The sequence below is a fragment of the Pogoniulus pusillus genome, chromosome 32, assembly GCF_015220805.1.
Source record: "Pogoniulus pusillus isolate bPogPus1 chromosome 32, bPogPus1.pri, whole genome shotgun sequence".
In the NCBI taxonomy this organism is placed as follows: domain Eukaryota; kingdom Metazoa; phylum Chordata; class Aves; order Piciformes; family Lybiidae; genus Pogoniulus; species Pogoniulus pusillus.
In genome coordinates, this window is record NC_087295.1 from 2736231 (window position 1) to 3874576 (window position 1138346).

At 48.4% G+C, this 1138346-nt stretch overlaps 14 protein-coding genes and 2 long non-coding RNA genes across 39 annotated transcripts; 9 read left to right on the forward strand and 7 right to left on the reverse strand.

Annotated features, from left to right (window-relative positions):
- Nucleotides 1–33637: 33637 nt before the first annotated feature.
- LOC135189423 (uncharacterized) lies at nucleotides 33638–36324 on the reverse strand. Its single transcript, XR_010308071.1, has 2 exons — nucleotides 35500–36324; nucleotides 33638–35076 (listed from the first exon to the last, which is right to left on the reverse strand). It is a non-coding gene; the product is annotated as an uncharacterized LOC135189423 (long non-coding RNA).
- Nucleotides 36325–52794: 16470 nt separating this feature from the next.
- SEPTIN7 (septin 7) lies at nucleotides 52795–110193 on the forward strand. 2 transcript variants are annotated; one of them, XM_064169905.1, is made up of 13 exons: nucleotides 52795–52897; nucleotides 72195–72301; nucleotides 82414–82514; nucleotides 83610–83744; nucleotides 85794–85911; nucleotides 87353–87445; nucleotides 89818–89914; nucleotides 91209–91260; nucleotides 91678–91803; nucleotides 96586–96606; nucleotides 102753–102888; nucleotides 105838–105977; nucleotides 107679–110193. In XM_064169905.1, exons 1-13 carry the CDS (start codon nucleotides 52888–52890, stop codon nucleotides 107716–107718), a joined length of 1176 nt encoding a protein of 391 aa, XP_064025975.1. In that variant the 5' UTR covers nucleotides 52795–52887; the 3' UTR covers nucleotides 107719–110193. The 2 variants fall into 2 exon arrangements, with proteins under 2 accessions (XP_064025975.1, XP_064025976.1); XM_064169906.1 differs by lacking the exon at nucleotides 96586–96606.
- Nucleotides 110194–158756: 48563 nt separating this feature from the next.
- On the forward strand, nucleotides 158757–210249 carry EEPD1 (endonuclease/exonuclease/phosphatase family domain containing 1). Its single transcript, XM_064169787.1, has 7 exons — nucleotides 158757–159915; nucleotides 197328–197379; nucleotides 201689–201799; nucleotides 203288–203422; nucleotides 205700–205832; nucleotides 209422–209616; nucleotides 209712–210249. Exons 1-7 carry the CDS (start codon nucleotides 159062–159064, stop codon nucleotides 209909–209911), a joined length of 1680 nt encoding a protein of 559 aa, XP_064025857.1. The 5' UTR covers nucleotides 158757–159061; the 3' UTR covers nucleotides 209912–210249.
- A 2179-nt stretch (nucleotides 210250–212428) lies between these two features.
- Nucleotides 212429–278179, forward strand: ANLN (anillin, actin binding protein). 5 transcript variants are annotated; one of them, XM_064169816.1, is made up of 26 exons: nucleotides 212438–213582; nucleotides 241284–241374; nucleotides 248477–248630; nucleotides 249189–249473; nucleotides 249971–250317; nucleotides 250997–251216; nucleotides 252348–252541; nucleotides 252621–252728; nucleotides 253751–253871; nucleotides 255206–255328; nucleotides 255869–256095; nucleotides 256616–256767; nucleotides 257061–257208; nucleotides 258549–258684; nucleotides 258996–259178; nucleotides 260943–261069; nucleotides 261555–261603; nucleotides 261692–261748; nucleotides 263214–263252; nucleotides 263614–263635; nucleotides 265254–265366; nucleotides 267687–267740; nucleotides 269684–269770; nucleotides 271913–272020; nucleotides 275637–275809; nucleotides 276745–278179. In XM_064169816.1, exons 2-26 carry the CDS (start codon nucleotides 241303–241305, stop codon nucleotides 276866–276868), a joined length of 3423 nt encoding a protein of 1140 aa, XP_064025886.1. In that variant the 5' UTR covers nucleotides 212438–213582; nucleotides 241284–241302; the 3' UTR covers nucleotides 276869–278179. The 5 variants fall into 5 exon arrangements, with proteins under 5 accessions (XP_064025889.1, XP_064025886.1, XP_064025887.1 ...); XM_064169817.1 differs by lacking the exon at nucleotides 267687–267740; XM_064169818.1 differs by lacking the exons at nucleotides 212438–213582; nucleotides 241284–241374 and adding an exon at nucleotides 242556–242637.
- On the reverse strand, nucleotides 215527–234386 carry MATCAP2 (microtubule associated tyrosine carboxypeptidase 2). 3 transcript variants are annotated; one of them, XM_064169821.1, is made up of 7 exons: nucleotides 234210–234386; nucleotides 227961–228658; nucleotides 222933–223076; nucleotides 221823–221955; nucleotides 220234–220539; nucleotides 219194–219291; nucleotides 215527–217084 (listed from the first exon to the last, which is right to left on the reverse strand). In XM_064169821.1, exons 1-7 carry the CDS (start codon nucleotides 234232–234234, stop codon nucleotides 216923–216925), a joined length of 1566 nt encoding a protein of 521 aa, XP_064025891.1. In that variant the 5' UTR covers nucleotides 234235–234386; the 3' UTR covers nucleotides 215527–216922. The 3 variants fall into 3 exon arrangements, with proteins under 3 accessions (XP_064025891.1, XP_064025892.1, XP_064025893.1); XM_064169822.1 differs by lacking the exon at nucleotides 219194–219291; XM_064169823.1 differs by lacking the exons at nucleotides 227961–228658; nucleotides 234210–234386 and adding an exon at nucleotides 225088–225164.
- Nucleotides 278180–283239: 5060 nt separating the features above from the next.
- Nucleotides 283240–381050, reverse strand: AOAH (acyloxyacyl hydrolase). Of its 5 annotated transcripts, none has more exons than XM_064169729.1 (24): nucleotides 374077–374121; nucleotides 366922–367087; nucleotides 365544–365692; nucleotides 350259–350354; nucleotides 342870–342930; nucleotides 341570–341669; nucleotides 335342–335401; nucleotides 330907–330977; nucleotides 327672–327732; nucleotides 326361–326431; nucleotides 324924–324972; nucleotides 324425–324473; nucleotides 323296–323390; nucleotides 310919–311010; nucleotides 306987–307069; nucleotides 303441–303527; nucleotides 302595–302631; nucleotides 301728–301802; nucleotides 297330–297502; nucleotides 295766–295824; nucleotides 295612–295671; nucleotides 293183–293279; nucleotides 288455–288531; nucleotides 283240–283572 (listed from the first exon to the last, which is right to left on the reverse strand). In XM_064169729.1, exons 2-24 carry the CDS (start codon nucleotides 366999–367001, stop codon nucleotides 283444–283446), a joined length of 1911 nt encoding a protein of 636 aa, XP_064025799.1. In that variant the 5' UTR covers nucleotides 367002–367087; nucleotides 374077–374121; the 3' UTR covers nucleotides 283240–283443. The 5 variants fall into 5 exon arrangements, with proteins under 5 accessions (XP_064025799.1, XP_064025801.1, XP_064025798.1 ...); XM_064169728.1 differs by lacking the exons at nucleotides 283240–283572; nucleotides 374077–374121 and adding exons at nucleotides 287346–287795; nucleotides 381026–381050; XM_064169727.1 differs by lacking the exon at nucleotides 283240–283572 and adding an exon at nucleotides 287346–287795.
- Nucleotides 381051–382308: 1258 nt separating this feature from the next.
- ELMO1 (engulfment and cell motility 1) lies at nucleotides 382309–722797 on the reverse strand. Of its 9 annotated transcripts, none has more exons than XM_064170010.1 (26): nucleotides 722694–722797; nucleotides 712155–712285; nucleotides 709600–709745; nucleotides 691816–691948; nucleotides 689508–689578; nucleotides 627799–627948; nucleotides 610211–610251; nucleotides 607289–607361; nucleotides 587706–587756; nucleotides 575310–575479; nucleotides 560120–560155; nucleotides 550994–551093; nucleotides 538193–538344; nucleotides 535944–536022; nucleotides 530060–530110; nucleotides 528741–528863; nucleotides 527095–527226; nucleotides 516598–516702; nucleotides 506360–506468; nucleotides 478940–479076; nucleotides 403086–403249; nucleotides 396037–396149; nucleotides 391362–391469; nucleotides 388642–388724; nucleotides 385467–385544; nucleotides 382309–383934 (listed from the first exon to the last, which is right to left on the reverse strand). In XM_064170010.1, the coding sequence occupies exons 6-26, from the start codon at nucleotides 627874–627876 to the stop codon at nucleotides 383734–383736; spliced, it is 2184 nt and encodes a 727-aa protein (XP_064026080.1). In that variant the 5' UTR covers nucleotides 627877–627948; nucleotides 689508–689578; nucleotides 691816–691948; nucleotides 709600–709745; nucleotides 712155–712285; nucleotides 722694–722797; the 3' UTR covers nucleotides 382309–383733. The 9 variants fall into 9 exon arrangements, with proteins under 9 accessions (XP_064026080.1, XP_064026081.1, XP_064026079.1 ...); XM_064170011.1 differs by lacking the exon at nucleotides 722694–722797 and adding an exon at nucleotides 722491–722509; XM_064170009.1 differs by lacking the exon at nucleotides 722694–722797 and adding an exon at nucleotides 722318–722436 and having other exon boundaries at nucleotides 709600–709742.
- Nucleotides 722798–790421: 67624 nt separating this feature from the next.
- On the forward strand, nucleotides 790422–791285 carry GPR141 (G protein-coupled receptor 141). The gene has a single exon (XM_064169614.1). It carries the CDS (start codon nucleotides 790422–790424, stop codon nucleotides 791283–791285), a length of 864 nt encoding a protein of 287 aa, XP_064025684.1.
- A 23709-nt stretch (nucleotides 791286–814994) lies between these two features.
- Nucleotides 814995–831318, forward strand: NME8 (NME/NM23 family member 8). Its single transcript, XM_064169726.1, has 15 exons — nucleotides 814995–815027; nucleotides 815121–815178; nucleotides 815784–815890; nucleotides 817345–817416; nucleotides 818749–818865; nucleotides 819449–819515; nucleotides 820615–820694; nucleotides 821087–821179; nucleotides 823800–823957; nucleotides 825051–825220; nucleotides 826250–826394; nucleotides 827318–827425; nucleotides 828425–828576; nucleotides 829593–829737; nucleotides 831096–831318. Exons 1-15 carry the CDS (start codon nucleotides 814995–814997, stop codon nucleotides 831316–831318), a joined length of 1728 nt encoding a protein of 575 aa, XP_064025796.1.
- Nucleotides 831319–839305: 7987 nt separating this feature from the next.
- Nucleotides 839306–849457, reverse strand: SFRP4 (secreted frizzled related protein 4). The gene is made up of 6 exons (XM_064169898.1): nucleotides 848793–849457; nucleotides 848564–848644; nucleotides 848401–848466; nucleotides 845577–845775; nucleotides 841055–841118; nucleotides 839306–840266 (listed from the first exon to the last, which is right to left on the reverse strand). Exons 1-6 carry the CDS (start codon nucleotides 849232–849234, stop codon nucleotides 840081–840083), a joined length of 1038 nt encoding a protein of 345 aa, XP_064025968.1. The 5' UTR covers nucleotides 849235–849457; the 3' UTR covers nucleotides 839306–840080.
- Nucleotides 849458–850733: 1276 nt separating this feature from the next.
- On the forward strand, nucleotides 850734–885036 carry EPDR1 (ependymin related 1). Its single transcript, XM_064169897.1, has 3 exons — nucleotides 850734–851014; nucleotides 878520–878728; nucleotides 881803–885036. Exons 1-3 carry the CDS (start codon nucleotides 850749–850751, stop codon nucleotides 881991–881993), a joined length of 666 nt encoding a protein of 221 aa, XP_064025967.1. The 5' UTR covers nucleotides 850734–850748; the 3' UTR covers nucleotides 881994–885036.
- Nucleotides 885037–910604: 25568 nt separating this feature from the next.
- On the reverse strand, nucleotides 910605–914450 carry LOC135189443 (uncharacterized). Its single transcript, XR_010308081.1, has 3 exons — nucleotides 914299–914450; nucleotides 914062–914195; nucleotides 910605–911513 (listed from the first exon to the last, which is right to left on the reverse strand). It is a non-coding gene; the product is annotated as an uncharacterized LOC135189443 (long non-coding RNA).
- A 28783-nt stretch (nucleotides 914451–943233) lies between these two features.
- Nucleotides 943234–970121, forward strand: STARD3NL (STARD3 N-terminal like). 3 transcript variants are annotated; one of them, XM_064169872.1, is made up of 9 exons: nucleotides 943234–943336; nucleotides 955600–955896; nucleotides 958501–958578; nucleotides 961022–961099; nucleotides 962736–962789; nucleotides 962894–963011; nucleotides 964656–964754; nucleotides 968769–968838; nucleotides 969626–970121. In XM_064169872.1, exons 2-8 carry the CDS (start codon nucleotides 955672–955674, stop codon nucleotides 968819–968821), a joined length of 705 nt encoding a protein of 234 aa, XP_064025942.1. In that variant the 5' UTR covers nucleotides 943234–943336; nucleotides 955600–955671; the 3' UTR covers nucleotides 968822–968838; nucleotides 969626–970121. The 3 variants fall into 3 exon arrangements, with proteins under 3 accessions (XP_064025942.1, XP_064025944.1, XP_064025945.1); XM_064169874.1 differs by lacking the exon at nucleotides 961022–961099; XM_064169875.1 differs by lacking the exons at nucleotides 961022–961099; nucleotides 962736–962789.
- A 978-nt stretch (nucleotides 970122–971099) lies between these two features.
- Nucleotides 971100–989555, reverse strand: MLH1 (mutL homolog 1). The gene is made up of 19 exons (XM_064169871.1): nucleotides 989262–989555; nucleotides 988275–988365; nucleotides 988047–988145; nucleotides 986848–986921; nucleotides 986567–986639; nucleotides 985133–985224; nucleotides 983816–983858; nucleotides 983197–983285; nucleotides 982284–982396; nucleotides 980751–980844; nucleotides 979514–979667; nucleotides 977999–978351; nucleotides 976454–976602; nucleotides 975306–975414; nucleotides 973877–973940; nucleotides 972930–973094; nucleotides 972074–972166; nucleotides 971650–971763; nucleotides 971100–971443 (listed from the first exon to the last, which is right to left on the reverse strand). The coding sequence occupies exons 1-19, from the start codon at nucleotides 989366–989368 to the stop codon at nucleotides 971276–971278; spliced, it is 2244 nt and encodes a 747-aa protein (XP_064025941.1). The 5' UTR covers nucleotides 989369–989555; the 3' UTR covers nucleotides 971100–971275.
- A 1776-nt stretch (nucleotides 989556–991331) lies between these two features.
- On the forward strand, nucleotides 991332–1058067 carry TRANK1 (tetratricopeptide repeat and ankyrin repeat containing 1). Of its 3 annotated transcripts, none has more exons than XM_064169576.1 (24): nucleotides 991332–991519; nucleotides 1010500–1010634; nucleotides 1013197–1013320; nucleotides 1015340–1015490; nucleotides 1017444–1017562; nucleotides 1018481–1018564; nucleotides 1021400–1021538; nucleotides 1023635–1023766; nucleotides 1027972–1028133; nucleotides 1029975–1030133; nucleotides 1031052–1031303; nucleotides 1032133–1032309; nucleotides 1034616–1037468; nucleotides 1038157–1038356; nucleotides 1038820–1038957; nucleotides 1040030–1040170; nucleotides 1040879–1041035; nucleotides 1043753–1043841; nucleotides 1045396–1045499; nucleotides 1047049–1047181; nucleotides 1049430–1049575; nucleotides 1051753–1054820; nucleotides 1056062–1056163; nucleotides 1057225–1058067. In XM_064169576.1, exons 2-24 carry the CDS (start codon nucleotides 1010501–1010503, stop codon nucleotides 1057335–1057337), a joined length of 8877 nt encoding a protein of 2958 aa, XP_064025646.1. In that variant the 5' UTR covers nucleotides 991332–991519; nucleotide 1010500; the 3' UTR covers nucleotides 1057338–1058067. The 3 variants fall into 3 exon arrangements, with proteins under 3 accessions (XP_064025646.1, XP_064025648.1, XP_064025645.1); XM_064169578.1 differs by lacking the exon at nucleotides 991332–991519 and adding an exon at nucleotides 991869–991936; XM_064169575.1 differs by lacking the exon at nucleotides 991332–991519 and adding an exon at nucleotides 1001174–1001197.
- A 20434-nt stretch (nucleotides 1058068–1078501) lies between these two features.
- Nucleotides 1078502–1107498, forward strand: DCLK3 (doublecortin like kinase 3). The gene is made up of 5 exons (XM_064169702.1): nucleotides 1078502–1078704; nucleotides 1098560–1100442; nucleotides 1104060–1104192; nucleotides 1105091–1105258; nucleotides 1107135–1107498. The coding sequence occupies exons 1-5, from the start codon at nucleotides 1078644–1078646 to the stop codon at nucleotides 1107329–1107331; spliced, it is 2442 nt and encodes an 813-aa protein (XP_064025772.1). The 5' UTR covers nucleotides 1078502–1078643; the 3' UTR covers nucleotides 1107332–1107498.
- The last annotated feature ends 30848 nt before the right edge of the window (nucleotides 1107499–1138346 follow it).

A 1138346-nucleotide genomic window follows, 5' to 3' on the forward strand; every position in this document is an offset into this window, starting at 1 on the left:
CACTGGCACAGGCTGCCCAGAGAGGCTGTGGAGTCTCCTTCTCTGGAGCCTTTCCAGGCCTGTCTGGATGTGTTCCTCTGTGCCCTGAGCTGGATTGTATGGTCCAGCTCTGGCAGGGGGTTTGGACTCAATCTCTTTGGGTCCCTTCCAACCCCTCACATCCTGTGAGCCTGTGATCCATGTCCCTCCTGTGTCGATGGCTTCAGAGCTGGACACAGTACTCCAGGTGATGTCTTGGCTAAGCAGAGTATGAACTTGAAATGTTCTTCCTTAGTTTCTTTCACTGAGGTGAGCATCAACTCACAATGGATCAAAACCTCAAAGTTGTTGCCAGTCAAATAGCTTCTCAGCTTCTTGCTTATTTTAACTCCTGTGTTTATTTTTCACTGTCTGAAAACTCTGGATCACCTCTTCCTTGTGCAGGGCTCAGCCTGGGAGGTGTAATGCCAAGGAAAATCTCAGCAGTTATGAGCTGGGCTCTAACTAACAACTTCAGCCTCTTCTGCTATTCATACTAAGAGCTGGGGTCATGTGAAATCACTGACCTGTATGTGGGATGACATCCAGCAAGAACTTGAGAATCTGTGTGCTCAGACACATCAGCTTCCTCCAAGACAGTACAGAAACTCTGCCATACCAGGGAATGATGACAAGGATCCCCACAATCCTTCTTCACCACTTCAGCCCCTGCCAGGATCTTCTGCTCTAAGTGACAGTATTTACAGTTCATTTCATGATCTGGAACATGAAAACTTGATGTACAAAAGAGGAAGGAGTGGGTTTGTGCTGTATGTGCTTCCTTCAGCTGTATATATGAAGCCAGAGAGGGTTATTCCTGAAGAAGACTGAGGGAAAGGTCATGTTCACACGGGTTTGCTGACTCTGGAAGTGCAGACCAGCTCTGGTATTGGAGATGTTGCTAATTCCCAGCACTGCTATAGGAAGAGAGGAGATTCTGCCCCTTTTCTCTGCTCTGCTGAGACTCCACTTCAAATACTGCATCCACTTCTGGTGTCCCCAGCATAAGAAGGACACAGATAAAAGTCCAGAGGAGGCCACAAAGGTGATCCAAGGGCTGGAGCACCTCTGCTAGGAGGATAGGTTGAGGGAGCTGGGGATGTTCAGCCTGGAGAAGAGAATAATCCAGGGGGACATTAGAGCTGCCTGCCAGTACCTCAAGGGATCCTACAGGAAGGCTGCAGAGGAACTTTCCCTGGGGGTGCCTAGCAACAGGACAAGGGGGAATGGTTTGAAGCTGAGGGAGGATAGGTTTAGAATGAATCTTGGGAAGAAGTTCTTCAGCATGAGGGTGGTGAGACTGTGGAGTATGCTGCCTCGGAAGGCTGTGGATGCCTCCTCTCTGGGGGTGTTCAGGGCCAGGTTGCATGAAGTCTTGAGCAGCTGAGTCTAGTTGAGAGGTGTCCCTGCCCATGGTGGGGAGGTTGGAGTGGATGATTTCTGAGGTTCTTTCCAGTCTGAACCTTTCTATGATTCTATGGCCATGGGAATGCCAGAAAAAGAAATGAAGAAAAATAATGATCTGTGTAGAGAGTGAAGAGTGTTGATTCCCAGGAGTTACAGGATACCTCTGCTGTGAGAAAGAAGCAGGAGTTAAGATGAGGACAGATGACCCAGGAAAAAAGAAGATCAAAGGAAGAAGCCTGTTCACAACAAGGCTGTAAATCACTTGCATGATCATAGAAACATAGAATCAACCAGGTTGGAAGAAACCTAGCACCCAGCCCTGGCCAATCACCCAGACCATGGCACTAAGTGCCCCAGCCGGGCTTGGCTTCAACACCTCCAGCCACAGCTACTCCACCACCTCCCTGGGCAGCCCATTCCAATGCCAGTCACTCTCTCTGGCAACAACTTCCTTCTAACATCCAGCCTAGGCCTCCCCTGGCACAGTTTCAGACTCTGTCCCCTTGTTCTGGTGCTGGGTGCCTGGCAGCAGAGCCCAACCCCACCTGGCTACAGCCTCCCTGCAGGCAGCTGCAGCCAGCAATGAGCTCTGCCCTGAGCCTCCTCTGCTGCAGGCTGCACCCCCCCAGCTCCCTCAGCCTCTCCTCACAGGGCTGTGCTCCAGGACCCTCCCCAGCCTTGTTGCCCTTCTCCAAACACCTTCCAGCACCTCAACATCTCTCTTGAACTGAGGAGCCCAGAACTGGACACAGTACTCAATGCTCTGTCCATGTTATGGTATAAAAGCAGCTCTGGCTGTAATAAAGTGGATTCTGCATGCCCTGGTGGAGTCCATCCATGCTTTTCTCCATGTGATAATGGATTTCCATGAGGAAAAATGGCTCTGAAAGTCTTACTGTTGCCCAATTAGCAGCACTGCCCAACTGGTTTGACAGCAAGAGGAATACAATTTGTCAGTCCTGATACTTCTGTAAGCCAGGAAGCCTGAAATGAATGTCTGTGTAAACATAATAATGGGCTGCTCACTTCTGTGCCAGAACTTCCACACTGGTGTTTTCCACACAGAGCAGTTGATCCTTCCACTAAACCTGCAGCCCAGTGGCCAATTCCCATCACACTTCACAGGGCTGAAGGTTTCAAGAGCTAAAGGACTATTAAGAGATGGGGAACAAGACCTTCCAAGCACATCCACTGATGCTTAAGAAAGCTTAAACTCTTCCTCCTCCCTAACCACCAGAGAATTCAAGTTGGAGCAGACTGAGAGACAAACACAGTTTCAACATTTGACTGCTGGAATGAAGTCCTGCAAGACTACAGTCAGGTTCCTAGCAGGGCCATGAGGATGGATTTATTGACAGGTCCTTAAAACACTCAACTCTGGGTGCAGTGTTAATGGCAGTTGGCAACACAGCTAAGGAATAACTTCTTGAAATGGTTACCTGGAAATGTGATTAATGTGCAGCTCTTTTTGCCTTGATGCTATAGCTTCAAGACTGAAGAGGAGCAGCAGTTACTCATAAATATTCCCTCTGATGTGGGAGATGCTTCAAAAGAGATGCACAGGTAAGGCAGTGTCTTGGTATCCTCTTGTTTCAAGGAGAATCAAACAGGTGGTTGAGCAGCTGCAGGAGTAGAAATGTTTGAGGTGAGCAGTAGGGGGGAGGTTTTGGGCAAGATTTGCATGTACCTTTCTTCAGCCTGTAAAAGTGCAGTATAAAAGGGCTTGAGGGTTGTGTTTGGTCTCAGATCAGCTCTCTGATGTGGACTGGGGTTGTGTAGAATGGCTTTCTGCTCACTGATTAAACACAGAGTTCTATTTAGAATATGGCTTGGAGTCCCTATTAATTCTCCCTATGCATGAAGGTTAAACTAGACCTACTTTTGCCCCAATATTTCTCATCCATTTTTTAAGCATGCTAAGAATTAGCAGAAGACTCTAAATTGTCTTGCTTAAAAAAACTCAGTTTCAACTACTGAAGTAGAAAAGAAATTGCCCAAATGACCATGGGAAACCTGGCAAAATCAGGTGGAATCAGGAGTTGTTGTTTTTTCAGAAGAGCTTTGGTCTTTATTTCCACTTGGCAACTTCCCTTTCTTCTGACACTTCAAACAAGGACACTGCCACAAAACCTTGGAGATCCATTAGCATTGCTCTAAAGGAAGATGTCTTTAGCAGGGCAGAGAATAAAAGAAAGCCTACTGATATAACTGGGGTTTAGCTTTCAGAAAGCCTTTGCCTTTACTACTCAAAAGAGCCCACTGAGGACACAGAATCATTGGTTGGTTTGAGTTGGAAGGAATCTCCAAAGGGCATCCAGTCCAACCTCCCTGCAGTCAGCAAGGACATCCTCTACCAGATCAGGTTGCCCAGAGCCCTGTCCAGCCTCACCTTGAATATCTTCAAGGATGCAGCCTCAGCCACCTCCCTGGACAGCCTGTTGCAGTGTTCCACAGCCCTCATGGTGCAGAACTTGTTCCTAACATCCAATCTAAATCTCCTCTGATTTCAAACCATTGCCTTTCTGCAGGCCTTTGCAAACAGTCTCTCTGCAGCCTTCTTTTAGCCCAATTCAGGTACTGGCAGGCTGCTATTCAGTCTCCCTGCAGCCCTCTCTTCTCCAGCCTGAACACCCCCAGCTCCCTCAGCCTGTCCTCACAGCAGAGGTGCTTCAGCCCTCTGATCATTGTTGTGGCCCTCCTCAGGACCTGTCCCATCAGTTCCATGTCCTTCCTGTGCTGAGAGCTCCAGAGCTGAACAAAGTACTCCAGGTGAGGTCTTGCCTGAGCAGAGCATGACCTTGAAATGTCCATCATTAGTTTGTTTCAAGGAGAAGCATTGAAACACTTCTGTGGTGAGACACAGACTTCCTGCAAGACTCCACTGTGTTAGGACATGTGAGACCTGAAGTCATACAACAACAATGTATTAGACTTCAGGCTGCATCATCACCCAACCCATAAACAGCTCTTAAACACAATTAAATACCCTGAATAATTCCTGAGTCAAAGACTCTCAACCTCTTATTGCAGTCTACACCTTACATGCTGCCTACAACTACCTGCAGGGAGGCTGTAGCCAGGTGGGGTTGGGCTCTGCTGCCAGGCACCCAGCAACAGAACAAGGGGACACAGCCTCAAGTTGTGCCAGGGGAGGCCTAGGCTGGATGTGAGGAGGAAGTTGTTGGCAGAGAGAGTGATTGGCATTGGAATGGGCTGCCCAGGGAGGTGGTGGAGTCTCTGTGCCTGGAGGTGTAGAAGCCAAGGCTGGATGAGGCACTTAGTGCCATGGTCTGGTTGATTGGCCAGGGCTGGGTGTTAGGTTGGGCTGGATGAGCTTGGAGGTCTCTTCCAACCTGGTTGATTCTATGATTCCATGATTATTTTGCTTGGTGGTGTTTCCAACATTGTGTTGGCATCCAGAGTGTTTCTCTGACTTGTGCAAAGTGATAAGCGGTCAGAAAACACCACCTTGAGGTGTCAAAAGGGGAAGAGCACAGCCACAGACATCAAGGAGCCTTGTGGAAAATGCACTGTGATGATGACTTTCTCTTAGCCCTACACAGCAGCAGAGAGGTGGGAATGATCCCTTTGCATGTCAAAAGCAGATGTGATGGCATCTTACACCTGGGAAAATACATGGCACACGCTGAGAGTGCTCATAGCCACAGCTACCTAACCAGATGTCAGAGCTGTGAGTAATAAGGAGAGTCAGCAAGTCACTATCCAGCTATTAACAGTGTGTTTTGCTAATTAGCTCCTGCTGAAAACCAGTTTTCCACGGGCCAAGATGTTAGGATGCAAACGGAGAGCAAGTTCAACTCAGCAGCACATAAACACGCTGTGGTTAACCTTGTCAGTCAGTAGATGGCTGTATTGCTTCTAGCCATCTCCAGGGATCCAGTCCACCTGTCCCTGGCCAGGAAAGGGAGAGCCTTTCCCTAGGGATGCAATGAGCCACTGACAGTGCAGGCAGACCTTTGCACTTTGTGTTTTAAACTGTTTCTGTCTGCACACAGACCCTGTTGTGTCCTTATTTCATTTGAGGGTTTGATTTGTGAGTTGCACAAAACCTTTGTGTCTCTTCTGGCCCAGCAGCCTCTCTGCTACTGGTGTCTCCAGAGGAGCAGAAGTCCTTAGCATCTGCTCTTGAAGAAGCTTTTATTGCACAGCAAAGGGTTGTGAAATCACAAAGAAGCCACTCTGGAGGAAATGAGTATCCCAGATGCTTCTTCAGCTGTGTTACGGGCTTAGAACTGGGCCATATCCACAGTCACTGTCTTGGTTCCTACTCATTATCATAGAATCACAGTGGAAGAGACCTCCAAGCTCAGCCAGCCCAACCTAGCACCCAGCCCTGGCCAACCAACCAGACCATGGCACTGAGTGCCCCAGCCAGGCTTGGCTTCAACACCTCCAGCCACAGCCACTCCACCACCTCCCTGGGCAGCCCATTCCAATGCCAATCACTCTCTCTGACAACAACTTCCTCCTAACATCCAGCCTAGATCTGCCCTGGCACAGCTTCAGACTCTGTCCCCTTGTTCTGTTGCTGGGTGCCTGGCAGCAGAGCCCAACCCCACCTGGCTACAGCCTCCCTGCAGGGAGCTGCAGGCAGCAATGAGCTCTGCCCTGAGCCTCCTCTGCTGCAGGCTGCACCCCCCCAGCTCCCTCAGCCTCTCCTCACAGGGCTGTGCTCCAGGCCCCTCCCCAGCTTTGGCGCCCTCCTGTGGACACCTTCCAGCACCTCAACATCTCTCTTGAAGTGAGGGGCCCAGAACTGGACACAGCACTCAAGGGGTGGCCTGAGCAGTGCTGAGCACAGGGGCACAAGAACCTCCCTTGTCCTGCTGCCCACACTGCTCCTGAGCCAGCCCAGGATGCCATTGGCTCTGCTGCCCACCTGGGCACACTGCTGCCTCATGTTCACGTTCATTCTCACCTGGTGGCCCAGCAATTGTATGTGTGAATGGTTCCCTGCTGGTTTCCAACAGGCTGGTGCTCACATCACCAAGAAAATACAATTGCTTCATTGATCAGCCCCAGCAGTGAGAATGAATGAGCCCAGAGTCTGAGCTACTCTTCCCTTCCAAAAACCCAGTCACACCAAATTGGAATTGCAGGAGACTGCCAGGGCATCAGGAGGAAGCTCTCAGTGTTAGGCTCTCTCTGTTCTGCAGATAGGAACAACATTTCAGTTACCCAGGAAATCTATTAATGAGGTTTCTCATGCATTAAATGACCACACAAAACCCTCTTCCCCTCTGCCCTAAAAACCACCAGGCAGCATGATGCCAGAGGAGCTCAGTGGTGGAAGAATTTGCCATGGCCATTGTATTGGCTGCAGTGGAAAGACATTTCAAAGGAGACAAGTTTATCCTTTGGCAGTTGTGGGCAAGTCCACGAGAATAAGAAGTAGCTGTGAAAACGTCTGGCAAAAAGACACAGCAAAGCCTTTCAGACACAGGTGGGTTTGTGTTCAGAAAGAGGCTCTTGGAGTGTTGTCACAGCACGAGCAAAGGTGCCTGTGTGCAGGCTCTGCAGTTCTCTGCAGGCACTGGGATGTTTTTATGGGGTTCAATAGCCCACAGAGCAAGGGAGCTGCCAAGTGTCAGGCATTTCACTCAGGCTAGTGGAGACCTTCTCACGCTGGCCTGGCTCTCAGCTGGATACTCAGGCTGCTGGTGGGAAAATGTGGCAGGCTTTTGGCTTGTGGCTCTGTTCTGGGGCTGCTAGAGCAGCCCTGTGGCTCTTTTCCCAGCTGCCTCTAACTGGATTGTGGCCCAAACTGTGAACCTAAGCCAGGCCAAGGGAAGCAGGTTAAAGATTCCCAAGCTGGCACATCTGTAGCCAGTTATGGCAGAATCCCCTCCAATGTTTTGCTCCACAGGTAAATACCTTCTGCCTGTGGGAAGCTCAAGACTCAAAGCATCTCCTTCAAAGCATCTACTGCTTTCCTCACACAGCAGTATCTTACCCATCCTGCAGCCTTCTCCCACTGAACTCATCTTGAGTCTGGGATCAGTCTGCTTTCCCTATTGATGACACAGTGTCAGCCTTGGTAACCATCATAGAATCATGCAATGGTCTGGGTGGGAAGGGACCTCCAAAAGGCATCCAGTCTAACCCCCTCAACTAGATCAGGTTGCCCAGAGCCCTGTCAAACTTCACCCTGAATATCTCCAGGGATTAGACCTCAACTACCTCCCTGGGCAACCTGTTGCAGAGTTCCACCACCCTTGTGGTGCAGAACTTGTTCCTAACATCCAATCTAAACCTGCTCTGCTCTCATTCCAAGCCATTTCCCCTCATCCTATCCCTGCAGGCCTTTGCAAGTAGTCTCTCTGCAGCCTTCTTGTAGCCCACCTCAGGTACTGGCAGGCTGCCTTTAGGTGTCCTCCTCTTTTCCAGGCTGAACACCCCCAGCTCCCTCAGCCTGTCCTCGTAGCAGAGATCTCTCCCAGTCAATCCCTTGCTGACTTCCCAGCAGCAGCCACCCGGGAGCCCTCTCCATCACTGCACTACACTGAGGCTAATGTCTGTTGCTCCCTGGTTTGAAACTTGTTTGCAAGTGCATGTAAAGTTGCAGGCAGGGAGTGGGACACTCTGGCAGCTCTGTTTCACTCCCAGTGGGGGTCTAATGGGTCTAGTGGGGAGAATAATAACAAAACCAAAGAAACAGCAGTAGCTGAGGCACAGCACAAGTTTCAGCTCATGGAAAATATCTTAAGGGATCTACAAGAAAGCTGGGAGGGACTTTTTAGGCTGTCAGGTAGTGATAGGACCACGGGGAATGGAACCAAGCTAGAAATGGGTAGGTTCAGACTGGATGTTAGGAAGAAGTTCTTTACTGTGAGGGTGGTGAGACCCTGGAAGGGGCTGCCCAGGGAGGTAGTGGAAGCCTTATCCCTGGAGGTGTTTAAGGCCAGGCTGGATGAGGCTGTGGCCAGCCTGATCTAGTGTGGGCAGCCTGATCTAGTGGGAGGTGTCCCTGGCCATGGCAGGGGGGTTGGAACTGGCTGATCCCTGTGGTCCCTTCCAACCCTGACTGATTCTGTGACTCCATGAAAATGCCTGCAGTCAAGGCATGGCTGCACAGCATGTGGAAATGGCCAAGCAAGGCCTGGAACAAGATAGGATTTATATTGCCCTAGGCTTTATACTAGATGGACAGAAAGTGGCAAAGAGATGGAAATAGCAGAGGAATCCACCTGGAAAATGCTGCCTCTCAGAGCTGTGAGAACATGGAACGCCAAAAATTCACACTCAGCGAGGGGTCAAGAGAGTTACTTAACCTTGATTGGACTGTACACATCTCACAAACCTGCCTTAGAGGTGGCTACAGGCTTTAATCTGCCCCATTTTGCTGCTGAAGATATTCTGAGCCTTCCATGGAGTCTCATATGATGCCACCTATATATAATGACCTAGATCTCAGCACACGGTTGGGAAGCAGACGTCTGGAAACCTGCTGTGGATTCCAACATTTTGCTTACAAAGATCAAATGTAGACTTGCAGTTTCACTCCAGAAAGACTAAAATACTTCTCAGTTTTGAGAGAGGACCACGAAGTGACAGCAGAGCCATCCTTTCCCAGCAGCCAGCAAATGAAGCGGTGAAGAGAATGAATTGCTTTGCCAGGATGAAGCACTTGGAATAACACAGACATGTGATGGGTCAGGATGAAGCAATTTCAAGGATGGCTTCCACTCTCCTTGCATTAGCAGGCTTCAGTCTGCAGCTTTGGCTTCCCAGCTCTATCCTCTGGAAGTCACTCAACCATCCCAAGCATGGACTATGTGAAGTGGCATTTCTAGGGTTCAGCAGGCAGGCTGCCAAAAGAATCTCCTCTGGCCCTGCTTGGACATGAATTTCTGTGAGTTGGAGAAGTCAAGTGAAGCAGTTGAATAAAAAGGAATTCATGGAAGAAAACCTTTGACATCCATTTCTTATTTCCCCAATAAGGACTTGTAAAAGGGGGATGCAGGGCAGAAAATATTTAACCTGAACTGGTGTGAGTTGGGGGAAAGAAGCAGTTGTATAAAGGGGAGTTCATAGCAGAAAATCTTGAACCTGAATTGGTGTGAGTTGGGGAAAGAAGCAGTTGTGTAAAAGAGAATTTATGGAACAAAATCTTTAACCTGGATTTCTGTGAGATGGAGAAATAAAGCAGATGTGTAAAAGGGAAATCTATGGCAGAAAATCTTTAACCTGAACTGGTGTGAGTTGGGGAAAGAAGCAGTTGTGTAAAGGGGGATTCAAGGCAGAAAATCTTAAACCTGAATTGGTGTGAGCTGGGGAAAGAAGCAGTTGTATAAAGGGGGATTCAAGGCAGAAAATCTTAAACCTGAATTGGTGTGAGCTGGGGAAAGAAGCAGTTGTATAAAGGGGGATTCATAGCAGAAAATGTTTAACCTGAACTGGTGTGAGTTGGGGACAGAAGCAGTTGTGTAAAGGGGGATTCAAGGCAGAAAATGTTTAGCCTGAATTGATGTGAGTTGGGGAAAGAAGCAGCTGTGCAAAGGGGAGTTCATGGCAGAAAATGTTTAACCTGAACTGGTGTGAGTTGGGGAAAGAAGCAGTTGTGTAAAGGGAGATCCAAGGCAGAAAATGTTTAACCTGAATTGATGTGAGTTGGGGAAAGAAGCAGTTGTGTAAAGGGGAATCAAGGCAGAAAATGTTTAACCTGAATTGATGTGAGTTGGGGAAAGAAGCAGTTGTGTAAAGAGGGATCCATGGCAGAAAATGCTTAACCTGAATTGATGTGAGTTGGGGAAAGAAGCAGTTGTGTAAAGGGAGATCCAAGGCAGAAAATGTTTAACCTGAACTGGTGTGAGTTGGGGAAAGAAGCAGTTGTGTAAAGGGGAGTTCATGGCAGAAAATGTTTAACCTGAACTGGTGTGAGTTGGGGAAAGAAGCAGTTGTGTAAAGAGGGATCCATGGCAGAAAATGCTTAACCTGAATTGGTGTGAGTTGGATAAATGAGGCAGTTGTGTAAAAGGGAAATTTATGGCAGAAAATATTTGGGAGGGAAAAAAAAATAAAGGAAATTGAAATGTCTGCCTTTGGATTTTAAACAGGAAAACCATCCCAGAGCCTCCTAGGCTCAAGTATCCAAAGTTTAGCAGAAACAATAAGTAGTAAGGCTTGAAAAAATAAATGATCTTGTAGAGAGGGGGAGGGGGAAGGGAAATTTGTCAAAACAAGCAAAAGGAAGTTAAAGGGTAATTAGTGAAATAAATAATACTGAATGCCAAAAAAGATATTTGGGCTGACACAAAGGGACATAAATATGTTTATAGTGGAAGCTGACCAAAGAGAACTAAACATTGGTCCATGGGAGCATAATTGGCTTGATTGGCAGAGCTATTAAATAGGAGCTTTGAGACTGTGGAAGTGGTTGTGTGATACTGGCACAGGTTGCCCAGGGAGGTGGTGGAAGCTCCATCACTAGAGGGTTTTAAGGCCAGGCTGGATGAGGCTCTGGACAACCTGATCTAGTGTGAGGTGTCTCTGCCCAAGGCAGAACTGGATGGTCCTTGAGGTCCCTTCCAGCCCTGACAATTCTGTGATGCTGCTGAAAGAGCTCATTAACATAAGGCTGCTAATGAGGGGTTCCTAAGACAAGATTTGATTAGAGTTCCTTCTTGAGAACTGCTGCCTAGCTTTTGGAGAGCACAGTAGGCAGGGCAGCAGAGGAAGACAGAATAAACTGGCTGCACTATTCTGCCATGGTTTCACCAGAACCTTAGGGGCTCTTTGTAAAGTCAGACCTCAGTCCAATCCCCTCCAAGTCCCACAAGTACAATCCCTGTGTAAAGTTTTCTGTCCAAAGACAGTTCAGGGCTGTGTAGTTTTCTGTCCAAAGACAGTTCAGGGCAGTGTAGTTTTCTGTTCAAAGACAATTCAGGTCTGTGTAAAGTTTTCTGTGCAAAGACAGTTCAAAGCTGTGTAAAGTTTTTTAGTCCAAAGACAATTCAGGGCTGCATAAAGTTTTCCCTGCAAAGACAGTGCAGGACTGGGTAAAGTTTTCTGTGCAAAGACAGTTCAGGGCTGGGTAAAATTTTCTGTGCAAAGACAGTTCAGGACTGGGTAAAGTTTTCTGTGCAAAGACAGTTCAGAGCTCTGTAAAGTTTTTTAGTCCAAAGACAGTTCAGGACTGGGTAAAGTTTTCTGTGCAAAGACAGTTCAGGGCTGTGTGAAGTTTTTTAGTCCAAAGACAATTCAGAGCTGTGTGAAGTTTTCTGTGCAAAGACAGTTCAGAGCTGTGTAAAGTTTTCTCTGCAAAGACAGTGCAGGGCTGGGTAAAGTTTTTTAGTCCAAAGACAGTTCAGGGCTGTGTAAAGTTTTCTGTGCAAAGACAGTTCAGGACAGGGTAAAGTTTTCTGTGCAAAGACAGTGCAGGGCTGGGTAAAGTTTTTTAGTCCAAAGACAGTTCAGAGCTGTGTAAAGTTCTCTCTGCAAAGACAATTCAGGGCTGTGTGAAGTCTTCAGCTCTTCCCACTGATTTGATATTTCCTAACTCCAATTCCCCTCAGTGAGAGGCTGATTGAAATCCCTACCATCCTCGTGGTAACCGTTTTGCAGGCTTCCTTTATCTACATAAACATTTCCTGTTCTGCTTTCTCATCCTCCCCCAGCATCCTATAATGGTTTCCTACCATCATTTTTCTAACATTTCTTTCACTCCAGTCCAAATTGTTTGTCACTGATGACAGCTCTGTCTGTGCCATTTCTTGCTTTGGAAATACGTCACCAAGGGAAGAGCTTTGCTGTGTGTTACTAAATGCTTTAGATAAAGATGAGCTTTAAAATCCTTCACTGCATCTCAAGCCGTCCAGAGAGAGCTTAGGTGCATCCATTTCTGGAGCCCCTGGGACAAGAGAGATGTGGAGATGCTGGAGCGGGTCCAGAGCAGGGCCAGGAGGATGCTGAGAGGCTGCAGCAGCTCTGCTGTGAGCACAGACTGAACGAGTTGAGGCTGTGCAGGCTGGAGCAGAGGAGGCTCCCAGGTGACCTTCTTGTGGCCTTCCAGGATCTGAAGGGGGCTACAAAAAAGCTGGGGAGGGACTTTTTAGGCTATCAGGGAGTGCCAGGACTAGGGGGGAATGGAGCAAAGCTGGAGGTGGGGAGATTCAGCCTCGATGTGAGGAGGAAGTTGTTGAGCATGAGAGTGGTGAGAGGCTGGAATGGGTTGCCCAGGGAGGTGTCTGAGGCCCCATGGCTGGAGGTGTTTAAGGCCAGGCTGGCTGAGGCTGTGTGCAGCCTGCTCTAGGGTAGGGTGTCCCTGGGCATGGCAGGGGGGTTGGAACTGGCTGCTCCTTGTGGTCCCTTCCAGCCCTGCCTGATTCTGTGATTCTATGATTCTATCTGGTTCATGGCATTGCTGTGATGGCAGCACTCTCTTCTGCATGCTTACAGCATATAGAGGGTTCTTGTGGCACAAGAGATCCTCTCACAACTAAAATTAAATTTCTTTCTTGGTCTCTTCTGCCAGGCAAGCAGGTTGGAAGAGACCTCCAAGCTCAGACAGCCCAACCTAGCACCCAGCCCTGGCCAATCAACCAGACCATGGCACTAAGTGCCCCAGCCAGGCTTGGCTTCAACACCTCCAGGCACAGAGACTCCACCACCTCCCTGGGCAGCCCATTCCAATGCCAATCACTCTCTCTGACAACAACTTCCTCCTCACATCCAGCCTAGACCTCCTTGGCACAACTTGAGACTCTGTCCCCTTGTTCTGTTGCTGGGTGCCTGGCAGCAGAGCCCAACCCCACCTGGCTACAGCCTCCCTGCAGGTAGTTGTAGACAGCAATGAGCTCTGCCCTGAGCCTCCTCTTCTGCAGGCTGCACACCCCCAGCTCCCTCTTCATTCTATGATTCTCATTATAGTTGTCATTATTCTGTATGGTTATCAAATAAAAGACACAATTTGCTGTGTCACTTTAAATCCAAGGCCATTTTTGCCACAGATGGGAGAGGAGGTGGCATGAAGCCACCTCCTGGCACACTTCAGAGGAAGGTGTTGTAGAAATGGCTTCACTTGGCTCTGAGGATTGTCTTAGTCCATTCTCAGATGGAGTATCTCTACTGCAGCTCTTGTCTTTGGAGACAACAATTGATATAATACAGTTAAAAGAAGAGATGAGGGAAGAAATGTAGCAGGCAGCATATCCCTGCTTCTGTTGAAGGCAGAGCTGAGCAAACAATATGCATTTTGCAATCTCTTAAATAAAAACAAGCAATGGTCTGCACTTTTTATCTTTGCCAGATGAATTTCTGTGCAAATCTCTGCCCTGCATGCTCCATCTCCTCAGCTGACCTGAGTTTCATTTCAGTGGTGACCATTACATCATCCCCTCTCAGCAGGTATCCTTGGAGTGGTAAGGAGGGAAATGCATTCCCATTCCATGGGAAACTGAGAAGAGAAAGGTTACTGTTCTGACTTAAAGGAGCTACTGAAAGTGGAGTCATTAAGTTGTAAGGAATTAGGTCCTGACACCTTCCCATTTGCCTTTACAGCTCAAAACATGTGGAACTGCATGGGGGACTGGTTAGCTCTTCTGAGCAGCTTTCTGGTCAGTTTCAAAGAGCATTCCCAGCCTCTGCCTTAGAAGTAAGGAGCCAGAGAATGGGTCAGGTTGGAAAGGACCTCAGAAATCATCCCCTCCAACCTCCACACTATGGGCAGGGACACCTCTCAACTAGACTTGGCTGCTGAAGGCTTCATCCAACCTGGCCTTGAACACTCCCACAGAGTAGGCAGCCACAACCTCCCTGGGCAGCCTGTGCCAGTCTCACCACCCTCACACTGAAGAGCTTCTTCCTAAGCTCCAGTCTAACTCTACTCTGCCTCAGCTTCAAACCATTCCCCCTTGTCCTGTTTCTAGACACCCTTAGGAAAAGTCTCTCTGCAGCCTTCCTGTAGGACCCCTTCAGGTATTGCAATGCAGCTCTGAGGTCCCCCCAGAGTGTTCTCTAGTCTGAGCACTCCCAGCTCCCTCAGAGATCATCTACTCCAACCTCCCCACCATGGGCAGGGACACCTCTGAACTGCTCAAGGCCTCATCCAGCCTGGTCTTGAACACCTCACACTTTCCCTGGGCAGCCTATTCCAGAGTCTCACCATCCATGTACTAAAGAGCTTCTTCCTAAAATCCAGTCCAAACCTGCTCTGCCTCAGCTTCAAACCACTGCCCCTTGTCCTATTGCTGGACACCCTTAAGAAAAGTCCCTCTGCAGCCTCCCTGTGGGATCCCTTTATGGATTGAAAGGCAGCTCTAAGGTTTCCCTGGAGTCTTCTCCAGGCTGAACACCCCCAGCTCTCTCAGCCTATCCTCCCAGCAGAGGTGTTCCAGCCCTTGTGTCATCTTTGTGGCCTTCTTTGGACTTGCTCCAACAACTCTGTGTCCATCTTAAGAAGGAACGAGTCACAGGGATGGATGCCACTGGCCCAAGAAGCAGGCTGGATTAAGAAGGAAGGAGTGTAAATGGCTTCATGGGCATCCAAGCAGTGGTGAGCATTAAGTATTACCTGAATGCAGATATTCTTGGTGCTCTCCCATGTAAGATCTCTCCTTAGCAACTGATGGAAGGAGAGGAAAGTCGTGATTTCCTTAAAGTGCTGCACCATCTGTCAGCTCCACTCATCTCTCCTTGAAACTTATTTTGAGTTAGCTTCTTTTTCTCCTTCTGACATTCTCATTTATTCCCAGGCTGGGCTAGAGTTCATAGAATCATAGAATTACAGAATCATAGAATCAAGCAGGTTGGAAGAGACCTCCAAGCTCAGCCAGCCCAACCCAGCACCCAGCCCTGCCCAACCAACCAGACCATGGCACTAAGTGCCCCAGCCAGGCTTGGCTTCAACACCTCCAGCCACAGAGACTCCACCACCTCCCTGGGCAGCCCATTCCAATGCCAAGCACTCTCTCTGCCAGCAACTTCCTCCTCACATCCAGCCTAGACCTGCCCTGGCACAGCTTGAGACTCTGTCCCCTTCTTCTGTTGCTGCTTGTCTGGCAGAAGAGCCCAACCCCACCTGGCTACAGCCTCCCTTGTGTCGTGTCCTGTGCTGGCACTGAAGAGGAAGTGGGTTTGCACTGATGGTTCATCAGGGAGAGCTGGAACAGGAAACATCTGGAACAGCTCATACATAATCCAGAATTCCCCAGGTACAGCTCATACATAATCCAGAATTCCCAACCTGTGCATATTATGCAGGGAGTTGGAGTGAAACATTGGATTGTAGAATCACAGAGGTTTAGGTTAGAAGGGACCTCAAGGATCAGCCAGTTTCAACCCCTTGCCATAGGCAGGGACACCTCCCACTAGAACAGGTTGCTCAAACTCTCATCCAACCTGGCCTTGACCACCTCTGTGTCCTTCTTACACTGGGCACATCAGAACTGGAGGCAGTATTTGAGGTGAGGTCTCACCAGAGCAAAGGAGCAGAATCTCCTCTCTTGCCCTGCTGGCCACACTTCTCTTAAGGCAGCCCAGGATGCAATTTGCCTCTGATGTCCATAACTGGCTACAAGAAGCTTGCTGGCACATTTCTGTTCTCTCTGTGTGGTTACAATTCTGCTAGCAAGCACTGAGTTCTTCAGAGGAGAGCAGCCAGAGCCCTCAGGACTCAGAAGAAAGCAGCATTAAGGGAGCAGGGAGCCAGCAGCCCAGCACCTATTACTCAGGTTATCATCCAGAGGCAGCAGTGACACATTGTGAGCTCAGGAAGTTCTCATACATCATGTAAATGGGACTAACAAAGCAGTGTCATGAATAAAGATGTATCAGCCTTGTTCCATACTCCAGAAGTTCAGCACAGGGAACTGAATAAACTTATCACTTCACCTCACTTTCAGTTCTTCTGCCTTAAGTTTCCCAGCCAGAAGGGCTTAATGAGAAAGGGACACAGGTCACCTACACAGCAAAAAGGCAAATGTCAGAGGGTGAGAAAACAGCCACAGTGGCTGCAACATTATCCTGGGAATCAGGAGCTTGTGTTTCCCTCAAGCCAATGCTATCCCCAGCCAGCTCTCACCCCACTTCAATTAGGGGAGCTGCTGGTGCAAACAAGGCCAAGCAAAGTGAACCTGAAGTCCTGCTGCTGACAGCTGGGAAGGTTTAAGCACAGCAATGTAAACTCTGCCCAGACTCCAACAGAAAAGGCCAATTACTGCCCTGTGTTCCAGCTCTAATCTGAAATTACAGGATAGCTCCCTAATGAGGGGGAACATGGCCAGAGAGAGCTGTGGTGGAAGGAAGGGAGCACTGCTGTAATTACAGCTCCTCGTGCATCGGTGACAGAAGGTCCCAAGCTCCATGGGGAAACACCTTCATCGTGTTTGTTGGCTTGTGCAGAAGCAAATAACCTCTGAAAGCAGAATGGGATGCAAGTGTTTGAGCTTGTGAGCCTTTAAACTGGGTGGCAACCCTCTGTGAACTGGCAGAGCTGAGCTGGTGCACTGGGAGCCTGACTCAGGCTGGGCATGCTAGAGAAAGGCAAGAGAAAGGTGGTGAAAAGAGAGAAAATAAAACAAGGAGCCAAGACTTAGGCACAGCATCTGAAATGACAGAGACAGAAACAAACCTGTTCCCTCCTTTCAAGATCTCTGCTAGCAGCAAAGATGCTGAATGTTTTGTATATTTTCTTACTACCCAGAGCATAAAGTCACAGAATCAACCAGGCTGGAAGAGAGCTCCAAGCTCAGCCAGCACAACCTAGCACCCAGCCCTGGCCAAACAACCAGACCATGGCACTAAGTGCCCCAGCCAGGCTTGGCTTCAACACCTCCAGCCACAGCCACTCCACCACCTCCCTGGGCAGCCCATTCCAATGCCAATCACTCTCTCTGACAACAACTTCCTCCTAACATCCAGCCTAGATCTCCCCTGGCACAGCTTGAGGCTATGTCCCCTTGTTCTGTTGCTGGCTGCCTGGCAGCAGAGCCCAACCCCACCTGGCTACAGCCTCCCTGCAGGCAGCTGCAGGCAGCAATGAGCTCTGCCCTGAGCCTCCTCTGCTGCAGGCTGCACCCCCCCAGCTCCCTCAGCCTCTCCTCACAGGGCTGTGCTCCAGGCCCCTCCCCAGCTTTGGCGCCCTCCTGTGGACACCTTCCAGCACCTCAACATCTCTCTTGAAATGAGGAGCCCAGAACTGGACACAGCACTCCAGGTGTGGCCTGAGCAGTGCTGAGCACAGGGGCACAAGAACCTCCCTTGTCCTGCTGCCCACACTGCTCCTGAGCCAGCCCAGGATGCCATTGGCTCTGCTGCCCTCCTGGGCACACAGCTCCTGAGCCAGCCCAGGATGCCATTGGCTCTGCTGCCCACCTGGGCACACAGCTCCTGAGCCAGCCCAGGATGCCATTGGCTCTGCTGCCCACCTGGGCACACAGCTCCTGAGCCAGCCCAGGATGCCATTGGCTCTGCTGCCCACCTGGGCACACAGCTCCTGAGCCAGCCCAGGATGCCATTGGCTCTGCTGCCCACCTGGGCACACAGCTCCTGAGCCAGCCCAGGATGCCATGATTTTGCATTTAAAAGGGACTTTTTGGCTTTGTGAGCAATACAGCCACAGAAAGTGGCTTACAACATGTGGTTTACAGACTCCTAGGGTTCCACAGATGAATTCCAAGGACTGCAGAAGAGGTAACTAAGGAACAAGCTGCTGTCCCTATCCACAGATCAGTACTGAAGGGGACCTACAAGAAGGCCTACAGAGGAACAGTTTCCAAAGTCCTGCAGGGATAGGACAAGGAGCAATAGTTTCAAAATAGAGGAGAGCAGATTTAGATTGGAAGTTAGGAACAAGTTCTGCACCAGAGGGTAGTGGAACACTGCAACAGGTTGCTCAGGGAGGTGGTTTGGGCCCCATCCCTGGAGATATTCAAGGTGAGGCTCGACAGAGCTCTGGGCAGCCTGATCTAGTTGAGAATGTCCCTGCTGAGTGCAGGGAGGTTGGACCGGATGACCTCTGGAGGTCCCCTCCAACCTGGGTGATTCTATGATCTTGCATCTCTCCTTGCAAAGTTTCTAGAGATGTACAAGTGCAGAAGCTGAAGCTCACTGCTCTTACACTGTTACATGAGAAGAAATGGATGTACTTTCCCAAGTAGTCCTTCCATGGATGACTCAGCTCCCAGCAGTGTGATACAGAACTCGGTTTTCAGAGCAGATCTGCTTCAGCCAGTACACAGAACAAGAGCTGAATGTGTCAACAAGAGCTGGCAGTGCCCTCATGCAGCCCAGAAGGCAAATGGTGTGCTGGGCTGCATCCAGAGGAGCGTGGCCAGCAGGGCAAGAGAGGGGATTCTGCCCCTTGACTCTGCTCTGTGAGACCTCCACCTCATCCTGAGCTAACTGTGGCTGAAGAGAGACCCCTTCCAGCAAGACCACCTCCTCCTCCCACACCTCCTGCCTGCAAAGGCCAAGTCCTCCCTCTGCCCCCCTCTGACACATGTCCCTGGTATCCTGTCTCTGCAGAGCCCAGCCAGACACACAGCAGTGTGCAGCCAGCCAGCCCGGAATGGAGCTGAACTCAGGAGTCACATCCAGCTCTGCAACGAGACATGCAGACAACACTAAATAACAGCTGGAGCCACCAGCCTCACCTGCAAGGACTGATTTCATTTGGAGACGTCTATACAGAAGCTGTTTGGGTGAAGGCCACAGTAAAGAGCCTTTTGTTTTATCCTCCTCCTGCCCGTGTTAATTGTGGCAGATAGAGCCTGACATCACTGTAATCTGGGAAGCAGATAGTTAGGAGAAGAATTTCAGGCACACCAGCACCCAGCTTTCATCTGCCTGCTGCTTGCTCTTTGATCTCTTCAGCTGGCTAATTAGGAAGCTTGAATCAGCAGCCTGCTGGAAGAGCTAGAGCCTTTTCAGTACCCTGTGAGCATCCAGCAAAGGCCCATTTGATCTGAGACTCTTTCAGCTCTGCTCATTTAGTTGACCATAAATGTGTGCTGTGTTCTACCCTCCTCTTTCTGCATTTCCTATTTGAAGATGAACTGAGGGGGGGGGGGGGGAATATATATATATATATATATAAGCCTTGACATCAGACTTTGCAGAGGAAGTAAATGTACTCCTCCCTAAAGCCTAAAAGAATGGCCTTTTAAGGTGACCACTGAATTAAATTCCTGAATGATGAAGTCAACAGGCAGGAGAAGGTTCTTATTTCCCCAAAGGAAAAAAAAAAAAACAGCAGGGAGGAAAAAAAAAATCCACCCAAACCAGGCAGTGGTCTGATTGCAGGCTGAGAGCTGAACAGGAGCTCTTTACACTGCCTCACTGAGGATACTTCACTCAGCTTTGGTAGGAATGCAGCTTCGGAGGCTGGAGGGAAAGGGGGATGTCCATACTGGGAGCCTGCTAAGCTGCTCTGATGTAAGACATGTGCATTTACCTGCATGTCCTGAAATACCTCACTGAGGAATAAAACAGGCTGATTGGAAGCCCAAGCACATCTCTCTGGCTGTCATACAGGAGAGGTTTCTGACATAATGCTGTATGCAGCAGACAGAGGTCACAGAATCAGGCAGGGTTGGAAGGGACCACAAGGAGCAGCCAGTTCTAACCCCTCTGCCATGCCCAGGGACATCCTACCCTAGAGGAGGCTGCCCACAGCCTCATCCAGCCTGGCCTCAAACACCTCCACAGATGGGGCCTCAACCACCTCCCTGGGCAACCCATTCCTGTTCTGCACCATGAGGGTAGTGCAACACTGGAACAGGTTGCCCCACAGGAGGCAGTTGAGGCTTCACCCCTGGACATATTCAGGGTGAAGCTTGATAGGGCTCTGGGCAACCTGACCTAGTTGAGGTTGTCCCTGCTGACTGCAGAGGGGGTTGGACTGGATGAGTCTCTTCCAACCCAGGCCATGGAGGTCCCTTCCAACCCAGACCATTTTCTGATTGCTGATTACCACTACCTAAGCATTTATTTTTTTTCCCCACAGGGATATCATAGACAGACAAAACCACAATGGACATGAGATCTAGTTTCATGGTTTTCCTTCTCCTTATACCTGCTGCCCCAGTGTAACTCCAGAACCTTCATCTCCACTGCTGTTGGGACTTCCCTTGTGGCTGGATTGTGGAGAGCTCTATGAGCTCTCAGGCAGGAGAGGAACTCTTAGGTGTTAGTAGTTTTCTTACTACTGTTCCTACCAGGCTTACTTTAAGTAAGGATAGAGTGTGCAGTGCTAAGACACTGATGGCTTTATCTTAATTGGTCCTCAGGGTTGCTAGAGAGATAACTGAACGTCAGTAGAAGGTGGCTATTTTAGACAAGCCTACATTCCTGTGTGACCTGCACTGGGTTCTCTGGTCCTGCCCTGGCAGGGGAGTTGGACTGGATGACTTCCAGAGGTCCTTTCCAACCTCTAACCTCCTGTGATCCTGATCCTGTGAGCTGCAGGAAGGAAGGGAATGTGGCACCTTTGGAGGGGCTTCATTTTGAGTGAAATGAAGTGGAAAGCACTGGTTTTCCTTTTAATTACTTTGCTCCATGTCATTTCTCCTGCTATTTTTTGGTGCTAAAAGAAACCCTTGGACAGCTCAAACAGGGAATGACATGGGAGATGTATGGTGCCTTGAAAACCTTCTCTGTGGGTTAGGCACTTTGGTGGACTAGGATACTGGGGCCAGATTGTCACAACAGGCAAAGGAATGCTGCAGTCAAAAGCTGCTTTCTGTGTCCTAATCTGGAGCTAAGCCTGAGCTGGTTGTCTCAGCAGGGGGTGTGACAGCTCTACACTCTTTTAACTTGTGTTTTATTTGCTCTTTGTCTCCTACAAGAGTGAATTCTGAGGTTTGGACCCTGCACATCTTTCATCCCTAGCAACCACAACACTTCCCTCAGATTTGTTAAAGCACAGGTCTTTAATTTAGAACAAGGAAGATGGAGCTTCCCCCTGGTACTCTACTTCTAAGCTTGGCTGAAAAGTAAGCATCTTTGTCAGCACTGAGGCTTCCTGATGGCCCTTCCTATCTTAGGGCCTCCAAACTCTGGCTTAACAACCCATGACCTTTGCAGGCAATCACTGGGAAAGCACTGAAGAAAACATTGTTGAGTGATGATTCACTCTGCCACAGTTTGGTTGCTTTATCATTTTCTAATGCTGCTAATGGGAAGATATTTTCTGTTGTGAGAGAGTTGTTTTCCTGCTCCATAAGAACAATGATCCATAAGGATTTCCTGAGCAGTGACTTCTCCTCAGAGTGTCTGACATTTCTTGTCCCTTAGCTCCTGGAAGGCTGATTGCATTAACCATTACCCAGTCACTTATCACCTTCCTGTCCCATCTCGCCTTTTCAACACCTGCTTAAGTGCAGATGGCTCCTTATGGGACACAGGCACTGGGAAACAGGCTGTGGGGAATGAAAGGCCCTCAGAAAACAGCAGTGGGGGATAAAGCCATCAGGGGTTGCACATGGACTGCAGCATGGGGGATTGCACATGGAAGGGAGGATTGCTGAGGGTTCACAGAGCCCAGCATCAGTAAGTTTGCAGATGACACCAAGCTAGGAGCAGCTGTGGAGCTGCTGGAGGGGAGGAGAGCCCTGCAGAGGGACCTGGCCAGGCTGGATGGGTGGGCAGAGGCCCAGGGGATGAGGCTGAACAAGGCCAAGTGCAGGGTTCTACACTTTGGCCACAACAACCCCAAGCAGCACTACAGGCTGGGGCCAGAGTGGCTGAGAGCAGCCAGGCAGAGAGGGAGCTGGGGGTGCTGGGAGAGAGGAGCTGAAGCTGAGGCAGCAGTGCCCAGGTGGGCAGCAGAGCCAGTGGCATCCTGGGCTGGCTCAGGAGCAGTGTGGGCAGCAGGACAAGGGAGGTTCTTGTGCCCCTGTGCTCAGCACTGCTCAGGCCACCCCTGGAGTGCTGTGTCCAGTTCTGGGCTCCTTCATTGCAGAGAGATGTTGAGGTGCTGGAAGGTGTTTGGAGAAGGGCAGCAAGGCTGGGGAGGGGCCTGGAGCACAGCCCTGTGAGGAGAGGCTGAGGGAGCTGGGGGGGTGCAGCCTGCAGCAGAGGAGGCTCAGGGCAGAGCTCATTGCTGCCTGCAGCTGCCTGCAGGGAGGCTGTAGCCAGGTGGGGTTGGGCTCTGCTGCCAGGCACCCATCAGCAGAACACAGGGACACAGTCTGAAGCTGTGGCAGGGCAGGTCTAGGCTGGATGTTGTTAGGAAGTTGCTGGCAGAGAGAGTGATTGGCATTGGAATGGGCTGCCCAGGGAAGTGGTGGAGTGGCTGTGCCTGGAGGTGTTGAAGCCAAGCCTGGCTGGGGCACTTAATGCCATGGTCTGGTTGCTTGGCCAGGGCTGGGTGCTAGGTTGGGCTGGCTGAGCTTGGAGGTCTCTTCCAACTTGGTTGATCTCATTCTGTGCTTCTGTCATCCACAACCTCCCTGGAGGTGTCCAGCACCAGGTTGGATGAGGCCTTGAGTGATCTGTTCTAGTGGGAGATGTCCCTGCCTATGGTGGGGGGTTGGAAGTGGCTGAGCTTTGAGGTCCCATTCAACCCAAACCATTGTCTGATTCTATGACACCAAACCTAGAGAAACAACTCTGCTCTGGTGGTGAGTGTGGGTAAATATATATGTGCATCAGAGGGTAGGAGAGACGTCAGCCACACTGCATGGCTCACCATTGTCCCTCTCTCTGCTCCCAGGAGGCTGGGAGAAGCAGCTGTGCTGCAGGGATGCCAGCCATCAGCAAAATACAGCCATTGTTTCATGACTTTAATGCTTTTTATCTTCTAATTTATTTACCATGGGCATGTGTAATGCTCAGTGAAAGCCAGCTTGCTCAGAAGAAAACTCTTCCAACCTCCCCTTCCAGCTCCTAATGTGTTAGGGGTTTATGAAAGAAGACTGTTGGGATGGAAAATTTAAAGCTTATTCCAAAACTTCTCCCCCTTTACTCTGCTCTCCTCAGACCTCATCTGCAGCCCTGGGTGCAGTTCTGGAGCCCCCAACATAAGGACATGGAACTGTTGGAGCCAGTCCAGAGGAGGCCACCAAGATGCTGGGAGGGCTGCAGCAGCTCTGCTGTGAGGACAGGCTGGGAGAGTTGGGGCTGTGCAGCCTGGAGAAGAGAAGGCTTCCAGGAGACCTTGGAGTGGCCTTGCAGGATCTGAAGGGGGCAACAGAAAGGCTGGGGAGGGACTATTGACAAGGTCTGGTAATGACAGGAGGAGGAGGAATGGGTTTGAACTGGCAGAGGAGAGATTGAACCTGGATGTTAGGAAGAAGTTGTTTGCAGTGAGGGTGGTGAGACACTGGCACAGGTTGCCCAGGGAGGTTGTGGAGCACAGAAGCACCCAATGTGATTTGATCACATTCTTTGCTTCTGTGCTCCACAACCTCCCTGGAGGTGTTCAAGGCCAGGCTGGATGAGTCCTTGAGTGACCTGTTCTAGTGGGAGGTGTCCCAGTCGATGGCAGGGGGCTGGAACAGGATCAGATTTGAGCTCCCTTCCAACCTAAACCATTCTTTGATTCTATGAAAACCACAAACAACAAAAGTGAACAAGAGAGGGTGGAGAGTGCTCAGCTCACACTGAGGGATGCCAGCAGCAGGTAACAGAAAGCAGGGCAGCCAGATCTCACCTTCCTTCTCTATTTACTTGCCCCAGTGAGGATGGGGACCCCACAGCCCTGGGACCATTACAGTCTTGCCCCAAATGCTGACTGGCTAAAGAGTGAACAGTCACTCTGTGTAACCACAGCTGAAGGAGTTCTGCTCTCTGATCTCCACACAAATGCCAGTGAGCTGCTGGCTTGGTATGTGCTGGCTCAGGTACTGCACCCTCCTTTGTGTTTACCTACAGGCATCTGTAATGGCTGGGACCCCACAGTGGGAGCTGCCAACCTCTGTGCCAAGTGGAATTAATTGCAGGGTGGAATTAATTGCACTGTGGAGCAGATAAGAGTGATGTAGGCAAGCAGCAGAGGCCAGACAGCATGAGATAAATGGTGGTGAGAAAGTGCATTGCTAAGCACTCACGAAGCTGTGTTTCCTGAAAAGAGAGCAAGAAATTCCCTAGTGTAGGCATACTTCTTGTTGGCCAAAAAAGCACTCAGAATTCCTCAACAATCAGGCAGGAAGTGGTAAAATTCCTCAGGCAAAATGACCAATCTCAAAAATACATTTCAGGTCCCAACTATCAGAGCAAAACATTTTGTGGCCATGCAGGTTTATTTCTTCAGCCACACTGAATTTGTCTGGAATGGACAGCAGAGGGAAATTTTGGAACACAAAGATGTTATTCCAAGAGCTTTGTTTCAGTCTCTGCTGAGACCCCACCTCAAATACTGCCTCCAGTGCTGGTGTCCCCAGCACAAGAAGGGCACAGAGCTGAGTGAGGCCAGAGGAGGTCTACAAAGATGATCCAAGGGCTGCAATACCTCTGCTGGGAGGATAGGGTGAGAGAGCTGGGGGTGTTCAGCCTGGAGAAGACTCCAGGGAAACCTTAGAGCTGCCTTTCAATCCATAAAGGGATCCCACAGGGAGGCTGCAGAGGGACTTTTCCTAAGGGTGTCCAGCAATAGGACAAGGGGCAGTGGTTTGAAGCTGAGGCAGAGCAGGTTTGGACTGGATTTTAGGAAGAAGCTCTTTAGTACATGGATGGTGAGACTCTGGAATAGGCTGCCCAGGGAAAGTGTGAGGTATCACAGTATCATCAGGGCTGGAAGAGACCTCACAGATCATCAAGTCCAACCCTTTACCACAGAGCTCAAGGCCAGACCATGGCACCAAGTGCCACGTCCAGTCCTGCCTTGAACAGCTCCAGGGACGGCGACTCCACCACCTCCCCGGGCAGCCCATTCCAGTGCCCAATGACTCTCTCAGTGAAGAACTTTCTCCTCACCTCCAGCCTAAATCTCCCCTGGCGCAGCCTGAGGCTGTGTCCTCTCGTTCTGGTGCTGGCCACCTGAGAGAAGAGCCCAACCTCCTCCTGGCCACAACCACCCTGGCCACAACCACCCAAGACCAGGCTGGATGAGGCCTTGAGCAGTTCAGAGGTGTCCCTGCCCATGGTGGGGAGGTTGGAGAAGATGATCTCTGAGGTCCTTTCCAACCTGAGCCATTCTGTGACTCTGAGTTGCTCATAAGCACTCCCTCCTCTTTCCAGAGTGTGCACAAAGGGCAGTTCTGGGTTTGCATTTTGCCACTGGAGTCGTGAGAGAGAGAAGCAAGGTGAGAACAACCACAGCAAGCAGCTGGCATCTCAGTCACAGGCTGACACTGAATGTGTAAGGTAATTCCTGCTTTCATTTTGTCACTTGGATTACTTTCTGTGCTGGTTTGAGGCTAACTGGAATATTTCAATGAGAGAAATTAGATGCTAGGCTGTGAGAAGGAAACCAAGGTGATGTCTGCTGCACTCATAGGCTTGCTGAGAGGGATAAAAGCAAGGACACAAACATAGATAAGACAGGGTCTATCTGTCAGAGTTCAGTGTCTCTGTTTTCTCCCTGGGCTTCTGCTGCACTGCTTGGATCTGTGTAACCCAACTAATCCTTCTGCTTCTCACTCCCTTGCCCATCCTCCAAACTCACCTTGCACATAAGGCAGACTCTGGCAAAAGGCAGAGGGGTGGAAAGAAGGTGGAAGGGTGGGTGGGAGCCCCTCCTGGGGACTCTGGTTTCTGGGAGGGCTGCTGTGTTTCTGCAGTACCTTTAACTTGTCTACCTCTGTATAGAGCTGTAAATACTTCACTATATTGTGTACATACCTGCTTGTAAATTGTGCTAAGCTGTAAACAGAGCTTCAGTCCTTAACTTGCAGCCAGCTGAGTCTAGTCTGGGTGAATTCATTGTGTGTGGGGGGGTTGGGTAACTCCCAAACCATCACACATTCATTTGGTTTCCTTCATGAGTGAAGAAAAATGGTTGAGTTTGCCAGAGCAGGCTTCAGTCTGTACCTAGCTTGCCTTGGTAGGCCCTTCTGAGTGATTGGCATTGGAATGGGCTGCCCAGGGAGGTGATGGAGGCACCGTCCCTGGAGGTGTTCAAGAAAAGACTGGATGAGGCACTTAGTGCCATGGTCTGATTGATTGGCCAGGGCTGGGTGCTAGGTTGGGCTGGCTGAGCTTGGAGGTCTCTTCCAACCTGGTTGATTCTATGATTCTGAGAACCTTCTACCAAGCTTTGCTGTTCTCTGCCTTTCAGAGCTCTGCCTTCTCTCCAGTGAGTGGAATTTAGTAAGCCACATCTGGTGCTGCTGCCTGAATTCAGTCAGCAGCCTAACACTGTGAGTCCTTCCAGTGTCTTTGCTTGTAGATAAAGAGGAAGGAGGATGCAAGCTGAGTGACTTCTCCCCTTTGTGCCCCAGAGGTTAGGCACCTTGCCATACACAGATCTTATCAACAACACAGTTGGTTTATAAATAAACTGTGAATTAACAGCAGGCTGCAGAAATGTCTGCTCTGCTTCAAGGCTGATGGAGAAGGCCCACGAGGATGAGCAAAGGGCTGGAGCTGCTCTGCTATGAGAACAGGCTGAGACAGTTGGGGCTGTTCAGTCTGGAGAGGAAAAGGCTCCCAGGTGACCTTATTGTGGCCTTTCAGTTTCTTAAGGGGGCTACAAGAAAGCTGAGGAGGGACTTTTTAGGCTGCCAGGTACTGATAGGTCTGGGGGGGATGGAACAAAGCTGGAACTGGGGAGATTCAGACTGGATGTTAGGAAGAAGTTCTTCAGCATGAACTGAGGCTAATGTCTGTTGCTCCCTGGTTTGAAACTTGTTTGCAAGTGCATGTAAGGTTGCAGGCAGTGAGTGGGACACTCTGGCAGCTCTGTTTCACTCCTAGTGGGGGCCTAGTGGGTCTAGTGGGGAGAATAATAACAAACCCAAAGAAACAGCAGTAGCTGAGGCACAGCAGAAGTTTCAGCTCATGGAAAATATCTTAAGGGGGGTGAAGTATCTTAAGGGGGCCTACAAGAAAGCTGGGGAGAGACTTTTTAGGCTGTCAGGTAGTGATGGGAATGAAATAAAGCTAGAAATGGGTAGGTTCAGACTGGATGTTAGGAAGAAGTTCTTTACTGTGAGGGTGGTGAGACCTTGGAAGAGGCTGCCCAGGGAGGTGGTGGAAGCCTTATCCCTGGAGGTGTTTAAGGCCAGGCTGGATGAGGCTGTGGGCAGCCTGATCTAAGGTGAGGTGTCCCTGCCCTTGTCAGAGGGGTTGAATCTGCATGATCCTTGAGGTCCCTTCCAACCCTGACGATTCTGTGTAGCCAATTCTTTGGGAACATTCCCTAAACAAACTGGATGTTTTCATTTTGTACTTGGTTATGCTTGGTCACCTCGTGGTTTATTTAAGCCTTTGGATGCTCTCTCTTCCATTTGCTGAGCTTTAGATATGGAAATGAAATCCCCTTGAATACCCTGCTCAGGCTTCCCCCTGTGTTGGGAGGAGAAGCCACGCAGCTATCACAATGGATTAAGGCACCCTGCATTAAAAACCTGTGTCACTCTTGCAACTGTGTGCATTTATTCAACAAGACATCAGTAGCTAATGGGTTCATCCCAGACATTAAGTTGAATGGACACTTTTTTTTTTCATAGCTGTGGTAATTATGAATGCTCTGGGGAAAAAAAAAAAGGCTTCTTTGCCAACAGCAGCTCAAGAAAATCAAATGCTGCTCCCTTGCAAAAAAAACTCTGCATCTATTCAGCCTTCCTTATCCCATTCCACACCATTACAGAAAACAGTGACTTGTTTATGCATGGGGAGTTACAAACACATAGAGGAGATCTTTGGAAGGTCCATAAATCATAGAATCATAGAATCAACCAGGTTGGAAGAGACCTCCAAGCTCAGCCAGTCCAACCTATCCCCCAGCCCTATCCAGTCAACTAGACCATGGCACTAAGTGCCCCAGACAGGCTTGGCTTCAACACCTCCAGCCACAGAGACTCCACCACCTCCCTGGGCAGCCCATTCCAATGCCAATCACTCTCTTTGCCAACAACTTCCTCCTAACATCCAGCCTAGACCTGCCCTGGCACAACTTGAGGCTATGTCCCCTTGTTGTGTTGCTGCTTGCCTGGCAGCAGAGCCCAACCCCACCTGGCTACAGCCTCCCTGCAGGCAGCTGCAGACAGCAATGAGCTCTGCCCTGAGCCTCCTCTGCTGCAGGCTGCACACCCCCAGCTCCCTCAGCCTCTCCTCACAGGGCTGTGCTCCAGGCCCCTCCCCAGCTTTGGCGCCCTCCTGTGGACACCTTCCAGCACCTCAACATCTCTCTGCAATGGAGGAGCCCAGCACTGGACACAGCACTCAAGGGGTGGCCTGAGCAGTGCTGAGCACAGGGGCACAAGAACCTCCCTTGTCCTGCTGCCCACACTGCTCCTGAGCCAGCCCAGGATGCCATTGGCTCTGCTGCCCACCTGGGCACACTGCTGCCTCATCTTTATCCTACTATCTATCAGTACCCCCAGGTCCCTTTCCTCCTGGCTGCTTTCCAGCCACTCTGTCCCCAGCCTGTAGTGCTGCTTGGGGTTGTTGTGGCCAAAGTGTAGAACCCTGCACTTGGCCTTGTTCAGTCTCATCCCCTTGGCCTCTGCCCACCTATCCAGCCTGGCCAGGTCCCTCTGCAGGGCTCTCTACCCTCCAACAGCTCCACAGCTGCTCGTAGCTTGGTGTCATCTGCAAACTTAGTGATGCTGGACTCAATTCCCTCATCCAGATCATCAATAAAGATATTGAACAGGACTGGGCCCAGCACTGAGCCTTGGGTAACATCAAGAGCAAAGCCTCCCACATGCCATGCAAGTGTTTCTAGAAGGAGGATTTTCCAGGATAGGACATGAGAGTGTTGAAGCATATTCACAACGAACACCTTTGCCTGTTACTAAACATATCAACTTCCATTTGGCATTTAGTTATGTCTTAAACCATTTATTTACTGTCTAGTTATGATTCATGGAACTATACATTGCTGCCAAGTGAACTCCATTGCCATGGGGATATTTGCAGACATTTTAAATAGTTGAGATAAACACACACAAAAAAGACCCCACTAGAAAAACACCAAGAAATGAGATGATAGAAACTGGGAAGTCACTGGCTCAGAAAGTGGAATCCAAGAAACTGAAGGTTTTGGACTAACTAATCAAAGCAACACTGGCAGGATCTACCTAAGAGTACACTACAGGTAGAACAATGCTACTACTGTTCTTCTCCATTACTCTGCTCTTGTGATGCTCCAGCTCAGATCTTGCCTCCAGTGCTGCTGTCCCCAGCACAAGAAGGACACAGAGCTGTTGGAGTGAATCTAGAGGAGGGCTACAAAGATCATCCAAGGGTTGGAGCACTTCTGCTAGAAGGACAGGCTGAGGGAGCTGGGGGTGTTCAGCCTAGAGAAGAAAAGACTCTGGGGGAACCTCAGAGCTGCCTTTCAATAGCTGAAGAGGTCCTACAGGAAGGCTGCAGAGGGACTTTCCATAAGGGTGTCTAGCAAGAGGACAAGGGGGGAATGGTTTGGAGCTGAGGCAGAGCAGGGTTAGACTGGGGCTTAGGAAGAAGTTCTTCAGTAGGAGGATGCTGAGACTCTGGAACAGGCTGCTCAGGGATGCCTCCTCCCCGGGGGTGTTCAAGGCCAGGCTGGATGAGTCTGCTTGAGAGGTGTCCCTGCCCATAGCGGGGAGGTTGGAATAGACCATCAGAGCTCTGAGGTCCTTTCCAACCTAAGCCATTCTGTGATACTTTCTGTAACAGAAGTAGACAAAACACTTTCTAAAGCAAGATAACACAGATCAACATTTCCTTTCTCCCCAAATCAATGCTCTTTGAGTATCATGCAGTTTCCCAGCTAGATACTTCAAAGAAATCAGAATGCACAGCAAGCAGCCTGTAGCAGAGTGTCACATCCAATAGACTGCTTCTGTTAGAGTCTCTTTGCTGGGGATGCTGAAAACAGGCATGGGAATGACAAACACTCCTGTATCCATAAAACAGGAACTCATGCAGTTAGGCATCCCATGTATATAAAGCAAGAAAAGACAGGGGTTTTACTTAGCATGCACTGGCAGAGCACAAGATTAGCTATCAAAACCTGCTATCAATGTGTAACTAAGCAGGACAAGCTTCACACAGACCCAAGCACAGGTTTTAACCATGGTTTTTACAGAAGGTTGGGCATTGTGTTAAACTGGCAGGAAAAAGGAGAAGAACTGTTGGCAAGGAGCTTAGGAGCATCTTGAGGAGTAAGAGTCCACATTGCTCATTAGTTCAAGAAGAACCTTTCATGACCCTGTGATCCTGAAGTGGGAAAAAAAAAGTGCTGTCTCCTAAAACATAGCCCTGATCCTATGCAAAGAGCCCCTAGTCCCAATTTCTCTGCACTAACACAGATTATGTGTTCTTCTTTACAATGCAAACACTGAAAGGACTGAGCCTGAAGTTTGGGTCTGTAACAAGCACTGGAATTCTTTCGAGCCTCTCTGTCTTTCTGTTGTTACAGCAACACAAGAACTTGCCTTCTCTGTGAAACTGAGGATGTGTCTTGGGTTATTCTATCAGGGCTGCTTTGAAACAGGCTCTTGGCTTCTATAGTGGATTAAGGGGCAGCCCATTCCAGTATCCAATGACTCTCTCAGTGAAGAACTTTCTCCTCAGATCCCAGCACTGACTCAACTTTCTCTAGAAACAAAGTCCTGTTATGAGTAAAAAGACCAAAGTGATGAGTGCTGCACATCCAGAATCCATCTGTTTTAATTCTGTGATATTTCACTTGTCTTTCCTCTAGAATGTTTACTTCTGCAGTGAAAACCAAACCAAACCAGAACCAAAACCCTGTCTCTAGCATTTGTGCAGGAGATTAATTTTAAGCTCATTCATTCATCTTTAGAAACAGGATTTTGCTTTTGGAGGGCAGAATGCCTTTCCTTCACCAAAATGCCACGTTGTACTACCTGCCTAAATACTTTTCTCCCTAACGTGCTCCTCAGAAATCTCACAGCAGTACCTTCTGCCACGCTAGGAAGCACTTGCTCAGGGAAGCAGGCACTAAGCCCGACCCAGCCTTCCTCCCCGAGGGCTTTGCTCTCACAGCGGTGACAGTGTGAACAGCCCCTGCATGCCCACCAGCCTCTGCTCAAGACACAACGGTCCATCACTATGCCTTCAGCTGCAGCACTGCTCATTAATGATTACTCATCGGGATGCAGAGAAAGCCTCATAAGGATTTACTGAGGTCTGCCCAACCCCACTGGGGTTTACTTATTAACAAATAAACAAACGGAGAACTGGAATGACAGGCAATGGCCTCGCTCCCTGTCCAGCCCAGCTGCTGCTGCTGCTGCTGCCTGTGAGCAGAGGGGTGGAAGGCTAAGGAGGGTCTTTGCAGAGCACCCCGGCTCCCTGCTGTAGCAAATACATCACAGGATGTTCGGGAGTGGAAGGAAGCTTGAAAGATCACCCAGTCCAACCCCCCTGCCTGGGTAGGATCACCTAGAGCAGGTCACATAGGAATGCATCCGGGTGAGTTTTGAATGCCTCCAGAGAAGGACACTCCACAGCCTCTCTGGGCAGCCTGTTCCAGGGCTCTGGCATCCTCACAGTGAAAAAACATTCCCTTATGTTCATCTGGAACCTCCTCCGCTCCAGCTTGCCCCCATTGCCTCTTATCCTGTCATTGGTCATCCCTGAGCAGAGCCTGGCTCTGTCCTCCTGACACTGCCCTGTACATCTTTAGCAACCTGAATGAGGGCAGCCCTCAGGCTCCTCTGCTCCAAGCTGCAGCGCCCCAGCTCTCCCAGCCTGTCCTCGCAGGGAGATGTGGCACTGCCTTCAGCATCTTTGTGCTGGACTCTTCCTAGCAGTTCCCTTTCAGTCTGTCAGCTCAGTGGCTTGTGCCTGTGGTGCAAACAACACATCAGATGATGCACTTTTCCAGCAGTTTGGCACTCCTGGAAACCTGCTGTCTTGCCCAAGCTTCAAATCCTTCACAAGGATGAAAGAAACCACCACGAAGGTTGTGCCTCACCTTACTTAAGGAAGCAATCCTTACTGGCCCAAGTACATGACTAAGGACAGGGCTGCCCCCACCCCCTCCTCCCCACTTCTCCTGATCTATATTCCCTTCTCCACGACTCTAATTGCACAAAGCAACCATTTTCCACCTTCAACAATAAGTGTATGTGTGTGCCTCTCACAAGGATCACATCATTGGGCCCTAATCTATCAAAGCCTCTTTCTTTAGGTCATTGAAGTACACCAGGACGATACAGTAAACACACTACAAAACAAGAGATGCTGCTGTCTTTTTTTCTTCCCCCCCCCCAATAGATCGTTGAATAGAAGCCTGTGTGCAGAATTTTTACAGCATTTGCTCTCAATTTGGCTCTTTTAAAAATATTTATTTTACTGCTGCAGGGAATTTTTTTATATGGAGCAAAGGGCAAGACTTAAAAGCAAGCCAAGAGGTGCAGAGTTTACATTGCCTCATTTGCATCTTCAGAGAATCATGTTGTAGGTGGCAGCCAAAGACAACAGCAGCAGGGATGGGAGAGTGAGTTACTGTGCTTCTTGGGAGCCTGCAAGGGGTTTGTGTTTGGTGACAGCTCTCCTCAATGCACAACAGAGCCCCAAGTACAGCTCTGATTCGGGAAACCTTTATTCAGATAAGTGGGCCTACTGATTTGGTAGCTCTCAAAAGAGGAAAAGGTTGATGAACAAGACGCCAGGGCCCCATTAGAGGTGACACCAGATGCCTCATCCCATTGTTGTTTGTGCCCATTGTGTTGGGGCATTTTCTTGTGCTAGCAAACAAAGCAAAAAGGCAGCATTTACAAAAAGATCATCGGGTGTGAAGGGCAACAGATGTCAGAGAGGCAACAAAGTCCCAGGAGAGGAGACATGTCTGATCAGCAAGACAAACAGAGGTCAAAGAGTGGTCAAGATGCTGGTAGACATCACTGAGATTTAAGGATGGATTTGGAGTAGCATACTGGTGCTTATAATTTAGTGTTGAGCATCCTCAGCCTCCTATCCTGCAAGAACTAGATTGTTTAGAGGAGTGGGAGTTTAGGGCTCTGCTTGGTTGGTATAGAGAAACTGCTTGTTTTGGCAAGGGATCACTTGAGTATGCAAAGGTCTGTTACACTTGCACAGCAGCTCAGAAGGATGCTGCAAACATTGGACCAACTGAGCAAGCACGATTCCAGCTGGAGATGCCCCACGTGCCCTACAAACCCAGGAGGTATTGGAGCTGCCGTGCAGGAGCAAGTCCACAGGGTAGTAGCACAGTAATTCTGCCACATGCCATGCTAGAGCTAATGCTGTGTGCCAATTCACCTAGTGACTCACGTCTGCTTGCATTAAAACAGAAGGAGAAAACAAAATAGTCTTCATATGGCTCACTGAAACTGGCCAGGCTGGTTGGGAACCAACCTGGCAGCAGCTTTGGTTAGCAGATTCTGTAAGGACGGTGAGGGAGCCTTGTTCCTGTGTTAAAGACACAGATGGGTTCTGAGCTGGGTCCAGGTAGCACTCTACATTTATGTGTGTGAAGCTTTTTAGTGATTTCACACACAGAGTAGTCATAAAATTGTCTCCTCTGTTAAAGAAACCTCAAAACAGAACCCCAAGAGCCTTTAAGTTTATTCGATTGCAGTCCTTTAAAGTCCTGCTACAGACTTAGTGAGAGCTTTTCCTTTCTGAAGGAAGAGCAGCAGAATGGAGAAGTTTGGCTCTATTATGTTGCACACAGAACTCTCCAAACCTCAGGGACCCATTTGCATTTGCTTCATTTCTCCTCAAAATGAACAGAGTTTTGCAGAATCTTCCTAACCCTGTAAATTACCCATTGAAAAGAGACAAACACACTCCCCCCCTCCTCCCTGCCCTGGCAGTTCACAACACTGAAAAATGGGACATTAACCTCAGATAAAACCCACTGGCTTGCATCTTGCTTCCTCATTAAGCCTGTGCCAGTTTTGCACTAGATTTTCAGGGTGCAAGCTCACTTTTTGGTTTTCCAACCATCAATCCACGATGTTTATTTCTCACCTACAAGGAAACGACTTCAAAAGCATCGTTCCCTTTTGGAGGATAGGCCCCATCAGTTACAACCTATTTTCTCAGCACCAAGAAAACTCTTTCTGAGCAATCTGAAGCCTTTACTAGAAGAGAAAAAAAAAAAATGAGTCTAATTCATATTGTTTGTTTTCCCACTCTGTACTTATTTTTATGGGAGAGCTGTGGGGATCATATTTTGTGTTCAGTGCACAACTTGTGCGGTGTGAAATGTCTCTCCTTGGTGCTCAAACAACCAGGAGAGCACTGCAGCTATACCTCAACACCATGGATATTACCACCTAAGCCAAAGAGAATAACCCTAATGAAAAAGGTTATTTCTCACCTCATCCATTGTGAAAGACACAGATTTACAAGATAACATTTGGCAGTTCTGTGACCAACAATAACAAAGAAATCTCTTTCCCTTGGGCATCCAAGAACCGCAGTACATTGTAAGCCTTCCCGTTCTTAAACAGGGCTGAACCACAGTGTTCAGGGCTTGCATACCTCACTGAAAAGACGACGCACATTCCTTGCTGCCATAAAAGGGAGGGTTTTTTTCCCAGGTGCATCCCCAAAACAAAGTAAATTCAGACATCACACGAGGAAGAACAGGATGGAAACCTGTGAGAAACAAGAACAACCCCAGTGTCATTACTTTTGCTCCTGTCCTTCCAGTTACTGAAATATTGCATTATTGACCAGTTCCCTTTTGCTGCTGCACAGAAAACTGCCAATTTTGCCCTTCTAATACCAGGGCATGCTCTTAAAACCTGCTCTTAAAACCTACTCCTAATAATGGCAGAAATTATACAGTATAAAATGAATATATTCATGTGCCCCTTTCCTTTCCCTACTTGAGAAAGGAACCGTGCCTCGTGTGAAAGCAAAGGCAGGGCACAGACCAGGCTCAGAAATCCCCAGCACAAAAATGCTACACTTCCAATTAATGCATCGTAAATGCAGCTCTGCACTACCTCAGTTTGGGCATAAAACGCCACCCAGTTTAAAAGGCTTCAAAGATAGGAAAAGGAGCTATGCTGAGACCTGTAGCGATGCTAGGAAAGGCAGGAGGGATTATCCTGCCTCTCTCTCTGGGTCCATCGTTTCCCTCCACTTGGAGCAGTGCTCCAGAGGCATCAGCATGTGAAGCTGTCGGGGAGCAGCGCAGGCAGCAGGGCTTGTCAGTGGGATGCTCGGCGTGTGCCGCAACCCATTTGGCTTCCTGCAAGGATCCCGCCAAGTGCCTGCCTTGAAGTGGTGTTTATGTCCTCTCTAAAGAGCTCTCACTCATTCTGAGGGACGTGGGCACCAAATGATTCCCTGCTGATGACAAGCAGCGCCAGGCTTCGGCCCACTTGCGGGCCCGACGGTATGGAAACGACCAACTCAGCAGCGCCTTCATCTCCCCGCCTCAGAGCCCACACCTGGCGGAGAAGGGCAGCCGGTGAACCGGCGGCGGGGAGAAGGGCCCAGTCTTCCTCACCCCGGCGGGGACAGGCTGGCGTGTTAGCCGCCCGTGGGGCCTGCAAGCCGACGGGAAGCGGCTCCGCGCCCTGGGCGGCGGCTCCGTGAATGAAGCGGCGCTTATGAATGGGACCCAAACGCCTCATTCACGGGCGGGGGCATGGGAGCTGCGGCAGGCGAAAGCCCAGCGCCAACCCGCCGCGGCAGGCCCCGGGACGCCGGGCAGCGGAGGAGCTGTGCCGCTCTGTTCGGGTCCCACTCTCCTGCCGGCTCAACTGCGTGAGCGGGCGAGCGGAGGGCGCGTACGGCGGCTCGGCGCTCGCTCGGCTCCGCGGGGCGCGCAAGGCGGCTCGGCGCTCGCTGGGCTCCGCGGGAGCGTAAGGCGGCTCGGCGCTCGCTCAGCTCCGCGGGAGCGTAAGGCGGCTCGGCGCTCGCTCGGCTCCGCGGGAGCGTAAGGCGGCTCGGCGCTCGCTCGGCTCCGCGGGAGCGTAAGGCGGCTCGGCGCTCGCTCGGCTCCGCGGGGCGCGCAAGGCGGCTCGGCGCTCGCTCGGCTCCGCAGGGCGCGTAAGGACCAGCGACGCCGAGAGCAGCCCCGGCGGGCGAAGGGGCGGGGTGAGCGCCGCGCTCGGCCCGGCAGTGAGGCGGCCACGTTTGTTTCGGGCAAAGGCCGGCGTGGGGCTTTGGCGCTTCGAGCGTGCCCGGCTTCAAAATGGCCGCGGAGCGGCGCCCTCTTTCTTTGGCGAGGAGCGGGAGGAAGCAGAGACGAACCGCGGGCTGGGAGGGGCGGGAGTAGAGACGTGGGCACCGCGGAGAGCCCCGCGCCCAGCCGGAAGCCGCCGCCGCTGCGTGCTCGGGGAGGCGGGCGAGGAGCGAGCGTGTGCGGGGCGGAGGCGGCGAGGGAGAAGGAGGGGCAGGCGCGGGCGGCGGCAGGAGCGGAGAGGAGCCGAGCCGAGCCGCTAAGTCCGTCCGGCTGCCAGAGCGGGCGCCTGTAGTCGCCGTGCGGAAGGGCTGCGGCCCCTTGGCGGAATCGGCGTAGGGGGCGTTGGAGAATCGCCGCGGCGGCCGCCGCCGGGTTGGCTGACGGGAGGTGCGCGGAAAGGAGGGGGCGGCCCGCTCGGTGCCGCCGCGGCTGAAGGAGGGCGGGCAGCCAGCCGGAGCCCAGCGTCAGCAGCGGCAGCGACACCGCCGCCACCGGCCAGCGCCATGGGTGAGTTTCCAACCCGGGACCGAACCGCGGGCGCACCGTGACAGTCCGAGGCGGGAGCCCGAGACCGCGGGGGTCTCCATAGCGGGTGGGTGGGAGGAGGAGCGGGGTGAGGAGGGGTGCAGCGGGTACCGCTGGGTCCCCTGCCCTATCCCGCCCGTGGCGATCGGCTGCTGAGCGGCGGTCCCGCCGCCAGGCCCCCAGTCCTTCTTGCCGTCCGCCGCCTTCCTCCTCTTCAGATGCGGCTCCAACCCCTCTTGCCGCCGCCATCCCCCCCCGCCCCCCTCCGCAGTCACTTCCTGCCTCGCCGAAATTGTATAATGCCTGCGCGGAGCTGGGGAGCCAGGCGCCGAGAATGCCGGGGATGTTTCTTCTCCATTGCTTTCCCCCCTTCCCCCTCCGTCCCTGTCCCTCCTCCCCTTTTCTCCTTTTGCGCCCAAATTTGGGAGGGAGGGAGGAATTCGCTGCAGGAATTAAAGCAGCCTTCAAATATGCGGGGAGAGGAGCGGGTGGGACCGAAATCGCGGCGCCGAGGGGAGGAGGGAAGGGGAAGGGGGCGGCGGTGCGCGGGTGGCTGCGTGTGTGGCAGCGGGCGAGGGCCGAAGGCAGCGCACGGTGCTGGCCCGCCGGCCTCCTACCTGCCTTCTCTCGGGCTCTTTGTAACCCATCTAGGTGGGGTCTTTTTTGTGTGAGGTTTATGTGCTGCTGGGGTCTGGCTTTTATTTGCTGGTCGCCGCCTCAGGCGGGGCGTCCGCCCGCGCTGCCCCGACTGCCTCCTGCCTCCGCAAAGCGGGATGGGGCCGGGGGCTCGGCCGGTCTGGTTTAAAATGCAATCAAATCATACCCGTAAGGTTAAGTATTAAACATGACACATTAGGAACAGCCGTCTCGACCCCGAATTCTGCGGGTTCTGCTTTACGAGCGTTTTTCTCTGTGCTCCCCTTTCACAGCAAACCAGGCTTGCGAGAAATAAATGGGAGAGTTGTTGGGGGGGGGGGCTTGGGGAGGGGATGCCTGGGCGAAGAGGTTGATGATGTGTGGGAGGTTTTTCATGAGCAACTGAAGGAAAAGCAGCTAAACTTAGCGCAGTACCAAGTTGTTGACTTCACGCCGAACCAGTGATGTGCCGATGTGATTCTGTGGAAAGACGACGTTCAGGAATCTTCTGCCTGCAGTTTGCTGCCTCCTGCAGATAAAAAAATCAGCGAGCAGACTGTCAGAAGTAGCCATTCGCTGCTTTCTTGCTTGTCGTTGGTTGTGTTTTTTTCTTGGCCACTGACTAACAGTGGCTTTAGGTTGTGTTCAGTGAAAGAAGTGCTTCCATATGTAGGAATCCCTACAATCTCTAGTAGGATTGGGACCCAAAACTCTGTCAGCTTGTGTGAATAATGCAGGCTCAGCTGCCCTGAAAGTCAGCTGGGCCACTGCTGTGTGTCTTGGCTGAAAGGTAGACCATACCTCCTAGGCAGGATTGGTTTTTGGTAGTAGTAGCATTTCAGTGCTGATAGCTTCATTTCTGACTAGACCTTGCACGGGTAGCAAATGTTACTGTGGAGCTGGGGGTGTGCAGCCTGGAGAAGAGGAGGCTCAGGGGTGATCTTATTAATGTCTACAACTACCTGCAGGGACATTGTAGCCAGGTGGGGGGTGGCCTCTTCTCCCAGGCAACCAGCAATAGAACAAGGGGACACAGTCTCAAGTTGTGCCAGGGCAGGTCTACGCTGGATGTTAGGAGGAAGTTGTTGTCAGAGAGAGTGATTGGCATTGGAATGGGCTGCCCAGGGAGGTGGTGGAGTGGCTGTGGCTGGAGGTGTTGAAGCCAAGCCTGGCTGGGGCACTTAGTGCCATGGTCTGGTTGCTTGGCCAGGGCTGGGTGCTAGGTTGGGCTGGCTGAGCTTGGAGGTCTCTTCCAACCTGGTTGATTCTATGATTCTATTTCTACCTACATGTATTTTAAAGTCCTTGCCTGCCAAAACGCTAGGAAATCGAGGAAGATGTTTGGAGGTTTTCTTTTCATGTAGTGTTCGACATCTTTCACTTGCTGCCTGTCTCGCTGGTAAGGTTTGTGCTGCCTTTGCTCTCTCCCGTCATTAGCATCTTCAGCTCTGACTTGTGAATGCAGGAGCATTGTTTTCTCCTAGCTTCGGATGGCTGCGTTCATCCACTTATTTATTTATTTAGCTGACGGGCATAACCAACCTCAACAAACAGAATTTTTACTTGGGAGGGCAGGTTTCAAGAAGCCACTGCTTCGAAGGTCAATTTAGTTATCACCTTGTCTTTGTTGGAGCCTGAATTGAAGTACTTGGAGAACATCACCTGGTCCACGTTTGCTGCTGCTGCGGAGGAGAGGGGTTGCTGCTTGGTCGTTTGGAAGCTGAAGCAGATGCAGCCAGGACTGTGCCTATCAGTCTTGAGTGCTGATAGTAACTCCCAGCGTTTCCTTCAGTTTACCCACAGGGGCAAGTCACTGGTCTCGGTTCAAATAGTGCTTCAGAGGAGTGCTCAGGGTGACAAATGTGTGTTTGTGCGTGCACGGATAAAAACTTGATTGTCTTGTGCAGAAGGAGAGGGTCAGACTTGGCTTCTTTGGCAGCTGAAATGCAAGAGGTTTTGCTTGTGTGTGTGCAGATGTCTACACCTGCACAGTAGAACTCTTTTTCTTCTTTAGCTGGATGGCATCTTAGTGATGTTCAGTACTCCCAGGCTCTTCGTCTTCTAATGTCTCCAATTCTAGTATCTCACTGCTGCTGCAGCAGCGTTTTCAGTGCTACTTTTAAATCCCCATTAAGACAACAAGCAGTTATCAAATCATTCGGTAGCTACAGACTGAAAACCTCCCTTTAAACATCAAGCCAGTGAAGGAAACCTTAGAGAAGGTCTGGGAGAGAGATTTGTAGTCGGAAGTGTAGTGTGACATACATTTTCAGCTGTAATTTATTGCCAGACTACTCACTTAACCTGTCTAGACCAGAGATGCGTATGTATGAGCGACGTTCTGTTTGCTGTAGCTTCGTGCTCCAGCTCCTGAAATAAGCTAGTTAATTGCAAATGTGTTCCTCTGTAATTAGGATGGCACTTAGTCACCATTTAAGCAGTTTAGTTAAGTCTCGTTTAAATTAGTAATTCAAATTCGAGGTAGTGTAAAACCGGAGGCGGTCACAAGCCTATTTCCTAGGAGGGTTTGAATGCCTTGAACTGATGGTTATGGAATAGATGTCTTGCAGAGGTGGGGATGGTGGCATGGGTGAGGTGAAGCCATTTCTCAACTGCGAGGGCCAGAAGCTGGGTTCACAGAAACCAGTGGCTTCCTGCTCACCTTGTCGGAGCAAGGTTTGTGGGTGCCAGCTGTGAGTCAAACTGGACTTCTTGTTTCGAGCCTTGGTTTAATGGCTGCATCCTGGGAGCTCTGTGTTGTCATCAGGCAGCTCTTGTCCATTTGTGTTTTGGATAGAACCAAATAGGTTGGACTGGATGATCTTGGAGGTCTCTTCCAACCTGGTTGATTCTATGATTCTATGTCAGCGGTTGGAAGGGACCTCAGGAGAGCTTCCAGTCCAACCCTCCTGCCAGAGCAGGAGCAGAGAATCTAGCACAGGTCGCACAGGAACACATTCAGACAGGGCTGGAAAAGCTCCAGAGGAGACTCCACAGCCTCTCTGGGCAGCCTGTGCCAGGGCTCTGGGACCCTTACAGTTAAAAAGTTCTTCCTCATGCTGAGGTGGAACTGCCTGTGCTGCAGTTTCCATCCCTTGCCCCTTGTCTGCACAATGAGCAGAGGCTATCCCTGTCCCTTCCTGGCCCCCAGCCCTCAGCTACTGATTGACATTGCTCAGATCTCCTCTCAGCCTTCTCCTCTGCAGACTAAGCAGCCCCAGGGCTCTCAGCCTTTCCTCATCAGGCAGTGCTGCAGTCCCTTCAGCATCCTTGTAGCCTTCCCTTGGACTCTCTCCAGTAGATCCCTGTGCCTCTTGAACTGAGGTGCCCACGACTTACATTTGCTTGCTTCTATTTGCTTACATAACTTGCAGTTCTGCCTTTTGCTTCAGTGTAATGAGTCTGCCCTGCAAAACCAGATGGGTGCTGCATTGCCTGAGCATGGCTCTGGTGCTCCTCTGAGTTGGGATATTTTTAATGTTGCATTAAAAATCACAAAGTACCCAGCAGGCTGCCAGGCACCGCAGAAGTCAATAGATATGCCCCTTCCTTTTGACACTTTTGAGCTGCCTGGCCAAACCTTGTTCTGATGTACATCTTGGACTTCCTGCCCACAAAAGCTACTTCAAGTCCTTTGCTTCTGGTGCATCAGTGCTGCTCTACGACTCTAAATGTGCTGCACAGAAACTTGCCAGCCTCACCTCAGCTGGACTGGCAGTGCCACCGCGCAGAGCTGTCCCATAGCCTTTCTTAGGAGGAATCTGTCCTTTGCTTAGCCCCAGCTCTGCATCCTTGTTTTCAAATCACTCTTTATGTGGCCATTTTCATTGCCAGAGTTCTGTCATGTAAAAGTGCAGTGATAATTCAGGATGCAGTTGCAAGTATTTTTAGAAGCAGTATTACAGAACAGCAACAGCGAGGATGTTACATTCAGAAGCATTTAAGCAACTGAAATAGAACTGAGTTATTGCTTAGTAGCATTGAGAACTGGAAAATTTCATTTATGAATATTGAAAATCCCATCTGAAGATGTAGGTTTGTGAGTGGCTTTTTTTCCTCTTGGATTTACATTTAAGGATGTAGGTGTGTGAGTGACTTTTTTTCCTCTTGGATTTACATTTAAGGATGTAGGTTTGTGAGTGGCTTTTTTCCCCCTATTTTTACACTTAAGGATGTAGGTTTGTGAGTGGCTTTTTCCCCCACCTTGGATTTACACATAATGATTGGATGCTGGTTGGTTGGTTGTAAAGATGTTAGGACTTACAAGCCAAGGTGAGCATCGATTTTAAAACATCAGGGAGATCTCTCCCTCCTTTGACCCACTGCAGCTTTAGGGGAGATCAATATTAAGATGCAGCACCTAGGTTTAGTGTCAGCACTTTTAAAATAGAGCTTTATAAATTGAAGAGTTGAATCTTGCAGAAGGTGAGGGACCTGAAGAAATAAAGACAATAAATTAAATATGAGACTTGTGTTTTTTCCATTTGACCACAGAAAATATGGTCAAGAGGTGAATGGTCTGAGAAGCAAAGGACAGAAGATCACCTGTGAAGCTTTTCACTGCATCACAGAGTTGTCAGGGTTGGAAGGGACCTCAAGGATCAGCCAGTTCCAAGCTCCCTTACGTAAGCAGGGACCCCTCACACCCAAAGTCACATCCAGCCTGGCCTTAAACACCTCCAGGGATGAGGCTTCCACCACCTTCCTGGGCAACCCCTTCCAGGCTCTCACCACCCTCATGCTGAAGAACTTCTTCCTAGCATCCAATCTGAATCTACCCACTTCTAGTTTTGTTCCATTCCCCCAAGCCCTATACTTGACAGCCTAAAAAAGTCCCTCCCCAGCTTTCTTGTAGCCTCCTTCAGATACTGGAAGGCCACAATAGGGTCTCCTGGGAGCCTTCTCCAGGCTGAACAGCCCCAATTCTTGGTGTTGCTGCCAGTGGTTGTTCCTCTGTTATGGCAGGTTCATCATTAGAAGAATAATGTATGAGATATTACCTCCTTTTCTGTCTCAGACCATTCATCTCATGATTCAAATTGAAACTTCATCAAGTGAGGTAGTAAAAATTGGCAAGAATGATTAAGTTAACTTAAAGCTGAAATTAACCTTTGCCAGTGCTGGCCAATTGGAGTGTTTTGATCTCACTTATATGCAGTTCTTTCCCAGTCTCCAGGAGTTTCTAGCATGCCCAGGCAGTATTTTCAAGCAATAACATAGAATCACAGAATGGTCTGGGTTGGAAGTGACCTCCAGAGATCATCTAGTCTAGCATCCTCTGCAGTAAGCAGAGGCATCCTCAACTGGATCAGGTTGATCAGAGCCTTGTCAAGCTGGACCTCAAGTTTTATCTCCAAGGATGAGGCCTCAAACACCTCCCTGGGCAACCTGTTCCAGGGTTCCACTACCCTCCTGGTAAAAAGCTTGTTCCTAACAGCCAATCTAAATCTACTCTTCTCTAGTTTGAAGCCATTGTCCCTAGTCTGAAGCCATTGCCTCTACATTAGCTTCTACTTTCTGTTGTATTTTAAAGAACCTTATGATGTGGTTTCAAAGCCTTAGGGTGGTACAACTGGGCTGCAGCTGAAAAGTACTATCTTGATTTTGTATGTGTGTGGGTTTTTTTCCTCTCCTCCTTTGTGGTATGTCTTGTGCTGATATTCTGCTGTGATCAGATGAGCTTGCTGATGTGAGGTTACCTTATGGGAAAGTATCATAGAATCAACCAGGGTGGAAGAGACCTCCAAGCTCAGGCAGTCCAACCTAGCACCCAGCCCTAACCAATCAACCAGACCATGGCACTAAGTGCCCCAGCCAGTGCATCAGTAAAGACACTGAACAGGACTGTGCCCAGCACTGATCCCTGGGGCACACCACTAGTTCCAGCTGCCAACTGGATGTGGCACCATTCACCACCACTCTCTGGGCCTGGCCCTCCAGTCAGGAGGACCCATTTCTCAGCTGGAGAAGTGAGCTAATCTGCCTCGTACCATAGCTATGCCATTATCAGAGCTGATACAGGGGAAGCCTAAGGTCACCCCCAGTGGTAGAAGTCACCTTTTGGAAGGAGGCATTTCTGCAGCTCTTCCCACCTCTTTGACCCAACAGGGAGTCAGTTCATGGAACTAAACTCGTGGGAACTGGCTGGTTTTAATTCCTCAGGATTGTTTTCCATCAGTTATGCTCCCTGAACATTTTGAATCGTGGCATCTGTGATGGTTTGGGAGTTACCCAACCCCCCACACACATAATGAATTCACCCAGACTAGACTCAGCTGGCTGCAAGTTAAGGACTGAAGCTCTGTTTACAGCTTAGCACAATTTACAAGCAGGTATGTACACAATATAGTGAAGTATTTACAGCTCTATACAGAGGTAGACAAGTTAAAGGTACTGCAGAAACACAGCAGCCCTCCCAGAAACCAGAGTCTTCAGGAGGGGCTCCCAACCACCCTTCCACCTTCTTTCCACCCCTCTGCCTTTTGCCAGAGTCTGCCTTATGTGCAAGGTGAGCTGGAAGGATCAGCCAGGGGGGTGAGAAGCAGAAGGATTAGTTTGGTTACACAGATCCAAGCAGTGCAGCAGAAGCCCAGGGGGAAAACAGAGACACTGAACTCTGACAGATAGACCCTGTCTTATCTATGTTGGTGTCCTTGCTTTTATCCCTCTCAGCAAGCCTATGAGTGCAGCAGACATCACCTTGGTTTCCTCTTCACAGCCTAGCATCTAATTTCTCTCATTAAACTATTCCAGTTAGCCTCAAACCAGCACAGAAGTGTGGCATGAAACAAAGAAATGCAAACGTGCTGTGTAGTGACAGGGGGAATAGTTTGGAACTGGAAGAAGCTGGATTTATATTGGCTATTAGGCAGGAACCCTTTGCTGTGAGGGTGGTGAGACACTGGGACAGATCACCCAGAGAGGTTGTGGAGGCTCTGACAGTGAAACTGTTGAGAGGCAGGTTGGATGGGGCCTTGAGTGACCTGGACTAGTGTAAAAGTGATCCTTGGTTGGAACCAGATGATCTTTGAGGTCTTTTCCAACTCAAACCATTCTATAGGCAGGAGATGAAACTTCACCCTCTTTGGCAGCAGACAGGTATGCCCAGTCTTGCTTTAGAGCCTGCTTTAGGTGTGACATGGCACTGCTGCTGCCTGGAGAAGCGAGCTTGATTGTTCTGTTCCCACCCAAACACTGAGTCAAGGATTGGGCAGCAGAGATAGGTGGTGGCTGATGGAGTTGTACAACTTGTTTGTTTCCATTCTGCCACAGGCTGAGATAGGGAAAGAGGAAAACCCTCTCCTGTTGGTGCAATTGATGCTGGTGGATAGCTGAGGATAAACACAGGTGGTCAAAGTGGAGTGGTTCTTGTTTCAGCTGCCCTCATTCACTGCTGGAGTGCTGAATGGACGAGGTGACTTGGGTTTATTATCTGCTGTTGCTTTAGGGGGAAGTTGTTGGCAGAGAGAGTGATTGGCACTGGAATGGGCTGCCCAGGGAGGTGGTGGAGTGGCTGTGGCTGGAGGTGTTGAAGCCAAGCCTGGCTGGGGCACTTAGTGCCATGGTCTGGTTGATTGGCCAGGGCTGGGTGCTGTGTTGAGCTGGCTGAGCTTGGAGCTCTCTTCCAACCTGTCTGATTCTATGATCATTACCTATCATTATGGCAGCATAATATTGGTGTTAGGACCTTCTTGAGTGATAGACAGCACTGAAGTCATAACTAAGGATGGCTGAAGAAATCTGTCAGTGCAGAGTCTTGTTGTGCTGAGCAGATCCTAAGTGTGCCAAGTAAGCTGAGATCCCACTTTCAGCTGATGCTATAAAAAAAGCAGTTGGGGCATTAAAAGCTGTTACTGGAGAAATACAGGTGGTTTATTTTCTGGAAGCTCTTTTGCCAGCAGAGATGTTTGTGGCTGTGCAATCTTACCAATACTCACTGTAGTTTCTCTTTAAAACAAAAAAAAACCCCACCAAGAATGCAAAACTCTTGGGTATATGACTCAAAATCTGAGTTCCAGATGCTGGCTTAGATGTAATTGAATGCTTTCAAGTTTGGGACAGTGAAAATGTCTGAAGTGGAATGAGGCCAAGGAAACCATCATCTTATTTCTCCCCATCTTCCCTTGCTTCTGAAAACACTTCCTCATGGTAGTTAGTAAAGGTAGATACTAAGAAACCAAGAGATTGGAGAGTAAATTAATTGCCTCTTGGAAGGCTTTGCCAGATGGTGCAAAATCAAAGTCTGAGTAATCTCCTGGATAGAGGGAAGCCATCCTGTTGTTGCCTTCTGTGTTCATTGTTGTTGTTAGCACTTGAGAGGAGAGCTTAGAGGAGAATCATAGAATCAACCAGGTTGGAAGAGACCTCTGAGCTCAGACAGCCCAACCTAGCACCCAGCCCTATCCAGTCAACCAGACCATGGCACTAAGTGCCCCAGCCAGGCTTGGCTTCAACACCTCCAGCCACAGAGACTCCACCACCTCCCTGGGCAGCCCATTCCAATGCCAATCACTCTCTCTGACAACAACTTCCTAACAACATCCAGCCTAGACCTCCCCCAGCACAACTTGAGACTGTGTCCCCTTGTTCTGTTGCTGCTTGCCTGGCAGCAGAGCCCAACCCCACCTGGCTACAGCCTCCCTTCAGGCAGCTGCAGGCAGCAATGAGCTCTGCCCTGAGCCTCCTCTTCTGCAGGGTTGGAAGGGACCACAAGGAGCAGCCAGTTCCAACCTCCTGCCATGGGCAGGGACACCCTACCCTAGATCAGGCTGGCCACAGCCTCATCCAGCCTGGCCTTAAACACCTCCAGGGATGAGGCTTACACCACCTCCCTGGGCAACCCATTCCAGGCTCTCACCATTGTTATGCTGAACAACTTCCACCTCACCTCCAGCCTCAATCTCCCCACCTTCAGCTTTGCTCCATTCCTGTCACTCCCTGAGAGCCTAAAAAGTCCCTCCCCAGCTCTTTTGTAGTCCCCTTCAGATCCTGGAAGGCCACAAGAAGGTCACCTGGAAACCTCCTCTGCTCCAGCCTGCACAGCCCCAGCTCTTTCAGTCTGTGCTCACAGCAGAGCTGCTGCAGCCTCTCAGCATCCTCCTGGCCCTGCTCTGGACACACTCCAGCATTTCCACATCCCTCTTGTCCCAGGGGCTCCAGAGCTGGATGCAGTACTCCAGGTGGGATCTCAGCAGAGTGGAGCAGAGGAGGAGAATCCCCTCCCTGGCCCTGCTGGCCACACTCCTGCTGCTGCAGCTCAGGCTCTGCTTGGCTTTCTGGTTTTACTGAGGGGGGTCTTGATTTTAGCTTTGCTTGGGGAGGTCTTGGTTTTGCTTTTGGTTTTGCTCGAGGGGGAGTCTTTCTTTTTGGTTTTGCTGGCAGGGTCTTGATTTTGGTTTTGCTTGGTGGGGGGTGTGTGTCTTTTTTGTTGTTCTAAACGTGGATTGCATAGGATGGTTGCATTGTTGGTAAGGTAAATCTCTAAACCTTCCCTGAGGTTTGGGAGGCTGCTGTGGAGACTGGAAACATCTAGCACTGATAGAAGGAAACAGAACATTCCTGCATTGGAGGAGATACAACTACAGTGTTTTATAGGCTTGTTTTTTCTATGTAAAACTAGAAACTGCTAAGCTGATCTTACTCCTAGCATGATGATAGGAAATTGAATAGGCATCCTGTGACTCAAGAGTGTGCAGAAATGAGCTGGAAAGATGGATTTTAGCTTGATTGAAATCTTAGCTCCAAATTCTTTGGGTTTGGTGGCTCCACCATCTTTTTTTCCCCCTTTCCTCCCCCCCCTCTAGCTGTCTTTGTTAATATTTGCTACTAGTTTGGCTAGGTCATAAATCCTTGAGGAGTTTCATCACAGGTAATGGGCTGCTGGTTACTGCCAGTGCACAGCAGCTGCGCTTAGCAGTGGACCTTGTGCCAGAGGCTGTCATCTTTTGGCTCAGATGGTAGTACCTGAACATTTACTTTGGATCTGTTATTCCTAGATACAGCACAGATTACAGGACCACAGGATGTTAGGGGTTGGAAGGGACCGCTGGAGATCTTCCAGTCCAACCTTCCTGCCGGAGCAGGACCAGGGAACCCAGTGCAGGTCACACAGGAACACACCCAGACAGGGCTGGAAAGGCTTCAGAGGAGGAGACTCCACAACCTCTCTGGGCAGCCTGTGCCAGGGCTCTGGGACCCTTACAGTCAAGAAGTTCTTCCTCATGTTGAGGTGGAACTGCCTGTGCTGCAGTTTCCATCCCTTGCCCCTTTATTCTATGCCAGGACACAATGAGCAGAGGCTGTCCCTGTCCTTCCCTTCCTGACCCCCAGCCCTCAGCTACTGATAGACATTGCTCAGATCCCCTCTCAGCCTTCTCCTCTGCAGACTAAGCAGCCCCAGGGCTCTCAGCCTCTCCTCCTCAGGCAGTGCTGCAGCCCCTTCAGCATCCTTGTAGCCCTCCCTTGGACTCTTTCTAGTAGAATCCCTGTCCCTCTTGAACTGGGAAGCCCAAAACTGGATATAGTAATCTAGATTAAATTAGTGATGTGAATTACAGTGCCTGGGCAGTAACCAAGGTAATAGGCTTGACAGAAAATGAGGAAAAGAGAGTTTTTTATTGTCAGTGTTCTTCTTTGGAGGTGCTTGGGAAGCCCCTGCTGCTGCCTCCCCTGGTTTCACTCATTTGCATAGCTACAGCAGCTCGCTATTAGTCCATCGATTCAGCTGATGGAGCTGAAGCCTGCTGTGTGTGGGCTTTGACATTTTGCTCCAGGCAGGCCTACATTCAAATAACTTTGAGTGCACAGAGTGGATCCATCAGAAGTCAGCTAAGGTCAGACTGGTAGTTGTGTGGCTTGCCTTCATCTGGGCTGGCTTAGAGCAGACGTGATGGGCAACTGCAAGGACTTGGCGACTTAAATGCTAGCTGAAGTGCAGGGCAGGTGGTGGGTTTACATGATACACTCAGCTGTGAGCAGGTTCAAGCTCCTGAGCAAGGTCTTGTGCCTGTCTATAGTTCACTCTGCCATCAGCTCAGTACTCAGTGATCATAGAATCATAGAATCAAGCAGGCTGGAAGAGAGCTCCAAGATCATCCAGTCCAACCCAGCACCCACCCCTGGCCAATCAACCAGACCATGGCACTAAGTGCCCCAGCCAGGCTTGGCTTCAACACCTCCAGGCACAGAGACTCCACCACCTCCCTGGGCAGCCCATTCCAATGCCAATCACTCTCTCTGCCAACAACTTCCTCTTAACATCCAGCCTAGACCTCCCCTGGCACAGCTTGAGACTCTGTCCCCTTGTTCTGTTGCTGGGTGCCTGGCAGCAGAGCCCAACCCCACCTGGCTACAGCCTCCCTGCAGGTAGCTGCAGGCAGCAATGAGCTCTGCCCTGAGCCTCCTCTGCTGCAGGCTGCACCCCCCCAGCTCCCTCAGCCTCTCCTCACAGGGCTGTGCTCCAGGCCCCTCCCCAGCCTTGCTGCCCTTCTCTCAACACCTTCCAGCACCTCAACATCTCTCTGCAATGGAGGAGCCCAGAACTGGACACAGCACTCCAGGTGTGTCCTGAGCAGTGCTGAGCACAGGGGCAGAAGAACCTCCCTTGTCCTGCTGCCCACACTGCTCCTGAGCCAGATCATGAACTCCTCTCCTGTGAGGACAGGTTGAGAAAATTGGGGTTGTTCAGTTTGGAGAAGAGAAGTCTCCCAGGAGACCTTCTTGTGGCCTTCCAGTATCTGAAGTGGGCTACAGTATAGCTGGGCATAGACTTTTTAGGGTATCAGGTATTGATAGGCCTGGTGGGAATGGAGCAGAACTAGAAGTGGGTAGATTCAGACTGGATGTTAGGAAGAAGTTCTTCAGCATGAGGGTGGTGAGAGCCTGGAATGGGCTGCCCAGGGAGCTGGTGGAAGCCTCATCCCTGGAGGTGTTTAAGGCCAGGCTGGATGTAGCTCTTGGCAACTTGATCTAGTGTTAGGTGTCCCTGGCCATAGCAGGGGTATTGGAACTGGCTGATTCTTGAGGTCCTTTCCCACCCTGCCAGTTCTGTGTCATGAGATTACATGTTGTGGTGCAAGCCCCTGAAGCAAAAAAAAGTAGTCTTGAACCCATTGCAGGCTCAGAGGGAGTATGGCAAACAAAAGCCACACTCAGTGGCTAGCCTGACTTAGAACTAGAGAAGAACTGCCTGTATTGATCTTTAAATGCAAGGTGCATGGAGAGTGTTACTGTGAAATGAAGCTGCCCTCTGTGGGAAACAAACTGGAGTGACATAGCCCACTGTGTACTAAGGGTGCTGGGTGGAAAGTGGTGTGAGTAACTCTGGTCAAATGTAAGTAACGTTTCCTTTCTTTGCCCTTCCTCTCTCCCCACACCTCCCATTTGCCTTTCTGGATTGCTGCTGCACCTCTCTGGACTCACTGCTGCAATGGGACACGTCCACTCCTTTGCTGCTCTGCTTCTGGATGTGTTCTATCCATACCTTCACCCCTGGAAATGATGGGAACGTGTTGTTCACAAAGTAGCTGTAAGTATTGCTTTCATGCAGATATATTGCTGTGGAAGAGGGAGCAGTAGAGTTTTAGGAGGTGAACTGAACCTGAGCTGAACTAGCAACTGGGTGACAATCAGGAAGGGATTTAAAAGTTGTGGGGAAGTTGTTGTTAAGCCAAACATGAGATCTCACCTGGCACCCTGACAAATGCAAGTCTGAGAGCAGCTCTGAGGAGAGGGACTTGGGGCTGCTGGTGGATATGAAGCTCAGTGTGAACCATCAGTGCGCTCTGGCAGCCCAGAGAGCAACCAGAGCCTGGGCTGCAGGGTGAGGGAAGTGATCCTGCCCCTCTACTCCACACTGCTGAGACCTCACCTGGAGTACTGTGTCCAGTTCTGGAGCCCCTGTTGCAAGAGGAATGGGCTGCCTGGGGAGGTGGTGGAGTCACTGTCCCTGGAGCTGTTCAGGGCAGGATTGGACGTGGCACTTGGTGCTCACTTGGTGCTCACCACGTGAGCTCTGTGGTAAAGGGTTGGACTTGATGATCTGTGAGGTCTCTTCCAACCCTGATGATACTGTGAAGAGGTCTGTAGATGTGCTGGAAGGTGTCCAGAGAAGGGCCATGGGGAGGAGCAAAGGGCTGGAGCTGCTCTGCTGTGAGGAGAGACTGAGGGAGTTGGGGCTGTTGAGTCTGGAGAGGAAAAGGCTCCAAGGTGACCTTCTTGTGGCCTTTCAGTATCTGAAGGGGGCTACAAGAAAGCTGGGGAGAGACTTTTTAGGCTGTCAGGCAGTGATAGGACTGGGGGGAATGAAGCAAAGCTGGAGGTGGGGAAATTCAGACTGGATGTTAGGAAGAAACTCTCCAGCATGAGAATGGTGAGAGCCTGGAAGGGATTGCCCAGGGAGGTGGTAGAAGCCTCATCCCTGGAGGTATTTAAGGCCAGGCTGGATGAGGCTTTGGCCAGCCTGATCCAGTGTGAGGTGTCCCTGCTCATGGGAGGAGGGTTGGAACTGGCTGATCCTCGTGGTCCCTTCCAACCCTGAGTGATTCTCTGATTCCATAGATATAATTTGATGCTTCAAAAAGTAACAAGTAGCTTCTTCTAGAGCTGTTGCAGGAATTTAAGGGACCAGTTTGGTTTGGAAGTTAGGAATAAATGCAGCCATTCAAAAACCAGTGTGTTCAGAGCTCCAGTTTTAGTTGGCTTGGGTATACCAGAAATCAGGCTCTTTCCTGCTCTCATTAAATACAGCATTCATGCCAAGTGTAACACTTGAGAGGTGTTTCTGTTTAGGAACATATTCTTTATATAAATCTTGGGTACAAATAGAGCTGCTTAACAGAGCAAACAACCCAAGAGTTATCATAGAATCATAAAATTAACCAGGTTGGAAGAGAGCTCCAGGCTCAGCCAGCCCAACCTAGCACCCAGCCCTGGCCAAGCAACCAGACCATGGCACTAAGTGCCCCAGCCAGGCTTGGCTTCAACACCTCCAGCCACAGAGACTCCACCACCTCCCTGGGCAGCCCATTCCAATGCCAATCACTCTCTCAAAAATATTTGTTGCATTGTGTGTGTTTGAATTTGAAACTGCAGCACTTGGCTGCAGCTTGGCTATCCTTAGATGTTCCTCTCTTACCATGTATGAGTTAATGAGTTCAAAGACAAGGCTGATTTTGAGCTAGAAGGAGAACTGATGCGGTGTATTAGCACTGCATGACTGTGTCCAGTTCTGGGACTCCTTTCAGGAAGCTGTAGCCAGCAATGAGCTCTGCCCTGAGCCTCCTCTGCTGCAGGCTGCACACCCCCAGCTCCCTCAGCTGTTCCTTGTAGGGCTGTGCTCCAGCCCTCTCACCAGCCTTTGGCCATGTTTAAGCACCTCAACATCTTTCTTCAATTGAGGGGCTGAGAGCTGGACACAGTCCACCTCCCCTGCAGCCAGCAGGGACATCCTCCACTAGATCAGGTTGCTGAGAGGAGGGCTGCAAAAAGGAGCAAGGGACTGGAGCCACCTCTGCTATCAGGACAGCCTTAGGGAGCTGGAGGTGTTCAGCTTGGAGAGAAGAAGGTTCCAGGGAGACCTAATAATGATTTTCCAGTACCTGAATCAGACTACAAGAAGGTTGCAGAGGGACTTTACAAAGGCCTGTAGGGATAGAACAAGGGGCAATGGCTTCAAACTAGAGAAGAGCAGATTTAGACTGAACGTTAGGAACAAGTTCTGCACCAAGTAGGTGGTGGAACACTGCAACAGGTTGCCCAGGGAGGTGGTTGAGGCTCCCTCCTTGGAGGTATTCAAGGTGAGGCTGGAGAAGGCTTTGTGCAACCTGATGAGTGGAGGATGTCCCTGTTGACTGCAGAGGATTTGGAGGTCCTTTCCAACCCAAACCATCCTCTGGTTCTATAGCACAAATGCAAAGCTGAGATGATTGTTCACTACAGAAACGAAATGTGGGCAAAATAAGCTACAGGCTTTTCTTCTAAGCTTTTTTTTTACCCCTGATTATCTCTTCCTTTAGCAACAGAAGAACCTTGAAGGATATGTGGGGTTTGCAAACCTGCCAAATCAAGTTTACAGGAAGTCTGTGAAGAGAGGCTTTGAGTTCACACTTATGGTAGTAGGTAAGTTTCTTTTCTGTGGGGTGCTGGTCATTAGAAGGATGCTGATGTAGCTCTTTAAGCTCTGTGGTGATGATCTAAATGTGTTTTGCATGATCTCAGGTGAAAATAAGGATCTTCCCCTTCTAGACTCTTTAAGGTGTTTAGAAGGACCATGTCTGATGTGCAAATGGATGAGGTCTGTATAGCTTGTCCAGTCAAAGAAAAGGGCTTGGAGTGGATCTGGTGTGATCTAATGTGTGATTTGCAGACCTGACATCAAAGAAGCAATTTGCACCTGGATTTTTCATCACAGCTGGAAAAGGAAACTGCCCTGCTTGTACAAGTTGAGTACAAGAGTCAAGCTGGGATCTTGCCTGGCACACAATGAGGCAGCAGGCTCCTGGTATATGCTGCACTTTTGTGGCCACAGAGCTGTGCTACGAGATCCCAGCTCTAATTTAAACAAACCTTTCTTGTTTGGATGGTTGCAGAGAAGCCCAAATGTAAACAGTATTTTCCCTATGGACAGAAGAATTCCATGCACAACAGTTCATTTAGGCTTTGATGATGACCCAAATTGTCATCTCTCCTGCTAGGACATTACATTTGCTACCCCCAAGCCCCCTTTGGAGTGCTTGTGTGGTGGCAGACTATTGTTAAGGTTGAGTACATATATATGTAGCCTAGGTATGTGGCTCAGTGGTCAAGATGCTGTGATTATGGAGTGTTTAATAACAGCCAGCTGTCCTTTTGGTGGTGTCTGCCTTTGTCTTAGGCCACTTGTCTAGCTGGATAACTGTTTGGGATGTTTTGTCATCCATGCAATGGATCTCTGATGCAGTTATTATGGATGTGTTAGCATATTACATAATAACACCATTGACAGACCTAGAAATCAAGGTCAGATAGGTGAAAAGTCCTTCTGGATCACTTCTAATTGGTTTTTTACTTACAAAATGACTTAGGATTTTAAAATTTGAGGGTTGTTTCCCCCCCCCACCCCCCCTTGGAACTTGATTATAGTTTTTTAGTGTCCTGGTAGCCAAGCCCATAATTCATTATTCAGTACAAAACTCTTTCCTCTTGAATCAGTTTTGCTTTCTCTGCTACCTAGAGGAAAAAGATGAGAGGAAGGAAGGGAACTGTCTTTGTGTTATTCCAGAGTGGGGTTTCTTTTGTAGTTCCAAGCTTTGTTGTTGCAAATAGCAACTCAAAGCAGAAAGAATAAGTGTAGGAGAACTGGAGGAAGTGTGTGAAATTGTCTTGGTGTTCTTCTGTGTGCCTCTAGTAGAACAGGTCCGAAGGGACCTCAGAGGTCATCTGCCCCAACCTCCCCACCAAGGGTGAGGACACCTCTCAACTAGACTCAGCTGCTCAAGACCTCATCCAAGCTGGCCTTGAACACCCCCAAGGAAGAGGCACCCACAGCCTCCCTGGGCAGCCTGTTCTAGAGTCTCAGCACCCTCTTACCAAAGAACTTCTTCCTAAGATCCAGTCTGAACCTACCTCCCTTCAGCTTCAAACCATTTCACCGTGTCTTGTCTCTAGACACCCTTGGGAAAAGTCCCTCTGCAGCCTTCCTCTGAGATCACTTCAGGTATTGGAAGGCAGCTCTAAGGTTCTTCTGGAGTCTTCTCCAGGCTGAACACCTCACAGCAGAGGTGTTCCAGCCCTTGGGTCATCTTTGTGGCCTCCTGGCCTCCCTCCTAGCAGCTCTGTGTCCTTCTGGGGCTATCAGAACTGGAGGCAGTTTTCAGGGTGGGGTTCTCAGCAGAGCTGAGTGAAGGGGAAGAATCCTCTCTCTTGCCCTGCTGCTCACACTCCTCTTGGTGCAGCCCAGCTTCAAGTGACTCTGCAGTGTTTAGCCACAATAAACATGGTAGTGTTTATCTCATTAACTGTGTTTATGCTTTCTCTGAGTGACATTGTTTGCTTTAGTCATGTTTCTGAACTTCAACTGCAGCCTGAGCTAGCCTTCTGTTTTCCTGGTTAATCAGCTGTTGGTGGACATTGCTTTGTCTTCAAAGTCTTGGAGAGAGTGAACTTCAAAGCAGTCATGTCCTAAAAGTCTAATCAGTATTCTAGACGTCAAATCTTCTGCAGTGGCTTGGTTATGTAGCATAAAACCCCTCTGAGCACAAGCCATAGTAGGCAGAATGGTGCATTGAATTTCAGCTTCATTTTTGGGTCTTTTACAGGAAGGCTTTTCAGTAGTGGGTTAAAGCAACCTCATAAGGCTCAACAAGACCAAGTGCAGGGTCCTGCAATCCCTGGCACTGATAGAAGCTGGGCAGTGACTGGCTTTAGAGCAGCCCTGAGGAAAGGGAGGTGGGAGTGCTGGTGGATGAGAAGCTCAACATGAGCCAGCAGTGTGCACTTGCAGCCCAGAGAGCAAGCAGAGCCTGGGCTGCAGCAAGAGAAGTGTGGCCAGCAGGGCCAGGGAGGGGATTCTGCCCCCTGCTCCATGCTGGTGGGACCTTACCTGGAGCACTGCATCCAGTTCACAGTATCACAGTATCATCAGGGTTGGAAGAGACCTCACAGATCATCAAGTCCAACCCTTTAGCACAGAGCTCAAGGCTAGACCATGGCACCAAGTGCCACGTCCAATCCTGCCTTGAACAGCTCCAGGGACGGCGACTCCACCACCTCCCCGGGCAGCCCATTCCAGTGTCCAATGACTCTCTCAGGGAAGAACTTTCTCCTCACCTCCAGCCTAAATTCTGGAGCCCCTGGTACAGAAAGGATCTGGATGTGCTGGAGTGTGTCCAGAAGAGTGCCACAAGGATGCTCAGAGGGCCGGAGCTGCTCTGCTGTGAGGGCAGGCTGAGAGGTTCAGTTTGGAGAAGAGAGTGCTCCAAGGAGACCTTATTGTGACCTTCCAGTATCTGAAGGGGACTACAAGAAAGCTGCAGAGGGATTTCTTTTTAGGGTGTCAGGTACTGACAGGATTCAGGGAATGGTGCAAAGCAAGAAGTGGCTGCGTTCAGTCTGGATGTTAGGAGGAAGTTCTCCAGCATGAGAGTGCTGAGGCACTGGCACAGGTTGCCCAGGGAGGTGGTGGAAGCCTCATCCCTGGAGGTGTTTAAGGCCAGGCTGGATGAGGCTGTGAGCAACCTGATCTAGTGTGTCCCTGCCCGTGGCAGGAGGAGTGGAACTGGCTGATCCTTGTGGTCCCTTCCAACCCTGACAGTTCTGTGACTTCTAGGTCCGAAATAGTGCAGCTGAGCAGAGGAAGAAATGTCAGGCTTGCTTCCATCATCATCTCCTGTAATCTCTTCAAGTCCAAGAGAGTTGTTGAAACACTGCAGAAGAAGACATAAATATTTGGTCTGCCTAAATCCCAAAGTCTGTCCTCTCTTGCTCTCTGCTGTATACTTAAGAAGGCTTCCAGAAGTAACCTTGCTCTGTGTAGTAGCTCCACAGTTCAAGAAGATCTTAATTGTGAAGTAATAATTATGCTTATTAATGTAATTGCTTAAGTATTGGGTGTGTGCTTTTCTTTTTGTCCTGGTGTAAGGAGGTGGGGAGCAAACAGAGTTGCTTTGCAGTGTCTCTTTCTTTCTCTAAACACTGCACCAGGAAATCCCCCTTTTGTTGCTCCTCTATTGAAATGGCTCTGCTAACATGTTTGGAACCAACACCCAAGCAGAGGCAGGCTCAGGGGATTCAACATTCTCTTTTCTCCTGTGGGCTTCATGTGTTTAAGGATAATTATTTGAGGTGGACTTTCACAGAGCTCTGCTCTTCAATATGGACAGAGGAATCAGTGCACCCTCAGCAGGTTTGCAGATGGCACCAGGCTGTGTGGCACAGTCGATTTGCTAGAGGGCAGGGATCCATCCAGAGGGAGCTGGGCAGGCTGCAGAGGTGTGCCCAGGGCGACCTCATGGCATTCAACAAGACCAAGTGTAAGGTCCTGCACCTGGGTGGGGGCAATCCCAAGCACAGCTCCAGGCTGGGTGGGGAATGGCTGAGAGCAGCCCTGAGGAACAGGCCCTGGGGGTCTGGGCTGATGAAAAGCTCAACAGGAGCCTGCAGTGTGAGTGCAGCCCAGACACAAGCCTGTGCTGGGCTGCAGCAAGAGCAGTGTGGGCAGCAGGGCAAGGGAGGGGATTCTGCCCCTTGGCTCTGCTCTCCTCACACCCCACCTGCAGTCCTGGGTGCAGTTCTGGAGCCCCCAGCACAAGCAGGACATGGAAGTGTTGGAGGCAGTGCAGAGGAGGCCACCAAGATGCTGAGAGGGCTGCAGCAGCTCTGCTGTGAGGACAGGCTGAGAGAGTTGGGGCTCTGCAGCCTGGAGAAGAGAAGGCTTTGAGGAGACCTTGGAGTGGCCTTGCCTCCAGGAGGGCTGGGGAGGGACTATTGACAAGGTCTGGTGATGACAGGACAGGGAGGAATGGGTTTGAACTGGCAGAGAGGAGACTGAAAGTGGCTGTTAGGAAGAAGTTGTTTGCAGTGAGGGTGGTGAGACACTGGCACAGGTTGCCCAGGGAGGTTGTGGAGCACAGAAGCACAGAATGGGATCAAAGATCCCATTCTGTGCTTCTGTCATCCATAACCTCCCTGGAGGTGTTCAGCACCAATGAGTCCTTGAGTGCCCTGTTCTAGTGGGAGATGTCCCTCCCTATGGACAAGAAATAGGTGGAAAGGAAACTTGGAAATTTTATTGATTTCATTTAAAATTAATCTGATTTGTGGGATGCAAAACCCTTCAGTGACTTCCCAGACAACCTTTCCACCAATTTCTTGGACAACCCTTTGGCAGTTGTGACACCAGAAGCTGTGTTGGAGGCTCTCCTCTAGCAAATCATCTGTTGTGTGTTCTAATTGTCACTTTAGCCTTGTAGGTCACCTGTAGATGACAACTTCAAGGGAAGTGTCTGGCAGTGCTGTCAGTGTTGCCTTGGTAATTACATGCAGGCTCCACTGTTTTGGTTTGAACATGGCTTTTTGGCAGGGAGGCAAAGCAGAAGGCTGTTTTGTGAGACTTGAAGCTGCAGTAAAAGCAAAAGAACACTCTGGTTTTAAAGTGCTTGCTTTGTTTGCTGCAGAAAGCTTGGCCTGGTCCAGTACTGGTGTCTTCTGGTGGTCATAGAATCAAGCAGGTTGGAAGAGACCTCCAAGATCATCCAGTCTAACCTATCCCCCAGCCCTATCCAGTCAATCAAACCATGGCACTAAGTGCCTCGTCCAGTCTTTTCTTACTCTCTCTGTGAAGAACTTCCTAACATCCAGCCTGTACTTCCCCTGGCACAGCTTGAGACTCTGTCCCCTTGTTCTGTTGCTGGGTGCCTGGCAGCAGAGCCCAACCCCACCTGGCTACAGCCTCCCTGCAGGCAGCTGCAGGCAGCAATGAGCTCTGCCCTGAGCCTCCTCTGCTGCAGGCTGCACCCCCCCAGCTCCCTCAGCCTCCCCTCACAGGGCTGTGCTCCAGGCCCCTCCCCAGCTTTGGCGCCCTCCTGTGGACACCTTCCAGCACCTCAACATCTCTCTGCAATGGAGGAGCCCAGAACTGGACACAGCACTCAAGGGGTGGCCTGAGCAGTGCTGAGCACAGGGGCACAAGAACCTCCCTTGTCCTGCTGCCCACACTGCTCCTGAGCCAGCCCAGGATGCCATTGGCTCTGCTGCCCACCTGGGCACTGCTGCCTCCTCTTCAGCTCCTCTCTTCCAGCACCCCCAGCTCCCTCTCTGCCTGGCTGCTCTCAGCCACTCTGGCCCCAGCCTGTAGTGCTGCTTGGGGTTGTTGTGGCCAAAGTGCAGAACCCTGCACTTGGCCTTGTTCAATCTCACCCCATTGGCCTCTGCCCACCCATCCAGCCTGGCCAGGTCCCTCTGCAGGGCTCTCCTACCCTCCAGCAGCTCCACAGCTGCTCCTAGCTTGGTGTCATCTGCAAACTTACTGATGCTGGACTCAATCCCCAGCTCCTGATCATCAATAAAGACACTGGACAAGAAGTTAATGTTGTTACCAAAGTGATGCTCTCAGCTGCAGTATTTGTGATGTAAATACCTGATGGTCGTGAAGCCAGTGTCAGCCATGAGATGTGACTCTTGTGCTTCAATGTGGATGTTTTCCCTCTGGCTAATTATGCAACAGTGCAGATCTTCATTCTGAATCTCTTTGAGCTGTTCCATTTTGTTCCTTTCTCCAGTGTTTTTTTCTCTGTGTAGTATGGGTATTGCCTGCAGCTGCTCCATTCTGGTTCTCATATGTCTTTGTGTTGAGCTTCTGAGCACATTTACATTTCATTACAGCTCATACCATACTCTTCTGTACAATTCCTTTTTATGAAACAGATTGAGCAGCTTTTAACAATATTTTCCCCCCTTCATTTCTATTCTGGTGTTAGAGTTTTTTTTTTTTTCCCCTCCTAACCACTTACCATAATATTTAAGGCAGAATATTTAGAGTTAGAAAGACTGCTAAAGCTGTTTTATCCAATTAATCTTTCTCTGTGAGTTCTTCTCACCCTTTATTTCCAGTTTCCATCTCAGTTTTTCACTGTAGGTGGTTCTGTTGAGCACAGATTTAAGACCTCTTAATATTCTTGTCTTGGAATGGTGCAAAGTCCCTGTCAGCATGGTCAGGAGCTGTATTAAGAGTGTGTTCATAGGATGTCAGGGGCTGGAAGGGACCCAAAGAGATCATCAAGTCCAACCCCCCTGCCAGAGCAGGACCATGCAATCTAGCTCAGGGCACACAGGAACACATCCAGGCAGGCCTGGAAAGGATTCAGAGATGGAGACTCCACAGCCTCTTTGGGCAGCCTGTGCCAGGGCTCTGGGACCCTTGTGTTGAGGTGGAAGCTCCTGTGCTGAGGTTTACTGTTGAGTGACATCAGTGTAGTTCCTTCCTTCTTTTAAGCCTGAAGTGAAAGTTTCTCCATGGAGGCTGGACTTGGGGTGCTGGGGATGCAAAGCTGGACCTGAGCTGGCACTGGGTGCTACCAGCCCAGCCCAGCCTGATCACAGCCAGCAGGGGAAAGGAGGGCAGGGAGCCCCTCTGCTGAGACCACCCTCTGCACTGCTCAGGCCACCTCTGTCTGTGCTGTGCTGAGGACTCGACTCAGGGACCTGTTGCAGTGGGGCTGGAGGAGGTCACATGGAGTCAGTCAGGGTTGGAAGGGACCACAAAGATCATCTAGTTCCAACGCCCCTGCCATGGGCAGGGACACCCTACCTTAGATCAGGCTGGCCAGAGCTAGCCAGAGTCAGGGTCACATCAGTGCTGGGAGGGCTGGAAGCCATCTGCTATGAGGCCAGGTTGAGAGAATTGGGGTTGTTCAACCTGCACAAGAGAAAGCTCCAGGGAGACCTTAGAACAGCTTTCCACTACTTGAAGGGGACTACAAGAAGGCTGCAGAGGACTGCTCAGAAATGGCTGCAGTGATAGGATTGAGGGGCAATGGTTTGGAATTAGGGAAGAGCAGATGTAGATTGGATAGGACAAGAGGAAATGGCCTCAAGTTGCATCAGGGGAGGCTGAGGTTGGCTGTTGGGAGGAAGTTCTTCCCTGAGCAAGTGGTCAGGCACTGGAACAGGCTGCCCAGGGAGGTGGTGGAGTCACCATCCCTGGAGGTGTTTAAAAGGAGAGTGGCTGTGGTGCTTGAGGCTATGGTCTGGTGCTGAAGGCTGCTGGGATGAAGGTTGGACTGGCTGATGCTGGTGGTCCTTTCCAACCATATCAATTCCTAGTGATGAGATGCTGTGCTGAGGGGTTTGGTTTGGTCAAGGACATGTCAGTGTGCAACTAATGACTGGACTGGATGAGCTTGAAGGGCTTTGCCAGACCAAGGCATTGTGTGACACATTTCCCCTGTATCTCTGTTAAACACTGAGCCATTACTTTGCATTCACATCTGCATGGGGTTTATTTTCTGATGATGTTGTTAAACCATCTGCAGAGTTGAAAGGAAAATGTAGGGTTTCTGAGAGGAACCTTTTATTTTGTGTGTCTTGAAAGTCAGCAATTCTTTTCCCATCTGTTCTTCCTTGGTTTGAAGTATGAGAGAATTTACTGTCAGTGAAGCAAAAAATAACTCAAAACTGGTTTCCTTGTGAGCTATTTCTGTCTGCCATTGATGGAACAGGGTTTGGTTTGTTGTCATTTTTCACCCTCACATAATGCTTTCCATAGCAAGCAGCAATGTCTGCTGAAGGGGCCTTGGGGCAATTAATGCAATGCTCTGGAGTCAAACCACCACTGTCTTCAGAAAGAGCTCCTTCAAGGACTCAAAGACAAACCTGGCTGAACAAGGCCAAGTGCAGGGTTTTACACTTTGGCCACAACAGCCCCAAGCAGCACTACAGGCTGGGGCCAGAGTGGCTGAGAGCAGCCAGGCAGAGAGGGAGCTGGGGGTGCTGGGAGAGAGGAGCTGAAGCTGAGGCAGCAGTGCCCAGGTGGGCAGCAGAGCCAATGGCATCCTGGGCTGGCTCAGGAGCAGTGTGGGCAGCAGAACAAGGGAGGTTCTTGTGCCCCTGTGCTCAGCACTGCTCAGGCCACCCCTGGAGTGCTGTGTCCAGTTCTGGGCTCCTCCATTGCAGAGAGATGTTGAGGTGCTGGAAGGTGTCCACAGGAGGGCGCCAAAGCTGGGGAGGGGCCTGGAGCACAGCCCTGTGAGGAGAGGCTGAGGGAGCTGGGGGTGTGCAGCCTGCAGCAGAGGAGGCTCAGGGCAGAGCTCATTGCTGCCTGCAGCTGCCTGCAGGAAGGCTGTAGCCAGGTGGGGTTGGGCTCTGCTGCCAGGCACCCAGCAACAGAACAAGGGGACAGAGTCTGAAGCTGTGCCAGGGCAGGTCTAGGCTGGATGTTGTTAGGAAGTTGTTGGCAGAGAGAGTGATTGGCATTGGAATGGGCTGCCCAGGGAGGTGGTGGAGTGGCTGTGGCTGGAGGTGTTGAAGCCAAGCCTGGCTGGGGCACTTAGTGCCATGGTCTGGTTGACTGGCCAGGGCTGGCTGAGCTTGGAGGTCTTTTCCAGCCTGGCTGATTCTGTGGAAATGGGAGATTAGAAGAGAAGGCTGATCAATGTGCATAAGTATCTAAGGGGTGGGTGTCAAGTGGCTGGGGCCAAGCTTTTTCTGATGGTCAGCAGCAATAAGACAAGGAGCAGCAGCTACAAACTAGAACAGAGAAGGTTTCAGCTCAGCATGAGGAGAAACTGCTTTACAGTGAGAGTGATGGAACTTTGGAGCAGGCTGCCCAGAGAGGTTGTGAAGTCGTCTTTGGAGGCTTTCAAACCCCTCCTGGATGCATTCCTGTGTGGACTACCCTAGGGGATCCTGCCTTGGCAGGGAGGGTTGGACTGGATGCTCTCTGGGGATCCCTCCCAACCCCTTGCATTCTGCCATTCCCATTCTGTGATCTCTGTTCTAAGGCTGCTGCTCAGTCATAAGTCAGAACTGAGCCCTGCTTGTGTGTGCTGGGAACAGGATGAATTAAGAGAGCTTTCTGCCTTGCTGCATGCATGTTTTTCTTGGCACTTGATGTTTGAGGGTATATGAAATACAGCAGTTGGTCAATGTTGATCTTTCCTGGTTAAATGCACTGGCATGCTAAAATAGTATTTCATGTGTGCTTTGGGGCCAGTGGTGATGTTGGAAAGCACTCAAAAAGATAAGGATAACTTTAAAGCTGCAGAGGTGTGGCATTCTTTTTCTTGGCTTTTGGTTTCTCAGCTCTATTGGTTTATTTAATTTTACATCAAGCTTGCATGCAAAAAAGTGCTCAGATAGAGTGTTTTTTTAGTGAGGTTCTTGTGAAGTCTGGAGAGAGACTGTTTGAAGAGGCCTGAAGGGATAGGAAGAGGAGCAGTGGTTTGAAGTTAGAGAAGAGCAGAGTTAGATTGGGTGTTAGGAACAAGTTTTGCACCGTGGGAGTGGTGAAACACTGCAACAGGTTGCCCAGGGAGGTAGTTGGGGCTCCACCCTGGAGATACTCAGTGTGAGGCTTAACAGGGCTGTGGGCATCCTGATCTAGTTGAGGATGTCCCTGCTGGCTGCAGAGGGGGTTGGACTGGATGAGCTTTGGAGGTCCCTTCCCACCCAGACCACTCTCTGATCAGATGCATAACACCCCATGGTAGGTAGGAGCATGTTTGCTGCATGCTGTAGCATCTTTCCTTCTCAGAACTGTAAGGACAGAGATCATAGAATGGTTTGGGTTGGAAGGGACCTCAGAGATCTTCCTTTGGCATAGGCAGGGGCACCTCCCACTAGAGCAGGTCACTCAAGGCCTCATCCAGCCTGGTGCTGAACACCTCCAGGGAGGTTGTGGATGACAGAAGCACAGAATGGGATCTTTGATCCCATTCTGTGCTTCTGTCATCCACAACCTCCCTGGGTAACCTGTGCCAGTGTCTCACCACCCTCACTGCAAACAACTTCTTCCTAACATCCACTTTCAGTCTCCCCTCTGCCAGCTTGTTGCTGCCTGGGTCAGTGGACTGGTGTTAGAATTGTAAATCAAAGATCCCATTTGGTGCTTCTGTCATCCACAACCACCCTGGAGGTGTTCAAGGCCAGATTGGATGAAGCCTTGAGGGGCCTGTTGTAGTGAGAGCTGTCCCTGCCTATGGCAGGGGGTTGGAACTGGCTGAGCTTTGAGGTCCTTTCCAACCTAACCCATTCTGTGAAATGTGATCTAAGTGTCTTGGGTGTGTTCCTCTCTTGGCTGAATAAAAGCTGACTTCCTCACTCCCACCCCTCTGTGTGGGAAGACAGTTTTGAGGGAAAGGGGAGAGGGTTTGGTTCCTTTCTGGGTTGAATGTTAATTTCACCCCTAGAACTGCATAGCTTGCCTAAGAAGAAAGCTTTTAGATGACTAAGGTCAGGAGAGCTCCTTGAGACCAGGAGGGATTCTGTGTTCAGGTGTTTAACTGAATCCTTTCATGGCCAAACTCAGAGTTGCAGATGTCTGTGTGAAGTGGGTGCTGGGTTTTGCCCCATGCCTTTTGTCTGGCACCAGAACACTTGTTCTTCCTTGTGGGTGGAAGGCTAAGTGATCATGCTACCTGCTGGCAGTTTTGCTCCACCACCTCTCTCTAGGTGATACTAGGATCAGAAATATTATAGAATCATAGAATCAAGCAGGTTGGAAGAGAGCTCCAAGCTCAGCCAGTCCAACCTAGCACCCAGCCCTGGCCAAGCAACCAGACCATGGCACTAAGTGCCCCAGCCAGGCTTGGCTTCAGCACCTCCAGGGATGGTGACTCCACCACCTCCCTGGGCAGCCCATTCCATTGTATAGATGCTTTTTTATCTGCATTCTTTTCTTGGGCTTTCTGTCCCTGGGGGACAGCATAAATAAGTTGTCTTTTCCCTTTTTGGTGTTAGCTGGCTGATAGTTAGCACAAGTACTGCTGACTGGCAGGGCTCACTTGTGTTTCTGGTCTGGCAAAGCAGCCTGCTAGCTGCTTGAATCTACAAGGCAGCTTTAGCTCTGAATCACAGAATCAACCAGGTTGGAAGAGAGCTCCAAGCTCAGCCAGTCCAACCTAGTACCCAGCCCTGGCCAAGTAACCAGACCATGGCACTAAGTGCCCCAGCCAGGCTTGGCTTCAACACCTCCAGCCACAGAGACTCCACCACCTCCCTGGGCAGCCCATTCCAATGCCAGTCACTCTCTCTGCCAACAACTTCCTTCTCACATCCAGCCTACACCTCCCCTGCCACAACTTGAGACTCTGTCCCCTTGTTCTATTGCTGGGTGCCTGGGAGAAGAGCCCAACCCCACCTGGCTACAGCCTCCCTTCTGGTAGCTGCAGGCAGCAATGAGCTCTGCCCTGAGCCTCCTCTTCTGCAGGCTGCACACCCCCAGCTCCCTCAGCCTCCCCTCTCTTCTCCTCTCCCTTCTCTTCTCCTCTCCCTTCTCTTCTCCTCTCCCTTCTCTTCTCCTCTCCCTTCTCTTCTCCTCTCCCTTCTCTTCTCCTCTCCCTTCTCTTCTCCTCTCCCTTCTCTTCTCCTCTCCCTTCTCTTCTCCTCTCCCTTCTCTTCTCCTCTCCCTTCTCTTCTCCTCTCCCTTCTCTTCTCCTCTCCCCTCTCTTCTCCTCTCCCCTCTCTTCTCCTCTCCCCTCTCTTCTCCTCTCCCCTCTCTTCTCCTCTCCCCTCTCTTCTCCTCTCCCCTCTCTTCTCCTCTCCCCTCTCTTCTCCTCTCCCCTCTCTTCTCCTCTCCCCTCTCTTCTCCTCTCCCCTCTCTTCTCCTCTCCCCTCTCTTCTCCTCTCCCCTCTCTTCTCCTCTCCCCTCTCTTCTCCTCTCCCCTCTCTTCTCCTCTCCCCTCTCTTCTCCTCTCCCCTCTCTTCTCCTCTCCCCTCTCTTCTCCTCTCCCCTCTCTTCTCCTCTCCCCTCTCTTCTCCTCTCCCCTCTCTTCTCCTCTCCCCTCTCTTCTCCTCTCCCCTCTCTTCTCCTCTCCCCTCTCTTCTCCTCTCCCCTCTCTTCTCCTCTCCCCTCTCTTCTCCTCTCCCCTCTCTTCTCCTCTCCCCTCTCTTCTCCTCTCCCCTCTCTTCTCCTCTCCCCTCTCTTCTCCTCTCCCCTCTCTTCTCCTCTCCCCTCTCTTCTCCTCTCCCCTCTCTTCTCCTCTCCCCTCTCTTCTCCTCTCCCCTCTCTTCTCCTCTCCCCTCTCTTCTCCTCTCCCCTCTCTTCTCTTCTCCTCTCCCCTCTCTTCTCCTCTCCCCTCTCTTCTCCTCTCCCCTCTCTTCTCCTCTCCCCTCTCTTCTCCTCTCCCCTCTTCTCCTCTCCCCTCTCTTCTCTTCTCCTCTCCCCTCTCTTCTCTTCTCCTCTCCCCTCTCTTCTCTTCTCCTCTCCCCTCTCTTCTCTTCTCCTCTCCCCTCTCTTCTCTTCTCCTCTCCCCTCTCTTCTCTTCTCTTCTCCTCTCCCCTCTCTTCTCTTCTCCTCTCCCCTCTCTTCTCTTCTCCTCTCCCCTCTCTTCTCTTCTCCTCTCCCCTCTCTTCTCTTCTCCTCTCCCCTCTCTTCTCTTCTCCTCTCCCCTCTCTTCTCTTCTCCTCTCCCCTCTCTTCTCTTCTCCTCTCCCCTCTCTTCTCTTCTCCTCTCCCCTCTCTTCTCTTCTCCTCTCCCCTCTCTTCTCTTCTCCTCTCCCCTCTCTTCTCTTCTCCTCTCCCCTCTCTTCTCTTCTCCTCTCCCCTCTCTTCTCCTCTCCTCTCCCCTCTCTTCTCCTCTCCCCTCCAGACGTCCAGCTTGTTTCTGTCGGTATGTTCCTGTCACCAATCCAGCATTAAGTGCTTGCAGATGAAAACAGGTTTTTTTCCAAGCATAGATGTTCTAGCAAAAATGCAAACGTGGCCTTAGGGCTGCAGTCAAGTCTTAATTAGTTCCTGTAGCACAACTTGGGATGCAAATCTTGCAGTGTTTGTTTTGTTGGGTTTTTTTTTGCCTTGTACTTAGGAAGTAGTTGATGTTTTCTGTGAAGTGATGCTGGCTTCTTTATAATGAGGCAAAAAAAACCCCAAACCAATATCTAGAAGCCTGACTTTTGTTGTGTGTAGGAACTCTTGAGGGTCCCTCAAAGCAGCTGACACATTTAACATGCAGGCTGTAAGCTGGAACCTCAACCTTTCAAGTTAAATGGAATTAACCAGAGTGCTTCTGGCTGGGTTTGGTTTACAGATTGCTTTGTCAACTGCTTCAAGCAGGTCAGTAATAATAGCTTCAAGCTTGTCCATTTGAACTGGTGCAGGGATCAGGACCAGTCTTGTTCAGCATCTTTGTGGGTGCCATGGACAGAGGCATTGAGTGCAGCCTCAGCAGGTTTGCTGCTGACACCAGGCTGTGTGGTGCAGCAGACAGGCTGGAGGGCAGGGATCCATCCAGAGAGACATGGACAGGCTGCAGAGGTGGGCACAAGCCAACCTCAGGAGGTTCAACAAGACCTGAGATGAGTCATCTGAGTTGAGGCAATCCTGAACACAAATGCAGGCTGGGCAGTGAGTGGCTGGAGAGCAGCCCTGAGGAGAGGGACCTGGGGGTGCTGCTGGATGAGAATCAGTCAGGGTTGGAAGGGACCACAAGGACCAGCCAGTTCCAACCCCCTACCATGGGCAGGGACACCCTACCCTAGATCAGGCTGGCCACAGCCTCATCCACCTCCAGGGCTGGTGCCTCAGCCACCTCCCTGGGCAACCCATCCCAGCCTCTCACTCCTCTCATGCTGAACAACTTCCTCCTCACGTCCAGGTCACCTAAAGCAGGTCACACAGGAGCACATCCAGGTGGGTTTTGAATGTCTCCAGAGCTCCACAGCCTCTCTGGGCAGCCTGTTCCAGGGCTCTGGCATCCTCACAGTGAAAAAGCTTTTCCTTATGCTTATGTGGAACCTCCTCTGCTCCAGCTTGCCCCCAGTGCCCCTTGTCCTGTCGTTGGCCATCCCTGAGCAGAGCCTGGCTCCATCCTCCTCACACTTTGCCTTCCATGAATGAGGCCACCCCTCACTCTCCTCTTCTGTGACGTGATCCTTTGTCCACCAACCAACCTGATGCATCCAACTGCCTTCTAGCCCTCCTTCAATCATTTTAATACTGCTGGGTCTGTAAATCTGTCTGAAGTTACCACTGGAAAATAACAAGAGCTGCTGTCTGCAGGAATGCTGCTTCCTTTGAGAGGTTTCCCACTGGAACATGGCAAGGACCAGTTAGAATCACAGATGGTAATGGCTAAAACACTCTCCTGAAAAGAGAGTCCTGTGGCACTGGAGTCACTCTGAGACTCCTTTACTGCAGCAGTTGTGGGCTTTGGCTGTTCTTTTTTCTTTCCAATAATTGCACATCTTTAAAAGCAGGAATATTTAACTGACTATTCTCAGCATTGAGCACTTGACAGCTCTTTTCCCTAACCACCTTCTGGTGATTCCATGGCTTGAGTACTTCCCATTGAGAAAAGGAAGGAAAAACAAACCCAAAAACTCAAAAGTGGTTTTTTTTTTCTTGCTTAATGAAAACCAGAACAAAGTAAAGGGGAGGAAAAAAAATGAAGCTGTGCCTTCCATATATGCTCAGCCTCATTTTGATTAGTCTTTTTTCTATAGGGCCTTTTTGGTTTGGGTTTTTTCTTTTCAGTTGGGTTCATTCTTACAACTTCTGGAATTCCCTTTTCACACTCTTCCACCATATAGTGGACAACCTTTGAGAGCTGCATGGCTGGGGAAGTTTGGTTGGTGTAGAAGGTGTCTGTGGCATACAGGAGTATACAGAAATGATTCCACATCACTTTGAAGTGCTTGAAGAGTCCTCCTGCCCTCAGTGGCATTTATGAAGTGTTGGTCTGGTTTAATTGGGGGGGGAAATCATCCAACAATAACTGCTCTGGGCTGAAATTCAGATGCTGACCTGGCCTAAATCTGGGCTGTTGCTAAAAGGAACTAACAGCACTTGGGCCAGATTGGATTAGTGCATGAATCCAGCTGGAGAGCTTGCTGGGAGCTGCAAGGAAGGTTGGTCTTCAGTCTGCAGCTTGGCAAAAGAAAACTCTGCTATCAGCACTTGGAGTCCTGGGTGCACTTCTGGAACCCCCAGCACAAGGAGGACATGGAACTGTTGGAGCCAGTCCAGAGGAGGCCACCAAGATGCTCAGAGGGCTGCAGCAGCTCTGCTGTGAGGACAGGCTGAGAGAGTTGGGGCTCTGCAGCCTGGAGGAGAGAAGGCTTCCAGGAAGACTTAGTAATGGCCTGCCAGCTGTGCCAGGGCAGGTCTGGGCTGGATGTTGTTAGGAAGTTGTTGGCAGAGAGATTGATTGGCATTGGAATGGGCTGCCCAGGGAGGTGGTGGAGTCCCTGTGCCTGGAGGTGTTGAAGCCAAGCCTGGCTGGGGCACTTAGTGCCATGGCCTGGTTGACTGGCTAGGGCTGGGTAATAACCCCTCTGCAGGTCTCTCCTTCCCTCCTACCTACTTTGGCTCTGTCCAAGCCTGATGAAATTCCAGCTATATACTGGTTATGAAGCTTAAGTCTGGAAGATTTGTTATCCTGGAGCTCTGCAGCTGCTGTCACTTCCAGTTGAATCCCTTAACCCAGTTACTTGGCAGCGAGCTTGCACAGTCCCATTTTCCATCTAGGTCACTTTTGACCACTCCTTGTTGCTTTTCATGTCTCTGAAACTGCATTGCAGCGTGCCTACAGCTCGAGCAGGGTGCGAGGAGAGCTCTGGCAAGCCTGGGCTGCAGCTCCTAATTGCATGTTTGTAATTCCACCCAAGCCTGCACGCTGAAGGCTGTCACATTTCAGCTGGTTTCGCTACTAGACCTGGGTGGACCAGTGCTGTGGGGATGTATTTTTCTCCTGTGAGTGATGTTGAAGAACTACAGCTGAAGAGAGGCTTCTGATAGCAGTTCCTTGCTTTTACTAGGCCTGAATTCTTTTTTTGTCCTGAATGCTGACTGCTTGCTTCCCCTGCCTGGTGCTTCATGAAGTAACACATCTATTCCACGTGGCTGCTTTGCAGTCTTGCTGCTTATGAGGAGTGAAGCCTGTAGACAATCATAGAATGGGCTGGGTTGGGAGGGACCACCTAAGGGCATCCAGTCCAACCCCACTGCTGCCAGAAGGGACATCCTCAGCTAGATCAGGTTGCCCAGAGCCCTGTCTCCAGCCTCAGATTGAATATCTCCACTGGTGAGACCTCAGCTCTACCTCCCTGGGCAACCTGTTGTAGTGTTCCACTACCCCCATGGTACAGAGCTTGCTCCTAACTTCCAATCTAAATCTGCTCTGATCTATTGCAAAGCCATTTCCCCTCATGCTGTTCCTGCAGGCCTTTGCAGATTGTCCCTCTTCAGCCTTCCTGTAGCCCCCTTCAGGTACTGGCAGGCCATTATTAAGTCTTCCTGGAAGCCTTCTCTTCTCCAGGCTGCAGAGCCCCAACTCTCTCAGCCTGTCCTCAGAGCAGAGCTGCTGCAGCCCTCTCAGCATCTTGGTGGCCTCCTCTGGAGTGGCTCCAACACTTCCATGTCCTGCTTGTGCTGGGGGCTGCAGAACTGCCCCCAGGACTGCAGGTGGGGTGTGAGGAGAGCAGAACCAAGGGGCAGAATCCCCTTCCTTGCCCTGCTGCCCACACTGCTCCTGAAGGATCAGCTTTGTGAGGGTCAGCTTTGTGAGGGTCAGCTTTGTGGCTCTGACTGCCATAAATTCTGTCCTGAATTCAGGTTGTGAAATGGTGCAGCTTTGGCTTGCTTTCTTTTATAAACATCTCTAGCACAGGGTTGGAAGTTGTTGCATGACCCTACCCTATGGAACTGTAGGTATGTGGGAGCAGCTGTGAGGCACAGTGCTGCTCCCAGCCCTCCTCCTGATGAGTTTCGTTTGGATGTTCTTGTGTGTTGATGGAAATGTTGGGTCATGTTTTGTGGAGGCAGGAACTAGCAAAAAGCCTTCTAGAATCAGAGCTAAAGGCATCCTGTAGCCTCCCTTTTTGTGGTCATCTAAAGTGAGATGGCAGAGTATCAGTCCTCCCTGATGAGAGGATGGTTCCATCACAGAATTAACCAGGTTGGAAAACACCTCTTAAATCTACAGCTACCTGAAGGGAGTCTGTACCCAGGTGGGGTTGGGCTCTTCTGCCAGGCAGCCAGCAACAGAAGAAGGAGACACAGCCTCAAACTGTGCCAGGGGAGGTCTAAGCTGGATGTCAGGAGGAAGTTGTTGGCAGAGAGAGTGATTGGCATTGGAATGGGCTGCCCAGGGAGGTCTCTGTGGCTGGAGGTGTTGAAGCCAAGACTGGCTGGGGCACTTAGTGCCATGGTCTGGTTGGTTGGGCAGGGCTGGGTGCTAGGTTGGGCTGGCTGAGCTTGGAGGTCTTTTCCAGTCTGCTTGATTCTATGATTCTATTATTGCCCCTTCTCCTATCATTGGGCATCTCTGAGAAGTGGTGCAGTTGATTGTCACAGGGCATGAGCATGAAGTGCTGTAGGACTGGTAGTTGTTAGTGACAGAGCAGAAAATCTTGTGGTGACTTCTGCCTGAGTGATTTCTGTAGTGAAGAGGCAGGAAGCCATGCAGAGAGCACCCTGAGAATGTTCAGTACTGGTTGGTGAGCTTGATCATTTGGTGTGTTTAAGGAAGTCTTAGCTGGACTCATAGATGTAAGGATGGAAGGTGTGCTGTTTGAGTCATGCCTCGAGTTGCAGAAGGCAGGATCCTGAAAGTGCAGTAGAGCAGTGATCCTGGATGCTTAGGGGGATGTTCTTTGCAGAGAGAGTGCTTGGCATTGGAATGGGCTGCCCAGGGAGGTGGTGGAGTGGCTGTGGCTGGAGGTGTTGAAGCCAAGCCTGGCTGGGGCACTTAGTGCCATGGTCTGGTTGGTTGGGCAGGGCTGGGTGCTAGGCTGGGCTGGCTGAGCTTGGAGCTCTCTTCCAGCCTGCTTGATTCTGTGAGTCTACGAATGAGAAAGCAGCCATCTCCCAGAGGGGACTGACACAAAGCTGGAAGCTGAGCTGCACTGCGCTGCTTGCCCATTTCTGTTGGAGTAAGAATGGTGGAGGCTGAAAAGTTGGGGGAGCTTGGGAACAGGCCACATTCTCAACGTGCCACAGCAACCAACAGCTTAAAGAAAGCAGCAGCATTAAGACTTAAGGATCACAATTCTTCTATTATTATGGGAATGTGATACTTGCAGTTTCAATTTCTTTGTAGTGATAAAGTTATAATGAGAGCTGAGGGATAGAAACTGAAGTGGAAACCCTTATGCTTTGGCATGACTTTGGACTTTGCTGAGTTAAGAATCCATACTTAGCTATTTCAGTATTATTGTAGAGCCTGTTTGCCAGATTGGCAAAGCATTCCAGGGACTGCCAGTGGTCTCATTTGAACCCCTCAATGCCAAGTGAAGTGGCATTGGAATGGGCTGCCCAGGGAGGTGGTGGAGTGGCTGTGCCTGGAGGTGTTGAAGCAAAGCCTGAATGAGGCACTTAGTGCCATGGTCTGGTTGACTGGATAGGGCTGGGTGCTAGGTTGGGCTGGCTGAGCTTGGAGGTCTCTTCCAACCTGGCTGATCCCATGATGAAAGGAAGTCAGAGCAGGAATACAGCTTGTTCAGAAGATGGGATGTGTGGCAATACCATCTTTGTGTGTTGTAATGGGAGTGCAGACTGCAGTCTGTAGTACTGTACTGTGATCAGAGCAAGGCATGTCTGCAGCATTCAGCAGTGAGCTGGATTTGCAGGCTCTCAGACTGGGAAAGGTGAGAGTGTCTCAAAGCTTTAGTGTGCACTGCCTGTTTGCAGCTGTTTTATTTCATGGTGATTTGCAGTGCAGCTCTAAATGTTCATAACCCTGTGGTGCTCTCTTGGTTTTACTGAAAACTGTTTTGTTTTCTTCTAGGTGAATCTGGACTGGGAAAATCAACATTAATCAACTCATTATTCCTAACAGAACTGTATTCCCCAGAGTATCCAGGTCCTTCTCACAGAATCAAAAAGACTGTACAGGTATGTTTGGGTTAGGAAAAACCCTGCAGCTGTAACCATGTTGCTTGCAGTTTAGTCATGTCAGGTGGTTCAGTTGTCCTGTAAGCACCTAGAGAGAAACTTAAGCATGTTGGTTTGGAACCACCACTCAGAGGCAGGCTCAGGGGATTGAACATTCTTTTCTCCTGTGGGCTTCATGTGTTTAAGGATGATTATTTGAGGTGGACTTTCACAGAGCTCTGCTCTTCAATATGGACAGAGGAATCAGTGCACCCTCAGCAGGTTTGCAGATGGCACCAAGTTGTGTGGCACAGTCGACTTGCTAGAGGGCAGGGATCCATCCAGAGGGAGCTGGGCAGGCTGCAGAGGTGTGCCCAGGGCGACCTCATGACATTCAACAAGGCCAAGTGTAAGCTCCTGCACCTGGGTGGGTGCAATCCCAAGCACAGCTCCAGGCTGGGTGGGGAATGGCTGAGAGCAGCCCTGAGGAACAGGCCCTGGGGGTCTGGGCTGATGCAAAGCTCAACAGGAGCCTGCAGTGTGAGTGCAGCCCAGACACAACCCTGTGCTGGTCTGCAGCAAGAGCAGTGTGGGCACAGGGCAAGGGAGGGGATTCTGCCCCTTGGCTCTGCTCTCCTCAGACCCCACCTGCAGTCCTGGGGGCAGTTCTGGAGCTCCCAGCACAAGCAGGACATGGAAGTGTTGGAGCCAGTCCAGAGGAGGCCACCAAGATGCTGAGAGGGCTGCAGCAGCTCTGCTGTGAGGACAGGCTGAGAGAGTTGGGGCTCTGCAGCCTGGAGAAGAGAAGGCTTCCAGGAGACCTTGGAGTGGCCTTGCAGGATCTGAAGGGGGCTCCAGGAGGGCTGGGGAGGGACTATTGACAAGGTCTGGTAATGACAGGATGAGGAGGAATGGGTTTGAACTGGCAGAGAGGAGATTCAAAGTGGCTGTTAGGAAGAAGTTGTTTGCAGTGAGGGTGGTGAGACACTGGCACATCTTTGATCACATTCTGTGCCTCTGTCATCCATGACCTCCCTGGAGGTGTTCAGCACCAGGCTGGATGAGGCCTTGGGCAGCCTGCTCTAGCATGAGGTGTCTCAGCCTATGGCAGGGGGTTGGAACTGGCTGAGCTTTGAGGTCCCTTCCAACCTAAACCAATCTACGATTCTAAAAGCTTCATTAAAAAAAAACATTGCAGTGTGGAGGTTTTCTAAGGCATGTAAATTAAAAACAAAAAGGGGGAGGGGGTGTAAGAGGGGAGGAGAATGAAGGTTGGACCCTGGCTGCAAAGCCATTGCTGTTTTCCCTACTTGTGCTATGTGGCTTAAAGCTTGAGCATGACCTGGAGCTAGCTAAAACTCCTTCCAGGAGCAAGCTGAGGTCTGTCATGACTTAGCAAATAATATTATGGCAATTATTTGAATTAGGACCTATTACTTCATCTAATTAGCCTTTTTTATGTGTCCTTGTTCAGTAGCTTTCTTGCTTTGCAGTTTCATGTTGTGATGAATGAAAAATCAGCAAGTGTGGCTGTGTGAAGCAAAGAAACAAACTCTCTTGTTTCAGTGTCTTTGTTTAAATGAGGGTAAAATTGTTTCCCTCACTAGGAAAATTGTGTGTGCTAGCAGCTGTGGGCATGATGTGGAGGTCAAAGAGCTGCTGGTGGTTTGCATCCCAGGGGATTTGTAAGCCTCAGCTTAGGCTTTTGTAGGGTGGAGATAAGCCACACCACCAGAGCATCCTAATACCTTGGTGGAAATAGTTGCCCCTGCTCTTGTATTTGGACTTATTTACTGATCAGGAATTATACCAGGGAGTCTTGTAGAATAGTGGTTTGGTCTTGAGAACAGTTGCACTTCCCAGATGTGTTGTGTTTACTTCCTGGAAACCATAGGAAAACAGTTAGTAAGTGACTTGAGGTCAGATGAATTCCCAGTATAGGTTGGAGACTGAAAATGAACTCCCAGTATAGGCTGGGGACTGACCTGTTGGAAGTCAGAGAAGGGGAAAAGGATCTGGGGGTCCTAGCTGATGGGAGGTTGACTATGAGCCAGCAATGTGCTCTGGTGGCCAGCAGGGCCAATGCCATTCTGGGGTGCATTAGAAGGGCTGTGGTTATAGGTTGAGAGAGGTTCTCCTGTCCCTCTACTCTGCCCTGCTGAGGCCACATCTGGAGCACTGTGTCCAGTTTTGGCCCCTCAGTTCAACAGGGATATAGAAGTGCTTGGGAGAGTCCAGCACAGAGCCACAAAGCTGCTGAAGGGAATGGAACAGCTCTGTTAGGAGCAGAGCCTGAGGGGGCTGGGGCTGGGAGCTGGGAGAGGAGGAGACTGAGAGGTGACCTCAGCAATGGTTATAAAGATGTGCAGGTGAGTGCCAGGAGGCTGCAGCCAGGCTCTGCTGGGTGATGCCCAGTGCCAGCACAAGGGGCAATGGTGGAAGCTGAGGCAGAGGAAGTTTTATGTAAGCATGAGGAGGAATTTTTCCCTGTGAGGGTGACAGAGCCTGGAACAGGCTGCCCAGGGGAGTTGTGGAGTCTCCCTCTCTGGAGCTCTTCCAGACCTGGCTGTGTTCCTGTGTGATCTGGTCTGGGTGCTGCTGCCCTGGCAGGGGCATTGGACTGGCTGAGCTTTGGAGGTCCCTTCCAGCCCCTGACACTCTGTGACTGTGTGAAACTTGCTGAGAAATGCCTGGGGTGTGGAATATGTTTGCTCTGATTGTTTATTGGCTACTTTCAACACAATATGGTGAAGGTTTGATAAAGGCATTCAAAGTGGTCAAGCTGTGAGGAGCATCCAGCCTTGAATGCTGCCTAGGAAGTGCCAGCTGTGTGACCCACTTGCCTGGAGTGCATGGGAAAAGGGCTGCTTGGAAGAGGCTTTTCAGAGAAAGCTTCAAATTCCAAGACTTGAACTAATGTTTTCTATGAATCCCTTGGGGATCCTTGTAAATGAGATGATGGGATGCAGTTGGATGCTAAACTATGACTGACACTGGCTTACAGTGGTTTTCTGGATCCTTTCCAGATGGTGCTGCTTTCTCTGCTTTTGACCATGTATGGACACAGCCATTTAGGTTGGAAAAAGAGAGCTTCCTCCATGCTCTGTGGCAGGTTCTTCATCTGCTGTCTCTTAGCAGCAGACTCTACTGCTTCCAAGATAGGATGGATATGGTCTGGTTGTCCGAGGCTGTAGCCAGGTGGGGTTGGGCTCTGCTGCCAGGCAACCAGCAACAGAACAAGGGGACACAGTCTCAAGTTGTGCCAGGGCAGGTCTAGGCTGGATGTTGTTAGGAAGTTGTTAGCAGAGAGAGTGATTGGCATTGGAATGGGCTGCCCAGGGAGGTGGTGGAGTCACAGTCCCTGGAGGTGTCCAAGAAAAACCTGGATGGGGCACTTAGTGCCATGGTCTGGTTGCTTGGCCAGGGCTGGGTGCTAGGTTGGGCTCCTGAGCTTGGAGCTCTCTTCCAACCTGTTTGATTCTATAAATTACTATTTCTTGTCCTGCAGGTTTTTACTCTGATAACAAGAACCCTGCATGAATTTAAGGATAAACTGAAATCCTCAGCACCCAGTAAGATGTTAGCACTGTCTGCAGAGGTTGTTAGTGCAGGTCAGTTGTCAGAGAGCCACACTTTGGTTTTTACAGGCATGCAGGACAATTTGGCCTGGCATTTTCACCTCCTTTTCTTTTATCTCTCCCACAGAAACAAAAAATGTGGAGGGATGTTTTAGGCTCTCAGGAGGTGACAGGACTGGGGGGAAAGGAGCAAAGCTGCAGGTGGGTAGGTTCAGATTGGATGTGGGGAGGAAGCTTTTCAGCATGAGAGTGGTGAGAGGCTGGAATGGGTTGCTCAGGGAGGTGGTTGAGGCCCCATGGCTGGAGGTGTTTCAGGCCAGGCTGGCTGAGGCTGTGGGCAGCCTGCTCTAGGGTAGGGTGTCCCTGGGCATGGCAGTGGGGGTTGGAACTGTCTGATCCTTGTGGTCCCTTCCAACCCTGATTCTGTGATTCTGTTTCTGAGGCACTCCTGACCTTCCTTTTTTCCTTTGCCACAAACACATGTTCAAGATGATGCTTTATCAATTGCTTCTTTTGCCAAAGTCTTCTGCTGTGAATTCTGAATGATTTAATGGTTCCTGTTGGGAATTTTGGTGTTGGAGAGTAAAGCTGCTACCCTGTGGTGCCTGGCAAGAGAAGAGCTCTCAACATTGCCATGTCTAGTGTTTTGCAAGTCTTACAGCTTGGAGAGCTTGGCTGTAGGAGAGCTCTGTGGTTCCAGCATGAAAGATAGCAAAAAGAATGCAAGGAATCAGAAGCTAATCTCCTGTTTACTAAAGAGGAGTAAACTCTTGGCTGAGTTGACTCTGGCTGGGGATTACTGTCTTGAGTTCTGGCATCAGTTAATTGTGTGCAATAAAATCTCTCCATAGAGTACTTGACAGGGGAAAAAACATTCAGCACAGTGACAGCAAGGATTTAAGGCACTGCACAAGTTCCTGCCTCCTTACAGCTTTGGGCTGCACCCCTTTGCACATGTTTCTACCTCCTTACAGCTTTGGACACCCTTTGCACATGCTCCTGCCTCATTACAGCTTTGGACACCCTTTGCACATGTTTCTACCTCCTTACAGCTTTAGGCTGCACCCCTCTGCATGTGTTTCTACCTCCTTACAGCTTTGGACACCCTTTGCACATGTTCCTACCTCCTTACAGCTTTAGGCTGCACCCCTCTGCATGTGTTTCTACCTCCTTACAGCTTTGGACACCCTTTGCACATGTTTCTACCTCCTTACAGCTTTGGACACCTTTGCACATGTTTCTGCCTCCTTACAGCTTTGGGCACCTTTGCACATGTTTCTGCCTCCTTACAGCTTTGGGCACCTTTGCACATGTTTCTGCCTCCTTATAGCTTTGGGCTGCACTCCTTTGCACATGTTTCTACCTCCTTACAGCTTTGGACACCTTTGCACATGTTTCTGCCTCCTTATAGCTTTGGGCTGCACTCCTTTGCACATGTTTCTACCTCCTTACAGCTTTGGGCACCTTTGCACATGTTTCTACCTCCTTACAGCTTTGGACTGCACCCCTTTGCACATGTTTCTGCCTCCTTACAGCTTTGGACACCTTTGCACATGTTTCTACCTCCTTACAGCTTTGGACACCCTTTGCACATGTTTCTACCTCCTTACAGCTTTAGGCTGCACCCCTCTGCATGTGTTTCTGCCTCCTTGCAGCTTTGGACTGGATGCCTTTGGAAGGATAGGAGCTGTACAGGCTAACTGCAGCTTGGTGCTGTCTGTAGCTAGAGGCTGTGGGTTGTGGTTTGGGATTTGTTTCCATATTGCTGTGCTTGCAGTAAGGCCTGCTCAAAGTAGGAGCTTGACTTGAGTGGCCTTGAAGCCCACCCCAACCTGGATTCTTCTGACTAGCACTCAGGTAGCTCAGTGTTGGGGCCCTTTGTGTTGTGAAGCTGCCTCTCTGATGTATCTTTGCTTTGGTGGGTGAGGAACCAGGTGATGCTGTCTGCATGCTGTAGATGGCCATAGTCTGCCTGAGTTTGTCTTTTGAGACCTGGCAGTGAAAGGAGTTGACCTGGCTTGGATAGGATCCCTCCTGATGTTTACTCAGGGGTTAAATGCAGAGCCTTTTCCTGTGCTTAGCTGCTGCTTTCTGTGTGTTCTCTTCTGAATTAGAGTGCTTGGGCAAGAGGAATTGAGTTTGACTTTCTGCATCACCTAAGCAGGCATTGCAAAGTCTTTGCAGAAGTGTTAGGGGTGGCTGTGAGTCTGTCTGACCTCTGTGAGCAGGGACATGCAAGTGTTGAGGCAGCACTGATGCCACCTCAAATCTTGAGCTGCTCAGGAGACCACTTGGATAGGATTCATCATCCAAGTTTGGGCTCACTGAATGCTCCTGCAGTGTTCACCAAGCTAAAGATAACTTTCCTTCCTCCCCTCAGCTAGGGTTCAGGAGCCTTGAGCAATGAGCAGCAGGGTGGCACTGTTGCCTGCCAGCCCATGAATGAGTTACTTACATGGCTGATTTCTTGCATCCATAGCCAGAAAACTGATCATTTCATAGAAATGGGCTTAGTAGCAGGGGGAAATCTGGTTGAGTGAGTCTCTCTCTCTGCAGATATTCAGAACCTACTTGGATGTGTTCCTGTGTGATCTGGTATAGGTGATCTTGCTCTGCAGGGATGGGTTGAACTTTGGAGGTGCCTTCCAGCCCCTGACACTCTGTGATGCTGTGTGAGCAGCTAGAGAGAGTCATCACACCACTGAGTTCGTCGTTGCTTACTGTTGTGGAGCAGGCTGATAGAGCAGCAGCGCACAGCACTTCCTCCAGCAGACAGACCTGAGGTTGCATTACCAGCACTGACTGGGAAGTTAGTAGAAAGATGGAGGTCATCAACTCTTAGCTGTTTACACTGTGTTTTCTGTGTCATGATATGCTTAAGCTCTTTGGCATGCTTGCTGCGAGCTGGCCGAGTGAGCTGCAGCTGGGTGGCCACCACTCCAGGCATGTGTTCCCACGCCCAGGTCTTGCATCATGCCTTCTGCTGCTGCAGCTGCCTTCTGAGCCAGGTCTGCAGCAGTGACCTGAGCTGACAGGAGCCAATCCCTTACAGTCACATGAGGTCTAGCTCAGCAGATTGCAGCCAGGTTGGTTTACTTTCCAAGAGCAATCTGTTTGTAGCAGGAACCCATCATGTTCTGTGATTCCTTTCCCAAGCATTACACTTCCATAGGATCATAGAATCAGGCAGGTTGGAAGAGACCTCCAAGCTCAGCCAGCCCAACCTAGCACCCAGCCCTGCCCAATCAACCAGACCATGGCACTAAGTGCCCCAGCCAGGTTTTTCTTGGACACCTCCAGGGACTGTGACTGCACCACCTCCCTGGGCAGCCCATTCCAATGCCAATCACTCTCTCTGCCAACAACTTCCTCCTAACACCCAGCCTAGACCTGCCCTGGCACAACTTGGGACTGTCCCCTTGTTCTGTTGCTGCTTGCCTGGCAGCAGAGCCCAACCCCACCTGGCTACAGCCTCCCTGCAGGCAGCTGCAGGCAGCAATGAGCTCTGCCCTGAGCCTCCTCTGCTGCAGGCTGCACCCCCCCCAGCTCCCTCAGCCTCTCCTCACAGGGCTCTGCTCCAGGCCCCTCCCCAGCTTTGGCGCCCTCCTGTGGACACCTTCCAGCACCTCAACATCTCTCTGCAATGGAGGAGCCCAGAACTGGACACAGCACTCAAGGTGTGGCCTGAGCAGTGCTGAGCACAGGGGTGGGCAGAAGAACCTCCCTTGTCCTGCTGCCCACACTGCTCCTGAGCCAGGCCAGGATGCCATTGGCTCTGCTGCCCACCTGGGCACTGCTGCCTCATCTTCAGCTCCTCTCTCCCAGCACCCCCAGCTCCCTCTCTGCCTGGCTGCTCTCAGCCACTCTGGCCCCAGCCTGTAGTGCTGCTTGGGGTTGTTGTGACCAAAGTGCAGAAACCTGCACTTGGCCTTGTTCAGTCTCATCCCATTGGCCTCTGCCCACCCATCCAGCCTGTCCAGGTCTCTCTGATAAAGAATAAATGCTTTTCTTAAAAAAAAACAATAAAAGGACTAAAACTGTGGAGTCTAAGATGGTTGAGGGGAAGATTAGCTTTGAGAAGTGTTGTTTTCCTTGACATGGCCAAAGTGCACAATTCATAAAGTGTGGTGCCTGAGGTTTAGGCTGGACTCTGTCTGATAGTGGAGCCAAATGGTTGCTTCCACAAAGATGGGAGCTGGAGGGCTGGAGCAGCTCTGCTATGAGGATAGGCTGAGGGAGCTGGGAGTGTTCAGCCTGAAGAACAGAATACTCCAGGGGGACCTCAGAGCTGCTTTCCAATATCTGAAGTAATCCACAGGATGGAAGCAGAGGCACTTTTCCTAAGGGTGTCTAGCAGTAAGACAAGGGGGAATGGTTTGAGCAGAGTTAATATCTCCAGCATAAAGAAGGGCATAAAACTGTTGGAATGAGTCCACAGGAAGGCCACAAAGATGATGCAAGAGCTGGAGCAACTCTGCTGTGAGAGCAGTCTGAGGGAGCTGGAGGTGTTCAGCCTGGAGAAGGAAAGCTTCTGGGGGCACCTCAAAGCTGCCTTCCAATACGTGAAGGGGTCCTGCAGGGAGGCTGCAGAGAGACTTTTCATCAGGCTGTCTAGCAGTAGGACAAGGAGGAATGGTTTGAAGCTGAGGGGAGAGTAGGTTTAGAGTGGATCTTAGGAAGAAATTCCTCAGTGTGAGGGTGCTGAGAGTCTGGAATAGGCTGCCCAGGGAGGCTGAGGCTACCTTCTCTCTAGGGGTGTTCAAGGCCAGGTTGGATGAAGCCTTAATCAGCTGAATCTAGCTGAGAGGTGTCCCTCCTAATGGTAGGGAGGTTGGAGTGGATGATCTCTGAGGTCCCTTCCAACCTGAGCCACTCTGTGATTTGATCCTGGCATTAGTGTTGTTGGGTAGAGGTTCTCCTATTTCACCTGGGCTTAAAATACTACAATGCATTAAACCAATAAAATATAGAATCATAGAGTCATCCAGGTTGGAAGAGACCTCCAAGATCATCCAGTCCAACCTATCCATCCAGTCCAACCTATCCATCCAAGATCATCCAGTCCAGCCCTATCCATCCAGTCCAACCTATCCATCCAAGATCATCCAGTCCAACCTATCCATCCAGTCCAACCTATCCATCCAAGATCATCCAGTCCAGCCCTATCCATCCAGTCCAACCTATCCATCCAAGATCATCCAGTCCAGCCCTATCCATCCAGTCCAGCCCTATCCATCCAGTCCAACCTATCCATCCAAGATCATCCAGTCCAACCTATCCATCCAGTCCAACCTATCCATCCAAGATCATCCAGTCCAACCTATCCATCCAGTCCAACCTATCCATCCAAGATCATCCAGTCCAACCTATCCATCCAAGATCATCCAGTCCAGCCCTATCCATCCAGTCCAACCTATCCATCCAAGATCATCCAGTCCAGCCCTATCCATCCAGTCCAACCTATCCATCCAAGATCATCCAGTCCAGCCCTATCCATCCAGTCCAACCTATCCATCCAAGATCATCCAATCCAGCGCTATCCATCCAGTCCAACCTATCCATCCAAGATCATCCAGTCCAACCTATCCATCCAGTCCAACCAATCCATCCAAGATCATCCAGTCCAACCTATCCATCCAGTCCAACCTATCCATCCAAGATCATCCAGTCCAGCCCTATCCAATCAACTAGACCATGGCACTAAGAGTTTCATCCATCTTTCCTTGAACATCTCCAAGGACATTGTCTTCCATCTGCATCCTACCTCTGGGTCATCACTGAAGTCCTGCATAGTTCCATGTGTTCCTTAACCATCGAAGTTACTTAAATGATGACCTTCTAAAAATCACTGATGGTTGTGAGGTTGTTGGGATCTTAGAAGGAAAGCAGAGCTGCAGTGTCCTTCTGAAGCAGAAGAGTTAGCAGTTGTGTGGTGCTTTGGGTGTTCCCTACCCCCCCTCCTCTTAAGAAAATCACCCAGACTAGACTCAGCCTATCTGGAAATTGAAGAATGAAGCTTTGTATTTACAGCTTAGCACAACATCCAAGCAGATAGTTACCATCTCTTCAGCTGTAGACAGCAATATACAAGTTTAAAAGGTAATACAGAAACACAGCAGCCCTCCCTGAAAGCAGAGTCCCAGGAGGGGCTCCCAACCACCCTTCCACCTCCTCTCCACCCCTCTACCTTATCCCAGACTTTGCTTTATGTTCAAGGTGAGTTTGGAGAGTTGGCCAGGGGGGTTAGGAAGCAGAGGGATTAGTGTGGCAGCAAGTTAGAGAGAGAGTGAAGTGCATGCAGCCAGAGCCAGAGAGAGCAACTCTGTTATCTGTATTCATGTTCTTGTTCTTAGCCATCTCAGCAAGCCTATGAGTGCAGCAGACATCACCTTTGTTTCCTTTTCACAGCCTAGCATCTAATTCCTCTCACTAAACTATCCCAGCTAGGCTCAAACTAGCACAAGTTGTCTGCTGTTGATTTTCCCACTGTTTGAGGTTGCTGACAAAGCTGCTGCAATGAATGAATGAATTGATCTTGCCTCCTCCACATTGCAGGTCGAGCAGTCCAAGGTTTTAATCAAGGAGGGAGGAGTTCAGTTACTACTCACAATAGTTGACACACCAGGATTTGGAGATGCTGTGGATAATAGCAATTGGTAAGGCAACCTTTCTGTTATGTCTTCTCTCACAACCATCCCTCAGTCGTGCCTGGGGGGTGTGTGTCTGTGTCAGGCAGACCTTGGGACGTTTATTGTTCTCTTTAAAGGCACAGTTAAAATATTGACACTTTTAAGCTTGCTGCTTGGCTGAAAGCTTCTGATTGCTCTAGCTTCAAGGACCTTTCCTTTTTTGTCTCACTGGACTGAAATGCTGTCAGCTCTTCCCTTGAAAGTGAATGCAGCATTTGTCTCTTGATCCACAAGTGCAGGGTGCAGAACCAGCTTGGATGCTGTCACAAGATGTGACCAGTAAAGCCTATTCCTTTGGCTGCTGCTCTTAAGTGTTCTATTTAATGCTCTTACAATGAAGGTAATTGTGTTGGAAAGGTTTTTGTTCTCTTTTTCTGGTGAGCTCACAGATTATATCTTCAGAGCTGTGAAACTCAGAGCTTTGTAACTGCCTCAAAGCCTCTTGTGGCCAGCAGGGCAAGAGAGGGGATTCTGCCCCTTTACTCTGCTCTTTTGAGGCTCCACATCAAATACTGCATCCAGTTCTGGTATCTCCAGCATAAAGAAGGGCATAAAACTGTTGGAATGAGTCCACAGGAAGGCCACAAAGATGATGCAAGAGCTGGAGCAACTCTGCTGTGAGAGCAGCCTGAGGGAGCTGGGGGTGTTCAGCCTGGAGAAGGAAAGCTTCTGGGGGCACCTCAAAGCTGCCTTCCAATACGTGAAGGGGTCCTGCAGGGAGGCTGCAGAGAGACTTTTCATCAGGCTGTCTAGCAGTAGGACAAGGAGGAATGGTTTGAAGCTGAGGGGAGAGTAGGTTTAGAGTGGATCTTAGGAAGAAGTTCCTCAGTGTGAGGGTGCTGAGAGTCTGGAATAGGCTGCCCAGGGAGGCTGTGGCTGCCTCCTCCCTTGATCGGCAGAGTCTGGCTGAGAGGTGTCCCTGCTCATGGCGAGGAGGTTGGAGTGGATGATCTCTGAGCTCCCTTCCAACCTGAGCCATTCCATAAAGTGCTTTTACATCTGTTTTTTCAGCAAAGACAAGAGTGAATAACCTCCACCTTTTCCTTCCTGTCACCTCTGCAGCTGGCAGCCAGTTATTGACTACATTGACAGTAAATTTGAGGACTACCTGAATGCAGAGTCTCGAGTGAACAGACGGCAGATGCCAGACAACAGAGTGCAGTGTTGTTTGTACTTCATTGCTCCTTCAGGACATGGGTTTGTACTGCTCTCTTTGATGGTCCTTTCTTTTCCCTCTTTCTGTGAGCTCAGCTGAACAGCCACTTTTGGTTTTCTTAGTTCCAAAGTAGGGTTTCCATAATGGAGGACCACACTTCATTTCAGGATGAGCTTTGATTTGTGTCCCCTGCCTATAGTGGGGGGGGGTTGGAACTGGATGAGCTTTGAGGTCCCTTCCAACCTAAACCATTCTGTGATGGAAAGAGGAAATCCTTTCAGTTTAAAATCGTTGTCAGCACTCTGAAGTCCAGAATATTATGGAATGGGCTGCCCAGGGAGGTGGTGGAGTCACCAACACTGGATGTGTTTAAAAGTAATTTGGGGATATGGTTTTGGATGATCCTTGTAGATTAGGGTTGTTGGTTGGACTTGGTGATCCTGAGGCTCTTTTACAACTGAGTGTTTCTGTGATCTGTCAAACATCAGACTGGTTAGAACACCAAAAAAAACCACCCCCATGATTGCACATTAGATGCATAAGAAGTAAACACTGTTAGAACAACTGAAATGAACAATGAACACCACAAATTTAGGTGCCCACCAGTGTGTGAACATCTCCCAGTGATCTGCCTTCTCTTCACACACTTCTCTTAGGTTGATACTGCAAGCAGCAGGGTTTTTCCTCTCCACTCTTGCTCTCTCTCCTTTGGTTTTGAGTTTGAGGTGGGAAGTTCTGTGCATTTATCAGCATGCTTTAGGTGTCATCCTTTGTCTGGAGACAATTCCAATCTAGACATTCTGGATAGTTTGGGTTTTTTTTTTCCTCAATTATTAGATAATCTTCCACCCCTGCTTAGTTGTTTTAACTTGATCAGGTTTCTATCTAGTGGTAAAAAGGGAGAATTGCATTTCCAGCATGTGTTAGATACGGCCTGACCATATCCAGAGGTGGTTGCTTAGCACAGTATAATTGGCTTATAACTGCTTAAATTTGTCAGGAGGTTCTGAAATGCCACCTTCAAAACCAGAAGGAGGAGAAGATGAGTATGGGTCAAACTAGTAAACATTGAAAGAAGTAGGAATGAAGGAATTCTGAGAATGTTCCATCAGGTAGTACAAAATCTCAGCAGCTCAGCTTCTGTAGCTGACACCAGAACAGTTCTCATTGTTCTGACTAGACAGAGAGGGCTCAAATTTGGAAAGAAATATTGGGAGGTGTGCCCAGGTGGGCAGCAGAGCCAATGGCATCCTGGGCTGGCTCAGGAGCAGTGTGGGCAGCAGGACAAGGGAGGTTCTTGTGCCCCTGTGCTCAGCACTGCTCAGGCTACCCCTAGAGTGCTGTGTCCAGTTCTGGGCTCCTCCATTGCAGAGAGATGTTGAGGTGCTGGAAGGTGTCCACAGGAGGGCGCCAAAGCTGTGAGGGGCCTGGAGCACAGCCCTGTGAGGAGAGGCTGAGGGAGCTGGGGGTGTGCAGCCTGCAGCAGAGGACGCTCAGGGCAGAGCTCATTGCTGTCTGCAACTACCTGAAGGGAGGCTGTAGCCAGGTGGGGTTGGGCTCTGCTGCCAGGCACCCAGCAACAGAAGAAGGGTACAGAGTCTGAAGCTGTGGCAGGGGAGGTGTAGGCTGGATGTTGTTAGGAAGTTGTTGGCAGAGAGAGTGATTGGCATTGGAATGGGCTGCCCAGGGAGGTGGTGGAGTCACCATCCCTCAAAGCTCCCCTGAGCTCTGAGGTCCCTTCTGACCCTGGCAGTTCTGTGACTTTGAGAAAGCAAAGCTGCATGTGTGAGCAGATGATTCACAGGTGTGCACTCTGTCCAGCCTGACAACAGGAACTTCACTACCCTCACAGAAGTGCTCTTAAATGAGCACAATTTCAGCTAGCAGCAGTCTCATGGCTATTAGTAGTGTTTACTGAAAGCTTACTCATCTGCTGTTGCACAGTTCTAGCAGCTGCAGGTAGCCTTTAGAATTTCACTCCAGCACCTACCATGAATCAGTGTCTTTAGAGCAGCTGTCAGGCCAAATCTCTCCACCAGTTTGTACTCTCTTGTCTTTGCAACCTACAAAGCTCTGCTGCTCTCTTTCAGGCTGAAGCCTTTGGACATTGAGTTTATGAAACGCCTGCACGAAAAGGTGAACATCATTCCCCTCATTGCCAAAGCAGACACACTTACACCTGAGGAGTGCCAGCAGTTCAAAAAACAGGTGAGCTCAAAGAGTCCTTATTTACCACCTGGGGTGATGTACTAAGTTGATCTTCTCTCAGGCAACCAGTTGGAGGGGTGCAGCCTGCAGAAGAGGAGGCTCAGGGCAGAGCTCATTGCTGGCTACAGCTACCTGAAGGGAGGCTGTAGCCAGGTGGGGTTGGGCTCTGCTGCCAGGTAAGTGTCAACAGAACAAGGGGGGACAGTCTGAAGCTGTGCCAGGGGAATGTCTAGGCTGGATGTTGTTAGGAAGTTGTTGGCAGAGGGAGTGATTGGCACTGGAATGGGCAGCCCAGGGAGGTGGTGGAGTGTCTGTGGCTGGAGGTGTTGAAGCCAAGCCTGGCTGGGGCACTTAGTGCCATGGTCTGGTTGTTTGGCCAGGGCTGGGTGCTAGGTTGGGCTGGCTGAGCTTGGAGCTCTCTTCCAACCTGCCTGATTCTATGGTTCTGTGGAAATGGGAGATTAGAAGAGAAGGCTGATCAATGTGTACATATATATGAGGGGTGGGTGTCAAGTGGCTGGGGCCAAGCTCTTTTTGGTGGTCAGCAGCAATAAGACAAGGAGCAGCAGCTACAAACTGGAACAGAGAAGGTTTCACCTCAGCGTGAGGAGAAACTGCTTTACAGTGGGAGTGACAGAGCCCTGGAGCAGGCTGCCCAGAGAGGTTGTGGAGTCTCCTTCTCTGGAGGCTTTCAAACCCCTCCTGGATGCATTTCAGTGTGGATTACCCTAGGGGATCCTGCCTTGGCAGGGGAGTTGGACTCCATCTGTGGAGGTCCCTTCCCACCTCTATAAAGTTCTGTGATTTAACTTCTTCCACACAAAGTTCAAAGCCCCAAGCAACAACTGGAGACAACAAAGCTAAGTGATTTCTCTCTCTAGATTTAATTATTTCTGGGTGAAACAAGCTTAGTTCTGTCCTCAGGGGAAGAGGTTTCAAGTCTAACATGATCTTGGCAAGGGAAATGATTCACTGCAGAGATAAAAATCAAGAAGGGAGGAAGGGAACTTAAGAGATTTTAAGGTGCCTAACAGAAGGCTTGGTGGTGTGCTTGGGCTTTGGGGTTTTGGTGCTTGGGTTCTTGTTGTGATTTTGGGTTTGTTGGTGTTATTTCCATTGTTTCTTTGCTTCCTGGGACAGGGCTGGGTGCTAGGTTGGACTGGATGAGCTTGGAGGTCTCTTCCAACCTGGCTGATTCTATGATTCTATAACTTCTAGGGATGGGAGCCTCAACCACCTCTCTGTTCCAGTGCTAATAACCATGCTAATAATCCCTAATGGTGTTAAAGATGCAGGTTTTGTGGTGTCAGTTACATTGATATGCAGAGATCTTCATAACCAAGAGAAGGAAGCAAGATATATATGAATATATATATATACATATATATATATATATATGAATTCCTGACCCAACTAATGTTTGCTTGTTGCTTTGTTTTAGATAATGAAAGAAATCCAAGAACACAAAATCAAAATCTATGAATTCCCAGAAACAGATGATGAAGAAGAAAATAAGCTTGTGAAAAAGATAAAGGTAAATCATCTTCTTTTGGAAGAACTGCTTGCTGAGGTCTGGGGGGGTAGGGGAGGGTGAGGAGTGAAAACGTGGTTGTGAATGAAGTGCTCACCAAAACCTTTAGGAGGTGAAAGGGAATCAGCTGGAAAGCTGTTCTAGGAGTGCCTCAGCTCAGGCCATGAGTGACACTGGTGGAGAATTTAAGTCCTTTAGTGACTGAAATTGGAATGAAAACACAAGGCTCTGGTGAGGCCACACCTCGAGGGTTGTGTTCAGCTTTGGGCACCTCAGTACAGGAGGGATGTGGAGGTGCTGGAGGCAATGCAGAGAAGGGCAAGGAAGCTGGAGAAGAGCCTGGAGAATAAATCTGATGAGGAGTAACTGAAGGAGCTGGGGCTGGGTAGTGTGAAACAGAGGAGGCAGAGGGGAAACTTTATCACTGTCTACCACTACATGAAAGGAGGTTGTGGAGAGGTTGGTGCTGGTCTCTTCTCACAGGTAAGCAGTGACAGAACAAGAGGCAACAGCCTCGAGCTGCCACTGGGCAGGTTTAGACTGGACATTAGGAACCATTGGTCAGGCATTGGAATGGACTGCCCGGGGAGGTGCTGGAGTCACCAACCCTGGATGTGTTTAGAAGTCGTTTGGTTGTGATGCTTGGGGACATGGTTTAGGGTGCACCTTGTAGAGTAGGGTTCTAGGCTGGACTTGGTGATCCTGAGGGGCTTTGCCAGCCTGCATGATTGTGTGATTTAATACACTCTTCAAAGATGAGACTTTCTTTTTATTCCATCCCTACACCATTTTTATCCACCTACCACACTGTGTTTGGTTCTGAACCCTGCAGGAGGCAAGGGTTGCCCTTCAGAGGGATGCACTGGCACAGTCTGTACAGTACAGTTAATTGCTCTCCAGCTAATTGATATCCTGAAACCTTAACGGAGACAAATGGCTACAGGAAACCCAAAGGACTGCCAGGCTGCTGAAAGGCTTTGGCTGTGTTTACTCATGGATTTGGTTTTGCAGAATCAGAATGTTGGGAGTTGGGAAGCACCTCAAAAGGTCATCCAGTCCAACCCCCCCTGCCAGAGCAGCATCACCTAGAGCAGGTCACACAGGAGCACATCCAGGCAGGTTTTGAATGTCTCCAGAGGAGGAGACTCCACAACCTCTCTGGGCAGCCTGTTCCAGGGCTCTGGCACTCCCACAGGGAAAGTTTTCCCTTATGTTCATGTGGAACCTTCTCTGCTCCAGCTTGCCCCCAGTGCCCCTTGTCTTGTCCTTGCACATCCCTGAGCAGAGCCTGGCTCTGTCCTCCTGACACTGCCCTGCACATCTTTATCTACATGAATGAGGGCAGCCCTCAGGCTCCTCTGCTCCAAGCCCCAGCTCCCTCAGCCTGTCCTCAGCAGGGAGATGTTCCACTGCCTGCAGCAGCTTTGTGGCTCTGTGCTGGACTCTACCAAGCAGTTCCCTGAGATCCTTCTTGAACTGCAGCATCCAGAAGTGGACACAGTATTCCAGATGCAGCCTCGTCAGGGGAGAGTAGAGAGGGAGGAGAGCCTCTCTCGACCTCCTCATCTACTCCAGGATGCTCTTGGCCTTGGCCAGAAGAGCACATTCCTGGCTCATGGTCACTGTTGTCCACCAGGATTCCCTGGTCCTTTTCCCCAGAGCTGCTCTCCAACAGCTCAACTTCCAGCCTCATCCCAGTGAGTGTTCTGTTATGTTGGAGTCAGTCTTGTGTGGGTTTCTTCTGCTGTCTGTTCAGTAGCTTTAACAGCCTGTAAGGGTATTTTTGTTCCAGTGCTAGATAAACACAAGTGGGAGATATTTTGGGACTAAGCCTCAAAGAGAAGAGCAGAATAAAAACATGATGAAAAGTCCAAAATGCTTAGCTTTGGACCCTGTCCCTTTCAACTATGTGAAGCAGCTCTTGGCTCCTTTGCTGCTTGTTAACACTGGAGGGATCTTTTGGTTCAGCTGAAAACAAGAGCTTGAAGTAATCCTTTGCCAAACCTTTGCAGACTGAGTACAGAATCCAAAGTACCAATCCCTGTAACCAGTGAGGATGAGAACAGGTAAAGAATTACTGTGCAGGGAAGTAAATAGGAAGTGTTTTGCCTGTTACTTAGCTTACTAAGTAGCAGCAATATCTATTTCTTAACTAGAGTTACAACCTAGAGCAGTGCAAGGGATTCCAGACCTCTCTCTGTGTGTATATATATATGTGTGTCATGAAACTAGCCAGAGGTCTTGCAACTTGAGGTCAGCTGCACTGCAGAGTTACAGCAGCAAAGCAGCTGACAGCAAGTTTCTGCAGAGGCATTCTTGCAGCTCTCTTTTGGCAGCACCACTGCTGAGTGTTCAGCTCCTCTTTTCTCTTGCAGGACCGTTTGCCTCTGGCTGTGGTGGGGAGCAACACGATCATCGAAGTCAATGGCAAGAGGGTGAGAGGAAGGCAGTACCCATGGGGTGTTGCAGAAGGTAAGGCTTTCTCAGGGGGTGTTTTTATCCATTTAAGGCTTACTTCACATTAGTCTTGACTTGACTTGTTGGAAATGCTTCATTGGAATGTGCTCTGCTCTGGAAATGTATGAAATGTATCATTTTGTTATTTTCAGAGTCACAGAATAGCTCAGGTTGGAAGGGACCTCAGAGAGCATTTACTTCAACCTTCCCCTAGAACAGGGCTCTCAAGGCCTCATCCAACCTGGTCCTGAACACCTCCAGGGAGGTTGTGGATGACAGAATCACAGTATGTGATCCACAACCTGCCTGGGCAGCCTGTGCCAGAGCCTCACCACCCTCCCACTGAAGAACATCTTCCTAAGATCCAGTGTAGCCCTGCTCTGCCTAAACACCTCCAGGGAGGTTGTGGATCACAGAATCACAGAATGTGATCCAAAACTTCCCTGAGCAGCCTGTGCCAGACTCTCACCACCCTCCCACTGAAGAACTTCTTCCTAAGCTCCAGTCTAACCCTGCTCTCCCTCAGCTTCAAACCATTCCCCCTTGTCCTATTGCTAGACACCCTTAGGAAAAGTGCCTCTGCAGCCTCCCTGTAGATTCCCTTCAGGCACTGAAAGGCAGCTCTGAGGTTCCCCCAGAGTCTTCTCTAAGCTGAAGAACCTCAGCTCCCTCAGCCTGTCCTCAAGGGCTGGAACACCACCAATATCCAACCTTCCTTTGGTTAATTAATAAAGAACTAAATCCACCTTAAAATGAAGATTCTGCAGTTTCCTTTGGTGGGGCAGGGAGAAACAGTCTGCTTTAAATCTGTCTTAGAACCATGGAATGGTCTGGCTTGGAAGGGACCTCCAAAGCTCATCCAGCCCAACTCCCTCTGCAGTCAGCAGGGACATCCTCAATTAAATCAGACTGCCCATGAGGTCTTCTAAAAGATGGTAGCTGCACCTAGCCTGTGGTCTTCAGGTGGTGTCTGATCCTCCAAAGGATCATAAACTGGCAGAAGTGTGTTTCTCATCTGGGTGCTTGATTCTCCTGTGCTGAGTTGGAGTGTGCCTGTGTGGGTTAGGGAAGCACAGGAAGTTTAGTTGGTACTTCATGGTGATACATGCTTAATGCTCTCCTCCATACTGCTTGAGGAAGGAAGGGCTGCAAGTCATTGCTTGTTGGGATGAGCACAGGGGCTGGGAGACACCTAACAGCCTTAGCTCTGTCTAAGACACACATTTGCTGTCTAAGACACACATTTGCTTGGCCTGTCAACCCAAACTGACCTTTTTATTTTCCTTCCTTCCCTTCTTGTTTTTTTCAGTTGAAAATGGTGAACACTGTGACTTCACAATCCTGAGGAACATGTTGATAAGGTAAGTTAGCTTACAGCCAGCCTTGTTTTCTTGTGCAGCCAAGAGACTATAAAGCCAGAAATTCTTCACAGAGAGAGTGATTCGCCCCTGGAATGGACTGCCCAGGGAGGTGGTGGAGTCACTGTGCCTGGAAGTTGATAATTCCTCCTCAGAAAGCCTTACACAGCACTAATTTAAATCATAGAATCAAGCAGGCTGGAAGAGACCTCCAAGCTCCTCCAGTCCAACCTAGCACCCAGCCCTGGCCAATCAACCAGACCATGGCACTAAGTGCCTCAGCCAGAAGGAGAACACGATAGGGAACAAGACATCACTGGAGGGCTAGAACTCCCATTTCAAGCTGCCAAACGAGCATGCAGTGATTGTTTTTGGTATTTCTATTTGTGTACCAAGCTGCTAACTGACACTTCTTGGCAGAACTCACATGCAGGACCTGAAGGACGTCACTAACAATGTCCATTATGAGAACTACAGGAGCAGGAAGCTGGCAGCTGTTACGTACAACGGTGTCGACAACAACAAAAACAAAGGGCAGCTAACAAAGTAAGTTCCTCTCCAGGTTGTATTGCACTGTTTGGTTTTTCAGTTGGTTTAGGGCTGTCTGGTGGGATTTAGGGGGTTGAGGGTTTTTAAATGCCTGGTTTTATCTGCATGTGTCATCCAGTCAGTTGCCTGTTGACTGTGTTGTGATTTGAGCACCCCACACCCCTCACTTTCTCTGTCTCGCTCAGGTTTACACCAGTGTTAAATAACAGGGGTCAGATTCAGGTCTGAAGAGAGTCTTTTCCATTGCCCATTTTTGTTTTGAGTTCTTGTTTCACTGCTACTCGTTGCCAAGTTTTTGTGCCTTGGTGTTTCTGTTTTGGTTGCTCCACTGGTTTGGGGGATTATTGGTGCTTGCGAATGCTCCATACTCAGTTTTAGAGAAGAATGGGTTAAAACACCTTTAGAAACTTGGCAAATCCAGACCTACTACTTCCATCTTTGAAATGCTGCCCTGACTGCTTCTATGGCAGGAAAATCATTGCAGCACCTTTTATCTTTTGAGAGCAGAGTTGCATCATCCCCCCCATCCCCCCTCAGTCAGTTGCTGGTAGCGTTGCTGTGATTTCCTTTTTAGCTAGAATTCACACTGAGAAGGTCTGGAGTTCCTCTGGTTTCTGGAGCATGCTTCCATTTGCCTTTCCTGCCATCTCAGAGCCCTCTGTTGTCCCCACCTGACTCTTTCTAGTTCAATTTGCCTTTTGGAGCAGCTTTCTCCGTAAGAAATCTGTCACTTGGCACACTGCAGTACCGCAGCTCAGAGGTGCTCTCAGTTTTTCCTCTTTCCCAAGAGAAGAAACAAATTGCCTCTGTTTGCTTGATTTGATTTGGCCACCTAAAGATGGCAAAACCAACTGCAAACTTGTAAGAAATAACTCTGAGCCTTTCCTTAGAGTTTGCTCCTCCAAACACAGGGTGACTGAGTAAGAAATCAGATTCCTGCATGCACACCCTGGTTCTGAGGCAGCTGCTGGGACTCTTTTCTTGCTACCTTATCTACATGTTGAAGTTGCAGCATTTCTTTAGTTGATATTTATTTTTAAAGCCTTTTTTTCTCCCCCCTCAGGCTGCTTGCAGCTTTGAATCTAGCACAGCTAAGCAACACAGAAGGAATTTTGCTGATAGTCACATGTCTTCCTGGTGATGAATTGAGAGAGGGAAGAGCAGATAGGAAGAGTTTATCTCTGCATCCCCTTAGGAATTTTCTGCTTGCCTTTTGAAAGCCATGTCTGTGCTTCAAAATACAGCAGTGTTTGACTTGTCCTCTAGAAACCTGATCACAGAATTGTCAGGGTTGGAAGGGACCTCAAGGATCATCCAGTTCCAGTCCCCCCACCTCGCACCTAGATCAGGTTGCCCAGAGCCATATCCAGCTTGGCCTTTAAAAACCTCCAGGGATGAGGCTTCCACTGCCTCCCTGGGCAAGCTGTTCCCTTTCACAGGAGGCAGATGGGATGTGTCTCTAGTTGAGTGGAAACCTGCTGTGATGCTGTCTGCTGGTGTGACAAGCACACTGCTAGACACAGCCTGCAGCTCTCAGCACTCCAGTGCTGCTGGTCTTCTGGAAGCTGGGAGAGGGAGATGGAAGAGGAGATGCACAGAGTGCTGCTTGCTCTGTTCCAAAAGTTCCTCTCTTCCTCCTGGCAGCTGTTGGAAGCCTGAGCTGACCTTTTGTGCCTTTCCAACAGTTGTATTTTTATGGCTTTAGCAGAGCTTTGTTTTTCTTGCAGCTGTTAACATATTTCTTTTGACCAAAAATGCAAATGTGAAAGCAAACAGGAGTATGTGCTGCAGGTTTTGATGATGGAAGCAGCTCCAATTGATCAGCTGAAGTTCAACTGATCGTTTTCTTCTCTGATTTCTCCTTTGGTTGGGTGAGAATTGGACTGTTCTGTAAGTAACTCACCCTTAGAGCCATCTAAAATATGTATCTCCTATCATTATGCAACTCTGGTTGCTTTTTAATTGGAGATTTTCAACATCATCCCAACCACTACAAAAAAAACCTAAACCAAACCATAATGTCAGGGTTAACCTTCACACCAATGGCAAACTTGTCTCTTCCAGCTGTGGCAGTTGTAATTTCACAGTGTGCTCTGTGATGGGAGAAAATTGGGCATTTGCTCTGAGATGGAAACGTTTTCACTTGAGAAATCATTGCAGGCTGCTGTATGATGCTGCTGTCTCCAGTGAGTTGCAAAGTCAAACCTTGGTTGTCATGTTGTGCCCTGTAAAGATGAGGCTCAGGCACCCCCCGAGCTGTTGTGCACTGTAAAGATGAGGCTCAGGCACCTCCCGAGCTGTTGTGCACTGTAAAGATGAGGCTCAGGCATCTCCCGAGCTGTTGTGCACTGTAAAGATGAGGCTCAGGCACCTCCCGAGCTGTTGTGCACTGTAAAGATGAGGCTCAGGCACCCCCCCGAGCTGTTGTGCACTGTAAAGATGAGGCTCAGGCACCTCCCGAGCTGTTGTGCACTGTAAAGATGAGGCTCAGGCATCTCCCGAGCTGTTGTGCACTGTAAAGATGAGGCTCAGGCACCTCCCGAGCTGTTGTGCACTGTAAAGATGAGGCTCAGGCACCCCCCGAGCTGTTGTGCACTGTAAAGATGAGGCTCAGGCATCTCCGGAGCTGTTGTGCACTGTAAAGATGAGGCTCAGGCATCTCCCGAGCTGTTGTGCACTGTAAAGATGAGGCTCAGGCACCTCCCGAGCTGTTGTGCACTGTAAAGATGAGGCTCAGGCACCCCCCGAGCTGTTGTGCACTGTAAAGATGAGGCTCAGGCATCTCCCGAGCTGTTGTGCACTGTAAAGATGAGGCTCAGGCATCTCCGGAGCTGTTGTGCACTGTAAAGATGAGGCTCAGGCATCTCCGGAGCTGTTGTGCACTGTAAAGATGAGGCTCAGGCACCTCCCGAGCTGTTGTGCACTGTAAAGATGAGGCTCAGGCACCCCCCGAGCTGTTGTGCTCTGTAAAGATGAGGCTCAGGCACCTCCCGAGCTGTTCAACAAGACATGGATAACAAAATACACAATGCCTAAGTCCTCCTAACCGCTTGGCTTAGGCCGTGCCTAACTCCTTGTCCTGTGTTATCCGTGGGTCTCACCTTAAGTCCATCCTACGCTTCGGTGAGACTTAACTCTCAGGATCTCCCTCCAGCCGTTTTTCCTCCCTCCTGTAGCAACAGTGCAAGGCTCTCTGGCGTTGCGCATGGCGCTGCGGGGAGGTGACATTGACAGCGCGGCCCAAGCCCTGCGCAGCGCTCCCCCCTGCCCGCAGCGCTCCCCCCTGCCCGCAGCGCTCCCCCCTGCCCGCAGCGCTCCCCCCTGCCCGCAGCGCTCCCCCTGCCCGCAGCGCTCCCCCCCTGCCCGCAGCTCTCCCCTTGCCCGCAGCGCTCTCCCTTGCCCGCAGCGCTCTCCCTTGCCCGCAGCTCTCCCCTTGCCCGCAGCGCTCCCCTTGCCCGCAGCGCTCCCCTTGCCCGCAGCGCTCCCCCCTGCCCGCAGCTCTCCCCTTGCCCGCAGCTCTCCCCTTGCCCGCAGCGCTCCCCTTGCCCGCAGCGCTCCCCTTGCCCGCAGCTCTCCCCTTGCCCGCAGCTCTCCCCTTGCCCGCAGCTCTCCCCTTGCCCGCAGCTCTCCCCCTTGCCCGCAGCGCTCCCCTTGCCCGCAGCGCTCCCCTTGCCCGCAGCGCTCCCCTTGCCCGCAGCGCTCCCCCCTGCCCGCAGCGCTCCCCTTGCCCGCAGCTCTCCCCTTGCCCGCAGCTCTCCCCTTGCCCGCAGCTCTCCCCTTGCCCGCAGCTCTCCCCTTGCCCGCAGCGCTCCCCCCTGCCCGCAGCTCTCCCCTTGCCCGCAGCTCTCCCCTTGCCCGCAGCTCTCCCCTTGCCCGCAGCTCTCCCCTTGCCCGCAGCTCTCCCCTTGCCCGCAGCGCTCCCCCTTGCCCGCAGCGCTCTCCCCTTGCCCGCAGCTCCCCCCTGCCCGCAGCTCTCTCCCTGCCCGCAGCGCTCCCCTTGCCCGTAGCGCTCCCCCCTGCCCGCAGCGCCCGGCCCAAGCCCTGCTCAGCGCTCCCCTTGCCCGCAGCGCCCGGCCCAAGCTCTGCCCGCAGCGCTCGGCCCTGCCGCCGTTGGGACCTCTGCTGGCCACAGACCTCCGCTGCCGCTTTCGCAGCACCGCAGCGCTCACACAACCGCAGGCTGATGCTTTAGGTTGGCAGGGACCACTAAAGCTCATCCAGCCCAACCACCCCGCAGCCAGCAAAGGACTTGGCGGGGAGCTGGATGAGGACTTCAAAGGACTTCTCATCCTCCGTTCCCTTCCCTAGGTGCCAATTTGCCAATCAACAGCGAAGCCTCCGCCCGGCATCGGTTTCCAACAGCTCCGTTTGGAGCGAGAGAGGTCGTTTCTGTCGCTGGAAAACAAAGATCCCTTCAAAACGTTTGTGTTGCAGGAAAACTGCTCCTGAAAGTTATCTGCATTCCTATCTCGGCGGTGGTAGCAGTGATGCGAAAAGAGCTCTTAACAAAAAGCCTTTAACCAAAAATCTTTTTCCTTCCCTGTCGAAAAAAAAAAAAAAAACAAGCCTTTTATTTTTTTTCAGGAGCAGATCCTTAGCTTTGGGAATCTCTTTGTGATGATTTTACCTTTTTTTGTTGTGTTTTTTTTTTTTTTTAATTATTGCTTCTTCTTTTTTTTTTTAATTACATTTTTCTTTATTTTCTTCTCTTTTTTTTTTGCTTTTGTGGTTTATTTTCAGCATGCTAAGCTAAAGCCTCTTGTATTTTTTGTTTTTTAGATTTGACACAGTTGAAGGCATGTAAGTGGTCGTTTAAATCTTTCCAAAGACAACAAAGCAAAACACACACCAAAAAAAAAACCACCAAAAAATTAAAGACAAAAAAGAATTTAACCCCAAAATTGAAAAAATTTAATGAACACTCAAAGAATTTCAATGTTTAATGTTTCAAATTGAAAACAATTTCCTGTTATTCTCACCCTTGGCATTGAGTTTTTATTGCAATTACTACTACTTTATTACTTTTACTATCGTTGCTGTTACCATCATTACTATCTCTGTCATTACTATTACCATCATTGCTATCTCTGTCATTACTATTATTATCATTACTATTACCATCGTTACTATTACTGTCATCACTATCATTCCTATCACCATCATTCCTATTATTATCATTGCTATCTCCATCCTTCCTATCATCATCATTCCTATTATCGTTGCTATCTCCATCCTTCCTATCTCCATCCTTCCTATCTCCATCCTTCCTATCTCCATCCTTCCTATTATCATTGCTATCACCATCCTTCCTATTATTATCCTTCCTATCTCCATCCTTCCTATCTCCATCCTTCCTATCTCCATCCTTCCTATCTCCATCCTTCCTATCTCCATCCTTCCTATCTCCATCCTTCCTATCTCCATCCTTCCTATCTCCATCCTTCCTATCTCCATCCTTCCTATCTCCATCCTTCCTATCTCCATCCTTCCTATCTCCATCCTTCCTATCTCCATCCTTCCTATCTCCATCCTTCCTATCTCCATCCTTCCTATTATTATCATTGCTATCTCCATCCTTCCTATTATTATCATTGCTATCTCCATCCTTGCTATCTCCATCCTTGCTATCTCCATCCTTGCTATCTCCATCCTTGCTATCTCCATCCTTGCTATCTCCATCCTTGCTATCTCCATCCTTGCTATCTCCATCCTTGCTATCTCCATCCTTGCTATCTCCATCCTTGCTATCTCCATCCTTCCTATCTCCATCCTTGCTATCTCCATCCTTGCTATCTCCATCCTTGCTATCTCCATCCTTCCTATCTCCATCCTTCCTATCTCCATCCTTCCTATCTCCATCCTTCCTATCTCCATCCTTCCTATCTCCATCCTTCCTATCTCCATCCTTCCTATCTCCATCCTTCCTATCTCCATCCTTCCTATCTCCATCCTTCCTATCTCCATCCTTCCTATCTCCATCCTTCCTATTATTATTATTCCTATTATTATCATTGCTATCTCCACCATTGCTATCTCTACCATTGCTATCTCCACCATTGCTATTACTATTATCATTATTACTGTTACCATCGTTACTATTACTATCACTATCGCACTCATTACTATTACCCTCATTACTATTACTATCGCCCTCATTACTATTACCCTCATTACTATTACTATCACCATCATTACTATTACCCTCATTACTATTACTATCACCATCATTACTATTACTACTATTATTGATTCATTCCCCTAGCACTTGTGGTTGGCTTTCTTTTTGTTTCCTTGGTTTATTATGTGTACCTCAAGCTGTGCCTAATGGAAATTTGCAGAAGTTCTAAACACTGTCAGGGGCAAATCTCTTTGTAAAATCATCTCCTCCTTTAGGAAAAAAAAAACTTGGGATGAAAAGGCTCAAATTTGGTCAAATGGCAACAGTGGGTTAGAAATGGAGAAACACTGAAATTCCCCCAGTTCCTCTCCAGGTCTTTATACTTACTGGAAATTCCTTTTAATCCTTTAGCTTTCCCATAGATGCTCTCAAAAGAGCTTATAAAGGATCAGAGGAATTTCCAGTCTTTCCTATAGATGCTAATTAGAGGAATTTCCAATCTCCCTGTAGATGCTAGAGGAATTTCCAGTCTTTCCTATAGATGCTCATAAAGGACCAGAGGAATTTCCAGTCTTTCCTATAGATGCTAATAAGGGATTAGGGGAATTTCCAATCTCCCTGTAGATACCAATTAGAGGAATTTCCAATCTTCCCTAGAGATGCTCATAATGGATCAGAGGAATTTTCAGTCTTCCTATAATGCTTGTAAAGGATTAGAGGAATTTCCATTCTTCCTATGGATGCTAATAAAGGATTAGAGGAATTTCCAATCTTTCCTATTAGATGCTAATAAAGGATTAGAGGAATTACCAATCTTTCCTATTAGATGCTTCTAAAGAATCAGAGGAATTTCCAATCTTCCAATAGATGCTAATTAGAAGAATTTCCAATCCCCCTAAAGATGCTCATAAAGGATTAGAGGAATTTCCAATCTCCTTATAGATGCTAATTAGAGGAATTTCCAGTCTTCCTGTAGATGCTAAGTAGAGGAATTTCCAATCTCCCTATAGATGCTAAGTAGAGGAAATTCCAATCTTCCTGTAGATGCTAATGAGAGGAATTTCCAATCTCCCTATAGATGCTAAGTAGAGGAAATTCCAATCTTCCTGTAGATGCTAATGAGAGGAATTTCCAATCTCCCTATAGATGCCAATTAGAGGAATTTCCCATCTTTCCTATAGATGCTAATAAAAGATCTGAGGAATTCCCAATCTCCCAATAGATGCTAATTAGAGGAACTTCCAGTCTTCCTATAGATGCTAATTAGAGGCATTTCCAATCTCCCTATAGATGCCAATTAGAGGAATTTCCCATCTCCCAATAGATGCTAATTAGAGGATTTTCCCATCTTTCCTAGAGATGCTAATAAAGGATCTGAGGAATTCCCAATCTCCCAATAGATGCTAATTAGAGGAATTTCCCATCTTTCCTATAGATGCTAATAAAGGATCTGAGGAATTCCCACTCTCCCAATAGATGCTAATTAGAGGATTTTCCCATCTTTCCTATAGATGCTAATTAGAGGCATTTCCAACCTTTCCTATAGTTGCTCAGAAATGATTAGAGGAATTTCCAGTCTTCTTGTAGATGCTTACAAAGAATCAGAGGACTTTCCCCCCCTGCCCTGTCAATTCCCAACTCTTTATTGAAGTGGGGAATGGATCAGTTCTTCTGTCCATGATTTTTTCTTCCTGCTGGCTCGCAGAGGTTTCGCTTTGCACACACTTAGGATAATTCCTGTGTTGTGCAGAGGGCTGCTGTAAACTTCCATCCTGCTCAGGCAACTCTTTTATCTCTTTTATTTAGTGGTGTGGTGGTTTTCCTTCAGCTCTCTTCTTTCTTGCTGTTCAAGTCCCTTGTGTACTTTTTAACCTCAATTAGACCCTGATGTGCTTTTCCCCACGTCACATCCTCAAGACCTAACAAAATCAGTTGTGGCCTGTGTTGTAAAGCTCTCAACTGTAAATGCTCCCCTCTTAATCAGGTTTTCTCTGCAAATTGATTGGTTACCACTTGCCAAATACAGCTCCCCTGACATCCCCATTAGGTTATTGGGTTGTCAATAGAAGGATGCTTCAGCTCCCCTTTCAGGGCTGTAGAAAACAGCAGTGATTCTTCAGGGGCAAGAGGGAATGGTTTGAGGCTGAGGCAGAGCAGGGTTAGGCTGAAGCTTAGGAAGAAGTTCTTTAGCAGAGCAGGGTTAGGCTGAAGCTTAGGAAGAAGTTCTTTAGCAGAGCAGGGTTAGGCTGAAGCTTAGGAAGTTCTTCAGCAGAGCAGGGTTAGGCTGAAGCTTAGGAAGTTCTTCAGCAGAGCAGGGTTAGGCTGAAGCTTAGGAAGTTCTTCAGCAGAGCAGGGTTAGGCTGAAGCTTAGGAAGTTCTTCAGCAGAGCAGGGTTAGGCTGATGCGTAGGAAGAAGTTCTTCAGTAGGAGGGTGGTGAGACTCTGGCTCAGGCTGCCCCAGGAGGTTGTGGCTGCCTCCTCCCTGGGAGTGTTGCAAGCCAGGTTGGATGAGGTCTTGAGCAGCTAAGTCTAGTTGAAAGGTGTCCCTGTCCACGTTGGGGAGGTTGAAGTAGATGATCTCTGAGGTCCCTTCCCTCCTGAGCCATCCTCTGATGATTGTAGTGCTCAGCACTCAGATCTGCATCTCAAATACCTTTGAGAACTTCACACTTCTGAAAGGTAACAAGAAAATAGTCTTGTTTTGACAGCTGATCAGCTTCTCAAAGTGCTGCTGCTGCCCTCTTCTGTCATTTTCCTCTCATTTTTGGGTGGTGTTGGACTGCACCATTTTTTAGAAGCAGTTTTTTTTTCTCCCCTGACACAAGTTGGGCTTTTGAATTCCTAAAAAGTAGGCTGAGGATCAGTGTCACTTCCATATGTCATACAGCATTTCACTCACCCCATCCAAGCCTTGCAGCTCTCAGTTCAGATTCAGTTCAGTTGTCTTGAGTTTGGGGCAAATGGAAATGCTGTTTCTTTCCTTCCTCATCCTCCCCCACCAGTCAGCACCTTTTGAATGCTTGAGGAACAAAGCTGCTATGGCCTGGAGTTTATGTGGCATTGATTACACTGCCTGCTTAGCTGGTGAAAATGGGCAAGCAGGAAGGATAGAAGAAGCCTCTGATAGTCACTTAACCTCCATTCCTTTAAGCATGAGGGGCAAATCCTGACACAGAAGAGACACTGCTAATTATGCTTCACTCCTCACTGAAATGCAGGAAATTCTTTTCTCCCTTTAGATTGTTTCTTTGGGGTTTTTTTTTGCTGTCTGATTTGAATCAGAAGTTTTCTGATGCCCTTTTTAAAAGACTGTAAGCAAAAGAGCTACCATTTTTGATAGGGCTCAGGTTTGCTACCTCTGGCAGCTTGCTGCTCTGAGAGACTTTGTGCATGCATACACAACCCTCTGCTGACTGATGACAGCAGCTCCAAAGACATTCAGCTCTCCTTCATTTTCACCAGCATGCTAATTAAAACTTTCTCTTTTTAAGCCATGTCTGTACTCCAAAGTGAAACAAGAGCCCAGTGATGGGGTTTTGATTGCTCTTTGTTGAGCAGCAGCAGCAGAGCCTTAACCAGAGTGCAGTGCAGCAATCACTGCTGGTTAATTGGCTGCTTAGTGGGGGACTTTGCTATTTAAAACCTCTGCCGTGGACCAGCAGGCTTAAGGCTGCAGCCAAAGTTCATTGGCATCCAGGAAAGTAGATAGAAAACTGATTTTTATAGAGCACCTTTATTTAGAGCTCTCTGAAGGCAAATCTAACTGATTTATCTTCTCTTCCTCCAGTTGCCTGAACCTCTTTTTTCCCCCATGCACAGTTGCTGTCTCTTCACAATTGCCACTATGATGTTCCCCACACTTCTCATCTTAACTTGATCTTGGCCTCACTTTAAACACCTTCTTGTGGCCTTTCAGTATCTGAAGGGGGCTTACAAAAAAGCTGGGGAGGGACTTTTGAGGCTCTCAGAGAGTGGCAGGACTGGGGGGAATGGAGCAAAGCTGCAGGTGGGTAGGTTCACCCTGAATGTGAGGAGGAAGTTGTTGAGCATGAGAGTGGTGAGAGGCTGGAATGGGTTGCCCAGGGAGGTGGTTGAGGACCCATGGCTGGAGGTGTTTAAGGCCAGGCTGGCTGAGGCTGTGTGCAGCCTGCTCTAGGGTAGGGTGTCCCTGGCCATGGCAGGGGGGTTGGAACTGGCTGATCCTTGTGGTCCCTTCCAACCCTGACTGATTCTATGACCTAGGGAGGCAATGAGGATTTTTGTCTGCAGCACTCAGGATATTTTATCATCTCCATTATTTTTTCCCCCAAATTCTACATATTTGAATGAGAAAGATGCTTGAAGGTCACTTGGAAGATGCTGATTCTTGTTGCTGTTGTTGCTGTAGCTTTGATTTCCTCTCTGCCCATCATCAGGTCCTGCTTAAAATAGGAAGTTAGGAGTTTTCTGCTTAACCTAAATCAATTGGGGGGGGGGGGGGGGGGGGAAAAGCTATAGTAGGAGCAACCTGTTCTAGTGGGAGGTGTCCCTGCCTGTGGCAGGGGGTTGGAACTGGCTGAGCTTTGAGGTCCCTTCCAACCTAAACCATTCTATGAAATGTCTGTTTTGGGGGAAAGCTTAGCCAAACAATCAATATGATGATGCTAATTGAATTGAAGCCACAGTGATGTTATTTGTCTTAATGCTTCAGCATTTTTGTCTTGTTTGGGGAGGAGGGTTTGTGGTTGGGGGGGTTTTGTTTGGTTTGTTTTTTGCAGATGCCCTAATGTAGCAGAGAGGTGAAACCAGTTCTTACTGGCTAACTTTTCTTCCTCTGGATTTATGGCAGGAGCCCACTGGCACAAATGGAGGAAGAGAGAAGGGAGCACGTAGCCAAAATGAAGAAAATGGAGATGGAAATGGAGCAGGTGTTTGAGATGAAAGTCAAAGAGAAGGTGCAGAAACTGAAGGACTCCGAAGCTGAGGTAACCAAAGTGCCTTCAAGCCTCAAGACACTCATGGATTAGGCTCTTTTTGCCAAGGCTTTGCAGCATAACCTCTGTGAATTGTTAAGATTTTATGTTTAAAGACATCCCAGTTGTTCTTTCTTAACCTTTGTGTCTATGCTGAAACACTTTAAGCCCAGACTTCAAGTTTACATTGACTCTCTTTTCACCCTCCCAGTCACAGTGTGCTCAGATGCTCCTCTTTTGCTCCCTCCTCTCTGGAATATTTTATGCCTCTTGCCCTTCCATCTTACACTTACTCTCTTTTCACCATCACAGTATGTTCAGATACTCCTCTTTTGCTCCCTCCTCTTTGGACTATTTTATGCCTCTTGCCCTTCCATTTTGCACTGACTCTCTTTTCACCCTCCCAGTCAGAGTGTGCTCAGATACTCCTCTTGCTCCCTCCTCTCTGGACTATTTTATGCCTCTTGCCCTTCCATTTTACACTGACTCTCTTTTCACTCTCCCAGTCAGAGTGTGCTCAGATACTCCTCTTGCTCCCTCCTCTCTGGACTATTTTATGCCTCTTGCCCTTCCATTTTACACTGACTCTCTTTTCACCCTCCCAGTCAGAGTGTGCTCAGATGCTCCTCTTTTGCTCCCTCCTCTCTGGACTATTTTATGCCTCTTGCCCTTCCATTTTACACTGACTCTCTTTTCACCCTCCCAGTCAGAGTGTGCTCAGATACTCCTCTTGCTCCCTCCTCTCTGGACTATTTTATGCCTCTTGCCCTTCCATTTTACACTGACTCTCTTTTTACCCTCCCAGTCAGAGTGTGCTCAGATACTCCTCTTTTGCTCCCTCCTCTTTGGACTATTTTATGCCTCTTTTCCTTCCAAGTGCTTTAAAAAAAAGCCACACCCAACTTGTGGAGGCTTTCATGATTTCCATAAGCTATGGAATAATTTGCTTGGCATGTTAAAGAACCATTTCAGGAACTTCATGTGTTCCTCTGTGACCTACCCATGGCAGGAGGGTTGGAAGTAGATGATTATTGTAGTCCCTTCCAACCCTGACTGATTTTATGATTCTATGACCTGAGCTAGATTATATGGTCCTGCCTCAGCCCTGGAGGTGTTTAAGGCCAGGTTGGATGAGGCTCTGGCCAGCCTGATCTAGAGTAAGGTGCCCCTGCCCCATGGCAGGGGGGTTGGGCTCAGTGATTTCTGTGGGTCCCTTCCAACCCCTAATGTGCTGTGATGGAAGTGAGAACTGCCAGACCAAGATTCAGGGTTGTCAGTGCTCTGGTGGTGTTGGAACATAAAGTTGAAAGATATTTAGCTCCAGTTTCTGTCATCTGGAGGTTTTTTAATGGGTTTTGAGCAGCTCTTGAAGTGATCTTTTTAAGAGCCTGTTACAAAATCCCATGTAAGCAGAAAATCAGTTTTAACGTTTGGAGGAGGCAGCTTCTCACAAGAAGCCTAACAAAGAAGTTCAAAACTGAGCCTTAAAGGAAGTGTTTGGCTCCAAACTGGAGGGAAAGTGAGGGAACTTGGAAGGGTAGCTGAAATCCTTGGCAGCCCAGGCACTGTCAGGAGCCAAAGCTTCCTTCATCCAAGCAAAAGAATACATCACTCTCTCTTTTATTTCTCTTGGAGAAGCAGATAGCTAAGGACAGAAAGGCTAAGGTACCCCAGGCAGTCACCTGAGCATTGGGAAGCTGGATGCTTGAGGTGGAGAACTGTGTTTGATGAGTTACTGCATTTATCCTTCCTCAGGCTTTGTGTCTGATCTTCTTGAACCCTATTTCTACTTCTGGCCTCCACACTCTCCTTGTTCCATGGATAAACAAAGCAGTAGTGTCTCTGTTTCCATGACTGAGGGTCACCCTTGCCCCAGCAGCTGGCAGGAGAGGCTCCTTAGGCTGTTCTGACAAGGGACTTCCATGATTTAGTACTTAAATCATGTAATTAGTAAATGAATCAATCCACCTAGCAGTAGTGTTTTCCCAAATAGATGCTTAATGAACCAGAGAACCAAGCAGGCTGGAAGAGACCTCCAAGCTCAGCCAGGCCAATCTTGCACCCAGCCCTGGCCAAGTAACCAGACCATGGCACTAAGTGCCCCAGCCAGGCTTGGCTTCAACACCTCCAGGCACAGCCACTCCACCACCTCCCTGGGCAGCCCATTCCAATGTCAATCACTCTCTCTGACAACAACTTCCTCCTCACATCCAGCCTAGACCTGCCCTGGCACAACTTGAGACTCTGTCCCCTTGTTCTGTTGCTGGGTGCCTGGCTGCAGAGCCCAACCCCACCTGGCTACAGCCTCCCTTCAGGCAGCTGCAGGCAGCAATGAGCTCTGCCCTGAGCCTCCTCTGCTGCAGGCTGCACCCCCCCAGCTCCCTCAGCCTCTCCTCACAGGGCTCTGCTCCAGGCCCCTCCCCAGCTTTGTCGCCCTCCTGTGGACACCTTCCAGCACCTCAACATCTCTCTGCAATGGAGGAGCCCAGAACTGGACACAGCACTCAGGGTGTGGCCTGAGCAGTGCTGAGCACAGGGGCAGAAGAACCTCCCTTGTCCTGCTGGCTGGAGGATGTAATAAATTCGTGGGGACCTTTTTTTGCCACTCCCAAGTCTAGGATGCTGCTGATTGGTGCCTGGCTGATACCACCACAATACTTCATGATTTATATAAAAAAAAAAAATCAAAGTATTCTCAAATTTCCTTTAGTTTGCCACCTGTAGCTGCTTAGAAGCTTCTGTTTGTGACCTGAGCAGCATTTGGAGTCTTTCCTGTTAACTCTAAAACGCAGCCCTGGAATCAATACCCTTTGTTTTGTTCCTCTAACCTTAGAGTGCTGGGACCAAGAGTTCCTTTCTCTGGAGAGAAAATGCACACTGCTGTGTTCTCATGCATTGCAGCTCCCAAAGGTGCTGCTCTTTTTGCACTTCCTGACTCCATTCCTGACTGTCTCTCTGCAGCTGCAGCGACGCCACGAGCAGATGAAGAAGAACTTGGAGGCGCAGCACAAAGAGCTGGAGGAAAAGCGTCGCCAGTTCGAGGATGAGAAGGCAAACTGGGAGGCTCAGCAACGTATCTTGGAACAACAGAACACTTCCAGGTGAGCTCAAGTGTTCTCCTGCAGTTAATCACAGAGTCACAGCATGTTAGGATCGGGAAGGGAGCTCAAAAGATCATTCAGCCCAACTCTCCTGCCAGGGTAGGATCACCTAGAGCAGGTCACACAGGATCTGCTGGAGAGGGTCCAGCTGAGGGCTACAAGGGTGATGAGGGGACTGGAGCACTGCCTGATGAGGAGAGGCTGAGGGACCTGGGGCTGCTTAGTCTGCAGAAGAGAAGGCTGAGAGGGGATTGAATCAATGTTTATAAACATCTGAGGGCTGGGGGTCGGGGTAGGGGGACAGGCTCTGCTCACTGCTCCCTGGGATAGGACAAGGCGCAATGGATGGAAGCTACAGCACAGGAGGTTCTACCTCAACACAAGGGGGAGCTTCTTGCCTGGCACAGGCTTCCCAGAGAGGTTGTGGAGTCTCCTTCTCTGGAGCCTTTGAAGGCCTGTCTGGATGTGTTCCTGTGTGACCTGAGCTAGGTGGTGTGGTTCTGCTCTGGCAGGGAGGTAGGACTCGATGATCTCTTTGGGTCCCTTCCAGCCTCTGACATCTGTGAGCCTGTGAATGCATCCAGGTGGGCTTTCAAGATCTCCAGAGAAGGGGAGTCCACAGCCTCTCTGGGCAGCCTGTTCCAGGGCTCTGGCACCCATGTAATGAAAAAGTTTTCCCTTATGTTCATGTGGAACCTCCTCTGCTCCAGCTTGCCCCCAGTGCCCCTTGTCCTGTCGTTGGCCATCCCTGAGCAGAGCCTGGCTCTGTCCTCCTGACACTGCCCTGCACATCTTTAGCAACACGAATGGGGGCAGCCCTCAGGCTCCTCTGCTCCAAGCCCCAGTTCCCTCAGCCTGTCCTCAGCAGGAAGATGTTCCACTGCCTGCAGCAGCTTTGTGGCTCTGTGCTGGACTCTACCAAGCAGTTCCCTGAGATCCTTCTTGAACTGCAGCATCCAGAAGTGGACACAGTATTCCAGATGCAGCCTCGTCAGGGGAGAGTAGAGGTGGAAGAGAGCCTCTCTCGATCTCCTCATCTACTCCAGGATGCCCTTGGCCTTGGCCAGAAGAGCACATTCCTGGCTCATGGTCACTCTGTTGTCCACCAGAATTCCTTGGTCCTTTTCCCCAGAGCTGCTCTCCAGCAGATCAGCCTCCAGCCTCATCTCCCTGGATGTTCTGTTATGTTGGACTCCATCATGTGGGGGAGAGTAGAGGTGGAGGAAAACCTCTCTCAACCTACTCATCCACCCCAGGATGCCCTTGGCCTGAAGGGGCAAGTTGACAGTAAATGTTGGAATGGTTTGAAGCTGAGGGAGAGTAGGTTTAGACTGGATCTTAGGAAGAAGTTCTTTAGCAGGAGGGTGGTGAAACTCTGGAATAGGCTGCCCAGGGAGGTTGTGGCTGCCTCCTCCTTGTGGGTGTTTCAAGGCCAGGTTGGGTGATGCCTTGAGCAGCTGAGTCTAGTTGAGAGGTGTCGCTGCCCATGGTGGGGAGGTTGGAGCAGATGAGCTCTGAGCTCCCTTCCAACCTGAGCCATTCTGTGAATGCATTGCTCAGCTTCTCACAGTGCTGTGCCCACACACATCCCTTCAGTGTACCTTAGTGATTTGATCTTTTTCAATGAGGCCAGAGATGCCTTATTAAAACTCCTTTTGTTTTTACCTCTCTCTCTCTTTTTCCTTTTCCCTCTCATTTTAGAACCTTGGAAAAGAACAAGAAGAAAGGGAAGATATTTTAAATGCATCATTTTAACCACCAGTTCTGTATTAGTTGCCAATATGCCAACCTGGGCCTCAGTGTTTGTCAGATCCCTTTTGTTTTGTTTTGACCAATTTTGCACCAGTTGTTTCCATAGTAAATGGATTTAACAGCATGACAAAGTTATTTCATTTCCTCCTTCTTTTTGTTTCTTTGGAGGGTTTTTGTTTTGGGTCCATGGAGAATGAGATGCCTTGAATTGTCTATAGGGTGTTGTGTACTTGGGTAAAAATAACAGCTCTGAGTACCTTTTCCTTTTGGTTTGTTATTACTGTTTTGGTTTGTTTTTTTTAGGAGAACTTTGTCATTTTAATGCAGAAAGCAAACATTTTACTGTTGTACAATCATGTTCTGGTGGTTTGGTTTGAAAAAACACAGACACACAAAGGAAAAAGGACTCCTGATGGGTTTTCTAGTGAGGATAAATTGCCATAATATGATGCAACCAATGCTTCTCTATATTATTATTATTATTATTGTTATAATTATTATAATCCAAGAATTCCATTCAGTGCAAGCATATACAATAATGTAATTTAGTCTAACACAGTTGACCTTATTCTTTGGGGCTTGGTTTATTTTTGAAGGGGGGGGTTGTTATATTTTGGGGGTTTGTGACATTTCCATTGTTTAAAAGTACACATGGGAGAAAAAAAAATAGAAAAGAAAAAAGAGATGGTAAAAAAAAAAAGAAAATGAAAAGAAATAGGAAAAAAAAAAGAAAGAGAAAAAGAAAAAGAAAGAGAAAAAGAAAGAGAAAAAAGAAATACAAAAAGAGAAAAAAAGAAATAAAAAAAGAAATGGAAAAAAGAAATACAAAAAGATGGAAAAAAGGAATACAAAAAGAGATGGAAAAAAGAAATACAAAAAGAAATGAAAAAAAAAGAAAGAGAAAAAGAAATGGAAAAAAAGAAAGAGAAAAAAGAATTAGGGAAAAAAGAAATACAAAAAAAAATGAAAAAAAAGAAAGAAAAAGAAATGGAAAAAAAGAAAGAGAAAAAGAAATGGAAAAAAAGAAAGAGAAAAAAGAATTAGGGAAAAAAGAAATACAAAAAGAAATAGAAATCAAAGAAGAAATAGGGAAAAAAGAAATTAAAAGAAGAAATAAAAAAGAAATAGGGAAAAAATAAATAGAAATCAAAGAAGAAATAGGGAAAAAAGAAATTAAAAAAAGAAATAGAAAACAAAGAAGAAATAGGGGAAAAGAAATACAAAAAGAAGTAGAAAAAAGAAATCAGAAAAAAATAAACAGAAAAAAAATACAGAAAGAAAGAGAAGAAATCAGAAAATAAATAGGAAAAAAATGAATAGAAAAAAGAAATCAGAAAATAAATCAAAAAAGAAATAGGAAAAAAAGAAATACAAAAAGAAAGGGAAAAAAGAAGTACAAAAGAAAGAGGAAAAAGAGAAAAAAGAAATCAGAAAAGAAATCAAAAAAGAGATAAAAAAAAACACAGAAAGAAAGAAAAAAATGAATCAAAAAAGAAACAGGAAAAAAAGAAACACAAAAAGAAAGAGGGAAAAAACACCCAAAAAAATAAATAGGAAAAAAAAAATGAAATAGAAGAAAGAAATCAGAAAAGAAATCAAGAAATAGGAAAAAAAAAAGAAATACAAAAAGGAAGAGAAAAAAGAAATACAAAAAGAAAGAAAAAAGAAAGAGGAAAAAAAAAGAAATCAACAAAGAAATCAAAAAAATAAATAGAAAAAAAATACAAATAGAGAAAAAACAAATCAAAAGAAAAGAAACAGAAATGAAAAGAAATGCAGAAAGAACCAACCCAAAAAAACCAACCCAGTGCACCTAAGCTTTTTATAACAACCCTTTTATGGTTTTGGGAGGGAGGGGGGGGTGAGGGTTTTTTGGTTCTTTCTGTGCTACTCTCATTTAGTAACTTCTGTAGCCAGGAGGATCTCATTACTGCTTTGTTTTCTCTTCGGTTTGGTTCTGTTTTTTGTTGTTGGTTTTTTTTTTGTAATAACATTTAATTTAGCTTTTTCCCCTCCCACCTCCTCCCCCTCCCCGATATATTGACCCTCCTAAATAGAATAGAGCTTCTTTCCTATGGTAGCAACCCAGTGAGTAAAACCTTTTCTTTTTGGCCTTTTAAACTTCCCCTTTTTACATTTTAGGGTAAGTAGCAGGAAGGGAAAAAAAAAAGTATATATATATATAAACAAATGCATTTATAGGTCGTTTCTAGGCAAAAAAAAACCCCAACCCCACAATAATTGTGGAGTTAATTACCAACCTGTTTCTACCTGTGTGCAGTCTTTTTGCTTTTGTTTGGTTTACTTGACTAGAAATGGAAACATGGGAAGGAAAACCACAACAAAACAACATCAGCCTTTGGCGTTTGAGCTGTATTCAGATACTGCATCTCTGTACTATGAGTTCTTTTGGTTTGTTTGTATTGTACAAAGTCACATAATAAACAATGTTGTGATGGAAGAAGCTCTGCTGGGTCAGACCTTTGCAAGGACATGGACAGCCCCAGGATGGCTCTGGCAGGTGGTTAAACTTCTTCTGCCTGAGCTGGGTGTCTTTAGCAGGGTGTCTCTGGCAAGTGGTTTAACTTCTTCTCTTCTGCCTGAGCTGGGTCTCTTTGGTAGGATGTCTTATCATCTTCTGCCTAACCTGTGTTTCTTTAGCAGGATGTCTCTGGCAAGTGGTTTAAGTTCTTCTCTTCTGCCTGAGCTGTGTCTCTAGCAGGATGTCTCTGGCAAGTGGTTTAAGTTCTTCTCTTCTGCCTGAGCTGGGTCTCTTTGGTAGGATGTCTCTGCCAAGTGGTTTAACTTCTTCTGCCTGAGCTGGGTCTCTTTGGTAGGATGTCTCTGGCAAGTGGTTAAACCTCTTCTGCCCGAGCTGTGTCTCTTTGGTAGGATGTCTTTGGTAAATGGTTTATCATCTTCTGCCTGAGCTGTGTTTCTTTAGCAGGATGTCCCTGGCAAGTGGTTTATCATCTTCTGTTCTGCTTGAGCTGTGTCTCTAGCAGGATGTCCCTGGCAAGTGGTTTATCATCTTCTCTTCTGCCTGAGCTGTGTCTCTAGCAGGATGTCCCTGGCAAGTGGTTTAACTTCTTCTGCCTGAGCTGTGTCTCTTTAGCAGGATGTCCCTGGCAAATGGTTTAACTTCTTCTCTTCTGCCTGAGATGGGTCTCTTTGGTAGGATGTCTTTGGTAAATGGTTTATCACCTTCTCTTCTGCCTGAGCTGTGTCTCTTTAGCAGGATGTCTCTGGCAAGTGGTTTAATTTCTTCTCTTCTGCCTGAGCTGTGTCTCTTTAGCAGGATGTCCCTGGCAAGTGGTTTAACTTCTTCTCTTCTGCCTGACCTGCTGAGAGGCCTGGAACACAAGGCCTATGAGGAGAGGCTGAGGGAGCTGGGGGTGTGCAGCCTGCAGAAGAGGAGGCTCAGGGGGAACCTTGCCACACTCTACAGCTACCTGAAGGGAAGTTGTAATAAGGTGAGGGTCAGGCTCTGCTCCCAAGCAACTTGTGACAAGACAAGAGGGCATGGTGTGAAGCTGTGCCAGGGAAGGGTTAGGTTGGATGATAGGAAGCACTTCCTCACAGAAAGAGGAATTGGACACAGGAATGGACTGCCCAGGGAGGTGATGGAGTCACCATGCCTGGAGGTGTTTAAGGCAAGCTTGGCTGTGGCTCTTAGCGCCATGGTCTGGTCGATGTGCTGCTGTTAGGTCATAGGCTGGACTGGATGATCTCAGAGCTCTGATCCAGCCCCAACAGTTCTGCCGTTCCGTGGATAAATCCAGTTTTAGTGGTTGGCAGAAGCAGGCTGTGGCTTGCCCAGGAGAGGGCACCAGGTGCCCACACACGCTGTGCTGCTGCCAGCTTTTAGCTGAGGTTCTTGTGTAACAGCACCTCTGCAGCCTCCTGGGCTCACTGGCAAGGGGCAGGGGAATTGTTTTGTTCAGTCATTGTGGCAGTTCTAATAAATTCCTCCTCACATCCAGCCTAGACCTCCCCTGGCACAACTTGAGGCTGTGTCCCCTTGTTCTGTTGCTGGCTGCCTGGCAGCAGAGCCCAACCCCACCTGGCTACAGCCTCCCTTCAGGTAGTTGTAGCCAGCAATGAGCTCTGCCCTGAGCCTCCTCTGCTGCAGGCTGCACACCCCCAGCTCCCTCAGCCTCCCCTCACAGGGCTGTGCTCCAGGCCATTTCTGTCGCTGGCTTCCCCAGGAAATGAAGGTGTTTGGAGAGCCTTAGGTAAAAGCCTTCATGTAACTCATTTCTAACTGCCTCTCTTCAGCAGAGCCCCGGATGTCAGGAAGTGGATGTAGCTCTTCCTTGCAAGCAAACAACTGCAAAATCTGATCTTCTCATACTCAGATGGATTTTAGGTATGAAAAAGGGAGTAAAAGCTGCAAGCTTAGGGGGCTCTTCTGATGTAAAATGCATTCCTGTGTCAGGCTGCTCCTTGCTGATCCAGCTGACCACGATTCAGCTTCAGCATCCCAGGTACCTGAGTGTTACTGGTCACTTCTTCCAGCACAGAATCCCAGATTTTGATGGAATGGTGGTGAAGTCCTTTCAGTTTTCACTGCAGCTTCTCCCTGTGGCAGTCAGTTCCCGGTTCTGACTCCTCAACAGGCCACTTGTTGGATCTCCTGAGCGCAGGTCTCACTGGAGTGCTCCTTGTGAGCAGCCTGCTCAAGCAACACCAAAACCATTGCCCAGTTTGGCAGCCCAGGGAGCCAGGCAAGCTGCAGTTCCCCCTCATAGGCCCCAGAGTAAGCACAGACAGGGAGGTTCTTAATGGTGTGTGGATTGCTTTTGTCTTGAGTGGGTCGAGAAACCTGAGTCAAGAGTCTGATTTAAATATAAATGGCTTAAAAGAAAAATGCTGGTAAGAGGTTCCAGTAGAAAGAGATCGCCCTGGGCTGGGTCACCATTCCGTGCTTTGGAGCAAGGAGGCACATTATGGATTCACCTTCTTTGGGCAGCTTCACTCTGGGTACCGAGGGCAGGCTGTGTTAGGTGCCCAAGCTCAGGATCTGCTTTTCCCTCAAGGCTTGTGTGCAGTTCTTGGCTCTCCTGCCAGCTTAACCTGATATTCACAAGCCTCTCACTCTGGTTTATGTTTCTCTGCTTCCAACATCTCCCTTTCCTGGCCTTACTCTCTTGAAGGTTCATCAGAGGCAGTTGTTGCCTTCTCCACAAACTCTGCCTGCTCCATGCCATGCTCTGCTGAGCCTCTTGTGCCCTCTGGGTCTGGGGTCAGGCACCACAGCAGCCTGCCCCAGTGCCAAGTTCTCCTTCTGAAATGAGTTGCCTGCAGCAGCACCTCTGGGAATGGAGCATCCCTGAAGCTCTGCTCTGTTGTGGCTTTGCCCGCCCCTGCCTTCCTCTTGCCACATGGTTACTTCTCCCAGGAGCTACTCAGCTGTTGCTCTTGGCAGCTTCCTTGGCTCCTAACAAAAGTTCACCTTTAGGAATGTGTCCTGCATCCTGGTGAAGGGGGCAGAGCTCTTCTTCAGAGGCTGTGGATGGGATTCCTCCCCTACACCCAGAGCTAACCACCTGCTGATGCTGGAACAAAAGCACTGTTCCTGCTGCCTTGAGAAGGTGACAGAGCTTACAGCACTGAGGAATGGAATCATTTAGGTTGGAAAAGACCTTCAGGATCAACTCCAACTGCTGACCCAGCACTGCCAAGTCACTGCTAAACTGCATCCCTCAGCACCACATCTGCATCTGTTAAACCACTCCAGGGATGGTGGCTCCACCACTGCCCTGGGCAACCTGTTCCTGGACTTGACAACACTTTGAGTGGAGAAATTCTTCCTGATACCCAACCTAAATGCACTCCTCTGGCACAACCTGAGGCTGTCTCCTCATGTCCTGGCACTTGGGAAAAGAGACCCAACTTCCACCTCACTACAACCTCCTTTCAGGCAACTACAGAGAGCAAGGAGGTCTCTGCTCAGCCTCCTTTTCCCCAGGTAAGTGATTTCAGTTCCCTCAGCATGAGCCAGACAAGCTTTGTTGCCCTTCTTTGGGTGACTGTGCAGATGCCCAGGAAGCTCCATCCCTGGAGGTTTGGTAGCACAGGTGGGCACAGTCCTGAGCACTCTGCTCTGAGCTCAGACACCTCCTCCACATAGAAGCACCAAAACGGTCTGGGTTGGAAGGGACCTCCGAAGGTCATCTGGTCCAACCCCGTGGTTGTGTCCCACCTCCAACCCTGCTGCAGCTCGAGTGACAGTGGAGAAGCCATCCCCCTGGTCTGAAATTCACAGCCAGCCTGGTGAGAATGTCACAAGATGGCAAGAAGGGACCACATGGCAGTGTTGCTGCTGCCCCCGTGGGCCCTTGAAAGAAATAAACACACACCCCCCAGAACCTGTAATTGCCATTGCTGCTTGGGGAGCAAATCAGGACCAACCTCTCTGACCCAGGAAGTTGTTCTGGAATTATACAAACACTTCCCATCCCTGCAGACATCCCAGGTCAGGTTGGAGGGGCTTCTCAGAGCAATCTGATCCAGCTGAAGAAGTCCCTGCTGGCTGCAGGGTGGGGAGGTTGGATGGGATGACCTTTAAAGGTCCCTTCCAACCCAACCCCAGGCTGCACTTCTATTTCCACGAGCTTCAGCAGGGACACTCTTTGCTGACACGGGGGCTATAAAAAGCTGCCCCTGGGTTTGCAGGGTGAACAGGAATGTGCCTGGGCAGGTGGTGTCCCTGCTGCCTGTGGCCTCGTCCCCTGCCTGAGCTGAGCTTCCTGAGCTCCTCTGGTAGCTCTCAGTCTGATTGCTGCCAGTTTCTGCTCCTTGCCCAGGGGAGTGTGATGGTTTGGGCTCTTACCTGCCCCCCACACTTTGTATTTGCCCCAGCTAACTCAGAAGGGACTCCAGGAATATAAATGAAGGTATTTATTTTACAGCAGCACAATATACAAGCAGCTGTTTACAATATCACAGTATCCCAGTATCATCAGGGTTGGAAGAGACCTCACAGATCATCAAGTCCAACCCTTTACCACAGAGCTCAAGGCCAGACCATGGCACCAAGTGCCACATCCAATCCTGCCTTGAACAGCTCCAGGGACGGCGACTCCACCACCTCCTCGGGCAGCCCATTCCAGTGTCCAATGACTCTCTCAGTGAAGAACTTTCTCCTCACCTCCAGCCTAAATCTCCCCTGGCACAGCCTGAGGCTGTGTCCTCTCGTTCTGGTGCTGGCCACCTGAGAGAAGAGAGCAACCTCCCCCTGGCCACAACCACCCCTCAGGTAGTTGTAGACAGCAATAAGGTCACCCCTGAGCCTCCTCTTCTCCAGGCTAACCAATCCCAGCTCCCTCAGCCTCTCCTCGTAGGGCTGTGCTCAAGGCCTCTCCCCAGCCTCATCGCCCTTCTCTGTATATATCTACAGTTGTATACAGAGGATAAACAATACAGAAGCACAACTCCCCTCCCAGAAACCTGAGTCCCCAGGAGGGGCTCTCAAACCACCCCAACACCTCCCCTTGCCCTCTCAACCTTACCCCAGTTCTCAGGAAGAGGAGAGGTGCAGCCAAGAGGTTGGGGTGCAGGGTTAGTGGCAGCAGGGTTAATGAGATGCAGCTTGGTCAAAGCCCAGAAGCAAAGTGGGAGACAAGACGGAGAATGCTCTCCAATGTTTTACTTCTTCCCAGAGCACTCAGCGGGGCTGTGAGAGAAGCTGACATCACCTTTGTTTTCCCTCTTCCTAGCCTCTCATCTGCTTTTTCTCACCGAAACATTCTAGCTTGCTTCAAGCCAGCACAGGGAGGTTCGCTCCTGCCTGCTGCTGTGCTCCCTCCCGCACCCCTGCAGTGCCCCGCAGGTGCCTGACCCCGCGGAGGGCAGTGCCCTCCTGGGCTGCCTCCTGCCCAAGCCCCACGGCTGCAGGGAACGCGTTCAGGCGTTCGGACCCTGCATCCTCACTAGCAGCTGGAGGCACAGCCTGTTGCATTGGCTCCCTGCTCAGCAGAGCACTCCCCTGCTGCCTCCTGCCTCGGGAGACAGACCCCTCCCTGCCCACAGACCCCTCTCTGCCCACAGACCCCTCCCTGCCCACAGACCCCTCTCTGCCCACAGACCCCTCCCTGCCCACAGACCCCTCTCTGCCCACAGACCCCTCCCTGCCCACAGACCCCTCTCTGCCCACAGACCCCTCTCTGCCCACAGACCGCTCCCTGCCCACAGACCCCTCCCTGCCCACAGACCCCTCTCTGCCCACAGACCCCTCTCTGCCCACAGACCGCTCCCTGCCCACAGACCCCTCCCTGCCCACAGACCCCTCTCTGCCCAGAGTCCGCTCCCTGCCCACAGACCCCTCCCTGCCCACAGACCCCTCTCTGCCCAGAGTCCGCTCCCTGCCCACAGACCCCTCCCTGCCCACAGACCCCTCTCTGCCCAGAGTCCGCTCCCTGCCCACAGACCCCTCCCTGCCCACAGACCCCTCCCTGCCCACAGACCCCTCTCTGCCCACAGACCCCTCCCTGCCCACAGACCCCTCCCTGCCCACAGACCCCTCTCTGCCCAGAGTCCGCTCCCTGCCCACAGACCCCTCCCTGCCCACAGACCCCTCTCTGCCCAGAGTCCGCTCCCTGCCCACAGACCCCTCCCTGCCCACAGACCCCTCCCTGCCCACAGACCCCTCCCTGCCCACAGACCCCTCTCTGCCCACAGACCCCTCTCTGCCCACAGACCGCTCCCTGCCCACAGACCCCTCCCTGCCCACAGACCCCTCTCTGCCCAGAGTCCGCTCCCTGCCCACAGACCCCTCCCTGCCCACAGACCCCTCCCTGCCCACAGACCCCTCTCTGCCCACAGACCCCTCCCTGCCCACAGACCCCTCTCTGCCCACAGACCCCTCTCTGCCCACAGACCGCTCCCTGCCCACAGACCCCTCCCTGCCCACAGACCCCTCCCTGCCCACAGACCCCTCTCTGCCCACAGTCCGCTCCCTGCCCACAGACCCCTCCCTGCCCACAGACCCCTCCCTGCCCACAGACCCCTCTCTGCCCACAGACCCCTCTCTGCCCACAGACCCCTCCCTGCCCACAGACCCCTCTCTGCCCAGAGTCCGCTCCCTGCCCACAGACCCCTCCCTGCCCACAGACCCCTCCCTGCCCACAGACCCCTCTCTGCCCAGAGTCCGCTCCCTGCCCACAGACCCCTCCCTGCCCACAGACCCCTCCCTGCCCACAGACCCCTCTCTGCCCACAGACCCCTCCCTGCCCACAGACCCCTCCCTGCCCAGAGACCCCTCCCTGCCCACAGACCCCTCCTTGCCCACAGACCCCTCCCTGCCCACAGACCCCTCCCTGCCCACAGACCCCTCCCTGCCCACAGGCCCCTCCCTGCCCACAGACCCCAGCGCCTGTCTGGGTGGGCCCGGGAGCGGCTGCTGGCTGCTCTCCGCTGGGCCTTACCCCCTGCAGCTGGCAGGTTGCGTGAGGAAGGAGCCTGGCAGAGAAGGGGAGGATGGAAACTGGAGGTAGGTTTTGTGTGGGGCAGGGCTGGGGCTGCTTTGTGAGCTGCTGTGCCAGGGCGGGCAGCAGGCCTGAGTAGGCCGGAGCAGGCCTGGGCATGTCCTGGCTTGCCCAAGCGGTGCCAGGGCAGGTCTGGGCTGGATGTGAGGAGGAAGTCGTTGGCAGAGAGAGTGATTGGCATTGGAATGGGCTGCCCAGGGAGGTGGTGGAGTGGCTGTGGCTGGAGGTATCACAGTATCATCAGGGTTGGAAGAGACCTCACAGATCATCAAGTCCAGCCCTTTACCACAGAGCTCAAGGCCAGACCATGGCACCAAGTGCCACGTCCAATCCTGCCTTGAACAGCTCCAGGTGTTGCAGCCAAGCCTGGCTGGGGCACTTAGTGCCATGGTCTGGTTGGTTGGCCAGGGCTGGGTGCTAGGTTGTGCTGGCTGAGCTTGGAGCTCTCTGCCAGCCTGCTTGGTTCTGTGCTAAGTGCTGGCTGCAGGAGCTGCTGAGGCACTGCCCTCGCTCACTGCTCCCAGCAGGCAGAGGAGGCTGCTCCAAGAGGGTTCTCCCTGTGGGAGAAAGAGGACAGGCAGCTCCCTGCCGTGCCGGGAGACCACCAGGCTCCCCCACACCCTGCATCCTCACTAGCAGCTAGAGGCACAGCCTGTTGCGTTGGCTCCCTGCTCAGCAGGGAAGGGGTGCCCAGAGCGCTCCCCTGCTGCCTCCTGCCTCAGGAGACCCCTCCCTGCCCACAGACCCCTCCCTGCCCACAGACCCCAGCGCCTGTCTGGGTGGGACTGGGAGCGGCTGCTGGCTGCCCTCCGCTGGGCCTTACCCCCTGCAGCTGGCAGCGTGGGGGCAGGCTGCATGAGGAAGGAGCCTGGCAGAGAAGGGGAGGATGAAGAACTGGAGGTAGGTTTTGTGTGGGGCAAGGCCAGGGCTGCTTTGTGAGCTGCTGTGCCGGGGTGGGCGGCAGGCCCGAGTAGGCCGGAGCAGGCCTGGACATGTCCTGGCTTGCACAAGCTGTGCCAGGGCAGGTCTGGGCTGGATGTTAGGAAGAAGTTGTTGGCAGAGAGTGATTGGCATTGGAATGGGCTGCCCAGGGAGGTGGTGGAGTCGCTGTGGCTGGAGGTGTTGAAGCCAAGCCTGGCTGGGGCACTTAGTGCCATGGTCTGGTTGGTTGGGCAGGGCTGGGTGCTAGGTTGGGCTGGCTGAGCTTGGAGGCCTCTTCCAACCTGCTTGATTCTGTGGTTCTATGTTTCTCCCCCTGCTCTCAGCACTGGTTGGGCCCACACCTTGCATACTGGGTTGTTCTGGGCCCCTCACTACCAGAAGGATCTCCAGGTGCTGGAGTGCACTCACAGAGGAGCAGTGAAGCAGGTCAGAGGTGTAAAGCTCCTGAGGAGCAGCTGAGGGAACTGGGCTGCTTAGCCTGGATAAAAGCAGGCTGAGGACAGGAGGTGTTGCTCTCTACCAGGAGGTTGTAGCAAGGTGGAGAGAGTCACTTCTCTTGGAATCATAGAATCAACCAGGTTGGAAGAGACCTCCAAGATCATCCAGTCCAACCTAGCATGCTTGAGCGTGTCCAGAGAAGGGCAACGAGGCTGGGGAGAGGCCTTGAGCACAGCCCTACGAGGAGAGGCTGAGGGAGCTGGGATTGGTTAGCCTGGAGAAGAGGAGGCTCAGGGGTGACCTTATTGCTGTCTACAACTACCTGAAGGGTGGTTGTGGCCAGGAGGAGGTTGCTCTCTTCTCTCAGGTGGCCAGCACCAGAACAAGAGGACACAGCCTCAAGCTACGAGGGGGGAAGTTTAGGCTGGAGGTGAGGAGAAAGTTCTTCCCTGAGAGAGTCATTGGACACTGGAATGGGCTGCCCGGGGAGGTGGTGGAGTCGCCGTCCCTGGAGCTGTTCAAGGCAGGACTGGACGTGGCACTTGGTGCCATGGTCTGGCCTTGAGCTCTGTGGTGAAGGGTTGGACTTGATGGTCTCTGAGGTCTCTTCCAACCCTGATGATACTGTGATACTGTGAAGTAACAAGCAATAGGACAAGAGGAAATGGCCTCAAGTTGCACCAAGGGGAGGTTTAGGTTGGGCATTAGGAACATATTTGATTCTGTAGGTTGGACTGGATGACCTTGGAGGTCTCTTCCACCCTGGTTGATTCTGTGATTCTCCCTCAAACAAACACAGTCTTGCCTGGGCAAGATCTGCAGCCTTTCCCCATCTGCCCCAGTCACCACCTCCTAGCATCTTGCTGCCTTCCTCCCAAGTGAGCTGCACAGACTTGGGTTTGTTTGTTGCTTTTTTAGGGAAGCATTGGTAGGTTGTAACTTTTTTTCCCCCTGTCTTTTGGCAAGGGAAGCAAATTCTTTGCAGCTGTATGAACTTTGCATTCAGTTCAGCAACTTCCAGCCGTGTCCCTCGGAGGGGTCAGCATTCAGAGGAGCTGTGAGGCTGGGCAGTAGCCATCAGCCTCTCCACTCCTGCCTCCAGCTGGGTATTGGCTGGCTGCAGGTGATGTGAGATGAGCTTAGCTCTGCCCTGTTTGCTCAGGGGGTCAATGAACCTTGGATCTCCCCCAAATTCTGGGACAACCTGTGAAATGAAGGCTGCTCTCTGTGCCCTGCCTGCACTGGGTCAGACAGAGCCTGGTGCTGTGCTGCCAGGGCTATGTGGTGACCTGCTCCCAGGGGTGCTGCAGCAATTTGGTTTTCTTGTAAATAAAGCTGCTTTGGAGATGGTAACAAACAGCACAGTCAGGCTCTTACAGGCAGGAGAGGCTTGTGCCAGAGCCAGGGCTGGAGCATCTCTCTCTCTCCTTATTCCCAGCCACAAAAGTAGCTTACTCTGGGTCTTGTGACCTTTCTTGTCTCACCCATCAGCCTTGACAATTTAGAGGAAATGTCTTTTATCCCATCTCTGGCATTAAATCTCTGGCAAGGGTATAGGGATAGCCCTGGTGAGGCTTTTTCTGAGACCCAGGCAAAATATCTATTGTCTCATACTGATATCTATATCAGTGCAGCCAGGTGGGGTTGGCCTCTGCTGCCAAGCACCCAGCAACAGAACAAGGGGACAGAGTCTCAAGCTGTGCCTTGGCAGGTCTAGGCTGGGTGTTAGGAGGAAGTTGTTGTCAGAGAGAGTGATAGGCATTGGAATGGGCTGCCCAGGGAGGTGGTGGAGTCTCTGTGGATGGAGGTGTTGAAGCCAAGCCTGGCTGGGGCACTTAGTGCCATGGTCTGGTTGGTTGGGCAGGGCTGGGTGCTAGGTTGTGCTGGCTGAGCTTGGAGCTCTCTTCCAACCTGGTTGGAATCTGTTCAAGTGGGAGATGTCCCTGCCTATGGTGGGGGGTTGGAAGTAGATGATCTTTGAGGTCCCTTCCAACCTAATCCATTCTGTGATTCAGTGAATGCCACCAGCCAGCACAGGGTGGGCACTGCTGGCAGGTACAGAAACTCCTGCTGCTCTTGTTGAGCACTGTGATGCTTCCTAGAGGTCAGGAGCAGTGTAGGTTCCTGCTCTTCCAGCCTTACAGGAGCTGCCTCAGCTCAACACCTGAGCCTCAGCATCTCTCAGACCATCCAGGCAAGAGTCCTGTTTGCCTGCAGTTTATAACTGTGTAGAAGCATAGAATTGTTTGGGTTGTAGAAGACCTCTAAAATCAAATGCAAGCATGAAGCTAGAGCTGCTAGGTCACCACTAAACCATGTTCCTCAGCACCACATTTACACAGCCTTTAAATACCTCCAGGGATGATGATTCCACCACTTTCCCGAGCAGCTTGTTCCAGGGCTTCACAACCCTTTTTGGGGGGGAAGAAATTGTTCCTCATGTCCATCCTAAGCCTCCCATGGCACAACTTGAGGCTATTTCACCTTACCTGGGGGAAGAGCCTGCCCCTCACCTTTGCTGCAACCTTCTTGCAGGTATTTCTACTGGTAGCAAACCAACCCAACAGTGCAATGTTGAGAGCAGGAAGGAGAAAAGGGAACACTGAAAGGAAGGGAAAGATCTACTGAGCTTTATTTCAGCAGAAATTGTTGCTGTTCCTTAGGGGCTGCTCCTCCCTGCCTTGATTTTCATTTAGTGTGGGTTGTTTTTTTTAAGGTGTTCCTTATCTACCTTCTCTCCAGATCAGAAAGGCAGCTCTGCAGCAGAACAACCGAGTCAGTAGAGAGGAGAAGGTTGGCAAGCTAGGAGCACAGATGCCTGCTCGGCATGCAGAGGATGGATGGCTCTGCTGGAAGGGACAGGCTGGCAGGCAGTGCTGGGAAACAATATTCCAGGTGAAGTCTTGACTCTGCCCTCATCAGACCTCACCTGGAATATTGCATCCAGTTCTGGAAGGACAGGGATCTGCTGGAGAGAGTGCAGCATAGGGCTACAAGGATGCTGAAGGAGCTGGAGCACTGCCTAATGAGGAGAGGCTGAGGGACTGAGGCTGTTTGGCCTGGTGAAGAGGAGACTGAGAGAGTGGTGAGAGCCTGGAATGGGTTGCCCAGAGAGATGATTGAGGCCTCATCCCTGGAGATGTTTAAGGCCAGGCTGGGTGAGACTGTGGGCAGTCTGCTCTAGGGTAGGGTGTCCCTGCTCATGGCAAGGGGTTGGAACAGGCTGATCCTTGTGGTCTCTTGCTACCCTGCCTGATTCTGTGATTATATAACGTTTATAAATAGCTGAGGGCTGGGCGTCAAGAGGGACAGGGACAGCCTCTGCTCACTTGTGCCCTGCCATAGGACAAGGGGTAATGCTATAAACTACAGCACAGGCAGTTCCACCTCAACATGAGGAAGAACTTCTTGACTGTAAGGGTCCCAGGGCCCTGGCACAGGCTGCCCAGAGAGGTTGTGCAGTCTCCTTCTCTGGAGCCTTTCCAGCCCTGTCTGGATGTGTTCCTGTGCGACCTGCGCTGGATTTTCTGGTCCTACTCTGGCAGAGGAGTTGGACTGGAAGCTCTCCTGAGGTCCCTTCCAACCCCTAACATCCTGTGGTCCTGTGAAGCACTGGGAAGTGCTGGGAAGCTGCTGAAGGCAGGCAGGGAGCTGGGAGGATGGCAGGCCGTTTGCTGTGTCCCAGCTGACATCTGGTGCAGAGAGGGAGTGGGAGGGGAGGAGGGGAAAAGGCAGTCTTGAGTCCTTAGGGTTAGCTGCCAGCTCTTTCATTGCCTTGCCAGCCTTGAGCAACCCAAGTGGCCAGGCAGCCTGTCCTTTGCCTGAAACCAGGAGATGTTTGTACACTGTGACCCCATCCAGATTTCCTCAGCAGAGTGAAAAGAAAGCAGCAGCAAATGTCTGGCTTTTTCCAGGGTAGGGGTAAGGGCATATTTTCAAGGGCTGTTCTGCAAACAGGAGGGCCAGAAGTGCAGGGATGAGGAGCAAGAGCTGCCATGCCCTTGCTGAGCACCTGTGGGGATGCTGCCTGCCAGCCTAGGAAGCAGCACAGCTTTCAGGTAGTGTATGTTGCATTGGTATCCAGCTCCTCCACGTTTCCTTTTAGCTCTTTTTGGTGTTGAGTGAAGCCCCAGCCCTGACACAGTGAAGCTCCTATGTCATGCATAGGTGACCAGGGTGGGTTGAGCAGGAGAAACACAGCCTTGCTTCTGCACTGGGAACATCAACACAAGGACTTGAGGGGTTTCTTGTGTTCGTATTTCTCTCAGTGAAAGCCAGAGAGAAGAGGATTGGGGTTTTCATGTATTGGGTTATGTCATCCCTGTTGTGTTTCATTTCTTAGCTGTGCACAGTGCTTGGTCAACTGTTCCTGCCTGCCACTGCTGCCTCCTCCTCATCCCTCATCTTATGTTTCTAGCACCTTCCAGCTCAGCTAAAATCTGTCAGCAGCAGTACAGGGGTACTCTCTGACCCACCAGCTCACCCAAAATATCTTAACCACCTCAGCTGTTTTTCCTTGACCTCTGCCCAGAGCTTGCCAGAGCAGAGAGATCTCTTTCCATTGGTGATAAGGATGTGGACATCCAAGTGCCAGGTCCTGCACCTGGGTCACAGCAACCAGATACAGACTTGGGGATGTGTGGTTGGAAAGGTGAAACTTGGAGAGGGACCTGTGGGGATCTGTTGACTGAACATGAGCCAGCAGTGCCCAGGTGGCCAAGAAAGCTAAAGGCATCCTGGCTTAGGTTAGAAACAGGGTGGGCAGCAGAGACAGAAGGGGACCATCCTCCTGTGCCCAGCACTGGTGAGGCCACACCTGAGTGTTGTGTTCAGGGATCCTCACTGCAAGAAGGACACTGAAGGGCTGGAGAGTGTTCAGAGAAGGGCAAGGAGGCTGGAGAAGGGTCTGGAGCACCTGGGCTGTGAGGAGCAGCTGAGAGAGCCGGGGGTGTTGAGGCTGGAGAAGAGGAGGCTGAGGGCAGAACTCATTGCTCTCTACTTGTGTAAGGCAGCTCTTTAGAAGACAGGCACCAAGATCACCTGGGTGAGAGACCTGTTTTCTAACAGGTTTGCAGCCCTCTGTAAGTAACCCAGCAGCAGCCTTGCATTTCTGATTGATTTCTGGGCTGCAGGTTTGGGTTTGGCTCATGGTGGGGGCAGGATTGCTTCCTAGCTGTTGGCTGCTTACTGCAAAACAAACCTATTTGGTCATTCATTAACCAGAAAGAAGCAAAGCAGATAGAAGATTGCTCATTCCAGAGGCACTCTGGTGCTCACTGAGTTGAAACAAATGTCCCTTATTTCATTTTGCAAAGTAATTTTCTAAGCAATTAATTTCATCCTTAGTCCTTTAACAGTCATGATATGCTGACAAACATTTTCCTGCAGCTCAGGTAATGCCAAATGGATTTTCCATAAAACCCTCTCTGGTCTTCTGGGAATTCTGTTTTATGAAGAGATCACAGAATCAGAGAATCAACCAGGTTGGAAGAGACTTCCAAGCTTGTCCAGTCCAACCTAGCACTAGAAAGCTCTAAGGTGACCCTATTGAGGCCCTTTTGTATCTTAAGGGGGCTAAAAGAAAGCTGGGGAGGGACTTTTTAGGCTGTCAGGTAGTGATAGGACTGGGGGCAATGGAACCAAGCTAGAAATGGATAGATTCAGACTGGGTGTTAGGAAAAAGTTCTTCAGCATGAGGATGGTGAGACCCTGGAATGGGTTGCCCAGGGAGGTGATGGAAGCCTCATTCCTGGAGGTGTTTAAGGCCAGGCTGGATGAGGCTGTGGCCAGCCTGATCTAGTGTGAGGCGTCCCTGCCCATGGCAGGGGGGTTGGAACTGGCTGATCCTTGATGTTCTTTCCAACTCTGATTCTATGAAACCCCAAATCCCTGTCTGTGGAGAGGCCACTGCAGTCCTCTTGTTTTGGATGTGAGCACAGGCATCCTCAAAGGCTCTGAGGAGTCAGGGCTCAGGGGAAGAGAAGAAATAACATTTTGATTGCAGAAGCAGTGTTGCAGCAGCTTTTACAGGGAGGGTGCTTGCACTGTGCAATGTCTGTTGTGCAGAGCCCGTGGGGATGGTAAGGGAAGTGTTGGTTCTTGCAGGCCAGATACCAGTGCCACCCAAGGGCTGGTGGCCTGGGCACAAGCAGCCTATTGAATAGTGGTTGCCTAAGGGCAGAGACTTCCTGCAGACTTCACTCACCTCTCTCTTCAGAAGGGTAAATGTGGGCAGCTTTTGATGGAGGACAGCAGAAGAGAGACATAGAATGGCTTAGGCTGGAAGGGACCTTGGTCTCTTCTCCCAGACACCCAGTGACAGAACAAGAGCACAAAGCCTCAAGCTGTGCCAGGGAAGGTTCAGGCTGGATGTTAGTTCTTCACAGCAAGAGTGATTTGCATTGGAATAGGCTGCCTGGGGAGGTGGTGGAGTCCCCATCCCTGGAGGTGTTTAAGAGGAGGCTGCATGAGGCACTTAGTGCCATGGATTAGTTAATCATAGGGTGTTAAATGACAGGTTGAACTCAGTGATCCTAGAGGTCTTTTCCAACCTGGTTAATTCTGTGATTATGTGACCTCAGAGCTCATCTACTCCAACCTCCCCACCATGGGCAGAGACACCTCTCAGCTGATCAAGGTCCAGTCTGGGCTTGGACACCCCCAGGGTGGAGGTATCCACAGCCTATTCCAGAGTCTCCCCACCTTTCTGCTGAAGAACTTCTTCCTCAGCTCCAGTCTAACTCTGCTCTGCCTCAGCTTCAAACCATTCCTCTTTGTTCCATCTCTAAACAGCCTTAGGAAAAGTGCCTCTGCAGCCTTCCTGCAGGATCCCTTCAGACACTGGAATGTAGCTCTGAGGTCCCCCCCTAAGCCTTCTCTAGGCTGAACCCCAGCTCCCTCAACCTATCTTCACAGCAGCGCCAGCACCAGCAGTATTTCACTGTGCAAACTGTAGTTTCCTTGGCTCTGAGAAGCTGTCCATGTTTTAAGTGTTGCCTGGAGGCTGGGAAAGATGCTGCCTGAGCCCGAGGGCTTTGCAAGGGTTCCTGTCTTTGTGTTTGGAGAAGAGGTAACAAACAGGAAACAGCTTTGGATGGGCTTGAGTTTGTTCTGAGATGAGTAACAGCCAAAGACAAATATCCTGGGCCCTTCCTGACATTTGTGGTGATGAGTCAGCTCAAGAAGCATCCAGCTAACCCTGCACAGACAGACAGCCACTGGGAGCTACTGGGAGCCAGCCAGGATGGGCTTCATCTGGCAGCATGGGGAGGGAAGGGAGCACAGGTAGTGAGGATCGGGCTGCCGGCTGAGGATGCTCTCCCACACAGCTCAGCTCTGCTTGGGTGTAATGGGTTAGCAACTATCACCACCACCAACTGAATCACAGAATCAGTCAAGGTTGGGAGGGACCACAAGGCTCAGCCAGTTCTGACCCCTCCCCTGCCATGGGCAGGGACACCTCACATTAGATCAGGCTGCCTAGAGCCTCATCCAGCCTGGCCTTAAACACCTCCAGGGATGAGGCTTCCATCACCTCCCTGGGCAACCCCTTCCAGGGTCTCACCACCCTCGTGCTGAGAAACTTCTCCCTAACATTCAGTCTGAATCTACTCATTTCCAGCTTTGCTCCATTCCCCCAAAGTCCTATCACTACCTGACAGCCTAAAAAGTCCCTCGCAGTCGAAAAAGTCATAGAATCAACCTTGTTCTGTTGCTGGGTGCCTGGCAGCAGAGCCCAACCCCACCTGGCTACAGCCTCCCTGCAGGCAGCTGTAGACAGCAATGAGCTTTGCCCTGAGCCTCCTCTGCTGCAGGCTGCACACCCCCAGCTCCCTCAGCCTCTCCTCTCAGGGCTCTGCTCCAGGCCCCTCCCCAGCTTTGGCGCCCTCCTGTGGACACCTTCCAGCACCTCAACATCTCTCTTGCATTGAGGAGCCCAGAACTGGACACAGCATTCAAGGTGTGGCCTGAGCAGTGCTGAGCACAGGGGCACAAGAACCTCCCTTGTCCTGCTGCCCACACTGCTCCTGAGCCAGCCCAGGATGCCATTGGCTTTGCTGCCCACCTGGGCACTACTGCCTCATCTTCAGCTCCTCTCTGCCAGCACCCCCAGGTCCTTCTCTGCCTGGCTGCTCTCAGCCACTCTGGCCCCAGCCTGTAGCGCACAATTGTTTGCACTTTGGCTTCCCTCCCCCCCCACCCCCTTTTAGCAAAGCAGTGAACGATACAGACTTTGCCATGCTCTTCTCTTTGCAACCAGTGATCTCACTTCTCTCATCAGCATGTTCCAGTGAGCCTCACCCCAGCAGGCTGGGCAGCCCTCAGGCTCAGCTTTTGCCTTCACTCTCAAGCACACACACAGAGCAAGCAGCCCCCAGCTGGCAGTGGCTGCCTGGGGCTAACAGACCTGAGCTGCTCGCCCAGCAGAGATCCGAGGGCTCTGCTTCCCCGTGGCCAGGCTGACATTTCAATGCATCCTGTTTACACCACAGCCCAGACAGCAGCAGAAGTATTTTTAAACAGAAATGCAGATTGCATTGTAATCAGCCTCTGAGGAGGAAACAAACAGCTCTGCCACCGTGCAAACCCAAACTCTTGCTGGGGGGGTTCAGGATTCCTTTCCCTCTCTGCTGCCTGCAGAACGCCAGCTCTGACTTCCCGTCCCCCACTCCTCTTCCACCCATTTCCTCACTGCAGCCCTGTGGAGTCCAGTGGAGAAATGTTCCCCACGAGGACCAGCTTCTCATTTTTGCACTGTTACAGCTTGCCAGGAATTGGGTTGCTGAGCATTTCTTGGTTTGGAATGGCTGCCTTGACTGACAGCTGCTTGCGCTGTGAGCAATGCCTGTATTTTGACAACACCCTTAGACTGAAAGAGAGAGGGGAGGGGAAAGAAGAAAAAAACCTAAACCCAAACTAAAAAGAGAAAAAAAACAACCTCAAACCCCAAGCTAAAAATGGCTCTGGGTGCTAAAAATACTGCAAACAGGAATAGAGAATTCACCTCGCTGCTTTTTCAGCCTCACATGTGCTTTGGGTTTATTATAGGATGGGAGCTGCCAAACTATGCTGAAGGCTGCAGTGGAGTTTCCATTATGAATTTGCTTTTTTGGCTTCTTCCCAAACCCGTGGAAGGCTTTGTAGATGCTGCAAAATCCATAGGTGAGCAGCCCTTGGGCTGGAAGGGTGGACACAAGGGTGGTTCTTTGCTCTCTGTAGCCTGAAGCAGCTTGGCTATGTGGAGCCTTGAGTCCTGGTGTGTGACTGCTGGACCAGGGGCCAACAGCTGCTGGCCACTGTGGCTGTGGCCACTGTGGCTGAGAAGAGCTTATTGTCACTGGACCAAGGGATAGGTTTTGCCTGTTCCTGTGTTCTACCTTTTGCTGTGCAGAAAACCCCCTCTGAAAAAAATCTGCCTTTGTCCTCCCAGAGCTTTTGGTCTTGCTTTTGGTCTTTCCCGCGCTGGTGAGAGGGGGGCTAAGAAGCAGATGGGCCAAAAGAGCAAAGGGCCAAGCCCTTAAGAGGGATTAGAAGCCAGTGACAGCACTACCATTTAATCAAAAGCATATAGGGAGGAAAATAATCATGTAGCATAAAAGCCTCCACCCTACTCTGGCAGAGCTAAAGAAGTAAAGGTTTCAGGACTGCTTCCAAGCAGGGATCCCCTCAGGGTACTGCACTGGGATGACGCTGCCTCATCCTCCTCCTTGCTTTCCTTTTTTCTTATTGTTCCCTGGCTGTGTTTACTCTCCAACATGCAGAAGGCCTCATTTTGCAGGACCATAAAATGCAACAAGTGCTCTGAAGCCTTGGGAACAGCTCTGCCCCCTGAAGTTACCAAACCTCTGTTTGCAGAGTGCATGCCAGGGTGGGAAGCAGCAATCCTTGAGGGAGTCTAACAGCAAACTGGAGCTGCACCTTCTTTCTTTTTATTTCTTTTTGCTTCTAAGCACAAAACGTAGCTGCTGCAGGTCGTTCCTGTCAAGAGCCAAGTGAACAGACAAATGTCATCAGCTTCCCAAGCACTAAAACTGCACCCAGAGACCAGCTCATCCCTTTCGCTTGCACCATTGTGCCCTCTTGGTCAGGCTCCCTCTGCAATGCACGAGGGATATGAAACACCTTGCAGCTGGCAGGAGTGCTAATCAGGCTAATAAATAGCCTGGCTGCTTGCAAAATGATCATTTGTTCCAAAATAGTCCTTATTAATAGCACAGGGATGGTGGTGGCCATCTGGGGCCTCTGCCATGCAAACCGCTACAAGAATTCCCCACAGCTTTGCTTTGCTCTGAGGCTGCTAGGGAGCTTCTGTGCCTGCTGCTGCTGGCTTTGCCCTAGGACAAAAGGGGTGCTAGACCTGGGCTATGTTTCCTTGGTGACATCTATTTCCAGTCAAAACATCTCTCTGCATAGTTCCTAAGATGCCCAAGAAAAGCATGAAGGGGAACATTGACCCCTGGAGTAACAGGGCTGGCTCCAAAAGACTTTCCCCCTGCCCTCGACAAACTTGGGCTGCTTCATTTCTTACTGGCATTTCAGAGCTCATTAAAAGCCTCCCATGGAGATAAAATAAACAACAAGAAAGAAATAAAAGTAGGAAAGATCCCTCAGGCCACCTCTAAAGCCACAGGCTGTGATGACTGTGTCCCTGTGTCACCTTGGCCATGAGGCTGTCCAGAGCCTTGGCACTTCCTGGTAAAAGTCAGTCTGAAGACCTGAGTTTGTAGCACACTTTGCCTGCCTTTTGTTTTTCCTTCTCCCATTCCCAGTTCCAGGTTGTGATGGTCTGTGGCAAGCCTCATGTCTGTACCAGTGGCATCAGCTGGTCTCATGCAGGGTGTGGAGAACTGCAGGACCATTCCAATAGGACCTGCTTTATCTGTGAGATGGGAGGACCAAGGGACCAGCTTCTGGGAGAGGGCAGAGCTGTAGACGCAGGCACCATCATCTACCATTGATTCATACCATCAGAGGGAAGGAGAAGAGCCAGAGCTGCTGCCTTTAGCTTGACTCCTCTTTTCCTCAGAGTAAAGATGCAAGCCCAAGATGTGTGGCTGCACCTCCTTGCCTCACCCTGTGGTTCAGAGCAGATGTGTGCCAGGATGTGCTGGCTGATGACACCCAGGTGCCTTCACATGCACATGACAACCAGTCCAGCCCCACCCGAGATGGTCCAGACTACTTCTCAGTCCTTGTGGCAGGGACACCCAAGTCTAGGGGAATAAGACCAGAGCTCCTCTGAGCCACTTACGACGCGGGGGCAGCAGCTGCTTCGGTCCAGAGAGCCATTCCTATCATGCTCAATGACTTGCTAATTATAGCTGGGAGGCAGTACTCCCCCCCCCCCACACACACCCACCCTGCTGAGCTATGTTAGTCCTCTCAGCAAGCTGCTGGGAAGGTTTACTGCTATCTGTTACCACCAAGTGCTGGGACTTCATCCTAGTGCACAGCTGGCTCCGGCTGCACTATGCCAACGAGGACCTGTTACATTTAAAGCTTGCCAAGTGCTCGTTTTAGAAGCAAAGACTGAAGCTATGTTGCCCTCCTACACAGCCTCCTGCCTGGGATGTGGCTGTTGGAGTGCCTGAAGAGGGTTGCAGGGAAGCGATGGCAGAAGGGGACACCAAATGTCACTGCCAGTGGTGCAGGGGAAAGTTCAAGGGGGAGTGAGCTGTGTGTTGGCAAAGCCAGAGCTGCTTCACTCCCCCCTGCTCTGCACCCACCCCTGGAGATAATGGCCAAGAGAGCCAATGGCATCTTGGGGTGCATCAGGAAAGGGCTAGGGAGGTTCTTCTCCCTCTCTACTCTGCCCTGGTCAGACCACACCTGCAACACCATGTCCAGTTTTGGGCTCCCCAGTTCAGGAGAGACAGGGACCTGCTGCAGAGAGTCCAACAGAGAGTCAGGAGGATGAGTGGGGGACTTGAGCATCTCCCCTAAGAATAAAGACTGAGAGCCCTGGGGCTGTTTAGTCTGGAGAAGGCTGAAGTGGGATCTGATCAATGTGCACAAGTATCTAAGGGGTGGGCGTCAAGTGGCTGGGGCCAAGCTCTTTTTGGTGGTCAGCAGCAATAAGACAAGGAGCAGCAGCTACAAACTGGGACAGAGAAGGTTTCACCTCAGCATGAGGAGAAACTTCTTCACAGTGAGGGTGACAGAGCCCTGGAGCAGGCTGCCCAGAGAGGTTGTGGAGTCTCCTCTGGAGGCTTTCAAACCCCACCTGGATGTGTTTTTGTGTGGACTGCCCTAGGGGATCCTGCTTTTGGCAAGGAAGTTGGACTCAATGCTATCTGGAGGTGCCTTCCAACCTCTAAGGTTCTATGATTCAAGGTGAGGCTCGACAGGGCTCTGGGCAACCTAATCTGGTTGAGGATGTCCCTGTTGACTGCTGGGGGAAGTTTGGACTGGATGAACTTTAGAGGTGCCTTCCAAGCCAGAGCATTCTGTGATTCTATGAGTGCTGGGGGGGGATGTTCAGAGGAGCTGCAAGCTCTCCTGCAGCTGAAGTCAAAGCTGGCTGCCAACCCCAGACATGTTCTTTCTCTTCAGCTCACCCACGCGTGTGGATCTGTGGTTTTCATTACAAATGATGGCAAGCATTTTAAAGTTATCATGACTGGGAGGGGGGAAAAATAATGATCTAACTGTTCCTTATGCTGTTGTTGGGTTTGTAGGGGGGTAGGGGTGGTGTTTCTTAGGCTCAACCCCATTTCTGGCTTGGCTTACAGAGTCGGTGCTTCTCTGCTCTGCTTTGGTTGGGCCTTTTGAGAATAGATCCTTGGGACACAGCAGGGAAAACTGACAGCAAAAAGTAGTTTTCCATAGGGTTTGGGAATCAGGTTGGAGAGTCTGGGCTTTGCCCCAGCTGGTGAGAACTGGGTTAGCTGCTGCAGTGAGCTGGCAGGGAGCAATATGTAGTAGATTGGCTAGGTTGGACTGGCTGAGCTTGGAGGTCTCTTCCAACCTGGTTGATTCTATGATTCTGTAAGAAGGGGGCAGAGTTTTGAACAGGGTCTATTCCACTGTCTGTGCTATGGAAATGGTGTGCCCTGAGGTCTTGGGCTGGTGGGTTTGACCAAATAGTTTCCCAGAAGTGCCTGAAGCAGGGGTTGGGACTTGGGGCATGCCCCATAGCAGGCTCCCTGCCTACACAGCCATCCTCTGCAGCAGAGATTTCAACTGGGTTTGCTTTGTCAGCTTGATTTCCTGATGAAGAAACACCCAGACTGAGGACTTTTTGCTTTTCTTATTGCTTGTCACAAACCTGGGCTCTGATCCTCTGCCCATTTCTGCAGAGAAGGCTCCCGAGTGCTTGGCTGCTGCCTTTATCGCTTTGCCAGCTGAAGGCAGCAGTAAAACACTGAAATTGGACTGGAAATCACAAGATAACCCTGGCCCAGCAGCCCCCTGCCTGTCACTGAGATAATATGGAAGTGCCTCAATGAAATATAAAAGCCCCTTGGTCTCTTTAATCCAGTACCCTGAGACTCCTGTTATATATATATGTCTATATAAAACATGGGGTTTATGACCTGTCCAAACCAAGCTGTGCTCTGCTGCTGCTTTCTGGCCGTGGGTCAGCATTTCCCTTCTGGCTGGAGAACAGCTGATAAGACATCAAAAGCTGGGCAGCAGCCAGGTAATCAGGTCACAGAAGCAAAATTCAATCAAATGTCTTTTTGGTCAGTGTCACTCTGGCCCAAACAGCTCCCAGAGCTGCAGCTGCCAGGCAGCTCCTTTCGTCATCCTACCCCCACCCTGATAAGTTCAGGGCTGAGGTGCAGGCAGCTTTGGCATCCATTTAACCATTTCTGTCTTGCTGCATGTGTTGTGATGGGATTGCCTCACCCTCCCTGTGCCCATGCCAGTGGCTAGCTGCTGGCACAGGGTCTATCTCTGGTGTGAGTGTCCATCAGCCAGGTTAAGGACTGGGGACCTGCAGGTGTTTTCTCTGTAGTTCATGGCTCTCAGCTGATCTGTCTTTTGGGCTGTCCACCCAGAGACTCACCAGATGGGTTGGGTTGGAAGGGCTCTGTAAAGCTCAGCTAGTCCAAGCCCCTTGCAGTCAGCAGGGACATCTTAGAATTATAGAATCACAGAGTGGCAGGGGCTGGAAGGGACCTCCAAAGCTCATCCAGTCCACCCACCCTGCCAGAGCAGCATCACCTAGAGCAAGTCACACAGGAACATGTCCAGGTGGGTTTTGAATATCTCCAGAGAGGGAGACTCCACAACCCCCCTGGGCAGCCTCTTCCAGTCTTCTGTCGCACTCACAGCAAAAAAAATCCTCCTCATGTTTAAATGAATCTTCCTATGCCTCAGCTTCCACCCTCTGCCCCTGGTCCTGGCATTGGGCATCACCCAGCAGAGCCTGGCTCCTGGCACTCACCTTCTAATCTTTATAACCATTGCTGAGGTCACCTCTCAGTCTCCTCTCCTCCCAGCAGCACAGCCCCAGCTCCCTCAGGCTGTCCTCATAACAGAGCTGTCCCATTCCCTTCAGCATCTTTGTGGCTCTTTTCTAGATGCTCTCAAGCAGTTCTATGACCCTGTTGAACAGGGGGCCCCAGAACTGGACACAGTTCTCCAGGTGTGGCCTCAGCAGGGCAGAGTAGAGTAGCTCAGGTTGCTCAGAGCCCCATCCAGCTTGATCTTTAATGTTTCCAGGGATGGGACTCCTACCACCTTCCTTGTAAGCCCCCATAAGATACTGCACTTCCCCTGCACTACCCAAAGGGATAGAAACGATGCAGATCCCAGAAGCAGGCATTTGGAATTTACACCTCACAAGCATCCTTTGTCTGATACATCTGTAGTAACTGCTTGCTTCCCAGCTCTAAAATGTGCCAGCAATGAACTGAAAATAGACCAGGATACACATTTTGGCCAGGTGCTTGTCAAGGTTTTCTATCAGCCCCACTGCTGGATTCAATTACAGACTGATTTGAACTGGTTGTGCAACCTCTTCCTGCTTAAAAATGCCTGCCTTTCAAAACCAAAACCCCCAAAATAGCTTCTCAAAACTCTTCAAGTGTTCTAAGCTTCCTTCCAAGATGTTTCATGTAGTGTGCAACTGGATTGGTTTTGCTAGGTGGGCAATATTCTTGCTGGATTCAAACATGGAATCGTAGAATGGTTTAGTTTAGAAAGGACCTCAAAGCTCATCCAGCTCCAACTCCTCACCATAGGCAGGGACACCTTTAAGTGACTGCACTTTCTGAAGTTCACAGCTTGGTTTAGAATCATAGAATCAACCAGGTTGGAAGAGGCCTCCAAACTCATCCAGCATAACCTAGCACCCAGCCCTAGCCAATCAACCAGACCATGGCACTAAGTGCCCCAGCCAGGCTTGGCTTCAACACCTCCATCCACAGAGACTCCACCACCTCCCTGGGCAGCCCATTCCAATGCCAATCACTCTCTCTGCCAACAGTTTCCTCCTAACATCCAGCCTAGACCTGCCCTGGCACAACTTGAGACTGTGTCCGCTGTCTCTGTGCTTACTGCATCCCCAACGTGGCAGGCAAGGTTTGGCAGTGACTTTGCTGGTTGCCTGGGAGAAGAGACCAACCTCACCGGGCTACAGCTTCCCCTTCAGGCAGCTGTATAATGTTGTTTTCACAGTGTCTGCTTCTCCAAGTGGCAAGACCTGCTGTTTATAGCCAGTGCCAAGGACTGGGATGCAGAAAGGCTCTTGCTTATACTTGCTCCTATGAAAGTCACTGCCAAACCTCGCCTGCTGCGTTGGGGATGCAGTAAGCAAGAGGCCAAATCCTTGGGGAGCAGTGGACAGGGCAGGTGACCCTCAACTGACCAGCCATGGATTCCATTCCATGTATGCCATATTCAGTGTGAAGCTGAGGGAGCACAAGAGTCCAACCCCTTCTTCAATGGCTGGCATCAGGGGAGGACTCTGTTCTGCTTTCAAACCTGATTCGTGCCCTCCTGAAGGCAGCTCCTGAATCTGGCTCCCATTTGCCACTGAGTCCAGTCTGGGACTTGCCCAGTGCCTGCCCACAGGTGCTGCTGGCACCGTTGCCACCAGAGGGGTTGGGTTCAATATTGGCTTGTACATAGTTGTACATATTTAATTTTATTGTTATTATTTAGTGTGAAACAGAGGAGGCTGAGGGCAGACCTCATTGCTGTCTGCAGCTACCTGAAGGGACAGTGTGGAGAGGCTGCTGCTGGGCTCTGCTCACAGGGAATTGGAGACAGAACAAGGGGGAATGGCCTCAACCTGAGGCTGGGGAGGTTTAGACTGGACATTAGGAAAATGTTTTTCACGGAGAGAGTGGTCAGGGACTGGAATGAGCTGCCCAGGGAGGTGGTGGAGTCACCCACCCTGGCTGTGTTTAAGGGTGGTTTGGATGTGGTGTTTGGGGCTATGGTCTGAGGTGAGTCTTGTAGAGTAGGCTTCTAGGTTGGACTTGGTGATCCTGAGGGGCTTTGGTGACCTGCATGTTTCTCTGATTTCTGTGATTTCATTGAAGCTGGTTTAGCTTCCAGCACTGAGGTCTCTCTCTCTTATTCCCTTTCTCTTCCTCTGTGGAAGGAGGAGGGGTTAGTGGAGTGTCTGTCACTCCTTTGGTAGCCCACCCAGCCCTAACCCTTGACCCTCCTTTACCTGTTTCCCATCACTGGCAGGTTATATTTCTAAAGGTCAGGCAGGCAGAGAGTGAAATCCGAGCATGCTGCCTGTTGCAGGTCCAGGCTGCTGCAACGGACATGAAATTCCTCTCTAGGAAAGGCAAGGAGAGGGGGTTGGGGCAGGGCTGTGAACTTCCCTGCTGGTAACACAACTGCTTGGGAGAGAAAACAGGGAGAAGAGAAGGAACACAGCACTGCAAACCAGTCCTGCAGAGACAGCCCCTTCTTGCTCATCCCCCATCTGCTGACTGATACCACTGCTGCCTCCCCGATGTCCTATTCCACTTTCCTACAGCCATGCATTTCTTTACCATTCCTCTTTGCTGCAGGGAGGCAGCAAAAGGTGAAATGCCTTTGCTAAGGTCACAATGTAGCAATTGGGAACAGAAGGTGGTTTCTCCAAGAATTTTCTCCTTTGAAGCAGGAGAAAGCAATGAATTTTGACTGAAGGCCTCCAGAAGGTCTTAGCAGGGGCAACACAGCAGCTCCAGTTCTGTTAGAAGCTTCCCACTTGCAGTGTGCAGCTTTGTAAGCTGAAGAAGGAAAGGTAAGGACAGTCCCACAGGCATGGGAAGGATTATCACATGCAGCTGGAAAGTATAACCTTGGGACAAATGTTGCAGGGCTTACTGGTCCCACCTGAGCTTAGTGCCAGATAGGACACAGAGTCCCATATGGTACATGCTAGGTGCTAGGTTGGACTGGATGATCTTGGAGCTCTCTTCCAACCTGGTTGATTCTATGATTCTATGTGGGGCAAATCCAGCACACACCAAAATATTCCAAGGAACACAATTAAAGACACAAAACCTTGGGATTTCAGCCTGGGAACAGTAGCCATGGGCAGGGACACCTCACACTAGATCAGGCTGGCCAGAGCCTCATCCAGCCTGGCCTTAAACACCTCCAGGGATGAGACCTTAACCACCTCCCTGGGCAACCCATTCCAGCCTCTCACCACTCTCATGCTCAACAACTTCCTCCTCACATCCAGCCTGACTCTCCCCACCTCCAGCTTTGCTCCATTCCCCCCAGTCCTGTCACTCCCTGAGAGCCTAAAAAGTTCCTCCCCAGCTTTTTTGTAGCCCCCTTCAGATACTGGAAAGCCACAAGAAAGTCTCCTCAGAGTGACAGCAATGAGATCCACCCTGAGCCTCCTCTTCTGCAGCCTGCACACACTTAACTCCCCCAGCCTCTCTCCATAGGGCTTGTGTTCCAGGCCTCTCCTCTTCCATTAGGAGCCCTTGGGTCAAGCATAAGGTTCCAGGTGGCCACAGGAGGACATCTTCAGCTATCAGAGCCCCATGGGTCATTAGAAAAGCAAATAGGAGTTTCAATATAACAAGAGCAGGAGTGTGTGGCTTAAAATGAAAAGGTATGATTTTATCTAGGAAAAGGGAAAGCCCTGGGGAAATTAACTGGGTGAAAAAGGAGGTATTTAGGACAGTGTGTGCTGGGAGGGGATCTGGAGAGGAGAATTTCCTACCTGCCTAATGAAACTGTGTACACCATCAGCTGCCCAGGGAGACCCATATCTCAGTGAAGCCTTGGAGAGCAGACAGGTCTCCCTTTTACCTGCCCTCCAATCCCTTTCATCAGGCATACAGAGCTCTGGAAAATACCTATTTTGGAGAGGAAAATGAGAAAAAAAAACCCCATATCTCTGGCATGGCAGAAGAGAAGTAAAATGGCTTCAATTTTTCATGGCCTCTCCTTCTAAAAATACAGATGACTAATAGAAATCATCAAATATTCAGCAAGTCAGTAATCCCTGTTTACAGATGATGCTGAATTACCTCCAGAGAAGGGTTTTAAGTGGGAATGTCGTGGATGCCTTTGAACAGAAGGAGAGAGCTTCTCCTCCTCTGCTTCAGCTTTCAGAGAGCTGCTGATGCCCATCCTCACCGCCTTGCTCAAGGCCACCTCACGGTCCTGAGCCACCACAGCAGCTGCCTGCCTAGCTGCTGCTGTGCCATGCCTATGAGTTTGGCAGCCTTTCCCCCCATTACCCAGGAATGTAAACTAGCATTTTTCTCTTCCACACCAGAGGCTGTGCTTAACAAGGTCCAGTCCTTAAGAAAACACCTTGCACTGAGGTGAGCTTCATGTTGCACCCAAATCAATGCAGAAACATGAGCTGAACGGAACAGAATGTGGTGTTGGATGCAGTCAGGGCTGAGGCTGTCTCAGAGCATCCTGGTTGTTTCCAAATATTCTCTGAAAGAGGCATTTGCATCCCCTTCCAGTATCTGGAGGGGACCTGCAGAAGGCTGTGGAGTGACTATTGACAAAGCCTTCTAATGACAGGACAAGGGGTAATGGGTTTGAACTTTCAGAGGGGAGATTGGAACTGGATGTTAGGAAGAAGTTCTTTGCAGTGAGGATGGTGAGACACTGGCACAGGTTGCCCAGGGAGGCTGCAGATGGGTTGCCCAGGGAGGTGGTTGAGGCCCCATCCCTGAAGGTATTTGAGGCCAGGCTGGCTGAGGCTGTGGCCAGCCTGATCTAGGGTAGGGTGTCCCTGGGCATGGCAGGGGGTTGGAACTGGCTGATCCTTGTGGTCCCTTCCAACCCTGACTGCTTCTATGATTCTATGAGACTGCAGATTGAGGTGAATATTTTGCACCACTCATCCTCTCAGGAGGAAGATTTGTACACATGGGAGCTGCATCCCTGCCTCCTCCTTCCAAGTCTACAGTAAAAAGCATCCCCAAATAAAAAAGCCTGGTCTGCAGTTCAAAGCATTTGCTTTGACACAGCCTTGAGTCCTCATAGCTTTTGAGATAGTTCAGTGTCTTAATTTTATCTTAGTAGTGTCTTAGGAATAGGTCACATCACGTTTGCAGATTTTATTAACTGGAATCAAAGCAGATAAACCTTATTTAGCTGGCACAACGCAGGCAGCACACAAATGCCAGCTGCTAGGGGTTTAAAAAACAATTCAACCCACCAAAAAAAAAGCAATGAAGTATTTTTAGCTCTGCTTGAATGCACAGCACAAGCCTCACTTAGATCATAACTAGGAGAGGAGGGGGGAGTGAAGCAGGAGCAGGGATGAGCAGCCTTGGAGGAAGGAGCAAGGGGTGGGGAAGAGAAAAGGAACTTAAGGTATTATTGCCACGGCAGTCTTTTTAGCTTGAATCGAGTGCAAGAACCAATTGAATTACAGCGAAGTAATTACCGGGCTAATGAGGGCAGCAATTGCAATATTCCCAGAGTTTTCTTCCTTCCCTTTGCTTCATATAATTGGTGAAGCAAGTGGGCTCTTTATAAACACAGATTATACGGTTCGAACGCGAGCAGTGGAGGAGAGAGAATGCCTGGGATTTGGCAGCGTTGAAAGGAAAAGCTTCCCTTCAGGAAATGGAGCTGGAAGGCATCAGCGCTGACTTCACAGCTTTAACACCCAAGCTGCTTTAAAACTCTCCTGCAGGCTGCCGAATGTAGAGGTTAAACTCCTAATGAGGTGTTAAGTGGCTCAGTGATTTCTTCCCTTCCCGGGGGCTAACTACCACGGCAGAAGGGAAAGGGCAGCTACCAGCCTTTGACATTTCGGTGATGCCCATCAGCACTGGGAGAATTCTCGTTGCCTTGTTTGCCACGGAGCAGTGAGCTCTCAGGTGGCAGCAGCAGAGGGGGACTTTCTTTTTTCATTTTCATTTTCTTGTTGTTTTCTTCTTAGTCCTTTTCCAGCAGCCTCTGATAGTCCTTTTCAGCAGCCCGTTTCTCCTTTTCCAGCAGCCTCTCTTTTAGTTCCCTCTCCAGCAGCCTCTTAGTCTCCTCTCCAGCAGCCTCTGTAGCCTGTGTTTGTCCTTTTCCAGCAGCCTCTCTTGCCTCTCTCAGTCCCCTTTCCAGCAGCCTCTGTAGCCTGTGTTTGTCCTTTTCCAGCAGCCTCTTTTGCCTCTCTTTGTCCCCTCTCCATCAGCCTCTGTAGCCTGTGTTTGTCCTTTTCCAGCAGCCTCTCTTAGTTCCTTTTCCAGCAGCCTCTCTTGCCTCTCTTAGTCCCCTCCCCAGCAGCCTTAGTCCCCTCCCCAGCAGTCTTAGTCTCCTCTCCATCAGCCTCTCTTAGTCTCCTCTCCATCAGCCTCTGTAGCCTGTGTTTGTCCTTTTCCAGCAGCCTCTCTTGCCTCTCTTAGTTCCTTTTCCAGCAGCCTCTCTTGCCTCTCTTAGTCCCCTCCCCAGCAGCCTTAGTCCCCTCCCCAGCAGTCTTAGTCTCCTCTCCATCAGCCTCTCTTAGTCTCCTCTCCATCAGCCTCTGTAGCTTGTGTTTGTCCTTTTCCAGCAGCCTCTCTTGCCTCTCTTAGTTCCTTTTCCAGCAGCCTCTCTTGCCTCTCTTAGTCCCCTCCCCAGCAGCCTTAGTCCCCTCCCCAGCAGTCTTAGTCTCCTCTCCATCAGCCTCTCTTAGTCTCCTCTCCATCAGCCTCTGTAGCTTGTGTTTGTCCTTTTCCAGCAGCCTCTCTTGCCTCTCTTAGTTCCTTTTCCAGCAGCCTCTCTTGCCTCTCTTAGTCCCCTCCCCAGCAGCCTTAGTCCCCTCAGCAGCAGTCTTAGTCTCCTCTCCATCAGCCTCTCTTAGTCTCCTCTCCATCAGCCTCTGTAGCCTGTGTTTGTCCTTTTCCAGCAGCCTCTCTTGCCTCTTAGTCTCCTCTCCATCAGCCTCTGTAGCCTGTGTTTGTCCTTTTCCAGCAGCCTCTCTTGCCTCAATTAGTCTCCTCTCCATCAGCCTCTGTAGCCTGTGTTTGTCCTTTTCCAGCAGCCTCTCTTGCCTCAATTAGTCCCCTCTCCAGCAGCCTCTCTTAGATCCCTCTCCAGCAGCCTCTGTAGCCTGCATTTGTCCTTTTCCAGTAGCTTCTATTGCCTCCACCAGTTCCTTCTCCAGCAGCCCCTTCTCCAGAAGCCTCTGTTGCCTCTGTTTCTCCTTTTCCAACAGCCTCTGTTAGTCCTTAGGCTAAACACTGCAGGAAGGATGACAAAGTAGCCTGTGCTCAGACAAGCTTGTTAGGCAATCTCAGCAGGATGAGGAGCTCCCCTGGAAAAGCCAAGGCTGTGCCAGCTCATTAGATGCTAAGGAGAAAACATCTCCTAATGACATGGGGGTGCTGGCTACTTGGTGCCTTTATTTTAAGCACCAGGTTTTATAACTCAGGACAGGTCATCTCTAATCAATAGAAGTTTTTAAGCCTCAGCTGTCAGCTGCTCTGGAGCAAAATCTCTGAGCTGGGAATGCCTTGCAAAGGCTTTTTTAGCATGGAACAGGCTGAAGTCAGGAGGAGGTAAATATTTCTGTTTGGTTTGGTTGTCTTATGCCTGTGTAGGTGCTGCTTTGCTGTGAGAGTCTGTCGTGCCAAGCAGCAGAGCTTGCAGCCTTGTGAAATTAGGAGTTCATTTAATTAATTTAAGCTCTAGCTTAATTTTTCTCCTGGAGCTACTCACTTTGTGGACAAGGCTGAATGTCAGTGATCTCCATCAGGAGAGCAATGCAAGAAGTCAGTCTGTCTGCAAGGTGGGAAGCACTATCAGAAAATTACTACTATGCTGGTCTAGCTCAGGAGCAGTGTGGGCAGCAGGACAAGGGAGGTTCTTCTGCCCCTGTGCTCAGCACTGCTCAGGCTACACCTTGAGTGCTGTGTCCAGTTGTGGGCTCCTCAGTTCAAGAGAGATGTTGAGGTGCCTGAAGGTGTTTGGAGAAGGGCAGCAAGGCTGGGGAGGGGCCTGGAGCACAGCCCTGTGAGGAGAGGCTGAGGGAGCTGGGGGGGTGCAGCCTGCAGCAGAGGAGGCTCAGGGCAGAGCTCATTGCTGTCTGCAGCTACCTGAAGGGAGGCTGTAGCCATGTGGGGTTGGGCTCTGCTGCCAGGCAACCTGCAACAGAACAAGGGGACAGAGTTCCAAGTTGTGCCAGGGCAGGTCTAGGCTGGATGTTGTTAGGAAGTTGTTGGCAGAGAGAGTGATTGGCATTGGAATGGGCTGCCCAGGGAGGTGGTGGAGTGGCTGTGGCTGGAGGTGTTGAAGCCAAGCCTGGCTGGGGCACTTAGTGCCATGGTCTGGTTGACTGGCCAGGGCTGGGTGCTAGGTTGTGCAGGTCTCTCCCAACCTGTTTGGTTCTATGATGTATGGACAAGTTCTTGGGGTTTATTGGGTGCTGCTTAGCTCAGATAATAAGCCACACAGCTCATCTGTGCTATGCTCTCCTTTGATGATCACATCAAGGGATGAATGTGTCCCACCATGCTGACATCTAATGGCCCATGTACAGTTGAAGGTGGTCAAGTGAGATTGTGAAAGGGGATGTGGTAACAGAAAGCAGCTGCCCAGGTGAGGAGCTTTGTGAAAGGTGAATCCTCAGCTCAGAAATATGTCTTCTTTTTTTTCCTTACCTGCTATCACTCATGTCACAGAATCACAGAATTGTCAGGGTTGGAAGGGACCTCAGGGATCATCCAATTCCAACTCCCCTGCCATGGGCAGCAACACTTCCCACTAGGTCAGGTTGCCCAGAGCCACATCCAGCCTGGCCTTAAAAACCTCCATGGATGAGGCTTCCACCACCTCCCTGGGCGGCCTGTGCCAGTCTCTCACCACCCTCACGGTGAGGAACTTTTCCCTAATATCTAATCTAAATCTCCCCTCCTTTAGCTTGGATCCATTCCCTCCTGTCCAACACCCTAAAAAGAGCCTCCCCAGCTTTCTTGTGATGTTTTTCTTTGTCTTTTGTTGAGAAGTGGTTGCTAGGAAATTGCCACCATGGAACACCACAACAGTTCTTGAGCCTTACAGTGAGGTAGCTTTGGTGGGGCTGGTAGTAGCTTCAGAGGAGTGAAGGCACAGCCTTCTGCTTTCCCTGCCTTAGGCAGGCTCCCTCCATGCTGTGTTGTTTGGCAGAGCCTTGCTTTTCACCCCCTGACACCAAAGCCTCTGTCTCAGTGAAGACATCACCATGCAGGCTTGTCATACCTGTTGTCCAATTCTGTCAGCCTGTAAAAACAGCTCCAAGAGAACAAAAATAGCTTTGACAGTGTGAATTACAGTGCTCTGCTTTATGACTAATTTCAGTGCCTCAATGTGATCACTTAGATGCTGTCACAGTCGAGACAATGCCCTGGTAACAGAGATGAACCTTGGAGTTAAGCCTGTCTTGGCCCTTTGGGTTTCTGAACCACGCCTGGACTTTGCAGGTGCCTCTTCCACCCTGCAGTCTAAGCTAGGAGAGGATCTCAACATTTTCCCTGCTCTATCATCACTGGTATTTAAAAATGAGCATTTATTTCAATCCATCTGTCCCCACCTTCTCACTGCCTTCTGTAGCTGCAGTGGAGACCATCTTCCCCAAGGGACAGTGCCAGCAAGAGTTGCTTAGCTTAAGACACCAGCTCCTGTAACTCAGGAGCTCATGTTGCTGAGGTCATGCAGCCTCCTAAAGCCAGGCAAAGGCAGGCACCAGAAGAGGACATCTCCCAGAAGAAACCCAAGCCTGCATGCAGGACCACCAAGCCAGCAATGGGGGCTCTGCACATGCTGCAGACGAGCAGCTGCTTGAAGGCTTTGCTGCAGGGACGTTCATATCCCATGGGAGACATGGCCTTCCAGTTCACTCAGCTGCACTGCAGGGTCTGGAGTTACCTCATGGATCATTAAGAGGAGTGAGGTCAGCAGAGCAAGAGAGAGGATTTTGCCCTTTTGCCCTTCTGAGACCTCACCTCCAATACTGCCTCCAGTTCTGGTGTCTCCACCATAAAGAGGACACAGAGTTGTTGGATCAGGTCCAGAGGAGGGCCACAAAGGTGACCCAGGGGCTGAAACGCCTTTGCTATGAGGATAGGCTGAGGGTGCTGGAGGTGTTCAGCCTGGAGAAGAGATGACTCCAGGGGGGTCCTTAGAGCTGCCTTCCAGTAGCTGAAGGGACCCTACAGGAGGGCTACAGAGGGACTTTCCATAAGGGTGTCTAGCAATAGGACAAGAGCGAATGGTTCGAAGCTGAGGCAGAGCAGGGTCAGACTGGAGCTGAGGGAGAAGCTCTTCAGTAGGAGGGTGGTGAGACTCTGGAAGAGACTACCCAAGGAGGCTGGGGATGTCCCTTCCCTGGGGAAGTTTTAAGACCAGGTTGGTTGAGTCTAATTGAGAGGTGTTCCTGCCCATGCCAGGAGGGGTTGCAGCAGATGATCTCTGAAGTCCCTTGCAATCTAAGGCATTCTGTGATGATGCCTCAGGAGGGGAAGGCTGATCTAGAAAGGGGGTCCCTTTGTACAGAACTGCTGCCACAGAACCAGCCCAGAGCTCTCAGCTGTGCTACTGCCCTCCATGCTCTGCAGGATGGCCAGACAGGAGCAGCACACTGCAGAGACATAGCTGAGGGATGCAGATGCAGGCATTCACTTGGTTGCTGGGCTGCTTAGTCATGGGTGGTGGTGGTGGGGTTAGAGGATGCCAATTTCCAGGGCTATGTTCTTCTTTTAATTGCCTCTGCATTACTCAGTTAAACTCTTGTCGTTCGTCACGCTGCAGGAGACTGCTCTCTGGTGCCTGTGCTCCACTCTGTTGTGTCTCACCTCCTCTGAAACTGAACTCTAAAGTGAAATAAATATTCTCCTGCTTGTCGAGCAGGGAGGGTTTAGCAAAGCGGGGGGGTGGGGAGTTAGCTGAAGAGCCAGGAGCTGCGTGCAACTCACTCTGACATAGTGGAGGGGGGAAAGGAGAAGGGGAAGCCCTTGCACAGCTAAGCCTTCCCTCTAAGAAGCCGTATGGTAGGCAGTGGTAACTTGTTAATGTATTAATCTGCAAGTCAGAGGGCCTGGATTTTACAGTCCAGAGCTACAAACACCACTGCAGAGACTCGAATGCAATCCATGCCCGTGCCAAAAGCTGCTGCGGCACAGTGACGTTCCTTTCTCACCTCCACGTGGAAATTCCAGCCTATGGCTATTGCCTTGGAAAATAGGGCAGCTGGGAGCTGAAGGAAGAGAAATGCAGCATTTGGATGACACTTGTCTAAAGAAATTGCTCTCCTGTCTGGCTGGACTGCACCAGCCCTGGCCAAGCAACCAGACCATGGTACAAAGTGCCTCAGCCAGGCTTGGCTTCAACACCTCCAGGCACAGAGACTCCACCACCTCCCTGGGCAGCCCATTCCAATGCCAATCACTCTCTCTGACAACAACTTCCTAACAACATCCAGCCTAGACCTGCCCTGGCACAGCTTCAGACTCTGTCCCCTTGTTCTGTTGCTGGTTGCCTGGCAGCAGAGCCCAACCCCACCTGGCTACAGCCTCCCTGCAGGTAGCTGCAGATAGCAATGAGCTCTGCCCTGAGCCTCCTCTGCTGCAGGCTGCACACCCCCAGCTCCCTCAGCCTCTGCTCCCAGGGCTGTGCTCCAGGACCCTCCCCAGCCTCGCTGCCCTTTTATTTAGATTTTTTTAATGTGCATTTTTATTTCAGTTAGAATTTGAAATGTGCATTTTAAAAATCAGAGTTTTAAATTTCCACATTTTATTTGGAGTTATCAATTTACATTTGAACATAGATTTTAAAGTTTGCATTTCCAGGGAGATTTTAATCTACACTTTTAAATTTAATTTTGATTTTAAACATTTTTGTTTTAAATTGGAATTTAGATTTTTCAATGTACATTTTTATTGCGATTATATCATCTACATTAAAAAAAATTAGATTTTAAAATGGACAATTTTGGGTTTATTTAGATTTTAAAATTTACTGTTTAATTTAATTTAGATTCAGTTAACATTTTTATTTACGTTCTGAATTTCACATTTTTAAAAACTTGATTTAAAATTTTCAATTTTCAGTTTAAAATATAATAAAAGATTTTACAATTTATACTTTTTATTTAATTTAGATTTTTTTTTTACATTTACGTTCTCATTTAGAGTTTTTAATTTACATTTGAGTTGCATTTAGATTTTTTATTTCAATTTAAAAATAATTTGGATTTAAAAATTTTATTTAGATGTTTTATTTAGTTAATTTTTAATTTAGACTTTTTAATGTAGAAGTTTTTTATTTAGATTTTTAATTTAGATTTTTAAAATTTAGATTTTTTTCTTTATATTTCTTAAATTTAGATATTTTAATTGAATTTTTTTAAATTTAGATTTTTTAATTTAATTTAGATGTTTTATTTAATTAATTTAAAATTTTAATGTAGACTTTTTAATTTGGAAGTTTTTAATTTAGATTCTTTTTAATTTAGATTCTTTTGAATTTAGATTCTTTTGAATTTAGATTCTTTTAAATTTAGATTCTTTTAAATTTAGATTCTTTTAAATTTAGATTCTTTTAAATTTAGATTCTTTTAAATTTAGATTCTTTTAAATTTAGATTATTTTAAATTTAGATTCTTTTTAATTTAGATTTTTTATTTAGTTTTTTTTAAATTTAGATATTTTTAATTGAGAGTTTTTTAATTTTAGACTTTTTATTTAATTTAGATGTTTTATTTAATTAATTTAAAGTTTTAATTTAGACTTTTTTAATTTGGAAGTTTTTCATTGAGATTCTTTTGAATTTAGATTCTTTTTAGTTTAGATTTTTTAATTTAGATTTTTTACTTAATTAATTAAAAATTTTAATTTAGAATTTTTTAATTTGGAAGTTTTTAATTGAGATTCTTTTGGATTTAAATTCTTTTTATTTTAGATTCTTATTATTTTAGATTCTTTTTAATTTAGATTTTTTAATTTAGATATTTTTTAATTTAGAGTTTTTTAATTTGGATTTTTTAAATTTAGATTTTTAAAATTTAGATATTTTTAATTGATTTTTTAATTGATTTTTTAAAATTTAGATTTTTTAATTTAGATTTTTTAAATTTAGATATTTTTAAATGAGTTTTTTTAATTTAGATTTTGTTAATTTAGATATTTTTAATTGAGATTTTTTTAAATTTAGATATTTTTAATTGAGATTTTTTTAATTTATATTTTTTAATTAAGATTTTTTTAATTCAGATTTTTTTAATTTAGATTTCTTTTAATTTAGATTTTTTTTAATTTAGATTTTTTAATTGAATTTTTTAATTGGGTTTTTTTAATTTAGATTTTTTAATATGGATTTTTTAATTTCGAATTTTCAATTTCATTTAGATTTTTCCATTTGTATTCTGAAATCTGGCTTAGAGCTTTGAAATGCAGCTTAGATTTTTCAATTTAAATGTTGAAAATGTCACTTAGATTTTTAAATGTCATTTAGAGTTTTTAAAATTAATTGAACATTTTGCATTTTGATTTAAAAATAATTTTTTTTCTTTACATTTAATTTTCAAATGTTAAAAAAAAATCTTCTCTGCAGAAGAGCCACGACAGAGCCTCCACCTGGCCAGCAGTTTTCTGCGCAGCTCCTGCACAAGAGCAACCTTAATGATGAAGGGGATGAGAGCAGAGCACTTCTCCCACCAGCAGCCGCTGCCCGCGTCCACAGCTTCTCTACCCTCTCAGCTGCATGCTCTGACTGCGTCTGATCTCTCCTCAGCCTCACAGCCACCGGCAGCCCAAAGGTGCTCCTGACAGAAGGCTCCAGAAGCAAGATGCTGACCAGCAGCATCCGCAGCGCTGCGAGTCCCTGCCTGCTGTGCAGCCACTGCATTAATTGCTGCACCAGCCCCGAGCCCACCTACACCGCACGAAAGACAAAGCTGCTGCTCAGGTGAGTGCTCAGGTTAAACAGAGCATAGTTGATAGTCCCAAGAGCTCAGAAGAGCAGGATCTGTTTTATCCTCATCACGATTTTCATTATCCAAAGGTGTTCCAGGGAGCAGCACTCATTAGATGCAGTAGTTCAATCTGATTAGCTTCAACTGCTGTAGAAAGCTGGGGGAGGGGGGGGGGGGGGGGGGGGGGGGGGGCATTTTCACAACCAAGTTGGAAGAGAGCTCCAAGCTCAGCCAGTCCAACCCAGCACCCAGCCCTGGCCAAGCAACCAGACAACCAGACCATGGCACTAAGTGCCCCAGCCAGGCTTGGCTTCAACACCTCCAGGGATGGGGACTCCACCACCTCCCTGGGCAGCCCATTCCAATGCCAATCACTCTCTCTGACAACAACTTCCTCCTCACATCCAGCCTAGACCTCCCCTGCCACAACTTGAGGCTGTGTCCCCTTGTTCTGTTGCTGGGTGCCTGGCAGAAGAGGCCAACCCCACCTGGCTACAGCCTCCCTTCAGGTAGTTGTAGCCAGCAATGAGCTCTGTCCTGAGCCTCCTCTTCTGCAGGCTGCACACCCCCAGCTCCCTCAGCCTCTCCTCCCAAGTCTTACACGCTAAGAGCAAACTCTAAACTTGTGGTTAGAGCATGACACAAGAGAAACAGAGACAGCTCTTCCCTGGGCATCCAAATTAGACATTTTGACTTTAGTGTGCCTCATCCATCTCTATTCTGAGTTCTGCCTTGTGTTCCTCCTCCCCCCACCTCAGGTCCTTTCCTGACATTTTAAAGCATTAGATGTTAATGTCATTAACTGTGAATTAGTCTGCAGCATCTACCAAACAAGACATGCGTTTTTGTCACACCCAAAAAGCCTGGCAGCAGTGTGGGAGTTTAATTCTTCCTCAAGTTTTGGGAACTTCCATTGCCAAAAGGGATGCCAGGAACCAGCACAAGTGTCCCCAAGGCCATGATGTGACTGTGGAAGTGAAGATTATAGCTATGGAATAATTATGGACCTGTTACAGTGATACATCATGATCCCTGAGCCACCCTATTAGTGCAATTGGTCACCATCTGATTATTTATTAGAGATCACAGAATCAAGCAGGTTGGAACAGACCTCCAAGCTCAGCCAGTCCATTTTATCCCCCAGCCCTTTCCAGTCAACTAGGCCATGGCACTAAGTGCCCCATCCAGAATGTCTGCAAGCTATCAAGGGCTGTTTGACCCAGTACTGAACTGACTTCTGAGGGATGGCTGTGGGATGATGGAGTTCCACTGGTGATAATTCTCTCCTGGGCTGTGCACTCAAGTGAAGAAAGGCTCAGCACATCAGTTTCTGTTTCATAGAACAGTCTGAGTTGGAAAGGGCCTCCAAAAGTCATCAGTCCAACCCCCTCTATAGTCAGCAGGGACATCCTCAACTAGGTTAGGCTGCCCAGACCCCTGTCCAGTCTCACCTTGAATATCTCCAGGGATGGGGCCTCAACCACCTTCCTGGGCAACCTGCTCCACTGTTCCACCATCCTCATGGTGCAGAACCTGTTCCTAACATCTAATCTAAATCTGTTCTTCTCTAGTTTGAAGCCATTTCCCCTTGTCCTATCACTCCAGGCCTTTGTCACCAGTCTCTCTCCATCCTTCTTGTAGCCCCCTTTCAGGTACTGGCAGGCTGCTATTAGATGTCCCCAGAGCCTTCTCTTCTCCAGGCTGCACAACCCCAGCCCCCTCATCCTGTCCTCTTAACAGAGGTGTTTCAGCTCCCTAATCACTTTTGTGGCCCTCCTATGCACCTGCTCCATCAGGTCCATGTCCCTCCTGTACTGAGGGCTCCAGAGCTGGATGCAGCACTGCAAAAGAGTAGTGGCAAAGCAGCAGAATCCCTTCCCTCCATCTGCTGGCCATGCTGCTTTTGATGCAGCCCAGGATGCCATTGGCCTTCTGGGCTGCAAGCTCACACTCTCTGCTCCTGTCCAGTGTTTGGTCCTTAAGAAGAGTCCTGTTTGTCAGCTACAGCCCTTGGCTGAGATTAAACTCCATTTAGGACTCCTAAGCACACACCTCCCCTTTGCATAGCAATCAGCAATAAAACAAACAACCCCCCCCAAACTCAAACTTTTTAGTAAGGAAATGTCCTCTCATTTCCATTTTCTATAATTCAGGCCTGTCCTTTGCATTAGAAAAATCAAATTCTGTTTCCAGGATGAATAATTCCCCTGAGTTCTCTTTGCTTCCATTGTTCTGAAGTGCTGCAGCTTCTCCCTCCTGGGCAAAAGAAAAAAGTATTAACAATAAAAATAAAAGCCTGCCAGGTTTTTTTCCTCTCCCCAAATTAAGCCTATATATCATGCAGAGTGACAGCAGAATGGAAGCTCTGTGATAGTGCTGGTTGAAGGATGCCTTGTCCCTCCTCCTCCTCCAGAGCAGCCACCACTCCTTGGCTTAGCAGCTTCTCTGCTGGACCATTTCAGCAGAGTTTTGGCTGGGGACTTGTGAATTTACCTGGGCAGGATTAACAAACCATTACCTGCATTTGAGAGCAGATGGATGAGGACTTTTTGCTTGGTGGGGGGTTTATGTTTGGTTCTGGTTGGGGTTTTTTGTTTGTTTGTGTTGATTTTTGTTGTTTTGTGTTTGTTTGGAGGTTTTTTTTTTTCTAGAATCATAGAATCAAGCAGGTTGGAAGAGAGCTCCAAGCTCAGCCAGCCCAACCTAGCACCCAGCCCTGGCCAAGCAACCAGACCATGGCACTAAGTGCCCCAGCCAGGCTTGGCTTCAACACCTCCAGGCACAGCAACTCCACCACCTCCCTGGGCAGCCCATTCCAATGCCAATCACTCTCTCTGACAACAACTTCCTAACAACATCCAGCCTAGACCTGCCAAGGCACAACTTGAGACTGTGTCTCCTCTATGATTTCTATGAGCTGGTGAGGTGCTAGGAAGTGGTAGGAAAGGGATGCCCAGCACCTTGCAGTGTCAGGAGACACCTGATTCCTGAGTCATGGGAGGAGCTCCCTGTGGCCATAATTGTCTGCCTTGGTGCAGGTTAATGGGAGATGTGGTCCATGACTAACCAGGGAAGAATGTGGCCTGTGTACTGGCTGGCAAGGGGGTGCACGTGTGACGTGGTTACCTGTGGTGTGAAATCAGAATGAATCAACTGCTTGCTTCAGGACAGCTTGGGAGAAAGATTGCAACCCGATTTCAGGATATGTGGTGAGCTTGCCTGTGAAGGAGGAGGTGCTGGAAGCCATTCCTGACCCCCAGCAAAGCCCCAGAGTCCACTACGGGGCAAACAGAAGTCCCACAGCATTAAGGACAATGTTTGCAGGGCAATTAGGGCTGAGCATTGTCTGCTGCACTGCTGTCACGTTGAGTCACATTGAGGTGAGCAGGAATGGCTGTGCTGCAGAGCCTGGGGATCTCGTGCTGCTGATGTGGCACTGAGGTGTCTGAGGTGCTGACAGCTGGTCTTCCTCGGGGCTCTTCACATTCTGGGAAAGCCTCTCTAAAGCAGCTGATACTTGGCTGGAGCAAGGCTTGGAGCTGTGGAGCTGCCCTCAGCCACAGCACAAAGAACACTCAGAAGCATAGAAGCTTCTATGAGCTTACTCATAGAAGCAACAACCTCCTCAGCCCAGGGTATGCAATCTTTATTGCTATCCAACAGTACTTTATACTGCCTGTGTTAATCAGGCTGCTGTTAATCAGGGTATGTAGTGCTTGACAAAGCCAAGGACTCAGATCTAGCCTTAAACCAGCAAGAACATCAGGGCTGTGGGTTTTGGGTTGGGGGAGCAGTTTGGGTTTGTGCAGCTTAGAATCATAGAATAGGCACTTAGTGCCATGGTCTGGTTGATTGGCCAGGGCTGGGTGCTAGGTTGGACTGGCTGAGCTTGGAGCTGTCTTCCAACCTGGCTGATTCTATGATTCAATGAATCCTTATTTGTTTCCAGGGATCAAAGGTAGGTTTAATGGGTCCCTCATTTTCAGTTTTCAAGATCACAGTGCTTAGGCACTTGCTGCTCCTCCACATGTCCACTGCTGCTCAGCTACCCTGCTGCCCATTCCCCAGCAGCCCAGAAATGCTCATTTGCACAAGATGCTATGTGCAAAGTCTTGCACAAAACATTCACTGTTTCGTAAGCCAGTGACCTGATTCCCAACAAAGCTTTACACAGAGGCTCTGCCCTCAGCAGATCTCCTCTGAGAGTTTGGCAAAGGGAAAACTTGACTCTGCTTTGAGGTTTATTTTCCTCTTAACAAGCCAAAGTTTATACATGAAGAGGCATAAGTGGGGAAACAGATGAACAAGTGAAGGATGCAGGGAGCTGAACTCTCCTTACACCTGAGAAAATCTAAGGGTCCAGGTCTTTCCTTTCTGAATACTTCCAGATGAAAGATCCCATTCTGTGCTTCTGTCATCCACAACCTCCCTGGAGGTGTTCAGGACCAGGCTGGATGAGGGACCAGAGTGGACCAGTGGCTGCTGGATGGAGAGGTCTGGGTTTCAGACCCAACACCAACCCAAATGAAGCCCTGGCCAAGGTGTAAGGATGAGTCACTCCTGCTCACCTTTCTGACTGTTCTCTGCAGGATGTGACACTTGTAACTTGGCAACCCAGCACTGGTGACATCACTCAATATTTTTGCCTGAAGTTTGGCAGCCATATAACAATGACTTACAGGAAAGAAAAGCTCACACCACAGACACTGGATTCCTAAGAAAAAGCTCATGTGGTTGTGTGCTCGTCATCCCTTCCCCACAGGTTTTATTAGCTTGTAGATTAATTCCAAGCAAATCTGGCAGAAGAGTGTCTGAAGAATGCAAAGTGCCATGGAAAAATGGTGGCTACATAGAACAGAGACATCCAAATTAGTGACCTCACCAAGAGAGCAAGGATTTGAGACCTTGCCTGGAGCGCTGCAGCCAGCTCTGGAAGGACATGAACCTGACAGAGCAGGTTCAGAGAGGGGGCAAAAAAAAATGGTCAAGGGGCTGAAACACCTCTGCTATGGGGACAGGCTGAGGGAGTTCAGCCTGGAGAAGAGAAGGCTCTGGGGGCACCTAATAGCAGCCTGCCAGTACCTGAAGGGGGCTACAAGAAGGCTGCAGAGGGACTGTTGGCAAAGGCCTGCAGGGACAGGACGAGGGCAATGGCCTCAAACTAGAGCAGAGCAAATTTAGATTAGATGTTATGAACAAGTTCTGCACCATGAGGGTAGTAGAACAGTGGAACAGGTTGCCCAGGGAGGTAGTTATGGCCCCATCCCTGGAGATATTCAAGGTGAGGCTCAAGATGGCTCTGGGCAACCTGATCAAGTGAAGGATGTCCCTGCTGAATGCAGAGGGAGTTGGACTGGACAATCTTGGACATCTCTCCCATCCTGTTTGATCCTATAATTCTAGGTCCCTGCTGAGTGCAGGGTAGGGGTGGACTGGATGATCTTGGAGGTCACCATTCTGTGATATTCAGCGCTGTAACTACACATCAGAGAATCAACAGAGGAAAGAGCCATCAGAAATCAGACTTCTTGAGTCCCACTGCTCATGAAATTCCTAACTCCTACTTGTTATTGCATGTCTTCGTAAAAACACTGCCTGTCTTCTGCCTCGGGCATCTGTTACAAGTGTTACTGAAGAAGTCTTCTTTGAAGGGAAACAATTGCTTTAATAACTCCTTTAAATAACAATACAGGCACTGCAGTTGCCTTCCTGAGTCCTTGCCCGTTAAGAGCAGCCCAGAAAACACACATCCTAAGAGGGTAACTGCTCCACAGCACCAAGCTCTGTGCTCCCAAAGGCCATGTAAGCCAGAGCTGGAAAAGGCACTGCTCTCACATGGCAGGAATTGCAGCTATTGCCCTGAAGACTGAAGGCTGGAACCAGAAGGCAACTCTGTGGTATTCTGTTGAGCTCAACATAGAATCATAGAACCCACCAGGTTGGAAGAGACTTCCAAGCTCATCCAGTCCAACCTAGCACCCAGCCCAGGCCAATCAACCAGACCATCTCCTGGTTCCCTTTAGCCCTCCTCATGAAACAGAGCTGATTTGCTCAGTCTCTGCAGTGTAGATGCTGCATTTTGGCAAATGTGAAAACAGATTGAATAGGTTTTGGGGTGTTTTTTGAGAGCATCTTACAACACTGAGAAGTCAGGCCTTTGAAATGCGGTAGCCTCTAGGTTGGTTCTGTGCATGAATTAAGCCAGAAGGCATCACTCAGTAGTATGTGCACCCACTACATCTTTATGGTTCAAGCAATTCCACATCCTCCTTAAGCATTGCATTTATAGGCTTCAAGTGCTGCAGAACCTCCTACCTATGGAAAAAGCTCAGTTTTGATCTTCCCTCTTTCAACAGTTCCTGCAGGGAAGAGGAGTTTGGGACCTCAAGAGCTGGCAAGCAGATGGCATGATCCTGTGCAACCTGCTCAAGGTGAACTTGCTTTATCAGGGGACTTGGAACAGATCATAGAATCAGTCAGGGTTGGAAGGGACCACAGGGATCATCCACTTCCAACCCTCCTGTCATGGGCAGAGACACCTCACACTAGATCAGGCTGGCCAGAGCCTCAGCCAGCCTGGCCTTAAACACCTCCAGGGATGAGGATTCCACCACCTCCCTGGGCAACCCCTTCCAGGGTCCTAGCACCCTCATGCTGAACATCCAGTCTGAAGCTACCCATTTCCAGCTTTGCTCCATTCCCCCCAGTCCTAACACTACCTGACAGCCTAAAACTCCCTCCCAAGCTTTCTTGTAGCCCACTTCAGATACTGAAAGGCCACAAGAAGGTCTCCTGAGAGCCTTCTCTTCTTCAGACTGCACAGCCCCAACTCCCTCAGTCTCTCCTCATAGCAGAGCAGCTCCAGCCCTCTGATCATCCTCGCAGCCCTTCTCTGGACACCTTCCAGCACATCCATAGCCCTCCTGTAACAGGGGATCCACAACTGGACAGAGTACTCCAGGTGGGGTCTCAGCAGTGTGGAATAGAGGGGGAGGATCACTTCCTTTGCTCTGCTGGCCTGCTAGATGATCTCCAGAGATCTCTTCCAGCCCCTACCACTCTGTGATTCTGTGGTGCTGTGCTTGCCCTGCATTTCTTATGTGGCCAGCTGCTTGTCCCAGTGCCACTCAGCTGCCCAGGAAGCTGACAGTCAGTGACAAAGCAAGTCTGAGATCAGCAAACGGCTGCTGAGCAGCGACAAAGCTGTTCCATAGCTGCTTCCTCCATACTGCTGCCAGTGAAGCATGGAAATGCTCTGCAGGATGGGCAATGACTGCTCTTGAGGGCCTTCTGCAGGGGTTATAGAATCACAGAATAGTCTAGATTTGGAATGGACCTTTCAAGGTCATCTAGTCCAAACACAATCCCACTACCCTCCCCCTTGCCTTGCAGTCAACAGGGGCATTCTCAACTAGATCAGGTTGCCCAGAGCCCTGCTCCTCTCTCCTTTCATAGAATCACAGAAGGTCAGGAGCTGGAAGGGACTTTGAAAGATCATCTGGCTCAGCTGCCCTGCCAGAGCAGGATCACCTAGAGCAGATCACACTGGAACACATCCAGACAGTTCTCAAATATCTCCAAAGAGGGAGACTCCACAACCCCCCTGGACAGCCTGTTCCAGGGCTCTGTCACCCTCACAGGGCAAAAATCCTTCCTAAGGATCACATGGAACCTCCTATGCCTCAACTTCCACCCATTGCCACTTGCCCTGTCATTAGGCATCACTGTGAGGGCTGGACACCTTCCTTTCTCCTCTTAACTGCCTGGCTCTGCAGGGATCTGCACCCTCAGAGAGGCAAAACTCAAGTTTTGCCTTTGCTGAGAGGTTTTGAATTCAGCTCTGGCATGCAGCCAGCTGCTGGGTAGGCAGTGAGCTGAGGAACATGAGGAGGAAGCCACCCACAGCATCTCAGAGCCCTCTAACCTGTTGGGGCTGACGAAGAAGCAGAGCTCCTGGCTTCGTGGCCACTTGCCACAGTAAGTCCTGAGCAGCTTGGGGAGGCTCCCTGCCTGCCAGCCAGCACCAGCACCCCACCATCAATTGCTCCTTGAATAGATTCAGAGAGGCTTATCTAGGGGCTGGATCACAGATAAAATCTGGGCTCTGCCTAGGTTTCGCAAGCTTTATTCTCTCTTGCCTGCAGTGGCTGTCAGTAATTTCACCTCTGTTTTGTTTGGTGGGGGGTTTTTATAATCATTTACTGTCTGAGGGAGCTGGGGGTGTGCTGCCTGCAGAATAGGAGACTCAGGGCAGAGCTCATTGCTGTCTGCAACGACCTGCAGGGAGGCTGTAGCCAGATGGGGATTGGACTCTTCTGCCAGGTACCCAGCAACAAAACAAGGGGGCACAGTCTCAAGTTGTGCCAGGGATTGCTCTAGGCTGGATGTTAGGAGGAAGCTGTTGTCAGAGAGAGTGATTGGCATTGGAATGGGCTGCCCAGGGAAGTGGTGGAGTCACTGTGGCTGGAGGTGTTGAAGCAAAGCCTGTCTGGGGCACTTAGTGCCATGGTCTGGTTGATTGGCTAGGGCTGGGTGCTAGGTTGGACTGGCTGAGCTTGGAGCTCTCTTCCAACCTGGTTGAGTCTTCCTAAAATGAAGTGATAATCCTCCTTCTTCCCCCTGCACCATTAGCATGGGTCACACTCTGGATTCAGATTGGATGGGAATCTGATCTACTTGAAGATGCAGGGGGGTGTTGGACTAGATGACCATTAAAGCTCTCTTCCAACCCAAACCATTCTATGAGTAGGTAATGGGGCACTTATTGCATCCCTCTGAGCTCTGCTTCCTCTGCTGCATCCCATCTCCCAAGTTAGCCTGGTGCTGCAGATTCAGGTGGTGTTGAGCAGTTGCTGACAACAGAAAGTGCTGGATGAGAGGGGCGTTTGTTATTTCCTTTCTGGAGATGCTCTTTACTCAGGAACATAAAACCCCCAGTGCTGCCTGCAACATAGATAATGCCTTGGATAGATTTTGCGTGTGTGTGTGTGCTTTTCAGCTTCAGAACTTCCTTAATGAGCCTGAATCAATTCGAAAGAGCCTGCTGCAGAAAGCAGAAAGCAGAAAGCAGAGGAGGACATTCTCTGTCGAGATAACAGCTTGTGGAGCTATTACCGTAATAATAGTGCCTTGCGAGAAGTCCTCCTTTCAGTGGTTAATTGTTTCCAGCTCCTTGCTGCTAGCATCCCAGCAGGATTAGGCCCAGCAGGGCTCCTGCTGCATTGGCTGCCGTTATCGCGGCGCACAGAACACTCTCCAGTAGACGTGGAAGCATTTAATCACCTCAGTGAGCACTTCCTCGGCTCCAGCAGTCAGCACAGAAGCCAATAGCCTGCTGCAGCCAGTACCCATTCCCGTAATGGTCATTTGCTAGCTCCATTGCTCGGGCGAGATGCGTGACCTGCTGCAGAGTATCTCATGCCAGTGTCCCTCTGCAAGCTGCAAGCCTGCTGCAGCCTGCACTTCCCCTTACTCACATCTCATTCTCCTTCCTTAAGAAGCTGAACAGCTACAACCTCGTGTTGCAGGTGAACATCAATCACTGCCATTCCCATCTAGCGGGTATCAGCTGCTAGATGTGGCACTTAGTGGCAGGGTTTAGTGGCAGACTTAACAGTGCCACATTAACAGTTAAGGTCTGGTGATCTTAAAGGTCTTTTTCGACCTAAATGATTTTATGATTCTATTATGAGCTGATTAATTTTTCATTAAAGGGCCCAGCAAGAGTCTTGATGTTGAAAATGTAAGTGCCCCATACTCTGTGCAGCTACCAGAGCTGACAGCATCAGTGTGTAGCTGGCATCTGCAAGCATATGTTGCTCTTTCTCTCGGCTTTTTCCTCCCCCTTTCTTTCAACTACACCCCCCGATTATATTTGGGATTCATTGACATTGCAGTCACTCCTGTGTGGGCAGTAAAGCTAGTTTCAAATGAGCTAATTTGGCTCCAGATAGCATTGCAGACAGTGCAGCATGGGGCTCAGTGCAGCAGTAGCTGAGTAAACTATAGAATCGGTTTGGCTGGGAAGAGAGCTTTAAGATCATGGAGCCTAACGGTTAACCCATCACTGCCAGGGCACCACCACCAAGCACCACATCCACACATCTTTTTCATCCCTCCAGGAGTGGTGCCTCCACCACTTCCCTGGGCAGCCTGTTTCAATGTTTGAGAACTCTTTTTGCTAGTGCCCAAACTAAACCTCCTCTGGTGCAACTTGTGGCCATTTCCTCCTTGTCCTTTCACTCGTTACTTGGGAGAACAGACTGACCCTCACCTCAACACAACAGGTACTTTTAGAAAGCAAGGTCTCCCTCAAACCTTCTTTCCTTCAGGCTAAACAACTCCAGTTCCTTCAGCTGTTCCACACAAGCTTTGTGGTCCTGACCCCTCACCGGCTTTGCTGCCCTTCTTTGGACACAATGCAGCATCTCAGTGTCCTTCTTAGAGTGAAGGACCCAAAACTGCACCCAGGATTTGTTTGATCTGCTTCAGTGACTTTGCCAGCACTTGTTGATCTGTTTCAGTGACTTTGCCAGCATGGGGCCGTGGTGGCTTTCAAGGCACAAACTATGCTAAAGCCAGCTCTGGCACATGGGTGGCAGATAACCAAGACTTTGGTGCAGGAACAGTGGTAAGAGGCTAGGGGCAACAGACCAGATGCACTGGGCTGAGACAGAGCCAAGTATGCAGATCTAATACATCCAAAGGCATCATGCTGTGGAGAGTTTCAGTTTGTGCATTACTCTTGCAATGCGAAAAAGCAGCAGAGGGGAAAAAAAAACCCAACCACCACCACCAGACTTTACTCAGATGTATGAAAGTGTACAGCAAAAAAAAAAAACCCAGACAAAGCCCAAACCAAGGGAGGTGACTGATGAGACTTGAAAACAAGCCCTGTGAGGAGAGGCTGAGGGAGCTGGGGGTGTGCAGCCTGCAGAAGAGGAGGCTCAGGGCAGAGCTCATTGCTGCCTGCAGCTCCCTGCAGGGAGGCTGTAGCCAGGTGGGGTTGGGCTCTGCTGCCAGGCACCCAGCAACAGAACAAGGGGACACTGCCTGAAGCTGTGGCAGGGGAGGTCTAGGCTGGATGTTAGGAGGAAGTTTTTGGCAGAGAGAGTGATTGGCATTGGAATGGGCTGCCCAGGGAGGTGGTGGAGTGGCTGTGGCTGGAGGTGTTGAAGCCAAGCCTGGATGGGGCACATAGTGCCATGGTCTGGATTGGCCAGGGCTGGGTGCTGGGTTGGGCTGGCTGAGCTTGGAGCTCTCTTCCAACCTGGTTGATACGCTACGATTCTGTGGTCACACCGTTTTGGTTTTAAGAGGCTTTTGGGATCGCCGAGTCCAAGCACTAACCCAGCACCACCAAACCCACTACTAACACTCTGCCAGCTGCAGAGAGGTGAGCTCATGGAACCTGAGGGCTGGGGCATGCCGCAGAGAGCGTCTGAGCACCTGAGACCTTCCCTTGCACCTGCTGGTAGCGAGAAGCCTGCCCTGAGCAGCCAGGTGGCCATTTTGGGTGCCCGTGGGCGCTACGAGCCCGACCCCCCCACCTCCCAGAGCTGAGCGCCCATGCGAGTAGGACGCAGCCCAGACCTCCTCACTGCCACCTACGTGCCCGGGACAGGGCGAGGCACGGCCCGGGATGCCGGGCGCAGGGAGCGCGCTGCGGGCGCGGCGCTCCGCACGCAGCCCCAGGCAGGCCGCGGCGGCGGCGGCCCGGGGGCGGGCACACGCCGTGACGCCCCGGTAGGGAGGCGGTGGCGGCGCCCGGCCCCGCCTCGCCCGGCCGAGGGGCGGGAGCTCCCGCCGAGCTACTACTACCGCCGGCGGGGCAGCGGCGGGACTCAATCCGGCGCTGGAGCGGAGGCATCTGCGGCGGCACCGCCGGCGGTGCGGGAGCGGCGGGGCGGGAGTGAGCGGTAAGGAGCGGGGGTCTCTCGGCGGGGTCCCGCCTGAGCGGCCGTGCCGGCTCTGTCCGCAGGGTGCCCCGCGGCCGCCTCGCTCCGCCGTGCCCTGCCCTGCCCTGCCCTGCCCAGCAGCCGCGGGGCGTCGCCGGCCTCCAGCGGGGGGTTCCATGAATCACGGGCGGGCAGCCCCGGCAGCGCCTCTCGCCCGCTGCTGTCCCGGCTCCGGTGGCGGCCCGCGGAGGCGGTGAGATGGGAGGAAGCCTGGGCTGCCACCGCTCCATCCCCCGCGACCCCGCGGACCTGTGCCACAGCCGCAAGTTCAGCGCGGCGTGTAACTTCAGCAACATCCTCGTCAACCAAGAGAGACTCAACATCAACACGGCCACGGAGGAGGAGCTGATGACCCTCCCCGGGGTCACCCGGGTGGTGGCTCAGAACATCGTGGAGTACCGGGAGTACATCGGCGGCTTCAAGAAGGTGGAGGACCTGGCGCTGGTGAGTGGGGTGGGAGCGGCCAAGCTGGAGCAGGTGAAGTTCGAGATCTGCGTGAGCAGCAAGGGCAGCTCGGCGCAGCACTCGCCCAGCTCCCTGCGCAAGGACCTGGCCTCCGAGCACCACCTCTCCGCCACCAAGATCAACATCAACACCGCCACCCCAGCCCAGCTCATGAGCATCCGCGGCGTCACCGAGAAGATCGCCAACGGCATCGTGGACTACCGGAAAGAGCACGGGCCCTTCAAAAGCATCGAGGACCTGGTGAAGATGGACTGCATCAATTCGTCCTTTCTGGATAAAATCAGGCACCAGATTTTCGCGGAGCGGTCCCGGCCTCCCTCAACCAACACCAACGGCGGCCTCAACTTCACCGCTAAGCCTCACCCCAGCCCCACTTCTCTCAGCCTCCAGAGCGAGGACTTGGACTTTCCTCCCGGGGGTCCAACCCAGATCATATCCACTCGCCCCTCCGTGGAGATGTTCGGTGGGGTGAGAGATGGCAGACCTGTCCTGAGGGTGGCTACCTGGAACCTGCAGAGCTGCTCGGTTGAGAAAGCCAACAACCCAGGCGTGCGGGAGGTCGTCTGCATGACGCTGCTGGAGAACAGGTGAGGCTGGCACCTGGCCTGCAGGCCTGGCACCACGCAGGATTGTGGGCGAATGTCTTTGGGGTTTGGGCACTCTAGAGACCTGTCGTGATCCTGGCGGGGCTTGCTTCATCCCGGGACTGCTAAATGTTTGCCACTGCTTGCACGGAGCCCGGGTTGAGTCTTAATGCTGGGTCTGTAGCGCCTGTCCCTTGCTGAAGCTGCTGTATCACTTGCAAGGTGGTGGACCTCCCGAGGAGGTATGTGTGTGGGGCGGGCTGAGCTGCCGCAGTCAGTCGTGTTGGTCGAGGATTGTGCTCTTCAAGAGCTTTTTGAGTTGTCTTTCTTAGCCGGCAGCTGGGGGCAAAGGGCAAGGCAAAGGCTGCTCTGTGTGTACCCTGTTTCTTACGGTGTTTCGCAGAGTATCTTAGTGCCAGTTGGGGAGGCAGGACGGAGCACTGCATCTGCCTGCTCCCAGCTGCCGAGCTGACATCTGCCGGTGCCTTCTCTGGACAGTCTTGTTCGAGTGGGGATCTCCTTAGTGTCGGCATTAGGGCTGTAGTCTGCTCTCCCTCGGGTATTCAGAACGGCCTGAAAGCACAGTCAGGATGGTTTGGGCTGGGTAACAAGCGTGGAATGCTAGGACCGGTCCCGCAGGGTGACACAGCTTGTTGACGAGAGGTCATGGGGCATCTGCTGTGCTAGAGGGACTACTCATCCCTGGGCGTGCTGCCCGAGGGGGCCATGCTGGTTTGGCTGAGCTGGTGGGCACAGAGCAAGGTCTGTTTGTGAGGGCACTTGTGGTGTTAACTGCTGAGAGCTGTGGGGTTGGTTTTTTCTGTTTTGTGGTAAACAAGGAGCGTTGCTGGGGGGATGTCTCTCCCGATGAACTTTCTGCCGGAGACGGAGATGCAGGAATGCAGTGAGAACGCTGAAGCAGCGCTCACCCTTTCCCCTTCCAGGCGTGCAATCTGTCCCAGCCGGTCTGTCGTTGCACTTAACAGCATTGGGAAACTTTTCTCCCTGGCTGCTGTTCAAACTTCCAGCTGGAAACGAATCGGGGCAGGGGACTCTTGGGCTTCCGCAAAGGGACTGTGGTGGGAAGTGCTGATGAACTGTTACCTGTGGTGGTGCAGAGAGCTCTTTCCTTCTCCCTCCCCCCCGCCTTGTAACGTGCTGAATAACGGCTCTTGCCGGTGTGATTGCAGAGGTGGAGCAGATGAGAGGGACGGGGACAGTGCTGTGGCACCCCGCGGTGCGGTGTTCGCGGCTGAGGACTCCTCCGCTGCGCGCTGCCGGGGAGCTTGGCGCTCCCGCATGGGCAGCATCTGTCAGCTCGCAGTCGCTGCTGCCTGATAGCCAAAATGGAGATGATAGCCCGGCAGGGCTGCTCAGATGTTGCACTGACGGCTTCAGCCTGGTGCACAATCGGAGAATGGCTTAGGTGGGAAGGGACCTCAGAGATCATCTCCTCCGACATCCCCACCCCGAGCAGGGACAAGTCTCAACTAGACTAAAGCTGATCAATGCTTCATCCAACCTGGCCTTGAACACCCCCACGACCTCCCTGGGCAGCCTGTTCTAGAGTCTCACCACCTCTGTACTGAAGAACTTCTTCCTAAGCTCCAGTCTAACCCTGCTCTCCTTCAGCTTCATTCACCCCCGTTGTACTTCTAGACACCCTTGTCAAAAGTCCCTCTCCAGCTTTCCAGTGCTCACCTTTCAGTATTCCTTGGCTGCTCTGCTTGTTCAGATATCCTTTGCCACTGATCTTCTTCTTTCACGAGTAGTTGGTTGACTGGAATGGACTTGAGGATGAAGTGTTGCATGGTGGGGGGGAGGGGGTAGAGGGCACTGGCAGACAGAGAGGGCATGGGGGTAGAGGGCACTGTCAGACAGATAATCTCAGATTATCAGCAGCCTCAGGATTATTCCAGTTTGGGAATAAAAAGTGACTTTGGGTTATTTTTATTTCTTTACATGCACAGTGAGGGGGTTTTGAGGCCCTCATTCTCTGTTACTTCCCCACCTTCAGCATTTTTGGAGCACATTTTTGCCCCCTCCTCAGCAACCCAGAGTATGATGCCATTGTTTTCTTACTTGGGATAAGGTGGGAAGCTGGAAAGAAATGAGAGTTTATGTGCATCCCACAGACAAGCCTGCAAAACTTCACTTGGGAAAATAAATGTGGGGGCAGGAAAACAAATAAATAAGATCATTGTGACACAGGGAAGTAAACCTCTAAGTTGAGAAGAGTCCTGCTTGCCACCACACACAGGGAGGAATTTTCTCTTGCTTGTGCCAGTGTTGCTGAGGGCAGCTGTAAAATGGTCTCAGCTGAGACCAGAAGCTGCCTCCTTTCTGTGTGTGAACTCCATGGTCTCCCTCCCAGCTCCAGTTGAGTACCTTGGGAACTAATAAAATGCTTCACAAGCTAATATTTGCCCAGGTGAAATCAACTTCAGTTGGTACTTAGATGATGAAACAAATCTCCCTCTCTGGAGGTATTCAAAACCTGCCTGGATGCGTTCCTGTGTGATCTGGTATGAGTGATCCTGTTCTGGCAGGGGGGGTTGGGCTGGATGAGCTTTCAAGGTCCCTTCCAGCCCCTGCCATTCTGTGATCTCTGGTTTCTGCAAGCAAGACTATGCTCTTGCATGGGGCTTTCCTGCACTTCAGCCCCACAGGGTGAGGTTTTTAAGGTGCTCTGAATGCTCAGCAGATGTCCCATGAGTGTTGCTGAAGACTCCAAGTTGTTGCCCAGGGGATCTGAAGGCTGTTCAGCATCAGGTAGATGCTGTCATGAGCTATAGTGATGGACACCTGCACAGCCTGTGCGCAGTCACCTTCTTGTGCTCCTCTGCACACTGCTTTCTTGTAGCCTGGAGTGAGCTCAATTAGTCTGGGTTGGTCTCAAGGGAGCTGCAGTATTGCTTTGGTGGAGTATTGTTGGAGGACCTGCCTCAAAGGAAGGTATTTTAGGGCTGAAGCACAGCAAGTCAAGAAGTCAGTGTTGCAACTGTGTGAGGAAACTTGAGCTCTCAGGATTTAAGGCTTGATCTGGGAGTTTTCTCTTGCTCATGACCAGTTCACAGCAAGTAGCTTTGAGGTGCCTTGGGCTTGTTCTTTCAGGCATTAACAAGGAGAGCAAGACTCTTTTGGCCAAGAGAGCCAATGGCATCCTAGGCTGGTCAGGAGCAGTGTGGCCCCCAGGACAAGGGAGGTTCTTCTGCCCCTGGACTCAGTGCTGGGCAGGCCACACCTTGAGTGCTGTGTCCAGTTCTGGGCTCCTCAATTCAAGAGAGATGTTGAGGTGCTGGAAGGTGTTTGGAGAAGGGCAGCAAGGCTGGGGAGGGTCCTGGAGCAGAGCCCTGTGAGGAGAGGCTGAGGGAGCTGGGGGGGTGCAGCCTGCAGCAGAGGAGGCTCAGGGCAGAGCTCATTGCTGGCTACAACTACCTGAAGGGAGGCTGTAGCCAGGTGGGGTTGGGCTCTGCTGCCAGGCACCCAGCAACAGAACAAGGGGACAGAGTCTCAAGTTGTGCCAGGGCAGGTCTAGGCTGGATGTGAGGAGGAATTTGTTGGCAGAGAGAGTGATTGGCATTGGAATGGGCTGCCCAGGGAGATGGTGGAGTCTCTGTGGCTGGAGGTGTTGAAGCCAAGCCTGGCTGGGGCACTTAGTGCCATGGTCTGGATTGGCCAGGGCTGGGTGCTAGGTTGGACTGGCTGAGCTTGGAGGTCTGTTCCAACCTGGTTGAGTCTATGGCAGTCACTGCTCACTGCAGGTGAGGCTAGTAGATGAAGGTCTTTCTGTCTTCCAGCTGAGGAAAGGGTTGTACAGGAAGGGAAGAGGGCCATGCCTTCATCTAACACAAACAGCAAGAAAATATCCTCTGCTGAAGAGGGTGGAAAGGGGGAAAAAAAACCCTGCACTTAAACCTCCAGCCTTTTCCTGGCCCAAAGTGCTGGCTTGCTGAAGAGCAGCAGAGGGAGCGTACACCCAACCTGCCAGCGTGACTACTACTGCTGAAGCTACTTTGATATTCATCACTGCAGCACAAAAGTAATGAAATACAGCAAGGTCCTCACCCTCTCTCTCATATTACAAGGTTCTATGTTTATCACAGTGCTTGGAGTGGAGGAAGGAGGTGTTTTCATTCAGAGGGCTGGAGGGTAATTTTAGAAGAGATTAACATGATGAATGTGGAGGCAAGCGGGATGCATAATGGGATTAAACAGTCCACTGTGGGCTGCATTTGCCCAAACCTGAGGGGTTTCCTGAAGGTGTTGTTTGGGAAATCTGGGGTTTGTGGACAGCAGGTCAGAGCTGGGAGGCAGGGGACCTTTGTGGTTCTCAAGGGAATGAAGTAACCACCAACCTCTCACCAAATAGGGAGAGAAAAACGTAGGGTTAGAGTGGCAGGGTTGAAAGGGTGAGCAGGGTGAGGTGAAAGGCTGAAAGTGTGTGGGGTATAAAGTGGCAGGATTGCAAGGGTGAGCAAGGTGAGGTGAAAGGCTGCAAGTGTGTAGGGTTAGAGTGGCAGGATTGAGAGGGTGAGCAAGGTGAGGTGAAAGGCTGCAAGTGTGTAGGGTTAGAGTGGCAGGATTGAGACGGTGAGCAAGGTGAGGTGAAAGGCTGCAAGTGTGTAGGGTTAGAGTGGCAGGATTGCAAGGGTGAGCAAGGTGAGGTGAAAGGCTGCAAGTGTCTCCATGATGAGGACAAGTAGCCCCAGGAGAGATTTTTTTTCTCTGGCTGAGGTCAGTGGAGGTACTCCAGAGCTGTCCCATACCCTAGAATCTCTGGAGATCTTCAACACCTGCCTGGCTGTGTTCTGTGTGACCTGCACTGGCTGATCCTGCTCCGGCAGGGAAGTTGGACTGGATGATCTTTTGAAGTCCCTTTCAGCTCCTAAGATGCTGTGATCCATGGGGAAAGACTCTCCAGCCCTCACCTATACCTGCCCTAGGCCTGCCTTTCCTGACCATAAACCAAGCTGCTGACTCTAATGACACCCTGTGACTGCTCCCTCCAGTAGTTATGTGCCAGGGCACACAGTGGGCACAGGGAGCATGACACTGGCCTATGCAACAATAACCAAAGCACAGAGCCTGGTAAAGATGCATCCTCCAATGTTTTGCTTGACTGTTTGCTGGGAGCTGAGGGCAGTGACCCAGTTGGGCACCTTTCCCGTCCCTGTTTGCAGCATAGGTTTTCCAACTGGGTTTGGTTATGCTTTAGAATGCTGAGTGGTAGCTTTGTGAAGAACTCTGGTTTTGTTTGTTTGGTTTTTCTCTTGTGAACACATTTTGTAGTTAAGAAGGTCTAAAAGCCAGAAGTTGAACTCTAAAACAACAACAAAATTAAAAGGGAGCAAGGAGTTGGGGGGGAGAAAAAGGGAGAAGGGGTCTGTGGAAGGGCAGTGGTGGGGTACCAAGGTTGAGGTTCAGATCCATGGAGCCCAGCTCCTTCCAAATAGCAAGGAATTGAGGCTTCTCTTTGCTTGCTCTGGTCAGCTTCTTTGTGTGGTTACATCTGCTGGATGCCAAAAAAACACAACTATCTCGTGTAATGAAGCTTTAATACTTACTGCAGAATTCAGAGAGCTGTAGAAAAGCCCAAGTTGGAAGTAACCTCCAAGGAGCACCTGGTTCAACCTTTAGTGAAGAAGGGAGGTGATTTAGCACTGTGTCCAGTCCCATCTTGGAAGCCTTCAGTGGGGGTGAGGCTCTTCCACAGCCCTGGTGAGGTTGTGATCAGTGATTGATGACTTTTCTCACTGTAAAAAATAATCATAGTATGGTTTAGGTTGGAAGGGACCTCAAAGCTCATCCAGAGGCCACTAGAACAGGTTGCTCGAGGCCTCATCCATCCTGGCCTTGAACACTTCCAGGGAGGTTGTGGATGACAGAAGCACAGAATATGGGATCAGAGATCCCATTCTGTGCTTCTGTCATCCTCAATCTCCCTGGGCAACCTGTGCCAGTGTCTCACCACCCTCACTGCAAAGAACTTCCTCCTAACATCCAGTTTCAGTCTCCCCTCTGCCAGTTTAAACCCATTCCTCCTCCTCCTGTCATTACAAGACCTTCTCTTGTCACAGCATCATAGAATCAACCAGGTTGGAAGAGTGACCTGGGTGGGCTGGATGACCCTTTGGAGGTCCCTTCCAAACCCTGTCTGCACTCAGCAAGGGCATTCTCCACTAGATGAGGTTGCCCAGAGCCCCCTCGAGCACCACCTTGCACATCTCTGGGGATGGGGCCACAACTACCTCTCCCTGGGCAACCTATTGCAGTGTTCCACCACCCTCAGAGTAGTGAGGGTAGTTCTTGGTGGAGGGTGGTAGTGATTGATTGTACTTATGTGTTTTGGAGGCTCAGCATCAGTTTCTGTTTGTTCTTTCTACTCTGCAGCTCTTGGTGGTCCTGCAGACCCCTGGAGGTGCATCTGGTTTATGTCTCTTTACTTTCTGCAGCTGCTTGGTTTTTCTCCACTGAGTTAATACCCATGCTGGAGCTTTGCCAAGAATAATTCCCCTGCAAGAAAAGCTCAGGAAAAGAGAGCCTGGCTCTGGTAACCTGACCCTGCTAATAAGTCTTACATGGCAAAAGAACAAATACACCCTCTCCCTCCTTATGCAACAGGGAGGAAATCCTGCCTCCTGCAACTGCAGGAAAAACCTGAGGGAAAGGAGGAATTGTGAGATCCTATCTTCAGTCTGCACTTTGCTGAGGGGTTTTAATGAGCAAGAGAAACACAGCTGCATGTGACACCCCTAGAACATTGCACTTCCTAATGCCCCTGAGGACCAAACCATGGCATGACTGATTCTGTGATGTGGTGTTTGGTGTGGCCATTTTTTGTTTGCTTGGTGTGGGTTTTTGTTTGGTTGGGTTTGTCTGAGTGGGGGTTTTGTTTGCTTGGGGTTGGTTTTTTTTTTTAGTGTTGGTTTGGGGTGGTTTTGTGGCTTCCACCTATATGAGTTCAAGGATATTTTGGGCTGCATCTGTGGTTGATTCACCTGGAGCCTGGCTCCAGCTGCTCAGCAATCATAGAATCAGTCAGGGTTGGAAGGGACCACAAGGATCAGCCAGTATCAATCCTCCTGCCATGGGCATGGACACCTCACACTAGGTCAGGCTGGCCAGAGCCTCATCCAGCCTGGCCTTATACACCTCCAGGGATGAGGCTTCCACCACCTCCCTGGGCAACCCATTCCAGGGTCCTAGCACCCTCATGCTGAAGAACTTCTTCCTAACATCCAGTCTGTATCTCCCCATTTCCAGCTTTTCTCCATCCCCCCAGTCCTATCACTACCTGACAGCCTAAAAAATCCCTCCCCAGCTTTCTTGTAGTCCCTTTAAGATACTCAAAGGCCACATTAAGATCTCCTTAGAGCCTTCTCCTCTCCAGACTGCACAGCCCCAGGTTCCTCAGTCTCTCCTCATAGCAGAGCAGCTCCAGCCCTCTGCTCATCCTTGTGGCCCTTCTCTGGACACCTTCAGCACCTCTGTATCCCTCCTGTAGCAGTGGCTGCAGAACTGGAGCAGTACTCCAGGTGGGGTCTCAGCAGTGCAGAGCAGAGGGGGACGATCACTTCCCTTGCCCTGCTGCCCACACTGCAGCCTGGGACCTGTGGGTAAAGCACAGCTCTGCCACCCAGCACTCTCCATGCTGTCTCCTAAGTCACCCATGGCTTCACTGAACAGCTCCCTGCCTCATGTTGATGCCATCACCAGAGGTTCATGCTCAGGCCCACTGAGAAGCATTGAAGAGCAAATTATCCAGGGGAAGCTATTCCCTTTGCTCCCCACCTGCTCTGCCACCTACTTGCCTTTCTCTTGGCATCCACTCCTGCTCTTTAGAGCTGTTTCTGACTTGGACCTGGCAGTGGCAGAGAAGCAGCAGCAGCTGCAAAGGCTGGGCTGGGTGAGGCAGCACAGGATGGCACAAGGGCTGCTTTCCTGGCACCATAGCATCCTCACAGTTTTGCCTCCTCTTCACAGCTCTAATCATAAGGCTCTGGTGGGCCACTGCTGTGGGTTTCTTGTTCTGCCTGTCAACCAGCAGACCTCTGAAGCCTTAAAGCTGTGTTAGGATTTAAACTCAGTGCTAGAACTGCTGAGGGAGAAGTGGGGTCGGTCTCTCTGCCAGGCAAGCAGCAACAGAACAAGGGGACACAGTCTCAAGCTGTGCCAGGGGAGGTCTGGGCTGGATGTTAGGAGGAAATTGTTGTCAGAGAGAGTGATTGGCATTGGAATGGGCTGCCCAGGGAGGTGGTGGAGTGGCTGTGCCTGGAGGTGTTGAAGCCAAGCCTGGCTGGGGCACTTAGTGCCATGGTCTGGATTGGCCAGGGCTGGGTGCTAGGTTGGGCTGGCTGAGCTTGGAGGTCTCTTCCAACCTGGCTGATTCTATGATCAAGAGCAGATAAATAGTGAAGGGGTTATGTAGCTGCAATAAAAAGTCCTGTTAAGAAACAGTTTCTTCTCACCCTTGGCATATGCAGCAGATCCACATCCTGAGCCAGCCGGGTGGCATTTGCAAATGGCATGGGTGTTTTTCAACTGCTCAGTCACTGTCAAAGAGAGGATCAGTGCTGCTGACCTCTTTTCCAGCTTCTGAGGGATGGGGGGAGGGGGCTTTGTGTGGCCAGCAGCCCAGGCTCAGCGCTGAGCTGTTGTTTTCAGTGCCCGTGGTGGAATGATTAGAGGACAGCAAGTAGGGGAAAAGCATTTGCCCTGCTCGTGCCCCATGCCTGGGCACATTCCAGTTCAACTCTACATAAAAATACAATTAAAAGAAGTCAAAAGCAAAAGAGATGTGGGATTCTCTTGCCACCTCTGCTAAGGCTGGCTGGGAATACTGTGGTTACCCAATGCACTGCACTAAGTGCAGCCAGCTTATGCAGCGTGGGTTGGAGCCCCTCTGAGCCTTGTGGCTCTGCTGTCCAGCTGTCCTGTCTTCATGCCTGTCACAGACGGCACAGTGATCATAGAACTGGTTAGGTTGGAAGGGACCTCAAAGCTCAGCCAGTTCCAACCCCCTGCTGTAGGCAGGGACACCACTCACTAGAACAGGTTGCTCAAGGCCTCATTCAGCCTGGCCTTGAACACCTCCAGTGCCTTACTACTCTTTGTAGGGACCATCCCATGGGGCAGAGCTATTCCTGGGAGCAGCCCATGCTGTAGGTTAATGGCTCTGGGTGAGGAGGAGGAGTTGTGAACTTGCCAGCAGGACAAGGGAGGTTCTTCTGCCCCCTGTACTCAGCACTGGTCAGGCCACACCTTGAGTGCTGTGTCCAGTTCTGGGCCACTCAATGAAAGAGAGATGTTGAGGTGCTGGAAGGTGCCCAGAGAAGGGCAGCAAGGCTGGGGAGGGTCCTGGAGCATAGCCCTGTGAGGAGAGGCTGAGGGAGCTGGGGGTGTGCAGCCTGCAGCAGAGGAGGCTCAGGGCAGAGCTCATTGCTGCCTGCAGCTGCCTGCAGGGAGGCTGTAGCCAGGTGGGGTTGGGCTCTGCTGCCAGGCACCCAGCAACAGAACAAAGGGACACAGTCTCAAGCTGTGCCAGGGTAGGTCTAGGCTGGATGTTGTTAGGAAGTTGTTGTCAGAGAGAGTGATTGGCATTGGAATGGGCTGCCCAGGGAGGTGGTGGAGTCTCTGTGGCTGGAGGTGTTGAAGCCAAGCCTGGCTGGGGCACTTAGTGCCATGGGTTAGTTATTTAGAAGGGCTGGGTGCTAGGTTGGACTTGATGATCCTGAAGGTCTCTTCCAACCTGGTTGGTTCTGTGATTCCTTTTCCTTCCACGTGGATTGGATTTTTTTTACTGCATTTTTATAGGTGTTTCAGGTGACATCCTCCAGCTCCCCTGCAAATCCAACAGCTGTCCAAGCTGTTCTCAGCTGAACAGGCCTGCAGTGGTTTATTGAACAGCTAAGTGATCAAAGAGACTTTGGCTGTGGCAGTGGGAGCAGCCTCCCCCTCCTCTCCTGAATCACTCACAACACACTGCCAGCCCTGCAAAACCACCCTTGGCATGGCAAGGGGGACACACAGCATAAACTTCCCCCGTGGGGCTAGAGCATGAAGAAGCTGTTGCTTTTACTTTCAGACTTCTCCTGGAATTCCTTTGTGCTTGTGGCTTTCTTTCCCCCCTTCTGCTTCCTCCTTGTCCTGTCTGTCACCAGCTTGCGGCTGCGGCAGCTGCCGAGGGCTTGCTCCAGTCTTGTTCAGAGTAATGCTGGTCAGTGCCTTGCTTCCATCTCTCCCTCCCTCACCCAGGCTTGGCTGGCCAGAAGCTTAGCCAGCTCTCTGCCCAGCTGAAAGCAGCCTGCTGCTGGCTGTGCACTGGCTGTTAACTTAGAAACCTTGCTTTTGGTTTCTTTATTCAGTTGAGGCAAAGGAGACCCAAGTGAGGTCCCAGCTCCATGCTGCTAAGCTGCAGAGTAGTGTGGCCAGAGCAGCTCTGATTTGCTGCTGAGAAATGAGCTCAGAAGAAACAAACTTGACCTAGTTAATGCTTGCAGGATCAATTCACAGGATCACAGAATGTCCAGGGCTGGAAGGGACCTCAAAAGATCATTCAGTCCAACCCCCTGCCAGAGCAGGATCAGCTAGAGCAGGTCACACAGGAACACATCCAGGTGGGTTTTGAATATCTCCAGAGAGGGAGACTCCACAACCCCCTGGGCAGCCTGTTCCAGTCTTCTGTCACACTCACAGCAAAAATTCCTCATGTTTACATGGAACTTCCTCTGCCTCAGCTCCCACCCACTGCCCCCTGTCCTGGCACTGGGCATCACTCAGCAGAGCCTGGCTCCAGCCTCCTGCCACTCACCTTTACATCCTTATAACCATTGCTGAGGTCACCTCTCAGTCTCCTCTCCTCCAAGCAGCACAGCCCCAGCTCCCTCAGGCTGTCCTCATAACAGAGCTGTTCCATTCCCTTCAGCATCCTTGTGGCTCTGTGCTGGACTCTCTCAAGCAGTTTTGGAATCAGTTCTGTAGGTCAAACCTGCTGCTCATAGCAGGTAAAATTACAACTTTGCTTCTCTGGTTTCTGATTGGTGGTTTTTTTTCCCTCCTTCCCAGCAGACAAAAATATGGGCAAGTGAGAACCCCTGTCAGGGAGGATAGTTTGAACTGGAAAGGACCCATATTACTTGATTTAAACCAGTTTGCCTTTTAACCAAGGCAGCAATATCTCTATTGTTCATCTGGAGCAGGGGATTGAGTGAGTTTGCAGATGACACCAAGCTAGGAGCAGCTGTGGAGCTGTTGGAGGGTAGCAGAGCCCTGCAGAGGGACCTGGCCAGGCTGGATGGGTGGGCAGAGGCCAATGGGATGAGACTGAACAAGGCCAAGTGCAGGGCTCTACACTTTGGCCACAACAACCCCAAGCAGTGCTACAGGCTGGGGCCAGAGTGGCTGAGAGCAGCCAGGCAGAGAGGGAGCTGGGGGTGCTGGGAGAGAGGAGCTGAAGATGAGACAGCAGTGTGCCCTTTGGATACCACCCCCCTGCCATGCTTTCTTGTTTTAATTGCTTTAGGAGCACTGCAGAGGGGGAAGCCACAGCCTAAAGGACAAGGTAAAGGTTCAGAGACTGCACAGTCCTCAATCAGCAGCTTCTGGCTTGAATTTGGACACCTTCCACACACTGCTGCTGCCAGTAAAAATTCTGGAAGCCTTGCTGGCAGATGAAGGTTGTGCTGCAGAAGCAAAACCACCTCTAAGCATGTGATGTTCCCCATTTCTTTTTTCATCTGAGCCCACCTGAACTGGGCTGTGGTTTGAGTTGCTTCTCCATCTGTCTTTACTTCTTTGCCTGGGTGCCTGTGGAGCAGAGCAGCTTTCCTTGAGGAGCTGTGTGCTGGGCTGATGGCAGCCCTCCACATTGCCCAGCTGTGCACTCCAACGTGGCAACAGAAAGCAAAAGTAAGAAGCTGGGCAAGTTGCTGTGTGTTGATTGTCCATGGGTTGGAAGGAAATTGCCTCATAAACCTTCCTCTCTTGCTGACCTGATCTTCAAAGCCTGCTCTTGTAGCTTGAACACAGTCACAGAATCACAGAATGGGCTAGGTTGGAAGGGACCTCCAGAGGTCATCCAGTCCAACCTTGTCAGCAGGGACATCCTCAACTACATCAGGTTGCCTTTAAGATTGAGCCTCCTCTGGAGTATTGTGTCCAGTTCTGCCCTGCCTAGTTCAAGAAGGACAGGGAACTGCTTGAGAGAGTCCAGCACAGAGCCACAGAAATGATCAAGGGGAGTTGAACCTCTTCCTTATGAGGAGAGCCTGAGGAAGCTGGGGCTTGGAGTGGAGCAGACTGAGAGGTGACCTCAGCAGTGGTTGTAATTATGTGAGGGGTGAGTGCCAGGAGGCTGGAGCCAGGCTCTGCTCAGTGATGCTAAATGACAGGACAAGGGGCAATGGGTGGAAGTTGAGGCATAGGAGGTTCCATGTGGACCTGAGGAAGGATTTGTTTCCCTGTGAGGGTGACAGAGCCCTGGAGCAGGCTGCCCAGGGGGGTTGTGGAGTCTTCCTCTCTGGAGATATTCCAGAACTATCTGGATGCACTCTTGTGTGATCTGCTCTGGTAGGGGGGCTGGACCAGATGATCTTCCAAGGTCCCCTCCAGCCCCTGACACTCCATCATTTTATGAGCCAAGTCCACCACTAACCACATCCCTCAGCACCACAGCTACATGCTGTGTAAAGTCCTTCCAGGGCTGGTGACTCCACTGCTACCCTGAGCAGCCTGTGCCTGGCTTGACAACCCTTTCTGTGATGAAACTTTTGCTAATGCCCAACCTAAACCTCCCTTGGTGCAATTTGAGGCTGTTTCTTTGTTGCCTGGGAGAAGAGGCTGACCTCTGTCTCACTACAACCTCCTCTCAGCTTGCTGTGGAGAGCTGCCTCCCCTTTTCTTGTCCTCTCTCCAGTCCTGCTGAACCTGAAGCCTCTCCACTGGCTTTGCTTGGCTTTTCAGCTGTCTTGCCAGACTCGAAGTGCTTCCAGTTACTGCAAGTGCTTCTGGATCAAGCCTTTCACTTTCACACCATGAGGTTTGACTGGTGTCACCTCCCACCTATGAGGCCAAGTGCTTCAGTATCCGTGGCTCATCCAGGGTGCTTCACCCCCCCCCAATCATTCTGACACAGACTTCTCATTCCAAGACATGCTGCAGTGGTTTTGTTCTCCTCTGCTGAAGGCTCTTGCCAGGCAGTTTGAAAATCAGCACCTTTAAAGATATCTCAAGGTTCAGGCAAAATCTGCTTGAAAAGTGCAGCTTTGCCTTTTATGCCAGGGGGGTGTTACAAAATTCTTGCAAACAGAAGGGGCTCCTGTACCAGTGCTTTAAAGGAGGGGTGGGGGAAGTGTTTGTGTTTTTCATTTCTCTTCCTCAGATGTCATTAAAGCTCTGCAGGAAAATCCTTTGTTAACTTCCAGCTGTGTTGGATGTGGGATTAGGTTTGACTTGTGCAAGAGGAGTTGTTCCAAAGGAGTTTGTGTGGATGGTAGGAGTTCAGCAGCACAAGCCCTCAGCCTTCTCTTTCCCTATCTTCAGCTGAGCCCATCTGATTATGCTGTATGGGTGCAGGCTGTGCTGCCACTTTACAATCCCTCTTCCATATGCATCTTATCTTCCTAAAGATAGTGTCTGGAGACGTCAGCTCTGTGAAGAGAGATTGATGAATTTATATATCAGAAGAACCTTTTTGTCTAGCAGCCTTTCAGCACAGAGAGCTGCTTGGAGTGGCTCTTAAAAATAGAAGGTGCTGGAGGGCTGGCAGCCTTGTCATGGCCATGTCATTTGTCTTGGGTGCTGAGGTACAGCTTGAGGGTCTTGGAGCACCTCTGCTATGAGGACAGGCTGAGGGAGCTGGGGGTGTGCAGCCTGGAGAACAGAAAAGTTCATAGAATCAAGCAGGCTGGAAGAGAGCTCCAAGCTCAGCCAGCCCAACCTAGCACCCAGCCCTGGCCAAGCAACCAGACCATGGCACTGAGTGCCCCAGCCAGGCTTGGCTGCAACACCTCCAGCTACAGCCACTCCACCACCTCCCTGGGCAGCCCATTCCAATGCCAATCACTCTCTCTGCCAAAAACTTCCTAACAACATCCAGCCTAGACCTGCCCTGGCACAACTTAAGACTGTCTCCCTTTGTTCTGTTGCTGTTTGCCTGGCAGCAGAGCCCAACCCCACCTGGCTACAGCCTCCTTTCAGGGAGCTGCAGGCAGCATTGAGCTCTGCCCTGAGCCTCCTCTGCTGCAGGCTGCACACCCCCAGCTCCCTCAGCCTCTCCTCACAGGGGTCTGCTCCAGGCCCCTCCCCAGCCTTGCTGCCCTTCTCTGGACACCTTCCAGCACCTCAACATCTCTTTTGAATTGAGTGGCCCAGAACTGGACACAGCACTCAAGGTGTGGTCTGAGCAGTGCTGAAGGGAGGGCTCCAGTGGGACCTAATAGCAGGCTGCCAGTACCTGAAGTGGGCTACAGGAAGGATGGAGAGAGCCTGTTCACAAAGCCTGTAGGGATAAGATGAGGGCAATGGATTGAAATGAGAGCAGAGCAGATGTAGATTGAATGTTAGGAACAAGTTCTGCACCATGAGGGTAGTGGAACACTGCAACAAGTTACCCAGGGAGGTAGTAGAGGCCCCATCCCTGGAGATATTCAAGGTGAGGGTTGTTGGGGCTCTGAGCAACCTGCTCTAGTGGAAGATGCCCCTGCTGAATGCAGGGTGGGGGTTGGCCTGGATGACCTTCAGAGGTCTCTTTCTACCCAGAGCATTCTGTGACACTATGATTTGCAAGAGAAAGACTGAGCTGTCCATGCAAGAATCTTTGTGCCTCAGTTTAGAAAGTATTTATTGGCACATTTCTGGGGGGCTTGTTTTGGAGTCAGGATGGAGCTTTAGAGTGGATGTTAGGAATTGGATGTTTCTTTGCCATTGGAATAGGTTGCTTGGGAGGTAGTTGAGGCCCCATCCCTGGATGTATTCAAGGCTCTGAGCAACCTGATCTGGTGGAGGATGTCCCTGATGACTGCAGGGGTGGTTGGAGTGGATGATCTTTGCAAGTCTATGGTTCTGTAAGTGTTGGGACTCTTTGCAGTAGGTGTGGGTTGGTTAGGAACCTAAGTATGATCATCTGGAAAGCTTAGTCCTTGGGGGCAGAGTTTTGCTGTATGACTAAGCCAACATCCTGGCCATTGGGAGATTGATTTATTTGTTCTCTTGCCTATGAGATCATTTCAGGATCATCACAACTTGCAGACTTGATCACAGGCTGTCCATAGCCTTTGCACATGTCTTTATCTGCTGCAGGGCAATTCCATGTTATCGAGGAGCAAGGGTCATACGACAACTTGATCTGCCATCTGAAGGGCACACAGACTGTTCCTTCTGGTTTTATTACTCCTGGTGCTTGCCTCTGGTTTTACATCCCCCAGGTCTGCCCCTCAAAACTGGGATACTCCTGGAAATGCTGCCAGATTGTTCAGGTGCTGGAAGGTGTCCACAGGAGGGCAGCAAGGCTGGGGAGGGGCCTGGAGCACAGCCCTGTGAGGAGAGGCTGAGGGAGCTGGGGGTGTGCAGCCTGCAGAAGAGGAGGCTCAGGGCAGAGCTCATTGCTGGCTACAGGTACCTGAAGGGAGGTTGTAGCCAGGTGGGGTTGGGCTCTTCTGCCAGGCAGCCAGCAACAGAACAAGGGGACAGAGTCTGAAGCTGTGCCAGGGCAGGTGTAGGCTGGATGTTAGGAGGGATTTGTTGTCAGAGAGAGTGATTGGCATTGGAATGGGCTGCCCAGGGAGGTGGTGGAGTCTTTGTGCCTGGAGGTGTTGAAGCCAAGACTGGCTGGGGCACTTAGTGCCATGGTCTGGTTGGTTGGCCAGGGCTGGGTGCTAGGTTGGACTGGCTGAGCTTGGAGATCTCTTCCAACCTTGCTGATTCTATGATCCTGAAGTTTGTTCCCACTGATGGTCAAATTTTGGACAGTTTGCTTATTTCCTTATTTCTGTCCTCCTGGATGCTGCATCCAGTCAGACACTTCTGCATGTCTCACTCTACTTTCCCCTCCTGTTTTGCTGTCAGAGCATTGGGGCTAAGTGGAGAGCAGGCACACAGTCCTTGGCACAGCAGTGTGCCCTTGTGGCCAAGAAGGCCAATGAGATCTGGGGTGTATTAAGCAGAGTCATCTTGGGTGCCATCACAAAGCACCTACAGGATAGCCAAGGGATCAGGCCCAGCCAGCATGGGTTTAGGAAGGGCAGGTCCTGCCTCACCAACCTGATCTCCTTTTATGATCAGGTTACCCGCCTGGTGAATGTGGGGCAGGCTGTGGATGTAGTCTACTTGGACTTCAGCAAAGCCTTTGACACTGTCTGCCACAAGAAGCTCCTAGCCAAGCTGGCAGATCATGGTTTGGACAGATTCACTCTGTGCTGGATCAAGAACTGGCTGGATGGCAGAGCTCAGAGAGTGGTGGTGAATGGTGCCACATCCAGTTGGCAGCCAGTCACAAGTGGTGTTCCCCAAGGATCAGTGCTGGGCCCAGTCCTGTTCAATATCTTTATTGATGATCTGGACGAGGGGATTGAGTCCAGCATCAGTAAGTTTGCAGATGACACCAAGCTAGGAGCAGGTGTTGATCTGTTGGAAGGTAGGAGAGCCCTGCAGAGGGACCTGGACAGGCTGGATGGGTGGGCAGAGGCCAATGGGATGAGATTTAACAAGGCCAAGTGCAGGGTTCTGCACTTCGGCCACAATAACCCCAAGCAGTGCTACAGGCTGGGGACTGAGTGGCTGGAGAGCAGCCAGGAGGAAAGGGACCTGGGGGTACTGATAGATAGTAAGCTGAAGATGAGCCAGCAGTGTGCCCAGGTGGCCAGGAGAGCCAATGGCATCCTGGCCTGCATCAGGAACAGTGTGGACAGTAGGACAAGGGAGGTTATTCTTCCCCTGTACTCAGCACTGGTCAGGCCACACCTTGAGTACTGTGTCCAGTTCTGGGCCTCTCAATTCAAGAAAGATGTTGAGGTGCTGGAACATGTCCAGAGAAGGGCAACGAAGCTGGTGAGGGGCCTGGAACACAAATCCTATGAGGAGAGGTTGAGGGAACTGGGCCTGTTTAGCCTGGAGAAGAGGAGGCTCAGGGGTGATCTTATTACTGTCTACAACTACCTGAAGGGACATTGTAGCCAGGTGGGGGGTGGCCTCTTCTCCCAGGTAACCAGCAATAGAACAAGGGGACACAGTCTCAAGTTGTGCCAGGGTAGGTATAGGCTGGATATTAGGAAGAAGTTCTTCACAGAAAGAGTGATTTCCCATTGGAATGGGCTGCCCAGGGAGGTGGTGGAGGCACCGTCCCTGGGGGTCTTCAAGAAAAGACTGGATGAGGCACTTAGTGCCATGGTCTAGTTGACTGGCTAGGGCTGGGTGATAGGTTGGACTCGATGATCTTGGAGGTCTCTTCCAACCTGGTTGATTCTATGATGATAAGAGTGTGTCCAGCAGATCAAGGGAGGTTCTCCTCCCCTTCTGCTCTGCCCTGGTGAGACCTCATCTTGAGTACTGCCTTCAGTTTGGGGCTCCCCAGTTGATGTGGGACAGGGATCTGCTGGAGAGAGACCAGCTGAGGGCTATGAGGATGATGAGGGGACTGGAGCACTGCCTGATGAGGAGAGGCTGAGGGACCTGGGGCTGCTTAGTCTGGAGAAGACTGAGAGGAGATTTAATCAGTGTTTATAAATGGCTGGGGGTCAGGAGGGGGGGACAGGCTCTGCTCACTGCTCCTTGGGATAGGACAAGGAGCAATGGATGGAAGCTGCAGCACAGGAGGTTCCAGCTCAACACAAGGGGGAACTTCTTGACTGTAAGGGTCCCAGAGCCTGGCACAGGCTGCTCAGAGAGATTGTGGAGTCTCCTTCTCTGGAGCCCTTCCAAGGCCTGTCAGGATGTGTTCCTGTGTGCCCTGAGCTGGATTATATGGCCCTGCTCTGTCAGGAGGTTGGACTGGATGATCTCTTTGGGTCCCTTCTAACCCCTGACATCCTGTGACCCTGTTTCATGCTCCAAGTGTAGTTAGTTCTGAGCTGCTTCCTCCAGCTTGGAGCTTGGTACAAAGCATGCAGATGGTGTAGAGCTGCTTGAGGCATGATTCTGTCCCGCTGCCTGCAGCCCACCAAACACCACCTCCTGCCACCCCTCCCTGACATAACCCTGCACTTCAGCTCCAGTGCTTGGAGGGCTGTGGGTCTGGATGTCCAGGCTAGCCCATTCCCACAGAAGAGCAGTGTTTCCAAGGCTTGTTTTGTGTGGAAGCCTCTGACCTAACTAAGATGAAGGATGTGGGCTACACAATTAGCAGCCAGTGCCAGGAAAGAAAAGCTAAGCTCGAGCCACCATTCCCTGCTTTGCAAGGGCAGCTCTGTGTGCAGGGCTCTGCAGTCCTCTTGCATCCTTATGCTTTAAAGGCCATTCTTATGCCCAGACATCTCCCAGCCTGGCACCCAGGAGCTGCTCTGTGACTGGGAAGCTTTCACAACCCCTTCCTGCATGTCATTGTGCAGCGGGAAGCTGGGATCGCCTCCAGCTCGCTGAAGACACTCCAACATTGTTCCCTCCTGATCCCCTCCTCCTGGCAGGACATGGTTTTCTGGGGAGGCTAGCATGTTCCTTTGCTGCCCTTCCAGGCAGGAAGGCAAGCAGCAGTGCGTGGGAACGAGGTAACCCTGCATCAGCCATGAGCCAAGGCGCGGGAGGGCGGCTGTGTGGCGTGAGGGTGGTACCAGCCTCTGCCCTGCCCTGCTCTGCCCCACAGGGCTACTTGGCTGACTGGGCTGGCTCATGGCACTGCTCCATTTCTCTACTGGCTGACCTGCCACCAAGAAGCACAGATGTGCAGTGTGCCAGGGCTGCAGGCCTCGGGCAGGAAGAAATGCCACCTCACTCTTGCCTTCGCTTGCAGTCGCTCAGGGGCTGCTTTGCTGCTGGTTTGCTATTTCTTTTCTGGAGCCAGGGGAAATAAAAGCAGGTTAGTGGGACAGGGAGGAAGGTGGTTGCTACTCAAATGGCTTTTTGCCTTCCCAAACTCAGGTACAAGGAGAGAGAGAATAGAACGAGGTAAGGAATATATAAATACATTCAAATGCCTTTACAAGGACATCTTCAGTGCAGGGATTTGACTTTGGAGGCTTGGATTGCATCATTTATAAGATGGTAACCTTGAGGTCAACCAAACTGATAGCTGAAGGTGCTGCTCCAGAAGACTCTGTGCAGCTCTTGAGGTATTTGCAGGCCTGAGGAGACGGGAGAGGCTGTAGCCAGGTGGGGTTGGTCTCTTCTGCCAGGCAGGCAGCAAGAGAACAAGGGGACAGAGTCTCAAGTTGTGCCAGGGCAGCTCTAGGCTGGATGTTAGGAGGAAGTTCCTGGCAGAGAGAGTGATTGGCATTGGAATGAGCTGCCCAGGGAGGTGGTGGAGTCTCAGTGGCTGGAGGTGTTGAAGCCAAGCCTGGCTGGGGCACTTAGTGCCATGGTCTGGTTGCTTGGCCAGGGCTGGATGCTAGGCTGGGCTGGGTGAGCTTGGAGCTCTCTTCCAACCTGGTTGATTCTGTGATGATGGGAGGCTCACTGTAGGGAGGCTGGGCTAGATGATCTACACTGGTTCCTTCCAACCCAGACCAGTCTATGATTCTGTGATTTGGCCTCTTCCTGCCTTCTGGCAGGTCAGGAGCTCAGGTGAAGTGGTAACTTCTCCCAGCACATACACAACAGTGCTTCTGTTTCCTCTGCTGTACTCTTTGATCACTTTCTGTGCTTCTGTCATCCACAACCTCCCTGGGCAACCTGTGCCAGTGTCTCACCACCCTCACTGCAAACAACTTCTTCCTTACATCCAGTTTCAATCTCCTCTCTGCTAGTTTAAACCCATTCCTCCTTGTCCTGTCATTACAAGACCTTGTCAGTAGTCCCTCCCCAGCCCTTCATATGCTGGAAGGCCACTCCAAGGTCTCCTCAAAGCCTTCTCTTCTCCAGGCAGCAAAGCCCCAACTCTCTCAGCCTTTTCTCAGAGCAGAGCTGCTGCAGCCCTCTGAGCATCTTGGTGGCCTCCTCTGGATTGGTTCCAACACTTCCATGTCCTCCTTGAGTTGGGATGCTCCACAGCCTGGCCAGGCATAGCTGCACGAGGTCTCTGCTGCCTGCCCTGAGCTTTGGGCCACTCTGGTGTGACTCAAAGAATGTGGCAGTAAGAGGCACATTGCTGCACCTCCTTCAGCCAACCCACATCCCTTTTTGCCTCTCACATCCTGTAGACATGCTGGGTGTTCCCCTTCTTGAAAGAGCCTTCTGGAGCATTACTGTGCTTCGGATGGGGGTGGGTGAGAGAGGGAAGCACAGTCTCAGCAGCGTGGCACTGCTGGCTCAGGGCATCAAGTGGTTTGCTCACCACAGGAGAGATTTCTTCAGCAGGGAGCTGGCAGTGAGGTGGTTTGTGGCAGTGTTGGCTAAGCCATGACAGCAGTGTTTGTGTCCTGGGGGGGGTTGGTTCCAGCTAAATGTTGGTTCACCTCGTGGTGTCACCCAGCTCCCTTTGCATGTCATCTTCACCTCAGCCTTGCTTGCTCGTTACAGGAGGTTTTCTCCCACGTGCTGGTTTCCTTGCTGTGTGCCAGGGTATCTGACATGCCTGTGTTTGGATTTGGGTGGTTTCTGACCAAGCAGCTCTGCCTCTGTGGTGAGCTTCTCATCAATCAATACACCCAAAGCTCTTTCTGCAGAGCTACTCTCAACCCACTCGGCACTCAGCCTGGATTTGTGCCTGCAACTGGCCTGACCCTGGTGTGTGACTTTGCATTTTCACTTGTTGGACCTCGTGTAGCTGGCACTGGCCTGCTTCTTAAGCCTGTCAGGACCCTTCTGGATGGCATCCCTGCCCTCAAGTGAGTCCAGCACACCACACAGCTTGGTGTCATTGGCAGGCTGGCTGAGGATGCACTTGATGCTGCTGTCCACATTGCTGACAAAGGTGTTAAACAGGACTGCACCCACTGCAGATCCCTCAGGAGCTCCACTTGTTACTGGTCTCTGTGTGGAGATTGAGCTGTTGATCAGAACCCTTTGAGTCCAGAGGAGACCATGAAGATGCTCAGAGGGCTGCAGCAGCTCTGCTATGAGGACAGGATGAGAGAGTTGGGGCTCTGCAGCCTGGAGAAGAGAAGGATTTAAGGAGACCTTAGAGTGACCTTCCAGTATCTGAAGGGGGCTCCAGGAGGGCTGGGGAGGGACTATTGACAAGGTCTGGTAATGACAGGATGAGAAGGAATGGGTCTGAACTGGCAGAGGGGAGACTGAAACTGGATGTTAGGGAGAAGTTGTTTGCAGTGAGGGTGGTGAACTGCAGGCTGCCTTTTGAGGTGTCAGTATTTTAGGGAAGTGTCCAAAGCTGTGAAGAGTTACAGAGTTGCTTTTATTTCTTTTAATAATTAATTAAGAAAAAAGAAGATAAGAGAATGCAGGATGAGTCAGCTGGCTTCACATCAGCATTAGGCAAGACATTAACGTGAGGAAGCTGAGAATGGGCTGCAGTCAGACTTGGAATCATAGAATCAAGCAGGCTGGAAGAGAGCTCCAAGCTCAGCCAGCCCAACCTAGCACCCAGCCCTGGCCAAGCAACCAGACCATGGCACTAAGTGCCCCAGCCAGGCTTGGCTTCAACACCTCCAGCCACAGCCACTCCACCACCTCCCTGGGCAGCCCATTCCAATGCCAATCACTCTCTCTGCCAACAACTCCCTCCTAACATCCAGCCTAGACCTCCCCTGGCACAGCTTGAGGCTGTGTCCCCTTGTTCTGTTGCTGCTTGCCTGGCAGCAGAGCCCAACCCCACCTGGCTACAGCCTCCCTACAGGTAGTTGTAGCCAGCATCAAGCTCTGCCCTGAGCCTCCTCAGTCCCATCAGGAACTTCCCTCTCCTGCCTCCCTGACGCTACTACAGGGACTGTTTTGTAGGTGCTCTTTTTCTCTTTTCTCCTCATAAAGCTTAAGAGAGATGAACTCCCCCTCCCCACTTTTCTCCACAAAGCTGAAGAGAGATGGATTTGAAAGTGACTTTTATATTGCCTAACCCAAGGCAGAGAAGGAAACTTCCCCTTCCCCAATCCTGTGGCAGCGCAAGGCCAACCGCATCATTTCCGCCTGGATTCGAGCACGTGGAGACATCTGCCTTTGGCAGGGCTTCTTATGAGTGAAAGAGAAGGGAGAGGCAGTGTTCCTCCTCTTGAAGCATGAATCCTAGTAACCCCGAAGATGTCTGGCTGGATCTCTGCCTGCAGAGGGTTACTTCAGTTCAGGGAGTTCACGCTCCCGCAGCTCCTGCCAGCCTGCATCCGCTCACAGGCAAAGCACCTTAGCAAACTCTGCCCTGCTCAGCACTAAGGAGCTGGTGCAAACCACATGTTTAGCAAAAATCCCCTTTCTCTGCCTTTTTGGAAGGCTTGGAAAGGATTTGGTTTATTTTTGCTTCTCTTTTTTCATTTAAATCCCCAACAAGCTCACAGCCCTTTGGGAATCAGGGGCACTCGGGGGGCCCTTTGGGAATCAGGGGCACTTGGGGGACCCTTTGGGAATCAGGGGCACTTGGAGGCCCTTTGGGAGTCAAAACGATTTGGGGTGTGGGTTGTGTGGGTTTGGGGTTATTTTTTGCCTTTATCTGTGTCCTCTCTCAAGGAAAACCTTTGGTGATAGAGGTGACACAGCAGAATTGTGGTCGTCGTCCTCTGTGATGCATGTGGTGAGGTGGATGCAAGTCACAGAATCAAGGAATGGTGTAGGTTGGAAGGGAGCTCAAAGCTCAGCCAGTTCCAACCCCTTTGCCATAGGCAGGGACACCTCCCACTAGAACAGGTTGCTGAAGGACTCATCCAGCCTGGCCTTGAACCCCTCCCAGGAGGTTGTGGATGACAGCAGCACAGAATGTGATTTTTGATCCACTGGGTCTTTCTTCTACCTCCACCACTGGAATTAATCCTCCACAAAGCAGTGCTTGCAAATGGTAACCAAAAATGAGTAGCCAGGAACTGTTTGGCCAAATGAAGGCAAAAAGGGGGAGGGGGAGGGAGCGTGCTACAAAAGGCAGAGCAAAGATCCAAATGGCAAAGGGATGCTGAAATGAAGAATAATCCAGACATGTAGGATACCAGGTTGGAAGGGACAGGGCTGGAAGGGCTCCACAGATGGAGACTCTACAACCTCTCTGGGCAGCCTGTGATAGGGCTCTGGGACCCTTACAGTCAAGAAGTTCTTGCTCATGCTGAGATGGAACTTCCTGTGCTGCAGTTGCCATCCCTTGCCCCTTGTCCTGTGTCAGGGCACAATGAGCAGAGGCTGTCCCTGTCCTTCCCTTCCTGCCCCCCAGCCCTCAGCTATTGATAGACATTGCTGAGATCCCCTCTCAGCCTTCTCCTCTGCAGACTAAGCAGCCCCAGGGCTCTCAGCCTTTCCTCCTCAGGCAGTGCTGCAGCCCCTTCAGCATCCTTGTAGGCCTCCCTTGGACTCATCCAGTAGATCCTTGTTCCTTTGGAACTGGAGAGCCCAGCACTGGGTGCAGTGTTCCAGGTGGGGCCTTCCCAGGGCAGAGCAGAGTCTGTAAGCAGCACTTAGCTAATGTGTGTGCTGTTGTGCACTGTAAAATCCCCAGATGAGACATTAGGAAGTGAAGTGGTCTAAAAGAGGATGTCCAGCACGGCTCTGCCCTGTCTCCATCGCTGGCCTCACGCTGGCTGAGTGTCATCACTTCAGGCACGTTCTCAGTGCTGCTCCAGCTGCACGTGTTGCAGAGAGCCTCTCTTTTTCTCAGGGCCAGGAGCTGATCCAGGTTAATCTGGGAGCTTCTTGTCTGCCAAGTAAATTGGCTTCACTTAAACAGCTGCTGACTGAGGCTTAGACTGCTCGAACCACTTCATCTGCAGTTGCAAGTGAAAGCCAAACTATGCCCTGGTTGTAGGTGTTGAGGGCAGTGCTGCTTGCCACATGTGGAGGCTTGCAGGGGACAGAGTGAAGACTCCAGCTTAAAACAAAGGTAGGGAAGCTGCCTGTGGAGAGAGGCTGAGGGAGCTGGGGGTGTGCAGCCTGCAGAAGAGGCTCAGGGCAGAGCTCATTGCTGGCTACACTACCTGAAGGGAGGCTGTAGCCAGGTGGGGTTGGGCTCTTCTGCCAGGCAAGCAGCAACAGAACAAGGGGACACAGTCTGAAGCTGTGCCAGGGAAGGTCTAGGCTGGATGTTAGGAGGAAGTTCCTGGCAGAGAGAGTGATTGGCATTGGAATGGGCTGCCCAGGGAGGTGGTGGAGTTGCTGTGGCTGGAGGTGTTGAAGCCAAGCCTGGCTGGGGCACTTAGTGCCATGGTCTGGTTGCTTGGCCAGGGCTGGGTGCTAGGTTGGGCTGGCTGAGCTTGGAGCTCTCTTCCAACCTGCTTGATTCTATGATGTGGCACAGGGTGGAGCCCATCAGGTGGGCACTTCTGGCATCTGGTCAGGGCTGCTGCATGGTGCAGATATGGTGTGGGAAGGAGTCCACCAGGTGGTCACCTCTAGCATCTGGCCAGTCGTGCTGTCTGCTGGAGGCAGTGAGCCTCTCAAGAGGGTGGCTGTGGTACTGGTGCTGGGAGCAGGATGCCAGGGTGGCTGTGTCCTTTTTCAGCATGATCCTGCTCTTCCTAGAAGTGTTCAGCCACACCTCACTTGTCCCTTATCAAATCAGAGCACTTGGAGAGTCTGATGCGTCTGGGGCCCTTTTATTATTATTCTAACAAATGCAGTGCTTGTGTTTGTCATGGAGCAGTGGGAAAGTCATAACTGATGCCCTTGAACTTCCAGGAATTGTTCTAGAAACAACAGGAGATCCTGGCTTTGGGCTCTGCTGAGCATTTGCCTGCAGGCTTGCAGAATCACAGAAGGTTAGGGGTTGGAATGAAGCTCGAAAGATCACCCAGTCCAACCCCCCCCTGCCAGGGCAGGATCACCTAGGGCAGGGCACACAGGAACTCATCCAAGCAGGTTTTGAATGTCTCCAGAGAAGAGGACTCCACAACCTCTCTGGGCAGCCTGTGCCAGGGCTCTGGCACCCTCACAGTGAAAAAGTTTTCCGTTATGTTCATGTGGAACCTCCTCTGCTCCAGCTTGCCCCCAGTGCCCCTTGTCCTGTCACTGACCATCCCTGAGCAGAGCCTGGCTCTGTCCTCCTGACACTGCCCTGCACATCTTTAGCAACACGAATGGGGGCAGCCTTCAGGCTCCTCTGCTCCAAGCCCCAGTTCCCTCAGCCTGTCCTCAGCAGGGAGATGTTCCACTGCCTGCAGCAGCTTTGTGGCTCTGTGCTGGACTCATCCAAGCAGTTCCCAAGAGGCTCCACTTTGCTTACAGTCCCCTCGCGCTTCCACAGCTCCTTGTGACCAAAGAGAAACTGTGAGCAGCTCTGTTCCTCTGTGCAGTCCTCAGCTGCAGGGAAGCATTTAGATGTCCCTTTGTACACAGGATTTGTGCAGACATTGGCTATGAAGTGGTAACTCTGCTTTTGTGCCTGTTGCTGCTAGTGACACAAACTCCTCTGGACGTCCCCATGTGACACTCTTGATTTGAAACTGATTCCACATATCACTGTTTGACCATTTAAAACTGTCAGTGATATCTTGCATCACAGAAGTGGCCTGTTTCTCCTCTTCTGTGGCAGAATCAGACCCTATTCATGAGGCTCTTTAACTGATGAGGTTTGTTCTGATCTAAGAGTTGTGAGCTACTGAAACAAGCAGGCTGCTGTGATAAGTGTGTGCTGAAGAAGTCAGCTGCACAAGTTTGCTAAGCATGTACTAGAACAAGAGAAAAACCTTCTGCTGTGCTGGCCTTAAGGGTTTTTTTAATACAGCACATCATAGGCTCACAGGATGTTAGGGCTTGGAAGTGACCTTTGGAGAGCTTCCAGTCCAGCCCCCCTGCCAGAGCAGGACCAGAGAATCCAGCACAGGTCACACAGGAACACATCCAGACAGGGCTGGAAAGGCTCTGGAGAAGGAGACTCCACAACTTCTCTGGGCAGCCTGTGCCAGGGCTCTGGGACCCTTACACTCAAGAAGTTCTTCCTCATCTTGAGGTGGAGCTTCCTGTGCTGCAGTTTCCATCCCTTGCTTCTTGTTCTAAGCCAGGGCACAATGAGCAGAGGCTGTCCCTGTCCCTTCCTTCCTACCCCCCAGCTCTCAGATATTGATAGACATTGCTCAGATCCCCTCTCAGCCTTCTCCTCTGCAGACTAAGCAGCCCCAGGGCTCTCAGCCTTTCCTCCTCAGGCAGTGCTGCAGCCCCTTCAGCATCCTTGTAGCCTTCCCTTAGACTCTCTCCAGTAGATCCCTGTCCCTCTTGAACTGGGGAGCCCAGAACTAGATGTAATATTCCAGGTGGGGCCTTACCAGGGCAGAGTAGAGAACCTCCCTTGATCTGCTGGACACACTCTTCCTAATGCCCCCCGGACCCCACTGGCCTTCTTGCCCACCAGGGCTTGTTGCTGTCCTGCACAGAACTTGGTTTCTGCCAGCACTCCCAGGTCCTTCTCCACAGGACTGCTCCCTACCAGCTCAGCTCCTCCCCTGTACTGCTGCAGTTCAGCATTCCTTCCCAGGTGCAGGACTCAGTCAGTCTGTGCCAAAAATGCCACTGCACTGGTGAGGTGCTCAGCAGGAGCTCAGATAAAGGATTAGTTGCCCTCCACCTGGCCTGCTCCTGAGGTGTGGCTGACTTGGCCGTGGTTTTATCTAGGCTCTTTATAGGCTGCTGTGGAAGGCTGGATCAGTCTGTGGAGAGCAGCTCCAGCCTTCACAGCAGCTTGCAGCCCAACAAGCTTGGGAAAGCACCAAATGAGATGCTTGCATGGAGGGTGCTGGCATCCTGCTCTGTGATGGGAGAGTGGGGAGGAAAGCAGAGAAGCTGTTTGCCTGCTTTCCTGTGTCCTCTGGAGGACCTGGCACAAGCTGTTGTGCTGGGAGGAAGCAAACATTACTCAGCTATTGGTCTAGTCAGATAAAGCTCTTCCTATGTCAACAAAGGGCACTCTGGTGGCATTTGCTGCACAGGGTCATTGGCCTTTATGATGGGGAAGAAGTGATTATGTTTTTATAGAAGAGTGAAACTGGGGGGGGGTGTTGGTGTTTGTGTGGCTGCCATGGCAGCTGGCAGCCCTTGCCTTCAGAAGGTCCTGGAGAAACCCAGCTGGGTTAGCAGCAGCCTTGTGACCTACAAAAAGAAGGACATAGCCTAGCACTGCAGGTAAAAGCATGGACTCACAGAATGCTTGGGGTTGGAAGAGACCTTTTAAGATCTTAAAGCCCAAGCATTAATCCAGTGCTGCCAAGGCACCACTGAACGGGTCAGGAGAGGCTGAGGGACCTGGGGCTGCTTAGTCTGGAGAAGAGAAGACTGAGAGGAGATTTAATCTATTCTGCCAGGCAAACAGCAACAGAACAAAGGGACACAGCCTCAAGTTGTGCCAGGGCAGGTCTAGGCTGGATGTTAGGAGGGAGTTGTTGGCAGAGAGAGTGATTGGCATTGGAATGGGCTGCCCAGGGAGGTGGTGGAGTCTCTGTGGCTGGAGGTGTTGAAGCCAAGCCTGGCTGGGGCACTTAGTGCCATGGTCTGGTTGCTTGGCCAGGGCTGGGTGCTAGGTTGTGCTGGCTGAGCTTGGAGTTCTCTTCCAACCTGCTTGATTGTATAAATATCTGAGGGCTGAGAGTCAGGAAAGGGGGGGCAGGCTTTGCTCACTTGCTTCCTGGGATAGGACAAGCAGCAATGGATGGAAACTGCAGCACAGGAGGTTCCAGCTCAACACAAGGGGGAACTTCTTGACTGTAAGGGTCCCAGAGCACTGGCACAGGCTGCCCTGAAAGGTTGTGGAGTCTCCTTCTCTGGAGCCCTTCAAGGCCTGTCTGGATGTGTGACCTGAGCTAGGTTGTGTGGTCCTGCTCTGGCAGAGGGGTTGAACTTGATGATCTCTTTGGATCCTTTCCAACCCCTGACATCCTGTGAGCCTGTGTACTGTGTCTCTCAGCACCATACCTATACCTCATTTAAATCCCTCCAAGGATGGTGGCTTCCCCACTTCCCTGAGCAGCCTGTTCCAGGGCTTGGCAACTCTCTCATTGAACAATTTCTGCCTAACATCCAACCTAAACCTTCCCTAATGTGACTCAAGGCCACTTCCTCTTGTCCTATCTCTTGTTACTTTGGAGACCTCCATCTCACTGCAGTGTCTTTTCAGGTGGTCAGAGTGGGAAGGTCTCCCTTGAAGTCATTTTCTCCTCTTTTCTCCTGTTTTAGTAGATGTGGCCAATTGGCTGGTTCAAGATCTTCAGAGCAGATCTCAAGATGTTAGGGATTGGAAGAGACCTCCACAGATCATTGAGTCCTGCTAGAGCAGGACCATAGATGTTAGAAGAAGCTTCCTCACTCACACAGACGTTGGCCCAGCACTAGGAAAGACCATCTCAAGCTGCCCTGAGTCTTACTGTTTTGGAGGCTTTAAAGACTCAGCTGGGTGCAGCCACAGCTGACTTCATGGTAGTCCCATGTTGGGAGAGGAATTGTTGCAGCAGGTAGTGTCTCCTGGCTGATGTTGCTGTGTTTATGGTCCTGTGGTAGTCCTGGAGACACAGAGCCAGGACTTGGTTGATGGAGGATCCTTCTCCTTACCATGCAGAGTGCCTAGGAATTTTCTGGGCTGCAGTAGGAAGAGTGAATGGTAGCAGCTTGTGGATCTAGGCCACGTTCTGCTTGATGTTTGTGTTCCACCCTTTCATTTGGAGGGGTCTGTCCCTTCTGCTCAGCGTAGATCTGCTGGGGAACTCTACCAGCAAGCTGAGCAGAGGCTGGTTGGAGGACAGCAGCTGGCTGGGAGACTGCAGACTCAGCTTCCCCGGCGCTGAGAGTTGAGGCAGGATTAATTCTCTCCTGGATTAGAGCTGCAGTTATGTGATGCATCCTCTGGAGGTTTAAATCACAACCTTTCAGTGTTCCTCTGATACAGGGAGCAAAGGCTATGTGAGGTTGTGGCTTTTGGCTAGCTGAAGGCTTAAGCTTCATGCAGCCCTCATGACCCTTCAAAGTCATCATTAAAGAGAAAAACAACTGGGCTGAGAGTGTCTGGCCTGCTGCTTGGGCTGAAGTTACATAAATGACACTCCAGATGCCCCAGGAGCTAAATTCCCTCTTCTACAACAAGGCCAAGGGTGGAGTCTTGCATCTGGGAAAGAACAACCCCATGGACCAGGAGAGGTTGGGGATTGAGCTGTTGGAGAGTAGCACAGAGGAGAGGGACCTAGTGGATAGGAGAACGATCGTGAGCCAGCAATGTGCCCTTGTGGGCAAGAAGGCCAAGGGCATCCTGGGGTGGATTAGAAGAGGAGTGGTTAGTAGGTCTAGACAGGTCCCCTGCCCCTCTTCTCTGCCTTGCTGAGGCCACATCTGGAATACTGTGTCCACATCTGCCCCCCTCAGTTCTAGAAGGACCTCAAGGAACTACTTGAAAGAACAGAACAAGGGGACAGAGTCTGAAGCTGTGGCAGGGGAGGTCTGGGCTGGATGTTAGGAGGAAGCTGCTGGCAGAGTGATTGGCATTGGAATGGGCTGCCCAGGGAGGTGGTGGAGTCTCTGTGCCTGGAGGTGTTGAAGCCAAGCCTGGCTGGGGCACTTAGTGCCATGGTCTGGTTGCTTGGCCAGGGCTGGGTGCTAGGTTGGACTGGCTGAGCTTGGAGCTCTCTTCCAACCTGGCTGATTCTATGATGATGCAGAGCATTGTCTGTACTTTCAAGCCTGCTGGGCAGGAGGTGACCAGGTTTGCAGGGAGATCTTACTCTTAGCTAAAGATAGTAAGAAATGCAGTCTGGAAGAAGAATCTTTGATCACATTCTGTGCTTCTGTCATCCACAGCCTCCTTGGAGGTGTTCAAGGCCAGGTTGGACGAGGCCTTGAGTGACCTGTTCTAGTGGGATTTGTCTCTGCTTATGGCAGGAGGTTGGAACTGGCTGAGCTTTGAGGTCCCTTCCAACCTAACCAATTGTATGATTTCTCTCCTTTACTTGCAGTAGTATTCTCCTCTGTTTACCACGTAGTGAAGTGTTTGGCACAGGAGTAAGCAGTGCAGGAGTAGGTGGAAGTGATGACAGGAAAGCTTTCTGGATTGTCACCACCACTTTGGGTGTTAAATTGCATTGCCATTGCCTCTAAGTGGTCCTCCCTCAGCAGATGTGTGCAGATGAGATTGCTGCCTTCAATGCTGGGGTGCTCAGCCTGGAGAAGACCTTCGAGCTGCCTTCCAGTACCTGAAGGGATTCCACAGGAAGGCTGCAGAGGGACTTCTCCTGAGGGTGTCTATGGATAGGAGAAGGGGGAATGGTTTGAAGCTGAGGGCGAGTAGGTTTAGACTGGATCTTAGGAAGAATTTCTTCAGTAGGAAGGTGCTGAGACTCTGGCACAGGCTGCCCAGGGAGGTTGTGTCTGACTCCTCCCTGAGTATCTTCAAGGCCAGGTTGGATGATGCCTTGAGCAGCTGAGTCTAGTTGAGAGGTGTCCCTGCCTGTGATGGGGAGGTTGGAGGAGATGATAGAATCATAGAATAGTTTAGGTTGGAAGGGAGCTCAAAGCTCAGCCAGTTCCAACCCCCTGCCATGGGCAGGGTCACCTCCCACTAGAACAGGTCACTCAAGGACTCATCCAACCTGGCCTTGAACACCTCCAGGGAGGTTGTGGAGGACAGAAGCACCCAATGTGATCTTCGATCGCATTGGGTGCTTCTGTCCTCCACAGCCTCCCTGGGCAACCTGTGCCAGTGTCTCACCTCCCTCACTGCAAACAACTTCTTCCTAACAGCCAGTTTCAATCTCCCCTCTGCCAGTTCAAACCCATTCCTCCTCATCCTGTCATGACAAGACCTTGTCAATAGTCCCTCCCCAGCCCTCCTGTACCCCCCTTCAGGTACTGGAAGACCACTCCAAGGTCTCCTGGAAGCCTTCTCTTCTCCAGGCTGCAGAGCTTCAACTCTATCATCCTGTCCTCACAGCAGAGCTGCTGCAGCCCTCTGAGCATCTTTATGGCCTCCTCTGGACTGCTCCAACACTTCCATGTCCTTCTTTAAGGTCCTTTCCAACCTGAGCCATTCCACAGGGCAAAATCCTGTGCGAGGAACTTCCACAATTCCATTGAGGTGAATAAAATTTAGTGTGGCAGGATTTAGCCCCTGGAGGTAAACTTAGAAAAGAGTGAGAAAATGGAGAAATTTGGAGCTGCTTGGGCCAGTGGCTTTACAGGAATAGTAATTATGGATCCTCTCTCTACCTCCATTCTATTCATGTGATGTAGGTGGTTGATGTGCAGCTGCTTTATTTGTTAGGCTACCTCTCTGTAATCATTCTGGTGCTGGCAGTCTCAGGCTTTCCATGGTTTCATCTCATCCATTTGGGATTTTGGAGGTTATTTTCCACTGCCTCATTGAAAATTAAATATATATATATAATAAAATCAACAAATAATAAGTTAGAACAGATTGATCCTTTTGAGCCATTTGTCTAATTAACCTTTGCCTCTGAGGAATCAGCTTTAGTTCTGCTCAGTCAAGTGGGATGTATCCCAGCCCTTAATAACCACTATTTCTTCTGAGGCCCTTGGAAGTCTTCCATGGCTCTTCCTTTTCTAACTGCTGCCAGTCTCCTGGTGTTGCACCAGTTTGCTGGGAGAACAGCAAAGAAGAACGAGAAGGCAGTGAGAGGAAAGGCCATAGGATGGTCTATACCTTGGCCAAGTGTTTCTAAAGAGTGCACTTAGCTCTGGACTTGTCTTCAGGGATCAGTGCTGGCACCAGTGCTGTTTAACATCTTTGTCAGTGACATGGACAAAGGAATCAGTGCACCCTCAGCAAATTTGCAGATGGCACCAAGATGTGTGGCACAGTCGACCTGCTAGAAGGCAGGGATCCATCTGGAGGCAGCTGGGCAGGCTGCAGAGGTGTGCCCAGGTCAACCTCATGGCATTCAACAAGGCCAAGTGTAAGGTCCTGCATCTGAGTGGATGCAATCCCAAGCTGCAGGCTGGGTGGGGAATGGCTGAGAGCAGCCCTGAGCATGCCTCTGCTATATCTAATATGCCTCTGCTATATCTAATATGCCTCTGCTATATCTAATATGCCTCTGCTATAACTAATATGCCTCTGCTATAACTAATATGCCTCTGCTATAACTAATATGCCTCTGCTATAACTAATATGTTAAGTAATATACCTTTCCTATAAGTAATATGCCTCTACTATAACTAAGCAATATATTAAGTAATAAGTTAACTACAAATATATCTTTAAAGGAAATGCAGCTCCCTGCTTTTATCCTATCTTCTTACTGTAGCTGTGTTTTCCCTCAGAATCTTCCAAGCCTTTTTGTTGTGTCATTAGCTGGCAGCTAGTCCCAAAGCAATATGCTGTGCTATTCCCATCCAAGCCCATCAGCTCCCTTCACAAGCTCTCTGATAGCTTCCAGCAGCTGTTAGGACGTGGCAGCAGACAGGTTTTTTCCATCCACTTAAGGAGTGTTGGAGAAGATGCAGATGATTTTAGTGGAAAAAGGAGAAACCAATTCTCTTTCCTTGTCAGGCTTTGTAGGGCTAGATGAGGAAGTCTGTGAGGCTGAAAGCCATTAGGCATGCTTTTGGGTTTGGCTTGCCTTTTTTTCCTTCTGCCTGCTTTTGCTTTTACTGAGGTTGGAGTGGAGGAGGATCTTTGTGGGGAAGGACAACTTTATCAATCAGAGATGCCAGCAGAAATGAGATGGTTTTCCACAGTGCATGTATTGATGAATGCCTTAAAGCCACCCCACTTAGACCATGCACTGCTCTGGTAGATGTAGACAGACTCAGGGAGGAGAGCACAGCACAGATTGCTCTGCGAGTCTCTCCCCCCAGCCCAGGGCTGGAGCTTAGAGACTTGCTCATCAGTCACCCTACCACATTGGGTGCTTCTGTCCTCCACAACCTCCCTGGAGGTGTTCAGCACCAGGTTGGATGAGTCCTTGAGTGACCTATTCTAGTGGGAGGTGTCCCTGCCTATGGCAGGGGGTTGGAACTGGCTGAGCTTTGAGCTCCCTTCCAACCTAAACCATTCTGTGATCTGCCTTGTGCAGCAGTTCCATTGAACCCCATCTGCCTTGCTTCCCTGCTTTGCAAGCAGATGACCCTGTGGTGGCTTCCAGGAAGGCTTTGACGTTCCTTGTTGCAAGAGCAGATGGAACTTTGTGGACAATGTGAAGCCAAGCTGAGAAGTGAAGCTTGCTGCAAAGCAAAACCTGCTGGTGGCTGATGGTGAAGAGGAAGCTGCCAACCGGTGGCAAGTTTGCAGCGCTGCAAAAAGTTGCTAAAACAGCTCAAATTGTTTCTGTGTGGGAGGGATGGGAGGGAAAAAAGGATTGCAGCTCTACCCTGAGGGGGAGAAATGTGCTGTGGCTGAAGGCATTTGCTTAGCACTGTGACTAACCTCCTGGAGAGCAAGAGGAATTCCCTTAGTGGAGGATGCTATGCGTCACTCCTGGCCAAGAGAGAGGGGGGGAATTAAAAAGAGGGGATGATGTATTTCCTTGACAGCACATCATGTTTGCACGTTTTTGTTGCTGGAGGAGAGTCCTTCATCTTGATTACTGCCTGGTTTCAAGGGTCTTGAGTGTGCCTGAGGTGCCAGGGCATTAATTTCAATAGCTTTGTTTAAATAGGCTCCTGTAGGCGATTGAGTCAGAGAGGATTTTTAATAGGGGTTGCAGGGGCTGTTTTCATCAGGGCAGCACAGTTAACTTCCTGCAGGTTTCTCACCAGAATACTTGGAAGAGGATAGATCAGAGCAGGTGCTCCAGGAAGCAGCAGGTTTCCTTTGGAAATGAGGTTTTGCTGTGGCTTTATTCAGGAGTTAGCTTTTGCACACTGCAGGTGAGGAGAAAAGATATGTCAGGGTGGCATAGAAACAGAGTCCTCAAGTGCTGCACTAGTGGAGGCAGCAAGAGCATAGAGTCATAGAGCAGGATAGAGTCAGCCAGGTTGGAAGAGACCTCCAAGCTCAGCCAGTCCAACCTAGCACCCAGCCCTGGCCAATCAACCAGACCATGGCACTAAGTGCCCCAGCCAGGCTTGGCTTCAACACCTCCAGCCACAGAGACTCCACCACCTCCCTGGGCAGCCCATTCCAATGCCAATCACTCTTTCAGGGAAGAGGGCAATGAAGCTGGTGAGGGGCCTGGAGCACAGCCCTATGAGGAGAGGCTGAGGGAGCTGGGGGTGTGCAGCTTGCAGAAGAGGAGGCTCAGGGCAGAGCTCATTGCTGGCTGCAGCTACCTGAAGGGAGGCTGTAGCCAGGTGGGGTTGGGCTCTGCTGCCAGGCACCCAGCAACAGAATGAGGGGACAGAGTCTGAAGCTGTGCCAGGGCAGGTCTAGGCTGGATGTTAGGAGGAAGTTCTTGGTGTCTCTCTTTGCATTTCTGCTTCATTGGAGATTTGTTTTTTCCTCTCACCCATCTTCTCTCTGATTATATTCCCTTCTACTCCCAAATCCTTGGTGAACACAAGTGGCTCATCACAGAGTTCTGAGCTGCTTTCAGTGTCTGTAGCATTGCTGATGTGGTGCTTAAGTAAGCAGCCTGATTTCCTTGCAGAGTATCAAACCCCCAAAGCATCAGCCTTGAAAGCTGCATTTCCATGCCAGCACTGGATAAAGCAGCAGGTACTGCTGTTGTTTGGAACTGCTGGAGGGAGCAGCAGTCAATAACTGGCTATTAGGAGTGATTTTCCAGGGAGCTGACTGCAATCCAGTAGGCAGAGCCAGCTTCAAGGGAAGAAGCATCCTGCAGCTGGCTGGCTGAAGGCTGATGTTTGCTTGTGCTGATTCCTCTAGACCCAGGGAAAAAAACACCTGATGTCACCTGAAGAGACTCAAAATGAAACCTGCTGGGCAAACATTGATGCCCAAATTTGTAGCAGTAGAGGGAAGTCTTTTTCTCACTGAGAGCCAAACTAATCTTGCTGCAAATCACAGAGCAGTGGGGAATGCAGAGTTGCTTCTGGCCCTCCCTGTGCAGGATCTCTGGGGGATGTAAGCATTTTGTGTGGGTTCTTCATCTCTGAGCAAGGGGCAGGATGGACTGAGAGAGCTGGGGGTGTTCAGCTTAGAGAACACTCCAGGGGGACCTCAGTGCTGCCTTCCAATAGCTGAAGGGATCCCACAGGATGGCTGCAGAGGGACTTTTCCTAAAGGTGTCTGGCAACAGGACAAGGGGGAATGGTTTGAAGCTGAGGCAGAGCAGGGTTAGAGTGGGTCTTAAGAAGAAGCTCTTCAGTAGGAGGGTGCTGAGACTCTGGAATAAGCTGCCCAGAGAGGCTGTGGCTGCCTCTTCCCTGGGCATGTTCAAGGGCAGGTTGGATGATGCCTTGAGCAGCTGAGTCTAGTTGAGAGGTGTCCCTGCCCATGGCAGGGATGATGGAGGAGACGATCTCTGAGCTCACTTCCAACTTAAGCCATTCTTCAGGGCAAACTTCCATAATCTTATTGAGGTGAATGAAATATAGTGTGCAGGATTTAGCCCCTAGAGGTAAACTTATGAGCTGCCCAGGGAGGTGGTGGAGTCATCCACCCTGGGCGTGTTTAAAGGTCATTTGGATGTGGTGCTTTGGGCTATCATTTAGGGTGAACCTTGTAGAGTAGGGTTCTAGGTTGGACTTGGTGACCTTGAGGGGCTTTGCCAACCTGGATATGTTTAAGGGTGGTTTGTATGTGGTGCTTAGGGGTATGAGTTAAGGTGAACCTTATAGAGTAGGGTTCTAGGTTGGACTTGGTGATCTTGAGGGACTTTGCCAACCTGGATGTGTTTAAGGGTGGTTTGTATGTGGTGCTTAGGGGTATGACTTAAGGTAAACCTTATAGAGTAGGGTTCCACATTGGACTTGGTGCTCCTGAGGGACTTGGCCAACCTGGATGTTTCTGTGACTAGAAAAGATTCAGTAAATGGAGATATTTGTGGCTGATTGTCAAATGGCCTTACAGGAATAATAACAGTAATTATGGATTCTCTCTCTATTTCCAAACAGTTCTGCTCTTTTCCTTCATCTCTCCCTTAAATTTCTTGAGCTGGGTTGTCTTAATTACTGTGCCTCAGACACAGCCCTGTAAATCCCTGGCAGTGTTTGTTGTGGGACTCACAGAAAGCTGTTGATGCTGAAGAGCAAAGCTGACTTGGAAAGGATAGAGGCTCTGAGGTGACCTTATTGTGGCCTTTCAGTATCCACTGCAGTAAGACTCCCTTTTTTGCTTTCCTTGAACCCATTCCCTTGAGGCTGCTGCTGCTTTCCAGTGAACTTACTGAGAGCAAGATGCCAAAACTTCTCCTATCAGGAGAGACTGAGGGAGTTGGAGATGTTCAGTCTGGAGAGGAGGAGGCTCTGAGGTGACCTTATTGTGGCCTTGCAGTGTCTGAAGGGGGCTACAAGAAAGTTGGAAAGGGACTTTTTAGGCTGTCAGGTAGTGATAGGACTGGGGGGAATGGAACCAAACTAGAAATGAGTAGATTCAGACTGGATGTTAGGAAGGAATTCTTCAGCATGAGGGTGGTAAGAGTGTGGAATGTGTTGTCCAGGGAAGTGATGGAAGTCTCATCCCTGGAGGTGTTTAAAACCAGGCTGGTTGTGGCTCTGGGCAACCAGACCTAGTGTGAGGTGTCCCTGCCCCTGTTAGGGGGATTGGAACTGCCTGATGCTTGTGGTCCCTTCCTACTCTGACTGATTCTATGATTCTAAATTGCAATCTTGTGCTCAGCTCTTTTTGTCTTCAGTGCAGTGCAGCTGAGTGTGTACAGATATCTGAGGGGTGGGTGTCAAGTGGTTGGGCACAGTCTATTTTAATGGTCAGCAGCAATAAGCCAAGGAGCAATGGATACAAAATGGAACAGAGAAGGTTTGACCTCAACATGAAGAGAAACTTCTCTACAGTGAGGGTGACAGAGCCCTGGAACAGGCTGCCCAGAGAGGCTGCAGAGTCTCCTCTGGAGGCTTTCAAACCCCACCTGGATGCATCCTCAGAGTGTTTCCTTGTGTTTGTTCTTCAGAAGATCCTTCAGGGCTGGTGTAGGATATTGGAAATGTAACAATCAGTGCAGTTTCTCTAGGAGGTAAATGCAGCAGGCAACTGGAACAGCCACTTCCAGACAAACCAAGTAACACTGAGCCTCTCTTGCTTTGGTTTATTGCACCCTGAGCACTTCTTTGGTGTCTGTGTCTCTGTATAGAATTCTTTGTGAAGTGAGGAGACAAAAAAAGAGTTTCAGTGCTGCTGTTGTTTGTGTTTCTGTAGCTCTTGCAGCTGAGTGATATTTTCTTTTTCTCCCCCTCTTTTCTTACAGTATCAAGCTTTTGGCTGTGCAGGAGCTGGTCGATAGAGAAGCACTGGAAAAGGTACTTAAAAACCTATCTAACACAGCTCTCATGATACAGTCAGACTCTAAAAGCACTCTGTGTTTACTCCAGTTCCTAAGTAGACAGTTTGAACCAACAAAGCTGAAGGTCTGAAGCACAGTGTCCAAAGAGCCACATTTGAACATCCAGAACAGCAAGAGGTGCCCTGGCAGGGGTGTGGGTTTGATTTGGTGATGGACGAATCAAAGCAGCAAGCAACCCAACACCATCCCTGTGCCTGTTAGCCTGAACTCTCCTCCTGCCTGCCTGGGAAAGGCCTCCCTTAAAGCCTTGCTTTCCAGGGAGCTGGGGATGTGCTGTCCACTGAGTGGCCCAGGCACAGTGTGGTTTGCAAGCAGCCTGTGCTTGGTTCATGTCAGTTGGGGAGGCAGAGCAGTGCTGAACTCAGGGCTTGCTACATCCAAGCATTGTGGTCTGTTCAGGGACTGCATCTCCCTGGGCAGCCCATTCCAATGCCAATCACTCTCTCTGCCAACAACTTCCTCCTAACATCCAGCCTAGACCTGCCCTGGCACAGCTTGAGACTGTGTCCCCTTGTTCTGTTGCTGGCTGCCTGGCAGCAGAGCCCAACCCCACCTGGCTACAGCCTCCCTGCAGGCAGCTGCAGACAGCAATGAGCTCTGCCCTGAGCCTCCTCTGCTGCAGGCTGCACCCCCCCAGCTCCCTCAGCCTCTCCTCACAGGGCTGTGCTCCAGGCCCCTCCCCAGCCTTGCTGCCCTTCTCCAAACACCTTCCAGCACCTCAACATCTCTTGAATGGAGGAGCCCAGAACTGGACACAGCACTCAAGGTGTGGCCTGAGCAGTGCTGATCACAGGGGCAGAAGAACCTCCCTTGTCCTGCTGGCTTCCCCCTGGCCTCGCTGAGCTTGCCCCAGCTGCCACGAGGTTGCCTTTACCTCAAGAGTGCTGCTGCTGTTTCGTTGGGTGTGGGTGGCAAGATGCCAAGGAAGGGCTTGCAGTCACGACAGCCTCATGCTCCCTACCCCCTCAAAGAGGGTTGAAGGCCACTCAGGCTTTAGAAAGGACTCTCTCAGGCACGCAGTTTTGTTGGCACTGTGTGCTGGATGAAGTATCTCTTCCTTTTCCAGAGGACCAGCTCTGGAGAGAGCCCCAGGGACGCTCTTGCCCCAGCGTGTTTGCGAGCACATCGCTCAGTCTTATTTTGGGAAGTCCTTAATTGCAGCTGAAGGATTCTTCTTGGGAAGTGTTAGTTGTGTTTATCTGGGGAAAGGGAAAATAGAAAACTTCTCCTCAGGAACAGCCTGTTTTTGTAGTGGCAGAATAAATCTGTGCAAGTAATTAGCAGACTGAACTGCCTGGCTGGGTGACATTTCACCCTGCTGGCTGCTTTAGCATTTAAGTCATAGAATCAACCAGGCTGGAAGAGAGCTCCAAGCTCAGCCAGCCCAACCTAGCACCCAGCCCTGTCCAACCAACCAGACCATGGCACTAAGTGCCCCAGCCAGGCTTGGCTTCAACACCTCCAGGCACAGAGACTCCACCACCTCCCTGGGCAGCCCATTCCTAGGGGCTCTGGTTTCTAGGAGGGCTGCTGTGTTCCTGTATTACTTTTGAGCTTGTCTATAGCTGTAGAGGTTGCAAATACCTGCTTGTACGTTGTGCTAAGCTGTAAATATAGCTTCATTTCTTTAATTTGCAGCTGCTGAGTCTAGTCTGGGTGATTTTCTTCAGTGGGGGTGGGCAGGCAACACCCAAACCCTCACATCCTCTCTAGCAGCACTGCTCTAGCGGTGCCGTTTCAAGCTACGCTCAGGAACGGGTTTATGAGATGCTGAGCTGCCCTGCATGTTCCCTGCTGCAGCCTTCTCCTTTCTTAGCAGCATGGGGAGAATTTTAACTAGAAACTTGCTTTTGTTTCCTTGAGCCAGCCTGCTGTTTCCTCCAGATATTATCTGAGCATGACAACAAAAAAAGGTGTGACGTCAATCGAGGTTCCAGAATTTCCAGTGTGAAATGCATCTGCTGGAGGCTTTCAGTTATCTTTTGTCTGCTTTGGAGTAGATTGAGCCAGATCAGTGTTTAATCATGACTAAGCCCATTGTAATCTCTGTCCTTTATAAATACTCTCTCAGAGCAGAGCAGGTTGTTTATTTGGGGAAGGGTTGCCCCTAGAGGTGTGCTGATGTTCGAGGCAGGTGCAGTGTGCAGGGGTAAGCCTAGGCACATCGCTGCTTGCAGGCTTAGCATGGTTTAGGTGGGATGGGACCTCAAAGCTCAGCCAGTTCCAACCCCCCTGCCATAGGCAGGGACACCTCCCACTAGAATAGGTTGCTCAAGGACTCATCCAATCTGGCCTTGAACACCTCCAGGGAGGTTGTGGATGACAGAAGCCCCAAATGTGATCTTTGACATACTAGACAAAAACCCATCTGCCATGCAAAGCTATGGATAAAGAGTGTGCTGGTCTGGTGTCAGGTTGGGCTTTTTCATGGCCAGAGGTGTGAAAAAGAATATAAGTAGTATATGAGGTTTTGTTTTTCCAAGAGCTGAGGTGACATATCCTCATATGTCCCTGGAGGTGTTGAAGCCAAGCCTGGCTGGGGCACTTAGTGCCATGGTCTAGTTGATTGGCCAGGGCTGGGTGCTAGGGTGAGCTGGATGAGCTTTGGAGGTCTCTTCCAACCTGGCTGATTCTATATGCTAATGCTAGCAGCCTGGAGGGGTTCCCCTTTAATAACAAGCATCCAGAGAAAGAAGGAAGGAAGGGAAACAGGAATGGAATAAAATGTGAGACAGACTTAACTGACTTCACAGCCTCCTGGACAGTGGTGAAATCAATGCCTGAAGGAAGCACAAATATTTGAGGCTGGCAATGGTTGTGAGTCATTTTATTTATATATATATATATTCTCTTCCTTGTTTTTGTCCTCTCACCATGGGAAAGAATTGCCTGCTCTAAGCAGAGATGGAAATCATTTGGGGAATCCAGTAATGCTCCCAGCAGGAAAGTAGAATGCCCAGTGAGTAACTGGGCTGGCTGGAAGGCTCTGCAGAGCTGGCTGAACTGTGCCTCGATAATGAGGGTTGTGCCTTTTCCCTTATGCCACAGCAGCAGCACAGGGGCTGGTGTCCAGCTAGATGCACAGCCATAGAATCAGGGAATCAACCAGGCTGGAAGAGAGCTCCAAGCTCAGCCAGCCCAACCTAGCACCCAGCCCTGGCCAATCAACCAGACCATGGCACTAAGTGCCCCAGCCAGGCTTGGCTTCGACACTTCCAGGCTCCACGACTGCACCACCTCCCTGGGCAGCCCATTCCAATGCCAATCACTCTCTCTGCCAACAACTTCCTCCTAGCATCCATCCTAGACCTCCCCTGGCACAGCTTCAGACTGTGTCCCCTTGTTCTGTTGCTGGCTGCCTGGCAGAAGAGCCCAACCCCACCTGGCTACAGCCTCTCTTCAGGGAGCTGCAGATAGCAATGAGCTCTGCCCTGAGCCTCCTCTGCTGCAGGCTGCACACCCCCAGCTCCCTCAGCCTCTCCTCACAGGGCTGTGCTCCAGGACCCTCCCCAGCCTTGCTGCCCTCCTGTGGACACCTTCCAGCACCTCAACATCTCTCTGCAATGGAGGAGCCCAGCACTGGACACAGCACTCAAGGTGTGGCCTGAGCAGTGCTGAGCACAGGGGCAGAATAATCTCCCTTGTCCTGCTGGCCACACTGCTCCTGAGCCAGCCCAGGATGCCATTGGCCTTCTTGGCCACCTGGGCACACTAAACCTGAACCTGCTGTGGTACAGCTTGAGACTGTGTCCTCTTGTTCTGTCCCTGTGTGCCTGGTAAAAGAGATCAGCCCCAGCTGGCCACAATGTCCTATGGTTCTGTGAAATCAAAACAGACTAATACAAACATCCCACGTCTGGGAATATTCAGTAGGTGATTGTGGAGCCCCTCAACAGGTGCCATACATGCAGTGCAGCAGCTCTGGAGGCAGCAGAGAGGAAAGCAAGTCAAACCAAGAGTCAAACAAGTAGTTGTGGAGAGGGAAAAAGTAGAGTCTGAGGGAGCAACATTCCATTGCCAACATCTGAACTGATTCTTTTAACTGCTCTTTATCTCCAAGTGATGTGCAGTCTGAGCTGAGTCAGCCTGGGACGTGGCCCAGACCACCTCCTGTGCGAGCAGCAGCACAGGCTGTGCTCCAAGGTGTCTCTTAGCAGTGCCTTATTGCATGCTTTGCAGAGCCTCTCACAGAGCTGGGCTGTTGGGTTTGGTTTGTCTGGGTTTTCTTTTCAGCTGCTGTTTTTCCCTTCCTTTCCTCCCTCTAGTTCTGTGCAGAGCTGAACCAGCCGACGCTGCCGAACATCCGCAAGTGGAAGGGCCCTAGAGGATGCTGGAAGGGTGTTGTATCTGAAAACCTCTCAGGCCAGCTCCACAAGGTACTTTAATCCCTGAGGCTGAACCTGGGCTTTGCTCTTTTCTTTGTTTTTCCTCTCCTTTGTGGCATATTTCGAATGTTGAAGGCAAAACATTTTGCAGACCTCTTCTGGCAAGGTTTGCGTCTCTTGTTTTTCATAGCTGCGCTGCTGCTGTAGGCTTCAGTTTGACTGCAGTTGGGTTTTGGGAGGAGTTGTGCCAAGGGACAGCTCTAAAATGAGTGAGAGATCATAGAATCAGACAGGTTGGAAGAGACATCCAAGCTCAGCCAGTCCAACCTAGCACCCAGCCCTGGCCAAGCAACCAGACCATGGCACTAAGTGCCCCAGCCAGGCTTGGCTTCAACACCTCCAGGCACGGCCACTCCACCACCTCCCTGGGCAGCCCATTCCAATGCAAATCACTCTAGCATCCAGCCTAGACCTGCCCTGGAACAGCTTGAGACTGTGTCCCCTTGTTCTGTTGCTGGGTGCCTGGCAGCAGAGCCCAACCCCACCTGGCTACAGCCTCCCTGCAGGGAGCTGTAGACAGCAATGAGCTCTGCCCTGAGCCTCCTCTGCTGCAGGCTGCACACCCCCAGCTCCCTCAGCCTCTCCTCACAGGGCTGTGCTCCAGGCCCCTCCCCAGCTTTGGCGCCCTCCTGTGGACACCTTCCAGCACCTCAACATCTCTCTGCAATGGAGGAGCCCAGAACTGGACACAGCACTCAAGGTGTGGCCTGAGCAGTGCTGAGCACAGAGGCAGAAGAACCTCCCTTGTCCTGGGGGCCACACTGCTCCTGAGCCAGCCCAGGATGCCATTGGCTCTCTTGGCCACCTGGCACACTGCTGCCTCATCTCCGCTACTCCTTTTAAGTGCCCTCCCAGCATGGCACAGAGGATTTAGCAATGACCTTGGTGTCTGTCAGAGCAGGTATAAACAAGAGCCTTTCTGCATCCCAGTCCTCAGCACTAACTAGAGACATGGAGTGTTCTAGGAGCAGACACTGTGTGAAAGTGCTCAGAAAGTGCTGTCAGTCAGGAGAGACTGAGAAGCAAAGGCACTGCACAGAATTAGTTCTGCTCTGGCTCAAATCAGGGCAGAGGATGGAATGCTGGCAGTCAGCTGGGTGCCCGATGGTTCGTGATGTGATTCTGCTCAGTGAGGCTGCCCTGGGAGCATTCCTCACCCATCTGCTGGGCCTTTGGGCTGGGATGAGATAAAGAAGCATTTCTGCTTGCTGCTTTAGCTCCTGCTGCTAGCCTAGGACTCTGTTTCTCACTTGCACTTGTCCACAGTGAGTTGAGCTTCTTGCTCTCAGCAGGTGCCAAGCCTAAATGGCTCAGCTTTCACTGCCTCTGTGTCTTTGGGCAGTGGTGTTCACCACTGCCAGCCCCAGCAGGGCTCAAAGGTTTCACCTAGGGGGCTGGATTTGGGCAGAATGGTTTGGGTTTTGCCTTCTTACTTCTAACTTTCCTCAGTTATCTTCCTGTTTTGTTCTTCAATTTCAGGGAGCTGAATACTCTGCCTTCCTCTGGGATACCACAGCTGGCATTGACCTGAAGGATGCTTCATCTCAGGAGGCTGCCCAGACCAATGGCAATGGGAGGCACTCATATCCTCACCCCTATCTTGCACACTTCAAGGTAAATGCCAGCATGACCACCACGCCTTTAGGACAAGGAGCAATGGATGGAAGCTGCAGCAAAAGAGGTTCCACCTCAACACCAGGGGGAACTTCTTCACTGTAAGGGTCCCAGAGCACTGGAACAGGCTCCCCAGCGAGGTTGTGGAGTCTCCTTTTCTGCAGACATTCAAGGCCTGCCTGGATGTGTTCCTGTGTGACCTGAGCCAGATTGTATGGTCCTGCTCTGGCAGGGGGGTTGGACTGGATTATCTCATTGGCTTCCTTCCAACCCCTGACATCCTGTGAGCCTGTGAACCCTTGCAGAGCTGAGCTTTTGTTCAGAAACTCTGGGGTAAGATGCTGCAAAGACAAACAGTCCTCTACCAGGGGAGAAGTTTGCTTGAGGCTCTAACCCATCCCATCTCTTCAACACAGTCTCATGCTTTGGTTAAAGGCCAAGGCCATGAGACATACCCAGACATGGCCTTGGTAGGTCTGGCAGACACCAGAATCAGACCTTTCCTCACCTCCTCTGGGAGCAAACCCTGCTGCAGGGCAGTGTTTGGGCAGGTGAGGATGGGTAGGTCTTTGGTAGCATTCCCAGCCACAGTGAGAGTCACAGAAGTCATAGAATGGTTTACTTTGGAAGGAAGCTCAAAGCTCAGCCAGTTACAACCCCCTGTCATAGGCAGGGACACCTCCCACTAGAACAGGTCACTCAAGGCCTCATCCAACCTGGCCTTGAACACCTCCAGGGAGGGATCTTTGATCCCATTCTGTGCTTCTGTGCTCTACAACCTCCCTGGGCAACCTGTGCCAGTGTCTCACCACCCACACTGCAAACAACTTCTTCCTAACATCCAGGTTCAGTCTCCCCTCTGCCAGTTCAAACCCATTCCTTCTCCTCCTGTCATTACAAGACATAGTCAATAGTCCCTCCCCAGCCCTCCTGTAGCTCCCTTCAGATCCTGGAAGACCACTCCAAGGTCTCCTGGAAACCTCTTCCCCAGGCTGCAGAGCCCCAACTCTCATCCTGTCCTCATAGCAGAGCTGCTGCAGCCCTCTCAGCATCTTGGTGGCCTCCTCTGGACTGGCTCCAACACTTCCACGTCCTGCTTGTGCTGGGGGCTCCAGAACTGCACCCAGGACTGCAGGTGGGGTCTGAGGAGAGCAGAGCCAAGGGGCAGAATCCTTTCCCCTGCCCTGCTGCCCACACTGCTCTTGCTGCAGCCCAGCACAGGGTTGCCTGCTTTGTGCCACATTGACATGCAGGCATGAGCTGTGTGGCCAGCAGCCAGCCACAGGGCTGTGACTTGTTAGTGCCACAAACTGTGAGTGGAGAGAGGCAGGCATAGGCAAAACACACCTATCTGCAGCCCTGGGGGCAAGAAGCTGTTTGCTCATGCAAACCAGTTTGCCCAGAGCTGATAAGGGTACCAGGTAGTTTCACTCATAGCTGCCAAAAGGCCTTTGGCCTCTTCCTACCCTCTGCTGGTTTTGAGGCAAATTGGAGTATTTTCATGAGAGAAATTAGTTTATAGGCTATGAAAGGGAAACCAAGGTGATGTCTGCTTCACTCATAGGCTTGCTGAGATGTAGAAAAGCAAGGACACAAACATAGATAAGAGTGTGAGTGTCTCTGTCTGTCAGAGTCTGTGCTCCTGCTTGGGTCTGTGTAACTAATCCTTCTGCTTCTAACCCCCTGGCCAATCCTCCAAACTCACCTTGCACATAAGGCAGACTCTGACATAAGGCAGAGGGGTGGAAAGAAGGTGGAAGGGTGGTTGGAAGCCCCTCCTGGGGACTCTGGTTTCTGGCAGGGCTGTTGTGTTTCTGTATTAAGGTGTTTAAGGGAGGCTGGCTGAGGCTGTGGGCAGGCTGCTCTAGGGTAGGGTGTCCCTGGGCATGGCAGGGGGGTTGGAACTGGCTGATCCTTGTGGTCCCTTGCAGCCCTGACTGACTCTGTGGTTCTATGTATTACCTTAAACCTGCATATTTCTGTCTAGAGCTGCAAATACTGTTAATATCTGCTTGTATCTTGTGCTAAGCTGTGGGTAGAAAGCTTCATGTCTTAACCTCCAGCCAGCTGAGTCTAGTCTGGGTGATTTCATAAGTGTGTGGGGGTGGATAACTCCCAGACCATCACACTCCCTAAAGCCAAACACAGCTCACCGGGAGGGCCCCGAGCCCCTGCTCACCCTGCTCCTGAAAGCACTGGCAGCAAGCAGGTAGCTCTGCTTTGTCACCTTCCCTGCCCTCTCTGCATGGCACTGATCTCTCCTCCTTCCTCCCCCAGGTTGGGATCAATGAGCTGACGCTGGTTAACCTTCACTTGGCCTTGTCACCCTCAGCAGGGGACAGTACTGGGAGGAACCACGACAGTCACAAACTGGCAGCCTTTGCACAGACTCTGCAGGAGACTCTGAAAGGTACAGTGTGTGTGGGGGGGATACTGCATTGTGTGTGTGTGGGAATACTGCAGGTATTCAGTCCTTAGCCTGGCTGCTGGACACTCACACCAGAGATGGGAATCATGGAATCATAGACTCTGCAGGAGACTCTGAAAGGTACAGTGTGTGTGGGGGTACCGCAGGCAGGTCAGCTCTCAGCTTCCCAGGGGGACAAGAGCTATGTCCAGTTCTGGGCCACTCAATGAAAGAGAGATGTTGAGGTGTTGGAAGGTGTCCACAAGAGGGCGTCAAAGCTGGGGAGGGGCCTGGAGCACAGCCCTGTGAGGAGAGGCTGAGGGAGCTGGGGGGGTGCAGCCTGCAGCAGAGGAGGCTCAGGGCAGAGCTCATTGCTGTCTGCAGCTGCCTGCAGGGAGGCTGTAGCCAGATGGGATTGGGCTCTGCTGCCAGGCAAGCAGCAACAGAAGAAGGGGACAGAATCTGAAGCTGTGCCAGGGTAGGTCTAGGCTGGATGTTAGGAGGAAGTTGTTGTCAGAGAGAGTGATTGGCATTGGAATGGGCTGCCCAGGGAGGTGGTGGAGTCTCTGTGGCTGGAGGTGTTGAAGCCAAGCCTGGCTGGGGCACTTAGTGCCATAGTCTGGTCAACTGGCCAGGGCTGGGTGCTAGGTTGGGCTGGATGAGCTTGGAGCTCTCTTCCAACCTGGCTGATTCTATGATGCTGTGAATCCAAACTAGAGGTCTTCTGCAACAGAAACAACTGTGTGGCTCTGTGTGGCTGTCATCCTGGCCTTGTTCAGCCAGGTTGGCCACTTGGAAGAGGTTCTAAGAGCAGAGGTATTTGCAGGCTTGGTGCACGCTCTGTGGTTTCCCTCTTCAGAGCTGCACGAAGCCAGCCTGAGCTGTTTTTTAAGTGCTACTGCTTTAAGCATTTGTGCATGTACCTCGAAATTGGAAAGGATGAGAGTCACCAAAAGGATTGTTTGTTTAATCCCCCGGGGCTGAGCTGAGACACAGCTGAATGTGTAGCTCTTCTGAAATCAACAGAGCTGCATTTCCACTGCAGCTAAATTTATCCTGGCGGCGTTGGGGCTCCTCTTTCATGTGTGTGCTGGCGAGTGGCAGGCACGTTAGCAGAGCCTGCTCCTGCTTGGCTTGGTCTTCCACAACACAGGAGCATCAGATTCCTTCATCCTTGGAGGATGCAGGTCTTGTTTCCTAACCACATGGCAGTGCACGTGTGGTGCTTGGCAGCGCTGGACTGCCTTTTGCTCCAGGTCAGCCCAGCAAGCAGGGGCAACAAAGACTGATTTGGCTGTGGCTGCTGCTGCTGGGGACTGGAGGTTCTGCTCCCATTTTGCTGGTGGACACTTGTAAGCCCTCTGTAAGTACTGAAAGGTCACAAGAAGGTCTCCCTGGAGCCTTCTCTTCTCCAGGCTGAACACCCCCAGCTCTCTCAGCCTGTCCTCGCAGCAGAGGTGTTCCAGAGCCCTCTGCTCATTTCTGTGTCCTCCCCTGGCTCCAGGTCCATGTCTTTCCTGAGCTGAGGGCTCCGGAGGTGGGTGCAGCACTGCAGGTGACATCTCAGCAGAGCAGAGGGGCAGAACCCCCTCCCTTACCACTGCTTTGGATGCAGCCTAGGCTGTGGTTGGTCTTCAAGGCTGCTGAGTGCACATTGCCAGCTGCTGGCCAGCTTTTTGTCCCCCAGCACCCTCAAGTCCTTCTCCAGAGGGCTGCTGTCCCTGATGAAGAATCTACCCTCATGTTCTTCCCACTATCTGCTGCTGACTCTTCTCACTCTTTCCAGGAAGGAGTTGGGACGTTAAGGATCTGTTTAATTCATTCAGGGAAGCAGGTGTCCTACAGGTGTCTCTGGAGCCAGCAGCAAGCCAAGGAAGGTGTCCTGGTTGCTGCAGGGAAGCAGCTTTCACCCCTGCAGGCTTTCTGCAGACACTGAGTAGCTCAGCTCCCAGCGCTGGCACACAGGCAGACGCTGAGCTGCTGCAGCACTTTGCTCTGCTGGCTGAGAGCCACCCACGGGCACGGGGAGAAGTCTCTTGGGCTTCAGTGAGCGCAGAGATGCAGGCAGACCAGGCTGTTTCCTCTGCTGCCCTTCCCCAAGTCGTCCTCCAGGCACTGCGAGGCAGCAGTGGGATGGATTTTGTCGTCGTTCTGCTCCCTCTCCTGGTTAAGCTGCTCCTGCAGCAGGCAGAGGAGCTTTAGCCATGAGCCCTACCTGTGGCACAGCAGACTTCAAGCCCAGGAAGGAAAGATCTTGCACACTTTTCGTGGTTCTCTTCTCTGAAGTCAGCTCTGAGGTCACTTTTGGTGTGGTTTCTGCCTCCTTTTAGCATCTCCTGCCTCCAGGACCAAGCTGTCATTGCAGCAACATCTCTGATCAGCCATCAGCATTCTTGAGTTTGTCTCAGCAGACACTTTTGACAGTGGTTTGAGATGGGCACCAGGGCACATCTGCTGTCCTCTTCCAGAGGCCATCTGCAGCTGTGGAGATAGAAGAGCACACATGGTGGGGATCAAATTAGAGTTTCCTTTCACACTTCATTAGGGATGGGGAAAAAAAAACATAACTGAGGTCACTTTTTGTTCACATGAAGATGATTTTTGTTTTCTGATGAGCATTTCAAGTGAATCTTCTCCTTAATCAGGCCCTAAACAAACTCTGAGGCATCCCAAGTTCAGCAGTATCTCTTCAGCTGGCCAGGCAGAGGAAAGCTGCTGTGGTTGGGGAGTGTCTGTATGGTTTGTGAACTCAGCAGGCTGCTCCTTGGGCTCTCTCTTCCTGGGATCCTCACAAAAGTGACCTTGACTCTTAAGGTGTCAGGACAAGTTAAAGGCAATGTGTGATTGAAGGTGATCTAAGGGCTGGGACACCTGCTATGAAGATAGGCTGAGGGAGCTGGGGGTGTGCAGCCTGGAGAAAAGAAGACTCCAGGGGGGTCTTAGAGCTGCCTGCCAGTACCTGAAGGGATCATGCAGGAAGGCTGCAGAGGGACTTTTCCTGAGGGTGTCTAGAGACAGGCCAGGGGGCAGTGGTTTGAAGCTGAGGTACTGCAGGCTTAGACTGGAGCTGAGAAGAAGTTCTTCAGTAGTATGGTGCTGAGACTCTGGGATAGGCTGCCCAGGGATGTTGTGGCTGCCTCCTCCCTGAAAGTGTTTAAAGCCAGGTTGGATGAACCCTTGAGCAGCTGTGTGTAGCTGAGAGGTGACCCTACCCGTGGTGGGGAGGTTGGAGGAGTTGATCTCTGAGGTCCCTTCCAACCTGAGCCATCTATGGGATTCTTGCAGAAAAATTAAAACCAATAAAGTGACAAAGTCAGTTTAGATTCCTGAACACCTCCAAAGCCTTGAGCTTGTCCCTGCCAGTGAGCAGCAAGCAGAGGGAGCCAGGATGAAGGAGATGGTGCTGCAAAGCAAGCACTGTGCTGCTGGGGTTCACTGTCACAGAGGGAATGGACAGTGATGAAAAAGGCTTTTTAACAGCATTTCCTTCAGGACCTGGGAGTGAAGTCAGCTTTGCTGCTCAGCACTTGTGTCTTTCCTCTCTCCCTCTGGCACTTCTCTGCTCTTCATTCCTGCTTCTCCTGTTTTCTAGGAGAAAAAGATGTCATCATCCTCGGAGACTTCAACCAGCCCCCGGACAGCAGCGACCACGACATCCTGAGGAAGGAGAAGTTCCACCACTTGGTCCCTTCCAGCACCTTCACCAACATCAGCACAAAGAGCCCCCAAGGCTCCAAATCCCTGGATAACATCTGGATCAGTCGGAGCCTGAAGAAGGTCTTCACAGGTAGCTGGTGCTGGGGTTGGCGCAGGGCTCGGGGCAGGCCAGCGGCCAGGGGCAGGCTCGGGCTGACGTCTCTGGGCGCTTCTTTTGTCCCGCAGGCCACTGGGCCGTGGTGCGAGAGGGGCTGACCAACCCGTGGATCCCTGACAACTGGTCCTGGGGGGGGGTGGCCTCAGACCACTGCCCTGTCCTCGCTGAATTCTACCTGGAGAAGGACTGGAGCAGGAAGGAGGCGCCACGGAACGGGAACGGGCTGACGGTGGAGCGCAGCGACTGCCACGCCAAGCACGAGCGGTGACGGCGGCTGCAGACGTCCTCTGCTGCTCCCCCGGGGAGCACCCAAAGACTCTGGCACACCTTTGCCTCAGCAGCAGGGCAGGACTGCCTCCCTCCTCCTCCTCGCTCTCCTACACGCACCTAGCAAGCATCAGCGCTTGATCTCGTTGGCACTGGCTTCTGTGCCCCTCCTGGACAGTGGCAGAGTGTCGCAGGGCAGCAGAGCAAGCTGAAGCTGCTTTGGGAGACACCTGGAGATTTCCACAGCTGGAGATTTCCACTCCTGGAGATGATTTCCACGGCTGGAGACCTGCATAGGAACTGTACAGCAAATAAAGTGTTACTTTTACTACTCTGCAACCTCCTTGCTGAAGTGCAGCAGGGCAGGGCTTTGCCCTGAGGCTGAGGGGAGAAGTTATTTTCCTTTGCCTCCTCAGAAGTTCAGGGAACAACTAAGAGAGACAGCATGGAAATTCTGAGCAAGTAGCAAATGTGGTTCAGCACTGGCAGATGCTGCCAGAGCTAATCCCTCCACGACCTGGAAGGAGGCCTTGAGCATTCCCTCCAAGCCCAGCCTGGAGTGGCTCCAATCTTCCACAGTGCCATGTGGATGTGGGTAGCTCTCAGCCTTGCCTTCCTCTCTCCTTGTGCTCCTGGCAGGCTGGATTTTGTGCCACGAGGGCTTTCTGGAGCTTGGGTTTTGCTTGGTGTGCAGCATTCAGTGTGGGGTTTTTGTCCTGCAGGATAAGCTTCAGGTGCTGGGCAGCCACTGACTAGTCCCTCTGCAGCACCTGCTCAGCTTCTCCAGTGCCCTTTGCTTGGCTCCCTGGTGAGGTTCTTACAGGAGCAGCTCCTGGCCCCTAGCCCTGCGGCTGGCATCAAAGAAATGTTCACTGCAGGGCTGGAGGTTGGTCTAGGTGACCTTAAAAGGTGCTTTCCAACCCAAAACATTCTGTGAGAGCTTTGAATCTTTGTCTAGGAGTCACTGTTCTGAGCGGGGCTCTGCCTGAGGGAGGAACAAATCATACCTTGATAAGATGGCTGTAGATCACAGAATCAAGCAGCTTGGAAGAGACCTCCCAGCTCAGCCAGTCTAACCTAGCACCCAGCCCTAGCCAGTCAACCAGACCATGGCACTAAGTGCCCCAGCCAGGCTTGGCCTCGACACTTCCAGGCTCCATGACTCCACCACCTCCCTGGGCAGCCCATTCCAATGCCAATCACTCTCTCTGACAACAACTTCCTCCTAACATCCAGCCTAGACCTGCCCTGGCACAGCTTGAGACTGTGTCCCCTTGTTCTGTTGCTGGTTGCCTGGCAGCAGAGCCCAACCCCACCTGGCTACAGCCTCCCTGCAGGCAGCTGCAGGCAGCAATGAGCTCTGCCCTGAGCCTCCTCTGCTGCAGGCTGCACCCCCCCAGCTCCCTCAGCCTCTCCTCACAGGGCTCTGCTCCAGGCCCCTCCCCAGCTTTGGCGCCCTCCTGTGGACACCTTCCAGCACCTCAACATCTCTCTTGAATGGAGGAGCCCAGAACTGGACACAGCACTCAAGGTGTGGCCTGAGCAGTGCTGAGCACAGGGGCACAAGAACTTCCCTTGTCCTGCTGCCCACACTGCTCCTGAGCCAGCCCAGGATGCCATTGGCTCTGCTGCCCACCTGGGCACTGCTGCCTCATCTTCAGCTCCTCTCTGCCAGCACCCCCAGGTCCTTCTCTGCCTGGCTGCTCTCAGCCACTCTGTCCCCAGCCTGTAGTGCTGCTTGGGGTTGTTGTGGCCAAAGTGTAGAACCCTGCACTTGGCCTTGTTCAATCTCATCCCATTGGCCTCTGCCCATGCAGCCTGGCCAGGTCCCTCTGCAGGGCTCTCCTACCCTGCAACAGCTCTACAGCTGCTCCTAGCTTGGTGTCATCTGCAAACTTACTGATGCTAGATTCAATTCCCTGCTCCAGATCATCAGTAAAGATATTGAACAGGACTGTGCCCAGCACTGATCTCTGAGGCACACCACCAGTGCCAGCTGCCAGCTGGATGTGGCACCATTCACCACCACCTGGATGTGATCTGCAAGGGCTGATGCACTGCATCCAACTCTGCCCATCAGTCTTTATCAGTTGATATCTTCTGCCAACCCAGGCAGTTGTGCATCACTCTGGAGTGTGGACACAGTTTATGACCACACATCCATCCTGTGGCACGTCCTGGATGGAGTGAGGATTGCTTCTGTGCATGTCCCAGGCAGGAAGAACTTCACTCAGCAAGCTGCCAGGGCAATTCCAAGGCTGGAGCATTACCTTTGCTGCCTACCTAAAATTCTTTAAGTGGCAGTGAATAAAGCAGTGACCTCCAAGGGAAACCTGCAAGGACATGGAAAAGGAAATCAGCCTCTGCAGGAGACATTGGTGGAGTGTGAAAGATGCTGAGCTGCTCTAGCCCAGGGCCTTCTGCTTCAGGCTGCAGCTGACCACACATTTAGCTGCTGAGTAGGAAGGAAAGATGTCTGGCACAGCTCACTAGGCTAGAAAGGCAAAAGTGCTCCTGGCACCAAAGGAGATGTCGTCACCGAGGGCTTGGGAGCAAAGCAGTGTTGGATGCTTCTAGCATTTTCCTTGCTTCCAGCTTCCTGAAGTGTCATCATCTTATTTCAGTTGGTGGCAACTGAATGCAAACCCACACAGCTGCATATTTCACACAGCTTTTCTGGCTCCAGGTGCAGCACTCACCCTGGAGGCAGGGGGAACAGGCTGGGTGTGACTCAGGAGATGCCACTGTTGCCTTTGTTGAATTTCATTCCATTTCTGCCTGCCCACCCCTGAAGCCTGCCCAAGTCTGGCTGAATGGCAGCACAGACTCCTGGGGTGGCAGCCCCTCCACCCAGCTTGGTGCCATCAGTAAACTTGCTGACAGTGCCACGAGATTTGGGGTCATTCAGCCTGGAGAAGAAAAGACTTCTAAGAGACCTTATTGAAGCCTTCTAATACTTGAAAGGGGCCTGTAAGAATCAGAGAATCACAGAATCAGTCAAGGTTGGAAGGAACCACAAGGATCAGCCAGTTCCACCCCCCTGCTGTGGGCAGGGACACCCTAACCTAGATCAGGCTGGCCACAGCCTCGTCCAGCCTGGCTTTAAACATCTCCCTGGGCAACCCATTCCAGGCTCTCCCCACTCTCATGCTGAACAGCTTCCTCCTCAAGTCCTCAGAAAGATGGACTTTATCAGAGCCTGTTGTGACAGGCCAAGAGGTGGTGACTTTAACAAAGGGGAGCTGTAGACTAAGTAGAAGGAAGAGATTTTGAACCCTGAGCAGTGCTTGGGTAGTGTTTCCCTGCTTTAAGTACCTTTGGAGGCTGAAAGGAGTTTGTAGCTCGAAAGAAAACTGCAAAGGAGCAGACCCCCTTTAATCTGCTGCAGGTGTAAATAATAGCAGAGGCAACGAGGCCTGCAGAAGCACCTGCAGGTTGTCTGGGGAGAGGTTGATCTGCCAGCAGCAGTGCTCACAGCTGCAGGAGGGGCCCCTTGATGAGGGCTGCCACGTGGGGGAAAGGAGCAGAGCCAAGCGCAGAAGCCTTGTGTGAGCTGCAAGGAAGGTTGGTGAAGTTGCTCTGCTCTGCCCTGTCCTGCCCAGCCTGCTGCGAGAAAGTTGGGAGCTCTGGAAACGTGATTGTTTGGTGAGCAGAAAGGTGCCTTGGAGTGAGGTGAGTCCTGCAGGGTCGGAAGGGGGAGGGTGGAGGAGTTTGATGCCTGCTGGTGGAGCTCTGCCTTGTACGGGGCATTGAGGGGGAGGGTAGAGGAGTTTGGTGCCTGCTGGTGGAGCTCTGCTTTGTATTAAGGCATTGGGGGGGGGGGGGGGGGGGGAGGATAGAGGAGTTTGATGCCTGCTGGTGGAGCTCTGCCTTGTACGGGGCATTGAGGGGGAGGGTAGAGGAGTTTGGTGCCTGCTGGTGGAGCTCTGCTTTGTATTAAGGCATGGGGGGGGAGGATAGAGGAGTTTGATGCCTGCTGGTGGAGATCTGCCTTGCATGGGGTATCAAGGGGGAGGGTAGAGGAGTTTAATGCCGGCTGGTGGAGCTCTGCCTTGTATTATGCATTGAGAGGGAGGGTAGAGGAGTTTGATGCCTGCTGGTGGAGCTCTGCTTTGTATTAAGGCATTGTGGAGGGGAGGGTAGAGGAGTTTGATGCCTGCTGGTGGAGATCTGCCTTGCATGGGGTATCAAGGGGGAGGGTAGAGGAGTTTGATGATTGCTGGTGGAGATCTGCTTTGCATGGGGCATCAAGGGGGAGGGTAGAGGAGTTTGATGATTGCTGGTGGAGCTTTGCCTTGTATTAGGCATCGAGGGGGAATGTAGAGGAGTTTAATGCCTGCTGGTGGAGATCTGCCTTGCATGGGGTATCAAGGGGGAGGGTAGAGGAGTTTAATGCTTGCTGGTGGAGATCTGCCTTGTATTAGGCATCGAGGGGGAATGTAGAGGAGTTTAATGCCTGCTGGTGGAGATCTGCCTTGCATGGGGCATCAAGGGGGAGGGTAGAGGAGTTTAATGCCTGCTGGTGGAGATCTGCCTTGCATGGGGCATCAAGGGGGAGGGTAGAGGAGTTTGATGCCTGCTGGTGGAGATCTGCCTTGCATGGGGTATCAAGGGGGAGGGTAGAGGAGTTTGATGATTGCTGGTGGAGCTTTGCCTTGCATGAGACATCAAGGAGGAGGGTAGAGGGGGAGAGGAGTTTGATGCCTGCTGGTGGAGCTCTGCTTTGCATGAGTTATGTGCCTGGTTGCTTCATGTTGGGAGTCTGCATTGCCTGATCAGCTCAGGGGTGTCACTGATTTGCAGAAGCTTTGCCTTTTTGCGTGTGTGACATCCTTGGAGGGTAATGGAGTTGAGAGTTCCAAGAGGGTTTGTCACGCTGGGGCGGTTCAGAACCTGAAGTGGTGGCTGCCTTCCTCCTGTGCCTCTGGGAGCAAACCTGTGTGGCACATTTTATGTCAAGATGGTTATGGGAGAAGCTAGGCTGGCCCAGCTTTCTGCAGCTGCAGTGAGTGCCCTGGCATCACCAAGGAAGGTGGCACAAAAGGCAGCTCTTGCAGGGCAGGCCCTGAGGTGAGCCAGCAATGTGCCCTCTTAGACAGGAAGGTCGATGATATCTTGGGGTGTGTTAAGAAGAGTGTGAGCAGCAGATGGAGGAGCACTGTGTCCAGCTGTGGGCTCCTCAGGCCAAGTGTGACAGGGAACTCCTGGAAAGAATGTAGTGGAGGGCTGCAGAGAAGGCTCTGGAGCATCTCCCTTACAAGGAAAGGCTGAGAGACCTCTGGAGAAGACAGAGGGGATCTCATCAGTACCTGAAGGGTGGGTGCCAAGAGGATGGGGCCAGGCTCTTGTCAGTGGTGACCAGTGGGCATGAACTGAAACAGAGGAGGTTCTGTCTGAGCTGGAGGGAAAACTTCCTCTGAGCACTGGCTGTCCAGAGAGGCTGTGGAGTTCCCCCCTCTGGAGAGATGCAAAACCCAGCTGAAGGTGATTCTGTGCAACCAGCTGTAGGTGATTGAGGGAGATTGGACTAGGCTGATCTCCAGGGGTCCCTCCCAACCCCTTACTGCTCTGTGAAAGCAGCACTGACACACCTGGGTGTAACAGTCCTCTCACCACTGCCGTTCAGAGGTTTATTTTACCTTGTAAAAGTTGTATAAAATGCCTTTTAAAACAGGGCTGATGACAGAGGGGAGGCCTTGCCAGCTGGCTCTGGCCAGATTCCTGGCTAGGAGGAACACAGCAGCAGGGAGGTGTGGATACACAGCAAAGCAGCTGAGCCAGGCTGTCAGCTCATCCCTGACACCGTGCAGAGCTGCAGTGATGTGAGCTCACCTGCACTGCTCTCCATGCTCTTCCTTCAGAACTTGTCCTTCCAGAGGCTACAAGAGAGCTGGGAAGGGACTTTTGACATGGGCTTGTGATGATAGGACGAGAAGGAACGGATTGAAGCTTGAGGAGGGCAGATTGAGGCTGGAGATGAGGGTGAAATTCTTTACAGTCAGGGTGGGGAGACACTGAAACAGGTTTGCCAGAGAGGTTGTGGACATCCCCTCCTTGAAGGAAAAGGGCTCTTGTGAGTTTTTCTTCCCTTTCCCATTCACGTCTTGCTGCTTGGTCAAGCTCTGCAAGCTCAAGCTTGTGGCAGCGTGGAGGGACTGCTCCAAAAGTTGACTGTCTGTGGGCTCAGCTGATCCTAGCTCTGGGGAGTTGTGTCCCCCTGTGTTGCTGGGTTGGTTTAAAGCACCTAAACTCCAGACTTCTGCCCAATTCTTCTTCCAGAACACTGCTGTGTTGAGCTTCCTAGGCATGCTCTGCTTGTCCCCAGAGCTGGGAGACTCTTTTCAGCACCCAGCCAACTGAAAGGGCACTGCACAGATAGAGGTGGAGCAGTGTCACTTTCTGAGGGGGTGATGGGGGAGAACTCTGCTACCTGCTTGCAGCCGTTAAGACAGCCACACCTGCCCTGGTTCTTTACAAGCCAAGTCTCCCAGTAAAGCAAACCCCAGAGCATTCCAGAGCTCTGACCCCATGGCACAAAGACCTGCTTCTGTGCGCTGTGTCTGCAAGGCTTTCTCTCTTCACTGGTGAGCTGATGGGCAGGAGTGATGCAGGCAGCAGTGCAGAACAATCTGCAGCACTTCTGTCGTCATGAGCTGTGACAGCCATGACCAAAGACAAAGGTACTAAGGGAATTTTTCCTCCTCCTTCTTTCCACCTCTAAAGCTGTGGGAAAAGGCAGTGTCAAGCACTACACCTACCACACGAACCAGAGGAGGTGACTGGACACAGCACTGCAGAGGAATTCCTAAGCTGAATTCTAAAGCAAAGCACAACCTGCTTAAAAACAATCAGTGTGGCATCACAACCCAAAGGGAAGACAAAAAGGGCTTGCTCTCAATTCCACATTTCCTAGCCACCCCTCCCTCCCCACCCCTCCAGTGTCCATTTTCGCTAGCGCTGGGCAGTGCAGTTCACATCCTCAGAGAGTTAAGTGGCTGCTGGGCTGCTCTGGCTAATTGATGAGATCCTGGAGCTCCTCATCAGTCAGTTCATTGACTTCCATGATCTTTTCCAAGTGCTCCATGTAGCGGGCATGGTCCTGCAGGAAGTGTGGTACCCTCATGTTCTCGGTCACAGCTAAGCCCTTCAGGCGGTCCACGTCCTCGTAGGAGATCTGCAAGGAAGGACATGGCTTAGATTTTTGCATTGCAGTCCTGCTCCTTCTCTGCTGCAGCTCTGAATCCTCTTATTGGAGGCAAGATTTCAGAGCAGGTGGAGCAGCCCTTGTGTGTGGAAGATGGACAAAACCCAAAAGGCAAATATCACAAAATCAAGCAGGTTGGAAGAGAGCTGCAAGCTCAGCCAGCCCAACCTAGCACCCAGCCCTGGCCAACCAACCAGACCATGGCACTACGTGCCCCAGCCAGGCTTGGCTTCAATACCTCCAGCCACAGTCACTCCACCACCTCCCTGGGCAGCCCATTCCAATGCCAATCACTCTCTCTGCCAACAGCTCCCTCCTAACATCCAGCCTAGACCTCCCCTGGCACAACTTGAGACTCTGTCTCCTAATATAGCAAATCACAGAAACTTAGAGGTTGGAGGGAGCTCAGAAGATGACCCAACCCAACCCCCCTGCCAGAGCAGGGGCACCTAGATCAGGTCACACAGGAATGTGCCCAAGTGGGGCTTATATGTCTAGAGAAGGAGGCTCCACAACCTCTCTGGGCAGCCTGCTCCTGGGCTCTGGCACCCTCACAGTGAAAATGTTTTTCCTTATGTTCCCATGGAACCTCCTCTGTTCCAGCTTGCACCCAAAGGCCTCCATCCCTCCAGATTCTGCTTTTGCTTCAAGCAGTGAACAGACTCAAAGGGCCCTGAATGGAAATAGCTTACAGCAGCTGCAGGAAGACAGGGAGAGGATGGAGCACTTGAGAGTCTTGGTGTCTCTTCTTAAGGAGATGGAAGGATTGACATGAGAATGGGGAAAAAAAACAACCTGGGGCAAGGACTGAGGAAGTAGAATGGGAATGTGGGCCAGGCTTGGCACAGGGAGCAGGGCAAGGCTTGGTGTCAGCTGTCCTGAGCTTGGATGTCTTCATCTTCACTGGCAAACCTGCTTGTGCAGAGCTGAATTAAAGCAAACCTCTCTGAAGTAACTACATCAGGGTCCTGCTCTGGCAGGGGGGGTTGGCCCCAAAGATCTCCAGAGGTCCCTTCCAACCCCTAACATCCTGTGATTCTGTGGTCTCTGCTGTTGCCACTCAATAGCAGGGTAGAGATTGGGTTTGCCCCTTGGCATCAGAGCCTCCTGGCTACAGGAGTGGTGCTCAAACATTTCCCAGCTGCTCCAGGGCCTTTTTCTAATGAAAGCTGAGACTTTTCTCTGTAGTGTTATGATCCTACAAGTTAGGATTTCAAGGCTTGAGCTCACAGTAGCTCCAGGTGCTGTGATGGTCCAGCCAGGATGACTGCTTTGGCTGTGCAATAGCTACACAAGCTGCCCTGCAAACCCAGCAGAGGGCTCCTTGGGCAGCTCTCCAGCGCAGTGAAACGTGTGGTTGCTGCTTTGTCTATGAGCTGTGTATTCTGGGCCACCCTACAGACAGCAGCATATGTGCTGGCAAAACCCCACCAGCCTGGCTATGCTAACTGGCACATCCTCTTTCCTCACCACAGGCTTGTGCCAGGTGGCTTGAGGGTGAAGCTTGCTCCTTCCAACTTTTTTAGCCTGTGCTTCTTCTAGGGAGCTGAGCAGTGCACAGCTTGGGCTCCCCACAAGCAGCCTGGCAGCTTAGCAGGTGGTGGTTTCTGTGCAGGCAAGATGAAAGTGAGTGTGAGTGATCCACCAACATGTGAGGGACACAGAAGGGCTCCCTGGGAAGGTAGGGCAGTGTAATTCACCTTGTTGAGCCTGATGCATAGAGGCAGGCAGAGGCAGGTGTGCATCTCACTGAAGATCACAGAATCAACCAGGTGGGAAGAGACCTCCAAGCTCAGCCAGCCCAACCTAGCACCCAGCCCTGGCCAATCAACCAGACCATGGCACTAAGTGCCCCAGCCAGGCTTTGCCTGAACCTCCAAAAGGAGGGTGGAGATGTGTCTGAGCACCCTTGTGTGCGTTTTTAGCTGCAATGACAAGATGCACCCTCATGAAGGAAACAAACCCAGCCATGCCCAGGCTGCTGCTTGAAGATGCTTTATCTGCAGACTGAGCAGAGTGACTCAGAGCTGCATCCAGGCAGGCCTGCTGAGAGGGTGAAACTGCACCCCTTGCACCCACCTTTCCAAGGGCTGTCAGAAGATGGAAATCAATGGACTCCCTGTACCTCAGGATTCGGAGGATGCCATCCAGGTACACTTGATCCTTGTTGAAGCAGCCTGAAAGGAATCAAGATAGATTGCACCCTGTCAGGGTTTGCTCAAGGCTCCTTCTCAAAAGCCATTCTGAGCAGAACAAAGGTCTGTAGCAATAGGATGAGGGGAAATGGCTTCAGACTAGAGCAGAGCAGATTTAGATTGGATGTTGGGAACAAGTTCTGCACCATGAGGGTGGTGGAGCACTCCAACAGGTTGCCCAGGGAGGTGGTTGAGGCCCCACCCCTGGAGAGATTCAAGGTTGGTTGACAGTTGACTAAACATGAGCAAGCAGTGTCCAGGTGGCCAAGAAAGCCAATGGCATCCTGGCATGGATCAGGATCACTGTGGCCAGCAGGGACAGGAGGTGACCATCCCCCTGTGCCCAGCACTGGTGAGGCCACACCTGAGTGTTGTGTTCAGTTCTGGGCTGCTCACTACAGGAAGGACATTGAGGGGCTGGAAAGTGTCCAGAAAGGGACAACAAGGCTAGACAAGGGCTTGGAGCAGCTGGGCTGGGAGGAGCATCTGAGGAAGCTGGAGGTGTTCAGGCTGGAGTAAAGGAGGCTGAGGGAGACCTCATTGCTCTCTGCAGCTCCCTGAAAGGAGGATGGAGCAAGGAGGGGGCAAGTGAGAGGAGCAGAGGAAATGGTTCCAAGCTGCACCAGGGGAGGTTCAGGCTGGATGCTAGGAAATGTTTCTGCACTGAAAGGGTTCTCAAACACTGGAATGATCTGCCCAGGGCAGTGCTGGAGTCACCATCCCTGGGGGTGTTCAAGCAGCCTGTGGAGCTGGCACTTAGGGACATGGTTTAGCAGTGACCCTGGGGTTGGACTGGATGAGTGTGGAGGTCTCTTCCAGCCAGATGCATTCTGTGATCCTGTGACTGCCACATCTCCCTTTTGCAAGGCTTTTCCTGTGTGACAGGACAAAGGAGCTGTGTGCAGGAGGCAGCAGGGAACCCACCTGGCTGCGCCGTGTCAGTCCAGCCTCTCTTGGCTCGCACGCAGTAATCCCACCGAGTGTTGGGGTCCTTGACAAACCTGCCCACGTCCTGGAAGAGCTGGCTGAAGGACATCTGGCTAGCCTGATACACCGTGTAGTAGAGCAGGGCAGCTCTCCAGAGGAAGGGGTCCTTGCGGAAGAGGACGCTGTGGATGCTGGCCAGGCCCTCCTCTGTGGGGTTGATGGGTTTCAGCCCATGCTTCCTGCGCCCCGTCCAGTTGCACCAGGGCTGGCTGCTGTTGTTGAAACCCCGAAAGTAATGAGTGCCTGAAAGGAAAGGAAGATGTGCCTTAGCATGGGGGCAGCTTGTGAGCAGAGGGAAACAGAAAAGGAAGGGGATGCCCAGGCCAGACTGCTCGAGTGGGGCACAGGGAAAAATGCCAACCTGAGCCTTGTCTGCAACAGACGTGGGTTGAAGTTTGTCATGATGCATTCATTCACCTGCTGAGTTGTGGGATCACAGACTGGTCTGGGTTGGAAGAGGGCAAAGGGCATCCAGTGGGGTTGGACTTAATGATCTCTTTGGGTCCCTTCCAACTCCTGACATCCTGTGACCCCCCCTGCAATCAGCAGGGACATGCTCCACTAGATCAGGTTGCCCAGAGCCCTCTTGAGCCTCACCTTGAATATCCCCAGGGATAGGGCCTCAACCACTTCCCTGAGCAACCTGTTCCACTGTTCCACCACCCTCATGTTGCAGAACTTGTTCCTAGCATTCAATGCACAGCAGCATTGCAGTGCACAAGGCAAAAGCTGTCATAGAATCAGCCAGGTTGGAAGAGAGCTGCAAGCTCAGCCAGCCCAACCTAGCACCCAGCCCTGGCCAACCAACCAGACCATGGCACTAAGTGCCCCAGCCAGGCTTGGCTTCAACACCTCCAGCCACAGTGACTCCACCACCTCCCCGGGCAGCCCATTCCAGTGTCCAATGACTCTCTCAGTGAAGAACTTTCTCCTCACCTCCAGCCTAAATCTCCCCTGGCACAGCCTGAGGCTGTGTCCTCTCGTTCTGGCGCTGGCCACCTGAGAGAAGAGAGCAACCTCCTCCTGGCCACAACCACCCCTCAGGTAGTTGTAGACAGCAATAAGGTCTCCCCTGAGCCTCCTCTTCTCCAGGCTAACCAATCCCAGCTCCCTCAGCCTCTCCTCATAGGGCTGTGCTCAAGGCCTCTCCCCAGCCTCGTCACCCTTCTCTGGACACACTCAAGCATCTCAATGTCCCTTCTAAACTGGGGGCCCAGAACTGAACACAGCACTCAAGGTGTGGTCTAACCAGTGCAGAGTACAGGGGCAGAATGACCTCCCTGCTCCTGCTGACCACACCATTCCTGATGCAGGCCAGGATGCCACTGGCTTTCTTGGCCACCTGGGCACACTGCTGGCTCATGTTCAGGCGGGTATCAATCAGCACCCCCAGATCCCTCTCTGTTTGGCTGCTCTCAGCCACTCCAACCCAGCCTCTTCCCCATCCAGAGCATTTGAGGGTGAAATATGGCATCCTGACTGCCTGCAAGTGGGCTGTGCCTGCAGAGGAGGTGCCAGCCTCGTACCAATCTCGTGCCTCAGCATGCCCTCCAGCCAGTGCTCGCGGGCCGTGGCGACGTTGATGGTGAGCGTGGGGCGGCCGTTCACCACCGTCATGGAGGCTCGCGACAGCAGGTCCTCGGTCAGGTGCACCACGATCTGAGGATGAGACAGCTCAGGTAGGCAAAGGGCTTCCTCTCACTCCCCTGCCTGCTTTCTCCTTTGGCCTTCCCATTATTTCGATCCTCCTTGCTTCCAGCCCCCCACATTGGAGCTCTGCCTCTGTTATTTGAGAGGTGACCTCAGAAATTCTGCTGCCTTTAAAGCAGCATTCCCAAACCATCCTTCCCCCTGTCAGGGACTGAAAGCTTAGCACCTACAGCATCACTTCCAAAGAACAAATGCTCCTCTGGAAGGAAACACTTGGGTTTTCCCATCAAGCTCCCTAACTCCTATCTGAGAGATGTGTCTTTCCTGTCCCAGTGCCTGTCTTGGGATCATGGAATGGTTTAGGTCGGAAGGGAGCTCAAAGCTCAGCCAGTTCCAACCCTCTGCCATAGGCAGGGACACCTCCCACTAGAACAGGTCACTCAAGGCCTCATCTTGCCTGGTCCTGAACACCTCCAGGGAGGTTGTGGATGACAGAAGCACAGAATGGGATCAATGGCCACATTCTGTGCTTCTGTCATCCACAACCTCCCTGGGCAACCTGTGCCAATGTCTCACCACCCTCACTGCAAACAACTTCTTCCTAACATCCAGTTTGCATCTCCCCTCTGCCAGTTTAAACCCATTCCTCCTCATCCAGTCGTTATAAAACCTTGTCAGTAGTCCCTCTCCTGCCTTCCTGTAGCCCCCTTCAGATACTGGAAGGCCACTATAAGGTCTCCAGGCTGCAGAGCTTCAACTCTACCAGCCTGTCCTCAGAGCAGAGCTGCTGCAGCCCTCCCAGCATCTTGGTGGCCTCCTCTGGACTGCCTCCAACACTTCCATGTCCTTCTTGTGTTGGGGGCTGCAGAACTGCACCCAGGACTGCAGGTGGGGTCTGAGGAGAGCAGAGCCAAGGGGCAGAATCCCCTCCCTTGCCCTGCTGCCCACACTGCTCTTGCTGCAGCCCAGCACAGGGTTGGCCTTACCTCCCCAAGGCAGCCTTCTTTCACCATGTACTTCCTGACATGATTCCAGATGCGGCTTTTGGTCAGCAGGCTGCCTCCAGTGGCCTGCTCAAATTTTTCATAGCTCCCATATTTCTGCAGTGTCCTCTCCATGATGTTAATAGACTGCAAAAGACAAGTGCACAGCAGATATGAACGTGGGAAGCCCCCTGTAGCAGGCTGGCTGTGAGCATTCATAGAATCAGTCAGAGTTGGAAGGGACCACAAGGGTCAGCCAGGTCCAAACCCCTGCCATGGGCAGGGACACCTCACACTAGATCAGGATGTCCAGAGCCTTATTCAGCCTGGCCTTAAACACTTCCAGGGATGAGGCTTCCACCACCTCCCTGGGCAACCCCTTCCAAGCTCTCACCAGCCTCATGGTGAAGAACTTCTTCCTAACATCCACTCTGAATCAACCCATTTCTGACTTTGTTCCATCCCTCCCAGTCCTATTCCTTCTCTCCCTCTCAGCATCTCCTTTTTTTTCCTTCTTTCCTTTTAAATCTTTCTTCTTTTATTTAGCTCACTGGGAGTTGCTATCAGCACAGGTTGACATTAGATACAAGCTCTGGAATCAGTTATACCAGCTTCAGGCCAACACCAAAATACTGGAAAACAAAGATTCTCATCTTGAATTCACATCATCAGTGTGACACAGATGATCAGGCAGTGAAATTTATCTCTTTTCTCTTTACCTTGTAAATTCACAAAACGTTAGGGGGTTGGAAAGGACCTCCAGGGATCATCCAGTCCAATCCCCTGCCAAAGCAGGAGCTCCTAGGGCAGGTCACACAGAAATGCATCTGGGTGAGTTTGGAAAGTCTCCAGAGAAGGAGACTCCACAACCTCTCTGGGCAGCCTGCCCCAGTGCTCTGTCACCCTCACTATACAGAAGTGTCTCCCTGTGTTGAGGTGGAACTTTCTGTGTCCCAGTTTGTAGCTACTGTTGTCCTATCACTGGGCACCATCAAACAGAGCCTGGCACCTTCATCTTGACATCCACCCCCCAGGTATTTGTACACATTGATCAGATCTCCTCTCAGCCTTCTCCTCTCCAGACTAACCAGCCCCAGGGCTCTCAGTCTCTCTCCACAGGGGAGATGCTCAAGTCCCATAATCATCATTGTGGCTCCCCACTGAACTCTCTCCAGCAGGTCTCTCTCTCTTGAACTGGGCAGCCCAAAACTGGACACAGTATTCCAGGTGTGGTCTCACCATGGCAGAGCAGAGGGGGAGGAGAACCTCCTTAGACCTGCTGGCCTCACCCCAGTCTTTCTTCAGAGGAGAGATGTTCAAGCCTTGCTCTCTGCTGGACTCTCTCCAGCAGATCCCTGTCTCTCTTGCCCTGGGTAGCCCCAATCTGTACTCCAGTCTCACCAGATGTAACAAGCCACAAAGACATTTGCAGGTTTCTTTTTGTGCTCCTCTGAAGAACTTTAGAAAGGTCAGCTCTGACTGTCACCTGGCTTCACTTCTTGGCACACTCTAACTCAGGAAAGCTGAGCCTTGGCTAAGCAGACCTGCAACATGAATTTTAACCATCATATTTCTACCAAAAATAGCTCCTGACAATGAAATCCAGGTGAGCATTTCAGCAAGGAGGAGGGAGAGAGAGAAGGGGAAACTTTATTCACAGAGCTCTCAATGAAACCTCTCATTTAGATCATAACACTTCTTTACAAGTGACAGAGGCATGTTTCACTAGGCAGAGAAAGCAGCAGCAACAACCCTGCTGCCAGAAATCTCTTGTGGGTGGAAAGCAGAGGATGATGCCTGTGATCTGAACTCTGCATCCTGAAGATGTTACTGGTGAGGTATCAAATGTCCATCCCCACAAACCTACTTCCCAATGTGTCACTTCAGGCAACCAGCAATAGAACAAGGGGACACAGTCTCAAGTTGTGCCAGGGTAGGTATAGGCTGGATGTTAGGAAGAAGTTCTTCCCAGAGAGAGTGATTGGCATTGGAATGGGCTGCCCAGGGAGGTGGTGGAGGCACCGTCCCTGGGGGTCTTCAAGCAAAGCCTGGATGAGGCACTTAGTGCCATGGTCTGGTTGACTGGATAGGGCTGGGTGCTAGGTTGGACTGGATGATCTTGGAGGTCTCTTCCAACCTGGTTGATTCTATGATTCACCCCTAGAAGAAAATAGGGCATAGAGCAGCACAATGCCTGCAAGGTGATCTTAACTCTGCATGGTGAAGATGTTACTGGTGAGGTATCCAATGCTCACCCTCAGAAATCTACTTCTCAGTGTGTCACTTCACTCACCCCTAGAGGAAAACAGGGCACAGAACAGCACAATGTCTACAAGGTGATCTTAACTCTGCATGGTGAAGGTGTTATTGGTGAGGTATCAAATGTCCATCCCCACCAACCTCCTTCCCAATGTGTCACTTCACTCACCCCTAGAAGAAAATAGGGCACAGAACAGCACAATGCCTGCAAGGTGATCTTAACTCTGCATGGTGAAGGTGTTACTGGTGAGGTGTCAAATGTCCATCCCCACAGACCTACTTCCCAAGATGTCATTTCACACCCCTAGAAGAGAATAAGGCATAGACTAGCTTCTTGCCCAGCTCCAGGGAGCAGCTTTTGTCATAGATATGATAACAGAAGCTCCCAGTAAGTCATATTACTGATGTGACCTTAAACCAAACGTTGTTGCTAAGAAAACACTGCCAATGAAGGTGGAACTATTGCAGACTGAAGCTCTTTTTACAATGCATACTGAGATCCTTGCATGAAGCTGTAAAGATGCTTGCTGCTTCCAACTCCTGACATTGTCAGGCTGCCTTACTGTCCACACAAATTGGACTGCTTTTCTATCTCTCAGTTACTAACAGTCTTATTCTGATGTATTTCTTTCTTGCTGAAGCTAAGCAGTGGATCAGAAAGCAAGGTGTAAGCAGAAAGCTGCTGTTGGTTATTGCAGACCACACAATCACAGAATGGTGAGAGTTGGAAGGGACCTCTGGAGATCCCTCTGCTGAAGCAGGTCGTACAGGATTGTGTCCAGATGGGGTCTGAAAGTCTCCAGAGGAGACTCCACAACCTCTCTGAGCCTGCTCCAAGGCTCTGGCACCCTCGGTGTGAAGATTTCTCTCCTGTTCAGATGGGGACCTCCTGTGTTCCAGTTTGTACCTGCTGCCCTTTGTCCTGTATCACTTGTAGCATGAAAGTCTGTTTGGGAAAGCTTGGCAGGTGCAAATATTTCCTTTCTAAACCATTTTAAAGTAGCCAAAATGGAAAGAGGACTGGTTCTGGTATTATACAGATAAGCACAGACTCACAGGATGTCAGGGGTTGGCAGGGACCCAAAGAGATCATCCAGTCCCATCCCCCTGCCAGAGCAGGACCACACAATCTAGCTCAGGGCATACAGGAACACATCCAGACAGGCCTTGAAACGCTCCACAGAAGGAGACTCCACAACCTCTCTGGGCAGCCTGTGCCAGTGCTCTGGGACCCTTCCAGGAAAGAAGTTCCCCCTTGTGCTGAGCTGGAACCTCCTGTGCTGCAGCTTCCATCCATTGCTCCTTGTCCTATCCCAGGGAGCAGTGAGCAGAGCCTGTCCCACTCCCCTGACCCTCAGCCCTCAGATATTTATAGGCATGGATTAAATCCCCTCTCAGTCTTCTCCAAACAGCCCCAGGTCCCTCAGGAGAGTTCAGCCTTAGGTGTAAAGACTGAAGCAAAGAAGGCATTCAGCAACTCTGCCTTCTCGCATCCTCAGTTCTCAGGTCTGCCTCCTGGCTCAGCAGTGCCCCCACACCTTCCCTGCTCTTCCTCTTCCTCCTGATAGATTTGAAGAAGCCCTTCTGGTTCTCTCTTACTTCCTCTGCCAGTTTTAGTTCCAACAAGGCTTTGGCCTTCCTTGTTGCCTACCTGCTGTGTCTCTTAGGTCTAAGTTAAAAGCAAAGTGTTTGTTTCTTGGTGGTTTCCTGCTGTGTTTTGTTGTTGTTGGGTCTGTTTTTGCTTGTCTGGTTGGTTTTGGGGGAGTAGATTACTTCTTTAACAAAGTTATTTTATATATATATATGTATTAATAGATTCATACAGCATTGAATGGTTTGGGTTGGAGGGGACCATAAAGATCATCTGGTTCCAACCCTGCTGCCATGGGCAGGGGGACCTTCCACTAGATCAGACTGCTGAAGACCTCATCCTACCTGTCTCTATTAAAAGCAGTCTTCCTGCTTGAGTGCTCAACTCAGAGAAACAAGTGCTAACACACAGGTTACTTGAAGTTGCAACTTCCTTGTTGATTGTGGTTCAGCAAACTGCAGCTGCTGGGTGATCTGCTCTGCAAACACTGGGGAGAATTACTTCTGGCTGAGTGCCACCACCTCTAGCATCTGTGCAAAGATAACAAACACTTTAAGTGTGAAGGGAGCTTAAAGATGAAGGAGAAGTAGCTTGAGGCAGGAGGAGTGCTAATAAGACAACCTCCTAGCTCTCAGAGCACACAGTTTCTGCCCTGACCCTGGAATCACAGGATCATGGAAGCTTAAAGGCTGGAAGGGACCTCCAGAGATCATCAAGTTCACCCACCCTTAGGGTAGTCCATACAGGAATGCAGCCAGGTGGGTTTTGAAAGTCTCCAGAGAAGGAGACAACCTCTCTGGGCAGCTTGTGCCAGTGTCTCTCATTGTAAAGAACCCTTTCCTAACATTTAGTTTGAATCTGCCCTCTTCCAGTTTAAACCCTTTACCCCTTGTCCTGTCATTACAAGACCTTGTCAATAGTCCCTCGCAGAGAAGAGAAGCAAATCAGAATCATAGAAAGGTCAGGGCTGGAAGGGACCTCAAGGATCATCCAGTTCCAACTCCCCAGTCATGGGCAGGGACACCTCACGCTAGGTGAGGTTGCTCAGAGCCCCCATCTCAGCCTGGCTATAAAATCTTGCAGGGATGGAAGCTTCCACAGATGAAGCCACATAGCACCTTAGGAGATGGAGGCAAAAATGCTCAGTGAAAAACGAGGGGGAAGAAAAAAGGTAACCATACCTGCTTAAGGAATCTGTCAGAGGCATGACTGTGCTTAGCTAACACGCTCGGCAGAGCAGGGTTTACATATTCAAACTGAGGATTGTAGGTGAAATCTGACTTGAAGAACTTCACCTTCTCGTTCTCCACGTTGCAAGGCTTGATGGCAGTCAGCAAACAGAGCTTCTGCCCAGAGCCATCCCCTTCTTTCCCGTGGCTTTTCGAGCTCGGGGGGGATTGCTTTGGCTTTGCCAGGTTAAAATGCCTCTTAGTTCTGCTTTTGCACCGCGAAGGCAGTCCCATGCCGCTGCCTGCAGCCGAAATGCCGCTGGTGAACCTGGCGGCGGTGGAGGCAGGGGCAGCGAGCCCGGCGCAGTGCTGCCTGCCGGGGCTGTGCCGGGCGCCGCTGGGCAGGGGCAGCGGCAGCGGCAGCGGCGCTTTGCCTTTGCGGTGCTCGCCGCCCCGCAGGCTGCCAGCGCACTTGGGGGCTCTCCTGTGCTTCTTGTGGTGAGCGGACGGCTGCTTTGGAGAGTGGTGCTTCTTCTCCTCTTTGCTCTGCAGGAGGACGTTGTAGCTGCTGGTGCCCGTGGTAAAGATGTCCTTAAGGATGCCCGGAGGTGGGTGCTGGAGGCTGTTTTCATTGCTGATGTTCAGCTTGTGCACTTCCAGGCTCAGGAGTGATTTGTTGGAGAGCTCTGTCTTAGGCCAGTGAAGTTTTTCTGCATTCAGGGAGGGAAAATGAAAAAAAGAAGTTAATAGAAGGAGGTTGGATGAGGCACTTAGTGCCATGGGTTAGTTAATTAGAAGGGTTAGGTGATAGGTTGGACTCGATGACCCTAGAGGTCTCTTCCAACCTGCTTAGTTCTGTGATTCATGGAACAGTCTGGGTTGGAAGGGACCTCCAAAGGTCACCCAGTCCAATCCCCTCTGCCCAGTTCCAACCCCGTGCCATAGGCAGAGACACCTTCCACTAGAACAGGTTGCTCAAGGCCTTATCTAGCCTGGTTCTGAACACCTCCAGGGAGGTTGTGGATGGCAGAAGCACAGAATGTGATCTTCTGTCCTCCACAACCTCCCTGGGCAACCTGTGCCAGTGTCTCACCACCCTCACTGCAAAGAACTTCTTCCTCACATCCAGTTTGAATCTCCCCTCTGCCAGTTCAAACCCATTCCTCCTCATCCTGTCATTACATGACCTTCTCAGTAGTCCCTTCCCAGCCTTCCTGTAGCCCACTTCAGACACTGGAAGGGTACTATAAAGTCTCCTGGAAGCCTTCTCTTCTCCAGGCTGAGGAGCCCCAATTCTTGTAGCCTGTCCTCATAGCAGAGGGAGGTAAGGTTCCTTCATTGCATGTAACCTCCTTTCTTGCTCTGATCTCTGGGAGGTCCCTGGTACAAAGCAGCTGCACAGAAAAGCCACTGAGGTTTAAAACTGTACCACTGAGCCACTGAGGTTTGTCCTGGCTTGTCAGAGAGAAGTGACTTTACTCCATTCACTGGCTGGCTCCAACCATCTCCTTCTCTCACCAACCAGTTCATCCTAGGATGTTAGGTGAACTGAAAGGAAAGGCACAGAGAAATCCTAGCACAGAGAAATGCTGCTCCTGAAACAAAAGGATTCAAAGAACAGCAGATGTGGCCAGAGCTTGATTAAAGCCTGCAAAAAGGGATTTGAGCTTCAGCCCACAGATATACATAGCTGAGCTGTAATTACTTTACATACAGTAATTATACTCTGAATGGAACATTAGCAAGAGATCATTAAATGCCTCCTAGGAGGGGGGGGCAGAAATAATTAGTGGTAGTTTAATTTATGGTAGTTTAATTTCAGCTTGCTTTTCAAAGGAGAATTATGTTTTGCTCCCAATACATGGACAAAATTGGGTCTTGCTCCCAATACATTGACCAGTCTCATGCTGTTAGACCTCTCTGTCAGCTCCACATCAATCTGTGTCCTTGGGTTCTCCTGGAAACACTGCTCCAAAAAGCCAAAGGTCCTATCTGCATGAAGGGAAATCTACAGCCTGGGTGTTTTCTCCACTGGAAAAGGAGAGATGGGAGCACTGGATGATTCTCTCCCACTAAAGAATGCAAGCTCAGTCTTCTTTCACAGTGAGCTTGTGAATCCTCTTTCTACCCTTGGTGCAGGAACATGCTGCTTGGCACTCCTGCTCAGATTGTGTCAGCTCCCTCTGGCTGCATACATGACAGCCTGCCTACCTGGCTCATCTTGCTTTACCATCAGCTGTCGTGGGCAGGAACCACAGCTCTCAGCAGGAAGAAAAGTACATCAAGCACACAGCCAGGATGCTGAGCAGCAGCACTCACTCAGGTGTGTGCCTACGACAAACAACTGCTGCAAAGTGAGGCCTTTTGTGCACAACAAACGGCACTCACATCATCGTTGGCAAGTACTGAAGACTGGCTGTAAAGCCTGGCCCAGTATTACAGTGTGAGACTCCTTGTCTTTTAATGAAGGATAAATGGAAATCAAGTTGCTCAGAAGGTCTGAGGCCAAAAGGATGTCATGTGGAGACAAAGTTGCTGTTGGAAATGGAAGAGCTGCTTGTTAAAATACAGACAAGAGTAATGCAACACAGCAGAAACACTTTACCTTCTCTACTCATCGCTTCTCAAAAGCCGCAAGGAGCAGAGCAGCCTTAAACTGCTACCACACAAAGAATGGCTTGGATTAATCCCACAGATGTATCTCCGAGGTGATAAAGAGGAAAGGAAAACAAGACAAACAAAAAAACAACCCAGACCACAACAACAACAAAAAAACCCACCAAAGACCCAAACAAAAACCCAAACCAAACTCCCCAAACAACCCAACCAAACAATCTGTGCTTCTGTTATCCACAGCCTCCCTGGAGGTGTTGAAGGCCAGCTTGGATGAGCCCTTGGGCAGCCTGTTCTAGTGGGAGGTGTCCCTGCCTATGGCAGGGGGTTGGAACTGACTGAGCTTTGAGGTCCCTTCCAACCTAAACCATTCTATGGTTGGTATCACCAAGACTCATGCCCAGTTCCATAGTTACTTTCTAGCTTCAAAGCTATTTTCCAGCTGCCAAACTAACTGTGGCTGTCTTTAATTTCCTTCTGACTGAAGTAGGCTGCTGTTTGATGTGTGTTTGTGATGGGAATGTAAACCCCAGAATATTCCATCCAGTTCTGGGCTCCCCAGATTAAGTGAGACACAGACCTACTGGAAAGAGTCCAAAGGAGGGCTGCAAGGATGCTGAAGAGGCTGCAGCACTGCCTGATGAGGAAAGGCTGAGAGCCCTGGGGCTGCTTAGTCTGCAGAGGAGAAGGCTGAGAGGGGATCTGAGCAATGTCTATCGATAGCTGAGGGCTGGGGTGCAGGGACAGGGACAACCTCTGCTCACTTCAGACATCTTAAATACCTCTTCCACAGTGGAATGAGGTGAATAATGATGGATGCTTGTCGACTTGGATCTCTCTCTCTCCCCAGTCATCCTTGCTCTCAAAAGCAGAGAGCTGCTGCAGTTTTTGAGCAGCTGTCATTCAACCTATACATGCATAATCACTTCCACACTGCAGGTATGATTCCTGAGGTGCTTCATGAAGAGGTTTTTGGAGCAGTTGTTCCTATCCTTAGGAAATGTGATGGTCTGAGCCACTGCTTTTGGGTTTCAGTTCAGGATTACCATTTTGGAATACACTTGATGCCTTTTTGTTGAAGATCAGAAATAAACAGCTCTGACTTGAATTTTCTGATGTAGAGGAATTCAAGCAAAGGAAGCAATAAGGAAACAGTAACACTTGAAACTGAAAAAGATGAGAGAAGCAAGATTCCTCCTTTGCCATGTTCTGCAAATACACAATTCTATCACAAAGACCTTTCTGAATCTTCAGTAAGCAGGCAATGTGAATAGATTAACAGCTCTGTGGAGTTCCTGAGCCCTGTGGGTGCAGAGGGGCTGTAGAAGGAATATTCTGCAACAAGCAGGCAAGGGAGAGATTGATCTATCTGTAATGTTCCACTGCCCCTCAAATACTACAGGCTTGTATCTGTGGAATAACAGCATCTGATCAGAATCCTCTGTGTGTATACATATGTGTGTGTGTATATACATGTATGAGATCTAAACCCAGCAGGGTTGTTGTCAGTTAAATCCATTTGCCTTCTCCTCTCCCTTGCCACAGTCATGTTCTTCCACTCTTCATTTTTTGTGTAAACTACCCAAAAGTAGTATTAAGGTTTTTAATCCTGCCTGCGTGTAAGGAAACTTTAGTCTGCCCTGGTGAGACCACACCTGGAATACTGTGTCCAGTTTTGGGCTCTCCAGTTCAGGAGAGACAGGGACCTGCTGGAGAGAATCCAGCAGAGAGACATGAGGATGAGTGGGGGACTTGAGCATCTCCCCTATGGAGAGAGACTGAGAGCCCTGGGGCTGGTTAGTCTGGAGAGGAGAAGGCTGAGAGGAGATCTGATCAATGTCTGTACCTGAGGGGTGGCTGTCAAGTGGTTGGGCCAAGCTCCTTTTGGTAGTCAGCAGCAACTAGACAAGGAGCAGCAGCTACAATCTGGAACAGAGAAGGCTTCACCTCAACGTGAGGAGAAACTTCTTCACAGTGAGGGTGACAGAGCCCTGGAACAGGCTGCCCAGAGAGGCTGTGCAGTCTTTTGCTGTAGAGACTTCCAAATCCCACCTGGATGCATTCCTGTGTGGATTACCCTCGGGGATCCTGCCTTGGCAGAAGAGTTGGACTCGATGATCTCTGGAGGTCCCTTCCAACCTCTAAGGTTCTGTTGTGTGACATGTGTATGTTTCCCCACCAGTACAAAACACCTTGAAGGCTTACAACAGCCAGGTTTTGAACACAAAGGTTCTGGCAACTTCAGCTCCATGGCCCTAGAAGCTCTGTCTGTGGCTGAAAGTGGTTTGGCTGTAGAATTAGCCAGAGAGCTCCTGTCAAAAGCTTTATGCTGAGATGCTTTTTACTTTTGCAGCTAGTTACTAAGTGCAACCCAAATAATGTTTGGAACTTTGATGTTTAAGCTAAGGAATGATTTTTTTCTCCCCAGAATATCCACCTACTTGCCTTCCTCTTGTCGTGCAGCTTTCATTCTGGGCTGCAAAAACACAGGCATGTCTCACCTCCAAGCCAGCTTGTTGTATGGCTGAGTTATTAACTGCCCTGCCTTGTGAGTAACTTGCCAAGTTCCTCAAACGAAATTATATAGCACAGGAACAAAAACTAGAAGTGAAGAAGTGGCCCTGATGAAATCAGCTAACACACTGTGATTCATTTAATAGACCCAGGATGTAATCACAAAACTGCTTTATGGACAGACCTGCTCAGGGTGAAGCTCTCATCCAAGCAGATCCCTGTGCTGCAGCACAGCTACGTTCAGGAGCATGCGAGGGAGGGGGATGGACCTCAAATAACTCTTTCCTTTTAAAGAAACCTCAAGCCTTTAGGATTGCAGTTCTCCTTGCACATCTCTAGGGATGCTCTGCCTGGTGCCACGAACTTCATTTCTACTCCTGTTACTCGTATCCACCCACAGATGGAACAGCGTGTAAATCACACGGGAGGAGTGGCTGTGAGAAGCAGTCACTGTGGATTGTAACAGTAGTGCATGAGGGGACACTAAGGCACCTCTGTGAGATTTAAGACATCTCTAGCTAGATTTTTCCCCACGACAAGATAGCAGTGGCTTGAGGCAGCCGAGGAAACGACACAATGAGATGATGCCAAACGCAGAGAAGGCAAATGTCTGAGTGGAAAATGTATTCGGCAGCAGCAACGGTGCGGCACATTTTCCTCCATGCCAGACACACAACAGCACGGGTGGGAGGAGGGTTTGGTACCACACAAACCCCTTCCCCGCCAGGGGGTTGCAGCCAGAATAGAAGGCTCGATGCTGGCGCGTCGGAAAGTTAGCTGCCAATGTGGCAGAGCGGAGGGGCAAGAGGTGAAAGGCTCCGGTGCGATGCGCGCTGTGCGCAGCAGCAGCCTGGCTCGCCCCTCCTCGCCCCTCGCTCTGCTGGCACCGGGGTAGGTGCCCGCTGTGACGGGCAGGGGACAGGGCCCTCGGGCAGACCGCCGCGCCCCGCCGCTACTCCAGACAGGGAGATGCGAGGCACCCTGCCCCGGTCCCCACGGAACGGGGATGCCCACGGACCCCCCCCCCCCTAACCGCGGCCGCAAGCCCCTCGCCTCGCCGGTAACGCCCAAGCCGCTCGCTGCCGCCTCAGGCTGCCGGCCCGGCAGCGGTCGGGGGCCGGGGGCGGTACTCACCGGTGACACGGATGGACTCCAGCATGGTGCTCCGCCGGCACCGCCGCCGCTCTCCCCGCTGGCCTCCCGCCCTGCTCGGCCGGGGCGGCGGTGGGCTCCCGCCTCCTGCACGGGGAGGAGCGGCGAGCCCCGGGGCGGGGAGGGCGGCAGCGAGCGGCGCCGGGCGCTGCACGGATTTGCCGCTCTCGCCGCCTCACCGGAGCCCTGCCGCGGCCCCGCTGCCGGCACGGCCGGCGGGAGCCCAGCGCCCGCTCCGCCCCGCGGACTACAGGTTCCGGGACGCCCTGCGCCGGCCCAGCTCCGGCGTGGCGAGGGCAGGGGCGAGCGGCACACCGGGAGCTGTAGTGCAGGGCGACGGAGCGGCGCCGCCGCTGTCCCGGGATGGCCCCGCTCAGGTGCCAAGAAAAACAAGCATCGTCCTCCGAGTAACGCCGGCGCAGCTCGGCCTGAGGTGCCAGCAGCGGGGCCAGAGGGGCCTGGGCAAGCTGGAGAAGTGAGCCCGTGTCAGCCTCAGGAGGTTCGACCAGAGCAAGTGCAAGGTCCTGCACAGGGGTCAAGGCAATCCTGGTATTGATAGCGGCTGGGGGATGAAGCAGTTGAGGGCAGGGTGGGCTTGGGGTACTGGTGGATGCGGCAGCAAGGTATGCTCACTGCTCAGCCAGCTGGATCCTGGGCTGCAGCTAAATGGGATGGAACAAAGCTGGAAATGGGTAGATGCAGACTGCGTGTTGCAAAGAAGTTCTTCACTGTGAGGGTGGTGAGAGCCTGGAAGAGGTTGCCCAGGGAGGTGTTTAAGGGCAGGCTAGATGAGGCTGTGGGCAGCCTGATCTAGTGGGAGGTGTCCCTGCCCATGGCAGGGGGGTTGGAACTGGCTGATCCTTGTGGTCCCTTCCAACCCTGACTGACTCCATGATTAAAAGCAGCATGACAGATGGTTGAGATGACAGGTTCAGGTGACACCAAGTTAGGAGCAGGTGTTGGTCTGTCAGAGGGTAGGAGAGCCCTGCAGAGGGACCTGGCCAGGCTGGGTGGGTGGGCAGAGGCCAATGGGATGAGATTGAACAAGGCCAAGTGCAGGGTTCTGCACTTTGGCCACAACAACCCCAAGCAGCACTGCAGGCTGGGGACAGAGTGGCTGAGAGCAGCCAGGCAGAGAGGGAACTGGGGGTGCTGGGAGAGGGGAGCTGAAGATGTTGTTGAAGCAGTGTGCCCAGGTGGGCAGCAGAGCCAATGGCATCCTGGGCTGGCTCAGGAGCAGTGTGGGCAGCAGGACAAGGGAGGTTCTTGTGCCCCTGTGCTCAGCACTGCTCAGGCCACCCCTGCAGTGCTGTGTCCAGTTCTGGGCTCCTGCATTGCAGAGAGATGTTGCAGTGCTGGAAGGTGTCCACAGGAGGGCGCCAAAGCTGGGGAGGGTCCTGGAGCAGAGCCCTGTGAGGAGAGGCTGAGGGAGCTGGGGGGGTGCAGCCTGCAGCAGAGGAGGCTCAGGGCAGAGCTCATTGCTGGCTGCAGCTACCTGCAGGGAGGCTGTAGCCAGGTGGGGTTGGGCTCTGCTGCCAGGCACCCAGCAACAGAACAAGGGGACACAGTCTCAAGTTGTGCCAGGGCAGGTCTAGGCTGGATGTTAGGAGGAAGTTGTTGGCAGAGAGAGTGATTGGCATTGGAATGGGCTGCCCAGGGAGGTGGTGGAGCCAAGCCTGGCTGGGGCACTTAGTGCCATGGTCTGGTTGACTGGACAGGGCTGGGTGCTAGGTTGGACTGGCTGAGCTTGGAGGTCTCTTCCAACCTGGTTGATTCTATGAGACGCCACCTGCAGTGCTGTGTCCAGCCCTGGAGCCCTCAGCACAGGAAAGCCATGGGCTGTCTGCTTTCATATACACCTTCACAGGCCATAATTTGGGAAAAGGGAAAAAAAAAAGCAAAAGTTTAAAGTACTTTTTCATCTTCTTCACCACTGCCTCCCACACAATCAGACCAGCCATGAAAGGACTGAGGTGTCATTTGTTTTTCTCAGTCTGCTAGTGAAGAGCTGACGATGAAACACACTTCTACCTAGCTGACAGCTCTGATCTTCCTTTTAACTCGAATTCTTTGAGGAACAGAGGAGATCTCAACTCTATCAGCATGTCTTAAGTTTAACCTGAACTACTGAAGTACCTCTAAAGTACTCTGTTCATGCTGCAGGCTCTGGGACCTGCAGGCTTGTCTGCAAATACCCAAGTGTGGGAATTTAAGTGTAGAGAGACAAAGCTATCACAAACGGGTTAGGGTTTGCCTGTGATACCTGGCAACTGAGAGAGAGAGTTCAAAACAGTGACATCTTCTTCTGGCCCTGCAGACAATCAGCACAGTAAAGGGGGAAAGCGCTGATGGCTGCTACGGTGTGAACTCCCCAACAGTTCTGCTAAGCTCTCCTCTCAGAGGTGACACTTTATGTGTGCTTGGAAGCCACAGTGATGAGATTGGTAACTCCAGCTTCTGGTGTGTGTTTTCCACACACATCCTCCTTCCTTGCTCCCTCCAGTGCTTGCCTTCTCTCTGCATTATTCATCTTCTGCCTGGTGCCTGTGTGTCCTTTTCCACCTCATGCTGGGGCATTCAGCCACCCCTGAATCCACTGCTTCCATCTTATCTTGTTGTGTTCTGCTAGCCTCTTTCCTTGAAGGTTTTGTTAGGTCAGGCTAGCTCCAGGCTGCAGCAGGAGGCTGCCAGAGGCAGCAGCAGAAGGCACAGAGGAGGGAGGCTAAAAGGCCACCTGGCTCTGTTTTCTGCTTTGGCTCTGAGCAAGCTTTGTCACCTTTGTTGGTTACAAATACAATAAGGAAAGCTCAGTAAAGAGAGATCTCAATACAACAAGAATGCTATATCAACATTTAATGTACCTCTAGAACAAGTCTTAAGTGGTGCTGGGGGAAGTATAGGCTGGATGTTAGGAGGAAGTTCTTCACAGAGAGAGTGATTGGCATTGGAATGGGCTGCCCAGGTTGGTGGTGGAGTCACCATCCCTGGAGGTGTCCAAGCAAAGCCTGGATGAGGCACTTGGTGCCATGGTCTGGTTGAGTGGATAGGGCTGGGTGCTGGGTTGGACTGGATGATCTTGGAGGTCTCTTCCAACCTGGTTATTCTATTCTATTCTATTCTATTCTATTCTATTCTATTCTATTCTATTCTATTCTATTCTATTCTATTCTATTCTATTATATCCTATCCTATTCTATTCTATTCTATTCTATTCTATTCTATTCTATTCTATTCTATTCTATTCTATTCTATTCTATTCTATTCTCTAGCAGTTCAGACCTCAAAGCATCTTAGCTTCCAAGTCTGTCTGCATGGACAGTGAGAAAAAAAAGATGAGCTACTCTGTCATGAAAAAATTCCTGGAGGCTCTCAGTGCTGCTGGCATGGATCACACTGCAGTGAAGGCAGGGGACATGGTGACAAATAGTAAGGTCTGGGTGAGCCACACTGTGGAATACAGCTTAAATAACACAATTCCACACAGATCTGCACCTTGGTATCATGTTTCCACTGTTAGCAGATAGAATGAAAGCTGACATGCATCTTGCATTTCAGCTTCAACACAACATCCCTTCCAAAGATAACCTCAGATTTACTTGCTTATGTCTTCAGAGATATTTGCAGGTTGTACTTCTTGCTTGCATGCAGAAGAGTATCTTTAGAATAACATTAGCATCAATAAGCTCTGAAACTGGTACAGTCTGGAAGAGCAGTGGTACATTTTATTGATCACTGAAGCTGTGGGAAGCTCACAGTGCCCAACAGACACAAAAATAGATGTGTGTAAGGTGCCTTTGGATTTTAGATATGCAGCTACACATTCATAGCCACAGCTGGTGTAGTGCTGGGTTTATTTGCTTCCTCCCCCATATTCACACCAACATCTTTCTCCCTGCTGACAAGAAAGAATTGCTGAGAATGAGAGTCCTTAACTAACTTTGCATCACTTGTCACAGCTTCAGGCCACCACACCGGCAAGCTTAGCCTCCCCTCCCTCCCTTAATGGCTCTTAAGTGGCTGAACCAGCCCCTTTCTGACCAAGGGACTGCCACTCACCATCCTTCCAGACATATTCTTTCTAGAAACTTCTCCTGTGCTGTCCCGATGTTGCAATTTGATTCTGTGTGGGTCCTACATTTCTAGTATGCAGCAAAAGCAGCACATGCTTATGGGAGCTGCTTCACAGAATCATAGAATCAGGCAGGGTTGGAAGGGACCACAAGGAGCAGCCAGTTCCAACCCCCCTGCCATGCCCAGGGACACCCTACCCTAGAGCAGGCTGCACACAGCCTCAGCCAGCCTGGCCTTAAACACCTCCAGAGATGGAGCCTCAACCAGCTCCCTGGGCAACCCATTCCAGCCTCTCACCACTCTCATGCTGAACAACCTCCTCACGTCCAGTCTGATGAGCTTCCTCACAGCCTTGTTCAACAGGACTGCTATTTTTAGATGCCTTGAAGAGTGCAATTTGATACAGCTCCAGTATTCAAATTGACTTAAGCATTGGATTTGTTTCCACTTTATGCTGAGGAGGCTCTTGTGAGACCCCACATGGAGTACTCTGTACAATTCTGGAGCCCCCAACACAAGAAGGACATGGAAATGTTGGAGCCAGTCCAGAGGAGGCCACCAAGATGCTCAGAGGGCTGCAGCAGCTCTGCTCTGAGGACAGGCTGAGAGAATTAGGGCTCTGCAGCCTAGAGAGGAGAAGGCTTTGAGGAGACCTTGGAGTAGCCTTCCAGTATCTGAAGGGGGCTACAGAAAGGCTGGGGAGGGACTATTGACAAGGTCTGGTAATGGCAGGATCAGGAGGAATGGGTTTGAACTGGCAGAGGGGAGATTCAAACTAGATATTAAGAAAAGGTTTACAGTGAGGGTAGTGCAACACAGAAGCAGGTTGCCCAGGGAGGTTGTGAATGCTCCCTCCCTGGAGGTGTTCAAGGCCAGGTTGGATGAGGCCTCGAGTGACCTGTTCCAGTGGGAGGTGTCCTGTTTTCTGGTCCCCTCCTTCTCCACACTGCCTACCTGGTCCCCTGTTTTCTGCTCCCCTCCTTTTCCACACTGCCTACCTGGTCCCCTGTTTTCTGCCCCCCTCCTTCTCCACACTGCCTACCTGGTCCCCTGTTTTCTGCTCCCCTCCTTTTCCACACTGCCTACCTGGTCCCCTGTTTTCTGCTGGTCCACACTGTACAACAGGCTTAGAAAATGAAAAGGGGATAAAGAGCATATCCAAGAAACACAAAGCACTGTCCTGCAGGATTTCCCATGATCTAACTTGTGCTGTAAGAGGCCTCACTTGTGTGCCTGGGCCAGCACTCTCCTAGAGCTGGAGTTCTAGAGCTGGCAGCAGGGACCCTTCACAGCTGACCTCAGTGGGCAAAGACCCAGCAGCTGGGGAGAGAGTAATGATCAACTTCTACTTCAAAGCCTTGCCTTTGATGGAGCATCTGGGTGCTCCCACTTAGGGCAGAGCAGAATGAGCTTTGCCTGCTCTGGAGAAGGTGGACTTCTGGTAAGTCCTGTTTTGGCTGAGAAGTCACAATAGGTTTGTTCTTTCAAGCAAAAGCAGACTGGTTATTAGGGATATTTACTTATGCCTAACACAGCCTGGGTGTAATTATGCATTTTAGGTTCAACTGAAGCTGGGGTGACTTTATTACCAGTGCTTCTCCTGGGGACACGCTTGGGAAATAGCTCTGTTACATTTCAGTTGTGGGTGTCCAAAAAAAACCCCAGCTTGCTTCTCATTTCAGGTGTGCATCTTCCCTCTCCTCCCAATACGTTGACAAAGAGATTTCTAAACCAGATTGCTAAGCAGCCTTAAAATCGTGTCTGAGTAACACCCTCTAGTGTAGGCAGGCAACTACTGCAGCAAGGATTTCATCTGTCTGCATGCAGTTTTTGCCAGGCATTGACCTGAAACAATCTCATGTAAAACCCATTTCGTGTCCTTAGCCCTTTCCTTCATTAGTAGAGAGGAAGGAGAACCTCCCTTGATCTGCTGGACACACTCTTCATAATGCACCCCAGGATCCCATTGGCCTTCTTGGCCCCCAGGGCACATTGCTGTGCCATGGATGTTCTCCAGCATCACTCCCAGGTCCCTCTCCACAGGGCTGCTCTCCAGCAGATCACCTCCCAGCCTGTACTGCTGCAGGTGCAGGACTCTGCACTTGTCCTTGTTGAACCTCATTGGGTTCCTCTGTGCTCAGCTCTCAGTCTGTGGAGGTCTTGCTGGATGGCCACACAGCCTACAGATCTATCAGCCAAACCTCCCAGTTTGGTGTCAGCAGCAAACATGCATTTTTCAGAACCCACTTTACAGAAAGGTTTTTCACAAGACATTTATTTTACAGAATAAGGCATGATTGTTCCCTGTTGCCCACCAGGTAGGCAGTGTGGAAAAGGAGGGGAGCAGAAAACAGAGGACCAGGGAGGCAGTGTGGAAAAGGAGGGGATCAGAAAACAGAGGACCAGGGAGGCAGTGTGGAAAAGGAGAGGATCAGAAAACAGAGGACCAGGGAGGCAGTGTGGAAAAGGAGTGGATCAGAAAACAGGGGACCAGGTAGGCAGTGTGGAAAAGGAGTGGATCAGAAAACAGAGGACCAGGTAGGCAGTGTGGAAAAGGAGGGGATCAGAAAACAGAGGACCAGGTAGGCAGTGTGGAAAAGGAGGGGATCAGAAAACAGAGGACCAGGGAGGCAGTGTGGAAAAGGAGTGGATTAGAAAACAGAGGACCAGGGAGGCAGTGTGGAAAAGGAGTGGATTAGAAAACAGAGGACCAGGGAGGCAGTGTGGAAAAGGAGGGGATCAGAAAACAGAGGACCAGGTAGGCAGTGTGGAAAAGGAGGGGATCAGAAAACAGAGGACCAGGTAGGCAGTGTGGAAAAGGAGGGGATCAGAAAGCAGAGGACCAGGGAGGCAGTGTGGAAAAGGCATGATTGTTCACTGTTCCCTCCCCCCTGTTTTTTTTTCCAGATGAAATAGCAGATGAGATTATTATGTACACTACCAGGGCAGCAGCTAACAAGGTTTTGCTTGCTCCCTCCCCCCCAGGCTGAACATCATTTGGAGCATGACAGCAATGGATGGAAGCACCTTTGGAAATGCATCGATGATAGCTGGAGCTGCACTGCATAAATCTGAGGTAAAGCAGAAAGCATGCTTGAATTGCAGCAATCCTGTTATTTATAAAGCACTCAAACTGTGCAGGGTTTTTTCCTTCATTTGAGGTGGCAGAAGAGGGGGGACAAAAAAAAGCTAATTCTCTATTTTCTGCTGACAACTTTCAGCTCCACATGGGCTGTTTTGTGTTCTGCTGTTTGCCTGCAGCCATTCCCTACTGCTTCTCTGCAGGGCCAATCCTTAGCCAGGGTGGCCAGCCCTGAAGATTTATCCAGAAAAGGATTATTTGGCATTTTACTTCTAGAATCTGATGCTTGCTAACATCGAGTTCCAATCTCCTCTCTTCCAATTTAAACCCACTGCCCTTTTTCCTGTACAAGACCTTGTCAATAGCCCTTCCCCAGCCTTTCTGTAGCCCCCTTCAGATCCTGGAAGGCTGCTCCAAGGTCTCCTGGAAGGCTGCTCCAAGGTGTAATGGAAGGTTGCTCCAAGGTGTAATGGAAGGTTGCTCCAAGGTGTAATGGAAGGTTGCTCCAAGGTCTCCTGGAAGGCTGCTCCAAGGTGTAATGGAAGGTTGCTCCAAGGTCTCCTGGAAGGCTGCTCCAAGGTCTCCTGGAAGGCTGCTCCAAGGTCTCCTGGAAGCCTTCTCCAGGCTGCAGAGCCCCAACGCTTGTAGCCTGTCCTCAGAGCAGAGGTGCTGCAGCCCTCTGATCACATTCGTGCCCTCCTCTGTGGGGTCAAAGAGGCAGTGTGGCTCTGCTTGCCTGTCCAAAGAGCTAAGCGCCCGAGTTTCCTTTAGAGCACCCTTAGGGTCTGTGCCTGGCTGGGCTGACAGCCGCTAGGAGGGGTCTGAGAGAAAGGTGGCAGGCGAAGGCTGGGCGGCAGAGGTCAGCGCTGGCGCCCGGGGGCGCAGGATGCGAAGGCAGGCCGTCTCTCAGAGCCGGGAAGGGCACATCCATGGCACCGCCGTACCGGGCAGCCCGGCGGCGGCGCCCTGCGTCCCGGAGCAACCCCCAGCCTCCTCGGGGGGGGGGGGGCGGGCCATTAGGCCAGCCTGCTGCCTGGTTGGACACCCTTCCTGTCAGTCAGCGGCCGCTGGCGCGGGGGGCGGGGCCCTGCTGGGGCCGGCGGCAGGGGCGGGGCCGCCGCCCGGTGTCACGCGGGCGCGCGGGGCGGGCGCGTGCGCGGTCGCGAGCGGCGCTGAAATTCAAACGGCGGCGGCGGTTGGGGAGGAGGCTCGGGCTGGGAGCGGGCAGCGGCGGCGGCCATGGACCCCTTCACCGAGGTGAGGGCGCGGCGCGGGCTCGGCGCTGAGGCTTGAGCCGCCGGGGGGGCGCTGGAGGCGATCGGTGCGGCGGGAGGCGAGTTGTCGCTGCCGGCCGCCGCAGGGAGAGGCGATCCGGGCAGGCCGGGCAGCTGCTCCTCCCGGCAGCGCGTGTGGGGCTGAGCAGTCTGTCGCAGCCGCGGGTCAGGCCTGTCAGCGCCTTCCATCGGCTGTTACCTGCTTCGGGCGGTGTAAGGAGCCCCTTTCTGGGCGGCGGGGAGACTGAGGGGAGGTTGTAGCCAGGAGGAGGTTGGGCTCTTCTCTCAGGCGGCCAGCACCAGAACGAGAGGACACAGCCTCAGGCTGTGCCAGGGGAGATTTAGGCTGGAGGTGAGGAGAAAGTTCTTCACTGAGAGAGTCATTGGACACTGGAATGGGCTGCCCGGGGAGGTGGTGGAGTCGCCGTCCCTGGAGCTGTTCAAGGCAGGATTGGACGTGGCACTTGGTGCCATGGTCTAGCCTTGAGCTCTGTGGTAAAGGGTTGGACTTGATGAGCTGTGAGGTCTCTTCCAACTTTGGTGATTCTGTGGTTGTAGGGAGCCCTTTTCTCGGCGGGGGGGGAGACTTTCCGCCCCCTCGGCTTTCTCGTACTGGTTCCTCCCCTGTCGCGGTCGGTGCAGGCGTTCGTGTGGCCTCGGCTCTCTCCCCGGAGGGTGGTTGTCCATGCAAGGCTTTGTGAAGGAGAGGGCCTGTTATAAATCGGGCTGCTCCCTGGCTGCGTGTCCCGGCGCTTCAGCGCTGTTCTTTCCCGTGCGTTTGGCAGATAAGGTTTTCAGCTGAAACAGAAAGCAGCCTGAAAGCTATCGGGAGCGGTGTTGACACCTATTGTGCCGGCCTTATCTGAAGGTCGAGAGTGAAATTTGGGCAAATACGATTAAAAATGTGCCCCGTTTGATGTTGCTGCTCCCTGTTATTGGCCACTTCGCTCAACAGGCACAGTTCCTCTTATTTAAAAACAGAATGAGACATTTGTTGGGCTGTGGCTGAAGGGGAACAAAACGGAACTAACTTGAATCTGTAGGTTGCTTAGGTTTAGCGTAGTCTGGTTTTGATGAGGCACTTGGTGCCAGGGTCTAGTTGACTGGATAAGGGCTGGGTGCTAGGTTGGACTGGATGATCTTGGAGGTCTCTTCCAACCTGCTTGATTCTATGATTCTGTGTTCTTGTGAGTGCTTTGAAAAAGCCCTAGTCAAAGCCACCTCCATCCCCAGCCTGCCTAAACCTTGAAAGCAATATGTATATCGAACTGACCTACTTCAGATAACCTGAGTGCCCCCCCAAGAAAGGTGACCACGGTGATTCAGTTGTGAAAAATAATCATAAACTACTGATCTCAATGTACTTGATGTGTTGTATGCCAAGGCAGATTTACCTCACCCCCCTCTTTGTGAAGCGTAAACATCTTGAAAACACCTTCCTTACTTGGTAGTGAGTGGCATGATCCAACTCGCCTTAAATAAACTTCAAGTCCAGGCTACTGAATCAAATTCAAAATGGTTTTGAATGCTGGGAGATATTCCAAGCTCAACACACCCTTCTTGTAAGTAACTGACTTTGAAAAGCTATGACCAACTGTGAGTCAACTTCAACTCAAACACATCAGTTAGTATTGCAGAGTGCCTCGAATGTTTGTGCTGTGGGGGACACTCCATGGAAAAATCTGGCTAAGGTCAGAGTGTGTTAGTATGGAAATATAACAGCTTCAAAAACGATTCTGGGGAGGAAGCTTTTTGCCACCTACTATGAAGTATTTATGTTCTGGGTTTCTTTTCCTCATCATAAAACCTTTCCTTAGCCCTAACTATTTTTAGGTAATCTTTGTGTTCAAATGACCGTGGTGATGATTGTTAGATAATCTTTGTCTACAGATTGCATTCCTTGCATGAACTGGTGAGGCATTGTAATGCAGTGTCATTCGAGCCTTATTTGGCCAGAGCATGATGTTAATTCAGCACTTTACAGTAACAAATTTTGCTCTGGTCTCACTGAATTTAAGATGCAATCAATTTTGGTGTGAGATTCAGTGGAATGGTTTTAAATCGGGCAGTTACAAAGTAAAGCTCCCTTTGATTAACATTGTGTGATGGTTTGGGAGTTACCCACACCCCCACACTCTTATGGACTCACTCAGACTAGACTCAGCCAGATGGAAGTTAAGGAGTGGAGCTTTATCTTTACAGCTTAGCACAATATGCAAGCAGATATTTACAATATATGTAGCTATATACAAGTTAAAGGTAATACAGAAACACAACAGCCCTCCCAGAAGCCAGAGTCCCCAGGAGGGGCTCTCAACCACTCTTCTACCTTCTTTCTACCCCTCTACCTTATCCCAGAGTATGCTTTAGGTGCAAGGTGAGTTTGAAGGATTGGCAAGGGGAGTTAGAAGCAGAATTAGTTGGGTTACAAAGCAAAAAGCACAGGCACCAACTCCAACAGAGACTCTCACACTGTCTTATCTATGTTTGTGTTCTAGTTTTTATACATCTCAGTAAACATATGAGTGAAGCAGACATCACCTTGGTTTTCTTTTCACAGCCTATAATTTTTCTCACTAAAATATTCCAATTAGCCTCAAAGCAGTACATATTGCAAGGAAAAAAAACCCAAACAACAAAACATTTGAATCTGAACCAAATTGTTAACACAGAGCACACTGAAGAGACGATGCAGTTAATACTTTTAGGATCACAATGAATATAGTCTTTGTGGCTTTCCTTTTATAGCTGACTGCATAAACCACCTTTCTTGCACAAAAAGCTTTGCTTGGTACTACAGAGTATTACAGGCTGCCTCCTCCTTCCCTGGAGACATTCACAACCTACCTGGATGTATTCCTATGTGGCCTGGTATAAGTGATCCTGCTCTGGTGGGGAGGTTGAACTGGATGAGGTTCCAGGGGTTCTAACCCCTAGCATTCTGTAGTTAGAAGTAGTCTAGTTTGTTTTGTGCTTTGAGGCACATACTAACATTCACAGAGCAAAGTCTGGGTTGCTGTCTTGGTGGCTGACCAAAGAATGCAGTTGCTCAGGGGAAAGTTTGCACATGTGCAGTTTGAAGTTAACTGTTCCTTCAGTGTCACAGATTAATTTGCCTCTTGTGAAGCAGAGTAGTAAGACCAAATCTTTCTAATCACACGTGAGCCTAAGTATCTTTAAGGCTGCTAAATATACACTTTATGCTTTTTTTAAAACCAAGATTGTCCATCAACCTTTACTGTAGGAAGTAAGTTGATGTTTAGAAGAAGCAACACAAAGTGTTGAATAGACTTTTTTAAAACCAAGCTTGCCCACCAATATTTACAGTGGGAAGACCTTTTCTGATGTTTAGAAGATGCTTTTGCAACACAAACTGTGAGCTTCTAACTGCAATATGGTAGTTCTCAGGTTCTTACTAGTGATCTAAGTAGATGCTATGTTGAACCTTTGGCTGTTTTTGGAGCACTTGGAGCGCCTGCTTGCAGCAAATACCTTGTTGACGAGCTTGAAAAGTAAGTCTCAAGTCCTGGTGGCTGGCTTACTCATCCTGTGCAATAGCAGATTTGAATTGTGGCAGTTGCATGGAAAAGTTGAGATACCAAAAAAGCCAATGGGAGGTGGAGCTCAGCCACAGAGGCGTGCATTCCTGGGAAGTGACATCCTAGTTGTAACAGCTGAAACTCCCTTTCCTTCAACCAACAAACCAGAAAGGAATGTGGCTGCATCTGAATAGAACTGTAGGAATACTGATGTGGGAGATGCACTCAATGTCATGCAAGAAGAGGAGTTAATTTATATAGCCTCCAAGATTACTATGGGTAGTAACCTGCACTTTGACTGTGCCTGTTGGGGGTTGAAGTAAAGAAGCTTGACTAGCATAGAGCTTGCGTTGAAGGCCCTCCTGGCACATCTGTGGAAGTTAAGAGAAGCTGATTTTTGCTTTCACAAAAAAACTGCTGAAATTGCCATTCCATTTGTCCTGTGTTGCCCTACAATGGAACATTGTTCAAGACTTCAGCTTTAGACAGTTAAAAATGTGAAATGTGTATTTAATTGCTGTGCAACAGGACAGATAATGGCTGGCACAGTTCTCATGATAATTTATGTGCCACCAAACAAGTGCAGTTTATATGCTGCCCTTTCAAGGGCATTACTTCAATCACACAATTTCTTGTCCCAAAGTGCTTTAAAAATCAAGATCAAAGGAATAAACAAACGTCCTTTAAATGTGATCAAACTGAGTGGTGATGATTTTTAAATGTAGTATTTAAAAAAGTAAACAAAACCACAACCTATTTCAGGTGAGGATTCTATATGGAATAGTTTTCTATTCATTTGGAGTTAATTAATAGTTTATTAAACCAACTCTTTTGTGGTAGTAGTAATGGGAGTATCCAAATGTCCTGTGGACAGGGGATGAAGGAGGATGCTGTTAGGAAGCTCAAAGTAATAATCAGAGTGTCCAAGTGGACAGGGGATGAAGGAGGATGCTGTTAGGAAGCTCAAAGTACTAATCAGAGTATCCAAATGTCCAGTGGACAGAGGATGAAGTAGGATGCTGTTAGGAAGCTCAAAGTAATCATCAGAGTATCCAGATGTCCAGAGGGCAGGGGATGAAGGAGGATGCTGTTAGGAAGCTCAATGTACTAATCAGAGTATCCAAATGTCCAGTGGACAGGAGATGGAGGATGCTGTTAGGAAGCTCAAAATAATCATCAGTGTCCAAATGTCCAGTGGACAGGGGATGAAGGAGGATGCTGTTAAGAAGCTCAAAGTAATAATCAGAGTGTGCAAGTGGACAGGGGATGAAGGAGGATGTTGTTAGGTAGCTCAACTGGGCATCATTCTGTATATTCTTCTGTATACAGACTGTGATAAAGAGCTTATTGCATAAGACAACTGGTTACAACATCTCTTCTTAAAACTTAAGCTTGAGGTAGAGAAACTCACTTTAGAAGGTGTAACAGAAACATTTTTTTCAGTATTAACAGCCACACAATTTGCATTTTCTTATGACCACTTGGCAACCACTTGAGTGTTGTTTATTTTGTTGGAGGGTTGGTCTCAATCGGGTAACTTGACCATGTGTGTCAAACAGACCTCCTAGCAAGACGTGCCAATACAAGGCTGTCATAAAAATGTCATCACCTCCAAATATTTCTGACTGCTTCAGGCTCTTTTTCTTTCAAAATGTTTCCTTTGAAAGTCCAAGATACTGAGAGACAGTAGTTGAATTAATGGCCAGAACTTTGGAACATGCTAGACTGTCTAGCTTTATCTCTTCTTAATAATAGAGTAGGTGCTTCTATAATTTTCATGTGACTGGGTGCAAAGACCCAAACCATTGCATCTGTCAAGAGAATGCTGCAGCCTGTTTTCTGTCTGGTAGGCCATAGAACTTTAGATAACCTGCAGATATGTACTGCTCAGTCAGCAAGGAAGTAGCCTGGCATGTGCTGCAGCGTGAGCTGCCTTTTATCTAACAGGCACTTGCTGAGAATAGGGGGAACTGTGTGCATTGCAGCAGTGAAATCAAAATATAGACATCAGGGCTTATCACAGTGAGGAAGAGGGTGCACACAACATGCCATGTAGTTGGCAGTGTAGAAAACAAATATCAGTGCTGCTTTCAGGAGGGGAAAACCAGATCTTGAATGTTTCCATCACAGGAGGTGAGAAGCAGCATCTGAGAGGTGTATTTGTTTTCCTGGGGTTGTTTATCTTTGTATGTGCTACATAAAACTAAACATTTGAAATCTGAGCAGTTGCTAATTAATTGCTTGTTGCAATGTATAGTAAAGCCTGATTAATTGACTACACAGAAACTCCTTGAAAGAACTCGTGCCAGGAGGGAGAACCTGCAGAAGAAAATGGCTGAGCGACCCAAGATGGGAGCGAGACCCACAATGCAGACCAAGAGGGTCAGAGAGCCTTTGTTAGAGACTGGTAACCAGGCACCTCTTCCAGGGGAAGAAGGTATGTGCAACAAGTTTAACAAAAACTCTTTGGGTACAAGTCTCATCCTCTTTTTTACTAAGGGCAAGTGAAAACTCTTAGTGCTTATCTTCAGCTAAGCAGTGGTGGATGCAATTGCCTGACCACTAGAACTGCACATGGCTAATCCTTAGCTTAACCTGAGAGCAGACACTGGCACAGGTTGCCCAGAGAGATTGTGAGTGACAGAAGCTTCCTCCCTGGAGGTGTTGAAGGCCAGGTTGGATGAGGCCTTGAGCGACCTGTTCTAGTGGGAGGTGTCCCTGCCTATGGCAGAGGGTTGGAACTGGCTGAGCTTTGAGGTCCTTTCCAACCTAAACCATTCAATGATTCTAAGCAATTAGTAAGCTATTTAAAAGTAGTTGTATGGTGCCAATGATAGTGCCTTGTGCTTGGCAGAATTTGGGCAGGGCAGTTTTCTGGGAGGCATCTGAGGGCATTTATAAATGGCATTTTGTTTTCATTACAGTTTTGTGCTGTCACTAGAAATACTTTGGAGTCTCTGAATAATCACTTGCTTGAATGCTCTGTCCTGTGCAGGGAAACCTGGGACAAAGCCATCGCCATCAAAGAGGCTCTGCCCCAACAACATGGAAACTCAGACTCCCAGTTCAGAGAACATACAGCCACTTCCTTCAAGTTCCACAAGCCATCGTTCTCCTGAGAAGACTTCAGAGCTGCACATGGCTGCTTCTGACAAGTCTTCACTGGTTCAGCCTCTTGAGAAACGAAAGCCAAACGCAGAGTCAGGAACTCCTGCAGCCCTTTCAGTCAAAACACGAATGCAGAAGCTGGCAGAGCAGCGGCGTTGCTGGGACAGCGAGGGTGTGTCTCACCTGTTTGCCTCCAGTGTTGTTTGCTAGCAGAAGATAATTTTGTGTGTGAATGCTAACCTTTGCAGAAGTACTTCTCAAACAGCTCTGGGGAAGGCCCAGAATAATGACACTGACTACAGCTTCATTTTATAACTTTTTACCTCCCCCTTCTATTGATTGTGAGAGTCTAAATCATCTGCTCCTTGACACCAGTGTAACGCTTTGTCACAACAGTAGCATAAAACTAGTAAACTGCTTGGTCAGATGTGTTGGCTTTGCAGTGACCTTTATTTTAACTTGATTAGTCTCCAAGTCTTCAGAGCTAGGTGCTCAATTCTGTTGATGGCCAGAATAGCTAACTGCTGACAAACTCAATGCCTAGTAAAATGTAGAAGATGCACTGCTGACAAACTATGCCTAGCAAAATGCAGAAGATGCAGATATACCTCAATATATTTTACTAGCAAAATAAACATGTTTTTCTTTTTATCTTTTTTTTTTCTCCAGATCCCTCTGAATGTGCTGCTCTGTCTCCCCTCCAGTCAAAAGATCTGTCTGTTTCTCCACCTAAGCAGACATCTAATGCCCTGGCAAATGATACCCCTATTGGGAGAAGAGGCCGTTTAGCTAACCTTGCTGCTACAATTGGTTCCTGGGAAGATGACCTAAGTCATCCATCTGCAAAGCAAAACAATGCACAAGAACAGCCTGGCACTACTTGTTTATCCAAATTGTCCACTACAAGTGGAGCATCTGCTAGAATCAATAGTAGCAGTGTAAAGCAGGAAGCTGCATCCTGTTCTCAAAGGCTTGTTGAGGCTTCTATTAATAAACCAGCAAACTCAAAGATAGAGGTGAGTGTCTGATTTAGTTGCTGATTAAAAATTGATTTGAATATTGGGAGGGGGACACACAAATGTTAATTCAGAACTGTTTAACCTGAGCTTCAAGTTGTGGTGTGAGCAATCTGAGACTATTTACAGCTTCTGCTTTATTTCAGTCCTGAGTGCCTTTTTTTTAACAGCAGACCTGCAACAGTTTAGAATCCTTTTAATTGCAATTTAAAGATGAATGTGCTTAGGAGTCTTGTAAAAGTTCACATCAAAGCAATTGTTTCTCTTTTGACCATCAAAGGGGGGCTTCTTATGGGAATATTTGGTTTCACTTCATAATTTTGTGTAGTTTATTGACTTCAATTGCAAATATTATTGCTGTATGAGAATTCTGTCAGAATGGTAATACCTGTTGTTCAAGTGATAACATTTAGGAGGTAACGGTGTCTGCCCTGGTTTAGGGAAATGAGGGAAAATACCTAAAGTAGCTGGCAAAGGCACCTGGAATGAAATGCTGGAACAATAGGAAATATTAGAGATAAAGAAAAGCTTCTGATGCTTGTTCTCAGCTTTCTGTTGTTGGCGGCAAAGGTGTGTTGTGCTGCATTACAGTATGTTGTGCAGAATGCTTTCATTCTTTTCCCTCTTGAGAGAATAAGAATGCACAGTCTCATCTTAATACTCCTTTTTCCTTTGTAAGGATCCAAACAGTCTTAGACAACCCTCAAGAGTCGCTGTTCCTTGTTCTAAAGACTCTGAAGTACGACAACTGCTCACACAGAATCCCCGCAGCCCTCAAAGAGCTGAGAAGCTTACACAGGCAGCAAAACCACCTTTGCCTCAACCCCTTCAGTCCAAAGAAGAGCCAGTCAAAGGAACACATGTACAACTTGAACCTAAGGGGAAACCCACAACACCAGGTAAGCTGATTTTCAGCTGCAATAAATGCTCAGGCTCATGTGTCCTGTGTTTAAATTGTGTATTAGTAAAGAATTTAGGGTGCCTGCTTCTGCTGTAACCCAGGTGAAGTCCTGAAGAGTTCTGTGATGATTAAGAATTGAACAGCTTCCATATTTTTATAATGGTAGTTTCCTGGACATGTTTTTTAGGAACTCCTGAGACCAAAATCAATCTAATCTCCTCTATGTAAAAATGTATTCTGCTAACATCAGTTAACTGAGACTATTCAAAGCTCTTTTCAATTGTTGGATACTCCTTGTATCTAATCAGTATGAGGTAGAGTCTGCATATGTTAGAAGAAATCAAAGCTAAATGCTCTTAACTTCTCATAATGACTTCTTTTCAGTGGTAGCACTGATGTAAAAATAATTGATCATCGAATTCAATTGCTTTTTAGGTCAGAAACTTGGACTAACAGCTTGAACTCCTTGAAATGAGGATCAGTAGAGCAAGTGTGTGTCTAGATTGACAGAGCTGTTCTTTCATTGCCAGTGTGTGGTGGATGCTAAACAATGTATCCATGTTATTTACTGGAACAGACATTTATAGGAAGGCTGTCAGAGAGGCTGATTGTGGAGGAAATGTTGAAAAAGCAAAGTGGTAGATCACATGTGGATATCAGTAAGAGAATCATAGAATCAAGCAGGTTGGAAGAGACCTCCAAGCTCAGCCAGTCCGACCCAGCCCTATCCAGTCAACTAGACCATGGCACCAAGTACCTCATCCAGGCTTTGCTTGAACATCTCAAGGGATGGCAACTCGGCCAGCCCTTTCCAATGGCAGATCTGTTTGCTCTGAGATGCTGCTTTATTAACATCAGTTTTCTATTAGGTGATTTGCACTTCAACTTCAGTTTTTTTTATACTATAATGGAGTATTTTGCACTAGATTATAATCTTGCTCTGGCAGGTGAGTTGGACTTGATCTCTGAAGGTCTCTTCCAACCCCTAATACCCTGTGATCCTGAAGAGAGCTGTAAAGGAGACAGCTTAATGCCTCGTTGAGATCCTTCAGCAAGCTGTTAAACTGCAGTGTTGTCTTTCTGTGTTTTTTTGAGAGATTCTTTCAAGGCAAAGCAATTGTTCTTGTAGGGGGATCAGGAATTAAGCCCTTCCTGGAACGCTTCGGGGAGCTCTGTAAAGAGCGTGGGGTACGGAGTCCTGCTGCCAATACCGCGGGGTGCAGAACTCCCACTGTCACCCCAAACACGAGGACCATCCAGGAGAGGCTGCTCAAACAGAATGAACATTCCTCTACTGCCAGTTTAGCCCTTCAGCTGAAGCAGGTATGTCTTGCTACATTCCTAGCTCATAGGCTGTTTTGGTGTCTCCCAGCTGTCAGCTTTCCTTCCTCTCTCCACTTAGGAGCGGGAACGAGAACTCGCCTGCCTTCGGGGCCGCTTTGACAGGGGCAATCTGTGGAGTGGGGACAGAAGTGAGAGTTCCCAGAGAAAAATTCCAGAAGCTAAAATGGTAAGGTGCTACCTCCCCCTACCAAAAGGAAATAGGCTGTGAATTGCTTTAACATCTTCTGAAAGCTAAGATAGAGTCATCAATGTCAATAAAAGACACAAACCTATGTTGTGTTAGAAATTCTGTGTCCAGCAGTAGGAGGGAGGTGATTATATCCTTGTACTCAGCTCTGGTGAGGCTACACCCTCAGTGTTGTATTCAGCTTTGGGCACCTCAATACAGGAGAGATGAGGAGGTGCTGGAGTGCAGAGGAGGGCAACAAAGCTGGGTAAGGGCCTGAAGAATAAATCTTATAAAGAGTAATTGGAAGAGCTGGGAATGGTTAGTTTGATAAAGAGGAGGCTGAGGGGAGACCTCATCACTCTCTACAATTACCTGGAAGGACGTGGAGAGGTTGGTGCTGGTCTCTTCTCATAGGTGACTAGTGATAAAACAAGAGGGAATGGCCTCAAGCTGCCTCTGAGTGGGATTAAGCTGAACATTAGAAGATGTTTTTTCCCAGCAAGTGTGGTCAGACATTGGAATGAGCTGACCAGGGAGGTTGTGGAGTCACCAATCCTGGATGTGTTTGAAAGTCATTTGGATGTGGTACTTAGGGCTGTGGTTTAAGGTTGGACTTGGTGATCCTGGGGGGCATTGCCAACCTGCCTGTTTCTATGAGTCTGTGAATGCCCAGGCACCACGGGTTGAGTGGCTTGTGTAACTGCTAACAAATTATTAGATTATAGGGGGTGTATTTCCTGCAGAATGAAGGAGACAACAGATATTGCTTTGAGACAGTTGATTTATTTTGATACCAAGTGTGGAGTTTATATTCTCTAACTTCAAAAACAAAAACCTCCTCGCCCAGGCACTCAATTTAGTGCTTGAGATGAATTTCTGACATGAATAGGGTTCTTCTTGATATTGGATAGGCAACTTCAGGTTAAATACCAAGCAGTATTAAAATGTTTCCCTGGGAGTATTTTTAGTGACTTTGAACAATTACTTCCTAAATGTTCCTGTTGGTTTTTACTTTCTAGGAAAGCCAACCTCAGACTAGTCCTAAACGTCCTCCTAGTTCAGATGCCGCTGCTTTTGAATCAGCAGAAGACACACCAGCAGGTGACAAGCCAGCAAAGTCTCCCAGCATGGAGTCTTCAGGTAAGAACTGGCCCCAGTGCTGGACAGAAGCAGGTCTCTCTATGTTCATCAAGCAAATAAGAGACTCATTTCACTCAGACCCCACCTGGAGTAATGTGTGCAGTTCTGAAGCCCCCAACACAAGAAGGACATGGAGTGAGTCCAGAGGAGGCCACTAAGATGCTCAGAGGACTGCAGCAGCTCTGCTCTGAGGACAGGCTGAGAGAGCTGGGGCTCTGCAGCCTGGAGAGGAGAAGGCTTTGAGGAGACCTTGGAGTGGCCTTCCAGTATCTGAAGGGGACTATAGGAAGGCTGGGGAGGGACTATTGACAAGGAACAGGAATGGGTTTGAACTAGCAGAGGGGAGATTGAAACTGGATGTTAGGAAAGGGTTCTTTGCAGTGAGGGTGGTGAGACACTGGCAGAGGTTGCCCAGGGAGGTTGTGGCTGACAGAAGCACAGAAGGTGGTCAAAGATCACCTTCTGTGCTTCTGTCATCCACAACCTCCCTGGAGGTGTTGAGGACCAGGTTGGATGAGGCTTTGAGTGACCTGTTCTAGTGGGAGGTGTCCCTGCCTATGGCAGGAGGTTGGAACTGGATGAGACTTGTGTTTCCTTCCAACTTAAACCATTCTATGACATACAGAACTGGACCTCTTCTTTGGTCGCTGATTTGTCTGTGTCTTCTTGTACAGTAATACTCCTAAACCACTTGAAAGACAGAGGCAAAGCTGCCTCTTCATTTCTCAGTGGCTTTAGCTATGTTTCATGCTTTTATGTAAAGTGTAGGGAGAGTGAATTACAATTGCCAGTTATAGATTGAATCTGGATTGTACCCAAAGAGCCAAATTTCCACAGTCTAATGAGAGAGAGCTCTCCCCTTGTCAGTATCCATTTATATTCTTATAGTAGAGAATGTGAAAAGAATTCCAGGAAGCTTGAGATGTCCTTTCTTGTGCTTATTGAGTGGAAAAGGCTCCAATTTTCTGTGAAAAGAGTTAACTTAATGTTTCTTATTGACATTACAAGCAAATAGGCTACCAAATGTGCTTGTAGAAAACCGGTGACATCCTGCTCTTGGCTTGGATTTGCATGTAGTGTATTTTTGTGTCGTGTTTTGGGCTTCTTATTGTGCTTCCATTTTTCCCTTTTTGCTCTTGAGTGGTTGCAAAGATCCCAGCTTTGCTGCTTGTGCTATCAGTTTGCTGGTTATAAGATACATATCTTCTACAGCTAGACTTGTAGAAAACCTAATCTAACAGGCTTTTTGTAGTTTAGCTGTGCTATCAGACCTCCAAAATTCACTAACTTGAATTCATAAGCTGGATATAATCTTCTGTGCCTTCTTTTAATAGACTTAGATGCTCCTAAATCTGAAGAAAGTGATAAACCCAGTCCTGTGAAGAACACTGAGCCTAAGAGCCCTGTGAAAGCGATGTCTGTCTCAAAACTTGACCAACTTGCTGAGAAACCAAAAGGTTTGTGTTGAGCAGATGTTTATTAATGCACTCAGCTCTCTGTTGCCACTTGTCCAGTGGAGTGTTAATATCCTTCAAGTCTGAACAATGTATTCACCATACATCTGCTGACACTTGTGTGTCTTGTTATGGGGCTTAGAGAAAACCAGTCAGGAAACTTCCATTCTTGTGACTCTTCTCTCCCGACGCTCAACTCTTCAAGCAACATTAAAATCTTGATATTAAAAGCTATTAGCAGAGGACAGAAACGATAACTTTGTGGTACTTGCAGTTAAGTTTCACACCTCTTTGAATTGAAATGTTGAAATTGTCTGAAGTGTATATTTTTATCTCCCCCTATGTCAATTTTATGCACTCTGCTTGATAATAGTATCTTAAGATAAGCATGGAAGTGTACTTCAGGGTTCTAGGTGCCTGACTTGTTAATCAAACTTAATTGAGAAGCAAAAATAGTTGGCTTATCTGTTAATATCTTTCCCTTAATGAGAAGGGAGGATTTATTCTTGATGTTACTCACCTTCTTAAACCATCACTTTCCAGATGGAGTGTGTGAAATTGAAATGAGTGTGGATGATGAGATGAACAGCTCAAAAGTGATCAATGAGATTTTTGAGATCCTTGAAGAGGATGGCCCAGACATAGAAAAGCTGAAGAAAGAAATGAGCATGAGCCTGGAAGGTGAAAGTGATGAGGATGAGCAGGAGAAGTCGCTGAATATTTCGTCAATGTCTCTGTTAACCCCTCTAGTGGAATCTGTTGGCCCAGAGGTGAGGCTTCTTAGGAGTTGGGGGCAAGGTTTGGTTGTCACACAAAGATGTGCAGTTGTATGCTTGTGGAGGGTGATGTTTTGTTGTATTGCGATGCCTGGACAAGCAGAGACTTCACAAATGGTCTTTTGCTGATGAAAACATGAAAGGGGAATGTTGCTTTCCTCTGAAAACAGCCCAGCATGCTGCATGCTCTGCTAAAAGGGTGGTTTCATGTTGGATGCTCTGCTGAAAGGGTGTTAATCTCTGTCAGATGAGCTCGAGGAGATACATATTGTGCTGAATCTCCAGCGGTATGTGTGCATCCAGTGAAGTAGCTACTGATGAAATTCTGAAGAGAGAATTCTTTACCAGTTTGGAAACTAAGAATGGAACCTTGAGTCTAATGACCTGTTGGTGCCTCTAAATGGCTGTTAAATAGCATTAAGAAGCCTCCAAATTCACCAAAACAAGTTAAGGTTAGAGAGAATAGCTAATACTTCATGTGGATAGATATCTGTAATGTAATCTGTTTTCCTAGGCCTTTATTTCTCCCTGTAAGTCAACTGGTGAAGGTAGCAGTATCAGTGATGTAAGCCTGAGCTCTGAGAAGTTCCAAAGGACCAAAGTGCCCAGGGCAGAATCTGGAGACAGCATTGGCTCTGTGTCAGATGATCGTAACCTTCCATACAGGTACTAAACACCACAGCTGCTTCTGGAAGCGTGCAAATCAAGACTCTAGCTTTTCTTAACTCTCTTAGTGAAGCCTGATGCTTAAACTAGAAACAAAACCTTATCCCCAAGACTTCAGCCTTTACCAGAGGTTGCTTCTGTGTAGACCTTTCGTTGCTTAAACCAAAAACGGGTGGAGAGAATTTGTTTTTTAAAGCCATTTAAGCAAGTTGAAAACCATCAATGCCTGATACCTGTGTATGTCTATATGATTTTTAAAACAGGCATTTAATGGAGTTTCCTCCTTTAAACAGTGTTGATGCATACAGATCTCAGAGATTTAAAGAAACTGACCGTCCTTCGATCAAGCAGATAATTGTTCGCAGAGAAGATGTTGCTTCCAAACTAGACGTGAAAAAGAATGGCCCAGCTGAGCAAGTCAATATCAAAAAGAAAATGCAGGTATCTAATGCACTTCTGAACGTTCTTATTTCTTCACTTCATTTCCCCTGTGGATGTCGTAGAATCAAGCAGGTTGGAAGAGAGCTCCAAACTCAGCCAGCCCAACCTAGCACCCAGCCCTGCCCAACCAACCAGACCATGGCACTAAGTGCCCCAGCCAGGCTTGGCTTTGACACCCCCAGGGACAGTGACTCCACCACCTCCTTGGGCAGCCCATTCCAATGCCAGTCACTCTCTCTGCCAACAACTTCCTCCTAACATCCAGCCTAAATCTCCTCTGGCATAACTTGAGCCTGTATCCCCTTGTTCTGTTGCTGGTTGCCTGGGAGAAGAGCCCAACCCCACCTGGCCACAGCCTCTCTTCAGGTAGCTGCAGGCAGCAATGAGCTCTGCCCTGAGCCTCCTCTGCTGCAGACTGCACACCCCCAGCTCCCTCAGCCTCTCCTCACAGGGCTGTGCTCCAGGCCCCTCACTGTCTAATTCACTTATGTCATGAACATACTGCTTAGGCCTGCAGAATTAGATTGTTGAGCAGAAATATCTAACTGCATAGGTAGATACTGAGTGATACTGCATAGTTTAAAAAGCTGGTAACTCTTAGAAGAGTCATAGAATGGTCTGGGTTGGAAGGGACCTCCAAAGGTCATCTAGTCCAACCCCATTTGCAGTAAGCAGAGGACTTCTTCCATTAGATTAGGTTGTCCACAAGCCTCTTCTTGAATATCTCTAAGGATAACCACCTCCCCGGGCAACCTATTCCAGTGTTCCATTACCTTCATGGTAAAGAACTTAATCATGCTATAGAGAAAGTCTGCAGAGAACAAACTGTTGTTTTGAAAAGGATGAGAGGAGTCTCTTACTACTTTGAATCAATTCCTAACTGCTTTTAGTAGGCAATATTCTGATATTTGCTGCTGCTTCATTCACCTTGCTGAATTTCAGGTTAGCTGCTGCCTCCTCTGGTGAAATAAAGACTTAGATTGGGTGTGGAGCATGCAGACATGGAAATAGAATCACAGAATGGCTTAGGTTGGAAGGCACCTCAAAGCTCAGCCACTTCCAACACCCTGCCATAGGCAGGGACACTTCCCACTAGAACAGGTTGCTCAAGGCCTCATCCAACCTGGACTTCTTCACTATAAATCACCCCTGAGATCAAAAAAGTGCTACCATAATTTGCAGAAGGAAGTGACCTGCAAGTCTTTGATAGTTTGCTGCTTCAGTGGTCTGATTTTTCTGAAGCATAGCCTTAGAAACACTGATCTGAAGACATTTCCCTCTTTGAACACAACACTCAATCTCTGGGCTTGCTAATCGCTTTTACTACTGCCTTACTTCAGGAGCTGAATAATGAGATCAACATGCAGCAGACAGTGATCCATCAAGCCAGTCAAGCTCTGAACTGCTGTTTTGATGAGGAGCATGGAAAAGGGTCACAGGAAGAAGCAGAGGCAGAGAGACTACTTCTCCTTGCAAGTAGGTTTTTAAGCTCAAGCTTAATTCTTTGCCAGGAACATTTTGGGAAGAACTGATGAGCTCTGGCAAGGCATTAATGATGCTATCTTGTTGCCATTTACTTCTATTTCTTCACCTGGAAGGCTGGAGAACATAATATCTGCTCTGTCTCAGCTTCTATAGGCAAGAGGGCATTCTTGATATCTTTCTTGTCTCTAACATTCCTGCTAGTTTGGGCAACTCTCAACGTTTCTCTTGCATTTTACATGCAGCAGAATAAGTTTTGCAATGCTACTTTTTCCTCTGCTTACAACTACAACTTCTTCCTGCAGCTGAGAAACGAACTGCTTTATTGGAAGAACTGAATAAACTGAAGAGTGAGGGACCTCAGAGTAAAAGGAATAAAGCTCCTTCTACATCCACCGAATTTGCTCCATCCAGGGGATCTGTTTCCATTTCAGAGATGCGTCTACCTCTAAAAGCAGACTTTGTATGTGGTACAGTTCACAAGCCAGGTAAAAACCAGCACTTGAAACTTTACCCTTTTTCCCCCACCTCACCCTCCCTAAATACACTTCCAGTTCATTCTCCTTTTGGTTTATCTTCTGAACACGGGGGACAAGCCAAATCTAGCAGTTGCATTGAACTGATCTGAGTTTTTGGCTAAGTTTTCAATACTTTTACTTTCATGCTGTGTCCTCTTCTGGCTTGTGCAGTTCCAGAGACTTTATCAAGTCTTTTCCAACCAGTCTTTAAAGGTCTTTGTGGTCCTTTGTAACCTCTCCAGAGCAATTCTGAGGAGGAAGTAGGTTTTTTTTTTTTGTATCTCAGATTGTCTTTTCTCTTTTGACCTTGGATTTTTTTGGTGGATTCCAAGTCTATTATTATAACATAAATTCTGACCTCTGGTATTGTAAAATGTTCTTTAAGCCTCTGGGGTCTTTTTCAGTCCTTCTCTTAGCTTAATTTCCAAAGATTAGTCTTCCATTATTCTGTCATATTTAAGTCAAAGTGTTAAAACATGAATTTGTGTGGGTTTTTTTCTTTTGTTCCAGAGGACTATCTGGCAGTAAATCATCTCTGTAGTTCTAGACACTTATCCTGGGACATTGTAAGCTTCTGTGGTCTGGTTGGTAGAGAAACTGCACAATAACCAGTTAGATTTTATTTAATACTATAGAATATGCTTAAGGTAGACAAGTTTCTACTTCTTGCCTCACCAAAACTTGAGGACAGAAGTCATAGGACCAAGTCTTGTTTAACAATGATTGGAAGACTTCTTTAGCCTGTCTTAATTGTCCTGTGAAACAGAAAATACATTTTGATATAGAATCATAGAATCAACCAGGTTGGAAGAGACCTCCAAGATCATCCAGTCCAATAAAACCATAGCCAAGAACATAAATGTAGATATCTGATTTCCACCCCACTCCTGACATGTTACTGCTGTTTTTGGATGAGGCAATTGATCTTTGTTATAGGAAAGTCTCTTTCAGTGTTTACAGAAACACAAATTTAGCTTCTACCAATAATTCTCAAACCCAAATTGCTTAAATAAGCAATTCTGAACTGTTTGTCATCACAGCTTTGTTCTAGACTTGCAGTATTGTGCCCCAGAAGCTCTATTAATCACTTTCATCTCTGAAAGGGACAACATACACAAAGAGTGCAGCTTCCTGGGCTCTTCAGCAGTTGTTTTGAAAGCTATAACTTGTCTTATACAACCAAACTGTCTTGGTTTTTGTCTTTTTGTGATGTGGTATGGTATTATGCAGTGCTTTTGATTTACTGCTCAGCAATTTGCTGCACAAACTCCAAACTCTCTCCTGATGCTATGGAGATATAGACTTGTGGTCTTCTTTCTGGCTTTGCCCTGATGTGAAAAGCTTAGGTGGAGGAGTTGCCAGGATAAACCCTCACGGCATGAGAACAGGCAGCACTGAAAGATGAAGTTTGGTTAAGCTGGCAGGCCTAGAGAACAGCAACAGAGAAGAAGGAACTAAAGCTCACTACTAAATCTACCTGGAAAGTTCTTCCTCTTCCCTCTCACACACTGGCTAGTGTGGGTTTAGCCTGAGATGCCTCAGGCAGTACTACAGTTGTGAATCCTATGGGGACAGTCTTGATAATGGACACAGCTGGGAAAAAGCCTTGTTCACAGAGTAAGTTTATGAGCAAATCTTGACTGCAGCCAAGTGTCTAAATGCAACACAGTACTCGAGGGGTTTTAGATGCTTGAACACATCTGACTAACAAAACAATCTGATCTGTATTTACAGAGGCAGCAAATTACTACTATGTGATAATACTGAGGTCTGGAGCAGAAAACATGGTTGCAACTCCTTTAGCAAGCACTGCCAACTCCCTGAATGGAGATGCTCTTACTTTTACTACAACATTTACTATGTGAGTAGAAAGAAACTGGTTTGGAACCACATGGTGTTCAAGGCTGGGTTGGATGAGGCCTTGAGCAACCTGTCCTAGTAGGAAGTGTCCCTGCCTATGGCAGGGGGTTGGAACTGGACAATCTTTGAGGTCCTTTCCAACCTAAACCAATCTGTGACTCTTGAAAGAATCTTAACCTAGTAATAATCTCAAGGCTTTAATACAGTAATGTTGCTTGCACAGAGGAGTGCTACTGTACAACTGGAAGCCTTATTAGCTTACAGGAACAAAATAGGACTTGCTAAGTAATGATGAGCACTATGGATAAGCTTCTTTTGCATAGAACTTGGCTTCTTCCCTGGACAATTTTAAGGAGCAGAAGGGAAAATGAAAAAGTAACTTAAAATACTATGAATCAAAAAAAAAAATACACACAACCACCCCCACCCTTTTTGCTTTAGTCTGTTTTTAACTGATTTTTTTTCTCCCTCTTCTCCCTTTTTTAGGCATGATGTGTCAAATGACTTTGAAATAAATATAGAAGTTTACAGTTTGGTATGTATCAGTTCCTGTCAAGAGGATGTGTGAGAGAGGAGGCTGCTGCTGCTGTGCTGCATTTTCTTAGTGTGTTCTTGCCTTACAGGTACAGAGAAAAGAAACTACAAGCAGTGATAAAAGGAAAAAGGCAAATAAATCCAAGGTAAATGAAAGCCAAACCTCAGAATGTTTTATTCCAACAGGAGATACGCTAGGAAGACTGCAGTGTTCAGGGAGAACTGACTAATAGTCTTGGACAATCTGTTGCTTTCTTTTTAGCTCCTTATTCCTTCTTGGAACATCTGCAGTGACAGATGGATTATAGAGTCCTGCAGCTATTACTAGATTAGACCTGCAGCACTTGGTTGAGTCTAAAATATATTGGAGGGGAAGAAGCTGTCTTACTCGTTCTGCAAAATGCTATCCCTTGCAGACTTTGATTTATTAGATGTGGTGCCTCTGATAGTGATTTAATGCCCTTATTCTCCACTTAAACTCCACCAGTCACTATGCCCTACCCTGCAGTCTTGATTTGTCTTCAAGGTTCTATTGATTAGCTGCAAGACTTTTCTGTGTTTTCAGTGTTAAATAAAAGCACTGGATGCTTATTTTAAAGCAACCATTGTGAGAACCACTTGGATACGAACAGTTCAGCTTAGATAGAGTGCACACTCCAGGTGGTTGTGCTTTAGTAAGGGTTTGAGAACCCCTTGGATATGAACATTTCAGTTTGGATAGAATGCACACTTGAAGGGGTTGTGCTTTAGTAAGGGTTTGAGAACCCCTTGGATATGAACATTTCAGCTTGGCTAGAATGCACACTTGAAGGGGTTGTGCTTTAGCAAGGGTTTGTGACCCTAAACAAGCCATTGGATTTCTGGAACTGGTTGATTTGGGTTGGGTTGTTTCTCTTGTCATTTCAATAGCTGGGCACACAGTGTATTAGAGATTTCTAGGCCTGATTTCCTCTTTGTCAGGATATCTATCACTTACTGAACCCAAGAAACTCGTGAGTCTTTCAGAGCAGTTGTAATGAGCACATTAATCTTGTCCTTCCAAGTAGAAATGAGAACTTTCCTTCATCATGAAAGTGTGCCACCACCTATCCTGCCATAGAACCCATCACAAGTCCAGGGTTTCTTTATCTCCTGTGCTATGGTTCAGAGTAATCTTTATTGTGGCACTGTAGGTAAGCTGCTGTTATATCTGACAAGCTTTTCCACCTAGTCTTTATTTCAAGAACAGATAAATCCAGCTCATTTTAATAAACAATCTCACTTAACCTTTGACTTTTCACCTGCTCTATGTCTCTGTACTTGTATTCTTGCAGTCACAGCAAATCTAAGTGTTACAGGAAGGCAAAAGGTCTGCTAAGATTGTTTTTTTTCCAGAGACCTGCTGCTCATCCCAAGCTAATGCATGCTTCAACTTCTTCCTGTGGGAAATACTTCCCTGATGTGTAGCATTCCTTCCACTGAATGTGTTGCATCCAGTAAAAACCAAGACATACCTCTTAAAATAGCTACTGTGCTTTAAAATGTATTTAAACAGGCCTTCAGTAGTTTGGGTGTTTAATATTCACACTGTGATGGACAAATTCAGCAGCAAATGCATTTATCTTCTTGTAGGTCATTACTCCAAAGAGACTGTTGACATCTATTACCTCTGTAAGTATGAATGTGCTATCAGAACAAGATCTGCTTATAAATACTTGCAAAGATCCTATTTTCACAGAGAATAAGGCAAAGCTGTGCTCATAGTAGCATCTTTGTGTCCCTTACTTGAAGTGTCCAGCTTTCTGCCAAGCTCTTCAGCTCAACAAATGGATAACAGCTCCAAATTTGTAATGCTGGAAATATGCACTCACTACACTTTCATTTGGATTTTCTGTTCAAGTAGTTTTCATTTTTGGGTTTGGGTTTACTGTTTGGTGGGATTTGATCTAGTTTCTTCCAAAGCTAGCTTAGGCTTTTGTACAAGTTGTCAAATAGCTTTTCAGCTAAGCTTTTCTTTTCTTCTCTCTCCTAGAAAAGCACCCTTCTTACTCCAGGTAAGTGACATCTAAACATCTTAGGCCAATTAATCCATGCTTGCTGTCTAAAGGAATATACCAATAAATATTTGTATCAGATAGCAGGATGTGAGGGGTTGGAAGGGACCCAAAGAGATTGAGTGCAACCCCTCTGCCAGAGCAGGACCATACAGTCTAGCTCAGATCACAGAGGAACACATCCAGACTCAGGTGATTGTTTGAGAGTGATAAACAAAGCATTCTCTCAGTTTCCAGCTCGAGAAGCTGTCCCTCTGTTTGCATCTCAGTCACCACTGGCATTGAGGCCAATGGGGTCCTGGGGGGTATTGAGAGAGTGTGTCCAGCAAACTGAGGGAAGTTCTCCTCCTTCTACTCAGCTGGAATGTTGCCATCCAGTTCTGGACTCCCTAGTTCAAGAGGGACAGGAATCTGCTAGAGAGAGGCTACAAGGATTAAGGGCCTGAAGCACTGCCTGATGAGGAAAGGCTGAGAGCTCTGGGGCTGGTTAGGCTGGAGAGGAGAGTGAGAGGGGAGCTAATCAGTGTCTCTAAATATCTGAGGGTTGAGGGTCAGGAAGGAAGGGACAGGGACAGCCTCTACTCAGTTGTGCCCTGGGCCCCTGGACAAGGAGCAAGGGATGGAAACTGCAGCACAGGAATTTCCATCTCAATATGAGGAAGAACTTCTGGACTGTAAGGGTCCCAGAGCCCTGGCACAGGAGATTATGGAGTCTCCTCTGGAGCCTTTCCAGCCCTGTCTGGATGTGTTCCTGTGTAACCTGCACTGGATTCTCTGGTCCTGCTCTGACAGGGAGGTTTGACTGGAAGCTCTCCAGAGGTCCCTTCCAAGCCCTAACATCCTGTGAGCCTGTGACCATTATCTTTTAGTAGAAAATCCCTTCACAAAATCCAAATTGATACCTGGTATCAGATGCTTGTGGCTTACATATTTTTCCTTCAAAGGTGAACTCAAACTGGAAGATTTTAAAGTGCAGTCAACAAAGCAACCCTGAGCAAACATGAACAGATTCTGAAGTATTGCTTGTCTGTAGTGTTTTCAATGCTTCCATGTGTTTGTGACACTCTTGGGGCATCCAAGAACAGCATCTTGGAGTGTTTTTTTTTTAACTACATAAAAATGTGTTTACACTTGGCCTGACTGCACTGTGAGGTGCTTGAGTTAGCTTTAGTCCCAAAGGCAGGAATAAGGAACTCAGTGAGTAGCTGTGGAATGCTTGCCATGCACAGGAGTCTGGCTAGCTGCAGTGCTTGTTTTTGTTGGGTTTTAGTGCAGGGAGGAATACAGGCACACAAATTCTGGAGTTTTGCAATGTGTAGCTTGGAGAGGTTTGAGATCTGAGAGTCAAGTTCCTACTGCAGGGCCTGTGTGTGTTGTAGTCTGCCCTAGACTGCTCTCTGTCCCAATGAGACATCTTGAAGGGCTTAGCAAATATTTCAAAGCTGCTTTCTGAAAGAAAAGTTCTGTGAAGGAGGAATTGTGTGCATCAAAATGCTGTTTGAGTGTGCACTCCAAAACGTGTTTCTCCAGGAGAAGCAGACAGTAGTACAGATAAAGCCTTTTTAAACCTTGCAGCATCCTGATTGTGATGCAAATTGACTTGAACTTTTCTCCACAGCCATGGCCAGCCCTGGTGGCCCCAATGCTGCTCGCACTACCAACTTCCTACTTGTTGGATCTCACAAGCTGTCATTGTCTTCTGTAGGGAATACCAAATTTGCACTGGACAAGGTAATGGAAATCCTTGGTTACTAATCCCAAGGTTGCTTCACACTAATAGAAATAAACACACCTCTGGGTTTACTGGTTTTGAGGGTGAAATTGCCATCTTAGAAATAAAACACACCTAGATAAGAATCTGTGTTCTTTAGATAGAAAAGAAATGATGTGTAGTTGTTATTACTTGTACTTAAGTTCAGATGATGGAAATAGAGGTTTGAGGTGAAACAAAGATTTAGAGTTGCTATGCAGAAATACCAGGCTGGGTGCAGTGGGTTGAGAGCAGCTCTGAAGAAAGACACTTGGGGGTGTTGGTTGCTGAGCAGCTCTCCATGAGCTGGCAGTGCACTCATGCAGCCCAGAAGGCCAGTGGTGTGCTGGGCTGTATCAAGAGGAGTGTGGCTAGCAGGACAAGAGAGGGGATTCTGCTCTTGTGAGACCCCACCTGGAACAACATGTCCAGTTCTGGTGTCCTTGGCATAAGGACATAGAGCTCTTGGAGTGAGTCCAGAGGAGGCAACAAGAATGATTCAAGGGTTGGAACATCTCTGTTGGGGAGATAGGCTGAGGGAGCTGGGGGTGTGCAGGCTAGAGAAGAGAAGACTCTGGGGGGACCTTAGAGCTGCCTTCCAATCCCTGAAGGGAACCTGCAGGAAGACTGCAGAGAGACTTTTCCTGAGGGTGTCTAGAGACAGTACAAGGGGGAATGGTTTGTAGCTGAGGGAGAGTAGATTCAGACTAGATCTTGGGACGAAGCACTTCAGTAGGAGGGTGCTGAGACTGGAATGCCCAGGGAGGCTGTGGATGCCTCCTCCTTGAGTGTGTTCAAGGTCAGGCTGGATATGTCCCTACCCGTGGTGGAGAGGTTGGAGGAGATGATCTCTGAGGTCTGTGGGGGAGGAGGTTGGAGGAGATTATCACTGAGGTCCCTTCCAAGCTAAGCCATTGTGTAGCTCAGTGTAAGGCAGGGTTGTGCAAAGATAATGAAGACATTTTGGTTACTGTTTTGTTTTCACTGATAAAAATGTTGATGTGTGCAGCTGGCATCTCTGTGATCTTCATACTGCTGCTTGTTCTTTGTCTTGCAGTTACTACTAAAGGCATGAAGTGAGTTTTAAAGATAAGCATTTGGAGTTTTCTACATGGAATTCACTTCAGAATTGCTTTTTGGATATGGTTAGGAGTATGAGCTTCATATGCCAATTAAATCTGTAAAAGGAAATTAATATTCTCTGAAAGAGAGCTATTATTGAGTTTTCAACCATTAGTTCCCTGTCTGAAAAGAATATTTGTACTGGCTTTTACCATTAGAAGTTAAAAAATACATCCCTAGATTCACTGTAATCTCTAACCTTGGAATATCTCATGCTGAAACTGACTTCAATAGGTGTGTGTGCCAGCAGCTATCTTAAGCTACCACAAATGACTTCCAAAGTTACTACAGTTTATGGCAGTGCTCAGTTAAAGCTTTGGTTATCCAAACAGCAGCACAAGAATAGATTTTCCTCTTGGCTAATTAAGTCTTATGATGATGATAGTAGTGGCGCAATTAGAGCTTCTGCTGAGAAATGGGATTGCAAGAGTTGTGTGTTGTTGTGCAGAAGACTCAAACCAAAATACCACACTCATCCTAACTTCAAAAAAGGAAGTTTTGTTTCCTGTGGATAGAAGCAGACTCCAGCACTGAGCTGCCAGAGTTGATTTGCACTGCTTAGTACTGACTGTGTGAACCTCAGAAGTGCCAGCATCGCTTCTTAACAAGACCTCTGTGTAGAAATCTTAGTCTGTGTGTGGCTTGGTTACAGGAGCCCTCACTGCTGTCTGCAGCTACCTGAAAGGAGGTTGTAGCCAGGTGGGGTTGGGCTCTGCTGCCAGACAAGCAGCAACAGAAGAAGGGGACACAGTCTCAAGTTGTGGCAGGGAAGGTCTAGGCTGGATGTTAGGAGGAAGTTGTTGGCAGAGAGAGTGATTGGCATTGGAATGGGCTGCCCAGGGAGGTGGTGGAGTGGCTGTGGCTGGAGGTGTTGAAGCCAAGCCTGGCTGGGGCACTTAGTGCCATGGTCTGGTTGCTTGGCCAGGGCTGGGTGCTAGGTTGAGCTGGCTGAGCTTGGAGCTCTCTTCCAACCTGCTTGATTCTATGATTCAAACAGCTCCTTTTTAACTGCCTCTCTGCATTTCTAATACAGATCAAACTATTGACCACGGTGGGATTTTGCATTTTTATCCCTGCCTTCTTAAAGTCAAGCTAGAAAGGACCAAATAACTGTTTTCTCTTTTTTAGAATCTCTGCCTTGTCACTAATTGCATTGAGCATGTTTCTTTTTTCCCCTAGATAAATTTTGAAGGGGAGGAAAAAGAACTCTTGGGCTATATGTTCCAGGACAAGGTTGCTATGATCCTTTAGAGCTTCAAACAGGGAACTGCTTCCTCATGCATGTTGCTGATGTCTACCTGGCCTTTCTGCAGTATTTATTCTTTAATCCCCCTAAAAAAAGAATGCTTACAAAGATTTACTAACTAAACATGAGATGTTAGAAGCTTTTAAGACTTGCAGAATTCTACTCCCTGTCTTTAATAAGTAATAAGCTGCTAGAATTGAAGTTGTTTAGGGCCATGCAGGGTTTTTCCTGAAGGAACATGTCTCTTTTATTTTCCTTTTTCTTGATCCCTGGAGAAGAGATTTTTCTTACTTCAAATCAATTTGCCTCTTAAAGATTGATAGCCAGGAAATTGGGGCCAACTTCTTGAACTGCAGACAACACAGAATTGGATGCTCTGTTGATAGAAGAAAAGTAATAAGTGGCCTAAATCTAAACATTGATTGCCCCTGAAGAAAACTAAAATCACTCAGGAACTAAATACCTTGTTTTTGTTTTGTTAAGTCTCATCAAGACCTTTGTTCTTTAAGCAAAAACTGATCATGAAGAACTCAAGTTTTCAAAGTACTAACCATTAAAATGTTTAGTCTTAGCTTAGCAAGACCTTGGTTTCTTAGATCCATCAAGACCTTTGTCTTCTAAGGAAAGAAGTATCTTGAAGAGAGTCTCAAGTTGTGCCAGGGGAGGTCTAGGCTGGATGTTAGGAGGAAGTGACTGGCATTGGAATGGGCTGCCCAGGGAGGTGGTGGAGTCACTGTGCCTGGAGGTGTTGAAGCTAAGCCTGGATGAGGCACTTAGTGCCATGGTCTGGTTGGTTGGCCAGGGCTGGGTGCTAGGTTGGGCTGGCTGAGCTTGGAGCTCTCTTCCAACCTGGTTGATTCTATGATTCTGTCTCAGCTTCTTAAGGTAGATACCTGACTGACCACAGCAGAATGCGAGTCAGCCTAGTCATGAGCTTCAGTTTTCTCTTCCCCTTGCTGGATACTCAACCAATTGCTTTCTTTCCACCACCTCCCCTTGCCTGTGAAAGCGACTGTTGGATACAGTTTTGTAGTTAACTCCAATTCTAAATGTTTGCTGCTTAAAATAAACACAATAGTTCCACACTGATATTCCTTCCACACTGATCATCCTTTGCTTATTGACTTAGCAGTTTGTCTCTCTGCTTCCTTGTGGAAAAAGCAAAGGGATGTAATTTCTTACTGTAGTAGAAGCACCCAATGGTAATGGAGGTGCTGTGTGTGGAGGGACTGGAGCAGGTTTGTTGCATCCACTGCCTCTTTCCAATTCTTGAATACAAAATGACCATTGAACCAGTCCTCTGGTTCAGTAGTTAAGATGTTGGTTTGTGGGTTGTGGTGGGTTTTTTTCCCAGTGGTAGACAGTAGGTCTTGGAACCTCAATGTGTTAAAATGACTCAACAGGAGGCTTTGACACCTGGAGTGCCAGCTGAGAAGAGCTGCTTTCATAACTGTGCATACAAGAAACTAGGAGAAAAAGTAATTGGAGTAGGCTCTATTACATCCCTAGAAGGAGAACAAGTAACCTGATAGGCTTTAGTGCATCAGTATCTGCCAAAAGTGCTGATGGCATCCAAATCCCATTCTGCTTTAAGCCCACTCTTGGTACTTTCCAAACACCTTGATGTCAGAAAGTCTGCAGGATGTGGACTTGGTGCCTTGTGGTAGTGTTAACCATTCTTGGAGCAGCTATTTTTTTTCCTAGATAGAAGCCTGTTTGTGCATTTGTCCTAAGCAAGCCTTGAAAAGCTTCTAAATGAGCTTGAATCAAAAAGTGATTGATTACTGTCCTGCTTGAGACTGACCTTTCTGGCTGGCAACCCTACGAACCAGGCAGTGCTAACATCCTCGTGCCAGTGGCTTGCTTGAGCTGCTGAGAGTTGAGAGGTGTCACAATTAAATGACTAATTGTTTTATTCTCTTTCTTGCAGGTTCCCTTTTTGTCCCCTCTGGAAGGTCATATATATCTCAAGTTAAAATGTCAAGTCGACTCCTCTGTGGAGGAGAAAGGATTCTTGGTAAGGCACTCAGATTCCTTCCTTGGAAACTGTTAAATGTAGTCACTTCTTTCTGTTCATCTCTGTAGTGGTTGTGAAGCATAAAACTGGCTTGGGTTTGATTGATTTTAATTGAGTTGTTTTTCCTCTCTGAACCAGATCTGAAATGCCTGCACTGAAAACTACCTTTTAGGAGTTTGTTTTGCTTCTAAGCACTATTCACTTGTTACTGTGAACTTCAGAGCTAATGTCTGCCAGGAATTTTTACAGCACACCTTGCATCTTTTTGCTTAGTAAAATCAAATCCTCCCTAGCAAAAGATTCTCCCCTCACCTCCCACTGTGTTCACAGACTCGGACCTACAAGGGAAGAAATGTTTTTCTGGGAGTAATACTGGGCAGTTCTCTAAAACCAGGCTTATAACATGCAGCTGAACCTTGGGCTGGTCTTAGATGGAGCTGCTGAGAATATGTCCAGCAGATGTCAGTAAATGTGCTCCAGAAACACTGCAGCAAAACATGAACACTTGCTGCTGTTTTGGTGTTTTCAGAAATCAGAATTTCTTCAGACCTTTCAAGCACTTCTTACTGTCTGCTTCCCTTTTACTTAGTTGAACAGGTTTCCTTAGCTGCAGGCATTTCAGGTTCTTATGGCATTTGCTATCCCATGTTTTTCTGTGCTAAGGAAGTCCTCCTTTATTTCCATTATACATTATAAGTGCAAAGTCCTGCACTTGGGAAGGAATAATAAACTGCACCAGTACAGGTGAGGAGGTGATGTGTTAGGGAGCAGCCCTGTGGAGAAGGACCTGGGAGTGTTGATGGACACAAAGTCCTGCATAGGAAAGCAAATGAGGTCCTGGGGCGGGCATTGGCAAGAGTGTGTCCAGCAGATCAAGGGAGGTTCTCCTCCCCCTCTACTCTGCCCTAGTGAGCCACCACCTGGAATATTGCATCCAGTTCTGGACTCCCCAGTTCAAGAGGGACAGGGATCTACAGGAGAGAGTCCAAGGGAGGGCTGCAAGGATGCTGAAGGGACTGCAGCACTGCCTGATGAGGAAAGGCTGAGAGCCCTGGGGATGCTTAGTCTGCAGAGGAGAAGGCTGAGAGAGGATCTGAGCAATGTCTATCAATAGCTGAGGGCTGGGGGCAGGAAGGAAGGGACAGGGACAGCCTCTGCTCATTGTGCCCTGGCATAGGACAAGGGGCAAGGGATGGCAACTACAGCTCAGGAAGTTCCACCTCAGCATGAGGAAGAGCTTGTTGACTGTAAGGGTACCAGAGCCTTGGCACAGGCTGCCCATAGAGGTTGTGGAGTCTCCTCCTCTGGAATCTTTCCAGATGTATCTGGATGTGTTCCTGTGTGACCTGTGCTAGATTCTCTGGCCCTGCTCTGTCAGGGGATTGGACTGGAAGCTCTCCAGAGGTCCCTTCCAACCCCTGACATTCTGTGATCCTGTGATTATGTAAAATTTGAAAAGCAGTGTATATGCATATTAATTTTTTCAGGGTTTGGATGCTTTCTGAAGCACTAAAAGTAACAATCTGAACTGCCAAGAGTTAAAAACACCTGCACACAGAAATTAACTGGAAGCTTCTGTCTGAATTCACGAAGCATTAGGACTAGAAGTCAACTTCTAAACTTCCCACTTCAGTACAGAGTAAATGAGGCTTGAAATTGACATAATCCTGCATCCAGCAAAAGAACTGCCAACAAAAACCATTTAAAAATCAATTCCTGCTTTCTTTTAAGCTGACTGGACTCTGGAGTGTAGCCGGTAGAACAGGCAAACCTTTTGCACTCCTAGTTTGCAAGTCAGAGATGCTTTAAATTCTAACCATAATAAATTAGGTTCTACTGATGCATGTGGTGTGAAGCATTCATCAGGAACTGCTCTAAGTAACCCTTCTTTTTAAGCTAGTGGGAATGGCTTGCAGTTTGGGATAGCTGCAAGCTTGAGGAGGATAACTGAGCCCTTCTCCTGAGCTACTTAGGATATAAAGGTACTGTGCTGGTAGAAGTCTCTCCTAGGAGAGAGTTTTCCTTCTCTTGAGTTTACTTCTCTGAAAGGTTGTATTTGCAGAGTTATTCTGGTAGAAAACTAGAGCAGAGGCCAAGCTCAAAGTGTCATGCTGCCCCTCTTTTCTTTGCTTCTGTTTTCAGACTATGTTTGAAGATGTCAGTGGATTTGGAGCGTGGCACAGGCGCTGGTGTGTGCTGTCTGGAAATTGTGTCTCTTACTGGACGTACCCAGATGATGAGAGACGAAAGGTAAAGCTCTGCTCTCAGGTTCTGTGCCACCCTACATAGCTGAGTGTTGCTGAGGCAATGTTCTAGGGAGTAGCCCCATGGAGAAGGACCTGGGAGTGCTGGTGGGCAAGTTCTCCATGCGACAGCAATGTGCCTTGCTGGCCAAGAATGGGGTCCTGCGGGGGCCATTAAGAAGAGAGTGTCCAGCAGGTCAAAGGAGGTTCTCCTCCCTCCTCTACTCTGCACTAGTTAGACCCCACCTGGAATACTGCATCCAGTTCTGGGCTACTCAGTTCAAGAGGGACAGGGCTCTGCTGGAGAAAGTTCCAGGTTACAAAGATGATGGAGCACTACCAGATGAGGAAAGGCTGAGAGCCCTGGGGATGCTTAGTCTGCAGAGGAGAAGACTGAGAGGGGATCTGAGCAATGTCAGTCAGTAGCTGAGGGCAGGGGGTCAGGGGAGGGACAGGGACAGCCTCTGCTCATTGTGCCCTGGCATAGGACAAGGGCCAAGGGATAGAAACTGTGGCTCAGGAAGTTCCACCTCAACATGAGGACGAACTTCTTGACTGTAAGGGTCCCAGAGCCCTGGCACAGGCTGCCCAGAGAGGTTGTGGAGTCTTCTCTGGAGCCTTTCCAGCCCTGTCTGGACATGTTCCTGTGTAGCCTGAGCTGGATTCTCTGGTCCTGCTCTGGCAGGGAGGTTGGACTAAAAGCTCTCCTGAGGTGCCTTCCAACCCCTAACATCCTGTGATCCTTTTTAGTGATGGTAACATGGTTTAAAACAGCTGAGCATATTGAAAGCAGGAACTTTAGCTCAACATTTCCTTGAGAAATGGAGAGGACTCTCCTTACTTTAGTCAAATTGATAGGACCAAACTTAGGAGCAGCACTTCACCTAGTGAGAAAGGGGAAAATCAGAGGAAGATCCATATTTAATGTCCCCTTTAGTTTCCAGGCTTTCCATTATGCTCATCAGATGACTAATCTGATCAGAGTTGTACAGCTTAATAAACAGACTCTATCTCAACTTCTAGATAACTAATAACTCTAACACTTGGTGAAGAATTAGTGGCACATCCCTGTGCATTGCAGCAGCACACCTGGAACTGTAGGCTTCTCTTATTTGCAGTCACTGGTTTCTTGTAGCTCCACATGGCAGCTGAAACTGATGCTCTTGAAATGTTTCTCATAGAAACCTAACTTCTGGCCTGGCTACTGAGACAGACTGGAGGTTCATCTGCCACTGAGGTGAACCTCCTTGTCTCTTCAGGCTGTTCCTGCAGTGGCTACTGAACTATTTCCAGGTCCTTTTGAAGGCTGCTTTCAAGAGGGCTCTTCTGACTCAGTGAAGCAATTTACCATTAAACACTTGCTTGTTTGTTGGCAGAACACTTTCTTTCCCAAACTCTGTGACAAACTCTAGTCTTTTTGGGTCTTCTATGCTTATCCAGATGCCTGAGTTGAGTTTCTTCCCTGCTAGCAGTGGAAGACCATATGCTGATGGATGACTTTGCCAAAATATATCAATGTACTTTCTTTCTCTGCCAGGAGAGAGGGGAGGAAAAAAAAATCTCTGCCTACTGTACTAGAAGATAGGCACAAAAAAAATAAGCAAGAAGAAGGTTCCTGTTCTGCTTTTTATCTGCAAGAAAAAAGCTTTGGCTTGTTTTCCAGGTTCAGTTCTTCAAAATCTGGAGTTGATTCACTATCACTCTGAGAAAGGGTCAGCTGCATTCCTTTGATTCACAGCTTGCAGCAGATTGGAAAGGACCTTCAAAGGTCATCTCCAGCCCCCCCTGCAGTGAGCAGAGAGACCTCCAACTAGATCAGGCTGCTCAGGGCCAACATCAAGTATTGATCTGCTGCCATCTATAGCAACTTATTAAATGCCTCCCCTTGATCCTGTGCTATCATGCAGAGAAAGAGGGTGCTCAGAAACATCAGTGTAGGGCAACAGCTGCTTCAAGTTGTAGACTGGGTGTGGGGTTTTAATTTTCCATGGCTGCACACACATCTCCAACATGCAGTGTGGTTTTTAATGTTCTTTGAACTGGAGCTCTCCTTCTTTGTCCCTGTAACTTAGCTTTTTTTTTAGCCATGTGGAACAGTCAACGTGCCAAGTAAATAGCAAACACTTCTCCAAGCTAAGAGCAGCTTGTGATGGTTCCCTGCTGAGGCATTACATAGGTGTGAAGAAATCAGAGCCAAGGTCAGTCACTAACATTAGGCAAGTTGAGCTGCTTCTGTCTACACTCAGCAGACAGAAGTGCCTAGAAATTGGAGATGCTCTCTGGAGGGTTTTAGATGTTGGCTGTAGAGGGAGCCAAAGCAGCTGTGCTGGTTGCATATCTGAAGTCAAATCCACCTGTTTACAGGCTTAGACTTTGTTTTCTGCAGGCTTTGACAGTGTTTATCAATTTCCATTTTATGATGAAGTTGTTTTGAAGTTCAGAGCTCAACAAAAAGCTTTAACTCTCAGTTTCAAGACAACTTCTTTATTCATGACAAAGCAACCCAACTAAAGCTTTGTTGGGTTGTTATGAATAGGAATTTGTCTTGAATTTGCAAGTTAAAGCTTTTGGTTGTTTGATTTGCAAGGTGAGAAAAAGGGGATAGCCCTTTCTGGAGCCAAAGCCTGGGATTTGTTAGCTGTGTTGTGCATGGCTGAGCAGGGCACATTTCATCATCTGGGCAAAAAGGAACTTCATGAGGTTCAGCAAGAAGTGCAGAGTCCTGCACTTGGGAAGGAATAATAAACTGCACCAGTACAGGTGAGGAGGTGATCTGTTAGGGAGCAGTCCTGTGGAGAAGGACCTGGGAGTGTTGGTGGACACAAAGTTCTGCATGGGACAGCAACATGCCCTGGTGGGCAGGAAAGCAAATGGGGTCCTGGGGGGGCATTGGCAAGAGTGTGACCACCAGATCAAGGGAGGGTCTCCTCCCCCTCTACTCTGCCCTAGTGAGTCACCAACTGGAATATTGCATCCAGTTCTGGACTCCCCAGTTCAAGAGGGACAGGGATCTACAGGAGAGAGTCCAAGGATGCTGTAGGGACTGCAGCACTGCCTGATGAGGAGAGGCTGAGAGCCCTGGGGCTGCTTAGCCTGCAGAGGAGAAGGCTGAGAGGAGATCTCAGCAATGTCTATCAATAGCTGAGGGCTGGGAGGCATGAAGGAAGGGACAGGGACAGCCTCTGCTCATTGTGCTCTGGTGTAGGACAAGGGGCAAGGGATGGCAACTGCAGCACAGGAAGTGCCACCTCAGCATGAGGAAGAACTTGTTGACTGTAAGTGTCCCAGAGCCCTGGCACAGGCTGCCCAGAGAGGTTGTGGAGACTCCTTCTGTGGAACCTTTCCATCCCTATCTGGATGTGTTCCTGTGTGACCCGTGCTAGAGTCTCTGGTCCTGCTCTGTCAGGGGGGTTGGACTGGAAGCTCTCCAGAGGTCCCTAATCTCCTGTGAGCCTGTGACTATTTTGCTTCAGCTGTGTCTCTTAACTGTACAAAGCAGCATCACTTCAGGGTAACTGATTTGAGCAGGGGGGCCACTTGATAAGGCAATGCTCACCAAAGCCTGCCTTGGCCAGAACTGCTCTTGGCTGCAGCATTCCTGACTGCTCTGTCTGCCCTTCCAGCATCCTTTGGGCCGTATCAACCTGGCCAACTGCACCAATCACCAGATCGAGCCTGCCAACAGGGAGTTCTGTGCCCGCCCCAACACCTTCGAGCTGATAACCGTGAGGCCTCAGAGGGAGGACGACAGGGAGACCCTTGTCAGCCAATGCAGAGACACTCTCTGTGTCACAAAGTGAGTGGGTGAAGCTGTGGAGGCTGGGGGGGAAGGTTATGGGATGTCTGGGGAGGGGTGTTTTGCTTCCCCGGTAGTTTCAGTAACAGAGGACCTTTGTGACTTCAATGTGCCAATGCAACTGATAGAAATGCTAAGTCTTTGGGATGATGCTTGAGCTGTTTGGTTCACTTTTAGTTCTCTTTTGTCTTGTTGTCCCACTTCAGCCTGGAGAAGAGAAGGCTACAAAGAGACCTTGTAGTAGCCTTCCAGTATCTGAAGAGGGCTGGGCCATGATCTAGTTGGTTAGACAGGCCTAGGTGCTAGGTTGGACTGGAAGAACTTGGAAGTCTCTTCTAACCTGGTTGAATCTATGATTCTATTTACAAGGACTTGTAACGACAGGATGAGGAGGAATGGGTTTAAACTGGAAGAGGAGAGATTTAAACTGGATGTTAGGAAAGAATTCCTTGCAGTGAGAGTGGTGAGACACTGGCACAGGTTGCCCAGGGAGGTTGTGGATGACAGAAGCACAGAAGGTGATTTTTGATCACAACCTCCCTGGAGATGTTCAAGGCCAGGATGGACGAGGCCTTGAGTGACTTGTTCTAGTGAGAGAGGGATTGGAACTATATAATCCTTGAGGTCCCTTCCAACCTAAACCATTCTGTGATTCAGCCTTCTGAGGGCAAAGGACCTGAATCTTTCCAGAAATGGAAACACTTGGGCCCTTGGTAGCAGGATCATGGAATATTTGGCTTCATTTTTCCCACTGCTATTTGGGCTTCTGTTGCTGCTGAGCCTGACATGGAATCCTTGAATCGGACAGGGTTGGAAGGGAGCACAAGGATCATCTACTTCCAACCCCCCTGCTATGGGCAGGGATACCTTACCCTAGAGAACAGCTAAGTAGAGGCAGAGAGCTGCATTTAATCCTGGCTGCTTTTGCTTTTCAGGAACTGGCTGTCTGCTGACACTAAAGAGGAACGCAACCTATGGATGCAAAAGCTCAACCAGGTCCTCGTGGACCTTCGGATGTGGCAGCCTGATGCTTGCTACAAACCTATTGGAAAGCCTTAAACTCAGGAAGGCAGACACAAAGCAAATCTGTATGCAGAAACCTGCTTGAACTGCACACACACACACAAAAAGAAGGAAAAGAACCTCAGTGAGAAGTCCTTTTGGTCACTTATGCTTTAAATTTGGGAGAGTATTTAACAGTATAGAGGATTATTTTATGCAGTGGTTTTTTTCCTTTCACTTCAAGAATTTTAAACCTCTTTTTTGCCTTCCTAGCTTTTAAGTAAGGTAGGAAGCAATTAACTCTTTCTAAACGTGCTAAATATTTATGTTAACTCCTTTTGGGTTTGATTTATTTTTTGGAAGTCCTCCTTTAGCTAAGTACAGTTCTTGTTGGACAACTAAATTATTACAGGAAAATCACACTTCCAGGGCAGGAAGAGGAGGCAGAATGGGAAGAAAAGAGCAAAGCTTTCTAGAGAGCTCAGCTGCCTGACAGAAACAAGAGCTCATAGGCACAAGATTTGCTGTTGGAGGCTTTTGTAATGATCAGGCATAGAAGCTACTGATGGAAGCTACTCTGCAGCATGCAGGGTAGGTGTTTTCTTGCTTGCACAGTGTCCTCATGGTCAGAACAAAGGGACATGCACAACATTTTAGTGTTCCTTTTGTTACTTCTGGTAGAAACTGGTATGGAGAAGTGCCTGGCACATGGACTGTGAGAAATTATGTATGGAGGATGTTGCACCTGGGAGAGGAAAGGTCTGGAATAGTTTTAGGACTCCTCTATTTAAAAGGGCAACAAAACAGAAAGGAAACTTCAGTTTTAGAGTTGTATGTGTCAGTATTTCCTGGGACTTGTGGGTTGTACAAGGCAGAATTCTCCATTTGGGAATCAGGACTAGGTTAATAAGTGAAGTGTTTTGGTTTGGCCTTTTATAAGACACTACAAAGCTGCTCTGTGCCAGCGAATTCTCTGCTGGCTGGAAGTCTGGGCCTTGCTCCTCCTCAGACACATCCAATGCAGCTAAACCCCAGGAATTCAGTCCTGTTGCTAAAATGACAAAACCTGTCAGCTCAGACTTGCAGGTTCCAAAGCTTCTTTTTCCTCCTGCTGTCTCTTTCCCTCACTGCTGCACTGGCAATAGTGGAATGCTTCAACTTGCTGTTATCCATTCACACTCGGAACACTAAATTCTGTTCAGCTTTTGTGCTGCTTTTAATCCTGCCACTTTTTTGTACTTCCTTGGAACTCTAGTCTTCTTTTTTTATCCTTTGCCTTCAAATATTTCCAAGCTATGTATTGAGATTTTATTTTATTCATTTAAAAGTAAAGAATAAAAACACTTTATGGAGGGGAAACAAAAAAAAGCTATGAAAGCAGAATGTCATCTATGCATCTGAGGTTCTGGGTGCAAGGCTGAAAAGCTGAACTCCATACAGTGTTTTGAGAAAGGATTCTATTCAGAATGTCTACCCCAGAATACTACTTTGACTGGGGAAGATCAGGAGTAGCTAGCACCAGATTTTCAGGAAGGCTGCACAGAGACTTTTCCTGTGTCTAGCGACAGGACAAGGGGGAATGGTTTGAAGCTGAGAGGGAGTAGATTTAGACTGGATCTTAGGAAGTTCTTCAATAGTAGGGTGGTGAGACGATGGAATAGGCTGCCCAGGGAAGTTGTGGCTACCTCCTCCCTATGGGTTGGGACTAGGTTGAATGAGGCCTTGAGCAGCTGAGTCTAGCTGAAAGGTGACCCTGCCTGTGGTGGGGAGGTTGGAGCAGATGATCTTTGAGGTCCCTTCCAGCCTGAGCCATTCTGCGATGCTAGTGGGAGGCCAGGTTGTCTATGGGCAGGTCTTATGAGCTCCTTGGAACATAAATGAAGGGAGAAGGTGCTACAGACCAGCAGCTGATCACCAGGAGGAGGTAAGAATTCTTTTCTCTTGTGGTAAAGACAAGGCAGCAGAGCAGTGATACAACAGAGACAGTGGACGAGTAAACTCTCAAGCTCTGCGATTTCCACTCTAGCTTCCAAGTGGCTGTTGACACAAATCATTAAGTGTAAGATCACAGGATGTTAGGGATTGGAAAGGCCCTCTGGAGATCAGAGAGCCCAATCCCCCTGCCAGAGCAGGCCTGTCATCTAGTGCAGATCACACAGGGCTGCATCCAGATGGATCTGGCAAGTCTCCAGAGATGGAGACTCCACAACCTCTCTGAGGACCCTGTGCCAGTGCTCTGTGATCCTTACAATGATGGAATGAAGTTGTGCTAGGGGAGGTCTAGGCTGGATGTGAGGAGGAAGTTGTTGGCAGAGAGAGTGATTGGCATTGGAATGGGCTGCCCAGGGAGGTGGTGGAGTGGCTGTGGCTGGAGGTGTTGAAGCCAAGCCTGGATGGGGCACTTAGTGCCATGGTCTGGTTGACTGGCCAGGGCTGGGTGCTGTGTTGGGCTGGCTGAGCTTGGAGGTCTCTTCCAACCTGGTTGACTCTATTCTAGGCACCAACTGTGGGTGCTGCTGACTCTACTGCAGCCAGCAGAAGGGTGTGGTGCCAGTGCAGCACCCAGCCTGCATTTCTAGCACTACTGACTTGCTGCTGTGTGCTGCTCCTACATTCCTCTGCTCTTCTCAGGGTGGGCTGTGGAAAATCTTCCCTGTATGTTGGCAAACAATTTTCTTTCCCCCATGTTTGTAGCAAATCTTTTTCAAAGAGGCCTGACTGCAGGCTTTCAGGTGGCTAGAGATGCTCTGTACCGCACACACAGTTCTTGCTGTCCAGTTTCAAACAGAGCTTCACTGAAGCCCATTTGTGAACAGAATAACATCCAGTAGTAGTGACATAATCCTTTTCCACCCCAAAAAGAGCCCCTGATAGCCCATTCCCTCTAGAAATCTCTATACTGTGAGGTTATTTCATGGAGCTAGCCTCAGCTTTCCAACATGAAGTCTATTCCAGTGTTCACTTCTCTCTTCCCCATGCATTTGTCACCTCCACCAGGGGTTTCTCACCAGGAGACAGCCTAATGGGCCTGACCTAGGATTCCTACTTCATGACTGCTTTTAGAAGAAGCTCTTTTCAGAGGCATTTCATTACCTCTAGGACACTTTATTTTTAGCATGGCCCTGGTAAGTGATTGATGGTTGGTGGTGCAGAGCTTTGGCTGGCTTTTTGCTCTCTTGGAGATGACAAAAGAGACGCAGTGGTTGTAAAAGCTGATGGCTCTGCAGGCCCAGAATTCATCATCTTAGTTACAAACCAAGCTGAGCAGCCTGGTTTTGAGCTGCAGAGCTCTACTGTGAGGCACAAGGCCATACAGTTGGCTTGGTGTTACATCCCAAACCCATGCCATGAAGCCCCCTCTCAGAGACTCTCATATCAAGCATGAGAGCTTTGGTTTCAGGTTCTCTTTGAGAAGATGTTGGTTTATATATATGTATTTAAATATATCTATAAAAGCTTTTTCTGTTGTTTGGAAATTGAAGCTGTTCACTAATAAGGAAGTCTATAAATAGGAAATGCTTTGCTCTGGGCAATGAAGCTTCTTTGAGCTAAGGAAATGTCAAATTTACTGCCTTTTAACCTCCTAATTGGCATTATTAAAGCCCAACCTCAAATAAAATGCAGGCAGATTGACTGAGAATTCAGCTTCTGAATACACACTCTTCCCTTCCCCCCCTACCTTTTAATTGCTGCATCTCAGTGTTTTGGTGCAGAGGAAATGATCTACTCTTCTGTAATTAGTGCCTGTGCTGTAGTTGGTGTGTAGTAAACCCACCTGTATGCACTCACTTCTGTCCTTGTGATGTTTTCAGTGGACACAGGAAGCCTGAGGAGATGACAGCAGGAAGGTAGGTGGTGTTTTGCCTTGCATTCTGCTGCTTGGTGGACAGAATTTTACACAGGAAGCCCACCTGGAATCCAGTTCTGGTGTCCCCAGGGTAAGGACCCAGAGCTGCTGGAGATGGTCCGGAAGAGCCTCTGCTAGGGTAGGCTGAGGGAGCTGGGGGTGGTCAGCCTGGAGAGGAGAAGACTCTGGTGTGGAACCTTAGAGCTGCCTTCCAATAGCTGAAGGGATTGTTAAGGAAAGCTGCAGAGGGATTTTTCCCAAGGGTGTCTAGAGACAGGTCAAGGGGGAATAGTTTGAAGCTCAGCCAGAGCAGGGTTAGTCTGGAGCTGAGGAAGAAGTTCTTCAGTAGGAGGGTGACAAGAGTCTGGAATAGGCTGCCCAGGGAGGCTGTGGCTACCTCCTACCTAGGGGTGTTCAAGGCCAGGATGGATGAGTCCTTGAGCAGCTGAGTCTGGTTGAGAGGAGTCCCTGCTCATGGCAGGGAGGTTGGAGCAGATGATCTTTACAGCATACTTTACAGTGGGGATGGTGAGACACTGGCACAGGTTGCCCAGGGAGGTTGTGGATGACAGATCCAGAGATCACATTCTGTGCTTCTGTCATCCACAACCTCCCTGGAGATGTTCAAGGCCAGGTTGGTTGAGGCCTTGAGCGACCTATTCTAGTGGGAGGTGTCCCTGCCTATGGTGGGGGGGTTGGAACTGGCTGAGCTTTGAGCTCCCTTCCAACCTAAACCATTCTATGATCCCTGAGGTCCCTTCCAGCCTGATCCAGTCTATGACTCTAATGCTAACTACTCTTCCTCGGGCATATGTCTGTGGAGATGAAGCTGTTTCATGGGAGACTGCATGTTTTGGTAACATCTAAATGCCTTGCATGAATTTGGGTCTTATTAGTAAGCATTACTCAATTAAGGAATCTATTCCCTTTTGGCTTCCTTAAGTAGGTGAGTTGAGTATTTACTTACATGTTGGCGCCGGTCTCAGTGGAATTTGGCTGCTCCAAAGACAGGAAGAGGCTCCAGGGCAGCAGTGGCAGGTGCCTCCAACAAAACAGCACCAGCTGAGGCATCCTCTGCCTGTCCAAGACCCTCAGCAGATGCACCTCCTGCAGCCCCTGTGTGAAGAGCCAGCCCAGCCCTCTCCTCTAGTATGGACTGCAGCTAATGGCTGACAGCCTTGGGCAAGAGGTGTGCTCTGCTTTCTGTCCTGAGCACATCTACAGCAAGCACAGCAAATCATCCTAAGATGTTCCATGTTAGCAAATTAATTACCTGAAGGTGGTCATTTAAATGATTGATTTGCCTCCCCAGTAGGTAGCTTGTTCCAAATCCTGATGGCTTGGTAAGTAGCTGAAGCAAAAGCTGCAGAGAGATTTGGATGTCCTGAAACTGTGCTCTCAACTCAGGGAATGGCATGAAAGAGTCCAGCACAGAGCCACAAAGATGCTGGAGGGAATGGAGCGCCTCTCTGCTGAGGATGGACTGAGGGAGCTGGGGCTTGGAGCAGAGGAGCCTGAGGGCTGCCCTCAGTCATGTGGATAAAGATGTGCAGGGCAGCAGCAGGAGGACAGAGCCAGGCTCTGCTCAGGAAGGTCCATTGGTAGGACTAGGGGCACTAGGGGCAAGCTGGAGCAGAGGAGGTTTCCTGTGAACACGAAGAAAAACTTCTTTCACTGTGAGGGTTCTGTTCCAGAGCCCTGGAGCAGGCTGCCCAGAGAGGTTGTGGAGTCTCCTTCCCTGGAGGCATTCAAACTCCACCTGGATGCATTCCTGTGTGACCTGCCCTGGCAGGAGGGTTGGACTGAAGCTCCCTGCCCACCACAGATCCTGTGATTCTGTCATACCTGAGCTTGGGCTGCTTTGGCTCTGGTCTAGTCCTCTCATGCTGATGCTTCCTTCATCCCAGGCTGTTTCTACATGGCATCAGTGCCCTTTTATGCTGCCTGATCCCTTCAGCACAAGTAAGGATGTGAGGAGGGCAAAGCTGTCTCTGATGTCTCTGCATTGTTGTGTTTTGCTGCAAGCACTGAGCCAGCTGGTGAACAAGGTACCAGTGACAGCCTCCAGGCTGTGTGTGAAGCAGAGCAGGGAGAAGCTGCCCAGCATCTCCAGTGATTCCCTGGGTCATGCCTGTATAGGAGGCAAGGCTGGGTGTGTAGTGTGTGTTGAGAAGCAAAGATGCATGGCAGACTGAAAAGTCCTGCTCCAACCAGGGGAAGTGTTGTCAAAGCTGCTGCCTTGTTCACAGGGCAGGGGGACGAGAACCTGTGCTCAGCCTGCTGCTGCCAGGCAAAGCCAGAACTGCAGCTCCTTGCTATTCCTGGCACAGCTTAATAAGCAAATAGCAGCTAAATAATGTATTGACAGTCAGGGCAATTCTGTGCACACCATTTACAGCAGGATAATGAGTCTGGGCTTCCCCCTCTCTCTCCAGGGAGCAGAGGAGCTGCTGAGACATTACAGCTGGAAAGCTCAGGAATTCTGTTCTGGTAGGGGAGAGAGGGAACTAAATAAATGAGGGTAGGGCTTGGATTTTGGTATGTAGGGAAAAAAGAAAGTTTCTGGATTTGCAAACCGTGGTCTGGCTGGCAGAGCATCCTGTGGGGGTTTATTTCTGGAGCTCCACAGAGAAAGCAGAGCCTACTTGTGCAGGGGAGATAGATGCTGAGAGGAATGCTGGTGGCTGCTGGCTCCGGAAGCCTGCCCTCGCTCTTTGCTCCTGTGCTTGGCTTTCCTTTGGTGGGATGCACTGGGAATTGCTCCAGGGATCCAGAGAGTTGGCAGTCAGTGTCCACCTTGGTCCTTGAATACAGCCTCGATCTGGTCGTTGAATGGATTCTCCTTTCCCAGGACTTGAGGCCACTCCTGGAGCACCTTCTGCCAGGTGATGCTCGTCCCAAGGGCAGCAGCGATCTGCAAAGAGCACAGCTCCTGTCACTTCTTTGCCCACACCATGGAGCTGCTGCAGAGAATGCTTGGAGGTGGCAAGGACCTTGCAGAGAGGGCATGGACATGTTGAAGCAGGTCCAGAGGAGGGTCACACATAATGATCAGGGGCTAGAACACCTCTGCTGTGGGTGCAGGCTGAGGGAGCTGCGAGTGTACAGCCTGGAGAGGAGAAGGCTCTGGGGACACCTAACAGCAGCCTGCCAGTACCTGAAAAGGGCTACAGGGAGGCTGCAGAGGGACTGCTTGCAGGGATAGGATGAGAGGCAATGGTTTGGAATTGAGGAGAGTTAGATTGGATGTCAGGAACAAATTCTGGACCATGAGGGTAGTGGAACATAGGAACAGGTTACCCAGGGACATGGTTGAGGTCCCATCCTTTGAGAAACACAAAGCGAGTCTCAATGGGGTTGTGGAAACCTCATCTAGTGGAGGCTCACAGGATATTAGGGGTTGGAAGGGACCCAAGGAGCTCATCCAGTCCACCCCCACCCCTGCCAGAGCAGGACCATACAATCTAGCTCAGGTCACACAGAAACACATCCAGACAGGTCTTGAGGGTCTCCAAGGCTTGAAGGACACTCCACAGCCTCTCTGGGCAGCCTGTGCCAGTGTTCTCTGACCTTTCCAGTCAAGAACTTCCCCCTTAGGTTGAGTTGGAACCTGCTGTGCTGCAGCTTCCATCCATTGCTCCTTGTCCTATCCCAGGAAGCAAGTGAGAAAAATCTTGTCCCTGGTGACTGCAGGGAGATTGGACTGGATGCCCTCTGAGCTCTTCCCAAACCATTCTATGAGTCTGTGACCTAGTCCAAACCCACTGGGTGAGCAGTGACATGACCCTAAATCAGGTTCTTCAGAGCCCCCATGCATCCTGACCAGGTGATGCCCAATGCTAGGACAAGGAGCAAGAAGTAGAAGTTGAGGCATAGGAAATTCCATGAAAAAATGAGGACAAAATATTTGCCCTGTGAGAGTGACAGAACCCTGGAACAGCCTGCCCAGGGTTTGTGGGGTCTCCTTCTCTGGAGATATTCAAGACCTACCTGGATGTGTTCCTGTGTGAGCTGCTCTAGGTTAGCCTGCTTGGGGGTGGGTGTTGGACTGGATGAGATTTCTGAGGTCCCTTCCAGCCCCTGCCATTCTGTGATCCTGTGAAACTCCTAACCTCTTGTGGGGGGTGGTGTGGTGGTTTTTTCCCCAGTTATTTCATTTTGGTGCAGGTGCCAACCCCATAGCAACTGTTTGACAGGAGATGTTAGGGGTGTGAGGTAGCTGTGTTATTTCACACCTTGAGTCCTGTGTCCAGTTCTGGGCTCCTCAATTACAGAGAGATGTTCAGGCACTGGAAGGTGTCCAGAGAAGGGCAGCAAGGCTGGGGAGGGACCTGGAGCACAGCCCTGTGAGGAGAGGCTGAGGGAGCTGGGGGTGTGCAGCCTGCGGCAGAGGAGGCTCAGGGCAGAGCTCATTGCTGCCTGCAGCTGCCTGCAGGGAGGCTGTAGCCAGGTGGGGTTGGGCTCTGCTGCCAGGCAAGCAGCAACAGAACAAGGGGACACAGTCTCAAGCTATGCCAGGGGAGGTCTAGGCTGGATGTTAGGAGGAAGTTGCTGGCAGAGAGAGTGATTGGCATTGGAATGGGCTGCCCAGGGAGGTGGTGGAGTCTCTGTGCCTGGAGGTGTTGAAGCCAAACCTGGCTGGGGCACTTAGTGCCATGGTCTGGTTGACTGGATAGGACTGGGTGCTAGGTTGGCCTGGCTGAGCTTGGAGGTCTCTTCCAACCTGCTTGCTTCTGTGATTCAGCACAGCACCATGGGTGTGTTCCCTTGCAGTTCCCTACTGACCAGTGAAGAAGTGTTTCATCCTCCATAGAATCTGGGCTAGAGATGAGCTGGGGAGAAGCAGCTCCTCCTTTGCTGGTTCCTCCTCCTGCACTCAACCTGCTGTGCTCCTCAGTGCAGTGTAAATACTCAGCTCATCTGATATGCATCATTTCAGCTTTTCCCCTGCTTTAGTTGCTGGCTGCAGTGTGCTTTGCTATGACTTAAGGGAAAGAAAAAAAGAGAGGGAAAGAAGCTAGAAGCTAATCATGCTCAAGCTGTGCTTGCCTGCCTGTGCATCATCATTAAGACCCTTCCAGGCGTCTCAGGTTCAAGTTTGCCATGCTCAAGGCTTCTCCCATTCTCCCAGGGAACTTCATCAGGCAAGAACTGAAGCCATTTAGGCAGGCTCCTGTGAAATGCATATCCCTGTCAGCCAAACAAAGCCATCAGCTGTTTGAGGGAGGGAGGAGACAGCCTTGAAACCATCTGGCAGCCACAGGGATTTGCAGGCAAATTCTGTAGTGAGGCAGTGATACTGAAGGGGGGAAAAGAAATTAAATCATAAAATGGTTTAGGCTGGAAGGGACCTCAAGGATCAGCCAGTTCCAACCCCCTGCCATAGGCAGGGACACCTCCCACTAGAACAGGTTGCTCAAGGCCTCATCCAGCCTGGCCTTGAGCATCTTCAGGGAGGTTGTGGAGCACAGAATCACCAAATGTGATCTCTGATCCCATTCTGTGCTGCTGTCATCCACAACCTCTCTGGGCAACCTGTGCCAGTGTCTCACCACCCTCACTGCAAACAACTTCTTCCTAACATCCAGTTTGCATCTCCCCTCTGACAGTTTAAAGCCCATTCTTCCTCATCCTATCATGACAGGACCTTGTCAATAGTCCCTCCCCAGCCTTCCTGTAGCTCCCTTCAGATAGTGGGAGGCCACTCTAAGGTCTCCTGGAAGCCTTCTCTTCTCCAGGCTGCAGAGCCTCAACTCTCTCAGCCTGTCCTCAGAGCAGAGCTGCTGCAGCCCTCTCAGCATCTTGGTGGCCTCCTCTGGACTGGCTTCAACACTTCCATGTCCTGCTTGTGCTGGGGGCTCCAAAACTGCATACAGGACTCCAGATGGGGTGTCAGGAGAGCAGTGCAAAGGAAGCCTGAGGGTAAGACATAGTAAATAAAGCAAAGAGCTTTTCTCCTTCTCTGCAGCCTCCTCCTGCTGCAGAGCTTCCCCAGCTGGCAGGGCTGGCAGCAGGGTTCGGTTCGGTGCTGTTTTGGCTCTCGTTTCATCTGCCAACTTTTCTCTAATTGCTTCCTTGCAAAAGGCCTTCAGCAAAAAATAAACCAGGCCCACTTGCCACACAGCCCCAGGCTGCAAGCTTCTGCTTCCATGCAGCTGTCTCCCAGCACCCTGCAGGAGCCAGGCAAGGATTTCTCCTAGGGAGAAGTTCCTCTTTGAACAGGAGACTCCTTTGACTTGGCCAGGCTCAGCCAGCTCCAGCTGTTTATATGGAGACACTGGAACAGGTTGCTGGGGAGGTTGTGGATCACAGAAGCACAGAATGGGATCTGGGATGGGAAGCTGCTGCTGGGCAGTGCCCTCTGGCAGAGAAGGAAAAATCAGCTTTTTCCTCTGCACCTCACCTGACTCACAACAGTTTGTCCCCCTGTGACTTAGCCCATCGCAGCTCTTGCTCAAAGAGTCAAGACTGGGATAGAAAAGTGAGTATTGGTTTTGGGACCTGCCCAGTGCTGACTCAGTGGTGGAGATAATGCCTGGCAGGAGACCCTTGGTCAGGCTGTGCCTTGCTGCCATGAGGAGCTGCTGCTGCTGCTCTAGGTGAGACTTCAGCTGAGGTGCAGTTCTCCCCAGCATGGCATGGGGCAGGCTGGCTGCTGCTTTGCAGATGTGACTGAAACCTGGAGCTAATGTGTAGAAAAATCAGTTGGCTCCATTGGCAGCTGACAGCAGAACAGGTCCTGTGCAGAGCCAGGGAAAGCCATCTGGGCATGAGTATGGTGGGAACCAGGCAAACTCACACCAGGTTATGCATCCCAGGCAAGGAGCTGCAGATGCTCCTCCTGCCCTTTCATTTATTTCTGACTATAAACTTTCCTTTGCCACCTGGCCCTGCAGCCCAAGCAGGTGGGAGAACATCATAATGTGTAGCTGCAGAGCATAAAGCACAGCTTCAAAAAAGGAGGCTTTGCTCCAGCCTGTGAAGAGAAAGCCCAGAGGCTGCAGGGCAGTGCTGCAGAAGGCCTCTTGAGAGTCTGCAGAGCTGCATTGCTGCCCTGATCCTGAAACCCTCCTGTGGGTGTTTGAGCAGGCAGGGAGCCAGGCTCCATGGCAAGAACCTGGCTTTGTAGCTTGAGAGCTGTTTGGCAAAGATACTGGTGAATGGGTGAAAGAAAGCAGCACAAGATCTTGCAGCAGTTACCACTCCAGAGCCCTCAGCACACCAAAGACATGAACCTGTTGGAACAGGTCTAGAAGAGGTCACAAAAGTGATCAGAGGGCTGGAACACCTCTGCTGTCAGGGCAGGCTGAGAGAGTTTGGGGTTGTTTAATCTGGAGAAGACCCTGCAGACTCTCAGGACTTGGAGGGGGACTACAAGATAGCTGGGGACAGATTTTTTTATCTGGACCTGTTGCAACAGGTCAAGGGGGGATGGTTTTAACATAAGAAAGGGGAGGCTTGCACTAGAGAAAGAAGTGTTTTACAACTGGGGTGCTGAAACACCAGCCCAGGTTGCCCAGAGAGGTGGCAAAACCTCCATCCCTGGAAACATTCGAGGTGTGAGGTTGGATGTGGCTCAGAGCTGGTTAAAGATCCCTTCCAAGCCAAACCATTCTGTGCTTCTATGAGTTAGAGCAGAGCTCAGCCCTGCTTGCTCTGGGGCTACAGCCCTCACCTCTTTGTAGCAGCAACCCCCTCAGCCTTGCAACCCTGTATCTTGCCAACCAGGTGCTTCAGACAGTGGTGGGCACTGGCATCCCACCTTCTCCTGCCTTATCTCCTGGGAGTGTTTTTACCTGGCTGGGGTGGAAACCATCCACTGGTTCAATCAGCTGCCAGGGCTGCCCTCCCATCTTGCGCCACTGCTCTGCAGCTGCGAAGGAGAAGCAAAGTGGTGAGTCCTGCTCAGCAAGCAGCCATCTGCCCCAGGATGTGTCCCTCCCCTTCCTCAAAGCACTGCTGGTGTTTTTAAGCACAACTTTGTGGGGCTGATCCCAAACACAACTTTATAGGGCTGAGCATAATCTTCATGCAGAGCTTTAGCTCTTCTAGCTTTAGCTCTGCATGAAGATTATGCTCAGCCCTATAAAGTTCTCAGAGCCAATATTGTGTCCAACCCCCCCCTTCTCCTTGGGGCAGTATTTAAACCTCTCTTATTAACTTTCCCCCTCCCTCTATGCAGGGGAGTGCTTGGAACATAAATTATTGTAAACCAATTCACTTTCCCTCCCAAGGAAAGCTGTAGATGATTTAATGCTGATTGAATGCTTTTGCATTTCCCATTTTAGTTACATCTTGGAGCAGTGCACTGGAATAAATACAAAGGCATAAAGGGAACACTGCTTTTTGGAGAAGGAGATGGTGGCCCAGTGGGCTGATGGCTGCAGGAATGGGCTGTCAACATCAGTTACTTCTCTTCTGAGCAATCTTCTGCAGCTCCAACAGGATAACCTTTTGAATTACAGAAGCCTGGCATTCAATGCAAATAATGCCATGCTCTAAGCCTCAGAGCCACTGGAGAAGGGAAAAAATAGAGCTTTCACCCTTCAAGGGGGATGTGGAGTGATCAAAGAAGGGATTGGTGGAGCTGGCACTAACAGGCTCTAAATTCCATCACTTCTTTCAGGATGGATTAATGACTCTTGATAGCATCGTAGAATTGAGCAGGTTAGAAGAGAGCTCCAAGCTCAGACAGCCCAACCTAGCACCCAGCCCTGGCCAAGCAACCAGACCATGGCACTAAGTGCCCCAGCCAGGCTTGGCTTCAACACTTCCAGGCACAGTGACTCCTCCACCTCCCTGGGCAGTCCATTCCAATGCCAATCACTCTCTCTGACAACAACTTCCTAACAACATCCAGCCTAGACCACCCCTGGCACAACTTGAGACTCTGTCCCCTTGTTCTGTTGCTGGCTGCCTGGCAGCAGAGCCCAACCCCACCTGGCTACAGCCTCCCTTCAGGTAGCTGTAGCCAGCAGTGAGCTCTGCCCTGAGCCTCCTCTGCTGCAGGCTGCACACCCCCAGCTACAGCTCACAGAAACTTGGCTTGAGATGCTTTAGTCACCAGCCAGAGTGACCTGTTTGAAGACAGAGGATTTGGAGCTTTGCTTCAGAGTTGCAGTCTGTAGGACACAACCACAGACTGTGCCCTCACTCCAGGCTGTGATCCAGCTCAGAGCTGCAGAGTGAGCTCCTCCCAGGTGATGGTGTACAGGGGTGGGAGTTGTGTTCTGCTTTGCAGAGGGACTGCTCTCCCAGTGCCAGAAAGAGCAGAGGAGTAAGTAAGGTGTATAAAGAGCTAGATGAATATAAACTGTTATATTTGACCTCCTAGAACCATAGAATGGCTCAGGCTGGAAAGGACCTCAGAAATCATCCACTCCAACCTCCCCACCATGGGCAGGGACACCTCTCAACTAGACTCAGCTGCTCAAGGCCTCACCAACCTATCCTTGAATATCCCCAGGGCAGAGGCAGCCCCAATCCATTCCAGAGTCTCACCACCCTGATTCTCCTTTAGACTGTGCCACTCTGGTTTCAAAGTGAAGGGAGCTTCTAGCCAGGTGGGGTTGGCCTCTTCTGCCATGCACCCAGGGACAGAACAAAGGGACACAGTCTCTAGGAGGAAGTTATTAACAGAGAGAGTGATTGGCATTGGAATGGGCTGCCCAGGGAGGTGGAGTCACCATCCCTGGAGGTGTTGGAGCAAAGGCTGGATGGGGCACTTAGTGCCATGGTCTGGTTGACTGGACAAGACTGGGTGTTAGGTTGGACTGGATGAGCTTGGAGGTCTCTTCCAGCCTGGTTGATTCTATGAAACAGTGCCAGGGCAGGTTCAAGCTGGACATTAGGAAGAAATTCTTCACAGCAGTGGTGACTGGCCTTGGAATGGGCTGCCTGGGGAGGTGGTGGAGTCACCAGCCCTGGAGGTGTTTAAAAGGAGGCTGGATGAGACACTTAGTGCCAAGGGTTAGTTAATTAGAAGGATTAGTTAATAGATTTGACTTGATGATCTCAGAGGTTTCTTCCTACCTGGTTGATTCTGTGTCTTGCCTTGGCTAAAGCTTGCTGCCATCCACACCAACAGAAACCCAAACCAAGCAACCCCTCTCCCCCTGTGTACTGCCCTGCCTCTTAAAGAACCACTAACTTCTTCAGCCCAATGCACCACCTGAGCTGGAATGTCCACCTAAATCCTCAATAACTGCAGGAGTACTCAGGCTTGACTCCCTGAAAGCTGAGAGCTGCTTTGTGTCTATATGCCCAGGCTGAAATCAATGTACTCATCACAGTGTGCTAAATATTTGATGTCTGGAGGCTTTAGAGAAGGATTTGCATCTGCTTCAGGAAGAGAGCAGAAAAGTAGGTCAGCAGCCTTAGCTGGCTTTTGAGCTCTCTTCTGAACTGACAGTTTTCCTGATGCCAAAGCTCAAAGCATTGGCTGCAGGGCTGCAGGAGACCTTGCAGAGGGCCTTCCAGAGCTGATGTTTGTATGTGCAGGTGTGAGCCTCTTCACCTCCTTTATTTAATGCCCTTTACTCAAGCACAGCAAATTCCATCCAGATGTTTCTTTTCATGAAAGCAAATAAATTCCCTAAAGTTGGTCACTTAACTGATTCATTTGCCCACCCAGCAGGTAGCTTGTTCCAAATCCTGATGGCTTGGTAAGCAAAAGCTGCAGAGAGACTTGGACACCCTGAAACTGTGCTCTCAGTTCCAGGAACTGCTTGGAAGAGTCCAGCACAGAGCCACAAAGCTGCTGCAGGTAGTGGAACATCTCCCTGCTGAGGATGGACTGAGGGATCTGGAGCTTGGAGCAGAGGAGCCTGAGCCCTCATTCGTGTTGCTAAAGATGTGCAGGGCAGTGTCAGGACAGAGCCAGCTCTGCTCAGGGATGGGCAATGACAGGACAAGGGGCACTGGGGGCAAGCTGGAGCAGAGGAGGGTCCATGTGAACATCCAGCATTCCACACCTGCTCCTCACGGTGTCATCTGCACACTTACTGATGCTGGACTCAATCCCCTGCTCCAGATCATCCGTAAAGACATTGAACAGGACTGGGCCCAGCACTGACCGCTGGGGGACAGCATCAGTGCCAGCTGCCACCTGGCTGTGGCACCCTTCACCACCACTCTGAGCCCTGTGCTCTCTTCTGAGGCTCCTCCACATTACACAATAAAACCCATTCCTAGTCCAGCTGCTTCCATGATGCTAAAACCATTCTCTAATGTTAGCACAGTAAACCTCCCTTCATGGAGGAGAAGCTGCCCAGTAACTGGTGACTGTGCCCAGCCCCAGGAGGACACTGCCCACTCCTGCTTACACTAATACAGTTGCTGGTTCTGTTTGTTCCCTTCCCCCCCACCCCCTTAAGTGCCCTTTGCAGTAGGAAACGAGTTAGGTAATGCTCTTACGTAATGCCACTTAAAGAGCACAGGAGGACAACTTTTGTGAGCCCTTCAAGCCAAAAGTGGCAGGAGCATTGCAGGTGCTTAAGGAAGAAGCCAGATTTTCCTGGTAGAGGCCCTTCTGCTTGGGAAAACAGGGAGTAAGAGAGGGTGGCTGTGTTATCCAGGCAGGAAAAGTGGCTGGGAAACGTTCTGCTTGAGGCACTGCTCATCCTGCAGGAGGCAACATGAAGCCTGGGCAAGATAATGCTACAGCTCAGGAAGGTCACCTTCAGCAGAGCAGTTCTGCCTTCTGCAGCCTGCAGGGTCCCCTCTGAAAGCCATGCTCGAGATTAAAACCAAGTCTTTGTGGGCTGAGATAGGTTTGAGAGTTCTTTTTTTCCCCTCTTTTGTTGGTCTGAGACACTGCAATGGCCAAGCAGGAGACCTTTTTAGCAGGGGCTCAGCTGCTGTCTCTGTCCTCTTGCCACCAACACCCCCTGCCACCCAAGTGCAAATGCCTGCTGGGCTTCATGCTGGGATTGAGTGCAAGGAGGTTGTGGTCCTCAGGCTGGTGGTGAGGTCCAAGGAGACCACCTTCTAGCCTTCCAGGATCTGAAGTGGGCTGGAAGAAAGCTGGGGAGGGACTTCTTAGGGTGTCAGTTAGTGATAGGACTGGGGGGAATGGACCCAAGCTAGAGGAGGGGAGATTTAGATTAGATGTTGGGAAGAAGTTCCCTAGCATGAGGGTGGTGAGACCCTGGCACAGGTTGCCCAGGGAGGTGGTGGAAGCCTCATCCCTGGAGGTTTCTGAGGCCAGGCTGGATGTGGCTCTGAGTAGCCTGATCTAGTGTCCCTGCTCATGGCTGGGGGGTTGGAACTGGATGATCCTCGAGGTGCCTTCCAACCTTGCCAGTTCTGTGAGCCTGTGTCTTGTCTCAGTAGAGGTCTGTGGTTACCCCAATCATGGGAGACGACATTCAGAGTCCCCTCTCTTGGCCCAAGAGCTGTCAGCAGAATCACCCAGGCTGTCTGGCTGTGCTGCCCTGCTCCCAGTGCCCAGCTAAAACACGAGGAGCACCTTAGCCCTGCACAGCTGACTGCTGTGGGAGAAAAGCCAGCAGGTGGCAACTTACTCTGTTTCAGTGGGAAATCCATGTAGAAAACATCAAAGTTGGTGAACTTCTCAGACCTTGCTATTTCCTCCAGGACACTGGAAAGTTGTAAGGCTCTCTGCAACAAAAAAACCAACCACCCTCCTGTGAGGTTTTGCTGCTGCTTTGCATGGATTCAGCTTTGGTCAGCAGCTGGAAAAGTTAATGTTGCCCTCTTAGCTGGGGGAAAAGAGGTGAAACAGGGTTCTTGAGAACAAGGCAAACCTGCAGGAGCACCACCAAGCCTCTGGGCTTCCCAGCTTACCAGGCAGCAGGTCACTGCAGGTTGCACTTAATGTAGCTTAGCACAGCTGATGCTCATTTTGCTGGAGACTTCTCTTGGAAGAGTTTTTTTTGCCTGTGTAAATATTCTGACTCTCTTTGTTTTGGGGAGGGGTTGATGAGTGGCAGCCCCATCATACCCACTCCTCCCATTTCACACAGGGAAAATGTTCTCCTCTCCCATTCCCCTTCCCACGACTGCCTTGTGGCTGCTCTTATCCAGCCAGAGCCAAATTCTGCTCCTCCTTTCAGAAGAGTCAATTACCTCTGAGCAGCTACCTAACTGATAGAGCCAATGTGATTTCTGCAGCCCTGGCAGAGATTGGGATCTCCTAAATATTTAAATTGGGCAGTTTGGATAATAACAGAGGCAATTAGCTTCAGACAGAGGCTCAGAAAGAAGATTAATTCATAGCCTGCAGACATCTGAAGGGTTGGTGGACAGGAGTTACTGTGCTGTGGGTTCCACTAAGCTGATTAGAGGACTGCAACATCTACCATCAGCAAAGGATGAGAGCTGGGCTGGGTCTGTTTAGCTCGGAGAAGAGGAAATTGAGGTGAAGGGAGATCTCATTAATGCTTGTTAGTATCTAAATGGTGTCAGGATTGTGGAGCCAGACTGTTTGAGGGTGATGGGACTCTGCAATGGGGGGGTGATGGATGCTCCTTCCTTGGAGGTGTCCAAGGGCAGGTTGGATGAAGCCTTTGGCAGCTGAGTCCAGCTGAGAGGTGTGGATGAGCTTGGAGGTCTCTTCCAGCCTGGTCAATTCTGTGATGCTAAGCTGGCTCTGTGATTCTATTCTCAGTGGTGTCCAGTGACAGGACAAGAGGCAGTGGGTACAAAGTGGAACACTTTGGAGGTTCCATGTAAACATAAGGAAAAAACAATCCTTCCCTCTGTGTCCTGCAAAGCCTGAGGAATGTATTTAATTGCCTGCTCTGAAGTCCAGAGAGGCAGGACATGAAAGCCATATGCAAGGCTTGCTGAAGTTAAGGCTGTTCAGTGAATGCAAACATGCACACAGCCAGCCAAAGACAGGAGCCTTCTGACAAGGTTTGGTTGCTGGCTCTGTTCCATGGCTGCAGAAGGGTGCTGGGGTTGAACCTCAGCTCTGCACCATCAGGGAACAAGTGGCTGCCTACTATGGGGCATTCACTGCTGCTGCTGGAATTTCAGGGTGAGTCTGAAGACATCTCTGCTCTGTCTGTTCCCATTCCTGTGCTGAGCCTGGATGCTCCTTGGTCACAGCAGATGGTGATTAAGTCCCCCAGAAATGTGTCTGAGCAAGATTAGCACAAATCCCAAATGCAGGCAGGGTAAGGCTCTTGCTCTTGAGCCCTGCTCCTGCTGCCAGCCAAACGGATGCAGTTAGTTGGCTGTTCATAAGCAGCAGCAACTCATTCTCAGGCCTTTCTTTTCTGCTCAGGTTCTTTTTCTCCCTAAAGAACATGAACCTGAACAGTTTTGACTCGGGGATGTCATGTCCCTTGAGATACATAGAATAGTTTGGAGTTGGAAGGAACCTTTACAGGTCATTTAGCCCACTGCCCTGTGGTAAGAAGCAGCATCTTCAATTAGATCAGGTTGCTCAGAGCCTCCTCCAAGCTGACCTGGAATGTTTCCAGGGATGAAGCTTCCACCACCTCTCTGGGCAGCCTAGGCCAGCGTTTCAGTATCCTCAGTGTAAAAAAGGTCTTCCTTATGTCTATCCTAAATCTCTCCTCTTTGAAATTACAACCATTACCCCTTGTCCTGCCACAACAGACCTTGCTAACCAGGCTGTCTCCTTTAAGACCACAGTAAGGTCTCCCCAGAGCCATCTCTTCTCCAGGCTGAGCAATCTCAGCTCTCTCAGCCTGTGTTCCAGCCCTCTGATCATTTTTGTGGCCCTAATCATCAGGAGCAAATTAGGCAGTCAGAGGGAGAATACATTTACAAACCCCTCAACTTAATCCTGCTGCCTCCCAGAACCTGAGAGGTGTTTCAAGGATGGGTGTGGATGTTTGCAGGTCTTTTCTCCACCTCTGGAAGCAAAGATTGTGCTGACATCTTGCCTTTGAGATGTTAGGCCTCTATCCTCAGGCACAAGGACAAACTGCAAGGGGGTGGGGTCCTGGTACAGACTTACCTCTGAGGTCAAATTCCTGAGGGTCTCATTGGCAGTCAGCCAACCACTGCAGGGGCTCACCTGGGCAGGCACAGGGAGAGAGGCTTTAGCAGCAGGCTGAGAGGAAGAGGAGGGGGTGCAGGGGGGGCTTTTATACTACAGCCAGAGCCCTTACCTGGAGGCAGTCGAGGAAAGAATAGACTTGACTGTAGGTAACATCCCTGTTCAGCTGGCCTGCAAAGCACACAGAGGGAAAGCTTCATGTGCCTGATGGGACTTCGTGCTGCAGCTCTGTGCACTCCTTGGTGGGTAGAGATACCTTGGGAGCCCCTGGCTGCTAGGTTGGACTGGATGATCTTGGAGCTCTCTTCCAACCTTGTTGATCCTATGATTCAAATCCCCTCCAGATTACCTGCCACCATCAGAACTGGGGTGCATAAGAGGTGGCAGTGATACCTCCTTCCCTCCACAGCCCCATAGCATGCAGGGCTGCTCTCGCTTCCACTTCATCCCTCTCCAGCCTTTCCTGGGCAATTCATCTCACCCATGGTGTTAGCCAGCACAGGCTGGCTGCCATTTATCCATTGAGGTGCCTCTCTCACTCCACACAAATGCAGGGGGTGCACAGCTGAAGGGAAGCTTGAAGGTGCCTGTACACACTCTGAGTTTGCCATTTCCCTGGGAGAGGTTAAGCCCTGGAAGCGAGGAGCAATTTGGCTGTTGCAGAGAGAATTGGATATGCTTGTGTGGGTGAGCAAATCCAAGCCAGCAAAGCCAGGCACCCAGCTGCCATTCCCTATATTCCACTGTGCTCTGCTTTAGCCTGGCTTGCAGAGAAAATGATCCAGTTCTCTTGACCTCTCTTTGCTTCCTTGGTAGCCACGACCACAAAGGAAATGAAACAGTGGCACAGCTCACTGAGTTAGTGCTGCACTGATCCTACCCTCCAACAGCCCCACAGCTGCTCCTAGCTTGGTGTCATCTGCAAACTCACTGATGCTGGACTCAATCCCCTGCTCCAGATCATCCACAAAGATATTGAGCAGGACTGTGCCCAGCAGTCCCTCGGAGAACCACTGGGGGGCAGCACTGGTGCCAGCTGCCAGCTGGATGTGGCTCCATTCACCACCACTCTCTGGGCTCTGCCCTCCAGCCAGTTCTGGACCCACATCAGAGTGAATCTGCCCAAGCCACCAGCTGCCAGTTTGGCCAGGAGCTGCTTGTGGCAGGCACTGTCAAAGGCTTTGCTGAAGTGCAGACAGACTCCATCCACAGCCTGCCCCACAGTCACCAGGCAGGTAAAAAAAAATAGTCATAGTCATAGAATGAGTTAGGGTTGGAAGGGACCAGAAAGATCAGCCAGTTCCAGCCCCCCTGCCATGCCCAGGGACACCCTACCCTAGATCAGGCTGGCCACAGCCTCATCCAGCCTGGCCTTAAACACCTCCAGGGACGGGGCCTCAACCCTGGGGCAGCTCAGGGCAACAGCACCAGGAGCTCAGGTTGGTCAGGCAGGACCTGCCCTTCCTAAAGCCATGTTGGCTGGGCCTGGTCCCTTGGCCATCCTACAGGTGCTTCGTGATGGCACTCAAGATGACCTGTTCCATAGCCTTGCCTGGCACTGAGGTCAGCCTGGCAGGTCTGGAATTAATTATCAACAGAGTGACAGATAACAGAGAGAGAGGGCAATGGGAGGAGGCTGGCAGCCAGGAGGGACCCCCTCCCCAGCTGACACTTACCTAGGGGGTGGTACCTGTCGTGCAGGTGGTCCCAGAGGAAGCGCCCATCCACCAGGCCTGTCAAGATGAGGTGGCTGCCGCTGGGCAGGCGCGAGTCCAGGTACCGCAGCGCCTGCAGCACGTTGGACAGCATCTCCTTGGGCCTCGTCATGTGAGCCAGGGTGTCACGCTCCCTGCGGGAGAACCACAGCTGGGATCTGCTTGCAAGAGACCTCCAAGGTCATCCAGTCCAACACCTGACCCAGCACTGCAAGGTCAGTGCTGAACCATGTCCCTGAGCGCCAAGCTCTGCAGAATCACAGGATTAGAACCATAGAATCAGTCAGGGTTGGGAGGGACCACAAGGAGCAGCCAGTTCCAACCCCCCTGCCATGCCCAGGGACACCCTACCCTAGAGCAGGCTGCACACAGCCTCAGCCAGCCTGGCCTCAAACACCTCCAGCCATGGGTCCTCAACCACCTCCCTGGGCAACCCATTCCAGCCTCTCACCACTCTCATGCTCAACAACTTCATCCTCATGCCCTGTCTGAACCTACCCATCTCCAGCTTTGCTCCATTCCCCCCAGTCCTGGCACTCCCTGGCAGCCTAAAAAATCCCTCCCCAGCTTTTTTGTAGGCTCCCTTCAGATACTGAAAGGCCACAAGAAGGTCACCTTAAGTAGGTTGGAAGAGACCTCCAGAATCAAGTCCAACTTATCTAACCCTCCTCATTAACTAACCCATGGCACTAAGTGCCTCATGCAGCCTCCTCTTAAACACCTCCAGGGTTGGGGACTCCAGCACTGCCCTGGGCAGACCATTCCAGTGTTTGAGAACCCTTCCACATCACAGAATCATAGAATCAACCAGTATGGGAGAGAGCTCCAAGCTCAGCCAGCCCAACCTAGCACCCAGCCCTGGCCAAACAACCAGACCATGGCACTAAGTGCCCCAGCCAGGCTTGGCTTCAACACCTCCAGGCATGGTGACTCCATCACCTCCCTGGGCAGCCCATTCCAATGCCAACCACTCCCTGTGAAGGAGGTTTTGCCAGTGAACACTGTAGAAACAGGAGGCTTCCAAAGCATAGATAGAAATGTGGGGAGTTCTGGGTTGGGCTGTGTGAGTGAACCTCACTCCCTAGCAAGGATGTGGGATTCTTCAGTGGGCTTTACTTTGTGCACACAGAGTAATAATCAGATGAGTTCCCTGAGCCTAGAAACTTCTCTCAGTGCAGTATGAGCTGCTGAAATGTTTAAGGCTTTCTGGTTAGGGAGAACTGGGAAAACAACCAAACAGCCCAGCATTAAAGATTCAGGCTTCTGCTTGTGACAGCCACCCAGGCAAGGTAATGTGGAGATAAGGCTGTGCCTCTGCCCTTAAATTGCTTCATTTTTGCCTACAGGTATTGCAGCACTTGATTTCAAAACCCTGCTCTGATGTAAGAGCTCTCCTGCAAGCAGACATGGCAGGCTGGGCCAAAATTAATATGCCATTTGGAACTCCACTGCTGGTTTTGTCATTCTCCACTGGAGTCAGGCAGACATTTCAGTGCATTTAGAGACTCACAGAATCACTCAGGGTTGGAAGGGACCACAAGGATGAGGCAGTTCCAATCCCTCTGCCATGCCCAGGGACACCTCATACTAGATCAGGCTGGCCAGAGCCTCATCCAGCCTGGCCTTAAACACCTCCAGGGATGAGGCTTCCACCACCTCCCTGAGAAACCCATTGCAGGCTCTCATCACCCTCATGGTGAAGAGCTTCTTCCTAACATCCACTCTGAATCTCCCCATTTCCAGCTTTGTTCCATCTCCCCCAGTCCTATCCCTACCTGACAGCTTAAAAAGTCCCTCCCCAGCTTTCTTGTGGCCCCCTTCAGATACTGGAAGGCCACAATAAGGTCACCTCAGATCCTTCTCCTCTCCAGACTGAACAACCCCAACTCCCTGAGTCTCTCCTCACAGTATAGCAGCTCCAGCCCTCTGAGCATCCTTGTGGCTCTTCTCTGGACACATCCAAGCACATCCATACCCCTCTTGTGTCCATCTTTTGCTGTGCCAGGCTCTGAAAAGAAAGCTGACCCCAAAAGCAATCTGTCCTCTGGGTACATCCATTTGGGGCTCTCTCATAAGGACTTCAAGGTGCCTGGGTGAGCATCAGGGCTGTTGTGCTACCCTAGCACAGTCCTCCCTGGCAGGCAGCAGGCAGTGCCAGTCTCTGCCCAGCTGGGACCTCTGGAAGCTGATGCTGGCAATGGCTCATGGCAAGAAGATGCTCCTATCAGGATCCTTGCTGCACTGCATCTGGATATTTCAGGGTGCACTCCCTGCCCCCCCTGAAATCCATAAACACACAGGAATGCCCTTGGATGTGCACACAGCTCCTGGATGTCCTAAACCACACCGAGAGCAGAGAGGGACCAGACAGCCTTGTGCCATCTGTGCCAAGCTTCCCCAGCTCCTCTCTGCCACAGGGGCCTCCTCCAGCCCCTTATGCCAGGGTCTGGCATAGACCAAACACAGCTCTCCATCAGCTTCCTACACAGGGTTTGTGAGCCTGGCCTGCTGTGATCACTCCTGCCCCACCACCTCAGCTCAAATACCCACCCCAGCCAGTGTTTCAGCCATGTGTGTGTCTGCTGTTACATGGGCAAGGTTTGGGCTGCTGGCACACGGAGGGGCACCATGCCACAAGCCCCTGCCACATGCATGCCCACGCAGAGCTGAATCCACACTGCAGGTGCTGTTTCTTTCTGTCTCTTGGTCTGGAAAAGGCTGTTCCATGCTGGCTTATTGTTTCACTGAAGATCTCACATGACCTTAGAGGATGTTTGGCAAGTGTTGCACTCTCAGGAGGAAACCAGAGGTCTGGACCATCCACACAACAGAAGCATACTGCATTGCTCCTGTATCAACTCTGCCTGCAATGTTACTGCTTACAAAGAAAGAGGTGGAAATCACTCTGCAAGGGTTTGCTGGAGATGCCATAACTGGAAAGCTGGGAAAGAAAGGCTGGAGAAATGTTGCCTTTCCCCCCAGTGAAACCAAAATGTGCTTTTGAGGCTGCTGGTTCCCATTATCTTCTAGTCTGGATGGTTCTTTTCCCCCAGTTCCAGGTCTCTGCATCCCACATTTACACCTCAGTGGGTTGAGAGACAACCATTTGCCATCTGTCTTTATTTTTCTAACCCCCTTCCTTTGGACACCACAGCCTGGAGAGACAACTGGGAACATGTGAGAGAGGCTGCCAATTCCATTAGCTTTCTCTTCTCCAAGCATCCCTGTTGCTCACTGCCCTGACTTTGCATGGGATGAAACACTGGCACTGGAACAAGGCTTTGGCTGAGAGCTGTGTCTCTGGTGTGCTCTCTTCCAAAGGTGCAATAGAGGATAAGGCCAGCAAGGCTCCAGCACTGCTCTTTAAAGCTGTCCTTGAAGAGGCCAAGGCCCTTGGATGCTCTGCATCCACCATGACCTCTGTGGGCACATCAGAGCCAGGGCACTGGACACTGGAAAAGATCTCTCTCTGCTGTCCATCCCACTCGATGGAAACAGTGTGGTGCCACAGAAGCTGCAGCTTCTCTCCTTGCTGGAGTTAAAGGGATCAGTACAGCCTGGCAGCCTCTTTTGATGCTGCAAATGTTTTGGCAGGAAACAGGCAGCAGAGGGAATCTGAGCAGACAAAAGCATCTCTGCCAGGTAATGGATGCTGAGATACAAAGACAGCAGAGTTTCAAGTAATAAATACTGGCTTGGAACATCCAAATTCTAGGATTCTAAAATGGGCAAGGCAATGCCAAACCCCTGCAAATTCCTGGAAAAGTCCTTTTTTACCTCAGGCAAGAGTAGAAAACAGTGTTAGAGGCAGGGGGAGTGATAGGAGTACCCTGCAGAATGAGGAATCAAACAAAAGGATAAGAGGTCTTGCAGGTATCAGGGCCACTTTGTACAGATCACAGAATCCACCAGGTTGGAAGAGAGCTCCAAGCTCACCCAGCCCAACCTAGCACCCAGCCCTGGCCAAGCAACCAGACCATGGCACTAAGTGCCCCAGCCAGGCTTGGCTTCAACACCTCCAGGCATGGTGACTCCACCACTTCCCTGGGCAGCCCATTCCAGTGGCAAACCTTTTTCTTTACTTAATTTCACCTGCTAAATAGAAGGACTTTAGTTGAGAGGTGCCACTGGTCCCTTTTTCACTGGCTTGGGAGAGAAAGACAAGCTCCAGACGAGGACTGGTAGGCAAGTAGGACAAACACAGAGGAGGCAACAACCAGAACCTTCAGCAGCAAGGTAGGAAGGAGACACAGACCAACAGCAAGGGCAAGCCAGCATGAGGAAGCCCCAAGCAATGAGCAGTACTTCAAAGAAATCAGATTTCTGATGCCCTGAATACCATCCTGGTTCCCACCTTACCCGTTGCAGACGTCGTTCCCAATCGTAGCATAGATGACTATGGCTGGATTGTCCAACAGCTGGTGTCTGGCCAAGCTGAAAGAGAAATGCATGGCAAAACACTCCCTCAGTGTCTGCATGTGTTCCTCTGTGACCTCAGCTAGATTGTATGGTCCTGCCCTGGCAGGGGGGGGTGGACTTGATGATCTCTTTGGGTCCCTTCCAGCCCCTGACATCCTGTGAATCACACAGCATGTTTGCTGTACTCAGCACTGCTCAGGCCACACTTTGAGTGCTGTGTCCAGTTCTGGGCTCCTCCACCGCAGAGAGATGTTGAGGTGCTGGAAGGTGTCCACAGGAGGGCGCCAAAGCTGGGGAGGGGCCTGGAGCACAGCCCTGTGAGGAGAGGCTGAGGGAGCTGGGGGGGTGCAGCCTGCAGCAGAGGAGGCTCAGGGCAGAGCTCATTGCTGGCTGCACCAGGGGAGGTTCAGGCTGGATGCTAGGAAATATTTCTGCACTGAAAGGGTTCTCAAATGTTGGAATGGTCTGCCCAAGGCAGTGCTGGAATCACCATCCCTGGGGGTGTTCAAGCAGCCTGTGGAGCTGGCACTTAGGGACATGGTTTAGTGTTGACCCTTCAGTGCTGGGTGGAAACTTGGACTGGATGAGCTTGGAGGTCTCTTCCAGATACATTCTGTGAACCTGTGACTTACACCAAAGAAGCAGGCAGCCCTCTGGAGCAGAGAAGGCCAAGGGAAGCTGTGCTTTTTAGGATGCCTATAGATAACACATTCCTTACAGTGCTATGTATGGGGTCTTTTTGAGAAGTAGCATTGCAGCAGTGCTTCCCCACCCCCAGTCAGCATTTCAGTCCCATTCCAGACTCACCTTTTTATTAAATAGAGGAGGTTTCCTGAAGAACCACCTGGGCACAGGGAGAGGGAAGGAGAGAAACAGGACAACATCACTACAGTGACCAACAGAACCAAGGGCAAAACTTAGCTTCATTTCATGTTTCCAAGCACCAACAGAACCAAGGGCAAAACTCAGCTTCATTTCATGTTTCCAAGCACCAACAGAACCAAGGGCAAAACTTAGCTTCATTTCATGTTTCCAAGCACCAACAGAACCAAGGGCAAAACTCAGCTTCATTTCATGTTTCCATGCACCAAGAGAACCAAGGGCAAAACTCAGCTTCATTTCATGTTTCCATGCACCAACAGAACCAAGGGCAAAACTTAGCTTCATTTCATGTTTCCAAGCACCAACAGAACCAAGGGCAAAACTTAGCTTCATTTCATGTTTCCATGCACCAAGAGAACCAAGGGCAAAACTCAGCTTCATTTCATGTTTCCAAGCACCAACAGAACCAAGGGCAAAACTTAGCTTCATTTCATGTTTCCATGCACCAAGAGAACCAAGGGCAAAACTCAGCTTCATTTCATGTTTCCAAGCACCAACAGAACCAAGGGCAAAACTTAGCTTCATTTCATGTTTCCATGCACCAAGAGAACCAAGGGCAAAACTCAGCTTCATTTCATATTTCCAAGCACCAACAGAACCAAGGGCAAAACTCAGCTTCATTTCATGTTTCCAAGCACCAACAGAACCAAGGGCAAAACTTAGCTTCATTTCATGTTTCCATGCACCAACAGAAGCAAGGGCAAAACTCAGCTTCATTTCATGTTTCCAAGCACTAAAAGTATTTAAAGTGAAAATGGAACTGCAAATTACCTCTGTAACCTTTGTGGGTGCTGGCACTAAGAAGCAAAGCCAGATCCAGGGACCTGTTACCTCTCACCTGAGTCCCACACTTTAGGGCTGCAGAGAATCAAACACTTTGAAGTGCTGAGCTGTTTGGATGTGGCTTTAAATCCAGATCTGGCAGCTTATCCCTGTCTGCTGAACACAGTAGTCTCTTGTAAACCAGCCAGCCTGACTTGTCAACAGTTGATCTACTTTTAACTTCCCCTGTGAGTGGCAAAGGGAACTGTTCTCACTCTTCTTTCTGAGACAGCAAGTGTCTCACAGCTATGCCACACTGGGACTGATTCAGGTCCTAAACATAGGCACCAAAGTGCCATTTGTGACATGGCAGAGCCCTTGCAGCAGGACTGGCAGATACAAAGCAGGATGCCTGAGAGACTGTGCACTTCTGGAGAGGCAGCTGGAAGTGGAAAACACACGGCAAAGCATCTGAAAGAGCTCTAGGCAGCAGTGTTTGCTCCTCTGCGTTCCTTGCTGCAGGCTTAGGGAAAAATAGCCTTAGGCCAACTGCAGCCTCTCCTCCCCACAACGAAGCAGCTCTGCATTTCAATGGGAATTCACCCAAATCATGGTCTCACTGAATGCTTTGGGTTGGGACCTTTAGAGGTCATCTGGTCCTACACTCCTGCAGTAACCAGGGACATCCTCAACCAGATCAGGTTGCATCATATGGAATGTTTCTGGGGATGGAGCTTCTACCACCTCACTGGACAGCCTGTGCCAGGGCTTTACCACTCTCACTGTAAGAAGGTTTATTCCTTGCATCTAGTCTAAACTTCCCCTCTTTTGATTTAAATCTATCACTTCTTGTCCTGTTGCAAGAGGACCCTGGAGATATAGGAACATATTGTCCCTATATCTTTCTTATAGATCCCCTTCAAGCACTGGAAGGCCATGAAAAGGTATCCCTGGAGACTTCTCCAGGGTGAAAAACCCCAACTCTCTCAGCCTTTCCTCACAGCAGAGGTGTTCCAGCCCTCTGATCATTTTTGTGGCTCTTCTCTGGACCTGTTCTTACAGCTCAGCTTAGAGTCACAGAATCACAGAACCAAGCAGGTTGGGAGAGAGCTCCAAGCTCAGCCAGTCCAACCTAGCACCCAGCCCTGGCCAAGCAACCAGACCATGGCACTAAGTGCCCCAGCCAGGCTTGGCTTCAACACCTCCAGCCACGGTGACTCCACCACCTCCCTGGGCAGCCCATTCCAATGCCAATCACTCTCTCTGCCAGGAACTTCCTAACAACATCCAGCCTAGATCTGCCCTGGCACAGCTTCAGACTCTGTCCCCTTGTTCTGTTGCTGGCTGCCTGGCAGCAGAGCCCAACCCCACCTGGCTACAGCCTCCCTTCAGGTAGTTGCAGGCAGCAATGAGCTCTGCCCTGAGCCTCCTCTGCTGCAGGCTGCACACCCCCAGCTCCCTCAGCCTCTCCTCACAGGGCTCTGCTCCAGGCCCCTCCCCAGCTTTGGCGCCCTCCTGTGGACACCTTCCAGCACCTCAACATCTCTCTTGAATTGAGGAGCCCAGAACTGGACACAGCACTCAAGGGGTGGCCTAAGCAGTGCTGAGCACAGGGGCAGAAGAAGCTCCCTTGTCCTGCTGCCCACACCATTTGTGATACAGTCCAAACAGTGAACTACCTGTGAATATCTCCTCCTCCAGGAAAAGAGCTGGCTGCACCCAAACACCTGGAAGCATCTACAACCTTCCATTTATGCCTCAGATGACAAAAGAACTCATGCATAAAGCTTTCTAGCAGCCTCTCAGAGGCTATGCACACAAAACTCAAATGCCCAGAGCACACAACTCAAACTCCATCACCTGTGGTGCAAGAGCAATAGAAAATGAGGAGCCAAAAAAAAAGGCCTCTTGCTTTGTTCAAGAGCAGACCAAGAGCTGTGACTGCAAAGAAAGTCACCTCCTGTCAAAGGACAGGGACAGGAACTTCAGAGAAGCAGACCCTGCAGTTTGTCCTGCCTTTTATTTCTCAGCATTTTAACTCTTTTCCTTTCTCTTGCTCTTTCTCCTCTTATGTAACACCCTCTCTACTCTTCCCTCAGCTCTGCCTTTGTCTCCCTCTTCTCCTCTTTCCCTCATTGTGCCTCTGAAGCTTTGTTTTGAGGAGCAAATCTTGCCCTCCCCGCAGCTCTCTGGGGGAAAACTTGTGGCCAGAACATCATTAAATCCCTGCTGGATTGGTACGGGGGAGAGATCTAAGAGCTAAACCCCTAAGGTAGCAGCACCACACTTTGCATTTTAATAGCAGTGCCTTTGTTATTACCACTCATGCCAGCTGCATATATCAAGGAACCCTTTATGATTGTAATAATCCAGTTCTTGCCAGCTCAGAATGGATCTGTCTCTCTGATGCTTCTCTCCTGAGGGCTGCTGTTTCATTCAAAATCAAGAAGCTCTTTTAGGCAGCATAAGAGTCCCACCAAATCCTTAGGAAATAAAGCTCTGGAACATAACTAACTGCCAGTTGATGGTGTTTTTTTTTTTTCCTGGCCCTTCTTCCAGTTAAGAGTTCAACATTCTTCTGTTAAGATATTTTCCTCCATGTCTGCCATGGGCTGAGGCTGCAGTTCCACCATAAATCAACTCCTGGGATGTCTAAGCATTAAAGCTGTATTTGCAAACCAGTAAGAATCATAGAAGCATAGAGTCAAAGGATCATGTTTCCTTCCTTGTCCTCTGGGCAATCTGTGCCACTGTTTCACCATTCAGGCTGGAGAAGAGGAGGCTCCCAGGTGACCTTCTTGTGGCCTTCCAGGATCTTACAAAAAACCTGGGGAGTGACTTTTCAGGATATCAGGGAGTGCCAGGACTGGGGGGAATGGAGCAAAGTTGGAGGTGGGGAGATTCAGACTGGAGGTGAGGAGGAAGTTGTTGAGCATGAGAGTGGTGAGAGGCTGGAATGGGTTGCCCAGGGAGGTGGCTGAGGCCCCATGGCTGGAGGTGTTTAAGGCCAGGCTGGCTGAGGCTGTGGGCAGCCTGCTCTAGGGTAGGGTGTTCCTGAGCATGGCAGGGGGCTTGGAACTGGCTGCTCCTTGTGGTCCCTCCCAACCCTGACTGATTCTATGATCCTCTGTGTCAACTTTGTTTTTACCTTGTATTTATTCTCAATCTCCCTGTTATTAGTTTAAAACCATCACAAATTGCTCTGTTACAATAAGTCCTGCTACAAAGATTGTTTCCTTCTTTTTCAGAGATCTCCTTTCAGTACAGAGGGCAGACCTCTCAGCCTTTCAACTCTCCCCTTTTGACCAGGATCTAACAACATTCCAGTGGGGCAGAGGAGTTTTTGGCCCGGTGGAAGTTCTTAGTTGGTGCATGGATAGAAGTGCTCGAGCCACACATCTCCCTGCTCAGAGCCAGAAGGAAAGGTGCTGAGTTAAGTAAGTGCTGCTCTCTGCTTCTGCACAAGACAGAGGTGCAGTTAGGGAGGGGGATCATTAATGCAGGCCCAGGGAGCAGCCTAGCAAGGCTCTGGAAGGGATAAAGAGGAGCCCATACCATTCTGGGAGATGTTCTGCAAGTCTCTGTGATTGCAGCGATTCCTCCTGCGTAAACGGAGATACAGAGAGTCCGTCCAGCCTCTGAAAGAAATGCAGAGCCACATGAGCTGCCACACTGCTCTCATCCTGATGGAGCCAGAGCTGATGCTCTAAGTCAAGCAATGAATCAAAGAAATCAGTGAATCAAAGGCTCAGTGAATCATAAAATCAAAGAATCAATGAATCCATGAATCACAGAATCACTGGATCATAGAATCCATGAATCACAGAATCAATGAATCACTGAATCAAAGGAACAATGAATCATAGAATCAATGAGTCAATGCATCAAAGAATCAATGAATCATAGAATCAAAGAATCAATGAGTCATAGAATCATATAACCAATAAATCAATGAATCACAGAATCAATGAGTCACTGAATCAAAGAATCAATGAGTCAATGAATCATATAATCAATGCATCATGGAAAGAAAGAATCAATGTGTCATAGAATCATATAATCAATAAATCAATTAATCATAGAATCAATGAGTCAATGCATCAAAGAATCAATGAATCATAGAATCAAAGAATCAATGAGTCATAGAATCAAAGAATCAATGAGTCATAGAATCACAGAATCAATGAGTCACAGAATCACAGAATCAATGAGTCACTGAATCATATAATCAATGCATCATGGAAAGAAAGAATCAATGTGTCATAGAATCATATAATCAATAAATCAATGAATCATAGAATCAATGAGTCACTGAATCAAAGAATTATAGAATCAATGAGTCAATGAATCATATAATCAATGCATCATGAAATCAAAGAATCTATGAGACATGGAATCATATAATCAATAAATCAATGAATCATATAATCAATGAGTCATAGAATCAAACAGAGTCATAGAATCATATAATCAATAAATCAATGAATTATAGAGTCAATGAGTCACTGAATCAATTAATTGTATAATCAATGAGTCATAGAATTATATAATCAATAAATCAATGAGTCAATGAATCATAGAATTAATGAGTCAATGAATCAATCATAGAATCATACAATCAAAATAGCAAAGAATCAATGAATCATAGAATCATAAAATAAATGAATCAAAGAATCAGTGAATCACAGAATCAATAAATCAATGAGTCATAGATTCAAAGAATCATGGAAACATAGAATCAATGAATTGATGAATCACAGAATGGTCTGTATTGGAAGGGACCTCCAAAGCTCATCGAGTCCAACTCCTCTGCAATCAGCAGGGACATCCTCCACTAGATCAGGTTGTCCAGAGCCCTCTTGTGCCTCAATGGAGAATATCTCCAGGGATGGGGCCCCAACCACCTCTGTGGGCAACCTGTTCCAGTGTTTCACCACCCTAATGATGCAGAACTTGTTCCTAACATCCAATCTAAATCTTCTCTTCACTGGTTTGAAGCTATTGCCCCTCCTCCTGCCACTGCAGGCCCTTGCAAACAGTCTCTCTCCAGCCTTCTTGAAGCATATTCTCATCTCTGCACAGCTCTGTGCCCCAGTTATTCATATATACTTTTTATATTTCACCCTGTCTCCTCTTTGTGGCCATAAATCTTCTCCATCTCAGGCCACTGTAGCCCAAAATGGAAGCCAAATTGTCCTTTCAGACACTACAAACTGATGGAGAGTTTCTCTGAAATGGTTCCTTTTTCTATGCTGCTCTCTCAGAGGAGGTTGTTAAAAGAGTCCTTTTTGTTACACATCATTTATCAACATGACCCTGTTGATTGCTCACTAATTGACTTCTCAATGGGTTGTTATGGAACAGTAAATAAAGGAGCAGAAATATTGGCAGAGCATTTGTTTTCCCAGCACCATGGATCTTGGATGGACTGAGCTGAAAACAGGTTATGCTTGATTGTGGTTAGGCCTCTCCTTCACTCTCTACTGCTGAAGGAAATGAAAATGCAGCTGAAAAGGGTAACAGCCTGCAAGGAAGCTGAGGAGAAGACCATTGCACCACTCATGACTACATCATCATCATCATCATCATCATCACCTCCATCAGGGCTGCTGATTTTCAGTTTGAATGTAGACACCAAATGAATCAGATAACACAGAGCTGTTGGAGCAAGTCAGGAGGAGGGCCACAAAGATGATGCAAGGGCTCCAACACCTCTGTTGTGAGGACAGGCTGAGGGTGCTGGAGGAAGCAAAGAGTATGGTGCAAGAGAGATTTTTTTCCTGGAAAAAAGAGTATATTCTGCCAGATTGCCATCCTGTTGGTAGAGAACCTCTTCAGCCTTAACTCATATTGGGTTTGGAAGCATTAATGACTTAGATATACAACATACAAAGGATCTGTAGGCACTGCTAGTTATTGCCTGCTTCAGTTCTGGCAGGAGTTAAGAGTCTCTTAATGCTGGCCAGAAAGATGATTTTAAAACAAATCTGCTTGTTTTCTACCCTTTACAGTTACAACTGCAGGCAATTCAAGCTGTTTTGTGTTTGGACTTTGGTTCTCATCCCTTCTTTCTTTTCCATCTCCCCTTCCCCCTGCACATGAGCTGAGGTAACACAGCAAATCAGGTTGCAGCTGCTTCCAAATCCTCCTTTTGCTACTCCACTCTCTATATATGGGAAAAAAAGACTGTCCAAGAGAGGGATCATGATGAATTAACCCTGGGGTTGCAACTTATCCCACTGTTTCAGCAGCAAAAAGGGAAAGAGAAGGAAGAGGGAAAGAGAAAGAAAGCCTAAGATGAGAGAAATGCTGATTTTGGGTTTGTTTTAGTAAGGTTCCTCTTTTCCCAACACAGAAGTTGGAGCAAAGTTTTGTTGTTGTTTTACTTCTTCAGAGCTTTCCCCTTCTAAATTCTAGTTTGAGCAGCTCTAAAGCCTACCCTGACTTTCAGGAAGACTGGGCAAGAGTATTGTGCATTGTTCATATGTCTAAAAGCCTTTTTAAATCCCTGGATCCAGTGGTGCTTGTGGTTTTAGTAGGAGCAGAAGCAGAGCTAAGTAGCATTTCTTTTCTTCTCCTTTCAAACTGTTTGGTTTTCTTCTTGAGGGACCTTGAGACTTGCTGTTGACTCTGCCTGTTCTGCAGAGTCCAAGGGCATGAGATTTAACAAGGCTGAGTTCTACACTTCGGCCACAACAACCCCCAGCAGCACTACAGGCTGAGGACAGAGTGGCTGAGAGCAGCCAGGCAGAGAGGGACCTGGGGGTGATGATAGACAGTAGCTGAACATGACCCAGCAGCATGCCCAAGTAGCCAAGAATGCCACTGGCATTCTGGCTTGTATGAGGAATAGTTTGGCCAGCAGGACCAGGAAGTCCTTCTGCCCCTATACTGGCACTGGTGAGACCTCACCTACGTACTGTGTCCAGTTCTGGGCCCCTCAATGTAAGAAATATGCTGAGGTGCTTGAAATCTGTTGAAAGATGCTTGAAAGATAATGAAAGATGCTTGAAATCTGTTGAGGTGCTTGATGTTGAGGTGTCCAGAGAAGAGCATCAAGGCTGGTGAGGGAGCTGGAGCACAGTCCTAGGAGGAGCAGCTGAGGGAGCTGAGGGTGTGCAGCCTGCAGAAGAGGAGGCTCAGGGCAGAGCTCATTGCTGGCTACAGCTACCTGAAGGGAGGCTGTAGCCAGGTGGGGTTGGGCTCTTCTCCTAGTCACCCAGTGACACAACAAGAGGACAGAGTCTCAAACTGTGCCAGGGCATGTTTAGGCTGGATGTTAGGAGGAAGTCGTTGGCAGAGAGAGTGATTGGCATTGGAATGGGCTGCCCAGGGAGGTGGTGGAGTCACCAACCCTGAAAGTGTTTAAAAACAGACTGGATGGGGTATTTAGTGCCATGGTTTAGTTGATTCAATCATGTTGGTGCTAGGTTAGACTCGATGGTCTCAGAGGTCTTTCCCAACCTGAGTGATTCTGTGACTCTTACCCGATGGTGGAGTTGAGAAATCCAGTGATCTCTGAGAACTGGGGCCAGTCAAGCTCATCACTGAAAGCCACTGGCAGATTGGCAAAGGATTTCTGAAAGAGAAATGTTTCAATCAACATGGTTTCAGCCTTACAGGTGCAAAAATAGCCTTTCAGCACACTCCAGTGCTTCTTAGCTGGAGCATCAGCCTGACAGTGGCAGTTGTAGTTGTGGCAATAATGATTTATGCATGCACTTAGGGAAGCTGACTCCTGTGAGATGGACAGAAGAAAGAGAAGCACAAGTAGAGTCTGGAGCTGATTGCTATAGGATGGGCTGGTTCAGGGACAGAGGAAAGAGAAGCAGAAGCAGAGTCTGGAGTTGATTGGTATAAGATGGGCTGGTTGAGGGACAGAGGAAAGAGAAGCAGAAGTGGAGTCTGGAGTTGATTGCTGTAAGATGGGCTAGTTGAGGGACAGAGGAAAGAGAAGCAGAAGTGGAGTCTGGAGTTGATTGGTATAAGATGGGCTGGTTGAGGGACAGAGGAAAGAGAAGCAGAAGTGGAGTCTGGAGTTGATTGCTGTAAGATGGGCTAGTTGAGGGACAGAGGAAAGAGAAGCAGAAGCAGAGTCTGGAGTTGACTGCTATAAGATGGGCTGGTTGAGGGACAGAGGAAAGAGAAGCAGAAGTGGAGTCTGGAGTTGATTGGTATAAGATGGGCTGGTTGAGGGACAGAGGAAAGAGAAGCAGAAGTGGAGTCTGGAGTTGATTGCTATAAGATGGGCTGGTTGAGGGACAGAGGAAAGAGAAGCAGAAGTGGAGTCTGGAGTTGATTGCTATAAGATGGGCTGGTTGAGGGACAGAGGAAAGAGAAGCAGAAGTGGAGTCTGGAGTTGACTCCTGTGAGATGGACAGAGGAAAGAGAAGCAGAAATGGTCTCTGGTGTTGATTCCTGCAGGAGGGGCTTGTCAAGGGACAGAGGAAAGAGAAGCAGAAGTGATACCTGAAAACCACCTCTCCTGGCACCCCTTCATTCTGAAAGAGGCCAAAGTGCATACCTCAAGTGCAGACCACCAAGGTGGTATCTGCCCACCCACAGGTGGGCACAGGAAGAGATGGCAGAGTGATGTTCCCACTGCGCACGACAGAGAGATTGTGGGAAACTCACTTGAAGATCCCTTACCCTCTCCAGTAGGACTCAAAAATCTCTGCCTGATGCTCACTGCAGTTTTCAGTGATGTTGTTGAAGCCACAGAGTCAGAAAGGTCCCTGAGCATGGCAGGGGCCAAAACACAGATTCTACCATAGTCTTCCCACACAAAGAGCTGCAACTTTTACCCTCCTCTGCTTTTGCTGGTAGCAATCCCTGATGCTCTATTCAAACAACTGCCTCTGCAAAAGCCCCCATGCAACAGCCTCCAAACACAGTGCCCTTGTTTGTTTCCACTATGATCCCTGGACCTGCCAAAACTCAGGAAAGATGAGGGCAAAAAGGCCTCGAGGTATTGCACCACCTCAGAAGGATGAGAACATGGAGTAGAGTTTCAGCTCCTCCTCATCTGGGCTATGCTCACAAAGACAGATGCATAAATCCAGTGTGCTCACACTGAGAAACTGCTGACACAAAAAGGAGAGAAGGGCAATAACAAAAAGAAGGTCAAAACATAAAATCAAACTTACAGGCTGCTTTAGCCCCTGTAATTTATGAGCTTCATTTTCTTCACAGAGAATTGTGGGGCTTTCTGAAGCCCTCTCTCCTATCAGCAGCAAGCAGGTGGGGAATTCTTTCTTCACAAGGGTCAGAGGTAACTTGAGAAGCCACAGAGCAGCTAAGTCTTGCAGCCCCACTCCCAGAAAATGATCCTTTAGGCAAATGGGAGTTATGCTTCAGTATATGCCTCAGGTCTTGGCTGAGAGACAAAAGGGGAGGAGAGAAAAGAAGGGTTGGAGCAGGGAAGAAATCCTGAAGCCAAGCCCTAAGCAGCCTAATGCACAGCAGGTGCCAGTTTAAAGCATGTAAGAGCATTATTTGACCTACTTAGAGTAGATCTGCATTAGTCACTGAGGTGAAAATGTGTCAGGATTAATTATCCTTCAGTTACTTCTCTCATATCTATACATACAGACATCTCTCTATCCATCCTTGTACATATCTCCATCTTTATCTATCTATATATCTATCTAGCCAAGTGTGCAGATGGCACCAAGCTGTGTGGTACAGTTGAAATGCTAGAGGGCAGGGATCCATCCAGGGAGACCTGGACAGGCTGGAGACATGTGCCCAGGCCAATATCATCACATTCAACAAGGCCAAGTGCTGCAGCAAGAGCAGTGTGGCCAGCAGGGCAAGAGAGGTTGTGCAGCCTGCAGAAGAGGAGGCTCAGGGCAGACCTCTTTGCAGTCTACAACTACCTGAAGGGAGGCTGTAGCCAGGTGGGGTTGGGCTCTTCTGCCAAGTAACCAGAAACAGAAGAAGGGGACACAGTCTCAAGCTATGCCAGGGGAGGCCTGGATGTTAGGAGGAAGTTGTTTGCAGAGAGAGTGATTGGCATTGGAATGGGCTGCCCAGGGAGGTGGTGGAGTCTCTGTGGCTGGAGGTGTTGAAGCCAAGCCTGGCTGGGGCACTTAGTGCCATGGTCTGGTTGACTGGACAGGGCTAGGTTGGACTGGCTGAGCTTGGAGCTCTCTTCCAACCTGGTTGATTCTATGATATCTATAACATATAGATCTCTTAATCAGTATAGATACCCTAGGTATCTACAGATATCTATAGCATAACTACATCATATCTATATCATAGAGATCTCTTCATTGATATATCACAGATATCTATATCATATCACATAGATCTCTTCATCAATATAGATACCCTAGGTATCTATAGATAGCTATATCATAACTATATCATATCTATATCATATAGACCTCTTCACTGAGATAGCTATTATAGATATCTATATCATAACCATATCATATCTACATCATATAGATCTCTTCATTGATATAGCTATTACAGATATCTATAGATAGCTATATCATAACCATATCATAACCATATCATATAGATCTCTTCATTGATATAGCTATTACAGATATCTATAGATAGCTATATCATAACCATATCATATAGATCTCTTCATTGATATAGATATTACAGATATCTATAGATAGCTATATCATAACCATATCATATCTATATCATATAGATCTCTTCATTGATATAGCTATTACAGATATCTATAGATAGCTATATCATAACCATATCATATAGATCTCTTCATTGATATAGCTATTACAGATATCTATAGATAGCTATATCATAACCATATCATATCTATATCATATAGATCTCTTCATTGATATATCACAGATATCTATAGATATCCATACCACAACTATACCATTTCTCTATCATCTAGATATCTATGATATCTATACCAATGAAGAGATCTATATGATACAGATGTCACAGAATCAACCAGGTTGCAAGAGACCTCCAAGCTCATCCAGTCCAACCTAGCACCCAGCCCTGGCCAGTATCTGTATATCTCTACCTCTATCTATCAATCCTTGTGTATATCTATATCTTTAATATATATAAACAATATTCATTAATCTATTTATTTAGAGACTGCAAGGAGCTTCCAAATCCTCCTCCAAATCTGAGAGGTTTGTGTGCAAGCCAGCACTTAATCCAAGGGCACAGCCATGGACAGAAGCAGAATGGTACAGCATGGCTTGGCCATTTGCAGTGTTTCCCTCTCCTATAGCTTTGAATCCAACTGAACCAATAACAGATTTGATCTCTTTTAAGTCACAGCAAGAGGACACAAGAGGACAAAGTCACAGCACACAAGAGGACAAAGAGAGCCCCAAAGTGCTGATGTCCTTTTAAAACAAACCCTTCTATCACCCACTCGCTCATCATCTCCCCTGAGCACTCCAACATTTTCACTGGATGGGTTCCAAGAAATGTTAACTATTTGGGTTTGTGAGGTGGGTTTTTTTTTTGGTCTCCCTGCAAATCTGCTTCCAACATGAATTAGGCAAGCTGCAAATGTGATTTGGAAAGGAACAGATCAGCCCAGAATTCCAGTTCACGTTTGAAGCCTTTAGCAAACTGACACTGTTCCAGCAAACCTCTCACTGCCACAGGCTTCTGAAGAGACTTCAGGGCCAAAGAGTGGAGCTGAGGAGTTCATGGAAAGATCCAGATGAGTGCTAGACCTTGAGCTCTGCAGGGATGGAGTCTGGAAAGCGTGGCCTAGCAAGCTGCCTTTGGCAAGTGTGTCCACCTCTAGAGGTGGATTCTCTTTGACTTTTAGGTTTAACACTCTTCTGAGCACAGCTTTGTTTAAATACCATTCTCTAGACTGTTCTGGCTGAGAAACCATGCTTCAGCCTACGTGCCAGATTTTAGCACAGAATGATTGCAAAGTTACCCCAGCCTAGCTTCAAATGCCATATTTTAGCCTCAAATGCTCTAGATGGAGAAGAGAAGGCTCTGGGGAGACCTAATAATGACCTTCCAGTACCTGAAGGGAGCTTACAAGAAGGCTGCAGAGGAACTGCTTACAAAGCCCTGTAGGAATAGGACAAGGGGCAATGGTTTCAAACGGGAGAATAGATTTAGATTGGATGTTAGAAACAAGTTCTGCACCATGAGGGTGGTGGAACACTGGAACAGGTTGCCCAGAGAGCTGGGTGAGGTCCCATCCCTGGAGATATTCAAGATGAGGCCCAACAACCTGATCTAATTGAAGATGTCCCTGCTTACAGCAGAGCACATGACCTTTGGAGGTCCCTTCCAACTCAGACCATTCTATGATTCTATGAGACTCATTTCAAAGGAACATCCTCACCTCCTAAATGGGTCCTAGCTTAAAATCCATCTCCCTGAATCCTTCCACTTCCCTTGCACTGGGCAGCCAGAACCATACCTTGAAATCCATCTCCCTAAATCCTTCCACTTCTCTTGCACTGGGCAGCCAGAGCCATACCTTGAAATCCATCTCCCTGAATCCTTCCACTTCCCTTGCACTGGGCAGCCAGAGCCATACCTTGAAATCCATCTCCCTGAATCCTTCCACTTCCCTTGCACTGGGCAGCCAGAGCCATGCCTTGAAATCCACCACCCTGAATCCTTCCACTTCCTTTGCACTGGGCAGCCAAAGCCATGCCTTGAAATCCACCACCCTGAATCCTTCCACTTCCCTTGCACTGGGCAGCCAGAGCCATGCCTTGAAATCCACCACCCTGAATCCTTCCACTTCCCTTGCACTGGGCAGCCAAAGCCATGCCTTGAAATCCATCTCCCTGAATCCTTCCTCTTCCCTTGCACTGGGCAGCCAAAGCCATGCCTTGAAATCCATCTCCCTGAATCCTTCCACTTCCCTTGCACTGGGCAGCCAAAGCCATGCCTTGAAATCCATCTCCCTGAATCCTTCCTCTTCCCTTGCACTGGGCAGCCAAAGCCATGCCTTGAAATCCATCTCCCTGAATCCTTCCTCTTCCCTTGCACTGGGCAGCCAAAGCCATGCCTTGAAATCCATCTCCCTGAATCCTTCCTCTTCCCTTGCACTGGGCAGCCAAAGCCATGCCTTGAAATCCACCTCCCTGAATCCTTCCACTTCCCTTGCACTGGGCAGCCAAAGCCATGCCTTGAAATCCATCTCCCTGAATCCTTCCTCTTCCCTTGCACTGGGCAGCCAAAGCCATGCCTTGAAATCCACCTCCCTGAATCCTTCCACTTCCCTTGCACTGGCACACAGCCATGGCTGATGCTAAAGGCACACTCACCAAGCTGCACTGCACCACATTAGCTTAAACAGAAGGTGTTTTGGGCAGAAGACTTTCAAAGTCAGGTCACAAAAGAGGACTGGAAGCCTAACACTTGTAGAATCATTTAGAAATGGATCCTACATGGATTGGTTGGTTGCAGAAATCCTGAGAGCACTCCAGTGTCCCTTAAGCTGAAGGGGAACTGAATCTTTGCTTTGATACTGACTTCAGTGACATGCAAATCTACTTTCTTACTCTAGGTATGCAAACAAGCAAGCCTTAGAGCTCTTGAGGCAGGCACAGCCTCTCTTCTTCAAAAGGCAGCCTTGGCATTTCCACACTGTGAAGCTGCTAGGGCCATAGGTTTGAAATTAGCAACACTGTGCCCTTACTCCTCACCCCCCTCACATGCAGCATCTTAGTCACTACAGTAACAGCTGTCTGCAGCTCTCTGAATTCAGAGGGAAGATGGAGAATGTTTTTTAACAGGATTTGCAGGGATCAAACTCTAAGTTTCCTCTAGTGGTTCAAAAAGAGAGGTCAGTGGGGTATGAATTTGGGACATCCTGGACCCACATTAAAGGAAGAGCTGAATTCTTTGAATAGTAACTATCAAGCACAAAACAATAAACTGAGACTCCCTCGAGTTTGTGGGCAGGTAAAAAGATATTTACTGGATTACAGAGAGCTGTGGGACTTATTTTTCTCTTTATCCAGCATGAAATAGAGATCCCAGAGTGTTCAAATGCATCTCCCTAGAAAGGGAATGATTTTCAGACCATTTCTAACCACACTGCTTTTATCTCCAGGTAAAACTGTCTCTAAAATGAGATTTAAAATGAAATCAAAACAAAACCAAGTTCCTACCCCAGACATATAACTGGGGGGGGGGGTGGGGGAAATGCTGCATTTAGTAGTTGTTTGGAAGTCAGTTGTAAGCAGATGGATAGAGCAGCAGGAGCACAATAGCCACTGCTAGACACATCAATGTTTTCAGCAGCAGTTTAGTGCAAAACCCCATTTACCACACTAAACCAACCCCCACCACCCCATTGATTTAAAACCCCAGCATTTCTTCTGCTTTGCTAAGCCTCACCAACTGCAGATCTACCTCAGTTTTTAGTGTCTGACATGGACAGACTTTCTTTTCAGCAAGGGCTGAGCTCAATGGCCTGGCTCAGGAGCAGTGTAGCCAGCAGGGCAAGGGAGGTTATTCTGCCCCTGTGCTCAGCACTGCTCAGGCCACCCCTGGAGTGCCTTGTCCAGTTCTGGGCTCCTCCATTCAAGAGAGATGTTGAGGTGCTGGAAGGTGTTGAGAGAAGGGCAGCAAGGCTGGGGAGGGGCCTGGAGCAGAGCCCTGTGAGGAGAGGCTGAGGGAGCTGGGGGTGTTTAGTTGGGAGAAGAAAAGACTGAGAGGGGATTTAATCAATGTCCATAAACATCTGAGGGCTGTAAGGGGACACACACACATGACACAGGCTCTGCTCACTGCTCCCTGGGATAGCACAAGCAGCAATGGATGGAAGCTGCAGCACAGGAGGTTCCAGCTCAACACAAGGGGGAACTTCTTGACTGGAAGGGTCCCAGAGCCCTGGCACAGGCTGCCCAGAGAGGTTGTGGAGTCTCCTTCTGTGGAGCCTTTCCAGGCCTGTCTGGATGTGTTCCTGTGTGACCTGAGCTAGATTGTGTGGTCCTGATCTGGCAGGGGGGGTGGACTTGATCTCTTTGGGTCCTTCCCAATCTATAATGTCCTGTGAGCCTGAAATCACCCTCACAAGGAAGGACTTTTCCCTTCTGTTCGGATGGAAGCTCTTGGATTGCAGTTTGTGCCCATTGCCCCTTGTCCTGTCGCTCTGCACAGGTGAAAAGAACCTGGCCCCATCCTCTTGACACCTGCCTTGTAGATGTTGCTAAGCACTGATAAGCTCAACTCTGTCTTTTCCAGCCTCTCCAGCCTTAGACTTCTCAACCTTTCATTGTAAGAGAGATGTTCCAGCCCCCTCATCATCTTCATAGCTCACTGCTGGACTCCCACTGACAGTTCTTTGCCTTTCTTGAACTCTAGAGCCCAGAACTGGGTACAGTACTCCAGATGTGGCCTCAGTAGGGCAGAGCAGAGGGGAAGAAAAACTTCCCTTGACTCTTCCTAATGCACCTGGGGATAACATTGACCTTCTTTGCTATATGGGCACATTGCTGGCTCACGATGAACTCGTTGCTCATCAGGACTGCCAAGCCCTTCTGTGCAGCATCACCCAGCAGGTTATTGCTTTGTGAGAGACCAGTGATGAGAGGACAGAAGGAGCCTGATTAGACCAGGAAATCCAAAATTCAGTACATAACAGCTTCCTAACAATGGCCTTGGAGATGATGGCACAGGCACCTGAATTCCAAAGCTGCTCAGCACAAGCACCCATCTGGTCAACCCTGTGCTAATCATGCAATTAACCAAAGGCCATCCTGAGCCTGCTGCAGGAGGGGGAAACTTCTCATTCACATTCTCTCTCATCCAGTGTTACTTCTGCCCCTTTGCCTATGGTAGACTCTGTGCAGCATAATCAGGGAGAGCAACCACTCTGCAGAGCCTCTTAACTAAATTCTCAGCATCTGTCCTGAAAAAAATTACACCCTCCATCTAATTAGCTGTAAACCAGGAATTTAGAGCTGCTGCTGCTGCTGCAGTGCTGGTTAACAGAAGGATCCACAGCATCATCACCAAGTGTAAATGTTACTTTACACTTGCATGTACAAACACTTGTCTGTGTGAACACATATGAGGATGCACATAAGTAACAAATACACCAAATGTAGAAAGGATATTAAATAGATACATAAAAAATCAGGGGGGGGGAAACATTAAAAGCAATAAAATAATGCACTTAATGAATCTGAATTAAGGCACTTCATGAATCTGAATTAAGAGCCACACAACCTTTTCATTGCACACATGGTAGAAACCCTGGGCAGGGGATGTTGAGGGGAAAATTGTGTTTGGAATTCCACATAGAGGGTTGAGATGCCATTGAGATGGAAATGAAAGCTTTGAACTGGTTCTAACCCTGACTGTAGAGGAAGCCATTTGTCAAACTGATTCTTGGTGATAAATTGGACTGGATGAGCTTGGAGGTGTCTTCCAACATGATTGATCCTATGATTCTATATGATTCTATCTGTCTTGTCAAATAAATGTTGGCATCATCAAAGCATAGTGTCTTGAGGTGGCCAGTATGGGGGAACAGCAGGAATATAAAGCTAATCTTACAATCATAGGATCAAGCAGGTTGAAAGAGACCTCCAAGCTCATCCAGTCCAACCTATTACCCAGCCCTATCCAATCACCAAGACCATGGCAGGTGAAGAACTTCCTTCTCATGTCCAGTCTGAAACCTTCTGCTCCTGCATGCCATTACCAGCACTTGACCTCCCCCTCAGCCAGTGGACCAGCAAGCTCCAAGCCACAGAGCTGCTTTCTAAACCTTCATTACAGTGACAATAAGGAAACAGTTTGATGCCCATAGCCTAAAACTATTCTTGCCTGCATAGCTCTGCTACCAGCTCTACTGCCAGAATCATCATCACCATCAGGATCATTACCATCTTTATTAGACAGGATAATCTCAATTATCATTAGTGTTGATTTATTACCCTCCCCACCAGCTCTGTCATCAGTGCCATTCATCTGATGGGTGCTCATAAACACTTAACAAAGACAAACAACTGCTGAGCTGCATCAGCTACATCAGCTCAGCTCTGGGAGCAAGAGTGAGAATCAGAGAATCATAGAATCAGCCAGGTTGGAAGAGAGCTCCAAGCTCAGCCAGCCCAACCTAGCACCCAGCCCTGGCCAGTCAACCAGACCATGGCACTAAGTGCCCCAGCCAGGCTTGGCTTCAACACCGTGGTAAAGGGTTGGACTTGATGATCTGTGAGGTCTCTTCCAACCCTGATGATACTGTGTGATACTGTGATACCTCCAGGCACGGTGACTCCTCCACCCCCCTGGGCAGCCCATTCCAATGCCAATCACTCTCTCTGCCAACAACTTCCTCCTAACATCCAGCACAGACCTGCCCTGGCACAACTTGACAATGTGTCCCCTTCTTCTGTTGCTGGTTGCCTGAGAAAAGAGCCCAACCCCACCTGACCACAGCCTCCCTTTAGGTAGTTGTAGACAGCAATGAGGTCTGCCCTGAGCCTCCTCTTCTGCAAGCTGCACCCCCCCAGCTCCCTCAGCCTCTCCTCACAGGGCTCTGCTCCAGGCCCCTCCCCACCCTTGCTGCCCTCCTGGGGACACCTTCCAGCACCTCAACATCTCTCTTGAACTGAGTAGCCCAGAACTGGACAAAATGCATGAAACTCTCAGGCCTCCAACTGCCCTGAACTGCTGACATTGGGAGATAAGAATTGTTCTCCAGCACATGTCCAGCTCCTTCCTCTGCAGAGGCCAGTGCAGGAGCAGCAGGTTGTCAGCAGGGAAGCTGAAAGGAAGAGAAGGCTTCTGTAAAGCCTTTGACTCAGTCCTCTGCAGCATCCCTCTCTTGAAAATGTAGTGATATGGATTTGATAGTTGGTGCATAATGAACTGGTTGGATGGTTGCATCCAGAGGGTAGTGGCTCAGTGGTTTGCTGTCCAGATGGATGGCAATAGAAAAGTGGTGCCCCCCTCAGGTGTTTGAAATGAGATCTTTGAGGAAGAAGGAAACAATCTTTATAGCAGGACTTGTTGCAACAGGACAACTTGTTATGGTTTTAAACTAATAAGAGGAAGATTTAGAATTGTTAGAAGGAAAAAAACCCAAAGTTTACAAAGAGGATGGTGAAACACTGGCACAGGTTGCCCAGGGGAGTGGTCTAAGCAAAGGACAGGAGCATACTTGTGCTTTTGTATCCACTCTCCAGCTCCACTTTGCTGGAATGATCTTTTCTCCTCAATTATTTCCTTCCACACCAGTGAACTGCCACAGCTGAGGCTCAGCATAATTCACAGTCAGGCAGATTTTGTTGCTGTTTGAAATTGGGCAGTGCTGGGATGCTGCCCAGAGGCAGACATCAGTGAGGCAGTGATATTTTATGGTCACTCCTGAAACCCTTCCCTGTAGGATGAGTCCATTATGTGCCCTTGGATGACCCTCGAGCACCTGCAGGTGGATTTGTTTCACAAGCTCCAGAGCCAGAGCACTGGAGTTACTAAACCTACTCACATATGGCAGGGGTGAGGGGCACCAACCCAGGATGTGGCATTTCAAAGTGTCCAGACTGCCAGCAGGGTCACACCTGCAGCACTTGCACAGCACAGAGCTGTGCCAACAAGGATGCTAATGGTAGTGTAAAGGGTTAACCCTCCTGGGGGACTGGTCTTGACCCTGACCCCAGGTCCTCCTGACTCCTCCCCAGGGGTAGGGCTGAACCTTACTCCAGGTGTAGTGTTTAGCCCACTTCCACTTCCTGTCTAGCCCCCTATAAAACCAGAGGAACTGCCTGTTTTGTTCTCTCTTGCCCTGCCTCCCTGGCTGGCAGTGCCAGCACCCTGCCCCTGCTGCTCTTGGTTTTCCCACGTGGCCATCAACCCATGAGGCAGACAAAACCTACTGCCATCAGTCTGGTTGTACATATCACACAATGCCTTGGACTGGCAAAGCCCCTCAAGCTCATCCAGTCCAATCATTATTTCACACTGACAAGTCCTTGACTAACCCAAACCCCTCAGCACAGCATCTCATCACTACGAACTGCTATGGTTGGAAAGGACCACCAGGATCAGCCAGTCCAACCTTCATCCCAGCAGCCTTCATCACCAGACCATAGCCTCAAGCACCACAGCCACTCTCCTCTTAAACACCTCCAGGGATGGTGACTCCACCACCTCCCTGGGCAGCCTGTTCCAGGATTGAAACTGGAACTGAGACGGGATTGAAACTGGAACTGAGACGGGATTGAAACTGGAACTGAGACGGGATTGAAACTGGAACTGAGACGGGATTGAAACTGGAACTGAGACGGGATTGAAACTGGAACTGAGACAGGATTGAAACTGGAACTGAGACAGGATTGAAACTGGAACTGAGACAGGATTGAAACTGGAACTGAGACAGGATTGAAGCTGGAACTGAGACAGGATTGAAGCTGGAACTGAGACAGGATTGAAGCTGGAACTGAGACAGGATTGAAGCTAGAACTGAGACAGGATTGAAGCTAGAACTGAGACAGGATTGAAACTAGAACTGAGACAGGATTTGAACTAGAACTGAGACAGGATTTGAACTAGAACTGAGACAGGTAGGAGTGAGCCTCCAGACAGCACTGGTCTGCTTGAGCCACAGGCACGTGCCTGGAAAGGCAGATGTCCTGGTCTGTGTTCCTGGCACAGCACTGGGCTGCCCAAGCCAAACTCTTCCCTGATCCAACTGTGCAGATGTCAGAGTGGTGGCAGCGTGGGGCTGTGCCTTTTGACCTTCAGCAGAACAGCTGCAGGAGAGGACTGACACAGCCAGGCCATAACTGCAAAATCCCAGTGCAGAGAGGCGTTTGGTGCTCGCTTCCCTTTAGCAACAGGAGAGGCAGCAAAGGGCAAGCAGCAGCAGCAGAGTGACTTCAGCAAGCCAAAGGGGATTGCTCACCGCTGACATCTGCGTGACCGTCATCCACTCGGGAGGGATGTGGAAGTGAGCGCCGGCTGAGTCTCCCAGCAGCATGACCCCCTGGGAGCCTGCACCTAATTAACACATTCCATTAGCTGCAAAGAACAGGAGCAGCAAACTGCAACTGGAGAGCGGGGCTCAGAGAGCAGCAGCAATGGCAGCTGCTGGGACCACAGGCGATGGGCTACGACAGCCTGCACACAGCATGCAATGGGGCTGGGGTGAGAGGACCTTTAAGGTCCTTTCCAACCTAAACCACAATGGGATTTTTTTTTGCTCCATCGGGGGGTCAGGAGCAGGGGGACAGGCTCTGCTCACTGCTCCCTGGAATAGGACAAGGAGCAATGGATGGCAGCTGCAGCACAGGAGGTTCCAGCTCAACACAAGGGGGAACTTGGCGAGAATCACAGAATGTAGGGGGTTGGAAGGGACCTCTAGAAATCATCAGGTCCAAACCCTCCCTGCCAAAGCAGAATCAGCTGCTCCAGGCTCCTCACCAGCTTTGTCACCCTTCTCTGGACATGTTCCACTATACAATCACAGAATCAGCCAGGTTGGAAGAGACCTCCACAAGCTCATCCAGTCCAACCTAGCACCCAGCCCTAGCCAATCAACCAGACCATGGCACTAAGTGCCCCAGCCAGTCCCCTCTTGAACACCTCCAGGGATGGGGACTCCACCACCTCCCTGGGCAGCCCATTCCAATGCCAATCACTCTCTCTGACAACAACTTCCTCCTAACATCCAGCCTAGACCTCCCATGGCACAGCTTCAGACTCTGTCCCCTCGTTCTGTTGCTGGGTGCCTGGCAGCAGAGCCCAACCCCACCTGGCTACAGCCTCCCTGCAGGTAGCTATAGCCAGCAATGAGCTCTGCCCTGAGCCTCCTCTGCTGCAGGCTGCACACCCCCAGCTCCCTCAGCCTCTCCTCACAGGGCTGTGCTCCAGGCCCCTCCCCAGCCTTGCTGCCCTTCTCCAAACACCTTCCAGCACCACAACATCTCTCTTGAATTGAGGAGCTCAGAACTGGCCACAGCACTCAAGGTGTGGCCTGAGCAGTGCTGAGCACAGGGGAAGGACTCCAAGGATGTAATGTTTCTTGCATTTACCTTTGCAGAATTTCTCCTCATAGGGAATTCCATCTTTTGGATCCACGCCCTGGTGAAGGAGAGAAGGGGCAGAGGGTTGTAAATATAACCACATGACAAAACAGCAGTGCAAAACAGAGGGGGAGAACTTCTTTCTTCCTGAATGCTTGCCTGCAGGAAGCACTGCATCATGATAATGATGCTTTCCATTACCTTAGTTTAATAAGGAGATGTGCATTCAAATTAATTGCAGCAGCTATAATTTAAATAAACATAAGCATCAATAAACAAACTTCACTCCTGACTGCTTCCTCAGCTTGTCATAAACACAGGTTTATTGCCTGGGACACCAAAGGAAATAAATAAACAAGAGCAGCTCAAATTATTAATAATAATAATAAATACATCATCAAGCAGAATAAAGACAGTAGAAACAATTGCAGGCTGATTTCAAAGGAAGAAACCAAGAGAGAAGCAGCAATCAGTGAGGAAGCCCAGGATAGAACTTGGTTTTACTCACCCATATGCCATTGCAGTTAGAGTCACTGCTCACATCCCAGTTGTCAGGGCTAAAAGAGAGTGACAAAAGGATAAGCAGTGTTACAGAACACTGAGAGGAAGGGAGGGGAAGAAGAGCTTTCAAGGAAATCACATCTTTGGTGCTGGTTTTTTTTTCCCCTAAGAATATAAAGAGCCCATCCAGCACAGCAGAATGGGGCTTTCCCTGCTGCAATCCAGGAGGGGCAATTTTCCCTAGCAAAATGCAGCATTAATTTGCAGTTAATGCTGGTTGAAATTTGCCCTTTTCAGTCTGCATCTTCGCTGAAGTGAGGTGAAGGGAAGTGGCTGATGCAGAAGGCAGACCACTTTGCCCTGGGCTTTTCCTTGCTGCTCAGTGTGCCGCTAAAATTCATCAAGCTCCTCACTCCACACTTGGTGCAGGTTAATGAGGATATGAAACACAGAATCAGTCAGGGTTGGAAGGGACCACGAGGATTAGCCACTTCCAACTCCCCTGCTATGCCCAGGGACATCCTACCCTAGAGCAGGCTGCACGCAGCCTCAGCCAGCCTGGCCTTAAACACCTCCAGCCATGGGGCCTCAACCACCTCCCTGGGCAGCCCATTCCAGCCTCTCACCACTCTCATGCTCAACAACTTCCTCCTCACATCCAGCCTCACTCTCCCCACCTCCAGTTTTGCTCCATTCCCCCCAGTCCTGGCACTCCCTGACAGCCTCAAAAGTCCCTCCCCAGCTTTCTTGTAGTCCCCCTTCAGATCCTGGAAGGCCACAAGAAGGTCACCTGGAAGCCTCCTTTTCTGCAGCCTGCACAGCCCCAACTCTTTCAGGCTGTGCTCACAGCAGAGCTGCTGCAGCCCTCTGAGCATCCTTCTGGCCCTTCTCTGGACACTCTCCAGCATCTCCACAGCCCTTTTGTAATGGGGGCTCCAGAACTGGATGCAGTACTCCAGGTGGGGTCTCAGGAGAGCAGAGCAGAGGGGGAGAATCACTTCCCTGGCCCTGCTGGCCACACTGCTCCTGCTGCAGCCCAGGCTCTGCTTGGCTTTCTGGGCTGCAAGTGCACACTGCTGGCTCCTGTTGAGCTTCTCATCCACCATCATCCCCAAGTCCCTCTCCTCAGGGCTGCTCTCCAGCCACTCGCTGCCCAGCCTGGATTTGTGCTTGGCATTGCCTCGACCCAGCTGCAGGACCTTGCACTTGGTCTTGTTGAACCTCCTGAGCTTGGCTTGTGCCTGTCCAGGTCCCTCTGGATGGCACTCCTGTCTGCTGCACCACACAGCTTGGTGTCAGCAGCAAACTTATCTCCATCACAGTGAAATCTAGCAACAAGCAGTGATGTGCTCTCCTCAGAGCAGGAGCAAGCTGAAACCTGGAGATCTCATCCTTCAGGAAGCCCCAACTGTTAGGAAGCCTCTAAAGCAGTGAGAAACGTTACCGCCTGCCGGGGTACACGGTCGTGTTCTTGTCGTCGCAGTCTCTGCCTCGCCAGTGGTAGCCCCTCAAAGTCTAGAAGGCAAGGAGAAGCACACAGACAGGATGGGCACTGCTGCTCTTCCACTTTTCATTTACAATATCCAAGATGAGAATCTAACTCCAAGTGCAACAGTAAGCCCCAGGAAATGGGTTGTATGCCAGAGTGGGTTTTGCTAAGCTTTAATAAACACCACCCTGCACACTTGGGTGTCCCTGGGTTGGGGCAATCCCAAGCACCAGTATAGGCAGGGCAGGGACTGGCTTGGGAGCAGCCCTGAAGAAAAGGATTCAGGGGTCCTGGTGGAGGAGAAGCTCAACATGAGCCAGCAGTGTGCACTTGCAGTCCAGAGAGCAACCAGAGCCTGGGCTGCATTGAGAGAAGTGTGGCCAGCAGGGCCAGGGAGGTGATTCTCCTCCTCTGCACTGCTCTGCTGAGACCCCACCTGGAGTACTGTGTCCAGTTCTGGAGCCCTTGTTACAAGAAAGATCTGGATGTGCTGGACTTTGTCCAGAGAAGGGCCATGAGGATGATCAGAGGGCTGCAGCAGCTCTGCTATGAGGAGAGACTGAAAAAGTTGGGGCTGTTCAGTCTGGAGGGCAGAAAGCTCCCAGGTGACCCTCTTGTGGCCTTCCAGGATCTGAATGGGGCTACCAGAAAGCTGGGGAGGCACATTTTAGGCTGTCAGGTAGTGATAGGACTGGGGGGAATGGAACAAAGTTAGAAACAGATTGGATGTTAGGGAGAAGTTTTCAGCATGAGGGTGGTGAGACACCCAGGGAGCTGGTGGAAGCCTTATCCCTGGAGGTGTTTAAGGCCAGGCTGGATGAGGCTCTGGCCAGCCTGACCTAGTGTGAGGTGTCCCTGCCCATGGGGTTGGAACTGGCTCATCCTTGCGGTCCCTTCCAACCCTGACTGATTCTATGACTCTAGGTGGTTCTGCCTGATCTAGTGCGAGGTGTCTCTGCCCATGGCAGAGGGGTTGGAACTGAATGAGCCTTGAGGCCCCTTCCAGCCCTGACAACTCAATGATTCTATGAACTCAGCAGCAGAGTCGTTTGCCTCAGCGGGGAGCACAGCTTTGTGTGAGCATCTCCCCAGGTGACAGACACAAATGATTGCTTCTTCATCCAGAAAAAAAACCCACCCCAAACAATCATCCATTCAGTTCAGTGCTATTTTCACATGACTGAATATTGCAGGCAGGGAGAGCAATCCCACAGACATCCTCCTTATCAAGGGATTGCTGCAGCAAAGCAAAAGGCTTTTGCTTACCGGGAAAGTACTGAATTTGTCTCCATCAAAATCTTCAAATGGCAATTTGTTTCTGATAACACTGTGGAAAAACAGAAAGCCCAAACCCCAGAAAATTCAGTGTTGATGTATGGAAGGCAACCTATTCAGACAGGAAAAAAGCCACAGGGAAGTGTATAGATAACAACATATCATTTATGGCTCCATATTCAGGGTTAGCTCCATGCTTGTACTTGAGCAAAGTGATTCTGCCTGAAGAGGCAAGCTCTGATTTCTTTCAGGCTCTTCTGGTTGAGCCCTGGAGGTGAGATGATAAACTTGATTATGGTTGGAAAGTCAGACCTTCAGTTTCTAAACCAAACTAGGACATCAAATCTGTGGCAAAGGTAGCACTCAGTTTTTTGGGGGGAAATAAATACTCTGCTCAGCCTGGCAGATCTTGCCCATCTGCCAGGTAGGAGGCACTAAAGGGTCCTTCTGCCTGGAGAACAGCTTCAGAGCGTGTCTTCATGCTGATGGAGACTGACCCTCTGTTAAATATCCTTCCTTTCTATTCCTTCAAATCTTTACACCATCTCTGCCCCCTTGCTGTCAGGGAGTTGCTGTCTACAACTATCTGAAGGGAGGCTGTAGCCAGGTGGGGTTGGGCTCTTCTGCCAGGCAAGCAGCAACAGAACAAGGGAACACAGTCTCAAGCTGTGCCAGGGCAGGTCTAGACTGGATGTTAGGAGGAAGTTGTTGTCAGAGAGAGTGATTGGCACTGGAATGGGCTGTCCAGGGAGGTGGTGGAGTGGCTGTGCCTGGAGGTGTTGAAGCCAAGGCTGGCTGGGGCACTTAGTGCCATAGTCTGGTTGATTGGTCAGGGCTGGGTGCTAGGTTGGGCTGGGTGAGCTTGGAGCTCTCTTCCAACCTGGCTGATTCTATGATTCTCTTGTGTTCAGTTTAGTAGACCTGCAGTTTGCTCTCCAGGCTGCAGCTACAACACAAAGTGCTTATTTAATAGGGCAAAGCTGATTTAATATGAAGGAGCAGAACTCACAGATGATCTCATATCTTAACCAAGGATCAGAGCCTCATCTTTCAGGTTCTATAATCCAGTCCCACAAACTTCTGGCCATGCTCAATCATGTTTGAGAGAAGTATTTTACCTTGATTTAAGCAATGGAGACCCTCATTACATTGACCTCAAAAATGGCATCTTCTTTCTTTCCATTGTGACTTTTGTTTCCAGCAACCCTGTAAGCTTTAGGCTACCTCAAGCAGGTGTTGAAAAGATGGGGTCAGCTCTGTGGCCCTTCCTTTTTAGCTTGGGCACTTGTTAGCTTTAACAAGAAAGCTGGGGAGGGACATTTTAGGCTGTCAGGGAGTGATAGGACTGGGGGGAATGGAACAAAGCTGGAAATGAATAGATTCAGACTGGATGTTAGGAAGAAGTTCTTCACCATGAGGCTGGTGAGAGGGTGGAATGGGTTGCCCAGAGCAGCAGGAGGTGGTGGAAGCCTTATCCCTGGAGATGTTTAAGGCCAGGCTGGATGAGGCTCTGGCCAACCTGATCTAGTGTGAGGTGTCCCTGCCCATGGCAAGGGGTTTTGGAACTGGATGGGCCTTGTGATGCCTTCCAAACCCTGACTGATTCTATGATTGTCTGCTGCTGCATGGCCTCTGGCCATAGGGCACTGAGCAGCACTCTGTGGGTGATACACTAGTCAGCCTTTCCTTGCAAAGTTTTCTTTCCCAGTTTTTCCAGCCTCTTGAGCTCATGAGACATGTTGAATCTGTCTCAGAGAGCAAACAGGTACCATGGGGCTGGATCCCTCAGGCTGCATGAGCAACAGGATAAATACAGAAGAGACAGGTGACATGCATGGCTGGTGGGGCTTGCAATCCTCATTCTCTCTGTAATCACCAAGTTCCACAAGCTGCTTTGGGCTACTACTTCTCCTCAGTGACGTTTAGTTGAAGGCACTGGCACTGATCCAGAGCAGCTAAAGAAGTTCAGCTGCCAAATATGGGGTTTTTTTTGTAGCTACAAAAAGAAGATAGAAGGAGCCAAAGAAAGGGGGAGAGTACATGAGAGAGATCAGTTGAATACAGTCCAGGGGATGATACACAATTTGATTCCTGCTTCCCTGTCTGAGCTCACAGGGCTCACACTCAGGTCATTTGTTCTGACTCACATTACAAAGGCACTTAGGAGATGTTTCCTGTTAATGAGTTTGTTCCCAATCAACTCCTGATATTTGCAACTACAACGAAATGAGCAGAAAGAGATGAGCAAGGCAGCCTTTGCAGTCAAGGCGATGCAAACATGCTGCTGATCACACTTAGTGATTCTTAGATTGGCTCAGCTCCTCCTCCAACCCATTGGAGCACATTGACAAACAAGCTTTAACCATAGAATCATAGAATCAACCAGGTTGGAAGAGAGCTCCAAGCTCAGCCAGTCCAACCTAGCACCCAGCCCTGGCCAAGCAACCAGACCATGGCACTAAGTGCCCCAGCCAGACTTTGCTTCAACACCTCCAGCTATGGTGACTCCACCACCTCCCTGGGCAGCCCATTCCAATGCCAATCACTCTCTCTGACAACAACTTCCTAACAACATCCAGCCTAGGCCTCCCCTGGCACAGCTTGAGACTGTGTCCCCTTGTTCTGTTGCTGGGTGCCTGGCAGCAGAGCCCAACCCCACCTGGCTACAGCCTCCCTTCAGGGAGCTGTAGACAGCAATGAGCTCTGCCCTGAGCCTCCTCTGCTGCATGCTCTCTTTAGGAGCAACAGCTTAGCTGGTGGCCTCAGCCTTTCTCAGAGCTGACTCACGTCAGCACTGCCCTAAGTTATTTTTGCTGTCCCCCAGCCACCATTTCTACCTTAAACACCTTGAGATTCCCCTGCTCTTTTCAACTGCTTGGTAGTCTTCTTGTCCTGAGCCACAGGCACCACAACTGAGTGAACAAATGCAATGGAGAAGCCTCTTAGGCTTAGGAAGCCTCAGGAGAAATTTGGCTTCCTCTTGGAGGCATCACAGATTTGACCTCCAGGACCTGCTAAAAAGTCTGCAAACACTTCAAACACTGCAGAAGCAAAGGGAAGCCTCTGAGGCATTGTATTTACCTCAACCTCTCCCTGTGGACAGTGGTTTTATGAAGGGAACCAAGAGAAATAAGTGGAGGAAGCTTTGCTAACTGAAGATGGTTGTTGACAGAAACAAATGTACCCTATCCTGTTTCTGGTTAAAGGCTGAAAAATGGATACCTACTATTTAATCTTCTCACACAGGTCAGCCAGGAGAGGAAAGGCACACACACTTGAGAGTGCTGTGAAGCTTTTCTGCAAGGGAAGAAAACAAAAGAAGATGAATGCATTAGTTCATAGCAGTGATGTGGCTTGGGATATTCAGTGTTAGTAATGCCCAAAGCTAAATGATCTATTTTCTGCCTAGAAACACTGTGCCAGTGTCTCACCACCCTCACTGCAAAGGACTTCTTCCTAACAGCCAGGTTCAATCTCCCCTCTGCCAGTTCAAGCCTTTGTCCTGTCATTACAAGACTTTGTACATAGTCTCTCCCCAGCCCTCCTGTAGCCCCCTTCAGATACTGCAAGGCCACTCCAAGGTCTCCTCAAAGCCTTCTCTTCTCCAGGCTGCACAGCCCCAACTCTCTCAGCCTGTCCTCACAGCAGAGCTGCTGCAGCCCTCCCAGCATCTTGGTGGCCTCCTCTGGACTGGCTCCAACACTTCCATGTCCTGCTTGTGTTGGGGGCTCCAGAACTGCCCCCAGGACTGCAGGTGGGGTCTGAGGAGAGCAGAGCCAACAGGCAGAATCCCCTCCCTTGCCCTGCTGCCCACACTGCTCTTGCTGCAGCCCAGCACAGGGTTGCTGTCTGGGCTGCACTCACCCTGCAGGCTCCTGTTGAGCTTTTCATCAACCCAGACACCCAGGTCCTGGTGGAGTCACCATCCCTGGAGATATTTAAACGTTGTGGTGCTGGTTGAGTTGTCAGTCTTGATGACCTTAAAGGGCTCCTCCATCCAAAATGATTCTATGGTTCTACGCCAGAGCAGCTTTGAGGATCTGAGAGAGGCAAACTGGAAGTGGACCAACTGCATCCAAAGACTGATGCCAACCATGCCACTCACAGAATTAACCAGGTTGGAAAAGACCTTTGAGATCATCTAGTCCAACCTATCACCTACCACCTTCTAATCAACACAGAGTCACAGAATTAACCAGGTTAGAAAAGACCTTTGAGATCATTTAGTCCAACCTATCACCTATCCCTTTCTAATTAACACAGAATCACAGAATTAACCAGGTTAGAAAAGACCTTTGAGACCATTGAGCCCAACCTATCACCTACCCCTTTCTAATTAACACAGAATCACAGAATTAACCAGGTTGGATAAGACCTTTGAGATCATCTGGTCCAACCTATCACCTACCCCTTTCTAATTAACACAGAATTAACCAGGTTGGAGAAGACCTTTGAGATCATCTAGTCCATCCTATCACCTACCACTTTCTAATTAACACAGAATCAACCAGGTTGGAAAAGATCTTTGAGATCATCTCCACCCAGAAGAGCCTGAAAGGATGTGGTGTTCATGGCTCACAACATCCAGACAAGACCAGCAACAAGAGGGATGCAGCCTGATGTGCCAGGGGTAGAAGAACATAAGGGAGTGAGGCAGTGGCTGCAGGCTGATCCTTTTTCATCCTCCACACTTCATCCCAGGCTCTGGCTAACAGAAAGGACCACCTCAGAGCATCTCTCTGCAGGTATTAATGTGGAGACTTGCCCAGGGGATTAAAACTTCGATGTAATTGGAGTGGAAATCTCAGGCCCTCAGCAGCACAGCACTGAACAGGAAGGGAAAATGAATGAGAGCCTGCTGGTTGCTGTTCTGCAGGAGCCCAGACCCATCTCTCCAGCTCACTGTTTATTTCCCTGGCTTGGTAATTTGGCACTTGCCCAAAGGCTAATTAGGCACCTCAATTTTCACTTGGGTGAGTAGCATTGCAGCAAGGATTCAGGAAGAAGCAATATCAGTAATTTCACTAACAGCAACAGCATTTGCTCTGCATTAAGTGCCTGGAGGCAACTGGGAGCAAGCTCTGGCTGAGCTGACTCATGTAAGCGAACCCAGCAGAATAAAGGAAGCCCTGTGGAGATCTCTTAGGAATGGGAAAAACTGGAGAGGGTGGAAAGATCCCAAATCCCAGATTTAGGCAAAAGTAGCTTCTCTAAAGAAAAAGAAAGATGCAGAATTTGCAGTCAGGTTCAGGGATGCCAGGATCACAGGAGGTTAGGGGTTGGAAGGGACCTCTGGAGAGCTTCCAGTCCAACCTCAGAGAATCTAGCTCAGGTCACAGAGGAACACATCCAGACAGGGCTGGAAAGGCTCCAGAGAAGCAAACTCCACACCCTCTCTAGGCAGCCTGTGCAGGGCTCTGGGACCCTTACACTAAAGAAGTTCTTGCTCATGCTGAGGTGGAACTGCCTGTGCTGCAGTTTTATACTCATTGCCCCTTGTCCTAATACAGGGTGAAACTGAGAAGAGTTTGTCCTCCAGCCCTCAAATATTTATGAATATTGATTAGATCTCTTCTAAGTCTTCTCTTTGAGGCACTTAGTGCCATGGTCTAGTTGAGTGGCTAAGGCTGAGTGCTAGGTTAGACTGGATGAGCTTGGAGGTCTGTTCAACCTGATTGATTCTATCATGCATCAGACCAAAGAGCTCCAGGTCCCTCAGCCTCTCCCCATAGGGCATGACCAAGAAGAAGCATGAAACAAGGAGGAAGAAAAATAAGCACTTCAAGGAGTTGGAAGGAAGGTTCTCTGAATCAAAAAGCACAGGATGAGACTGTGGGGGAAATTCCTGCCCAGAGAGGATGTGGAGTCTCCTTCTCTGGAGACTTTCAAAGCCAACCCAGACATGTTCCTGTGTGGCCTGCCCTGGGTGACCCTGCTATGGCAGGAGGGGTTGGACTTGATGATCTCTGAAGATCACTTCCAACCCCTAACATTCAGTGATTCTAGCCAAAATCTCTATCTGCTTGTCTCTTGGTTTAAGGCTGGCTGCCCCATCAAATGTGAGCTGGGCTGTTCTCAGAGTGGAGCTCACAGATTGCAATCTCATTTGATGCATGAAATTCAGACACAGATTTATGTCTTGGATGGATGTAGATACTTAACCTACTCTGGAAGCACTCTGCATTTCTCATCAGGTTTTTTAACAGCTCTTCCCATAATTTGGGCCATGGAGATGCTCAGAGGGCTGCAGCACCTCTGTTATGAGGGCAGGCTGAGAGAATAGGGGCCCTGCAGCCTGGAGAAGAGAAGGCTATGAGGAGACCTTGGAGTAGCCTTCCAGTATCTGAAGGGGACTACAGGAGAGCTGGGGAGGGAATATTGACAAGGTCTGGTAATGACAGGACAAGGAGGAATGGGTTTGGACCCATTGAAATTGGATGTTAGGAAGAAGTTCTTTGCAGTGAGGGTAGTGAGACACTGGCACAGGTTGCCCAGGGAGGTTGTGGATGGCAGAAACATAGAATGTGACCAAAGAGGTAGTCAGGACCAGGCTGGATGAGGTCTTCAGCGAACTGTTCCAGTGGCAGGGGGTTGGAACTGGCTGAGCTTTGAGTTCCCTTCTAACCTGAATCATTCTATGATTCTGTGTATTTCACACTTCCTCGCCATGATCTCTTTCTCTCCTTCCTCCCAGCTCACATCATTGAGCAGATCCTCTGCTGCACAGGAGTGAGGCAGCATTCAGTGCAGTGATCATAGAATTAAGCAGGTTGGAAAAGAGCTCCAAGCTCAGCCAGCCCAACCTAGCACCCAGCCCTGGCCAAGCAACCAGACCATGGCACTAAGTGCCCCAGCCAGGCTTGGCTTCAACACCTCCAGGCACAGCCACTCCACCACCTCCCTGGGCAGCCCATTCCAGTGCCAATCACTCTCTCTGACAACAACTTCCTCCTAACATCCAGCCTAGACCTGCCCTGGCACAGCTTCAGACTCTGTCCCCTGTTCTGTTGCTGGTTGTTTGAGAGAAGATCCCAACCCCACCTGGCTACAGCCTCCCTTCAGGTAGTTGCAGACAGCAATGAGCTCTGCCCTGAGCCTCCTCTGCTGCAGGCTGCACACCCCCAGCTCCCTCAGCCTCTCCTCACAGGGCTCTGCTCCAGGCCCCTCCCCAGCTTTGGCGCCCTCCTGTGGACACCTTCCAGCACCTCAGCATCTCTCTGCAATTCAGGAGCCCAGAACTGGACACAGCACTCAAGCTGTGGCCTGAGCAGTGCTGAGCACAGGGGCACAAGAACCTCCCTTGTCCTGCTGCCCACACTGCTCCTGAGCCAGCCCAGGATGCCATTGGCTCTGCTGCCCACCTGGGCACTGCTGCCTCACCTGCAGCTCCTCTCTCCCAGCACCCCCAGGTCCCTCTCTGCCTGGCTGCTCTCAGCCACTCTGTCCCCAGCCTGTAGTACTGCCTGGGGTTGCTGTGGCCAAAGTGTAGAACCCTGCCCTTGGCCTTGTTCAGTCTCATCCCACTGGCCTCTGCCCACCCATCCAGCCTGGCCAGGTCCCTCTGCAGGGCTCTCCTATCCTCAGACAAAAGAAACAAGGACTTTAATCCTGACAAAAAGCCAAGCACAGAGTAAACCATTCTGCTGTCACTGATTTCTTACCAGATTCTTGGACTTCTTCATAATCCATTTTGCTTTCCTTATTGCAGCAGTCAGCCCCACCTAGGAGACAAAGGAGAACACATAAGAAAACCCCAGGCAGCCCAGCTTCACAGTGGTTTATTTTCTCCCCCTTTCCTACCTTTTCTGTCTTACCACATCACTAAAAGCACAGCTATGATGTATGAGGCCACAGGCTCAACATTAGTTACTCTTTATTGGGTTAACAATCAATTATCCAATTGCTCCCTGTGAAACTGCAGTTGCAGGAATTCATTTCTTTTAAATGTTTTAATGTTGGCTTGGTGGTTTGTGTTTTTTTTTTTGCTTTAGGGCATCATTTATTTCCCAAAGGAAAAAAAAGAATCCAGACTAGTTGAAGAGATGAGATTCATGCCCTAACTGCACTGCATGAGCTGCAGAGGCCAGACTGGGGGGGTGCAGCCTGCAGCAGAGGAAGCTCAGGGCAGAGCTCATTGCTGTCTACAACTCTCTGAAGGGAGGCTGTAGCCAGGTGGGGTTGGGCTCTGCTGCCAGGCAAGCAGCAACAGAACAAGGGGACAGAGTCTCAAGCTGTGCCAGGGCAGGTCTAGGCTGGATGTTAGGAGGAAGTTGTTGGCAGAGAGAGTGATTGGCATCGGAATGGGCTGCCCAGGGAGGTGGTGGAGTCTCTGTACCTGGAGGTGTTGAAGCCAAGCCTGGCTGGGGCACTTAGTGCCATGGTCTGGTTGGTTGGCTAGGGCTGGGTGCTAGGTTGGACTGGCTGAGCTTGGAGCTCTCTTCCAACCTGCTTGATTCTATGATTCCATGACCTAAATGTGGACGTTCAGCTCAGCCCTTACTGAAAAGAGTCTGGCAAGGTCAAAACCTACTGACCAGCAGCAAGCCAAGACAAAGTTGACTCATTCTCCTCTTAGAGCTGTTTAATTCTTTTTCTGTAGTTGCATCCTGGCTGTTTGAGGCTTAGCCTGAGCAGTGGCAGAGCAGACAACATGCTCAGCTGCTCCTGCAAGCACAAGCAAGCAGATCCCAACATCATTTTCTCTGTCTTGCTCCACCTCAGCTAGATACCTGTAGGAGTAGGGTTTGGAACTTGTCCATGAGTCCAAAATCAAGCTAGCTGTGACTTCCCCAGGTGCTATGCAAGGTGAGGTAGAGGTTTTGTTGGTTTGGGCTTATTTTTGTTTTTGGAGATGCCTGAGCTATAGCTGTCAGAGGCCTCTCACCTTGTGATGGACATTTTCCACAGCAAGCAGTGTCTCTGTGCACCCTTTGTGGGAAGAAGCTCATCTAAGAAGGATGCTCAGTGTATTTGTGACTGGATGACCTTGGAGGTCTCTTCCAACCTGGCTGATGCTGTGACTCTGTGATCTGGCTGGAGCTAGAGAAGCTCAGCGTGGGGAAAAGAAGTATGCTTCTACAAGTGGCAGTATTAAGGCACTTAGAGGAGAGGAAAACACTGCTTGAGTGATGGCACCTTGCTGAACAGCAGGCATGCCAGTTTGGAATATCAAAGCAGCATAGATTTGCATTTAAACAACCACTGCCAACATATTCTTACTGAGGAAAGAAAAAACAACAACAAACCCCTTAGCATGTAATTTTAATTGAATTAGGTAATGATCAAAGCAGACTAATTAACTATGAGATGCAAGGGTCAAAAAAATTACAGCAGGCAATATAAAGGGACAGAGGAAAATGAGCATAAGCAGCAAGGAACATGAGTTTTGAGTTACTGGGGTTTAATATATGGGTCACATTTATTAGTGTGCTTAATGCTTGCTTAATTCATTGTGTCTATAGTCAAAGGAAAACCTGGAGATGTCACAAAGAGCCAAGACATTCTTGCCTGGTTTCTCCCCCTGGGGCAACTGCTGTCCCCCAAATCAACCATGCACCTTGCCTTAGCCTTAGTTATGCTGTGCCTTACCAGCTGCTGTAATTCCTGCAGTAAAATATCTTGAGAGACAGGTGAAGAAAATGGATTAAAATTGAGCATGAGAGATGGAAATCTTCCAGGGAGATAGGATTTATCACTCCCTTTCTGCTGAACAGGGGAGGAGAGACCTTTCTTGCTCCCAGAAGCATGAAAAAATAGACCCTGCAGGCAGCTACAACAGTACTGCAAGAAAGCAGGGTTTGGATTTCTCCAAAGAGAAAGAGACTTCACAGCCTGTCTGGGCAGGCTGCTCCAGTGCTCTGTCACCCTCAGAACGAGGAAGTTTCTCCTTATGTTCAGGTGGAAATTCCTGTGTTCTAGTTTGTGCCTCTTGATCTCTGTCCTGCCACTGGGCACCACTGAAAAGTGATCGACCCCATCCTTGCCCTTTAGGTACTTCTAAGCAGTACAGAGAGTCCTTCTCAGTGTTCTCTTTTCCAAGATAAACAGCCCCAGCTGCCTTACAAGGCTTCTCCTTGTAAGAGAGATGTTCCAGCCCCTTCAGCATCTTTACAGCCCTCTGATGGACACTCTCCAGTAGTTCCCTGTCTTTAACTGTGGAAGCCCAGAACTGGACACTGTACTCCAGATGTGGCCTCAGAGGACAAGGCAGAGAGGAAGGAGAACCTCCCTCAACCTGCTGGTCACATTCTTAGAACCAAAGAATCAAGCAGGTTGGAAGAGAGCTCCAAGCTCAGCCAGTCCAACCTAGCACCCAGCCCTGGCCAAGCAACCAGACCATGGCACTAAGTGCCTCAGACAGGCTTGGCTTCAACACCTCCAGGCACAGCAACTCCACCACCTCCCTGGGCAGCCCATTCCAATGCCAATCACTCTCTGCCAACAACTTCCTCCTAACATCCAGCCTAGACTGGAGACTGTCCCCTTGTTCTATTGCTGAGTGCCTGGGAGAAAAGCCCAACCCCACCTGGCTACAGCCTCCCTTCAGGTAGTTGTAGCCAGCAATGAGGTCTGCCCTGAGACTCCTCTTCTCCTGGCTGCTTCCTAATCCTCTCATGAAGCTCATCTCTGACTGCATCTTGGGCTCAGTTCTGACTGCAGCAGAACCAACTCGTATTCCAGTAGGTTCCACCTATCTGCAAACCAAGTGCCAACAGTGGCAACTAGGAGCATACATTAGAGTCACATATGCTCACACAGCCATGCTGGTGATTCAGGAACTGAGTGTCCCTTCTGCTCTCCCTTACCACTCTCAGAGCTCTGCTGCTGCAAAGGGACAGCTCACTTTGCCCGAGCACCCCCAGGAAGCTCCTGCAGCAGAGCTGCCCTCACCCAGGTTGGATGCTCTCCTCCTCCAGCTCCAAGCTGAGAGCATTGCAAGCTGTGCCAACAGAGCAATGAGCTTTTTATTCTTAATTAGAGCAGGATCTGCTAGAATAATTACAGAATGCTAATTGAAAGAAGAAATTAATTTGGGCTAATTTGTCAGAGACCAGGGAAGAAAGTGATCTAACACACACTGGTTACACAGTTGGCCATGCCTCCATTCTGCAAGTAGTTTGCAAGGCCTCCAAAGCAGAGACTCTTCCTCCCTCCACACAGAATCACAGAAACATTCCAGTTGGCAAAGCCCCTCAGGATCACCAGGTCCAACCCAGATGTTTCCTAATATCATAGAATCGACCAGGTTGGAAGAGAGCTCCAAGCTCAGCCAGTCCAACCTAGCACCCAGCCCTGGCCAATCAACCAGACCATGGCACTAAGTGCCTCGTTCAGTCTAAACCTCCCCAGTGGCAGCTTGAGGCCATTCCCTCTTGTTCTATCACTAATTACCTGTGAGAAGAGACCAGCAACAACCTCTTCACAACCTCCTTTCAGGCAGAAAGGATACTTCACAGATCACAGAAGCATGCAGCTTGGAAATGACCCTCAGGATCACCAAATCCAACCTAGAATCCTCCTCTACAAGATTCACCTTAAACCATAGCCCCAAGCAGCACATCCAAACCACCTTTAAACACATTCAGGTTGGCAAAGCCCCTCAGGATCACCAAGTCCAACCTAGAATCCTCATCTACAAGATTCACCTTAAACCATAGCCCCAAGCACCACATCCAAACCAGCCTTAAACACACCCAGGGTGGGTGACTCCACCACCTCCGTGGGCAGCTCATTCCACTCCCTGACCACTCTCTCTGTGAAACACTTCTTCCTAATGTCCAATCTAAGCCTACCCAGTCTCAGCTTCACTTGGAAAGAGATCCTGCTGGTCCATGACTTTCACTTCTTTTTATGATGAATATTTCACTTAATAGCTCCTCCCCAAATTCCTGGGGACCAGCATCACAGAAACAGAGCAAAGCAGCTGACTGCATCTGCCACCTTAAAGGCAATCAGAACCTGAGCATGATACTGCCTTAAGAGGGTAAGTTTGGATTCCTTTCACTCCCTCCCCCAGTGCAAAGATGCTGCTAATCCTGGGAAAATGGGCATCCAGAAGCCCAAATGAATAAAAGTACCTGAAAATCAATCCAGTTGAACAAAACAGTCATTAGTATTAAAGTCTTGTTCAAACACTTGGCAGGGGACTGAGCCAACATTTGCAGGCTCATATAACTGAAGTGATCAATCAAATTACCAACCCAAGAAGCCAATGTAAGGTAAAGTGCATTTTATGTGTCTGTGTCTCTGGCTCTGTGTCATTTCTTTTCCATCCATAATCCATCTTTACTGGGTCTGACTTGTCACAGAGTTACTGTGAGCAATTTATCAACCACTTGAGCATGAACTCTAAGGCACTGCTCTTCTCCTCCCATCCTCTGCAGCCTCCTCATGCTGTCTCAGGACAGCAGGCAAGCCAAAAAAAAGAGGGCACAGGCAGGGTAGAAAAATGGTTTTGTGGGTAGGGTTCTCTATTCCTGATGATAAACTAATATACCTGGCCAGAAAGGGATGTAACAGACAGAAAGGGATGGAACTACCCCTTGGAATGGAAAGGTTTTGTTGAGTCACTCACACAGGACTCCTGAAGGAACCCATTTGATGAAGTTTGGGTGAGATCTTAAGTCAAGTCAGTGTGGGCTCTCTCTGCTGCTTGCACACATCTTAGAATCATAGAATCAGTCAGGGTTGAGAGGGACCACAAGGAACAGCCAGTTTCAACCCCCCTGCCATGCCCAGGAACACCCTACCCTAGAGCAGGCTGCCCACAGCCTCAGCCAGCCTGGCCTCAAACACCTCCAGCCATGGGGCCTCAACCACCTCCCTGGGCAACCCATTCCAGCCTCTCACCACTCTCATGCTCAACAACTTCCTCCTCACATCCAGGCTGACTCTCCCCACCTGCAGCGTTGCTCCATTCCCCCCAGTCCTGTCACTCCCTCACAGACTCAAAAGTCCCTCCCCAGCTTTTTTGTAGTCCCCTTCAGATCCTGGAAGGCCACAAGAAGGTCACCTGGGAGCCTCCTCTGCTCCAGCCTGCACAGCCCCCCCCCCAAAAAATAGCTCTGCCAGGAGTGGAATCTTCTTTCACTCCTGCTTGGTTGCACACTCAGATATCTCTATACTGACATATCAAGGAGCACAGCAGTCAAATGGGACACACACCTGCTACAAAAGGAATTCTTGGAAGGAAAGTAAGTGTTACTCCAGGTCTTGGAGAACTACTGGCAGAACTAAATCCATCTATGAGATGAGCCACAGCTCAGTGAAGCTCAGAAAAAGACTCTGATGGCTTTCACTGAGGGATGAGGCTCTCTTTAATACACCTTAGCAAATAAAATGTGTCTTTAGCCATTCAGGTACAGGAAAAGAGATTCCCAAGAATGAGAGCCTAAGTGAATCACTTTTTGATACTGCCCAACACTCATCATCACTCACAGTGGGACTGGGGCTGGCTGATGACTGGACAGAAACAAGGAACAGAGTGGCCCTGGTGAGGTCTCACCTGGAGCACTGTGTGCAGCTCTGGACCCTTCACTGCAGGAAGGGTATTGAGGTGCTGGAGCAGGTCCAGAGGAGAGTGACACGACTGGGAAGGGGACCCTAGAGGATCCTGCCTGGCAGGGAGGGTGGATTTTATCTCTGGAGGTCCCTTCCTACCTCTAAAGTTCTGTGACTCTGTGGTTCTGCCCCACACAGCCAAAATGTGTTATGTTAACCTCTGTTCCAGCAGAGGTCCTCTGAAAGTGTGCTCCAAATGCTGAAGCTCATTTCCCAGGCAGTGCATGTGCACTGGAAGCCTCTGGACTGCTCAGCTCCAGCTTAGAACACTTTCCCCAACCCTTAGCTCTGACCACCACCACCACCACAAAAATGGCAAGCTAACTCACCTTTGGAGGAGGGTAGAGATGACAAAGAGGCTGTCCTGGATCCTGTTTGCACAGCTTCAGGGAATGGCAGACCACATCAGCATTCATTTTCCTGTCTATGCTGGAAGAGATGGTGTGAGAACAACAGCCTGTTGTGCTCTTCTGGCTGCTGGAGAGGAGAAGCTCTTCTCCTGGGAAGCTAAATCTCCAACAATTAAGTTCAGCTGGCTCACTGCTCAGGACTGTGCTGGGTCCTAAAGATCTTCTACCCCAGCAACCTGTTCAGCATTTTAAAATGGGTCTGAGGAACAGCTCTGAGCTTCATGAGCAGCAGCTGAACACATTATCACAGTATCACAGTATCACCAAGGTTGGAAGAGACCTCACAGATCATCAAGTCCAACCCTTTACCACAGTGCCCAAGGCTAGACCATGGCACCAAGTGCCACATCCAACCTTGCCTTGAACTGCCCCAGGGACGACGACTCCACCACCTGCTGTTCTGCTTTTTAATCAGTTGATCTAGGAGGTCTCTTCCAACCTGATTGATAATATGATTCTATGACTTAAAGGTTAAAGTGAAGGCAGATGCAATTTGGCACATAGGGAGTGATCAGCCCTTAACACAAGGAAACAAGTGGGAATCCTTCCAAGATCCCTTAACTTTTAACCACCAAGAAAGAGTGCTAAGATTGCTTCAGTCTTTTTTTGGGGGGGAGACACATCCCTGGGCTGATGAGGAATGAATTTAACTGTTTGATTATAGCACTACTTAGTCCTGTAAGCACTCAATAGTCCCTTGGCTAGTTTCAAAACCAAAAACCACCCTGAGGAGGAAGAAGGTCCAGCCAAAGCTCTGTTAGTTAAACAAAAACCTTTTAGAGAGGCACAAAATTACCTACATTTGGGGTTTTTTTTAATCACATTACTTAGCAGGCTGCCTCAAGAGCATGTCTTGAGGGCTGGGCTGAGAGCACACAGGGGCTGACAATTAGAAGCTTGATTAAAGGTAGAAGGGAAAGCCAGAACCAAGCAGGTGCAGTGTGGCTGCAGAAGCTGCCTTGCACACACACAGGTTATTCAGATTCCTCCCTCAGCCAAACCAGCTGAATTTCATGAGGCTAATTCCATCAGGTGGGCCTGATCTGAGATTCAAATGAGCTATGGTTGCCAGTGTTGAGTCACTGAGGAGCACCTGTGCCAAAACCCAGCCCAGGATCATGCTCCAACATCTCTCCTTTAATAACAAGGACAATGTGGCTTTGAGGACGAAACCCAAGGGCTCATCAAGAACACACTGAGAGGACACAGCAGTACTCACAGTTCAGCTATGTATGGCCCATACAGTTCAGCAAGGACATAACAGAAGCCTTGGAGCTTTTCTAGAAAAGAGAGAGTTTTAAAAGTCACTCAGCAGGATGAAACTGCCTTTCTACCCCTCCAAATCCAGCAGGAGTCGGTTCATTAAGCTGAATGCTGATATACCTTAGGGGAAGGCATGTGGATCTCTGACCTCACTAGAGCAGCAGGGAATAGGAAAACCTCAATTTCCAACCCTGCCTAGAGCCCTTCTCTGGCTTTAGGCAAGCCACATGCTAAAGACTCCAAAGGCAAAGTAGCATTTGTGATGTCCTGGCAGCAGGAAAACAACTCAAAAGAAGCCATAGCTGCTGCAGCGTCTTCTAAGCAGTTTAAACAAACAACTCTGTAGGGTTTGCAAGGAGGAGGAAAACAGATAAATAAAGTGCAGAAAGTGGTGTGGGAGCTGGATGCTGCTGCTGTGAGAGCTGCCTCAGAGCTCCTGGGGGGTGCAGGAGCAAAGAGAAGATGTTTGGTGTGCAGCAGTAATCACATTCGAATCTTTGACACTGAAGATTTGGCTTCCTCGCAGAGCCTGCAGCCTGGGGGCTTTTGGGGATGCTGGCTCAGGTGGCTTTCTTCAGCCTGGGTGAAACATGTCCTCCACCAGGCAGAAGCAAGGCAGTTTTACACTGAGGGTGGTGAGACACTGGCACAGGTTTGCCCAGAGAGGTGGTGGTGCTTTGTAGAGTCATGGAATCAGTCGGGGCTGGAAGGCATCTCAAGGATCAGCCAGTTCCAACTCCTCCACCATAGGCAGGGACACCTCCCACTAGAACAGGTCACTCAAGGCCTCATCCAACCTGACCTTGAACACATCCAGGGAGGTTGTGGATGACAGAAGTACAGAATGGGATCTTTGATCACATTCTGTGCTTCTATCATCCACAACCTCCCTGGCCAACCTGTGCCAGTGTCTCACCACCCTCACTGCAAACAACTTCTTCCTAACAGCCAGGTTCAACCTCCCCTCTCAATCAGCTCAAACCCATTCCTCCTCATCCTGTCAACAGTCCCTCTCCAGCATTTCTGTAGTCCCCTTCAGATACTGCAAGGCCACTCCAAGGTCTCCTCAAAGCCTTCTCTTCTCCAGGCTGCAAAGCCCCAACTCTCTCAGCCTGTCCTCACAGCAGAGCTGATAGCCCTCCCAGCATCTTGGTGGCCTCCTCTGGACTGGCTCCAACACTTCCATGTCCTGCTTGTGCTGGGGGCTCCAGAAGTGCACCCAGGACTGCAGGTGGGCTCTGAGGAGAGCAGAGCCAAGGGACAGAATCCCCTCCCTTGCCCTGCTGCCCACACTGCTCTTGCTGCAGCCCAGCACAGGGTTGCTGTCTGGGCTGCACTCACACTTTTAGCTCCTGTTGAGCTTTTCATCACCCCAGACCTCCAGGTCCTTTTCCTCAGGGCTGCTCTCAGCCATTCAGCACCCAGCAAATGGCTGGAAATGTTTCATCCTCAGAAAGATTGCAGGGCAGGTTTGTTGGGGCTCTGAGCAACCTGACCTGGTTGAAGATGACTTTGCTCACTACAGAGGGTTTGGACTAAGTGACCTTTAAAAGCCCTTCTAACTCAAACCATTCTGTGATGCTATGACAAGGCAGCTCAGCAGAGAGCTCCTCAAGGCAGCGCTGCCAACACAAGTGGTGCCTGCACCCAAGCAAAGACACTTGTGGGAGAGAGAATGGGGCTGAAACCAGGCAGGGAATGATGATAGAACAGTTCTGGGAGCTCCCCCGAAGGAGAATTGCTGAGAGCTGGTTAGCCATGCACACAGCCTGCAAGGCAGTGCTGGTGGCATGAAAATTCATGAAGAGGCAGGTTCATACAAGTGCAGCTCCTGAAATCACTGGGAGATGTCATTCTCTCTGGCACCTCCATTACCCAGAGAGCTAACTAGCTGTAGCTGGAGGAGAAAACAGAATAGCCTCATCTTTTCCAAAGAAAAGCCTTAGAAGTCCCCCAAACAGCCACCTACTGTGGCCTGGGTGTTTGGTTTTAACCAGTGTCAGGTGGGGGTCTGCTGCACACAAGGCAGGGAGGGTAAGAAACCTCACAGCACTCCATGGGTGTGCTCTCGCCCACTGCAGACACCTCAGCTGGCAACCTGTGGCCAAGAAAGGAGGGCTGGGAACAGGAACAGATAGCAGAGAATGAAAAGATAATATCCCCAGCATCCTCCTACTCGTACAGTGTTGCAGGCAGCTCTGTGACTATGACAGGTGATTTTTAGCTTCTTACCCCATGCCAGGTGCTTTATTTCAGCCCAGTTACTAGCTTAATTTCTTTGCCTCCTTTGCCATATAACTCCTCTCTCTTGGCTCCTTAGAAGCAATCTGCAAGGTGAAAATTGGTCTCCTGGCTAGAGTTAGGTTTTATTCTCGCTCACCTAAAAGGAAAGGCACTGCAGACATCAATAACCTTGTGCTTGGTATCACTGCTGATTAAAACAGCCTCTGATGAGGCTTGCCCACAGGGCTGCTGGCTGCCTACAGTAGCCCACAGCAGAAGGTGGTTGGCTTCCCCAGCAGCCCCCCCAGTGCATGGCAGGCAGTGCTCTCCATGGGAACTTCCCAAAAGCAGCTTTCCATAACATTCCTGACCATGCAGAAGCCAACTGGCTGCTGTAACCCACGCTGGTGGCTGCAGGGAGGGGAGGGCTTGGCTGGCTGTCACCTCTGGGGAGTCTGCCTGGTCACACTGATTTCTAGGCACTGATTTCCTGATGCTTGACATGTAGTTATCCCACAGCACAGCACAGGATGAGCAGCAAAAAGAACAGCAATGGCAGGAACTCATCGTTGAGCACAGAGTGCTCTTGAAAGACACAGATGCCAGTCAGGTTTTGGGGTTCAGCAAAAGAGAGCCAAGCCAGGGGCAGTGATTCCTTGCCCTCTGAGCCAGCTTGCATTGACCTGCTCACAAACCTTCAGCTCTGCTAACACACGTGGAGAGGATACTGCAGAGAGAAAGCACACAAGGAGAGCACAAAGCAGAGAGAAAGCACACAAGGAGAGCACAAAGCAGAGAGAAAGCACACAAGGAGAGCACAAAGCAGAGAGAAAGCACACAAGGAGAGCACAAAGCAGAGAGAAAGCACACAAGGAGAGCACAAAGCAGAGAGAACACACACAAAGAGAGAATAAAGCAGAGAGAAAGCACACAAGGAGAGAATAAAGCAGGGAGACAGCACACAAGGAGAGAATAAAGCAGGGAGACAGCACACAAGAAGAGCATACTGCAGGGAGAAAGCACAGAATGAGGCTGGATGAGGCACTTAGTGCCATGGTTTAATTAGCTTGAAAGGTTAGGTGATAGGCTGGGCTCGATGACCTTAGAGGGCTTTTCCAACCTGGTTAATTCTGTGATCCTGTGAAGAAGAGCATACTGCAGAGAGAAAGTCTGACTAGAAAGAAGCTACATAACTCAGAAAGGAGGGGAAAAGAGTCAGAGAAGAAATTCTGGGTAACTTTTGAGTGTTCAGGGGCAAGAGAAGAGCTTAAACCAAACTAAATGCTGGAAAACATAGGGAAAATTTCAAGTCTATTTGCTTTTGCCCTGCTCTGGGTAAAAGAGGTTCCCTAAACTGCCCTGTTCAAAGGTGGTTAAAATGCAAAAGGTCTTTCTCTATGGCTTCACAGCCCTAGAAACACAAATCCCATCTGGATCACAGAGGACAAGCATCTGCAAGAAAGACAGTATTCATCGTGTTGCCATTTCCACTTGAGCTCCAAGGTGCTTAGGCAGCAGTGGCCGACACAGAAGCAGAGCACAACTGCCAGGCAATGGCAGAGGCAGGCAGCCTCAGAGCACATTTCAGCTCTCAGCCACCTCTGTTTCATCATGCAGGCAGCCAGCAGCCAGGTAAACACACATGCTTGCCAAGAGCATCTCTTACAATCGCTGCCCACTCTTCCAGACCTGGCCCTTCTGACTGTTCCAGAGCCTCCTTCACTCATGGTGTTCCTATTTTCATAGCTTTACTGACCTGCTAAATCATGCCAAATATTTCTGTGTGAATCAGGATGTGCCTGTGTTTTCTACACAGCCTGCAGCATTGATGGCTGCTGTGTTTCAATCTCCCTTTCCCTCTGTTTGTACTTTATTCTTTATGACTTCACTGAAAGCTTTTATCCAACCCCAGCTTGATTGGAACTGAAATTATAGGATGCCCTTAAAGCCCCACAACAATTCTTATTATGCCTAGCAAGGCATTTGACTCTGTCCCACAGGATATCCTGGTCACCACACTGGAAAAACACAGACTGGATGGGTGGAGCACTGCTGGATAAGGAACTGGCTGGATGGTGGCATGCAGAGAGTGGGGATCAAGGGCACAATGTCCACCTGGACACCAGTGCCAAGTGGCATCTCTCAGTGCTGGCACCATTGTCAGTGCTATGGACAGAGGAATCAGTGCACCCTCAGCAAGTGTGCAGATGGCACCAAGTTGTGTGTCACAGTCAGCTTCCTAGAGGGCAGGGATCCATCCAGAGGGAGCTGGGCAGGCCACAAAGGTGTGCCCAGGCCAACCTTGTGACATTCAACAAGGCCAAGTGTAAGGTCCTGCACCCATGTGGGTGCAATCCCAAGCACAACTCCAGGCTGGGTGGGGAATGGCTGAGAGCCATTTCCTGAGGAAAAGGACCTGGGGCTCTGGGGTGAGGACCCCACCTGCAGTCCTGGGGGCACTTCTGGAGCTCCCAGCACAAGAAGGACATGGAAGTGTTGGAGCCAGTCCAGAGGTGGCCACCGAGATGCTGGGAGGGTTGCAGCAGCTCTGCTGTGAGGACAGGCTGAGAGAGTTGGGGCTCTGCAGCCTGGAGAAGAGAAGGCTTTGAGCAGACCTTGGTATCTGAAGTATCTGAAGGGGGCTACAGGAAGGCTGGGGAGGGACTACTGACAAGGTCTGGTAACGACAGGATGAGGAGGAATGGGTTTGAGCTGATTGAGAGGGGAGGTTGAACCTGGATGTTAGGAAGAAGTTGTTTGCAGTGAGGGTGGTGAGACACTGGCACAGGTTGCCCAGGGAGGTGTTCAAGGCCAGGTTGGATGAGGCCTTGGACAGCCTGTTCCAGTGGGAGGTGTCCCTGCTTATGGCAGGGGGTTGGAACTGGCTGAGCTTTGAGTTCCCTTCCAACCTAAACCATTCCATGATTCTATTGCCTTGCTGGTCCCAGGTAAAGCTCTGTTACCACCAACTCCTTGCTCTGCTGAGCTGTAGATCTGTATAAGGATGAAGTTGTTCCTGCAGGTGAAATGGCATTACTTGATTTGGGAGGTTTGCTCTTTGTGAGCATCCAAAGCTTTTCTACTGTTCCAAGCAGCAAGCCCAAGCTGTTGATTCCTGCTGGGTTGCAATGTTCACCTTCCAGAAAGGATAAATCAGGTTACAACATAGCACCCACAAAATAAAATGACCCTCAACTAGAAAGGATTTTTCACTCCTTTCAAGTTCAGGGTCACTTTTTTTCCCCTGTTGGGTGTATCCCTGCATCTCCTAGGAGGTAACAGGATTATACAGATTTCACTACAGGGATAATAGGATTTTATGTGTGCAGAGAATGGCAGCTGAAAAGAAATAGCTTGACATGTCAGGAGAACAAGGTCCAGCAAGTGAATCATGGGCACAGAGCTGGCATGTCATCTTTTAAAGAAGAAAATTGTGTTTTAATGGCAGGATCAGTGTTTCTAATTGCAACTTCATGGCTGTGTGCCTGTGATTTAAAACCTTGAGGATATGACTTATGGAACAGCAATCAGATAAACATCAGCCCAGCAATGAATTAATCCCAGCAATTACCTCCCTGCTCCCTTCTTGCAGGGGGAAGTTCTCTCTTGGAGGGAGGGGGAATTAATATTCTGCATTCATGCTTCTAGTTCTGTGAAACTGGGGTCAAGAGAGCAAGGTGGCTTCTCAGAGGTGCAATTTCTGAAGTCATAGAATCATGGAATGGTTTAGGTTGGAAGGGAGCTCAAAGCTCAGCCAGTTCCAACCCCCTGCCATAGGCAGGGACACCTCCCACTAGAACAGGCTGCCCAAGGACTCATTCAACCTGGCCTTGAACACCTCCAGGGAGGTTGTGGATGACAGAAGTACAGAATGGGATCTTGGTGCTTCTGTCATCCACAACCTCCCTGGGCAACCTGTGCCAGTGTCTCACCACCCTCACTGCAAAGAACTTCTTCCTAACATCCAAGTTCAACCTTCCCTCTGCCAGTTCAAACCCATTCCTCCTCAGCCTCTAATTACCAGACCTTGTCAGTAGTCCCTCCCCAGCCTTCCTGTAGCACTCTTCAGATACTGAAAGGCCACTCCAAGGTCTCCTCTTCTCCAGGCTGCAAAGCCCCAACTCTCAGCCTGTCCTCACAGCAGAGCTGCTGCAGCCCTCCCAGCATCTTGGTGGCCTCCTCTGCACTGGCTCCAACAGTTCCATGTCCTTCTTGTGTTGGGGGCTCCAGAGCTGCACCCAGGACTGCAGGAGGGGTCTGAGGAGAGCAGAGCCAAGGGGCAGAATCCCCTCCCTTGCCCTGCTGCCCACACTGCTCTTGCTGCAGCCCAGCACAGGGTTGTGTCTGGGCTGCACTCACCCTGCAGGCTCCTGTTGAGCTTTTCATCACCCCAGACACCCAGGTCCTTTTCCTCAGGGCTGCTCTCAGCCATTCCCCACTCAGATCCTGCATATATGACTTTTTAATTGAGGAATCTTAAGTCATCTTTATACATTCATAATGTTTTCTCTCTGTAAAGAAGTTTCTCCTCATGTTGAGGTGAATCCTTCTGTGCTCCAGTCTGTAACTAGATCTCACATCCATGTCTTCTTCATGTTCCCCCTTACAGTGACAAAAAACCTTTTCCTCATGTTTCCATGGATCTTCCTGTGTCTCAGCATGTCCAGAGAAGGGCACCAAGGCTGGTCAGAGGCCTGATGCTCTGCTCTGTGAGGAGAGGCTGAGGCTCAGCTTCCACCCAGTTCCCCCTTTCCTGTCATTGGGCATCACCCAGCAGAGCCTGGCTCCAGCCTCTTGGCACTCACCCTTTACCTCTTTAAAACCATGAATGAGGGCAGCCCTCAGGCTCCTCCTCTCCAAGCAGCAGAGCTTCAGCTCCCTCAGTCTTTCCCTGTAAGGAAGATCTTCCACTGCCTTAAGCATGTTTGTGGCTCTGCACTGCACAGAGCTCTTCCAAGCAGTTCTCTGAGGTCCTTCATAAACTGAGGGCCTCGGAAGTGCTTCAGCTGCAGAGATGCTGCAGAGTTGGATAAAGCCTTTTCAGACCCCACGTGTGGGTGTTTAATTAACAGAGAAACACAGCAGCTCCCCCAGCCCATATGGTGCTTTATTTGCTACTTACCAGGTATGTAGTTGCAGAGTCTCTCCACGGCTGCCTTTACTGTACTGTTGTGCCACTGTGCAAGCTGTTCAATTACAGACACCACCAGCACACACCCTTCAAACAAACAAACACAAAGCAAAAAGGATTAAATTCAGTTATCTGAAAAGGTGAAATGAAGCATCTCATGCCACAGAAGTGTTCCAGGCATCACTGGGCAGTTCATTTCCAGAGGTGCTCCCTGGCCATTGAGTCTTCAAAGGGGAAGGGGGGGAACAAAAATATATCTGTGAATTTCTGTCTTTATTTAAAATCTGTAAATCAGCACAGAGAGGATGCCAGAGGGGCACAGAGAGCAGCCTGGGTTTTAAAGCAGTGGAAAAAAGCCCATGATTTTCCATCCTTTCTAGTATGAAAATCAGAATCAGGGGAACAAGGGAGGTTATTCTGCCCCTGGATTCAGTGCTGGTCAAGCCATACCTGGAGTCCTGTGTCCAGCTCTGGACTCCTCAATTCAAGAGAGATGTTGAGGTGCTGGAAGGTGTTTGGAGAAGGACAGCAAGGCTGGGGAGGGGCCTGGAGCACAGCCCTGTGAGGAGAGGCTGAGGGAGCTGGGGGTGTGCAGCCTGCAGAAGAGGAGGCTCAGGGCAGAGCTCATTGCTGTCTGCAGCTGCCTGCAGGGAGGCTGTAGCCAGGTGGGGTTGGGCTCTGCTGCCAGGCAAGCAGCAACAGAACAAGGGGACACAGTCTCAAGTTGTGCCAGGAGAGGTTCAGGCTGGATGTTAGGAGGAAGTTGTTGGCAGAGAGAGTGATTGGCATTGGAATGGGCTGCCCAGGGAGGTGGTGGAGTCCCCATCCCTGGAGGTGTTCAGGAAGGGACCAGATGAGGCACTTAGTGCCATGGTCTGGTTGACTGGATAGGGCTGGGTGCTAGGTTGGACTGGCTGAGCTTGGAGGTCTCTTCCAACCTGGTTGATTCTATGATTCCTCCTGTGCTTGTAAAGAAACCATTCCCTATGACCTATGCAGCTGGTTATTGTTCATCACTAGTCTGGGTGTAAGCAGAGCTAGAGGCTAGCTGCTCCTTGGACTAGCTGTGGTTGAGGGACAAGAGCTTGTACAGCACTGTGAAGTGTTCAATGTGATCTCCATGTAGCAATCATTCAAACCCCAGGTGATGACCATGAGGGGTTCATTTTGAGTCAGTTTCACATTGCTGCAGGCCAGCATTATGCTCTCTCCTTCTGCATTGTGCTCTTTTCTTCTGCAGTGGCTTCCCCATCTTCTAAAGGACCCACGTTTGATGCTTAAAGTCTGACCAACAGTCAGACCTGGCAGCCAGAGTGAGGTCTCTGCCTGGACTCAGAGCCTGAGCAATTGAGGTGGGTATCTCAGGCAGGCAGGGGCAGCAGTTTCCAGCAGCTTGGAGATGAACCCATTCCCTCCCCTCTGCAAGAAATCTCAGCTCTCAGGATTTGCTCTAACATAGGCAGGGATTGGAGGTGAGCTGCAGCATTTGGTTGTGGCTGCAGGTCCACCTTGTTCCAAAGCTCAAGAGCATTAATGTTCTGTTTTTCAGACTGGCAGAGTTTTCAGGCTCTACAAAGAGAGCTTTTAACTTCCTTCTAAGTGCCCCTGTCTCTGTGCTATTAAATCAGAGTGCTGATTTCCCAACATAAATAACTCTGATGCTCCTATGGATCAAGTGGCAAGTCAAAGAGGAGGTAATACAATCAGAACTTGCTGTAAGACCAATATCTTTGAGTCTTTTATTACTACTTCTACCCCAAATACTGTAATCCAGGAGAAATTACAGTGAACTTGCCATCTCTTTTGGCAGGGATAAAAGCCCACTTCTCCATACTTATTAAATAAAATGCTCCCTCCAAGCACTCTGCAGAATGATTTATAAACCATGCTAAGAGCCATTACCTCCAGGCAGCCTAAAAGAATGGGAGAATAAATGGAGACAGATACAAGCAATGGAAAAACCCTTGAAGCAAGTCATTCCTTTCCCCACCCCCCCCAAAAATAGCTGTGGGCTAGCTCAAGGAATTAACAATTAATTAAAAGACAATAGGTCATAAAGAGAATAAAAACCAAACCCAAACAAGTAGAACAATAAAACCCCACAAACCAAGTTGGAGGGCAAAGTGTGCTCAAAGAATGGTCCAGGGCCACCTGGTCCCTGGTTAACCACTGGTAGGTGCCTTAGAACAGCCTGATCCCAAGTCATGCCCCAAGCAATGCCAGGGCCAATCCCAGGAGCACATTTGGACAAGGGCACCCAGTTGAGGTGGGAAGCAGCTGAGGGGTGCAAGAGACTTCAGGTGTTTTGAGTGCAAGCTGTGCCCTGCACTGGTCCCATAGACAGGGGGTTGGACTAGATGACCTTTGGAGGTCCCTTCCAACATGTGATGGGACAAGGAGCAATGGGTGTAAGTTGCAGCAAAAGAGGTTCCACCTCAACACAAGGGAGAACTTCTTTACTGTAAGAGTCCTGGAGCCCTGGAACAGGCTGCCCAGAGAGGTTGTGGAGTCTCCTTCTCTGGAGACTTTCCAGGCCTGTCTGGATGTGTTCCTCTGTGACCTGTGTTAGATAGGATTGTCCTGCTCTGGCAGGGGGGTTGGACTCAATGATCTCCTTGGGTCCCTTCCAACCCCTATCATCCTGTGAGCCTGTGAATCCAACCCATTCTATGGCTGTCTGAAAACAGAGCCTGGCTTATTTGCAGGGTTAGGATGGGCATAGCCACACTGGACCAGCTTCATCATTTAGAGCTACGATGGCAGTGCACATCCTTGAGACAGCAGAAAACACATTTAAGAGGCATAATTTGGATCTTACAAGTTCCTGTTACAAGGCCAAGTTCTTACAAGGTCATGAGCAACTTGCAGACCACCAGGACTACCCTTGTCCTGCCTTCTGTGTCTGCTTTGTTCATGCTAAGCAAGAATATAAATACTCTGGCACCAGCAGGAAAGCACTTCCAGATCCAAACAGTCATTAGTAACCATTGCTTGTTTTTCATTTAGTGGATGGTTGGATGCCATTTATTTCTCACCATGAGCTGGGCACACACACAAGGCAACACAGAACAGGCTTCCTAACCAAAAAACCAAAGCTCTAAGTCTTTTCTAGGCCCACAAGACTCTTTAGGAACAAGCTGCAAGAAGCTGACTCTGCTGTTGCACTTCAATAATAGGTTTCAGTGCCTTGACAGGCTGAAGGATGTTCCCTCTGGCAGAAATTCCTTGCTATTATAATGCCCAGCAGCCACTAGAAGCTAGACTCTGGTATTAATAAAATGCCTGTCTCTTTTAGTGATAGTTTGTCCCATCTGCTATTAATTTCTAAAGAGATAAGGCCATAACCATTTTGCACAGCAGTAGTCATCTGGAAACTGGCACATCAGGCACTGCTCCTCTCCATGGATTTGAAAATGGAGTGTAATAATAAAGTGACATTGCCAATAAGTTTGGGGGAGGGGGAGGGAAGAAGAAGAAGAAGAAGAAGGAGGAAAACAAAAAGTCATAACCCAATAATAATAAAAAAAAAATCAGTGCTAGAGAAATTCATTTCTTAGCTGTGAAGCCTCTGGCACTTTGAGCAGACTATTTAACTTAATCCACTTCTGCTGCCCAGGTTTGAAAGGCTCTATAATTAGAATCATACCTAGGGACATCAAGAAGTGTCTGGATAGCAAAAGCTGCCTCTCTGAAATTCAGATCTAAAGACATTTGTCTGAGGAAAAGTCTTTCTTATGGGATTGCTGGCACCTGGGCACATCTTCCTTTCCCATCCTTTGCTGGGGATGATTCTCACCCCTCCAGCCATAGCACTGGTTCCCCAGCCAGAAATTAAATGGTCTTCCTGGGGGAATAAGAAGGATATCATAGACTGGGTTAGGTTGGAAGGGAACTCAAAGATCATCCAGTTCCAACCCCCTGCTATAGGTAGGGACACCTCCCACTAGAACAGGTTGCTCAAGACCTCATCCAACCTGGCCTTGAACACCTCCAAGGAGGTTGTGGATCACAGAAGCACAGAATGTGCTTATCCAACCTGGCCTTGAACACCTCCAGGGAGGTCGTGGATGACAGAAGTACAGAATGGGATCAAAGATCAAAGATCACATTGGGTGATTCTGTGCTCCACAACCTCCCTGGGCAACCTGTGCCAGTGTCTTCACCACCCTCACTGCAAACAACTTCTTCCTAACACCCAGTTTCAATCTCCCCTCTGCCACTTTAAACCCATTCCTCCTCATCTTGTCATCACAAGACCTTGTCAGTAGTCCCTCCCCAGCCCTCCTGTAGATATTGGAAGGCCACTATAAGGTCTCCTCAAAGCCTTCTCTTCTCCAGGCTGCAGAGCCTCAACTCCTGTAGCATGTCTCCATAGCAGAGATGCCCCAGCCCTCTTTTTGGGGCACAAATAGCTCTCTGCAAACCTTGCCAGCCAGAGTGTAGTCACTCGTGGTGGAGCAGGATCCAAAGCCTCACCTGACAAAGCAGCAAACCTCTGCCTAAAATGATGTCTGAGGTGGCAAGCCTCTGTGCAAGTGAACTCATCTATCATGGTCCTGGGCTCATGCAGAAGATAAAAGGTTTCTCCAAAGCATAGTCTTGCTTCTTTCATTCACAGATGATTAAAGGCTGCATTTCCTAAAGCCTGCAGATGAAGAATCATAGAACTATAGAACCTTCTTGGTTGGAAGAGACCTTTAAGTTCATCCAAGTCCAACTGCTAAGCCAACACTGCCAGGTCACCACTAAGCCATGTCTCAGAGCACCACGCATGTTAAATCCCTCTAGGGATGGTGTCTCCACCACTTCCCTGGGCAGTCTGTTCTAGGGCTCCACAAAGATATTTTCTCCCAACATCCAATCTAAACCTCCCCTGGCACAACTTGAGGCCTTTTCCTCCTGTCCTATGGCTGTTGTCACGAGTCCCCAGAGTCATAGGACTTTATCTCTACTCCTCGTGCAGACACTGCTGATCTGGTGTAAGGACATCTCTTTCCCAGTACACCTAATCCAGCTCAACCTGGAACAAGACATTCCTGTTTGGAATCAGAGCACTCCAACAACAAAGAAAGAAGGTTTTCTCCTCTGTGTTGGGGACATGCCTATGGGTCCAAGGTTTTCTCCTCTCTGATGAGGACACACCTATGGGTATAAGGTTTTCTCCTCCCTGGTGGGGACACACCTATGGGTACTCCAGGTGCAGGCAGACCATGGATATGTCAAGTTACAACACAGGAATGTTTTCTTTCTCACTGCATATTCCCTTCCTAACATTTCCTAACACCCATTTTGCCTTCTTTTGCTGCTTCTCAGCACCCAGCTGATATTTTCAGAGGACTGCCCTTTATACCCTCAAGATTTCATCCCAGTGTGGAAATACTTAGCTTAAAAGAACACAGCTGCACAGGCAGGGTCAGGACAGTTATTTTCCCACACACAGCCAGAGGATTTGGTGCTTTGAAAGGTAATTCAGAAAGGATTTAGGTTGGACTGGATGATCTTGGGAGGTCTCTTCCAACCTGGTTGATTCTATGATTCTGAGGGCAAAAGTCTTTTACCTCAGGCTTTGCCTCCACTGTTAATGTGTTTCCCAGAGATGCTGAACTGATGGAATATAATCACAGGTATCTATATTGAAATATGTTGGCATAAACAAAACCTTTCCCCTCCCCTAAATTTACTAAGCATCCTAAGTTATCTTAGCCACACTGAAGGGTACATTATTATCATATCTGTGACTGCACAGGAAATTACTGGTTAAAGCCATTTTGGAAGTGTTAATACAGCACAAGTTTGAATGCATTGGAGCTCTGTAACCAAACCAGCAAACCCTGGAATGTCAACTCTCTTTTCTGTTGGTTGTGCAATAGCAGGGAGCCACTTTGGAGCTCTGTTCCTGCATTTCAACTTCATTAAAACTATATTCCTTCATTTCAGCTACATCCCTTTAACTACATTCCTTCATTTCAACTACATTTCTTCAACTACATTCCTTCATTTCAGCTACATTTCTTCAACTACATTCCTTCACTTCAACTACATTTCTTCATTTCAACTGCATCCCTTCATTTCAACTACATTTCAACCACATTCCTTCATTTCAGCCACATTCCTCCATTTCAGCTATATCCCTTCATTTCAACTACATTCCTTCAACTACATCCCTTCATTTCAACTATATCCCTTCATTTCAGCTACATCCCTTCAACTACATCCCTTCATTTCAACTATATCCCTTCATTTCAACTACATCACTTCAATTACATCCCTTCATTTCATCTACATTCCTTCATTTCCACCACATCCCTTCATTTCAGCTATATCCCTTCATTTCAGCTACATTCCTTCAACTACATCCCTCCATTTCAACTGTATCACTTCATTTCAGCTACATTCCTTCATTTCAGCTACATCCCTTCATTTTAACTATATCCCTTCATTTCAACTAAATCACTTCAACTACATCCCTTCATTTAATCTACATCCCTTCATTTCAACCACATCCCTTCATTTCAACTATATCCCTTCATTTCAGCTACATCCCTTCATTTCAACTATATCACTCCATTTCACCTAGATTCCTTCAACTACATCCCTTCATTTCAACTACATCCCTTCATTTCAGCTACATCCCTTCATTTTAACTATATCACTCCATTTCACCTAGATTCCTTCAACTACATCCCTTCATTTCAACTACATCCCTTCATTTAAACTATATCACTTCATTTCAACTATATTACTTCAACTACATCCCTTCATTTCAACTACATCCCTTCATTTCCACCACATCCCTTCATTTCCACTATATCCCTTCAACTACATCCCTTCATTTCAGCTACATCCCTTCATTTCAGCTACATCCCTTCATTTCAGCTACATCCCTTCATTTCAGCTACATCCCTTCAACTATATCACTCCATTTCACCTAGATTCCTTCAACTACATCCCTTCATTTCAACTATATCCCTTCATTTCAACTATATCACTTCAACTACATCCCTTCATTTCAACTACATCCCTTAATTTCCACCACATCCCTTCATTTCAACTATATCCCTTCAACTACATCCCTTCATTTCAACTACATCCCTTCATTTCAACTACATCCCTTCATTTCAACTACATCCCTTCATTTCAACTACATCCCTTCATTTCAACCACATCCTTATCCTGAAAGGTTGGACTAGCTGATCCTCAAGGTCCCTTCCAACTTGATATTCTTTGACTCTATCCTACAATTTGCTGTTTCCTTTGGGTACCCAGTGAGAACTCTGCTACTGTTACACTGGTACAGGAATTTCCCAGCTTCCATTTATTGGCAGACTCTGATATCAATATCTGCCAGCCAAATATATCCCTAGAGTTTCCTCCACCAGACTTTCAAGAGCCCTGTTTAGCACAAATCTATAACTGCAGGCCATTTCCAATGGAAATGCTTTCTGTCTTAATTAACAGGGGTGGGGGGAACATGGATCTATGTGTGCCATGCATGCATTTTTCCTTTCCAAACCAAGAAAAGGTATTAAAATGCCACTGCAGCCTGAATGGTAGCAGGAAGGGTTAATGTAATGGGATCAATTCAACCTAGCCTCAAAAAAGTTTGGCTGTTTTAAGATTCTGAAGGCATACAACTTGCTTCAGATAAGCAGCTCCTAAAAAGCACTGTGAGTGATTGCCTGAAGCAGAAAGCAAAAGCTCTGTGTAGGGCTAACATAAGCAGGAGAGTGGGAAGCACACACATTGTGCAGGCAGCAACCAAACAATCAGCCTTAAATACATAAAATGATAGCCCCCAACCCTGGCAAGCATCAGTTATGTAACAATCTAGAAGGCTACCCATGTTGAATGTGTAATACCCCCCCTTGGTAAGCATCAGTTATGTCAAATGCAGGACCACCCATGCTGCACACAGATATTTACATGCAGACACATATATGTGGGCATGCTAAGGACACCTGTTTTGTTGCTGTGATCAGTAAGAGGTATTTGCATTTAATCTCCCCAGAAACCCTCAGCAAGACTTGGGCTGCTGCTGAGAAATGACATTTTAACCATCAGCTGCTCCAGAATTATAGCCCTGTAGAAAACATTCCTATTTTCACAGTGGCTTCAGTGCCTTTATCCTACTACTCACATGCCTGTGGTTCACAGGATCACAGGATATTAGGGGTTAGAATCAGAGAATCAAGCAGGTTGGAACTGGATGATCCTTGTGATCCTTTCCAACCCTGACTGATTCTGTGACTCTATCATCCTATCACTGAGTCCACACCCCTGCCAGAGCAGGACCATACAAGCTATCACAGATCACAGAGGAATACATCCAAACAGGCCTGGAAAGGCTCCAGAGAAGGAGACTCCACAACCTCTCTGGGCAGCCTGTGCCAGGGCTCTGGGACCCTTACATTAAATAAGTTTCCCCTTGCATTGAAGTGGAACCTTCTATGCTGCATCTCACACCCACTGCTCCTTATCCTATCCCAGGGAGCAGTGAGCAGAGCCTGTCCCCCCCTCTCTTGACCCCCAGCCCTCAGATAGTTATAGACATTGATTCAATCTCCTCTCAGTCTTCTTTTCTCCAGACTAAACAGCCCCAGGTCCCTCAGCCTCTCCTCATCAAGCAGTGCTCCAGTCCCCTCATCATCCTCGTAGCCCTCTGCTGGACCCTCTCCAGCAGATCCCTGTTCCTCTTAAACTGGGGAGCCCCAAACTGGTTCTTCTGTCCAAAGCATAATCACAGGGGGAAATAAAGGTATCATGGCCAAATCTGGTATTTATTACTGCTCATCAGGTCAGATTTTGCCACTGAGTAAAGTGAGCAAGGCTGGTGAGGCGGACGGGGGCTCTGTGGCTTGGCACTGGCTCTGCTGCAAGCAGAGTCAATTCCCAGCCTTTCAGAGCAAAAGACATTGTGGTGCTGCACTGCTATTGGGCATGGCCTTTTTACAGAGCCCACTGAGCTGTAAATTACACGTTCTGTCACGGTGCCTCCCCAGACAATATGTGCACAGCCACTCTGAGTGCACTCACTAAAAGCCTCCAACTTGGCACGCTCTGCTGTGGGAAGGTATTGAGGATTCCAAATGCCACCCGGCTCCAGGGGGGCACATTTCATCCCTGCACTCATGCACAGCTAGACAGAGGCAAACTGTTGAGGATATTGACTATCACACAAATCAACACAGCTACAGGTCAGCGTTTAAGCCTGCTGGGCAGCTTGGGACCATCCATTCTTTAATGCAGCCAAAAATACGGTTCAAAGCTTCTTCGTGCACCAGGAGCTGTGTGCTCGTGGATGAATGGATGAGGTGACCTGCAAAGGCTGCTGAGCAGGGCATTCTATCAAACACAAAGATGGGGAAATGTGCTTCCCTGGCTGCTGAGCCACAGGATCCCTGGTTGCTAGTGGGAGAGAAGGAAAGTGCTGCTGTCTGGCTCTACTGAGCGCTCCCTGACTGATCGCCTTGTCCCAGAGTGAATGACCAGCAGAGCAGGGCAGCAAAGACAGAAACTCCTCTCTTTGCAAATGCTTCTTGAACTCACAGCACAGAAACCCCAAGAAGTCATCTTGTGGTCTTCCAGTATCTGAATGGGGCCTACAAGAAAGCTGGAGAGGGACTTTTTAGGGTGTCAGGTAGTGACAGAACTGCAGGGGATGGATCCAAGCTAGAGGAGGGCAGATTTAGGTTAGGCATTAGGAAGAAGTTCTTCACCCAGAGAGTGGGGAGACACTGGAACAGGGAAGTGTTGGAAGCCTCATCCCTTGATGTTTTTTAAGGCCAGGCTGGGTGCTAGCTGAGCATGCCCTTGCTCACTGCAGGGGGCTTGGAACGGGATGATCCTTGAGGTCCTTCCCAATCCTGACACTCTGTGATTCTGTGATTCTACACAAGCCTCTGATCTGGCAGCTAATCTGTGGCATCTGTGTTGTTCCAGAAGGACAAGGTAGATGCCAGCCTATTAAGATCACAGAACTATAAAGCCATAGAATGGATTGGAAGTGACCTCTGAAGGTCATCCATTCCAACCCTCTCTGCACTCAGCAGAGACATCCTCCACTGGATGAGGTTGCCCAGAGCCTTGTTGAGCCTCACCTTTAATATATCCAGGGATGTGGCTTCAACCACCTCCCTGGAAAACCTCTCTGATGAGGCCTTCTACAGCCTTTCTCAGGAACTGATGACAGTAGTCACCCCTATAACTAGAAAACTGTCTTTGTGACCTGGGTGTCTTTCCTGGTATCCATCTCTGCTGTCTCCTTCCATGGCTGTTAGAAACCTGGGGAATGGATCATCCCTTCAATGCTTTGAGGACAGACATCACATCTTCCCTCATGTTTTGCTTCTCTAGACTAATTAACTCTAATTTATTCAGCCTTTCCATATAACTTATGTTTGTTTTCCTCCAAACTCTGCTGTCACTCTGCATCATTCTCCGTGCACAGCCTTAAAAGGGAAGGCAGAAATTCCTCTGAGGCTTTGTCAGTGCTGAGGAAGGCAGAGGGTTACTTCACATGTCTGGCAAGCTGGCTTCTGTTCACACTTCATGGCATAAGTGGGGAGTGCATTCTTCCCAACAGCCTGCATCACTGTGCCCTTACAATCCTGCCATCATCTTGCCCCTCCATGCCTGCCATCATAACTGCCTCTATAATCCTGACATCATTGTGCCATTACAGCTCTGTCACTGTTGTGCCCTCACAAGCCCAGATGATCCAGAAAGGACATAGACCTGATGCAGCAGGTCCAGAGGAGGGCCATGAAAATGATCAGGGGGTTGGAGTACCTCTGCTAAGAAGACAGGCTGAGGGAGCTGGGAGTGTACAGCCTGGAGAAGAGAAGGCTCCAGGGAGACCGAATAGCAGCCTGCCAGTACCTGAAAGGCTGCAGAGGGACTGTTTGCAAAGGCCTGCAGGCATAGGACAAGGGGCAATGGCTTCAAACTGGAAAAGAGCACATTTAAACTGGATGTTAGGAACAAGTGTTTTACCATGAAGGCAGTGGAACACTGGAACAGGTTGCCCAGAGGGGCAGCCCAGGTTCCCAGCCTGCTCTTAAACAGACCCATGGTCCTTTTGTCCCTGGCACAGGCAGCAGATCAGGAACAACTGACTGGGTAGCATCCCTAGGGAAGATCACAGAATCTTAGAAGGGCCTGGATTGGAAAGACACCCAAAGGTCATGGAGTCAAACACCCCTGCAGTAAGCAGGGACATCCTCAACTAGATCAGGTTTCTCAGAGCCCCATCCAACCTGACCTGGGAAGTCTTCAGGGACAGGGAATTTATCACCTCTCTGGGCAACTTGGATCAGGGTTTCACCATCCTCAATGTAAACCAAAATTCTCTTCCTTCTACCTTGTCCAAATCCCTCCTGTTTCAGTTTAAAACCACCAAGCCTTGTACTGTCACAACAGGCCCTGCTAAAAACATTGCCCTCATCTTTCTTACAGGCTCCCTTTAAGTACTGAAAGGCTGCAACAAGGTCTCCCTGGAGCCTTCTCTCCTCCACACTGCACAGCCCCAAACTCTCTCAGCCTACCCTCAACAGCAGAGGTGAAATCAATAAAGGTTTCAGGACTGCATTTTTGTTCTGCTGTCATATCACTTCTATGCCTTTCTGCAGGAAGTGTGATGCTTTCAATGGAAAAGCTTAATGGGAAAAGGTTTTACTGGGTTTGATACGGGAAAAAATGTCCTTTTCCTGCCTTCCCCTACTAAATGCTGCAATCTCCATCATGCAGGTGGTGCACACAGAGAGGAGTGAGCACAAATGACTCTTCAATGTGCAGCCACCTCATTTCCCTCAGCAGAGAGAGGCAGATAACTCTGAGAGCTTAGACACCTGGCCACACATTTAAACTTGCATGAGGAAGTCCATTCCTGCAAGACAAAAAATGTCCTGGGCATTTGGCAGTGGGAGCTCAGAATTAGAAAGGCTTGTGGGTTGGAAAAGACTTTGGAGATCGTTGCCTCCAACAGTTAACCCAGCACTGCCAAGCCCACATGAAAAGTGCTGCTTCCAGCCATACAGCCAAGAAGACACAGAGGAAGATGGTAGCTGAACATGAGCCAGCAGTGTGCCCAGGTGGGCAGCAGAGGCAATGGCATCCTGGCCTGGATCAGGAAGAGTGTGGCCAGCAGGACAAGGGAGGTTATTTTGCCCCTGTACTCAGCACTGGTCAGGCCACCCTTTGAGTGCTGTGTCCAGTTCTGGGCTCCTCAGTGCAAGAGAGATGTTGAGGTGCTGGAAGGTGTCCACAGGAGGGCGCCAAAGCTGCGGAGGGGCCTGGAGCAGAGCCCTGTGAGGAGAGGCTGAGGGAGCTGGGGGTGTGCAGCCTGCAGCAGAGGAGGCTCAGGGCAGAGCTCATTGCTGCCTGCAGCTGCCTGCAGGGAGGCTGTAGCCAGGTGGGGTTGGGCTCTTCTGCCAGGCAAGCAGCAACAGAACAAGGGGACACAGCCTCAAGTTGTGCCAGGGCAGGTCTAGGCTGGATGTTAGGAGGAAGTTGTTGGCAGAGACAGTGATTGGCGTTGGAATGGGCTGCCCAAGGAGGTGGTGGAGGCACTGTGCCTTAGGGTGTTGAAGCCAAGCCTGGCTGGGGCACTTAATGCCATGGTGTAGTTGATTGGCCAGGGCTGGGTGCTAGGTTGTGCTGGCTGAGCTTGGAGGTCTCTTCCAACCTGGCTGATTCTATGAAGCTGTCATGGCTCTCTCCCTGTGCCTTTCCCAGATGGCAAACTGAGTGAGCAAGGTCTAGAGTAGAGCTGCTGAAAGGAAATCACAGTTTTTCTCCTAGAGCTGAAGCTGATGGCAGCTTAATTTCTGGTCAGCACACCAGCTGCAGGAACAGATCGTGCCCCTGCTACACGCCATGCCAAGTGTATCCATCAGCTCCTCCATGCCTTCCCTCCCCCATTTGTGAAAAGGAAGAGGCACAGATGGCTCCTCCATGCTTTCAAGAGTTACTCAAGAAGGCAGCTAAGCAGTGAAACCCCAGAGGTAGCCAGCTGGGACAGCAATGAACCACCTCTTCCTGCCAGGGCCGGGCGAGGTCTGCACAGTATTAATGCTCTGAGTGCTTCATTTTTAGCTTGCAGGGTGCAGAGGTGTGGACAGACCCGAGTGGAGCTCACATGCATGCATTTAGCTGAAGGGACAGCTCAGAGAGAGCAATCAGTGGGGGGCTGGGGGCAGGTTTGTCATTGCTTCCCCACACACACTGGGGAGAAGCTCAGTGGTCCCAGCAATGGGGCTGGCACAGCTGTCCTCCCCTTGGGAAGGATGAAAAACAAGCACAATTTGTCTTGTGCAAGGCAACCTCAAAGCCATGGGCAGTCACCTGAGGGATTTAGAGCCTTGCTGGGTCAGTAGGATGGAAAGGGCAAACTGTGCTCACCTGACATTTGCAACAGCACCAGAGTCAAACTCCTACACTCGCCGCCCTTCCGGAGCCACCGAGGCTGTGGCTGCCTAAACATCTCACCCCTGAAACCTGCCACTTCCTCTGCTCTCTGCCAGCTGCTCCATCACTGCTGCCCCACACAGGCACAGGCCCTGGCTGCCAGTTCTGCTGCTCACAGCTGCTCCATCACTGCTGCCTCACACAGGCACAGGCCCTGGCTGCCAGTTCTGCTTTTCACAGCCTGCCCTCACTTTCCACTCAGGGCTGAACCTTGGCAGGGGCTGTGCCTTGACTTAGCTCCAGTTTAGGTTCACTCTCTACATTTAGCCTGTGTCTGAGGTTAAACTTGGCAGCTGTTCTGGCACAGAATCACAGAAGCATACAGGCTGGCAAAGCCCCTCAGGATCACCAAGGCCAACCTAGAACCCTGCTCTACAAGATTCACCTTAAATCATAGCCCTAAACACCACATCCAAACCACCCTTAAACACATCCAGGCTGGCAAAGCCCCTCAGGATCACCAAGGCCAATCTAGAACCCTGCTCTACAAGATTCACCTTAAACTATAGCCCTTCCTTCTTCCTACTGAACATGGCATGGATGGCACAGAGTATAGGTGGCATCCAGCTTGGGTCAGCTGCTGTGGCTTTCCCACTCCCAGCTTTAGCTCCCAGCTGACTGGAAACTGCTGATGGCTTGCAGACCATGATTTTGTCTCAGTGAAACCAGGACATCTACTTTGCCATGCTGTGCCTCAATTTGCAGGGCACTGTGGGCAGCTCAGAACCAAGGCAAACTCCTTTCAAAATGAAATTTAGGGCAAAGCCCTTTTGAAAATCAAGTTTAGGTTTCTTATCTCTAACGGTGTTCCTTGAGCCACAGTGAAAATAACTGGGGGCTGAAAGGAAATGCTCCCTTCTGAAGGATGGAGGTAGGGTTTATAGCAGAGACAGGGTTTATGTTTATGAATCATAGAATCAAGCAGGTTGGAAGAGACCTCCAAGCTCAGCCAGCCCAACCTAGCACCCAGCCCTGGCCAATCAACCAGACCATGGCACTAAGTGCCCCAGCCAGGCTTTTCCTGAACACTTCCAGGCCCAGTGACTCCACCACCTCCCTGGGCAGCCCATTCCAATGCCAATCACTCTCTCTGCCAACAACTTCCTCCTAACATCCAGCCTATACTTTTCCCTGCCTCTGTTTTGGCTGCTGCTGCTTTTGCTGCTTCGTTGCTGCTTGACCTCTTCTCCATCTTCCTTAAGGTCATTCATTATGTTTCAGAAGTAGTTCATCCTCCTTATACTGTTACCTTTAAACTATCAGAAGTATAATTTCATTTTCCCCTGCCTATCCCAAAAATCCATGCTGTAGTGAGTTTATTCCACCAGGGGAAGGATCTACCCTAACCCCAGACACCCACAAAAGCTCTCTGACCCACGTGTGGACCAACTGTGCCCAAGAACAGTTTCCCAGGCAATGAAACCAGCGAGGAGACCCCTGGGCAAGACTTGTGCCTTCCTGCATTGTGAACCCTAACGAAGAGTAGGACCTCACAACACCTTGTTTCCAGGTCCCAGACCTGCAGGCATTGAGAGCAGCTCCTTCAGACACCTTTCCCTGCAGAGCAATCACATGAACTTTGGGAAGCAGCCACTCGAAAACAAAATCATAAACCAGCTCCAGCCCCCTCACCCCCCCCACGCTGGCCTTGCATAATCTGCAGTGATTATGTCAAGCAAGGCTGGGAGCATTTTGCAGTGTAGCTGTTGAAACAGATAAAGGGATGGTTTGTGATGCACACAGCAGTTCTCAGCTCAGAAGCAGAGTAAGGAATGAACCAGTCCAGCAGGCAAACAAATCCTGGATACGTACCCACACAGGTGTGCCCTTTGTACAGCCCAGAGGGCAGTGAAGGAGCTGGTGCCTCATCTCCATAGGGCAGAGAGGAGGAAGAGGCAGCCTTCAGCAGGAGACAGAGGATGCAGAACAAATTAAAGAACGTCTGTCTAGACCTCCTCATCCTAAGAAAGAGGGGGAAGAATTAAAGCAGCAGTCAGGTGGGAAGGGCACATGTAGCATTTTAATGCTCAGGGAGCATCATCCTGCATCCTTGTCTCATCAGCAGCTGCAGGCTGAAGGAAACCTGTGTTCCAGTGGAGCTCTGTGGAGCCCAGAGACTGCTTCCCAGCCTGGGAGGGTCACACATCTGCCTTCCCACAGGGAGCAGAGAGGATCCCCTGCTCACACAGCACAGATGCTCTCCCTGCCCTTCGCACCCCTCAGCCCCTCCCTGGCCATTCGAGGCTGCTGCGCAGCCGCCCACCGCAACCCAGCGGGTCCCATCCACATGGGCACTCTGTCACTGGGCTGGGGGATGCCCCGTTGGCCCCTAGCCACTCTCCACACCCCGACACGTTCCCGCTGCCCCATTTATGTCCCTTCCCAACCTGCTGGCCTGGGAGGACCAGGAAGGTGGCATGAACAGCTCTGGCTCAGCGTTCCTGCGTCTCCTGCAGCAGCAGCAGCAGCAGCTGATGAGTAACGACCTTAAACCACAGGAGCTGCCGGAGCCACTCAGCATTAATAACGCAAGACACTCCCCTGCACAATCAGCATTGCAAAAGGGAAAAAAACCCAACTCCACAAACCCTTCCTCCCTCCTCCCCCTCTCACTGTCACTCCTCTGCACTCCTCCCCAGACAAGAGAAAAAGAAAGGTCTCTCTGGCTGCTTCTGCAGGATTTTTCAAGCAGGGTTTCTGTTGGCAGGATCGCCATGAGAACGTAAAAAGAAAGCCTGCTCAGGGGGCTGGGAGGGAAGGATGGGACTCCCACACTGGGGCTTCACCAGGGCTGCACTTCTGCCACGGGGATTGGAAGCAGCTGCCGGCACAAGGGCAGCATGGGGAGCTGAAGCCCTGCCTCAGGCTGCCCCGGGGGCTTGAATAATGTTGAGCTTTCCATGCTTTGGCAGACACAGCAACTAAAGGTTTCCCTGTCTCTTTCGGTTTCTCCTTCCCCCAGACAAGGCAGAACTTGGTCATTGCCCCAGCCTGAAGCAAAAGCAGAGCGTAAAACGTGCCTGGATGGCATCACTTCAGAGCTGCAACAAGTCTGAACAGCCAAATCCCAAACGCTGTGGATGCAAGGATGGCTATGAGGATATGATGTATAAGGGAGATAGAAGAGGTCCAAAACTGCATCCCACCTCTGCCTCTGCCCTGTTTGTATAACCCTGGGCAAGTCTCTTACCTTCTCAGTGAGCTACAGGTACTCATCTCTCTTTTCCACTCCTGGCCTGGCTCTTTCAGGGGTGGGCAGGCTGTTGGCATGGGTTGCTAAAGGGAGATGAGGATGATGCCACATTGGGCATCCCTGCAGGCTTCCCGGGTGTGATCAAAGGAGACTCACAAATAGCCTTGTAAAAAGGAAAACAGAGGGGCTGTTAAAACTGGGGCTCCCTTGCCAAATCTTCAGACACTGCTGCAAACCTGCAGATCAACATGAGGAAGGGGGAGAAGGGGAAGGGAACTGGGGAAGGGGGAAGGGGAGGGGGTAAGGGGGAAGGCGAGGGGGGGAAGGGAGAAGGCGAGAGGGGGAAGGGAGAAGGCGAGAGGGGGAAGGGAGAAGGCGAGGGGGGGAAGGGAGAAGGCGAGGGGGGGAAGGGAGAAGGCGAGGGGGGGAAGGGAGAAGGCGAGGGGGGGAAGGGAGAAGGCGAGGGGGGGAAGGGAGAAGGCGAGGGGGGGAAGGGAGAAGGCGAGGGGGGGAAGGGAGAAGGCGAGGGGGGGAAGGGAGAAGGCGAGGGGGGGAAGGGAGAAGGCGAGGGGGGGAAGGGAGAAGGCGAGGGGGGGAAGGGAGAAGGCGAGGGGGGGAAGGGAGAAGGCGAGGGGGGGAAGGGAGAAGGCGAGGGGGGGAAGGGAGAAGGAGAGGGGGGGAAGGGAGAAGGAGAGGGGGGGAAGGGGGAAGGAAGGGGAGGAGGGGGAAGGAAGTGGGGGAGGGGAAGGAAAGCAAAAGAACCCCAAGTGCCTGTTAAACGCAGCCATAGGAACACAAATGCCTATCCCCACTCCCTGAGCCACACTCTTGGCTTCCACAGGCATGCTTTTCTCCCAGAAAAGGAGAGCAATAAAGATGATTCCCAAACAGCAGTAATAGCTGTTGCCTGAATTGTGCAGACCTGTTCCTGCTTATCATTCTCCTGAGAGCTGGCAGTGCTGCCTTTTCTTTTTTTTTCTTTTCCTTTTCTTTTTCCTTTTCCTTTTCCTTTCCAAGAGCAGCCAAACAAAACCCCCCCAGTGCAAAGTACCTTATCCATATGCCAATCCTGTCGAAATCTGCAGGATGTTTTCCTTAATGCTGTTAAAAACTTGCTATAAAAAGACACTGCTACAGTGACTGCAGCTCCATTAAAGCCTTTTTAACACACATCTCACTCGCTTCCCCATGACACTTTGAAGTCCTTTAAAACTCTGCATATTGGCTGCAAAAGCAGAGTGATAATAACAAGCAAAGGGGGAGGAGAAAAAAATCTTCCTAGCAGAGAGGCCTTTGGAATGGTTTCCACTTTTATAACTACAGCAAAACACTAATCTAAACAAGAGCAGTTCTAAAGGATATAGATAGATCCAAGCTGCTCCCAGGCATGTAAACCTGCAAAGCTTACAGCTCCAGCTTGTAATCAGCTGGGTTATTTTCTGTCACTTCAGGCTGGGGAATGAGTGGTGAGATGATACTGAAACGTGTCCAGAGAAGGGTGATGAAGCTGGTGAGAGGCCTGGAACACAAGGCCTATGAGGAGAGGCTGAGGGAGCTGGGGGTGTGCAGCCTGCAGAAGAGGAGGCTCAGGGCAGAGCTCATTGCTGTCTGCAGCTACTGAAGGGAGGCTGTAGCCAGGTGGGGTTGGGCTCTGCTGCCAGGCACCCAGCAACAGAACAAGGGGACACAGTCTCAAGTTGTGCCAGGGGGAGTTCTAGGCTGATCTTTGATTCTGTCATCCACAGCCTCTCTGGGCAACCTGTGCCAGTGTCTCTCTCTGGGCTTCCTTGACATGGAGCCAATTACATTTTCCAAGGCTGGATTTGGGCTGGTACCCAAAAACTAAACACATATACATCACACACCCCTCCCCACCACACACTGTTGCTTCCTGCCAAGGAAATGAGGGTTGTCTCAAGGTGCCAAAGACACATTGAGGTGTTTGCTCAGCTCACAATATTTGATGCAAGAGATAGTTACATCCTTCCAGCTCTTGGGAAGTTTTACTGCATGCAAGGGTCCACAGAGCTAAACCTCTCTTAACCTCATCCCCACATGCAGTTCAGGAGCAAGGGTGATGCAGGGGGGCACACATACCATGTCACAGAGGGCTTTGGTTGAGGGTCAGAAGAGAGCCCACAGGGACTAACAGAGTCACAGAATCTATCTGGTTGGAAGAGACCTCCAAGCTCGTCCAGACCCAGCACTGAAGGGTCAACACTAAACCATGTCCCTAAGCCCAGCTCCACAGGCTCCTTAAATACCCCCAGGGATGGTGACTCCAGCACTGCTCTGGGCAGATCATTACAATGTTTGAGAACCCTTTCAGTGCAGAAATATTTCCTAGTGCAGAAATATTTCCTAGCACCCAGCCTGAACCTCTCCTGGTGCAGCCTGGAACCATTTCCTCTGCTCCTGTCACTTGCTGCTAAGGAGCAGAGGCTGCCCCCTCCTCGCTCCAACCTACCTTCAGGGAGCTGCAGAGAGCAAGGAGGTCTCCCTCAACCTTCTCTTTTCCAGCCTGAACACCCCCAGCTCCCTCAGCTGCTCCTCACAGCCCAGATGCTCCAGACTCTTCTCCAGCCTCATTGCCCTTCTCTGGACACACTCCAGCCCCTCAATAACCTTCCACAAAGAGCTCTTGTCCATGTCTCTAGTGGATATTTCAACCTCCACCTTTGCTGCCCCTGATAAAGATGCAATGGAACTGAGTTATCATTTCTGATTTCCTGAACAAAGGGCATAAGCAGACTCTAAGAGTAACCCTTTCCCCAGAGAGGACCCTTTCATTTGATTGCCACTACAAGCCTGAAATGAGATCTGAGGATGGAGTTATTCTCAACACTGCTCTCTATAATGAGTCCCTAAAGACCTGTTTATGTGTAAAGCAAATACATGGAGAAAAAAAACCAATAACAAGCCCTCAAAAAGAAAAGAGAATGGAAAATGGAATCCTAGAATTGTCAAGGTTGGAAGGGACCTTGAGGATCTTGTGATGAAGGGCAATGGGTTTAAATTGGCAGAGGGGAGATTTAGACTGGATGTTAGGAGGAAGTTGTTTGTAGTGAGGGTGGTGAGGCACTGGCACAGCTTGCCCAGGTAGGTTGTGGATGACAGAGGCACAGAATGTGATCTTTGATCTGTGCCTCTGTCATCCACAACCTCCCTAGAGGTGTTTAAGACCAGGTTAGATGAGGCCTTGAGCAACCTGCTCTAGTGAGAGGTGTCCCTGCCTATGGTGGGGGGTTGGAGCTGGATGATCCTTGAGGTCCCTTCCAACCTAAACCATTCTATGATTCTCTGATCATCCAATTCCAACCTCCCTGCCATGGGCAGGGACACCTCACACTAGATCAGGCTGCCCAGAGCCACATCCAACCTGGCCTTAAAAGCTTCCAGGGATGAGGCATCCACCACCTCCCTGGGCAGCCTTTCCTGAAGCCTCACATGAAGACATGCAAGCTTCCATGCATCACCTGTCAGGTGTGGCGAGCAAATTGGTTGGAAAAGGAAGAGAGACCTTTGAAATATGGAACAGTCATCTTAGGAAAGGAGCTCAGCTGGCAGCAGATATTTAGCTGTCCTATGCTGCCCAAGTCACAGCACACATTACTGCTGTGCTCCCCCTCCAACCATCACTATTTGGTTAGATTTCTGTTACATATTTATTTTGAAGATAGAGGCAATTTCCCCCCCCCTCTGCTTTGTCATATTCAAGCATTCGTTTTTATGCTGATTAAATGTTATCTTGAGAGGCCTTTTCTCTCTCTCTTTCTTTCCTCTTTAAACATGTTGTTCAAGTCTCAAGGGAACAGACACAAGCATTGTGATTTCTTTTCTGTCTGGAGAGATAAAACCTGCAGGAAGAAGCCTTTACATCAAAAAGCCTGTCAGGCTCTTTTCTTCCTCTTCTTTTCAGACCCTCAGCTTTTGTGCCCTTCGACTCTGGGGTTGATTCATTACCTTGGTTAGTTTTCATTCCTGCTCTCTCAACGTCTCTGGCATAATCATCTCCGTGGTTGGTGCATTATCACTGCCATGGAGGAGCATTTCCAAAGCCCCATGTGGATTTGCTCCTGCACCACAGCCAACTGAGTCATTGCCTCTGCCCCAGTTTCCTTATCGGCAGCTCCTGTTTTCCGTTCGCGTTGTGCATCTATTTCAGACTCTCTCTCCCCTCCATCTCATTGTCATTCCAAGCTGCAGGGAGAGGCTTTAAACCAATATTTTCCTACACTCCTATCTGAAAATTTGTTCCAAGCTGTAGCTGAGATGATTATCCTTTATTCTGCAGCCTTTAATGAGATTAACTGTCCCAGCTTGCAAGAGCTGGCAATGGCTGCTGCCCTCCTGGAAAGCAGAATCGCTGCCAGGACTGATTTCAGTTTGGGGTACAGCACAACATGGGGACTAAGCCTCTCCAGGCTGTCCAATGAGCACCTCATGGCTGGAAAAGGTCCTCTTAGATCGACTCCAAGCACTATCTAACTCTAAGAGGGTCATTACTCCACCATGCCCTTGAGCACCATAGCTAAATGGCTCCTAAGTACATCCAGAAATGGTGAGTCAAACACTTCCCCAGGCAGCCTGCTCCAGTCTTTGATAACCCTGTCAGAAGTTTTACTTAATGTCTAACCTAAACCCCCCCTGGGGTAACTTGATGACATTTCCTCTTGTCCTGTCAGCTGTGGCTTGAGAAGAGACCAACACTCACCGCTCTACAACCTCCTTTCAGGTAGCTGCAGAGAGCAATAAGGTCTCAGAATCACAGGAACAAGCAGGTCACCAAAGCCCTTCAGGATCACCAAGACCAACCTAGAGCCCTATTCTGCAAGATTCACCTTAAACCATAGCCCTAAGTACCACATTCAAGCCACCCTTAAACACATCCAGGGTGGGTGACTCCACCACCTCCCTGGGCAGCTCATTCCAGTCCCTGACCACTCTCTCCCTGAAAAGCTTTTTCCTAATGTCCAATCTGAACCTCCCCAGCCTCAGCTTGAGGCCATTCCCCCTCATCCTATCTCCAATTACCTGTAAGGAGAGCCCAGCAGCAGCCTCTCCACAACATCCCTTCAAGTAGTTGTAGACAGCAATGAGGTCTTATCTCAGCCTCTTTCACTTCAGGCTAACCAACTCCAATTCCCTCAGGTGCTCTTCATAAGATTCATTCTCAATACCCTTTACAGCTTTGCTGCTCTTCTCCAGCATCTCTATGTCTTCCCTAGACTGCAGCACCCAGAATTCAGCACAGTACTTAAAGTGCTGCCTCACCAGTGTCAAGTTCAGTGCCACCTCTCTAGTCCTGCTGGCCACACTATTTCTGATGCTGCCCTGCAGTTTAGGGTACTCCATGAAAGCCCAAAGAAGGCAGAGCCAAGCATCTTCACAGAGAGAGTTCTCAATCCTTGGAATGTTCTGCCCAGGGCAGTGATGGAGCCACCATCCCTGGGAGTGTTTGAGCAGCCTGCAGACCTAGCACACAGGGACATGGTTTAGTGTTCACTCACAGCATGTCAGGGGTTGGAAGGGACCCAAAGAGATCTTTCAGTCCAATCTCCCCTGCCAGAGCAGAACCATACAATCTAGCTCAGGGCACACAGGAACACATCCAGACAGGCCTTGAAAAGCTCCACAGAAGGAGACTCCACAACCTCTCTAGGCAGCCTGTGCCAGGGCTCTGGGACCCTTCCAGTCAAGAAGTTCCCCCTTGTGTTGAGCTAGAACCTCCTGTGCTGCAGCTTCCATCCATTGCTCCTTGTCCTATCCCAGGGAGCAGTGAGCAGAGCCTGTCCCCCCTCTCTTGACCCCCAGCCCTCAGAGATTTATGGACATTGATTCAATCCCCTCTCACTCTTCTCTTATCCAGAATACACAGCCCCAGGTCCCTCAGACTTCTCCTCACCAGGCAGTGCTCCAGTCCCCTCATCATCCTCATAGCCTTTTGCTGGACCTTCTCCAGCAGATCCTTGTCCCTCTTAAACTGGGGAGCCCAAAACTGAACCCAGTGTTCAAGATGAGCTCTCTCCTGTTTTCTGAGATGCCCACCTCAGCATGCCCTTCTAGGCAAGCCAAAATCTGCTCTGCTGCATCCAGCCCTACTCTTGGACCCCCAGTTTAGTGCTGATGGATGCTGTGGTGGAGGGGGTAGAAGCTTGCCCCAGATGCTGCCAGGTCCTAAGCGTTTACAAGGGGAACATCAGGACCTCAAAGGAGCAGGAAAAGCAATCTTTGATTACATTTGTTGCATTGGAGCTTTCCTCCAGGAACTCACATGAAAGAACTGCAGCTCGACAGCCTCCTGATCTCAACACAGAACATGTGCCAAGAGAAGATAATTATTCCCAGTGCTTGGGTGAGGCAGCAGTGCTAAATGCCACTGGAGGTATTTTTTAGCAGGTACCCAAGCTCACAAGGTTATTTAAATGCTGTGTTTGAGGCTTGCACTGAGACTTCTCAGTGCTCAGAAATGGCACCTGTGCCATGCTGGAACAGCCCAGGGAGGTTGTGGAGTCTCTTTGCCTGGAGATATTCAAGACCCACCTGGATGCTTTCCTATGTGATCCAGCACAGGTGATCCTGCTCTGCAGGCAGTTGGACTGGATGAGCTTTTGAGGTCACTTCCAATCCCTGTGCTCAGCACTGCTCAGGCCACACCTTGAGTGCTGTGTCCAGTTCTGGGCTCCTCAATTCAAGAGAGATGTTGAGGTACTGGAAGGTGTCCAGAGAAAGGCAGCAAGGCTGGGGAGGGGCCTGGAGCACAGCCCTGTGAGGGGTTAGTGCCAGGGTCTGGTTGACTGGCTAGGGCTGGGTGCTAGGTTGGACTGGCTGAGCTTGGAGATCTCTTCCATCCTGGTTATTTCTGTGATCCTGTGACTCTGTGCCTGGCCAAAGTCAGCTCACAGCCTGCAGGATCAGGCCCCTGGCTGCATATAAATCAGTTACAGGTGCTTGCATTAAGAGAATTCATCAACAAGACCTTCCCATCCCCTGGAGATTCAGACCACAATGAGGCAGGAGGGTACAGGCTGACACAAAGCAGTATTAATCCTGCTTTTGTCCCAAGGCTGACAGGCTGCTGGGAGGTGTTCTTCATGCTCAGCCCAGGGGGAATTGCGGGGACAGAACAGACGCTGCTCTCTGTTTGCTCACCTAAGGCACTGAATTTCCTGATGCCACCACTAAATTCCAGGGTTCTCCTCATGAGTTATTCAGCAGCTGTCACTCCAGGCTTGCACAGCTGTTTTATGGTGCTCACATCCACCTGTCGTTCAGAGATGAATATTTATTGCCTTCATTGCAGCAGCAGAATCAATTCCTCTGTTACTTCACTAATGCATTTCCTTTCTCCAAGACAAGCACACCCATCTCCCTAGAAGATTAACTTCTGCTTTTCATTCTAGGCTATTTCAGGGAGTAAATTTAGGCTTGGCTCAGATGCTCATCACAGCAGATGTGGAAGCAACATCTAACATCTTTGGCTGGGATGTGAGGGGCAGCTAAAATCCATCCTGGGCCAAATGATACCTGGTGCTGCACTTCTGCCTCCTGCCAGACATGGCTGCCACAGGGCTATGGCTCTAAGTGCAGGGGGGGAGGTACCTTTCTGCCTGCCATTCAGGGTGTGCTGGCAGCAAGGCACAGAACATTACCAAACTGCCTGGGAGACAGGGATGGCAGCCCACTGCATCAGAAGCTGGGGAACTGTAAAGGAGGCTGATGGAAATGAGCATTCACTAACACGGTCAAGAGCATGGAAAACGCCTTCTGAACGTGCTGGGGTGTCACCCAAGCAGTGCTACAGGCTGGGGACAGAGGGGCTGAGAGCTGCCAGGCAGAGAGGGAACTGGGGGTACTGGTAGAGAGTAGCTGAAGATGAGGCAGCAGTGTGTCCAGGTGGGCAGCAGAGCCAATGGCATCCTGGGCTGGCTCAGGAGCAGTGTGGGCAGCAGGACAAGGGAGGTTCTTGTGCCCCTGTGCCCAGCACTGCTCAGGCCACCCCTTGGGTGCTGTGTCCAGTTCTGGGCTCCTCCACTGCAGAGAGATGTTGAGGTGCTGGAAGGTGTCCACAGGAGGGCGCCAAAGCTGGGGAGGGGCCTGGAGCACAGCCCTGTGAGGAGAGGCTGAGGGAGCTGGGGGGGTGCAGCCTGCAGAAGAGGAGGCTCAGGGCAGAGCTCATTGCCTGCAGCTCCCTGCAGGGAGGCTGTAGCCAGGTGGGGTTGGGCTCTGCTGCCAGGCACCCAGCAACAGAACAAGGGGACACAGTCTCAAGTTGTGGTAGGGGAAGTCTAGGCTGGATGTCAGGAGGAAGTTGTTGGCAGAGAGGGTGGATTGGCATTGGAATGGGCTGCCCAGGGAGGTGGTGGTGTTGCTGTGCCTGGAGGTGTTGAAGCAAAGCCTGGCTGGGGCACTTAGTGCCATGGTCTGGTTGATTGACCAGGGCTGGGTGCTAAATTGGACTGGCTGAGCTTGGAGGTCTCTTCCATCCTGGTTGAGTCTATGATTGGCAGGGCAAGGTCCCTCTGCAGGGCTCTCTTACCCTCCAACAGCTCCACACCTACTATTAGCTTGGTGTCATCTGCAAACTCACTGATGCTGGACTCAATGAACTGGTCCAGATCATCAACAAAGGTATTGAACAGGACTGTGCCCAGCAGTCCCTGGGGGATCCACTGGGGGGCAGCACTGGTGCCAGCTGCCAGCTGGATGTGGCTCCATTCACCACCACTCTCTGGGCCCTGCCCTCCAGCCAGTTCTGGAGCCACATCAGAGTGAATCTGCCCAAGCCACCAGCTGCCAGCTGTGCCAGGTGCTGCTTGTGGCAGACACTGTCAAAGGCTTTGCTGCAGTCCAGGTAGACTCCATCCACAGCCTGCCACACAGTCACCAGGCAGGGAATCTGATCTACAAGGAGATCAATAGGCCTCACCTTCAGCATCCTCTCTGTAAAGGGCCTGCTGGTGGAATGGCAAAGATCTCCAGGGTGCCTTTGCTCCTTGGAGATGTGATCAGGAGAGGGATACTAAATGTGAGGCATTTCAAGGGGAACTGAGAGGATACAGACAAGCCTCATTACAAAAAAGATGCTTCCTCTTCTAAAACAAAAGCCAAGCAGCCTCCCTCCCTCTCACAACAAGCCAGAGGAGTCCCAAAACGTCAGCAGCTTAGGCTGAACACCAAGTTGGCTACGAGATGAAAATTAGCCTCAGGAGGTTTCATCAAGGGAGAGTTTAACTGTGGTGCTCCATCAGGCTGCAAAGCTCTCTAACGACAACTGAAATGAAGTCATCCAAGCACATCCCTAAGTGTCACAGCAAAGCAAGCCTGCCTTTGGCTGCATCCCTGGGCAAAACTGGATTAGATCTCCCTTTTCCCTCCTCTCCTCCATGTGGTCTTGTGGCCATACCCTCCCTGAGCTGAAACTCGAGGCCAGCATCCTGCTTGGAACAGGCTGCACTGGGGTCCTCCAGATTGACTGTCCCATAGGTCATATATGGTTGGACTGGATGCTCTTGGAGGTCTCTTCCAACCTGCTTGATTCTATTCTATGATGCTACATCTTGCATCAAATGGGCTACTAACAAGAGCCAAAGAGGACTAGAGAAGCTTTGGGTGAGCCTTCCACCATGAGCAGGCTTGTTTGGCTGTTCCCAGTCTGTTTAAAACCACCTCAGCTACTGCTCTCTGCAGTGCACCTCCAGCGAGGCAGCTACAGCACAGCTGAGAAAGGCTCTGCTGACAGCCCCCCAAGCTCAGAAACCCCTTCTGCTTCCACTGCCAAGCTCTCCACATGGAGAAGAGTGACTAATGCAGCGTTTCCTTTGCCCTCCCTGTGTCCCTGCAAGCTAAGCATCACCAGCCCAGCTCTGCTCTTCACAGCCCTTCAAAGCCTCCCAGCTAGGAGTGCAAACAAAATGCAAATGTGCTGCTAAACGGCTTGGAAAGTGCCTCCAGTTCTTCCCAACCTTGCCCTCCTGAGACTGCTGCAGGACAATGATCTCTGAATCAGCACTCTCAAATCACCTTGCCATACAAATTCGTGGCTCTTCCCACATGCATTTTAAACCCTGCCTCAACAAACTTGGGCGTTTGACAGTGAGTTTCAGCCTGATTTCGCAGAGACGAGGCAAACAGGAACCCATTTCAATCCTCTTACCTCTGAGTAAGTCCCAAAGAGGCAGGAAGCAGCTGGAGTGGCATTGAATGATCAGGAATCACCTTGCTAAGTCTCCTGAAGTCAGCAGCAGTACCCAATCCAAATACACATGGGCCACAAAAGACATTACTGGCAGCAGCTCTGAGCCTGTAGCATCAATTCACTGAGAGGTAAAATTGCCTCTCTGCCCATTCAGGTCCACTAGCAGCCACTGAAGTTTGGGTGCCTGTTTATCAGACTGAAATCATGGAATCACAAAAATCAGCCAGGTTGGAAGAGACCTCCAAGCTCAGCCAGTCCAACCTAGCACCCAGCCCTGGCCAAGCAACCAGACCACGGCACTAAGTGCCCCAGCCAGGCTTGGCTTCAACACCTCCAGCCACAGAGACTGCACTACCTCCCTGGGCAGCCCATTCCAATGCCAATCACTGTCTCTGACAACAACTTCCTAACAACATCCAGCCTAGACCTGCCCTGGCACAACTGCAGGCTGTGTCCCCTTCTTCTGTTGCTGGGTGCCTGCCAGAAGAGGCCAACCCCAACTGGCTACAGCCTCCCTTCAGGTAGTTGCAGACAGCAATGAGCTCTGCCCTGAGCCTCCTCTGCTGCAGGCTGCACCCCCCCAGCTCCCTCAGCCTCTCCTCACAGGGCTCTGCTCCAGGCCCCTCCCCAGCTTTGGCGCCCTCCTGTGGACACCTTCCAGCACCTCAACATCTCTCTCGAATTGAGGAGCCCAGAACTGGACACAGCACCCAAGGGGTGGCCTGAGCAGTGCTGAGCACAGGGGCACAAGAACCTCCCTTGTCCTGCTGCCCACACTGCTCCTGAGCCAGCCCAGGATGCCATTGGCTCTGCTGTCCACCTGGGCACTGCTGCCTCCTCTTCAGCTCCTATCTACCAGCACCCCCAGGTCCCTCTCTGCCTGGCAGCTCTCAGCCACTCTGGCCCCAGCCTGTAGTGCTGCTTGGGGTTGTTGTGGAACCTCTCTTGCTGCATGGCTAAGTGCTCTGTTAATCAGGGAACTTGTGTAAGCCATGTGGATGTTTAATATTCAAATGTAATTACCATCTGGGGAGGGAGAGAGCATGGAGCAAGCCTCATCCTGATTTAGCAAGCTCTGGGGAGAGCAATGACAGCTCAGCCAGCAGCAAATGAAAAAAACAACTCTGTCCTACAAATGTCTTCTGCAGTTTGCAGGGATTTTACCCTCTGCTGCGTGCAGAGGCTGTGGAACTGCATCTGAGGCACAAAATAGAGTCCTAGAGTGGTTTAGCATGGAAAGGTCCTTACAGTCATCTAGTTCCAGCCTCCTTGCCACGGGCAGGGACACCTCCCACTGGACCAGGTTTCTAAGACCTCACCCAGCCTGGTCACTTTCAGGGATGCGGCATCCACATCTGCTCTGGGCAACCTGTTCCAGTGCCTCATCACCCCTACTGGGAATTATTTTTACCTAATGTCTCATCTAAGTCTGTCCTCTTTCAGCTCAAAGCCATTGCCCTTTGTCCTATCACTACCTGCCCTTGGAAAATGTCTCTCTCCAGCTTCCTTTCAGGCCTCTCTTAAGTATTGGAAGGAAGCTCTAAGGTCCACCCAGGGTCTTCTCTTCTCCAGGCTGAACACCCACAGGTCTCTCAGCCTATCCTCACTGCAGGAGCAGCCCTTGGATCACCTTTGTGGCTCTCCTCTGGACTCAATACAACAGCTCTGCCCCCTTCTTATGCTGGGGACACCAGAACTGGGCACAGTGTTTGAGACAAGAGCAGTCAAGAGGCAGAATGCCCTCTCTTGCCCTGCTGACCTCACTCCTCTGGCTGCAGCCCAGCACACAGCTGCCTTTTGGGCTGCATGAGGGCACTGCCAGCTCAAGGTGAGCTTCCCAGCAATCTACACCCCCAAATCTCTTTCTCCAGAGCTGCTCACAATCCACTCTGCACCTTGCCTGGAGTCATGCCTGGGAGTGGCCCAAGCCAGATGCAGGACCTTTGCAAGAGAATATTCTGCATCCCTCCACATTGTTTGGTTTAAGAAACAAGTTCTCCACAGTGAGAATCATAGAATCAACCAGGTGGGAGGAGACCTCCAAGCTCAGCCAGCCCAACCTAGCACCCAGCCCTAGCTAATCACCCAGACCATGGCACTAAGTGCCCCAGCCAGGCTTGGCTTCAATACCTCTCTGGCAAGAACTCTCTCTGTCAAGAAGAAGAACCTCCCTTGTGTTGCTGACCACACTCTTCCTGAGCCAGCCCAGGATGCCATTGGCTCTGCTGCCCACCTGGGCACACTGCAGCCTCATGTTCAGCTACTATCTACCAGCACCCCCAGGTCCTGGTGAGGAAGAACTTTCTTCTGAACAGCAGCACTCTAAGCCCAGACTGCAAGCTGCTGCCCTGGCACATAGCTTGCTTTGGGGTAGGATTACTTTGCACTGCTTAGCATCTCCTTGTCCTTAGGAGCAGGGCAGGCAGCTGAATTTAAATCCAGCTCTCCTCTTGATTCAAGTTTTCTGATAAAAGAAAGCCTTCACTTTGAAAAGCAAAGTCATTGCCAAAGCAGGAGCTAAAATTAGGCTGATTTTTTGCTTGGGTTTTTTGGATTTTGTTTTGTTCTCTCTCCCCTTCATGGCTTTTACAAGCAATTACCCACTTAATGTTTTGAAATTAGACAAGGAACTTCAATAGCAATTCTTTTCTCCTGCTGCAGCCCCTTGAATGTTAAGGCTTAAAAAGCTTTCTCTGGCACACACAGCAGCATGAGCAAATGAATTTGCCATTTTCATTCTCCCTTTGGAAATGAATGGGAAGCAGTAGGATCCTTGTTCATCATTAAACTGGGGGTTTTTTTTTGTGCCCTGATGCTGAGGTAAGCCTCTGTGACAGCTCTAGGAACTGAGGGCAGGGTTCTTGCTTGCACCATGGTCCCTTGTGTTCCTCCGGGGACAAAATAGTCATCAGAGAATGGGCTGGGCTAGAAGGGACCTGCAAAGGTCACCTAATCAGAGACTCAAGCAGGTTGGAAGAGACATCCAAGCTCAGCCAGCCCAACCTAGCACCCAGCCCTGGCCAAGCAACCAGACCATGGCACTAAGTGCCCCAGCCAGGCTTGGCTTCAACACCTCTAGCCACAGTGACTCCACTACCTCCCTGGGCAGCCCATTCCAATGCCAATCACTCTCTCTGCCAACAACTCCCTCCTAACATCCAGCCTAGACCTGCCCTGGTACAGCTTGAGACTGTGTCCCCTTGTTCTGTTGCTGGCTGCCTGGCAGCAGAGCCCAACCCCACCTGGCTACAGCCTCCCTTCAGGCAGCTGCCGGCAGCAATGAGCTCTGCCCTGAGCCTCCTCTGCTGCAGGCTGCACCCCCCCAGCTCCCTCAGCCTCTCCTCACAGGGCTCTGCTCCAGGCCCCTCCCCAGCCTTGCTGCCCTTCTCTGGACACCTTCCAGCACCTCAACATCTCTATGCAATGGAGGAGCCCAGAACTGGACACAACACTCAAGGGGTGGCCTGAGCAGTGCTGCATACAGCAAGCCTGCTGTGTGATTCACAGGCTCACAGGATGTCACTGCTGGATGAAGGGGATTAATAAACCCACTCTGGTGCTCTGTTCTGCTCTGAGTCTTGTCTCCACACAACAACAGGCAGCAGTGGTGGCTGGCAAAGAAACAGGACTCTACCTCCACCCCACAACCCCCAGCACACCTCCAAAATCCTGTGGCAGGCACTGCCTTTGCTTCCACTCTCTTCTGACAATGACTTTGTAGTCTGACAAGGCTTCAGAGAATGAAGCATCTCAGACTCCCACATCTCACACTGCCCATCCTTGTTCTCATTCAGACCCAACACTGTCTGCAGGCAAGGTCCACTGAGACTCCCCACTCCAGTGTTTAACTCAGAGTCTCTTTCTTCCTTACTTTACCATCCATTGCCATTTAAACCAACTTACATCTCCTGCTAGATCCAAGGCATCCATGAGATTCTGGAAACACATCTTCAGGGGCTCCTCCTGCTTGAATTCACACAATGTTCTCCTCAGCCTCCTTTGCATTGCACCTGCAGGACATCTTTCCTCTTCTCTCCTTAGAGTACTTGCCCCGGAGGAGCAAAGGTCACCTTGGTTGAGGTCACAGGATCACAGGATGTCAGGGGTTGGAAGGGACCCAAAGAGATCAAGTCCAACCCCCCTGCCAGAGCAGGACCATACAGTCTAGCTCAGCTCACACAGGAACACATCCAGACAGGCCTTGAAAGTCTCCAGATAAGGAGACTCCACAACCTCCCTGGGCAGCCTGTGCCAGGGCTCTGGGACACTTACAGTCAAGAAGATTCCCCTTGTGTTGAGCTGGAACCTCCTGTGCTGCAGTTTCCATCCATTGCTTCTTGTCCTATCACAGTCTTCTGAGTCTTCCTAAACTGGAAACACCCTCCAAGGCTTCTCACTAGCATAAGCTCTGACAAAAGCCCTTCACAGTCTTTTCCAGCTGGGTCTGAGTAGGAGAGAAACCCACACAAAGAAACCCCTTGTGTGGTGGGAAGGGAAGGGCTGGCAGGCTCCTCTAAACCCACCCATCATCACTTCTGGAGTAAGAGACACCCCTAGAAGACTGTGAAGAGAGAAGGAACCCACCCTGTAAAGCCCAAACCAAATCTAAACCCAAACACACTCGATGGGGGGGGGGGAAATGAGAGTTCCTCCAGCAAACACGGTAAAGGCAGCAGGCTTAAGATGCCCATGGGCACATCAGCATGCTGTGATTTCATAGGATCAGTCAGGGTTGGAAGGGACCACAAGGATCAGCCAGTTCCAACCCCCCTGCCATGGCCAGGGACACCCTACCCTAGAGCAGGCTGCCCACAGCCTTAGCCAGCCTGGCCTTAAACACCTCCAGGGATGAAGTTTCCACCAACTCCCTGGGCAACCCATTGTAGGCTCTCACCACTCTCTTGCTGAAGAACTTCCTCCTCATGTCCAGTCTGAACCTACTCATCTCCAGCTTGGCTCCATTGAATTTGGGACTGTACAGCAACACAGTAGAAATCTCTGGGTGCCTCTCATCCTTCTTGCTCCAAGCGAATTAAATCAGAACACAGATAAGAAAGATTTCACCTCTCTCTCTCCTCTTTGTACCAAACACCTCAGGATTGCCAGGAACCACAAAGAAGAACAGACAACTACAGAGGAAAAAAAAAACCAACCCCCCGAAGTTCCAAGAATCACCACAACTCAGATTTTTATTCAACAGTGAAGTTGAAGGAAAACATGATTTATTTATTCAGTTGTTGGTCATTTTTTCCCCTTCAGGGCTAACGTTCCAAATGGAAGAAGAAAATTAAGTAAAAACACTGCTTCCACCCCTCCCCCCCCCCCCAAAAAAAAATAAACCCAAAAGTACTCACCATGAAATTAGTTTTCATTAAATATATTTGGTTGGCAAAATAAAATTAAACAAGGAAATAAAAGAGAACAAAATCAGAACCCGTAACAAAAACCCAAACCCAAATCCTTTGTGAGTTCCTAACGCTGTAGCAATGACACCAACGTAAACCTGGATGTGTTTGGCAGCTGTGGAAATGACTGTTGAAACTTTGGACCAAGGGGGAAAAGAGACTTCCACTTTTGGATAGAGCCAAGCCAATTTTGGGGATGCTTAGAGGCATGGGACACACACCGGAGGCTTCACACGCAGCTGGTGCAAGCGATCTGCCAGCGTGGGGCTATAGTTAGGAGCTGGGAGGAAAAGAAGTTCCAAAGCTGTGGCAGTGTATGGTACAGCAAAGAAAAGAACAACCAACCAACAAAAAATATCTGCAGACCTTCTGTCCTGGGAGCCCATCGGATGGGTGAATGCTGGTGGCAAAGAGTCGAGGTGACGGTGGCAAGAAGAATGGCGGTGCAAGCGCTGGGGAGCGGTCGGCGGCAGTCGGTGCCGCGTGGGGATCCGGTCGCGAGCGGACTCTTGGGTGACCTTCTGCTTAACAGTAGCTGCTTCTGCTCCCTGCCTCCCTCACTGCTTCCAGTTAAAGCCTCTGCCCTGCCAAGTGGGTGTCACAGGCATGCAGTTTTGGTAGCCTCATCCTTTAGTTAAGAATTGTCTATTCCGGTATTAAAAAGGTAAAAAAGGTTCCTCGGGAGGGTGCTTCTGAGTGGCAGCCTCTTGCCTGCAGTGAGGCCAGCGCCCTGCACTCACCAGTTCAGTAAAGCAGCATGGGTTTGGATGAGCAATGGGGGGACACAGTCTCAAGTTGTGCCAGGGGAGGTCTAGGCTGGAGGTTAGGAGGAAGTTCTTGTCAGAGAGAGTGACTGGCATTGGAATGAGCTGCCCAGGGAGGTAGTGGAGTCGCCATCCCTGGAGCTGTTGAAGACAAGACTGGATGAGACACTTAGTGCCATGGTCTGGTTGATTGGATAGGGCTGGATGAGTTTGGAGGTCTCTTCCAAGCTGGTCGATTCTATGACAAGATGGGAATGGGGAAGGAAAGGGGTGCAGGGAACAAGGTAGGAATGCAGGTGTTTCCACACTCCTCTCCAAAGCCAGAATCCAAGGTGCACGAGTGGGTTTCTTTGTTTTGCTCTTTCCCTTCACGCTCTGTGACGTTTTTAACCTCTCTCCAGTTATAGCATTTCCAGTTTGCCAGCGAGCCTCGGTGGCTGCCTCAGTTACAGTCATAAACAAAATCGTAGTTGCTGGGCTCCTTTGGGATGGGTGGGGGAGCATCTGGGATCTGTATGTTCTCCAGGTCGAGGAGGCGCAGCTTTATCTCCATGCTGAGCAGGGTGTCCAGGTCGTTGCGCGTCAGGTCGCTCAGCATGTCCTTGCCCAGCAGGGCGTTCAGCCCGTCAGTCCACACGCAGTACTGCACAGGAGAGAGGGCAGAGCTGCCTTTAATCATAGAAGGGTTTAGGTTGGAAGGGAACTCAAAGATCAGGCAGTTCCAACCCCCTGCCATAGGCAGGGACATCTCCCACTAGAACAAGTCGCTCAAGGACTCATCCAACCTGGCCCTGAACACCTGCAGGGAGGTTGTGGATGACAGAAGCACAGAATGTGGTGATGAAGCAAAGCCTGGATGGGGCACTTAGTGCCATGGTCTGGTTGATTGGCTAGGGCTGAGTGCTAGGTTGGACTGGATGAGCTTGGAGGTCTCTTCCAACTTGGCTGATTCTGTGATGTAGCACATCCATCACCTGGCTCTGTGTGGATGGCCAGAACCTTCTCAACCAGCCAGCAAGCACAGCTGCAGCTCTCTTCCAGACAGAACTCATTCAGCACCCCAGAAACTGAGTTCTGGCCATAATTCAGATGAGTGCAATGGCCTGGGAAAGGGACTTCTCTTACTAATCTCCATCTTGGCAAGTCTGTCTAATTAAATCCCTGCACATTTTGAGCAGAGAGAAATCCTAATGAGATGGTAGGAAAACAGAAGCTTTCATTCAGGAGCTGGGTGAAGGTTTTTTGTCTTTTTAATATGCAAAACAGACATAAGATCCACTGAAAAAATAATTTATTACAGACTGATTTTCATGAAACTCAAATGAAACCTAATTGTAATTAGGTCTCCCTCATCAGTTTCTCTGTCAAAAATCAAGGATAAGATTAATCCACCTTTTTGCTGTAGAGTTGAAACCAGTTATTAGTATTTAAATGAAAAAAACAACTACGAGGGATGGATCTCACTGTGCTGAGCCCTCTGGCTAGCAGTGAGCTCTAGTAGATGGCTAAGGGCTTTGATAGGCCCTAATGTGCAAGAGTGGAGTCAGATCTCAATGATATTGGATCAGTGAAACTGTGAGCTCCAACAGATGGCTAAGGGCTTTGCTAAGCTCTAGTGTGCAAGAGTGGAGTCAGATCTCAGTGATACTGGATCAGTGAAGCTGTGAGCTCCAATAGATGGCTAAGGGCTTAGTGTGCAAGAGTGGAGTCAGATCTCAATGATGCTGGATCAGTGAAGCTGTGAGCTTCAATAGATGGCTAAGGGCTTTGCTAGGCTCCAGTGTGCAAGAGCGGAGTCAGATCTCAATGATATTGCATCAGTGATGAGATTTTTGAAGGAGGTATCTTGGGAGTCAAGCCAGTGGAACCAGAAAGGTTGTGCAGGCTCCATCCATACAGTGAGGGTGGTAGAGCACTGGAACAGGCTTCCCTAACAGGCTGTGGAGTCTCTTTCTCTAGACTTCCAAAAGCCACCTGGATATGTTCCTCTGTGACCTGCTCTTAGGTGATCCTGCTCTGGCAGGGGTGTTGGACTCTATGATCCCTGGAGGTGAGGTTTAATGGTGCTGCCCTCTGCACCAGGATGACCATCCTCATGTTCTTATAAAGCTGGCTGATGCCATAAAGCAATCAAGAGGACTCCAAAGAAGTTTCTGTCCTCTGGACTCGACTTACCTCATGCTTGTCTGGAGCAATGAAATTCAACTGGCCACTGGAGTCATACAGTATGGAGAAAGCAAGCTCGAGCACCTCCTGCAAGAACACAAAGTGCCATGGATTAATGCATCAGGAGAGAGGCCTTTGTGGACAAGAGGTCCAGCTACAGATAAAGGTGCTGAGTTGTAACTAGGATCTATGCCAGGTGTCCTCTCCTTCCTGCCTCTTGGCTTCCTGAGCCCCAGCACAGCGATGACCTTTGCTGCCACTCAGCTGACAACAGTCCCCACACTGCCAGCACAGCTGCTGCAGCTGGCTTCACTAAGTTTCAGAGGACTGTAGCATCTAGATTCCTACCCCTGACCTCAACCAGACACAGCTCTTTGGATTTCAGGAAGGGCTCTTTCATTTTTCAGCTTGTGTGATGAAGAGCAATGCCTGAAGCATAAAACTTGCAAGCCTCGGGGGATCATATTGCACCATGAAGAGATCAGGCTTCCCATGGGAAATGCTCCTGTTTTCCTTGAGTTATTAGGTCCCACTTGCTGCACTGCCAGGCCAGAGGAGATGGAGTCTGTGTTAAATCCCCATGGAAGCTGCAGATGCTGATAGCCCTGGCACAGGCAGCAGACAAATGGCTCACAGCTCTCATAGCCTTTTTGTGTTTTGGGCATGTCTCTCAGCCACACCTTATTAAGAGTGATGTCCCTCATTACAGAAACAAATTTACCTCTGCCCACACAAGCCTGGCATTAGCTCCTCACAGGGTGTTATAAATCACTGCCAGAACATGCCAAGTTATGCAACTGAGGTTGTGAAATAAAAGTCATCACAGAAAAAAAGAGGCTGCTCTGCTCTACTATCTTCCTGCATTTCATGAAGGTCAACAACAACCCCATAGGCCTGTCCCCATGAATATCTGTCCTTTGGGCAATTCCAAGGGATTGAGGGTTTTGTCCATCTCAAAGAAAGCAAGAAGAGAGGAAAATCCCTGTCTGAAAGTGGAATATTCCAAGGAGCTTGGTCATTCCCAGTCAGGCAGAAAATGAGAGCACTAAATTTAGGGCACCGAGCTTCCCTTTATGGGAGAAAGTGGGAGTTTGGCAGCCCTGGCTCCAGTTCTGCTTCTTTCCTGGCTGCTCTGGGAAATAAAAGGTCAGGAATTACAGCTTCCAGGGGTCAGTGTCTCCATCATGTCATGCAGAGCAAAATCTCAAGGGAAATGGAAAGTTGAGGAGCTGGAGTCACCAGCTGGCCCTGCAATTGATTGTGTCCTTGGTGGCTGGACTGGCTGACTTGCCAGGCAGCCCGAGCTAGCTCTGTTCCCATCAGTGGCAGGGGATTCCTAAAGGAAAACTGGGCAGTCACTGTCAGTCAGATGGGCCTTTTTGTCTCCCTCTTCTGTTCTGCTTCTCAACCCTCCTCAAAGTCGTTTTCCATTCCAGCCTTTTGATTCTTTCTGGTCTTTTTTCCTCTCCCATTCCTTCCAGCCTGCTCCCGCTCTCTTTGGTTTGCATTCCTCAGTCTGCTGAGCTCACTTCCTTGTCATTCCTGATTCCCCTGATCCTTGCACATGTCAGAAGTCTGCCCTTCCCCAGATGCTTGTCAAAGGTAACAGTACTGGGTCCCAAAATGGACCTCTCTTTTGAGCTTCAACAAAATCAGGGAACAGGAGGCTCTGCACCTGCTGGCAGGACACTTCCCATCCTTTGGTTTCAACTCTGTGAGGAGAGCTGTTGGAGGTGGCACAAAGGGCACTACTCTCTTCCTAGAATCAAATAATTAAGCAGGTTGGAAGAGACCTCCAAGCTCAGCCAGTCCAAACTAGCACCCAGCCCTGGCCAAGCAACCAGACCATGGCACTAAGTGCCCCAGCCAGGCTTGGCTTCAACACCTCCAGCCACAGCCACTCCACCACCTCCCTGGGCAGCCCATTCCAATGCCAATCACTCTCTCTGCCAGGAGCTTCCTCCTCACATCCAGCCTAGACCTCCCCTGGCACAGCTTGAGACTGTCCCCCCTTCTTCTGGTGCTGCTTGCCTGGCAGAAGAGCCCAACCCCACCTGGCTACAACCTCCCTTCAGGTAGCTGCAGGCAGCAATGAGCTCTGCCCTGAGCCTCCTCTTCTCCAGGCTAAACATCCTCAGCTCCCAACTTCATATGCATGCAAACTCCCCCTCAGTTTAACTCTGATTTACTTCTGAGTGATGCCACTGGAAGAATAATGGCCATGTGCTGGCAAATGAAGAGATGCCAAAGCCTTTGCTCTGGACTTGCTGCCAGTCCCAGCCATGCCAATAGCAGTGGCATTCTGCCATTCACTTTTCTTCACTGGCAGTGAATGAACATCAAGGTGGTCATTATGTAGCCACAAATAAAGCACACCAGGTAAAGACCTCTTAAAAAGAAATATATCACTGGTCTCTCCTCACAGGGCTCTGCTCCAGGCCCCTCCCCAGCCTTGCTGCCCTTCTCTCAACACCTTCCAGCACCTCAACATCTCTCTGCAATTGAGGAGCCCAGAACTGGCCACAGCACTCAAGGGGTGGTCTGAGCAGTGCTGAGCACAGGGGCAGAAGAACCTCCCTTGTCCTGCTGGCCACACTGCTCCTGAGCCAGCCCAGGATGCCATTGGCTCTGCTGCCCACCTGGGCACTGCTGCCTCATCTTCAGCTCCTCTCTCCCAGTACCCTCAGGTCTCTCTCTGCCTGGCTTCTCTCAGCCACTCTGGCCCCAGCCTGTAGTGCTGCTTGGGGTTGTTGTGGCCAAAGTGCAGAACCCTGCACTTAGCCTTGTTCAGTCTCATCCCATTGGCCTGTGCCCACCCATCCAGCCTGGCCAGGTCCCTCTGCAGGGCTCTCCTACCCTCCAACAGCTCCACAGCTGCTCCTAGCTTGGTGTCATCTGCAAACTTACTGATGGACTCAACCCCCTGGCCCAGAGCATCAATAAAGATATGAAGCTCCTCAAAACCTGCTTTCTGTTTGCTGCTAAAGACCATCCTGACATGCTCGGGGTGGATCACAACCCACATCCCCCAGGGAACCTGAGTGAAGGAGGGGAGATTGTCCCACTCATTTAACTGCTATGAGCTGATGGGAAAACACAGAGTGTGTGCATGCAAAGAAAGGTGCCAAGTACTGGAATCACTTCAGGCAAGGTCGAAGTGACAAAAGCAATTTGGGAAGCATACCTTGTTTTGTTTAAGAGCTCCTTTCTCCTTCATGTGAGGGCAGTCTTTCCCAGTCACAACAGCTTTTATATCTGCCACTGGCACTGCATTAAAGAAGAGAGAAAAGCAAAAGGCAGAAAATTAGTTAGAACCAAGGTGTGTAAAAGCTACAGGCTCTGAAAAGAGGCGAGACTAATGCATTCCAACTGCCACCTCCTTGGCCATTGCCAGCCTGCTGCAGGAAAGGAAACAGCTGAAGGAGAAGTCAGGGAGTGCTGATGAAATTTCAAGTACCTAGGGAAAAAAAAATCTGAGCATGTTTCTTCCTTGCCTGTTGAGACTCCTTTGGTTAAGAGCATTTGCCATAGGCAGGTACCTGAGCCTGGGCAGTTTTCACTCACCTAAACCCCTCTGTGTTTTCTGCCTTGCTGGTGTAAAATGGTTAAGACAACTACACTGGAAGCTGCTGCCACTCAAAATCAGAGTGAGATCACCAAAACCAGGAACACTCTGAGGCTCGAGTGGAAGTCAACTTCCCCACAGTAATTATGTTATGGAGAATCTAAATGCTCCATAATCCAACCTAGTCAGCCAGTGAAGGATTCTACTGCCCTATGAATAACTCATTAGCCTCCTGGCTGTGGAAAAGCTCTTCTCAGACCCCACCTGCAGTCCTGGGTGCAGCTCTGGAGCCCTCAACACAAGAAGGACATGGGAAGGTTAGAGGCAGTCCAGAGGAGGTCACAAAGAGGCTCAGAGGGCTGCAGTAGCTCTGCTATGAGGACAGGCTGTGAGTGTTGGGGGTCTGCAGCCTGCAGAAGGCTTCCAGGAGACCTTGGAGTGGCCTGCCAGTATCTGAAGGGGGCTACAGGAAGGCTGAGGAGAGACTACTGACAAGGTCTTGTAATGACAGGAGGAGGAGGAATGGGTTTAAAGTGGCAGAGAGGAGATTCAAACTGAATGCTAGGAATGGATTCTTTGCAGTGAGGGTGGTGAGACACTGGCACAGGTCAGCCAAGGAGGTTGTGGAGCACAGAATGTGATCACATTCTGTACTTCTGTCATCCACAACCTCCCTGGAGGTGTTCAAGGCCATGTTGGATGAGACCTTAAGCAACCTGTTCTAGTGGGAGGTGTCCCTGCTATTGCCCAGGGATGTTGGAACTGGCTGAGCTTTAAGGTCCCTTCCAACCTAAACCGTTCTATGATTCTATATCCAGAAAGCAGAAGAAGATGAAAAGCTGTTAGGGCCCAGGTACTCACAAGCTCTAATAGAAATACTGGAGAGAAATGCATTTGCTCTGCTGCTGGGTACAGCAACAGACAGGGATCTGCTGGAGAGAGACCAGTGGAGAGCCATGAAGATGACTGGGGGACTTGAAAATCTCTCCCATGAAGACATACTGAGAGCCTTGGGGCTGTTTAGCCTGGAGAAGAGAAGGCTGAGAGGGGATCTGATCAATGTCTCTAATTATCTGGAGGGTGGAGATATTCAAGACTCACCTGGATGTGTTCCTGTGCAGTCTGCTCTAGGTGATTCTGCTCTGGCAGGAGCCCTGGACTGGCTGAGCTCTGGAGGTCCCTTCCAGCCCCTGACATTCTGTGATTGAGTTTGAGCTGACACTTCTCACACAGCAGTGTGGTTTTGTAACCTTGCATCTTGCAGTTACCTCCAGTCTGTTTAATTAACCTCTAATGTGGGTGGCACTGTGGCAGCTCTCATATCCCTCAGAGCCTGAAAAGCTGGGGGACTCAGGAAACAGCCAGACCATTCTCAGACTCTATCAGCAGCTGCTCTGTCAGCAGGCATGCATGAGGAACATGTGGGTCTGGCCCAGTGGCTTCTCAAGTTAGAATCTTGTGTCTCTGTGAGGTCCTGACATACCCGAGTAGGCTTGAGAGCTGCTGGAACACTCCAAGGCAAGACAAGAGTTGGATGAAGAGACAAGAGTCTACTCTCAGCAAGTTTGCTGCTGCTCCAGCTTCTGAAAAATCAGTCCCTGTGCCATTCCATGAAGGAAGTGGAGCTGCCAAATAGAAATAAGTACTTGTACTGGTGTGTCTCATTTGCCAAGAACAGCTTTTATCACCAGTGGAGACTCCTTATTCAGTCCCGTGTCCTGCTGGCCACACTGTTCCTGAGCCAGGCCAGGATGCCACTGGCAATGAGCTCTGCCCTGAGCCTCCTCTGCTGCAGGCTGCACCCCCCCCAGCTCCCTCAGCCTCTCCTCACAGGGCTCTGCTCCAGGCCCCTCCCCAGCTTTGGCGCCCTCCTGTGGACACCTTCCAGTACTGCAACATCTCTCTCGAATTGAGGAGCCCAGAACTGGACACAGCACTCAAGGGGTGGCCTGAGCAGTGCTGAGCACAGGGGCAGAAGAACCTCCCTTGTCCTGTTGCCCACACTGCTCCTGAGCCAGCCCAGGATGCCATTGACTCTGCTGCACACCTGGGCACTGCTGCCTCATCTTCAGCTACCCTCTCCCAGCACCCCCAGCTCCCTCAGCTCCCTCTCTGCCTGGCTGCTCTCAGCCACTCTGTCCCCAGCCTGTAGTGCTGCCTGGGGTTGTTGTGGCCAAACCCCTTCACTTAGCCTTGTTCAATCTCATCTCATTGACCTCTGCCCACCCATCCAGCCTGGCAAGGTTGACTGCCCTGCATTAAGAGAAACCTACTGCAAGTCACAAAGAGGAATGAGCACCAAAGAAGCAAAAGGAGCACAACTTTTGTGCTTGACTTACATTTATCTTGCAAGGAGTCATGGGGCACTTCTCCCTGGGGGCTTTCTTCCAAGTCTCCGTAGTGCAAGACCTTGTGGTTAGGCGAAAGCCGACAGTACCAGAATTTGTCTGTGGAATTAAATGCATTAAAGACAGGGTCACAGGCATGCCTGGGTCACTGCTGCCAACAGCACAGTGGGGAAGGCTTCCTCATTGCTGGCTACAGCTACCTGAAGGGAGGCTGTAGCCAGATGGGGTTGGACTCTTCTCTCAAGCAACCAGCAACAGAACGAGGGGACAGTCATAAGCTGTGCCAGAGGAGGATGTTAGGAGGAAGTTGTTGGCAGAGAGTGATTGGCATTGGAATGGGCTGCCCAGGGAGGTGGTGGAGTGGCTGTGAATGGAGGTGTTGAAGCAAAACCTGGCTGGGGCACTTAGTGCCATGGTCTGGTTGATTGGACAGGACTGGATGAGCTTGGAGGTCTCTTCCAACCTGCTTGATTCTGTGATTCCAGGCAGCGAGTAGTACCCTTTGTGCCACCTCCAGCAGCTCTCCTCTATGATTCTAAAGGAGGCAATACTCCCGACTTCTTGTCTTTCAGGAGCAGGAGTGTGTGGGGCATAGGAAAAGTAAGGCAGAGACTTTAGCTCAGTGAATTTTAGTTGATTAAAGGAAGCTGGCATTAATCTACTGGTTTGGGTTTTAGAATCACAGAATGGTTTAGGTTGGAAGGGAGCTCAAAGCTCAGCCAGTTCCAACCCCCTGCCATAGGCAGGGACACCTCTCACTATAACAGGTTGCTCAAGGCCTTATCCAACCTGGCCTTGAACACCTCCAGGGAGCCTGGAATGGGTTGCCCAGGGAGGTGGTTGAGGCCCCATCCCTGGAGATGCTTAAGGCCAGGCTGGATGAGGCTGTGTGCAGCCTGATCTAGTGTGAGGTGTCCCTGCCCATGGCAGGGAGGTTGGAACTGGCTGATCCTTGTGGTCCCTTCCAACCCTGACTGATTCTATGATTCTAAGTGAAGTATAAAGCACCCCTGAACTGTTAGCAGTGCACACCAGTATGGGGTTAAGAGGCAAACTCCACTAGCTTGGAAGAGCTTTCAAACTAGCAAAAGCCTTGGCTCGGGAGGTTCCCATGTGAACAGCAGGCACACAATCAACTCCTTGGCCACTTTCTGTAGCTCAGCAGCATGTGTGTGATCAGGATTTGTACCTTTCACAGTCACCTCCAGCAGAACCACACCAAATCTGATGCTTGAAAAACAGCCCCTGTGGAGTCTGATGCAGACCACCATGACCCCCTCTTGCCTATGCAAAGAGAACCTTGTAGCAACTGCAGCAGGAGGCTTTTGTGCCTAGCTGGAGGTTTCCATGTCTAGCTCTAATTGCAACCTCATTGTGTATTAGGCTGCACGAAGGAATAGACTCTAACATTAAACCAATACTTGTTTTCTACTGAAGGCCAGCAGGGTCTCACTATCTTCTCAGTGACCTGGCCAGGAGCCTGGTGTGATTAAAAAAACAACCAACCAAACCATTCATTTCTTTCAGTTTAGCACAGATGGGGCTGGTGCTGTCAGCAGGGATTTGTCATAGAATCAACCAGATTGGAAGAGAGCTCCAAGCTCAGTCAGTCCAACCTAGCACCCAGCCTTGGCCAAGCAACCAGACCATGGCACTAAGTGCCTCAGACAGGCTTGGCTTCAACACCTCCAGCCACAGCCACTCCACCACCTCCCTGGGCAGCCCATTCCAATGCCAATCACTCTCTCTGCCAACAACTTCCTCCTAACATCCAGACTAGACCTGCCCTGGCACAACTTGAGACCGTGTCCTTGTTCTGTCACTGGGTGCCTGGCAGCAGAGCCCAACCCCACCTGGCTACAGCCTCCCTGCAGAGAGCTGCAGGCAGCAATGAGGTCTGTCCTGAGTCTCCTCTTCTGCAGGCTCTTCAACTTCCTAGGAGTTAGCAGTTTGGTGACCTTGGTCCTGTTTTCAATGCCAGTACAAGAACCAAAAGCCCTCAGTGATAAGCCCTTAGCTCCTTGTTACAAAGGGGTGGGTTTATGGGAAGAACCCCCAGCTCTGAAGGCTGATGGAGCCTGTTACAGCAATCCCTCATAAGCCAAGGTTAATTAAAGAGCTAACAGCCATAGACTGGAGCTTGAAGCACGCTTGGGCTCAATTCTCCTGTGGGCTCACTAATAAGCTGCCACTGTGCCACAGCTTTGCTGTTGAGGGACAAACCCTTAAATGAAAGCTACAAATGGAACTAATGAGGTTCCCTCAGCTGCAGCCACTAAGTGACTGCACCAGGCAGGCTGAAGAGGCTGCTCAGCACATCAGAGATGGAAGTAACCCTTGCCTCTACAACCACCTCAGCCTTACCAGTTGGAGTGGTTTATCTTTTCCAGCTGTAAATGATGTTGCAAACAGTTCATCAGAGAATGGTTTAGGTTGGAAGGGACCTCAAAGATCATTCAGTTCCAACCCCCTGCCATAGGCAGGGACACTTCCCACTAGAACAGGCTGCTCAAGGACTCATCCAACCTGATCCTCAACACCTCCAGGGAAGTGTGAGCTCCTTCACTTAACCTGTCTTCACTGGGTTGTTTGGGGTCTTTTTGCAGTCTTAATTTAAGCTTTCTCTTTGCAGGTTACTTCCATGGTGCCTCGTGTCTTTCATTTAATGCTGTGTATCATCAGGCTCTCCTTCCCTTACTGCTCAAGAAACTTCACCTTTGGCTGCAGAATCACTTCAATAACAGGCAATTTCTCTATAACCTTTGTTAAGTTAAAAGGGGAATTTATTGCCAAGAGTGCACTCAGCAACATAAACTACAAATGCAGTGGATGACAGCAGCAGAAGTATCTATTATCCTCAATAAAATGCCTTTATCTGGTACTTAGCTCCGCTGGAAATAATAACTTTGGGGGTTGTGAAGTGCTTTGCAGGCTTTCCCTTTAGTTTTCTCCCCTTGCTTTTAGGAATTAAGGAAGGAAGGAGAAAGGTCTTTCTGTCAGCTGATGTCCACAGTCAAGGAACAAAGGGAGGATTTGCAGAGCTCCATGATCTGCTGTTGAACAAGGAGCAGAAGGGCAGGCCAGAGTTTGTCGTTTCCCTTGCAAGCCATTAAGAGTGCTTAACAAAACCAGGAGGTAGTGCTGCAGCTCCCCCTTGAAACCTCGCAAGGGAAAGGCCACAAGTCCTTTAAAAGCACTAAGGATCCTACTGGGACAACAACAACAGGTCTGAATCTCGGCCACAGAGGGATCCTGCTGGTAGGATAATCCTGTGCTGAAACACAAAAGGCAGTGAACTGACTACAGGCACCTCACAGCTTAATCTCCAGCATCCCCCCCATCACCACCGTGAATCACCTGTTGGAGTGGAAGCTTTCCAATGCCAAGGATATATGCAAGTGCTCCACCTCCTCTCAAAAGACACCAACAGGATGGAAACTTCCTGCTCAGGTTTTTTTGGGGAGTCCATTTTTTCACCTCCTGGTGACTAACCCACCATGTGTGCAAACAGAAGTTTGCTCTGGAGCCTTTCATCATGAGGTAATAGCTACTAATTACTTTTCAAATGGGCAATAACCAATCTGATGAATTTACACCATGCCCTTGTTATTTTGCCCAGAGAAAGAATTGTACATCTCTGAGGGGAAAGGAATCAGAGTTTGGCTGGATATAATGAGCTGTAAATCTAAGCATTGAGCAGCAGCTCACAGAAAATGGGAAAGAAAGACAAACCTCCTCATGTCAAGCAGGTGGAGGTACACAAATTACTGTTCTAAGTGCTTTTTTAACAGTATATTTAAACACCAATATACAATGAATGGATATGGTAATGGAAGGGAAAAAGTAAGGACAGGCAGCACTACAGGGATGAGTGCAGAACGAGTCCATAAAGGTGATTCTAGCCTGAGAGATTACATCCGTGTCTGCATCAAGTTTCATGTCCTATTGCTGCAGTAGCAGAGAGTTTGGCTTCAGATGAATAAGAAGCCAGGACATGCATACAGAAATCCAAACAGGTCAGAGTCTATGGTAATGGAAGGCAAAACATTAGGACAGACAGCACTATAGGTACAAGTGCAGAACGAGTCCATTGCATACATGAAGGTGATCCTAGCCTGAGAGGTTACATTTGTGGCTACATCAAGACCTGTGCCTGCAGCTGCAGAGAGGTTGGTTTTAGATGACTAAGAAGCCAGGACATGCAGGCAGAAATCCAAACAGGTCAGAGTATATGGTAATGGAAGACAAGAAATGAGGAGAGGCAGCACTGCAGGGATGAGTGCAGAATGAGCCCATTGCATACATGAAGGTGATCCCAGTCTGAGAGATTACATTTGTGGTCACAGCAAGTTTTGTGTCCTGTTCCTGCAGTAGCAGAGCATTTGTTTTCAGAAGAGTAAGAAGCCAGGACACCCAGACAGAAATGCAAGCAGGTCAGAGTGCAAGCTGCTGCTTGAGATTACTGTCAAATGCTGGACTTGTTCCAGGCGATCTGTGTGAGGGAGCCAAAGCCACTTCCAGGGGAACACAAGGGATCCTACAACTGTAATCAGGAGGTGCTTCCATCAAAAGCAGACAAGACAGCACTCCAGCCAAGCATCCTGCCAGTAAAAGCAGCACTCCTCCTATCAGCCCAAGGGGACACCAAAGGCAGCGTGAGCCGTACCTTGCCGACGCCGACTGTTGAGCTTCCTAAAGCAGGTGCCCTCCACCAGCCGGTTGAGACGCTGCTGCTTGATCAGTTCCAAGATCTCAGGCTGAATCTTCTCTTTCAGTTCCCTTGGGAAGAGAGGAAGCAAAGCACATGTCAAAATCAAAGATAAGTCCTCTTGCCTCTGAGACGAGATGTTCCTGCAAGCAGTTTGAAGGGAGCAACAGTCACAGTCAGGCCTGGATCAGAATCTAGGCTGCGTCAGAAACTCGCTCTTTAGGCTATAACAAAGAATGGGGGTCAAGATACCTCTCTGCTGCAGACATCTCCGTGCTGTGACATCAGTGTATGACTCAGGCAAGTCACTTAGGTGGTGCTTGCTTCACCCACCTGAAAATACCACTTGCTACAGTACCCCAACAAGACTTCCCTGTGCCAAACGATGTCCTTCCATCCTAGGAGAGCTCTGGCACACATCAGCACAAAGCCTGTTTGAGGGCCTGTCACCTGTTGTTGCATTACCCTCTGCAGGCATGCAGTACTGTTGTGATGCTCAGGACAACACAAGAAGTCTAAGCCACATTTTGAAGCACTGACAAAAAAGCCATCAAACAATGCCAGTAAGCTGAAACAGCAAGCAGCACTGCAAGCCTGTTCTTCATCCTGCACAGTTAGTACCACACTCCTTGGAAAACTAACTCCTGACTAAGGATTGCTCAACCTTTACTCTTGCCTAGGGGTGCAGAAAGCCACAGTGCATCCTGGGCTGCATCAGCAGCAGTGTGGCCAGCAGATGGAGAGAGGGATTCTGCCACTCTTCTCTGCTGAGAGCTCACCTGCAGTACTGTGTCCAGCTCTCAAGGACAGGACATAGACCTGATGAAGCAGGTCCAGAGGAGGGCCACGAAAATGATCAGGGGGTTGGAGCACCTCTGCTATGAGGAGAGGCTGAGGGAGCTGGAGGTGTGCAGCCTGGAGAAGAGAAGGCTCCAAGGAGACCTAATAGCAGCCTGCCAGTACCTGAAGGGGGCTACAAGAAGGCTGCAGAGAGACTGCTTGCAAAGACCTGCAGGGATAGGATGAGGGGAAATGGCTTGGAATGAGAGCAGAGCAGATTTAGGTGGGGTGTGAGGAACACATTCTGCACCATGAGGGTGGTGGAACACTGCAACAGGTTGGCCAGGGAAGTGGTTGAGGCCCCATCCCTGGAGATACTCAAGGTGAGGCTCAGTGAGAGTCTGGGCAACCTGATCTAGTTGCGGCTGCCCCTGCTGACTTCAGGGGGGTTGGATTAGATGACTTGTGACAGTCCCTTCCCATCTGAGTGATTCCAGGATTCTCTGCAATAATATTCTATAGCCTTCACACTGCTCTGATAAGAGTTCAAGATGTCAAGAGGTAGGCACAAAAGGTATGGGCATGATATTTAAAGTGTGACTTTGTACACCACCACTGAGACTCACAGATGTCTCTATTCATCAGTTACAACCTCACTTAGGTTCATTAAGAATAGATGAAAGACAGGTTTAAATTCAACAGCAAGCCTAGCAAGGGTAAAAAAACCCAACCAAAACAAAACAAAAAACTTCACAGAATCATAGAACCAAGCAGGTTGGAAGAGATCTCCAAGCTCAGCCAGTCCAACCTAGCACCCAGCCCTGGCCAAGCAACCAGACCATGGCACTAAGTGACCCAGCCAGGCTTGGCTTCAACACTTCCAGGCACAGAGACTCCACCACCTCCCTGGGCAGCCCATTCCAATGCCAATCACTCTCTCTGACAACAACTTTCTCCTAACATCCAGCCTAGACCTGCCCTGGCACAACTTGAGACTGTGTCCCCTTGTTCTGTTGCTGCTTGCCTGGGGGAGGAGCCCAACCCCACCTGGCTACAGCCTCCCTTCAGGTAGTTGTAGATGGCAATGGGCTGCCCAGGGAGGTGTTGAAGCCAAGCCTGGATGAGGCACTTAGTGCCATGGTCTAATTGACTGGCTAGGGCTGGGTGCTAGGTTGGACTGGCTGAGCTTAGAGGTCTCTTCCAACCTGGTTGATTCTGTGATTCTATGATTCTGGTTGATTCTAAGATTCCTAATCACTTCAAGCATCCAGCGCAGGCATTAGTGACTCTAACACTGCAGAACAATCTGACAGACAAAAAGCCATTCACTATTTCCTCCTCTGTTTCCCTGTAGGTTGCCAATTTTCACACAAGTTACTTAGAAATGGCGTCCTAGCTGGCATTAATTCTCCTTCAACCAGCAAGTCTCCACCTGGACTTCAGATCTTCGCCCACTATCAACCCATATCTGTTGACATTTAATGAGTCAAGAAGATCTTTAGCCCTCTGCAGACCCACAGGTTCCCTAGGGAGCTTCCACAGCCACTCAAAATGAACCAGAGACAGTGGCTTCATGGTGGCTGTTTGGATGATCAATAATGAACCCAGAATCTTGAATCGATTCTGTCCTGAGGGCCTTTCTATTTTCCCCTCATCAAAAGCAGAAACTGAAAGAGCTTCATCTCACATGAACAGCTCATATCAAACAAACAGCTCAGCCTCAGAAAACAAAGTGGCTGTAGATAAAGGGATCTAAGGCAACACATCCCAGTTTACACTCAGATCCAACCTGACTGAAGCCTGAAAACCTAAAAACTTCTGTGCTTCACATAATGAACAGCAGAAGAAAGCCTCTGTCGTGTTCAAAGCAGGACAAAAGCCATCACCTGATTGCCACATTCTCATGCAGAATTAAGCAAGGCCTCCTGACTGCACATTCCCTGCTGACTGCACAGTCACTGCTGTGTGCAGCCTCTTCCAGCCTGTCTGCAGGGCTTTCAAACACCTTGCACAGCTCCCAGGCTCTTTGCCTACAATGAGGCTATGATTCTGTGTCTCTATCAATTGTGCCATCAGTGCAATTTGAGAGAGTTGAGCACAGGGAAGCAAATCAAAAGGGAAAATGAAAGAAGCTTTCCCCCCACCATTCCCAATCAAGAAGAAGTGATGATGGATGCAATCAACATGCAAATGCATGGAGTTAAACCTCTGCAAATGCAGCTGTGATTGCTTAGACTGCTTATCGATTGCCTAAGCCTCTAGAGCCTTTAGTCTCACCTTTTCTCCTCAGTCTCAAGTGAATCTCTGCTAACACTTCACAGGATGATAGGGGTTGGAAGGAACCTCTTTGAGTCCAACCCCCCTGCCAGAACAGGAACAGAGAATCTAGTGCAGGTCACACAAGGCTTGCCAGTTTCCAGAGAAGGAGACTCCACATCCTCTCTGGGAGCCTGTGCCAGGGCTCTGGAATCCTTACAGGAAAGGAGTTTCCCCTTGTGTTGAGCTGGAACCTCCTGTGCTGCAGCTTCCCTCCATTGCTCCTTGTCCTATCCCAGGGAGCAGTGAGCAGAGCCTGTCCCCCTCTCCTGACCCCCAGCTGCCAGATATTTATGGACATTCATTAAATCCCCTCTCAGTCTTCTCTTCTCCAGACTAAGCAGCCCCAGGTCCCTCAGCCTCTCCTCATCAGGCAGTGCTCCAGTCCTCTTGTCATCCTTTTAGCCCTCCACTGGACCCTCTCCATAAGATGCCTGTCCCTCTTAAACTGGGGAGCCCCTTCTCTTATCCCAGGGCACAACTGAGCAGAGGCTGTCCCTGTCCTTCTCTTCCTGACCTCAACTATTGATAGACATTGCTCAGATCCCCTCTCAGCCTTCTCCTCTGCAGACTAAGCAGCCCCAGGGCTCTCAGCCTCTCCTCATCAGGCAGTGCTGCAGCCCATACATCAGTCCATACAGCATCCTTGTCGCCCACTATTGGCCTGTCTCCTGTAGATCCCTGCCCCTCTTGAGCTGGAGAATCCAGAACTGGATACAATATTCCAGGTGGGACCTCACCGGGGCAGAGTAGAGGGGGAGCAGAACCTCCCTTGATGCACTGGGTGCACCATTGGTCCCTTCTGCCAGGCAAACAGCAATAGATCAAGGGGACACAGCCTCAGGTTGTGCCAGGGGAGGTCTAGGCTGGATATTAGGAGGAAGTTGTTGGCAGAGAGAGTGACTGGCATTGGAAGGGGCTGCCCAGGGAGGTGGTGGAGTCTCTGTGGCTGGAGGTGTTGAAGCCAAGCCTGGCTGGGGCACTTAGTGCCATGGTCTGGTTGACTGGCCAGGGCTGAGTACTAGCTTGGGCTGCCTGAGCTTTTGTCTCTTCCAACCTGGTTGATTCTATGATTCCTAACACACCCTAGGATCCCATTGGCTTTCTTTAACCAGAGCTCTAACGGAGTAACTCAAACCCAGTGTGTCATACTTCAGTTGCTTTTAACTATTTGTGTTGGCTGTTTGGCTCATTCCACGATGAGGAAAGAGACTCTGCACCGTGACAGCAACCAGGCAAGTGACACTGGACATAAAGAGCTGACAAGTTGCATGAGGGCAGCAGAACAGAAATAGCTGACCTGCAGCATACTGAAACAGTTGCCTCATAGAAACAGCTGGGAAAAGGAGAAGCCTTGGTGACAGGCTTAGCAGCACTGAGAGGCTTTGAAGCACTACATGTTGCAGGGCACTGGCAGGGGATTTCTGAGCAGTGTAATGATGCAAAACTGACTGGAACCATTTGTAGCTGTTTAATTGATGCGTTGCTATGAGTGACGTTAGCTCTAATTGGGCATTAGTTCCTATCTTCTGATACAGTGAAAGCATAAAAGAAGCATTCCCTCTTTGATCCACACTGGGATGATTTAAATGTGTGCAATTCTGCTTCCTCTGCTGCCCCTGGAGAAATGTACCCCCAGAGCTTGGATATCAGCACCCTTTAGAAACAAGGCAAAAATTGACATCCTGCTTCCCAATCCTGAGCTGCTCTGGTCCAAACCCTTCTCTCCACCTTTGCCTTCAAATGAAGATTTGGGAAGTCATGAGCCATTCCACTTGAAACATGGTCAGGATCCTAGCATGTTTCAAGATGATGCTTCTGAGGTCCCATTCCTAGAGGTGTTTAAGGCCAGGCTGGATGAGGCTCTGGCCATACTGATCTAGGGTAGGGTGTCCCTGGGCATGGCAGGGGGGTTGGAACTGGATGACCCTTGTGGTCCCTTCCAACCCTGACTGATTCTACGATTCTGGACTCCTCACCACTCCTCTACTGATCTCTAAAGATTCCAGGTACTCTCAGCACATCATTTGTGCTGTGCACCATGGAGTCTTCATTTACATCCTGCTCACAAATCCTGAACTGTTCTGGTGCAAACCCTTCTCTACACCTTTGCCTTGAAATGGAGATTTGTGAAATCATGAGCCATTCCGCTTGAAATATAGTCAGGATCTTATTATGCTTCAAGCTGATGCTTCTGGACTCCTCACCACTCCTCTGTTGATCTCTAAAGGCTCCTGCTACTCTCAGCACATCATTTGTGCTCTGCACCATGGAGTCTTCATTTACATCCTGCTCCCAGATCCTGAACTGCTCTGGTGCAAACCCTTCTCTACACCTTTGCCTGGAAATGAAGATTTGGGAAATCATGAGCCATTGCACTTGAAACATGGTCAGGATCTTATCATGCTTCAAGCTGATGCTTCTGGACTCCTCACCACTCCTCTGCTGATCTCTAAAGGCTCCTGCTACTCTCAGCACATCATTTGTGAATGAGGGAGTCTGTATCTGCCCTGCGCTCAGCCACAAGCCCAGACTTGGTCCAGAGGCAGGCATGGCCTTCATTTTTCATACAACAGAAGAAAAAGCTCTGATAGTGATAGCAGCTTGAGATATTTACAGTAAACAACAAGGAAATGAGAATCCCACTGGTGAGCTGCCAGATTAGTATCACTTACAGATAAGTAACTGCTTAACAACAAAGATCATGCCACAAACAAAAGACAGTCACACACAGCACTATGTTTTACAGAGCTAGTGTGTACTGGCTCCTCTTCTGCACTTCTCCCTGTCTCACTCAGAGAATTGACAACTGGAATTCTTAAAGGCACTTAGAAAACAAAATCAGGGTGTTTGTGGTTTATAGTTTTTAACAAAAGCCTCTACCAGCACCAAAACCTGGTCCACAATTGTTTAGAGCTAGGAAACATCACACAGAATCACAGCACTGTCAGGGCTGGGCAGAACCTCAAAGATCAGCCAGCTCCAAGCATGCTGCTATGGGCAGGGACACCTCCCACCAGATCAGGTTGCTCAGAGGCTCAGGATCAAAGCATTGTTTCACACAGATAAGCCATGAGAGACCCCCTTAGAGATTTGCTCAATGTGCTTTCACAGAGTCACAGAACCTTAGAGGTTAGAAGGGACCTCCAGAGATCATCCAGTCCAAACCCCCCAGCCAAGGCAGTATCCCTCAGGGCAGTCCACACAGGAATGCATCCAGGAGGGGTTTGAAAGTCTCCAGAGGAGACTCCACAGCCTCTCTGGGCAGCCTGCTCCAGGGTTCTGTCACCCTCACTGTAAAGAGGTTTCTCCTCACGTTGAGGTGAAACCTTCTCTGTTCCAGTCTGTAGCTGCTGCTCCTTGTCTTATCGCTGCTGACCACCAAAAAGAGCTTGGCCCCAGCCACTTGACACCCACCCCTCAGGTATTTGTAGACATTGATCAGATCTCCTCTCAGCCTTCTCCTCTCCAGACTAACCAGCCCCAAGGCTCTCAGTCTCTCTGCACAGGGGAGATGCTCAAGTCCCTCACTCATCCTCACAGCTCTCCCCTGGACTCTCTCCAGCAGGTCCCTGTCTCTCTTGAATTGGAGAGTCCAAAACTGGACACAGTATTGCAAGTGTGGCGTCACCAGGGCAGAGAAGAGGGCCAGAAGAACCTCCCTAGCCCTGCTGGCCCCACTTTTCCTGCTGCACCCCGGGAAACTTTGGTTTGACTGAACTCAAAGGAGCTGTTAAGATTCCCCAGGGAAGAAAGCACCATGCACTGCAGGCAGCTGCTGCTCTGCTTTTGAGTGTGGCTGCCTGGACAGCTTTCCTGCTTGGGTCCCCCCAGATCATCTCACAAATGCCAGCTACAATCACTGTAATGCCTGCATGCAAGGAGGAGCATGCAGAGAAGGCAGCACTCACAGAATGGGACGAGACTGGAAGTCCTCCTGGTTCATTCTCTCTGACTGTCGTATTTTCAGTATTTCTGTGTAGCTGAGGTTCTGAAGCTTGCTCTTGAACTGATCCAGAGAGCTAGGCTTGGTAGTGAGAGCTCTCATTATCTGTTCTTTCACTACCTGCATCACCTGCAGTCGACAAGGGGAGGAAAAGACAAAAACTGGGTTAACACTTTGAATCATAGCATCATGGAATCGAGCAGGCTGGAAGAGACCTCCAAGCTCAGCCAGTCCAACCTAGCACTCAGCCCTATCCAGTCAAGCAGACCATGGCACTAAGTGCCCCAGCCAGGCTTTGCATCAACACCTCCAGGCACAGCAACTCCACCACCTCCCTGGGCAGCCCATTCCAATGTCAATCACTCTCTCTGCCAACAATTGGCACAGCTTGAGGCTGTGTCCCCTTGTCCTGTTGCTGAGTGCCTGGCAGCAGAGCCCAACCCCACCTGGCCACAACCTCCCTTCAGGTAGTTGTAGAGAGCAATGAGGTCAACTCTGAGCCTCCTCCTCTCCAGGCTGCACACTCCCAGCTCCCTCCTCACAGGGCTGTGCTCCAGGCCCTTAATTTGCCAAGGATATTACAGGATTGCTTTTGAAGCAATGCCATAAACAACACACACCAGAAGAAAAGGAGCATGAAGAATGGCTGGGCCACAGCCACCTATTTGCATATTAATGATATTATCAGGAGAAAAGTGCTGAGGCACTGTTAACCAAGGGGAATTGCTTGGCTCTTCTGCCAAGTTGTGCCAGGGGAGGTCTAGGCTGGATGTTAGGAGGAAGTTGTTGGCAGAGAGAGTGATTGGCATTGGAATGGGCTGCACAGGGAGGTGGTGGAGTCACCATGCCTGGAGGTGTTGAAGCAGAGCCTGGCTGGGGCACTTAGTGCCATGGTCTGGTTGACTGGATGGGGCTGAGTCAGAGGTTGGACTGGCTGAGCTTGGAGGCCTCTTCCAACTTGGTTGATTCTGTGATTCTATGAAATAAGCACAAATCACAGACTGCTGTCTGCCTCTCTGCAATCCTTGGTGCTGGTGCTTGGAAATATTTACATTGATATTTAGAATCATGGAATCAACCAGGTTGGAAGAGACCTCCAAGCTCATCCAGTCCAACCTATGCCCCAGCCCTGTCTAGTCAACTAGACCATGGCACTAAGTGCCTCATCCAGGCTTTGCTTCAACACTGTGCTGAGAAAACCCAATTTGTCAGGCTCAGAAAGGCACATCCCACTCAAACCCAACAGTCAAAAGCAGCAGGAAACAGCAACACTCCCCCTGGTACCAAAGCAGGTGTGACAGAAATCAGCAGCTACACAGAGGGCAAAAGATTTTTCTGCACTGTTCATTTTCCTTTATCATTTTTTCCACCCTCACCACACAGCACACAAGAGTGGCTCAGCCCCTCAGAGCTTCCCTAGCAATCCTGACAATTTCTCCTTCCCCATGAATATTTCATTGCTCCACAGATGTTGCCTCCTCAGTCTAGCTCACTGCCTGCATTGTGTTCTCTATTTTGGCTTCTTTCTCAGATGTGACCTGAGCCCTACTTGTAGCTGTGTCCAGCAGGTGAAACTATGCAATGAATGAACTGAAGTTCATCACCATCCTTACTACAGGGACTACATCCATCCCAGGCATGTGCTTCAAGAGAAGGAAGATGCTTCTTGGGGCCTTTCAGTACTTGAAGGGGCTTAGAAGAAAGAGGAGGAGAATCTTTTTCCCAGGGACTGTTTGCAGCAGCCTTCTTGTAGGCTCCCTTCAGGTACTGGCAGGCTGCTACCAGGTCTCCCTGGAGCCTTTTCTTCTCCAGGCTGAACATCCTCAGCCTGTCCTTGTAGCAGAGCTGCTCCAACCCCCTGATCATTTTCAAGCCCCTCCTTTGGACCTGTTCCATCAGGTCCACATCCTTCCTGTGTTGAAGGCTCCAGAGCTGGATGCAGTACTCCAAGTGAGGTCTTGGCAGAGCAGAGGGGCAGAATCCCCTCTCTCCATCTGCTGGCTATGCTGCTTTTGATGCAGCCTAAGATGATATTGGCCTTCTTCAAGTTAAAACTCGAAGAGGGAAGATTAAACCTGGATGTTAGGAAGAAGTTGTTTGGGGTGAGAGTGGTGAGACACTGGCACAGGTTGCCCAGGGAGGTTGTGGAGCACAGAAGCACAGAATGTGATCAGAGATGTGATCAAAGATCCCATTCTGTGCTTCTGTCATCCACAACCTCCCTGGAGGTGTTCAAGGCCAGGTTGGATGAGGCCTTGAGCAACCTGTTTGAGTGGGAGGTGTCCCTGCCTATGGCAGGGGGTTGGAACTGGCTGAGCTTTGAGATCCCTTCCAACCTAAACCCTTCCATGATTCTGAGCTGCAAGCACACACTCTTAGCTGATGTTCAGCTTTTCAGCCACCAGCAACCCTAAGATCTTTTGTGTAGGGCTGCTCTCCATCTCATCACCCCTAGGACAGCCCCAACCTAGGTGCAACGATGCAGAGCAGGTTCAAGTTCAAGTAGACTTCAGCTGGCTGTCACATATGTTTAGTTGCAAAATGCTATTTAAACCCTTGTCTCTGGTACTCACTGCTGGGCTGAAGATGCAAACCATGCAAATTCCCTTCCTTTGCTGTGATCTGGAAAGTTATTCACAGACCATTATCAAAGAGCTGCTTGCTCCCAAGACAGAAGGCAGGAAGCATCTGCCCCTGGCCCAGCACAGGAGGGGGTGATCACTTGCTTGTAATGTTTATAGCCAACACCATTAAACTAGCTGGCCAAAAAATCACAGCTGCTGATAGAACTGAGTCTCCTGAGCTTCAGGGAAACGCTGCCAAGAACTTCTCATCAGTTCAGTTTCCAAAGCTGAGTTGCCAGCCCTTGATTAGTGCTGCCTGAGAGGCAGCATCGACCCTTCCTGTCCTCCCCGTGCGCCTGCCCTTGCGCTGGAATGAAAGGTGTGCTCTGCTCCAGCCGGTGGGACATAAACACTGCAGACAGCTGTTTTAATTACACGATGCTTTGCTGCTCCTACTGAGTGTTTCAGGGGGTAAATGTTCTTTAAATCATGTCCTTTTTGTCTGCTGACCTTTCATACAGCAAGAGGATCCCAAGTTCTCCGCAACAAGCAGGACAGGTAAACGCACCGGTGACAACCTTTACCTCTTCTAGGCTGAGCAACCCTCCAGTGTTCCAGCCCTCTGACCATTCTGTGCCCTTCTCTGGACCTGCTCCAACAGGTCAGTGATGTGCCTAGCTCAGTGCTTTCCTAATCAGCAATTAGTGCATGATTCTCCACCACGTTGCAGCATGTGATAGCAGAGCAGGCACTGGACTATGCTGCACCAAGAGACCCCCTCCTCTGCAAGCCAACTTGAAATACCTGAGGTGTAAGAAGCTTTACGGCTTCAATCACTGCCTTTTTCACATGGCCATTCAGAAACCAAGGAGCCAACAAAGAGAAAACTGGAGGAGAGACTTCTCTTTCCTACCTAAATGCTCCTCAAAAGAAGCAGCTTGGCAGGATGAAAAAAATGGAGGAAGAAAACATGGTCTGGGGACTGAGATCCAGCTTGATCATTTCAGTCACAAAAGGATTTCCTTCAGAGCAGGCAAAACCAAGGATGCAGAATGAAAAGGGCAAATCATTCTCGGAGGGAGGGGAAGGAAAGGGGAGGGAGGGGAAGGAAAGGGGAGGGAGGGGAAGGAAAGGGATCCAAAGGATATATTGTCTTAACTAAACCAATGGTTATGTTTTCAGAGCACTCAGAAAAGTCACCCTGAGAGGCTGGAAGGCCTTTGGAAAACAATTTTACACTGGTTTCCCCCCGTTATCTCCACATAGATGCAGTCAGTGGATTCAGAGCCTGCACCAACCTTCCACTCTGCATTAGGGTATCAATCCAAACACACCATCCTACACAAGCTAATTCAACCACTGACAGCAGACTCCAAGTATTCCAGACCACTTTTTCTATTACAGTCTGTGTGCTCTGGAATTACAAACCCCTTCAGTTTCCCATCTTCTTAACTATTCCAGAACACAAGGACAGTTACTGTAGCCAGAGATAAAGAGGCAGCTCTAAGCTGGCTGGATATACATAGTCACAGAAATAATTAACTTGATTCATTTTCTAGGCAGCAGGATGAGAAAGCAGCTGTCAGAGGATTTAGCAGGTATCAGCTCAGATACATTTTATCTCCTCCTCCTCTGCAGAATTTAAAACCAGTTCTCAAAACAGTTTTCTCTTTTCCCTCCTCTCTTTCTTTCTCTCTCTTGACTTTTTTCTCTCCTTCCTTCTTTCTCCTCCTTCCTCACTTTCCTCCTCTCTTTCCCTCTCTCTTACTGTCCTTCTCCTTCCTCCTTTCTTCTCCTCTCTCCTTCCCTCTTTCTTCCTCTCTCCTCCTATCATTCTCTCTCCTTCCCTTTCCTCCTCTCTCTTCCCCTCTCACCATCTTTCTCTCTCCTTCCTTCTTTCTCCTCCTCTCTTCTTCCCTCTCTCATTATCTCTTTCCTCCCCTCTCACCATCTTTCTCTCTCCTTCCTGCCTTCTTTCTCCTCCCTCACTCTCCTTCCCTATTTCCTCCTCCTTCATTCTCTGTCCTCCTCCCTGCTCAGTTTGTGGAGCAGAGCCCTGTGAGGAGAGGCTGAGGGAGCTGGGGGGGTGCAGCCTGCAGCAGAGGAGGCTCAGGGCAGAGCTCATTGCTGTCTCCAGCTACCTGAAGGGAGGCTGTAGCCAGGTGGGGTTGGGCTCTGCTGCCAGGCACCCAGCAACAGAACAAGGGGACACAGTCTCAAGTTGTGCCAGGGGAGGTCTAGGCTGGATGTTAGGAGGAAGTTGTTGCCAGAGAGAGTGATTGGCATTGGAATGGGCTGCCCAGGGAGGTGGTGGAGTGGCTGTGGCTGGAGGTGTTGAAGCCAAGCCTGTCTGAGGCACTTAGTGCCATGGTCTGGTTGCTTGGCCAGGGCTGGGTGCTAGGTTGGGCTGGCTGAGCTTGGAGGTCTCTTCCAACCTGCCTGATTCTATGAAGAAGGGGTAGGGGAAAAAAAAGGAGGAGATAGTTGTGTCCTTAGTCATAATCCAATGTAATAATTAACATGTCACTTGTGAAGGCTGAAGGAAAAATAGTACAAGAGTCCCCCATGATTAGGGGCATACATTTGGGTGCTGCTTCCCTGAAAAGACACAATTACACTAAATGGCATGCACTACATGAAAATTAACTGCACTCTATTGGCAAACAGCTGGCTCTGCAGAAGCAAAGCAAGGACAAGATGCTAAGAGGTAGTTTCTCCCCTGCCCTGCAAGAAGTTGTAAAAATAAAATACAATCCAAGAACTCAAGGTCTGGGTCTTAATGCTGGATGAGAAAATGGCTCTGGGAATGGGCAGAAAACCAGGAAAATACAGGAGCAAATAAAAGAAGGGTGTGGAAACTTTGCTCAGTGCATCTGCTGGAGCCAGTGCAGAGGAGAGCGAGGAAGGTGGGAAAGGGGCTGGAGAATAAATCTGATGAGGTGTGACTGAAGGAGCTGGGGATGGTCAGTTTGAGGAAGAGGAGGCTGAGGGGAGACCTCATGGCTGCCCACAGCGACCTGAAAGGAGGTTCACAGAATCACAGAATCAGTCAGGGTTGGAAGGGACCACAAGGAGCAGCCAGTTCCAACCCCCTTGCCATGGGCAGGGACACCTCACACTAGATCAGGTTGCCCACAGCCTCATCCAGCCTGGCCTTAAACACCTCCAGGGAGGAGGCTTCCCCCACCTCCCTGGGCAACCCCTTCCAGGCTCTCACCACCCTCATGCTGAAGAACTTCTTCCTAACATCCAGTCTGAATCTACCCATTTCTACCTCATCAGATTTATTCTCCAACCCCTTCCCCAGCTTCCTGGCTCCAGCAGATGCACTGAGGGGTTTGGCACGGCAAGGGGGCTTGGAACTGGCTGCTCCTTGTGATCCCTTCCAACCCTGACTGAGTCTATGATTTCACTTGAAAATAAAAAACAGCAAGACTTCCAAAAGTAACAAAAAATGACCAGGAAGATGTAAAACATGGCTTTGGACTCTGTTCTCTGAGCAAGATGACTCAGAGATTTGGGACTACTCCATCCAATGCTGTTATTTGCAGATGCTTCCAGTCAGGCTGTACATCTGGGAAGCATGCAGAAAGGCAGCTGTGCAGATGTGCCACACTGGTGAATGAACCCACATGCCACTCTGCATCATCATTGAGTGTATCTCCTTCTAGGTGAAGCTCTCATTTTCACACTCACGTCACTGATGCAAGCAGTGAGCTGAGAAACCTGCCTACGGAGCAGCGGTTGTGTAGCACACCTCACACTGATGACTGTGTGGATATCAGAGGGTCCAGGAAGAGGAAAAAAAACAGCTGGAGGAATTAAATGAGTGAGTCACAAAAGGACACAAAGCAATGGAGAGATTAAACCCATTGTGACTTGTTAGATGCTAGCTACAGAAATTACTCTGTACATCCAGAGCTTGCAAATTGCTCACTTGACGGATCCCAACGAGTGCCATCAGGACTATGAGAAACCAAGATCTGCTTGGCACTGCCAAGCACACCCAGAATGTCTAAGAAAAGAGGAGGAAAGGAAAACAGGTTTTCTTGCAAGTGAAAAGTGTTCTGAAATGATTGATGAGTGCCTGTGGAAGACTCTGCATTTGTGCAGGCAAGTCCCAGGAGATCTTTGCCTCAGGTAGCTGTATCACTGTGCTGGGTCTATGTTGTAAGCATCACAGAATGGAAGAGGTTGGAAAGGAGCTCCAGAGGTCATCCAGTCCAACCTCCCTGCACCACAGCACTGTCAGGGCTGGATGGAACCTCAAAGATCATCCAGCTCCAAGCACGCTGCCATGGGCAGGGACACCTCCCACCAGATCAGGTTGCTCAGAGGCCCAGGATCAAAGCATTGTTTCACACAGACAAGCCATGGGAGACCCCCTTAGAAATTTGCTGAATGTGCTTTCACAGAGTCACAGAACCTTAGAGGTTAGAAGGGACTGCCAGAGATCATCCAGTCCAAACCCCCCAGCCAAGGCAGTATCCCTCAGGGCAGTCCACACAGGAATGCATCCAGGAGGGGTTTGAAAGTCTCCAGAGGAGACTCCACAGCCTCTCTGGGCAGCCTGCTCCAGGGCTCTGTCACTCTCACTGTAAAGCAGTTTCTCCTCACATTGAGGTGAAACCTTCTCTGTTCCAGTCTGTAGCTGCTGCTCCTTGTCTTATTGCTGCTGACCACCAAAAAGAGCTTGGCCCCATCCACTTGACACCCACCTCTCAGATATTTGTACACCCTGATCAGATCCTCCTTCAGCCTTCTCCAGACTAGCCAGCCCCAGGGCTCCCAGTCTCTCTTCTTAGGGGAGATGCTCAAGTCCTCCACTCATCCTCACAACTCTCCACTGGATTCTCTCCAGCAGGTCCCTGTCTTGGATTGGAGAGTCCCAAACTGGACACAGTATTGCAGGTGTGGTCTCACCAGGGCAGAGTAGAGGGCCACTGGCTCTCTTGGCCACAAGGGCACATTGCTGCCCATGCAGAACTTGCTGCCCAGCAGCACTCCAAGGTCTTTCTCCATGGAGCTGCTTTCCAGAAGGACAGCCCCAACCTGCACTGGTGCCTGCTGTCATTCCTCTCCAGATGCAGGACTCTGCCCTTGTCCTTATTGGACTTCCTGAGTTCTGCCTTCCCCCCTTGATGGCAGCACAGCCTGAGGGGTGTCAGCCACCCCTCTCCCCCTGATCCCCAGGCGCATCTTTGAGTTGTGATGCAACAACCAAGCATCTAAGGCACTCAGCTGGACTGCTGTCAGAAGAAAAAGCACAGATGATAAGCTTTGCTACACCTCCTTCTGAAAGCTGCAGAGGCATGGTTTATGGCTTCAGAGAGCTGTAGTTTTGATTGCTGCTAAGGAGCAATCCTTTCTCCCTCAGATCAAAGCAAAGCTTTCTTTTTTTGGCTCTATAAGCAGGACAGGAAAATAAACTGCTGCCCAGGACAGACAGCAGTGATTTAACTGATGCCTAATACCAACATCAGCAATTCAAAAGCATTCAGTCACCTCACTTTGATCACAAACCTGATCTGCCAGCCAGAGGAATTAGGAATGGAACAAACCAATTAGGTTGCCCAATGCTTTGAATCACAGAATCAATCAGGTTGGTAAAGACCTTCGAGATCATCAACTCCAACCTATGGCCCAATGCCATCCAATCCACTAAACCATGGCATCAAGTGCCACATCCTGCCCCTTTTCAAACACCTCCAGGGGTGATGACCCCAGCACCTCCCTGGGCAATCACTCTTCATGCAAACAGCTTCTTCCTAACATCCAGACTGAATGTCCCCTTGAGCAGCTTGAGGCTGTGTCCCCTCATTACAGGCTCACAGGATGTCAGGGGCTGGAAGGGACTGAAGAGATCATCCAGTCCAACCCCCCTGCCAGAGCAGGCTCACCTAGAGCAGATCACACAGGAACACATCCAGGTGGGTCTGGAGCATCTCCAGAGAGGGAGACTCCACAACCCCACCCTGGGAGTTAGTTTCTGCAGCGTAAGATAGAGCAAACATTCAAACTCCAGACTTTTGGACCCCCCCCACTGACATCTCTTGCAGCAAATCCGAAGCCTGGTGAGCAGAGTCAGCCACCTCTGGCACATTCTTCACACAGCCTACCCTAATCACAGCATTTAGGCTGACAACCTGAGATTTCTGTGCAAGCTGAGCACTGCCAAGCCTGCCCAGCAGAAGGCAGATGCCTGCACTGTCATGCCCCACCTCACTGCACACCCAGTGTGCACACACACAAGAACAGCCTTCCAATACAAACCACCTCTTGTTTTCATCCTCTAACTACTGCTGCAGCTGAGCATTTCCTGACCTTCCTTATTCTTTTTTACCTCGTTCCTGTGTTTTTCTCCCTAGATTTCAGATGTGCTCCAAGGAGCATATGAAATGAACCCAAATACCACAGTGGTAAGCCACATGTGGAAACATGTAGCCTTCTATTGCAGAGGACAGACAGGCTGGGGGAAGCCTCATAAGGATGCTATTATAGTAGAAGAGTGTAAAACAGCAGCTCCCCACAGCAGCTGTGAGCTGGGCAAAGTGCCCAAGGGGCCCTGTGGCAAGAGGCAGTGAGTGATGATGTCTGGTTGCCATGGAGGGCTGAGCACCACTGCTGGTCACTGGCATGAGAAAGAGAAATCCCTCACTGTTCAGAGGAGACCACAGAATCCCAGAAACATCCAGGTTGGCAAAGCCCCTCAGGATCACCAAATCCAACCTAGAACTCGACTCCACAAGATTCATTTTAGACCATACCCCTAAGCACCACATCCAAATCACCCTTGAGTGACCTGTTCTAGTGGGAGGTGTCCCTGCCTATGGCAGGGGGTTGGAACTGGCTGAGCTTTGAGCTCCCTTCCAACCTAAACTATGATTCTATGACCTTTAATGATCAGAGGGCTGGAACACCTCTCCTGTGGGGGAAAGGCTGAGGAGAGTTGGAGCTGTTCAGCCTGGAGAAGAGAAGGCTCCAGGGAGACCTTGCTGCAGCCTGTCAGTAGCTGAAGAGGACCCATCAGAAAGAAGGGGACAGTTTTTTAGCAAGGCCTGTTGTGGCAGGATAGGGGGTAGTGATTTTACATGGAAAGAGGGAGATTTAGACTAGATAGAAGGAAGAAATAAAGTGGTCAAACAGTGGAATAGGTTGCCCAGAGAGGTGGTAGAGATGCCCCATCCCTGGAAGCACTTATAGGCAGGTTGGTGAAGCTTGGAGCAACCTGATCTAGTTAAAGGATGCTCTTATTCACGGCAGGAGGGTTGCACCTGCTAACCCAAACCATTCTAGGACTCTATGATTCTTATTTCACCTACCATCAGAACCTGCACCTTCTGGAGCCTCAGCTCAAATTTTCCTACAGCTTCTGCTCTCTTAGAATCATGGAATCAACCAGCTTGGAAGAGACCTCCAAGCTCAGCCAGATCAACCTAGCCCCTAGCCCTGTGCAATCAACCAGACCATGGCACTAAGTGCCCCAGCCACGCTTAGCTTCAACACCTCCAGCCACAGCCATCCACCACCTCCCTGGGCAGCCCATTCCAATGCCAATCACTCTCTCTGCCAATAATTTCCTCCTAACATCCAGCCTAGATCTCTCCTGACACAACTTGAGACTGTGTCCCTTTGTTCTGCTGCTGGTTGCCTGGCAGAAGAGACCAACCCCAACCCCCCTGCCAGATCAGGACCACACAATCTAGCTCAGGTCATAGAGGAACACATCCAGACAGGCCTTGAAAGGCTCCAGAGAAGGAGACTCCACAACCTCTCAGGGCAGCCTGTTCCAGTGCTCTGGGACCCTTCCAGTCAAGAAGTTCCCCCTTGTGTTGAGCTGGAACCTCCTGTGCTGCAGCTTCCACCCATTGCTCCTTGTCCTATCCCAGGGAGCAGTGAGCAGAGCCTGCACCCCCTCTCCTGTCCCCCAGCCCTCAGATAGTTATAGACATTTATCAAATCCCCTTTAAGTCTTCTCTTCTCCAGACTAAGCAGTCCCAGGACCCTCAGCTTCTCCTCATCAGGCAGTGCTCCAGTCCCCTCATCATCCTCGTAGCTCTCTGCTTGACTCTCTCCAGCAGATCCCTGTCCCTCTTCAACTAATGACCTCTAGAAGTCCTTTCCAACCCAAAACATTCTGTGCTTCTATGAAATCTGAGCTAGGTGACATCCTCTTTGAACTAAAAGATAACAGAAGTGACTGCAGAAAGGTCTGCAGAGCAGCAGCAGGTTTGCTGCCTCCCTTGCAAACCCCAGTCCACAGAACCATTCCTTGACACAGGCACTTTCACAATTAGCAGGGCAGGAATGCAAATCCAGGGAAATGTTTGTTACAAACCAGACTCAAGCACTGCAAAAGTAATGTTCATACTGAGGTAGAACCATCTGAGAAGCACCTCTGAAGGCTGGAGAACCTGGCAACTGCTCTGTTCAACAGTCAATCCATTCCAGCAGGCAGTGGCTGTAAGAGCATCCATCAGCAGGGCTACTGCATGCAGGGTTTAATACAAGCAGCTACAGGTCCAGCACAGGAGGCTTCAATCTGGATTGTTATTACCATCATATATCTCCCATAGATTCTTCAATTCATTTGGCTGGTAGCTTTCCCTACCTCACACAAAAACAGCCCAATAACATCTACTTTGGGGCTATTGTTTTTGTTTTTAGGGTGCTTTATCTAAAGAAGTTGAATATATGACTGAGGGGGGGAAAAAAAAAACCCACCCAGACCAAAAAATCATCATCAACCTCCTCCTCAAAGCACTTCAAATGAAGCCTTATTTATTATTGGAGTTTTGGAAGACTGCAGCCCACATCTTGTTTGTCATTTTAATCTTTTTTATCAACTTGTTATGTTAATCCCTTTCCTGCCTGTGCCTCCAGAACCACTGCTTAAAATAAAGGCAGCCACAAACAAGGAACTGTCAGCAAAAGAAGGCATCAGGAATACTCCCTCAGCTGAAGACTGGAGCTGCTGAGAGAGGCAGCAACCAACTAGCAGTAGAACATCAGATCAAGGATGGCCTGGAAGACAGTTAATAATGCAAATGATCAGTTTCTGATGGGCTTGATAGATCAAGCAGTTTCTAACGGGCTTGATAGATCAATCAGTTTCTAATGGGTTTGACAGATCAAGCAGTTTCTAATGGGTTTGACAGACCAAGCAGTTTCTAATGGGTTTGATAGATCAAGCAGTTTCTAATGAGTTTGATAGATCAATCAGTTTCTAATGGGCTTGACAGATAGATCAGTTTCTAATGGGCTTGATAGATCAATCAGTTTCTAATGGGCTTGATAGATCAATCACCAGCGAGCTGCTGAGGCAACACTTTCATGCATAACCTCTTAGTTATTACTAATGGTGAGTGGTGAAAAGGAGGTGAAAACTGAGTAGAAAAATGTGTGTATGGATAAGAGACATCCTAGGGCAGGGAATGTCTCCAGAATAGGAGGGGAATACCCACCACACATAGACACCTGATGTCAACCTGTGAAGTCAGGATGTCCTCAGCTCCCAGCAGAGTTTAGGAAGCTCTCAGGCATCAGTTCAGGCTGGGTTGAGTATGAGGTGACCACCAAAGGATGATTCAACAGAAAAGTGGATGTGGTTCCTTTGTACTGGGTACAAAGGCCACCAATCGTACAAATATAGAATCATAGAATCAGGCAGGGTTGGAAGGGACCACGAGGATCAGCCAGTTCCAACCCCCCTGCCATGGCCAGGGACACCCTATCCTAGAGCAGGCTGCCCACAGCCTCAGCCAGCCTGGCCTCAAACACCTCCAGCCATGGGGCCTCAACCACCTCCCTGGGCAACCCATTCCAGGCCCTCACCACTCTCATGCTCAACAACTTCATCCTCACAGCCAGGCTGAATGTCCTTACCCCCAGCTTTGCTCCATTCCCCCCAGTCCTGTCACTCCCTCACAGCCCAAAAAAATCCCTCCCCAGCTTTTCTGTAGGCCCCCTCCAGATACTGGAAGGCCACAGGAAGGTCACCTGGGAGCCTCCTCTGCTCCAGCCTGCACAGCCCCAACTCTTTCAGTCTGTGCTCACAGCAGAGCTGCTACAGCCCTCTGAGCATCCTCCTGGCCCTTCCCTGGACACTCTCCAGCATCTCCACAGCCCTCTTGTCCCAGGGGCTCCAGAGCTGGATGCAGGACTCCAGGTGGGGTCTCAGCAGAGCACAGCAGAGGGGGGAAGTCCCCTCCCTGGCCCTGCTGGCCACACTTCTGCTGCTGCAGCCCAGGCTCTGCTTGGCTTTCTGGGCTGCAAGTGCACACTGCTGGCTCCTGCTGAGCTTCTCCTCCAGCAGCACCCCCAAGTCCCTCTCCTCAGGGCTGCTCTCCAGCCACTCACTGCCCAGCCTGCATTTGTGCTTGGCATTGCCTCGACCCAGCTGCAGGACCTTGCACTTGGTCTTACCTCACCAAGAAGCTCCTCCTGCTTTCAGCTTCCCTCTGTGTTTAGGCACTGCTGGGAGCCAGGTGCCAAGGAGGGAGCACAAATAAATAGTCAAATGCAGCTAAGCAAGAATGGCTGGGAAATAAAAATCATCTGATAGCTCAAAAAAAATCCCCAACCAACTGAAAACAACCCTCTGAGCCCAGCAACCAGAGCAGGCTGCGCATGGGAGCAGCTCCAGCAGATGAAACCCTGGCAAGGAGACTGGTGTGGGAGTTGTGCTCAGGCTCGCTGAAGGGCTGTGGGCAGGTGGGAGGAACCTTGCTTTGCTCGGGGAAGGGAAGGAGACAGAAGGAACAGGAGCCCTATTGTGATGCGCCTCTGGTGGGGAGTAGAGAGGATGCAAATTACCAGACTCTCCCCCTCGTGTTCTTCGTGGCTGATTTCAGCAGCCTGCCGATGGAGGGGATGACTGGGGCAGGCTCATCTCAGCCAGGCACAGTCAGTCCTTGCAGCTGAGGGCTCCCATAAGCAAGACTCCCTTTGCAGGAAGGGCTGCTACCACTGCCTGGCTAAAGCTAGCTGTGTTCGTTGAGACCTTTTCACCTCCTTGTCCTCTTCTGGCATTCTGCTTCCCCACAGCTCCTTTGTTTACCCTCAGGCAAGAGCTACCCTTGAAACGTGGCACACACACACATGCATAATGGTGCTTCTGCAGCTCTCCTTCCTGTTCTCCCCTCCTCCTTTCACATCAGAAAAGCCAAGCTGCTGTTCTGAATGACTGTAGTGTAAGTAGGTGTGACACAAACCTGTAATTTCTTCCTCTTAAACCCTTCTCAAGGGCAAAATCAACACATGGCCAACGCATCGTTTGGACAGCACAAACCTGCCTGCAGCAGACACACCTCTGATGTGCACATGGATGTCCTGCTGGGGAACCCCTGTTTGAAAAAGAGGCTCTTTTTGGTGTACAGACAACATTTCATTTCCAAGGACTGCAAAATGTCTTCTCCCACCAAATGAGCTCAGCAGAGCGTGCTGCAGGTTATCTCCTTTCATTTCACATTGGCTTGCTGGAGCAAAACAGGTTTTAGGCTCCAGTGGACACACAACAGAATAGAATCATAGAATCAAGCAGGTTAGAAGAGAGCTCCAAGCTCAGCCAGTTCAACCTAGCACCCAGCCCTGGCCAAGCAACCAGACCATGGCACTAAGTGCCCCAGCCAGGCTTGGCTTCAACACCTCCAGCCACAGCCACTCCACCACCTCCCTGGGCAGCCCATTCCAATGCCAATCACTCTCTCTGACAACAACTTCCTAACAACATCCAGCCTAGACCTGCCCTGGCACAACTTCAGACTCTCTCCCCTTGTTCTGGTGCTGGCTGCCTGGCAGCAGAGCCCAACCCCACCTGGCTACAGCCTCCCTTCAGGTAGCTGCAGCCAGCAATGAGCTCTGCCCTGAGCCTCCTCTGCTGCAGGCTGCACCCCCCCAGCTCCCTCAGCCTCTCCTCACAGGGCTCTGCTCCAGGCCCCTCCCCAGCTTTGGCGCCCTCCTGTGGACACCTTCCAGCACCTCAACATCTCTCTTGAATTGAGGAGGCCACAACTGGAGGGACACATCTTTCCATTTCAAAGAGGTGATAAACCTGCATCTCCTTCAGAGTCCCTATGTTCAGTCACTGGCAGGAGCAGATATTGTATTCCCAGTTCCCATTTAATCAAAAGCAAGGAGGAGGGGAAGGCTTTTCTCCTCCTGAGATGCACAAAGATTTGGACAGCTAAGACCACATCTTACTTTAGACTTCACAAATGGCTAAGGAGAGCTGAGAGCAAAATCTGTTCTTCACAAATGCATTGCTCTCTACATCTGTAGCTATGCCCTACAGAAGCCAAGAAGGTAGCTCTGTAAGAGGCAGAAGAGGACCCAGCTTTGGTGATAGCACTTGTCCCCTGCTCATAAACCTCCATGACTGACTGACTCACCCCATCCATCTCTCCCTCCCCATGTCACAGACACTGCAGCAAGCAACTCCTTTTTCACCTGATGAAGACAGCTAAGCAATAATAATCCCAATATCTTTACTGAAACAATAAATGATATTTTCTTTCAATACCTCCAGAAAGAAGCAAGACCCCAACAAACAAACAAAATTTGGCATTAAGCCTGAGTCTATCCCAAGAGAGGCAAAGACTCAGCCCCAGGCTTGTAACAGGTTTCCCAGACAACAGAAGAGCAGAGCTTTAAGGTCTGCTCTTATCTTACAGCTCCACAGGCCTAGAAACAAAGAGGTCAAGGGCACTGCAGCAGTGAAATGCCTACCTTTTGAAGGGCTGACAGTGCTCACCTCAAGCAGAGTCAAAAGGTGTTAAGCCAACAACAGTTTCACGGTGAGGAAGGTTAAGTCATTCTTGCAGCTGTTTTACCTCAGTTAGAATTAATCTCGCTTGCCCCATGAGGCCAGGACGTCTGGACTCAGGTTAATCAGGCAGGCAGCCTTTTCCTTGCAGGGATGTCATTTTAAACCCCCTAAATCACTGCAGAACTTAGGTGGGTTTTGTAATACTTGTGCCCTTCACAGAGTGCTATTACAGACTTTATAATCCCTCCCATGAGCAGCCTGCATAATTAAACTGTGCCTTCAGCCTGCCTGGGGAGCGAGGCCACTGCAGGCTCACACAGACCACTCCTGCTCTGCTGACACTCATCTTCTACGCCTACACCACACAAACAGGAGAAGGCAGAACCATACAGAACATAGAATCAAAGAATCATCCAGGTTGGAAGAGAGCTCCAAGCTCAGCCAGTCCAACCCAGCACCCAGCCCTGGCCAAGCAACCAGACCATGGCACTAAGTGCCCCAGCCAGGCTTGGCTTCAACACCTCCAGCCACAGCAACTCCACCACCTCCCTGGGCAGCCCATTCCAATGCCAATCACTCTCTCTGCCAAAAGCTTCCTCCTAACATCCAGCCTGGACCTGCCCTGGCACAGCTTCAGACTGTGTCCCCTTGTTCTGTTGCTGGGTGCCTGGCAGCAGAGCTCAACCCCACCTGGCTATAGCCTCCCTGCAGGTAGCTGCAGGCAGCAATGAGCTCTGCCCTGAGCCTCCTCTGCTGCAGGCTGCACCCCCCCAGCTCCCTCAGCCTCTCCTCACAGGGCTGTGCTCCAGGACCCTCCCCAGCTTTGGCGCCCTCCTGTGGACACCTTCCAGCACCTCAACATCTCTCTTGAATTGAGGAGCCCAGAACTGGACACAGCACTCCAGGTGTGGCCTGAGCAGTGCTGAGCACAGGGGCAGAAGAACCTCCCTTGTCCTGCTGGCCTCACTCATCCTGTTACACAGAATCAGAGAATCAACCAGGGTGGAAGAGAAGTCCAAGACCATCCAGTCCAACCTGTCACCCAGCCCTGTCCAATCAAGTACACCATGGCAGTAAGTGCCATGCACTAAAAGAAGAGATAAAAGGAAAAGGGTAAAGTGAGTTTCTGCCCTCTTAGGTGTTCAGCTGCTTGCTCACCTCTAGCTGCACTCCTTCCACAGAGCCCATACAGTTGCTGTGTATCATGAGAGCCAAAGTCAATAAACACAGAAAGTTTTATTTATACCTTGCAGAGCACTGCAACCATTTCACATGACTCCATGTGCTTAGCAAGTTCAAAAAACACCACATGAGAGAGGAGCTTCCATCCTCATCTATGCTGAACACTACAGCTTTGGGGAATAGTGGCTGGAAAGCAGCCCAGCAGAGAAAGACCTCGGGGTGTCGATCAGCAGACAGCTGAATATCAGCCAGCAGCATGCTCAGGTGGCCAAGAAGGCCACCAGCATCCTGGTCTGTATCAGGAACGGTGTAGCAAGCAGGAGCAGGGGACTGATTACCCCTTGTGCTCAGCATAGCTTGAGCACTGTGCACCATTGTGGGCCTCTCACTAGGAGAAGGACATTGAGGTGCTGAAGTGGATCCAGAGAAGGGCAATGAAGGGTCTTGCAGAACTGAACAGGTGCTTCTGTCATCCACAGCCTCCCTGGCCAACCTGTGCCAGTGTCTGACCACCCTTACTGCAGAGAACTTCTTCCTAACATCCAGTTTCAATCTCCCCTCTGCCAGTTTAAACCCATTCCCCCTTGTCCTGTCATCACAAGACCTTGTCAATAGTCCCTTCCCAGCCTTCCTGTAGCCCCTTTCAGATACTGGAAGGCCACTCCAAGGTCTCCTCAAAGCCTTCTCTTCTCCAGACTGAAGAGTCCCAACTTTCCTAGCCTCAACTCAATGATCAAGCTATGTCAGACTGGATGATCTCAGAGGCCTCTTCCAATCTGGTTGATTCTATGCTTCTATGATCATTATTTGTGGCTGCCACTCACCCCATCAACAACAAATCCCTGTCCTTAGGAAAGCTGGTGGCACTATCTTGGGCACAGCAGGATGTCTGGGGAATGGGGCTGGCCCTGGGAAACTCAGACAAATGGCTTCTGTGCTGCCAAGCCAACCCTGGCTCATCGCAGCAGCCAAATTACCTCCTGATTAATTCCGTCCCGAGAAACGCCTGCAAGGGCTGCCAGGCAGCAGCAACATTTGTTTAATCAGAGCCCCCTGGAAAATGAAACCCTTTTTTTGGAGCCTGTGATAGATATCACCTTCCTCCCCCTCTCTTGCTCTCTTCCTCAAGCACGGTGGCAGAGCTGGTCTCCTCCTCTGCAGCGCGGTGAAGAAGGGAATACAGATGAACAATTCAGAGCCAATAAATCAATCTTGGTTTACTTATTCTTGCTTCCTCCTCAGTTTCCCTCCCACTGCTGTCCCCTGCCACACAGACAAGCATACATTCAAGAGCTGCCTTAGCTAGGTCAGCATGATTATTTTTTCCTCCTTGTCCCACAGAACAAAACAAATTAACCTCATTAGTCACAAGACTCCCACCCTACCTTCTGCACTCTGCCTGCTATTCCACCAGCTGGGTTTGCACTGGCCTCTTGTGAACTGAACTCCCACTTGGAAGCAAGGGACAGCTAAGAATTTTACTGTACACTCTCATTCCTTTCTAAAGAGATGTTTCTTCCTCAGCTATTCTCTCCCTCTGCTCTGGTGAGACAGACACCACATCCAAATGACTTCTAAACACATCCAGGGCTGGTGATTCCACCACCTCCCTGGGCAGCTCAGTGCCCAACCTTTCTTGCTGGGAGAAGAATGTTTCCTAATGTCATAGAATCAACCAGGTTGGAAGAGAGCTCCAAGCTCATCCAGTCCAACCTAGCACCCAGCCCTATCCAGTCATCTAGACCATGGTACTAAATGCCTCATCCAGTCTTTTCTTGAACACCTCCGAGGACGGCGACTCCACCACCTCCCTGGGCAGCCCATTCCAATGCCAATCACTCTCTCTGACAACAACTTCCCCCTAACATCCTCTCCTGGCACAGCTTGACACTGTGTCCCCTTGTTCTGTAGCAGCTTGAGGCCATTCACTCTTACTCCATCACTATTTATCTGTGAGAAGAGACCAGCACCAACCTGTCCAGAAACTCCCTTCAGGTATCTGTAGGCAGCAATGAGGTCTCCCCTCAGCCTCCTCTTCCTCAAACTACCCATCCCCAGCTCCCTCAGTCACTCCTCATCAGATTTATTCTCCAGGCCCTTGCCCAGCTTCCTTGCCCTCCTCTGCACTCACTCCAGCACTTCCACACCCCTCTTATACTGAGATACCCAAACCTGAACACAACACTCGAGGTGTGGCCTCACTAGAGCTGAGTACAAGGGGACAATCAGCTCCCTACTCCTGCTCAACATTAAGGTCTCTTCCAACCTAAGCCCTCCTGTGATTCTAAACTAGGAGGAGGAATTTTTCAGACATGCCCAAAGCACTTTAATTGAAAAGACAAAAAAAAAGCATTTCACAGCCATATTTAGTTCTGTTTTTTTGGAGGTTGGTTGGTTTTTTTGACTGTGAGAAGGCTGCAGAGCTCCTCAGGAAGGAAAGGAAGGCATGGAGCAGTTCTTTCTGTGCAACATCAAATGTGTCAGAGCAGTGAAATAAATTCTGCTATTTCAGGCATGTCGCGGTGAGTTATTTTTGGTAGTTGCCAGCAGTTTGGTTGAACAGGAAACACAAACTCACCACCATAAGATGTTCCATTACACTTTCTATACAACCAGTAGCACACATGGATTTTTGCCCAGTGATGATGGTGTTTAGCACCTCAGGTTTTTGGTGGACATACTCATTTTACTGAAGCCACCAGAAGTACCTGCAAACAGGGAAATAACTCCATTCAAACAGGAGCTAGTCTGGGAATATGATTTGTGAATCACAGAATCAACCAGGTTGGAAGAGACCTCCAAGCTCAGCCAGTCCAACCTAGCACCCAGCCCTGCCCAGTCAACCAGACCATGGCACTAAGTGCCCCAGCCAGGCTTGGCTGCAACACCTCCAGCCACGGAGATTCCACCACCTCCCTGGGCAGTCCATTCCAATACCAATCACTCTCTCTGACAACAACTTCCTCCTAACATCCAGCCTAGACCTCCCCTGCCACAACTTGAGACTGTGTCCTCTTGTTCTGTTGCTGCCTGCCTGGCAGAAGAGCCCAACCCCACCTGGCTACAGCCTCCCTTCAGTACCTCAACATCTCTCTTGAACTGAGGAGCCCAGAACTGGACACAGCACTCAAGGTGTGGCCTGAGCAGTGATGAGCACAGGGGCACAAGAACCTCCCTTGTCCTGCTGCCCACACTGCTCCTGAGCCAGCCCAGGATGCCATTGGCTCTGCTGCCCACCTGGGCACTGCTGCCTCATCTTCAGCTCCTCTCTCCCAGCACTCCAAGGTCCCTCTCTGCCTGGCTGCTCTCAGCCACTCTGTCCCCAGCCCGTGCTACTTGGGGTTCTTGCGGCCAAAGTGTAGCACCCTGCACTTAGCCTTGTTCAGTCTCACCACATTGGCCTCTGCCTACCCATCCAGCCTGGCCAGGTCCCTCTGCAGGGCTCTTCTACCCTCCAACAGCTCCACACCTGCTCCTACCTTGGTGTCATCTGCAAACTGACTGATGCTGGACTCAATCCCCTGCTCCAGATCATCAATAAAGATATTGAACAGGACTGGGCCCAGCACTGGCAGAAGGCTCAGAAATCTGTGTATTTATCACCATAAAGGTGATATTAACAAACTTAACAGTACGTATTGGTAAGCACACTTAGCTTGGCTTGATTCCCTTGCTTTCATGCTCTGAAACAGCTCCTGAGCAGAGCAGACTTGCTACTGAGCCAGAAGCTCCCAAATCTGATGATCACCAGCAGTTATTCATGTTGGATACAAACCAGAGTCTGCTCACTCATAAGCACAGAAGCAGGAGTAAAAGGTAAAGGAAAATCACATTAGTAAGCAAGTACCCAGAGCACAGACAGGGAATGATGCAGCCTTAAAGTGTGTATCAGAGCAGGACTGCCCTAACTGCTAACATTTTCGGCTGCAATACATCTGGAAAAACTCTGTTTTGGCATAAATCACAGAATATCAGGAGCTGGAAGGGACCTTGAGAGATCACCCAGTCCAAAACCCCTGCCAGAGCAGGATCACCTAGAGCAGATCACTCAGGAACGCACCCAGGCGGGTTCTGAATACCACCAGAGAGGGAGACTCCACAACCCCCCTGTGCAAAGTAACCCAGCTCCATTGAGTACAATTAATGGCATTCACTTATTCCAACCAAGTTTTGGCCAGCTGATAACTGGATGAGCTACAAGTTATATGGGATCTACTTCGCAGAGGTTTTGTTACATTAAGAGCAGCCACGCTGAGGGAGAACTCCAGGGAGCAGGCTTCAGCCTTGTGTTTTATCTCTGCTTTTAAAAGGAATGCTGCATCAAATAGAGCCTCTCACAAGAGTTCTTTTTTCTCTTGTCCTCATCTGAGCTGAGATTGCTCCTGACAGCTGAATGAGACCAGCATCTCCTTTTGCAGCTACTATTATTGTCCAGCTATGGCCCATACTGTAGAGCGATGTGGTCAAAAGACAATTGCCCATCTCTATTACAGGGCAGCCTCCAAACTTTGCTCTCTGGCTTGAGGAAAAGAGTACAATGCCTGCTAAACCTTTTTAACTTCATTTTCTCTCCTTTTAAAATAAAAAGGGGCATGATAAGATCAGCAGAGTAACCTCATCTCCCTTTCTTTGGTCTCAGCAATTCAGCAGGCAAGACTTGAGTGTCTCTAACAGGGCCATCAGATCAATCAGTCCAAACCACTCTCCAGCAAAGGCATCGATCTCACTAAGTTATGCATCCCTAAACCACCTCAGCCCAGCATCTGGGTAAGAGTGTTGAACAGTGAGAGGTAGAGAACCCACCTCTCAGGGTGACTAATCTGTCAGTCTTTATTTCTGCATTAACCTGATTACAGAAATAAGCCTTAACGACCCTTAATGGACCTTGGGCAGCTGCGTTCAAGAGAAGCAAATTGGCACAAATGCAGGAAAATTGGGGGAATTATTACAAACCAGAGCAAGTAAACCAGACAAAACATTCTCTCTAATGGACTGGAGAAGAGGTCTAAAGCTCCTGACCTAAATTCTTTCTCTAGGATGCACCTCTCAGCCATACACATCGATGCAGGGACCCATCACAGACAAGGTCAAGAAAACAGCTGCTGTATCCTATGGCTCCACATCCTGAGTTGTATACGAGGCAGTTTCAGAGGAACTGCCTCCTCCCTAGCCAGAACTGCCTCCAAGAAGAGCAGAGGCCATCTTCTGTGAGAGGAGCACAAAAATATGGCTAGATACCTGCAGCACTTTATTTCTAACAACAGACAACCATTTCGGGTCTTTAAGATCATAAAATCCAATCATGAACCTAACACTGCAAGTTCACCACTAAACCATGTCCCTCAGCACCACATCCACACATCTTGCAAGTACCTCCAGGGAGGATGACTCCACCACTTCCCTGGGCAGCCTGTTCCCAGTGCTTGACAATGCCAACCTAAACCTCCTCTGGAGCAACTTGAGGCCACTTCATAGAATCATAGAATCAGCCATGTTGGAAGAGACCTCCAAGCTCATCCAGTCCAACCTAGCACCCAGCCCTAGCCAGTCAACTAGACCATGGCACTAAGTGCCCCATCCAGGCTTGGCTTCAACACCTACAGCCACAGCCACTCCACCACCTCCCTGGGCAGCCCATTCCAATGCCAATCACTCTCTCTGACAACAACTTCCTCCTAACATCCAGCCTAGATCTCCCCTGGCACAACTTGAGGCTGTGTCCCCTTGTTCTGTTGCTGGGTGCCTGGGAAAGGAGACCAACCTCACCTGGCTACAGCCTCCCTTCAGGTAGTTGTAGACAGCAATGAGATCCCCAAATCTTTTCTTGGGAGAAGATGCCAACTTCCCTCCCTTACTATGACCTTCTTTCACTGTAGGAAGTGATAAAGCCTCAGGTATCACTTTCCTTGCCACACGTGCAAGAGTATAAATACCTTGAAACCATCTTCTAAGTAATTAGTGAGCAGATCTGGTTTTTAAAAAGAAGTCAATTAATGTGACAATGCATTGTTGGCTACTGAAACTCATTAATTTTCACTCTGATTGTAGCAAACACACCCAGATAAGTAACTTTGCCTACAGTGCCAAGGATAGAAATGATCATCAGAAAGGCATCAGTGCATAGCTAGACACATGCACATATAACAGAGAAGCTCCAACGTAGATGCTTTTAAGTCTTAGCTATAGGTGGGAGTGCAGTCATGCTCAGAGTGTGGTATTACTATGGGAACACATTCAAGATACAGCTGCTGCTTTAGGCAGCCTTTCTTCCCATGCAAATCCTTCTCCTCTTTGCCAACACTTGGATCCATCTGCAGGGACATCAGGTGCTGGGATAGAGTCAAGCAGGCTTGCACATACTTGTGTTTGTTCCAAACATTCTTCTCCCCAGTCTTAGAATCACAGAATCAACCGGGTTGGAAGACACCTCCAAGATCATCCAGTCCAAACTAGCACCCAGAATGTGATCTTTGATCTCATTCTGTGCTTCTGTGATGTACAACCTCCCTGGAGGGGTTCAAGGCCAGGTTGGATGAGGCCTTGAGCGACCTGTTCTAGTGGGAGGTGTCTCAATGGGTTGGAACTGGATGAGCTTTGAGGGCCCTTCTAACCATTCTATGACTCTATGCTGGAAGGAAGCCTTCACATGATAGAAGTCCTTCTGCTGTCTTTTTTCTCCTCCCAGTGAGTGCTGCCAGTACCCAAACTGAGAGTAGAGGACAATGCTCTCTCTGGATGCAGCTGGAATGAAGAGCTGGAAGGTGTAACCTGGAACATGTCACTCAAGCCTGTAGTGAACCTAAGGGCAAACTCTGCAGTCAAATTCACAGAACCATTCTGGTTTGAGTGACACCATCCAGATAATTCAAGGAGTTTATTTTGATGGACTGCAATCCAACTGCTTTTGGCACATGAGCAGTGTGTGATGGGGACAACTGAGAGGACAGGAATGAAACCAGGAGAAAGCAACATTTCCAGCTAGATATTAGCTGAAATACTCAGCTAAATAGCATCAAGGCTGTGGAGCCATCATCCAACACAAATGGGCAAAACCACACAACATGTTTCATGCTCACTGAGAACTGGACACCACCCAAGAAGTCTTTTGTCATCTCCAGTGCATGTAATTCTACCCCTGGTTACAGATGTAAAACATATTAAGCTTAAGTAAAAATGTAATTCATTATATTCCACTTGGAGTGCATTGCTTATTTAACAGGATGTCTCCAAGGAAAGCAATTTAGAAGTGCAGCCAATAACATTCTCTGCTGTTTAACTGGGACAGAATTAGCATAAATTCAACTTAACAGGGACACGACATTTAGCTAAGACCAAGTTAATTGTGCTGCATCACAGAAAAACTCTAGCCATGAAGTTTTATAACCTCTAAATACCTGGCTGGCAGAATGGGTGGCTTTATGTGCAGCACTGCATTCTCCATTGCTATCATGTCCTATTGCTACTTGAGGTCTCCTTAAATCTTGTTTTAACAGCCTCTTCACTTAGCTGGTATGAGTACTTACCAGCAGGAGCAGGATTCCATGTAGTTGTAAGCACTGCCCCATTACCATGGAGAATGGCTTAGGGTGGAAGGAAAGTTATCATCCAGGAATGTTCTGGATTGGTGATTATGGAATCATAGTATCAACCAGGCTGGAAGAGACCTCCAAGTCCAACCTAGCAACCAGCACTATCCAGTCAGCTAGACCGATGGCACTAAGTGCCCCAGCCAGGCTTGGCTTCAACACCTCCAGCCACAGCCACTCCACCACCTCCCTGGGCAGCCCATTCCAATGCCAATCACTCTCTCTGACAACAACTTCCTAACAACATCCAGCCTAGACCTGCCCTGGCACAACTTGACAATGTGTCCCCTTGTTCTGTTGCTGGGTGCCTGGCAGAAGAGCCCAACCCCAACCGGCTACAGCCTCCCTTCAGGTGGCTGTAGAGAGCAACGAGCTCTGCCCTGAGCCTCCTCTGCTACAGGCTGCACACCCCCAGCTCTCTCAGCCTCTCCTCCCAGGGCTGTGCTCCAGGCCCCTCCCCAGCTTTGGCGCCCTTCTCTGGACACCTTCCAGCACCTCAACAGCTCTCTTGAATTGAGGAGCCCAGAACTGGACACAGCACTCAAGATGTGGCCTGAGCAGTGCTGAGTCCAGGGGCAAAATAACTTCCCTTGCCCTGCTGGCCACGCTCCTCTTGATGCAGCCCAGGACACGCTTTGCCTTCTGGGCTGCATGAGGGCACTGCCAGCTCAGGGTGAGCTTCTTAGCAATCCATGCACCCAAGGCTCTTCCTTCAGACTCATGCCTTGTTATCACCTCAAACTGGAGAAGAGGTCACGGATGGCTGCAGCACTTCAGCAATGCCCTGGAAGCATCCAGATTCTGCTTCAATTGCTCCTGGTAATCCTCACTACATTACAGAAAATGACCATATTGCCTTTGCCAGATTTTCCTGTTCCTCAGCAAAATTAAAGAGCTACTCAAAAGGTAATCTGTCAGCTTGGATATATGGATAAATGCTACTATTTCCTGCAGGTAAAAGAAGAGGTCCAGGCTTTGTTAAAGGTTACAAGCAATCTGTTAAGAATAGCTATCTGGAACTCACAGAAGCATCTCACTGCAAGGATGACTCAGGCAGTAATCATCACAACATACTTAAAAATAGCACAGAAAAGGATTGATTCAAAATTCCTTCTCACCTCACAAAGCATAGAGGAAACCATGTGCCAGGGAGTCTTGTGTCATTTGTTACCTTCCTCCTGTGCCAGTCCTTGAAGGAAATGTTCATAACCCTCTGAAGAACTGTAAGAAAGTCTTCTTCTGACCTTACATGGGGACAGCTTAGTTCCCTGCAGCCTGGCACTGACAGACTGCCTAAGGTTAATTTTTAGTTGCCAACATGCCAGCTGTTAATATCTGAAATCAAAGAACACAACCTGCCTGCTGGCCTTATCCATGACTCTCTTGTTTAAAGCTTTGAATACAACCCCACACATCTGCATTTTTTATTTTTCTGTCATAGAAACATGCAATAGACCAGGTTGGAAGAGAGCTCCAAACTCAGCCAGTCCAACCTAGCACCCAGCCCTGGCCAAGCAACCAGACCATGGCACTAAGTGCCTCAAACAGGCTTGGCTTCAACACCTCCAGCCACAGCCACTCCACCACCTCCTTGGGCAGCCCATTCCAATGCCAATCACTCTCTCTGCCAACAACTTCCTAACAACATCCAGCCTAGACCTCCCCCAACACAACTTGAGACTCTCTCCCCTTGTTCTGGTGCTGGGTGCCTGGCAGCAGAGCCCAACCCCACCTGGCTACAGCCTCCCTTCAGGCAGTTGTAGCCAGCAATGAGCTCTGCCCTGAGCCTCCTCTGCTGCAGGCTGCACACCCCCAGCTCCCTCAGCCTCTCCTCACAGGGCTGTGCTCCAGGCCCCTCCCCAGCTTTGTCACCCTTCTCTGGACCCTGGAGGTGTTGAAGCAAAGCCTGGATGAGGCACTTAGTGCCATGGCCTAGTTGACTGGATGATAGGGTGTGCTGCCTGGCGAAGTTGCTGTCTACAACTACCTGAAGGGAGGCTGTAGCCAGGTGGGGTTGGTCTCTTATGCCAGGCAACCAGCAGCAGAACAAGGGGACACAGTCTCAAGTTGTGCCAGACTTGGTGGCATCGTTTAGCTGTTGTGGGGGTGGTTAGCTTATAGGCTGGATCTGAGGATGTCAAAGGTCTTTTCCAGCCTTAACAATTCTGTCACTCTCAAAGCTGGCAGACAGGGCAGCTGAATTGGCTCAGCTCATGATTTAAAAGCTTCACTCATCTCAAATGGTGATGGTAGTTAAAGACCTTCACAGGAAGAGCAGATCATAATGATTTCAATACTTAATATCTTCAGTGCTTTTTTCTTCCTTCCAGCTTTTGGTTGCACCTACTATGTAAGAAACTACTTTTAAATAGTCAGAAGTAAACTGTTTCATTTAAGCTTTGAAAAAATAATCATGTTTACCTTGCTGGAAACCTTCAAGGGGGAAAATGTGCTGTTGTGACAGCAAGCAGTGAGGCAAACTATGTCACTGAGTCCTACAGGCTTACATGCTCCTATTGACCCGTACAGTCCATTAGCATTAAGAGAGGCTCCACAAGCACATGTGAGGGGAACAAAAAAGGTCACCACTGGAAAATAAAAGAAGGTCATCAGAAAGTTGTGTGGTGCCTGTTTCCATGTGTGTTTCCTGCAGGTTAGAGGCTTCAGAACACTGAAGACTCAGGCATAAAGACCTAGCTTGATTACCTGAAGTATCCATTGAGAGTCTGGGGTGGTTTGGGTGCTACCTGCCCCCCTACTCTTATGAAATCACCCAGTCTAGAGTCAGCCAAGCTGGAAATGAAGGAATGGAGCTTTACATTTACAGCTTAGCACAATATACAAGCAGATTGCCAACTGGTCAGACCACCCCTTGAGTGCTGTGTCCAATTCTGGGCTACTAAATTCGAGAGAGATGTTGAGGTGCTGGAAGGTGTCCACAGGAGGGCAACAAAGCTGGGGAGGGGCCTGGAGCAGAGCCCTGTGAGGAGAGGCTGAGGGAGCTGGGGGGGTGCAGCCTGCAGCAGAGGAGGCTCAGGGCAGAGCTCATTGCTGGTTACAGCTACCTGAAGGGAGGCTGTAGCCAGGTGGGGTTGGGCTCTTCTGCCAGGCAACCAGCAACAGAACAAGGGGGCACAGCCTCAAGTTGTGGCAGGGGAGGTCTAGGCTGGATGTTGTTAGGGAGTTGTTGGCAGAGAGAGTGATTGGCACTGGAATGGGCTGCCCAGGGAGGTGGTAGAGTCACCGTGCCTGGAGGTGTTCAGGCAAAGCCTGGCTGGGGCATTTAGTGCCATGGTCTGTTTGGCCTGGGCTGGGTGCTAGGTTGGACTGGCTGAGCTTGGAGGTCTCTTCCAGCCTGGCTGATTCTATGTTCTGTATGGTTCTGCCTTCTCCTGTTTGTGTGGTGTAGGCTTCCAACCTGGCTGATTCTATGAGAGGATGATTGATAAGCCTGCTGAAATTTGGTGAAACACCTGAAACAGATACAGACTGCAGGATGTAACTTCTACTTGCATCATCCTGTCCATGAGCATCTATTACACACTCCCCCTCCCCATCAAATACTTGAAAGCAGATTTACCTTCTATGTACTTCTCAAATAACTTTGTGTAGCAGACACTGTGCCTCAGATCTTTTGTTTTAGTGTGGGTTTGGGGTTTTATTAGGGAATTTTATTACTGTAAAATCATCTCAGTATTTTCCCTAATCTATAAAAGAGAGGCCAAACCAAAAAGAGGTCAACCCACAGCAATGTTTGTGCCATTCATTATCCAGATATAGGGCACAAGCACATCACACAGCAGAAATGTAGGTCAAAGACTCATCCCTGCACATGCTCACAAACCAAGCCATCCTGATGGTCCATTTGCAGAGCTTCATTTCTCTTCAGAAAGCCCAAAATAAAAACAAAAAAGGGACAAGAATCAGCCTGGGATTTGAATCTGCACAAGTAAATAATTATGGTGCAGAATCATGGAAGCAGGGTGGGCTTTGGGGAAGGAATTAAAAGTTAAATAACAGGATTTGGCAACACCCTAAAATAGGGGCTAAGGTTGGAGTGAAGAAACTGGAACATAAGGCACTAACTGCCCCATCCAGTCTTTGCTTCAACACCTCCAGTGTCCACAGAAAGATAATGAAGCTGGGGAGGGGCCTGGAACACAGCCCTGTGAGGAGAGGCTGAGGGAGCTGGAGGTGTGCAGCCTGTGGAAGAGGAGGCTCAGGGCAGACCTCTACAACTACCTGAAGGGAGGCTGTAGCCAGGTGGGGTTGGGCTCATCTGCCAGGCAACTAGCACCAGATCAAGGGGACCCAGTCTCAAGTTGTGTTGGGGGAGGTCTAGGCTGGATGTTAGGAGGAAGTTGTTGTCAGAGAGAGTGACTGGCATTGGAATGGGCTGCCCAGGGAGGTAGTGGAGTCTCTGTGCCTGGAGGTGTTGAAGCCAAGCCTGGCTGGGGCACATGGTCTGGTTGGCCAGGGCTGGGTGCTAGGTTGGACTGGTTGAGCTTGGAGGTCTCTTCTAAACAGGTTTATTCTGTGATTCTATGATTCTAAGACAGGGATGTGACTTCTCCTTGCTGCTCACAGGTAGGAGAGACTGCACTTTGTAAAATGAGCTGGTAAAGAAATGTGAAGCTCAACAGCAGAAAACAGCTTCGTCCAAAGGCTGCAGCAACAAACATGTAGTAAATGTTATCTGCATAGTGCAAAATGCAGCTGACAAATGTTTCTAGCATTCAATTTCAAAGAGGTGGTGGAATCTGCTTCCTTATCCTCTACTCCTCACTTGTGGCTGAGCAAGTGCATATTGAAAGTAAAAATAGGCATTTTTCATCTCCAACCAGGTGAAAGCTCATCCCAGTTCTGCTATTACAGTGCCCATGGCAACATATTCAGCAGTACACAGGCAGATTAGTGATTAACCTAGGAAAACATCAGCTTCCTCTGAGGCATGACATGTTTTGACATAGATGAAAACTTCTTTCCCCATGAATACACTACAGAGGATGTACAGAGCCACTGCCCACAAAAGAAGGACATGGACTTGATGGAGTGGGTCCGGAGGAGAGCCATGAAAACGATCAGGGGGCTGAGACGCCTCTGCTAGGAGGACAGGCTGAGGGAGCTGGGGGTGCTACAGAATCACAGACTGTCAGGGGCTGGAAGGAACCTCCAAAGCTCATCCAGTCCAAGCTCCCATGCCAGAGCAGGATCAGTTAGAGCAGATCACACAGGAAAACATCCAGGTGGGTCTTGAATATCTCCAGAGAAGGAGACTCCGCAACCCACCCTGGGCAGCCTGTTCCAGGGCTCTGTCACCCTCACAGGGAAAAAATACCTCCTCATGTTTAAATTAAACTTCCTCTGCCTCAGCTTCCACCACTGTCCCCTGTCCTGGCACTGGGCATCACCCAGCAGAGCCTGGCTCCAGCCTCCTGCCACTCACCTGCACATCTTTATAACCATTGCTGAGGTCACCTCTCAGTCTCCTCCTCTCCAAGCAGCACAGTCCCAGCTCCCTCAGGCTCTCCTCCTAAGGAAGATGCTCCACTCCATCATCTTTATGGCTCTGTGCTTGACTCTTTCAAGCAGTTCCCTGAGCTCCTCCTTGAACTGAGGGGCCCAGAAGTGGACACAATACTCCAGATGGGCAGAGCAGAGAGGCAGGAGAACCTCTCTCAACCTACTTACCACAACCCTTCTAATTCACCCTATAACAAGTTTGACCTTCTTGGGCACCAGAGCACATTGTTGGCTCATGGTCAACCTTCCACCCACTAGGACACTCAGGTCCCTCTCCTCTTTGCTGCTCTCCAGCAGCTCAGTTCCCAACCTTATTTCCCTTTAGGAAGAAGTTCTTCACAGTGAGAGTGGTGAGACATTGGCACAGGTTGCCCAGGGAGGCTGGGGATGACTGGCTAGGGCTGGGTGCTAGGTTGGATGGGCTTGGAAATCTCTTCTAACATGGTTGATTCTGTGATTTTGTGACCTGGGGCTGCTTAGTCTGGAGAAGAAAAGACTGAGAGGGCATTTGATAAATGTCTATAATTTTCTGAGGGCTGGAGGTCAGGAGAGGGGGGACAGGCTCTGCTCACTGCTCCCTGGGATAGGACAAGGAGCAATGGATGGAAGCTGCAGCACAGGAGGTTCCAGCTCAACACAAGGGGCAACTTCTTGACTGTAAAGGTCCCAGAGCCCTGGAACAGGCTCCCCAGAAAGGGTGTGGAGTCTCTTTCTGGCCTGTCTGGATGTGTTCCTGTGTGACCCGAGCTAGATTGTGTGGTCCTGCTCTGAGCAGGAGGATTGGACTGGATGATCTCTTTGGGTCCCTTCCAACCTCTGACATCCTGTGAGCCAGTGATCTCTACTTGCCAAAGCAAAATGGTGAAGACAGCAGGCAGCTCTCAGCAGGAGCAGCAGCAGCCCTCAGGAGGAGGAGCAGAGCAAAGCTGACAGCTGTGCTTCCCTGCACTGAGCACAGTGGGTAAATCAATACCCCTGGCAGCCCTGCTGCCATCTGCAGAGTTTCTGGAGCAGACAGGTTATTTATAGACCCTTGTTTGCACAAAGCCAATATTTACCTGTCGGCACTGTCAAAATTTGCAATCCATCTCTGCCCTTACCCTGCTGCTTTTTGTGTCAGGAGTGGAATTTTCCAAAAGGAAACACTGTAATGTTCTGCCCCTTCCCCCCCCCAGCCTCCATCAGCAGCCCCCTCCAAAAGCCTTCCCCTTCCTGCAAGGGTTGCTTGTGTTAATCGCTGCAGCAGGAATGCATCTGGTTTCCATGGGGCCTTGGGGATCTTCCAGAATGATGGAAAGTCAAAGGGATGTCAACCCTAAAGAGCACATTTCTCTGTCTTGCTCCTGCAGCAGCAGCATGACATTTCCCTGCCAGGGCCAAGCTGAGCTTTACAAGAAACACCAATCCTCCTCATCCCCAAAAACAACACAAAAGGTCTCCTGTCTGAAAATTTCCCTGCTGCTGGGACTGTTAGAATCATAGAATCAAGCATGTTGGAAGAGAGCTCCAAGCTCAGCCAGGTCAACCTAGCACCCAGCCCTATCCAGTCAAGCAGACCATGGCACTAAGTGCCCCAGCCAGGCTTGGCTTCAACACCTCCAGCCGCAGCCACTCCACCACCTCCCTGGGCAGCCCATTCCAATGCCAATCACTCTCTCTGACAACAACTTCCTAACAACATCCAGACTAGACCTCCCCTGGCACAGCTTGAGACTCTGTCCCCTTGTTCTACTGCTGGCTGCCTGGCAGCAGAGCCCAACCCCACCTGGCTACAGCCTCCCTGCAGGGAGCTGCAGATAGCAGTGAGGTCTGCCCTGAGCCTCTTCTTCTGCAGGCTGCACCCCCCGCCAGCTCCCTCAGCCTCTCCTCACAGGGCTGTGCTCCAGGCCTCTCCCCAGCCTTGCTGCCCTTCTCAGGACACCTTCCAGAATTGAGGAGCCCATTGCCATAATTGTGTTCCTGCCCACTGCAGGGTGCTTGGACTAGACAAGCTTTAAAGGTCCTTTCCAACACAAACCATGCTGTGATTTTCAAGGAGGGGAGAAGTTTTCAGATGAAATTTCAGTCCATTTGCCTTTAAAAGTGGCCTAAATTCTGCAGCTAAGCCCCAAGATGAAATGCCAGGGTGAGCTCAAACCTGGCTCCTTGCAGGCTGATAGTTACATCACCAAACTACAGGCATGCCTGAAAGAGACGAGAAGAAGGAAATCATCTCTGTTTTCTGTCCCAGTTTCTTCAGGGCAGAAGCAGGACTACACTGCCAGGACAACAGCAGGCAGCAGGACTGGTTTGTGCCAGCAGCTCTGACTTGCTCCCTCTACAACACTCTCATGAGACCCCACCTGGAGTACTGTGTCCAGTTACGGAGCTCCCATTGCAAGAAGGATCTGGACATGCTGGAATGTGTCCAGAGAAGGGGCATGAAGATGATCAGAGAGCTGGAGCTGCTCTCCTGTGGAGGTAGACTGAGAGAGTTGAGGTTGTTCAGTCTTGAGAGAAGGCTCCAAGGAGACCTTATTGTGGCCTTCCAGTATCTGAAGGGGGCTACAAGAAAGCTGGGGAAGGACTTTTTAGGATGTCAAGTAGTGATAGGACTGGGGGGAAATGAATCCAAGCTAGAGGAGGGGAGATTTAGATTGGATATTAGGAAGAAGTTCTCCACCATGACGGCGGTGAGAGCCTGGAAGGGGTTGCCCAGGGAGGTGGGGGAAGCCTCATCCCTGGAGGTGTTTAAGGCCAGGCTGGATGTGGCTCTGAGCAACCTGACCTAGTGTGAGGTGTGCCTGCCCACGGCAGGGGGTTTGGAGCTAGATGATCCTCGGGGTCCCTTCTAGCCCTGACAACTCTGTGATGCTATGATTCTGTGACACTCTAAGGCTGTCACTTCCTAGAGCATTCAGTGGTCAGCTTTCTGAAAACAGCAGTTCTCCTCTAATCTAAGTCCTACTGACAATGGCATCCCAACTCACAAATCTGCATTACTTGCCACTTCAATTCATGCAGGAGTGTAATTGTTGCTGTAAATCACCGAGAGCCTCAGCATTCACAACCAGCTCCTGACAGCACCTGGGGTGGGTTTGACTCGAAGCGAGATTTCAGCTCCCACTCTGCCACATCAACCTGCAGCCCCCTGCAAGCTCCCAGCCCAAGGCTGGAGAAAGCAGCAGCAGTTTTCAATAAGTGGCTTAAAGATCAAGGATTAAATTATTCTGACAGATGAGTAATGTAGTCTGTGATCTGTACAGCAAACACCAATAGAAGTAGGACATTGCTTAAACAAACACCAGTCTGGGAGCCATCTGAGGGATGAGTGGAACAGGTGACTGTAAGGATGCTAAAGAGCAGCAAGAAAGTCTTTTAAATTTGCTTTCCCCCCTTTTGTTTTAATATTAATTATTGAGCTGAAGGACTTAAACAGCTTCCTAGCCCTTGGCTAGGGAACAGAGCCTGAACATGGAACAAGGCAATCTCTCCCTCTTGCTTTCTCCACTGAGACTGGAAACAAAGAAAGAGCTCCTCTTTATGTAATGTGGTTTCAGGTGGGTTTTGAATGTTATCTAAAGAGCACCTCAAAGCCACAACAAAGTCATCTCTGCTCTTAGATAAGGTCTACAAATTGCCCCCTGGGAGTAAGCATTAGAGAGCCTGTAGGAAAATGCCTTTGTTAGACAAAGGGAGCTGCAGATGTGGCTTTCATCTGCTGAGTGAAGCAGGGATGTCACAGGCCAGGCAGAGATACTCAGCTGTGAAAAGGAACACTTTCAACCCAGCTATTCCTCCAAAATAAAAGGCTCCTAGGCTGTTGCTGGTCGTGTTTGTTGGGGGTTTTGTTTGCTCTGTGGGTTTTTTTTGTGGATGGGGAGGGAATTTTCTGCACCAGGAGCCCAACTTTGTTCTTCACAAGTGATAACCAGGATTGATCTATCGCTGATAGAGGCTCTTGACATATATATCATAGAATCAACCAGTTTGGAAGAGACCTCCAAGTTCATCCGGTCCAACCTAGCATCCATCCCCAGCCAATCCACCAGACCATGACACTAAGCGCCCCAGCCAGGCTTTGCTTGGGAGAAGATGCCAACTTCCCCCCCTTGCTAGGACCTAAGTGTGCCAGCCAGGCTTGCTTCAACACCTCCAGCCACAGCCACTCCACCACCTCCCTGGGCAGCCCATTCCAATGCCAATCACTCTCTCTGACAACAACTTCCTAACAACATCCAGCCTAGACCTCCCCTGACACAACCTAACACTGTGTCCCCTTGTTCTGGTGCTGGCTGCCTGGCAGAAAAGACCAATCCCACCTGGCTACAGCCTCCCTTCAGGTAGTTGTAGCCAGCCATGAGCTCTGCCCTGAGCCTCCTCTTCTGCAGGCTGCACACCTCCAGCTCCCTCAGCCTCTCCTGCATGTCTTTAAGTCCAGGCTGGATGTGGCTCTCAGCAACCTGATCTAGTGTGAAGTATCCCTGCCCGTGGCAGGGGGATTGGAACTGAATGACCTTTGAGGTCCTTTCCAGCCCTGACTGATTCTGTGATTACCAACTTGCACTGTCTGAATAAAGGCAAATTAAAAACTTGGCAAGGCCAACAGGTTGGACACTACTTGAAGGTTCTTTCCTCATTGAAAAAATCAAAAAGCCCAACTGAAAGAAGGCCTTTGACATGTGCCCTCTGCTAACATTGATGCTGCACAGATCTAACCTGCTGGCTGCCATGTGTAGCTTTGTATGACCCTGGACACACCACTGAACCCTTCCATGCATCCACTGTTCTTTTAGCTTACTCACCAGCACTGAAGCCTGGCAACTACATCATTCAAGAGAGGCTAATGCTACAGGTGGTACTATTAGTGTCACTTGTGCTCACTGATGGACTTTGCCCACACACTCAGGTTTTAAACCAAAGCCATTTCAGTCCCAACAGGCACCTGAAAATGCTTTTGCTTTCCCCTCTATTACCTGGGAGCTCCATTTCAGAAATGTGCTTTTGAGATGAGGTTATTTCATTTGAGAAATGAAATCCTGAGATAAACAGTTCCCATGAGCCACACTATGGCACATCACAGAGGCCTCTTAGTTCTCCATGGAGTTGTAGGTGGCTTAAAGGGCACTGGGAAATGTGTCCTGTAGCATGCAAGAAGACAAATGGAATGGAACCTTAATGGTCCTCTCTGCTCTAATGTCTACTGCTGAGTTTCAGGGATGGGACCTGGATGACCTCAGTGTTTATTAATCTTTTTTTGTGCCTGAGTTAAAAGAAAGGAAAAAAAAAAAAGGGAGGTGGGAGGGAGGAGAGTGGAAAAAGCTGATTGCAGCCTTCAGCACAGTGATGGGATTAGGGTGATGAGGAAGAGAGCATTTGATAGAACAGCTCAGGGTTCTTTCCTTCTTTCAAACTTCACAATGCAGCTGGTCTCAACCTCCCAGCTGGCAAAGAGGGGACTCTCCACCAGAAGCACTCTGCTTCATCTGGGGACTTCTCATTCAGATGCAGCTGAAGTGTGCCATGATTACAGGCCTCGGTCAAGTGGAGCCATACAAGATGATTTATACTAATCAGCATTCTCAATGCAAAACAAATCCAACACAACTGCACTCCTTGAAAGAAGGCTTTCTTAGCCCACCACTCTTTTCTTTGTCTGAAAATATCCTTTGGGCAGATGGCAGCAAATTAATCACAGAATCATAGAATGGTTTGGGTTGGAAGGGAAACTCATCCAGTCCAACCTCCTCTGCAGTCAGCAGGGACATTCACAAATATATCAGGTTGCCCAGAGCCCTGTCCAGCATCAAGCAGGGATAGAGCCTCAATTACCTCCCTGGACAACCTGTTTCAGGGTTCCACTACTGTCATGGTAAAGAACTTGTTCCCAACATCCAATCTAAATGTGCTCTTGGGCTCCTGCACCTCAATGTCTTTTTCTGATAGGAAGGGCGCAAAGCTGAGTAGGTATTTGAGATGCAGGCTCATGGTGCTGCCTACTGTCTTTCAGCCTATCTACCCTAGACCAAATGCCATGGCTGAGCATCTTAGTTGCACTCCCAGCAAACAAAATTCTGCCTTAGTGGACAAATACAGGCAACACAGAATCACAGACACAGCTAGGTTGGAAGAGCCACTCAGGATCACCAAGTCCAACTGAGACCCTTACTTAACAAGATTCACCTAAACCATAGCCCTAAGCACCACACCCAAACCACCCTTAAGCACATCCAGGGTGGGTGACTCCACCACCAACCTGGGCAGCTCATTGCAGTGCCTGCTTTCTGTGCAAAACTTTTTCCTAATAGCTAAACTAAACCTCCCCAGTCTCAGCTTGAGGCCATTCCCCATTGTTCTGTCTCCAATTACCTGTAAGAAGAGCCTAGCAGCAGCCTCCCCACAATGTCCCTTCAGGTAATTGTAGCCCACACCTACAGCTCCAGAATTACAAGTGACACCCTGTAGGAATCCAAATGATCCCTCCCATCACAAATATGAGCTCTAGCAGGACATAAGTCCTTTTTCCTCATAAACATGATCAGGGTCATTAAATCCCTCTTGTTAGGAGAGTTTTCCACCTCTGCCATGAGGACAGGCTGAGAGAGCTGGGGCTCTTCAGCTTGAAGAAGAGAAGGTTTCAAAGAGACCTTGGAATGGCCTTCCAATAGCTGAAGGGGGCTACAGGAAGGCTGAGGAGGGAGTATTTAAAAGGTCTTGTAATGACAGGACAAGGGGTAATGGGTTTAAGCTGGCAGAGAGGAGATTCAAACTAGAGACACTGGCACAGGTTGCCCAGGGAGGTTGTGGATGCCAGAAGCACCGAATGTGATCTTTGATCACATTCGGTGCTTCTGGCATCCACAACCTCCCTGGAGGTGTTCAAGGTCAGGTTGGATGGGGCCTTGAGCAACCTGTTGTAGTGGGAGGTGTCCCTGCTTATGGCAGGGGGGTGGAACTGGATGATCCTTGAGGTGCCTTCCAACCTAAACCATTCTATGTCTCCTCGCCGGCACGGATAGGCTGTGAGCGAGGCCAGGCACTGGAACCTCCTTTATCCTGAGCAGGAGAGTGGATAAAGCCTGGGGAACTGAGAGTGTTTTTAATCAATCCAACACCAACACAAGTGCCTGAAAACATGGTGAAGAACAGAGGCTCAGCCTTCTGTAGGTCAAACCCAACGGCAACTTCATTATCCTCAGCTGAGCTGCACAAGGGATTAATTTAACCCTTGGAAAAGGGTCAAGAGAAACTGGGAGAGGAACAGAACAACCCATTAATAAGAGCTGTAATGTTCATCCACTTTAGCTCAAATTCCTCCTTCCAGTTGCCCTTTTTCTAGTTCAAGTGTGACACATAACATTGCTATTCCTGTTCTGCTCTCTCTGCTACTGTCAGAGCCTCTTTCCTCTATTGGTTACTCTCAAACTACTTTTACTTTAAATCATTCATATTCTCCAAACCTGTAAGATCTGCTTAAGTGCTCTCAGGCTTGCTCACCCCTGTCAGTTATCAGGTTTGCTTTCCTTTAACAAGTACTTTAAACTTATCCATAAGCTGGAGAATGATTATTATTGTTGTTGCTGTAGCATTATTACTGCTATTGTTATTACTATTCCCTATGAGGAGAGGCTGAGGGAGTTTGGAGAGTGCAGCCTGGAAAAGAGGAAGCTCAGGGCAGATATCAGAGCTGTCTACAACTACCTGAAGGGAGGCTGTAGTCAGGTGGGGTTAGGCTCTTCTGTGCTTAGAACCCACAGGGTAGGATACCCACAGTGGAGGTGCTCAGAACACCCAGTGTAGGATACCCACAGTGGAGGTGCTCAGAACACACAAAGCAGCATATCCACAGTGGAGTAGTTGCAGCCAGGTCATGCTGGTGTTTCCCTGAACTCTTTGATGGTTACTGTGAGCTATTGTCACTTACCCTGTGGCAAGGCAAACCTCACTGAAGCGAAGTGCTCAGGGAAACAGTGGAGTGCCAAATCAGTGAGCAATGAGGTTTCTTAGGCCTGGAACACAAACCCTGTGAGGAGAGGCTGAGGGAGCTGGGGGTGTGCAGCCTGCAGAAGAGGAGGCTCAGGGGGGACCTCATTGCTGGCTACAACTACCTGAAGGGAGGTTGTAGCCAGGTGGGGTTGGGCTCTTCTACCAGGCAACCACCAAGAGAACAAGGGGACACAGAGTCAAGCTGTGCTGGGGAGGTCTAGGCTGGATGTTAGGAGGAAGTTGTTGTCAGAGAGAGTGACTGGCATTGGAATGGGCTGCCCAGGGAGGTGGTGGAGTGGCTGTGCCTGGAGGTGTTGAAGCCAAGCCTGGCTGGGGCACTTAGTGCCATGGTCTGGCTGATTGGCCAGGGCTGGGTGCTAGGTTGGGCTGGATGAGCTCAGAGGTCTCTTCCAACCTGATTGATTGTATAAAATAAGGCTGCAGCCTCCTTTCTAGCCACTCCAGCAAGGCTCGTGCCAGTCCACTGCTGAGTTAAAATGGATGTAAAAGGTTACAGGCAGAATTAGAGAGCTAAGCACTCACAGCAGGGCTTGATTATCGACCTGTCATGATCTAAAACACACCAGTCTGCTTCTGCTGAGTCAAGGTGCTTTTAAAAATAGCAGATTCCTTTTTTTTAAAGCACATTCCTTATGCCTTCAAGGCTGTTAGGGTTAGCATGATCTATTTTTAGGCATCAAAGAAAAGGAGGAAGCCTTCCTCTGCTCTCCTACTATTCGCCACAGGTAAGGAGGAGCTCTCAAGGTTCTCAGGGAAATCTCTGCCATCTCTTGACAAAACTGGAATTATCACCAGGGGACAACTGCACAGCACTCAGATGACATCAGTGCTGTGGAAATGATGAAGCTGGATGACTGACTGTGCTGCTGGACTGCAGCAGCCAGCTTGGCTCAGGGTCCTTTATTTTCACTTCCTTTCTCCTTGCACCCTAAGAGCAAAGCAAGTACCAAGCTGTTACCCCGGTGGAACCAACACTCTTTTTTATATATCAGTAACTAAAATTGCTGATTATTTTGTGACTGACTCCAGTAGAGCTCAGGGACATCTTTCACTGCTTTAGGAGGAGCTGCCTTTTGACTGCCTTCACACAGAAACACAGAATCACACAAAAACATCCAGGTTGGAAAAGGACCTCAGACCCTCCAAATTCAACCTAGAACCCTACTCTTAGTAAATCTGGCTTCACACAGAAACATCCAGGTTGGAAAAGCCCCTCAGGACCTCCAAATCCAATCTAGAACCCTACTCTCAACAAATCTGACTTCACACAAACACAGAATCACACAGAAACATCCAGGTTGGAAAAGCCCCTCAGGATCACCAAGTCCAATCTAGAACTCCACCCTACCAGATCTGACTTCACACAGAAACATCCAGTTGGAAAAGCCCCACAGGATTACCAAGTCCAATCTAGAACTCCACCCTACCAGATCTGACTTCACACAGAAACATCCAGGTCACCAAAGCCCCTCAGGATTGCCAAGTCCAAAGCAGAGCCCTATTCTACAAGATTCACCTTAAACCATATCCCTAAACACCACATCCAAACCACTCTTAAACACATCCTTAAGGAAATTCCCTCTGCAGCCTTCCTGTAGGATCCCTTCAGGCACTGGCAGGAAGATGTTCAAGCAAAGACTGGATGGGGCACTTAGTACCATGGTCTGGTTGATTTGATAGGGCTGGGTGCTAGGTTGGTCTGGATGGGCTTGGAGGTCTCTTCCAACCTGCTTGATTCTGTGATCAGATAGATAGGATTGGATTGCATGATCTTGGAGATCTCTTCCAACCTGCTTGATTCTGTGATTAGATAGATTTGGACTCTATGATCTTGGAGATCTCATCCAACCTGCTTGATTCTGTGATCAGATAGATAGGATTGGACTGCATGCTCTTGGAGACCTCTTCCAACCTGCCTGATTCTGTGATCAGATAGATAGGATTGGACTGCATGCTCTTGGAGACCTCTTCCAACCTGCCTGATTCTGTGATTAGATAGATAGGGTTGGACTATATGATCTTGGAGATCTCTTCCAACCTGCTTGATTCTGTGATTATATTTCTTAAATATACAGATTCAACACCTTTAAATTCACTGGGCTAGAGTTTCTAGCAGTAAGAACTGTTACTTGGATTGGTGCAAAGTTCAGTCTGGAGTAAGAGGCTCATGGCTTTGGAATGATGGAAATCCCACGAGCTAAGGTGGGCTGACAGGTAATTTTGTGCCTGAAGAAGGAGAACTTACTTTGATATTCACTTTGTGCATTACCATTAGAAATGAGCATCATTCCACTTGCAATTGAAAATGGGGCTGCAGCCATCCTCAGCATAACCCCAAACTACTGCGTTGCTGCTCGGGATGGGAAGATAATTTGATCAAGGGGGGTTAAAAGGCAAGTTGGGATGTGAGAACAAAGGACTTTATTTGTGAAATGGACTTTCTGCTCTTCTATTAAACATTTAACTGCCTTAGAATAGCATTAAGGCAGGAAAACTCCAGAGAAGCTATTAACACAGAAATGCAACTTCTCACTTCAACATGCAGTTAGAAAGCATCAGAGGCAGATACCTAACTCAAGCCTTTGCCTATTTCTCTGTGCACCAAAGCAGCCAGTGGTGTCAAAGTGAGAGATTTCATGGGCATCACAGACTTCTTTTGCAGCTGTAGCTGTTTCAAAGTACGACTCTGACAGCCTGAACAGACAATAAAGAGTCTCACATCAGGGAGGCTCCCCCAAAGCTGAGCCAGCTCCTGTCAGCCAAATGGCTTCATTCTGCTTTACAAAAGCTGAGCGTGGGGAGGAGAACATCCCTTGTGAAGGCACAAGGAGAGCAAAGAGAGAAGACTGGTTGGTGTGTGGTCCTCCCCTGTGGCTAGTGCCAAAGGGACATTTTAACCTCTTGTGTTGAATACAGGAACCAGGAATTAGTTTTCCTGCAGATCAAGGTTCTGCCAGCCACAACATCCCTTAGCATCATGCTGAAGGATCAGCTGCAGAGGTGACAACCTCGTGCTGGTGACAAAAATCAGGATGTGCTTCCTTTGAAGGGAAGCAGCAGCTTCTAGCACACTCATGCACACCCCAGCTAGCTACAAATGAGCAGGCTCTGCTCTGGCTTGTGCTGAGGTTGGGATGCAATGCAGCAAAGCACACACCCTGACTCCACTGTGCCAGTCGTGGCTTCCTTCAGCATGCATTCACTGGTGCTGGGATAAACCCACAACAGTCTACACCTTTGCCAAAGAAGGGTGGAAACTGGGAAAGGCACCAGACCTTCACAGAAACACCCAGGTTGGAAAAGCCCCTCAGGATCACCAAATCCAAACTAGAACTCTACCAGATTCACCTTAAACCATAGCCCTAAACACCACACCCACTAACTAAAATTGCTGCTTGTTTTGTGACTGACTTGCACAGAGCTCTTAGACATCTTTCACTGCTGTAGGAGGAGCTGCCTTTTGACTGACTTCACACAGAAACATCCAGGTCACCAAAGCCCCTCAGGGTCACCAAGTCCAACCTAGAACCCTACTCCACAAGATTCACCTTAAACCATAACCCTAAGCACCACATCCAAACCACCCTTAAACACATCCAGGGTGGGTGACTCCACCACCTCCCTGGGCAGCTCATTCCAGTCCCTGACCACTCTCTCCATGAAAAACATTTTCCTAATGTCCAATCTAAACCTCCCCATCTCAGCTTGAGGCCATTGCCCCTTGTTCTGTCTCAAATTACCTATGAGAAGAATCAGAATCAACCACGTTGGAAGAGACCTCCAAGCTCATTCCCCCATGTTCTGTCTCTGATTACCTGTGAACAGACCCCAGCAGCCCACAGTGTCTCTTCAGGTAGCTGTAGACAGCAATGAGGTCTGCCCTCAGCCTCCTCTGTTTCAAACTATCCATCCCCAGCTCCCTCAGATGCTCCTCATAAGATTTATTCTCTAGGCTCTTCCCCAGCTCCGATGCTCCAAAGGCACCATAAAACAACAGCAGCTTCTAGCAGGCAGCAGGCAGCAAACCCAGGCTAGAGTTAGAACCTCATTAACTGCCACAGCAAGGCACTGGTGGAGCTGTGTTTGTGGGCACGGAGGAAGAAAAAAAAGATAAATCTATTTTTATTTATGTTTTCCAAGCCTGTTTAATTACCTTGGTGAAGCTAACAAATAAGGAAACATTCTGCTGCTTCTGAACAGAGGAGTTGCAGCTAATCTTGAGAGTCTTCCCTTAGCTTCCAAGATCCGTGGGTGTGTGGCTTGTACAAATGTGAACTCCTTCCATTTCTCCCCCCCCCCCCCCCCCCCCCCCCACCACTTCCCCCACTTTAATATGTTTTTAATAATCATAGAATGGTTTATGCTGAAAGGACCTCAAGGATTCAAGGATCATTCAGTTCCAGCAGGGACATCTCCCACTAGAACAGGTTGGTCAAGGCTTCATCAAGGTTTCATCCAACCTGGCCTTGAACACCTTCAGGGAGGTTGTGGAGCACAGAATGTGATTGAAGATCACATTCTGTGCTTCTGTCATCTACAACCTCCCTGGGCAACCTGTGCCAGTGTCTGACCACCCTCACTGCAAAGAACTTCTTCCGAACATCTAGTATCAATCTCCCCTCTGCCAGTTTAAAACAATTATCTCTCATCTTGTCATTACAAGACCTTGTCAAGAGTCCCTCCTCAGTCCTTCTGTAGGTTCCCTTCAGATATTGGAATATTCATTTCATAGAATCAGTCAGGGTTGGAAGGGACCACAAGGAGCAGCCAGTTCCAACCTCCCTGCCATGCCCAGGGACACCCTACCCTAGAGCAGGCTGCCCACAGCCTCAGCCAGCCTGGCCTTAAACACCTCCAGCCATGGGGCCTCAAACACCTCCCTGGGCAACCCATTCCAGCCTCTCACCTCTCTCATGCTGAACAACTTCCTCCCCACCTCCAGCTTTGCTCCATTCCCCCCAGTCCTGGCACTCCTTGACAGCCTCAAAAGTCCCTCCACAGCTTTCTTGTAGCCCACTTCAGATCCTGGAAGGCCACAAGAAGGTCACCTGGGAGCCTCCTCTTCTCCAGCCTGCACAGCCCCAACTCTTTCAGTCTGTGCTCACAGCAGAGCTGCTGCAGCCTCTGAGCATGCTCACGGCCCTTCCCTGGACACATTCCAACATCTCCACATCCCTCTTGTCATAGGGGCTCCAGAGCTGGATGCAGTACTCCAGCTGGGGAGTTTCTCACACATTTCATTCTCACAGGTGTCAGAATACAGCACCAGCTTTGATCTTACTGGAAATAACCATATATGGGTAGATTCTTGTTCTTCAAATGCAGTCTGGGAGTGGATCCAGAGGTCAAGCCAGAAGGTTACATACATTGGAAAAAAGTAGTTTAAAAGCAAAAACCCCTTTGTGTGGCTGCTAATGTGCCTTTGGATATGAATCTTGAGATACCTAGCTGTGAAAGCTTCTCTCTCTGTCGTCATCTTCTATGTCTGAAGAAAATGGAAGTTCAAAGGGAAGAGAAGACGAAGGGAGTTGGGTTTACAGCTGTGGAACAAGCACTTGCTTTGTCACATCAAAAGAGCTGATAAAAGCAGCTTGGCGATTCAGGATAAGGAGGATATTATTTGATGTATTAATTTGACAGTCTACTAACATTAATACAAAGATCTCCTTTTTCACCCCATTCCCTGATTGATTTTCTGCATTACAGAGGAGTTTAAAACACCCAGACCACAGCTAATCAAAGTTCTAGTTTCTATACGCATCCTGTGTCTTCTCTGAGCTCTGACTTTCACATGGGTGTGCTTTGGTCTTTGCTTTGGTTTTTTTTAAATGACCAAATCCTTAAGTAGTGAAAGTTGTCAGAATCTGTGTGAAGCCCACAAATTTCAGCAAAAAGGGATCTATGTCCTGTAGACTTTTCAACAAGCTGCAAATTTATTGCAGCATGGACGGGTTTCACAGGAGCAGTGTGGCCAGCAGGACAAGAGAGGTTCTTGTGTCCCTGTGTTCAGCACTGCTCAGGCCACCCCTTGAGTGCTGTGTCCAGTTCTGGGCTCCTCCATTGCAGAGAGATGTTGAGGTGCTGGAAGGTGCCCACAGGAGGGCGCCAAAGCTGGGGAGGGGCCTGGAGCACAGCCCCGTGAGGAGTGGCTGAGGGAGCTGGGGGGGTGCAGCCTGCAGCAGAGGAGGCTCAGGGCAGAGCTCATTGCTGGCTGCAGCTGCCTGAAGGGAGGCTGTAGCCAGGTGGGGTTGGGCTCTTCTCTCAAGCAACCAGCACCAAAACAAGGCGACACAGTCTCCAGTTGTGCCAGGGGAGATCTAGGCTGGATGTTAGGAGGAAGTTGTTGGCAGAGAGAGTGACTGGCACTGGAATGGGAGGTGGTGGAGTCACCATGCCTGGAGGTGTTGAAGCCAAGCCTGGCTGGGGCACTTAGTGCCATGGTCTGGTTGACTGGCCAGGGCTGGGTGCTAGGTTGGACTGGATGAGCTTGGAGGTCTCTTCCAACCTGCTTGATTCTATGCTAAGAGAAAGGAACTTCAAAATTCCTGCTTGTGGCTGTTCCCAGCACTCCACCCAGGAGCTGGGTACCAATTTGCTATGGTATCCTAATTCTCTGGAAGGCATCAAGTCAAGCTGCAGGGAGACACCTGTGATCTCTTGCTTATACAGTCATGCAATTAAGAACAATAAAAAGTGGTATTTGTTGGGTGGTTTTTAAGAGACAACATAAACTGACAGCACAAAAGCAGCAGGCTTGGATGTCTGCACTGGGCTAAACTCCAGTTGCAAACAATAACCTCCGTGAGGTAGCGACACACGATTCCTCTTTATGAGGCCACTCCTGAACTCCTGCCAAAAAAATCCCTCTGTGCAGCACTAGGCACTGGAAGACAATGGAAGAATAATGACAGGTCTGTAAAATCTGCTGTGACTGACAGTTTGGATTGTGCTGCTGGGAAAATAGAAAACTTTTCAGTGCAGCACAGGAGTTTCCAGATCGGTGCTGCGCAGCGCTGAGCAGAACGGGTGGCGAGGAGATCAATGGGGCTGCTGCGGCTTTAGGGCTCTGCCAGCTCTATTCTGGCTTTTAGGGCTCTGCCAGTTCTGTTCTGGCCTTGGTGCTGCTTTGTTGTGTGCATTCTGACATCTGAGAGGGCAGCCTGCTTGTGCTGAACGGGGAGACAGGGTTTGCTGGGCCTTGGCATGGTGATGATTACTGTGTGCAGTTCTGGAGCCCCCAGCACAAGAAGGACGTGGAACTGTTAGAGAGAGTCCATAAAGATGCAAAGAGCAGCTCTGCTATGAGGACAGGCTATGAGGGTTGGGGCTTTTCCACCTGGAGAAGAGAAGGCTTTGAGGAGACCTTCCAGTACCTGAAGGGGGCTGCAGGAAGGCTGGGGAGGGACTATGGGCAAGGTCTCGTAATGACAAGATGAGGAGGAATGGGTTTGAACTGGTAGAGGGGAGATCGAAAGTGGATGTTAGGAAGAAGTTGTTTGCAGTGAGGGTGGGGAGACACTGGCACAGGTTGCCCAGGGAGGCTGTGGAGCACAGAAGCACAGAATGTGATCAAAAATGCATTGTGTCATCCACAGCCTCCCTGGAGGTGTTCAAGACCAGGTTGGATGAGGCCTTGAGTGACCTGTTCTAGTGAGAGGTGTCCCTGCCTATGGCAGGGAGTTGGAACTAGATGATGCTTGAGGTCCCCCCCAACCTAAACCATTCTATGATTATGAAGCCCTGGTAACTACAAAGGAGAGGGTCAAAAGTGACCTATGGGACCTTCAGCAACCTGTTCTAGTGGGAGGTGTCCCTGTCTATGTCAGGGGGCTGGAAATGGATGATCCTTGAGGTCCCTTCCAACCTAAACCATTTTCTGATGCTCTGTGTAAGCCAAGTCCTAGCATAGAGTAACTTTGACTAAAAACATCAGACACAAACATAAGGAACTGTGGTTATTTGAGCAGTTAGCTTCATTTGGAGTTTCACTGTGACTTCCATTCATTAGGGTGTAAAGACATCGAGCCATCTAAAGGAGAGTATTTGGTTTGTGGTTTGTGTGAAGGCCATACCTACTCACTTGAATAACGGGATGAAAACAAGAACACAGCCCAAGCAAAACTGAAGAGTGGTGGATGGAGAGCCTGTTCAGCTGGAACAAGAATGAGCACAGTGCTTTTGCTGAAGATGGAGGAGGGTTAAGATCCAGGCAAAGAATGAAATATTCAGATGTAGTATCTCTGGACACATATAAAGCTTCCCCTCTGGATTTCTGCTCTATGCTTCCAGCTCAGCAAGCAAATAATGGATAAAGTCTAAAGCTCATGGAAAACAAGTCAAAACCTATGGAATACCCATCCCACTCAGGCTTCCTACATCACTGTTGCTGAGGCAAACAGAGAGGAATAACAACCTTCTGCCTTTGCAAAACTCTTGCTCTTCAAGAAAAACCTAAGCGTGCAATTGAAGATGGGATCAATGCCTGGTGGCTTCTCGTGCAAGTCAATGGAGATATGCCAATTTGGTCTGGCACCAAGAGCTTTAGAAGACATATGAGCCCATCAAACACAAGTGTTTTCCAATGCAACCAATTAAAGCTACCCCAAGATAGCATTTTTCAGCTTCTGCATCCTCCCAACTGCTGCCAGCATGCCACAGCTCTCACTGAAGCCTACTCACTCCTCTCTTGCTGGAACTCTTACAGCCTGGGAAACTGAAATACCTCTCCCACACAGATCATCCCCAAGCAGCAGTTCTCTGCATCACCAGGTCAAACACCTAATGCAAGCCTGGCTTTGCCTGCAACACAAGTGTTTCTCCCTCAGACAGCCTGGTCCAATGCACTATCTGAAGCTCAGCAATTAGAGCTCTCTCTCGCTCTCCCTGTCCCCCTCCTTTTTATCTGCTAATGCACAGGGCTAGACAAGCAAACAAATCCTTTCAAACAAGGCTATGGGAGATATAGGAACTCCATCAGCCACGAGGTATTTGCCTAATACCAGTGACTACACTTGAGAGGTTTATGTTGTTTGAACTATATCCTCAGAGCACTAACAAGAACTAAAATGTCATCTTTAAGAGTTGCAGTGACCTTAAAAGACAATGTCCTCCCAACCAGAAAATAAAGCAGAAGGTAGCAGGTACAGAACTAACCCCTTCCCCCTCCCCAAAGGTGCAGTAGAGATTCATTTTGATACACCCCAAAGGTGTTCAAAAAGACCAGCCTGGAGGCAGAAACAAACCATGCCCAAGAGTGCAAGAGTCCAAGCTGTCCCTCAGCTTTCCATGGACTATCTCAGCCCAGATCAAAGTCTCCACCTCCAAGACAGTGCCTAGGCTGCTGTAGATGATAGGATTTTCAGCTACATCAGTGCCAGATAAATACAAATGAATGATACAAATCCCTGGGGAAGGTGACATAGCAGCTAAATAACAACTCCACTTCCCAAATTTCATTCTTGGCACCTGCATCTCTGTTAACCAGAAATAAGCATTGCAATAAGAACTAACAGCTACCTTGTGGCACAGATGGGGGAAATCGTGGTGGTTTTAAGCCCTCAGTGCCATAGGATGTCTGAGGTGATCAATTCAGTAAAAGGTGACCCCAACATGCCCAGGAAACACAGGGATAAGTGACTTACATCTTCTATCTTCAGATAAGGAAATAACTCAGGTTTAATGACAGCTCCTCCTGCATTTGTGACACCTCTGCTTAAACACTCCAAAGAGCACAGAGCAGCTTAAGGCAGCCTTCACCAACAGATATTCTCCCTGTGTTGGTGCACTGAATTCTAGGCTCTGTCTTCACCTAATTTCACAGTATCACAGTATCATCAGGGTTGGAAGAGACCTCACAGATCATCAAGTCTAACCCTTTACCACAGAGCTCAAGGCTAGACCATGGCACCAAGTGACACGTCCAGTCTTGCCTTGAACAGCTCCAGGGACGGCGACTCCACCACCTCCCCGGGCAGCCCATTCCAGTATCCAATCACTGATCAAACAGTTCTTGAGAGCATTAACAATTTTTTATCTCCAGGACCAGCCACACTGATGCTTTTAAGCAAAGGGACACACCTCAAAAGCACTTCTCCCAAAAGCAAGTTAAGCCATATCTTACAAATAAAAAACCCAACAAATATCACACCCTCAGCCTGAGATTCCCAGGCAGCAACCTGACTTCCCAGCAGCTCCTGACACCAGGAAAAGAAGTTGTGTGCTCAAGTTCTGAAATGAACACACAACATCAGAAAAATGGATCCCTCCAAAGCACACAGCTTCATGTGATGCCTGCACCTAGTTTTAGTTGCTATAAAATTCCTGATACATCAAAAAAAGAGGTTCCCTCTGAAGCAGACAGCTTCATGTGATGCCTGCACCTAGTTTTGGTTGCTATAAAATTCCTGATACATCAAAAAATGGATCCCTCCAAAGCAGACAGCTTCATGTCAGCTTGCAGCTAGTTTTAGTTGCTATAAAATTCCTGATACATCAAAAACAAAAAGGATCCCTCCAAAGCAGACAGCTTCATGTGATGCTTGCAGCTAGTTCTAGCTGCTATAAAATTCCTGGTGCTCAGGACTAGCTCAGGCACAGAATGAAAACACAGAAAGTTGTTTTTTTTTCCTATACCTTTTTGTTCCTGTTTCTGTCCCTTTGACAAAGCAGATAAGATGACCACAGCCTCTGAGAGGGTTGAGCAGGGAGTCATCCATGAGCTCCGTGTAGCAAAGCTCCAGGTTTAATGACAAATACCTGATAAACCACGGACAATGCTGAGCCGAATCCACGGCTGCTGTAACTCAAGTAACCCTAGAGGCTTAAAGAGGGACAGATTTGCACACACATACACCCTCCTCCCCCCTCCTCTCCCTTCTAAATATACCAGTTCTCCTTTACAGAATCAAAAGCAGAGTCCCGACAGGCAAAGGAATCAACTTCTAAGTCATGCCCCACAATGGTGAGAAAGGAAACTCCACGCTTGTCATGGACTCACCTGTTTCAGCACCAAACAGGGAAGCTTTTGAATTCCATGTGGCTTTTACAAGCCTCATCCAAAGGAGAAACTGACTGCAAAAAACCCACCCAAACTAAAATCACCGTGAAGGGCAGGCCAAGCACTAATTCTCTGTGCAGAACACAGTGATGAAGGCTGAGCAACTTGTGTTTTCGTGGCTCGGGGTCTGCGCTAGTGTTCGACAAAGCACTGGGCTAACGTGCCCGTTATTGCCGTGCCGGCAGTACCAGCCCTGCTGACCACATTGCAGGCACCTTGGACTTCTCTGCTCCATGTGCTTCGCTTCCCTTCTCCAACACGGGAGAACGCCCCACAGAACAGAGCATCCTTCCACAGACTCAATTTAATCAGGCTAAACCACCACCAAGGCTAGACAAATAGACAACTACTTCGCCTTGAGCCCTTCGGACGAGCAGCATCTCACTACGGGCGGAACGGAGCCGAGCTGCTATCAGTGTGCCTTTGCCACCCCTCGACACCGCTTATTTATCCGATGGCCGGGCTGAAGGAGCAGGGCGAAGCGCGGGGGGTTTACTTACAGAGATCCCGTAGCTCCATCGCTGCCGGTGACAAACTCGCCTCCCACACGCCAGCGAGCGAATGACTTAATGCTGCCTTTCGCGGAAGGCGCAGCGAGCGCCCGCGGCAGATGGTCCCCGGCGAAGCTCTCTCGGGAGATCCGTCCTCGGCCGAGCCATGGGAGAGGAGCAGCCTCCCCCCTCCCTCCTTGGCACACCTCCGCCCGCTCCCCGCGCCGCCGGGGCCAGCGTGTAGCTTTGCTTATGTCGTGGGTACCTGAGCGCCCGTCAGGCTGCCATTGGCACGGCCAGGCGGCGGCAGCCAATCGCAGCCCGCTCCCGTTCCGGGGAAACTCCTGCCCATCTATTTAGCATCTTGGGAAACCAGGGTTCCGAGGGAAAACAGCGCTCCCCTAGCATCCCGCCATCGGAAAGGGCGGACAAGTAAAGCAATCAGCGCTCCCCAGCTCCGGCTGCCTCTCCTGATGGTTCCCCCCCTCCCCAGCCAGGCGGCACCGGTAGGGACCCGGCACTGGCGTCCACCTAGGCGGGGGCCGCGGGGGAGCGCGCCAGAGCTCCACAATTACTCGCTCCATCGCCATGGAAACAGCCTGGATGCAGCGGGCTGGATTTGTGTAGCACATCTGCTGCCAGGCTCATAATCAACTGCAATCTCATCTCTCCCTTTTTCTCCCCCCGCTTCTCCTCTCCTCTGGCTGCTTATTTGATTGCGAGTTTGCTTTCTCTTTTCATGCGCGCTGGGAAAGTACACGCAGACAGAGCCTTGCACACGCTGCTTTCTCCCTGCACAAACACCCTGTGTTATGTGCATGCATAGCAACACAAGCACATGAGGGGTATTCATTTGCATGCGTCTCCTGAGGAGCTGCCTTCACCCCTCCAATTCTTCTCCCTCCATTCCCCAGGGCAGAGGATATCAACACAAGCACATGAGAGGTATTCATTTGTATGTGTCTGCTGAGGAGCTACCTTCACCCCTCCAATTCTTCCCCCTCCATTCCCCAGGACAGAGGATATCAACATGAGCAACACAAGAGGTATTCATTTGCATGCATTTGCTGAAGAACTGCCTTTACCCCTCCAATCCTTCCCCATCCATTCCCCAGTGCAGAAGACATCAACACAAGCACACGAGAGGTATTCATTTGTATGAGTCTGCTGCGGAGCTGCCTTCACCCCTGCAATTCTTCCCTCTCCATCCCCCAGGACAGAGGATATCAACACAAGCACACAAGAGGCATTCATTTATATGTATCTGCTGAGGAGCTGCCTTCACTCCTCCAATTCTTTCCCCCTATTCCCCAGGGCAGAGGAGAATGAGCGAGCAGCTGCATGGTGTTTGCTGCCAGCCAGGTTCAAACCACAGCAGTACCAAGTAGTAGATATTGCCTGCATTTAAAGTCCTAGCAGTAGACCAACACAAGCCAGGACTGCTGCATGTGCCATCAGAACATTACGTTTCACTTTCCAGTTCTAGAAATTGCATCTGTTGAAAAATTGAAGTGGAAATAACATGCAACTATTATGAAACTGCTCTGCTAGTGGGCTTCCCAAATTATATCTGGCACTCACAGATGGTGACCTGAGACTTCAGGCAACTAATTTTGCACTGGATGTTCCCTATCCTGCCCAAGGGCTGATGACACATGCCACCTGGAAAACTTCACACACAAAAGGGTTGGTGCCCACGGATATAAATCTCTGTCCTACCTTCTGATAATGTAAGAGAGGAGAGATGACTAGGGCAGGAGAGGGAAGGAAACAACACTTGACAGAAAAGATTCATAGGCCAGTTGGGGGTAATTTCTGGCTGCTCCTCAGACTTTCTCTAGGACACCTAAAAAAAACCACCGTCATTTTCTCTGTGTTTCTGTTATTGACGCTGCAAAGTGGAGACAACCCTTAAATGTATCCATCTCTGTTACAAAGATAAGCCCAGACAGACCATGAGACACTGGTATATGGTTGTAATCATAGAATCAAGCAGGTAGGAAGAGACCTCCAAGCTCATCCAGTCCAACCTAGCACCCAGCCTTGCCCAATCAACCAGACCATGGCACTAAGTGCCCCAGCCAGGCTTGGCTTCAACACCTCCAGGCACAGAGACTCCACCACCTCCCTGGGCAGCCCATTCCAGTGCCAATCACTCTCTCTGACAACAACTTCCTCCTAACATCCAGACTAGATCTCCCCTGCCACAACTTCAGACTGTGTCCCCTTGTTCTGTTGCTGGCTGCCTGGCAGCAGAGCCCAAGCCCACCTGGCTACAGCCTCCCTGCAGGTAGCTGTAGCCAGCAATGAGCTCTGCCCTGAGCCTCCTCTGCTGCAGGCTGCACCACCCCCAGCTCCCTCAGCCTCTCCTCACAGGGCTGTGCTCCAGGCCCCTCACCAGCCTTGATGCCCTTCTCTGGACACATTCCAGTGACTCATCATCTCTCTTGAATTGAGGAGCCCAGAACTGGACACAGCACTCAAGGCGTGGCCTGAGCAGTGCTGAGCACAGGGGCACAAGAACCTCCCTTGTCCTGCTGCCCACACTGCTCCTGAGCCAGCCCAGGATGCCACTGGCTCTGCTGTCCACCTGGGCACTGCTGCCTCATCTTCAGCTACTCTCTCCCAGCACCCCCAGCTCCCTCTCTGCCTGGCTGCTCTCAGCCACTCTGGCCCCAGCCTGTAGTGCTGCTTGGCATTGTTGTGGCCAAAAGAATTTCAGGGGGGAAAAGAGGAGGACATGCTCCTGCTTCATGGACACTTCAGAACAGAAAGAACAAAAAATGAAGGTCCTTCTAAAGAAATAACAAAACCAAACCCCAAGCAAATCACATTCCTGTATTGCTCTATTAATAGAAGCCACTGTAAATAGTGATGTTTTCAAATCTCTCCTGACAGAGCCCTACAGGAAGCTTTCCAGATCTCCTTGTATAATAAAGGCCACTCCTCGTTAAATGTCTTCTACTTGGGCCTAATCCAGAGTCCAGGAAGGTCTTTGAAGGCCACAGTCTAATGCTCAAGAGCATGACCATGAACAGGGAGCTACAGCAGGAGATCTGTCTGGCTTTTCAGAGCATCTGTCACTTGGTTATCATTTCTGACAGAGAAATGAGCTTTTAAAAGAGATGAATTTTTAAATGGCTCAGGCTGCCACAAGGATTCACTTCTTTCAAAGCTATTCTTCTTCTGGCTTTTCATCCTTCTTTGGAGTATCACCATTGCTATAGTTGCTACCCTGAGCTTGCAGGCTCCTGTGGTCACTCTCTGTCCCTCTGGATGGCATCCCTATCCTCTAGCAAGTCAACTGTGCCACACAGCTTGGTGTCATCTGCAACCATTTTGGTTCTGTTATTTTTATTACTGCATCAGAAGAAGATTTTGGATAGCTACACATAAACACAAATGAAAATGGCTAGCCACAGCACAGAAGGCTATCTGTCCTTTCTGCCACTTAAGACAGCCTTACTACAAACCACAAAGCTTATCTGGCTAAGAACACCAAGTGATACATAAGCTTCTGAAAACAGACAGGAACACAGCTTTGCAAATCGGATTAGGTATGTCCTTCAGAGGTGATCTGCCACCACAGCACCCAGGGAGGTCCAGCTGAATAGCAAAAGCACAGCACCTTTTCCTCTGCAAAGCATGCTTGGATTTGATTTCCATCAGTGTGCATGTTCAGTACTCACTACCTTCTCCTGTACTTCAAGCACTCCTTGCACCACTGGACAAGCTGTGTTAGCAGTGCTCTCTAGTCTGGCTTTCGTAGAGTAGCCAGAGCATCTCCACAAGCCATACCTGAAGTGTGGGCTACTGATCCTAAGTTCCTCCTATTCTGCTAAAAGCCTTTGAGATGCAGGGAAGTTGAAGTAGTTCCCTTTATCCAAACAAAATCAGGGCTTTATAGAGTTTCATACAACAGTCTTGGATACAGCCAACAGTAGTCTGCACGATGACTGTCTAGGGGCATTGAATGTGCAATACTACTTCATCCTCTCTGACAAGCAGAGTTCTTCAGCTGAGCTAAAGAGAGCCTCAAAATAATCCTGAAATTTGCTAAAGGAACTGCCAGGAATTTTTCTCAGGTTTCCTACTGCTAAATGATTCCAGGTAGACTGGGGGCTGAAAGGAGACTTCTTAGTCTAGACAGCACAGCTCTAGGCTCTATTTCCACCTCTAATGATAAAGCCAAGAAGATCTTAAATGCCTCATGTTTAATGCAGAACCAAAATATCCTGATCTTAACAACCAACTCAACCCCACCCTAATCAACACCACCCAACCTCAACCCCAAGAAGAAGAAGCAAGCCAACATGCCCACACATAGGAAACCTGGTGTACAAGAAAGAAAATGATGTGAAACTGGGTTGATGTGAAGTTGGAGACATTCTGATATATACACACACACAAGAGAAAAAAAGTATTCCTAACCTTGACACTGTCCCATCTGACAACCAACCTCAAGTGATGTTGAGGTTTGGAGGCAGTGTCACATACAATCATAGTTTGTCTTTGCATAGCTACCATGTAAAAAACCCTTCAGACTACACAAGCCCCTGCAGCTGTCTGCAACCTTTAAGCCTTGACTTCTCAAACATTCACAGCAGTCATATAGCATGAGAGGGCACTGAAGAATTGCAAATCAATTATAACACATCCAGACAGCAGAGAGAAAAAGATTTCACAGTACTCACCACTGACTTGAGGATTCCTTACACAGCACCCTGAAGTACACGACTGCAAGGGCCACAGAAACTACCCTGGGAGTGTTGCAACCTTCAGTGGTTCAGCCTACATGAGCATCACCTGCCAAATTATTCACCATCTACAGCTGTGGTCAGGATTTTCCTGCTCCCTACTTTGCTGTTTCCAAACCCCCTGTACACAGCAAACTTCTCTCTGCTTCCAAACCCCCTGTACACAGCAAACTTCTCTCTGCTTCCAAACCCCCTGTACACAGCAAACCTCTATGTTTCATAGCCCCCTGTACACAGCAAACTTCTCTCTGCTTCCAAACCCCCTGTACACAGCAAACTTCTCTGCTTCCAAACCCCCTGTACACAGCAAACTTCTCTCTGATTCCAAACCCCCTGTACATAGCAAACTTCTCTCTGCTTCCAAACCCCCTGTACACAGCAAACTTCTCTGCTTCCAAACCCCCTGTACACAGCAAACCTCTCTCTGCTTCCAAACCCCCTGTACATAGCAAACTTCTCTCTGCTTCCAAACCCCCTGTACACAGCAAACCTCTCTCTGCTTCCAAACCCCCTGTACATAGCAAACTTCTCTCTGTTTCCAAACCCCCTGTACACAGCAAACTTCTCTCTGATTCCAAACCCCCTGTACATAGCAAACCTCTCTCTTCTTCCAAACCCCCTGTGCACAGCAAACTTCTCTCTATTTCCCAATCCTCTGTACATAGCAAGTCTCACTATTTCTAAAACCCTTGCCTAGGCAGTCTGGAACACAAAAAGAGCTGGAATTTTAATTCAGGACAGTGTTCTATGTGTGTCCTTTTATTTCAAGGGCTTCTGCTCTGTGTTATTTAAGAGCAGCAGACACCCAGCAGCCTTCAGAGGAACTTTTATTACTGTGATTATACACCTTTAAGACCTGAACAACGATGCTGCTTGATGATGTTTTGAGAGAGCCTACTGAAGCCAGCTCAATTATAGAGTTGATTGTGTCTTGGTTCACCTTCCCAGCTGCTCTTGAAGGACCTCCAGAGCATTACTTTAACAGCTGTTGATGGTGGCCTAGCCACCATTTCTCACCCTAATTTCACACTACTTTTGCATCACAGACTTGCAGGGAAAGGCAAGTGTTAGAAGGCTCTTGGAGGTGCAGAAAGACTAATGAGAAGAACAGAAACTTACAAGGCTAATTTCCAGGTCCAGAAAGCACACAACAAACTCTTTTGAGAGCAAGCTCTGTCTGCTTCCATCTCAGCCAGGCAAGAAAGTCAAATTAAAGCTCAGAGAAGCTGAATGGACAATTTAAGCTGTTTGCCATGCAGTTACCCTTTTGTAAGTGTAGCCTAAAAGGAGCAATTTACTAAGTGGACTTAGCTGTAGCCAGAACAGGCAACACTCTCTGTACTCTCTCTCAGGGACTGATCTGTTTGAAGGCAGAGAAGAGCAAAGGGATTTGGGGGACCTAGTTGATGGGAAGTTGACTATGAGCCAGCAGTGTGCACTCGTGGCCAGGAGGGACAATGCCATTATGGGGTAGATTAGAAGGGCTGTGGTTAGTAGGTGGAGAGAGGTTCTCCTGCCCCTCTACTCTGCCCTGATGAAGACACATCTGGAGCACTGTGTCCAGTTCTGGGCCCTCCAGCTCAAAAGGGACATAGAACTGCCTGAGAGAGTCCAGCACAGAGCCACAAGGATGCTGAAGGGAATGGAACAGCTCTGTTATGAGGACAGCCTGAGGGAGCTGGGGCTGTGCTGCTGGGAGAAGAGGAGACTGAGAGGTGACCTCAGCAATGGTTATAAAGATGTGCAGGTGAGTGCCAGGAGGCTGGAGCCAGGCTCTGCTGAGTAATGCCCAGTGCCAGGACAAGGGTGGAAGCTGAGGCAGAGGAAGCTTCATTTAAATATAAGGAGGAATTTCTTCCCTGTGAGGCTGACATTGCCCTGGAACAGGCTGCCCAGGGGGTTGTGGAGTCTCCCTCTCTGGAGATATTAAAAACCTGCTGGTATGTGTTCCGGTGTGACCTGCTCTAGCAGATTCTGCTCTGGCAGGGAGGTTGCACTGGATGATCTTCCAAGGTCCCTTCCAGCCCCTGACATTCTGTGATTCTATGATTCTCATCTGAGTGGAAAACCACTTTGAGCTCTGAAGTATGCCTCAAATGTATATGTTAAGAGAAAGGAGAATTAGGCAGTAGATAAAGTGTACCTATGTCAAGAGCCTTTATCACCCCTAGATCAATCCTGGTTATCACTTGTAAAGAGCAGAAGTGGGTTCCTAGTGCAGGTGCTCCTGCTCTGGCAGGGAGGTTGGACTGGATGAGCTTTGGAGATGCCTTCCAGCCCCTGACATTCTGTGATTCTATGATTCTCACAAGGCAACTCAGAACACACAAAATGAGCCACCAACACTCCTGCTGTGTGTCAGTCTCTGGCAGCACACATCTGTTCCCACGGGCTTCACAGCCTCCCTAGGTTAATCTGGCCTTTGCAATTCCCCTTCCCAAAGGCACTACCAGCCACTTTTTTTCAAGCCATGCACATGGAAACATGTAGCCAAGTATAGATACCCCAAACAGGTGCCTCATGCACAACAGAAGTATGCCCACACACGCCCATCCCCAGCCAAATGGAGTATAAATAACTCTGCTCTAGAAATAGGCTTGCTTAAACCAAGTGGCTTGCTTAAATGAAGTCTCTTGCTTAAATAAGGCTGACATAAATACTCACTTCTCATACATGCTTCCTGTTGCATCTCATGGTTAAGTCTGGAAGGTGGCAACTCTGTTGGAAGGGCTGGAGAAAGCCCAACAAAGCACATCAACATCCTGCTCTGAGACAATGGGCATGGAGTGTGCTCAGCATCCTGATCTAACAGAAGAATTGGATGACAAGGAAAAGAAGGCAGGCAGCATTTTTGTGTGTGTGTGACATCAGAATAGATAAATACCACTCAGTGTGCTCAGCATCACAGAATCAAGCAGGTTGGAAGAGAACTCCAAGCTCAGCCAGTCCAACCTAGCACCCAGCCCTAGCCAGTCAAGCAGACCATGGCACTAAGTGCCCCAGCCAGGCTTTGCTTGAACACTTCCAGGAATGGCAACTCCATCACCTGCCTGGGCAGCCCATTCCAATGGCAAATCACTCTCTCTATAAATAACTTCCTGACCTAACAGAAGATTTGGTGAAAGGCAGGCAACATTTTTGGTGTGTGTGTGCCTCTGTGACATCAAAACAGATAAGTATTACTAAGACAGGCAGTAAGAAACTGCAAACCACCAGAGCAGATTCTGGAGCACTGCATCAGCAGCCCACAAAAGAACAGAATTTTAAACATAGATCTTAAAAAAGGGAGGAGAAAAGAAGTATTAGAAAAGGGGAAGTAACTTTCCCCTCTTTGCCTGCTTCTTCAGAAGGACACCAGATGAACGTCCCTGTTCCTCACTCTGCTCATGTCTGTGTCCATGAGTATGGCTCTGGGGGCATTTTCTGCCTTACTCCTTTTCAGAAGACTTCCAGAAGCTGCTGAGAGTGTTTTGTGTGTGGATGGGTAGGAAGGACCAGCTGCCAGAAAGGACTCTCTGAACCTCCCTCCAGCAACCCTGCTTCACATTCAGCCCACACACCAGGCCCAGCTCTACCAATGTTCTGGCTCATTTTGTCAGGGCTGTTGCATCTGCTCAGATCTTCCTTTCCACTAATGAGTCTCTGTCTAATCAATCTTCAGTGTAATGTTTCTTCAGTTTGGATCATCCATGGGCTGAAGATGGCTTCAAACTAGAGAAGAGCAGACTTAGATTGGATGTCAGGAACAGGTTCTTTGCCATGAGGGTAGTGGAGATCTAATAGCAGCCTTCCAGTACCTGAAGGGGGCTACAAGAAGGATGGAAAGAGATGGGTGACAAATGCAGTGACAGGACAAGGGGCAGTGGCTTCAATCTAGAGAAGAGGAGACTTAGATTGGATGTTAGGAACAAGTTCTTTATCTTGAGTATTTCTACCTGTTCCATGCCAGCTTTATTCAGGGTCAGAACATTTGCAGTCCATAAATACTTCCCTTACAAAGAACATTTCAAAACTGGTTAAAAAAGAAGAGTGAAAGAGGAAGGAGGGAAGAAGGAAAGAGGGAAGAAGGAAAGAGGGAAGAAGGAAAGAGGGAAGGAAGGAAGGAAGGAAGGAAGGAAGGAAGGAAGGAAGGAAGGAAGGAAGGAAGGAAGGAAGGAAGGAAGGAAGGAAGGAAGGAAGGAAGGAAGGAAGGAAGGAAGGAAGGAAGGAAGGAAGGAAGGAAGGAAGGAAGGAAGGGAGGAAGAGGGAGGGAGGAAGAGGGAGGGAGGAAGAGGGAGGAAGAAAGAGGGAGGAAGGAAGAGGGAGGAAGGAAGAGGGAGGAAGGAAGAGGGAGGAAGGAAGAGGGAGGAAGGAAGAGGGAGGAAGGAAGAGGGAGGAAGGAAGAGGGAGGAAGGAAGAGGGAGGAAGGAAGAGGGAGGAAGGAAGAGGGAGGAAGGAAGAGGGAGGAAGGAAGAGGGAGGAAGGAAGAGGGAGGAAGGAAGAGGGAGGAAGGAAGAGGGAGGAAGGAAGAGGGAGGAAGGAAGAGGGAGGAAGGAAGAGGGAGGAAGGAAGAGGGAGGAAGGAAGAGGGAGGAAGGAAGAGGGAGGAAGGAAGAAGGAGGAAGGGAGGAAGGAGGGAGGGAGGAAGGAGGGAAGGAGGAAGGAGGGAGGGAGGAAGGAGGGAGGGAGGAAGGAGGGAGGGAGGAAGGAGGGAGGGAGAGAGTAAGGAAGGAGGGAGGAAGGAAGGAAGGAGGGAGGGAGGAAGGGAGGAACGAAGGAGGTAGGAAGGAGCTAAAAGCTGGAGTTTAAAAGCCCCTTGCCTGCCTCAACCAGGCAGGGATGTCTTCTGAAAGCAGCATGCCAGGAGCATCCCACGTGACCCCCATTGATGTTAAAATTAGCGCTCCCAGAATAACCCCCATATGCTGCTCTCCAAAGGTACTGCAGAGTGGCCAAGGAAAATTTCCACAGCTTAATGGGGCTTGTACAGTTTTTCTGCCTGCTTTTTCCTTCCTTTGATTCTTGGATGCATTTTTAACAGCTCTTTCCTTTTTTTCTTTTTTAATAACACTTTGTACTATTTGGAAAAGCAGAAAGGATTTGCTGTTTGTCTTAGTTCCTCTGCAGCCATTTGGGTTTAAAATGATTAGCTTGAGTGGAATGGATTTGCTCTGTAGTATGCAGAACTTCCAACCTCACTCTCTTTTTGATATGGTCCCTGTAGACCACCTTTCCACTGGAGCTGCAGCCTAAATTAAGCTCTGGCTGTCTTTCACACCTGAGTTCTTGTCCTGTCTAGTGGTGCTCAATATTTCTGTGTTAGCCTGAAACTCATTTTCACATGTGGATAGCAAGGAACATCTTTCCTGAACGGCTGAGCCAACGGCAGCACCACTGCTTGCACATGAATCACAGAATACAGCTGGCTAGAAGAGACCTCCAAGCTCACTCAGTCCAGCTTTTAATCCAGCACTGAAGGGTCAGAACTAAACCATGCCTCTAAGTGCCAGCTCCACGGACTGCTTAAACACCCCCAGGGATGGTGATTGCAGCACTGCCCTGGGCAGATCATTCCAGTGTTTAAGAACTCTTTCAGTGAAGAAGTATTTCCTAACATCCAGCCTGAACCTCCTCTGGTGGTTCCTCTGCTTCTATCCCTTGCCACCAAGGATCAGAGCCTGCCCCCTCCTCATTCCAACCTCCTTTCAAGGAGCTGCAGAGAGCAATGAGGTCTCCCTCAGCCTCCCCTTCTCCATCCTGAACACCTCCAGCCCCCTCAGATACTCCTCACAGCCCAACTGCTCCAGACCCTTCTTGAGCCTTGTTCATAGAATCACCCAGGTTGAAAGAGAGCTCCAAACCCATCCAGTCCAACCTAGCACACAGCCCTGCCCAAGCAACCAGACCATGGCACTAAGTGCCCCAGCCAGGCTTGGCTTCAGCACCTCCAGGCACAGAGACTCCACCACCTCCCTGGGCAGCCCATTCCAATGCCAATCACTCTCTCTGACAACAACTTCCTAACAACATCCAGCCTAGACCTCCCCTGGCACAACTTGAGACTGCATCCCCTTCTTCTGTTGCTGGGTACCTGGCAGCAGAGCCCAACCCCACCTGTCTACAGCCTCCCTTCAGGGAGCTGCAGACAGCAATGAGCTCTGCCCTAAGGCTCATATATATATATATGTGTATAATGTAAACTTGGTCAAACAGGTTTCTACATTCCAGGTCTTGGTATCATGTGGATCTTCTGCCCAACATCTGTAACATCTGTGGCAGCTGCAGGAGCCCAGCTGCAGTGCTGGGCTTACTGTAAGCACAGCTTGCCCTACTTAGCCTCGGTAAGCAGGAGAGGCACATCAAACACTGCTCTCACAGGCACACACACGCTGATAAATACCAGCTGATTACTACATTTGTCATTTATGACTAAAGTCTTCCTGGTTATTTGAAGGGAGAGGGAGAAGAATTCAATTTCTGACAGCCCTGCTTTCCATGTCATTGTTCTCCACTGATTACTGCTTACTAATGCTGTGGATGAGAGACTGTGCTAAGCAAGACACTGTGACTGCTGTCCCTTCATTTCTCCCTCATCCTTTTCATTACTGTCCCAAATTGTCACACATTCTCATGTCAGCCATTTAATCCAAACATGCAGCAAACAGTATCGAGCCAATTCATTAAGCTTTGAAGGATGTGAACAAAGAGAAGATATTTTGCTTAAATATGGAATGTACTTCAATAATATGAGGAGAAGGAGGGGGGAAAGTGTCCCCTTCCTAACAGAACTGTGAATCAGGATATGAGAAAAGAAATCAAGATAGGGTTGTGCTGTCATTAAAGAACTGACAAGTGAGCTGTGAGCTAAGCTCCCAATTTTACCACTCATTTTCCACACAACATGCAGCAAGACATCATTTAGGTATTCTTCTTGTCATAGGGGCTCCAGAACTGGATGAAGCACTCCAGGTGAGGTCTCAGCAGAGTGGAGTAAAGGGGGAGGATCACCTCCCTTGTCCTGCTGGCCACACCTGGTTGGTCCTCCAGGCTACAAGTGCACACTGCTGGCTCAACTCAGGTTGACAGAAAGCTCTGCACACATAGCAGAATTAACCTCACATTCAAGTCAGAGTCTTCCCTAAGTGAACTTTGAGTTTCTCCGTGGATGAAGATTCCACAATGTCTCCATATAACCTGTTTTGCTGCTGCACCAGTATCACAGAATCGCCTCACACTAGAGCCACATCCAGCCAGGCAACAAAAACATCCAAGGATGAGGCTTCCACTACCTCTCTGGGCAACCTGTGCCAGTGTCTCACCACCCTCATGGTGAAGAACCTCTTCCTAGCATCCAATCTGAATCTACCCACTTGCAGTTTTGCTTCACCCTGCCCCTAGTCTTATCACTACCTGACACCTTAAAAAGTCCCTCCCCAGCTTTCCTTTAGCCCCCTTCAGATGCTGGAAGGCCACAGTAAGGTCTCTTCTCCAGACTCAACAGCTCAAACTCTCTCAGTCTGTCCCCACAAGAGAGGAGCTCCAGCCCTCTGACCATCCTTGTGGCCCTTCTCTGGACATGCTCCCCCACTGTAACAAGTCCTCCAGAACTGGACACTTTACTCCAGAGTAGAGCAGAGGAGAATCCCCTCCCTTGCCCTGCTGGCCACACTGCTCTTGCTGCAGCCCAGGCTCTGGTTGGCTCTCTGGGCTGCAAGAGCACACTGCTGGCTCATGCTGAGCCATCAGCATCCCCAGGTCCCTCTCCCCATGGCTGCTCTCAAGCCACTCATTGCCCAGCCCACATCGGTGTTTGGGATTGCCCTGACCTAGGTGAAGGATCCTGCAGCTCATGGTTATATTTTATCCTTATGTTCTACCAGTTTTCCTTCACTCTTCTTCTCTCATTGTACTCCTGAGAAGTGTTTGCATCTTCTCTACAGCTTCTTGTTCAGATTGTTCATGAACCACAGAATCACAGAACTAATCAGTAGGAAAAGACCTCCAGGATCATCAAGTCCAACCTATCACACAGTACCTTGCAATTCACTAAACCATGGCACTAAGTGCTTCATCCAGCCTCCTTTTAGACACCTCTAGGGATGGAGACTCCACCACCTCCCTGGGCAGCCCATTCCAATGCCAATCACTCTTGCTGTCAAGAACTTCTTCCTAACATCCAGCCTGAACCTGCCCTTGCACAGCTTGAGGCTGTGTCCTCTTGTTCTGTCACTGGGTACCTGGGAGAAGAGACCAACCCCTGCCTGGCTACAATGAATGAAGGTACCACAGGACCCACCCTCCTCCCTCCACACTTCTCCAGTTTGAACAGTCCTCTTGAACAGCATCTGCTTCATCCCCCTTAATCATCTCGGTGGCCTTTTGATGGACTAACTCCATTTTATCAACCTCTCCCCATTACTGGGGTACCAGTAAGGGACTTGTGCCTCACCAGTGCCAAGCTGAGGGGAACAATCCTTTCCTTTGGCCTGCTAGCTGTGCCTGCTAGCTAGGTAATGCCACCCAGCATGCAGTAAGCCCTCATCACACCAGGGTGCACTGCTGATTCATGGTACTCATCCACACGGCCACAACCCTACAAGCAAATAAACTCCAACTGTATTTGTAAAACACAAAATAAGCCTTTCTGAGCCCTTGGCTTGCCTTGGCCATCACCCATCCTCAGCTTGTTGTGCTGTAGAAATGACTATCAGAGCTGTGGCCACCATAAAAATCAATACCAGGTACCTAAGTGTTCCTCTAGTCCTAAAATCAAGCAGCGTAGAGAAGGAAATTAGAATCATCAAACTCTTTCAAATGATAATAACTAAAGCAAATTGAGCAGCTAGGAAACATCCTGTTCTCTGCAGCTTAAAAGCAACAAGGCAAGAAAATAACACTTAAAAAAACACCCCCAAAACCAAACCACACAACCCATGCAAAGCTAAATAAGTTTTATGTATTTTCTTTCTTTCCTCCCCAGATAGAACAACCAGACTGTGGGTTTTTTTTGCTTTAGATGGAATCTGAAAGATTTTACACAGATTCACTCTGAAATGGGTCAAGAACTGGCTGGAGGGTCAGGCTCAGAGAGTGGTGGTGAATGGTGCCACGTCCAGTGGGCAGCTGGCACTAGTGGTGTGCCCCAGGGATCAGTGCTGGGCACAGTCCTGTTCAGTATCTTTATTGATGATCTGGAGCAAGGGATTGAGTCCAGCATCAGTAAGTTTGCAGATGACACCAAGCTAGGAACAGCTGTGGGGCTGTTGGAGGGTAGCAGAGCCCTGCAGAGGGACCTGGACAGGATGGATGGGTGGGCAGAGGCCAATGGGATGAGATTGAACAATGCCAAGGGCAGGGTTCCACACTTTGGCCACAACAACCCCAAGCAGCACTACAGGCTGGGGACAGAGTGGCTGAGAGCAGCCAGGCAGAGAGGGACCTGTGGGTGTTGGTAGAGAGGAGTTGAAGATGAGGCAGCAGTGCCCAGGTGGGCAGCAGAGCCAACGGCATCCCAGCCTGGATCAGTGTGGGCAGCAGGACAAGAGAGATTCTTCTGTGCTCAGCACTGCTCAGGCCACCCCTTGAGTGCTGTGTCCAGTTCTGGGCCCCTCAATTCAAGAGATGTTGAGGTGCTGGAAGGTGTCCACAGGAGGGTGCCAAAGCTGGGGAGGGGCCTGGAGCACAGCCCTGTGAGGAGAGGCTGAGGGAGCTGGGGGTGTGCAGCCTGCAGCAGAGGAGGCTCAGGGCAGAGCTCATGGCTGTCTGCAGCTCCCTGAAGGGAGGCTGTAGCCAGGCCAGTTGGGGTTGGTCTCCTCTCCCAGGCACCCAGCAGCAGAATGATTTCTGAATTCAGGCACTCCTATATGTCCTTTAAAAAAGCCCAAAACACATCTAGGCCTTAAAATACAGAACAGGTATCAGTTATGAGACAATCAGCCAAACTCAGATTTCAAAATAAACCATTAAGTCACCAGGAAGCAAACAGCCCTTTAGCACCACCCAAATGCTCTGCTTCCATAGCAAGCAGTCCTTGGAAGGAGTCTAAAGTCCTTGCCAGCTATGAAACGACATCCCTTCAGCTCACACAGCTGATGTGACAGAAATAAGGATGTTCCCTTTTCCTACCTGGTGACTTTTGAGGTGTCACTTTAACTATGAAGTTGCTTCTGAAGAGTGTATTAATGATACAGGGAGATCTGGAGCTTCCTTTGGACTTTCTGCTTGAGGGCAACAAAGAGTTGTAGGCAGCCTTTGCTATTCAAGCAAAGCAGATACGACTGCAAAGTTCTTGCTGCTGAGCTTCTTATCTATGCAACCAGTTCAGCCAGTTTCCAGGAGACAGAAAAGCGATGCTGAGATTTGAGGCTACATCTCCAGAGAGAAAAAGCACCAGAAAATGCAGAGAGCATTTGAGTAGAAGCTGTTTCCCCAGGTGCTTCCACTCTTCCAGACAATGACTTGACATGCATGACGCGAGGATGGTTCCTGAGCATCGCAGCTCTATGATCATGGCAGGAACACCTTCAACTGACAGGGGCTGAAGATCTTGAGTCTGCTACACTAATGTCTTCTTCAGTGATTCTGACATGGAACTTGACATTCATTTCTTCCTCTGTCTCTGGTGTTTGGGTTCATGTGTGGTAGCAAATCGCTTTCCACCCAGCTTCTAAAGTGATACTTCTCAGCATACATAACTACTACTTGTGCCCTTGCTTCTCTGCTTGCCATAACCAACATAGACAAGTGGCTTCAGGGACTAGGATGGAACCTACAATAAATCAGCTTCCAGGCACCAATAAATCCACATTTTACATGTGGCTATTTGGACTGAATGTCTAGAGGTGAAAGGGCAAAGAGACACAGATTGGTATAGATGGAAGGGACCCCAAAGCTCATCCAGTTCTAACACTCTGCTATAGGCAGGGACACCTCCCACTAGAACAGGTGGCTCAAGGCCTCATCCAACCTGGCCTTGAACACATCCAGAGAGGTTGTGGATGACAGAAGCACCACCACCCTCACTGCAAAGAACCTTTCCTAACATCTAGTTTGAATCTCACCTATGCCACTTCAAACCCATTACTCCTCGACCTTGTCAACAGTCCCTCCCCAGCTTTCCTGTACCACTCTTCAGATAATAAAAGGCCATTCCAAAGTCTCTTGGAAGCCTTCTCTTTTCCAGACTGCAAAGCCCAAACTCTCTCAGCCTGTCCTCAGAGCAGAGCTGCTGCAGCCCTCCCAGCATCTTGGTGGCCTCCTCTGCAACACCAAGTGTTGGACTCACTGCAACAGTTCCATGTCCTTGTTGAGTTAGGGGCTCCAGAACTGCACCCAGGACTGCAGGTGGGCTCTGAGGAGAGCAGAGCCAAGGGGCAGAATCCCCTCCCTTGCCCTGCTGCCCACACTGCTCTTGCTGCAGCCCAGCACAGGGTTGTGTCTGGGCTGCACTCACCCTGCAGGCTCCTGTTGAGCTTTTCATCACCCCAGACCCCTAAGGGCCTTTTCTTCAGGGCTGCTCTCAGCCATTTCTCACCCAGCCTGGAGCTGTGCTTAGGATTGTGGCCACCCAGGTGCAGGACCTTACACTTGCCTTGTTGAACGTCATGAGGTTGGCCTGGGCAAACCTCTCCAGCCTGTCCAGGTCCCTGTGGATAGCATTCCTGCCCTCTAGCAAGTCGACTGTGACACACATCTTGGTGTGTGGAAGAGCCTTACCACTACAGTAGGCACACACATTGCTCTCTGTCCTATTTTACACTCAATGGAAAAGCAGAACTCGAGCTCCTGTGTCTCAGTTCCCAAAAAACAACTGCCCTGCAGTAGTCTCATGCTCAAATATTGTGGGGCAAAACCCTAACACTTCCTTCTGAAAGCATATGGTATATCCCTCACCTTCTATCCTCCTCCCTTTTTCCCCCTCATCCAGTGTCTGGGAACTCGAAGGCAGCTCACAGCAGAGCATTGGCTTAACCTGTGATCACTCAAAAAAGCTTTGCACAGCCTATGGAGGCCTGAGCCTGCTGGAGCTGCCCAAGGGAACCTACAGGAATCCACCAGAGGCAGGGACCTTTGCTAGACACAAGTGCATGGGGCAGACCAGCAATAGAAGAAGGGGACACAGTCTCAATCTGTGCCAGGGGCAGTCTAGGCTGGATGTTAGGAAGAAGTTGGTGGCAGAGAGAGTGATTGGCATTGGAATGGGCTGCCCAGGGAGGTAGTGGAGTCTCTGTGGCTGGAGGTGTTGAAGCCAAGCCTGGCTGGGGCACTTAGTGCCATGGTCTGGTTGCTTGGGCAGGGCTGGGTGCCAGGTTGGGCTGGCTGAGCTTGGAGGTCTCTTCCAACCCGGCCGAGTCTATGCCTCTCTGATATGGCTTGCTGTGCTGAGGAGAGCCCAACCATACCCACGCACCGTCTCCTCCTCTCACTCTAGCTCCCAGCAGCCCTCCCTCCTCTGCCATCACAGTCAGCCTGGATTTACAGTGGTACTTCAGGCAGCCAGGATCGTTTTGTCAGACGCTGGGCAGTTACCTCATGTGCTAAAAATAGAGACGGGTAGCAGCAGAGACTGCCTGGCAAAGGCCGATTTGGCGGTGACTGCCGCGGCCACACACGACAGGCAGACTGCAAACAATGACGGGTGCCTGTCTAAGGCAGATGAGACAAAACCCAACAAAGCTCCCTGGCTTTTGCTCACCAGTCACCTATGAGAGATTTCTGCTGCTCTTTTCAAACCCAGCCCCGTTTAGATGACAATTACTTACAGCCAACCAACAATAACAATAGGAGCTCTTTCGCCCCTCTACCGGAGGCTATAGAAAACCCCACTGTCAGCTGCATCCTGCATCACCACCATCTCAATTCAACTGAAACACAAGCTCTGAGGCATCACCTCCCCCACCTCTTCCTTTCCCTTCCTTCCCTTCTCTATTTCCCTTCCTTTCCTTCCCTTCTTTCCCTTCCTTCCTTTCCTTCCCTTCTTTCTTTCCTTTCCTTCCTTCTTCCCTTCCTGCTTTCCCTTCCTTCCCTCCTTCACCTTCCCTTCTCTCTTTTCCTTCCTTCCTTCCTTCCTTCCTTCCTTCCTTCCTTCCTTCCTTCCTTCCTTCCTTCCTTCCTTCCTTCCTTCCTTCCTTCCTTCCTTCCTTCCTTCCTTCCTTCCTTCCCTTCCTTCCCTTCCTTTCCTTCCTTCTTCTCTCTTTCCCTTCTTCCTTCCTTTTCCCTCTTTTCCCTCCTTCCTTCCTTCCTTTTCTCTCTTTCCCTTCCTTCCTTCCTTCCTTCCTTCCTTCCTTCCTTCCTTCCTTCCTTCCTTCCCTAACCCTTTCCTTCCTCCCCTATGATATTACACGGGGAGCTCTGGGGCTGACTTCCATGCCTTGTGCTTCACCAAAGGCAAATCTGGCGTTATATGCCCACTGACATTCACACCGGGAGCAACCCATGCAGCAAAAAGCCATATGCCACACACCTCTGATTTAGCTGAGCTCCAAAAACCCCATCCTAGAAGAGAGAAGAAACAAAACCACGGCAGGCAGGGGCATTTCCCAGCACCTGATTCCTCCCCACCCGTTGAAGAAAGGAGTGAAAGGGGCAATGCCGCAAACCTCGCTGCTTTGGTGACAGCTGCAGTCAGGTTCTATCATTCCCCTCCGTGGTTAACAGGCTCTACACGCAAGTGAAGGCTTCTCTCTTTCAGCAGAGCACTAAACAAGCGCTTAACACAGCTAACCTACCCCCAGCCTCCCCCCTCTGCTTCGCAGCCTTTCCACTCCATCATCTTTCTGAAGGCTGAGATGTTTATTGGTTTGATCAGCGCCCACAGAGATGGAAATGAAGAGCGCTTTGAAAGGATGAAGTACCAACAGCTTTTCAAATTGCCATCGCCAGGGTGCTAAGCAGAGCCCTGGGTGCTCTCCGGCAGCGCACAGCCTGCCCGACCGAGCTGGGGGGAGCGAACCCAGCCTGCCGCTGCTGCCCAGGCTTGACACCTCTCACACTGCTTTCGCTCCTGAAACCAACGCTGCCTTGCAGCACTGGGGAAAGCAGAAGACAATCAAGTCTCTGACTCAAACACTCTGATTTGTTGTCATCGATTTGCTCCTCTTTTCCCCTTTTATTTTCTCTTCTCGTTATTTACTCCTCGTTTCCTCTTTTTTATTCATTGGCTCTTTTTCTTTTTACTGTGTTCTCTTTATTCTTTATTTTCTTCTTTTTCTTTCATTTTCCCTTTTATTTTTCCCTTCTCTTTCCTCCTTTCCCCCTTCTATTTCCTTTCCCCCTTCTATTTCCTCCTTTCCCCCCCTTCTTTTTTCTTTCTTTTTACTCCTCTTTTTCCTCCTTTTTTCTTAATTGCCTCTTTTTGCTTTTGTCTCATCTTTTTTCTTTATTTTCTCCTTTTTCGTTTATTTTCCCCTTGTCTTTCCTCCTTTTTCCCCTCTATTTCCTTTTCCCCTTGTATTTCCTCCTTTTCCCTCTTCTATTTCCTTCTTTATCTTCCCATTTATATTCTCTTTTCCTTTTGTTTTCTCTTTTAATTTTCTCCTTTTTTCTTTATTTTCTTCTCCTCTTCCCTTCATTTTTTCCTTTTTTAAAGTTTTCTTTTCCCCCCTTCTATTTTCTCCATTTCTTCTTTATTTTCTCCTCCTCTTCTCTTCATTTTTCCTTTTTTAAAATTTTCTTTTCCCCCCTTCTATTTTCTCCTTTTTTCTTTATTTTCTCCTCCTTTTCCTTTCATTTTTCCTTTTTTTTATTATTTTCTTTTTTCCCCATTCTATTGTCTCCTTTTATTCTTTATTTTCTCCTCCTCTTCCCTTCATTTTCCCCTTTTTTTCCTTTTATTTTCTTTCTTTCCCTTCTATTTTCTCCTTTTTTCTTTATTTTCTCCTCCTTTCTCCCTTTTTTCTTTTAATTTCTTTTTTTTTTCTTTTAGACTTCTCCTCCTTTTTTTTTCCCTCCTTTTTCTTTCACTGTCCCTTTTCCCCCTCTTATTTTCTTCTTTCTTCCCCTTTTATTTTCTCCTCTTTTTTTCCCTTTCCTTTCATTTTCTCCTTTTATCCCCCCCTCCCTTTCCTCTTACTTAAACCTTTTTTCAAACCACAGCTGTTTTGCCCTTCCTGGCACACAAATGGGCAGAACTCCAGCTTTAAACTGTTCTGCTTTTGAAGCCTCCACGAATCATAGAATCAGCCAGGTTGGAAGAGACCTCCAAGCTCATCCAGTCCAACCTATCCCCCAGCCCTGGCCAATCAACCAGACCATAGCACTAAGTGCCTCATCCAGTCTTTAAGTCACGACACATCTGATCACTGGAGCAGGATAGCTCAGCTCAGAGAATAACTAGATGTGATGCTTCTGCTAAAGACTTTCAAAGCCTTCTGGCAAAGACAAAAAATAGCAAAGATACTACTTTTAATGAAAAAATAAAGAATCATTGGCCTAGAAAAAGAATTCCTAAGCTCCAAAGGGCAGAGAAAGGCCAAGTGTTGCTCCTTCTTATTCTATTATGCAGACTTAAGCAGTTATATTTCACAAATTCATTTCTTATTTTTAATGTGTTTGCATTCTGGACAATGCCAACTGAAAAACAAAATCACAAGGAAGGGATCAAGCAGATTTAAAAAGGCAATGCTCTTGATCAGGTCCTTTGGGGGAGGGGTATTTAAATTTAGACCTGACTTTTACAGACTGCTGCCTCAGTGAGTGTTAGACCACATCTCCAAGCATCTCAAACCGCCCCTTTCTCAGGTCCTTGTTGCCAGAAGTGGCAGATGAGCAACAAACTGCCTTTGACAAATGCAGTGGGACACACTGAGAGATCTGACAGGTGCAGAAGAATGCAGAGAGACAGAGAAGACTCAACAGAGCCATTTCTAAATGAACAACCCATGAAGGAATAAACCTGCAGCAAAAAGCATGGAGGGCACAGCAGCCAAATGCTAGGGAAAGGGCTGAAACAGGCTCTCCCTACAAGCACCTTCTCTGCTGCTTGAACGTGTCCAGAGAAGGGCAGCAAGGCTGGGGAGGGGCCTGGAGCAGAGCCCTGTGAGGAGAGGCTGAGGGAGCTGGGGGGGTGCAGCCTGCAGCAGAGGAGGCTCAGGGCAGAGCTCATTGCTGTCTGCAACTACCTGAAGGGAGGCTGTAGCCAGGTGGGGTTGGGCTCTTCTGCCAGGCACCCAGCAACAAAACAAGGGGACACAGTCTCAAGTTGTGCCAGGGGAGGTCTAGGCTGGATGTTAGGAGGAAGTTGTTGGCAGAGAGAGTGATTGGCATTGGAATGGGCTGCCTGGTGAAGTGGTGGAGTCCCCATCCCTGGAGGTGTTTAAGAAGAGGCAGGATGAAGCCCCTCATGGTAATTAGAAGGGTTAGGTGATAGGTTGGACTGGATGACCTTGGAGGTTTTTTCCAACCTGACGAATTCTCTGCTTGTCTAACATTCAGTTGCACTGCTTAAAGCAGGCCTTTCTTAAGGAAGTGTTTTTTAATGGAATCACAGAATTTTCAGAGCTTGAAGTGACCTGGCAACCTTCTTGCATCCAAATTATGCTCTTCTAGGAGATCCCCATTGTACTGGGAGGCTTTTTTCCTCCAATTAAAAAGTCACCTGTTGTCTGTAAGCTATGAATCAGACTCACAAGATGCTAATTGCTATCCATTTCTTAAAATAAACACATGCATTACCCACTGAATGGCACAATATATTTATAGCAATTATTTGGTTGGTGTTGGTTTGGGGTTTTTTTTTTTCCAGTAGAAGTTAATAAAATGCTAATGGCCTCAGGTGTGAAAATGTGGAATTTAATTTGTGCTAATCTGCCTAAGCCTGGGGAATGCTGAATTTGCTCTATGCCAGAATAATTCATTTGCAGCATCCCTGAGTGGTATAAACAAAGCATTGCTAAGGGAGGATGCAATAAAGGCTGTGAGAGAGGTGCAATCATTCCACCAGCCTGGCCATTCCCACAGGTAAAATGCAAACAGAACAGCCTTCCAAAGCCTCTCTTGAAAGAAGTTCAATTCACCTGCTCCAGACCAGTGGAAAGAACACCCATAAGGAAACAATAAATGCTTTGGAGAGCAGCTGTGAAGGTTTGTTTGTTCTCCTTTTCCATCCTTGCCACTGGAAGGAAAAGCAGGAGATGGGCAGATTTACAGAATGAGTTCACTTTCAAGTTCCTTTGAATCCATTTTTCCTCCTGTTTCAGGGAGTGCTTCTTTCCTGGAGCTGTCATTTTCCATCCTCTTCCAAGCAGCCCCATGAAGGGGTTGGGGAAAGAGGGGCAGAAACACAGAGGAATGACCACCTTGGGGGCTGAAGCTGCTGCTGCAGCCTGGACCTGTGATGGGGCAGGGACAGAATCACAGAAGGTCAGGGGCTGGAAGGGATCTCCAAAGCTCACCCAGCCCACCCCTCCTGACAGAGGAGGATCACCTGCACCAGATCACACAGCAACACATCCAGGCAGGTTTTGAAACTCTCCAGAGAGGGAGGCTCCATAACCCCCCTGGGCAGCCTGTTCCAGGGCTCTGTCACCCTCACAGTGAAAAATTTCCTCCTCATGTGTCCATGGAACTTCCTGTGCCTCAGCTTCCACCATTGCCCCTTGTCCTGTCATTGGGCATCACCCAGCAGAGTCTGGCTCTATCCTCCTGGCACTATTACCCAACACTATCTAATCAACCAAACCATGGCACCCAGTGCCACTTCCAGTCTTGTTTTCAAACACTTTCAGGGACAGCGACTCCACCACCTCCCTGGGCAGCCCATTCCAATGCCAATCACTCTGGTGAGAACTTCCTCCTAACATCCAGCCTAGACTTCCCCCAGCACAACTTGAGGCTATGTCCCTTGTTCTATTGCTGGTTGCCTGGGAGAAGAGACCAACCCCACCTGGCCACAACCTCCTTTCAGGTAGTTGTAGGCAGCAATGAGGTCTCCTCTAGTCTGTGTGGCAGCAGCGCCTGATCACCCAGAGATGTCCCTCTGTGAGGGAAAAGGGACTGAGGAGCACCTCTCTCCATAAGCAGGTTGTTGATGAAGGCTTTCTAGATAGTGGAGTGGAAGATAAATGAGCCCAGCTTTCTTCCAGCCCTTGCTGACCCCAAAAATCAATACACAATGCCTGGCTTTTGCTGCAGCAGGACATGCAGAGTTATGTAAAGCTTAGAGACAAGATTACATTTTCCAAGTCATAAACCATGCTGCCTGCTCACAAACGACCACGGAAGACAGAGCTTGGGGAGTGTGCTTTGATCAGCTGTAGGCTCAAAGGCAAGCAGGAAGGTTTCCAATGGAATTGTTGCCACTTGCATGTCTCTGGATCCAGCTGCATCTCAATGTCTCCAGAAAGCTCACCAGAGATGAATTATGTATGCCTTAAAACGCTACAAAGGCACAATATGAGCTTAGCTGCCTGCCTGAATGACTCTTTTCAAACATCTACCACTACATTGAGAAACTGTACAAAGGGGGGGTTAGGTCTGACAGTCTCATGCTATCACCATAGAGATCTAAGGAGATTTCCCCCATCCCTCCTGATGCAAGGATTAACAAAAGATGTCTGCTGGAAGAACTGAGAATCAAGGAGACAAAGCACAGGATCATGAATGTTTCACTAAACCACCATCAAGTTCTTCCAGCTATCAGCAAAGTGCTGCTTTAATTATCTTCTGAAGCTTCCAAAATCAACAACCCCTCCCCATGACACAGAGTCTGCCATTCTGTCAGCAAAAGGAAGTCTCAATCTGATGCATAAATAAACCCCCCTTGAGAACCAGCACTGAAACCTGAGGGGAAGTGCTCCATCACCTCACTTCTTTCAGCAACTGCCACAGCATCTGACACAAGAGGGGAGAAAATAAAGCCCCTGATGTGCATGCAGACCTCCTCAAGACACAAGCCACTGTGATCATCCAAAAGCTTCCAGTTAAACCATAAGCTCCTTTTGGTCACTTTGGATTAAAGCAAGTGGGAGAGGTTTTGAGCAGAATTTCCAGGTCTCAAGACCTACCATCCAGTATCACAGGAGGTTAGGGGTTGGAAGGGACCTCTGAAGATCTTCCAGTCCAGCCCCCCTGAAAGAGCAGGAACAGCTCTTTCCTGCTGTCCAGCAGGAATAGAGGTCCTTTCCTGCAGTCCAGCACTGGTCACAGAGGAATGCATCCAGACAGGGCTCGAAAGGCTCCAGAGAAGGAGACTCCACAACCTCTCTGGGCAGCCTGTGCTAGTGCACCATGACACTTGCAGTCAAGAAGTTCTTCCTCATGTTGAGGTGAAACTTCCTGTGCTGTAGTTTCCATCCCTTGCCCCTTGTCCTATCCCAGGACACAAGTGAGCAGAGGCTGTCCCTGTCCCTTTCTTCCTGATCCCCACCCCTCAGCTATTACTAGACATTGCTCAGATCCCCTCTCAGCCTTCTCCTCTGCAGACTAAGCAGCCCCAGGGCTCTCAGCCTCTCCTCATCAGGCAGTGCTGCAGCCCCTTCAGCATCCTTGCAGCCCTCCCTTGGACTCTCTCTGGTAGATCCCTGTCCCTCTTGAACTGGGGAGACCAGAACTGGATGCAAAATTCTCAGTGGGGCCATACTAGGACAGTGTAGAGGAGGAAGAGAACCTTCCTTGATCTTCTGAACACACTCTTCTTAATGACCCCATCAGCCAGGTGGGTAAGAAACCACAGCAAGTAGCATTTCATACATTAACATGACAATCAAGTTGTTGAAAATGAAGAACAGCAATGTAAAGAGAAGATAAAAGAGGATTTTCCCACAATACCTATGCTACTGCATTCTTCTGAGACCTTCTTCCTTCAAACCCACTCCTGAAAGCAGAGGCTGAATGTACCATGGGTCCACATGGCCTTGGCCTGCCAGGCTTTCTAAAGGAACAGCACAGAAACAGGTACCCTCCCCTCTGCAGGCAGCAAAGATGCAGACAGAATACCAGTGTGGCATGAGCACCAAAAACTCTTACCAAGCAGGGAGTCAAAAATGGTGCTGTTGAGCTTGAGGAAGCCACCAGCACTGGCAGATGTCTCCCACCAAGCAGATGGATAAACCTTGGGTACCACCATACAACTTTTCAGCCCCCACAAATCCAGAAGTGATTCACAAGCCCAGAGAAGAAGACAGTTTGCTTGGCTCACAGATCCCTTCAGACACTGATCGGCTGAATAATGCACATCAACACCACAGGTCACCTGAAGTGGGTAAGAGCAAAAAACCTCCTAATGACTAGAAGAAAGGATTTAGGTAAGCAGAATGTAACTGCTGAGATGTTAGAAATGAGAGGCACAAGAGTTTATCATTCCCTCCACAAAAACCCTTAGAAGATCCAGGGGCAGAGATCCTGAGCTGACCTCTCATGCGTCACATTGCCACCACCAGATGTGCATCCTGGCAGCACAATGGGAAACCTTTGGGCTTTGCCCTGTGGAGTCAAGGAGCAGTTACGTCTTCAGTGACACTTGCAGGGGGACCTACTGCCTGCCTTGCTGATCCTGGAGGAGCTTCTGGATGAGTTTGCAAGCTTTTCAGTAGCAAAAGGCACAAAGAGCAAACTTGCCAGGTCAGAGAAGAAACTACCTGAGCTTCCATGAAGTTCCACAGCAATGCCTAGCATGGAAAAGTAAATTTATCTGCTTTCTCTTTCTGTGCCAGAAACAGGACTGTTCTTTTCTTGAATCTCCTAGAATTACAACTAATACTTCAGGTCAGCCTGTGGGAAATGATGGACACAAGTTTTCCCTCTACTGAGAAAGAAGGACTGTAAGTAATAGGCAGTAAGTAATACATTTGTTTAGAACAACCACACACCATAAAGTAGTGTCTAAAAGGTTGCCTTTTCCAAGCCTTTGATTTTAGGGTTCTATACAGAACTGCTCCTGGACCAAGAGGGTTGGAAATACCATGCAAGAACAAGCCTCTAGGTCACCCAGCTCCAACATCATGCAGTTTGGACTTGCCTTCTCTTTGCTGTGCGGGCTCTGGTACTGCCACCAACTATCTTAACTGACTCACCAAAGGTGAGTTAGTCAGCACTGAAGGATCCACCTTTGCTCTGCAGTGGAAAACAGGCATTGAGGCTACTCCAGAAATAGATGGTTCCAATTAGAACTTTGGCATGAACACTCTTACTAACTCTCACACAACATTTGAGCCTGGTGACTCCAGAGCACCTGTATGGCACATGCTGACACAGTGGTACAGTCTCACTTTCCATTCTCAACCAAGAGCTCTATAACCAACCTCTAGTGTCAGGGAGAGGCTCTCAGGATCCAGTCAAAAGACCCCAACAAAGATAAGTATGTTAGCCACAAGAGTCTGCCATTCTTACTAAATACCAAAGACACCTTGAAGCCTCCTGGTAAGTAACAAATAGGATGTTTGGGGAGCACTAAGACACCTTCGTTCTCCATAGCTTTGCTGATGGTCAGCAGATTGGCTGAAACTTCTACAATCCTGTTACAACTACAAGGGTGCAAACACTGAGTGGGATTTTTGTTTGGTTTGGTGATTTGTGCTTTAACAGGATAAACTGCACAGCACTTAAGTCAGGATTGTGCCCACTCTTGAATATTTTATCATTTCAGGGCTCACACGAAATGAAAGGGATGCACAGAATTACCACTGCGGTACTCACTCTGCATTATTTACAACCTCGGAGGCTGCAGCACTTCAGCCTAATATTGGTAACATAAAGTCAGCATTTCCCCTCAAGCTAAGCTTTCAGTTTCATAGTGGAACACGATGGAAAAACGTCTGTGAACCTCCCTTACACATCCCATACCTCCCCTTTGTAAAGGCTTGAATCTGAGCAGATGAAAACTCCACAGCACTCAGCAGAAGCAGGATCAGTACATCTAGCTGCCCCTACAGAAGCAGGCATGGCCTTGTTTCACCATCCTGCCCAGTTAATTCCCACCCCAGCCTTTTTTCTTGCCTTGTTGAAGTCCTCTGAAGTTGCCCTCATTTCCTTCCAAGTCTTGTTCAAGAGCTGAATGCAGATACAGAAGAACTCCTCAAAGGATCTGTCATGGGTGAAGAACATGGGGTGGAAATCGTTGCAGGTCTCACTCGCTAAAAGAAACAAAACAGAAAGACAAAGAGGGTGAAATAAAATCTCCACAGGCAGGAGCTGCAGAAAATAAGCACCAAATACCATCAGCCACAAAGTTAGGAAGCACTGTAAGCAGAAGTCCCAGCTCCACTAAAAAAGGATGCCAAAATATTATCCTGAAAAAACAGCCTTGCTCTATAGTTTCAAAGACAATGAAACACTGCCCAAAGTGCTTGGCAGGAGAGCAGCAGCGAGAACAAGTGGAAGCAGCTACCTGTTTGCCTGAATATTCTCTCTCAACGTGTGTTTTGCTTGTGCCATGTTTTGTTGCTGAAGACAGGGAGACACAGGGAAGAAGCTGAAGCCTCCTCATCAAAACAACAGCTACCAGCACGTACCACACTGCCTGCTGCGATCCAAACCCCCATCGGTCACAAAACAGTGTTGGATCGATGTACACAGTGAAAAGTGGAGCTCTGCTGACACAGCAGGTGAGCTACCAGGCTGTAGATGGATAGATACCACAGAAGTAACTCTAGACACAGAGATAGGAAGGCAGCTAATTCAACTTCTTCTTTGAAAATAACTGGAAACAGAAGAAATGGATCTTCTGTCACCTACCCCTTCTCTGAGATGGAAGAAAAAAGTCCAAAAACTAAACTTCCATTTCTTAATGGCTTTAAAGAAGGAAAATGAACACCATGCTCTAACAACAACCCCCAAACCAAAAAGCACAGTTTGGCAGCACTGCTGTGAATCTCCTTCAGCAAAGAACGGAGTTGGTTTCCAACAAACAAGGGCTGAAGCAATGTGGACCTCAGAGGACAACCTGTGAACAAAAGGGGCTTTAGACAAGGACTGAAAAGGATCCCAAATCCTGCCACAGATTTGCAGGATGCCCTCAGGTGGTTGCATATCTATGTCCTTAAAGGACTAACAAAGTGGATTGAGCCTTTCTTCGTGTACCCAGCCCTCAAATCTCTTGGGCTCAGCTTTCACCTCTGCATGAGTGCTCCTCTGGACTTGTCCAGCTGTGGCTCTGTGCTGTCTATACAGCAATGCCTTCCCATACTTCAAGATCAAACAGCCACTACCCTAGGCAAGCTTCCTCCTGTGCAAAACCAGCAGAATTATCAAGCAGTAGGATAAATCACTCTTTTCCTGAGGCTGGCTGACTGCCTGACATCTGCTGTCCCTCAGTGGAACTGGAGAAATTAGAACTAAGACTCTTTGCAGGAAGATGTGAATGGCTGTGGCAGGCTGACTGCCTGCACCAGCTGGAAGCTCTTGGTCCTGCTACCTCCTTTAGATGCAAACCCATCCCTTTACTCTGCTTATAGTCACCTCTGCAGCACCAGAGGGACATGAGATGTGCTTTGAATCACCTGAATCCTCAATGAAAAAAGGTTTCTGTTCCAAACATGTGATGGTCCAATTGAAAAGCAAAACTCTGAAGCTGAATTGCAAATCTGAAGCTTAATTTTAACCTCAGGTTTACTGAGATCTCAGCAACTCCTCAGCTATGTAGTGAGAATGAGAGTTAATTTTGGAACACAGGGTTCATTCTAATCAACTAAACTCCATTTATTTCAAAGGATGTGCAGTCAAGGTGGAATTAGTCAAAGCAGAGAATTGTATTGATGAGGTACAACGCACAGGCTCACAGGATGTGAGGGGTTGGAAGGGACCCAAAAAGATCATCGAATCCAACCCCCCTGCCAGAGCAGAACCATACAATCTAAGCTCAGGTTACACAGGAACACATCCAGACAGGCCTGGAAAGTCTCCAGAGGAGACCCCACAACCTCTCTGGGCAGCCTGTGCCAGTGCTCTGGGACCCTTACAGGAAAGGAGTTCCCCCTTGTGTTGAGCTGGAACCTCCTGTGCTGCAGCTTCCATCCATTGCTCCTTGTCCTATCCCAGGGAGCAGTGAGCAGAGCCTGTCCCCCTCCTCCTGTCCCCCAGCCCTCAGATAGTTATAAATATTAATTAAATCCCCTCTCAGTCTTCTCCAGACCAAACAGCCCCAAGTCCTTCAGCCTCTCCTCATCAGGCAGAGCTCCAGTTCCCTATTCATCCTTTTAGCCCTCCACTCGACCCTCTCCAGCAGATCCCTGTCCTACTTCAACTGGGGAGCCCAAAAGTGAAGGCAACAGTCAAGATGAGGTCTCACCAGGGCAGAGTATAGGGGCAGGAGAACCTCCCTCGATCTGCTGTGCACTCTGCTTAATGCACCCCAGGATCCCATTGGCCTTCTTGGCCACCAGGGCACATTGCTGTGCCACGTATGTTCTCCAGCAGCACTCCCAGGTCCCTCTCCACAGGGCTGCTCTCCAGCAGTCACCTCCCAGCCTGTACTGCTGCAGTTCATTACTCCTCCCCAGGTGCAGGACTCTGCACTTGTCCTTGTTGAGCCCCATTTGGTTCCTCTGTGCCCAGCTCTGTCTGTCCAGGTCTCACTGGATGCCCACACAGCCTGCAGCTGTATCAGCCAAGCCTCCCAGTTTGGTGTCAGCAGCAACTTTGCTGAGCAAACTCTGTCTGTCTGTTCCCTCATCAATGTCATTGATGAAGATATTGAACAGTGATGGTCCCAGCACTGATCCCTTTAAAGCAGTAAGATGCCTCAAGTATCATCTTCTGAGCGCCTTCAGCTCCCATTCATTCCACTGGAGCTGCAATGGCTCAGCACTTCCCATAATCAGGCCTTCAGCCTGTAATAGTCCCAGAGACAGAAGCAAAGAGGTTCTCAGAGGGCACTGCTCTTTAAATCATGACACACTCTAACGGTGAGAAGCAATATAACAGCAGCAGGCAGAAGAATGCAGCTGGTACCTCCACTGGATAAATCACAGCGTGAAACGAGGCAATAACCCTACACTCACACTGGCCTTCCCCATCATCCTCAGAGCCTCAGCTTAGCACTGCTCCTGCTCATAAAAATCCATAAATCAGGATTAATGGAAAGGGTAGGGATGCTTGGGAGCTTGATCTTCATTTCTAATTCTGGCTTCATATGATAATCAGCCCCAAGCTCTACCTACTGCCTTAAGGGCCTGGAGCACTGCCTGAAGAGGAAAGGCTGAGAGGCCTAGGGCTGTTTAGCTTGGAGAGGAGAAGACTCAGAGTGGATCTGTTCAATGTCTAGAAATATCTAAGGGCTACTCATGGGACAGCAATGTGCCCTAGTGGCCAAGAAGGCCAAGAGGATCCTGGTATCCTCCCCTTCTACTCTGCCCTAGTGAAGCCCCACTTCTGCATCCAGTTCTGGGCAGGTCAAGAGGGACAGGGATTTACCACACAGAGTCCAAGGGAGGGCTGCAAGGATGCTGAAGGGGCTGCAGCACTGCCTGATGAGGAGAGGCTGAGAGCCCTGGGGCTGCTTAGTCTGCAGAGGAGAAGGCTGAGAGGGGATCTGAGCAATGTCCATCAATAGCTGAGTGCTGGGGGTCAGGAAGGAAGGGACAGAGAGAGCCTCTGCTCACCTGTGTCCTGGGATAGGACAAGGGGCAAGGGATGGAAACTACAGCACAGGAAGTTTCACCTCAACATGAGGAAGAGCTTCTTGACTGTAAGGGTGATGGAGGCTGGGTGTTAGGAGGAAGTTCTGGCCAGAGAGAGTGATTGGCATTGGAATGGGCTGCACAGGGAGGTGCTGGAGTGGCTGTGCCTGGAGGCGTTCAAGTAAAGCCTGGCTGGGGCACTTAGTGCCATGGTCTGGTTGGCTGCATAGGGCTGGGTGCTAGGTTGGACTGGCTGAGCTTGGAGGTCTCTTCCAACCTGCTTGATTCTGTGATACTAACAACCTCAGTGGTGTTTCCTTTGTGGCACATCTTGAGGCAGCATGCAGCTCAGGTGGTTGTCTGTGCTCTGCTCAGTGTTTAAACAGTTAATGAAAGATGGAGCTCTCTCCTCCTTCTGGCAAGGAAGATAAAGGGAAAGGCAATACTGTGACCAGACTGAGACCAAGGCACAACCTGCTGTCTTACCCCACTCTCCATCCTCAAGTCAGCATCTCCAATATCACAGCACTGCCTGTCTCTGCAGAGGTGGCAAATTTAAAGGCTGCTCAGGTTTACTAATTAGAAACTTCTTGGATTTGGTTGTTTTTTCTCTCTCCTCAAGTTGCAACTTCACCAGTTCTAAACTGAAACAGAAGCCCAGAGCTAATTTGCTGATCTAGATGCAAAATTCCTGCCTTTAAACCCAGGATTCTCTACCCTTCATTTTCCCAAGCAGGCACTAAGCACATTTACAAGCACACATGGCTACAAAGCAGGGCCACAATTCATCATGGTTATTTAATAACACCATCAAGTTTTAATTACGCCTCTGTGAGATCACCTTCAAAAGGCAAGTCACAGATGTCTGGCCAACATAAATCAAGGGAAGATCTTCTTGATTTTCCCTTCTTGGCACAAGGCTCATTGCTGTAGATCAAAAGTGCCACCTCTCAGGATTCGAGTAGTCTTTCAAGCATCTCACTGATCTATAGCTGTGACTTTGAGGAAGAAGCTTGGTTCATTTCTCATCATAAATTGCATTGCCCACCACAACAACAAAAAAGAGCTAATTCTACCTGGGTGCTTCTGTGGTTCCTTCAGTGTGTACTTGTAATGTCAACTCAACCAAATTTTGTCTGCCAGTTCATCCCCTAAACTACAGCAAGGACATTCAAGCAACCCAGAGTATCTGAGAGGCAGAAAATAACCTGGGGGTTTGGTAGATAGCAGCTGAGCATGAGGCAGCAGTGTGCCCAGGTGGGCAGCAGAGCCAATGGCATCCCGGCCTGGATCAGTGTGGGCAGCAGGACAAGGGAGGTTCTTCTGCCCCTGTGCTCAGCACTGCTCAGGCCACCCCTTGAGTGCTGTGTCCAGTTCTGGGCTCCTCAAATCAAGAGAGATGTTGAGGTGCTGGGAAGGTGTCCACAGGAGGGCGCCAAAGCTGGGGAGGGGCCTGGAGCACAGCCCTGTGAGGAAAGGCTGAGGGAGCTGGGGGGGTGCAGCCTGCAGCAGAGGAGGCTCAGGGCAGAGCTCATTGCTGTCTGCAACTACCTGAAGGGAGGTTGTAGCCAGGTGGGGTTGGGCTCTGCTGCCAGGCACCCAGCAACAGAACAAGGGGACACATTGTCAAGCTGTGCCAGGGCAGGTCTAGGCTGGATGTTAGGAGGAAGTTGTTGTCAGAGAGAGTGATTGGCATTGGAATGGTCTGCCTAGGGAGGTGGTGGAATCGCCGTGGCTGGAGGTGTTGAAGCCAAGCCTGGCTGGGGCACTTAGTGCCATGGTCTGGTTGATTGGCTAGGGCTGGGTGCTAGGTTGGACTGGCTGAACTTGGAGGCCTTTTCCAACCTGGTTGATTCTATGACTTGGTGGCTTGCATAGGTCATATCTCTGCAAATTGTCAGAATCAGGACAAGGAGGACAAAATTTGGTCTAAACTCTAATGCTACTGCTGTTGACAGCTGGCAGCATTCCCTTGTAGCTTGTTCCACTGCTTATCTCGTCTGCAGCTTTGTTGCTGTCACTGCTCTTTGATGCACTTTTCCCTCTTTTGTGTTGTAAATCCATTATTTGTTTTGTCCTTGTTGGCTACAAGGATTGAATAAAGTAATATTTACATCACGCCTTGAGGTTCCTTGAGACAGTTACATCTTTTCTACCACTTTATTCCACCCTGACCATGAGTAATTGTCTTAATTTTTTCCTTGAAAGTCCTATTTTCCCAAGTGTACTATCACTTACTCTAGGAATAGGTCTAACATGCAGAACAGAGACATGCAAAGATGAAAATGATTTCTCAGGGCTAACAGAAATACAAACACAACTGAAAGAAAAACAGGCACAAACCTGCAGCTGAAATGGATCTCTTGGACTGTAGCTGCACTTGAAAAAGGAGCTCAACTAATCTGCTTTGAAATGCTCTCCTATTACTCAGCCCTGAGGAAAAGGCCCTGGGGGTCTGGGGTGATGAAAAGCTCAACATGAGCCTGCAGTGTGAGTGCAGCCCAGACACAACCCTGTTGCTGGGCTGCAGCAAGAGCAGTGTGGGCAGCAGGGCAAGGGAGGGGATTCTGCCCCTTGGCTCTGCTCTCCTCTAACCCCACCTGCAGTCCTGGGTGCACTTCTGGAGCTCCAAGCACAAGAAGGACATGGAACTGTGTTCATGATTCATAGAATGGTTTAGGTGGGAAGGGACCTCAAAGCTCAGCCAGTTCCAACCCCCTGCCATAGGCAGAGACACCTTCCACTAGAACAGGTTGCTCAAGGACTCATCCAACCTGGTCCTGAACACCTCCAGGGAGGTTGTGGATGACAGAAGCACAGAATGGGATCCTATTGTGTGCTTCTGCCATCCACAACCTCCCTGGCCAACCTGTGCAAGTGTCTCATCATCCTCACTGCAAAGAACTTTTTCCTAACATCCAGTTTCAATCTCCCTTCTGCCAGTTCAAACCCATTCCTCCTTGTCCTGTCACTCCCAGACCTTGTCAATGGTCCCTCCCCACCCTTCCTGTGGCCCCCTTCAGATACTGGAAGGCCACTCCAAGGTCTCCTCAAAGCCTTGGGCTCCTGTTGAGCCCAAAAAAGCACAGACATAGAAAGTGCATTGCTCCTAGCAGCTCAGAGCGACAGCTCAACTGAAAATGGAACTCCCTTGGCCTCAGTGGGAACTTGCTGAGCATGAGGGACTAAAGCCCCAACAAAATATTTCTGCTCCTATTTAGCCTGTGCTAAAACCAAACCATAATGAGCTCAGTCACCAGATGTAATCAAGCTGGAACAGATTCATGGAGTCATAGAATCATTTTGAGTGAAAGAGACATTTAAGATCATCGAGTCCAACTGTTAACCCAACACTGCCAGGTCACCACTAAACCACATCCCTCAGCACCACATGGCTCAATTTCAGACACCTCCAGGGATGGTAACTCCATCACTTCCCTGGGCAGCCTCTTCCAAGGCTTTACAACCCTTTTGGTGAAGAAGTTTTTTCTAATGTCCAATCTAAATCTCTCCTCTCCTCTCGTCCTATCACTTGATGATCCCCACCTCACTACAACGTCCTTTCAGGGAGTTGTAGACAGCCTTAAGGTCTCCCTTCAGCTCCCTCTTCTCCAGACTTAAACAACCTCAGTTCCCTCGGCTGCTCCTTGTAAGACTTGGCTCTAGATCCCACACCAACTTTGCTGCTCTTGTGTGGACATACTTCAGAACCTCAGCATCCCTCTTCTAGTGAGGGGCCCAAAACTGAAGCCAGAATTTGAGGTGTGACCTCACCAGTGCTGAGCCCAGGGGGAGAACAGCTTCCATAGTCCTGCAGGCCACACTGTGTCTAACACAAGCCAGGATGCTGATGGCCTTCCTTTGCCAGCTGGACCCACTGCTGGCTCTCCCTCAGCCAGCTACCAACCAAGGACCCCAAATGGACTCAACTGATTGCTCCTTGTGTTACCTGTGCATGAAGTTATTTCACACCAGAACCTCCTCACACAATATAAGAGGTTTCACTGCTCTCTAGGTGAGCCTTACAACAGTCTTTAATTTTCTTCTCATGCCTGAAAGACATGAGGGAAATTTCTTTGAAAGCAAATTCAACACAGTCAAGGCTTTTAAGATGTAGACTCAAGCTATCAGGAGGTCTGGACAATGCAAGAGGCAGCCCAGCTGAAGCTGTCCTCTGTTGCTGCACTTCAAAACATGCCCAAACCAGGGGCTGCCTGCGTGGAGGAGGCATTTCTGAGATCTCCTCCCAAAAGAAGCAGTTGCAGACACCCAGTTTGGGATAGGAAGACACTCTCTGTGCTGTACCCCTGCCATGGTGCCTGGCTGAGCACCCCTCAGACCCACACAGTGGGTGGCCACAAGCCTCACTCCTATCATACTGCGCGTTCAGCCCCAAATCAACGCTTTCGGTGCTCTAACATGTACACAACCACAGTTCCTTTGTGCTTTCAAAGAGGCTTTAAAGAAGATTTAAGTTCTCACAGCTGCTGACACAGAGATAGGTGACAGTTAGGTGTCAAAATTACTTCTGTAAAACCTGCTTTATATTAAACATCCCCTTTTGGAAACCATGCTCCTTCCTCCATCATAAGGGGCACTTCCCTCTCCATCTCCTGAAGTCCTACACATGGCCTTGCAAGTAAGGCAGACCTTGAATACATTTCACATTTACATACATTCATTATCTGAATACATTGAGGAGAAAGCAAAGACAAGGCTTAACACTTAAAGGAAGAAGAAAAAGTGAAAACAGTTATTACCAGGGCTGCTCTCAACAGCAGACAAAGCCTCAGAACAAATGTTGCAAGAAACTAAGTAACAGCATATTGAGATGGCTAAAGACTGGAATAAATATTGCTCAGGCTTAACCAAGAAGAGATCAAGTCTGATACATCTAATCTTCTCTGATAAAATAACTGATGTTCCTCATGGGTGAAATGTGGTGGACTTTGCCTGCACAGCAGAGAGAGATTAGTTCTCCTGCTTCTGACTCAAGAAAGCTATTTTGATAGGGCACTGTGTGCCAGACAGAAAATCAGTAATTCATCTGGAGAAAATGGGATTTGATACAAGAGGCAGTGAGGTGGGAGAGATGCTTGGCCACATATGGAAGTTATGAAAAGCAAAGTGGAGCTATCAAGGTAAGAGCAGCACTGCTGGATTTTCCCAAAAGGCACTCTCAGGCTGGGTTTTCATTACATATTTTGGCACAGAATCTAGGAGTAACCTCCACAAAATCTGCTGGAGCCCAAAGCTGGTGGAACTGCTGATGACATGAAAGAAGGCCTTGGAAGTCCAGAGATAGGAGAATGGTGTGACAATGGAATAAAAAGGATTTCTGCTCTAATTTAAGACTCACCAGGCATGAAAGCAAACCAAATCAATAACCAAACTCAACACAATCAAAGCTTTTAAGATGGAGACTTAATCTATCAGAGGGTCGGGACAATGCAAGAGGCAGCCCAGCTGAAGCTGTCCTCCATTGCTGTGATTCAGTACATGTCCACACCAAAGACATGATATTTTTTATACAGAGGCATCACTATGACAAAAGTCCCAAGAAAAGCAACAGCAGTCCCAAACCACAATCAGTGAGACATTTATAGCAGAGATAATGAAGTATAAAAAAGACAAAGCAAGGCACCAGTAGTACACAAAGGTTCTGGTCAACCATATGCAAGATATGAGGACTGAAATGATAGCAAAGTGCAAGCTCCTAAAAAGGTCAGAGAATGGAGAATCACAGAACTTTAGAGGATGGAAGAGACCTCCAGAGATCCTTGAGTCCAACTCCCCTGCCAAGGTAGGATCTCCTAGGGTCCTTCACTCAGAAATGCAGGCACGTAGAACCAGAGAATCAATCAGGTTGGAAAAGACCTCCAAGCTCAGCCAGTCCAACCTGGCACCCAGCCCTGGGCAAGCAACCAGACCATGGCACTAAGTGCCCCAGCCAGGCTTGGCTGCAACACCTCCAGGCACGGCGATTCCACCACCTCCCTGGGCAGCCCATTCCAATGGCAAATAACTCTCTCAGTGAAGAACTTCCTCCTAACATCCAGACAGGGTTTCCTTCTGAGTCTTCAGAGAAGGAAACTCCACAACCTCTCTGGGCAGCCTGCTCCAGGGTTCTGTCACCCTCATGACAGTGGAATAAAGTGAAATGACTATGCTGAAGTACTTATGGAGGGGGAAAGAAACTGAAAGAGCATCACTTTCCCCCTGCTGAACAGTGTTTGCTCTTGAGGATCTCCAATTGCCCTAAAATTCCAGTCAGCTGAAACTGGGAGTTACCCAAGTTTCACCTTAGGAAGGCAGAAAGAAGCAATCTGGTTTATTTTTAAGCAGAGCATAAAAACCACCCCACCTGCTTAATCTGAACGCTTCCAGAAGAGCTAAGAGGTAAGCAAACTAACTCTGATCCATAAGGCAGAGCTAAGCAGGAGTAGTCCTACACATGTCTACGTGATAAATCTTCCCATTTTATTATACACCCACATCTCCACGAGAAGTACTTTAGCCAGGATAGGTTTATTGTTTATTGGTGAGGGGAAAATGAAAGCTATTTATATCACACAGGAAGTTTATTTATGGCTTTGAAATAGCCTCTAGGCCATTTTTTTATTATGAATGGTTTGAATCCTCATTTTGCACATCGTGGCAGAGGTGTTCTGTTAGAATGCCTGCAGTGTGGAGCACTTTGCTGATAACAATGAGCCAGACATGAGTGACTCAAAGCTTTACCATATGACACGAGGTAATGTACTTGTGCACACCTTTCCCTCTCATGCCTGACTTCTCAGAGTGGTGTCTTCCAATCTGGACTAAAAGAGTTGTAAAGGAACAGCTGTGGAACAATTGTATTACACAGAATCACAGAACGTTAAGGGTTGGAAGAATGGAGGGGAGGGGAGGGGAGGGGAGGGGAGGGGAGGGGAGGGGAGGGGAGGGGAGGGGAGGGGAGGGGAGGGGAGGGGAGGGGAGGGGAGGGGAGGGGAGGGGAGGGGAGGGGAGGGGAGGGGAGGGGAGGGGAGGGGAGGGGAGAACAGAAGAGGAGAGAACAGAAGAGGAGAGAACAGAAGAGGAGAGAACAGAAGAGGAGAGAACAGAAGAGGAGAGAACAGAAGAGGAGAGAACAGAAGAGGAGAGAACAGAAGAGGAGAGAACAGAAGAGGAGAGAACAGAAGAATCAAGCAGGTTGGAAGAGACCTGCAAGCTCATCCAGTCCAACCTACCACCCAGCCCTAGCCAATCAACCAGACCATGGCACTAAGTGCCTCATCCACTCTTTTCTTGGGAGAAAATGCCAACTTCCCCGCCCAGCCCTTGCTAGGACCTAAGTGCCCCATCCAGGCTTTGCTTCAACACCTCCAGGCGCGGTGACTCCACCACCTCCCTGGGCAGCCCATTCCAATGCCAATCACTCTCTCTGTGAAGAACAGAAGGGATCTCCAGAGATCATTAAATCCAACCCCTCCTTGCAAAGCAGGATCCCCTAGGGTATTTTGCACAAGAATGCATCCAGGTGGATTTTGAAAGTCTCCAGAGAAGGAGACTCCACAACCTCTCTGGGCAGCCTGCTCCAGGGCTCTGTCACCCTCTCTGTAAAGAAGTTTCTCCTCATGTTGAGCTGAAACCTCCTCTGTTCCAGCATTCATTGCTCCTTGTCTTAGTGCTGCTGACCACCAAGAAGAACTTGGCCTCATCCACTTGACCCCCCCACCCCACAGATATTTGTACACATTGCTCAGATTCCCTTTCAGCCTTCTCCTCTCCAGACTCACCAGCCCCAGGGCTCTCAGTCTGTTTTCACAGGGGAGATGCTCAAGTCCCCCAGTCATCATGCCGGACGCAGTTGCTCAGACTGAGGCATCCATGTTTCTGCACTACTCCCACAACCAGAAAAAACCCCAGGGATTGGTAGGAAACACAGGCTGTGTCTTCACATTCCACACTGTCTGCATCCACACACTCCTCCTTCCACTCCTGTTTGTGTGCAAATGGTGCTAGGCTCTGACACACGGCACTATGCCTTCTGCAGAGTGAGCAGACTCATTCTGTGGGAAAGAATCCACATTTTACTAGCTCCAGGGTGTATGGGGGAGTATGGAAGGATTACATCCCAACCTCCATATGCTTAAACAAGCACTTTCCCTCCATCCCCCATGCTTTTCTCCTAAGCCTGCGGCAGAACCTAGCTTGTAGGGGTTTATGCTGGCTTTTGTTTTAAGAGAGAATTCATTTTCATAGAATCACAGAATCATAGAATCAATCAGGTTGGAAGAGAGCTCCAAGCTCAGCCAGTCCAACCTGGCACCCAGCCCTGCCCAACCAACCAGACCATGGCACTAAGTGCCCCAGCCAGGCTTGGCTGCAACACCTCCAGGCACAGCCACTCCACCACCTCCCTGGGCAGCCCATTCCAATGCCAATCACTCTCTCTGACAACAACTTCCTAACAACATCCAGCCTAGACCTCCCCTGGCACAGCTTGACAATGTGTCCCCTTCTTCTGTTGCTGGGTGCCTGGCAGCAGAGCCCAACCCCACCTGGCTACAACCTCCCTTCAGGTAGTTGCAGACAGCAATGAGCTCTGCCCTGAGCCTCCTCTGCTGCAGGCTGCACACCCCCAGCTCCCTCAGCCAGTTGCTATGGTTGGGAAGGACCACCAGCATCAGCCAGTCCAACCTTCATCCCAGCAGCCTTCATCACCAGACCATAGCCTCAAGCCCCACAGCCACTCTCCTCTTAAACACCTCCAGGGATGGCGACTCCACCCCCTCCCTGGGCAGCCTGTCCCAGTGCCTGGCCATGTTACGAAGGGACCAGCTGAAAGCTGAGTCTGGGGGGAAATGCCATGAGGCCGGTTCAAAAGTTACTAAGTAATGCATTAATGGAGACAAAACAACTCCCCCAGACTTATTTACAAGTCTCCACACAAGCTCTGGGCTGCAGTTAGCAGCACTACCTTCCAGACCGCCTCTCTAGCACGGGATTTGGGAAGGTGTCAGAGGTGCCTCAGAGGGAGCCTGGCGGCTTCACTCGCCGCTTGTGAGGCTGACTCCTTCAGCAACACAGACCTCGCAATACTCACTAGTCCTGACGGCTGTGGCCCAAAGCACAGGCAGGGACATACTCCAGGCAAGTCCTGTGGGGAATTCCAGGTGGGCTGCGAGGTGGAATCGGCTGCTGGCTGAGGCGGCTGAGGCGGTTTGAGGCGGTTTGAGGCGGCTGAGGCAGCAGGCGAGCGAGGAGGAGTGAGCACACCAGCTCCTTACTCACCTGCTCACCCCCTTCTGTAGGACAATGGTCTCGTTGGCCACACAATCACCTCTGGCAATCACCCAAACAGACCCAAACATGGCAGAACCCACAGGCTGCTCCCTTCCAAAGACGGGGGCGCACAGGCCTTGTGCACCACAGGGGCGCAGGCCTCAGGAAACCCCCCTCAGGAAACCGGACTGAACCGGACTGGGCTGCCTGGGTTCCCGTGTGCTGTGTTCCCGCCTCCGGCTGCAACGCAGGCAGGCAAACATGTCTGGACACGGTTAGTGCCCTTTGGGACTGCTCACCACAGACCACCTGCTCAGGGAAGAACTTCCTCCCAACAGCCAACCTCAGCCTCCCCTGATGCAACTTGAGGCCATTTCCTCTTGTCCTGTCATTAGTAACTGGGGAGAAGAGACCAGCTCCAGCCTCACTGCAGCCTCCTGTTAGGTAGTTGTAGAGGGCAATAAGGTCCCCTCTCAGCCTCCTCTTCTCCAGACCAAGCAGCCCCAGCTCCCCACAGGCCATGTGTGCCAGAGCTCTCCCCAGCCTCGTCACCCTTCTCTGCACCGCTCCAGCACCTCAGTGTCCTCCTGTGCTGTGCTGGCCAAAACTGGGCACAGCACTCGAGGTGTGGGCTCAGGAGTGCTGAGCACAGGGGCATGAGCACCTCCCTACTCCTGCTGCTCACACCATTGCTGATCCAGGCCAGGATGCTGGTGGCCTTCTTGGCCACCTGGGCACACTGCTGGCTCATGTTCAGCTGCTGGCCACCAACACCCTCAGGCCCTTTCCACCAGGCAGTCTCCAGCCACTCCTCCCCCAGCCTGCAGGGTTGTTGTGGCTGAAGTGCATGACCCAGCCCTTGGCCCTGTTAAACCTCAGGCAACTGGCCTCAGCCCATGGCTCCAGCCTGTCCAAATCCCTCTGCAGGGCCTTCCTACCCTCCAGCAGATTGATACTTCTGCTTCATTTGGTGTCATACTCCATGCAGCAGGTTTATAACCAACCCCTACAGCTTCCACAAATGTAAACTGGCACTGCATGAGGAAAGCAGACTCTGATCCTGCTTTTGCTTAAGGAGCAGTTGCCCTGAGCCCAGCTGGACAAGCTGCCTGCGCTGAATGGGCTCTCATGCTTCTTCTAACAGAGCAGACTAGAAGAGATGCATTTCAGATTCACAGCACCTTCAGGGAATTCACCTTCCTTAACTAGCTAGGATAGCTCTTGGATCATAAAAAAACATCTCCATAAGAAAAAGAGATGAAATTAAGCATGAACTAGCTAGGTTTTTAACATACAGTGGGGGGAAAAAAATCCCCTCCTTTCTTGCCTGTAAAAGTCTAATTATTTCCTCTCATTTCAGCTCCATTATTCAGGGTAGTGTCACCAGACAGAGCAAGTCATTATTCAGCTCTTTTCCTTGCAAGATGCTTCTAAAGGCATGAATAGCATTCTAAACATGCTTACACAGTGTGGCCAAACAAATACTTTTCAGAAGGATTCCAGGTTTATGTCCAAAGCTTCCTCTTATCTCGAACCACTGAGCTTGATTAACTCAGAAGAAAGGAACAAACCACCAAAACAAACCCATACACACATTATTGCTTTGTATGTTTTGCCCATCCTTTCTCACAGCTTTCTCACAGCTGGAAATCTTGATGGCTCTTTAAAAGAAACCAACCCTCCCCAGTCTGGCTGGAGAGGCTTGTGGTCTTCCAATAACCTGGGCCACAGCTGCTTTAACACAGCCAGAAGATCTTTAGTCTCACAAAGTGACACCCACCTTTAAATGATTATTTGCATCTTGTTTTACCTTAATAATTTAGTAATAATTATTTTTTCCCTTTCTGTCTGTAAGGAAGAGGGAAGAAAAACAATAAAAAACCTCCTTAATTCAAGGCAAAACTCTAACAAGAAGTCACAGAATCAATCTGGTTGGAAGAGATCTCCAAGCTCAGCCAGTCCAACCTGGCATCCAGCCCTGGCCAAGCAACCAGACCATGGCACTAAGTGCCCCAGCCAGGCTTGGCTTCAGCACCCCCAGGCACAGCAACTCCAGCATCTCCCTGGGCAGCCCATTCCAACGCCAATCACTCTCTCTGACAACAGCTTCCTCCTAACATCCAGCCTAGACCTCCCTTTGTGCAACTTGAGGCTGTGTCCCCTTGTTCTGTTGCTGGGTGCCTGGCAGCAGAGCCCAACCCCACCTGGCTACAGCCTCCCTTCAGGTAGCTGCAGGCAGCAATGAGCTCTGCCCTGAGCCTCCTCTGCTGCAGGCTGCACCCCCCCAGCTCCCTCAGCCTCTCCTCACAGGGCTCTGCTCCAAGCCCCTCACCAGCTTTGGCGCCCTCCTGTGGACACCTTCCAGCACCTCAACATCTCTCTTGAATTGAAATCCAACACATCCCCATTATCTGTTGCACAGCTTCTACTCTCAGAGACTTCTCTGGAGCCTAAGTGATTCTCTGTGCTGGGAAGTGCTTCTTACTAGGTGTCAAAGACACAACTCCTCTGATCAATACCACATCTCATCTCTACACTCATTTCCTTTTACACCCTTGGTTCAGTTGAGCCTTTCAGACTTGGTGCAATTGTGGCAGAGCTCAGCAAAAGCTGCCTGGCACAGAGTCAGGGCACTGCCACAGACAAAGGAGCCCTGAGCTATCCCTGTGGCCTTGGAGAGTCAGTAAAAGACAGGGATGTCTACAATGTCTTTTCATTCTAGCCCCAGTACTTCTGTGCCAACACTGCAACAGACTCAGGCTTTTGAGAGCAGAGAAGAGCACCTGGTGACCTTTTTAACTGTGCCTCACCATAAAGCATTCAGCCTTTAGCTGTGCTGGCTGTGTTAAAAGGTTGTTGCCTGGATGTTATCAGCTCCAACACGATCCCAGTAACAATACTGATCTCCTTTTACATAAACTCTTGAAATGTAATGATGGAAAGTGCTCTCCATATAACAATGAGTATTCTGTCCTAGCTTATCTCAAGACAGCCCTCTTGATGGGAAGCTTGATTTAGCCATTCTAAGAAAAAGAACTGAAGGGAGTAGCAAATTTCACACCAAATTATTCAGATTTTAACTGGGACATAAAGGAAAGTCTCAAACATGTTCAACAGGAAACCACCAACTAGGAAGAAACTTCAAAGGGCCACTGACATGGACCTGGACAGGCTGGAGAGGTGGGCACAAGACAACCACAGGAGGTTCAACAAGACCAAGTGCAAGATTCTGCAGATGGGTTGAGGCAATGCCAGACACAAGTCCAGGCTGGGCAGTAAGTGGCTGGAGAGCAGCCCTGAGGAGAGAGATGTGGGGGTGCTGCTGGATGAGAAGCTCAACAGGAGCCAGCAGTGTGCACTTGCAGCCCAGAAAGCCAAGCAGAGCCTGGGCTGCAGCAGAAGCGTGGCCAGCAAGGCCAGGGAGGTGATTCTCCCCCTCTGCTTCATGCTGGTGAGACCCCACCTGGAGTACTGCACCCAGCTCTGGAGTCCCTATTACAAGAGGAATGTGGAGATGCTGGAGTGTGTCCAGAGAAGGGCCATGAGGATGCTCAGAGGCTGCAGCAGCTCTGCTGTGAGGGGAGACTGAAAAAATTTGGGCTGTGCAGGCTGGAGAAGAGGAGGCTCCCAGGTGACCTTCTTGTGGCCTTCCAGGATCTGAAGGAGGACTACAAAAAAGCTGGGGAGGGACTTGTTAAACTCTCAGGGAGTGACAGGACTGGGGGGAATGGAGCAAAGCTGGAGGTGGGGAGGTTCAGGCTGGCTGTGAGGAGGAAGTTGTTGAGCATGAGAGTGGTGAGAGGCTGGAATAGGTTGCCCAGGGAGGTGGTTGAGGCCCCGTGTCTGGAGGTGTTTCAGGCCAGGCTGGCTGAGGCTGTGTGCAGCCTGCTCTAGGGTAGGGTGTCCCTGGGCATGGCAGGGGGGTTGGAACTGGCTGCTCCTTGTGCTCCCTTCCAACCCTGACTGATTCTACGACACGGAAGCTGAAACAAAGGCTCCAGCTGTTTGGCACAGTGTCTCTGTGCCATTAATCCATGCCCAACATGAAATGGATGGAGCCCTCTGCAGCCTGGGAACCAGGTGGAACACCCTGACACCATTCTCTACCATGGGCAACTCCAGCCTCAAGTATTTACAATAACAACATCAACACTCTCCGGGTACTGACAAGCCTTCTGTAAATGACCAGCTTTGTGTCCACACCTGGCCTCACCTCCCTTGGCACTACCAATTCACAAGACACTGGGACAAGTCCCCATATTACACTGGAGTGACTGGGTTAGATGGCATTGTAGAATGAACCATACAATGGTTTAGGTTGGAAGGAACCTCAAAGCTCAGCCAGTTCCAACTGCCTGCCATAGGCAGGGTCACCTCCCACTAGAACAGGTTGTTCAAGGCCTCATCCACCCTGGTCATGAACACCTCCAGGGAGGTTGTGGAGCACAGAATCACAGAGTGTGATTGAAGGCTGGAAAGGAATGAGCATCGTAAGGCTGGAAGGGAATCAGTGGCAAGGCTGGAAGGGAATCAGTGTGGTAAGGCTGGAAGGAAATGAGTGTGGCAAGGCATCCACAAAACCACCTAACACTTCCTAACTTGGCAGTGACAAGGAAAACCACTTTTAGGAAATACATATAATTTCAAACTGAATAAGTATCTGAAAATACATCTAATCACTTCAAGCTGTCACCTCCCACCCCTGGAATCTGGGGCTGGAAGAGAGGTGGCAAGGAGCTGCTGGCGCTGGAAATGCTCTGCTGTTTGTGCATTCTCCATGAGCAGGGACAGACATGGCTCTTGCAGCGTGCAGAGGTGATGTGGAAATGTGTCCCTCTGAGGGTCAGCTTTGCAGAACTAAGTCATGCAAAGTGCTGCTGCTGCAGCTGAGAAGTTTAAAGGATACACATTCAGTGAGATTTTAAATCCTAAATCTCAGGAAGCTGCCTGAACATTTCAGCCTAACATAACCACCATTACCTACTGCTCCACCTTCCTAATGCACAAGTCCCAGCAAATGGACTTTTTCCTCCTGTCACATCGTATTTGCTGGCATCTTAAAACTCCATCTCCTGAGATCAAAAGCATCATAGTGTTACTATTTTTAAGCTCACTCTGAGAGAGGCTGAGAAAGTAATCTCCAAAAAAACAGATGGCAGAAAAGGTCAAATAAGAGAAAACTTGTGGGGGTTAAGTTAGTCTTAGGATATCCATACCTAATTTTAAAGTGGAAAGAGGTTATCTCTTCCCTTCTCTCTCATCTGGGAAAGGGAACAATTTTCACATACAAGAAGCACTTAGGAATTGCAGAGACTGGAAAAGTTTCATGTCCTCAATATGACCAAAAAAATAGATCTTGGAGGCAAAATGGTTTTTTTATAACCTCTGCTGTGACTACACAGAAAACAATTCCCTGGGGAAAAGAAAACTAAACAAAATTAATCCAGGTTTTAAAAATCAACTAATACAGTCATAAATAGAAGAGGGGAGGGAAAAGGAAGGGAGGGGACCAAAGGTAGGCAAGGAGAAGGGCAAGGACGGGGCAGGCAGGGAGAAGGGCAGGGACAAGGAAGGAGAGGGGCAGGGACGAGGAAGGAAAGGAGAGGGGCAGGGACAAGGCAAGAAAGGAGAAGGGCAAGGACAAGGCAGGAAAGGAGAAGGGCAAGGACAAGGCAGGAAAGGAGAAGGGCAAGGACAAAGCAGGAAAGGAGAAGGGCAGGGACAAGGCAGGCAAGCAGAAGGGCAGGGACAAGGCAGGCAAGGAGAGGGGCAGGGACAAGGAAGGAAAGGAGAGCAAAAAACTCCCTATTGGATAAAAGTATTTATCCAATAGCCAAACCAAACTGAACTCCCCAAGAGCCCAACAAGGCCCAACACTTCCTCTCCAACATTTCAGTGGTGTTTCTGAAATGCCTTTATCAGTTCCAAGTGTTTGGTACTTAACTGTATGGGAAAAGAGGGAAGTTAAATACAGTCAGATTTCATCTCTCTAACTGATAGCAGCTTTCCAAGAGTACCCTTACAGACCATCTGATTGGATAACATATTCACCACCAGATCAAATCTACATAATGTTTTTCAATGACTTATTAATATGCAAACATTAGGGGAGAGGTTGGAAAATGCAGCTCAACTATTCCTAAAAGGGGAGGGTGTGCTATTTAAAATAACAGAGGGGAGGATAAAGAGCCAAAGTGAACCTCCTCAACCTCAGGTTGAGCTCTAGACTCACACTGCACTGCAAATCCTATGGATGCAGTAGGCATTCACAACCCCCCAAAATCAGAGAATCAGAGGGGTTTATCATTTGGAGAAGACCTCTAAGGTCATTGAGTCCAACCATTAACCTAATACCATCACAGCATAGCAACCATGTCCCCAGGTGCCATGTCCACACCTTTTCTGAACACCTCCAGGGATGGGGACTCCACCACTCTCCTGGGCAGCCTGTTTCAAGCCCTCACTACTCCTGAAGCAAAGATTTTTTCCTCATCTCCAACCCAATCTTTCCCTGGCACAATTTCAGGACATTTCCTCCCTTTCCATCACCTGATAACCAAGGAGAAGAAACCAAGCCCCACCTCACTGCAACCTCCTTTCAGGGAGCTGTAGAGAGCAATGAGGTCTTCCTTTAGCCTGGCTGAAAAGCCCCAGCTCCCTCGGCTGCTCTCCAGCAGACCTGTTCCCCAGATCTTTTGCTGCTCAAAGATGTTAAGCTACTACACCTTCACTACCCAGCCCAGTGCTGAGAACTGCTGCCCTGCTCAGCCAAAGCAAGGTGCTGGACCTGCAAACCTGCCCCACATAGAATCAGTGAGGGTTGGAAGGAACCACAAGGATCATCTAGTTCCAACCCTCCTGCCATGAGCAGGGACACCCTACCCTAGATCAGCCTGGCCACAGCCTCGCCCAGCCTGGCCTTAAACACTTCCAGGGATGAGGCTTCCACCACCTCCCTGGGCAACCCATTCCAGAGTCTCACCACACTCGTGATGAACTTCTTCCTAACATCCAGGCTGAATCTACCCATTTCTACTTTGTTCCATTCCTCCCAGTCCTGTCACTCCCTGAGAGCCTAAAAAGTCCCTCCCCAGCTTTCTTGTAGCCCCCTTCAGATACTGGAACACCACCACAATAAGGTCTCATTGGAGCCTTCTCCTCTGCAGACTGAACAGCCCCAATTCTTTCAGTCTCTCCTCATAGCAGAGCAGCTCCAGCCCTCTGATCATTCTCGTGGCCCTTCTCCGGGCACCTTTCAGCATATCCCTATCCCTCTTGTAACAAGCTATTAAATGCTCTTCATAATGTGTAATTCTCAATCACAGTGAACTAATTATTACAAGCACCCTTTGCTGTATGGATGAGCTTGGAGGTCTCTTCCAGCCTGGCTGATTCTATAAGATCAGCGATTCCTTGATTAGGACAATCACCCTAAGGACTTGCAATCCACCACCAAAAGCTTCAGAGTCAGCACCACAGCAACAAACTTTTTCACATTCATAGTACACAAACAACCAATTAGTTTTTTTGTGCCTCCTAACCTACTTCAGATGAACAAAGAGTCCAACACCTCTCTTTAGCTCCTTGTCAGAGACTTCATACAGCCTATATGAGGCATTTAAGTGCCTGGCATCAAGTGGGTCTTTGATGTGAAGAGACAACAAATCTGGATAGAGCTGATGAATGTTTTAAGTCCTTTGTTAGAGGCTTAAAAGAATAATTAAACTGATGCTCTGTAGTGGTAATAAGGAGAGAAAAATCAACTCACCAGCCTGTTTGGGGGATTATTAGCAAGCAACTTAGCATATGACACAAAGGCCCAGGAAAAATAGGCAGAGAGATTAGTTCTAAAGGAGTGGGAACCTGCAATTGCTGGGGGCCAGGGGTCTGTTAATACACAGCTGTAAGACAAAATAATGCCTCTCTACAGACTTAAGGGACAAAAAGAGATGTCTTAAAAACTCCAGACCAATATGGATTACTTCTGACTATTTTGTTTTACTCCTTCACTGCTACTCAAATCATTTTCAAATGTCCTTTATTTTTTAGCCTTCACTCCAGGTCAGCTTAGTTTTTTGCTGTGACTGGGAGTTATTTGCCTTGAGCAAGAGGATAAAAAAGGTGGATAGGTAGTAAAGAATGAAGTGGAGAACTAAGAGAGATTTTCTTTTCAATTATTTTCTTATAGTCTAAAGCTAGGATGAAACAGAAAATTGCTACCTTGAACTTCCTAACAAACATTTCCTGACTCATAAAATGCTTCAGAAAATGAAAGTGGAGGAAATGGGAGAACAGTAACAATTCCCTTATCTAATTTTATTTACTACTTCTGAGGCCTTATACTATTCAAATGTAAGAGGAGGAGGAGGGAAAGGCAAAGGAGGGTGAAAAGGCAATTGTTTTTTATGCAAGGGGACAAAAAGTGTTGAAATATGACATTTGCTGTAGTAAAAAGGAAAACCAAACCAGGCAAGCCCTCAGGTCTGGAATGCTGCAGTGACCAACATGCTTCCAGGGAAAGAACAACAGGCACAAACTACAGTGCATACTGTGCATTGTGCAGTGAGGAGGAAAAATTGTGCAAAGATGGAAAAGTGCTTCCTGAGCCCTTGCAGCAATCAGCTGGCTCCTTGAAGCATGAGATTTGCTTGCCTTCATCTCAGCACACACAACCACGAGCAGCATTGTACACTTTGTGAAGTCTAGAAAGTTCTATGTCATAAAAGATGGCATTAAAGATGTGGAGGTGCTTGAATGTGTCCAGAGAAGGGCAGCAAGGCTGGGGAGGGGCCTGGAGCACAGCCCTGTGAGGAGAGGCTGAGGGAGCTGGGGGTGTGCAGCCTGCAGAAGAGAAGGCTCAGGGCAGAGCTCATTGCTGTTTACAACTACCTGAAGGGAGGCTGTAGCCAGGTGGGGTTGGGCTCTGCTGCCAGGCAGCCAGCAACAGAACAAGGGGACACAGTCTCAAACTGTGCCAGGGGAGGTTCAGGATGGATGTTAAGAAGTTCTCTACAGCAAGAGCGACTGGCATTGGAATGGGCTGCCCGGGGAGGTGGTGGAGTCCCCATCTCTGGAGGTGGATGAAGGAGGCTGGATGAGGCACTTAGTGCCATAGTTCAGTTAATTAAAAGGGTCAGGAGATAGGTTGGACTTGATGACCTTAGAGGTCTTTTCCAACCTGGTTAATTCTGTGATTAAGGGACAATAAAGTAAGAATTTTTGGACCACTACACTCCTGCAGCCTGGGCAATAATGGCAATGAGAAACCTATAGCACGAACGAGTACAAAGAACAGAGAGGGCATTATAATACATCAGCATTTAGATGATCTTTCAAGGAGGAAAAAACCAAGCAGATAAATTAATCAAGTCTAGCAAAACCCCAGGAGAATTCAATTCCCCACAACAGAAAAGCAAGAGAAGGCAGTGAAGAAGCTGTTGATGCAAGAGAAGCTTTAGGACAATCTGTGTATCTGACACAGCCTATACCCCTGTGGCCTGTCACAAAGCCTGAGCACAGATTTTTGCAGAAGTCCCTAAACACCACCCATCAAAACAATCAAATCTGAACAGTGGCAGTTTAACATCTGTGTCCTACTCAAAAATAGACTGAAAGATGCTTGAAGTTTGACGTGTCTTCACTATGGAATAACTTCTAGCACACAATGGTACTGCCTCAGGAAGGCCTTTAGACTGCTGCTCCCTTGGTACTGTCTTCTCTTGGTGCACTCAGCATTAATTTATCACTCCTCTATCAGCTACTGGCTTCCTCATCAGCTTCAACACTGAACAACTCCAAATGAACCAGTGTGGAAATAAGGCAACAAGCCTGGGAGGCTGCACCGGCTTTGTACAGATCAGGTAAGAGAGGACTGGGTAAGTGTCACTGTCTAACACCAGCTCCAATACACAGAAGGCAAGTAGAAAATCATCTCCTTAGCTAAGATACAGGCAGACTATAGATGTTTTCCATTGCTGCAGGAACCAGAATTGCCATAGTCACAGGATGTTAGTTAGGGGTTGGAAGGGACCTCCACAGATCATGCAGTCCAACCTCCCTGCCAGAGCAGGACCATACAATCTAGCTCAGGTCGTACAGGAACACATCCAGACAGGGCTGGAAAGTGTCCAGAGAAGGAGACTCCACAACCTCTCTGGGCAGCCTGTGCCAGGGCTCTGGGATCCGTGCAGGAAAGAATCACAGACACATGCAGGTTGGCAAAGCCCCTCAGGATCACCAACTCCAATCTAGAACCCTACAAGATTCACCTTAAACCATAGCCCCAAGCACCACATCCAAACTACCCTTAAACACACCCAGGGTGGGTGACTCCAGCAGCTCCCTGGTCAGCTCATTCCACTCCCTGACCACTCTCTCCATGAGCAACTTTTTTCCTAATATCCAATTTAAAACTAGCCAGTCTCAGCTTGAGGCCATAAACAAGATCTTCCTCATCTTGAGGTGGAACTTCCTGTGCTGTAGTTTCTATCCATTGCCCCTTGTCCTATCACAGGGTGCAACTGAGAAGAGTTTGTCCCCTCCCTCCTGATCCCCAGCCCTTAGATACTGATAAACATTGATTAGATCCCCTCTCAGTCTTCCCTTCACCAGACCAAACACCCCAGGTCCCTCAGCCCCTCCTCACAGGGCAGTGCTCCAGCCCCTTCATCATCTTTGCAGCCCTCCATTGGACTCTCTCCAGTAGATCCCTGTCCTTCCTGAACTGGGGAGCCCAGAACTGGATGCAATATTCCAGGTGGGACCTCGCTAGGGCAGAGTAAAGAAGGTGGAGAATCTCCCTCGATCTGCTGGCCACACTCCTGTTAATGCACTCCAGGATCCCATTGGCCTTCTTGGCCACCAGAAAGTGCTCATGAAGCCACTCTCTTTGATGCCTTTTTAATAGCAACAGTAGCTCAAGATGAAAAGATTTACAGTCAAATATCCCACTCTTTCCCAAGTCAGAGATTTCACTGAAGAGGCTTATGGACATGTTTCCTTCTAACTTCCATGTTACTTAAACACTACACCAACCTTTCTCTTAAGTTTTAGCTCCTCTACTCTGCAAGTCCACCTCTGTAAAGCATTTAACCATATGTTCAACTCACAGCTTGCACTAAAGCTTGCTTTACTTACACAAGATTTGAACATATGCTTAAATGCCTTACTGAAGATGAATTTCCAAGCCTTGAACAATTTGGAACCAAAGAATCAAGAAGTCCAGTTCCTGGATTTAGGGAAACTCAGAAGCAGAAGAGGTGGCATAGAGAATCACAGAATGGTTTAGGTTGGAAGGGACCTCAAAGATCATCCAGTTCCAATCCCTCAGGGTAACACAGAAGCAGAAGAGGTGGCATAGAGAATGAATCACAGAATGGTTTAGGTTGGAAGGGACCTCAAAGATCTTCTAGTTCAAATCCCTCAGGGAAACACAGAAGCAGAAGAGGCAGCACAGAGAATGAATCATAGAATGGTTTAGGTTGGAAGGGACCTCAAAGATCATCTAGTTCCAACCCCTCACCATAGGCAGGGACACCTCCCAGCTAGAACACCTCCCACTTTAACACTTTCTTGGGAGTCCTTGCTGGGATGAATGCCTGCTGGGAAGGACCAAAGAGAAATGGCAAAACATCTTCTTGTTGCCTGAAGGTATTTAATACAGTGAAGCAAGGGGAATATAACCAGCATTAAAGTGTTCTTCATAAATAATGGACAGTCTAGCAGCTTTTATCTACTCTGCACTTCAAGAAAAGTTTCCACTGCTGAATATTTCATGAGCAAAAGGTCATTTTTTTGGGTGGCTTTTAAATGATACAATTCAGAAACTGTTAGAGAAAAAATGCCTACGTTCCAACACAGTAATGAGGAGCTCTGGAACACTGACAGCCTACAGACACACACTCTGAAACCTCTCACATACCAACTGCCAGGGACACCTTTGCCCTAAGCTGTACATGCTGGGTTTTAAGATGTCCATATTGTCCCGGAAGGCTAATAAGCCTAAAACATGTCCTGGCTTACCCCACCCTTCTGCTGGTAGGGGAAGCAAGGGTGGCAGGAAAACAAAGGCTTGGGCCATTATGTCCACCTGGAGAGGTGGGCACAACCCAACCTCATGAGGTTGAGCTAGTCTAAGAAAAAAAACCCCAAACATCCATCCCTAAGCCAAACACCAAACCCCAACTCCAACCTGAACATTAAACTCCAAAAGTCAACCTAAACATCAGACACCAAACCCCATATCTCAAACACCTAACCCCAAACCTCAACCCTAAACAAAAGAGAACAATAAAAAAGACAATTTCCTTTCTGAAACTAAGAATCACAGAATCAGTGAAGGTTGGGAGGGACCATAAGGATCATCGAGTTCCAACCTAGAGGCAGAGGCCAATGGGATGAGATTGTTCCAAGGATCATCTAGTTCCAAGGATCACCTAGTTCCAACCTAGAGACAGAGGCCAATGGGATGAGATTGTTCCAAGGATCATCCAGTTCCAACCTAGAGACAGAGGTCAATGGGATGAGATTGAACAAGGCCAAGTGCAGGGTTTTACACTATGGCCACAACAACCCCAAGCAGCACTACAGGCTGGGGACAGAGTGGCTGAGAGCAGCCAGGCAGAGAGGGAGCTGGGGGTGCTGGGAGAGAGGAGCTGAAGATGAGGCAGCAGTGCCCAGGTGGGCAGGAGAGCCAATGGCATCCTGGGCTGGCTCAGGAGCAGTGTGGGCAGCAGGACAAGGGAGGTTCTTGTGCCCCTGTGCTCAGCACTGCTCAGGACACCCCTTGAGTGCTGTGTCCAGTTCTGGGCTCCTCAATTCAAGAGAGATGTTTAGGTGCTGGGAAGGTGGCCAGAGAAAGGCAGCAAAGCTGGGGAGGGGCCTGGAGCACAGCCCTGGAAGTGTTCAAGCAAAGCCTGGGTGAGGCACTTAGTGACATGGTCTGGTTGATTGGACAGGTCTGGGTGATAGGTTGGACTGGATGAGCTTGAAGGTTTCTTCCAATCTGATTGATTCTATGATAATACCTATAAGGCTTTCTTCTTGTCTTCTGCATTGCTCTCCTTACATTTCATGGACTTAAGTGTGAATGTAAAAGACAACCTTTATTAGGGAGGAAAAAAGAAATTCCAAAGGCAGAAAATGTCACTGAAAGAAACAAAGCATCTCAGTTGTGGTCCCTGCTTGTGCAACGTGAAAACGAAGCTCGTGGCAGTGCTTGCCAAAAGAGGCTGAAGCTGGCTCCAAAACCATTATTGATGGGTAACTGAAATGTATAGAGATCAATAAACACCAATACTCTAGACTAATGAAGATGCAGGCTTGCTCTTCTGTTGGATAGCATCCAAACATTTGACAAGGGGCTGTAATCACAGCCCGAGAGAAGCTTGTTGACTGTATTGAAATCAACTCTTTCATTTCCCACTGTTAGAGTAAATGATACCTGTATCACCTGCTATTTACACAGAGCTTTAGATACCTACCAGATGATGGGATCTGGCACTCTGGATGAGCAATCTCACAAACAACAGCTGCAGTACTCACAAAACTCACCCATGGACAAGCTTGTGGAATGGTTAGACCATGAAGTGCAGCCCTGTGGAGAAGGACCTGGGAGTCCTGGTGGACACCAAGTGCTCCACGGGACAGCAATGTGCCCTGGTGGGCAAGAAGGCCAATGGGACCCTGGGGTGCATTAAGAGGAGTGTGGCTAGCAGATCAAGGGAGGTTCTCTGCACTAATGAGGCCCCACCCGGAATACTGCATCCAGTTCTGGACTTCCTAGTTCAAGAGGGACAGGGATCTACTGCAGGGAGTCCAACAGAGGGCTGCAAGGATGCTGTAGGGACTGCAGCACTGCCTGATGAGGAAAGGCTGAGAGCCCTGGGGCTACTTAGTCTGCAGAGGAGAAGGCTGAGAGGAGATCTCAGCAATGTCTATCAATAGCTGAGGGCTGGGGCTCAGAAGGGACAGGCTCTGCTCACTTGTGCCCTGGGATAGGACTAGAGATACAAACTGCAGCACAGGCAATTGCACCTCAATGTGAGCAAGAACTTGTTGACTGTAAGTGTCCCAGAGCCCTGGCACAGGCTGCCCAGAGAGGTTGTGGAGTCTCCTTCTCCAGAGCCTTTCCAGCCCTGTCTGGATGTGTTCCTGTGTGACCTGTGCTAGATTCCCTGGCCCTGCTCTGGCAGGGGGGTTGGACTGGAAGATCTCCAGAGGTCCCTTCCAACCCCTGACAACCTGTGATCCTGTGAAGTGTCCTACATCAAGTCACCCCATGGAAAGTGAACTGACCCCTCTAGAAATGACACAACTGCCCTGCTTCACCCAGAAGAGATTCAAAGACCCAGAGCTCATTCCCCCTGCTTCACCTCACCCCTACAGTCCCAGAAATCAGCAAGAGATACAGAAAAACAGACTTAGTCACTTGGAGTGCACACAACCATACTGAGAAATGATTCTTGCATTGAGGTAAACTTCAGGTCTTGCTGAACTCACTCCAGGAGGTTAAACAAAGAGATCAACTTACGGAGCTCTCCTACTTTGAGTATCTCACACAGCATCTTTGTCAGCTCAATGCTACTACGACCAAAGGGGCACTCATGCTTGTCTTCTCGACTGCTGTTCTCCAGGACAATCTGAAGGAGGAATTGAAATGGAAAATACATCAGTTTGAAGAACCCACAAGTTGAAGCACTGTCTTACACATGCTACATTTACATGACCTACCACACTGAATCTAGGGTACTTTGTGTGTCTAGTTCTGGGCTCCTCAATTCAAGAGAGATGTTGAGGTGCTGGAAGGTGGCCAGAGATGGGCAGCAAGGCTGGGGAGGGGCCTGGAGCACAGCCCTGTGAGGAGAGGCTGAGGGAGCTGGGGGGGTGCAGCCTGCAGAAGAGCAGGCTGAAGTGTGACCTCATTGCTGTCTGCAGCTACCTGAAGGGAGGCTGTAGACAGGTGGGGTTAGTCTCTTCTGCCAGGCATTCTCTTTGGATCAGTCAAAAGTAAAAGCAGGAAAAGAGTGAAAATCCAAAAGTAAGTGGGAGTGTTACCAGCCAAGGCCTCTTCACCAAGCATGTCTTTTAGTCTTGCTTTACAATGGGCAACCTCCAGCTGATAATCTGCTCCCAAGCCATCACCCAGGGCTGTAAAAGGATGGCTGCTGTCTGTGTGGATATCACTTTGGTTTGTTTTAAACCACCCTGACTTCCCAAAGCAGCTTAGACAGTCATTAGGGATACACTAAAGACACTAGCTAAGGCCGTGCCTGCTCCTTGCAGGGGGACTGGACTAGATGACATTTGAGCCTCCTTTCCAGCCTAATCCTTCCTGTGATTCCACAGTCTCAAAATTATTTGACCCCCACGAATTTTCACTGGGCTTTTCCAACAGGACAGTGTCAGAATCACATTCCCTAAGGCAAGCAGAATCACTTTCCTTTCTAAAACTTTGTTGTCAAATCACACCCATGTCACAGCTGGATAACAGCTCTCCACATCAAACCAACGCCCCTGCAGCTTTTGTCTCACATTGCTGCAGCCACTGCTCAAGGACCACAGGAATATGACTTTGCATTCTGCATGAGTCATCCTGCTTCAGTCTCTCTCAAGGAGGAGAGCGCCACATTCGCATGGCCAAACGCAGAAGCAACCATAAGAGCAGCACAAAGCAAGGGAAAGCTGTGCCTCAACGCCTCCCTGAGATCACTTCTCTTGTTCTGTTATCATGGTGCTTTATCTCTCACCTAATAAAACATCAGGATCTGCATAGTGGGGCTGCTCCCACACAGATTTAGCTACAGCAGCAGCGCAAGGGTAATAAAAATCAATGGAGAGGCAAAATGAAAGGGGGAGGAGGGGAAGGGAAGCACTCAAATCAACATTCTTGCTCGCCCCTGGCAAATGCAGTTTGTGGAGCCTGGCACTGAACTCGACACATTAACATTTCATGAGCACATCAATATTTAAGGGTGACGCTCTGCGCGCACATAACGCGGGGCAGGATTACAGCCATCAATAAAGGACGCCAGAGAAACAGTTAAGGCTTTGTGTATTGCCATACAGCAAATTAAATGGCAATCTTGACTAATCAATATGTAAAGCAGCCTTGAAAGGATGCTCAGACACCATCGCTGCAACTGCAGGGTGAAAGAAGGCAGAGCTGACAGGTTACATTCCTGCGAGGATGGAAGATTGAAAGCCCTCTGCTGCATCTAAATATCTGCAGGCGAGTTTGACAGATACAGATCCTCTGTAAGGAACAGCAAGGGTAAAAACAGAGAGAAAAGGGAAGAGATCCCTATAAATATCCGAGGAGAAATCATTCCTGGGCTTGGCAACAGATTTACAACACTCATTGTTGTATTTGTAATACTCATTCCACGCCTGCACGACTCACATCCTGCTGCAAAGTGAAATGCTATAAATACAGCTGATAAGGGCATGGTTTTAATGTTATTTCCTTTATCACTCTGGTTAGGGAGGAGAAATAAGCAGGGAATGGACATGTTTACTTCATAAACTGGTGCAAACAGTAAGCAGGGGAAGAAACATCACACACAGCTCCAGACTGAAAATACTTCTGCGTGTCCAGAGAGCGCACTGCTGGCTGGGTTCAGGCTTCTGACACAAGAGCAGCAAGGAAGTTCTGCAGCCCACACAACCTTCATTCACTTGGAGGTCTGTCATCAATGGCCATCAAGTGCCTGCACTCTGCCATCCCCTTCCTCCCTCCCCTCCCAAATCCAGAGTGAGGTGCAGAGAATCACAGAAACATCCAGGTTGGAAAAGCTCCTCCAAGGCCAACCTATAACCCTGCTCTACGACATTCACCTCAAACCATATCCCTAAGCACCACATCCACAGTTGGTGGTTGAGTTTGGCTTGGTGGACACAAATAAAGGAAGAAACCATGGACAGGAGAACTCTTAGTACCAGGGAATCATTTAGGTTGGAAAAGACCCTGAAGACCATTGAGTCCAACCATTAACCTGACACTGCCATGTCCTCCATAGAACCACATCCCTCAGCATCACATCTACATGTCTTAAATGCCTCCAAGGATGACAACTCCATCACTTCCTTGGGCAGTCTGTTCCAGGGATTGACAACTCAAAGCTAGGTTAGATGAGACCTTGAGCAATCTCTTCTAGTGGGAGGTGTCCCTGCCTATGGCAGGGGGTTGGCACTGGATGAGCTTTGAGACCCCTTCCAACCTAAACCATTCTATGGTTCTGCAATTCTTCTGAGGAAGATTTCTTTTCCTAATGTCCAACCTAAACCATCACAATGTGTAACACTGAGCAACAGCAGCACCATCCTATTTTACCTTTTCTTCAGGGAAAACAAAGAAAGAAGCAAAATCCAGACAAAAAAAAAAACAACAAAAGAAAACAAAAGGGAAATAAAACTGCCAAGAAATGGCCACCAGGAAATGTCTGAGTATCTGAAGGGGGCCTACAAGAAAGCTTGGGAGGGACTTTTTAGGTTGTCAGGTAGGGATAGGACTGGGGGGGATGGAACAAAGCTGAAAATGGGGAGATTCAGATTGGATGTTAGGAAGAAGTTCTTCAGCATGAGGGTGATGAGAGCCTGCAATGGGTTGCCCAGGGAGATGGTGGAAGCCTCATCCCTGGAGGTGTTTAAGGTCAGGCTGGATGAGGCTCTGGCCAGCCTGATCTAATGTGAGGTGTCCCTGCCCATGGCAGGAGGATTGGAACTGGATGATCACAGAATCACAGAATTAAAGCAGGTTGGAAAAGACCTTCAGGATCATCGAGTCCAACCTATCAGCTAACCTTTCTAATTAACTAACCCAATCCCTGTGGTCCCTTCCAACCCTGATTCTGTGATTCAATGAGTGATGAAGGGACAATAAGGAGGAAGACAAGAAAGTTGATTTATTTTTTAAGTAGATTTTTTTTCCTCTTTGACTTTTGCTTTATAAACAAATAACACAACTCAAATAAAACCAAACACAACAACAACAACAACCCCAGAACAAAACCAAAACCCCAAACCAACAACAACAAAACACAAACCAAACGACCAAAAACCTCCAAGAAAAGAACCCAACCCAAATAGCCAGAAAATCCTACAGAACAAAGGAAAAGGAGAGAAAAAAGAGAAAGTGGGAGCCCAGTGTTAGCCAAATGCTAACAGAGGAGACAGATTAATTTGCCAACAGACCAGGAGGAAAGGAAGAGGTTTCCAAAATGTTTTTAAAAATGCAAGGAGGTGAATTTTTTAGGAGCTCTGTCTTATTCATTTTCTTGACACCTCTAGAGATGAAACCCTGCAGCCCATTAAGGCATGGGAATCTGACAGCATTTGTAGTAGAATACAGGTCTGGACAGTTTGTACTATTTTTAAGGTACCTGCTGTATATATATTTCTCCTCTCTTTATTTACAAACTCTCCCTGGAAAAGGAAAAGAGACATTTTCCCACGAGCAAACAAACCCAAAGAGCCATCAGACAGAGAGGGGAAGGCCTGATGGTGTTTCCTAAAGCAGATGTTGCAGGCAGCATAGGTCTAACCGGTGAGAGTTAGAATCAGAGCTGGAAGGGACTTGCAAAGGTCATCCAGTCCAATCCCCATGCAGTCACCAGGGACATCCTCAACTACATCAGGTTGCCCACAGCCCTGTCAAGCCTCACCTTAATTATCTCCAGGGATGGGGTCTCAACCACCTCCGTGGGCAACTTGTTGCAGTGTTCCACCACCCTCATGGTGCAGAACTTAGAATCATAGAATCAACCAGGTTGGAAGAGACCTCCAAGCTCAGCCAGCCCAACCTAGCACCCAGCCCTGGCCAAGCAACCAGACCATGGCACTAAGTGCCCCAGCCAGGCTTGGCTTCAACACCTCCAGCCACAGAGACTCCACCACCTCCCTGGGCATCCCATTCCAATGCCAATCACTCTCTCTGACAACAACTTCCTCCTAACATCCAGCCTAGACCTCCCCTGGCACAACTTGAGACTGTGTCCCCTTGTTTTGTTGCTGGGTGCCTGGCAGAAGAGCCCAACCCCACCTGGCTACAGCCTCCCTGCAGGTAGCTGTAGGCAGCAATGAGGTCACTCCTTAGATGATCTTTTGAGGTCCCTTCCAGCCTCTGACAGTCTATGATTCTATGAAACCACCAGACAGAAACATTCTTCCTTGACTGGGAAGGAATTATTGACTTAGCCAGTCCCTTAATCCCTCACATTTAAGATTAAACTGGCTCAAAGAATACTGCCCACAGCAACTGTTGATGTAATTCTCAGATTTCTGAACCATCCTCAGAACTTGGCAATAGAAGAGAGATTCATTCTGATTAAGAAGCAAATACAGGAGCAGAAGGCAAGACCCACTATAGCGGCACCAGTAAATCCCACAGCACACAATCCAATAGGCTTTGCTGCACTACTGAAATCAACATTTCTCTAGAGCTATATCTTGTGACACTATCTAAAAGGATTCTGTGTGAATAAAGACCAAGCTTCTGAGCAGTCAGCTGTAAGCTGCTACAGAAAGCTTCAAACAGCTAACAAAGGTGGCAAAAACCTCCTCAGACCCAAACCAAAAAGTCAGGCAGCATTTTATATCAAATGTTTTAGGCAGAGGCTGAGGGAGCTGGGGGTGTGCAGCCTGCAGCAGAGGAGGCTCAGGGCAGAGCTCATTGCTGCCTACAGCTACCTGCAGGGAGGCTGTAGCCAGGTGGGGTTGGGCTCTGCTGCCAGGCACCCAGCAACAGAACAAGGGGACACAGTCTCAAGTTGTGCCAGGGGAGGTCTAGGCTGGATATTAGGAGAAGTTGTTGGCAGAGAGAGCGAATGGAATTGGAATGGGCTGCCCAGGGAGGTGGTGGAGTTACTGTGGCTGGAGGTGTTGAAGCCAAGCCTGGCTGGGGCATTAGTTCCATGGTCTAGTTGATTGGATAGGGCTGAGTGCTAGGTTGGACTGGCTGAGCTTGGAGCTCTCTTCCAACCTGGGGAGGTCTAGGCTGGTATAGGCATGGTCCCTCTGGATGGATCCCTGCCCTCTAGCAGGTTGACTATGCCACACAGCTTGGTGCCACCAACAGACTTGCTGAGGGTGCACTGATTCCTCTGTCCATGTCACTGACAAAGATGTTCAACAGCACTGGTGCCAGCACTGACCCCTGAGGGACACCACTTGGCACTGGTGTCCAGGTGGACATTGTGCCCTTGATCACCACTCTCAGATAGCTGAGTAGAAAACAAGAACTGGACAGACTGGCAAAGAAAAGAGCACATGAGCAAGATGGGAATCAGGCAGTTTGGTCTCGTGTGGAAGCCTGCACTCCTTCACCAATCACACCAGAGAGGCTCATGCAACAAAGCTCACTTTCCTCTCTACCTTTAGCAGGGCAGAAATCCTTTATGGCCTTTTCCCTGTTCTTTCTGGGAGAGGAGAAAAAAAATAAATGGCATGGCAGAAATCAAGCTCAGTTTTTCTTTCAAAGAAAAGACTGAAATGAGAAGTTGGACTACTCATATCTGATCAGGCTGGAAGGAGTAGGCACGAGGGGAGGCTGTGAATTGGCGGAAGGATGTGTAGGCAGCCTCCTATAGAACAACTGCATGGGTTAGAAAGTGTACGGCAGACAGTCTGTGACTCAACCCTTTACAGCTCTGAAAGGCCTCTGCAGGATGCCAGCAATCTTCCTGCCTGCATTACCAGCACTCACAAACAGCACCTGCTCCTCCACTCCGACTTCTGAAGGCTTCAAAAGGAAAAGAAGTCCCTTCTGAACCTCCCCCAAAGCATCTCAAGTGTCTCTGCATGGCAGTGGTCTGAATAACAGATCTTCCAGCTTGGCAGGTGCAGGGGAAAGGGGATTTCTAGAGAACCACTGAATGCCAGGTTAGAAGGGACCCCAAGGGTTATCTGGTGCAACTTCTCCAGAAGAGAGTGGAGATGAAATGTACCCTGTCAACCTGAGTCTTAACACTGACCAGTGCAGTGGAAACCACCACTTCGATTGGGTGATGATCTAGGGTCATGAAGATGCTCAGAGGGCTGCAGCAGCCCTGCTTGTGAGGACAGACTGAGAGAGTTGGGGCTCTGCAGCCTGGGGAAGAGAAGGCTTCAAAGAGACCTTGGAGTGGCCTTCCAGTATATGAAGGGGGCTACAGGAGGGCTGGGGAGGGACTACTGACAATGACAGGACAAGGAGGAATGGGTTTAAACCGGCAGAGGGGAGATTGAAACTGGATGTTAGGAAGAAGTTGTTTGCAGTGAGGGTGGTGAGACACTGGCACAGGTTGCCCAGGGAGGTTGGCCATGACAGCAGCACAGAATGGGATCTCTGTGTCCTTCTCATGCTGAGAACACCAGAACTGGAGTTGGGCTCTCAGCAGAGCAGATGAATTGCTCATTAATCCCTTGCACATGAAGAGACAACAGTATGTGTCTTCTCAAGGCAGCATCTCCCCCTGAAGCAGCAGTGTGCTGGTCATCAGCACAGAAGAGAAACACAGACAAGTCACCAACCTGTCAGCCAGCAAAAGGAAAACCATGGGAATGAGAAATGTGGAGCACACCAAAGCCTTCCTCATACAGGATTTCCTTGTGACTCAGCTGACTTACTGGGAAATGCAACAACCACCAAAGAAAACTCTACACTCGATCTCATCTGAAGGTTGTCACCACAGTTAGATGCCTGTGAGCAAAAAGATGTCACTTTAAAGAGGATATTTCAGTGTTAGTGCATTGGCTTCTAATGTAGATGCAGCTGCTGTAAATTCTGTGTACCCAATGGCATCTGCTCCTTCTGCCTGGAAACACTGTTCAATTAGCCATGATCCAAGATGAATGCCAGTCCACTTCACAACTGGAGCAGCAGATCTGATTATGCTGCCTGCCATCAGGAACATCTGAAGGGACACTGCACAGACAGCTCACCCAAACTGCAAGGCTCTGTGTGTCTATAGAAGCACAGCAGGCACACACACGACACATCCAAACGAGAGACAACCAACATCAAACCTCTCTTTTTGGGTCACAAATAAAAGGAATGCTCTGATTTGATTTCTTTAGCTTGCACTGCAAACCAGATGGAGTCCACCTCACAGAATTAACCAGTTTGGAAAAGACCTCTGAGATTATCCAGTCCAACCTACCACCTAACACCTTCTAATTAACTAAACCATGGCACTAAGGGCCTCATTCAGTCTCCTTATAAACACCTCCAGGGATGGTGACTCCACCACCTCCCCTGGCAGCCCATTCCGATGGCAAATCACTCTTGCTGTGAAGAATTTCTTCCTAACATCCAACCTAAACCTGCTCTGGCACAGTTTGAGTATCAATAATAGCAATCTCTGAGGTGCATTATGTACAAAAACACAGCAAATTAGTAGAGACTCCCAAGCACGTGAACACACAAAACATTCCTTTTGTGCTTACATCTCTCTCCTCATTGTGGCTTGAAAACAAAATGCATCTGAGTAGACCTGTACCACAAATGCCCAAACAAATCCATGACAAAGCATCAACAAAGGGAGATACTACTAGCACAGAATCACAGAAACATGAGGTTGGTAAAGCCCCTCAGGATCACAAGTCCAAACCAGAACCCTACTCTACAAGACTCACCTTAAACTATAGCCTTAAGCACTACATCCAAACCAGCCTTAAACACATGCAGGGTGGATGACTCCAGCACCTCCCTGGGCAGCTCATTCCAGTCCCTGACCACTCTCTCCGTGAAAAACATTTTCCTAATGTCCAGTCTAAACCTCCCCAGCCTCAGCTTGAAGCCATTGCTCCTTGTTCTGTCTCAAATTACCTATGAGAAGAATCACAGAATCAAGCAGGTTGGAAGAGACCTCCAAGCTCAGCCAGTCCAACCTAGCACCCAGCCTTGGCCAATCAACCAGACCATGGCACTAAGTGCCCCAGCCAGGATTGGCTTCAACACCTCCAGGCACAGCCACTCCACCACCTCCCTGGGCAGCCCATTCCAATGCCAATCACTCTCTCTGCCAACAACTTCCTCCTAACATCCAGCCTAGACCTCCCCTGGCACAACTTGACACTGTGTCCCCTTGTTCTGTTGCTGCTTGCCTGGCAGAAGAGCCCAACCCCACCTGGCTACAGCCTCCCTGCAGGTAGTTGCAGACAGCAATGAGCTCTGCCCTGAGCCTCCTCTTCTGCAGGCTGCACACCCCCAGCTCCCTCAGCCTCTCCTCACAGGGCTGTGCTCCAGGCCCCTCTCCAGCTTTGTCACCCTTCTCTGGACAGAGCCCAGCAGCAGAATCTCCACGACACACCTTCAGGCAGTTATAGACAGCAGTGGTACCATAATAGTATTACCCCATCAAGTTTTTTTTCCTCAGCCCATTTTTCACACTCAGGAAAGTTCTGAAGGCACACTGCTGCCAGTTCTCAGTTACAAAACTCTCTGCTTTAAAGCCTGTTTCAAATGGTAAGTTCTACTTTTATTTTTAAAGTGAGTAGAAGGTGAAGCTGAAGTAGCTTTGGAGCTGGGGAGAGGGGAACTTGTCTGCTCCAAGAGAATAAAAAACTACCATATATATAAATTATCTGTCAGGAAGCTTTGTTCCAATCATTTTCTTCACTCTTAGCTTTAATTATACACTCTGACTGTCCTGTAATTATGTAGCTTAGGAAGCTGCCAATTATTTCCTGTGGAAACTTTGAGAAGTGCTTGCAGGGATTCAACACTCCTTCCATCAATGCACTCCACAAACTGTCTCCACCTTTTAACAGCAAAGTCTCTGATGACAGCAACTGACTATTCAAAGAGGAAGACGAAAAGACTTTCAGCACAGTTCAGCACTGATAGTAGCAGACAATTCATTAAAGATAAATAAAGAAAAGCAACCTCAACAGGAAACTGATTCAATGAGAAACTGTTTACAACAACAATATTCTACCAAAGGAGACCTCAGAATCAAATCAAATTGGATGTGAGGAACAAGTTCGGCACCATGAGGGGAAGTGGAACACTGCAACAGGTTACCAAGAGAGGTGGCTGAGGTCCCATCCCTGGAGATCATAGAATTAAAGAATCAACCAGGTTGGAAGAGAGCTGCAAGCTCAGCCAGCCCAACCTAGCACTCAGCCCTGGCCAAGCAACCAGACCATGCCACTAAGTGCCCCAGCCAGGCTTGGCTTCAACACCTCCAGGCACAGCCACTCCACCACCTCCATGGGCAGCCCATTCCAATGCCAATCACTCTCTCTGGCAGGAACTTCCTCCTAACATCCAGCCTAGACCTGCCCTGGCACAACTTCAGACTGTGCCCCCTGTTCTGTTGCTGGCTGCCTGGCAGCAGAGCCCAACCCCACCTGGCTACAGCCTCCCTGCAGGTAGCTGCAGGCTGCACCCCCTCAGCTCCCTCAGCCTCTCCTCACAGGGCTCTGCTCCAGGCCCCTCCCCAGCTTTGGCGCCCTCCTGTGGACACCTTCCAGCATCTCAACATCTCTCTGCAATGGAGGAGCCCAGAACTGGACACAGCACTCAAAGGGTGTCCTGAGCAGTGCTGAGCACAGGGGCAGAATAACCTCCCTTGTCCTGCTGGCCACCCTGCTCCTGAGCCAGCCCAGGATGCCACTGGCTCTCCTGCCCACCTGGGCACACTGCTGGCTCAGCTTCAGCTACTCTCTACCAGCACCCTTAGGTCACTCTCAGTCGCTCTGTCCCCAGCCTGTAGTGCTGCTTGGGGTTGTTGAGGTCCAAGTGTAGAACCCTGCAAGCACACAGAAGTCCAAGAGAGGAATAAGCCTTACCCGGATATAAGCATCCTGGTGGTGTTTGGCAAAGTAGAGCATGTTGTCAAGGGCTAGCATCCCTGGAGGTGTCTGTGTAAAATCCATTGCTGGGTTGACATGATTCTGTGAACAGACAATGAGATCACTCAATTAACATCTAATTAACCACTGTGTCCAGTTCTGCCCCCTCCAAGATCAAGAAAGGCATAGAGCTGCTTGAGGAATCACAGAGTTAACCATTTTGGAAAAGACCTCTGAGATCATTGAGTCAAACTTATCACCTAACCCTTCTATTTAACTAAACCAGGGGACAAAGTGCCTCACCCAGCCACCTCTTAATCACCTTCAGGGATGGTGACTCCACCACCTCCCTGGGCAGCCATTCCACTGCCAATCACTCTTGCTTTGAAGAACTTCTAACATCCAGCCTAAACAAGAGGACACAGCTTGTGGCTGCCTGGCTGCTCTCAGCCACTCTGTCCCCAGCCTGTAGTGCTGCTTGGGGTTGTTGTGGCCAAAGTGTAGAACCCTGAACTTGGCCTTGTTCAGTCTCATCCCATTGGCCTCTGCCCACCCATCCAGCCTGGCCAGGTCCCTCTGCAGGGCTCTCCTACCCTCCAACAGCTCCACACCTGCTCCTAGCTTGGTGTTATCTGCAAACTGACTGATGCTGGACTCAATCCCCTGCTCCAGATCATCAATAAAGATATTGAACAGGACTGGGCCCAGCAGTCCCTGGGGGATCCACTGGAGGGCAGGACTGGTGCCAGCTGCCAGCTGGATGTGGCTCCATTCACCACTGTTCTCTGGGCCCAGCCCTCCAGACAGTTCTTGACCCGTACCAGAGTTAATTTGCCCAAGCCACCAGCTGCCAGCTGTGCCAGGAGCTCGCCACAAGAAACACTGCCTGTGGCCTGGCTTTTGCATCACTCTCATTGCTGAAAGCCTGCAGCTGCCTCGGCATTGTGACACAGGAAGGTTTCCCTGGCTGTTCCACAAGGGCACTTCTAGTCTGCCAGCCCTGGGTGATAGAGGCTGCTAAACGTGCTGAGAGCTGAGCAGCAAAGAGCAGCAGAGATTTCTCTTGTTTCTACTGTGTGCTCAGGCTCTGATCCACCCCACCTGACTGCCAAAACACGAGTTTTACTACTTCTCATCCTCTTGAGCCTGCCAGGCCACGAAGCTGTAGCAATGTCAGATTCCACTCTCTTGCTCAGCTTTAGACAAACGATAGGCTGGGTTTAGCCATTCAATAATTCACACTCACAAGGAAAGATTAGAAACAGTAAGGAAGCTGAAATGACACTGCTGAAACTTTAAAAGCAGACAAAGATATGGGCTGAGGGTTTTTTTTTTGCCTGAAAATGGCATGCACAACCTGCTCCTTTTACACCTCCAGCTCAGAGAAGAGGTGCACAAGCAAAGCAATTAGAGGTCCATCACTTTGCAACAGGGAGTCAGGAGGATGGTTGGGATTCTTGATTTCCAACCTCTAAGCTATTCTATGAAGGGACAATGAAAACCAGCACAAAAACTGCTTCAAATGCATTCACAAAGCCCAACAGACTTCAGGTTCTTGGGGGGGGGGGGGGGGGAGGGAAATCCTTTTCTCCAGTTTTCAAGCATTTCAGAAAGTGCATTTTGAGAGAGGCTGTGTCTGGCAGACACACAAATGTCTCACCCACTCATTCCAAACCCTACATGAATGTCTTAGCAGGACCTTCTATGCATTTAATTCCACCTTCATTTTGTGTGTGAATCATGGAAACACAGAGTCACAGAATGGTTTGAGTTGGAAGGGACTTCCAAAGGTCATTCAAGTCCAACCCTCTCTGCAGTCAGCAGGGGCATCGTCAACCACATCTGGTTACCTAGAGCCCTCTGAAGCCTCACCTTGAGTATCTCCAGGGATGAGGCTTCAACAATCTGTTCCAGTGTTCCACTACCCTCATGGTGCAGAACTTGTTCCTAATATCCAATCTGAATCTGCTCTGCTCTAATTTCAAGCCACTGCCTCTCATCCTATCCCTACAGACCTTTGCAAACAGCCTTCTGCAGCCTTCTTGTAGCCCCCTCCAGGCACTGGCAGGATACTATTAGGTGTCTCTGGAGACTTCTCCATGCTGAACAACCCCAGCACCCTCAGCCTTTCTTCACCGCAGAGGTTTTCCAGCCCCCTGATCATTTTTGTGACCCTGCCCTCTGGACCTGCTCCATCAGGTCCACATCCTTCTTGTATCAAGGACACCACAGTTGGAAGTGCAAGTCCTGAAGACATTGGTTAATACTTTGCCTTGCCATGGGTCTATTTCCTCAGGAAAGCTGTTTGGAAGCTGTTACCAAGGAACCATACAGCATCAGTTTTACAAAGCCTTTTGCAAGCAGAACTTCAGCACAGGGCTGCACATCCTCTCTTCACCTCCACACTGAGGCAGACTACTCTTGGGTAAGTACAGAGAGAGCATCAAGATCCATCTACCTGTCTCCAGCTATTAAAAGCCTAGCACTCATTTCACTTGTATTCACACACAATGTCAAAAGCAGGACTCCAAATAAAAAGGCTGACCCTCCTGCTGCTTGAATAGTTTCTTCCTTAATTCCCTTCCACATCTTAAATTCTATGGAAACATCAACAAGAAGCAGCAAGGGCATGAGAAATCTCTCCACATTTAGTAAGGATGACTCATTTGGTCTCTTAGCATCACTACTAGTTCTATGTTCAATCAGAAATAAAACATCTCTCCATCACTTACTACTTTTTCCTCCAAGTCAAGCCTATGAACTCAGCTCTTTCCAGTTGGATATTTTTTTTTCCAAGAGCTTCTGTCACTTTTGATCCCAGGATAACTGGGACTTGATCTTCAGCTCTGTTCAGTTAAATAACAGGAGGTATGCTAGCTGATAATAGCTGAGGATCCACAAGACAGCTCTGGCACGCATGAGATGCTACATTATCTTTCATTATTCTCCCAAACCCAAAGGATTGCCAGTTCCTTTGTTCCTTTCCTTCTCTCTCCCTCCCCCTAAACCCCACCTTTTCTTCACGTGTGGAATGTTTGTGGTTGAAAAAGAGCTTGTTGGGAAAGGGTTCAGAAGGGAGATCACAGGTTAGAAAAGACCTCCAAGACCATCGAGTCCAACCTGTCACCTAAGACCTTCTAATTAACTAACCCATGGCACTAAGTGCCTCATCCAGCCTCCTTTTAAACACCTCCAGGGATGGAGACTCCACCACCTCCCTGGGCAGCCCATTCCAATGCCAATCACTCTTGCTGTGAAGAACTTCTTCCTAACATCCAGCCTAAACCTGCCCTGGTGCAGTTTGAGGCTGTGTCCCCTTGTTCTGTTGCTGGGTGCCTGGCAGAAGAGCCCAACCCCACCTGGCTACAGCCTCCCTTCAGGTAGTTGTAGAGAACAATGAGGTCAGCCCTGAGCCTCCTCTTCTCCAGGCTAAAGAACCAAGCTAAACAACTAGAAATGTGTCTGTGATTTAGGAAACCACAGGTTCATTTGTATCCCTAGATGAAAAAGCTCCTGTGCACTTGAACTGTTTTGGTCTTATTCTTGGTGAAAATAGTTTATCTAACCTCCAGCTGCTAAAAAGCTGAAAGAACTAGCAAAATACAAAGCAGAAACCATCTTTTAGAACATTGGGGTTTTTTTTGGTGTTCATTATAATGTTCTCTCCTCTTCTCCAGGCTGCACACCCTCAGCCTCTCCTCACAGGGCTGAGCTCCAGCCCCTTCCCCAGCTTTGATGCCCTTCTCTGGACACCTTCCAGCACCTCAACATCTTTCTTAAATTGCTACAAAGCTAAACCATCTAAAAAGCTGCAGTGACTAATTCAGGAGTATGGAAACAGCCCCACCCACACCATAACTTATTAACTGTATGGGAGCACAAGGCTCCGGGCACGTCGGCTGCAGTCTGTTCAGCACAGAGGCGACAGCGCTTCCCTCCTTCAAAAAGCCAAGAGTAAGAGCCACAAATAGAACAGATTTACTCTTAGAATGGAATTTTGGGGTTTTTTTCCAGGTAATTTTGTATTTTTCTTCCCTCACCAGGCTGAAGTATTATCAGTGGCCTGAGATGTGGCAAGCTGCACAAGATTACAGCTATTCCACATAATTATGCTCATTCACCCTAGCATTCTCGGGCAGTCCTAGCTGTGTAAACCTTTCTTCTCTGTGCTGAATGGCTCCACTGTTTGGATTTTATGCTTCCAAGGCAATCTCTGAGGGATGTATAGATTTCACTGATAAGAATGTGTCCTGATACCTCACCACAGCAATGGTCCACTGTCTGCAGATGGCTGCTGATGGAATAAGAGCTGCTCGCTCTGTATATGCTTTCTGGCAATGTTAGTGTCCACATAGAACCACAGAATCAGTCAGGGCTGCAAGGATCATCCAGTTCCAACTCCCCTGCCATGGGCAGGGACACCTCATATTAGATTAGGTTGCCCAGAGCCTCATCCAGCCTGGCCACCCCCAGGGATGGAGCCTCAACCACCTCCCTGGGCAACCCACTCCAGACTCTCACCACCGTCATGGTGAAGAACTTCTTCCTAACACCCAGTCTCAATCTCCCCATTTCCAGCTTTGTTCCATTCCCCCCAGTCCTATCACTACCTGACAGCCTAAAAAGTCCCTCCCCAGCTTTTTTGTAGGCCCTTGTAAGATACTGAAAGGCCACAAGAAGGTCACCTGGGAGCCTTCTCCTCTCTGGACTGAACAGCCCCAATTCTCTCAGTCTCTCCTCATAGCAGAGGGCTGGAGCTGCTCTGCTTATCCTCATGGCCCTTCTCTGAACATCTTCCAGCACATCCACAGCCCTCTTGCAGCAGAGGCTCCAGAACTGGATGCAGCACTCCAAGTGGGGCCTTACCAGCGTGGGGTAGAGGGGAAGGGTCACTTCCCTCACCCTGCTCTTGATGCAAGCCCACACTCTGGTTGCATTCGTGAACACACCGAAGCACAAACCCCATTACTTGCCTGTTAGAGCTGCCAGAATGTTCACTGTAAAGGTCACAGAACCCTGGAGCAGGCTGTGGAGTTTCCCTCTCTGGAGACCAAGAACTTGCATGGATGCACTCCTGTGTGATCTGCCCTAGGTGAGCCTGCTCTGGCAGGGAGGTTGGACTGGAGGATCTCCAGAGGTCCCTTCAATTCCTATCATCCTGTAACTGTGTGAAACAAACTACTGAGCCCTGCCACATCCAAATGTGTGGAGCTTGCCTGTGCCCATGCGTTTGTTACCATGACACACACCCTCCTCATAGAATCATCATAGAATCAACTAGGTTGGAAGAGACCTTCAAGATCATCCAGTCCAACCTATCCCCCAGCCCTGGCCAGTCAACTAGGCCATGGCACTAAGTGCCTCATCCAGTCTTTTCTTGAACACCTCCAGGGACTAGATGAGCTTTAAAGGTCACTTCCCACCCAAACCATTCTATGATTTGCAAGGCAATTTTAAACAAAGTAATTTAAAATAAATCCCCAAATTCACATACCATTAGGAGCTGCAGGTGACCCCAAGAGATCATCCAGTCCAACCTCACATCACCACTAAGCACCAGACAGAAACTCCACTTACAGTGCGCTCCGTAACAAACTGCAACACGCGAGCCACATCAAGCAACTTTTTCTTACCCCACACCCCCCCCGAGGTATCATTTAGCCTTAACACCAAATATCTGCTGGCATTCGACTGAAAAACGGGAATTTACAGCCCAGAACAGTGATTTCTGCTCTTTCTGAGCCTGGAGTGATGTTTGACTCATGCAAGTGAGCTGTTGAACCCCCGTTTGGTACGATGCGAGCGCCCTCTGCTGTGCAACAGCACAAATCGCTCCGCAGCCTCCTCTGGAAGTGAGATTCAGCTGCACTCTAAATCATAGCAGTCCTTATAAATAAAGGATTTCAATGTTAAAGGGGAAAAAAAGCAACAACGACCTGACAAACATTCAGTATTTCTATAAAGAGATCTAAGTATTCATTTAGAAAACCTTCTGTGAGGCTACTGTGTGGAGCTGCTCACTGCTGAATGAGCTAAAAGGTTAAGCAAGTCAAATATTCCTTTGTTTCACAGAATCACAGAAGGTCAGGGCGTGGAAGTACCTCGAAAGCTCATCCAGTTCAATCCCCTTCTCAGTCTTCTCTTCTCCAGACTAAACAGCCCCAGGTCCCTCAGCCTCTCCTCATCAGACAGTGCTCCAGTTCCCTCATCATCCTCGTAGCCCTCCACTGGACCCTCTCCAGCAGGTCCCTGTCCCTCTTCAACTGAGGAGCCCAAAAGTGAAGGCAGTACTCAAGATGAGGTCTCACCAGATCATCCAGGTCCAAGCCTCCTGCCAGAGCAGAATCACCTGGACCAGATCACAGGAATGCATCCAGGCAGGTTTTGACTGTCTCCAGAGAGGGAGACTGCACAATCCCTCTGGGCAGCCTGCTGCAGAGTTCTCTCACTCCACAAGCAAAGTAGTGACTTGAAAAAAGTAGTAAACTGGAAAATTCCTTTTCAAACAATTATCTCCACATCAATTCAGGAGATTTCACTGCAAAATTAACCACTGGGCTCACTGACTGCAGCTTCTCCAAACATCAGTAAAACCCTCAGTCACATCTTCAGTGCCATCATGGATTGATTTCCATCTCCTTTCTCTTCCCTTCTACCTCACATGTTTTGTTCACCTTTCTAATCCAGGTTTCAGTACCTCTACTTGTGGTTGCTCTGCCAGAGATCAGAGACTTCAGCAGGAACATCAGAGAAGCAAAAGATGCCAAAGCAAAAGGGAAGATGCTTTGCTTGCAAGTGAAACAGCTGTGCCACCTCCCATTCAGGCTGTCTGATACTTCCCATTTTCAGCCTCTTTTGCTTCTGACACTCTACACCTCTTGTCAGTGGCAGCATCATCATAGCAAGTTTTAGCCAATTATTTGATAATTGCCAGCAATGTTTTTCCCAAGCACTGCACTGCTCCTCTGAAATCAGTTTTTACACTATTGTTTTGCCAACAAATTCCAGCCCACTCGTTCTGTGCATGAAAAACCTTCACTTAGCAGAAGACTAATCCTTGTGCCAGCTTTGAGATTCCTCTGGAACACAGGCTACATTTGGCTGCATTACAAATAGCCAGGATGAACTGGATTTAACAAGCTTCTCTGGAGGGCACAAGGTGTTTTTCCTGAAGGCTCTGTCTCTCCCAAGCCCTCCCTGATCACATCTTTCTATGAATAATCCAGCAGAGCTCAACAACACAAAGGTAGTTTAATGAGCTGCACAGGGAGGTGGTGGAGATGCTGTGCCTGGAGGTGTTGAAGTAAAGCCTGGATGAGGCACTTAGTGCCATGGTCTGGTTGACTGGCTAGGCCTAGGTGCTAGGTTGGACTGGCTGAGCTTGGAGGTCTCTTCCAACCTGGCTGATTCTATGATCTTCAAAGACTTGCAGAAAATGCAAAGAGGAAGAAGAGTGGAAAGCAAAGCTAAGTAGAAGGGCAGAGAGGAGAGGAATAGGGAGAGGGAAGGGTCAAAGTCAGGTATTTGGGAGTGTGAAAGCACAGGAGGAAAGAGGGCAAGGGTGGTAGGGCTGAAACTAAGACAGGTGGAAAACAGGACTAGAACAGTCTAAGGCTAGGAAGTCCTGGGAAGATCATGACAAATACAGAGCAAAAGGTAAAGGAAGAGAAGAGGCAGATGGAAGAAATACTGCACATGCATGTGAGAAAGAGGCAAGAGACTAAATTAAGGCCCTGCTGTTCTTCTAGTACAAGGTGGTGCTGCATGTTATCAACACAAAAAGCATGCCAAATATTTACAGCAGTTTAGATGCTCTCATTGCTTTCAGATCAGCATTCTTTGTGGTCCTGAGCTGTGCCTGGATCTTGTTCCTGTGATATTCCTATACACAGCAACAGGATTATACAGATCAACTCCACTCTCTGAAAACAGAAAATGACAGAACTGGTCCTCAAGTTCTGTTTTATCTCAAGTACTTCCAAACATGTATGTACAAGAGCAAAAACAGTTCATGAACCTCCAGCTATGTCTGTTTATTTGAAAGGTGACCAAATAGCAAAAGCAACACTCACTGCACAGCTACCCTCTCTCTTAACACCTAAAAATAAAGCTGTATGATCAGCTTTCATCTTCCAAACACCTTGCCCTGAGGAATGAATCAGTAATGGCTTATTTCTGAAATAGCCTCTGACAGATTTCCACTTCAAAACTGAATGGCAGAGGGGAGAGTGAAGCTTGCAAACAATGGAGAAGAGAAACCTCTAGTGGTCACAAGGATAAAAATCAGAGCATAAATGCTATAGAAACATTCCTGCCTCACCTATGGTTGAGCATTAAAGGAATTTCTGTGGCAAAGGGCAGACCATCATAGGCTCCAGGCAGCACCACTGGATGTGGTACTTAGGGATATCACAGAATCAAGCAGGTTGGAAGAGACCTCCAAGCTCAGCCAGTCCAACCTAGCACCCAGCCCTGGCCAATCAACCAGACCATGGCACTAAGTGCCCCAGCCAGGCTTGGCTTCAACACCTTCAGGCACAGAGACTCCACCACCTCCCTGGGCAGCCCATTCCAATGCCAATCACTCTCTCTGCCAGCAACTTCCTCCTAACATCCAGCCTAGACCTCCCCTGGCACAACTTGAGACTGTGTCCCCTTGTTTTGCTGCTGCCTGCCTGGCAGAAGAGACCAACCCCACCTGGCTACAGCCTCCCTGCAGGTAGCTGTAGACAGCAATGAGGTAACTCCTGAGATGATTTTCTGAGGTCCCTTCCAGCCTCTGACAGTCTATGATTCTATGAAACCACCAGACAGAAACTGGGAAGGAATTACTGACTTAGCCAGTCCCTTAATCCCTGGCTACAACCTTCTTTCAGGTAGCTGCAGACAGCAATGAGCTCTGCTCTGAGCCTCCTCTTCTGCAGGCTGCACCCCCCCAGCTCCCTCAGCCTCTCCTCACAGGGCTGTGCTCCAGGCCCCTCCCCAGCTTCATTGCCCCAGATTGGTGGACTTTGGGTTTTTCCCCCAGCAACAAGTGATTTCACAACTTCTGAAACAGTAGATGTGCTGTGGGTGTAGACAGAGTGGAGGGGGATGAAAAACTACAGATCAGTAGTACAGACAATCTGTCCTCTCTGCTGGTTATTTATGCACTAAGCCAACAATTAAATCTTATCAACTTCTAATTTAAAAAAGGATCAGGTCTAGATTTGCACAAATACAGAATAATCCTGAAACTGTTCCTCTGCCACTGCCAAAGCCAATGAGAGAGTCTGAATGATTTTTCTTCTTACCAATGTGTGTGCCTTCATCTTTTAGATATCCCTAGCACTGAACAACATGACTAGCTGAAAGTTTACAAAGCTCTACTGCTACTACAAGAATTGGGATTTACCTGCCAACAGAGATTTTTAAAAGGGGGAGAAGGGGAGGGGGAAAAGTAGTATTTCAGGCCATGTAATTCACAATTGTCTCAGAAAACAATTCATGAGGCTGAGGCATACCTTAGATCTCCTAATTAAGTAATCTCTTTTTTTGCATTTATCAGCATTTCAATAAACCTCCTCCAAACCATCTCATCTGAAAATCTCTTTGTCCATAATAGCCTTCACATAGATCACCACACCATCTGAAGAAGTCAGAGAATCAGACAGGGTTGGAAGGGACCGCAAGGATCAGCCAGTTGCAACCCCCCTGCCATGCCCAGGGACACCCAATCCTACAGCAGCCTGGCCACAGCCTCAGCCAGCCTGGCCTGAAACACCTCCAGCCATGGGGCTTCAACCACCTCCCTGGGCAGCCCATTCCAGCCTCTCACCACTCTCATGCTCAACAACTTCCTCCTCACATCCAGTTTCAATCTCCCCACCTTCAGCTTTGCTCCATTGCTCCTAGTTCTGACACTCCCTGAGAGTCTAACAAGTCCCTCCCCAGCTTTTTTGTACTCCCCCTTCAGATCCTGGAAGGCCACAAGAAGGTCACCTGGGAGCCTCCTCTTCTCCAGCCTGCACAGCCCCAACTCTTTCAGTCTGTCCTCATAGCAGAGGTGCTGCAGCCCTCTGAGCATCCTTGATCACATTCTGTGCTTCTGTCATCCACAACCTTCCTGGCCAACCTGTTCCAGTATCTCACTACCCTCACTGGAAAGAACTTCTTCCTAACATCCAATTTCCATCTCCCTCTTCCAATTCAAACCCATTCCTCCTCATCCTGTCATTACAAGACCTTATCAATAGTCCCTCCCCAGCCTATCCCTACCCTTCAGATACTTCTCCTAAAGCAATCACTTGGAGTAACAGGATTTGGGGAGGTGGGAGTGGAACCAAAACCAAACCAACAAACAAAACCTGAAAAGCAAACCCCAAAGTGCCACACCACTAACAAAATATTCCCTTTGAGGCGGCAGGCAGAGGACCAAGTGAGAGAAGTGATTGGTAAGAGGTACTGGAGCAGATGCACTCACTCAAAGTGCTGCCACCACCCAAAAATACTCACGATGAATCCAAGCTTCTTGTAGTCCCTGGTGTACATGGATTTGCGTTTCTCCATACTGCCACTACTGTTGTTAGGCTCAGACTCTGCGTCGAAAGCAATCCTTCGCAGTTCAAATATGATATCTCGTTGAGCCTATGGTAAAAGAAGGTTAGAAGCAAGAGGAGCTCTAGTATGGCAGTGTTGATCTGAATGAGGGTAGAGAGGCTCTTCAGAGGGACTTGGACAGGCTGGACTAAGGGCTCAACTTTAATGGGATGAGTTCAGCAAGGACAAATGTCAGCTCCTGCACTGGGGTCACAACAACCCCAAGCAACGCTACAGGCTTGGGAAAGTGTGACAGAAAGGGATCTGGGGGTTGTAATAGATGAGAGCTGAATACAAGCCAGCAGTGTGCCCAGGCAGCTGAGTGTGAGCCAGCAGTGTGCCCAGGAGGCCAAGAAGGCCAAAGGCATCCTAGGTTGGGATTAGAAATGATGTGTCCAGCAGGAGCACGGAGATGATTGTCCCCTTGGACTCTGCTTTGGTGAAGCCACACCTCAAGTGCTGTGTTCAGTCTTGGCCACTGCAATACAAGAGAGATGTGGCGGTGCTGGAACCAGTGCAGAGGAGGGCCAGGAAGATGGGGAAGGGCCTGGAGAATAAATCTAATGAGGAGCAACTGAGGGAGCTGGGGATGGGTAGTGTGAAACAGAGGAGGCTGAGGGGAGACCTCATTGGTGTCTACAACTACCTGAAGGGACACTGTGGAGAGGTTGCTGCTGGGCTCTGCTCACAGGTAATTTGAGACAGAACAAGGGGGAATGGCCTCAAGCTGAGGCTGGGGAGGTTTAGACTAGACATTAGGGAAAAGTTTTTCATGGAGAGAGTAGTCAGGGACTGGAATGAGCTGCCCAGGGAGGTGGTGGAGTCATCCACCCTGGATGTGTTTAAGGGTGGTTTGGATGTGGTGTTTAGGTGAATCTTGTGGAGTAGGGTTCTAAGTTGGACTTGGTGACCCTGAGGGGCTTTGCCAACCTGCATGTTTCTGTGATGACCTCTCACTTTAATAACCAACAGCATATAAAGGCTATTTCAAAGCACTGTATTCCCTCCACTCTCTGACCTTTCTTTGTTTAAATTCATACTCCAAGAGGCAGTCAGCAAGGATGACTTTGTGGTTCTAATTTTCCAGAGACCTCACATGTGTGGGGTTCCCATGCAGATGCTCAAGTATTGACTTCCAGAAGCTGGCCTGATGTTAGCAAAACCACTAACTACACTCTTGGTTTTGAAGCCTGTGGTTAACATACAGAAGCCAAGAGATCACACACATTTCCAATTAAGCTAGGACTTCAGCACTTGGCTGGCTGAAGTCCAAACAGCTTAGCATTCTGCATTCTTAAGGGTAACTGCCCATTTTTGCTGGAGCAGGAATAAGCAAGACAAGGATTACTAGGAATGTCCCAAGGCAGTGATGCCCATCCCATCAAAAGACTGGATGAGACACTTAGTGCCATGGTCTAGTTGACTGGATAGGGCTGGGTGCTAGGGTGGACTGGATGAGCTTGGAGCTGATTCTACGATTCTATACTCCTCCACAAAGAGCTTTACACAGCCATGAGCAGTTATCCTCTCTCTGGTCTGAGCTGATCATGCCAGATGCTTACCTGATCCTGTGGATCCATCTTTGTCATCATTCTGTCTTCCAGAAGGTTAAAGGTAAGCACTTGCAGAACGTAAAGCTGGTGTGCCATTTCGTTGTTGATGGCCCTCTGTGCCCTGATAACGTGCTGCAAAGAACAAGAGGCTCTGGTGAACACCCTCTGGTAAGAAACTCTTATTAGCTGTGCTGTTTCCATCTCTGTTTGCTGTGCAGTAGTGCATGGAAATAAAGAAGAAATCAGGACTACTGCTACTGATTCAGGTTTTATAGGAGCAGCTTTAAGGGATAGGCTGTTTCAGTGTCAATGCACCCAAGCTTTCTCCTTCTAGCCACTAGATAGAGCCTGTGCACAGGTTGAGAAGCCCCATTAATAAATAAATAAATAGAATCAGTACTGAACAATTCCTTCGAAGAAAAGCTAAATTCACAGGGGAGGAGAATGCTGGAGGTATTGTTCTTCTATTCAATATCAGGCTGGGTGGGGAATAGCTGAAGAGCAGCTCTGAGGAAAAGGCCCTGGGGGTCTGGGCTGATGAAAAGCTCAACAGGAGCCTGCAGTGTGAGTGCAGCCCAGACAGCAACTCTGTGCTGGGCTGCAGCAAGAGCAGTGTGGGCAGCAGGGCAAGGGAGGGGATTATGCCTCTTGGCTCTGCCCTCCTCAGACCCCACCTGCAGTCCTGGGTGCAGTTCTGGAGCCCCCAGCACAACAAGGATATGGAACTGTTGCAGTGAGTCCAGAGGCGGCCACCAAGATGCTGGGAGGGCTCCAGCAGCTCTGCTCTGAGGACAGACTGAGAGAGTTTGGGCTCTGCAGCCTGGAGAAGGCTTCCAGGAGACTTTGGAATGGCCTTTTAGTAACTGAAGAGTGCTACAGGAAAGCTGGGGAGGGACTATTGACCTGGAGGAGTAATGGGTTTGAAGTGCCATAGGTGAGATTCAAACTAGATGTTAGGAAAGGCTCTTTGCAGTGAGGGTGGTGAGACACTGGCACAGGTTGCCCAGGGAGGCTGTGGATGACAGAAGCACAGAGTGTGATAAAAGATCACATTCTGTGCTTCTGTCATCCACAACCTCCCTGGAGATGTTCAAGGCCAGGTTGGATGAGGCCTTGAGCAACCTGTTCTAGTGGGAGGTGTCCCTGCCTATGGCAGGGGGTTGGAACTGGCTGAGCTTTGAGGTCCCTTCCAACCTAAACCATTCTATGATTCTATATCAAAGTACAAATGCAATAAAAATACATTAAGATAAAACATATGAACACCAAAACTGATGCAGCCTTTTCTCCCTGCTAGTGAAAAACAACTTTGACAATGACATACTTACAGTTAAGATGATGGAGCGAAGCTGCTTCTGTGCCAGAATGTTTGCCATTTCCTATTGAGTTGTAAAAGAAGCATCAATTAATCAAACAGCAGTAGGTAGTTTACAGTGTCACACCTAGAAGAGCATCAACTTCAAAGGCCTGAAGTTTGTGCAGTGCTTGAAGGGAAGCAGCACACCAGCTGTATGTTCGTGTGCATTACTTTGGAGATCACATTCACATTACTCTGAAGGTGAAGGACAAAGAAAGCTAAAAGGATGTCATGTGCTGAGGACTTGGTGAGGGGGCTGCAGCACAGCCCTGTGAGGAGAGGCTGAGGGAGCAGCCTGCAGAATTGGAGGCTCAGGGCAGAGCTCATGGCTGGCTACAACTACCTGAAGGGAGGCTGTAGCCAGGTGGGGTTGGGCTCTTCTGCCAGGCAGCCAGCACCAGAACAAGGGGACAGAGTCCCAAGTTGTGCCAGGGCAGGTCTAGGCTGGATGTTAGGAGGAAGCTGTTGGCAGAAGGAGTGATTGGCATTGGAATGGGCTGCCCAGGGAGGTGGTGGAGTGGCTGTGGCTGGAGGTGTTGAAGCCAAGCCTGGCTGGGGCACTTAGTGCCATGGTCTGGTTGATTGGCCAGGGCTGAGTGCTAGGTTGGACTGGCTGAGCTTGGAGCTCTCTTCCAACCTGATTGACTCTATGATTCTATGAAATGTCTTACACCAAGGGTGGTGAAACACTGGCACAGGTTGCCCAGGGGGGTGGCTGAAGCCCCATCTCTGGAAACATTCCAGGTCAGATTGGATAGGGCTCTGCACAACCTGATCTAATTGAAAGATGTCCCTGCTCGCTGCAGAGGGGTTGGACTAAGTGACCTTTAAAGCTCTTTTCCAACCCAAACCACTCCATGAATTTTGTGATAAGAGCATGACTGCAGAAAATCAATCAATCAAGTCAGACCTTAGAATCATAGAATCAGTCAGGGTTGGAAGGGACCACAGGAATCATCTTTTTCCAACCTCCCTGACATGGGCAGGGACACCCTACCCTAGATCAGCCTACCCAGAGCCTCATTCAGCCTGGCCTTAAACACCTCCAGGGATGAGGCCTCAACCACCTCCCTGGGCAACCCATTCCAGCCTCTCACCACTCTCACTTGCTTGCAAAAAGAAGGAATCCTAATTGTGAGAGAGGAGGCAGCCACGGCTGTTGCCTTTTCTTTGTACCACACAAAAGGCGCTGCAGCGTGACACGGGAAGGACAAGGAAGGAAGAAGGGATCACAGAAGAGGGAAACTCAGCGTTAGTGTTTAAGCCGTTTCTGGCTGAGCAAGTTCCAGCTGCAGGTGAGCAACAAAAGGAATGAATGGCACAGATGATAGCAACGCTTCTGGAAATGCAGAGCTGAGCTGCAGGGGGAGTGCCAGGCACAGGATAGAATTCCTGTTACAGGGAACAGACTCCCTGCTTTTGTACATCCCCTGCCAAAAGACAGACAGGTACAGAGTATGAGGTAGTCTCTGCTGCATTCAAGGCAGAAGAAAAAAGGACTTCTGTTCTTTTACTTTTTGCAGAGGATTGTCACTTCCTCCTTAAGCCTGCAACTGAAAAAGCTGTTACTGAGTTATTGTTTGGGACTGAGGGTTTTTTTTCTGCCATTGGACCAAAAACTGATATGAACAACAAGAATTCCCAAACCCAATTACTGCATCACAATCCACTTCATCATCAGGAAGGCTCTATGGCTATTAGCAGCTGATGTGCTGCCTCTCCTAAATTAAGTACTGCAGAAACAGGGAGGCATTATTCAACAGAATTTGCCATCTCATTCCCCATAGCAACATCTCTCTGCATAAATGCAGTTAATTGCCTTCCCCACCCCCCCAAAAAAAAAAGAGTTTTGAACATTCACAGTATGGTTTCAGTGCTCTTTTCTGATACATCTACATAAATCTACTTTTCTCCAGGTGATTTGGTCTTTGATAGTGGCAGAAGAAGTAAAGCAAGCAGGGAGTCCTCATTAGAAAAAGAAAAATCTTGACCCTCCTGGTTTCTTGCATTACAGAAAGAGATAAAAAAGAGAAGAGAAAAAATAAAGGAGGAGAAGGACTTCAAATGCCAACACCGATTTAAATCCTTTCCCTAATTGCTTCACAGCCACCCAGATCATGTCAGTCCTAATAAGATGGCAACAGAAAAGGTGTCAAAACTGCTCGAGTTGTCTGTGGGGTTTGGTGCAGTTTCTTATCCCCTAACCATGTTTGTGGCAGAGCTGAACCTTAACTTTTGAGTATCCCCCATCAGATAATTGCAGGAGACTGCATCATCCCAGGTCATCATCTTAGAATTCAGTACATGGTAGCAGGCTTTGGGGCAGAGCTGAACCTTAGCTTTTGAGTATCCCCCATCAGATAATTGCAGGAGATTGCATCACCCCAGGTCATCATCTTAGAATTCAGTACATGGTAGCAGGCTTTGGGGCAGACCTGAACCTTAGCTTTTGAGTATCCCCCATCAGATAATTGCAGGAGACTGCATCATCCCAGGTCATCATCTTAGAATTCAGTACATGGAAGCAGGCTTTGGGGCAGAGCTGAACCTTAACTTTTGAGTATCCCCCATCAGATAATTGCAGGAGACTGCATCATCCCAGGTCATCATCTTAGCATGACAGAATTCAGCACATGGTAACAGTTATCCCCTACCTTGAAGCTAATGGACACAAACCTTCAAGGTTTACTGATTAGCTACAAGAGAGATATAAAGAGAAACCTATGAGATTCTGACTACTTACTATAGGTTATTAATAGCTGAAGGAAATGTTCTGCTAGTGTGTCAGAGCTATCAGCCCCCAAGGCAAATCAAGTCGTTATCATGGGTGTTAGGAACAAGTTCTTTACCATGAGGGTAGTGGAACACTGGGACAGGTTGCCCAGGGAGGTAGTTGAGACCTCATCCCTGGAGATATTCAAGGTGAGGCTCAATAAGGCTCTGTGCAACCTGATCTAGTTCATAGATTCATACAATCAAGCAGGTTGGAAGAGACCTCTGAGATCATTCAGTCCAACCGAGCACCCAGCCCTGGCCAATCAACCAGACCATGGCACTAAGTGCCCCAGCCAGGCTTGGCTTCAACACCTCCAGGGACGGTGACTCCATCACCTCCCTGAGCAGCCCATTCCAATGTTGAGGATGCTCCTGATGACTGCAGAGGGGATTTGACTGGATGACCTTTGGAGGTCCCTTCCAGCCCAGCCCATTCTATGGTCTGATGATGATAATCTCATCAATGTTTATAAATACCTAAAGGCTGAGTGGCACTTTTCAGTTATTAAGGAAGGCACTCAATAAAGATATTGAACAGGACTGTGCCCAGCACTGATCCCTGGGGCAGCACCAGTGCAGCTGCCAACTGCACGTGGCACCATTCACCACCACTCTCTGGGCCCAGCCTTCCAGCCACTTCTTGACCCATATCAGAGTGAGTCTACCCAAGCTGCAAGCTGCCAGCTTTGCCAGGAAGCTGGCAAACTAAACCTGCTCTGATACAGGCTAATGGCTCCCTGAACACACAGAGAGGTGATCTATTTCAGAACACATCACCTTCCATCCTCACCTAACAGCAGCTACCAATCTTGAAACGTTTTCTTTTTGAGGCTGCTGATCCCTGGCACTGAAGTTAAACTTAAAATAGCACACTACAAAAATAATGAAATGCAAGGCAAGATATTTCCATCTTCACAAGGAACACTTCCCCCCCATCCCCACCCCCCTTTAAATATCTGGAAGGGAAACAGTTTACTAAAATATAGCCTGCTTTTACAAGCTGTGCTGGCAAAGAGTTCAGTACAATAAATACTACAGCCAGCCACAGTCAATATGGTTCATGTGAGGTTACTGGGAGCCACAAAAGCTGAAAAGAATTCTTAACCCCTACTAATATTGGTGTGAGACAGAGGTGGCTCTATTTAAATGGGTGATATGCCAGCATGAAATGACAGGTTTCAGTTTGAATTGACTACAGGAAACCTGTGACTGGGACAACTAGCAATAGAACAAGAGGACACAGTCTCAAGTTGTGCCAAGGGGTGTTGAGGCTGGATGTTAGGAGAAAGTTGTTGTCAGAGAGAGTGATTGGCATTGGAATGGGCTGCCCAGGGAGGTGGTGGAGTGGCTGTGGCTGGAGGTGTTGAAGCCAAGCCTGGCTGGGGCACTTAGTGCCATGGTCTGGTTGCTTGGCCAGGGCTGGGTGCTCGTTTGGACTGGGTGAGCTTGGAGGTCTCTTCCAGCCTGGTTGATTCTACGATTCCATGAACTGTAAGGGTCACAGAGCACTGGCACAGGCTCCCCAGAGAGGTTGTGCAGTCTCCTTCTCTGAAGACTTTGAAGCCCTGTCTGGATGCATCCCTGTATGAACTGAGCTACATGATATGGTCCTGCTCTAGCAGAGAGGTTGGACTTGGTGGTCTATAGAGATGCCTTCCAAACCCTAGCATCCTATGAACTACAGGAATGAATAAGACACTGATATGGGAAAAAGGGATAGAGAACATAGAGTGTAGGAGCCCAGTTACATCATTAACTGTGTGAGCACTGACATAAAGCATCATCAGTCAGATAAACACAAAGGAGGTGGATTAAGTCTGAATGAGCACTGATATAAAGCAAAGGAGGTGGATTAAGCTTGAGAGGGTCTTCAAACACTCTCATGGAAAAGAAGAATACTGTATTCAAAGATGAGAACATTGAAGACGCCAGCCAAGATTGTGAGCCACAACTGATGCAAGGTGGATGAAAGGTAGAGAGGTCAGACTGGAAGGAAGGCTGATGTCTTCCTCAAAGACCCCAAAAGGCAACCAGCAGGTGGCAATGAGCATGGGTGAAGAGGTGGGACATGATGGAAATGAGTTCCAAGAAGTGATGGTAATAACTCCACCTATTGCCAGCACTAATTGTACTAACCCTACCCCTGTACTGCATGGGTATGATTTGGCAGCATAAATAAACCTGAACACGATGAAGGTGTGCAAGGGCTTTGGAGCAGGATCTCTCCTTGTCACCCAGCACTGATTCAACATAGCTTTCCTGATCACAGCATGGCAGAATGTCTTGGACTGGCAAAGCCCTTCAAGCTCATCCAGTCCAATCATCAGTTGCACACTGACAAGTCCCTGACTAACCCAAACCCCTCAGCACAACATCTCATCACTAGGAATTGCTATGGTTGGAAAGGACCACCAGGATCAGCCTGTCCAACCTTCATCCCAGCAGCCTTCATCACCAGACCATAGCCTCAAGCATCACAGCCACTCTCCTCTTAAACACCTCCAGGGATGGTGACTCCACCACCTCCCTGGGCAGCCTGTTCCAGTGCCTGACCACCTGCTCAGTGAAGAACTTCCTCCCAACAGCCAACCTCAACCTCCCCTGATGCAACTTGAGGCCATTTCCTCTTGTCCTGTCATTAGTAACTGGGGAGAAGAGACCAGCTCCAGTCTCACTGCAACCTCCTGTTAGGTAGCTGTAGAGGGCAATAAGGTCCCCTCTCAGCCTCCTCTTCTCCAGACTAAGCACCCCCAGCTCCCCACAGGCCATGTGTGCCAGAGCTCTCTCCAGCCTCGTCGCCCTTCTCTGCACCGCTCCAGCACCTCAGTGTCCTCCTGTGCTGTGCTGGCCAAAACTGGGCACAGCACTCAAGGTGTGGGCTCAGGAGTGCTGAGCACAGGGGCATGAGCACCTCCCTGCTCCTGCTGCTCACACCATTGCTGATCCAGGCCAGGATGCTGGTGGCCTTCTTGGCCAACAGGTTCTTGCTAACACTCTGCATGTTGTGAGGTCTCATTTTCCATATGTCAACACATTTTTTCCCTGCAGATCTATAGATACATCAAGACCCAACAACTTACCTGTCTCTTATCATCTGGTGCTTTAAGGAAAAGTGCATTTATTACTGCAATGGTATATGTCTGGATCTCTTGGTCTGTCCTGTTTGGAACAAAATTGTAGACATGAGAGAGGAGAATGGACACACACAAGCTGTAGAAACGTCTTCCAGCTGCACTGCTTCAGGCAGAAGTGGAGGCACTGCTTCCACTGCATCTTAAGCATGCAGAAGTTAGGTAATTGAAGATGCTCAGAGGGCTGCAGCAGCTCTGCTATGAGGACAGGCTATAAGAGTTGGGGCTCTGCAGCCTGGAGAAGGCGTTGAGGAGACCTTGGAGTAGCCTTCCAGGATCTGAAGGGGGCTATAGGAGGGCTGGGGAGAGACTACTGACAAGGTCTTGTAATGACAGGAGGAGGAGGAATGGGTTTAAACTGGCAGAGGGGAGGTTGAAACTGGATGATAGAAAGAAGTTGTTTGCAGTGAGGGTGGTGAGACACTGGCACAGGTTGCCCAGGGAGGCTGTGGATGACAGAAGCATAGTATGTGATCTTTGATCCCATTCTGTGCTTCTGTCATCCACAACCTCCCTGGAGGTGTTCAAAGTCAGGCTGGATGAGGCCTTAAGCAACCTGTTCTAGTGGGAGGTGTCCCTACCTCTGGCAGGGGGTTGGGACTGGATGATCCTTGAGGTCCCTTCTAACCCAAACCATTCTATGATTCTACTCAGTCACGTTGGGTCATGAATAGGCTGTCTCATGTTCCAGAGAGACTCAACATTCAAGAAAGGTGGAATGAACCAAACTCTTGAAGTGCCACTGACCCTTCAATAGGCCCAGCAAAACCCCACACAAACAGCTTCTGCCAGATGCCCAACAGATTGAGGTAGAGAGAGGAATTTTCCCTAAAGGACTCTGGAAATTAACTTGCTGGTATGAAAATATCTTCAGGTGAGTGGAAAATGCCTCAGCTGGGAGGCAAGCAGAACTATACACAATAAATCAGCCTGCACTGCCAGAGGTAGTTTCCATTCTTTTAACCACCACATATTGCTGCTAAAGGAAAAGCCTCTCTCTTCTCAAAACACCTTCAGCCAAAGTTGGCCAGTTTTTGTTTGACAAGCTTCCTAGAGGTTGGTGAGCAAAACAACCCCATCTGTATGCTAATGGAGTTAAGCATTTTATTACTATGGGGTGGCTCTTATCTTCATGTTCTAGGGATGGTCAGAAGGCTGCAGCACCTCTTCTACAAGGACAGGCTGAGAGAGTTGGGGTTGATTCAGCTTGGAGAAGAGAAGGCTCTGAGGAGACCTTATTGTGGCCTTCCATCATCTGAAGTGGACTACAAGAAAGCTGGGGAGGGACTTTTTAGGCCTTCTAGCATCTGAAAGGGACTGCAAGAAAGCTGGGGAGGGACTTTTTAGGGTGTTGGATAGTGATAGGACTAGTGGGCAGTGGATCCAAGCTAGAAGAGTGGAGATTTAGGTCAGAGGTTAGGAAGAAGTTCTTCACCATGAAGGTGGTGAGACACTGGAATAGATTGCCCAAAGAGTTGGTGGAAGCCTCATCCCTGGAAGTTTTTGAGGCCAGGTTGGATGTGGCTCTGGGCAACCTGATCTAGTGGTAAGTACCCATGGCAGAGGGGTTGGAACTGGATCACAGAATCATAGAATCAAGCAGGCTGGAATCGATCTCCAGTCCAAACTATCACCCAGCCCTGTCCAATCAACTAGACCATGGCACTAAGTGCCTCATCCAGTGTTTTTTTGAACACCTTCAGGGATGGTGACTCCACCACCTCCCTGGGCAGCCCACCCATCCAGCCTGGCAAGGTCCCTTTGCAGGGCTCTCCAATCCTCCAACAGATCAATGTTTGCTGCTGGCTTGGTGTCAAATGCAAACTTACTGATGCTGGACTCAGTCCCCTTGTCCAGATCATCAATAAAAATACTGAACAGGACTGGGCCCAGCACTGATCCTTGGGGAACACCACTGGTGACTGCATGATCCTTGAAGTCCCATCCAATCCTGACAATTCTGTGATTCATTCTCCACTTCCAAATACACAGACAGCTTAGCATGGATCAAAATAAAATTAAGAAAGCTTAAAATAAAGAAATCAATGACCAAGCAACTCCAGCAAGCTACCTGCCAGTCAGCCAGATGCAGAAGTCATACAGGAGCCTGTCAGATTTTAATAGCGCTCTTTTTTCCTCCCCCAAATGCTGAATCAAAACACAAAACCCTACCCCATCAGGTGGGTGAAGACACTTACCCCTGCAGGTGTGGGATTAGTTGCCCAATTGTGATCTCCTGGGCCACCTTCTGGTAGAGGTCATGGCTGTTGAGCACCATGGACTCCAGGATCGCCAGCGATCGTTGCAGGATGGAGATGTCCGAGGCGAACTTGTTCACGTAGCTTGCTATCTACAGACACAGAGAGACAGAGAATGTGCACCTCCTCATCAACATGGCACAGGGAACAAAGGCAACCGTGGGCATGGCTTAGAACAAAACCATAGAATTAACCAGGTTGGAAGAGAGCTCCAAGCTCAGCCAGTCCAACCTAGCACCCAGCCCTGGCCAAGCAACCAGACCATGGCACTAAGTGCCTCATCCAAGCTTTGCTTCAACACCTCCAGGCACGGTGACTCCACCACCTCCCTGGGCAGCCCATTCCAATGCCAATCACTCTCTGTGGCAACGACTTCCTCCTAACATCCAGCCTAGACCTCCCCTGGCACAACTTGAGATTGTGTCTCTGGTGCTGCTTGCCTGGCAGCAGAGCCCAACCCCACCTGGCTACAGCCTCCCTGCAGGCAGCTGTAGCCAGCAATGAGCTCTGCCCTGAGCCTCCTCTGCTGCAGGCTGCACCCCCCCAGCTCCCTCAGCCTCTCCTCACAGGGCTGTGCTCCAGGCCCCTCCCCAGCCTTGCTGCCCTTCTCCGGACACCTTCCAGCACCTCAACATCTCTCTGCAATAGAGGAGCCCAAAACTGGACACAGTACTCAAGGCGTGGCCTGAGCAGTGTTCAGTATAGCAGCTTATCCACAAGCCAGGCAGCAGTGAGTAGCTGAAAGCAATTAACCAGACACTGCAGATAGAACCTAGCAGCACAGAATCTTCAGCTGGCACAAATCACCACAGATGTATGCCAGTAATCCTACCACTGAAACATATACTCAGGATTACACTGATAGAAGCACAGCAGCACAGACAGACAGAAGAAATGTGTGAGCTCAGTTATTTGCTCTTTGCAGCCAAGCAACAGACTGCAGTGGCCCTATCACAAGTTTGCTGCACTGCTCCCAGAAAATTTCCATGTACACATGTGCTTCAGGACTCATGCTACAAGCCATTAACAGGATTAGATTGCTCCTGAATCTACATGCTTGCTTAGGCTTTGGCATCCTTTTCCTTTTGGAGAGGGAAAGGCATCTGCTGCACTTGGAAAAGCTGCCCAGCTGCCTGTGAAACTCACAGCTCAATATTGACACACTGACAACAGCAATTGTTCTACACTTGTGACATTCTGAGCAGTTCCAAAACAGCCTTTCTGCAACTTTGCTTGGAGACAAGGAAAGAGGGACAGGATTTTTCTTCTCCTAAACCATTGCAGCACTGCTGTCTGCTCTGCTACTTGGCTTGCATTACCACAACAGGAACACATTATGCTGAACCTACCTCAATTTGGGAAACACACACTGACTTTACAGAAAATAAACAACAACTTCAAGCATGCAGAGAGAAAAGGAAGAGAAAAGCAACTCAGCTTAGAAAACTGCTTTGGACTTTCACCATCTGCTGCCTGCAAGTCCTGAGCCCAAGTAATATTTGCATTCTGAGTATGTGATGCACGTTGTACTGAGGAATAAGCTGTCTGAGAAGCACTGTCCTACCCTACCTCTCTTAGTAGCCATCCAGTACCTCTCTTAATGGCACTCCAGTTGCATTTTGATGCATTGCAGCCACAGCTGCCAGATGTCAGAAAGCCACCGATACACAGAATCACACAGGCTGGTAAAGACCTCTAGGATCATCAAGTCCAACCTATCCAGCCACTGCATGCACTGCTCCTGCAATAAACCAAGCATGCTCTGGATGCCAAAATCATCAGGCACCCATGCAGGAATACAGTATGTTCAGACTGTGTTCCAGCTTGTTAGACTGCTGTCACCATCCTCCTTAGAAACCCTGACACATATGAGGCACTTAGTGCCATGCTCTAGTTGACTGGACAGGGATGGGTGGCAGGTTGGGCTGGATGATCTCAGAGGTCTCTTTCAACCTGGCTGATTCTGTGATTCTATGAATTATCTTTCCCATGATATTTCAATGCTTCACTGGGACATGCTCATGTCAGAGGTCTGCAGAAAAGTAACCAAATCTTCAATCCAGGACAGGCTGCTCCAGACACATTTGTTCTTCTGACTCTGGACACTATTATCTTTTAAGCACAAACACAAACCCAGGAGGTGAAGCTTGCCTTTGTATTTGTAAAGCTATGGCACATCACACATGCAAAACACCTGTCAGGTAACTTGCAGGTCAAGCTATGTATATTCATAACCACCTTGCTGAAGCATCAAAATCTGGCCAGAAATAACAGGCTTGACTGCCCTGATAAATAAGGTAGAGGTTCACAGTAGGCCAGTTCCAGGGGGAGCAAATTGAGAGTAGAAAAAAGGAATTCTATTACATATTAGATGTGGTAAAAGGGACAAGAATCAGTAGGAGTTCAGATCTGTGTTATTTGCTGTTCCCTGCTTATTGAGCAGGGGAGGGGTTGGGGGGTGGTGTTTTAACAGTCAAAAACTCATCCTGCCTTCATTTATCAAAACTCCTGATGATAAATTCAAGCTCACAGAGACACAACTTCTCCTCCAGAAACAGAATCATAGAATCAACCAGGTTGGAAGAGATCTCCAAGCTCATCCAGTCCAACCTAGCACCCAGTTCCAGCCAGTCAACCAGACCATGGCACTAAGTGCCTCAATCCAGGCTTTTTATCTATATTATATATGTATTTATATATAAATATATAATCATAGAATCAATGAGGTTGTAAAAGACCTCCAAGCTCATCCAGTCCAACCTAGCACCCAGTTCTAGCCAATCAACTAGACCATGGCACTAAGTGCCTCATTCAGTCTTTTTATCTCTCTGTCTATATTATAGATGTATTTATATATAAATATATAATCATAGAATCAAACAGGTTGTAAAAGACCTCCAAGCTCATCCAGTCCAACTTAATAAGAAGCAACCTACAATAAGCAACCTCAGTGAAGCTGTTCTGCACTTCCACCTGAAAACCTGTCGACATGGCTGCATCTCATTAAGGACAGGGCTACTTTTTCAGTGTAGCCTTAATAGCTGCAGAATCCTAACAAGGATATATGAGGCCATACACAAAAGAAGTGGCTGAGTGCTTTATTTCCAGCTGGTATCAAGGGGAATTAAGAATTGGAATGCTTTTATACACTTAGATTCACAGGATCAGAGGATGTTAGAGGTTGGAAGGGACCCAAAGAGATCATCGAGTCCAACCTCCCCTGCCAGAGCAGGACCAGAGAATCTCGCTCAGGTCACACAGGAACACATCCAGACAGGGCTGGAAAGTGTCCAGAGCAGGAGACTCTACAACCTCTCTGGGCAGCCTGTGCCAGTGCTCTGGGACACTTACAGTCAAGAAGTTCCTGCTCCAGCGGGAGTTAAAACATCTGAAAAGTGAACCTGTGCAAACTAAAGTACAATATCTGAATTCTGGTCCTATTTTAGCATCACTTCAAGTAAAAGGAGAGAACTCAAAATATAAACCTGAAGAGACTGGGATTTTTTAAATTCATTAAAAGAGAATGAAAGCAAAGCAACAGGAGAGAAGTCAAAATACAAACTTCAAAAGAATATTTTAGCTAATTAAAATAGAAATAAAAGCAACAGGAGAGAGTTCAAAATATAAACCTCCAATGATTTCTTTTTGAATTAAAGAAGAAAGCAAAGCAACAGCAAAGAATTCAAAATACAAACTTCAAAATAACTTTCAAGTTAATTAAAGGGGAAAAAAATCAACAGGAGAGAATTCCAAATCTAAACTTTAAATTCATTAACAAAATAAAACACCAGAAGTAAAAATATAAACTTCCCAAAAAAATCTAATCCAAAAAGAAAACAATGCAAAAGAAGAAAATACAAAATATAAACCTCAGATTTTTTTTTAATTAATTAAAAACAAAAAGAGAAGAAAATTCAAAATATAAACTTCAAATAAAAAAAAAAAGAAGTAAAAATATAAAGTTTAAAAAAATTAATTAAAAAGGAATGAAAAGCCAAAGAAGAGGATTCAAAATATAAACCTCAAGAGATTTGTTTTTAATTCATTAAAAAAGAAAACAAACCAGGAGACAATTCCAAATAGAAACTTTAAATTCATTAAAAAACAACAGAAGTAAAGATATAAACTTCCCAAAAAAAAAATTAATTAATAAAAAAATAAAAGAAGGCAAAAGAAGAGAACTCAAAATGTAAACCTGAAGAGATTCTTCATTAATTAACTGAAAATGAAAACAAATCAACAGGAGAGAATTCCAAATGTAAACTTTAAATGGACTAAAAAAATAACAGAAATTAAGAAAAAATAAAATAACAGAAAATAACAGAAATTAAGAAAAAATAACAGAAGTAAAAATATAAACTTTAAAAAAAAATTTAATTAAAAAAGAAAAGAAGGCAAAAGAAGAGAACTCAAAATGTAAACCAGAAGAGATTTTTCATTAATTAATTGAAAATGAAATCAAATCAACAGGAGAGAATTCCAAATGTAAACTTTAACTAAAAAAATAACAGAAGTAAAAATATAAACTTCAAAAAAAATTAATTACTTCAAAAAGAAAAGAAGCAAATGAAGAGAACTCAAAATATAAACCTCAAGAGTTTTTAATTAATTAAAAAGAAAACAAATCAAGAGGAGAGAATTGCAAATACAAACTTTAATTAAAAAAATAAGATAAAAGAAGTAAAAATATAAACCACAAAAAAAATTACTTCAAAAAGAAAAAAAGCCAAAGAAGAGAATTCAAAATATAAATCTCAAGAGATTTTTCTTTAATTAATTGAAGAAGAAAACAGATCAAGAGGAGAGAATTGCAAATATAAACTTTAAATTAATTAAAAAATAAAATAACATAAAGTAACAGAAATTAATAAAAAATAAAATAACAGAAAATAACAGAAATTAATAAAAAATAACAGAAGTAAAAATATAAACTTCAAAAAAAATAATTAATTCAAAAAGAAAAAAGCAAAAGAAGAGAACTCAAAATATAAACCTCAAGAGATTTTAGTCCATTTAAAAAGAAAACAAGAGGAGAGAATTGCAAATATAAACTTTAAATTAATTAAAAAATAAAATAACAGAAATTAATAAAAAATAAAATAACATAAAATAACAGAAATTAATAAAAAATAACAGAAGTAAAAATATAAACTTAAAAAAAAATTAATTAGTTCAAAAAGAAGAAAGCAAAAGAAGAGAACTCAAAATATAAACCTCAAGAGATTTTAGTCCATTTAAAAAGAAAACAAATCAAGAGGAGAGAATTGTAAATATAAACTATAAATTAATTAAATAAAATAACAGAAAATAATAGAAATTAATAAAAAATAAAATAACAGAAGTAAAAATATAAACTTAAAAAAATTTAATTAGTTCAAAAAGAAAAAAGCAAAATAAGAGAACTCAAAATATAAACCTCAAGAGATTTTAGTCCATTTAAAAAGAAAACAAGAGGAGAGAATTGCAAATATAAACTTTAAATTAATTAAAAAATAAAATAACAGAAAATAACAGAAATTAATAAAAAATAAAATAACAGAAGTAAAAATATAAACTTCAAAAAAAAATAATTAGTTCAAAAAGAAAAAAGCAAGAGAAGAGAACTCAAAATATAAACCTCAAGAGACTTTAGTCCATTTAAAAAGAAAACAAATCAAGAGGAGAGAATTGCAAATATAAACTTTAATTTCAAAAATAAACCAACAGAAATTAAAAAATAAACTTCAAAAAATATTAATTTAAAAAAAAGGAAAAAAAGGGCAAAAGAACTCAAAATATAAACCTCAAGAGATTTTTTCTTAATTAATTTAAAAAGAAAACAAATCAAGAGGAAAGAATTCAAAATAGGAACCTCAAAAGATTTTTTTTTCAATTAGAAAAGAAAAGAAAGCAACAGGAATTGACAACAAACTTCAAAAGAATTTTTTTTTGTTAATTAAAAAAAGAAAACAAAGTGACAGGAAAGAATTAAAAATATAAACCTCAAAGGATCTTAATTAATTAAAAAAGAAAACAAAGCAACAGGAGAGAATTCAAACTATGAACCTCAACATATTTTTAATTGAAGAAAAGCAACAGGAATTGAAAACAAACTTCAAAAGTTTTGTTTAATTAAAAAAAGAAAACAAAGTGACAGGAAATAAATAAAAAATATAAACCTCAAAGGATCTTAATTAATAAAGAAAACAAAGCAAAAGAAGAGAATTCAAAATCTGAACCTCAAGAGATTTTTCATTGAAGAAAAGCAACAGGAATTGAAACTGCAAAAGATTTTTTCTTTAATTAAAAAAGAAAACAAAGTGACAGGAAATAAATAAAAATATCAACCTCAAAGGATCTTAATTAATTAAAAAAGGAAGCAAAGCAACAGAAGTCCAAATATAAACTTCAAATAATCTTTCTAATTAATTAAAAATACAAATCAGGAGAAGTCAAAACATAAACTTCAAAAGATTTTGGTCAAAATTCATTAAAAAAGAAAGCAAAGCAACAGGAGAGAAACCAAAATATAAACCTCAAGAGATAGTTTTAATTGATTAAAAAAGAAAGCAAAGCAACAGGAAAGAAATCAAAATATAAACCTCAAGAGATAGTTTTAATTAATTAAAAAAGAAAGCAAAGCAAAGCAACAGGGGAGAGGTCAAAATATAAACTTTAAAAGAATATTTTTAATTAATTCAAAAGAAATAAAAGCAACAGGAGGGAAGTCAAAATATCATCAAAAATATTCTTTTAAAGTTTAATTAAAAAGAAATAAAAGCAACAGAAGTCAAAATATAAACTTTAAAAGGATATTTTAATGAAAAAAAAGAAATAAGAACAACAGGAAAGAATTGAAAATATTCATCCACAAGAGACAGTTTTAAGTAATTAAAAAAGAAAACAAAGCAACAGGAGAGAAGTCAAAATCTAAACTTCAAAAGAATAGTTTTAACTGATTAGAAAGAAAGCAAAGCAACAGGAGAGAAGTCAAAATCTAAACTTCAAAAGAATATTTTAGCTAATTAAAATAGAAATAAAAGCAACAGGAGAGAGTTCAAAATATAAACCTCCAATGATTTCTTTTTGAATTAAAGAAGAAAACAAAGAATTCAAAATACAAACTTCAAAATAACTTTTAAGTTAATTAAAGGTGGAAAAAAGCAGCAGGAGAGAATTCAAAATGGAAACCTCAAGAGAATTTGGGGTTTAATTCATTAAAAAGGAAAAAGCAGCAGGAGAGAGTTCTAAATGGAAACTTCAAGAGAATTTGGGTTTTAATTCATACAAAAAGCAACAGGAGAGAATTAAAAATGGAAACTTCAAGAGAATTTGGGTTTTAATTCATACAAAAAGCAACAGGAAAGAATTCAAAATAGAAACCTCAAGAGAATTTGGGGTTTAATTCATACAAAAAGCAACAGGAGAGAATCCAAAATAGAAACCTCAAGAGAATTTGGGGTTTAATTTATTAAAAAGGAAAAAGCAGCAGGAGAGAATTCAAAATAGAAACCTCAAGAGAATTTGGGTTTTAATTCATACAAAAAGCAATAGGAAAGAATTCAAAATAGAAACCTCAAGAGAATTTGGGGTTTAATTCATTAAAAAGGAAAAAGAAGCAGGAGAGAGTTCAAAATGGAAACTTCAAGAGAATTTGGGTTTTAATTCATACAAAAAGCAACAGGAAAGAATTCAAAATAGAAACCTCAAGAGAATTTGGGGTTTAATTCATTAAAAAAGAAAAAGCAGCAGGAGAGAATTCAAAATAGAAACCTCAAGAGAATTTGGGTTTTAATTCATACAAAAAGCAATAGGAAAGAATTCAAAATAGAAACCTCAAGAGAATTTGGGGTTTAATTCATTAAAAAGGAAAAAGAAGCAGGAGAGAGTTCAAAATGGAAACTTCAAGAGAATTTGGGGTTTAATTCATTAAAAAAGAAAAAGCAACAGGAGAGAGTTCAAAAAAATGAACTTCAAAAGAATGTTTTTAATTAATGAAAGAAGAAAACAAAACAACAGGAGAGAGAATAAAATATCAACCTCTAATTATTTCCTTCTTTTGTTTTCATTAATTAAAAATGATTCCAAGCCACAGGAGAAGAGTTCAAAATACAAAGCTTAAGAGTTTGGGTTTTTTTTTTAATGAATGAAAAAAGAAAACTAAGCAACAAGGAAGAATTCAAAGTATAAACCTCAAAAGAGTTTTCTTTTTTAAGTAATTAAAAAAAAAAGATAACAAAGCAACAGGAATTGAAAATAGAAACTTCAAAAGATTTTTCTTTAATGAATAAAAGAAAACAAAGCAACAGGAATTGAAAATAGAAACTTCAAAAGATTTTTCTTTAATGAATAAAAGAAAACAAAGCAACAGGAGAGAGTTTAAAACATTAACTTTGGATGGTTTCTTCTTTTCATTAATTGAAAAGATTCTAAGCAAGAGGAGAGGATTCAAGAAATAAACTTGAGAAGATTTTTTAATTAATGGAAAAAGAAAATAAAGCAACAGGAGAGAGTTCAAAACATAAACCTCGAAGTTTTGTTGGTTTGTTTTATTATATTAATGAAAAAAGAAAACAGAGCAACAGGAGAGGGTTCAAAACATAAACCTTGAATGTTTTTTTTCTTTTAATTAATTAAAAAAGATTCTAAGCAAGAGGAGAGAATTCAAAAAACAAACTTGAAAAGCTTTTTTTAATTAATTAAAAAAGAAAATAAAGCAATAAAAGAGAATTCAAAAGATAAACCTCAAGAGATTTCCATTAATTAAAAAAGAAAGCAATGAAAGAGATTTCAAAACATAAACCTCCAGAGATTTCAATCAAAAAAGAAAGCAACAAAAGAGAATTCAAAACACAAACCTCAAGAGATTTCAATTGAACAAAGCAACAGGAGAATTCAAAACATAAACCTCCAGAGACTTCAATTACAGATAACAAAGCAATAGAAGAGAGTTCAAAACATAAATCTCGAGAGATTTCCATTAATTAAAAAAGAAAACAAAGCAACAGGAGAGAATTCAAGACATAAACCTCAAGAGATTTCATAGAATCATACAATCAGTGGAAGTTGGAAGGGACCACAAGGAGCAGCCAGTTCCAACCCCCCTGCCATGCCCAGGGACATCCTACCCTAGATCAGGCTGCACACAGCCTCAGCCAGCCTGGCCTTAAACACCTCCAGCCATGGGGCCTCAACCACCTCCCTGGGCAACCCATTCCAGCCTCTCACCTCTCTCATGCTCAACAACTTCCTCCTCACCTCCAGCCTCAACCTACCCATCTCCAGCTTTGCTCCATTCCCCCCAGTCCTGTCACTCCCTGACAGCCTCAAAAGTCCTTCCCCAGCTTTTCTGTAGGCTCCCTTCAGATCCTGGATGGCCACAAGAAGGTCACAAAAGAGAATTCAAACCATAAACCTCCAGAGATTTCAATTAATTAAAGAAGAAAACAAAGCAACAAAAGAGAATTCATAACACAAACTTCAGTAAATTTCAATTAACTAAAGAAGAAAACAAAGCCACAGGAGAGGATTCAAAATTCAAATCTTTGGAGGTTTCTAATTAGCTGAAAAAGAAAACAAATCAACAATGACCAAAAAGGTGGAAAATGAACCAAACCAAACAAATAAAAATCAACATAATACACCCACACAAAACATACAAAAAACCAACCCCAACCAACCAAACCTTTTGCCCCACAAAAAAAACCCAACCAGACAAATCAACCCACCCAAAAACCAAGCCCACAATAAATCCCAAAGCAAACCAACCAAAAGCCCACAAAGTAACCACAAAACTATAGTTCATAGTTCACAGAATCAACCAGGTTGGAAGAGAGCTCCAAGCTCAGCCAGCCCAACCTAGCACCCAGCCCTGGCCAATCAACCAGACCAAGGCACCAAGTGCCTCAGCCAGGCTTGGCTTCAACACCTCCAGCCACAGAGACTCCACTACCTCCCTGGGCAGCCCATTCCAATGGCATGGATTCCAGTGGATTTAGAGGCTGGTGTCACTCATAGAGTGATAGAATCAAGCAGGTTGGAAGAGAGCTCCAAGCTCATCCAGTCCAACCTAGCACCCAGCCCTGGCCAATCAACCAGACCATGGCACTAAGTGCCTCAGCCAGGCTTTGCTTCAACACCTCCAGGGATGGCAAATCCAGCAAGGACCACAGCAGCAAAGGATAGGGAAGGACACAGATGTAAGTTATGTGAGCAGTGCTGTGTTCACTGCCTGGGCCCATTTGGATGCCAGAAAGATAGAGGAAAACAAAATAATCTCTCAGAAGTTGGGTTTTACTCTTAATTCATACTAAAGTTTCATCTCATTTTCAAGTAAGGAACTGAAATTGCAATTGACCACATAAGTGACAGCTGTCAGGACACAGAGATACTTTCCCTGCTGCCACCCCCCCTCACCTTTTCCTGCAGGGTGTATTTTAGAAGGCAGAGTAACCAATCCAGCAAGGTTAAAACTCTGCATTGCTCAGTTAGGAAACAGCAATCATAGAACTAATTCTGAGAGATATTTTTCATCATCTCAGCCCATTCCACAAACTCTCTCTTGCAAGAAGTGAAGATAGGAGTAGTAAATGTGTATTGGGTGTTTTGATACCCAACTGCCATGACATTTGCCAAGAGCTGGGCATAACAGAATCACAGAATCAAGCAGGTTGGAAGAGAGCTCCAAGCTCAGCCAGTCCAACCTAGCACCCAGCCCTAGACAATCAACCAGACCATGGCACTAAGTGCCCCAGTCAGGCTTGGCTTCAACACCTCCAGCCGCAGCCACTCCACCACCTCCCTGGGCAGCCCATTCCAATGCCAATCACTCTCTCTGCCAACAACTTCCTAACAACATCCAGTCTAGACCTGCCCTGGCACAGCTTGAGACTGTGTCCCCTTGTTCTGTTGATGCTTGCCTGGCAGCAGAGCCCAACCCCACCTGGCTACAGCCTCCCTGCAGGCAGCTGCAGGCAGCAATGAGCTCTGCCCTGAGCCTCCTCTGCTGCAGGCTGCACCCCCCCAGCTCCCTCAGCCTCTCCTCACAGGGCTGTGCTCCAGACCCCTCCCCAGCCTTGCTGCCCTTCTCTGGACACCTTTCAGCACCTCAACATCTCTCTTGAACTGAGGAGCCCAGAACTGGGCACAGTACTCAAGGTGTGGCCTGAGCAGTGCTGAGTGAAGGGGCAGAGTCACCTCCCTTGTCCTACTGGCCACACTGCTCCTGAGCCAGGCCAGAATCCTTCAGGCAGCTATGGAAGCTGGAAACAAACTTCACTGTCATAAGCAATAAAAAAAGGCCTTGAGAGATTTCTGCATACCATAACAAAGTTGTTTTGTTTTCCCAAATGATGCTATTTTCCCCTGAGATAAGGAACAAAGCTCTCCTTCAAAGTGCCAATTCTGTTCTGCAGCAGTTGGAGTAGAAGTCTTTATGTGCCCAACAGACAGATGGGAGGGAAATTGCATCCAGCACCAGGCACTTAGTCGTCAGAAGCAGTCAGAGGCTCCCCTTGAGGTGTCCTCCAGCTTTTCCATTTTAAGTCAGAAAACTATTCCAGAGAAAACTCCATTCAAGTTTGGCTTCCACTGAACATGGAAGAGCTTCAAAGGGCTGAAGCATCTGATGCAACGTTTCCTCTCAGCTAGCAGAAGCTTATCAGCTCCCTTATCCATCCTGTCAACCACTTGAGCAAGGCCATCCACAACCTCAAGTGGCCTGTCAAAAGCCAAAAGCAGAGAAGCAAGTGAGAATGAAGCTGTTGACTGCCACCAGAGAGTCAGGGTCCAAAAGTGCTCCTTTACGTTTGCTTCCTGCCTGCAGAGCCCCGCTGAGGGCTCCCAAGTGTGTGGCAGGTCAGGACACATCTATGCCTCTTTCCTCTGTCACTCTTTGTCATCCTCTTTCTCCTTGGCCCCTTTCTTGTCTATCAGTCTCACTTCTGGATTTTTCTGGCCAGTTTGGGGTTTCATTGGTGCTTCATGAAAATGCTTTTGTTTGTACCTTTTGTCACTGTCCAGGGACACCACTGGAAGTGGAGATGAGCTGTGCTCAGGGCTGCTAAGTGGAGGTGTTCAAGCAAAGCCTGGATGAGGCACTTAGTGCTATGATCTGGTTGAATGGACAGGGCTGGGTGTTAGGTTGGACTGGATGAGCTTGGAAGTCTCTTCCAACCTAGCTGATTCTATGATTCTAAGTGCCCTATCCAGTCTTTTCTTCTGCAGGGAAGAAAAGGAACCAAAAAAAGGTTATAAATCATGGAAAGTTCTGTTTCCAAAAGACAAGACTTCAGCTGCAAGATTCAGGAGGGCCAGAGTTGAAATCAATGAACTCAGTAGGTATCAGCTGAATTTCACTTGATAAGCTAACCTGCTTCTCCTCTTCCCATACTCCCAGAGCAAGCATCGCAGTGCTGGGGGTTTATTTGTTTCAAGCCACATGGTATCACTCATTTTAATTTACATTAAACCAAAGCATCCCTTCTTTTGGCTGTTACCTGTGCAGGGAGGTCACACTAATTAATCAATTTCTTCTGCAACAAACCCAATAAAATGCTTATCCCCATTTCACTCCCATGGGATTTCCCACATCTTGCAACTACAGATATTTATTGTCTGCAACCGCACTTCAACCACATTTTCATGGACTTTTGACCTAAACAATGTACCTGGGGAAAAACAAAGAAGAAAAAACCCAACAAGTAGGACTCATCTCCAAAATGTAACCTGATAGAGAACAGAGAGCATTGATTCCAAGTTTACCTTTTTAATGAATGCCACAGAGAATGTATCCCACGATACAATCCCATGATCCATCAGCTCAACAAATGCAGTCAGTGTAAAGGACAACATATCTCCAAAGCTGCAAGAGACAGGAGTCAGGACAACATTTACCACTAGTGCAGCAGGTCAGGGACCAAGGGAATAAAGCAGAAGGAAGGTGGCAGAAAAGGCAGGGAATTGAAGCCAGTTATAGACTGAGAGGTAGCAGGAGAGCAAGAGAGGCGTGCAGCAGACAAGGCTCCCATACAGTTCAGCATGAACATCAAGAGCAGTCATCTTGAAGAAAGCAATTGGGGAAGAGAAGAACTAATCCCCATCAGACCATCACATGCAATCCAACAGTCCAAAGGAAATGCCTCTCACACACTCAAGAGTTCTAGACCTAAAGGAAGAAGGGAGCTGCTCCTTAGCACCTCCTGGCAACACTCCCAGTTGAAGCTCACGCAAGAACTGCCTCATTGTGGTGCTTGAGTGGCAGAAGCTTAGTGGATTATTTGTTCCTTCTCTTACAAGGAAGCAAATTGTGCTAGTTTGAAGCTAGCTAGAATGTTTTGGGGAGAAGAATTAGATTACAGGCTGTGAAAAGGAAACAACAGTGATGTCTACTGCACTCATAGGATGGCTGAGATGTGGAAGAACAAGAGTATAAACATAGATAAGGCATTTGGGCACTGCCTGGGCTTTGAGCTGCATTTCTCTCTGACCTCACCTTCCATCTCTCTGATTAATCCACTTGCTTCCTAACCCCCCTGGCCAACCTTTCATTCTTCCTTGGTGATCTTTACACTGTGATTTGCTCCCCTACTCTCCTGCACCAACTCACCACAAAGAACTGGACAGCCACTCACTGAGATGGAAGACATTTACAGCAGGGGAGAGGAACAAAGTGAAAAATCAGTTTGAGTGTTAGCAACTCCAACAGCCTGAATCTGTTATAATCTGCCTGCTGGCTGGATCTGTCATCATCTGCATTTCTGATGGCAAGAGGCAGCCTTTGGTGGCCCCTTCATTTAATAAAGGGGCTCTCCCTCATCAGAACTCCCCTAGATGCCCTCCACTAAAATAAAATTTGCCATTTTTGACATTTTGTGAGTGAAAGACAAACCAAACCTTCCATTTCCACGGTAAGGATATCTGCAGTAGCTTTGAGTATCTAAGGAAAAACAAACCCAACACCAACTAGCAAACCAACTGCAAAATAAAACACAGCATCTTCCCCAAAAGCCACTGCAGTTCTACAGGGACTATTTTGTTTGGTGAATAAACAATCTGGAAGGCTTTGGTTTGGGGGGATAAGAGTGTTGTGCTTTGCTTGCTCCACTTTTAATACTGCAAACATTTTAACAATTAAATTAGGTTTTAAATGCCATCATTAGCATGCCAAATAACTAAGGATTTCATAACAAGGCAACAATAAGACTCTGCAGGAAATTTAATCAGCTATAGTCTTGTTTCTTCCCCCCCCCCACCCCCCAACTCCAATCCATTCCTTTGGCAGAAAATGGTTATTTATGAAGCCACAAATAAAAAGAGCACCTCTAGGAAAGGCTCTTCTCTAGGCCAATTCTCATGCATCTTCATGACAGAATCCTTCCATAAATATATGGAATTGTGCTATTTTAAGAAACTAGGCTAAATTAGATCCAAATGCAAAGAAGTAGTTAGAAAAATGCAGGCCATATAGGTAGTAAAGTGGATTATAGAGGGTAGATATTTAACCCTTGTAGGTTCTCTCCTGTATAGCCTAATTAATATAGGTTTAGCACATATAGAGTCATCTCTAAACTAATTGCACATGCAAGCCAATCCCCACTAACAATGAGCAGAGTTCAGAGGGATTGCTTAAATCACATAAAACATAGAGATATTCACCTTTGGAACAGCAGTGGCTGGAAGGTAAAGGAACAAAACTAACCTGAATTCAATGGCCTCATTTATTCTTTTCACCAAAACTACTGATTAATCCTGCCAATTAATCCATCTTTGGAGGGAAAAGTGAGTTGATGGAGCTGCACCCACCAGTGGTATTCATGTCTAAACTCGATGGCATCATTGGCACAGCTACTAAAACAGCACTTGGGATCCAGAAGGCGAAAGCAGCTTTTAACTTCAAGTGATCAGATGGCCCACAAGGTGTCACTCCACTGCTTCAAATCATTCATCAGAGCGAAGAGGTGCAAGGCTGGGACTACTCAAGCAGCAAGAAATACTCCAGAGCACTACCTCTAATGCAGCACCACGCACACAGTATGTGTCTGTGTGTGCACAGCTACACATACACCCACCTGCACATGCACGTAATGCCCTAAGTGCCATTGCAAAAGTCACCCCCCAAGCTTAAAGGATAAGCATTAGGAATAGCACAGCTAGAGATGAAAGCAATCTCCAGGGTAACCAGAGCAAGATAAGGATTAAAGGTATCTGGAGGGAAGAGGAGGGGGGTGGGAGAAGGTGGTGTTGATTCATTGTTAAGTGTTTAAACAGAAGCAGCTAGGCAGAAATAAGGCTTCCAAGCAGCTCACTTCCAGACACACATGCACAGATGCACTCACACTATTAAGAGCAGGAGACAGAAGAGATGCTGGCAATCGAGAGGGGACAAAAGCTTGTTGGTTAAAGTGGCAATCAGAGGAGGTATGTGGTAGGAGCTGTACTACTCAGTGCAGAGTTTTACTAAAATTCAGAGTTTTCCTCATACAAAAGTAAGAGTAATAAAAAGAACAGGGCCTCTTTCTTCATAAAAACCTTTTCAGGCTGAAGGCAGAACAGCTCTGTAAATACCAAACCCTGGCAAAACACCTTTAGCTTGAAGGCAATTCTTGATGAAGCTGCATTTTAATGTGTGTCAGCATAGCAAGAGAGGAAAAAGCAGCAAAAGATGCACTGTGTGATTGCAACTTCCTCTCTAACACTGACAATGATCTTATGCTCCCAGGTAAGCTACTTGTACAACCCCTCCTGAATGCCACTCAGGGCTCTGGCTTTTGGGTGGGGACACACAGATGAGTTTCCCCACTCTCTGCTCACTCCCCTCCTCTGACCACAGCTGCGAGGATGGGCGAGCTGGTCCTGAAGCACCTCCTCACGAGTCTTTCAAGCAGCATAAAGCTGTCATCTGCAACACTAGGGACTGTTCCCACCAGTGTGCCCTGCTCTGCCTGTCCTAACAGGAGCCACTCCAGTGTGCCCTGCTCTGCCTGCCCCAATGGGAGCCACTCCAGTATGCCTCCCTCTGCCTGTCCTAACAGGAGCCACTCCAGTGTGCCCTGCTCTGCCTGCCCCAATGGGAGCCACTCCAGTGTGCCCTGCTCTGTCCATCCCAATGGGAGCCACTCCAGTGTGCCCTGCTCTGCCTGTCCCAACGGGAGCCACTCCAGTGTGCCCTGCTCTGCCTGCCCCAATGGGAGCCACTCCAGTGTGCTCTGCTCTGCCTGCCCCAATAGGAGCCACTCCAGTGTGCTCTGCTCTGCCTGCCCCAATGGGAGCCACTCCAGTGTGCCCTGCTCTGCCTGCCCCAATGGGAGCCACTCCAGTGTGCCCTGCTCTGCCTGCCCCAATGGGAGCCACTCCAGTGTGCCCTGCTCTGTCCATCCCAATGGGAGCCACTCCAGTGTGCCCTGCTCTGCCTGTCCCAACGGGAGCCACTCCAGTGTGCCCTGCTCTGCCTGCCCCAATGGGAGCCACTCCAGTGTGCTCTGCTCTGCCTGCCCCAATAGGAGCCACTCCAGTGTGCTCTGCTCTGCCTGCCCCAATAGGAGCCACTCCAGTGTGCCCTGCTCTGCCTGCCCCAATGGGAGCCACTCCAGTGTGCCCTGCTCTGCCTGCCCCAATGGGAGCCACTCCAGTGTGCCCTGCTCTGCCTGCCCCAATGGGAGCCACTCCAGTGTGCTCTGCTCTGCCCACCCCTATGACAGCCACTCCAGTGTGCCCTGCTCTGATCCACAGCTTGTGCACCTCTGACAATCTTGCCCAGGGAAGAAGTGAACAGCTGCACTTCACATCTTTGGATTTTAAAGAAACACCAGGTCAAAGCCTAATGTTAAATTTACCTTCCTGGGAACTGTCTGCATTGCTACCTTCAGAATCTGTGAAAAGAAATACTCCACACATTTTCTTTCCTTCCCCAAAAAACAAAAGGGATGCCAGGAACGTGCATAGGACCCTGACCACCATATCTCTGCCTCACCTGCTTTCAGAGAATCACTGCCACACTCTGAACTGTGTTTTCATCATGCATGCCAGACACAGAACTGTGCCTGATATTTTGAAAGATGCCTAAAGCAATGTAGATTTTTCTCATCAAAACAAATGAATAGGACTGGAGCACCCAAATCTCAGATGTTTTTGAGAAGGAAAAAAAAAGGCAAACCCAAAACCCCCAAACCAGCTCAATCCACGTTTAACACAAGTATTAAAATGGATTGTTTTGATTGCTATTAAGGAGGGAAAGAAATCTGCAGCTGTTCAGTTGATGCTTTTAATTGAGACAATTAGTCAGGCTCAGCTGTCACCAGGTAACAAAAAGCAGTAGAAGCTTTTATAAAGCTAGGTGGACTGTCTTAGGTTTTGTAGTATAAAAGGTGCAGAGGAGGAGCTGGAAGTTAACTGTTGCTTGTCTTGTCACAACCAGGACACAGTTACCAGCCCATTAAGAGTAGAAGCCAAAGACAATCTTTAGACAAACCACTTCTCAGGGGCAAAACAGAACCAAAGCCAATCTCTAATTGTACAGAGGGAAGGCAGCAAAGAACAAGGAGGCAACAAGGGAGTAGCAGCCTACCACCAGATGCAGGAGCTAAGGAAGTGGTTAACTTTAAGCCCCTTATCACTCAGCAACTAATACAGGGCAGCTGAAAGGCCTGACATCCTTGAGGTCAACATCAAAGAGTAAGAACAGCTTTTTAAGTTAGAGTTGTCAAGGATAAAAGGCCATGAATAAATTTAAACAGAGGAGCAGAATGTGTCGAAGCAGCAGAAGACAGGAGCCCAGGAAAAGCCACGGGGGCAAGAACCACACTAAGGCTAAAAGGAAGCCTGATAATGCAGCCAGATGCTTTGCAAGCAGAGTGGCCAAGCACCTTTTGTATTGCTCTGGTTACTCTTCCTTGCTTCTACACTGCTTTGTTTCTTCGGGCAATCTTTCCAAGGGTGTAGCTGAGCCACCACCGAATCAAACTAGGAGGTCCTTAACTCAGTACAGCTGAAAGCTGAGCAATCTGCGGGGTGGCTACCCCTAATTTCCTAGATGATTACAGACAATGCACTCAACTGCTACACTGCAACGGACAGAGATGCCCTTTTTTGGCTGGTTGGTTGTTTTGCATCATGCCAAGCACCACTGAAATATTTCTTTGTGGTACAGCTTGACTCTGCTCATTACCAGGGACCAGCCCTACTGATTTTAAAGCACTTGCATTCCATAAAGCTGAAAATAGCTTTGTACCTCTGCTATCAAGACATCTCTGCACTTGAAACATTAACTCTGATTACAGAAAACAGGCTGTGAATTTTAAGCAGAACTGCAACTATCCCTCAATAAATTCAGGTGTAGGTAACTCTTATGACCAGATCTGCTGTGAGGTCCACTAGGCATTTCTCTGCATAGGAAAGTAGTATAGGGGAGCTATAGAATCATAGAACCAAGCAGGTTGGAAGAGACCTCCAAGCTCAGCCAGTCCAACCTAGCACCCAGCCCTGGCCAAGCAACCAGACCATGGCACTAAGTGCCCCAGCCAGGCTTGGCTTCAACACCTCCAGCCACAGCCACTCCACCACCTCCCTGGGCAGCCCATTCCAATGCCAATCACTCTCTCTGGCAACAACTTCCTCCTAACATCCAGCCTAGACCTGCCCTGGCACAACTTGAGGCTGTGTCCCCTTGTTCTGTTGCTGCTTGCCTGGCAGCAGAGCCCAACCCCACCTGGCTACAGTCTCCCTTCAGGTAGCTGTAGAGAGCAATGAGCTCTGCCCTGAGCCTCCTCTGCTGCAGGCTGCACCCCCCCAGCTCCCTCAGCCTCTCCTCACAGGGTTCTGCTCCAGGCCCCTCCCCAGCTTTGTTGTCCTTCTCTGGACACCTTCCAGCACCTCAACATCTCTCTTGAATTGAAGGGCCCAGAGCTGGACACAGCACTCAAGGTGTGGCCTGACCAGTGCTGAGTACAGGGGCAGAAGAACCTCCCTTGTCCTACTGGCCACACTGTTCCTGATGCAGGCCAGGATGCCATTTGCTCTCTTGGCCACCTGGGCACACTGCTGGCTCTCCTTTAGCCTACTATCTATCAGTACCCCCAGGTCCCTTTTCTCCTGGCTGCTTTCCAGCCACTCTGTCCCCAGCCTGTAGTGCTGCTTGGGGTTGTTGTGGCCAAAGTGCAGAACCCTGGTTCTTCATGAAGGTGAAATTAAAACTACCTCTTCTCCAATTCCTCATCTTTTTACTCCTGGGTTTGCTCATTCCATAGTGATTTCCTTAAATGGACCAGCTTTTCTTAAAGGACCAGGGAAAATTAACAACACAGGGTAATGATCATCACTCTCCACTCAGCATGGCTTGTGCTACAATGCAGAAGTCAATTTGCAGAGCTGTTTCAGGAGAGGGTTTGGGGTGGGTTTTGTTTGTTTGCTTTTAAACCCAGTTATTAACCACTATGTGATAAAGAAAAAATCCCCAAATAAATTGGGAACCCCTAAAAGCCAAAAGGCTGAGTGAAAATGACATTTGTGAAGAGCTTCCTTTAGTGGAGAAAACTATCAACCCAGGCCTCTCTGTGAAAATTGAGGTTTAAGTAATTCAGGCTGGCATGTGGAAGCTACCAGAGATAAAATGAAACACTGGCCCTTGGTGAAATGTCATCAAAAGGAACTCTTGTGGTTTTCTTAACAAGCATTTTGTTTCTGTAAGGTTCTTTGGTCAAGGAGATAGCAAGTGAAGGCTGCAGAGTTTAAAAGTTCAGGTCATTATATCCACTTCTAAAGGGTTTTTGTCTCATTAGACCTCTTCCAGCCAGGATGTTCAATAATACACTGCACAGAGCACTGGTGTAGACACTTTACCTTCAAAATGTACCAGCAGGCCACCTTCCACACCTGTTGTTTCACTAGAGAAGGTAACCAGGATGTGAGAGTCCCAAACTCAAGAATTGCATGTATCGTAGAAGAGTTCATCTTTGTCCTTTTCTGTTTTTGACACAAACCAAGTGCAGCTCTGCACTCATGATTTTGATTTGCACTATGACTCTTTTATTATTGCTGCCCCTGCTTGGGTTGTGCTGTTTGTGAGCTCCAGACTCTTAATAAACTCTTGCAGTGGTGAATCGCTTCGACCTCATCAACCCAGAACTGAGAAGCAGTTTTGAGTACTGTAAATGCAGAACATTTTATGCTGGGCAGGTCTGTTAGTAAGATTTTTTTTTTAAAGGAAAAAAAACAACAACTAAACTTAATATGTATTTTTTTTCCTATTTTCATGCACAAATGTGAGCCTGGAATGGGTTGCCCAGGGAGGTGGTTGAGGCCCCATCCCTGGAGGTGTTTAAAGCCAGGCTGGATGAGGCTCTGGCCAGCCTGCTCTAGGGTAGGGTGTCCCTGCCCATGGTAGTGGGGTTGGAACTAGATGATCCCTGTGGTCCCTTCCAACCCTGACTGATTCTATGATTCTATGATTCTAATTTGTGTTATACTGCATCATTTCAGGTGCTACTGACTGATGGAAATCAAAATACTCCACTCCGTGCACTGATGTCAATTGAAGCTCCTGCTGGCTTAACTCCCAAAGCTAGGACAAACTTCAGTCACACTTTCCTTACTACTGTGTCCATTGATTGTTCTGTCTGTGTGGATGAATTAAGATCCTCTCACAGTGAGCAATGCCTCCTTCCCACGAGTAAACAAACCTCAGCTGTGCCAAAACAAAGAGAATACTTCGCATCATCAGCACCGTCAGGTCCTAAAAGCAGGATGCAGTGCAACTATGAGTCAGTATTTTAGCACTGTCCTGAAGCAAATCATGTAATTCACTACAGAGAAAGTCTACAGGAGCACAGAATTTGGAAGCAGAGAGATGCTGAAGGGCCATAAGCATCCTTCTACTAAGAGCCCTTTTCACTGCAGTGAGGAAAAAAAAATCACCATCTAAATGCACAGGAGGTTTTGGCAGGGGTGGTGCTGCCAGCAGTTCTGGAAGCCTCACGCCACTTAAATCCTTTCTTTCCTCACAATCAAGGCTTTTCTACCATGAAACAAGATACTTGAAGTTGAGAAAGCAAATGTAGAGGAAGGATTTAAGTTTCCTGCCAAATTTATTCTCAGTTATTTATTAGGCAATGATTTAACAATTAAAAAGCTTTGGAACTGGAATTCCAGCAGCAGGGATAATCTAGCATGGCTTCAGATGAGGAGCTGCAGCTCCACATCACGTTCTGGGAGTGACAGATGTAGAGTTAATCAGTTTTTCTTTGGCTTCCTTGGATTTTAGCTGTACTTGAGACGTTGAATTTGCAAGTCAATGGTGTACCTCTTGAGGTCCTAATTTCTCAAAGCCTATGGGGCCTCGATTAGAACACAGAGGAGTTCCATTTGGAATTGCCAGGCAAATAAGTATACTTCTCAACTTCCTGACATGAGGCCACTCACTCCATTCAGATTTCCCTTATGCAGCTACCTGTAGCAATAAGAGTTGTTGTGCCAGCTTAAATTCCTATTACTTGCTGGCCCCAGGTAATGCCTCCTTTCATCTGGCCAGCGCTTCCACTCAAAATTGCCTATTATCAGCCACGTCAGCCAGACAAATTTAAGTGGGGAATTATAGGAAATAGGGAAATTATCTGTTTGCTCACATTAAAAAAACAACCCAAACCAAAACCCTCACTTCAGAAGCAGCAGGAGCCCTTGCAGAAGTCACAGAAACAAAGCACTCATTCCACAAGCAAAGCAAAGGCTTCATCAGAGAACTTTAGCAGGCACCAAAGAGTAGAAAAGAGAGAAGGCTGAAGATTGGCTGAATGAATATGCACAGGTTGTGCTTACATAGAGAGAGCAGCAGAAGAGCCTGAGCTCAGTCATGCAAGAGAAGAGGCAGTGTGCAAGGTGATGAGCTAATCAGGTTCTTACCAGGGCTTCATTATCTTCTGCAATTTCTGATAGCGTCTGCAAAATGAAAACTCGCAGGTGAGGAAAGGCACTTTAAAAACAGCTCTGCTCTGTTTACCTCTGCATACACACCCCCACCCCACCACCACCACACCCCCCCATACCTGCCTGAAAACCATACTAAGAGGCAGTAAATTGCTAACAATCTGCTGTGAACAGAAAGAGTTCAGTGACTGATAATGAACATTCAAAACTCCTTTCTAACACTGGGTCAGAAAGTTTGTGTTAGCTTCTGTTAGGAAAAACAACACAAAAAGACAACTGATAGGGGAAATCGATCACTGCAAGAAACAAGGCACTCCCAACCACCATGGCATCCCTAGGTACCCTAAATGAGTTCACTACTTGTGTAAAAGTCCTCTCTGGTCCAAAAGAATAAAAGGTTACACAGGAAGCATTTTCTGCCACGTTGCTATGATGTGCAACCTACTGCCTGAAAAACTTGTGTTCACTCCCAGCCTCCAACAGCACTGTCCACATGGTTAAAATCTGTCATGTAGCTAGGACCAAAACACACCACAACCCTGACCTTCTGAAGTCAGGGACAAATTGCACCTACTTAGCGAGTCAAACCTGTCTTGCACCAGCTCTGTGACACAAATATGGCACAGGAGACTTCCCAACTGGATGTGCAAGCTCGCCCATAGCTCTTCTGCTCCCTAAATTCACACACCAGAGGACATGCCTAGACCCGAGGTGCTGAATCAATGCACTTCAGAAAGACAATGGCCTGCTTAAGAATCTCACTTACTGATGGAGATGTTAAAAGGCCAAGCCATACAGCCAACTTTTCACTGTGATGCTCTTGCTTTCCTACCAGCTTCCAAGCACCTAATTCCTACTTACAGCAAGAGGTTTAATGTTCCCCATGAGGGTTTTTTATTTAGACAATTCCTGTGCTTCCCCCCAGGAGAGACACCCCTGTGGCTCAATAGAGAACCAGAAGACGTTTGCCCCCAACATAGACACTGCTGCATCCCCTTGGTGAACCAGAAGCAGTTTCCCCCCAACATAGACACTGCTGCATCTCCTTGGTGAACCAGAAGCAGTTTCCCCCCAACACAGACACTGCTGCATCCCCTTGGTGAACCAGAAGCAGTTTCCCCCCAACATAGACACTGCTGCATCCCCTTGGTGAACCAGAAGCAGTTCCCCCCCAATATAGACACTGCTGCATCTCCTTGGTGAACCAGAAGCAGTTTCCCCCCAACACAGACACTGCTGCATCCCCTTGGTGAACCAGAAGCAGTTCCCCCCCAATATAGACACTGCTGCATCCCCTTGGTGAACCAGAAGCAATTCCCCCCCAATATAGACACTGCTGCATCTCCTTGGTGAACCAGAAGCAGTTTCCCCCCAACATAGACACTGCTGCATCCCCTTGGTGAACCAGAAGCAGTTCCCCCCCAATACAGACACTGCTGCATCCCCTTGGTGAACCAGAAGCAGTTCCCCCCCAATATAGACACTGCTGCATCTTATTGGTGAGCCAGAAGCAGCTTCCCCTCAAGACAGACACTGCTGCATCCCCTTGGTGAAGCAGAAGCTATGGCTCCTTATCAATACAGGTAGGAAATTGGAAGCCAAATATTAAGGAGGGGGAACAAATAATAAGTGCATCTGAAAACTGTAGCCCTGCTAATCACAATAAGCAAGTCATCCTCCTGCTAATAACTGCCTTCAGAACTGCTGATTATGCTGCTAAGCAAGCTGAAGAATAACAATCAAGAGACCCATAACACAAACTAAAAAAACCAAACCAAAACCCCGAGCAAACAAAAAACATAAAAATAAAAACAAACAACCAAACAAACAAAACTCCCAAATCTTCTTGCATTTCCTAACTCCTGTTTCACACTGAGTCTGTGTATGGGTTATTCCCAAGCAGGACCAGTCTCAGGGTGTTCATCTTTTGAACTGCTTTTTCTAACTATCAGAGGAGAAAACACAAGAGTACATCACATGAACAGTGATTTGAAAGCCTTCATTGCTAGCTAGGAGCTGGCAGGCATGCAACAGACATGGCTGCAGATAATGGTGTGCAAAGGGAAAAGGGATGAGATTTATCAAGGCCAAGAGCAGGGTTCTACACTTTGGCCACAACAACCCCAAGCAGCACTACAGGCTGGGGCCAGAGTGGCTGAGAGAGACCTGGGGGTGCTGATAGATAGGAGCTGAAGATGAGGCAGCAGTGCCCAGGTGGGCAGCAGAGCCAATGGCATCCTGGGCTGGCTCAGGAGCAGTGTGGGCAGCAGGACAAGGGAGGTTCTTGTGCCCCTGGAGTCAGCACTGCTCAGGCCACACCTTGAGTGCTGTGTCAAGTTGTGGGCTCCTCAATTCAAGAGGGATGTTGAGGTGCTGGAAGGTGTCCACAGGAGGGCAACAAAGCTGGGGAGGGGCCTGGAGCACAGCCCTGTGAGGAGAGGCTGAGGGAGCTGGGGGTGTGCAGCCTGCAGCAGAGGAGGCTCAGGGCAGACCTCATTGCTGGCTGCAGCTACCTGAAGGGAGGCTGTAGCCAGGTGGGGTTGGTCTCTTCTGCCAGGCACCCAGCAACAGAACAAGGAGGTAGTCTCAAGTTGTGCCAGAGGAGGTCTAGGCTGGATGTTAGGAAGTGCTTGCCAGAGAGAGTGATTGGCATTGGAATGGGCTGCCCAGGGAGGTGGTGGAGTGGCTGTGGCTGGAGGTACTGAAGCCAAGCCTGGCTGGGGCACTTAGTGCCATGATCTGGTTGCTTGGCCAGGGCTGGGTGCTAGGTTGGGCTGGCTGAGCTTGGAGCTCTCTTCCAACCTGCTTGACTCTATTAAATGCAACCAAAACTTCATAGCATGCTCCCGAGCTGATTTTTCCAAACAGCTGCTTTTCAGCCCGGTGCTGGCCGTGGAGGAGCAGCAAGGAAACTTGAAATCAGTGCCCTGTCTGGCAGACATCAAAGAGAAGGGAGTGTGAGGTTTGCACAGTGGTAGCACTTCAAAGAGCTTTTTCACAACAGGCTATCATCAGGTGCATTGGGGATGAAAGAACAAACATCTGAGTCCCAGAACAAAACATGCAAACAGTAAACTTCTTTCAGCATTCAGAGAACTCTTACCCAGCTTGAGTTAACTGGCAAGCAGTTAACTGGAGGTCAGGAGATGTGATGTGGGAGAAAAGAAGCATTTAGAATGATGTGGAGAAATAACTGAATTACACAGGGCTCTTCTGGGGACAAAATACAAAGTCAGCAAACTTTTAGTTGAGAGGAAAAGCAACCACCATATTAAACCAATTCCTGCTGATCTCTTTTGCTCTGGGAAGTGTGATAAGAGCAGCAATCAATCTAGGACATCAGATGCTGCAGCAACATGGTACAAAATGATTCCAGGCAGAGTTTTACCATTGAGCAGGTGGAGGCTGTTACTGAAATGCATGCATGTTATTGTTCTGTTCTATCAATGAACCAAAAGCCTTATGCTGAAAGGCCTGGCAAGTGCAGGGGTCTCTCTCCTATTCACTGATAAGCCATGCTGAAGCTACCACCATTGAAGGAGAAGCCAAGATAAGTGCTCCAGGAAGCCAGCCTGGAAAGGAGTAAGAACAGTCTGCCACCACCACCAGCTTTCCTCTTTTTATGCCTATCCATCTACAGATCTAGACACACACATAACTTGGTTCTTTTGGAGGGCTGACTCTGTGGTAGCAGCCAGGCAGCTCTCCCAAACCCTTCCTGGGTGAGTTACCATTGGGTATAGTCAAAAATGCTGAAAGCCTTCCTTGGCTGACCCAGACACGGTCATTACCTCAAGACTTTTATAGGGATTTATCTTCTTTTCTTTATAAGGAACCATCCCTCAATTGCACTTGCACAGATGGGAACAAAACCATGGCCAGGACACATTATTAGAGTCAATTAAATAGTGTTTGTGAAGGGTTCAGAACACAGAGTGGTGAAAGACAGGAAGCAATTTTTATACAGGGAGAAGTCTTCTGCACTTCCATTGCATCAGGAGCAGTGTGGCCAGCAGGGCCAGGGAGGTGATTGTCCCCCTCTACTCAGCTCTGCTGAGACCCCACCTGGAGTACTGCATCCAGCTCTGGAGCCCCTGGGACAAGAGGGATGTGGAGATGCTGGAGAGTGTCCAGAGAAGGGCCATGAGGATGCTCAGCGGGCTGCAGCAGCTCTGCTGTGAGCACAGACTGAAAGAGTTGGGGCTGTGCAGGCTGGAGCAGAGGAGGCTCCCAGGTGACCTTCTTGTGGCCTTCCAGGATCTGCAAGGGGACTACAAAAAGGCTGGGGAGGGACTTTTTAGGCTGTCAAGGAGTGACAGGACTGGGGGGGATGGAGCAAAGCTGGAGGTGGGGAGAGTCAGAGTGGACGTGAGGAGGAAGTTGCTGAGCATGAGAGTGGTGAGGGCCTGGAATGGGTTGCCCAGGGAGGTAGTTGAGGCCCCATGGCTGGAGGTGTTTGAGGCCAGGCTGGATGAGGCTGTGGGCAGCCTGCTCTAGGGTAGGGTGTCCCTGCCCATGGCAGGGGGGTTGGAGCTAGATAATCTTGTGGTCCCTTCCAACCCTGACTGATTCTATGATTCTGTAAAGATGGGGCTGCAGCCCTTTCTCATTCTGCCACCATCACTCTCCCCACACTGCTGTCAGAGGACTGATTTTATAGCCTCATTTTTTCCCCTCTTGGATTTTTGCCCCACAGACAATAGTCACCTCCTCTCCCGACGTTACAGCAGCACTAAGAAATGAAGACTGCATTAACAAAACCCAACTGTTGGACAAGAATTGATCTTGGCAGGAGTGTCAGATTAAGGAATCTATGCTTCCAGGTGAAGCTTCAGAGGAATGCCTGAGCCTAACAGCCCAGTGCTGCCAAAAATACACATTATGTTTCCCTTCTTTCCATCATCTGCCTTCTTTTCTGAAGGATTAGGGCAAGGGAGGGGATTCTGCCCCTTGGCTCTGCTCTCCTCAGACACCACCTGCAGTCCTGCATGCAGTTCTGGAGCCCCCAGCACAAGCAGGACATGGAAGTGTTGGAGCCAGTCCAGAGGAGGCCACCAAGATGCTCAGAGGGCTGCAGCAGCTCTGATATGAGGACAGGCTGAGAGAGTTGGGGCTCTGCAGCCTGGAGAAGAGAAGGCTTTGAGGAGACCTTGGAGAGGCCTTGCAGTATCTGAAGGGGGCTACAGGAAGGCTTGGGAGGGATTATTGACAAGGTCTGGGAATGGTAGGTTAAGGGGTAATGGGTTTGAACTGGCAGAGAGGAGATTTAAACTGGATATTAGGAAAGGGTTCTTTGCAGTGAGGGCGGTGAGACACTGGCACAGGCTGCCCTAGGAGGTGTTCAAGGTCAGGTCGGATGAGGCTTTGAGTGACCTGTTCTAGCAGGAGGTGTCCCTACCTATGGCAGGAGGTTGGAACTGGATGAGCTTTGAGCTCCCTTCCAACCTAAACCATTCCATGATCAGCAAACTGAATTTGAGCAGTGAGCAGTCAGAGGAGCATTGATGCTGACCAAGAGAGGAAGCAGGTCCTATCCACACAGCAAGTAACTAAGAAACATGGAGGAGGATTAGCTTATTTGGAGGGAAATACCTACCAGATTAGCACTGCTTTGGCCTCCTAAAAAGCCATTTACCCAATGAGTTCTGCTTGCATCTCTGCCTTCTGCTGCAATACTGTGACTTGAGAGAACTCAAGTGGCTTAAAGAATGAAAAGGAGCTTTTATTGTGACTTTTCATTATATCAGTTTTCCAGTCTAGCTTGCTACAAACAGCACTGGAGTACCTCCTCAAGATCACCGAATCACAGAATCATCAAGATTGGAAGAGACCTCCAAGCTCAGCCAGCCCAACCTAGCACCCAGCCCTACCCAAGCAACCAGACCATGGCACTAAGTGCCCCAGCCAGGCTTGGCTTCAACACCTCCAGCCACAGCCACTCCACCACCTCCCTGGGCAGCCCATTCCAATGCCAATCACTCTCTCTGCCAACAACTTCCTAACAACATCCAGCCTAGACCTCCCCTGGCACAGCTTGAGACTCTGTCCCCTGTTCTGGTGCTGGCTGCCTGGTAGCAGAGACCAACCCCACCTGGCTACAGCCTCCCTGCAGGTAGCTGCAGACAGCAATGAGCTCTGCCCTGAGCCTCCTCTGCTGCAGGCTGCACACCCCCAGCTCCCTCAGCCTCTCCTCACAGGGCTGTGCTCCAGGCCCCTCACCAGCTTTGGCGCCCTCCTGTGGGCACCTTCCAGCACCTCAACATCCCTCCTGAATTGAGTGGCCCAGAACTGGACACAGCAGTCAAGGTGTGGCCTGAGCAGTGCTGAGCACAGGGGCAGAAGAACCTCCCTTGTCAAGATGAACAAGTGCCTGTGAGCAAGGCCAGCTTAAGTGTTTCGACAGCACTACTGAAATACTCATCAGAGAGGGATGCACAAAAACATGAGCAGGTCTGTGAACAACACTCCCAGAAAGTGTGCTGGAGTGGGAATGACTCCAAAACAATCTGTCTGAGGTTTTCCACTGGGCTAGCAACCAGCATTGTCTGTGTAAGACAAGCCAAGAGCTGAAATTTCACTGAACAATACCATTTGTCCTTCAGGCATGCACGACTGCCACTTTGGAGACTTTCAGCTCTATAGCAGCCAGCCCTGCAACTGCATGTGCTGGGCAGAAGACTCTGCACAGAAAAAGTGCATGGAAAGACACATTCCTCAACAAGCTCATGTGAACCTGATCTCACTGCACCCACTACACCCGAAAGTTAACAATCAGAGAATCACAGAATGGTTTAGGTTGGAAGGGAGCTCAAAGCTCAGCCAGTTCCAACCCACTGCCATAGGCAGGGACACCTCCCACTAGAATAGGTCACTCAAGGCCTCATCTTATCTGGTCCTGAGCACATCCAGGTAGGTTGGGGATGACAGAAGCACAAAATGTGATCAAAGATCACATCTGTCATCCATACCCTGTTATCCCCAACCTCCCTGGGCAACCTGTGCCAGTGTCTCACCACCCACACTGCAAAGAGCCCTTTCTTAACATCTGGTTTGAATCTCCTCTCTGCCAGTTCAAACCCATTCCTCCTCATCCTGTCATTACCAGACCTTGTCAACAATCCCTCCCCAGCCTTCCTGCATCCCCCTTTCAGATACTGCAAGGCCACTCCAAGGTCTCCTGGAAGCCTTCTCTTCTCCAGGCTGCAGAGCCCCAACTCTCTCAGTCTGTCTTCACAGCAGAGCTGCTGCAGCCCTCTCAGCATCTTGGTGGCCTCCTCTGGACTGGCTCCAACACTTCCATGTCCTGCTTGTGCTGGGAGCTCCAGAATTGCACAGAGGACTCCAGGTGGGGTCTGAGGAGAGCAGAGCCAAGGGGCAGAATCCCCTCCCTTGCCCTGCTGCCCACACTGCTCTTGCTGCAGCCCAGCACAGGGTTGTGTCTGGGCTGCACTCACACTGCAGGCTCATGCTGATCTTTTCAACACCCCAGACTCCCAGGTCCTTTTCCTCAGGGCTACTCTTCAGCCATTCACCACCCAGCCTCTATTCATCCCAATTCAAAGCAGGTTTGCTTTCTAATCTGTGCACTAAGCAATTACAACTGTGCTGGTTTGAGGCTAATTGGAACAGTTTAATGAGAAAAATTAGATTATTGGCTGTGAAAGGAAAATAATGGTGATGTCTCTATTAGCCTTTGTTCTGCTAGGACATATAAAAGCAAGAGCACAAACAAAGATAAGGCAGTCTATGCCTGGCTGTCTCCCTGTCAACTCTTCTGCCTGAACCTGCACATTCCCAACTAATCATTCTGCTTCTAACACCTCTTGCTGACATTTCCAGCTCACCTTGCACATAAGGGAGATTGAGATAAGAAAAGGGGTGGAAAGAAAGTGGAAGGGTGGTTGGAAGCCTCCCCTGGGCACTCTGGCTGCTAGAAGGGGTCTTGTTTTCCTGTATTACTTTTATCTTGCATACTACTGTTTATAGCTGTAAATGTCTGGAATATATTGTATATACATCTGGAACATGTCCAGAGAAGGGCAGCAAGGCTGGGGAAGGGCCTGGAGCACAGCCCTGTGAGGAGAGGCTGAGGGAGCTGGGGGTGTGCAGCCTGCAGAAGAGGAGGCTCAGGGCAGAGCTCATGGCTGGCTACAACTAACTGAAGGGAGGCTGTAGCCAGGTGGGGTTGGGCTCTTCTGCCAGGCAGCCAGCAACAGAACAAGGGGACACAGTCTTAGGTTGCACAAGGGGAGGTCTAGGGTGGACGTTGTTAGGAAGCTGTTGGCAGAGAGAGTGATTGGCATTGGAATGGGCTGCCCAGGGAGGTGGTGGAGTCTCTGTGCCTGGAGGTGTTGAAGCCAAGCCTGGCTGGGGCACTTAGTGCCATGGTCTGGTTGACTGGCTAGGGCTGGGTGCTAGGCTGGACTGGCTGAGCTTGGAGCTCTCTTCCAACCTGGTTGATTTTATGATCCTATGAACTCCAAAACCACAAGAAGAAGCCTGGTTTGACTTTTGAGAGGGTATCTGCACCCACGCCTGAGCAGCACTGACCAGCACACTCCTGTGCCATGCCTGTTGTACAACAAAGCTGCTCAGCACAGCCACTTTGATGGAGTAGACCTCTGAAGAGCAACCTTTTCAACAGCAGCAGAAGCAATTCTGGTTACTGTCAAAGCTCAACATACTCTTGACAGAGTTTTTTGGCAAAAGAACTCTGCATTATTTCAGCCAAACCACAACTGACAGAGATAATGCCAAAAGTTCTGCCTAGGCCTTCATCATTTCACTCCCAGTTGTAATATTATTGCTGCTGATAATGATGGAAATAAATTTAGAAGCCTTTTATTAACGTTTTGGTCTTTCACTGTTTCAAATTTGCAGCTTACTTTTTCCTTTCCTTACTTTATAGAGGGCTAGGAGGGGTTGTTTTGCTTTTAAGGAAGGCTGAGAATCTGTCACACTGACATGACACATAAAGATACATAGAGAAAAACATCTTTATCAGTCTTCTGCTCCATCAGAAAGACCATCTCCACAGACATGATGTTGCTGAGTGCTAACTCTGTGTTGTAGAGCTCAGCTTTGAATACAACGCCTGTACCTCTATAAAGTTGGCTGCAGAGTCAGGCTTTGGTGATAGCAATATAGTCTGAGAAGTGATTTGACACTGTGGATAAACTATGAAATAGAAGCAGCATTTACTTTTCTTCATGGCCTATCTTGTCTGAAAAGCTCTGATGTAATTTATACATCACCCAAACCAGGAAGAAAAAAGAAAATGCTGGTTTAATGTTTGCTGTTTGCAAGGTCCTGCAGCTGGGTCAAGGCAATCCCAAGCACAAAGCCAGGCTGGGCAGTGACTGGCTGGAGAGCAGCCTGAGGAGAGGGATTAAGAATATGTCTAAGCAAAAAACAAAGATTAAGAATAAGACTGAACAAAACCTAAAGAATGAGCCTGTACAAAAACCTAAAGATTAAGCCTGAACAAACCCCAAAGATTAGGAATAAACCTGAACAAAAACCTAAATAAGCCTGGACAAACCTAAATAAGCCTGGACAAAACCTAAAGAATAAGCCTGAACAAAACTCAAAGATTAAGACTGAGCACAAACCAAAGATTAAGAATAAACCTGAACAAAACTCAAAGATTAAGAATAAGACTGAGCAAAACCCAAAGATTAATAATTAACCTGAACAAAATCCAAAGATTAAGATTAAGCCTGAACAAAACCTAAAGATTAAGACTGAACAAAAACCAAAAGATCAAGACTGAACAAAACTCAAAGGTTAAGAATAAGCCTGAACAAAAGCCTAAAGATTAAGAATAAGCCTGAACAAAACCCAAAGACTAAGAATAAACCTGAACAAAACCCTAAAGATTAATAATAAGCCTGAACAAAACCCTAAAGATTAAGACTGAAGAAACCCTAAACATTAAGAATAAGACTGAGCAAAACCCAAAGATTAAGACTGAGCAAAAACCAAAGATTAAGAATAAGCCTGAAGAAAACCTAAAGATTAAGAATATGCCTGAGCAAAAAACAAAGATGATCCACCTCAGTCAGCAGGGCTGAGGTGAAGTGTGGCCCCTTCAAGCTGGGCTGCATCTCTGCTTCTATGAACACGTTGATGTTGACAAGATGCACTCAGCTTCACTAGGGCCCCATGCACCCTATAATCTGCCTACCACCAACCCCTAATGGCTGTGTCCTGGCACACACCACCTCTATGGTTCACTTGCAGGCACTCAAGGAGATCTGACTCAAATTATGGTCACTGCACATAGTACTAAAACCACTTCTGAAAGCATATGCAAAGAGAAAAAAAAACCCAAACAACAAAACACACAAACCAACAATAAAAGAACAAACAAAAACCCTTCATTGTGTTATTTTTTCATGCTACTTTAAACAGCAAGAAACTGGCAAGGCTGCTCTCTAAGGTATTCTGATCTTCAATATTCAGGAAGAGAACATATGGACAATTAACTAGGAAACACTGTTAGCTCTTGTCAAGCTTTTATATTGCTATTTACTACTTCTCCTCACCAGAAGGAAAAATAAGGGAGGCCAAAGCCAGCAGTGATTTATCTCCTCTCACTCTGGTCACTGCATTTGCACAGTCATCAGCTTCACTGAAAGCAGTAAGTAGCATGACAAATAAAGCCAAGACTAAATAAAGCAGAGGCTTGGTTTGGTGTACTTTCTTCCTTTGGGACAAGTCACAAAAAAAGCTGGTGTCCTGCTTACCAGAGGCTGGCTGCTCAAACTTAATTCCACACTCAAATTATACCTTGAGGGTTGCCCCTGACACGAGTCCCACATGCTAAGAAAACCTCAGAGCGACCTTACGTGGTACTGCCGCCCATGAGCGCTGCCTGCCCCTTGGGGGAAAGTAGAGAATAAAGCTTGAGGTAGCAAAATTCATCAACTTCTGGCACAGCTGCACCGTGGCACAGAGGCACCACTCAGCCTGGGCCTATAGAGGCAGGGCATGAACTCCTGGGCAGGTGGGAAAGCACACAACAGGGGCTCCTTGTAGGGCAGCACAAGCATTTTCTGCCCTCTCTGACTCCCCTCAGAGGCTCCATGCCAGTCTCGGGGTTGCCATCTCAAAGCAAACAGCCACTCATGCTGTTTCACAATGTAGCTGCTCTCAGGCTATGGCTCAATGACAGTCATACTCCAATGGGATAGTGAGCTGCCACCGAAAAGGGGCTTTTTCTGCAGCCTTCCCAGTTCTTAAGGTCAGGCTGGATAGGGCTCTGGGCAACCTGATCTAGAATGAGGCATCCCTGCCCATGGCAGGGCAGTTGGAACTAGATGATCCCTGAGGTCCTTTCCAGCCCTGACAGTTCTGTGAGTCACAGAACCTTAGAGGTTGGAAGAGACCTCTAAAAATCATCTAGTCCAATTCTTCTGCTCAAACTGCTTCACCTACAGTAGGTTGCACAGGAACTGATCCAACTGGGTGTTGGATGTCTCTAGAGAAAGTGACTCCAGAATCTCTCTGGGTAACCTCTTCCAGTGCTCTGTCACCCTCAAATAGTTTTCTCGTGCTCAGATTGAATTTCTTGTGCCCATCACCTTTTGTTTTGTTGCTGGACCCCACTGAAGAGTCTGGGCTTATCCTCTTGGCCCTCCTCCCCTAGACATTGATAAGCACTGACAAGATTCCCTTTCAGTCTTCTCCAGGCTAAAGAGCCACAGGTGTCTCAGCCTTCCCTCAGAAGGCAGATGCTCCAGTCCCCTCATCCTCACTCTCTCCTCAGTTAGCCTTCCTCACCTCCCACAGACACCTTGCTTGCTCACAAACCATTTCAAGGCAGCTCTTTTGTTGTAATCATGGAGTCCTTTGGTTCGAAAATAACAAAGATGTAGTGAGAGCGGGGGTTGGACTTGACCTATGGAGGTCCTTTCCAGCCCCTAACATCCTGAGATCCTCTGAGCCCAACCAGCATCTAACTCTACCAAATCTAGTGCTAAATCATGTCCCTTACCACCACAGAATCAATCAGGTTGGAAGGGACCTCCAAGCTCAGCCAGTCCAACCTAGCACCCAGCCCTAGACAATCAACCAGACCATGGCACTAAGGCTTTTCTTGAACACCTCCAGGCACAGAGACTCCACCACCTCCCTGGGCAGCCCATTCCAATGCCAATCACTCTCTCTGCCAACAACTTCCTAACAACATCCAGCCTAGACCTCCCCTGGCACAGCTTGAGACTGTGTCCCCTTCTTCTGTCCCTGGCTGCCTGGCAGAAGAGCCCAACCCCACCTGGCTACAGCCTCCCTTCAGGCAGCTGGACACAGCAATGAGCTCTGCCCTGAGCCTCCTCTGCTGCAGGCTGCACCCCCCCAGCTCCCTCAGCCTCTCCTCACAGGGCTGTGCTCCAGGCCCCTCCCCAGCCTTGCTGCCCTTCTCCGGACACCTTCCAGCACCTCAACATCTCTCTTGAACTGAGGGGCCCAGAACAGTGCATCTTTTAAGCACTTCCAGCCATGCTGATTGAATAAGTAGCAGCACTGTGGCAGACTCAGGCTACTGAGTCTGCTCATGTTAGGGCTTTGCTCCCTTTACTAAATCTCAAGTTCTGTTAAATATGCAGAGTATAAAAGAAGGGAATGCAGCCTTAGCACAGATGTCCTTGCTCTGCAACTCCCCTTGCAAAACCAGACTTGGAAAAACTCAACATGCAGAATGTCCAGGCTGCTAGACATGGAAAAGACTGCAGCAAGTACTGGGAGTTCCTCAACATGTGAAGTCTTGTTCAATGCCTAAACTAAAGAGCATTTCTCCCCATGGGCAGAACCACTGATAAGCAGATCACATAAGTAAGATCACAGACTGGCTTAGGATGGAAGAGACCTTAGAGATCATCTGCCCATCATGGGCCAGGGTAGATGAGTGCATCTTTGGCAACACATAACTCCAGCTTAAAAAAGGACAATCTGAAACCTTGCTCAATGCTTTAAAAACAAAGAAAAGCAACAGGCTCTGCTCTTCATGTCCAGTCTCCAAGCCTGCTGTGTGGTTTCAAAACTTAGACCCTTAGCCAGGAATTAGTGCTAGGGTGTAATTTGCTGAGCAGTTCTTTCAACAGTGGTGCTGGCTTCAGAAGTTTCCTCATCAGAGTTATTTTTACTCCAGACCGGTCTGCTACATCTTGGCCCATCCCACAGCTACAGAGCAGCAGAACAAACAAGTCTGAAGGGTGAGGAGGGCACTTGCTGCAGCAGCTAAAAGAAATGCCTGTAAAAAATGTGAATGGTCCCTTTCTGTTTCAACAGTAAAAAGGCTTCAGCTTAAATACCTTTTGCAGTGGACTAAGTGAAGCCATTTCACTTAGACAGACTGACAACAAAAACTGCAGAGGCAGAGAATCTTATTTGCTTTATCTTCTGATCCCCACAGGCACATGCCAGCCTGCTCATTCAGTGCAGCTCTTAAGTACTGTAGTTAAACTATGCCCATGTTTACATCAACCTAACTCTTTAGTTTTTAATTGAACGTGGTCCCTTCACAACAACTTGAGATTGTGTCCAGCAACAGAACAGATAAATGTTTGTAAGTATCTGAAGGCTGGCCAGGAGAGGAGGGACAGGCTCTGCTCACTTGCTCCCTGGGACAGGACAAGGAGCAATGGGTGTGAGTTGCAGCAAAAGACATTCTGCCTCAACACAAGGAGGAACCTCTTTACTGTAAGAGTGCTGGCACAGGCTGCCCAGAGAGACTGGGTAGTCTCCTTCTCTGGAGCCTTTCAAGGTCTGTCTGGATGTGTTCCTGTGTGATCTGTGTTAGATAGGATTGTCCTGGATGATCTCCTTGGGTCCCTTCCAACCCCTAATATCCTGTGAGCCTGTGTAACAAGGGGACACAGTCTCAAGTTGTGCCAGGGGAGGTCTAGGCTGGATGTTAGGAGGAAGTTCTTGCCACAGAGGGTGACTGGCACTGGAATGGGCTGCCCAGGGAGGTGGTGGAGTCACTGTGCCTGGAGGTGTTGAAGCAAAGCCTGGCTGGGGCACTTAGTGCCATGGTCTGGTTGCTTGGCCAGGGCTGGGTGCTAGGTTGGACTGGGTGAGCTTGGAGCTCTCTTCCAACCTGATTGATTCTATGAAATAATATGTGAATATAAGAGAAGTTAACAAATCTGACAACTAGATTTGTATGTGTGTGTGGGGAGGGTGTTAGTTCTTTTTCAGTGGCACAATACATGGATGACAATAAAGACCATAACCCCTAAACATTGAAGGTAGAACCATGAGCTATTGGCAATCTGCTCTATAGCTGGAGTTAGGCAACAGGGATGCAAAATTCAATGCCTCGTGGGCCATGTAACATGCAGGGATCACCAAGAGTGTGGGGGTTTATTTCCCAATCTAAGGGCTAACAGACTCTGACAATTACCTGATTTTTCTGTTTCTTGCCCAGGGAGGCAGCTGAGACCCCATCCCTGCAGACATTCAAGATACTCCAACCCCTCTGCCATGGGCAGGGATGCTTCTCAACTAGACTCAGCTGCTCAACACCTTATTCAGCCTGGCCTTTAATATCCCCAGGGAGAAGGCAGCCACAGCCTCCCTGGGCAGCCTATGCCAGAGTCTTACCACCTGAAAACTGAAGAGCTTCTTACTAAGATCCAGTCTAAACCTTCACCTCTAAACCATTCCCCCTTGTCCTGTCTCCAGACACCCTTAGGAACTGTCCTTCTGCAGCCCTCCTTTAGGATCCCTTCAGGGATTGGAAGGCAGCTCTAAAGTCCTCCTGGAGACTTCTCTGGGCTGAACACCTCCAGCTCCTTCAGCCTATCCCCATAGCAGAGATGTTCCATATCAATCTCTAAATATACCATCAATGCTTTATCTAAGTTGCAATGGGTAGAGAAGGAACAATAGCTTCAGCTTCCTCCAAAATCTCACAGCACAGAGGATATCTGTGACTTCTTCTTTTGCTCACCCCCAAATCCCCACCAGCCCATTGCCAGGAGAAATGAAAAGAAGATTCCCGTTGCTCATGGATGCATTATCCAAGCAGCACAGGCCTCTTCACATGGTTTATTTTCTATCACCTTAAAAGCTGCATGCAGAAATCCCTCAGACACTCCAGAAACTGAACACACCAAAGCACCCCATAGAGTAGAAATGTTGGTTTAAGCAGAATACTTACTCTGTGCCACTTTCAACCATCTGTGTTAGGAGGGAAATACCATCCAGGTTGATAAACTCCTGAGCAAATGTCACATCCCTTGAGTAGTTGGCTAAGTCTTTCAGTGCCTCTAACTTTGCATCCATACTAGAAGACTGGATCCTCTCGTGGAGCTGCTGTGCATTCTGAGCCTAAGAGAGAAATAAAACACATAGAACAAAAAGGAAGAAAAACAAACAACCAAAAAAAGCTTAAATTACAATAGCAATAATTAATAAATGGTTAATATTAGTGATACTTAACTTTCACATGCTCTGAAGTGAGCAGCTCAGACCTGAAATGCTTTTATAAAAGACTATCACTTGTTACCTATAATTATTTGGAGTGCTGCAGCATCATTAGCAGGGCACTGGACAGACAATCCACTGTCTCAGGCAGAATGCAAGCATTCCAGAAGACAGCCTCGAGCTTGAAGAGCTTATGTGTCACATCAATAAAAGTAGGAAGGGAAATAAAGCAAATAGCACCAGACAAGCCCAGGACCATTAGGGAAGCTCTTTGTTATTTTCCTGTCAATGCTCACACAGTTTCTGCATTTCTCATGACCTTTACCAATGCAGACCAGAGAATCATAGAATCAACCTGGTTGGAAGAGACCTCCAAGCTCAGCCACTCCAACCTAGCACTCAGCCCTGGCCAAGCAACCAGACCATGGCACTAAGTGCCCCAGCCAGGCTTAGCTTCAACACCTCCAGGCACAGAGACTCCACCACCTCCCTGGGCAGCCCATTCCAATACCAATCACCCTCTGTGGCAAGAACTTCCTCCTAACATCCAGCCTAGACCTCCCCTGGCACAACTTGAGACTGTGTCCCCTTCTTCTGTTGCTGCTTGCCTGGCAGCAGAGCCCAACCCCACCTGGCTACAACCTCCCTTCAGGCAGTTGCAGGCAGCAATGAGCTCTGCCCTGAGCCTCCTCTGCTGCAGGCTGCACACCCCCAGCTCCCTCAGCCTCTCCTCACAGGGCTGTGCTCCAGGCCCCTCAACAGCTTTGGCGCCCTCCTGTGGACACCTTCCAGCACCTCAACATCTCTCTCGAATTGAGGAGCCCAGAACTGGACACAGCACTCAAGGGGTGGCCTGAGCAGTGCTGAGCACAGGGGCACAAGAACCTCCCTTGTCCTGCTGCCCACACTGCTCCTGAGCCAGCCCAGGATGCCATTGGCTCTCCTGCCCACCTGGGCACTGCTGCCTCATCTTCAGCTCCTATCTACCAACACCCCCAGCTCCCTCTCTGCCTGGCTGCTCTCAGCCACTCAGTCCCCAGCCTGCAGTGCTGCTTGGGGTTGTTGTGGCCAAAGTGTAGAACCCTGCCCTTGGCCTTGTTCAGTCTCATCCCCTTGGCCTCTGCCCACCCATCCAGCCTGGCCAGGTCCCTCTGCAGGGCTCTCCTACCCTCCAACAGCTCCACACTGCTCCTAGCTTGGTGTCAACTGCAAACTTACTGATGCTGGACTCAATCCCCTCATCCAGATCATCAATAAAAATATTGAACAGGACTGTGCCCAGCACTGATCCCTGGGGCACACCACCAGTGACAGCTGCCAACTGCATGTGGCAACATTCATCACCACTCTCTGGGCCCAGCCCTCCAGCCAGTTCTTGACCCATATCAGAGTGAATCTGCCCAAGCCACCAGCTGCCAGCTGTGCCAGGAGCTTGTTGTGGCAGACACTGTCAAAGGCTTTGCTGCAGTCCAGGTAGACTCCATCCACAGCCTGCCCCACAGTCACCAGGCAGAGAACCTGATCACAAAAGGAGATCAGGTTGGTCAGGCAAATGGTACTGTCCTATTCAGGTCACATCAGTAGAGACCTATCCCAGGCCTTCTGCACCTTCCTCTCCCCTCCTCCTTTTGTTCACAAAACTCTCTTTCAAGTAGCACAGGAACAAATTACTTCCCACCTGATGCTATATTATCACTCATCCATCTCTATGAAGGTTTGATATTCACATATATAGCAGGCTATCTACCCATTAATGCTTCAAATACAGGATGAGACAGTGGAATCCAAAAGGAACACTGATGATGAGAAGCTGAAGGGTTACTGAGGTAATGCATATTAAATTGCCACTCTCTTTAGCCATACAGAGGCTTTAAAATACATCTCACGTTTTCAATTTGATGCTTTCCCTTACCTGAGCACAAAAGCCCACAGGTTCAGTTAATAGCCAGCCAGCACAAAAGCCCACAGGTTCAGTTAATAGCTAGCCAGCCAATCTTTCTCAGAGAAATAATCCTCCTTGCTCCACTTGCAAAATTCAGCTCTCCAAAATTTGCTTCTTACCTGCATTGACTGAAAGGTGAACGGGAAGCTACATGTCATTAGGAAAGAAATTAAGGATAAACTCTGCTGAGAGTTAGGCTCTCTGAGATGATGCTTATTCTTTCTCAGTTGGGGAAGAAAAGGGCTGTGGTGACAGACAATTGCTGATTAATGCTGAGTAATGAATATACTCCTCACAGAGATGCTCATGTATCTGCAGCTCAGGATTCTGAGACAGACGTGAACATTTAAACAGAGAATACAGACAGCAAAACCCCACCAACATTGTCACAGCTTCCTATCCACATAGTTTTGATTGCTTCACAAACATTAGTAAATGAAATGTCCCAGTACCCTCCCAGCAAGGCTTCCTACTTCCCTTTTTCACAAAGTAAAATTGGGGAGGAACATCAGCAGGCACCGGTACAGGTTGGGGCTGCCCTGCTGGAACGCAGCTCCATGGAGGAAGAACTTCAAGTTCTGGTGGCCAGCAAGTTCTGCATGGGCCAGCAATGTGCCCCTGGGGCCAAGAGAGCCAATGGCATCCTGGGCTGCATCAAGAAAGGTGTGGCCAGCAGGGCTAGAGAGGTTCTTCTCCCCCTCTGCTGCCCTGATGAGACCACACCTGGAACAGAGTGTCCAGTTTTGGGCTCCGCAGTTCAAGAGAGGCAGAGACCTGCTGGAGACAGTCCAGCAGAGAGCCAGAATGACTGAGGGACTTGAGCATCTCCCCTTTGGAGAGAGACTGACAGCCCTGGGGCTGGTTAGTCTGGAGAGGAGAAGGCTGAGAGGAGATCTGATCAATATCTGAGGGGTGGGTGTCAAGTGGCTGGGGCCAAGCTCCTTTTGGTGGTGAGCAGCAGTAAGACAAGAAGCAGTGGATACAAATTGGAAGAGAGAAGGGTTGATCTCAGCATGAGGAGAAACTTCTTTACAGTGAGAGTGACAAAGCCCTGGAGCAGGCTGCCAAGAGACCTTGTGGAGTCTTCTCTGGAGACTTTCAAAACCCACCTGGATGCATTCCTGAGTGGACTACCCTAGGGGATCCTGTCTTGGCAGGGGGGGCTGGACTCAATGATCTCTGAAGATCCTTTCCAACCTCTAAGGTTCTGTGACTCTATGAATTGGAGACTGTGCATTAATCAGCTTTTGGGCAGAGCCTGTGTGGTGAGGAACATGTACAGAGAGAAAAGATCTTCTAGTTAGTGTGACTGTGGTGAAAATCTCCAGTTCAGAATCAGACTGCCTTTAGCCTGAGCTTTTTCTATGCCACAAATATTTGGTAGTGCAGCCACAGCAGCTAAATTATCTATAATAAAACAGAATCCTGTCATTCAAAAGGTCTTTCTGATACCATAAGTTGCCTACCCCTATCAATAAGATTGAGTTGCAGTGAGGAAATAATGGCTTCTACAGTCTCTTTGTAATGGCACTGTCTGCACAAATGGTACTAAAAGAATATTCTCTCCAACTTAAGCAGCTGGCAGAGTAAAACATTTGCCAAAGCCTGAAGAATAAATGAAAATATATTCCACTCATTTCCAGGATAACCACAGAACATTTCCTTCAACCTTTTTCCTTCATCAGAGCAGGTGAAGAAGTTTTGCTAAAGTGCTCTTCAATAATCAGCTGCCAAAAATGAAGGGATAAAAAAAATCAGAGCAAGCACTACTGCTACCTGGACCAGAAGTTCAACAGCCAACACCTACCTTACCGAAGGACCTCCTTTGCTCAGCATTCTCTCCCTTCATCTCCCTCACTGTAACCACTCAGAAGACTCAGAGATGCAAAGCAGCCTCAAAGCCTTGCTCTTGCTCAGAGCACACCACCTCTGAATTCCTGCCCACCTCAGAAAACAAACCCTCTGGAAAATCTTTACCACCTCCTTGGCACCTGCATTCACCTAACTTCGGAAATGGGCTCTCAGCTTCAACCTTAAGCTCATTAAGGTCTTGGTGCACACTTACTTCTACCTCTCACCACCCCCATTGCCTGACTGCTGAAGGAGAGAGCTCTTTTAGCTTTCCATGGGAAGCAGGTCCTCTGAAAGTTCCTCAACTCAGTGAACAGGAGACAAAGAGGAAAAAAATGAAGAGAACACCGGGTACAGTATGACTGAGCAGCTCTCCTGAGCTGCTCTCCTGACAAGGCTGAGTGAGCAGAACTTAGGCAGCAGAACTAAGGCTAAACCTACTGAGACTGCAGTCACACCAAGTGCAGCCAGGAGAACATCCCTCTCCAAAGCCCTTCACAGCATAGCTATAAGTGCTGGTTAAATAATGCCTCATCTTTCTATACAGTAACATCACATTACTGGTCAAGCATACCCTGGAGTATTGCATCCAGTTCTGGGGACCTCAGTTCAAGGACAGAGATCTACTGCACAGAGTCCAAGGGAGGGCTACAAGGATGCTGAAGGGGCTGCAGCACTGCCTGATGAGGAAAGGCTGAGAGCCCTGGGGCTGCTTAGTCTGCAGAGGAGAAGGCTGAGAGGGGATCTAAGCAATGCCTAGCAATAGATGAGGGGTGGGGGTCAGGAAGGAAGGGACAGGGACAACCTCTGCTCACTTGTACCCTGGGACAGGACAAGGGGCAAGGGATGGAAACTGCAGCACTTGGTGCTTTGGTCTAGCCTTGAGCTCTGTGGTAAAGGGTTGGACTTGATGATCTATGAGGTCTCTTCCAACCTTGATGAATCTGTGATACTGTGGAATTCCACCTCAACATGAGGAAGAACTTGTCAACTGTAAGGGTCCCAGAGCACTGGCACAGGCTACCCAGAGAAGTTGAGGAGTCATCTTCTCTGGAACCTTTCCAGCCCTGTCTGGATGTCTTCCTGTGTGCCCTGCACTAGATTCTATGGCCCTGTTGTGGCAGGGGGTTGGACCTGAAGATCTCCAGAGGTCCCTTCCAAACCCTAAAATCCTGTGATCCTTCCTCTTGAGACTCCTGCCCCCAGTATAAACACTTGGGGCTGGTGAACTGCTGCTGCCATCCCTTTTAGGCTTTCCGTGTACATGAATTGACACCAACCATGTGAAGAGCTAACCCAGCCTCCCACCAAAACTGAGGACACCAGTAGAGGGCTGTGCATTAATAAATAGCTCACTTTGCAGTGCCAAACAGCTGCCTGAGCAGGACCAAGAGAGATGCCTTAATCCTCTTTCCTCTGAAGTCGGAGCAAGCTTTGAAATTCACTGCTCTGAAACTGAAATATAATCTCAGATCAGACACAGCTTGGGCCATCTCCACAGAGCACAACAATCTATAAGGCATTGTCTCTGTTACAAAACTGATTCAGCCCTGTTTTAAGAAGATAAAGCTTAAGAACATCCCAGGCTTTATCTGACCATGCCAGCGTGGATGCTCCACCAGCAAAGTTTCTCCACATCTGTGTTCACCTTACATTAAAGAAGCCTTACAAGAAACTGCAGCCAGTAAATCTTGCTCCTTCTACTGGATGAGGAAAGAACTGATAATGGCAGAGAAGATCTTGACTAAATGGGTAAACAAATCTTTGTCTCAGCAAGAGTGCTGGTACATTTCTCAGTGGCAACACGGCCAGAAGTGATCCTGGCTGCTGTCACCACAAGTGCCTGACAGGTGAAAATATTGCTTTGGTGAACACCACTGCAGTTCTCCCAGGCCTTGTTGCCATAGCACTGATACGTGCCTACAGAACCTACAGCTCACTTATGACTGCACTATAAAAACATGAAGCTCAGAAGAAATGTGCTCTGAGTGCTTCCCTGGGAGCTGCTTTAATGATTTACAGCCCATGGGCGGAGGGACGGAGAGCACAGCTCATTAGTGTGACAGCAGAGCGAGCTGCAGCACCTCTGCTCTGGCAGAAACCTCCCTCAGGTAAGAAGCACAGAACGAAGCACAGAACGGCAGGGGCTGGAAGGGACCTCCAAAGCTCAGCCAGTCCAACCCCCTGCCAGAGCAGGAGCACCTAGAACAGATCACACAGGAAGGCTTCCATCCAGGTGGGCTTTGAATACCTCCATGGAGAGAGACTCTACAACTCCCCTGCACAGCTTGGTCCAGGGCTCTGTCACCCTCGTAAGGAAAACACCCCCTTGTGTTGAAGTGAAGCTTCCTGTGCCCCAACTTCCACCCATTGTCCCTTGTCCTGCCATTGGGCATCACCCAGCAAAGCCTGTCTCCAGTCTCCTGCCACTCACCCTGCACATCTTGATAACCACTGATGAGGTCACCTCTCCCAGCAGCACAGCCCCAGCTCCTTCAGGCTCTCTTCATAACAGAGATGGTTCCATTCCTTTCATCATCCTTGTGGCTCTGCACTGGACTCAATCAAGCAGTTCCATGCCCCTCTTGAACTGGGGGCCCCCTTCTAATACACCCCAGAATAAGCAAGCACACTGAACCTGCCCAACTGGGAAGGGTTAGGAGGGAATCACAAGAAACACAACTGTTGGAGCCCATGAAAGCCAGCATTAGCTGCTCTCCCATTTGGAAAGGAAGGCAGGCAGCTTGCACAAGGGGTGCTGCAGAAGCCCCAGCACTTCAAAAGCCTGTCAAGAGGCATGAGCTGCATATCTACTCTTAACACAGCTTGCTCCGAGGAACAGCCAGAAAGGTTGCCCTCGGGGAGCAGCAGTGCTTAAAAGGAGCAGCTTGATGAGATTGTCAGCTTAAAAAGAAAACTAATGACCTAAATCCAAGATGTGGCTTGCTTAGAGACTCAAATAGCCATTTGGAGCCTAGGATGCCCAAGATCATCCTAACGAGGGATTCAACTGATCAAATTAGCATTTCTTAGCCACCCAATACTTGGTGTAAACTTTGAAAGCAACTTCTTACCCAGCTACCACAGAGGCTTTCTGTGCAGAACACAAAATGCCAGCAAGGACAGGAGGGAGGACATGGACTCCAAATAAAACCACTATGGAACACTAATGGGCTGGGGAAATAAATGTGGATCGCTGACTTAAACTGCTGTTCTGCCATGAAATCTTCACCTTTCTTCTTCAGCCATTACAAAAAGCAAACAATAAAAAGTATTTTGGTTTTCCCTGTAGATGAGGTGGTCACATAACTCAATGTTTTGTTAGTAAAAGGGCACACAAACCATCAGTAACTACTCCATACAGTTTGGCACTACCTCAATAGGTTTATTCCTGTGGTTTTGTTTAACACTGTGGTGCTTTAAACTGCTGCCTTACTCTGGGTTGTTACTGCCACATCTCCTGCACACATGTAAGAAAGCCATGGAAGAGAGGACACATTACATAGAATCAACCAGGTTGGAAGAGACCTCCAAGCTCAGCCAGTCCAGCCTAGCACCCAGCCTTATCAAATCAACTAGGCCATGGCATTGAGTGCCCCATCCAGGCTTTGATTCAACAGCTCCAGGGACAGCAACTCCACCACCTCCCTGGGCAGCTCATTCCAATGCCAATCACTCTCTCTGCCAACAACTTCCTCCTAATAGCCAGCCTAGATGTCCCCTGGCACAACATGAGACTGTGTCCCCTTGTTCTGGTGCTGAGTGCCTGGCAGAAGATTCAGCTTACAGATTCAACAAACACACCAAGCCTGGCTGGCAGCTGATGCCACATAGGAAATAAGATTCCATTGTAATTACTTAAGACACTTCCATAATTAATACTGAAGCACTATTTCTACATCTAAAAGCCTGCACAAACATAATAACATAACATCTTGAGTACTGTGTCCAGTTCTGGGCTCCTCAGTTCAAGAGAGATGTTGAGGTGCTGGAAGGTGTCCACAGGAGGGCGCCAAAGCTGGGGAGGGGCCTGGAGCAGAGCCCTGTGAGGAGAGGCTGAGGGAGCTGGGGGTGTGCAGCCTGCAGCAGAGGAGGCTCAGAGCAGAGCTCATTGCTGCCTGCAGCTGCCTGCAGGGAGGCTGTAGCCAGGTGGGGTTGGGCTCTGCTGCCTGGCAAGCAGCAACGGAACAAGGGGACACAGTCTCAAGTTGTGTCAGGGGAGGTCTAGGCTGGATGTTAGGAGGAAGTTGTTGGCAGAGAGAGTGATTGGCATTGGAATGGGCTGCCCAGGGAGGTGGTGGAGTTGCTGTGCCTGGAGATGCTCAAGCAAAGGCTGGCTGGGGCACTTAGTGCCATGGTCTGGTTGCTTGGCTAGGGCTGGGTGCTAGGTTGGACTGGATGAGCTTGGAGGTCTCTTCCAACCTGCTTGATTCTATGATTTTATGAATACACAGAGCAGTCCTACACAATCACCATACCCACTTAAGGAGGCCGAAACAGAGAATTGGTCACATCTGAAGCTGTTCATTAGATTATCTATAAAAGCATTACAGATGCACAGTAATATGTGCCTAAAATAATTTCATGCAATCAGCAGCCACTTATGAATGCTTGAGGAGCAGTTTTTTTTCCTCTTGCTGCATTTTAAATAATCCTTTTTGCTTCCTATTCAAAATATGCCTTTAGAAACCTGAAAACATGAGATTAGAGCCCTTATCTGTAAAAGGACAAAACCTAACTCCACTTCCTCAATCCTCCTCTTGTGCTATAAGCAGACAAATGTAAGAAAGTGTCTCATTGACTTCCACAGTCATTGCTCCTGGCATAAGGTTCAATAATAACAAATTCACTAGTAGATAACAAACACAACCAAGGTCATAAGCTAGACCTGCAAGTATTTATGCTCTGACTCAACTTCAATAACATGAAGGCATCTGAGCATATCTTAAAGCAGTGCTGGATCAAAGATCATAGACCAGAACTCCAAACTTCTACTCAAAGATAGAAGATTCAGATGCATGAGCAGAAATAGCTCAAGAAGCACTCTACACTTCCTTGTCTGTGTAGAATCATAGAATCAGCCAGGTTGGAAGAGAGCTCCAAACTCAGACAGCCCAACCTAGCACCCAGCCCTAGTCAATTAACTACACCTTAACACTAAGTGCCCCAGCCAGGCTTTGCTTCAACACCTCCAGGCACAGAGACTCCACCACCACCCTGGGCAGCCCATTCCAATGCCAGTCACTCTCTCTGACAACAACTTCCTCCTAACATCCAGCCTAGACCTCCCCTGACACAACTTCAGACTGTGTCCCCTTGTTCTGGTGCTGCTTGCCTGGCAGAAGAGCCCAACCCCACCTGGCTACAGCTTCCCTTCAGGTAGCTGCAGACAACAATGAGCTCTGCCCTGAGCCTCCTCTTCTGCAGGCTGCACATCTCCAGCTCCCTCAGCCTCTCCTCATAGTGTTTGTGTTCCAGGCCTTTCACCAGTGCACACCTCTACTGACACGATCCCTCATGCCAGAAACGCTGGTAGAGCAGCATGTACAGAACTTACAGGTGTCAGAATTCAACCCATCTCCACCTAGGGAGCCACAGCAAAACATGTAACAAATCCACAAAAATGCTTAAGGGAGTGGAACAGGTTCCTTACAAGGAGAGACTGAGGGATCTGAGGCTCTGTAGCTTGGACAGGAGGAGCCTGAGGGGTGACCTCATTCGTGCTTATGAAGACGTGCAAGGTGAGTGCCAAAAGGATGGAGTCAGGCTCTGCTGAGTGATGCCAAGTGACAGGACAAGGGGCAATGGAAGTTCCATGGAAACATGAGGAGGAATTTTTTTCCTGTGAGGGTGACAGAACCCTGGAACAGGCTGCCCAGGAGGGTTGTGGAGTCTCCCTCCCTGGGGATATTCAAAACTCTCTTGGATGTGTTTTTGAGTGATCCATTCTAGGTGTTGGAGTGGATGAGCTTTTGAGGTCCCTTGCAGCCCCTAACCTTCTGAGAATGAATCAAATGAATCAGACACCATAAAGATGATCAGACACCACAAAGATCACACTACAGAAGGCCACTCATTCATGAGTTCATAAGCAAGGCATGTTATTTAAGTTCCCAAGAAGCTACTATCAAATAAACAGCAAGTGCCCAATAATCAGTTCTGCTTGAATTAAAAAACACATTAAATTAGAAATGATCATTTAAATGTGACCAGTTGGTCCAGTTTGATTTTTTTCAGCATCTTAAAAACCCTTTCAAAATGATCAATCTGAATGAGGATTTGCAGGAAAGAATCCTGCAGTTGCTACTCTCAAGAAGCTACTATCAAATAAACAGCAAGTGCTCAAAAATCAGTTCTGCTTGGAAAAAAAACACATTAATTTAGAAATGATCATTTAAATGTGGCCAGTTGGTCCAGTTTGATTTTCTCAGCATCTTAAAAACCCTTTCAAAATGATCAGTCACCTGAATAATGATTTGTAGGAAAGAATCCTGCAGTTGCAGACACTACAAGGTTGGATTCCACTTGCTGCCTTGCAGGGCAACTGTTGGCCCCTTTGGAACAGTCCCTTTGGGGAGCAGTTACAGCTTGTGTACCTCCCCACCATCCACTGGAATATGAGTATCACAAACCCAGACAATAACAATCTGGCATCTCAAACTCTCCCATATGCTCAAATACAAAGAAATGTTGCATAAGAAACTTCTGATGAGGCCCTTCAGAAATACATATGGACAAAGTGGGGGGAAAAACAGGTCACAGAAAGCTGCAAACACACAATAGCATGAAGAATTGTTAGGAAAGATGATAGGAGAGGTTAAAAATAAACAAGAAAGATGATATAGCAGCAGAGATAATACAGGAGAAATTCAATCTGTGCTGAAGTTACCTAGGAAACAGAGCGTCTGTGTGGTGAGTGGTTCAGAGAGGTGGGGGGGAAATAGCATTGTTCAGGAAGAAGAACAGCCTTTCAGAGAATCACAGAAACTTAGCAAACAGGCTGGCAGAAACAAAGAGGCAGTTCAAACTCTCACCAGGCCTAATGAGTGGCTTTGCAAAGTTTTAACTCTCAGAAGTTTCAAACAAGACACGCTGCAAGCCTCCAAAGGGAAGCGTTCATAATGGATTCGGCAGCACTGCACAGCTCCAGAATTGCCCTTGCAATATTAACAGTGGCTTGCAGGGAAAGGTCCTGAGACAAGCACACAAAATTAGCAAGATTTGAGACTTGAAAAAAAAAGAGAAAGTATTGAACATTTAGATTTCATAGAATCAAGCAGGTTGGAAGAGACCTCCAAGCTCAGCCAGTCCAACCTAGCACCCAGCCCTGTCCAGTCAACCAGACCATGGCATTAAGTGCCCCAGCCAGGCTTGAACACCTCCAGCCACGGCGACTCCATCACCTCCCTGGGCAGCTCATTCCAATGCCAATCACTCTCTCTGTCAACAACTTCTTCCTAACATCCAGCCTAGATCTCCCCTGGCACAACTTGAGACTGTGTCCCCTTGTTCTGTTGCTGGCTGCCTGGGAGAAAAGACCAACCCCCAGTGGCAATTTGGCCTTAGAGTTGCTTTAAAAGGCAATTTGGCCTCGAGGATGCTCTAAATCTGCAGAAGTTAAAGCACTACCACCACAAAGAGGTAAATCATTTTAAGGGCACACTGCATTTGCCAGAAAAGTAATGACACTGCTGCTGTCTCAGACATACACCTTCTGGGACTAACAGTGGCTTGCAGCATGCAGCAACAGCACTGCTCAACTCGGCAGGAAAAAGCCATTACAAGGCAAGCAGCAACTCTGACGTGCTTTCTGAGGAGCTGGAAAGGAGGTGGGGTGAAGAAAACCTAAACCAACCCCAGTAAAATCTCAGTGTTACAGTGGGTGATCACTCAGTAGAACCCCAGGGAGCAGCAGTGCTCTCTGACCTGAGCTGCCCAGGCAGAGCACGCTGTGCTTCAATTCCCAGCCCTTTCTCCTGGCTCCAAGCTCTGGGGCAGAAAAGAAGCAACTCGAGCGAGGCTGCAATGCCAGCAGGGAAGCAGAGGTACCTTGAACATGAAAGCTGGTCTCAGTGGGAGAGAAGTGCGAGACAAAAATCCATCCAGCTGTGCCAAGCCTATCACCCAAATGGCACTCGGAGAGGCCATCCCTGCCCCCACAGCTCACAAAAAGAGCATACCACGTGCAGGCATCTTGTGACCACAGCATCACACTCCTTTGCAGGAATACTGTGGGATACAGTGTGGATAAAGCTTACAAATACATACATGAGTTCACCAGGATTTACTAATCAAATCTTCACTTTGAAGAGAGAGTAGAACAGAACAGTTACTCACTGGAGATGTTGTTAATCGAAGGATTGCTCCATTTTTTATTTCATTGCGATTCTGAAAGACAAAAAAAGAGTCCAAAAGAGTTTATTTAAGGCTCACACAATGAGATAAGGCATACATTGAGAGCACTGGCCCCTGACCACAGTAAGAGGACACAGTCTCAAACTGCACCAGGGCAGGTTCAGGCTGGATATTAGGAAATAATTCTTCACAGCAAGAGTGAATGCCTATTGGAATGGGCTGCCCGGGGAGGTGAAGGAGTCACCATCCCTGGAGATGTTTAAGAGGAGCTTGGATGAATCACAAAATCAAGCAGGTTGGAAGAGACCTCCAAGCTCATCCAGGCCAACCTAGCACCCAGCCATACCCAATCAGCCAGACCATGGCACTAAGTGCCTCATCCAGGCTTTGCTCAAACACCTCCAAGGCACAGCAACTCCACCACCTCCCTGGGCAGCCCATTCCAATGCCAATCACTCTCTCTGGTAAGAACTTCCTCCCAGTATCCATCCTAGACCTCCTCTGAGAGATTCTATCTGTTGCTGGTTGCCTGGCAGAAGAAACCAGCACTTAGTGCCATGGGTTAGTTAATTAGAAGGGTTAGTTGCTAGGTTGGATTCAATGTTCCTAGAGGTCTTGTCCAACCTGCTTAACTCTGTGATTCTGTCCACAGGCACAAAGCTTCCCTCTTTCATATGCAACTTAAGGACCAAGAGTGTTTTCCCCCTCGAGGCACACCAAGATCACTACTCACATGCTGCTGAACCCATCTGAACCCTTTTAAGGATGACTTCATGTTTTCAAGGTTTAGCTTCCACTAGCAACTGCTAAATGTTTATTTTAAATACACTGCCCACCTCGTCTGTCTCTGGCATTGTGCTACACAGCTGAGGAGCACACAAGTTTGCTGAAACCTCTCATTAAACATCTGCAGCAACTAAAATTTACCCTGCTGGCTCTCTGCTTTCTGTAACAAGAACATGCTGACTTCAACCGCTGGAATCAACCCGCTGAGTGCTGCCACCACAGCTTTGCATTCCCTCTCCAAGTGAAAAAGAAACAAACACGTCCCTGTTAGCTCTAAGTGAAGTTCAAACACACCAGAAGTCATTCCCACCCCTACCTGGCTGAGAAGGAGGTGGCATTAAACATTTTGTTGTGGTTAAGCTCACATAATGTGTTCGATTAAACAGAATCACAAAATGTCAGGGGCTGGAAGGGACCTCAAAATATCATAAGATGATAGGGGTTGGAAGGGATCCAAAGAGATCATCGAGTGCAACCCCCCTGCCAGAGCAGGACCACACAATCTAGCTCAGGGCACACAGGAACACATCCAGACAGGCCTTGAAAGGCTCCAGAGAAGGAGACTCCACAACCTCTCTGGGCAGCCTGCGCCAGTGCATTGGGACCCTTATGGGAAAGAAGTTCTCCCTTGTGTTGAGCTGGAACCTCCTGTGCTGCAGCTTCCATCCATTGCTGCTTGTCCTATCCCAGGGAGCAGTGAGCAGAGCCTGTCCCCCCACCTCCTGACCCCCAGCAAGTTATAAACATTAAATCCCCTCTCAGTCTTCTCTTCTCCAGACTAAGCAGCCCCAGGACCCTCAGCCTCTCCTCATCAGGCAGTGCTACAGTCTCCTCATCATCCTTGTAGCCCTTCACCAGACCCTCTCCAGCAGATCCCTGTCCCTCTTAAACTGAGGATCACAAAACTGTGGTTTAAGGTGAATCTTGTAGATTACAGTCCTAGGTTGGACTTGGTGATCCTGAGGGGCTTTTCCAACCTGGACATTTCTGTGATTCTGTGAACTGGGACTGCCAGAGGAAGAGGAAGCTGAAGGGAGACCTGTATCATCCTCTACAGCTACCTGAAAGAACAATACAGAGAGGGAGGAGCTGGTCTCTTCTCACAGGTAGTGCTACAACAAGAGGGAGCAGCCTCTAGCTGCATCAGGAGAGGTTTAGGCTAGACATGAGGAAAAAAACAAACCTTGAAAGAGTGGTAATGCATTGGAACAGGGAGGTGGTTGGGTCACCATCCCTAGAGGTCTTTGAAGGTCATTCAGTTGTGACACTTAGTGGTAAAATTTAATGGTGAAGTTGTAGAGTAGGGCTAACAGCTGGCCCTTGGTGATCTCAGTGGTCTTTTCCAACCCTAATTCTGTGCTTCCATGTCCACAGGCATGGTCTTTCCCTGTGGTAAGTGTTGGGGAGCCTATTCCTCTTTCAACAAGTGACCTCCTGCTCACCATGGGTTAGGATAATACAGTACCTAGCACAAAGAACCTATTAATAGGCACTGACAGGGCACAGCACAGTGCACAGTCACACCTTTGTTCGTGGCTCAACAGCTTTTTGATGGGCTGATACCCCAATCTGTCAAAGGAACTGGAGAAAGCCCTAACAGTTTGAGAGAGAAGAGCTAATTTTGTTCTGAAGACCACACTGAAAGCTTTCCACAGACTGGTGTTTAGCCAAAAAGGAAAAAAAAAACCAACCCATGTTTAGAAGTGTCTTTCTGCTCAGGCAATTTCTCTTCAATTCATTTCATCCTTCTTGCTCCTGTTCTGAAACATCTCAAATCCAAAAATGCTAAAAACAGGAGGAATCTTGCCTGAATCCAGGTCAAGTAGTCCCAAAATAAAACTCCAGTACATTGTCTCTTGCTTGGCATCCAAGTCATCTGTGAGATTGGTTCTAGCTACCTCTATCACTCTCCACCCACCAAGACTTCTTCACTCTAACTGAAATAAATGAAGTGCCAGACAACACCAGGGACACAAGGGAGAAGCTTCTTTTTGGCTTCTTTGCTCATACATGCAACTAACCCATCTCAGCTCTTAGCAGTCTCCCCTCAGAGCAGCCCAGGTTCTGCTCAAGGAGGGGCAAGAAGGAGAGTGAATGGCCACATGCAGGGTGACTTTCCACAGCCAGACTTTCCCCTCCTGTAGGAAAGCAGCTCTGAACCCAGCTACATTTCACCACATCCAAGGAATCTGTGCAAAGGAGTCAAAGTGCATCTGTGTGGGTTTAATCTCAAAATCAGTGTTGAAACAAACTCACTTGGCAAAACATTTGTAGTGGCTTCAACTGTTGCCACCTCCTGGATTTGTGGGACTGAATAAAATTGAGTGCTTTAGGGCAAAGTGAGTGTGGGCTCAGTTTCCTTCTAATTAAGGAATCAGAACATCCAGCTTGAACTGCAAACCTGGATTGGGACCTTTCACTATCTGAAAGAGGCCTGCAAGAAAGCTGGGGAGGGACTTTTTAGGCTATCAGGTAGTGATAGCACTGAGGGGAACGAAGCAAAACTAAAAAGTGGATAGATTCAGATTAGATGTTAGGAAGAAGTTCTTCACCGTGGGGATGGTGAGATACTGGCACAGGCTGCCCAGGGAGGTAGTGGAAGCCTCATCCCTAGAAGATTTTAAGGCCAAGCTGTATGGGGTTCTGAGCAGCCTGATCTGGTGCAACGTGTCCCCGTTCATGGCAGGGGAACTGGTATTGGATGAAAACTCTGAGGTCCCTTCCAGCCCTGTGACTTTGAACAGCATAACTTTGGAACATGAAACATGAGAAACTCTGAGCTTAATTAATACGAACTACCCAAACAGATGTACAAATGTGTTTAACAAGTCAAGTCACTCCATCTAGGCAACAATAAAGATCTCTGCAAACATTTTCAGTCCGTTGCAAACATGAAGTACTGGGCACTGTTTGAGTAGGAGTTTGCTGAACAGCTGAGTCCCAACCTCCTCCTCCCCACTTGCATGTTCTCTTTTCTGCCCTGCACCAGCTCTGGCACTGAACAGACCTGTTTGTGGGTCTATCTCACAGTCACTAACCTAGCAGAAACCAGCCCTGGCAGGAAAGAGGTTTGTTTTTTTTCCTGTCAAGTTAATAACCAAAAAGGTAAGATCAGCCTCAGTGCAAACCCAACAAGTGAGGGTGGTGAGACACTGGAACGGCTTGCCCAGGGAGGCTGTGGATGCTCCCTCCCTGGAGGTGTTCAAGACCAGCTTGGATAAGGCCTTGAGCAACTTGTTCTAGTGGGAGGTGTCCCTGCCTATGGCAGGGGGTTGGAACTGGATTATCTTTGAAGTCCCTTCAAACCTAAACCATTCCATGATTCTATAAAGATGATGGAACCACAATTCAGAGCAGGGTGGGGAGGAAAGAACAGGGAAAACACAAGGAGGAATTTTACCTTCCCTCTTTGGGAGCAGTAAGCTGTCAGCCACAGCCCAAATCACACTGCTTCACTGATGCTTCAAGCTGAAACCATGCTCCACAGTTTGTTCAATTACAGTAGCCTTGTGTTGAGCTGGAACTTTCACTCATACAAAAGTTGGTCTTAACCTGATACACTCTCTAGTGTCATGCAAGCAGGTCAAAAAATAAGCCTCTAATTATAAGGACATTTATAGATTGCAGAGATTTGTCGTAGATTCAGTCCAGCAAGTGAAAAACACCTGGTTAAAAATACATTCTCTCTAGGGAGAGAAACTTCAAAGCAAGTGGGAAAAGGGGAGTCAGTAACCCGGCTGCGGTTCAGATAGCACATATGGATAAACAAGAGAAGCACTGCTCTTCAGAGTGAGCACATGTCAGCAGGTTACATACAGAACAGCAGAGCGAAACCAACACACTGAGCACATAAAAGCAATGCTGAAAGTTTTCTTTGGTTTTTTTTCTGTTTATCAAGCTTAGTCTGAAACACCAAAGCCTTCAGACTCGAAGTTGAAATGCTTGTCAGAGCCCACGGCACACAAAGCCCAAGGACTAGGAAGATGCTGAAGGGGCTGAACCACTGCTTTGTGAGGAGAGGCTGAGGGACCTTGGGCTTTTTGGTCTGGTGAAGAGAAGACTTCGAAGGGATCTAAGCAATGTGTATAAATATCTGAGGGCTGGGGGTCAAGAGGGAGGGGATAAACTCTTCTCAGTTGCACCCTGTAGTCACAGAAACATAGAATCAAGCAGGTTGGAAGAGACCTCCAAGATCATCCAGTCCAACCTAGCACCCAGCCCTATCCAGTCAACTAGACCCTGGCACCAAGGGCAATAGATGGAAACTACAGCACAGGAAGTTCCATCTCAAGATGAGGAAGAACTTCTTTACTGTAAGGGTCCCAGAGCCCTGGCACAGGCTGCTCAGAGAGGTTGTGGAGTCTCCTTCTCTGGAGTTCTGTCTGGATGTTTTCCTGTGTGACCTGAGCTACATTCTCTGGTCCTGCTGTGGCAGGGGGGAGGTTGGACTCACTCTATGGAGGTCCCTTCCAGCTCCTAACATCCTGTGATCGACTATTCATCATGCCTGGCTCAGTGCAAAGTGCATCAGCCTGCCCTACCACTGCTATCACAACAGATAAAGAGATCATCTTTGACTTCTGATTCAGACAAAAGGTTCAGGAAACCTGCCCATGCTTTCTCTCTGAAAACATTCAAAGCACCAAGCCTCTAACACAGCAGGCTAGCCAAATTTTAAGGGGTTAGCTGTTCTCTGATAAAAGAACATCCAATTTTGTTTATCCATTCTCAGTAATGACTTGAGTGCCTACCAAGAAGCAAATCTGTAAGCACACAATTAAGCCAAGAGGATTTCCTGCATCGAGTGTGTGCTGCAGTAGTCACCCTGCCAGTTAATTTCAGCTGCAACGTTTACACAGGGTTAATCTGCTTAGACTTTGGGACAGCATCCTGTGGATTTCTTTTCCACTCTAACAGAACATTATTCCAGCAGCCCAGCTCTGGCAAACATACTCAGAAGCACCACTGCTATTCAGGACAGGCCTGCAAGGAGGGGAGAGAACAGAAAAGACAAAAAGCCAACCAAACTAAAAACCCTCTTTCAAGGCAGGTTGCCCAGGGAGGTGGTTGGGGCTCCATCCCTAGAGATATTCAAAGAGAGGCTCAACAGGGCTCTGAGCAGCCTGATCTAGTTGAGGATGCTCCTGCTGAGTGCAGAAGGAGTTGGACTGGATGACCTTTGGAGGTCCCTTCCAAGCCAGGCCATTCTATGATTCCATGATAATCTGCCAACAGATTCTCTGCCTTCTCAAAGCTCTGCCCCAGGAGGCAGTGATCTCTCTCCCTATTTTGCAGTCTGGGCTACAGCTGTTTCACAAGGCTTGACCTAGACAACTGACTCCACAGAAACCCTTGCCTGATGTTGAAGTGATGTGAAACAGTGTAAATTCAATATTATCATTCCAATACTGGAAGGGATCCTACAGGAAGGCTGCACTGAGACTTTTCACAAGGCTGACAGGACAAGAGGGAATGGTTTGAAGCTGAAAGGAGAGTAGGTTTAGATGGGATCTTAAGTTCTTCAGTAAGAGGATGGTGAGACTCTGGAATAGGCTGCTCAGAGAGGGCATGGATGCCTCCTTCCTGGGGATCACAGGTTGGAAAAGCCCCTCAGGATCATCAAGTCCAACCTAGAACCCTACACTATGAGATTCACCTTGAACCATATCCCAAAGCACCACATCCAAACCACCCTTAAACACATCCAGGGTGGGTGACTCCACCACCTCTCTGGGCAGCTCATTCCAGTGCCAGACCACTCTCTCTGTGAACTCTCAGTGAAAAACTTCTTCCTCATGTCCAATCTAAACCTACCCAGCCTCAATCAGCCTAGTTGAGAGGTGTCCCTAGCCATGGTGGAGAGATGACCTCTGAGCTCCTTTCCAACCTAAACCATTCTAGGATTTACTGCACTGTAGGCTACTCTGCCCAAAATGCACGCAGGAGACTTCATCTGAAAAGCAGAGCCCAAGCATTAACAGAGCCCACGACACCATGCAGAGGGCTGAAGGGATGTGGAGGAGCCTTCCAAAATTCCTATCCAAACAGCCAGGCCATCCATTCAGAGCTTTGCTGGAAAGGCACTTTGGAAAACTTACCAAGCAAATTAAAGTTTATTTTGCCCTGCGTTTGTCTTATCGTTGTAATAATCTGTTCCAGCCAGCAAAATGCCTCAGGCCCCAGCTCACTGTAGCTGGTTGGAATGGAATGTTTGCTTAACATAGTTGAGGAAGACCTAGAAGTATTGGTTCCCATGGATTTAACTCACTCAGCACTACTCCTTACCCTTGACCAAACAGCTTCCTTCAGACTTCTTTAACTGGGCGAAAGGATCACAGCCAAGAAACCTCCAACTCCTCACGGGTACCTGCAGAGGGACCTGGTCAGGCTGGATGGGTGGGCAGAGGCCAATGGGATGAGACTGAACAAGGCCAAGTGCAGGGTTCTGCACTTTGGCCACAACAACCCCAAGCAGCACTACAGGCTGGGGATTGAGTGGCTGAGAGCAGCCAGGCAGAGAGGGACCTGGGGGTGCTGGGAGAGAGGAGCTGAAGATGAGGCAGCAGTGCCCAGGTGGGCAGCAGAGCCAATGGCATCCTGGGCTGGCTCAGGAGCAGTGTGGGCAGCAGGACAAGGGAGGTTCTTCTGCTCTTTCACTCAGCATTGCTCAGGCTACACCTTGAGTGCTGTGTCCAGTTCTGAGCTCCTGAATTCAGATGAGATGTTGAGGTGCTGGAAGGTATCCACAGGAGGGTGACAAAGCTGGGGAGGGGCCTGGAGCATAGCCCTGTGAGGAGAGGCTGAGAGAGCTGGGGGGGTGCAGCCTGCAGCAGAGGAGGCTCAGGGCAGAGCTCATTGCTGCCTACAACTACCTGAAGGAAGGCTGTAGCCAGGTGGGGTTGGGCTCTTCTGCCAGGCAGCCAGCAACAGAAGGAGGTGACACAGTCTGAAGTTGTGCCAGGGGAGGTCTAGGCTGGATGTTAGGAGGAAGTTCTTCCCAAAGAGTGATTGGCATTGGAATGAGCTGCCCAGGGAGGTGGCAGAGTTGATGTGCCTGGAGGTGTTCAAGCACAGCCTGGCTGGGGCACTTAGTGCCATGGTCTGGTTGATTGGACAGGGCTGGGTGCTAGGTTGGACTGGCTGAGCTTGGAGGTCTCTGCCAACCTGGTTGATTGTTTGATTCTATGTTTGTAGTGCCAAGTAGTACTTTCTTCCCTCTTTCCATACTATTATGGAACTTCTGAACTGACATCAAACTAAACAATCAGAGCTTAAATTGCACAAAGTCCAGAACATTTTCATGAGGCTGAGTTTGGGCAAGTCATGAAGCAGGACAAAACGCTCCATGGAGTTAATCTCTAAGTCAACAACTCTGAAAAGAGAATCTCATGGATTTTACATGGGATATTAAACAAACTAAGTGTAGATACAGCCTCCAACATCTGTAGTACAACGACTGCTGAGGAAGCATGAAGAAACTGAAAGCCATCATCAGATCACAATCCTGAATGCCATTTGCTACTCTTCCAGCTGGAGACAGACTATGAGGTTAATTATAACACTGAGCTGTCTCAGTAGGAAATTTGCTTGGTTTCAATCATGCAAAACTTCAATAAGATGAGAGCTGAGCGAATGCTCGCAGAAGCCACATCCCTGAAAACATTCATGGTCAAGTTGGATGAGGCTCTGAGCAACCTGATCTGGTTGGGTGTAGGTTGGACTGGCAGAATTGTAAAGGTCCTTTATAACCCCAAATTATTCTGTTCTCTAGATCATAGAATGGCTTAGGTTGGAGGGGACCTCAGAGATCATTTACTCCAACCTCCCCACCATGGTCAGGGATGCCTCACAATCAGACTCAACTGCTCAAGGCCTCATCCAACCTGGCCTTGAACACCCCCAGGGAGGAGGCAGCCACAACCTCTCAAGATAGCTGCCTACACTGTACTACTTGGCATGACAGGACTGCAGGATTTCAGAAGCAAGAGTGAGGCAATTAATCCAGTGATAAATTTCATTGTCTGAGAAGCTGCTGGAAAGGAGGAGAAGCTCTTTCAGTTTCTCCCAGGAGAATTTGTCGATAGCCAATTTCTTTCAGAAATGTTGGCAGTTTGGCTGAAGTTTTTAAGAAGAGGAGGTTTTTTGCATGCTGTTTAGCTATCCCTACTCAAGGATTACAGAAGCTAATAAATAAACCAGGTTGCAGCAGTGTGCAGTTTCAGGGCACATCTCATCCAGTGCAACTCTACAGACAGTTCTGTACATACCCTTCTAACTGTATGGGCTCCCAATGCTTTCCTTACACTGGATCTACCTACATGCAGCAGCACAATCAGTCACCTAACCTGCAAAAAAGTTACCTGTTCCTCTCCCATTCATTCACAAACAGAGCAAGGAAAAAAAAAAGGTTTGGGGCTTTTTGGGTTTGTTTTTGTTTGTTTTTTTTTTTGTCAGACTCAACTTGCTCAGGCAGTAGTCACAGAATTTTCAGGGTTGGAAAGGTCCTCAAGGATCATCTAATTCCAAACCCCATGCCATGGGCAGGGACACATTGCAGCACATTGCCCAGAGCCACATCCACCCAGCCTGCTCTTAAACACCTCCAGGGATGAGGCTTCCACCACCTCCCTGGGCAACCCCTTCCAGGCTCTCACTACCCTCATGCTGAAGAACTTTTTCCTAACATCCAGCCTGAATCTACCCATTTCTACCTTTGTTCCATTCCCCCCAGTCCTATCACTACCTGACACCCTAAAATGTCCCTCCCCAGCTCTCTTGTAGCCTCCTTCAGATACTGGAAGGCCACAATAAGGTCTCCTCGGAGCCTTCTCTTCTCCAGACTGAACAACCCCAATTCTCTGTCCTCACAGCAGAGCAGCTCCATCCCTCTGATCATCCTTGTGGCCCTTCTCTGGACACCTTCCAGCACCTCTATATCCTTCTTGTAATAGGGGCTCCAGAACTGGATGCAGTGCTCCAGGTGAGGTCTCACCAGGGTGGAATAGAGGAGGAGAATCACCTCTCTCCTCCAGCTGCCCACACTGCTCTTGACGCAGCCACACTTGGCTCTCTGGGCCGGAAGCTCACACTGACAGCTCATGTTGAGCTTCTCATCCATCAGTACCCACTAAAATGTAAAGAGAACGAAGCAATGGAAGGGAAAAAGAAAGCTCAACTACCTTTTTCTCCAGAAACCCACAGTAATACCAAGTTGAATGCCACTGAAACCACATTCTGAGTAAAAATCCAGAGCTTCCCTAATTTACTCATCTCCCAGGGGAGTGATCTACAAGGGCACCATCATCAGGTCCCACAGAATCAACCAGGTTGGAAGAGACCTCGAAGATCATCCAGTCCAACCTATCCCCCACAGCCCTACCCAGTCAACTAGACCATGGCACTAAGTGCCTCATCCAGGCTTTGCTTCAACACCTCCAGGGATGGTGCCTCCACCACCTCCCTGGGCAGCCCATTCCAATGGCAAATCACTCCCTCTGCACAGGGCAGCAGTGGTATCACACTGTGGGCAGACATCCTTGTGACACATTCAAAGAAGTTCCACAGAGGTTATTTTTAACCTGGACCAGTTCCCCAATTCAAGCAACCACCCAGACTGTGGTACCAGTAACACAGAAGGGATGAGCAGACAACAAGCAGCCCCATCCTCCTCTGGTAAGTCGGAACTTAAGTTGGACACCCAAAGACAGGAGTGTCAAACTGAAGCCAGTTCTTCCATGCAATCCCCCCAATACATTTACCCACAGCACCACTGAGGAGTCAGTGCAGGAGCTGTAGCTCCTTAACAGATGCTGCAGCTCCTTAAGCAGATGCTGCTATTAAGGAAATAGCTGAAGGCTCAAGCCAAGGCTGTGGTTCAGTCACTTGGGCCAAATCAAAGCACAGCTTGCTACCATAAAGCAGAGACTTGCTTTTCCATCTCTTGTTCATTCCTGCTCCTGGTTTTATGTGGCAGAAATAGTTGATGAGTCAACAAGGGAACAGAAACAGCTCAAACTTTTAGCATTTTGGGGTTTACCCAGTTTGTAAGGTAGAAGATTAGAACAAGCATTATAGTATAGGCAGGAAATCAGGCCAGCTCATTTTGCAAGCACTGCATGTGGAACCCCACTGAGACTTAAGGGGAAGCCTGCAGGTGCTTGTGCTTCTAATAGCTGCATCTTTGCCTGCACCCTTCCTCTCAGACACTGAGGATCACAGGATGTCAGGGGTTGGAAGGGACACAAGAAGATCATCAAGTCCAACCCCCATGCCAGAGTAGGACCACACAATCTAGCTCAGGGCACACAGGAACACATCCAGACAGGCCTTGAAAGGCTCCACAGAAGGAGACTCCACAACCTCTCTGGGCAGCCTGTGCCAGGGCTCTGGGACCCTTACACTCAAGAAGTTCCCCCTTGTGTTGAGCTGGAACCTCCTGTGCTGCAGTTTCCATCCGTTGCTCCTTGTCCTATCCCAGGGTGCAGTGAGTAGAGCCTGTCCTCCCCTCCTGACCCCCAGCCCTCAGAGAGTTATAGACATTTATTAGGTCCCCTCTCAGTCTTCTCTTCTCCAGACTAACCAGCCCCCAGGTCCCTCAGCCTCTCATCATCAGGCAGTGCTTCAGTTCTCTCATCATCCTCTTAGCCCTCCACTGGACTCTTTCCCTCTTCAACAGAGGAGCCCAAAACTGAAGGCAACAGTCAAGATGAGGTCTCACCTGGAGGCTCTGGGGGCCACCAAGGCAGAGTAGAGGGGAAGGAGAACCTCCCTTGATCTGCTGGACACACTCTTCTTAATACAACCCAGGACTCCATTGACCTTCTTGGCCCCCAGGGCACATTGCTGTGCCATGGATGTTCTCCAGCAGCACTCCCAGGTCACTCTCCACAGAGCTGCTCTCTAGCAGTCACCTCCCAGCCTGTACTGCTGCAGTTTATTATTCCCCCCCAGGTGCAGGACTCTGCACTTGTCCTTGTTGAACCTCATGTGGTTCCTCTGTGCTCAGCTCTGTCTGTCCAGGTCTCACTGGATGGCCACACAGCCTGCAGCTGTACCAGCCAAGCCTCCCAGGTTGGTGGCAGCAGCAAACTGGCTGAGCAGACTCTGTCTGTCAGTCTCCTCATCAATGTCATTGATGAAGATATGGAACAGCATTGGACCCAGCACTGATCCCTGGGGGATTCCATTAGTATCCTTACTCAACTGCAGTGAGAATTTACCAACGACTTCATTCTGTATCAACCTAGGACAGATCCACAAACAAACAACTGCTCCAGCTCACAACTGCTAAAAAGAGCAAAGTCTCATTCCTCAACCTATCTTTCCTCTTAACTTCCTCCTACTCTGCAAGCTGTCGCTGGACATGATTCAAGGGTCTTGCCTCACCCTTACATTCAACCAGGCAGACTTTTCATTAAGCAGATTGGATGAACTGAAGCAGCACAAAATGATCTGCCTCTTGCCAGCACCTCCAAAAAATTGTCAAGTGAATAGAAATGAAGTGGCAGGATCTCAGGCAGAAGAGAAGAAACCAGAACTGTCCTCTTTCAGCACTAGGCTGTGATATCAATTTTTTGCATCTTGTAAAAGTACCCAATTAAGGAAGTTCTTAAAGCGTGAAGATGACTTCAGCATTTTGCTCTTCAAACAAAACTATTTGTTATCAGCTCAAGCCAAATAGTCACACTGTACCTATCTTTAAGTGCTTGGCAAGACAAACCTTTTCAAAGCCTTTCCTCTCTAGTGATTACAGATCCAGGCTGGGTGGGGAATGGCTGAGAGCAGCCCTGAGGAAAAGGACCTGGGGGTCTGGGGTGACGAAAAGCTCAACATGAGCTAAAAGTGTGAGTGCAGCCCAGACACAACCCTGTGCTGGGCTGCAGCAAGAGCAGTGTGGGCAGCAGGGCAAGGGAGGGGATTCTGCCCCTTGGCTCTGCTCTCCTCAGACCCCACCTGGAGTCCTCTGTGCAGTTCTGGAGCCCCCAACACAAGCAGGACATGGAAGTGTTGGAGCCAGTCCAGAGGAGGCCACCAAGATGCTCAGAGGGCTGCAGCAGCTCTGCTATGAGGACAGGCTACAAGAGTTGGGGCTCTGCAGCCTGGAGAAGAGAAGGCTTTGAGGAGACCTTGGAGTGGCCCTCCAGTATCTGAAGGGGACCTAGAGGAGGGCTGGGGAGGGATTACTGAAAAGGTCTTGCAATGACAGGACAAGGAGGAATGGGTTTGAACTAGCAGAAGGGAGATTGAACCTGGATGTTAGGAAGAAGTTATTTGCAGTGAGGGTGGTGAGACACTGGCACAGCTTGCTCAAGGAGGCTGTGGATGCTCCCTCCCTGGAGGTGTTGAAGGCCAGGTTAGATGAAGCCTTGAGCAGCCTGTTCTAGTGGGAGGTTGTCCACAACAGAGGTGTCCCTGCCTATGGCAGGAGTTGGAACTGGACAAGCTTTGAGGTCCCTTCCAACCTAAACCATTCTATGATTAAAGGCAAAACTACAAACTGAACTCAGGGAAATAAATATCTGTGCAGCTTTTAAAGAAAACTATTCCATCCCTTCTCAGCAGCCATGATGTGGAGCTAATGAACTGAACAGAAAACATTGTTTCACCAAATATTTTTCATGGGAAGCAAGCAGAAGAGTTAAGCTGTTCATGCTGAGGCCAGAAAATAGAACAGGTTTACAGGACAGAATTATTTTCAGCCCCAAATTCAGCACAAATCTCAAAGTGCTACAAAATGAATCCTAAAATAAGAACTAATTTGCTAAGAAAAGGACAATCACTGTTCTTGAAACCAGCCTGAACGAAGCAGAGTTGAAAGCAATTTAGTGCACAGATACTTGGGTTTTACTTCTGGTCAGTGAAGAAATATCCTGGTGCCCACTGTTTTTAACTGGAGTCCACAGGGCAGCATTGCCAGCATCCCTCAAGCAGGCAGCAACACAGCTGCTCTGACTCCATGTGCTGCCCTTAGTGGGAGGAATTCCTGCAAAGCTGTGCAGGTGCCCCAAAATAGTGAGGAACTTTGAGAGTATGGTGGAAAATACCACATGTGATGTCAGTGGCACAGAAAGGACAACGGCAGGCATGGTTTAGTCCCAGGGCAAACCTGGATTGGGACTTTTCAGTATCTTAAGGGGGCCTACAAAAAAGCTGGGGAGGGACTTTTTAGGCTGTCAAGTAGTGATAGGGCTAGAGGGGATGGAACAAAGTTGGAAATGGGTAGATTCAGAATGGATGTTAGAAAGAAGTTCTTCAGCATGAGAGTGGTGAGAGCCTGGAAGGGGTTGCCCAGGGAGGTGGTGGAAGCCTCATCCCTGGAGGTGTCTATTCCAGGCTGATCTAAGGTAGGGTGTCCTTGGGCATGGCAGAGGGGTTGGAACTGGCTGATCCTTGTGGTCCCTTCCAACCCTGACTGATTCTATGGGATTTGCCATTTCAGTGGCATTACTAACATATCACCCAGAGCAATGCTGCTTAGCTCAATCTCTGCTGCTTACAAAGTACCAGGCCCCTCAGTGAAACAGAAACCTTCCTTACTGTGAAGGTTTACTTGAAGCTCAACCAATCAGTGAAAACAGATGAATATCAAAACCCAGAAGAAATGAAAAACCCCTACAAAAATTCCCAATCCCCACAAGCAGCTCATCTCTTGTCCTGTCACTTGCATGCACTCCCACACAGGGAGCCTGTAATGACAAAGTGGAATTTCACATGAATATACAGTTACAGGTTGCATTCAGCAAAAAAATAGGTCACAAGCAAAAGCACCTTTGAGAAAGAAAACCAAGGACCCTGCCCAAGTTCTCAGCTCAGGGAAAGGAGGAGGTAGAATCACAGAACTACAGAAGGTCAGGGGCTGGAAGGACCTCCAAAGCTCATCCAGTCCAAGTCCCCTGCCAGAGCAGGATCACCTAGAGCAGGTCACACATGCAGGCAGGTTTTGATTATCTTCAGAGGGGAAGATTCCACAACCACCTGGGCAGCCTGTTCCAGGGCTCTGTCAGCCTCACAGGGAAAAAAATTCCTCCTCATGTATAAATGAAACTACATCTGCCTCAGCTACCACCACTGCCCCTTGTCCTGTCCCTGGGCATCACCTAGCAGAGCCTGGCTCCAGCCTCCCAGCACTCACCCTGCACATATTGATAACCATTGATGAGGTCACCTCTCAGTCTCCTCTTCTTGAAGCAGCACAGCCCCAGCTCCCTCAGGCTCTCCTCATAACAGAGATGTTCCATTCCCTTCATCATCTTTGTGACTCTGTGCTGGACTTTCTCAAGCAGTTCTATATCCCTCCTAAACTGGGAAGCCCAGAACTGGACAGAGTACTACAGATGTGGCCTTACCAGGGCAGAGTAGAGGGGCAGGAGAACCTCTACAGACCTGCTATCCACAGCCCTTATAATAAACCCCAGAATGGCATTGCCCCTCCTGGCCATGCATGTACATTGCTGCCTCATGGTCACTTTCCCATCAGTTAGGACCCCCAGATCATTTTCCCCTTCACTGCCTTCCAACAGCTCAGCCCCCAACCTATCCTGCTTCCTGGGGTTATTCTTTCCCAGGTGCCAGATTCTACACTTGCCTGTCCCCATCTAGCTCAATGGCAGCACAGCAACTCCACCCAGCCCGGTGTCATCAGCAAACTTGCTCACAGTGCACTCTGTGCCCTCATCCAGGTCATGGATGAATCTACTGAACAGAACTGCTCCCAGTACTGACCCCTGTGGGACTACACTAGAAGGATGCTCCATCTGCAAACACAGTGAAGATGTGAGTAATGACAATGGAAATAAGGGGCAGGGGAAGATGTTTGCCTGCAGAACAGCACTGGAAGCCCCTCAAAATTAATCATAGAATCAAGCAGGTTGGAAGAGACCTCCAAGCTCAGCCAGTCCAACCTAGCACCCAGCCCTGGCCAACCAACCAGACCATGACACTAAGTGCCCCAGCCAGGCTTGGCTTGAACACCTCCAGGTGCAGCCACTCCACCACCTCCCTGGGCAGCCCATTCCAATGCCAATCACTCTCTCTGCCAACAACTTCCTCCTAACATCCAGCCTGGACCTCCCCTGCCACAACTTGACAACGTGTCCCCTTGTTCTGTTGCTGGGTGCCTGGCAGCAGAGTCCAACCTCACCTGGCTATAGCCTCCCTTCAGGTAGTTGTAGCCAGCAATGAGCTGTGCCCTGAGCATCTTCTTCTCCAGGCTGCACACCCCCAGCTCCCTCAGCCTCTCCTCACAGGGTTGTGCTCCATGTGCTGACAGTCCCACATTTGTAGTACTTCCACTCCTTGTTTTGCACAGGAACTCATTCAGTGATTTTCTTTCTGGTAGCTTTAAGCACAGTGACACTTGGAAAAGTCATTTCTACCTGGAAGGCCACGACTCAGCAGTCCAGCAGCAGGCTTTAGAGAAAGATGACCTACACAGAGTATTTTCTGCATGTCTAGAGGAATACAATTCATCTTTGGGAGCAGTGAAAAACGTTTGCTTATTAGAAGCTGGCACAAAAGAGCTCCACTCATGTCCTCAGAAGAGGTAGATGAAAGCAATGGAGGCTTTAACAATTAGTTTGTGCATGTGTTTGTCCTCATGCCTGGTATTTTTCATGTCACAATTCAGAAAGCCACACACACACACAAGAGGGAAAGTGTGCAGAAGGGGTGATGGCCTATATAAGCCTCTCTTCACAGCCACTATCCAATAAGCAGTGATCAACAGTGAACAATATCTAATAAAAGTCACAGTCATCTGAGTAATACTGGTGGCATTTAGAGTTCTTCTCTCTTATTTACGTGACTCAGAGTCAGACACTCTGCATATTTTCAGCAGGGAATAAACAAACTCCAAGTCCTCTCCACAGTACAATCCAAAATGTTCTAGAAGACCATCATTTTCCACCCTTACTGCAGCCAAGAGCCATCAGACTTCCTTTTATGCAGAACAGAAAATACTTCTCCTCTCCAAAGCTGCAGGATCCTACCCTCCAAAGGTGGGGGCAATGCCTGGAATAGCCTCCAGATGTAACAGGACAAATTCCTTCAGCAAGCCTAAATATTCACCCAGTAGTCCAGGCTTTCTTGCCAACAGGCAAGTTCAACTGTGTCTGGCTTACTGGAAAAAAAGTCTTGTGCCCCAATTCAGGGCAATTAGCAAAGCAGCCTTGCTATTTAATTTGGGTAACCAATAATTACTTCAACAGCTGTGCTTGTGGTGGCCCTTTGAAGTGCCTGTCAATTGAAGCTTGAAAAGAAAGGAGAGGGGAGGAAATAAAATAAAGGCAGCAACCAAACAACAACAACAAAACCCCAAATGACCAAACACACAGAAAAAGAAACCACTAAGCACACGAGGGAATAAGTGGAGAAGCCCAAACAAACTGTGATATACTGAGAAGAAGAAAACCAACCCCTAAATCTTATCTTATGAGCATCTGCTCCTGCTGGTTTGCTAAATTTAGTTTAAGTGCTTAAAATGTGCCCAAGTTCCCCTCATTTCTTGGGTGGGGGTTAACAATTACAAGAAGAGAAAAGTTAGGTCATGTCTCAGCTGTATTTAGCAGATGCTAAACAACTCTAAAAGGCAAAACCAAACCAGAAGACCTTCAGACTAAGCCAAACTAAACAGATAAGGGAAGCAAGAGGAGGTTTGTCTACACTGCTAAGCTCAGGTCTGCTTAGCTCAAAGTCCACTGAGGTTAGGGAATCAGCATGCAGACCTGGGGAGGGTTTAGATAGGGCTCTTGTCCCACTGCTTAGAGAAGGCACCTCTGAGGCACTCCTCTCTACACTCTTCCAAACAAGCTCTTTTTTTTTTTCCCTTCCATAACATTTCAGTCATTTCAGCAATTCTGTCAGCAGTGCCAGGAATGAATGTACTGCTTGGCCTCATTCAGATGAGCATGTCCCATTTATTTAGCCTGGACATTCCAGTTTTTATTACAGCTAAGTTCCTCTGCTGAAATCACTGCATCGCTGCGCGGTCTGGGGAGCAGAGAAGGCAGCCCAGAGGAACAGGCACAACTACTGAAGGACAGGACCACAGGCTGGAAGGAGTAGCAAACATTACACAGTCACTGAAACTTATTTCCACTTGACCAGCCAGAGAGGGAAGTGCTGTCTGCTGAAGGTCTCCTCAGACTTCAGAGAGTCACAGAAACATTCAGGTTGGAAAAGCTCCTCAAGATCACCAGAAGTCCAACCCATATCCCTACACTACAAGGTGCATCCTAAACCACATCCTTAAGGACCACATCCCAACAACCTTTAGAATCATAGAACCAGACAGGCTTGGAAAGGACCACAAGGATCATCTAGTTCCAACCCCCCTGCCATGGGCAGGGACACCCTACCCTAGACCAGGCTGGCCAGAGTTTCATCCAGGCTGGCCTTAAACACATCCAGGGTGGGTGACTCCACCACCTCCCTGGGCAGCTCATTCCAATGCCTGACCACTCTCATTAGGAAAAAGTTTTTCCTAATGCCTAGCCTAAACCTCCCCAGTGGCAACTTAAGGCCTTTCCCCCTTGTTCTATCACTAAGTAACAGTGAAAAAAGGACAGCACCAACCTCTGCACGATGTCCTTTCAGGTAGCTGTAGATAGCAGTGATGAGGTCTCTCCTCAGCCTCCTCCTTTTCCAACTAACCACCCCCAGCTCCTTCAGTCACTCATAAAATTTATTCTCCAGGCCTTTCCCCAGCTTCCTTGCCCTCCTCTGGACCCCCTCCAGCACCTCCACATCTCCTGTACTGCAGTGCCCAAAACTGAACACAACACTCAAGGTGTGGCCTCTCCAGAGCTGAGTCCAAGGGGACAATCCCCTCCCTGTTCCTGCTGGCCACAGCATTGCTAATCCCAGCCAGGATGCCATTGGCCACCTGGGCACACTGCTGGCTCATATTCAGTTGCTTGCCAGTTACAACCCCCAGGTCCCTTTCTGCCAGGCCATTCTCCAGACACCCTGCCCTAAGCCTGTAGCATTGCTTGGCCCAAGTGCATTTGGCTTTGTTGAAGCTCATCCCATTAATACTGGCCCATGGATCCAATCTATCCAAGTCCATCTGTAGAGCCTCTCTATCTTCATGACAATCAACACTGCCACCTAACTTGGTGTCACAGAATCACAGAATGGTTTAGGTTGGAAGAGAGGTCAAAGCTCATCCAGTCCCAACCTCCTGCCATAGGCAGGGACACTTCCCACTAGAACAGGTCACTCAAAGCCTCATCCAGCCTGGTCCTGAACACCTCCAGGGAGGATAAGGATGACAGAAGCACAGAATGTGATCACATTCTGTGCTTCTGTGCTCCACAACCTCCCTGGGTGACTTGTGCCAGTGTCTCATCACCCTCACTGCAAAGAATTTCTTCCTAATATCCAGTTTCAATCTCCCCTCTGCCAGTTCAAACCCATTCCTCCTCATCCTGTCATTACAAGACCTTGTCAATAGTCCCTCTCCAGCCTTGCTGTGTCATCTGTGAACTTCACAACTTACATATTTCCTGTGTGCCACTTGTCAGCAGAATACTAAACATGCACAAAGACCAAAGCTGAAGGTCTTTGGTCTCAAACTCAGAGCCCTGGCACATACAAACTTCAAATCTGCCTTTCCAAACATGAGCTAATCAGTGCAAGAATGATCCATTTCCCCTTCCCTACCCTCTCATTGGCATTACAGCACAGGAAATGGTCTCTATTTTTATGTATTTTAATTTGAAGCTAATTTCTTGTTCCAAACATTCTGATGGGCCATGCATGAGCTGTGGTAACTGACCTACCTTCTCTGTGATGTAGAAATTGGAGCTATCAGCATGCTGCAGTGCGAATTGATCGTGGTTTGCAAGCGACCACCTTAGAAACAGAAAAGGGAAAAAGAAGACTTCATTACAAACTGAAACTTTAAAACATCATGAATTACTCTTTGCATGATTCATTGAGTCACAGAATGGCTGAAGTTGGAAGGGAACTCAGAGATCATCTACTTCAACCTCTCCTACCATGGGCAGGGGCACCTCTCAACTTGACTCAGCCACTCCAGGACTCATCCAATCTGGGCTTTAATACCATCTGGGTGGAGGCAGCCACAACGTTCCTGGGCAGCATGTTCCAGAGCCTCACCACCTGAAAACTGAAGAACTTCCTCCTAAGATCCAGTCTAATCCTCCTCTCCCTCATCTTCAAACCATTCCCCCTTGTCCTATTGCTAGATAGGCTCAGAAAAAGTCCCTCTGCAGCCTTCCTGCAGGTTCCCTTCAGCTATTGGAAAGCAGCTGTAAGGTCCCCTCAGAGCTTTCTTTAGGCTGAACAATGCCAGCTCTCTTAGCCTCTCCTCCCAGCAGAGGTGATCCAGCCCTTCGTTTTACTCCCATTAAACAAGTGCCTGTCATTCTTACACATCTCTCCTCATTTTCCCTAGCTTTTAATTACCAGTTCCAAAGCCTAAGATAAAAAGCACACTCACAAAGGGAAAACTTGCAGTACAAATACATCCTGTAAATGAGATTTTCCTTTGCTATATGTGAAAGAAAGCCCTAAACTTGACCACAGCTGACCAAAAAAATTACATAACTACTTCCCTTCCAAGGCAAAGACAGAAAGAGGGACAGGGGGGGAATGGAAAAGAAGAGAAACTACTTAGTCATTACAGTGACACTTCAATGCTCCAAAAATAAGTTGATAATGATCTGATATTCAATCCAGATCTACATAAAGTAGCAAGCATAGTTTTTTTGCTTGCAGTAAGCAGGATCACTACATCACTGAAAGAGACCCAAAGAAATTTACAGCAGCAGGATTTGATGCTAGGTTTATGTAATACCCAGCACATACAGCATTAAGTTGATCTATATTGCACTACACATAAAATACCTCCTTTTTAACTCAGCAGCAATGTGCTGAATACAAACTAGGTTCTTCCTGCGTGGAGGCACTTGGCTTAAAACAGCATTTTTGTCCTCAAATGTTACCAGATCAAAGCTGAAGTAAGATAGTTCTCTTTGCCAGTTCTCAGTTCACGCTGCAGGACTTGTGATGAAGATTTCAGTTTTGTCTGTGTGAGCAACCACAACACCTGGACCAGCTTATGGTGGCCACTAGACCCAGTGCTCAAAAAAACTAAGCCAGTCAGTGCTTCAGTTCCCTAATTCATCAACTGCAGGGACCACAAGTGTAGAAGTGAGTGGGTAAAGTGTGCTCTGTGCAGAAAGGCAACAGTCTAAAATGAGTCACCCACATGATGGAGCTTTACTCTGCTCTTGTCAGATCCCACCTGGAGTGTTGTGTGTAGTTCTGCAACCCCCAATACAAGGGGGACATGGAACTGTTGGAGCCAGTCCAGAGGAGGCCATGAAGATGCTCAGAGGGCTGCAGCAGCTCTGCTCTGAGGACAGGCTGAAAGAGTTGGGGCTCTGCAGCCTGGAGAAGAGAAGGCTTCCAAGAGACCTTGGAGTGGCTTTCCAGTATCTGAAGGAAGCTAAGGGAAGGCTGGGGAGGGACTATTGGCCAGTCTGATCCCCACGGCAGGGGAGTTGGAACTAGATGATCCTTGTGGTCCCTTCCAACCATGACTGATTCTATGGACAAGGCCTTGTAATGACAGGATAAGGAGTAATGAGCTTTAACTGGAAGAGAGGAGATTAAAACCAGATGTTAGGAAAGGGCTCTTTCCAGCGAAGGTGGTGAGACACTGGCACAGGTTGCCCAGGGAGGCTGTGGATGCTCCCTCCCTGGAGGCGTTCAAGGCCAGGTTGGATGAGGCCTTGAGCAACCTGTTCCAGTGGGAGGTGTGCCTGCCTATGGTGAGGAGTTGGAACTGGATGAGCTTTGAGGTCCTTTCCAACCTGAACCATTCTACAATTCTATGGAGCTACTTTGTCAGGACCTTCATCTTCCAGTAACTGACCAGTACAGGTTTGGAGGTGATCTGCTGGGAAGCAGCCCTGTGCTGCATTAACAGGAGTGTGGACTGCAGATCAAGGGAGGTTCTCTTCCCCCTCTACTCTGCCCTGGGGAGATCTCACCTGGAATACTGCATCCAGTTCTGGGCTCCCTAGTTCAGAAGGGACAGAGATCTACTGGAGAGAGTCCAACAGATGGCTACAAGGATGATGAAAGGGCTGGAGCACTGCACTGCAAGGAGAGGCTGAGGGACCTGGGGCTGTTTGGTCTGGTGGAGAGAAGACTTAGAGGGATTATAATCAATGTTTATTAATATCTGAGGGCTGGGGGTCAGGAGGGAGAGGACAAACTCTTCTCAGTTGTGCCCTGGCATAGGACAAGGGGCAATGGATAAAAACTGCAGCACAAAAAGTTCCACCTCAACATGAGCAAGAACTTCTTGACTGTAAAGGTCCCAGAGCCCTGGCACAGGCTGCCCAGAGAGGTTGTGGAGTCTCTTCCTCTGGAGCCTTTCCAGCCCTGTCTAGATGTGTTCCTGTATGACCTGCACTGGATTCTCTGGTCTTGCTCTGGCAGGGAGATTTAAACTTGATCTGTGGAGGTCCCTTCCAACCTCTAACATCCTGTGACCCAAAACACTCTGCAAATTCAAAATGTGAAGATAGAAGAATGACAAGATTTAGAAAATTAATGATTAATTACAGAGGCTACCTAGATTTTGATTCAGTAAAAACGACTTCCTGGGTTGTTTAATAATTCAAGAAGCAGAGAATCTAATAAGTAGTATATATGGCAGAACTTACCCATCACAGACTTCCTTTATTATTGAGGAGAGTGGCTTTTTCTGGATAAAGAAAACAGAAAGAAAAATAAAATCATCATCAAATTAGGAACAGCCTTGAGCTCTGAAAATATGACTCCAAAAGCAAGAGCAAAGCGAGTTAGCAGTATTTAAGTTGTTATTGTTTAACACCAAGAGTGATAAGGACCCAGACAACTGCTGCTGTTTTGGACTGAAAATCTATAAAGACAGCAGCTCCACACATCTGCATAATGGCATTAGCAACCCTTTTGGTCAACATTAGCCCACAGAGCATCAACTCAGCTTCTCAACTGAGAAATCAAAGGGTCTTTTGTGTATGCTGCATCTCATTACCCAGCAGAAACAGAAGATTTAGATATCAACGTGGGCACTTCCCAGGAATGACATCTGAAGCAAGATCTTCAACGGTTTTAAATCTTCTTTTGTCTCTTTCAGATATGATAGTAATCCTCTCTCGAGCACACATATGCAGGTTCCCCTCTGATAAAACACCAGCTGGAAGGTGTTAAGATCCCAGATGTATCAGTTCTGCTTTATTCTCTACATCTGCAAGCACGAGCATTCAGACTGACTGAAAGCAGCTCTGCTGGCTTTAGGTCCCAAAATAGAAGGAGCAAGGCTAGCTTGGGGATGTTGCAATGGTCTGAACACGCAGGATGCACAGACAAGGGGTTTGTAGGAGCCTGCTGGCTAGAAGCAAAATGCAATTTTATACCTCAAAACTTAACAATGAAGTTGCATAACTAAAAGAGCAAATTTCACCAGCTGGACACCTACTGAGCCTTATTTTTCCCCTCCAGTACTGCGAAGAAGATTCATGAACATTCTCTAAATCACCTAAATAGCTCAGGGTGACCTCTCTACTTACTTCCAATAATCACAGTTCCCTGAATTCTTAAAAAGGAATAAAATATGCAACCCCCATCAAATGAGCACACATTGTTGACAAAACAAAGCCAATTAGCATTTAAGGGAAACTGATTAGGGTCAAAAATTAACTCAGTAGCATGATGTGTCCTGTGGAGGGAGAACTATTTCGCCCTGCATCACTACACAGACAAAAAGTCAGAGCCCTCCTGGTCAGGTCAGGAACTTCCAGGGAAGGATTTGTTATTTCAACAGTCAACTAAGCCAAGTTTATAAACAGGCAAAAACATAAGGCCATCTGAATCAAACGTGAATGAAAGCATCTGCTGAAAGGACCCTGTCCCCTCCCTTGCCATGCCATCTGTCTTTGGTTTCCATCCTTCCTCTTTCACTGCCCATTACTACATTCACATGACCACCCAGACAGGCCCCATTAGGGAATCTGATCAAACTAAAAAGTGGCCCACTGAAAAGGCAAGAAGTAGTCTTCACCTGACTCACTATGTGCCTAAATGAGTAAGCATAAAGGAGAAAAGGCAAGAAGTGTGAAACTGGCTCCCTGCTGCAGCAGCCAACACATCCTGTCTCCACCACATCTTCTCTCTGGCTCAGCACTTTGTGTAGTCATAGCCAGGCTGTGAAGCACATCAGGCAGACCAGGAGAGAAAGAAAAAAGTGTGCTGCCTTCTGCACAATTTTACAGCTGTGATGGTTTGGGTGCTGCCCCTCCATGAAATCCAGACTAGACTCAGCCAAGCTGGAAATTAAGGAATGAAGCTTTATATTCACGGCTTAGCACAATACACAAGCAGGAATTGGTATCTGCAATCTATACAGCTATAGACAGAAATATACAAGTTAAAAAGTAATACAGAAACACAGCAGCCCTCCCAGAAACCTGAGTCCCCAGGAGGGGCTCCCAACCACCCTTCCACCTCCTTTCCACCCCTCTACCTTATCCCAGACTTTGCCTTATGTTCAAGGTGAGTTTGGAGGTTTGGCCAGGGGGGTTAGGAAGCAGAAGGATTAGTTACATGGACAGCAGGTCAGATAGAAAAGGGCAGGCAGCCAGAGATACACAGCAACTCTGTTATCTATGCTTGTGTCCTTGTTTTCATACATCTCAGCAAGCCTATGAGTGAAGGACACATCACCATTGTTTCCTTTTCACAGCCTAGCATCTAATTCTTCTCACCAAAATATTCCAGCTAGCTTCAGACTAGCACATGAGCCTGATCAGCTCCTGAGTCTGGATGACAATGTCCCTTCCACGCAGCTGCTTGCACTTGCTAGCCTCACCCTCTACAAGTTCATAGATTCTGCAGTCACAGAACCAGAATGACAGAATGTTACAGGTTAGAAGGGACCTCCAGAGACCATCGAGTCCAACCCCCTGCCAAAGCTGGATCACCTAGGCCAGCCTGCACAGAAACACATCCAGATGGGTTTTCAAAGTCTCCAGTCTCTGGGCAGCCTGTTCCAGGGCTCCATCACCCTCACCATACAGAAGTGCCTCTTTGTGTTGAGGTGGAACCTCCTCTGTTCTACCTTGTACCCACTGCTCCTTATCCTACCACTGAACACCACCAAAAAGAGTCCAGAACCTTCACCTTGCCACCCACCCCTCATATTTATAGACATTGATCAGATCCCTTCTCAGCCTCCTCTTCTCCAGACTGAACAGCTGCAGGGCTCCCATCCTTTCTTCACAAGAGAGACCTTCAAGTCTCCAAATCAACTCCCATTCCAGTACTCGCCTATTTTGATAAAACTCGTATCACAGAAGGGTTTAGGTTGGAAGAGACCTCAAAGCTCAGACAGTTCTGTCCCCCCACTATAGGCAGAGACACCTCCCACTAGAACAGGTCGCTCAAGGCCTCATCCAGCCTGGTCCTGAACATCTCCAGGGTGGCTGTGGATCACAGAAGCACAGAATGTGATCTCATATCCACCAATACCACTTGGCATTGGTGTCCAGGTGGTGCCCTTGATCCCCACTCTCTGCATGCCACCATCCAGCCAGTTCCTTATCCAGCAGTGCTCCACCCATCCAGTCTGTGTTTTTCCAGTCTGGTGACCAGGATGTCCTGCGAGACAGAGGCAAATGCCTTACTCAGGTGCAAGTAGATGATGTCAGTTGCCTTTCCCTTGTCTGCTGTTGCTGTATCTGGGATTTTAATTCCTTTTGGTAAGTAAACTGGTGTCAGCAAACAGATTTAATACAGCAAAGGACAGAAAGAGGTAACTAGTATTCAACCTAAAGAATTGGGGCTGTTCAGTCTGGAGAAGAGGAGGCTCCCAGGTGACCTTTTTGTGGCCTTCCAGTATCTGAAGGGGGACTACAAAAAAGCTGGGGAGGGAGTTTTTAGGCTGTCAGGGAGTGACAGGACTGGGGGGAATGGAGTAAAGCCAGAGATGAGGAGATTCAGACTGGATGTGAATAGGAAATAGTTCAGCATGAGAGCAGTGAGAGGCTGGAATGGGTTGCCCAGGGAGGTGGTTGAGGCCCCATGGCTGGAGGTGTTTAAGGCCAGGCTGGACGAGGCTGTGGCCAGCCTGATCTAGGGTAGGGTGTCCCTGCCCATGGCAGGGAGTTTGGAACTAGATGATCCTTGTGGTCCCTTCCAACCCTGATTCTATGATTCTACTGATTGTTAACAAAGAGAAGAGACCAACTCCCACCTCACTACCACCTCCTTTCAGGTATGTAGAGAGTGCTAAAGTTTCCTTTGAGTCTCCCTCGGGCTCTACACCCCCTCAGTTCCCTCATCATACCCATGCTCTGGAGTCTTCACCACTGACAGTATGACATGACCCAAAATTAAACACTTGAACAAAAGCAACCAAACAAAACAACTTCAACCTTTATGGGCCAATTAAAAAAGGACAAACCAACCCAACCAGATCATCAGAACAGAAATTAATACCACAGCCAACCTCCCACAGCTCTTCTTTGTCCTCCCATGGCTGTATTGCTACAGCACTGAAAGGACCTGCACACAACTCACTTGTCAGCACCAGGATGGGAAAGAAAAACTAAAGTGGCACTCTTCTGGGACACAGAGTCTGCAATTAGTCATCTGATAGCCCTTTAGAAATTAATAAATGTAAACCAAATATCACTGCAATCTTAATGAGCTGCTGCTGCTAATCGTCCTTGGGCTGCACTGCCCCGTTACACAAGTCTCCAGACAAAATTCCTTCCCTTTCCCTGCCAAGCAGATGAATTGTCACCAGCCCAGGCATCCACAGCAGTAAGTGGGATGCTGTTGCCAGGACTCCCTCTGCTCAACAGCTCTGGCAAGGTCTGGTCCCCGTGGGCAGTGGGAAAGCCCAGGCAGGCAGGGTCTGCTGCCAGTCTGCCCAGTCTTCACACCAACAAAACCCTTACACTTGCTCCAGGACCAATAGACAGGCAAGTGACTACTCCTGTGTCCCCTTCTTTGCCAGCTCCAGCTGCCTCCAGAGTCCCTTGGCAGAGCTGCTCTGCCAACCACACCTTGAGTGCTGTGTCCAGTTCTGGGCTCCTCAATTCAAAAGAGAGATGTTGAGGTACTGAAAATTGTCCAGAGAAGGGCAACGAAGCTGGGGAGGGGCCTGGAGCACAGCCCTGTGAGGAGAGGCTGAGGGAGCTGGAGGTGTGCAGCCTGCAGAAGAGGTCTCTTCCAACCTGCTTGATTCTACCTTCTTGAAAAGCCAAATTCCTTCATAGAAATGAGTATTTTGTGTTAGCGCATTTCAGTTTCAAGAGTTTGCCCCTCTCCTGCCCTTGTAAAAGTGAAGTCTGCTTTTACACATTCTGAAATGCTCATGTAAAGCTCTAAGATGATGAAGCTGTAGCTTTAATCACAGAATCACAGAATGTCAGAGGTTGAAAGGGTCCTCCAGAGATCACCGAGTCCAATCCCCCTGCCAAAGCAGTATCAGTCATAGTAGTCCAAAGAGGATCACATCCAGGTGGGTTTTGAAAGTTTTCAGAGAAGGAAACTCCACCTCTCTGAGCAGCCTGCTCCAGTGCTCCATCACCCTCTCCACACAGAAGAGTCACTTCGTGTTGAGATGGAACCTGCTGTGCTGTAGCTTGTACCTGTTATTCCTTGTCCTATCGCTGGCACCACCACAAAGAGCCTGGCACCTTCATCTTGACACCCACCCCCCCAGATATTTAGAGACATTGATCAGATCCCCTCTCAGCCTTCTCTTCTCCAGACTCAACAGCCTCAGGGCTCTCAGTCTTTCCTCACAGGAGAGATGTTCAAGCTCCACAGTCATCCTCACAGCCCCCCACCTCCAGCAGGTCCCTGTCTCTCTCAAACTGGGGAAACCAAAACCAAACACAGCATTCCAAGTGTGGTCTCACCAGGGCAGAGTAGAGGGGGAGGATAATGCAAGAAACACAGAGCAGACTAAATCTTCTACTCTCCATAGGAGAAAAGCCTTTTGGTAACACATTACAGCCATCTGCACTGAACATATTGGTTAGTACAGAAGTAGTTCTCTAGGGTAGGGATTAAATTGATATCTGAAGTCCAGTGGGAAATGATTTGAGGACATTATGGCTTTGTGACTTACTGATCTGCACACATGGGCAGAATCCTGCCATTGACACCATGCAAAGGCAGCATCAGAGCTGATGTGAATTTGCACACCAAATAAAGCTTCATGTGCACTGACTGGTTAGCACAGGTGTCTGAGATGCTGCCTGAGTGTAATCCTACCAACATCACCACCACTCCTACCTACTCACCACTTCTGTGCTCAGCTCTGTGCATCTCAGGTCATGCCTCCAGGTTGTGTGTACTAAGATGCACCACAGGTCCTCAGCTTAGCCTTGAGTATCTGCTCTTGCTGCTTGTGCATATTTTGTAGCACTTCTGAAGTAACTTGCAAAATACAGACTGAGACTTCCCACCCTGATTTTCTCACCACTTTCATCCTTTCCTGCCTACATCTTGGGTTCCACACACAGGTAACCAGTTACAAGGAAGCACTAAACATAGGAATGCAAGAATGTAGGCTGAGTGAGGAATCCTGGGATGAGCAAAAGAAAGCTAAGGACATTGATTACAGTGCTGCTGACCAAGCCCTGGGTCCAGTTCAAGATACCAGTACATCAGCCTGGGTTTAAATCAATCCCAAATCAAACAGCAAGTGTGCAGAGCTGCAAAGAGAACAGAAGCATAAAAATGGAAAGAATCAGAGAATTGCCAGGGCTGGAAGGGACCTAAAAGATCATCTAGCTCCAACTTCCCTGTCATGGGCAAGGACACCTGCTCAGAGCCACATCCTGCCTGGCCTCAAAAACTTCCAGGGATGAGGTCTCTTCTAACCTAAACCATTCTATGAGGCTTCCACCACCACCTCCCTCAGCAACCTGTTCCAGTGTCTCAGCACTCTCATGGTGAAGAACTTCTTCCTAATATCCAATCTGAATCTACCCACTTCTACTGTTTCTCCATTCCCCCCAGTCTTGTCACTACCTGACATCTTAAAAAGTCTCTCCCCAGCTTTCCTACAATCCCCTTCAGATTCCAGAACATCACAATAAGGTCTCCTCAGAGCCTTCTCCTCTCCAGACTGAACAGCTCCAGCTCCCTCAGTCTGTCCCCATAGCAGCTCCAGCCCTCGGATCATCTTCATGGTCCTTCTCTGGACACACTTCAGCATATCCTTATCCTTCCTCTAACAGGGGCTCCAGCAGTGGACACAGTACTGCAGGTAGGGGTCTCAGCAGAGTGGAGCAGATAAACCTGTGTTACACATAGCACAGTCACAATATGTCTGAACTGTGCATCAGGGAACTGTAGATAGGTTTCTTTTAGGCCAAGGCTGAAGATCACAGCTTGTTCTTCCCCAAGCTGGGGTTTCTTCTGGTCAGTGCCCGGCATATCAATTCTCTTGGCTGACACCTTTTCATCTCAGAAGTAACAAGAACAGCCTTAACCCTTGCAGTCATTAAGCCTACCCCAGAAAAACAGCAGATGTAGCACATCTGTTAGTGGAAAACACTCAGCATTAAACAGAAGAAAGAAAGAAAAAAGAAGGTTCTGCTGCTGATCTGTGCATCTGTCATAAAGCAGAATCTCAAGCCAGGAAATGCACTGTTCTGTCTATAATCAATGCCACCATTCTACCAAGAAATCTTTTAGTGCAAAAGTCATTTTTATGGCTATTAAAAGACAGAAAAACAACACCTTTCACAGTCAGGAGAGGCTTCATCTGTTACTGTCATACACCAGGGGTTCCAAAAACAGAAGCAGGCCTGTCTGGTGGCAAACACCAGATGCCAGGACACTTGAGTCCTTAATTCACTACTTTGCCACTGGTGTCTCATGATGGAAGAGGAAAGGTCTTCCCTCCCCTGTTAAGAGTGAGATATGAAGAGGTTTGGTTTTAGCCTCGTAACTCCCCTCTAAACCACAGAATCACAGAATGTCAGGGGCTGGAAGGGACCTCAAAAGCTCATCCAGTCCAACTCCCTGCCAGAGCAGGATCACCTAGACCAGATCACACAGGAAAGCATCCAGATAGGTCTTGAATAGCTCCAGAGAGGAAGCCTCCACAACCACCTGGGCAGCCTGTTCCAGGGCTCTGTCACCCTCACAGGGAAAAAAATTCCTCCTCATGTTTAAATGAAACTTCCTATGCCTCAGCTTCCACCCATTGTCCCTTGTGCTGGCACTGGGCATCACCCAGCAGAGCCTGGCTCCAGCCTGCTGGCATTCACCTGCAGATATTGATAACCACTGATAGGTCACCTCTCAGTCTCCTTGTCTAAGCAGCACAGCCCCAGCTCTCTCAAGCTCTCCTCATATCAGAGATGTTTAATTCCCCTCAGCATCATTGTGGCTCTGTGCTGAACTCTCTCAAGCAGTTCTATGTCCCTCTTGAACTGGGAGACCCACAACTGGTCATGGTACTCCAGATGTGGCCTCACCAGAGCAGAGTAGAGGGAGAGGAGAACCTCTATGGACCTGCTATCAGCAGCCTTTCTAATACACCCCAGAATGGCATTGCCCCTCCTGGCTACACTGCTCTCTGGCAGCTGAGTCTCTCCACTGGCTGTAACAGATGAGCAGTCAGACCAAGCTTGATAATTAGGCATCTGCAGAAGACGGTGAGGAGGATTTCCCTAACTCAGGGGAGCAAATAACTGAAAACCAGGAACACCTCAATACTGCAGAGACCAGAAAAGCCAGCCAAGGCAAGTTCAACACCATAAGGCTCTGTCAGTGCAGCAACACAAGCCGAGGCAGGAAATGTTGGTACCCCAGAGCCGACAGACAAAACCCTCAACAAGTGCAGCCTGCTGATGGGAGGGAGCTTTTTACTGCCTCGGTTCACAGCCCTTAAAGGTGGTGGATTAAAATGTGCCACTAGAAACACTTTGGTGTAAATATAGCAGTAGGGGTTCTGTGGAGCAGACAAGAGCTGAGGAAACATAGGTGCTCACACCCTCTTCCCCTTCACTCACTGCAACAGCTTCTCCAGCTCCTCCCTTCCCTCCTTAGTCTGTGTTTCACCAGACCTAAGCACTGCACCACAGATCACATTTAGGACATCCAAGTGACTGTAGAAGGAAATAATGAAACATCATCAGAAAACCCCAAACTGAATTTTACAGCAATTCCTTACTCCACATCTAGTGCCTTAACAAATCATAACCTTCCCTGTTTCTTCAGGTGTTTCCCACAGACACCAAAACTTCTGTACTCAGCACTGCTCAGGCCACCCCTGCAGTGCTGTGTCCAGTTCTGGGCTCCTCAATTCAAAAGAGATGTTGAGGTGCTGGAAGGTGTCCAGAGAAGGGCAACAAAGCTGGGGAGGGGCCTGGAGCACAGCCCTGTGAGGAGAGGCTGAGGGAGCTGGGGGGGTGCAGCCTGCAGCAGAGGAGGCTCAGGGCAGACCCCATTGCTGTCTACAACTACCTGAAGGGAGGCTGTAGCCAGGTGGGATTGGGCTCTTCTGCCAGGCAACCAGCAACAGAACAAGGGGACACATTGTCAAGTTGTGCCAGGGGAGGTCTAGGCTGGATGTTAGGAGGAAGTTGTTGGCAGAGAGAGTGATTGGCATTGGAATGGGCTGCCCAGGGAGGTGGTGGAGTCACTGTGCCTGGAGGTGTTGAAGCCAAGCCTGGCTGGGGCACTTAGTGCCATGGTCTAGTTGATTGGTCAGGGTTAGGTGCTAGGTTGGACTGGCTGAGCTTGGAGGTTTCTTCCAACCTGGTTGACTCTATGATTCTCAGTCAAGATCACAGCAGAGTTACAAAGCACCTGGGGACCCACAGTTGCAGGCTACAGCACTTGCAACACATTTTGAATACAGCTAGAAATAAAGAGCAGGGCCCTAAGATGTGGCTTTTCACATCAGAGAGCATTCCCCTCTTTTGCACTAGTCTTGGAATTCTCTAAGGGGAATTAAATTGAATCATAGAGTATGCCTGGATACTCCAGTTGGCCAGAATGTGAATGAAGTACCTTGTAATTAATTCATTAGTAATTCATCATATCCTTTAAATACAGGAGAATTCATTCTCGATGAGATGAGCTCTGCTTCTTAGAAAACAAAAATTGTGGATGCCATCTTACAAACACATTCAGTCCTCCTGGTGAAAGGTGGAGGCACCAAAATTTAGGGTCCAGGTGGGGAGGTTCTGATTAGCACTGTGGGACAAACAAAACAAAAACCAGAAAAAGAAACAAGCAACTAAAAAAAAAAAGGAGAGGGGAAAAAATGAGAGAATTTAACTGCCTAAAATATTATTTCCTTAACATTGTTCAAGTTAAAGAACAGTGGGGACACTACTTCTGCTGGATCTCAAGTGTCTCCTGGCTCTAGTTCCACTTTTATTTAACAGAAGTCAATAAAACTTAACTGCCCATTGCATTTAACTAAGGTTTCCTACCATGGAAGGCAGCACCAAGTAGAAAGCATAAATAGCATCCATTAAATGATAACTCACTAAATATTTGCATTACTTTCCTCTCCCCTCTCCCTTCCATTTCTTTTACAATCTCTAACCTCTCTCCACAGCTTCTGCCCCTTCTGTCTAGCAAAGCTTTGCTGCTGCCTCTGCACTCAACAGCAGCAGACAAACTTCTCATGTATTTTTTCCAGTGATGAGGCCCCAGCCACGCACCACAGCACATCAGTTGACAGCCCTGAAAGACTCCAACCAACGGGAATGTGGCTTTGCACAAACCAGACTAATAAAACATCACATGGGATAACATTGCCCTTTTATCCAGGCTGGCTGGTTGGCTGGCACCACAGCCAACCACCAGAGCTCTAATGACTGCTCCAATTTCACAGCCCTGCAAGAGAAGAAATCATCTTTTTTGACCCTCACTGTAATTAACAGTGATTGGTTCGTTATGCTAACAAAGCACTGGCTACATATGAGAGTGAACTGAATTATACACCCAGAGCACTAACACCCTCTGCATTGCTGTTTCCAAGGTTATTCTCGTTGCTGAGACTGTCCCCATTAGCCCAAGGAAGAAAATGACACATTAAGGTAGCAGATGTGATTTTGTTACCAGTTCCATAACTCCTGGTGGCAAAAAAAAATTGACAAGATTAGGAAAATGGTGCAGTATTTTTACTGTGTTTATTTGCTGCTTAGCATCTGCTCTATGAACAGTTTCATCTGTGAGTTTGGGAAGCTGCAATACTGATAGGTACAAGCAGCAATGAATCATAAAATCAAGCAGGTTGGAAGAGATCTCCAAGCTCAGCCAGTCCAACCTAGCACCCAGCTCTATCCAATCAACTAGACCATGGCACTAAGTGCCCCAGACAGGCTTGGCTTCTACACCAGTGAAACTCCTTAAGTTGTTGTTAGCATCTGTCTAATATCTAAAAGCTAATTTAAAGTGAGCCATTACCTTTAGCAAACTGTCTTAAGCTAGCTGACTGTTTGTCAGTCTTCTTGATATGGCAGCCACCACTTTTTGACTCATCTGTCTTGAGGTAAGCTCAGCACCAATCAAGGTCCTCCTGCAGAATGGCTGAGATACAGCTGCAGTAGATGGCCTTGAGCACTAATTCCCCTCTCCATCCTGACAGAAAGGAGCTGCTGCTAACAAATCCAAGCTGGGACTAGAGGATCACAGAATATATCTGGCTGGAAGAGACCTCAAAGCTCATCCAGTCCAATCTTCCACCCAGCACTGAAGGGTCAACATCAAACCATGTTTATAAGCGCCAAGTCCACAGGCTGCTTGAAAACCCCCAGGGTTGGTGACTCCAGCACTGCCCTGGGCAGATCATTCCAATATTTAAGAACTATTACCTAGCATCCAGCCTGAACGTCCCCTGACACAGCTTGGAACCATTTCTTCCGCTCCTGTCACTTGCCACCAAGGAGCAGAGGCTGCCCTCTTCTCATGCCAATCTCCCTTTGGGGAGCTGCAGACAGCAGTGAGGTCTCCCTCAGCCTCCTCTTCTCCAGACTGAACACCCCCAGCTCCTTTAGATGCTCCTCACAGCCCAGCTGCTCCAGACCCTTCTCCAGCCTCATTGCCCTTCTCTGGACAGGCTCCAGCCCCTCCCCTGTAGTGAGGAACCCAGAACTGAACACAACACTCAGGTGTGGCCTCAGCAGTGCTGGGCACAGGGGGATGGTCACCTCCTGTCCCTGCTGGCCACAGTGATCCTGGTCCAAGCCAGGATGCCATGGGCTCTCTTGGCCACCTGGACACTGCTGACTCATGTTCAGTCAACCTTCAACTACTACATCCAGGGCCCTCTCCAAACTACAGCTTTGCCACCACACATTCCCAAGTCTGTAGCCTGCCATGGGGATGCCGTGGCACAAGGGCAAGACCTGGCTGACTACTTCCATATGACAGCATGAAATTGTTTTTCCACCATCCCCCCCCCCTCCCCACAAGCTGCTTCCTGGTCCTCTATCCTCAAGAAACAGAGATCCTGTCAGCCATTAGAAGCACTGACAAATCCCCTAGCTACTTGAACCTCATGATGTACAGTACCACTAGAAATCTTTGAAATCTTCGTACCAAAAAAGCAGCAGCTCCAAGCTTGTGGGAAGGAGGTAAAAGCCTCTCTCTCTCTCTACCTCTCTCCATCCCCTCAGCACAAAACTCCTTGATTTTGACAGAGATAAGACTCTGGAGCCACAATTAGGCACAGGAAGTGACACTTTGCAGCAGAGAAAGGTATCAATATCCCTTTCTTCTTCCCCACTTGATCGATGCTAGCGCTCGCTAATATCGCACACGTTTAGCCTTGGGATGCTAGGACCGAGGTGGGATCCTGCTATTACTTGTGACAGCCCTTGCAGAGCCTACAGCTATTCTTAGTCCACACACATGGCAGGAGCAATGTGGCACCTTCTTTTCCTCTAATTAAGCACTTCACAATCCCTTTTGAACTACATTTCTCACCACAGTTTGAGAAATGCCGCACCAAATCAATTAAAAGTCCCCAAGAGTCCAGATGTAGGTCTGACATCAAAACGATTTGAAAGGTCCCTTAAAAACAAATAAATCTTACTGCTTTAAGATGCAGCAATGTACAGGGAAGGGGGGAAAAAAGGAGAGGGCAATTACAATGATATTTATAGCACACAGTGGCACAGCAGACAATTTGAAAGACACACTTAAAAAGATGACTTTGCTGACTTAAAACTGAGCCTCAGAGAAAGCATTCAGGTAAAGCAACCCATGGTTCCTTCCAGAGAATAGTCAGGGTTGGGAGGGACCACAAGGATCATCTAGTTCCAAACCCCGCTGCCATGGGCAGGAACACCCTACCCTACATGAGGCTGGCCAGAACCTCATCCAGCCTGGCCTTAAACACCTCCAGGGATGGGGCCTCAACCACCTTGTGATGGTTTGGGAGTTACCTATCTCCTCACTCTTAAGGAATCATCCAGACTAGACTCAGCCAAGCTGGAAATTAAGGAATGAAGCTTTTATATTTACAGCCTAGCACAATATACAAGCAGACATTTACTATATCTACAGATATATATAGAAATATACAAGTTAAAAAGTAGTACAGAAACACAGCAGCCCTCCCAGAAACCTGAGTCCCCAGGAGGGGACCCCAACCACCTTTCCACCTCCTTTCCACACCTCCATCTTATCCCAGACTTTGCCTTATGTGCAAAGTGAGTTTGGAGTATTGGCCAGGGAGGTTAGGAAGCAGAAGGATTAGTTACATAGACAGCAAGTTCATGAGAGAAGTGCAGGCAGCCAGAGCCACACAGCAACTCTGTTAGCTATATTTGTGTTCTTGTTTTTATCCATCTCAGCAAGCCTATGAGTGCAGCAGACATCACCATTGTTTCCTTTTCACAGCCTAGCATTTAATTCCTCTCACTAAAGTATCCCAGCTAGGCTCAAACTAGCACACACCTCTCAGGGCAACCCACTTTCAGGAAGTGAAGAACTTCTTCCTAACATGAAACTGCCATTTAACAGTGAATTTTGTCTACTGTAGTACTTAGAAGAGCTAATAAACACTGACTTTGTCCTTTCTGGTTTAGTTTTTTTTCCTCCCCAGTCAATCTCGAGAGTCACATCTGCAAATACCATCTATATTTAATGAGTTCATAGACAAAGCAAACCTGGACGAAGAGATCATATGGTGAGGTTGAATTTCAAACAGCGTTTACCTGAAATGGTGAGGGGAAGGTCATCCTCCATCTTAGGGTAATCTGGCTTTGGTACATCTTGCATTAACACAGATTCACAGAACATTAGAGGGTGGGAGGGACCTCCAGAGATCATCAAATCCAACCCCTCTACCAAAGCAGGATCTCCTAGAATGAATGCATCCAGGTGGGGTTCTCAAAGCCTCCAGAGAAGTATCCACAACCTCCCTGGGCAGCCTGTTCCAGGGCTCTGTCAGCCTCACTGTAAAGAAGTTTCTCCTCCTATTGAGGTGAAACCTTCTATATTCCAGTTTGTAGCCACCGTTCCTGCACACCACACACATGAGAGTGGATTTGAATGTGATAAGCTAGAATCACAGAATGGTTTAGGTTGGAAAGGAGCTCAAAGATCATCCAGTTCCAACCCCCCTGCCACCTCACACTAGATCAGGATGTTTAGAGACTCATCCAGCCTGGCCTTAAACACCTCCAGGGATGAGGCTTACACCACCTCCCTGGATGCCATTGACTCTCCTGCACACCTGGGAACTGCTGCCTCATCTTCAGCTCCTCTTTCCCAGCACCCCCAGCTCCCTCTCTGCCTGGCTGCTCTCAGCCACTCTGTCCCCAGCCTGTAGTGCTGCTGGGGTTGTTGTGGCCAAAGTGCAGAACCCTGCTCTTGGCCTTGGTTCAATCTCATCCCAAAGACGACAAAAGGCAGTCAGAGCCTACAAGTGGTTTTATCCCCATACTTCACCTCTAACAGGAGTTCACTAAAGGATCCCAATGCAAATTCCTCCTCTTTCCATGACAGGAAGATTTCAAAATGAAAGACTCTCTCTTACACCCAGCTCTTGCAGTCATCATAAAAGAATTCTTTTCATTAAAAATTAATTCTGACCACAGTCCTAATGTTGCCAGCAGGGATTTATCTAAGGGGGGAAAATAGTCTGGATGTTCTAGCTCAAAATTATGATTGAGGAAAGTGATGGAAAGGCAGGGAAATTCAAATGGAAAACAAACAAACATTGTGGGAACTGAATTCAGTCAAGTCCATCTCTCAAGGATGAAGTGGGGATGTGCATTTGCTTGCACATGCTTTAAAATCTGGTTTGATGCATACAGGCAACAGCCAGTTTCTGGTTAACTGCAACTGAATTAGTCTCCAACTGATAAAAGAGAGCAGTAAATAATATGCAAGTTTGTTCTTCTTGTTTAAAACAATCTCCCAGGAAAAAAATATAACAACCCAAGTGTATAAGTCCAACATCAAGTAGTACACTGCAATGAAAGAGTAGAAAGGTTAGGCACAGAGCATGGCTGTGAAAAGCATTTCATTATGCATTAATTGTACAGGCAAAGAGTCTCCCTAACTCAGTAAGATTAATTTTGCATGAGTAAAAGTAAAACTGTATTTGATGAGCCCAGGTTTAGTGGGAAACATCAACCAGAAAACACTCTGTGCCTCACAAAGTCCAAGTTGTCAGAAATCAGGCAACTGAAGAGGTTGTTAATGTAAAGTTTAATAACATCTGGTGGAAGGCAATACCCAAGAGGTCTTTTCAGTCCCAACACCTTCCAGTGCAGCTCTGTCAATCACTGAGGCTTCACAATGGCATTCCTTCATAATGATAATTTATTATTCTCTCCACTGCTAAGCAAAATCTGCATATACACAGCAGGTGAGCTGGGACACTGTGCAACTGAATAGAACTCAATCTTATCAAGCATATACCAAATGTAACCTATAGTAAAGGAAATGCAGCTTCTTTTTTTCCCCCTTTGATCTCTTAGATGGAATTTCTGCTTCGATGTTTGGAACAGCCTCACTCAAAGATGAAGGACTTGGGTCATGCTACAGGGAAAGGGAGGTTTTTTTGGCTGTTCTTGTTAAAAATCAGTAACACAGAGCTGTTCTTTTAAATGCTGCTTTCCCCTTGCTGTTAAGGGACAAGAGTAGGACAAAACTAGCAAGCCAAAGTTTCTCACATTCTCTGAATAGATGCGCAAAGGTGCATAGATGAGGAGATCCCCTGTGGGAGACAGGCACTGGTTATCAATGGGCAAGCAATTTCTCTTTCCTGCCTTCCTTTTCCCTTCATTCCCAACAGCTAGCTGAGGTATGAATCATCTCCTCCACTACAGCTCTTCAACTCACTAGATATTTAAAAGGAAACAGACTGGAGGAAAGTTACCATGAAGTGAACTAGAGGCAGAGCTGTGGGTTTAGAAGCATGTCTCACCGTGGAGGATTTCAGGGCTCATTCCCACATTGCTGCCATCCCTGAAAAGGGCAAACGTGCAAGTCTCTGTGTGTGGCTGTTCAGAAAGGATGTTCCTTTCCCACCCTCATTCATGTCTCTCCAAGTCAAAAAGATGAAGGAAGAGACTCTCAAACTTCATTCCTTCATTTCCCACCCTGCATTAGGAGCAAGCTACCAGCAGCCTTCTCCCTTTCAACGTTATTCCTCTTCCTCCTCCCCATGAAGTGGAATGAGGAAGCTGGCAGACAACTAGGCAGGCACCCAACAGAAGTCAGCACTGATCTTTCTTGCCCCCTCTAAATCTTACATAATAAAGGTTAAAAAAAGGTTCCAGGGAAGCAAGTTAACATTTCAGATAAGGTTATGAGAGTTTGGGTTGGGTTTTGAGAGTTACATTAAGATATTTTGTAAACTAAAACCAATCACTTTGGTGTAATTTTACTGTTGCTTGGAAGGAGACTGGATGATATTTGTTCATTTTTGTCCCCACTGTACTCGGTAGCAAAAAGCTGTTGTTGGTCATGACTAATGCACAGCTTTTTCTGCACACAGCGTGCACAGTATCTACCATTTGTTATATAAGAAGAAAAAAATATATATATAAAAATAAGGCAAGTAAAACATTCTTCACTCCAGAAGGCAAGAGATTTGTATCTGTAGATGCATGCTTACTGAAACCTTTCAGCAAATGAAAATGGAGAAGCTTGGCAAGACTGGAAAGCAAACTGCAAAGCGCTAAGCATTTGGGAACTCCCCTTTCCTCTAAAGGGGCTTTCAGGCTGCCTAAGAATCATGCTGCTGTTATTCCAGCCGTCCCCTAGTTTCCTCAAAGTTCACAGAAGAACCTGCCAGGCAGATGCCACCAAAGGGTTAAGAAGCAGTGAAACCAATGGCAGCGCAGCAAGAAATTAGGATCTCATTTCAGCACAACATTTTTCATCACCGATTCAGATTTTCTGCTCTCCAGCAGAACTTTATAAGGCATTTGGTGTACCCCCCCCAAAAGAAACACTGGAGTCTACAGCACAGTATGGAATGCTTTCCTTCACACTGAATACTGCTCACAGAAATGATGATTACTCTCAGCAAGTAACACACTCTGTGACTTCAAAATGTTACGGCTAAGCTGTTCAATATTGAAGAGGTTGCTTTTAATGTTAATACACGTGCCACAGAAATAATGCCAGAGAAGTCCACAACATAAACCACAACACTTGTATAACTTCATTTTGGTTTATACCCCCTCATGCTGCCCCTCCCCAATTTCCCACAAAGTCTGTAAATCACAGTTTTGACTTTGCAATCTTCTGTATACTGCCTCAAACCAGCCCACGGGGCCCCTGCATCAGAAGTAGGTAGGTCCTGATAAGGACCAGCCAGGACCTTCCTGCTCACAGTGCACTTAAGTTCCACGACCTGCACTTGCTGCAGCCATTCAGTATCAGTCTACTCCAAATGCAAAGCAGTGACTACAAATCCAAAGACTTTCCCCTCCCACTCCCCAGAGTTAACAACACCACCACAGTTTTACAGTTGAACAAACTAAGGCACTAAAGTGTAATGTGGGTCACCCAGGCAGCAAAACGCCTTCATTCAGCAGCTGTTTAGAAAGGAAAAAACAAATCCAAAGAACCCAGCTAAGCACATCAAAAACACTTAAGCATAGAGAAAGAGAGTTACACCCCACATGAGGAAAGAAAAAGCAAGATCTTCTACCACATATGCACTCACAGAATCATGTGTGGGCATCTAAGCAAGCATCAATGCACAAAGGGAGAGAACAACTTATTTATGGGCAGGCACAGAGGCACTTACTTGATCTATTTCCATCAACTTGGGGAAGGCACCTGGCCATTCGATCGCCACCTTCACTATATCAGCAGGAGGGGGCATTGCGACGCTGCTGCTTTTCGGAGCCAGTACAACTGGACGCTAAATGCTGCAGAGAGTCTCCCTCATTCACACCTGCAGGGAAAAGAGGGAAAAAAAACAAACAGCAAAGCATTAAATAACTAAATAAATAAATAAATGCAGCAGTTCAGCCAGAACTCCAGCACGGCTGATTTGCCTCCTGTGTTTTGCCTGGCTGGGCAGATGGATGAAAATGTAGTTGTTGTAGGTATGTGGCAGAGCAGAAGCATGGCACATAGGACAGAAGCAAAAAAGAGAGGGCACAAAAGACAGGACAGAATGCCACAAGACGCTGCCAGAGCTCGACAGGCTGCTGGAAAGATGGCTGAAGCACTGAGATGTACAGTGAATAATAGGCATGCATTAGACTGAAATAGAGAAACTATTTTTAAGTATTATTAAATATGCTGGTGGAAGGGGAGGGGGGAAAAAAAAACCCACACACAACAAAAAAAACCCACCCCAACAAAAACAAGCACACCAACCACAGACACACTAGAGGAAGCTCCTGTTCCAGTGTCACTCCTGGAGTCCCCTGGGATGGTGATCGAATGGGTTAAAGTTGGCGCTCCATGAGAAGAGATTGCCCAGGAAGTTCTGGCCAGGAAATACTGTTTCTTTTAACTATAGCAATGATCTTCTGGGTGTTCACAAATAGATCACTGCACTATAGCAACCAGGATGTCAGGAAGAAGGCAGAACACACAGCAGTTTCCACATAGGCATACACACACACACACACACATCTCCTCACCTACCAGAGCCAGAGATATTCATGTATAAATACTTCTTTGTGGTAAATCTCTGACACATCAATAAACAAGAATGTAGTATACAGCAACGGGGATAGAATGGGCTGGGGAAAGCATCATCATTCTGCAGGAGTATGAATATCAATAGGATCTCATGTCAAACAGCACAGGCTGTGAATTTTGGGGAAGGAAGGGAAAGGGGAAGAACCAAATCCTCCGCTTTTGCAGAACATAAGGTCCTGTCTCTTTTGGCTCGTCCAAGTTTGTGACCTGGCAATAACAACCAATGGGGTTTTTTGCAGTGGGTGTAGTGGCTTCCTGAACTTCCAGACAAAGCCAGCACCCCCTCTCCCAGCTTGCTGGTAGCAGGACCACTGCTGAAGTGAAAAAGCTCTGCAGTGCTCAGACACAGCAACCCCCTGCACCCTCCTGCAGATTGGGATTTTCCTGCTGGCTCTGCTGTGTGCCGGCCGCAGCATTCCCTGCATGCTCAGCCGAGACCCAAAGCGCTGTCGCGAAATGAGTGAAGCTGTAGAAATCCCCAGAGCAGCAGCCCCCACTTCTGCTTAGCAGAAAAGAGAAGGAAGTGGTGAAAGCACGGACACAGGCTTGCACATATACCCTGTGGAAGCCAAGAGACGTGCTGGCAGAAAGTACCAGACATCCAAAGACCACAGATAGAGGGGAAAAGAAGAGGTTCTGACTACTTTCAGTTGCTGCTTCAACTGACCCCGTCTAACAACCCTTCTCTGGCTGCAGCTGATGCATCAGCTCAGCTTGACCTGAACAGAACCATGAAGCCATCTTTGGTACCACTGCCTCATGTTATGCATATGCCCTCTGCTAAGAGGCCAGGCTACAAGAGTTGGTGCTCTCCAGCGATCGTGTGCAGGGCAGCAACAAGAGCAGTGTGGCCAGCAGGGCAAGGGAGGGGATTCTGCTACTTTATTCTGCTCTCCTGAGACCCCACTTGGAGTCCTGTGGGCAGTTCTGGAGCCCCCAGCACAAGAAGGACTTGGAACTGTTGGAGCCACTCCAGAGGAGGCCACCAAGATGCTCAGAGCACTGCAGCAGCTCTGCTGTAAGGACAGGCTGAGAGAGTTTGGGCTCTGCTGGTCTGGAGAAGAGAAGGCTTTGAGGAGACCTTATATTGGCCTTCCAATATCTGAAGGGGGCTACAGGAGGGCTGCAGAGGGACTACTGACAAGGTCTTGTAATGACAGGATGAGGAGGGATAGGTTTGAACTGGCAGAGGGGAGATTTAAACTGGAATAAAAGCTGGAGGAAAAACATTGATTCATGGCTACTGGTCACAAGCATAAAAGCAAAACCACATCACACAGCAAAATTGGGCTCCCCAGTTTAAGAGGGACGGGGATCTGCTGGAGAGGGTCCAACAGAAGGCTATGAGGATAATAATGGGAATGGAGGGAATGCCTTATGAGAAGAGGTTGAGGGACCTGGGGCTGCTTAGCCTGGAGCACAGAAGACTGAGAGAATTTAATCAATGTTTATAAATATCTGAGTGTTGGTCAGGAGTGGGGGGACAGGCTCTGCTCACTGCTCCCTGGGATAGGACAAGGAGCAATGGATGGAAGCTGCAGCACAGGAGGTTCCACCTCAACACAAGGGGGAACTCCTTTTCTGTAAGGGTCCCAGAGCACTGGCACAGGCTCCCCAGAGAGGTTGTGGAGTCTCCTCCCACTTTCAAGGCCTGTCTGGATGGATGCATTCCTCTGTGACCTGTGCTAGATTGTGTGGTCCTGGGCTAGCAGGGAGGTTGGACTGCATGATCTCCTTGGGTCCCTTCCAACCCCTAACATCCTGCAAATGTAGGCATTAACCATCATTTTGCTTTAGCAAGTTGACTTAACGAGGAAAAAAGCAAACGGTTTAAGAAACAAGAAGTCCAAACTTGACAGTAAGTTAATCAAATTCAGCTATGGAAAAATAAGCATTTGCATTCCAAAGAAAGGACCAAGAGAGGAAGTCTGCCACAGCATTCAGAAGACAATTTCAATGTGACTACACTTTGAATGCAGGCTAGCAGAAATCTCCCACGTAATTACAATTATTAATATATGTGTGCCTACAGCCAGGGAACACAAAGCAGAATGGCAGAGCTGCTCCCTAATACAAATGTATGTAGTCCCCCACTTCTCCCACCAGTACAAGACCAACTCAAAGACATCAGTGTGGTCTGAATGCTGAAAAGCACATAACATTGTCACCACAAAATCCCCTCCTCTGATGACTTTTTCTTTTCCTAGTTTATAATCCTGTCCATCTGATGCAGGGTCCAAAAGATAGAACAGAATCATAGAATGGTTTAAGTTGCAAGGGAAAAGATCATCCAGTTCCAACCCCATCCAACACAGGCAGGGTCACCTCCCACTAGAACAGGTTGCTCAAAGCCTCATCCAACCTGGCCCTGAACACCTCCAGGGAGGTTGTGGATGACACAAGCATAGATCACATTCTCTGTTTCTGTCACAACCTCCCTGGGCAATCTGTGCCAGTGTTTCATCACCCTCACTGCAAACAACTTCTTTCTAACACCCAGGTTCAATCTCCCCTCTGCCAGTTCAAACCCATTCCTCCTCATCCTGTCATTACAAGACCTTGTCAGTAGTCCCTCTGCAGCCCTCCTGTAGCCCCCTTCAGATATTGGAAGGCCAATATAAGGTCTCCTCAAAGCCTTCTCTTCTCCAGGCCTGCAGAGCCCAAACTCTCTCAGCCTGTCCTTACAGCAGAGCTGCTGCAGTGCTCTGAGCATCTTGGTGGCCTCCTCTGGAGTGGCTCCAACAGTTCCAAGTCCTTCTTGTGCTGGGGGCTCCAGAACTGCCCACAGGACTCCAAGTGGGGTCTCAGGAGAGCAGAATAAAGTAGCAGAATCCCCTCCCTTGCCCTGCTGGCCACACTGCTCTTGTTGCTGCCCTGCACACGATTGCTGTCTGGACTCATGCTGCAGGCTCATGTTGAGCTTTTCATCAACCCAGACCTAGATGATTTAGTGTTGTTCTGTGTAACCATGTAAGAAGCAAATATTTTTCTTTCCTTATTTTTCAGGCTAAAATAGATGTTTAAAGAAAATTCTGTGCTCTACAGCACTGACAATCACAAATTACCTACTATTTATTCCAGTGGTGTGTGTTAGGCACTGCCCGGTAAGATAAGGTAGACAATGCCTGGTGTGAAACACGTCCAATGCAGCAAGCAATTTTCATTAGGTGAATGAAGAGCTAAAACCAATTCCAACTGCTTTTTGTATTGCCAGCAGCAGTCAGGCAGTGAAGGGATACAGACATCACTAAAGGGTCCACTGAGGGAGTTTGCTCAAGTGCAATGCCCTTTTTCTCTCTCAGTGACACTGACGCATAAGAGCAACTTTGCAACCCCTCTTCATAAAGTGTATTTTCAAGGCATTATCTGAAGGCAACAGGATCACAGAATCAGAATGTCAGGGGCTCCAAAGCTCATCCAGTACAACCCCCCTGCCAGAGCAGGATCACCTAGACCAGATCCCACAGGAATACAGACACAAAGGTTTTGAGTACCTCCAGAGAGGAAGACTCCACAACCCCCCTGGGCACTGTCACCCTCACAGCGAAGAAATTCCTCCTCATGTTTCCATGAAACTTCCTCTGTCTCAACTTCCACCCATTGTCCCTTGCCCTGTTGATGCATGTGCTGGCAGGAAAGCATGAAATAGAGGCGGGGGTGTGAGGAAAAGAAAGGTAACTTCACTAAGATGCTCAGAGGGCTGCAGCAGCTCTGCTAAGACAGGCTGACAGAGTTGGGGCTCTGCAGCCTGGAGAAGGGAAGGCTTTGAGGAGATCTTGGAGTGGCCTGTCAGTATCTGAAGGGAGCTACAGGAAGACTGGAAAGGGACAACTTACAAGGTCTTGTAATGACAGGATGAGGAGGAATGGATGTGAAGTGGCAGAGGGGAGATTCAAGCTAGCTATTAGGAAGAATTTCTTTACAGTGAGGGTGGTGAGACACTGGCACCACTTGCCCAAGGAGGTTGTGGATAAAAGAAGCACAGAATGTGACTGAAGATCTCATTCTGTGCTTCTGTCATCCACAACCTTCCTGGAGATGTCCAAGGCCAAGCTGGATGAGGCCTTGAGCAACCTGTTCTAGTGGGAGGTGTCCCTGCCTATGGCAGGGGGTTGGAATTGGATGAGCTTTGAGGTCACTTCCAACATAAACCATTCTATGATTCTAATTATCTTCTCCAACACAACCTGGACAAAGTTTAAACAACTCCCATGCTCAGCAACACTATTAAGTATTTAAAAGGAAAGCACTCCCACAAACAAAACATCCCTACCAGCTGAGTGGTGAGGACCTTTCTTACATCAGTATGACTTTCTCAGAGCCACGACAGATTAGCCCATGAAAGCACAAAGTCTGTATCATATTCTTATTACCACACACAGTGCATTTCAACCATGCTGTGCAGTGCTCCCAGCAGTCTAAGCCACAGCAATAAATACTAAAGCCTATTAAATACCTACTTAATGCAGGAATTTAATGCAAAGACACACACGTTACCTGCTGGGCTCTGAAGGGTTAATTTGGCAGTAAAGCACAGATTCATAGAATGGTTTGGGTTGGAAGAGACCTTGAAGATCATCTAAGCTCCAACCCCCCTGCTGTGAGCAGGGACACCTTCCACCAGACCAAGTTGTTCAGCATTTCTCCCTTCTACCTATGCACTGTGTGTGGAAAACAGGATTTAATTCATGTGTGAAATCAGTTCTCAGTAGAACTTGGGGTTTTTTTAACTTGTTTTGCAATATCCTTGATGCTTTCCACACAAATATCTCAAAGTACTTTAAATAACTTGCAGCTATCAGAGCACATCTCTCAAGAAATAAACTCTATTCTTAATCTACAGACAGGAGGTGGGGAAAATAATGCAGGCTAACAGGAGTTCTGTAGCTCACAGTTCAGGTTGTATATGAAAAGCTACGACAGCTCAGTACTTCTACACAGGAGAGGTAAAAATAAAAGCAGCAGGTCTGGTCATTGCATGAACAACTCAAGTCAACACCAGGTGAATTTGAAAGGAGAACACAGGCTGCGTTTCTTCTCTACAGCCTCTGTAGTAAATGGAGAATCAACCAGGCTGGAAGACAGCTCCAAGCTCAGCCAGCCCAACCTAGCACCCAGCCCTTGCCAATCAACCAGACCATGGCACTAAGTGCCCCAGCCAGGCTTGGCTTCAACACCTCCGGGCACGGCCACTCCACCACCTCCCTGGGCAGCCCATTCCAATGCCAATCACTCTCTCTGGCAGGAACTTCCTCCTCACATCCAGCCTAAATATCTCCAGGCACAACTCGAGACTCTGTTCCCTTGTTCTGTTGCTGGGTGCCTGGCAGAAGAGACCAATCCCCACCTGGCTACAGCCTCCCTGCAGGTAGTTGTAGACAGCAATGAGCTCTGCCCTGAGCCTCCTCTGCTGCAGGCTGCACACCCCCAGCTCCCTCAGCCTCTCCTCACAGGGCTGTGCTCCAGGCTTCTCCCCAGCCTTGCTGCCCTTCTCTGGACACCTTCCAGCACCTCAACATCTCTCTGCAGTTGAGGAGCCCAGAACTGGACACAGCACTCAATGTGTGGCCTGAGCAGAGCCGAGCACAGGGGCCAGAAGAACCTCCCTTGTCCTGCCGCCCACACTGCTCCTGAGCCAGCCCAGGATGCCACTGGCACACTGCTGCCTCAGCTTCAGCTCCTCTCTCCCAGCACCCCCAGCTCCCTCTCTGCCTGGCTGCTCTCCAGCCACCCTCCCCAGTTTGTACCGCTGCTCGGGATTGTTGTGGCCAAATCACCTGGAGCTGGCACGGATCCTTCTCTCCCTTCTCACGGACGCCTTTTGCTGTTTCCTTTCCATTGCTGCCAGGCGAAAGACGAGAGGCGGCAGGGGCCGTGTGGCGGCAGGGGCCGTGTGGCGGCAGGGGCCGTGTGGCGGCAGGGGCCGTGTGGCGGCAGGGGCCGTGTGGCGGCAGCGGCCGTGTGGCGGCAGGGGCCGTGTGGCGGCAGGGGCCGTGTGGCGGCAGGGGCCGTGTGGCGGCAGGGGCCGTGTGGCGGCAGGGGCCGTGTGGCGGCAAGGGCCGCGAGGCTGCACGGGCCGCGAGGTGCAGGTGCCCAGAGGCGGCAGGGGCCGGGCCGCGAGGCGGCAGGGACCGCGAGGTGCAGGTGCCCAGAGGCGGCAGGGGCCGGGCCGCGAGGCGGCAGGGACCGCGAGGTGCAGGTGCCCAGAGGCGGCAGGGGCCGGGCCGCGAGGCGGCAGGGACCGCGTGGCGGCGCAGGGACCGCGTGGCGGCAGGGGCCCATCCGCCCGGCACCTTCCGGTGGCGACTGCCGCTTGTCGAACCTCGTCAGGTTCCTCCGCACGGCTCCCGCCGCCCCAGCCAGCAGGAACCCAGCTGGAAGGTCCCGCGGGGCCCAAGTCTGATTAACAAGTTTAGAAAGCTAATCCAGCGCTGGATTAATGTCCCCCGAGAGAGTTATAATGGGAGTTAAAGTGCACGGCTGAGTGGCCGAGGCTAAGGAGCTGTAAACACACTCTTGCCAGCCCTGCCAATAGCTACAGAGGCACAGAAGCCTGCGGGCTGGATGTATGTTTTGTGTAGATAAAAAGGCTTTCATGCTGCCTTTTTGTTACATGTTCAGCCCGGTTCACCCCTGAACGAGATGGGAGCCAAAGGCTCAGCAGAGCAACGTCAGTGTAATCCACAGAGCCATGGAATGTTAGGACCTCCAAAACTCATCCAGTCCCACCCCCCTGCCAGAGCAGGATCACCTACACCAGATCACACAGGAACACATCCAGATGGGTACTGAATATCTCCAGAGAGGGAGACTCCACAACCCCCCTGGGCAGCCTGTTCCAGGGCTCTGTCACTCTCAAAGGGAAAAAACTCCACCTCATATTTCCATGGAACTTCCTCTGCCTCAGCTTCCACCATTGCCCCTTGTCCTGGCACTGGGCATCACCCAGCAGAGCCTGGCTCCAGTCTCTTGCTTTACATATTAATAACCATGAATGAGGGCAGCTCTCAGTCTCCTCCCCAAGCTAATGAGCCCCAACTCCCTCAGGCTCTCCTCAAAAGGAAGATGCTCCACTCTCTAGCTAATTTCTTTGTGGCTCTGTGCTGGACTCTTCCAAGCAGGTTGCTTTGTCACAAACAGAAGACAGAGCTCTACAGGAGCTATGAGCTATGCTGTAGAAAGTGATGGAACAGCAGGGGTGATCTCAGAGGGCAGACAACCCAGAGTGGCACTTGCTCGTCCTGAAGCAGGCACTGACAGTGCAGGAAGACCTGACCCTACTCAACAGACTTGGATGGTTCAGAGCAGTCCATCAGATTCCCAACAGGAATGTTTCTTTGATGCTGTTTTCAGTAAGGCATCATTAGCCCAGAAATGCATCATTTATTTGGTGTCAACATAAAATTAGAATCATAGGTTGAATTCCAACCAGGTTGAAAGAGACCTCCAAGCTCAGCCAGTCCAACCTAGCAACCCAGCCCTGGCCACTCAACAAGACCATGGCACTAAGTGCCCCATCCAGGCTTTGCTTGAACACCTCCAGGGACAGTGACTCCACCACCTCAGTTCCTGGGAATTCATTGGCAAGATGGTTGCTGCCACATTCCAATGGATGTGACAAATAAAATCCCAGCCATGGCAAATCCCATGACTAAGGATAGGTTATCTTGGATTTTGGAGGCTGCACATCCCTGGATACAGCCAAACTGTAAAACCTTGGTATGATGTGACTCAAAAGAGGAACAACTTTAGGTGGGGACCTGAGCAACAAACAGCCTTTGATCAGATAAGGAGGAAGTTGTTCATGCAATGGGTTTGGGACCTGTTCGAACTGGTCCAGGCATTAAGAACATTTTGTGCATGGCTGCAAGTGATAATGGTCCAACCTGGTGCCTATGGCAAAGAGCCCCAGGAGAAACATGTGTCCAGCCACTTGGTTTCTGGAGTAGAGGATAGAGAGGGTCAGAAGCAAACTATACACCAACAGAGAAAGAGATCCCTGCTGCTTATGAAGGACTAAAAGCTGCTTCTGAAGTAATTGGAACAGACTCCTAGGTTCTTTGGGCTCCCAGATTACCAGTTTTGAGCTGGATGTTTAAAGGAAAGAGGACATCACCACATCATGCAGCTGATATTACCTGGTGTAAGTGGATGGCTCTCATAACACAGCGAGCACACACGGGGAGTTTTGAATGACCTGGCACAGTGGAGATGATCACCAACTGGCCAGAAAGCACAAACTGGGTAAATCCTCCACAGGAGCAAGTAACTCAGGCTGAGGAAGCTCCTCCTTTTGGTGATTAGTCTAAAGAAGAAAGGCACTATGCTCTACTTACCGATGGTTCCTGTCCCAGGTTGAGAATTATAGGGTTAAAAAAAATCTTCTGGGGACTAGAAGCTTGTTATTCAATCCCATAATTCTGCTCTCTCTTTATAAACTCACAACAAGGCAGCTCCTTCTGCTTTCCTCCTCCTCCTGCCCTATGTGTGGCAGGAGCCACTTTGTCAGAAAGAACATGTAAGCAGTAAGCCTGTTTTGGAAGCTCCAGAGGCTTCTTTAGGCCTCTTGGATGGCAGAAGCACTGGGGAGGGAGGGATTGGAGCACTGGGGAGTGCAGATTTAGGTTTTTTTGGCTTGGGGGAAAATTCAAGTGGGTTTGCCAGGGATGTGGTAATTGCTTTGTAATGTCTTCTCTGTCTCTCTCTCCAAATATAATTCTGCATTTTTAATCCAGTGTCATTTGAGAGGTTCATTTCTGTCAGCTCTCTTTAAAAACCACGACACTGGGCAGTCCATTCCATAGGCATCTCCTCCAGCACTGCCATGATCTGACTATGATACTTGGGACTCTACTAGTTGGGTAAGTCAGGAAGCTAGAAAGGACACAAAACAGCATCAGTAGTCAAGATGACAGCACTTAACTGCTTCACTTCTGCAGAGGTTGAAACCTGACAATGACAACTGGCTGTATCCCAAAGGAGAATCATAGAATCAGCCAGGTTGGAAGAGACCTCCAAGCTCATCCAGTCCAACCTATCCCCCAGCCCTATCCAGTCAACCAGACCATGGCACCAAGTGCCCCAACGAGTCTTTTCTTGAAGACCTCCAGGGACGGTGAAGATTGCCAAATCCAGCAGATAAGCTTCAGCTTGGGAGAAACTCTAAACTTCCTGCTGGAAGCAAGATGAAGCAGCAGCATAAAACACAATGGAAAACAAAAATTTACCCTAACAATGCTTATGACACAAAGAGGAACTAATGGTACAGCCAGGAAGGTGGCAGTCAAATGGAGGAAGAGAGGGCAACAAAGATGCGTGAAGGCTGAAGGAAATCACCGACTCAGCCGGCAGCGCAGGCAGGATGTTGAAGGGTGAAAAGAGGTTTTCCTGAAGAAATCATTCTGCAAACAAAGGTATTGTGGAAAAAGAGAGCCACCTGACACTCTGCAGAGCCTGATAGCCGCTCATCAGAAGCAAAAGAAACAGCAAAGACAGACTGGAAAGCATTTGCTACTCCAAGGAGGGCACAGAAGTTTTGAAGCCACAGGCCATTTGCTTCAGGCACTGAAACCACACTTCAAAGAGAACGAAAACCAAGAGAAGGGGGAAAAAAACAACACAGCACCACCTGTCAATGATCTTGCAGTAGAAATCAGCTCCATCTACAGCATGGTTCCCACCAGCACTCTCGTGTATTTACTGATGTCAGTCATAGAATCAGCCAGGCTGGAAGAGACCTCCAAGCTCAGCCAGCCCAACCTAGCACCCAGCCCTGTCCAGTCAACCAGACCATGGCACTAAGTGCCCCAGCCAGGCTTTGCTTGAACACCTCCAGGCATGGCAACTCCACCACCTCCCTGGGCAGCCCATTCCAATGCCAACAACTTCCTCCTAGCATCCAGCCTCCTCTGGACTGGCTCCAACACTTCCATGTCCTTTTTGTGCTGGGGGCTCCAGAACTGCACCCAGGACTGCAGGTGGGGTCTGAGGAGAGCAGAGCCAAGGGGCAGAATCCCCTCCCTTGCCCTGTGCCCACACTGTTCTTGCTGCAGCCCAGCACAGGGTTGTGTCTGGGCTGCACTCACACTTTTAGCTCATGTTGAGCTTTTCATCACCCCAGACTCCCACGGCCTTTTCCTGAGGGCTGCTCTTAGCCTTTCACCACCTAGCCTGGAGTTGTGCTTGGAATTGCACTGACCCAGGTGTAGGATCTGTTCCTCCAAGTATTTTCTAGGTAACAATAATTACCAAGGCTCTCCAGCACTTCCCCAGTGGCCACAGCTAATCCTTGCTGTCAGAAAGTGATGATGGCACAGCTGCATTTCCACATCTCCACACTCTTCTCCAGCTTCTCTGGGAACATGTACAGCTATGCCAAGAAGGAGGACAAAGCTCTTTCTACGTTTGTTGGCTGATGAATGGACTGAGTGCTTAACCTGCCCACAACACATACATCCAGACAGCACAACCAGTCCTGTCAGCACACTGAGGACCGAGCTCTGCCAGCCACATCATTCTGCAAGACGCCTTGTGGCAGTTCCCTTCTCAGAGCCAGAACATCAATTGTCACCAACTGCTGCTGCAACTCCATCAGCTTCAGTCAAAACACCTATTCAAAATGAACCAGCACTTGCTGTGTGATGCTCTCCTCTATTATCCTAAAAACAGAGTGCCTCATATATTTAATACTCTCTTACTTCCAGGAGTTATTGCCAGGTTTTTTCCCTGCTCAGAACTCAGAAGTGCTTACTGCAGCAGAGGGAGAGGCTGACAGCAACAGGCAAAAGGATGCTGTGCCTTTGCTGCATTACAACATGTGCACCTCTTGCTTATATAGCCAAAAATCCTCCTAACTGCTTTATGCTAGAAATTAATAGATACATCATCCTGAGCCAACATCCTTATGTTCCCCAATAAAATGAAATCCTTCTACTCCCAAAAAATTGCAGGCTTCTGCCATTCAAAGTCAGAACTGACATCTCTGCTTCCTCAATGTCATGGCCTGGCCATTGGTCAGACAGATAGACTGTTCAAAAACTAACCCCATGGAACAAAATAAAGACACTTTCAGCCAGTGAGCTCCTTGCACAAGTTCCTTCCTCTCTGGAGCCACCATGAGGAAAGGGCAGGAGCAAAGACAGAGGCAGGAATACAACCTGCTCATCTTAAACGTGCCCTAAGCCAAAAGAAAAAAAAGGAGGCTTTACTTCAGCTTTACATCACCTGTGCCAAGTTCATGGCATACAGCTGAGATCCAATTCCACAGAGAAGAGCAATGCAGAAATGTGCAATTATTAAGTTCATTACAGTGAGCTTCATTAACTCAATAAGCTCCTTTATAACTGTAACCGACGTGAAGAGATTACAGCAGTTGGATAAAATCCAAGTCGTAGTTAGAGCCCTGATGAGTTCCTATCTTCAGAAATACAAAGCAACATCCCTTCACTAACTGCCCTGTGAGAGCAACCCCCATTTATCCTTCCTGCTGTCAAGACTTCAGAGCTCCTAAATTAGATTTTTCCAGTTGTCCTTGAGGGTGAGGGGTGGCAAATCACTGTTCGGTTAACTGCCTGGTTCAGTTTGACACAGTTAGAAGTGGTTCCAAATTAAGCTGTCAATTGAAGTTGACCATTTTGAACCTCCTGGAGGGCTAACACCTGGCTGAAAGGCCCTTTGTGTGGAAAAAAACACAACACTAAAACAAAGCACAACAGAGGTAGTCTGCGGCACTGCTCAGCTGCTTTCAGTAGGAGCTTAATGCCAAGAGATCTACTGACAAACTGCATGCTGGAGATCCCCAGCGTGCAAGTTGTAAGCATGATTTAGCTATTCACCTCTTAAAGAAGTCATCCTTCCACCCACCAGGACTCCCAAGTCCTTCTCCCATTCTCTGCTCTCCAGCAGGTCAGTCCCAAACTTATACTGATCCTTAGTTTCAATCCAACACTTGCTATTAAGAATCAGAGAGGAAGAAGCAGGGGATGCAGCTTCAGAGTCTACTGGAAACAGTTAGTGCTGGTTTGGGCATTTCCAAGTGCATTGCTGCAGTCCTTGCCAGAGCTTCTCATAAGAATCCCAGGTCCGGACTTTGGAGTGGGAGAGAAAAGGGCAAACCCTTCTGAGGCTGTTTTTATTGGCCAATGTCTTGTAAGTGTCTTACTCTGCCAAATTAAAACACTCATTACCAGCACCAACCAAGGAATACATTTCTAGATGGATCAGATCCTTTCCACCAAAGCAGCGAGGGAGATTAATTTCCCAGGCAAAATAAAAGCATCACCATCACATCCATTTCAGCCAAGACTGAAAAGAACACAGAGAACATACTGCAGGGAGCAAGCCTGAAGTCTCACTGCCATTTTTCTTTACATATGAGGCTGTTTTTCCTTAAGTTAAGGGTCCCTTGAGGCAGACACAAATGTCTGCAGAGCGAATCGAAATGCAAATAGTCTGAAACAGCTCAGTAAGCAACTACCGCTTGTGCCTCTACCGTGTTCTTCCCTCTACTCAGGCTTTCATCCCTTAACAGAGGAGGTTGCTTTACCAAATGCTGAGTGTGTTTTGGTTTTAACACTCCTGAAAGTTTAAGCTGTTTTCAACTTGGGTAAAATCTGTCATCTGGTTGCCTGGTTCAGTCACTGCTGGTAACCTCCTGGCTTTCAGCACACACACACACACGACAAGAAGAGACCACTGAGTTGTGACAGCTACCTCCTTCTGGCCCCAACTCATCTCTGTAGTTTTACACAGTGAAATTAATGCATGGCTGCTGGCTACCCTACCCTGCTGTCATTGCTTGTAGTCATTTAATTGCTCAAGTAGAAAGAGAGCCGTTGAGGCAAGCACATGACAGGAAACACTTGCCTCTTGATTTGAATACAACAGCAAGACCAAAAATCCCACAGCTATCAAGCATGCAAATTTTCTCAGGGTAGAGATGCTGAAAGCAACTTGCATGGAACTGTGTTGCCTCTAACAAGACAGAACTGATTCTATTCTATGATTCTATTTCCAGTAAAGAGGAGCTGCTTGTTTTTAATAGCTGCCATCACAATTTTTCTGCTGGTTCATTAACTAACCTTAGTTAAGGAGAAAGAAGCCCAAAAGGGATGAAGGTAGCAAGGTAGCTCTGCACACCACCAGGCAAGTTGATAGAACGGTTTAGGATGGATGGGACCTCAAAAAACATCCAGTTCCAACCCCCTGCCATAGGCAGGGACACCTCCCACTAGAACAGGTTGCTCACGGCCTCATCCAGCCTGGTCCTGAACACCTCCAGTGAGGTTGTGGAGCACAGAAGCACAGAATATGATCTTTGATCACATTTGGTGCTTCTGTGCTCCACAACCTCCCTGGACAACTTGTGCCAGTGTCTCACCACCCTCACTGCAAAGAACTTCTTCCTAACATCCAGTTTCAGTCTCCCCCCTGCCAGTTTAAACCCATTCCTCCTCATCCTGTCATGTAAATAGTCCCTCCCCAGCCCTCCTGTAGCCCACTTCAAATACTGGAAGGCTACTCCAAGGTCTCCTCAAAGTCTTCCCCTCTCCAGGCTGCAGAGCCCAAACTCTCTCAGCCTGTCCTCATAGCAGAGCTACTGCAGCCCTCTGAGCATCTTGGTGGCCTCCTCTGGACTGGCTCCAGCAGTTCCATGTCCTTGTTGTGTTGGGGGCTCCAGAACTGCACACAGCACTAAGAAATGCTTTGCTGCTTTCTGTTAGGAGAAACTCAGCCATGCCAAAGGTGGGAAGCTTCCTCTAGCAGCTGAGCAGCAAAAAGCCTCACTGGGCACATTTTGCCTTTGAGCAGCCACACATGTGATGATGCAAGCTTGTGTGTGAGAAGGAAGGGCTACAAGTCTCTGCTGCCAGGCTCCATCTCTCTAGGTTTTCAGGATGTAGAGATGACAAAGCTAACAATGATACCCATGAAAGCTGCCTTCAAGATTTTAGACTAAATGGCTTTTAAAGCATGATTTGACCTGGATCTGGTTTTACATTTAATTATGGAGCTCTAACAAGATGTGCATTAGAAGCAAACAATAGTTTGTTTTTAAGATACTATTCTTTCTTTGTGTGTCTTTAAGTGATGACAGCTTTAAGACCCACGAGACTAAGCAGGGATTAGACTTTAATGTGATTTCCTTGCTTTTGGTATAGAAAAGTTTCACATGATTGACTCTTAGAAAGAACTAAGCAACTGTCAGGAGTCTTACTATATTCTTTTTAGTAAGGATGAAGTGGGGGAACATCTATTTCCTTTTAAACACAACATTCATGAATAGAGGTCAAAGCAAGATACTCACTTTCAGCCCAAACAGTGTGTAATTAATCTCTCTCCCCTCTACCTTCAGCCTAGGGATGATGACACATCTCTCTCCCCTCTGCCTTTAGCCTAGGGATGACGACACATCTCTCTCCCCTCTGCCTTTAGCTTAGGCACCACAACACATCCCTCTCCCCTTAGCCTAGGCACCACAACACATCTCTCTCCCCTCTACCTTTAGCTTAGGCACCACAACACATCTCTCTCCCCTCTACCCTTAGCCTAGGCACCACAACACATCTCTCTCCCCTCTACCTTTAGCTTAGGCACCACAACACATCTCTCTCCCCTCTACCTTTAGCTTAGGCACCACAACACATCTCTCTCCCCTCTACCCTTAGCCTAGGCACCACAACACATCTCTCTCCCCTCTACCTTTAGCTTAGGCACCACAACACATCTCTCTCCCCTCTACCCTTAGCCTAGGCACCACAACACATCTCTCCCCTCTACCTTTAGCCTAGGCACCACAACACATCTCTCTCCCCTCTACCTTTAGCCTAGGCACCACAACACATCTCTCTCCCCTCTACCTTTAGCCTAGGCACCACAACACATCTCTCTCCCCTCTACCTTTAGCCTAGGCACCACAACACATCTCTCTCCCCTCTACCTTTAGCTTAGGCACCACAACACATCTCTCTCCCCTCTACCCTTAGCCTAGGCACCACAACACATCTCTCTCCCCTCTACCTTTAGCTTAGGCACCACAACACATCTCTCTCCCCTCTACCTTTAGCCTAGGCACCACAACACATCTCTCCCCTCTACCTTTAGCTTAGGCACCACAACACATCTGTCTCCCCTCTACCTTTAGCTTAGGCACCACAACACATCTCTCTCCCCTCTACCTTTAGCTTAGGCACCACAACACATCTCTCTCCCCTCTACCCTTAGCCTAGGCACCACAACACATCTCTCTCCCCTCTACCTTTAGCTTAGGCACCACAACACATCTCTCTCCCCTCTACCTTTAGCCTAGGCACCACAACACATCTCTCTCCCCTCTACCTTTAGCCTAGGCACCACAACACATCTCTCTCCCCTCTACCTTTAGCCTAGGCACCACAACACATCTCTCTCCCCTCTACCTTTAGCCTAGGTACCACAACACATCTCTCTCCCCTCTACCTTTAGCCTAGGCACCACAACACATCTCTCTCCCCTCTACCTTTAGCCTAGGCACCACAACACATCTCTCCCCTCTACCTTTAGCCTAGGCACCACAACACATCTCTCCCCTCTACCTTTAGCTTAGGCACCACAACACATCTGTCTCCCCTCTACCTTTAGCTTAGGCACCACAACACATCTCTCTCACCTCTAGGAAGCTTCCCTCTCAACATCCCTTTTCTGACAGCCTTTCCCTCCACACGATCCATTTTTTCCATGCCTCCTTCTACTCACATGCTGACCGTTTCCCCCCCCCCCCCCAGGTGGAGATTTTATACCAGCTGCTGCACTTTCATCTCAGGCAAACCACATCCCAGCAGAGATGCAACAGGGATACTTCACCCCTCCACAGTCTCCTTCTGCACGTTTGAGGCTTTTAAAGCGCAGAGAAAGGAGAGGTTCGCTGGCAGTTTGGGAATCTCAGAGGTGAGCATTGATATTTCATTCTTCCTGTACTTCTTTCTTTCATGTCAGATTCACACAATCTATGCTCTGCAGAAGCCAATTACCATGGCTTTCACGAAGGTGAAAAGTTCAAAAGGAAAGCTGCTTTCTTCATTTAGCAGCCTCTTTCAACACTAAAAAGACACCAGGGAGCAAGCGGATGCGAGGGGATGGGTCTCCAAGTTAAGACTCCCCCTCTTCCACCAGGTTCTGACCTTACCCTTTCTGGGGAACACTGTCTGGAAACACTACCTACTAGCAATGAGAAGGTGGTAGGAGAAAAACAAAAAGCCACCACAACACACACATTTCCTGCTGCTTTCCTCCACGTGCACACAGAGGAAACAGTCCCCAAAGCCCCATCTTTACCCTGAACCCTCTGGGAAGAGGTATAAGCACAAAAATGATACCTTTCCCCAAACCCCCTTCCTGCTGACAGATAGAAATCTAGCAAGCAAAACTCACTCTGTGAAGTCAAAACTCCACATGGCCACAAAAGGCTTTCCCCCCCCCCCCCCTTCTTTTTTAGACGTTAACTTTGCACCAAACGTGACACACTTGAGCGCTCTCTTGCCTTGCTTTTCTGCAAGGAAAACACACTGTGGCCACAGAAGGAAACGCTTACAGGCCAGTAATGAAGGGACTGATTCATATGCCCCAGAGAACAAGTGCTGAACAATGTACACTCAGTGAAACTGCAGCTTTATCCCTTACTAAAATAAAACCACGTGCCTGATCTTTAACCCACTTTGATTCCTTAGTGCTTTTGCTTTTCCAGCCCCTGAAAGTTAAGTGTGAACAGAGGGGGTCAGCAAAACATGGTCACACAGCAAATAGTGGGCAAGCTCTATTAGAATAGAATCATAGAATCAACTAGGTTGGAAGACACCTCCAAGATCATTCAGGCCAGCCTAGCACCCAGCCCTATCCAGTCAACTACACCATGGCACCAAGTGCCTCATTCAGCCTTCATCCCTCTCAAAAAAAAAAGAGGTGCATTTGTAGCTTTGAAGAACTAGATGGGCATTTGTCATAGTTTTATGAGTGGATGGATTGCTCTAAAAGGCACCACCCAGCCTCAAACTGGTACACTATTCCTGTTTGGAAGCTACAAAAAGTAGGCTGCTGCAAATAAAGTATATCCTAAATATAATAGATCCCAAATATAATCATGGAGTCATAAAAGCAGTGAGGGTTGGAAGGCAACACAAAGATGATCTAGCTCCAATCCCCCTGCCATGAGCAGGGACACCTCGCACTAGATGTGGCTGTCCAGAGCCTCATCTGACTTGGCCTTTAACGCCTCCAGAGATGAGGCTTCCACCACCTCCCTGGGCAACCCATTCCAGGCTCTCACCACCCTCATGCTGAACAACTTCTTCCAAACATCCAGTCTGAATCTCCCCATTTCCAGCTTTGCTCCATTCCCCCCAACTCCTATCACTCCCTGACAGCCTAAAAAGTCCCTCCCCTGCTTTCTTGTAGCCCCCTTCAGATACTGAAAGGCCACAAGAAGGTCACCTGGGAGCCTTCTCCTCTCCAGACTGAACAGCCCTGACTCACTCAGTCTCTCCTCGTACTGTATATAGGTAGACATCAGCCTGTCAGTTGTTAATCCACTTAAAGGCCAAGTGCATTTGAAAGACAGCAAAGTATCAAGGAGAAAAAAAGGAAGAGTCCTTTAAAAAGGTCAGAAATTTACCAATTCCAAGTGGTGGATAAACAAATCCTCAAATCCAAGGAGCAACTGCCTGCTTTACATAGCAGTGTCTTCTATTCCAAACACCTTCCCCACCGGAGTGCTTCACTGGAGTGCAAACCTGGCTTCAGTGCCAGTGCAGATGGAGGTTTTGTGCTTTGGGTTAAGTCCCTCTCCAGGAGATGCCTGTTCCACGTTACAAAGTGTGTCAGACTTTCCATGGGGCATTCAGGAAACTCCCAGCACAAGAACAATGAGCGGGATGTGGCAGGTCAGGAGGGAGCTAGGCTCACTGCATGAGAGCATGTCAGGAAGGAAAAGGACAGGGACCTTGCACAGTCTTTTATTCCTCTGTGTCCACTTGCTCCCAGCCCCTGTACATTACAGCTTCAGCTGTATAACAATTCAATGCCAGAGCCAACTGGACAGGACGCAGGCAACCACGACTGAACCACAGTACCCCATGGCACAGAACCACAGAATCAACCAGGTTGGGAAAGACTTCTAAGACCATGGAGTCCAACCTAACACCTTCTAATTAAATAAACCATGGCACTAAGTGCCTCATGCAGCCTCCTCTGAAACACCTCCAGGGATGGCAACTCCACCACCTCCCTGGGCAGCCCATTCCAATGCCAATCACTCTCTCTGGCAACAAATTCCTCCTAATATCCAGCCTAGACCTCCCCTGGCACAGCTTGAGATTGTGTCCCCTTGTTCTGTTGCTGGGTGCCTGGCAGCAGAGCCCAACCCCACCTGGCTACAGCCTCCCTTCACAGAGCTGCAGGCAGCAATGAGCTCTGCCCTCAGCCTCCTCTGCTGCAGGCTGCACACCCCCAGCTCCCTCAGCCTCTCCTCACAGGGCTCTGCTCCAGGCCTCTCTCTACCCTTACTGCTCTTCTCTGGACACTTTCCAGCACCTCAACATCTTTCTTAAACTGAGGGGCCCAGAAGTGGGCACAGGACTCAAGGTGTGGCCTGACCAGTGCTGAGTACAGGGGAAGAATAACTTCCCTGTTTTTCTCTTCTAAACTTGCTAACACAGTCTCAAGTTGTGCCAGGGGAGGTCTAGGCTGGATGTTAGGAGGCAGTTCTTGGCAGAGAGTGACTGGCATTGGAATGGGCTGCCCAGGGAGGTGCTGGACTCACTGTGCCTGGAGCTGTTGAAGAAAAGCCTTAGTGCCATGGTCTAGTTGATTGGCCAGGGCTGGGTGCAAGGTTGGACTGGCTGAGCTTGGAGGTCTCTTCCAAGCTAGCTAATTCTGTGATTCTATGAAACCAGTTCAGACTGACTGCAGTCAGTCTTGTCAGCTATATCAGACAGCCCAGAGCATGTGTGAAGAAGTTCAGCTGCAGGTCACAGGGAGGAAGAGGGTGGATGCCTCAAGCGATCACCAGAGCACCCCCCAAGCATATAAGGAGCACGCAGGCAGGGGATTTGCTTATGCAATGAGTTCCATGAACTGACATGAATATGCTAACCACTTCTTAGAAAAGTGATGATTCAGGAAGAGATGAAGCAGATATTCTCTGACTTTTGCACACTCAGGTGGAGAGATCTCCCCAGTGTCTGCTGCTGAAATAAAGAAGTGCTGCTCCTTCACACCTCACTGTGTTAGGCACTTTTCTTGCTGTATTCAGTAACACTGTCAGCATCAAATTGAGAGGCCTAATTTGCAGCCACAGCTCTGGCCTGTTATCTGTACCTCACTTGAATTCAGCACAATACAAGCTCCATAATTCTTCCAAATCCAATGTGCCTCCTCATCACCTCAACAATTAATTGGCCTCTTCCAGCCTAAGCTCCAAGAGAAAGCAAACATCACAAGCTGAAAATAAAGCAAATTCAGTTCCAGCCCTACCCAACCTATTCATAACATAAAACAAAACCTGCATCTTTGCACTTGGTCTGAAGCTGTCTCCAAGGATCAGTGCTGAGCACAGTCCTGTTGAATATTTTATTGATGGTCTAGACCAGAGGATTGAGTCCAGCAGCATTGAGTTTGCAGATGACACCAAGCTAGGAGAAGGTGTGGAGTTGGTGGAGGGTAGCAGAGCCCTGCAGAGGAACCTGGACAGGCTGGATGGGTGGGCAGAGGCCAGTGGGATGAGATTGATCAAGGCCAAGTGCAGGGTTCTACACTTTGGCCACAACAACCCCAAGCAGCACTACAGGTTGGGGCCAGAGTGGCTGAGAGCAGCCAGGCAGAGAAGGACAAGGGGGTGCTGGTAGATAGGAGCTGAAGATCAGGCAGCAGTGCCCAGGTGGGCAGCAGAGCCAATGGCATCCTGGGCTGGCTCAGGAGCAGTGTGGCCAGCAGGACAAGGGAGGTTCTTCTGCCCCTGTGCTCAGCACTGCTCAGGCCACCCCTGGAGTGCTGTGTCCAGTTCTGGGCTCCTCCATTGCAGAGAGATGTTGAGGTGCTGGAAGGTGTCCACAGGAGGGCGCCAAAGCTGGGGAGGGGCCTGGAGCAGAGCCCTGTGAGGAGAGGCTGAGGGAGCTGGGGGGGTGCAGCCTGCAGCAGAGGAGGCTCAGGGCAGAGCTCATTGCTGGCTACAGCTACCTGAAGGGAGGCTGTAGCCAGGTGGGGTTGGGCTCTTCTGCCAGGCAGCCAGGAACAGAAGAAGGGGACACAGTCTGAAGTTGTGCCATGGGAGGTCTAGGCTGGATGTTAGGAGGAAGTTGTTGGCAGAGAGAGTGATTGGCATTGGAATGGGCTGCCCAAGGAGGTGGAGGAGCTGCTGTGCCTGGAGGTGTTGAAGCAAAGCCTGGCTGGGGCACTTAGTGCCATGGTCTGGTTGACTGGATAGGGTTGGGTTGGACTGGCTGAGCTTGGAGGTCTCTTCCAACCTGGTTGATTCTATTTTAGGTCACACACCTATTCAATGTTGCAGCTGAATCCAAAGCAGGAACCTCAGGTTAGCAGCACCTAAACTATGCCATTAGCTAATAATTTTTACAGGGAGTTGAGATATATATTTTTTTCCTATGGTCAAATGAAAATAAATCTCACTGAAATGTTTTCATGTTGAACTGGAAGAAAACACAAACTCTATGAAAAAAGACAATCTAACTACTGTACTACAAAGAATTTGGGATTAAATGGCAGTTTCAAAGCCAGCTCTGTCTGAGAAGCATCACTATGCAAACCTGCCAACAGGGGGTTCAGTTGATAATGCCCTCATTAGGTGAGCCAGGGCCAATAAAGCCCTTCCCTGGTAACACATCAGTTGGCTGTTCACATCAAGGAAAAGGGTTTATCTTCCTTTAATTTGCAGAGAAAGAAAAAGGCAATGCCTTTTGCAACTCCACCCGACAGTACAATAACATTCATCAGCTGGAGTGACACTGCCTCGCTAGGACACACAAAGAAAACTCACTTCAAACGGGAGAGGATTTTAGACTTGAAATGAAGAAGTCAAAAAGGAATTTCACATTAAAGCCACTGTGATTTTATTTGAGCCTTTATTCACTCAGCTTACTCAGCTCTGTTCTCTCCTCTTGGAAGCGAGTAGAGCTCAGATTAGTTGCCTTATATTCCATATGGAGCACAGGAGCAAAGCATCGGTGCTGCCTTTAGCGATAGCATCAGCAGACCAAGCAGGAGGTTTGAGAATCCTAGAATCAAGCAGGTTGGAAGAGACCTCCAAGCTCATCCAGTCCAACCTAGCACCCAGCCTTATGCAATCAACTAGACCTGGCACTAAGTGCCTCAGGAACAAGCCACCTCCAAAACAGAACTGTGTTTCATAAAGCAGTTTGACATTGGATGAGAGAACACTGGAACAGGCTGCCCAGGGAAGCAGCTCAAACACTCCCATGTCCTGCTTGTGCTGGGGGCTCCACAACTGCACCCAGGACTGCAGGTGGGGTCTGAGGAGAGCAGAGCCAAGGGGCAGAATCCCCTCCCTTGCCCTGCTGCCCACACTGCTCTTGCTGCAGCCCAGCACAGGGTTGTGTCTGGGCTGCACTCACACTGCAGGCTCCTGTTGAGCTTTTTATCACCCCAGACCCCCAGGGCCTTTTCCTCAGGGCTGCTCTCAGCCATTCCCCACCCAGCCTGGAGTTGTGCTTGGGATTGTGCTCGCTCAGGTGCAGGACCTCACACAATAGTTCCATTGCATGGTAGAAAGCATCTCTGCGTTACAGACCATATGTTATTTGACTCACTCCTTCCCAGCAAGGACAACCTTCTCCCTCCTTTTGCTCTACCGACATGCCCTTGACTCTGCATATGCCAACTCTCCTTCTCTGTCAGATCGATGCAGAGCTAAGCAAGTTCAAAGCATGCATTCTCCAACCTGAATTTAGCTTTGAAGCCTGCTGCTGGTACTTCTCAACAGAACAGAGGCTTTTGCAGCTTCGGTTGTTTACTTCCCCAGCTACACCAATTAGGCTAATGACAGCTATCGCCCCCGTGAACAAATATTTCCTTCATGCAGTCATTCAGCTTCAGGAGCTCAGCCTTTCAGATTAGCATCAAGAGTTGGTATTTGCAATAAAGAGTAATCACAGGAGTCTGTTTCACTGCAAACTCTCAGGGACCTCAGAAGTCCTCCATAAGGGTGCTCTGTAACTGTTAAGTCTATGCATTAATAGCACATGTTATTAGGGATGCAACTAGAGAGCACTGCCCAGGTACACACAAACTCTCTGGCTAGCTCAAGTGCTTGTGTTCATGGCAGCAATTAAACATCCCAGTGCTCCCCTCAACAGAACCATGGAATGGTCCAGCCTGAAAGGGACCTCAGAAATGGTCATCTGCTCCAACCCCCACCACAGTCAGCAGGGACATCTCCCACCCACTAGGTCTGGTTGCCCAGAGCCCTGTCGAGCCTCACCTTGAACATTTCAAGGGAAGGGGCCTCAACTACTTCCCTGGGCAACCTGTTGCAGTGCTCCACCACCCCTATGGTGAAGAACTTGTTCCTAACATCCAATCTAAATCTGCTCTTCTCTAGTTTGAAGCCACTGACCCTCCTCCTATCACTCCAAGCCTTTGCAAACAGTCCCTCTGCAGCATTCTTGTAGCCCTCTTCAGGTACTGGCAGGCTGCTATTAGGTCTCCCTGACGCTCTCTCTTGTCCAGGCTGAACAACCCCAGGGACCTCAGCCTGACCTCATAGCAGAGGTGCTTCAAACCCCTGATCATTTTCGTGGCCACTCCATCACATCTATGTCCTCCCTGTACCAAAGGCTCTAGAGCTAAACACAGTGAGGTCTCACCAGAGTGAAGAACTACTGATCCAAGACTGCTGATGATATAAACTGATTGAAACTACGCAGCTGGGAAGCAGAGGTTCAGGGCACAGACCACAGCTAAAGATGTCTCTTGGCTGGGTAGCCTAGATACATTTGGATGAAATGCAACAGGATGCATCCTCAAGAGTCCTGCCACACAGGAGGAGGAGGAATACACCAACTGCCAAAGGGACCATTTCCTGCTATGCAACTTTGCAGTGCAGCAGCCCTGTACAACCAGGTGTGGATTATCTGCAGCAACTCTGCTACAAGAGCTTCACACCAAGGTCATAGAGTCACAGAACCAACCAGGTTGGAAGAGAGCTCCAAGCTCAGCCAGCCCAACCTAGCACCCAGCCCTGGCCAATCAACCAGACCATGGCACTAAGTGCCTCAGCCAGGCTTTGCTTCAACACCTCCAGGCACAGTGACTGTACCACTTTCCTGGGCAGCCCATTCCAATGCCAATCACTCTCTCTGCCAACAACTTCCTCCTAACATCCAGCCTAGACCTCCCCTGGCACAACTTGAGACTGGGTCCCTTCCTTCTGTTGCTGCTTTCCTGGCAGAAGAGACCAACCCCACCTGGCTAAAACCTCCTTCCAGGTCATGCTGGAAGTCACTATCAGAGAACATCGAGTCAACCATAAAAGTCTCTTTCTTTCCATGAGGCAAAGACTTCAGCACTTAACCCCAGTGCTACAACCAGAAGAGAACCTTTTACAACCACAGCAAGGAGTACAGTAATCAAGAGAGCCACAAATGGCTGGACTGGATGATCTTTGAGGATGCTCAGAGGGCTGCAGCAGCTCTGCTATGAGGACAGACTGAAAGAGTTGGGGCTGTTCAGTCTGGAGAAGAGGAGGCTCCCAGGTGACCTTCTTGTGGCCTTTCAGTATCTGAAGGAGGCCTACAAAAAAGCTGGGGAAGAACTTTTCAGGCTCTCAGGGAGTGCCAGGACTGGGGGGAATGGAGCAAAGATGGAGATGGGTAGGTTCAGTCTGGACATGAGGAGGAAGTTGTTCAGCATGAGAGTGGTGAGAGGCTGGAATGGGTTGCCCAGGGAGGTGGTTGAGGCCCCATGGCTGGAGGTGTTTAAGGCCAGGCTGGCTGAGGCTCTGGCCAGCCTGCTCTAAAGTGAGGTGTCCCTGCCCATAGCAAGGGGGTTGGAACTGGCTGATCCTTTTGGTCCCTTCCAACCCTGACTGATCCTATGATTCCTCCAACCTGTGAAAGGAGACCAAGCAGCCCCTGAAACAGGCACAGCCTTTACTTCTTTAAGAGACTGCATAGATCCTGAAGATGACTTAGAATTTTATTCATGAAAAAAAACAACCAACCCCAACCACCAAACCTCAAATAACTCCAAGAACATTCAGCGTGGGAGGTTCTTTTGCACAAATTAAATAGCAATTGTGATGAAATAGTATCTTCTGCTGAGTTACCCCAGAATTTGCATCTTGCTCATGCTCTTACCTAACTCTGGATAGCCAGCAACCCTACCCCAGGGATGCCAGCCAGCTGGTTAGCTCAAGAGGTGGATTTATTGCAATGCAGGGGAGGTGGAAGAGCAGGGAGCAAAAGGAGGCTTTGCCTTGAAAACAACAAGCTTTAGGTAAAAATTCTTATTGTAGAGGCATCCAATGAGCCCTAACCTCTAGTTCAAGGCAGCTGCACATCTGCACAGAGATGATTTTAGCAGGATTCCCCAAAATGCTGGCTGAGTTGGATCTGCTTTACCTGCACCCACACCTGATGGCTCATGATTTAGAACTCAGTGTCTCAAAAGCATTGCCAGAGCAGGGCGAAAAAGCTGGGGAGGGGCCTGGAACACAAAGCCTGTGAGGAGAGGCTGAGGGAGCTGGGGGTGTGCAGCCTGCAGCAGAGGAGGCTCAGGGCAGAGCTCATTGCTGTCTGCAACTACCTGAAGAGAGGCTGTAGCCAGGTGGGGTTGGTCTCTTCTGCCAGGCAACCACCAATAGAACAAGCAGACACAGTCTCAAGTTGTGCCAGGGGAGGTCTAGGCTGGATGTTAGGAGGAAGTTCTTTACATATAGAGTGATTGGCATTTGAATGGGCTGCCCAGGGAGGTGGTGGAGTCACCATCCCTGCAGGTGTTCAAGCAAAGCCTGGCTGAGGCACTTACTGCCATGGTCTGGTTGATTGGACAGGGCTGGGGAATAGGTTGGGCTGGACGATCTTGGAGGTCTCTTCCAAGCTGGTTGATTCTATGATTCTTAGATGACAAGAAAGGCTACTGGCACAAACCAGGCTTTGCTAAGAATGCTTCTTAGAATTCCTCCCCTCACCTGGCCTCTATTCACAGGAATGTGATTTTAGTGAGCTCCTTCCTTTCAGCTGCACCATCTAGAGGTTAGGTGACCATCAGCAGGTCAGCTACAGCTCTGCCAGTACTGTCCTTGGAAAAAGGATCAGGGAGTGACAGAACTGGGGGGAATGGAGCAAAGCTGCAGGTGGGGAGATTGAGACTGGATGTGAGAAGGAAGTTCTTGAGCAGGAGAGTGGTGAGAGGCTGGAATGGGTTGCCCAGGGAGGAGGTTGAGGCCCCATGGCTGGAGGTGTTTAAGGCCAGGCTGGCTGAGGCTGTGGGCAGCCTGCTCTAGGGTAGGGTGTCCCTGCCCGTGTCAGGGGGGTTGGAACTGGCTGCTCCTTGTGGTCCCTTCCAACCCTGACTGATTCTATGATTGTGAGACCCCCACCTCGAATAGCATGTCCAGTTTTGGTGTCCCCAGCATAAGGACACCAAGCTGCTGGAGCAAGTCCAGAAGAGGGCTGCAAAGACAGACCAAGGGCTGGAACACCTCTGCTATGAGAACAGACTGAGGGAGCTGCTGTTGTTCAGCCTAGAGGAGACTGTGGGTACCTTAGAGCTGCCTTCCAGTGCCTGAAAGGGATCCCATTGGAAGACTGGAGAAGGACTTTTCATAAGGGTGTCCAGAGACAGGACAAGGGGGAACGGTTTAAAGTAGGTCTAGACTGGATCTTAGGAAGAAGTTCTTCAGTAGGAGAGTGATGGGACTCTGGAACAGGCTGCATCCTCCTTGAGGGTGCTCAAGGCCAGGTTGGATGAGGCCTTGAGAGCAGCCAAGTCTAGCTGAAAGGCATCCCTGCCCATGGTGGGGAGGTTAAATATCTCCATGCTCCCAGAGTAAGTATCTCTAAGCTGCCTTCCAACCTAAGCCATTCTGAGATTCCAAAGCTGTTGATAAATGTCAGAAATTAAACCAAAAAAAACCACCCCAAACCCCACTTATTACTTCCTCTGTATAAAGTAATTCATTTTCCAAAGGGGCTTAGCACTACCATAGCATTTACCACATCCAGCCTAGCCAGAGGAAACATTTACCTGTTGTCTTATCTGCTGTGACTCCAAAAGGCTAAAAAACCTCATCCTGCTTTCTCTGTGAAGACTTAAATCAATTCTCCTAGATGAAAAAAGGTCTTTTGCTTAGCATGATAACAATCCATTTGTTCAGTGGCAGAGATGCAATGCCTGAACCCACCCGTTTGGGACAATGTGCTATTATGCTTCCAGAGTGGCATGCAGCACAGATCAAACCCAACGACAGAGAGGCAAAGCATTCAAATGCATAGTTGACATATTTTTTTTGCCAGTCAGTGTGTTCCATTTCTCAATGGGGCTGTGGGTGGCAGAGGAGAGAGGTTGGTTTCTTAGGGATTGGAGTGCAAAAGCTTCACTTGGTTATTCAAACCCTCCGACGTTACAACTGCCTACCCGCGAAGGGTTAGAGTGGATCCTTTCCCCCAACAACTCATGACAAACCTGCCCCAGAGACAGTAAATCCACTACAACTCACCAGTTGGGAACTCAGAAGAATGAAATGGTATTTGTTTTACAGTCTAAATGCAGCAGTACAGACAGAGTAAAACTACTACTGAGTGTAGTAACCTCAGAGGGGATGAGGATGGGGCCAAGCGGTAGTGATGCAGTAAGACAGCAGCCAAGACAATGATGGAGGAAGACAGCAGCAGGCACAGCAAAAGCAGCCAAGGGGCAGGTACAAAGCTGTGCTTCCAGATAGGACATTTTCAATGCTCCAGTGAAATTATCCACTTAGCCACTGCTGCCATTTTATGGTCTGTCCCTGGAATGTTCACCTCTTCACTTGGACTCCAGTACTTTTCCACTTCACAATTCAGTATCACAGAATCACCAAGGTTGGAAGAGACCTCACAGATCATCAAGTCCAACCCTTTACCACAGAGCTCAAGGCCAGACCATGGCACCAAGTGCCCCAGCCAAGCTTGGGCACCTCCAGGCACAGTGACTGTACCACTTTCCTGGGCAGCCCATTCCAATGCCAATCACTCTCTCTGCCAACAACTTCCTCCCAACATCCAGCCTAGACCTCCCCTGCCACAACTTGAGACTCTGTCCCCTTGTTGTGTTGCTGGGTGCCTGGCAGAAGAGCCCAACCCCACCTGGCCACAGCCTCCCTTCACAGAGCTTTCCAGACTATGAGACTCCTGATGCGTAGCAGGAGACTTCTGCAGACCACAAGAAAGAGGCTGGCTAATCTGTGTAGAAAGCCCTAGCATGTATATAAAGACCAGATGTGTAGAACTCTTCACCAAAACAACCCAGTTCTGTGGGTGATAGACAGACACCAGCTAACAAACTTGTTTGTCAAGAGCAGGGCTCTAGCTGGCACTGGCACAACCACGGCAGGAGATGTATCTTCTTCCTAACCTCATCCTCCCATGGGAGCTGCTACTCCACAGCAAAGCCATAGAAACTGCTCTGAAGATCAGGTCTAGCATACAGAGAGACCATGGACCAGCAGGTTTAAGGAGGTTCTCCTTCCCCTCCACCTCTGCCCTGGTAGACCACACCTGGAATACTGTATCCAGTTGTGGGCTCCCCAGCTCAAGAGAGACAGGGATTTGCTGGAGAGAGTCCAGCAGAGAGCCATGAGGATGAGTGGGGGACTTGAGCATGTCCCCTATGGAGAGAAACTGAGAGCCCTGGGGCTGGTTAGTCTGGAGAGAAGAAGGCTGAGAGGGGATCTGATCAATATCTATAAATACCTGAGGGGTGGGTGTGAAGATGAAGGTGTCAGGCTCTGTTTGGTGGTGCCCAGTGATAGGACAAGGAACAATGGGTACAAGCTAGGACACAGGAGGTTCCATCTCAACACAGAGACACTTCAGTATGGTGAAAGTGATGGAGCCCTGGAACAGGCTGCCTGGGGAGGCTGCAGAGTCCCCTCCAGAGACTTTGAAACCATGCCTGGATGCATTCCTGTGTGATCTAGCCTAAGTGATCCTGCTTTGGCAGGGGGATTGAACTCAATCTCTAGAAGTCCCTTCTTCTTCACCTAATCCACCCTTTACATGTCACTGAGGAGGGCCTCAAAAGCAACCAGGTGAGGCAAGACCTAAACTCTCTAAAACCAAGCAAAAAGTTTCTAGCAGGTCTCTTGCTGGTCCCCCAGATAAGGGAGCAGAAAGCCAAGGAGGACAGTTGGTCAGCAGGCAATGTTGGTAGGGCAGGCTACTGAAGAGCCAGGAATTAACACACAGCAGGTTGGGATCTCAAGTCTTGTCCCTGCCATGAAAAACCTACATCCCCAAATGTGGCCAGCTAAGGAATAAAATCAAACACTTCTGACACTAAAACAAGTAGTGAAAGCTTGTGCAGGAGCCTCTAAACTGGTTTTTTTTCCCTAGGATTCTGGCTTAAGCTAGTTAAATGAAGAACCCACCCTTTATCAGAGTTAACTCCAGGATACAGATGAAACTAGAAATGCATCTCCTCCCACTCCTATCACCAACCCCCACAGAGAAATATTTAAGTAGTAGAGATTTGTAATCTAGAACAGAGCAAGATTCTATGAGGCATCATCTCATTTAAATGAAGCCCTCTAACTTCCAAGCATTCTAAGACACATCAGCACTGCTTGGGGATTTACTTGGCATTTCACACCAGACCTCCCAACCAGGAGGATACACCAGTGAGTGATCCTAGATGGATGCTGTTCAGGGCAATAAGGTCTGGGAAGTGTGAAAGTATTCTGAACAGCAAGAAAATATTCTGCAGCCATGTAGCTGCCTTTTTTTTTTCTGATACAGCTGCATTCTCTCTCTATTCTCTACTGTTCCCAAGTCACAGAATTCCTGAATATTTTATCTGCACACATGCAGTCTACCCCCTCCCCCGAGTTCCTCTGTGGGTCAGTAATGCAGAATGAAATGCCTCAACCATTAGAATCACAGAATCAGTCAGGGTTGGAAGGGACCACAAGGAGCAGCCAGTTCCAACCCCCCTGCCGTGGGCAAGGACACTCTATCCTACCTCAGGCTGGCCAGAGCCTCAGCCAGCCTGGCCCTAAACACCTCCAGCCATGGGGCCTCAACCACCTCCCTGGGCAACTCATCCCAGGCTCTCACCACTCTCATGCTCAACAACTTCCTCTTCATATCCAGCCTCAATCTCCCCACCTCCAGCTTTGCTTCATCCCCCCCAGTCCTGTCACTACCTGACAGCCTAAAAAGTCCCTCCCCAGCTTTTTCTGTAGTCCACTTCAGATCCTGGCAGGCCACAAGAAGGTCACCTGGGAGCCTCCTCTGCTCCAGCCTGCACAGCCCCAACTCTTTCAGTCTGTGCTCACAGCAGAGCTGCTGCAGCCCTCTGAGCATCCTCCTGGCCCTTCTCTGGACACACTCCAGCATCTCCACAGCCCTCTTGTCCCAGGGGCTCCAGAGCTGAATGCAGTACTCCAGGTGGGGTCTCAGCAGAGCCGAGTAGAGGGGGACAATCACCTCCCTGGCCCTGCTGGCCACACTTCTGCTGCTGCAGCCCAGGCTCTGCTTGGCTTTCTGTGCTGCAAGTGCACACTGCTGGCTCCTGCTGAGCTTCTCATCCAGCAGCAATCCCAAGTCCCTCTCCTCAGGGCTGCTCCCCAGGCAGTATGCTGCCATTCCTGCACTTATTCTCACAGTGCCCATCTCAGACAACACCACCATTTAGCTACTGAAAAAAAAAAAGAAGTAGTAAACCCAAAAGCCTACAAAAAGCAAAAGAATCTAAGAGCAAAATCAGCATCTGAGTGGAACTTTAGACCTAAGAAACTACTCAGGATCTTCTTCTGTGACATGAGGCTGAACTTCAGTTGTTCTTGTGAGACTAACATTGGGTTGGGAAGGTCAGAAAGATGCAGTTCCCCAGGAAACACATCAGCAATAGAAACGTGACATGAATCAAGTTCACCCTGTGCCTACTGAATGCAACTGGGAAAAAAATGCAGGGTGAAATGAGGATAAGCATATGCAACCTCACTGAATGTATGCAGGGTGATAACAGAGAAACTGGCTCTGGTTTTCCATCACATGCCTGGAATAACTGTTTGAGTTGTAGTGAGACAGAGATGAGTAACTCACACAGCTAACAGGGTGTCTCCACTGTCTAGCTGATGTCACCAGGACTGTCCAGAACACAAAGCACTGCAAATATTTCTGTTCACATCAAGAAGTGCAAGAACAACTTCTGAGCCTAATAAACTGCAATAAGAACCCAGCTCTTTTTTCTTGGCAAGATTGAACTTGGAGCATGTTCACTTTCTGACCAAGCAAGATGGCATCTGAAACAAAAGCTGGCAGGAGTGGCAAGGGACTACAGACAAGCTCACATGGCACCAAATAACCATTAGCACAGGTGGCCTGACAAGGCACAGATGCCTCCTAAAAGCTTTGGCTAGGTCTCCATCTGAAGATAAACATCATTTGCTTAGGTCTCAGCCACACTGCAATTTCACCTTTGGTCTGTGCCATATGGTCACCAGCTTGAGCCTAAACCACTAGCACAAAACTGATGCATGGAGGGCAGATGAGGCCATCCCTCCAGAAGCCAACCAAAATGTGACCATGATTCATACTTGTCACACAACTGGGATGTAGTTGTAGTGTCCTAACAAGTCCCCAGTTCGGTGTGGCCTGACCTTCCTCTCCACAGGCTTTTTCCAATCAATGTTACTGACCCAGGCTCCAGCAGAACAGAAGAGTATCACAGAATCTTGGAATTGTTTAAGATGGAAAAGACTTTGCAGATCATGGGCTCCAGTCATTAACACAGCACTGCCAACTCCACCACTAAGCCAGGGCCCTTAGCTCCACAAGACTTTTAAATGCTTCCAGGGATGGTGACTCTACCTCTCCCCTGGGCAGCCTGTTCCAGGACTTTACAGCCCTTTCAGTGAAGACATTTTCCTGATATCCAATCTAAACTTCCCTTGGCACAACCTCAGGATGTTTCTTCTTGTCTTATTGCTTGTTACTTGGGAGAGGAGATCAACCTCCACCTCACTGCAACCTCCTCTCAGGTCATTGTTATGACCCATAAGAGCTCCTCTCAGCCTCATCTTCTCCAAGCTGAACAACCCTCGTTTCCTCAGCTGCTCAACCTCCACCTCACTGCAGCCTCCTTCCAGGTCACTGTTTAGACCCATAAGAGCTCCTCTCAGCCTTATCTTCTCCAAGCTGAACAACCCTCGTTTCCTCAGCTGCTCAACCTCCACCTCACTGCAGCCTCCTTCCAGGTCACTGTTTAGACCCATAAGAGCTCCTCTCAGCCTTGTTTCCTCCAGGCTAAACAACCCCAGTTCCCTCAGCTGCTCCTCATAAGACTTCTGTTCTAGACCCTTCACCACCTGCTCTGCCCAGCTTTACTCTTCTTTGCCTCCAGCACCTTTCTTGTCATGAGGGACCCAAAACTGAATACCTATTTGAGATGCAGCCCCTCCAGTGTTGAGAGCCTGGAGGTGTTCAAGCAAAGCCTGGGTAGGGCACTTAGTGTCATGGCCTAGTTGATTGGACAGGGCTGGGTGCTAGGTTGGACTGGATGAGCTTGGAGGTCTCTTCCAACCTGCTTGGTTCTATGATTCAGCAGCTTTGTGGCTCTATGCTGAACTCTTTCAAGCAATTCCCTGGTTTCAGTTTCAATGAGCTATGTAAGGTCTAATGCTATCCAGGCAACATATCTCCAACCTTGATGGAATAGCCAGTCCAAAGAAAGCAAGCACAACCCAAAAAAAACCCCAAAACAGAACCCAACAAACAGAGAACTACAAGAAAATGTGTAAGTGTAAGGCTGACTGCAAGCAGTGTTTTCCAATGCCAGACTGCACTGTGTCAATGCTGCTTTGCAATGCAGATGGAAGAGTAAGGCTAGGCAATGTAAAAGACAAGTGTCTGTGATGTGAGTAAAAACATGGATAGAAACTCCAGGTACTTAATAAATAGCAAATCAAACAAAGTGCTCAGTGTTACCCAAGCTTCAAAGAGAATTGTCTCCTGCTTTAAGAAACTGACAATCTTAGTGACAAAAGGAAACAGAGGAGGTGCAGCAAGAAGCCAGTCATGAATGAGGAGTATTTTGACTCTGTTTTGAATTTGATTGCTTCTTGTCAGCACCCCTGAGCTAAAAGTTCTTTCTACAGCTTTTTGCTGACATGTGGGCAAGCACCACGGAGCAGAGTGTTGGTTAAGGCATTTCCAACAGAGCAGCAGCACAGAGAACACAAGGGTCAAGATAAGACAGAAAAGGCAAGTTTGGAATCGCAGTTAGTGCAGGGGGAAGCAGCGTGAAGGGGTCCCTGAGTGATCTGTAGAGAGATTAAGAGGAGGAAAGAAAACTGCATAAAGATGCTACTTAGAATATGAACTTAAGGCAGAGCTGCTGTGAGAACTGCAGCTGGAGCTGATGACAGACCAGTAGCAACCAGCAGAAAGACAGACCAGTAGAGAGAGACACAGCACAGCAACTCTGAACTGTCAGACGCATCTGCAGGCAGGCGACCAAGGAAGTCACTACCAGCTACCGAGTGCTAGTGCAAAGAGATATGCACTTGAGAGCAGATGTGCAGTTTTCAGGGGAGCCTTGGGAGCAGAGGCATTACAGCATGGCAGAATGTCTTGGACTGGCAAAGCCCTTCAAGCTCATCCAGTCCAATCATTAGTTGCACACTGACAAGTCCCTGACTAATCCAAACCCCTCAGCACAGCATCTCATCACTAGGAATTGCTATGGTTGGAAAGGACCACCAGTATCAGCCAGTCCAACCTTCATCCCAGCAGCCTTCATCACCAGACCATAGCCTCAAGCACCACAGCCACTCTCCTCTTAAACACCTCCAGGGATGGTGACTCCACCACCTCCCTGGGCAGCCTGTTCCAGTGCCTGACCACCTGCTCAGGGAAGAACTTCCTCCCAACAGCCAACCTCAGCCTCCCCTGATGCAACTTGAGGCCATTTCCTCTTGTCCTGTCATTAGTAACTGGGGAGAAGAGACCAGCTGCAGCCTCACTGCAACCTACTGTTAGGTAGTTGTAGAGGGCAATGAGGTCCCCTCTCAGCCTCCTCTTCTCCAGACTAAGCAGCCCCAGCTTCCCACAGGCCATGTGTGCCAGAGCTCTCCCCAGCCTCGTCGCCCTTCTCTGCACCGCTCCAGCACCTCAGTGTCCTCCTGTGCTGTGCTGGCCAAAACTGGGCACAGCACTCGAGGTGTGGGCTCAGGAGTGCTGAGCACAGGGGCATGAGCACCTCCCTGCTCCTGCTGCTCACACCATTGCTGATCCAGGCCAGGATGCTGGTGGCCTTCTTGGCCACCTGGGCACACTGCTGGCTCATGTTCAGCTGCTGGCCACCAGCACCCCCAGGTCCCTTTTCTGCCAGGCAGCTCTCCATCACTGGAGGATCAACACCTCAGGTTCAATATCTCACACTTCTTCATATAAAAAGTTTGTGAGTGGATTAGCCAAGAGTCCTTTGGCAGTGTAAAAACACTTCTGTCACAGATGAGCTTCATACAACACAGGGGTTTACTTTATTAATAGCTGCCTCCTCCCCCCCAAAAAATCCCCAGCCTATACCAGCCTTCACATTTCCATTTCCCCACCCCCTTTTGTCATCACTTACAAACACAGGAGAGGAAGACATTGTTTGTTTGTTTTCTTTCCTTGACAGGAGACTACTTCTTCTCCAGTTTGGTGGTACTCCAAGTGAAAAGGACAGCAGATGCACTCTTGGCAACTCCACAGGGTTTAGGGTTTTTGTTGGTTTTACCATAAAACACTTCTCTGTGCCAGCTTTCTGAGCAAGCTCAGAAATAACAGACTTCTGCTGACAGATGACAGCAGAATGCAATTAATAAACAAATCAGGCCCATATGAATATGAGATTCCTGTGCATTGTCATCACTCTGAGGAATAAAGTGGCATCTAGCCACCAAAGAGGCCAACCTTACACATCAGCCTGCAAATGAAAATCCTTTCCTGGACTTCTGCAAAAGGTCTTTTCCCAGCTCTTCAACACTGAACAGTTGCTGTCCAAAACTCTTCTAAGCAACAGAGGAAACCCTCTGACAATGAAGGATGGGGACCAGTGTGAAGCTGGTTGAACAGAACTGCCTACTCACAGAACAGTGGATGTAAGCTCCTCACAGAGCTATGGATGGAAGCTGTGGCAGAGGAGGTTCCAGCTCAACACAAGGGGGACTTCTTGACTGTAAAGGTCCCAGAGCACTGGCACAGACTTCCCAGAGAGGTTGTGGAGTCTCTTTCTCTGGAGCCTTTCAAGGCCTGTCTGGATGTGTTCCTGTGTGCCCTGAGCTAGACTGCATGGTCCTGCTTTGGCAGGGGGGTTGGGCTCGATGATCTCTTTGGATCCCTTCCAACCCCTGACATCCTGAGATCCTGTCAACTTCCTTCACACAGAGTACAAGGTATCATAGAAAGGCTTAGGGCAGAAGGGATCTCAGAGAATATCTACTCCAACCTCCCTGCCATGGCCAGGAACACCTCTCAGCTAGACTCAGCTGCTCAAGACTTCATCCAACCTGGCCTTGAACATCTCCAGGGAGGAGGCAAACACAACCTCCCTGGGCAGGCTATTCCACAATCTCACTACCCTCAGACTAAAGAGTTTCTTCCTAAGATCCAGTCTAAACCTACTCTGTCACCTTCAAACCATTCCTCTTATCCTATTGCTAGATGCTCTTACGAAAAGTTCCTGTCCTGTAGGATCCCTTCAAGTGCTGTGTCCAGCTCTGGGCTTAACAATTCAAGAGAGATGTTGAGGTACCAGAACATGTCCAGAGAAGGGCAAGGAAGGTGCTGAGAAGCCTGGAGCACAGTCCTGTGAGGAGAGGCTGAGGGAGCTGGGGGGGTGCAGCCTGCAGCAGAGGAGGCTCAGGGCAGAGCTCATTGCTGGCTACAGCTACCTGAAGCGAGGCTGTAGCCAGGTGGGGTTGGGCTCTTCTGCCAGGCACCCAGCAACAGAAGAAGGGGACAGAGTCCCAAGCTGTGCCAGGGGAGGTCTAGGCTGGGTGTTAGGAGGAAGTTGTTGGCAGAGAGAGTGATTGATATTGGAATGGGCTGCCCAGGGAGGTGGTGGAGTCTCTGTGCCTGGAGGTGTTGAAGCCAAGCCTGGCTGGGGCACTTAGTGTTAAGGTGTCATTGCTTGGCTAGGGCTGGGTGCTAGGTTGGGCTGGATGAGCTTGGAGCTCTCTTCCAACCTGACTGATTCTACGATTTTAAATATTGGAAGGCAGCTCTGAGGTCTCCCCAGAAGGTGCAAACAGAAGTAAAAGCCTAGTACAGTAGCAAGACTTTCACTGTAGGACATAACATTACCATTGCCTCCTACGTCTGAGTACAGCACCAACGACCGAGAAGGCGCTCACGCAAAGCACGGTTCGCAGCGAGGACAGCAGGATGTGACAGCCAGCATGGTGACAACACTGGCACAGCAAGGGGGTTAAGGCAGGCAACAGTTAGTGCATGTAAAAGCTGCCCCTGCTCAAGGATTTTCATCCCAAGACCTCACAGGCACACACTCTAAGCAAGCAGCTGCTGCTGGCACCAGCAGGCAGAAGAGATGCGTGCTCGCGTTTCCCTGGCAAACAGGTGCCGCAGCCAGGAGCAGGCAATTCCAAGACTCCCTATGCTGCACAGAGCAAAGTTTATAAATAAAGCCCCGTGTGTCTTCCCCCTTCTCCTCCCCATGGCATCAGCTTCAGGTCCAGCTCTAGGGGATGAAGAGGATTACTGCAGAAAGCCGGAGAGATTGGCAGCGAGATGAGGCTGGGAGCAGGAAGTCTACCCGAGACCAGAGACCTGCCTCAGCAGCTCACTCAGCTCCTGACCCACTTTATCAACTTAGCCAAACTGCATCTTTGTGCCACTGGTCCCCTCCCAGACTCTGTATGCTCTTAGGAAATGAGGCCAGTAGCTTCAAGGCAATGACTGCCTCCTGCAAGTTTTGGTGAGAAACAGGCTTGAAGAAGGGCTGAGGCAAAAGGGGGGCTGGTTTTACTAGGCTCCGCCACGCCGAGAATAAACCATCTTTGCACTTCAATAATGAGCACTGCCCACACAGTTAAACCTGTTAATAGGCTTTAAAAATAAGTACAGCTGCAAGAGTGGCACGGTGCTCTCATTCACAAGCTGGCTGCATCCTCTCTGACACCTACATTCTTCCCCAAAAGTCTATTTCCAGAGACGCTTCTCTCCTAGGGGCCAAGTTTTCTGCTCGGGTCCTCTCATTCTGCTTTATCCTCCTCCTCCAGCAGAGCCTCTCGGCCACATTAGGCAAACTCTTTGTGGTGGGACATGGGGAACGGATCCAAGCCTTGAGTGAACAGAAAAATCATTTGAAGGGAAGCCAAACAATTTCTTTTTAACCCAGCTGGGCTCCAGGGCTGATTTTATTCCCTGCCACAACAGGTGTATCAACACACCTGAGCAGGAAAGGGAGCAGCTCTTGCTGACAGGGACAAATGGGACCATTGGTAGGACTGGAATGTTTTCCAAGGATTAATAGTGGAGCAGGGGTTCTCACAATGGGGAACTCTTTAGACATCATCAAATGGACTTAATACATATTCCTTCTGTTGTTCACAGTTTCCTTTGCCAGTTTGGCTAATTATACGATATTTAAGTTTAAACATATGTTGCCTCCCTTGCAGTGAATCCTCTCCTCCTACATGATACAGCAGTGAAGTCATCTTGCTGACTTCAAGCTGAATCCAGCACCCTCACAAGTAGGTGGGCATTTTTAGTTCATCTGGAAAGCAACCCAGACCTGCAAGGAAAGGGATTCTTGTTGCAATAAACCCCCAGGAGCTCCACGACCACAAACATCCAGGTGCCATACGCTAAAGAACCAGCACAACTTCCACCATCCTGGGCACCTCAAACCATGTAAGAAGCACTTTGGGATGCATCTGCAGGCAGGGTGAAAAGTGAGCCAGTAGGTACATACTGCCATCAATTGACTGCAAGAGTTACTTAAACCAAGAGGTATAAGAAAGCAGGAAATTCCAAACAGAAGGAAGTGGCAAAAGATGAAGCCAAAATAGCCTTAGAATCATGAACAGTTTACTTTGGAAAGGACCTCAGAGATCATCTACTCCAACTGCAGAGGCACCACCTCTCAGCTAGACCTGGGCTTGAACACCTCCAGGAAGGGTGCAGCCACAACATCCCTGGGCAGCCCTATTCCAGAGTCCTTTCAGTCTCATACTGAAGACCTTCCTCAGCTCCAGTCTAGCCCTGCTCTCCCTCTGCTCCACACCATTCCTCCTTGTCTCCAGATACTCTCAGGAAAAGTGCCTCTGCATCCTTTCTAGAGGATCCCTTCAGGTACTGAAAGGCAGTTCTAAGGTCCCCCTGGAATCTTCTCTCTTCCAATGCCAATCACTCTGTCTGGCAACAACTTCCTCCTAACATCCAGCCTAGACCTCCCCCATCACAGCTTGAGACTGTGTCCCCTTGTTCTGTTGCTGAGTGCCTGGCAGCAGAGCCCAACCTCACCTGGCTACAGCCTCCCTTCAGGTAGTTGCAGACAGCAATGAGCTCTGCCCTGAGCCTCCTCTTCTCCAGACTGAACAACCCTCAGCTCCCTCAGCCTCTCCTCACAGCAGAGCTGCTCCAGCCCTTGGATCACCTTTGTGGCCTCCTCTGGCCTCACTCCCACACATCTGTGTCCTCCTTCTGCTGGGGACACCAGAACTGGAAGCAGGATTAGAGGTGAGGTCTCAGCCAAACAGAGTCAGGGGGCAGAATGCCCTCCCTTGCCCTGCTGCCCACACTCCTCTGGCTGCAGCCCAGCACACAGGTGCCTGCTGGGGCTGCATGAGGGCACTGCTGACTCCTGGGGAGATCCCTCCTGGGCATCTTCTGCTGCATGCTAACCTTTAGAAGGGGAAAAAAAAACATATATAAATATCTTGCATCCCTTTATGAACTGCCAGGTGCTGCAGACAGGAACATCTCTTTCAACTAATGTGTTCACAGGCTCACAGGATGGAAGGGACCCAAGGAGATCGAGTCCAACCTCCATGCCAGAGCAAGACAATCCTATCTAACACAGATCACAGAGGAACACATCCAGACAGGCCTGGAAAGGCTCCACAGGAGACTCCACAACCTCCCTAGGGAGCCTGTGCCAGTGGTCTGGGACCCTTACAAGAAAGAAGTTCCCCCTTGTGTTGAGCTGGAACCTCCTGTGCTGCAGCTTCCATCCATTGCTCCTTGTCCTATCCCAGGGAGCAGTGAGCAGAGCCTGTCCCCCTTTCCTTACCCACAGCCCTCAGATATTTGTAGACATTGATTAAATCTCCTCTCAGTCTTCTCTTCTCCAGACTAAGCAACCCCAGGTCCCTCAGCCTCTCCTCATCAGGCAGTGTTCCAGTCCCCTCATCATCCTTTTAGCCCTCCGCTGGACTCTCCAGCAGATCTCTGTCCCTCTTCACCTGTGGAGCCCAAAACTGAAGGCAGTACTCAAGATGAGGTCTCACCAGGGCAGAGCAGAAGGGGAGGAGAACCTCCCTTGATCTGCTGAACACACTCTTCCTAACACACCCCAGGATCCCATTGGCCTTCTTGGCCACAAGGCCACATTGCTGTGCCATGGATAACTTGCTATGCCCCAGGACCCCCAGGTCCCTCTCCACAGGGCTGCTCTCCAGCAGTCACCTCCCAGCCTGGACTGGTGCAGTTCATTATTCCTCCCCAGACGCAGGGCTCTGCACTTGTTCCACCTTCAGAGTGCCTGCAGTCAGCAGAGCAGCTGAGTGTGCCACAATCAGTGTGGCTCCTTAGCTGAGCATGGGATTTAAAAGGGCAAAGACAAGCCACTGAAAAGAACTGCATTACCTTCACATTACCCCACAAACCCAGAAGAGACATAGCATAGCTGAGACTGCCACAGCAGCAGTAACTCAGGACTAATGCCTGCAGAAGATGAATAACTCTGCTCTGACTGGGAATCAAAAATCCTAAAGGAAGAGAGCTCACCTCAAACAGTGTTCCCCAAGAGAGGGGAGAAGAAACGAAAGGTGGCCTAGTTAAAAACGTTGGGAGGTAGCAGCACAAACTGTAAACTGCTGTGGTCCCCCAAGGACTCACATTTTTCCTATGCTTTCTACACACATTCCCACACATTCCTTCTCAAAAAGGAACTTTGGAAATAAATCTCATTTTGAGAGCTGTAAATGAAATAGATGTGTGAGGATTTAAACAGGGCAGAAGAGAGCAAAACTTCAGAGACTGAAGGGGAAACAAAAGGCTGCTAGGACTGGAGTGGACCAGAACACAGCCAGCAGTGACTGCTACCATTCAGTTGGTGGATGCACTACACAAGAGTCACAGCATCACAGGATGTTAAGGGTTGGAAAGGACCCAAAGAGATCATAGAATGGTTTAGGTTGGCAGGGACCTCAAAGGTCATCCAGTTTAACCCCCTGCCATAGGCAGAGAGGTCATCAGGTCCAAACCCCCTGCCAGAGCAAGGCCATACAATCTAGCTCAGGTCACACAGGAACACATCCAGATAGGCCTTGGAAGTCTCCAGAGAAGGAGACTGCAGAACCTCTCTGGGCAGCCTGTGCCAGGGCTCTGGGACTCTTGAAGCTTGATGTCACAGGGGCTTGGGAAAAAAAACTATCAGCAAGAAAAGGTACACAATGAATCTGTTAGAATGGAGAGACACATGACAAGGGAGGCTCCTTAAACTGCAGAGGAATTTATGCTAAGCATGGGGAGGAGAAGTAGTTATGTAAGGAATTTTAAAATGCTGAGCTCCAGCACCTCTTAATTTCATCTATTAACAGGTACCAGAAATAAGCAATGCTACTACTGGCTGGGAAGAATAACAAAACTCCCAACTTCTTACTCCCAGTGGCAGCTGGAAAAGAAACACCAGCCTGGTTAAGCCCTTGGCTAGCTGCAGGTCAATAGGAAGAACCAAGCCACCACCTGAAATCTGAGAAAAGCCATAGTGGAACTTAGTACCAGTGCAGGCTCACCAGACCTAGTGCCTCATTAGCCACAGGCTACCTGAATCATAGAATCAACCAGATTGGAAAACACCTCCAAGATCATCCAGCCCAACCTAGCACCCAGCCCTGCCCAAGCAACCAGACCATGGCACTAAGTGCCCCAGCCAGGCTTGGCTTCAACACCTCCAGGCACAGCAACTCCACCACCTCCCTGGGCAGCCCATTCCAATGCCAATCACTCTCTCTGACAACAACTTCCTAACAACATCCAGCCTAGACCTCCCCTGCCACAACTTGACAAAGTATCCCCTTGTTCTGTTGCTGGTTGCCTGGCAGCAGAGCCCAACCCCACCTGGCTACAGCCTCCCTTCAGGTACTTTGAGACAGCAATGAGGCCTGCCCTGAGCCTCCTCTTCTCCAGGCTAAACAACCCCAGCTCCCTCAGCCTCCATGGCTCTTCAAGTTAGAGATGAGTGATAAATTCTACCTAACAAGCAAGTCAGCATTTCAAATCAATTAACCTCCCATTTTCTCAACTATAATGTTCAGGGAAGGTTTTTTCCCCTCTCTTTTCTGCATACCTGTATAATTTCAGATATTTATAGCAAGACAAAAAAAAATGAGGACTTCAGAGTCACAGCAAAACCAAGCAGCATGGGTTGGTGGTTTAGGATGCTTTTCACCTCCATAAGACTCCCTATCAAGCACATAAAATTCATGTGGACTCCATCCTTATTGGGCAGGAAAAAGTTTCTTTTCAGTTGAAGGTTTTGTAACCCTTCATCTTCACTTGCCCACCACCTGCTCAGCACTACCCCATGTGGACACAAGGGATTTCTTTTCAAGCTTTCAAGTCTCCCTCATTAGAAGCATTACTGCCCAATTCTGCTCTTCCACTGTGTGATCAGCAGAGGACTGTCTAATGCACATAGTGCTTCACATCCCAGTTGTGCACCTTTCAATGTTTAAAGGAAGTGTCCCCAAATATTGCCCTTTGAGCACTTTGATGGGAACATTACAGCAGCCTGAATCTCACCTATCCAGAAGGCCCTTCCCAACCACTGCCAGAGAGGCTGTGTGTACAGCACAGTCGTACCCTGTGTGCTTCAGAGGAGGAGCCAGGCAACTTATGGGATGTCAACCTGATTTTAGCACGAGTTTTAGCCTTCAGGTCTTTCATTTCACTTTTGCTTTTCCTCTTGTATTCATCTAACTAAGCAAATCAAAGAGCTTCCCTGTGAGCAGCAGGGCTAAAGCAAACTCATCTGAATCCCTGGTGCAGGTTTCCAGCTGGTTAAGGCTCATGCTGCTGTCTGTTCTTTACAGTTTCTGCTCCATCCAGCTTCCTGCTTCCACAAGCCTGAACTTTGCATCTCTGGGACCTCTATTGCTCTGTGGGCTTGGCTTGATTCAGCTGCTCGTTTAGAAGTTACTGGAGAGGGGAAAGGGGACGAGAGACACAGATGTCACACACGCAAGCACCACGATCTGATGCTTTCCCAAGGGCGGCAAGCTAAAAACTAAGGGGGGAGGGAAGGGAAACGACCCAACTCTTGATACAGGAGCTGCTCTTACTTCTCCACACATAACACACAACATTTGGCAAGCAGAAATCCATCCTGCAGCGCTGATTTACAAATGCTGGAAGTACCAATCACACCTGAGCTGCTCTTCAGAGAATCAGCCAGGTTGGAAGAGACCTCCAAGCTCAGCCAGCCCAACCTAGCACCCAGCCCTGGCCAAGCAACCAGACCATGGCACTAAGTGCCCCAGCCAGGCTTGGCTGCAACACCTCCAGCCACAGCCACTCCACCACCTCCCTGGGCAGCCCATTCCAATGCCAATCACTCTCTCTGACAACAACTTCCTAACAACATCCAGCCTAGACCTGCCCTGGCACAGCTTGAGCTTCTGTCCCTTTCTTTTGGTGCTGGCTGCCTGGCAGCAGAGCCCAACCCCACCTGGCTACAGCCTCCCTGCAGGTAGCTGCAGGCAGCAATGAGCTCTGCCCTGAGCCTCCTCTGCTGCAGGCTGCACACCCCCAGCTCCCTCAGCCTCTCCTCACAGGGCTGTGCTCCAGGCCCCTCCCCAGCTTTGGCGCCCTCCTGTGGACACCTTCCAGCACCTCAACATCTCTGCAATGGAGGAGCCCAGAACTGGACACAGCACTCAAGGGGTGGCCTGAGCAGTGCTGAGCACAGGGGCAGAAGAACCTCCTTTGTCCTGCTGCCCACACTGCTCCTGAGCCAGCCCAGGATGCCATTGGCTCTGCTGCCCACCAGGGCACTGCTGCCTCATCTTCAGCTCCCCTCTCCCAGCACCCCCAGGTCCCTCTCTGTCTGGCTGCTCTCAGCCACTCTGTCCCCAGCCTGTAGTGCTGCTTGGGGTTGTTGTGGCCAAAGTGTAGAACCCTGCCCTTGGCCTTGTTCAGTCTCATCCCATTGGCCTCTGCCCACCCTTCCAGCCTGGCCAGGTCCCTCTGCAGGGCTCTCCTGCCCTCCAACAGCTCCACAGCTGCTCCTAGCTTGGTGTCATCTGCAAACTCACTGCTGCTGGACTCAATCCCCTGGTCCAGATCATCAGTAAAGATATTGAACAGGACTGTGCCCAGCACTGATCCCTGGGGCACACCACTAGTGCCAGCTGCCAGCTGGATGTGGCACTATTCCTCTGTATGTGACTTTAGGTATTTCCTTCCATTTCAGTGCACAGGATCTCCTTCCAGCCTCAGCAAAACCTTGCCCTTCTGAATCAACCTTAGCTTTGCTGAACTGCTCAAATGCACACCTGAAGCAGCAATCCCTAGACAGCTGCTGCTCATTCTTAGATTCTCAGCAGTTACTTGCATAGTCATTCCTGCTCCCATTTAATCCTCCCTTTCACAATTGCCTAAGTCTACACAGCAAATGAGAACAGTAAATCAAGCTAAGGACTTGGCAGGCACCTACTGGTGAGGTCACAGCCAGATTCTGGAACAACACAAGCCCTCTGGTATGGAAAAGGCTCAGGGAGTTCCTGTGCAGCCTCAGTAACCATCATCTGACCCAATGAGCAATCCTGAGGCAGATATAGCCTCTCTGTGGAAACTGGCTGCAAACTGGGTGAACACCCAGGGAAGGGACAGAACTGGCATCCAAGAGCTTCACAACTGACGTGTCACATGCATGCAGGAATTATGGCTGGACTGCAGAACAGAACCAGCACAGGGCAGGCCTTTTTCACCTCATGGCACAACGGAGCTCAGAGGCACAAAGTGAGCAGGGAGGGTACCAAGCCCTCGTTAAAAGGTAAGCTTAACTATGCAGAGAGGGTTTAACAGCTCTGATCTTTGTTTTTCTGACTAAAAACCACACAAAAGGTTGTAGTGGGGTAGAAAAAATCCTGAATATTTATTTACTTACTGCTGCTGGACTCAATCCCCTGCTCCAGATCATCAGTAAAGATACTGAACTGGGCTGTGCCCAGCACTGATCCCTGGGGGACACCACTGGTGCCAGCTGCCAGCTGGATGTGGCTCCATTCACCACCACTCTCTGGGCCCAGCCCTTCCAGCCAATTCTTGACCCATACCAGAGTGAATCTGCCCAAGCCACCAGCTGCCAGCTGTGCCAGGAGCTGCTCGTAGCAGACAGTGTCAAAGGCTTTGCTGCAGTCCAGGCAGGCTCCATCCACAGCCTGCCCCACAGTCACCAGGCAGGTACCAGCTGGTAACCTGCCTGTCCCCAGGCTCAAGGAGAACAACAGAAGAGCTACTTAAAACATGTTTGTGATTCACTGTGGTTCACTAACTTCTGCTGAATGCTAATGTGTTTGGGAGTGAAAGTCCTGTGCAGGTGTGACAGAAATGATTAGTCAGTTATTGGTGAGCTGCTGGCTTTGCTGGCAGCCACGCTGCTGAAGCTGTGCACTCTTATAAAGGACCTGCCAGTAACTCTCCCCACGCTGCCAGAAGGGTCAGGACAACAAATTACATCTGCAAACATTATTTTTCTCCTGCCTCCTTGGTAGAATCTGTAGGCAAAGCAAAGTGCCCCATGCTTAAGCCAGGGTGGCTCCTCTTCAGAGGGGAGCATAAGGGAAGAGACTGAATTAATCCAAGCTCCTCCCTATTGATGCACTACTTCTGAAATAAGCACCTCTTTAGCTCTACCTCTGTGGACCAGCAGACATTGGCTGGTTTAAATTTAAACTTCATCTTGCTTTAGTGTAACTACTCCCTCCCCTCCATCAGTAACTTTACAGCAAGCAATAAAGTTTTATTCTCTTTTAGCACTCTGGAGATCTGCTCATTTCCACAGCTCTTGCAACTACACTTAGAGAAGCTTTTCAAGTGTGTTGACCATTACACTCATCACAGAAGGTTAGGGGTTGGAAAGGACCTCAAAAAAATCATCCAGTCCAACCTCCTGCCAGAGCAGGACCACCTAGGGCAGGTCACACAGGAACATATCCAGGTGGGTTTTCAACATCAGAGGAGGAGAGTTCACTTGCCTCTCTGGCAAGCCTGTGCCAGGCCTCTCATACCCTCACAGTAAAAGTAAACTCCCCTGCTCCAGGTTGCCCCCAGTTCTGTCATCAGACCTTAGTGAGCAGAGCCTGGCTCTGTCCTCCTGACACTGCCCTGCACATCTTTAGCAACACGAATGAGGGCAGCCCTCAGGCTCCTCTGCTCCAAGCCCCTGCTCCCTCAGCCTGTCCTCACAGGGAGATGTTCCACTGTCTGCAGCATCTTTGTGGCTCTGTGCTGGCCTCCTTCAAGCAATTCCCTGAGGGGCCCAGAGCTGGACACAATATTCCAGATGTGGCCTCACCAGGGCAGAGCAGAGAGGCAGGAGAACCCCTCTGGACCTACCAACCACAGCCTTTCTAATCCACCCCAGGATGTCACTGGCCTTCTTGGCCACAAGGGCACATTGCTGGCTCACAGTCATTCTGGTGTCCACCTTCTCCCCAGAGCTGCTCTCCAAGCATCCACAGCCAATACTGGCACATGAAGCACTGATATTCAGTATTCCCTTCTAACACATCAGCTAAAGCAGCATGGAAGATTTGAATTCCACTCATTTTTAGCTTTCAGGAAAGCACAGCATGATCCCTTAATTACAAATTAAGTCCAATCCTTCAAGGGGGACTGTCCAACAGATACTTGGGAAACAAAACTCAACAGCCACCACTGGCTAAGAGTAACAACACAAGCCCCCATGCTCCAAGATCTGCTTGCAGCACCCAGGAGCAGCCCAGTGCTGGCTCTGGGCACCACTGCATACCTGAGACACTCAACTGCTGCAGCACAAAGCTCATCCTTGGTGCAGGAGGGAAGCTACAGTTTTTGTAGCATAGTGGAATTCTGAAAGGAGTCACAACTAATCCACAAGTGGCTTAATTGCTTTGCTATACAAATCTCTCAGGATTGAAGGCCAGTGAGAGGAGATGAAAACCATTCATCCAGACTTCAGACTCTTAGTACAAAGTCACAGAAGCATTCAGGTTAGAAAAGAACCATACAATCCAGCAGGTTGGAAGAGACCTCCAAGCTCAGCCAGCCCAACCTAGCACCCAGCCCTGGCCAATCAACCAGACCATGGCACTAAGTGCCCCAGCCAGCCTTTGCTTCAACACCCCCAGTGATGGCAACTCCACCACCTCCCTGGGCAGCCCATTCCAATGCCAGTCACTCTCTCTGCCAACAACTTCCTCCTAACATCCAGCCTGGCACAACTTGAGACTGACCCCCAGGATCTCCAAGCCCAACCCTTATCCCTACTCTTAAACCAACCATATCCTCAAGTACCACACCCAAAAGACTTCTAAACACACCCAGGTCTGGCAACTCAAGCACCTGCCTGGGCAGCTCACTCCAATGCCTGACCACTCTTGCTGGGGAAAAAAAATGTTTCCTAATGTCCAGTCTAAACCTGCCCAATGGCAGCTTAAGGCCATCCCCTCTTGTTCTATCACTATTCACCTCTGGGAAGAGACCAGCACCAACCTCTCCATCACCTCCTTTCAGGTGGCCGTAGGCAGCAATGAGGTCTCCCCTCAGCCTCCTCTGTTTCGCACTAACCATTCCCAGCTCCCTCAGTCACTCCTCAGAAGTTTTATTCTCCAGGCCCTTCCCCAGCTTCATTACCCTTCTCTGCACTGTCTCCAACACCTCCACATCTCTCTTGTAATGAGGTGCCCAAGACTGAACACAACCCTTGAGGTGCAGCCTCACCAGAGCCAAGCACAAGGGGACAACCACCTTCCTGCTGCTGCTGGACACAGCATTGCCAATACCAGCCAGGATGCCACTGGCTTTCTGTGCCACCTGAGCACACTGCTGGCTCAAATTGAGTTGTTTGGCTATTACAACCCCCAGGTTCCTTGAGAAACAGCACATGCATATGCCTGTATTCTTTGTCCAGCCAGAGTTCCCACTAAATCTGCAAGAACTTAGTTTGCATCTACAGTTTAATGGCTGATTTCTTAACATTCACAACCATGAGAAGGAAAAGGAGCCAAGCCTCTGCTGCCCTGCTGTGCTGTCAGCCTGCATGTTTGCACACACATGCAAGGATGCAAAAGCCAAACATTTTCATTAAGAGAATGTTTCTTGAACACAAATTACAACCTCTTGTCTTCTAAACAGTAAAAAACCCAACACTAAATCTTCATAGGAAGACTTTCCAAGCTGTTTAGAAAGCAGCTGTTGTCAGAAGCATTGCTGCCTAAGTTGGGTGCTTCCCACTCAGCTGATCTGCCCCATGCATTTATTTGCTCCATCAATATTCATGCCTGCTCTGCAGCAAAGAACATGACCCGTGGCTGTGCTGAGTCAACAGGGTGACTTACACAAACCAAAACTGAAGGGCATCTTTAATTGTCATTTAATGGGAACAAGAATCCTTCCTGCCTTCACACCCACCTTAAAAGACCCAGAATAATCTAGGATTGGCCTTAAAAGCTCAAGAGCTTCCTTACTCCCACTGCAGCCTTCTGGTAGACAACTCATAATGCTGCCTGCTGTGCTCAACACCCCAACAAGCTCTGCAACAGCACAAAGGAAAGATAGAAAGATAGATAGATAGAAAGAGAGATAAATAGATAGAAAGATAGAGAGAAAGAGAGAGAGATAGAGAGAAAGAGAGAGAGATAGAGAGAAAGAGAGAGAGATAGAGAGAAAGAGAGAGAGATAGAGAGAAAGAGAGAGAGAGAGAGAGAAAGAGAGAGAGAGAGAGAGAAAGAGAGAGAGAGAGAGAGAAAGAGAGAGAGAGAGAGAGAAAGAGAGAGAGAGAGAGAGAAAGAGAGAGAGAGAGAGAGAAAGAGAGAGAGAGAGAGAGAAAGAGAGAGAGATAGAGAGAAAGAGAGAGAGATAGAGAGAAAGAGAGAGAGATAGAGAGAAAGAGAGAGAGATAGAGAGAAAGAGAGAGAGATAGAGAGAAAGAGAGAGAGATAGAGAGAGATAGAGAGAGAGAGAGATAGAGAGAGAGAGAGATAGAGAGAGAGAGAGATAGAGAGAGAGAGAGATAGAGAGAGAGAGAGATAGAGAGAGAGAGAGATAGAGAGAGAGAGAGATAGAGAGAGAGAGAGAGAGAGAGATAAAAAGAGAGAGAGATAGAAAGCAAGCAAGCTAGAAAGCAAGCAAGCTAGAAAGCAAGCAAGCTAGAAAGCAAGCAAGCTAGAAAGCAAGCAAGCTAGAAAGCAAGCAAGCTAGAAAGCAAGCAAGCTAGAAAGCTAGATTAACAAAAAGAAGGAAGCCCCAGGTGATGCTCCTGACCCCTGGAACAAGCCCAGCTGCAAGAATGATTCATTGTTATAATTCATCATTACAACAAACTGCACCAGCACAGGCTGGGAGGTGACTGCTGGAGAGCTGCCCTGTGGATAGGGACCTGAGGGTCCTGGTGGGTAACATCCATGGCACAGCAATGGGTCCTCGTGGCCAGGAAGGCCAATGGGATTCTGGGGGGGCATTAAGAAGAGTGTGTCCAGGATATCAAGGGAGGTTCTCCTCCCCCTCTACTCTGCCCTGGTGAGACCTTATCTTGAGTACTGCCTTCATTTTTGGGCTCCCCAGTTTCAGAGGGACAGATCTGCTGGAGAGAGGCCAGCAGAGGGCTACAAGGATGATTAGGGGATTTGAGCCTGATGAGGAGAGGCTGAGGGACCTGGGGCTGTTTGGTCTGGAGAAGAAGACTGAGAGGGGATTTAATCAATGTTTACAACTATCTGAGGGCTGGGGGTCAGGGGGGGACAGGTTCTGCTCACTTGCTCCCTGGCTTAGGACAAGGAGCAATGGGTCTAAAATGCAGCACAGGAGGTTCCATCTCAACACAAGGGGGAACTTCTTGACTGTAAGGGTCCCAGAGCACTGGCACAGGCTGCCCAGAGAGGTTGTGGAGTCTCCTTCCTGTGTGACCTGAGCTGGATTGTGTGGTCCTGCTCTGGCAGGGGAGTTGGACTCGACCTTCTTTGGGTCCTTTCCAACCCCTAATACTCTGTGATCCCAGGGGATGCAAAGGTGGTTTAGGAACAGGTCCTGCCCTGCACCCAGATGGACAAGGAAGTATGGAAAAATGAGGAAGCATTAAAGCTGTAGAGGAGTGAGGTGTTACTGGGGAATATGCACCTATTGAATGTGTCATTATAGATCCTTCTTCCATCCTTCAAAGTCATTTATAATTCTATGGAAACATGAGGAATTCTTTTTTTCACTGTGAGGGTGGCAGAGCACTGGAACAGGCTGCCCAGGGGGGTTGTGGAGTCTCCCTCTCTGGAGATATTCAAGACCTGCCTGGATGCATTCCTGGGTGATCTGCTCTAGGTGATCCTGCTCTGGCAGGGGAGGTTGGACTGGATGAGCTTTGGAGGTCCCTTCCAGCCCCTGCCATTCTGTGTTTCATTTACAGGTAACACAACAGCCCAGCAATATTCAAACTCAATTCCCACATCTCTGTCAGACTTCAGCTTGTGTGGCTGAGTCAGGAGAGGGGAAAAAAACAACCAAAACACCTAACTACACCTCACACTGATTTCAATCACTGAACTAAACCACTAGGGATCACCAATTCCCTGTTCCAGGCTTAGCTTGGAGAAAAAAAGATGATGCCTGAAGACAAACACCTTCTGCTCCCATTTTCAGCCCTGCTAATGCTTTCCCCCTCTGCTTTAGTTCTTTTTCCTTTAACCTTATCCTGTCCTTGTCAAAAGTCTCAAAAAGAACATGAACAATTTTTTCAGTCACTTCTCTGCAATGCCAAGTTCTGCCTTTCACCAACAGTCTTGGGATACCCCCTCCAAGCCTTCCTAAGCTCTCCTCCATTCTTTCAAGAGCAGCATTTTCTGTTGCGCCAGAGGCCAGGAAGGCTCTCGGCAGTGCAGCTCTGACAAAAGAAGCCTCAAAATGAACAATCTTTTCCTTCTGTTTTTTTTTGGTGAGAGCAGATAAGGAAGTCCAAAACATGGTTTTTAAAAGGAGAATAAAAAAAAACAGAAAGAATGCTGCAGGCATTGTCAGTTTTTAAACAAACACATACAAATCTTCCCTTTGGAAGGGGCATGTAGCTACCAGTGCCTTTCACTGGCAGGAGGGGTTGGAGCTCCTGGTACCTACAGGAAAACACTCTGCAGACAAGGAGGGAAAGACATCACACTGTGGATCTCATATGCACACAGACTTCAATAGCACTCCAGTAATTCTGCCCTGTTTCTGCTACAGCAAATGGTGAGCCCAAACACCACAGATTTCTGCTGGTCACTCTCAGTAGGTTAAGTGGGACAGGGATCTGCTGGAATCCAGCAGAGGGCCAAAAGGATGATGAGGGGAATGGGGCACTGCCTGGTGAGGAGAGCCTGAGAGACCTGGGGCTGCTTAGTCTGGAGAAGAGAAGTCTGAGAGGGCACTTAATCAATGTTTATAACTATCTGAGGGCTGGGGGTCAGGAGTGGGGGGAACAGGCTCTGCTCACTGCTCCCTGGGATAGGACAAGGAGCAATAGATGGAAGCTGCAGCACAGGAGGTTCCAGCTCAACACAGGGGGGAACTTCTTGACTGTAAGGGTCCCAGAGCACTGGAACAGGCTGCCCAGAGAGGCTGTGGAGTCTCCTTCTCTGGAGCCTTTCAAGGCCTGTCTGGATGTGTTCCTATGTGACCTGAGCTAGACTGTATGGTCCTGCTCTGGCAGGAGGGTTGGACTCAGTTTTTTTCAGGTCCCTTCCAACCCCTGACATCCTGTGATGTGTGTGAACACTTGTGACATGAGACCAACACTCACCTCATTCCAGCCTCATTCCAGGTTGCTGTAGAGAGCCATAAGGTCTCCTCTCAGGCCAAACCATCCAGTTTCCTCATCTGCGTTTCAGAAGACTCATGTTCTAGACCCCTCAGCAGCTACCTCATGCAAAGGCTGCAGCTACATCCTTCCAGTGCCAAAGCAGCGCTTGCAACATCTCTCTCCCATCGCATGAAGACTACACAGCTCCATGATCAGCCCAGGTCTCAGAAGCAGTACCAGCAGCAGAACACATTGCCCTGCTACTCTCTGAATGCAAAGGTGGTCTGAAAACTGCACCCACTCAAGGCTTACCATTTGCAAACTAAATTACAACTACAGGTTTGCTAAAGGACTCTCAGCTGCTTGCCTGAGAAGCTACCTCTCTCTTCAACCCCTACCCACAGCTGGAGCCTCTTTGTTAGGAAGGAGACAGGACACTCTCTGAAGGGGTGGGGGGCTACCACTTTGCATTTCAATAGATGAAGAGAGAAAAGCCTCAAGACAGGACAGCAAGGCTTACCCCCTTAGCCAAGCTTATGGGCACCAGCCAACACAAGAACAACTAACTGGAAACAAAAAAGGATCCATGGGTTGGCTCAGATTGGATTTTCCAGGCTAGTTTGGTGGTTTTTCTATTCACCACGTTAGGGAGGGGAGGCTGACTGCTTCTTCCCCTTTCTGCTGTTGCTCCTTTGCTGTAATTAAAGCAGCCCAGAGGCCAGCACTGTTGTTTTTTGCAGCCTTCGTGTATTAATGAGGCAAAATTAATTCCTTGCCATCTCTAGCATCAGGTAAAGAATTTCACCAAGCCTCAGCAATAACACCACCACCAAAAAAAAAAATCAAATGAAACCCCAGCTTTTTAAAGCCTACTGTTTTCATTTGAATGTATAGACCACCACAACTACCACTGAGCTGTGACCATTTTGATCCCTGCAGCACATGAGCCAGGAAACCAATTAGAAATTCCAGTGCAAAGAGCCCAAGACCATTTTATTTACGTGCTTGTTTTAAAATAGAACTCCAATTCCAAGTTGGATTTCAAATTATGTAGATTATTTTCTTCCCTTCTCCCTCTGCAAACATCTCTCCTTTATCATAATGCCTTTTCTGACTCACTGGCAGCTGCAGGGGATGAAGTCTTTGAAACCTCTGCCTTCCAGAAATCCATCCCAACAGGGCACAAGGCTGCTAACTCTTGTTACACAACGCTGCTGACTCTCCTGCAGACACACAAGCTCCTCTTCTAGCCACCTAAAGTAGCTAGAGGACAACACAAATAGAGATGGGTTCTTTTTGGCAGGTCAGGAAATAAAAGCCTAGGCCACTGCACAGTAGGGAACCTTATGGAAGATGCTGTAACAAGTCCAGAATCCAGAGGAGGCCACCAAGATGCTCAGAGGGCTGCAGCAGCTCTGCTATGAGCATAGGCTGAGGAAGTTGGTGCTCAGCAGCCTGGAGAAGGCTACCAGAAGAGCTTGGAGTGGCCTTCCAGTATCTGTAGGGGGCTACAGGAAGGATGGGGAGGGACTACTGACAAGGTCTTGTAATGACAGGATGAGGAGGAATGGGTTTGAACTGGTAGGGGGAGATTGAAACTGGATATTAGAAAGAAGTTCTTTCCAGTGAGGGTGATGAGACACTGGCACAGGCTGCCCGGGGAGGCTGTGGATAACAGAAGCACAGAAGATACTTTAGGCCTAGATAAAGAACAGGTCAGAATTAAGCTATGTCTAAACCTGAATTTCATGAGTCTGGAGAGCAGAAGAGATGTCAGAGTATGTGTGAAGAGGGACAGTGGGAGGTGGGGTGAAAAGGTTGATAGGAGGAATGTACTTGAACCACAGGGGGTAGAGTCTCAAGAGATAAGTGCCCTGGTGCTTGAAGTAGAGAGGGTAGGGAGAAAGAAACCACCCAAATACCAATATCCCAGCGTTTCAAAAAGTCCAGTGACCAAGGGTTGTACTTTCCAGAAGGCAAGGACCTGTCATTATGCTTGGGCAGTTTCTTTTCAGTTGCTTTGTCTCACTGCTGTTGAAAAGCTTTGTCCAAAGGTCCATGCACAGAGCCAGCCCTTATCAAGTTTCATTTTCCAGCTGAAGCCACGACTGCTGCTGTGAATGCTAACGTGGAATTGTATTCCAGAAAGCAAAAGCAATAGCAAAGAGCATATTTGAATGGAACAGACACCTGTGTTGGCACTAAGAGTAAAAATTGTTTTATACCAACCTGTGTCATAGACATTTTTATTAGGGGAAAAAATGTGCAAGTCCATTTCATTGTCTGGCCAGGGAGTACTAAAGTGAATACTTTCGAGTTTCTCATGGAACCAACCAGGTTAGAAGAGCTCAGCCAGCCCAACCTAGCACCCAGCCCTGGCCAAGCAACCAGACCATGGCACTAAGTGCCCCAGCCAGGCTTGGCTTCAACACCTCCAGGCACAGCGAATCCACCACCTCCCTGGGCAGCCCATTCCAATGCCAATCACTCTCTCTGACAACAACTTCCTAACAACATCCAGCCTAGACCTCCCCTGCCACAACTTGACAATGTGTCCCCTTGTTCTGTTGCTGGTTGCCTGGCAGAAGAGCCCAACCCCACCTGGCTACAGCCTCCCTTCAGGTAGTTGTAGAGAGCAATGAGGTCTGCCCTGAGCCTCCTCTGCTGCAGGCTGCACCCCCCCAGCTCCCTCAGCCTCTCCTCACAGGGCTGTGCTCCAGGCCCCTCCCAGCTTTGGCGCCCTCCTGTGGACACCTTCCAGCACCTCAACATCTCTCTGCAATGGAGGAGCCCAGAACTGGACACACTCCAGTTCATGTCCCCAGCTCAGCAGATTGCTGCTTTGTATTTTAAGAGAGATGGTAATTTAACCAGTTGCTCCCACTGTGGTCACTCTGGCAAGACTATAAGACTTTGGTCAGACTCATAGAAGGTCCTGGGTTGGAAAGGACCTTCAAAGGTCATCCGACCCAACTCCCTCCGCAGTAAGCTGGGATATCCTCAAACACACAGCAAATTAGCAGCCCAGGCAGGAAAGAAGCTGGATACTGACCTGAGATGTCTCTGGCCAAAACCCACATATCCCTCACACTTCTGCTGGCCCATACATTGGCTGAAGACAAGCGAGGTTTTCACTTCAGCTACAAATGTAAGCATCCTAATTCATGCATATGCTGAAGAGTGCATGAATAGTCAGCTAAGACAGTTTCAGATCTGTGGAAGGTAGTGTTAAAACAACCACATTTCATAGAAGCTTTTTGAAACAAGAGTTTTGCTAAACTCTTTCCATCACTCCAAGATGCAGCAAAATTTGATCTGCATTTTCTTCTCATTTAACAGTTCATTCTCCTACTTGCACAACAATTCCAGGTCTCCTCTTACTACGTACAAAGTCAGCATCAAAAGAAACAGATACACACAAAACACACTCTCTACTTAAAGCATGTCAGAGTAAAAGACAACCTAGTGCCTAATGCTCTGTAAGCTTCCAACAGACTAAGTAGCAGTTCTGACCCTTCCCATTCTCACTCTCAAGCTGAGAATGAGCTAGAAGAAAACACACCTCTAATTAGCACTAGACAAGCAGCCTCAAGAGTCACACACAAGATTTCAGCTGAAGGAGGAAGGCTGCTGTGCATTATTTCATAGGATTGTTTCAGTTGGAAATGACCTCTGGGATCATTGGAGCCCAACTGTCAACCTCAGCCTACCATGGGCATTAAACCATGCCCTGAAATGCCATGTCCACGTTTCTTGGACACTGGTAAGGCATTCCTGCTGATGTACTGAGCACAGCCCTCTGCTGGCAGAGACATCTATGTCACAGAATTCCTATGATAAACTCATTTCCAAGATAACCATTTAGTCTGGAAGAGTTGTCTAGAACCCAACTGTTAGTATCAGTATCACCAAGGTTGGAAGAGACCTCATAGATCATCAAGTCCAACCTGTTACCACAGAGCTGAAGGCTAGACCATGGCACCAAGTGCCATGTCCAATCCTGCCTTGAACAGCTCCAGTTCATGGTAGCCTCTTTTCTATTTATTCCTGACCTAAAATTTCTTGTTGAGTATCTTCCTCAGTGACATGGACAGCTGCATTGAGTGCATCCTCAGCAAGTTTGCTGATGACACTCTCCCTCTCTACTCCACTTCAGTGAGACCCCACCTGGAGGACTGTGTCCAGTTCTGGAGCCCCTTTTGCAAGGATAAGGACATGCTGGAATGTGCCCAGAAAAGGACCACAAGGATGATCAGAGGGCTGGAGCACTCTCCTGTAGAAACAGACTGAGAAATTTGACGTTGTTCAATCTGGAGAAGGCTCCAAGGAGACTTTATTGTGGCCTTCCAATATCTGAAGTGGGCTACAAGAAAGCTAGGGAGGGACTTTTTAGGATGTCAGGTAGTGACAGGACTTGGGGAGAATGAAGCAAAGTGGATAGATACAGATTGGGTACTAGGAAGAAGGTCTTCACCATGAGGGTGGTGAGACCCTGGCACAGGTTGGCCAGGGAGGTGGTGGAAGCCTCATCCCTGGATGTTTTTAAGATCAGGGTAGGTGTAATTCTGAGCATCCTAATCTAGTGTGAGGTGTCCCTGCCCCTGGTGGTAGGGTGGGAACTGGATGAGCCCTGAGGTCCCTTCCAGCCCTGACAAGTCTACACTCCTAAATGTACGGTTGAGTAGCCACAACAATTGGTGCTTGTGTAAGCTGATTTGGTTAGGTTAGAGTCTGAAAGGTCTTTGACAGCTGGGATACTTGATTCTGCCATCACATCCTGCAGATCTTTTCTTCTGCCAACTGCAAAAGGTTGGATCTGCTCGATACACAGGGTGTCAGCCTCACACGTTAAGGAAATGCTCCACAAGGAGCACTTTGTCCACACTCTCACACACTACCTGATTTACAAAAAGCACTGGAAAAGCAAAGCATCTCCAAGCAAGCACCTTCTGCTGTCTTAAAGGATGGGGGGTTAATGCCATCACACCTCCAGCAGCTTCAGTTCTCTTCAAAGCAGTGACCTTTTCAGCTGGAGCAAGTCAAACAACAACAGTCACATTATCATGGAACTGATAAAAATAATTACTGTCTCTGATAGTGCAGTATCTCAAAGACAGTTTTACCCTTCACATGCCATCCACAGGCAGATTAGGACTGCAAATAAACACTTGGAGAAGAATATAGCAGGTGATAAGCTCAAGACTGGAGCGTGCCTTATGCAAAACTCTAAAGGATGCCTCAATACTCCAAAGGATGCCTTGGGAAAAAAAATTAAGGACTGGACAAAGCCAGAGAAACCTATAGAGGTGGGAGAGCTAAATGCATCCAAGAAGAAGACACCAAAGTAGGAGTGGGAGAACTAAGTGCATCCAAGAAGAAGATACCAAGGTAGAGGTGGGAGAACTAAATGCATCCAAGAAGAAGATACCAAGGTAGGGGTGGGAGAACTAAATGCATCCAAGAAGAAGATAGCAAGGTAGGGGTGGGAGAACTAAATGCATCCAAGAAGAAGATAGCAAGGTAGGGGTGGGAGAACTAAATGCATCCAAGAAGAAGATACCAAGGTAGAGGTGGGAGAACTAAATGCATCCAAGAAGAAAATAGCAAGGTAGAGGTGGGAGAACTAAATGCATCCAAGAAGAAGATAGCAAGGTAGGGGTGGGAGAACTAAATGCATCCAAGAAGAAGATACCAAGGTAGAGGTGAAAGAAATAAATGCATCAAAGAAGATCTCTTTGGGAATAATTTGTTTCCTTATTTCCCCCCCTCCCCAGCCTCTTTATTGAAGAGGATGTTTTGCTAGCATTTTAATCCAACAGAATTCAGTCTGAAAGAAGAAATCTTTTTGCTCAGCATTGATTGGTAGTTTCCACTCCCTCCCTTGTGCTAGTGCTGGCTCCTGTGGAGTTCTGCAGCATTACCTGCCTGTAAATGAAACACAGCAGTGGCATCAGGAAGTAGAATTATGTCCTCTAAGAAGAGACTGCTGATCACATTTGTCTAATAGCATCTCTATTTGACTAGTAGCCTTTGTCCAAGTAGCATCTTTAGCTTCCAGAACTCCTCACAATAAAGCTGTATCAAAGTGGGCTCATTTGTACATAAACTAAACCATTTTTGTAAGGGGACTCTCACCAGCAGCAGCTTTGAGTCTTCTTCACAGTGCAGCCCAGTGCTGAACACAAAAACATTGCCCATCACTTCCACATTCTCACCACTGACTTCCTCTCCCTAGCAGTCCCTGAAGACAAGCCTACTACAGCCACCTCCAACACTCAGGATGGCAATCTGCCACGAGGAGAAACCTAGCAAAACATTTTCAAGTGTTTGCAACCAAGCACCACGTGTGTCACTGTTCACCTCTTCAGCACAAGCCACTGCTTTACAAACCAATCCACTCAGCAGACTGAGAAAGGCACAGCTTATTGATGGGTACCACAGTACCACACTTGGCACCTGCCACTTAGTGTCTGCTCCTAAGTCTACCTCTGCCAGGTCTGAAGCAGAGAGAAGAGGAAGCACATTACGAGGAAACACATTAAGCATCCCCCATGGCCAGGGCTGCTCATTAATATTCCTCTGAAGTGTTAACAATGACCAGAAAACTGAGAAAGACAGCAGAAAGGTCGTGACATTATCCTTCAGCCTCTCCTGTGTCTCACAAGGCTTCCAACGATGCAAGTTTACACCACAAAGCCAAATCCTCACAAACAGCTTGATGCAAAAGTGCTGCCTGAAAAGAAGCTTCACAGTTTTGTGATCATTCTTCCATTCATCTCTGTGCCACCATATGCAGGCAGTTTATTTTATGTTAAGTGTCACAGATGTATTATCACCTCTTAGGATCCCAACCATCAAATGCCTGCCAACATACTGGCTTCTGCCAATTGCTTTTGGTTTCCCTTCTCCTTTTCCAATGCTCTAATTGGAGAGAGGAGAGGAAAAAACCCGGGGGGGAGGGAGGGAAATGACTGACTCAAAAAGGAAAATTATCCCAAATCCTTTAAACAGTTGTGCTGTTAAATTGACACAAGTTTAGCAACGTGTGCTTGGCACACTCCTCTTGCCACGACTACAAGAGCCTTTTCCTAAAGAAAGGGCAGTCAAAGCAGGGAAATCTTTTAAAGACACAACACAGACCTCACTCAGTGGTGGTTTGACAGCTGCTACAAAGCCGCTTCCAGTCACGAGCATTCAAACCACAAAGGCTTCAGGGCTGTAAAACCTCTTTTTGAGATCTCCTTTTTTACTAGGATAATGACTGAACCGGGAGGCAAACCCAACCAACTCACACTCCTCAAAGTTGTACCCTCGGTGCCATGGTCTAGTTGACTGGATAGGGCTGGGTGCTAGGTTGGACTGGATGATCTTGGTGGTTTCTTCCAACCTGGTTGATTCTATGATTCTATGATTCAGCAGACTGCAGGGATGCAGCAGAGGAAAGAAGTCTACTAGAACCAGGCATAACTAGGCAGAGGAATCAACCGGAAGAGACAGCAGTGCTTTTGCTTGCTCCACAGGCAGATGATGGTTTTCAAGTCTCCAGGGGTCCCAAAATTCCATCACTTTCTACAAGCATCCTTTCTTGACACAAGGACACACTGCACATCCGTACCACAAGGTCGACAGAGAGCTCCTAAACTCTAAATAGATCATTTACTTAGAGGAAACTGAAAATCAAGCGATAAGCAGAGTGACAATCGAAGAGGAAAAGTCTACTTGATGGCCTCATCTAAGTCACAAGCAAATCCTTATCTGGGAATCACAGAATGGGAAACTGCTGTGGTTGGCAACAGAAGCTTGTAATTGGAACAGGATACCTGCAGGTGCACTGGCAGGGATCGATGGAAAGCTTTTCCTACTTACAGTCACATCCATAGATGTTAGGCTCTGACTCCATCACTTACTGAACCTCTCTACGGTATCACAACAGCCACAGATACATCAACATGGGAGCCTTGCTCTGTGCATATCAACGTGGACAACACAAACCCACAACCCAGCTGCACTCCGTAGGTTGGAGGCTGTGACAAAGCACATCGATGAGCCCAAACTTTCAAAATCAAAGGGACTCGTAGTAGGTAGCATTAAAAACAAAGGGCGGAAGGAAGGGTGGAGCAGCACGTTGCTCTTGAGCTGCAATTCGCTGCAGACCAGCCCTGCTGTCAGGAAGTACAAGGCACACAGCAGGGTTTCAGCAACAGTTACACCTTTATGAAGCACAACAAGCTGTTCTAGGGTAAAGGAGCATGAAGAAGAAACACTTCTTAGGGCAAACCAGGCAATATGTTGCAGCTGAACAGGAAGGAAACAGAAGTAATCTGCTTTCAAGAGCATGCACGGTCAGGTTATATAATACTGACTACCCAACTGCAGATACGTTCAGTGACCAGAGAAAGCTACAACAGAGTAGGGAAGAATTTTTTTCCTATCCCCTCATCAAAACCCATCTGAACTGTACACCTATGAAGTTTTTCCTGGCATGTGGAAAATAGAAGGGAAAATATCAAGATGGTCTGTAGAGCAGCCAGTTCTTTCCCTCTCCAATTCTTCATTAAAAAGTAATCCTCAGACACGGGACACTCAAAAACAAAGCTGCAAGTTACAGAGCAGACAAGACTGCTGGACTATGCAGTGAGCTTCAAACAGGTCACAGAGAGACACAAACCACAAGCAACTATCCCTCTGCAACCTCCATGAATAAACTGGGATCCAGGTACACCTCTGCACTGGTCCAATCACCCACTCAGATCCACAGACTGCAGTGGCAGTGTCTTTCAACAATACCCATTTCACATCACAGAATCAGTCAGGGTTGGAAGGGACCACAAGGAGCAGCCAGTTCCAACCCCCATGCCATGGGCAGGGACACCCTACCCTAGATCAGGCTGCCCACAGCCTCAGCCAGCCTGGCCTTAAACACCTCCAGAGATGGAGCCTCAACCACCTCCCTGGGCAACCCATTCCAGCCTCTCACCACTCTCATGCTCAACATCTTCCTCCTCACATCCAGCCTCACTCTCCCCACCTCCAGCTTTGCTCCATTTCCTCTAGTCCTGTCACTCCCCAATAGCTTAAAAAGTCCCTCCCCAGCTTTTTTATAGGCCCCTTTAGATCCTGGAAGGCCACAAGAAGGTCACCTGGGAGCCTCTTCTTCTCCAGCCTGCACAGCCCCAACTCTTTCAGTCTGTGCTCACAGCAGAGCTGCTGCAGCCCTCTGAGCATCCTCCTGGCCCTCCTCTGGACACACTCCAGCATCTCCACATCCCTTTTGTAATGGGGGCTCCAGAGCTGGATGCAGTACTCCAGGTGGGGTCTGAGCAGAGCACAGCAGAGGGGGAGAATCACCTCCCTGGCCCTGCTGGCCACACTTCTCCTGCTGCAGCCCAGGCTCTGCTTGGCTTTCTGTGCTGCAAGTGCACACTGCTGGCTCCTGTTGAGCTTCTCATCCAGCAGCACCCACAAGTCCCTCTCCTCAGGGCTGCTCTGCCCAGCCTGTATCATGCCAATGCTTTATCTGTAATAATCCTTATTTTCTCTGGTGATCTTTCAAAAGTTGCTTGCAGCACTCTTAACAGCTTTATAACATGTCTGTTAATGGGCATTTTCCTACCAGTACACAAGAGGGACTTCTAGTAGCAAACTGTCTTTCTCCTTATCTAGTTAGGGCATCAGATTAGATCCCTTACACCTACTTTAAAAAAAGGAGATGGGGTTGGGATCAGGGAAAGAAAACCTTCAAAGCAAGCAAGCTTGCAGCTTAACTGGAAGAACTTTATGAAAATTCAAATGTATTTTCCTTCCCTGTGAAATATTCTGCATAAGTCACTCAATCAAGCCGGAATGACACAGAAAGAATGGGACTAGTGTGAACAATGAATGATCCATAAATGTCTACAAGATTATATAACTGAGGATGAGACAGCATGCATGCGTGTGTGTGTGTGCACGCATTTGGGGGAAAGGAGGAGAAAGAGCCAAGGGGAAGAGGAGGAAAGAAGGAAACAGTGTCCTCGGTCAGGGCTCTGCACAGTTCTTAGTCAATTTCCCCCTCTTCTCTGAGGATAAAAGATTTTAACCGGAGGCAATCAGGCAGCTGAGGGACAAAAGCAAAAGAAAACCCATTCGTTTATGGGTGCACTTCAAAACATCCCTTGCTGAAACTGCCCCGTAATTGCTGGTTTATGAAACCCAGCTCACAGGCAACCACGTTTACACTACAGCAATTAATACGCTATTATTATCGTTGGCACTCTCGTTGCACACTTTGAGCCTTGGCAGGGTCAAGAGGGATTCTTATCAAGCTGACAACAGAACGGTGCCGATTTGCAATGTACTCACTGTTATTTTTCAGGAACTCCTATATTTACTTTCCACCATTCTCAGGGGAGAGCTGGACACTTGTACGAGTTCTGCAAGGAAAAGATATTCAAAATAAACTTTGTGAAGGCTGCGAGCCAAGAGACTTTAAAACCCTAACTTTCTGGACCCGATACCCACTTGCTGTACAAGGCAGCGCACCGGGGCTCTGCGTAACCGCCGCCCACATGTCAGAGCAACCATTTCACCCCAAATCCAGCAGCGGTTCCATCACTTCTGGGAGCCCAAGATTAGGAAGAGGAGCGCACACATCCCCACATCCCACCCGATGCTCTTCAAGGCCAGGTCGAGACCCCGCAAGCAGAAGCTGGGTACCAGCGCCGAGCCCAGAGCCCGGCGGGCTGCGAGGATGCACTTGCTTCAAAGTTGAGGCTGCTCCTGCCGAGCGGCTCCGGCAGTCGTGCGGACACTTGCTACGGCCGGAGCCGCTTCCCGAGCCTGACCTACGCAGGACACGCCGAGGGAGGCATCCCTAACGCCTCCCGGCCACCCACTGCCGCCAGGAGCCGCGCCGGTCCCGCCGAGGCCCCGCCACCGCTCATCCCTCCCCCCGTCCCCATCCCCGGGCGCGCAGAGGTGCGCAGCCCCCGCCCGCGGCTCCTCACCAGCAGCTGCTCACCAGCAGCCTCCGGCCACCAGCAGCCGCCGGGGCGGGCAGGGCCGCCCGGGCAGAGAAGGGGCTGCGGGGGGGAGGTGCGCGGCGGGAAGGAGGCCGTAGCGGAGGCGGCGGCGCTGCGCAGAGAGCCGGGCGGCTGGAGCAGGAGCGGCCGCGGGCCGGCGGAGAGGGCAGGGCGGCGGGAGGAGCCGCCGTGCGAGGCGGGCCGGGCCACCCCCTCCCCGCCAGCAGCCGCCGGCCGAGGCCCCGCCGCACTGACAAGCACGAGGTCGCGCTTCCTCTGCGCTTCCTCTTCCTCGCTGCAACTGCCAGACGCTCCCTCCAGCTGCCCCCGCCCCGCTCCCCGCCGGCCCGGCACCAACTCCGGCGGGGACCGACTGCCGATGGCCGCCGCGGGCAGGTGCGGGGCTCGCCGGCCGCCTGCGCCCCCCATCCCCTTCCTCCTCTCCGCGCCACACTTGACCGCCCTGGCCACCAGCTCCGCGGCTCGCCTACCTCCCAGGGCAGACAGCACCGACCCTGTCTCCAGGGCAAGCGGAGCCTCTTAGTCCCTCACCACCGCGGGAGCCGCCGCCGCCGCCTCGGTGCGCTGCGCTGCCCCCGGCGCTATCCCATCCCGGGGCACTCGGCAGCTCCCCACCGTCGCTCTCACTTCCTCTTCCTTCCTCCTGCTGGCCGAGCCGCGACGTACAGCCCCGGGCCGGCCGCGGAGAGGGTCCCGCGGCTCAGCAGCACCTGCGAGCGGGGAGCGGCACCCTCCCGGCCACCCCTCTGCCTCTGCCGGCTCCCGGAGCTCGGTGCGGTTGGTGCCCCTCCTCCGGCAGCTCCTACGCTACAGCGAGCATCTATTGCGCCGCCGAAGCGAGCCCAGCCGACGCCGGGACCTTCTGCTCCGCGCCCCGAGTCGGGGAGGGCACGGCCGGGAGAGGGCGGCAGCGCCCACGCTTCGCACCGGCCCCGCCGAGCTGCAGCCCGCGGGTACTGCCTCTAGCCCTGGCCAGCGTTACCAACATCCCCGGGGCCCCTTGCGGACGTCGAGAGATGAGTGCTCGGCCCGTGGCTTTGAGTCCCTGGGAGAGCAGAGTATCATAGCACACCAGTTTGGAAGGGACCCTTCTGTCTTTTCTGACCTGTCCCAAGTGGCTCCTTCCTCCATCTGCTCCCTCAGCATGCTCGGCTCTCAGTTTCAACCTGGTGTTTGTTCTCACCCCTCTCACACTCGCTTTTGCTCTTCTCGTGATTAACCATCTCCACCTGCTCTCCCCACCCTAATTTCACAAACAGAGGTCCACAAGATGGTGGATCCTACGCAGATGAAAACAAGTTCCTAAGATGCAGCCTTCAGAGAGATGTGGGAAGCAGTAAATAGATCCTGGGAACACACAGGCTTCAGAAATGATCTGACAGGGAACAATGAAACAAAGAAGCTGGTCATCCTAGCCAGCGACTCTTCTGAGGAAAGCAAACACTGGCTCTACCCTGGCAAAGACTCTAATCTGTTATGGTTGCACTAACACCACCAGGACAAGTCAATGAGTTGCAAATCAGATATTCACAGCATCCCAGGTTATAAGGGACCTCAAGGATCACCTGGTCCAACCTTTTTTCTTCTGGGGTGGAGGAAGCACAAGCTGGATAAGATGGTCCACAAACCTGTACATCTGGATCCTAGAAGTGTCCAGTGTTGGCTTGATTGCTCTCATTGTGAAGCTTTCTTCTTGTGTCCAACTGGAATCTCCCCAGAAGTAACTTGTATCCATTGTGCCTCATCTTTTCCATGTGGCTCCTTGTAAAAGATTAATCATAGAATCAGGGTTGGAAGGGACCAGAAGGATCAGCTAGTTCCAACCCCCCTGCCATGGACAGGGGCACCTCACATTAGATCAGGCTGTTTAGAGACAGCCTGGCCTTAAACACCTCCAGGGAGGAGGCTTCCACCACCTCCCTGGGCAGCCCCTTCCAGGGTCTCACCACCCTCATGCTGAAGAACTTCTTCCTAACACGCAGTCTGAAGCTACCCATTTCTAGCTTTGCTTCATTTCCCCAGTTCTATCACTACCTGACAGCCTAAAAAGTCCCTCCTTAGCTTTCTTTTAGCCCCCTTCAGATCCTGAAAGGCCACAATTTAAGGTCCCCTTAGAGCCTTCTCCTCTCCAGACCGCAGAGCCCCAGCTCCCTCAGTCTCTTCTCATAGGAGAAGTGCTCCAGCTGCCTGATCATCCTCATGGCCTTTCTCCATCTTCTTTGCAGCTACCCTTTAAATACTGGAACATGCTAATAAAGCCTCCCCTAACCCTTCTCAAGCTATCAGATGTTTGCTCTTTTTGTTCTCAGTCTCCCTAAAAGAAAAGCAGCTACTAGGCTGCTTTAGTATTATGTTTTTAAAAGCTTTCCCTTAGCCTCTGTATGGGCTACAGACAATATGCAACACTACAAGCCACCAAATTCTATCTTCTGATGCTACAGATAGTGAGGCTTGTTTGGTTTTCTCCCCAGAGTCTGGCACATTTCACTTTGGTAAGAACCAGTGGCACAGCCACAAAGCCTTGCTCTGGTACAGCCACTTCTGTTGTCTGGTGCAACAACATTTACCCCTTGTGAGCTATCACATGAAGACCAACACTTGCCAAACTCCTGGCCTTCATCTTAGAAATAATTATGTGTGAGAGTAGCTTTGTGGCAGTTATTTGCCAGTGATTTCCTCTAAATGCACTCTCCTGGAGTACCCAGGTCCTCAGCCCACAATCATGTTGTTATGCATCAGCTGACATTTACCAGGCTCATTGCCCTGGAAGTACCAAAGCCACTTACTGGGATTTTATACCCAGAAGAATTGCTGGGGGCTTTCCAGAAGAGGAAGCAGGACTTGATTCTTGCCTTAGGCTGTAATGCACCGTGTCAGCATCATGCAAGATCTGAGCAAACACTCTGTTGTGAGGCAATAGATGGTCATGACTCACCTGAGCCACAGATTGCTGTATTTATAGAACTAGAGCACAGGCTTTACAAGCTGACAGGGTCCAAGAGTGCACCCTAAAACCATGGAAGCTCCTTTTCACACATGCAAAACCCTCCTGGCTGCTCACCCTTCTTCCAGCACCTCACAGGCTGGTGGGTGGCGTGGATGACAGCAATAAGAAGCAGGAATGCTGGGGCAGGAAACTTCACAGTTCTCATTCTGGAATTTCTTGAAATCAGGGAACACATCTTTAGAGCCATTGAGCTTTAGGACCTTCTTGACTGCTAAACTCTGTAGAGAAACCAGCACAGCAAAGTGGAGTGTGCTGTTCCCTGTGTTTAGTAGAATGGTTTAGGTTGGAAGGAACCTCAAATCTCAGCTAGGTAGGGACACCTCCCACTAGAACAGGTTGCTCAAGGACTCATCCAAGCTGGACTCGAACACCTCCAGGGAGGTTGTGGAGCACAGAAGCACAGAATGTGATCAATGTGTTCTTCCTAACGTCCAGTTTCACTCTCCCCTCTGCCAGTTTAAACTCATTACTCTCTCCTGTCATTACAAGACCTTGCAAATAGTCACTCTCCAGCCTTCCTGTAGCCCCTTTCAGATAGTGGATGGCTACAATAGTAGCCTTTAAAATAGTATGTATTTAAAACCATCTTTTCCTATGGCTTTCAGAGCATTCTTTAGGTTGGAAAAGACCTTTAAGATCATTTGAGTCCAAATGTTGACCTAAGGCTGCCAACCCCACCACTAAACCATGTCCCTCAGCACCTCATCTTCCAGGGGTGAGGACTCCACCATTCCCCTGGGCAGCCTGTTCCAGTGCTTCACAGCCCTTCCTGTGAAGAACTTTTTCTCAATGTGAAACCTCAACCTCCCCCAGCACAACTTGTGGCCATTTGCTCCAGGCCCCTCCCCAGCTTTGGCGCCCTCCTGTGGACACCTTCCAGCACCTCAACATCTCTCTGCAATGGAGGAGCCCAGAACTGGACACCATTCAAAGGGTGGCCTGAGCAGTGCTGAGCACAGGGGCACAAGAACCTCCCTTATCCTGCTGCCCACACTGCTCCTGAGCCAGCCCAGGCTGCCATTGGCTCTGCTGCCCACCTGGGCACTGCTGCCTCATCTTCAGCTCCTCTCTCCCAGCACCCCCAGCTCCCTCTCTGCCTGGCTGCTCTCAGCCACTCTGGCCCCAGCCTGTAGTGCTGCTTGGGGTTGTTGTGGCCAAAGTGCAGAATCCTGCACTTGACCTTGTCCAATCTCATCCCATTGTCCTCTGCCCACCCATCCAGCCTGGCAAGGTCCCTCTGCAGGGCTCTTCTACCCTCCAACAGAACAACATCTCCTAGCTTGGTGTCAATCAAATGTAAGATTCAGCTTACTTACAACTGTAAATATAAGATGTGCGAGAAACTTTTGCCTACCTCATTTGCCACTGTTGGCTCAGAACCAGTTTTCCAGTATGCTTATATGGGGGGGATGGCTTTGAGCTCCCTTTGTGAAGATAAATGCAGGTAGAAAAGGCATTTGGAAGAATAGCAGAGAGGAACAATACTTTAAATGCTAAGTTTTGTTCTCCATGTTTTTGTTTTTCTCTCAGGCTGGGCAGTGAAAAATCATTAAAAGCAATTTCAGCCTCAATAGCTGGATTTTAAAGAGTGCAGGGGGATGTTTATTAAACAATGCTGCTCTAACAGAATTTGGGAGAAGATTTGTGAGCAACATAACCTCCTGGTTCATGGGGACACCACTGAAGCACACTATTTCTGCTGCACCACCCAAGAGGGAGAACAGGCTGGGAAGCTGGAGAGCATACTGCAGTGAAGCCTCCTCATCATCCCTACCTCATATTCAGAGTACTGCAACTACTGCACCAACATTAGGATTGTTTCTGCTCTCCAAAATCCTAAGGAGCCTTTACTCTGAATGTATTGGCTGCTCTGGCCATTTCCTCAATTATTTATCCTCCCTTTTTCATGTCTGCTTCCAAAATGTGTGTTTCCACTGCAACCAGTGGGGTTGGGTTTTGTTTTTCAACCAATACTGGAGCTCTCTCCTGCTGAAGGCATGAAATGTTTGCTAAATAATTCTAGAAAGCCAGAAGAGGGAGTGCAGGAACAGAAAACTCCAAGAATTAAGCATTTAAATTTGTGTCTAATCTAAATCTGCCCTTCTCTAGCTTGGGTCCATTCTCCCTAGTCCTGTTGCTACCCAACACCCTAACAAGTCCCTCATCACCTTTCTTTGGCCCCTTCAGATGCTGGAAGGCCACAATAAGGTCTTTTCTGAGCTGAACAGCCTCAACTCTCTCAGCCTGTGCTCCCAGGAGAGGAGATCCAACTCTCTGATCATCCTTGAGGCCCTTCTCTGGACACCTTCCATGCTGTTATCTTTCCATGAATTAAAGCACACATCTACAAACCGATTTTACTGCCATTTACTTGTTCTACATTCTACTCTGCTTATGAATGACCTCTTCAGGAGTTCCTGAACAATAAGGTCTAGAAGTGATTTCGTCACAGTCTGCTGCTGCTGTTTGGGAGGAGAAAAACTTGGGAGGAGCTAGAAAATGGCAAAGAAAAAAACCCAACAACAACCAGCCAACAAAAAAAAAACCCAAACCAAACCACACCAAAACCCCAAGGCATCAGGAGACATCTCACCATTCTCACTCTTGAGTCTGTGGCAGAATAAATCATCAGGGAGAAAAGCTTGGCACAGCATCATCACTGATAAAAGGAATGGCCCAGGAAGCATGGCTTTCACCCTCCATTCCCAAGGTTACATTTGCCCCTCATGGAATTAAGCAGAAATTTCTCTTTTGTTAGAAATAGCATTGGGTAACTCTAAAAGAATGAAGAAAAATAGTTGGTGCCAGACCTATGAAGTGGAAAAGTTGTTTAGCAATCACCTTAGGCTACAGGTGATGATGTCCAGCTGTGCACCTTGGTCAGCATTGGTTGGATGGAGCTTTGAGCACCTGATACAGTGGAAAACGTCCCATGGCAGAGGGAGTTGGAACTAGATGATCTTTAGGGTCACTTCCAACCCAAACCATTCTATGACACGAAACAGGACAGGCTCCTCAGCCCCAGTCAGCTGCTGGCTGTGTGATTCCTGGCAGGGTTTGCCCTCCCTGCTCTGTGTAACACCAGCAGCTTATCAACAACTGTGAAAAGAGTTTAGCAGAGACAAAGAGAAGTTGATTTCTTTGCAGCTCCAAGTTCAGATGTCTGGCTGAAAGAAGAGAAGCTAAAAGAAGTCCTTGGAGGAGGCACTACATGAATTTTAATCACCTTCCCAAGACATAACAGAGTTGTTTGCTGTGTGCCTGTCCTGGTTTGAGCTAGAACAGAATGAGTTCTGTTCAGCCATTTTACTCTTTGGCTTAGTCTCTTTTAAACCCCAGCCCTTGCCAGAGCCATGTTCTCTTCACCACCATGAAGTGACCTGTTATCAGACAGGATCCTATGGTAAACCCTCCTACTTGTTTCAAGCACACTGAAGGATCAATTTCTTTTCCACTCAGCCTTTGCTTTGCTTCTCTCCTCTGGAAAGGATGGAGTTGGGCAGTCAGGGAATTGAGGCACCTGGGTTTTGCTTTAGCTGCAAACCCTTAATCAGGCACTTAACTGTGACTGAACTGTTTCTTCTCCAGGAATTCATTTCCTAGCCTATCTCTTTCCTTTCCTTTCATTCTGTGGGTCATTTGTTTGGGGGGTTTTGCTGTTTGCTTCTTTGTTTGTAACCCTGTTAGTTTAAGCTGCAAATTCTCCAAGACTTTTGTTTGTGTGGGTTTTATTTTTTTCCTCTCTGTATTTGCAGACAACAAATTTATTTCAGCTCAGTTTTCATTTTTGGGCTCTCCTGATACAACCTCAGCACAGCTATTATTAATAATTCTAGCCTTGTGAATCAACTCACTGCATTTTGACTCAGGTTTCTGCTTCTTTGCCCAGTCTCTTGTCCTCTTTGATTTGTAGCTAATAGCATTACTGGCTGGTGCACAAACCACAGGGAAAAACAAGCCCAAAACTTAGGGGCTGCTTGCTCCTTCAACCTTTAACAGTCACCAAATTTTCTAGTCACCTTCTGTTCTGTACAGATGAATATTTGATAGAAGTGGCCTATTTTTATCAGTTTAGCAACTGTGTTGTATGTGCAATTGAGGTTTGAAGGGTGCTAAGCCATGTCATGTACTGCCACAGATCTTTAATATTAAAGACTAGCTCCATCCTTTCTGGGTAGCAGCAGTGTTATTTATTTATGTTGCAATAGCCTACAGAGATTTCAACTAGCTAAAGGGCAAGTGTGGAGTCTTGCACCTGGGAAAGGACAACCCCAGGGATCAGTATAGGCTGGGGACTGAGCTGCTGGAGAGCAGTGAAGAGGAAAAGGACCTGGGGGTCCTGGTGGATGGGAGGATGCCCGTGAGCCAGCAATGTGTTCTGGTGCCCAAGAAGGCCAATGCCATCCTGGGGTGGATTAGAAGGGCTGTGGTTAGTACATCAAGAGAGGTTCTCCTCTCCCTCTACTCTTCCCTGGTGAGGCTGCATCAGGAATACTGTGTCCAGTTCTGGGTTCCTCAGTTCAAGAAGGACCTCAGAGAACTGCTTTAAAGAGTCCAGTGCAGAGGCACAAAGATGATGGAGGAGAACATCTTCCTTACGAGAGCCTGAGGGAGCTGGGGCTCTGCAGCTTGGAGAGGAGGAGCCCAAGGGCTGTCCTCATTCAGGTTTATAAAGATGTAAAGGTGAGTGCCAAGAGGCTGGAGCCAGGCTCTATTTGGTGATGCCCAAGGACAGGACAGGGGGCAGTGGTAGAAGCTGAGGCAGAGGAAGTTTCATTTAAACATGAGGAACTTTTTCCCTGTGAGGGTGACAGAGCCCTGGAACAGGCTGCCCAGGGGGATTGTGGAGTCTCCCTCTCTGGAGGTATTTAAGACCTGCCTGGATGTGTTCCCGTGTGAGGTTTTGCACTTCATATAGTATGGTATAGGTGGTCCTGCTCTGGCAGGGGGGTTGGTCTTTCAAGGTCACTTGAACATTGAAGTTCCTAACACTCTGTGATTCTGTAAAGGCTACTCAAACTCGGGGTGGATGCCATCCTTTCTTCACAACATAGACTTTAACACATAGGGAAACCAAGCAGGAACAGAGAAAGTCAGAGAAGTAGCTCAGCATCTGTCTCCTGCAATGGCAGGGCAAAACTCCCTGCCAATCAAGGTCAAATCCTCCTGTCCCAAACCACAGCACAATAAACACTGCTGCAGCAGCAGCAAACCCTCCCTCCAACTTGCTGAGGAGGCTTTTGACAGCTTTGTGACATTCTTGCTGGGAATAACAGACTGTTCTGTCTATCATCCCCTTTAATCCTCTCACAATATTAATCGATCATCAGTAATTGCTGGCAGCTGAGTAGCAGTAAAGAGTAGAAGCTCACTGCTCGGAGCTGTGCTGGGTGCCCACTTCCCTAATGAGGTGATTAACTTCAGATGCTTTCCTGAGTGAACCCATGCAGGCAAGTGGCACTCCAGCAGCTGCAGAAGCAGCACAAACACACTTGTAAATGCATTTCAGCATTTGTGCTTGGCCTTTCCCTCTCCTGCATGTATTATTCTGTTATTATGGCAAGTCACTTTGCCTGTAAAATGTTTTGCCCTGCTGTCAGGTTTTAGTTTGCATATTTCTGGAGGATTGGAATGCCCAGGGCTGGAAATGACTGTCCATAGCAAAAAAAAAAAAAAAATAGCCAAACCAAATGAAACAAAACTTAATGAGGCTTCAGAGCTGGTTATGAAGAGCTGCTCATAATGCACTGACTTTTGCATACGTGGTCCTCAGACAGCCTGGTGTCCTAAATCACCTTCATTTAGAACAAACACAGTTTCCAAAATGACCTACTTCACTCTATATGACTCTTCAGAGACACTGGGAGACCTTAACTGCTGTGTTTTATTCCTGTCATTGATGGTTTATATATGGAATTATGGAAATCTGAAACCTGAGGCAATGGTCTTGTAGGTAAGGGCCTGACCTCTTCTAACCTGATGGAGGTCCTGTGTTTTAATGTGTTTCTCTTACCTGCCTACATCATCCATTTTTCATGTCTCCTTTTGGCCTTTCTCTTTTGCCTTCCTCCTGTTAGTTATAGAATCAAGCAGCCTCCAAGCTCGTCCAGCCCAACCTAGCACCCAGCCCTAGCCAATCAACTAGACCATGGCACCAAGTGCCCCATGCAGGCTTTTCTTGAACACCTCCAGGGACAGCAACTCCAGCACCTCCCAGGGCAGCTCATCTTTTTTCTTATTTCTTCATACTGAGACCTTGAAGTTACAACCTCCATACATTTCCTTCTAACTATATTTTCATTGCTGATACACTGAATGATCTTTGAGACCTCTTCCAATTGGATATATTCTCCGTGTGTGATGTTTGCTAGCTGCATCACATTCCTCCCAAACACCATTTTTAAACACTTCAGCTATTTCCAATGATCCTTTTCCCTTCTGCCTTTCCTGCTTTAAGGAGGGTCACCTTTTGGCAAGGCTTTGGCCTAAGTTTCTACAACTACCTCAAGGGAGGTTGTAGCCAGGTGGGGTTGGGCTCTGCTGCCAGACAACCAGCACCAGAACAAGGGGACACATTGTCAAGTTGTGCCAGGGGAGGTCTAGGCTGGATGTTAGGAGGAAGTTGTTGGCAGAGAGAGTGATTGGCATTGGAATGGGCTGCCCAGGGAGGTGGTGGAGTCTCTGTGCCTGGAGGTGTTGAAGCCAAACCTGGCTGGGGCACTTAGTGCCATGGTCTGGTTGATTGGCCAGGGCTGGGTGCTAGGTTGGACTGGCTGAGCTTGGAGGTCTCTTCCAACCTGCCTGATTCTATGATTCTATAATTCTTTCCAAGATGAGACCTAAGTGCAGAGAGGAGGATAAGGCTTGAGTAGGGCTCAGTCAGGCAGACTGGTGCAAATTCTGTCCTCAGCCTGGCATTTAAAGGCAAACTGCAAAGCAGCATTCACAATAACTTGTGAAGTGATGTAGTTCTATGGTAATCTCCAGCAAAGAAAACACAGGTCCAGAAGAGTGGAACAAAAGTGATCAGAGAGCTGGAACACCTCTCTAGTGAGGACAGGCTGAGAGTGTTGGGGTTGTTCAGCCTGGAGAAGAGCAGGTTCCAGGGAAACTCTTGCATCCCTTTGGTATTTAAAGGGTATAAGAAAGATGGGAACAATCTTTTCATATGGGGCTTGCTGCAATAAGACAAGGGGTGATGGTTTTAAAAGACAGAAAGAGAGATTCAGAGTAGGTAGAAGGAAGAAATGTTTTACACCAAGGGTAGTGAAACGCTGGCCCAGGCTGTTCAGAGAAGTGGTAGAAGCTCCATCCCTGGAAACATTCAAGGTGAGGTTAGATGGGGCTCTGAGGAACCTGATCTAGTTGGGAATGTTCCTGCTCACTGCAGAGGGCTTTGACTGAATGACTGTCAAAGATCCCTTCCTACCTAAAATATTCAATGATAAGTCATAAGATCAGTTCCCAAGCCAGAAGGTAGAGTCAGGAAAAGGATTTATCTGCTGAAATGTGAAGATCTGTGCAACAAAACCTGTCCATGAATCCACACTAGATTTGATGAATCCTTTAGGTTAATATATAGATATATTCTTCCTAGAGAGTTCTATATTTGACATTTCTAACTGACAGAACAGAGCAAAGCCCTTGACCTTTCAAGATCTAAGGTATCTGAAGTTGTCGATCCTTCAATCAATGCAGGAAATTCCCTATTTTATTCAGCATAAAATTTAAATGTGGTAAGTAGCAGGAGGTCATTTTGGTTAAAAATAAACCCCCCCTTTTTTTTTTTTTTTTGCTTTTCCAGATCCACTCAAAACCATTTAGAGCATGGGAAATATTTTCCAGTTCAGCTACCAAATTAATGGACACGATACTTGTGCAGGTCTAATTCGCACCCCTTTTAATGGCTTCATATTCAGAGAGCTGAGCACCTGCAGCTCCCATTCAGCTTAGACATTCAGTATTTAGAAGTCAATAAGGGTGTCTGGATGTGCAGTAGCTGTGGGGAGGAGGGCAAAAGAAAAACAAGAGAAAGAAAAGAAACCCAAGCCTTTAATTTGTCACAAGTGCATAAGTAGAGGTAGGGGTACTCAACTTCACACCCTCCCACTTGAAAACGCTGACTACTACAAAAGGACTTCTATTCTCCTGCCTCCTAGGGAGCCTCAATTCCTGCCCCAGGATACAAGATGTCCCTGCTGGCTTCCCGGTCTAAAGTGGGAAAAAGCTTCCCTCTTAAGTCCCAAGGACCAATTAGTCAATGCCTGCAAAGCCCTCTGAAGGTGAAGAGTGTAAACTGTGCTTTCCCCTGACAGATGGCTACGGCTTCGTTTTAAGGGTTGCCTTTTAAAAGGCTGTTTTGTGGAAGCCCTTACTCTCTTCACTGTCCACTAGTGCAGATGATTGATTCTGAACTGGTGTGCAGATGGGGGAACAGGATGGCAAAACCTCTGCTCTGGCTGTGAGCATTCAAAGAGGAGAGACTTTAATACTGACTGACTTCATGAACCAGAGCTCCCCACTGGCTTGCGGCACTCTAACATGTCACAAACTGCTGCCACTTCTGCTTCCCCTTTCCTTTCCCCTCTGTGACAGTAGCACAGAATCTCTTCCCAAAAAGTATATGAAGTGCAAGACCTGTGGGGAGTGGAATGGTTTGTGTCACTGGAAGTAGCTTATTGCACCACGTTCCCACACTGGTCTTCATGCCCTGTTGCAAAGAGCACTTCGTGCAGAGCCTCACCTGTGTGTCTGCTCTGGCATGCCATGGAATATTCCACTGCCCTACTCAAAGCTGGCTGGCAGAGGCTTTGCTGGCAGAGATAATGACTGATGGCTGCTGAGAAAATCAGCACTGTGCTGCAAAACCTGGCCTGGTGCAAGAGAATCAAGGAATTCCTTCCAAGCTTTTAAGGAGAGAGTCATTTTGGGTGGTAGATGGCTTTAAGATCATCAAGCTTGACTGTTAACCCAGCACTGCCAGGGCACCGCTGAACCACCTCCCTTGGCACTACATCTGCCTGGGTTTTAAGTACCTCCAGGGATGGAGGACTCTATCACTTCCCTGGCCAGCGTGTTCCAGGTTTTGGCAACCCTTTTGGTGAAGAGTTTTTTTCCTGATGTCCAACCTGAACCTCCCTTGGTACAACTTGAGGCCATTTCCTCTTTTGCATTGCTTGTTACTCACTACAGCCTCCTTTCAGGCAGCTGTAGAGAGGAAGATCTTCCCTCACAGCCTCCTTTTCTCCAGGCTAAAAAGCCCCAGCTGCCCCAGCCTCTCCTCACAACATTTGTGACCCCTCACCAGCATTGTTGCTCCTCTTTGGATGTGCTCCAGCACTTCAGGGTCGTTGTAGTGAGGGGCCCAAAGCTGAAGCCCATACTCAAGGTGCGTTGCCCTGCTCCTTCTGGCCACACTATCTCTAATACAAACCAAGATGCTGTTAGCCTTCTTGGCCACCCAAGCACAGTGCTGGCTCATGTTCATCCAGCTGTCAGCCAGTACTCCTAGGTCCTTTTTTCCATGGGAAACTTTCAGGCCACTCTTCTCTAAGATCTTCTAGAATTGCATGGGATTGTTGTGATCCAAGTACAGGACCTCAGTTTATCAATTCTAATCCATTCCACAGGAAACATAATCTCCTGCTTCTATACCATGGGTGGTTTCTGGAAGAACCCAGAAGGAGAGAATATCATAGAGGCAGGATTTTGCAGGCTGAACTTGCAAACCCTATCAAGCCTGCCTATGGAACTGCTCAGAACAGCAGCACTTCCAGGGGGAGGATATTGTAGAGTCCAGATTACTTCTCTGGATATCAGTACAGTAACTCTCACTGATGAATAATAAGATAAGCCTTCAAAAGGAAGCCACCAGAATGTGTGTGTGTATGTACATGTGTATAGATCATTTTCTCTTAAAGGATATTAAATAAGCTAAGTCTTCCTCCTCTGTACAATGTGTATTGTATGGTGCTGTTTGCTGGGAAATTTCTCACCTCTCAGAGTTTTAAGTCTGGCTGAATTGCAGAAAGCTCATTGGCACTAGACATGATTTGGCTTTTGATTTGGTTTTCTTTCCTTCTTCCCCACAGGTATTATCACAGAATCAGCCAGGTTGGAAGAGAGCTCCAAGCTCAGCCAGTCCAACCTAGCACCCAGCCCTGGCCAGTCAACCAGACCATGGCACTAAGTGCCCCAGCCAGGCTTGGCTTCAACACCCCCTGGGACAGTGACTCCACCACCTCCCTGGGCAGCCCATTCCAATGCCAATCACTCTCCCTGACAACAACTTCCTCCTAACACCCAGCCTATATTTTCCATGGCACAACTTGAGGCTGTGTCCCCTTGTTCTGGTGCTGGTTGCCTGGCAGCAGAGCCCAACCCCACCTGGCTACAGCCTCCTTTCAGGTAGTTGCAGCCAGCAATGAGCTCTGCCCTGAGCCTCCTCTGCTGCAGGCTGCACACCCCCAGCTCCCTCAGCCTCTCCTCACAGGGCTGTGCTCCAGGCCCCTCCGCAGCTTTGGCGCCCTCCTGTGGACACCTTCCGGCACCTCAACATCTCTCTTGAATTGAGGAGCCCAGAACTGGACACAGCACTCAAGGGGTGGCCTGAGCAGCACTGAGTACAGGGAAAGAAGAACCTCCCTTGTCCTGCTGCCCACACTGCTCCTGAGCCAGCCCAGGATGCCATTATCTATGCACCTCAACATCTCTCTTGAATTGAGGAGCCCAGAACTGGACACAGCACTCAAGGAGTGGCCTGAGCAGCGCTGAGTACAGGGAAAGAAGAACCTCCCTTGTCCTGCTGCCCACACTGCTCCTGAGCCAGCCCAGGATGCCATTATCTATGTACCTTAGACACACACGCAGAGAGGAGAGCTCGGAGTTGTTTCTGTACTACCTTCTCCTGGCATTTGAGTGGGTAGCAGATGCAAGTGTGGTCTTGAGTCACAGCATCACAGAACGGTAGGGGTTGGAAGGGGCCTCCAGAGATCATCCAGTCCAAGCACCCTGCCAAAGCAGGATCACCTAGGACAGGTCACACAGGAACACATCCAGGTTGGCTTTGAAAGTCTCCAGAGAAGGAGACTGCACAACCTCCTCTTTTGTTTCCATACCTTTCCATGAGGAAACTGGGCACAAAGAGCTGGCAAGGAGATTAGCAGAGAGAGGATGAGGAGCTTCCTGTGAGAAGCATGAAGTAAGGAACCCTACAACGTACAGGACAGCTCTTTGGAGAGGCTGCTGTAGGGATGCTTTGCTTCTGCAGGAAGCTCCTGTGGTTCTTTCTGATGCGTGTTCATGCTCCTCCTCAGTAGGAGGCAGGATCTGCCACGTCTCAGAAGGGACTTTCTCAGAGAGCTGCCCCCACACTCCATTACAGGCCTGGGTGCTCAAGCCTTCACCTGGAACACTCGTCCAGGCTGTGAATGTTTCTGTGGCTGAAGTTTCCCCTACACCTCCCCCCTTCCCTATTGCCCTGAGTGAGAAGCCAGGCAGTTACTTGCTTGAGAAAAGTGCTGACCCTCAGAAGAAACCTCATTGGCTTTGCTCTGATTTCAATCAGATCTGAGCTATCAGACGAGATCTCTGCCCATATCTTACTTGTCCTAATGCTGCTTCTATCATACACATCTCACTGCTATCTCTGACTTCAGGCTGTGTCATTAGCCAGATAATTCAGAGCTCACAGCTCTTGGGTTTTTTCCATCACAAAGCAGAGTTTGGTCTCTTTGATGGAGACTCATTGATTTACAGAGAATGTAACTAAATTGCATTTCCTTTAGCAGAAATCAAACAACAAAGCTGATGGACTGAAGGTCTTTGTTCCTCCAGACATAGCCCACAAGTTTTCTGTCTGCTTTTCACTCAGTGCATGTTCCTGCTCTGTTGCTTTGGGCTTTTCTGTTGCTTCTTCTCTGATAGTTTTTGCTTTTCATGCGCTTAACTCTCCTCCAGTGAATGCCTCAGCGCCACTCCCTCTTCTTCCAGTGTTTATCCCTGGAAGTCTCCTCAGAAGGAAGAGGTGGATGGACTGAAGTCAGCCTGTTTGCACTTGGTCTAGTGCAACAACATTTGCTGCTCATTAGTCACATTTAACTTTGTCCTGTACCTGGTTCTTGGCATTTAAAAGACCTGTTTCATGTAAGCTGTTTCATCACTGAAATTATTCAAACACCTCTCTGCCTTTTTTCTTCTCCCTCTTTCTCCTCTGCCATAGGTTTCCTCTGGCATCACCCAAGAAGAGCAAAGGATGACTTCCTAAGTTGCATCGTGGTCTCCTGACACATGCAATTCAATCTGCTTTGGGAGTCCCCTGGAAGAGCTGAACTTTGTTCTTTTGCAGTAGCTTGACCCACTGCCTTGGTGCCATTATTCCTAGCTGTGTGTGCCAGCAGCAGTGTTCCTTTGGGCTCATGCAATCTCCTCTCAGTACTTTTCCTTGCTCTGTTTTGTTCCGTGTTTATCTGAACCGTTTACCTTGCTGCTTTGCCACAGACCAGCTCCACCTCACTCTCTGCCTTGGTAGCCACATCTGTTCAAGCCTTTATGTTTTCAAAATGACAGCAAGGGAGCCTTGTTTTATCTCGGAAAAGCTCCCTTCCTTCCCCCCTTTTCTCACCTATCTCAGCACCAAAGACCCTGCTAATTTCATTTCTTTGTTTTCCCCCCAGGCACTTCCTTCCTATGACTTGCTGCCATCCCATGACATCAGCTTGTGGATGCTGACACTCCTCAATAAACCAGCAAGCTGCAGGCATCAAAACACAAAGTCCAACCGAGTCCTTTCCACACAACTGATAAAATGCATCTTTGTGATCTTCCCACGCATGGCTAGGAGCTCTCTGCTCAGTGGCACTCAGCTCTCCACGCTGCTATTTGGATGTTGCACTTGGATTTTTTCACTGCTCTGGACCATACCAGAAGTCCACTGATCCAGGAGATGAGTTAGCCCAGCCAGGGATAATTCCTGGTCCTTGATGATTTATGAAGGATTGTTGCTTGTTTGCTCTTCTGACCAGCTTGCATCCTCACAAGGTTTACCTGGAGCAGTATAGAACAGAAGTAATTCTGTTCACTGGTTTTACTTCTCAGCTCAGTTTCTTCTTCTCAGTGATGGCACTTCCTGAGGCTGACAGCATATTTTTGAGGACAGGGTCTGTTTCTAGAAGCACCTGGTCTATAAACACCAGGTTTATAGGTGCTACCAAGGACAGCAGTGCGGCCAGCAGGACCAGAGAAGGCCTTCTGTCCCTGTACTCAGTGCTGGTTAGGCCACACCTTGAGTGCTGTGTCCAGTCCTGGGCCCCTCAATTTAAGAGAAATGTTGAGGTGCTGGAAGGTGTCCACAGGAGGGTAGCAAGGCTGGGGAGGGGCCTGGAGCACAGCCCTGTGAGGAGAGGCTGAGGGAGCTGGGGGTGTGCAGCCTGCAGAAGAGGAGGCTCAGGGCAGAGCTCATTGCTGTCTACAGCTACCTGAAGGGAGGTTGTAGCCAGGTGGGGTTGAGCTCTTCTGCCAGGCAGCCAGCAACAGAACAAGGGGACAGAGTCTCAAGTTGTGCCAGGGGAGGCTGAGGATGGATGTCAGGAAGAAATTCTTCACAGCAAGAGAGATTGGCATTGGAATGGGCTGCCCATGAAGTCCCCATCCCTGGAGGTGTTTAAGAGGAGGCTGGATGAGGCACTTAGTGCCTTGGTTTAGTTAATTGGAAGGTGTTAGGTGATAGGTTGGACTCTATGATCTCAGAGATCTTTTCCAACGTGGTTGATTCTGTGCTTCTGTGACTGGAATGCAGAAAGGCTTTTGCTTGTACTTGCTCCTGTGCAGAACAGGGTCTCTGCTAAATGCTATGCTGGAGTCAGACAGTCATAACAAAGTAAAAAGGTAGCATCTGCAGTGAGAAGTGCAGAGGAGAGGTGACTCAAACCTGACCAACAAGGGATTCCATTTTGGGTACATCATATTGTGTGTAAAGCTGAGGGATCATAAAGGTCAAGCTCTCTTCTTCAATGTCCAGTGCCCAAGGAGGAGTCTACTCCTTTTGCCTTCAACCCTGATCTCTGTGTTCCTGAATCCAGTTCTAGAATCCAGCTCCTGAATCCATTCCTGCCTGGCACTGAATCCAGCCTGGACTCTGAAGAAGTTCAACTTCAGTTTGGTGCATATTTGTATATATTTCATTCTTTTGTTCTTGATGGTGCTATATTTTACTTTCATCATTACTGTTTCATTAAAGCTGTTTTAGAGAGGGGTTTTTCCAACCCATAATTCTCTGTCCCTTATTCCCTTTCTCTTCCCCTTTTGGGAATGGAGAGTGGTCAATAAAAGGTGTCTGTCACTTGTTTAGTGCCCAGCCCAGCCCTAACCTATGCCACCAGCAGATAATATCCTTTAGAATGCTTCTTTACACCCTCAAGCCCTGCAAAAGTTGCTTCCTGGCAGTCACTGAGGAACCTGTACTTTGTTGCCTGCACTTCTTCTGAGGTCAACTCCTCTGACTCACACTAGATCAGACTCAGCAGCAGGATCCCAGGACACCCTTTATCTCTTCAGCTATTCCCACAGCCAGCATTAAAACAAACAAACAAATCAACCAACCAAAAAGAAAATTAAATGATGATGAGCTGCCTGTGCTGTGGGGAGTTCCCCTGCCAGCCCAAAGCACAACCTGTGTCACTGCAACTCTGCTATCTCTGCCTTGCTGGGGGTGCAGATCGCTGCAGCATCAATTGCTCTGTGTTGAGAAACCCAGGAAGGGAGAAGGGCTCCAGACAAAGGAAACCTTTGGCAATTCTAGGGTAGCTTCTTTAGGTACTTGTTCCTTTCATGCCCTGCCTGCTTCCTCTCAAGTCTAGGGCAGTGCCACCCTATTCTGATATCACCTTTTTGGGGGTGATGCCATCAAGCATGGGCTCTATCTCATCCCACTGCCTCACCTTGACACCCTTTTTAGTTTCAAGTCAGATGGTGAAATTGAAAATAGCAACTACTATTGCTTGACAGGAACACTATAGTGAAGAGGCTTCTGCATAGTCATGCAGGGTGCAGCCTGCATAGTCACGCAGGGACTCGATAGCAACCTGCTATTGAGAAGGACCACAAGGATGATCAAAGGGCTGGAGCTCCTCTCCTATGGAGACAGACTGAGACAGTTGGGGCTGCTCAGTCTGGAGAGGATAAGGCTCCAAGGAGACCTTATTGTGGCCTTCCAGTATCTGAAGTGGGCTACAAGAAAGCTGGGGAGGGACTTTTAGGCTGTCAGGTAGTGACAGGACTGGGGAGAATGGAGCAAAACTGGAAGTGGGTAGATTCAGATTGGATGTTAGGAAGTTCTTCACCATGAGGGTGCTGAGACACTGGCACAGGTTGCCCAGGGAGGTGGTGGAAGCCTCATCCCTCGAGGTGTATAAGAGCAGGCTGGATGTGGCTCTGGGCAAGCTGTTCTAGTGTGAGGTGTCCCTGCCCATGGCAGGGTTTTGGAACTGGGTGATCCTTGAGGTCACTTCCAACCCTGACAGTTCTGTAATTCTGAGTACTAAAACTAGATCAGAGAGTGTGCCTGGTGAGGATCAGCAAATCTCATTATGTGTTGTAATTAGTTGCATCACAGGAGGAAGGGGCTGGGTGCAGGAGTGGTGTGGTTCAGCAGCCACCCAGTGAAACTAAGAAGCCTCAGCTGTTTTTCTCCAGCCTGGGGCCTGGTCCTTAGCCCTTCTGCACTCATGGATCTTAAGCAGACCTATCTGATGTGGGATGTCATGCACACCAGTAGTAAAACCAGAACACCACAACTCTTCCACAAGATCGGAGGGACTGTATTATCCTCAGCCAAGCTGACTGACAGAACAGTCTCTGAGGTCTTTTCTCAGGATGAGAGACTCAGAGAGCAGACTGTTGACTAAAACCATATATTTAGAACCAAACACTGCATTTTTGCAGCAGTTCATTTCTGGAATTCATGGAAGCAGGATTTCCACACCCCCCCCTCCCCAAACCCAGTATCCTCACAGTACCTGCACAGTTCTATTAGCTCTGCAGCTACCAATTTCTCTCTGCAGTTTGTTCTCAAGAGCCTTTTAGTACATTTTCCCTAGGTGATGAACAGCTCAGAACTGGTTCCTTTTGAGGTGTTGCATTTAGTCATCTCTTTGTGCAAGACAGAAAGGAGACCTTAAATAAAAGAATACCCTTGAGGAGAGTTCTGGGAAAGGCAGGAAAAATAAAATAAAACCAGGCTCTGAAAGCAGGAGACCTAAAAGCCAGAAGTGGCTACACAGTTTTAACAAGGTTACTGGGGACAAAAGAGCCTAGGCAAGCTTGATTTATTCTGCAAAGCAAATCACAACCCCCCAGCTGATAGGCACAGTGTGACTCACACAAGGATTCAGACTCTGTGTCTGCTTACCTAGGGACATGAAGTAGCTTCAAAACCTCTTCACCTCCTGTTTGAGGCAGCTGCTCCCTCAGCTCCTGTTGCACAGTGGTGTAAATTCAGAGCTATCTCACCATTGACTCAATCTTCCCAATCATGCTTGTCACAGGTGGGTGCTACTGAAGACAAACAGTAGATAACTTATAGAAGATCAGGAACAGTGGGGAAACATTATTAATGCAATTAAGACAACTGACTCTGGAAACATAACTGCTTAAACAGCAATAGGAAGGGATTTATGCTCTGTTCTCCTTTCCCTGATTTATTTCCTTAGGCAAAAGCACAACCCAAGAACAGGATTCAAGAGAGATGTTGAGATGCTGGAAGGTGTCCACAGGAGGGCGCCAAAGCTGGGGAGGGGCCTGGAGCACAGCCCTGTGAGGAGAGGCTGAGGGAGCTGGGGGGGTGCAGCCTGCAGCAGAGGAGGCTCAGGGCAGAGCTCATTGCTGGCTGCAACTACCTGAAGAGAGGTTGTAGCCAGGTGGGGTCGGGCTCTGCTGCCAGGCAACCAGCAAGAGAACAAGGGGACACAGCCTCAAGTTGTGCCATGGAAACTATAGGCTGGGTGTTAGGAGGAAGTTGTTGTCAGAGAGAGTGATTGGCACTGGAATGGGCTGCCCAGGGAGGTGGTGGAGTGGCCGTGCCTGGAGGTGTTGAAGCCAAGCCTGGCTGGGGCACTTAGTGCCATGGTCTGGTTGATTGGCCAGGGCTGGGTGCTAGGTTGGCCTGGCTGAGCTTGGAAGTCTCTTCCAACCTGACTGATTCTATGATTCACACTCTAATTTTCCACTATCCAGAGGGGACTGCAATCAGCTGGACAGGAAAATTTAATCTTCCCTTGAAGTTTCTTCTCTCTCTCTCTTTTTTTTTTTCATTTGAGAATGAGCAGTGATGCCATTAGAATATGGATGAGGAAACTCAGGCTTCAACCAACTGCCACTGATTTCAGCAGGGCCAGAAATTCCATCTTCATAGAATCAATCAGGGCTGGAAGGGACCACAAGGGTCATCCAGTTCCAATCCCCCTGCCATGGGCAGAGACACTTCACACTAGATCAGGCTGGCCACAGCCTCATCCAGCCTGGCCTTAAACACCTCCAGGGATGAGGCTTCCACCATCTCCCTGGGCAACCCATTCCAAGGTCTCACCACACTCATGCTGAAGAACTTCTTCCTAACATCCAACCTGAATCTCCCAATTTCCAGCTTTGTTCCATTCATTCTTAATGGAAATGCCTTTTCCACTCAATAACCTCAACAAGAATTCAGTGATGCCACTTGGAGGCATGCATTTTTCCAACTTGCTTGCAGTGCTTTGAGATCTGTCTGGAGAAGCCTCCAAGTGTGTCCTGAGCTTGGAGCAGCCCTTTACAATAGCTCAGTGGGAAGCTGCTGCTGGGACAGAACTTCCTGTGGTTGTGCTTTGTGTCTAACAAACCAGAACAACACAATGGTAGCAATTTGCTCTCATGTAAATTCAGAGCTGCTCCACTGGGAGAGGGGAAATATTTTTCTGGGTGTCTTCTGCCTTCATGCTGAGGGCAGATTTGGGTCTAGTGTCATTACACTTCTCACAGTGCTGTGGTGAATTTTCCATCACTGGCATTTTTAATCCTGTTAATGCTTGGCTGAGAGCACAGTGCTTGACAATGTGCTGGATTGCACAACCAGAAGCACTCTCTGAGAAGCCTCTTGTTCTGTTCCAGCAAAGCCAAATGTCCCTGGGCAACAACTTTGCATTCCATCTTTCCCTGTAGAACCAGTGTGGCAAAAAACCTGTTGGAATCCTAAGTTTCTAGCTGCTGACCAGGAGGTTTGTCCTCAACACTCTCTGCTCTGCCTTGGTGAGACCTCATCTGGAATACTGCCTTCAGTTTTGGGCTCCCCAGTTTAAGAGGGTCAGGGATCTGCTGGACAGGCTCCAGCAGAGGGCTATGAGGATGATGAGGGGACTGGAGCACTGCCTGTTGAGGAGAGGCTGAGGGATCTGGGGCTGTTTAGTCTGGAGAAGACTGAGAGGGGATTGAATCAATGTTTATAACTATCTGAGGGCTGGGAGTCAGGAAAGAAGGGACAGGCTCTGCTCACTGCTGCCTGGGATAGGACAAGGAGCAACGGGTGGAAGCTGCAGCACAGGAGGTTCCAGCTCAACACAAGGGGAAACTTCTTTACTGTAAGGGTCCCAGAGCATTGGCACAGGCTGCCCAGAGAGGTTGTGGAGTCTCCTTCTGTGGAGCCTTTCCAGGCCTGTCTGGATGTGCTCCTGTGTGACCTGAGCTAGATTGTATGGCCCTGCTCTGGCAGGGGAGTTGGACTTGATGATCTCCTTGGGTCCCTTCCAACCCCTACCACCCTGTGAGCCTGTGGACACCAGTTAGGAGAAGTTTGCTCTGGGCACCAAGCCTCAGGACTATCTGATTTTCCATTCTGCTCCCCTTTAACTGATTGCCCATAAAAATATTCAGGCATGGGTTTGACTGAACCCACATACCCACACACTCAAAGAAGCACAACCTTGCATTACTCACCTGTCATCTTAAGGAGTGGAACAGAAAGAACTGCACCTTCCTAACCTCTATTGTCAGGTCTTACTTCAGGCAGCTGTATGAATTTGTCTGCTGCTTGTTTGATGCTGAAAGGATTAGTGTGGCATCTCTCCCTGAAACAAAAAAGAAAACAGCAGGTTGCATCTCCTGCAGAGCTGAATGGGCTGGCAGAGACTAATCCATGGCTCTCCCTAAAAACCCATCTGTATCTTTTGGTTTGCAGTGTTTCAAGGGGTTCCTTTATACCTGAGTACTAAATAGTCAGCTCAGAAATGACAAAAACTATGTGTGTGGGTCCCAGCTCTACAGAGTGCTGTTATAAATTGTTATATCAGCAGTTTCTCCAAGACTCATATTGTGCCACTTATGATCTCCAGGATGATCATAGAAAAATCCAGGCTGGAAAAGCCCCTCAGGATCACCAAGTCCAACCTATAGCCCTACTCTATAAGATTCACCTTAGAAACACAGGATCAACTAGGCTGGAAGAGACCTCCAAGCTCATCCAGTCCAACCTAGCACCCAGCCCTGGCCAATCTACTAGATCATGGCACTAAGTGTCCCATCCAGCCTTCTCTTCAACACCCCCAGGGCAACTCCACCACCTCCCTGGGTAGCTATACCCCTAAGCACCACATCCAAACGAGCCCTAAACACATCCAGGGTGGGTGACTCCACACCTCCCTGGGTAGCCACATCCTTAAGCACCACATCCAAACGAGCCCTAAACACATCCAAGTTTGGTGACTCCACCACCTCTCTGGGCAGCTCAGTCCAGTGCCTGACCACTCTCTCCATGAAAAGCTTTTTCCTAATGTCCAAACTGAGGAGGATTCAGGAAAGCCTAACCCAAGGAAAATGCAGCTGTCTGGGAAAGGAAGGCAATAAAGTGGATTCTATTTTGTCTCTGTTTACTTTCCTCCCAGGGAGAATCAACTGCAAAACAGCAGCACATCAATAAAGACACCTAATGCAGTTTCCTCCAAAATTGCTAAGTTTACTGCAGGTGAACTATCTGTCAATTTGTGGTCATGTTAGAAAAATAGGATAGGGAAGCTGGAACACAAGAGGGATACTTTGGGTTTGATATTTCAGAAAATACAAGATGTCCTAACAGATTACATCCTCCCTGTATCCAGCATCTTCCTTCTAGCAGTATGGAAGAAGAAAACAGCAGAACTACAGAAGGCCTTGGAGCAGTGAGCAGTGCTTTGCCATAGTGAGAAAATCCCTTTGTTAGACTTTCTGCTTGATCCTGCACAGCTTTTGGTCACCATTAACTGGAAATCATTTGCTTCTGGGGCTTTTAATCACTAGAGAGCTACTTACTCAGCTCAGCAGCATAGCTTGGGGTATGGAGCAGATTGAAGAGTTAATAAAGTCATTACTGCATTGAGAAAGGCAGGTAGTATCTAGTGGTGTGTGCTAGGGCTGGAGTCAAAGGCAGCAGCTTTCATTCTGCTTGCCTGAGAACTCAGTGTTCCTGTAGCAAGGCAGCTGAAAGAGTAATGACTGCTCCACACTGGAATCACATTTGGTGAATAACCAAAACGCTCATCTGGATCCTTGTGTGCATCAATAAATGCCTGAATGTGTGCAGGCTGTGGGGTTGCCTGGAGCAGCTCATTCCAACAACAGGCAAAGGAGGGCGGCAGGGAAGGAAAAGGGAGCCAGAAAGGAGTGAGAATATTGTTGAGAGAGATGTTCACTGCAGCCTAAAGCGGCAACAAAGAGCAGTTGACACAGAGGGAAGGTGCAAGTGTAGCTGAGGCATTCTAAAGTGACCTGTTAGGTGGAAAAATCTGCAGCTGCAAGCTTTGGTTGCTTAACTTGAGAGAAATAGAACCTTGCTGATTAAACAAAAAGATACCTTTCCCCCCAAGTGCTTTGCTGTGGTCCTCTAGGTGCACAGTAACTGCTTTTAAAATAACATTTATGCCTTCCCCTGTCTTTGCTAAGGAGCTGCTGAGCTCTCAGAGGAATGAATACAAAGCCTGTATCCCATTGAACTCTTGCGAGGGTACATCAGGCTCTGAATACTGATCCTTTCAGCAGCAAACACTAATGAACTTAACAATCGTGTCATTAGTTGTTTGTAATGGCACATGGGTCTGTCCCCCACACATCTCCAAGTGCTTGCTGGTGGCTGCAGACCTCACTGGTGCCCTTATCCAGAGAAGCCTGTATTACAATGAGCAACTTCACTGAAATTAAGGCAGCTTCTTGCCGAGGAAGGCACAAAGGAGGAAAGCAGAACCAGTGGCTGGCTTGAAGTGTCACAGAAAACCTCCTGTGAGTGGGGGGATGATTATTATATGAGTTTCAGGGCTGGGAAACAAGGTCCCAGTGTAATTACAGGACTTGCCGAAGGCCACACAATGAGGCAGTGGTGGAGGGCAGATGGCAGCTCCCACAGCTCAAGTCAGATGCTCATGCTTCATATTGCCAACAAATGCTTTCAGGCAGAGAAACAATAGCAGTGATAGCCATGTCCTGGGGCACACTCTTACATGATGATTTATCCAGGCTGTAGGAATGTAAATCTGTCCTTCTGTAAGCTCCAATCCAGGACATTATTCCTCACAAGATACTGCTTTGGAGTTCCTCCTGCCAGAGGTATGCTTTGAAGAGACATCTCGCTGCACAAAGTGTCTGCAACAATCTCTCTTTCCTAACAAGCAGGTTTTCACAGTCATCTATGCTGTCATCTCACCTGCAATCACACTTGGTTTAGCACATCATGGGTGAAGCCTTAAAAACCATGAAAATAGTAATTCTTGTTGCAGTAAGCCAAGCTGGAGTGAAGTTTGGTAGGAACAAGTTCAAAACTTTGGGAGAAATGCCACTTCCAGGATGCAAGGCAGTGCCATGGTCTGGTTGATTGGCTAGGACTGGGTGCTAGGTTGGACTGGATGAGCTTGGAGGTCTCTTCCAACCCAGGTGATTCTATGATTCTGTGAAATAACCCTAGCAGAAAAGTCTGTGGGGCTGCTTATTGAGCAAGCTGTGCCTCACTCAAGTAATTTTATGACCTAGGCAAAAGCTGGGAGAAAGCTCAAGCTTAGGAACCACCATGGTGAGGTTTGATTAGGTTTTAGGCTATCAGATAGTGACAGGACCAGGGGGAATGGAGCAAAGCTGGAGGTGGGGAGATTCAGACTGGACATAAGGAGGAAGTTGTTGAGCATGAGAGTATTGAGAGCCTGGAATGGGATGCCCAGGGAGGTGGCTGAGGCCCTGTCCCTGGAGGTGCTTAAGGCCAGGTTGGATGAGGCTGTGGCCAGCCTGATCTAGGGTAGAGTGTCCCTGCCCTTGGCAGAGCAGTAGGAACTAGATGATCCTTATGGTCCCTCCCAACACTGACTGATTCTGTGATTGTTGCAACTTGCCAACAAAGATGCCCCAAGGTTTGTTTTTTTCAAGGACTCTAGCCACTGAGTGTTTCTGTCCTGCTCTTATGGGTTTGGATAATCTGACTCACTGAGTAGTAGTGGCTGGAAAGAGCTCCTGGAGGCCATGTAGCCCAGCCTTCTGCTAAGGTTCCCCTAGAACAGGTTGCACAGAATCACATCCAGGTAGGTTTTGAATCTCTCCAGAGGAGGAGACTCCACAACCTTTGTGGGCAGCCTGTTCCACTGTTGTGTTGTGCTCAAAGGAAATAAGTTTTCCACATCACAAAGATTTGTATTTGGCTCTCACTTCACTAAATGATCCTTTCTTGCTTCAGTATGTTAAGGACATCTCAAGGCCAAGGTATTAGGTGAGCTTAATCTTAAAGGATGGGTCCACTGCTGCTCCAAGGGGTGCAGGCACACCAAGTAATGCACAGATGAAGCTCAGAGATCAAAAATTAGCTGGTAGAGAGATGGGAAATGCTAACTGCATTCTGATAGCTGAGAAAAGAATGATATAAATGGCACAGGGAAAAAAATTAAAGGCAAACACAAACCCACAACAGAAGTCTTGCTGGATCTAGGCAGATCAGTAGTTCCCAAACTGTGCATGAATAACAACTGTGTGGTCCACTGAGCTGGATCCCTTGGAGGGCTTCCAAGGAAAACTTTGATACTATCAGTCTGTGCTGCCCTGTGGCAGCTGTCCATGGAGAAAGGGCTTAGGAAAAAGCAGGAGAGGCTGTGAACAAGCCTTTGTTTTAGTGAGAAGTGAGAAAAGAGCCTGTTTCCTTTCCTGCTCCGATGGCCTGGTGCCAGGCAAGTCACTGCGCTCTCAGCGCTGGGGAGGGCAGGACCACGCTGACCCCGGCCATGGGGCAGGAGCACACAGAACCTCTGCCCACTCTCCCCTGCAAAGCCCTGGACCATAGCACACCCAACTTCTGCCAGAAACACTCCAGCTCAAGTGAGAGGCTGTACTCAATGACCCAGGCAGAGGGCTTCCAGTAGCTCAAGGAAGTGTGAGCCACCTTGAGAGGTTATTCCCCAGAGAGAAAATGCTGGAATAATTCAGTCTAGGATTGCATCACCTGAACCCAGAGATCAGTGAAGTGGCTCTAGCAGAGCCTCTGTGCTCACCCAGCAGAAGGAGAATGTGGCAAGCATCAAGTGGAAGAGGAAGCAGCAACGTGAGGGGAGACAAAGCACGCAAGTTAGCTGAGCCACAGCCAGATAAGTCCCCAGGCAGCTCACAGCAGGCAACTTCCCTTAGAGAGCTGAGCCAGAGCCTTCCATGAGTCTGCTAGAAAATAAAGCCTGATAAAGAGGCTGTTTATTCTGGTTCACTTCCTATAAGTGACATGGGGACCTTTGGAGTTCTCAGCTTGCAGTTTGAGTGGCAGGCTGTCAGTACAAGTGCCTGCTCTAGACCCTTAAAGCACACAGCCCTTCAAATCCTACGATAAGATCATCAGGTTCAACTGTTAGCCCAACACTGCCAAGCCACCACTGAGCCATGCCTTAAAGCACACAGCCCTTCTAATTGTACAACCATTTAGGTTAGAAAAGGCTTTAAGATCATCAGGTTATTCTTCCCCTGCTAGTCAGACCACACCTTGAGTGCTGTGTCCAGTTCTGGGCTCCTCCATTGCAGAGAGATGTTGAAGTGCTGGAAGGTGTCCACAGGAGGGCGCCAAAGCTGGGGAGGGGCCTGGAGCACAGCCCTGAGAGGAGAGGCTGAGGGAGCTGGGGGTGTGCAGCCTGCAGCAGAGGAGGCTCAGGGCAGAGCTCATTGCTGTCTGCATCTGCCTGCAGGGAGGCTGTAGCCAGGTGGGGTTGGGCTCTGCTGCCAGGCAATCAGCAAGAGAACAAGGGGACACAGCCTCAAGTTGTGGCAGGGGAGGCCTAGGCTGGATGTTAGGAGGAAGTTGTTGGCAGAGAGTGATTCTTAGCAGCTCCTATCGATGCCTTTCCCCTCACTATTTTTCAGCCAAGCAAGTATTGCTATCTTCAATAAAACCCTGGTAGCAAGTAGGAGGCCACCTTCTGCCTAGCATGGACTGTCCTCCAAATTGCAGTAGCAAGACATCCTTCTCCAGGAGCCCTCTGCCTGTTTGGATCACCAAAAGCCAACTGTGTCCTTGGTTATGGCTAAAAAACCCACTTGCAAACCCTGCTCCTTTCCTCATGAATCACTAGGCTGCTGCTTGATACAGACCTTATACCTTGCATCTGCCCTTGGCCCCAGGATTATCAGCATCCCTCTTGTACAACTCAAACACACTTTTGTCTGCTGATTTTTAAGACATCATTGTTTTTCTAGAGACAGGCAACCCCTTGTCAGCAAACAGAAGTGAAGAGAAGCCCAGTGAGCCTCACAACCCAGCTGCATGCTGAATTCCTTTTCTTTACAAGGTCAACATACCCCCAAGAAGCAACAACCACAGGCTGCATGGTGTCCTGAAGTGCTCCTTGGAGAAAGTGAGTAGCCCTTCCTGCTTGGTTTGCAAGGAGGAGCCACCAAAGAATGATGAACAGGCTCCTGTCCAAGCTGCTTACATCTTCTGCCCAGTAAAGGGCCACAGATGGGAAGACTGAGAAGAAAGGTGCAGCAAAACCATGTTTCTGCAGAAGTCTGGTTTTGTACAGGCTGTGGGCATCATGTGAGACCAGCAGGCAAGCAGCCTACTGCTCTGGTCTGAAGCTCACTGTGCTGAACATCCACCCCAAGAAACGAGAGAGATTTCAGACTCATTGAGCGTGTGAAAGCCATGGCCTTGGAGATGCTGTAGCCTTAGGTGGACACAGCATGGCCTTGGAGATGCTGTAGCCTTAGGTGGACACAGCATGGCCTTGGAGATGCTGTAGCCTTAGGTGGACACAGCATGGCCTTGGAGATGCTGTAGCCTTAGGTGGACACAGCATTTTCCACTCGTGGAGGTGTGAGTTTTAGTGCCTGAGCTGCAAAGGAGGCAGTAAAGCTGCTCTTTGGGCTGCCTCTGCACAAAGGACCATGTGGATGAAGCTGAGCTTGAGAGGAGGAAGCTGGCTAGGAAGGGGTCAAGACCACATAGGGTCAGGTTCAAGGTTACTCCCCCTGGAGGGTTAACCCTGTACACTAGGAAGGTAAGTCTCAAAAGTTTCTATAGCTGCTTTAGGTTCTCTCTTGTGGACACATGGGCAGATGACACAAGGCTGCTGTTTTCTGGACCAGTAGATGTGAGAAGGCTGCAAATAGAGCTTGCCAAGTGTCCAGTGGTGTGGCCTGCACTCTCCAGGCTCTGAGTCCCAATACAAATCTCTGAGCAGTGTTTCTGGAATTAGAAAGTTGCCCTCTTCTAATTGGCTCATTAAAAATATCACTTCAGAAAAGTCATCTATTTCCCTCAAAGCTGTGACAATAAGTTGTCAGCATTTCTCCTCTCTTATTTAATACTCTGCCTGCTTTCCACAGCTTATGCTGAGCTGCTGCCTTTAATTTGCATTTGTGCAAGACTGCAATATTCCTGCAGTAAACTAAGCAGTAAAGAGATTTGGAGGCCTTTGCTGGCTGTCTCCACTGCTCAGCTTCCTCTGGCTCCCAGTGACATTATTCATTCTTGCAGGGACACAGAAGCTGCCACCACTGGCTCAGACTCATTCCTCTATGTGCTGTCCTGTATCCTGCCTCTGATGCTGGATTATCCTGGATTACCCTGGATTTGCAAGAGGTATCTCCAGGAGTAATAATTCTCCTTTGATACCACTCTGATCACAGACTCAGTTGTTTGGAATTTCAACTCTAGGTGTAGCTCCTCTAAATATCTCCAGAAAGCCACTGGAGAAGAAAAGTCTTCAAAGGACTGAGTCCAGCCTTTGCTTTCAGTACCTTTTCCTCACTGATGCCTGTCCTCGAGTCTGAAGGAGCTCAGTTGCTCACAAGCACTGTGCCAACAAGTGAGCAAGGTCAACAGAAGTGGGCATGGCTGATGGCCATGGCTCTTCCAGAGGGGTCAGCATGTCTCAGTCACCTAGACCCGAGTACAAAGACTCTGTGTAACCAGTGGGTGACCTATTGCCACCATGCTGCTATCACAATATGAAGGTGCCTCCAGTTCCAGGTGAGCTCAGCATCACCAGGTGCTGCTGTGGTATCTTAGATACTCTGTGTCCCTTTCTTCCCTGCCATGCACAGCTCTACACAGTGCACCAAAGCCCCAGCTCCACCACCTCTTGTCTCTGTGACCTTGCAGCATGTATCCTCCTGCTGTAAGACCCAGAAGGACAGCAGCAGGTCCTGGGAGGTCAATGTGTATGGTAAAGAACATAAAGTAGCTCTGCCCATCAATAATCCTTATATTAATACAATAAAGCTAAATTTAAGTCTCTTTGTGGGCTTTTGGGGTCCTGTAACTTGACCTTCCATGTCATTACTCTCACAGGCAGACAAATTCAAACACTTGCTCCTTTACTCTCCTGTTCCTAGGCAGAAGCTGCACCCAAGCACAGGTCAGTACAGTGTATTGACAGGAAAGTAACTAAATGACCAAAGCAGTCCATGTTCTGCACAACCCTGAACACCTTAACGAAGAGGAAAGCTGTTTCTTCCCCTTCAGAGAGGAGGCTGTTCAGAAACATGTCCTGCAAAGAACTCAGAGGGCTCACAATACCACAAGCAGCTTCATCAGTGAATAAATTTAGAGCAAGGCTCACGGAAGTCTCATTAGATAGACTCTGAGACCAGTCCCACACTAGTCAGGTGGGTTACCATCCTAAGCAAGGGATCTTGGCTATGCCTGCAACAGAGGGAGTAAGACAACAGCCCTTTGGTGGCAGTCAGCTGAGACCTGCCAGCTGATAGAAACCCTCCCCCAGCAGAAATCCTCTGGCTGCAGCCTGGCCAAGGAGCCTTCCTCTGGCACTGAGCCTGCCTTGCTCAGGGACACACTTCTCCCGCTGCTGTGCATGTGGAGCAGCATGTGCCAAGCCATGACTCACAAAAGAACAAAACCCAGTCCACACCAACATTAGGGAAGCCTCTGACACTGGAGGAGACTTGGCCAAGCTGATTTATCACCCGGTGTGGTTGCTTTAAAGCTCTCATGTCTCTTGCTCATTAGAATTTATGCTGCCTGGGTTTATTTCACCACCACCACTTCAGCATGTTTGGAGATCCTGTGATTTTTCAGGTTTTTTTTTGCTTCCTGCTAGAGGTGTGCTTATAACAGCCCTCAGACTGTCCTGACCTCATCTGCAATCCCATGCACATACTAGACCCTTCACAGAACCACAGACTCAACCAGGTCAGACAAGACCTCTAAGATCCTTGCATCCAACCTACCATAATACCTTAAAACACCCCAGCAAACAGTTGCTTTTCCTCCCCTGGTTTCTGCTTTCTGAAGAAGCATGTTCCTTAGGGTTTTTTTTCCAGTGAAAAGAAGAAATACAGGGCATCTTCATTACCTCTTTTTCTTTCCCCACCACAAACTACCTCAGCCATTTGCACAAGAGCTTGGCAGCACCAGTTGCTTTAAATTGAGCCAGTTTGTACAAGCAGAAATTAGCTATGCTGCTTCCTACCCCACTGGGATACAGAACATTCCCTGCTCTTCAGGGGGGGTTGTCAGGTAGTCTTTTTTTGTGTGAGATAACTCAAAACCAGAGTAGGAAATGTAGATATTGCTTGCCAGTGCTGGGCAGCTGAATCAACTATCCTAAGAGCCAGGCAAGGGCTGTGGAAGAGCCCTGAGCCTGTGGACCTGCCACACGGTCAGAAGTCAGCATCAACTTCTGTGGAGAGCTGTGCAGGAGCAGAACTTTAAGGACAAAGACCTTGCAGTCCTCTGAGCATCTTACACTGTACATTTCAAAAATCAATTTGCTTTGCAGAGTGCTAGAAACCACTCCCTCCCCCAGGGCTCCTCACCTCAGTGGATTTAGCACACCACAGTAGAAAAAGAGCCTTTGAAATTCCAGCCCACAGCTCCCTCATACAGTGCTTAGAGTATGGCAAGCTGATAGCAAAACACCTCTCTTCATATTCCCCTGCCCTTCAGGAGGGCCTGTCCTTAGCAGCATCCAGTTCTGGGCTCCTCAATTCAAAAGACATGTGGAGAAGGGTGTCCAGAGAAGGGCAATGAAGCTGGTGGGGGGCCTGGAGCACAGCCCTGTGAGGAGAGGCTGAGGGAGCTGGGGGTGTGCAGCCTGCAGAAGAGGAGGCTCAGGGCAAAGCTCATTGCTGGCTACAACTACCTGAAGGGAGGCTGTAGCCAGGTGGGGTTGGGCTCTGCTGCCAGGCACCCACCAACAGAACAAGGGGACACATTGTCAAGTTGTGGCAGGGCAGGTCTAGGCTGGATGTTAGGAGGAAGTTGTTGGCAGAGAGAGTGATTGGCATTGGAATGGGCTGCCCAGGGAGGTGGTGGAGTCTCTGCCTGGAGGTGTTGAAGCCAAGCCTGGCTGGGGCACTTAGTGCCATGGTCTGGTTGATTGTCTAGGGCTGGGTGCTAGGTTGGACTGGCTGAGCTTGGAGGTCTCTTCCAACCTGGTTGATTCTGTAAGTCTGGGTGCCTTTCAAGGGCTAAACAGGGCTCAAGGCAGATGAAGGTCATTTGGCAAGAAGGCTAATTAAGCTGCCTGTTTATCTGTTGCACCTAGGTCTTTGTACAACATTTTTCTCCCTTCGGTTACCAATTTGCAGAAGCAGTCTTGTGGTTTGGGTTTGTTTGGGCTTTTTTTTTCCCCTGCCCTTTTGTTTTTCTTTCTACTAACCAGCTATTTCTGGTGAGTGCCAGCCAGTGCCTGCGTTGTGGACAGCTTCTGCCACAGCTTCTGCCTCCCGAGGGAACTACACAGCGACACAGAGCAAAGCAAACTCCTCTGCAACCTGAGCTGGAAACTTGGTCTAGAAAAAGAGAAGAAATAGCCAGAATTTAAGCCCTTACCTTCAGGTGTTTTGGCTCCTGAATTTGAAATGCAACTGTGTGTTTCTGCCTGTGGAACAAGCTTTTATCCTTTCTGACCCACACCTTTAGAAAGTGCAGAGCTCCCTGCTGCTGGAAAATGATGTTCCCACGCAGCAACCCCAGCTCAGAGCACAAACACTTTGACAGCCTCAACACCAGGCATTAATATAAAAACCCTTTACCTTCATATGGTCAACCAGACACCAGGAAGGACATTCACACAGCCAGAACCGAGTGAGCTCCCATGGAGCCATTTGAGGAGGATTTCTATGTTGTCTCTCCACCTTCCCTTGCAACAACCACACCTTTATCACCAGCTGCTATTTAAAAGCATCATCCCAGACTTCCCCACCTGGGAAGCACTCAGGCCAATTCAATTGTTTAATTGAAATGGCTTTGGCAGCCAAATGGTTTATGGTGTCTTCTCCCCCCCTCCTCCTTTGTTGTAAAGAGTCATTTTGCACACAAGAGAAATGTTTTGAAAGGTTTCAAATCAACTCCAGTGGAAGGCATATGGGAGATGTTATATGACATGTCAAAACATCACTCCTGTTCGTTTCAGCAAAGCCAGTTTGTGGTTTCGTTTCCCTTTCAGGAGCAGCTTTCCTCTGTGTCCAGTCCCCTCAACATTTTGCCTGCGTTTCATACGAGCTGTGAAACAGTGCAGGGCAAGCTGGTGAGCTGCCCTCTGCTTTGTTATGTGCTGCTTTGGCAGGCAGCTCTCAGATAACCAAACATCTCTGAACAGCAAGCACTACATCTCAGAAACAGTTTGCAGGAGGGGGGATGGCAGTGACAGGACACAGCTGGCTGTAATTTAATGGCCACAGAGTATTAAGAATAGAAACAGTTTCAGAATGTACTAAAATAGCTAGAAATGGAAGACCCTTGGCTGACTTAATGCCTTGCAGCCATGAGGGGGATGAACAGAACGGCTCCACAGGATCCTTTAACTCCAGCAAGCAATTGGCAACCACACTTTAACCTGCCGATGTAAAGTCCTCTTGGCTTTGCCTTTTATCCTGGCTTTTAGGAGAGATCTAACCAAGACCTGGCTCACATATGCTCTACTCTGAGTTTATTTCCTGCAGAGTTTTATTGCTGTCAGTTGCTGTTTCTGCTGCTTCAGAGACAAACTCAGATATTAAAAGCAGTCGACTTGAGCTTTGAAGCTGAACAAAGCTCTATGCAGATGTTTGACAGGAAGCAAGACTCTTGCATTCCTCACTTTAGGCTTTAGAAACTCTAACTTCTGATGGCTAAGGAAGTTTGTGAGCGAATGTGAATGGTGCAAATGGAACACACAAGGCACTGCAAGTCTCAGGACCATCCCTCTGGTACTCCAGACAGAGACAGTTAGTTCTCTGTTTTGATTTCAGTGCTTATAAATGCATTGAGCATTCCAAATTCCTTATGAAAAGCTCACTTAGGTAAAACCTTGAATACCGAATTTAGCTGAGTGCTTCCTTTACTGTTTGCAAACCTTTCCAAAAGACCAGGGGTTAGGAGGGGGGAAGTAAAGCTAACAACTTCCAACACTCCAAATCCTTTCCTAAGTGGTGATGGATTCTAGGTTTTTCTAGCCTTTAGCTCTACATGTCTTGATTAGCAGCCTCTTAGGAAGGTACAGTGCTCCCTTCATAGCTTCCTGCTTAGTCCTGAGATGAACCTTCTACCACCCACAGCCGGCAGAAATAAGGGTGTAAAGTCCTCCCTCCTGCACGAGATGACAGTTGCCCTATGAGGGGTTCAAGTAGCCACATCATTTTCCAGAGCACAGGATCAAAAAGGGACTCAGGATGGAAAAGTTAGTTTGGTTCATGGTCACAAAAGGGCATGGTCCCATTGTCTGGCAGGTCGTCTGCAACTGAATGCAAATCACACAATCATTCAGGTTGGGAAAGACATTTAAGATCATCAAGTCCAAACATTAACCCAAGCACTGCCATGCCATTACACCTGCACATCTCCTAAACCCCTCCAGGCATGGTGAGTCCACCACTTCCCTGGGGAGCCTGTGCAAGGACTTGACCACAGTTTTGCTGAAGAAAGTTTTCCTAATGTCCAAGCTATATCTCCCCTGGTGCAACTTGAGGCCATTTTCTTTTCTTCAGGAGAACCTGGGGAGACCATCAGAAGTGGTGCAAGGCTTGTGAGAATGCAGGCATTCATCAAAGGTGTAGCACCAAGTATGAGTATGTCCCATGAGGACAGACTGAAAGAGTTGAGGATGTTCAGTCTGGAGAAGAGAAGGCTTCAAGGTGACCTTATTGTGGCCTTCCAGGATCTGAAGGAGGACTACAAAAAAGCTGGGGAGGGACTTTTTAGACTATCAGGGAGTGCCAGGATAAGGGGAAATGGAGCAAAGCTGGAGGTGGGGAGATTCAGACTGGATGTGAGGAGGAAGTTGCTCAGCATGAGAGTGGTGAGAGGCTGGAATGAGTTGCTCAGGAAGGTGGTTGAGGCCCCATGGCTGGAGGTGTTTAAGGCCAGGCTGGCTGAGGCTGTGTGCAGCCTGCTCTAGGGTAGGGTGTCCCTGCCTATGGCAGGGGGGTTGGAACTGGATGATCCTTGTGGTCCCTTCCAACCCTGACTGATTCTATGATTCTGTTTACTGGGCAGGGGTGTAAGGGAAGAGCAAAGCTTTCACAAAGGCCTGTGAAAGGTCCTTCCTCCTGGGCAATGATGGCCTTTGGCCTGTGGAACTCAAGTGGGTGATGCTGAGGCTAAAGCCTGGTGCTTGTGTGGCAGGAAACAGCACTATGGCAGGATGCCTCTGTAATGAGCTGATATAACAGGGTGGTAAAATAGTGCATAAAAAGACACATTATGCTAAAGTGGATGGAGCAAAGTACTGCAATGAGGCAATGGCCCATAAAAATAATGTCATTTACCAGTCCAGAGTCATTTCCAGGGCTGTAAAATTATTTGCTGGAAGGAGGCAGAGGAGGCTGCTGGCTGAGAGCAGTTCCCGCGCTGGGCTGGCAACTCGGCCTCGGCTCTGCCTGACGCAGCAAAGCAATTGCTGCTAGCGACTGTCAGCAGCTGAGCCTGGCAAACAGAAAGAGCAGTGACAGGAAGCCTCAGACCATTTGATCTGGTCTTTGTTTTTCAAGGTGAGATTTTCCTTCTCCTAGAAACTGCTCAAGATGCCTCTTTCTCAACCTGGAAACAACACGAAGCTGCCCATGCTGGCTCTCCTCCTTTCCTAAGAGTGGAAAAGAAACTATTCTCTCTTGTTTTCCTCAGTGAAACTGAAACAATACTGCCTTGTCTGCCTTTGTTTTGATAGCTCCCATGCTGATGCACCAGCATCTCCACTTGTGCCAGCACAGCTGTGGGAATACATGGAATCTCTCTCTCTTCACAGCTCAGTGTGCTTTCCATAAGCAGAACTCAAAACAATGCAGGTCCTGTATTGACAGTGGTGTTTGTGTGTGAGTATGGGACAAAGAGAGGAAAGGAGGAAGAGCAGGACCATGAAGGTGCTTTTGCAGAGTGATGGCTGGCTGCTGATTTGAGAGCTCTCACCTCTCTCCCAAACTGCACCACATAAACTCTGAGCAGAAACGATTTGTCAGCTTATGATTAGCATAAAAATCAAAGATCAGAAGATAGAATCACAGAATGGTTTAGGTTGGAAGGGAGCTCAAAGCTCAGCCAGTTCCAACCTCCTGCCATAGGCAGGGACACCTCCCACTAGAACAGGTTGCTCAAAGCCTCATCCAACCTGGCCTTGAACACCTCCAGGGAAGCTGTGGGTGACAGAACCTTTGATCACATTCAGTGCTTCTGTCATCCACGACCTCCCTGGGCAACCTGTACCAGTGTCTCACCACCCTCACTGTACAGAACCCTTTCCTAACATCTAGTCTGAATCTCCCTTCTGCCAGTGTAAACCCATTACTCCCCCTCCTGTCATTACAAGACCTTGTCAATAGTCCCTCCTCAGCCTTCCTGTAGGCCCTTTCAGATACTGCAAGGCCACACTAAGGTCTCCTTGAAGCCTTCTCTTCTCCAGGCTGCAGAGTTCCAACTCTTGTAGCCTGTCCTCACAGCAGAGCTGCTGCAGCCCTCTGAGCATCTCCATGACCCTTCTCTGGACTCGCTCCAACATTTCTATGTCCTTCTTGTGCTGGGGGCTCCAGAACTGCTCACAGTACTCCAGGTGGGGTTTGATGAGAGCAGAGTAAAGCTGGAGGGGGAAGGGAAGAGAAAAAAGAAGAAAAAAGACCCAGGGTATGAATGCAATCATTCTTATTTATGCAGAGAAGTGCAGCTCTGTGGATTTCCCCCATCTGTTCTCTTATACAGAACCAAATTGGAGTTAAATGCGCTTTTAGAATAAATCATTACAGCCTAAATTGAAGCTGATTTGCAGGGAAAATAAAGCCATATGTGTGACATTAATTTCTCATTTTTGCTTCATCCCACTTCCTCTTGGCTGGATACATGGCATGGTCTGTTCCTAAAAGGTGTCACTGAGGCTGAACGCAAAAGATGACACTGCACCTTCAAAACTGGGCTCAGTATTTCAGCTGCTATCCTAAGGTCAGGGTGTCCATGGCTCTCACAGTGTGCAAGGGACAATCTCATCTCAACTGCTTCAAACTGGAAGGAAGATAGGATTAAACTACTCTCAAAGTGTGCAAGGGACAATCTCATTTCAACTGGTTCAAACTGGAAGTGGCTGAGAGCAGCCAGGCAGAGAGAGACCTGGGGGTCTGGTAGATAGGAACTGAGCATGAGCCAGCAGTGTGCCCAGGTGGCCAAGAGAGCCAATGGAATCCTGGCCTGTATCAGGAGCAGTGTGGCCAGTAGGACAAGGGAGGTTATTCTTCCCCTGTGCTCAGCACAGGTCAGGCCACACCTTGAGTGCTGTGTCCAGTTCTGGGCTCCTCAGTGTAAGAGAGATGTTGAGGTGCTGGAAGGTGTCCACAGGAGGGCGCCAAAGCTGGGGAGGGGCCTGGAGCACAGCCCTGTGAGGAGAGGCTGAGGGAGCTGGGGGTGTGCAGCCTGCAGCAGAGGAGGCTCAGGGCAGAGCTCATTGCTGTCTGCAGCTGCCTGCAGGGAGGCTGTAGCCAGGTGGGGTTGGGCTCTGCTGCCAGGCAATCATCAAGAGAACAAGAGGGCACAGCCTCAAGTTGTGGCAGGGGAGGTCTAGGCTGGATGTTGGGAGGAAGTTGTTGGCAGAGAGTGATTGGCATTGGAATGGGCTGCCCAGGGAGGTGGTGGAGGCACCATCCCTGGGGGTGTTGAAGCAAAGCCTGGATGAGGCACTTAGTGCCATGTTCTGGTTGACTGGCCAGGGCTGGGTGCTAGGTTGGCCTGGCTGAGATTGGAGCTCTCTTCCAACCTGGTGGATTCTATGATCCTATGTCCAGTGATAAATAAAGCTGGTGCCAAGCATTTGCTTCTCAGGTCAAATTTCAGTGAGTAAAATTGGAATTAACTATGGAAAAACACCTCTGTGTGAAATCTCACTGTGCCTTGGGTTTGTTTGCTTTTAAACAAGAAGAGAAGCCTGAGAGGGGACCTTCCCAATGCTTTTAAACACCTAAAGGGCAGGTGGCAGGAGGATGGGGCAGTGGACACAAACTGGAACACAGGAAATTCCATCTGAACATGAGGAAAATCTTTCCTTTGAGGGTGACAGCACTGAAACAGGCTGCCCAGAGAGGTTGTGGATTCTCCACCTCTGGAGAGATTCAAAGCCCACCTGGACCCAGTGATTCTGTGCAATCTGCTTTAGGTGAACCTGCTTTTGCAACGGGGCTGGACTAGAGGCTCTTTAGAAGTCCCTTCCAGCCTCCACCATTCTGTGATTCTGTAATCCAAACCTGCACAAATACAGAGAATTGTACCATTCAGTGCAGCCCCTACACAAGCTCAGAGCAATGACAAACAGCACAGAGCAGGCAGTGATGGCAAATGGGAACTCTTCAATCTGCTGGCTCCCAGCTGTATCCATCATTGCTCACCAGCAAATGAAGTGCACAAACTCTCTGATTGGGTTCATGCACCTGCCCTTGGCACCATCAGCAGTGCTGGCTTGCAAAGCTCATCTGTCTGGATGTAGATAATTTGCAGCCTCTTAACCCCTTAGACTATTAAATGCCTCACCTCGGCTGCCACTGAGCACAGCAGGCAGGCAGGCAGCTGTCTCACACCACTGATCATGACCTTCCCATGAGATGGAAAAATATCTCCTTGTCTTGAGAAAAACATTTAGTCAGGTTGTTCAATCTACTCATCTTTAGCACAGGAATGTTAAACCTCAGATCAGGTACAAATTCCCAGCTCTGTTTTGTCTTAGTGCAGTTCCCTTGTTCCTCAAGTGGAGTGTGTCCAGAGAAGGGCAACATAGCTGGTGAAGGGTCTAGAGCACAAGGAGAAATGTCTGCAGAACTTCTGAGGAGCAGCTGATGGAACTGGAGAAAAGGAGGCTGAGGGGAAACCTTCTGGTTCTTTGCAGCTGATGGAACTGGAGAAAAGGAGGCTGAAGGGAGACCTTCTGGCTCTTTAGAATTCCTTTAAAGGAAGTTTGAACCAAGTGGAGGTTGGTCTATTCTCCCAAGGAACAAGTGATAGGACAAGAGGAAATGGCCCCAAATTGTGCCAGGGGAGGTTTAGATTGGACATGAGGAATAATTTCTTCCCCCAAAGGGTTGTCAAGGCCTGGCCCAGGCTGCCTAGGGCAGTGGTGGAATCTGCATCTCAGGAAGCATTTCAAAGCCATGGAGGTGTAGTGCTGAGGAACATGGTCTAGTGGTGACCTGGTAGTTTTGGGCTAGTGGTTGGATTTGATGATTTTAAAGGTCTCTTCCGACCTAAATAACTCTGTGGTTCTGTAATATGGGAAGGAGCTGTTTGAAATGGCCAAGTCAGCACATGGCAGATCTTCCTACTGCCTTGGGGTGGGTGAAAGGGCATCAGAGCTGCAAGCAGCCCATCTTATCCTTTGGTTCCAGCCCAGACAGTCAGCAAGTGGAGAGTTTGGCAGAGTGCAGCAGCATTTGCTCATCTCACACACACATGGCCACAGTCATGTGGCCAAATAGTCCCAATGCTGCTTGTCCTCTTCTCTCATTCCTTTTGAGGCTGTGGTTCAGAACTGCTGTACCACCACATCAGTTACTTTTTCTGGGCTTCTTATGCTTCTCCTAAGTCTCTGCCTTCAGGCTGCAGTGGAATAGGAATCACCCAAGCTGCGGGCAGCCACTGTCTGACAGGGGAGGGATGCAGATGCAGAATAATGATGCTCCTCAGCAGCAGGGGTGAGGATGGAGCTGCAGAGCGAGTGCTACGTTAGCTAAGGCCTGCCACCTCACATACCAAGGGTATGATTTGCTAGGACAAGCAGAGAGGAGGACAAAGAAGACATAAAATCCTCATTACAAAAAAAAGATCATAATAGATGTTCCCCTTTTCTGTAGCTGTGAGAGCATCCAGAGCAGGAACATGATCAAGATGATCTCCTAAAATATGGATACATATCCATGAACTGATTCACTGAAAAATAAGCCAGGGGCAGGTCAGGCTTTCCCTCCACCTGCAGAAAGCACAATGTGACCTGGACTAGAAGGGTAGACACCCACTCCATACTCTCAGGTGGCTCACTCTTTTGCCACATACCATTTTAAGTGGCAACCAGGGCAGCACTGAGGCTTTGGCTACCTCAAATTAGTCACATTGTAATGACCTATTTTCCAAACCCAATTTCTTGCAGTTCCAAGTAGGTCTCTGTGAAAAGTTCACACAGACCTGCTCCTTTTTGGAAAGAAAAGAAAAATATCCAGGCCTCATTACAATCCCATGTGAAAATGTAGCTGCAGCTGTTTAACTAGGACATGATGGTTTGGCCCCAGTGAAGCCCACACAAGCAGGTTTCCATCTTGTGGGTTACAAAACCTCTGCACTTTGCTTACTGCATGCATAGCACCAGGACTGCTGTCAGCAGCTTGTACCTGCTGCCCTTTGGCTCAGTGGATGAAATGCAAGAGGTAAAACACCAGCCACAGGTAAAGGATTATGTGCAGCAGTGAGAGGAAGTTTGCTATCCTCTTCTGCCAGTTGGAAACGTGAGCTTTACCAAGAAATCCCAGCTGCTTTTCAGCATCTTAATTTCACAGCACATCTGATGTGTCTCTGGTAAGGGAACTGGATGGATCTGGTTGGGTGTTCTGAAACAGGCTCATGCCTGGATCACTTCTGTGGGTGCATCTGGCAGCTGTAAAATAACTCATCAGAGGCACTGAATTAAGAGAGATTTCTCAGGTCATTGCTATGCTTGCTTACAAACTGAACTTGATTTTCACAAGTCCTCTTACTGTTAGGAGTTAACATTCAAGAGGAAAGAAGGGAGGGAGCAAGAAGAGTTCTGCTACTCAGTGAGAAACTGGTCTATGACATCCTAGATTCACAGAATGGTTTGGGTTGGAAGGGACCTTAGAGATCTTCTAGTTCCAACCCTCTGCCATGGGCAGGGACACCTCCTACTAGAAAAAGTCACTCAAGGCCCCATCTAACCTGGCCCTGACCACCTCCAGGGAGGTTGTGGATGGCAGAAGCACAGAATGTGATCAAAGATCTGTGCTTCTGTCATCCCCAACCTCCCTGGGCAACCTGTGCCAGTGTCTCACCACCCTCACTGTGAACAATTTCATTCTCATACCCAGATTAAATCTGCCCTCCTCAAGATGAAGCCATTCCCTCTCATCCTGTCACTATAAGCCATTGTAAACAGTCCCTTCCCAGCTTTCTTAGAAGTCCCTTAATGTACTGGAAGGCTGCTGTAAGGTCTCTCCTGCCCACAGGACAGTAACGTTTGCTGTGTTGGGGTCAGGGAACTCTCTCCTCCTGGCTTTGCTGTTATGTGGCTTTTTTTTTCCAGAAGAAACCCCTAGAGGGAACACTTTCCTAAGCCATATCATGAATTGCAGTACCTCAAGAATATTCCTCTCTTAGTGTATGGACAATTATCTTGCTAAAGAATGAAAACTTTCAGAAGAAAACTGAAGGTGAAGCAGTGATATGGTCGGGTAGCAAATAACTACCTTGCCTCTATTTTGAGCCGTGATTGCTGCCTTTCAGCTCACTGAGGTGAAGCATCTGGAAAGAAGAGATCCTTAAGACAGCACATCATCAAGCTCCAAGAAGTTTTAAGTAGGTACAGTCATGGCTGTGCCCTCCCTATTGTGCATATTTCACTGCTACCACCTAGTTACATGAGCAGAGAATTAAACACCACTGACTTTTATTCTCCTTACAGCTGACAAGGCCAACAGAAATGGCAATGGGGAAATGAAATGTGAAGTGTTACCTTGACTGCAGCTTTAAAGGAATCACTCTGCTAAGAGCACCAAATTAACTCCTGCAGAAACCATAACTCAAAGCCCCTTGGGCAGGTGTAACACTTTGTTTCATGGTGTGCCATGCTAACTGCTGTGTCTTGTTATATGCATTCCCTGCGACTGAAATAGAGTTGCTGAGGGAATCATAACCTTGAATTATCCTGACTTATTTCAGCATGCCAGACCTCAGCCACAGGATTGCTACTGCATGGCCTAGGCCTCTATTTAGTCCTATATTTAGTGGCATGGAATATGTCCTGCTGCCTTTTATTGGCCAAGCTTTCTATTTGTACTAGAGTCATCTTGTGGGGCAGCAGCAGGAGCCCTCAGATTCCACTTCAAGAACACAGATATATTGATTGCAAGTGTTTACTACATAATACACCCATGCTTTACATTCAGATGTGTGATGGTTGTTTTCCACACCTGATTTCAATATCAACACCCTCAATATGTTTTGGCTGACAAATACAGCAGGAGACTAGATCCTCGCTGTCAAATGTGCCAAATCTCTCCTAATAGATGCTGCAGGACAGCAATCAGTTCAATTCTCTTTGCTCAGCTGGAGAATAATGATTAATAATGACAGTAAAAGCTGTCATTATAGTAAAGGACTATGTGGTCTCCTACTGTTTAAGCTACTTTGCTAACTGCAATTGCTTCAGTGAATAGGTCTTGACTTATAGGTCCTACCCTTTAGGTCTTGGATCCTTCAGAGCAGGCAGAACTGTCTACATGGAGAGCACTTGACCATGCAGCTCCTCTGGGCCCCATATGATACCTCTGCAAATCTAAGGCATGATTATTATTTTGGATCTAGACTTTTCTTCCAGATGAAGTGCCTGTAAGAATGTGAGGGCTGCACTATCACTTTCCTGCATGACAGAGAACCTATCATCACTGGGAAACTCTGGTTTCTTTCATTGTTCTCACAATTCAGATCCTTCTGCTTTAGATTTGGCAAAATGTTCCTGATGCAAAGCTTTGAAACACAACACAGCCTCAACCATGAAAAAAATCCAACAGGCATGATTCTGCTTCCAAACTCTCTGGTTGCAGATAATCTTTGCTGAGAGTCAAGTCAAAAAGCTCTATCCCAAGATCATAGAATCATAGAATCAACCAGGTTGGAAGAGACCTCCAAGCTCAGCCAGCCCAACCTAGCACCCAGCCCTGGCCGATCAACCAGACCACGGCACTAAGTGCCCCAGCCAGGCTTGGCTTCAACACCTCCAGGCACGGTGACTCCACCACCTCCCTGGGCAGCCCATTCCAATGCCAATCACTCTCTCTGCCAACAACTTCCTCCTAACATCCAGCCTAGACCTGCCCTGGCACAGCTTGAGACTGTGTCCCCTTGTTCTGTTGCTGGCTGCCTGGCAGAAGAGCCCAACCCCACCTGGCTACTACCTCCCTTCAGGTAGTTGTAGCCAACAAGGAGGTCTGCCCTGAGCCTCCTCTTCTGTAGGCTGCACCCCCCCAGCTCCCTCAGCCTCTCCTCACAGGGCTCTGCTCCAGGCCCCTCCCCAGCTTTGTCACCCTTCTCTGGACAAAATCTGATCTGCAAATGCTGGGAAGTATTACCTCTAATCCTCACATTCTAGACCTCTCTTTAGTTGTGCTAAAAATAGAAGACCTGGGTGGCTTGACACAGAGTGTCAGACTACATAAACTATGCTGAAATTGCTTGGCATGATTTGTTCTCTCAGTCCTCTCTCCCTTCTCAAAGCCTGGGTTTATGAAATCTTAAAGTCAAGCCCACACCATTTTTTGTCAACTGGCATTTGCCCTTCACCTGCAGTATTTCCAATCACCTCGAGCCTGGGACGGTCCAGGAATCCTCAGGATGTCCTTTGTGTGTTGCTGCAGTTCTCTTCCACAATTTAGCATTTTCTCCCCCCTGATTTTTCATAAGTGTTGAAAAACTTCAGTCAATGCAGGACAAGAAGCTGTTAGCTTGCAAAGATGATTTTTTCTTTTGCCTGAGCAGGGCAAGAAGTGAGAAGAAACCCTGAGCACAGCTCTGTCTCTTGTTTCTCTTTTTGTGTCTCAGAGAACACATTTCCAGTCAAAACCATTCCTTTGCAAGGACATTTTGCCTGGAAAAAAAGACAAAACCAAGAAAAAAAGAGTTAAAATTGCATCAAATTTGGAGTCTAGTGTCCTCATCCTGACCTCTGAGAAGGTGTGAAGGGCATCCTGCAAGGACAAAGATACTCTTCAGGGGATAGAATGGCACAGAGAATTTTTGGAGATCCCAGTGAAGATGTGTGGCTGCAGAGGAAATGCAAACTTATGCCTCACCCTCTGTAAGCTGCCTGTAAATCACACCCTGATCTGCACAGGGCATCCCAGGGGTGGTTATCAGGCTATTCTCCTTTGCAGACAAGCATGAGGAAAAAGGGACGAGGCTGGATCAGTCCATTCCAAAGTCCTCTCAGGCTACCAAGTATCACCTCAACTATTGCTGCATCTCTGCTATTTCCTTGTCCCAGTTGAGGCTACGACTGAGCCTTGGGAATACACAGGCACTCTTTGGGCAGGGAGTGTGAAATGGGTGTGTGGAGGAAAGGTGAATCACTTTAATCTGCCCAGCAAGCTAAAAAGTGTCTCCTCACCAGTGCACTGAGGAAACAGATTGTTTGCCCACATGGGGAAGGTGACTGTGGATCTGATTCCCCACTTGCTTATGCTGCCTTGACTCAAGACTGCTAGCATTGGGGTGAAGTGGATGTAACAATCCCCAAGAGGGGGTGGGTGTGGAAATGAGATCCCATCTTTTCCTTTCTTTGCTTTTTTAGAAGAAGTGAATTAAGCTGAAGCTGTCAGTGTTGAGTAGGTAATAATAATGATGGATACTACTATTTAGAGGAGCTTTGGCCAAGTCATTACATTATCTTTGTTCTCTACTTTAGACATCCCATTTTGTATGGAAAAGTCACTTGAGCAGGATGGGGGTCAGCCACTGTAGGCAGCTTCAACGTTTCTGAGCAAATGAATAAGCCTGTAGTGAGGTTTTTACCACCACAAGTATCAGAGGATGCCTTATTAAGTGCACAGAAGCAAGCCTGTGGAAACTGCCCCAGGCTCTGAGTGTATCTGGAAGGCTCAGTCCTGTTCTGATGAGAGCCCAATGCTCCGTGGCAGCCCAGCCTGTCCCTTGCCTGGCTTGAGTAGCACAAGGGGACAATAGAAAAATTGAAGACTGATGATTTGCACCAGAGCCCAGGAAATTTCAGTTCAAATTAAAGAGGGGCCCTGAAATGTTGATCCTTTTTATGTTTTTATGATCACTGAAGAAATGTTTAAGATTCAACTGCAGAGGAAAAACTATTTACACAGACATCTGTGCATCTGCAGAGCTCCTTGCTTTGAAAAGAAAGCTGATGGTTTAGAGTGGAAGAACAATGAGCAACTGAGTATAAAGCCATTTCCATAATATACTTTTAGCAGTGTTGCCAACTGGCTTTGAAGATTTAGACCCCATCTCTACCCATTTCTTTGCAAACACCTTCTGAGAAGGCTGGAGACAAATTTCATTTCATTACAGTAATTGCAGCTAGAGTCACTCCCAGCAATTCTCAAATGTTTATCTGTCAGCACCATCCACTCAGCCCCTGACACTGTGGCCAGCTGGAAAACTACTGCAGCTGAACAATATCCTATATGCAGATCACTCTGGTTTCTTCAAATACCTTGCTGCAATGCAGAGGCAGTTTCTCTACAGTTTTCTGGGTGCTCATGAAAACCTTTGCCATGGAGTCCCAGCCAAAACCATTCCCAGGGAGAAAGACTCTCCTGTGTTGGCTTGGAGAAGGAAAAGCATCTTTCTTTTCTTTTCCCCTTTATTGTTTTGTAGATAGATTTTCATAGAATCAAGCAGGTTGGAAGAGACCTCCAGGATCATCCAGTCCAACCTAGCACCCAGCCCTATCCAGTCAACCAGACCATGGCACTAAGTGCCTCAGCCAGGCTTGGCTTCAACACCTCCAGGGATGGTGCCTCCACCACCTCCCTGGGCAGCCCATTCCAATGCCAATCACTCTCTCTGTGAAGAGCTTCCCCCTAACATCCAGCCTATACTTCCCCCAGCACAACTTCACACTGTGTCCCCTTGTTCTGTTGCTGCTTGCCTGGCAGAAGAGCCCAACCCCACCTGGCTACAGCCTCCCTTTAGGTAGCTGCAGCCAGCATTTATAGCTGAGCATAAGCCTACCTTGCAAGGCAGAAAGCAAGAGACTGACAAACCAGGTGACCACTGCTATAAAAAACGTGATGTAACAGGCCTGAGCCCACACCTTTAAAAGAGTGGCAATTTCTCCCCCGTCCTTGACTTCTGAGGAAAAAAGTGGACCAATTTATTCAATATTTATAAGCCCAGGAGAGTGCTGAGAATGAAGTCCTGCACAGTAAGAGACAAAGCCTGCAATAAACTGAACGCTGCTTCCATGGCAACTCACAACTCTGTTAATAATTTTTCACCAGAAAAAGAAAGGCATTTTTCAAGGCCACCAAAACAGAAGCAATTTGCAGAACTGTCTGAAGTGAAAGCATTTAGCATCTGCTCTATTTTTTTCACGGCCTTGGTCTTTTGTTTGAGCCTCAGCTGTTCATTGAGATGCTCAGGAAGAAAGGATGGCCCCCAGCAAGCGTTTTGGTATCTCTGAGTGGTGGCTGAAGTGACTTAGTGCCTGTGGTTTTGTCACAGCAGGGTTTGATACCTGGTCTGTGTGGAGCGGAGAGCTGGACTGCAACAAGACACAAAAGGTTCAGTTTTCTTCTGCAGAGAAGTTGAAAACAAATGGAACAGGAATTTTCCTCTCTGGGAAAAGATAATTTGGAGAAGCAGCCTGGCCCTGGAGAAGCCTTTCCTGCAAGAGGGTCCAGTTCAGTGCTCCCAGGCAAAGTATTGCTACTGTGATGGCATGGACTGCTCTGCCTTCCCGGGGAACAGCCTCTGGGGGAAGCACAAGGTCAGAGTCGCAGCTCTTTCACTGCTTTGGGGCAGGTTTTCCTCACTCCTGTTTGCTAGGGACAGATTTTGTGCTGCCAGAGTGCAGCTGTCTTAGGCTGTCCCCAAATACACAGTGATTCAGTTATTCGGTGATTCAGGCTTGTGTAATTTGGTCTTTGAACTTCCTGCCTGCTTTGAAAGGCAGAGCAGAAGAAATAATCAGGGTCTGAATTTTATAGATACGAAAGAGAGGCTGATAGATCCTAAGCTGCACATGAGCTGGCAGTGTACACTTGCAAGCCAGAAGGCAAACCATGTCCTGGGCTGCTTCAAAAGCAGCTTGGCCAGCAGGCTGAGGGAAAGGATTCTGCTCTTCTACTCCATCCTGGTGAGCTTCCCCCTGAAGAGCTGTGCCCAGCTCTGGAGTCCTCAGCACAGGGAAGACGTGAATCAGCATGAGAGGGTCCAGGGGAGACCTGAAAAATGGTTAGAGGAACACCTCTGCTGTGAGAACAGGCTGACAGAACTGGGGCTGTTCAGCCTGGAGAAAAGAAGGCTCCAGGGAAAACTAATTGCAGCCTTTCAGCACTTAGAAGGGACTTAGAACAAAGATGAGGACAGTCTTTTTAGAAGAGCCTGTTGCAATAGAACAAGAGCTGATGGATTTAAACTAAAAGTGGGGCCATTTAGACTAGATAGAAGGAAGAAATATTCTACCACGAGGGTGATGAAACACTGGCACAGGTTGCCCAGAGAGGTGGTGGATGCATACATTCAAGGTGAGGTTGTCCAGAGATCTGAGCAACTTGATCTAGTTGGCAATGCCCCTGCTCACTGTAGGGAGGTTGGACTAAATGACCTTTAAAGGTACTTTTCAGCTCAAGCATTCTATGATTCTCTGATTAATTGCTTATGCCACCACTTACACACCCTCTCTATTATTTGCCCAGAGCACTGAGTGGAGCTAAGAAAGACACTCAACATATCCCAAGTGTTAAGCCAAAGCCCTAACCTAAAGATCACCTTTTCTTCTTTGTTATTTATGAACTGCCATGTCTTAAAGTATGTCTTGTCCTAACTAGGACTTGCAGGTACTGTTTGTTTTCTAACTTGATGTCTCTTTAAAGCATTCACTGTGTGAAAGCTTTTATGCAATAGTCAGCTTAGGTAAAAAAAATAACCTAAACCTGAGTCCAAGTGGTCCTTTACATTTTGGTGGTGTACATGTAGCAACTGTTTCACAGTTGATGTTCAGTAGGTGCTTGAAAGCATGCAGCCACTCCAAGAACAAAATTAACTGCAGGAATAATTTAGCATTCAAGTACAATTTAGTCCTGCAATAAATAAGGGATAAGTAAACACTGACAGGATGAGATAGCTGGGAGAAGGCTCCAGGGAGACCTTACAGCAGCCTTCCAGTACCTGAAGGAGGTCTACAAGAAGGTTGCAGAGGGACTTGCAGTGATAGGAGGAGGGGCAATGGTTTGAAACTAGAGAAGAGGAGGCTTAGATTGGATATGAAGAAGAAGTTCTGCACCATGAGGGTGCTGGAACACGGCAACTGGTTGCCCAGGGATACAGTTGAGACCCTGTCCCTGGAGATACTCAAATAACCATTTGTATCAGTTGGGGTTAACACAGCATTTCCCTGACAGGGAGATAAAATCCTCCGGGATGCTACACTGGACATCAGCTTTGATCATTTTGTTCCCTGCTGAGTGTAAAATGCTCCACAAATACTAGGCAGCAACGTCAAAAGTTTTCCAGCCTTCAGCACCAGCAGCAATATTGTGCTCAGACCCAAAAACTGCAGGCTGGCTCTGTGGTTTTCCTACGGAGCAGCTGGACTGTATTTTCGTTCCAAACTGGGGTGGATTTGGATCCTCTTCCAAGTCTTTACTGTAGGATTATGTCACCAATGATATTCAAATGAAGACATCAAGTCTGTACCATATGCTGATGCATTTGTGATTTTGTGGAATGGTGATGCATCTGGAGAAGTCAATTAAGGTTAAAGATCTCTTTATCAAGAAAGCCCTGCTAAGGACAGCAGCACATCTGTTTCACCACGCTGTTAACTTTTGCTGTGCTGTACTGGTTACCAGTGAAACTGAAATACCTCCACAGCACTTACCCTGAAGCAAAACCAACGATCCAAAAGCCATTCTGTAATAAAGGCTGTAATGGGCTGTGGAAAGTCTTTTTCTGTCCTTAGGCAGGGATCATATGTGGAAAGAGAACTGAGGAATTCAATGTCAGTTAGAGAGATGGTTGTGCAGGAGCTGTCTTCTTGCCACTGAGCTGCTTTCCATAGAAGCAAAGTAATCTGTGAGTAGCCCTGCTCTGATAAGCCTCTCTGGGCACCAGTTCTGCAGAAATGGGTATGAGCAATGCCCAGCAGACCTGTACTGGAGAAATATTTTGTAGCATGCTTTGGACAAAACCCTAGATGGAAGCCCTGCACAGCCCTAACTATTGACCAAACCCATTGCTACAGTGAGGTCTTTGCAGAAAGAAACACAGATGGAAAGGAAATGCACATTGCACGGTGCTGGCAATGTTTCAATCACTACAACCACTGCAAAAATCAGAGAGCTGGACCTTCATGGAGTTTTGATTGTTTGTAGCTTGGGATTTTTTTCATGGTCAAAAAGCAGTGCTGCAATTAGACTGCCCAGAGGCAAGAATGAGAGAAGTATCTTACTCAAGTTAATACATATGCTGAGATAGAGAGATATACCCACCAGGGATCCACGTCTGAAGACCAGCACCACTAATGTGGGGGGGGGGGGGGGGGGGAGGCTCAGCAGAGAAAATTCACTCCTGAGTGCTCTTCGAGTTATTTAGGTCTTCTCCAAGGAGTTTGATTCAAGTGAAGAACCACGTAGTTAAAAAAACATAGCCCATACAAAGGCTGCTCAAAGCCATTTTGATCAGCAGATAACAGCTTTACCTTATCGCAGCAACAGGCATTTGGAAACAGAAGAGTGAACTGACATGAAAATGGTCCTTGGTGACAGGAAACAGGCAGTAAAGGGACACAAAGAACATCTCTAAGACCGATTCCATTCCCAAGACACCATGCTTTAGGAGAATGAATATGCATTAAGGTGAATAATTTTTCTGACAGAGTGAAAAGTGGAGTTGCCAGTCTGGTCTGAAGGATGTTAAGAATCGCAGAGCTAGATTAAGAGAGAAGGCAAATAAATGGTTTATGCACATAAATTCAGGGTAAGGAAATCTAAGGTAATGAGGCTAGACAGAAGGAAAAAAGGGAAGGGAAGGGAAGGGAAGGGAAGGGAAGGGAAGGGAAGGGAAGGGAAGGGAAGGGAAGGGAAGGGAAGGGAAGGGAAGGGAAGGGAAGGGAAGGGAAGGGAAGGGAAGGGAAGGGAAGGGAAGGGAAGGGAAGGGAAGGGAAGGGAAGGGAAGGGAAGGGAAGGGAAGGGAAGGGAAGGGAAGGGAAGGGAAGGGAAGGGAAGGGAAGGGAAGGGAAGGGAAGGGAAGGGAAGGGAAGGGAAGGGAAGGGAAGGGAAGGGAAGGGAAGGGAAGGGAAGGGGAAAAGAAATATGCTCTCTCTGGCCATATGCTTAGGACACCGAGCAGGGATGGAAGCAGATGGTGTGGCTCAGACTTTAAAGTACAGTTCTCCAAGTCTGAACCGATTTCATGATTGCACACTGGCTGTGTAATATATTTTAGAAGACGTTAGGATTTTTTAGCCTGAAAAGCACAGAACCTATTTAACTTTCTCCTTTTCCTGAATCAAGACACTCCTTGCACGCTTCAAGCTGGCCGTATATAGATGTGAGTTCTAAACCTCAGCCCAGATGCAGATCTCTGCTTAACCAATAACCAAGGCTTTGTGAAAAAAGATTAAACTGTTACTGATCTCCAGAAGCCAAAAAAAACCCCCACCCAAAACACTCAGAGAGGGAAATGTCTCTTCTGATACTTATTCGGAAAGGCCTTTGATATGGAAATCGTTTGGTGTTAGCTGCTGTAGCCTCAAGCCTCTTCCCGGTAATTCAGATAATGCAGGCAAAAGCCTGGACTGGCAGCCCACTGAAATCACACAGGAGCATGATTTCTGTTCCTCTTTGGACTTTCTGGACTCCCATCCTTTCTATCTTCTCTTTGGTGCTAACTGAGTATCTCTGCCTGCCAGCACAAGGTCTGCATTTGCACAAGACCAACTAAATCACTGCTGCTCGTTCTCCCAGGGAAGACTTGCTGCAGGTATCGTTACAGATGGCAGTACATGAATATCTCAACAGGAAGCCATCAGCATCCCTGCTTAAACACACCAGAATAAATGAAAATGCTGCATTACCCGCTAGATAACCTGTCAGCAGCCTCATTTGCTGACTAATGTGCTGCCCTGAGGGCCACCCTGGCTTGTTTGTCATCACTGATGTTCCAAGATCTAGCAACAGAAGCTGCAGCGAGGCTACCGCTGCCTACATATCTGCCTCTGGCAGTGTGCAGGCAACATTCCCGGTCGAGGAGAAAGACAGCGACCTGTTGGATTGTGTCCACAGAAGGGCAACAAAAACGATCAGAGGGCTGGAATACATCTCCTGAAAGACCTGGGGTTGCTCAGCCTAGGGAAGAGAAGGCTCTGGGCATGTCTTATTGCAGCCTTAAGGGGGGCTTGTAAGAAAGGTGGGGACAGAACTTTTAGCAGGAGTTGTTGTGCCAGGACATGGGGTGATGGTTATTAACTCAAAGAAGGGAGGTTTAGACTAGGTATAAAGATGACAGATGGACATATCCAGAGACAAGGCTGGTGAGGAGCCTGGAACGCAGCCCTGTGCTCAGCACTGCTCAGGCCACCCCTTGAGTGCTGTTTCCAGTTCTGGGCTCCTCCATTGCAGAGAGATGTTGCAGTACTGGAAGGTGTCCACAGGAGGGCGCCAAAGCTGGGGAGGGGCCTGGAGCACAGCCCTGTGAGGAGAGGCTGAGGGAGCTGGGGGGGTGCAGCCTGCAGAAGAGGAGGCTCAGGGCAGAACTCATTGCTGTCTGCAGCTCCCTGCAGGGAGGCTGTAGCCAGGTGGGGTTGGGCTCTGCTGCCAGGCACCCAGCAACAGAACAAGGGGACACAGCCTCAAGTTGAGCCAAGGGAGGTATAGGCTCGATGTTAGGAGGAAGTTGTTGTCAGAGAGAGTGATTGGCATTGGAATGGGCTGCCCAGGGAGGTGGTGGAGTCACTGTTCCTGAGGGTGTTCAAGAAAAGCCTGGCTGAGGCACTTAGTGCCATGGTCTGGTTGATTGGCCAGGGCTGGGTGCTAGGTTGGACTGGCTGAGCTTGGAGGTCTCTTCCAACCTGGTTGATTCTATGACATTTTTTACAGTGAGAGTGGTGAAACACTGGCACAGGTTGCCCAGAGTGGTGGCAGATGCCCCATGCCTGTAAACATTCCAGGTTGGATGAGGCTCTAAACAACCTGGTCTAGTTGGGGATGTCCCTGCTCACTGCAAGTGGGTTGGACTAAATGACCTTTAAAGGCCCCTTCCAACCCAAACAATTCAGTGATTCTATGAAAGGGCATCACAAAGCATCCAACTTTCAGTATCACCATATAGTGATTGGGGCACCAGAGTCCCACTGCTGCAGCAACACAACTGCTGCAGGCCCTGCACTTGCTTTTTCCTCTGTTTGTTTGCTCAGAGGATTTATTTTCCCTTCCAGTGGGTGGCTTATAAGGTGCTAGTGGGCACCTTGTGATTGTGCTTCTTACATGCAGTCATAGTCAAATCCTATTCTCTCCTTTCAGGTCAGTGGGGATAGTCTGATCCAAAGCACTCTATTTCCTACCACTGGGCTTTTGTCTCTCTTCATTCCTCATATTGTTACCCTGCCCCTTCCCCACTTTTAATTATCTTTGGTTTTTTTGGGTGGGTTGATAGGGAAATGAACTTAGTTTTGTTAACACCAGTCTGATAAATATGTCTAATATGCAAAATGCATGAGAATGGTGTCCATAAGCAGACATCCAGGGAACAGGATAAGAGATACAGTGCTTCTGGGTACTGTCCTCACCTCCAGCTATTTTCATCTCAGAGGACTTTTTAGAGCTTAATGCAGTTTGAATATTTAGTCACTTTCAACAGATTTCTCTTCCACCTACTTTTTCAGGCTCTCAGATGTGAATCCACTTAAACTGTTTTTTGCATCCACATCAGTCAGTCCTTCGTGCAGTGAAGATTAGAAAGGCCATTGGGTGAGGGCAGTGCTGTGCTGGGGAATGGATTATGCAGACTTAGAAGTTAAACTCATACACTTGTCTGAGATGACAGATTCCAATGCACTGAAACTTTTTTAACTCATCTAGGGCAACACCAAGCTGCCTCAGAGCCAGAGCAAAGAAAGGATTCCCCAGACAGTGTCAATGGTCAGTGGTTCTTTGGCACCCAGGATGGCATCCTGCTTTGCAGTGTGCCCAGTTACACATCTGTGCTCTCCCTCATCTTTTCCAGATTCTTGCAGGAGGGACTGTGAGTATTCAACACCATTGTGTTTCTAAGCTGTAACCCCTCCACCCCTTAAATACCTTTTTCTGGTTCAGAGAGAAACAGCTGCAGAGCTCTGGAAGAATTTGTCAGGCAACTCAGCCTGAATCCAAATGACCCCACAGTCCCTCAGGAGAGTGAGATCCGGTTTCAGAATCCATCTTTTCTCTAGATGAGAGAGAAAAAAAGGGGAGAAAGGACAAAACCTTAGAAAGGAAAACACAAATACCATTTCTCCAGCACCACTCAGATCATACTAGACACTTGGGGAGCTCTCAAAGTGCAGTCCCATTAGTGAAGCTTCTCTCACAAGGATCTCAACCTGTGTGTAGTGACAGTCACAGAGAAACAGAGAGTTGGCTTAGGACAACATTTTGGTAATGAAGATGGAGCAATAAGCACAAATGTTAATCTCAGAGCACACTTCCAATCCCCCCACACCCCAGGCTGCATATGCCCAAGCCTCACATGCAGTGTGGGGACTCAGTCACGGAGCTTCAGCATCCGAATCTTACCCTAAGCTGGCTGCAGGACAGGAGGCAGCAGCTGGAGATCTGCCCTGCAGCATCTTGCATCACCTAGATGATACTTTCACAGGGTTTCACAGGTTGTTATAGGGGTTCCTGCAAATGCTCTGTCTCCTACAATGATAAGCCCTCTCCATTTTCAGATCTGAAAGATCCATTTTCTACATAGAATGAGGCCATTTCACTATGTGTGCTTTGCTTTCAGCACACATCTGCTCCAGCATAAACATTTCACTTGTGTTTGCTTTCCTAGCTTGTAGGGTTTCAGCTCCTTTTTCACCTGAGCTCCTTGCCATGAAAGCCAACTGGGCATATGACAAGACAGCCCTGCAAGGTGTCACCTCATCAGGAAGCAGCTTCCATGCTTTTCCTGATTTGTGAAGAAGAGAAAATAAATCCGGAGCAGGAAACAACATGGGAAAAGTTAAAACCATTTTCAGGGTTATTTTGATCTTCTGCAGCTCTGTTCACTGCTGCAAGACTGCCTTAACAACTCAGCCAGGCAGGACTCTTGCCCACTGCTCTCATGCAGCTCCTGGGTGGCGAACTCAGAAGATGCAGGGGGGGAACCAAGCTGGCAGCAAGACTTGGAAACACAGGTACCAGCTGATATCGTTGAAGCACTAAGCTTTCTCAAATCCAAAAGTGAACACAGTCTGTGTGGAGATCATCCTGGACTCCTTTCAGAGTCTAGGCATGAAAAAATTGTAACTTGGACAAGCAGTCTGCATTGCCTCTAAGACTTGAGTATGACATTGTGAGGTAGTGCATTTCCCATCCTGAGCAAGCACAGTCTACATCCAAAATTGATTCAAGGCTGGAGGATGCACAAAGACCTTCTGGCAGAGTAGAAAATTAGGAGATGAAGGGCTCTTGGGGCAGGAAAGTCCAAAAGGGAGGTTGCACTGAAGGCTTGTCCACTAAGAGCTGTCCTGTGTGACCAAGGAGAGCTTGATCAGGGTCTCTTGCATGCTGCAGTGGGTGAAGAAGGCCTGGCTGCTCAGTGAAGCACACAGCAGACATACTGATGATTTCTGCCTGTGCAGGGCACACCAGGGCTTACCATATCCTGCAGACAGTCTCTACACTGGGAGCAAAGGCTGCCACTCCATATTCCTCAAGAGAGGCTTTCTGTGGATATGTGGCAATGTTGCTCTGCATGTCTGAGGCAGGACCTCTGTCACAGGTCAGCAAGGTGCTCCTTTAGCATACTGATCTATAGAGCTGGCTGGTCCCAAGTCAGCCAAGAGGCATTTTTCAGGACAAAGCTTCATTTCCTATCAGTTGCCTGTTGTAAATGAGGTCGTTTCAATTTGCATTAAGGGCAGATTCTGCTTCAATTTAATGACAGATCTCCCACACTGATGGCAGTACTGATGGGGGCAGGACACTCAGGGATTTGAAGAAGTAGATCAGAAGCTGGACGTGGAAGCAATCCTTGCATCTTGACCTCACAAGAGCAAACAACTGAGTGCATTTATGCATACTCCCACTTGTTCCTTCCTCTGAGGAGCTAGTGCAGTTCTTACAAGACAGACAAGACTTTCATCTGCCTTGAGCATTCATGAATGCTCTATTTTGAAGTGCAGGGTCTTCCCAGAAGCACTAGAGTAGCCCCACAGAAACCCAGTCTGTAGTCTTTCAAATCTTCTAGGGTTCATGTGGCCACAAGCAAGATCCATAGCACTGGTTGTAGTATCTGCTGAGGAGCTGACATATGCCTACATGTGCTACATACAAGAATTTGAAGTAGAGGATGAGCTAGCCAGGCATCCATGAAGTTTTCCTGCACCATGAGAGAAAGAAGAATGCATAGAGGAACATACAGAAACTAAACCAGCTCTATTAACACTAATCACTGTTGCAGCTCCCAGTCTTGTATTTCATTGGCCTGGTCAAAGCAAGATCCTTTCTCATGCTACTGTCAGTATTACCACAGAGGTCGACACTGGCAAGGGTTTAATACTTTAAGAGGGCTCTGCCACCAAAGGTTCTGTGGTGTGAACATATGAGGAGGATACAAAGTGGAGAAAATAAACTCTAGTGTCATTTTACAGGTGAGCAGCTGAAGCCTGGAAGGAAGATACTTGCCTGAGGGCATGTAGGGAGTGTGCAACATGGACTGAGTGCCCAACCACGCTTTCGCTCGATACCACTTCTCCATGATTTTGTTTGGGAAAACCCTACAGTGGATCTGTCTGCTCCTTTTGGAAGGTAACTCCCACATGTGATTGCCCTGTTGTTTGCTGGAACAGCTTCCAGACATTGAAACATGGAGATTCAAATGGAAATGAAGCTCCAAAATCATAACAAACCACAGACATTTGTTAATCGAGTTTAGATGGGCAAAAGTAAAAACTTTTCTCTGCCATCAGGAGGGGAAACAACAACTGACCCATATCTGCATGGCTCCCTGCAAGATCTACCCCAAAGCCTCCTAGCATACAGAAGCAAGCTGAAGGTTATTTTCTTTCCATGAAGGCACTAGAAGCCTGTCACAGAAAGGCAAAGGTATCTCAAGAGACGCTCCTGCTGGTGCCTCAGTGGTGGAAGGGGGCAAAGCAAGTGAACAGTGGTTGGTGGCTCTAACATTGGTGGCCTTTGTGAAATCATCTATAAATAGCTTCAACAGCAGTTGTACCTTAACCACACAATGACTAACTGAAGATCCATCCATAAAAATCTCCTTTTCTTCAAACTGTCTTCAGCCAAGACTAAGAAAATGAAGAAAAGGCAGGATATGGAAACATTCTGGATCCCTTAAAGTAAGAAATCCAGAATAGAGAGAGCATTGCTAATACATACAGCCCAGTTAGCTCACAGTGTTTGAGCAGCACTTCTAAGTGGTTTCCTTTTGTCTGCATGCCTTCAAAAGTTCAAAAGCAAACAATTTTAGAATTAGCCCATCAGTCTGGTGTGCAATAAAAGCCAGGTCAGAGCTTATTAGTGTGAGATCAGCAGCAGCACTGCCCTTGCAGATATTATCTTCTCCTCTCCCAAATTGGATCTGATACAAATCTACAGCAACCTGCCCTCCTGTTACTAGTTTTATATTGCAGCAACTTTCTGGGTGACTTCTGTTCCAAATAATATCAGGTCACTTCTTTTAAAGGAGTACTTGCAGACTGTAGCCTACAAAACTTCTAACTCAAAGCTTCTTCTTTTTGTATTCCTGAGAGCACTGTAAGACCTTCTGCACTCACCCATACCTGTGCTGTATTTTACTCTGTTGCTTCATTATTTGACAGCTGTGTAATTACCTTTGTAAAACCTCTTCTGGAAAGGTGCTGCTCTGAGCATAGAAAGATGTCATGGCTCTCTAGGTTTTCCCTCTTTTGTAGGGCTGAAAGTCTTACGTCAAATGTTTCACTTTCTAGCTAAAAATCAACAGGATCAAATATAACTTCACTAGGGGGAAAGTATGAAATTGGAACAGTGGTATTGAATCAGAGAATTAACCAGGTTGGAAAAGGCCTCTGAGATCACAGAATGACCAAGCTGGAAGTGACCTAAAAAAGTCATCCAGTGCAAACCCCTGCCAGGGCAGGGCTATCTGGAGTAGACCACACCGGAATGAGTCCAGGCAGGCTTTCAATATCTCCAGAGATTAAGACTCCACAACCCCCCCTGGGCAGTCTGTTCCAGTGCTCTGTCACCCTCACAGGGTAAAAATTCCTCCTCATGTTTACATAAAATTTCCTATGCCTCAGCTTCCACCCACTGCCCCTTGTGCTGGCACTGGGCATCACCCAGCAGAGCCTGGCTCCAGCCTCCTGGCACTCACCTTTACATATTTATAAGCACTGTTGAGGTCACCTCTCAGTCTCCTCTTCTCCAAGCAGCACTGCCCCAGCTCCCTCAAGCTCTCCTCCTAACGGAGATGTTCCATTCCCTTCAACATCTTCGTGGCTCTGTGCTGGACTCTCTCAAGCAGTTCTATGTCCCTGTTGAACTTGAGGGCCCAGAACTGGACACAGACTCATGCTGAACCAGTGGAGGTTTAGGTTGAATGTTAGGAAAATGTTCTTAACAGAAAGAGTGATTTCCCATTGGAATGGACTGCCCAGGGAGGAGGTGAAGTCACCATCCCTGGAAGTGGTTAAAAAGAGACTGGATGTCCATGAGGTGCCATGGTTTAGGTGATTAAATAGTGTTGGCTGATTCTGAAGGTCTTTCCAACCTGACTGACTCTGTTTTCAAGGAGGGGCCACTTGTTTTCATCATGGCTTTGGAACCCATGTTGCTGAGATATGTCCTCACACTGCACCAAAGGTCACAACTTAAAAGGTTATCTTCCTACAAAAACATTGCATGGAACAAGCTGTTGTTTTGTACTCAGCACTATGTCGCATCCAGCCTCCCACAGAGCTGAAGTGAGATGCTCAGGTGGACTATAAAATTTGCTCTCCCAAATTCTTCTTTTCTGACAGACCTCACAGTGGGTTGTCTCTTCTATGTTTGTAATATTAGGGTTTTCTTTTCAGATTTTGAGATGGGCTGTTAGAAAGCCAGTCCTCATCCCAAGATCTAACAGAGCAACCCTGACATCCTGTGATCCTGTGAACAGAATTTACTTCATAACAGCAACTGCCATAAAACTGCAAAAGGCAAACACAAAATCTCTTGGCTCCTTTTTAAGCCATGGTTAAGTCTAATTAAATGTTAGTACTGTAACTGATTTATTTATCCTTATTTCCCTTTTAGGCAGAGTGTTTGGGCATAAATAAGCTCAAAGCCAGGGTGCAAGGCACTGGCCAGAAAGAAGAGTCCTCATCCAGGCTTTGGCTAAGGGATCTCACCAGCACAGGACTATGTAGCTTAGTCTTACCCTGTGCTGTCTCTGTGTCTGATTGACACAATCTTCAAGTGAGGTGCCTGGTTCTGTTTAAGACCCTTCAAACAAAGGGGAACATTCAAGAAAAGCCTGGATGAGGCACTTACTGCCATGGTCTAGTTGACTGGATAGGGCTGGGTGATAGGTTGGACTGGATGATCTTGGAGGTCTCTTCCAACCTGGTTGATTCCGTGATACGATCAGCACAGGACTTGCAGCACAGGAGGTTCCACCTAAACACAAGGGGGAGCTTCTTTACTGCAAGGGTCCCAGAGCACTGGCACAGGCTCCCCAGAGAGGCTGAGTCTCCTTCTCTGGTTCCTCTGTGACCTGTGCTAGATTGTGTGGTCCTGCTGTGGTAGGGGGATTGGACTCGATGGTCTCCTTGGATCCCTTCCAACCCCTAATATCCTGTGATGTAGCCATGCCCCAAGGGATTCCAGGGTGCCTGAGGCATGCTGGCATTGCTCACCAGCATTCATCAGTGTGCAGCATGTAAGCAGAGAGATAAATCTGGCAAGACCTCACAACAAAACTCCCAGGAGTCTCTTCATGCCATCTTACCTGCCAGACTTCCTCCCAAAGAATGGGCCCTGCACCTCAGCCAGAAACAAAATACAGCAAAAGAGGAAGAAAATTAAGAAAATCCAGGCCAAAAACCAAACCCTAAGCTCTGAGGGCCATGCTCCTTGCCTGCAGAAGAGGAATCCTTTTCCAAACATGGTAACAGATATATCTACCACATCCAACCCCCAGAGCTCTCACATTGTGCAGTGGCATAAAACAATAATTTCTTAGTTAACAGACATTACTCAGCATCTTACCTTTGCACTTCTCCAAGAAGTCTCACGTTTTTCTCCCAACACAAAGAGTCTCAGCAGCTTCTCTTGACCACAGCCTCCTGCTCTTCTGTTCTGTGGAAGATGCAAGAAGCATTTATAAAACAGACTCCTGTCTCTTCTGGCTAGTACAGGTCACCTAAAATTAAGATTTAGGAGGCAGTTGAAGGCTTCAGGGTTTCTGGTGGGCATGGTTAAGCCACCTGGACAAATTGCTCAAATCAAGCAGAGGAGCAACAGCTGTTGGCTTATTGCTATGTATTTTGCTGCCTACCTGGGAGATGTTACACTGGCAGAAGCATGGAGGGTGTTGAGCCTGCAGGGATTCAGCCTTTGTTATAGTGAGGCTGCCACCCCTTGTGATGCTAGCAATGGGGAAATTACAGTGGGGAGGTTTCCTGGCTGATGCCAGCCTTGTCTACAGCTTCATCAGTGGCCATCAAGACCACTTTTAGGTACCAGTCATGCTAGGGGAGCTAATAATTCTTCATCAGAGCTGTGTACACTATTTCCCTATGTTGATTCAGTCAGCAAAGCAAATAAGCTCCAGGGGCAGAGAGGCAATTTATTTTATAACACAGGGCTGCTTCATACTCAGGCTTCAGTTCAACCAAGCAGTTAAGGGAAGGAATAATTACTGCCTCGAATTGCAATATTAGTGCTTAAAGTTAATTGTGTGCTTTTGAAATTGGGCCTTACATCATGCCAATCAAATCATTAATCTACTCAATTAGAAGCTCCAGCTAGCAAATACATGTGCTGGATTCTCTTTTCTCAAAAGGGGTAACATGCAGATAGGGTCTTGAAAAAGCTCTCAGTGTTTAGTGGTATGACAGCAAAGACTGAAAATGTCTTGGCTTGCTCCCTGCTTATCAACCAGAAAATGAAATGTGCCAGGACTTCAGTGACAGCCAAATGCTTTAATGAATAAATGGACTATATATTGATGAACAAATGGACTACATATTAATGAATTAATGGACTATATATTAGAAGTGAAAGAGGGATTTTTTTTTTTCTGCTCCCTTGAGACAGATTCCCTTGTGGGATCTGAAAACTAAGTGTTTTTTGACAGCAGATTCCTAGTATGCATCACAATAAGCCCAGCAGAAAGTATATCTGAGAAGTTCCTCACCATGAGTTTGGTGAGACCCTGGAATGGGTTGCCCAGGGAGATGGTGGAAGCCTCCTCCCTGGAGGTGTTTAAGGCCAGGCTGGATGAGGCTCTGGACAGACTGATCTAGTGTGAGGTGTCTCTGCCCATGGCAGAGGGGTTGGAAGTAGATGATCCTTGTGGTCCCTTCCAACCCTGGCTGATTCTATGATAGAATGGTTAATTGCACAGGGCAGAGCAGGAAAGACTGGATGCTATCTGCATTTTGGTGAGAATGGCAGAGTAGATACATAGTGAAACCTAACATGTTCTCAGATGAGCATATGCAAGCTCATGAAACAAACCAACTCAGCACTTGCTAGCCAGCAAATGACATTTTCTGCTGTACCACTGTGCTTAAACCTGCTACAGAGACAGCCTAAGGGAAATAAACTGATGAGTTTATTGATTAAACCCCATGATGTTGTAGGAGAATTCTACAACGTAGGACTTGGTGCTTAGGGGCACGGTTTAGTGTTGACCCTTCAGTGCTGGGTTGAAGGTTGGACTGGATGATCTTCAAGGTCTCTTCCAAGCAGATGTTTTCTGTGATTGTGTGGTTCCATGCTAAAACCTTCAATGCCAAGCATGTGATGGACTCAAAGTGTGGTGTGGTAGCAGCTGTAGCATTTCATACAGCAAGCCACCAGCTCACATCTTCCTTTGCCATGCTGTTACTGAGGTCTGCAGTGAGCAGAGCAGCCAGGCTCCAATTTTTCAGAGACAGCCTCTGAGGAGCTGCAGATGCTAAAGGTTGATGTGGTGCTACATGCTAATGCACAGGATTAAATAACCAGGACCAAATTATTGCTGCAGTCTGTGTCTGATCAGCTGGAGCTCGTGTTATTTCCACTAATTCCCAACGAAATTATTCAGCTTGATTTTAAACAGAAGAATTATTTTGTTGGTGGTGCTCTTATTTTAGATCCATCACAGAGTTTTTGTGCCTCTGTGTTTTAGAGATGTTCTTTCCCACGTCAGCTGTAGAGGTGAGTTACTGAAATGCAGTGAAGTCACCTTTGAAAGTCCACTGTCATGACTGCAAAACAGGAGCTAGGGAGCTGATTGTCAAGATAATTAGGCTGCAGCTCCAGTTACATAGATGTGTGATGTGTTAACAGGAAGTGTTTATTTTCAGTTCAGACATCTACAACCTGTATTCAACTATGTCCAGCTAGGGACTATAAAACAAGTCTATCAAAACCAAGACATTGCTATGTTTGTATATGAATGTAGGCATGGATAAGTGCATTTAAAATGATAGGACCAAAAAAAAACCCCACAATAGCTACCTAAAATTAGTTACTTTTGGCTTTGCATCCTTTCCTGAAAAGAAAGGTTTGGAAATAGCATCCAGTCTTCTAGGAAAAAGGCTTGGCTGTAGAGAGAATGGAAGTGAAGACTGAAAGACTTCTTTCCCATAGGCAGGGCAGTACAGAGGGTCACTGAGTGAAGCAGTAATTCTGGCTTAGGTGATGAGGAAGATATTGGCTTCACTCAATTTAAAACAGTGAGACCTGTTTCTTTGAAGATGTTTTATCTTAACTGCCAGCTCAGACTGAACTCTGCCAGGCACCAATTGTCTCTCAGCAATGTATGAAAGGCAGGCAGTGCTATGGGGTTCCAATGCTGAGCCCCAGTCCCCAAGCACATTCCTAAGCATTTCAATGTTAGCAGTTGCAGCTCCTATGAGATGTGTTTAAGCTGACCCAACAGAAGGTTTCAGCCTGCTCTTCTCATTCATCAGATCTCCTGGAAATATTACCAAAATGGTATGACTTAGGCAAACAATCAGGCACAGTCTTCAGGCTGAGCATCCCAGACAGACCTGGTTATCCCTGGCAGCTTGTGGCCCTCTGTCTATCTCCATCCTCCCAGCACATTGGAAATGTTGTCTCCCAAATGAAGGAGCTGTCTCAAGAAAACCCTTGATACAGAGACTTGGCTTTGTTCTGCTCAGATTTTCCCACTCCCTGACTTCTGAGTGCCTGCAGTCTCGGCGTCATATTCCCAACTTTATGCCTCTACTTCTAATGTCTCTTCCGTCCTGCTTGTGCTCCATTACGTGTTCTGGCTGCCTTCTGTCTTTGAGACATCACTGCCTTTTTACAGACCATGCACTTGCCACTGTGAAAGCACTGCTGCTCACAGCTGCTCTCAAGACAGCTCTCCCATCCTCCAGAGGAAGCACTTGTGGCTGCCAGATACAAAGGGCCTTGCTTGGACAAGGCAAGGACTTTGACTGTTGTGTGCTCCAGATGTCTGTCCTGTTGGAGCAGCTCAATAGTCTTTTCTGTTTTCTTTTCCAAGGGATTTCTTGCTTGTGTATGGGTAGAAAACCCACATCTGATTCCACATCCACTCTGCATCCATCCTGAGTTTTCAAAGTGCCATTTCATTGTTTATTCAATGTTGTTGGGTTTTGGGGGTTTTCTAATCCTCTCTTAATTCCAAGTCTGTCTGCGCAGAGAAGGATATCTGCTATGAATGCTCAGATGGTGAATGCCTGCATCTCATTTTTAGTAGACACAGGGCTTCATCTTCTCTTGCATGTGGTTGGAAAGACTTGATTTTCCTATATTTTCACTTGTAAGATAGATTTGGCAACCATGACAACCGACGTCTGAACTAGGGTAAAAATATGAATCCTTTTGTGCCTTACTCTGATTAGCTTTTCACCTCAGACAGTTCCCAGAGGCATGGCTCAATGCTTAGAGCTGGGAACCATTCCAGCAGACCAAGACTTCTGTGCATGCTCCAGGAGAAAAAAAAAAAAACAGAGAAAAAGTGAGCCTAACACAGAAAGTTTTGGAGTTTGCTTTTCCAATTTGCCTTTGTAGCAAAGGAGCTGACATGCTGTACAATTTCAGAATACCTGCATTGTTCTCAGTGGTTTCATTGCCTCTGTTAACTAATCTATCTTTCTTCTGTCTAAGCTACTTCCTTCACCTCACTGGCCAAAGCTTTGACCACCTTTAATTGATAAACCACACTGGAAAGCACAGATGTCAGAATATAGATTGTCATTGCCTCAAAACCAGTTCTGTCTGCTCATACTTCAACATGGCCACCACAATAGAAGAAGCAAAAGATGCTTTCTGTTTCATTCTCTGTGCAGCACAACCAACCAACATTGTCCTTCAGGTGCTGTTGCAGAAATTCCTCCATATGTTATCCTGCACTACAGGAAAAATAAATCCTCCAGAGAAATCACTGCCACTGCCAAGGTGGATAACTCAAAGCTGAAGCTGCTGCTCTTGACCACAGCTTCCTGCTCTTCTGTTCTGCAGAACAGGGAAAAAACAGACTCATGCCTCTTCTGGCTAGTACAGATCACCTAAAACTAAGATTAAGGAGGCAGCTGAAGGCCTTGGGGTTTCTGGTGAGATTGGTTGATGGGCATGGTCAAGCCACCTGGACAAATTGCTCACCAAATCAAGCAGATGAGCAACAGCTGTTGGCTTACTGATACATTTTTCACTGCCTGTCTGAGGGGATGTTACTCTGGCAGAAGCGTGGAGGGTGTTGAGCCTGCAGGGATTCAGCCTTGGGAGATGTTGCACTGGGAGCTGCCAGCACTTGTAATGCAAGCAGTCAGAAATCTGTCGCTGCCTGATGCCAGCCTTGTCTGTGCTTTGACCAGCGGCCACCAGCACCACTGACTGCTCACAGCCTACATTGCATATGGCCCAGTCCATGGGCTCTGGTGTTCACCCAAGGATGCTGAGACTTGTGGTGCCTCTCACAAGGGTGCTCTCTATTGCCTTTGCAAGACTGTGACAGTTGGTTGTGGGGCAAATCTTTCTAGAAATAGAATCCAGGCTTATAAAAGGTGAGGAAGTTTGGAACGGGCAGGAAGGACTGGCTGAGGGCAAATTCTTCCTGACCAGTCTCATTGCCCTCTATGCTGTTGTGCCTGCCTCTGTGAAAGATGGGGGATCAGCTGATGTTGTACCTTTGACTTTAGCAAGGCCTTTGACACAATGTTCCATAGTATCTTTGTATTGAGGTCAATGAGCTATGGTTTGGCTGGAGGAGTGTAAGTCAGGTGGAAAACTGGCCGGCTAACTGGGCTCAAGGGGTTGGGATTTAGGGTGGGAAATGTAACCAGTGACCAGCAGTTTCTCACCTGATACTGAGGTCAGTGCTGTTTGTTGTCTGCACTAACCACCTGGCTGGTGGGTCAGAGTGCACCCTCAGCCAGTTTGAGGATGATGCCAAACTAGGGCAGATGGCTGGTACACTTGAGGGTATTCAGGAGATCTGGACCAGCTGGAAAAACAGGCTGGCAGGAATGTCATGAGAGCCAGAAAAGGCAGATGCAAAGTCCTGCACCTGGGAGAGAAGAAGCCCTTGAAAGAACATGGGCTGGGCACTGTCTGTCTAGTAAAAAGCTTTGCAGAGAAGGACATAAGAGTGGAGAGGCTGAACATGAAGCTTGACAGCCAATAAGGCTGACCACATGTTTGGCTGCATTACCAAAAGCAGAGACAGATCTTATTGCTCTCTCTCATGAGAGGTGGTGGAGAAAAAGATGGAGATAGACGCTTCTCAGAGGCACCTCGCTATGGGACAGGAGGCACACAAAGGTAAATTCCTGTTAGAGGTTGGGAAAAAAATATTCTCACTAGAAGTGTGGTCAAACATTGGAATTGGAGCCCTATGGGTGATGGGATCCACATTCTTGGAGATGTTCAAACTCCACCGAACCAGGCACTGAGCAACCTGATGCAAGCTGACCCTGCTTTGAGTGATGAGCTGACCTCCAGAAGTCCATGCCCTATATCCTGTATTACTCTAAGGCCCTGGAAGTAGCTTGGTCTTTAAGACCCTCTATTCCCAGGGGAATTTCAGGCTTTACTTCCCTAAGAAGTAAAGTCTGAAGGATATTTAATGCTACATATAAGTGCTGAGGGATGAGAAGCTCCTTATAAACGTACAGCTGCTTTTGGCTTGAGGCAATAGTGAGGCTACTGGATTTGATAGGTTCATGTGAAAAGTTTGGTTCTGGAAGCCATCCTTACTGCTAGTGAAAGGAAAACTACAGCCTGCAGGTTAAAAGCCTAAACCACAACACTAGGAGAAAAGTAGCCTAGCTCTCATTCACTGACAACCTTCACAACATGCACTACAGAGCTAGGAGCCTATGAGAGAGTTGAGATGAATTCAACACTCCTTTTAATGTTTGTAATGGGTGTAGTGGAAAATATGACTGTGTTTTTATTCAGTGCAAGCTATTACTCTGTCTTTTACACATTGAGCTGGTTGTATGGTTTACACTGCAGATCACTAAATTCTTACAAGAGTATTTCTAAGCTGAGCCAGTAACTGGAGCAATATTTCCCTTATTAAACCCTAGAAAGAGCAGTTAGACATTGCTAGAGATAGTGTTATGTTTTCTGCAGCTGTGGCTTTTTATCTTGTAGAATCTTAACACAGGAATAGAAGAGAACATTTAATGAGCTCTTGGATTTAAAAGTCCCTCAGCATATCCCCTTAATTTGGAAGAAAGAGAATGTCCTTATTCTGAACACTTATTATTCACACCGAGACTCCTGGGAATGTAGCCTCAAGTTTTTAAAGCTAAATTACTTTGTCCTGCTACTTCTCACACAGCCAGCTTTTGCAGCTATCCTGCTGCACCACTGACAGAGAGCAGCCCTGCAGCAAAGGACTTGGGGGTGCTGCTGGACGAGAAGCTGGGCGTGAACAGACAGTGTGTGCTTGCTTCCCAGAGGCCAATGGCCAGCAGGTAGAGAGAGAGGAGATTCTGCCACCTTACTCTGCTCTGATGAGACCTCACTTGGACTATTGCATCCAGGTTTGGAGCCCTCAGTACAGGATGGACAGGAACCTGATAGAGTGGGTCCAGAGGAGGGCCATAAAAACTATCAGGGGTTTGGAACACCTCAGCACCACAGGCTGAGGGAGCTGGGGTTGTTGAGCCTAGAGAAGAGAAGACTCTAGAGAGACCTAATAAGCAGCCTTCCAGTATACTTGAAGGAGGCCTACAAGAAGGGTGCAGAGGGACTGTTTACAAAGGTCTGTAGTGATAGGACAAGGGGCAATGGCTTCAAACCAGAGCAGGGCAGATTTATACTGGATGTTAGAAATAGCTTCTTTACCATGAGGGTGGTGGAACGGTGGAACAGGTGGCCCAGAGAGGTGGTTGAGGCCCCATCATTGGAGATACTCAAGGTGAGGCTCAACAAGGCTCTAGGCAACCTGATCTGTCTCTGCTGACTGCAGAGGGGGCTGGACTAGATGACCTTCGAAGGTCCCTTCCAACCCAGACCATTTTATTAAGGGGAATAGTGGCAGCTTTCCATGTACTTGTGTTGCTCTGCCAGGTGTCTGGCAGTGGATATATAAAGAAGAATATAGCCAGCAGTGTATAATGCAGAGGATCATAACAAATCCCTGTTAAAACCTTTTTCTTTTCATATGCTTTATCCTTTTCATTTATAAAAGGGCTAAGTCACTACTTTTCATTTATGAGAAGAGCACAGTGTACAAAAAGTGCATGGAGAGCAGCTACTCACTCCTCTTTGGAAGACTGCTGTGTGGTAACAAGACAGAAGCCTTTCAGGAGCACCAGAAAGCATTCAGCCATGCAGGCTGCTCTGCTTCAGGATTACTACATGTATTTTACCACTGCCTCATGAGGAATACTGTACCTTACATCTGGAGTGCTCTGTTCAGTTTTGGGCCCCCCAGTTCAACAGGGACATAGAACTGCTTGAGAGAGTCCAGCACAGAGCCACAAAGATGCTGAAGGGAATGGAACAGCTCTGCTATGAGGAGAGCCTGAGGGAGCTGGGGCTGTGCTGCTGGGAGAAGAGGAGACTGAGAGGTGACCTCATCAGCATTTATAAATATGTAAAGGTGAGTGCCAGGAGGCTGGAGCCAGGCTCTGCTGGGTGATGCCCAGTGCCAGCACAAGGGGCAGTGGTGGAAGCTGAGGCAGAGGAAGTTTTATGTAAACATGAGGAAGATTTTTCCGTGCGAGGGTGAGTCCTGGAATAAGCTTCACGGGGGGGGTTGTGGAGTCTCCCTCTCGAGATATGCAAAACCTGCCTGGATGCATTCCTGTGTGATCTGCTCTAGGTGATCCTGCTCTGGCAGGAGGTTGGACTGGATGAGTTTTTTAGGTGCCTTCCAGCCCCTGACATCCTGTGATTCTGTGGAAACTCCTGAGAGGGTTTTAATTGAACATATTCACTTCTCAGGAGTCCGAGCAACTGAACAAACACAGTTGAGTGGCCTTCATACTAGAGGTGAGAAATTACCCTGTCTGTATGTCCACACCACAAGACTGCTCCCACATGTGCACTTCCACTTTCAGTCCAATTAGTCCTTCTTTCTTGCACTTCTACCTGCTTCCAAGCAGATCCATTTCACTACAACTGGAAATGTTTCATATGGATTGAACAAAACAAGAATAGAAGAAAGAAATAAACCCCACATCAGCATCAGTTGATAGATGAAATGGTAACGATTGGTCCAGTCTCATTTTGTCAGATGTTTGTGGTTTGTGGGTAAGTGTGTGAAATTTCAGGAAGCAGCCAGAGCTGGGTTTCACTTGCAGCTGCTCATCAGCATTTGTCTGCAAGGTCGAGGAGCCGTACGGAACGTGCTGAGGCTTCTGCTGCACTGCCAGAGAGCCTGGAGGTAAGTGCTGCAAAGGTACTCAGCAGTCAGATGTGCAGAAGGGAGAGTTTTAGCTTTCACCTTGGAGAGGAGGAGGGAAATATTGAACTCAAATGAGATGGCTGCAGATTGGGATGGAGCTGAACGCTTCCTGGTGGGAGGTAAGCTTCAAGCAAAGCTGAGAGGAAGTGTTATAGGATGGAAGCTAATAATGCTGCAGGCTTTTAGTCCACTGCAGCAGGTGGGAATGTCACATTTTGTGAAACCTGTGGAAGTAGAAGGTAGTTGGAGAAGAGAAGGCTACAGGGAGATCTTATGGCAGCCTTCCAGTACTTGAGGGGGACCTATGAGAAAGCTAGGGAGGGACTTCTTACAAAGGCTTGTAGTGATAGGACAGAAGGGAATGGATTGAAACTTGCAGAAGGTAGATTTAGATTGGATGTTAGAAAGAAGTTCTTTGCAGTAAGGGTGGTGAGACACTGAAACAAGTTGACCAGGGAGGTTATGGATGCCTCCTCTCTGGAAATGTTCAAGGCCAGGCTGGACAAGACCTTGAGCAGCCTGGTCTAGTGGAAGGTGTTCCCTGCTCATGTCAGAGGGATTGAAACTAGATGATCTTTCATGTCTCTTCCAACCCAAATCATCCTATGATTCTGTGATCCTATCAAATGGGTATTCTGGCAGTCAGCACTGCAGGTAGGACACCTGAGCAACTTCTACAGTAGCATCCACACTTCCGTAATCCTTTCTGAAAACTGATTGATTGAAGGAAATTCTAAACCAGAGGGACACAAGTAGTGGTACTGGGTTTGACAGTCAGTCTTTGAAGCAAAGGCTATGAAGGAAATTTCCATGGTGCTTCTCTTAGCTTTCTCTTAGGCTTTGATACTCTTTCATGAAGAGGAAATTTTTCAGAATCACCACAAGTCCCAAGGATGTTCAGAAATTTGCCAAGTCTGCTTCCAGTGCAGTGTTTTTGATCACCTTCTCTGATGCTCTCAGACACCTGCACAGCTCACCAAGGCTAGTTGCTATGTCATTTAGCACCCACTTCTTTGAGAGGCTTTGGATATGTGGCTTAGCCAACACTGAATTTTACATGCCTCTTCTCCTGTTGCTTAAGTATACAAGAAGTCATCAGGAAGGCAGCAAAGCAATCATGAGTGATGGAGCTTTTCCTTTGATTGATGTTGCTAAGCTTTTCTGGACAGATGTGCCACAAGATTGTTAGAGAACTGGCTAAAACTCTGAGCTGAAAGGGTGCTGCCTAATAGCTCAAAGTTGAACCAGCAGCTAATCACAGGTGGAGTTTCTTGGGGGATCAGTACTGGGCCTGATACTATTTAATAGCTTTATGAGCAATTGGGAAGACAGGACTGAATGCAACCTCAGCAAGTTTGGACCTGACAGCAAATTAGGAGGAGAGAGATGCTAGAGGGAAGAGCCACCAGAGAGACTGCAACAGGCTGTAAGACTGGGCCAGAAATGGCTGCATCAGCAGAAATACAGGCAGCAGGTCAAGGACTACAGCCAGCAAGTCAAGAATGTGGTTATTCCACTCCACTTAGCACCCATCAGGCCACACTTGGGATGTTGTGTCCAGGTTTGTTCTACCTGGTCTGAGACAGATACTGAAAAATTCAAAGCAGCAGAATCTCCCTTGCCAGAAACATTCAAGGCTTGACTCAGTGGGACCCTAGCTAACCCAGTCTAAAGCCTTGCTTTCAGTCAGAGCTTGGGTCATAAAGTCTCCAGAGGTCCCTGCCAACCTGAATGATTTTATGATTCAACAACCACAGCAGACACAAGCTGGGATGTGAGCATGTGGCTTTTTCAGTCTCATGCAGAGGCACTGAGTGTAGCTATGGTGGAGCTACTCACAGCACTTACAGCCTCTAAGCCTGGAAAACTGGGATAGATTCAATTAGAGGAGATGTCACCCCAACACAGATTTCTCACCAGCTACCTGTTTACAGATAGCTTAGATATTTCTGCATAGCATTAGGTTCTGAGATGCCTGTATACCTCAAAGCCACAGAATAACATGATAGCTCCTCTTGTCAGTGCCATGCAGAGAAGACTCTTTGGCCCTTAAATCAACATGGGTAGGCTGCTCCTTTCTGAATCTGGAGGGGGGAATGTTCTGAGGAAAAAATACTTCAGGAAAAAACAAGATAAAAAGATCAAATGTTGGAACTTCTCATCAGATTAATTGACTTCTTCCTAACCTAGCAAAGAGCCTTGGTACACAGCTGGAATGAAGTTCGTGTGAGGATAATCTTACATGTGGGAACAGAAAGCTCAGAGGCTCAGCAACTTGTCTAGGGGAAACTGAATCTGAAAATTGAGTGCAGATAGCTTTAGATTCAGAATTCATTATTTTATTGTCAGCTCACTGAACAGAGTGAAATCTTCCTTCTTAAGTGAAATTAAGGGGAAAAGAGTTTTAGCTGAAGAGGAAAAGGCATAAGGAAAATCTGGAGTGGATACTCAGCAGGCACTGCTTTATTTGCACTTTCCATTGTGCTGATGGTACTCAGCAGTGAATGGTGAGATCTCTCACCAGGAGAGCTATAGAAGTCATTGAATCAGTTCCAGTGATGATCCTGACTTGATGGTGCAGAGAGAAAAGCAAGCCAGCAATGGGAATCTCTCCTCAGTGAGTTGATGCTTCTCATTTCCACTTCAGTAGTGCAGTTAAACACATTATCTGCCTGGGGTTATTTTCTGAGCCTCCCCAAATTCTTATCACTGATGGCACTGGGAAAGATATTTTGGGACTCTCTTTTGAATTAGTGCTTAAATTTCTACCTTGATTATCAGAAGTAACAGGGCTAAAGAGCCATGTTGCTGTGGTTGGTCTAACAAATCCTGCTGAGAAGCTCAAGGCATTGTCACTGCCCTACTGTGGCTGTTCTGCTTTGACATCACAGCTCATATCTGCACAGAGTATCTCCTACACCATACAGAATCACAGAACTTCAGAGGTTGGAAGGGACCTCCAGAGATTATTGAGTCCAACCTCCTTGCCAAGGCAGGATCCCCTAAGGTAGTTTGCACAGGAACACACCCAGGTGGGTTTTGAAAGTCTCCAGAAAAGGAGACACTGTTGTTACTAATTTTTGGTGTGGGTTTCTCTTCACTGTGCTCCTCTGACTCCATTTTTTTGCTGCATATCTATCATGTAAGGCTTATTGTATCACATGGGAATATCCTGCCAATATCTCCATCATAAGAGCTGGATTGAACAGTGATGTGAAATATTTGTGATGAGAAAGATGGGCAGGAAATTCAAATGCAATGAATAGGAGGAAGTTTGGCAGGGAAGTTAATTGATAGTTTATTGGTTTCAATTGCAGTTTTTGCTGAGAGGTCTAAAGACCAGGCAAGAATAAAGGTTCAGTGGTGCAGGGTCCTGTGCAACACCATAGGAAATAAACAGATTTGGACTGGTCTCCTGGCAAATAAACAGCTTGGACTGGCAAAACAGCATTATGGCCACAAGCAGCATGGCCCACGATGTTCTTGGCCTTCCAGTATCTGAAGGGGGCTACAAAAAAGCTGGGGAAGGACTTTTTAGGCTATCAGGGAGTGACAGGGCTAAGGGGAATGGAGCAAAGCTGGAGGTGGGGAGATTCAGACTGGACGTGAGGAGGAAGTTGTTCAGCAGGAGAGTGGTGGGAGGCTGGAATGGGTTGCCCAGGGAGGTGGTTGAGGCCCCGTCCCTGGAGGTGTTTAAGGCCAGGCTGGATGAGGATGTGGGCAGCCTGATCTAAGATTGAGGAGGTTCTCCTCCCCATTTACTCTGGCCTAGGGAGGCCCCACCTAGAATATTGCATCCAGTTCTGGGCTCCCTAGTTCAAGAGGGACAGGGATCTATTGGAGAGAGTCCAAGGGAGGGCTACAAGGATGCTGAAGGGACTGCATCACTGCCTGATGAGGAAAGGCTGAGAGCCCTGGGGCTGCTTAGTCTGCAGAAGAGAAGGATAAGGGAGGATCTGATCGATGTCTATAAATATCTGAGGGCTGGGGGTCAGGAAGGAAGGGACAGGGAGGGCCTCTGCTCACTTGTGGCCAGGCATAGGACAAGGGGCAAGGAATGCAAACTGCAGCTCAGGAGGTTCCACCTCAACATAAGGAAAAACTTCTTGACTGTAAGTATCCTAGAGCACTAGAACAGGCTCCTCAGAGAGGTTGTGGAGTCTCCTTCTCTGGAGCCTTTCCATCCCTTTCTGGATGTGTTCCTATGCGACCTACACTAAATTCTATGGTCCTGCTCTGGCAGAGGGGTTAGACTGGAAGCTTTCCAGAGGTCCCTTCCAACCCTAACATCCTGTGATCTAGCAGTACTGATACTAAGCTTTGCTTTCTGTTCTGCTCTCAGGCAGACAGACTAACGCAGAGAGGTTTGTTTCTCTGCCAACAAAGATGACACATTTTAGCACGCTTAATTTCCTAAATACCTGCATGTGCATATTCAGCATGAAAGCAATCATTAGTAAAATTATTGTTTCCATGCATCTGATGATAGAATTTGTATTACCTCTGCAGCCAGCAATCAAATGAAATAAACAACCTGAGAGCAAAGCAGCCTTACAACTGCAGTAAGCGTTTTGAGGGCAAGAAGCAATAGGCTTCTGCTGTAATCTTCTTCCTCACTGTGTGCTGCCCAGCAGGCAATTAGTGACAGCCTAGTGCAGGGGTGAAACAAGTTTTAGGATGAGTTTTGAGACAAAGAGAAGGCATTCTTCTCCTCAGAAAGTCATATATGGGTACAGGATCATCATGGTACCTCATACATGATTTCATTCTCTGCAGTTCTGATGTTGTCCCATGGCAGAGACAATGCAACCCCTTGTAAATATTTATTTTTATATATATATTCTTGTGAGGAGGAACTTGGGTAAAGAAGGAACTGCTGTGCTGGATTCCTGATGAAAGGTCTATCTCCTGAAAAACCTCCAGGCTCGTGACAAATGGGCTCGTGACCACCCTGCATGGTCCACCTTGGATGGTAGCCTTCCAGTATCTGAAGTGACCTACAGGAGCACTGGGGAGGGACTATTTAGAAGGTCCTGTAATGATGGGACAAGGAGTAATGGGTTTAAACTGGAGGAGGGGAGATTTAAACTGGATGTTAGGAAGAAGTTCTTTGCAGTGAGGGTGGTGAGACACCGACACAGGTTGCCCAGGGAGGTTGTGGATGCTCACTCCCTGAAGGTGTTCAAAGCCAGGTTGACAAGGACACTTTCCACTAGCCCAAGTTGCTCAAGGTCTCATCCAAACTGGCCTTGAATGCCTCCAGAGAGGGGATATCCATGACTCCCTGGGCAACCTATTCCAGTGTCTCGCCACCCTCACTGCAAATAATTTCTTCCTACTATCCAATCTAAATCTGCCCTCCTCAAGCTTAAATCCCTTCCCTCTCATCCTATTACTACACTGCTCCACCTTTTTTTGATATAAGAATCATAGAATGGTTTAGGTGGGAAGGGACCTCAAAGCTCAGCCAGTTCCAAACACCTGCCACAGGCAGGGACACCTCCCACTAGAACAGGTCGCTCAAGGCCTCACCCAACCTGGCCTTGGACATCTCCAGGGAGGTTGTGGATGACAGAAGCACAGAATGGGATCTGTGCCAGTGTCTCACCACCCTCACTGCAAAGAACCCTTTCCTAGCATCAAGTTTGAATCTCCCCTCTGCCAGTTTAAACCCATTCCTCCTTGTCCTGTCATTACAAGACCTTGTCAGTAGTCCATCCCCAGCCCTCCTGTATCCCCCTTCAGGCCCTGGAAGGCTACTTCAAGGTCTCCTCAAAGCCTTCTCCTCTCCAGGCTGCAGAGCCCCAGCTCTTATAGCCTGTCCTCATAGCAGAGCTGCTGCAGCCCTCTGAACATCTCTGTAGCCTCGTCTGGACTGGCTCCAACAGTTCGATGTCAGAGCGAGTGGGAGGCAGTCAAAACACAAACAGTTATTAACAAAAGTCTGTTTAAAAAGTGCATTTGCTTGACAAACCTCCTCGCTTAGTCTCAGAGATGCTTTGTGCCGAGGACATTGCGATTGCTTTTCGATTCGCTCTTACCCCATGCTGTGATATGGTAATGCAGGCTGTGCCACTGCGGAATCATCCTCCCTTCAAAGGAACCACACACACCTGAAGCTGGAAGGATAAACATCTGCTTGAAAGGAAACAGCCAGAATTTGAAAACTGAACCATCAAATCTGTGTTTGCATTTAGATATCGGATTTTTTCCAGGCACTTCTTAGTGATTCCTCTGAGCCATTCACTCGCTCACTGACTCCTGTCTTGCAGGCTCTGTCATCATTCTGTACTGATACTTTGTAGTTTAAATCCAGCCTATAGAAGAATAAATGGGCTGGAAAAACACGGTGAGTTAGTCCTCTTTTCACTGAGATTTTTGCTGGGTTTACACAGAAAGGGAAACCATAGAACCTTCCTTAAAAATAACTTTTCACCGTCCTAGCTTCATCTTATCAAAGAGAACAAACCTCCCCCCTGGTCTTTACAGAGATTTGATGATACCAAAACCACACAGAAAGATGGATGAAAACAAATTTGTCTCTGTGTAAGTGAGTTTTAGGTGGCAGTACAGAACTAGAGAATAGCAATATCTGTAGTTTATATTTACTCTGCTGTCCTCAGACCCCACCTGGAGTCTTCTGTGCAGTTCTGGAGCCCCCAGCACAAGAAGGACATGGAAGTGTTGGAATGAGTCCAGAAAAGGCCACCAAGATGCTCAGAGGGCTGCAGCAGCTCTGCTATGAGAACAGGCTATAAGAGTTGGGGTTCTGCAGCCTGGAGAAGAGAAGGCTTCCCAGGAGACCTTGTAGTAGCCTGTAGAGGTGACCTCATCAATGCTTATCAATATGTGCAGGGTGAGTGGCAGGAGGCTGGAGCCAGGCTCTGCTGGGTGATGCCCAGAGCCAGCACAAGGGGCAATGGTGGAATCTGAGGCATAGGAAGTTTCATTTAAACATGAAGAGGAATTTTTTCCCTGTGAGGGTGACAGGGCTGTAGAAGAGGCTGCCCAGGGGTGTTGTGGAGTCTCCCTCTCTGGAGATATTCCAAACCTGCCTGGATGTGTTCCTGTATGATCTGCTCTGGCAGGGGGGTTGGACTGGACAAGCTTTTGAGGCCCCTTCCAGCCCCTGATATTCTGAGATTCAGTGTGATTCTGTGAAAGCTACAGGGAATTAGTGTGATGGCTTTCTCCACACAGATCACTTGTGAATCTTGAAGGCATGATTGGCTTTTGCTGCTCAAAGAGCCCAGCCTATTGCCTCTTGGCAAACTACCTCCTTGGTGAAATTAAAGCACAGCTCTTTTGGCAGTTGTCCCCAAGCCCTTGCACTGGTGGGTCCCTCCTTACATACTATGGTGTGCAAATAAAGTGGCTGTCCATTGTTGCAAAGCACATCCCACAGAAGTTTAGTTGAGTGATAAGAGGCTTAAGGCAGAGACAGGCCAAGCCTTGCTCCAAAACCTGAGCAGCATCACTGAACTCTCAGTGGCTAGAGAGGGTGGGAATGCATGGCAACAAGAATGTGTCCTTGAAGAGAAGCACTCTACCTTTGGGTGAACAACAAAATGAGTTCTCTCTGTGCCACTTCTGTTTCTACAGATGTCAAGAACTAACACTAGTGTTCATAAAGGAAAGCCACCCAGGTGAGGCAAAGCTGCAGAGTACACTCATGAAGGAGTTCTGTGGTGCTTCAGACGTTGTCTGGGACCAGAGGGTGTGTGGGGAAGGGGGGAAAAGGGATGAGGCTGAGCTGTAACTCTGTGAGCAGCACACAGTCATTCTGTAAAACACAAGGTAACAATAAGGTAGTTTTAAAAGCTAGTTTTAAGCATGCTGAGTACAGTACCAAAGCAATGCTGTTAACAGCTGGCAAAAGCTTACACCAGCTGACATAGACAAGAGGCTGAGCAGCAGGAGAGAAGACCATTTCTCAGACAGCTTGATACCACTCTCTGTAGTTTCTTCTGTTGTTTCTTCTCTGCTGCAAGATATTTTTCAGCTCCTGGAGAATCCTACAGCCCATATTTGAGTGAGGTTCAGAGCATAGCCCTGTGTTATATAAATAATTAGCCTCCTGCATTTGTTCTCATTGTGTGAGCCTCCTGTAAATTTCTGGCCAGAGGACTAGTTAGCTGTTATTTCAGGGTCACTAAGTTATAGCTGTGTGAAAATGAATCTAATAGGAAACCTCATTTCACCAGAAAGCAGCATTTCTTCCACGAAATATCCCCTGTGTCATCCTGTACTCTGTATTCATCATGAGCTAATACTTCTGCAGGATGCTTATAGTGTTGAGGAACCTATGAGAGAGCTGCTGGTAGCTCTGTTTGGAAGATTAATGAAAATGAGATTTCTGGAGGCAGCCTGCATTTCAATGTCTCAGTTGCTTATTTGCAGACAGAAACAGAATCACAGAGAATCACAGAATTAACCATGTTGGAAAAGACCTTTGAGATCATCAAGTCCAACCTATCACCTTCTAATTAACTAAATCATGGCACTAAGTGCCTCATCCAACCTCTTGTTAAACACCTCTGGGCACAGGGACTCCACCACCTCCCCGAGCAGCCCATTCCAATGCCAATCACTCTTGCTGTGAAGAGCTTCTTCCTAACATCCAGCCTAAACCTGCCCTGGCACAGCTTGAGACTGTGTCCCCTTGATCTGTTGCTGGTTGACTGGGAGAAGAGCCCAACCCCACCTGGCTACAGCCTCCCTTCAGGGAGATGCAGACAGCAATGAGCTCTGCCCTGAGCCTCCTCTGCTGCAGGCTGCACACCCCCAGCTCCCTCAGCCTCTCCTTGCAGGGCTGTGATCCAGGCCCCACACCAGGGCTTGCACTGTCCACTAAATAGTGTTGTTTGGGAAAATTATGAGTTCACAGGATCACAGGATGTCAGGGGTTGGAAGGGACCCCCTGCCAGAGCAAAACCATACAATCTAGCTCAGGTCACAGAGGAACACATCCAGACAGGCCTTGAAAGTCTCAAGAGAAGGAAACTCCACAACCTCTCTGGGGAGCTTGTGTCAGTGCTCTGGGATCTTTACAGTCAAGAAGTTCCCTCTTGTGTTGAGCTGGAACCTCCTGTGCTGCAGCTTCCATCCATTGCTCCTTGTCCTATCCCAGGGAGCAGTGAGCAGATCTTGTCCCCCCACTCCTGTCCCCCAGCCCTCAGATAGTTATAAACATTGATTAAATCCCCCCTCAGTCTTCTCCACACTAAACAGCCCCAGGTCCCTCAGCCTCTCCTCATCAGGCAGAGCTTCAGTCCCCTAATCATCCTTGTAGCCCTCCACTGGACCCTCTCCAGCAGATCTCTGTCCCTCTGAAACTGGGGAGCCCAAAACTGAACGCAGTACTTAAGATGAGGTCTCATCAGAGCAGAGTAGAGGGGAAGGAGAACCTCCCTTGATCTGCTGGACACACTCTGCTTAATACACCCCAGGATCACATTGGCCTTCTTGGCTATTAGTGCCATGGATGTTCTCCAGCAGCACTCCCAGGTCCCTCTCCACAGGGCTGCTCTCCAGCAGTCACCTTCCAGCCTGTACTGCTGCAGTTCATTATTCCTCCCCAGGTGCAGTACTCTGCACTTGTCCTTGTTGAGCCCCATTTGGTTCCTCTGTGCCCAGCTCTATCTGTCCAGGTCTCACTGATGGCCACACAGCCTGCAGCTCTATCAGCCAAGTCTCCTAGCTTGGTGTCAGCAGCAAACTTGCTGAGCAGACTCTGTCTGTCTGTCCTCTCATCAATGCTATTGATGAAGATGTTGGACAGCACCAGGAGCAGTACTGATCCCTGGGGGACTCCACTGGTTACAGCTCTCCAGCTGGAGTTGGCACCATTGATTACCACTCTTTGAACTCTGTCTTGTAACCAGTTCCTAATCCACCTCACTGCCTGCTCTTCCATCACACACTTCTTGAGTCAGTTATCTGACTTGTGCTTTTCTGTTCCTTACTGCCTTCACCTCAAGTGTCACTGCAGGGCAACATCTGAAGGGCAACCATGAGGGGACCTTCCTCTCCAAGCTCAGCCTCGCTGCCAGGGCTGCTCCCATCAAGCTGCATTTCCAACATCCTGCTTTTAAGGCTGCCATGCTTTTAAAACTTTAAATATGCATTTGAAATCAAAACAGTGCTATAGTGCCATGGTTTTTAGATACATCTTTTTGAATGAAAGCTTAACAACTTGGAGAAGCTCATGAACAGCTATTGCTAATCTTTTCTGGCTTTCACTGCTGGGAGGCTGAAACACAACATCGCAGAAAGAAGAACAGAAGTGGAAGGAACTTGCATGGTTTCTTATGCAAGAGCTGTGGTGTGACAATCAACAGCACCCCAGAGAGAAAGCTCTTTCATTGCAATCCATTTCACTTCTCCTAGTAGGCTGGAAGTAGTTGTCCATGTAACTGTGAAATGCAGTTTCATGAAATCACAGAATGGTTTAGGTTGGAAGGGACCATAGAGATCATCTACTCCAATCTCCCTGTCACAGGCAGGGACATGTCTCGACTAGGCTCAGCTGCTCAAGGCCTCATACAACCTGGCCTTGAACACCCCCAGGGAGGAGGCATCCACAGCTTCCCTGAACAGCCTATTTTACCCTCATATTGAAGAACTTCCTAAGATCCAGTCTAAACCTACTCTCCTCCAGCTTCAAACCAGTCCCCCTTGTCCTGTTACTAGACAGTCTTATGAAAATCAGCTGAAAAGCCATAGAGGAACTACTTGGAGCAGTATTAAAAGGAAAACTGCAAGAACTCATTCAGGAGAAAAGGCTCTCTTCTGTTGCAGGATTCACCAAGGAAGTGGAGGACACAACAGAGGCAGTTTGAAATTGCAGTTAGGTAGCAGTAAATCGAGACTGTACAAAGCCCAACGCTGATCAATTCCCCCTGCTGCTTTTCTGTGACTGTAGCAAGGACAACCTCTGGATACTGCCATATATAGAATCAGAGAATAGAATAGAATAGAATGGAATAGAATCGAGTGGATTAGAGTATAGTAGACTAGAATCATAGAATGGTTTACGTTGGAAGAGACCTCAAAGCTCAGCCAGTTCCAACTCCCCTGCCATAGGCAGGGACACCTCCCACTAGAACAGGTTGCTCAAGTCCTCATCCAACCTGACCTTGGACACTTCCAGGGAGGGAGCAGCCACAACCTCCCTGGGCAACCTGTGCCAGTGTCTCACCACCCTCACTGCAAAGAACCCTTTCCTAACATCCAGTTTAAATCTCCCCTCTGCCAATTTAAACCCATTCCTCCTCATCCTGTCATTACAAGACTTTGCAAATATTCCCACCTCAGCCTTTCTGCAGGTCCCCTTTAGATACTGGAAGGCTACCCCAAGGTCTCCTGGAAGCCTTCTCTTCTGTAGGCTGTGGAGCCCCAGCTCTTATAGCCTGTCCTCATAGCAGAGCTGCTACAGCGCTCTGAGCATCTTGATGGCCTCTGCTGGACTCATTCCAACAGTTCCATGTCCTTCTTGTGTTGGGGGCTCCAGAACTGCAGAGAAGACTCCAGGTGGGGTCTGAGGAGAACAGAGCCAAGGGGCAGGATCCCCTCCCTCGCCCTGCTGCCCACACTGCTCTTGCTGCAACCCAGCACAGGGTTGCTGTCTGGGCTGCACTCACACTGCAGGCTCATCTGAGCTTTTCATCAACCCAGACCCCCATACACAAACATGTTTTAAAATAACACCCTAGCTTAACTCTTCTCTTCCTCCACAGTCTTGTAGTGCTTAAAAGTCCTACCAGAAGTTACATTTGGAATAGCACTGCTCATGCTACTTGTTCTGGCAGGATCTGAACAGGCTCTCCATGGAGCCTGGGTATCCATGGTGTTTAATCCTCTATTCAGAGAAACTGTCCATGGAGAAGAAGTGTGCAAAACTCATCTCTCAGCAGCAAGTTAAATTTGCAGCTTTGCTAAAGCAACAGAGGGTTATTATCTAGCTTTGGGAAGGGCAGGTTTGTGCTGCAACAAAATATACTGAGAATTGAGCAACAGAATTCAACCAACAGCTCACATCTTCCTGCCATGCAGATGTTCAGAAGAGAGAACTCATAATGTAGAGAGATCAAAGCCACCACAATTCAGTTATTCCTCTAAGGGTCTCTCCTTGCCACATATTACTAACTCAGACTTGTTTTTAATGGTAGAGTTGTCAATGTCTTAAGGACTGCAGCACCTTCCAGTCCCAACCTTTTTTCTCTAGTCTGGAAGATGTTTGGATAAAACTACTGTTTATAGCTTGAGCCAGTGTGGCTGTTTGAGCTGATTTTCTAGCTCAGACATAGGGGAGAGGTGAACACTCCAGGGATAGGCCATAGAATGGCAATAATGGATAAGTTAATACATTTTCACTGGAACATCAAGAGCTTTATGCCTAGAAGCACAGCCTGTTCTTTTCCTCCTTGCTGGCTTCTGCTGCTTGAGCTGTGCCTGCCTGCTGTCTTGCCTGGCTGCTGTTTTGGCTGCTGCTGCTTTTGCTGCTTTGCTGCTGCTTGACCTCTTCCCCATCTCCATTAAGGTTATTTTTTTTCTCGAGTAGTTTATTTCTCTTTACACTGTTACACTTACACTATAAGAAATACAATTTCATCTTTCCCTGACTTTCCAAAAAAAACCCAAAAAACAAAACCCTGTGTTGTGGTGAGTTTATTCTACCTGGGGAGGGATCCACCTTAACCCGGGACAGCCAGCTATAAAATTCCAGGATCATGCTTCAAGCAAGATGTAGGTGGAAAAGTCTTCTGTCTTTTCAGATGGGGCCTCTCACTCCTACTTCACCTTAGTCTTTATGCATTCTTTCACTTCCAGAATAGGTCCAGGGAAGATTTCAGGACCATGGTTGAAGAGAACAGGAACAGCAGCGATCCCCTCTCTGCCTTCACTCACACCAGCACCATGAGCGCCATATTGATCACTGCCTACTCGGTCGCCCTTGCAGGAGGTACGCTTGGGACCATCACCATGTCATTTGTGCTCGTCAAGATGAACACTCTGTCCGTCACCACTACAGCCATCATCAACCTGGTGGTGGTGCACAGCCTCCTCCTTTTCACGGTGCCCTTCCGCCTGCACTACTACATCAGCAAGAGGTGGGTGTTCAAGATGCCCTTGTGCAGAATGGTGAGCGCCATGGTGCACATCCACATGTACCTGACCTTCCTGTTCTACGTGATCACGCTGGTGATCCGCTGGCTCATCTTCTTTCAGTGGAAGGACAAGGTGGAGTTCTACAGGAAGCTGCACGCCATGGCGGCCAGCGCTGCCGTCTGGGTCTTTGTCATGGTCTTCGTGGTGCCGGTCTTGTACTTCGAGTACGGACGCTCAGGCTCCTACAACGATACCACCTGCTTCAAGTTCCACAAAGAGCTGCGGCAGCAGAGCGTCAAAGCCCTCAACTACTTCATCATTGCAGTTGCTGCCTGCATTACTTGTGCCCTCTTGGGCCTGCAGATTTTCATCCTGGTGAAAGTGGCAAGAAAACTTTCCACCTCTCTCTGGTCACGCCAAGAGTTCTGGGCCCAGGTGAAAAACCTGATCTTCATCTGCGTCATTATAATTTGCTTCCTCCCCTATCACCTTTTTAGGGCCTACTACATACAGCACGTGGATGATTTTGACCAGTTAGAAAGCTACAATGAAGTTTTTTTGAGTCTGACTGCGCTCAGCTGCCTGGACCTGCTGTCATTTGTGCTGAGTGGAAGCCGCTTCCTCAAGCAGAAGGTGGTCATGCTCGGCAGCAGGTTGACTTGCTGTTAGCATCGACCTCCTGAACCTGGAAGAGGACAGTGCTGGACAGGCATAGCAAACCCTCTCCTCAGAGAGTCAGGGTGGGCCCTGAAAACAACACAAGCTCAGACAAGGCTCTCCACACCTCTTCCCTGGGGTGAACCATCTCCAGTGTCTCAGCTGGCAAACTGGAAGCATGTCTTTGAGATGTCCTCATGATGCTACCCAGTTGTGGGTGCATCTAGCAGAGAGGGAAGAAAGGCTATGAGGTCTTCTCTCTTTCTGGTTTTACATCAAGGTTTGTGAAGTCAAAGGCACTAGGAGGAGATTCAAGAGAATGTGCCAAGTATGTAGAAACAGGAACAGAACAGCAGAGTTTATGGAATAAGGGACAGATTTCTGAACCATAGGGGTCTGTCTGATTGTCCCCACACATTCCTCACTTGCTCCCCACATGCTCTCATAAGATACCAGGGAAGCTATTGCTCCTTTTGAGGCCTCTTCTGTCACTAAACACAAGGGTCACTCTCTAAGGAAATTGCATCATTATAGCAACTCTTTGGAAACAAACCAGCTCTAAACAGCTACTTCTTAAAAACGGTTTCTCAGAAACCTCCACTGCAGCAGAGTTTTATTCTCCTTGTCCCACCATGAAAATGTCTCTAATGACAGAAAAGACACATTGCTACCAAAATGAACCCAGCAAGTCTGAACAACAGCCTTTGTTTTCTTTTGTAGAGCTGTACAAAGCCAACTCCCCCCAAATATTTAACAGAGAGGATAATTTTATTTAGAGCATTTAGACAGCAGAAGTCAAATCTTTGAGACTTCCAAGGTAACAATGTTTGGGTGTTGTTCTTTTTTTAATCTCGTGTTGATTTTGTGCAGTTCTGAAGTTTATAACTAATTGTTCAGAGTATCTTTAGCTTGAAATCAATTCCATATATTTAGCACCCTTTGCTGAGAGAAGGAAATTAAAATGGTACTCCTTGGATTGGAGAGGATGGCAAAAGCTAGTAACCTTGGTGTAGCTGAAAGGCTTATTGTATCTTGATGAGGGATTCTCAGTTGCTGTCTCTGAAGACAGAACTTAATTCCACTAGAAAATAGGGGCAAAAAAATCAGCAAAATAATTCTGTGAAAGACATTTTCACAGAAAGATCTGAATCCTTGACTGCTGTGACCTAAGACAGCACTGAGAAATATCTTTCTTCTTCTTCTTCCCACCTGCCTAAGGTCATGTTTGTTCATCCAGAGTCAGTAGCTTAGTATTTTAATCAGGTGACAAATTAGAAGTTATCAACTGATATTTCCAGCAACAATCTCTCTTTGTGATACTGTTTAACTCCACCTTTCGTATTTCTGAATGTTTCCATTCCTTCCTACTTTACCTTCAACATCTCTTGCACAGTAGACTGCAACCAAATGACAATCAATTGACCTGTGCAATCTTACCGCTGTGTTTGTTCCTCTTGGTCCCACCAAGATGGTTATAGGATTCCATCTCCTCTGCAGTCTTTCTTCCCTGTGTTCCTTCCTGCTTCAAGCTCCTCTGTTTCTCTTACTGCTGTTTGTTCCTCTTGGTCCCACCAAGATGGTTATAGGATTCCATCTCCTCTGCAGTCTTTCTTCCCTGTGTTCCCTCTTGCTTCAAGCTCCTCCATTTCTTTCAGGAGGTCTGATCATGAGTAAGTATTTTCAGGTCAGAGTCTGAGTAAGACTAGGAAACATTAGGAGTTGGAAATCACTGAAGTTCATAACACAAGCGAGTTGTGGGGATGCTGACATGGCCTGCCTCTAGCAAACAGCCTAATCACATCTGCTAAGATAGAAATCTGGGAGCTTGCAGTATGTGTGGATCTGAGAGAAAATACTACATGAGGTGTCTGGCCTAGAAAGATCATGATGAAGAGGAAGACAACTATCAAACAAATCAGCAGTAGTCAGAGTGGTGACTTTCATAGCATGGAAGAAGTCAGTCCAAATGTGTAGTTCACTACTAGTTATTTATATGCTATTAAGAAAGCAATAAACTGCTCCTATTGAGATTTGGTTTAAAGCTACACGAACAAATCTGTTTTTCTTTGTGGTGGGAGAGAAGATGGAAGATTGCACAACACTTTTATTTCCTCCTAAAGCAACCTCATTGGTAGAAGGAAACAGGAGTGTTCTGTAGGCAGTGCATATCTTTGTAACACTATATTATAACCCTTTGTCCATGGCAAAGGTGTTACAAAATGACTGTGTGCTGAAAAAGTTCATCAGGTAGTTCCTTGCAAATGTGTATATAAATGAAAAGCATTTTCTGTCTGAAGTTGGCAGGATTTTCAAGGAATAAAATGTACATATACAACAATATCTCCAAGCTTGTTTACTTATCTCCAGTCTTGTTTACTTAGGAGTCAGAATCACAAGTTGCTTAGTGCCCAGAATGCTAGGGGTTGGAAGGGACCTCCAGAGTCCAACCCCTCTGCTGAAGCAGGATCACCTAAGGCAAGTTACACAGGGATGCATCCAGGTGGGTTTGGAAAGTCTCCAGAGGAGACTCCACAACCTCTCTGGGCAGCCTGTTCCAGTGCTCTGCCACCCTCACCATACAGAAGTGCCTCCTTGTGTTGAAGTGGAACCTCCTCTGTTCTCTCTTGTACCCACTGTTCCTTGTACTATCGCTGGGCACCACTGAGAAGAGCCTGGCACCCTCATCTTGCCAACCAACCCTGGGATATTTATAAGACATTGATAAGATTTCCTCTCCAGACTAAACAGCCCCAGGGCTCTAGGTCTCTCTTCACAGGAGAGATGTTCACATCCCTCAGTCACCCTCATAGCTCCCTGTTGGACTTTCTCCAGCAGGTTACTATCTCTCTTGAATTGAGGAGCCCAAAATTTGGCACAGTATTCCAGGTATGGTCTCACTAGGGCAGAGAAGAGGATGAGGAGAACCTCCGTAGACCTGCTGGACACACTTTTCTTCATGCACCCCAGGATGCTGTTGACTTTCTTGGCCACAAGGGCACATTGCTATCCCATGGAGAACTTGCTCTGCACTAGGACTCTAAGGCCTTTCTTCACAGAGCTTCTTTCTGGCATTCTTTACTGGATCATTACCTGAAACACCTAATGGCCTCTAGCATGTCACAAACCATGAGCTGTTGTCCCTGCCCTTCTAGCAGGAAAGGTCAGGTGTGTCAACTATCAATGCAGTGCAACAGAACATGGAAAAGAGCTGCATATTTTGCAAGGTAAAGTTGGCCTCTCAGGAGTAGCCTTTGCTTTAGAAAACACAATGGGTAGTTTGCTCTGTGGAGTTTAGCAGTTCACTAAATAAAATGAAATAAGTCAGCTCTTTCTTTTGTCTTTTAAGCTATTAAGTTCAAAAGGTAGAAATTAAGTGTTTTGTATACTGTGTTTTTGTCATTTTGCAAAATAACAAAGCAGCTTGGAGAAATGGCTGAAGATTTTAGTCAGTTCACAAAGTGACTGTGGCATACCTCACAAACTGGTGCAAGAGTAGTTGTAGGTATAAAAGGAGGGGATTGGTTTAGATTTCTTTACTTGCTGAGTAATCATTCCTGAAGATGCCTCAGGACTTTGAAGTTAAGTTTAGAGAAGAATTCCTCAAAAAGAATAAGAAATGCTTCAAGTGCATGATCCCAAAGGCAGCTATTGCTGAAATAATGAAGTCAAAGGAGAATCTCAAGTCTAAGTCAAGGCATGAATGTTATTTGCTTACAAAGTAAGTATGGAGAACCTACTTACTTGGGGGGGGGGGGGGGGGGTTGTAATTCTATGATGAATGTAATTCTATGATAGAATCATTTTGGTTGTTAGAGACCTTTCAGATCATCAAGTCCAACTACTAACCCAGCACTGCCAAGTTACCACTAAACCATGTTCCTCAACACCAAATCGATATATCTTTTAAATACCTCTGGGGTGGTGACTTCACCACTTGCCTGAGCAGCCTGTTCCAGTGCTTCACAAAGAAATTTTCCCTAATATCCTAACTAAACCTCTCCTGGCACAGCATGAGGCTGTCACCTCTTGTTCTGTCACTTGTCAGTTAGGATAAGAGACCAACTGCCACCTTGCTGCGACTGATAGCTGAGCCTCCTTTTCTCCAGGCTAAACAACCCCAGTTCCCTCAGCCACTCCTCATAATGTGTTTGGAGCTCTCTCACCAGGTCCTTCACTCTTTGGACACATTCCAGCACCTCAGTTCTCTACATGGAGCAAAGAGCCCGAAACTGAACACAGTACTCAAGATGCAGCCCCAGCAGTGCTGAGTACAGTGGGACAACTGCCTCTCTAGTCCTGCTGGTCACACTGTTCCTCATGCAGCCCAGGATGCTGTAGGTCTTGATCATCCAAGCACACTGCAGACTCGTGTTCAGCTGACTGCCAACCAACATCCCCAGGTCCTTTTGTGGCAGGCAACTTTCCAGCCACTCTGCACCAAACCTGTAGCATTGCATGGGGTTGTTGTGACCAGAGAGCAGGACATAGAATTTGGTCTTGGTGAACTTCATGTACTGGCCTTGGTCCATCAATGCAGCCTGTCCAGATCCTAGTGTAGGATCAACACTCAGCACAAGCTTGGCAGGGTGCTGGGCCATCTCATTTTAACTATATTCTTACCTTGAAAGGTTGGACTGGGTGGTCCTTGAGGTCACTTCCAACCATGTATGCTATGAATCTACAGACTCCTGCCCAGATTAACATCATCTGCAATGCTGCCTTCCCCATTCAGATGCACAGCATTACTGCTAATAATCTGTTCATTATTTCCCTCATGATATGAAATTCTGCAATGGAAATACCCTGAGAAGCTGGTTAAGAGGAGTCAGATGAAAGAGGAATCTCCCACACAGTTCAGGAACGTGGCCATAGCCATGACCAAGTAAAAAACATTTGACTTTTAAGTATGCAAACATCACTAGAGATGCTTTTGAGCACTGCAAATCCTCCTGTCTAGTGTGCCAAGAAGAAGGCATCACTTGAAAAGCTTTGCTGGCTGCCCTGTGCTGAAAAAGGAGCACTTAGCAAGGTGGCAAATTGACTTTATTGATATGCAAACTGTGTGTCTAAGCAGCTTGAAGTGGATAACGGTGAACCAGATGAATCACTAAATTCTGTGTTCTCTATCTACCTACACCAGAAAAAAGCAGCTGAGGTGGCTCTGCAGCCTCTTGGCATCTATCTCACTTTTGAATCCCTCATTGTATTGCAGGTTAGTTATGGAACAGAATTTGTTACTCAAGTCATGCAAGAGCTAAAGTATTTGTGGCCTCTACTCATCTTGGTGCATGGAAAAATAGGACACTCAAAGCCAAGAACTAGCAGAGTATCCAAACAGCAGCACTGCAGAGATGCTCCTAGAGTTGATGGCAGGCAGTGATTTGTGGGACTGGTCTATGGGAATGTGCTTTGTGCAGTTTGCTAGGAATTCAGCTGAGAACTCTGGAATAGACTGTGCACCATATTCAACTCTCTTTGGAATAGGTGTGGGCTCACCTCAATCTCTTTTCTACAAGATATTATCACAGTTGCAAATGACTGAGGAGGGCCTGATCTCTGGGCTGACCATCCCTGCTGCATCACCTGTCTCCACAGCCCATGAATATTGAGGAGACCTCACTGGTACTACCATAAGAGCTGAGACTGCAACAAAGCCTGCACCTGAGTCTGTCAGATGACATTAACCCACAGTCTCAGAAGCCTCCACTCACACCAACCTTACAGACACGTAACCTTTTGCTACCAGAGTGCATGGCCAGTGGACAACCACTATCTACTCCATGCCCCAAAACTGACTTCTATTTTCACCAGCATGATGAAGGAGCATGGACAGAGGAGGCTGCCCAAGCAGGATGATATGGGTTGACATCTGAGAAGAGAAGCATGGCCAAGTCAACATCCAGCTGGTAAACATGGAGACAATGTGACTGCCCTTTAGGTATTAAGTCATTCTGCCACAGTGAAGGAATTAGAAGCTGATATATCTTGAGTTTGCATTGATTTTATTATAGATGACTTTTACTGCATGAATTTAATTTCATTAGGGAGCAGAGTTAATTAGCATAGCTGTGTCTCATTCCTAATGTAACCCATATATAAGCAGAGTCTCATTAACTCTGCTATTATCTCCTCTGTATGCAATCTTGTAATAAATAAAGAGGCAATTTACTGTAGCACTGCTCAGATATTCAGGAATATGCTCCTTTCAGGGCTGCTGAGTGGATATTGCATATTTTCATGTGCTTTATTTTGTCTCAACAGTAACTGACCCAGAAGCTCACTCACAAACAAAATAATGACAAATAGTCACACATGAAAGTAGAGTTCTCATTCTGACCACCACTAACCACAGGCTGCAAACCCGAGCTAATGCTTCTTTCACTGAACAGTGCTAAGCCTGTTGGGGTGTTTTAGGAGAGATGAGATCCTGGTGATGTAGCAGAGGTGTCTGGTGGATAAACAAGGCTGGTAAACAACACCAGCAAATTTTTCACCTTGAGGAATGTGATATACAGGAAGCAGAAAAATAGAATCACAGAATGATTTGGGTTGGAAGGGACCTCTAAGGGTTCATAGAATCAATCATGTTGTAAAAAATCTCCAAGACCAACCAGACCATGGCACTAAGTGACTCATCCAGGCTTTTCCTGGACACCTCCAGGGACGGTGACTCCACCACCTCCCTGGGCAGCCCATTCCAATGCCAATCACTCTCTCTGCCAACAACTTCCTCCTAACATCCAGCCTAGACCTCCCGTGGCACAACTTGAGACTGTGTCCCCTTGTTCTGTTGCTGGGTGCCTGGCAGAGGAGACCAACCCCACCTGGCTACAGCCTCCCTTCAGGTAGGTGAGGTCTGCCCTGAGCCTCCTCTGCTGCAGGCTGCACACCCCCAGCTCCCTCAGCCTCTCCTCACAGGGCTGTGCTCCAGGCCCCTCCCCAGCTTTGGCGCCCTCCTGTGGACACCTTCCAGCACCTCAACATCTCTCTTGAATGGAGGAGCCCAGAACTGGCCACACTACTCAGTGTGGCCTGACCAGTGTTGAGTACAGGGGCAGAAGAACCTCCCTTGTTCTTCTGACCACGCTGTTCCTGATCCAGCCCAGGATGCCATTGGCTCTCCTGCCCACCAGGGCACACTGCTGCCTCATGTTCAACTACTGTCTACCAGCACCCCCAGGTCCCTCTCTGCCTGGCTGCTCTCAGCCACTCTGTCCCCAGCCTGTAGTGCTGCTTGGGGTTGTTGTGGCCAAAGTGTTATCTAGTCCAGCTCCCCGGCAGTGAGCAGGGACATCCTCCACTAGATCAGACTGCTCAGAGCCTTGTCAAGCCTGACCTCAAGTGTACAAGAAGAGATGAAAAATGTGAAAATGAAATTAGACAGCAAGCAGTTAGTTCACAGACAAATAAGTAAAGCTGAGCTGTGAGACAAAAATGAATCTAAAAGAAGAATCTTAGCTGTTCCTTGGTTAAATACAACAAAGTGGTCACTGATGGGAATATTTAACTCTACAAAGGACACAAAAGAAAGGGGTAGCAGATGCATATATGAAAAGTACAGCATGTGAAATACATCACCATAACAACACCTGTTACAAAACTATGTGGGAGTGTGAAACCACTGGAGTTAGTGGCAAAGTGAAAATGTTAATAATTATATTGGACCAAAGTGGTTTCATTTATTATAATGTCAGGGGATTGTATTTATCTATAATATTTTTAAATCATTTTTCCCCTAAACCATTAAAAAAACCTGAACTGAGAAAATAACAGCAAAGACAAAAGCTTGTTCTGGAGGTCAGAATGTGTGTAGGATCAAGTGGTAATTTAGATTTGTGGAGCAAGTGCTACTTAGATTTGTGCTACTAAATATTCCACATTAATAACTGCTGCAAGTGGGTTACTATATTTAGTAATCAGATTTGTTAACCTGAACCTTCACAAAGCTGTGAACACAAAATAAAGATGTGGGAGGGAGATCCACCTCTATGGTGTTAAGATGAATGAAAATCACAGAATCATAAGGAGAAAAATGTATTGTAAGAGATCTCTCAAGAGCCATTTAGTCCTCTTCCCTGCTCAAAGCATGGTTAGATGGAGCTGTCCAGGACTGTGTCTAGTTCTGTTTAGAAAACAAAGCTTTAAGGACAGCGAATCCAAACATTTTCTCTGGGTTCCTGGCCTGCAGCTGCACCACTCTCAAGTTATTATTACTATCCTCATAATATTCCTTCTGGCTCATTCCTCCAGTCTGCTGAGGTCTCTCCAAATGGCAGCTCTGATCTTCAGTGTCTGCTGCTCCCTCCCATTTGATGTTATCCTCAAAAGTCCTGTCTTGTATCGAGGTGCTTTACTCTTAAATGACTGCCACTTATTTCCATGAGCTCCTCTTCATCACGATTGACCCTCACACTTGAGGTCCTGCCTCATCTGAAATGCCGTATTCCAGTGACTGAAGCCTTTATAACTCACCCTTCTGTGCCCTTGCCTACCTCCACCAACAGTAAGGCAGACTCTTGCTACTAGAGACATATGCTTGTGGGAAAATATAGATCTTATTACTTAAGTAGGTATAGTCCATTTGGATGAAAATTGCACCCTAGGAAGAGGTTTTATCTGGATTAATCCATATTTCAGATAAACTGTCTGAATACATTTCTGAGCAGGGAGCAGCAGACAGGACAGATAACCCAAATCTGACCAACAAGGGATTCCATTCCATGTATGTCTTACTCAGCATAAAGCTGAAGGATCTCAAGGGTCAAACTCTTTTCTTCACTGGCTGGCATCCAAGGGGGACTCTGTCTATTTGTCTGCCTTCAGGCTTGATCTATGTGTTCCTGCATTCAGTTCTAGAATCCAGCTCCTGTATCCAATTCCTGCCAGCCCTTGAGCAAGTCTGGGACTTCACAGTGCTTGACCACAGCATGAGCGGCAACAGTGACATAATTGCCATCAGGGAGGGGGTTGGCTTGATGATGGTTTCATGTATATTTGTATATATTTGATCATTTTGATGGTCTGGTTGCTTGGCTAGGGCTGGGTGCTAGCTTGGACTGGATGAGCTTGGAGGTCTCTTCCAACCTGGTGGATTCTATGATTCTACGATTAGTATTATCTTTTTTATTGTCACTGTTTCATTAAAGCTAGTTTAGTGGTAGGGGTTTTTTCCCCCAACCCACCAACATCTCTCCCTTATTCCCTTTCTATTCTTCTTTCGTGTGGGAGGGGTACTAATGGCAAGCACTTGTTCCTTGTCTTGTGGCCAGCCCAGTCCTAACCCTTGACACTTGATCATTCAACTTCATTTTGGTTTACCTTTTCCTTTTTAAAATAGTAGAGTGTTTCTCAGCTGTCTTATCAAATACTAAGAACTTTTCTACCTCCCTTTTTCTCATCCCTAGGGCTGAGCATTCCTTTCAACATTAAACATCTTAAGGGGCTGATTTCTCCTGTTGGGCTCAAGACTCGTGGTGCTTCTGAATAGTTTGTCCTCTCCACCTCTGTGTCTCAATCTTTCCCTCTGCTCTTTGGAAAAGAGGTGCATTGCTAGCACTGTGGGATGAATTTCATGGATTTAAGTTTCTTCCTGGATCTGAGTATATCTGCCTGCCAAATTTTTGGATGAAGAGCTAATGCTCAGAGATTTTCAAACCAGAGGAAGAGATAGGAGAAGCTTATTGGAGCTCAGGGACACCGACTGCCCAGTAATTATTGCAAACATCCATGAAAAGTGAAATAAAGGCACCAAGAGAACTGCCTCTGCTCCCAAAGGGAGGCATCTTTAGAGTCTTAAAGACCACCTTCTGCTTTTAAAGGTAGTTCGCTCCTATCTGAAGCCAAGACTGATTGCCTACAGTGGGACAGCTTTACAAATGAAGGGATTTGGTCATTGTTCTTGACTCCCTCTCTTCATGGCTCTCTCTTCAATTGACAGTCGACGCAATAAAGTACAGAAATTGCAAGTCTGTGTCATTTTGTACTCATCTGAGTTTCAGTCATTCAAAAAATTCATGCAAGCTTTGATCAAGTATCCTCACTACACTCAGAGAAACTATTTCCTCTCTGTGTCTTCTACAATAACAGAACTTTCCCCTATCTTTCACTTCTAAGAAGTGCCAGTGGTTGAAAGAAAAGCAATTAAGTTAATCACTTCATTTTAAATGTTCTCCTCTATCTCATTCTCTTGTCCTACAACCTATTTTTGTGACAATGGTGAGATAAGTCCAACAAGACTCTGCTGAACAGTTCATTTGGAACATAGCACATCATTCACTTTCATACAGCCAGCTGAAAGAATACCAATTAGCTGCGTGGCCCATCTATTCTTCAGGCTAGAAATGTTCTTACAATCACATTAATTACTCAAATCCTTGAACTGAGGAAACAAAGAAACTGTGAAATCTATCAAATGAATTGATACAGAGGGTTTGATGGTGCTTAGGATCATGATCATTTCAGTATGAGGGCATTTGGATTGGTTGTACAGATTCCCTGTGCTCATTTGTTGAGAGTGTGGGGTATAAGGAGACATCCAGCACAGCATCCATCTCATTCCATCGTTGCAAGAAGCATGTGTAATGGAAGCACAGAGGTTTCCCAGTTAGCAAAAAGGCAGCAGAAATGTTCTGATTCCATCTTCCTAATGCTGAATGAGGCTGAATTTGGGAGTATGTACAATGTATATAGCCATAAGAATATTATCCAATACACTGAGCTAAAAGCCTGGGAGTTGTTTTGGGCCACTCTCTCAAGTAGTGGTTCCTCAAATTCCAGTAAATAGTAAAGCTGGATAAAATCTAAACAGGCATAGGGGCTGCTTAATTGATTTAAATGGCTTTCCTCTTAAAGGCCTTTTAATTTTCCTATAAAGAAATGCTTTTATTTTCCCTATGAAGAAATGCCCTTCTGTAAGGAAGCTGTGAATGTGAGTCAGAGCAGCTGGGGTCATTGGAGTTGTCATTTAGGAGGTCGTCAAAAAGAGGGAAGAACTTGGTGTTTGGGGCCCAAAAGAAACTCAAGGCCTAGAAAGAGATCCTAGAGAAGATGCTATTTTGGGAGTAACTTTCTCAGTCTTCTATTAAACCACTGAGATTCTTTCCATGGAAGGGTTCAAGGCTAGGTTGGATGGGGCTTTGAATAAGCTGGTCTAGTGGAATGGGTGCCTGCCTGTGACAGAGTCTTGAAGCGGGATCACCTGTAAAGGTCTCATCCAACCCAAAGCATTCTATGAGGCTGTGATCTGATGATCTCTCTCATATTTGTAATTAGAAAACAAAATGACAACTCTTCCCTGAGTAATGTATGGGTCTGCTGGAACTGCTGGTCACAGCACAGGCAATGGACTGGCCAGGACTCTATATAGGCTCATTCCTGGTTGCTGCAGCTGCCACCTCTCAAGCCATCAGAATCTTTTCCAAGGCAGCTGAGAAAGAAGGTACATTTTGAATATATGATGAGTGTGTCTTCTCAAATCCCTCCAAATTGTTCTTGTCTGCACAATGCTTTGCTTCCTAAGACACTCCTGTTGCTGAGTGTGGCAGAACTGCTTTCTTCTTTGTTGTATTTTCTTCTGCAAATGGTAGCCACGTGAGGGACAAGGCACAAGTCAGGGTGTGTGTAAGCAGGACTTAGGGCACTGTAGCTGTGGGGTTTCCTCTGCTTATGGATATCTTCCACAGCAGGTTTTCCAAACTCTGAGCTTGTCTTTTCTTCCAAGGACCTGAAGGAAGCAGCTTCTGCAGTGGCCTTCACTCTCTGAAATAGTCACATTTCAAACTTGCTTCTCTAGCATCTTTGGGAATCCCACAGGAAATTAAAGCAGAATAGCCTGCAGCATAGACTTTGTATTCAAATCTCTATTTCGTGTAGGAACTAAAAAAATCTTCTCATTTCACAGCCACTCCACTTACCATCACTAAGAACAGCATGAAATATTGCCACTACATGCTGGAGATGCTCTAGGTCTTCCATTTCATGCTGATACTGGATTTCTTTTCTATCTCAGAATTCACACTGCTGATATTGATTTTTCCCTCCTGCCTAAGGGTAAATGCATCCAGTTCTGGAGCCTCTCTTGCAAGAGGGATGTGGACATTCTGCAGCATGTCCAGAGAAGGTCCACAAGGATACTCAGAGGGCTGCAGCAGCTCTGCTGTGAGGACAGACTGAAAGAGTTGAGGCTGTGCAGGCTGGAGAAGAGGAAGCTCCAAGGTGACCTTCTTGTGGCCTTCCAGTGTCTGAAAGGGGCCTACAAGAAAGCTGGGGAGGGACTTTTTAGACTCTCAGGGAGTGACAGGACTGGGGGGAATGGAGCAAAGCTGGAAGTGGGGACATTCAGACTGGATGTGAAGAGGAAGTTGTTCAGCATGAGAGTGGTGAGAGGCTGGAATGGGTCGCCCAGGGAGGTGGTTGAGGCCCCACCCCTGGAGGTGTTTAAGGCCAGGCTGGATGAGGCTGTGGCCAGCCTGATCTAGGGAAGGGTGTCTCTGCCCGTGGCAGGGGGGTTGGAGCTGGCTGATCCTTGTGGTCCCTTCCAACCCTGACTGATTCTATGAGTCTATGAAATGCCAACCCATTTTTTCCTGATTTGCTCTAGGGTTTGGGTTCTGCAGAGCTGATATCTGATGATTCAAGCTCTCAATAGTTCTTTTGTCATTGGTATTTCTAGCAGATGTGCTTTTTGTGGTGTGTGTTATGATGAAGCTGGGTGATCAGCCTCTAGACACCAAAACAATCAAATTCCAAAGTAATTTCCTGACAAATGCACACATTATTAATTTCCAGAGTCCTACTCTCTGTCTTCTAGTGCTCCCTCTACAACACCATCCAGAAACCAAATATTTGCCTTCCTTACAGAAAAATGGGAAACATTCCCCACTAAAGGTAAGGGTCATTTTTTGTGGGATGTGGTTGCAAACACACTGCTGCCAAACCTCTGAGAGTTTCAAATCAGTGGATATTTGGAAACAACAACTCAAAACCAAAAACTCAACCTCAGAAACAACCTCTCCATCCCACCTTGAAAGCACCTTGGGCACTCTCCATGCTTCTTGTAACTCACTGAAAACTGCTATCAGTGCAACTAAGAACTTTGTTTTCCTGCATAAGTTAAATCATTTATGTGTTTTGTTGTGGTTTTTTTACTATCTTTTTAGTTTAATAAACATTAAGCCTTGCTCAACCTTGTGTGGAAGCTAGCTTTTGATGTAAGGATCTAATTCCTGCAGAGACTTACTGATTCTACATATCATCATAGGATCATGGAGGTTTGTAGTTGGAAAAGACCTTTAAGATCAGGGAAGAAGAATCTGGGCTCTGCAGCTGTGACTTTATGGAATCATAGAATGGTGTAGGTTGGAAAGGACCTCAAGGATTATCCAGTTCCAAACCCCTGCCATAGGCAGGGACACCTCCCACTAGAACAGGTCACTCAAGGTCTCATCCAACCTGGCCTTGAACACCTCCGGAGAGGGAGCAGCCACAGCCTCCCTGGGCAAGCTGTGCCAGTGTCTCACCACCCTCACTGCAAAGAGTCCTTTCCTACCAACTAGTTTGAATCTCCCCTCTGCCAGTTTAAACCCATTAGCTCTTGTCCTGTTATTACAAGACCTTGCAAATAGTCCCTCCCCAGCCTTCCTGTAAGTCCCCTTCAGATACTGGAAGGCCATCCCAAGGTTTCCGGAAGCCTTCTCTTCTTCAGCCTGCAAAGCCCCAAATCTCTCAGCCTATCCTTATAGCAGAGCTGCTGTAGCGCTCTGAGCATCTTGGTGGCCTCCTCTGGACTGGCTCAAACACTTCCATGTCCTTCTTGTGCTGGGGGCTCCAGAACTGCACACAGGACTCCAGGTGGGGTCTGAGGAGAGCAGAGCAAAGGGGCAGAATCCCCTCTCTCACCACCCTCTTAGTGAAGAACTTCTTAAAATCCAATTTATATCTACTCTCCCTCAGCTTCAAACCATTCCCCCTTGCCCTGTTTAGACACCTTTATGAAAAGTCCCTCTCCAACCTTCCTGTAAGATCTCTTCCGGTAGTGGAAGGCAGCTCTAAGGCTGTTCCTCTGCCCAGAGTCTCTCTTCTCTAAGCTGAACAACCCCAGCTCTGTCAACTTATCCTCATAGCAGAGGTGTTCCAACCCTTTATAAAGCATAGTGTGTACTTTTGAGACATGCATAACAGGCATGAGTGAGGCAAATATCTACTGCTATTTCTAACAAAGAGAGAAGTCATTTGTCCATACTGACAAATAAAGCCTGAGAAACCTTTCAGCAAATCTGCAGCCAAGTGAGTTCACAAATCTCCAACCTCTGGCTAGCCTTTTTGACCATTTGCTGGCTTAAAGTTATTAAACTCTTCATTCTATGTGAATGGGTGGGATTGGCAAATTAAAGGGATTATCCTCAAATTCCACATCCTGTGACTCATGTGGAACAGAGTAGGAGTGAGCAAGACTGTGACTGGAACTGCAATCGCAGAAACAGCAAAGCATGACACAAATATTCCCTGTCTTGCTCTTGTTTATGATACTGGTCCATAGGTAGCTCAGTTGTTATAATGAAGTAGAAATACAGGATTTAATACTAATAAATAATAGAAATTATCAGCAGTTATGACCCTGGTTTGGAAATAGCAAGGATTGCAAACCTACCCAGGAACAGCAGTTTTATAGTTGTTCCTAACAAAGGAGCTCTTGAGTTCATATGTGAACCCTCAGTTGCTGTTGTAGTGACCAGTAAACATGAAATGTTGCTATGAAGTGACACAAAAAGCAGAGGACATGCAGAGGCTTAAATTCTCTGTGGATCCAGCCCTTGCTTGAAAGAACTGTGTTATCTCTCTGCACTTGGCACCGCCAGTGACTCATCCCAAAAGCTGTGTTCCTCTTCTCTCAGCTATTCCTGGGTTTTCTGATTTGTTTTCTCTTCTTAATAATTTAAACTTCCACCTTTCTTTTTTGTCTTCTCTCTTTCCACAGTGTTAAACCAGACATGCTCAGTTCTTTCCTTCCTTTAAACTTAGGGTTTTTTTGCTAATCTAGAACTGAATTTCTGATGTATATGTACACTTCTGTCTTTCAAATGGTGTGCTGGTGATGTAAAAGAAACAAAAGCAAGATCTGAAAGTTCCTTTGAAGAGGCTGCTGGGACTCAGTTTCCTTTTGTGTTCAAACAAGAAACTAATCTGAAGCTTAGACCTTGGTTGCAGAGCTGAGTGACTTTTGGGGTTTCAGTTTAACAGAAAAACGTGAAGATGAAAGGTTAACACACTGAAGAGCTTTAACACACAAGCTTCAAAGACCATTTTCATTGAATCATAGAACGGTTTAGGTTGGAAGGGACCTCAAGGATCATCCAGTTCCAAACCCCTGCCATAGGCAGGGACATCTCCCACTAGAACAGGTCGCTCAAGGCCTTATCCAACCTGGCCTTGAACACCTCCAGGGAGGGAGCTTCTACAGCCTCCCTGGGCAAGCTGTGCCAGTGTCTCACCATCCTCACTGCAAACAACTTCTTCCTAACGTCCAGTTTAAATCTCCCCTCTGCCAGTTTAAATCCATTACCTCTTGTCCTGTAATTACAAGACCTTGTCAATATTCCCTCCCCAACCTTCCTGGCCTCTGCATGTCTTTTTTTCTATAGCAGTTTTTTCATATGTGTCTGAAGCTCACTTCACTAACAATACTTCAACAGTGAATAATCTCCTCCACATTCTCTCTCACATCTAATAGCATGTTGGAGTGGAATCTTTTAACTCTGCTAAGCATTTTGTTATTCTGCCCCATTTGGTTTAATTATTGAGCATAAAAAAAGTTTAAGGGGAAAGTACATTTATAATGAAAAATCCTCTGCTCAGCTGCATATTTCTTGACTTAATCAGTGGCACTTCTTAATTCCTTAGTAGCAAAACTCAGCGACTTGTGGTAAGTGCACACCTCAGAGACTCACTGCCCATCCAAGCTTTCAGACTGATGAAACTGTGGGGCAAAAGTAGTCCCGATGAGTAGATCTGCTCGAAGTGTTTGAGCACAGTGATGATCTCTGACAGCTCAGCAGCTCTTCAGCTGTTCCTCCCGGAAGAACAAAGTATCACTTGATGCTGAATGTGTGCGATTACTATCACAGTGAAGCAAGAAAAGCTTGTGCCTTCCTGTATGTGGGCTGAGAAAAGCCACAGCCGTTCTGGGTCAAATAGGAACATCAAAGACTCTTTTTCTCATGCTGTCTATCGGTGCCATGTGTTGCAGATGTCTGAAGTGGCAAAGGAAGGGAATGTCACAGAAATAAGGTAAAATGTAAGTATTTTATTTCTATAAATCTATTTCTGAGTAATAGGTTGGCATCTAGGCTGTAATGAAGCTCTTTGTAACAAAAGAAAATCAACTTTATGTGTTCTTTACAAAACAGTTTGAAATATTAGCAGCACATGGTGGAAAATGAACCTGTGTCAAGAGCACAAAGTCATCTTCTTAAAGCTGACTGCTTTTCTGGCAGCAAGTTTTCTGGGGAGGCAAATTTCTCATGCCTGTTTCAGGAATATTAGTGTGGGTATAAAATGTTAAGCATTTAGATCCTTCTAAGATAATGCATTTTAAAGAGGAGTGAACAGAAATGGTTATATCAGCCTCAGACACAAAACTTCAATGGCCTTCTAATGATGCTTTGCCCAATGCTTCAGAAATAAGATGTCTCTCTGAACACGTCCTGTAGCTGCTGCCTATGACTATATAGATGAGTGCAACAGAAGGGTTGTCAAATAAAACAAGTCTACTGTTTTCAAAGGAATCAGAGAAAGGACACTGCTTTTTTCCTTTGGAGACCGTTTTGCTCTGTTCTGTCAAAGCCCTCTGTAAGGTAAAGGCAGATTTCATGAGCAAAGTCTGTATGTACACTGCCTGCTGTCCCTGGATACTTGCTCAGAAATTGGTATGCAGGACCAAAGAACTGCATTTTGCTTGAAGTCTAACTAAGAATGCAGCCATATGCAGCTATGCTTACCAAATGCCAGCAGCATTCCCTCTTTCAAAAGAGAGCTAGTAAATTAAATTTTAACTTTTCTTCACTTATTGTAGAATAGCTCAAGTGGAATCCTGTATCAAAAAGACTTGGAGATGGAATAAGAAGCAACTGAATCTTTATTTTCAACATGCTCTATGCATCTAGAATCTGAAACTATCACAGCCTTATGGCTATGCTGCAAGATGCTAAAAAGCCAAGTCAAAAGTTCTCATAAACTAACCACAAATTGTAAGTATAACCTCTTCACATATCAGTATTTTTCTCATCTTCAGATTTAGCTTTGTAACAGGACTGCTGATTTTTAATCTGCAAGCAGCTGTTGTGTGGTTTGGCTGTTTCAAATGACTGAATCTGGGGACAAATAATTGCAATAAAACCCACCAAAACACCCAGCCCAACAACTCAAATGCAGTTCAGTAAGTTAAAGGCTTACATAATGATATAAAAAATGAGTCATTGCTGTCATGTACAGGTTGAAACTACCTTAAGGGAGGTTGTAGTAGTTAGAAACTACTTGAAGAGAAGTTGTAGGAATACAAGCTGGAGGAGGGTAGTTTCAGATTGGATGTTAGGAAGAAGTTCTTCACCGTGAGGGTGGTGAGACACTGGAGCAGGTTGCCCAGGGAGGTGGTGGAAGCCTCATCCCTGGATGTTTTTAAAGGCAGGCTGGATATGGCTGAAGGCAACCTGATCTAGTGGAAAGTGTCCCTGCTCGTGGCAGGGAGGTTGGAACTGGATGATCCTTGAGGTCCCTTCCAACCCTAACAGATCTGTGAATCTGTGTCAGGTGGGGGTCAGGCTCTTCTCCCAGGCAACTCGTGACAAGATGAGAGGGCATGGCCTGAAGCTGTGCCAGGGCAAGTTTAGGTTGGAAGTTAGGGAGCACTTCCTCATGGTAAAGAAAATTAGACACTGGAATGTACTGCCCAGGAAGGTGGTCAAGTCACTGTCACTGGAGGTATTTAAGGCAAGGTTGGATGTGGCACTCAGTGCCATGGTCTGGTTGATGCAGTAGTATTAGGTCATAGACTGGACTTGATGATCTCAGAGGTCTATTGCAGCCTCAATAATTCTGTGATTCTGTGAAAACAGGTATAAGGTTGTGTAATGCACAGGACAGCAGAGTTTCAAGCACAGTTCAGTAAGAAGTCTCTTCATGCTCTGAAATGAATCTGTGACATTCTACAGTTAACAGAGAAGACTTAATCTATTTCAAAATGTCCCATTTTCCAGTTTCAGTAACGGCTGAAGGAGGAGCTAAGGAGAATGTGTAACAGCAGCTTAATCCAGCAGAATCTTTCCTCCAATGAGACAATGCAGGACACCTCTGAGAGGCTCCACACCATTCTCATAGCCCTGTACATCATTGACCTGGCTGGCGGCACCCTCGGGGCCATCATGATGGCCCATCAGCTGTTTCAAAGGAGATCACAATCTACGATGACCATTATCATCAGCAGCCTCCTGGTGCTGCACATCTTGATGCTCCTCAGCATTCCCTTTCGCCTCAGCTATTACATTTCAAGGGAATGGAAATTCGGGTGGCTTGCCTGCCAGCTGACCAGCGCCATCATCTACATCCACATGTACACCACCTTCACCTTTTATGTGGCTATCATCACCATCCGCCTCTTCCGACTCGAGTTTAAGAGATGCTGCACTGCAGCCTGGGTGGCTGCTGTCTGGCTGCTGGCAGCACTGGTGATCACACCTGTCCTTCTCTCCTACTATGGCACCTCCAACTCATACCGTTCCTCTGAATGCTTTCAGTTCCACAAGGAGATGGAAAAGGTGGCCATGGTGATCATCAACTACTGCTTGATTGGCATTTTGGTGTCAGTTTGTGCTGGGCTCACTGTAATCCAGTTGTCTGTGATCTACAGACTGGCTGTGAAATACTGGCCTGACATCAATTCCCACGCAGAGTTCAGGGCTCAGGCAAAGAGCTTCTTCTTCATCTTAGTAACACTGGTGTGCTTCATTCCTCATCATGTGTTCAGAGTGTACTACATCCAAAACCTCCACCTTGATAAAGACCGTAAACTACTACCATACAATGAGTTTTTCCTAGCCTTAACAACAATGTGCTGCTTGGACATGTTGTGCTTCCTAGCAGGAATAGCCCGCTGAACTTGGAACTACCAGAACCCCCCCATGCTGTGGGTCACTAGTGGCTTTTGGCAGAAACAAAACTACTTTGGGACTTTGCTAGGCTAGGGAGACCGTTGAGTTTCTGGTTTGGCTGCATAGGTCAGTAGCATTGTTTGGCTTTTACAGACCAACAAGTTCAGCCTGGAGAAGAGAAGGCTTCAGAGAGACCTTATAGTGGATTTTAAATGGTTAAAGAGGGTTTGTAAGAATGATGTAGGATGACAGACAATGATAGGATGTGTAGCAATAGGACAAGGGCTAATGGTTTTCAACTAAACCAAGGTAGATTCAAACTATATATAAGGAAGAAACTATTGGCTATGAGAGCAGAGAGGCACAGCAGCAGGTTGTATGGCCTCATCCCTGGAAACACTTGAGATCAGGTTGGCTGCTCTGAGCAACCTCATCTAGTTCAATATATGCCTGTTAATTACAGGGAGGACTGGACTAGATGACCTTTAAATGTGCTTCCAACCCAAACCATTCTGTGGTTCTATGATTATGATCTTTCAGAAGCTACTGTTTGTTATCTCCCCTCTTGAAAGCAGAAATATGAGCCTTACTTTAGGCTTTGATCTAAGAGCCATGCCCTGGAGCTTCATGAAGATTTTCCTTCTTTAGCAACTACAGCATAAGTATCTATTCCTTTCTGCTTTATTCCTCAATGTCTCAATAACAACCACCTACAAGACCACTAAGTTGGCCTCTTTCTAAATCTAACAACTTCTTCTGGCAATTGTGATACTGAAAGGAAAAGAGGGAAGAGAAATTCGTTTACAGGAGTTTTGTGGCAGTGACTGTAGGTAGCAAGGACATAATCTCCATTAAAATGTAAATTATTCACGGCACGAAACAGGATGTGAATGAAGTATTGTGTAACACATTCCAGCAGAAGCCTTCTTTCCTGCACTTATACAAAGAGTAGATTAAATTAAACTACATGAAAACACTCAGCATTGTCACAGCTTCACCTCTGCTTGCTCCATTCCAAAACCACAAGCAACTCACTGAATTATGATAATCACACAATTAGAGTGAGAGCAGAATAGGCCACATGTTTCAAAACTTCTGTCTTAGTTTAGTCTCCCATAAGGACTGGATCCATGACTGTTATCCCTTAGGCACATTGTAGCTGAACAAATACAAATTACTCTGGTCCCACAACTGGATCTGGAATTCAACTCAAGGGGTCTGATCCTTTACTGAAGGATCAGCTGATCTCTAGGGGAGGGAAATATTTTATCAGGCTTGAGAAAACATTTGAATCCTGGTCATTTTCAGTTGCCTGTTGATTTATTATCAGCTGCCATATCTTTTCCATTCACACATGTAACAAAGCAAAACTAGAATAAATTCACTGAGCTGTGCTTAATCAGTTCTGCAGATGCTTGTGTAGAGTTCAGAAATGTGTGCTGGAGTTTGTATTTTCTCCATTAGATTTATTATATTCTTTGGGAACCACATCCATTCTGGGAATTGCTGTTTTACCTCCATTATGGAAAAAGTGTTTTTTCATGATTGCATTCTCTCTGTTCTGCTCAGTGCAGAAGGTCTCTAAGCCTTCTGACAAAGGCCCCACTCTCATTTGCTGCATCCTAGCAGCCTGAGGCCAGATTTGTCCCAGCACATGCTCCCAGGAATCACACAAGGGTTCTTCGTAGCCCTGTAGGCTGCCAAAGGAGTCTGGCAACCTTTGCTGCAGAAGTGGATGTAACCAGGTCAAAATTTGACGTGGGAGATGCTAAGTGGTTTCCTGCTTGCTGTTTGCTTTCCTCCCCACCTCTTTCCTTTATCTATTAAATTGCCTGTATCTCAGCTCCTGAATTTTGCTTTTCTTTTTGCTTTTCTCTGCCCTGTCATCCTGTGGGCGGAGAGATTGAACAATGTGTGGGTGATCAGCTATTGGCTGGGGTCAGCCCACCACACACACCTTACGAGTGAGACCCCTGCCTCCTCATTGCCAGAAGATTTGATTTTGCAACCACAGATGCAAGGAAGAACTACCTTTATTATTAACCTTTGCAAAGGGGGAAAATGTGGAGAGTGCAGTGCAGCTTATGCTTCAGTTTCTTCTCACAGTTATTAAAGATTACAACAGTTTCTGCACCAAGGCTTCAGGTAGAACTTCCTTCTGGTACCATCTAGATCACACTTTATTCCGATTCTTTTGTCCATGTAACGATCACTCTGTTTAACCCTATGAATGAACTACACTTCTCTGCCTCCTGGCCTTCACCATTAATTTATCATTTCTGTATTTTAATCTAAGGTTTGTTTTTTAATTCTTGATTATTTTCCCTGTATCTTCTCTCACTGACTAGGACTCAGTCATGTGAAGTCAATCCACTCACTGATCTCAGTACAGTCCTCTTAATCCAGAGGATAATGGATTAAGCATTGATCCCAGTGTTGTGTTACATCTAAGACTCACAATAAAGTGATAGAGAGAAGCTAAATTCAATACACAGCCCTCCACTGAGATCTGGAAGCAGTCTAAAATCTGATTAAAATAGAAAGTTATCACTCTCCAGGAGGATGATCTGAGAAATAAATTCTGAGAGGACAATAACACCGAGCTCAGATTGTAGAGTGCCATTCTCACCATGAATTATGTAATGACGCATCCTGCAGAAAACAGTTCAGAGCCATCAGTTTGGATGCCATTTGCATGATCCAAGTAATTCTGGGGATAATTATACACATTAGTAATTGCTTTCATGGTAACTGAATATGTAAAATTGTAAACCATTTAGTCATCCCATTCATTTTTAATGCTATCAAATGAACACTGGGAAAATCCACAGATACTCTGAAAGAAAAGGCTATCAAACTGCTAAATGTGTCTTCTCTTGTTGCTCTCTGCATGCAGTTCTGCATAAAAAAGAGCAGGAAAACAAAACCAAACCACAATCCCATTTGTATACCTGACTTCCTAATTTAGTTTGAGAAACTAGAGGAGTGCTCACTCCTTTCACAGCTACAGTGCTACTACAGGAGGTCTGCTTCTCCCTAACTCAGCTGTCTCCTTTTAAACAATGCTGAGGGTTATGTAAGTCTCAGCCTCACAGGCACAAGGGGCATATCTTTTTTAATTCCTATCTGCTGCTCCCCAGAACAGCGACACTTAAGAGGAAAAATGTCTCCATTTCCTTCTGATATATCTGTTCCTCCTGCCTGCTTATAAACCATTGCTGGCTGATAAACAGAGGTGACTGAAAGCAGCAGCAGCAGCAGCACAGAGTAATGGCAAAGATGAAATGCTAGGGGGAATGGCAGGCATTTTTAGGAGAGCCTGAGTAGACAAAACCCAGAGATTGCACTTGCAGAAGCTGGATAGCTTTGTGGAGTCATCCCAAATCAGAATCTCTCTGTTGCTAAGTATGACAATATCCATTAATTTTCTCATAGAATTATTCTTTTGCTGCTGCTCACAGAGCTTGACAAGGAATTCAGTTAAAAAGAAATGCTCCTCTGTTATTATCAGACAGAGTAGAAACTGTTCAGTAAGATCCTTTCTGATTAGACACAGTACTAATGATCTGACAGGAAAGCAACAGATCCTCTACACCTATTTCTGCAGTGGCTAGCTCCTCAGCAACACTTCTTTTTCTTTGACCCATGAAATTTTATTAGCTTGCTTCAGAGGTATAATTTTTAGCTGCTGCTTCTTTCATTCCTTGGTCTTTTTATCTATTTGTCTCTTATACTGTCTGCCTTATTTGTTGCTTTAAGTAATAAATAGATGAAACACTACGAGTTACACATTTCCTTCTCCCAGTTTTCTCCCTTGCATTATTTCATCTTGACTTATAATGGCCTGAGTTTTGTAACTGAGCTGTTTCTCTTTTGTAAACCCTGAGATTGTGTTGCTGTTGTCTCCATTTCACAGGCTTCTCAGAGTTTCTGCATTTCCTCTGCGTGGTTCTAATATTTGACTAGTGCTTCTTTGCAGATACTGCTGTTGTGAGATTACTCCATAACTGATTCTTGTATTTATACAGTGTGCTGTCAGAGGAAGCCACCATCAATGCTGCCCAGATATTTCAGCTAAAAGTTTTGGCATGCAGATTGTCTCCTAAATCAGGACAGGCTGTGTCCATTCCATGTGTGTGATATGGGTCTTTGACCACAGCTGTCAAAGTGGGAACCTTCTTATGCTGCAGATGCCCTGTCTGTGAGCAGGTACCAGGCTTTGTAAGAGTTTTGGTGAATTAAATCAACTTTAAAGCTGTTTAAAGCTTCTGGAAAGTGATTATAATGGCAATATAGCTTTGGTTTCAGTCAGTGGTTCTCACACCTTATACTATCTAGCCCCCTCGTGCCCAAACGTGACTGGCAACAAGTCAAGCAACTCAAATGTTAGGGTTATCAGTAACAGCCTAGCTCAAATCTAGAAACCTGGACAAAAATATGAATTATCTGGCACTCAGTGAGTTAGTTTTCCCACCTACAAAGATAAAAACATCATTTCACTAAACATTGAAAGAAAAAGACAACAAGGAGACAGTTAGTTCCTCAGCAAATAGCTCCCGGGAGAAAGCTCTTAGCTCACCTCTGTTCCTGCACACTCACATGGCATGAGCTGGTGGGAGGCTGGTCAAACTAGCTTGGCTTTTCTGCCAGCATGATATCAGCCCCCGGGCTGTCTCCTCATGCTGGGGTTTTCCCTGAGATGATGCCATCAGAGAAAGCCATAAACGAAGTGTCAAGGAGGCAGTTCCGACCCAGCAGTGAAACTGTAATTCACAGAGTGCAGCAATGTGCCTGGGATACCTCTGCCTTGGGGGATCATGGCATAGGAACACCATAAGGACAAAGGGAGAGGTAGGGGCCTTGGATGTCATCTGACCAAAAGTCATTTTACTTAGACTAGCTATAAGGGAGAGACTTTTTTTATCACAAGAGTTGACAGAGAGATGCCCCATCCCTGAAAACATTCAAGGTGAGATTGGATGTGGCTCAATAAAACCTGATCTAGTTGAAGATGTCCTTCCTCACTGCAGGGTGGTAAGACTAAGTGACTTTTGGAGGTCACTTCCAACCTGAACCATCAGTCATTACATGATTCTAACACACTCAGGCTCTGCCTGTGATCAGGCTGTAAAGCCACAGTCTTTGGATTTTGGGAACATTCTTCTAGCTGATAGCTAGGTAAGGTAGAGCTTGGGTGTTTTCCTTCTGAGTTTGTAAACAGTAAAAGAGTCCACAGGGCTTCCCAGCTATAAAATCTACACAGAACTGCAGTTCAGCTATTTTAGATCACCAACTCTTCCTTCCTCAAAGCCAGAAGAGCTTATCCACCATTCCTTGCTGCTAAGGGGATGTTTGAAATTGCTGCATGGGCTGGCTTAACACAGCCTTTGTTTTCTGGTGAGTAACATCCATGCAGTAGGAGGATTTTATGGGGTCTTGCCAGATGGTCAGTAGATCATGGCTGGGCACTTGTTCCTGGAAAGGAGGGCAGTGGGCATAGGAGTTTATAAGCAACTAACAAAAGCAACAAAACACTTTCAGTGAGTTAAGTGAACAGGATGTTAGATAATCAGAAAAATAATTACATGAATGCATGAAATTCAACAAGGCCAAGTGTAAGGTCCTGCATCTGGTCAGCACAGTCCCAAGCACAAATCATGCATGGGTGGTGAATGGCTGAGAGCAGCCCTGAGGAAAAGGACCTGGGGATCTGGGGTGATCAAAAGCTCAACATGAGCCTGCAGTGTGAGTGCAGCCCAGACAGCAACCCTGTGCTGGGCTGCAGCAAGAGCAGTGTGGGCAGCAGGGCAAGGAAGAGGATTTTGCCCCTTGGCTCTGCTCTCCTCAGAGCCCACCTGGAGTCCTGTGTGCACTTCTGGAGCCCCCAACATAAGAAGCACATGGAAGTGTTTGAGTCAGTCCAGAGGAGGCCACCAAGATGCAGAGAGGGCTGCAGCAGCTCTGCTATGAGGACAGGCTGAGAGAGTTGGGGCTCTGCAGACTGGAGAAGGCTTCAAGGAGACCTTGGAGTGGCCTTCCAGTATCTGAAGTGGGCCTACAGGAAGACTGGGGAGGGACTATTGAGAAGGTCTTGTGATGACAGGACAAGAAGTAATGGGTTTAAACTGGCAGAGGGGAGATTTAAACTGGATGTTAGGAAGAAGTTCTTTGCAGTGAGGGTGGTGAGACACTGGCACAGCTTGCCCAGGGAGGTTGTGGCTGCTCCCTCCCTGGAAGTGTTCAAGGCCAGGTTGGATAAGGCCTTGAGTGACCTGTTCTAGTGGGAGGTGTCCCTGCCTATGGCAGGGGGGTTGGAACTGGATGATCTTTGAGGTCCCTTCCAACCTAAATCATTCTATGATTCTATGTAGAAAAAAACATGGCAAGACCTCAAGCAGTCAACATATGCCACTAGTTCTTGTGGTAACCTGAGAAACCTTTTCTACATAATTTGGAAGAGACAGGCAGAATATCTCAAATGGACCTGACAATGATGCAAGGACTCACTTTTGCAATCATTAAACAAGCCTGTTAGCTGCTCTAAGCTATGCATATTGAAACTTGTATGAGTGCTCAGAGGAAAGAACTCATCAACCTCTGAACTGAGGAGTAATTGTGCCACACCACAATGCCACGAGAATGTCCTGTCACTCTATGATTCATTGCTCTTAAATACAGTGTGCTGCTACACATCCTCAGATGAACCAGTGGGCAGAGTCAAATACATATAAAAATAATCTTCCAACACTCAATAGAATTCAAGGTGCAGACCTCTTTACAGGATTAACACCACTTGTTCCCAGCCACCAGAGCTGCAGAAAATTGCCCTTCTCTTGTCAAACTCTCTTTTGTTTTATATCAGCATTAGAGTAGTAGTTTTCCAAATGCTATTGAGGAAAAACTCATAGAAGGCATGGGTATTGCTGGCTCATGTGCAGTACTAGCATCACACTGCTCTGCTTTTCATCACTCAGCATTCCAGAATGACACAGAATGACCTGGGTTGGAAGGGACCTCCAAAGGTCGTCTAGTTCAACCCCCTCTGCAGTCAGCAGGGACATCCTCAACTTGATCAGGTTGCTCAGAGCCCTGTCGAGCCTCACCTTAAGTATTTCCAAGGATGGGGCTCCAGTCACCTCCCCAGGCAACCTGTTCCTGTGTTTTACCATAATTTGGTTTCTAACATCCAATCTAAATCTACTCTTCACTACTTTGAAGACATTGTCCCTCATCCTATCACTTCAGGCCTTTGAAACAGTCTCTCTCCATCCTTCTTGCAGGCTCCCTTCAGATACTGGAAGGTTGCTATCAGGTCTTCCCACAGTTTTCTCTTCTCCAGGCTGAACAACCCCAGATCCCCCAGCCTGTCTTCATAGCAGAGGTTTTCCAGCCTCTTGATCATTTTCATGGCCTTCCTCTGGATCCACTCCCTCGGGTCTATGTCCTTCCTGTATTGAGGTGTCCAGTATGAACCAAAGCCTGAGCACTTCCAGTTGCATGATTGTTCTGTTCCAGCAAGAAGAGACCAATAATGATCCATGTCCTATTCTAATACACTCAAGTTCTCCTCACTAAGGCTTAGAGCTTTTTTTGTCCATCAAAATGTCTGATTGAGACAATCAGATGCTGACACAATAATACTTTGTCTGAAGAAAACCTGTGCTGTTTCATAACATTGCTGGAAGTTAGACACTCACAGAGATGTTTCAAAACATTGCATTTCTGTCTGTATGAACTCAGCAGGAAGTAATGCAAAGTGGTGCAAGCTCAGTTTGATTGACTAGCTAGCAACACAGTTATTTCAATGCAGAAGAGATATCTGCTGCCCTGCAGCAAATCTCCAGCAGGGACCATGCAACGTTCCTGGGTTTATCTCTAGCCCAGCATGCAGCTGTCTTTCTCTCAGGCACCTGATGACACTTGGTCTTTCCTTACAAAGAGAGGTGGCAACTGGAAACCCATCCACGTAACCACTCCTCTTTTGACTTGATCTGTGCTTTGTCACGCAGGTTTTCCTGTAATCTTAAGAGAAGAACTCTTCAGCTTTGTCACTCCCAGTGACATTGTAGTTTTATTGCACAGAATGTTGTGTGTGCACAGGCAATAGCTGTGACAGCATCAAGAGCACAGCATTAAGCTTTCACACCGATGCAATTATTAAGTAATTCAGCTGCATTTCCCAGTAACTGTTTCCTGTGGTTGGTGCCAACATTTTTTTATGTTAGCTGACTCAAAATATGCCACCATTAGAAGCTTGTTTGACATAATTTTCTTCAACTCTGCTGCACTGAACTGTGATATTTGCTGGTATTGTGACAATTTTTAATTGGGTTTAGTGGCATGACATACTCAAATGGGATTACTCATTAGTTGCCTTCCCTTCCCTCTCCATCATGCTCAGATGTGTCTGCCCACTTCTCAGCTTCTCAGAAAGCCTCTTGCATATTTTCTGTGTGTTTCCTCCTTGGCTGTAGCCAAGTCACCAAGTGACAATTCTTGAACTTGTCTGAATAGCTTTTGTGCATCCTACATTTTAGTCCCTCTCAAAAAGCACCCAGTTCTGTCAGATTCCTCACCATGAGCTGAGCTGGCCTCTCAACAGACAACCTGTGTGCTTCATTAGACAAACATACCACTAAAAAACTATTCAAAACTGGGAATATCATAGAATAATAAAATCAACCAGGTTGAAAGAGACCTCCAAGCTCAGCCAGTCCAACCTAGCACCCAGCCATAGCCAATCAACCAGACCATGGCACTAAGTGCCCCAGCCAGGCTTTGCATGAACACCTCCAGGCATGGTAACTCCACCACCTCCCTGGGCAGCCCATTCCAATGCCAATCACCCTCTCAGCTAACAACTTCCTCCTAACATCCAGCCTAGACCTCCCCTGGCACAACTTGAGACTCTGTCCCTTTGTTCTGTTGCTGGTTGCCTGGCAGAAGAGCCCAACCCCACCTGGCTACAACCTCCCTTCAGGGAGCTGCAGACAGCAATGAGCTCTGCCCTGAGCCTCCTCTTCTGCAGGCTGCTGCACATCTCCAGCTCCCTCAGCATCTCCTCATAGGGCTGTGCTCCAGGTCCCTCCCCAGCTTCATCACCCTCTCTGGACACTTTCCAGTACCTCAACATCTCTTTTGAATCCTTCATGCCAGTGTAGCCCCCAGAAAACAGTTCTGTCAGATAGACTACTATTTGAAAAATTCACCCTGAAAAAGAGCAGAAGTGAATAACTTTGAACAGAGTGTTCTCTAAGAAAGATTAGAGAAGGTAACCAAGTCCTTTTTCCACTTGGCTGTAATGAATTGCTCTGTGGTTGGTGTTATCTCTGCTTGTCCTTCCACTGTTTAAGCACCCTATGCATCACAAAGTTACTCACTACTACTGTAGCCATCCAAAAGATAAACTGTATAGCTTAAGCAAGTTGTCTTAAAGAGATAGGTTCTCTCAGCAGGCAGCCCTACCCTTTTGCAAACAGTCATTTGAGATAAATAAGAGAATTAACATCAAAACTCAACAGTCTATCACTGCTTAGACAGAGTAGATATCTGCCTTTTTCTGTCCAACTCAGAGTAGCTGAGTATGAGGAAAATGGCAATATATGAACTCTAACAACTAAGTTGATGTGTCACAGAATCACAGAATGTTAGGGGTTGGAAGAGACCTCCAGAGATCATCGAGTCTGAGCCCCTGCCAAAGTAGGATCACTAAGGCAGGCTGCACAGGAACCCATCCAGGAATGTTTTAAAAGTCTCCAGAGAAGACGACTCCACAACATCTGTGGGCAGCCTACTCCTCTGCCCCATCACCCTCAACCCAGAGAAGTGTCTCCTCGTGTTGAGGTAGAACCTCCTCTGTTCTAGCTTGCAGCCATTGTTTCTTGTCCTATCAATGGGCACCACCAAAAAGAGCCTGGCACTTACATCTTGACACTCACCCCTCTGATATGCATAGTTGTTGATAAAATGCCTTGTCACACCTCAGACACTGCCAGATAAAACACCCAAGCTTTCTGACCTTCCCATTACACATATTACTGTAAAAGGCATCACTGACCTAATTTCCAGTGCTTTACAATTTACTTTTCATGGCCTCATTAGACCTTTTCTTATATTCTTTTGGAAATATTTACCCTAAGTCAACCACAGTGGGCAGTGAAATGCTGGTGAATTGTTAGATTATGACCTGAGTTACCTGAGCTATGCAGAATCCACATCTGCTATTCATCAGAGTGAGGCTGGTGCAGAGATGCAATTTAGTCTCGAGTTCTCCGTTATTAATCACTAATCACAACACATGGCAAGTTGTTTGAAACCAATCTGCTACTGACATAACTATAGTTAAGAAGAAAAGCAAACACCACAGCCAAGGAGATGAGGTTCTCAGAGGTGAGTTGTAAATGAGCTGCTTCCTGTTTCCAAGGTGAGCTGCTCTCCCTCTCCTCTGAAATAAGTTAATCAGCTAGAAAAACGCACAGTGAATCCTCACATCTGCACCAGCCTTTCTGGCCTTTCTTACAGAAAGGTATTCATCCATTCATAATTTTACATTAATAAGTGATGTGCTTCAAGTAGTAATCTTCACTTTACATAATCCTCTCCAACATGTACATTTGCTTTCACAGAGGAGTGAATACTAAGTTGATCATGCATGAGATACTTATATAAATGTCCATAACTCATCTGTCTTCTTCCTCAACTTCCCAGTATTGCTGCAAAGATGATGCTTAAGTGCATCACTGCTGACATTTACTCTGCTAAAGCTCTGAGAATGCTCATCGGTGCTGCTGCAATATTATCATTCCTTACACTTTTCTCTTCTGCCTGATCAGACAACATGATTGATGGCAGAAAGCCTGGTTATGCAGAAAGTAGTTACTAGCAATAGAAGCATTTCAGTGAGTCATGAATAAAGATTTAAATGAAAATTAGAACCTGTAGTTAAACCCAGGCTACAGATCTTTAAAAAGCAAACCCTCTTTCAGTTAGAACTTTTCCTTTGACTTGAAACAAAACTTCAGAACACAAGAAATATGCATAAGTGAGCTACAGCTGCCTAGCTTGAAATCCAGTGAGGCAGCATGGTTTTTAGAAGCTGAAAGATAGGAAAGGATGATAAAAATAAAATCTGAGCTGAAAAGAGAAAGAGAATCAGTAAGTGGGAACAGCAAAATTTAACATACACGTAGATAGAACAAAAAAAGAGCAGAAAGGGAGGATGTTCCCCTCACAAACCCAAGACACTCTGCCACTCTGTGGCATCTTTTCAAACAACATCTGAAGCCAAGTTTCTTCCCTGACAGAAAAAGGAAGGGTGAGAAATGTTTGGTTTATGCAGTAGCCACACTTCATTGTTCTATTTTGGGTTTATGTTTATTCTTGATATTATTCTGTTATCATCTGAAAGATAAATCTACAGATTTCCCTAGCAAAGGAACATTATTGTGAGTTGCCTCAAGTCTTAGTCATAAGACTATTACTTTTTGGCATCAGATGTCTTTTTCTTTAAAGAGTAATTTCAGTCTTGCCGTAGAAGGAAGTGACATCCACAAAGTATGCATTAAACCACCTGCTGCATTATCACCCAAGACATATATATAAGTTTATGACACATCCATTGCCAGTTCCAGAGCCTGCAAGGCCAGTCACTCCCAATGTAGTTAATGCCATCTGCTGGCTTTTTCCTTCCAGTACAGGTTTGTCTACTGTGCTCAGCTCAAGGTTAGGGCATCCTAATCAGTTCAATAAATATGGTAGATAAAACAATGATAACATGGAAGCTCCAAAGAAACATTAGCATAAATCTATTAATTCTGGCAATAAAGACTATAGAATGAAAGAATCCTAGAATGTTTTGGGTTGGAATAGATTTCCAAAGGTCATCTAGTGCAACTTCCCTGCAGTAAGCAGGCACATCTCAAACTAGAGCAAGTTGCTCAAAGCCCTATCCAACCTGACTTGGAATGCTTCCAGGAAAGGGGCTTCTATCACCTCTTTGGGAAACCTGGGCCAGTCTTTCACTATCCTCATTAAAAACATTTTCTTCCTTCTATCTAACCTAATTCTCTTATCTTACTTTAAAATCATTGTCCCTTGTCATGTTGCAAGAGGCCTTGTCAAAAGGAGTGTCCCCACATTTCTTCTAGGGCCCCATTAAGTTCTGAAGGGCTGCAAGAAGGTCTCCCTTCAGCCTTCTCTTCTCCAGGCTCCAATCCCAAATCTCTCAGCTTTTCCAGTCCTCTGGTCATTTTTGTGGCCTCCTCTGGACCTATTCCAGTAAGGTCTATGTCTTTCTTGTGCTGAGATCAACACCACAGTGTAGTGGCAACCTGCAGACAGTTGTGCAAAGCATTGCCTTAAATGTGCTAGTACTAAATGTCTACTCTTGCAGGAAAATTTTAGTATGACAGAAGGAAGTATCATGGAACACAAAAATCCATGAGAAAATGCCATTAGGGAAAGTATACCAAAGTGCATGTTAATTATGTACCAAGTAATAAAGATGTTCAACAAAATGCCTCTGGTGTATCTGAAGCATTCACCTAGATGGGAGATGCTTCAGACCCACGAGTTTATTCCTTGCTCTTTTTTCCAGCTGGTTCTTATTTTAAGGACAAAACATCTCTGGAGAAGAGTCTGAGAGACTGCAGGAAGGGAGAAGCAATGACAACTGCACTGCTGCTTGGCTCTGTATGGGATATCACATGTCTGTCACTTCAGAGCAGTGGGAGAAAGTAAGTGCGAAGTTTCAGTACAAGCTCATTGCTGTTCTGCAGCTGTCACCATTTCCTTGCTCTACTCCTCCACCATTCATACTTCCTTGAAGGTTCTCTACTTAGCCTTCCTCTCTCCAGAGTGAACAACTTCAGCTCCCTCAACCACTCCTCCTGTGACACACTCCAAACCCCTCACCAGCCTCGTTGGTCTTCTCTGGACATGCTCCAGGAGCTCATTGTCCTTTTTATGCTATGGCATCCAGAAACAGATATATAGAAACATGAGTACAGCCTCAGTGTAAATTTTCTGCTTTGTTTCTTTCCTGAGAACATACTCATGTCTTCCTAGTTGTTCTCCATAGTCTTGATTTCCATGCTGCTATCACAGGGAGGCCAATACTGGACACACACAAAGAGCATAGGAACTGATCATCCTTGGCACAATCTTCAGGAAATCCCTAACACCAAGAAAGTTATTGTCATATTGCAGATTCTGGATGACAAATCAGCCTCACAAAAATCACATGTTATGGGACAGGGATGGAACTTGCCTGAGTGCTGTAGTCCATTTACAGGTGAGAACTAATCCTCAGAGCTCCAAGAGTACCTTGAAACAGTATTCAAATACTGACTAAAAACTCAGACTGGCTTGAAAATATTTTAAGGAGATCAAACAGGTTCGAATATATGCCAGGTACAGAAATCTACCAGTTAAAGCATAAGAATTTCTCTAGGTGAAAAAGCTTACTTACTGTGGCTGACACAACTCTTTGCTTAGTTCATCCACTGCTCATGTAAGACTCCTAGGATTAGTACCTGGTATTTCAGCACCAAGAAAAAGAAATGTTTTCCAAGAATGCTTTTATGGAGCTTTAATGGCAATACAGCTCAACTTTGTGATGAAGGCCATAAAACTGCCCTTGAAAGGCATCTTTGTGTGCTTTAAAAGATGTGTAGAGGGGCTGCTTAGGGATGTAGTTTAGTTATAGCCAGATTTGATTTTAAAGGTCTTTTCCTACCTAAACAATTCTATGAAATAGGCCTATGATTCACACGTTGCACAGCTGAATTGCTGCATGATGCTCCAGGCATCTCTAGCAATTCAAGCAGCTGTTTGTGGCAGCAGACAATCAAAACATATCTACCTTCATCTTAAGACATAACAGGCTCATTTAATTGCATTATTTGCTTCATCTGTTGAAAATTACACTGACAACAAATCTCAATGATCCAAAAATGATTGATGGACTCAATACAGAGCAAGGTTGCAAGTGGCAGTAATCATAATGAATCTTAAGGATTGAAAATGATTCTATTTCATTTATAAACCAAAATGTTCAAGAGAATTACTCTTGACACATGCTAGGCATATAGTTTGCAACATAAACACTTATTTCCCAGGGTGTTTTTTTCTGAGAAGTAAATGTAGATCAACCCTAGGTGATAAAACTGGAAATCACAGATTCATAGAATTAACCAGGTTGGAAATGACCTCTAAGATCATCGAGTCCAAACTATCCCCTAACCCTTCCAATTAATTAAGCCATGACACTAAGTGTCTCATTCAGCCTCCTCTTAAACACTTCCAGGGATGGTGACTTCAGAATTTGTTAGCACTTGTTGGCAAGTTTATCCTCCCTGTTTGCAAGAGACAGTGTTGTAGAAACTATTCCAAAGTGTACACATTTGATTTCTCTAGTAATTTCAAATAATATCCTTGAGAAACCTGCAGGATGAGTGATTTGTATTTCAGCTCTAGCAAAGGACAAGGTGGAAAGAATGAAAGCTAGCAATCTGCAATGGGGAGGAAGAAAATGATAGAAGTGAAAACTCTAGAAAATTCAAGGCTGGATTTCTGAACTACTTTCAAATGTTGGAAAGTGATATGGCTTTCTTCCTGCCAGCTAACAGTCTTGCTGTGTACACACATGCACTAATTTTATCTAGAATCATAGAATGGCTTAGGTTGGAAGGAAGCTCAGAGATCATCTATGTCAACCTCCCCACCACAGGCAAGTACTCCTCTCAACTAAACTGAACTGATCTAGGCCTTCAGCCAATGTGCCCTTCAACACCCCCAGGGAGGAGGTATCCACAGAGTCTCACCATCCTCCTACAGAAGATCTTTGTCCTAAGATCCAGTCAAAACCTGCTCTTCCTCAGCTTGAAGCCATTCCCTCTCGTCTTACTGCTAGATGCTCTTAGGAAAAGTCCCTCTGCAGCCTTCCTGTAGGATCCCCTCAAGGATCTGAAAGCAGCCTTAAGGTTCCCCCAGAGTCTTGTCCAGGCTGAACACCCTCAGCTCCCTCAGCCTATCCTCACAGCAGAGGTGTTCCAGCCTTTGGATCATCTTTTTGGCCCTCCTCTGGACTCTCTCCAACAGCCTTCCTCTTTATTCATACTTGCTGTGCTACACTTACGTCATGCTATAGCTTTCACTCTGTACCTTCAGGTACACTGCTCTTTAATTCACCAAACTGGCAGTTCCAATATTTGCTCCATCCAATTCTATGCTATATTCAGTTCTATATGTTTGTAGAAGACAAACCATTATTCATAGTGAACTTTAAAACCGAAACAAAGCAGCAAGTTTACCTTGAGAGTGTCTCAAAAGACCATTTAACAATTATAATGGGCTATGGATAACTTTTTCCCCTCATCTTGCTGCCTAAAATGTCAGGTTTTACCTTAATTTCTGCATTTGCTAACTCAACATAAAGGTCTCAACTCCTTAAAAAAAAAATCATAAAATCACAATGGCCTTTTAAAACTGTAATAAAATCTCTGAATGAGAAGCACACTTTCATCTGATTTTGAAATACAAATAACCTAAGCCAGAACTTGTAGCAAAGCTCAAGCTGAAAATAGTGTAACCTTGAGTTACTGGAGTTCATAACCATGTAGATATTTAAGGTTCATCAAAACAAACAAACACAGCATTTGCAACAAATTACCCTGATCAGCTTAAGATGACGGAAAGAAGACCTCGGGACAAGAAATGAGTACTTCTGTTGTAATCTGTCTCCTGTCCACTCCTTCTTTTGTGGTTGAGAAGAGGTACAAATGATGCCCCTGTGGATTGTTTGGAGCAGCCAAGATGAATAATTAGATCCTTTTTCAAGACATTTAGTTGATGCAATCAGTAAACCTCCAGCAGGCATAAAGAAAGTTACTGCCTAGAGCAACCTGGAACCCATCAGTGTCTGCTGCAGATGGTACTCCCTAACTGGGACTGTCAGATTTTTATACAAGGAAGATTACACAATTAACATGCACTAATTAATAGTAAATTGCTAATTAACAGCTAAGAATTACAAAAAACAATCAACCATAGGTTAGGGAGAATTAATAGTTTCATGACGTGCAGAGGAGATCAAATTTCCTGCATACTGACTGAAATTGATGCAGAAATGGTGAGGAGGGTCTTTTGTGCTGGCTGATTAGAACACAGAATCATGGAATGGTTTGGGCTGGAGAGGACCTCCAAAGGTCCTCTGCCTCTTGATAGCCCTGGCTCTTTTTGTTCAGCATGCAACTGGCTCTTACTATACTGATTTGATGATACTGATTTTGCTTTTTAATATAATCTTAAATTTAAATAATTGACAACTTATTTAATTGTGGGTTTTATTATACTTGCTCCACTGAATGTGCAGGTTTACAGAGTTAGTTGGTAGTGTTTATTAGAATCATAGAATCATGCAATGTCAAGAGCTCAAGGAACCTTGAAAGCTCATCCGGTCCCATCCCCTTGCCACAGCAGGATCACCTAGACCAGATCACACAGGAATGCATCGAAGTGTGTTTTGACTATCTCCAGAGAGGGAGTCTCCACAATGCCCCTGGGCAGCCTATTCCAGGGTTCTGTCACCCTCACAGGAAAAAAAAAAAATCTTCCTCATGCTTAAATGAAACTTCCTATGCCTCAGCTTCGACTCATTGCCCCTTGTCCTGGCACTGGGCATCACCCAGCAGAGCCTGGCTCCAGCCTCCTGGCACTCACCTTTACATATTTATAAGCACTTCTGAAGTCACCTCTCAGTCTCCTCTTCTCCAAGCAGCACAGCCCCAGCTCCCTCAGGCTCTCCTCCTAACAGAGCTGTTCCATTCCCTTCAGCATCTTTGTGGCTCTGTGCTAGACTCTCTCAAGTAGTTCTATGTCCCTCTTGAACTGGGGCGGGGGGGCAGAACTGGACACAACACTCCAGATGTGGCCTCACCAGGGCAGTGTATGGGGGCAGGACCTACTAACCACAGCCCTTCTAATATACCCCAAAATGGCATTGGCCTTCCTGGCCACAAGAGAACAGTGCTGGCTCATGGTCAACCTCCTATCCACCAGGACCACCAAATCCTTTTCCCCTTCACTGCCTTCCAACAGTTCAGTCCCCAACCTATCCTGATCCCTGGGTTTGTTCTTTCCCAGGTGCCAGACTCTACACTTGTTCTTGTTGAATTTCATTCAATTTCTCCCTGCCCAGCCCTCCAGCCTGTCCCAGTCTGGCTGAATGGCAGCACAGCCTTCTGGTGTGGCAACCACTCCACCCAGTTCAGTGTCATCAGCAAACTTACTGGCAGTGCACTCTGTGCCCTCATCCAGGTCACTGATGAATATATTGAACAGAACTGCTCCCAGTACTGCCCCCTGTGCAACCACTCTAGTCACAGGCCTCCAACTCAACTCCATCCCATTGACCATAACTCCCTGGCTTCTTTCCTTCAACCAGTTCCCAGAAGAATACTGCTTAAAATCAACAAGCTGCACTAAAACTGCATAAGTTGGCAGCTAAGCATTCTGACAGGAGTCTTTTTTTTTCTGGGGGGGGGGGGAAGGGCAGGTGGGGGAAGTAATATGAGAATCAGGTACAACTTCTTTGCAATCAAGGCCTTGCTTTCATGTCTGTGTAGATATGATGTTTCAAACATTAGCCCAGGAGCCAAGAGAAGAAGCAGTTACTGACTGTTATTCCCCAAATAAATTCACACTCATGCAGTGTGATCAAGTTCACAGAAAGGAAATGATTAAAGGTAAAAAGATGGAGGAAATATTTTTTCCTTATTTAAAGCTCTTACCGTTTCCCTTCGTTCCCATCACCTAGACAGGACATACCTTTACCAAATAATTACTAAGGACTAACTTTTAGGCTTAATTTCTCACTGAAATGTTGAGGATTAGAAAAGATAATGAGAAAAGCACAGTAGGAGAGCCAAGAAGTTCAGCTGCTCATTAGCCAACACGACTCAAATACTTGCTTCTAAGTTTTGCAAATGTGTTGCTGAGTGGGTGCAGGGAAACTCCACCTCCTCTTTTAAGTCTACCAAATTGAAACACCAAATTTATGAATGACATGCCCTTGCATTAAACATTTTGTGATATCCAAAGCATGCACATAACCCATTCTAGCAGGGCAGTTAAAGAACAGGCTGCATCAGCCTTTTAACATTTGCTACATGAGCATTACCTCATTCTAATATTTCCCTCTGAGGCTTCTTCTTTTTTTTTTTTAAGCCAATGTATGAAAAAATGAAGCATTCCTGAAGAAAGTCATCTGGATAAATCAGTTAGCAGTTTGTGAAAGAGCCCCCTAAAACACAGCTGATATTTGGGGATTTAAATTTCACATGGCAAGTGGGCCAAACCTCTCCTCTTTTGCAGCTCTTTCCAATTTTGTAAGCCCATTATGATTTCAAAAGTTGTTTTCCTGCTTCGTGCAGGAAAAGAAAGATTATTCAAGCAGGAAAATGTAGACTGTATACCAGTTCCAAAGCTGAAAAATCTAGGAAATGATTTAGTGTTGATTATACAAATGCATAAATGCATACAGAGTTTACAGTGAGGATGATGGAGCATTGGAACAGGCTGCCCAGGGTGGGTTACGGAGTCTCCTTCTCTGCAGGCTTTCAAAGCTCACCTGGATGCATTCAAGTGAGACTACCCTGGGTGATCCTGCTTTTAGCAGGGGAGTTAGACTAAGTGAGGTCCCTCCCAACCTCTAACGTTCTGTGATTGTGTGAACACATTTCTGATTTGAATGTGAAGTCTGCCTTGCCATCTAATCGACCTGATGCAAGCTGTTAGGGCATATTAGCACAACCTCAGCATGAAAACTTTTGGAGCTCAGTGGAAATGTGGCCTCATTCACTCTGTTGCAAAATGAGCATCCTTTAACTTTAACAATGTAACAGTGAGAAACATCTACTCTTGCTCCATTAAGTGTTGTTACTCACCAGTCTGCCAATCCAGTGTGTGAATTCCTGAATCCAGTACCGGAATCCAGCTCCTGAATCCATTTCCCATCTGAGGCTGAGTCTAGCCTGGACTCTGGGGGAATTCAATATTTGTTTTGTATACATTTCATTCTTATTAATATTGTTATATTTACTTTGTGTTATTGCTGTTTTATTAAAGCTGCTTTAGGTTTTTCACAGTATCACAGTATTACTAGGATTGGAAGAGACCTCACAGATCATCGAGTCCAACCCTTTACCACAGAGCTCAAGGCCAGACCATGGCACCAAGTGCCACATCCAGTCCTGCCTTGAACAGCCCCAGGGACGGCGACTCCACCACCTCCCCGGGCAGCCCATTCCAGCGTCCAATGACTCTCTCAGGGAAGAACTTTCTCCTCACCTCCAGCCTAAATCTCCCCTGGCACAGCCTGAGGCTGTGTCCTCTCATTCTGGTGCTGGCCACCTGAGAGAAGAGAGCAACCTCCTCCTGGCCACAACCACCCCTCAGGTAGTTGTAGACAGCAATAAGGTCACCCCTGAGCCTCCTCTTCTCCAGGCTAACCAATCCCAGCTCCCTCAGCCTCTCCTCGTAGGGCTTGTGCTCAAGGCCTCTCCCCAGCCTCGTCGCCCTTCTCTGGACACACTCAAGCATCTCAATGTCCCTCCTAAACTGGGGGGCCCAGAACTGAACACAGCACTCAAGGTGTGGTCTAACCAGTGCAGAGTACAGGGGCAGAATGACCTCCCTGCTCCTGCTGACCACACCATTCCTGATGCAGGCCAGGATGCCACTGGCTGTCTTGGCCACCTGGGCACACTGCTGGCTCATGTTCAGGCGGGTATCAATCAGCACCCCCAGATCCCTCTCTGTCTGGCTGCTCTCCAGCCACTCCGACCCCAGCCTGTATCTCTGCATGGGGTTGCTGTGGCCAAAGTGCAGCACCCTTCACTTGAAGCTATTGAAGCCATCCCCTTGGACTCTGCCCATCTGTCCAGGCGGTCAAGGTCCCGCTGCAGAGCCCTTCTGCCCTCCAACCCAGCCACATCTGCCCCCAGCTTGGTGTCATCTGCAAACTTGCTGATGACTGACTCCATGCCCTCATCCAGATCATCAATGAAGATGTTAAAGAGGATGGGGCCCAGCACTGATCCCTGAGGGACACCACTAGTGACTGGCCACCAGCTGGATGTGGCACCACCATATATCTTCCTTTTCCCTTCGTAACCAAGAAAGGTTAATGGAAAGCATCTACTTTTATTTAATAGGCAGTTAAGCTTCAAACTCTGACACTCTGGACCGGTCAGAATTTCTGCTTGTGCAACCAAACTTTGCCTTTATCTTCTGTGAATTCTGGTGGCTGCTGAGATTCAAGCTTATATCTGGGTAAACAATACCCTGTTACAAACCTGTGCTGAAAGAAGGTGAGCGTGAGTGGTCACCATTACTTGGCTTTCAAGACCATCCTTTGGTCACTGTGGATTTCACAGAGATGTCTTCTTTACATCCCCATTGTCTCATGATCTCATCGGAGAACTGTGGACTGGTCTGGGTTGGGAGTCACCTCCAAAGGTCATCTAATCTAATACCCATGCAATGAGCATCTTGGGGTAACTTAAAGGACATGGAACTGTTAGAGTAAGTCCAGAGGAGGCCACCAAGATGCTCGGAGGGCTGCAGCAGCTCTGCTATGACAGGCTGTAAGAGTTGGGGGTCTGCAGCCTGGGGAAGAGAAGGCTTCAAGGAGACCTTGGAGTGGCCTTGCAGTATCTGAAGGGGGCTACAGGAGGGATGGGGATGGATTGTTGACAAGGTCTTGTAATGAGAGGATGAGGAAGAATGGGTTTCAAGTGGCAGAGGAGAGATTGAAACAATGTTAGGAAGAAGTTGTTTGCAGTGAGGGTGGTGAGACACTGGCACAGGTTGCCCAGGGAGGTTGTGGAGGACAGAAGCACCCAATGTGATCTTCGATCACATTGGGTGCTTCTGTCCTCCACAACCTCCCTGAAGGTGTTCAAGGCCAGGTTGGATGAGGCCCTGAGTGACCTGTCCCAGTGGGAGGTGTCCCTGCCTATGGCAGGGGGTTGGAACTGGCTGAGCTTTGAGGTGTGTTGAAGTCCAGGATAATTTTCCTCACCTTCCAAAGGCTGAGGTTTGGTTCGGCCCAGAAACAGAGGAGCGACCGCGCACAAAATGGCGCCGCTGTCTCCTCACCCCTGCTCCCTCAGCCCCCTCCCGGTTCCCGCTCTGCTTACCAGCAGCTCCCCGGCGTCCTGTCAGCGCCAGCCTGGCCAAAGAGGGGAATGGGCCAAAACGGCCACTGGAGACTGAGCAGCAAGGAGGCTGAGGCGAGGTAAGGGCCTGGAGGGGGCGTCTGAGCCGTTGTGGAAGCGGCCGTCGCGGCTGGGAGGCCCGCGGCGAGTGAGCGGTGCCGGGCGGGAGCGAGGTCTGCTCGGGTCTGCTCCCAGGCGGGCCCCGGGGCAGGGCTGAGCAGCAGCCGAGCTGCTGTGCGACGGTTCGCTGGCCGCGGGGGGTGCGTGTCAGGGGCTGAGCCTCTGGGCAGTGAGGACCTTGTCCTGAGCTGGTGTATGTCTGCTCAGCGTCTGGCTAAGGAGGACCTTGTCCTGAGCTGGTGTATGTCTGCCCAGCGTCTGGGCAGTGAGGACCTTGTCCTGAGCTGGTGTGTGTCTGCCCAGTGTCTGGGTGATGAGGACCTAGTCCTGAGCTGGTGTGTGTCTGCCCAGCCTCTGGGCAGTGAGGACCTAGTCCTGAGCTGGTGTGTGTCTGCCCAGCGTCTGGGTGATGAGGACCTTGTCCTGAGCTGGTGTGTGTCTGCCCAGCGTCTGGGCAGTGAGGACCTTGTCCTGAGCTGGTGTGTGTCTGCCCAGCGTCTGGGCAGTGAGGACCTAGTCCTGAGCTGGTGTGTGTCTGCCCAGCCTCTGGGCAGTGAGGACCTAGTCCTGAGCTGGTGTGTGTCTGCCCAGCGTCTGGGCAGTGAGGACCTTGTCCTGAGCTGGTGTGTGTCTGCCCAGCGTCTGGGCAGTGAGGACCTTGTCCTGAGCTGGTGTGTGTCTGCCCAGCGTCTGGGCAGTGAGGACCTTGTCCTGAGCTGGTGTGTGTCTGCCCAGCGTCTGGGTGATGAGGACCTTGTCCTGAGCTGGTGTGTGTCTGCCCAGCGTCTGGCTAAGGAGGACCTTGTCCTGAGCTGGTGTGTGTCTGCTTGTTTCTTCTCCGTGTTTCCTAGAATGAGTCACAGGATGGTTTAGAATCATGGAATGGTTTAGGTTGGAAGGGAGCTCAAAGCTCAGCCAGTTCCAAGCCCCTGCCACAGGCAGGGACACCTCCCACTAGGACAGGCTGCGCAAGGCCTCATCCTGCCTGGTCCTGAACATCTCCGGGGAGGCTGTGGCTGACAGAAGCACAGAATGTGTTGTCTCAGCACCCTCACTGGAAAGAACTTCTTCCTAACATCGAGTTTAAATCTCCCCTCTGCCAGTTTAAACACATTACAAGACCTTGTCAATAGTCTCTCCTCAGCCTTCCTCTAGGCCCCCTTCAGATACCAGAAGGCCACAATAAGGCCTCCTCAAAGCCTTCTCTTCTCCAGGCTGCAGAGCCCCAACTCTCTCAGCCTGTCCTCACAGCAGAGCTGCTGCAGCCCTCTCAGCATCTTGGTGGCCTCCTCTGGACTGGCTCCAGCACTTCCACGTCCTGCTTGTGCTGGGGGCTCCAGAACTGCACCCAGGACTGCAGGTGGGGTGTGAGGAGAGCAGAGCCAAGGGGTAGAATCCCCTCCCGTGCCCTGCTGCCCACACTGCTCTTGCTGCAGCCCAGCTCACAGTTGCTGCCCCCCAGGTCCTTTTCCATCTGTGTGAGACCACACCTGCAATACTGTGTCAAATTTTGGGCTCCCCAGTTCAAAAGAGACAGGGATCAGCTAGAAAGGGTCCAGCAGAGAGCCACAAGGATGACTGGGGGACTTGAGCACCTCCCCTACAGGACTTTTAGTAATGGCAGAATGATGAACACATCAAGATTCATTCTGACACATCAGTCCTTGCTTCTTGTCCATCTCAAGAGAACAGGAAGCCTGATGTGACGTCATAGTTGCCAAAGCTCTTCAATTACTGCTTTTTCTGTACCAGCTCACTCTTACAGCAGCTGTCACCCCCTCCAAGGTCCCTGTGGCTATTCTGAACAGAGTAATTGTAAGCTTGAAAAATTGCTGAGGGGGGAAAAAAATGGAAGACTTGAGCAGAGGAAGAAATTAGGCTTTATTTTGTTTCTTGTGCTAAATGGGGTTTGCAAACCCATTGCATGCTGTTGAATTCTGACCTGAGGTGGTTGCTGCCATTGCTATCAGGGCTTCAGGTGAGTTAGTTTTTAAGGCAGCCAGAAAGCAGTGCTGTACCAAACCCCACATTAATTAGTTCTGCACAGTCTCAAGTGGCACCAGGGGATGGTCTAGGCTGGATGTTAGGAGGAAGTTGTTGGCAGAGAGAGTGATTGGCATTGGAATGGGCTGCCCAGGGAGGTGGTGGAGTCACCACCCTTAGAATTATACCCTTGAAGGTGTTGAAGCAAAGCCTGGCTGGGGCACTTAGTGCTGTGGTCTGGTTGATGGGACAGGGCTGGGTGCTAGGTTGGACTGGCTGAGCTTGGAGGTCTCTTCCAACCTGCTTGATTCTATGATTCTATGTATTCTTTCAAAAAAACCCAAACTGATAAAACTTCTTTATATTTTGACTTGTTTCCTGGAATCACAGGGAAATGGCAGGCAAGAAGAAAGAAGTTCAACTCCAGGTATAAATTCTAATTGTTTGAACCATTTCAGACATTTCCCTTCCCCACTGCCTTTTTGAGGTGTACAAAAACTGTCAATTCATTTTATTTCAGACCATCATAACCAACCAAAACCAGTGGGATGAAATGTTGCTGACAAAAGGTGTAGTAGGTACTGTTACTGCTTCTTGCTTTCTCTCTCATTAATTGGGTCACACCTATAGAGGAACAGCAGCAGTGGGAAAGAAATAATCTGCATCTGCAGATTATCAGGGAGATAAAAGTACTCCAGGATAAAGATACAAATAAGAATGAAAACCAATAGTGGGGAAAAAGCAAATCAACAATGGAAAGGAATATAGCAGGAATAGATCTAATTTGGATTAATCATCTGGAATAGTTGTTGATGTCAAAAGTCACTGAAATAGGAAGAAACCCTGATGTATTCACTGAACAAATAGATGTATTCACAATGCAGTCATTGACAGAGCTCTGGAAAAGGCTGCTCAGAGAGGTTGTGGAGTCTCCTTCTCTGGAGACTTTCAAAACCTGCCTGGATGCATTCCTGTGTGAACTACCCTAGGGGACCCTACCTTGGCAGAGAGGTTGGACTCAATGACCTCGGGAGGTCCCTTCCAACCTCTGAAGTTCTATGATTCTGTGACTATAAGACAGAAAAACGCACACAAATGCTTTCCCAGCACTGTTCCAACACACTTATAAATATGTCCCATGTTGTTAAGTTCCACAAGGCAGCTGCTTTTAATTCCTTTCCAGTAATAGATGTGTATCAAGCTTGGTGTGGTCCTTGCAAAGCTGTGCTGAGTTTATTCAGAAAACTGAAGAATGACTTCAGTGAAGATGATGTGCTGCATTTTGCAGTGGTAAGGATGTACATTCTTTATTTACATTTTATTTTACATGTATCTTTTTAGCTGTCTGCATACACAGAGCTTTCACTTTACTGTCCTTAACACCAAGCTGTCAGTATTTTGGTCTCTTCTGCATACACAGAGCTTTCACTTTACTGTCTGTACACCAAGCAGTCAGAATTTTAGTCTAATTGCTGCCTCTTCATTTCAATGTAGATTAGAAATCATAATAATTATAGAAGGATCTGAAATGGAACTTTATATCACCTCCCTTTTTTGTCCCTTGCTGAGAGTGCAGAAACATCCAAAAGTCCAACTGTATGATTCTGAATTTAAAGTTTCTATGTTACAAATTATCACATTTAAAATTCCCACATCCCTGAAAAATGCTGTTACACTTTTTTTTCTCCCCAGATATTCCCTTGGATTTCATGTTTAAGAGCACAAAAATGGGGAATTGAAAAAGAAACTATCACACAACTGTAACAAGTAGAATCATTCCTCTACTCCAGCAGTGTAAAACAGCTGGCATAGATCATATTTAAAGTAGATAAGCTTCTTTCACAGATTCATTTCCTCTGCTGTTGACCAAGCTCATCCTTTTTCATGTTACTGAAAACTTTCAGTTGCCCAATCAAAGCATTTTTCCAGAAAAGACCTGCATGGTTTATACACAGAAAAGCAGGCAGTGGTGTCCAGAGGTCATCTCAAATGCTTTCATAGAGCTAACCATGTCACAAAGAACTCAACACAGTGAATAATCTCTTCTGTCTTTTCCTAAGGATGCCTAGCAACAGGACAAGGGGGAATGGTTTGAAGCTGAGAGAGAGTAGGTTTAGACTAGATCTTAGGAAGAAGTTCTTTACTACAAGTGTGGTGGGACTCTGAAATAGGTTGCTCAGGGAAGCTGTGAATGCCTCCTTCCTGGGGATGTCCAAGACTAAATTGGATGAGGCCTTGAGTGACCAAGTCTAGTTGAGAGGTGTCCTTGCTCACGGTGGGGAGTTTGGAGTAGATGATCTCTAAGGTCCCTTCCAACCTAAGCTATTCTGTGATTCTACGGCTGCATGGACTTTGTCAGCTGCACTTGGTGATCCTGAGGGTCTTTCCCAACCTGTATGTTTCTGTGATTCTTCATGTGATTTATGCATGTTGCTATAACCTACCTGGGAAAACAGTGCTAGGATGAAGTATTATTCCATGATTAGCTGCTGAAGTAGGAAGGGAGGCCAATCCCAAGGTACCACATCAGTTGCTTCCTCATCACCAGTGCTCATTTTATGTAAGACTATACTTTTGAGTGTGTAACATCAGAGTATATAAGACTACAGTTTTCTTGTGGGTAAAAATGGTTTTATGTGCATATATGAAAAGTATCTAACATATATAATTGTTATATGTGTGTGTGTGTGTGTGTATGTTATGTATTTACACTTACATAAGTAGTCTTCCTTGCCTTACTTCAGGCAGAGGCTGACAGCATTGCAACTCTGCAACCATTTAGGAAGACATGTGAACCTGCATTTCTTTTTTGTGTTGTAAGTACACTACTTTGGCCTTCAATTTTTCAATAGATTTAAAGTAATATAAAGCTGTCTAAATCATATATTTATGTTTTACTGGCTGTAGGATCATACTATCAAATGTTGTTTACTTGAGGCTTATTCCAATGCCTAAATCTGTGGTTCTTAAGAACATCTTTGTTGTGGCTGCTGAACAAACAGCCACAGAGGATTTTGGGGTAGCCACAGTTGGGTAATTACTCAGTGAGAAACCCATGCAAGTTTTTCCAGAGTTGCCTCACATTAAAATGCTCTGCATGGCTACACTGAAATGATTCTTTTACGCACGCTTTCCCTCAGGGAGAAAGAGTTTGTATTCCCTGCCACTTTAAGGTCTCTCAGATAAGCAATATTGTTTTTCACACTTGAGCAACCATCAGAGTTAGTATTTATTATCTCTCACTAATGTGTATGGGCAGAGTCTTTTCATTCTCCACTGCTCACTTAGGAGATGGTTGGTTATTTGAGGATGCTAGGACTGTTAATTCCTGCAAATGTGGACCAAGAACAATGATGCTTTCAAGACACTTTCAGGTTTGAATCTGAATCACAGAATTGTTTTGGTTGGAAGAGACCTTTAAGATTCTCAGGCAAGCAGCAACTTAACAAGAGGACACAGTCTCAAGTTGTGGCACGGGAGGTAGTTGACAGAGAGAGTGACTGGCATTGGAATGGGCTGCCCAGGGAGGTGGTGGAGTCGCTGTGCAAAACCTGGATGAGGCACTTAGTGTCATGGTCTGGTGGATTGGATAGGGCTGGGTGCTAGGTTGGACTGGATGAGCTTGGAGGTCTCTTCCAATCTGCTTGATTCTGTGATTCTATGATCAAGATCAACTGTTAACCTAACATTACTACATTTCCACTAAGCCATACCGTTCAGCACCTTATCTACATGTCTTTTAAATGGCTGCCAAAAGAAGCCAGCACCTTCTCTGATCACCAGTTAGGTTCTCTGTGATGCTCCTGAATGTGGTAGTGCACAGAGTGAAATGTGGTGTATATAAAAAGAGAGAAACTCCAGGTTATAGAAATTTAAAGCTAGTAAATTCCATACTTGCATTTACTTCTGCCTGTACTATTAGTGGTGAGCCCAGAGATAAATACAGAAAGTGAGATAGAGGAGGAAGAGAGGAAATAAAAGCAAGAAAGGCTCATTCTGAACAAGTGGAGGCAGTAGAAGATTAAGTATTCACTTCAGGGTACACATAAAGTGGTCCTGCTGCTGGAATAAATAGCATGTTCCAAACCTCAAGTGAACGTATAAACTAAGTGACAAAGATTCATCAAGAGTGCAATTTTCTCTTACAGAATGGTAAAATTATTGCAATAGTGAGAGGTGTAAATGCTCCTCTTCTAAGTAAGAAAATAACAGAGCTGGTGCAGGAAGAGAGGGAAATTGAAGCTGGACAGAAAGAACGTACCAAGGTACTTACAAAACAGGTCCTTAGATCTAAATAAGCATTTTTACTACACTTACCTGGTTCCTCTCAATGCCTGTGATGATGGTTTTGGTAATGTTTAAGGTTATGTTTTGTTTTTTTCTTAAAACACATTGATATGAGGCTTGCTTTACTTTTTCAATTCAGCAAAATGATACTTTGCACAGACTTAAATTTACAGATTAAGAAATGGAAAGAAGGACAAAATGCCACTGGTGTGTAAAGGTTTTAGTCATGGGGCTATTTTTTTCTTTCAGGCCTGAGTATTTTCCAGCTGTAACTTAGTGCATTGCATGAAACAAATGGAAACAGGGCAAATAGTCATGTCTCATTGTTTGCTTTGAGTGAAAACAGAGATCAAAGAACTCTGCTTACGGTAAAAGGCGACTTTGAACAAACCACAGCTCAGTTCAAGAAAATCTAAGTAACCCAAGGTCTTTGTTAGAATTTCTCCCTTTCCAGGATACCAAACATCTCCCTACTTTTAGATAAGTGTTATAAAGTTCTGGTGGCTGTTTTGACTGTAAACTTTGCACTGGTGGTGTGCTTCTGCTCTGCAATTGATTTAGGTAGATGAACTTGTTTTCCTAGAGGAGAAATCATCAGAGGAGAGCATTGAAGAGAATGTACCTGAAGGTAAATATATTTGGGTTCAGAAATGTTAACAGAAAGAAAAAAACAAATGTCTTTTCAGTTGTTTGATTAAGAATTATATACAGCACCAACAGGCCTGCCTTTGAGTTAATATGAGATGTGGTGACTGAGGATATCAAACCAAGCAGACTCTTTCTTCTGTCAGAAATTAAGATATTGGACTAGCAGCAATATTTTCAACCCTGTCTCCACCTTTGGGAGCCTTCATGCGTCAGGTCCTTGGCACACAGCAGCAGTGTAAAACTAGTGCCCAAACCTCACTTTTACAGTCTTTGTGCTAGTGCTGCACTTCAGTCGAAATGGTGTTTCTTAACCCTGGGATGTACTACAGGAGTATCAAGATGGGAGCAGCTGAAAGGGAGTGGAAGAGTTCATGTGAAGGACTGACATGCCTTGTATCTCAGGCTTGTTTTAAAAGACAAAGAACAGACTTGAATAAGAGCACCATCCAGCTTGTGAATCCCATGTCTATGATTTATCTCAGGCTTTACGTGAACTGGGCCTTAGATATTTTCTGCCCCTGTTATCTGTGGCTGCTGAAGCTTCCTGCAGCTTCATATAGGCACAGGATGCCATTCAGCAAGGTTGAAATGGAATAAACTCATCCAGTTTCTCCTTGATCTTACCTTTTTTTTCCTGTGAGAAGGCATTATATGGTAGGCATGCATTAAGCTGTGTTCCTGCTTCCTCTGGATGCCTTCTTTATTGTATGCTTCAAGTGACATATTCGTGACCATTGCTTTAGCTTATCTTTCTTTTTTCCCTTCATAAACCCTATGAGACCTCGTGGCCCAGTATTACAAATCCTGTATGTGATCCACTTCTCTGCCTTATTCCCCAAAACACCATGATTCATCAGGATTGTGGATTCCAGGAATAGCCAAAGATAACCCTGCGTTCCAAGACATGGTTGAAGTGCTGTAGTGATTTTAATGTTGGGAACCACTCTTTAGTCATCTCAACAGTAAAATGGAAACTTTATTTGGGGAAACCCAAATAAACCCAAGTCACTGAAAAATAAGTTGCTTGTTTATTTTAATCAGTGTATTAGCTGACACTTCTTTCCCCCCTCCTTTTCCAGAAGAAGCAGTTAGATATTCCGTTGGAATCATCAAACCTGATGATGTCTTAGAGGGACGTGTAGAAGAAATTAAACAAAAGGTAGCCAGAATGTGGAAAGATTCATTCATCCTGTTTGGCTGAGAGCCATAGCAGCAAAACATAAGATTAAGTACATCCAAGTTTATGCCTGGGCTTTAGAACAAGATCTATTAATGCTCTTCTGATAAGGATGATAAAAACACAAGAATCTTGACTTGAAATAATGTGTTCTTCAGGCTGATGTTGCTGCTTCACTATTTTATGTTAGTAGATGAGGGATGGCATTAATTTGTACTGTGCTGATGAGTGGCATCAACCCTGCAAACAGAAAAGTGCATTTCTTCCTCTTTTGCAATAGAAATGAGAACTTAGAGACTGTACTGTTACCATAACATATGATTTTGTGTATATCCATTTTCAAATGCTCCTGACTAATAACCGAACAATTGCAGATTAGAGATGCAGGATTTCACATTGAGGCAGCAGAGGAGAAAATGCTAACTGAAGAGCAAATCAGAGCATTCTATGCCCAAAATAAAGACCAGGTAAAAGCAAACTGAGAATCTAAACAAACTGAACAGGTGAAAACACTGTTGTAGCTATTTGTGTTTGCAACTCTTGTACATTTTTGTATGTTTAAAGACTGAATTAATATAGCAGTAGACAAGAAAAAAAATAGAGGTATCTTTCTTTTATTACTTAGCCAAGTATGGCTTGATAACACTCTAACATTCCAACTGAATTATACTGAAGTCCACCAAAAGACTCTGAAGTTCTTTCTACTACCAAGAACGTGTATGAGCTGTAGTCATGACTAAACACAGGCTGTGAGGTGTTGAAATGCAGCATAAAACCAACCCCATGGCAAGGTCTAGGCTGGATGTTAGGAGGAAGTTGTTGACAGAGAGAGTGATTTGTTATTGGAATGGGCTGCCCAGGGAGGTGGTGCAGTCACTGTGCCTGCAGGTGTTCAAAAAAAGACTGGATTAGGCACTTAGTGCCATGGTCTAGTGGATTGGGTAGGGCTGGGTGCTAGGTTGTACTGGATGATCTTGGAGGTCACTTCCAATATGGTTGATTCTATGATTCTGTTTGATGCATTTTCTTCCAGACAGAGAATAAGTGATTGTCTGTATTGCAGCTTTTCCTCTTTACAGCTATTATCACAGGGTAGTAAAGGGAAAGTGCAGGGGCACAGGCAAAGAGAGCATCTACACTGAAGTTTATTTTCCTGGCCTTGCTTTGGATTAGGGGGAAACAAATAGCTAAAGACAGACTGAAAGTTGAAGAAAACAATTAAATTATGCTGGTCATCATTAAATGACAGTGGTCTAGCAACCAGCCTTTGGATATTTTAAGTGCTTTGACAATATGACAGTGAAAGTTAACTTTACAGAAGGATCCAAATCACAAAAATGAAGCTGCTTAGCAAGTATTTATATCTCCTCCTGTTTAAGATCTGCATAAGAGAGACAGAGGTTGGAATTAAATGCAGACAATTGATCTGTTAGATGTTACTAGAGACACTAAGAAGAGCTTGATGAAATGATTGGCATAATCAAACCAAGAAGCTGGGAAAATGTTCCTATGGCATTCTAAATGAGAGTAAGACAAGATAATTCCTGCTGAAGACAGAGAGAATGTGGAAATCTGATAGTAATCACCAGGTGGCTGCACTGTGGTTTAGAAAGGAAGTAACAGGGAAAGCTCGTAAGGAATTGAAGAGCTTGGTTTTGGCAAAGCCAGGACTTGAGTTTGAAAGCCAGAGCTTGAATTTAGACAGAGACAGTTTTGAAACAGAGGTAAAAATAAGTCATTTCATGGGAATGGCAGCTAAAGTTGAGATTGGTTGTGTACAGAGGGAGATATGGGAGGAACAACGACAGAGAAAAAGCAAGCAGTGTTTAATGTATGGCAACACTACAGCTCCATAGAGGATCCTAGCTGACATTAGTGTAAGGGGGATAACTAAACTGCTATGAACTCTCAGAAGCAGTCCAAGGTGTCCTATGTGTATTCAGAAGCCAATTATTTGCCATTCTTTAAGTATAATTTTAGGCTGAACCATAACTCTATTAAAGTGACAATATAGAATAGGGATTGCTTTGTGCTCAGTAGGTGAAATTATTCCTGATTTAATGCTCTGCAAGCTTGCTGAAGGTCCACAGGTGACCTATTATCACAGAATGGAGACTCAAGGCAATAGGCCTCAAGGTACAGGTTGAATCATAGAATAACTTAACTTGGAAGAGACCTCAGAGACTGTCTACTCCAACCTGCCCACCATGGGCAGCAGGGACAACTCTCAACTAGACTCAGCTGCTCAAGCTGTCATCCAACCAGGGAGGCAGCAGCCACAACTACCTGGGCAGCCTATTCCAGAGTCTCACTACCCTCAGACTGGAGAATTTCTTCCTGAGATCCAGTCTAAACCTACTCTCCCTCAGCTTCAAACCATTCCCTCTTGTCCTATTGCTAGACAGTCTTAGGAAAAGTCCCTCTGCAGCCTTGCTGTAGGATCCCTTCAAGCACTGGCAGGCAGCTCTAAGGTCCCCCTGGAGTCTTCTCTTCTCCAGGCTGAACACCTCCAGCTTCCTCAGGATGTCCCCATAACAGAGGTGTTGCAGCCCTTGAATCATCTTTTTGGCCCTCCTCTGGACTCTCTCCAACAGCTCTTTGTCCTTATGAGGAGGACACCAGAAGGCTCTGAGCAACCTGATCTAGAGGAGGATGTCCTTGCTCACTGCAGGGGGGGTGGACTAGATGTCCTTTTAAGGTCCCTCCCATCCCAAACCATTCTATGAAATTCACAATATTGGGAAAAAAAAACTAACCCAGAGATAAAGTGACACACAAAGAAAAAAAACAACAGCTTCCAAAGTTAATTCCTGCTGAAAATGTACATTTAGAAGACAGAAGGTTGAAACTGAAGGAGTTAAAAACATAGCAAATTGTTTTAGTTTTGGTTTAGACAGTTTATAATGCTGTTGTCTGAAGTGATTGATTAAAAGACTTCCCAAACAAACTGACAGGTGCTTGAATAATGTATGAGAATGCAATCTCAGAACAGAAGTTGATGAATTCCTTTATCACAGATAATCCTCTCATTTCTGGCTATAAACTCAGAGTTCTCACAATTCATATGGGAACAAATATGTTTTTTAGCCCGATTTTGAGGACTTTGTTCGCTTCATGCTGAGTGGACCGTGCCACATTCTGGCAATCACTAAAAAAGAAGCAGGTGGAGCTATTCCACACTGGAAAGGACTAGATGAAGCAAGTGAGAGCGTGCCTGATGAGCCCGAGACTGTGAGCCCAGACAGGTAACTACCAGTGGCAATGTATTTAGGTGATGTGGTTAATGGATTCAGAGCTCACTCTATACCAAGGTACATTCTTAGATGTTCAGGTGCTCGTTTTCACAGGGTGCAGGGAGTGGGCAGAGGTCTTCACATGGTCCTTCTTAAGACCACCAAAGAGATTCAGCTATGGTTCCTGTGGGAACCTAGAAACTCCATGCTTCCTAGATAAGGATGGCAAGCACATGACACTGATGTCTTGCTGCTTCTGAACTAGCCTCAAATGGGTTGGCAAACAAATGAGAAGAGTGGCACACTTCAAAGCTGACTGAATTCCACTTCCACTAGCTCACTCAGATGAAGTCACCACCATCATTGCCCCGTTGAGGGTTGCAGTGTAGGCCATGCTTACTCTTCTGTATGCAGGAGAAGTGTAGATGTGGCCATCCCTGGAGGTGTTTAAGAAAAGACTTGATGAGCCACTTAGTGCCATGGTCTAGTTGACTGGACAGGGCTGGGTGCTAGGTTGGACTGGATGATCCTGGGGGTATTTTCCAACCTGCTTGATTCTATGATTCTATGTGGCTCCATGGAGTCTGGAGGACACATATGAGGCATGCTATGCTCCCTGGAACCACCCTGTAAAAGGCACCAAACAAGTGGGAAGATTTAGGGCTTTGTTCCACTTCCCTTTCCCCCCTCAAAGGAAGAAGTTCTTCACCATAAAGGTGGTGAGACACTGGAACAGGTTGCCCAGGGAGCTGGTGGAAGCCCCATCTTTAGCAGTTTTCAAGGCCAAGATGGATGTGGCTCTGGGCAAGCTGATGTAGTGGGTTGGAACTGGATGCTCCTTGCAGTCCTTTCCAACTCTGACAATTCTGTGAATAATCTAGAGGAGGATTAGAAAAGCTGCATTGCTGAGATTTCTCCTTCATAGCATATGCCAAGGCACTTTTGGGGAAGATTAATAATTCTTTTCTCAGAAACATTGCTCCAATCATGAATTTAATAAAAGCTGAGCCTGGCATTCCATTCTTACATTTCAGTAAGCTTGAAGAAAGTGCATCTTTGAGAGGACAACTGTAAACACAATGACTTATCTGTTGTGTCTTGTCAGGCTGAAAGAAACAGAGAGCATATTAAATATCTGTGATGTGCAAGACAGTGTAGAAGATGCCAGCAGACAGCTTGCTTTCTTTTTCCCAAATTTTCATACAAAGAGGGCAGACCACAAAGTTGAAAAGACTTTGGCCTTAATTAGACCTTGTCTCTTAAAGGAAAGACGAAGTAAGTGTCAATCACTTCATTTTCTATCTCAGATCTCCTATTTTAAATTATAGAAATTTAACTCTGTTACTAAAATGCTCTTAGGTTGTGCTGTTTCCCCCAGCATTGAGTCAACTGTAATCCTCCTAAGTAAAAAAGTTGTTTGGTTAATGGTTTTGATCTATTGAAAACAGAAATGTCAGTGCTGCTTTATTCCTTTGGGTGATTTGGTTTTATTCCAAGAACATCTTTAGTTTGTATTTAAGCAGCCTGTGGACCTGGAGCTTGGGGATGTGGTTTGGTGTTGATCTTTCAGGGCTTGGTCCAAGGTTGAACTGGATGATTTTTGAGGTCACTTCCAACTGGATGTTTTATGTGATTTTTGTTTCTGAAGTGAGAGAAAGTATTAGGAAAGGCTGGTGAGGGGCTTGGAGCACAGCCCTGGGAGGATAGGCTGAGGGAGCTGGGGGTGTGCAGCCTGCAGAAGAGGAAGCTTAGGGCAGAGCTCATTGCTGTCTACAACTACCTGAAAGGAGGCTGTAGCCAGGTGGGGTTGGTCTCTTCTGCCAGGCACCCAGCAAGAGAACAAGAGGACACAGTCTGAAGTTGTGACAGGGGAGGTCTAGGCTGGATGTTAGGAGAAAGTTCTTCAACACAAGAGTGATTGGCATTGGAATGGGCTGCCCAGGGAGGTGGTGGAGTCCCCATCCCTGGAGGTGTTTAAAAGGAAACTGGATAAGGCACTTAGTGCCATGAGTTAGTTAATTAGAAGGTATGAGGTGCTAGGTTGGACTCAATGATCTCAGAGTTTTTTTTTTAACCTGGTTAATTCTGTGATTCTGTGAAGGTGAGCATCACCTTCCTGAGTGTCCAGGCAACTACTGAAGCCCTCTAGCAGTTGCTCCAAATTAATTTTCTATTCTTCAGTTAGGAAATTCATTCACCCACCCAAAAATTAACATTATGGTTGGAAAGTCCACCTGATATCTTCACCAGTGTGCAAATTACTGAATGGATGGCAACTTAGAATGATGTCAATATGTTAAACAGATTCTATCATACAAAGAATAAAGGATGATGGCTTCAAAATAGCAATGCAGAAGGAAATAGTCCTGTCTGAAGAGCAAATCCATGAATTTTACAAGGAACATGTAGATCAAGGCTACTTCCCAGTCCTTCTACAACAAATGACCAGGTACATTAAGTGAAAAGTGAGACTGTGGGCCTAGAACTATGACTGGAATTTTCATACTGAATAGCACCTGGCTACCAGATCCCCATGATTCTGAGAGTTTAGTAAAGAAAAGTGAAACTCAAAAGCTGCTTCGAAGGAGGTAATTCCCAAGTACAGCAGATAAATAGGTGAGGTCCTTTAAAATTTGTCTGTCTGATGTTGAAGCCAGTGGCCATCTCTGTTAATTTGGGTGAAACCAGTTGTGCTCTGCCCTGGAAGCTGCAGTTAGATGGTCTGTGGCAAAGCTCTGAAATCTTTATCCAGGCTGTCTGCTGGATTTCTTGGGGAGGAAAAAGAAATCTTGTTGCCATAGTGTTAGGAAAGAGCTCTTTACAGTGAGGGTGGTGAGACACTGGCACAGGTTGCTCAGGGAGGTTGTGGATCAGAGAAGCACAGAATGTGATCTTTGATCTTTGTGCTTCTGTGAACCACAGCCTCCCTGGAGGTGTTCAAGGCCAGGTTGGATGAGACCTTGAGCAACCTGTTCTAGTGGGAGGTGTCCCTGCCTATGGCAGGGAGTGGGAACTGGATAAGCTTTGAGGTCCCTTCCAACCTAAACCATTCTGATTCTATGTCTTCATATGAAGCTTGGGTATGTCTGGGAGGAAAACTCGAGAGTTAATCAGCATTTCTGTCTATTAACAAAGGCATTCCTAATTCTATAACTTTCTTGCTGTTGTGCTAACATTCAGTGCCACTGAAATTTAAATCCATACCTAAGCAAAATAAGGGTTTTCAGTCTGTAGCTGTTTAAACAGATGGGTTTTTAAGTCCTCTCTTACTAGGTCTTGTTTTGCTAGCCTGGACTATAAAAATTCACACTACCTTTACAAACTGCAGAGAGTTCGTTGGGGTTTTTTAATGCCACTTTTCCTATTTTGCAGTGGTCCAACTCTTGTACTTGCCCTGACAAGAGAAAATGCTGTAGCTCACTGGAGACATTTATTAGGCCCCAAAACTGTTGAAGAGGCTAAGAGAGAAAATCCAGAGAGGTAATACTTCAACCAGCAACCCATCACTCGAAACTTTCAGTTTGCATTCGTATTCCTCATCTGGATGCATCCCACATTCCAACTGGTGTAGCTGCAGTGCCATCATCTGGGGGCAGAGGCATATTTCTGCAGTTTGGTAGACTTGGAAGCAGTTCTGTGTTACACATAGAAACTGTAGCACTGTTCTGAGAAATAACATGATGAAAAGCTGAGTTTAACAAAGTGTCTTGAGATGAAAGGGAGTCAGAAGAAAAATAATTGTAATATCTCACTTTATTGCGCTCTGGTAAGACCTCACCTGGAGTGCTGCATCCAGCTCTGGAGCCCTTACCACAGGCTGATGGAGCATGTCTAGAGAAGGGCCAAAAAGATGATCAGAGGGTGGAACAGCTCTGCTATGAAGACAGGCTGAGGGAGCTGGAGGTGTTCAGGCTGGAGAAGAGAAGGCTCTGGGGAGACCTAATAGCAGCCTGCCAGTACCTGAAAGGGGCTATAAGGAGGCTGCAGAGGGACTGTTTGCAAAGGACTGCAGGGATAGGATGAGGGCAATGGTTTGAAATTAGAGAAGAGCAGATTCAGGCTGAATGTTAGGAACAAGTCTCTGACCATGAGGGTGCTTCAGCACCAGGGAGGTGCTTGAGGCTGCATCCCTGGAGATATTCATGTTCAGGCTCAACAAGGCTGCAAGCAACCTGATCTAGTGGAGAATGTCCCTGCTGACTGCAGGGGAGTTGGGCTAGATGACCTTTGGAGGTCCTTTCCAACCCAAACCATTCTATGATTAATTCTCCTCTTGAGCTAGCATAATATTCTTTAGGGTAAATGCTTCTTTTTCCAGCCTAATGAAAACTTTACATCAAAGTAAGCTTCCTGTACCTACAGTGAGATCATCAAGCATTTATCATTTCAACATTGACTTGTATTCACTAGCTTAAAGCCAGTCAATGATGAATCTCATCATGACTATTCCTTTAACTCCACTCTTTTAATGACTCTCAGTTTACGTGCAAAGTATGCAGTGGAGAATGTACCTATTGGTCAGCTGCATGGCAGTTCTACACCTCATGAGGCTGAGAAGGAATTGCAGTTCTTCTTCCCTCAGGAGCACACTCTGGCATTAATCAAACCTGATGCTGTGAGAGAGCACAAAGGTAAGTGCTACAAATGATGCAAAATTAATAGTCAATATTGGCTCCCAGGTGGGCAACAGAGCCAATGGCATCCTGGCCTGCTCAGGAGCAGTGTGGCCAGCAGGACAAGGGAGGTTCTTCTGCCCCTGTGCTCAGCACTGGTCACACCTTGAGTGCTGTGTCCAGTTCTGGGCTGCTCAATTCAAGAGAGATGTTGAGGTGTTGGAAGGTGTCCACAGGAGGGTGCCAAAGCTGGGGAGGGGCCTGGAGCACAGCCCTGTGAGGAGAGGCTGAGGGAGCTGGGGGTGTGCAGCCTGCAGCAGAGGAGGCTCAGGGCAGACCTCACTGCTATCTACAACTGCCTGAAGGGAGGCTGCAGCCAGGTGGGGTTGGGCTCTTCTCCAAGGCACCCAGCAACAGAACAAGGGGACAGAGTGTCAAGTTGTGCCAGGAGAGGTCTAGGCTGGATGTTAGGAGGAAGGTTTTGCCAGAGAGAGTAATTGGCATTGGAATGGGCTGCCCAGGGATGTGGTGGAGTGGCTGTGCCTGAAGGTGTTCAGGAAAAGCCTGGATGAGGCACTTAGTGCCATGGTCTGGTTGATTGGCTAGGGCTGGGTGCTAGGTTGGACTGGCTGAGCTTGGAGGTCTCTTCCAACTGGTTGATTCTATCACTCTCTCTTATCACTAGATGTTGTCTTTCTTCCCCTACATCAATTCACACTAATTTTGACCAGGCCAGCTGGTGTGTGGTACAGCATTGCAACTACAGCCCACATTCTGCCCAGTGTAAGAAGCAGTAGTGAATGCTACTGCTGTAGTTGCCTGCACAGGGCCAGATGAGCTCAGTGACAATGATTTCTGTGTATTTCAGAAGGCTGCTGAAGTGTTTGCCATATTGCCCATGTCTGTTAGATATTTCAAGTAGAATTTTAATAGATATTGGTGATTAATTTTCCTTCAAGCATCTAGTTTTATTTGAATCTTAAAGTTTGGGTGTATTTTTCAACTTAGAACAAGTTTGCTTGTCATTCTCTTAGATGACATTATGCAAAGAGTCAAAGATGCTGGATTTACCATCTCCAAGATTAAAGAAGAAGCTTTGACTCGTGAGATGGCTGCACAGTTTTATAAGGATCACAAAGGAAAACCCTTTTTTGATCAGCTGGTGAATTATATGACCGAGTAAGTGTCTTGTTATGCATCAAACTCTGAATTTACAGTGCTAACAAAACATGCCACACCCAAAATGGGCTAAAGAGTTTACACTCCCTCATTCTTCTTGGCAAGCTGAGTGGCTTCTAGCATGGAGTGTTCTTCCTTTTGAAAGGAAGATTTAAAATTCCTTTCAAATTTAGGGATAGTGACCATTAGTTAGGATTTTGTTCTCTCAAAAAGCCCCATTTCTGCTGTAATCTTTCTTCTTCCCATGTAGGACAAATTTCTTTCTCATCATAATGTTAGTACACCTGATGATAAAACTGTGTATTATTGATGACACCATGCTCTGTGGTGCAGCCAACATGCTGAAGGGAAGGGGGGGTCCAGAGGGACCTTGTCAGGCTGGAGAGGTGGGCCCATGCCAGTCTCGTGAGGTTCAACAAGATCAAGAGCAAGGTTTTGTGTCTGGGTTGGGGCATTCCCAAGCAGCAATATAGGCTGAGCAGTGAGTGGCTTGAGAGAGGCCCTGAAGTAAAGGACTTGGGAGTGTTGGTGGATGAGAAGACCAACATGAGCCAGCAGCCCAGAGAAGTGTGGGTGAGGAAGGTGATACCCTCCCTCTACTCCACTCTGGTGAGACTCCACCTGGGGTGCTGTGTCCAATTCTGGAGCCCCTGCAACAAGAGGGATATGACTGTGCTGGAGCGTGTCCAGAGAAGGGCCACCAGGATGATCAGAGGACTGGAACTGCTCTGCTATGGAGACAGGCTGAGAGAGTTGGGGCTGGAGAGGAGAAGGCTCCAAGACTTTATTGTGGCCTTCCAGAATCTGCAGGGGGCTACAGGAAAGCTGGGGAGGGCTTTATAGGCTGTCAGGTAGTGACAGGACTGGGGAGAATGGAGCAAAACTAGAAGTGGGTAGATTCAGATTGGATGTTGGGAAGAAGATCTTCACCATAAGGGTAGTGAGACACTGAAACAGATTTCCCAGGGAGGCGATGGAAGCCTCATCCCTGGAAGTTTTCAAGGCCAGGCTGGATAAGGGCCTGACAAACCTTATCTAGTGTGAGGTGTCCCTGCCCATGGCAGAGGGGTTGGATTTAGATGACCTTTGAGGTCCCTTCCAGCCCTGACAATTTATGATTCTATGATCCTCCTTCAGAAATCACTGGGACAAAAAAAATCCAAATCCAAATAGCTGATCATCAAAATCCTCTTGGCTTTCAAGTACAGGATATTGTCTTTAAAAAATACCCCAAATACTCAGCTTAATAAAATTCAGACAGCAGAAATGCTTATTATAACCCTTCATGGCAACCCTGAAGCCAAGATCAGTCTGCATCTCAGAACAGAGTGAGAGCTTCCTTGTGTTGATTTTTACAGGGGTCCTTCGGTGGTAATGGTCTTAACAAAGGAAAATGCTGTTGAAGAGTGGAGGAATCTTATGGGTCCAACAGATCCAAAAGTGGCAAAAGAGAACTTTCCTGAATCCATTCGAGCTCAGTTTGCTCAAGATATTTTGTCCAATGCTGTTCATGGATCATCTACTCAAGAACATGCCCTGAAAAGCATTGAGTGTGTGTTTGGAGAGATTGACATAGATTAAAGAGCTAAGTGCAACCTCTGCAAGTTGATATTCATGTCCTTAGATGTATTTATCTACTCAACCACCTCTATTTCAGACTATACACACACATATGTTCCTTCAAGCTCCATCCATCTTTTTATCAGCTTTGCCATAGTGCAAAGCATGCCAATGTAACAAGAAATAGCTGCTACAGGTTTGCTATTAGTAATGATTTCTTTGTGTATGTTTAGTAGACAGTTTTGCTTTTACCATTCTAGCAGATTTTCTTTGCCTTTCCAATATTTCTGGGAGTCTAAGGTGGTTTATATACAGCCACCTTAAAGAACAGGGTCAAGGAAGGTCACTAAAACATCACTAGTTCCATAGCCACTGTGATGTGGATTGAGTCTTCCAGTTCAGGGAACCTACAAAGGAGAAATGCTGAAGGGTCGTGGAGGCACAGCTACAGCATTGTTAGGGAGCAGCAGCAAGTGTGGGAATGCTCCAGAAGGGAGAAGGAACCAGAAGCCAAGCTGTGCCCTCACTAGCCCAGCATCCAAGCAGAACTGAGTAGCCTTGACCACCAGCATTCTCAGACAAAGCAAGTAATGAACCAGATCCAGAACAGGTTCAGGGTTCCAGTCAGGAACAACAGACCAGAGGGCCAGAGACAGGTATTCCTGAAACAGACAAGGATTAACCCTTGGTGTGAAGCTAAATGCAGCTCCTGGGCTTGCTGGCCAACAGTATGAGTTTGCATCTCATTTGAGACTGCTCTTAAGGCCTGTTGCTTCCCTCAGGGCCCTGAGCAGCATTTGCATCATTTATTTATCCTTTCCCTAAACATCTTCTAACACTCACAGGTAGCACAATAAACTAGAAGGTGCTTTCCAGTCCATCTACTCAATTCAGATATATCTGATGCAGCAAAGCAAAGTCAGCTCTTACACAAGAGCTACTTTTGACATACACCTTCCTGTCAAACTAGTGAATTCATGTCCTGTCTGAGTCTAATTTGGCTGCTCTTTGTAAAGGACACAAAAATTCTTCTGTAGCAGATGTATTCTCACCTTTGCTGTCCAAGTCTGTTGAAAGCTGAGGTATTAAAGAACAACATTCAACTAGCTTACTTAATGGTATTGATTATAAGTGCAAAGTCCAGAGTCTTCCTCCTATAATTTTAGTTGTTCCTATAGTACTTAACACAACCACTTGTTAGAAAGAGCTTCCTGACAAATACTGCTGCTGTGGTGGGGCATTTGTTGTTATAGACACTGCTCCAGTAGAACTTGGACCCAGCATTCTCCTGGTGGCCTGTTTTCACCTACATAAACTTGAATTGAGGCTAGCTAGCCTGTAGGAAGTTGTGATTAGTGAAGAATTTACATGTCACCTCGGTGAAGTGAGTTCTTAGAAGCATATTCAGAACTGCTCTATGTTCTTTGGCTTGTCTTTTACTCCAAAAGCCCATTAAAAGTGTTCTTCCTGGCAGCATTTCAGCAGTCTGAGTCTTCTGGGTGAAGCAGTCCTAGAAAAGGCCTGAGTAGGGCAATTCCAGATACATCAGCTCAGCTCATTTCCTGAGCTCCTTGCTGGCTTCTCTACCAGCAGGGCAAAGACAGCATTCAAAGTTTAGATGGGATTATTTCTTGCCAGCAGCAGAAATACTGGAAACAACAAAATCTCTTTGTCTTAATAAAAACTCATGAAAATTCTGATGGAAGTTGACAGTCAAATAGTTTGATAGAGACACAGGTTTTGAAAGCTCTGAATCATTTATTGCCTTTACTGTGGTCTTAGTAATGTCAGCTGTAGGACTACAGTAGCCTGAGTGTGATATGATTTTATATCCTGAGTTGTAGCTTGCTTAAGCATTCTTCATCCTCATTTGCTTCACTCTTAGTCAATAGAGATTTATTTTCCTTCTAGTTTGGTTTAACTATTAGATGCTGAAGGCTTCATATGTTCATGTATATCAGTTATGATCCCTGTTTGGTGCTTGGCTAAAGTGATCCAGTAGCTTACATAGAAACACATTGTGCATAAATCTAGGGCAGTGTTTTTTCCTGTTGCACAAATATCCAAACTCAACTTGAAATGTGGGAACATTCAACTTATTAACATTGCTTCTCCTAAACATGTTCTTGAGCTTGGTGTCTTTTAGCAGCTTTGGAAAGGAGGAATTTAAGAGATACACTTCAAGACAATAAAAATCTATTTCAGCTGATGAAGAGATGCAGATTCATGAAGGCTTTTTGTGTCTTTGAGCTACAGACTGTGGTAGAATAGCAAAATACAGCACATGGTTGCTGAAAACCTGCCAATATTTTAAGATGCTACTTTGTCTTATTAGAAGTTTAGCTCAACACTCACCTGTTGTACACATAATTTAGGCTGTCATCCACTCCTCTTCACATTCCCTGTTCCTGTGGCATAGACACAGAGGTAACTTCTAAGAAGGTGAGCACTTGTGGTAGACTCAGCAAGAATTTGCACCTAGAGAGTCAGGAGGACTCTGTTCCAAGAAACTCCATTGAGTCTCACAGATGAAAATCTTGCAATTAAATCCACAGAACTCCTCTGCCTTCAAATCTGACTCTGTCCTTTTACCTCCTAGCTCAAGGCCAGATCAAGAGAGAATGTGACCTTCCTGACCGTTTATTTATAAAGTATCTCGTGGTTCAGCCTAGAATTAACTGCTGCAGCAATGTGATGAAAGTTCTTCCAACACTAACAAAAGATAACATAATTATTCCTCTGATTTTTGTCCCAGCAGAGAGGAATGGAACCACAGGGCCATGTTTATTTGTACAACAGACCACATATTTCCTTGTTTAGGAACTTTAATGAAATCATAATCGGATGCTAAGGCTGTATTAAAGCTGTGTTTTGGTTTAGAATGGTAAACAAGCTGGTTCTAAACCTCAAAATACTGTTCAAAAAGAAAAATCAGTGTGGCTGGTTGTAATGATATTGGTAGTGAATTACTGCAGAATAAGAGAAGTGAGGGGAAAAAGGCTCCCTCCCCCCCTCACCAAGAAGATAGAGTCAATCAGCTTGGGGCTGCGTAGTGCTGTAGCGTTTTGCCTTTGCTCTGACTGCAGAATGAGCTGCACTACATGGGCAGGTCAGACCTTGCACATCTCTGTTCACTTTGTGAGTGAATGATGAAGTTTTCTGGTTGCCTTGCTCCGAGCATAAATACTGATGTGCTCTGGCTATTCACAAACTTGGGTTTTCATCCTACTGCAGCCAGAAGGAATCAATACTTAGGGTGAGTGGGGGGCACCTCTTGATGGCTCTGATGCATACATTAACTTTCATTCTGTAAGACAGACTGTATGACATATTTAAGGTACTTGTGGGTTTTGACCTAAGCATTGTCATCTAGATCTAGAGAGGAGTTTGTCCTCCCATCCAGATGTCTTCCTTTATGCTTATTGCCATACTGGTTCATCCCCAAACCTTCTGGCAGACACAAGAGAAGCCAGCCTGATATTAATGGATTACCTGAAGCCTCTGAATTTGCTGCATAGCAAACAAGCAAGTTCAAACTTCTGTTTCACCTCCCAATAAGGCTGATGTTAACTTTCAGAGATGTCACCAAGCCAGCAGTTAAAATTAAAGGTAGTTTTTCCACAGAGCCTTGACTAGAACCAATTAGAAGTGATGGACCTCTATAGAAATTAAACTTGCAAGCTATTGGTTTCTTTGCTATAAATGGAAACAATCTTGAATGTTTGACCCCTATTGACAGATTTATGTTTTGTTTTGATCATTAATAATTGGAGCTGGTGTGGATTAGCAGAAAAAATCTGGCTGAGGAAAGCATCTTTGGCTGTGCATTTAGATTCAACTCACTAAGCACAACCAAAAAACCTGTGTCGGTTGTGAATAGCTGGAGTCAATATTTTTTCAGGTTTCATTCCTTTGGAATCCAGGCTACAATGCTGCATAAAATATTTTAAAGAGCTGTTTTGAGTATTTTGGACTGGAAAAATCCTTATTATTATTATTTGTACAGGAAGTATTTCTCAGTTATATGTAGTGATTGGACAAAAGGAACAAAGTCACCACATTGACTTGATTTAAAGTGACCAGGTCAGTCAGGTCTCATTGGAAGGGCAGTGGGTTTGGGGTTGTTGTTTTGGTTCATAAAAGAGTTTTGATTTACATTCAGAGCGAGCTTCTAAAAGGCTGCCTGCCAATTATTCACAATTAGAGTAAATATTTTTTCAGGTTTCATTCTTTTGGAGCTGAGGGTAGAACATTCAGTGAAGATATTCTGCGGCACCTCTTACCAAACTGGGCACATGTGTGGAGGAGGTAGTAAGAAACACACCAGAAACATCTGCTGGGTGTTCCAGGCCATTTTTATTTCATGGAAGGAAATGCCATGCCCCTCAGTAGGAAGACAACTGTAACTGAGAAGGAAAGGTTTGACACTTCAAGCTTTGGCCTGCTTGGTTTTCAGCTGTAAATAGGTGCAGCAGTTGCTTTCCTCCATCAGCAAGCTCTTTTCAGCTGTAAAGAGGTGCAGTGATCACTCCACCAGCAAGCTCTTTGCCTTCTCTGCTAAAACAAGGTTTCTCGAATGCAGTGGTTCCACCTGGCCATGGATGTGCACAAGGAGACAGGGAGCAGAAAGAGGAGGGGAGCTGAAGTGATGAGCAAGCTACGTGGGGACTTGGGAGGATGCATTCACCTGCTCCAACAGCCTTTGCTGCTCCAACATCTGCTTCACACCTTCACCAGTGATGGGGGCAGTGGGCTGGAGGGCAGAAGTCTGGGTTCAGCTGGCATTTGATGTCACAGTGTGTGAATCATTGTAAGGGATTTTCAAGCTGGAGTGACTTCTGTTAGTGTTGAATTGACCCATGGCCTCTTGAAAAGCAGGAAATAAAGGACTAGGGAAAGCACACTACCTAACTGATTCACCCTCCCTGTCTGCATGTCTGCTCCTTGTCACACAAGGTCCCCTGGTTTTTTGCTGCATTGCCTTACTGCCTGCTGTATTTTTGCCATATCAGAATGAAAGGCAGCAGAAAGCACAAACTAAAATCTCAGGGAGTTTGGAAACTTCTGGTTTGGTGCATCAATGTTTATTCCAACTTACTGGAACCCTCAGTCCAACGACAGTAACTTACAGAAGCAATGGTGACAATTCTCTGCAATAATCTTTACATCTTTTTCTGCTATTAAAAAAACCACAACCCAAAGCTAAGTTTGTTTTTAACAGTTGTAAAATAATAGATAATGTTGTTTTGAAGTCTAGCTAGCTGTTCCCAAGGTTGCATTTAACAAACACTACACTTGGTGAGGATCACACTAAACCTCCTCAAAGTGAAACATCACAGCTTTGGGGTTTGTTGTTTTCACATCACATTGACAGGACTGTCGTTCATTTGTAACAGCTAATCATAGACATAGTATGCTTTAAATTGGGATCAATAGGTAATCAAAACTTAGGAACTCCTGCTACACAGTAGATAACAGTTTGAGAAGCTTTCCAATCCTACAGCTCTTCTGGATCGTGCTTACTAAGTCAGTGTTTTCAACCTCAGCTGTCTTAGTCACCTGCACTGAAATTCTGCCTCCTTTGGTGTCGATTTCAGCTTTTCTGTTTCATTGCACAGGATGAAGATTTCATCTACAGTCTGTATTTAGTTGGACTGCTTCTTTAAACATGTCAAACACACACAATTCCTACCAAAGTCAAGAGATGTAATGCTTTGCTCAGCATTCCTGGCACCTGGATTGAATTTTGGATCTCCTTCAGCAGATGTTCCATGGAGGTAAAGTTCTGCATCCATCTAAAATTAGCAGGAATGGCTGCATTCAAATGCTAACCTTTGCATATTTTAACCAACTGCTCACAACTCAACCAGTGACCATGCAGGGTTGGCTTTCTTCCCCCTCAACTACTTTATATGCTGTTATTCTATTTTTCTGCAGCACCTCCTGTCCCTTTCTTTCAAGCATTCTGGCTTGGCATTGATGTCTTCAGCTAATGGTAGCAGCAGGCTACCAAGTCTAGTACTGCTGTTACCCAGATCACTCCAGCATCTCCTGTCTTGAATTTCACACGTGAGAATCTCCTTGGAACTCTTGTCATGACAAAGATCACCACACTGACATCAGCAGTTGTCATTCTCTGTGTAACCATTGTATGTCAGCCTCCACAGAACTTTGGCTTTTCTGATGTAGACTCTATGTTAGAAATGCTCATTCCATTTTATAGAGCCCAGAACTGCCAAGTCTAGTCATTAGTTTTGCTGCAGGAATTGATGGAGGTTGTTCAAGACATCTATCAGGACCCTTTAGGATGTGAATGTGTTAAGAAAAAGCAGACTGTGCTAGCCATGCTGCCTCATCCAAGAGAAGAATAGCTATGGTGAGCAGACTGCTATCGCCTTTGCTGTTTTCATACCTCACATGGCAGACGTGAACTCAGTAAGACTTAGCACATAAATAGAATCAGAAATACCAGGGTTGGAAGGGACCTCTAAAGGTCATCCAGTCAGCAAGGACATCCTCAACTAGATCAGGTTGTCCAGAGCCCTGTTGAGCATCACCCTGAATGAGGCTCTAGAACAGGGCCTCAATCACCTCCCTGGGCTACCTGTTCCAGTGTTCCACCACCCTCATGGTGCAGAGCTTGTTCCTAGCATCCAATCTAAATCTGCTCTGCTCTCATTCCAAACCACTGCCCTTTGTCCTATCCCTGCAGGCCTTCACTGTGAACAGTCCCCCTGCAGCCTTCTTGCAGGCCCCCTTCAGGTACTGAAATAAAAGCATCTGCCACGTTTGTCACTGTCAGCAGTGTGGATGCTACCTTCCGCTCAGCAGAACTGCCCACAGCCACTTGCTTTGAGAAGTCCATGAACAGGGACAAGCCTTCTTTAGCTAATTATTTATTTGGTGTTGGAAAAAGGTTTAGAAATCTGGTGTGAAGTGATCACAGCCCATCCAAATGAAGACTGAGCCACATGGAGCTCTGTCTTCTCCCTCGTGCTCTACAGCAGCTGTCAGTTCTCTTTAGAATAACGTTTCCATTCCAGTTTTCATACCACATTAGAGCAAACCATCAGGGCTCCTTTTATGAATTCTACAGATCTGCTTCACTTTCAATCTGTGCTTTTGAAAAATACTGATTTTTTTTTTCCAATTAGTTGCTTAAATGCATTTGAAATGATAACAACAGAAGCCAGCCTGAAGTACAATGAAAATTAAAAGTACAAACAAATCAAATGCCTGCTCTCGATGCATTTTTGCTACACGAACCCACCAGATCAAATGCTAACACTGTAAGCAGATTTGTTTTGGCACACACACACACACATAAAAATGAATCACATAATGTATACCCCAGATGCTTATAGGTGAACTATGCTTTTGAATGCTCTGAGCAAGGGCTGTTATTCCAAAGAGCAGATAGATTCAGCTCCAGCAGCTGCAGTAGCTGCTGCCTGAGATGTCTGCCAGAGGTTACTATCCCTCTGCTGTTCCTCAGCTGCCACAGCTCTCAGCTGAGCAGACTAATTCACAGCCTAACTCACCAACTACTACACCAGTGCACTTTCTGAGGAGAGAAGAGCTGCTCCAGAGAATCACAGCACTGTTTAGCTTGGAAGAGGCCTTTACGGTCATCGAGTCTAACCATTAACCCAGCACTGCCACCACTAAACCACATCACTGAGTGCTGCATCTCTGCATCTTTTGAATGCCTCCAGGGATGGTGACTTCACCACTTCCCTGGACAGTCTCTTCCAGCAATTGATAACCATTTTGGTGAAGGAGTTCTTCCTAATATACAACTTAGAGAGGATGTTTCCTGTTGTCCTGTCACTTAGAATCATAGAATGATTTAGGTTGGAAGGGACCTCAAAGCTCATCAAGTTCCAACCCTCCCCCGCCATAGGCAGGGACACCTCCCACTAAAACAGGCTGCTCAAGGCCTCATCCAACCTGGCTTTGAACACCTCCAGGGAGGGAGCAGCCACAGCCTCCCTGAGCAACCTGTGCCAGTGTCTCACCACCCTCACTGCAAAGAACTTCTTCCTAACATCCAGTTTAAATCTCCCCTCTGTCAGTTTAAACCCATTGCTCCTCATCCTGTCATTACAAGACCTTGTCAGTAGTCCATGCCCAGCCTTCCTCTAGACCTCCTTCAGATGCTGGAAGGCCACTATAAGGTCTCCTCAAAGCTTTCTCTTCTCCAGGCTCTCATAGCCTGCCCTCACAGAAGAGGTGCTCCAGCCCTTTGATCTTCTTCATGGCCTAACTTGTTAGTTGGGAAAAGAGATTTACTCCCAGCTTGTTACAACCTCCTTTCAGGTAGTTGTCGAGAGTGAGAAGGGCTCACCTGAGTCTCCTTTTCTCTGGACTGAACAACCTCATTTCCCTCAGCCACTCCTTGTAAGACTTGAGCTCTCAACCCTTCATCACTCAAGCAAATCTCCAAACTCTGTCAGGGAAGCAGGGCAGGCAACTGGCACAAGGAGTTAAAACCTCTGGCAGCCAAGGCTAGATCTATCTAGAACTGCAAATCAGAGCCCTAAGGTAAAGGTCAGTCATCTCAAATATGCCTACCACGTAGTAGAGCAAGCCTACCCTCTATGGCTTGCAGTGGCCTGAAAGGAAAAGAAAACCTTTGAAAAGTAAAGTGCAGCAAAAATGTCTATGTAGAAAGTGTGGTGGGGGTTTAAGGCTGTGAGTTCTGGATTAACAAATCATGCTGACTGAGCCAGGTGGTGACTCTCATCACGCAGGAAAAGTCCTTCCTCTTGCAGCTGTCACATTCATACCTTCTTAGGGTTGATTTCTCTCTGGCCATTTCTTACTTTAATGGCTTTTTTGGGGCCACTGACCAGCGGGTTGGTGTTCTTGGTCGTTTTGGGGGCTCCACTCCGGCCACTGCGTCCTGCGTTCTGGTTCTTACTGCGAGCTACTCGCAGCTTTTCCTCTTGCAGCCTCTGTTCCCACCTCTGTGGACAGGCAGAAGACAAAGAGGCTGAGTTAGGGAAGGACATGATTATAAATAATTACAGCTTAATCAAAATGAGTCTGAACCATTGGTACTAACGCTGAGATGCTGCCTGCAGGACCACTGATCTCAGCAGTTATATCATAGAATCAACCAGGTTGGAAGAGACCTCCAAGCTCAGCCAGTCCAACCTAGCACCCAGCCATAGCCAGTCAACCAGACCATGGCACTAAGTGCCTCATCCAGGCCTGGCTTCAATACCTCCAGGGATGACAACTGCACCACCTCCCTGGGCAGCCCATTCCAATGCCAATCACTCTCTCTGCCAAAAACTTCCTAACAACATCCAGCCTAGACCTCCCCTAGCACAACTCGAGGCTGTGTCCCCTTGTTCTGGTGCTGGGTGCCTGGCAGAAGAGCCCAACCCCACCTGGCTACAGCCTCCCTTCAGGTAGCTGTAAACAGCAATGAGCTCTGCCCTGAGCCTCCTCTTCTGTAGGCTGCACACCCCCAGCTCCCTCAGCCTCTCCTCATAGGGCTGTGCTCCAAGCTTCTCACCATGATCCAACCACCCTATTTAGGGACAGGAATAACATTCTAGAGACCCTACAATGAAAGACAAAGATTTTCAAACTCACACTTATATGTAATTATGAACTACCAAAATGCTGAAGTGAAAACAATCCCCAGAGGTGTTATGGATACCTGAAAGTCAAGCAAGTTATTTAGTGCTGCAACAGGGCAAAGGTGTTTAACCCTTTGTGCATTATTCTTTTGGGTTGTCTTTACCTTAAACCTTTTGTTCAGCTGATCTTTCCATTTTTCAACTAGGCATCCATCAAGAAGCATCAACCTGAAGATGAAGAAATAAACACAAGTTGTATATGTTTCTGCTTCTGATTCCTGAGCTGTCATCCCAGAGGACTCAGCACAGACCGAGCTGAAATGCACCAGCAGGTACTTGGTGCTGACAGTTTCTGTGTAGGGGACAGTAGGTAGAAAAATCTTTTTCTCCCTCCCTAAATGCTTTCTAATGGATTTCTCCATCCTTTTAAGGGCATTTCTGAAATTCTGTTCTAAACTCTGTAAAAATAGATTCACAGAATGTTAGGGGTTGGGACCTCGAGATAAGGAGGGGACCTTTAGATGTCCCTTCCAATCCAGGTGTTTCTATGATTCTATTTATGTGCTAAGTTTTACTGAGTTCATATTTGCCATGTGAGGTATGAAAACAGCAAAGGCTGCCAGAGCATGATCACCTAGGGCAGGCCACACAGGAATGTATGCAGGTGGGCACTAAAAGTCTCCAGAGAAGGACACTCCACAACCTCTCTGGCAACCTGTTCCAGTGTTCTGTCACCCTCACCACACAGAAGTGTCTCCTCACGTTGAGATGGAACCTCCTCTGTTCTAGCTTGTACCTGTTGGTCCTTGTCCTATCACTGCACACCACCAAACAGAGCCTGTCACCTTCATCTTGATACCCACCCCTCAGATATTCATAGACATTGGTAAGATCCCCTCTCAGCCTTCTCTTCTCCAGACTAAACAGCCCCAGGGCTGTCAGTCTCTCTTCATTGGAGAGATGTTCAAGTCCTCCAGTCATCCTCACAGATCTTCATTGGACTTTCTCCAGCAGGTCCCTGTCTCCCTTAAATTGGGGAGCCCAAACTTGGACACAGTATTCCAGGTGCATTCTCACCAGGGCAGAGTAGAGGGTGAAGAGAACCTCCCTAGACCTGCTGGCCACACATTTCTTAACACACCACAGGGACATTAAGAAAGAAAAAGAGTTTTGAAGAGAAATTAAAATGTCCAGCCAAAACTGCAGTGCGTGGCCAGTGTGGAGGAAGCACTTAGAGCACTCAGTGCTCACTTTGCAGCTTTTCTGCAAGGGAAACCTCTCCTGCCTGGATCACTGCTAACAAAAAGTGATGGGTTTGGGAAGACCCCATGAATTTCTGCACATAGATTTTTACTTGCCCCCACTACATGTTTATGTGTGTGTGCACAAGAGCAGTTTAAACCAATGTATTCCATTCTGAAACTGAAAAGGCTGCTCCACAGGCAGCAGTTAATCCAGCTCAGCTGCCTGATGGTCACACATTATCCAACCATGTACAGTCGTCTCCGTTTCTGACCATAAATCCATGGGGATGGCATTATGGATTTCCTACCTCTAACCACTTAATGAGTGCTTTAAAGTGAGTTGGGAAGACGTGTGGGCACTGGGATTTGCCTACCAATGAAATCTGGCTGGGCCCTGTAGGAAAATACTGAGCCTGGGTGCTAGGAAATGAACAAAACAAAAATGTAACTGTTACATATATATGCCTTAAACAGCTTCTTAGATAAGTTAATGGAAAGCTCTCTAAGTCCCCACAGCTATTTTACAGTACAAAGATGCTACCATTTCAATATCTCCTCTATTACTATTTAAGTAGTTCAACTTTTTTCTCTTATTTTTATTCCTTCTTTTCATTCTTTTGTTTCTCTTTTTTTTTTAGTTCTTCCTTTTCTCCCTTTTTTTTCCTTTTCTCTTTTATTTTTATTCTCTCTTTTAATTCTTTCCCCCCCACCCCTTTTTTTTCCTGCTTCCTTTCCCCCCCTTTTTTCTTTTTTATTTTTACTCCTTATTTTCCTTCTTTTTTTCCTCTCTTTTTTCTTCTTCCTTTTTTCTCCTTTTTCCCTTTTTTCCCTTTTTTATTTTATTCCTTATTTTCCTTCTTTTTTTCTACTTCCTTTTTCCTTCTTTTTTTTTTTCTATTTTCCTTTTTAATTTTTATTCCTTAGAATCATAGAATCAACCAGGTTGGAAAAGACCTCCAAGATCATCCAGTCCAACCTATCCCCCAGCCCTATCCAGTCAACCAGACCATGGCACCAAGTGCCTCATCCAGTCTTTTCTTGAAGACCTCAAGGGATGCTGCCTCCACCACCTCCCTGGGCAGCCCATTCCAGTGCCAATCACTCTCTCTGCCAACAACTTCTCCCTAACATCCAGCCTATACCTACCCCGGCACAACTTGAGTGCCAGGACAAGGGGCAGTGGTTTGAAATTAGAGAAGAGCAGGTTCAGGTTAGATGTTAGGAGCAAGTTCTTAACCGTGAGGGTGGCTGAGCACTGGAACAGGTTGCCCAGGGGGGTGGTTGTGGCCCTGTCCCTGGAGATATTCAAGGTGAGGCTTTACAGGGCTCTGGGCAACCTGATCTAGTTGAGGGTGTCCCTACTGACTGCAGAGGGGGTTGTACTAGAGGATCTTTCTCAGACCATTCTATGATTCTGTGACTGAGTGAGACCCTAGGTGGGCACTGGGAGTTTTCCCATAGACTCCAGTGAAGACACAGCTTCCACTTATTTTACTTCTGGCACTTTACAAAGCTGCTGTAACCCAAACCCTTCTGTTTGCATGCCACTGAGTTCAACAGGAAGCACATATAATAGTTTATGTTTCTCTTTCAAATCCATTTTAGTACACTATACAAAATTAAAAACCTCAGTGGCCTTTAAAAACCATCACAAAATATTTAGTGAATGGTGTGTTTTTGCCCTAGGAATGGAGAAGCAGATCACAGCCTTTCACTTTTGAAACCTCCCCTTTCTGACAGCCTTGTGAGGCTCCTTTCCAGCAAAGCTATGCAGCTCCTCCATCACAGTCTTGGTCCTTCTGCATGCCTGAGAACACAGACCCCTAAAACAGCTCACACAAGTAGAGGAGCTCTAAATAACCTTTGTGATACACTTCCAGGCCTGGAGGGGCAAGGTGCTGTGTAATAATAAAACACTGTTAGCTCACACAGTCCTCTGCCTGTGAGCTCACCAAAAAAAGAAAAGTTAGGGTCATAAAGTATCAGATGGCAACTTTTAGAAGCACCTATAAAATGCTTTTAAAAGACCAACATAAAACTCATTGAAAACATGGACCTGGCCCACCAAGTGCTGCACACAGACGTCCTGTGGTCCTTAACAGTCACATCAGGCTATGCAAAACCAGCCTGCACATTTTACAAGCAGCCTCAGCTCTAACCCACAGCACACATGGATCTACCACACCACAACCTGTCCTGGTGGTGTCTGTCACTACTGCTGCACACCAACACTGGGGATGGAAGGTCACTTTCTGCTTAAAGGATCCAGAGAGAAAAGGGAACTGTGATTCATCACTCCCTTCCAGACCAGCATGTGGGATTTCCTTCCATGCCTAGAGCTAGGCTGACTGCCAGATGAAGGATCTGGTAAAGTTATTGTTGTTTTGTCTTTTAATCATACAGCAGCACTGGCAAGCTGCTCTGAGAGTATTTACTTTACATCTGGGTCTCCAATGGCTGCAGCCTTGGCTGGTCCCAGTGCAGCTCTGGGACCAGAAACTGATGGCACCAGTCTAAAGTATGGATAGACTGGCAGAGAAGCCAGTCTAAAGTATGGACAGGCCTGGCTCTGTTTCCAGCAGCACTGCAGACAGGAGATGTGTATCATCTCCTCTCCCCTGCCCTGGGGCGGGTGAGGCTTGTGGTCTTGCCAACACAGACCACCACCACCAGTCACCATCGTGCTTGTAGCACACAAAGCAGCACATACCTATGGAAAGCAGTCCTGGAAAAACATTCCTGAACAGATGGAGATGCCTGAACTGCTGCATGATGCATTAAGCAATATGCTGACAGCACCAAACGCCACCAGTCTTTATGCTCTGTGTGTGAGCAGCACCACATCATGGCACAGAGCTGAGACTGATTCAGTGGACAAAATTAATAGAATCATAAAATCAGTAGCATTGGAAAGGATCACAGGGATCATCTAGTTCCAGCCCCCTTGCCCTGGACAGGGACACCTCACACCAGACTGTCTGGAGCCTTATCCAGCCTGGCCTTAAACATCTCCAGGGATAAGGCTTCCACCACCTCTCTGGGCAACCCCTTCCAGGGTCTCACCGCTTTTATGGTGGAGAACTTCTTCCTAACATCCAGTCTGAATCTGCTCATTTCTAGCTTTGTTCCATTCCCCCCCAGTCCTATCACTACCTGACAGCCTAAAGAGTCCCTCCCCTGCTTTATCGTGGGCTCCCTTGAGATACTAAAAGGCCACAATAAGGTCACCTCAGAGCCGCCTTCTCTCCAGACTGAACAGCCCCAACTCCCTCAGTCTAGTTGTGCAGGCAACTAAAACACATAGGCATGCACGTGAGTTGCCTTCAGAAAAACTATCAGCAGTGCAATGTTAACTGAGCCTCACAAAACACAACCAGAAAGAGCTTTGCTGGGCCTCCTTCCCACCTATAATGCCTTGCAAGGCTGCACCGGCAGGACTCACCTCGAGCGCCATTCATAGCACATGATGAGAAGGTCCTGCTTCGCTTGAAGAGGTGGGCACTGGCAGGAGGAGTTTGTAAGAAGAGGCACTTGAGACAGGGGGATTGGTGTCGAAGACTTCAGTATGTCTCTGACTTCCACCACAGTTGTGATCTCGTTGCAGCTCCCTCTCTCTACGCTTTTGACTTTGGCGTGGATGACTGCGAGTGGAAAAAGAGAAGCATGAGGGCAGCAAACGGCCTCAGAGATGCAAACACATCTCAGAATGAAGCAAAAACTTCTTCAGCTGAAAGCTGTTGTTTCGGCTACGAAACTACAACCACTTCTTCATGTGTGGGCACACACAGTGGCTTGGAATAGCAGAGGCCTGATCCCGATTTGGTTTTCAATAGGACTGTTGACAACTGTGAAATTAAACATGTGCTTAAGTCTTTGCCACATCTGGCCTGGAATCACACACACCAACAGCTCCTTTGACTCAGACCTCAGCAACCCCTCACATAAATCCAGACCCATCTGATAGCCACATCTGGCTACTTCCAGTCAAGTAATAAAGGATTTACTTTAAGTGTGCATTCAGCCTCTTGAATAATAAAATGATTTCCTTGTAGGTTGCATCCTTAAATGGGAGAAAGAAGGATCACAGAATCTTAGGAGTGTTTTGGTTGGGAGAGACCATTAAGACTCAAACCACTGACCCAAGGGAAGTTTTGAGACAAGTAGTCAAACACTAAGAGGCTTAAGATTGTCATGATCTACTCAGTCTATATTTTGTTTTCATCTTTTGCCTTGGTGAAACTGTGTGAGTTGCTCTGAGGATGATCCCTGGCTAACTTTGTACTTGTGAATGCTGGCAGTACCTACCAGTGCAGCATTTCATCCCTTCTCTCTTGGAAGAAGGATCAAAACAGAGGAGAGAAGCACAATTTTTACCTAAAAAGCTTTGTTTCTAGGGAATGTCAAAATAGGAAGATTCCTCCTATCACAAAATCATTTGGTGAAAGAAGCATGAGAAGTGTGGGTACTGCAGGATGACCACAGCCTGCATCAACACTGCCTCTGCTCAGAAACTTTCACAAGGACCTACAAATGTTCAGAATTACTGAACCTTAGGGGTTGGAAGGGACCTTGAAAGATCATCTAGTCCAACCCTCCTGCCAGAGCAGGAGTAGATCACACAGGAATGCATCCAGTTGGGTTTTGGAATATCTCCAGAGGAGACTCCACAACCCCCTTGGGCAGTCTGTTCCAGTGTTCCAAATAAATTTCACATTGGAAAAGAGCCCAGCATTTTTTATGCAGTCTGGATTTTATGTGCTAACTTTATCAGGACAGCCACAAAGCACATGCAGACACTTCATTTTCAGAGACCCACAACCCATTCTCAAGTCTGACTGACACCAAGTTTTGACCTGCTAGAATTTGGCTGTAAAGGATTTCAGGACAATGTGGGTTTTATTTGCAGCTTTTCCTTGTCTCTCAATTAATTTCATATATAAGCACATCCATTTGTTTCAGAGGAGGCTGAATAAAAACTAACCACTCAAAACTAAAATTTAGATTTCAGACACTCAGTGTGGATCCCACCCTATGTTTTTTATTCAAGCAGAACTCCCACTGAAATCACAATTTGCCTGGCTAACATCTGTATCTCATTTTGGAAGAGTCATTTTGTTTTATCACTGACTCTTCATCTATTTCAGATGGCTGTGGAAGTTCATTGTCCCACCTGAGCAGTTCACTTTGTCATACTGAGATGCATTAAGGAAAATGCATCAGGATGGATCCATCTATCCATTAAGGAAAATACAGCCAAAATGCACCAGAATTCCATGACAGAAAAAAAAAGGTAAATGTTCAGCTTGATTCTTGCCATCAACCCAGGGTTTGGGTTCCACCCCCCTCTATTTACAAAGGAGTAAATAACTACAAATGTACTTTGCTGTAGTGTCAGGCAATAGGAATTGCCTAGATTGAACAACTCTGCTGCACAAGAACTGAGCATATCCTTTGAAGAAAGAGCTGCCCCCTGAGAAAAAGCCCATCAAGCACAAAAAAAAATCACACCACATGTCAAATTCAGAGTTAATCAGGGGGTTCTACTGACATTACAGACACACAAGCTGGGATTTATCTGATCTTACTTAGAGGTCTTCCTGACAAGCACCAGAAAATCAAGGAGAGAGGGAAGGGGAGCCAAGGGGGGAGAGGGCTGAGTACTTACTTGTATTGCAAATATGTCATGCAACATATGATAAAACTATGGGCCAGCTCCTTGCTGGCTGGTGCAAAGTGTCACTGAGTTCCATTAATCTCTGGCAATTCTGCACCACGTGAAAAGAGTAGATGAACTTCTAAGAAACACATCTATTTGGCCTTGCTTCAGCTGCATTCACATTTACAAGTTATATTGAGGTAATAAAACCCTGTTCAGTCCACCTGATGGCTGAAAACAGGATCTAGTTCAAGCAGCACATGGTGACACTGTATTAACTAGCATCACCTTTACAGCAGAAAGCAGCCTTTCTGTTCAGTGATCTGTTGATCTCACTGCACACTACCAACATTTCACTGCTTTTACCAGAAGCACACCATCAGCTGTGCAGTTACTGCTGCCTGCATGAGGTGTGGGGTTTGGAAGAGGATCACTAGGTGTCATCGGGCAAAAGCCCACTTGGAAAGGCAGCAGTGTCCTCACGTTGTGCTTGCTGGATGGAGTCTGCTGTAGGTGCAGCATCCACATGCAGCTGCCTGTTTCGGGGTGGGGAGTGGGCACTGAGAGTGATGGGACAGGCAGAAGGAAGCATTTTCCCCCATACACTTACTGTAGCTGTAGTTCTTGGCCAGGTAGGTCGACAGCGTAGGCTTTGTCTTTTTGCACCTGCATCGCTCTTCAAAGGAAGAGAAGGGAAATCGGTTGAGGGGTGCCAGAGGAGGACTGGCTCCGGGGAGGGGGAGGTTTGTGTGTGGGGGCTACTCGAAGCTCACCCTGGCCGCGGCCCTTGCAGTCGGGCTCCGGGGGTCTCTCGTGCACCATCACACCCTGCGTGAAGTCCGTCCACTTCACATCTGCAAACGGGGAAGGAAAGCTGTCGAGGTGATGCTCCCGAGGCAGGGGTATGAGGGTCCCTCAGCTCCCTCAACCCGGGGCACCCCGCGGCGGGCAGGGGGTGCTCCTCCCCCCACTTCCCCAGGAAGCCAGCTCCGGGGCCCTCACCCTCCGGCAGGTCGGTGACGATGGCCTCGGGGGAGATGCAGACACCGCGGTCATAGACGGGGAGGTCGTCGCAGGCGAGGCTCTCGGGCCAGCTGTGGTTGTAGCGGCGCATGATGGGCTCGCAGCCGTCGCGGGCGCGCTGGCAGACGGAGCGGCACGGCTTGATGGGGTCGTACAGGAACTCCAGCGTGCAGATGGGAGCGTACATGGCGCAGAGGAAGAAAGAGAGGACCGGGCTGCAGCCGGTGGCCACCAGCTCCTCGTACTGCTCAATGGCGAGGACGGCGTTTTCCTGGGTGCTGTGGTGAAGGTGGTTGGGCATGCGGGTGATGTTCCAGGGCATGGAGCGGCACATAGGGATGCGCACAGCCTCACACGGCGCGCCCTGCGCCCGTGGGCTCACCCGCAGCCACAGGGACACCGCCACCAAGGCGCGCAGCATCCTCCTCCTCCTCCTCTTCCTCCGCCGCCGCCGCCCCGCTGCCTCTCCCGGCACCCGGCTGCAGTGGAGTGGCGGGATCCGCCGCGCCGACAGCCATGGACATCGCGGGGCCGCATTTATACCGGCGGCACGAGTGACGTGGGGCTGCTGGCGCTCCCTTGGCAGCCCCGCTCCGCCGGGGGGTGTGCGTGTGCGCCTGCTGTGCTGTGCAGGCACCGTGACATCACCTCCACCCCGGCTAATCCCCCCGCGGCATCACTGCGGCTCTCGTCCCGCTTTCAGCCTTCATCTGTGTCTTAAATTCCTTCAGGTGGAAGGAGCGCGAAGGGGGGACAGGACAAAAGCAAACCCAAACCACAGGGGCTGCCGACTCGGCGAAAGGGGAGGAGGCGGCGGGAAAAACGCGGCAGCTGCCGCCGGAGCCCCCCTTCTGCGGGGCTGAACCTGAGGCTGCAGTTTCCCAAGGGGAACAGAGCAGAAACTTTTTTGCGGGCTCAGGGGAGCTCCAGCGGCTGTCCTTGCCCTTCCTCCCCCGGGCGGTTGCAGAGTTACCTCGGTGGGAAGACGTGAGGCGGACAAGTCGCTGTTCGCTCGGGACGGGGAACACGGAGGGGGCCGGAGTGAGGCGAGCGCGGGGCCGTGCGAGGCTGCTCTGCGGGCAGCGAGCCCGCGGCTCCTCTGCCCTCGCCTCTGCCCCCTCACGTCTGCAGAGGGGTGCGAGAAGGGACTTGAGGCTCTTCTCGAGGTGACTTTACTTTCACTTCATGCCGCAAAGTTGCGTCCTCTGCGCATGGAAAAGACCTGTGGACTTCTCCGCTGTGGGCAAATGCCACAGCCCCGCTGAGAGGATCCTCTGAGAAATCCAAACAAACTCAGTGCCAGGCTACGGTAGCGGCCTGGGGAAGCCCCGGCGCGGCTCCCACGGAGCGGCTCCCGGCCTGGCTGGGTACCGACGTGTCCCCTGGCGGAGCCGGCACAGCTTAGGCCTGGGTGCTGCTGAGCGGGAGACCGGCGGGACGCAGCCTTTTCCCTCCCCTTGGGAGAGCTCCTCCAGAGCCAGCAGGAACAACAGCTGGGAAGCTGGAGAGGGCTGTGATGTGCTTGGGGACACTGTCCCTGGGCAGCCACCGAAATCCCTCCCACGAGAGCGAACCTTGGCGCACTTTGATCCAGCAGGTGCCTCCTGCTCGCGTGTGCCCTCCCACCCAAAGCCCACAGAGTGCCCAGAAGCACCCCAAGGCTCGGGCCTCGCAGGTGGCCTTCCGGCACCGCTCCTCGGGGAGCAGGGCACGAAACGCCGCCGGCCACCCTGGCTGCAATGGGAAGGGCCCCTCCGCCAGCTCTCTCCTCACTGAGCGTTGGCAGTAGCGGGGGCAGAAGCCTCCTCTCCCCCGCCGAGGTGATGCGGGTTTGGAGGCGGGCCGCCCCCGCCCCCCCGGCGCAGGCCTGCCCGCTTGCGCGCCGTGCGGGGCGGCCGTGCGCGGCGCGGAGCAGAGCGGAGCCCTGCGCGGAGCATGGCACGGCCGGCGGGCGGGCTGCGGCGCCCAGGGCCGCGGAGCCCGGGGCCGCGGCCGCGGCTGGGAGCGCTGCTGCTCCTGCTGCTGGCCGGCGGGGCGGCGGCGGCAGTGGAGCCGTGCCAGGCGCCGCGGCAGTGGGAAGGACGCACCGTGTTCTACGAGCACGGCACGGGCCGCAACACCCGGGCGGTCGTCTCCTACGACGGCCCCAACCAGCGCGTCCGCATCCTGGAGGAGAGGAAGGCCCTCATCCCCTGCAAGAAGTAGGTATCGGCAGCGGGACCCCGCGGTGGGGCCGGGCCGGGCCGGGCGGGGAGGGGATGGTCGGCGCAGAGCCCGGAGCCGCCTCCCGGGGGGTGTGGGGCGATGCGGGCAGTGTGTGCTTGGGGGGGTGTCTCCCGCGCCCTCCGCCTTTGCGGGGCGGCACCTCCGGTGCGGCGGACGCGGAGCTGGGGTCGGCAGCGGCAGATCGACCTCGGAGGGGCGGGCGGGGCTACGGGGGGCAGCTACTCGGAACGGCTGCCGGTGTAGAACTTGGCACAGGCATCACTTTTGCGCAGTGTCCTTATCTATGTGTGCCAGTATCTCTGTCAATACCTATCTGCTGTCTTCTCTATATCAATACCGATACCAATACTTACATACCCATCTCTATTTTGGTATCTACACTTTACAGTAAGGGTCACAGAGCCCTGGAACAGGCTCCCCCGGGAAGCTGTGGAGTCTCCTTCCCTGCAGACATTCAAGGCCTGTCTGGATACATTCCTGAGCTCGATTGTATGGTCCTGCTCTGGCAGGGAGGGTTGGACTCGGTGATCTCTTTGGATGCCTTCCAACCCCTAACATCCTTGAGCCTGCGATCCGTCTAATCTATATCTAATCTATCTATCAATCTGCCTTTATGTCAAGATTTCTCATCAACAGTGCCAGTTTTTACTCTTGGGGAATGATTTCTTTCTCCCAGTTTTTTTTTCGTTTTGCTTCTTTTTTTTCAAATGGAATGGGAACTGTGTCCAAAAAATGCAGCCCCAAACGGGAGATCTTCCACATGTGTGTGGATTTGAGCGATTCCACTCAGAGGTAGGAATAGCGTCGGGGGAGAGGGGTTCTAGCCCAGAAGTTTGTTGTCGAGTCCGAGTCACGTTTTGCAAGTTCTCTGGTTGTTCTGTGCTCCTGCAAGTGCTCAGTCAGTGCCAGGTGTGAGGACTATCTGTGCGTTACCTGTGGCACAGTGGACTCTTTCACACTGCACCCACTGCCCAGCCCCGGAGCACCTCCCTGCTCTGAATTTACACAGTGTGTGTCTGTTAAGGATGTCGTTAACTCAGCAATATTCTCCTCTCCTGCATTCCTTGATTTGCTGAAAAATAAGCGTAGAAAAAAGCTGACTGAAGGAAGACCTCTGTTTTTTCTCCTCAGCCTGCCAAGGTCAGGCCTTGACAGGCTGAGTGGGAGAAACAATCATCCCAGAAAGGCCTTCCTGACTGAGATGTTTCTGGGTTCCGAGTATCAGTAGCCCCCCTAGTCTGTGCCTCCACCCCTCCCACCTAAAAACTACAATGCATCATAGAATCATAGAATCAACCAGGTTGGAAGACACCTCCAAGCTCATCCAGTCCAACCTAGCACCCAGCCCTAGCCAGTCAACCAGACCATGGCACTAAGTATCTCATCCAGGCTTTCCTTGAAGACCTCTAGGGACGGTGCCTCCACCACCTCCCTGGGCAGCCCATTCCAATGGGAAATCACTCTCTCTGTGAAGAGCTTCCTCCTAACATCCAGCCTTGGGGATGTACAAGCAGCAGTGAAGACCAGCTTATAAATGCTGTATCATCCAAGCTAAGTGATCTCTGCTAGTGGAAGATCAATATTCCTTTTTGCTCCTGGCAGTGATCAATTTCTTGCCCACATCACATAACTCTTGTTTTAATCTATCCAAAGTGTCTGCTTTACTTTGGTCCTCTCTCTTAACAGTCCTCAAACACTCTGAAAGCTGTTTTAGCTTTCATTTTCAAGTCCAGCTTTCCCCCGTGGTGAGCTTTTTCCTTTGTTGTTTTCATATAGGAGGCATATGAGGAGTGTTAAAGGTAACAGTTGTTTGTTGGTGGCTTGGCTGTGGCTGTGCTCATGCTCCCCTTCTTTTCAAAGCCCACGCTTGACCTTCACATTTAGCAAGCATAAAATGGTGCTAAAAAGGCTGCTGCAAGCCTTTCCCAGCTTCTGAGCTCATCTCTTGAGGCTCCTCTTTATTTTATTTGAAAATATGGTTTCAAGATTGAATAATTATTCTATATTTTCCACTTTGGGCCAGACTTTGGCTCTTGCCAAGATCTTCCCTTACATTTTCTGGTAAACATTTGCCTTGGAAGCAGTTTCATCTGGGCTGATAGGGCCAGAAAGGGTCAGAATGCAGACAGGTGCTCTCGAAGCATCTCTCTGATGGCTTTTCCTGCATTAGCTTTTTGCTGTGGACGATCTTTGACCGCAGTGATCCCTGCTGTTTCCAGGCTGACACTTATCTCCTGCCATCCAAATCTGGAGGGTGGTTTTGTTTAGTGCTCAGCTAGTGTCTGTTAAGGGCGTGATCCAACTTCCATTGAAGTCAACGGAAAAAAACCCCATTGACTTCAGTCTGTGCTGGATTGGGATTGGGGTTGCGATCACGACTTCGTTTTCGCTGTGGACACAGTGAGTCATAAACTGAAGCCCTCAGAAGTTAGAGGCGAGGGGATTTATCCTGCCTTTTGAAAGAATAACCTCTCCCCCCTCTGCACTTTGACATTGGCAAGAAAAAGAGTAGTTACAGCAAGGCAGTGACTACAAAGGCAACAAGAAAAACAGTGCTGGTCTGATCTCTTAGGTACATTTTACTCCTATCTGATGTAACTTACATGCAGCAGTCAGGGCTGGCCAAAACAACCCAATTTTTGTACAAAGTGTTTTCTGAAGCTTGCAAATGTGGGCCTTAATCAGATACAGCCCTCTTGCAGCTCTTTGATGGAGGTTAATCAAGGACACGAAGATCTGCCTGTGTGGAAGGGCTTGCAGGCTCAAAACCACAGGAAGCCCTGACACTTTCAGTTTTTATTGAACATACAGTATCACACAGTATCACCAAGGTTGGAAGAGACCTCACAGGTCATCAAGTCCAACCCTTTACCACAGAGCTCAAGGCTAGACCACGGCACCAAGTGCCACATCCAATCCTGCCTTGAACAGCTCCAGGGACGGCGACTCCACCACCTCCCCGGGCAGCCCATTCCAGTATCCAGTCTGCAGTTCATGGGATTTGCTCTGTGGCATTTTCATAGAATCATAAAATCAGTCAGGTTGAAGAGACCTCCAAGCTCATCCAGTCCAACTTATCACCCAGTCCTATCCAATCAACCAGACCATGGCATTAAGTGCCTCATCCAGGCTTTTTTTGAACACCTCCAGGGACAGTGACTGTCATCCACAACCTCCCTGGGCAACCTGTGCCAGTGTCTCACCACCCTCACTATAAAGAACTCTTCCCTAACATCCCATCAGGATGTTTGCTGGCATGTGTCAATCCCTGTCCTTGACTGAGGACAGGCAGCAGATGGTCAGGTGCAGCTCTAAGAGCAACATTGAGCTGGAGAAGAGGTGAGGGCTTCTCAAAATAAGCAGCACGTGGGCACGCGCGGCTGACTTATCTCCAGTGCTTCTCACTTGTTTTAGGATGTGTGATTGTACAGGGAAAAACAGCAGTGTCTGACCTATGAAAATCATATCATCCATCCATCCTGTGGTCATTCTGGTGACTCAACAGGCTAAGTATTGAGAGACTGCAAATGTGTTTCCCAGACTTGGGTTTGGGAGTGGTTTCTGCAGCTGAATGTTTTAAGGGAATGAACGATGGTGGTGGGTAAAAATCTTCAGAATTGTCCAAGTTACTTGAGAACCTAAAACTCATTTTTTAAGATTATGTAGAGTGTGCTGACTTCTGAGACCCTTGATTTGCAGTGAGACATAGAATTGGATTTTCAGCAGTTTGTCTGAACCTAACCTGAGCTCTTGGGTCCTGAAATGCTTCATAAACTACTGTCTTTCTAAATCACTTTTGAGAACAAGAACTGAGAGACAGTATTCAAGCTTCCTGCATTTACTTTCCTCCCATGGGTGCCAAGCTCTTTTAGGTGTCTGCTGCTGGTAACAGTGGTGAGTTTGGAAAGCTGGCACTGGAAAGCTGCTGTGATGGATGTGGGCTGGCACTCAGATGCTAGGCAACAGCTTGAAGCATGCAGCAGTTGTTCTAGCAAGAGTTGTGTGATGTTATGGTACAGAAGTTTGGCTCTACAAGCCCCAGCTTTTGTATTTCTGTCATAAGCTGATTTATGAGTTGGTTTACTGAGTCCCTCAGTGATGCTCCCTGCTGAGGTGTCAGGTTCCTTCTAGAAGTTCACTGTACAGTGAGAGAGCTGTGGTCCATGAGGTCCATAGAATGATAGAATCAGTCAGGGTTGGAAGGAATCCTGTTTACTGAGCTGGTTTACTGAATCCCTCAGTGATGCTTCCTGTTTAGGTGTCAGATTCCTTGGAGAAGTTCACTGTACAGTGAGGGAGCTGTGGTCCATGAGGTCCATAGAATCATAGAATCAGTCAGGGTTGGAAGGGACCACAAGGATCACAGGATGTCAGGGGTTAGAAGGGACCACAAGGATCATGTAGTTCCAACCCCCTTGCCATGGGCAGGGACACTTCACCCTAGATCAGGCTGGCCAGAGCCTCATCCATCTTGGCCTTAAACACCTCCAGGAATGGGGCTTTCACCACCTCCCTGGGCAACCCATTCCAGGGTCTCGCCACTCTTATGGTGAAGAGCTTATTCCTAACATCCAGTCTGAATCTGTCCATTTCTAGCTTTGTTCCATTCCCCCCAGTCCTATCACTACCTGACAGCCTAAAAAGAGCCCTTCCCCAGCTTTCTTGTAGGCCCCCTTAAGCATCTCGTTTTGCCCAGCCTGTTTTCTGATTGTTTCTGCCTACGAGAGGCAACAGCCACTTCCCATTTCCCTTTCCAAGTCCTTGGTATTGTTGGAGGTCGTCCAGGCTATACAGTTGAGTGAGACAGTGAAGCCAGTTGCCCTCATTGTTACAGGTGAACTGGGTGGGCAGAGATGAAAACACTACTCAGGGGAGATGGTTGGAAGTCTTCAGTCACCGAGCTGCAGGACTGATCAGCCAGCAGACTCCATCGGAGGAAGCTGGGAATGGTTGGTTTAGCAATGCCTTTGCTGTCTTGTGTTTTAGAGAGCAGCATCTTTGTCAGAGGTGGGGGAAAAGAAAAAGAGATGTAACTGAATGTGAAAGAAGCAAATCCATGGCTTTGAGATGCCATCTTCTCTTTAGTGTAGTGTTCTCCAACTCCCTCAGTTATGCTGAGTACTCTGGATGACCTTGGAGGTTTCTTCCAACCTGGTTGATTCTATGGTTAGGTGGTATTATTTTGTACCTTGATCTGTATGCTGGGTTATTAGCTGATGCAGAATTGAAACATTCAGATACCTGTTTTGCTGTGAACTGATGGCTAAACTGGACACAATTAGATGTTTCAGTCCAGGAAAGGACAGTGGCATGGCAAATAATACTGAGTTATTCAGGAAGAGCATAAACACATTCCTCTGTGGCATACCATGGGAGAAGGTTGCATCTAGAGGAGCTTTGGGGAAGAAGAATGTTTGCCACAGTTGTCAGATGTCATCAAGAGGTAAGAGTATGACTAGATGTGTTAAGCTTAGAAGCTGGTGCAGCCTTAGAAACAGACCACTGACAAGTAGAAATCAGGGCAAAGTTTTCTTCTCAAGCCAAGATTTAGGCATCAGCTGTGTGTAGAGACCGGAGGGAAGAGTCTTTTGCTGTACCTGTCACACTTGTGCTGCTTTCTGGAGAAATGGCCTTGTGGCCATCTGGCCAGTGACTTCTGGTCTGTGGATCTGTGTAGCTGCAGCAGCAGCAGACCAACTCCTGACCCTCATATGACCAACTTCATCCCTATCTTTAGAAGACCTTCAGCTTGGTCTTCCTCACAGGGAATTGCCTTCTCAGCAACTTGCCTGTTCTCTCTCTCCATGTACTTTTACCTGTTGCTCTTCTTAACTCAAAGGGGAAATTATTTTCTCCTCCCAGGTGTTTGTGAGGCATAGTATAGTGTCTGGCATGCTGGGAAGGGGGTGATGTCTGGGTGGAACAGGGCCACCTTGTGCAATATTTTGGCTCTTCTAGAATAAGGAGCATTATGCCCAGCATGGCGTTGCATAACTTGGAGGTACCACTGGCCAGTGAACCTTCTCCTCATCTCTGCCAAGCACACCTATTTCTTTCAGCTGTTTTTGTTTACTACCTCACTTTTATGGCCCTGGGGAAGAGCCCTGTATTTTAACAAGCAACCTGAGATCCCACAGGGAAACTGTGTGTCCTCCTGAGGCACTGGAGGATGTCTTTTTGCCTCCATCATGGACACGCTCAAGTCGCACATCAAGGATAGGATTTTCTGCTAGGAGTCTGTTCCCATGCATGGGAGTACAGAAGGCTCAGCATGTGAGACAGGCCTTGCATTCAGTAGTCTCTTAATTTCTGGACTTGGTACCTTTTATACTTTCATACCCAAGAGTAAATTAGGGGTTTCCAGCAGCAGCACAACTGTCCTTGTCCAAAACCTGATGCATGCCAGGAGGTAGCAGAGAAGAAGGGATCAAAGAAAGAATCACTTGTTTTCATCTGAACTTGTATCACTTTCTTGTTGTCTTCTAAATATAGAGACTCTTGACAAACATTTCTTTGAGATTCAGCTTAGTAATTCTCTTGAAGGTCACATGCACCCATTTTGGCTTTATGGCCTTCTTTAGTAAAAGGTGCTTTCCCTTGTACCACCAAGAGCAGGTAAGGCAAGGTTACCTCTTGCAGCTCTCTCTTTTTGCTCTGAGCACTTGGTTAGCCACATTCCTATGGACACTGGAGCTGTTCCCATCACTTAGCAGTGACCATAGGTTTTCACTTTTTCAGATTCTGTTTTCAGTTTTTCATGATTTTCAGAATTTCTGGCATCAGCAAACGACTTTGGCAGGCACTTTCTTCTTGTACAGTGCTCTCACTGTAGTTATTAGAACTTTTCAGTCTTTGGCTACTAAGTTTTCATAGGTCTTGAGAGCTCCTTAGCTATTCATTCCATGAAAGCCTATTTTATCCCATTCATTCCTTATGAAATTCACCCTTTCATTCTGGCATCATCCAGGCTATATTCCATGGACCTGATCCATCCCAGGGAGAACTTCCATCCAGCCTTCTGTCTTTCCCTGCTGAATAGCTCCTTGTTGCTTCAGTAATTGTCTGGCACTTCGATCCTGCTGTCTTGCTGCCCCTGTGTCCATGCTGAGGGACTGGATGGATGACCCCTGTGAATGAGGGTCAGTGGTGTGCACTGCTGTGTTGGAAGAGTAGTGGGAAGGTCACCAGTGATGTGTGGTTGCCTTGCTGCTTATATGCTTATTTCATCTGCATATAAAACAATGCAGGGTTGAGTGATCCTGGGACAGTGTTAATTTCTGGTCTGACCAAAACAAAACAGTCTACAACTACCTGAAGGGAGGCTGTAGCCAGGTGGAGGTTGGTCTCTTCTCCCAGACAACCAGCAATAGAACAAGGGGACACAGTCTCCAGTTGTGCCAGGGGAAGTATAGGCTGGATGTTAGGAGGAAGTTCTTCAGAGAGAGAGTGATTGGCATTGGAATGGGCTGCCCAGGGAGGTGGTGGAGGCACCATCCCTGGGGGTCTTCAAGCAAAGCCTGGATGAGGCACTTGGTGCCATGGTCTAGTTGACTGGCTAGGGCTGGGTGCTAGGTTGGACTGGCTGAGCTTGGAGGTCTCTTCCAACCTGGCTGATTCTATGATTCTATGATTCTATGACACTGTGTGTATTTACCTTTGGGCCAGTTGAGTATTCAGAAGTAATTCATTCCACAGCTGGTTTCACCCAACGACCCTTGTTGATTGACTTCTCTTGCTCTTCAGAAATCTGCTCTTTTATAGCTGCTGCCAAAGATTATTTCATATTTGTTGAGTGTATGTTCAAAACAACACTGTCAGCTGCCTCACTGCAGTTAGCAGGAAGGCAGCAAACATTTAATGGCATCTGTAACTAATATCCCAGGCTGTCTATCAGGAGCAAACTGTTTTCTATTCTTTTTTATTATTATTATTTTATTCATAATTAACATTTTTTTTGAGGCTTTAATGAGGTGTGAAAAAGAGCCTCCTCTCCTCAAAGCACCTCCACTTACCAACATGGTAAAGAAGAAAAATGTCTGTTGTTGTTCTGCTCTATTCTTATTCTGAACTTGGGTGTCCAGGTTTGGGCTCCCCAGTTTAAGAGACAGAGATTTGCTGGAAGAAGTCCAACAGAGAGCTGTGAGAATGATTGTGGGATTTGAACAATACTCCTATGAAGAAAGACTGGGAGCCCTGGGGCTGTTTAGTCAGGAGAAGACTGAGAGGGGATCTGATCGATGCCTATGTGAGGGGTGGGTGTGAAGATGAAGGTGCCAGGCTCTTTTTGGTGGGCCCCAGTCATAGGACAAGGAGCAACAAGTACAAGCTAGAACAGAAGAGATTCCACTTCAACATAAGGACACACTTGTGTATGGTAAGAGTGATGGAGCCCTGGAACAGGCTGCCCAGAGAGGTTGTGGAGTCTCCTTCTCTGGAGACTTTCAGAGCTTGCCTGGATGCATTCCTGTGTGGCCTGCCCTAGGTGATCCTGCTTTGGTAAGGGGGTTGGACTCAATGATCTTTAAAGATCCCTTCCAACCCCTAATATTCTAATGATAATGGGTTTAAACTGGCAGAGATGAGATTCAATTTAGATGTTAGAAGGGTTTGTTTTTTTTCCAGTGAGGGTGTTGGGACACTGGCACAGATTGCTCAGGGAGGTTGTGGAGCACAGAAGCACAGAATGTGATCAAAGATCACATTCTGTGCTTCTGTGCTCCACCACCTCCCTGGAGATGTTCAAGGCCAGGTTGGATGAGGAGTTGTAGAAAACAAAAGAAGATGTAAGACAGTGCTGAAGACAAGCACTGAGAAGACATTGCACTGAGGCTTCAGTCTCTGATGCTGCCCATCAACTCCTCTGTCACTTCTGGTACTTTCACACATAACAATACTTGTCTGCTGTCCTCTTGTCAGTTCTTTATGCCACTTCATGATGAATTTGCTACTTCATCTGTAAATAAGGTAGCTCAGTAGATAAGAAGGCTCCTAAAAATGTGATGTGCTTGGCATTTGCCATTTATTTGGGTGAAAGCCTGCAGAGGAAAGCTGTGTAGTGCTCAGGTGCTGAGCAGCTGGGAATTTCTCCTGTAGCAGTCTGCTGGCAGTTCCTACCTGGTGTTTATATGGGTACTTCTTGTTTCAGAAACTGATGGCTCTGAGGAGGAATGGCCAGATGTTCCCCAAAGTTTTCCAAGGGCAATTTTGTGCATGCTAAAGGCTTTTAAATGCTCCTGCAGAGCAGTGAGTGCAGCGAAGAATGATCATAGAATCGTAGAATCAAGCAGGTTGGAAGAGACCTCCAAGCTCAGCCAGTCCAACCTAGCACCCAGCCCTGGCCAATCAACCAGACCATGGCACTAAGTACCCCAGCCACTTTTCTTCAACACCTCCAGGCACAACCACTCCACCACCTCCCTGGGCAGCCCATTCCAATGCCAATCACTCTCTCTGACAACAACTTCCTAACAACATCCAGCCTAGACCTCCCTTGGCACAGCTTGAGACTGTGTGCCCTTGTTCTGTTGCTGGGTGCCTGGCAGATGAGCCCAACCCCACCTGGCTACAGCCTCCCTGCAGGTAATTGTAGACAGCAACGAGGTCACTCCTGAGCCTCCATATTATTCATTCTCTCAGTATCTCCTAATACCATTTGCAACTGTGGTTTTTATCATGTTCAGCTGCTTTTCATGCCAGGAAACTTCAGATTCTGCCACACTTTAGCCAGCCAGCACAGGAAAGTTTACTCATGCTATGCAGTTGTGGTAATTCTCAGAGGATATTCATTATTTGGAAAGCAGAGTTCCATACACAGTGAGGAATTCTTACTACAATTAGTTCCCAAATTAATGTATCACTGATTAATAAGATCCAGATTTGTTGGCTTACATCTACTGTATTCAAAAAAATAAATGTCTTTTTTTTTACTTCTCTGTGGTGGCATCTGGGGACTTGGATGCCTCCTTGTATCACTTTTTTACTTTAAATACCTGTGTGCAAAAAGAACCACAGGTGGATTTGCACACTCAGCTTCTGTTTGTCAACCTGCCTGTCTCAGAGAAAAATAAAAGGGACAAATTTGGATGATGTGCCTGATCACAGGCTCACAGATAGCTGGGCTTGGAAGGGACTCAAGGAGATCATTGAGTCCAACTCCCCTGCCAGAGCAGGACCATACAATCCAGCTCAGGTCACACAGGAGCACATCCAGACAGGCCTTGAAAGGCTCCAGAGAAGGAGACTCCACAACCTCTCTGGGCAGCCTGTGCCAGTGCTTTGGAACCCTTACAGTCAAGAAGTTCCCCCTTGTGTTGAGCTGGAACCTCCTGTGCTGCAGCTTCCATCCATTGCTCCTTGTGCTATCCCAGGGAGCACTGAGCAGAGCCTGTCCCCCCTCTCCTGACCCCCAGCCCTCAGATAGTTATAAACACTGATTCAATCCCCTCTCAGTCTTCTCCAGACTGATCAGCACCAGGTCCCTCAGCCTCTCCTCATCAGGCAGTGCTCCAGTCCCTTCATCATCCTTGTAACCCTCCACTGGAGCCTCTGTAGCAGCTCCCTGTCCCTCTTAAACAGAAAAAGGTGTGCCATCTCCTGTGCTTTTCTATAGAGAGGAAAAACCATTGGGAGAGTGCAAGTGCCTCAGAACAAAGCCCAGAACACTATAAAGAAGAGCACAAGAAATATCCTAAAAGCCAGACTATTCAAAAGTCAGCTTAAACGTGTGGGAACTCATTCTGGGGAGTGAGAGTGCATAAAGCATGCTGTGTTTGCCCTCCAGCATCTCCTCAGATTGCCCATTTGAGACAAGCTCATCACAGAGTCATAGAATGGCTGAGGTTGGAAAGGACCTTAGAGATCATCTCTAACCTCCTCGCCATGGGCAGGGACACCTCTCAACTAGACTCAGCTGCTGAAGGTGTCATTCATCCTGGCCTTGGACACCCTCAGGGAGGAGGTACCCACAGCTTCCCTGGGCAGCCTGTGCCAGAGTCTCACCACACTCATACTGAAGAATTTCTGCTCTGAGATCCATTCTAACCCTGCCCTCCTTCGGCTTCAAACCATTCCCCTTTGTCCTATTGCTTTAAGATCCAGTGTAACCCTGCTCTCCCTCAGCTTCAAACCATTCCCCTTTATCCTATTGCTTTAAGATCCAGTGTAACCCTGCTCTCCCTCAGCTTCAAACCATTCCCCTTTGTCCTATTGCTTTAAGATCCAGTCTAACTCTGCTCTCCCTCAGCTTCAAACCATTCCCCTTTGTCCTATTGCTTTAAGATCCAGTGTAACTCTGCTCTCCTCAGCTTCAAACCATTCCCCTTTGTCCTCTTGCTTTAAGATCCAGTCTAACCCTGCTCTCCCTCAGCTTCAAACCATTCCCCTTTGTCCTCTTGCTTTAAGATCCAGTGTAACCCTGCTCTCCCTCGGCTTCAAACCATTCCCCTTTGTCCTCTTGCTTTAAGATCCAGTCTAACCCTGCTCTCCCTCAGCTTCAAACCATTCCCCTTTATCCTATTGCTTTAAGATCCAGTCTAACTCTGCTCTCCCTCAGCTTCAAACCATTCCCCTTTGTCCTATTGCTAGACAGCCTTAGGAAGTCCCTCTGCAGCCTTCCTGTAGGATCCCTTCAGGCATGGGCAGGCAGCTCTAAGGTCCCCCCAGAGTCTTCCTTGCTCCAGGCTGAGCAACCACAGCTCCCTCATCCTATCCTCACAACAGAGGTGTTGCAGCCCTTGGATCATCTTTGTGGCCTCCTCTGGACTCACTCCAGCAGCTCTGTGCCCTCATGATGAGGGCACCAGAAGTGGATGCAGCATTCGAGGTGGGGTTGATGTCCCTGCTTCTCTGTTGTAAGTGGAAGGGCACAAAAACACCCGAGATAACATCTGTAACAAGCAGGGAAGCTTTTCTGGCTGATTTCACAGGGCTTTGGGTCTGGTCAATCTGTAATTTTGGAGAAGGAATTCCACAGCCAGATTTATCTCTAATTACACAGCTGGGAGATGGCAATTGTAAACAACAGCACTTACACGAGGATCTGGTGTTGGGATGTGGAAAGGATAATTGTCTCTTGACAGCCAGGGAGAAGATTACTGGTCAGCTTTGAAAAGTCTTGCCCATTAAATGCATAACAGAACTCAGAAACAGGAAAAAAAACAACCCTACAATATGCAAATATGAGACATTGTGTCCACTTTTAACCCAGTCAGATTAAAACCAAGAGCTGCTCTTCCTTCTCCCCATAGGAATTAAAGGAAACTAATCTTGGAAGGTCCAAAAGTTCTGAATTCATAAGAATTAAGACAAAGCTCAAAGGGAACTCTGGCCCCTTGGCAGTGCCTCTGTGACACTGGGCTGTGTGTCAGGAAAACACCCCCCAAATTAGGCAGGCATTACCTGTTTGCTAAAGGCTCCAGCTTGTATTTGTGTCAGATGCTAAATGGTAAAGCTATTTCTGTCATATTTTAAGCAGCATGGGGAGTCTAAACATGTTCAATAGGTCTACTGACCTTTTCCTGAGTAATGGAAAACTTTCAGCTGTGCCAGTGCAGTATATTTATACCAATATTATTTACAGGCCTTGCCCTCCTTGCTTACTGCTGCTTAGAACTTTAGAACTGCCCCTGAATGAAAGAATACGTGTGTCAGGGGTTTAATACAGAGAAAATGCCTGTAAACATTCTTTAAAACAGATAGGTGCTCTTAGCCATGCTTGCTTTAGCTAATCATAGAATCACTCGGGTTGGAAGAGACCTCTGAGCTCATCCAGTCCAACCTAGCGACTCCAGCACCTCCCTGGGCAGCCCATTCCAATGCCAATCACTCTCTCTGCCAACAACTTCCTCCTCACATCCAGCCTAGACATCCCCTGGCACAGCTTCAGACTGTGTCCCCTTGTTCTGTTGCTGGGTGCCTGGCAGCAGAGCCCAACCCCACCTGGCTACAGCCTCCCTTCAGGCAGCTGCAGACAGCAATGAGCTCTGCCCTGAGCCTCCTCTGCTGCAGGCTGCACCCCCCCAGCTCCCTCAGCCTCTCCTCACAGGGCTGTGCTCCAGGCCCCTCCCCAGCTTTGGCGCCCTCCTGTGGACACCTTCCAGCACCTCAACATCTCTCTGCAATGGAGGAGCCCAGAACTGGACACAGCACTCAAGGGGTGGCCTGAGCAGTGCTGAGCACAGGGGCACAAGAACCTCCCCTGTCCTGCTGGCCACACTGCTCCTGAGCCAGCCCAGGATGCCATTGGCCTGAGCACACTGCTGGCTCATGTCCAGCTCCTATCTCCCAGCACCCTCAGGTCTCTCTCTGCCTGGCTGCTCTCAGCCACTCTGGCCCCAGCCTGTAGTGCTGCTTGGGGTTGTTGTGGCCAAAAGTGTAGAACCCTGCACTTGGCCTTGTTCAGTCTCATCCCATTGCCCTCTGCCCACCCACCCAGCCTGGCAAGGTCCCTCTGCAGGGCTCTCCTACCCTCCAACAGCTCCACAGCTGCTCCTAGCTTGGTGTCATCTGCAAACTTACTGATACTGGACTCAATCCCCTGGTCCAGATCATCAATACAGATATACTAAAGATAATGCCTGTATCTTCAGCAAGTGATGGTCGAGGAGGTGCATCAAACACACCAATATGTTCCCTACAGCAAGTGCTCAAGAGTTTGGAACGTTTGGAAATTCCTATGAGCCTCTTCACTGTTCCTGTACTTGCAGTCCAACAGGTTTTCAAGAGCACATGGAGGTTGGGCAGTTTCTTGTGATGCATGGCACAAATCCAGGCTGGCTGCAGAATGGGTTGAAAGTAGCTTTGAATAAAGAGCTTTGGGTGAATTGATTGCTGAGAAGCTCACCCTGGTGTATTGGTTGCTGAGAAGCTCACCCTGAGCTGGCAGTGCCCTCATGCAGCCTAGAAGGCAAATTGGGTGCTGGGCTGTGTCAGGAGTGTGGCCAGAAGAGCAAGAGAGGGGATTCTGCCTCTTTACTTTGCTCTGGTGAGCCCCCACCTCAAATACTGTGTCCAGTGCTGGTGTCTCCAGCATAAGGACACAGAGCTGTTGGAGAGAGTCCAGACAAGGGCCACAAAGATGATCCAAGGGCTGGAACAATGGATGAGGCAATCAGTGCCATGGTCTGGTTGACTGGATAGGGCTGGGTGCTAGGTTGGACTGGATGAGCTTGGAGGTCTCTTCCAACCTGGTTCATTCTATGATTCTATGATTCTATGATTCTATGATAGGCTGAAGGGAGCTGCAATTGCTCAGCCTGGAGCAGGATCTCTGGGGGGATCTTAGAGCTGCCTGCCAATGCCTGAAGGGACCCTACAGGAAGGCTGCAGAGGGACTTTTCCTAAGGCTGTCTAGCAGTAGAACAAGGGGGAATGGTTTGAAGCTGAGGGAGAGCAGGGCTAGACTGGATCTTAGGAAGAAGTTATTCAGTATGATGGTGGTGAGAGTCTGGCACAGGCTGCCCAGAGAGGTTGTGGATGCCTCCTCCCTGGGGGTGTTCAGTGTCGAGCTGGATGAGTCCTTGAGCAGCTGAGTCTAGTTGAGAGGCATGCCTGCCTGTGGCAGGGAGGTTGGAGTAGATGATCTCTGAGATTGTTTCCAACTTCAGCCATTCCATGATTCTCTGAGAGTGTATTTAGCTTTCAAACTGTGCAGTCTGATGATCTGAGCTGACCTGACCTCCAAGCTCCCTTGAAAATGGACCTAGCATATTTATTTCTCACATTGGACAGATATCTGAAAGACCTGAATCATCCCTCCTAAGGAAATCAGCGCAGATGGAAGGTGGAAACCATTACATCTGGGCTCAGCAATCTGGTGCAAGCACATATCCTCACAATTTTTTTTCCAGGGAATATTTCATCATGAAAAAGGAAAGAGTTTGCTTTTATTCTGATGTTATTTCATTCTGATATTATTTATCAGAGTGAGGACCTGTTCCCTCTCTGTTCCAAAGGGCAGTCTGTTCCTCAGGCTTCTTTGGGATTGCTTTGTATACAGGAATGCACTCTGAAAAGCAGCTGACTGGCCCAATGTATGCACGATGGGATGTACAATCTCAGTGAAGGGCAGAGAATCATAGAATCATCTAGTTTGGAAAAGACCTCCAAGATCATCCAGTCCAACCTAGCACCCAGCCCTGTCCAATCAACCAGACCATGGCACTAAGTGCCTCAGGCAGGCTTTGCTTGAACATGTCCAGGGACAGCAACTCCATCATCTCCCTGGGCAGCCCATTCCAATGCCAATCACTCTCTCTGACAACAACTTCCTCCTAACACCCAGCCTAGACCTGCCCTGGCACAGCCTGAGACTGTGTCCCCTTGTTCTGTTGCTGGCTGCCTGGCAGCAGAGCCCAACCCCACCTGGCTACAGCCTCCCTTCAGGTAGCTGCCGACAGCAATGAGCTCTGCCCTGAGCCTCCTCTGCTGCAGGCTGCACCCCCCCAGCTCCCTCAGCCTCTCCTCACAGGGCTCTGCTCCAGGCCCCTCCCCAGCTTTGGCGCCCTCCTGTGGACACCTTCCAGCACCTCAACATCTCTCTGCAATGCAGGAGCCCAGAACTGGACACAGCACTCAGGGGGTGGCCTGAGCAGTGCTGAGCACAGGGGCAGAAGAACCTCTCTTGTCCTGCTGCCCACACTGCTCCTGAGCCAGCCCAGGATGTCATTGACTCTCCTGCCCACCTGGGCACTGCTGGATTTCTTGTGCATCCTGTTCATGGTATCTGAAGATCCTTCTCTGTTCACACACAGAAGTTAAGATGTGTGGGAAGCTGCAGTCCTAGCTGAAAGATTGGTGCTTATTTTTTATTATCACAGGATCAAGGATGTCAGGGGTTGGAAGGGATCCAAAGTGATCACAGGATCTCAGGGGTTGGAAGGTACCCAAAGAGGTCATCAAGTCCAACTTCCCTGCCAGAGCAGGACTGATCTAGCTCAGGATACACAGGAACACATCCAGACAGGCCTTGAAAGTCTCCAGAGAAGGAGACTCCATGACCTCTCTGGGGAGCCTGTTCCAGTGCTCTGAGACCCTTACAGTCAAGAAGTTCCCCCTTGTGCTGAAATGAAACCTCCTGTGCTGCAGCTTCCATCCATTGCTCCTTGTCCTATCCCAGGGAGCAAATGAACAGAGCCTAGCATTTCCACATCTCAGGTTTGAACATCCACTCTTTCAATTGAGTTATTTACTTCCCTTCTGTACATAGTGCAAAGAGGAGGAGAAAAATAGTAGATAAATGATAACATAGCTCTTGCCATTTCCCTCCTTAATACTCTGCCCTTCCTAAGGTCTTTAATGTGTATTGAGAGTCAAGTCCTGGCCTTCCTCATTCTCTTTTGGTTTCCACTTAAGTCCTGCTGTGATTTTCCAGTAACCTTTTCTTATTATTATTAGTGTGCTCAGGGCAGCAGGGCCTCACCGTACTCAACCTTTTTTTACAAGCCCAGAAGAGGGAAAATAATTGCAGACCTCAAGTATATTTTGATATCATGTGGTTCCACTGGTATATACCATATTCCCTAGGAGGTGATTCCATTGATTCATTGGAAAGCATTCTGGTCTTCTGGCTACATCTTCCATTCCTTTCCTTTTGAGCTTTGCTGTTGCCCACCGAGGGTTCCGAGTCAGGAACATGCCATTACTTATGGAAACAGACAGATGCTCTCCATTAAGGGTAGTGCAACTCCTAGCCCCTTGCAAAACACAGCTCTCTTCAACACAATGGTTTGTTGTTTCCTTGGATTTCAACTTCAGTTAGACTGTGTTGTTCTGAGGGGTGCAACTTGGTGGATCAGACTCATTATTACTGAGTGTCAGTTTGGAGAAGAGAAGGCTCTGAGGGGACCTTATTGTGGCCTTCCAGGATCTGAAAGGGGCCACAAGAAAGGTGGGGAGGGGCTTTTTAGACTGTCAAGTAGTGATAGGACTGGGGGGAAATGGAGCAAAACCAGAAATGGGTAGATTCAGACTGGATGTTAGGAAGAAGTTCTTTGTCACAGGTTGCGGTACCATTATATCAGGGGGTAATAAGAGATGGGGCAAAGGCCTGATACAACTATATCCAACAGTTCTTCACTGTGGGAGTGGTGAGACACTGGCACAGGATGCCCAGGGAGGTGGTGGAAGCCTCATCCCTGGAGATTTAAGGCCAGGGTGGATGTGGCTCTGATCAAGCTGAGCTAGTGTGAGGTGTCCCTGCCCGTGGCAGGGAGGTTGGAACTGGCTGATCCTTGAGGTGCCTTCCAGCCCTGACAACTGTGTGAAAAAGGGGCAGCAAAGGAAATGGCATCCTGGCTGAGGAGCTTAATTTCCTTCAGCATTTGCCAAGGTAGCTAATCCATCTTATGGGAAAAGAGTTAGAAGAATAAGACATTGCCTATTTTTTTGATTGAGTTTGATAAAGTCACAAAACCATGGCATCCCCCAGCTAGGGCAGCTTTGACTTTCCAGCTTTTGATTGCTATATTCAAGGCTTTCTTTCTACACAAACTTCATCATTAACAGGAGTTACTGAGATCTACTGCAGAGAGTCCAAGGGAGGGCTCCAAGGATGCTGAAGGGGCTGCAGCACTGCCTGATGAGGGAAGGCTGAGAGCCCTGGGGCTGCTTAGTCTGCAGAGGAGAAGGCTGAGAGGAGATATGATCAATGTCCATCAATATCTGAGGGCTGGGGGTCAGGAAGGAAAGGACAGGGACAGCCTCTGCTCACTTGTGCCCTGGCATAGGACAAGGGGCAAGGGGTGGAAACTACAGCACAGGAAGTTTCACCTCAACACGAAGAACAACTTCTTGACTGTAAGCATCTCAGAGCCCTGGCACAGGCTGCCCAGAGGGGTGGTGGAGTCTCCTTCTCTGAAGCCTTTCCAGCCCTGTCTGGATGTGTTCCTGTGTGACCTGCTCTAGATCCTCTGGTCCTGCTCTGACAGGGGAGTTGGACTGGAAGATCTCCAGAGGTCCCTTCCAGCCCCTATCATTCTGTGAGCCTGTGAGTCGAACTGCCTAATTCTTTCTGCTTCAGAGACAGGTCATGCTGGCAAAGTTCCTCATAGAATCATAGAATCAACCAGGTTGGAAGAGACCTCCAAGATCATCCAGGCCAACCTAGCACCCAGCCCTAGCCAGTCAACCAGACCATGGCACTAAGTGCCTCATCCAGTCTTTTCTTCAACACCTCCAGGGACGGTGCCTCCACCACCTCCCTGGGCAACCCATTCCAATGCCAATCACTCTCTCTGTGAAGAACTTCCTTCCTCCTGATGCCATATATCAATACACTAATATCAACTGCCTAATTAAAACTCTGGAATACATACCTTGGCAATTAGTTACCTGATACAGGGAGCTTGGTTAGCCTAGAAAATAAACCCTAAAAAAAAAAAAAGAAGGCCTTTACAATCTGTGAGTGATTTAAGTCAGACTGAAAACCACTGCTTTTGCACAGTATCAGATGACATTTACTGTCATAGGTATTCACCCAAGGCTCTGTTTGTACAATATACCATAGGCCAGCACCACTGCCAAACCTGTGAGATCAAATGTGGTAAGTGACTGTTGTTGTTGAGGTCTGATCCACCAGAAGAAAAACACAAGTCTGGAATTCCCGAAAGCTCCATGGGAAAAGGGAAAAGGAGTTCCCAGAAATAGACTGCAAAACGAATGCTCTTCCCTTTTGAAACGAGCTGCCCAAGGGCTTTCCAAAAGCAGATGAATGTGCTTGACCTGAGGAGTGTTTATCAACTGTCTGCTTGGCAGCTTTGCTCACTTGAAAATGGGCTTAAGCTGAAGATCTGAGAAGAGGAGGTTTTGCAGTCATCCTTCTAGTAAAGCTTCCTGTCCTCCCACTAACTCCTCCTTCAATAAGAAATACATCAGAAAGAAAAGAAAAGAGTGGCACTGTTGTGGGTTGTCAGCAAGAAGGTACAAATTGACTCAAGAATTACACAGTTTAGATGCCCAGGCACACCAGGACAGAGAATTTGGGACACACACACAGAGACAGATATTTTTAGTGTCATGAGGGTGGTGAGACCCTGGAAGGAGTTGCCCAGGGAGGTGGTGGAAGGTCCATCCCTGGAGGTGTTTAAGGCCAGGCTGGATGAGGCTCTAGAGAGCCCGGTCTAGTGTGAGGTGTCCCTGCCCATGGTGGGGGGGTTGGAACTGGATGATCTTTGTCCCTTCCAGGTCCCTTCCAACCTTGACTGACTCTGTGATTCTGTGACATTTCTAACTTATTTCACAGTGTTTATAAATGCCCTTTTTTGCAAACAGAATTGGCTAAGATTTGAAGTAGTACCACAAGGGCAAAGAGATGCTTCAAGCTTTCAGTTAACCTCAAAAGAGAAAGCAAAGGTAGCTTTGGAGTAAGTAAATGCTGCAACCTCAGTTTAGGAATTTAAGCAATTGGAATGGGCTGCCCAGGGAGGTGGTAGAGTCCCCATCCCTGGAGGTGTTTACAAGGAGGTTGGATGAGGCTCTTAGTGCCATGGGTTAATTAGAAGGGTTAGGTGATAGGTTGGACTTGATGATCCTAGAGGTCTTTTCCAACCTGGTCAATTCTGTGATTCTGTGAAGTAGCAAATGCTGTTCCCTGCTGAGTGATGCAGTACCTCTGATAGAAAACATGCAGCTCATTTTGCTTGCAGATTTCAGTTGCTTTAGCATGCTTGCTAAAGTGGGAGCTTTAAGGATGCAGTAGCTGCAGCTGAGAAAACTGAATCAGCAGGTTAAACCCCTGAATGCATGGAACTCTGTTGTATCTTTGCAGGAAAGGAAAGGCTGCTTTGCAGCAAGCACCATTCCATGTTTTTTGGGGGGGCAGGAGTTGTGGTTTTGTTCTTTGCTAATGCAGTGCTTTGCACAACTGGTTCTTGATCCTGGTTGGTGACTCTTCAGCACTCGAGAAATAAATAACAGGGATGGCATTTTAAGGCTCCTGTCCTGTAAGTTACTGGTCCAAAGCCACAGGGTGAAGTGAGGCAGAGCCAGATTTAGCATGCAAGGAATTTCTTTCACCCAGAGTCAGCCTCAGACCATTGTTTTGCTTCTCTTTATCAAGTGACCTTCTCCGGTGTGTTTCAATACGTCACACGGTCTTGGCATGCCGCTGCCGGCACCTCTGCTCCTCTGACTCACTGCAAAGACAATTGGACTGCAAGCAGCTCCTTCCTTCTAGATGTGATGTTCATGAGGAGAGCTTCACAAGTGCAGAAGTAAGCCCTGGGAGTCGTGCAGATCACAGAATCACTTAGGTTGGAAAAGACCCCTGGGATCATCGAGTCCAACCATTAACCCTGCTTGACAAAATTCACCCCTAAACCTTATCCCCAAGCACCTCATCTAAACGACCTTTAAACACAGGCAGGGTTGGTGACTCAGCCACCTCCCTGGGCGTCCTGTTCCAGTGTCTGACCACTCTTGCTGTGAAAACTTTTTTCCCCAGTGTCCAGTCTAAACCTACCCAGTCACAGCTTGAGTCAATTCCCTCTTCTTCTATTACTAATTACCTGTGAGAAGAGACCAGCACAAACCACAATGTCCTTTAAGGTAGCTGCAGACAGTGATGAGGTCACCCCTCAGCCTCTCTTTCCTCTCACTAACCATTCCCAGCTCCTGCAGTCGCTCCTCATCAGATTTATTCTCCAGGCCCTTCCCCATCTTCTTTGCCCTCCTCTGCACTGGCTCCAGCACCTCAAAATCTCTCTTACATTGAGGTGCCCAAAACTCGAGGTGTGGCCTCACCAGAGCAGAGTACAAGAGGACAATCAGCTCCCTGCCCCTGTTGGCCACAGTGTTCCTAACGCAAGCCAGAATGCCATTGGCTTTCTTGGCCATCTGGGCACACTGCTGGCTCATGTTCAGGCACTTGTCAGCTGGAACCCCCAGATTTGTTAGGCGATAGGCAGGCTACTGTGCTTTAGGACCTCAGCATACAATGAGGGTAGTGAAACACTGGCATAGAGAGATGGTAGAAGCACCATCCCTGGGCACATCCAAGATTAGATTGGATGGGGCCCTAAGCAACCCCTGAGTACTTGAAGATGTTTCTGCTCACTGCAGGAAGCTTCTATAGTTCTTCAGCAACCCAAAATGTTCTGTGGTTCTATAAGGCACTTTTTGATGGGACTTGGTGCAGATGGAGTACCCAAAACAGAGCTGGTAGCATGATCTTAAGTCTAATGACTTTTTTTCTCTTTCTAATGACTTCTTTTCTCTGCATCTGCTGGAGAGGGTCTAGTAGAGAGCTACGAGGATGATGAGGGAACTGGAGCACTGCCTGATGAGGAGAGGCTGAGGGACCTGTTAGTCTGGAGAAGAGAAGACTGAGAGGGGATTTAATAAGTGGTTTTAAACATCTGAGGGCTGGGGGTCAGGAGCTGGGGGAACAGGCTCTGCTCACTGCTCCCTGGGATAGGACAAGGAGCAATGGATGGAAGCTGCAGCACAGGAGGTTCCAGCTCAACACAAGGGGGAACTTCTTTACTGTAAGGATCCCAGAGCACTGGAACAGGCTCCCCAGAGAGGTCATGGAGTCTCCTTCTCTGGAGCCTTTCAAGGCCTGTCTGGATGTGTTCCTGTGTGACCTGAGCTAGATCAGTCCTACTCTGGCAGGGAGGTTGGACTTGATGATTTCTTTGGGTCCCTTCCAACCCCTGAGATCCTGTGATCTCTTTGGATCCCTTCCAACCCCTGACATCCTTGATCCTGTGATAATAAAAAATAAGCACCAATCTTTCAGCTAGGACTGCAGCTTCCTACACATCTTAACTTCTGTGTGTGAACAGAGAAGGATCTTCAGATACCATGAACAGGATGCACAAGAAATCCAGCAGTGTGCCCAGGTGGGCAGCAGAGCCAATGGCATCCTGGGCTGGCTCAGGAGCAGTGTGGGCAGCAGGCCAAGGGAGGTTCTTCTGCCCCTGTGCTCAGCACTGCTCAGGCCACCCCTTGAGTGCTGTGTCCAGTTCTGGGCTCCTGCATTGCAGAGAGATGTTGAGGTGCTGGAAGGTGTCCACAGGAGGGCGCCACAGCTGGGGAGGGGCCTGGAGCACAGCCCTGTGAGGAGAGGCTGAGGGAGCTGGGGGGGTGCAGCCTGCAGCAGAGGAGGCTCAGGGCAGAGCTCATTGCTGCCTGCAGCTGCCTGAAGGGAGGCTGTAGCCAGGTGGGGTTGGGCTCTGCTGCCAGACACCCAGCACCAGAACAAGGGGACACAGTCTGAAGCTGTGCCTGGGGAGGTCTAGGCTGGTTGTTAGGAGGAAGTTGTTGTCAGAGAGAGTGCCATGATCTAACTGACTGGCCAGGGCTGGGTGCTAGGTTGGACTGGATGAGCTTGGAGATCTTTTCCAACCTGGTTGATTCTCTTGTTCTATGCCTTCAATTCATGTGCTTCACCTCTTGATTGTGTGGCACCCATGACATGTGGGCAGGGTATTCTGCCCTGACTTTGCAACCAGTGGGTCTCTTATTCAGAACAATACTTCCTTTAGCTCCGGAGAAGAGAGCCCTCACTGCAGCATGTATCCACCTGTCTGACATGATTACTTCCAGCAAAGTCAATGGAATTCTTTGCACAGGATATGGTCCAGTGTGAAGAAGTTCTTTAAAGCATAGGATCAAACACATGAGTGTGTTTATGTGCTGGGGTACAGCCATTTTCAGAGAGAGACAGAGCAAATATTATTACCAAGTCAAAGAATGGCTCAGGCTGGAAGAGACCTCCAAAGGTCCTCTAGGCTTGCAGTCAGCAGGGACATCCTCCCCTAGATCAGGTTGCCAGAGCTTGAACTTGAATATCTCCAGGGATGGGAACTCAGCTACCTCCCTGGGCAACCTGTTGCAGTGTTCCATCTCTGTCGTGGTGAAGAACTTGTTCCTAACATCCAATCTACATCTCCTCTGATTTCAAACCATTGGCTCTCATCCTGTCCCTGCAGGCCTTTGCAAACAGTCCCTCTGCAGCCTTCTTGTAGCCCCCTTCAGGTACTGGCAGGCTGCTATTAGGTCTCCCTGGAGCCTTCTCTTCTGCAGGCTGACAAACCCCAGCTCTCTCAGCCTGTCTTCATAGCAGAGGTGCTCCAACCCCCTGATTAAGGACCATGAGACAGTGCTATTAAGGGTGTAATGTACAAAGGGTGTGAGGCTTAGGACAGGAATAGGGTAGGAAAGGAAGGGCAATAATCTCAGTCGCTTAAAGAGGGTAACTTGTCCAAGCATCTGCTCCAAATCTCTTTGAAGGTGCCTCAGTGAAGTCTTTGCTTTTGCCTTGAAGTTCCAGCTTAAGGAATGAAATGGTTATAAAAAGAGCATTACAGGTGGGCACGGGCTGCAAATATGTTCCCTTTTCTGTAAAGAAAAAACAAACCAACAAGCTAATTAAAAATCATTTCCTCTTCTGATTCCTGGCCAAAACCTATTTTCAGGACTTTTGTGCTTGCCTTCAAGCAGCCAATGAAATCTCAGGCACCTAAAACTAACAGAGGCTTAGGACTTGGATGTACTTAGGACTTGGCTGGTAAAAAAAATGGAGAAAAGAGGGGGGAAAAAAGGATATTATTTAAAAATATTTTCCTAGATTGTAATTTTTATGTTAATGCACATTTTAGGTGTTAATTTTGGCTGGTGAATAGCTCTTTTTATTAAAACAACAACTTAGCCATTCGCAGGCAGCTCAGCTCAGATCCTGTGTAGTCTTAGATTTCTGTGCTTGCTATTTCCAGGGCACACAGAAGAGCAACTCCCTTTAGAACTGGGATGTGAGGTACATGCAGGTTGAATAATGGCAGTGTAAAATCATGGGCACTGTGCACCCAGGGCTGCCTGCACTGTGAGTAGAGCCACACTCTTCATAGAGTGAATCAGAGGCTCATAGAATGGTTTGGGTTGGAAGGGACCTCCAAAGCTCATCCAGTCCAACCCCCTCTGCAGTCAGCAGGAGCATCCTCAACTAGAGCAGGTTGCTCAGAGCCCTGTCAAGCCTCACCTTGAATATCTCCAGGGATGGGACCTCAACCACCTCCCTGGGCAACCTGTTGCAGTGCTCCACCACCCTCGTGATAAAGAACTTGTTCCTAACATCCAATCTCAATCTGCTCTTCTCCAGACTGAAGCCACTGCCCCTTGTATTATCACTACAGGCCTCTCTCCATCCTTTTTGTAGCCCTCTGCAGATACTAGAAGGCCATTATTAGGTCTCCCCAGAGCCTTTTCCTCCCCAGGTTGAACAACCCCAGCTCCCTTAGCCTGTCTTCATAGCAGAGCTGTTCTAACCCCTTTGGTAGTTCTCATCTCAAGTGCTGAATGGCAGCACAACTCTGGGGTGTGGCAGCCACTCCACCCAGCTTGGTGTCATCAGCAAACTTGCAAGAGTGAATACCAGCCTTTCCTTGTCTCTAGAGTCTCTGTGCAACAGCAGCCTGAGGCCACAGCCTGGGGGAGCTTAGAGAGTGAAGGTGCAGGGCATGCATGAATTTGAGTTGAGCAGCTCATCATCTGATTGGCAATGCTATGTTCCCTGGAGAAGGGAAGCTTCTGCTGGTGCACTCAAACCCACCTGCCGTGTCTGGTCATCTTGATTTCAGTGTCCCTCTGTTGGTGTCCCAGTTACAAGGTGAGGTTCATCACCTCCTTTTTCTAGGTATGGAAGCAAATTCACAGTGGTTGTGGTAGACCCTGCTAGTGTAACGAGATGAAAATGGCTGTAAGGAGGTTTATATCCTCTCCTCAGAGCAGGGCTTGGTCACTTACCATAGAATGGTTTAGGTTGGAAGGGACCTCAAAGCTCAGCCAGTTCCAACCCCCTGCCATAGGCAGGGACACCTCCCACTAGAACAGGTTGCTCAAGGCCTCATCCAGCTTGGCCTTGAACACCTCCAGGGAGCATCCACAACCTCCCTGGGCACTTCATACTCTACAGGAGATTAATTTTAAATCCTTTTTGACCAACCATCAGTTTTTCTGCCCTCACCTGGCCTCTGAAGCTCATTGATCTCCACACCTCTCCTTATCTCTGACTTAATATTTTGCACCAATGCTTTCTCCATTCACTGATTTTGGAGTCTGGTGGCTTCCAGAGAGGAAACCATTAGTAAGGAGACCTACTCAGTTCAGTGCTTGGGACAATGGACTTTCACAGTATCACAGAATCACCAAGGTTGGAAGAGACCTCATAGATCATCAAGTCCAACCCTTTACCACAGAGCTCAAGGCTAGACCATGGCACCAAGTGCCACGTCCAATCCTGCCTTGAACAGCTCCAGGGACGGCGACTCCACCACCTCCCCGGGCAGCCCATTCCAGTGTCCAATGACTCTCTCAGTGAAGAACTTTCTCCTCACCTTGAGCCTAAATTTCCCCTGGCACAGCCTGAGGCTGTGTCCTCTTGTTCTGGTGCTGGCTGCCTGAGAGAAGACAGCAACCTCTCCCTGGCCACAACCACCCCTCAGGTAGTTGTAGACAGCAATAAGGTCTCCCCTGAGCCTCCTCCAGGCTAAACAATCCCAGCTCCCTCAGCCTTTCCCCTTACATGGTTTGCCATGAAGGAGCATCTGTTGGGGTGGCAGATACTGCATCTTACAAGCACAGAGGAAGGCTCTGCCACATTGAAGGGGAACTAAAGCTATGCAGCACAAGCAAGCAATTTTTTTTCCAGAGAGGAAAATAATCTCAGCCTGGACAAGAGAAGGCTTCAAGGAGACCTTATAGTCTGAAGGGGCCTAGAGGAGGGATGGGGAGGGACTGTTGACAAGGACTTGTAATGACAGGATGAGGAGGAATGGGTTTAAATTGGCAGAGGGGAGATTGAAACTGGATGTTAGGAAAGGGTTCTTTGCAGTGAGGGTGGTGAGGCACTGGCACAGGTTGCCCAGGGAGGTTGTGGATGACAGAAGCACAGAAGGTGACCAAAGATCCCATTCTGTGCTTCTGTCATCCACCACCTCCCTGGAGGTGTTCAGGACCAGGCTGGATGAGACCTTGAGTAACCCGTTCTATTGGGATGTGCCCCTGCCTATGGCAGGGAGTTGAAACTGGAGGTCCCTTCCAACCTAAACCAAACGTGGGTGATTCTTAACAAAAACTTTTCACCCTGCTAAATTTCAAGCCCCTTTCTCCAAGACATGGAGCCACTGGAACAGCTATTAAAAAAAAACCAACCCACCAAACCAACCCAAAACTAGGAATAGTAACATGTTTTCCTTCTCAGTTGTTCTCAGAAAAGTTCTTCTGTTGTTCTCAGAAATGGCTGAACCAATTCAGCCTGATTTATTTATTTTGGAGAGAATCAGCATGGGGAAATTTTCAGCCCAACTGGTTGGCTCCTCTCAAAGTTTGGCAAAGTTTAGTGCAAGTGAATGTGGTCTTAACACTGACACGTCAAGACCAAGCTTCCTTATCAGCAGTGCTCCTTGCTTATTGTGGTGTGTTGGTTTGAGGTTCATTTGGGGGATATTTTAATGAGAGAAATTAGACTCTTGGCTGTGAAAAGAAAATGGTAGTGATGTATTTGTTCTGCTGAGGGACATAGAAACAAGGACACAAAGATAAGGTTAGTCTGTGGCTGCCTGGGACATTGAGATGCTTGAGCGTGTCCAGAGAAGGGCGACGAGGCTGGGGAGAGGCCTTGAGCACAGCCCTATGAGGAGAGGCTGAGGGAGCTGGGATTGGTTAGCCTGGAGAAGAGGAGGCTCAGGGGTGACCTTATTGCTGTCTGCAACTACCTGAAGGGAGGTTGTGGCCAGGAGGAGGTTGCTCTCTTCTCTCAGGTGGCCAGCACCAGAACAAGAGGGCACAGCCTCAGGCTGCACCAGGGGAGATTTAGGCTGGAGGTGAGGAGAAAGTTCTTCACTGAGAGAGTCATTGGACACTGGAATGGGCTGCCCGGGGAGGTGGTGGAGTCGCCGTCCCTGGAGCTGTTCAAGGCAGGACTGGACGTGGCACTTGGTGCCATGGTCTGGCCTTGAGCTCTGTGGTAAAGGGTTGGACTTGATGATCTGTGAGGTCTCTTCCAACCTTGGTGATACTGTGATACTATCTCTGCCTGTATCTGTGTAACTCCAACTAATCATTATTCTAACACCTCTTGCCAACCTTTCCCAGCTCACCCTGCACATAAGGGGGATTCTGACATAAGGGAGGGGGTGGAAAGAAGGTGGGAGGTTGGTCAGGAGCCCTCCTTGGGCAGTCTGCTGTTCAGGAGGGATGTTGTATCTCTGTATTACTTTAAACTTGGATATAGTTGTAAATAGCTCTCTCTGTGATCTTGGAGCTCTCTTCCAACCTGGTTGATTCTATGATGCTATGATTTCTGTTGTATATATTTCATTTGTGAATTGTGCCAGCTGTAACTATAAAGCTTTATTCCTTAATTTCCAGCCAGCAGAGTTTGGCAAATCCTGCAGGGGGGGTGACTCCCAAACCTGCACATGTAGGGAAATACTCTATATATTAACTGAGAGGGGGTTGGGGTTGTTTTCTTTTTGACTCTTTCAGGTTCTTTGAGTACATTTTGCTCTACAAAGATGCAGTGATGTTTCAGATTGAGCAAGTCACAAAGCTCTGCTCCAAGATTGCTCTGACAGAGCCGTGGGATCCCTACGATATTCCTGCCAATTCAACTTACGAAGATCAATACTACATTGGGGGACCTGGAGATCAAATTATGGTACAGGAATGGTCTGACAGAAAACCAGCCAGGAAATGTATGTACACACTTCTGTTTTCAGCATGTTGGTAATCATTCCTCTCTCTGCTCCCCAGGGAAAAACTCATTATTCCATAGGTCTATAAAGTCTGCTGGAAGACACAATAAATATAACCTATGTGCAGCATTTCATTTAGTTATCAATGCTTTTTTTCTTATCAGTGTTTTTTCTTGGCAATGGTTTTTGTTGTCAATGCATTTTGTTGCCAGTGCATTTTGTTGCCAGCACATTTGGCTGCCAGTGCATTTTGTTGTCAATGCATTTTGTTGCCAGTGCATTTTGTTGTCAATGCAATTTGTTGCCAATGCATTTTGTTGTCAGTGCATTTTGTTGCCAATGCATTTGTTGCCAGAACATTTTGTTGCCAGGGCATTTTGTTGCCAGCACATTTGGTTGCCAGTGCATTTGGTTGTCAATGCATTTTGATGCCAGTGCATTTTGTTGTCAATGCATTTTGCTGTCAGTGCATTTTGTTGCCAGTGCATTTTGCTGTCAGTGCATTTGGTTGTCAATGCATTTTGCTGTCAGTGCATTTTGTTGTCAATGCAATTTGTTGCCAATGCATTTTGTTGCCAGTGCATTTAGTTGCCTGTGCATTTTGTTGCCAATGCATTTTGTTGCCAATGCATTTTGTTGCCAGTGCATTTTGTTGCCAGCACATTTGGTTGCCAATGCATTTTGTTGTCAATGCATTTTGTTGTCAATGCATTTTGTTGCAAATGCATTTTGTTGCCAGTGCATTTTGTTGTCAATGCATTTTGTTGCCAGTGCATTTTGTTGCCAGTGCATTTAGTTGCCAGTGCATTTAGTTGTCAATGCAATTTGTTGTCAATGCATTTTGTTGTCAATGCATTTTGTTGCCAGTGCATTTAGTTGCCAGTGCATTTTGTTGCAAATGCATTTTGTTGCCAGTGCATTTAGTTGTCAGTGCATTTTGTTGCCAGTGCATTTAGTTGTCAATGCATTTTGTTGCCAGTGCATTTTGTTGCCAGTGCATTTAGTTGTCAATGCAATTTGTTGCCAGTGCATTTTGCTGCCAGTGCATTTAGTTGTCAGTGCATTTGGTTGTCAATGCATTTTGTTGCCAGTGGTTTTTTGCTGCCAGTTCTTTGCTGCCAGAAGGGACTTCTTTTATTCAGAGTATTCTCATAATAACTAAAATCCTGTGGATTGAAAAAAATTAATACTGCCACTGCAAAGCATCGAGGATGAAAACACAACAGTCAGATTTGAAGCATACTGCCATGGCCAAGGAAAGGAAGTGGCAGCCATGGATAAAGACTAGAAAGAGTAAGAGGTCAGGCACTGGAATGAGCTGCCCAGGGAGGTGGTGGAGTCACCCACCCTGGATGTGTTAAGAGTGGTTTGGATGCAGTGTTTAGGGCTATGGTTTAAGGTGAATCTTACTGAGTAGGGTTCTAGGTTGGACTTGGTGATCTTGAGGGGCTTTGCCAGCCTGGCTGTGTCTGTGATTCTGTGAATACATCTAATACATGGCTCTGCAGCAATGCACATCCTTAATCTCCACATCCTTAATATTCAATCTCCACATCCTTAATCCTTAATCCCCACATCCTTACCACGCACCCAAGTTTTGTTATACACTACACTAGGAAGAAACATCTGCTGCACTTGGCAGCTGAGTACCTGCATCATAAAAGGAAGTAGGCTGAATTTTCCAAGGTAGGTTTTGGGTGTGTGGCTGTTCATTAGCACTTTGGCTTCAATTCCTTCAGTGGTTTACTGAATGATCTAGACAACTATAAAAATCATTTTAAAGCCCCCATGACATTTAGGCATCTATTCAGCTAATGCAATACTTGGGGCTATAGACACCAAGTATATGAACATGAGCACTTAAATCACAGAATCACAGAATGTCAGGGGCTAGAAGTGACCTTGAAAGATCATCCAGTCCAACTTCCCTGCCAGAGCAAGGAAAGTGTTGTCTCCTTGCATAAAAGTAGAAATAATGAAGTAGGAAATGAAGGATAAGATTGCAGAGAAGCCTGTGGGAAGACCTGAGAGCAGCCTTCCAGTATTTGAAGGGGGCCTTCAAGAAAGATAGAGAGGGCAACCAGCAACAGAACAAGAGGACACAGTCTCAAGTTGTGCCAGGGTGGGTATAGCCCTGCTGAGCCTCCCCTTGAATTTCTCCAGGAATGGGGCCTCAGCTACTTCCCTGGGCAACCTGTTGCAGTGTTCCACTACCCTCATAGTGCAGAACTTGTTCCTAATATCCAATCTAAATCTGCATTTCTCTGGTTTGAAGCCATTGCCTTTTGTCCTATCACTACAGGCCTTTGTAAGCAGCCTCTCTCCCTCCTTCTAATAGGCCACTTCAGGTCACAGGGCAACCCTTCAAATATTGTTCATGTAGAGGTAGAGGTAGAGGTAGATCTCGATTGAGGGGTAGATCTAGATCTAGAGTTAGAGGTAGATCTAGACCTAGATGTAGATCTAGAGGTAGAGGTAGATCTAGATTCAGGGGGTAGATCTAGATCTAGAGTTAGAGGTAGATCTGGACCTAGATGTAGATCTAGAGGTAGAGGTAGATCTAGATTGAGGGGGTAGATCTAGATCTAGAGTTAGAGGTAGATCTAGACCTAGATGTAGATCTAGAGGTAGAGGTAGATCTAGATTGAGGGGGTAGATCTAGATCTAGAGTTAGAGGTAGATCTAGACCTAGATGTAGATCTAGAGGTAGAGGTAGATCTAGATTGAGGGGGTAGATCTAGAGGTAGAGGTAGATCTAGACCTAGATGTAGATCTAGAGGTAGAGGTAGATGAGGCAGAGGTAGATCTAGAGGTAGACCTAAAGGTAGAAGTAGATGAGGTATTGGTAGAGGCAGATCTAGATAAGATATAATAGGGTCATTGCAGTGTCTGTGAATTACTGCAGCTTCATGGCCTTCCTCAGTGTTGCCATGTGTGCAGAGAGAACTGTGGCCAGTTCCAGCCTCAAGGCTTTGCTTGAGGAATGGCCACATTATTATTTTGGGGCTGGCATCATCATCCCACATGAATTCACTTCTGTTGTCTAAAGCAGCCTCCTTTCTGCTTGGTTGCAGTGGAGTCCTGGGTCGGTGTTTACACAGTCAAAGACTGTTACCCAGTGCAGGAAACCTACAGCAAGAACTACAGCGTGACCACCTCCACTCGCTTCTTCGACCTGCAGCTGGGCATTGCCGACCCCTCGGTCTTCACCCCACCCACCACCTGCCAGACAGCCCAGCTGGGCAGGATGGAAGCTGACTGCTGATTATGGACACTGCTTGCCCCAGGGAAACAAATATTAGCCAGGAGTGTGGGTTTTAATTGTCAGCTGCTGACATCTAATCCAATCTTTCAAGCTTGTTGTTGGTCTTTTGGGAATTGTTAAGTTTTCACTTGGGAGAGAATATAAACATTTCACTGAGTAAAATATGGAACACAAAAGAGCTCTTCCATCACATCAACCTGTCCAGTGGTGCACTTGCAGCATTATGTAGTTACCACTAAGATAGCCTTTCCAGATGCTATTTATTTAAGTTGTGATCTTCCTTTTGCAAAGGCTTCACCATTTATTCTTTTCAAGAAGGCAAAGCAGGAGCAGGCTGCAGTAAAGGCAACATCTAGAAGGAAAAGCTTGATGATGTTGGTGTTACTTCTGGGGACTCAAGGGAAGAGGAGGTATGTCCTGGGTAAAGCCTCATCCCTGACTCCAAAAGAGCCCATTTTAAACAGTGTCTATCAGAGGTATGAAAATTCCTTCTGGTGGGTTTGGTTTGCTTTGTGTGTTTTAGTTTCTGCCCTTCAGAAAGCTGGCAGGGTAATGTCTGAGCTGATGGGTTTTTTATGCCTGAAAAGAAAGTGGAGTAGCTCTCTTCATGGAATGCTAGCTGACATGCTGAAGTATTCTTCTGTTCCTGGGGAGAGGGGCATGAAAGGAAGGGAAGGGGGGAGAGGTACACCCCTCCCACCCCCCAAAAAAAACAAGCCAAAGTTTCCTTGCATCTGCAGCCCTTTTGGTGAAGTGTTGCAGTAGGCTGTGATGAGACATTTTTCAGTCATATTTGACTTTAGCACCTGCTTTCAAAGGCAATACTAGCTTTAAGCTATGCACAGAGACTAAGCTTTAATGTTTTATAGCTGCTTTCTGAAGCCCTTACTCAGAAGTATGGAAACATCTTTAGAACCCCAAGTAGAGGTGAAAAAAAAAAGCTGAGTAAAGGCCAAATGAGCTCTCACACAGTGCCTGGTGACCCAGTGACAGAAAGAGAGCTGTGTGACTGCGGCAGGGAGGTGCCAGGAGCAATGGGAGAAGGAGTCTCAGATGTCCTCTGTGCAATGTGGCTGGAAGGCAGCACAATCCAAGCAGAAATCCCAGTCTTGCTTTCTTTGCACCCACTCCACCAATGCTTGCCTTATTTGCTGTTCCATCAGCATCTCAAACCTTTATTATCTTCACATCCTTTCCTGGGACAGGCTGTCCAGAGAGGTTGCAGAGTCCCAATCTCTGGAGACATTCAAAACCTGCCTGGACACAATCCTGCTCTAGGCAAACCTGCTTTAGCAGGGAAGGTTTGGACTAAATGATCCCCAGAGTCTCTCCAACTCCTACCATTCTGTGATTGTGTGGTGGACAGAGTGAAAGTTTCCTTAAAGGGGAAAGAAACAACTAACCAAAAAAGAGTGGCAAGTACATGCATTTTGCATTAGGACATGGAGCTAATGGAGCAGGTCCAGAGGAGGGCTAGGAAGATGATAAAGGGGCTGGAACACCTCTGCTATGAGGACAGGCTGAGGGAGATGGGGATGATCAGCCTGCAGAAGGGAAGGCTTCAGGGACACCTAATAGCAGGCTGCCAGTACCTGAAGGGGGCCTGCAAGAAGGCTGCAGAGGGACTGTTTGCACAGGTCTGTAAGAACAGGACAAGGGAACATGGTTTGAAATCAGAGAAGAGTATATTTAGGTTGGATATTAGGAACAACTTCTTTCCATAAGGGTGGTGGAACACTGGAACAGGTTGCCCAGTGAGGTGGTTGAGGCCCTTTCACTGGAGATATTCAAGGTGAGGCTCAACAAGGCTCTGAGCAACATGATCTAGTGGAGGATGTCTCTGCTGACTGCAGGACTATTGGACTAGATGACCTCTGGAGATCCCTTCCAACTCCAAACCATGCTATGATTCATGCCCTTTCAGGGTCTGAGAGGTACAGAATGCTGATGGGTCTTGCACTTTCACCAAGTGAAATCACAGACTCAGCCAGGGTTGGAAGGGACCACAAGGATCAGCCAGTTCCAACCCCCTGCCATGGGCAGGGACACCCTACCCTAGAGCAGCCTGGCCTTAAACACCTCCAGGGATGGGGCCTCAAGCACCTCCCTGGGCAACCCATTGCAGGCTCTCACCACTCTCACGCTGAACAACTTCCTCCTCACATCCAGTCAGAATCTCCCCACCTCCAGCTTTGCTCCATGAAACAGCAAAACCAAGTGGCTGCTTCTCTGAGTCTAGAGATGCATTTTATTTACTGCTTGCAGGTATGGTTAAAGCCAGGGTCTTGCCTCCTGACATGTGTGGGGCAGTTGTCCGCTGCAGAAGCTGTCTGGCCAAAAGCAGTGCAGCACTGGGAAGGTTGGTGTCTCTGGAGGAGAGCTGTTGGGCAGGCATTTAATGCTTTGAATGCTCATAGCTTTTGGCATGCAAGGAAGTGGTGCAGTGCTTGTTTTGCTTTCACAGTCGTGGGCAGAAGGGCATTTTGCTTTGCCTTGGCCCTGATGGAAGCATGTACAGATACCTGCTGAAGTGGAGGCAGCTCATCCAGAATTTTCACTCAGGCACTGAAACATGGCTGTGGAAGCAGGATTTGGGTTTCCTTGGACTTACAGTGCATTTAGTCTGCCACTTTTGTGGGGCTGTTTTTGGTGACAACTGAAATGCTAACTGCATGAGGTTCTCATTAAGGTGACATCAACCTGAGTTTGTTAATCTGTGTCTCATTAGAGTGTGGCAGATGTAATTAATATGCCTGGCAAGCATGAAGCTGTGGCACTGTACCACTGGGGGATGACTTGTGGCAGAGCAGACAGCTGAGTGAGCAGGGTGCTTGTCTTCTGTTTTGCTGCCAGGGAGATCATTTCTAGCAATTTTGAATAAGGATTCACAAGTCTGCTGCAGGGAAGTGCTTCAGCAGTGCTGTAGTGACATACAGAGCCTTTTTGTAGGGTGAAACGTGGACCTCTACGAGAAGGCTGCCATCGTCGTGTTTGTGCTCTGCCAATGCAATAAAGAGAGTCCCCAAAGAGCTGGTGGACACCACGGTTGTGGAGGGTGTGTTTTGAATTAGCCACAGCCCAAATAGGAAGCCCAGAATCCCTGTGTCTTGTTTGTGATCTTTGTTCCCATTGGCTCTGCTTTGTTGTCATGTACCACAAGAGATCTTTTGTCTTCGCAGAGTCACAGAATGTGTCTGGCTGGAGGAGACCTCCAAGATCATCCCGTTTGACCCTTGGCCCAGCACTGAAGGGTCAACACTAAACCAGGTCCCTAAGTGCCAGCTCCACAGGCTGCTTAAGCAGCCCCTGGAATGGTGACTCCAGCACTGCCCTGGGCAGACCATTCCAGTGTTTGAAAACCCTTGCAGAGAAGAAATATTTCCTGGCATCCAGCCTGGACCTCTCCTGGTGCAGCTTGGAACCATTTCCTCTGCTCCTGTCCCTTGCCACCAAAGAGCAGAGGCAGCCCCCCCCTTCAGGGGGCTGTAGAGAGCAGTGAGGTCTCCCTCAGCCTCCTCTTCTCCGGACTGAACATTCTCAGCTCCTTCAGATGCTCCTCCTAGCCCAGGTGCTCCAGACCCTTCTCCAGCCTCACTGCCCTTCTCTGAACAGGCTCCAGCCCCTCAATGTCCTTCCTGTAGTGAGCAGCCCAGAACTGAACACAACACTCAGGTGTGGCCTCAGCAATGCTGGGCACAGGGGGATGGTCACCTCCTGTCCCTGCTGGCCACAGTGTTCCTAATCCAAGCCAGGATGCCATTGGCTTTCTTGGCCACCTGGGCACTGCTGGCTCAGTCAACTATCAACCAATGCCCCCAGGGCCCCCTTCAGTTTGCAGCTCTCCAACCACATATCCCTAAGTCTGTAGCTTACGAGAGGGTTATGACCCAGGTGCAGGATCTGGCAGTTGGCCTTGTTGAACTATATAGAGTTGGCCTTGACCCAGGGCCTTAACCTGTCCAAATCCTCTTGTAAAGCTTCCCTACCCTCTGCAGACACCTAGCTTGGTGCAATCTGTAAACTTAGGGTGCACTCAATCACCTCACCCAGATAATTATTAAAGATATTGACAATGCCAATGGCTCAGTAACAGGGAACTGCTTGACAGAGTCCAGCACAGAGCCACAGAGATGCTGCAGGCAGTGGAACATCTCCCTGTGAGGACAAGCTGAGGTTGCTGGGGCTTGGAGCTTGGAGCAGAGGAGCTTGAGGGGTGACCTCATTCATGTTGATAAAGATGTGCAGGGCAGTGTCTGGGGGACAGAGCCAGGCTCTGCTCAGGGATCTCCAGTGACAGGACCAGGAGCACTGGGGGCAAGCTGCAACAGAGGAGGTTCCACATGAACATATGGAAAAACTTTCACTGTGAGGGTGTCAGAGCCCTGGAACAGGCTGCCCAGAGAGGTTGTGGAGTCTCCTTCTCTGGAGACATTCAGAATCCACCTGGATGTGTTCCTGTGTGACCTACTCTTGGAGCTCCTGCTCTGGCAGGGGGGCTGGACTGGATGAGCTTTCCAGGTCCTTTCCAACCCGAGATGTTCTGTGATTCTGTGAGTTTACAGTAGGCTTATGGTGTGCTGCCAGAAGTGAGGCACAAATGGGTGGTTTGTATGTTTGAGAGTCAGGAGAATTTGCTCATCAGAGTTAGCTGGTGGGCAATGAACAATCAGTTGGTATGTGCAGGAGGTACACTGTGTCCTATCAGGCAGCAGTGAGAGAAACTGGCTGCTGGATAGCTGTGAGCCAGGGCTGGGTCTGTGAGCTGTCCAATGCCTCCCGGTTTCAGCTGGGCCAGCAGCAGTGCAAACACAGATCCCTGCCTGCCATGGTTTTGCATTTCTGCTTGGAGGCTTCACTGCAAAGCAGGATGTGTAGAAACACAACATTGTTTTGTTTAAAGTTAACCAAACATTCCTGAACCTCAAAAGAGCTTTAGTTTGGGCTTGGGGTAGAGATGTGAGCATTTGGTCCAGTTCCTATTTTAACAGTTTGCTTAACTCTGGTATTAGGGACAGATTTTGCTGCTGTGAGCCATGCTGCATGCTGTGGGAGTGCTGCCAACTTGCATGAAGAATGGAGGAAGAAATACAACAACCCATGGTCAAAGTAAATTTTAACCAAGACAGCCCAAAACAAAGCAATATTCTTATTTTGACACATTCTGGCTTCCACCTTGAAGTTTATTTCGTTCCAATGCTCACACTTAACTCCTTTGCAACCTTGCTGCCTTTTTCCACCACTCCTTCCCTTCCTACAGCCAGGGGAGTCCACTTCTGCAATGGCTTTTACAACTCTCTCTTGGCATTTATTGCAGTAGGAGCTCAGCACCTGCAAACCTATTGGATCTGACCTGATTCTGATCATAGAGCTGCTTGAGAGAGTCCAGCAGAGGGCCACAAAGATGATGAAGGAATAGAACATCTCTTATGAGGAGAGATGGAGGGAGATGGGGCTCTTTAGCTTGGAGAAGTGGAGACTGAGAGGTGACCTCATTCATGTTTGTAAAGATGTAAAGGTCAGTGCCAAGAGGCTGGAGCCAGACTCTGTTTGGTAATGCCCAGAGACAGGACAAGGGGCACAGGGTGGAAGTTGAGGCATAGGAAGTTTCATTTAAACATGAGGAGCATTTTTTTCTCTGTGAGGGTGGCAGAGCACTGGAACAGGCTGCCCAGAGGGGTTGTGGAGTCTTCCTCTCTGGAGATATTCAGAGCCTGCCTGGATGTGTTCCTGTGTGATCTGGTTTAGGTGATCCTGCTCTGGCAGAGGAGGTTGGACTGGATGAGCTTTGGAGGTCCCTTCCAGCCCCTGCCAGCTGTGATTCTGTGAGAATTGCAGAGAGAATCACAGGGGAATGAGAGGGGAAGGGAGGGGAGGAAAAAGAGGGGAAAAAGGTATGGTGAGGCTGCTGGTCTCTCCCTGATGGAGCTTTTCCCATGCTTGCCCAGCACTGATAAACAACTTGGAGGTTACTCACAGAGCTGCCAGCTCTGTGTTACAGGCCACGTCACACTGAGGGAGAGGCTTGGGTTTCACCCTCTGCACTAAAATTGTCCTTCAGGCCAGGCCAGGGACTCAGTTTGTGTTTTGGTGGGGAAAGCATGGCCATTCCCTTCACTCCCAGTCTGGCTGGTGGGTGTTGGTGCCCCTGCCACCTGCCCCCACCCCACATTCTGTGGCAGCCCCCTGAGTAGTCAGACAGTGCTCCTCAGCCTGTCTCCATTGTCTTCTCTCACAGCATGGCAGGGATCGGAAGGGAGCCCCCTGCTACAGCAAGTTCCCTTAGAGCAGGTTCACCTAGATCAGGTTGCACAGGATCAGGTTCAGGCAGGTTTTGTGTACCACCAGAGAAGGAGACTTCCCAACCTCTCTGGGCAGCCTGGTCAGTGCTCTGTCACCTCCACAGGAGAGTTTTTTCCTTAAGAAGTGAGGTGAAGCAAAATTAAAGCAGTGGTAAGCACAGAAACAGTGAACCTTGCCCCAGAGAAGAGAAGGGACAACAATAAAACACAATGACAGAACCATCTTTGCCTGCCTTTCTCAGCCTGCTCTATGGAAGGAGGCTTTAGGTGGAGTTGACCTTTCAGGTTCACTCCAGGGAAGCAGCAAACATTTGTGTCTCATGCTGAAGTGGACAGATTGAGCACAAAATCATCTCTAGCTGGTGGAAAACAACAGTCAGTGCTTATGACCCTGTTCCTTCCTTTCCAAGCTTCTTGACAGAGCTGCTGAATTTGGACAGCAAAAGCACCTAATCCCCCATTCCATTTCCACCTTGTGCCTGCTCATGCTGCCAGAATGAGACTGCCCTTAGCATTATTTGTTCCAACAGTCTCACCCTTACAGATGTGCATGTAGGACAGATGGTCCCTGAGGGAAGCAGTAAGACAAACCATGAGAGGCAGAGGCCCAGAGTGAACCAAGGCAGGACATATCCCATGCACCTGCTGCCTCCCCCACCACAGGAGCCACCTGAGCTGGACTGGCCAAACAGGCAAGCATGACAGCTAAGCCACAGGAAGCAAAATGCTCTCACACTTCCAAGTGCCAGGATCAGAGCAGCTCTTGCATGATGTCAGATGTGCTGCTCACCAGTGAAATCTCCTCTCTGCAAGATCTGCCTTAGGAGCAGGAGGGAATGCTGGATTTTGCCTCCACAGCAAGTCGTGTCCCAGCCAGCCAAAAGCACCAGGCAAGGGTGGCCAAGCACAACAGCTTTAAAGCTTCCTCCTTTAGCAGAGCAGGGCTGTCCAAAGGCTTTCCAGGAGGAAGACATCTGTGGTGTGTGTTTGCTCAGGTGTCTCCAGCACTACAGTGAACTTTGGGCCACCTGAACCCAACGGGGTGAGCAGCAGCACTGCCCTTGGGTGCTGCAACCCCTCACCCTCCAGTGCCCTGCTGTGAAGCAGGCATGCCCAGGAAAACCTCTGGGATGCCACGGAAAGCCCAGACCAGGCTGTCCTGCTTCAAGAAGGAGAAGCCAAGAAAGGGTTCAAGAAAGCCAAGGGACACCTGCACTTCCCCAGAAAATTTCCATCTGCACTGACTGCAGAAATGATCTTTTCTGTCTGATGTGGCAAGCAGTGCAATTAGCTGGGAATTCGATACTCTCAGCCTGGATTGTTGCTGGATACAGCACCCTACAGGAATGCAATTAGTGCAGCTAGAGCTAATTGCTTCAGGATGTGCTGCTTCAGCACTCCCTTGCATCGTGGGGCCCTTTGCAGAGAGCAAAGCAAAGCCTTCAAACACCCTGGCTACCAGGTGCCTTTCCAGCCTGACTCAAAACATTGGATCCAGCTTCTAAATTCCATGCAGCCTGAAATCCTTGCTCCTCACAGGATGCTTTTGCCTCAGAGCCTTCTTGTGGGGGGCACTCACGATAAGAGAATCCATCTCCAGCCTTTCTTCTCCAAGCTTAAAAGAGAAAAGACTTTAGAAGCAAAAGAGGAAAAATGATTATAAACTAAATGTTTGAGATTTCCTCTTTCCCAATGCCAAAATACAAATTCACGAGAGAGAAATGAATGACCAAAAAAAAATGGACAAAAATCACATTCTTAAAGCTGTTGAGTTTGTTCTTGCAAGAGCCTCCTTTGTGCATCAGTCATCAGCTATTTGCTTTCCTCTCTCTGGCAGAGGTTAATATTTTAGAGTTCATTTGGGTGTGGGGTTTTGTTTTTTATTCAAGATCAGTTACATATTTTCAGAGTTGTGTTATCATTTGTGGGTTGACCCCACATCTGCCTCTGAGGTGAAAGAGGCTGGGTGCAGCTGGCACCCCTTCTTTTGGCTCCAGACAGTCCCATTGTTTGGGTTACTCTACGTGGTAGGCTTCAAGAAGGACATGTGGTCAAAGTGAAGTATGTCCTTACGAAGGAATGATGTTTACAGAGCAGCATGTTCGTGCTCTGCAGCTACTTGGGTGAAGGACATTCACTATGAAGACAAACAGCCCAGAATCCAAGTCATCAGCAGGGCCACGAAGTCCTTCTGCCCCTGTACTCAGCACTGCTCAGGCCACACCTTGAGTGCTGTGTCCAGTTCTGGGCCCCTCAATTGAAGAAAGATGTTGAGGTGCTTGAGTGTGTCCAGAGAAGAGCACCAAGGCTGGTGAGGGGCCTGGAGCACAGCCCTGTGAGGAGAGGCTGAGGGAGCTGGGGGTGTGCAGCCTGCAGAAGAGAGGGCTCAGGGCAGACCTCATTGCTCTTCATAACTACCTGAAGAGAGGTTGTAGCCAGGTGGAGTTAGTCTCTTCTCCCATGCAACCAGTGACAGAACAAGAGGACACAGTCTGAAGCTGCACCAAAGCAGGTTCAGGCTAGATTTTAGGGAGAAGTTCTTCAGAGCAAGAGTGATGGGCTGCCCAGGGAGGTGGTGGAGACACCGTGCCTGGAGGTATTTAAAAGGAGGCTGGACGAGGCACTGAGTCCCATGGATTAGTTAATTAGAAGGGTTAGGTGATAGGTTGGACTGGATGATCTTGGAGGTCTTTTCCAACCTGGTTAATTCTGTGATTCTGTGACATTGCAAGAAACTCCCTGGGCAAAGTTTCCAGGAGATGCTGGATACCACCACTCTGCCACAGGAGACACCTGAGTGAGCCACTAGCTGCTGTTCCTCTGCAGTGCTAGCAGCAGGCAGCTCTCCAAAAGGCAGGGGACCTGTGGCTTTCTGCAGCTCTCTGACTTCTCTTTGCCACATTTCAAGCTGACCTGAGGACTGCATCCACTGGCCACACTTGTGCACCCTGTTAGTGCTTGTGAGCACCGGCTCTGGGTTGGAAAAATAAAGTCCTGTTGCCACTTGTATCCAACATCTGCTGGGTCCTGGAAAGCAGTTTTAGAGTTGAAAGGCTCCAAAGCATTCCAGGCAAAAAAACAGCCTCAGCATGAGTATGGAACGGAATAGAATAGAATAGAATAGAATAGAATAGAATAGAATAGAATAGAATAGAATAGAATAGAATAGAGGGAAGGGAAGGGAAGGGAAGGGAAGGGAAGGGAAGGGAAGGGAAGGGAAGGGAAGGGAAGGGAAGGGAAGGGAAGGGAAGGGAAGGGAAGGGAAGGGAAGGGAAGGGAAGGGAAGGGGGAAGGGAAGGGAAGGGGGAAGGGAAGGGAAGGGAAGGGAAGGGAAGGGAAGGGAGAAGAGAAGAGAAGAGAAGAGAAGAGAAGAGAAGAGAAGAGAAGAGAAGAGAAGAGAAGAGAAGAGAAGAGAAGAGAAGAGAAGAGAAGAGAAGAGAAGAGAAGAGAAGAGAAGAGAAGAGAAGAGAAGAGAAAAAAGAAAAGAAAAGAGAAGAGAAGAGAAGAGAAGAGAAGAGAAGAGAAGAGAAAAGAAAAGAAAAGAAAAGAAAAGAAAAGAAAAGAAAAGAAAAGAAAAGAAAAGAAAAGAAAAGAAAAGAAAAGAAAAGAAAAGAAAAGAAAAGAAAAGAAAAGAAAAGAAAAGAAAAGAAAAGAAAAGAAAAGAAAAGAAAAGAGAAGACAGTAAATCCTGGCAAGGACATCAGTGAGTGTGATGATCTGTGCCATGGTATAAAGCTTCACAATACATTCGTCTGAACTCCTGCTATCCTGGTAGGGATCTTCTGAAGTTAACCACAGCATCTCCAGGAGAGAAGTCTTTGCAGATGATGTGAGCTCATTCTCATTCTGTGCTTAGTGTTGTTTCCACAGGATGTAAAGATGGAGAAGTTCAAAAGCAAGTGGAAGGCTAAACCACCAAGGAGACATAAAAGGGTGTTTTCATCAGATCTGTAAAACTTCTCAAGATGTTCTGTGACTACAGATAGCTGCTCTGGCCAGCTTTGATGCTAGCAGTCAATAAACTCATTTTACATCTTTAAACTATCCTTAAATGGGTTTCTGTTTTACTTGGAATGACTCACAGCACTCAGGAGGCTCAAAAGGCTATGGGCCAGTTCTTTGAAAGGCACAAAGTGGTGTCAGTCCACAGCATCCAGTGGAGCTACGCTGGCTGGTGTTGAGTGAGCTGCTGACTCTTGCCTACCATTTGCTATTTGTGAGATCTGGGCAAAAAGCCCTTTCTGGGTCTGGAGATGTTGGAAAACTCCAAGGGTCGTATTAGAAAGCTCCCCATTGTCTTAGCTCAGTCTTATTTCTGTTTTTACTGACCTCAGCAGTGGCACCTTGGTCACAGAATCACACAGAATCACAGAATGTTAGGTTGGAAGGGACCTCCAGAGATCACTGAGTCCCACCCCCCTGCCAAAGCAGCATCACCCAGGGCAGTTCACACAGGTACACGTCCAAGCAGGTTTTGAAAGTCTCCAAAGAAGGAGGCTCCACAATCTCTCTGGGCAGCCTGCTCCAAGCTGCATCACTCTCACCACAAAGAAGTGTCTCCTTGTATTGAGATGTAACCTTCTGTATCCCAGCTCGTACCCTTGTCCTATCACTGGGCACCACCAAAAAGCCTGGCACCTTCATCATGACCACCAAAAAGAGCCTGGCACCTTCATCTTGACCACCAAAAGAGCCTGTCACCTTCATCATGACCATCAAAAAGAACCTGGCACTTCATTGTGACACCCACCCCTCAGATACTTATTGACATCTTCACAGATAAAGTGATTTGCCATTGGAATAGGCTGCCCAGGGTGGTGGTGGAGTCACTGTCACTGGAGGTGTTGAAGCCAAGCCTGGCTGGGGCACTTAGTGCCATGGTCTGGTTGATTGGCCAGGGCTGGGTGCTAGGTTGGACTGGATGATCTTAGAGGTCTCTTCCAATCTGGTTGATTCTATGATTCTGTGATCCTCTCTCAGCCTTCTCTTCTGGTCACCTGCCTCTGAAGCAGAATGTGCATCCCTCCACCTTTGCTGGTCTGTCTGTGCAACTCCCCCAGGGCACTTGTGACACGACACCAGTGGAGTGACCTCATAACGCTGAGTGCTGACATGGGCCCTCCTCTGGCATGATGAAAGCAGGATGTGTTCACGTCAGCGGTGGGCAGGCACACCCTGGCCTTCGCTGTCACTTCCATGTCACCCTGCGAGGCGCAGCAGCTTTATGTGTTGCATAAAACACACGCCAGCAAAGCCCTGGCTTGGCACGGGGCACTGCTCTGGTAATTAATGAACTCCCGGCAGGAGGCTGTCAGGAGCTCAGCATCCCCTCATGAGCGCACGCCAGACACGCAGGGGTGGCACCGGCTGGGATTAAATCATGGCTCTAGCAGAAAAGAAAGCGGCGGCAAACAGCAGCCTTCTGCCTGTTAGTGCCTTGCATAAGGTCAAGGCTCACCAGCTGTGCACCCTGCTGCTCTGCACAAACTGGACTGTAGTCAGCTCAGTGCCCATCAGCATCACAGTATCCCAGTATCATCAGGGTTGGAAGAGACCTCACAGATCATCAAGTCCAACCCTTTACCACAGAGCTCAAGGCCAGACCATGGCACCAAGTGCCACGTCCAGTCCTGCCTTGAACAGCTCCAGGGACGGCGACTCCACCACCTCCCCGGGCAGCCCATTCCAGTGTCCAATGACTCTCTCAGTGAAGAACTTTCTCCTCACCTCCAGCCTAAATCTCCCCTGGCGCAGCCTGAGGCTGTGCCCTCTTGTTCTGGTGCTGGCCACCTGAGAGAAGAGAGCAACCTCCCCCTGGCTACAATCACCCTTCGGGTAGTTGTAGACAGCAATAAGGTCTCCCCTGAGCCTCCTCTTCTCATAGAATCATAGAATCAGGCTCCATGATCATGGAATCATAGAATCAAGCAGGTTGGAAGAGAGCTCCAAGCTCATCCAGTCCAACCTAGCACCCAGCCCTGGCCAATCACCCAGACCATGGCACTAAGTGCCCCATCCAGGCTTTGCTTCAACACCTCCAGCCTTGGTGCCCTGTTTGATGCGCAGACCCCGCAGGTCTCCTCCATCCCCCTGCAGCACCACAAAAGGTATCTCACAGAGTCATAGAATCAAGCAGAAGAGAGCTCCAAGCTCATCCAGCCCAACCTATCACCCAGCCTTATCCAATCACCCAGACCATGGCACTAAGTGCCCCATCCAGGCTTGGCTTGAACACCTCCAGCCTTGGTGCCCTGTTTGATGCGCAGACCCCGCAGGTCTCCTCCATCCCCCTGCAGCACCACAAAAGGTATCTCACAGAATCAAGCAGGTTGGCAAAGCCCCTCAGCATCACCAAGCCCAACTTACAACCAAATCACCTCACTGAGTGTGGCTTAGATCGATTTGTAGCGTTAGGAACCAGTCACAAACTCCTGGTTTCTGACTTTCTTTGCTTGCGTTTTCAGTTCAGGAAGGCATCGTTCCGATGGAGAGGCACAGGGACGCCTGTGAAGCACAGCACAAAGCAGGCAGGGCTAGCAGACATCCAGGACTGACTAGAAAGTCTTTGTACATCGAAGCTGGAAAGCAGCACATAGGTTGAAACGATAACCTAAAGTGCAATCATCTTCAGTTGTGACTTGTGGAAGGAAAGCAGTGCGAGCAAACCAGCCTTTGGGTCAGAGACTTTGTGTGTGACTCGTTCCCTATCTAATGAAAACAAGCACAATAGTTCCCCTCGGGGCATCTTAAGCTTTGTGTCTGCAAACAAAACAACACCAAAACCCAGCCAGAAAGGCTGCTCCGTTGGAATCGCCCTGATCCATGTGCCATCGGCACACTGCGGGCAGGCTCAGCCTGCCGGCCCTGAGAGCGGGGCGGAGGGAGCGCTGCCCGCCAGCCCGGCACAGGAGCTGCTCGGCGGCACCGGGGCTGAACCGGGCTGCAACTCAGCCCCCTGGGGCTGCCTTCCGAAAGGTAAGATGGACAAGGCTGGCCCAGACTGGGCTGCTGCTTGCTGACAGCCGCCAAAACGATCCTACGCTTCCGCCTCGGGCAGCCGAGGGGACAGCGGCAGCCACGTCCCGCTCTGAGGTGCGCTGAGCACCCATGCCCACAGGGGGCGCCACAGCAGGGACGCCAGCAGCGGCAGCCACGTCCCGCTCTGAGGTGCGCTGAGCACCCATGCCCACAGGGGGCGCCACAGCAGGGACGCCAGCAGGCAGCCACGTCCCGCTCTGAGGTGCGCTGAGCACCCATGCCCACAGGGGGCGCCACAGCAGGGACGCCAGCAGGCAGCCACGTCCCGCTCTGAGGTGCGCTGAGCACCCATGCCCACAGGGGGCGCCACAGCAGGGACGCCAGCAGCGGCAGCCACGTCCCGCTCTGAGGTGCGCTGAGCACCCATGCCCACAGGGGGCGCCACAGCAGGGACGCCAGCAGGCAGCCACGTCCCGCTCTGAGGTGCGCTGAGCACCCATGCCCACAGGGGGCGCCACAGCAGGGACGCCAGCAGCGGCAGCCACGTCCCGCTCTGAGGTGCGCTGAGCACCCATGCCCACAGGGGGCGCCACAGCAGGGACGCCAGCAGCGGCAGCCACGTCCCGCTCTGAGGTGCGCTGAGCACCCATGCCCACAGGGGGCGCCACAGCAGGGACGCCAGCAGCGGCAGCCACGTCCCGCTCTGAGGTGCGCTGAGCACCCAGGCCCACAGGGGGCGCCACAGCAGGGACGCCAGCAGCGGCCTGGCGCGCCCCAGGACGCACCAGGGCGGGCAGGCCCGGGCAGGCCCGGGCAGGCCCTGTGCCCTCTGCGCCCCTTGTGCCCTGTGTTGTGCCCGGGAGTGCTCCCTGCCCTGCAGCGCCTGCGTACCGGTGGACGAGCAGCTGGACGTGTGTGCGCTTGCAGCCCAGAGGGCAGTGGCGGCCTGGGCTGCGTCAAAAGCGGCCCAGAGGGCTGCAGATGGAGAGAGGATCCTGCCGCTGGACTGCCCCGGTAAGACCTCACCTGGGGCCCTTTGTCCGTCTCTGGAGCCCTCAGTGCAGGAAGGACATGGAGCTGAGGGTTGGGGTCCAGAGCCAGGCCGCAAGCATGCTCAGGGGGTTGGAGCAGCTCTGCTACGGGGACAGGCTGAGGGAGCTGGGGGTGTGCGGCCTGGAGAGGAGGAGGCTCCGGGAGACCTGAGAGCGGCCTGAAGGGTGCCTGCAAGAGAGCTGCAGAGGAGCTGCTAATGAAGGCATCCAAGGACAGGACAAGGGGCAGTGGTCTGAAATTAGAGAAGAGCAGGTTCAGGTTGGATGTTAGGAGCAAGCTCTTTACCGTGAGGGTGGTTGAGCACGGAGCAGGTTGCCCGGGGGGTGGTTGTGGCCCTGTCCCTAGAGATATTCAAGGTGAGGCTTCACAGGGCTCTGAGCAGCCTGATCTAGTTGAGGGTGTCCCTACTGAGTGCAGAGGGGCTTGGACTGGATGACCTTTAGAGGTCCTTTCCAACCCAGACCATTCTCTGAGTCTATGACAGTGATGGGCACTTGCCTTAGGGCTAAATCCATTGTTCCTACAATAAAAGCCCTGGAGAAGCCTGAGGTATTCACCCAGGGGGACCTGCAGGTCAGAGGATGCAGCGGGGAGGGCAGACCCTTCTCTTGATGCACAAGTAACTACCTGCAAAAGGTGTGCACAGGCAGACTCTGTTATGCCAAGTGGCTGAGTGGCAAGGAACGGTCGCAAGGCTAAGTAGCCTTAGAGGAGTGAGACTTCCAGGTGCTGACAGGAGCCTCAAATGTGGAGCCTCAAACACTGACAGCCCTTCTGCAGCATTTGCTTTGCCAAGCAGGCAGGTGTGATGCTCCTGCAGGGTTTCGCCCACTAAGTGGTACACCAGCAACTGGAATATGCCCAGCCCTGAGCTGAGGGTGGACCCTGGGGGCTGAGGGGGGTCTGTGGCAGCCCTCTTTAGCCACATCCCGCCAGCAACCTGGCAGAAATAGGCTTTACCACAGCACGGGTAGGTGCTGCTGTTTGTCATTCGTCCCAGACAAGTGAATTGGTGGAGGTATCACTGACAAAGGCTCCTGAAGCACTTTTCCATCCCCCTGGTCAGTGCAGGTGGCAGAGTGGGTTACACATACGCTGCACAGAGGCAAAGGAAAAGCTTGTCTGGGTGCTCAGAGCCTTTTTTATCTCACCCACAATAACCTGTTCCTGTGCAAGGGGCGTCCAGGGACTGGCCAGGCTTCCAGTGTCTCCTGGCTCTCAAAGTGACAACATCTTGAACTCATATTTTTTTTTTAATGGTGGTTGATTTTCAGCAACATATTTTCCAAACTGTTTTTTTTTTTTTTATGTGTCATTTTTCTCTTTTTTTTTGGTCTTTTTTCTTTCTTTTTTTTTCCAGCTTCTTGGCATAGGAGAAAATTCTGTGCAGGGCCTTGAACGAGGGACACTCGGGGGCAGCCAAAGACATCAGCAACATCTGCCAGCCACCTCTGGGAGGCGGGAGCGTTGCTGAGGGCTGGACGTAGGCTCCTCCATCGGCAGAGCCCCGAGCCGCAGACAGGGTCAGTAACCACAGCCCAGGCTGCAGCTTTTTCCGCAGCAGACAGTTGTCCTTTTCCACACAGTCAGGTACACTCCTTCAGGGATGATTTTGGGGGTTTTCATCACCATGGTGAGGGGGTGGGAGAGAAGCTGCATCCAAATAAAGGACCATCACACGTTGGGCTGGAGCAGAAAGGTCTCCTTTTAGCCAGGCTGTGAATCCTGGGAGAGATTTCCTCTGTAGTTTCTCCTCCTGAATGTTAGGAACCTTTTGAAGATGGTGAAATAGCAGGGGGTACCTCTCCCCCTCCACTGCCTTCCCACCTTTGTGCACCCATTCAGAGGGCTCCCTTGGCACACCATGAGTATGCACAGCAGGGAGGAGGGCTTGGCCAGCCCTAGTCACCTCTGACTTGTTAGCTCACCTTGCATGGAGAATTCATGAAGCACCAAATATCATCTCCTGAGGCTGTTTTGCCAGTCCCACGTGTTCAAATGCTAAGAGAAATGGGCCCACAGATAATGGAAGTGGCATAATCCCCCGAAAATGAAAGTGTGGGACTTTACCAGCAGAGGTGTAGTTGCTTCTTTGCAACTCACTGCCAGATACCCCTGTGTGCCATCAGGGCAAAATTTCCCCAGGGGAGTTTACTTCCCCTAGATTTGCCTGGTAGAGCAGTGAAGATGCTGCCAGACACTCCATGGTCCACAGCAGTGAGATGAGGCCCCACACCCAGGGCAGGGCTATCACCTGTCAGTGCTTGGAAGGGTCAGCCCAGATGCTGTGCAGAGGTTGAAGCTTTTCTCACTTGGTGAAATTTTCCACCTCCTTTGCAGACAGGCTGCCCCTGCTCTAGGCTGGTTTCCATGAGGCTGGATGGGAATGTTTGCAGCAGCAGGATGTTTTATTGCTGCCTTTTGTATTTTGCCCAGACAGAATTCCTCTGTGTCAATGCAGATGAATCACTGTTGTAGATGTGGTGCTGAGGGACACGGTTTAGTGGTGGCCTAGCAGTGCTGGGTTAATGATTAGACTTGATGATCTTAAAGATGTCTTCCAAGGAAAACAATTCTATGAGTCTGTGATTCTATCAGTCTGTCTCACTGCTTCACTTTAGGCTTTGGGTTTTTACCAAAATGGATTGATTTTTGCTCAAAATTGATCTGCATTGACGCAAAAAGAAGAGCCAAACTGGATAACTACACATGATAACCAGCACCTATGAGACAGGTGTCTCCTTAAAAAGTATCTCTATTTTGGTGAGGCTTTTGGCTTCAAAGCACATTGGAGGCAACTGAATGAGAGTGAAATAAGAATCTGATGTTCCATGGTAGGATGTAAGAATGTGTTTTTGCACTAGGGAATACTGAGACCAAGCTTAGCACTGGGGTCATGCCAAGCAGAGAAATCAAACTCAGTACATGGATGGTTTAATAGAGACAGGGATCTGCTGGAGAGAGTCCAACAGAGACCTGCGAGGGTGATTGTGGGACTCGAATATCTCTCCTGTGAAGGCAGACTGAGAGCCCTGGGGCTATTTAGTCTGAGAGGGGATCTTATCAGTGTCTATAAATATCTGAGGCGTGGGTGTCAAGATAAAGGTGCCAGACTCTTTTTGGTTGTGCCCAGTGATAAAACAAGAAATAAAGGGTACAAGCTAGAGCACAGGAGATTCCACCTCAACATGAGGGGACACTTCTTTACAGTGAGGGTGACAGAGCACTGGCACAGGCTGCCCAGAAAGGATGTGCAGTCTCCTCCTCTGGAGACTTTCAAGGCCTGTCTGGATGCATTTTTCTTTACCCTGCCCTAAGTGATCCTGCTTTGGCAACAGGTTTGGACTTGATAATCTCTGGAGGTCCCTTCTAACCCCTGACATTCTGTGATTTTGTGGCACCTAGAGCTAACAGTAAGAGAAGCTAAACCCTGGATGCACTGCAGGTCTCCTACTGGTATGTTAATCAGGTGGTTTCTCCTTTCTTCCATACCCTGCGTTGGTTTCCTCTTTCTTCCATACCCTGCGTGTTTATCTGGCAAAGCACAGAGTGAATTCACTGGGGAAATTCTGGTTAGCTTCAACAGGTTCTGGACCAGTCTCTCAAGGAAAAAGATGCAAACTTTGGTTTGCAATCTGCTGTACCATCCACTTGGATAAGTTTGAGAAACTAACTTGTGATTTAGCACTTAAAACATTGTAACCAATGTTACTGAGGAGCTTTAAACCTAAGCATCGCCAAAAGTCATTATTCATAGACTCCTTCCTAAAGTCAGGGGTTTAATTTGCATTTAAACCATCATTTCACTCAGCTTGGCTTTCCTTTCTAGGTGGAACTTCAAATTCAGAAAAATCATAGAATCAGAGAATGTTCCAGGCTGGAAGGGACCCCCAAAGGTCATCTTGTCCAACCCTCCCTGCAGTCATTAGGGGTGATATCAACTAGATCATTCTATGTGCATATCTAGCAGAGCACTAGAAAGCTTCAGCTTATGTACCCAAAGCCTTATGTTTGCCTGAGATTTAAAGACTGTGGTATGCAGTCAGTTTAGGTAGGTATGCAGCAGTTTAGGAAGGAATTTACCTGTCTTCAGAGTATTTTCAGCTCTAAGAAGTTCACAGTTTGGCTTATGAATGGCTTTCTTTCCTCTTATCCCACATTTTTTCTCAGGGAGAGAACAATGCAGCTGTTCTCAGTTGCCCTACAAGGCAGCAAGGGTGGAGTTACTTTAGGGAAACCTTTGCAGAGAAAAAAATAGGGTAGGACATTTTGGAGGGTTTTAGAAAACTGCGCTCGTTGCAGCTCATTATAATATCATCATTACAGACGCGGTGAGTCTGTTCTAGCAAAAGCTTCCTCTACCAGGAAGAGCAAACCTGCAGTACCATAAGCAGTTGGAAAAGGAGTTAGCTTGCAGAATCTGTGTTGCCCAAATTGCAGCAGTTTGCAGCTACTTGACACTGTCTTGTCATGCTTGCTGCTGGCTTAAGGATTTGATCCAAGTCCTTTCAGAAGATAATTGACTTCTCACTGTGTGTTGCAAAAACTGCATTCCCGAGAGAGCTTTGCAGAGTGCTTTCTGTAACTTAAGAATCAGAACAAGTTTCCTATTATAAATAGAATTATCAAATCAGTCAGGGTTGGAAGGGACCACAAGGATCGGCCAGTTCCAACCCCCCTGCCATGGGCAGGGACACCCTACCCTAGATCAGACTGGCCACAGCCTCATACAGCCTGGCCTTAAACATCTCTAGGGATGGGGCCTCAACCACCTTCCTGGGCACCCCATTCCAGGCTCTCACCACTTCCATGGTGAAGAACTTCCTCCTCACGTCCAGTCTGAACCTACCCACCTCCAGCTTTGCTCCATAAATCTTTCTTCTGGAGCTGTTTCTCTTCTTTCACCTCACCCCTCTGAATGGCATGAGAGCATTTTATTCAGTCTTTACACTGCTACCCTGTCTCGATACATTACACCAGAGTCATTGAGCCATGGACAGCTGAGGCTGCAACTGACTGCTGGTAGCCCTGAAGTTTGACCCTGCCCAGTGCAGGGCTATCTTCAAAGAGAAATCACATTACTCAGGACCATGCCCAGCTGCTCCTTGAGCTTTTCTAATGAATGTTCCTGCAAGGATGGACTTTTTCATCCTTCAGGGCTGCACCAGTGGATTTCTTCCTTACTGATGTCCAACCAGCATTTCCCTTGCTGCAGATCTCAGTCACTGCCTTCTGGCCATTCCCTGGGCCTGACTGCATTCACTTTCTAGCCAAACCTCAGGGAATGAGAGGCAGCAACTTTTGTCTCCCTTTGGCTGTTCTGTGTGCCCAGCTCAGACACAATAGCACTACTTTGATGAGTCCATAGTACCAATTGCAATTCCAGCTTGCTCTCTGTCTCAAGCACCCAAAGGAGCCCTCCAGTTCTGGCATGCACCAAAAGCTCCCAGGGCTCATGATCCTGGGAATTACCTTCCTCTTCTGGACTCCAAGGATATGTGGCAATCAAAATGTTGGTCTTGGCCACTGCTTCTGTGTGATCTGCAGAGGTTTACAAAGTCTTGGCCTTTGAATGCTGCACTTGGGTTTCTTTCCCATTTCCCCTAAGTGTGTGGAACATAGTGGTAAGAAGAATGGAGGAGGCAGCAAATTGATTCTAGAAGATCTGAAGGGTCAAAGACTCCTTTCTGTGTTTTCATCAGTATTTTGCAACATTTGCTATTGCTCTTTGAAACTAAGCTTTCTAATTTTCAAGTGAATTTGGGGATGAACTTCTGATCTATTGCCAAAGAGAACTCATAGTTTGACACATAAGAGAATGAAGAGAGCATCTCAGTAGATGAATTCCCCAGACATGGCATGGTCAGCCACACGTGTAGACAGACTTATTTTGCAGAATGAAAACCAATTTATGGTCTCCTGTTAGAGTATCTTTAGTAATTATACTACTCTGGAAACAGCTTTGAAGAGCACCAGTTACACTTCTAGAACCATAGATAACAAGTCAGGTCTTCCAAATTCAGATGATCACAAAATACCAATGTGGTCATCAGAGCTGATCAGCTTCAGATCACAGAGGAAAAATAGTCTCAATTCACTTGTTTTTGTATTTGTGTTTTTGTACTTATAACCAGGTTGGAAGAGACCTCCAAGATCATTCAGTCCTAGCACCCAGCCCTAGCCAATCAACCAGACCATGACACTAAGTCTTTTTTTGAACACCTCCAGGCACAGCAACTCCTCTACCTCCCTGGGCAGCCCATTCCAATGCCAATCACTCTCTCTGGTGAAGAACTTCCTCCTAACGTCCAGCCTAGACCTCCCTCGGCACAGCTTGAGGCTGTGTCCCCTTGTTCTGGTGCTGGTTGCCTGGCAGAAGAGACCAACCCCACCTGGCTACATCCTCCCTTCAGGTAGTTGTAGAGAGCAATGAGGTCTGCCCTGAGCCTCCTCTGCTGCAGGCTGCACCCCCCCAGCTCCCTCAGCCTCTCCTCACAGGGCTGTGCTCCAGGCCTCTCCCCAGCTTTGCCGCCCTCCTGTGGACACCTTCCAGCACCTCAACATCTCTCTGCAATGGAGGAACCCAGAACTGGACACAGCACTCAAGGTGTGGCCTCAGCAGTGCTGAGCACAGGGGCTCAGTAATCTCCCTTATCCTACTGGCTGCAGTGTCCTGATCCAGGCCAGGATGCCATTGGCTCTCTTGGCCACCTGGACACACTGCTGGCTCATGTTCAGCTACTATCTACCAGCACCCCCAGGTCCCTTTCTTCTTGGCTGTTTTCTTCTTTTGCTGCCATTTGGACTGAGCCAATGACCTCTATAATTGAAATTGCAGTTTTCTGTGGCAAATACTCCATATTTTTATTGCAGTGAGGCAGGAAAGTTTCTGGCTTAGGCTGGGGAAAGCATTTTACTTCTTCAACAATAGCAGTTACAGAAAAAATAATCCCGAGGTTGTCACACAGACATGAACTGCTCTACTTCTTCAATTAACTGAGAGCATTAACTAAATCTGAGCTTATTAGTCAAACATTCAAAATTGATGCAGACTTTTTTCTTTCTAAAGAAAGAGGAGCACTGCATAAATCCCAGGAGTACAGAGAACAAAGATGTGGAAAAGTCAAGCAAATTTCAGTTTTAAACCTGAGTGGTTTCTCCAAACATAACCTCAGTGGCTGATCTGAATCCACGTTCTGAATTCATAACCAATAATTTAATATGGAAGTATTTTGCTCTGGCTGAAGCAGAGCATTCACCCACCTCTGAACTAAGTAAAGCACCTGGGTATATAATTAGGGAGACCAAGCATTCTCCTCAAATTTATTTTCACTTCCTCCAGCCACCTGAGAAGTTTCCAGATGCAGACTGCCATACTGTACAATACAAAGCAAAAAACCCTAGCCTCAACCTTCCCAGCCAGGTTAGATCAGTCCCAGCCATGGAGATCCATGCAGGGAAGAAACCAAGAGCTGCTCATCGGCACCTTAAGGCTCAAAAAGTCAAGTTTCATCTGTATCTTTGTTCTTAAAGTCTTCAGTACAATGGCAGTGTTTAAGCAGCTTTGTGTTTTTGGCTGCAGAGAGTTATTTAGAGGTTTGCAGTAAGACTTTTGGACAGTAAGCATCCTTTTAAAAGACCTACAAGTTAAAAAGTCCATACTGGATGGGAAGGATACTGATGCTTGCAGAATTTGTCCACCCTGACATTAGCACCATTGCACCTATCTGCAATAAAAAGTAGGTGCTGGGCAGCTCTAACAACGTCCATTTTCTAATGACCCTGTAAGGGACTGCTTTTACCTCACTTTTTCTGGCCTGTACTGTGGCCACAAAGGGCAGACACTGATGTGCATTCCTTCAGCCCTTTGGAGATGCCTTCAAGGACTGTAGCTATCAACAGAATTCACTGACTGATAAAATAAGAATCCTTTTGCTGGTCTGCTCTGGAGGAAAAGGTAGTTGCAGGTCAGACAAGTCAGCTGTAGCTGAATAGCAGAGAATCATAGAATGGTTTAGGTTGGAAATGGCTGTAAGGAGGTTTATATCCTCAGAGCAGGGCTTGGTCACTTACCATAGAATAGAATGATAGAATGGTTGTGGTTGGAAGGGACCTTAAAGATCATCCAGTTCCCACCCCCCACCATAGGCAGGGACACCTCCCACTATAACAGGTCACTCAAGGCCTCATCTAACCTGGCCTTGAACACCTCCAGGGAGCGAGCATCTACAGCCTCCCTGGGCAACCTGTTCCAGTGTCTCACCACCCTCACTGGAAAGAACTTCCTCCTAACATCCAGTTTAAATCTCTCCTCTGCCAATTTAAACCTATTACTCCTCATCCTGTCATGACATCCTTTCCTAATATCCATTTCTTTCTTCCTTGCTGAAGACAGAGCACTTAACTGTAACATTATTGTTGTCCCAGAAGGAGTTCTAGACAGAGTATTAGACTGCATCCGAAGGAATAATTGGATAAGACCTACAAAGAAAAAAAAAAAAGATCTCTTATTTATCAAAAGGCAAAAGGCCTCCAACCCAAACCACTGCAGAGACAAAGCCACTGCGTTTCACAAGACCAGGCTGGAGGGAAATTCCTTTTGCATCATTTAAAAGGCCCACTTCTTTTTAAAACACAGGGCCCTCTCATGGAATAAAGGTTTCACCTCCAGCTCACTTGTCTCATTTTTGGCATATTGAAATGTTGCCCTCCCTGGTGAAGGTTTTGACCATTCTTCAGAGTTGTGAGAACATCCATCAGGATCATCCGAGCGCGTGGTTAATGAGAGGGTATCTTTCTTTGTACTGAAAAGTCTTTGCTAAGAAAGCTAAAGAAGAAAAGCTTCAAATACTGACCTTGCCATCAGCATCTAAAAGTATTTTCCTTGGCAGAAGTCTTTTAAAATGCCTCTCAAACAGTCCTTTGATAATGTTTTAACTTGATTTTTACATACGCTTTTGAAAACAAATGAGCTTGTTGAATCCTATTTCCCCCCCCCCCCCCCCCCACACACACACACAAATTTAACAATCAAATGAGAGCTTTTGTTGTAACAAACCCAATATTTTAACATGGAGACATCCAAAACTTCCTGCAAATAAAGTATGACACAGTGCACCCCTGGAGAACAGTAATTACAGCACTGGCAAAGTTACCTTAAGGGATAGAAGGCCTGATCCAAAGTAACAGCACAGTGTGAGGGAGCTGGGGTTGTTTAACCTGGAGAAGAGGGGGCTTAGGGGGGGGATAGCTTATCACTGTCTACAGCTACCTGAAAGGAGATTGTGGCCAGATGGGAGTCATTCTCTTCTCTCAGGCAACCAGTGACAGAATGAGGGGACACAGTCTCAAGATGTGCCAGGGGAGATTTAGGCTGAATGTTAGGAAGTTCTTCACAGAAGGAGTGATTGGCATTGGAATGGACTGCCCAGGGAGGTGGCTCTTGAAGTGTTTAAAGAAGACTGGATGTGGCACTTGGTGCAGTGGTTTAGTTGATTAGATGATGTTGGGCAATAGGTTGGATCTTGAAGGTCTTTTCCAACCTGATTGATTCTGTGAATTGTTTCCTCTCAAAGCTCTTGAGTAGTAGAGAGATGGGTGGCCAGGCCTGAATAAGTTTGCACATCACAGAGTGCAGGACAGGACCTGTTTTTCTGATTTTGATCTCATTTTTTCATGTAAGGTCATGCTTTAGTAAAGAATCAACCTTTCTCAGTTAGAATTCTGGGGACTGCTAAAGAGAATTTAAGCTAAGAGTGTTTCTGTAAGGGTCATGGAGCACTGGAAAAGGCTCCCCAGAGAGTTTGTAGAGTCTCCTTCTCTGGAGTCTTTAAAGCCCTGTCTGGATGTGTTCCTGTGTGACCTGAGCTAGATTGTATGGTCCTGCTCTGGCAGAGGGGTTGGACTCCATGATCTATTGAAGTCCCTTCCAACTCCTAACATCCTATGATCCTCTGACGTATACAAATGGTGAGCAGACAAGATGGGAATTATCTCTGTATGTATTTAAAAACAAACAAGAAAAACAGGCAGCTCAAACCCATTTGCTTTGGGTTGTTGAATGAAAGAGAGCCTGCTTGTAGAAACTGATGTGCTTTTCCCTCATGATGGAAGCTCAAGGGCAGTGTAAGCTCAGGCAGGATGTGCTCAGTGTCAGGCTTAGAGATTGCAGATTCTGAAGCTACTTAAAAACAACATAAAGGGAAACATAAAGCTTTGATCTAAGTGTTTCAAAAACACACGTTCTTCCTCAGATCACATAATACCTTTTTAGAAGCAGAGCTGCCTTCTAAACCTAAGCACAGAGCACATGAAAATCCAAACTGAGTAAAGGATCCTCACAGATGCAACCCCCTGGCTGCTCTTTGTGACAGCTATCCTTTTTTTTTTAAGGCTACGTGGACCAGTCCAGATGTGAATCTTCAACATCATGTCACAGAGTTTCTATGAGGACATCTGTTGGCTACAGAGAGATGACAAACAGCATTGAGGTCCTGGGCATAACTGGTAAGGCACAAACTATTAACAGCTGTGTTGCAGAGGTCGTGGCAAGTAGTCACAGATCCCTGCTCTTACTGCAGGCTGGTGGCATTTGATAGTGGGTAGGAAAAACTGAGACAGGCAATGCTGGAAGCCAGTTTCTAGACTTGGGTAAAGATCCTACTGTAAGAGACTCAAAACAGGCCAGGCAAAGCCCATCCCAAGGAGCCTCTGCTGACTCATAGGTGTTAGTGGTGTCAGACTTAACTGGGATCAAGGAATAGCTGCAGACATGCGGTGAATCATTCTTCCAGTTTTATTCTAGGCAAAAAACTCCCCACTCCCCCAGCTGTATTATTAAAGCACAAAACATTGCAAAACCTGCTTCAAACCAACTTCAAGACAACAAAATATCCCTTCCTCTGACCCTTCTCTTTCTCTATAGAGAGACTTCACTGTTGCTTTGTCTGGTTCTGTCTCGCTATTCATTTCTGTCTGTTGCATGCAAAGGCTTCACCTTTAGATGTCTATTGATTAATGCAGCCTATCCAAATGAGACATCAGACTTGTTCCTCAGAAATGTATTTATTTCTTTTGGACAGTCCATTTGCATTGGTTGGGAAGGGGAGGTTTGTTTTAACTGAGGTTGCAACAAAGGATTTGTTGTCTGCTAGTGTTAACACTACCCAAATAATTTGTAGCAGGCTATTTGTAGATGGGATTAGGTATTAATATCAAATGATGGGTTTGTAATCCTTCCATTATCTAAAATGTGATTGTTTTAATGTCTGAACATTTTACCCCCCTAAAATTCAGTGTGATTATTTAGGCAACTAATTTCCTATTGAGCTCAGCATGAAGTTAGGGAACTGAATACAATTTGGGACCTCTGAGACCTGGCTAACTCAGGCATCTCTTGGCTTCCCAAATCTACTGTGACAGATTAGGTGAGTGATCTCTGGTTTAGCTCCCCATTTGCAAAGAAAAAGATAATCTTCTTTTCAAAGATGCTTTTTATTTATTAAGACAAAAGATCCCCCCAAAAGTATGTCTTTGATACATCAAGAGCTCCCCAGAGGAACTGCACTGCACTAAGTTCCCAAAGTTCCATGAAGTGTGTCAGATGTGCCTGGAAGATTACACACTTCTGCTCATCACAGTTCCAGTTTTTGCTGGTCTGACACTCAGTCTAATCACTGTCAGACTCCGAGCTGATGAATTAATTCTCACTGTACCCTGATGTTAGGAGAATAAATTCAACAGCAGTTGTCATGTGCTATGTGAAAATGCTCTCAAGTTCCAAGAACTGAATGAGGACTGTTAAGGATGTTAACACTTTGAGCAGTGTTTTAAGCTGGGGCAGTATTATTCACATCACCTACAACTACCTGAAAGGAGGTTGTAGCCAGGGTGGGGGTTGGTCTCTTCTCCCAGACAACCAGCAATAGAACAAGGGGACACAGTGTAAAGTTGTGCAGGGGTAGGTCTAGGCTGGATGTTAGGAGGAAGTTCTTCACAGAGAGAGTGATTGGCATTGGAATGAGCTGCCCAGGGACGTGGTGGAGTCACCATCCCTGGAGATGTTCAAGAAGAGACTGGATGAGGCACTTGATGCCACGGTCTGGTTGACTGGCTAGGGCTGGGTGCTAGGTTGGACTGGATGATCTTGGAGGTCTCTTCCAACCTGGTTGATTCTATGATTCTATGATTGTGTGCAGCTTTATAACACCTCATACTTCTGATCACAGAAACCTGTGAAATAAGGGTTTTTTTCCATTAACATTGCTAAAGTCATTAAACTCAGTTCTGGCACAATGGTGACCACCTTTTGGTGCTTTCATTGTTCTAAATGGAAGCAGGAGAAAAAAGAAGAGTTCACCATATGAAGATCTAGGAGATACAGTGTGTTATGAAGCTGAAAGACAGACTCATCAGCCTCAATCATCAAACAGATGGAAAATAGCAGCACTCAGCTATAGAAGGTGCTGATCATTCTGTGACCTGTCACTTAGACAACAGAAACGTGTTTGATTTTGCTAGTCTAAGAAGTGGAGGAGTTTTTCTGCCATCTATACAGTTCTTTAGTCTAAAAGACTGCTACATTTCTTACTACATGGGCTTAGTAAAGATCCAGATGTTACCACCTCGGTGGCTGATATTTGACCTCCTTCTCTTAACGGTTTCCCACTTGACATTTCCCCTCTCTTGTGTACCATCTGGTTACAATGAAAGCATTCCAGGGGTTTTGACGCCTTCTCAGCCCAGCAATCTGCTGTGAAAACCTGCTTATGCAGCTCTATAAATCTGTTAGATCTTTAGCTTTTTGACCACTTCAGCAACACCTTCCCCTGCAGGATCTTGTTCACTGATTTTGCTGAGACTGAAACTAGGATCAGGCAGGAAATTGCTTTCCTCCATGTTGTAGCAGCCTGCTGTGGTATAAGGGATGAAGGCTCTGAGAATACAATTGTGTGATTAACCTCCACACCTTCATGTTACTGTACCTTAGAGAATGCTCAGACTGAGTTCTGCCTTTTCAGGACCTTTCATGGGCGCTATAGAAGTTAAACTTCAGAGTTGCATCTTGTAATACCTTGATAAGTAACTGTTCACAGTAAATGTTCAACAAAGGCACAATTCCAGTCCCTGGTGAAGCATCTCATATGTATCAAACTATCAAAATAGTATCAAAAAGAATAGGTATTTTAGCACCAGAGGATTTATAACCAAAAACTGTTAAATATTCTTCACATCAGCTCCCCACAATTTTCAGACACTGAGGTCTCTTCCAACCTGGTTGATTCTGTGATTCTATGAAAAGCTGTTTCACTGTAGGCTCTGCCACTGTTACATGCTTGTGCCTGTTTACTTTTTGAGGGCCACTGCTTAATCATGTCACATATCATGTATCACAAAAAACATGGACCAGAAGAGGTATTACTGGGGCTTATGCATGAAAATGTCCTCCTCTCAGCTTTTTCACACCATGAGAAAGCCCTGTCTAACAGAACTGTTTGGAACAGCTTTTGAAAGTGGTGCCTAGACCATCTCTAGCTATGGATAACTGGATCAGTTGACCACTGGATCCACAGAGTTGGGTTTGATCCTGTTTTTTGAGGCCTTGAGCAACCTGGTCTAGTGGAAAGTGCCCCTGCCCATGGCAGAGGGGGTTGGAAGTAGATGCTCTTTAAGGTCTCTTCCAACCCATCCCATTCTATGAATCTGTGATATCATTTCCTAGAAGTTTTGCTTTCCTCAAATACTAATTTCATCTTGCCCATGCTTCCCTAGCTTAAATGTGTTATATGAAGCATGGTTAAGATACTTCACACTAACTGCTTTTGCTTTGCCCACAAAAGGAAATTAAATTGGCTTGGCAGACACCTAAGAGCAGAGGAAGGTAACTAGTAGCTGTGATGAACAGTAACCCCTAAGATCTTCTATAGAAGTGATATCTGGACTGATATTTCAGATTGGAAATAAACTGAATTCCCAGCAGTGTACCCTGTGAGTAAGTCTTTAGTTCAGCAGTTGCAGATGACCCTCAGTGGAGGGACAGGCAGGCATAAAGGCTCACATTGAAATACAGGGAGGGTTTTGCAGCCTGGCTTAAAGTAGGCCAGGGCTGGCAGTGAGGGTAACTGCTCTGGCAGTCACACCGTTAACATTTGTGGATTTTCTTTGTGTGCATAAGCCAAACTGGAACCACTTGAAGTGTCTTAGATGCTGGTAGGTGTTGTGCCACAAGTAGATCATGACACCCCAACCTCCATATCAGAGAGTAGTTTACCCAGTAGTAGGTAAGGTCAACACAGTTGCTTTTGGAAGCGTTGCTGGGGATTTTTTGGTGAGAAACAACACTGAAACATGACACTTCTCTTCAGACATTTGGTAATAATTGATGCTTAATTGGGCAAGGGACATGTTCCCAGGGTTTCATTAACCACAAGTCTAAAGAAAAGAATAAGAGAGGCTTCAGTTCTTGTTTTGATGGAGTAATCTGCATTTGAAGCTACTAGTGTTTCCCCACTCACGTTACAGGCATCCAGTGAAACACATCTCCAGAATATAGAGCAATTAAATTCTTGTGCCCTACGTGAATAAGCAGCTTCCTTACACCCATCCTTCCTATGGACCAAGGAAGCATTAGGATTTCTTGGAGCACCAAGGTCATATCATTTTATTACCACACTTCCCTTTCACAAGCACAGCATTGCTCCATCTTTAAAATAATCATATTGGTTTGCCTCCTGCTGCTCCTATGAATAGTGTGTTGCAAGATCTCTATCTCCCTGCTCTAATAGTTCAATACCTTCTGCTTTCCAGCTTGAATTTGTGCATGACTTCTTTGTACTTCTTTGCTGTATTTTATCACAGAGCAGTAGTTCAGCTGTAAGGACCCATACAGCTTGCATCTGTCCGTGCATGCCTCTCTTCTGCTTCCACTTTGGCCCAACCAGGAACTGATACTCATTGAAGTAAACCAATGGGGAAAGCCACAAGAGCTGTGCTGGGATCTTGCAAGTACTGAACGTAGCATTAACTGAGCAATGTCTGAGTCAGTGAAGCTAAGCATTCACCCTAGCACTGATTATCTTTCCCATCAGTGTCAGCCACTTAAGCTCTCTCCCAGAAATTCATCCAGCTTGGTTAAAATTTCTGGGAAGGGAAGGTTTCCTTCGTTGCCTGTCCAAGTCCACAGCTCTCTGAGCTGAAAATGTAAGGACAAGTCACTTTTAGCAGATGGATAATAGAAGTTCTGCTTATTTCTGACTCTGAAATCTTTTCTTCTCCCACACAGGCTTCACGTGTGCTACCATCACTACAGTGTGTTAGCACACTCCTATGCCTTCCCCATCTTAAATATGACCCCTTAGGTCAGTAGGGAGAATCTGTAGGTCCCTGCTACCCTTCTTCAAGACACCTCTCCCCAGCTCAGGAAACAGCAGCAGTGATATGAGACCAGGTGAAGGCATAACCCAGAGGCAGGAGAAGTCTCTGAATGTTTGTGCTCTAATGCTGCACGAGTGTAGCCTCCTGGGGTGCAGGGAGAAGCTATCATGGTCATCATGGAGGCTTTCATGACCCAAGTGGACAGAGCCTTGTGCAGTATGGTCTGAGCTCAGCTCTGACCCTTCTTGAATCAGAGAACTCCCAAGATACCCTCCTACCTGAGTGACTCTGTGAGTACAGAAGACACAGATAGGTGATCTAACCATGACCAACTCACTAACATCCTTCATACACACAAATTGCCAAGTGGCAGCCACTAACAGGCGAGAGCTGGAGATAAAGGAAGGTATGAAACAGACATGGTTAGTTCAGGGTAGGTACAAGGCACTGGAAAACTTAATCATGCTGAAGAGCCATGTGAAATAACTTGGCCTCTGACTTCAGTTACAGAAAATAAGCCTTCAGAGCCTCCCACTGAGATCCTGGCAGGCATCATTCCTGGACACCAACTATTGGAAAATTATTGATTCCTCTTTGACACGGCATCAGAGCATCTTTTTACTTTCCTTATGTTTGGCAAGCACTTTGAATGATTAAGAAATGGAAACATCAGAATGCAAGTGTCCAGTATTCAATTTTATGACTGCATTGCCCAAGCGACAGATCTGTGCGCGATTAGAGACCTGCTAATGCTGACTATTTTTAAGCCTAGAAAAGCATTTTATTTCATTGCAGTCCTATTGTTCTCTGCCAAATTATCCAGCAGAATGTTTCTAGATTCCAGGACTCCTCCAAAAAGTTCTTTGCACTCAGAATGATGCAGGCAAGGAAAGTTCAAACTAGATATCGCAGAGAAACAAGTGGGAGCAGTGGTGCCGTTGCTGGCCTCACAGGCTACATGGGCACTTCTGAAGCTGATCCTTTATTTAAACTTTTTGACAAGACAGCATTTAAAATAGATTCCTCCAGAATGATTCTTTCACTGTATTCAGCCTTGCAATCAGGAAGCTAAGCCTAATAACATGCATCCATAGTGACCCTTGCATAAATATAGAATCAACCAGGTTGGAAGAGACCTTCAAGCTCATTCAGCCCAACCTAGCACCCAGCCCTATCCAATCAACTAGACCATGACACTAAATGCCTCACCCAGGTTCCTGCCAGAGCAGGATCACCTATACCAGATCACACAGGAGCACTGTGTGATCTGAATAGTATTTTCTGTTTTGAGGTACTGGGCAGGGAGACCTTATATTGGGCAACCCTTTCCTGAGTATCCAATCTTGGCACACCTCTCAAAGCACTTCAGGGCTCACAAGGCTCAGCTGCTCCAAGTTGTGCTGATGGGGCTGAGCACTGAACCCAGCAGAAGGCTACAAAGAATTGGCATTCTAAGTCTTTTGCAAGTCTTGCTGAAGCTTTTTGGAATATTTGGTCCAGGAAAACTTGACCATGGTGCTGTCCAGTGAAAAGCAATGTTCTTGCCACAGTTGCTTCTACCAGCCCTCACTCCTTCAGCCTGTTTCACTGTCAGTCTCTTACAAATTAGGTTTCCTCCATCACTCCTCTGCTGAAAACTTGTCAGAAATCTGTTTCCCTATTTCGCTTACTCAGGCCAAACACTGCATATCCCAGTTTTGACTTATCCAAGTCATGAACTCCACCAGTCACTGCTGGATTTCACCCCAGGCCTTTTCCAGTCTAAGTCCCAAGCCCTCCTCCTGGGCCAGCACTTGGAGACTCTTCAAAACATCTTGTATCCTTGAACTGTTTCCCACAAACCACATGCTGGCTTTGGGTGCTGGAGGGCACAGAACTCTCTTGCAGTAAGTTTCTGATGTCTTGGTCTCACAGGGTCACCATCTCAAAAAGACCTCCTCAAGCATGGAAGTGAGGTTCTGGGATGATTCAGCTCTGCCATAGCTGTGTGTTTAGCTCATTTGAGTGCCCCAATGTGTATGGGCTGTGATGCCTGAGCAAACCCCTGGTGTGAATAGCAGCTTAGCCTTGCAGAGTTTTATTTAAGCAGGCATCTGTTGACCCTGGTTGTCTCTTCTCCAGGGACAGTGGCCAGTAGTGATGAGCAGCAAAGTGACAATAACAGGCTCTTCACCCACTTGTCCTCGCCATATGGCTGCTGCCGTTGTGCTCTGTCCTTGCATTAAAACCTTGCTTGTCATTCTTCAGGCATTAATTACACAACCAAATTCATTTCTGCTACAACTCCTTTGTCTATAAACATTAGACTCTACACATTTTGGAAGTGCAGTTTCCCCCTAGAAAAAGTCCCATCGACATTCACTTACATAGCCAAAACAGCTCCAGAAGTTGTTAGAGAACTTCTCAGGTAGAAAACTCATCCACAGCTTGGCAGGATGCCTATCTCAAGGAAGTGTTCCACAGAAGATGATAGTGCTGCTGGCATATGTGTTGTTGGCAGCTGGGGAAGGAAGTTTCAGTTATAATTAACTTCCAGACTTCATGTTCCAGCAGAAATATTGCCACTTTTCCAAGGAAAACCATATCCAACATAAAAATCATACCTGATCACTTTTTCAGAGAGCATGATGTGTAGACACTGCTGTGCTTGGTGCTGATTCTTCTGATTGCTTCCTTCTTCATCTGTTGCTAATATAATCTCACTTTGTGGCAAGAAAATCCTGGGGTGTAACACTTTTCTCAAGTCTTTGGCTCGTTTTAGGGGTAAAAGATGGTTATAAGAAGTCACTTCAAGTCACATTCTTGGGAGGGCTTCACAACAGAAATGTGCTTAAATAAACTTTGTCCAGGTAAACCTCATGAAATTCAACAGGACCAAATGCAGGGTCCTGCACCTGGGCCAGCACAGTCCTCATTACCAGTCCAGGCTGGGGGATGAGGTGATAGAAAGCAGCCCTGTAGAAAAGACTTGGGGGTTGCTGATAGATAAGAAGCTAGAAGAGAGCCAGCAGTGTGTGTTTGCAGCCTGGAAGGCAAATGACATCCTAGGCTGAATCACAAGAAGTGTAGCCAGCAAGTCAAGAGAGGTGATTCTGTGACCTCCTTGCAGGTAGTTGTAGCCAGCAATGAGGTCACCCCTGAGCCTCCTCTTCTCCAGGCTGCACGCCCTCAGCCTCTCCTCACAGGGCTGTGCTCCAGGACCCTCACCAGCTTCGCTGCCTTTCTCTGGACACATTCCAGTACCTCAACATCTGGAAATCTCTTTTTTCCCCACCAAAAAGCTGAAGAACCCCTCTGTGTACAACGAGGCTTTAAACCCAGTAGCTGGGCCTCTTTTGTGTTGTGTGCCGCTGAAGGCGAAACGGTCATGTGCTTAGTTTGCCTGGCAAGGCAAAGGCTGTTAAGCAGAGGGGCCTGGAAGAGATGGGATGTTTTGGAATTTCTCTCAGAGGCTGGTGGTTTGATTTGCATAGTTGTGCTGCTGGCTGGTGGCATGAAATTGGGACAGCATCTGTTTTATTGCATCACCGTTACCGGACATCACGTGCTATGATAAGACTGACCCACCCTGCAGTGACTAATCGAGTGGGATGCTTGAAAAGGTTTTGTTTTTTTCTTTCTTCTAACCCTCAATTACAGAAACCACATTTTCCAGGGAAAAAAACAGGCACTTTTAAGCGTGTTCGAATGTGCACATGTGTTGTGCCTCTTGCTTTTAGGGCTGGGGTTGGGTTTGGTTTGTTTTAACAGAGAAGTCTCTCTTGCCCGCTAAAGAATTTGGTCAGAGAGGCTTTTTTGTTTTTAAACCTGTAGTGAATCAACATGAATCATCTAATTTTAACCAGCACCTTTATAGTCTGAAGGAGAAAAAAGAGTAAGGCTTTACTCCCTATAGGCTAGGCAAAAATGGATTTCCTGGCTGGTGCAGCTCAGCTCCCCGTTTGTTGTGAGGTAGACAATGGCCTTGCTTTCCCTGCTTCCAGCTGTTCCCATTGGAATTGCAGCTAGGCCATTGGCATCAGCTAACCTTTAAATATCAAACATGGTGAGTTGCTTTGCAGACTTCAGCCAAAATGGAAAGGTGTAAGGAAACCGCAGTCTGGAACACGAGAACTTGCCGTTCCTCACGCTGAGGCCCCTCTGCATCCTTCAGCACTGAGGCCATGGGTGGTTTCTAGAAATAATATTGTGTTTGTAGCTGTGTGCTGCTCCAAAATGGGTTTCAAACCTACCTGCAGCTTGCAACCGTGGTTTTCTCTCCTCCTCCTGAAATAGGCATCCTTAATCTCTCTGTGAGGGCTATGTCACGTTTTGTCCCGCTGCGCCCTTGCAGGGTGTGGGGGTAATGGGCATAAACTTCAACACAGCAAGTTCTGCTTAAACACAGGGAGGAACTTCTGTAAGGGTGACAGAGTAGTGAAACAGGCTGCCCAGAGCGGTGGTGGAGTCTCCAGCTCTGGAGATATTCAAAACCCACCTAGATGTATCAGGAGCAGTGTGGGCAGCAGGACAAGGGAGGTTCTTCTGCCCCTGTGCTCAGCACTGCTCAGGCCGCACCTTGAGTGCTGTGTCCAGTTCTGGGCTCCTGCATTGCAGAGAGATGTTGAGGTGCTGGAAGGTGTCCACAGGAGGGCGCCAAAGCTGGGGAGGGGCCTGGAGCACAGCCCTGTGAGGAGAGGCTGAGGGAGCTGGGGGGGTGCAGCCTGCAGCAGAGGAGGCTCAGGGCAGAGCTCATTGCTGGCTGCAGCTACCTGAAGGGAGGCTGTAGCCAGGTGGGGTTGGGCTCTGCTGCCAGGCACCCAGCAACAGAACAAGGGGACACAGCCTCAAGTTGTGCCAGGAGAGGTCTAGGCTGGATGTTAGGAGGAAGCTGTTGTCAGAGAGAGTGATTGGCATTGGAATGGGCTGCCCAGGGAGGTGGTGGAGTCTCTGTGCCTGGAGGTGTTGATGCAAAGCCTGGCTGGGGCACTTAATGCCATGGTCTGGTTGATTGGCTAGCACTGGGTGCTAGGTTGGATTGGATGATCTTAGAGGTCTCTTCCAACCTGGTTGATTCTATGATTCTATGTGATCCTGTTTGACCTTCTGTAGGTGATCCTAGGTAGGGGGGTTGGACTTGGTTATCTCCAGAGGTCACTTCCAACCCCTACCATTCTGTGATTCTGTCTACTACTGACCTCAGTAGAGCTCAACTCTTACGTATGGCGGGTTGAGTATGGGGTGTCCACCACTCATTTGAGATGCTCAGCTCTGTTAGGATCTCTCCAGTAGTTTTGTAAGAGACTTAGAGTAAAAGGCACCCTGTGCCACACAGCTGAGCTGGAGTGTCATCCATCCTTTGTGTACATTTATCATGCAGCTGATTGAAAAGACATCCTACTAGCCACCACAGTGTAGTACCAACTGTCCTTCCAGTCTGGTTGTGTCAGCTAAGTGGAGCCTTTGGTAGAACAGGCAGGCAGTTGCTGTCTTGGACTGCTGAGTTTGGGGAGGATTACTGCCTGCCAGACAGCCTACAGAAAACTCCCAATGGACCCTGCCCATATCCACAAACAGGTATTGAGCTTTGCAAACCACCTTCATATCAGATGGGTGTGGTTGGGATGGGTTTGATATGATTTCATTATCTTCAAGAAGCTTTGAGTCTACCCAAAGTGGGCAGTGAGGGAGAACCCATGTAGAACATGGACGAGGAGCAATGGATATAAGCTGTAGCACAGGAGCTTACACCTCAATGCAAGGGGAACTTCTTTATTGTAAGGGTCACAGAGCACTGGCACAGGCTGCCCAGAGAGGTTGTGGAGTCTCCTTCTCTGGAGACTTTCAAGGCCTGTCTGGATGTGCTCCTGTGTGACCTGAGCTAGACTGTATGGTCCTGCTCTGGCAGGGCGGTTGGACTTGATGATCTCCTTGGGTTCTCTCCAACCCCTAACATCCTGTGAGCCCGTGAATATCTATCCACTATCACTGCAGGAATACATCTCCACAAAAGTTTTATGACTCTTTTAGGAGCTTCAAGACTTCTCCTGCGTGTTTGAGCTTTTAGCAGTAGTGTAACATTGGGCTCTCTGCTAGCAAACTGCTCAGCCTTGGTCTGCTTGAAGCTGCTGGAGTGTCAGACCATTGGGGTCTAGAATTTATCACTGAAAAAGTGGAGAAATGGTCTTCATCCAGCTCAGATTTATCTAAAACTCCTTCTAACCATGCTGTTTAGAAAGTGCTGTCAGATGTGGAAAGAGCAGTCTCACAGACAGCTGTCTGTGATTTTCTAACCTGCTTCATGCACTCTCTCTTGACGCTCACAGGGCAAGGCAGCACGTTTTCTGCTAGCCTCTTCTGGTACTCAGGTTACTTTAAAGAACTCAAAAAGCCATCACACCCCTCTGAAAACCTCTCCTTCTAAGCATACTGAGAGGAAAGCTGCAGCTGGAGCTGCTGCTATCACTCCTAGAGATGCCAAAATACAAGCAAGCTCCTTTGGGCAAAGCTTGGGTGAAAAAAAACAAACCCAACCGAAACCATTGTGAAATGCAAGAGAGCGGTTGGAAAGCACAGCTGGGGCCTCCAGGGTTTGTATTCCCAGCAGGTACCTGCTGAAAAAGAGTGGAGAGAGGTTGTGGTTTGTAGCTTGTAGTCAACTGGTGGATTTGAGCTGCCTTCAGGGCCCCCGCAGGCTGTCAAAGGAAAACAAACAGTTGCTGCTGCGGCTGGAGCCCAGGGAATCCCTTGAGCCGTTGGTCACAGTCTTCGTGCCCCAACCTTCAAACTCCCAGTAACAAAACAAAACACTCTGAGGAGCTTCACAAGACTCCCAGCCCAGAGAGCTGAAGGGAGATGGATCCTATAGAAGCATCCTGATGTGTTATGGGACAGATCCCAGCTTGCTGTAAAGGTAACTTTCTGTCTGCTTCTATTTTTTGTCCTGCTCGTTACAGCAGCTCCTTTTGGATCCACACAGTCAGGGTTGGCAGGGGGCAGAGCAAGTGCTGGTCACCCTTCACCTCCTCCCACTCCAACTGCACCTGGTTCCCCAGGTGCACCTTCTGAAATGACGTAGCTTACCTGAGGCTGGGAGTTTGAAGAAAGCACTCATCAGTATGGCCCAAGCCTTTGCTGATTTATGAAGGGCTGACCTCTAGGCAAGTGGCCAAAGACTACCCCCAAAACAGTCTGCTCAGGTTATTCACCAAAATCTTTACTCTCCCCTTTGCCTTTCTTCCCTAGAAACTAGGATGTAGCTGAGAGTGCTCCTGAAAGCTTGTAAAAAAATGGAAGGAACACTATGTCAGCTCTCTTCTCACTGCCTACACCTGCAAAATGGTCCAGCTTCAGAGACTTTGACAATGAATCAAGGGTTTAGGACAACTCAAAGACCATGCTGTGCCTTAGCAGTCTGCTTTGGTGGGCTGAGCAGGTGAGCTCCTGCTTTCAGAGATATCCACAGGTCATGCAGCATCAGCCCTCCCCCTCTGCTCCTGCTGATGCTCTTCAGGTCTCAGCCGTGCTTGCTGCCAGTCCCCTGCGCTGCACTTTGAGGGAGTATTTGGTTTGGTCCCTACTAGCAGCTCAGACAGCAGTTCCCCATCTCCTGTCAGGGCTGGGCAATGTGGGTTGCATCTTTGGGGCTGCTCACAAGCTTCACAAGCATAGCTTCTGGCTGTCCTTGTCTTTTAGGACAAACAAAGTAAATTTCAAAAAGAGGATTGAAAAATGACTTCTTTATGTTGTTGTAAAAAATCTGACACCCATTTGGAGATCCTGATTGTGTTTTTGTGCTGGCTTTTCAGTTTGTGCTTTACCACAAATTTCCTATGGCTGTAAAGGCAAGTACAAGCCTGTCATTATCATGGGTTTCATCATTCAGCAGCATTAACTGGCTGGTTATGGTGGCTTTTATACCCCAGTTCCTAGCCACATTGTAACATTAACTCACAAATTTGGTCCCTGAGTCAGAGCCATAGTTCATGTCTTATCGTGGCAGATGAATGTTTCCTCTCTCTGTTCTGTACCTTGCCAACTCTGTGCCTGCTCACACTTACTGTATACATGCCTCAAAATAACCCAAAAGCACAACTTAGGGTAAACACAGAGAAAACTGAGTGTTGTTACTGGAGTGAATGACTGGTTTAAAGCAAGTATGTGCTTGGATTAAGAATGCTATTAGACAAGCTTTCAAGGTGTTGGTTAGAGCACATCTGAACAGTTGGCAGGGACATCACAGGAGACCAGTGGGACAGCTTCTTGAGTAGCTACACATGATTTTCCATCTGGGCATGGAGGTAGTAGTGGAGCTCCTCCATAGCTGTGTCTCCTCACTGGGGACAGATGATGATGGATATAGAGCAAGGCCAAACCTTCTAAACCTAGGTTTAGATTAGATATTAAGAAACATTTTTCCCCAGCAAGAGAGGTCAGGCATTGGAATGAGCTGCTCAGGCAGGTGGTTGGAGTCACCAACACTGGATGTGTTTAGAAGTCATTTGGATGTAGTGCTTGGGAATATGGTTTAGGGTGCACCTTGTAGAGCAGGGATCTTGCTTGGGCTTGGTGATCCTGAGGGGCATTCCAACTGGAATGTTTGTGTGATTCTCTGATTCCCTGGTTCTTGAGCATCCACACATAAGCCTGTGCTTTACCACAGTCCGAGGAGACAGAGATTGGATTACTTTTTCTATCATTCATTTGCCATTTTCATCTAAGGAACAAGAAACTGAGCCATTTCCATGGGGACACTCAAGTTCTGTTCAATGGGCAGTCTTACAGTAAAGGAGAGTTTTAAATCACTCACCAAATCACATGCCACTTAAATGCACAGAGTAAATAAAACCAGTGGGAATATGATTTAAAATGCCCCTTGAAAAGACACAGCTAGAACCCATGCAGGGAGTTTGATATCAGAGCAAGCAAACTTCACACCATTGGACCAGCAATAATAAAACACTCATTTGAAGCATGGTGGAAACCTTCTAAGTAGCTTGAATCTTGACACAAAACTTTAACTGCATCCAGCTGAGGTTCCTTCATGTAAGTATGAGGAGGAATTTCTTCATTGTGAGGGTGACAGAACACTGGAACAGGCTGCCCAGGGGGTTGTGGAGTCTTCCTCTCTGGAGATATTCAAAACCCATCTGGACATGTTCCTGTGTGATCTGCTCTAGGTGATCCTGCTCTGTCAGGAGGAGGTTGGACTGGATGAGCTTCTGAGGTCCCTTCCAGCCCCTGACATTCTATGATTGTTTTAGGAGTTGCAGACAGCAGCAAATCCTTTTCTGCAAGGAGAGTTTTACTGTGAGCTGGAGGGGGAAGTAAGGTGTAATAGAAAGGAGAAAGCTACTCTCACCTGCTCAGAAACTCTGCAGATCCAAAGTGTTCTCTTTGTACAGAGAGAGACAATGCAGCTGAAGGGAGACTTTTTGCAATACATCATCAGCTCTGCTTTTCTTGCAGGAGATACCTGGTGAGCTCACTAGTGAGCTGAGTAACACAGCTGGCCCTGGCACACTGCCTAGTTTCCTTCTTGAACTCAAATCTGCCCCTTGAACAAGCCTGGAAGCTCATTCCCTGGAATTGTACAGACTAAAACATGAAAGGACAATGGCTTCATCAAGAGAAACAGAAGCAGTGGCATAGGATAAGGCTCTTCATAGAGTCTGTGATAAGACACATCCTGCCTTATCCTCCAGGCTTTGACAGAGTGCTACAGGATGATTCTCACTAACTAGGACAAAAAGGCCATGTAATATATGACTACCAGGGGAGTGATTTTTCATCTTTGCTCCCCAGCCCTGCTTTTCTTCCCTCCCAGCTCCAAGAGATCAGTTGGTGAGTGACCTGTAGCATCAAAGCATATAATTGCAACTTCTGCTACAAGAAGTTACAAGATTCACAAATGGCCTTGTGTAAGCCAGAAACTCCTGTTCCTTTTTTCAGGCTCATTATATATATTGAATCATAGAATCATAGAATTAACCAGGTTGGAAGAGACCTCCAAGATCATCCAGTCCAACCTATCCCCCAGCCCTATCCAGTCAACTAGACCATGGCACTGAGTGCCTTATGCAGTCTTTTCTTGAACACTTCCAGGGATGGTGACTCTACCACCTCCCTGGGCAGCCCATTCCAGTGCCAGTCACTCTCTTTGTGAAGAACTTCCTCCTAACATCCAGCCTAGACCTTCCCTGGCACAACTTGAGCCTGTGTCCCCTATCCGAACAGGGACTTGAACCCCGGACCCTCAGATAACCACACCAGAGTCAGGCAGCTACTTTTGTCCATAAATCTGCCTAAACCCAGACACTGTTCTTCACCTGAATGTCTCCTCATTTTTTTTTCCACATAAACAAGAGGAAAAATGTTTTCCCTCTGAGGGTGACAAAGCACTGGAACAGGCTGCCCAGGGAGGTTGTGAAGTCTTCCTCTCTGGAGATAGCCAAGACCTGCCTGGATGAATTCCTGTGTGATCTGGTCTCAGTGATCCTTCTCTGGCAGGGGGGTTGGACTGGATGAACTTTTGAGGTCCCTCCCAGCCCCTGACCTGCTGCGATCCTGTGATTCTGTGATCTGTGAAGGTGATACCTCTGAAGCCCAATGTGAGAAGTATTGAAATGATTCCTAAAAACCAGGATCACAAAAGGGTATCACAAGTACCAAAGGCACCTGTGAGCAACCCCTTGTTGTTTGTAAGCTCTGCTTTCTGCCAGAGGATTACACAACACTAGAAAGCTCTGTGTTCTAACCTGGCCTCAGGTCTGGCAGGTGGAGGAGTTATTAAAAGAAAGGCTGCAGTGCCTGGAGGTTTCATTTTCTTGTACAAACACAGGAGTACATTGGAGCATCTGGTGTTGATGATCCTGTGGGGACAAAGCATAAACTACCTGGGTCATTAAAAACCCACATCCCAAACTATGCCACATGTCTGGACAGAAGCAAAACCAAGCTTTTCTTGCTAGCACAAACCAATTAAACTATTTTTAGCTGCTGCAAAAACAAAAAACACAGTGTAAAGAAAAACAAAACCCAACAAACCCAAAACCCAAACCAGCCAAACTGGTCACTAAGACAATAAGCACTTCTAAGATTAGCCTTGAGATCCTCTAAATACATGCATCCCTCCCCCCCTCCTTCCCCACCTCCCAGAAGGAAAATCATAGTACCTATTAGGGTGTCTGCAGTTATGACTAAAGCCCAGTGCAGATGAAAGGTTGAAGATTTTGACTCTTCATCCTGCTGGGCGAAAGGAGTGGGTTTCCTCATCTTTACTCACAGTACAATGATCTTTATGGTCATTTTCTGTGACTTTTCTGGTCATTTTCTGTGACTGAATATTTAGCAGAGTTGAGCTAATGGACCCCAAATTTATTTGCACCGAGCACAGCAATTTGAGGCACTAATTCTTCACCAGTCTTTGCACCTCCTTGGCTGCATGAGACAGTTACCCAAGATGGTCACTGCTCTCTGCTTCCTCTGCCTTTACCATGATACATTTTTGCTTTTAGACTATCAATACAGAATATTGAAGGAAAAACAATAAGTAGAGAATAATCAAACCAAGCATAGCCTGGTTATGCTTTATTTTACTGAGAAAAAGAAGTTGAGGTGTGCCTCTTTTTGTGCCTGCCTATAGATGTGCATACATATAGAAACGTGAATCACAGAATCACAGAGTGGCTTAGCTTGGAAGGAACCTCAGAGATCATCTACTCCATCCTCCCTGCCATAGGCAGGGACACCTCTCAACTAGACTCAGCTGCTCAAAGCATCATCCAGTCAAGCCTTGAACAACCCCAGAGAGGAGGCATCCACAGCCTCCCTGGGCAGCCTATTCCTGAGTCTCACCACCCTCAGACTGAGTAACTTCTTCCTAAGATCCAGTCTAAACCTACTCTGCCTCAGCTTCAAACCATTCCCCTTAGTCCTGTTGCTAGACACCCTTATCAAGAGCCCCTTTGCAGCCTTCCTGTAGGATCCCCTCAGGGATTGGAAGGCAGCTCTAAGGTCTTCCCAGAGTCTTCCCTTCTCCAGGCTGAACAACCCCAGCTCATTCAGCCCATCCTTGTAGCAAAGGTGTTGTTGCAGCCCTTGGATCGTCGCTGTGGCCCTCCTCTGGACTCTCTCCAACAGCTCCGTGTCCTTCTTATGCTGGGGACACCAGAACTGGCTGCAGTATTCAAGGCTAGGTCTCACCAGAGTAGAGTAAAGGGGTGCAATCCACTCTCTTGCCCTGCTGACCACACTCCTCTTGATGCAGCCTGGCATGCAATTTGCTTTCTGGGCTGCATGAGCACACTGCCAGCTCCTGGTGAGCTTCTCATCAATCAGTACACCCCAGGGGTCCTGTGTAAGGACAACAGGACTGAAATGCAAAAGCATGAAACCAGAAAAACATTCTTTCATAACCTCCAACTAGGCTTAAAAGTAGTCCTGAGTGTTTTAAGGGGGCTGCAGAGCACTTTGCAGGCTCACGGCAGTGGTGCCATGCTAATGCTCATCAAAGAAGTGTGACTTTTGGAAGGCTTTACAGCTGATTGTCATATGAATCCCAGAAACACCAGGAGAACAAGTAGCAGGACTTTAGAGAGCATGTGTTAGTGTCCTGTGGGAATTTCCCCTAGCACAGCAGGGGTGAAATTCCTCTTCCTCTTAACACACAGAGACAGAAGCTGTTTCTTTTATTACCTGAAATCTCTCTTTCACAGTGGCTGTGGTAAAGTTTGCAGAAATAATTGCAGAGGTATATACACCTTTAAACTGTTTGCATCTAACACCAGCACGGGGTTATCAGAACTGCGGGTTTAAGCAATCATCCTTTGCCTTGCACAGGTCTGTTTGGTGGCCTGGGGCAAGAGCAGCTCTGAGAGCCCAGTGTGGCTGGTGGCTGCCTCCGTGTGAGCCCTGGCTGGCTCGCAGAGGAGCCTTCAGACACCTGATGCACCCTGACAGGTGGACAGCCTTGCACAGATCTAATTCGTGCTCCTTGACATCATATTTTGGTATGTTTCACTTTAAAAGCATCGAGTTCCTAAAGGTGATGAAACTGGGACATTTACTACCCTGTGGGTAAAACTACAGGCAACTCCACTGTGCATGGCCACCCTAATTAGAGGCTAAAGCCATAGACTAGCAAGATGCTGGGCAAAGAGGGGTTTTTAAGAAAGAAAAGACTCCTTTTAGGAAGCCAACACATTTTTATGTGGCAAGGAGTCTGTGTGGATCCTGCAAGCCACTGCATCCTCTTTAAAGATATCAGTTACTGAAACAGGCTCTCACAAGGTCCACTCTGATCAGCAGGGCTAGAGAGAATGACTAAAGGAGGGCAGAGCAAGCAAATGGGCCAGCTGCAAAGGTGCTCAGCAGGCAAAATGGGCTTGCACAGTGAAAAGTGGCAGCCAGTAGGGAACCTGGCCATAGAAAAGCTTAGTAGCAGCAGTTTTCAATGCCCTGTGCTCATTTTCTTTCCCCACTCACAGCACCCCAGAGCTAAGAAAATGGAGTATTTACTGCCATATGTCTTCCACAACCAATCTTCAAAGGGTGGGATGACAGAAGGGGCAGGGTGTGCCATGCTTGGGAACAGTTGCTGGGTAGGTGAGTTGTCAGCAAGAGCTTTGCTGGAGGCAAACAAATGTGGTCGGATAGTACTGTTGGGGCATTCATTGATGCTGTTCTGGTGGCTTTGGAAAGACCTCTGGCTTGTTTCTTATTCTCCTGTCAGTGTTTCCTTGTTGTTTGCCATTAACACAGCCCCACATCACCGTGGTGGAGCTTGGCTCAGCAGTCTTTGCTCCTTCAGCTCTGTCTTAGAATCATAGAATCATAGAATCAACCAGGTTGGAAGAGACCTCCAAGATCATCCAGTCCAACCTAGCACCCAGCCCTATCCAATCAACTAGACCATGGCACTAGGTGCCCTATCCATTCTTCTCTTGAACACCTGCAGGGATGGTGACTCCACCACCTCCCTGGGCAGCCCATTCCAATGGCAAAGCAGCCCATTCCAATGTCTTGACACCAAGGAAAAGAAAGAACTGTCCTCCCTGATGCCTACTGCTCTGGTTTTCTGCTGCTAGCACAGTAGCACTGCCTGTCATAGTCCATCACCTTTGGTGATCTCCCTCTCTGCAGGCTGGGTAAGCCTTGCAGGCTCCACTGATGCATCACTGCAAGATGGGGAGATCTGTTTTGTCTCCATTTTCTACACTGAGAACGTGAGGCCTGTTGTTCTTGTGATCAGAAAGAAGCCTAAGTTTAAGTCAGTGTCTGTTCTTCCATGGTGCTCTTTGGTCTTTTAGCTTCTAGTGGCTACAGGCTATCACAAAGGGCACCTATGGCCCCCTAAAACATGCTCCCACTCTCCAAAGCTGAGGGGAGGTTGTGGCCAGGAAGAGGTTGCTCTCTTCTCTCAGGTGGCCAGCACCAGAACAAGAGGACACAGCCTCAGGCTGCGCCAGGGGAGATTTAGGCTGGAGGTGAGCAGAAAGTTCTTCCCTGAGAGAGTCATTGGGCACTGGAATGGGCTGCCCGGGGAGGTGGTGGAGTCGCCGTCCCTGGGGCAGTTCAAGGCAGGATTGGACGTGGCACTTGGTGCCATGGTCTGGCCTTGAGCTCTGTGGTAAAGGGTTGGACTTGATGATCTGTGAGGTCTCTTCCAACCTTGGTGATACTGTGATACTGTGATACAAAGTCACAGAAACATCCAGGCTGGCAAAGCCCCTCATGATCATCAAGTCCAACCTAGAACCCTACTCTACAAGAATCACCTTAAACCATAGCCCTAAGCAGCACATCCAAACCACCCTTAAACACATCCAGGATGGGTGACCCCACCACCTCCCTGGGCAGCTCATTCCAGTGCCTGACCTCTTTCTAGTCTTTCTGCCTGGCTGCCAGTTCCTTTGCTTGGCCATGGCAGTATGCTTCAAATGTGGCTGTTGTGTTTTCATCCTCCATGCTCTGCAGTGGCAGTATTAATTTTTTTTTTCAAACCACAGGGTTTTAGTTATGGTGAGAACACTCTGAATAAAAGAAGTGCCTTCTGGCATCAGAGAACACATGGCAAACTCACTGCATGACACAGACACTGCAGATCATGCCACTGCTACCTGACTACCCAAGCAGGTCCTTGAAAATCCAGTGTATTCATCAAGGACCTGGATGAGGGAGCAGAGGGCGTTGTGAGCAAGTTTGGTGGTGACACTAAACTGGGAGGAGTGACTGAAACACCTGAAGCCTGGAGACTTGGACAAGCTGGAGAGTTGGGTGGGGAGAGACTGAATTAAATACAAGGAGAAGAGCAGAGTCTTGCATCTGGGACAGAACCAGTACAGGACCAGTACAGGCTGGGGACTGACCTGTTGGAGAGCAGCATAGAGGAAAGGGATCTGGGGGTTCTGGTGGACAGAAGGATGATCATGAGCCAGCAATGTGCTTTGTGGTCAAGAAAGCTAATGGCATCCTGGGGTGTGTCAGAAGGGCTGTGGCTAGTAGATTGTGAGGTTCTCCAACCCTCTGCTCTGCTCTGGTGAGGCTGCATCTGGGATATTATTCCAGTGTTGGGCCCCTCAGTTCAAGAAGGACCTCAGGGAACTTCTTGAAAGAGTCCAGTGCAGAACCACAAAGATGCTGAAGGCAGTGGAACATCTCCCTGCTGAGGGAGCTTGGGCTTGGAGCTTGGAGCAGAGGAGCCTGAGGGGTGACTTCATTCATGTTGATAAAGATGTCAGAGTGTCAGAGGGACAGAGCCAGGCTCTGCTTGGGGCTGTCCAGTGACAGGACAAGGGGCACTGGGTGCCAGCTGGAGCAGAGGAGGTTCCACATGAACATGAGGAAAAACTCTTCCATTGTGAGGATGAAAGAGCACTGGCACAGGCTGCCCAGAGAAGCTGTGGAGTCTCCTTCTCTGGAGACTTTCAGACCTTACCTGGATGTGTTTCTTTGTGACCTGCTCTAGGTGATCCTGCTCTGGCAGGGGGGGTGGACTGGATGGTCTTTTGAGGTCTCTTCCAACCCCTAACCTTCTGTGATTCTATGCAATAACCTTTTAAAACTCCTTGTTAGGCAGACCATTGGCTTTGAAGTCTAATTTCATGGTAGCTAAGCAATCTCTTCCTTAGCAAAGGGCCATCCCAGTAGCCTGTTCACTGAACATACCTTGTGGAGATGCATGATACAATAAAATGAAATAACAAAACAAAAAGTTATTAATAATAAATCAGTTGCTTTAATGCTTCTTTTCTTTCGTTCAAGGTTTTCATTTAGCTATGCTTATCTGCAGAATTTTTACTCTGCTGAGTTTCAAGTCTCCCTTCAGTTCATGCCAAAATCCAGTCTAAATTCTTGCCCTCCCAGTTCATACTGCTGACTCTAGGGAAAAAAAAAAACAACAGAGCTGCTTCTTTTAATTAAAAGAAATTATTCTGTGATCTGAGTTAACAATTATTTCTGAAGACCACAGCTCCATGGATTTTTATCTGCCTTTTGCTTCAAATTTAATGATGACTTTGCTGTCTGTCTTCCCACCTCATCCTTCAGCAGCCTGCTCCCTCAGTGAGTCATTTCAGAAAATTCCCCTGCAGTTGTCTGCTGTCCTGATTTATGCCCAAGCAAAGGAGCAGCTGCCTGGGCTACTGCTCTCCAGCACACAAACACAGCACATATGGCAAACTGGGCATGGCACGATGGGTCAGTTGCACAGGAATCATTTATAAACTCATTTCAAGACCTTGATTATTTCTGCATTGCATTATGCAAACGTTTTTATTTAATAGAATATCACATTCTCACAGGGTTTACAACATTAAGCAACTCTTTCTATTAACCCCATAATGCTGGCAGACATTTTCAGGGAGAAAAAAGGCACTAAAAAATACCATTCTGTGCCATTGCACAAGACAATGGCTACAGAGAATTTTCAGTCACATTTGGATTTGGTTTTATGTTTATTTTATGAAACAAAAGAAAATGCAATTATGGTGGAGGGTTGGAACTAGGTGAGCTTGGAGGTCCCTTCCAACCTAAACCATTTTAATAGAATCACAGAATAGAATCATAGAATCAAGCAGGTTAGAAGAGATCTCCAAGCTCAGCCAGTCCAACCTAGCACCCAGCCCTAGCCAGTCAACCAGACCATGGCACTAAGTGCCCCAGCCAGGCTTGGCTTCAACACCTCCAGGCACGGTGACTCCACCACCTCCCTGGGCAGCCCATTCCAATGCCAATCACTCTCTCTGCCAACAACTTCCTCCTAACATCCAGCCTAATAGATTCTATGATTCATTTATGTAGGAGAATGTTTAGTGAGATAAGAAAAAAGCTTATGGAATGGTTTATGTGGGAAGGGACCTCAAAGCTCATCCAGTTCTAAACTCCTGCCATAGGCAGGGACACCTCCCACTAGAACAGGTCACTCAAGGCCTCATCCAGCCTGGCCTTGAACACCTCCAGGGAGGTTGTGGAACACAGAATCACCAAATGGGATCAAAGATCACATTCTCTGTTTTCTGCCATCCACACCTTCCCTGGGCAATCTGTACCAGTGTCTCACCACCCTCACTGTAAAGAACACTTTCTGAACATCTAGTTTGAATCTCTCCTCTGCCAGTTCAAACCCATTCCTCCTCATCCTGTCATTACAAGACCTTGTCAATAGTCCCTCTCCAGCCTTCCTGTAGGTCCCCTTCAGATACTGGAAGGCCACTCCAAGGTCTCCTCGAAGCCTTCTCTTCTCCAGGCTGCAGAGCCCCAACTCTCTCAGCCTGTCCTCATAGCAGAGCTGCTGCAGCCCTCTGAGCATCTTCGTGGCCTCCTCTGGACTGGCTCAAACAGTTCCATGTTCTTGTGTTGGGGGCTCCAGAAGTGCTCACAGGACTGCAGGTGGGGTCTGAGGAGTGCTGAGCCAAGGGGCATAATCCTCTCCCTTGCCCTGCTGCCCACACTGTTCTTGCTGCAGCACAGCACAGGGTTGCTGTCTGGGCTGCACTCACACTGCAGGCTCCTGTTGAGCTTTTCATCAGCCCAGACCCCCAGGTCCTTTTCCTCAAGGCTACTCTCAGCCATTCCCCACCTAGCCTGGAGTTGTGCTTCGGACTGTGCCAACCCAGGTGCAGGACCTTATACTTGTTCCTGTTGAATGTCATGACATTGGCCGGGGCACACATCTCCAGCCTGTCCTGGTCCTTCTGGATGGATCCCTGCCCTCTAGCAAGTTGACTGTGCCATACAGCTTGGTGCCATCTGCAAACTTACTGAGGGTGCACTGATTCTTCTGTCCACGTTGTTGACAAAGATGTTAAACAGCACTGGTGCCAGCACTGACCCCTGAGGGATGTCACTTGTCACTGGTCTCCAGGTGGACATCGTGCTCTTGATCACCACACTCTGCATGCCATCATCCAGCCAGTTCCTTATCCAGCAGTGCTCCACCCAGCAAGTCTGTGTGTTTCCAGTGTGGTGGCCAGGATGTCATGTGGGACAGAGTCAAATGCCTAACTCAGGTGCAGGTAGATGATGTCAGTTGCCCTTGCCTTATATTGCACACTGTTGTATGCACAGGCCATTCTAACTAGAAGAGTTCTTAGTCTCTCTTAGTGACCAAAGCCCTCTCAGAAACACCCTTTAGCTAAGAGTAATAGGAATTTTCAACCCCCACTTTGACCATTGGAAAACAAATCCATTTATTTCACTCTTAATCGTTGTAACAAGACCCTGTGTCCAGTTTTGTCACCATCAGTTGCAGCAGCAAGCAGACCAAACCAACAGCACTTTATTAACCCCACTTTGTGCGCTTCAATTCTTCAGAGGGATTGGTAGCAGCAGTCCCCAGTCCTCATCTCTCCCATGGGGCTTCTCTTGCAGCTGGAAAGATGTCTGCTTTACTTCTCAGCCCACACATGAGCAAGTAAAAATCTCCTCATCATTTCCTTTCCTCCACATCTGATATTTATTCACAGTTCAACAGGGTGGAGCAAACTCAGCAGCCCAAGGGAGCCTTTGCTGTGCCTGGATGCTCCTTCCATGCTCTCTGGAGAGGAGGTGTTTAAAAGGAGGCTGGATGAGGCACTTAGTGCCATGGTCTAGTTAATTAGAAGGGTTAGGTGATGGGTTGGACTCGATGATCTCCCAGGTCTTTTCCAACCTGGTTATTTCTGTGATTCTTTGATTCTGTGACACGTCTCCTCCACGGTGCTGCACTTAGAGCTGTGATTAGCATGGCTGGCAAAAGATGACAGCTGCTGGCATTACTGTGGTAACTAATGCCTTGGTAACAGTTTGCTCCTCTGTGATGACAGTTGAACTACCTGCAGTTGGGTTTAACTTGACTTTTCAGTGGGTCCTTTAGTTTTGCCGTGGGTGCTGAGGCTTTTGTAAGCATAACAGAAAGGCAGCTGAAAGCTTATCTGGCCTTTGAACTCCTCGCTCGCTCTTCCCAGAAGATCTGTCCTATTCTTTCTGTTCAAGGATACATGCAGTTGGCTGCATGCCTAGGTTTGCATCTGGAGTCCAAAAAGAAAAATAACTATTTGCTTCCACACTATATTCAGAGATGACAGAAGGCAAGAAGAAGCTGAGGCTGAGAAACTGACCTATTGTCAGGGACCTGAGCAGCTGCATGCATCCTACTTCTTGTTTGATGATGTTCAACCTTGGGCTTAAGAGCAGGGGACAGGGAATGCAACTTTATTCCTTGTATACCTCTCTGTGTGAAGGATGATAGACTAGAAAGTGATCTTTTCAAGGCCTTGCCAGCTTCTAGTTGTATTTTATGACTGCTTTCCTTATAGAAGTCCTCCAGAAAGATAGGGCAATGTTCATCCTCTACAGACTGAGGAAGATTTGTGCCAAATTGCCACTCCTACTCTGAGGATTTCTTAAGAGTGTGGAGATAGCCTTTTGGCTCCAAAGCTCTGCAGGAGCTTCACTAGTGCATGGCAACACTAAGGTTCTTTAAGACCCTAGGCATACCTAGGAGGGACCACTCACCTCCCTCTTCAGAAGTGTGCAAATGCCCTTAATCATGAAAAAAAAAACACACCAAAGTTCTACCAGGCTCTCTGCTTTCCCTTCTTTTGTGATGGAAACATAGCAGTAGCTTGTGGCTAGCACCCAAACAAATGAAAACTGTCTCCAGCATTTCAGATGAGTCTATCTGATTTTGACTACTTCACCACTCACTCCCAAGGTTGATTTTTAGCTGACAAGGCCATGGCATTTTGGAGACTGCATCAGCCCTTAGCCTGCTGTCCAGTTTCTGCTAGTGGGGTTAGCAATGCTTGCAAAACTCAATGCCCAGCATGCAACAGCTGTTCTAGAAAGATGTCTACTGCTTCTCCTTAAAGACAGCATCTCTAGTTGCAGCCCAGGTGACTCACTCCTATTGCCTAAACCATGACTTGGGCCAGGGAGTTCTCTAAGGATTTTTTCATCTGCACCTTGAACCACTACATCTCATTTACTTTTTAGAACTACAAACATTTCTATCCTGAAAGGAAGCTGAAGAAAAGGTCTGAGGTGTCTAATCTCTCAGATAGCCAAGTCAGCATGAGGAAAGCTTGGATTTGGCTGCTCCACAGATGAAGACTTACTGCACCGAGAGTGTTTTGCATAGTGTCAGCATCTTGGCCAGCTAAGAACTAACCTGTAATAACTATCTTGTTCTTACCACAGGATGTGCAGCCTCTTAATTTTTGTGGGATAGATGATCAGTTTTTGCAGTGATGTGTATTTCCGTGGATTGGATCCTGTTTTGCTGAAGTATGCCTGCATGAGGAAAACCTCAGTCCCTTCCCAGGCTTGAGATCTTCATTGAACAGGAAGACAATGTTCATTCTTCTCAGACTAATGACCAAGTGATTTTTTTCCATCCTTCAGACTATTATTTAGCCAAGACTATCACTCTGAGTCTTCAATCCCTCTCAGTCCTAGCATGACTTGGGATGCCTCTTCAGGGAAATCAGTGTTCATATTACCTTAACCCTATTTCAAACATGATCTGTGCACTGTGGCCACGATGTATTGTGGATGCATTTCTCTAAATGTCCTCTAAAACAACCCAGAGAAAGAACAGATGGAAAAGATTTTTCAAGCCTTCATAACAAATCTCAAGCACTTTCCAGAAACTATGTCAGTTAGCATAACAATAACTGCACCCACAGTTCTTCCTTCTCAAAAGATCTGATATTATATGTGCAGGACTTCGTAGTCCTGCATTGCATTTCTACAGCTTTTGAAGTCTCATTTCAAGTCTGGAAAGTGAAGCTATTGGAAACTTGGCTATTCCCTCGCATTTGATGGCCAAGCAAAACACTGGATATGTCTTGTCAGATGTAAATGATAGGACAGTATGTTGTGATGTGTGTGTTTTAGAGACCAAATCCTTGTTTGCAGAGGTTTTCTGTTGACATGGGAATCATGCGCCACTTCATCAGTAATTTCACTCTGAAACCAATGCAATTATAGTAAAATACAATAGAGTAGAACCAAGCCACAACTGAAACATCAGCTTTCTATCCTGTCTCATCACTTGTGAATGGGATGTGAAAAGTTCAGGCTTACCATAACTTTCTGCTGGTGCCCAGGATTTCAATCAGTAAAACCAAGAATTTTCAAGTCCTTATTGCTTCGTTTTAAGTTGTAAGCAGCACAGGCTATGAAAGCACTGCCATAATTCTACCAGCATATGTCTTGCTTAGCTTCATCTGCTTTGTTATTAGACAGCTAGAGTACATCCAAACAGAACATACTTTTCATTTCTTTTCAAGCTTCCTTTCCTGATTGTCCTTTTGGGTGGCACCTGTCTGATTAACTGGATTTACTAAGGTACCTGTCAAACACTTCCATGTACCCATACATTTCAGACACATTTCCATTGTTTCTCTACTGATGATTTGCTGATTTTTTTTTACCCTTGCCATCCTTAAACAGTTCCTCAGTTGTATTAACCTTGTGAATTCAGGGCACAGATGAAAAACATGAAAAGCTATGATGCTGTGATGCTTTTATTGTTTGTATCAGAATCATCCTAACCATAACCTCTGGGAGATCTGCAGTCAGTCAGTCAGTTATGAGCTGGTTTCAGGCTATTAGTTAGTGTCTTCCTCTTGCAAGAGCAACACTTCTTGCAGACCAGTGTTGTTTTCTGCTCTTTATACCTCACCTGCACTTTCACAGCTGCCATTGTCCTCGTCAAGTGTCTTGCCACATACCTGATGCACTCTGATCACCCTTCAAAAAACAACAGCATTACTGCGGTCAGAATCATGGAATGACAACAGAGTTTGGCTTGGAAGGAACAGTAAAGATCATCTAGTTCCAGCCTCCTTGCCATAGGCAGGGATATCTTCCAGTAGATCAAGTTGCTGAGAGCCTGGCCTTGAACCCTTCCAGCGATGAGACACTCACAACTTCTTTGAGCAATCTATTCCCATGCCTCATGGCTGCTCCACTCCAGGAGCAACACACCCATTGCATCTCCCCTGGCCTCACGGTTTGTAGCAAGACGTAACACTGCCCAGGGCAAGAAGCTTTCAAGAGCAGTTCATGAGGTATTCCTGAGCAAAAGAGGCTTGTGAGAATGAAGTCACAGCCCTGGCAGCCACGCCAGTCGCTAATAAGGTGCGAGCTCAAAATCAAAGCCCGTCCCCACAGGGGACACGCTTTTGTGGGCTCGCTGCCACAAGATGACGATTCCAGAGTTTCTCCTTCATCCTGGAAAGGGAATTAGCCGTGTTAACTAAATAAACTACCAGTCAAAACATATCTGCACAATCAAATCCAGCTCCCACAGAGTCGGTGACAGAGGCTGCAGCCCGCAGCCGCCCGCTCCGCTTTGCACTCGCTACCTAGTGGCTGGGATTTCCCATCATCATGAGGGATGGGGTTAGGCTTCCATATCACAGACTGAAAACCACAAGCATTTCCTTCCCCGTTTCTCTAGCACAGGGCCGAGTTCAATATAGCACTAGAACAGCAGCTTCTCTCCCCTTTTAAGTAGTGCAGCTGAAATAATTAACAGAACTTGCCTCAAACTGGCAACACTTTATGTGTGCAGCCAATTTAAGCTCAGAATAGTTCCTTTTAGGAATTTTATTCATCAGGTTTCAGAATTGCTGTTTAAAAATACAAATGAACATCAACATTTGCTTTGGTTCTAGAAAAGCTCTGCCTTCTAAAGCTAAGGTTAGACTTTTTGGGTTACTCCTCCTTTTGTGTATCGTGTCCGTATGAATGGTGTTCTCTCGTTCATGCTACTCTCAATGTGTGCCAGGATAAGGCTCTACAGAATACAGCACTACACAAATCTGTATGCATTTAAAGTTGCAGAGCTGTTTCTTGCAAATAAATTACAGCTGAATGCAATCTCAGTGTAAAAGGGAAGGAAATGTGATCTCTACCCTTCACAGAATCACAGAACGTTAGGGGTTGGAAGGGACCTCCAGAAATCACTGAGTCCAACCTCCCTGCCAAAGCAGGATCAGCTAGGGCAGGTTGCATGGGAATGCATCCAAGTAGGCCCTGAAAATCTCCAGAGGAGACTCCACAACCTCTCTGGGTAGCCTGTTCCAGTGCTCCACCACCCTCACCATACAGAAGTGTCTCCTTGTGTTGAGGTGAAACCTCCTGTGTCCTAGCTTGTACCCATTGTTCCTTGTCTTATCACTGGGCACCACCAAAAAGAGCCTGGCACCTTCATCTTGACACCCACCCCTCACATATTTGAACACATTGGTAAGATCTCCTCTCAGCCTTCTCTTCTCTTCTCTAGACTCACCAGCCTCAGGTCTCTCAATTTCTCTTCATGGGGGAAGACTGAGAGGGGATTTAATAAACATTTATAAACACCCGAGGGCTGGTCAGGGGTGGGGGAGGACAACACGACAGGCTCTTCTCACTTGCTCCTTGTGATAGAACAAGGAGCAATGAATGTAAATTGCAGCACAGGAGGCTGCATCTCAACACAAGAGGAAACTTCTTGACTGTAAGGGTCACAGAGCACTGGAACAGGCTCCCCAGAGAGGTTGTGGAGTCTTCTTCCCTGGAGACTTTCAAGTCCTGTCTGGTTGTGTTCCTCTGTGATCTGTGCTAGGTTGTGTGGTCCTGCTCTGGTAGGGGGGTTGGACTTGATGATCTCTTTGGGTCCCTTCCTACCTCTAATATCCTGTGATCCTTGTGGCTCTTTGTTGGACTCTCTCCAGCAGGTGCCTGTCTCTCTTGAACTGGGGAGCCCAAAACTGGACACAGTATTCCAGGTGAGGTCTCAGCAGAGCAGAGTAGAGGGAAGGAGAACCTCCCTAGACCTGCTGGACACTTTCGTTTGTGCACCCCAGGATGCCGTTGGCCCTTTCAGCCACAAGGGCACATTGCTGTTCCACAGAGAACTTGCTGTCCAGCAGGGCTCCAAGGTCTTTCTCCATGGGGCTGCAGTCCAGGCAGGATGACTCCTAGTCTGTACTGGTGCCTGGTGTCATTCCTCTGCAGATGCAGGTTGGATGGTGATCTGAGCAACCTGATCTAGTTGGGGCTGTCACTGTTCACTGGTCCCTTTAAAGGTCCCTTCCAACCCAAACCATTCTGTGATTTGGTGAATAGACTCCGTGTATATCATGTAGCACATGCACGTTGGAATACTGGAACGTGTCCAGAGGAGGGCGACAAAGCTGGGGAGGGGCCTGGAGCACAGCCCTGTGAGGAGAGGCTGAGGGAGCTGGGGGGGTGCAGCCTGCAGCAGAGGAGGCTCAGGGCAGAGCTCATTGCTGCCTGCAGCTGCCTGCAGGGAGGCTGTAGCCAGGTGGGGTTGGGCTCTGCTGCCAGGCACCCAGCAACAGAAGGAGACACAGTCTCAAGTTGTGGCAGGGGAGGTCTAGGCTGGATGTTAGGAGTATGTTCTTCACAGAGAGTGATTGGCATTGGAATGGGCTGCCCAGGGAGACGGTGGAATCGCCATCCCTGGAGGTGTTGAAGCCAAGCCTGGCTGAGGCACTTAGTGCCATGGTCTGGTTGATTGGCTAGGGCTGGGTGCTAGGTTGGACTGGATGAGCTTGGAGCTCTCTTCCAACCTGCTTGATTCTATGATTCTAAGCTGCTGGGCTGGCTCAGCGCGGCCGACCGGAGCAAGTGCAGCTTGCGGCGCCAGTTCTCGGTCCCTAGGCTGTGCTGGCCGGAGCGGCCGCGCCGGCGGTGCAGCGGAGCGGGCGGTGCAGGGGAGCGGGCGGCGCAGGGGAGCAGGCGGCGCAGCGGAGCAGGCGGCGCACGGGAGCAGGCGGCGCAGGGGAGCGGGCGGCGCAGGGGAGCGGGCGGCGCAGGGGAGCGGGCGGCGCACGGGAGCAGGCGGCGCAGGGGAGCAGGCGGCGCAGGGGAGCAGGCGGCGCAGCGGAGCGGGCGGCGCAGGGGAGCGGGCGGCGCAGGGGAGCGGGCGGCGCAGGGGAGCAGGCGGCGCAGGGGAGCAGGCGGCGCAGGGGAGCAGGCGGCGCAGCGGAGCAGGCGGCGCAGAGGAGCAGGCGGCGCAGCGGGGCAGGCGGCGCAGGGGAGCAGGCGGTGCAGCGGGGCAGGCGGTGCAGCGGAGCAGGCGGTGCAGCATGCCGCTTGCCCAGAAGATGGGGCTGGCTTCCCGCCCCCGAGGCGCTCCGAGCGCCGTTCCCCGGGACCGGCCAGCGGCCGGGCGCCCATCGGAGACCGCGCAGACCTGCTCTCAGTTGCTGAAATGCGTCCTTCATTAGCCTGGGCAATTCTTACTGCGATAAATGGTGAGGAGCAGGGCCGCATAACAATCACAGAGCTACTGAGGCTGGAATAGAGCTCTGAGATCCAGCCTAACACCAGCACATCGACCAGAGCATGGCCTGAGTGCCACATCCACGTTTTCCTTAAGCACCTTCAGGGACAGCGACTCCACTACCTCCCTGACAGTCCATTCCAGTGGCTAATTTCCACTTGGGTGAGGAAGTGCTTCCTAACATCCAATCTAAACCTCCCCTGGCACAGCTTCAGGGCAAGCCCTCTGATCTTGTGACAGGTTGCCTGGAAGGAGAGTCGGATCGTGCAGATCAAATTACTGGCTGTTCTCAACCAAAATCAAACCTCCTCGAGGCACACATCAACCTTTGCCATGCTCCTGTATTTTACACCAGGTACACCCAGGCCTTTTTCATAGACTCAGCTGAATTCAGCATTGCATGTGGTCTATGTATGTCATTTTAGAAAACAAACCTAAACCTCTTGGGCAGACTGGAACAGGCTGCCCAAGGGGGTTGTGGAGTCTTCCCCTCTGGAGATACTCAAAACCTGCCCAAATGTGTTCCTGTGTGATGTGGTATAGATGATCCTGCTCTGCAGGGGGACTGGATGAGCTTTTGAGGCCCTTCCAACCCCTAATATTCTGTGTTTCTGTAATTTCACAAGGAACTGCAGATGTGGGACCTTTAAAAGAGATGGAAAGGAGCACACAACAGCTATCAGATAGGACTGAGTTAAAAGAGCAAAATACACAAGCATCATTATAGAATCAACCAAGTTGGAAGAGACCTCCAAGATCATCCAGTCCAACCTAGCACCCAGCCCTGGCCAATCAACCAGACCATGGCACTAAGTGCCCCAGCCAGGCTTGGCTTCAACACCTCCAGCCACAGCAACTCCACCACCTCCCTGGGCAGCCCATTCCAATGCCAATCACTCTCTCTGCCAACAACTTCCTCCTAACATCCAGCCTAGACCTGCCCTGCCACAACTTGAGACTGTGTCCCCTTGTTCTGTTGCTGCTTGCCTGGCAGCAGAGCCCAACCCCACCTGGCTACAGCCTCCCTGCAGTTAGTTGTAGACAGCAATGAGCTCTGCCCTGAGCCTCCTCTTCTGCAGGCTGCACACCCCCAGCTCCCTCAGCCTCAACTTGTAGGGCTGTGCTCCAGGCCTCTCAACCAGAACAGCTGACTCAGTTGGACACAGTTATATCCCATGCCAGAAATGTCACACTCAGTATAAAAGGGGAGGTTTGCTGAGGACATGGGAGTCTCTTTCTTGAGCTCCATCTCTTCCAGGGCTCTTTCTGCCCCTGCTCCTTTTCCTGCTCCTGGGGTTTGCCTTCCTGATTAGTGTGACTGCTGTTCCTTTTCTGGACCGGGTATAACTTTGTGTACTTTATATTGGCATGGGTATTAGTTCTGTTGTTTCATGGAAATCCATTTTCATTTCAAGCCACATGTCTCCTCAGCTGTTCCCAGTTCCCCTTCTCTTCCTCGGGTGGTAGAACAACTGCTGTAGTTTAGCCCCAGACATAGGCTGAAAAGAGAGACAAGGATGGAACTTGTTTAGGTGGAAACTATGAGCATTTATCCCAGAAACACATAGAAACAGATAGAGGAAAAAAGAAGATTGACAGTTGAGTGTATATATAGTAGCTTATGCACAAAAACTAGCAAAAAATGGGGTATTTATTGATGTATATAAAGGCTGCATACAGAGGGGTTTTGATAAAGGTAGCAAGATAGTTGTAGGTACAGGTAGAGAGTTTATAATCAGTTTCTGGGACAGAGAAATGATAATTGAAACCCATTGGGCTTTCAAATCTGCTCATTTTTGCTCTCCTTAAACTCACAGATTGTGGGTGAAAGCACTTTTTCCTAGGGCAGAGGAACTCAACAGAAAAAGGAAGCACAATCTGAAAAAGTTATGTGTAGAAACAGGGTGTCTGTAGACTGGATGGAGAGGAAGTGATGAGAGAAAATGAATAGAAAACAATATGCATAAGAAAGTTAAGGCAACAGAAGTGGAAAAGACAAAGAGTTTGCAGAGAGAGAGAATGTGAAACAGCCTGGCACTATTCTGTGTGCCCAAAGAACTTTCCAAAAGGCAGCAGAAAGGCAAAATGGTTCTTGTTTAAAACCAAAGTACAAGCAGTTATTTCTCCTTCTCAAGTAAGCAAGCTCTTGTCTTTAAAGTGGGCTTTGTCTTGCTTTGACGACAAGCAAGAGCTCTGAAGAGAACATTTCTGTCACTGAGGTGCTGAGGATTTCAGTCTGATAAAATTCTCATTAACACAGAGTGGGATGTGGGAGAGGAGAGAATCATAGAATGTTTTGGGTTGGAAGGGACCTTTACAAGTCATCAGGTCTAACCCCCTGCCGTCAGCAGGGACATCCTCAACTAGATCAGGTTGCACAGAGCACCCCAAATAACCTCGACTTCATGTTTTGAGGACTAGAGTTTCTGCCACCTCCTTGGGCAATCTGTGCCAGTATTTCATCACCCTCATTGTAAAATATGTCTTTCTTCTATCTAGACTAAATCTCCCTGCTTGTAGTTTAAAGCCACTAGCCCTTGTCCTGTTGAAACAGGCCTTGCTGAAAAAGATTGACCCCATCATTCCTGTGGGCCTCTTTTAAGTACTGAAAGGCCATAGTAAGGTCTTCCTGGAGCCTTCTGCAGGGTGAATCCCAATTCTCTCAGCCTGTCCTCACAGCAGAGGTGTCCCAGCCCTCTGATCATTTCCGTGTACTCTTCTGGCTCCACTCCAACAGGTCCATGTCTTTCCTGTGCTGAGGACTCCAGAGCTGGGTGCAGCACTGCAGGTGGGGTCTCATTGCAGAGTGGATTAGAGAGGTAGGGTCCCCCCTTCCTCGACCTGCTGGCCACACTGCTTTGGATGCAGCTCAGGTTATGGTTGGCCTTCTGGGCTGTGAAAGCACCTTTCCAGCTCGTGTCTACCTTTTCACCCACTAGCATCCCCAAGGCTTCCACAGGGCTGTTCTCAATCCTTTCATCCCTCAGCCTGTACTGATACCTGGATTGCCTTGACCCAGGTGCAGGACCTTGTATTTGGCCTTGCTGAACCATGTGAGCTAGTGGAAGGCCACTTTCCAAGCTTGTCTGGCTCTCTCTGGAGTTTCTCTTTAGTGTTCATGATTATAAAGTTTGATTTGTGCACATTAGAAATCTGGGGGCTTTTAGAATTTGAGAAAACAAGTGTAGCTAGGAGTTGCCTAACTTCATGCCATGCAAGAGGCACCTGCAAGAGTGCCTTTTGATAGTGGTGTGTTATGAAATATGCTGAGCAGTGCTGCTCAGCTACCACACTGAGTATCAAACAGCAATTACTGCTTGCACTAAACCAATCAGATCATCCCAAAGACATTGTCTACAAAAGAACCCATTTTATTTCAATGCCCAATAAATGGTGGGGCTTTCACATTAGACCTCTTCTTGCCACAGGGTGAGCTTACAGATCCTGTACTGGGTGATTCCTTCACTGAAATTGAACCACATCATGGAAGAAAGTATTGACATCAGCTTTAACATCAAAGTGTGATGGGTAAGTCATGTGAGAATCCTTAATACTCGATTTGTAATTTCTTAGTCAAGAGATTTTCCTTCTCTCTGCTCTCTTGTAAAAATACTTAATCCCATCCTACTCATATTACCTATTTGGGAGGCAATCTGGTCACCACCAGTGAGAGTCACTTCACTTTTCTTAAAGGAGAAATAAATAAGAGCTGACCAGTTACAGAAGCAGAGGTGTTAACTCAGCTAGCCAGGGATATCTCTGGGCATGGCTTTGTAGCTTGAAGTCTGAGAACCAGTCATACACAGGAGTATGAACCTCCCGTCACATCCTTAAATACATTTAGGCAGATCAGTTGCTTTGATTTCAAAGGAGATTTGGGACTGTAATGATTTTGTACATCTCAGTATCTATCTTTAGACACCACATTTAACTACAGGATTATTCACATATATTCTGTTGACAGAACCAAATGACTCATTTCAAGTGTTTACCTCTGTATGAAAGAGAAGAAATACTTGAGACTTACATCAGCAAGTGGCTTATTTTACATTGGTGTAGTTGATGTAATGAGACACATTAAAGATAACTGTTGCAACTTAGAGCTTTAGTTCCTGTGAGAACAATTAACTGATGTTCCAAAGCCAGTGGAGACAGCAAAGAGCAGTGTCCTGCCTAAACTGAGACACTCTGAGACCTGCTAACTGCTCTGAGTCACACTGAAATGACAACCCACATTTCAGTTGCAGCACAGGCTAGGAAGCTCTATACCCATTCCTTGGAAAAGCCAAGTGACAAAAAGGCTCTTTTGCTTCTTCTCAAACTCTTGTCCACCAGTATTACAGTGGCACATCCACTTTTTTAAGAGCAGCATTAGAAAGAGCTCAGGCCTCCACTTGGCATCCTTCTTGCCCTACCTCTGCCACAGCTTAAGGCTAGGGAATCTTTAGCAAGCAATATATATGCAGTGACTTGAATTAGAATGTATCTGTTACCTGTCAAGCAGTGATAGTACTTTCAAATAAGGACTTTGGATTTTTTCAGCCCTCAGAGGAGGAACAAACCCTAATAGTCTCTCACCAGAAATAAGTGTATTGAGAACAACACACAAATTCTAACCTGCCCTTGTGGCTGGTTGCTTATTCTGTCAAAGAACCTACTATTGCCACAGACCTAAAGACTGAAAAAAAGGAATTTAAATAGAAGCAGGGGAAAACCAAACGTGGAATGCTTTAGGATGTGAATTATGAGTCATGACCTTGGCTTCTCTTTCCATTTTCTTTGCTCCAGAAGATTACAGACACCCTTTCCTTAACGCCTTGTAATAGGCACACATGAACACAGTCCAAGGTAACAATTTAAGTGGAATGTTGTCCGAGACCTATGTGCAACCTGCTCCACTCCTTTGGGAGGTGGAGCAGACACTCCATTACTTGCACACAGAACTCAGTTGCTTGCACTGAAACCTCAGTGTCACCAGAGAAAGGCATGCCTGTTAGTAAACTGCTGAGTCTTATTCTCTGTTTCACTGCTCTAATGCTATAGCTGGGGCAAAGTTTAGTTTGCTCTTTTCTCTGATCTTATACAGCAGAGCATATTATCTCTGTACACTTGTTAAAAGAGATGTATCCTGGATCTAGCCTGCTGCACTGACCTGCAGACAGTGACCTTATGACAGATACAGCATTGAGGAAGGTTTGGACTAAAATAAGGACGCAGAGCAGGCTTCCCCAAAGCAAAGGATGGTTTTCTGAAGGGGCTAGTTGGTTGAGTTTCTGTCGTATTTTCACAAGGATGTCAATCACGCTTGGATTTTCTGGTGCTAAGCTCCGTGAATGTAAGGAGAGTGCTCCGACAAGACATAGGAGCTTAAGTGGAAATCAGGCCAGCGACAGCTAATCAGTTTCACTGCTCGTTTGGATTGCTCTGTTACGGTTTGAGGTGACCCCTTGCAAAGAGATGAGACCCCAGCGCAGGGCACATGGTCCCCCGTGGGTCAGTGCCGCTTCGCACGTTGGCCTGGTCCATCCGGCAAACGGCGGCGACGGCTGCGAGCAGGTCCCGGTCCCCGTCCCCGCCCCCGCCCCGGAGGCCCTGCGGCCCAGCCCCGCCCCTTCACTAAGCTCTCGGCAGCGCAGAGTTGAGCTCCGCCCCCTCCGCCCCAGGCCCCGCCCCGCGCCAGGCCCCGCCCCGCCAGGCCCCGGAGCCTGCGGCCCAGCCCCGCCCCTTCACTAAGCGCTCAGCAGCGCCGAGGAGTTGAGCTCCGCCCTCTCCGCACCAGGCCCCGCCCCCGCCAGGCCCCGCCCCGCCAGGCCCCGGAGCCTGCGGCGCTGCCTGCCCGCGGAGCGAGGCCTCTCTGGGGCCGGAGCGGAGCGGCCCGGGTAAGTGTCGTCGTCGCCGTCGCGCCTTGACCGGCAGCTGGGGGAGCGAGGGGAAGAGGCGAGAGGAGAAAGCTGAGAGCGATGCGTCGGCGCGCTGCTGGCGGAGAGGGGGCCCGGACGCGGCTTCGGCGGGGCCGGCAACCCGGCGAGGAGGCCGCGGCTGAGGGTCGCTGCGCGAGGGGCGGCCCCTTACGCGGGAGGGGGACAGCGCACGGCGCCGGTGGGATGCTGTCTCGCCGTGCTTCTGTGTTCCCCTCTCCCTTCCGCGCTGGGGCCGCTTCTCTCCGTTGGGAGGAGGCGGCCCGCTCCGTCAGACTGCTTTGTTCCTCGCCGTCCGACGCCCGCAGTCTTGCTTTGAGGGGTATACGGCAGGAGGCGAGAAACGGCGTTTGGTGGAGATGGAGAGGAAGAGGAGGAGGAAGGAGGAGGTCACGTGGCGGAAAGCGCCGTGGCGGGGGTCCTCGTCCCGGGAAAGGGGGGCTCGGCGGATGCTCAGCGGCAGGGCTGTGTGTTGTGCCGCTCCTCTGCCGCGGCGTCTCTGCTGCCGGAGGCAGAACCGAAGGCTGAAGGGGGTCGCTCTTCCCCCCCTCTCTGAAATCCCCGTTCAGCACATCCATGCTCAGGGAGATACAGTGGCCTGCTTGCCCTGCTGATACCGATGTGAGCAACCCGGGGCGTACAGGAGGCTCGGTTTCTGGAAGAGGGTGGTCACCGTCGAGGCAGAACTACACTGAGGTTTAATTGTAGCGTCGAACCGATTTGGAGCAGCTTCGGAAAGGCACTCCCCGACTTCAGCATCCGAATGGAAAGTGTGTCGTTCAGGCTTGAGTTGTAACGTTTTGCCTGTGTCTCGAGGGGAACATTTTACCTGTACCTTGAGGGTTGCTCTGGAACATCCGCGGAGCGGACTTGCTTACGCTTAGAGCAGTTGGAGCTGTTCTAGCAGTTAAAGTTACTCATTGATGGAAGTGCTGACTTGGAGCCCGTTCCCAATTGTATGGCAGTCAGGTGTAAACGTACTTTAACTTGGACAATATTCACTACAGATACTAATCTGGAAGGTAGAGGGTTTAAAAGGAAAAGTCGTGCTGGTGTAAGGCCATCAGAGTATTCTGCATGCTGTGTTTTCTTATGCCTGTTTGCCGTCTTGGCTTTTCTGATGTGATGCAGGATTGTGTGGAGCAGTAAGTCCTAAGAGAGCTGTCGTTTTGTTGTGGAAATTGTAGTGTTTGGGGGGACTGTTAATCCAGTGTGGAGGGAAGGCTCTGTTCTGTTCCTAAGCAGTTTGTTATTGTTTCTAGTAGATGTTTTTCATCAGCTTTGCAGTTTCAAGTACAGCAGATGCAGAGCGATTTGGGTTTTGCTTTATCTGTTGATGGTGCTTAGGGCCAGATATTTTGGGTTAAATGCACCAGTGGGCCTCTTGTTATGACACAGATCCTTAACTTCAAGCATTTTTCTCTTCTTTGTGCTTTGGACTTTTTCAGGATGAGTGTTGTTCTTTGTAGACTTGGCAGGCTACAAAATAAACATTTGACCTTTTCAACAATGCTGAAATCTGTGAATTGCCAAAGTCTTAGGATTAGGAATTCTTTTCAGGGCTAGAGTGTGGCTTTCTTGATGTGGTTCATTTCAATTTTCATACATTCTCCAGTGCTTAGCCAGGAGTTTTTCAGAGCAAGTTTAGCACAGTCATTCTAGGATGTATTTAAACTTCTCTGGTTTAAGCTTTGTGAGACCACCCTGGTTAAATACATTTCAATAACTCTGTGTGTTTGAAATGTTTGACAAGGCACAGCCTGATTTCTAGTAAGAAGGGTTAGGGGATTTCACTGAGTGAATTAAGTCAGCCAAACACAACATTATCAGTTCCTTTGCAGAAGAGATTGGTGAGATGGTAGTGGTACATCACACTTGTGACAGCTACAACTGTGATTTTGCATGGTTAGCAGCATCCAGCTGAGTCACTGTAAAGGATGACATATGTGTTAAATGTTCACTAATTAAACTCTATCTGCTAAAAATCTGCTCTTCGGTTGAAATCCTCAGAGGTCATGTAAGTTAGTAGATGACACCAAGCTAGAAGCAGGTGTTGATCTGTTGGAGGGTAGGAGAGCCCTGCAGAGGGACCTTGCCAGGCTGGATGGGTGGGCAGAGGCCAATGGGATGAGATTGAACAAGGCCAAGGGCAGGGTTCTACACTTTGGCCACAACAACCCCAAGCAGCACTACAGGCTGGGGACAGTAGCTGAGAGCAGCCAGGCAGAGAGAGACCTGAGGGTGCTGGTAGATAGGAGCTGAACATGAGCCAGCAGTGTGCTCAGGCCAATGGCATCCTGGGCTGGCTCAGGAGCAGTGTGGGCAGCAGGATCAGGGAGGTTCTTCTGCCCCTGTGCTCAGCACTGCTCAGGCCACACCTGGAGTGCTGTGTCCAGTTCTGGGCTCCTCCATTGCAGAGAGATGTTGAGATGCTGGAAGGTGTCCACAGGAGGGCGCCAAAGCTGGGGAGGGGCCTGGAGCACAGCCCTGTGAGGAGAGGCTGAGGGAGCTGGGGGGGTGCAGCCTGCAGCAGAGGAGGCTCAGGGCAGACCTCATTGCTGTCTGCAGCTCCCTGCAGGGAGGCTGTAGCCAGGTGGGGTTGGGCTCTGCTGCCAGGCACCCAGCAACAGAACAAGGGGATAGAGTCTCAAGTTGTGTCAGAGGAGGTCTAGGCTGGATGTTGTTAGGAAGTTGTTGGCAGAGAGAGTGATTGGCATTGGAATGGGCTGCCCAGGGAGGTGGTGGAGTGGCTGTGCCTGGAGATGTTGAAGCCAAGCCTGGCTGAGGCACTTAGTGCCATGGTCTGGTTGATTAGCCAGGGCTGGGTGCTAGGTTGGCTTTGATGATCTTGGAGATCTCTTCCAACCTGGTTGATTCTATGATTTCTGTGAAAGGCAACTTGTCTGTTACCTCTCTGCCTCACTATAAATTCAGCCAGGAGTGAGACTAAAAAGGTTGAAATAAACAAATCTTTGTAAGGAACCAGACAGGTGTCTTGCAATGACATCATGTTTTTCATGTGAAAAATCACTGTTCAGTCATCAGCTGGAGCCCTAAAACAGCATCACTTCGGACATCAGGAGATAATTTCCATGTAGCACTGACAGAGAGACTAGAGAAATTATGTGGAGATGTCTTAGGATAAATATTTTATGCTGATGGCTCTTTGCTAGAAATTGCTGCTTCTTGGATTGGGTAATTATTTCCTTATGATGCCTTCAAAGCTTGGTGAGGAGGAAAAGTGAGGCAATATGTAAACCCTGATATTTCCCTTTGCTTTTGAAGCATCTTCAAGAAATATAAAAGAGGAATTAAGCGTAAAAAATCTCACAGAACTCAGAATCATAGAATCAAGCAGGTTGGAAGAGACCTCCAAGCTCATCCAGTCTAATCTAGCACCCAGCCCTGTCCAATGAACTAGAGCATGGCAAATGGATCCCATCTGGTCCACTTCAACCTATATTCTAGCAAGGATGTCACTTGCTTAAAATTATCTATTTCTTAAGAGCTCAGAAGGATTTCCAGGGCTTGGCTTTGCCTGGAGAAAACCTTTTGTACCATTTTGCTGAACAGTTCTTCAGGGGATGGCAGAATCCTGAGTATTTCCCAGTACTACATAAATTAACTGACGTATTTCAGGAAGAATCCCACAATTCTCTGCTAGCAAAAGAGCTTTTCTTGTCCAGGAATCTGTAGCCAAGTATCTGGCAGGCAGCCCTGGGGTGTTGAATTGGAGAAAACAAACAAATGTGTATGAATATCCTGTGTAATGAACCAGTATTGTGTGCTTGTTGTTCAAGGCAGTCACTAAGATCCTTGCTCTCTTTCATGGATTGTATTTTGTATTTAGACATAGGCTGACTTGAAAAAAATATGCTTTTGATATCTAAAAGGTTTGGGGGTTTTGGCCTGCAGTTGTTTTGGCTCTGGATTATAAGCTCTTGTTGCTTAGTATTTAGTTCTTAGTGGATTAAAATTTGCAGTGAAATCTTTATTTTTCTGAGCTGATGTTGAGTGCACTGCAAAGTCAGCTTCAGGAGCAGGTAATAGCTGTGGAAGAAGAGTTAAAACCAGCTTTGGCTGCCAAGTCAGCTTCAGTGAGCAGGTAATAGCTGTGAAAGAAGAGTTAAAACCAGCTTTGGCTGCAAAGTCAGCTTCAGGAGCAGGTAATAGCTGTGGAAGAAGAGTTAAAACCAGCTTTGGCTGCAAAGTTAGCTTCAGTGAGCAGGTAATAGCTGTGAAAGAAGAGTTAAAACCAGCTTTGGCTGCAAAGTCAGCTTCCGGAGCAGGTAATAGCTGTGAGAGATGAGTTAAAACCAGCTTTGGCTGCCAAGTCAGCTTCAGTGAGCAGGTAATAGCTGTGGAAGAAGAGTTAAAACCAGCTTTGGCTGCAAAGTCAGCTTCAGCAAGCAGGTAATAGCTGTGAAAGAAGAGTTAAAACCAGCTTTGGCTGCAAGGTCAGCTTCAGGAGCAGGTAATAGCTGTGAAAGAAGAGTTAAAACCAGCTTTGGCTGCAAAGTCAGCTTCAGGAGCAGGTAATAGCTGTGAGAGATGAGTTAAAACCAGCTTTGGCTGCCAAGTCAGCTGCAGTGAGCAGGTAATAGCTGTGGAAGAAGAGTTAAAACCAGCTTTGGCTGCAAAGTTAGCTTCAGCAAGCAGGTAATAGCTGTGAAAGAAGAGTTAAAACCAGCTTTGGCTGAGATTTTTAAGTTGCCTTTGCTTTATCTCTGTGCCACTTCCTCTGTATGCCTACTTCTCCTCCCTCCCTGCTTTCACAAGAGATCAGTGGCTTATTTTTATTATTATTTATTATTGTGTGTAATTTCTTTGTTCCTGTCCATAAGCCATACAGAAATACTGTGTGCATACATCTGTAGCTGTGGGGAGCTGATTGCATTTAACCTTAAACTCCTGATGTCATTCCAGGGCTTTGGCAAGACTGGCCTAGAACATCTAAAGCAAAAGAACAGTTGATGGTTGTGTGTTTTTAAGAACATAGTGACATAGATTTGGTGATTAAATAGGTGAATACTATCCACTGGAGTAAGTTGTCTGCAGGGGGATGATGTGTTGTCAGTGCAGGAAGGATATGGACCTGATGGAGGGGATACAGAGAGGGCTGGAACACCTCTGCTATGAGGACAAGCTGAAGGAGCTGGGGTGGTTCAGCCTAGAGAAAAGAAGGTTCTGAGGGGGCCTAATAGCAGCCTGCCAGTTTCTGAAGGGGCCTGCAAGAAGGCTGCAGAGGGACTGTTTGCAAAGGCCTGCAGTGATAGCATGAGGGGGGATGCCCAGGGAGTCACCATCCCTGGAGGTGTTGAAGCAAAGTCTGGATGAGGCACTTAGTGCCATGGTCTAGTTGACTGGCTAGGACTGGGTGCTAGTTTGGGCTGGCTGAGCTTGGAGGTCTCTTCCAACCTGCTTGATTCTATGGTTTGAAATGAGAGAAGAGTAGACTTAGATTGGATGTTAGCAACAAGTTCTTTACCATGAGATTAGTGGTACACTGGAACAGGTTGCCCAGGGAGGTAGTTGAGGTCCCATGCTTGGAGACAGTCAAGATGAAGCTCGACAAGGATCTGGGCAGCCTGATCTAGTGGAGGATGTCCCTGCTGAGTGCAGGGGAGTTGGACCAGATGGCCTTTGGAGGTTCCTTCCAGCCCAAACCATTCAGTGATTGTATAATACATACACTTCAGTTCTGTAGTTTGCAGTGGTTGACTCTTGAGTGCAGCTGAGATCTGAAGCAAGCCTTTGGTATGTGTTATGGTGCAGCCTTTTTTTATGCTAGCCTTTAGTATTTTTCTTACAATAGGATGTAGTTGTGTATTTAAGATCACACTCTTGGTTAAGTGGATGCTGAACTCCACACATTTTGAGTTCTGGCAAGTGTCACAAATTCATCACAGAGTACTTTCTCAAAGTCACTTTGGTTTAGCTGGAGAGCTGCTCTGATTGCTGTGTCTGGTTTGAGCCACTTCTGTGGAGGCACAAAATCTGTCTTGCTCCTTTTAGAAGAAAAAGTCTGGGATGTGCTGTGAAGAAGGAACCCTGAGGGGGAAGCAGCAGTGGAGATAAAGGCAATGCAGATACAAAATTTGCAAGCTGTTCACTTTACCATTTTCTCAGCTCTTCTAGAACAAGAAGTGAAGTGATTGTGAAAGGACAACAGCAGGCTGCAGGGCACTGCTCAGTAGCAGGGCTTCTGTAGCTGCAGGGAAAAAGGAGTCCAGGGCTGGAGTGCTTTGATTTGACTTTGTGAATCTGAGAGTCTCACTCATGGGATGGGGGAAGGTGACATTGCTGTCCCCTCAGATGTTCTACTGGCCCAAAAGATTGACTTATTTTTTGCCTTTCTCCTTTTAGCTTGCTAACTGTGTCCTCTTCAACACCTTCTTCCCATGTTCTGAGAAAAATAGTGTTCAGGGCAAGTGTGGGATGTGTGCATCTGTCCTGTTACTTCTGCTAGGTCACTGTTGAAGCATGGGAGATCAAGGAAACCTCTTTCTCAGGGAAATTTAGAGGGGGAAAAAACCCCAAACCAAAAAAAACAATAAGTAGGTCAGGATTGTTCTGCAGGAAAAAGTTAGCTAAATATAGTTCTTAATTAAATTGTGTGACTTGAGAGTTATGCAATCATTTTGCAGGAAATAAAGGGTTGCTTTTTTTGCTAACACAGTTAAAGCTGTGAAAAGCACATTTCTGTTGTCCTCAGTTCAGGTTTTGCACTGGGATTATTTTGCACTTGACATTTTTAGCCCTTTTATGTTCCAAAAGTCTTCTGCCTTCTCATGTGTTCATCTTTTACAGCTGTTCCAGGCTTTGTGGTGCTTATGATGGAGTTTGTCACAACTCAAACACCGTGAAAATCCTCTGCTCGTTGAGGTGTCCCTGCCCATGGCATGGAGGTTGGAACTCGATTCCAGAGAGATGTTGAAATACTGGAACATGTCCAGAGAAGGGCAATGAAACTGATGAGAGGCCTGGAGCACAGCCCTGTGAGGAGAGGCTGAGGGAGCTGGGGGCGTGCAGCCTGCAGCAGAGGAGGCTCAGGGCAGAGCCCATTGCTGGCTACAGCTACCTGAAGGGAGGCTGTAGCCAGGTGGGTTTGGGCTCTGCTGCCAGGCAAGCAGCAACAGAAGAAGGAGACACAGCCTGAAGCTGTGCCAGGGGAGGTCTAGGCTGGATGTTAGGAGGAAGTTGTTGTCAGAGAGAGTGATTGGCATTGGAATGGGCTGCCCAGGGAGGTGGTGGAGTGGCTGTTCCTGGAGGTGTTCAAGAAAAGCCTGTCTGGGGCACTTAGTGCCATGCCCTAGTTGACTGGCTAGGGCTGGGTGCTAGGTTGGACTGGATTAGCCTGGAGGTCTCTTCCAAACTGGCTGATTCTATGAACTAGATGATCCTTGAGGTCCCTTCCAGCCCTGACCATTCTGTGATTGTGTTTCAGGGCTCATTGCTATGGAGCCAGATGTGCATTATAAATAGAAGAATAACTTGTATGCTGTACAAGCTGTGCTCAGGTAGATTCTGTGTATGAATCTTGTGTGTTGGATGAGAAATCTTTTGGCCTGAGGGATCAGTAAGAGCAGACACTTCAGGGTGAAGCAGAGCTACTCTAGTTGTGAAGGCTTAGATAAAGCCAAACTCTTTGCAGAGAGCTCTCTCCAGTATGCTGCTGAGTCTTCCCAGTCTTTAAATGTATTGCATATTTATAACTTGTAATTCCTGCTGTGTTGCTTCATTGAAAATCTCAAGTATTGCCCAAGAGTTCCCCACGGTATCTCGTGTGAAGAGAAGCTCAGGGAGTGTTGTGGGCGGGCATCAGTTTGCATTTTCAGTCTTATTAAAGTCTCTAGTGTCTCTCAAATGCAACAGCAGCTAAATGCTTGCTTTTGTTTGTTGTTTAGAGAGTAACTAGGAGCTCAGTCTAGAGGGTATGCTGTAAGATAGGATATATCTTTAACTGTGTAAGTGGAGTAAAGGTTGGAGTAGGCACTGTGGAGCTGATTTCCTCTGTCCCACAGGGAGAACAGGAAGATGTGCTTTACTAGTGTGCAGGAATTACATGAGAATAAAGCTGAAGAGGAGAGGAAAGGAGCCACAGAAGTGCAGTCTGCTCAGCTAAAGAACCTCAACAATTTGATGCCAGCTCAGTGTGACAGCACAGGCCCTTGCACCAGTCCAGATGTGGAGCTGATGGATCAGCAGGCAGAGTGAGGCTGGAGGTTAATTCTGTTGTCGTGAGTGCCCCCCACAAGAAGGCTCTGAGGCAAAAGCATCCTGTGAGGAGCAAGGATTTCAGGCTGCATGGAATTTAGAAGCTGGATCCAATGTTTTGAGTCAGGCTGGAAAGGCACCTGGTAGCCAGGGTGTTTGAAGGCTTTGCTTTGCTCTCTGCAAAGGGCCCCACGATGCAAGGGAGTGCTGAAGCAGCACATCCTGAAGCAATTAGCTCTAGCTGCACTAATTGCATTCCTGTAGGGTGCTGTATCCAGCAACAATCCAGGCTGAGAGTATCGAATTCCCAGCTAATTGCACTGCTTGCCACATCAGACAGAAAAGATCATTTCTGCAGTCAGTGCAGATGGAAATTTTCTGGGGAAGTGCAGGTGTCCCTTGGCTTTCTTGAACCCTTTCTTGGCTTCTCCTTCTTGAAGCAGGACAGCCTGGTCTGGGCTTTCTGTCGCATCCCAGAGGTTTTCCTGGGCATGCCTGCTCCACAGCAGGGCACTGGAGGGTGAGGGGTTGCAGCACCCAAGGGCAGTGCTGCTGCTCACCCCGTTGGGTTCAGGTGGCCCAAAGTTCACTGTAGTGCTGGAGACACCTGAGCAAACACACACCACAGATGTCTTCCTCCTGGAAAGCCTTTGGACAGCCTTGCTCTGCTAAAGGAGGAAGCTTTAAAGCTGTTGTGCTTGGCCACCCTTGCCTGGTGCTTTTGGCTGGCTGGGACACGACTTGCTGTGGAGGCAAAATCCAGCATTCCCTCCTGCTCCTAAGGCAGATCTTGCAGAGAGGAGATTTCCCTGGTGAGCAGCACATCTGACATCATGCAAGAGCTGCTCTGATCCTGGCACTTGGAAGTGTGAGAGCATTTTGCTTCCTGTGGCTTAGCTGTCGTGCTTGCCTGTTTGGCCAGTCCAGCTCAGGTGGCTCCTGTGGTGGGGGAGGCAGCAGGTGCATGGGATATGTCCTGCCTTGGTTCACTCTGGGCTTCTGCCTCTCATGGTTTGTCTTACTGCTTCCCTCAGGGACCATCTGTCCTACATCCACATCTGTAAGAGTGAGACTGTTGGAACAAATAATGCTAAGGGCAGTCTCATTCTGGCAGCATGAGCAGGCACAAGGTGGAAATGGAATGGGGGATTAGGTGCTTTTGCTGTCCAAATTCAGCAGCTCTGTCAAGAAGCTTGGAAAGGAAGGAACAGGGTCATAAGCACTGACTGTTGTTTTCCACCAGCTAGAGATGATTTTGTGCTCAATCTGTCCACTTCAGCATGAGGTACTTTCCTGGAATGAACTTGAAAGGTCAAATCCACCAAAACCTCTTCCCCTCCATTGGGCACTTGAAGGCACTACCCTGTTCCCATAATGCCTGTGAGTGCTGAGTGAGCAGCATCATGACCAAAAGTTAGGTGAAGAAGAGGTCAAGAGATGTGAAAGTAGTGAAGATAGTGAGCTGTAAATCTGCTTCAAACAAGGATGAGAGCAGTACAGCAGTTTCTCTCTTTATTCTGCCCAGTGATGAAACTGATTATCTGAGTCTTATATTCCCACCACTGAACATCTCTGGTCACATCTGCTCTACTAACATTGGTGTGTATCAGAAGGGTTGAAACAAGTTCTGCTCCCCCTCTACTCTGCCCTACTGAGGCCATGTCTGGAGTATTGCTTGCAGTTCTGGGCCCTCCAGTTCAAGAAGGACCTCAGGGAACTGTTTGAAAGGGTCCATCACAGTGCCAGAAAAGTGCTGAAGAGAGTGGAACTACTCCCCACTGAGGAAGGGCTGAGGGATCTGGGGCTCTTTAGCTTGGAGGAAGGGAGACTTGAGAGGTGACCTCATTCATGCTTATAAAGATGTGAGGGGTGAGTGTCAGGAAGACAGAGCCAGGCTCTGCTCAGAGTTACCCAATGATAGGACAAGGGGTAATGGCTGCAAGCTGGAGCGAGGAGGTTCCACTTGTTACTGTGAGGGTGACAGAGCCCTGGAACAGGCTGCTCAGAGAAGGAGACTTCACAACCATTCTGGAGACATTCAAAAACTCCCTGGATGTGTGTGACCTACTCCAGGTGATCCTGATCTGGCAGGGGAGTTGGGCTTAATGATCTTTGGAGATCCCTTCCTACCTTTGATGTTCTGTCACCTTTCCTGGTCCCATGGCTTACAAGTGAGACCTGGAACACCTCTACCTTGAAAGGTTTTGCAAAGCTATAGGTAGGAGCAGGGTGGCAGCAACCTGCTTGTGCTTGGCTGGCCCACAGCTGGATCCCAGAATGAGATGCTGATTGATACTGGCTGCTTGCTGCCTGCAGGTGGAGACTCATCTGGCAAGGTAGTTTCTGGTCTGTTAGTGTTCTCTCTGTGTCCAGTTCTGGGCCCCTCAATTCAAGAGAGATGTTGAGGTGCTGGAAGGTGTCCAGAGAAGGGCGCCAAAGCTGGGGAGGGGCCTGGAGCACAGCCCTGTGAGGAGAGGCTGAGGGAGCTGGGGGTGTGCAGCCTGCAGCAGAGGAGGCGCAGGGCAGAGCTCATTGCTGCCTGCAGCTGCCTGAAGGGAGGCTGTAGCCAGGTGGGGGGTGGCCTCTTCTCCCAGGCAAGCAGCAACAGAAGAAGGGGACACAGTCTGAAGTTGTGCCAGGGCAGGTCTAGGCTGGATGTTAGGAGGAAGTTGTTGGCAGAGTGATTGGCATTGGAATGGGCTGCCCAGGGAGGTGGTGGAGTCACCGTCCCTGGAGGTCTTCAAGAAGAGACTGGATGAGGCATTTAGTGCCATGGTCTGGTTGACTGGCTAGGGCTGGGTGCTAGGTTGGACTGGATGATCTTGGAGGTCTCTTCCAACCTGGTTGATTCTATGATTCATGACATAGCCTGAGAAAAGCAGACTTTGAACTACCAGAATGCTGTTGTGTGACTTCACTTAGACTTTGGCCATCCCCAGCTAGCCTGCCTTTTCCTCGGCATGACGTATGCACTGGCAGCTGCCTGCCCACCATTCCTCTTCCCTGTGTCCTTGTATCCTCATGTTTACTGTGGTGTGTTACAGATGCCCTATCTGCTTTTCCTCTTGTGGTTGACTGACCCTGGTTTTGCAGGCTTGGAATTGAAACGGTTTTGGAATACAAGAGCACTCTTTTGTGGTGTGCTGGAAGACAACCCACACAGAGAGAGACAAGTTCTGTTCTTGCATTTCAGAAAGCTGTTACAGAGGCTTGTCTGATGGGATTTGTGTTGTTGGGTCTATAGCTTCACCTCCTGAGTGTTCTGCCTAAAATTCATTTTACTGTGAGTCTCCTTGAAACTTCAGTGTCCTCCTTAGTCAACTCTTTCTACAAGCCTTTGTTGGAAGAAGGTTCTTCTGGAGTAATGCAGTGAATCCTACATCAAAGTGCTCCACTTTTATAAGAAGCCTAACCTGACTGTTTTAACTTCTTTTCAAGCCTTGTAATCAGAAGTGGCTGGGGGGTAATTTAAACACTGGGCTGCATGCAGGTTTTTCAGGGAAGCCCTGGCTGGCAATGGAAGTTTTCATAGCAGCTGAGCTTATCAAAGAGCAGAGTATTTGCACTAGGGAATGATTACTACACAATTACAAGGTAATTGTTGTGTCGGCTCTGGATGTGCTGGTAGCTAACACTGCTGGTTTTCAGGAATTGTGTGTGGAACATCTTTTAAGTTGGCTTCCTATTGAGAGTGTTTCAATCAGATTTGGAAACCTTAAAGGTGCACAGCTTCATGCTTTTTATTCATTCCCACTTAACGGCACGGAGAATGGAGCCTTCTAAACCTAGGCAGAGCCAGCTAATTGCACATTAATCCTCTTGTTTCACAAATCCTCTGAGAGATGAAGAGAGCCTAGATACAGTTCATTGTAGAAACAATTTTTAGAGCCTACTTGGCAATTTCTCTTCCTTTTAGCCACCAAGAAGTGAGATGGGAAGATGAAAACGCCTGCTGGGGCTGTGGGGGTTTGGCGATTAATGTGTTTTCCTTCTCTTTATTCCTTCAGAAATTCTTCCTATATGGATCAGCCTTCTAGTGATGGTGAAACTGAAAGAAGACCACTCTAAGCAAAACCAGGATGAGTCGGGTGCTAGGTGATGCAGACAATGCTCACAGTAGCAGTGTGGAATCCTGCCCTTCCTTACGGGATGTCCACTCCATCAACCCCACGCAGCTGGTGGCGAGGATTGAGCCGTACGAGGGCAGAGAGAAGAAAGGCATATCAGATGTCAGAAGGACTTTCTGTTTGTTTGTTACTTTTGATCTCTTGTTCATAACCTTGCTGTGGATAATAGAATTAAATGTGAGTTATCTTTTAATGTGTTCACTTTGGGAGTGGTTAATAAGTTGCTCTTTTCTATTCCAAATGCTGTGCTGTTTGTAGCTATTTAAAGCAGCTTCTTCTAAGCTCTCGTACTGTCCACTCGGTTGCATCTCCTTTTAGTCATTAGTGTACATGGTTTATTACCTTCTTAGCATTAAACCTCTTGATGTTCCTGTAGTGTGTGAACCATGCTGAAGAAACCATTGGAAATCCAGTGAACTTCTCAGGCAGCAAGTAAACAAAAACGTCCTTCCAATCTGGTAGATCTGAGTTTTAACAGCATGTGGGAGTTTGCCTTGTGAGGAACTCAGCCAGATTTCACTGAGGTCTCAGCTCCTTCTTTTACTGGTGTATTTCCTTTGAGACAAACTTAGTGTGCCATTCCTTGTGTATTTAAGCAAACTCCCTGCCTTGCTTCCTTTTAGCTCTAGCATTTGTAATCCGAAAAGCAAGGCAATTGTGGGATGCCCAGGAAGAAATAGGAGAGCTGATTTATTGCCTAAATAGCATCCTAGTTCTTGACCTGGGTTTTAAGCTGTAAACTGAAGTATGCATTTAGGAAGGACCACACAAAAGATGAGAGGACTCACTTTTCTGGACAAGAAGGGTTTTGACTAAATGTTTCTGGTCAGCATTCTTTACAGGGTTAGTAACCTTGGTCATTGATCTGACATGATGAGGTTTCAGGTAGTTCACCGATAGTGAAAAACACAATGTGAGAAAGCAAGCTTTGCCTGAATGCTGTAGTTTTGGGACTAGACTTCTCTTTCCAGGTGGAAAGACTTGTATGCAGTTAGCTTGCCTTGGAAAAGCAGAATAGTGTTGTGATGCATTTCTTCTTTTAGGCCATTTTCTTAACAGCTTGGTCAACCAAGAGGAACGGTCTGAGTTTGTATCTCTCATTGAGGATTCAGAGTACAGGTTTTCCTGTTAGCACTCCCAGAATATTTCAGGCTGTATAAAGAATTCTACCAGCTCATGATGTTTCATATTGACTGCTACAGCATAAGGGACCTCGAGATCCTAGCAGTTTCCTTTGCAAAAAGCTTTAAGGAGAAGATATTGTGAACCAGAGTCCTACACTGCCAAATGTCAGCAAGGTCGTAATATTAGAAGCCATCATTTATGGTTCTGATGCATGGTTAGGGTTGGGTTTGGTGTTATGTTTGTTTGGTTTGGGTTTGGTTTTGTTTTGATGATGTGGTTTTTATGTTGGCTTTTTGTTGGTTGGTTTTGGTTTGGTTTTTAAGCTTTATTCATTGGAAGGTTAAATAGCACTGCATTAGGACTGTTGCTGGCACATAAGTAACAGGACTTAATTGCTGCCAGCATTCCTCTAAGTATTGATTTCCCTTTGTTGTCATAACCCAGTGTCTGTAGTTGTAATTTACTTGTAAACACTTCAGGGAGTAGCTCCATGGCAATTTGAGCAAACCCTTAATCAAGGCTGTCAGGGTTCTCTGTTTGTCCTTCTGTTAACATAGTGCTCTTTTAGCAGCATGTAGAAGTAAACAGCTTGGAGGAGGTGAAGGTCATCTTCCTTATTTATATTACAAACAGATGATCACACCTGATGGAGTAGAGCACCCAAGGAGAAGCTGTATTTAGAAAGTTACTCCTCAGGTAACCATGGAGAGAAGAGAGAGAAGAAGTAGAAAAAAAAGCAATGGAGTGAATAGTTTTAGGGAAGCCCAGCAGTATAGTTGGGAAATGTGTGAAAGTGTCTAGACTGCATTGCTTTGAGGTGGTGAATATGTGTTACTGGCATGGTGCCTCCTTTCTTGAAAAGGATGACAGTAGTCAATATTAAAGCCTTCTGCTGTTTGTTTTCTTCCAATGCTTAACTGTTTCATGTAGTGCTTCGTTATTGACTTAAATATTAAAAACAAAGGGATATGGACACTTTGTTTCCTCTCCTAAGATACATAATCCTCTCACTCTGGCCCTTTGCATCCAAAGTGTTTTTCTTACACAGTTTGAACAGGAAAGTGTTGAATTCTTCCTCTGGAAAGAATCACAGTGGCTGAGGAAGAAGTAGTTTTGAATCTCCTCAAGCAAATAAGAATGAAACTTGGAAGTCAGTGTTGTAGGAGACCAATCTAATAGTTGCTTCTCCTGTGTGTTTTTGCAGTGGGTTTTTTGCTCAGAACTCCTAAAACAAATAGTAATTATGCTGCAAAGGGAAAGATTTGGAGTATGAATTCAGTCACTGTCTTGTTCCTTGTTTGCTAGCATGATTAAGCAGACCTAATTCTGGGGGGGCATTTGACCAGCTGGTTTGATTCTCTCATGATCAGACCTTACATTTAATATTTTTTTCCCCTTCAGCAAGTTGTTTACTTCTGTTTTGGGCCTGTCTCAATGTATCTTGCATAGGCCAAGTGATAGTCATAAATGCTTTCACTTGGAAACTTTATATAGTCATGAAAAATAAGGACACTGATCTTCCAATGGATATTTTTATCATGCTTGTTTAATGACCTTGTTGTACATCAGTAAGGAACTCTTCATTTCACCCTGCAGATCTGTGTGTATTTTGGCTTTACTAACTTCTGTTCTAAAGCTCTGTGTGTTTCTTTCTAGGTTAAAGGAGGCATTGAGACTACCTTAGAGAAAGAAGTCCTACAATATGACTACTCTTCTTCATATTTTGATATATTTGTAAGTGTTCTTCTATAGAGAACAAACAAACCAACCAACCAGAAAGGAAAGTTTAGTTTTCCCACCTTCTTCCTTCCAAAGACGTTCCCTTGTTTGAGTCCAGGGAAAGTGGTGTTGGTCTTTTCTTGATAATTTAAACCAGAAAGGCTTGTGTCAGTTGTCACCCATAGAGAGGTAGCCCACTCCTCCTTTGGCAGCAAACTTGCAGAACCTGTGGGCAGAGGTGCTTTGGCACACTTAAATTGCATCTTTTGCTTGCACAGCTGCAGAAAAGCAGATGGGAAGCTCAGTCAAGCCTGTGAGACTTGTGTCAAAGATAATTCATGAAGAGGACAAACCCACTAGTCCTCCAGGTGAAAAATCAGAGAGAGATTTGTTCACACTTTGCCCTGCACAGGACAGGTCTTTTTGCATATTTCAGTGTTTGAACTGAACCAATTGTTTATCTTTGCCCTAAAACCAGAAGATACAAAGTGTGACTCTCCTTTACTATGAGTAAGCACCTTAGGTACATGGGAGGAAATGTGCTGCAGTAGGAAGTTTCTCTGTCTTTCAGCAAGGCCGTGCCCAGCTCTGCACTTGCAGTGCATTTCACACTGCATGGACCAAGTTACTGGTCTCAAAGTGAAAGCTGTGTGCTTCTGGCACCTCTAAAGACCCCATGTGTTTGCAGCACCACTAGTTCTACCAGATTTTGTTTGCTTGGCAGAGGTGGCTTGGTATGAATCATCTTAGATTGATGACTATATCCAGAATCTCTTTTTGAAACTGGTACAAAACCCCATCCTTGCATCTGCATTGGACTATTTACTGTGTCAAAGGGAATGGAGTACTGGATGAAAAAAGTTCTAAGCTAGCAGACAACCACTTGTCCCTTTCTCTGTTACTGTTTTGCTGACAAGTCCCCCATGATAGAATCATAGAATCAACCAGGTTGGAAGAGACCTCCAAGATCATCCAGTCCAACCTATCCCCCAGCCCTATCCAGTCAACTAGACCATGGCACTAAGTGCCTTCCTGTTACCTGTAAATGTTGGTGCTCTGCAAATTGTTTTGCCCTGTAGCTGAACCAGGAGTTAAAAACATGTCATGCAAAGTCATAGGCTTATTCTCTGGGAGAGGACTAAGTCACTGAATCCCACAAAACTATTGTGGATCCTTGTGGTCCTTTCCAGCCCTGACTGATTCTGTGATTTGTGGACTTAACACAGGATTTCTTCTGTTTGTGCTACCCCTGAAATACATATTTGCATGGGATGAGAGAGGGTCATTATATCTCTGGCCATATCTGTCCTTGATTTCACTTTTAAGCAGTTGTTTCATGTTTTTAAGATTCTGAACACATCTTTTAAAACCAGTTGGAGCCATCTAATATCAAAGAACAAACAGAGAAACTGAAGGTTAAGTTCCTTGACTCAGAAATCTTTTCTGTCTGCTATTGATTTGGGTTTCTGGCCTTCAAACACCACAACTTTTCATTACTGCAGTATATTTGGAGTTGTTTCCTTCCATAAAGAGTAATTGACATGTTGCAATGTTAATATTTCAATAAATACCACAAATTTACTGAGCAGAAAATGGTTTTTAAAACCTCTTCCCATTTTCTGATTGCTTCTATGAAGTCTTCCCAGTGTTCCATAATATTGCTGCACAGGAGCACACTGCCAAGAGCAGTGAGATGCACAGTGATGCTCTGGGTAGATTTCACAGAATTAACCAGGTTGGAAAAGACCCTTGGGATCGAGTCCAGCCTATCACCCAACTTAGTGCCAACTAAACATTGGCACTAAGTGCCTCATCCAGCCTCCTCTTAAACACCTCCAGGGATAGTGACTCCACCACCTCCCTGGGCAGCCCATTCCAATTCAACTCTTTCTGTGAAAAACTTCTTCCTAATGTCCAGCCTAAACCTGCCCTGGTGTAGCTCGAGACTGTATCCTCTTGTTTTGTCATTGGTTGCCTGACAGAAGACCCCAACCCCACCTGGCTACAGCCTCCCTTCAGGTAGCTGCAGCCAGCAATGAGCTCTGCCCTGAGCCTCCTCTTCTCCAGGATGAACACTCCCAGCTCGCTCAGCCTCTCCTCACAGGGCTGTGCTCCAGCCCCCTCCCCAGCCTTGGTGCTCTAAAACTGCTTAGATGTCAGTCAGCTGAAATGATCCCAGCCAGAATTTGTGTAGTTCTCTGAGGTTTGTGACTTGTGGAATTGCACATGCTTGCATGAAGTTGTACATTTCAGCCTCTGCAGGCACGTGAGTGATGCTGTTTCCTTTGGAAATGGGAAATGACCTTCTGTTTTATAAGCACACATCTGAATTTCTCAGCACTTCAAGTTTCTGTTTCAAGTTGTTTTGTAAGCAGTTAGCATTTTCAGTGAGCTGAGAATCTTGTGGTTCTTCTGTGTTCTGAATTAACCAACAACTGTTGTTTTCCTCTCTCTCTAGCTACTGGCAGTCTTTCGATTTAAGGTGTTAATACTTGCATATGCAATGTGCAGACTGCGCCATTGGTGGGCAATAGCTGTGAGTAGTAGCCAAGCATAATGGAGTTTTGACTAGAATGAATCAAAAGAGACAAAATGAAGATGCCTCTTAACCTTTCTATGTTAAGAATCATCTTGATGTTATTAGAAAAATCCTCACTGTACAGTAACAGGTGAAAAAAATTCTGTTCTGGAAGATTTTTCAGCCTAAAGACAAGAATTGAGTGGCACAGCAGGTGTGGTCCTTATTATTAATGATGTAAATACACATTGAAGATTTTACTTTGGATCCAGTATGTGTGGCTGATTGTAACTGTTTGTTATCTCTGACTTGTTAACTAATGTTTGAAATGTATTTGCATTTGAAGCAGGGAACTGTATGGGAAAAGAATTGGCATTACTGTACCCGAAATCCAGCTGCCCATTGACTCCCAGATTCTTAGATCTTAAAGCTGTAGGTGCCACCTGTTGGGCACCAGCACCTCTCTTGGTTCATGCTCCAAAACAAAGTGTTGCATACACCTGCCTTGTTAAAAACGAAGTCCTTGAGAACTGTAGGCAGTCACAGTGGAGTGAAGCAAATGTCTTTAATGCAGCTGCACTGTGTGGATGAGCAAGTGAACCAAACTCGATGGCAAATGCCTATTTCATCAGTGGGTACCAGCAGGCACTTTGCTGGCTGAGCACTTTGGAAAGCCTAGGCTTAAGTGCATGTAGAACATGTTCCTGTGTAACTTTCTTTGAGTGAGCAGCATGCACTTTGTTTAGTAGTATGAGGTTACCTGCCCTGATTGTTGTGAAGCTGTTATTAGCAGGGCATAAGCATATACACAATCGAAACTGCTGCTCTCTGTTTCAGTGCATGACTCCCTAAATCCCTCACTCTTAGTTGTGTTGCTTTAGAGCATTTCTTCCATTGACATCCTCCTAGTTGCTGCAGTTCTTTGTGAGATAGGGAGACTCATGGCAGTAAACAAATAAACAGATCAAGCTTCAGTGAAGCTTTTTCAGAAGCCACCACTCATAAAATTCTGCCTGTGCCTACCAGAAGCTAATTAAGTCCTGCTCTTACTTACAGAATTGCTGGACCTATATGTGGACAATATTTGTCCACTGGGGTTTTTTTTCCCCCCTTTTGTTCTGTGATTAGGCTTTTTTCCAGGCACTTTATGCAGCCTGCGATATGTCAGGGAGTGCCATGTCTTCAAAGTGATTACTTTGTACTCAACATCAGTACATGAATTAAAATAATCATTCACATTTGCTCCTCCAGAGATGAAATGTTACTAGTTGTTGATTTGTTTTTTTCAGTTTGGAAGGTAGTGAAAAGCATTTGGAGCAATTGCTGTTTGCCTTTTACCAAATACATAGCTAGATGATTTTCTTTCAGGGACTTAGTGAATAAAATACTGCTGCTTTATGACAGTGTGAGAGCACAATTTATACAACTCAGAATCTGTGTAGCATCTAAACTGCCCTTCTGCTGTGTGATGATCAACATTTAGAGATGTTCATGTTAAAAGTTATTTGATATATATTTTAAGGAGTTCTCTGTAGCAATGCTTTAAGTGAAATGCTTCATAATTGTTACCTTTTATTCATCTGTGATCTTTAATTTGCAACTTGACAGCAAATCCATTTATTAGTCTTAACTGTTCTTACCCTGTCTCTTTCAGTTTACAACAGCAGTGACCAGTGCCTTTTTATTAGCAAAAGTAATTATTTCACAGGTATATATTCTCATCCAATGTTTGTTTTACTTTGCTGTTTTTTTCTGAACTGAAGATTCTTCAGGCTAATTACTATAACACTGTGTGGTTTTGTTTCCTTCAAGCTGTTCTCACAGGGTGCTTTTGGCTACGTGCTGCCCATCATCTCCTTCATACTTGCCTGGATTGAAACTTGGTTCTTGGACTTCAAAGTGTTACCACAAGAAGCTGAAGAAGAAAACAGTAAGTTCTTGGCATTTCCCCCCCACTAGCTGAAGTTGGCAACATTTGGTCTCTTGTTATCTGGCAGAAGAATGAACCTTTCAGCTCCTTGAAGCCTGAGGAGCTGTGGGAAGCATTTGGCACAGCTTTCCCTTATCTGAAAAAGAATATATGCTTTCAAATAAATGGGGGTTCAGCTCATCTAGGGAGGCAAAGTTAAGTTACAAGGGCCAGACCAACAGCTTATCAAGCACTTAGGGACATGCACTTAGAGATAAGCATTCAGTGCTGTTTTGTATGCTGAGGATATGAACATGTAACTGAATTTCTAACATTTCATCTTCTGGGTGATGCAGAGAATAAGTGTTTGGTTCCTATCTAAGGCAGAGCAGACACAATAACTAACTCGAGGTCACTAACTCTCCTTCTGAGGTGGAAAAGGGAAAGTGGGAAAGTAAAGGAGTGTTGTGGAGAGTCTGCTTCGTGCACAGACAGAATGAGACCAGAGCTCCTTCAAGAGCTTCAGCCACTTCAAGATGAGGCAGCAGGTCATCTCAGACTTGATGTGTTCAGCTAAATAGAGGGAACAAGCAAGGCCAACAAGCCATCCCTGGAGGTGTTTAAGAAAAGGCTGGATGGGGCACTTAGTGCCATGGTCTAGCTGATTGGATAAGGCTGGGTGCTAGGTTGGACTGGATGAGCTTGCAGGTCTTTTCCAGCCCGGTTAATTCTATGAACCCACTGATTTAATTGGAAGAGAATATTGCATGAGTACACTGCCTTTTACCTACAGAAAGCAAAACTTCAGGGAAACGTTTTTCCTTTTGAGGGAGAGAGGAAATGTCTCAATAAACAAACCTAACCAGTTCAGAGACTTAAATTTAACCAGTTCAGAGACTTCTGCATTTTTTTTAATGCTGAATATTCACAATGAAACTATTTGATGCATACACATAAATCCAACATAGAATCAACCAGGTTGGAAGAGACCTCCAACACACTAAAATAGCCCCATGCCATTTTCAGGTAACTTTCTTGATTTCAGATGAAACTGAGCCAAGAGGAGTTGCTGAAGGTGTTGAGACAGATAGGTGAAAGCAAGCCAATTACAAGGAGTCGTGAAGTAGGAATATATTTGGTTATGCATTGTAGCTCATAAAAATATATTCCAGAGTTTTAATTAGGCAGTTGATATTAGTGTATTGATATATGGCATCAGTAGGAAGGAAGTTCTTCACAGAGAGAGTGATTGGCATTGGAATGGGCTGCCCAGGGAGGTGGTGGAGGCACCATCCCTGGAGGGGTTGAAGCAAAGCCTGGATGAGGCACTTAGTGCCATGGTCTGGTTGATTGGACAGGGCTGGGTGCTAGGTTGGGCTGGATGATCTTGGAGGTCTCTTCCAACCTGGTTGATTCTATTCTATTCCATAGCCTCTGTTTTTCTGGAGTGTGTTTCCTTGCCTGCCTGAAATTACACAGCAAATGTGAACGTTAAATTCTGCCAGTTTGCTTTTTATCCTTATTTGTAGAAGTCAGGTGTCTGGAATGCTCATCCAATACATTAGATCTTAAGAGCCTTCATCAGTACTTTATCTTTAAGATGCTATGTGATAAGGATGAGAAGTTGACTATTTTTTTGTTGTTCTTTTTTCTTTTTCCTGTTAGGATTTTTAATAGCACAGGATGCTTCTGAACGAGCAGCTCTTCTTCACTCAGGAGTCCTCTCTGATGGGCAGTTCTATTCTCCTCCTGAATCTGTGGCAGGTAGGTCTCTTTGCATGGTGAGTGACTTTTTGGGTTTGTATTTACATGAAAATCCTGCATATTTTGTCCCCTTCAGAGAGTAAAGTGGGGAAAGGTTAAAAAGTACTTTTAAAATGGAAATTGTACTTGACAATGTGAAAGTAAAGATTCTTATTCAGTAATTCAGTTTAGTAGCTACCTGTCAGTGCACCTAGCTACTGGGGCAGATGATGGGCCCCAGAGGTGTTAAAACCAAGGTGAGCCTGAAAGAAAAGGGTACCACAACTGAATGGAGGCAGTTACTTGTTCCTGCCTTTGATGATCCTTATGGGTCCCTCCCAGCCTGAGATGTTCTGTGATGTTACCTGCAAGCAGTAGCGTTTGTGCAGAGAGTGCTCTCTGATACAGCCTCAGCTGGGAGACTTACAGCATCACAGCACAGACAGTGACCCTGAAACTGCTCTGAAGCAAGGTGAACATTCAAACAGGCTCTTTGCCATTGCCATAACAGAAAGGAAAAGCCTTCTCTTTATAACCAGGATGGCTGTGTGGGGCTGCCTGAGGGCAAGTGTTCGTGACACCTGTGCTGGTGTAACACAGATGTTTCCTTGCAACACAGAAGTGAGGGAAAATAGCACACAAAAAACCCTCTGGGTTGAGATACAGTTGAGGTAAGAATTTACTGACCAAATGAGATAATAGGAATGCAAAGGACAATTACCTGAGCCTGTTTGCAGAAAAAAGCACAGCAGAAAGCAGCTGCAAGCAGAAGAAGCAAAGTAAAACCCAAGCCAGGGAACTGAGTGGGTAGATTCAGACTGGATGTTAGGAAGAGGTTCTTCACCATGAGGGTGGCGAGAGCCTGGAATGGGTTGCCCAGGGAGGTGGTTGAGGCCTCAGCCCTGGAGGTGCTTAAGGCTAGGCTGGATGAGGCTGTGGGTAGGGTGTCCCTGCCCACAGCAGGGGGATTGTAACTAGATGATCTTAGTGGTGCTTTCCAACCCTGACTGATTCTATGATTCTATTCCAACTACTCCTCCATCCCTCCCTGTCCTGCTGCTGTCTCAGCATAAGAACCAAGGCCCAAAGCCCTAGAACCCAAAAGCAGCCACTGGAACAGGAAGCCTCTTACGTTACAAGCTGAACTTCAAGCCCAATAATACTTTGCTGTGGGCAGCACTTGGATTTTTGAAGCTGGCATGAGGCAGGATGCTTTTGAATAACAGCAGCAAATATTCAACATAACCCAAGATACATCTTAACCCTCTCTCATGTGCTTTGTTCTGGCTGAAGTGTGAGACAAGTCCTGCAGGATTTAAGTATGTGTTTGCAGGCATTTCTTTACAGGATGATTGATTGCATTTGAGTTGTTGGAGGCTGCAGGAGGATTTGGGAATCCTATGTCAGGCTTTTTACCCTAAAATACAAATCTCTTCTGCAAAACTGTGCTGTATTATTCAATCTATTGAAAATATTAATATCTGTTAATTGCTATAGAATTGCTTCTCAGGCATTTTGGAGTTACAATGGTGATATTTTTCAGTCCAATACCTGTTTCTTTGATTGCTGAGCACCTTGGCATATGAATCATAGAATCAACCAGGTTGGAAGAGACCTCCAAGATCATCCAGTCCAACCTAGCACCCAGCCCTATCCAGTCAACCAGACCATGGCACTTTTCTTGAACACCTCCAGGGACAGTGCCTCCACCACCTCCCTGGGCAGCCCATTCCAGTGGGAAATCACTCTCTCTGTGAAGAACTTCCTCCTAACATCCAGCCTATACCTACCCTGGCACAACTTGAGACTGTGTCCTCTTGTTCTATTGCTGGTTACCTGGGAGAAGAGGCCACCCCCCACCTGGCTACAATGCCCCTTCAGGTAGTGGTAGACAGTAATAAGATCACCCCTGAGCCTCCTCTTCTCCAGGCTAAACAGGCCCAGCTCCCTCAGCCTCTCGTCATAGGATTTGTGTTCCAGGCCCCTCACCAGCTTTGTTGCCCTTCTCTGGACATGTTCCAGCACCTCAACATCTTTCTTGAATTGAGGGGCCCAGAACTGGACAGAGTGAAGGACCCAGAGGGATGATAAATCATTAAGACAAAATCAAGTCTAAGGGCTTAAAGTGGAAATGTATTTTAGTTAAAGCTGTGAGTCTGTCCTGAGGAATGATGTCTGGAAGTGTCACACTGGGATTTTTTTGGCAGTGCAATCCACAGCATGAGAGGAAGTGCAAGTGGGGCTGACATGTTTTCCTGAACGTGTTTTCCATTGTGTTCAGCTGATCAAATGGCTCCTTGTCACCTCCATTTGGCTAACAGCTCATGTGCCTTCTTCCAGTCTGCCCTAGCTGCTGAGTCAATGTGTTTAAGTGCGCCCTTTGTGGGTGTGAAAAGCAAAGGAAGCAGTCAGATGAATGTATTGGAAGTAAAACATGCACAGTTAGTCAGAGTGTTCAGTGTCTTACTGCACAGTGTTTTCTACTGTTTTACTGTTCAGGGATATGCAGTAAAAACAGCTCATCAAGAAAAATAGATTCTTCAAAATGTTTTAGCTGAAAGAAATGTGCTAAGTGCTGGATTGTTCCAAGAGAACAGTTTTTGCTCCCTTTGCATTGCCTGTTGATAGGAGAGAAATTCTTCCCCACTGTCAGGCAGAAAGGAATCACCCCCCTCCTACTGCTGACATGCCAACATGTCTAAACCCAAATCTCTGCTGTCAGGAGGTGACACTTAAAACAGACACAGCTGGATTTTTTGTGTCTTCCTGGAAGTTGTCCAAAGCCATACCTTTTTCCATCTGCTTCTTTATAGGGCTTTGACCCTATATCCTCAGCATTAGACTTGGTGGCCAAGTAATCATTCTGGAGGTAGTGAGTGGAAAATCAGCTTGGAAAGAGTAAATTCCTGCAGTTTCTGTACAGTTTGAGCTTCAAAATGAAAGGCTGTTACAAGGAAGGAGAGGGCTTCAGAGTAATTTGGGCAATAAAGATGTTTAGCACGTTGGCTTTTTTAGTTTACTTCTTTGTGTGTCCAGAGTTCACCTTTAAAGTGGTGCCAAAAGCCCAAGGAAGCCTCCCAGGCATTTTATCCAAAGCAGCTCTTTTTCCTGTGTGGGTATCTCATTTGGCCTGCCCAAGACATGTATAGTGAAGTGCATGGGCTGGCAGTTTCCTCAGCTGCCCCTCAAACTGCTGCAAGGACTGAAAGCTGCCTTAGATGTAGGCTTGGACTGGGTCTCTCCAGAACTGCAGGGCAGCACTGTTTGCTCTCCTTGCTTGGTATTTTCTTAAGCTCTCTGAAATGACTTCTTCATTGAGCCACCATCCTGACAGGCAGTGCCTGTAGCTGGAGTTCTCTCAGGGTACATTGCTCTGTGACCTGCTGAGTTTGCTTTTTGGGACCTTCCAGGGCTTTGTTGCTGAGAGCAGGCAGGGGATAAGGAGAACTGGGCAGGAAGGGGCAGAGGGAGCTGTTTGGTTTTTGGCTTAGAGTGAGACAGTCTCTGGCTAGAGCACTAGATACAGAAATTATTTGTCTGTAAAGCAATATTTCTGGTGGCTTTGAAAGCATCTTCTAAAGTTACCTTCCAAAGGACAGGATGTAGCAAGTGAGGAAAATCTGCTTGTAAGTGAGCAACATGGATTTGATCGTCCTGAGTGGGTTGTAGTGAAAAGTTGAACCACTTGGTAAGTGAATCCACTGACAAGATTGGTATTGCAAGGATGATCCCAGGATGATCACTGTTAAAAAGAATCCTTCAAGATCAAACAGTCCAAAAGATCAAAAATCTAAAATAACAAGTAACTGTGTTTAGTTGCTTTGGATTGCCTTTTGATAAGCCATTACCAGTGGCTGCTCTCTCCTTTTTCCTTCTCCTCCTTCTCTCAGTTACAGGCTGGGGACTGGATGAGGCACTTAGTGCCATTGATTGGACAGGGCTGGTTGATAGGTTGGACTGGATGATCTTGGAAGTCTCTTTTTGGAGGTTGAATTCCATGAACTGATCTAAAAGCTTTCTTGTCTTCCTTGTCAGGATCTGATGAAGACTCTGAAGAAAAACAAGACAGTGAAAAACCAGTTGTATAGCAGATAGGAGAGAGCAGGTAAGCTCCTTTCCATAGAACCTGAACATTCATAGTTCCTTCCCAAGTGATGAAGAGTGCCTTAACCCTTAGGACTTCATAATCTTTGAACCCCATCTGTCTGCTCTAGCAACCTTCAAGCAGGAGATCCTACCTGGCTCTTGAGAGCCTGTTGTTGGGGTGAATTCTGGTTGACCTGAGTCGAGCAGTGCTCTGTTCTGGAGTACCAAGTAGAAGGCTGCAGAGTCGGGATTTATTTGTGTATTTGCTCCAGCATTTGTTTGGTGGCTGTCCTGGAAAGGACAGTGGTGACTCAGATGTGCAATAGCTCATTTTGGGGAAGTGGCAAGAGCTTTTTCTCTGGAGATGGTAAGGCAAGAGTGCTGGAAAGAGATTTTCTTTTAGTTTAGGTCTAGGACAAGTACACTCATCTTGAAGACTGCATGAGCAGGACTACTTTGATGCTACTTCCTCTCAGTGTGTTTAGTGCTACAAACAGGTTGTGCCAAAGCAGCTGTGTCTTGAGATCCTTGTAGTGCACTTTGGTTAAATAGGAGAGAAGATTTCTGTGTCCTGGAAAGATCTGCAGTTAGTTTTGGAGTTCTCTTGACCTGTGGTTTCACTTCATCACACACGGCAAGGCTGAAGCTAGGGGAGGCATTATATGTTCTTAAGAAGCTGAAGCTTCTGAGCTGAAGTCTTCTAGTGCATGTCTGGAAGAGTAGACGACTTTTTCTTCTCAGCCTCCCTATTTTCACTCTGTTCTCTTGACTTGCACCTTCATCGTGACTTGTGTGATCTGTTACAGGAGGAAAACCTCTGAGGGAAGTTGTTGGGGTTCAGAAACTGGCAAACAGAGTCTGTGGCTGACTCGCTGGTGGAGCTGCTGAGATGAGAATTTACTCATTAGAAAGCAAAGGGAACGGTTCCCATGTACTGTAATACCTCATCAAGATGTACCTTGTTGACATATGTATATTAGATTGCCTCCCAGGTGGTATGAAAATATTTGTCCATGATGTATTTTATGATTCAGTGATTCCTGAAGTTGATCTTCTAATGCCTAGGTAATTACTGAAAGTGTTGTCTTGTGCACCTAATCAAAAGACTGCTAATATAATGAAGTAAAACTTCTCAGTGGTGGAAGTATATTTAATGATTGTTGGGACTCACTAGGTAAAACTGTTTTATGTTGCTGCAAATGTTGTCATTAGTTTTATGTTTATTTTTTTTAACTCCATTTTCATTTTTTTTTTTAATGGTTATGTTCACTTTCTAAAATAAAAGTGTTAAAACATAGGTAATGCATTTTGATAATGTCTTGCTTTTATTGACTGAAAGGCCACGTGGACCTTTCATTTGTGGGGTAATCAGGATTCCAGTTGGCACAGAATCACAGAATTAACCAGGCTGGAAAAGACCTCTGAGATCGAGTCCAACCTAAGACCTCTAATTAACTAACCCATGGCACCAAGTGCCTCATCCAGTCTGCTTTTAAACACCTCCAGAGATGGTGACTTGGTCTAGTTGACTGGATAGGGCTGGGTGCTAGGCTGGACTGGATGATCTTGGAGGTCTCTTCCAACCTGCTTGATTCTATGACTCTCTACCACCTCCCCAGGCAGCCCAATCCAGTGCCAATCACTCTTCTTGCCATCCAGCCTAAACCTTCCCTGGTGTAGCTTGAGGCTGTGTCCCCTTGTTCTGTCACTGGTTCCTGGCAGAAGAGACCAACTGCACAGCCTACAGCCTCCCTTCAGGTAGTTGCAGACAGCAATGAGGTCTGCCCTCAGCCTCCTCTTCTCCATGCTGCACCCCCCCAGCTCCCTCAGCCTCTCCTTGTGGGGCTGTGTTTTCTAGCAGCTCTTCTCTCCCTCTATTTTAAAGGCTAAGTTCAAACAGTGTGTGTGTATTTGCTATGTCAGAGGATATCTGGCTTCATTTTCAGACTCCTTGATTAGAAGGGAAGAGACTTGCCCCACTTCAGCAAAGAATCTGAACTACTGCAAGACTTAGCTCCTGCAGCAACAGATCTTTTCTGTACTTCCACACTGCAGCTGCTGTCACACAGTACTTCTTGAAACAAAAGGAGTTAGCTTGCTGCTTGAAAGCACTGAGTTAAAGCACTCACTTTTCAACTGAGTTAAAGCTCTGTCTCTTTTTGCAATGAATCCAGTTAATATTCTTCAGTAGAACTTGTGTGGTGTTAGCTTATTGCTTGATAGTGAAACTCAAAGCAGCAGTGGAGACTTTATTTTAGGAACTTCAGTTGGGTTCAGACATAGATCAAACAATTCTTTTTATTTTTTGGTCAAACCAAGAAAAATAGATCACTTGCTCTCTTGTTAGTGTGATGCTAAAAGTCCCTTTTCTCCTTCTTGCTCCTTCAGGACTGCAGCTTTATCCTTCAGTCAGTGAATGGTCTTTTGCTGTGCTCCAGTCTGCAGGAACTACTTGGTTAACACCTCTCAAAGACTTTATACAGGTCAGGCAGGTTAGCAAGCTGCAAAATGTTGCCATCCTCTGCAAAGTGCTTAGGAGGTAAAAGGTAAGTCCTAAAAGCTTTGTAAAGCACATGTTCCACAGTCCATTTCCATGTTGTTGAACCAGAGTCAGCCTCTTCATTCTGAAATGCAGGGGAGAAAAAGGACACACTGAAACTCTCTTGTAGTAAAGGACAAGAAGTAGAATACTTCAGAAAACTCAAGCCATACTGCCACTTGATTGACTTCACTGGCAGTAGAGCTGAGGCTGGAAACCTGTCATTGAAACAGAAGTTGCCTGGGTGTTGGTTGTTTGTTCATACATCTGGTTAGTGACATCCCCTCATACCTGAGAGCTTGTGGGGTTGGCCTCATCTATTATATATTGCTTTCTAATAGAGTAGAACATAGCTAATTCTTTGCTCAGGCTTTCAAAACACTCCTTTTCTTCATCCCAGTTTACCTGTAACAAGAAAAAAAAGTAAATTTAGTAGGACAGCAGTCACAGATTGATACAGAAAGATTATTATGGGAAAAAAACCATGGAAATGTCTTTGCCTTTTTCTTTATCAGTACAAGATACTAAAAGTAGAACTTGGAAGCAAAGCACAACTGATCGATAACTAGAACAGAAGTGGCTGGAGCACATGAAAGTATATTTAACCAACTCCAGCCTTGCCTTTGCAGTTTCTGATGAATTAATTTGATTGAATTCATTCCTTCCTCCATAGAAAAAGGAGTGAGTGGTTGAGTGAAATGATGAAGAGAGATACCTCTGTGGCCAAGCGAAGGATGAACATAGGCAGGCCTTCCAGTGGTGGAACATAGTTTTCTATCAGAAGTGGCAACCCAATAAGGTTTCCTTCCTGCAAGGCAACATTGCTGCTTCAGTTAAAAAACAAAAGTGCTCATTCTTACAGAAAGTGCACCAGAGCTGACCTGCTGCAAGACTGACTCTTGCCAAGCTTAGAGAGGTTAGGGCTATTTGAAGTTACAAGTGATTGAAGCCTGATGCCAGGCAGGCATTGCAGGAAGAGGGCTAGTGGTGGTGGTGAACTTCACAAGACCTGGCTTTAAGCTACTCTGCTTAGGAAGACTGAATTTAGCTTTCTCTTCTACCTCTAGACAGACTACTGCTGACTACATAGATCCTGCTTCTGGGGGCACATCCAAGTGAAGTGTTTGGGTTCCGTGACCCTTGATAAAGCTGTTCATTTCTGTATAGGGGATGCATTAGGCCACACACAGAGATGGTGATGCTGTAAGGCCTCCCTGCCTGGCTGGAGAACTGGCTAAGCTGCACACCTTGGTGGGTAAAAGGCCTGCATTCTAGTTATTGAAGCAATGACTGCTTGATTTGGTAGCTATGCAGGAACTGCTCTGTGTGGCACCCTTCTGAAAGCAGCACAAGTCCTGAGCATTTTCAGTGGGAGGGGTAAGCCAGCTCAGTCTTGCTGGAGCTACTTCTTAGTGGCTGTAAGCACTGCAAGCAAACCACTGCAGTTGTGTTACCAAAATGTAGGAACATTTAGCTTGGAAAAGACCTCTGAAAATCAGTGAGTCCAACTGTAAATGTAACCCAGCCCAGGCCACCATTTGGCTCCTGTTACAAAGGGCAGCAGCAGTCACCTCATCAATTTCAAGAGAAAAATAATCTTTCAACATTTCAGTCTTCTTCTTCAGAAACTCCACAATGTACTCAGCAAGTCCTTCTTTTGGGCCATCTTCTTCTGTCCAGCCACTTTCAGGATCCTCTAAAGCGAGCATTGAAAGCTCGTATAAAGGGGCAGGCTCCTAAAAATGGAGGAGGCAAAACTGTTGTTAATGATCAATGTGCTCTACTGGAAACCAACAGCTTCTTCTTCCTTCTATAAACTCAGTGTAATGTGTCATCTCTGGCCTGTAAACAGTTCTGCTTGTCATAACCACTCTAAAAAGTATCAGGTTTCTTGCTGCTACAGTATCTACAGCTCCAGACAGAAATATACAAGTTAATACAGAAACACAGCAGCCCTCCCAGAAACCCGAGTCCCCAGGAGGGGCTCTCAACCACCCTTCCACCTTCTTTGCTCCCCTCTACCTTATCTCAGACTCTGCCTTACATGCAAAGTGAGTTTGGGGGATCAGCCAGGGGAGTTAGAAAGCAGGATTAGTTACACAGAAAGCAGGCCAGGGAGAAAAGTACAGGCACTCAGAAACCTACACTGACAACTGTCTTATCTATGCTTATGTTCTTGCTTTTATACATCTCAGCAAGCCTATAAGTGCAGCAGACATCACCACTGTTTGCTTTTCACAGCCTAGCATCTAATTTCTCTCACTAAAATACCCTAGCTAGCCTCAAACTAGCACAAACCCCAAACCTCAGTGAATATCTCAAACCCATGCTAACAGCAGGCAGTCAGGATGACAACTTGGCTACAAAGTTACTGAGTTCTCTACATTCTGCCCTTGCTGCAAAAGAAAACAACAAAACCATTGTTGTAGCAGCCAAAAACCAGCCCTTTAGTCTGAAAGGACAGGATTGGCATAAATACAAAGGATAGAGGTGGGGTAGAGTGTAAAATGATACTTACAGACAGCCTTAAGACTCCAAAGTTTGCAAAGTCATAAATAAGTATTTGGTAGAAGAGTTCCTGGCTAAATTGAAGTACAAAAGTTAGCTCTATAGGCAAGGCCACACATCACTAAGTCACCATAAATAAGAGAGGAAAGTGTCCTCTTGGAAACATCCGATCAACATCCACATTTGTGCTAAGGTCTTACTCTAACTGAGCAGTTTGAGATTCACACACACTATCTAGCTGCTTACAATCAAATCTGGTTTCTGACACCACCAGCCACACTGGTGCAGAAATGTTGCAGACTGCAGCATGCATGCACCATCACTTTATTCCCAGATGCTTTATATTTCAACATCTTCACTGCAGAAGATGCACAGGAGCTTAGAAACTGATATCCCAGTCTAGCTGAATTGCATGATCTTGTTACAAAACTGAGGGAGCTGTCTGGGTAAGGCTGAATATGCAACCATACAAACTTTGGGTTCAGATCATCTCCTGCAGTTTCATAGAATCAGCCAGGTTGGAAGAGACCTCCAAGATCATCCAGTCCAACCTAGCACCCAGCCCTAGCCAATGAACTAACCAATGGCACTAAGTGTCCCAGCCAGGCTTTTTTTGCACACCTCCAGGCACGGCGACTCCACCACCTCCCTGGGCAGCCCATTCCAATGCCAATCACTCTCTCTGCCAACAGCTTCCTCTCAACATCCAGCCTAGACCTGCCCTGGCACAACTTCAGACTCTGTCCCCTTGTTCTGTTGCTGGTTGCCTGGCAGAAGAGCCCAACCCCACCTGGCTACAACCTCCCTTCAGGTAGTTGTAGAGAGCAATGAGCTCTGCCCTAAGCCTCCTCTGCTGCAGGCTGCACACCCCCAGCTCCCTCAGCCTCTCCTCACAGGGCTGTGCTCCAGGCTCCTCCCCAGCTTTGGCGCCCTCCTGTGGACACCTTCCAGCACCTCAACATCTCTCTTGAATTGAGGGGCCCAGAACTGGACACAATACTCAAGGTGTGGCCTGACCAGTGCTAAGTCCAAGGGCAGAATAATCTCCCTTATCCTGCTGGCCACACCGTTCCTGATCCAGGCCAGGATGCCATTGGCTCTCTTGGCCACCTGGGCAAATTTCTCTTAACCCAACTGGACACAGCATTTTACATAAAGTTTTGGAAGCTTTTGCTTGTTCATCTTTATGCAGCATAGTGTAGATGATCATGAAACAAATGAAACTTCTTCCCCTTTCCTTGGCCTGTGAGCACACATTACAGTAGCTACTGATTCACTGCAACTTCTTCCACTGCATTGAACCAGTTATTTTTTAGCTTTGTGACTTTCAGGTAGACAACAAGAACACAGTAACAGTGTTGCTTTTCCTGTCATTTCCTTCCTTCTTCTGCTTAGCTTGGTAACTGGTACTTATTTCAACCACCAGCAAGCTGCTTTACCTGAGTTTTGTTGTGTTGAGAAGATAGAGTTTTGTCTGATACTGGGCCAGCGCCCACTGAGGACTGACACAGCCAACAAATGAGTGGTCATGTAGCATCTCCTGAAGACCTGAAACAATTGAAGGGGATAGGGAAGAAACAAAAGGATACACTTTAGTCTTTGCAACCCCTTCCTAATTAATTTGATTGGTTTGTGTCTTCTGAAAGGCTCAGACTCCTCTTCAGTCACTACTGGTGCTTCTTACAGCAAGAAGGTTTTGCAGTACTGCTCCTTTGTGTGCATGCACAAATAGTTCTCTATTAAAGCCTAAGTGACAATAGCTTATGTAATCTTAGAATGGTCAGGGTTGGAAGGCACCTCCAAAGGCCACCTAGTCCAATCTCCATGCAGTCAGCAGGGACATCCTCAAATAGGTTGCCCAGAGTCCTGTTGAGCCTCACTATGAATGTCTCCAGGGATGAGGCCTCAACCACCTCCCTGAGCAACCCATTCCAGTGTTCCACCACCCTCACAGTAAAGAACTTGTTCCTAACATCCAATGTAAATCTGCTCTTCTCTAATTTGAAGCTCAGTTTGAGTCTAATGGCAACTAAAGAGTTAAGAGGGAAACAACCCTAGAAAGAATGGGAAACTCTCAGCAGAAGAGAGAACATTTCACCACCCTCATCATTTTCTGTAAGTGGGACAGATGAAAACAAAAAGCAAAAGGAGTAAATAGAAACTATTAACCAAGCCTGTCCCAGTCTACTTCACAAGCATAGGGTTAAGCACAGTTTTGGTCATGACTGTGTCACAGCAGGCATTTCTGTTTGAAAAATACAAAATAATTTAGCTTTTCAAACTCTTCATTTTACAGTGCTGCGAGTTATGATGCAACTTAAGGTTTGTAAAAATACCAGAATGCATAAAATGTCTCATTAGCTAACAAGGTACATGGCAAAACAGCCCTCCAGGGTGGCTCAGTGGAGGCAGCTGCCTGATCAAGCTGTGTCCTTGGATGTCTAACAGACAGTTTTGATACAAGCTTGCTTAAGCAGCAGGCCGAGCTGCCTGGGCCACCTCCTTAATGTTTTTGTTCAGCAGCTGAAACAATGTTATTTAAGTTGGTAGGATAACAATAACCTTCAGAAGCAAAAGGCTCTCTTACTTGCATGTGCTTGGTTACTGATTTCCTCCTGGAGAGTCAATACGCTGGTCAAGTTGATAATTCTCCTTCTAGGGGTGCAGGCAGCAGTCATGTCCTTTCTGCTGTCTTCTTGCTCCATTTCTATGTCCTCATCTTCCCGTGGTCTCTTTCTACAGTGCCAAAACAAAAGAGTGTTCAGATCACAAAGATGATCAAAGGGCTTGGACAGCTCTGTTGTGAGGATAGGCTGAAGGAGCTGGGATTGTTCAGCATGAACCTTAGTGGGGGGGATCTTAGAGCTGCTTTCCAGTAGCTGAAGGGATCCTACAGGAGGGCTGCAGAGGGACTTTTCCTAAGGGTGTCTAGTAGCACAACAAGGAGGAATAGTTTGAAGCTGAGGGAGAGTAGGTTTAGTTTGGATCTTAGGAAGTTCTTCAGCAGGAGGGTGGTGAGACTCTGGAATAAGCTGCCCAGGGAGACTGTGATTGCCTCCTCCGTGGGGGTGTTCAAGGCCAGGTGGGATGAGGCCTTGAATAGCTGAGTTTAGCTGAGAGGCCCATGGCAGGGAGGTTGGAGTAGATGATTTCTGACTTCCAACCTAAGCTATGATTCTATTAAATAGGCAAAACAGGCCAACAGGTTGGCTGCTCAGTTCTTGTGCTCTGTATTAGCACAGGAAGCGCAGAAACTTTCCCAGAGCTATAAATAAAGACAGACTTTATTCCTAAGGCATAATTTGTTAGGAAAAAGGTAATTCACAGAAAATCCATGACTCCAATACCAATCAGATCATATATGTCCTGTACAAACACCAAGAAAGTTGGGCTCTATAGGACATAGCAAAAAGTGTTGATACTTCCAATGATTTTTTTCATGATAGTTTTTCTGTACTAGTGTGAGGACAGCAGGAGGAACAGATTCCTTCTGCCAAGACTTTTGGCCTCTTGACAGCTCCTGCAGGAGCTCAAAAACATTACAGCACTTTTACCTTTGACTAGGGTAATGTCTGTAAAATTGGATGATGTGACTCCTATCTCCCCCCACAAAAGGAGGGTCTCCAAAGAGTGACATTAACTTTTCAGTCTATATCTCTACTGCTTCCTCCCTTTCAGCACGCACAGAAATCCCACTCCACTTACAAAACTTATCCCCAGGGATGTAAGCCACAGCTCAGAGATGTGAAGTTTAATTTCTCATTAAAATGCCATGGAAAGTTATTCTAGGAAAAAAATTCCTTCTGAAAAAGCAGGAGTCCAAAGAGGTCAGAAATATGTCCATTTTCAGGGCCATGCCACAAAAGGTGTGCCAGGGTAGGTATAGGCTGGATATTAGGAAGAAGTTCTTCACAGAGAGAGTGATTGGCATTGGAATGGGCTGCCCAGGGAGGTGGTGGAGGCACTGTCCCTGGGGGTCTTCAAGAAAAGACTGGATGAGGCACTTAGTGCCATGGTCTAGTTGATTGGTTAGGGCTGGGTGCTAGGTTGGACTGGATGATCTTGGAGGTCTCTTCCAACCTGGTTGATTCTATGAGGTAGCCTTGCATGGCTCAGGAAAGGTGCAGCTTACCGAGGAGGCACGGGAGAAGCGCGCCCGCTCTCACTTGGCACCGCAGGCATCGCTGTGTCCCCCTGCACATCAGCCGTCTCGACCAGCTCACTGACACTTCCCCTTTCAGCATCCTGTGGCCTGAGCACAGCCTTTGGAGAACCTGCAGTAACTTCTGTTGTAGCTTCCATGGGAGCTGTACTTAGGAGGTTGTTTGCTGGCTGAAGGAAAGCATCCAGTTTCTGCTCTCGGGAATCGGTGCGGACCATCTGATGCGCGTAAACTTTATCGCCAGCTCCTCTGGTGCCAGCAGAGGAGCTTCCTACTGATTTTACTGCCTCACTGGAAAAGCAGTCTGCTCCTGGAAGCAATGTCTTCATTCAAATATGGGGAAGCAAAGAGAAGACATTCAGCAAGACAAGAAAAAAGCCCACAAAGCTCAGCCACACTTCCCACAGTTCTCCTCGGAGGCAGGTAACTTTCAGACCCCACAAACACACTGTCAGCTGCTTAGGCCACTGCTTTGCACCTGCTATCCACACAGCATGAACATCATTATCTTGGCAGTTAATGAGGTCATGTGGAGCAAAACTAGAAGTGGGTAGATTGAGATTGGATGTTAGGAAGAAGTTTTTCACCATGAGGGTGGTGAGACCCTGGAACACATTGCCCAGGGAGGTGGTGGAAGCCTCACGCCTGGAAGTCTTTAAGGCCAGGCTCTGAGCACCCTGATCTAACGTGAGGTGTCCCTGCCCATGGCAGGGGATTGGAACTACATGATCCTTGAAGTCCTTCCCAGCCCTGACCATTCTGTGATTCTATGATTCATTAACTGGCATTCCTTTGTCTCACAGGCAAAATCTTTAATGTAGAAAGAAAAAAAGAACAACTCACAGATTTGGGTTTTTTTTTTGTTTTAATAGGTTCTGGTTATAATTCTTACACTAAACTCTAAAGAGAGTAGAGATTAGGAAATCTCTTTTTGATTTTTTTGGGTTTTTTTTTGCTGGGTAGATTAATCCCAAATCATTGTCAGATTCACTGAGATGTGTGTTTGACATCTCAGTGTCAAATGCAGTTTCCTCAGTCACATCTTTGACATAGACCAGGGGAAAAATGAAGTAAAAATGAAAAATCACCACATGTGAAGGCTTGTAAAATCACAAAGACTGAGCAAATAGTTGACAGAAAGGCATTTGAAGTGAGATTTTTCTCTCTCTCTGTCACCTTGTTAATGTGAAAATATTAAAGCAATTTCATCCCTGGAACACAGCAAAGATCTCAGCAGCACCACGCTGCTGACTGTTAAATCAGTACAAGTACTCCCTCCCTGGAGGTGTTCCAGGCCAGGTTGGATGAGGCCTTGAGTGACCTGTTCTAGAGGGAGGTGTCCCTGCCCGTGGCAAGGAGTTGGATCTAGATGATCTTTGAGGTCCCTTCCAACCTAAACCATTGTATGATTCTATGATTCTGAGTGGGACAGAGCAAGCAACACTTCAAATAACCCAGAGCTGTGATCATTTGAGATGTTCTCACCTGGGTGAAGTACATCCTTGAAGAATTGGAGCCCAGTAGCTTGCTCTCCACATGCTGCTGCACATGCTCTAGAATACTGTCTTCATGCAGGAAATGGACCTCATGCTTTGTGGGATGCACATTCACATCTACATTCTGAGGAGCTATTTCCAGGCTGTAAAACATTTTTAAAAGAAGTGAACCTAACATTTCCCATGGCTGGCAAAGAGCACACAAATGGGCTCAGGAGAAAACTTGACAGGCTTGGGACCATTGCTCCATGCAAAGAAGGCAAAATGGTCCTGAGCGTTCTCAAGCTACACTACAGTCAGACTGATTTGGCATATTAAGAAATAATTGCTGTAAAGAACTCTAAACTCACCTAAATCAGCTTAAATAGGTAAGCTTAAGCCAGCCTCTACAAAGCAGACTTAAGACCAGTCTTTTATTGCATTGTCTCCTGAGTTAATGGCTGATGGCCTGACCTTTAGCAGCAGTTCAGTGCTGCAGTGCAAGGACTTTTTTGTTGGAGAGCACTGGGTGGCAGTAACTTTCACTGCTGAATGTAATCCTCAATCACTCAGCAATTCCAAAGCCAAGTTTTCCATTAGAATCATAGGATGGTTTAGGTTGGAAGGGATGGCAAAGATCATCCAGTTCCAACACCCTGTCATAGGCAGGGACACCTCCCACTAGAACAGGTTGCTCAAGGCCTCATCCAACCTGGCCTTGAACACAACACCTCCAGGGAGGTTGTGGGTGACAGAAGCACAGAATGTGATCAAAGATCACATTCTGTGCTTCTGTCATCCACAACCTCCCTGGGCAAACTATGCCAGTGTCTCACCACCCTCACTGGAAAGAACTTCGTAACATCTAGCTTGAATACCCAGAAAAAACAGCAACAGTCACAAATAATGATGCAAATATCAACCCCAGGAAGGAAGAGCAAGTTTGCAGCACTCAATCTGCTTGCTCTTGAATGTGCTACTGTATTCCTAGTGTAATCTTCCTGAAGTGAAACACATCCAGGCCATCAAAGTTGAAATGAAAGGCACTGATTCTGAAAAGAAGGCCTATTTCTGTAATGTGATTGGCTTGTGGAAGGTTAAAGATGCACAGTGGCTTGTGCCTGTCTGGCAGTTAAGTACGCTCAGCACTTCTATCAGGAACACAAATGTCCTTTTTAAACCTTCCCACCCCTAGGTGTATCCTACAAGACAGTACACTAAAAGGCTACTCCTTCCTGCTACTTTACCTTAAGTATAGGAAGGGATGGGTGCCTTTGGGCAGGTAAGCAGCATACACAGTTTCTACAGCTTTGCGCAGAGCAGCTGACTCTACCAGTCGATCTGAAACACACAACAGGAAGCTGTTTCCACAGAGCCCTGCTCAAATACACTGCACAGTGCCCAGCTGCTGCTGCACATCAACTTCTTCATGCTTTCCATCTTCAAAGTGCTATCTGTTGTACCTTTCCCCCGGCCCCAGTCTTAGCCCTCACATAAACCCAGGAACAGGCAGCATGTCTTAGCCCTCACATAAACCCAGGAACAGGCAGCATGTCTTAGCCCTCACATAAACCCAGGAATAGGCAGCATGTCTTAGCCCTCACATAAACCCAGGAACAGGCAGCATGTCTTAGCCCTCACATAAACCCAGGAATAGGCAGCATGTCTTAGCCCTCACATAAACCCAGGAATAGGCAGCATGTCTTAGCCCTCACATAAACCCAGGAACAGGCAGCATGTCTTAGCCCTCACATAAACCCAGGAACAGGCAGCATGTCTTAGCCCTCACATAAACCCAGGAACAGGCAGCATGTCTTAGCCCTCACATAAACCCAGGAACAGGCAGCATGTCTTAGCCCTCACATAAACCCAGGAACAGGCAGCATCTTCCAAGTATATTTTATATTTAGAACTATTTTTTCCCACAAATACTGAAATAATCACAGAATAGATCTGCTTGGAAGAGACGTCAGAGATCATCCAGACTCCCTTTGCACTTCATACAGTCAGGGTTTGTTCTGCCTCCTGCCAATGCTGCTGCAGAACAGACTGCCCTCCTGTCTTCAGTTGGCAGGACACAGTTGTAACCTTGGTACTCCCCAAGCTCAACTTTCCTGTGGGCCCAGTCTTAGCTGAGTGCAAAGCAAGGCACACATTACAGTGGAGTACTGCAGCCAGGTCTGGAGCCCTCAATACAGGAAGGACACAGAGCTGATGGAGCAGGTCCAGAAGGCCATAAAAATGATCAGAGGGTTGGAGCAGCTCTGCTACAAAGACAGGCTGAGAGAGTTGGGGTTGTTCAGCCTGGAGAAGGCTTCAGGGAGACCTAATAACAGCCTGCCACTAGCTGAAGGGGGCTACAAGAAGGCTGCAGAGGGACTATTTACAAAGGCCTGCAGTGACAGGACAAGGGGCAACGACTTCAGACTACAGAACACATTTAGATTGGATGTTAGGAGCAAGTTCTTTACCACGAGGGTAAATGGAACACTGGAGCAGGTTGCTCAGGGAGGTGTTTGAGACTCCTTCCCTGGAGATATTCCAGGTGAAGCTCAACAGGGCTTTAGGCAACCTGATCTAGTTGAGGATGTCCCTGGTGACTGCAGAGGAGGTTGGACTGGATGAACTTTGGAGGTCCCTTCCAACCCAGACCATTCTGTGATTCTCTAATTCTTCAAAGTCTTTAAGGAACACTCAAGCATTTCTTCAGGAAGCTTTGTTCCAGTTACTCTTCCTGTACAAAATGCTGCTGGTCTTTGGCTTTGTTCATGTAAACTTACGGTTTATGAAGAGTAAAAATACACATTTCTTCATAGAGTAGTTTGCATTGCTGATGTAGCCTTTCATTTTAAAGGCCAGGCCTGCATCCTCACAGCCCACTTCTATCAATTCTCTGTTGACAAGATCACAGAAACAAAACCAGCTCATTGTTCTGTTGATGCAGATTTCAAAGAGCACCCACAAGCAGCAATATACTGCTCTATAATCTACTTATATCACAGTATCACAGTATCATCAGGGTTGGAAGAGACCTCATAGATCATCAAGTCCAACCCTTTACCACAGAGCTCAAGGCTAGACCATGGCACCAAGTGCCACGTCCAACCTTGCCTTAAAGTGCCCCAGGGACGGCGACTCCACCACCTCCCCGGGCAGCCCATTCCAGTGTCCAATGACTCTCTCAGTGAAGAACTTCCTCCTCACCTCAAGCCTAAATATCACATCAGAGTGACTTGAGAGTTCAAACATTGCTGAGCCATAGACATTATTTAGCCTCAACTGTATTCTTTCCTCTAAGTTCAGCTGTAAACTAGTTACAGTTCCACTGTGTCTTTAATTCCTTATCACACTATCCATTATGATGTTAACATCCACTGATAATTCTGCTGGGCATTTCATTCTTTTAAGTCACCCACAGTGATAGACAAGGAGACTTCAGAACTGTCAGCAGAGGGAAGAACAATTCCTTCCATTGTCTGCTTGTGCAGCTTCCCTCTTCCCTTTGATACACTGAAAAAGGTCACAAGTTCTGCAAGAGGAGGGAGAGCTCCGATTATTTCAGCACTCCCTCTGTAATTCACCTTGAAGGAAGCAGGAAGAAAGAGTTAGCCCAGCCCATCTTCTTTCAAAGAGAAAGGGGAGGGAGAGTCACTGGGTAACTTCATGTGAAAAGAAAGCTGGACATCAGCAAACCTGCTAACAGCATTCCCAAAGATGGACCTGATGTTGTCCACTGTTGAGGCGTTTGACAAGGTCCTAACGTCTGAGACAGTGTCACCTTGCTGAAGAGATCAGAAAAGAGCATTGCTCAGTTCCCAGTTCTGCCTGAAGTTTTAGAATTAACATTTGTAATGCAGAAGAGTGGAGCATATCATCATGATAACATTTTGTATCCTTATTTGTGCTCAGCAAAACCTCCTCTGCTTCAGCTTCCACCCATTGCCCCTTGTCCTGCCATTGGACACGACTGAGCAGAGCCTGGCTCTGTCCTCTTGACACTTGCTGTTCCCATCTTTATAAACATGAATGAGGTCACCCCTCAGGCTCCTCTTCCCTGGGCTAAAGAGCTCCAGCTCCCTCAGCCTGTCCTCACAAGGAAGATGTTTCACTCCCCCATCATCTTTGTGTCTCTGCACTGGACTCTTCCAAGCAGTTCCTTGAAGTCTTTCTTGAGCTGAGGGCCCAAAACTGGAGACAGAATTCCAAATGTGGCCTCACAAAGGGCAGAGTAGAGAGGGAGGAGAACCTCTACATACCCACACATACAGACAGATAAACAGGCATATGGTGAAGTTAGGAAGAATTGATGTACCTTTTTAACTGAGAAGCTGATGCCTGAGTTATGGATGGCATACCTGAAACCCAAGCAAACAGAAGACTGCAGTGTGTGAAAGAAAAAGTTCCTTTCCCCAAATACTGAAAAGCAGTTAGTAATGGGGGCAGACAATTCTGTTTCCTGTCACACAGTAAAATGACTTGAGACAAGCTTTGCTGTGGACTAGACAGCTACAAAAATGCTTTATAACTTGATCTGTGGCCATATGAAATACAGGGATCACCTTAGCTTACTTCCCATAAATCCCAGTCAGCTCATGCAGACCTGGCCAGCTCAGCATCCTTGCGTGGGTTTAACTAGAACAGCAGCAAAAACTCACCCGCTATGATCAAATCAAGGCTGATCTGCTATGGAGAAGGATCTGAAAAATGGCTGCCTTGCCCTTAGAATTTCCCCTACTCAAATAGTTCATCTGACTGTGACCCCAGGGCCAAGTTTTGACACAAGACAGCTACGAAACCTTGACTTAAAGTCCTAGGGAAGTTGCTAACTTGAGAAAGAACACTTTGTAGAGCCCTGCAGCATGAGAAATGTACTAATGCAGATATTAGAGTGTTGTGACCAGGAGAAAAATGAAATAAAAATATGTAAAACCCTAATGAAAAAAACAATAACAAGCAAAACACAAACTTCAATGAGCTGCAAGCCTGTTACAGAGTAAAACTTTCAAGATCAGCCTGTCCCATGGAGCAGTGAGATCTGGCCCTTCAGCTCCTGGCCAGTAAAGACTCTTTAGTTGCTTGCTGAAGGAGCAGGCTAACATTTGGCCTTGGAGTCTTGCTACCCTTGCTGGCTTTAGCATTGACTCAAAGGAGTAAAGCTGTTATTTTGGTGCAAATTGTGTAAATCCTGCTTGCAGAGCCTCTGCATACAGCAAAAGAGGCAACAAAGGGATTGAGAAAGGGAATTTCTGGTATCTAAAGTGATAAATAAATCTAGGTGTGAAATCAGCATTCAGCACTTTCATAGTCAGCCAGATCTCAGTGCTCCAACACAGCTTTTCCTTGGATTCCATTCAGCCCAGGTTCATGGAGAGTTCAATCCTTTGTTATCACTATTTGCTTACTGGAATTCCTCCTAATAATAACCTTAGAGTAAAAGCAGTGGTTCTCCTCTGGAGTTTCCATATCAGATTGGACTGCTGCCTGACACAGGACACTAACAGATAGTTAACCCCCCTGCCCAAACCAGCAAAAAAACCCCAACCCACAGACACCAAACACACACATGCCAGTCCCTCTGAAAAACCCCAGGGCCCAGCATAACAAACTGGAGTCTCCCAATCCTGTTTACCTGCCAGCAACTTCTAGTATTTTTGCATATTCTTCACTGGGATTTTTTAAAGCTTTCCTCCTTGTATTTACATTGTAAAAGAGATCTTCCACCTACAGAGAAAAAGATCACAATTAAAAATCCTTTAAAAAAATATATTCTCTTACCACAGAGTTAAGCTAAATCCATTTTCTTAAAAGATACTACAAGATTCTCTGAAAGTACTTGCCCAGGGAACTTGGGGATGCTCCCTCCCTGGAGGTGTTCAAAGCCAGGCTGGATGAGGCCTTGAGTGACCTGTTGTAGTGGGAGGTGTCCCTGCCTATGGTGGGGGGTTGAACTGGATGAGCTTCGAGGTCCTTTCCAACCTAAACCATTCTGTGATTCTATACTTCAGTTTTTGAAGGAACATTCAATTAATTCCTTCCCTGCTTAGGTTCACCTAACAAAGTGCAGCTCCAGAGCAATAGATGCTTCCAAGTGTTTTGCTACATCAGTATCTGCACCAATAACAACAGCAGCAACAACTCTACAGCTCATTTTGCAGTCAAAATTAGATCAGATGACAATGGATTCCTTCATTAGAACGTTTTAATGAAATGCAAACAAATAGGACAAGAGTTGCTGCAGTCAAGGCTGTTAATGGCAGTAAAAGAGCAGCTTAAACTGCTCATGTTCATCATTTCTTTAAACAAGCTGCAAATTCCTTTCCAGCTGTACTGGGAAAGGCAGAAAGTGCAAGTGCAGCTTCTACCTCATCTAAACAGTGACATGGGAAGCTTCTGCCAAACACGGGGCTGCAGACTGCTAGGCCAGGCTACACTGCCACATGCACACTCTTTGCTCTTCATCATCCTAACAGCAATCTTCATCCCAACCCACCTTCAGATCTTGGAATAAGATAGGGAACAGGTTGCCCAGGGAGGTTCTGGATGTTCCCTCCCTGAAGTGTTCAAGGCCAGGTTGGATGAGGCCTTGAGTAACCTGTTCTAGTGGGAGGTGTCCCTGCCTATGGTGGGGGGTTTGGAACTGGATGATCCTTGAGGTCCCTTCCAACCTAAACCATTCTATGATTCTATGAAAGATATGACTGAACACCAAGCAGTAGTTCTGCAGTATCCTATTCCAGCCTTCATCTTTCCACTCTGCCTCATACAATGTAGATCACCCCTCCATGCTCTGACCTTCCTGTAGCCCTTACCTGTCCACTGAGGCCTTCAGCAGCCCAGAAGGATTATGAAATACTTCTCTATGCTTATCCTCAGAAGAAACAACAAAATAACAGTCCTTCTGAAACTTACCTTGCTGTCTTTGGTGACCAAAAAAACCCCATCAAGCCAAACAAAAACCCCATCAAACCTACACACCAACAGCATTTGGAAACTATTCTCCAAGGTGACACCAGTAATTCACAGAACAGAAAAGGGACAAGAGGGAAGAGGTGCAAAAACCTACTGTGATCTGAGTGCCTTGGTTTCCAGCACAGGGTTTCGGAGGAGCTTTAATTTTGCCATCACTGTAAGTAGCTCTAGGAGGAAAACAGAAAGTCACTAGACAGAGAGAGATGACAACTAAAACTAAGACAAGAGAAATGCCAGCATTGTCTTTGGTTTAACCCCAGAAACATTGAATTCCTTAGCCCACCCTCCTCCTTAACAAGAGCGCAGCAAAGAGAACCACATCCATCTGTTCAGTGTCAGATGCAGCAGGAGTCACTGGGATCAGAGGTGGCATACCTGTATGCACACTTGGCATCAGCTGTTTTAGTTGTTACTGTAACGTGGGCAACGTGGCTGATGCTAGCCAATGCCTAGGAAAGAGAAAGCAGCTTTGTAAAGCTTGCCCTGGAGACCACTGAGGGGTGGCCACATTTTAAACAGCAGCACTCTATTATCACATACCACTTGCAAGCAGTTAATAGAAAACCCTCACTAAACAACTGCAGGTCAGGAAAGCTTCAGCAAATTGTAGAACCTGCAATGCTGATTTTTATGCAGGACCTTTTTTTGGCTCTATTCTCATGTTTCATTTCCTCTGACAATGCAAGCAGAGAACCATGTAACATAACTACAAGAAAGTTGCAGAGTTTCTCATGTTTAAAACAAACAACAGCAACACAAAAGGAAGGTTTTAGCCATTATGTTCTCATCCCTGCCCCAACTCTTCTCCTGACTGTAGGTAATGTTGGACTGGTGGACAAGTTAACCATGGGACAGCAATGTGCCCTAATGGCCAAGGCCAGTGGTGTCCAAGGGTGCATTAAGAAGAGTGTCCAGCAGTGAGGTTCTCTTTAACCTCTACTCTGCCCTGGTGAGGTCCCACCTAGAATACAGCATCCAGTTCTGGGTTTCCCAGTTCAAGAGGGATCTATTTGAGAGTCCAATGGTGGGCTACAAGGATGCTGAAGAGACTGCATCACTGCCTGATGAGGAAAGGTTGAGAGCCCTGGGGCTGCTTAGTCGGCAGAGGAGAAGGCTAAGTGAGGATTTAATCAATGTCTATGAATATCTGAGAGCAGGGGCTGAGGAAGGAAGGGGCAGGGACAGCCTCTGCTCACTTGTGCCCTGGCATAGGACAAGGACAATAGATGGAAACTGCAGCACAGAAAGTTCCACCTCAGCATGAGGAAGAACTTCTTGATTGTAAGTGCCATGGAGCCCTGGCACAGGCTGCCCAGAGAGGTTGTGGACTCTCCTTCTCTGGAGCCTTTCCAGCCCTGTCTGGATGTGTTCCTGTGCGACCTGCTCTGTGCGATTCTCAGTCCTCCTCGGGAAGGGGGGTTGGGCTGGAAGATCTCCAGAGGTCTGTTCCAGCCCTGTGATACTCTCAGAAAGATGAAGCTTCTGTGAGGATTACTGGCAATAAAGTAGTGTGCAAACCCCACCACAAGAGGATTACAAGGACAACAGTTCCAAGAGCCTGATGAAGAGCTTACCTCGCCTCTAAAACCATACGTAGAAATGCTGGACAGGTCTTCAAATTTCTGCAGTTTACTGGTGGTGAATCTCTCACACACAATGCTCAGATCTTCCTTCTGTGTGAAAGGGACAAGAATCACACTCCATTTCAAGCCTTTTCAAGGTCAGAAACATTGATAAACTGAAACAAAGTTTAAAAGGTAGTGCTGCACATCGGCATGCAGCTGGCAGCTTTGTTTACTCACTCTGATACCACAGCCGTTATCTTGGACCTGGATGAGCTTCAGACCACCTTCTTTAACTACCACCTGGATACTTGTAGATTTGGCATCCAAACTGCAGAAACCAAGAAAGCATTCTAGAGAACAGCACCTCTGGAACATAAAGGACTACAGGACTCTGAGAAGAGTTAAAGCACAGTAGTGCTAAGCCGTTTCTACTCGTGGCTCATGCTGGAATTCATTCTGTTTCAAACAAATCTTCACTGCCTCCTTCCTTTTCCTTCTAACTATCCCAAATCACCATCCACAGCGACTCTGTGAGTAACTTTCAGAAGTATAACAATTAAGAAGGTGCCCTGCTAACGAGTAGACCTTCTCTCCCCATTACCAATACCTGCTGCTGGCTTTCACAGAGCTCATGCAGCTCACTGCACTCCTCCTCATACAACTTCTGCTGCAGACCTTTCACCAGCTTGGTTGCCCTTCTTTGGCTCTGGCACTTCATTTTCCTTCTGACAGTGAGTGGCCCAAACCTGAACAGAGTATTCAAGGGGCAGCCTTACCAGTGCCAAGTGCAGGGGCATGATCACTTTCCCACTCCTGCTGGCCACACTACTCTTGGTACAGGCCTGGGTGCTGTTGGCCTTCTTGGCCACCTGAGCACGCTGCTGGCTGTGTTCACACAGGTTCTTTTCTACCAGGCAGTTCTCCAGCCACTCGGCCCCAAGCTTCTGCCTGGGGCTGTTGTAAGCCAAGCCAGGACCTGGCACTTGGCCTTGTTGAACCCCATGCCGCTGACCTCGGCCTATCGATCCAGCATGAAAAGATCTCTGCACAGCCTCTCTGCCTTCACAGAGATCAACACTCCTATCCAACCTGGTGATGCCTGCAAACCTGATGAGGCTGCCTTAATCGATTAAGATATTAGATGGGGCTGGCTCCAACACGGAGCCCTCCCCGTGCCCGAGGGCCCCGCAGCAGTGGGCCCGGAGGAGCAGCCCCCGCCTTTACCAGTTCTCTATCATCTCCTTGATGGCGTTCGCCGGTCTCTGGATGACCTCGCCGGCAGCGATGCGGTTCACCACGGCTTCATCCAGCCGCCGGATAACGCCGGCCATCCTCAGCGCCGTGACGGGAGCCCGGCCGGGCGGACCCGGGGGGCGGCTGCTCGGGGGGCCGCAGCGAACGGCGCTCGGAGGGTAACGGAGGCGGCCGGGACGCTCCCGTGCGGGGAACGCAGGAGCCAGGAGCCGGCGGAACCCGGAAGGGAACACTGCGGGCCAGCCCGGAAGAGGGGGCCGCAGAGCCCCCGTGGGCCCTTCGGGAGCCCGAGAGAAAGGCGCAAGGAGCTGTCGATGCGGGTGCGGGGAGAGGAGCAGGAACCCGCAGGGAAGAGCCGCTTCGGGACGCGGAGCGAGGCCAGGCGAAGGCCAAGTCCGCAGGGCCCCCTCCCGCCAAGCCGGCGCTCGGCCGCCCCCTCGAGCGGACAGCTCTCCGATTGGGCAGGGCAGACGCCAATCACCAGCGCGCTTCCTTCCCGCGCCAGGCGCAAACACAGGGGCGGGGGGGCGGAACGCGGGGTCACCGAGAAAACTCATTGGCTGAGGCTGCGGCAGGGGGCGGGGCCCTGCGAGGGCGCTGGCGGCGGCGGGGCGAGCAGTGCGCCGCCTGGCGGCCAGAGGCTGCGCTGCGGAGGGGCTGTCCTAGGCGTGACGCAGGCAGCGCGCTGAGCTGCGCGGGAGCGCAGGGAGCGCGGGCTGCGGCCCGGCCGTGCTGGAAGGGGCCGCAGGAGAGCTGGGGCCAAGGGCTGATGGTTTTAAACCAAGCGAAAAGAGGTTTGGTCTCGGTGCAAGGCAGAAGTGTTTCACACGGAGGGTGGCGAAATGCTGGCACAGGATGCTCAGAGATGTGGTAGAAGCTCCGTCCCTGGACAGGGCTTTGAGCAGCCTGATCTAGCCGAAGATGCCCCTGCTCGATGAAGTGGTTGGACTAGATGACCTTTAAAGCCCTTTTCCAACAGAAGACGTTCTGTGATCATTCTTGTGACCCAGAAGGACGCCAGCACCCGGCTCATACAACAACCAGCATGGACAGCAGGACAGCAGCGATCGTCCTCTTGTGCTGGTGAGGCCACAGCTCAGATACTGCCTTCAGTTTTGCACCACTCACTAGAAGAAGGACACTGAGGTGCTGCAATGTGTCCAGAGAAGGGCAGTGAAGCTGCTGAAGGGTCTAGAGCACAAGTCTGAGGAGGAGCAGCTGCAGGAGTCAGGGCTGTTTGTGTGCAGTTCTGAGCCACTCAGTTTAAGGAAGACGTTGAGGTACTGGAGCGTGCCCAAAGAAGGGCACCGAGGCTGGCGAGGGGCCTGGAGCACAGCCCTGAGAGGAGAGGCTGAGGGAGCTAGAGGAGGTTTGGATCACAGATGTCAGGGGTTGGAAGGGACCCAAAGAGATCATCCAGTCCAACCTCCCTGCCAGAGCAGGACCATGCAACCTAGCTCAGGTCACAGAGGAACACATCCAGACAGGCCTTGAAAATCTCCAGAGGAGGAGACCTCTCTGGGCAGCCTGTGCCAGTGCTCTGGGACCCTTACAGTCAAGAAGTTTCCTCTTGTGATGAGGTGGAACCTCCTGTGCTGCAAAATATTCCTCCAGTTAAGATTTTTCACCTTACTTTAGAGAGCATTTTTTTAATGAGCTCTGAAGGAAATCAGGTTCTGGAAGCTCATCATGAGAAAATAACTTCGAAGTCCATATGCTGTGTGTTTATATGCCCTCATCCTACCCTGTGTGTGCAGTCCTGTCAGGAAGTGTTAAGTCCACTTTATGGGACCCCAGAGCACCCTGAGGAGCAGGATGATTTGTGCAAGACCCAACAGGACAAGCCTGATAGAATCTGGCATCAGAGTTCATTCTCTTTGTCAGGATGGTAGCTATAATATTGCTTCTTTACCTAGGCCATGGGCATTGATATGGATCTTTAAGCATCCATAGCTGTGTTTCCTGGATGAAAAACCCCAAATTGCTCTGCTGCACACATCAAAGACTTGTTAGACTCCAAGGCCCGCAGGTGAAATGGGTGTGGAAGTTGCAGCCGCCGTGGTGGAAACAGCTCATCCAGACACAAGATTTGCTAACTGGTGAAAATACATAACAACCTCTGCTGACTCTGCTTCTCCTGGCAAACATCATAGCCACAACTTCTGCTACTTGTGATCACACTAGAGTTACACAACTGGCTGCTGTTAGCCCCACATCTTGGCTGAAAGGTAAGACCATCGGCTCGTGTGTAGTTTTGACCACAGATCAGATTGAACAGGTATATTGCCAGTCCAGCTCAGAGCAGCAGGTCTGCACTCTCTCCTTAAGGCACTCTCTGAGGGTAACTCCTCAAGGCTGAGAGCCACATCTTGATTGGAGAGTTGTCCTGGTTTGGCTGGGGAAGAATCATAGACCAGCTACAAGCCATTAGCAGTTTGGAGTCAGCCAGGACAGCTGACCTAAGTTTGCTACAGGTGCATCCCAGCCCATAGGTGTCACAGGCATCATAGAGGGGGAAGTTTGCTGAAGGCAGGACTTCCTTCTGCTTTGTTTCCTGTTACTCACAGTCCGTGGAGGGAGTTGCTTACCTGCTGTTCAGGACTGCCTTCCTGTTTAGCATGACTGCTGTGCATTCACTTGGCTGAGTACAACTTTCTGTTCTTTGTATTTGCATGGGTAATAGTTTGGCTGCCTCATTAAACCTGTTTTCATTCCAGTGCAACATCTCCTCACCTGTTCATGATCCCTCTTTTCAGTTGGAGAGAGGTCATCAGGTGGCAGAACAACTGCTGAGTTTAGCCCCAGACACAGGATAAATATAGCCAGTGAGTGAAATGTAGTTTGAGTTAGTTCCTTTGTGGAACTGAAGCCTAAAGTAAGCTGTGTAGTATTTAATCTTGGCTGGCATCTGGAAGTTGTAGTTTATTAGTGTCCTTGGCTTATGAATTTTGTTGTTGTTGCTAGAATGATGAATTTCTTTTGAACTTAGAACTTTGTGAGCCTCTGTGGCAAGGGAACATGCTGCATATGTGGAGTTATTTATTGTTACTCTAAGCTCTCATTCTAACCAACATCCAACCGTGCGTAATGTTAGCCTAATTGCAATACTACCACAGGTTGTGTCCCAAATTAACAGAGGGGAGTCTCACTTAATGCAGTTGAAGTAGTTGCTCAGAAAGATCTCTTTACTTGCTATCCTTTCTCTGGTGCCATTCTCCTTCTTTCAGTGTCCCTGTGGGCTCCAAGACAGGCTGAAGAGGGTATCACTAACACACCAGCATCCCAGGTTCTGCTTTAAGAGGAGGATTGATATTAGGATGAAGGTTCTTTCCTCCTTGGTCTTGGGGACTCCCTGCTTTTAGTTATCACATATTCTCTTTATGTGGTCTTTGTGCATGAACTTATCCTTCATTGTTCATTTGTTCTTTCTTTTCTGTCTGAACTGGTTTAACAGGATTATCCTCCTGTAGTGGCCACTGGGGTTTGTGTTCATAGCCTCAGACCTCTGATTTCATTCTTGAGCCTCTCGTTCTAGAATAACAGATAAACTGATAACACAGTCACCAAAAATTAACTGGGTGGTGTCATGATAAACTGCAGCTAACCTAACTTAAACCCAATCTGGCCATTAGATAATTGCTATCACTGCTACAATAAGGCAGAATCAGCCCAGGCCAACATAACCCAGCCAAGTGCTGAGACCCTGCCCTGTCAAGCCAATGCAAATCCTGCAGCCTTTCAGTTGTCATGGCAGAAGTGATGTTTACTTGGCTGCAGACTAAGTCCTGACTCTCAGGGCAGGCACTGCTGTGAACATGACATTCAGTAATTGTCCTTTGCAAGCAGAGTAGAACCACTTCTTATCTCTTCTTTCCACCTGACATTAAAAACTGTTGCAAGCAGGACCCTTATGTAAATTAATCACACATTGGTAGGGTGGCAGCATTTTCCATCTTCTTAAAATGGCATAAAGATGGAATTTATGAGACTAAGCTTTTTTTTTCCCCCACCCCATAGCTGATAACTGCATTGTTCCACAGTGGTTAGATTTTTCCAAGCTGCTGTTCATGATGATGCTAGGGTTTGTGATGCTCTTTTTTTAGAATCATAGAATCAGGCAGACTAGAAGAGACCTCCAAGATCATCCAGGCCAACCTTTCACCTATCCCTGTCCAATCAACCAGACCATGGCACTAAGTGTCCCATCCAGGCTTTACTTCAACACCTCCAGGAACGGTGACTCCACCACCTCCCTGGGCAGCCCATTCCAATGCCAATCACTCTCTCTGCCAACAACTTCCTAACAACATCCAGCCTAGACCTCCCCTGCCACAACTTGAGGCTGTGTCCCCTTGTTCTGTTGCTGCTTGCCTGGCAGAAGAGCCCAACCCCACCTGGCTACAGCCTCCCTTCAGGTAGCTGTAGACAGCAATGAGCTCTGCCCTGAGCCTCCTCTGCTGCAGGCTGCACCCCCCCAGCTCCCTCAGCCTCTCCTCACAGGGCTGTGCTCCAGGCCCCTCCCCAGCCTTGCTGCCCTTCTCTGGACACCTTCCAGCACCTCAACATCTCTCTTGAATTGAAGAGCCCAAAACTGGACACAGCACTCAAGGGGTGGCCTGAGCAGTGCTGAGCACAGGGGCAGGATAGCCTCCCTTGTCCAGCTGGCCACAGTGTAGCCATATGTTGGCCATTTTTTCCCTTAGAAGCAAAAGAAAAATCTTCTGGGCCTGTCAGGAAATGTGAAGCCAAAGCCCCAGTTCTCTGCTCCTGTTTTTGCAATGTATTTTCTGTGTGACTGTGCATTCTGCAGTACTTAAGATGTGTGTGAACAGAGCTTTGGGTTTGCTCTTTAAGTTAAATGCCTTACCAGAGAGGGCAAGGTAGATATGCTGAAGTTTCAATGCCTTAGCCTTTCCTTCAGTAGGTGAATTAGCTTCTGAAGGACATTGGAGTCTTGGGCCAAGAGTTCTCTGATGGCCTCTACTTTTTTAAAGTTTCTAAGCTAAAATAAACAGAAAATGCTGAGTTTCCAGAAAGAAATGCAACATGGGGTGGCCCTTTTGTGTGGCCTAGGAGCCCTTATTGCAGCATTGCAGTATAAAAGGGGCTTATGAGAAAGATTGGGACAGACTGAGGGAGTTGGGGTTGTCACTCTGCAGAAGGCTCCAGGGAGATCCTATTGCAGCCTTTCAGTACTTAAAGGGAGCCTGTAAGAAAGGTGGGAAGGGTCTTTTTAGCAGGACCTATTGCAACAGGACAAGGGGTGATGGTTTTAAACTAAAATAGGAGAGATTTCAAACAGACAGAAGGAAGACATTTTTTACCATGAGCACTGCTCCATCCCTGGGAACATTCCAAGTGAGATTGCAGGGGCTCTGAGCAGCCTGATGTAGTTGATATCCCTGCTCACTGCAGGGGGAAGTTTGTGCTAGGTGACTTTTAAAGGTCTCTTACAACTCAAAAGTGTTCTGTGATTGTCTAAGCTCTGCCCTCTCACTTCCAGTCAGTGATGTTCATGCTCTAGAATTTAGGAGTCATATTTTAGTAAATGTGTAACTCTTGTGTGGTACTGGGCAGGGCACTCAGTTCCAGTGACATCCTGCAGGCAGCTCCAGAACCAAAGGTTCTGCTAATCAGTTCTGCTGTGTGGCTAGGAGCATGTTGGCACTGAGACCTGAGTGGAAACACATTTGAGTTCGTTTTGCTGGTTAGCCTGCACGTTCTCTGCTACTGCACAGGTCCCTCTAACTCTGCACTGGAGCAGCCCCACCTGGAATATTGCATCCAGTTTTGGGCACTCCGGTTCAAAAGGGATATACTTGAGAGAGTCCCAACAGGATGCTGAAGGGACTGCAGCACTGCCTGATGAGGAAAGGCTGGAAGACCTGGAGAGGAGGAGGCTGAGAAAGGATCTAATCAGTGTGTCTCAATATCTGAGAGTTGGGGGTCAGGAAGGAAGGGACAGGGACAGCCTCTGCTCACTTGTGCCCTGGCATAGGACAAGGGGCAAGGGATGGAAGCTACAACACAGGAAGTTCCACCTCAACATGAGCAAGAACTTCTTTACTGTAAGGGTCCCAGAGCCCTGGCACAGGCTGCCCAGAGAGGTTGTGGAGTCTCTTTCTCTGAAGCCTTTCCAGCCCTGTCTGGATGTGTTCCTGTGCAACCTGCGCTAGATTCTCTGGTCCTGCTCTGGCAGGGGGGCTTGGACTGGAAGCTCTCCAGAGGTCCCTTCTGCCCCCTAACATCCTGTGATCCTTGACTAGTTTCCTGATGTACAAACATCTCCAGGCCTTTGGGTGCCATTTCCTAAGGGCATTCCTCTTCCTCTCTGTTACCAGCCACATTACCTCTGTTTCTCATGACATAAGGCTCAATGTCACACTTCCTTGCTGAAATCCCATCCAGTCCTTGATGCCGTAGCTGGACTTGTTCTTTGCTGCTTAAAGCTTCACCTTCATGCTCCAAAGCAGCCAGTGGCCCATTGCTCCTGTTATTCTTGTGACTGGGCTTCATGCAGTCTTGGTTATCTCAGGGCTTGTGGCATTCCCATTAGAATGTACTGCTGTGGAGATGCAGGGATGTGGATCTGATACGGGCTTGAAATGACCTGCACTAGAACTGGGGTGAATTTATGAATTTGCTTCAAAACAAAGCAGTACAAAAGTGTGTATCTTTGCTCTGTTGTTATCATGGATTTCTCCTGGGATGGCTCCTCTCTGAGCACAAGTCCCATGTTTTGTTCTGTTGCTGCTAGCTGTTGGTTGCCCTTTCTCCGGATCCCTTCAGGCACCGCTGCTGGGGAGACTCAGCAGTTCCAGTCTGTACCAGGAAGGGCCTTTCTCAAAACCTTCATCATCATCTCCATTCTCCACCTTTCTGCCTTTCCTCCTTTGCCCCATCTCCACCTTGCTTAGCTGTTTGGCCTCCAGAACAAACAGGTTGAGATGACAGGTGCAGATTGTTTATTTACCGTGCTCACACTGCTCTCCCTAACCATTCTGCATTGCTTGCTCAGCTCAGTTCCTGCCTCTTCTGAGGCTATCAGAACTGCTCTTGCAGCAGTGGCTACTCTTTCACTTTTCAAATAGCTGGGTTACTCGAAACTATAGCAGCTATGAAAGGAGATAGTAATGGGAGGTAGCTGTTTGTGTGGTGCTAAATGAGGTTTGTGCTTCTGCAGCTTTATAATGCTGCTATAGATAGCCAGGTTAAAGTCTGGCTGGGAGACATCCCTCGAGCAGACCTTCCATGCATGACCTGTAAGAGATTACAGTGTTTTTTTTCCCTAACAAGATAGGGAGTGCTTGCTGGCACAGGACTTCCCTCCCAGCTCAGGACATACTGTGCCATAACTCTTTTAAGTGTATCAAGAACAAGAGCAGAAAATGGCTATGGACTGTACTGGTGGCAAACACAGGAGAAACAAAGCCCCTTGGTTTGCAAAGAGCCCTGATAATTGTGTGAGCACCTCTGCCAGCTGCTGGTACAGTGATACAGACCTCTTCTTGGATGGTTTATAAGGATACTGGCCTAAATGATGTTGACACATGCAAAATTAAGCAGTCAGGAGTAACAGGAAAGAGTAATAGGCAAGATGCATTAGACAGGAGAGGTGTGAAGGGATTCTTCATCATTGGGGTGACTAGAAGACAAATAACAGGTATTTGCCAGCAGTTGTTATATTATCCTTCACTTGTATGCTTAAGGTTCTGCTCTTTTAAAGCTATTATTTTGGAGTAGCTGATTTCTCTGAGACAAGTTCCTTCACCCCAGAAACCAACTAGGGTAGTCAGAAGTTCATCACCAGTATTGCTATGTCAGCAGAAATGCTTTTAGAGTCAAGGAAACATCCCAAAACAATCACCCTGTTATAAAGTGCAGCTCAGAGATGTCATGAAACCACACCTACGCCACAGACGTTTGCCCCCAGAGCTGTAATAGCTGGAGGCATCATTTATGGCCAGTGTGCTTTTAACTAACTTCCTCCTGCAGGGTAGTTCCACCCAGAAGAATGTTTTCCTGTATACCATGTTAGGGAGCAGTAAGGGCCAACACCCTCAGCAAGTCTGCAGGTGACACCAAGTTGCTAGAGAGTCTCTGCAGAGGGATCTGGACAGGCAGTATTGATGGGCTGCGGGCAGTCGTGTGAGGCTGAGCACAGCCAAGTGCTGGATCCTGCACTTGGGTCACAGCAGCCCCATGCAGTGCTCCAGGCTGAGGGCAGAGTGGCTGAAAACTGCCCAGCAAACAAAAACTTGGGAGTGTTGTTAGACAGCTGGCTGAAGGTGAGCCAGAAGTGTGCTCAGAGGGCTGAAAAACCCATCACCATCCTGGCCTGTATCAGCAGTAGTGTGGCCAGTTAGAGTAGGGCAGTGATTGTCTCCGTGTGCTTGGCACTGGTGAGGCTGCACCTCAAATACTGTGTACAGTTTGGGGCCACCCTCGCTACAAGATGAACACTGAAGTTGCTGGAGCATGGCCAAAGAAGGGGAACGAAGCTGGTGAAGGATCCAGAGCATAAGTCTTATGAGCAGCAGCCAAGGGAGCCGGGATTGTTTAGTCTTCTCCCAAGTAACAAGGGATAGGGTGAGAGGAGATGGCCTCAAGTTGTATCAGGGGAGGTTTCAATTGGACTCTAGGAGAAATTTCTTCACTGGCAGGGTTGTAAAGCATTGGAGCAGACAGCCCAGGGAAGTGGGGGAGTCACCATCCTTAGAGGTAGTTAGAAGAGGTGTAGATGTGATGCTGAGGGACATGGTTTAGCACTGACCTGGCAGCAGTGGGTTAAGAACGTAGAACCTAAAGGACTCTCTGATGCTGTGGGTTTTGCTCTGTGCTGTGAGGAGCTGGGAGATGCTGTCTGCTCAGGAAAGCAGGAGCTGCTGGTGGAGCAGCCCTCTCAGGTTTAGCATGGCTGGGTGCTTGCAGCAGGTGCTGCAACCCTCTTTTCTGGGTGTGTTGGCAAGGGTGTTCTCAACGGAAGGTTTTTCCATCACCGAGGAAAGCCCAGAGCTGAAAAGCACGATTTCTGGCATGGGCCGTGCCTCCTGCACACCGCATGCCCCTCCATCATGGGCCTCTGGTGCCTGTGTGGAGTGGTAAGGAAGTGCAGGAGTCTGCTACTCGCTTTCCCATCCTAAAGAAATGTTCTCCCTTGCAAATGTAGCCACACCAGTGCCTCTAATCTACAGCTGCAACAGGATGTAGGAGCTAGATCTAAAGAGCTTTAAACGTCATCTGCTGCCTTGCTGGACTTTCTGAGCACCTCCTCCTAGCGCTCCCATACCACCCAGAGCGCCTAACCACGTATCTGAGTGCCCGCTGGCTCCACCTTGTTCAGTTTCTGTTCCTCCTCTCGCCTGCTTGGAATCAGGAAAGGCGAAAATGTGCAGGCTCAGTCATTCGCCGGCTGCGTGTGTGCGTGGCAGCGGCTCAGCCTGCGGAGCAGGACACACCCCACTGGTGGCCGGCGAGAGGCTTGCGAGCTGCCAAGTTCGCTCTGTGCAGCTGAGCTGCATAAAAAAACTCGAGCGGTTTCGTTTTCTGTCTTGTGCCTGCTTCGATAAACACGCCCATGGCTGGCAAGCAGCTGTAGCAGAGGCTGGTGGTTGTGCCAGTGATCAGCTAGCAGTCCTTTCCGTGCCAAAAAGCTTTCTGCACCAGAACTGAGCTGGCATGCTCCTTGTTTCTTTGCACTGAAGTGAAACTTAAAGGTTGGCTTCTATGTTCTCGAAGGTCTTTTCCAACCTGGTTAGCTCTGTGATTCTATGAAACACCCCTGAAGAACAATGATAGGGAGGGTGGAGGTGATGTGGAATGCCAGGTATGTTAGTTGCCATCAGTCGCTCATTCCTCTCAGCGTTTATATTCTCTTGATGCCTGAGTGAGAACTGCAGAATCCCATCCAGGGCCTTTGATTTGTCACTTATCAAGCAAGGTTACACTGGGGAGCAAGCAGTTTTCCCACCTTGTATTGACAGTGGAACAAAACAGCAGTTGTGGGTGTACTTCTGACTGTTGGAATCGTAGAATCAGCCAGGTTGGAAGAGAGCTCCAAGCTCATCCAGTCCAACCTAGCACCCAGCCCTGGCCAGTCAGCTAGATCATGGCACTAAGTGCCCCATCCAGCCTTTACTTGAACACCTCCAGGGGTGGCTTGTTGGCCTTGCTAGTTCATTTTGTTTGTTAAAGTGTCTTTGCTCCTCAATTTTCATGCACCCAACTTGTAACCAAGTGCTAGAAACATCCACTCTAACCTTAGCATCACTTTATTACTTTCGTTTCTGCAGCCTCTGAGTCAGTAGCAGGACCATTTATGTGAAAACTGAGCATGGGAAACAGATGATTAAGAGAAATGAATTTTTTATGAGAATGTATTTTCACCTCAGCTGGTCAAGGTGTTTGCCAAGCCTCTTGATCATTCCTCTCTCCAGTGGGAGGATAAAATAGGCAGCTTGCATCCCAGATTATTTTTACTCCAAGGTTACATTTCTTTGAGGCTCACACCAGGTCTCCCCCTTCTTTCCCATGATGGAACAGCTGCCCTACGAGGACAGACTGAGAGAGTTGGGGTTGTTAGTCTGGAGAATGCTCCAGACTCTCTTATTGCAGTCTTTCAGCATTTGAAGGAGGCCTATAAGAAAGATGGGAAGGGTCTTTTCAGCAGGACCTGTTGCAACAGGACAAGGGGTGCTGGTTTTAAACTAAAAGAGGAGAGATTTAGGCTAGATAGAAGGAAGACATTTTTCACCACAGCGAAGCAGGTGAAACACTGGCCCGGGGAGGTGGGAGAACCCCCATCCCATGAAACAGTCCAGGTCATAGTGGACAGGACTCTGAGCAACCTGATAGAGCAGATGTCCCCACAGATTGCATGGAGTTGGACTAGCTGACCTTTAAAGGTCCCTTCCAACTCAAACCATGCTGCCATTCTGTGGTCCCAGATGAACTCTGTCTCAGGCAGACCAAACACAGAAGAAAACCTGCAGATAGTAATGCTTGATGACAGAGAAAAACCTGATTAGAAATGTGGTTTGGAGCAAAACGGATTATTGAACAACTTCTTGCAGTCTTTGGCTTGCTCATTGATGGTGGAATCTTATGGAAGGATGCAGTACAGCTTGCAACTTCTTCCCCCACCACACTTCTCACTTCTCCCCTTTTCTCTCGTTTTATTTTTTTCTTCCAACCCCCCTCCCTTTTTTTCCTTCTTTTTTCTTCTTTTTTACCTTTCCCTTTTCTTTCTCCAAGCTGTCTTGTCTCTTGGCGTTTTACCACTCGATCGTGTCGACCAAGGTTCTTTACAAGTTGACACTGGTAGTGGTACTGGTGTTTTCCTGGCACTGGCGTCACTTAATTGTGTGCTTAAAGCCGCAGAGCAATGCTTGCTGGCGCTGCGGGAGGATACCCTGCGCTTCACCGCACAACGCCAGAAGCCTCCACTTGTGTTTCCCTTAAACCGTGGAATATCGGAGCTCCCTCTGAGCAGGGAAGGGGTGAGCGATGCGGGGCCAGGCGCTGATTTCCCCGCGGGCGTCATTTGGCAGCCGAATGTCATTTGTCGTGGTGCCGCGCCGCGGGGCACGGAGCCCGCTCTGCCGCTTGGCTGGGACCCTGCCGCTTGGCTGGGACCCTGCCGCTTGGCTGGGACCCTGCCGCTTGGCTGGGACCCTGCCGCTTGGCTGGGACCCTGCCGCTTGGCTGGGACCCTGCCGGGCAGCCTGAGCGCGGGCGGCTCGCCGCGACCCCGTCCCGGGCGCCCCGCGGGCCCTCCCGGGGGCGGAGCCTGGCCGCTCGGGGGCGTGTCGGGGGCGTGCCCGCGGGCGGGGGGCGTGGCCCTGCCGTGTTTAGGGGTGGCGGCCGCGCGCTCCGGAGGACCCCCGGCGCGCGGCGGCGGCGGGCAGGTAGGTGCGCGCGCGCAGCGGCTCGCGGGCACGCCCCGGCCCGGCCCCGGCCCCGCCGCGTGCGTGGGGAGCGGGGGGGCCGCACTGCCCCCGCCCCGCGCCCGCCCCGCGCCCGCCGGCGCCCCCCCCGCGCTGCGACCCCCGCGGCCTGTGCCTGCCGCAGCTGCAGGTCAGGCTGCTGCGCGCCCCGCGCGGCACCGCGAGCGCCCCGCCTGGCTCCGCGCGCGTTGCGCACTTCTGCGAGCGCTCGGCGCCGCGTGCGCCCGTGTCCGCGTCCGTGTGCGCTGCGCGGCTCGGCGTGCCGCGTAGCGAGTGCCCCTGCCTCGCAGCTTTGGCGTCTTGGCCTTGGCTGAGCCGGCGCTGGAGTCCCTGTGCGCTGAAGCGGGAGGTGTCCGCAGCTGCGGAGAGGCGGCCGCGTTTCGCCGCTGAGGAGGTGCGGGGTGGCGGGCAGCGAGAGCGGCCGTGCTGGATGGGAAGGCTGCCAGGGAACGTGTGGGGTGGTGGAAGGAGGAAGGCGGGAGAGAGTGCGTGTCTGCTCCTGCCAGGCATCGGGGAGGCTGTGCTGGCCTGCTGCTGCGTGTGCGGAGGAGCTGGCCGGGCAGAGGTGGCGGCGTGTCCGTGCCTGGAAAGAAGAGGGAGAACTTCTGTGGCGCAGCCTTGAGCTTAACGTTGTCTCCAGTGGATTTGGCTCCTTTCCCTGAGAAGCAAGATTCGTGTGTGAGGTCACGGAGTGGTCACTTAATGAAGCAGGCTTCTTCATTTCAAAGGGAGTTTGTGCACTGCAGGAGGAAACAAAATCATGTCAGCCTTTGGGTTTTTACCCCTCCAGTTTACAGAAAGTGACTTCAGGGTTAATGGAGAGAGCAGGGTTACTGCAGGTGGGAAGAGCCTTTTCCATCAAAGTGTGCAGGGGGGAGTGTTTCATGGAGTCCTAGAGTGGTGTGGGAACGAAGGGGCCTTGTAGAGGACGTTTAGTCCAACCCCTTGCAGCCAGCAGGGACGCCTCTAACTACATTGGGCTGCTCAGATCCCTGTCCAGTCTGACCTGGAATGTTTCCAAGGATGAGGCCAACCTGGGCCGGTGTTTCACCACTCTCGCTAAAAGGTCACACACACAGGAACACATCCAGACAGGCTTCGAAAGGCTCCAGAGAAAGGGACTCCACAACCTCTCTAGGGAGCCTATTCCAATGCTCTGTGACCCTTAGAGTAATGCTCTTAGCTTAAATAAAATTTGTTCCTCCTATTTAGCCTAAATCTCCCCGGTTTTAGTTCAAACCATCACCACTTGTCCTGTCTCAAAAGGACTGTCTCTGTCTTCCTTGTAGGCTGCTCTTTCTTACCAGTGCTCTTGACCACTGTGCCCTTAAACTTGTCAGGCCTCGGCTGTGAGCTGCAGACGCTGGAAAACCAAAAGGAATCTTGTTAAGTTCGGGGTTGTGTTGTTGTGTTGTTTTTCGTTTCTCTCCAGATGTGAATACCCTCTTGGGCTAATCTGTACAAAGGAAATGTGGAGGCTGTTTGTTGCCAATTGCTTCCTTACCCAGCCAGCTCTGTTTGAGGACAGGAACATTGCCTGGCTGAGCAAACAACTGCAGCAGTGTAAACACCTCCCTCTTGGGCTGTTAGGTCTTGCGTGGCTCAACTAGACTAAGGATTTCAAGACTCCTGTTGTTGGGGAGAGTGGGAAGCAGGCTTAGCTTATTTCCGCTGGTTTGTGAGGGGCTTTTGAGATCTTTTTGTTTTGCAAAACCATAATGACACGGTGTAAGTAGATGCTTTAGCTTCAGTGGTTTGCTTTCTGTATGGGAAGATGGGAGATGCAAGTCCTTTCTTAGTTTACTGGAAAACAAAAATGTGGGTTTTGTGCACACACAGAGTCTGTCTTGAAAAATGCGATGCCATGCTTGCCTTCCCAGGACGTTCTCCTGGGTAGAACTCATGGGGGAGGTTACAAAGAGGGGAGAATCCTTTGAAACCGAAAGCAAAAAAGCCTGTTTTGTTTGGCTTAGCAAAACAGGATGTGCTGGGGAACGAGGCCAAGCCTGTCAGTGGTGCAAGCTGTGAAGCAGTCTTCAACCAAAGCTCGTCTGCATGGTGCCAGGCACGAGTTCAGCTTGTGTGGAAAGGAGTGATGTTCCAAGATGCCACCTTAAATCCAAGGTGGTGTGTCACGGGCTTGTTCCCCGGTTTTGCTGGAGCAGGATTCTAGGGCAGCTGTGGTCTGCAGGCTATTAGCTGTTAACAGCCAGGAGCTGAAGTTGGGAGGGCAAATCCAGGGCAGTTGACCCCAGCTGGATGGCCAGCGTATGCCATACCATTAATGGCACTCGCAGTATAAAGGGGGAGGTTTGCTGAGGGTGAGGGCTCCTTCTCCTCCTCCTCCTCAAGGGTCAGCATCTCTGAAGAAGCTCACTCACTGTCCTGCTCCTGAGGCCTGCCCTCTGGTTTATTGTGACTGCCATACATATGCTGGGCTGAGGATAACTTTGCATACTTTAGACTGACATACTTTATACTAACATTAACGCTAGTGTTGCTGTTTCATTAAATCTGTTTTCATTCCAAACCATGGCTTTCCTCACCTTTTCCCAGTCACCTTTCTCAGCTGGGAAGGGATTATTGGATGATAGAATGACTACTGTAGTTGAACACTGGATATGTGCTTAACAGACAGCTTGTGTAAGGAACTTTGTTGCCGTATTAATCATCACCATGTTGAGATCTTGCCTATAAACAGCTGTGATTTGAGAGAGATTTTTTTTCCCTTTCAGTGCTATCCCCCCCCCCCCAGTAGTTTTTCTGGGAGGCTTCCCAAAATGCATTGTAATCTCAATGACATGATGTCCTGGGTTTAACTGAGCTGGAGTTAATCTTTGTCCTAGTAGCTGATAAGGTGCTGTCTTTTGGGTTTGGAGTGAGAGTAACATGCATAATATGCTGATGTTTCAGTTATTGCTGAGCAGTGTTTACACTGAACTAGGGACTGTTCAACTTCTCACCCCACTAGCAAGCAGGCTTAGGGGCACAGGAAGTTGAGAGAGGACACAGCTGGGACAGTTGACCCCAACTGGCCAAAGCATGGATGTTCCATACCATATGAAGTGATGCTTCATAACTCTTGGAGCCAGCATGCTGTTGGTGGGCAACAATTAATGATCCTGGAGGTGACCTGATAGGACAATATGAATTAATTGAATGCTGATGAAGTGTGTTTAGTTCTCACTCAAGCACAGTTTAGATGCATTATTGGGCTTTTTCTCTCCCTACCTGTTGCCAGTTGGTGATGTCTGCCTATTAGATTTAGGAGGAGGAAGAAGATAACTTATTCCTCTCCTTAATAGGAATGGAGAATGCAGAGTCTTTTGAAGTCAGATCTCCTGGAAACAGGAAGGTGCTTGTCTTTCACCACTCTATTAATTCAGATGCAGAGCTCTTAGGTGGTTAAGACTTCATTTGTTGCTTGCATTATGGAAAACTACTGTGCCTCAAAAATAAAACCATTTTTCTTCCACCAAGCAATGTCTTAGGGAGGGTACCTCAAAGCTTAACTTTCCGTATCAACAATTATTAAGTGCAAGTCTGTGTAGAACTTCCACTTTATAAGTAAGCAGTGTCACAGTTTGTCTTCTAAAAGGAGTAAACCAGTTGCAGACAGGAGCAGACAACTGGTTGGGGTCACTCTCAGATTTATACAGCTTTCAACGTTGCCAGCTTTAGATGCTCAGAAAGCACAAGCTGGCCTCTTGGGAATGACAGCTGGCATGAGGAACACAGTGCTTTTCAAGAAGGACAAATAGGCTTTCTGGGCAGTGTCTCTTTGTTTTCAAGCTTATCTGTTGAAGTGAGGAATCAAAACTTAGTCTTGTAAAGCCCCAGGACTGCTCTGCTTCTCAGGACAGCCAGACTGAAGCAGTTCAGTGGGACACTGGCCGTCACAGTAACATTAGAATTGGCAGCATGTGAAGTGTGGGAACTTTGCCCACTGGCAACAGTAGTAGTTGGATCACTTTTTGGGTTCTTTTTTCTGACTTAACCGTGTAATCTTTTAATTGTTTGGGTAGAAGTTAATATATATTTTACTGTCACAGTTGTGCTAGTGGCCTCAGGAGCCATAAAAAGAGCAGAGTAGTCTGGGTGTTTAGTTTCCTCTTTCATTTCTCTGAAGGGCAAGGGCTCAACAATGCACTGAGAAGGCTCTCTCGGACCCTAGAGTGTTCCTTCACATTTCTATGTTTCATGGACTCCACAGCTTAGGAGAAATCCTGACTTTAGTAGGGAAACCTGTCTTATTCTACTGTGTCTGGCTGGGATGGAGTTAATTTTCTTCATAGCAGCTCATAGGGAGCTTTGTCTTAAATTTGTGACCAAAACAACACTGATCACACACTGATGTTTTAGCTGTGGCTGAACAGCATTTGACCTGTGTCAGCAGGATCTTCTCTGTTTTTCACTCTCACCCCTTGTGAGTAGATTGGGGGTGCATGAAAGATTGGAAGGAGACACAACAGTGCACATGAGAGCCAGACTGACCAAAGGCATAGTCTGTGCCATGCAATGTCATTCTCAGCAGTAAGAAAGGAGAGGAGGGTGCCTGGGGACGTGAACCATTCCTAATTTGAGAACTGACTGGGCACAAGTCTGTGTGTGGAAGATGGTGAATGATTGCCTTGGCATCACTTTGTTTTCTGTCTCTCATCTTTAACTTTACTTATTAAACATTTCTTGCTTCTTTCCTTTTCTCTTTTCCCATCCTACTGGGGATGGAGTGGAGTGAGCCCAGTAGCCATCCACTGGGGTTATCCCAGAGCTCCCACCACAACAAAATCTCTGTAGTTCTATTCAGATGCAGTTCTGCCCTTTACCTGTGCTGGTTCAGCCAAAGCAATAGTAATTTTCTTTAATGCTTGCCACACTCAGTGGATTTTTATGCAGTAGGTTTTCAGTTAATCCAGTGGTTTTGGGTTGAAAGTGTTTATGCTTTAGGAGGGTGTTAGGCAAGTGCAAGGTGCACAGCTATGCTTTTGGATTGTGGGCTTTGATGTCAGATTTGCATGCCCGTGTATCACTTGGGTGTAGCTGCTAAAGCCCACAGCACTCATCCCAGTTGTTTACATCACCTACAGTTTGGAGTTTTCTCTGGGAAACTCTAGTACTGGAAAAGGATGGAAATTTGTGTTCAGCTGGAAATGACAGAATGTTAGGGGCTAGAAGGGACCTCAAAAGATCATCTAGCCCAACCCCCCTGCCAGAATGTGAGTGGGGAGGGGATGCCACCTCCTGACTGGAAGCAGGGAGCGCAGTTGCAAAAGTTCTCAGCACAATAACAGTATCACAGTATCAACAAGGTTGGAAGAGACCTCATAGATCATCAAGTCCAACCCTTTACCACAATTCTCAAGGCTAGACCATGGCACCAAGTGCCACGTCCATGTGTGAAAGGCCTTTTAAAGGCCTTTTAATCTTGCAATTGGCAGCCTTTGGCTGTGTTGTGGGGAAAACTAAGCCTTTAAATCTCTTGTAAACATCTTTTGTTTGTTGTTAGACTTCAAGTAGACTTCAAGGAAAAAAAAAAGTAAATAAAATAATGGGTAAAAATTTCACCTTCTTTAAAGCAAACCAACCCTAAACACTTATCATAGAATCAGGCAGGTTGGAAGAGAGCTCCAAGCTCATCCAGTCCAACCTAGCACCCAGCCCTGTCCAATCAACTAGACCTCGGCACTAAGTGCCCCAGCCAGGCTCCAGGGACGGCAACTCCACCACCTCCCTGGGCAGCCCATTCCAATGCCAATCACTCTCTATGCCAACAACTTCCTCCTAACATCCAGCCTAGACCTCCCTTGGCACAACTTGAGACTGTGTCCCCTTGTTCTGTTGCTGGTGGCCTGGCAGAAGAGACCAACCCCACCTGGCTACAGCCTCCCTTCAGGTAATTGCAGACAGCAATAAGGTCTGCCCTGAGCCTCCTCTTCTGCAGGCTAAACAACCAAGCTAAACAACTTGAAATATATCTGTGATTTAGGAAATCACAGGTTCTTATGTATCTCTACATGAAAAAGTTCCTGAGCACTTGAACTGTTTTGGTCTTATTCTTGGTGAAAATAGTTTATCTAACCTTCTGATGCTAAAAAGCTGAAAGAATTAATAAAATACAAAGCAGAAACCATCTTTTAGAACATTGGGGTTTTTTTTGATGTTCATTATACTATTCTCTTTTTTTCACTCATACTTTCCAATGGGAAAAAAAGAAGGTCCTGCTTATGCTTTGAGTACACTGTCTGGAAAATTAGTAGTTCTGAACTGTATAGTGCAGGCACATTGCTGAGTCGAGGGATGGTTTAATTTGCCTAAGTGTCAGAATTACTCCTCTCTTGGTCACTGTGCTTCCCACATACAGATGTAACCCTGCTTTTCTTCAGTTTAAGTTTATAGCCTGTGCTCTAATCTTTTCTTGGTGCTCCCCTGGAATTTGTGTAGTAGTGTTTGGATTGCAGGCAGGATTGTGGAGTCTTTTGTTTAAGACATAACTTCTGGCAGGTTTTTTCTCAACCAGCTCAGAGCTGGGAGAGTAAACAGCCAGGAGAGCTAACCCAAACTGACCAAAGGGGTATTTCATGCCATATGACATCACAGTCAGTATATAAACCAGGAAAAGTGGCTGTGGGTCACTGCTTGGGACCTGGTGGGTGATGAATAGTTGCCTTGTGTGTCAGTTGGTTGGTATATTCTAGTTCTATTATGATTATTTATTTCCCTGTTCTTTTCTGCCCTACTAAATAGTCTTTATCTCAACTTGGTTTTACTTCTTTCTTGGGTTTATTTTCTCCAGGAGGGTAGCAGTGAAGGAGCAGCCCATGGGGTTTTGCTGTTGGCTGGGTCTAAGCCCACTGCATTTGGATTTTACAGGTAGTGGAAATGGCTTTTATGAGACCATACAATTTGGCTGTGTAAGGAAACCCTCCAAGGCTCCAGTGTCAAGTTTTAGGGGGCAAGCACCTTTTTATTTAACTGTTATGCAAGTTTTAGATGCAAGGAGACTCCTGTCTCAGATCTTGCACGCCAGCAGCGCAGAGTGGTCACTTTTTATCCCTTAAGCACATGCACAGCACTAGAATAGTGTGCTGTGTTTTGGATTCAGTGTGGGAATTGATATGAGAAGATGCCTTGGTTTCACTGGGATGTAATCACAGCATTTTTGAGAGGAATGCAGCACCCTGTTCAGAAAGAGCACAGTTGATAAAGCACTTTGGTTTTGTTAGTGGCTGGCTGTGGTATGCAGCTCTCCATAGTGATCAAGGTCTTCAGCAGTTTTGAATTAAGAAGCTGCTAAAGCCAGGAGGAGTAAAACCAGGAGAGGTGACCAAAGCTGTCCAACAGAAGTGTTCCATACCATCAATGTCATGCTCAGTGTAAACGGGAGTGTCTGCTGTGTTGATCTCTTCTGATGGCTGCCACCTCTGGAAGGTCTCCCCTTGTTCTGCCCTGAGCCTGACTCCTGTGTCCTGTGACCATCATGTTTTTTTGCTGGAGCTGTGGTGCTGGCAGCACCTAACTTCAAGCAGTCGCTGCTGGGGGTGCACAGCTCACCACCTGTAGGGGTACACTTTGTGTGCTTTAATTAGTATTAATGCTAGATTTGGAAAAATATTCTTAAATCCATTTCAGTTTCAGCCCACAACTTCCCCAGGAAGGTGGTTGAGTCACTAACCCTGGATGTGCTTAAGGGTGGTTTGGATGTGGTGCTTAGGGATAGGGTTAAGGTGAATCTTGTAGAGTAGGGTTCTAGGTTGGACTTGGTGATCCTGAGGGGCTTTGCCAGCCTGTGTGTTTCTGGGATTCTCCTGATTCCCCTTTTTGAAGGGGAGGGTCATTGTGTGGTAGAACAGCTGGCTAAATGGAGACAAGCAGAATCCTTTACCTGCTGATATTTTCAGTTGTTGGTAGGAAATCAAGGACTTCACAACTTACCAAAGCATGCTGCAGTGCAGGTGTTCCAGAAGCTGGGAGGAAGCACAGACAGGATAACAGACCCAAGCTGGCCAGTGGAATGCTGTGCAGCATACAGCATCATGCACAGTATGTAAATGAAGGTGGATCAGGAAGCTGTGGCTCTTCTGGGATTATGGGGTTAGGATTTTTCTGCCCTCAGGGGTAGCTAACCAGGAATTGGCTGGGCATCTGTCAGTGGGTGTTGAGCAATTGCAGTGTGCATCAGTCACTTTTATATTCTGTTTTTATTAGCACTCTTGTTAGTATTTCAAGTTTTATTTCAGCTATTAAACTGTTTTTATCTCAACCTGTGAGTCATAGAATCAGGGAATGGTTTAGGTTGGGAGGGACCTTGAAGCTCATCCAGTTCCAACCCCCTGCCATAGGCAGGGACACCTCCCACTACAACAGGTTGCTCAAGGCCTCATCCAACCTGGTCTTGAACACCTCTGGGGAGGGAGCAGCCACAAACCCCCTGGGCAACCTGTGCCAGTGTCTCACCACCTTCACTGGAAAGAGCCCTTTCCTAACATCAAGTTTGAATCTCTCCTCTGCCAGTTTAAACCCATTGCTCCTTGTCCTGTCATTACAAGACCTTGACAATAGTCCCTCCCCAGCCTTCGTGTAGCCCCCTTCAGATACTGGAAGGCCACTCTGAGGTCTCTTCAAAGCCTTCTCTTCTCTAGGCTGGAGAGCCCCAATTCTTGTTGCTTGTCCTCATAGCAGATCTGCTGCAGCCCTCTGAGCATCTTGGTGGCCTCTTCTGGACTGGCTCCAACAGTTCCATGTCCTTTTTGTGCTGGGAGCTCCAGAACTGCACCCAGGACTCCAGATGGGGTCTGAGGAGAGCCAGGCAAAGGGGCAGAATCTCCTCCCTTGCTCTGCTGGCCACACTGCTCTTGCTGCAGCCCAGCACAGGGTTGCTGTCTGGGCTGCACTCACACTGCAGGCTCCTGTTGAGCTTTTCATCACCCCAGACCTCCACGTCCTTTTCCTCAGGGCTGCTCTCAGCCTGGATTTGTGCTCAGAATTGTCCTGACCCAGGTGCAGGACCTTACACTTGTTCCTGTTGACTGTCATGAGGTTGGCCTGGGCACACCTCTCCAGCCTGTCCAGCTCCCTCTGGATGGCATCCCTGCCCTCTTCTTACCTTTACCTCTCCAATTCTCTCCCTTATCCCCCCAGAGTGGAGGGGTTGAGGGCAGCTACATGGGTTGCCTTGTGACTGTTTCAAACAGCTTAAAGGAAAGAAGTGTCTCATAAATGAGTGCTTTTGTCTGATGATTTGTACTTTTTCCCCTCTTGATTAGCATGGATGCCATGGAATATGCACAGGCTATGAAACAAGATGGGAACCAGGATTTTAAGAATGGGAATTACTCTTTGGCCATCAGAAAGTACGACCAAGCTCTGTATGTGCTCGGCTGCCTAATGCAGTGGCACCCGTAAGTATCCTTGAGCTACAAGATGTAAACCATAAGCCAAGGCTGCAGTCTGTAGAGTACTGCAGTTGGCCCAGAGCTGTGTTCCTTGCCTTGAATTCTGATGTTCTTCTGTCTTTTATCACACTCTTTATTATACCACTCCTATAATTACAGAGTCCTGCCACATCTGTGGGAGATTAGTTGGTGACTGTAATCTGAATATATAAAGATCAATTATAGATTAGTATAATTAAAGCTCAGATTAATTTTCCACCCACCATATTGGTTTCTCTTAAATGACTTCTGTTTCTTACCTGATGTCCTGTGAATTAATCATGCTGGGATTTTGCCCTCTACTGATTGTGTCTACATCCTGTTGTCATCTGATTTAGCTTTAAAATGATTCATGCAAGTTACTTTCTTACTTAATCATTCTTAGTGTCTTCAGATTTGTTTGAAAAAGCATTTTTCATCAGAAGAGTTGTTTGGGTGTTTTTCCTTCCAAATATTAAGTGCTTATTTTTCATCAGTTAACAGTTGCTTGCTAATGTTGGTAATGATTAATTAGCTGAGTGTTATGGTAACTATTAAATATGTATTACTACCTCGTAGTAACATTGCTGTTAAGCTAAATATGCATTGCTGCCTTACTGCTACATTGCTGTTAATCTAACTTAATGCCAGCCATTCATTTATTTTGACTGGTAGCCATCCAGCCTACGTAGTATAACTAGTCTGGAGTGTGTGCAGGGAGTAGGACTGAGGGAGGACAGAGCTGAGCAGGTTTCCTGCCATGCTTCATCATGCTCCAGGGATCTGCTGCTGAGCATCTCTTTCCCTTGCCATGGATTGACTTGTCAGGATTTGCTTGCATGCAAGAGTGTTCTCTGAACACATTAGAGTGGTAGTGAATGGTGCCATGTCCAGTTGGCAGCTGTTACTAGCAGTGTCCCCCAGGGATCCGTGCTGGGCTCAGTCCTGTGCAATATCTTTACTGATCATCTGAACCAGGGGATTGAGTCCAGCATCAGTAAGTTTGCAGATGACACCAAGCTAGGAGCAGGTGAGGAGCTGTTGGAGGACAGGAGAGTCCTGCAGAGGGACCTTGCCAGGCTGGATGGGTGGACAGAGGCCAGTGGGATGAGATTGAACAAGGCCAAGTGCAGGGTTCTACACTTTGGTCACAACAACCCCAAGCAGCACTACAGGCTGGGGCCAGAGTGGCTGAGAGCAGCCAGGCAGAGAGGGACCTGAGGGTACTGGTAGATAGTAGCTGAACATGAGCAGTGTGCCCAGGTGGGCAGCAGAGCCAATGGCATCGTGGCCTGGCTCAGGAGCAGTGTGGGCAGCAGGACAAGGGAGGTTCTTCTGCCCCTGTGCTCAGCACTGCTCAGGCCACCCCTTGAGTGCTGTGTCCAGTTCTGGGCTCCTCAATTCAAGAGAAGTGTTGACATGCTGGAAGGTGCCCACAGCAGGGCAACAAAGCTGGGGAGGGTCCTGGAGCACAGCCCTGTGAGGAGAGGCTGAGGGAGCTGGGGGGATGCAGCCTGCAGCAGAGGAGGCTCAGGGCAGAGCTCATTGCTGGCTGCGACTACCTGAAGGGAGATTGTAGCCAGATGGGGTTGGGCTCTTCTGCCAGGCAACCAGCAACAGAACAAGGGGACACAGCCTGCAGTTGTGCCAGGGGAAGTCGAGGCTGGATGTGAGGAGGAAGTTGTTGGCAGAGAGAGTGATTGGCATTGGAATGGGCTGCCCAGGGAGGTGGTGGAATCACTGTGCCTGGAGGTGTTCATGTAAAGCCTGGCTGGGGCACTTAGTGCCATGGTTTGGTTGATTGGCCAGGGCTGGGTGCTAGGTTGGACTGGATGATCTTGGAGGTCTCTTGCAACTTGGTTGATTCTATGATTCTAAGTGTAGCTGGAGTGTAAACTGGTAGACAGGGATAAGGTGAAGGCTGCAGCTTTGGGGCATGAGCTGTCTGAGCAGAGGCAGGAGAGGCTTTCTGGGCTCTCCTTCCCTGTAATCTCTGTGCAGCTCTTTCCAGAATCTCACTTGGTTGCAGCAGATACTTTATACAGTTTAGAATTGTTTTGTTGTCTAGAACACATTTCTATATTTCTTAGTGGGTGGAAATGTGAATAATTCTGTTAATTTCATCAGCTGGTAGTACAGCAAAATGCACTTAAGTTGTTTTCTTGCTGACCATAACATACTCAGTGTTCTTTCCATCCAGCAGGTTCTGTTCATGTCTCTGTTCTCCTGTTCTCAGCCGCTGGCTTTGACTGAGACATATCTAAGTGTGTTGAGATTAGACTATCTTCATGCTGCTTTGTTATAGTGAGCTGGCATTCTGCTTCAGAAGACACCAGGGTATTAAGTGTATCACTAGGGTATAATTTGTGAAGCCACTAAGAGATTTTTGTAGCTGATGTTGAAATGAACTTTATTTTCTGTAACTCCTTTTTTACCTCTGATTTTGGCAAGTTGGGTGGTACGGAGACTTTTTCACTTGTTGCCAACTATGAAGTTGATGCATTCTTTCAAGGACATACCCAGTTTTTTATGCTAAAAATATGTTTCCAGGTGTTCCAAGGACATAGCTGTGTTACACTGCAACAAATCAACTGCCTTGTACTGCCTTGGTAAATGGAGAGAAGCGATGCTGGCAGCCTACGAGAGCTTACGCTGGGATCCGATGTATATTAAGGTACTGGTTGGCAGCTTTTGCATGCTTTCCTTGTGAAAAACAGGTGTCAATACCTGCTTGTTAGGCTCTTCTGGCTTTGGGCTGTGATAAGCTAATGCAGCATAGAATTCCTGAATCCATGTCTGTCTCTGTACATGGACATCAAAGTGACTCCTGTAATAGTACTTTTAATACAGTGAAGCAGCTCTTTGCAGTAGGTTCGTTCTGGGCTCCCCACAGGATAGACACCAATGCTTTCAAGAACGATTTAGCTTTTCTTGGAGAAGAGGAGATCTCATCAATGTCTATAAATATCTGAGGGGTGGGTGTCAAGTGGCTGGGGCCAATCTCTTTTTGGTGGTCAGCAGCAGTAAGGCAAGGAGCAATGAATACAAACTGGAACAGAGAAGGTTTCACCTCAACGTGAGGAGAAACTTCTTTACAGTGAGGGTGACAGAGCCCTGGAGCAGGCTGCCCAGAGAGATTGTGGAGTCTCCTTCTCTGGAGACTTTGAAACCTCACCTGGATGCATTCCTGTGTGGCCTACCCTAGGTAATCCTGCTTTTGGCAGGGAGGTTGGACTCTGTCATCTCTGGAGGTTCCTTCCAACCTCTAATAGTCTGTGATTCTGGTCCTTAATATCCCAGACAAGGTGAAAGCAAGTAAGAAAATCTTATGTGGTTATGTGAGTGCGGTGCAGCAGCAGTCAGGTCACAGCATGCTGTGCAGATCCTGTCTGTGTGAGGTTCATGAGCTTTGTGTTCATTTGCAGTCTTGCTGAGCCTGCCTCATGGGACAGATTCATCAGTCACTGCCAGCAGTCATGTCTGGAATGGGCACTTAGCTTTGAAGGCTCCCGTGGGCAGTGTGCCCTGATACTCTCTTCATGTTAATAAGCCTACTGGGATCTGTGTGTGGTGATCAAGGTCGTATTGTGTTTCCAGTGAGCAGAACAATGCCTGAGACATATGCTTGTGATTAAGTACACATTGATTTGGTACACACTGACTCATGCTCATCTGTAAGGCAGAAACAGCATTTATGATACAGAGGCATACACTTGGATTAGCTTTTATGCACAACAAATAGTCTTGTGGATTAACTACCACGGATTCCCAAGACTTTAATATCATAGTATGCTTTGGGTTGCAAGGAACCTTTTAAAGGTCAACTCATAGGAGGTATTTGATTTAGATTGGATGAAATTGTATGCAAATAGTAATTAAACTTGCACTGTGTTGCAGCATGCCAGTTACCTGGCTTGAGCAGACTGGCTCCACTGTGACTCTTGAGCCAGCACAGCCTAGTTCAGTGGTGGACAGAAACACATTCAGCTGAAGAGCATGTGCACTCTGGTGAATGCATCAAAATGCATTGACATGGGGACAGAAACACATCATTTGGACCTTGTGACAGGAAAGAAAAACCAACTCCTGTACAGAGGAGGTTAAAATGTAGTTGTTAGCGTTTGTCTTTCATCCTGCCGTTATTTTCAGGGTTAGAAGTGACCTCAAAGATCATCCAGTTCCAACCTCCCTGCTATGGGTAGCGACACACAACACTAGATCAGGTTGCTTGGAGCCACATCCAGCCTGGCCTTAAAAACCTCCAGGGGTGAGGTTTCTACCACCTCCCTGGGCAACCTGTTCCAGGGTCTCACCATCCTTATGGTGAAGAACTTCTTCCTAACATCTAATCTAAATCTCCCCTCCTCTAGCTTGGATCCATTCCCCTTAGTCCTGTCACTACCTGACACCCTAAAAAGTCTCTCACCAGTTTTTCTTGTATTTTTCAGGTTTTATATTCCAAGATTTATCACTGTTAGTATCTGTGATGACACCAGTAGCATACTGTGATTTTTCAAGGGATGTTCATTGCACCATTTTTGGATCTGTGTCTTAAGAAGCTGTAAAAGCAGTACCACATTTGTAGCATAATTAGCGTTTTCTCTTGTGTTCTCTGATGTTTTGTAGCAAAGATCTCTGAATATTTTCACAGTTGTCTTTTTTTGTTTGTTTGTTCTTTGTTTTTTCCTCTCAGGCTTATTACAGAGCAGGCTACTCATTGATCATGTTACTGAATCCTCATGAGGCGATTTTGATGTTTTATAAAGGTCTGCTTCTCCTGAATGCATCTGTGGATCGAACTCAGGCTGCTGATTTTATAGTAGGAATCTTCATGAGTGTCAATGGTAAACTCAAAGATCTGATTTTTTCTAGGAGTCTTTCAGTAGCCATGTCCTTCATAGAATCATCCATTTGGACCCTGTTTGAGGGTCATGAATCATAGAATCAACCAGGTTGGAAGAGACCTCCATGATCATCCAGGCCAACCTGTCATCCAGCCTTATCCAGTCAACTAGACCATGGCACTAAGTGCCCCAGCCAGGCTTTGCTTCAACACCTTCAGTGATGGTGACTCTACCACCTCCCTGGGCAGCCCATTCCAATGCCAGTCACTCTCTCTGGGAATAACTTCCTCCTAACATCCAGCCTAGACCTCCCCCAGCACAGCTTCAGACTGTGTCCCCTTGTTCCGTTGCTGGTTGCCTGGCAGAAGAGCCCAACCCCACCTGGCTACAGCCTCCCTTCAGGTAGCTGTAGAGAGCAATGAGGTCAGCCCTGAGCCTCCTCCAGGCCAAACAACCAAGCTAAACATCTTGAAATGTATCTGTTGCTGATCTAACCTCCCTGGAGATGTTCAAGGCCAGATTGGATGAGGCCTTGAGATGACCTGTTCTAGTGGGAGGTGTCCTTGCCTATGGCAGGAGGTTGGAACTAGATGATCTTTGAGCTCTCTTCCAGCCTAAACCATTCTATGTCTCCCTGCCCTTTCCTCCATCTCTCCTCCTCTGTTTGTGTTTTTGCTTTGATCTGGTTCACAGGCTTTGCCTGGTGGGGCCTGCCAGGAGAATTGAGGTACTTCTACTGCATTTACTTGAACTTGTAGCCTGGCGTTAAGACCTCACTCAGCTTTAGCAGTATCTGTACTTAGGCACTCCCACATGGGGGAAAGAACCACCATCAGGTTCACAGTGTTTTGAGGCTTAGAGGTGTTTCTTGTTTGACTGGATGCTGGTAACAAAAATGGTGCTGTGTAAGTTGGGGGGCCAGGGATATTTAAGACCTCTATTTGGCATTCTCTTGGGGATTAATCAGTGTTAAAATTCATAGAGTAGTTTGGGTTGGAAGAGACCTTTAAAGGTCATCCAAACCAGCCCCACTGTGGTGAGCAGAGATATCCCCAACTACTGCAGATGGAGTCTCACCAGAGTGGAGTAGAGGGGCAGAATCAGCTCCATCAACCTGCTGGCCATGCTGCTTCTGATGCAGCCCAAAATATGGTTGACCCTCTGAGCTGCGAGTGCACATTGCTAGCTCACAATGAGCTTTCCATCTGTTGATACTCCCAAGTCCTCTGCAGGGCTGCTCTCAGTCTCTTCATCTCCCAGCCTGTTTTGAGACCAGGAATCTACCTGACCCAGGTGCAGGGCCTTGCACTTGGCTTTGAACCTGCTGAGTTTCACACAGGCCCACTTCTTAAGCTTGTCCAAGAATGTTAGGAGTTGGAAGGGACCTCCAGAGACCATTGGGTCCAACCTCCCTGCCAAAGCAGGATCACCTTGGACAGACCACACAGGAACACATCCAGGTTGGCTTTGAAAGCCTCCAGAGAAGGAGACTCCACAACCTCTCTGGGAAACTTGCTCCAGTGCTCTGTCACCCTCACAGTAAAGAAGTTTCTCATCGTGTTGAGGTGGAACTTGCTTTGTTCTAGCTTCTGTCCATTATTCGTTCTCCTATTACTGGATGCCACTGCAAAGAGCCTGCCCCCTTCCCCTTGACACCCACCCCTCAGATATTTGTAGACATTAATAGGATCCCTCTCAGCCTTCCCCAGACTAAACAGTGCCAGTTCTCTCAGCCCTTCTTCATAGGAGAGACGTTTGAGTCCTCCTAGATGCCGTCCCTCAGGCACATCAGCCGCCCCACTCACCTTGGTGCCATCTGCAAGATGGCAGAGCTCGCACTCAATCCCGCTGTTGCCGTGGGGCCAAATTGCCAGTGAAGCAATTTCTTTGTAGAGCTCAGCTTTCCAAGTGCTGTGCACACTGAGGAGCTTTCTCAACTGCTTGTTGTTGCAGATGAAAGAGTCTTTCCACAAACCTTCTCAGTCGCCTACAACTTCATTTTCCACGCGGGCTTTGACGCGCTGATTTGGCAAGCGGTGATAGAGAGGTTGGCCCAGAAAGGGAAGTGGAGGGTAAGTCTGTTACTGTGTTACCTGCTGCTGTGTGCTGGCCACTCCTGTCTGACCCCTTCAGGGTCAGCTCGTGCTACCTTTAGAATCCAAACCAGTGAGCATTTGTTCTTTCCTGGTTCAGCTGTCTTGATTTATTTTTTTTAAGACGTGGAAAATGCTCCTCGGGACAAATAGCTTCTGGAGTTTGTTTCTGCACAGGGTACAATGAACTTCTAAGCCCATTTGTCTCCTGTTGCTCTCTTAAGGTGCCATCTGGAGTCATTATTCTTGGAAGTCAGAGGGGACAGCAGTTAGATATTTTATTTGTGACCCCTCTTCCTTTTGTATGGTTTCCTGGTTTTGGCCAGGCTAGAGCCAGTTTTGCTTCTTAGTAGACAGGCTAGTTCTGTAGTTTGGATTCACTACAGGAATTGGTGTGAGAGTCATCATAGAATCAGTCAGGGTTGGAAGGGGACCACAAGAATCAGCCAGTTCCATGGGCAGGGACACCCTACCCTAGATCAAGCTGCCCACAGCCTCCTCCAGCTTGGCCTTAAACACCTCCAGGGATGGGACCTCAACCACCTCCCTGGGCAACCCATTCCAGGCTCTCAAGAAGGATGTTTTCAGTTGTCGCTAGGAAATCAAGGACTCTTCAGCTTCCCATATCTTGTAGCAGGTACACAAGAGACTCAAGAGGGAGCATAGGCAGAGCAATGGTGGAATATTCCATCTCATCCAACATCTTACTCAGCATATAGGTGAGGGTGGACCAGGAAGCTGAGACTTTTTTGTTAGAACCTTCAAGAAAGGGTCTGAAACATAGTTAGCCCTCATTTGCTTTCTTACAAGATCTGATGAGGCAGTGAAAACCCAAGTTTCTAAGAGGGTTTATATGACCACTGATATTTTGGTTTTGATGCTTGTTTTATTTTCCAGTCTTGTCTGCTGCTGTTGTCTGAAAAGAAAGTGCTGCCCTCCAATCTTAGAGTCAACCAAGTATCACTGAGGAATCTGTTTGAGGTAAAGTAATATCCTTAATGTTTTTTTAATGTGTCTGTCTGTCTTTTTTTCCTGTTCACTTCAGTGATGGATTTTTCTGTCTCGTGTACAAGGCTAAAACAAATCAAGGAAAACCAAGATATGGACTTTGTATGATTGTGTTAAGTCCTTTTTGTTGTCTCTTTTCATTTGAAATTTAAAAAGATATATCTTAAGTTGCATGACTTCTCTACATAACTTCAGGTTTCCTTTCATTTGTTCAAAAGGTGACATCTTCCCCTCAACTACAGCAGCCTGTTCACATCACACTTGCAACCTCATTAATCAGTGCTGAGAAATGTTTGACATAGAATCATAGGATCATAGAATCAACCAGGCTGGAAGAGACCTCCAGGATCATCCAGTCCAACCTAGCACCTAGCCCTATCCAATCAACCAGACCATGGCACTAAGTGCCTCATTCAGGCTTTTCTTGAGCACCCTCAAGGACCGTGACTCCACCACCTCCCACCAGCCCATTCCAATGGCATCAATTGTGTTGGATTTGTTTTCCACCCAAGAGAGCTTAGGATATACATGGGATAGGCTGTGTTTATACTTTGCTTGCCTTGTCTCTGCACTGCTGCGTGGTGCTGAGTATGATTATGGAGAGTTGAGCTGTGTGCATTGGTGGAATTCATCCTTCTCTCAATGCCCTAACTTTTTGGTAGGTAGCTTTATACCTAGGCAGTAACTGCTGAACTTCCTCCTTAAGGGCTTTGACACTTGCCAAAATCCTCTTAGATTATTTGGCAAGACAGAAACATGTAGTTGTAGACTTAAGTAGCCACAATTCCTAATGCCTTCCACTGAGATGGCATCTTCAGGCTGTAGTGCTAGGAGCAGCATGGGTGTAGTGGGGATAAAGGCATCAGAGACTTGGCTTAAAGCAGCCCCCAGGGGAAGCTGCCTGCTGCTGTGGTTGGCAGCTCTTAGCAGCTCCTTCTCTTGGAGTGCACCTGAGAGGGCTGAAGCTGCTCCTCACACCAGGAATGAAGCATGGCAATCACAGGATATTAGGGGTTGGAAGGGACTTCCTTAGGTGCCAGAACAGGACCAGTGAATTTAGTACAGGTCGCACAGGAACAAATCCAGACATGGCTTGAGAGTGTCCAGAGGAGGAAACTCAACAACCTGTCTGGGCAGTGTGTTCCAAATGTGGTACAGGATACACATATGGTGTCTGGGCAAAAAAAATCTTCCTTTCTAGGTAAAAAAATCAAAAAGCCTTATTAGATAGGAGTCCTAAAGTAGGCTGACTGTGCAAAATCTTGTGTCTGTCATTGTCAGAGTGACCCCACCAGTCTTATCTCTTCTGATGACCTTATTGTGGCCTTTCAGTATCTGAAGGGGGCTACAAGAAAGCTGGGGAGGGACTTTTTAGGCTGTCAAGTAGTGGTAGGACTGGAGGGAGTAGAAGAAAGATAGAAATGGGTAGATTCAGACTGGATGTTGGGAAGAAGTTCTTCAGCATGAGGGTGGTGAGAGCCTGGAAGGAGCTGCCCAGGGAGGTGGTGGAAGTCGCATCCCTGTAGGTGTTTAAGGCCAGGCTGGATGAGGCTGTGGCCAGCCTGATCGAGTGTGAGGTGTCCCTGCCCATGGCAGGGGGGTTGGAACTAGCTGCTCCTTGTGGTCCCTTCCAACCCTGACTGATTGTGTTATGAGTTCATTGTACACATGAAAGACTGCAAGACTGCAGATGGAAGATCCCTAAACACTGCTTCTCTTAAAAATAGCTAGAAACTGTGGCTTTGTGACAGCTCGAACGTCCCCTGCTGCCACTGTGTTCTTTCTGTCATTTGTTGTAGTTTGGTTTTGTAACTGCATGAACAGTAATTCTTGCCAGTCAAAAATTGGCATGAGGTGTTAGGAAAGAAAGAAAGAAAAAAAAAAAAGGCTTATTTGTGGCTGTTGGAAGGATGTGTGAAGGCTGTTATTTAAGTATATGACTGGCACAAACAGAGAAATTTCGTCTGAGCGGTTTCCGACTACCCCCTCATGTCCTGCTCCTTCTGGCATATTGCCTTAACTTCTATTTCAGCTTCCTCTGCCCACCTCCAGAGTTCTCTCTTTTGCACTGGCCCTTGCAGGCTGTGCTTCATGTTCATTAAGTCATAGAATCATAGCATCAGACAGGTTGGAAGAGACCTCCAAGATCATGCAGGCCAACATAGCACCGAGCCCTGTCCAGTTGACCAGACCATGGCACTAAGTGCCCCAGCCAGGCTTTGCTTGAACATCTCCAGGCACAGTGATTCCACCACCTCCCTGGGCAGCCCATTCCAATGCCAATCACTCTCTCTGCCAACAACTTCCTTCTAACATCCAGCCTGAACCTGCCCTGGCACAACTTGAGACTGTGTCCCCTTGTTCTGTTGCTGGGTGCCTGGCAGAAGAGGCCAACCCCACCTGGCTACAGCCTCCCTTCAGATAGTTGTAGACAGCAATGAGCTCTGCCCTGAGCCTCCTCTTCTGCAGGCTGCACTCCCCCAGCTCCCTCAGCCTCTCCTCACAGGGCTCTGCTCCAGGCCCCTCCCCAGCTTTGTCACCCTTCTCTGGACATGTTCCACTACCTCAACATTTCTCTTGAATTGAGGAGCCCAGACCTGGACACAGCACTCAAGGTGTGGCCTGAGCAGTGCTGAGCACAGGGGCAGAATACCATGAATAGCTTGTGTGAGAAAAGTGTTTTAATCTTGCACTGGAATTGATTTTGCATTAGCTATGGCTTGTTGGTTAACTGTTTCAGTTACTGTTTTCATGGAAGCCTTGTGCATCATGTGAAAATGCTGTGCTGTGGTTGTTCTCTGTTACCAGACTTCTGAGCTCTATGGGTACGGCGAGAAGATGCAAGAAGTGGCAGAGTTAGTCAAGTGGCTGATTTCCATGGGGGCAAAAGTTGAAACCATTGGACTCTATGTGCTTCATGCTGTAATCAGGCTGTGTATCAGAGCAAGTGAGTGATATCCACAGTGAGACTCAAACAGTGGTGGCCATCACTGAACTGGCAGATTTCCTGGGTGGTTGAGGTTTTTGTTTGGGTTGTTTTTTTGGCTGGTTTGGGGGGGGATTTTTTTGTTTCTCTCTTTCTTTTTTTTTCCTTTCTAAAAACTACTGAGATGAGATCTTCTGGGTATAGCCTCATATGTGCCAATAAGGCTCTACTTGGACAATTTTGGTGCTCAGAATCACAGAATGTCAAGGGCTGGAAGAGACCTCCAAAGCTCATCCAGTCCAGATGATCCTTCTGCCAGAGCAGGATCACCTATACTAGATCACACAGGATCACATCCAGGCAGGTTTTTAATATCTCCAGAGAGGGAGACTCCACAACCACCCTGGGCAGCCTGTTCCAGGGTTCTGGCACCCTCACAGGGAAAAAAAATCCTTCTTATCTTTACATGGAACTTCCTATGCCTCAGCTTCCACCCATTGCCCCTTGTCCTGGCATCACCCAGCAGAGCCTGGCTCCAGCCTCCTGCCACTCACCTTTACATATTAATAACCACTGATGAGGTCACCTCTCAGTCTTCCTCTTCTCCAAGCAGCACAGCCTTAGCTCCCTCAGGCTCTCCTCATAACAGAGCTGTTCCATTCCCTTCATTATCTTTGTGACTCTGCACTGGACTCTCTCAAGCAGTTCTATGTCCCTCTTGAACTGGAGGTCCAGAACTGGACACAGTACTCCAGATGTGGCCTCACCAGGGCAGAGGAGCAGGAGAGTATCTTTTGACCTACTAACCACAGCCCTTCTAGTACACCCTAGAATGGCATTGGCCCTCCTGGCCTCAGAGCACATTGCTGGCTCATGCTTCCTTTGATTGTCCCTTCCTAATGATTGTTTTCTTCTGTGGTTTGAAGCACAAGTGTGATGTGGGTCTTTCACCACCTGAATACATCAGCTTTGGTGAAAGTGTAGTATTTCTTACTGCCACCTCAGTGTAGAGCAACAGTTTCTGTAAGTCCTGGAGTTGGGAATCCACCTCAGCTTTGCTCTTGAGTGACTGAGAACATAGCATTGTGTCTCCTACAGTGCTGCTGCCTCTTACCATGATTTGTTTTATGTATTCACATGGAAAAAGGACACAGTTGGAGTGAGTCCAGAGCAGGGCCATCAGAGTGACCCAAGGGTTGGGTCACCTCTGCTGTGAGGATAGGCTGAGGGTGCTGGGGGTGTTCAGCCTAGAGAAAAGACTCCGAGAGGATCATAGAGCTGCCTTCCAGTATGTGAGGGAATCCTATGGGAAGGCTGCAGAGGGATTTTTCCTAAGAGTGTCTAGCAATATGACAAGGGAGAATGGTTTGAATCTGAGGAAGAGGAGGTTTAGACTGGATCTTAGGATGCTCTTCAGTATGAGGGTGGTGAGACTCTGGAGCAGGCTGTCGATGCCTCCTCCCTGGTGTGTTGAGGCCAGGTTGGATGAGGCCTTGAGCAGCCAAGTCTGTTGGGAAATGTCCCTGCCCATGCCAGGACAATTGGAGTAGATGATCTCTGAGGTCATAGAATCAGCCAGGTTGGAAGAGACCTCCAAGTTCATCCAGTCCAACCTAACACCCAGCCCTATCCACTCAACCAGACCATGGCACTAAGTGCCTCAGCCAGGCTTGGCTTCAACACCTCCAGCCACAGCCACTCCACCACCTCCCTGGGCAGCCCATTCCAATGCCAATCACTCTCTCTGCCAACAACTTCCTCCTAACATCCAGCCTAGACCTCCCCTGGCACAGCTTCAGACTCTGTCCCCTTGTTCTGTTGCTGGGTGCCTGGCAGAAGAGCCCAACCCCACCTGGCTACAGCCTCCCTTCAGGTAGTTGTAGACAGCAATGAGCTCTGCCCTGAGCCTCCTCTTCTGCAGGCTGCACACCCCCAGCTCCCTCAGCCTCTCTCCCAGCCTAACCCATTATATGATATTTCCTCTCTCTCCTACTCCCCATCTTGCAGAAAAGGTTCTTTGCAGGGGCCTCCTACTTGTCCATAGGGGACAAAACCTAGAACCTGTTTCTTGTGTCTCTGTTCAGCATTTATTTATCAGGGTGTTGCTGTCATTTCAGGAAAGAACCATCTCTTCAAGTGGCTACTGAGTCGGAGGCCAGACTTGAAGGACAGGCTGAACGAGCAGGACAGAGATGGATGCACCCTGCTGCACGTTGTGGCATCTTCCAGTGACTATTCCCAGAAGCGCAGTAATTACACTTATTTTTGTGTCTTCTGCTCTGCTTTCACATGCACACATGCCACACCTCTGCTCTGCTTTCACATGGACACATGCCACACCTCTGCTCTGCTTTCACCTGGACACATGCCACACCTCTGCTCTGCTTTCACATGGACGCATTCCACACCCTGCTCTGTGCTGTTTCTCATCCTAGAGGAAGAAAATGATAAAGTTCTTTTGTCTGAATGTTGACTTTTGTAGTGGCAGCTAACATTTGAAACATGTGCAGATGCCCTGTTGCAGTGGCATACCTGATTTGTGACAGTTTCCTTTGCTGGTTGTGATTTTCCCATGAGTATGCTGCTATTTTTAGACTCACAGGAGTTACTTTTTAAAGTCTGATGAGGCTTTAAGAATCATGTTAGGGCCATTGGTTGATCAGAGAGATGGAGCACCTCTCCTATGAGCACAGACTGAAAGAGCTGGGGCTGTGCAGTCCAGAGAAGAGGGGGCTCCCAGGTGACCTTCTTGTGGCCTTTCAGTATCTGAAGGGAGACTACAAAAAAGCTGGGGAAGGACTTCTTAGGATATCAGGGAGTGACAGGACTGGGGGGAATGGAGCAAAGCTGGAGATGGGTAGATTGAGGCTGGATGTGAAGAGGAAGTTGTTCAGGATGAGTGTGGTGAGAGCCTGGCCTGGGTTGCCCAGGGAGGTGGTTGAGGCCCCATCCCTGGAGGTGTTTAAGGCCAGGCTGGATGAGGCTGTGGCCAGCCTGCTCTAGGGTAGGGTGTCCCTGGGCATGGCAGGGGGGTTGGAGCTGGCTGCTCCTTGTGGTCCCTTCCAACCCTGACTGATTCTATAATTCTATAATATTAGACACCCTGGAGGCCTATCCTGTTCTTTTCATTAGCTGAAGATTTAAAACCCAAGCAGCAATGGACCTTGTCAGAGGAGGAAAATGAACCATGAAGGGAATTTCTTGCTTTCTGTGGGATTTCTTTTCTGTTAGCTTAGCCTGGCTTCCTTTCTTGTATTTCTTCCTCTGCCCACTAAGTGGCAACAGGAAATAAGAATCGATGCCAAGATGACAACAGCCTTTTAGGTCATTCAGAATCACAGAAACATTCCAGTTGGAAAAAAGCCTCAGGATCACCAAGTCTGACCAATATCCAATGCAATGACATTCTAGTGGTTCTCTTTAATAGCATGAATGAAGTGCACACAACCTATACCTAATCAGTTTAACTTTCTAGACAGGTTGAGAGCAGTTCAATTGCTGTATTGTTGCTTCTGAGTGTTTGAAATTGACCCCGTGGGTACTTCCAGGCACATGAGTTTTAATTAGGATTGTATTTATAGAGAATATCTTTTAAGTATAAGTTTTAATAGTGTTTATTTAAAGTTTCATTCTTGGCCTAGGAGAAGGAGTCATGGTTTTTAAACCATGGTAGATTTCACAGGATGTTAGGGGTTGGAAGGGACCTCTGGAGAGCTTTCAGTCCAACCCAGGACCAGAGAATCTAGTGCAGATCACACAGGAACGCATCCAGACAGGGCTAGAAAGGCTTCAGAGAAGGAGACTCCACAACCTCTCTGGGGAGCCTGTGCAGGGCTCTGGGACCCTGACAGTCAAGAAGTTCTTCCTCATGTTGAGGTGGAACCTCCTGTGCTGTAGTTTCCACCCATTGCCCCATGTCTTGTCACAGGGGCACAACTGAGAAGACTTTGTCCCCTTTCTCCTGACCCCCAGCCCTCAGGTATTCATAAATATGTATCAGATCTCTTTTAAGTGCTCTCTTCACCAGGCCAAAAAGCTCCATGTCCCTCAGCCTCTCCTCATGGGGACCTGGGACTGAAAAACTTCTTCCTAAGATCCAGTCTAACTCTATTCTCCCTCAGCTTCAAACCATTCCCCCTTGTCCTGTGTCTAGATGCCCTTAAGTCCCTCTGCAGCCTTCTTGTAGGACCCCTTCGGGTATTGGAAGGCAGCTCTAAAGTCCCCTTGGAGCCTTTTCTTCTCCAAGCCAAACAATCCCAGTTCCCTCAGCCTATCCTCATAGCAGAGGTGTTCCAGCTCTAGAATCATCTTTGTGGCTCTCCCCTGGACTTGCTCCAACAGCTCTGTGTCCTTCTTATATTTCCCCCCTCTAAGCCTTGTTTACTCCAGACCAAGAAGCCTCAGGTCCCTTAGCCTAGATTTAGAGTAGATGTAAGTGAGAGAGTGGTAGAACACAGGCTCAGGTTGCCCAGAGAGGTGGTAGAAGCCCCATCCCTGGACACATTCCAGGCCAGGCAGGTGTAAGAGGGCAGAGTTGGTATGTGTTTGATCAGAAGCTACAACAGGCTGATAATCACTAGGTTGCTAGAGATAAGATCCGAGGCAAGCAGGGCTTGTGACTATGCGTAGGAGCAGTAGGGAAAGATGGTCTGGAACAGATTCCAGACTGAGGGGGGAGCTCTGTTCTCCTTGGTCCGGCCTTGGGGGAGGTCCTGGCCGTACGTCACAGACTTCTGAGCCCATATATACCCAGAGCCTAGGGAGCTGGGCTGGAGTGGCAGCAGTCTTAGCACCACGATGGTGTGCTTCCTGCTGCCTTAACAAGATAAGTGCCTGCCAGCCCTGCCGTCTGTGCCTCTCAGGAGTTTTGCTGCTCAGTGGGATAGGGTGAGTAGAACCTGCTGTTTGATCCAGGACATACAGAATTCTCTCCCAAGGACATTTCTTTCAGCTTTGTTCATAGACTGTTAGGGTTTTTTCCTTAACTGATTTTATTTTTCCCCTCCCAGAACTGTAAGTAGCAAAATTTGATCTATTCAATTATCTGAAATTTGCCCAGAGTTAGTAGCTGGTATTGGTATTTGTAGGCTTGATATTAGGAGGAAGTTCTTGACAGAGAGAGTGATTTGCCATCGGAATGAGCAGCCCAGGGAGGTGGCGGAGTCGCCAGCCCTGGAGGTGTACATGCAGAGCCTGGATGAGGCACATCACAGAATCAGGGTTGGAAGGGACCACAAGGATTATCTAGTTCCAGTCCACCTGCCATGGGCAGGGACACCCTACCCTAGACCAGGTTGGCCACAGCCTCATCCAGCTGGGCCATAAACAGCTCCAGGGATGGGGCCTCAACCACCTCCCTGGGCAACCCATTCCAGGCTCTCACCACTCTCATGTCCAGTCTGAATCTCCCCACCTCGATCATTGCCCCATTCCCCCCACTCCTGTCATTCCCACTCCAGCATTTTTATAGGCCCCCATCAGACACCAAAAGGCCACAAGAGGGTCACCTGGGAGCCCCCTCTTCTCTGGAGTCCACAGCCCCAACTCTTTCAGTCTGTCCTCATAGGAGAGGTGCTTCAGCCCTCTGTTCATTCTTGTGACCCTTCTCTGCCCACACTCCAGCATCTCCACATCCCTCTTGTAATATGGGCTCCAGAACTGGATGCAGTACTCCAGGTGAGGTCTCAGCAGAGTGGTGCCATGGTCTAGTTGATTGGACTGGGCTGGGTGCTGGGTTGAACTGGATGATCTTGGAGATCTCCTCCAACCTGGTTGATTCTATGATTCCTTGTCATATACCTTTCTCTTAATGATTTTAGTATTTGAGCTATAATAAAGTATTGAGTCTGTACCCAGCATGGGGGTACCCACGTGTACATGTGTTGCCTGCTCCCCAGCGAACACACTGGAACAGTTGGATGGGGATCTGAGCAATCTCATGTAGTTGAAGATGCCCCTAGAATCATAGAATCAAGCAAGTTGGAAGAGAGCTCCAAGCTCAGCCAGTCCAACCTAGCACCCAGCCCTGTCCAGCCAACCAGACCATGGCACTAAGTGCCTCATCCAGCCTTTGCTTCAACACCTCCAGGTACGGTGCCTCCACCACCTCCCTGGGCAGCCCATTCCAATACCAATCACTCTCTCTGCCAACAGCTTCCTAACAACATCCAGCCTAGGCCTCCCCTGCCACATCTTGAGACTGTGTCCCCTTGTTCTGTTGCTGGGTGCCTGGCAGAAGAGCCCAACCCCACCTGGTTACAGCCTCCCTTCAGGTAGTTGTAGAGAGCAGTGAGCTCTGCCCTGAGCCTCCTCTGCTGCAGGCTGCACACCCCCAGCTCCCTCAGCCTCTCTGTACAGAAGTGGCGCCAGAAAATTAACAATGCAAAGGGAAAAATAAAACCTCTGAATAATGAGAACTCTTCTTCCTCTGATGTTTCTTCCTGCAATATTTCAGGCCAAATGGAAGATGTGGTCATGCTCCTGAATTTTGGGGTCGATCCCACTGTTCCAGATGCACACTCGAGATATGTCATAGATCTCTTGAAAAAGAGCAAAAACTTTGATGCTGTGAAAGCAGTTGACAGTCACATTAAGAAGCACACTTCCTCTGAGACAGGTACTGCTTGGGCTGGGCTGCTTCTCCTGGGTTAAAATGGTATCCTTTAGGTACAAAATGATTTCCTTTGTGATTGGGAATGCAAGGTGGAGGGTTATGACTTTTCCTATGAGTTGCCACTCTTGTTTCCTGCCAGTCAGTGAGGACTGCTCTGTCCTTGCCTGAAGGTGCCTGATGTTCACCTGATGTTCTAAGTTTCTCATGCAGTAAGTTGCTCTATGTTACTATAAGGCACTGGGCTATTATTTTCTCACCCTTAACCCAAAGCTACTCCCATCATAGAAGCTGCTTCTTTTGGATACTTTTCCAGCTTTACCTTTTGGTAAACTTTACCAAAGGATACTTTACCTTTTGGAAAACAAAACATTTTGTTAAATTAATTGGTGGCAGATACATAAAAAAAAAGAATAACAAAAAATACTGCCCCCCCCCCCCCCAAAAAAGCTCTCAGGTGATGAAAATGTGAGTTAAAAGTTGCTGACACTTTCAGAAAGGAAAGAAGATTTTGATAAGAGCTCTTTGCTCACAGAATTTTAGTCAGCTTTGCTCTGTTGATGTGCAGCTCCAAGTCCTGCATTCCTTGGGAAGTTTGAACTTGTATGGATGTTAAGGAAAAAGAGTATGGGTGCATCAAAAAGAAAAGATTAATACTATTTCAAGGCATTTTGCAGAGGTTCTGTTGTCATTCAGCAGACTTCATTGTGCCAAGGCTAATAGGAAATTCCACGAGCTTGAGTGCTAAACTTCTTTTTTCTAGTGTTCTGTCAGTTCTGGAACGGATTCTGACTTACTTTAGAGAAGAGTAGGTTTAGACTGGATGTTAGGAACAAACTCTTTGACATCAGGGTAGTGGATCACTGGAACAGGTTGCTCAGATTGACAGTTGAGGCCACATTCTTGGAGGTATTTAAGATGAGGCTCAATAGGGCTCTGGGCAACCTGACCAAGTTAAGAATGCCCCTGCTGAGTGCAGAGGGGGTTGGAATGGATGACCTTTGGAGGTCTTTTCCAACCCAAACCATTCTATGATTATCTGACTCTTTTATTGTAGTTTTCCATTCTGGAAACTGATGTATCCATTGTGGTTTCCCAAATAATGGGAGTTTCCTCTTCCATCCCAATAAACAAAAATAAGAAGAGCTACAAATGCTACATCATCCCCCCAGCTGGAAGGCATCAAGGCTGACCAGCCCTTACCTAGTTTCTTGTCTGACCTAACAGATGGAGCAAGCCTGAGCTGCCTGTACACTGTGTTCACAGTGATGCTAGCTGGAGGGAGGAGATGGGAAGTTCTCAGGACTGGAGAGTCCCTGCAGGATGCATCTCATTGGCAGCACGGCACTAAAGCTTGCTTGCTACTCGCACCCTAGCTCTGAAGGAGGCAGTAGTGGATCCAGTTGTAGGAGGCCATTTGAAGAAACTCTTCTGACTATCCACATGAGAATTGACAGACTGGCCTGGGAGACAAGATATTCTGTATAAGCTGCCCCTGCCCATCACCTAAATATCTCTAAAGCTTGTCGGTGTTGTTTTGGTGTCATGAGATTGCTTTTCAAAAGACAACTTCTTTTATGGCTGTGTTTTTGTAAGTGGCACTGAGGAGTTGGAGAAACTGAGGTGTGTGCTGAAAACATCTGCTCTGAAAATGTTCAATCATATCAGTGTCCTGTCTGCATGCAGATCAGCTTCTGAACTACTGCAGTTGTCAGCCTAGTCTGTTATGGTCAAGAGTGGGTTCAACAAGACTATTAAATATCCTTTACCAGCACAGGACTAGCTTTGACAGCATGAGTTTGAGCCATGGAAGGAACTGGATTTTCAATTTCTGTCATGTTTTACAGGACAGGATAAAAGCAGAGCCGTGGCTGATACAGATTCTCTCCTGAATGTTCTTGAACAGTTTGTCCAGTTCTTCAGGTTTGAAAATGGAGCACTTCATAAAGATGTGTTCAAGGAGGATGTAGTTAAGCAGTTTCTGAAACTGCTGTCTTCTGTGAAAGGTAAGGTCTGAGCTCTCATTTTGTCACTTGACAAAAGTTAATTGCTGTGAGAAATGTGTGCAGGTTTTGCTCTTTCACTCTTCCTTCCCTCCCTCATTTCTGCAGCTGATATTACTGAATGGAGCACTCCACTTTTACTTAGCTGTACTGTTATGTTTTGCACTTGAAACCACTGGAATCCAGACAAAATTACAGTCAGATGAATAAAAATGTTCAAACTTACTTGGTTGTCAGCATAAAGACAGACAGATGCAAATGTTACATCATTTTGCTGCTCTGCACTTCAAATAATTAGCTCAAGAAATCACGGAATGGTTTAGGTTGGAAGGGGCCTCAAAGTGCAACCAGTTCCAGCCCCCTGCCATAGGCAAGGACACTTCCCACTAGAACAGGTAGCTCAAGGCCTCATCTAAACTAGCTTTGAACACCTCCAGGGAGGGAGCAGCCACAACCTCCCTGGGCAACCTGTGCCGGTGTCTCACCACCCTCATTGCAGAGAACTTCTTCCTAACATCCAGTTTCAGTCTCCCCTCTGCCAGCTTAAACCCATTACTCCTTGTCCAGTCATTACAAGACCTTGTCAATAGTCCCTTCCCAGCCCTCCTGTAGCCCCTTTAAGGTACTGGAAGGCCACTCCAAGGTCTCCTCAAAGCCTTCTCTTCTCCAAGCTGCAGAGCCCCAACTCTTGTAGCCTGTCCTCATAGCAGAGCTTCTGCAGCCCTCTGAGCATCTTGGTGGCCTCCCCTGGACTGGCTCCAACAGTTCCATGTCCTCCTTGTGTTGGGATCTCCAGAACTGCACATAGTACTCCAGGTGGGATCTCAGGAGAGCAGAATTAAGGGGGAAAATTCCAAATTACTTTCCAGTGAGATGCATCTTTATTGTGTGGCTTTAAATGTGGTCTTGACTGTCTTACAGAAATCCCTGAAGGAGTGAACTGCAACATCTCCAATGCCTGTGCTAACAGCTTCATAAAGCAGTTGCTGGAGAGGAAACTGTGGCATGCAGTTTTGCTGCTGCTAACAGGGAAAGCCAGTGGGGAAGAACCATCAGGCAGAGGACTCTTCCAAAACTGCAGCCTGTCAGATGTTGATCTCGGCAAAGTTATCCAGCAGTGTGACAGACTGGATGAACAAGTGCACCTGATAAGATGCTTGATTGAACGAGGAGGTGAAAAAGTGTGCAGTAGTAATGCGTTCTGAAGGGTCTGGTGTGGTGTTTGACCTGGTGGGAGCACCCTAGATTCAGAAATAGCAGCACATGGGTTTTGAGGTGCTCTCTGAGTGCAGCAGTTTGGTGGAGTTGCAGTCTGTTGGCTGCATCTGCTGTGGGTGACATGGGGAAGCTGGTAAGGCTGTGGTGGCATGGAAGATGGTTTTCAGATGAAATTTGGCTGCCAAAGTCAGTCAGAGGTAAAAGAACAAAGGTTGTTGTTGCTCCTTTGCTTGTGGTTGCTTTGGGGTTTAATTTCTGTCTTCAGCCATGGTGTGAATCCCAATAGAAACTGTAAACTCAGTCTAGTGTGGGGGACTACTTCAGGGATTTCAAAGGCATGAACAAGGTCTGTCTCTGCTCTTTTTTTTAAGCTAGTGTAGATGCAGACGTCACTTTTCTTCTTTGGCATGAGGTTTATTCCTAGGATTACACTGGCATTTTTCATTTCATCTTAAAACTTTGTGTTGGCTGGAGGTTATGGACACACAGTCCTGCTGCAGCCTTGTGAGTGCCAGAGGTGCAGGCAGGCTTCTTGTTTTGGCCAGTGGCTGGCTGGCTTGCCGAAGTGTTCTGGTATTTCTGCCTTCCTATCACAGCAGGAGGACTGATTGCTCAGCTCAGTGGGAGACAAGATTTTCCTGAGTTCAGCAGCTAGATGTAACATGCTGATTTAAAAACAGATCAGCAATCAGCATCTACCTTCATTTGTTTAGAACTTCTTGTGGCTTGCAGGTCTGGAATATCAGATTTTAACCGCTTGGTATTTTCCTGTCCTTCACACTAGCTCTGCCAGATGGGGTTGGAACCAACTCTGAAATACCACTGCAGATGTGCCTCAAAAAGCGTTGTTTTGAGCTGGTGTACTTGCTGCTGACCAAAGGTGCAGATCCCCAGAATGTCTCCATTGCACAAGGAGATACTCCTCTGCATGCTGCAGTTTACATCTGCTTAAACAGAAGAGGTAAGGCTTTTGTGTGCTCCCGCCTGGGGGGGACACAGAGCTCTAGCAGATATCTACTGGGTTTTTTTTCCACAGCAGCTGTTGAGAGAAACAACCTCATCTCTCCTGCCCTTTCTGCTGCTCTTCACTGATGTAAAAAACATCCCCATCTCTTCTGCCCTTTCTGCTGCTCTTCACTGATGTAAAAACCATCCCCACTTCTGCTGCCCTTTCTGCTGCTCTTCACTGATGTGACAGCTGAAAGAGCAGACCAGGATGGCTGATGGTGTCTCTGCCCCCAGAGCTTGCAGGACAGAGGATACACACCCGTCCTTGTTAAGCTGACGGGTCCTGCTTTTGGTGGCTGGGATAATGAGGAGGGCTACTGGCAGCTCAGGTGACATGGGGAGATGAAGCTGTTTTGTGCTTGTATCCAGTTTTTAATCAAGCTAATTTAAGAAGAAAGGCTCCTCTTCAGAGCTCTGAAATGTCTTATTAGATAGGAATGCAGGGAATGGGAGCAGGCTTTGATGGAAATCCCACAGAGACATCTGAAATGTGTTTCTCAGTTGAAAATCAATCAAAGTTTTCTTCAGAGGAGTAATGAGTTAAAGAACTGTAGGTCTTACATAAAAATGGAAGAAATTAATCCCCCAAATCAGGTTTAATTTTAAAGAGATAAAAAAAGGCATTTTTGAGTGGAGGGATTAAAATAATACTGGATTTATTATTTTTTTAAAGCACCAGGATTTAATTTAATAGGTTTAGAATGATTGAAAGCATAGATACTGGCAGTAACTATGTTGTAATTTGATACACAAATATTAAGAAGCCCAATGGCAATATCTTTTATGTAGTTTTAACTGTGTACATTTTGAGGTAGATTTTCTTTACAGTGATTTTAGTGTGTCACTATTTTACAGTTAGAAATATTTCACCATGTATTTTCTAGTTGCATCACACATATTGTCTGGCCTAGATCCAGAAAGCTCTTAAGTACTTCTTTTCAGTTATTTTTTGTTCTGTTTGGTTGGGTTTTTTGTCCCCAGAGAGATACTGGACTGATTACTGAGTCACAGAATGGCTTGGGTTGGAAGGAGTCTTAGAGATTGCCTACTCCAGTCTCGCCACCATGGGCAGGGACACCTCACAGCTGGAGCTGGCTGGTCTTTCATCCTGGCTTTGAGCACTTTAAGGGAGGAGGCATCCACCACCTCCCTGGGCAACCTATTTCAGAGTCTCACCACCCTCAAACTGAAGAACTTCTTCCTAAGATCCAGTCTAAACCTACTCTCCCTCAGCTTCAAACCATTCCCCCTTATCTTATTGCTAGACACACTTCTGACAAGTCCCTCTGCAGCCTTCCTATAGGATCCCTTCAGGTATTGGAAGACTGCTTTAAGATCCCCCTGGGGTCTTCTCTAGGCTGGACAACTCCAGTTTGAATGTTATTTTGTAGGATAGGAACTGTGGATATCAGGAAATCGAATCAGAACAGAATCATAGAATCAGCCAGGTTGGAAGAGACCTCCAAGCTCATCCAGTCCAACCTAGCACCCAGCCCTGTCCAATCAACTAGACTGGAAGAGATCTCCAAGCTCAGCCAGTCCAACCTGTCATCCAGCCCTGTCCATTCAACTAGACCATGGCACTAAGTGCCTCATCCAGGCTTTTTTTGAGCACCACCGAAGTTATCTGCAGCAGATTATCTCTGGGTAGCACATTACAGTGAACCAAATGACCCCAGAACTGCTGTTTGTTGAGCTCACCAGCCTACCTTGGGAGCAATCAAGGCTGATGCTGATAGAGAAAGGAAATCTGTCTGCAGCCAGAGGTTAAAAAGAAATTAAATTGATGGATGCTACAGAAACAGAGTCAGCACTAGGGATTCCTAAAGCTTTGCTGCCTTCCTGTTGTTTTCCCTGAGCAGTAGAGAAGCTGTGGTTGGAAACAGTACAGATACCATGGTTTACAAACACCAAATGAGCTTTCTTTTAGGTTCAACAACAAATTGGTTTTTGTTTAATAGCTGCAGGGTAAAAAAAAACCCAAAACATTAAAAACTGTTGGCCTACAAAGCAGCCTTGTGAGTCAAGAGGGATTCTTGAGGGGTATTTGTTGGCTTGGGTCTGGGGTGTGCTTTGTGTTGGCTTGGGGAGCCTGCTTTGTTTGCATGGATCTTGGGGGGAGCCTGCTTTGTTGGCTTGGATCTTGGGGGGGGCCTGCTTTGTTGGCTTGGGTCTTGGGGAGCCTGCTTTGTTGGTTGCTTTTTTGTTGTTGTTTTGGCTTTCTAGAATGATTTTTAAAACTTGTTTCCTTGCTTTCAGATGCCACCAGTCTAAGCATCCTGAGCTACCTACTTAATCTCTTTGCTTCAAGCCCCTCTGACTTCCCGTATCTTAATCCAAACGTCCAAGATAAGAATGGAGATACAGTGATGCATCTTCTCTTTCAGAGAGGATATTCCAAACAGGCTGTTAGAGTAGTGGAGTTATTGGCAAAATTTGATGTCAGCTTCAATATAAAAAACAAATTAGGAAGACTTGTGAGGCATGGAATAAAAAAAAATGACCCGCTGCTACGTGCCTGGAACATTGCTGTGCAGGAGAGGAAGAAGTGCCGGCCAGTTGGAGCAGGGCAAGCAGTTAAAACATCTAAGCCTGCTCCAGCCTCTGAGTTTTCACAGTCAAGGAGTGCAGGGCGTTCCTCATCTGGGACCTCAGTAAAGACTCCATCTGGCAGTGCAGCGCAGAGCGAGTTGAAACCTCCCTGTTCTGTAACAGCAGAAAAAGGTCCGTCGGCGAAGCAGGAAACAGAAGGAGTAAATAGTCCCTTAACGCTGCAGGAAAGTCTGGTGCAGGCAATCACAGCTCTAATTCAGCAACTGAAATTGAGGGACACCCTGAGAAAGGGCCATCCTCTGGTCCAAAAGCCATCTTCAGCTCGGACTCGTTTGGAAGAGGGAAGAAGTGAGCCCTCGCCACCTAGTGGAGGCATAGATTATCCCGAGGGGAAAAGGGCTGATTGGAAGACAAAGAAGGGAGCAAGGGAATTCAGTGTGGCCATGCCCAATGAAGAGAAGGAAGACTCAGAGGAAGGGAAGATTCTGGATGTTGAGACGTATGTGCAGGAGTTTGATAACATGACCTGGGAAATCGAGTGCACTCCTGAGACGCTGAAGACGTTGGGCAGCAAAGCTGTGCCTCAGTATCTGAAAACTAGAACTATAATGACAATTAAGCAGCTTGGCAACGGGGAGTGGACTAAAGGCCTTCAGAAGCCCCTGAGACACTTGAAAGCTGATATCCAGCTTTATGAAGCCAAGTTGGGCAAAGGTGCCAGAATGCTGTGGGAACTGGCAATTGATTTTTCTCCTCGCTGCAGCGAGAGCGCTGAAAAGATCATGGAGACAGAACAGGCAAAAAGTCAGCCAGAAAAATCGGGCAGAGTTTACACTGAGATGATCAGGATTTGGGCCATCGTTCTGGACCACTGCAAGCTGAATCGTGTCCTAGACAACATTTGCATTTCCTACAATCGTGGCTTGTCCTGCATCTTGAGGAAGAAGCTGAAAGGCATAAACGAAGGGCAGCAGACCCAGAGCGTGACAACGGAGAAGCGCGTCCCACGGTGCTACGTTGAAGACTCGGAGGCGCGGAAGTCCAAGGAACGCACCGTGCCGGAATACTTCCCTCCAGCCAGCCCAGCAGAGCTGGAATACAACATAATGAAGTTTCACAGCTTCAGTACTAACATGGCACTTAACATCATCAACGATGTGCATTCTTCTGTGGAGTACCCCTTCCGAGTTGGCGAGTTGGAGTACGCAGTAATCGATCTCAATCCAAAGCCCATGGAGCCAATCATTTTAATTGGGCGAAGTGGGACAGGGAAGACAACTTGCTGCTTGTACAGGCTTTGGAAAAAGTTCTGTTCCTACTGGGAGAAAGCTACCTTGGCAAGCAGTCCTCTCCTGGAGAGGCAAACGTGGCAGCAAAGACAGTGCAGGGAGGTTGAAAAAGCTGGGTCAGAGAGGGAAGAGTGTGAGCTAGAACAGGACAGTGATGATTCGAGTGAGGAGCTAGACCAGGACAACGAAGACGAAAGTGTTCCCGTGGGCACAGCTGGTGCAGAAAGAAGTTCAGGTGATGATCGTGAAGAGCAGATATGTAGCACAGGAACATCAAACGTGCTGGAGCACCTCCACCAGATCTTTGTGACCAAAAATCCTGTCTTGTGCCAAGAGGTTCGGAAGAATTTCATTGAACTTAGCAAGTCTTCCAAGGTAACCAATCACTTCAAGCCTCTGGAGCCAAATGTTCACAAGCTACAGGACGTTAAAGATGAAAACTTTCCGCTGTTTATCACCTCCAAGCAGCTGTTGCTCTTACTGGATGCATCTCTGCCCGACCCCTTTTTCCCAAGAAACGAGGATGGAAGCCTCAAAAGAATCATTGCTGGTTGGAGCGCTCAGGAGGACTTGGTTGTACCAAACTGGCAACACAAGGATGAAGAGGATTGCATGGAAGCAGGATGTAGCAATGATGGAGCTGCGGATGCGTACTCTAGGGAAAGCGACCCTCGGACGTTCGTGACTTACAGCGTGTTTGCAAATGAAATCTGGCCCAAAATGATCAAAGGGAAAAGCTTGTACAGTCCAGCACTGGTCTGGAAGGAAATCAAGTCCTTTCTGAAGGGGTCTTTCGAGGCGCTGAATTGCGTCGGGGGCAAGCTTACGGAGGAGCAGTACAAAAAGCTAGGCCGAAAGAGGTCACCGAACTTCACGGAAGACAGGAGTGAAATCTATCAGCTCTTCTGCCTGTACCAGCAGATCTGCTCCCAGAGAGGCTACTTCGATGAGGAAGATTTGCTCTATAATTTGTCTCAAAGGCTTTCAAGGCTCAGGGAGCTGCCGTGGTCCATCCACGAGTTCTATGGCGACGAGATCCAGGATTTCACCCAGGCTGAGCTGGCGCTCTTGATGAAGTGTATCAACGACCCTAACTCCATGTTCCTGACTGGTGACACTGCCCAGAGCATCATGAAGGGCGTTGCTTTTCGCTTCAGTGACCTGAGGTCGCTCTTCCATTACGCCAGCAAGAACTCCAGCAGCAAGAAGCAGCGTGTTAGGAAGCCTAAAAGGCTGTATCAGCTGTACCAGAACTACAGGTCCCATTCAGGTAAGGGCAACACATTTGTTTCTGCTCTGAGCCTGTGCTCTTCACTAGTGGTTGACATTTTGAACTGACCAAAGCCTTCCAGCATCTGAAAAGGGACTACAAGAGGGCAGGGGAGGGACTATTGGCAAGGTCTTGTAATGACAGGATGAGGAGGAATGGGTTTAAACTGGCAGAGGGGAGATTGAAACCAGATGTTAGGAAAGGGTTGTTTGCAGTGAGGGTGGTGAGACACTGGCACAGGTTGCCCAGGGAGGTTGTGGCTGACAGAAGCACTGAATGTGATTGAAAGTCACGTTCTGTGCTTCTGCCATCCACAATCTCCTTGGAGGTATCCAAGGCCAGGTTGGATGAGGCCTTGAGCAACGTGTTCTAGTGGGAGGTGGCCCTGCCTATGGCAGAGGGTTGGGATTGGATGCTCCTTGAGGTCCCTTCCAACCTAAACCATTCTATGATCATACCTGGGCAAGCCAGGACACGTATCAGGCCTATTTTGGCCTTCCTCAGCACCTTGCTTAAACCTTTGTGATTTTTGCTGGCCCAAGAATGAAGTCCACTCAGAACAGCAGAAGCAAAGCTTCTGTTCTCTGACTTGATTTCAGATTTCTAACACAGCCTTTCAACATGTTGTTTGTGAGAGAACCTGAGGCAGTCAGAGTGGAGTGGAAAATCTCTGTCCTGCTCCTTACAGGTATTCTCCGCTTAGCATCCGGAGTGGTCGATTTGCTTCAGCATTATTTCCCGGAATCTTTTGATCGCCTTCCTAAGGACTGTGGTCTCTTTGATGGCCCAAAACCTACCCTCTTGGAGTCCTGCAGTGTTAGTGACTTAGCAATTCTGCTGAGGGGCAACAAAAGGAAAACACAACCCATTGAATTTGGAGCACATCAGGTTTGTTTTTCTTAGAGGAGCAACACTGGGCGAATTCTTCCCAGCTCTGTTGCTAAACCATCACTTGACACAGGCTACCCACAGCTTTCTTTTCTTAAGCCCTTGTTTGTCTCACTGATAAGTTACACTTCTGAAACTTAGAAACCTTTGTTGTGTTGGTTTCTGCTTCATGTTAATCTCTCTCACTGCCTGTTCTCTTTTGCATCAGATGTTGACTGTCCTTTCCTAACTCCAGATTTTCTTAACATCAGCTCTACAACTGTCTGCACCTACCACGCATTTGTCAGTCTTCTAGTGGCAGCTTTCTGACCTTTTCTTGCGTGCTGCAGCATCTCTGTTAAGTGTTGTCTGCTTTTTGAGGAGGATCTTGCACTATCCTGAGGTGTTTTTAATGCTTTCTCTGTGCAGCTGTTACCTTTTTTTCTTCCTAATGTTGAGTTTTCATTAATGTGTTTCATAACAGGTGGTGTTAGTAGCAAATGAGACTGCAAAGGAGAGGATCCCCGAGGAACTTCATTTAGCACTTGTACTGACAATTTATGAGGCAAAGGGCTTGGAATTTGATGATGTGCTTCTTTACAACTTCTTCACAGATTCAGAGGTATTTCATTCTCATCAGTTTTCTGTCCATCCTGACCTACAGGCTGAGATCCAACATGTCTTTGATAGCAGATTTTGGCATGACAAATTGCAGCTTGTCAGTGTTAACCATTTACCATTTTCCCTTGCCCCAAGCTGGCAGGCAGCTGCCTGGCCCAACGTTGGGCACACTCCCACAGATGGTCTGCTTCTTGTGGTTTTGGGGTTTGTAGGAGAGTCCTCAGCCCTAGGGCTAAACTTCGAGCCTTGACCATGGTGAGGTTGATTTCCTCTTTTTCCCCATGGGTTGGTCATTGTGGAAGGGTATCTGCAAGTTTAGCTGAAAATTCATATAGCCCACTCAAGGAGTTTTTTGTGTTTGGTGTCAGATTTAATTATTAGAGGTATTAGATATTGCACGTGATGTGGTTTTAGAAGAGTGGATAGTACAGCATCCTGAAATCACAAGGCATGGGTAATACAGCAGACCAAGAGAGGTGATTCTGCCCCTTTACTGTGCTCTTATAAAACCCCTGATTGAATACTGCATCCAGTTCTGGTGACCCCATTGTAAGAAGAGCAAGTTCAGAGGAGGGCCACCAAGGTGACCTGAGGGCTGGAGCATCTCTTCTGTGAGGATAGGCTGAGGGAGCTGGGGTTGTTCACCCCGGAGAAGACTCCAGGGAGACCTTAGAGCTGCCTTCCAGTAGCTGAAGGGAACCTGCAGGAAGGCTGCAGAGAGACTTCTCATGAGGCTGACTAGCAGTAGTTCAAGAGGGAATGGTTTGAAGCTGAGGGAGGGCAGGTTTAGGAGGAAGTTCTTCAGGACAAGGATGGTGAGACCCTGCAGAACAGGCAGCCCAGGAAAGTTGTACAGTCCTGTATCCCATACAAAGGTTACCCTCCAATCCCATCTGCAACTTTGTTGATGGAAATTGATCATTATTCTTTACATTCTTCTTTGAGATTTCCCTCCCATGCACTCTGAGCCTTCTTTGTGGAGGTGCATTGGTCAATCACAGCATGCAGCCTTTTCCTGTGTGAGCAATAATGATTGCTGCATACAAGTAAACCTCATTCTGTTGACATTGTAGGCTAACAAAGAGTGGAAGATCATTTCTTCTTACACTCCTGATTCAGATGTGCAAGTAGGAAGCAAATTGCTAATAGAAGTTCCTTTAGAGGATGCTACTGGTGCACAGAAAAGAACTCCTTTTAATGTAGAAATGTTCAAGGTGAGTTTTTCTTAGCATTTGGAATGGGAAGGGTAAACTAAATTCTTAATTCTTAAAGCAGGGAGAGTTTTTGGAGAGTAGTTTTTGTTCTTCAAGGAGAGTTTTTGTTCTTCAAGGAGAATTTTTGTTCTGTAGTTCCATTTTTATTGATGCTGCTTTATCTTTTGGGTTGCTGTTCACCTTGCTATGATACAATCCTGACTTTTCTTGCAAGGTAAGATTTGTTTTGTGAATGTAGTTTGGTAAGAGAACAAAGCCTACATTTTATAGGCTTCTTGCTATGTGCACAGAGCAGATGTGGTTAAAGTAAATAGCAAATCAACTTGTCAATATTCATTACTGCTGTAGTCTGGTTTCAGATTGATGTCACTACCTTAAAACTAAGGAAGCTTAGAATCAAGTGAGTCAGATATTTTTGTATGGTAAGTGAATGATTATATGTGCAAGTTACTGTTATTGACATTTAAAAATGAGCTGTCACACCTGCAGCTGTTAGGTTTTGCTGTAGCAGTAGTTGGATGCAGATTTGCTGGGCAGTAACTTCTGTAGTTGAAAAAAAGAATCAGCATTTAATAGACTTGCTTACTTAAAAGCTGTTTTGTTATTTGCTGCTCCTTCTTTATGCCTTTGTTTTTCTTGTGATTGCACAGTATGATGGTTTTCTAACAGTTTAGCATTTCATTCACTCTCTCTTTGGTTCTGCCTCAGATGCTGAATGGAGAACTGAAACAATTGTATACAGCTGTTACAAGGGCCAGAGTCAATCTTTGGATCTTCGATGAAGACAGTGACAAACGAGCCCCAGCTTTTAAGTATTTCATCAAAAGAGATTTTGTTCGGGTTGTCAAAGCAGATGAAAAGAAAGGTGAAGCTGCCCTAAACCTTTTCACAGCCTGTCAGGGCAGTCTGCTCTTGCTTTCTCAGCTTGTAGATATAGCGGCTGTAGGTGTCAGTGCTCAGGTCATAGGGCTGCATATCCAGGTTCTGGTTCTGTGCTCAGCAGGAGCAGGGAGGTCATTCTGCCCCTGTACTCTGCACTGGTTAGACCACACCTTGAGTATTGTGTTCAGTTCTGGAACCCCCAGTTTAGGAGGGACATTGAGATGCTTGAGCATGTCCAGAGAAGGGCGACGAGGCTGGGGAGAGGCCTTGAGCACAGCCCTATGAGGAGAGGCTGAGGGAGCTGGGATTGGTTAGCCTGGAGAAGAGGAGGCTCAGGGGAGACCTTATTGCTGTCTACAACTACCTGAGGGGTGGTTGTGGCCAGGAGGAGGTTGCTCTCTTCTCTCAGGTGGCCAGCACCAGAACAAGAGGACACAGCCTCAGGCTGTGCCAGGGGAAATTTAGGCTGGAGGTGAGGAGAAAGTTCTTCACTGAGAGAGTCATTGGACACTGGAATGGGCTGCCTGGGGAGGTGGTGGAGTCGCCGTCCCTGGGGCTGTTCAAGGCAGGATTGGACGTGGCACTTGGTGCCATGGTCTAGCCTTGAGCTCTGTGGTAAAGGGTTGGACTTGATGATCTGTGAGGTCTCTTCCAACCTTGGTGATACTGTGATAGATTGTGTAGTAAGAGGTTAAATTCCTAACAGTGTGCATTGATCGCTGATTTCCAGTGGGTCTTCTTTCTTTCAGCAGTGAAAAAGATCAGTGGTATGTATTAATGCAGAACTGCAGTTGCAGTGCTAATTCATTAGTAGAAGTTTTCCTGCTGCTGCAGTCAGGGTCAGAGATCAGTTGGATCTGGTGTAGCAGTTAATTGAGTTCTAACCAGGAAATTAGTTATGTGAAGTATGTAACAAGTAGTGATCAATGCTGTTTACTACCTGTAAAGTCAACATGCAATACAGAGATTAATGTTTAAGCTTAAATGTTACATGGATGCTAGAATCATGAAACAGAATTATAGAATCAAGCAGGTTGGAAGAGACCTCCAAACTCATCCAGTCCAACCCAGCACCCAGCCCTGGCCAGTCAACCAGACCATGGCACTAAGTGCCCCTGCCAGGCTTTGCTTGAACACCTCCAGGGACGACAACTCCACCACCTCCCTGGGCAGCCCATTCCAATGCCAATCACTCTCTCTGCCAACAACTTCCTCCCAACATCCAGCCTAGACATCCCCTGGCACAACTTGGAGCTGTGTCCCCTTATTCTGTTGCTGCTTGTCTGGCAGAAGAGCCCAATCCCACTTGGCTACAGCCTCCCTTCAGGTAGCTGTAGCCAGCAATGAGCTCTGCCCTGAGCCTCCTCTGCTGCAGGCTGCACACCCCCAGCTCCCTCAGCCTCTCCTCACAGGGCTCTGCTCCAGGCCCCTCCCCAGCTTTGTCGCCCTTCTCTGGACACCTTCCAGCTCCTCAACATCTCTCTTGAATTGAGGAGCTCAGAACCAGACACCGTACTCAAGGTGTGGCCTGAGCAGTGCTGAGTTCAGGGGCAGAATAACCTCCCTTGTCCTGCTGGCCACCCTGCTCCTGGTGCAGGCCAGGATGCCATTGGCTCTCTTGGCCACCTGGGCACACTGCTGCCTCATCTTCAGCTCCTATCTACCAGCACCCCCAAGTCCCTCTCTGCCTGGCTGCTCTCCAGCCCCTCTGTCCCCAGCCTGTAGTGCTGCTTGGGTTTGTTGTGGCCAAAGTGTAGAACCCTGCACTTGGCCTTGTTAAATCTCATCCCACTGGCCTCTGCCCACCCATCCAGCATGTCCAGGTCCCTCTGCAGGGCTCCCCTATCCTCCAGCAGATCCACACCTGCTCCTAGCTTGTTGTAGTCTGCAACTTACTGATGCTGGACTCAATCCCCTGGTCCAGATCACCAGTTAAGAGCAACCTACTGGTGCCTGGTCTTGGATAAGAGAGCTCTCAACCCCTTGAGAAGCATTCAGGACTTGGAGCAGCCTGATCTAGGTGAAAATGTCTCTGCTCATGGCAGGAGGCCATTGGAAGTCCCTTCCAACCCAAACCCTTCTATGATTTTGTGATCCCTACTCAAGGGGAGACCCCCACTGCTCAGGCAGCTGCTGTGGAGGAGGAGCTCAAAGGACCCTGATGGCTGCAGATATTTATAGTGTCAAGTGGTTGATTTGTAGTCAGATTTTCTGCCATGTTTATACAGTTTCAGCCCCTGATCAGCCTAATCTCCAGCCAAGCTGTGTTCCTTCTATTTGTCTTGGTGCTGTGCTCTCACTGATAGGCTCACACAATAGGATTAGCTTTGGTTAACTTGCTCAGCATCTGCCCAGGCCAAGGTCCATTTAGTTCAAACAGGAGACGTGCATCTGTCACAACCTGCATAGCAGTGAAGCCTGTTCATGGAAAACCATCCCAGCTAAAAGAGGTTTATCAAATGAAAGGTTTTGGGTTCTTAAGAGACAGTTTTCATCAAAAAGCAAGCCTGGTTTTTAAAAGGTTTTTCTAACCCAAACCAAACATGTTGATTTTCATTGCTGATTCAGAGGGATAAAATACCTTTCTCTCACAGTCACCATTACTGGTGTGAGCACAAATCAGAGTTTAGAACCATGCTGATGCTTACTTCTGCTACATGAGTTTTTATACATTCTAATATAAAATGATTACCCTTCCAGACTTAGATGACAGCATGTTTGCTAAAACTTCAACTCCAGAAGAATGGATTGCACAGGGAGACTACTATGCTAAACATCAGTTCTGGGAGGTAGGAGCATGTGTTTAGCTGAAATAAGGATTCTTGTCTATTTGGAAACACTTTCCATCTGTAACATTCTCTGTCAACCTTCAGTTGCTCTGGAGTAGTCTATATTAGCTGGTGGTTTGTAGTTGTGTTGGTGGCTGTAGACTGTTTGCAAGATGTAAGCAGAGAGAGCAAGCTTGAAAGAGAACAAGAGCCAAACCTATTGTTTGTGGTCTTAAATTCACTGCTCATAAATTTGCAGTCCAGTGAGGGGGAGGAAAAATAAACACATTTTAATGCACACAGATAAAAGAGAAAACAGTTACTAGCAACAGCTGGAACTGACTGGAATTCATGAACCTAAACCCATTACAACACATGGCTGCAGCAGAACAAAAACATTTCTTGGAAGTGTATTGATTTGGGTGATGATCTTGGAGCCCTTTTGTAGGTTGTTTTTTACAGGCAGTAATTAGGGCTGGATGCAAAACACACATTCAGGAGCAGCATGTAAGAACCAAGGGAGCATTAGTGAAATGGCAAAAGAAGAGTAGCAAAGGGATGGTTTTGGTCCCTTTCCTGTTTAAAGAATATGGCAATTTTCCAGGCTTTTATTTCCTAAACTGATAGTGCAATCCAGCTGGGGCATGAGAGCTAATGGAATGGAAACCAAACCCAGCCATGGCAGCACTACCCATGAACTACTTGACAAGGAATTAAGGGATAGCTCTAGATCAACTGTCCTTATCCTTATGGACACTATATAGACAGTCTTTATCTGCACTTGGAATTAAAACCCAACCAAACAAAAAGCTGTGTTTCCTAAATGGACACAAAAAATGATTAATAAACCACACAGCTGAAAAAAAAATCATCTTGAGATCTGATTAGCTAGATTATCTGTGCTTCTCTTTTCTTTGTAACCCTGATCTGTGCTTATCACTGCTACATTAAGAAGGAATTATCTGGTAGCTTTAACAGGCCTAAGAGTAGCTTGCAGTGTGCAGTTTGCAGGCAGAACTAGGAAATTAAGGGCTAGAATAAAGAAATAATGATGTTGCAGAGTGAGCAAACAAGTGATAAAGAAAGAAACCTTGCTAGGAGCATGATAACTCTCTCTCTTTCTCTTTAGCTTATGACAGAAAAGGCCTGATATGGTAAAAGCATGAAGAATTGTGCCATCCTTTTTGATTTAACCTTGCACACATTGGTTTTCTTGGCTTGTATTAACTGATGTGGTAGATGCTTGCTGACTTAACAATTAATGGTTTTGGCCATTGTTCAGATTGCAAATGCTGGCTGTTCTCTCCACCTAACAGGTCTTTTGCTTTCACTGCTTCCATATGAAGCAAAAGAATTAACATTTGTAACTCTGGTAGCTGCATGTAGACCGACTTAAAAAGCTTTGCAGTATGTTTTTAGGATTAAAAGGGAAGCTTTGCCTTTTTTCCTTCTTTCAGGCACCCTGCCAGTCTTTGTGTTTTGCACTACAGGGACTGTAAGATGAAGTATTGCTTTTATGTGATAAGCCATGAGCCGGATGCATGTGGGTGAATGCTGTGTGTGATTTCATCTCAGGTTGCAGCCAAATGTTACCAAAAAGGAGGAGCAGCTGAGAAGTCAAAACTGGCCCTGACTCATGATGCTGTTCTCAAAGTGCATGCCAAGAAAAGTAGCCCCAGGTAAGTGTAAATGCAGATGAATAGGAGTTACTCTGTGGTGCCAAGGCTTCATGGGCTTGAGCAGGCTAAGATTCCTTCCACAGCTGTGGGACTGGACTAGAGATACTGGGGTCTGGGGCACTGCTCCTTTTGGGGAGTTAGTGAAAGCTATCACACACCAGGAGCTGTCCAAGCCAAATGTGGCCCTTGAAAGGCCTTACTGGTTATGGGAGAGTAAAAGAAGAGGATTTGAGTTAGCTCAAGAGACTTTATATTCTTACATAGAAGAGTGTATGCCATCAGCAGCACTCAGCTCCAGTTAATCCTATTGAATATTCACTTAACAAAGAAACAGGAATGATGTTGTGTATGATGGGGAAGAAAAGCTGCTAACCAAAAAGTGAGCTTTGAGGTTAAATTAGCGTCAGAGTCAATCTAAACTAAACAAGCAGAACTAGGTCTGAACCAAGGGGCAATATTAAAGGGAGAGATTTTGAAAGGAATCATTTAATTCATGCTGTCAGCTGAGCAAAAGAGCTCAAGAGTTTGATAGGAGAGAAAGCTTGCAGTTTCCTGAAGAGGCTGAAAAGCTCTCTGGGACTTGTCTCAAGCAAGACAGAAAACAAGAGGAGGACTCTAGACCTGAGTGAACTAATTCCTTTTCGTGCTGGGCAGTCTGAGAATTAGCAGTGGTAGCAGAGCATGTAAGGAATGACTAGAGCAGAGGAAAGTAGCACTGAAGAGAGAAGAGGACAAATGTTATTACTGGAGTTAGTCAAGGTTTTAGGTTTCTAATTACCTGGTTTATGTTGGTGGCCCTGGCTAGAAGTGTGAGCATGCTCATGAAATTCTCTGCTCGCAGAGCACTTGTTGATGTGATTGAAAACGTTGGGTTGTTTCCCTTGGCTGTAAGCTGGGATGCTTGTCAACTGGATAAATTTAGAGAGGAAGAAACTGGGTATATAGCAATGTGTTAGGTTGACAGAACATATGTAATAATGAAGCTGTGAAAGTGGCTTCTCTGGGTTTATTTTTTTGTTAGAGGTGTTGATGCTGGTGTGCAAAGCATAAGTAAGCTTCCTGTGTGCTCTCTCATCAGAAATGCTCCGTGTGGTTCTGATTCTTCAGACTCAAGAGCGATGAATTCAGTCTAGGCCTGGGAAGAAAATAGATGTGGTGATGCCAGGAAGGCTGGGGTTGTTCTGCTATATAGAACAAAGGCTGAGAACAAGTTTGCTTGCTGTCTTCAGTGGCATTTGGGCTAAACAGCAGAAGGGAAGGAGGAGCAAGTTAAGCTAGAAGAGAGAGTCAGCACAAAACCACACTAGCCTGCTTCAGTTTGAGAATTTAGAGAGAAAAAGGAGAAGCTTTTTACTGCCAGAGCAGGAGCTTCTGAACAGGCTTTTGGACAAGCAGTGTCAGCCCAGAACACAACTGGTTGGAAGGCAATGCTTCATCAAGTTACACATGGTGGCTGTGCTGGCTGCATTCAGTGTCACATTATGTGATCCTGCCTGGTCCTAAACCTAATTCAGATGCAAGTGGTGATTCTTCTCTTTGTTTTTCCCAGGGAAAAGCAGATGGAATACCTGGCTTTGGCTAAAACTTACTTGGAGTGTGGAGAACCCAAACTGGCACTGAAATGTCTGTTTCAGTCGAAGGAGTTCCGGCTTTGTGCAGAGCTGTGTAAAGAGTTAGGAAAGGTATTAAATCCTCTGAAACACAATCTCCTTATCACTTTCACTTTAACACACCTTTTTTTTTCCCCCCCCATGTTACTCAAAGTAACAGTGGTTTTGTGTGGACTGAAACAGCTCTTTAGCTGGGCTGTTCAAGAAGGAGCTGACTTGCCAGAAGGAGGAGGAAGAGGCCAGCGATGCAGTTAGGCAGCCTAGGTTTAGCTCTTTGGCTTTCCTCGAGTGTCACCATCAGGCACTTCTGCTTGGCAGCTGAAAGTCAATTAATGAGTCTTTGGCTTATTTTATGGCTTATTTCATGAAACTTTAAGGGTGTGACTTCAATCTTCTGGTGATTGAACTGGGTTGATAAAAAGCTCAACATGAGCCGGCAGTACATGCGTGCAGCCCAGACAGCAACCGTGTGCTGGGCTACAGCAAGAGCAGTGTGGCCAGCAGGGCAAGGGAGGGGATTCTGCCCCTTGGCTCTGCTCTCCTCAGACCTCATCTGGAGTCCTGTGTGCAATTCTGGAGCCCCCAGCACAAAAAGGACATGAAAGTGCTGGAGCCAGTCCAGAGGAGGCCACCAAGATGCTGAGAGGGCTGCGGCAGCTCTGCTCTGAGGACAGGCTGAGAGAACTGGGACTCTGCAGCCTGGAGAAGAGAAGGCTTTGAGGAGACTTGATAGTGGCCTTCCAGTATCTGAAGGGGGCCTACAGGAAGGCTGGAGAGGGACTACTGACAAGGTCTTGTAATGACAGGACAAGGAGCAATGGGTTTAAAATGACAGAGGGGAGATTCAAACTAGATGTTAGGAAAGAGTTGTTTGCAGTGAGGGTGGTGAGACACTGGCACAGGTCACCCTGGGAGGTTGTGGCTGCTCCCTCCCTGGAGGTTTTCAAAGCCAGGTTGGATGAGGCCTTGAGCAACCTGTTCTAGTGGGAAGTGTCCCTGCCTGGGATTGGATTGGAACTGAATGAGCTTTGAGGTCTCTTCCAACCCAAACCATTCTATGATCCTGAATCTTCATAGATTACAACCATCAAAAAGGAACCTTAAAACTTCCAAAGGTTTAGTAATGCACTGACAGTAATTTTCTAACTGCATGAGGAAATGTAAATACTTTTAAAAATTAATATTTGCAGTGCATTTCCACTAAAGGAATGTAAAATAATTGTTGCCAAATATTTGAAGCCCAAGATAGAAAGTCAGGGTTCCCAGTGTCTTGCTTTACTCCTGCTGAGAAAAGGACCTGTGGGTGTTGGTGGCCAGCAGCTGAACATGAGCCATCAGTGTGCCCAGGTGGCCAAGAAGGCCACCAGCATCCTGGCCTGGATCAGCAATGGTGTGAGCAGCAGAAGCAGGGAGGTGCTCATGCCCCTGTGCTCAGCACTCCTGAGCCCACACCTCGAGTGCTGTGCCCAGTTTTGGCCAGCACAGCACAGGAGGACACTGAGGTGCTGGAGCGGTGCAGAGAAGGGCGACGAGGCTGGGGAGAGCTCTGGCACACATGGCCTGTGGGGAGCTGGGGCTGCTTAGTCTGGAGAAGAGGAGGCTGAGAGGGGACCTTATTGCCCTCTACAACTACCTAACAGGAGGTTGCAGTGAGACTGGAGCTGGTCTCTTCTCCCCAGTTACACTGGAACAGGCTGCCTAGGGAGGTGGTGGAGTCACCATCCCTGGAGGTGTTTGAAAGGAGAGTGGCTGTGGTGCTTGAGGCTATGGTCTGGTGATGAAGGCTGATGGGATGAAGGTTGTACAGGCTGATCCTGATGGTCCTTTCCAACCATGGCAATTCCTAGTGGTGAGATGTTGTGCTGAGGGGTTTGGGTTAATCAAGGACTTGTCAGTGTGAAACTAATGATTGGACTGGATGAGCTTGAAGGGCTTTGCCAGTCTTAAGACATTCTGTGATTCTGTGAGATTTGCAAGCCAAGAGCAGTGTGTGTGTGTGACTGTGTGATACTTTTCTTCCCCTTTAACAACAGGCAGAGCTGAGTATGCATGAAAAGTACTTTGGAAATCCTGGGTGGTATTTTTAATTCTGCATTCTGCTTTTTCAGGCACAAATATTTTTAAGGTTGGGTTTTTTAATTGAATCTGTTCAGTTTTAATGATGGATAATATTTGATTACATTCATCTCCTTTAATAAAATGTAATTAAAGTGTGCTTCTCTCAGACACCTACGTGATGCAATTACTAAATTTATGCTATTTGTGTAGTTTTGACTCTTTAAGCGCTTTGGTTTCATTCCTGACTTGTTCTGCATTGCAGACAAAAGATGCTGCAGTTTTCTATCAGAAGATCCAGTGCTACAAAGAGGCATCTGAATGTTATGAGCAAGTTGAGGAGTTTGATCTGGCTGTGAAAATGTATTGTAAGGAAGAACTCTATGAAGAAGCAGCAAAGGCAGTTGAAAGGTATTTCCTCCAAGATGGCACTGAAATGAAGTTGGAGTATTAAAGCCCCCTTACCACCTAAGGATGTTTTTTAAATCAGCCTTCCCAAACCATTCATGCAAATTGTTCAGCCTAGCTAAAGAAATCTGCACTCCCACATTTAGCATGAAAGAGATGGTGATGAAAGGCTAATGATAATTTACTCATCAGGAAAGAATTACTCATTCGTAGCACACCGGGCAGAACACTTCTGCCAGGCTGGATTAAGGAATGTTTTAAATTGCTATCAACCAATAATAATTAATAAGTCAGTGTTTTCAGCAATCTGTGTGGTGTGGTGGATTCTCTTGTGGGCTGGGATGCCATCCAGAAGGATCCTGACAGGCTTGAGAAATGAGGTAGTGCCAAAAGTGTGAGGTTCAACAAGTCAAAATGCAAGGTCCCCCATCTGGACTGGGACAGTCCTAGACACAAATCCAGGCTGGCTGCAGAGTGGGTTGAGAGGAGCTTTGAAGAAAGAGCCTTGGGTGCATGGATTGATGAGAAGGTTACCCTGAGCTGGCAGTGCCTTCATGCAGGCCAGAAGGCAAATCGTGTGCTGGGCTGCATCAGGAGTGTTGCCAGCAGGGCAAGAGAGGGGATTCTGCCCTTCTGCTCTGCTGAGACCCCACCTCAAATTCTGCCTCCAGTTCTGGTGTCCCCAGCATAAGAAAGACACAGAGCTGTTGGAGTGAATCTAGAGGAGAGCCATAAAGATGATCCAAGTGCTGGAGCACCTCTGCTATGAGGATAGGCTGAGGGAACTGTGGGTGTTCAGCCTGGAGAAGACTCCAGGGAGACCTTAGAGCTGCTTTCCAACAGGTGAAAGGATCCTACAAGAAGGCTGGAAAGGGACTTTCCTGAGGGTGCCTAGCAGTAGGACAAGGGGGAATGGTTTGAAGCTGAGGGAGAGCAGGGTTACACTGGATCTTGGGAAGAAGTCCTTCAATACAAAGATGGTGAGAGTCTGGAATAGGCTACCCAGTGAAGCTGTGGATACTTCCTCCCTGGGGCTGCTGAAGGCCAGGTTGGATGAGTCCATAAGCAGTCGAGTTTAGTTGAGAGGTGTCCCTCCCATGGCAGGGAGGTTGGAGTAGATGATCTCTTTCAACCTAAACCATTCTGCTATTGAATAATCAGCAAAGTACCTGAGGCTACATATTTTTACAGAGTGTTATTTTAAATGACCTGTGGAGAATTCATTGCAATTTGCATTTATTTCCTACAAGAAACCCCATTCTATATTGAGGCATCCTTTAATCGACGGAGGATGATCCCTGGTGAAGTGTGATTTACATAACTGCCAGAGTGTTTTGACAGCGTGGAAAAAGCCTCACTGGTGCTGTAAACCTTGTGATTTGTTTGTGCCACCAGTTTTAGTGATCTTCTTCATGTGGCCTTATGTAGGTCTTTTAATAGCAGTGGGCAGATTCAGATTGGATGTTAGGAAGTTCTTCACCGTGAGGGTGGTGAGATACTGGAACAGGTTGCCCAGGGAGGTGGTGGAAGCCTCATTCTTAGATGTTTTTAAGGCCAGGCTGGATGTGGCTCTGAGCAGCTTGATCTGGTGTGAGGTGTCCCTGCCCATGGCAGTGGGGTTGAAACTGGATGGTCTTTGAGGTCCCTTCCAACCCTGACAATTCTGGGAATATCATGTGATGATTTTTCACCTGACTGGCATCATTTGCAGCAGTTTGCTGAAGGAAGGGCTTATCTGCAACTACCTCAAGGGAGGTTGTAGCCAGGTGGGGTTGGTCTCTTCTGCCAGGCAACCAGCAACAGAACAAGGGGACACAGTCTCAAGTCGTGCCAGGGGAGGTCTAGGCTGGATGTTAGGAGGAAGTTGTTGTCAGAGAGAGTGATTGGCATTGGAATGGGCTGCCCAGGGAGGTGGTGGAGTCTCTGTGGCTGGAGGTGTTGAAGCCAAGCCTGGCTGGGGCACTTAGTGCCATGGTCTAGTTGACTGGATAGGGCAGGGTGCTAGGTTGGACTGGATGATCTTGGAGGTCTCTTCCAACCTGGCTGACTCCATGGGGGCAGCTCTCTGATTAAAGTTCTAGGGGCTTCTTAAAAACCACAGTGTTGGGTTGGTTTGTTGGAGGTTTTGTGTGCTTAGGTTAGTTGCCTCTGGTAGTAAACCCATGTGTCTGTTATTTCAGATATGAAGAGATGTTAAGCACAAGAGGACAAACGGGTTCCAAACTTTCATGCACAGCAAACCAGTTGTATTTGGAAGCAGCTGCAAAGTACCTGAGTCTGAACAGAAGGGAGGGGATGATGCGAGTCCTTTCTAAACTGGACGTAGAGGACCAGCTGGAGTTTCTCAAGTCCCGCGGCTGCCTGCACCAGTCGGCAGACCTACTGAAAAGAGAAGGTCGAGAGGAGGAAGCTGCCAAGTTAATGAAGCAGCATGGCTTTCCTCTGGAAGCAGCCAACCTCACGGCCACAAAAGAGTTCCGTGCCTCCTGCTTGCTGGCTGCAGCGCGTGCCGCTCGCTCTGCCGACCCGGGCGCGCTGGACTTGGAGGCAGTCCTGAGAGAAGCCCTCGACCTTTGTGTGCAAACCAAGCAGAAGTCTGGCATTGCCGAGGCTGTGTTTTTGCAGGGATCTCTGAAGGGAGATGCCACAAAGCTGAGTAATGCCTACAAGCTGTTCCTGTCTTTGAATCATGCTGCTGGTGCGGTTGAAGCTCTCTTTGAGTTGTGTCGCTGCAGCATTCCTAACCAGCAGTTGCTCTTGATGGCAACACGTGGCTTAGTGGCTCTTCTGAGTCTGGTGAGGGGTCTGAAGAAGACAGCTACCAACGCAGAGAAAGATATGGTGAAGTCGTGCTTTGCCTATTTTGGGATTGTCCCGACAGGTGACAGTTGCCACGTGTCTCAGAACGAAGCTGAGCCCATTCTCAAGTTTTTGTCTGACAAGTCAAGTCCGAAAGAGAAGAAGACTCAAGGCGATTTCTCAGTAGGCACAGAGGAGGTAAAAACAGCTCTGAAGCAGCACTTCTTGAGCAGGTTGTGCTCTATCACCCAAGAGTTGTTGAAAAAGCATTACCCTGGGGTTTGTACGAGGTTCGTTGTTGGCTTGAGGTGTGAAGATACAACCTGTCAGGATTACCACAAGCCCCTGCTGCGCTGTGAGGCAAGGATGATATTTCAGTGTAAGATGCATCTGGTGGCAATAAATGGGTTGCTGTTGGAAGCTGCTCATACTTTCCCTGAAGAGATCTTGAGTCAGTGCAAAAACTTTGACCTTTTGACTGCTGACAGATTTGCCTTGTGTGAAGACCTTTTAGAAGTGTTTTTTCCTAATCATTTTCATTTGAGAATACTGTCTGAGAACCCAAAGGCCTGCAGGGAAATCCTGGAATTCAGTAGCCTAATTTCTAAGCCCTGTAGAGCAGTACTGAAGGAGTACATCACTGAGAAGTTTAAAAAGGCAGTCACAGCAGCCAGAAGAGAATCAACTGACTTATGGCTGCATGCCATGCAAGTTTTCATCTTATCTTCAGGATATCCTGAAGAATTTGAGAAACTCCTTTTTAAGGAAGAGGACGATTATAACAAAGAGCTAAACTTTGCTTTGTCGGAGGCGAAGAGCTCCCTGAAGGGTAACAGGCACGGAGGAAAGGCCAAGAGGCTGGAGGGCAGGCATGGCATGCTGCTACCTGACAAGAACGCTGAGTGTACAGGGAGGACACACCTGTGCTTCATTCGACTGCTTGAAAATTCCCTCGAGCAGTTCTACCTCCATAAGAACCCAGAGACCTGCAAAAGCTTTTTCTTCCGCTTCATGAACTTCCTGGTCAGGAAGTGCACCGGCTACCTGGTTCCAAGCATAGGCAATACAGTCATGCTGTTGGAGTTCCAGTACGTTCTCTGTTGTGCTGTCCTGATGCGTCTCTCCAAGAACATCACCCTCTCCTTTCCCAAGAGTTACATTGCCCTCATCCACTACTGGGAGTTTCTCTTCAGAAGCAAGGGCTACAACAAAGAGTACAGGGACACGTTTTCCATTATACAAGAGTACAGACCCAAGGACGTCTGGGTAGCTGTACAGAAGTTCAGGTTTCATCTCCGTTACCTAACAGAAGTTTTGTGTGGAGTGTATGGCAACTTCAATGTCCTTCTGGATGCTTTTAATAATCCTAACTACATAACTTCAGGGGAGGCTGAGAGGGCCGTGGTGCTGTGCTTAGTGATGTTACTGAATGCTGACCAGGTGCAGAGCTCGATGTGTAGGTTCTTCCTGCACCAGCACTTCCCTGGAATCAAGGCCATGCTGAGATCTATGGAAAAGGACTCTCCTTCCCAGGTGCCTGAAAGGTTGCTGAGGGTTGTGGAACAGGTCAGTAATGCTACACATGTGAGAGAAGTTGCTGTGAGCTTGCAAGCGCTGCTGTTGGAGCGAGATGCGGAGTACCTGGTTGACTGCCGGTGGAAATGGGACTCGGTGTATGTTCAGGGCCACCCACCTGTGTGGGGCATCCTGTTTGAAAACGTAAACCTTGACAGGTTTGTCACCTCTCTGGATAAGGCAGAGTATGGTGATGAAGTAGAAAAGGAACTGGAAAGAGTTCATTCCTTAGAGGACCAAAGGGATCTCCTGGAAGTCATCGCCCTCAGCAGGCAGCAGAAGCAGGAGCAGAAAGCGTCTGCGCAGCGCCAGCTGCATCGTGTCTGCCGTTTCGTGTGCCTGTGCATGAAGTGGAAAAGGAAGAGCTGCTCCAAAGCTGAGCACGTTGCAGTGGAGGGAGAGGGATTTTTCTCAGGCATTTTCAAGAAAGCAGATATTGACCAAACCCAGTGTGACCTCTGTGGAGTCAGATTCACCCGGAGCTCCGAGAGCTATTTCAGCCAGTCAGAAAACATGGAGCCAGACGCTGCTGAAGCTGTGACGCTGGCAGAGATCCACGGGGAAGAAAAGTTGCATGTGGAAGGAGGTGCAGCTTCTGAGGCTAGCGAGATTTATGCAGAGCACAGGGACACAGAGAAGCACAGGAAGAATAATGCAGCCTACCAACACTACAGTGACTTCTTCAAAAGAAAGGTTGATCCAATAATATCTGATGGGCAGGATGTGGTGGAGGCCATTACAGAAAAGACAAAGACTCAAGACCATTTAGCATATAAAGAAGACTTCAAGCTACGCCAAAGAAGAATCAAAGAGAACATTAAGAAGATTGGAGATGCAGTGAAGGAAATCTACGAGAGAAAAGCCTGGGCTGAAGGTAGGGTGGTTCCTGTCCTTGTAGTCTCTGAAGGGGGTCTGCAGGAAGGCTGATGAGGGACTATTTGCAAGGTCTTGTAATGACAGGACAAGGGGTAATGGGTTTAAACTGGTAGAGGGGAGATTGAAAATGGATGTTAGGAAAGGGTTCTTTGCAGTGAGGGTGGTGAGACACTGGCACAGATTGCCCAGGGAGGTTGTGGTGGAGTCGCCGTCCCTGGGGCTGTTCAAGTCAGGATTGGATGTGGCACTTGGTGCCATGGTCTAGCCTTGAGCTCTGGGTAAAGGGTTGGACTTGATGATCTATGAGGTCTCTTCCAACCTTGGTGATACTGTGATACATAGTTAACCAGGTTGGAAAAGACCTTTGAGATCATTGAGTCCAACTCATCACCTAACACATTCTAATTAACTAAACCATGACACTAAGTGCCTCATCCAGCCACTTTTTAAACACCTTCAGGGCTGGTGGCTCCACTACCTCTCCAAGCAGCCCATTCCAATTCCACTCCTTCTGTGAAGAACTTCTTCCTAACATCAGAATCAACCAGGTTGGAAGAGACCTCCAAGCTCATCCAGGCCAACCTAGCACCCAGCCCTGGCCAATCAACCAGACCATGGCACTAAGTGCCTCAGCCAGGCTTTGCTTCAACACCTCCAGGCACAGAGACTCCACCACCTCCCTGGGCAGCCCATTCCAATGCCAATCACTCTCTCTGCCAACAACTTCCTTCTAACATCCAGCTTATACCTCCCTTGGCACAACTTGAGACTGTGTCCCCTTGTTCTGTTGCTGCTTGCCTGGGAGAAGAGACCAACCCCACCTGGCTACTACCCTTCAGGTAGCTGTAGAGAGCAATGAGGTCCCCCCTGATCCTCCTCCAAGCTATACAACTTCAGCTCCCTCAGCCTCTCCTCATAGAAGGAGAGGCTGAGGGAGCTGGGAGACTTTAAGAAGGATAATGAAAGCCAGGAACTTTAATACTCCAAACCAGATAATACAAAGTGTTTTCTCATAAGTCTCAGGTGAAAGGAACAGCATAAGGAGATGGAAAACTTCTTTGCCAGTGCTAGTGCTGCCTGGAATGCATCTTCATTCCCTGTAGTGAATTTGCTTGCACGTGAGATCCCTGGCGACTGAAGCTTCTTGCTTTGCAGCAAGCTTTGTGCTTGGCTTTTAGCTGCTGTCCATATCCCAGCTGCTGTTCTCATGGAATGTTGGTTATTTGTGCTCCATTTCAGCTGAAAAGATAATAACTGAACATGCCAGCAAATTGATTGCCACCATTGATGAGGCTCATAAGTGGCTGAAGAAAATGGATTCTCAGAGGATGAAAGAAGAAGGTATGTTTTCAAATTCCCCAGGTTTCTCTGCCCTCCAGAGGACACTGCTTGGTGATGGTCCCTTAGTCTCCAAGTCAGCAGTGCTGTGGATATTCACTCACCCTCTAGGCAACGTGAAACAGGCACCTCCATATGGGCCAGCTGGAAAACATGAGTTACTTCGGTGGCTCTTTAAAACAGAGTGTGAGACTTGCAGCTGGTTCCAGAGTGGCCAGAATGGAGTAAGCCTTCTTCCCTGACCCTAAGCAGGTCTCAGCCCACATAAAGTACACGTGTTTGTGCACATAGGCACAGGCAGATGTGCATCTAACTGGGGGTGAGGTGGACAGACGAGACACTCTCATCCTCACCAGTGAGACACTGCTGTTTGTGCTGCACTAACTCCTTTATGGGCAGTGTGGATGCAGACATGTGTACATGTAAGTGTGGGTGAGATGGACAGAAGTGAAACTCTCATCCTCACCAGTGAGACACTGCTGTTTGTGCTGCACTAACTCCTTTATGGGCAGTGTGGATGCAGACATAGGTACATGTAAGTGTGGGTGAAGTGGACAGAAGTGAAACTCTCATCCTCACCAGTGAGACACTGCTGTTTGTGCTGCACTAACTCCTTTATGGGCAGTGTGGATGCAGACATATGTACATGTAAGTGTGGGTGAGGTGGACAGAAGAGAAACTCTCATCCTCACCAGTGAGACACTGCTGTTTGTGCTGCACTAACTCCTTTATGGGCAGTGTGGATGCAGACATGTGTACATGTAAGTGTGGGTGAGGTGGACAGAAGAGAAACTCTCATGCTCACCAGTGAGACACTGCTGTTTGTGCTGCACTAACTCCTTTATGGGCAGTGTGGATGCAGACATGTGTACATGTAAGTGTGGGTGAGGTGTGCAGCCTGTCGAGGTCCCTCTGGATGGATCCCTTGCCTGCAGCGCAGCATCCGCACATGTGAAGCCAAGTTGCTGACACACAGAAGAACAATGCTGTAGCTTGTCTTGCTGTTAAGAGGACAAAGGCGTTGTGTTTTTCCATTCTGCATTGATTTCTTGCTTTTAATACAGGTTGTATGCACGATGGAGACTTGGAAAATGAAATGGAAGATGAAGACAAAGCTTTTATACAACTTAGCCGACACAGAAGTTCAGGAAAAAGAGGAAGGCATGGGAAACTGTAATTAGAAAAAAATAGAATCCTCTTACCAGCTGCATTGTAGAATTGTTAAAAAAAAGAGATGGGAAATGGGAAAATGTCTGAAGAAGAAGAAAAGCTTAGGCTGTTTGCTGTTTATCACTGAATGCTGTGTCAGAATAGCTACCTGTGCAGCGATGTCGTAATCGTTAAAACCTGTGACAGGGCAAACCTCCTTTCGAGCTGATGTAGAAGTAATAAGCCAAAGAAATGAACTAGTAGAGAAAAAATAGTGGTTCTGCCTTACCTCAGGAGTATTTCTCCACTGTCTTCTTTTTTTCCCCCCCCTTCCCTGAGCTGGAATACTCAAGAAAAAGAGACGAATGATTTCTCTGATGGTTAAGAGGTTTAACTGCTGATTTTAGAAGACAGCAGGTTTGCAGTAGCAAAGCCTGAGTCTTGCAAAGACTGGAAATGTTTTGGAGTCTTCAGGTGAGGTACAGCATCTCTTTTTCTATTTTTATAGACAAGAGTAGCAACTTTTAACCATGTTCATGTTTCTGACTGTGTACACATAATTACTCATGAAAAAAAGTTAATCCTTGTTTTCTACTCGATCAGGTTTTGATATCACCTGCACAGATTTCAGTATCTAGCCTCTTTCTTTTAAAGGCTGTTGGATGTTTTTAATGTTTTGTAAGTTTTAATTGAGAAAAGGCTTTTTTTTGTAATGTACAATAATGTTTTTATAAAACTGTAAGATTGTTACAACCTCTTGGCCTTGTCTGAGTTTTTAATGCTTTCTGACTGACTGCCTGAGAGAGGTTTGCAAGTTGGGTCCAGAGGATCAGCTCATACTGATGCTGTTTCTCTTTGGGGATTTGCATAGCTTCAACCTACAGTAGTCTCCTTTAGCAACCTTTTCAATTAATGCATTTGCATGTTAGACATAATTGAAGTGTTTAGCTGCTCTTTAGAGGGTATTAGTATTGTGATGAAATGTTTTGTCTTGAAAAGGGAGCCACTAACCCTATGAAGGTGGCCAGCAGATGGAGAGAGGTGATCCTCTAACCCTATGAACGTGGCCAGCAGATGGAGAGAGGAGAGGTGACCCCCTAACCCTATGAACGTGGCCAGCAGATGGAGAGAGGTGATCCCCTAGCCCTGTGAGCGTGGCCAGCAGATGGAGAGAGGTGATCCCCTAGCCCTGTGAGCGTGGCCAGCAGATGGAGAGAGGTGATCCCCTAGCCCTGTGAGCGTGGCCAGCAGATGGAGAGAGGAGAGGTGATCCCCTAGCCCTGTGAGCATGGCCAGCAGATGGAGAGAGGTGATCCCCTAGCCCTGTGAGCATGGCCAGCAGATGGAGAGAGGTGATCCCCTAGCCCTGTGAGCGTGGCCAGCAGATGGAGAGAGCTGATCCCCTAGCCCTGTGAGCGTGGCCAGCAGATGGAGAGAGGTGATCCCCTAGCCCTGTGAGCGTGGCCAGCAGATGGAGAGAGGTGATCCCCTAGCCCTGTGAGCCTGGCCAGCAGATGGAGAGAGGTGATCCCCTAGCCCTGTGAGCGTGGCCAGCAGATGGAGAGAGGAGAGGTGATCCCCTAGCCCTGTGAGCATGGCCAGCAGATGGAGAGAGGTGATCCCCTAGCCCTGTGAGCATGGCCAGCAGATGGAGAGAGGTGATCCCCTAGCCCTGTGAGCATGGCCAGCAGATGGAGAGAGGTGATCCCCTAGCCCTGTGAGCATGGCCAGCAGATGGAGAGAGGTGATCCCCTAGCCCTGTGAGCGTGGCCAGCAGATGGAGAGAGGTGATCCCCTAGCCCTGTGAGCATGGCCAGCAGATGGAGAGAGCTGATCCCCTAGCCCTGTGAGCGTGGCCAGCAGATGGAGAGAGGTGATCCCCTAGCCCTGTGAGCATGGCCAGCAGATGGAGAGAGCTGATCCCCTAGCCCTATGAGCATGGCCAGCAGATGGAGAGAGCTGATCCCCTAGCCCTGTGAGCATGGCCAGCAGATGGAGAGAGCTGATCCCCTAGCCCTGTGAGCCTGGCCAGCAGATGGAGAGAGGTGATCCCCTAGCCCTGTGAGCATGGCCAGCAGATGGAGAGAGGTGATCCCCTAGCCCTGTGAGCATGGCCAGCAGATGGAGAGAGCTGATCCCCTAGCCCTGTGAGCGTGGCCAGCAGATGGAGAGAGCTGATCCCCTAGCCCTGTGAGCATGGCCAACAGATGGAGAGAGGTGATCCCCTAGCCCTATGAGCATGGCCAACAGATGGAGAGAGCTGATCCCCTAGCCCTGTGAGCGTGGCCAGCAGATGGAGAGAGGTGATCCCCTAGCCCTGTGAGCCTGGCCAGCAGATGGAGAGAGGTGATCCCCTAGCCCTGTGAGCGTGGCCAGCAGATGGAGAGAGGTGATCTGCCACTTTGCTCTGCTAAGGCCTCACCTGGAGTGCTTTTTCCAGCTCTGGAGTCCTTAACTCAAGGAGGACATGAACCTGATGGACTAGGGCCAGAGGAGGGCCATGAAAATGATCAGGAGGCTGGAACAGCTCTGCTACAAGGACAGGATCAGCCTGCAGAAGAGAAGGCTCCAAGAAGACCTAATAAGCAGCCTTCCAGTACCTGAAGGGGGCTAGAAGAAGGCTGCAGAGGGACTGTTTGCAAAAGCCTGCAGGCATAGGACAAGGGCAACAGCTCAACATTAGAGAAGGGCAGATTTAGACTGGATGTTAGGAGCAAGTTCTGCACCATCTGGACCTGAGCAAGGCGTTTGACTCTGTCCCACATGACATCCTGGTCACCACACTGGAAAAACACAGACTGGATGGGTGGAGCACTGCTGGATAAGGAACTGGCTGGATGGTGACATGCAGAAGAGTGGTGATCAAGGGCACGATGTCCACCTGGAGACCAGTGCCAAGTGGCATCCCTCAGGGGTCAGTGCTGGCACCAGTGCTGTTTAACATCTTTGTCAGTGATGTGGACATATGAATTGAGTGCACCCTCAGCAAGTTTGCAGATGGCACCAAGCTGTGTGGCACAGGAGACTTGCTAGAGGGCAGGGATCCATCCAGAGAGACCTGGACAGGCTGGAGAGGTGAGCCTAGGCCAATGTCATGACATTCAACAAGGCCAAGTGAAAAGTCCTGCACTTGGGTGGGCACAATCCCAAGCACAACTCCAGGCTGAGTGGTGAATGGCTGAGAGCAGCCCTGAGGAAAAGGACCTGGGGGTCTGGGGTGATGAAAAGCTCAACAGGAGCCTGCAGTGTGAGTGCAGCCCAGACACAACCCTGTGCTGGGCTGCAGCAAGAGCAGTGTGGGCAGCAGGGCAAGGGAGGGGATTCTGCCCCTTGGCTCTGCTCTCCTCAGACCCCACCTGCAGTCCTGTGTGCAGTTCTGGAGCCCCCAGCACAAGAAGGACATGGAACTGTTGGAGCCAGTGCAGAGGTAAGCACCAAGATGCTCAGAGAGCTGCAGCAGCTCTGCTATGAGGACAGGCTACAGGAGTTGGGGCTCTGTAGCCTGGAGAAGAGAAAGCTTCCAGGAGACCTTATAGTGGCCTTCCAGTATCTGAAGGGGGCCTACAGGAAGGCTGGAGAGGGACTATTGACAAGGATTGACTAATGACAGGACAGGAGGTAATGGGTTTGAACTGGCAGAGGGGAGATTTAGACTGTATGTTAGGAAGAAGTTGTTTGCAGTGAGGGTGGTGAGACACTGGCACAGGTTGCCCAGGGAGGTTGTGGCTGCTCCCTCCCTGGAGGTATTCAAGGTCAGGCTCATCAAGGCTCTGTGCAAGCTGCTCTAGTAGAGGATGTCCCTGCTGACAGCAGGGATGTTGGACTTAGATGACCTCTGGGGGGTCCCTTGCAAAGCAAACCATTCAGTGATTCTGTAACAGACTGTTTCAGTAACTACTTTTCTGCCAGGAAAAAAAACTCCTCAGTACCATCATTATGCTCAGTGTCATGGAGGTGGGAATTTGTACATGGGTGAAGCTGAAGTGCTGCTGTAGAATGGAGTAACGTGGGCAGCAGTAATAGTCATCTATTGCACTCTAATTGCTGTTGTCTGCCAGCAGGCTTGTATGAAGTGGTGCTTCTTAAGGAAGCTTTCTTGCTTAAGTAAGCGTCTCAGAGGTAGCTGCAAAACAGCCATGGGTGAAATTTAATGCTAGGCCATTGCCCTGAATAGAAACCAAGAATGAAGAAGGTTGGGATTGTTAGTGTAGCTTCTGGCTTTGTTTCCTGTAATGATGTCTAGGTTTGCAATTGAGTTAACTCCAAGAAACATCCCTGGTTAGTTTCTTGGCTTGGGTATTTAGATCTGTGGCAGTAAATGCTGCTTGAACTTGCTAAGGATAATGATAATTCAGGAGTCTTTGCTGGCCATGGTTTCAAGATCTGCTGACCATGCATTTTCCCTCTCTTTAAGAGGGAGCTCCAGCTTTATGATCATCATTAGCAAAGAGAAAACAAAGATGATGTAAGAACAAGAAGTGTTCCCTATCAAGAAGTGTTATTACATCAAGAAGTGCACATTCCTGTGGTGCAGGGACCTGTGAACTTTGGTATGGTTCCATAGAAGCCACTGGTGGTTTCCTGGGCTTTCCCAGGTGGAAATTGTTTCAACAGTGTGAGAAATGCTGGCTGCTAGCCACAATTAGTGGTGACTGGAGTTTCAGGGCTGTATAGCAGAGATCTCAGTGATGTTCAAGCAGAGATGGGAAGTCACAGAATCACAGAATGTCAGGGGCTGGAAAGGATCTCCAGGGCTCATCCAGTCCAACCCCCCTGCCAGAGCAGGATCACCTGTGCCAGATGGCACAGGAACATGTCCAGGTGGGTTGTGAATATCTCCAGAGAGGGAGACTCCACAACCTCCCTGGGCAGCCTGTGCCAGGGCTCTGTCACCCTCGCAGGGAAAAAAGCTTTCTCCTGTTTCCATGGAGCTTCCTACACCTCATTTCTCACCCTTTACTTGCCCTGTTGTTGGGTACCACCCAGCAGAGCCTGGCTCCAGCCTCTTGGCCTAACCCTTTTCCCTCTAACCTCCTTTTTGACATCTTACCTCAGATCTCTTCAGATTTGTCACGTGAGCTATACATGGGTTGATCTGGTTATTTCTGAAGGGAGGCAAAGAGGGAGGGGGTTTGGGTTGGGAGCCTCCCTGGGACTGATTGTTTCTGGGAGGGGTGTTGTGTTTCCTGTATTGCTTTTAACTTGTCTATATTTGTGTATATATCTGCTTGTAAATAGTTCTTAGCTGTAAATACACCTTCATTCCTTAACTTCCAGCCCAGAGTCTAGTCTGGGTGATTTCTTAAGTGTGTGAAGGGCAGGTAACTCCAAAACCATCACAGGATTGAAGCTTTAGCACAAGATGCAAGCAGGTAGTTATGATATTTGCAGCTCTATACAGAAATGCACAAGGTAAAAGTCATACAGAAACACAACAGCCCTCTCAGAAACCAGAGTCCCCAGGAGGGGGGTCTCAGCCACCCTTCCACCTTCTTTCCATCACTCTGCCTTATCCCAGGCTTTGCCTTACAAGCAAGGTGAGTTTGGAGGATCATCCAGGGGGGCTGGAAGCAGAAGGATTAGTTGCACAGAAGAAACCCAGGGAGAAACACAGACTCAGACAGAGACCCACACACTCTGTCTTACCTATGTTTGTGTCCTTGTTTTTATACAGCTCAGCAAGCCTATGAGTGAAGCAGACATCACCTTGGTTTCCTTTTCACAGCCTAGCACCTAATTTCTCTCATTAAATTATTCCAATTGGCCTCAAAGTAGCACAGTAAGTAATGAAAAAAGAAATGTCAGATTCCAGAGTGCTCTGCTTGTCTCTGGAAATTACATGCTTGGGCAACTCTCCCTTTTCTTTGCTTGATCCTCTGACTTTGTGTGTGTTTGCTCTTCAATCCGTTGCTGTTCAGACAAGACTTAACACCAGCTAAGAGGAAGGAATTTCCCAGGGTCACATTCACAGTTTCTCACCACTCTTTGTCAAGGGTTTGTCTGATGTTTTGAAAAGGAACAGGTTTACAGCACAGCAAACTCTACCTGCAGCTGGACTATTTATAGCTCTCTGCTCTGCAGCACTCTCATTGTAGGGGAGAAGAAAAGACTGTGGTGGTTGTGTGGAATATGTTGGGGGTTTTTGTGTGGGGAGAATTAAAATGAGCTTACTGTCTGTAACTGAACTGTGAATTTGAGTTTGGAGAGGGGAGTTTGGACTATTTCTACCACCAACCCTAACCTGGTGTACTGTGTCCAGTTCTGGAGCCCCTGTTACAAGAGGGCTATGGATGTGCTGGAAGGCATTCAGAGAAGGGCCATGAGGATGAGCGGAGGGCTGGAGCTGCTCTGCTCCAAGGAGAGACTGAGGGAGTTGGGGCTGTGCAGTCTGGAGAGGAGAAGGCTCCAATGAGACCTTACCGTGGCCTTTCAGTATCTGCAGGGGGCTACAAGAAAGCTGGGGAGGGATTTTTTTAGGCTGTCAGGTAGTGATAGGACTGGGGGGAATGGGACAAAGCTAGAAATGGGGAGATTCAGACTGGATGTTAGGAAGAAGTTCTTCAGCACGAGGGTGGTGAGACCCTGGAATGGGTTGCCCAGGGAGGTGGTTGAGGCCCCATCCCTGGAGGTGTTTAAGGCCAGGCTGGATGAAGCTCTGGCCATCCTGATCTAGTGTGAAGTGCCTCTGCCCATGGCAGAGAGGATGGAACTGGCTGATCCTTGTGGTCCCTTCCAACCCTGACTGATTCTATGATTCTACATGTGCTGGAAAATCTGATATTCAGGACCACAAACTTGCCTCATTCTTCATAGTGCTGCTTCCAGAGATGTAGAAGTGTTGCACAATGGCTTAAACTCAAAGGGTTGCACCATGTGTTAAATGTTATTGGAGAGAAGAAAGCATCAAAACCCAAGAGATAGGGCAAGAGGGAATGGCCTCAAGTTGCACCAGGAGAGGTTTAGGTTGAACATTAGGAAAAACTCCTTAACCAGGAGTGTTGTCAAGCCCTGGAACCAGCTGCCCAGGGAAATGGTGAAGTCATGATCCCTCAAGACATGTAGGTGTGGTGCTGAGGGATGTGGATTAGTGGTGGACTTAGCAGGGTTGGATTAACTGTTGAACTTGGTGATCTTAAAGGTCTTTTCCAAGCTCACTGATTCTGTGATTCCTCAATCTTTTAGGGGGTCTTCAGCCAGCAGTGTTCAACTTAGTGTTTTCTTTCAAGGACACAGAACATCTGAAGTGGCCCTTTCCTTCCAGGAGCCAGGCAGTGAAGAGAAATACCAACTGGCTGCATGACCTCAGAGTCGGTGAGGCAGGGGTGACTGAATTGGGCTGTTTGTGACAGGGAAAGGAGAAAGAAAGCCAGCTTTTATTGTTGGGTATCCTGTGGCCTTTTCCCAAGAGGCAGGGTGGAGCTGATCAGCCACAAACACCACATAGGATTCAATGGCAGCTTTTCAGTCAGCAGCCCATGAGATGTGCTGTAGAAGCCTCTTCTTCCGCAGGGTGTTAGCTAAGGAGCCATGTCATATCTCCAAGTGAAGCACTTGGGCAGTGGGTGTGTGTGGAGGAGAGAGTGGGCTCATGCTGTAAAAAGTGCTCACATTTTTAGCCAGACAGTGCTTCTGCAGCAAATAAAATCTCTCTCTCCGACAGATGGAGGAGAGGTGAGTGGGAGGGAAGTTTGGAAGCGCACTTTGTCATTTCTCTTCGCTCACTGCTGTGGCTGCAAGGGAGGGTGCCTGCAAGCAGCAGTTGGATAAAAGGGTGGGTTAAAAATCTGCAGCAGCATCAAGGGGGTAGAGGCAACTCTCCACGGAGCAGCTTCCATCTGGGGCTGTCAGGATGCTTTACAAACATTAGGCAGCTGAGCTTCGTGACGCCCCAGGGGACGTGTATCGATCGCTTCTGCCTAAAGGTGGGGGACCTTAGGGAGCAGAGGTTATGTGATAAGCTTTAGGTGCACAAGAATACTCATTTCTAGGGGTGGACCTCATCCTACTGGCATCTTCTGCTCCAAGTACAGAACCTCACTCTCTGTGTGTGCTGTTCAGCCTTAGACTAGCTGCCTGGCATCAACAGGGGCAATTCTCTACGTGTCTGACCCAGCCTTGCCCTGCATTATGCTGTCATTTGCTTTCCTTCATCAGGCTTAATTTACCTGTCACTTTCATTAGAACTAATGACTTCACAGCTCTCCTGGGAAACAGTTTTTCTTATCTGAGGATGGCAGGGAGAGAATGACTGAGCTGAGAGTATCTGTTGCTACCTAGGTGATCCTGCTTTGGCAGGGGGGGATCTCTGGAGGTCCCATCCAACACTTAACATTCTGTGACGCCTGCGAAATCTTACTCCTCCTCAACACTGGTTTTAAGTGGGGGAAGCAGGCACCACTGATGATTTCTTGCAATAGAAATTAATAAGCTGTTCACATTCTCTCCAAAAAACAGGGCTGCTGGTTAAATGGAAGGTGAAGATCATGGCTATGTGAAGATATGGACCTGGCCAAGATGTTTAAATGTGAGCTTACAGAGATCTGTAAGTTCTGCTGTCTTTACAAGCTATGTAATTACACCTAGCAGAAACATTTCAGACACATTTTAATCTTATTTATACTTCAAGGGGAGTAAGTCTGGTAAAAATCAGATTACTTTCCCTGCTATAAAAGGAAACCAAGCCAAGTCAGATGTTTCAGGTGTCACTGCAGTGGCAGATAGGTCTCAATGTACAAGCTGAGGTGCACCTTCTGAGCTACCCCTTGAGTGCTGTGTCCAGTTCTGGGCTCCTCCATTGCAGAGAGATGTTGAGGTGCTGGAAGGTGTCCACAGGAGGAAGCTGGGGAGGGGCCTGGAGCAGAGCCCTGTGAGGAGAGGCTGAGGGAGCTGGGGGTGTGCAGCCTGCAGCAGAGGAGGCTCAGGGCAGAGCTCATTGCTGGCTACAACTACCTGAAGGGAGGCTGTAGCCAGGTGGGGTTGGGCTCTTCTGCCAGGCAAGCAGCAAAAGAACAAGGGGACAGAGTCTGAAGCTGTGCCAAGGCAGGTCTAGGCTGGATGTTGTTAGGAAGTTGTTGGCAGAGAGAGTGATTGGCATTGGAATGGGCTGCCCAGGGAGGTGGTGGAGTCTCTGTGGCTGGAGGTGTTGAAGCCAAGCCTGGCTGGGGCACTTAGTGCCATGGTCTAGTTGACTGGCTAGGGCTGGGTGCTAGGTTGGACTGTCTGAGCTTGGAGGTCTCTTCCAACCTGCCTGATTTTATGATTCTATTCTGACTTTTTCCTCCAGTCAGAAATCCAGAGAGGGAAGTTTTCTTGGCAGTTTGATGAGATGGAAGTAGTACTGAGCTGCTGGTGCAAGCTGCAGCTCAGTGAACCTCTTGCTTGCTTTCTCAGGTTCTAGGGAGCGTTGAATTCTGTGGCTTGGAGGACGTGTCCCTCTGCACGTGCTAGGCTGCCCCATCCACCCCTAGGAACATTGCAGGCCAGGTTGGACTGGGCTCTGAGCAGCCTGGTGTAGTTGAAAATGTCTCTGCTCGTTGCAGGTGGGGGTTGGACTCGATGACCTTTAAAGGTCCCTTCCAGCCCTTCCATTCTAGGATAGGAAGATTTCTGAAGCCGCTTGTTTTTGCGAGGTGGTTCTGACCACCTTGCACAAGGGCCTGGTGTTCTACCAGCTCCTGGTGTCCTACCTCCTTGATTAGGTACCCAAAACATAGATTTATCTCCTGAGTTGATGCATTTTCACTGTGGTACCTCAGATCAATCAGTCCTGTTCCTTCCTGCCTCGCTAAAGTGTGGCAGCAAAACACACTCTGCAAACGTCTGGCGTTCATCATCCTTCCCATGTTTTAAACTGCCAACTATTTGTGTCTTCAGTGCTGACTCATAAAGCAAGGTTCTTCACTGGAGCTGGAAAGGAAGTGACCCTGCATCTTTCCCAGCTTGTCACTTCATGTTTCTGTCCCTCTTTGGGGATCTCTGTCCTAATTTCTGTCACACGTATTAGTCTTGGCTGATTGATATGAGGAGATAAAGAGCCTTAAGCAAAAACTGTTCTGTAAACAAAGATAGAAAGTTCTTTTGCTCCATGTATAAGAAAAAGAGATCTGAAGCAGAATGAAGCAACCCTAACTGACCCATTTACAGGTTAACTTAGTAGCAGATCAGCAAAGTAACTAAAATCTGAGTTTGCAGGTTTGTTTATTTTGGTGTAGGAGGACAGAATAAAACAGTGGTGACTTCAGAAAGACCCTCATGCAACTGAGCTCACTGCCTTGAGTGTTTTCTACTGTGTGCCTAAATGTTTCCAGCTCCTGACCTGAATGTTGCCATGAAAATCACAGAATCAAGCAGATTGGAAGAGAGCTCCAAGCTCAGACAGTCCAACCTAGCACCCAGCCCTGTCCAACCAACCAGACCATGGCACTAAGTGCCCCAGCCAGGCTTGGCTTCAACACCTCCAGCCACGGAGACTCCACCACCTCCCTGGGCAGCCCATTCCAATGCCAATCACTCTCTCTGCCAACAACTTCCTCCTCACATCCAGCCTGAACCTCCCCTGCCACAACTTGAGACTGTGTCCCCTTGTTCTGTTGCTGCTTGCCTGGCAGAAGAGCCCAACCCCACCTGGCTACAGCCTCCCTTCAGGCAGCTGCAGCCAGCAATGAGGTCTGCCCTGAGCCTCCTCTTCTGCAGGCTGCACACCCCCAGCTCCCTCAGCCTCTCCTCACAGGGCTGTGCTCCAGGCCACTCCCCTGCCTTGCTGCCCTTCTCTCAACACCTTCCAGCACCTCAACTTCTCTCTTGAATTGGGGAGCCCAGAACTGGACACAGCACTCAAGGGGTGGCCTGAGCAGTGCTGAGCACAGGGGCAGAAGAACCTCCCTTGTCCTGCTGCCCACACTGCTCCTGAGCCAGCACAGGATGCCATTGGCTCTATTAGCCACCTGGGCACAATGCTGGCTCCTGTTCAGCTCCTCTCTACCAGCACCCCCAGGTCCTTCTCTGCCTGGCTGCTCTCAGCCACTCTGTCCCAGCCTGCAGTGCTGCTTGAAGTTGTTGTGGCCACAGTGTAGAATCCTGCACTTGGCCTTGTTCAATCTCATCCCATTGGCCTCTGCCCACCCATCCAGCCTGGCCAGGTCTCTCTGCAGGGCTCTCCTACCCTCCAACAGCTGGCATTGGAATGGGCTGCTCAGGGAGGTGGTGGAGTTGCTGTGCCTGAAGGTGTTGAAGCCAAGCCTGGCTGGGGCACTTAGTGCCATGGTCTGGTTGCTTGGCCAGGGCTGGGTGCTAGGTTGGACTGGCTGAGCTTGGAGCTCTCTTCCAACCTGTTTGATTCTCTGAGTCTACGAATTGCATTTAAGCATATTGAGATTTTGCCTTTTGTATGCAATTACCATTTCCATACAAATTAGCTGAACTCAACTCATGGCTACAAAGGAATTCCCTTAGAAACAAGAAGCATTATCTGCCTCCTTTTTTTTCCCCCCTAATAGAATGCAGCCTAAAAATGAAGTGGCCTAATGATAAATTCTTCCATTTACCAGAGGGAAAAGTAGCAGCTTTCCTAAAAAGCCCCTCAAAACCAGGGTGTCTTAATAACTGCTGAAAGTGAGACTCAATCTGCAGAGCACTAACTAAGTATAACAAATGTGAGATAAGAATAAGGCTGCATTTTGAGTCGAGATTTGTGCTTTGCTGAACTCAATCCTGCTAAAATTAGCTTCCTCTTTTTTTTTTTCCCCCAGCATTGCCCATATGTTACCTTTCTCTTTGAGCTCTTGTAGGCTTTGTGTGCCTTGGATGAGAGCTGTGTTTGTGAATTTAATATATATCTATAGCTCTGTCTTTTTTTTTTTAGGTTTGTTATTATTTGAGTGAGGAACAATTAAAGGTGACCTCAAATGATGTGGTGATCTCCAGTGCTGTGTGAGTGTGTTAGGCACTCCAGTGCTAGGCTCTTGGCTCCACAATGAAATCCAAAGCCCTCTCCTCAGGCATATAAGCAGTTCATGTAGAGGATAAAGCTCTTTAGGATGCAATTCAGTGCAGCCATTACACTGATTTATAAGAACAAGCTAAAATGTGCAGCCTGTGGAGATAGTGGAGAGAAGGAGGTGCCCTGGTGTCTACATGGGATACATCTCTCTTAAATCAGGTTTAAAACAGAATCACAGAACTTTAGAGGTTGGAAAGGACCTCCAGAGATGATTGAGTCCAAACCCCCTGCCAAAAATCAGGATCCCCTAGGGTAGCTCACACAGGAATGCATCCAGACAGGTCTTGAAACTCTCTGGAGAAAGAGACTCCACAGACTCTCTGGGCAGCCTGTTCCAGACAGAGACAGAGCAGAGATTCCACCTCAATGTGAGGAGAAACTTCTTTACACATGGATACTGAGTGTTTCCCTCTGGATTTATGCCATGTACTCAGCACTAGTTAGGCCACACCTTGAGTACTGTGTCCAGTTCTGTCCCCCTCAGTTTAAGAAAGATGTTGAGGTGCTGGAAGATGTCCAGAGGAGGGCAGCAAGGCTGGGGAGCACAGGTGCACAGCCCTATGAGGAGAGGCTGTGGGAGCTGGGGGTGTGCAGCCTGCAGAAGAGGATGCTCAGTGGGGACCTCATTGCTGTCTACAACTACCTGAAGGGAGGCTGCAGCCAAGGGAGTTTGATCTCTTTTGCCAGGCAACCAGCAGCAGAACAAGGGGATGCAGACTCAAGCTGTGCCATGGGAGGTCTAGGCTGGATGTTAGGAGGAAGTTCTTCACAGCAAGAGTGGAATTGGAATGGGCTGCCCAGAGAGGTGGTGGAGTCCCCATCCCTGGTGGTGTTTGAAAGGAGGCTGGATGAGGCACTTAGTGCCATGGTTTATTAATTAGAAGGGTTAGGTGATAGGTTGGACTCAATGATCTCAGAGGTCTTTTCCAACCTGGTTAATTCTGTGATTCTGTGATTAAAAGAAGTATGCAGTGAATAAACAAAGCTGTAAGTCATGTGCAGTCATCCCCAGCCTACTGGAGTTATTAACAACACCCACCCATTGACTTCATAAAAGAGAGATTCAGCCTTCCTTTAGATTCCTGGGGAAAGTGGCCATAAACCACTCCAGGCTCAGAAAGAAAAAACCCCTCTGTTCTGAAAGAATAGTGATGGAAAACTGTCAGTGTTTGCCACGGTGTGAGTCTTCCTCACTTGCCTTCTTTTGGAGCACTCACTGAACTGCTAAGTCAGTCACCTTGCCTCCAGCTACCCTTGCAGTATAGGTGCATATATTGCTGTCACAGACACTGCATTGGAACAGTTATTTGTCTGTTTGTTTGTGTCTAAAACAGCAGAGTTCCCACTCCTGCCTTAGTTTCAAACATGAAGCAAACAATTTGTTCATGTGGTGCTGCTCTTTCCCATGTCAACTTGCTGGAGGGGCAATTTTTCATTGCAGTCTTGATTTCTTGAGTGCAGTTCATGCTCACCACAGAGCCTGAAGCACTGGGCAGAGTGAGATGATGTGTGTAGCCTCCTTAACATTTCCAATGGAAGAGAATCACACAATGTCAGGGGCTGGAAGGTAGCTCCAAAGCTCATCCAGTCCAACCCCTCTGCCAGAGCAGGATCATCTATACCAGATCATACAGGAATGCATCCAGAAGGGTTTTGAATATCTCCAGAGAGGGAGACTCCACAACCCCCCTGGGCAGCCTGTTCCAGGGCTCTGTCACCCTCACAGGTTAAAAAAGTCTCCTCATGTTTAAGTGAAACATCCTCTGCTTCAACTTCCACCTATTGCCCCTTGTCTTGGCACTGGGCATCACCCAGCAGAGCCTGGCTCCAGCCTCCTGGCACTCACCTTTACAACCACTGATGAGGTCACCTCTCAGCCTCCTCTTCTCCCAGCAGCACAGCCCCAGCTCACACACAGTATCACAGTATCACAATATTATCAGGATTGGAAGAGACCTCACAGATCATCAAGTCCAACCCTTTACCACAGAGCTCAAGGCTAGACCATGGCACCAAGTGCCACGTCCTCAGGCTCTCCTTGTAACAGAGCTGTTCCATTCCCTTCAGCATCTCTGTGGCTCTGTGCTGGACTCTCTCAAGCAGTTCTATATCCCTCTTGCACTGGGGGGACCCAAACTGGACACAGTCCTCCAGATGTGGCCTCACCAGGGCAGAGTAGAGGGGCAGGAGAACCTCTAAGGACCTGCTAGCCACAGCCCTTGCAATCCACCCCAGAAAGGCACTGCCTCTCCTGGCCACAAGTGCACAAGAGGCAGGGGCAGAGCCAGGCTGAGCTTTTTTTGTTTCAGAGCAAATGTTGAAGACAGTTCTGCTCAGGCTGAACTCCTTTCCTCAGCCCTGCTCCGTGGGAGTTTGTCACACGCTGGACAGCATTTGATGTGACTTGGCACAAGTGATACATTTAGTCTTTAGGAATACCTGAAACTCAGGACACCCACTTCAAGTAGCAACATTCAGGCTAAAATTTGTACCAGGAAAGATCATTGATATTTTCCTTTAAGGGCTTCCTTAGCCCCCAAATGAGCTAAGTTGTCCATAAAAGCACCTCATGGGCTTGGGTTTGGCACGTGGGCCAGGAGTGTTTGCATCTTTAGTTAAGGCTGAGTTGCTTTTTTATTCATCTTTGATGGCAAAATACCACAGAGAGTTCTAATTACTCTTTGGTACAAAAGATGTTGATGTGGATCACACCTTCAGTTTCACAGCATCAGCTTTGAAGGAGGCCTAGGGGAGACCTCATCACTGTCCACAGCTACCTGAGAGGATGTTGCAGAGAGGTTGCTGCTGGTCTCTCTCACAGGTAAATAGTGATAGAAGAAGAGGGAATTGCTTCAAGCTGTGACTGGGTAGGTTTAGACTAGATAGGAAGAAGTTTTTTTCCCAGCAAGAGTGATCAGGCACTGGAATGAGCTACTCAGGGAAGTGGTGGAGTCACCAACCCTGGGTGTGTTTGAAAGTCATTTGGATGTGGTGCATGGGGATATGGCTTAGGGTGCACCTTGCAGAGTAGGGATATGGGTTGGACTTGGTGATCCTGAGGGGCTTTTCCAACCTGGATGTTTCTGTGCTTCTGTGAAATGCACCCTTGGAGAGCACTTGGCAGTTCCCTTCATCACAAGCACAGGAGGATAAAAGCTCTCTGTCACTTCTCTGATGAAGCTTTCATTGTAAGCTTTGCCCTTTCCTTTACCAAAGCACTCAGACAGATTCTGTCTTTGTGTCTTAAGTAAATGAGAGATGTAGCTGCTCAGATGCAGGATTGTTCATTCACCTTAGCATGCAGGTAACTATCCACAGGGCTTTACTGATGATGTGAATTAGTTGCCTGGGTAGCAAAAGATGGTCTCCAGGCTCCCAGGCTGCGAGCAAATGCTCCACCACAGACCTGTTCCTAACAAGTGTAGAGGGATTAGAAACCTTTTTCTTGTTTTCAACTATTTCACTTCAGCTTCCTCAAGAGAGAGGTATGGGTCACTTAAGGGAAGGAAAAATGGTCTTTGCAGGGGCCCTTTTTTGAAGCTAAGTTAAATTTTGGAGTTGCTTTGTGTGTTTTCTAGACAAACTACTGCTTGACTAGCTGAAATGGTGCAGGCAGCTGGCCCTCACTGCATTGTGGTGCCTTTGTGTGAAGTGAGGTGCCCCATAGGGAGCTGTGAAGTGATCTACAGTGGATTTAAGATGGCTTTGAGGAGACTCACTAAATTTCCTCATGGGGAAGGAAATGGTCACCTCTTTTCCTTCTCTTACCTTTTCACCACTGAAATGTCTATGTGGAACAGGGGCAAATGAGACAAGGATAAGTAAGAGGTAGCTGTAACAATAAATAGCACTCATGTCTTCTGCCTGGGGAGGCTGAAAAAGCCTTCACATCAGTGCACTATTCCCCTTTATTCAGTGTACAGAGGAAAAATCCCTTTCAGCAGGATGAGAATTGGTCTAATCTTAGGTCTCCTGGACCTAGGCAATCTAAAATCATAGTACAGCTGTTTGGGGAAGAAAGCTGAGTGGAGGTCTGATAGAAAGCTGGTGTTCATCTCTTGCAGAATGGCTGCTTTAACCCTTTGATAGATCACCTCTGCAGTGGTGCCACCTACAGTGATTATTCCACCTTGAGCATTCTGTGACATCAAGACCTTGTAAGCCCTGTGGGACAGACCTCTAGAGAACAAGCTGGGACCACAAATCTGTGCCAGGGAAAGAGGAATGGAAAACTTCTGAACCAGAGTATCTTATGGTAAGTTCTGTTCCAACAAGTTATAGAATCATAGAATGGTTTAGGTTGGAAGAGACCTCAAGGATCATCCAGTTCCATCCCCTGCCATAGGCAGGGACACCTCCCACTAGAACAGGTCTCTCAAGGCTTCATCCAGCCTGGCCTTGAACACTTCCAGGGAGGTTGTGGATGACAGAAGCACAAAGATCCCATTCTGTTCTTCTGTCATTCACAAGCTCCCTGGGCAACCTGTGCAGTGTCTCACCACCCTCACTGCAAACAACTTCTTCCTAACATGCAGATTCAATCTCCTCTTTGCCAGTTTAAACCCATTGCTCCTCATCTTGTCATTACCAGACCTTGTCAATAGTCCCTCCCCAGTCCCCTTCAGATACTGGAAGGCCACTCCAAGGTCTCCTCAAAGCCTTCTCTTCTCCAGCCTGCAGAGCCCCAACTCAGCCTGTCCTCAGAGCAGAGCTGCTGCAGCCCTCTGAGCATCTTGGTGGACTCCTCTGGACTTACTCTAACAGTTTCATGTCCTCCTTGTGCTGGGGGCTCCAGAACTGCACCCAGGACTGCAGGTGGGGTCTGAGGAGAGCAGAGCCAAGGGGCAGAGTCCCCTCCCTTGCCCTGCTGCCCACACTGCTCTTGCTGCAGCCCAGCACAGGGTTGCTGTCTGAGCTGCACTCACACTGCAGGCTCCTGTTGAGCTTTTCATCACCCCAGACCCCCAGGTCCTCTTCTTCAGGGCTGCTCTTAGCCATTCGCTGCCCAGCCTGGATCTGTGCTTGGGATTGTGCCCACCCATTTGCAGGACCTTGCCCCACCTCTCCAGCCTGTCCAGGTCCCTCTGGATGATATCCCTGCCGTCTTCCACGAGGAAGTGCTTCCTAACATCCAGCCTAAACCTCCCCTACCACAGCTTCAGGCCGTGCCATTTTACCACAAGCTGCTTGGGATTGGAGCCTGACCCCCACCTTACAACAACTTCCCAGCTTAATTTCTCTTGGGAGCTGTTCTCTTCATTACATTTGGCAGACATCTGAGGAGTAGCTTGGCTGTAAATTTGTTTGCTTTATGATTTTAAATTTGGGTTTGGGGCTGGAGTGTGGAACCTGTTTTGTTTGCACACAGTTTGGCATTTGTTTTTTGTGGTTTCAATATTGCCTGCTGTGTCCTGTTACTGATGGCTTTTGTTTTCTTATTGAGGAAGTCTCAACCTTTAGCTCCTGGATTTCTGACAGCAGCTGACTGTTAGTTGCTGACACCCTTGCTCTGATTAATTCCTTCATCTTTTGCCCCTTGTATTTCATTTCCTCAAGCCATAGAACATGAGGTTTGGAGAGAAATGGGTCTTGATTTCGAGTCCTTAGTAAAGCTCAGGGGTTTCTTGTCTATGTTTTTGTATTAAATGGATTGGATTTAGTTGTTTTTGATAAGGAGCCATGTTAACTGCTGTCTTCTTTACAATGCAGATACTCTCACAAATAGGAAATCATCTCTGTTAGTTCTGCCAGTAGCAGCAGTGTCAGGATGCCTGTCACATGTGTCTGTATTTCCAAGTCAGAGCTACTCTGTGCCACCTGATGTGACAAAGTTTAATGTGCCCAAAGCCACCAATGCTGCTGGGTGTGTGGAATATGCCAGCACCGTGGGGTAAGCAAATTAATCCCAAGAGCATACACACTCTTTTCTTGATTATGTTATAGAGTCATTGAATGGTTTAGGTTTGGAGTGACCTCAAAGATCATCCAGTTCCAACCCTCCACAATAGGCAGGGACACCTCCCACTAGAGCAGGTCACTCAAGGCATCATCCATTCAGCCAGTCTGGGACAGGCTGGAGGGGCAGGCAGGAGGAAACTGAATGAAATCCAACAAAGGCAAGTGTAGAGTCTTGCACCTGGGAAAGAACAACCCCAGGGAGCAGGATAGGTTGGGGACTGAGCTATTGGAAGGGAGCGAAGGGGAAAAGGATCTGGGGGTCCTAGTGGATGGGAGGTTGACCATGAGCTGGCAAGGTACACTCAAGGCCAGGAGAGGCAATGCCTTTGTGAGGTGTATTAGAATGGCTGTGGTTAGAAGTCGAGAGAGGTTCTCCTGCCCCTCTGCCCTGGTGAGGCCACATCTGGAGGACTGTGTCATTGTGTCCAGTTCTGTGTTCCCCCTCCCTCCCTGGTTCAAGAGGAACATAAAACTGCTTGAGAGAGTCCAGCACAGAGGCACAAAGATGCTGAAGGGAATGGAACGTCTCTGTTATGAGGAGAGCCTGAGAGAACTGGGGCTGTGCTGCTGGGAGAAGAGGAGGCTGAGAAGTGACCTCATCAGTGGTTGTAAAGGTGAGTGCCAGGAGGCTGGAGCCAGGCTCTGCTGGGTGATGCCCAGTGCCAGCACAAGGGGCAACAGGTGGAAGTTGAAGCAGAGGAAGTTTCATTTAAGCTGTGAGGGTGATAGAGCACTGGAACAGGCTGCCCAGGGAGGTTGTGGAGTCTCTCGTTCTGGAGATATTCAAAACCCTCCTGGATGTGTTCCTGTGTGATCTGTTCTAGGTGATCCTGCTGTGGCAGAGGGGTTGGACTCGATGCATTTTCAAGGTCACTTCCAGCCCCTGACATTTCATGATTCTGTGATCCAGCCTGGCCTTGAACACCTCCAGGGAGGGAGCATCCACAGCCTCCCCGGGCAATCTGTGCCAGTGTCTCACCACCTTCACTGTGAAGAACTTCTTCTTAACATCCAGTTTAAATCTCCCCTCTGCCAGTTTAAACCCATTATTCCTTATCCTGTCGTTAAAGAATGTTGTAATTAGTCCCTCCCCAGCCCTCTTGTAGGTCTCCTTCAGATATTAGAAGGCTACTCCATGGTCTCCTCAAAGCCTTCTCTTCTCCAAGCTACAGAGCCCCAACTCTTGTAGCCTATCCTCACAGCAGAGCTGCTGCAGCCCTGTCAGCATCTTCGTGGCCCTTATAGTGCTGGGCTATGAGACTTCAAACTTAATTCTCCTCTTTGAGGACTATTAGCCAGCTGGAAAAAACCACTGTGTACAAATTACTTTCACATACAAGGTAGTGTTTTTTATCACTGAAACCAGGTTATAAATCTGTTAACTTCTGTGCTGATATCTCCAATATTCTAGATTAGATTTCTGGCTGTTAGGATGACAGCTCTCATCAGACTTTGTGAATAAACTGATTAAGTTTTTTGTAGCTGGGGTTTTTTTCTGGCTGCTTATGTAAAACTGAGGCAAATAAATAGAGTTCAGCTGTTCCTCTGCTCTGGGTACTCCTTCCTGCTTTGATATGTTAAGTGCATGCAGGTGATGTATCACTTTCAAAACACTGTGTTGAGCTATCACAAGAGATTACCTTATCTTGGATCTATTAAACTAAGAGATGATCTTAGCTTAGTAGATCCAGCATGGAAAAAAATGTGGAGTATGGTTTAATGATATTTTCTTAAGACCATTGATGAGAAACACACAAAAAGCAATCCCTGAGCATGATCATCTAGAGAAAGTAATTCTTCAGTAGAATCCTTTGTTTTACAGATCTCCTTTAATTTAAGTATAGCTCTTGAGACAAACATGTGCCAGCAGAGTCCTGGGTCTCAAGGGAAGAGGAAAGGGAGAGAAAGAACAGGTGATTTCTAAGCCAGGTGAAATCATGAGGTTCAGGACAAGGTCAAAAGAAAGCAGGATTTCTTCCTCAAAGAGGCTGGGCATCTGTTTCCAAGGGTGTACCAACATCTCTGTTGTCAGTCATAGGCAGATGTTGCTACTAGGAATGACCTGAGTGTGCCACACATGGTAATGTCTATTTGACAACCTCTGCTAATGAGTCTTTGGCCTGAAATTTCAGTCTGTGAAATGAAGCATTCTTGCAGGTCAAAAGGCTGTTAACTGAGAAACAATCTTGTGGCTCTCATTTGGCTTATTAAGAAGAAGTAAGGGAGGTACAGATGGTTTAGTCCAAGGATGGTTGAGATCAATGGCCTGGTAAATAGTGGATTAAAGGGAAATCCACTTCACTGCCTGTTGGTGGAAGAGGTTACAGATTTCCAGAGGCAAGAAGGGACAAGGTGTTGTCAGCAGGCTCTATCTACTCTTCATCTGTTTTTATCCTACACTTAAGAGTTGTCAATACAACCGATTTGGTGTTGACTTTTGAGTCCTGTTACATCCTTATTTTGGAGACCGAGTTGCAGGGAGCAAGACCAAACGATTAGGTCTGACACTTAACTCTTCTAAGGAGTCTGAACCTACAGGCAGCAAATCCCTTTAACTGATGGCATTGTCCACCTTTTACAGGTGGAAAAGGTAGGGCACAGAAATGCTCTACATCAAAGAGCCACGAGATGTGTTTGAGCTTTTTGTCCATGTCTTTATACTCAGCACATCAAGAGCACAGCGAAATACACTTGAGGATAAAAGCTGACCGAGCTCTGGATCTACAAATGTGTTCACATCAGGCTCTGTTGCCTCAAAAATGCTGAAATAGTCCAGAAGTAAAATCGGAGGAGATAAAGTGTATTTATTTCTATTTCTACAGGGCAAAGTGTGATGGTTTTAAACTAAGAGAGGGCAGATTCAGACTACATAGAAGAAGGCAGTGGAACGCTGGCTCAGGCTGCCCAGAGAGGAGGTAGAAGCTCCATCCCTGGAAACACTGAAGGTGAGGCTGGCTGAGGCCCGAGCACCTGAAGATGTCCCTGCTGACTGCGGGGGGGCTGCGCTTAGACGTAAAGGTCCCCTCCTGCCCAAACCGTTCGTCTGATTCTGTACTCCTCGGTGGCTGGGGTCGAAGACGGCGCCTCCGCTGAGAGCTGACATAGAGGGGGCCCGGGGCAGCGGCAGGAGGGCAAGGCAGGTGCCGGGGACAGCCGGAGCGGGGCAAGCCCGGGGCCGGGCGGCGGCGGCGGGGGCGGGGCGGGGCCGCGGGGCTGCCCGCGAGGGCGGGGGGGGGAGGTGTGCCCCTCCTGTGCCTGCTCGCGGCGCCGCCTCCTCCTCCGGCACTCCTCCTCCTGCCTGCCCCGGGAGGCGGCGCGCAGGGACGGCGGCTCCGGTGCCGGCGGCCCCCGGCCCGAGCCCGGCCGCGTCCCCTCGCCATGCCGGCCGCCGCGCCGCCGCCGCTTCACCCCGCCGCGGGCTCCTGCTGCCACTGCGCGGGTGAGTGCTCCCTGGTCTCGGCCCTGCCCGGGGCCACGGCGCTGGCCGCCCTGCCCGGCAGGTCGCCAGGTGTGGGAGGAGGGGGGCGATCCGGAGGTGCCGCGGGGGGACTGGGGACGGCACGGCGGCAAAAAACTTCCTCCGCGGGTCCTTGCGTGCCCGCGGGGTTGCGGTGAGCTCCTGGTGGCGTTCGGGCTTGGAGGGACGAGGTAAGGAGCGATGGGATGAGCTCGAAGCGAGGGCTGTGGGAGGACAGACAGGCATTTAAGGGATGGTCATTCCACCCTGCTCCTTCCGTTCCTTATATATCGGACTAAAGGGGCTCCCCCCTCCCCCGATCCGCTCCAGCCCTTGTGCCCAAGTGGAAACTTAGGAAGGGGGTTCGTAGCGCAGCTCTGGGGAGCGGCTGCTAGCGCTCGCGGAGCGAATGCTTGCTGCTTCCCGCAGGGCTGCTGCTGGCGGTCAGGCTGTCCGGGGTCCTGCTCTGCAGCGGTGCGAGCTGCAGGAGCGAGCTCTTGAGTCCGCGTGTGCAGCCGGTGCTTGCTGCCCTGCGAGGCACGCGGAGTGTCGCCTCTGCTGCCATCACACCTGCAGGGGAGAGGAGCTCGCACTCCGTAGTGGTGTGAGCCTGGTTCCCTCGGAGCGAACGCCCCGGGGCTGCTCGGGGGGCACCCTTGCTCTGCCGAGAAGTAAATGCCTCTCGCTGTAAAGATTCTAAGCTGTTGCGCACAGCTGCGTGTTAAGGCGCTAAAGGGTGGTGCATTTTCCTTCGGCTGGGCAATTCAGGCAGCTGGAGCTACGCGGCTCACAAGCAGCTGCTCAAAGGGTGGGGATGGTGTGGCGTGTGGGCAGCCAGGCGCCCCTGGGGAGCAACGCCGCTTGTGACCCTGTGTCCGTGCCCTGGCTTCTGTAGTTACATCGGTTATGTTTGCTCCTTCCAAGACGAGGTATTTACGGAGAGAACCCCTGTTCCATAACTTCGCATTGTGCAGCGTCATTTTGTTCGCTTCCCCCCTGCCTGCCTCAGGGGACCTTGAGTGCGCAGCGTCAGCAGGGCTGGTGCGCTTGGCTCGGTGATTAGCGCTAAGGGCTGTCAGGTGCGTGCGGGGCTGCGCTTGGAAACAACCGCCCAGAACCGAAACTTTTGGGGCTGCGTTGTGCACCGAAAGGCTTCGGGTTTTTCTTTTCTAAACCAAACGAGTCCTTTGCAACAGCGTTGAGAAATTTTGTCTTCTTCTCCTCACCGTTTAGATTGCAACCTGTATACGTTGTGTGGTAGTCAAGAGTTTCTCACCCAACTTGATAGTTCCTCACATATGCTTTTGCTGCTGGCTTTATATAGAACTGAAAGTATGCAGATGAGGATGCCTGCATGTCTTCCCATTTCTGTCTCCTTTCTCTTTAACCCTCCCCCCTTTCCCTCTTGAGGCTGTATGTGGTTTTTTTTTTTATGTGATTTAAATGCAGTTTTGACTCTTTAAAATGTTGGAGAGTCCCCAAACAGTCAGCAAGTGAAGTGAAGCTTACAAAACCTCTAACAGTTACTTTATGTAGTAGAAGTGCAGTTATGATAGCAGCTCTGTCACTCTCACCTCAAGAGGTGGCTGCAGGTTTTCATCTCTGGAAGCCATCCTGCAGCTCTCTGCATAGAAGTGGTTCTGCAGAGTTAGAGTCTGTCTTACAGTGAAAAGAGTGTGGATCTCCTGCTCTCTCCATGAAGAGTAGTGTAGGGTGGTAGGACACATCACTTGAGAGCTAGATTCTGGTAAATCTCCATCTGTGCTGCCTTAACCGAAATTGGTTAACTGGACTTAAGCTGTCAGCTGAGATAACTTGGTGCTAATTCAAAGTACTGACAGCTGTTCAAGCCCCCGAATTTGAGCTGTGCTAAAGTTGCTTCATCTTTAGTGTTGCTGTGTTGGTGTTTTTTTGTTGTTCATACTGAAGTTAATTAGCTTGGACATGCTAACCTGAGTTTTGAGTGTGTCTTTATCTGGTAGTCTTTGTGTGTGTCTGCGCTGCTGCGTTTCCTAAGCCATGTTCTGCAGAGCTTCACAGTTTGGCATCTGTGGGACTTTCAGTTTGTGGTGACTAAGGGAAGTTGTGTGGGATTAGTTCCCCCATCTCCAGGATAGCTTAGTTTTTCTGCAGAGACATTATAGTTTTGTGCAAGTCAGGGAAGCTTCTTTTCACACATCTCCAGAGTGAATTGAGTTGGGTTTTGCCACTGCTTTCCCTCTTTCCCTTTGACTTGCCAAATCCTAAGCATTTAACAACGTTTCCAATCAAAGTTACATAGATTGTTGTTTTTCCTGTCAATGCAATTAGCATCAGAACATTATGGTGACTTTAGCAGCGTCACTGAGATCTGATCCAGATCTCCCTGATGGTAATGTGAATCTTTTAATTATCTTCAGTGCAACTTGGATCAGAGCTGAAAATGCAGTCCTTGAGAGACATGAATGTGACACTTCTCTGCTTAACAGCATAACTGTTTGCCAGGCTTTCCTTATTTTCAGGACATGGTGTCTGTGCTTTTGAAGTGTTCATCAGACACTGGAAACAATGAAAAAACAAACAGAGGGAGCTACTGCCTTCTAATGCAAATTTGGAGTGTTGCTAATGCTTGCAGATTGTTCATTTTGCATAGCAGTAGTTTGCCTTCACTGCAAATGAAAGTCAAGGGTGTTTACCATCTTCCCTCTGTTGCTAGCACAGTTTCCCCAGTGTAATTATTGTAAGAATGCAAACCAATTATTTATGTCATGTATTATTAGGAGAAGCTCCAGGTAGTCATCCTGAAAATGCCATCTCCCACTCAATCTGTGTTGCTAGCCTGCACACTTACTCTTTTTTTGCCTTCTTGTTACCCCAAATAACGTGGTTAGTGGGAAAAAAAATGCTGATAAATGTCTGCTAGTGTGAAAATCTTAATCATAGAATCAACCAGGTTGGAAGAGAGCTCCAAGCTCAGCCAGTCCAACCTAGCACCCAGCCCTAGCCAATCAACCAGACCATGGCACTAAGTGCCCCAGCCAGGCTTGGCTTCAACACCTCCAGGTACCCTGACTCCACCACCTCCCTGGGCAGCCCATTCCAATGCCAATCACTCTCTGGCAACAGTTTCCTCCTAACATGGAGCCTTTATCTCCCCTGACACGACTTGAGTCTGTGTCCCCTTGTTCTGCTGCTGGTTGCCTGGGATGCTTGTCATCGTGCTTCTACATCTGATTAACACTGGCTGAGAGTTTTCTCTGAGAAAGCAACTTTCTTTTACAAGTTCTGCAGAACAATTTGTTTTTCAGGGCTGACTCTCAATATGTGAGTCTCTTCTGAGGAAAGAGTTCTGTCAAAATGGGGCTGGGCATTCTACATGTACAGGTGGGCTAAATTCTCTCTAAATGTGCTGCATTGCTAAAGAAAACTTTTGGGTGCTTACCCCTTCTGCAAACCAGGTGGAGAATCAGACTCTGATTGGGTCTTTGCTATAGTTATGCAACAAGGTGATTGGTAATGGAAGATCTGGAAGCCCAATTAAACTCTCAATGACACCTCTGCAAGCTCTCTTATTTTCACTGGGTTTGCTCAGCTGCCAGAGATTAGTCATCAAGGCAAGATTTAGGAAGCAATGAGAATAAAAATCTCCCACAAGAAGAAACAGAATCCTCCACCTTAGACTGAAGCAAGGTTGGCTAACAGGATTAAAAAGCAGCAAAACCTTACTTTGTGATGAAGCATGAATAATTAACTTGGAATATATGGTAGTTCAGGAGTCAAGAGCATCAGTGTGAAAGTGAAGCCCCCTGTGTGCTGAGCCTTGAGAGGGCTTTGCTGGATAGGTCCTGGCGTACTTTGTAGTTGTGTAAGGTGTTTTTGCTTCCCTCTCTCACTTCTGTCCCTCCTTGGTGGGAGGTGCTGAGCTGCAGAGCTCACTTCTCTGGTTGCTGGGCCAGACCTTAAAGATGTCAACCTTCAGAAAGCAGCCATGAAAATACTGTGATGGTTTGGTGGTCACTTGGCTCTCCACTCTTATGAAATCACCTAGACTAGACTCATCTGTCTGGAAATTAAGGAATGAAGCTTTATATTTGCAGCTTAGCACAATATACAAGCAGATATTTACAGCTGTATGCAGAAATATGCAAGTTAAAGGTAATACAGAAACACAGCAGCCCTCCCAGAAATGAGTCCCCTGGAGGGGCTCCCAACCACCCTTCCACCTTTTCTCCAGCCCCCTAACTTATCCCAGGATTTGCCTTACATGCAAGGTGATCTCATTGCTGTCTCCAACTACCTGAAGGGAGGCTGTAGCCAGGTGGGGTTGGTCTTTTCTGCCAGGCAGCCAGCAACAGAACAAGGTGACAGTGTCAAGTTGTGGTGCCAGGGGAGGTCTAGGCTGGATGTGAGGAGGAAGTTGTTGGCAGAGAGAGTGATTGGCATTGGAATGGGCTGCCCAGGGAGGTGGTGGAGTCTGTGTGGCTGGAGGTGTTGAAGCAAAGCCTGGCTGGGGTACTTAGTGCCATGGTCTGGTTGACCGGTTAGGGCTGGGTGCTAGGTTGGACTGGATGCTCTTGGAGGTCTCTTCCAACCTGTTTGATTCTATGATAAGGTGAGTTTGGAGAATTGGCCAGGGAGGTTAAAAGCAGAATTAGCTGGATTACACAGAAGCCCAGGGAGAAAAGCATGGACACCAACTCTGACAGATAGAGACTCTCACAATGTCTTACTTATGTGTTCTTGCTTTTATACATCTCAGCAAGCCAATGAGTGAAGCAGACATCAGCACTGCTTTCTTTTCACAGTCTGTAATCTAATTTATCTCGTTAAAATATTCCAATTAGCCTCAAACTAGCACACATATCCAGCCTTTTATCTTCTGAAATTAATAAGCAGCTTCTTAGTATTATTTACTCACTTTTATGCAGGACAGGAACTCCAACTGAGCCTCACACCTCCAAAGGCACTGGTTCAGTTCACATGCAGTTTTACATTTCACTTAGCCTTTAACAGATCATGCATCTGTATACTTCTCTAAAGGGCTTGCTTTTTAATTTGCTCCCCTTCAAAATGTCAGGAAGAAGATAATGAAAGTGGAGTTCTGCTCTTAAAAAAAGAAAAGAAAATCCCCCAAAGTCAAAATGATGGCACTTGTGACTCATTATCAGACGACACAAGAATCTCTTACCTTCATCAGCTGCTCTGGGGGTGATTCAGCTCAGTTTAACACTAACACATGGCAATAGCCATCTGTGTTTGCTGTAAATATTTTAATTATTTTTTTAAATTACAAATGCCTGGAGTTAGAGAATCTTAAACCCTGCAGTGGGGTGGCTGTGGGCCTGCAGGGGAAGGGGGTCAGGGCCTGGGAAGGTAGTTTTTGCACAGAGAGTGGTGCCAGGTTGGGAAAGGCAGCGCGATGCTGAGAGAGCAAACCAGGTTGTTGTGCAGTGTTCTGGACCTTGCTGTTCCATGCTGCACAGGAGAGTGCCAGGGCAGGCTGTGAAGGAGCTCTGAACGTTTGGCAAAGGGTGGAGGAATGGAGGGCAAAGGCAGGAATCATAGAATCAGTCACAGAATCAACCAGGTTGGAAGAGACCTCTAAGATCATCCAGTCCAACCTAGCACCCAGCCCTATCCAGTCAACCAGACCATGGCACTAAGTGCCCCAGCCAGGCTTGGCTTCAACACCTCCAGGGATGGTGACTCCACCTCCCTGGGGTGAACCCCCTCTCCCCCCACCCCCGGAGTTTTTCTTGTTTGGGAAGAAAGGGAAAAAGGTGGCTGGTAAATGTGATTTATCCCTTCTGGTTCTCACACAGCAAATATGGTCACATGTATGCTGAGCCTCCTACTTGCATTTCACTGCGGGATGGCACCCCCGGGGGCTGGGGGTGTGACACAGGCTCGGTGTCTCCTCAGGATTCAAAAATCCAGAGCCCATTTAGCTATAGTGAGGGATCCAGTGTGGGCATCTCTCAGGTTCCCTCCCTCTGCTGAATTCCAGTCAGCTGCAAGATTTTCCACCCAGGCTGTCCCTCCAGATTAGCTCTTTCCAATTTAGGAACTGCTTTGCTACAGCATCTGCTTGCTTTTTAGCTGCTTGGGTGTTCTTTGCTCTCTAGGATCTCTTACAAACTCAGGTCTGTGTCCCAAAACTGACAGTGAAAAGGGGGTGAGAAGTGGGCAGGGAGAAGAGAGGAGAATCCTTTCTAGGGCGAAAGGCTGGGGGGGAAATGACAATAGACACAGAGGGGACTAGAAGATTTCTTTAGTTCCCGGTTTGCATGGCTTGATGCATGGCTGATCCTTAAGATAAAAAAGCTTTTATCCTTAAAAGAAAGCCTAGAAGATGTGGTGTGTGATGTAAAGCTTTGAAGGCTCCTTGCCTGCCCCTGTGAGGACAGGGAGTGGGATACAGAGGTGTGCATCTCCTAGACCCTCACACTGCAGGAGCAGCCACTAAGGATGTTTTCATTCCTGGTAGCTGACACTTTGGAACTCACTCAGTGGGACCAGACGTACTTGGCCGGGAGGAACTGTAGTTCTGCCTGTGACATGCAGAAGGAACCCAACTTGACACACAGCTGAGTTTGCAGGGGTGACAGTTAGAGGATGAATAACATTGCATGTGAATTTAAGCATGCTCGATGTGAAGTTCTGGAAGATAATGAACTTGAGATTCCCATCACACTGATTTGAGAGGATCGTTTAGGGTTCAAATGGCATATTTATGAGGTAGATTATTCTGGTGGGGTTGGTTTTGCCCTTTTTGTAGATGAGCCCACATAATTTTTTCCTTCAGTGGACTTAGAATACTGCCTGAGCTGCTGAGCAGTTTGAGTTTTGTACAAATTAGGCTGGACTGGATCTGCGCTTGATCTCCTTTCCACTAGCACAAATTGGACATGGATGTGCTGGCCTGGCTATGGCTGGACTCATCACTGCTTAGTACAGACAAGACTGTGTGCAAATGCCATGATTTTTTGGATGTAATTGGACAAATAATATTTACATTTTCTAAGAGATGCTCAGATTGTACTTATTTGGTGTAGCAAACAGTGCCTATAACAACGTGTAATGCAAAAAGCTAATATTGTGTACCATAAGTGCTTTGCCATGGGGGGTGTTCTGAAACATGGGATTTGTTCAGTGGAGTTGGCCAATGTATCAAGCAAAAATGTGTTTCTATGAGGCCAGGTGCTTTTAATCTAACATTATTCAGCTTACAGGGTCAAGCCTTTCTGGTTATCAATTAGCAGTGCTGTCCCTCCCAACCTATCGATGAGGAGAGGCCGAGGGAGCTGGGGGTGTGCAGCTTGCAGCAGAGGAGGCTCAGGGCAGAGCTCATTGCTGTCTGCAGCTGCCTGCAGGGAGGCTGTAGCCAGGTGGGGCTGGGCTCTGCTGCCTGACAGACAGCAACAGAAGAAGGGGACACAGTGTGAAGTTGTGGCAGGGGAGGTCTAGTCTGGATGTTAGGAGGAAGTTGTTGTCAGAGAGAGTGATTGGCATTGGAATGGGCTGCCCAGGGAGGTGGTGGAGTCTCTGTCCCTGGAGGAGTTGAAGCAAAGCCTGGATGAGGCATTTAGTGCCATGGTCTAGTAGATTGGCTAGGGCTGGGTGCTAGGTTGGACTGGATGATCTTGGAGGTCTCTTCCAACCTGTTTGATTCTCTGATCTTCCTGTGTGTTAAGATATGAACATTAATTGCACTGCTGCTTTGGTTCCCCCCCGGGGTCTCTGCTTCCATCAGTGCATATGATGGCCAAAACTTTACCTAATGAGCATCTACTCATGTTTACCCTGGCTTCTCGTGAATCCCTTGTGTGCTTTCTGAACCCTGCTGTTAACAGAGGCTTATTAACTTGTGGCTTTTCTGTTGTGGTTATTACTACTGCCACAAACATGGATTAGCTGTGGTACCTGTAAAGAGAAGGCATGGTTGAAGCCCCATCTCTGGAGGTGTTTAAGGCCAGGCTGGATGAGGCTCTGGCCAGCCTGATCTAGGGTGAGGTGGCCCTGGCCATGGCAGGGGGTTTGGAACTAGATGATCCTTGTGGTCCTTTCCAACCCTGACTGACTCTGTGACTTGTGTTCAGTTGGAGTCAAGTAACAACAAAGCAAGTAAAAAATAGTTTAATTCAGGGAAGAATCCAACTGGAGGTGCCTAGGTCCTGAATTTTTGGGATGACTTAGCATTATCTTTGTGTTTGTGTCACATTACCTTGTGTCTGAAGTATCTCTTCCAGGACCTTCTCTCACAGCCATGAGCACTGAGCAGGTTTACAGATCAGGTCTCAGGACATTGTTTTGGTCACCAGATGGTAATCTTCTCTGAGAAATCTAGATCAGCTTGACTGCTTTGAAACTCTAGGGAATTGGTTGAAGGAAAAAAGAAATCCAGTTCTTGAGGGCTGCAGTGCCTTATGGAGAGAAATTATTCTTCCTTCTGTGTTCTTTTCAGGTCACCTTATTGCAGATTCTTTTTCACAGCACAATCCTGGTTCCAGTGTATCTGCAGGCACAGCAAAACTGATTGTGCTTCTAAAGTGTCTTGTGTGCAAGCAGGAAGAGAATTTCAGTCATACTGACAACTTCAATTTTTTCCTGTCTTACTGGTGACCTTGGTAATGTTCTTTTGGTGTAATCATCTGTTTGGGTTCATGTAGTTTCCCCTGTTCTTTATGGCTTCAAAGTGACAACAAAAGCAAGTAGATGTCCTTCATGAAGAACTGCAAAGGGGCAGACCGTGTGTTGCTGGCTCACCACCCTATCCTTTTGCCTAAGTTCAGCATCCAACCTGACTTCCCAACCTGTTCTTAATCTCACCCTTACATTTTATGGTTGCCCTGTTATAGTCTCCATCTGCTTTCACTGTGTCACCAAAGTTCACAGAAATTGTCATCAGCCAATATCAAATTCGTTGGGAATTGCTGTCAGGCAGTCTCTAACCACAGCCCTACTTGCTCCACTCCCTCTCCTAACTTATTTTCTCTTAACTTCTCAGTCCAGTTCTTCACCAGGTCTCCTTTTTCAGTTCCAGTGTTTGGCCTCACTACACACTGGCTGGTTTTTGGACAGTGATACAAGAAGATCAGTGTCCCTTCCAGTTCCCTCTCCTACTCCCAAACCTCCTTTGCCTGCAAGTTCCAGCTCCCTCTCCCAGCTCCTACTGCGTTGTGTCTCATCTTGGCATTTCACCAACCAACTTCCATTTTTAATCACTTTGCCATAGTCTGTTTTATACTAAATGTCTATTCCTGTCTCTTTGCTGGGCCAATTTATCTTCCATAACACATGGGAGAATGGAGTTACACCTTCTGCCTAGTCTTCTTTTTCTGTCTCTATATATGTTTATCTATAGTCTTAGTTTCTTCAGGTAGCAACATCCCTGTGCTTCATGTTTTCTTCCAGTCTCCCTTTGGACAAGGCATTTCCAGTCCACCCATTCCCCCCTACTAACTCTCAGTCTTCATGTCAGAACCACCTATATCCACAGTCCCAGGCCTTTGACTCAACTGCTCAAGTTTGGCTTAGTCTTATTAACATTACTGCCTCAGCCTGAGAGCTGCTGGGGTTTTGGAGAGCACCCAGGCATTGAGCTCTCCCTGAAATGGTTTACATAGTACCTCTGAATGCCCCATTCTCAGATGCTTCTTTCCTTTGCGATCTGCTCTGCCTGCTTTTGTCTGAATTAAGCAGCTTCTGCACATAGGAGCACCATGGCATTGCCAAGAGCTTGGAGACAGGAACTGTTTGCTCAGGTCTGGTGCTTGAGCCTTCTCTACCAGTTACTAAATAAGCTATTACAGGGGAAAATGCATTTTTGGTTAGCTTGAAGCATGTTGGGTTCCCCAAGGTCTACCACATGTCTGAGCTGTGTGAGTCGGGAAACTATTTGAAAGAGTCCAGTGCAGAGCCACAAAATCATAGAATCAAGCAGGTTGGAAGAGACCTCCAAGCTCAGCCAGTCCAACCTAGCACCCAGCCCTGGCCAGTCAATTAGACCATGGCACTAAGTGCCCCAGCCAGGCTTGGCTTGAACATCTCCAGGGATGGAAACTCCACCACCTCCCTGGGCAGCCCATTCCAGTGGCAAATCACACTCTCTGATGCTGAAGGGAGTGGAACATCTCTCTTATGAGGACAGGCTGAGGGTGCTGGAGCTCTTTGGCTTGCAGAACAGGGGGCTGAGAGAGGTATCCTTCACATCTTTACAAACATGAATGAGGTCAAGTGTGAGGAGGATGGAGCCAGGCTCTGCTCAGTGATGCCTAAATGACAAGATGAGGGGCAGTGGGTGCAAGCTGGAGCAGAGGAGGTTCTATGTCAACTTTTTCACTGGGAGAGTGACAGAGCTCTGGAATGGGCTGCTCAGAGTGGTTGTGGTATCTCCTTCTCTGGAGACATTAGAAACCTGCCTGGATGTGTTCCTGTGTGACCTGCTCTAGGTGCTCATGCTTTGACAGGGGAGTTGAACTTGGTGATCTTCCGAGGTCCCTTCTGACTCCTAACATTCTGCAAGAGTCAGTGGAACTTGCTCAGCTGGAACAAGCAGACACTGTAGTCCTGCTGTGTTTGACACTGCCTCAATCCATTCCTTGTGAAATTTGACTTTCTTTCTCAACTCTGAACAAAACTGATGGAGTGTGACTGCCTTCTGCTGTTGCTGAAATAACCACCAGTCCTGACTCAAACAAAATCTCTGCCCAGAAGCGCTGTAAAACATGGCAGGGAGGCGAGGATGGGCAGGAGGAAGGGAAGGAGAGAGAGGCTGTTAGGGCTATGGGTCTGTAGAGAAACATTCACCAGTAGGATTTCTACCAGCAGAGCTGTGAATAATGCCCATGTGCAATGTACTTGATGTAAAAGGATGCCTGAGATCAGCTTTTGTTTCCACGTCGCTAATTTAGCACATTGAGACTTGTCATGCTGCTTCTTCAGCATTGGGCACTGACACCATGCACTGGCCCTGGAGGCTGCAGCTTTCTGTAATTACCAGCAAGGGGAGATCAGGATGAAAGCCTTCTAGAGGATCCACACTGCATCCTGGAGCCAACTGCTGATACACTCTGGTGACCTCAGTTTGGCTGTTCTGACTTAAAGGCCAGAGGTAGTCTTCACTCCCAAGGACTTTAAGATACTTATTGATACGTTGACATCTATTAAATGATCTGAGTTCCAATTAAGATTAACTTCCCCTTCCCTCCCCCTCAGCAGCAGGATATGCAGAACTAAGTGCCCCTGTGCTCAGCACTGCTCAGGCCACACCTTGAGTGCTGTGTCCAGTTCTGGGCTCCTCCATTGCAGAGAGATGTTGAGGTGCTGGAAGGTGTCCACAGGAGGGCGCCAAAGCTGGGGAGGGGCCTGGAGCACAGCCCTGTGAGGAGAGGCTGAGGGAGCTGGGGGGGTGCAGCCTGCAGCAGTGGAGGCTCAGGGCAGAGCTCATTGCTGCCTGCAGCTGCCTGCAGGGAGGCTGTAGCCAGGTGGGGTTGGGCTCTGCTGCCAGGCAGCCAGCAACAGAACAAGGGGACACAGCCTCAGGTTGTGTCAGGGGAGGTCTAGGCTGGATGTGAGGAGGAAGTTGTTGTCAGAGAGAGTGATTGGCATTGGAATGGGCTGCCCAGGGAGGTAGTGGAGGCAGCATCCCTGGAGGTGTTGAAGCCAAGCCTGGATGATGCACTTAGTGCCGTGGTCTGGTTGGCCAGGGCTGGGTGCTGGGCTGGAACTGGCTGAGCTTGGAGATCTCTTCCAACCTGTCTGATTCTATGATCCTATGAATTTCTGGGCTTAAGGAAAAACCAGGCATTTCTTAGGCTATTCTTTCCCATTTAAACACTATTTAGTTTTTGCTCTGTTGGGACTCATGTACCAAACCAACTCCCAGATGCACTGTTTCTAGCCATGTACAATTCTCCTTGCATGAAGAATGCTGCTAATGCTATGGGGAGTTTCCAGGGCTGCTTTTGTGAGGTGGAGGCTTACATATCAATCCAGAGTCCTCTGAAGGAACTTCAGGGCTCGAATAACACCACCTTGTTCCCAGAAAACAATGCCACGACTAGATCCTCTTTCAAGGTTGCCTTCTGTTTTAAATTGTGTTGTAATGCTCCCTGTGAAAATTTAATTCCACTGCAACCTGTGACTCGATAGCTGCTGGGTAAAGCACTCAGTTAATTACTGACACTGTGAGCTCAAGCAGGAGAGCCAGGAAGGAATGCCAGATGAGTGGCAGCACTTTAATTAACGAACAAACCCAGTGAAGAGTGGTCAAGGGAAGGGGGAAGTTTTGAAGGACAGGTGGCAGCAACGCACATTCAGTGGCAAGAACAGGTGACCTCTGGCTACCCCTTGTAGAGGATGCAGCCAGGCAATTCCTTAAGGAATAGATCATATGAAGCTCCCTATCCACACAAGATTCAGAGTTTCAGCCTTCTGAATTCACTTCATTTTACTTAAGGGCCAGACGATGACCCCAAAACCCTATGAGAAAAGGTCTTCTAGAGGAGTTTTTGTGGTTTCCTCCCTATGCCTTCCCCTTCCTCAGCAGGACTGACTGTGGCTATCACAGATGGGTTGTGGATTGGCTTTCCAAGTGAGCCCCAGAGGCTGTGTTCCCTGCAGCAAGGGTTTCCTCTCTGGGGAGCACCTGCACTCCAGTCAGTAGGTGCTCCATGTCCTGTCCCAGACCCCAGCTTCTTTTGCCTTCCTTGCTTCTGTAGGGGCTTTCTGTGAGGTTTTTAACACTCCAAGACCCTTCACCTGGAGCTCTGTGTAGCTCTGGCAGTCCCAGTTTTCTTTTTGTCCTGTGCCTAGGTTAGGTGCATGCATGGTGTCCCTAGCCAGGAGTACTGCCCATCCACAGGAAGAATCCTCAGCAGCCTCCTTGGCCGTGCTCCTCCCCTGCAGTTTTCTGCCTTCTTAATCTTACCTTCCTATATATTGATACTGTGAGATACAGCCATATGTAGATGATGTCTATATGGATAAAAATAGATGCCTTCATGCATCCATCCATGTTAACATTTATAAGGAGGAGGTATATTTGATAACCATTAGCTCTCAGTAAGTCAGCAAAAGGGAAAAAAACCTCTACCCCTACATTTTATTCTCTGATGTATAATTTGCCAGTGCTCAGACTCAGGGAAGTGTTTCTGATGCCACCTCCCTCTTCCTCCTTCTCCCACTTGTGTGTAAATATGGCAACAACACTTTAAAGCAATATGGAATCATAGAATCAGTCAGGGTTGGAAAGGAGCACAAGGATCATCCAGTTCCAACCCCCCTGCCATGCCCAGGGACACCCTACCCTAAAGCAGGCTGCACACAGCCTCATCCAGCCTGGCCTGAAAGTTCTTCCCTGAGAGAGTCATTGGACACTGGAATGGGCTGCCCGGGGAGGTGGTGGAGTCGCCGTCCCTGGGGCACTTTAAGGCAAAGTTGGATGTGGCACTTGGTGCCATGGTCTAGCCTTGAGCTGTGTGGTAAAGGGTTGGACTCGATGATCTGTGAGGTCTCTTCCAACCCTGATAATACTATGATACTATGATATGATACCTCCAGGGATGGGGCCTCAACCACCTCCCTGGGCAGCCCATTCCAGCCTCTCACCACTCTCATGCTGAACAACTTCCTCCTCACCTCCAGTCTGAATCTCCCCACCTCCAGCTTTGCTCCTTTCCTTCCAGTCCTATCACTTCCTGAGAGCCTAAAAAGTCTTTACCCAGCTTTTTTGTAGCCCCCTTCAGATCCTGGAAGGCCACAAGAAGGTCACCTGGGAGCCTCCTCTTCTCCAGCCTGCACAGCCCCAACTCTTTCAGTCTGTAGCTATAGGTTCTGTGTATGTGCATAACCTTTGGAGGCTGTCTAGAAATCCTTGTTCCTGCTTCAAGTGTGTGCACTTCCCTGACAGATTGAGGCTTGCTTTGTATGCCTCAGTTAAAATCAATAGAGTGTAACTGGAAGATAACAGAAGTGGTGACTGAAAGAGTTGTAACAGGCAATTGAAATGATTTAAAAGTATATATATTTTATATAGAAACTGCATCCAGTTCTGGAGCCCCTATTACGAGAGGGATGTGGAGATGCTGGGGTGTGTCCAGAGAAGGGCCACAAGGATGCTGAGAGGGCTGCAGCAGCTCTGCTGTGAGGACAGAGCTTGGAGGTCTCTTCCAACCTGCTTGATTTTTATAGTTCTGTGATAAACATTCCTATAGGTTCCTTTTTCATCTTAGAAAACCACACACAATATTGGTCTTACTCCTCAAAGGGTTGTGTGTTAGTCTGTGGCTCATACCAAACTGGGTTTGGTCACTTGTGTGTTAGTCTGTGGCTCATATCAAACTGAGTGTGGCCACTTGTGTGTTAACCTGTGCCTCATATCACATTGGGTTTGGCCACTTGTGTGTTCACCTGTGGCTCATATCAAATTGGGTTTGGCCACTTGTGTGTTCACCTGTGGCTCATATCAAACTGGGTTTGGCCACTTGTGTGTTGTCCTGTGGCTCATATCAAACTGGGTTTGGCCACTTGTGTGTTCACCTGTGGCTCATATCAAACTGGGTTTGGCCACTTGTGTGTTAACCTGTGGCTCATATCAAACTAAGTGTGGCCACTTGTGTGTTCACCTGTGGCTCATATCAAACTGGGTTTGGCCACTTGTGTGTTAGTCTGTGGCTCATATCAAACTGAGTGTAGCCACTTGTGTGTTGTCCTGTGGCTTGTATCAAACTGGGTTTGGCCACTTGTGTGTTATCCTGTGGCTCATATCAAACTGGGTTTGGCCACTTGTGTGTTGTCCTGTGGCTCGTATCAAACTGGGTTTGGCCACTTGTGTGTTCACCTGTGGCTCGTATCAAACTGGGTTTGGCCACTTGTGTGTTGTCCTGTGGCTCATATCAAACTGGGTTTGGCCACTTGTGTGTTGTCCTGTGGCTCATATCAAACTGAGTGTAGCCACTTGTGTGTTCACCTGTGGCTCATATCAAACTGGGTTTGGCCACTTGTGTGTTAGTCTGTGGCTCATATCAAACTGAGTGTAGCCACTTGTGTGTTGTCCTGTGGCTTGTATCAAACTGGGTTTGGCCACTTGTGTGTTATCCTGTGGCTCATATCAAACTGGGTTTGGCCACTTGTGTGTTGTCCTGTGGCTCGTATCAAACTGGGTTTGGCCACTTGTGTGTTCACCTGTGGCTCGTATCAAACTGGGTTTGGCCACTTGTGTGTTGTCCTGTGGCTCATATCAAACTGGGTTTGGCCACTTGTGTGTTGTCCTGTGGCTCATATCAAACTGAGTGTAGCCACTTGTGTATTAACCTGTGGCTCATATCAAACTGGGTTTGGCCACTTGTGTGTTCACCTGTGGCTCATATCAAACTGGGTTTGGCCACTTGTGTGTTAACCTGTGGCTCATATCAAACTGGGTTTGGTCAGTTGTGTGTTAACCTGTGGCTCATATCAAACTGGGTTTGGCCACTTGTGTGTTCACCTGTGGCTCATATGAAACTGGGTTTGGTCAGTTGTGTGTTCACCTGTGGCTCATATCAAACTGGGTTTGGTCAGTTGTGTGTTCACCTGTGGCTCATATCAAACTGGGTTTGGTCAGTTGTGTGTTAACCTGTGGCTCGTATCAAACTGGGTTTGGTCAGTTGTGTGTTAACCTGTGGCTCGTATCAAACTGGGTTTGGCCACTTGTGTGTTGTCCTGTGGCTCATATCAAACTGGGTTTGGCCACTTGTGTGTTGTCCTGTGGCTCATATCAAACTGGGTTTGGCCACTTGTGTGTTGTCCTGTGGCTCATATCAAACTGGGTTTGGCCACTTGTGTGTTGTCCTGTGGCTCGTATCAAAGCAGGAATTAAGCCAGTGGAAAAAAAATAATAAAGAAATCCACCAAGCCACATTCCTGGATCATTCTTAATGATTGCATAAACCTCCTCTTATTCCATTAGTTATAGAATGAAATAATTCCACTTGGTTTGTGTTTACAGCTCAGCTGATTTAGTTAAGAAAAGAAACCTAATTGCTGTTTGGGTAATTGTGAGGATCAACAGTGCAGCCAGGCACTTGACAATGAATAGCTGATGGAGAGAAATGAATAGCTGCTGGAGAGGTGTGATAACAGGCAGCAGATCTGCAAACTCAATCCGTGGGAGAAATCAGTATTAGTGCAGCATTGATTTGTGGTGTGGGGTTTTTTTCCTGTGTGTGGTCCCAAGATGATCAGCAGTAAAACTGGTACATGGTGTTCCCATAGGCGAGACAATGCATTGTGACAGGGAGTACTCAAGAATCTGGAAATGCTGCTGCAGTGGAGGCTTTCAGCAGTTCCTGGTAACCAACATGTTCCAGAGTTGATTTAGATTTCAGAGAACTGTTATTACATCCCTGACTTCTTACTTATTTATCTTCTTCCCTTCCGTTCAGGCTAGGGCTTTATTCTGGGTGAAATGTAAATATGGTGATTGCTGGGGGGGGGATGGGGGAAAAAAAAACCCCAACCACAAAATCACTATCACCTCTGTAGTCGTCTTTTGATACCAAGATCATCCTTAAACAGCAGAATGAAGACAGAAATAACTTGTGCAAACACCAAGCATTAGTCACACGTAGCTCTTATATAATGCTTACGTTTTCAATCAGTGTCCTGGCAGCTGCCCTCCCTTCTGATGTTTGTTTGGAGGAGAAACTATCTATCTCATTTGGCAGGGGAGGGAAATGAATCCCAAGACTGAAGGGCCATGCCGAGGGGCACAGGATGCTTAGCTGGCAAGCATATTACAGCAGTCAAAGGCAACAGCAGAGTGCAGGTCGGTAGCAGAGTCTGCTGGTGTGCTTTTGCTGCTCAACCCCATGCCTTTTGGATGTGCTGGTTTTCAGAGTCACAGAATGTTAGGGGTTGAAAGTGACCTCAAAAGGTCATCCAGTCCAACCTCCCTGTCAGAGCAAGATCATCTCTTGGCTGTGGCCAAGAGAGCCAGTGGGTGGCCAAGATAGCCAGTGGCATCCTGGCCTGCATCAGGAATGGTGTGGTCAGCAGGAGCAGGGAGGTCATTCTGCCCCTGTACTCTGCACTGGTTAGACCACACCTTGAGTGCTGTGTTCAGTTCTGGGCCCCCCAGTTTAGGAGGGACATTGAGATGCTTGAGCATGTCCAGAGAAGGGCGACGAGGCTGGGGAGAGGCCTTGAGCACAGCCCTACGAGGAGAGGCTGAGGGAGCTGGGATTGGTTAGCCTGGAGAAGAGGAGGCTCAGGGGAGACCTTATTGCTGTCTACAGCTACCTGAGGGGTGGTTGTGGCCAGGAGGAGGTTGCTCTCTTCTCTCAGGTGGCCAGCACCAGAACAAGAGGACACAGCCTCAGGCTGTGCCAGGGGAAATTTAGGCTGGAGGTGAGGAGAAAGTTCTTCACTGAGAGAGTCATTGGACACTGGAATGGGCTGCCCGGGGAGGTGGTGGAGTCACTGTCCCTGGGGCACTTCAAGGCAAGGTTGGACGTGGCACTTGGTGCCATGGTCTGGCCTTGAGCTCTGTGGTAAAGGGTTGGACTTGATGACCTGTGAGGTCTCTTCCAACCCTGATGATACTGTGATCTGTACCAGATCATACAGGAATGCATGGAATCATAGAATGGTTTAGATTGGAAGGGGCCTTAAAGCTCATCCAGTTCCAACCCCCTGCCATAGGCAGGGACACCTCCCACTAGAACAGGTCGCTCAAGACCTCATCCAGCCTGGCCTTGAACACCTTCAGGGAGGGAGCAGCCACAGCCTCCCTGGGCAGCTTGTGCCAGTGTCTCACCACCTTCACTGTAAAGAGGCTACAGCCCCCTTCAGATAGTCCCTATTCTACAAGGTTCACCCTAAATAATATCCCCAAGCACCACAGCCAGATGACTCCCAAACACACCCATTGTTGGTGACTCTACCCCCTCCTTAGGCAGCCCATTCCCATGCTGACCCCTCTGCCTGGGGAAAAAATATCTAGTATCCAGTCCAAACCTCTACCCAGTTGCAGCTCATGGCAATTCCCTCTTGTTCTGTCACTAATTACCTTTGAGAGGAGACCAGCACCAACCTCTCCACAACCTTCTCTCTTTTGTGCCCTCAGCACTGTGTCTGTGTAATCCTGGTAAGGTGTGGAAACAGGTGGAATTCTCTGGGAGAAGCTGTGTGTGGGAATTTCCTGGTGGTGGTTTGGTGATCACTCTGACTGCTTTCTTTTGGCTGGGTGCTGGTAGTTCATAGGTACCCAATGTTTGTTCCCAGTTAAGCAGCCAGACTATTAAATGGAGTTGGAAGCACTCTGTGATCTCATTCTGAAAGGTTCTTTCCTGGGACTGAGAAGAATTGAATTTTAATTAAGATTTCATCTTAAATACAAGAAATGGGAGTACTTTGGGGACACGCTTTTGATCTCAGCTTATTGTTGTGTGGGTACATAGTGCATTAAGTTATAGCTTGGCTTGGCCAGACCTCTGTTCATTTTTATAGACTCATACAATGGTCTGGGTTGGAAGGGACCTCCAAAAGTCCCCTAGTCCAACCTCCTCTGCAGTCAGCAGAGGTATCCTCAACTAGATCAGGTTGCTCAGAGACCTGTTGACCCTGACTTTCTATATCTTCAGGCATGTGGCCTAAACTGCCTTGCTGGGCAACCTGTTCCAGTGTTCCCTCACCCTCGTGCTAAAGGTCTTGTTCCTAATATCCAATCCAAATCATAGAATCAACCAGGTTGGAAGAGACCTCCAAGATCATCCAGTCCAGCCTATCCAACCCACTTCATCCAGTCCAGCCCTATCCAATCAACTAGACCATGGCACTAAGTGCTTCATCTAGTCTTTGCTTCAACACCTCCAGGCACAGAGACTCCACCACCTCCCTGGGCAGCCCATTCCAATGCCAATCACTCTCTCTGCCAACAACTTCCTCCTAACATCCCACCTAGACATCCCCTGGCACAGCTTGAGACTGTGTCCCCTTGTTCTGTTGCTGGGTGCATGGCAGAAAAGACCAACCCCACCTGGCTACAGCCTCCCTGCAGGTAGTTGTAGCCAGCAATGAGCTCTGCCCTGAGCCTCCTCTGCTGCAGGCTGCACACCCCCAGCTCCCTCAGCCTCTCCTCCCAGGGCTGTGCTCCAGGCCCCTCACCAGTTTTGCCACCCTTGTCTTATGGCTCTTCCCTTGTAGCTCTTCACTGGACTCTCTCCAGTAGATCTCTGACTTTCCTGAACTGCCTGCCACCACGTACACTGATATAGAACCATAGAATGGTTTAGGTTGGAAGAGACCTCTAAGATCATCCAGTTCCAACCCCTCACCATGGGCAGGGTCACCTCCCACTAGAACAGGTTGTTCAAGGCCACATCAACCTGGCCTGGAAAACCTCCAGGGAGGGAGCATCCACAGCCTCCCTGGGCAACTTGTGCCAGTGTTTCACCACCCTCACTGCAAAGAACTTCTTCCTAACATCCAGTTTAAGTCTCCCCTCTGCCAGTTTAAATCCACTACTCCTCTTGTCCTGTCATTACCAAGCCTTGTCAATAGTCCCTCCCCAGCCTTCCTGCATGTCCCCTTCAGATACTGAAATGTTACTATAAGGTCTCCTGAAAGCCTTCTCTTCTCCAGGCTGCAGAGCCCCAACTCTCTCAGCCTGTCCTCAGAGCAGAGCTGCTGCAGCCCTCTGAGCATCTTCTTGGCCTCTTCTGGCCTCGCTCTCGCAGTTTGACGTCCTTGTGCTGGGGGCTGCAGAGCTGCACAGAGGACTCCAGGTGGGGTCTGAGGAGAGCACTGCAGGAAAGTGTGGCTGGGGAAGGTGTGATGGTGCAAGATGAGTAAGCTGCCTGCTCTCTCTTTGCTCTAGGGCGCCGAGCCTTGTTTGACCGTTCCTCGCACAACGCCAGCTCGAAGGCAAAAGAGAGGAGGCTGCAAGGGACTTGCCCTCCTGTTCGTCACGGGAACTATGGCAGGGCATGCCTGGGGGAGAGCAGCCACAGGTCCCTCTTTTTCAGCCCCCGCCACGGTTTTCACTCGCTGCATTCGGAGCACAGCCCTGCGAAGCCGCGGGTGGTTACAGTGGTGAAGCCCGGCGGCCGCACGCTCAGGAGGATAACTTTGCTCCTCAACAGAAGGTCCATCCAGTCCTTTGAGCAGCTGCTGGGAGACATTTCTGAAGCTCTGGGATTCCCACGCTGGAAGAACGACCGCGTGAGGAAGCTTTACAGTCTGAGAGGCAGAGAGATCCAAAGTCTTTCCGACTTCTTCAGGGAAGGCGATGCCTTCATAGCGATGGGGAGGGAGCCTCTGACTTTGAAGAACCTGGAAGTGGTACTACAGGAACTTTATCCTGAAAACCCTTACGCTGCCAGTTCTGCCATTCAGCAGAGTGAGGATCAGGCCCAAAAACTGAAGGGCAGGTTGTGTGACAAGGCTTTGAAAGTAGACAGTGGCTTTGACGAGACAGAAATTGCCAAGAGCTGCAGTGATGGCATGTCTCCCCAGCCGGTAGCTGGGCATGAAGGGAAAAGCCAAGCCAAACCAAAGCAAGAGGAAAACATCAGAACCAAGAAAAAATGGACTAGGGAGAGCTGGGATGGTGAGCAAGGGTTGAAGCCTTCCAGAAAGACCCGAGAGAACGAGAGGTACCTTAACCACGCGAGGAGCCTTGAGGAGGGATTAGAGGAGAGTCCGGAGGAGGTGGTGAGGTGCGAGAAGTGTGAGCAGGAAAGGCAGGCCAGGCAAAAGCTGCAGAGGGAGCGGCGAGCTGAGGCCTCGTTTGAGAACAGGGACCTGAACACAGGTGTGTGTCAGAGGTACCACCTGGAAAGAAATGTGAAAATCAGGAATTGCAGGAAACCCACAGAAACTTGTCTGGAAGGTGAGGGTGTTGGTTGGAAAGACAATGGCTGCAGGAGGACATGGAAGCCTCTTCATAGGAATGAAGGGCTGGAAAAGCAAAAAAGGAGCCTGGAGAGGGAAAGGGATGTGGAGAAACACGAAAGCCATGGGATGGAAGCAGTAAAAGTGAAGAAGAATCCTGTGGAAGGACTGCAGGTAGCTCACGAAGCAAAGGAAGAGAATGGAAGTAGCTGTGTGGTGAACCAAAGCGGCTGGCTGAAGAAAGACACACCAAGGGATGCTGAGAAGCCATCTAAAACACACAGGGATGGCAGAGAGGGCCACAGGGCCAAAGAAGAAGGAAGCAGAAGAGAAGGGAACATCACACGTAGAGAGAGCGACGTGACGCGGCGAGAGAAGACGGGGGAGCGCAAAGCGAACAAAGAAGAGAGCAAGGCTCAGGGGCTGGAGAAGCCGAGCCGCAGGCATGCCATCAAAAGCAGGACTGATGTGGAGAAGTACTATGAGATTGGCAGAACTATTGGGGATGGGAACTTTGCAGTGGTGAAGGAATGTCGCCACTCTGGCTCCGACCAGATCTACGCCATGAAAATCGTCGATAAGTCGAAGCTGAAGGGGAAGGAGGACATGATGGAGAGTGAAATCCTGATCATTAGGAGTCTCTCTCATCCCAACATAGTGAGCTTAATTGAAGTGTATGAGACAGAAGCTGAGATCTACTTAATCCTGGAGTATGTCCCGGGAGGGGACCTGTTTGATGCAATCATAGAAAGCGTCAAGTTCACGGAGCACGATGCTGCTGTCATGATCACCGACCTGTGTGAAGCACTGGTGTACATCCATGGCAAAAACATTGTCCACAGGGATCTCAAACCAGAGAACCTTTTGGTAAGTATTGGCAAACACCTGAAACGTGCACGGGAGATTACTTTATCTTTACTCACCCTCAAATGTTGGTTTTTCCTCTCCCAGCAAATGCTGTGCAGAGGTACTGTGCTGTGTTGGTCTGTTAGAGGGTAGGAGAGCCCTGCAGAGAGACCTTGCCAGGCTGGATGGGTGGGCAGAGGCCAATGGGATGAGATTTGACAAGGCCAAGTGCAGGGTTCTACACTTTGGCCACAACAACCCCGAGCAGCACTGCAGGCTGGGGACAGAGTGGCTGAGAGCAGCCAGGCAGAAAGGGCCCTGGGGGTGCTGGGAGAGAGGAGCTGAAGATGAGGCAGCAGTGCCCGGGGGGCCAGCAGTCTGTTACAGCAGTCTGGAGAGGAGGAGGCTCCAATGTGACCTTATTGTGATTCAGTATCTGAAGAGGGCTACGAGAAAGCTGGGGAGGGACTTTTTAGGCTGTCAGGTAGTGACAGGACTGAGGGGAATGGAAAAAAGCTGGAAATGGGTAGATGCTGACTGGATGTTAGGAAGAAGTTCTTCAGCATGAGGGTGGTGAGACCATGGAAGGGCTTGCCCAGGGAGGTGGTGGAAGCCTCATCCTTGGAGGTGTTTAAGGCCAGGCTGAATGAGACTCTGGCCAGCCTGATCTAGTGTGAGGTGTCCCTGCCCATGGCAGAGGTGTTGGAACTGGCTGATCCTTGTGGTCCCTTCCAGCCCTGACTGATTCTGTGATTTCCCAGAGCATGAGGTGTCAGTGTTAGAAGCTAGATTTCTCTCGGGCAGGGTGTACCTTTGCCTGACACTGCTGTGGTCATGTAAGTAGTCTGGCCTCAGGAAGGAATCATAGAATCAACCAGGTTGGAAGAGACCTCCAAGATCATCCAGTCCAACCTATCACCCTGCCCTATCCAATCAACTAGACCATGGCACTAAGTGCCTCGTCCAGTCTTTTCTTGAAGACCCCCAGGGACGGTGCCTCCACCACCTCCCTGGGCAGCCCATTCCAATGGGAAGTGAATAAAAGCAACCTGAGAAACTGCTGTTCAGACAGAAAAGTGTATTTGCATGCCCAGGGTGATGCCAGGTGACATAAAGATGGGCTGGAGGGTAAAAAGTTGGAGATGAAGGGAATGCTCACTCTGCCTGAGCTGACTTGGAATTGTTGTGAGGTCAGTGCCTGTGAAGATGCTGAGGAGCTGTAGGGTGAGGTTTCTGAGGAGCGCTGACAGGTCGCATGCTGTCTTGGAAATGATGGCCACAGAGCCCTGACAATCCACCCACAGTGCATCCTAGGAGTTCCTACCTGAGCAGTTGTTGAGTGGAATGAGAGCTCAGTGCTCGTGTCCTGGAAGAGCAGGTGGTGCAGCGTTGCCACCTTGTGCTGCAACGAGGGAGATCAGGAGTCTGGCATCCTGATGAAAGAAAAAGTACAGCAGTGCCTTTTACCCAGCAAGGCATTTCCTGCTGGTGTTGGGCCTGAGATGATACCAGCATATTTTCCACCCTGTGGAGGCTGTGGGTGTGCCTCCCTGGAAGTGCTTAAGGCAAGGTTGGACCAGGCTTTGAACAACCTGATCTAGTTGTCTAGAAGGTGTCCCTACCCATGGTGGGGAGGTTGGAACTAGATGATCTTTAAAGCCCCTTCCAACCCAAACCATTCTATGACTCTGTGATGCCCCTGCTTGCTGCAGAGAGGGGTGGACTAGATGACCTTCAGAGGTCTCTTCCAACTCAGGCCTTTGTATGATCCTCTGAAAGCTTCTACAAAGCTAATAAATAGGAATTAATCAGCTGTAGTGCAGGAGAGCAAATTTTGTCCCATCTGTGCCCTTAGTTGCTATGTGATAGAGACCATCTTGCTGGTTTTTTACTCTCAAGCACTGTGTGATGGCAAAGACTGAGGTGTGCACCTCACGTTGTACTCCAACCTGTCCATTCAAAACAGCAGTCTAGCTTTCCTTGGCTCTTTTTCTTGCTAGACACTTCAGCTGCTGATCTGTTCCTTGTAGTTAGAAACTATGAGGCTGGAGTGGATGATCTTGGAGGTCTCTTCCAACCTGGTTGAATCTATGATTCTCTTTTTCATTTCTATTAAATTGGTGCCTTTTGTTTCCTTCTTAAAGCATATTTGAATATTAGTCACAAGTGTTAAGAATGCTGCTGTGTTTAATTATACTGCTGCACTCTTCATGATTTGCCTTTTGAATATAGAATCATACAATTGTGCAGGTTGGGAGTGACCTTTAAAGGTCACCTAATCTAACCCTCTCCCCTGCAGTGAGATTTTTAACTGCACCAGGTTGCTCAGAGCACCATCCATCTTAGAATCATAGAATCAAGCAGCTTGGAAGGGACCTCCAAGATCATCCAGCCCAGCCTAGCACCCAGCCCTGTCCAATCAACCAGACCATGGCACTAAGAGCCTCAGCCAGGCTTTGCTTCAGCACCTCCAGGGACAGTGACTCCACCACCTCCCTGGGCAGCCCATTCCAATGCCAATCACTCTCTCTGCCAACAACTTCTTCCTAACATTCAGCCTAGACCTCCCCTGGCACAGCTTGAGACTGTGTCCCCTTGTTCTGTTGCTGGGTGTCTGGCAGAAGAGACCAACCCCACCTGGCTACAGCTTCCCTTCAGGTAGTTGTAGACAGCAATGAACTCTGCCCTGATCCTCTTCTTCTCCAGGCTGAACAACCCCAACTTACCTGGAATGTTTTCAGGGAGTGGCCTTCTACCACATCTCTGGAAAACCTGGACCAGTGTTTTCCAATCCTTCTTGTACAGAATTTCTTCCTTGTATCTAGCCTAAACCTCTGTGTTTTGTATCTTCCCTTTTGCTTTGATGGAGACATGCCTTTCAAGTGAAGCTGTAAAGTCAGTAGCTTACCTGGCAATACCACATCTAAGCATAAAGAAGCTCACAGCCTTCTTCTTGGCTCTCCCAGGGGAAAAGAAGAATTTCCTTTCCCAGAGGGAAGTAGTAACATTTACTTGGACTCCTGTTTACTTTTTTGTCTTCTTCCTTTTTCATTTCTTGGCAATTACAGTGTGCCAGAGATGGCAGAGCAAAGTGTCTTGGCTTTTTGGTTGCATTACTGGTTGTTCTCTTAAATGCAGAATGTTGGAAGGGGCCTCAAAGATCATCCAGCTCCAACCTCCTGCCGTAGGCAGGGACACCTCTCACTAGAACAGGTTGCTCAAGGCCTCAACCAACCTGGTCCTGAACACCTCCAGGGAGGCTGTGGATGGATGACAGAAGCACAGAATATGATCTTCGATCACATTCTGTGCTTCTGTCATCCACAGCCTCCCTGGGCAACCTGTGCCAGTGTCTCACCACCCTCACTGCAAACAACTTCTTCCTAACATCCAGTTTCAATCTCCCCTCTGCCAGTTTAAACCCATGCACCACCTTATTACATGGGCAGAAACAAAACCCCCACACATTTAGCATCCTGTTTCCCCAAATACTGCTTTTGTTTGATGTTTCTTCACTTGATGCTTTCACTGAAACTTCTGCTTGCTTATTAACTACTTCCTTCACCTTTTGCTGTCACCTGCACTAAATATATGTTGGGTTTTGGGTTTGTTTTGTTGTTTTTTTTGACTGAGTGTAGGTTCAGCATAATGCAGATAAATCTACTACCCTGAAACTAGCAGATTTTGGCCTTGCAAAGCTGGTTACAAAACCCATATTTACCGTGTGTGGAACACCAACGTACGTTGCCCCCGAAATCCTTGCTGAGAAGGGTGAGTGTATCTGTCTCTACATTTGTCATAAACCATGCTATTAACTCTGAACCTTCTAATCATGGAAGTGTTCCAGAGTATATCAACTTCCTGATAGGTGTTAGCAGGGTAGGAGGATGTCTAGCAGGGTAATCTGTGAAAGGAAAGGCAACTCTGCGGAGCTTTTGGCAGACACAGGCGCAGCATCAGGCATGTTTGCATCACTGACGTCTGTGGTAGCACCAAGACTGATTGCCAAGCAGGCAAAGCCTTAAAATGTCATGAATGGTAACTCCAAAAGCTCATGCTGCAACCTGAGGGCAGTCAGCCCTGTTTCATGACTGTCACCCAAATAACTTTGAGGCAGAAACATCCTCGTCTTTTATGCTAAGCTGATGTAAAAACCCACACATGTCTCACAGTTGAAGAAACTTTGGGTTTTGTCAGATGTTGATAGCCACAAAGATTCACACCTGGAAAGGAGTCAGTTTGGTTGATGACTCAAGCCAAGCTATTTCTGGGGGTTTGTTCTGTGCAGCTGGGTTGCACCTCTCCAGTTCCATCCAGCTTCAGTGGAAACTTGGCACTCTCTTAGTGCTTTCTTCCAGAAGCAATCTGAAGAGGATTGTTTTAGAACCATAAGCTGTGCTTTCTCGGTTAGTTTCCAGCTGACACTGCCCCTGTGAGACAGTGCTTGTGAAACACAAGAAGAGAGGCACTTTGTAAGAGGTGTAGTAGTTACTGCAGGTTGAGCTTGTGTGGGGTTCCCGGCCACTACTCCTCCTGCTGGCCTCATCTGTTTGAGAAACTGAGCAGAGCTTCTGCCTTTCCTGGAAGCAGAACGACCAAGAAGCAGTTCCCTGCAACCATGAGCTTTCTTTCTAAAACATGACTTCTGGTTTGCTTTGTCTTTCCTTAGGCTATGGGCTGGAAGTAGACATGTGGGCAGCTGGTGTGATCCTTTACATCCTGCTCTGTGGCTTCCCCCCCTTCCGCAGCCAGGAGCGTGACCAGGACGAGCTGTTTCAGATCATACAGCTGGGGCACTATGAGTTCCTTTCTCCATACTGGGACAATATATCTGCAGGTAAGAGGAGTGTGGCCAGCAGATCCAGGGAGGTTCTCCTTCCCCTCTACTCTGCCTTGGTGAGACCTCAGCTGCTATACTGTGTTCAATTTAGGGCTCCCCAGTTCAGGAGGGACAGGGGTCTACTGGAGAGAGTCCAAGGGAGGGCTGTGAAGATGCTGAAGGGGCTGGAGCACTGCCCTGTGAGCAGAGGCTGAGGGACCTGGGGCTGTTTGATTGGGTGAGGAGAAGACTGAGAGGGGATCTAATCAATGTTTATAAATAGCTGAGGGCTGGGGCTCAAGAGGGAGGAGATAAACTCTTCTCAGTTGTGCCCTGGGATAGGACAAGGCAATGGGCATAAACTGCAGCACAGGAAGTTCCACCTTGACATGAGGAAGAACTTCTTTACTGTAAGGGTCCCAGAGCACTGGAACAGGCTCCCCAGAGAGGTTGTGGAGTCTCCTTCTCTGGAGACTTTCAAGCCCTGTCTGGAGCCAGCTTGGACTATATGACATTTGGAGGTGCCTTCCAACCCAGACCATTCTGTGGTGTGTTCCTGTGTGACCTGAGCTGGATTCAATGGTCCTGCTCTGGCAGAGTGGTTGGGCTTGATCTGTGGAGGTCCCTTCCAACCCCTAACATCCTGTGATCCTGTGATTCTTCCCTGGAGTAGAAAGAGCAGGAGAGTGTGCAAAATGGACTTGAGGGTGTCTTGTAGGGCTCTCTTGTGTGATTCTGTGTTTGCTTTTAAACGTGAATTTAGTCCTTTTGTTTAGGGATCTTTGCTGTGTAACCCAACTAATTCTGCCTCTGACCCTGCTTGCCAATCCTTGCAGCTCACCTTACACATAAGGCATATTCTGGGATAAGGTAGAGGGATGGAAAGAAGGTGGAAGGGTGGTTGGGAGCCCCTCTTGAGGACTCTGGTTTCTGGCAGGGCTGTTGTGTTTCTGCATTACTTTTAACTTGTCTATTTCTGTCTATAGCTGTATAGATTGTAAATACCTGCTTGTGTATTGTGCTAAGCTGTGAATAGAAAGCTTCATTCCTGAACTTTGAGCCAGCTGAGTCTAGTCTGGGTGATTTCATTGGAGTGGAGGGTGGTGCAGGTAACTCCCAAACCATCACAGGGCTCCATCCCTAGACATAGAATCATAGAATCAGCCAGGTTGGAAGAGACCTCCAAGATCATCCAGTTCAACCTATCACCCTGCCCTATCCAATCAACTAGACCATGGCACTAAGTGAGGCTTGACGGGGCTCTGAGCAACCTGATCTAGTTAAGGAAGTCCCTGCTGATTGCAGAGGGGGTTGGGCTGGATGACCTTTGGAGGTCCCTTCCAACCCAGATCATCCCATGATTCTATGGTTCTAGTTGCTAGAACACCTCCAGGGTATGGTCACAGAAGTCATGAAGGTAAAACTAACAAATGAAAGCTAAGAAAGGTGTTTTGTATAGCTGTGTCTGACAGCACCATCATATCACTGGCCTATTCAGGGACTTCAGCTTACCAGATGTCTGCCAGAAATACACAATGGAGAGGATACAGTCTAGGAGGTTTCTTGGCTGTGTGGAGGATAACTCCCTGATGCAGCTGGTGAATAAGCCAACTGTGGACCTTGTAGTCCCTTCCAACCCTGACTGATTCTGTGAAGAAGTTCTTCACAGAAAGAGTGATTGGGCATTGGAATAGACTGACCAGGGAGGTGGTGGAGTCACCATCCCTGAATGTGTTTAAGGGGAGGCTGGATGAGGCACTTGGTGCCATGGTTTAGTTGATTGGAAGGTGTTGGGTGCTAGGTTGGACTCGATGATCTTGGAGGTCTTTTCCAACCTGGTTAATTCTGTGATTCTGTGAACTATTCCTCCTCCTTTGCTTTTCTTTCATAACAGCAGCAAAAGACCTCATCACCAGGCTGCTGATAGTGGACCCCCAGAAGCGCTACACAGCTCGCCAAGTCCTGCAGCACCCCTGGATCCGAACAGCTGGCAAAACCAACGGCAGGAATTTGCAGAGGGAGGTGACCATCAATATCGAGCGGCATTTCCGGGCCCAGCGCCGCAGGGAGGCTGCTGAGGAGGACACATGAAACCCACTCTCAAGATTGTTTAGTCTTCTTTTCACTCATTTAACCAATGTGGCTTTCTTTTCTAAATCAGAGAATCATAGAATCAGCCAGGTTGGAAGAGAGCTCCAAGCTCAGCCAGTCCAACCTAGCACCCAGCCCTGGTCAATCAACTAGACCGTGGCACTAATTGCCCCATTCAGGCTTTGCATGAACACCTCCAGGCACGGTGACTCCACCACCTCCCTGGGCAGCCCATTCCAATGCCAATCACTCTCTCTGACAACAACTTCCTCCTAACATCCAGCCTAGACCTGCCCTGGCACAGCTTCAGACTGTGTCCCCTCCTGTTGCTGGGTGCCTGGCAGCAGAGCCCAACCCCACCTGGCTACAGCCTCCCTTCAGGTAGCTGTAGCCAGCAATGAGCTCTGCCCTGAACCTTCTCTTCTGCTGGCTGCACACCCCCAGCTCCCTCAGCCTCTCCTCACAGGGCTGTGCTCCAGGCCTCATATCAGTTGTTGCTGGCTATTGCCATGCCTTTTTTTTTTAATTACTAATTTTGTTTCCTTTTAATTTCTTTATTCTGAGGGTCTGAAGGAGGACAGAGACCAGATTCATGTCCACCATCTTCTCATGTTACTTGGGAGTCTTTCTGGTGGCAGCTGGGGGGTGTAGATATTTACTGCAGGGTATCTGTTGGTTTAGAGGTTCCACTTCTTTATGGTGAGGGTGATGGAGCACTGAAACAGGCTGCCCAGAGAGATTGTGGAGTCTCCTTCTCTGGAGGCTTTCAAAACTCAGCTGGATGCATTCCTGCCCTGGAGGATCCTGCTTTGTCAGGGAACACTCAATGGTCTCTGGAGGTCTCTTCCAACCCCTAACTTTCTATAGTTCTTTAAATACTGGTTTGGATTTTCACATTGCAAAATGTGTATCTGTTTCAGATGAAAAATCTTTGTTTGGTGGCTGACACTAGTGCTGACTCTGTTCTTTGTCTTTTTGTGTGCTATCTTGCAGGAAGGTTGTGTTTATACTGTTCTCAAAAGAGCTGTCTTCGTGCACATCCTCCATTACTTCATTTACTCTGCTCCAGTGAGACCTCACCTGGAGTACTGCATCCAGGTCTGAAGCCCCTCAGTACAGGAAGGATGTGGACCTGATGGAGCTGGTCCAGAGGAAGTACATAAAAGTGATCAGATGGCTGGAACAGCTCTGCCACAAAGACAGGCTGAGGGAGCTGGGGGGGTGTTCAGCCTGGAGAAGAGAAGGCTTTGGAGACCTAATAGCAGCCTGCCAGTACCTGAAGGGGGTTACAAGAGGGCTGCAAAGGGCCTGTTTGCAAAGGCCTGCAGGGATAAGACCAGGGGCAATGGCTTCAAACTAGAGAAGAGCAAGTTTAGACTGGATGTTAGGAAGAAGTTATTTACCACGAAGTGGTGGAATGCTGCAGCAGGTTGCCCAGGGAGGTAGTTGAGGCCCCTTGCCTGGAGATATTCAGAGTGAGGCTTGACAGGGCTCTGGGCAACCTGATCTAGAGGAGAATGTCCCTGCTGACTGCAGGGGGGCTGGACTGGATGTCCTTTGAAGGTCCTTTCCAACCCAGACCATTCTCTGATTAATTCTCTGAATTGTCTTTTCATCAATTCCTACTAATTATGGAGGAGGTGAAGGAATATTTAGAAGAATCCTGTTTTTACTGGGTGCAGGGCATATTAAACAAGCAGCATGATGCTGTTCATTGATTTGTGAGAGGAAAAAGCCCTTCTAGACTAAATCAGATGTTTTATTGCATCCCTCTTGGTAACACCTTTCCATAGATGTTCTCAGGGACAGGGAAAAAATGGCACACTTCTTTCTGTCAAGCAATGGTGCTGCTGTGTCTCTGAGAGTTGCATTTGTTTATGAGAAGAGGTGAGAAGGTAGCATGGCTGATAACCTTCTCTAGACTGTAAGAACCATTCCAAAGAGCTTTTCTTCCTCCTCTGGCAAGCAGGAAGCTAAGGCATTCTGAAGGAACTTTGGCTCTTTTCCCAAGGGTGTGTTTATGGAATGAAGATTTTTCCATGCTGATTTTTGTTTCCTTAGGAGCCATCTATATGCATCTGTGACTCTTCCAAGCTGATGGGAAAAGTGAAGGCTGAGAAGCTGCTTTTGTGACTTAAGTCATAAGGGTTCCCTTTTCCTTAATGCATTTCACAGCTGAATTGCTTTTACATAATAATTCAGTGTAGGTTTTGGGTTGTTTTTCTCCATTTTTTTGCCATGTTGTCTTCCCTGGGGACTCTTTCTCCTTCCTTCCATGAGAATGGGAACAACTTGTTGGCTATGGAAAGATCTCCCAGGGGAAATGTCAGATGCTTCAATGTTGTGTGGGTTTTAAAGAAATCCTTGGGGGGGTGAAAAATAAAGTCCTGAGGGAGGGCCACGACCTAGAACAGCCTTTGGATCTTAGAAGATTTTTTGGCTAACTGATCAAATCTCAAAGCAACTGAGTTGTCCATTTCATAATTGCTGAACAGGAGCCAGCAGCGTGCCCGGGGGCCAGGAGAGCCAATGGCATCCTGGGCTGGCTCAGGAGCAGTGTGGCCAGCAGGACAAGGTAGGTTATTCTGCTCCTGTGCTTGGCACTGCTCAGGACACACCTTTGAGTGCTGTGTCCAGTTCTGGGCTCCTCCATTCAAGAGAGATGCTGAGGTGCTGGAAGGTGTCCACAGGAGGGCGCCAAAGCTGGGGAGGGGCCTGGAGCAGAGCCCTGTGAGGAGAGGCTGAGGGAGCTGGGGGGGTGCAGCCTGCAGCAGAGGAGGCTCAGGGCAGAGCTCATTGCTGTCTGCAGCTACCTGAAGGGAGGCTGTAGCCAGGTGGGGTTGGGCTCTGCTGCCAGACACCCAGCAACAGAACAAGGGGACGCAGTGTCAGGTTGTGGCAGGGGAGGTCTAGGCTGGATGTTGTTAGGAAGTTGTTGTCAGAGAGAGTGATTGGCATTGGAATGGGCTGCCCAGGGAGGTGGTGGAGTCTCTGTCCCTGGAGGTGTTGAAGCCAAGCCTGGATGATGCACTTAGTGCTGTGGCCTGTTTTATTTGCTGGGAGTGGGTGCTAGGTTGGACTGGCTGAGCTTGGAGCTCTCTTCCAACCTGCTTGATTCAGTGATTCTGTGATGCTTTGCCTACAAGTTCCATGAGCTTACAGAAGTGTGTCTAAAATAGATTTATGTTTGATCTAGCAGTGGTGAGGTTAACAGTTTGACTTTTGAGGATCTTAAAGGTCTCCTCCAGCCATAATGATTCTGTGTGCTGGCAAATACTATTGGCATTCAAATATCAATGATAATAACATTGAATTTGTAGCTTGGAGAATTAAATGAGAGTATTTTGCCATCGCAGAGCTTCTGCCCTGCTTCTCTATTTCATAATGAGGAATGTCATAAGCATTTGAGAGTCTGTGGAGCATTTCCATAACTATGTGAACCAGAATGTGACTTTTTTTGTTTGTCTGTTTTGGAGAGTGGTGATATTTCGTGTGAACCTTCTCAATCACCAAACCAAAAACTTGGGGGTACTGTCATCACATTTCTGTTTTCAACTTGTGACTTGTTTTGTTGGCCACTGGACCCTGAAATGAGAAATGCACTTTCAGTCAAACTGGCTTATTTTTTCACACATATTAGACTAAGACTTGCTGTGGAGTTGAAGAATTTGTGAAGCAAACCAGTCAAATCCTTACTGTATGCCCAAGTAGTATCTATATGATATGCTGTACCTCTGCTTTAGAGGCTCTGAGTCAGGAGGACTTTCCCCTTTTCCTGACAACAAGAATGAATTTAAGTGTTTTCCTGACTTAAAGCTGTGTGTAACCTACTATTATGTGGTCTTTGAGTACTAGTAACAACTTCTCTGTTCATTTAAGTCTATTTTGGATAGGAAACTGTGGAAAAAAAAAGTAGCTTCTGACTTGTAATATTATATTTTGTAATTACCTTATTTTTAATATAGTCATTTAGGAATAAAGTTTGAAGTGACAAATATTTTATCAGCAATGAACCTGACTGTTTAGAGCTTGTGTTGCTTTTTCACCCTTAAAGAACCTGCCTACAGGCTTAATCATAGAGCAGGTGATAGAGGATTGAACATAAAAGCAGTTATTCCCTCACAGGTTTTCTTTTCCCCTACAGTTCTCTGCGTCCCAGGCAGACTAAATGTGGACTGTGCTATCACCACATTGCATCTGCAAGTGCAGGCACTGCTGTGATGCTGCTGAGGTACTGATTTGCTGCTGATGGGCATGGGCCATTAGGCTCATCACCTTCAGGCTGGAGGCTGAAAAGGCTTCCAGGTGCTTTTCCGGGCTTTAACCTCCTCCTTTTCTCCCATTGCTTGATCTGCCAAAGTGCTGCTGTAAGGAGTCTGGTCCCCAGCTGCAGTCGTTTCAGTTGCTTGAAGAAGTGAGAGCACACCTCGTTGTGGAGAGCTCAGCCCCACGGCTGGCTGGCTGATGTTGAAGGTAAATAAGACTGGAGAGGACTTGGAAAGAAAAAGGGTGAAAATCCTGTATTGCTCTCAAAGATCTCCTGTGTCCCTTCATCTCCTGCTGCCTTTTCCCAAGCTGATCTTTTCCCATTCTGTGACATTCCAGTGCAGACCTGATCTTTATGCTTTGTTGGGCAGTTGCTAATGTATGAAGTAACTTCACACTGTAGGGGTGAGGAATTTAACTGGTTTGGTTTTCTTTCATGTGATTTTTGTTTCTAATTATTTGTCTCCTTGGGTTCTTCACTGGAGACTTTCCAAACCTACCCAGATGCATTCCTGAGTGAACGACCCTGGGTCCTCCTGCCTTTGCAAGGAGATTGGACTCAATTTCTGGAGGTTCCTTCCAACCTCTAAGCCTCTGTGGTTCTGGAGTTGTCTTTCCCTTATGCTTGTTCCTTTATTTGCAGGAAGGTAGAGGAAGCTCAAAGCTGATTGCAGTCCCACAGAGAGCAAGTTCTTGCTATTTGTTGGAAGAAAGATCTCTCCTTGCCCTTTGTTAGGTCTTTGTGACTTGCACTTTCGTATGGCCCTTATATTCCACTGAAATTAAACCAAGCTGCAGTGTCCTGCAGCTCTTTAGGTGCTGACTTTTTTACCTTTCACTAAAAGCTGGGTGCAAAGAATGGACTGATACTGCATTTTAATATCCACTTGAAGAGAATTTGCTAAGTCTAAGGCAGCAGAAAGGGAAAACCTGTTTGTTTCCTACAAAGTTTGACAAATTAGCTTAGTAGGATTCCTTTTGTTCCTCTTAAAGGTGTTGGTTGATTCCTAACTCACAACCAGAGATCCTGACCAAGCTTTAATTATTCCAGGGTTATTTCATTGCTGTCTGCTATAGACTATGCCAGAGGTTTTCTCTCCATCATCTTTAACCATAGACTTTGCTGTTCTCTGGTTGCACTCCATTTTCATTCCCTAACTACAAAACTTCCCAGACTTTTCAGATGCCAAGATCCAAGCAAAACTGAGCTCTTCAGTATGAGGCTGGTGGGACTGTTGTGGAGGCAGGGAATTAATGTGGCTGAGTCAGGAAGCATGAAAATATAATTATTTTATTTCCCTGAAAACCCCACACCAGACTATCTGTTGGAGGGTAGGAGAGGCTGCAGAGAGACCTGGAAAGGCTGGATGGATGGGCAGAGGCCAATGAGATGAGACTGAACTAAGCCAAGTGCAGGGTTCTACACTTTGGCCACAACAACCTCAAGCAGCACTACAGGCTGGGGACAGAGTGGCTGAGAGCAGCCAGACAGAGAGGGACCTGGGGGGAGCTGGGAGAGAGGAGCTGAAGATGAGGCAGCAGTGCCCAGGTGGGCAGCAGAGCCAATGGCATCCTGGGCTGGCTCAGGAGCAGTGTGGGCAGCAGGACAAGGGAGGTTCTTCTGCCCCTGTGCTCAGGGGCCATTAAAGTTGTTGCTGCTACTTCCTCTTTATTTGGAACAGAAGAGATGACCTCTCACTGTACCATCAGATTTGCTGCTTCATTCTGTTGCCTTGAGTTACAAAAAAGTGTTGTGTTCCTGCAGAGTTTCCTCTCTTGACATGAGATAATGTAGCAACTGGGGGAAAAAAAACCAACCAAAACCCCAACAAACCAAACCAGAGAAATGAGAAAAGGTCAAGTTAATAATCTGAAGCTAGCAATGGAAATCTATTTTGTTATCTGAATTCAGAAACTGAGAAATTGTTTCTCTAGGATTCAGCAATTCAAGGTCTGGAGGTCAGAGACCGCTGCCGTCCTGCTGAGTAACAAGGGAGGCTTGAGGAGCACAGAACCACAGCAGTGATTAGGGAGGCTCAGGGAATGGAACAGCTCTTTTATGAGGAGAGCCTGAAGGAGCTGGGGCTGTGCTGCTGGAAGAAGAGGAGGCTGAGATGTGACTTCATCAGTGGTTATAAAGATGTAAAGGTGAGTACCAGCAGGCTGGAGCCAGGCTCTGCTGGGTGATGCCCAGTGACAGGACAAGGGACAATGGGTGGAAGTTGAAGCAGAGGAAGTTTCATTTAAACATGAGGAGGATTTTTTTCCCTGTGAGGGTGACAGAATCCTGGAACAGGCTGCCCAGGGGTATTGTGGAGTCTCTCTCTCTTGAGATACTCAAGATCTGCCTGGCCACATTTCTCTGTGTGATCCTGCTCTGGACTGGACAAGCTGTTGAGGTCCCTTCCAGCCCCTGACATTCTGTGAAAGCTCTGACTGATGTCAGCTCATCCTTTCCTGCAGCTGTGCCCCCAGCCACCTAGGGTCAGGGCCATCATCTCTCCTTCCAATCCTTCTGCCTCATCTTCACCATGCTCAGCCAGAAACAGTGAGTGAACAGCATTTGGGGCTTGTACAGAGCCTTGTGTTCAAAACTCTTCACAAACATCAATTAAGCCTCAGCAAGTCCTTATGAGGCAGGTATTTATTCCAGCTGAGTGTTTGCATGCTTAATTAAGAATATGCAAGACATAATCCTGCTGTCAATCAGCCTAATTGACCTCAGTGTCTAATTGGGTAGGTTCTCCTATGTAAGCTCAGTTTAAAATGGTTAACCTGGGGATGATGATTGTGCAGTGTAAGAAAACAGAGCACAGGAGGAAATAGTCTGGGGAAGGCAAAGGTGGCTGTCAGTGGTGGTTTTGAAAGCAGTCAGAGAGACAGGAGCTGTTCTGCCATTGCTGCAAAGTATTGCTAAGGAGATTTGGGTTCTGGAGCTCCCAACATGGAATTATTGGAGGGAGTCCAGAGGAGGCCATAAAGATGCTCAGAGGGCTGCAGCAGCTTTGCTATGGGGACAGGCTACAAGAGCTGGGACTCTGCAGCCTGGAGAAGAGGAGGCTCTGAGGAGACCTTGGAGTGGCCTTCCAGTATCTGAAGGGGCCTACAGAAGGACTGGGGAGTGACTATTGACAAGATTGTGTAATGATAGGATGAGGAGGAATGGGTTTGAACTGGCAGAGGGGAGATTGAACCTGGATGTTAGGAAGAAGTTGTTTGCAGTGAGGGTGGTGAGACACTGGCACAGGTTGCCCAGGGAATCTGTGCATGCTCCCTCCCTGGAGGTGTTCAAGACCAGTCTGGACGAGGCCTTGAGTGACCTGTTCTAGTGGGAGGTGTCCCTACCTATGGTGGGGGGATTGGAACTGAATGAGCTTTGAGATCCCTTCTAACCTAAACCATTCTATAACCTGGAGTTAAAAAGTTAACTGTGGCTTGTTTCTGTGGCAGAAAAGCAAAATGAAAACAAGCCAAGTGCTTTCAGCAGAAAACAGATCATTTGGGGTTACTCCCTCCCCCCCCTTTTTTTTTCTTTAAGGAATGTAATTTCTCTCATGCTGCTAACACCTGGCCAAAGCATGCCACTTGTCATTCAACACTGCTCAGGACACCCCTTGAGTGCTGTGTCCAGTTCTGGGCTCCTCCATTGCAGAGAGATGTTGAGGTGCTGGAAGGTGTCCACAGGAGGGCGCCAAAGCTGGGGAGGGGCCTGGAGCACAGCCCTGTGAGGAGAGGCTGAGGGAGCTGGGGGGGTGCAGCCTGCAGCAGAGGAGGCTCAGGGCAGAGCTCGTTGCTGGCTGCAGCTGCCTGAAGGGAGGCTGTAGCTAGATGGGGTTGGTCCTTCTGCCAGGCAACCAGCAACAGAGCAAGGGGACACAGCCTCAGATTGTGCCAGGGCAGGTCTAGGCTGGATGTTGGGAGGAAGTTGTTGTCAGAGAGAGTGATTGGCATTGGAATGGGCTGCCCAGGGAGGTGGTGGAGGCACTGTCCCTGGAGGTGTTGCAGCCAAGCCTGGCTGGGGCACTTAGTGCCATGGTCTGGTTGAGTGGGTAGGGCTGGGTGCTAGGTTGGACTGGATGAACTTGGAGTTTGATTCTATGATTCTATGCACTCAGCTAATACTACTCTTAAGTTTCACAGCAGTATGAGCTTACCTCTCTATAAAACTGTGGCCTTGCACCTACATTTTGTTACACAACACAGAATCAGCCAGGTTGGAAGAGACCTCCAAGCTCATCCAGTCCAACCTAGCTCCCAGCCCTGGCCAATCAACCAGCCCATGGCACTAAGCACCTCATCCAGGCTTTTTTATCTGTGTGTGTGGACTGTAATACTTCTCTTTGTACTTCCCCCATTTCTCCCAGTGGTGCTGACTTGTCCCAGAAACTGTGCCTCTCACACACAGAGTACCAAACACTCCAGAGGATTTTTCTATTAACTAAAATGCTGAGGGTTTACAGCACTGCAGTGTCTTCAAGTGTCTCTTGAAGTGAAGAACCTGTTAGGTAATTCAACCTTTACTGAAGCACTTCTGATGTTTTACCAAAAAAATAACCCCAAAACAACAACAACAAAAAACTGCTTCTCATGATGTGGAAGTGATGTTCAGAAGATCAAGAGGATGAGTACCTGATGGATGTATTTGTCACCTGTCTGTAGTGTTAGTTATTATAGAGCCAGGGCTGTGTGATCTGCCAGCTGGGCTGTTGAGGCACCACAAACTGTTCTTTGGAAACTCACAAGGAAAAATGGGAGTGGAAAGGACAGGAAGGAAAAAAAAAGAGAGAGAAAGAGGTGACTGAGGGCTTTTGCCATGGTTTCCACACTCAGTGTGCTAAAAGTGTGTAGGGTGAGGAACTTTCTCCCTGTGAGGGTGACAGAACACTGCTGCCCAGGATGGGTTGTGGAGTTGCCCTTTCTGGAGATACTCAAAATCCTCCTGGATGTGTTCCTGGGTGATCCTGGTGTAGGTGAACCTGCTCTGGCAGAGGGCTTGGATTGGATGAGCTTTGGAGGTCCCTCCTGGATGAGCTTTGGAGGTCCCTCCTGCATCCAGTTCTGGAGCCCCCATTAAAAGAAGGATGTGGAGGTGCTGGAGCATGTCCAGAGAAGGACCACGAGGATGCTCAGAGGGCTGCAGCAGCTCTGCTGTGAGGACAGACTGAAAGAGTTGGGGCTGTTCAGTCTGGAGAAGAGGAGTCTCCAAGGTGACCTTCTTGTGGCCTTCCAGGATCTGAAGGGGGCCTACAAAAAAGCTGGGGAGGGACTTTTTAGGAGCAAAGTTGGAGGTGGGGAGATTGAAACTGGATGTGAGGGGGAAATTGTTCAGCATGAGAGTGGTGAGAGGCTGGAATGGGTTGCCCAGGGAGGTGGTTGAGGGCCCATGGCTGGAGGTGTTTAAGGCCAGGCTGGATGAGGCTTTGGGCAGCCTGCTCTAGGATAGGGTGTCCCTGGCCATGGCAGGGGAGTTATAACTGGCTGATCCCTGTGGTCCCTTCCAACCCTGATTCCATGATTCCAGCCCCTGATATTCTGTGATTCTGTGACCCAAACTCACATGTTGAGAACAAGCTTGAAGGTGTTTGGTGTAGACTGCTTGCTCCTACATCCCCCCTACCTGACACTTTCCTCCTTTGTGCTCCTACTGTTGTGGTGTTGTCTTATTTAGTAGTATTTAGCAGTTGGTCTGGTGAGTTCACTTGCCTGCCTGAGAAGGTGTCCTCATGCAGCCAGAGCATGACTGTCTTACACCCACTTCAGTTTTCCCTCAGACCTGTTCAGCTCTCACATCATCTCCTCAGGGCAGTACAGAGCAGAAAGCATTTGAGCTTCCTCATCCTTTGCACATGGGTCTTGTGATACAGCTGTTGGGCATCATTTGTTAGATGGATGCTGCTGCTTCTCCCCCACAGGAGCATGGCCACACTGCTGTGTGATGCTGCACTTTGGGGATGCTGCTGCTTGTCCCCCACAGGAGCATGGCCACACTGCTGTGTGATGCTGCACTTTGGGGATGCTGCTGCTTGTCCCCCACAGGAGCATGGCCACACTGCTGTGTGATGCTGCACTTTGGGGATGCTGCTGCTTGTCCCCCACAGGAGCATGGCCACACTGCTGTGTGATGCTGCACTTTGGGGATGCTGCTGCTTGTCCCCCACAGGAGCATGGCCACACTGCTGTGATGCTGCACTTTGGGGATGCTGCTGCTTGTCCCCCACAGGAGCATGGCCACACTGCTGTGTGATGCTGCTGCACTTTGGGGATGCTGCTGCTTGTCCCCCCCAGGAGCATGGCTACGCTGCTGTGTGATGCTGCACTTTGGGGATGCTGCTGCTTGTCCCCCACAGGAGCATGGCCACACTGCTGTGTGATGCTGCACTTTGGGGATGCTGCTGCTTGTCCCCCACAGGAGCATGGCCACACTGCTGTGTGATGCTGCACTTTGGGGATGCTGCTGCTTGTCCCCCACAGGAGCATGGCTACGCTGCTGTGTGATGCTGCACTTTGGGGATGCTGCTGCTTGTCCCCCACAGGAGCATGGCCACACTGCTGTGTGATGCTGCACTTTGGGGTTGCTGCTGCTTGTCCCCCACAACAGCAGAGCTGCTCACCTAGAAGCTGAGGGGCTGGAGCAGTAGCTAAGTGCCTGCCATGCGTGAGACTAGAGCCTGCTGGCTCAAAGCCTCTGCAGTCCTGCACAATTCAGCCAAACCCACCCTGTGACTCTTCCCTCTTCAGTGTCTGGAATGCAGCATTTTGCCCATTGCCCACTCGCCAGCTGGGGGTCATGCACTGAGCACCCAGGGGTTTGCCCAGCTTATCTACACAGCCTTTGACCCAACCACAGCTGCTCTAAGTTTTGAGTTTCCCCTTCCAATATTGCATTTTTATTGGTTTCTGCAGGAGAGAGCCCTGGCTGGGAAAGCCACCGGGTGGTGCTCTTGGCACAGAGATGGGGGCACTCAGGCACTGCAGGGTCCTGCTCTGTGTCTCTTAGGAATTAGCTCCACATAAAGGTTTTGGTTTGGCTGCAGCTATAATTAGCAAATAAACTTTGACACAGATGGTTGTTTCTCTCCTGCCTGCACAAAAGTCCCCTGACTTTGAAGCAAGCACTTTAGAATCATAGAATGGTTTAGGTTGGAGGGGACCTCAAAGCTCATCCACTTCCAAGCCCCTGCCATAGGCAGGGACACCTCCCACTAGAACAGTTTGCTCAAGGCCTCATCCAGCCTGGTCTTGAACACCTTCAGGGAGGGAGCATGCACAGGTTCCCTGGGCAACCTGTGCCAGTGTCTCACCGCCCTCACTGCAAAGAACTGCCCAGCATCTAGTTTGAATCTCCTCTCTGCCAGTTTAAACCCATTACTCCTCATCCTGTCATTACAAGATCTTGGCAATAGTCCCTCCCCAGCCTTCTTGTAGCCCCCCTTCAGATACTGAAATGCTACTATAAGGTCTCCTTGAATCCTTCTCCAGGCTGCAGAGCCCCAACTCTTGTAGCCTGTCCTCAGAGCAGAGCTGCTGCAGCCCTCTGAGCATCTTTGTGGCCTCCTCTGGCCTCATACCAACAGTCTTTGGTAAGTAGTTTCCTTTAGAGGAAGTTTCCTGTCTAGAATATAGTTTCAATGAGAAATGTTCTGCTGATGCTCTGAAAAGAGGGACAGATGCTGGTCACATGCATAGTTTAAGGGGGAAAAAAACCCCAAACAACCACACAAAATATGATTTCCTCTGCACACCTGCAGGAAAAAGTGGCCAGAGCTCTATGAAACCACAACTCCCCCTACCCATTTGTGTTTGTGCTGCAGGCAGTGTGGACATTCATGTCACAGAATGATGAAGGTGAATTTCCTAGACCTGCTGTGTAGATCTTATTTCAGAGTAGGTTACTGCAGCACCTGGAAGTTCATTAGTGGCTGCCAGATGTCAGGCACATCCCTGTGAGCAGGGCTGATGTTGCAGCAATGAGAGGCAGGGTTCTGATTTTGTACAGAAAGGAGGGATTTGTCTAGCACCTGTGTGCAGACATCATCCAGGAGCAGGTAGATGATCTCTTTCTGAGGGCTGCTGAAAGGTGGATTTATTAGCTTGCTTTATAGACCATGTGCAGCACTGAGCTGCTTGTAAAGAGTCATAGAATCAGCCAGGTCAGGAGAGACCTGCAAGCTCATCCAGTCCAACCTAGCACCCAGCTCTGGCCAGTCAACCAGACCATGGCACCAAGTGCCTCATCCAGGCTTTGCTTCCAACACCTCCAGCCACAGCGACTCCACCACCTCCCTGGGCAGCCCATTCCAATGCCAATCACTCTCAGACCTCCCCTGGCACAACTTGAGACTGTGTCCTCTTGTTGCATTGCTGATTGCCTGGCAGCAGAGACCAACCCCACCTGGCTACAGCCTCCCTGCAGGCAGCTGCAGCCAGCAATGAGCTCTGCCCTGAGCCTCCTCTGCTGCAGGCTGCACCCCCCCAGCTCCCTCAGCCTCTCCTCACAGGGCTGTGCTCCAGGCCCCTCCCCAGCTGTGGCGCCCTCCTGTGGACACCTTCCAGCACCTCAACATCTCTCTTGAATGGAGGAGCCCAGAACTGGACACAGCACTCAAGGGGTGGCCTGACAGTGCTGAGTCCAGGATGCATTTTGGAGTGGGGAAGCCTTTTGAAGAGACACTTTCATTATGCAAGTGTATCCCAGATTGAGGAGCATTAGTGATTACACAGATTTCCCTTAGCCTAATGAAGAATCCCCCTAATAAACACATTTTGCTGCACTCCTGGCTATGTCCTTGTAGAACACAGAAGCTTTGCAAAACAAAGCAGAGACTCCTCTGCTTCCTAAATCCCTCTCTGTGTTACTGCTTTCAGGTAGAGTTCTCCTGCAGTTTGTTTCCTACACAGGAAAAAACCAAACCCCAGATTTTATTGCTTCCCATCATACTTCAGATCTTGTTTGATAACAGTGACTCACAAGTGAAAAATGTTCTCTTTCTGAGCTCTTTTGTTTATTTTAAAAAAGAAATCCCCTGAACATACAAACAGCAGAGGGTGTGAGAAGCTTTCTGAAGGAGAACAGTCTCAACACAGATTTATGTGCCAGCAGGACAAGGTCTTTCTTCCCTTGTACTCAGCACTGCTGAGGCCACACCTTGAGTTCTGTGTCCAGTTCTGGGCTCCTCAATTCAAGAGAGATGTTGAGGTGCTGGAAGGTGTCCACAGGAGGGCGCCAAAGCTGGGGAGGGTCCTGGAGCACAGCCCTGTGAGGAGAGGCTGAGGGAGCTGGGGGGGTGCAGCCTGCAGCAGAGGAGGCTCAGGGCAGAGCTCATTGCTGGCTGCAGCTGCCTGCAGGGAGGCTGTAGCCAGGTGGGGTTGGGCTCTTCTGCCAGGCACCCAGCACCAAAACAAGGGGACAGAGTCTCAAGTTGTGGCAGGGGAGGTCTAGGTTGGATGTTCAGAGGAAGCTGTTGGCAGAGAGAGTGATTGGCATTGGAATGGGCTGCCCAGGGAGGTGGTGGAGTCACTGTGGCTGGAGGTGTTGAAGCCAATCCTGGCTGGGGCACTTAGTGCCATGGTCTGGTTGACTGGACAGGGCTGGGTGCTAGGTTGGACTGGGTGAAGTTGGATGTCTCCTCCAACCTGGTTGATTCTGTGACTCTATGAGGGTTGGGATGAGCCAGACTTACTACTTGACAAGATTAAAAACTTCAGGGTTGGGTCACAAAATGGCCTGGGTTGGAATAGACCTCTGAATGGGCTGCCCAGGGAGGTAGTGGAGTCAGCATCCCTGGAAGTGTTGAAGCAAAGCCTGGATGAGGCACTTAGTGCCATGGTCTGGTTGATTGGACAGGGATAGGTGAAAGGTTGTACTGGATGATCTTGGAGGTCTCTTCCAATCTGGTTGATTCCATGATCTGGTCCAACCCCCTCTGTAGTAAGCAGGGACATGCTTTAATCTGTATATATATGAGGCTCTTCTAGGTGGTGAGGGTTGGAAATAAACCTGCCAAGCAGTTTTGGTGAGAGGATCATCTGATAGCTCAGTCTGCCTTTATTATGCAGGCATATTTGTGTTTGGAACTGTGTCTGTCTTGCCTTGAATGCAGCCACAATGGTAATATGGCTCTGCTTGAAGCTACACAACCCCCCCCTAGGTTTATGTAGGCTTTAAATGCTGAGCTCTGAGTTATTAAAGAAGACACCTGAGTTTAGATATCTAATCTGACTTCTTTCAGCTCCTTAATGATAATAGTAATAAAATGGGTTTGAAAGGGAATCAAATATAACATTGTGAAGTAATAATCCTCTGGGTCCTTTCTGATGGTGCTGCATCTGATTTGCTGGATAAGCATAAACTCTGCTGGGCTGATTGATAAGATAAAGGTTGTAATGTGTTATCCCATATATAAATCTGGCTGTCCTTTATGAGATGGAATGTCACACCTGCCAAAGTGCTAAGCATAACATCATTTTGGAGGGCATCTTTTACCTCAGAGCATTCTGAGAGGCACTGGAATGGTGCTCTAAGCTTCCAGCTGCTGGGGATCATTATTCTTGGGTAAGTTGTGTTTCCAGGGGTGAGTGAAGGGTTTGGGATTTGCACCCAGAAGCCTGATTGGCCTCTTATGTTCTCCCCTGAAGTCAGGGAAAGCTCTGGTGTGTCGCAGAGGAAAAAACTGCTTGACTTGCATGGTTTAAATCAGGTCAGGATCAAAGCACTTTGCTCGCTCGTTACCAGCTGCTAATAAACTGGCAAGAGGTGGACTCTGTGTGCAGCATCAGCACAACAGCTAAACTATGGGATGCCTATAAGATGTCTATAAATGCCTAAATTCCCTCTTGTAACTAACTCTCTCACCCCTCTGGCAGCGCTGCACTGGGGTTTGCCTGCTGCTGTTAGCACTTTTCTTCCCACTGCTTTAAAATTCCAAGCCTCTTTCACATTTAGTTCCACTCTGATGCCTTTCCCCAAGTCTCTGGGGAATCCCCCACCTGTTTCTGTTCAACCCATCTGATCGTTGTCTCAGGCACAACTTGTCATTGTTGTTTTCCTTCTGGCACAGTGAATTTTGGGGCAGGCATCCTCTCAGCACAGATGTCTCAGATCTTTATTTGCAAGCACTGTTGGCTTCTACATTCCTCTCACACTGTCCTGTGTTATCCAGGTAGCCACATCGTGTGATTTCTGCTTCTCCCTAGAAGTGAAAGGAGGATGTTGATGGAGTATTTGAAAGCACCTGAGTGGCTTAGACACACCAGATTGTCACTTTGTGAAGCTGGCACTCAGGTTCCCAAGGTGCTGTTGAAAAAGCTGCACACTGATTTTATGAAGGACCCTTGCAGCAAAGAGCACCACGAGTGAAAAGTGCTGTGACCTTTTCACTGTACAGGCAGAGTGCAGTTTCAGGTTTTGTAGTCTCACTTGGAGGATCATCCTTTGCTCCTACCCATGGGATCCCAGAGCATCCTACAGCAGAGTTTAAAGAGCTGTGCTCCCTTTAGAAGACAACTCAGCATGGCTAAAGTGCTGTTTCTGCTGCTGGTGATTTGGGGTGCATTGTCCTGTGGCTGGAGCTAAAGAAGATGCTTGGCTGCTCAGACTTTGGAGGGAAGTGGCAGGGGATTGAGATACCTCCCTGGTCTCACCATTTATCATCCTGCTTGGGACCCATGGCCCTTCCCATGGTGGGAGGTCCTCCTGCTTTGTCTTCTGCCAGTTGTCTTTCCAGTGGCAAGGTAAATACACAGCTCCACTTCTCCCCTGAGATCTAGTGATTAGGAAAGGAGCTGTTTTGCTCCAGCCTCCACACCGCAGCTGTGTAGTTCTTCTCCATTTCCTCCTCTCCCCCCAGGCCTCGTTCTCCTTCCACAAATACAGAGACTTTAATACAATATCAGTGTTTGTATAGAAGCAATTTGCTGGCTAAGTCCTAACTCTCTTTTCCAGCAGCACCCCCTTAGAAGTGCACATGCACATGGAGAGGGAATACTGACCCCTGTGAGGTACAGAATAATGCCAAAAAGCAGCCAATCTGTTTTCTCTGCTGAGAGTGAGAGCTTCTGTGTCCACCCCACACCTAAACTGAGCTTAAGTGTGGCATTTGGCAGAGCATCTGAGCAGTTCGGGTATTTGCCAGCCCCTTTGCTGCTAAGTTGCTTTGCAACCTCCAGCCTAAATGAATAGTAATTAGGAGCCTGATCTAAAGGTCGATGGAAATCAATGCACATTTTCTGTGGCTAACAGAGAGGTCCTTCCAGAACACTCTGTCTGCTTTGTTCCCCTCCTCAGTAGCTCAGATGAATTAGGCTGTGTGTCGACATGTGCTGCTGCAGGTTAGGCACCTTACCTCCAGGATGCTTTGTATCACCTCTGACCACAGCAAGAGTGATCCCTGCCTTTCTCTCTGCTTTCAGGACCTAACCTAACCTGCCTCATGACTTTGCTCCGTGAATGTAGGCTGGGACAGTTTGCAGAGCAGTGATAAGAAGCTTTCCTCGTGGGTGAGGTAAGGATGTGCCATTGGCTCTGACTCACTACAACATAGAATCATAGAACAAACCAGGTTGGAAGAGACCTCCAAGACCATTCAGTCCAACCTATCACCCAGCCCTGTCCAATCAACTTGACCATGGCACTAAGTGCCTCATCCTTCATGGGGCTCTCGGGGTTTTAAGCTGACCTGCTTAGAGAGAAAACTTTCATTTTGTCTGTGCTGTGAGGCAAAAAGTGGGTCTGGGAGCAAGCTGGAGTAGGTGATTTGCTGGATGTTGTTATGGTTCAAAGCATGCATCCTGTGAGTAGGGTAAGTCAGATGAGATGTTTGCTTACTTCTGGATTTGGTGGGGTTTAGTCACTTGGAAGAGTTCTCTTCACTGGGACTGTTTTGCATGTGGGTGAAAGCAGTATGATCCCCTTTTCTGACCAGGGAGGAGGTGAGAAGAACTCAAAAATCCTTAGTGAGGAGAGTGGTAGAGTCAGACAGAAAAGCCTTGGAACTGGGATCAGCAGGACCCAACGGAGCATCCCTGCTGCAGTGCACTGCCTTAAATGTGCCCCATGTCTGTCCCCTAGAAAGTTCAGATGTCACTAATGTGTCATGAGTGCTTATGTCTATAGGGAGACCAGTTTGCTGTCCACTGAAACCTAAGGAAATCTGGGTTTGGTGGGTAGCCTACCTTAAAATCAGTGCTTGCAGCACATAGTGAGGCTTGAATGTTGGCTTTGCTATAGTGACCATTTCACAGGCTCACAGGATGTTAGGGGTTGGAAGGGACCCAAGGAGGTCATCCAGTCCACCCCCCCTGCCAGAGCAGGACCATACAATCTAACACACATCACACAGGAACACATCCAGACAGGCCTTGAAGGTCTCCAGAGAAGGAGACCCCACAACCTCTCTGGGGAGCCTGTGTCAGTGCTCTGTGACCCTTACAGTACAGAAGTTCCCCCTTGTGTTGAGGCAGAACCTCTTGTGCTGCACCTTGCACCCATTGCTCCTTGTCCTATCCCAGGGAGCATTTATGACAGTGTGTGGGGATGCTCCTTCATGATCACTTCTGGAACACAGCTATTTGCAATGTATCCTTCTCAGGACAGTCAATACCCTATTAAGGTGATGACAAACCTTAGTGACTGTAATTGAACACTGAGCCTGAAGTGAGGCAACTAATTTGCTTACCTAATGGCATAATCAATAGGCACAGAAGTGGTGCAAGGGCAAGCCTGTGGCTGTTTTTTTTCCTGCTGGCAAGGAAAGCAGCAGGGGTAGCTAAATGAATGATGTGAACTGCCTGTTGTGTGGCTTTGGAAGTCATTAAAGAGTAACTAACTAAATAACTAGAATATATGTAACACATGTCTCTTTTGGGAAAGTTGCCCAAGTGTTTTGGAGGGCAGAGTATGAAGTTTCCAATCAGTTGTCATTGGCAAAATACTGGGTTGCATTTCTTAGATATAGCTGCCTTTGAAAGATGTCCTTTATGTGTTATATATAAATACTACATTTACTTTGGGCACTCTATAAAAATGTTTGTATCTCTGTATATAATATATTATATAGAGATTTATAGAGATTTGTTATTGATATTTTATATAGGCATTTATTAGTATTTATGTTATAAATAATCTATTTATATATGTATATATATGTTATGTATGTTAAATAGATAGCAATCAGGTGACAAAGCTGCTGAGGGGCCTGGAGCACAGCCCTGTGAGGAGAGGCTGAGGGAGCTGGGGGTGTGCAGCCTGCAGCAGAGGAGGCTCAGGGCAGAGCTCATTGCTGGCTACAACTACCTGCAGGGAGGCTGTAGCCAGGTGGGGTTGGTCTCTTCTGCCAGGCACCCAGCAACAGAACAAGGGGACACATTGTCAAGTTGTGCCAGGGGAGTTCTAGGCTGGATGTTGTTAGGAAATTGTTGGCAGAGAGAGTGATTGGCATTGGAATGGGCTGCCCAGGGAGGTGGTGGAGTCTCTGTCCCTGGAGGTATCACAGTATCATCAGGGTTGGAAGAGACCTCGCAGATCATCAAGTCCAACCCTTTACCACAGAGCTTAAGGCTAGACCATGGCACCAAGTGCCACGAAGGTGTTGAGGCAAATCCTGGCTGAGGCACTTAGTACCATGGTCTGGTTGATTGGCCAGGGCTGGGTGCTAGGTTGGACTGGATGATCTTGGAGATCTCTTCCAACCTGGTTGGTTCCATGATTCTACCAATCCTCAAGGAGCCTCTATTTTCATTCGTGGCCTTTCACAGTAGAGGTGTTATTGCTGAAGATTGTGATACTAACTTTGTAAGACAGCAGGATCTCATCCCTTGTGAGGTGTGGATGGGGGGAGTGCAGCTTGCATGTGTTTGCAGGTTGCACTGTTCCCCTTTCAAGTGTGGGTTGAAGTCCCTCTGTAATACCACTGCTTTGTGTATTCAGTGCTGAATTCTATTTATTGGTCTCATCTGGGAGGACAGAAGTGTTTAATTAAGCATGCCTGCTTTTCATTTTTCTCTTAAACTGAGCTTTGTGAAGCTGCACTTGTCATAAGGTTTGATTTTTGTTTCTCAAGTCATCAGTCTTTAGCTTCTGTGGTAAGACCTCTACCTTGCACAGAAGTGAATAATACACAAGAGTGGATCCCAGTGTAGACCTCCACTGCAACACTTGGTCTGCTTTTAAAGAACTAGAAGTTTGCTATGTCCTGGGACAATTTAAGGCAAAATAAACTCCTACCTGTGAGTGCAAAGAGGTGGCAGGGTCAGGGAGAGCTGAGCAGGCTCCCAGGAGAGGTTGTGGAGTCCCCTCTGGAGACATGCAAGCCCTGTCTGGATGTGTTCTTGTGTGACCTGAGCTAGATTCTATGATCCTGCTCTGGCAGGGGGGTTGGACTCGATGATCTGTAGAGGTTCCTTCCAACTCCTAACATCCTGTGATCCTATGACAGATGCTCAACTGAATTGCCCCATTCCCATGACTGCAGGGAGATGAAGGGACCTTGACTGCTCAGGGTGTGGCTGTGCACAAGAGGTGGTTGCTGCCTGGTTGTTGAGGGCGTGATGGTGGTTCCTGAGGATGCAGGGTGAGGCTGGGAGGTTACACTGAACCCAGCTTCCTTCTGAAAGAATGGTTCTGAACAGTGCAAAACCAAGCTGTGTTGCAAAGACCTACACCAAGTGCTTTCAGTGTTTTGGAACATCTGCTGAGCAAACTTAAACCAGCAAACTGAAACCAGCTGTTTATCCTGGGAGTTACAACTGTGCAGTTAGCTGGGTCTGAACTGGATTTGGATGTGCTGGTGGAGGCTATCTGTGGCAGACTGGACTGAGTTTCTCTGCCTGCTGTCTCAATTCAAAGCAGAAAGATGCTGGTGAAATGCTGCTCTTGTCTATCTCTTCCAGGGTGATCATAAACCTTCAGCTAACATTTTGGAGACGTGGGTTCCAATTGCCTTCATCCAACCAGAGCGGAAAGTCAGCTACAGCATCGACAGTGCTGAGATTCTGGTCTTCCTGAAGCCAACAGGTACCAACCAGCAATGTCAAAAACGTGTGGGAATTAGCCAGAAGCAGCAGTACTGCTTCAGCATCAGATCTTCCCAAAGGATCTGCTGCAAGTACTTTGCCCCTTGCACACAAATGTAAGGGGCTACAGAATGAACGGAGCAAAAGTCCCATCTGTGGGGCAAGCAGCCACCTGCAATCTTCTTTGTGTCTCTTTCTAATCTCCTTTGTGGCTGCCTGTGAGCTGTTGTGCTAGTCTTCATTCCTGTCAAGTTAAACTGGGTTGAGCCTGCAGCTATTTTTATCACTCTCCCTCGAGGTACCCAGTTGGAAGCTGCCCCTTTGCCTTGTGTTAATAGAAGTCAGCCTCAATTATATGCATGTGGGGGACGAGTTGTTTCCTCTTACTCATAATGAATCCTGACCTTTCCCAGGATCTGCCTTGTCTGTTTATTCAATAACACACTACCCATCACACTAAAGGGAGAAATGGAAACAATCCCCAAGCCTGCCCAAGGGCAGATACCTGCTTTGTGTTGAAACAGCTCTTTGAAGAGCCCAGCCTTGTCGGGATGGCATCTCAGTGCCAGTGTGGTATGGTTGCTCACCAGCAGGTGAGCTGCATTTCTGCAGGGTGACTTTCCTGCCATGGAAATAGACAACTATGTTGTGTTGTTGGACAAGAGGGATGTGGAGATGCTGGAGCGTGTCCAGAGAAGGGCCACGAGGATGCTCAGAGGGCTGCAGCAGCTCTGCTATTAGGAAAGACTGAAAGAGTTGAGGCTATTCAGTCTGGAGAAGAGGAGGCTCTGAGGTGACCTTCTTGTGGCCTTCCAGGATCAGAAAGGGGACTACAAAAAAGCTGGGGAGGGACTTTTTAGGCTGTGAGGGAGTGACAGGACTGGGGGGAATGAAGCAAAGCTGGAAGTGGGGAGATTCAGCCTGGAGGTGAGGAGGAAGTTGTTGAGCATGAGAGTGGTGAGAGGCTGGAATGGGCTGCCCAGGGAGGTGGTAGAGGCTCCATCCCTGGAGGTGTTTAAGGCCAGGCTGAATGAGGCTGTGTGCAGCCTGCTCTAGGGTAGGGTGTCCCTGGGCATGGCAGGGAGGTTGGAACTGGCTGCTCCTTGTGGTCCCTTCCAACCCTGCCTGCTTCTATGATTCTATAAGTAGTGCTCTTGGGTAGAATGTGAGTGCTTAAATCACACGGAGTCCTTTGGCAGTGTTTCCCCTCTGGCCTTTGGCCGTGGTAGCTCAAAGCTTACAGCCCAACTTCTCTCTTGTTGTTTTAATCCCCATGCGTGTGTGCATGAGGATGAGGCAGCTGCCAGCTGCCAAATTACTGGAACAAAGGCAAGTTTTCTAAAGCACTTTATGTAACACTTGTTCCCTTTCATTTGATGAATGATTCATTAATGCCTCTGAGATAATTATTACGAGGGCTATAACCTTTCTCATTATTTGAACGAACACAAAACACTACAAAGGAAAAGAACAACCTCTGCAAGGCCCTAATTCATACCCAGCAAAAGAGGTGCTGTCTGAAGCAAGTTTCATCTGCATGTGTTAAACAGCAAAATCCTGTGTGCATCATGGGTTGCAGAGCAATGAAGTGTCACAGAATCGTGGGCTCATAGAATGATTTGAGTTGGAAGGGACCTTTAAAGGTCGTCTAGTCTGACCCACCTGCAGTGAGCAGGAACATCTTTAACTAGGTTAGGTAGCTCAGAGCCCTGTCCAGAGCACCACAAACCCTTTTCTACAGGGCTGCTTTCAATCCCTCCTCTCTCACCCTGTATTGATTCCAAGGATTGCCCCAGGCCAGTGCAGTGTCACAGAATCATAGGATCAGCCTGATAGGAAGAGACCTCTGAGCTCATCCAGTCCAACCTAGCACCCAGCCCTAGCCAATCAACTAGACCATGGCACTAAGTGCCTCATCCAGGCTTTTCCTGAACACCTCCAGGGATGGCAACTCCACCACCTCCCTGGGCAGCCCATTCCAATCCAATGCCAGTTACTCTCTCTGGCAACAACTTCCTCCTCACATCCAGCCTAGACCTCCCCTGGCACAACTTGAGACTGTGTCCCTTTGTTCTGTACCTTGCACTTCAGTCTTAAGAGGCTCAAACAGGCTCATCTTGAACTTGTCCAGGTCCCTCTGTATGGCATCCTGTCCCTCAATTGTGTCAGCTTCACTGTTCATCTTGGTGTCATCTGCAAGCTTGCCATTGTTGATGTCATTCATGAAGATACTGAACAACATTGGTCCCACTATGGACCCCTGAGGGAGGTTGGAGTAGATCCTTTCTGTGATTCTGTGATTGATTTTGTGATTTCCTAGACCTGTCCACAAACAGATGCAGATAGTAAAGTATATTTGTTATTGACATTTTGGGGTGGTGGTATTTAAACTGGCAGAGTGGAGATTTTAACTGGATGCTAGGAAGAAGTTCTTTCCAGTGAGGGTGGTGAGACACTGGCACAGGTTGCCCAGGGAGGTTGTGGAGCACAGAATCACCCAGTGTGATCTTACCCTCCAGGCAAGGTTGTGGAGTCTCCCTCTCTGGACATATTCAGAACCCACTTGGATGTGTTCCTGGGTGATCTGGTCCAGGTGATCCTACTCTGGCAGGGAGGTTGGACTGGATGAACTCTCAAGGTCCCTTCCAGCCCCTGACATTCTGTAATTCTGTGAGTAAGAGCTGAACTTCTCTCACTGGCTTGCTACAAGCGCTGAACACAGCTCTGTGCACTGAAGGATGACACATGTGGCTCTCCATAAAGCCTCTGCTGTACTGCACTGAGGAGTGTAATGTGTGTGTGTAGGTACTCTGCCAACAGCTTGGCAAATCATCCACAGCAGCAGCATCAAGGGGGCTGTGAGCTGGGTCGCTGCTACCGGAGGAAGCAGGCTGAAACCGCACGCAGACACTGCCCTGATTTACAAACCTTTCCTCTGTCTGGGTCAAGGACACCTCTACAAGGAGCTGTTTGTCTCCTGCATGCTATCTCTTGCCTGTAAAAGTGTCAGTCCTTAGTAGCTCTTATTGTTCAGCTCCTGGCATTTGCTGCTGTCACTGTGATGCAGCAAACCCTCTGCCCTTTTTAACACACATTCACCTGCTGAGCAAAGGCAGGATGTGCAGCCACCTCCAGCTCATGCTAGAGCTACATCTGCACCTGCTCACAGCATTTTTTGTGCCTCCTCAGACAGACCTGCCCAAACCTAGCAGGAATCAACTAGAAGTTTTCCTTCAGTGAAGGGAAAGATTTACTGAGTTTTCTCTGCCTTGTTTTACACTAACATGTGTGAAACAGGAGCCCAAATCAGCAAAGCTGTGGTTTTAAAGGCCCCTTCTAAGAGTGACAAATGCATTGAAGGCACAGGGTTTACTAAACAAGGTCCTGAAGTCACAAACCCCAGCCTCTCCCCTGTTACTTAAGACTCACAATTGTTTCCCCCATGCAAAGCTGAGATTCACTTTGAACGACTTGGGTTTTGGTTTTGTACCCTTTAATAGGTGAGCTCTGGCACAATAAACACCTCCTTTGAGTGTGTAAGGTCAGGCTGGATGCGGCTGTGGGCAGCCTGATCTAGGGTAGGGTACCCCTGGGCATGGCAGGGGGGGTTGGAACTGGATGATCCTTGTGGTCCCTTCCAATCCTGACTCATTTAATGGTTCTGTAATTCTGTGAAGAGTCATTTCTGTCCTCCAGCCCTGTGTACCTTGCAGCCTCAGACTAGGACAGTAAGGAATATGGCACTTGAACAAACCTCTTCAGCACAGCTCTCTATCTCTAGGCTAAAGATCCCAGACTCCCTAGGTGTACTCTCACTGAAGGGGCTGTCAGTAAGAGCCCAGAATGAGTAATCATATCCTAGAGCAGGCACTTGTAGATCCCTCCTGTAGATGTGTATCTGAACAAGCTGTCAGGGAGCCAGTGGTGTAAAGCAGAGAAAACAAGAATCTTCATTGTGAGGGTCATGGGACACTGGAATAAGTCTGCCCAGGGAGGTTGTGGATGTCTCTTCCCTGGAGGTGTTCAAGGCCAGATTGGATGAGCAGCTGAGTCTAGTTGAGAAGTGTCCCTGCCCATGGCAGGGGGGTTGGATGCATTCCTCTGACCTGAGCTAGATTGTATGGTCCTCCTCTGGCAGGGGTGTTGGACTCAATCTATGGAGGTCCCTTCCAACTCCTGACATCCTGTGACCCTGTGAACTCTGATCTCTCTTCTAACCTGTACCATTATATTGAGAGAGTGATTGGCATTGGAATGGGCTGCCCAGGGAGGTGGTGGAGTCACCATCCCTGGAGGTGTTCAAGAGAAGACTGGATGAGGCACTTAGTGCCATGGTCTGGTTGACTGGCTAGGGCTGGGTGCTAGGTTGGAGTGGATGATCTTGGAGGTCTCTTCCAACCTGGTTGATTCTGTGATAGAATTCTAAGATATAATCATGGTTATTTGAGATTTTCTGGTCAGTCCCTGCATCCTGTCAGGTATTTCTCTTGCCCCAAGGTTGGAATTTGCTGAACCAAATTAACGTGTCCTTGGGTGTATCCCTTCTGTAATGCCACCAGCAAATGTCAGCGAGAGGTGGATGCTTATTTATTGCACGTGGGGAAATTGCTTGGGCTAATTTATGTGGGGAGCAATGCTGGATGGGTAAGCATGGCAATCCCATCAGACTCAGGGCAGAGAGGCAGGATTAAGAGACAGCTCCATCTGCCATGACAAAACCTCTCTCTGACATCTGGGCCGTTAATGACGAGTTTTACTGCAGCGTCCATCTCTTGGAGGGACATTGGCAATTTGCTGCTTAAAACCCAAGCCACAGCAGAGCATTTAGCTGACAAGAGAGACCTTGGCACCAGCAGCCAATATTGATAATATACAGCACAAACACCACACAAAGGGTGGAAACAATCACTCAAGATATGCCTTGTTGGAGTAGATCAACAAAGAGTGCTTCCCCCTTTGCCCTGCTCCGGGGAAAGAACCTTTTTGCTCGGTGTGTGGTGAAGGCAGAAGGTACCAATTTTGATTCTGGTTTTATTTATTCCTGACAAACGTGATTTATGAATTAGAACACTTGTTTCATTACTGAAAGAATCTATCTACTCAGTGCCCTGCCACAATGATTTCCTCCGAAGATTTTCTGCCCATGCATTTCCTAGCCCCATTTGTACACTATCTTGTCAGTTCCATTAATCACTACAGATAAGTAAATCCTTCTCTTAACCTTCTGGGGTGATAACATTGCTAATATTCTCTGAACATATTACTCTCAGCCTTTCTAGAAGAGAAGAGTCATTGCTTTGTTGTGTAGCACAATAAATACAGAAGCATTCCTGTTCCCATTTTGGGTCAAACTGGTAGAGCTTTTAAGCCTTCACATTGCTTGCACACAAAGTCTTCTAAGTGAGAATCATAAAATCACCTGCGTTGGGAGGGAGCTCTAAAGGTTATCTCATCCAACCCCCCTACAGTCAGCAGAAGGGCATCCTCAACTAGATCAGGTTGCCCAGAGCCCTGTTGAGCCTTACCTTGAGTATGTCCAAGGATGGGGCCTCTCCCGGGCACCCAGGGACAGAACAAAAGGACACAGTCTCAAACTGCACCAGGGCAGGTTTAGGTTGGACATCAGGGAGAAGTTCTTCATGGAAAGAGTGATTGGCATTGGAATGAGCTGCCCAGGGAGGTGGTGGAGTCACCATCCCTGGAGGTGTTTAAAAGTAGGCTGCATGAGGCACTTAGTTTAGTTAATGAGAAGGGTTAGGTGATAGGTTGGACTTGATGACCCTAGGGGTTTCTTCCAACCTGGTTAATTCTGTGATTCAACCACCACTCTGGGCAGCCCATTCCAGTGCACCCTCACTGTGAAGTGCTTCATCAAAGCTCTGAAACCACTTTTGAAGCTTGTGTGTGCAGCATCATACCTGAATACAGACACTGAACATTGCACTAAGCTTCTCAGTCATTTAATGAACTGTAAACCCCAAACCAAAACAACAAGTCCATAGCTGCACAACCTCTGGACTTCTCAGCTGGCATAGTGATTTGCTTTAGCTCTACTGCTGATCTTTTGCCATGTTGAGGAAGAGCTGCCCATCTGCAACAGGAGTCAGTTGATTTGATTTAAAGTAAGAAAGTTAATTTGATTTGAACTAAGAAAATTAATTTGAATTAGAAGCAGCAGCTTAATTGGATTTAAAATAAGAAAGTGGAGTGTGGAGCTCAGTGGAGATTTTCATGGGGAAGAAAAAGGGGACTGCAGAAAACTTGCAGCAGAGATGAAAACTTTCTCTGCTGGAAAAATAATTCAGCATCAAATGTCATGTTGTCTAAATAACCTATTGAGGAGTTGACCAAGAGAAATATCTATTTGGGGTTTGAAAATGTGTGCTGGGTTTGTTCTTTTCTTTTGAAGTGTTGCAGTGTCCAAATGACATTGGGATAGAAGGGTTCTGATGCCTTAGCTCTCTCAAAGGAAGGAACAGCTTTCCTCTTCTCTCTGTTGATGACTTGTTTTACTTTTATTTCCATGATCACTTAGCAAAGATGCAAGAGGAGCATCTTTTGCTCACCTTTCATAATGACATCGTGACCCCTCCACCTCCCTCGGAGTTTCCTGTCTCCTTTGATGTCTGTGAGTAGCTACATCTGTGACATGAATTCTCTCACAGAGACAAAAACAAGTCAGGAACACAGACATTCCTTTAAGCATTAGCAGAAACCAAAACGTGGGTGTATCCCTGACAGTAACACGAAGTAAACAGCATCTTAGGGCTGCAACACTGAGAATGTGTCCAGCAGAAGGCAGGGAAATGATTGTACCTCTGTACTTGGCACTGGTGAAGCCATAGCTTGAGCACTGTGTTCAGTTTTCAGGAGAGCCTGAGGGAGCTGGGGCTCTGCAGCCTGGAGAGGAGGAGCCTGAGAGGTGACCTCATTTGTGTTTATGAAGTTGAGTGCCAAAGAAGTTTGAGCCAGGCTCTGCTTGGTGATGCTCGATGGCAGGACAAGGGGCCAAGGGTGGAAGCTGAGGTATAGAAAGGAGAGGAGGAGTTATTTTCACTATGAGGGTGACAGAGCCCTGGAATAGGCTGCCCAGGGAGATTGTGGAGTCTCTCTCTGGACATATTCATACCCACTTGGATGTGTTCCTGTGTGAGTTGGCATTAGTGATCCTGCTTTGGCTGGGGGGCTGGACTGGATGAGCTTTTGAGGGCCCTTCCAGACCCAAACATTATGTGGTTCTATGAGGAGACACATTGAGGTGCTGGACTGAGTGCAGGGAGTGGCATGAAAGTTGGTGAGAGGTCTGGAGAACAAATCTTATGAGGAATAGCTGAGGGAACTGGGATTGTTTAGTCTGGACAAAAGGAGTTTGAGGGGAGATCTCAACTACCTGACAGGAGGTTGCAGTGAGGCTGGTGTTAGTCTCTTCTCCCAAGTAACCAATGAAAGGATGAGAAGAAATGGGTTTAAATTGTGCCAGGGGAGGTTTAGATTCGATATCAGGAGAAACCATTCTTTCCTGAAAGTTTGGTCAGGCACTAGAACAAGCTGCTTGAGGAAGTGGTGGAGCCACCATGCCTGGAGCTGTTCAAAAAATGTATAGATGTAGCACTTCAAGACATGGTTTAGTGGTTGGACTTGATCTTAGGGGTTCTTTCCAGCCTTAATGATTCTGTGATTATCTCTTCTGGTTTGTTTCTGTGTAGCTTCCTAGGCTCAGTTAGGTTAAGTATTGCCTGCACAGAGATGTGCTGCTGCAGTGTTTCCTATTACAGCAGTAAGTCCTTTCTAATGGAATTTTTGAGGGCAGAATGGCTGCAGAGCTAACTAGGGGCCAGATTCTGCTGTGCTTTGAAGGAGGTAAGGACTTGTGCTGAGTGCTTTAATTAATTTCCCTGGCTTGCTCCAGTAACAAGGTACCACTCGAGGTGAACAGAGGTCACCCATAACGAGAGCAGCTTCTATAATTAGCTGTCATCATTCTGAAGTGGCAAGCACTAAAAACAGCTCTCCAGGTTGGATTTTTTTTCTCCCCTCCATACTCTCTCCTTACCCTTTCAGAACGAATAGGTCTCGCCTGAAATCTGTCAAAGGACTGTCAAGTTATGTTCCACAAGGGATTGCAGCAGGTTTCTGCTTGTAGTGGACTGGTGTAGCAGTGAATCTTTCAACCCAATGCATTTTTGAAGGCTGTGACACACCAGCTTGCCTTCTGTCTCTCAAGGTTCCCCATCCATATTTAACATCCCCTGGAGCTTCATCTGTATCCAATTTCCTTTGCACATCTCAGACTAAATAGTTGTCATGTACCTGCCGTTCACAGGAGGCTTTATGCTGTTCCCTGCATTTTCCAGTGGCTGGGTGTGGTAGTTCTTACACCTGGGAGCTAAACTTTCACAGTGATCATAGAGCCACAGAATCATTTAGATGAGAAAAGACCTTTAAGATCATTGAGTCCACAGAGGTCTCTGTTAGGTGGGGTGATGGTTGCTAGAGCTCTGCTCTGTTAATCTAATCAAGCAGTGTTGAGTGGTGAGGGTAAAATGTGCAATGTTCATGTTTTAGAGATAATTTGAAATGGAGGATGCCAGGAAAAAAAAAACCAAACAACCTTTAGTAAACTCCCCAAGAAGGTGGTAGATTCCCCTACATTAGACAGTTCCAGGGCCCAGCTTGACAAGATGCTGGGCCAGGTCATTTACTGGTCAGTCCACACCTTGAGTGCTGTGTCCAGTTCTGGGCCCCTCAATTCAAGAGAGATGTTGAGGTGCTGGAAGGTGTCCAGAGAAGGGCAGCAAGGCTGGGGAGGGGCCTGGAGCACAGCCCTGTGAGGAGAGGCTGAGGGAGCTGGGGGTGTGCAGCCTGCAGAAGAGAAGGCTCAGGGCAGAGCTCATTGCTATCTGCAACCACCTGCAGGGAGGCTGTAGCCAGGTGGGGTTGGGCTCTGCTGCCAGGCAACCAGCACCAGAATAAGGAGACAGTCTCAAGTTGTGGCAGGGGAGGTCTAGGCTGGATGTTGTTAGGAAGTTGTTGTCAGAGAGAGTGATTGGCATTGGAATGGGCTGCCCAGGGAGGTGGTGGAGTCTCCATCCCTGTAGGTGTTGAAGCAAAGCCTGGATGAGGCACTTAGTGCCATGGTCTAGTTGGTTGGCTAGGGCTGGGTGCTAGGTTGGACTGGCTGAGCTTGGAGGTCTCTTCCAACCTGGTTGATTCTATGATTTTAACTGTGTTCTTACCATGAAAGGTTGGAATAGATGATCCTTTGAGATCCCTTCCAACCTGGTATTCTATGAAACTCTGGAAGAATGAAGCCCCATTGCATGGATATCAGCCTGCTCCAGAGCACACTGAACTCTGGGCCTTGAGAGAGCCATAACACTGCTAAGGCTGTGGTGTTGCTATTGCCTTGAAGTCTGCCTACAGGGAGGCACTAAGCATTGAGTGTTTGAGGTATGTGAAAAGTCAGCTGTGTGTAAAACCTGAGCCTCAAATTTGTTGCTATGGCTTCTGATTCTCAGACAGTGACTAGCTAGAGCAAAGGAGAGGTTTGACTCTGACCAGCATCTTCAAGCTGTAAGTGTGCATTTCACTTCCTGGTGGCTGCTGACATGGAACCTCCATTGAAAACACAGGTGCTTGCTGATTTTAATGGCAGGAATCTGAATGTGGTGTAAAAACTGCTCTTTACAAGGAGTAACCATCCCTTCTCTGTTTCATTGTCACAAGTTGTTGCTTGTGGGTTTTTTCCTTTTGAAAAGGAAAGATAAAATGAATGACAGCAGGATCTGGTTGCATGCCAGCAGAGCTAAAGAAGGGAGTGAAGCTGCTCCGTGGAGGTAGGTACCAGCAGGCTTGGCAGTGAGACTTGCATTCCCTTTTGCAACTGAAAAGAAAGAGGGTGAAAAGATGAGCAGCAAAGTAGGCTTCCTGGTGTACAGCGGTTGTGGCTGACACCTGCGTGGTGATCCAAGGGCTGGAACACTTCTGCTGTGAGGACTGGCCAAGGGAGCTGGGGTTGTTCAACCTAAAGAAGAGTAGGTTCTGGAAGGACCTTAGAGCTACCTTCCAGTACCTGAAGGGACCCTACAGGAAGGCTGCTGAGGTGTCTAACAACAGCAGGACAAGGGGAAATGGTTTGAAGCTGGGGGAGAGTGTGTTCAGACTGGATCTTAGGAAGAGGTTCTTCAGTAGAAGGATGGTGAGAGTCTGGAATAGGTTGCCTAAGGAGGTTGTGGCTGCCTCTTCCCTGTGGGTGTCCAAGGCCAGGTTGAACGAGGTCTTGAGCAGCTGAGTCTAGTTGAGAGGCATCACTGCATGTGGCAGGGAGGTTGGAGTAGATGATCTCTAGGGTCCCTTCCAACCTCAGCTATCATTCCCTCTGGGAATGTGGATTATTTGGTTAGTCCACATTTTTCCTCTGGATGCAGAGAGCTTAAGGTCTGGTTTGCACTGTCCAAGAGTTGCCTGACTGGAGAATCTGATCCTGGTACCAGTGACATTTTTAGCTGGTGTATGGTTTCGTTGGTGGGATCTTAGATGTCTGTCAACAAGTAGAACAAAATCATTCTCCAGAAGCTTCAAACCATCAACACTAGTAGCACTCTGGCTGATGGGTAGCATTACAATACCTGTCATGTAGCAGCCCTCACATGTGTCATTGTAACAATGAGAACGTCTGCCACTGCAACTCTAGGCACATCGTGTTGGTACCAGAGCTTATTAGTCAGGGTAGGGAACATCC

Coding starts and splice junctions, on each gene's coding strand:
- AOAH (XM_064169728.1), bottom strand. CDS start 367,001: ATGCCAACAGCCTGCCCACCCCTGAAAGAGCCAGGCCAGGAGTGGAAA. Junction 303,528..306,986: donor GCAGAACATCTCCCAGAATG/GTATGGGCTCCT, acceptor GATTCTCTGCAG/CCCTAAAGTGTGGGACTCAG. Junction 301,803..302,594: donor CTCCTCTATTTAATAAAAAG/GTGAGTCTGGAA, acceptor TTTCTCTTTCAG/CTTGGCCAGACACCAGCTGT.
- MLH1 (XM_064169871.1), bottom strand. CDS start 989,368: ATGGCCGGCGTTATCCGGCGGCTGGATGAAGCCGTGGTGAACCGCATC. Junction 976,603..977,998: donor GCTTCTCCCGTGCCTCCTCG/GTAAGCTGCACC, acceptor TTGGCACTGTAG/AAAGAGACCACGGGAAGATG. Junction 971,764..972,073: donor TCCTTCGCTTGGCCACAGAG/GTATCTCTCTTC, acceptor TTCTTGTTACAG/GTAAACTGGGATGAAGAAAA.
- DCLK3 (XM_064169702.1), top strand. CDS start 1,078,644: ATGCCGGCCGCCGCGCCGCCGCCGCTTCACCCCGCCGCGGGCTCCTGC. Junction 1,100,443..1,104,059: donor TCAAACCAGAGAACCTTTTG/GTAAGTATTGGC, acceptor GACTGAGTGTAG/GTTCAGCATAATGCAGATAA. Junction 1,104,193..1,105,090: donor CGAAATCCTTGCTGAGAAGG/GTGAGTGTATCT, acceptor GTCTTTCCTTAG/GCTATGGGCTGGAAGTAGAC.
- TRANK1 (XM_064169576.1), top strand. CDS start 1,010,501: ATGGATGCCATGGAATATGCACAGGCTATGAAACAAGATGGGAACCAG. Junction 1,032,310..1,034,615: donor CATCTGCTTAAACAGAAGAG/GTAAGGCTTTTG, acceptor CCTTGCTTTCAG/ATGCCACCAGTCTAAGCATC. Junction 1,038,958..1,040,029: donor ACTTCTTCACAGATTCAGAG/GTATTTCATTCT, acceptor TTGACATTGTAG/GCTAACAAAGAGTGGAAGAT.
- EPDR1 (XM_064169897.1), top strand. CDS start 850,749: ATGGCACGGCCGGCGGGCGGGCTGCGGCGCCCAGGGCCGCGGAGCCCG. Junction 851,015..878,519: donor GCCCTCATCCCCTGCAAGAA/GTAGGTATCGGC, acceptor TGACTCTTTCAG/GTTCTTTGAGTACATTTTGC. Junction 878,729..881,802: donor CAGAAAACCAGCCAGGAAAT/GTATGTACACAC, acceptor GCTTGGTTGCAG/TGGAGTCCTGGGTCGGTGTT.
- SEPTIN7 (XM_064169905.1), top strand. Junction 82,515..83,609: donor GCTGTGGATAATAGCAATTG/GTAAGGCAACCT, acceptor TCACCTCTGCAG/CTGGCAGCCAGTTATTGACT. Junction 87,446..89,817: donor AGCTTGTGAAAAAGATAAAG/GTAAATCATCTT, acceptor TTTCTCTTGCAG/GACCGTTTGCCTCTGGCTGT.
- MATCAP2 (XM_064169821.1), bottom strand. CDS start 234,234: ATGCTGGAGTCCATCCGTGTCACCG. Junction 221,956..222,932: donor AAGAAGGCTGCCTTGGGGAG/GTAAGGCCAACC, acceptor TCTCATCCTCAG/ATCGTGGTGCACCTGACCGA. Junction 220,540..221,822: donor CATGCTGAGGCACGAGATTG/GTACGAGGCTGG, acceptor CTTTCCTTTCAG/GCACTCATTACTTTCGGGGT.
- EEPD1 (XM_064169787.1), top strand. CDS start 159,062: ATGGGAGGAAGCCTGGGCTGCCACCGCTCCATCCCCCGCGACCCCGCG. Junction 197,380..201,688: donor ATAGAGAAGCACTGGAAAAG/GTACTTAAAAAC, acceptor TCCTCCCTCTAG/TTCTGTGCAGAGCTGAACCA. Junction 203,423..205,699: donor CCTATCTTGCACACTTCAAG/GTAAATGCCAGC, acceptor TTCCTCCCCCAG/GTTGGGATCAATGAGCTGAC.
- GPR141 (XM_064169614.1), top strand. CDS start 790,422: ATGTGTAACAGCAGCTTAATCCAGCAGAATCTTTCCTCCAATGAGACA.
- ANLN (XM_064169816.1), top strand. CDS start 241,303: ATGACAGCAATGGATGGAAGCACCTTTGGAAATGCATCGATGATAGCT. Junction 251,217..252,347: donor GGGGAAACCCACAACACCAG/GTAAGCTGATTT, acceptor TTGTTCTTGTAG/GGGGATCAGGAATTAAGCCC. Junction 263,636..265,253: donor AAGCACCCTTCTTACTCCAG/GTAAGTGACATC, acceptor TTTTCTCCACAG/CCATGGCCAGCCCTGGTGGC.
- ELMO1 (XM_064170010.1), bottom strand. CDS start 627,876: ATGCCCCCTCCTGCTGATATAGTGAAGGTGGCGATCGAATGGCCAGGT. Junction 536,023..538,192: donor CTAATCCCACACCTGCAGGG/GTAAGTGTCTTC, acceptor TGTTCCAAACAG/GACAGACCAAGAGATCCAGA. Junction 383,935..385,466: donor TTGCTCCAGACAAGCATGAG/GTAAGTCGAGTC, acceptor TCTCCTGTGCAG/TACTGCGTGTGGACTGACGG.
- SFRP4 (XM_064169898.1), bottom strand. CDS start 849,234: ATGCTGCGCGCCTTGGTGGCGGTGTCCCTGTGGCTGCGGGTGAGCCCA. Junction 845,776..848,400: donor GGCCAAGAACTACAGCTACA/GTAAGTGTATGG, acceptor TTCCACTCGCAG/TCATCCACGCCAAAGTCAAA. Junction 840,267..841,054: donor AGCTGAACAAAAGGTTTAAG/GTAAAGACAACC, acceptor GCCTGTCCACAG/AGGTGGGAACAGAGGCTGCA.
- NME8 (XM_064169726.1), top strand. CDS start 814,995: ATGGCAGGCAAGAAGAAAGAAGTTCAACTCCAG. Junction 817,417..818,748: donor CTGCATTTCTTTTTTGTGTT/GTAAGTACACTA, acceptor TTTCTCTTACAG/AATGGTAAAATTATTGCAAT. Junction 818,866..819,448: donor GACAGAAAGAACGTACCAAG/GTACTTACAAAA, acceptor CAATTGATTTAG/GTAGATGAACTTGTTTTCCT.
- STARD3NL (XM_064169872.1), top strand. CDS start 955,672: ATGAGTCGGGTGCTAGGTGATGCAGACAATGCTCACAGTAGCAGTGTG. Junction 961,100..962,735: donor GCCATTGGTGGGCAATAGCT/GTGAGTAGTAGC, acceptor TGTCTCTTTCAG/TTTACAACAGCAGTGACCAG. Junction 963,012..964,655: donor AGAAGCTGAAGAAGAAAACA/GTAAGTTCTTGG, acceptor TTTTCCTGTTAG/GATTTTTAATAGCACAGGAT.